Source organism: Elephas maximus, chromosome 2 (assembly GCF_024166365.1).
Source record: "Elephas maximus indicus isolate mEleMax1 chromosome 2, mEleMax1 primary haplotype, whole genome shotgun sequence".
NCBI classification, from domain to species: Eukaryota; Metazoa; Chordata; class Mammalia; order Proboscidea; family Elephantidae; genus Elephas; species Elephas maximus.
The window spans coordinates 160,628,153-161,781,585 of NC_064820.1; the positions used below are offsets into that span (position 1 = coordinate 160,628,153).

The window sequence follows — 1,153,433 nt, forward strand, 5'->3', positions numbered from 1 at the left end:
AGATTTGTTCATTCTTCTGACAGTCCATAATATAGTCAATATTCTTTGTGCATTAGGTATCCATAAAGACTATATAGCACATTTCCTCAACTGTAAAATGGATTTTTCATATTTTTTGCTAATACTTTATTGAGGAATAATTTACATAGAGAAAAACATTCAAATCTTAAGTGTATAGCCTGGTGAATTTTGACAAATATGTACAGTTATGTAACCAGCCCTCGGATTAAGATGCAGAACTTTCCGTTACTCCAGAACCTTCCCTCATTCCCCTTTCCAGTCAACCCCTCCTCCTCACTAGAGAGATCACTATTATGATTTCGAATGCTAGGGATTATTTTGCCTTGTCTTGAATTTCGTATAAATGGAATCATGTTATCATATACTGTGCACTCTTTTTTTTTGGTGACTGACTTCTTACATTTAACATAATACTTCTGAAATTTATCCAAATTGTTGTGTGTAGTGGTTTGTTCTTTTTTATTGCTTAGAAGTATTCTATTGTATGAATATACTGGAGTTTGTTTATCCATTCTCCTGCTAATGGGCATTTGAATTATTTCTTGTCTTTGGCTATTACGAATAATGATGCTATGGACATTCATGTACATGTCTTTTTGTGAACAAATGCACTCATTTTTCTTAAGAACATACTGAGGAGTAAAATTTCTGGGTCATAGGGTAAGTGCTATTTATTGTCATTAGAAAGTGCCAAACTGTTTTTGAAAGTGGTTGTACCATTATACATGCAAACCAGAAAAGTGTAAGGGGTCCAACTGCTTTAATTTCTCGTCACCACTTGGTATTGTCAGTCTTTATAAACTTAGCCATTCTGATGAATGTGTACAGGTAGTCCCTGACTTACAATGGGGTTCCTTTCCAACGACACCATTCTAAGTTGGTTTTGACTTAAGTCGAATACCTCTTTTTTTTCTTTTTAGTTTTCATTGTTATTGCTTTTTATTCTGAGTATCTTTATAAACTGATCTTGGAACACCTGTGAGTAAACAACTGAGAATGACAACATCAGCAAGTTATGTGCTGTGTAATTGTTGGTAGTACATGTTACCAATGATAAGATGTAAAAGAAAAAACAAAAAAACAGATGGTTATTAACCGTGGTTTGTCCTAACTCGAATACATCTTGAGTCAAGGACTACCAGGAGTGTTTTTTTCCACCTACACCTTAACACTACTGAAGTTGACGTGCTTTTGAGAGTTAATGTCAAAAGAAACTTACCAGGCAGAGGAATACGTAGTGATAGATTAGAGGTTGTCTTTGATTGCTCATGTCCAAATTTGGAATTAATAGAAAGAATGTGTTCATTGATTATCATCTTGCCAGAGAGATTTGTTTGATAGCACCATTTAAGTTAAATCTAAATTAAACATGAGATATCTCATTGCTGGTTAAAATGTGTTCAAAAAGATCATACTATGATGCAACATTGAAAGGAAAAGCTAAAGTATATATAGGTTGCCACACATTGCAAATAAAGGCAGTAGAATTTGCCAACTCTCCTGGAATAGTTTATAGAGATTTTAAGCTCTAAGAGGCTGATATAATTCTTGTGCTTGGACTTCTTCTGGCTGATGTTAGAAAGAAGCTATTTAACTTCTAGTGACATGTAACTAAGTTAAGGAAACTATAAATTATGTATTTAACCAAATAGGAAGTGAAGATGAAACCTTGATATTCTTTGATTTATCTTGAAAGTATTATTAAAAATTATACATTTACATAGTTTAAAATACAAATGTTATAAAAAGTAAGCAGTAAAGCATCCCTTCCTGCCTTGTTCTCCCCACACTAACCCCCAGGTCCCCAGGCAACTAATGTTAGCAATTTCTCCTGTAAACTTTAGGAGCTGTCCTATAAAAACATAAGCAAATGTGCATCTATTCTCTTGCCTTTCCTTTAAAAAAAAAATGGACACACACTAGGCACACTGTTTGATACTTTGCTCTTTTCACTTAACAATATACTTCAACTTACTCTGAAATTTATTCCTGTTCCTAAAGTAGTCTCAAAGAAATCATGTGACAAGTGTGACTTAGGGGAAGCTAAGTGTTGCCAAAGCCAAAAGTGACTCAGAAGAATCTTTACTCGCTGAAATAGGCTGAGTCTCAAATATTGCCTGGGGACTCAAGAAGAAAGAGGTATATTGTTACATGAGTAAAGGTATGCAGTTATTAATAAGTTAAAAGCAAATAAAAAATCATGTACCTTTAATATAATATTTATTTTTTTCCCTTGAAATGTTTTTTGTGGATGTGCACCTCAGGCGTGGCATCTTACCAACATGGAGGTTGAGAAAGAAGAAATTCCTAGAACTGCTGATCTTGGAGCAGTATCTAAATACTGTCTCTGGTGGTGGTAGACTTGGAGCCTTCTGAGAAGTTAATCAAAGGTGTGGGCTTTTGTCCCCCCAAAAAATTCCATGTATGTCTGGACACATTTGAGTTTCATTTCAGGGGTTCATAGACTCCCTAAAGCTCATTGGTGGTAAATTCTCTGAAGCAAACAGTCAATTCTGATCTGGCTTAGAACAAAGATAGTTTGTGTTCTATTTCTTATTGCTTGTTGATCCCTGAGAATAGAAATTGTGATAATGTACAGATTGGACTATTAAAACGAATCTGTTATATTTATAACTTCAGGAAGTGGAGTAAATAAAAAATCCTTATTGTGACTTTTTTGGGAGCACATGTTAGGATATAAAAGCTTACTTCTTTCTATTCTTTCCTCCCAAGTAATGTGAGTTTGCTCACTTAGAAATTATATACAATTGTGTAGTAGTTAAGTGTTCAAGCTTTGCTGTCAGAATGGTATGGTGTTATGGATTGAATTGTGCCCCCCCTCCCCCACAAGTGTGTGTCAACTTGGCTGGGTCATGATTCTCAGTATTGTGTGATTGTCCACCATTTTGTCATCTGATATGATTTTCCTATGTATTGTAAATCCTACCTCTATGATGTTAATGAGGTGAGATTAGTGGCAGTTAGGTTAATGAAGCAGGACTCGATCTGCAAGTTTAGGTTGTGTTTTAAGTCAATCTCTTTTGAGATACAAAAGAGAAAAGCAAGCAGAGAGACATGGGGACCTCCTACCAGCAAGAAAGCAATGCTGGGAGCATTGGACCTCAGGTTCCTGTGCTGAGAAGCTCCTAGACCAGGGGAAAACTGATGACAAGGGCCTTCCTCCAGAGCCAACAGAGAGAGAAAGCCATTCCCTGGAGCTGGTACCCTGAATTTGGTCTTCTAGCCTACTAGAATGTGAGACAATAAATCTCTGCTTGTTAAGACCATCCACCTGTGGTATTTCTGTTACAGCAGCACTAGATAACTGACACACAGGATGTGGAGAAAGATCAAAACTTGCTCTGCCCCCTCCCTGGTACAGGAAAATTGGACCTTTCTTAGCCTCACTTTCTTCATTTGTAAAGTAGGGTTAGAAGTATACCTCACAGCATGCTGTAAGCATTATTGTGAGATAATGAATGAAAAGCTGTTAGCACAGGATCTGGCATTGAATAAGACTTCAACTAGTGTTATCTGTCAATTCTGCCCTAATGACTAAGGTTCTTACTACTTTAAGACTGTATCAGATGAATATATCTTATTCAAGCAATTTAAATACCTTGAGACTAATTGAGAAGTTCAAGACTATGGCATGTCAGGTGGGAAAACTGTGGTTAGAAATATATAGTTGAAGTTCTGTTGGCCACTTGGGGGAATGAGTTTTATAGGCACATTCAGATCCACATCCACTGCCGTCGAGTGAATTCCGACTCATAGCGACCCTATAGGATAGAGTAGAACCGCCCCATAGAGTTTCCAAGGGGCACCTGGTGGATTCGAACTGCTGACCTTCTGGTTAGCAGCCATAGCTCTTAACCATATGCAACCAGGGTTTCCTTCAGATCCATTAGAAATATTAAATTAGGATGTAGAACAGTATAGTTATTGTAACAGTAGTCAACATCTTCATACATACTGGTTTTCTCACTGCTAAAAATTTTTATTATCCTTGCTGTTAACCAAATAGGCAAATGGGATCCTGTTTATAAAAGCAAGCTGAAGAACTCCCTAAAATGATAACACATGCTTGTTCTTGGCCTGGCCTCACTATTCCCGAGAAGTAAAAGGAGCTTTAGGAGCGTTCCTCAAAACCTAGTTTTGAAGAATTTATTCATATTCATACTTTGTTGTTGTTGTTGTTAGGTGCCGTCAAGTTGTTTTGATTCATTAGTGGCCCTATGTACAACAGAATGAAACACTGTCCGGTCCTGTACCATTCTCAAAATCCTTGTTGTGCTTGAGCACATTGTTGCAGCCACTCTGTTGATCCATCTCGTTGAAGGTGTTCCTCTTTTTTGCTAACCCTGTACTTTACGAATCATGATGTCCTTCTCCAGGGACTGCAACCTCCTAACAAGTCCAAAGTATGTAAGATGTAGTCTTGTCATCCTTGCCATCCTTGCTTTTAAGGCACTTTCTGGCTATACTTCTTCCAAGACAGATTTGTTCATTCTTTTGGCAGTCCATGGTATATTCAATATTCTTCTTCAACACCACAATTCAAAGTGATCAATTCTTCTTCGGTCTTCCTTATACGTTGTCCAGCCTTTGCATGCAGATGAGGTGTTTGAAAACACCATGGCTTGGGTCAGGTGTACCTTAGTCTTCAAGATGACATCTTTGCTTTTCAACACTTTAAAGAGGTCTTTTGCAGCAACTTTGCCCAATGCAATGTGTCTTTTGATTTCACAACTGCTGCATCCATTGGTGTTGATTGTGGATCCAAGTAAAATGAAATCCTCGAGAACGTCAATCTTTTCTCTCTTTATCATGATGTTGCTTATTGGCGCAGTTGTGAGGATTTTTGTTTTCTTTGTGTTGAGGTGTAATCCATACTGAAGGCTGTGGTCTTTGATCTTCATCAGAAGTGCTTCAAATCCTCTTCAGTTTCAGCAAGCAAGGGTGTGTTGTTAATGAGTCTTCCTCCAATCCTGATACCCCATGTTCTTCATCATAGAGTCCAGCTTCTCGGGTTATTTGCTCAGCATACAGATTGAATAGGTATGGCAAAAGGATACAACCCTGACGCACACCTTTCCTGATTTTAAACCATGCAGCATCCCCTCGTTCTGTTCAAACAACTGTCTCGTGATCTGTGTACAGGTTCCGCATGAGGACAATTAAGTGTTCTGGAATTTCATTCTTCATAATGTTATCCATAATTTGTTATGATCCACACAGTTGAATACTTTTGAATTGCCTTAAAACACAGGTAAACATCTTTCTGGTATTCTCTGCTTTCAGTTAAGATCCATCTGACATCAGCAACGGTATCCCTGGTTCCATGTCCTCTTCTGAATCTGGCAGTATATTCATACTAGGTGTGGTGAAAATTCTCATGTTTGGGGAGATTCTCCCTATCTTTCTTATTGTAAAGACAAAACTCTCCCTATAGTCATTTGTTTATTTTTGAACCCAAATGGGAACAACCTGGCAGGCCTTTTGAAAACGAGCAAGGCTTTTGCCAAGCTGAGGTTGTGTGCGTGTGTGTTTCTAGTCTGTATTCTTTCCCAGTCATCTTATGCCTGAGAAGAGAAAAGACAAGAAATAAATGCACGAGAGTACATTCATCACTGGGGGCTGCCTCTCTGCCTGACTAGTGGCTCTCCAGGGAGTCTTAACAAGGTGCCGATGAGTCCAGGATCCTCTCCCCACCCCCAAAACAATCCTGGGAACACTATAATTTGAGGCTCTTCTATCATCTTCACCCCCAGGCTCTGTAGAACTCCCCTCCCCCATTCATCTCTGGTCCCATCAGAGATGTAGGCAAAGGAAGCATTAAAATGAATAGATTGATAGCCTTGCGATCACATAGATCTTCATACGTGTTGAATAGTATGTCAGTTATGCATTGCTCAGAGATATCATTGCAGGGAAAAATCACATTATGAAGAGCCAGGAAACCTAAAGGTTATAAATTTCAACTTCAGCATAGTCACTGGCACCTCTGGAATTCAGCACCAGCGCCTCTGTGGTGGTCTCATTGGAATCCAGGAATCTCAGACCTTTTCTTAGGGATATCTCCTCTCACCAGGTAGAGAATTAACTTCCCAGGGGTAGAGAAGAGCAGAATAAATCTGGCAACACAATACTTGTACCAAAAAACCCAAAACCCAAACCCATTGCTATCGCGTGGATTCCAACTCATAGTGACCCTATAGGACAGAGTAGAACTGCCCCATATGGGTTTCCAAGGAGTGGCTGGTGGATTTGAACTGCTGACCTTTTGGTTAGTAGCCCCAGCTCTTAACCACTGTGCCACCAGATCTCTAGCCCTAGATGATACTAAAAATGGGTGTCTGAGAAAATGGCAAATGCTACAAGGTAAATATAACTCAACTCACTATTTGAGAGTGGTTGACAGGAAGAAATGTGGGCATGCACAGACTTGGCCACCTAGCAGTGACTCAACCTCATCAAGCCTGAATTTCCTCATTTTGTGAGTTATGAATCATACTGATTTCAGTGGGTAGTTGTGAAGATTAAATTAGACAATCTAACTTGCATGATTCTGAGTCCCTCTAGTGGCATGGAGCTGCCCATTTCTGTTTGCCACACTCCATGGGAAGTCCACCAAGCTGCTCTTCAATGTGTCTGAAGTTTCTGGGGTGAGGCTTCTATGTCTCTGGAAGGGTCTGTGCTATAGATGGCTTGTCCTGGTGGCCTGGTCTGACAGGTGCTGCTCACTTTCCCAGTCCCCTTCCTGCCAATAGACCAAAACCAGAAACCAAACCAGTTGCTGTCGAGTTGACTCCAACTCATGGTGACCCCATGTGTGCCAGGGTAGAACCGTGTTTCATAAGATTTTCAATGGCTGAATTTTTTGAAAGTAGATCACCAGGTGTTTCTTCCAAGGAGGCTTTGGGTGGATTGGAGCCACCAGCCTTTTGGTTAGCAGCTCAGTAAATTAACCATTTATACTACCCAGGGACCCCTTCCACCACTAGACATGACTCTCTTATTTCATTCCCTCAAAGAAACAAAAACACAGGGACCATTCATTCATTCAGTAAATACTACTAGAGCTTTTACTATGTGCTATGAAGGAACAGTTGTGAATAAGATGAATGACCTTGCTGTCATGGAGCCCAAGTTCCAGTGGGACAGAAAGACCACAAACAAGTCAACAAGTAATTGCACAAGGAAATTTCAAGTCATAATAGGTTTTATCAAGGTGATAACACAGGGCAATGTGATGGAGAGTGGGGTGAGTGGTCAGGTAGGCCCTTTTGAGGAGATGACAAGGAAGCTGGGACCTAAAGGATGAGAGGATCTAGGGGAAGACTGTTTCAGACAAAAGGAGCTTCAAGTTCAAGCCCTGAGATGGAAGGGAGCTTTGGTTGTTCAAAAAACAGAAAGGAAGGACAGTTGTATGAGATGATCAGTGCGGTAAGCAAGCTTAGAATGTACAGGCCGTAAGGAATTTGGATTGTATTCTAAGTACAATTAGAAAATTTTAAGCAGACTCATGGCATATTCTGATTTATGAGGGGTTGGGGGAGATCGCTGTAGCTACTGTCTGTAAAATAGACTGTGGGTTTGGAATGGAAGTGGGAACATTTAGGAGGCTTCTGTGGTAGGTAAGATGAGAGATGGTGGCTTGGACTAGGGTAGAGTCATGGATTGAATTATGTCCCCCCAAAAATGTGTGTATCAATTTGGCTGGGCCATGATTCCCAGTATTGTGTGGTTTTCCTCCATTTTGTGATTGTAATTTTATGTTAAAGAGGATTAGGGTGGGATTGTAAAACCCTTACCTAGGTCACATCCCTGATCTGATGTAAAGGAAGTTTCCTTGGGATGTGGCCTGCACAGCCTTTTATCTTACAAGATGTAAAGTAAAACAGAAACAAGTAGAGAGATGGGGACATCATAGCATGAAGAAGGAAGCACTGGGGGCAGAGTGTGTCCTTTGGACCCGAGGTTCCTGTGCAGAAAAGCTCCTAGTCCAGGGGCAGATTGATGAGAAGGACCTTCCTCTAGAGCTGACAGAGAGAGAAAGCCTCCCCCCTGGAGCTGATGCTCTGAATTTGGACTTCTAGTCTACTAGACTGTAAGAAAATAAATTTCTCTTTGTTAAAGGCATCCACTTATGATATTTCTGTTACAGCAGCACTAGATGACTAAGACAGGTAGTGTCACTGGTGAGATGTAGTTAAATGGATGGGTTCAGGATATCTTCTGGAGGTAATAGTTGTGGATTGAATATGGGCCAGATTGGAGTGAGGGAAAGAGAGGATGGCTCCCAGATATTTTGTATGTTTTAGTGTTTTAGATTCTGGCTACCCAAAAATTTAGTGAAAATTGTCAATTTTAGCTCACAAAATGTATCAGCCATTCATTCCCTGCCGTAGGGATTTTCTCATTGGCTATGTGTCTGCATGGGCTCTGGCCTCCTGTCTCTTCTGACTTATTGAATTTTTCCCCTTCTCTCTATGTGTACTCTGTCCTGAGGAGTGAATATTTTGAGCAGGGGTGACATTATCTAGAACTTTTTATTGATAGCCTGAAGTCCCTGGGTGTTGCAAACCATTAAGTGCTTGGCTACTAACTGAAAGACTGGTGGTTTGAGTCCACCCAAGGGTGCCTTGGAAGAAAGGCCTAACGATCTGCTTCTGGTTTTCAGCCTTGAAAACCCTGTGGGGCATAGTTCCATTCTGACACACATGGGTCACCATGAGTTGGAATCAACTCGATGACAACTGTTTTTTTTTTTGCTTATTGATATCCTACTGAGTGCCCAGACCTGTGCCAGTCCCAGTAAGGAGTGTGGAAGTACTACTAGGAGCCTTTATTATACTAATGTTCATAGTGATGCTTCTAGAAGGAGCATTCTTTTTTTTTTTAAATCTGTTTTTGTCTTTCTATGTAAGTGAGGTCATACAATGTTTGTCCTTTTGTGACTGACTTATTTCACTTAGCTTGATGTCTTCAAGCTCCATCCACATTACAGACTTCATTTCTCTTACTGGATAGGTAGTGTTCTATTATATGTATGTACCACATTTTGTTTATCCGTTCAACCGTTGATAAGCATTTAGGTTGTTTCCACCTTTTGGCTATTGTGAATAGTGTTGCAGTGAACATTGGTGTGTAAGTTTCTGAGTCTCTGCTTTTCAAGTCTTTTGGGTATATACCTAGGAGTGGAATTGCTGAGCCCTGTGGTAGCTCTATTTTTAGTTTTTTTGAGGAACTGCCACACTGTTTCCACAACTGCTGTACCATTTTGCATTCCCACCAGCAATGGAAAGCATTCCAATTTCCCCACAGCGTTGCCAACATCTTTTGTTATTTTCTTTCTTTCCTTTTTTTTTTTTTTTAAATCTTTTAAATCTTAACCATCCTAAAAAACCCACTGCCTTAGAATTGATTCTGACTCATAGTGACCCTATAGGACAGAGTAGAACTGCCCCATTGGATTTTGAAGGAAGCAGGCTGCCACATCTTTCTCCCTCGGAACAGCTGGTGGGTTTGAACTGCCAACCTTTCAGTTAGCAGCTGAGCGTTTAACCACCAGGGAGTGAAATGGTATCTCGTTTTTGTTTCGATTTGCATCTCTTCGATGGTTAATGATGTTGAGTATCTTTTCATATGTGTGGTGACCATTTGAATGCCCTCTTTGGTGAAATGTCTATTCAACTCTTTTGCCCATTTTATGATTGGGTTATTTGTCTTTTTGGTGTTAAGTTGTCAAAATTTTATATATAGTTTGGTTATTAGATTCTTATTGTGTACATGATTTCCTAAGATATTCTGCCAGTTGCTAGCTTATCTTTTCACTTTTTGGTGAAGTCTTTTGACAAACAAAAGTTTTTAATTTTTATAAGGTCTTCTTTATTTTGTCTTTTGCTGTTTGTTCTTTTGTTATTATATTAGATAATCCATCGTTAAAAGCTAAGGCTGACAGCACACTCTCTGCATTTTCTTCTAAGAATTTTATGGTTTTAGTTTTCACATTTGTGTCTTTAATCCATTTTAAGTTTGTTTTTTTTAAGGCTTGGATGCTGTTTCATTTTTCTGCATGTGGAAACCCAATTTTCCACTACCACTTATTGAAGAGACTCTTTTTTCCCCATCAAATGGACTTAGCACCCTTGTCAAAAATAAGCTAGCCATAGATGTGTGGGGTTTATTTCTGGACTCTCAGTTCTATTTCATTGGTCTATGTGTCTATTGTTATACCAGTACCAGACTGTTTTGATTACTATAGCTTTATAATATGTTTTAAAATCAGGAAATGTGAGTCCTCCTTCTTTGTTCTTTGCCTTTAACATTGCTTTAGCTATTTGGGGCCTCTTGACATTCCATATAAAGTTGAGGATTAGATTTTCCATTTCCATAAAGAAGGCTGTTGGAATTTTGACCAAGATTGTGTTGAATCTGTAGATCACTTTGGATAATATTGGTATCTTAACAATATTTAGTCTTCCCACTCATGAACATGGAACATCTTTCCATTTATTTAAGTTTTCTTTAATCTCTTTCAACAGTATTTTATAATTTTCATTGTATAAGTCCTTCATATCCCTGGTTAAATTTATTCCTAGGTACTTTATTCTCTTAGATGCTATTGTAAATAGAATTGTTTTCCCAATTCTGTTTCAGATTTCTCACTGCTGGTGTATAGAAACTCAACTGATTTTTGTTTGTTGACCTTGTAAGAAGGAACATTTCTGAATTCATATGACCACAGAGCACCCCAATCTCTCTTGCCCACAAGAATTTCTCAAAGGTTGTGTTTCAGTGAACACTTATTATACATAACATGCTGGCTGGGAGCTGTGGCTCTAGGCATCAGGATCTCAGTTTTCTAAGCCAGGGCAAGCTAACATCTTTAAGGCTAATCCACCTCATAGGGCACTTAGGGAGATTTTACGAGACATTGTATGAGGCCCTGGCAGATTCATGCACAATGACAAGTAAGTTAGCAGTTTATGCTGTTGTTATTCCTACTACTGTTTTTGTTGACTTGACTATAGAAGTCTCACACTGTTAAACTGAAACACTAGGAAGTGGGGCCTGATCTCTTGCCACATTCAGCTGGTCATAGAATCACAGAGGTGGCAATGATCTGAGAGGGCATTTCCCCTGGTTCCTTGATGTAATTAGAACAGAAACTTTCGAAAAGAGAACTTTAGACGGATTTCTTGTGGCTGCACATTTCTCAGTTGTTGTTGGTTATTGTTGTTGTTAGGCTTCACTGAGTTGGTTCTGACTCATAGTGAACCTTTATATACAACAGAACGAAACACTGTTGGTCCTGTACCATCCTCCAATTGTTGCTATGTTTGAGCGCATTGTTGCAGTCACTGTGTCAATTCATCTTGTTGAGGGTCTTCCTCTTTTTTTGCTGACTGTGTACTTTGCCAAGCATGATGTCCTTTTCCAGGAACTGGTCCCTCCTGATAACATGTCAAAGTATGTGAGATGAAGTCTTGCCATCCTCACTTCCAAGGAGCATTCTGGCTGTACTTCTTTTTCTTTTTTTTAAATTGTGCTTTAAATGAAAGTTTATAGCTCTAGTTTCTCATACAAAAATTTATACACATATTGTTATGTGACCCTAGTTGCTATCCCTATAATTGTCAGCACATTTCTGCTTTCCACCCTGGATTTCCCATGTCCATTCAACTAGCTCCTGTCCCTTTTTGCCTTCTCATCTCACCTCTGGACAGGAGCTGCCCATTTAGTCTCATGTATCTACTTAAACTAAGAAGCACACTCTTCGGGTATCTTATGTCTTATAAAAAAATTATAGTCCAGTCAAATCTTCGTCTGAAGAGTTGGCTTGAGGAATGGTTTTAGTTCTGGGTTAGCAGAGAGTCTGGGGGCCATGTCTTCTGGGGTTCATCCAGCCTCGGACCATTAAGTCTGGTCTTTTTCTGCACCCCACTTTTTTCCTGCTCCATCAGGGACACTGTGCATTTTCCTGTCAGGGCAGTCATTGGTGGCAGCTGGACACCATCTAGTTCTTCTGGTCTCAGGTTGATGGAATCTCTAGTTTATGTGGCTGTTTTTGTTTCTTGAGGTAGTATTTTTCTTGTGTCTTTGGTGTTCTTCATTTTCCTTTGCTCCAGGTGGGTTGGGACCAATTGATGCATCTTAGAGGGCTGCTTGCTAGCTTTTAAGACCCCAGACCCCACTCACCAAAGTGGGATGCAGAACATTTTCTTAATAAAATTTGTTATGCCAGTTGACCTAGATGGCCCCTGAAACCATGGTCCCCAGACCCCTGCCCCTGCTACTCTGTCCCTCGAAGTGTTTGGTTGTATTCAGGAAGCTTCTTAGCTTTTGGTTTAGTCCCGTTGTGCTGCCTTCCCCTGTATTGCGTGTTGCCCTTCCCTTCACCTAAAATAATTCTCATCTCCTACCTAGTTAGTGAATACCCCTCTTTTTCCCTCCGCACCCTTGTAATCATCAAAGAATATTTTCTTCTGTGTTTAAACCTTTTTTTGAGTTCTTATAATAGTGGTCTCATACAATATTAGTCCTTTTGCGGCTGACTAATTTCACTCAGTGTAGTACCTTCCAGATTCATCCATGTTATGAGATGTTTCATGGATTCATTGTTGTTCTTTATTGTTGTGTAGTATTCCATTGTGTGAATATATCGTGATTTGTTTATCCATTCATCCACTGATGGGCACCTGGGTTGTTTCCATCTTTTTGCTATTGTGAACAGTGCTGCAATGAAGGTGGGTGTGCATATATCTATTTGTGTGACAGCTCTTATTTCTCTAGCATATTATTCCAAGGCGTGGGATTGCTGAATCATATGGTACTTCTATTTGTAGCTTTTTAAGGAAGCACCAAGTCCATTTCCAAAGTGGTTGCACCATTTCACATTCCCACCAGCAGTGTGTAAGTGTTCCAGTCTCTCCACAACCTCTTCAATGTTTATTATTTTGTGTTTTTTGGATTAATGCTAGCCTTGTTGGGGTGAGATGGTATCTCACTGTAGTTTTGATTTGCATTTCTCTAATGGCTAATGATCATGAGCATTTCCTCATGTATCTGTTAGCCACTTAAGTGTCTTCTTTGGTGAAATGCCTATTCATATCCTTTGCCCATTTTTTAGTTGGGTTATTTGTCTTTTTGTTGTTGAGGTTTTGCAGTATCTTATAGAGATAAGATCCTGATGGGATATAGAGTAGCCAAAATTTTTTTCCTAGTCCATAGGTTGTCTTTTTACTCTTTTGGTAAGGTCTTTTGGTGATAAGCATTTGACTTTTATGAGCTCCTAGTTATCTAGTTTCTCTTCTGGTGTTTGTACGTTGTTAGTAATGTTTTGTATTCTGTTTATACCATGTATTAAGGCTCCGAATGGTGTGCCTATTTTTTCTTCCATGAGCTTTGTCACTTTAGGATTTATATTTAGGTCTTTGATCCATTTTGAGTTAGTTTTTGTACATGGTGTGAGGTATGGGTCTTGTTTCAGTTTTTGCAGTTGGATATCCAGTTATGCCAGCACCATTTGTTAAAGAAGCTGTCTTTTCCCCTTTTAACAAACTTTGGGCCTTTGTCAAATATCAGCTGCTCATAGGTGGATGAATTTATGTCTGAATTCTCAATTCTGTTCCATTGGTTTATGTTTCTGTTATTGTACAAGTACCAGGCTGTTTTGACTATTGTGGCAGTGTAATCAGGTAGTGTGAGGCCTCCCATCTTGTTTTTCTTCATGAATGCTTTACTTATCCAGGGCCTCTTCCCTTTCCAAATGAATTTGGTGATTTGTTTCTGTATCTCATTAAAAAATGTCATGGGAATTTGGATAGGGATTGCATTGTATCTGTAGATCGCTTTGGATAGAGTAGATATTTTCACAATGTTGAGTCTTCCTATCCATGAGCAAGGTATGTTTTTCTGCTTACGTAGGTGTCTTTTGGTTTCTTGAGGTAGTGTCCTGTAGTTTTCTTTGTATAGGTCTTTTACGTCTCTGGTTAGATTTACTCCTAAGTATTTTATCTTGGGGCTATTGTAAGTGGTATTGATTTGGTGATTTCCTTTTCAATGTTCTCTTTGTTGGTGTAGAGGAATCCAACTGATTTTTGTATGTTTATTTTGTATCCTGATACTTTGCTGAAATCTTCTATTAGTTTCCATAGTTTTCTTGTGGATCCTTTGGGGTTATCTGTATATAAGATTGTATCATCTGCAACTGGAGATACTTTTACTTCTTCCTTATTAATTTGGGTGTCCTTTATTTCTTTTTCTAGCCTAATTGCTCTGGCTAGGACCTTCAGCACAATGTTGAATAAGAGTAGCGATAAAGGGCATCCTTGTCTGGTTCCCGTTCTTAAGGGGAATGCTTTCAGACTCTCTCCATTTAGGATGATGCTGGCTGTTGGCTTTGTATAAATGCAAAGTTATTATGTTGAGGAATTTCCCTTCTATTCTTATTTTGCTGAGAGTTTTTATCATGAATGGGTGTTGAACTTTGTCAAATGCCTTTTCTGTATCAATCGATAAAATCATGTGGTTCTTGTCTTTTGTTTTATTTATGTGTTGGATTACGCTGATTGTTTTTCTAATGTTGAACCATCTCTGCATAACTGGTATGAATACCACTTGGTCATGGTGAATTATTTTTTTGATATGTTGTTCAATTCTATTGGGTAGAATTTTGTTGAGGATTTTTGCGTCTCTGTTCATGAGGGATATTGGTCTGTAGTTTTTTTTTTTGTGTGTGTGGTGTCTTTACCTGGTTTTGGTATCAGGATTATGCTGGCTTCATAGAATGAGTTTGGGAGTATTCCATCCTTTTCTGTGCTCTGAAATACCTTTATAGTAGTTGTGTTAACTTTTCTCCAAAAGTTTGGTAGAATTCTCCAGTGAAGCTGTCAGGGCCAGGGCTTTTTTTTTTTTTTTTTTTTTTGGAGAGTTTTTAAATTACCTTTTCAATGTCTTCTTTTGTTATAGGTTTATTTAGTTGTTCTACCTCTGTTTGTGTTAGTTTAGGTAGTAATGTGTTTCTAGAAATTTGTCTGTTTCCTCTAGGTTTTCAAATTTGTTGGAGTACAGTTTTTCATAGCATTCTGTTATGATTCTTTTGATTTTAGTGGGTCTGTTGGGATATTGCCCATCTTATTTCTTATTCTTATTTCTTATTCGGGTTATTTGCTTCCTCTCCTGGTTTTCTTTTGTCAGTTTGGCCAATGGTTTTTCAATTTTGTTTATCTTTTCAGTGAAACAGCTTTTGTTCTTGTTAACTCTTTCAGTTGTTTTTCTATTCTGTTTCATTTAATTCTGCTCTAATTTTTATTATTTCATTTCTTCTGGTGCCCGAGGGCTTCTATTGCTGTTCTCTTTCAATTTATTAGAGTTGTAGGGTTAACGTTTTAATTTTGGCCCTTTCTTCTTTTTGGATGTGTGCACTTATTGCTATAAATTGACCTCTGAGCACTGCTTTTGCTGTGTCCCAAAGGTTCTGGTAGGATGTGTTTTCATTCTCATTTATAACCCAGTAGTTTTTTTTAGCAAGGTGTTGTTCAGTTTCCATGTATTTGATTCTTTTTCCTTGCTTTTTCTGTTATTGATTTCTACTTATGTGGCTTTATGGTCAGAAAAGATGCGTTGTAATTTTTCTACGCTTTGGATTCTGTTAAGGCTTGCTTTGTGGCCTAATATGTGGTCTATTCTGAAGTATGTTCCATGTGTGTTGGAAAAGAAAGTATATTTGGGTGCAGTTGGGTTGAGTCTTCTGTGTTTGCTTATGTGCCCAGGTTGGTTGATTGTAGCATTTAGATCTTCCCTGTATTTATTGAGCTTCTTTCTGAATGTTCTGTCCTTCACTGAAAGTGGTGTGTTGAAGTCTCTTGCTATTATTGTGGGGCTATTTCTCTTTTCAATGTTGTTAGAGTTTGTTTTATGTATTTTGGAACCCTGTCATTGGGTGAGTAAATATTTATTATGGTTATATCTTCCTATACTGTCCCTTTAATCATTATATAGTGTCCTTCCTTATCCTTTGTGGTGGATTTTGCTTTAAAGTCTATTTTGTCAGAGATTAATATTAATATTGTCACTCCTGCTCTTTTTTGGTTGTTGTTTGCTTGATATATTTTTTCCATCTTTTGAGTTTTAGTTTGTTTACGTCTTCAAGTCTGAGATGTGTCTCTTGTAGGCAGTATACAGACAGATTTTTTTTAAATCCATTCTGCCATTTTCTGTCTCTTTATTGGTGCATTTAGTCCATTTACATTCAGTGTAAATATTGATAGGTATGTTTTTATGCTGTCATTTTGATGTCTTTTTTTTGTGTGTGTTGTTGACAGCTTCTTTGTTCTACTTAATTTTCTGTGCTGAGTCATTTTTCTTTAGGTATTTTCTTTTCATTGTTGTTGATTTTGTATTTGCTGAGTCTTAACATTTTTCTTGTTTTTTGTTTTGATGTGTAGGATTGTTAATTTCCTTTGTGGTTACCTTAATATTTATCCCTGTTTTTCTAAGTTTAAACCAATTGTTTATTTCTTTGTATTACTTTGAGTTTCTCTCCATATGAAAGATCTGTGACTACATTATTTAGTCCCTCTTTTTTGTTTTAGTGTTGTCATCTTTTACATATTGACAACTCTGTTTCCCTATTTTCAGTGTTTTAGCTTTAATTTATTTGTGTGACTTCCCTATCTGGGTTGATATCTGGTTGTTCTGTCCTGTGTTCTAGTCTTGGGTTGTTATCTGATGTTACAGATTTTCTAACTGGAGGACTCTATTTAGTATTTCTTGTAATTTTGGTTTGGTTTTTAGCAATTCCCTAAACTTCTGTTTACCTGGAAATGCCCTATTTGCACCATCATATATGAGAGATGGTTTTGCTGGATATATAATTCTTGGCTGCCAATTTTTTTCCTTCAAGGCTTTATATATGTCATCCCATTGCCTTCTCACCTGCATGGTTTCTACTGAGTAGTCTGAGCTCAGTCTTATTGACTCTCCTTTGTAGATGAATTTTTGTTTATCTCTAGCTGCTCTTAAAATTCTCTATCTTTGGTTTTGGCAAGTTTGATTATAATATGTCTTGATGACTTTTTTTGGGATCTACCTTGTGTGTGGTTCAATGAGCTTCTTGGATAAGTATCTTCTCATCTTTTACAATATCAGGGATGTTTTCTGCCAGCAAATCTTCAACAATTTTCTCTGTATTTTCTGTTATTCCCCCCTGTTCTGGTACCCCAATCACTAGTGTGTTATTCCTGTTGATAGAGTCCCACATAATTCTTAGGGTTTCTTCATTTTTAAAAATTCTTTTATCTGATTTTTCCTCAAGTAAGTTGGTGTCAAGTACTTTATCTTCAGTCTCACTAATTCTGGCTTCTATCGTCTCAGTTTTGCTCCTATGACTTTCTATTGAGTGGTCTAACTCTAAAATTTTATTGTTAATCTTTTGGATTTCTGTTTGCTGTCTCTCTATGGATTCTTGCAGCCTGTTAAATTTATCATTATGGTCTTGTATAGCCTTCTTAAGTTCCCTGTTGCTTTATCTGTGTATTCCTTGGCTTGTTCTGTGTTTTACCTGATCTCCTTCCTGATCTCTTGAAGAGCTCTGATATTAGTCTTTTAAATTCTACCTCCCGTATTTCCAAAAAATTATCTTCCTCTGGAAGGTTTCTTAATTCATTTTTTTTGGAGCTTGCTGAAGTCATCGGTCTGCCTCTTTATGTCATTTGATATTGACTGTTGCCTCTGAGCCATCAACAAGTTGTTATGTTATGTTATTATTTTATGTTTGCTTACTGTGTCCTAGCTTCTTGTTTTGATAAACCAAAATAGGCTGGTCGTGTGAGCTAGTTTGATTTTTGCCATCTTTGAAGCTCTCACATCCTGTCACCAGGTGGTTAAACCTGTTACTAGGTATGTGAGCCCAGGAGCTCATTTACATTTCTTGTGTGGATTCAGCTCAGGTGTCCAGGTAGTCTGTCACCAAGTGTGTGGTGAAGGCTCTCACCTAGACAGGTGGGGTGATTGGTGTAGGCACAGGTGATTGGCTGCAGTAGGGGATCATATGCTGAGCAATGCAAGGCGCTAATGGCTGCCCGTGAGTGTCTGGGAAGAAAGCAAGTCCCTGTTCCCTAGAGCATGTAGGTGGGTAGCTCCAGGAGTTTGACGGGTTCTATGTCCGGCCCAGGGGATGCAGCAACCGCTGAAGCCCGCCTAGACCTGGTGCAGAGTGGGGATGGGGCATGTAAATGAGAGAGAGATTCTTCCAAAAGGGTTTTTTTTTTTTGCTCTGTGTGAGAGCAGGCTCTCTGCCACTTGGTCCCTTGTGATGCGGAAAACGTGTCTGGAGCACCACTGCTTCCCTCACTGTAAACACCACTGACTGTAATTCTTCCAAGACAGATTTGTTCGTTCTTCTGGAAGTCCATGGTATATTCAGTATTCTTTGCCAGCACCATAATCAAAGGCATCGATTCTTCTTTGATCTTCCTTATTCATTTTCCAGCTCTCATGTGCATGTGAGGTTATTGAAAACACCATAGCTTGAGTCTGGCGGACCTTAGTCCTTAAAGTGACATCTTTGCTTTTTAGTTCTTTAAAGAGGTCTTTTGCAGCAAATTTGCTCACCGCAATGCGCTGTTTGATTTCCTCACTGCTGCTTCCATGGGTGTTGATTGTCGATCCAAATAAAATGAAATCCTCAATGACTTCAATCTTTTCTCCGTTTATCATGATGTTGCTTATTGGTCCAGTTGTGAGGATTTGTGTTTTTTTATGTTGAAGTGTAATCCATGCTGAAGGCTGTGGTCTTTGATCTTCATCAGTAAGTGCTTTAAGTCCTCTTCACTGTCAGCAAGCAAGGTTGTATCATCTGCATATCACAGGTTGTTAATGAGTCATCCTCCAATCCTGATGTCACATTCTTCTTCATATAACCCAGCTTCTCAGATTATTTGCTCAGCATACAGATTGAATAGGTATGGTGAAAGGATATAACCTTGATGTACACCTTTTTTAACTTTAGACCACGTTAAAAAAAAAAAATGATGAATCCGTAAAACATCTCACACACGGATTAATTTGGAGGACATTATGCGGAGCGAAATCAGTCAGTCACAAAAAGGACAAATATTGTACGAGATCACTATTAGACCGCGTAGTATCCTCTTATTCTGTTCGGTTTACTTCCTCTTGGTCCACGTACAGGTTCATCAGCATGATTATGTGTTTTGGAAATCCCATTCTTTGCAATGGTAGCCATACTTTGTTAAGCTCTACACAGTCAAATGCCTTTGCACAGTCAATAAATTACAGGTAAACATACTTCTGGTATTCCCTGCTTTCAGCCAGGAGCCATCTGATATCAGCAATGATATCCCTTGTTCCACATTCTCTTCGGAATCTGGCTTGAATTTCTGGCAGTTACCTGTCCATGTACTGCTACAACCACTTTTGAATGATCTTCAGCAAAATTTTACTTATGTGTGATATTAATGATTTCTCATTAATTTCACATTTCTCACAGGGTGTTTCAAAGGATACTAGCCACACAAAGATCTGTTCAAAGAGGCTTCTTGGTCCAATAACCAAGAAATGCTGCTTTTTAGACATCTTTCTTATAGATTCATTATCCATCTGCACAGTACAGGCTCTGATGAGTCCCACAATAAAGAAACCTGCCAGACCTTGTTTATTATAGCATTTCCCATTCCCTTTGGCCAGAATCCTTTCCTCCATACGTCTTATTGACATCCTGTATGAGTGTTCCTTAAAACATCCTTTGGGAAATATTTGTTGCTGTTGTTGGGTGCCGTCTAGTTGGCCCCAACTCATGGCAACCCCACGAACAGTGGAATTAAATGCTACCCGGTCCTGGACCATCTCCGTGATCCATTGCAGATTGACCATCGTGATCCACAGGATTTTCACTGGCTAATATTTGGAAGTACACAAGGCTTTCCCTCCTAGCCTGTCTTAGTCTGGAAGCTCCACTGAAACCTGTTTAGCATCACAGCAACCGTCAAACCTCCGCTGACGGAGAGGTCGTGGCTGCGCATGAGGTACATTGACCAGGACATGAACCTGGGTCTCTTACATGGAAGGTGAGAATTCTACCACTAGACCACCATTTTGCCCTTTGGGAAATGCTGCTGTAGTTTAAGGAAGCCACATTTGAAACCAGAACTTTGTTTCTTGAGACAATTCCTAGAAACAGAGGCTACAGCAGCCACAAGGCATCCTGACCAAGGTCCGGAACTGAGAGGCCATCAGTGAGTGGTTGAGCATCCATTACCCTGAGCACTGCCTCGGCTTTTTCTGACTTAGTGCCTCTACTTACCTGGGACGTGAAGATTCTCATCAAGCTCTGAACAGCAGAGGCTTTTAAGAAAAAAGAATCCCTTGGCACCCAAGGGATTTTACAGATGAGGATGCCCATATAGATTGATTGGTGGACTTTAGCCAAGAGGGCTTAAACGAATTGAGCTTTATCCTGTGCCATGCCTTTTCTCCCCACCCTGGGCCTGGTGAGGGAGTGTGGGGGAAGCATGGATGATGGGGAGTTGAAAACGGAGACAAAAATCTATGGAAATGGGACAAATCATGGAATTTCCTCCTTTAAAAATAAAGAAAACTCACGGAATAGTTTGAGCGGTAAACAGAGACAAGCTCTTTAGGGAAAAATAATCTGGCAGGCTGAGTGTCACTTTCCAATGGTCCAGGAGAGCTTCTCTAGGAGTTTTTGTCTGTTACACCGTGTTGGTAGGAAGAGATTAATAAACCCACAAAAGGATTCTCACTCTCATTACTTTATTATCAAAAGAGGCCTTGCCATGGGGGAAAATTTTCTCTTTTTCAAATTCAACCCTGCAGTCTTATGTACCTTCTTGTTTTAAAGCTTGGTAACTTTCTTCTCACTTCAGAAACTTGTTCAGAGTCACAGCTAGAGCAGGTTATAGTGTTACCCCAATGCTCCTGCAAAATCAGGGGCCATAAAGGACAGAGGGACTTGATACATGTAGAAAACCATTTATTTTGTGATTAATAAAGGCTTAGGGCTTGTGTCAAATATTTGAGCTTGGGGGCTCAGAAATTTAAATTGGTGGTGATTAATCCAAAGGCTTTTCAGCTTTCTAGAAACCACACTTCGTTTGTTTGAACATTTTACTGTGGTTTGGGTGAAAATTTTTAGAATAAACTAGTTTCCCATTCAATAATTTATACACATTTTATTTCATGACATTAATCACAGTCCCCTTAATGTGATGGCACTCTACCCACTCCCTCCCTTAGTTCCCCATTTCCATTTGTCCAGCTTTCCTGCCCTTTCTTGCCTCCTGAACTTTGTTTTTGGGCAAATGCTGCCCTTTTGGTCTTGTACCGTTGATTGTTCTGAGAAGCACATTCCTCACAGTGCTGTTGTTCACTTTATAGGCCTGTCTATTGTATGGCTGAAAGGTGATCTCTGGGAGTGGATTCAGTTCCAGTTTAGGAGGGTGTCAAAGGGCCATAGTCTTGGGGGTTCCACCAGTTTCTATCAGGCCAATAAGTCTGGTCTTTCTATGAATTTGAATTTTATTGTACATTTTTCTCCTACCCTGTCCAGGACCTTCTACTGTGATCCCAGTCAGAACAGTACGTAGTGGTGGCTGGGCACCATCTAGTTTTTCAGGTCTCAGGCTAATGGAGGCTGTGGTTTGTGTGGTCCATTAGTCCTCTGGATTCAATTGTTTCTTTGAGACTCTGATTTTCTTCACCTTTTTTGGCTCTGTACGGGAAGAGACCAATAATTGTATCTTAGATGGCCACTTGCAAGCTTTTAAGGCCTCAGCTGCTGCTCACCAAAGTAGGATGTAGAACATTGTCCTTATGGACTGTTATGGCAGTTGACTTAGATGTCTCCCAAGACTGTGATCCTAAACCCTCAAGCCCAATGATTCAGTCCCTTGAGGTGTTTGGTTATGGCTAAGAAGTTTTTGTAACTGTACCCCCTGTGTGCTGTACTATATATATGGCTATATCTGCAGCATATACAAATGCATGAGTACAGATATCCTCCGCCAAACCTATATATGCTCTTGGGTGTACTCCCGTATGCCATCCCATATCTGTTCTTTCAGCTTACATATCTACCTATGTATCCACTTGTGAATTATTGTTTGTTATTACTGTTATTGCAAGATGTGTATGTAGTAGTATTTACTATTGTTTCCTTTTACTTTTGTGTGCCTCTCAGTGTCTTCCTTTGCCTTGGTCATGTTGTGCGGACTTCCCCCGTATTGTGTATTGTCTTTGCCTTCACCCAAGTTAATACCTGTCTACTATCTAATTAGAGATTTTCCCTCCCTCCCGCTCCCATCCCTGGTAACCATCAAAGGATGTTTCTTTCTGTGTAAACCTTTTCTTGACTTTTTATAATAGTGATCTCATACAATATTTGTCCTTTTTGTGGTTGACTTATTTCGCTCAGCATCATGTCCTCCAGATTAATCCGTGTGTGAGATGTTTTACAGGTTCATCATTATTATTTACTGATGTGTAGTATTCCATTGTGTGTATGTGCCATAGTTTGTTTATCCATTCACCTGTTGATGGGTGCTTAGGTTGTTTCTGTCTTTTTGCTATTGTGAATAATGCTGCAATGAACATGGGTGTGCGTATGTCTATTCATGTCATGGCTCTTATTTCTTTAGGATATACTCAAAACAGTTGGATTGCTGGATCATATGGTATTTCTATTTCTGTTTCTTTTTTGAGGATGCGCCATACCATTTTCCACAGTGGCTGTATCATTTTACATTTCCACCAACAGTGTATGAGAGTTCCAATCTCCCCATACCCTCCCCAGCATTAGTTGTTTTCTGTTTTTTGGATCATTGCCCTTAATGCTATTATTGTGATATCTTGTTGTTGTTTTGATTTGCATCTTTCGAATGGCTAATGATTATGAGCATCTCTTCATGTATTTGATGGTCACCTGAATGTCACCTTTGGCAGTAACTACACTTTGAAATTCTGTTACAGCACTTTCCATATGACATTGTAATTTTGTGTTATGTGCCTTTAAGAGCTGTAATCTAGTGGCAATGACTGTGTGCTTGACAGGAATTGGGCAAGGCATCAGGCTAAGAAAGCAGGGAGTATATAGGGCTCTGGGAACTTAGAGAGAACACCAGGGGTTGGGGTGGAATGGGAAGGCTTCATGGAGCAGGTGAGGCTTGAGATGGGCAATTATTTTTAATTACCTTAAACAATTAAAAATAGTAATACATATAAAAAAAAACATGGTAAAATTTAAATACTCTAAACAAGTATTCAATGGCAAATAAATTTCTTTCCACCCTTGGACCCCAATACCTCAATTCTTTTTTTTCCAGAGGGAGCTAGTTTCTTATATGCCTTTCCAGAGGTATTCTATGTGTACAAGTTGTCATAGAGTCAATTTTGACTCATGGTGACCCCATGCATTTCAGAATAGAACTGTGTTCCACAGGAATTTCAGTGAGTGACTTTTTTGGAAGTGAATATCAAGGCCTTTCTTCCAAGGCATGTCTGGGTGGACTCAAACCTCCAACCTTTCAGTTAGCAGCTCAGCATATTAACCACTTGCACCACCTGCTACCAAACATATAGATGTAGGATTTCTTCTTTTTCCCCTTTTTCAAAACTGCAAGTGTTAGTATATTAGTATACTATATCCACTATTCATCCCCCCTAATCCCGCCTTTAGTATTGGACTGCTGGCTATATATCCATACAGGCAGAGTTGCCCCACTCTTTTTAAAAACCACCAAATATTCATTGTATGCAATTATCATAAATGACCTTCAAGTCCCCTCTTGATGATGGATATTTAGGTTGTTTCCAGTCCTTAGCTGCTAGCAACAGTTTTGCCATAAATATTTTTTAGTATATACCCATATGAATATATCTCTACAAAATATATTCATAAAAGTAAAATTTCTTGGCCAAACAGAATGTAAGTAATGTACTAGAGTGCTGGATGTACTAGAGTTACATTTCCCTCCTTACTGGCCTGCAGTCAGGATCCCTGATAGTATTGGGCTTTGTAGAACAGATAAGACAGAGTGGGACGTGAAAATCATTTTCAGAAGAGAACAACGTGAGACTTAGGTTTAAGAAGAGAACAACGTGAGACTTAGGTTTAAGAAGAGAACAACCTGAGACTTAGGTTTAAGAATGAATATGACATGTTTGGGGGACTGTGAAGAGACCTGCCATATTAATAACTACAATTTATTGAATTCTTACCACATTCTAAGTTCTTTACATATACCATCTCACTTAATCCTTACAACTACTCCAGAAGTTAGTTTCCATTATTAGTGCCATTTTACATATAAGGACTATGAGTCTCAGAGAGGTTAAGTAATTTGCTCAGGGTCATATAACCTGTAAAACAGCAGAAGCTGGGACCATCCAACTCTAAAACTCAAAGATTTAGACACTAAGTGATAGTGTTTGAAGTGTGTATATATGTATGTGTTGAGGAATTTAATATCACACTGTTTCTAGAGTTAGAACAGATATTGAGAATTCTAGGATCTTAGAGTTGTTAGGGAAACCCTGGTGGTGTAGTGGTTAAGACATATGGCTGTTAACCAAAAGGTTGGAGGTTCAAATCCACCAGACGCTCCTTGGAAACCCTATGGGACAGATCGACTCTGTCCTTTGGGGTCACTACGAGTTGGAAATGACCCTTGAGGTCACCTAGCTTAATCTTGCACCCTACAGGGGATCCCCTCTGCGCCCTCCCCCTCCCTACAGCATCCCTGCCTGGTGTTCCAGTCTAATGGGGTCTGCTTGATGCTTCTGATGAGTCAGAGCTCCCTGCTTCTTTGAACAGTCTGGTCTGTAGTTGGATACTATTATCCATGAGAAAATCCTGTCACGTATTCTGGCTTTTTGAGTCATATAGAATAGAGTTTGATTCTTATTTGAATTCTTTCTCTCTCTCTGGTAGAGAGAGGGAACCAGCCCAGTGCCATCGATAAGCTATAATTCAGTATAAAAGGGGTAGGGAGATTTACATGGGTGTTGGTTTCAGCAGTTTGTTGACCTTTTTTCTTCTCATGGCCCCAAGGGTTGACTTTACCCAGACTAATCAGAGGCTTTATGTCTCCTATTAGACAAAATCTGGAATTTACTTCCTGTAGAAGCCAGGGAACATTACTTTCAAAATTTTCTTTGAAATGAGGGACTGTGCGGCCCTGTGCATTCCCAGGAGCAGAAAGACTCAGAGGGTGTTGTGTTGGTCAGCTGTACAGTCCGCAGAACCTGGGGCCAGTCTGGTGCAAAGACAGTGTCTAGTGTGGACCTATCCTGGGCAGGACCCTTGGGGGAAGAATTGACCTTTGGAGGGAGTTACCAGGAGTTGCTCACTATAGTGGGACTTTAGGCTTTTTCTGCCATCAACTTCAAATACCCTATTCTCTCTCAATAGAGGTGCCATACTAGAGAATGAGGTCACTGTTGAGAAGAGCATCCGGGCTGGGCAAGTGAGTTGTGACTTATAAGATAGGGATTGGAACATTCCATGATTGGTAAACCCTATTAGCCACAGGGAAACCTTATTCCTGTTTCAGACTAGTAGAAGAGAATTCTGCTACAGATTTCACAATGATTAAAAAAAAAACAACAAACTTCCAAGTAGCTATAGCTGAGTTTTGCAAAAATAGATGTCTGGACAGTCTTGCAGAATGGCTGAAGATGTGGGCTTTGATTCAGATTTGAATCATACTTTTTGCCTCGTTGTTGTGCCCTTGGGCAAGGTAATTAATTTCCAAGCCTCAATTTTATTATTTTTAAGATGGCGATAATAGTATCTATGCTATAGGGTTGTGGTGAGGCTCAAGTAAGATGATCCTCATGAAGCACTTATATCTGATATGGTCTGACACATAGCTGATGCTTATTGAGCACTTAAGATTATCATTGAGATCTGGTTGAATATAACTCTTGGATGAATGTTGTTGTTGGTTGCCATTGAGTCATTTTCGACTCATGGTGACCCCATGTGTTACAAAGTAGAATTGCTCCATAGGGTTTTCTTGGCTGTAATCTTTATAGAAACAGATTGCCAGACCTCTTCTTCCATGGTACCGCCAGGTGGGTTCAAATTGCCAACATTTAAGTTAACAGTCCAGTGCAAATCATTTGCGCCACCTAGGGACTTCCTTAGGTGAATAGTACATGGTTTGTATGCAGAAATCAAATTCTGCTAAAGTACTTGAAAATGTTGATTTCTTCAGTATACATTTTATAAGCGTGCACAGGTAAAACCAAAAAACCAAACCTGTTGCCGTTGAGTTGGTTCTGACTCAGGGCAACCCCGTGTGTTACAGAGTAAAACTGAGCTCCATAGAGTTTTCTTGACTATAATCTTTATGGAAATAGGTTGCCAGGACTTTCTTCCATGGCACCTTGGGCAGGTTTGAACCACTAAACTTTAGATTAGTAACTGACTGAAAGCCATTTTCACCATCCAGGAACTCTTTTTAGCGTACGGGTGAAGCCCGTAACATTTATCTTATATTGCTGTGACTCTAGGGTACTAGGTTTGGAATGGAAGTTTTATTTTTTTATTGGACTAGAAGTGCACCATTCCATAAATCTATTCCATGCCTCAAGGCACACAATGTTCTTGTGGTCATCTTTGTTCGTTGCTCCTGTGTCAGGCAGTCTGCCCAGAGCTGTTTGTGGAGGTCTAAATTCAAAATCTGCCTACCTATAAGGTCTAGAAAGATGGATGATTTCAGCCACCTGAAACTGTTATTAGGAAATACCTTCACTAACCAATCAAAAGAATGAGAGAGGGAGGGAGAGATGTGCCCCCGAGGAAGGGTGGACATCCCTAAAAAGGAGCTATGATAGATGGGTGAGCACCTGTATACTGGCCTGAGCCCTGAGCACTTCTGGCAGGTGGAAATCCAGTCCAGATGTTCAGTGACTCACAATCGCAGTCCAACTTGTTTAAGCCCATGCCATTTGTACATTTGATGGGATTTTATGAGACCTTTTATAGCTATTCCCTGACGCTGCCTGGGGAAATCACCGTCATAAGATCCAACCTTCTTTCTTGTTCCATGTTGTGAGATGCTTCCTGCAAAAATTGCTTTTATATGACCCAAAGCACTTGGCTGCTATTGTTGGTTTCTACTAACAAATACAGGGCAGCCTCGCTGAGCAGGGGGCCTTTGCTTTTGAGGTTTAGAAGGGGATGTGTATTTGAAGGGATTTCAAGGTTCTCTCTGCCACGAAGAAAGAAGGCAACTGTTCTGGGTGACTGAAATGAGTACTACATTATTGGGGGCTCACCTTTCTGTCATGTGACTCTCCATGGGTGGTTCAGAGTACGGGCCTTGGTGTAAGATAGACTTAGATTTATGCCCTATCTGCATGTCTGCCGAGCTGTGTTAGGAACCCCTCTGAACTTGTTTTCCCATCTGTAAAATGGGATACCATCAGCATCTCACAGGGTTGTTGAGAGGGGACTTAAAATGCTCAGCATAGAGCCTGGGGCAGAGTAAACCCTTAATACCATAAAAAACAACCATAAAAAACAAACCCATTGCTATCTAGTTGATTCCAACTCATGGTGACCCCATGTGTGTCAGATTAGAACTGTACTCCATAGGGTTTTCAATGGCAGTAACCTTACAGAAGTAGATCACCAGGCCTTTCTTCCACAGTGCTGCTGGTGGATTCAAACTCTCAAACTTTTAGCTAGTAGATGAGAACAAACTGTTTGTGCCATTCAGGAACGTGAATGCTTAATAAATGGCGTTTAGAATCATTGTCAGTCTTTCTTCTCTGCCACCATGACTTATGAGATAGTTTTGAGTAGCTGGTTTGTTTTCCTTGTCATATGTAATTTCCTTCCTTGCAAACATCACTCTCTGAAACTATCTTGTTTATCTACTCATTACTTATTTATGAGCTCCATAATGGTAAGTCTGTGTGCATCCGCTCATATTTGCTTACGTAGTGAGAGTGTGTTGTAGGCTCTCCAGAAACGTCTGTCGACTAACTCTCTTGTCTATTTCAGCCCTTTCTCTTCTCTTTGTTCTCCATGACCCTTAAACAAAAAGCTATTTTATTTTAAAATTAAGGGTCCAGCCAAGGATGAGAATGAAAAGGCAATCATTACTTTGGGCTGACTTGAGATGGAGTCTCAGGTTAGGAGAGCTTCTTGGAAAACTAGGAGAAGAACCAGCAGGGCTGGAAGAAGAAAATTTATTTATTTTCCTTGGAGATCAGTGTGAGTATATTAATTAGGGCTTTAGTTTTAAGGCCATAAAATTACCCAAATAAGCTTAAGAAAAATAGGAGCATCTATAGTAAGATCCAGGCATGTTTTTGGAACCTAAGGGCATGGATGTCATCAGGCCTCAGCAACAGGAACTAGAAACTCCTTCAGAAGTCTCTTCACAAATCTCTGCCTCTGCCTTTTCTCTCTGAAGATCCATTTTGCCTCTCTGAAATCTAGTGTTTCTCCACACAATAAAATGGTAAAACATAGTAAAAATGAATTAAAATCAAAATGAAATACAATAAGACAGGCAAAAAACAAGCCCTAATATTTTTTATTAGATTCAATAGATATTAAATTACTCTGTCAAAGTGCTATAAGGGTTTCAGGGTGTGTGCTCTTAATTTCCGCACTTGATTCACGGTAGACAAGTGACAATTGGCCCGTGGGCTGGCTTGGTTCTAGTTCCAGTGGCAGCTGCGGAGCACTTCCCCTCAGCTCTCAACTTCACAAGAAACCAGGAGTCCCTGGGTGGTGTGGAGTTAAATGCTCAACTACTAGTCATAGAGATTGCTAGTTCAAATCTACCCAGAGGTGCCTTGAAAGACAGCCCTGCCAATTTGCTTCCAAAAGGTCACAGCACACATAGGTTGGCCACGAGTTAGAATCCACTTGACGGCAGCCGACAACCACCACAACAAGAAACCAAGAGTCCCTGAGTGGTGCACATGGTTAACATGCTCAGCTGCCAACCCAAGAGGTGAGAGGTTTGAGTGCAACCAGAGACATTTCAAAAAGTCAGCTGTTGAAAACCTCATGGAACACAGTTCTACTCTGACACGCCTGGGATTACCATGAGTCAGAATCAGCTCTGTGGCAACTGTTTCATTCTTTTTTTTAAACAAGAAACCAGGTTGAACTGAACTGCCAGCTCTTAGCCTCCAAGTATGAGTCAGGCTTTGCTTAATTAAGGGTCTCTCACAACAGTCTGGTCTGAGCAGTTACAGCTACTAGGTGGGGTCAAAGGTGAAAACATGTCAGCTAGGGATGTGCCGTTGTGTGTGAGCCGAGCAAGCACCTTGGGATGTGTCCACATAGGGAAGTTTCCAAGATTGATCTCTATTTCTCCATGTCATGAGTAGGCTTTGGATGCCTGGTCCAGGGACTATGGGTGGTGACTCCAAATATGTGGCTGACAGTGCAGAGGAGAAAAGCCGTAAGCTAGCTCTCATGAGTCTCCTCACCAGTAATTTTAGGGGGTTGCCATCATGATTATACTAGTTTCTGCCAGGCTACTCGTCTTTCTATACCCCAATATTTTTTTAGCAATCAACTTCCGAGAGTTCGTGCATAATCTCTTAAGACCATATGCTTCATCTACAAATGTTTTGTGGATTAATTTTCTACTTTCTCCTAAGGAATTGAAATATCCACTTGGAGTGTGGTCAGGCAAATGCTCAGATCTTTCCAGGATGGAAAACTTCAGGAATCATTTGGCACCTACGGCAACTGCTTAGAGTAAGTTTTTTGTAAATTTGCAGTTAATCTTTCTTTCTTTACTTAAGCATACAGGTTGTCATTTTTGTTAGGTGCCATCGAGTAGGTTCTGACTCGTAGTGACCCTATGTACAACAGAAGGAAACACTGCCTGGTCCTGTGCCATCCTCACAATTGTTGGTATACTTGAGTCCATTGTTGCAGCCACTGTGTCAATCCATCTTGTTGAAGGTCTTCCTCTTTTTCACTGACCCTCTACTTTACCAAGCATGATGTCCTTCTCCAGGGACTGATCCCTCCTGATAATATGTCCAAAGCACGTGAGTCACAGTCTCACCATTCTTGCTTCTAAGGAGCATTCTCATTGTACTTCGTCCAAGACAGATTTGTTCGTTCTTTTGGCAGTCCATGGTATATTCAATATTCTTTGCCAACACCACAATTCAAAGCTGTCAGTTCTTCCTCGGACTTCCTTATTCATAGTCCAGCTTGCATATGAAGTGATTAAAAACACCAAGGTTTGGGTCAGGTGCACTTTAATCTTCAAGGTGACATCTTTGCTTTTCAACACTCTAAAGAGGTCTTTTGCAGCAGATTTGTCTAATACAACGCAACTTTTGATTTCTTGACTGCTGCTTCCATGAGTGTTAACAGTGGATCCAAGTAAAATGAAATCCTTGACAACTTCAATCTTTTCTCTGTTTATCATGATGTTGCTTATGGGTCCAGCTGTGAGGATATTTGTTTTCTTTATCTTGAGGGATAATTCATACTGAAGACTGTGGTCTTTAGTCTTCATCAGTAAGTACTTCAAGTCCTCTTTATTTTCAGCAAGCAAAGCTGTGTCATCTGCATAACACAGGTTGTTAATGAGTCTTCCTCCAATCCTGATGCCCCGTTCTTCTTCATATAGTCCAGCTTCTTGAATTATTTGCTCCGCATACAGATTGAATAGACATGGTGAAAGGATACAACCCTGAGACACGCCTTTCCTGACTTTAAACCATGCAGTACCCCCTTGTTCTGTTCAAATGACTGCCTCTTGATCTGTGTACAGGTTCCTCATAAGAATAGGGTATGGAGATATAAAACTGATAAATTTAAACCTTTGTTATAATTGATGTTCCTCTTTTCCAGCTTCCTCCCTTGAAACAGATTTGCTTCTCAGGCAGATAACTCTAAGAACTGAAACTGGCACACACAAAGAAAGACTTCTGGTTTAACATAGGCCAATTTAAGTTCAGGTTTTAAACTGCAAAAAACTACTCTGTTATGGTAATCCCATGGTTAAGAAGTGAAGTATCACAGGTGAGTGGTTAAGAGTGTGGACTTCGGAGTGAAACACTGTGTTTGAATACTGCCTCTCTATGTGGCCTTAGGCAAAGTACTTAACTTCTCTGAGTATCTATTTTCTCATCTTGTTGTGAGCCCTCTAATGGCCAGGCATTGGGCTGACGCTGAGGAGATAGTAGTGAATAAGCCAGAAATAGACTTTGCCTTTCATAGGCTCATGAGATGTTATAGGCTCATCTCCAACACAATATCAGACTTTCTGTTGTGATGCCTAGGGTTTTGACTAATTTTCTAAAGTAGATTGCCTGCTTTGCCTAGTCTGTCTTAAACTGGATGCTCCACTAAATTCTGTCCACAATAAGTGTCTCTCCTGGTATTTGAAATACTGACGGAATAGCTTCCAACATCATAGCAACACAAAAGCCACCACAGTACAACAAACTGAATGATGGGTTGTTGACTCTTCTGATATACACTGCTTGTATTATCCCCTTCCCTTGAGTTTGGGAGGGACCAGTGAATATGATGGGATATCAATCCTGTGATTAGGTTACTAACCAGCTGGCTTCGAGTTAGTCAAGAAGGAGATTATCCTGAGTGCGCCTGCCTTAATTCAGTGAATCCCTAAAAGAGACTGTGTACTTCCTGAAGTCAAGAGACTCAAAGCATGAGAGAAACGCTTCTCTGGTCTGGAAGACATAGCCTTCATGAGTTCTACAGCTGCAAGGAAATGAATTCTGCCAACAATCATGTTAATTTGAAAGATGACCCCAGATCTGGCTGTGTTGTAGGACCTTGTGCAGAGGACCCAGCTAATCTGTGTCAGACTCCTGACCCAGGGAAATGGTGAGATAATAACTTTGTGCTGTTTAAAGCCTCTAAGTTTGTGGTTATTGAGTCCATGGCATAAAACATGAATATAGAGGTATATACAGATTGCCAGGACAAAATGACCTTTCTTACTCCTGCAAACTGATCTGTGATTAAAATGGAAACTTCTGGATACAGGTAAAAAATTTGTGAAATTTATGAAGTATGAACTGTTGGTAGATTAATGTCAATGGAGAGAAAACTAAGTATCTGAAGCCTATTTCATGGACTGTATATTTGTACCAGGAGTCCCTGGGTGGTGCAAACAGTTAACACACTTGGCTGCTAACTGGAAGTCTGGAGGTTCGAGTCTACCCAGATGTGCCTCAGAAGAAAGGCCTGGTGGTCTACTTCTAACAAATCAGCCAGGGAAAACCCAATGGGGAACAGTTCTACTGTGACACACATAAGGTCACCACAAGTCAGAATCCGTTAGACGACAAATGGTGATGCTGGGTATTTTTACTGTTTTCATTCCATTAATACTTACTGAACACTTCTTACGTGACAGGTGTTTTACTAGGAGAGGGGAAAGGGAAACATACAAAGACAAATAACACAGACTTTGCCCTCATGGAGCTTGCTCTTTTATTCAAGGAGACAGTCACCTTAACAGCTGGCTATATTACAATAATTCTGAGTGGAGAACGAAGCAAGTTACTGCGAGAGCCTCAAAGGACAGAAATGACTAATTCAGTCAGAGATGAGTCAGAGATGGCTTCTTTTGTAGCATTTGAGTTAAGATTTGAAGGATGTTCTCATAGACCCTGCTTGCTAGTTGCCCTCCTAAAAGGCATTTGCTTCTTCTTCCTTGCTGTAAGTATCCTGATGTTGTTTGGGACTCTATCCTTTCCCAAAGTGATTCGCGAGTTTCTAATTGATCTAAACCTGGTTGAGAGTGGCTGACTGGGCCAAATCCATCATGACACGTGTATTTGTTTATTGGAATGAATTATTCATGGATATTTGTATTGTCTGTGGCTACTTTTGCACTACAAAGGTGGAATCGAATGGTTGTAACAGAGCCTGTATGGCCCACAAAGCCTAAAATATTTGCAATCTAGCCCTTTTCAGAAAAAAAGCTGCCACTCCCAGTCACCATAGCAATCCCAGTGCCCCTCCCAGTATTAATTTAGGTATAGAAATGTGACACAATTTTGGCCAAGGAGGTGGGATAGGGAAGTTATGATTCAGACTTATTTTTCAGGAAGGTAGTAATGGTATTCCTTAATCTCTGGGGTAAGAATTTGGGGAGCATGTACTATTGCTAGCAAAAAGCTAATTATATTTTTTAAAAGAAAATATCAAGGTTTTTGGCTCATTTGTATTCTAAATTCAAGTGCCCCTCTTTGTATGAATGTAAAAAATCAAATTGATTATGACATTGTTTTTTTTCCCACTGTAGATTAAAGACATTACATATACAAGTGACACTGTGCATTTATGTCTGTTTATTTGTCACTTTCTGGGGTAGTGGAGAAACTTGTTCTTTAGCAGCCTTTGCGGGCTTCATTCATGCAAGCATTATCAAGTACCTTCTTAGAGAAAGGCACACGGTAGGGATAAAAGGAATGTAGGATGCTGGCTTAGTTTTCAAGTTTTTCTTGTCTGTTTGTTAGATACAATCAAATGTGTCATTTACTTTTTCTAGAGGCTTTCATCTCAAGAATGTTGAAATGTCTCTGAGGGACCGAATTACTGGACTGATGGCTGGGGTTCATGGTCTCAGAGTGACATCTTGCTCAACTGGCATAGAATAGTTTATAAAGAAAATGTTCTACATCCTATTTTGGTGAGTAGTGTCTGGGGTCTTAAAAGCTTGTGAGCAGCCATCCAGGATACGCCACTGGTCCCACCCCATCTGGAACAAGGGCGAATGAAGAAAATTAAAGATACAAGGGAAAGATTAATCCAAAGGACTAAAGGACCACCACTACCACAGCCTCCACCAGACTGAGTCCAGCACAACCAGATGGTGCCCAGCTACCACCACTGACTGCTCTGACAGGGATCACAATAGAGGGTCCCGGACAGAGCTGGAGAAAAATGTACAACAAAATTCTAACTCACAGAAAAAGACCAGACTTACTGGTCTGACAGACTGGAGAAATACCAGGTATATGGCCCCTGGACACCCTTTTAACTCAGTACTGAAGTCACTCCTGAGGTTCACCCTTCAGCCAAAGATTAGACAGGCCCGCAAAACAAAATGAGACTAAATGGACACACCAGCCCAGGAGCAGGGATGAGAAGGCAGAAGGGGACAGGAAACCCAAGGGGAACCTAGGTTGAGAAGGACACAGTGTTGACATTGTGGGGTTGGCAACCAATGTCACAAAACAATATGTGGATTAATTGTTTAATGAGAAACTAATTTCGTTGTTAACCTTCACCTGAAGCACGCACACACACACACACACACACCCCCCCACACACAAAGATGCAGCCTTGGAAGCCCTATGCAGATACTTTTACTCTGTCCTATAGGGTCACTATGAGTTGGAATCAACTTGACAGCAATGAGTTTTAAAGAATACTTGAGTCTCCATTTCATTCTGTCTTGGTGTCTTGGCTAAGGCATTGCCTCTAGAAAATCTCTGGTGAAAACCAATTTCAGATCTGGGAGAGTTAACATAGGAACTCATTAGCAGAGTTCCCTACATGTAGTAGGTGTTCAGTATATACTTATCGAATTGGAATAGCATCTATGAGATTATGTCTGTGTGAACTAATTTGCCCAATTAGTAAGGAGCAGAAGAGTCAGAGGACAAAATGAGAGTCCTAAGTGCTGGGTAGCAGGCAGAGGAGGGAGCGGAGCTAAAAAAAAAAAAAAAAAAAGAATGTTGAAATGAGTAGGGAAGAAAGGGCCTCCACTAGGAAATAACAATTAAAGTATATGTGTTAGAAATGGAAACAAAGACTCACGAATGAGGAGGTAGAAATGGAGACCACACACCGAAGAATTTATAGTTCTTTCAGCAAATTTCTGTCTCTGTCACAAGCAAACACTGAGATAACATTTACTTATTAGCATTATTGAGGATCAGCCCCTTGAATTGAAGACCTAAAGCAGGGATACATAGGTTTCCGGTTTTGATTGATTGATAGAGACTACTTAGAATCCTGTTTTGGGGAAAAAACATGTCTGAGGCCCCGTATGGACTCAGTGGGAGAAAATGCTGTGATCGATGGGTGATGTCTGTAATGGGTACAGTTACATCATGAGTGTTAGGTAATTGTCACCTCTACCCTGATTTCATTCGTTTAATCAGATGGCATGATTTCAATTGCTAGATAGAAAACCAACTTAAACTGGTTTAAACAGGTAACTGAATAACCTGTGCTAAAGGCTTTTTACCCATTTAGATATAGGGCTTAGATGATACAGGACTGGCTTTCTCTCTCTTGGCACCGTTGACAATGATCATGATGATAATGGTACTAGCAGTGAACACATGTAGACTTCACTGTGTTGGGCACTGTTTTAAGTACTTTACATTTATTAACTGATTTAATCCCCATAATGACTCCACGAGCTAGGTAGTAGTAGCACCATTTTCATTTACAGATGAGGGAACTGCCGCACAGAGAGGGTTAAGTAACTTGTCCAGGACTCTGCAAGTGGTGGAACTAGGATTTGAACTCATGTGATCTGTTTCTAAAGTTTATGTTCTAAATCAGGGGTTGGCAAACTATGGCTCATGGGTCAAATCCTGTCCTCCACCCATTTTTGTAAATAAAATTTAAATGGAACATAACCATGCTCATTTATTTATATATTATCTATAGGTGTTTTCTCACTGCAATGGCAGAGTTGTATAGTACAATGGCAGAGTTGTATAGTACAATGGCAAGGACTGTATGGCCCTTTATAGGGACGGTTGGATTCTATCACTCTTAGACGTCATAAGGTGGCAAAATGGCTGCAGCTATTCCAGTTCCTAATCCTGCTTTGTTCACATTAAGAATGAACATATACAATCCCCTAATTGGTCAAAGCCCTAGAAGTATTTCTCGATGGACTTAATTGGCCTGATTTAGGTAATCTCTGATCTTTGACCAGGGCTCATTGGCTTGGCCCAGGTGCCATGCTCCATCCCTGGAGCCAGGAGTGAGGTCAGCTTCATTCAAGCCACATGGATGAATGTCAGGAAAAAGTGGTCACTCTAAGAAATCAACAATGAGGGAGTTTATTATGAGAAACAAAACAAAACAACCAAACCAAACTCATTGCCAGAGCATTGCTTCTGACTCATGGCCACCCTATAGGACAAAGTAGAACTACCCTATAGGGTCTCCAACCCTGTACCTTTTATAGAAGCCCACGGCCACATCTTTCTCCCACAGAGCAGCTAGTGGGTTTAAACCACTGACTTTTTGATTAGCAGCTGAGCACTTAACTACTGTGCCACCAGGGCTCCTTAGTATAAGAAAGAGGGCAGGATTCTAGGTAGCAAAAGCAAATAATGCCCCATTTAGTGCGTTTTCCTATTTAATGAGGTAAATGGAAATGATACTTGGAATGGAAATGCCTTCATTTCCCTGTCTCTTGATCTAGTGTATATTTCCTACTAGAAGTTGGACACTAATTAGTGCCTGTTCCTTGTGAATACAGTCAAGAAAAAGGTGACTGGGAAGTGAGAGAACGGAGGCATATTCTGAAAGGAAAGGAGAGAAGCTGAACCTACACCCAACTCCTAGTTTGTGCACTGGTCCTCTTTCAGCCATAGCTGCTACAACCTCTCTAACTTAATCCTTTCTTCTGTTAGGTATTTCATGTTTCACTCAATATTTTCTTGCTGCCTCACAATCCTCATTATAAGCATACCATCATATGTTGTGATGCCATGATACTCTCCAGGGCTCCGGTCGTGCAGTTGAAGGTTGTTCCCCTGACACAAAATAGCTTCAGATTGCTAGGGTGTTTGAGTCCCTCTGTTAGTGTTTAAAAAAACATCTTTTTAAATGTCGAAAGATTTAATGTTTAGATATGTTTAAAAATATTCTTTAATAACACACAGAAAATTACATAGGACAAATATAAAGCTTAATGAATTATTATAAAGGGAAAACCCTTTTAAATGGTAAAGTGGTAGCGTGTTAGCCTCCCAGAAGCCCTCTTAATGTCTCCTTCTGGTCACATTCCTTTTCTTCCTCTAAAGGTGAACATTGTCCTTAATTTTATAATAACCATTTTCTTGCTTTTCTTTATAGCTTTACCACCCAACTAAGCATCCCTAAACACTATCGTTTAGTTTTGCCTTTTTGTCAATTGTATGTACTTGTAATCATGAAGGCTCTATCCTTTTGCCTGGTTTCTTTCACCCAATTTCATGTTTGTAAGACTTGTCCATGCTGTGCAGAGTTGTAGTTCATTTATTTTCATTGTTGGTATTCCAGTTTGTAAAAGGAATGGATTGTTTTGTTCTACAGTGTTTGGTCAGCTGTGTTATTTTCTAATTTTGGCATTTATGAATAATGCTGCTGAGAACCTGTCTCCTGGTATTCACATGTACACATCTATTTGTTGGGTGTACGCTTAGAAGTGGAATAGATAGCTCTGGGTCATAGGGCGTGAGTATTTTCAGTGTGAGTAGATAATGCCAAACTGCCTTCCAAAGTAGTGGTGCTGATTTATAGTCTCACCAGTAGTGTATGGAAAGTTCCCGTTGTGCCATATCATTGCCAACACTTGTGAGTGTCAGTCTTTCTAATTCCATTCATTCTTGTGGCTGTACAGTACTATTGCCATTTCCCTAATTACTGAGTAGAGCACATTTCTTATGTTCATAGACTTTTTGGATCTCTTCTTTTGTGAATAGACTTCAAGTCCTTTGCCTATTTTTCTACTGGGTTTTCTGTGTCTATATTTACTGTAGATTTGTAGGAAGTCTTTATTTTTCAAAGAGGGAACTCTATGCCCTTATCTTCGTGATGCCCTTTGCCCGTGACTCTTCTTTCTTCTCTGTTAATTCTTTCTCTGTTGATTTGGGTGGCCCTTCTCTGCTCCTTAACGTAGGTGCTCCTCAGGGTCCTCTCGTCAGCCGACTGATACTCTCCCTCTACGTTCTCCCTGTGTGATCTTTTCCACAAAGGCTGCTACAAGCTAATGACTAACACCCTATCACACCCATATCTCAGCCCAGACTTCTCTCAGAGGCAGATCTTTCATTCTGGTGCCTGCTGGGGATCTCTCTTCACTGGTGGCTCCATTGGCTCTACAAATTCAATATACCCAAAATCAGGTTCCCCACCTTTTCCTTTTCCTCCCCCTTAAACCTGCTCCTGTTACTTTAATTTCCGTCTCTATTCATACCTTTGCTTATCATCCTAGCTATCATCTTAAGCATCTTTATGAACTTCTTTTTCTCTCTCGTTGTTGTTCTTAGGTGCCGTCAAGTCAATTTTGACTCATAGCAACCCCATGTGGCAGAGTAGAACTGCCCTATAGGGTTTTCTAGGCTATAATCTTTATGGGAGCAGATTGCCAGATCTTTTTCCTGCAAAGCTACTGGGTGGGTTCGAATTGTCAACCTTCTGGTTAGCAGCCAAATGCTTAACTGTTGCATCACCATGGGTCCTTTTTTTCTCTTAAAACCCTCATCAAATCACTCTCTACATTATGTTGATTTTACCTCTTCAGTTTTTCCTCTGTCCCCAGTTCCAGCCCTTTTCATCTCTCTCCTGGACCACTTCAACAACTTCCTAAGTAGGCTCCCTGCCTTCAATCTTGTGTACTTCAAATGTGTCATTTACACAGCTGCCAGAGCGATCTTCAAAAATGTAATTCCAACAATGTCAATTCTCCCCTTAAAATCTCCCAACAGCTGTCCCCAGCCTGTTGAGTGGAACTAAAACTCTCAATGGCCCTCTATAATCAGCATCCTGGTAGCCCACCAGCACTTGAGCCATTCCTAGCCAAAAGTTGTCCATTTAAGCAAAATCAGTCTGCTTAGTACTCAGCAAGAGGTGGAGCTTATCAACTGTGTGCCTTTGCTCATGTTCTTCCTCACCTGGTTGGCCCTGTCTGCCTTTAGGATTTAGCTCAGTTTCATCTCCTCTAGGAGATTGGGTGCTCTAACTCTCTAACCAGTTGCTATGAGTCAGCTCCAACTCATGGTGACCTAATGTGTGTCAGAGTAGAACTGTGCTCCATAGGGTTTTCAATGGCTGATTTTTTTAGAAGTAGATTGCCAGGCCTCTCTTCTGAGGTGCCTCTGGGTGGACTCAAACTACAAAGCTTTTGGTTAGCAGCTGAATGTGTTAACCATTTGTACCACCCGGGGACTCCTCCAACCTATAATAATCTACACATATCTCTGTCATTTTACCATGTTATATTTTAGTTATATGTTTGGAATCGCTTTTCTTATTAGACTGTATTCCTTGAGGACAAGAACTGTTTATCTTGTTTATCTCTTAGCTTACTGTATGATACATTATCAAATACTGATTGTTTCATGAAATGATGTGTCGGAAGGAAAAACAATTCATAGTGCTGAACGCTGTGAGTAGTGAAATGGCATTTAAGGTGGTAAATAAATGCAGTGGGTTCACCTGTGTGAGCCTGTGTTAGTGTGGATGTCAGTGAGTCTTGGCATGAGGCAGTTTTCTCAGCACCACTGGCAGAACTATCTTTGAACAGTACCCCAGACAGACAAGCTGAATGCTGTTTGAATAGGAATTAAAGCTTGTTAACAAGAACTTTGACGAAGGTTTGAGTAGACTCACTGGTTTTAGGTTCATGGAAAAATGAAAAACAACAAGAAAAAAACCAAGAAATCTCAAAACCAATCTTAGAGGTTCAAAAAACTTGAGTTAATTTCTGGTCTTTGTGATAACTCCTCGTGTAACCTTGGGCAGATCACATCATCTCTCTGGTCATGAAAGTGCCTGAATAAGGCGAAATAGCTCTCAAAACAATAATGTTCAATTATTGCTCACCATCAGGACAGTTAGTTACTCCAATCCAAAGTGTAGTTGCGACTGAGTAATATGATGACCAGGTGAAAAATGAGGTCATTACAGCCTTATGTGCAGACATATAACTTTATTGTCAACCAAGCCAGCAGATGTTTCATTTGTAAATGGATCCCCAGTCCTGATGTAAAATACAAAAAAAAATTTTGCAACTTCTATTTCCAGGTTGTATTTTTCAGCAGCTGAGAAACATCCTACATTCCTACAGGAAAGACCATGAATTCGGAAGTGATTCTCTGAGAGCCCATTCATGTTGAGGCTTTTTGTGAGTGATTGTGTCTGTGTGTGTGTGTGATGCCACATCAAGAAGAATCCATCGTTTGTTTCAAGCTGGAGTGCAGCGAAAAGCTATAATCACGGCCCTTGCTGGAACTTCCCCAATCTCTCTCTTGGGATTCTGCAGGACTCATCTGGGACTGAGGGAGTTAGTTAATCACCCCCATGCTGGTCAAAGTTGAAGAGCTTTTTGGGCCATGTTCCACTCCTGACATTGCATGTTCTTTTTGTTCTCTGGAAAAAGTTAGCTTTTGATCTGAGCTTTCTTGTTCCCTGATGGACTCTTTATCCATCTGTATTTTTTTTTTTTTGTGACATTCATTATATCCTCAATGAAAGTACTCATCTTTGCATTTCAGCTGATTCTTTCATCAGGAATCATCACAGATGTTAGCTAATTAACCTTTCTGTAGTTTTAAAAAGAATATGTAAAATAAGAGCTATGTCCCTCATCTCATCAGGGAGGAGCAAGATGATAAATAGAGATGCCGTCAAACAAATACACCATTGAATGAAGACCTACCCCTGCCTTGTTCCTCCTGTTAGCATCCCTTCATAGCTAAAGGACCGCTCCAGAGGAAATTTAGTAGCAGTACTGTGTTGTGGCTAGTGCGTAATGTGACCGGCTCCACTTCCTCCACTGAGGAATAGATTGTGTTTAGCATGCGGTTGCAGTTGTTTGCTGTTCTCTTTGATGAATTTAGGCTGACGTTCATAAGTCACCTGCACTTGGAGTTGGAAACCGTTGGCCTACATGAAATATGACTTGCAATTAGGCCACAGTCAGAGAAGCTGAAATAAGAGAGCCAAACCAGGGGAAGGTTATTAGAGTGACTTGGCCATGTAGAATAAAATCCAGCATTCACACCTTACGCATTGCCCACTGACGCAACTCTCCACCCCCCTCCTATTTATTGTTGAACCTCTTGGCCGCCCATAATGCCTCCCTTCCTGTACTGGGGATACCCAGGCAAATGAAAATGCCAATCTTTTTCCTTCCCTGCCTTGATGTATTAGGCATGTGCTCAGCTCTGAGAAAGATTTCTTTCGGGAACTGGCTTGTCTTCCCCTGAGAACATCCAGGGGAAGGTTTGCCTCACCTCTTGCTTCCAAGTGGGAGGGTTGAGAATAATAGCTCTTGTCACTTCTCTTAGCCTCGTTATGGGGAATATTTAGTGCTGGAGCTGGGATGTGGGGGTAATATCTTGGATGTGATAATGTTGCTTGCTGCATCAGTGAACATGGTATTGATTGTAAGCTGTCAACCTTTCTGCATGGTTTGGAGGGTCCCAGAAGGCTAACTCTGCAGGGAGGGCAATGCATCAGACAGGGACACACGTGTTCTATTAACTAACACTGCAGCCCAAGCTCGGGAGCTTGCTCTTAATGCATCTTAGCTCACTACTTTCTCTCTCACTCTTGCTTTTTTTGTTTGATGATTCCTTGAATCTCTGGAGAAGTCCCATGATGCTGTTTGGATCTCTGTATTCTGGCTTCTTAACTCAAAATCCCAGTAGCACACTGCTCATCTTGTATGCTTCTGATGGCAGGGGCTGTGCCTGTCTTTCTCACTCATTTCTTTGGTCATTCATTCAATAACTATTTATTGAGCACCTACTATGAGCCAGACAAAGCACTATGCTCTGGGGTGTGCAAGTGGACCAAACAACATCTTGGTCCTCATGGAACTTCGGATGGTCTGACAGGGTGACATTTAAGCTGAATTTATGGTCTATGCCTAGACCATAAATATTGGTTGAGTTATGGAAACAATTACCCAGCTGAGCGGCTCTTAGCCTAGCTATTGGAGACTTCCCCGATGTGTCAGCCTCACTAAGGCTGTGCATTATTGTTGTTTCAGACTAAGCATTATTAACCCCCCATCTTACCTCTTCCCCTACTTCCCCTGGTCTGTCTTCCTGCTTATTACTAGTCAGTCATCCTGAAATACTTCAACATCCTTAAACAGGTCATGTGCTTTTTTTGCCTTCACATATAGTATCCTGACATCTGGAACGTTCTTTTCCTTTCTCTTCCCCTGGATAACTCACTCCTTACTTATCTTTCAGGATTTGTCTTAGGAATCATCTGCTCTGGAGAACTTGCCATCTGGATGAGATGGTGCCTCTTTGTGTTCTCTTGGCAGCCTGTACACACCCATCATAGCATATATCATGCCATTTTATAGTAGTTGCAGAATAATAGTAATGAACATGTATTGAGTGCTTATTGTGGGCTAGGTACAGTTCTAAGAACCTTATGTGTATTAGCTAATTGAATTTTTACAGCAGTTTTATGATAAGTGCCATTATTACGTTTATTTGATTCCTAAGATAATTGAGACACGGAGAGGTTAAGTGATTTTCCTAGGCCCAGTCAGCTTGGAAGTGATGGAGCTTGGATTCCAATCTGGGCAGGCAGGCTTGGCACCTTGGGCTCTTAACCATGACATTCTACTGCAACTATCACCTGTAAGTATGTCTCTATCCCCTATTACACTGTAAGCTCTATGAGGACAGGGGTTGTCACTACTGCTTCCCTGGACCTCCCTGGCACAGTGCTTGGCAGGTAGTACATGAAACAAACAAAAAAACCAGTTGCTGTCGAGTTGGTTCTGACTCATGGCGGCCCCATGTGTTGCAGATAGAACCATGCTCTGTAGGGTTTTCCAGGCTGTGACCTTCCAGAAGCAGATCATCAGGCCCTTCTTCTGAGGCACCTAGGGGTGGGTTCGAACTGGCAACCTTTTGGTTAGTAGTCAAGTACTTAACCATTTGTGCCATCCAGCTGCTCCTGGAATAGTACATGATCAGTCATAAAATGTTTAGTGAATAAATGAATGCATATCACTCATCTGAGTGTTTAGAGTGCCAAAATGTTGCTTTTCCTCTTGCCAATAAGGCAGGCCCTCTTCCTCAGTTCTACTCCAGCATCTTTGGGGTCATCCTTGAATCCTGTCAAAATTTACTGCTCTGCTGGGTAGGAGCATATCCCTAGGCAGCCAGAGCAAGAATCCAACATTTGCTGCTGGTCCCACTTCCCTGTGGTCTCTGGGTTTCCGTAGATGGATAAGCTGTACAGAAATGACCCCCCTGCTCCCACCCACTCCAAAAGCAGCATCTCCATGATGATTGGGGTCACAACCAAGAGTGCTGAGATGCGTGAGGAGGGGGGGTTTTGGTGGGAGCTGTCCATCCAAGAGAACGGAGCTCGACTTTTCAGGGAATGGGGCAGGGGAGTAGATTGAAGATCTAGCTAAGCGTCTGTTTCTGGCCCAACAGCGGTGATTATTTTGACAGCTCCTGAGGCAGGAATCGGCAGAGGTGGCAGGTCACTTTGATTCTGCCACCAACAATTTAACCAGTGGGGTATGGAACATCTAGATGGAGAAACAGTTAAACAGTAATAATAAGGTCAGGGTCAGAAGTTAGAGACCTCTGGGGGCCATTTGAATTCACTCTCTGCTTTGGTGACAGACCAAACGAAATTTGTATTCTTGGTCAGCTGTCAGGCAGTATTTGGTCACAAAGAGATGGTGTGTTTGTGAGTATCCCCACTAGTGAAAAAAAACCAAGACAAGGTCTCCATGTATTACTGCTCACTGTGATGGAAGAAGTGTAGGACCTGGAACAGGACAAATCTAGATAAAACTTCTGGCTGTGTTGCCAAAGGTTTGTCATTTAATCCTGTTGAGTCTGTTTTCTGAGCTATAAAAACGTCAGGTAATTGTAATGGTTTAAAAAAGTGCCTAGCCCAATCAATGCCTGTCACATAATAAGTGCCCAGTCAATATTGGTTTCTTTTTATTCTTTCCAACAACTTTGCACTTAAATACAGTGCCTAGACATGGGTGTTTAATAAATATTTGTTGTTGAATGAATACAGAAGGGGCGGGGCAGTTCTGGCAACTGAAAATATATCTGTAGAATTTAACTGAATGAGAGAAACATTGGCTTCATGTTCCCAGGCTAGACCCATTCTTGCTTCAATACCTTGCAGATGTTGTTCTCTTGGTTGGAAATGCTGTTTCATGCTTTGTCTTCCAGGCTAACTTCTTTAAGACTCTGCTTACATGTCACCTATTTTGGGAAATCTTTCCTAACTGCCCTTCCTTAATTAACCATTTCTTCCTCTGTACCATTTCTGTACCTTGTACATGCCTCACTATGTTATAAATACGTGTACAACAGACATGTTGATCCTATAAGACTATCATCTCCTGGAGGGTGGGATCCAATGGCGTATACATCTCAGTAACTCTAGCTTCTTGGCTATGGCCTGGCTGCCTGACACATCCCAGACACTCAATGTTTAATGTTTGGGTGAACTTATATATGGGTCACTATTTTTTTTTATTGGAACTTGTTTTCTAATTAGTAATTTCCATCTTATATATACAACGTGAGTAGGGGGGAGTAGGGGATAGTGGATAAGAATTTGACCAAATTGCCTGACTCTGCTACCTGTGAACTACATAAACTTGGTCATGTTTTATAACCACTCTGGGCTTCAGTTTCCTTATCTATAAAATGGGGATAATAGGAGGATTTGCATCTAGAATTTTGGAAGTAAATGAATAAATACATGTAAAATTCATAGAACAACATTTGGCCCACAATAAATGCTCAGTAAACTTTAACTAATTTCATACATTGGTCAGCCAAGTGGTGCAATGGTTAAATCTTAGCTGCTAACCAAAAGGTTGGTATTTCAAATCCACCAAAGCCACCTTGACAGAAAGGCCTGGTGATCTACTTCAGGAAAATTAACCATTGAAAACCCCATGGAGAACAGTTCTACACTGACCCACATGGGGTTGCCTTGAGTAGGAATGAACTTGACAACAACTGGTTTGCTTTTTGGTTTATCAAACTTTAGAGAGAGTATTTTAATGGCTCTGGCTTTGGAGTCAGATACCTTGAGTTGGAGTCCTGATTCCATCTCTTGCTGGCTATGTGCCCTTGGCTAGGTTGACAACTTGAGTCTATTTCTACATTTGCAAAATGAGAATGAGAATGAGAATGACATCAGTCTCAGGAAGTAACTGGGAGGAGACAACAAGACGATGTATGGAAATCCCTTAGTATGTCCTCAGCGTTGTTGCTGTTATTTTATAGTGCTTTAAAATTATAAAAGTAGTTGTAAGTAAATGGACTTTTGATTCTCCCAATAATTTGGTGAGCTAGGACAGATGGCTCCTGACCATTTTATAGGCAATGAGACTGATGTAGGGCCTGAGTGGCTTGCCTAAAGTTCCTCAGTTACTTGTCCATGGAGCCAGGTGCAGGATCCATGTTTCCTATCTCCTAGTCCCATATTCTTTCCATTGACCAGGAATTCACGCCCATGGAAAACAGTCCCAAGACTTGAAGGCATAAGGGAAAGAGGCACAATGATGGATACACAGTGGATTATGCTTCAGTATACATGTTTCTCCATGGTGTCTTTGGGGCTACTGATTAAAATAGGCAAGCCTTTCATCTATACGTGCCCATAATGGAAGCAGGCAATAAGGAAAGGCACTCTCGTTAAGGCTGTAGTGTATACCTCAGAGCCTCTTTTTTAGGCCTCCTAGGGATTTTCTTGAGCCCTGCAAGCTGCCAGCAGAATGATTGAAGAAAGAATGGAACCCTGGGGGGCAAGGGGGAAGCTTTAGGCAATTGCTCTGTAGGTTTGAAGGGAGGGAAATCAGATTTCACATGTGACCAGTGATTGAACATTTGAGCATCTTTTATTATAATGGACCCTGGAGTGTTCAAAAGAAATACACTGGAGACAGCTGGCTCATTTTTTCGGGTCACTGAGCTAAAGGAACTTTAGTTTCATCTTTGTTCCACCTTACACATGGTGGTTGCCCAATATATGTTGATATGCTTGGGTTAATTAGAAGATTAATGAGACGTTTAAAGATTTTTTTTTTTTTTCAATACATAAGTAAAGGCAGGAGCCAGACTTGCAGGAGTTAAGGAGAAAATTGGTTCCTATTACTCATCCACCTATGTCTATCCCACTACTTCATGGTGCCTTGTTTTTCTTCTGTTTCTTCCAATTCATCCTCCTCCTCCTGATGAGAAAACATGGATGTCTGCCAGACTTCAGCTTTTGAACTGCTTATTTTTAAATGTCAGGAGCTGAATGAATGTTGCATCAGGATGATTTTAATAAAAGCTCACGAAGGTGTGGCTCTCATTTTCCCCTAAGTCAACTGATGCCTTCCATTTGAAACCTGATGGCTGGTGTTAGCAGCAGTCTTACCAAGCAGCAGACCCTGTAGTATGAAATAAATAGTTCAGGGTCCTCAGAACCCAACAAACTCTTGAAAAGATGGCAAATCAGTTTTCAAGTGGCTTGTAGTATCAGCTGGAAAAGAGACTGGCTTCTATGTACCATCCACTAAGAAATATTACCAGTACTGGGGTTGAAGGAGATCACAAAAGTGAAACACCTAGTTTAGTACCTGGCACAAAGAAGGAAATTGGTGAAACATGGTGGTTATTTTCGTCTGAGATCTAATCTCTAGTGCCTTACCCCTCATGTGCCTGTCTAGGAGTCTTGGGATGTTTTCCTTGATGCATCTTTTGTAGGGCAAAGGAGGGAACGGCTTCCCTCTGATCTCGGCTCTGCAGTCTTGAGGAAATTTCTCCTATTCTCTGAATCTCAGGATGTGCATCTCGGTGCTTAGGGTATTGGATTAGATTAACCAAAAACCAAACCAGATTTGTTGTAGTTGAGTTGATTCCAACTTACGGATACCCCGTGTGTGACAGGGTAGAACTGCTCCATAGGGTTTTCTTGGCTTTAATCTTTATGGATGCAGGTCACCAGGCCTTTCTTCCACAGGACTGATGGGTGGGTTCAAATTGCCAATGTTTAGGTTAGTCCACAGCAAACCATTTGCTCCATGGACTAGAGTAGGGGCTTTTAATTGGAGGCCACGGACAGGCTGCAGGTGATCTGTGAACTCAACACGGTGACCAAAATTATTTATGTATATCTTCTCGGGAGCAATCTTGACTCCACATGTGACTGTGTCCATCAAGACTCTCTGATGCTTCTAAAGGCTTAAATGTTCTATGATGTCAGTTAACCGGTGTCGCAAAGTGTGATAAGCATGCTCCTAATGGCTCACAAGATGATTTTAGGTGGTACATGGACACATTTGTGTTAGTAATGGTTATGTGATTATTTTAATATTGGGAAAAAATAACTGGAACATCAAACCTGACATTTCATGAATGTTATTTCTTTGGAGTAGGCTAAGTCTTGCTTTAAAAAAAGGGGACGTAAATAAAAAAAAAAAATGAGTAAGAGTATAGAGGTGAGTTGGTGCTTAAATTTGAGAAACAGTCATCCATCCCAAACCCCACTTGGTACAAACAGAGGAGCTGAGTGCCAGAGGAGTGGGGAGAGACCACAGAGGAAGTTGATGGTAAACTGAGGACAGTCTTTCAACCATATCAACATTCTCTGCGAGTTGGAGAAATTTCTGACTCTCTCAAGTGTCTTCTAAGAACATTGTCCCAAGTCAGGCTAGGCATACTGCCAAGAGAGTTCCCACCTGGGTCACTTTACTTGAGAAGCTTGAAGAGAGGCTTTCATTGCAGGAGAAATGAGAACAACCAAGAAAGCCATGTCTTAATTAGCATGCTTCCTCAGTTGTGAGATGTACTTGTTCACACTGCAGTGTTGCTGAAATTGGGCTGCATCTTACAAAATTGTGTTCACTTAAGTTGATAGCTTTTTTTCCCTTGCCAAAAAGCTGTTACTAAATGGATAGCAGTTTAGGATTGGGACAATATGGTGATTTCACTTATTTTTTCTCTTCCAAAACAAATTTCAGTTGAATGATGGGACTTCTATTATATCCACAAACTGAAAGAAAATTTCTCTTTAAATGAAAAAACAGAAAAACAGAAAAAAAAACTCTTGTCTCAAGCCATTTTCTATCCACTAAATCGAAGTTAGGGGAAATGAGTCACCATGACAAGTTTGCTTTAGATATGGAGACACTCAACCCAGCTTTCTGGGTACGGACAACTGTCTCCCTAAGCCTCTTTTCCAAATTTATAAATCCTTTGAATTCATCTAGTCTCCTTCCTAGAGGTATTCCATGTACAGTCCATTGGAAGTAGCTTCCAAGAAGTTATAATCCCCAGTGGGGGTAAGAATGAACCAGTCTTTCCAGGTTCAAGCGACTCCACTCTAATGTCACAGCTTCTTGATTCTCCCAGATTCCATTTTTGCAAGGAGAGAGCCCTCTTTCTTCTTTTTCCAGTTGGTGAGCTTGGGGTGGGTTAGAAGTGCTCTATTAGACTTTACAAATCTGCCTTTTTCTTAGCCATTTTTGTTTCTAGCTACAATGAAGATTGATGGGCTTGCCATTTTTGGTTATAAAACCCAGGAGCATGGAAGGGGACTGCTCAGGAGACACACCCAAAGAGACAGACCAACCATTCTCAGGGAACCAGGATTGGTGCCACTGCCTCAAACTTACTGCTTTGTTTAGAACGCCAGATAATAAGCAACCAGGACTCGGCCTTTAGAAGTCCATGGTATAAATAAGCTGGAAAAGGTTGAAGAGAAAAAGCCAATGAACATGTAAGTAGAGCATTATATGGAGCTATTGAAAAAGACAAAAAGCAAAAGTAAAAATGCAGCAGATGGAATCTGGCCCCACATGGACTTGCCAAGCTAACTCTGAGAAGCGCTGTGTGGAAAGTGTTCTCTTTATGTTCCCTGAAGCATTCACGGCCTTTTCCAAGCCAAATACTCCAGCCGTTTCTATGGCTCTTGCAAAAAGAGACTACAGCAGGGTTGGTGTACTCCTTCCCTTCTCTTTCTGTGTCCTTTTCTCAGCCTCCTGAAGAGAAATAAATCTCTGGCTCAAAATGGCGTTGTTAAAAAGAAAATGGAAAAAAAGAAAAAACAAAACAAAACCAAAAAACCATTAATGAATGAGGACATCCTGGCTAGTTCTGATTTTTCCACAAAATAAGAATTTCTCTAAGAGTAGAGCAAACGGTGTTTATTTTTTGTTGATTTTTCAATCAAATGGAATTGCTTAATTAAAAAAAAAACTTATCTCTTTTCTCCTTAAGTACTACAGACAACCTCATTTTACCTCAGCAGACACCTAGAAACAAAACACTGGACCCACCAGAGAAAACCAGGTAATAAAAGCATCAGAAATTCAAGTCAGCTATGGGAGAATTACTGTTAGCTGGCAACTCTCAATTCTAAACAGAAGTGTCCCGAGCCTATTGGGTTTGACAAAAAGGTTCTTAGAACTGGGGAGTTGGGATTGTTGTACTCCTTTTAATTCTATTCCAATTGTTTTCTGCATAGGGAAATTAAAATCAATGCGTCAAATGAAGACCCAAAGAAACATTTAAAAACTTGTTTGACTAGTATTCAGTATGTGAGATTATTAAGTAATAACTTGTCCTCCTAGTTAACCTTGTCCTGGAATATATATAAGTTATTTGTAGCCGCCACTGCTATAATATTTTCTGAAGGGTGCCAAGCTGTATGCAAGATCTTTTTGCTAAAGTCCAGACTGTCAACACTGATCTCGTCTTTTCTCCGCTTGCCCCCCACGCACACTTTTCGGGGTTTTAGGATAGCCCGGGGTTTGCTGTTTTCCCTCGAGGCCTCAAGGGTCACATCGCGCTTGGTGTTGCGGTCGAACATCCTGAAGAAGTTGTTGTAGGAGCCGGTCATGATGACGCTGTAAGGCAGAGAGGAAACGGGGTGAGCAAGTGCTATGGAGAGAGGCAGCAACATTTCCCTGTATGCCTTTCTGGCACTAATGATACCAGACTGTGACTAGTTTATGGTAAACCAAACCCTTTGAGTTTGGTTTACCGTATTCATTGAGTCAATTCTGACTCACGGCAACACCATGCGTTACAGAGTGGAACTGCTCCATAGGATTTCTTGGCTGTCATCTTTATGGAAGTAGATTGCTAGTCCTTTATTCTGCAGAGCCTCTGGGTGGGTTGGAACCCCCGATGTTTAGGTTAGTAGTCGAGTGCAAACTGCTTGCACCACCCAGGGACTTAGTTCATGGTACCATAGTTTTATTATTATTATTATTTTTTTAAAGTTTATGGTAGCATAGTATTATAATTTAAAAAAGACTTCATAGTGTGACTGTTGATTTCTCTTTGAGTCACTAAGAGCAACAACCACAAGCAACAAGCAGGGGTTGGTAATGAAGGACTGTGATAACCAGCCTTGTTATTTATTTGTTTGATAGAATCCTTTTGGTTCTTTGGCTCAGTAAATGAGTCTAGTGGTTTTAATGATTTCATTGTGGGATTGTGAGACTAGAATGGGGTTATGAAAGTTGACACACTTGAAAACTAATCTAATGATTACTCATCGTACAAATGGAAAATATGGCCACCATAGAGGGGGTCCCTGCATCTTTTGGCCTCTAAGGCTTTATTGCACCCACAATGTAGGAGAAATGTTGAGAGCGCAGTTCACTGATCCATTGTGTATCTTCCCCCACTCTAAGAACTAGCTTTAAATTCAGCATTTTCAGAAAACTTTTCTAGAAATGGATGTCATCATAATCTAACTAGGGAAGAGAGAAAAATTAAAAATTCAAAAGGACTTGGGATGGTGAAAAGGGAAGATTTTGTAGTAGACTGACAGATGGTTTCTATAATTTTGCAAGAGTTATCCACTCTCAGGGGTAGCTACAGCAGATCAGGAGAGCAGTGAATGCCAAAAGCCTTCCAGGAGCAAGGAACTGAATCTTTAATGGTGACATTTTAGACACAGTGACAGGCTGAGTGGGAGACAGTGAGTCTTTGGACAAGAGGCTCTGATAGTGTTCCTCCAACAACACAGCCTGATGGCTGCCTCCCGGAGAGCTGGGCTCGTTTCTTGGGGAAGCTCTGGCTGGCGAATAAGATGGGAGAACCCAGTGTCCCATCTGTTCTGGCCATGATTTCAGTTATGTAGAAAGGTGAAAGGAAGCTGACAAGATTAGATCACAGCATGGGAGACAAGTTTTGGGGCATTTTGCCAACTGCTCCAGGCAAATTAATCTCCTGCGGAGTGACTGGTGGGTTCGAACTGATGACCTTCCAGTTAGCAGCGAGATGTGTTAATCACTGCGCAACCAGGCTCCTTAATCAAAGGTTAGATTTGGTTATCCTGGCCCAAGAAACAGATGTTGTGAAATGTTTTTCTCTATACTATCACCTTATCAGGCACAGTGCTTAGCGCTTTACCTCTGAGATAACATTTAAAATTTTAGTTATCCCACATAAGGCATTTACAGACGAGCAGAAGTAATTTGTAGAATGTCACACTGCTAGCAAGAGGCAAAGTTGGGACTCAAGCCTCCATCTGCCTGACTCTAGGGCATAAGCATTGAGCCACTTCAGCCTCATTGTTTCCCATGTGTTGACATTAGCATCCCTCATCTATGACCAGAGTTGTTCTTTTTTTTTTTAAAAAAATTATTGTGCTTTAGGTGAAGGTGTACAAAGCAAATTAGTTTCCCATTCAATGGTTTATACACAAATTGTTCCGTGACATAGGTTGTACTCCCTGCAATGTGTCAGCACTCTCCCCATTACCACCCTGAGTTCCCCATTTCCTTTTGTCGGGTTTTCCCGTACCTTCTTGCCTTCTCATCTTTGCTTTTGGGCATATTGTCCTTTTGGTCTCATGTACATGATTGCTCTAAGGAGCACTTTTCTCACGTGTGTTATTGTTCATTTATAGGCCTGTTTATTATTTACTGAAAGGTGATCTCCAGGAATGGCTTCGGTTCCAAGTTAGAAGAGTGTCTAAGGGCCATAGTCTCGAGGGCTCCTCCAGTTTCTCTCAGACCGGTAAATCTGGTCTTTTTTATAAATTTGAATTTCGTTCTACATATTTTTCCCTCCACTCTAACCAGGACCTTCCATTGTGATCCTGGTCAGAGCGGTCAGTAGTGTAGCCAAGTACCATCTAGCTCTTCCGGTCTCAGGGTGGCGGAAGCTGTGGTTCCTGTGGTCCATTAGTCCTTTGGACCAATTGTTTCCTTGAATCTTTGGTTTTCTTCACTCTTCTTTGCTCTGAATGGAAAAAGACCAATAGTTGAATCTTAGATGGTTGCTTGCTAGCTTTTAAGATTCCAGATGCTTGTTGTTGTTATTGTTAGGTGCCGTCGAGTTGGTTCCCACTCATAGCGACCCTATGCACAACAGAATGAAACACTGACCGGTACTGCGCCATCCTCACAATCATTGTTATGCTTGAGCCCATTGTTGCAGCCACTGTGTCAATCCACCTCGTTGAGGGTCTTCCCCTTTTCCACTGACCCTGTACTTTGCCAAGCATGATATCCTTCTCCAGAGACTGATCCCTCCTGACAACATGTCCAAAGTATGTAAGACGCAGTCTTGCCATCCTTGCTTCTAAGGAGCATTCTGGTTGTACTTCTTCCAAGACAGATTTATTTGTTCTTTTGGCAGTCCATGGTATATTCAATATTCTTCGCCAATACCACAATTCAAAAGCTTCAATTCTTCTTCGGTCTTCCTTATTCATTTTCCAGCTTTCACATGCATATGATGCGATTGGAAATACCATGTCTTGGGTCAGGCACATCTTAGTCTTTAAGGTGACATCTTTGCTCTTCAACACTTTCAGGAAGTCCTTTGCGGCAGATTTACCCAATGCAATGCACCTTTTGATTTCTTGACTGCTGCTTCCATGGCTGTTGATTGTGGATCCAAGTAAAATGAAATCCCTGACAGCTTCAATCTTTTCTCCGTTTATCATGATGTTACTCATTCATCCAGTTGTGAGGATTTTTGTTTTCTTTATGTTGAGGTGCAATCCATACTGAAGGCTGTGGTCTTTGATCTTCATTAGTAAGTGCTTCAAGTCCTCTTTACTTTCAGCAAGCAAGGTTGTATCATCTGCATAACGCAGGTTGTTAGTGAGTCTTCCTCCAATCCTGTTGCCCCGTTCTTCTTCATATAGTCCAGCTTTTCGGATTATTTGCTCAGCATACAGATTGAATAGATATGGTGAAAGAATACAACCCTGGCACACACTTTCCTGTCTTTAAACCAATCAGTATCCCCTTGTTCTGTCCAAACAACTGCCTCTTGATCTATGTAAAGGTTCCTCATGAGCACAATTAAGTGTTCTGGAATTCCCATTCTTTGCAACGTTATCCATAATTTGTTATGATCCACACAGCCGAATGCCTTTGCATAGTCAATAAAGCACAGGTAAACATCCTTCTGGTATTCTCTGCTTTCAGCCAGGATCCATCTGGCATCAGCAATGATATCCCTGGTTCCACGTTCTCTTCTGAAACCGGCCTGAATTTCTGGCAGTTCCCTGTCGATATACTGCTGCACCTGTTTTTGAATGATCTTCAGCAAAATTTTGCTTGCGTGTGATATTAATGATATCGTTCTATAATTTCCACATTTGGTTGGATCACCTTTCTTGGGAATAGGCATAAATATAGATCTCTTCCAGTTAGTTGGCCAGGAAGCTGTCTTACATATTTCCTGGTGCTGCATCCGTTTGTTGAAACATCTCAATTGATAGTCCACCAATTCCTGGAGCCTTGTTTTTCACCAGTGCCTTCACAGCAGCTTGGACTTCTTCCTTCAGTACCATTGGTTCCCGATCATATGCTACCTCTTCAAATGGTTGAAGATTGACTAATCCTTTTTGGTATAATGACTCTGTGTATTCCTTCCATCTTCTTTTGATGTTCCTGCATCGTTTAATATTTTCCCCATAGAATCCTTCACTATTGCAACTCGCGGCTTAAATTTTTTCTTCAGCTCTTTCAGCTTGAGAAACACCAAGTGTGTTCTTCCGTTTTGGTTATCCATTTCCATCTCTTTGCACATGTCATTATAATACTTTACTTTGTCTTCTCGAGATGCCCTTTGAAATCTTCTGTTCAGTTCTTTTACTTCATCAATTCTTCATTTTGCTTTAGCCGCTTGACGTTCGAGAGCAAGTTTCAGAGTCTCCTCTGACATCCATCTTGGTCTTTTTTTTCTTCCCTGTCTTTTCAATGACCTCTTGCTTTCTTCATGTATGATATCCTTGATGTCATTCCACAACTCGTCTGGTCTTTGGTCACTAGTGTTCAATGCGTCAAATCTATTCTTGATATGGCCCCTAAATTCAGGTGGGATATACTCAAGGTCATATCTTGGCTCTCGTGGACTTGCTCTGATTTTCTTCAGTTTCAGCTTGAACTTGCATATGAGCAATTGATGGTCTGTTTCACAGTCGGCCCCTGGCCTTGTTCTGACTGATCATATTGAGCTTTTCCATTGTCTCTTTCCACAGACGTAGTCAATTTGATTTCTGTGTGCTCCATCTGGCGAGGTCCATGTGTATAGTCGCCGTTTATGTTGGTGAAAGAAGGTATTTGCAATGAAGAAGTCATTGGTCTTGCAAAACTCTATCATTCGATCTCTGGCATTGTTTCTATCACCAAGGCCATATTTTCCAACTACCGATCCTTCTTCTTTGTTTCCAACTTTCGCATTAAAATCACTAGTAATTATCAATACATCTTGATTGCATGTTCAATCAATTTCAGACTACAGCAGCCAATAAAAATCTTCTATTTCTTCATTTTTGGCCCTAGTGGTCAGTGCGTATATTTGAATGATAGTCGTATTAACTGGTCTTCCTTGTAGGCGTATGGATATTATCCTATCACTGACAGCATTGTACTTCAGGATACATCTTGAAATGTTTTTTTTTTTTTTTTGACGATGAATGCAACACCATTCCTTTTCAAGCTGTCATTCCCAGCATAGTAGACTACATGATTGTCCAATTCAAAATGGCCAAAACCAGTCCATTTCAGCTTACTAATGCCTAGGATATGGATGTTTATGGGTTCCATTTCATTTTTGATGATTTCTAATTTTCCTAGATTCATACTTCGTACATTCCAGGTTCTGATTCTTGATGTTTGCAGCTGTTTTTTCTCATTTTGAGTCGTGCCACATCAGCAAATGAAGGTCCTGAAAGCTTTACTCCATCCACATCATTAAAATCGACTCTACTTTGAGGAGGCAGCTCTTCCCCAGTCATCTTTTGAATGCCTTCCAACCTGGGGGGCTCACCTTCCAGCACTATATCAGACAATGTTCTGCTGCTATTCATAAGGTTTTCACTGGCTAATACTTTTCAGAAGTAGAGTGCCTGGTCCTTCTTCCTAGTCTGTCTTAATCTGGAAGCTCAGCTGAAACCTGTCCTCCATGGGTGACCCTGCCAATACCAGTGGCATAGTTTCCAGCATCACAGCAACACACAAGCCCCCACAGTATGACAAACTGACAGACACGTGGGGGATCCCAGATGGTACTCACACCAAAGTAGGGTATAGAACTTTCTGTTTATGAACTATGTTATGCCAGTTGACCTAGATGTCTCCCGAGACTATGGTCCTTAGCCTTCAAGCCCAGTAACTCCGTCCTGTGAGGTGTTTGGTTATATCTAGGCTGTTTCCATGACTGTGCCCACTGTGTGCTCTATTATGTATACATGAATGTATATGCACCACATACAAATATGTATGTAGAAATATTCACAGCCAAACTTATATATGCATGTGGGTGTACTCCCACATCTATTCAGCATACATATCTACCTCTGTACCCACTGATAAATTATTGCTTATTACTGTTGTTGTAGGATTGTCTATGTTATAGTAGTTACTTTCATTGCCTTTTATTCTTGAGTACCTCTCAGTGCCTTCCCTAGCCTTAGTTATGTTGTGCTGACCTCCCCCATATTGTGTACTGCCTTTCCCTTCACCAAAGTTAACGTGTATCTTCTCTCTAGTTAATGATTTTGCCCCTTTTCCCCTCCCATCCCTGGTAACCATCAAAAAACATCTCTTTCTGTGTGTAAACCTTGACTATTTATAATAGTGATTTCACGCAATATTTATCCTTTTGTGATTGACTTATTTCACTCAGCATAATGTCCTCCATATTCATCCACATTATGAGATGTTTCTCAGATTCATCATTATTCTTTATTGTTGCATAATATTCCATTGTGTGTATGTACCACAGTTTGTTTATCCATTCTTCTGTTGAGGGGCAGTTAGGTTGTTTCCATTCTTTTGGTTTTGTGAATAATGCTGCAGTGAAAATGGGTGTGCATATATTAATTCTTGTCATGGTTCTTATTTCTCTAGTGTATACACCTAAGAGTTGGGATTGCTGGACCATATGGTATTTCTATTTCTAGCTTTTTAAAGAAGCACCATACTGTTTTCCTTAGTGGTTTTACCATTTTACATTCAGATAACAACAAATAACAGGTAACAACAAACGCTGGTGAGGTTGTGGGGAGACTGGAACTCTTATACATTCCCACCAGCAGTGTATAAGAGTTCCAGTCTCTCTACAACCTTACCAGCATTCGTTATCTGTGTTTTTGATCAGTGCCATTATTGTTGGGGTGAGATGGTATCTCATTGTTTTGATTTGCATCTCTCTAATGGCTAACTATTGCAAGCATCTCTTCATATGTTTGTTAGCCACCTGAATGTCTTCTTTGCTGAAGTGTCTGTTCATGCCCTTTGCCCATTTTTAAATTGAGTTGTTTGTCTTTTTGTTGCTGAGGTGTTGAAGTTTTCTATAAATTTTAGAGATGAGACCCTTTTTGTATTTGTCATACCTAAGAAAATTTTTTTCCCAATGTATAGGTTCTCTTTTTACGCTTTTGGTGAAGTCTTTTGAAAAGCATACATGTTTAATTTTTAGGACATACCAGTTATCTAATTTATCTTTTGCTATTTGTGCATTTTTAGTAATGTTTGGAATTCTATTTATGCCATATATTAGGGCCCATAGGCCCATAGCATTGTTCCTATTTTTTCTTCCATGATCTTTATAGTTTCAGGTTTTACATTTAGGTTTTTGATCCATTCTGAGTTAGTTTTTGTGTCTGGTGTGAGGTACAGATCTTGTTTCATTTTTCTGCAAATGGATATCCAGTTTGGCCAGCACCGTTTGTTAAAGAGACTTTCTCTTCCCCATTTAATGAACTTCAACCCTTTGTTGAAGATCAGCTATCCATAGTTGGATGGATTTACTTCTGGGTTCTCAACTCTGTTCCATTGGTCTATGTGTCTGTCATTGTACCAGTACCAGGCTGTTTTGACTACCATGGCTGTATAGTAGGTTATGAGATTGGGGAGTGCGAGGCCTCCTACTTTGTTCTTCTTCTTCAATAATGCTTTGCTTATCTGGGGCTTCTTTCCGTATAAAGTTGATGATCAGTTTTTCTATCTAGCTAATGAATGATGTTAGAATTTGGAACAGGATTGCATTATATTTGTAGATTGCTTTGGGTAGTATTGACATTTTCACAATGTTAAGTCTACCTGTCCATAAGCATGGTATGCCTTTCCCTTTATGGAGGTCTTTTTTGATTTCTTGCAGTAGTGTTTTGTACTTTTCTTTGTATAAGTCTTTTATGTCTCTAGTTAGATTTATTACGTTTTTGAGGGCTATTGTAAATGGTATTGCTTCCCCAATTTCCTTTTCATAGTTCCTTTGTTGGCGTAGAGGAATCCCAACTGATTTTTGTATGCTGGTCTTGCACCCTGCCACTTTGCTGAATTCTTCTATTAGTTCCAGTAGCTTTCTTGTAGATTCTCTGGGATTTTCTATGTATATGATCATACTATCTGTGCATAGGGATAGTTTTACTTCTTCCTTATCAATTTGTTTGCCCTTTATTTCCCTTTCTTGCCTAATTGCTCTAGCTACGACTTCCAGTACAATACTGAATAAGAGTGGTAATAAGGGGCATCCTTGTCCTTTTTTTTTTTTTTTTGGTCTGGTTCGTGTTCTCAAGGGGAATGATTTCAGTGTCTCTCTGTTGAGAATAATGTTGGCTGTTGGTTTTGTATATATGCCCTTAATTATGTTGAGGAATTTCCCTTCTATTCTTATTTTGGTGAGTTTTTATCAAGAATGGGTGTTGGACTTTATTAAATGCCTTTATGATTATGTGATTCTTATTCTTTGTTTTGTTTATATGGTGGATTATGTTGATTGATTTTCTAATGTTGAACCATTCTTGCATACCTGATGTCTTAGTTATCTAGTGCTGCTATAACAGAAATGCCACAAGTGGATAGCTTTAACAAAGAGAAATTTATTCTTTCACAGTTTAGGAGCCTAGAAGTCTGAATTCAGGGTGTCAGCTCCAGGGAAAGGCTTTCTCTCTCTGTTGGCTCTGGGGGAAGGTCCTTGTTATCAATCTTTGCCAGTTGAGCTTCTCAGAGCAGAGACCCCAGGTCCAAAGGATGTGCTATTCTCTGGCTCTTGTTTTTTGGTGGTATGAGGCCCCCATATCTCTCTACTCACTTCTTCTATATCTCAAAAGAGATTGACTTAAAACACCATCTAATCTTGTAGATTGAGTCCTGCCTCATTAAGACAACTGCTGCTAACCCCACTTCATTAAGATTATAGAGGTAGGATTTACAACACAAAATCACATCAGATGACAAAATGGTGGACAATCACACAGTACTGGGAATCATGGCTTAGCCAAATTGATACATATTTTGGGGGGACACAATTCAGTCCATAATACCTGGTATGAAATCCACTTGGTTATGATGTATTATTTTTTTGATATGCTGTTGTATTCTATTGGCTGGAATTTTTTTGAGAATTTTTGTGTCTATATTCATTAGGGATATTGGTCTATAATTTTCTTTTTCAGTAGTGTCATTGGTTTTGGTATCATGGGTATGCTGGCTTCATAGAATGAATTTGGAAGTATTCCTCTATGTTCTGGAATAGTTTAAGTTGTATTGGTATCGACTCTTCTCTGAATGTTTGGTAGAATTCTCCAGTGAGGCCATCTGGGCCAGGGCTTTTTTTGGGGGGGGGGGGGAGCTTTTTTTTATTACTTCTTCGATTTCTTATTTTGTTATGGGTCTGTTGAGATTTTCTACCTCAGTTTGTGTTAGTTTGGGTAGGTAGTGTGTTTCTAGAAATTTGTCCATTTCTTCTAGATTTTCAAATTTGATGGAGTATAGTTTTTCATAGTACTCTATTATGATCCTTTTTATTTCAGTTGGGTCTGTTGTAATGTCCCCCATATCATTTATTATTTGGGTTATTTGTATCCTCTCCTGTTTTTCTTTTGTCGATTTGGCCAGAGGTTGATTTTGTTGATCCTTTCAAAAGAACCAACTTTTGGTCTTGTTGATTCTTTCTGTTGTTTTTCTACTCTCTATTTCTGCTTTGATCTTTATTATTTCCTTTTTTTCATTGTCATTCCAGTGGTACAGGGGCAGGTGGTGATATTCGCCAAGTGCGGGTGGGTGTGGTGCTTGCTTTTGCACAGTTGCCACTGCTCACCTTATTGGGGGGTGAATGGTGGGTGTGTGCACAGGCAGGTGCTCGGTTGTTCACTGGGTCTGGGAGGTATGCACAGTGGGCAGGTGTGCTCGCAGTTGTGCGATCACCTCTGCTCACTGGGTGTGGGTGTCAGGGGAGCATGTGCTTGGTCACCACCACTTGCTGGTTCAGGAAAGGGGTAAGAGTGGGTGGCAGGTGGGTGAGTACACAGGAGCCCGCTTAATACCACTGTTTGGGTGAGTGAGGGGGGGCGCCAGACAGAACTGGGTTGGGGGGCTCATATTATGGTCTTTGGTGGGGTAGCTGGTGCATCGAACCCTCTGCTGCTTCTGATCAGGATGGTGGGAGGAAGGAAAGTGCACCCCTTTGGCTAACAGACATGGGTACCTAGGCACTTCCCATCTGCTGCGCCAGCAGTTGGGACCCGCCTCTGTTCAAATGTATGTGTGTCGGGGATGGGGACTGCCTGGGGTCTGGTCAGGTGAGGGACCTCTTGTCAGTATTCCACTGAACCACCGCCTTGTGCATATCACCCACCTTGGAGGTCAGAGACTACTGCTCCAGTGTATTCCTGACTCTGGATCCTGTCTCCCTCCCTGCTCTTTGGATGGCAGCATCCCTGGAATTCTTGCCCTCCTTTCTGTGTTTTCCTTCCTTAGATTTGGATCATGATCTGCTCAACTTGCTTCTCTCTGTGCATGTTTATATAATTTGTCTTTTATGGGCATGCCATGAAGTTGCCTTCCTGTGCTCCTTGCTTGGAGTCGCTACTGGTTTTACCTCAAGATGGCCAGATTTATTTGGGATGTCTGTCAGAGCCCCTCTGCTCCATTTCACTTTGTCCATATTTTTCTTCTAGTTAGTATTCGATTCAATTCTTCATCCTTCCTTTTTGATTTTCAAGGTTCCAGTATTCTTATTGTTTCACTTGGTTTCTCAGGTCTTTGCTGTAAAGGGACAGTATGGTGCATCTGACTATTCCACCATCTTGGCTTCTCCTCCCTGACTTGTCTTAAGTAAGGGAAAGTCTTTTTTGGAAAAATCTCAACATTACCTAAGCCAAACTTCTAGCTGTGGGACATTGGGGTGGGGGAATGTGAGGATTAAAGAAGATGGCTGATGTAGACTGTGGCCTAGAGCAGGGATTCTTAAGTGGTAGATACCCATCTTCTAAGCTGATTTGCCAATAGGCATTAGAGAACACCATTCAGTCTTTAATTCAACAGATATTTATTGAATGTCTGCTATGTGCTTGGGATGAGCAGTGAAAAAAATACCCCTGTGCTTCCATTTTCCAGTTCTGATGTCAGGAAAAGAATGTTGATCTTAGGACTCTAACTTAAAACTTCTCAATCTTTCCTCTCTACTTACTAGTTTATGAGCTTGGGAAGATTATTTTACCTCACTGAGTCTCAGTTTACTTAACTGTAAGATTGGGGTGATGATAATAATTCTGTGGGATTGTGGTCAGGAATCAATAAAATGGTGGGTGTGAAGGTGCCTGGTACATAAACTAAACCAAACTCATTGCTGTTGAGTCGATACTGACTCATAGTGACCCTATAGGACAGAGTAGAACTGCCCCATAGAGTTTCTAAGGAGTGCGTAGTGGATTCGAACTGCCAACCTTTTGGTTAGCAGCTGTAGCTCTTAACCACTATGCCACTAGGGTTTCCACCTGGTACATAGCAGGTGCCTAATAAGTGTAATTCTAAAGTCTAGGCTAGAGGATAGAGGGGAGATGGTACCAATAGATGTTCTGATTTTCTAAAACAACAAAAGAGCTAATGCTGGCTTCTTTTCTCCTTTGGGGTTTTTGTCCACGGGTCACAGTTGCTCTCTCTTCACTCTGCCGTATACCAGCTGGATGGTATGACATGAGCCCTTGGCTATGTAATGATTCCTTCCAGACCTGCTAAGTTCATTTTGGTTCAGTGGCAAAGAAAGCCAAACGATGAGAAACAGCTCAGGTTCACTAAAAAAAACTCAAATCTCTGTGTGCTGCCTTGCCATGGTGGTCTAAATGCTGTTGTTGGTGCAACTGTCGTCAATGAACTAAATCAGCCCCTAGTAGCCTATACTTGGTTCTTGTGAAGTCAGAGAATCATCTGTATTTGTCAGACTAAAAATGACCTATTGGGAGGTAATATGAAGTAGTGTTGAAATCAAAGGCCTTAAAACAGTAATAAATCATTTTCAGGGAATGTGATAAATGAGACCAACTAGAATGCAGCTAATGAACCACTGGGCCCTATGGAGAGGTCTACACTAGCAACTTGAAGGGATACTTTTAGATCTACAAAGCACACTTTGACTGCAGTGATCTGAGCTGCTCAGGCTGGAATTTTCCAGTGGATTATTAGTGATTTTCATTTTAGGCCTGTCGAACTAGCTCTGAAGGTGTCTTGTGCATAAGGAATAGGATTTTCTGGTTGACATTAAATCGTTACCTGTGCCAGTCCTGAAGAGGATTCCAGAGTCTCAGTACACCCTTCCCTCCTTTCCAGGACTGGCCTTGAGTCACTCAGGGACCCATAAAACACATCCCTGGCCAGGCCCAGGGGCCCAATTTTGAGCTCCTTTCAGCTGCACCTCTCTTGGGTTAAATCACCCAGGGCCTCCATAGGAGAGGACCCTTCTTTGGAAGGTTCCCAGTCTCATGCCTTACCTGTCTGACCCATTCCACACACACTCAAATTTATCAAAAATGCAGTCATTTTCGTAGAGGGAGCACAACTTGCTGCGGAGGTAGTCATGAACCTGGGGGGAAAACATAAGAAGAACAAGCCAGTCAATTATCATTTTAAAACTTGGTTATTTCTGCAATCGTCTCCTGACGAGAGTTGTTGATTCTTTCAGTGTACACACATGCCTCAGATCAGATGGCCCTGAGTCTGCATCCATTGAGCTGTGGGACATGAAGATGGGGATGGTGAACTTCTCATGTAGTTGGTGTGGGGATTAAACCAGTTGGCTCACGTTGACTGCGGCCTGGAGCAGGGTCTATTAAGTGATAGATACCGATTTTCTAAGCTGATTTGCCGACATGCATTAGAGAACGCCATTCAGTCTTTTATTTGACAAATATTTGCTGAATACCTGCTATGTACTTGGGATGAGCTGTTCTTTTTGTCATTGCTGTTGGTTGCCATCAAGTGGGCTCTGACTCATGGTGAGCTTATGTATATAACAGAAAGAAACATTGCCTGGTCCTGTGACATCTTTGTGATCTTTGATATGTTTGAGCCCATTGTTGTAGCTATTGTGTCAATCCATCTCACTGAGGGTTTCCTTAATTTTTACTGACCCTCCATTTTAATAAAACATGATGTCCTTTTCTAGGAATTGGGATGAATGGTAAACAAAATACACTCATGGTGCTTTCATCCCAGTGTTGGAGGGAGAGACTCTGGAGCCAAGTAAATATGTAAGATGTTTTAGATGGTGATAAAATTATAGAACAAAAAAGCATGGACAAAGAGATTGGGGTAGTTGGGGGTGTTATTTTATACAGATGAGCAACTTAAGGCCTCACTTGATAAGGTAGCATTGAAGCAGAAAACTGAAGGAAACAAATAAGCTATAAGGATATCTAGGAGAAAGACTTCCCAAGCATTGGGTACAGCAAGTGCAAAGGCCCAGAGGCAGGAGTCCTGGAGCTGGTGAAGCAAAGGGGTGGCGGGTGGTCACAGTGTGGTAGCAGATGACCAGTTTATATGCCCTTTATTCTGAGTAAGGTGGAGAGACATCACAGAAAGGATCACTCTGCCTGCTGTGTTGTGAATAGACTGAAAGGGTGTAAGGTCAAAGGCAGGGAGATCAATCATAATGTGCATGGTAGAAAGTAGCTTGGACTAGGGTGAGAACAGTGGTGGGAAGTGGTCAAATTTTTGATAGTTTTGGAGGTAGAGTGGATAGGACTTGCTGATGGATCAACCGTGAGGTGTGGAGAGAAAAAGAGGAGTCCGAGATGGTTACCAAATCTTTCTCCTAAGCAAGTAAAAGCATTGAGTTGCTAGGCTCATTTGGGGCATGTTAATTTTGAGATGTCTATGCAATGAGATGTTGAATAGACTCTAACGTGACAGGTGTAGTCCTGGGGTATGTGGCAATCCTTTCCTGATATAAGAAGCAAGGTGAGAGTGAGGGGTGGAAGGTGAATGGCTGGGAAACCCTGTGGGAGTACTGGAAGGCACTGAGGACCTACCTGAGGTTGGAAGACATGAATTTTAAATGAGATTGGTCAGCATGGTTGGGTGTTTTTTTTCCAGATGCGTTCAGCAACTCAGGTATAGATGCCAAACAGGCAGATGAAGAAGGCTCAGAGGGTAGTAACCCGGTTCAGTATTTCTCTGGGGGGTAATCCTTCCTGAGCCTATTAGTAGAGTGGTGATAATAATGGGCACGCACAATATGCTAGCTTGTTATTACTAACCATGTGCTTTATCTATAAAATCTCAATCTCTAAAACTATCTGAGGATGTAGATACTATCATTCTCTTCACTTTAATGGAGCATGAAATGCAAGGAGGTGACATCATTTGTCCAGGTTCACACAGGCATGTAAATGACAGAACTGGAATTGAACCAGAGTATTTGGACACAGAGTGCACACTCTCAACTACTCTAGCAATTTTCCTCCCATTTGCTCTATCTCATTAGCTTTACGTTACTGGGGTCTCAGTCCTAGATAGAATGTGGTAATGACTTCAAGTGATGCCAAGAGATGGGGAGATAGAATTGGGTAAAGGCAGGGCTGGTGGGGAGTGTTAGCAAAAGCGTTGTTTCACTTCGTTGAGTTTAAGAGTGCCATGATCTTCTTTTTTCTGTAACCTGACTCCTTCTCTTCCCTTGACCCCTAAGTTCTGCGGGATGTTGACCTTGGAGGCTCAGCTGTGTGCTTGGTATTGGGCAACGGAGTGAGGTCACCTTTACCCCATGTTTGATTAGATGGTTTGGGTATTTGAAAAGCTCTCTAGGTGTTTCTAACTCTGCAAATTAATTTCCCCCACCTTTACACTGTCAGTCTCAAACAGTTCTGGGCCTGTCAGGGTAACTGCTTGCTTCAGTGCTATGGTGATGAGGAAATATGTCTGTAGCAGGGCTTTTGGCATTGTTAGATGTTGGAGTGGAATGCAACGGTGAGGCCCATGTCCTGCTCTTGGTGTTCCAGCTATAAATTGACTTACTGACCTCCCCTTGTTCTCCTGTCTTCTGAGGATATGTAAAGTGGCTCAGGGCTGATCTAGAAGGCCATTTCTGTTTGTAGGTGGGAAGATCTCTATTGATCTTTGAGTAAAGAAGCAGAAGAGGAAAGAAAAAAAGACTGAGTTTGGGTCCTGACCAGGGGTTTCCAAACTTTTTCTGTAAAGGGTCAGATAATAAATATTTAGGCTTTGTGGGCCATAAGGCCTCGGTTAAAAATACTCAACCCTATTGTGGTAGCGCAAAAGAAGTGAATGATACTATGTGAATGAATGACTGGATCTGTGTCCCAACAAAACTTTATTTACGAACAGGTGGTGGATTGGATTTGAACCACAGATCATAGTTTGCCAACTCCTGGTCTTGAATGGTACTCCTTCTTTCCTCAAAGTAGAACAAACTATGTCCTTGGAAGAAAGTGATGGGGAGTTAAGGGCATCAATTATGGGGTGAACTTCTCTTTTGATGGCTGGAAGACTTTGCTCTCAAAAAGAAAGAAAGCCTGATTCCTGCCTTTTCTTGACTTTACCATTGATTTGCTTATGGGCTCTGAGTAATAGAGGGAAGGGGAGAGAGAAGTAGGGCTTCTGAAGGGGAAGGATACTAAGTTGGGAATTAGTCCAGTGGGAAAAAAAGGCCAAATTTGTTATCCTGGTACTCCAGGGTTCCCACATTTTGGGAGAAAAAGTTGAGCAAAATTGACCCTGTGTTTTCTGCGTTATCCTTCCTACTCCTTCCTCTCCTCTGTTATGGAGTGCTTTTAAGGCAGGGCACAGATATGAGGGCTCTGAGAGGAAGAGACAAGTTTTTAAAAACACTTGGTTAAATGGGTTTCTATAGTGCAGGAGTTTTCAGAGCCATGAGATTCTCAAGTAAAATTATATGAAGGAGATAGAGATATTATTTCACTAGAGCTACCCAAGGTTTTTTTTTTTGGTGAGGGGAGTGGCAGCTATAACCTTGAAAATTAAGATTTTGACAGTTAGATGGGAGTCAGAACAGTAGAAGTTTATAAATAGGGTGGTGGCATGCCTTTTAAAGGCTGGCTCAGTCTTCCCCCTTCTTTATGAACCTTTTTTTTTTTAAGCAAAGTCCAAATGTTTAATATTTTTCAGAAGTTAACTATACTAATGAAAATAAATGATAAATTATATTTAGACCACCTTCAATATTTGTACATCATCTTTATAGTGCTTTCAAAATAAATTTTGTAAAAGACATTAATTTCACAATTAAAACATTTAAAAAATAAGGGGAATATTCAAGACCACTGAGTCTGAAATATATCTCATAATGCTGACGGTTATGCTGTCCTTTATCAAATTAACTGTATTTGTATTCAAAATAATGTGGCTTTTTACTAATGACAATTATTTCTTGTCCATTTCAGTGATTTTTGGATCCAAAACAAAATCTGTCTCTTTGAAACATTGGTTGACGATCCTTTCCCTGCCATGGAATGGTTTGCCTTCTCAGTCCAGTGGACTTTATTAGGAGCTTCCATTTTCTGTGCCACTGTCTCCAGCAGGTTCTTTTCACATGTTTCATCTGCTGAGCCCGACGCAAACAGTACAGGATCTTTTATACGAAAGAGATCTTCATCTCTGAGCTTATGGTGCTGCTTTGGATGGTGCAAAAAACCAAAACCAAACCCGTTGCCATCGATTCTGACTCATAGTGACCCTACAGGACAGAGTAACACTGCCCCATAGAGTTTCCAAGGAGCACCTGGCGGATTTGAACTGCCGACCTTTAGGCTGGCAGACATAGCACTTAACCACTATGCCACCAGGGGTTCCGCCAAAGAGACAGCATCTTGTAATTTATTTCCAAAAGCTATTTTTAATTTAACCTCTGCATGACTCATTTTCACTGTTGAATAACAAAGTGCATTACATCTGAGAAGCAAAGGACAATCTCCTGGTGGAGGGAAAAGTGGCCAGCTGCACCTAACCACCCTCACTCCCTTCAGGAAGCAAACTACCAAGTGACTGCCTCACTGCACTGGCCAGTGTGTTCCCTATGAAGCTTTCTTGATCCCTCAGCATTCATTCACTTTGCCATTTAATCTTAAAAAGAAACCACAGGTCAATAATATGTGTGAAACATGTGCTTTGGAAACATGGGGCCATTAGCATGAACTGCATTCTCCAAACTCCATAAATAATTCTTAAAAGGCAGGAAGGATTCGAGATAAAACTAGTCTGAACCATTATTTTCCCGTCCCTAGCACCTAAGTTCCAGGGAGCTCCTGCCTGCTTCCAACTGAGAGTATTTGAAGGAAAGAACATCTGCTATGAAAGTACGTTGCATTTATGTTCGGTTTTAAAAAAAAAATCCTCATAGGCAAACAAGATAGATCCTTCTCCACAATCAGGTAGGAGATGTATGCAAGAGTGGACTTAAAACTCATCCTATCTGATGCTTTTTTTCATGTTCCAAACATTGTTTTCTTCTATGTTCCTATTATGTATGGTTTTCTTGGCCCTAGACTGAGTTTTCTACCACCGTGGCTCTCAAATTACGTGCTGTGGAAACCTAGTGTCATATAGTTAATGATGGACTGCTCATGAGACCTTGAAAGATTAAACTCTATTGCTTTACTTATCGACTTTGGGGGTTGATAAACCTTTCCTGTAAAGAACCAGATAGTAAATGGTTTTGGCTTTGTGGGCTATATGGTCTCTGTCACAACTACTCAGCTTTGCCATTGCAGCATGAAAACAGCCAGTCTATAAATGATCAGGTATGGCTGTGTTTCAATTAAACTTTATTTCTAAAAATAGGTGGGGAGCTAGATTTGGCCCGCAAGTTGCAGTTTGCCAACACCTATTCTATAGGAAAACTTGAAAATAGCTAATCATGGTTAAATCTATAGCTTTTAATTCATGCAAACATGCTTGTGATCAGTTAGTAAAGGTATGAAAATACATAGTAGGAGCACTACCCTTCTTCCTGACCATAGCAGGCATTAATAATTGATCATGGAATTCTTTCCCACTGGATAGGGCCTCACATCTTTTTCAATAGTGCTCCAGATACTCAATGAATCAGAGATGGCATCTACTTCGATCTTCAATATAGTATATAAATTTAATTAATTTTTTTGAAATATGTCATCTAAGGTTAAAATAAGTAAATAAAACTTAGTGGTATTTAACTTCAGCACATGTGCTAGGATAGCTATTTCTTAGTGTTCTGCAAAGAAAATTAAGCTCTCAAAATCTACCACTAGTTGGACATGGTTTGAGCACCAAAACAAACAAACAAAAAAAACCCAGTGCCGTTGAGTTGATTCTGACTCATAGCGACCGTAAAGGACAGTAGAACTGCCCCATAGAGTTTCCAAGGAGCGCCTGGTGGATTTGAACTGCCAACCCTTTGGTTAGCAGCCATAGCACTTAACCACTACGTCACCAGGGTTTCCTGGTTTGAGCACAGTGGTCTTAAAATGTGTTCTAAGAAGGCCCTATTCTAGAAGCCTTTTCCTAGAATATTCTCTTGCCACTGTGTGACCAAAATCTACTCTTCTATAATTGAGGCTCTCCACCAGGCCACACCTGTGTAAATACCACCCCACTCAGGCCCTAGTTCCTATTGCCTTCTCTTTTGTTAAGCAGCTGGAAGATGACATCAGTGTTGACTGTAGCCCTGTGCTGTAGATGAGGGGTTGTGGATGAGACCTATGCAGAGCTGAGCCCTCAAGTCTGGGCAGGATTGGATGACGATACACAGGGCTGCTCTTTGAACCGCAGGTATGACACACAACTATCCCAACTACATATAGGGTCTTGAATCCTGGCACCCAAACCTTTCTTTGGAACCCTCTGGAACTCACAATTACTGAAGTCCCCGGTATCCTCAACCTCCTCTCTGACCTTTTCCTTCACCTTCTTTCTCGAACTGAAATTTGGCTCATTCCTGAAGACACTGTTTCTTCCAAGGCCACTCAGAGGGTGGATGGCTTTCCCTCTCGCCCCATTGACCCTATCCCCCTCTTGCCTCTCTCAAGGGCTTTGCTCCTTCAATTGTCTCCCTCTATAATGGCTTATAAAACATGCTGAGACAGCTTCCTGGAGCCTGGATTCCATTCTAGCTACCATCCCATTTATCGGCTCCCCTTCAGAGCACAATTTCTTCAAAGAGTTTTCTGTACTCAGGTTCTACTCACATTCTCTTGAGTCCACCCCGATCAGACATTCATTCACACCATTCCCCCTCCATCTCTTTCATTAAGGCTACTGATATCTCTGCATCACTAAATTCAATGGTCAAATCTCATTTGATTCTGCAACAGCATTTGGCACAGTTGATGACTTCCTCCTTCTTGAGACATTTTTGTTATTTGGCTTCCAGGACTCTCCTTTCTTAGTTTCCTCCTACTTCACAGGCCACTTTTTTACCCAAGCTCTTGTGCCAAATCCTCTTCCTCTTATAAACCTGTTAACACTGGGGACTCTGGGCGCAGTTCTTTACTTCTTCTTTTCTCAAATTATACTCATGCCTAGGTAATCTCATCTAGTCCTGGTTTATATGCTGATGAATGTCAGATTTACATCTCTGGACTAGATATATCCAGACTTAAACAGTGAGCTGTCTACTTGCCATCTCCATTTGGATGTGTAATTGGTTTAACATGTCCAAAGGCAAACTCCTGATTGCCCTATCTTAATAAAATGGCAACTCCACTCTTCTGGTAATTCAGGATAAAAAACTTGGAGTAATCCTTGGTGCTTCTTTTCCTCTCATGCTCCACATCAACTTTGTTGTCAAATCCTGTTGGGTCTCCCTTGGAAATATATCCAAAATCTAGCCACCTCTATTGTAATACCTTCATCTAAGACACCATCACCTCTTGCAGGAGTGCTACAATAACTTCATAACTGGTCTGTTTCTTTCCAGGCCCCGTTATGGATTGAATTGTGTCACGCAAAAAATGTGTTGTAAATCCTAACCCCTATATCTGTGGATATAATCCCATTTGGGGATAGGGTTTTCTTTGTTATGTTAATGAGGCCATATCAGTGTAGAGTATGTCTTAAGCCAATCAATCACTTGTAGGATATAAAAGTAGCAGATTAGGCACCGAAGCAAGAGTGAGGCAAAGATATATGCCATGTGGCGATCTCCAAGGAACCTAAAGAAACTGAGACAAGGATTTTCCACCAGAATGGACAAAGAAAGCATTCCCCTACAGCTGGAGACCTGATTTAGGAATTCTAGCCTCCCAAACTGTGAGAGGAAACCCTGGTGGTGTAGTGGTTAAGAGTTTGACTGCTAACCAAAAGGTCAGCAGTTAAAATCCACCAGGTGCTCCTTGGAAACCCTATGGGGCAGTTCTACTCTGTCCCATAGTGTTGCTATGAATCAGAATCAACTTGAAGGCAATGGGTTTAAACTGTGAGAAAATATATTTCTGCTTGTGAAAGCCACCCACTTGTGGTATTTCTGTTATAGCAGCACTAGGAGCCCCCCACTACAGTTTCTTCTCCCTACCACAATCAGAATGTTCCTTTAACAATGTAAGATAATTCTGAAATTAAGATAGTGGTGATTGTTCTACAACTTTGTGAGTATACTAAAAACCACTGAAGTGTACATTTGAAAAGGTGAATTATATCTCAATTAAAAAAAGTTAGTGAAATAATTCTGCCTAGAATTTCCTCACTTCTTTTTTTTGGTCTAATTCAAGATATGTTAAAATAAGTTCAGTTTATCCCTGCCTCTGGATCTTTGTTTCTATTATTCTCTTGCATGGAATTAGCTTCTCTAAATCATCTCTTCCTCAAAGTCAATTTGGTTTTCTCTTTCACCAAAACCATTCTTCTAAGCAGCGCTTTCTTCTTTGCTCCCTTTGTCAGCAAATCTGCCATTATCTACCCAATGCTCAAGCCGAAAGCCTCCACACAGTTTTCTTGATTCCTCATCTTCATCCCTCAAACCTCGCTGACTCTCCTACCTCTCTATCTTCATGCCACCATTCCAGTCAAAATTACCATCGTCTCTTCCGTCTGTTTGGTATCCAACCCCAAAAACCAAACCTGTTGCCCTTGAGTCAATTCCAACTCATAGCGACCCAAAGGACAGAGTAGAACTGTCCCATAGAATTTCCCACGAGCACCTGGTGGATTCGAACTGCCGACCTTTTGGTTAGCAGCTGTAGCTCTTAACCATTATGCCACCAGGGTTTCCATTTGGTATCCAGCAAAATGAAATACACAGTAAAAAAGCACACCTCATAATGTCATTCCATTTAATGGATGTCCATTGTACCTGGGCCGAAGATAAAATAACCTACTAAACAAGGGCCTACATGTTCAGACTCTGGCCTACATCTCCAGACACATCTTTCTGCCCTTGTGTTCCATATTCATCCTTTCTGAACATACACATTTCCCTTAACTCAGGCCTTTGAACATACTATTCTTCTAAGATGACTATTTTTCTAGCTAATTCATGGCATTTAAGACTAGCTTAAGGGTTACTTCTTCAAGAAAGCTTGTCCCGACCAGGCTGGCCCTCCCTGTCATGTGCTTCCACAGCACTCAGCATCATCCCTTGCATAACTGCACACTTGATTCCTCGTTCATCATCGGGCTTCTCTACCTGATGGTAAGCTATGACGTGAAAGCAGGACCACCTTTGTCTTGTTCAGCTCTGTATCTGTTGTATCCATCCTACATTAAGTGCTCAATAGAGAGGGGTTTAACTGAATTCTAGTCCCTCCATATGCACCCTGTTTTAAATCATCTGGCATTTAGAGGCTCTACCATTTTATAGAATATAAATATTTATACTGTCTAATTCTTTTGAGTTGTAAGCCTTTGGAGATAGAGGCTGACTTGGAAGCCCATCAAAAAAGGCAAAAAACAAAAAAGCCAAACCCATTGCCCTCAAGTCCATCTCGACTTATAGCAACCCTATAGACGGAGTACAACTGCCTCATAGAGTTTCCAGGGAGTGCCTGGTGGATTCAAGCTGCTGACCTTTTTGATTATCAGCCACAGCTCTTAGCCACTGCATCACCAGTATTCAGTATACCTATGGGTGGGCTGGTGTTCTGTACCTGGTAAGTCTCGATGGGGCGGTTTTCCATGTTGAGATCCCAGACTTTAACGGTCAGATAGTCCCTGGTCATGATATACCTTCCACTGTGGCTAAACTTCACATCTGAAATCGAAGAGATGATTTCAGAGAAAAATGACCTGTTGCTTGGATCTTCCGGCTCTTCAAAAACTGTAGAACAAAAAAAAACAAAAACAAAAACAAGAAATTTAGCAATCCTTATCAAGTGACTCTGTCACATTTAGGCTAGCTAGAAATTGAACAGTCTAAACTTAAAGTCAGTTTGAAAAAGCTGCCATTGGTTTTCGTATTTTCCTTCTCATGGAAGGACTGTCCTGGATTTCTCCATCCATAGGTCTGGCACTGGCTGTTCCCAAGCTCCAGATCTATCTATCTGTTTCATGTTTCTCCTGGTTTCTGGGTGTCACTGCACATATCAAAATCTGGAGTCATCTTAGATGCTTAAAAAGGTTTTTTTTTTTTTTTTTTTTTTTTAACAGCTTTATTGAGAATATAATTCACATACCATAAAATTAACTCATTTAAAGTATACAATTCAGTGGTTTTTAGTATATTCACAGAATTAGGCAACCATCACCACAATCTCATTTTTCAATTCTTTCATCACCCCAAAAGGAATCCGTACCCATTACCAGTCACTCCCCCTTCATGACCACCCCTGACCCTTGCGACCCGGGCAACTGCTAATTAATTTTCTGTTTCTATGGACATTTCAGATACATAGAATCATACAATGTATTGTCTTTTTTGACTGGCTTCTTTCATCTAGCATAAAGTTTTCAAGTTTCATCTATGTTGTAGCAAGAATCAGTACTTCATTTTTTTCATTGAATGATGAATGTTATTCAGCAATACCACATTTTGTTTATACATTTTTCCAGCTGAAGGACATTTAAGTTATTTCTACTTTTTGGCTATTATGAATAAAGCTGCTCGGAAGATCCGGGTACAAATGTTTTCAATTCTCTTAGATACATACTTAAGAATGGAATTGCTGGGTCACATGGCAACTCTTGTTTAGCATTTTGAGGAATTGTCAAACCTTTCCAAAGTGACTACACCATTTTACATTCCAACCAACAATGTATGAGAGCTGGATGTTTTCCACATTTGTCTATTATAACCTACGGTATTAGATGCTTTCTTTGCCTACCCCCATCCTACATATGCTTCCCTATTCCCCCCTTTTGTGTACACTGTCCATGCCTCTGGGGCCCTGGTGGCAAAGTGGTTAAGAGCTCAGGCTGCTAACCAAAAGGTTGGCAGTTCGAATCTACCAACTGTTCCTTGGAAACCCTATGGGGCAGTTCTTCTCTGTCCTATAGGGTCTCTATGAGTCTAAATTGACTCAACAGCAACAGGTTTTGTTTTTTGATTTGGTCCATGCCTCTTTGCTTTGGTATGAAGGCTCTTATTATCTCTCTTGAAAGTTTCAATTGGCTCCTACTTAGAAAAGTCCAGCTCTTCAGTATCATCTGGAATCCCAGCATGAGCTGCCTCTAACTTGTCTTTCTACTTTGATTTTAAACTTCTCTATCTTGACATTTCCCATTTCTGTGCTTTGCCTGATCATTCTTTCTTCATTTATCCAAGTTCTGCTGGATTCATATACCTTATTGTTACAAACTGAATTGTGTCTTCGAAATGATATATTGAAGTCCAAACTCTGTACCTGGGAATGTGACCTTGTTTAGAAATAGGGTTTTTCTTTGCATGTGTTATTAGTTAACAAGGTCATACCATAATTGGTGTATCTTAATCCCTTCTGACTGGTTTCTTATAAAATGGGAGAACAGACAGGAAGACAGAGTGACATAAAGGGGAAAAACACCACATGAGGCTTCCTTTCTAAGATGTCTTATACGCATGCAAAAGCTGGACAATGAAAAAGGAAGACAGAAGAACTGATGCCTTTGAATTATGGTGTTGGCAAAGAATATTGAATATACTGTGGAATCCCAGGGAAATGAACAAACTAGTCTTATACAAACAGAATGCTCCTTGGAAGCGAGGGTGGTGAGACTTTGACTCACTTAATTTGGATGCTTCATCAGGAAAGATCAATTGCTAGAAAAGGATATCATGTTTGTAATAGAGATTCAAGGAAAACATGGGAAATCCTCAGTGAAATGGATTGACACAATAGCGGCAACAATGGACTCAAACATACCAACAATCATGAAGATGGAGCAGGACTGGGCAATGTTTTATTCTGTTATACACAAGGTCACTATGAGTCGAAGCCAACTTGATGGCAACTAACAACATAAACAACAGTGTAGCAATATTGTAAAGCATCAAAGTGACACCCCTACAAAATGGAGGTGAAATGAAAGAAGACAACGCTTTAATCAACCCGCCATTAATTATTTACAGAGAACCTGCTTTATGGAGGACACAGAGAGTAGCATACAGATAATGTACCAGCATAGATAGCTCTTTGCAGTTCAAGAAACATCTGTGTGTATGTGAATATTAATATCCACTCCATGAAAAATTTTCATTCATTCAGCAATAATGTTTAATAATGTAAATAATTACTGTTTATGGAAAGCTGATAATATTTAAGGCTCTATGCTTTACCTGTTTTATCTCATTTAATCCTTACAATAATACTATAAGGACGGATGGCTATGATTCCTTATTTTATAGATATGAAAAACTGAGGCACAGAGAGGTTTTGTAACCTGTCCACGGACATACGGCTAGACCAAACTAGAGCTGCCATTGGAACTCAGTTCTTTCTGACTCCAAAGTCTTTGTTCTTCATCATGATGCAATTCTGCCTTGTACCATGTACAAGACCTTATTTTAGAAGCTGTAAGAAGATACCATGTTAGAATTGTGAATTAGGAATGACCATAACCAATTTAGACTGGCCCCCGGTGCTTGCGTCAGAAACCTCATTTACTGGTATTTTCCAAACCTGCATTCTCTTGAGACTTAATCATAGTAAAGCCAAAAACCCTTGACCTATGACAAATGGAAGAAAGGACGTGTGGCCCAATCACAAACTTGCCACCACTTTGAAAGGACTTGCCTTTGCTTAAATGACAAATTTTTGGAATCTATCCCTTTTTTTCCCCTATTAACTTCCTATAAAAAGAGACTACTATCTTTCGCATACTGAAGTCTTTGGTATCTCCTCTTGAGTACCAGGCTTCCTTAACTTGGTTTACTTCCAAATGAAATCTTTGTTAAATTTTTTTATAACTCAACTCCAGAATCTGCCATTTAACAGAATCTACGTATAATCCTGAAATCATAGATCTGAAAAGGTCTTTAATGATTATTAGTCCTACTCTACCCTTTTTATACAGAAAAAGAAATTAGGACTCTGAAATGACTTGCCTAAGTTTACAGCTGACACGGGCACCCAAAATGTCCAATTACCAGGTCAGTACTTCTCCCATTATACCACATAATCCCTGCAGGTAAATGAATTGTTCCAGAACCAACTTTGGGCCTCCCATGTTGGAAGTAAGACACATCACAGTGAAACATCCATTGAGGGTGGAACATATGAAGACTCCAATGGGTTTTGAGTAGGGGAGAGAGAGTCCTTAAGAGAATGAATCCATATTAAACACTTCAGAAGCATGGTCCCCACACCAAGGGCTCCATGAGTTCCAGCCTCACATCACCACGGGCAGGTGTAAGGTGGGACCAAGGACTCTGTGTGACTCTGTCAAGGCCCTCACCAAAAGCCCCAGGCCAGCCCTCATCCCTGGGCTCTAATTGCTGTGGCCTGTCAGCAATAGAAGGTCTTCCCCCATCTTACCCAACTCCTCCCCCAGCTCCGCCCCTGCCAATTTATGGGCATCGGCATACATTTTAATGAGTTGTTTGTCTCCCACACTACAATGCAATCTCCACAAGGGCAAGGATTTTTTGTCTGTTTTGTTCTGCTATATTTCCCAGAACATAGTAGGTGCTCAATAAATATATGTTAAATGAATGAATATTGACAAACCATCTTAACTTTTAAATGAAAACTATACCTATTTATTAATCAAAGCGGATCCTAAAAGGGACTAATGCTTTCTTGATCCCAAATTCAAGTTTCCGTCCTTGAAAAGTCTAAAAAAGTACATTTCATAGAAAGTCATTTGTAATTCAGAGTTTTCACTAATCCTGGCTGAGCAACCACTTGTCAGTTATTTAAATGGCTCTTAGCTGTATACAGGGAATCCTGGGCCGTGCAAATGGTAAACATGTTCGACTGCTAACCAAGAGGTTGGAGGTTCAAATCTACCCAGAGATGCCTCAGAAGAAAGGCCTGGTGATCTACATCTGAAAAATCAGCCATTGAAAACTCTTTAGAACACAGTTCTACTCTGACACACTTGGAGTTGCCATGAGCAGGGATCAGCTTGACGATAACTGGTAGCAGTTGGTATGTGTATACACATGTACGATACTCAGTACATTACCGAGAGCTTACGAATAAAAAATATCAATTGAATACATGCACGCCAGGCCCAGTGCAGAGGACGCAATAATGGACAAGACAGACCTAGCCCTACTCTCATGGAGCTCACAGGCAAGAGGAGGAGACAAATGCTAAAAAATTAAGCAAATTTAGTTAAAGTTGTGAGGTTTTACTGTGAGATTTATCACAGTGTAGGAAGGTGCTGGGGAGCATGACCAGTGGAATGCAAATGAAATATCAGTGTGTTTTCTGTGTAATTTACTTTTCATGCCTGCTGCCACTGCATCAACACCTAAAATGCTCAAAATTTGTCAAAAGTGGTACAACAGTCTCCAGTGCCTGAGCATAGATGTTGCAACAAATCAGAACTGGCATTTCTCCTGGGGACCCTTGGCCTTGGCAATCGAAATCCTGCTGACCTGCAGGGTTTCCAACCAGCTCCCTGAAAATAGAGTCATCAAGAGAAGGAAGAGAGCTAGGGTGCAGAGAAGACCTTTGCTCCTTTTTTAAGGAAGTAATGTTGCTGAGCATCCTAATGGCCCAGACACAGCCTCTGAGGAGATGTCAGGTTTGCTGATGAAGATGGTGTTACTATTTGAAGACCCCAATAAAAATAGTAACAGCAATAAAAATGACATCCGCTACCATTTCTATGTCCTCCAGCTTTGCAATATTATCGCATTTGATGCTCAAGTTTATGAGGGAGGTACTAACAGTGTCCTCATTACAAATAAGGAGACAGACCAAAAAAGGTTAAGTAATTTAAATAACCCTGGCTGTGCAGCTAGCAAGTAGTAGAGCTTGGCGTTCAACTCTGGCAATCTATCTGCCTAACTATTACACGGCCTCCAGTCAGGCCTTTCCTTGCTTTGTCAATGTCATTGCCCTGTTGAGAATAGCCAAGCCACCCTGGACTTCTCCATGTTCTAGATATGGCTTGCTCATTCCCACTTCCATGCTGCTGCTCCTCCTCACCTCTCCCTGTGTCCATTGTGGGATAGTGGAAAGAACATCGGAGTAAGTCAGGGATGCTGGGTTGGAATTCAGGCTGGGCACATCAAAACCAAACTCGTTACCATCGATTTGATTCCTACTCATGGTGGTCCATGTGTTACAGAGTAGAACTGAGTTCCGTAGGGTTTTCTTGGCTGTAATCTTCATGGAGACCTTTCTTCAACAGTGCTGCTGAGTGGGTTCAAACTGCCAACCTTTCAGTTAGCAGTCAAGCGTGAACCATTTGTGCCTACCCACGGACCTTGAGTACAAATTAAGCAGCTCTTAATAATAGCTACCATCTATTGCTATCTATTGAGTGCTTATAATGTGTGTATTACACATATTAGCTCATTCAATATTCATTGTTATTATTACTTTCTCTTTTCCGCAAATTAGCCAAATCAGTCAACTCAGGCACAGAGTTTATACCGCTAGTAGGTGGCGGAGCCAGGATCTGAACTCGGTCTGCTTCTCGTTGGATGACTTTGGGCAGCTGTCTATTCTCTGAGCTTATTTCCTTTCCTGTAATAAAAAGGAGTTAGGATTGTCTACAAGGCTCCTTCCAGCTCTTAGTTTATATGAAATTCCACTGGTCTTTTAATTTCCTTCTCCTAATACCTATTACTCAGGGTAGCCTTCCCAAAGGGACTTCAGCAGAACGCTAAGCCTATGATATGTCAGGTATTTCAGATTCTGAAATCAAATGCGCTTGGGAAACTCCAGCCCTGTTTTGGGGGTTGATGATGCACATTAACCTATTAAAGGTGCGCGAAGTCCCATGGGTTAAAAAATTACCATTCTTTAACCCAGGTTTTCTCAACCTTAGCACTGTTGGCCTTGGGGGTTGTATAATTCTTTGTCGTAAGGGGCTTTCCTGGACATTATAAGACGTTTAGCTGCATCCCTGGCCTCTAACCCCTACATTGCCAGTAGTGATTCACTCAGTTCTGACATCTCTGGACACTGCCAAATGTCCCAATTTGATTACAGCCCCTCCTCCGACTTCATTTTATTTTTTTGGCAAATCACTTGTAGCTCAGTATTTCTGTAGCGCAGGTCTCCTCAGAACACATTTTGGGGTAACAATGCTATAGCCAAAATCAACTAATACTTCCTTTTAAATGCTATAGGGTGTACAATGTGCCCTGTTGCAGACATGTTTTATACTGTAACATGTACAGATATGAATACATGTCAGTGGAGCTGTGAGTTTCCCATGTTTGATGGATCCTTCACAGTGACTAGTCCAGGGCTATTTACCTAGGAGGTCCCAGGTAACTGACTAAATGAATAAGAGTTCTGGGAAAGAGTTGAAATCATAATTAAGAGAGAGGAAGGTTAAGAAGAAAGCTGCTGACTTTAGAGAAGCCTAAAGCTAAAATTACATTCAATACAACTGAGGAGAAGGCATTGGAAATGTAGTGTGCACTGAGGGAAGGAGCAGAGAGAACAATAGGTAAACCACCGTAAAGGCTGTTTCTGGGTATGGATCTTTGCTCTGGACCTCACAATGGACACTACAGAGAAACCCACACCCAGTGGTGAAGGAGAGGACCCAAGGCTACCATGGGTGATCCTAATGGCTGCCTCATCTTCATCCCCTATGGTGTGATGGTTAAGAGTATATGCAGTTGGTTTCCAGGTCAGCAGGCCTGGTTTGAAATCCCAGTTCTGTTGCTTACAAATATGAAGCCTTGGACAAACAGAAGGTTAAGCTTCATTTTCCTTATCTACAAAATGGAGAATCGTTCCATGTGCATGGGGCCACCATGAGTCAGGGGCTGACCGTACAGCAGCTAACAACAACCTTCTAGGGTAGCTGTGAAGATAGATGAGATCTTTCGTGTCAAGCACTTAGCATAGAGCCTGTCCCTAGTATGCCCAGTAGGCACTGCTTAAGACAAGGTTGATGTGACATGAATCCAAAATCCTCATGCGTTCTTCCATTTGGGCTAGATCTTAAGAGCTACCTATTATTACATTGATTTCTGGGTCTTCTGTTACACAGACACAATAGCTTCTCTCAGGACTATCAGTTGAAATCCACTCTCCTAAGTATGTGTATATCTCATTTGGTGCTGAACAATGAACCACCTTGGCTTTAATGACTCGGGCAAATAAGGAGAAGGTTATAGGAAGCCAGTCCAGGGGAATGTGAAAGTTTGTTCACGATGAAAAAGGAACGGATTTAGAATCATGCACAGGGTTTTCAATTGCTTACTTCTGCTGATATTTCTTCTACAGAGCAGCACAGCTGGCAGGCTTTCCGTTTGGAGACGTGGTTGATAATTTCCCCATAATGGGGGCACAACTGGCAATTTTCCTACAGAGTGAGGCAGATGGCAATTTTCCTTCAGAGATATGCAGGCAACAGTTTTGCCCCTGGAGAGAAACGGCTCGCCGATTGAGATGCAGCCAGTAATTTTTATGATACAGAAGACACATCCAGTAATTTTGCCCAGTGAGAAAAATGGCCAACAATTTTCCCACGGAGAGTTAGAACGCCCTCAGACAGATAATGCTGGCCTTTTTCCAGCTGAGGGCAGTGAGAGAAGTTTAAGATTTAATTAGTGGCCAACGTACTATAGTTCTATGGACCTAATGACACCGTCTCCAGACATGGGCTTGGAGATGAGAATGTGGATGATATGAAAACTCAGACCCAAACTGGGGATTCTGAGTTGGGAAATAGTGAAGCCCAGTTTTTTTTAACACTTGCGGTTTGTTTTTCAAATATTGTTGTTAGCTGCCATTGAGTTGGCCCCTAACTCATGGCAGGCCCATGCACAACTGAAGGAAAACATCGCCCAGTCCTGTGCCATCTCCATGATTGGTTTCGGATGAGACCATTGTGATCCACAGGGCTTTTCATTAGCTGATTGTCAGAAGTAGATTGCCAGGCCTTTCTTTCTAGTCTATCTTACTCTAGAAACTCCACTGAAACCTGTTCCAGCTTCACAGCAACACGCAAGCCTCAACTTGTGCATTGGCCTGGAATCGAATCTGGAATCTCCCACATGGAAGACAAGAATTCTATCACTGACCCATCAACAGCCTCGGCTTTTCATTAATTTCACAAACAATTGTTCCATAGTGAATGCTGTAGCAACGCAGAACATGAAGGAGAGTGAGGCGTTAACAATCTAGAAGAGGTTATATTGGTCCCTAATTTTTATTTTCAGATAGAAAAGACACCAAAAATTCAAGAGTGGAGAAATGATGAGACAACGGGCTGATGTGATCAGGTAAGGATTAATGATAAGCTGAATCATGAATGATCATTAAGAACTGATCACAGATTGGCAAACCTTTTCTGAAAGGGCCAGATACTAAATATTTTAGGCTTTGTGGGTGGTTCGGTCTCTGTTGCAACTACTCAGCTCTGCTTCAGCTACGCCATTGTAGCATGAAAGCAGCCATGGGCAAGACGTTAATAAAAGAGCATGTGTTCCAATAAAGCTTTATTTACGGACACTGAAATTTGAATTTCATATAATTTTTATGTGTCATAAAATGGTATTTTTTCATATTTTCAACAATGTAAAAATATAAAATCCATTCTTTGCTAGCAAGTTGTACAGAAACAGGGAGTGGACTGGATTTGGCCTGCTGGCCGTAGTTTACCAATCCCTGATGATGATTTTGGGGAGTAAGAGGGGTGTGCTCTGTGCTAGACAGGAGAATGAGTCTGAGCACATGGCTGAAGTAATACTTTTTTGGGGACCAGTGTGAAGCCCCTAAGATGTGGTGGTACAGAGATCAGGGGGAAGGGCAGAAGAGAAGCTCTTGGCTTAGGAAACTGCAAGTTGCCTTCCTCAGGTATGCCTCTCTGGAGGGTGCAGGGAGAAGTTTTTCACGCCCTTTGGGGTGAAACACACTCAAGCTAGGACCTTTACTCTACCCTTGCCCATTTACAGGTGGACTGGATTGTCTTTGTCAATTGTCTTTACTTCTCTAAGGCTCAGCTTCATCATCTTTAAAATGTAAATATCAATTCTTTGCATGGTTATAAGAATCAAAGTGAGATAAAAGTAGATAAAGCACTTAGCACAGTGCCTACCTAGCACACAAACCAAAACCAGACCCACTGCCACTGAGTCGATTCTAACTCATAGCGACCCTATAGGACAGAGTAGAACTGCCCCAGAGGGTCTCCAAGAAGTGCCTGGGGGGATCTGAACTGCTGACCTTTTCATTAGCAGTAGTAGCTCTTAACCACTATGCCACCAGGGTTCCCGGCACATGGTCAGAAGTCAACAAATACTTGTGCCACGCACCAGTCAACCAATGTTTATTGGGCACCTGATAGGTAGAAGGCATGTTGATAGGTACTGCGGCTACAAGAGTGAGCAGAATAGATAACAAGGCCCCTGTGTTATTAGTACATCTTTCAGCAACGCGAGGGCACAGTTACTTATCCTGGCTGGGGGCTTCTCTCTTCTGTTAAAGGAATAAATATTCTGAATTTCTCCCTGTGGATGGTCGAATAATGCCCCCCACCACCACCCCGCCCCAAAGGTCCACATCCTAATCCCTGGAACCTGTGAATGTTACATTACATGGCAAGGGGGGTAAGTGTTTCATATGGAATTAAGGTTGCAGATAAAATGACCTTGAGATGGAGAGATTATCCTGGATTTTTAAGGTGGGCCCAATGTAATCAATCACAAGGGTCTTTATAAGTGAAAGAGGGAGGTATGAAAGTCAGTGTCACAGTGGTGTGATATGAAAAAGACTTGACCAGCCATTGCCAGCTTTGAAGATGGAAGGAGGCCCTGAGCCAAAGAAATGTGAGCTATCTCCAGGAGATGGAAAGGGCAAGGAAATGGATTCTCCGCTAGAGCATCCAGAAAGGAACACAGCCCTGCCAACACCTTGATCTTAGCCCAGTGAAACTATTTTGAACTTCTGACCTCCAGAACTCTAAGATAATAAATTTATGTTTTAAGTCACTAAGTTCACTAAGTTAGTGGTATTTGTTACAACAGAAATAGGAAACTAGTCCCCCACCCCAACCCCACTTTCCTCATATTGTCAATAGTGGGAGGGGATAGTTTCCCCCGATAGGAAGCTGCTCCCATTTCCCTGGCCCCAGGGCCAGCTCTGTTCCCTGCCAGGGAAGGCTGCCTTTGGGCACGGGCTGCAACAGGTTCACTGCTCCCAAGGGAGCTGATGAATTCCCACACCTCAGCCGCCCCTTCCTCCCAGCATTCCTGCTGCTGCTACTGTACCCACAGGCTGACACAGTCCAGAGAAACCAGATCAGAGAAGCTTCAAAGACAGAGCAAGCTAAACTGCTCAGAGATAATCAGGACTTCACAGTATAATGTGAGACTGTATGTGATCCTTCTGTATACTGGATGAAGCTTCTCAAAGCAACACAGCTTCTTGCTCAGACCCTTACAGTAGCTCCCCATTGCCAACAGCTGACAGCATCACACCCTTGGCCTGGCATTCAAGGCCCTTCATAATAGGCCCTTAGTCAGCACTCCATATCACTGCCCACTCACTGCTCTCCTGTGCATTCTACTGAAGTGTGACAGGTCTACTCATCATTTGCACCAGGGTCAGAAAACTCATGCCTCCACGGGCTAGACAGATAGTGAAATCAGTGAAGCATGCATGGGTAAACATTAGGGAGCAGTGGGGACTGTGGAAAACTAGAGTATCCACACCCTATAAAGGTGGCAGTTTCCACTCAGCTTCAGCTAATGGCTGCCATGTAGGAATATGGACCCAGCATTGCCAGATCATCTCATTTTTAAGGTCTAAAATTTTCTGAGGATTCCATTTTTAATGCTAGCAACTCATTAAAAAAGTTTCCCTCTCTCTAATTCATCTGTAAGCCACATGGACCATAGTTTGTGACCTCTGCTTTATACCCTGAATAAGGATGGCCAACATGTATGGAGCAGTTAGCATGTGCCAGGACTCAATCCTTGCTGTTTCCCCACCTACCCCTACTCCTTGGTTTCCCTGAATCCTACTCAGTCTTCCAGGCTCAATGTCTCTTTCAGGGAACCTTCCTGGACTGCCTCAGTCCACTGCATTCTCTCTTGCCTCTTACTGGTTAAATTGGCTATCTTCCACATGCACTTCTGTTGTTATTAATATAACGACAATTTTAAACAAGCACTTGTTCAGAATTCATAAGGAACCAAGCAACTCTAGGTCAGGGAATGGGGCCCTCAGAAAGAAGATACCAGTGATAAAACAGCACCTGCTAGCCTTTAGGCAAAGTGCATGCTAAGAATTATCACCATTAGGCCTGAAGAGGCTGGAGTCCAAAGTCCATAGGAATATTGAATAATCTGTGGACTGCCAAAAGAATGAACAAATCAGTCTTGGAAGAAATGCAAGCAGAATGCTCCTGAGAATTGAGAATGGCGAGACTTCATTTTGCTTACTTTTATCATGTCATCAGGAAAGACTAATAGCTATAAAAGGACATCACATTTGATAAAGTAGAGGGTCAATGAAAACAAGAGAAACCCTCAATGAGATGGATTGACACAAGAGCCTCAACAATGGACTCAAACATATCAATGATCATGAAGATGGCACAGGACCAGGCAATATTTTTGTACTGTCATACATAAGGTCTCCATGAGTTGCAACTGACTTGACTGCAACTCACAACAGCTCTAGGATTAGACCTTTCACATGAAGGACCCTTAGCCAGAGTCTGTGATCCAGATGGAGGGAAGTAAGAATCTGGGTTTAGCCTAGGCCTCACATGTCAGTCTCAGGGCTGAATTTGGGCTAACATCCACAGACAAGTTCTTTAACTGGGGGTCTGTTTATCCTCCTTGTGTGAGGAATAATCATGCATTAGCCAAGCAGGGCCAGTGCCTTTCTGAGAACTGCCATGCTGGGAAATACTGATTGAAGGAGGTCCCTGAACATGTTCTCTCCAGCAGCAGCAGTGAAGGGGAGTGACTGCAGTCCAGACGGGATGATGAGCTGGCAGTGGGTGTCTTGAGTTGAGCCTAATTAAGAAATCTGGTAACAGTGAGGCCAGGCTTTACAGCACGCACGTTTGGTCTTTCACTCCATTATATTCCTCTCTGTAGGATTGGCTGAGAGCTCTGTGGGCTTATCCTTAGACTGTGGGGTTACACATTCCTATAGCCAGTAGGCTCCAGGAACACGACACAATGTCTGAAGGTCCCTGGGTCCACTCCGCACATCACAGATTAGAGATTCTCGTCTCCCTGCTTTCTCTCTTCTCTCCCACTGAGACCGATATCTCCCGCTCTCTTTAATAATTTCTTCCCAACAGGAAGCTTTGTAGCAGCTGCTCCAAGAGAAGCTCGAGCTCCCTGTGGAGCCTCTGCCCAGGTGGAAGAGACTGTGAGTGGCCGTTATTAGGGGTGATTGCTGGGAAGCTCGTTGTCATGGCACCGCAGAGAGGACAGAGCTACACTCCCAAGATGTCGCTAGTTTCTAGGCTGTATACATAATCACTGCAATGAAAGCTGTAAACACGGGAAGAGAGGGGGGAGCAGCTCCCTGCTGACCGTAATCCCCTTGTAGAGCAAGGTGAGGGGTTCCGGCTGACGAGGAGGGTGCCTCCAGGCATGGGTCAAGTGCTACATGGAGGGGGGTCCTGGAGAGGAGATGTCACTGCTTCATTGTCTTGCCATGGCTCAGTGCTATGCCTTTGTGTTCCCAGCACCTATTTTCTATAGGAAAACAATGCTACCAGCCCACTGACAGCCAGACCTGTGTCTTGGATTTTCTTGGAGCTTGCATACACAGAGTGGTAAGAGCTACCATGGTATTTGGTGCCTCCCATCTGCCAGGCACAGTGCTAAACTCTGTACACATGTTACATCTCATTGCATTCTCACAGCAAATCAGCTTTACAGATGAAGAAATGAGGCTTAGAGTGTCACCCGTGCAAGGTCACAGGGTAAGAAGGGGCAGAGTTAGGATGTTATCCCAGCTCTGGCTCTGCAACCTACTAATCCCCATATACTGCATTATTCCTATTCCAGTTCCCTTGTTAGAAAGGGTGACTCCTTCAACCTGGTGCTGAGAACAGCCACTGGGGCCCCACACTTCTATGGGCGTGGTGCCAGTAAAATGAATTAGCTGGTCCAAGGGTTAAACCTCCGATTTGGGCTTCATTAGCCGTGTGTGCTAGCCTACCTCAGAGAAATAACCAGAGGTGAGAAGTCTCTTTATGGACTTAACACGATGTACCGGGGCAATGTGGAAAATAGTCGCCAAATTACTGAACACCTACTACATGCTAGGTCCTCCCACTGGGTCTAATCATACCGCTCCTATCACCACATGGCTCTCCTTCCCCTCTCAGTTACCTCCAGGACTTTAAAGCTGCTGTGTTCTGATGCAGAGAACACTTACAATTGCTGTGCAAAATGAAGGCTTTATCCCTCAGCAAGCCCTTTTGCTTAATGACTTGGTCGTAGGGGAAGACAGACAGTGTGTATCTGATTCTCATTCTGAATTTGGCTGAGAAAATTTCTCCATCTCCACTGTTGCTCATGTGCTTCCTTCAGTGCACTCTCAGGACACACAGGAACCAAAGTTGATTTCCTGAGAGCCAGACTCTACCAATGAAATGCCCACGCTCCACAGCACTCTCCCCCAGTACCTGGCCTAACTGGCCACCTCTCCCTCTGGTCTGGTGTGTTGAAGATAGGATGTGTTTATAGGGTGTCAGACCTAGGTTTGAATCTCAGCTGTACCTCTGATCAGATCTTCGACTTTATGTAAGTTACTTACTATTCTGAGCCCTGGTTTTCTATTTTTTAATTCTGAGCTCATGGATTCTTATCATAAAGTTGTCGTTGCTGTCCTGTGCCGTCAGGTCAATTTTCAACTCATGACGACTCCATGGAATACAGTAGAACTGTCCTATAGGGTTTTCTGAGCTGTAACCTTTAAAGGAGCAGACCACGAGTTCTTTCTTCTATGGAGCAGCTGGGTGGATTCAAAATGCCAAACTTTCAGTTAGCAGCTAGCTGAGCACTTAACCATTGTACCACAAGGTTTTCTTGATAATAATAAAACACTAATAAATACCTAGAAGCCCTGGTGGCATAGTGGCTAAGAGCTACGGCTGCTAACCAAAAGGTCAGCAGTTCGAATTCACCAGCTGCTACTTGGAAACCGTATGGGGCAGTTCTCCTCTGTCCTATAGGGTCACCAAGAGTCGGAATCAAGTCGATGGCAACTGGTTTGGTTTTTTTTTTTTTAAATGAATACCAAGTGCTTAGGTGCCCTGGTGGTACAGTGGTTAGGTGTTCAGTTGCTAACCAAAAGGTTGGTGGTTCAAACCCACGCATTGGCTCCATGTGAGAAAAGATCTGGCGATATGCTACTGTAAAAGTTACAGCCTAGAAAACCCTAGGGGGTAATTCTACTCTGTCCTACAGGGTCACTATGAATCAGAATCAACACCATGGCACACAACAACCACCACCACAAAGTGCTTACTGTGGGCCAGGCATTATCTAATTGAAGTCTCATGACAGTCCAATGATGCAGGTACTATTATTGTTCCCATTTTATAGAGGTGGACGCTTAGGCTGAGAGAGGTTAGTGATTTGTTCAGGTTACCCACACCCGAGTTTTTGTGATTCCAGAACCTACACTCCTTACCCACTATGGTGTTCTTCTCTCTATCCTCATCAAAGCCAAGTCTCCAAACCACAAGAGTCTCACAAATACCTATAACTGGCATTTAAGATTTACCTTTCTAAACCTCAACACTGCTGAGAACTTTGCATCTGAAAGCCACTACGTGGCTTTCAAAAGTTGCTGATAGTTGTTATAGTAGGGTCTGAAATTCCTTATTGGATAAAATCCTTCTTACCACTCTAGGTCCTGCTGGATTGCTCCCCCTGCCCCACCATTACATCTTCTCTGGACAGTTGAGTTGGAAACAATCATTTCCTTCTCTGAACTTCTAGGGCAGGGATTACAAGTTCTGGTCAGGATACAGAAGTCAGGGTATGAAATACCATAAAATACTGCGATATCCTTAAAGCAGCTCACTAAATATAACTTGATTTAAACAACATACTATCTTGTATGAGAGTTTGTTATACATACCACAAAAGTTTTAGGAAAACTTGGAGAGACGTTTAAAATGAGATAATTCTGAGTTTGAGCTTATTTGATTTTCCTGGCAATTGGGAAAAGTCAACATCCAATTTTAGCACGCGATGCCTTCATTTCCCACACTTGGGCTGCGAATTACAGCACTAATGTATTCTGATGACACACATCAAATTTTATCTGAGTCTTTGGTAAACATCTTTCATTCACTGACTCGTTCAGACATTCAATACATGTGATCTAGTGTCCAGGTTGTGTCAGGCTGCCTAAGGGCGAGCAACTGTGTGTTGCATTAATGCCAATTTGTACTTTTGTGGCCCCACAATGATATGAACACAGAAGATGCTCGATAAACAGAGACTGGGAAAATGTTACACATCAGAACGTAGGGGACACCTCGGATATGCTGAGGATAAGAACATGAGGCATCACAGTTTGTTTCAACAGTGCAGTGTAATATTCAGCTTAAAGACTTTTTAGTCAGCGTTTTTTCTCTTTAATGTTGGGAATCTGAATTCCACATTCAATTTAAAAGGAATTTTACATTTAAAACACTTGATAATTCTATTTCCTCTTGCCCCACCAATGCTGGAGACTTGGCTTTATGAAGACAGAAAGAGAAAGTACATCATAGTGGTCAGAAGAGTAGGTTCTGGGGTCTGACAAACCCCAGTGCATGTAACTTGGACATGCCACTTAACCTGTATAAGTGGCTTATAGTTCCTAAGTGTCCACTTCGGTAATATGGGAACAGGAATGGTGCCTACATCATTGGGTTGTTGTGAAGATTCAATGAGATAATGCCTGGCCTACAGTAAGCACTCAGTATTTAGTAGCAGTATTATCACAACAATACACGAGCTCTGAGTTCTGGAGGAGAACACCAGGGCTCAGAATAGCAAGTAACTTACACAAAGTTGAAGATCTGGTCAGAGGTATAGCTGAGATTCAAAACTAGGTCTAACGCCCATGGCTGAATGTTGTTGATAGATAGCACCCACAAATACTTTTCATCTTTGACTTATCAGGCCTGAGCGAAAGGTACAAAAAGGCAGTAATTGCAACTTATATTCCTTTCTATTGTGTTTTGCACAATACCTTGTTAACATTTACTGACTGATTCATTGTTTGATCCCATAGTCTTTTTCCTGAGCTTGATGATACCACTTTATATCCCACTATATAAATTTTCAATGATGATTTCACTGCATTTCAGGGATTTTTAAATGACTGCAAAACTTCAGGATGAACCAGTCAACCCCAGAAGTAAGGATGACGGTACATGAGATGAATCCTATTTAAATCCTTATGTTCAGGTTAAAGATATAAAAGAAGATAAAAGCAAGTATCATTATAAGCTTCATGGGGGTGAGCATTTCCATCCCCCTCCTGCCTCTGTTCTGCATTGGAGGCCAGCAGGTGCTTTGTGTAATTCACAGATAAAGGGACTTGTATGGATGGGGCTGAAAGCTGCTAGAGTGGACAACAGCTCTCAAAACTCAGTTATTGACGCCACCAGCTGAACTGTCAAAACAGAATTACGTGAACCACCCAGGGAGCTCGAATTAGCCGATATACTTAAACATGGGTCAATTACACACACAAGAGAGAGTCCCCCTTCCCTTTTCTATCTTCACTGCCAGCCATATACCAAGGATGGCCATATTCATTACATGAAGTAAGAAATAAACCCAATCATTAGACTACATTTTGTGAGCCTTGACATCCTTAGCTGCAAAAACGAAGACATTCTTTGAACTCACGGGTTATTGTAAGAATCAAGTAAGATAATGGATAAGAAAGGACTCTGTAAATGGTCAAGTGCTAAACAGCAAGAGGCACCAATTTAATACTTTTTTTCCCACATGAGTCTTAGAGTCAACAGAATTTGTGAGTTTCCTCCCCAAGCTGTCTTTCCCCTTTGCCAACTCATTCAAAGGCACCTTCATCTTGGCATGTGTTCAGGCCAAAAATCTGGAGTTATTTTTGAGTCTTCCCTTTACCTGAACTTCCACATCTGGTTTTAAACAAGCCCTATTAAACTTTACACTCAAAACACAGTCTAACATCCAAATTGGTAAGGAAGAAGTAAAACTATTCCTATTTGCAGATGGTATGATACGATGCTACGAGAAAACTACTGGAACTAATAGATTCAGCACAGTAGCAGAATACAAGATAAACATAGAAAGATAAGGTGAATTCCTATACACCAAAAAAGAGAACTATAAAATGGAAATTAGGAGAGCAATACCATTTATAATAGCCCCTAAAAATTAAAAAATACTTAGAAATAAATCTAACCAGGGATGTAAAAGGCCTACACAAAGACAAAAGACTACTTCAAGAAACCAAAACAGACTTACATAAATGGGAACACATACCATGCTCATGAATAGGTAGAGTCAACATTGTGAAAATGACAATTCTGTCCAAAGCAATATACAAATACAATGTGATCCCAATCCAAATACCAAAAGCATTCTTTAACAAGATGCACAAACTAATCATTAACTCTATATGAAAACGAAAGAGGCCCCAGATAAGCACACATTACTGAAGAAGAAGAACAAAGTAGGAGGCCTCGTACTACCTGACCTCAGAACCTATTATACAGCTACGGTAGTCAAAATAGCCCGTTACTGGTACAATGATGGATGCATTGACCAGTACAGCCAAATTGAGAATCCAGATGAAAATCCATCTATATACAGTCACCTAATCTTTGACAAAGACCCAAAGTTTATTAAACGGGGAAAAGACAGTCATTTTAACAAATAGTGCTGGCAAAACTGGATGTCCATCTGCAAAAAAATTAAACAGGACCCATACCCCAGACTGTGCACAAAAACTAATTCAAAATGGATCAAAGACCTAAATATAAAACCCAAAATTATAAAGATCATGGGAAAATAAACAGGGTCAACACTAACAGCCTTCGTATTTGGCATAAACAGGACAAAAGCCATAATTAACAATACATAAACACCAGAAGATAAGCTAGATAAATGTGATCTTCTAAAAATTAAACACTTATGCTCATCAAAAGACTTTACCAAAAGAGTTAAAAGAGAAACTACAGACTGGAAAAAATTTTTTTTGGCTATGACGAATCTGACAAAGGTCTAATCTCTAAAATCTATAGAAAAATCAAGCATCTTAAAAATAAAAAGATAAATAATCCAGTTAAAAAATGGGTAAAGGATATGAACAGACACTTCACCAAAGAAGACATTCAGGTGGGTAACAGACACAGGAAGAAATGCTTGTGATCACTACCCATTAGTGAAATGCAAATCAAAACAACGAGATACCATCTCATCCCGACATTACTGGCATGGATTAAAAAAAAAAAGCAAAAAAACAAAAAATAACAAATGTTGGAGAGGTTGCAAGGAGATTGGAAATCTTATGGCACTGCTGGTGGGAATGCAAAATGGTACAACCATTTTGGAAAACAATATGGTACTTCCGTAAAAAGCTCAAAATAGAAATACCATATGACCTAACACAATCCCACTCCTAGGAATATATACTAGAGAAATAAAAGCTGTCGCATGAATAAACATATACACAACCATTTTCACTGAAGCATTATTCACAATAGCAAAAAGATGGAAACAACCTAAGTGCCCATTGACAGAGGAATGGATAAACAAACTATGGTATATATGCACAAGGGAATACTAAGCAAAGATAGAGAACAATGATGAATCCGCGGAATATCTTACAACATGGGTGAATCTGGAGGGCATTATGCTGAGTGAAATAAGTCAATCACAAAAGGACAACTACTGTATGAGACCACTATTATAAGAACACATGAAAATGTTTCCACACAGAAAGAAACAATCTTTGATGTTCAGGAGGGTAGGGGAGGGTGGGGAGGGAAAAATATTAACTAAATAGTAGATAAGTGGTAACTTTGGTGAAGGGTAACTAGGGAAGTCAGCACAACTTGACCAGGGCAAAGTCATAGAAGCTTCATCAACACCAAAAAAACCAAACCCATTGCCATCGAGTAGATTCTGGCTCATAGCGACCCTGTAAAACAGTAGAACTGCCCCATAGAATTTCCAAGGGGCACCTGGTGGATTTGAACTGCCGACCTTTCGGTTACCAGCCATAGCTCTTAACTACTATGCCACTAGGGTTTCCAGAAGCTTCACAGACACATTAAAATGTCCTGAAGGACCAAATTACCGGGCTGAGGGCTGGGGATCATGGTCTTGGGGGTTATCTAGCTCAAATGGCATAACATAGTCTATAAAGAAAATGTTCTACATTCAACTGCTGTGAGTAGCATCTGGGGTCTTAAAAGTCTGCCATCTAAGATACATCTACTGGTCCCATTCTGGCTCCAGCAAAGGACGGTGAAGTAAGCCAAAGACACAAGAGAAAGATTAGTCCAAGGAACTAATGGATCACAACTACCACAACCTCCACCAGACTGAGCCCAATAACACGTGCGGAACATGCTTCACAGTTCAATCATGTGTATGAAACTAATGGGCACACTAGCCTAAAAGCAAAGACAAGAAGCCAGGAAGGGACAAGAAAACTGGATGAATGGAAACAGGGAACCCAGGGTGGATGGAGAAGGGTAGAGTGTTGACTCATCATGGCGTTGGCAACAAATGTCACAAAACAATTTGTGTATTAACTGTTTGATTTGCTCTGTAAACTTTCACCTAAAGCACAATAAAAAAAAAAAGCATTTAAAATCTAAATTCTAAAGAAAATGTAGTGTTGCTATCTTATATAAGGTTCTATGACAGTCATATTAGAAAATAAATTTCAATAAACCATAAGCTATGTAAAGGAAAAAAACATAGCCTAAATCTACCCAGTTTTACTACTCCCATTGTTAACATCTTAGAATAAGCCACTATTCTCTGTTGCCTGGAACATTCGAATAGGTTTCTAATTATTCTTCCCACCTCCTCCATTCTTCCTCCCCATGTTTCATTCTTTACATTGTCACAGAGTAATCTACTTAAGTGTGTATGTGCGTGTCTACATACACACATACACTACTTATATACATATATACATTTGACTTCTATATTTTTATATATCATTATTTATATCTATATATAGATATATCTTTTTCTTCTTTAATATCTTTAACCTGAACATAAGGATTTAAATAGGATTTATCTCGTATGTGGGCATGCGTTGGGTTGGGTGGGCATGTGTAATCCTGGGGTTGACCGATCATTCTGAAATTTTGAGGTCATTTAAAAATCCCTGTAATACAGTGAAAACATCATTCAAACATTATGTATGAGAAAAGTGGCCTTTGACTGTGTGGATCATAACAAATTATGGATATTTGTGGATAACGTTGTGAAGAATGGGAATTCCAGAACACTTAATTGTGTTCATATGGAACTTGTACATAGACCAAGAGGCAGCTGTTTGAACAGAACAAGGAGATGAAACCAAAATCAAACCCAGTGCCGTCGAGTCAATTCCGACTCATAGTGACCCTATAGGACAGAGTAGAACTGCCCCATAGAGTTTCCAAGGAGTGCCTGGCAGATTTGAACTGCCAACCCTTTGGGTAGCAGTCATAGCACTTAATCACTACGCCACCAGGGTTTCCAAACAAGGGGCTAGTGCATGGTTTAAAATCAGCACAGGTGTGTATCAGGGTTGTATCCTTTCACCATACTTATTCAATCTGTATGCTTAGCAAATAATCTAAGAAGCTGGACTATATGAAAAAGAATGGGAGCATCAGGATTGGTGGAAGATTCATTAACAACCTGTGATATGCAGATGATATAACCTTGCTTGCTGAAAGTGAAGAGGACTTGAAGCACTTACTGATGAAGATCAAAGACTACAACCTTCAGTATGGATTATACCACCACATTAAAAAAAAAAAAAATCCTCACAACTGGGCCAATAAGCAACATCATGATAAACAGAGAAAAGATTGAAGCTATCAAGGATTTCATTTTACTTGGATCCACAATCAGCACCCATGGAAGCAGCAGTCAAGAAATCAAATGACACACTGCATTGGATAAAATCTGCTGCAAAGGACCTCTTTAAAGTTGTTCAAAAGTAATGATGTCACCTTGAGGGTTAAGGTGTGCCTGACCCAAGCCATGGTATTTTCAGTTACCTCATGTGAAAGTTGGACAATAAATAAGGAAGAACCGAAGAACTGATGACTTTGAATTATGGTGCTGACAAAGATTATTGAATATACCATGGATTCCTAAAGGAATGAACAAATCTGTCTTGGAAGAAGTACAGCCAGAATGCCCCTTAGAAGTGAAGATAGTGAGACTTTGTCTCTCCTACTTTGGACAAGTTATCAGGAGGAGCCAGTCCTTGGAGAAGGACATCATGCTTGGTAAAGTAGAGGGTCAGCATTAATAGGAGAAGACCCTCAATGAGATGGATTGACACAGTGGCTGTAACAATGGGCTCAAACATAAGAATGATTGTGAGGATGGCGTAGGACTGAAAAGTGATTCGTTCTGTTTTGCATGGGGTCACTATGAGTTGGAAGGGACTCGACAGTACCTAACAACCATTACATATATATACATGGAGTCCCTGGATGGGACAGATGGAAGAAAGGCTGACAATCTACTTCCAAAAAATCAGCCATTGAAAATCCTACAGAACACGGTTCTTCTTTGCCAAACAGGCATTGCCGTAAGTCAGAATCCACTGGATGGCAACTGATTTTCTATTAATATACACTGGTTTTCTATATGTATATAAAATCATACTACTCCTTTACATGAAACTCTTCTAGATTTTCCTTTATAAATACAATAAAATGCAAACTCCTTACCACTGCCTACCACTACCACATTGTTCAACTCCTAAGTCCTTTGTGTAGGATACAGTGTGAATGGGGCCCTGGGTTGTGTAAAGTGACTGCCCTGCCTGGAGCATCCTCATGTGATCTGGGCCACCCACCTACTCCTCCAGCCTCCCCTCAGGCTGTATCTTCTCACAACACTATTGTCATGGATTGAATTGTGTCCGCCTCAAAAATATGTGTCAACGTGGTTAGGCTGTGATTCCCAATATTGTGTGGTTGTCCTCCTTTTTGTGATTGTAATTTTATGTTGAGAGGCTTAGGGTGGGATTGTAACACCACCCTTACTCAGGTCACCTTCCTGATCCAAGGTAAAGAGAGTTTCCCTGGGGTGTGACCTGTACAAGCTTTTCTCTCTCAAGAGATAAAAGGAAAGGAAAGCAAGCAGAGTTGGGGACCTCATACCACAAAGAAAGCTGCACCAGGAGCATAGCATGCCTTTTGGGCCTGGAGTCCCTGCACCTTAGAAGCTCCTGGACCAGGGGAAGATTGAGGACAAGGATCTTCCTCCAGAGCCGACAGAGAGAGAAAGGCTTCCCCTGGAGCTGATGCCCTGATTTTGGACTTGTAACCAATTAGGCTGAGAGAAAATAAATTTCTTTTTGTTAAAGCCATCCACTTGTGGTATTTCTGTTATGGTAGCACTAGATGACTAAGACAACTATAGATGGCGAAACTGGTCTTTCTTCTGCTCCTTGACCTGCCAAGCACAGTTCAGATTTAGAGCCTCTGGACTGGCTGCTACCTCTTCCCAGGAAATCCATCTCCATAGCCTGTATTATTTGTTTATACATTTGTAGTCTATCTCCTACTCCAGTAAAGTGCTGTGAGGCCAGGAGCCACCATCTTCCTAGTACCTGGAACAGTGCCTGGCACATAGTAAACCCAGTGCCGTCGAGTCGATTCCGACTCATAGTGACCCTACAGGACAGAGTAGAACTGGCCCATAGAGTTTCCAAGGAGTGCCTGGAAGATTTGAACTGCCAACATTTTGGTTAGCAGCCATAGCACATAGTAGGCATCTATAAATACTTGTTGAGTAATGAAAAGTAGTCTGAGCACCATTAGCTCATAAACCCCCCTTCCCTCTACTTCGCCGACAGACACCAAAAGTTAACTTACATTTTTCCAGTTTGCAAATTCTTAAAATTGTACTCTGTCTTTTATTGCTATTTTTCCACTCAGGGTGTCTAGGAATGCATATTAATAAAAGCTTAATAAGTTAGGTATTATATATATAATATACATACATAAATCTATATTGTATTCTTAAAGCTAGAAATGAGTGAACATTTGTGCAAAGAGAAAAACCATACGCAAATGTATCAAACTGAATGACTATGTTTAATTCTACAAGCATTTGTTTAGCACCTTTACTATGCTAAGTGCCGAGAGGGGCAACAATCATTAGCCATATGGAGGTCCCATGTAGCGGGAGAAACAGAAACAGGTCATACCAACGGATGGTATTAAGTGTTTTGATAGCAGGTAGGTAGTTTAACTGTGGGGTCGAGGAATGCTGCCTGGAGGAAATACCACCTGAACTGAACCGGACAAGGAAGAGGGGGACTTTTGATTTTGCCTCCAGGTAGGTAATAGGGATGGCTATTGTATGATCTCTCCTGCTTTGGCTAGAGTCGACCCAGACTCTGGCAGGCCAATGTTCCTACCTGGGGAAAACTGTTGTTGTTGTTAGCTGCAGTTGAGCTGGTCCCTGACATATGGTAACCCCAGGCACGATAGGACAAAACACTGCCTGGTCCTGTTTCATCCCCATGATTGGTTGTGATCTATAGGGTTTTTGTTGGCTGATTTTTGGAATTAGATCACCAGGCCTTTCTTCCTAGTCTGTAAGCTCCACTGAAACCTGTTCAGCATCATAGCAACATGCAAGCCTCCATTGACAAACTAGTGGTGGCTGTGCATGAGGTGCACTGGCTGGGAATTGAACCTGGGTCTCACACACAGAAGGTGAGAATTCTACCCCTGAATCACCACTGTCCCCATCTGGGGAAAATACCTCCAAGATATTTCCCTGATGGGGGTTCTCTTGAACCTTGAACTCAGGGTGCTCACTTGGTGCCTGAGGCTGCTTCAGCAGAGGTGGCTTGTCATGGTTCATGCTCACAGGCAGGTTGGTCTTGAGATGTCCCAAGCCCAGAGCAGCCAGAGTCACCTATAACCTCAGGGTCAACCTTTCCTGTTCTGCAAGTCTCTGGGGCCTCAGCCATGTGCTTGTGCCAATTTGGGCCTCCACTGTTTTTTCAACGAAGACCGAGAGTGGGGGAGAGGGCAGGATGTGGGAAGGTGTCAACTGCTAATGAATGATACTCGTCTCCAAAATTAATAAGCCCTCCAGTTCTTAGGAAAATCCACTCAACTGTAGTCTCTAGGATGACTAATTGACAGAACTGGTTAAATTAATCAAAAATGGAAATGAAGGATGGAGGAAGGGGGAAGGGATTCTATTTTTAACTCTGTGGCTTGGGCCTTGTCTGAGCTACTGTTAATTGCTGCTAAGCTGGAATGGGGTAGAGTAGCTTCAGACATTGCATGGGGGTAGGGGGTGGGGGGAGTCAGTGAATTCTGTGCCTTGTAGCAAGGCTCTGGCTTTTTTCCGGGGGGTGGTGGTGGTGTCTGTGTGTGTTTGTAATCCTGTCATCAGGCAAATTTAATAAAGAGCCTTGTCTTTTTAACCTAACCAAGCTCTCCTGAAACAAAGTTAATTATGCCCCAGATCAATACTGAACCCCTTTTGGAAGCTATGCCAAACCTCGAAAGTTTTAAGGTTCATTGCAGCTGTAGTCTCGGCTGACGTCTTTGGACATATTCCATCAGAGACCTGGGGAGTGAGCCTCAGTTTATTAAGGAATCTAGTGGCCTACAGAACCAGGAATTATCAAGTAAGTTTCTACATGAGGGTTGAAGAATGAGACGGTGGATTTCATATTCTGTGCAAGGGCAGAGAATATGCTCTTATTTCTAAGAGCAATTGGAGAGCATGTAAAATGGAGCCTTATGAATTTATTCTTCTGGATGTTATAAAAAGATAACGTTTTTTTCTCCTGCTGCTGAATATTCAGAAGAGGAAAGGATTCTTCTTCTGGAAGCAGACAGTACAATGGGGATTTGGAGGTGATGGATCTGAGTTCAAATCCTGCCTCCTCCACTGTGACCTGGGGCAAGTTTCTTCACCTCTCTGGTCCTCGTCTGCAAAATGAAGGTACTAATACCAACCTTAATAAGGCTGTTGTTCACAAAAAAAGACCAGACTTATTGACCTGACAGAAACTGGAGAAACCCCAAGAGTATGGCCTCTGGACACCCTTTTAGCTCAGTAATGAAGCCACTCCTGAGGTTTACCTTCAGCCAAAGATTAGACAGGCCTATAAAACAAAATGAGACTAAAGGGGCACAACAGCCCATGGGCAAGGACTAGAAGGCAGGAGGGGACAGAAAAGCTGGTAATAGCGAACCCAAGGTCGAAAAGGGAGAGTGTTGACATGTTGTGGGTTGTTAACCAATGTCATAAAACAATATGTGTACTAACTGTTTAATTATAAACTAGTTTGTTCAGTAACCTTCATCTAAAGTGCAATTAAAAAAAGGCTGTTGTGAGGATTAAAAAAGACATAGAAGGGCTCAAAAATAATAACCCATCCCCATCCACTAGGCCTACCTTTGGAGGGAAATGAATTTCTGATCTGGAGTTTTAGGTCAGGCACCAAGCTTTGTCCCATTCTTGTTGGAACTCAGGCTGTTCTTCTAATGACTGTGGGCAGTGGGGGTTCAGCGGTAGAATTCTCACCTTCTATGTGGGATACCTGGGTTTGATACCTGGCCAATGCACCTCCAGTGCAGATACCACCCATCTGTCATTGGTGAATTGTGTGTTGCTATGATGCTGAGCAGGCTTCAGCAGAGCTTCCAGACTAAAGACAGGCTGTGGAAAAAGGCCTGGTGATCTACTTCTGAAAAATCAGCCAGTGAAAACTCTCTTGATCACAATGATCTGACTCAGATGTATATGGGGTCACCATGAGTTGTGGGATGAGCTAATGGCAGCTAAAGACAACAACGTGCCAGGCAGGAAGCTAATTGCTTTTACTTTAATTAACTAATTAATGGTCAAAGAATTCAAGGAGACCAAATCCCATGATCATTTCTTTGCTCTCATCTTAACCTCTCAGATGTATTTGATACAATTGATCCTAATATCTATCTAAATTACTTTTCTATCTTGGCTTATGTAACCTTCCCTACCCAGCTCTTGATTTTCCTCTTACCTCTCTGGCAGGTCATACTCAGTCTCCTATAAAAGGCTGCCTCCTCCTCCCCCTTACCCCCTTACCTTTCGTTACTGCTCTTCTCCATCTATACCTTCTTCCCTAAGTGACTTCACCTTGTTCCATGACTTTAAATACAACATGTTCATGACTCCAAAATTTATATCTCCAGTCTGGACCTCCCCGCTGACTTCCAGATTCACATATCCAGTTGCTTATCAGACTTCTTTAGTTTGGTGTATCATCCATATTTCAATCTGGACACATCCAGAAGAGAACTCTTGGTCTTTTCACTCCAAACCTGTTCCTTTTCCAGTCTCCTTATTTCAGTATACGTGACCACTGTACTCCCAGTCAAGCGAGTATAAGAACCTAAGAGTTATCTCAGATTCCTCCCTTCCCATCATCTTTCCACTTCCAGTCTCTCAGCAAATCCTCTTAGACTTACCTTCTGAGTAGGTCCTGAATCTGTCCACTTATCACCCATTCACTGCCCACTTTGCTCAGAGCCACTATCATTTCTCTTCCTGACTTTATCAAGAGCCTCCTAAGTGGTCTCTCCGATTCCATTCTTGCCACCCCCTTTAGGGAGCACTTTTAAGATCATAAATGGATTATTTACATCCCTGCTTAAAACCTGCTAATGGCTTCCTGTCTCATGTAGAATGAAATCCAAGTGCTCTTCCCTGGTCTACAGGGCCCTACATGATCTAGCCCTGGTCTACCTTTTGACCTCATCCTCGACACTTTTTCCAGCCTACTAGTCTTTTCTTTTTTATTTTAGTCTTCAGCCACTTTGAACACAAATGATTGTTCCTATGTTACGATCTTAACACTTAGATGTTCTCTTTCTGCTTGGATCCTTTTGATAATTTAGGTCTCAGTTCAAAGACTTTCCTTTACCACCTTATGGAAATAGCTCCACCAGCCCAGTTCCTCTCTAACCCTGTTTAATTATTTTTTATAGCTTTTATCACCATTTGAAATTTTCTTCTTTATTTATCTGTATGTTTGCATATTTTCTCTCCTTCCCACTTGAATATAAGCTCCTTGAAGGCAGGAACCAGCGGATGTTTAATAAATCTTAGGTGAGTAAGTGATTTGTGGTGTCCTGGTAAGAGGTACTAAAAAAAGAGTTACAGGTCTGGACTAAACCCTGGCCCTGCCACTTGTCTTCTGGCGGCCAGAAGTATATCATTTCCCCTCTTGGTGAGTTTCCTCATCCATAAAATATGGATAATAATAGTGTGTACCTCATAGGGTTGTTAATAAGGATTAAATGAGATAATCCATGTATACTTGGCCTACTTCCTGAGTATAGTAAAACGTCACAGATTTTTACTGTAATTGTGGTTACTACTTCTACAACTATTGCTGCTTCTCCTTCTCTTGTACCCCACTTTTAAAAGACATATGTGGACCAGGGATGTTAAAGACCTATACAAAAAAAAAACAAAAACTACAAAACACTAACACAAAAAACCAAAAGAGAACTATATAAATGGAAAAACATACCATGCTCATGGATAGCTAGACTCCACATTGTGAAATGTCAATTCTACCCAAAGCAACCTACAAACACAATGCAATCCCAATCCAAATACCAACAGCATTATTTTAAAGAGATGAAAAACTAATTGTTAACTTTATATGGAAAGGGAAGAGGCCCCAGATAAGTAAAGCACTACTGAAAAAGAATAAAGTAGGAGAACTCACACTACCTGACCTCAGAACCTACTACATAGCTACAGTAGTCAAAACAGCTTGGTGCTGGTACAACAACAGACACATGACCAGATGTAAATCCATCCACCCACAATAGCCGGATCTTTGACAAAGGCCCAAAGTCCACCATTTAACAAATGGTGCTGGGAAAATTGGATGTCCATCTGCAAAAAAAGAAAAAGAAACAGAACCCATACCTTACACCATACACAAAAACTACTTCAAAAATGTACCAAAGACCTAAATATAAAACCCAAAAATCATTGAAGGAAAAACAGGGTCAACGCTAGAGGCCCTAATACACAGGGTAAACAGGATACAAACCATAACTAACAATATGCAAACACCAGAAGATAAGCTAGATAACTGGGATCTTCTAAAAATTAAACACTTACGCTCATCAAAAGACTTCACCAAAAGAGTAAAAAGAAAACTTACAGACTGGAAAAAAGCTTTTGGGTATGACAAATCCAACAAAAGTCTAATCTCTAAAATCTATAAGAAAATTGAACATCTCAAAAAATAAAAAGACAAATAATCCAATTAAAAAATGGGTAAAGGATATGAAAAGATACTTCACCAAAGAAGACATTCAAGCAGTCAACAGACACATGAGGAAATGCTCGTGATCAGTAGCCATTAGAGAAATACAAATCAAAACTACCATGAGACCCCATCTCACCCCGACACTACTGGGATGAATCAAAAAAACTGAAAATAACAAATATTGGAGAGGTTGAGAGGAGATTGGAACTCTTATGCACTGCTGGTAGGAATGCAAAATGGTACAACCATTTTGTAAAACAATGTGGCACTTCCTTAAAAAGCTAGAAATAGAAATACCATATAATCCAGCAATCCCACTCCTAGGAATATATCCTACAGAAATAAAAGTTGCCACATGAATAGACATATGCACACCCATGTTCATTGCAGCATTATTCACAATAGCAAAAAATGGAAACAACCTAAGCACCCATCAACAGATGAATGGAGAAACAAACTACGGTACATAGACACAATGGAATAGTACACAAAGATAAAAAACAATGATGAATCTGCTAAACATCTCACAGTATGGATGAATCTGGAGGACATTATGCTGAGTGAAACAAGTCAATCACAAAAGGACAAATATTGTATGAGACTACTACTATAAAAACTCATGAAAAGATTTACACAGAAAGAGAATCTTTGATGGTTACGGGGCCGGGGGGAGGGAAAACACTAAATAGATAATAGATAAGTGGTAACTTCGGTGAAGGGTAAGCCATACACAATACTGGGGAAGCCAGCACAACTTGACCAAGGCAAGGTCATGGAAGCTCAATAGACACATCCAAACTCCCGGAGGGACTGAACTACCGGGCTGAGGGCTGCAGGGACCATGATCTCAGGGAACATCTAGCTCAATTGGCATAACATAGTTTATAAAAACGTTCTACATCCTACGTTGGTTGAGTAGTGTCTGGGGTCTTAAAAGCTAACGAGCGGCCACCTAAGATACTCTACTGGCCTCATCCCGTCTGGAGCAAGGGAGTATGAAGAAAAACAAAGATACAAGGGAAATGTTAGTCCAAAGGACTAATGGATCACAAGTTCCATAGCCTTCACGAGACTGGCAGCACAACTAGACGGTGCCTGGCTACCACCACCGACTACTCTGACAGGGATCACAACAGAAGGTTCCAGACAGAACTGGAGAAAAATGTAGAACAGAATTCTAACTCCGAAAAAAAAACAAAAAACAAAAAACCAAACTTACTGGTCTGACAGAGACTGAAGAAACCCTGAGAGTATGCCCCTAGACACCCTTTTAACTCAGTACTGAAGTCACTCCTGAGGTTTACCATTTAACTAAAAATTAGATAGGCTCATAAAACAAAGAACGACTAAATGGGCACACTAGCCCGGCGAAGACTAGAAGGCAGGAGGAGACAGGAAAGCTGGTAAAGGGGAACCCAAGGTCGGGAAGGGGAGCGTTGACATGTTGTGGGGGTGGTAACCAATGTCACAAAACAATGTGTATAAATTATTTAATGAGAAACTAATTTGGTCTGTAAACCTGCATCTAAAATACAACAACAAGAACAACAAAAGACACATGTGGTGGGGAACCAAGTGGGCACTGTCATCACAACAATAGCTAACACTGAGCTCTTGTGAGGTGCCAGCCTATATTCTAAGACTTCCTGTGTGTTATCTCATTTAATCCCAATAAGTACTCTATAACATTACATATTACCACTAGCCATATTTTCTAGATGAGTAAATTGAGGCACAGAGAGGTTAAGTAACTCATTTAGGTAACCCAGTGTGGCCAGGGACATAGAGTTATAGTAGAAACCATTTCATTGGATTGCCCTGCCTTGGCCATATCTCTGAATTCACTCACTACTGTTAGTCTGACAGTGGGGAATAGCTAGAAGGATCTGTCAGGCTGGGCTCCTCACTGTCTTGCCCCATCCCAGAACCTATGACAGGTACTGTCAGGTGTGTGTATGGAGTTGGGGGAGGATCAAGATCTTTCATTGCTGACTTCATCCTGGAGCTCTCCTATTATGTACGAACTTTTTGCAAATTATAGAGGTGAGAATACAACCTTTGAGGGAATCTGGAAAATGGAAAAACTGACATCACCACCCTGACATCATCCCCTTCACACAGTCCCTGCCAGTCTTTGTCCATTTATGACCATCTTCACATCGCTGCCTTCACGGCGAGTTTGTAACTTTGCATCCTGCTCTAGCACCTATCATAAGCATTTCTCACCTCTCTGTCTTTATCTGTGTCCAGGTCTTTGGCAAGTTAAGTCGCTAAGGCCCTCAAAGCACCCCTTTTCCCTTCCCACCCCCACTTGAGGATCTTACCTGTATCTTTTATACTGCTAAAACATTCTCTACTTATTGGGGACTGGCTTCTCTCAAGAGTGGCTTTCGAGTTGGAAACAGGCTCCTCAGCACCCCATAGTCTCTAAAATCAATTAATGCCCCCTTTGTTCAGAGAGAAATTATGTTTCAGCACAACAGGAAGCATCCAGGCACCATAATAATAAAACGCACAGCCAATCATGGGGGAATCGGAGAGACTCCCCTACAGGTGCTTATTGCCCTCACCCTTTGTCTCATTTCCCCTCTGCCTTTTTAAAAGCCATGTTCACTGTGTGCTCACAGTCAGGGGCTGCGCTGAGAGCCCTGTGTACATTGCTTCTTTTCACCCTCACCACCTGGAGGAAATTACCAGCATAGGGACCTTGCCTAGGCTTCCTATGGTGAGTGAACCTGGGATCCGAACCTGGAACTGTCAGCTCTAGTGGTCTTCATCATTTTCAGTTTTTTCCTTCTTTCAATCCGTCTGCCTCTCTACCAACAGATGATCAGTGAAGCTCCACTCCACCCAGGGCACTATGCTAAAAACCAGTTGCCATCTAATGGATTCTGACTCATGGCGACCCCAGGAGGGTCAGAGCAGAACTGTGTTCGATAGGGTTTTCAGTGGTTGGTTTTTCGGAAGTAGTTCACCAGGCCATTTTTCCAAGGCATCTCTGGATGGAATCAAACCTCCAAGCTTTTGGTTAGCAGCCCAGTACGTAAACAGTTTGTACCACCCAGGGACTCTGACGCTATGCTAAGTATTAGTAATTCGGTGGTTAGTCAGTTAAACAAAATCCCTGCCCTCATGGGGATTACATTCGAGTTGGGGAGACCTAGAGTAAGAAAACCAAAACCAAACTCATTGCCGTCGAGTTGATTCCGACCCTACAGGACAGAGCAGAACTGCCCCACAGAGTTTCCAAGGAGCACCTGGTAGATTCGAACTGCTGACCTTTTGGTTAGCAGCCATAACACTTAACCATTATGCCACCAGGATTTCCAGAGTAAGAAAAGCAAACAACTATTGATAATTTCAGACTGAGACAAGTGCTATAAAAAGAAATAAAGTAGGGTGATGAGATAGAGAGAAATTGGAGGCAGATGGGGTTGGCAGAGATGTCCTTTTTGAGGAGGTGACATTTTCTCAGAGACTTAAACAACGAAAACAGTTCAGGTGGGTGGGGGGCTCCGTGGGAGAGCATTCCAGGTAGAGAAAGAGCCCATGGAAAGGCCCTGAGGCAGGAAAGGTCTGGGTATGTTAGAGGCACAAAAAGCAGGTCGCTGTGGCCAATACCATGGGCTGAGGTCAGAGAGGTGGGCAGGGACCAGATTAGGCATGGTCTAAGGCCTCGGAAAGGAGTGCAGATTTCGTTCCTTTTCATTTCCTAGGTTGGTGTTCATCACCTCTGGCCAGTTGCTTCACCCAACATTTAATACTCATTGAAAAGGAAAAGCACAGTTCAGACCAATAAAATGCTGTCGCCACCAGCACCCTATCGTTTCCTCATGAGAATCTCTAACTGCACACACAATCATAATCCTTGTCACTACCGCCAAAAGTGGTAGAAAAAAAGAGAAACGAGGGAGAGAGCAAATCATCCCTTCCACCCCCTGCTGAGTATGCAGAGCGAGGGACATATGGAAATTAATATATGCAGCTCTGATAACGTGGATCTCCTCAGCGTTTTGATTAAATGCCGACGGTTATTAAATACCTCCTTCTCAGAGCTCATCTCCAAAAGCCAATGTTGCTTTTCATTCTGAACTCTGATGAACTGTCTCAATTTCATTTGTACACCTTGGCTGAACCATGGTTGACTGAGGCTGGTGTTTGAGGAGGGTGGGGAAAATCAATATGAAATGTCAGGCGAGAGGTCAGATTGAACTTGTTTTCCCAGCTGGCAGGAGCTGGAGGCTGCCACCGAACAAAGGGAGATGTGCCCTGGAGAAGGTCGGCACTTCGGACGAGTCAGGAAAATGAATTTCGTTTGCTTCTTAATTAGATTAGGAGGCTGGCAGCTTGGAATTCAGAGTGCCACTGTGTCGGCATGGGGTGTGGGGAGGCAGGGCTGGCCCAGAGGCCTGTGGGCCACTAGCTAGGTCCTGGGTCTCCCTAGGGTCTGCCCCCAGGTGTCTCCTCTCCAGGGTGTGTGGGGTACAGGCCAGAGGGAGAATCAAGCCCTGGGTGCCCCAGGGTGTGTAGCTTGGTAGGCCTGCTGCATCTGTCTGCTGGAAGTCTTCCCAGTGCTTTCTCCTGGTTAACATCTCAAACTTTAGGTCTCAGCTCAGCGGTCACCGCCTTGGGGTACAGGGTCCTTGTCACATTCACTCGTAGCACCACTTGCCTCCCTTTCATACCACTAATTACAGTTTTAATGTCATTTATCTGTGATTCTCTGAAAAATGTGTCTTTCTTCCTTAGTTGGTGAGCCCTAAGAGGGAGAAAACCAAGTCTGTTTTTGCTCACCACTGTGTCCCCATAGTCTGGTTCAGAACCTGACATAGTGTATGTGCTCAACAGATAGTAATGAACAAATGAATAACAGGGCCTCCTATAGCTGGAAAAATGGCTGGGGTATCAATTATCTTATAGCTGCAAGCCTAGAACAAGGGGAATTAAGGAGGGATAATTGTGAAAATGGAGGCACTAGGTGGTTCAAAATTTTAATGTGCTCAGCTGCTAACTGAAAGGTTGGCGGTTTAAATTCACCCAGAGGCACCTTGAAAGAAAGGCCTGGCAATCTACTTCCAAAAAATAAGCCACTGAAAACGCTATGGAGTACAGTTCTACTCTGACACACATGTGGTCGCCATGAGTCACAATTGATTGACAGCAGCTAGTCTAGGTTTAATCATGGTAACAGCAGCAACAGCTGCTGCTATTTATGGACTCCTGTGTGTCCCGCAGAGTGCTAGGATCTTACACACATCATAACACTTATCGTGAGCAACTAGCCCTATGAGGCTGTTCGTATTATTTCCACTTTCAAATGAGGAACTTGAGGCTCAGAGAGGTTAAGTAACTTGCCCAAGGTCACATGGTCACCGAGTATCAGAGCTGAGCTCTGATTCCAAAGCTTCTGCTCTAAAGCATTCTAGTTCCAGAAGTTTCTAAGGCCTTGTCCTTTTTTCATCTTGAGTTCAGGATTCAATAAGTCTTCCAGATAGTTTTTTCTTCAGTATCCAGAACTCATGTGGGTCTGTCTGATGCTAACACTCAGGCTGGTGTCCACCACACTGAGCTGTGAGGACACCAGGCCTTCTTGAGCTATAGCTGGCATTCCCCCTGGGTCAGTGGCCCTTTAAGCTCAATCCTGCCTTCACTCAGCTGGGCTGAGTGCTCATCAGAGGGGCCCTGGAGTCCATAGGCAGCTCATGTCACCTCATACACATGTCCTGACCCTTCACTGTCCCCTGGAACCACTTCCCATTAGTTCTCATTCCCACATATCTTATTTATGTAACCCTTGGGCATAAATTTACTTATTGAATAAATATTTACTGAGCACCTACTTATGTGTCAGACTTGGTGATATGATGGGAGCAGACAGATCCAGTCTTGTCCTCAGAGAACTTACAGTCTGGTGGGAAGGACATGAGCATTAAAAGTCCTCTCCATGTGTGATGAATGCTAAACTCTAATAGTGCTTACATCACCCATACTTATTTTCAGAGAAAGTGCCCCCTTTTCCCATCCTTTCCTTTAGATTTGTACAGCCACCATCCTTATCTAGGTCACTGTTATGGACTGAATTATGTCCCCCCAAAAATCTGTGTATCTGCTTGGTTAGGCCATGTGTGTTGTCCTCCATTTTGTGATTGTAATTTTATGTTGAGAGGATTAGGGTGGGATTGTAACATGACCCTTACTCCAGTCACCTGTCTGATCCGATGTAAAGGGAGTTTCCCTGGGGTGGGGCCTACACCAACTTTTATCTCTCAGGAGATAAAAGGAAAAGGAAGCAAGCAGAGAGTTGGGGACCTCATACCACCAAGAAAGAAGCGCCAGGAGCAGTGCATGTACTTTAGACCTGGGGTTCCTGTGCAGAGAAGCTCCTAGTCCAGGGGAAGATTGACGAGAAAGACCTTCATCCAGAGCCAACAGACAGAGAGCCTTCCCCTGGAGCTGATGCCCTGAATTTGGACTGCTAGCCTACTAGACTGTGAGAAAATAAAGTTCTCTTTGTTAAAGCCATCCACTTGTGGTATTTCTGTTACAGCAGTAGTAGATGACTAAGACAGTCACAAATTTCACTGTATTGAAACTAGAACAAAACATTCTAACTCTCCTTCCTCCGTGCCACTAGTGTGTTAGGCTTCTGTAAAACACAAATTTTGCAACTTGCTTGCAAGCGAAATGATCCTAAATCACATCCCACATACCAGAAGTTGTGCTTCTCAAACCGGGGCACATGTATATCCGGGAGTCAGGGATGTGGGGTACACCAGGGAGGACAGGAAGCCATGGGAGTAAATGCTGCATTTTCTAAGAACATTGATTTTGCTTGAAATTTGGGGTGGCAATGTTATTATTAAATTAAAATGAAATCAGACAATTTATTTGGGGACAATGTAACATTCACATGAAATTTTAAGAGAAAAATAAGGCTTCAAAGAAAATCCATTGTGGTCAGTACGTCCCTTGGGATCACTGGTCTTGGCAGGCCTGCTGCTTCTGTCTACCTGGAATTTTCTGCAGTGATGGAAATGTTCTAAATCTGCACTAATGTAGCAGCCAGTAGACACACATGACTACTGAGCACTTGAAATGTGCTGTTTTGCCTGTGCTGTTAGGCTGGGCCACAATGAGCACATCAGAGAAGTTTGATCACTTCTGGATACCCTTCCTCCAAGGCAGCAGGGCTTACGGCTGGCTCCTGGAGTGCTGTACTTGGTGGAAAAGTTTAAGAAAGTCTGGCTTCTAGGCTCAAGGTATAGAGAAGTTACTGAATGAATGAATGAGTGAATACATGACAGCAATAAACTTTTGACTTTGGTCTTTAAGGACTAACCTGATGTAAACCATCATTCCTATTTTACCTCATTTCCTCCGTACTCCCCTTTCCGCCTGACACGTCTTGCTATGACTCTTAAAAGGCTCCATATACCTTTCTAAAGTCAGGCTTTCACCCATGCTGTGAGCACTGCCATAAACAACCGAACAAATCCTCCTTGTACTTCAACACTTGACTACTCAGCCTCAGTCTTTCCTGTGAGGTCTATCCCAAATGTTCTACTCTCCCTGAACACCCTACCCCCTAAGTGTCTCCACCACTTATTTGGGTAGTAAACACCCACTGTCTTATACATGGAGCCCTGATGGCACAGTGGTTAAGTGCTCAGTTGCTAACTGAAAGGTCAGCAGTTCAAACCTACCAACCGCTCTGCAGGAGATGGATACCCTATGGGGCAGTTCTGCTCTGTCCTATAGGTTTGCTATGAGTTGGAATTGACTGGCTGGCAGTGGGTTTGGCCCTATACATTGTTCCTGAAATGTTTCGTGTGTACGTTTTGCCTCATCAGCTAAATTTTAAATTCCTTGAGTGTAGGAGATAAGTCTTACCTTTCCACTGTGCCTCTCAGAGTTCTTAATAGCAATAACCACACCACAGATACAAGAAAATTGTGATGAAGAACCGGCTTAATTTTAGTCTAAATCAGAGGTTCTCAACTTTGTGTCCTCCCAGGAGACTTCAGACAGTGCTTGGAGACATTTTTGGTTGCCACAACTGGGGTTGTGTTACTGGTATCTAGTGGGTAGAGGCCAAGGATGCTGCTAAGCATCCTACAATGCATAGGATAGCCCCCCCACCGTCAGCCAAAAATTGTCTGGCCCAAATATCAATAATTGCCACTGTTGAGAAACCTTCATCTAAATTATAATATCTTTCTAAGCAGTGCCCTGGTTTCCTTATTCTCTCAACCAGAATCCAGCCGCCATCCTTCTGCCTTCTGCCAGAGTTGACTTCTCTAAAATCGAATTCTGATCATATTACTCCTTAGTTACTTTAGTGGCTGTTCAATAACTTTGGGGAAAAAATTCAAGGTCTTAATGATGGCCTTTATGACCCAGCTCCTGCCTTCCTACCAAACCTCAACTCTCTGCCTTCTCCAAGCCATTCCATACACACCAGCCATATCAGCTGCCCTGCAGTCCCACAAATTTATTGTGATCTTTCATGCCTCAGCACCTTTGTTCATGCAGGTCCTTCTGACTTGAACACTCTTTCCCTCATCGGCTTATATAAGTACTACTCAAAGGTCAACACCTGCACAAACACTAACAAATATTTATTAAACATCTATCGCAGGCCAGGCACTGTTTTCAGTGCTAGGGAAAAAGCGGTGAACAAAACAGAATAAGTCCATGCCCTCAAAGAACTATCAGCACTGTACGAAAGAATTTTCTAGAATGTTGGAAATGTTCCAAATCTGCACTAATATAGTAGCCACTAGCCACATATGACTATTGAGCACTTGAAATACTGCTAATCTGAATTGAGATGTGCTATAAGTATAAAATACACAGCAAATTTCAAAGACTTAGCATAAGAAAATGTAAAATATCTCATTAACAGTTTTCAATATTTCTTGTCTAAACCCCATACAAACTTATGAAGCGATGGCTATTATCTTACTTATTTTACATATGAAAAAACTGAGGCTCAGAAAGGTTAGGGGAACTTGGCCAAAGTCAGATAGCTAATAAGGGGTGAAGCCTGGCTTTGACTCAAGTCATGTGGCTCTAGAATCCACACTCTTACTGCTACACTATCCATACCACCTCCCCGTGCTATCCCTCTCACAGCAAATAAGCAAACATCAAAATTATCAAAACGACCACAAGATTTTCATCTTTCTCTAAGTCAGGCACCTACACAGAAAGCACTCACACTGCTTATGTTATGCTCATGTTATACAGGACTTAAAATTGAACACTGGGATTGTGGGAGAGAAAGATCTTCATTTTCTTGCTCTCCACAGGAAACTGGAGTGGCAAAACAGCACCCAGCAGAAGGTGATGGTGAGACAAACAGGTCTAATCTCTCTTGAACATCTTGGCAATGGAACACGGATTTCCACTGCCATCCAGGCGCCTTTACTCTGGGGAGCAGTGTGTTTCTAGAAAGCCTCCCTGATAGTGGCAGGCCCATCCTGCTCCCACAGCACTCGCTGTTTAGTGGTGGGCAGGTTTCACTTGCCTACATCCAATTGTGGTCTTTTGCTTCCAAGCACTCAGATCCCAGTAGCTTTGGAGCTGCTTTGCTTGCTCGGTGCTCTTAAAACTCCAGCATGTCAGACAGTAAAATAACCTAGGAATAAATCTAAGAAAGTGAGAGACTTGTTCACTGAAAACTATAAAGCATTACTTAACATCATTAGACATTCCAAAAGAGAAACAAACAAAAAAACCCATTGTCATGGAGTCAATTCCAACTCATAGCAACCCCACAGGACAGAGTAGAACTACCCCAGAGGGTTTTCAAGGAGCAGCTGGTGGATTCAAACTGCTGACCTTTCGGTTGGTAGCCATAACACTTAACCACTGTGCCACCAGGGCTCTACCATTAGACATTAGATAGATGCAATTAAAAACTACGATGAGATACCACCTCACCTCTAGTAGAATGGCAATGATTAAAAAAAGAAGAAAACAACAGGTTTTGGCGAGGTTGTGGAGAAACTGGAACCCTCATGCATTGCTGGTGGAAATGTAAAATGGTACAGACACTGTGGAAAACAGTTTGGCAGTTCAAAAAGCTGAACATAGAACTGCCATATGACCTAGCAATCCCAAGTCTAGGTATATACCCAGGAGAAGTGAAGGTAGAAACACAAACAGAGAGCTGTACACCAATGTACATTGCAGTACTTTTCACAATAGCCAAAAGGTGGATTTAACTGAAAGGCCCACCAACAGACAAATGGATGAATAAAATATAGTATATACAAACAATGGAATATTATGCAGCCATAAAGAGAAATTAAGTTCTGATGCATGCCACAACCTGGATAAAACTTGAAAATATCATGCTAAGTGAAAAAGTCAGTTGCAAAAGGAAAAATATTGAATGATCTCACTTATATGAAATAAGCAAATATATAGAAAACAAAGATTATTAGTGGTAACCTGGGGTGGGAGAGAGGGGGAATGTTTGGTTAGGAGGTGTCTTAGTTATCTAGTGCTGTGATAACAGAAATACCACAAATGGGTGGCTTTTACAAACAGAAGTTTCTTTCTTAACAGTTTAGGAGGCTAGAAGTTCAAATTCAGGGTGCCGGCTCTAGGGGAAGTCTTTCTCTCTCTGTTGGCTCCAGAGGAAGGTCCTTATCTCTTCTGAGCTTTTGCCCCTGGGCAATCTTCCTGTGGGTTTGCATCTTTCTTCCCCCATCTCTGTCTCTTTAATCTCCTTGTTTAATCTATTTTACATCTCAAAGGAGATTGACTCAAGATACACCCTATACTAATCCTGTCTCATTAACGTAACAAAGACGACGCATTCCCAAATGGGATTATAATCACAGCAGAAAGGTTAGGATTTGCAACATATACTTTTGAGGAACGTAATTCAATCATAACAGGGATAGGAACGTTAATGCTAGTGGACGTGATTTGGAAAAGGATAATAGGAGTGGTTGCACAACTTGAAGAACGTAATCGATGTCACTGAATTGTACATGTAGAAATTATTCAATTGGCATAGGCTTTGTTACGTATATTTTTGCCACAATTAAAAAAAGTACTGAAAGAAACCGAAGAAGACCTAAATAAATGGAAGGACATTACCTGGAAGGACATTAGACACTAAATAAATGGAAGGACATTACCCGGAAGGACATTAGACACTAAAGAAGAGGCAAATCAAAACCACAATAAGAACCACTTCAGAACCATTAACGTGGCTGTGATTAAAAAACCAGAAAACAGCAGGTGTTGATGAGAATGCGGAGAAATTGGAACCCTCATCCAGTGCTGGTGGGATTGTAAAACAGTATAAACACTGTGAAAGACAATTTGGCGGTTTCTTAAAAAATTAAACACAGAATTACCATATGATCCAGCAATTTCATTCCTAGGTATATACCCCCAAAGATTTGAAAGCAGGAGTGCAAACAGAGACTTGTACACCAATGTTCATTACAGCAGTATTAACAATAGCCAAAAGGTGGAAACAACCGAAATGTTCTTCAACAGACGAATGGATAATAAAATGTGGTGCATATCTACAATGGAATATCACTCAGCCATAAAGAGAAGTAAAGTCCTGATACATGTTGCGACATGGATGAAACTTGAAAACATTATACTGTGTGAAATAAGTAGGTCATAAAGTGACAAATAGTACATGATTCCAATTATATGAAATATCTAGGATAAAGACCAAAGCTTATTAATGGCTACCAGAGGTGGGTAGGAGGGAAAGGAAAGAGGGGATTCACTGCTTAAGGGACACTGAGCTTCTGTTAAGGGTGATGGAAATATTTGGAAACGGATAATGGTAATGGTTAAACGACATGATAAACATAACTAATGTCACCGACTTGTACGTGTGAAGAGCATAGAAAAGGCAAATGATTTGTTATCTGTTTACCTTAAGAAAAAAAATTAAATTAAAATTAAAAAAAAAAAGCAGGGAAAAAACAGAAAACTCCAGCATGACCTGAGGGCAGGTGAGTCTGGCTGCACTTTACACGCATTCCTTCCCTCGTGGAGACTTTCTGGTGCCCGTGAGATTCCCCAGGACTTCTAGAATGCTGGTTCCCACAGCTGCAACCTCTCCAAGAAGCCACTGAATCCTTCCCTCGTCTGCCACTCTCAATTTCTTGTCAATTCTCTACCTCCCACACAGCCCATCAGCAGGTCCTGTTAACTCTGCTGCCATCCATCCATGCCTCTCCATTTCCACATCACTGCACTTGTCCAGGTCACCCTCATCTCTCACCTGCATAGAGCAATGGTCTCCTAAGCGGCCTCCCCCTTTACTCCCCAGATTCATTCTCCCCACAGTAGTGAGACTGATCTTCTCAAAATAATTTGAGTAACATCATATTGTTATTTAAACTCTTCACTGACAGAGATCCTGTCTTATTCATCTCTGTACTCCAAAGCCCTAAGTTTTGTGGAATTCCATGTGAGGTTTCATCTTTTTTGAAGCACTAAACATTGAGTTGACACCTAAGTCAGGCCCACAGGTGTAGTTTACCAGGTAGGATAGGAGTGCGAGGACCTCTGAGGCTCCCCTTCTCCTCTTGCATGCTGGGGCCAGTGGTCCATCCACCCCCATTGCCCCTGGGCTGCTACTCACATTTAGTGTGCCTGTCACACAGGGCTGATGCCCTCATGTCACACAGCCGGATCGTCCCTTTGCTGCTGCTGTACACAAAGGTGTTGCAGTGATGGGGGTGGAACTCAGCTGCTGTGATCACCTCTGTGAGCTCCTCCATGTTGGCCGGCTTAATGTCGACGATATCTGGCACAGACGAGTCAAGGAGGGAACCAGGAGAAGAGAAGGAAGAAACTGGGGTGATAAGTAATGACATCACCTTACAATTGTGTAACATTGTCAGTGTTTACCACACACTTGGTGGGCCCTTGTAATACTCTATGAGCAAATAAGCAATTATTATTGATCCCGCTCAGTGGTTAAGAGTTCGGCTGTTAACCAAAAGTATGGCAGTTCAAATCCACCAGCTGCTCCTGGGACACCCTATGGGGCAGCTCTACTCCATTCTATAAGGTGGCTATGAGTCAGAAACCACTTGATGGCAATGGATTTGGTTGGTTATTGATCCTGGGCAGGTGAGGCTCAGGGAATTTAAGAAAACAGCCCATGGTTAACCAGTGGTCAGAGGCAGAATTAGAACTCACATCTCCCTGACCCCTTATCAGAGTTTTATCCTCCACAATATGTAGAAGATGTCCTATTCACCATCAAAGTTATCTGCTCACACAATCACACTAAAACGTGCCAAGTTGCAAAGACTTTCATTTCCCATTCTACAATAGTGGCTAAGGAACTAGTCCCATTCCAAGTGAATAATTCAATTTATTTGGATCTTTAATCCCAACTTCTGGGCTGGTGAATGATATCAACAGTCGACTACAAATCCTCTCTTCAGAGGATTCTGAGAACTTCTTTAATAATAATGTTGATGGCAATGATAATAACTGCCACCATTTATTGAGCACTTATATGTCAATCACTGTGCTTAGCAGATTATGCATTATATCTCATGTAACCCTTACAACAACTCTATCATCAGCTCTCTTCTTATCCCCACTTTTCAGGGGCGGAAGAGAGGCTCAGCTTGTACAAGGTAACTTGTCTCAAGCTACATGACTAAAAAGTGGCAGCACTAGGATTTCATCCCAGGCGTGCTCTTTAATAATCCTGTAAGATTTCTGTTTCTTAAGATATACAGGACCTCACATCTTCATAACTTGTGGTTTGCTTTAAATCTTGTGTGGGAGTTGAAGCATCAGCAAGCAGCCATCTAATTGTATGGCAGATAGGTTCTAGGCTCCCAGGCAACATACCCTTAGTTTTATCATCTAATTTTTGTTAGTATTTTCCTTCCTGAGCAAGAATTATTCTGCCTCTATTTTTTAAGATCATATTCTTGTATGTTGGAATGAAGCATTCAGCCTTTCATTTATCGAGGTGACTCAAGTGAAGTACGTAGACACCTCATCTGTAGGATGTCTGGCATGAGTTCTTCCCCAGGTGGAGAAATGGGTTTACACTGCTGTCTTCACAGGAAGAATGGTGAGACTATGTCTCACATACTTTGGACATGCTGTCCGGAGTGATCAGTCCCTGGAGAAGGACATCATGCTCAGTAAAGTCGGCCAGCGAAAAAGAGGAAGACCCTCAATGAGATGGATTGACACCACCGCAACAGCGGGCTCATGCATAACAAAGATTGTGAGGATGGCTCAGGACCAGGCAGTGTTTCGTTCTGTTGTACATAGGGTTGCTGTAAGTTGGAACTGACTCGATGGCACCCAACAACAACAACTTCACAGCCCTACTGAGAACTCAGGGATCAGGATGTAGCTTGGGACTACTGGTGCTGGGATGCTGAGGATACAGAAACTTTCCTGCAAAGAAACAGGCCCCATGATGCTGGTGCTGTTACACGGCAAGGCTGATCAAAGCGATTCCCACTTTTCCTAGACTTCACCACTTGTGAGCCACCTTTGTATATAGCTTTCTATGTACGGCCAATGTACCTCATGCACAGGCACCACTCATCTGCCCATGGAGGTTTGCATGTTGCTGTGGTGTACAGCAGGTTTCAGTGGGGCTTCCAGACTAAGGTAGACTAGGAAGAAAGGCCTGGCAACCTATTCTCAAAAATCAGCCAATGAAAACCCTATGGATAACAATCGTCTGATCCAAAACTGATCATAGGGATGGCAGCATTTCACCCCATTGTATATGGGGTTGCCACGAATTGGGGGCCGACTCAATGGCAGGTAACAACAACAGCATGTATGGTCTTGTATTATTTTTTGCTTAATGTTTTTCTTCAGATCAACCTTAAATTGACTTACTCTTTCTTTTACCAGCCTTACGTAAGCAGTAATCCAATATACATGAAATCATGGGTTTAATATGTTACATTTGTTACATGAAATAGTTATATTTATTTTGCATGACAATAAATGTAAAATGATTAAAGCAAAAACATTTGTGTGTGTGCGAGAGTTTAAGCACCACCTTTTAGAAAACACTGCATTCAATCAAGAAGCATTAACTTTTACAGACTCTCCTATTAGACTGGGATGGATGAAAATCTTCTATGCTTTTCGTTAAGTAGCATCGTCCCCTCCTTATAGTTTAGATAAGTAAGAGCAAACGTATTGATATTTTTAATCACACTAGCACTAACAATGCAATCCTCTATTATCAAACAGCACCTCTGCTCCTGCTACAATGATTCCAACATGCAATTAGTTGCAACAATGGCTTTGTATTTGGCTGTGCCTCCTTCCGCTTCAATTCTCTCTAATAAATCCTGTTGGGTTCTTTCTAAAATTAGCTTGAGACTGAAGTAACATTACATTATGCTACGATTTCCCCACGAAATCCAGATGCAAATATTACTTAGGTCTCCAGGGTACGTGGGTCCCCTGGATTCACAAAATACTACCTTTCAACTCAGCTGCTGCTGGAGTTATAAATATTATTGCAGTTAGCACCACATGCTGGGGAGCAAGGGCCTATGCCAGTCAGGAGGGGGCTCCAAGCTGAGCTCTGATATCCTCTTCAGCACCCCCAACCCATGCCCTGGTCTTTGTGGCCACGGCATGGGGTAGGGTAAGCAGAGGTTAGTGTTCAGCTGTTGTCAGATTCCATCACCCTCCAGAAGCAGCCTTTACATCCTACTGTGCCAGTGAGCATGTTTCTATTTTCCCAAAATAGGGAAAGAAAATCTGGTGTCAGTTTTCTCAACCTCTACCGGTGTAGCTTTAAAAACAAGCTGCACTGGAGAGGATCTTCGCTGTGTGGGCAGGGGAGGTGCTACATCTACAGTTATTTTCTTCCCCACCTAAAAATAAAGCCCCAAAGTCAGAACGTGTAAAATGAGGTACCTATACATATCCACGAAATCAGGAACATCCCCCGCCATCAAGAATACCATCATGGAGATGTGCTCACTGAACCTGCTTAGGACTGCTGCTTCTGGATCTTTCCTTCCTTCCTTTTGTCCGTGCCCGTCCGTCTGTCCATCCTTCCATCCATCCCAGACCTCTAAGTCTACTCATCAACACTCATCCCCAAGCCATCGCCATCTATCCCCCTCCAGGTCTGAGTCTCCTTTTTGACTAGAGTGCTTGTTTGGGTCTGATTCTGTGAGGTTCAGAGGATAAACCACAACTCTAAGCCTGTTTTTAATAACCTCGAGGATAAGGATGAAGAGGAGACTAACAATGACCAGCAGATAATGGTTATCAAGTGTCCCGCCTGTCCTGTGCTAAGCACTTTCTTTACACATATTATCATATTTAACCCACATCTCAGCATTCTGAGATCAGAGCTATTAACAGCCCACTTTTACAGCTAAGGAAACCAAGGCAGTGAGTGAGGTAAATTATTCGAGGTCATATGACTGGTAGGGGGCCAAGCTGGGATTTGAGCTCAACTTTGTCTGACTCTAGGTTTTGTGTTCTCTGTGCCACTCTGCCTCCCGTCAGGAACGGACCTTACACAGCCAGCCTTTCTGAATGTGGTAGTTCTGGCTCTCTTGATACCATCGGTAGTAAGTAAGTTGCCGCAGAGTTGATTCTGACTCATGACAACCCCGTGAGTGTCAGAGTAGAGCTATCTCCATAGGGTTTTCAACGGCTGATTTTTTTCAGAAGTAGATTGCCAGGACTTTTTTCCCAAGGTGCCTTGGGTAGACTTGAATTTCTAACCTTTCAGTTAGCTGGTGCTTTAGCTGTGCGTTAGCCGTCTGCACCACCCAGGGACTCCACTACTCCTGGCTTATCAGAGAGGGTGGCTTTCTCTCTTCTGCTTTGGGTCAGTGCTCTCTTAAGTGACCTATCACTTTGGTGACTACATTTTTCTGAACTAGAATTTTGGACATGGCATCTGACCCAGGGTTTTTACATCCTATGATCTGATGGATTTTTTGAACCAGAAGTTGGGACAGAAACCCGGCAAAGGATTTCTTGGATTGTTACCTGATGGAGAACTTGCTGAGCTCCAAATACATGCAGGAGAAGGAGCTTGGTCACCAAAAATGTAATCGCTTATGGGGATGATGGGACAGGATATTTCACATCTGCATCATCTAGAAACCCAGGACTTTTCTCTTACACTGTTCTACAGGGAGGCAGATGCCATCAGTAGATGTGGCTTTGCCCTTTATGTTGGGTGAGAAGGAGAAAGGAGATGAGCAATGCGTGGCTCCCTGCATTAACTCGAAAATGGAATGATGCATTTTGACAGTCAATTTTCTCTTCCCTGTCCTTTAGAGCTCTCTATTCCAATTATTTCCCTGTTGTCCCAAAGAACTAAATGGTAAAAGCAAAACACAGCATTTAATCTGCAGCTCATATCCAATGCAGACAGCCAACAGATTGCTATTAAATTAACCCTGGGGCTTGACAGATCTGTTCTTTCTGACCCCAACTGCTTATGGCATCCCTTATTAATGCTGAACCAGGCAAATTACCTCTGCTAACAAAAGGGGTTAATCTGGTTCTCTGCTGGGACTCTGGAGGCAGCTCTGAGGACAGGAGGGGGCACAGCCAGCTTGGCAGCTGAGCTCCATGCTTGGAAGACAGAAGAGAAGGTGAGGGCACCGCTGTGCCAGGCAGAGGCCTAAGGCATCATTTAAAATAATAATTGAAGACACTGGGAGGTCACCCCTTAAGGGACCCACTTCAAACAAATAAGAAGCCAGTGCTATAAATTTTATCAGCAGTGGGGTGAGGGAATGGAGAGGATTATGGCAGGATGGTAAGAGGTAGCATGGGAGCCATATAAAGTTCATTTCCTTAATCCCAAATTTGAAAAAAGCTTCTACACAGAAATGTCTAATATAACATTATTCTGAAAAGGAAAAGATCGACGATAACCTAAATATACACTAACAGCAAAATGATCAAGTAAATTGTGATTTAGTTCATTAAATTACAGAGTGAAATGACAGCTCTGAAGCCTGTGAAAAACAGTATGGAAAATTCTATGTATATTATGATCATACCATTATTTAAAATATATACTCTGAAAATAATGAGCTAAAAGGCAAGACACCAAAATTTTAGTGATAGTTCTGTCTGAGTGGTGGGTCTATGAAATTTTTTCAATTTCCCCCCCCCTTTTTTTTAAATGAAGTTATAGTATTTGAGAATGGGAAAAGATTTAAGATATTTTCTATACTTATTACATACCCAGTGAAACCTGTGAGAGCCGGAACTTGACAAGACTGCCTTGTTTTTCTGGGTCTTTGTCTTCTACCTTTGAAAAGGTACAGACTTACCGCTTTTCTATCACTCTCTATTAGTGGAAAGTATTTGAATTTTCTTTCTCTGCCAGGTTTCAACCTTCACAGGTTCCACTTTCACAGGTTTTACTGTATATTATTATATATATGTTATAAAATTATATATATTAATATGTATACATTATTATATATATTATTTTAGGTGAAATTTAAGGTATTTTCTATACTTATTATTTGTTATAATTTAGGTGAAAAATGTATGCACAGTTTGACTGTAGCCATGTTAAAAAAAATCACACACACTCACAGAAAGAAAGAGAGGAGAAGGGAGAAAGAGGAGAGGACAGAGAGGAGAGGGAGGGAGAGTGCCTAGACAGGAAGGAAATGTAGTTGTATCTTGTAGGGGGATTTGATTCTGAAGTCACTGTTGAATATCCCTTCAGTAGCATTAGCTTGGGCTGATTCATTCATTTATTCCGTCTAGTATTTGTCCATAAATGTTCACAAAGAATCCACAATCTGCCAGTATTTTTGGGGTACAGGGGCTACAGTAGTAGCTAAAGCAGACAAAACAAAACAAAATTAAGCCAAAAACAAAACAAAACAAAACAAACAAACAAACCCTGATCTCATGGAACCTATATTCTAGTAAGGGACATGGTCGATAAACAAGATAAACAAGTAAAATATACAGTATATTGAATAATGATAATTGCTAAGCAGAAAAATAAAGCAGGATGTGAAAGAGTGTACTTAGGTGTGTGGGCGGGGGGTGTTGTGATAGATTGAATAGATGAAGGGTTCCTGAGTAAATCAAGAGTTATACTTTTTTTTTTTTTATCTCTTTTTCCCTTAGTCCATACAGTTGAATTATCTAACATTAAGTTAAAATTGTGATGCAACTCCATTGTATATAACCAAAATTAGGTGGTAAGATTATCAGTCATTTTTCCCCCCAAATCTCTAAAATGAATACAAATATTTCTTTGTTATTAAAGAAAATAATAAACTTTTATTTTTTTAATAAAAAATTGGTTTTCCTGGCTTAAAAATTATCCACAAATGAGATGAGAGATAAGGGCCTTATCTCTACAGGTAAAGTTCAGATGACTATTGTGAGAAAATGGAAAATACATGGGGCTAGGAGATTGGGATTCAGTTTAGGTTCCATCTCCATTTTGCTAAGAGAACTTGGAAAAGTAATTTTATCTTTCTGAGTTTCATCTTCTTCACCTTTAAATGGGTATAATACTATTTACTTGGTCAGTCTCTGAGAAGTTTGATTAGCACATTAGATACTGGAGAAAATGTTATTTATTAAATGGTTTTGTAGCAAACGGAGCAATCTCAACCCCTGAAGGAAGCATATGTTCCACCAAGGATATTGCTGATACGCATCAGCTTTGTGGGCTTTTGAAGGTGACTGTCCCCATATGCCCCTGTCACTGCTGATTTTGCTGATGGTGACAAGGCTTTTATTTCTCTAAGTCCTTCCCAAGCCAACCAAGGAAAGGAGAGACAAGCAGGTTGCCTCTCTGCAGGCCTGAGTGTTGTAAAGATTGGCCAAGCTGGAGAGTGGAATCTAAGTCTACCTGGATAAGGCACCCATGTTCAAAAGCAACTGAGGCTTTTCCTAATTTTAATTGGCTGACATTAAAATCTGTGCATACTGAAAATGGAAAATAGCCGTATCTTGGCCTTGAAAACTGAGCATATTAGAGTTGGAACCCCTTTTAGAGAAATGATCTGCTTTGAAGTCTTTTTTCCTTTACAAGGTATGAATTTAATCTTTGACTATTAAGCAATGATTACAGAGCATCCAGATATTGTTAGCTGGGAGGAAACATTGCTTGATGATAAGGCACTGGAGATCTTCAAACAGAATTCCAAAGGATATCTTTCCCTTAAGAGCTTAAGAAAAAAAATCCAATGTGCAAATATTCACAGAACGTTTGCCAATTGCTAGACTCACAATAAGGAGACTGACAGAGACATGTGATGCCATATTAGTTCCTGGTTTAAGTATGCATTGATCTGCAAAAGACTCAGGGCTGAGATGGCCTTTATGACTGGGGACCAATTGAAAACTCCATAACCACAAATTCTTTATTATTCATGTGACAGAGCCTGAAATTCCACCATTAGAAAATCCCCAATACATGCTTCAAAGGCCAACTAAGATGTTACTTTCTTCATGAAGCATTCCAGCTTTTCTACCATGATCCTTCCTGTCTTGTGCAAGCATAGTACCTTGGCCACACCTCTATGAAACCATTATTACAGTTATTTTTTAAATTTGAGATAGTGTGATATAGTAGATTTTACTCGGGCTTAGAGTAAAAAAAAAAAATTTTTTTTTTCTTTTTTTAGAGTAAGAGGGGCCTAGATTTTAATTCCAATCCTATGACCATTATCATAATCTCAAATACCTGGGAACCTATTAACTCATCCAAAAAAAAAAAAAAAGAGGAGGAAAACTACAGATGATGCTTGTAACTTATCTGGCACTTAATAGAGGCTCAAAAGTTGTTAAGTCTCATCCTCCCTACTATGGCCACATGTGTGTCTCCCCCTGTCCCTAAACTCACTTTGATGGCCTTGTGATGTGTCAAGCTGATTAGGCTGAATGACAATCCTTAGAATTCCCTTTCTAGTATGTGGGCTACAAGGGGTAGTCTCCTGAGAGAGTCGGAGGACTGAAGGAGGAAGCAGAGGCTTTGTAGCAGACAGACACCTTCACCCAACTATTCAATCAAACACTAATCTAGGGGCTCCAGTGAAGAGATTTTGCAGATGACTGACGTTCCTAATCAGTTGATTTTAAGTTAACCAACAGAAAGATTATCCTGGGTGAGCCTGATTTACACGGTTGGAAAGCCTTTAAAAGAGGCCTAGGCTTTCCTTGAGGTGGTGGCTCCAAATGGCCTCTGGGTCTGCAGCTGCTCTGACTTCCCCTAGCTCTTCCTTCCTGACTACCATCCGTAGGCAAAACTTCAGCCCAGGCCTGTGAGGGGCCAGCCTGCTCATGCTTGTCCCTTTCTGACTGCCTGCCTGAGACATATTGGACTTACTTAGCCAGTCACCACAATCACATAAGCCAATGCCTTGTAGTAAGTCTCATTCTCTATGTACACACATACACTTTCACACACATTCTCATACACACATACACACTCATACACAGACACACACTGGTTCTGCTTGTCTGGTTCAACTCTAACCGATACACCCAACCTCCAGATTTCAAAGGCCATGATATCAGGGATGGAGTTTTATTCATTTTGCCATCTCTAGGTCACATAGTAAGTGCTTGGTAAATGTTTACAGATTTTAATTTAATTCATTCTTGTGATTCAGCAGCTTTCTCTTGGCATTTTTTTTTTTTAATACAGAAAACTGACATTGGGTCAAATAAGTCAATGTGCCAGTCCTATACGGTATGAATCCTTTAGCTTGTGGTTTCCTCAGGAAAGAAAAGGATCCAAGCAGCAAGGTAAGAAGAATATGGGGCTGGATAAATGCTCCAAATAATAATAAATGAGAAAACCAAATCCATTGGTGTTGAGTTGCATTCCAACTCGCAGTGACCCTATAGGACAGAGTAGAACTGCTCCACAGGGCTTCCAAGGCTATAATCTTTATGGAAGCAGACTGCCACATTTTTCTTCTGCAGAGCAGCTGGTGGGTTCAAACCACTGGCCTTTTGGTTAGCAGCCAAGCACTTAACCATTGCACCACCAGAGCTCTTTCCCAAACAATAATAGTTACCCTTTCTTGGGGTTTCTCTCTGTGCCAGGCACTCTTCTAAATACCTTACATGATTACCTTATTTAACTCCTCACAACAACCTTATTAGGTAGTATTATTATTTGCTTTTTACAGCTGTGGAAATTGAGAGGTTCAGTAACTGGTCAAGGTCACACAGATTTTAGGAGATGAAGTTGGGTTCAAACCCCATGAATCTGACTCCAGAGTCTACATTCCCAATTACTAAGCTGCACTGCTCTAAGGAAGCTCAAGAAGTCCCAACATAAGTCTGCATAATTGAATTCTTGCCATCTCCCTTGATAATATAAGGCTCAAAGGGCTCGATGAAATCCCAGTCTCTGCATGTCTGCTCAGAAAGCTGTAGTACTGGCCTCAGATGCAGAGAGTCAGCATCCACACTGGCAGGACACTGAGCTTGGGGTTGCCCACCAAGGCTGCTTTTAATACGGGAAAGAAGGTGCTGCCCTGACGTACAGTCCAGTGTTCTGGATGTGTCATTAGATGAGATGGTCTCCTTTTATACGAAATGCCTATATGAGGATGATGCATGCAAATGAGTCCCAGGCAGAACGAAAGATCCTGCAGCAACAGGAAAGTGAAACTAGTAGTAGGTCCTCGAGTTTTCCCCAAAGCCTGCCTGGGTGAATCTCAGCATTCAGGCCAATGACAACTGCTGTCCATGGTACTGAAGAGTGACAAAAGCTGGAAACCAGGTGGCAGAGCTATATGGTCCCCTGATCAGGCAATCAACTGCAAAAGAGCATCTGGTCAGGGATGCTAAGACCAAGGTCAAAGGTGAAGTACTCCTGACGTCCAGTTGGCCTCTCCCAGGGAAAAGTTTTGTCTTGTGTCCAGAAACTGGACTTCTGTAAGGTGAGGCCTCCGTTTACTTTTCCACCTTTACTCTACCTCTGCACCACCATTTCCAGCTCGCTTTCTGGGCTTCAATTAGAATAGCTTTCTTAGAGCTCTTCCAGCATGTCGTGCTCCCTTCTGCAACAGGACCTTTGTATATACTTGACCAATCTCTCTATATCTCTTTGCCAAGTCAGCTCATACTTTTCCTTTTTCACATCTCAATTCAATGATCACTCCCTCAAGAAAGCCACCTTCTACTCTCTAGTCTGACAGGTTTTTTTTTTTTTAAACCGCATTCACAGAACCATATTCCTTTTATTCACAGAACTTATTTCAGTTTATAGTTTTACATGCATTGGTATTATTATTTAGTGAATGTCATCCTGAAAGAGGAAAATTTTTTTCTTTTAACTTTTGTATCCTCGGGACTAAGTGCAGTGCCTGGCACACTCCAGGTCCTCAATAAACTGCTGGGTTGAGGGATATAGCTTTACTTTTGGAGGATATGAGTCTATTTAATAGATCTCAGACCGGACAGGTGAGAATTTAGGTCAAGTAATTCTTAGTCCTGAGAAGAGAATTCAGGGGTTTTTTAGATATACCTTAGTTTTCATAAAGGAGCAAACTTTTTTATAGTAAACTTTTCTGTTTTGAAAAGTCAGGGTTGCCTTTTGCGCCAGCAAATCACTAATCTAGAAATGAAATATTACAGTCCTGATATAGTTAATCCACTAAGGCCAAAGTTTGGCCGTGTTAAGCCAGAACGTCTTTTACAGACAGTGACACTCTGGCTATGGGTGGAAGGGAGAGGACTCAAGATCAGATGCCATGAGGCTAGGAATGTCTCACTCTGATCTGGGGTCAAACACAAAGCCCCAAACTTTCAAGATCCTGCAAATATCTGGTACTAGGGTATAATGAGCAACATCTTGTAAAGAGCACCCAACTGCAGGGCCAAAGGAAGAGTCTGGAATTGAGAAGATGACCCAGATAATAGATTCATCAGAATAGAATCCACCAATCTGACAGTAAACAATCTAGTTTCTTAGTCCTTTGAATAATAATGACGATGGTTGTATTAGTTTCTGTTAGCAGCATATTGTAATCAGCATGTATGTGTATGTGTGTATAAAATCTTTGTTTTTTAATTCCCACAATCCTCTTTGATGGAGCTCTTCTCTACAGATGATGAAATGGGGACCTGAGGAAGTTAAGAAACATGTTCGAGCTTACACAGCCAGGAAGCGGTAGAGCTGGGCACCAGCTCTTGGCTTATCTGACTCCAAAGTCTAAGTTCTCAACCATAATGCCAATGGTACACCAAATGCCAGTTACTGGAAATCCTGATTTTTTTTTCACTCTATTTCCATACCACTTGTCTTATTATTTACTTAGTACTCTTCTTTACATATACGTACTTTGTAATTTAAACGCATTTTTTAATATTTGTGAAATCATAGGATTAATACACCAGTTGTAGTTTCTCACACACATTTTTATAAATACATAATTATGAAAAGAAAAAAAGTCCACCTATTACTTAGAATCATCTTGCCTACCATCAGTGGTACTCGTACCATGTTTTGGAAAACTCTGCATTATTCTGTCACGAATCATGTTTCTTCTGACTACTTAGCAGTAAGAGGGATTATAGGTGCTAAGTAACATGACTTAAGACCTGCTTGGCGGGTGGCATTTTTCCAAGGCTGTTTTAAAAGATAGTTGCTTCAAACCCCAGAGATGGCTATACTTTAGTGATGATAGGCAAAAGGGTCCCCGTTTGTACAGTCAGCTCAGTGCTTAGGGCAGTCTGGTTAAAGAGGACTATATAGATATCAGTTATCATCATACTCATGATGACAATGATTATTTTACATATGGCTGCTTTAAGGGTGAATGGCACGGTCTCATTTGTATGCCAGCATCTGGCAGACTGTCACATATCTGTAGAATATAACCTAAATTGTGCTATTAATATTTCCCCTTTGCATTCTCCCCAAGGCATCTGTCTCCCAAAATGCCTAAAGAAACTTCCCTCCCCCTTGAAGGCCTAACGGCAAAATTCAGAAAACATGTCACCTAGGCTAGGGAAAGCAGAGGCTCAGAGTGACAGCCAGCTGAGCCTAAGCAGACTTCTGCCTATTGGAATAAACACAAAAGAAGAGAGGGAACCACCATCCACACTCATTCTATCAGCAGCTGTACTGCCTGGCAAAATCTGTAGGCAGGTTCTCCCAGGCCCAGACAATATCTTGAGTCTGCTCTGTGATCAACAAAAGATGCCACTCATGGTCCTGATGGTCAGTTCTCCACGTTTCCAAATATACCTCATAATTGCCACTACCTACTTAAAACTGCCTTCCTTGAAAAGCCTTGGGACCTACAGAGTACTCTCTGTGGTGGAGACTAGCTAGCTGTACCCCCAGATCAGGTCTTTTTTTTTTTCTTGGGCACACAGCTAGACCACATTTCCCAGTGTGCCTTGTAGTTAGAGGTGGCCATGTGACTGAGTTTTAGCCAATGAAATGGGTACTGCATTAAGGCCTGGCCCATAGGAATTTCCAATGTGTGATCCTCCATGATCTTTTCCTTCTGTAGGTAATCATGGTGGCATTGGAGAGACACAGGACGGAAAAGACCTGAGTCTCTGAATCACTGATTAGAGAAGGCCATGTGCTGATGAGATCATCCATATTGGAGAAATAATCTTTTATATGTTTGAGCCATTATGGGGTCCATTTTATATTAGGCATTTAGAAATTTACCAAAGCTAATACAATTTATGATAAAATGTCTCCTGGATATCTCTACTTAGATGACCTATTGGTTCTTCAAACTTGACATGCTCAAACAAAATGGTACTTACTTAAACTATATGTCAGAATGTTCTATGCACTTGAATACAGCAATGGATCATACAAAGTCCCTGCGCTGAAGGAATTTACATTTTAATATGGAGAAGCCAAAAATACACAAATAAAAAGAAACAGTGATACGTACTATGAACATAACAGAGATAGGGAGTTATTTGGGGCTGCTTGGGAATTAACGGGAGAAAGTGCCTCCGAGAACGTGACATCAGATTGAGGCCTGACTGATAACATGTATTTGTTTAGCCATATAAACCCAGAGTATTTCAGAAACAGCAAATTCAAGGAACGTAAGTGAGAACAAGTTTTATCCAGGAACAAAAAGGTAGCCGGCTGGCCGAAGCAGAGCGAACTAGTGGTATGAGAGAATATCAAAGAGGAAGGGAGAACCAAGGTTGTGTGGGGTCTTATAGTCTAAGGAACTTGGATTTTATTCTAAGTTTAATGGGAAACTATTAGCATTTTAAAAGCAGAGGAGGAATAATATCTGAATTACATGTTGGAAGGTCCACTCTGTTATGTGGGACATGTATTACGTAGAAAAGCAAGAAAAAATGAAGACCAGACAGATTTTTGCAGTCATCCATGTGAGAGACAACAGTGGTTTATACCAGTGTGAGTTGGTAGTAATGGAGAGAAATGAGTTGATTCGAGATGTATTTTGGAGGAAGCATTGGCAGGGCTCATGAATAGATTGGTTTGGTGTTGGGGGAGGCTGGTGAGTGAAAGGGAAGAATCAATATTGATTCTCAGGTCAACTGTTCAACTCGTTGGATGGTGAAACCATTACCTGAGACTGAGAAAACTAGTGAAAGAGTCAGGTTTGTGGTGGGATCAAGGATACGACAGATGCTCAATAAATGGCTGATTTTTATTACTAAATAGAGAGCAGCATAATGTTGGTTTAGATACTCACTCAGCAACTTTCTTGACTTCTCCAAATTCTAATTACAGAGGAAATGATACTTACATTATGGGGTTATAACAAATATACCCTTGGTGGGTAGAGACTGGAAGGAGGTGTGATGGGTGCTTGAGGGTTGCTAGTAAAGTTCTGGTTCTGGATCTGGAATGCTGGTTACACAGGCTTTGTTCAGTTTGTGAAAATTCATCAAACTGTACTACATACACTTTTTTGTATGTACGTTATACTTCAATAAAGACGCAAAAATGAGATACTGTATGTAAAGTTCCTAGTGCAGTGCTTGGAACTCAGTAAAAGGCAGCCATTATTATTTTAACATACAATGGAAACAATCTCACATATACCTGTAGACCATGCTGTCCATACAGGCCATTTAGAATCCTTTAACAAGAGAAAGAAACACTTAACTGAACTCTAGGGACTTACCTTAGTTGATAAAGTCATATCTAATTTTAATTTATGACACAGAATTCCGTGAAGGAATTGATTCAGAGTTCAAATCCAGAGCTAGTCCTGACCCACCATTTATGAGTACCTCTATATTTTTCTTATTTTATTGTTAGGATGAAAGAGTATCATAGAAAGAGGATCAATGTAATTTAAAAGAGTAAAGTTTCCCACAAATGCTAAGTGTTGTAGTTGTGGTTACTCCTTTCTATCCCAGTTTTTCCAAAGCCAGCTTATACCTCAATATTCTCAGGATTAAATGAAAATTTGATTATTGGCCCCAAGTAAAGGATACTAAAACTTTGATTCGTTATTTCAAAGTTCCATAGGTTAATCCTCAGGTCATCAGCTGACATGTAGGTTTCATAGTCGCTGTTGACTGATATGGAGTTGATGTGATAAGTGTGCGCGTTGGCAAATACTCTTCGTGGGGTGGCCTCCACCATCAGGTCCATGGGTCTCAGGACAGGCACCTGGGATAGAAGAGAAACAAATCACTTCAGAACCAAAGCTCTTTTCTAGGAAAAGCAATCCGTTTGAGTGTACATGTTTATATACTTTATCATCACATGTAAAGTAATAGCCACATTAAAGAAACTCTAAGCTCTTTAGGAGACTGACAACAAATCACATATTGTTTCTGTTCCCCCGTTTCTTTCAATTTTACTCATTTTTCAAAAGATGTTACCATCTCTTATCCCTGATGGGAAACTTCATTCTTTATGAATTCTAAGTTTTTTTTTTTTTTTTTCCAGTTTTCTCTAGTGGCCTAATTTCAGGGGAACTTGGAGTCCACTTGGAGTCATTTGCTTCTAGGGTCATTGATTCAGGTTTTTTTTTTTAACACGAAATCTACTTCAAAAAGGACATTGTAGTATAAGGAAAACTGAGTAAAGCTAAGGGAATTGTAGAATTCCACCAAGAAAACCCAGAATGAGAAGAGAGAAAGGGACAGAAAGAATATTTAAAGAACAACTATTGGTCTCTTCCAGTCCAGAGCAAAGTAGTATGAAGAAAATCAATGTCTCAAGGAAACAATTAGTCCAAAGGACTAATGGACCACACAAACCACAGCCTCCAATAGCCTGAGGCCAGAAGAAATAGATGGTGCCTGGCTGCCAATACTAGCTGCTCTGATTGGGATCACAGTAGAAGGTCCTAGACAGAGTGGGAGAAACATGTAGAACAAAATTCAAATTCATAAAGAAGAGCAGACTGACTTACTGGTCTGACAGAGACTGGGAAAACTCCCGAGACTATGGCCCTTAGACACCATTCAAACTTGGAACTGAACCTGCTCTCAGAGATCACCTTTCAGCCAAACAATAGACAGGCCTATAAAGTGAACAATAACAGCCATGCAGAATGTGCTCCTCAGAGCAATCAACATACCAGGCCAAAAGGGCAGCCTTTGCCCAAAAATAAAGTTCAGAAGGCAGGAAGGAGCAGGAAAGATGGGCAAATGGAAACAGGGAACTCAGGAAAAATGGGTAGAATGCTGTCACATTGAGGGGATTGCAACCAATGTCCTGAAACAAAATGTGTATAAATTGTTGAATGGGAAACTAATTTGCTCTGGAGAATTTCACCCAAACTGCACTAAAATGCTAAAAAAAAAAAATTGAAGAAATAACAGCAGAAATTTTTCAAGATTTGATGAAAGACATGCATCTCCAAATTCAAAAGGCTCAATGAACTCCAAGTAGGATAAATCGAAAAAGATCCATGCCAAGACACATTATAATCAATCTCTTGAAAATCAAAGATAACAAGAGAATCCTGAAAAAGCATGAGAGGAGCAAAATGTCACATACAAAGGATTCTTAATAAGATTAAGCGCTGATTTCTCCTCAGAGACCCTGGAGGCCAGAAGGCAGTAGAACGACATATTTAAAGTGCTGAAAGAAAAGGACTGTCAACCAAGAATTCCACATCCAATAAAACCGCCCTTCAAAAGTGAGGACAAAATTAAGACATTCCCAAATAAACAAAAGCTGAGGGAGTTTGTTACCATCAGAAATGCAGGAAATGCTAAAGGGAGTCTTTCAGATGGAAAGGAAAGGACACCAGACAGTAACTTGAACCTGTACATAGAACAAAAGATCTCCAGTACAATGTAATTTCAAATATAAAAGAGAGTTTTTAAGGTATTTTTGGTAATTCTAGTTGTTACGCCTTACATGCTTTATAATGAGAAATGCATAAAAAAGCAGATATAAATATATGTTATCAGGCACATGATTTATCAAGATGTGAGAAAATGTTTTCTTCCCTACAGGTCAGAGAATCAGCCACATTAAATAGTTTTCCACACAAGAAGCTGTATCTGGCAAATACGAACAAAGACTTATCACTCTTTTTACTCCCTCTTTGAGTTCAAAGATACTTCTGACTACATCTGTGTGAACTGGCTCTCTAGAAAGTGAGTCCCCAGAGAGGGGAGAGAAGTAAAGAATTACAGGTGTGGTCCTTTAATAGAACCAGGAAAAGAGAAGCACCTAAAACAATTTTCTTTTCAAGGAAATCACCTCTTGCAACCGAGCCTTGACTGATTTGATACCAAGTGCTAGATTAGGATATCAACTTCAAGACTGGCTTCGACCCAGGGGGAGAGGAAAAGAGACCAAAAACAAAGTTTAAATTTTGTAAAGTGGAGCCACCTCAACGTTACAACATTTTACAAGACAGAATTCTCTCGACTCACCTTTAAGGGGGGTTTTAGAATTAAATGAATGATTCGGAGGAATCGCAGAGTTCTATACTGATATGGTGCCACACATCCTGAACACCAGAGGGGTCCTGAGATGTAGATACAGAGTCAGGCCTTCTCTGAATACCAGAAAGGGCCAGAAAATCTGTGAGTCCCCTCACCACCCCCACCCCCTCCCAGAAATGGATAATGGTTCTGTAGCATAACACTGGGAAGGGCAGGAACCTGGGTTCTGAACACAGATTCACCACTAAGGAACAGGCTGTGTGATCATGGGCAAATAACATGCCCCTCTGGGCTCCAGTTAAACTATCTGAAAAACTGTGACAATAGCTGCTGTGCTCTAATTATCTGAAGGGTGGTTGTGGGAGTTTGTTAAAGTGATTTACCCATCTGCCTTTCCAGTTGATATTTATTGAGCAAAATCCTGGGGGCTCAATGGTGAGCAAAATCAGACATGAGTCCTGCCCCCATGTAGTTGGTTTAGATGTGGAAGAGACACATGGATTAAGTAATCTCATTAATAAACTGGAGTAAATGCAGAGAGAGACAGAGGAAGACAGAGAGAGAAAATATAATGCTGAGAAGGATTTAACCTGATTGAGAAGGTCTCCAAAGACATTCCTGAGGAAGTATGAATGAGTTGAGATGTGAAAGATGGGTAGGGGTTTAACCAGGCCAGGACTGGAGGGAAGAATGTTCCAAGTGGAGAAGACAGCATGGACAAATGTTCTGTGGTGGGGATGAGCAAGCAAGAGTGAGACACTGATAGGTCCATGTAGTTTAAACAGTGAGTGATGAAAACCATCGCGTGAGATGAGGCTGATGGGTGAGTAAGAGGCAAGCTTCAGGAAGAGTTTTTCCATTACTTCAAGGGATGCAGAAAGCAATCAAAGGATTTAAAATCACTGTGACATGATCAGATTCAGGTTTTGATAAGATCATTTCAAATGAAGAACAAGTTAGAGGACTGATGAAGCAGAACTTTGAAAAGGAAAATGATTCACTATTGAACAGCAATTAAGAGTGCACCTGAGTTAGGGCTTTATAATGGGTAATAAAGTGAGTTTCCTTCAGGAACTCTGTCCTCAAATATTTACTGGACATTTATTCTGTGTCAAGCATTCTTCAGACATCACAAAGGTAAGGTAATTCTTTCAACAGCTCTGTGAAACAGGTACTAGGAGAAAGCACTATTACAAAGAGAAAACTCAGGCTCAGAGAAGCTAAGTCACTGGCCCAGGGTTGGGTGGCACAGCCAGGGTTTGATCCTAGGGCCTGCCTGACTGCGAAGCTAGTGCTCTTTCCAGTATTCCATGTCGTATATAAACCCAAAAAACCAAAACTGCATATTGACCTTATAAAATTTATAAGACAGAGTAAAACTGCCCAACAGGGTTTCCAAGGAGTGCCTGGTGAATTCGAACTGCCAACCTTTTGGTTAAGCAGCTTAGCTTTTAAACACCAAGTCACCAGGGTTTCCAATATACAGGGTAGAAAATGCTAAATACTCCAAAACTGACATGAGTAAATTTCCAGGAGAATTTATGATGCATAGAGTATTATTGATAGTAATAATGACAGTGGTAATGATAGTAATAGTATAGTTTATGCTGCCTCTAGAAACCTAAATTGGGTGTTGTGGGTGTTCCTGGTATTTAAATAAAGCACCAGTGCATCCCCACTCTGTGCTTTTAGAGACATTTGTCATGCTTTTATAGGGTATTACAAAAGAAACCCACACCTGGAGCTTTTGAGTGCTGTTTCCTCTGCCCCGCCGCCCCCCCTCCTCCGCTCCCCGAGAAACCAGAGCTCAAAGTGCCCCCAACCTCTGCTGGCCATAGAAGAAATGGAATCTGCAGGGACGTCCTGTGGTTCTGTGGTTCTCCTAAACTCTTTCCTGGGCCTCCTTCATTACAATACTGCTCATTGTCTGGAGAAGTTTCCTGTGGCTGTAGTGACAGGGAAGGGAGCATGACAGCAGGGATCAAGTGGCATTACAAAGTAGGAACTGCCAGCCCAGAGCTTCAGCTTAATGTGAAGGGCCTGCCCACTAATTCAGGCTGACATATTCCCTGATGTACCATTTAAGGCAGAAAGGCTCTTCATAGGTATCTGGGGATGGGGCCTCTAATGCTTTGCCCAGATAAGGCAGGGGGCTGAATGCTGCTTGTGCTTATTCCAGCATCGTTCTCATGCCCAGGTAAAGGTTTGTCTGCAGCCCAGTGACTCCCCTCACAGGAAGAAAGAGGGAGGCTTGACAGATCAAGCAGGAAAGGATGGACCAATTAGGAAGCCATGTTAGGACCATGTTTTCCATCTGCACCAGCCAAATACTTCTTTGAGGGCCAGGTGGGAAGACGAGTCAGACATACACTGTTCCCCTAGTTAGGATGATAAGTAATCATTGAAGCTTTCTCTGTAAGATCTTATATACACTGGCTGACATTCATGCAGGGTGTGTGCCCTCCTGTGCTGTGTGCCCATCACTGGGTTATGAGCACCTCATCCCACCTCCCATTTAGCCTCTCAGGAACCAACCTATGGGTGGACTCTTCTGTTTGCCCCATTTTACAGGGATGTACAGGGAGGTGGAACATCTTGTCCAATGTCACTTGGTGAGTAAGTTGAGGAGCTCGGATCTGAACCCAGACATTTTGGTTCCAAAGTAAGCACCCTTAACCACTATTGCAAACAAAACCATTAGGTTTAAATAGAAAATTGACATTTTTTAAAATGTTTTTTAAAAATTAAGGTGAAATTTACATAACAAAATGAACCATTCTAAGGTGAACGATTCAGTGACATTTAGTACATTCACAATGTTGTGCAACCACCACCTCTATCTAGTTTCGAAACATCTTCGTCACCCCAAAATAAAACCCCTCACCAATTAAGCAGTTACTATTAATTCTCTCTTCTCTCCCTAGCCCCTATAACCACCAAAGGAACTGCCACTTCTGCAAGAAATGGTCAAATACAAATAATTTCATGTGGTTCAGCATAAACCTTTGGAAAGACTCTGCTGTGTGAAGGTAACATTGGATCATGGCACGGTAGGCTTTGAAGGGCACTTACAGCCTCCTCCAGGGCTGTCATCTATGTGTGTTGGGGGTAAGAGTTCCTCTTCATTGTTCTCTGTTATATATATTTGGATTTTCGGAAATAGTTTGTTTAAAGAAGGATTTCTGTGGATGAGTTTGAAAACAATTGGTATGGTACAGTTCCTGAAATCTACAGATGACAAAACTTACACCCTGAAAAGTGAAGTGCCTTGTCCATGTCACCCAGCTAGGGATTGGCAGCACAGCCCAGGCTTTTGCCTCCCATCCAGGCTCCTGCTGCCACCTACACCATCTGTTTGAGCCATTTATAATGTAGTACCAGAGCCCTCTTCTTGCCGTATGTCTTAGTTATCTAGTGCTGCTATAAAAAAAAAAAAAAAATCCACGAGTGGATGGTTTCAACAAAGAGAAATTTATTTCCTTATTTCTGTTGGTTCTGGAAGAAAGTCCTTCTCATCAATCCTCCCCTGGACCAGGAGTTTTTCTGCGCAGGAACACCAGGTCCAAAGGACGTGCCCTGCTCCTGGCACTGCTTTCTTGGTGGTATGAGGTCCCCCTGTCTGTTTGCTTCTCTGTTTTATATGCTAAAAGAAACCAGCTCAAGACAAACAATCCAATCCTGTAGATTGAGTCCTACCTCAACAACACAACTGCCATCCATCTCCCCTCATTAACATCATAGATGCAGGATTTACAACACATAGGAAAATCATACCAGATGACAAAATGGTGGACAATCACACAATACTGGGAATCATGGCCCAGCCAAATTGATACACATTTTGGGGGGACACAATTCAATCCATTACACCATATGACAGAATTGGGAGCTTACAAAATTTAGGAGCAGACCATGGCTTTTAACCCTTAGTTCAAACCTTCCTTCTGAGCCATCTTGGCAGTCACTGATAAGGCCAAAACCAACTCTGAGACAATGGCAGTGCTTAGTTGTGCTTGAGAATAGGGGTCAGTCCTCGGCCCTAAGAAGGGGTAGGTGGTTCTAGGTTGCACTGCCGAATTCACTGTTATTCTTCCCTCAGGCAGTCTATTAGAACTTCATATTCCACCTTGAGCTTGATTCAGTTTTAACCCATCCTTCTGAGGTTGATTCCAAAGGATGAGCACCCCAGCCCAGCTGCCTTGCCTGCACCCAGTAGTATCACATGAGGGTATAGCCTGAGGGTCTGACCTACAATAAAGCTGAAGATATATTTCAGTTATAATATCCTAACTGCTTAGGATGTTTTAAACACCTCAGCAAGTCATCAGTAATTCTCATAGAAATCTTATGAGGTAGCTTGGTGTGTCTTATAATCCTTATTGCACAGGTGGGGAAACAGGCACAGAGAGGTTAAGTAATTTGTTTAAAGTCACACAAAGCACTCATGCCTAGCATCCTTGATTCTGGAGTCCAAACCCTTAGTCCCAGGCCCTGGAAAAGCACACTCAGAAGGTTGGGATAAAGACAAATAGATTTTCCAGTGCAAGTTATCCCTGCTGTAATGGAGGTCAGTATGCACTGCCTGCCCCTGGCTAGTACAAATGGTTAACAAGCTCAGGTGCTAATCCAAAGGTTGAAGATTCGATATTACTTAGAGGCACCTTGGGAGAAAGGCCTGATCTACTTTCAAAAAACTCTATGGAGCACAGTGCCACTCTTGACACACACGGGTCACCATGAATAAGAGTCCACTTGATGGCAGCTGGTACTGGTATGCACTACCTAAGCAGTACTGGCCAAAGGAGACCTATATCTACCTGGGGAGGTCAAGGGGGTCCTCAGAAGGGTGAGTGGGAGTCCCAGACACAGGGTCTGGCATGTGCAAAAGCTCAGAGGGAGGGAGCAAAGTAAATGTATGCAGGTGTGTGATTCCGTGTTTTTTTTGAGGGGGGGATGATTTAATTATTCACTCAACAAATATTTATGTAATTCTCTACATTTTCTTAACATGTTCTAGAGGCTGGGGACACAACTGTGAACAAAACAAAGTCCCTGCTCTTGTGGATGTACACTCTAGTGTGTATATCTCTACAAAGACAACTTGAGTTGGGTAAGGGGATAGAGAATGAGGGGTACTATTATGGTTGGGAGGAGCCCTGGTGGCAAAGTGGTTGAAGTGCTTGGCTGCTAACTGAAAGGTTGGCAGTTCGAACATACTACCTGCTCTAAGGGAGAAAGATATAGCAGTCCGCTTCCATAAAGATTTATACAGCTTTGGAAAATCTATGGGGGCAGCTCTACCACGTCCTGTAGGGTCGGTCGCTATGAGTCGGAATTGATTTCATGGCAACAGGTTTGGGTTTTTTTGTTTGTTTGTTTGTTTGGTATTCTGGTTCTGTGTGAGTGTGTGTGTGGGGCGGGGTATGGAAGATCCCTGTGAAAGGGTGGCATCAGATCAGAGACCTAAATGAAGCGAGAGAGGGGGAAAGAGCATTCCAGGCAGAGGAAATGGAACATGCAAAGGCCCTGTGGTGGAAGTGGGGCCGGCTTGTTGGAGGAACACGAAGGAGTCTTTGTGGCTGGAGTGAAGTAGGGAGTGAAGGCATAGGAGAAGATCCTGGGGAGATAGTCAGCACTGGATAATAGACTTACTGTGAGGATAAAGATAACTCAGGTTAGTTTTACCCTACTGATGATGTATTGTTGCCATGGTAATCCTGCTCCATATGAGAAGATTAGGCTGGGATATAACAACGTTACTCAGGTCATATCCCTGATCCAATGTAAAGGGAGCTTCCTGGGGCATGGCCTGCACCACCTTTTATCTTACAAGAGATGAAAGGAAAGGGAATCAAGCAAAGAGTTGGGGACCTCAGACCACCAATAAAGCAGTGCCAGGAGCAAAGTGTATCCTTTGAACCCGGGCTTCCTGCACCTGAGAAGCTCCTAGTCCAGGGGAAGATTGATGAGAAGGACTTTCCCCCAGAGCTGACAGAGAGAAAAAGCCTTCTTCCCCTGGATCTGGCGCCCTGAATTTGGACTCGTAGCCTACTAGACTGTGAAAGAATAAATTTCTTTGTTAAAGCCATCCACTTGTGGCATTTCTGTTATAGCAACACTAGATGACGAAGACAGAATTTGTCTCTCCCTACTCTTCTTCTTTTTGTATAGGTACTCTTCTTCTAGTCTTCCTCCCCACCTTCTACTGCCTTTCCTCTTGGGAAATACCAGATCATCTTTCACCTGCCAGAACCCATTTACTAGCAAAATGAATGTTGCTGTCATTTGGCTTATTTGGTGACCATGCCGGTGATTCTTCACAATCTTCCATAGCACCTAAGTGGATATCGGCGGGTCACAATGCCCACTTCACAGACACACAATGAAAGCTGAGCAGAATCCTGGAAAACAGGAAGCACCTGAGGCCCCCACTTTAAAGGTCATCTGAGAAAATGCACAGTGGCGGGGGGGTGGGGGCTAGAGGTGAGGACTCACTGGGCCTTCATGTATGGACTTTTCACAGAAAAAACCACAGCTGTGTTTACCATGGCAACCTCCTGCACCCCAGCAACTTGACAGATTCAAGGCAAGACTCTGAGAGAGACGAGGAGGCCAGATAGGAGATATAGAACAGAAGGAAGATGGGATCACGGAGAAGGAATATAGAGAGATGTCCATTTGTAGAAGAATGTTAAAGCTTTTTAGTTGTTTGGTAGTCCTGGGTCAAACTGGATTGCGTTAAGCAGACAAACATTTGAATACCCTTGGTTAAGCATGACCAACATTCTCCACGTTAGGAGGCCTTTAATAAAATGCCATAAAATTAAACAAAATTATATCCATGCTTACTTCATATCTCCTTGTTAATGTTCAACAGATGTTCCTCAGCCCCTTCCCAAATAATTTAGATTATTTTATATTTCAGCTACCAGGACATGTTACTGTCAGGGGGTTAGGTGAGTTCTATTTCACCAGTTAGAAAGTGCATACAGGAATGTTCTGCCCAATACTGCTCCCAGATAAAGCCTGCAATCGATGGTTATTGAGCATCAATCATGTGCTAGCAGTCATCACACAACCCTTTAACACTTTTTGTTTTTTATAACCAGCCATTTTTGGGAAAGCTGAAACCAAGGCTCTCTGATCTGGAAAAGAAGTAGATGAGAGATGAAATCCTGGGAACTCCTTTCATCCTTGGTGCAAGGAAACTCTGACCCTGTTGCTCTGTGACCACAGGTTTGAGGCCCAGTGGAGAATCTGGGGTGAATATCTTATCCCATCTAGAGGCACTAGATGGTAAAGATGTCAGGTAGGCTCTGAAATTCCAGATGCAGCCTCACTTTCAGTTTACCACTCTACGTTTCCACTGGGCTTCCTTCAAGAAACACCTCATGACCTTCCGATGATATTTACTGTGGGCTTGGGATAAAGTGGAAACCCTGGTGCTGCAGCGATTAAGTGCTATGGCTGCTAACCAAAAGGTTGGCAGTTTGAATCCATCAGGTGCTCCCTGGAAACCCTATGGGGTCAGCTCTACTCTGTCCTATAAGGTCACTATGAGTCAGAATCGACTCAACGGCTATGGGTTTTTGGTTTGGGGATAAAGCCAATAGCTAAAGAACCCCCAGCTTCGTTGTCAAGGATGTGGCAGTGCGTCATTTTGAAAATGGGAGGGCCATTGGGTCATTAGATCTTTCTGTAATATTCTTATTCCAGGGCAATATAACTTAGTATTATAGAGCAGTAGTCTTCAAATGCGTACGTCCCCCAGGCGTGTGTAATGACTTCCCAAGAAGTTTGTGGATTGGTTTTAAAGGTGAGAATCTAACTTTCATACAGTTTCTTTCTAAAATCAAATCATCTCAGAAGATGCCCACAGCCTAGGTATCCTTCTCCCCCTTTTATAGTCACCCTTCTTTTACTTTGCAACAGAAAAGACAGTCACCCATATCTAATTTTACTACGGCTCACTGTCCCAAGGTATACATACTTCTGGGAGGGACAATCGGACAAAACCTTTAACCAAGGTTTTCATAAATGTCCCCACCCCCAGCTCACTGTAATATTTATTTCTAGTGAAATTTTACTTTGTATGTTTAATTCTTATTCATTAAAATTGTATATTTATGCTATTCTGATCAATTGTTTCTATTAATAATTAAAGATGATTTAATCCAGCAGAGAATTTTAAACTCTTAGGAAAAAAAAGTATCTCTTTCTCATTCTCTTCCCCGCCCCCCCTTTGTTACAGAAAAGATCAATAAAGTGCTTTTAACCCTTATTTGTGGAAGTAGAATAGAAATACATGTTTCAGGAAAAAAAGAAAGGGACAATATAAAGTTTCTGACTTTTAAATAAGAACTTTTCCACGTATTCTTTTAATAGATATTAAATAAATAGATATTGGTACGTATCAAATCACAATGCTGTTTAAAATTCACTGGATGCATTAAAAAAGTGGTATGACATTTACGGCTTGGCTTTAAAGTGCTAATGTTTAAAATACTCCTGAAATCACAGGACCAGCAATTATTTAACCCCACAATGGAAATGCTTCATTGTCTACTTAAAATGCTTACGAAGGCGTATGGCTTTTGAAAATTCTTCTAGAGAGTACAAGCACAAAATCTGAAGTGGTGTGGTGTGAGAGAATTTTTGGAGTCATGCAGACTTGGGCTTGAATCCTGGCTCTGTCATTTATAAGCCCCATAGCCTTTCTCAACATCACTGCTGGCTTCTGTAATATTAGAGACAGCTCCTCTCTCTTTAGCATTATTATCAAAACTGAGCACAGTGCCTGATATATAATATCTAATATAGAAACACTTACGGACAACTTGCTTTGTACCAGTATTGTGCTAAACACGTTATACATGCCATATTGCTGAATCCTCACAACAACCCAATGAGGTAGGTACTAATGTTCCCATTTTACAGATGCGGGTCCTGACGCAAAGTGAGGTCATGAAGCTTGCCCAAGGTCATAGTAATTGGTGAAGCTGCCTTCAAACTCTGGCAGTCTACCTCTAACCCCTGTAATAATAATCTTGCTGTTATTAGACTTCTTAACATTAACTTCCAATTGTCGAAAAATGGTCCATTCTGAGAGATTAACTGGGAAAGATTTTCTGAGTTTTTCTATTGGCTACGGGGTTTTAATGCCCTTTCCATCTATCCAGGGAATTCAGTCATGATTATAGAACTTAGTACTGCTCAAGAAAAGTGGTAATGAAATGATTGGTCACTGGGTAGCAATTAACTTCATTAAAAAAAAAAAAAAGCCAAAAGTTCTCCTGGTTAGGAGTTTTCCAAATAGCTTCTGCCCACACTGTTGTGAGAGCCTTGAACAATATGGATGCTCATCTAATTATCAAACCAACCTGGCGAGCAGAGTCTGGCATTATGTGTACCCATTATTAAAGGGTAATTCAGTGTAACAAACCAAATCGAGTATGTACAAAGACTGTCAAATAAAATAAACCACTAACAAATTAAATTACTTTCCATTTTCAGTGGGAAGAATGCCAGTCATTTTTCATTTAAAAAAATATGCATCTTAATTCCATTTAAAAAAAAAAATGAAAAGCAGCATTTACTGGAGTCTTGTGTTGTCTATACTGAGGTTTATTTTCTATAGGCCCATCTCTGCTGGTCCTGGGGCATTTTCCCTCAGAGGATTAATGAAGCATTAAGCCTCACCCCATCAGAAAACTTGTTTTCTCCATGGATCAATGGTGGATGGAGTTCAAAAAGCAGGAGCAATAGGTTGGCTCCAGTTTACAGTGACATATCAGAGCTGTTGTTTTCAGAATGAAACTGCCATTCAACAGCCCCCTGCCAAAACCCACAGGGAATCCTATCCAAATAATATAATTTTAAGATTTCCCTGATCACACCCTTCAACGGCCTCAATATGGCCTCAATATGTTGTTGATTTCTTCTTTTACTGGCTTTGTCATATAGATTGTAATAAGCCTGAGAGGAAAAACCCTTTTGGACCAAGTCAGGCTTTGTGCCTCAGGTTCTTCAATATCTTAAAATTATATTCTATCATTTGGCAAATATTTATTAAGTGCCACCTATGCACCAGTCAGTAACGCAGTGGTGAATGTGGTTAGCTGCTAACTGAAAGGTCGCTGGTTCAAACCCACCAGGCGCTCCATGAGAGAAAGATGTGGCAATCTGCTTTCGTAAAGATTACAGCCTTGGAAACCCTATGGTGCTGTTCTACTCTGTCCTATAGGGTCACTATGAGTCAGAATAGACTCGGCGGCAGTGGGTTTGGTATGTGCCAATCACCGCGCTAGATGGTGCGGGGACAAAGGTGACCCAAACAGATGAGTTGTAGGACTTAAAGTCTAGCAGGGAAGAAAGACATTAATGTCTCAAGGTAAATACATATCGTTATGAACTGTTATTGACGTTAAAATGGGGCCCTAATTTAGACTGATGAATTAGATGAGTCACTAGTGAGAAAGTGACAACAAACCACTCCTGCACCAAAAAAACAAAAGGCCATCAGCATCTTCTAAATCAGTGGTTCCCCCACTGAGGGCTATTTTATCCCCAGGGGACATCTGGCAATCCCTCACAACTGGGGGGATGCTACTGGGCACTGAGTGGGTAGAGGCCAGGGATGCTGCTAAGCATCCTACGATGCACAGGACAGTAGCCCCCCGCCCCTCAAACATAGAATTATTGGTCCCCAAATGCCAATAGTTCTGAGTTTGAAAAGTCCTGATCCATAGAAAACCCTTTCAGAACAGAGTATAAACCTATTGTGGATAGAAAAACCCAGTATCAACTTCCACAATAGGCAGCAAAAAGTTCCAGTTCATAAAGATGTCCTGGATTAAAAAGTAGTTCATATATATGATTTGAAAGGCTGAAGACTCACCCCTCATTGCCAGCTGTAAGAACAATACACAATACACAATCCACAATAACTGTCTGGAGAATTAAAATACATATACATATTTTAAACCCAATGCATCAATGGCAGACTTACAACTTCATGCCCCCTGTGTCTTTGACTTCCTTTGGCCCCTCTATGGAAAAGTCAGGAAAAATACCTTTCCCTCAGAAGATAAACTCACTATCTAAATACCAGCTCATGCACCAGACTGTAATTCTGCCAGTTTTTTTCTTATTTTTTTCTCAGACACTTCCATTTTCTGCCAACATCACTATTTCTCAAAGCGTGTTCCCTGTTCACTGCCTTTCCTGTTATTTCCCTTGATGCTTCACATTTGTGATTCTATAGCAAAAAGGAGAAATCTTAAAATAACCCAGCAGAGGAAAATCTCAGTTAACACTTAAAGCTGGGAAAGGGGCAGTGGTGGGAAGAGGCAGTGGTTTACTTTTTGGTCAGGATTAATCACATTGTTGTTTTTTTTTTTTTTAAACTGCTATTGTGATCAAAGTCCTTCTAAGAAATTTGTTAATGCACTTTCTCCTATTAGCGATTGGGATAAGTATCATCAAATCCGATGATACAGGGTGCACAGACCTTAGGAGTATCACATTACATTCTGTCATTGATGATTACTGGGGTATATACAGAACTAAGAAGATAAGCATATTTTTGGGATTACCTTCAAGAACCTTAGAGCTGGAAATTACCTGAGAAGCCATTTCTACTAAAATGGTCTGGAGGTATACAAAGAGACATCTCCAGGAACTTTGAAAACATGGCTTTTCATAGATATTAATAAAGCTACCAAGTTGCTATGAGTTGGAATCGACTTGACAGCAATGGGTCTTGGTTTTTTCGGTTTATATACATAGCGAGGAAACACTGGTGGCGCAGTGGTTAAGTGCTACAGCCACTAACCAAAGGGTCAGCAGTTTGAATCCACCAGGCACTCCTTGGAAACTCATGGGGCAGTTCTACTCTGTCCTATAGGGTTGCTATGAGTCGGAATTGACTCAACGGCACTGGGTTTGGTTTTATACATAGCAAAACTGTGTCAGTTTTGCCTCCCACCAACAGATGGTGGTAGTGATTACTAGTAATGCCTGAATTTAGGAACAAAGTGATATCTGACTGACCTTTTAGAATTGCATCCTCTGGTTTCCAACCATGTGCAGTTCCACTGCACGTTGGAATCAAACGAGGACTCTTACTAAAAACTGATGCTGGGGTCCCACCACTGATCAGTTAAATTAAAATGCCCGTGAGGTGGAATCCAAGTACTGGTATTTTGAAAAAGCCCTCAGGTGACCAATACGTACAGCCAAGGCTAAGACCAATGAATCTGAGGGTAAATGGAAGGTTTTCTATACCCAAAAGTAGTTCTGTGCAAGTAAGACCTGGCGATCTGCTCTACCTGTAAAAAACAAAACAAAAAAAAACAAACCTGTTGCCATCGAGTCGATTCAAGATTAAAGCCTAGAAAACACTGGGGCAGTTATATTCTGTCATGTGGGGTCGCTATGAGTTGAAATGGACTTGATGGCACCTAACAACATCTTTTAGGGTATGAGAGATTATATGGACTTAAAATTACTTTTAAAGTTCTTTGCTGATGATGGTTTTTTATGTTAGCTTTTTTTTTTTTTAACATTCTGATTATTTTTGTAAACAGATTAAAAAATAAGAAAGATAAAAATGATAGGAAAAGGGTTACTACTCATAATATACAAAATGTTCTGTCAAACTGATAAAAAGACAAGCAACTCAATGGAAATATGGGCAAAATATACAAACAGAAAATGTAGAGAAAAGGAAAAGTAAAGCAAATGAGCAAGAAACATACAGAAATGTGCCTAACCTCCATAGTAGTCAGGGAGATGCAAATTAAGATTTTTTTAATCTCACAAACATTTATAAGAAATTTGCTATATGCCAGTCACTGTTCTAAGACTTTTATAACTACTAATTCACTTAATACTGTGTGAGGTAAGTATTCATATCATCCTCTTTTTACAGATGAGAATAACTGAGATACAAAGCGGTTATAGGTCTTGGTGTAAGGTCACACAGCTGGTCCTTGCTGGAGCTGAGGGATTCTAGCCAAGAGAATCTACCCTTAACCACTACACTATGCTGCCTTTCAATAAAATATTCACTCGGATGGCAAAAATTATAAAGACTGATAATAGCCTCATATGCTGGAAAGGACAGAGGAAATGGACACTTGCTGGTGGTAGGATGAATTACAGCAAGCTTTTCAGAAAGTAATCTGGAAGTAGCTATTAAAAAAAAATTGTGCACATCTTTTAACTGAACAAATCCTGCTTTAAGTGAAAGAGTCAGAATCGACTTAATGGCATTTTTTTTTTTTTTTAAATCTTACAAAAAAAAAGTCCTGGCTAGTGCAAATGACTTTTGCTGGTCTAGTAATCCAAAGTTAGCAGCGTAAACCCGCCCAGTGGTGCTGTGGAAGAAAGGCTTGGCTATCTGCTTCTGTATGGTGGTGTAGTGGTTAAGAGCTTAGCTGTTAACCAAAAGTTTAGCAGTTTGAATCTACCAGCCACTCTTTGGAAACCCCATGGGGCAGTTCTATTCTACCTATAGGGTCACTATGAGTCAGAAGCAACTTGACAGCAATGGTTTTTCTTTTTTAATGTAACAATATATGTTTGAGAACAGTTATTGCAGCATTGTTATTTACAATGGCTTTGTAGAAAAATCTGAAAACATCCTGAATGTCTATCAGTAGAGGAATGATTTTTTTTTTTTTTTTTTAGTATACCTGTGGAAACTCTGGTGGCATAGTGGTTAAGAGCTATGGCTGCTAACCAAAAAGATCAGCAGTTCTAATCCACCAGGTGCTCCCTGGAAATTCCATGGGGCAGTTCTACTTTGTCCTATAGGGTTGCCATGAGTCGGAACCGACTCGACAGCAATGGGCTTTGTTTTGTTCTTTTTTAGTATACCCATACTTTATAATATTTGTAGCTATGTCAATGAATAAGATGAATGGACTCAGAGGGACGTTTATATTACAAAAAATGTGTATAGTATGACCCCAATTTTGTAAGAACAAAATGAAATCATATCCATCCATCTATTCATGTTAACAAGTGTTTGTACAGGCATTGAGAAATGTGTGGAAAGACACACACCAAATTAGTGACATTGGTTACCGTGAGATGTGGGGCCACAATACAGTGTTATTTGACTTGTGGCTATAAATAGGCATTACTTTCATAATATAAAAGAAAAAGAAGATAAGTCATCACTTCTAACATCCCACCAGGGCAGGACTCTTAGAATTCCTCAGCTGCACTGGAATCTTACTGGGAAACCTGCATAGCTCTAATGAGCACAACTTCCTCACTCCTCTGAGCTTACATCTGTTTTCCTGAATCATTTACCTGTTAGTTTGTTGGGTCAACAGAGAGTTAGTCTGCTCCCTTTCTTCATACAACAGCCTTTCTGATATTTGAGGACAGGTCTCAAGCCATTCCTCTCCCCATTCAATAAATTATCTCGACTCAGCCTCCAATTTTCACAACTTACCAATGGCCAGAGCTGCCTGGCCTCTGCCAATGCTTTGCTTTATTAAACACAATGGGTGAGCTGCAGATGACACTAGTTCAGATCCCAGAAGGACCTTGAGTTTCTAAATAAGAAATATATATTCTACTTAGATGTCTTAAGAATGATTTCCTTTTGTAATTCTAACCCATTAACCACTGCCGTCGAGTCAATTCTGACTCATAGCGACCTTAAGTAATACTACTTATCGCATTACCACCACCAGTTGCCGTCAGTTCTGACTCATGGTGACCCAAGTGTGTCAGAGTAGAACTGTGCTCCACGGGGTTTTCAATGGCTGACTTTTTGGAAGTAGATCACTAGTCCTTTCTTCCGAGGCACCTCTGGGTGTACTCAAACTGCAAATCTTTCAGTTACCATTTAAGTGAGTTAGATGTTTGCATACACATCACATAACCAAAAAAAAAAAAACCAAACAAGGTTGCCACCAAGTTGATTCTGACTCAAAGCGACCCTATAGGACAGAGTAGAACTGCCCCATAGAGTTTCCAAGGAGTACCTGGTGGATTTGAACTCCTGACCTTTTGGTTAGCCGCTATAGCTCTAGCCGTGGCTTCATAATACTTTCAGTCCAGGTGCCCAGGACCATTGGAAAGGGGAGAAGGAAATAAGCAAGGACAGAAACAAAGTAGCAGAAATGGAAGAGTCAGACCCCTCAAATTAAGTCTTCTTCCTGCCCCTTGAATATATTCATAATCACTTCCACACTTTTTCCTTTGATGTTCCCCTCTCTTCTTTCCACCCATCTCCATTCCCAAGTCTTCCCTGATCCTGATCTTGATTGCTCCAGCTAATAGAACTCTCCTCATTCCTCACTCCATATACATGCCCAATCTATTGGAGAACAACCTGATATTTTTAAAAGTACTAAAGAGAAAAACTGATTCTTTAGCTTCTTTCCTCAACTCGAATCATTTTTTTGACAACCCTCCTGGAATCATTTTCTAACTTGAATTCTCCATGTTTCAATTTAGTTTACAGAGTCTCTTTTTCAAGGACAGTGTCATGGATTGAATTATGTACCCCCAAAAATGTGTGTATCAATTTGGTGGGGCCATGATTCCTAATACTGTGTGGTTGTCCTTCATTTTGTGATTGTAATTTTATGTTAAAGAGGATTAGGGTGGGATTGTAACACCCTTACTAAGGTCACATCCCTGATCCAACGGAAAGGGAGTTTCCCTGGGGTGTGGCTTGTACCACCTTTTTTCTTACAAGAGATAAAAGGAAAGTGAAGCAAGCAAAGAGTTGGAGACCTCATACCACCAAGAAAGCAGTGCCTGGGGGCAATGTGTGTCCTTTGGACCTGGGGTCCCTGCGTACAGAAGTTCCTAATCTAGGGGAAGATTGGTGAGAAGGCTGACAAAGAGAAAACCTTGCCCTGGAGCTGACACCCTGAATTTGTACTTTTAGCCTACTTTACTGTGAGGAAATAAACTTCTCTTTGTTAAAGCCGTTCACTTGTGGTATTTCTGTTATAGCAGCACTAGACAACTAAGACAGAGAGTGAAGTAAATTAGTCACTTTTCCCTGAATAAAAATTTTCTTTTGTTTGGAATGATGTTGTAACTGCTTTTCAGCCTTCTTCACATAATGAACCCATTTCTTTTTAATTCTCCCTTATAATCCCCTTCCCAACTCCCCTGCCATTCTTAGAGGTTCCATGAACCCTCTTCATGGCAGTTCATGTTCTTTTTTAAACTAGACTCTTAAGTTACATTCCAATAAGAGTTTATCCTGAAATGAATGTAACTGGATAATTACATTATCTAGAATAACGTACTACTTTGGGTTACTTATTCCTGAACTAGCTTTAACTAACACTTTTGTGTTATTTACTAAGACCCTGAGCTCTTTTTCTACATGTTTACCTTGTCTGTCTCTCCACATTCTACCCATGAGTGGTTGCTTTCCTTTCCACATGCATCAGCACTATGCTCTGTCCTTTTAGAACTCTATATCCTATCTATTATCTTCAAGTTTTCAAGATAGCCATCATTTTCTTATTCGTTTTTTATCTTTTCCCCTCAGTTTTGTGAAATGTAAGCCTATAGTATGGCCAGGAAGAGGGATAAAGGTTATAACCTTTGGGGCTGGCTCAAGACAGTAAATTCCATTAAAATATTTTTTTTTCCTCCTGAAGGAAGGAATATAAATTATTTTTTCTAAGAGACAAAGCAGAGGACATCCTTTAAAAACCACAAGATTTTGCACCTACGTTCAAAAGAAGGAGAAACACTAATCATATAAGGGGGAAAGGGGACAAACACGCAGTTATATAAAATCACTGTAGTTGAACATCAAATTATCACACCTGACCTCCACCTATTCAATACTATGGAGTACTTATTTTGCTTCTAATCCAGGAATAATAATTATACGCTGAGTTGCATCACGTATGCATCGAAAGTGTGAATTCAGCTACACACACCTAGCATCAAACAGACAGGAAAAGAAAGAGGAAAACAAGTTTAAATAATGTTGACTATTGCAACTGCATTCCACTCGAGAGATAAAGGCCCTGACGTGAGTGTGAGATGGAGGGAATAAATCGGCTCTTTCCTCAGTCTGTGTGACTGCGTAGATCTCATCTTTGAGATTCCTGATATGTGGATGAACTACTAATGTTTAAAGAGTATATTTTTCATAAACAGCCCCTAACACTTTTTGTATAGCTTTATATTATACATTATTCTTTATATTGTATATACTTATACATATTATTCTGTAATGAGTTTATAAAAACTATTCATACTATATATTATGGGTAATTTTTCAAAGGTATTTTTTTGACCAAACCTGACTTTTGCTTTATATAATGACATCGGAACTTAGTATCTGCAAACCTGCCGTTGTACTGACCCTTTTATCAAACACCTAATATTTCCCATATGCCCTGGTGGTGCAGTACTTAAGGGCTACGCCTGCTAATCAGTAAGAATGGCAGTTGGAATCCACCAGTCGCTCCTTGGAAACCCTCTGGAGCAGTTCTACACTGTTCTATAGGGTTGCTATAGTGTTGTTATGAGTCAAAATCGACTCAATGGCAATGGGTTTGGTTGTTTTGGTTTTGTGTATATTACCTCCTATAAACAAAAATCTTGCAAGGTCGATATTTTGTATTTTACAGATGTTTAAAAAAATTGAGGTTCAGTGAGGTTAAGTGACATAATAATAAGACATGAGGTCATTCCATTAGGATTAGCAGAGGTAGGATTGAAATACAATCTGAATTAGTGGACCACAATTTTCTACTGGGGAATTTGAAATCTCGATCATTTTAAAGCTCTTCAGTGGCCTATACTGTGGGTTTATCTTCCTTTGTCAAGGTCTAGTTGGTAGTATAATATTCCAACACTTAAAAGAGTTCAGGGATGTTGATGTTAGGTGCCATGCAGTTGGCTCCAACTTATAATGACATTGTATGCAACAGAAGGAAACATTGCTCAGTCCTGCACCATCCTCACAATTATTGCTATGTTGGGGCCCATTGTTGCAGACTCTGTGTCAATCCATCTCCTAGAGGGTCTTCCTCTTTTTCACTGACTCTTCACCTTACCAAATGTGATGTCCTTCTCCAGGGACTGGTCCTTCCTGACAACATGTCCGAAGTATGTGAGATGAAATCTTGCCATTTTTGCTTACAAGGAGCACTCTGGCTATACTTTTTCCAAGATAGATGGGTTCATTCTGGCAGTCCATGGTATATTCAATATTCTTCACCAACACCGTAATGCAAAAGCATCAATTCTTTAGCCTTCCTTATTCATTATCTAGTTTTCACCTGCATATGAGGCAATTAAAAATATTATGGCTTGGGTCAGGCGCACCTTAGTTCTCAAAGTGATATCTTTGCTTTTCAACACTTTAAAGAGGTCTTTTGAAGCAGATTTGCCTAACGCAATACGTTATTTGATTTCTTGACTGGTACTTCTATGGGCGTTGATTGTGGATCCAAGTAAAATGAAAACCTTGACAACTTCAATTTTTTTTCCACTTTCCATGATGTTGCTTATTGGTCCAGTTGTGAGGGTTTTTTTTTTTTTTTTATGTTGAGGTGTAGTCCATACTGAAAGCTACAGTCTTCAAGTTCTCTTCACTCTCACAAGCAAGGCTGTGTCAACTATGTAGTGCAGGTGTTAATGAGTCTTCCTCCAATCCTGATGCCACACTTTTCTTCATATAGTCCAGCTTCTCTGATTATTTGCTCAGCTTACAGACTGAATAAGTATGGCACAAGGATACAATACTGATGTACACTTTACCTGATTTTAAACCATACAGTATCCCCTTGTTCTGTTCTAATGGCTACCTCTTGGTTTATGTACAGGATCCGCACAATTAAGTGTTCTGGAATTCCCATTCTTTGCAAAGTTATCCATAATTTGTTATGATCCATGCAGCTGAATGCCTTTGCATAGTCAATAAAACACAGGTAAACATCTTTCTAGTATTCTCTGCTTTCAGCCAAGATCCATCTGACATCAGCAGTAATATCCCTCGTTCCATGTCCTCTTCTAGATCCTGCTTGAATTTCTGGCAGTTGCCTGTCAATATAGTGCTGCAACTGTTTTTGAATTACTTTCAGCAAATTTTACTTGTGAGTGGTATTAATGATATTCAATAATTTCTGCGTTCTTTTGAATCACCTTTCTTTGGAATGGGCACAAATATGGATCTTTTCTAATTGGCTGGCCAGGTAGCTGTCTTCCAAATCTCTAGGCATGGACAAGCGAGTACCTCAAGAGCTGCATGTTTGTTGAAACATCTCAATTGGTATTTCATCAATTTCTGGAGCCTTTTTTTTTTTTTTTTGGACAATGCCTTCAGTGCATCTTGGACTTCTTCTTGCAGTACCATTGGTTCTTGATCACATACATGCTCCTGAAATGGTTGAACATTGATCGATTCTTTTTGGTACAATGACTCTTCGTATTCCTTCCATCTTCTTTTGATGCTTCCTGCATTGTTCAACGTTTTGCTCATAGACTACTTCAATGTTGCAACTCGAGGCTTGGTTTTTTTCTTCGGTTCTTTCAACTTGAGAATGAACTACACCAAAGCATAACCTGGTGGTTATTTTTAAGGATGAAGAAGATTTTATGGATATTCAGCTTTTTAAAAATAAATATAGGAGGGAAAAATAAGGCTGGCCTCAGGCTTCTTTCTATAGTAAATGGAATGTCAGGAACATAACCAAGCAATGGCCACAAAGTTCTAACTATTTTATATTCTCTCAGGCTGTTAGCACAGTAACAACATTGTTAAGCAGACAAAAACTTAGGTAACACAATCTTTATGAGCTTCTACTGTAACGTAAACTCCATGGTGGCACGGTCCATTTCTGTGTTGTTTTCGATTGTATCCCCAGTACCCAGTGCACATGGCATTATACAGAGAGAACAAATGTTTGTTGAATGAATGAAAAAAAAAAAATTAAAACAAAGAAAACCAGAGATTTCTAAACTTTTTTTTTTTTAAAAATCAAAATCATCTGGAGTGCTCCTAAAGGAAAAAAAGGATTAAAAACCAAAACAAAACAAAACAAAATTACCCAGGTCCACACTTCAAGATTCTCAGTTGGTCTGGGGTAGGCCTCAGCATTTTGACTTTTAAAAGAGTTCTCTAAATAATTGAGGTGAAGACAGACTAAAACAAAGAAAAAAAAAAAAAAAAAAACACAACTGCTTGCCAAATCTCAGTCCTTTTAGGACTCACTGCAAAAATTGTGGCTTATGGGTTCTACCTGTACTATTATTTACTTAGTGTTTTTCTTTAAACTGACCCACTTTTTAGTTAACAAAATTTATTTTAAAAGGGAACTTAACATCACTATAATACATGGAAGACTGGTTTTCCGTGAATTGCCAAAAAAAAAAAAGAATAAAATTATAAAAAGAAATACAATGAAAAAAAAAATTCTTATAGCCAAAGAGACTTAGAACTTAAGAGCTGCTCTAAAAAAAAAATCAAGATTTATAAGTGCTAGGAGAGGGGTTAAAAAGATAGCAACATCAAAGTGAGACTTTGGGATTGATGTAATCAGAAGGATTTTAAAAAAAGTGAGAAAGAAATATCTTCCTTAATTATATGATTCGCTATTACTTCAAGATGTGTCTTGTACCTAAAGACACACATATCCCAGACTTTGGGAAACAGTGATATTTGAAGGTGACCAGCACAGGACCTGGGACATGTTAGGTGAATAACCTATGTTGATTTAAAATACTTACAGAAAATCTATGTTTTGTCAGGTAAAATGTTGTGTGCTGGGAATAGAAAAACAAAAAAGATCATCTCTATCCTTAAGCTGTTCAGTGTTTTTTCATGCACCTTTTCATAGTTGGAAACTGCTTCATGGTCTGTTGGATGAGCTGTTTGCATAACAGAAAGAGAGCTGGGATTTCTGGCTGGACACCAACAGCATCTGTCTCTCGCCCATGTGTAATTGCAGCTTTCAAACCCAGTAAAGGTGGGTTTATGTCTTTTACACTTGCTTCGTATAATCATAATAGTACGTAATGCTTAATGAGGGCTTGCTATCTGCTACCTTGGCTACTAACTGAAAGGTTGGCTGTTCGAACCCACCAGCTGTTCTGCGAGAGAAAGATGTGGCAATCTGCTTCTATAAAGATTATAGCCTTGGAAACCCTGTGAGGGCAGTTCTACTTTCTCTAATAGGGTTGCTATGAGTCGGAATCGACACCACGGCAACGGGTTTGATTTTGTTACTTTTGGTTTATCTCATCGCATCCTCATAACCACCATATGAGGCAGGTACTATAAGGGGTGGTTAATCTCATTTCTCAGATGCAAAAACTGAGGCCTAGCTCTGAGAGGAGGCCTTATCCCTGTGAAGACAAAACTGCATCCTCTCCTTAGCCCACTGGCTGAGCTCTCCAACTGTTTTCTGCCATTGTATTGCCTGCTACCTCTATTTAAATCCTATTTCCTTATCCTGGTGTGATCATAAAAGGAGCACGTGACTCCAAGGGTGGTCTCATTAGCTTCTGGTTATTAAAGAGGAAAATGCAGAGAATCAGGAGGCAGGTACAGATGGGAGCTGCCGGACTGAGAATTAAGTTAAATGATAAGCAAAACAAAGGGAGAGGATAAGGAGATGATTTCACTGGAGGTTAAGAGAAAAATAATGAGCTCTTTTTTAAACACCAAAGGAGAATATGAGTGGTGCACAAGGAAGCCAGGCTGCTGGAGCTTGGCAGGGGGTCGTTTATTGATTGACAAGGAAGAATGTGCCAAGAAGAAAGACATAGGGAAGGAAAATTATTTGCTGCAGTTTTCACAAAGGAAGACGTCCAAGGAGGCAAAAGGAGATGTAAATTTCCCAGGGGAAGGAGATTATGAAGTAAAATTCTTCTGGTCGAGTCCTCAAAAGGCAAAGCATTGGCTTTGATGCCGAACAGGGATCAAACCACACAATTGGCTCTCGATACTGACAGACATTTAAAGCTGTTGGGGCTATGGGGGGAGGGGGTGGGGGAAGAAACCAAGCCAGTTGCTCTTGAGTTGATTCTGACTGATGGGGACCCCACGTGTACAGAGAACTGTGCTCCACAGGGTTTTCAAGGCTGTGACCTTTTGGAAGCATATTGCCACACCTTTCTTCTGAGGCACCTCTGGGTGGGTTCGAACTGCTAAACTTTTGGGTACTAGTCAAGTACTTAATTGTGCCACCTAGCGACTCCATGGTGTAGGAAGTTAGGAGGTACAGGAAGCTGAGACTAAATCATCCTAAATCTTCTAAAGATAGAGTCAGAGAAGACCTAGGTTAGCTCAGGGAAGAAGTTCAATGAGTTCTCCTGGATGAAGGCAGGGGCTAGAACTGGAGACAAAGGTATCTTCTCAAGCAGGAAACTGCTGGAGAGAAGGGATGCCTCAAAAGACACAGAAAAGATGAGCAGAGTTTGACCAAACTTTCTAGATGAATGTTACGTTATATCTATCTCGAGGGAAAAACCAATAGTAGGAACTGAGATGAATAAGAATAAAAAAACTAGGGTAAATGAAATCACACTATGGTGCAGCACGAAAATAAAGGTGGCTGACAAACCTCCCTTCCTATGTAAGCAGTATACGCAGCTGTTCAATTGGATGTTCGCTTAACACTTTCTTGTTAACTTCCAGTTCCTCTAAGGAGTTTGACTCAAAGCTCTTCCCAACTATTTATTTTTCCTTCATGTGAACTCTTGAGATGAATGTGCCATTCTACTCTAGATATATTTTATATATGTATTTTAATTTTTTTTTTCTTGAATGATAGGAAATGAAATAAATCCAGCTCTTGAGTTATGATACTAAGTATAGGATGGCATTTATATTTTTTAAGATTGTAGATTTAGGCAAGCGAAGTTTACAGAAAGGAGCCCTGGCGGCACAGTGGTTAAAGCGCTCCACTGCTAACCGGAAGGTTGGTGGTTCAAACCTACCTGCTGTTCTGCAGGAGAAAGGTGTGACAGTCTGCTTCCGTAAAAATTACAGCCTGGAAAACCCCAGGGAGCAGTTCTACTCTGTACTACAGGGTTGCTATGAGTTGGAACCGACTTGACGACAATGGGTTTGGTTTTTTGGGTAAATTTACGGACTGTTTGGAATTTCAACCTCCTATATGGGAAACCCTGGTTGGGTAGTGGTTAAGAGTTACGGCTGTTAACCAAAATGTTGGCAGTTTGAATTCATCAGGTGCTCCTTGGAAACCATATGGGGCAGTTCTAAGCTGCCTATAGGGTCACTATGAGTCGGAATAGACTTGACAGCGATGGTTTTTTTTTTTTTGTTAACATATATGGCACTTGCAAATGTGTCTGCTCATGCATTTTTTTTCTTCCCCAGAAGAGATCAATGCCAATAGAGCTCATCTGCCTGAGTTACGGCTTTCCTCTTCTGATAATCAGCAAGAATTATGCCAAGGCACAGTGTTGTTATCAAACAGAAATAGACAGCAATCTAATTCTACCTGATAATTTGGCTGGGCACACTGTTTTTTCAGAACCTATCTCATCACAGATGCTGGCAGGATGATTTCTATAGAAAAAAAGTCCAATTAAGAGGAAAATTTTTAGAAAGTCAATTCTGATGTCCAATGTTGCATCTGAGTATACAAATGTTAAATGGGTTTATAATGAGCTTGTGCTGAAAGAAAAATATAGATTTTCCCTTTTCTTAGTGATCAAGCAACGAAGAAACTATCAAGACGACTTTTTTTTTTTTTTAATTGAAAAAAGAACCCACTTGAAAGGGTTTTCTTCATTGCTGTTAGAAAATAAAGACAGAAGGTCAAATACCTGACAGTGGAAGCTTTGATATAGGGAGATACTCTGGCCCAGCAGAGAATTGTGCATCTGGATGGCTGGTTGTTGCAGGCTGAGGCAGAGAATCTAGATTCACGATCCAGAGTCCTAAGTCAACGTTTAATGGCTTTCCAGGCAACTGTTACTGCCATCATCCCAGAGGCCACTCATAGGAGACCTGGCTGTGGCTTCTTACCCAGAAAGGAGTTTCTACTGACCGAATGACCTTTCTTATTAGCTCAGTGAGAATCTGAAAGTCCCTGGTGTTTCAAAAACAGGCACTGGGTGGGGGCGGAGAGGGGTGCGGGGGTTATCCACAGAGACTCAAAGTGATGATTTATTTTTCATTATCACCTCATCTTCACTTACAGAGTTTTATTTAGAGCCTTCAGTGGGAATTCCCTTTAGGTTAGGAATGTGAAAATTCACTAGTCTTAGAGATTGGGGTAGGTGTATCTTAGGCAAATAAACTCTGGCCATACAACCTACTCTGACGGTAGAAATCTCTTCCCTCTCATCTGTCCTCATAGAAGAGTATATTTCCACTGAAAAGCAGCAACTGGGGGTCTACCAGTTATCTCTCTGTTCTGGGCATTCCTGAATTCAGAGCTAGTTATCTAGTACTTAAGGCCAGAGACTGTGATATTATTTTTTTCTGATAACAACTCCTATGAGATCGGTGCTTTAATATTACTATCCACATTTTACTGATGCTAAAACTGATATTTTGAGAATGTAAGCAAAAGGCCTGAAGTCAAACCAAGACAGCGCTGGGATTTGAACCCAGAGCTATTAGACTCTAAAGCCTTTTAACTACTATACTAGATTCTCTCCCAGAACAGGTCCAACTGTGGGTTTTCCTACCCCCTCAGAGAATAAGTGGAAATAAGTCTGCCCACGTTTCTCCTGGCAATAAGAACATTTTGCTCATACACTCTGAACAAACAGGCAATCATTTTGCTTTATTTTAAAGGATCCAGGCAACTTGTTCCTTCAGCTCCCACATCTCTCTGTGCACCTTCTTGACACATCTTTTGGGTTCGTTCACATAAAATATATTGCAATTCTTTTCTGGGTCCCAAGGCATTTAAACTGGCAGCCAACATGTTTTAGAATGTGTTGTAATTTTGAGGAATTGCTTCCATTTAAAATATACCAAGGTGGAAACAAAGAAAGCCTCCTCCAGCAATGGCAGCAGGAATATCTGTGCTGGGCAAACACATGGTTCCCTTTCAGTGTGGTGGCACTGACCGAATTCCCTCTCAAAGGTCCCAGAATGGGGCTTCATCTGTCTCTCCTGGAGAATAAACCACTCCCACCCCTAGTGTTGCCCAAAAGAAGCACAAGACTTAGTGTTTCTGAAGTTTGTTGCATAATTTGGGGTTACTCAGTGCCGAGGCTTCTCCAATGGAATCTTCAAGGCACTCACATTCTGTTAGCTACTGGGTATTTTATACAATCTAGCATGAATGAAAATTTGGGTGCTGTGCAATCAATTTAAGCTCTTAAACCTTCATTCAACATTTTCTGACTTGCTGTCTTTCATTCAATTTTTTTCTTCAGTTGATGGCCACACTTCTACTTTGTTCTTTGCTCCCTAGAAATACCCTGATATCCAGGTCCATGGGTTACCTTTTAATAAATAAAAACTATTTTTATTGGAATAGTTTTAATAAAGTTTCAGACTGTTTGACATGAGAAGTATGATAGTACTAGAGCATAAAAGTTACCTACAGAGTTACAACAGCATACAATGAGCTAACGTGCCAGCTGAGAAACAGATAACGACGGTGTCATCGCCTTACTTTCCACCTGGCTTTGCTGGAGGGGCAGCCTCCCCACTTGCAGCCATGGTCCAGAGGGTGTCTGTGTCTGATGCAGAAGTTACTGTGACACTTGTCATAGACCACCTACAGCATCTCTTTTTTCTTGCATCCTTCTTTTGAGCACCGGTATGTAAAAATCTTCTTGTGACTCCTCCCAGGATTGTACTTGCAATCCCGGTCCATGAGCTCACCAACCACCACACCAGGAAGCTCCCTCTTCTTCACTGGGATGAGGATGTTACAGAGTGGGCACACCAGGACCTGAACATCCTTCTTGAATGCAAAGGAACACTCATGTGCAGCAAACGTACAATGATCCTTACAGGGTTAACCATAGACCCTAGCTATCTCAGTGATTTTGCCCAGTGAATGAAAGACAGGGAAATGACAACAATAATAATGAGTACTGTGGTGATTACACAGTAGGAAAATCTAGGATCAAATGTACAGCCAGTGCAATACCAAGCATGCTCCCCATTGGAGTCCAGGAAAGCTTTGGAGGTTACTACTGTTAGATTAGCGGTAAAAACTCTTTAGTAAATTCCAGAGAAACAAGCTGTCCCTTCCTGGAGCCGATGGGCATTTGTCTCTGTCATTCCTCTGAGCATGAGGCTCCATTCTCTCTGCATGGTTAACAGAGTAAATCCTGCTTCAGAGGCAAGTAGGAGCTTTTTAATATGGTTCTACACTGCTAACCAACCCCAGTCACTTCTCTCTCTTTCTCTGGCCCAATTCTTGCATGGAAAATTGAGGTAATGATTTATATGTTGTAAGCAGTTTTGACAGGTGCACTCTATCTTGGCTTCCTCCAGCCCTAGGACTAATCGGAAGCTTATCTTTTCCTTTGTGTAATAGGGAACTGTCAGGTTCTGTGACCCTCCAAACAATTCAGTCACTCATGGGAGGATTCACCTTGGAGGGAGGACGCCTTGATATTGGAGAAGCTTCGTAGAGGCCATGCCCTGACATGTATCAATGAAGTGGTAGTCAAGGGGCTAGAGGGCAACATGGCCAGACTGACAAAATGCCATTTGCGTTATCCACTAGGAGCTACCTAGCTTGTGCTGTCCTTGTGTGCTGTCAAGTCAATTTCGACTCATAGGGACCCTATATAACAGAGTAAAACTGCTCCATAGATTTTCCAGGCTTCTTTATGGAAGCAGAGAGCCAGGTCTTTCTCTCATGGAGCTGCTGGTAGCAAGTATACCCTGTTTAGGAAGGAGAATATTTAGCTGTCTGAGCAAAGCTGCTCAGAGAAGAAATGGCCTATATTGCTCGTGGCAAAAAAGCAAGTTTCCCAGCAGGGCCTCCAACACCCAATGTGGTCTGGCCCTAACCTGCCTCACTGCCTGCGTCTTGCTGGTACCACACACTTCCTTGTTCTCAGCGGTGCAGCCACTCTGGCTCTCTTTCCGTCCTGCATTCTCCCATGCTACTTCCCACCTCAAGGCCTTTGTCCTTGGCACTTCCTCTGCCTGGAATGCTCTTCCCCCTCTCTTCTTACTTTCTTCTTCTTCCAGTCATCTTCTAGTTGAGTTCAACTTATGGCGATCTCAGATGTCAGAGTAGAACTGTGCTCCATAGGGTTTTCAATGGCTGATGTTTGAGAAATAGATCGCCAGGACTTTCTTTCAAGGTGCCTCTGGGTGGACTCAAAACTCCAACCTTTCAGTTAGCAGCTAAGTGCGTTAACTGTTTGCACCATACAGGGACTCCCTCTTCTTACCTCCCTCCTATTTAAGCTCAAATATTAACTGCTCAGGGAAGCATTCTCTGTTTTCACGGAATGGGTCAAATTTCCTCCACCATCTGCTCTCCTGAGCACCACGTACCTCTTCTCTGCAGCCTTCATCACAGGCCAGTTTTCCACCATGAGCATTTGACTCTTGCTCTATCCAACTACAAGAGATTGTAAGCTCTATGAGGCCAGGGGCTGTACCTTTCATGTTCATATCTCAGTGCCTGGGATATAATGAGTACTCAATAAACACTCGTGGAATTAGTGAAAAATGAATAAGCAGAAAACTATTATTAATTGGTTTGACCATAAAGTCCAGCAAGGGGACATTTCTTTGGGCACAGACACCTGTGGGTGCATCCACACATAGATAGCAATGACATTACTTGTGGGAAGAACTGAGGATAACATGAAGTTTGGCATTTTTTGTCATGTCTATCTCAATATCTTACCTTCTAATGCCTGAATTCCTGCTCTACTGTTGGCATTGGTAATCACAGGATACTTTTCTCAAATGCTATCTAAACTTAGAGAGAAAAAGATTTAAAAAAAAATCAAGCTTTCAGAAGTTTCTAAACATCTGCATACTTACTAGGATAATTGGATGAAGGTTTCACCCTGTGTCTGGATGTTTTGGAATTAAACATACAAAGTCCTTATTTAATTGAATGTTGCAGAACTCTCAATCCCTGAAAATAGTGAGAGGAAGTGGGATCACAGAGGAGAGGAGAAAACAGGGAGAAAGAGCTCAGGCTGTAATGACATACGCCATAGTATTGACTGCAACGTCAGGCAAGGCACACCAAGTTGGTGCTGTTATGTGAAACTATTTTCAAACAAAAGGTCAAAGCCAGCAATTTCCTCACTGGATTGTAAGCCCCCTTAGGACAAGAACCACACATGTCTGCCCATGACTATATTCATGGGACCTTCTTTTAACAAATGGCAGTTTAAATAGAATTTATGCTAGATAGAAGGAAATATTTGTGGGCAGTGATGGTTTCTAGATTGGGTAATGGGGAATTTCTGCCTCAACAAGTTCCTAGAAAAAGATACAGTCTCCATTGGCTCAGATAGCTGAAAACCATTTCTCAACAAGTTTCTAGAAAAAGATACAGTCTCCATTGGCTCAGATAGCTGAAAACCATTTCTGCTGGGAGGCTGGATAATCCAGGGGTTAAGAGTGAGGGTTCTGTAGCCAGACAGTCAGGGGTGAACTCTGGTTCTGCCACCTGCTAGCAAAGCAACCTTTCACAAATGGTTTCCTTGATATGGAGCATAGTTTCCTTCTCTGTGAAATGGTAATAATAGGTCTTAGCTCACTGGTTAAGGTGAAGATTAAATGAAGTTCCTGGTACAGTGTCAGGCACTGGTAAGTTCTCAGTCAGTGTTAAATGAACGCCAATATCAAGGGGAAGGTACTTTCATGAATCTCTCACCATCATGTGACTCTGTGAGGGGAAGACTGTAAGGGCAGAGTGAAAATGCTGCAAAGTAACCCATGTTTGATGGACCCAATCTGTTCAGCCAGCGTTTCCCAAAAGCGGGGTCTACAGCTGTGCTGCTCAAAGTAACAGATTCAGAACTGTTTGTTACTGATCTATGACAAGACAAGGAGCTCAAGCCAGAATCAGCGCATTGCTTCTTTCATTGAGAAAGTCTTGCTGTGGGAAAAAAGTCAGCTGAACGATAACAGTGGCTTAGTGACATGGGCAATTCACATTGTAGTAAAGATCCTTATGTCATGGTGGAAAGGCACTGGGCCACATACTACATTTTGAGTAGAGTGTTCTAAAGAGCAGAAATCCCATGAATTGAGAAGAGGGGTCTTCATGTTCAGATAATTTTGGTGGGCAATACCGTATGCTACATATCTTAGAGTTTGAGATTGCATATTAGTGTATTAATGGTTCTGAGAAACCCTGAACTAAATAAACAAATTTGTTTAGCCAAGGGCTTCCTATACTTACGTGAGCAAGAAACATTTATGAGTGTGTGTGTTTGTGTGTAACACTGCCTTTAACACTTTTTTGGTAAAGAACATGAGCCCAAGGGATCATCTGATAACAACAACAAAGTACAAGAGTGTGACCTACCCTCTCCCCACCCAAATAAACACAAACCTAATGCCTTTTAGGTAGAAAATTCCTTTCTACCTAAAAGGAAACCAGAGAATTAAATATTTTTCTTGTTGATAACAATCTTCCTTTAACATAAAACCACCTTTCCAAAATGTTTTCTTCCAACCAATTTCTTATTTTTAGGTATCAAAGAAAAGAAAGCATCTTGCTATGCACTGACCCCCTCCGGAAATATTTGAAATCTTTTTCTCTAGTAAAGGCAGGTATTTAAGATGCTTGTGTCAATGCATTGGTTGAAGCCTGGTTTGCACTAATTAGGATCCAAGCGATCATGTCCTCTATTGAACTTGATTCCAAATCCATTTGTGTTAATTATTTTCTAAGAAATATTATGGATAATGAGTAAAGGCTCTCAAAATCCTCTTGTGATTTCAAATTAGTTCTTTATATAACCTGATAGTGAAAGGGATCTGGGCACATAGTTTTGATCTCCTATTAAATAAATCTAATGGAAAAACAAACAAAAACCAGTTCTAGGCTCTATTATCGTTCTCAGGTTTCTTGAGCAACGTGTTACCTGGGCACTCGGTGACACGTACACGCGTGTGTGTGCAGACAGATGCACATGTGGTGTCAGGGATTGTAGACTCACACGCCTCATGCCAGCAACAGCAAGCTCACACTTCAGAGCCGGGACCTGGTCTGGGGACAACCCATGTCTCCCCCCTTACACTCATGAGCCCAGTAATTTCATCTGAAAGATTCAGAAAATGGAGATATTTCCCCCTTTCAATCATCAGTTATGCCTTGATACTGAGAGCTCTTTAAACCGACAGACATTTTCTCTTTTGTGAAAAATCCATCCGGGTCAGTGTGAATTAGGTTTGAGACAGTGACAAGATCCTTGCTTGCAGTGCCTGAAAAATGCCAGAAGCCTGCCCTGCCGTGGTCAACCTGCCCAGGTCTCTGGAATTAAGACGATTTAATGACCAGGGTTAGGAAAACAGAATAAGTTATAGTCTGGAATACTGCCCAGCCTTATGACCTGTGAATCTCAAGATAAATTATACCAGAGGCCACAGAAGCATTTAGATTTTCTTCTCTAACATGATTCTTTTCTTATTCTGATACTACCATTGAGCATACACACACGAAATGTCATTTACTAGTTCCTATCACATTCAAAAAAACCCTGGCGGCATAGTGGTTAAGAGCTACGGCTGCTAACCAAAAGGTTGGCAGTTTGAATCCACCAGGTGCTCCTCGGAAACTTTATGGGGCAATTCTACTCTGTCCTACAGGGTCGCTATGAGTCAGAATTGACTCAATGGCAACAGGTTTGTTTTTTTTTTTTTGGTTATCACATTCAAGAGGAGCCCTGGTGGCACAACAGTTAAGTGCTCGGCTGTTAACCAAAAGGTTGGTGGTTTGAACCCACCCAATGGATCTGCGGGAGAAAGACCTGGCGATCTATTCCCACAAAGATTATAGCCTAGAAAGCCCTATGGGGCAGTTCTGCTTTGTCACATGGCGTCACTATGATTTAGAATCGACTTGACAGCACCCAAAATCAACAACATCACATTCAAGAAGCCATGGATTCCTTCCAAAGGTGTTGGAAGCAAGAGAGAAAGAACTTGACCCTAAACTAGATATAGGATTCTGCTTATATTTACACTGATGTTGGATCTAATTACTACATGGTAGTTGCAGTACAACAAAGGAAGCTTTGAATGAAAGAAAATATTTTATTGTCAGTGACTACACTCTGAACCCAAGGCAGTTTAGGAGAGTCTGTACAAACACACACCCAAAATAAAGCATAATGGATTGCTAGTCCCCAAATGTAATATCATTTTGAACCTTTTCAATATATTCATCAGGCTTTCCTGAAACTTCTGGTCTCCAGGTGAAAGAGCAGATGGGAAGGGAGAGGGGACAGCAAGTGACATATACTGAGCATCAACTGATTGCTACACACTTCCAGCATGTTACTCTATTTTATCAGCTCGACCTCCATGGGAAGAATACACAATTATTTCCATTTTACAGAGTATGGTTGAGATCCGGTCAGAGTGCTAGCCTTTCCTTGGAGACCGTATAACGTAGCGTTAAGAGTATAGGCTCTGGAGTCAGGCTGCCAACTAAACCAGTTGCTGTCAAGTTGATTCTGACTCATGGCAATCCCATGTGTGTCACAGTAGAACTGTGTTCCATAGGGTTTTCAATGGCTGACTTTTTGAAAGTAGACTGCCAGGCTTTTCTTCAGAAGTGCCTCTGGGTGTACTCGAACCTCCAACCATTCAGTTAGCAGCTGAGCACGTTAAACCATTTGTACCACCCAGGGACCTGGTTAAAAAGAGGACTTAGTGGCTGTAGACCTGGTACCAGTCACTTCAGCTCTCTGAATCCAAATGTCCTCACCTGTAAAATGGGAAAAATGATAGTACCTATCTCTCAGGCCTGCTGTCAGAGTGAAATGAGATGGTGCTTGCAATATACTGAGCAGAATGGCTAGCACAGTATAAGTATTTAATAAATGTCTGCAATATTATTATTGCTATAGCACACTGGCCACTCCGTGGGCTGGCCCATGACTTGACAAGGCATAAGAGGGGAAAAGAACTTGATTTATAAAAGGCCAACCAGCTCATATTCAATCTTAGCCAGAACGGTTTGCAGATGCTCACTCCAAGTCAAATCACTCGCTTAGTGTAAAGGCAAGCACAGTTTGATGATAATGTTGCTCTCAGACTGATCTACACAGAATCCTAAGGTAGGGAGAGGAAAGAGGAAAAAGGAAGGCCTTAAAGAATCTCATCAGAAAATCTCCACTTAGATGTGGACCGCAGAGCTTATTATACCAGTGGCTCTTGAACCACGCTGATCTTCACACTTGCCGGGGACATAGCCGAGAAATATCAGTAGATCTCTGGCCCCACTCCTGCAGATCCTGAGTCAGTCAGCTGGGGGATGATTTAAGATGTCCCCAGAGTCTGATGATCTTTCAGGTTTGGCAAGCCACACCCAGATCAATGCACCCTTTCTGCCCCATCTTCTCCCAAGCAAATAGGAAAAGCCACCTGTGCCCAAGGCATGGGCTACCTCTACCGTTTCTTTAACACGTTGATTTCTAAAGCAAAAAAACCAAACGCTCTGTCATCAAGTCCATTTCAACTCATAGCGACCCTATAAGATGGAGTAGAACTTCCCCCTAGGGTTTCCAAGGAGCGGTTGGTAGATTCAAACTACCGACCTTTTGGTTTAGCGGATGTAGCTGTTAACTCTGGCCCCTGCTTATTATTGTTAGCTGTTGTAGAATCAGCTCCTAACTCACACCAATCCCATATACGATGGAACAAAATGCTGCCCGGTCCTATGCCATCCCCATGATCAGTTGTGGGTAAGGCTGTTGTGACTCACAGAGTTTTCCTTGGTTGATTTTCAGAAGTAAATCACCAGGCCTTTCTAGTCCATTTTAGTCAGGAAGCTCCAGTGAGCCCTGTTCAGCATCATGGCAACATGCAAGCCTCCACCGACAGACGGGTGGTGGTTGCAGCCCCTGCTTACATATGTGTATTTTGGTTTACACTGAAAATTCAGATGCATATACCCGGCATTGCATTTTAAAACAAGAGGCAAGATAGCAGTATCGATTTTAGAACCGTTAAGACATGAATTCAAGTTCAAGCTCTACCACTTACTAGCTGTATAGGTTTATCCTGGAGATTAAATTAGCCAGTGTATCCAAACACTCCCGGAACACAGGGAGTGCTCGATAAGTGTTGGCTGCTCTTATTATTCCAAGCGAATTAGTTCATCTGGCTAACACTGAACACCAAGTCTCATTGAATACTAGCCAAAAAGCAAGACAGGAACATCTACAACCCTCACCTCCAAAAAGGCGAAGCATGTCAAAACACACAGGGCTTGTCGGTAAGGGTAGTGCCTGAGGTTCCCGTGGAGTCCTTTCTGATCCTATAACTGAAACCCCATGACACAGACAGATACAATCAGATAATGATGGCAATCAATAACGCTAACAGAAATTATTATTTATTTTCATAAACACGGAGTATGTGCGTCCCGCTGAGTTACACATATCACATGCCAGCCTTCACATTCAGGGCAGTCAATCAATGGGAGATCTCTATATCTGCCCAGCGAGGCAGGAGGGGGAGGAATAGAGCAAGGCTGAGAAATTACCCACACCAGAGTGACACATCCGCAAAGTTAATCTAATCCAGGGGGGCCATCCGGGTGCCACTGCAAGCCTGTGAATATGGAACAGGCTTGATTGATTTTTCACCACAGTCGCTAAACACTTCATTGTTATTTGCAACAACTATAAGGAAAGAAAAGATGAAACCGTAAAAGGATTGGATATTAAGCCCCCAGAGCAGCCATAAATCACAAAATGAAGTCTAAAAAAATTAAAAATGGTTACAGGAAGGCTATATCTGTGTCCTAAGAGGCCTTGGTTATCAAAGCATAAACTCAAAATTAAAACCTGGGGCAATGAAGGCTGATCCTGACTCAACCAATAATTTGCCTTGAAACTGGCCTGGGGTTACCCATCCTCCCAAAGTGAGTATCAGCACATGGTCACACAGAGGGGGTGCTAGTGCTTAAAGGCTGTGGATACACAGAAAGGGTTAGAGTCCCAATTCTACTTTCTAGCTGCAGGACCCTGGGCGAGACACCTGGCCTCTCAGAGCCTCAGTTTCCCCCTTTATAATGGGGATAGTCACATCCACACCACTAGGAAGCGGGAAATAGCAATGCACGTCCTGCTTGCCTCCCACAACCCGTGGGAGCATCAAATGAGACCCTCAGCATGAAAACCCATATTTCCTGCAAGGCACATCTTGAAAGCTCCTTCCTGATCCTCTGTCTCCTCCCTTCCTGTCCTCCCTCTGAGTTGTCATGGCAACCTGTGCTTTTTCTCAGGATGCTTACCCTCATCCAGTGTTTCTCAAAATGTGGCCCAGGGACCACCTGCATCAGAATCACCTGGATGGTTTTGAGGAGGGGTCTCTTGGGGTCTGTCTTAGTTATCTAGTGCTGCTATAACAGAAATAACACAGGTGGATGGCTTTAACAAAGAGAAATGTATTTTCTCACAGTCTAGTAGGCTAGAAGTCCAAATTCAGGGTGTCAGCTCCAGGAGAAAGCTTTCTATTTCTATTGGCTCTGGAGGAAGGCCCTTCTCATCAATCTTCCCCTTGTTAAGGAGCTTCTCAGGAGCAGGGACCCTGGGTCCAAAGGACGTGCTATGCTCCCGGTGCTTCTTTCTTGGTGGTTTGAAGTTCCCCTACTCTCTGCTCACTTCCCTTTCCTTTTATCTCTTGTAAGATAAAAGATGATGCAGTCTACACCTCAGGGAAGCTCCCTTTACATTGGCTCAGGGATATGACTTGAGCAAGGGTGTTACATCCCGCCCTAATCCTCTTTAACATAATCTGATCTTCCCCCATTAACCACAGGGAGAGATTAGGATTTATAACACATAGGAGAATTTTATATCAATCACAAAATGGAGGACAACCACACAATACTGGGAATCATGGCCTAACCAAGTTGACACATATTTTGGGGGGACACAATGCAATCCATTACAGGCTCCAACTCGGGCCTTCTAAATCAGAACCCCTAATAGTAAGGTAAATGACTGTTCCAAAAAGCACCCCAGGTGATTGTGATGTGCACTCTAGTTTGAGAACAACTCCTAAAATTAATTTCACGTTACAGCCATTTAGCACTTGTCTCCTCCCTGTTCCTTAAGAACAGGGAGTATGTTTCATTCATTTTTGCAGGTCCATTTTGTAGCACTTACTGAGCAGAGTGTTGGCACATAGTAGGCATCACGATTGGAGAAAAGACTCATTAACAACCTGTGATATGCAGATGACACAATGTTGCTTACATGGAATAAAAAAGACATGGAAAAGTCCTGCATGTTAGATGCTATCATCCTTATTGTTGTGTAAATTTGGGGCCATTCAATACAAAATCCTCCATAATGATGAAGGGCAGGAGCTCTGGGATTAGACACACCTGGATTCCATTCTTCATGTTGCTACTTACTATCTGTGTGGCCTTAAGCCTATGCTTCTCTCTCTGATGCTCTGTTTTCCACATCTGTAAAACGGGCATGATGCCTAAGTCACATGGTTGTGATGAAGAAAGTGTTGTAAAATGTACGTAAAACTTCTCAGCCCAGAGGCTGTCTTTAGGAATAGCTGAATAAATGTAGTTGCTATTTTTTTTATTAGTAGTAAACTACCTAGTCAGTTGGCGGGAACACAGATCAGGCAGTTAAACTAGTTGTTTCATTAAAAGAATCACTTTTGGGAAAATCTGAGAACAATAATAAAGCCTAGAACTGGTTTTTGTTTTTCAATTGGACTTATTTAACAAGAGATCAAAAACATGTGGCTAGATCCCTTTTGCTATCACATTATGTAAAGAACTAATTTGAAATTACAAGAGGGTTTTGAGGGCCTTTGCTCACTGTATGTAAGATTGCTGTAGAAAATAATTACAATAAATGGATTTGGAATCAAGTTCAATAGAGGAGATGATCGCTTTGATCCTAATATGTGCAAACCAGGCACATATGTGCAAACTGATACATTGATATGAGCATTTTAAATACCTGTCCTTACCAGAAAAAAGATTTCAAATATTCCCGAGGGGTTAGTGCATAGCAAGATGCCTTCTTTTCTTTGACGCCTAAAAATAAGAAATGGGTTGGAAGAAAGGTGATTCAACAGGATGCGGAAATTATCCAACAATATCATTAATACCACACACAAGTAAAATTTTCTGAAGATCAGTCAAAAGTGACTGCAGAAGTACATCAACAGGGAACTGCCAGAAACTCAAGCTGGATTCAGAAGAGGACATGGAACAAGGATATCATTGCTGATATCAGATGGATCGTGGCCGAAAGGACAGAATGCCAGAAGGATGTTTACCTCTGTTTTATTGACTATGCAAAGGCATTCAACTGTGTGGATCGTAACAAATTAGGGATAACATTGTGAAGAATGGGAATTCCAGAACACTTAATTCTGCTCATGTGGAACCTGTAAATAGACCAAGAGGCAGTCGTTGGAACAGAACAAGGGGATACTGTGAGGTTTAAAGTAAAAAAAGGTGTGCATCAGGGTTTTATCCTTTCACCATACTTATTCAATCTATATGCTAAGCAAATAATCAGAAAAGCTGGACTATATGAAGAATGGGGCATCAGGATTGGAGGAAGACTCATTAACAACCTGTGATTTGCAGATGACACAACCTTGCTTGCTGAAAGTGAAGACGAATTGAAGCACTTACTGATGAAGATCAAAGACCACAGCCTTCAGTATGGACTGCACCTCAACATGAAACAAACATCCTCACAACTGGACCAATGAGCAACATCATGATAAATGGAGAAAAGATTGAAGTTGTCAAGGATTTCATTTTACTTGGATCCACAACTAACGCCCATGGAAGCAGCAGTCAAGAAGTCAAATGACGCACTGCATTGGGCAAATCTGCTGCGAAAGACCTCTTCAAAGTGTTCAAAAGCAAAGATATCACTTTAAGGACTATGTCGCTCCTGACCAAAGCCATGTTTTTTTTAATTGCCTCATACGCATGAGAAAGCTGGACAATGAATATGGAAGACCAAAGAAGAATTGACGACTTTGAATTATGGTGTTGGAGAAGAATATTGAATATACGATGGACTACCAGAAGAATGAACAAATGTGTCTTGGAAGAAGTACAACCAGAATGATCCTCAGAAGCAAGGATGAAGATAGTTCTTCTCATATACTTTGGACATGTTATCAAAAGGGACCAGTCCCTGGAGAAGGACATCACACTTGGTAAAGCAGAGGGTAAGCAAAAAAGAGGAAGACCCTCTCAATGAGATGGACTGCCACAGTGGCTGCAACGATGGGCTCAAGCCTAACAACGATTGTGAGGATGGTGCAGCACTGGGCAATGTTTTGTTCTGTGGTACCTGGGGTCTCTACGAGCTGAAACCGATTTGAAGGCACCTAACAACAACAGCTAGTCTACTTAGTCAACCTACCTAATCTCATGTCTCATTAGCAATGTTCCTTAATAAGTTCCCCTTCAGGAGTCAAAGCTGGTTAATGCTTCAGTCGATTTGCCATGGTGTCTTAGGCTGTGGCTACGGGGCTGTCTAACTCACCACCAATGGGATATGCAAACATTAGGGTCATTCTAAGTGAAAAATGTTAGTCCTGAAGAGTCACAATAATGTGTGTGTCCCAAGCTGAGAGGAGGACAGAGCAGTCACTAGCAAGAGGCACATGTATAAAAACATGATATCATCTAATCTCTTCTCCCCAAAAGTAGTGTCACCTCTGAGCGTTCACCCTGCGGCAGAGAAGCACTCCTCACCCTTCACTCCCTCCCCCCAAATCAAGCCCTTATGTTAAGGAAACTTTGATAAACCTGAGAGACAAAAATCAGTAATAATGACATTCCCTCCTCTGTGGTCTTAAAATTTTCTTAGAAAGCAGAAGCTGTAGAGAGTAATCATTAAAATCATGGGATTTGGAGTTAGATAGGCTAAGTTTGAATCCCAGTTGTCACTTTCTAGCTATGAGATCTTGGGTAAATTCTTGCCTACTCTGTGACTCAGTTTCATCTTCTACATAATCCATTCATTTGACAAATATTTACTGAGTGCCTACCATGTGCCCTGCATTGTTCTAGGTGGTGGTTATTCAGCAGAGAATGAAACACTGTCCCTGCTTTCATTTCCCTGGGGGTAGAAGGGAGGCAGCCAGTGAACAAATAATATATTAGGCAATGATAAGAGCTAGGTAAGGACACAGATGGAATGGGATGATGCTATTTTCTATAGGGTAGGGTGGGTCAGTCAGTGGTAGAATTGTCACCTTCCTTGTGGGAGACCCAGGATCAATTCCTGGTCCAATGAATTTCATGTGCAGCTACCACTCAGTTGTTAGTGGAGGACTGTGTGTTGCTATGATGCTAAATTTTGAAGAAGTACAGCCATAATGCTTCTTAAAAGCAAGGATGGTGAGACTTCATCTCATGTACTTTGGACATGTTATTAGGAGGGACTAGTCCCTGGAGAAAGACATCATGGTTGGTAAAATAGAGGGTCAATGAAAAAGAGGAAGACCCTCAAGGAGATGGACTGACACAATGGCTGCCACGATGGGTTGAAATGTAGCAACGATTGTGAGGATGGCGCAGGACCAGGCAGTGTTTTTGCTCTGTTGTACATAGAGTCTCTATGAGTTGGAACGAATTCTACAGCACCTAACAATGGCAACAACATGATGCTGAACAAGTTTTGGTGGAGCTTCCCGACTAAGACAGACTAGGAAGAAAGGCTTGGCAATCTACTCACGAACATCAGGCAATGAAAACCCTATGGGTTCCAATGGTCTGATCCACAACCAAACATGGGGATGGAGCAGGATTGGGCAGTGGTTCATTCCATTGTGCATGGGGTCTCTATGAGTTGGGGTCAACTTGATGGTGGCTAACAACATTCTACGAAAGCTTCTCTGATAAGGTGATACTTGAGCAGAGACTTGAATGAAGTCAGGGCTAAGGCTTGGGACAGTCAGAGAATAACCAAAACTACTCAAGGGGGTTATTGTGAGGACTAAACGATATAAGGATATAAAATCCAGCCCCTGGCCCGTAGTGAGCATGCAATAAATGGTAGCTTCTATACTAATATGAGTTGAAATCTACTCGGTGACAATGGGTTTGGGTTTTTTTTGTTGTTGTTATACTACTACTACTACTACTACTAATAATAATAAAACAACTAAAAAGCAAAACCAAAACAAAACTATTGAATGGATTCCAATTCATAGTGACCCTAGGGGGAGAGAGTAGAACTGACCCATAGGGTTTCCAAGGTTGTAAATCTTTACAGAATCAGGCTGCCACATCTTTCTCCCTCGGAGTGGCTGGTGGGTTCAAACCACTGACCTTTTGGTTAGCAGCCAAGCACTTAACCACTGTATGACCAGGGCTCCTTTACTAATAGTAATAGTAGTTATTATTTCTATTAGCTGTAAGGAGTACTTGGATAAAATCCATTAGAAAATTTGAGCTCATTACATCTTCATTTTTTGAGGGGGGTGCGAGGGAGGGATATGACAAGCTACAAGATGGAAGCTCACATCTTCTGGACCTCATATTCATTAAAGGTTAAAAAGCAAATCTCAACCTGGTCTAGGTTCCCAGGGCTCTGGCAGCCAACTACAAGGAGGGAAACAATAACTCCAAGCTCATGTCATAGGGAGAAGAATTCTGAGTGTGATTTCTCACCATCCAGCTCCCATCTGGTTAAGTCTCTTGAACAATGAGTTCCTATTGCCTAGAAAAGGCTCAGAGGGCCTCCCAACCCTGGGTATTGGGAGGTTAGGAAATACAGGCAAGGAGAATCTTGCTAAGTAGAAGTGCACAAGATCTTTATGTTTCTCCAAGTGAAGCTCAGGGCTCTGGAAACTCAGTGTGCATTTGTGTGTGTGTGAGAGTGTGACACAGAGAGAGAGAGAGAGCAAGCATGTGTGCCAGCCCCCTGACCTGGAGTAATAATGGCATTAATTATTAAGAAAACCATTTCAAATGCCTAAATGTATAAATCCAAGTTTAAGAGCCCTGTCTCTTGATTTTTAGTCCCAGCTTTGGAATAATCAGTTGTATGACTTTGGCAAGTCATTTTCCCTCTCTGAACTTCCATCAGGTTTAAGGTCATAGGTTCTAGTGCAAAGTAGATCAAGTTTTGATTCTCATCCCTGTATGATCTTGGGCATGTTACTTAACGTCTCTGAGCCTTGTCTGTTAAATGGGCATATTAACAGTGAACTACATCTCCTGAGGTAGAGAGTGCAGCATGGTGTACGGTATTTAGTAAGTGCTCAATAAATACACAACAGCAACATTTTCACTTGCTAAATACCTGTACCTATTTTGCCCTCCTCATGGGCTGTTGTGAAGAATAATCAAGGGATTCAGGAGGAAAACACTCCCTGATATAAATGGCAGTTTGCAACCATAAGGAGTTATTATTATATTATCGTCATGATTATTGCTTTGAAAGTTATGCTTTTGAGCAGGAGCTACAATTCTCATAGAAGCCTTCTCATAGGCTCTCTGGGTAGTGAGTGATTGGATTTAAAAGGCTATCTTCCATGAAAAAAAAAAAAAAAAGCCACATTCTTGCTTTGAAAAGCCGAGCCTCCCAGCATTGAAACAGAATAGGTTCATTACTCAATGAGGATTAATTAGCTGTCTGGTATTATTAAACGTTCTCACTCTCAAGATCCACGTAGATCCAGAAACTGTGAAAGTGAGCAAGAGGTAATCATAGTTGGGGTGGGGGTGGGGGTGTGGGGTGGGGAGCCACAAGTGCTGGCAATGCAAATTTCAAGAGCAGAGCATGCTAGTAAATTATGGTCTGATTAATATCACGTCAGCTTGTTCTCTGGAGCCATTGTTCTGAATCTGTGGTCTTCAGGGTTGCCTGGTTCTTTCTTTTTCTACGAAGGGATCAAAAAGGAAAGGCGGCTGTTGGCATAGAAAGAATGCTGGGGTGTAGGTGTTTACACTGAAATGCAGGATATTTTAAAGCCTAAGAAAGGAACCCAAACCAAACCAAGCCCACTGCCATCAAGTTGATTCCCACTCATAGGGAGAGGAAGTGAAATCAGATATGGGTCTCCCAAGTTGCTACAACAACTATTGAAAAGTAACAGATGCTTATAAAAATGACTGCTCCAAGGAATCTTAGGGATGTCAGAATGACCACAGTCCCTCTTGTCTCATCCACTAGGGGGGCACATTAAAAATGCAGATTTGTCTAAACCATCTGATGTCCTGAATAAAATCTCTTGGGGATGAGTCCCGGGAATCTGCATTTGTAACTAGCACTCATGGTTGCAGAACCAGGGATGTTGCCCAGTCCTCTGCTTTGCAGCTTAAAAACTAAGCTTAGAGAGAAGAAATATGATTCAATATCTCATGGTCACACAGATTGTTAACAAAAAAAAAAGCAAGGACCAGAATTGGGATTCTCTCAACTCCCAGCTACCTGTCGAGGCCTCCTTCCATGTTTGATACAATGAGTTCACTGCATTAGCATCATTGTCTTGCCATGGGGAGACTCTCTACTCTAGTGCTATTGAAACTTAAGTCTGTAGGCCTCCTCTTCATCATGGGGATGGAATTGCCCAAGGCGTTAAACACAGAGTTACGAAATCCCATATACTCATGGACAACAGGAATACACAGGGGAGACTATAGATAGCATTTGAGAAACTCCATAGACAAAAAGGACAAGCTAAAGTCTGGGCAGAAGTTCATTTTATGAACTCCTCAGTGGCACCTAATCCATCTGCTTCCCCACAGGTTTGCATTTTCCCGAGGGGTGCAAGACTACCTTATTCTTGTTGTATCACCAACATAGTGCTTGCCACTTAGAAGATATCAGCGAATGGTTTGTAGGGTGAGTATGGAGGGATAAAAAGTATAACACCAAAAAAAAAAAAGCAAATTTTCTCACATACATAGGCCCACTATCAGGAAGGGGGTAATAACAACAATGACGATGATGATGATAGTAATGCTGAAATAACAGCAGGGAACTACCATTATTCAGTGCTTTCCTCCAGCCAGACCCTAAACAGACTAAGCTTTTTATGACACACAGTATCTTATTGAGTCCTCACAACAATGCCGGGAAGCAGCTACTATCATTATCCCAGTTATACATATGAGAAATTGGAGGCGCAAGGAGTTTAGGTAATTTGCCCAAGTTCACCAATCAGAAAGTAATGAAGGCACTTTCTAACCCAGGCCAGATTGATTGAAAGTTTATACTCTCAACTACTCTTCTCTCTAGTTTCTAAAACCTCCAAACATCTAGAGCATCAGGGGTGGGTTCTGCCTTACCCACCCAGTCTAATGAGGCAGACTTACATGCTAATTGCCCAGGCTTGAAGGCAACAGGTGACAAGAGGAAACAGAACAGCCTGTGCTTGCTGGCTCAGAAGGGGCTCAACTGAAGATCATGCGTCCATTAAAAAATCGCCTGTTGTCAACTCCAACTCATGATGACCCCACATATGTCAGAGTTAGAACTGTGCTCCATAGGGTTCCCAATGGCTGATTTTTTCAGAAGTAGATCACCAGGCCTTTCTTCCAAGGTGCCTCTGGGTAGACTTGAATTTCCAACCTTTTGGTTACCAGGTGGGTGTGTTAATCCCCCCCCCCCCCAGGAACTCCACGTGCCTATTAGCGCTGGGTAAACACGCCAAAGCCTAGCACTGGAGCCAGCAAAGAGTCTGCTTAAAAAGTACTGCTGAATGATCAAATCAAGGAATGAATGAATGAACAAATAAACAAATGAGCTCACCGGGCACACACAGTGATCATCTAATTCCCACATGTATCTGCTTTTACACCTAGGGCAAGAACCTCTATTCCCCACATATACTTCATTGTCTGTCTTTGCAATTTTTGGTCTTTGGTAGAGAAGCTGGTGTCTAAAAGCAGTTTTTACACAGTTTGAAAGTCCCTTGGGGCTGGTGCTGGTTCCAACATATGCCTGCTTTACTGCGTACATTAAACATGTCCACCACCAAATGCATCATCCAGTCCTAAGCTACTTTACCTACCTCTAGAGAGCCTTCCCTTCCAAGCCCACATTTAGAAATCCATTTTCAACACCATCTCCCTATGAGGTCTTTCTTGCTCCTTCAGAACCAAATATCATTTCTCCTTCCTTGGATCTAAGCACAGCTCTCTGTCTCTTGCTCTTGTTGCATTTATCTTACTCTGTTTAGTGTCATAGCCATTTGTCTATTGGCCTTACAAATCCTTTTTCCTTATCAGACTATTCATGTCTAGAGGGCAGGAAGGAAGCTACTCAGATACTGACAGCTACTAATAGGGTAGATTATTTATTGAGTACCAGAGTTAGGGCTTTCTAGCTTCATTACATTTTATTCTCCTGAATCCCTGGAAAGTGGGTAGTACGTTCTGACTTGTTCATCACTATGCCTAAAGCACCTAGAACAGTGCCTGGGACATAGGAGATGTTCAGTAAACATTGGCTGGCTGAATGAATGAATCTAAATCTACAGAGTACATATTGCAGATGAGGAAACTAAAGAAACTTGTGTGACTAAAGCTCAAGAAAGGTGAAGTGACTATGAGATTCTGGTCCATGGTAGAATTCGAACCCAGGCCTGTTAGATTCTGAAGCTTATATTCTAAATCACTAGGCTTTATTTGTCCATCCAGGGAGTCCCATGCCCTGTCTAGCACAGAAGGTGCTCAAGACATCTGAGATGATGTGAACAGACAGAGGATGAGAATATAGTAACGTATGGTAGTGATCACCTGGGCAGGTCCTTGGGACAAAAGGAAAAGCATGGATTGGTAGTCATGAGGGCCTGGAGCCTTTCCTGCTCTTTCCATTTGCTGCTACAGACTCTGGTATGGTACGTCTCTGTCTAAGCTCTCTCTCTTACATACACATCATAGTTGTAATCTAGGGTAGCAGTCTGCCAGTGGCCTTGGGAGATCGTCCCCTAGCCCTAGCGGTCATGGGAACCAAAAGATGGCTGTGCTCACCCGTAGGGTTGTGATGGTGGAAGGATCCCGGAGCCGGCCCTCCTCATCTTTCAGGTTGTAGCCTTCTGGCCTCTTATCGCGCTCGCTCACTTTCCACAGCTTCACGGTTTTATCTGTGGAAGACGGCAGATGAAATCAGAATTACAGTGCAAAAAAAGCTTGTAAAGGAGTGGCTTATTTTTTGGGGGGGAGTGGGGGACGGGGAAGGTAATGATGGAAGGAATTGCCATAGAAGCTTTCTTGATTTAAAGGGCTCAGTGCATGAATCTGAGTCATCTGAAGGCAGAGCTCAAGTTTCAAAACAAAACCATGTATTGTGTGGAGACAAATGGTTCTCCCTGACAATAGGCATTACATTCTACAGCTTACACATTAGTTTGCCTCATTCAATAGAGATACTTATTGAATTTTGAATAATAAGAGTAGCCAGGTATACATAGCGTTTATTATGTAACTACGTTAGCACTTTATGTGGAGAATACTTACCATAACCCCAAGACGTAGGTACAGTCCTTATCCCCATTTTAGCATTCCACCTCACTTAAACATTGACCTGGACCACTCCTTCGTTTAACCTTTCTGATCTCACCATTCACCTCTCGTTGTCACTCACTGTACTCCTGCCTCATAACTTCCTCACTGCTCCTTGTACGCATTAAACCCAACCTGCCTCAGGGCCTTTGAACTTGCTGTGGCTTTTGCTAGGAAAGCTCGTTACCCTTTTTCGTATGCCTAGCTCCTTCAAGTTGCTCTCACTGCTCATGGCCAAACTCAGACAGGCCTTTCCCAACCAACCTATATGACAATGCTGTCTTCACCATTCTCTATGCCCCTTCTCTTGCTTTATTTTTCTTCATAGTACTTTTTGTTAGAATTCATTTTATACTGAGAATTTATTATATACTTATTTATTTATGATCTGTCTCCCTCACTAGGATGTAAGATCACCAGAGGTAGGGATCCTGTCTTGTTCATCACTATACCTCCAGCATGTAGAACGGTGCCTGGTACATAGCAGATGTTCAGTAAATACTGGTTGGATGAATGAATGGATCTAATCTACAGAGTGCATATTGCTAACAATACTCAGGCAAATGAAATGGTAAGGAAATTAATAAAAATACTCCTTTATCCTTGCAATCTCCTTTGAGTCCCCAGCTGAGCTCCATTTTCCTTACCTTTGTACTCTCCCAGTGCCTTATGCCTCTTGATGGCACTTGTCATTCTCCAAAAGCATTAAAACAGGTCTGAAAACTCCAATGCCTACAGGGATCAGGCAGGCTAGGGGAATAAGTGAAAAGGGCTGGAGGCTCTTAAAAGCTGGAAACGGCATGTCCTATCCACAGGCTTTCAATTCCATCTTTTTAAAGGAACATGCTCTGGCCAAACAAATCATGTCTGTGGGCCACATGCCTTAGTTGGCCTTCATTATCAGACACCTGCATTCATTATTTGTACTTGTTTCAACTTCTCTTCTGAAAGGCAGGGACTTGGTTGCCTTCTGTGTGTCCTTTCCTACACCTGCCTGGACAAGGTAGGTTTTGGAATCAGACAATGTTGGATTCAACTCCAGCCAGCCATATGACCAAGGCCTGGGGCTCCCAAGCAGTAAGCATAAAACTAGTGTTTGCTGAATGATGAACAAAAGAATTGTCCAATTTAGCAGAAATTTGAATTTTAGATAAACAACAAGCAATTTTTTAGCATGAGTATCCCCCAAGTAAGGAGCCCTGGTGATGCAGTGGTTAAGATCGGCTGTTCGCTGAAAGGTCGGTGGTTAGAACTTACCAGCACCTCTATGGGAGAATGATGTGGCTGTCTGCTCCTGTAAAGATTTACAGCCTTGGAAGCCCTATGGGATAGTTCTACACTGTATTAGAGGGTCGCTGTGAGTCGGAATCAAGAGCAATAGTATGTCTCAAATATTGCAACCTTACAAAGAAAGATACTTAACATCTCTTACAAGTTTTCAACTGGGTTTTCTTCACGGGGCTCTTAGGAAGATTAAATGAAACACTACATGTAAAGTGCTTAACACAATGTTGGACTTCTAATAATCACCCATGAATGGCAGCTGTTATTAGAATGAGAAAGTCAGGTGGCTTTTTACGATAATAACATGCTGCTCTGACAGGCCCATCAGAAAGCATTCACTTCATCCCTTAATGATTGCAACACATCTTATTTTCTCTGTTATACTACCAAGGAGAAAAGCTGCCCCTGCAACCCACGTTTATTAGGGTTCCCTTTCTCCTCTGCCCCCTCGTATCTTGCCTCCATTTCCTCTTACCTGACTCCTTATTAGCTCCTGATTTCTGCACCTCCGGGGAGAAGGACCTTGTAAACAGGGAGTGTGGAACACAGTACTACTTCCCTGGAAGCTGTCAGAAACATGCGCCTCGTCCTTGGAGGTCTTAATGCATCACATTGTGAAGTGGGCTTCCCACAGCAATTTCACCACTTTAGCAGATAAGCGTCTCCATTTCTAATATCTGGGGCTGCTGAGCATGAGATCTATGCATGCCATACTGTACACTCTCCCTGGCTCGTCCCAGAGTAGAAGGCGAGGCAACCTTTCCCAGCTGCGAGGTTTAATTTAGGATTTTTTTTTATCTAGATGCCACCCCCACACCCTTGATCTCACCCTCCCTGACTATCTGCTTCATGCTAAACTGCTTTTTCAGATGAAAAAATAAAACATGGACCATATTTCTACTGTTCTTTCTTGACTAGCCACTGATCAGCAGTGGGTCAGAACAACCCAAGTCAGTGAATTTTCACACTAAACATTTTCTGTTGCTTGGCTTTGGAATGTACTCCATCACATTTGCAGGGCAAATTTTATCTTATTATCATTATTTTTATTATGAATGAAAAATTGCTATGCAGAGAAATCTTGGGTAAAGGGTAAAGAATAAAAATCACCTATAATCCCTTTGTTGTTGACAGGTGCCGTCGAATCTATTTTTGACTCATAGTAACCCTGTGTGACAGAGTAGAACTGCCCCAACAGGGTTTTTTAGGCTGTAAATCTTTATGGAAGCAAACTGCCACATCTTTCTCCCAGTGAGTGGCTGGTGGGTTCAAACCACCAACCTTTTGGTCAGCAGACAAGTGCTTAACCACGACACCACCAGGCTCCTGTAATCCCTTTGGCCAGGGATAATCATTGTTAACATTTTACATAGATCCTTCTAGTATTTGCTCTATGTACATTTTTTTTAGAGTGGAGGTACAAACCTAGAATAATATTACATATATGGATTTTGCATTTTCTCATTTTAGTTCCTTGTTTTTGTTACACAAGTAATACATGCAAACGTAATTAGAAAATGAAAATGGGCATAAAAGTAAAATAAAAATTTAAATCCCCTTCCATTCCACTACACCGAGGTAACCATTATGCAAATTTTAAGTATATCCTTTCACTATATTTTCATGTGCATTTATATAACTGTCTTTAATAAATATAACATAATATATATAATTTATAATATGTTCTTTTTGTCTATTCATATATACATATATCACAATACCCATCCCTAAAGATACATACTTTTTAATAGTGAGAATATGTTAACAAAGATTTGATAGTGGGAGAATCATTAGTAAATGATAGAAAAATCACACAAGGAAATATTAGATGGTCATTGAAAATGTTATTGTATTTTAGAAATATATTTAACGATTAGAAAGATGTTCCTGGGTTAAGTGTTACACTTTTAAATAAAAAACCCAGGTAACAAAGTTTGCACAATATATCACATTCTTGATAAGCCACAGAGTTATCAATGGCTCTTTGCTTTTTTTTTTTTTTTCTTTAAATGACATTAACAGTGGTTCTCTCTGGGTAGGAAGACTTTCATCACCTTCATTTTGTTTCCCTGTATTTTCTGCAAAAATTTCTACAAAGAACATGTGTTATTTTTATAGCAAGGAAAAAAATTCCATATACCTTCTGCTCTCATTATATATTCTCCTAGAACACATTTCCAGCTTTCTAATTCTTAATGAAAATGCAAACCAACATTCACTTATGAATCTAGGCCTTGGACTTATTTGACATATGAAAAGCACACTGCAAATAAGTTAAGGCCTATGTTCACAAGCGAATGTTGGTTTTATTTTTTAATTAAGAAAAAGATGCTTGCAGAAAGTAAAAATTGTACCCAATAATGAGAGAAGCACAATTTTTTTTTTTTTTTTAAAAGATAATTGATGGCAAGTTCAATCCAATTCCCCATGGTTGAGTTGCCTGGAGTCATTCTTGACTTTATTATCACACAGTTTTTCTTGACTCAGTATTTTGAAGCTTTGTGGTTTAAAAAGTCCATGGAACATGTGGCTATTACTATGAGTAATGATTTTTTCTTTCTTCTGGTTGGTTCTCTGAGTAGTTTATCATTACTTGTGTCAGCTTTTAAACACAATCTTATTATCTATCTTCATCTTCTCTTTTGTACAGTAATTCCAATTGTCTTCCATTAATTTTTCCATGTTAACCTATTTGGCTTAAGGGGGATTCTCAACCTTAATATTAGTATAAAAAAGAAAATCACGTAAGAACATGGGAATTTATTTTATAAGAATCATTTTGAGATGCTACTGGCATGTGAAATAGCATCCCAAATGTGAAGATAATACCCCTGTTAATCAAAAAACTATTTAAAAACTCAATTAACAGAACATTATGCTATATAATTAATCTTCATTGCGTTTCACTGATTTCCCTCCCATCACCCCCACAAAGTAGTTAATAAACCTTTGCATTTTAGTGCAATAATCAATAGGATAAATTTCATAACATAAAGTAAGCTAGCAATAGAAGATAATCAGATACTTTTTCTCTGCCTGAAATAATTAAGGCAAAATCATTGGACCTCTTTTTTATTATTCTAAGTAGTGTTGAAACTGAGGAGCCTTTGAGTGAAACATAATCGAAGAATTGAAAGTGAAGAAACTGAATTCACTGTGGTTTGGCGTCTAAGGAATCAGGGTCCAAAAAGGTAAGCATAGTTATGAGGAAGAAGTAAGTTACTTGGAATCTGGAAAAACAGACTCGTGAAGATCTGGTCACATGGAGACGAGATATGCTTGGACAACTCTAAACTGACTGTTTCAGAGCTGTTCTTTTTTAGATTTGTATACTAGCTTAATATTTGAGGGATTTTTGGTTCATATGTATTAAAAAGTTTTGCCCCCTTTTCACATAACGAATATAACACTCACTGCAAAAACTTGAACAATAAGAATAATTTTTTAAATTTACAAATCCTAATGATACGCAACCTAAAATTAACCATGATGAACTTTTCGTGTGTTTCCTTCCAGTCTTCAAACAATAATAATAAATATTTGATCATATTATATACACACTCTGCAGTTTTTTTCACTTGACACATGAACATTTTCCTTTTTTTTCCAACATTGAGGGTTGGTAAAAAGGAAACCCATTGCTTCATGATTTATATTTAAAAGCATATTCCTCATAGGCTCACACACAGGAGAAGTGACTCACTCTTCAGCTTATTCACTTGGGAGAGGGTGTTTAATTTTTATATTTCAAGCCTTTTACTTGTTATGCTGCTCAGCTAGCACCCTATATGATTTTATTCTCCATAGTTTGGGGCAAAACCTTCTTTCATCAAGGCTATAAGAACCAGAGGGTAGATAATTCCACTGTATAAAAACTTACTGAGTTAATATGTAATTTGGCACTCTAGTCAACCTCTAATACTCTCTTTCTGACCTATTTCAGCCAACAAAGGGATAAGAATAGTATGGCGGGAGACAGAGAAATAAACCATTCCTTGCTCAGCTTTTTGGTGGGACCTCTATACCTGACCTGTGTGCCTAGCTTAGAACTTGATTGTGTCGGAGAGACACGACATCTGCTTTACAGACTCCAAAATATATTCAGTGATTAATACCTTCTATTTAGTATTCTGGAGCCCTGCTGGCACAGTGGTTAAGAATTAGGGCTGCTAATCAAAAGGTTGGCAGTTTGAATCCACCAGCTGCTCCTTAGAAACCCTATGGGACAGTTCTACGCTGTCCTATAGGGTTGCTATGAGTTGGAATCAACTTTAGACAGCAATGGGTTTGGTTCTGGTTTTCGGTATTCAGTATGCCAAACTCACAGGGACAGCATGGAGAGTTTCCTGAAATGTATACCCAGAATAACATTCAGTGGATCTGAAGACAGGAAGTCACATTCCAAAAACACCTGGAAATGGTCTACATATGTTAGTTGAAAACTACAGAACATGTCTCACATAATTCGGTCATACCATTTGTTGTTTTAAAAAACAACAGCAGCTATTCTTTGAGGGCCTAGTCAGTACCAGGCACTGTGCTAGGTGTTTTGCAAAGATTATTTCTAATTTTTTAACAGTCTGTAGAATAAAGAGGAAAAGAGAGGCTCAGAGAATATGAAATATATTGTTTGGCTGACTATACCTCTGGAAATACCAAACAGGAAAGTCACAGCCACATACCATTAGTAGACAGAAGAAAGTAGGCCGCATTCTGCTGAGGGAGCCATCTTATTTTATTGATTTTTTCTTCTATTTCTAAGCTCTTCAGGTAATCGAACTCGGGTTCATGGCTCTGGAATGTGCTGTAAACATTGTATTCACCCCTACGATGAACCTGATTTTTACTCTGTAGGAAGGGAGAAAAAACAAAACAAAAACACAGAAGATTAAATCACAGAAACCAACTGTACATTCACCAACTCTTTTCTTTTTGAGCAGAGTGATTCGAGGTTGGGTGGGCAGTCTGTGTCACAGTGGAATGAGGGCAGGACCACGACAGCCACACCTTATGCCTTAGCTCAGTGTCCTCCAAAGCTTTTACGCACGTAAAAATTTGAGCAGACACACTACGTGCGCACACACACACGTAAAATATATATTCCGACTCATAGCGACCCTATAGGACAGAACAGAACTGCCCCCACAGGGTTTCTAAGGAGTGCCTGGTGGACTTGAACTGCCAACCTCTCGGTTAGCAGCAGTAGCTCTTAACCACTATGCCACCAGGGTTTCCATATATTACATATAGTATAATATATATATTACGTACACAAACTTCTGTACTAGTACATGGTGTACATAATTAAATATACCCAGAAATTGAAATAAGACAAGAAGTTCTAACATTTTCTTTTTGTGTTCTAATGGATGTTGGAGACACTCTTTGGAGTGAGACACCTCATGTTGGAGTCCGCATATACTTGCATCAATCCCTGACAGAGTACAAAATTGTATCATCCACAATTTTCAGTGGCTGTTTAAACTCTCACCAGATCCTCACAGAATCTCTGAGAGGTAGACAGGGTAGAGCATTGACAAAGTGGCTCAGTCATGTTAAAATGACTTGTCCAAGGTCACACAGCTCAGAAGCAGTAGACCTGAGCATAGACCACTCCTTTCCTTTTTCCCAACATAGATAACAGAACAGACTGCAGCACAGAGCTGACACCTGCATTATTAAGAGAAGATGGGAAGTCACCCCTGGCTTCCCCCTCGTATTGATCATGCAAAGAGCCAACAGCAGGAACTAAATAAAGGAGGAGAGAATGAAACACAAGGGGAAAGGAGTCTCCAGAAAGGGGTAAGAGAAAAAAGGAAAGGGGGAAGGAAAAAGAGGGTGTAAGAGAGAAAGAGAAAAAGGGAAAAGCGAGAAGGGAGGCTTTACTTTGAGGTATTTTAGAACCTGATTACCAAGAGCTTGAAAAATTCAAATGCAGGGCTTATTTAACATTTGTTGCAAAAGCTTTACTTTCAGTTAAAGAAGTCGTATTTCTGGGTGGGTATAGACCACCCGAACAAAAATCTCAACTTACCAACGAGTGGTGGTGTTGAGCCCTAGGTGTTAAGTGTGTTTGTGAGGGCACTGAGGTTCCTGTGAGCAAACTCCCTGGGGATGTGTCTCGTGAGAACTCACCCACAGAAGACCAGGGCAGGGCTGGCCTAGATGGTCATCACATGGCTTTGTTTCTCAGGCTCAAGACTCTCCACAAAGCGAAACCACTTAACTGCGTGCTATTCATCCAAACAGACACTTCATTTTTTTTTTTTTTTTTTACTGAACAAAACCACCCTGCTTTTAAAAACGTGTCCCTCATCATTCCACAAACGAATTGGGCTTCCCAAATATTTCAATAAATTAAAATAGGTGAAACCCATAAATAGCTAACGGAAAAAGTGGAGCGGAATATTACTGGCAACATGCTGCCTTGGGTAATTTATGCTAAATAGCTCCTCCGGTTCCTCTTTATCATCACTGTGAACCTAATTGGATTAAAAAAAAATCAGAGATTTGAAAATCAGTGTTAAAAGGAATCTTAATGCTGACATCCTTGGTACTATCCTACTTATTGAGGAGAGAGCCAGTCCACCTTAACAATAAATGTATGAGTTTTGATTTGCTACCATCCAAATCAGACTGTCAAGTGTGTGTAGTATGTGCCAGACCAATTAGCACCAGGCAGCTTTGGAAAAGCAGGAAAAATTCCAGGTCACGAAGAGCTATTAGTTCCTTCTTGCCAACCACATTTTCCTGTTTCCAGGGCCAATGGAATAGGCTGGGTGCCTGATTTAATGCTGAACACTTGAATTTATACAGAACCCTGAGGGATTAGGATGTCCTTATAGAAATTAATTGCAAATAATGTGCAATTACCAAATATATCACCTCTAAATGAGGCTTTCCTTTTCGAGGGGAGGTGCAACACAAATGGCTTTGAGGCACAAAGCAGCCTTTAAATTGTTAGGGAAGCCTCTTGTGAGACTGTCCTCCCGCACTGGGCCTCCCGCACTGGGCCTCCCCCTGTGCTTCCCGAGTGCAACATGGAGCTTGAAGGCGGCCAGTGGCAGATGGGAGAGTCACCAGAACAGAAATCGGCCTGCTGGAAACTCCAGGGTCGTGCTAGGGAGGCCAAGAAAATCAAATTGTGCCATAATTCCATTCTGACAAAACAGAAGCAGACACCAACCAACTTAATTTATATGAAAAAGAGAAACAATTCCTAGTAGAACCCAAGTCTCAGGAAGAGAGGGGCTTTTTGCAATTCACTGAAAGTTAGGACCCCTGACCAGAAATAGTACTGCATATTAGCAATGAGCTCCAGGGAACGTCGAGTCACCTATAGTAGAGTGTGTGTGGCATATCTGTTACTCAGACATGGTTTTGTAGGAGCTCATTCCCTGTGGTAGGCTGACCTCTCATTTTCATCTCTACTGACCCAAGCTGTCCTTTAGACATCTGTTGGCAAATGAAGAGAATATATATATACATATACATACATATATATATATAATTTTTTTTCTTCTATAATCTGGCGGTCCCTGAAACCAAGGGAGACTGAATTTCAATAGCATGAGGACAAAAATCCCACTCAAAAGGGAGGAGTTATGCTCAACAATTACTGCTAGAATTCTGCAGGTCAGATGAGAAGTGAAATCATTTTAAATGTGCAATACCCAGGCTTTAAAAAGATAAGGCAAGGTTCAGAAAAGGCCCTATTTTCAGGTGCTTTTTTTTTATGAGCCTGAATGTGGAACTGTTGATGTTAATGACTTTTTGGCAGTTTTTTTTTAGTTGCTAGCACAGCAGCAAGGTTAAGGGCGACACATGAGGATTAAGGAACAGTAGGAGGCCTCCTTTAAAAAGAGAAGAAAATAGGCATTTTGCATTCACTGCCACTTACCTCCTGCTCTCGTTGAAATATTACAACCCGACCCCCCTTGTCCCCTGTCGCTAGTAATTCTCCCGTGTGGTTGAATTCTACCGTAGAGATAATGTCAGCTGAAAAGAAGAAGACAAAGGCAATTTAAGTAACCGCACACTTACTTTGAAAGGATAGATAATAGACATACTTTTCTGTGCATTTAAGGGCTTAGGGCTTTGTCTCTGCAGTGGAATTTGCACGGATTTTATGCTCTGTATTTTAAGTGCCACTTGGAAGCGGCACTAAAAAAAAAAAGAGTAAATTTCCCAGATGCCCACACTGTACTGTGATCTCTTGAAACATCTGGAGAGAACAAAAGGGAAAAGTACCTTTAGACCCCTTTGTTTTGGGTAAAAGAAAATGAATTTCTTTATGGCTTAGGAAAATAGCAACTTTCTTCGTTAATTTCTACCAATAACTGGCCCTTCATCCACTCCTGGCCTTTTTTGCATTCCCCTTCCTTCTGCACCAAGAAACTTCTCCAAAGCAGCTTCAGTTATGCCTATTCAGATTAGGGCTGAGGGCTGTGTTGACACAGGACTGGGATACTGGGAACTCAGATACTGAAATTCAAGGAATAGAACACAAAGAAATCACTGGGGAGACTCACAAGTCATCAGTTACAGGGAGGGTCCCCAGTACTCCAGCTTGACCCATGCGCCCCCTTTTCTTGTGAGCCCAACACACCCCTCTGGAAGAGCAAGACCTTATTACAACCCCAGGGAAAATGTCCTGGAAATGAGGGTCATGGGGTCAGAGGGGAGAGGGCAATTTGTACACTGTATTTCTAAGTGAAAATACACAGGCGTCAGGAACTGAGATCACAGGTAATTGCTGAAGGAATGCCAGCCTGCCAAATCTTTCTCCAACGCTGGTTACCCCCGAGGAACACGGACAGGTAAATTACCTATGATTGGATTTATTAGGGCTATTTTTAGAAAAATGTCAGAGGTTAATTCTCCTGCAATTATTCCCCTGCAGGGCTCCAACAATTGCTACCAAGAGTGCAAATGAGTTTAAAAAAAAAAAAAAAAAGAGGCAGGGGGATTATGAGTACGGCCTTTGACAGAGGAACATCCTGAAGATGACTCTGTCTATTCCAAGAAAGCATAGAGGAAACAGTGAAGTGGAAAACTAATTACCCCTGAATAATTCAAATCTCAAATCTTTTATATCATTTCAGGATTCTCTCTGTCTCCCTGATTTATTCAGGTAAGTGGTGTAAAATTCTCCACTTTACATGTAAGTGTCCTTTTGCATATATGAAAATGCTACTAATGGTCATTTTTTTGTACGGGAGTAAAAAAGAATAAAGCATAAGTCATAGTTCCTCTTTCAAGCTAAGCACATTTAAAAGGACAATTCCTGATTTCTCGCTTTGGCCTCCAGGCATAGCAAATTCAAATCCCTCCGGACCGCACGGGTAACTTTACGGAGTGACGCAAACCAAGTGAACTAGAAAGCTTGTGTCTCCCTTCGAGGGACAAGTGGCTGCTGAGTTGCAGGCAGATATTTCATGTGTTGCCAGATGTTCAGATCTTTTCTTAAGAAGCTTGAAATCTGGATTTTTATACAAAAGTTTTTACATTTTAAATATTAACAATTAATTATTATTTTTGAACACCGTGCCATTAAAAAAAAATCATATGGCTGTGGGTTGTCAGCTTATGACCTCTGGTCTATAGAGTCTTCATTCAGAAAATGCCACTCCATTCCTTATCGATGATCTAAACTGGAAATCTAGTCCATTCACTCAGGAAAATCCCTTTAATGAATGCTCTCTCTCATCTTAGTTAATTCTCAAAGGAAGTGCAAAATTAAGCTACGTGGTTACTAAGTTCCCAATATAAATTTAAAAGTCCCGTTGATATAACAATTGTCCATGAGTTGAACAGTAAGAAAGCCCAGCAAGGCTGGGAAGCCAGCCACACCAAATGAATTATTTGACCACTTTTCTTTGTTATAGTTTGTTCATGTTAGCAAATTACTCTCATGTTCAGAGGAGAGAAAATGGCTTTTTTTAATGTTTGCAGTTGCTGTAGAAATACACGTCTAACGTTAGTCACCATTGCCAGCTCTTCAGAAGGCTTCAAGGACTAATGAGTTGTTAGCAATGGGCTATTCACGGACACTCCTAACTTGGTAGAACCAACCATAGACATGGCTGTTTCTTTTCACTTTCAAGCTTCTGTAAGGTTCTAAGGAATGAGTCAATGTTCTTAAGCTGCTCAAAACACAAATACCTCCGAGAGAGAGACAGAGAAAGAGGGAGGGAGGGAGAGAGAGAGAGACAGAGAGAGGATAGCAGGGAGGAATGAGAGGGTGGTGGGGATAATAGTGCCTGCTCATGTCTTTAGGACTTAGATTCTCCTGAAGAGCACTGGCAGCGTGTTACTACCAGAGTTCTGGGTGGGCTGCAGTGCTCATACATTTAGAACTAAAAGATGGGACTTCCTTCTGAGTGAAGCTGAATGTTGGAAAAATGAGTTTTTCAAAGGTGAGCACCTGGCTCAGTTACAGAGAAAAGGTCACTCAGAATGAAATGAAATCTGCTCTGCCCAGGATAACATATTGTTTTTCAGTCCAGATTCACTGTGAAAATGTCTTCACTCTCCCAAGATCCATTCATGCCAAAACTAGGTAGGATTCACGCTCATGTCTAAGCCACATGATATAAGCCAGGAGTACTAGAACTCTGCATTTTGGCATATTAGGCATGGTCCCAGCTCATAAAAATTTCTCCTTTACGTTTCTCAAGTGTTATCATCTTTTGTGCTATGTATCCCTTAGAAAACTTACAAGAGAAAGGGTAAGGAGCATGGTAGGATTCTGAAAATCCTTTTCTCGCCTAATCGTTACCTTTATTTTAATCCTGCCAGTCAGCTGGGCTGTATATTAGGTTGTTTATATCTAGTTATTGTCTACTTCCCCTGAGAGCATATGCCATTGCAGCTCCAGTTAATACCTATTTTGAACTTTCTTTCCTGAGTCATTTATCATTACTAAGCCAGTAGGTGTAACTAAAATACCTGACTGCCCCATCCATCTCTGCATATCTTCATCTATGACTATTTAATAATTGACGCAAAACTCATGAATCACCCAGCATTCCAATTTCAAGATACTGAACTTCTGATACAAATACTCTTGTGTCTGCAATATGTTCTTTGGCAGAGCAGTTTAAATTGGAAAACATGTGCTACTTAAGACAAAATAACTTTTGGGAGTATAGAAAAAGGATGTGGTAATAATAAACTAGCAAACTTAGAGATGATAACTTCAGCTGAAATCCTGGTCAACAGAAATCAAGTCATCAAGTTCAACATGACTTTGGCCTTTAAAATTATAATTTTATATTGCAACTCAATATTTCATTAAATGTCCATCTGAATCACACTGTTGAGCAGGAAGCTATAAACTTGAGCATTTTGCCTGTTTTACATAGATGTAGAGAAAGTGTACATTGGCTAAAAACAAAACAAAACAAAACACTCCAAAACGAGAAACAGTTAAGGAGGTCAGATGTAGTTAAAATGTTTTTCAATAAAACCTGGGAGATAAGAGGCTCGCCCTATCCCACATCTATTTGTGCTGATTTAATTCCACAATTTGGTGGCCTGGTAACCTCATTTCTAGTTCAATGGGCACTGTTAAGACAACATTTTTCTCTTTGAAATCAATCTCTGCATCCTACAAAAGATCCAGACTGTCAATTTCATACATAAAGTCCCCATTTACCTGAACCATAGAAATTGACTTAGCAATTATCATTCATGTGATTGTAAGGCTGAAGAAAACTGGAGGGGTCCTCTAGTTCATGCCCCAGTCTCTATATTTTACAACTCTAGAACTGAGTCTAGGCATCCGTGGGTGGCACAAGTGGTTGAGCACTCAACTACTAGCTGAAAGATTGGCAGTTTGAACCCACACAGACTCTGAAACTTGCTCTTGAGCATCGAGCAGCTAAAACAAAGGAAGAATTGATGAAGTAAAAGAACTGAACAGAAGATTTCAAAGGGCATCTCGAGAAGACAAAGTAAAGTATTATAATGACATGTGCAAAGAGCTGGAGATGAAAAACCAAAAGGGAAGAACATGCTCAGCGTTTCTCAAGCTGAAAGAACGGAAGAAAAAATTCGAGCCTCGAGTTGCAATAGTGAAGGATTCCAGGGGCAAAATATTAAACGACGCTGGAAGCATCAAAATAAGATGGAAGGAATACACAGAGTCGTTACACCGTAAAGAATTAATCGATATTCCACCATTTCAAGAGGTGGCATATGATCAGGAACCGACGGTACTAAAGGAAGAAGTCCAAGCTGCTCTGAAGTCATTGGTGAAAAACAAGCCTCCAGGAATTGATAGAAAATCAATTGAGATGTTTCCACAAACAGATGCAGTGCTGGAGGTGCTCACTCGTCTATGCCAAGAAATATGGAAGACAGCTTCCTGGCCAACTGACTGTCAGAGACCCATATTTATGCCTATTCCCAAGAAAGGTGATCCAATCAGATGTGGAAATTATAGAATAATATCATTAATATCACACACAAGCAAAATTTTGCTGAAGATCATTCAAAAACGGCTGCAGCAGTATATCGACAGGGAACTGCCAGAAGACCCTCAACGAGGTGGATTGACACAGTGGCTGCAACAATGAGCTCAAGCATAACAACGATTGTAAGGATGGTGCAGGACCAGGCAGTGTTTTGTTCTGTTGTGCACAGGGTCGCTATGAGTTGGAACTGACTTGACGGCACCTAACAACAACACTAACAGAGGTGCCTTTGAAGACAAGCCTGGCAATCTGCTTCTGAAAGGTCCAAACCAAATCAACAACAACAACAACAAAAACCAAACTCATTGCCATCTAGTCGATTCCGACTCGTAGCGACCCTATAGGGTAGAGTGGAACTGCCCTATTGGTTTCCAATGCTGTAAATCTTTACGAAAACAGACTGCCACATCTTTCTCCTGCAGCGGCTGCTGTTGGATTCAAACTGCTGACCTTTAAGTTAGGAGCCAAGCACTTAACCACTGTGCCACCAGGGCTCCATCTGAAAGGTCACAGCCTTGAATACTCTATGGAGCAATTCTACTCTACAAACATGGGGTCGCCATGAGTCAAAATTAACTGTTGCGTGCCATTGAGTCAATTCTGACTCATAGCGACCCTTCATGAATTGACTCTATGGAAATTAAAAACAACAGTACGAACGAGTCTACGCAATGCCAGAACACCAGGTTGAGGAAACCAAAACCAAGCCCATTGCTGAGTCGATTCTGACTCATAGCGACCCAATATGACAGATTAGAAGTGCTCCATAGAGTTTAAAAGGAGCTGCTGGTAGATTTAAACTGCAGAGCTTTTGGTTAGCACTCTTAACCACTGCACCACCAAGGCCCCAGGTTGAAGGAGGTACCTGGACAATTAGGCAATGTGTAGTTGTTATGGATTGAATTGTGTCCTCCGAAAAGTGTGTCAACTTGGCTAGTCCGTAATTCTGAGATCTGTGTGATTGTCCACCATTTTGTAATTTGATGTAATTTTCCTATGTGTTGTAAATCTTACCTCTATGATGTTAATGAGGTGGGATTAGTGGCAGTTATGTTAATGAGGAAAGACTCAATCTGTACGATTAGGTTGTGTATTAAAACGATAGAGAAGTGAGCAGAGAGACATTGGAACTCACTCCACCAAGAAAGCAGTGCCAGGCGCAGTGTGCATCCTTTCGGCCCTGGGTTCCTGTGTGGCGAAGCTCCTAGACCAAGGGAAGATTGTTGACAAGGACCTTCCTCCAGAGCTGACAGAGAGAGAAAGCTTTCCCCTGGAGCTGGTGTCCCGAATTTGGACTTTTAGCCTACTAGACTGAGAGGGGATAAACTTCTGTTTGTTACAGTTATCAACTTGTAGTATGTATGTTACCGCAGCACTAGATAACTAAGACAGCAGTCAAATTGCAGATCGATTCTTTTGATAAAACCATGGCTCCGTTCAGACTTAGAGAGGATGTAAACACAAATTCTATTGATGGAGTAAGATCTTACTGACCAGGTCATCAGCACTGGCCTCTCACCATCAATCATAGGGATTGAAATGAGAGGGTAATGCAATTTAGCCTTCAGAGTCTATTAAATGCTTTGTCTTTCATCCAAGAAACATTTGGTACATAATAATATGAAGTAATTTACCCATCTTGTATCAGCTGACTAGCTCTTTCTCGATATTCTATTCTTGGCTTTAGTCATGATGATTGGGTAAGGTCTAGGCTCAGTTTTCCATTTCTTCAGCTAGGACAAGAATATCGACAAGGATGGAAAACAGTTTTCAAAGTGGATGACAATGATGAAATGGTAGAAGTTGCCAGAAGGGTTATGTTGAGAAGGATTTGGAAGGTCACTTCTAGGCCAAGGTGCTGTGACTAACTGGCAATAGTTCCTGCAGGGGGGAGAGGTGGCATGTGTATCTTTTGTCATCTCTGCATAGGGGCTGCTAGATAGATTGGCAAGTGGCAATGACTTTGTGGATTATTAAACAAGCAGGGGAATTCTTAGGCTTCCTCCCAAAAAACCAAACCCATTGCCATTCAATCGATTCCAACTCATAGTGACTCTATAGGACAGAGTAGAACTGCCCCGTAGAGTTTCCAAGGAGAGCTTGGTGGATTTAAATTGCCAAACTCTTGGTTAGCAGCCATAGCACTTAACCACTACGCCACCAGGGTTTCCATATTCTGTATAAAAAAAAAAAAAAGGAAATATGTAAAGTAATAGGAAGCTCAATTTGTCAATATAACTTTGTTGACCGCATCACAAACTAGGTTTATGCAAGAGGTTTTTTGCCCTTTGTTCTTTGCCATTTGTCTTTTAATGGACTATGTTTTAGTCCTTGGCTCAGCAGCATTAACTTCCTAACTTGACACTACCTCTCACATTCATTTGGCTTGGTTCCTAGTGACAGAAACAGGAAATAAATTTCTGAGGAGTGAAAGCAAATAGACCTACTAATCTTGCTTACCAATTCCAATCTATTGGCAGAAGCTGCCTATTGAGAAGAATTCTGAGGTCACAGCTGGGCCTGGTAGGAAAGAGTGCTGTGATCAATTAGTCACGTGTGTCATAGTTAAGGGTGGGGAAAGAGTGTGCACACATTCTGCATGCTTGCTATCTCTGCCCTAAAAACCCAAAAACCAAACCCAGTGCTGTTGAGTTGATTCTGAATCATAGCGACCCTATAGGATAGAGTAGAGCTGCCCCATAGAGTTTCCAAGGAGCACCTGGTGGATTCAAACCGCCGACCCTTTGGTTAGCAGCCGTAGCACTTAACCACTACGCCACCAGGTTTTCCATCTCTGCCCTACCGTGTGTAATATATGCTTTCTGTCTGATCCAGGCTTGATTCCTCTGTTACCAGACCTACATCTGGTATCTAGATACTGGATCCTTTTCCTTTCATGTGGATATAATTAACTCTGTGCATCCTGGTTTTAACTCTAACCTGGTGCTGGTATTCCTCTCATATGAAAGAATGCAGGTAGAAGTGTCCACCAGCCCCAATTCTCAAGATCTTATCACAATTACTGCTTCCTATTTACCCACAAGCACAATTCCAGAAGGTTGTTGTTGTTAGGTGCTGTCGAGTTGTTTCTGACTCACAGCGACCTTATGTACAATGGAATAAAACACTGCCTGGTTCTGTGCCATCCTCATAATTGTTGCTATATTTCAGCCCATTGTTGCAGCCACTGTGTCAATCCATCTCATTGAGAGTCTTCCTATTTTTCACTGACCCTCTACCTTACCAAGCATGATATTCTCCTCCAGGGACTGGTCCCTCCTGATAACATGTCCAAAGTATGTGAGATGAAGTCTCGCCATTCTTGCTTCCAAGAGGCACTCTGGCTGTACTTCTTCCAAGACAGCCTTGTTAGTTTTCCTGTCAGTTCGTGGTATATTCAATATTCTTCACCAACACCATAATTCAAAGCCATCAATTCTTCTCTGGTTTTCCTTATTCACTGTCCAGCTTCCACATGCAATGAAGCAATTGAAAATACCATGGCTTGGGTCAGGTGCACCTTAGTCCCCAAAGTGGCATCTTTGCTTTAAATACTTTAAAGAGGTCTTCTGCAGCAGATTTTCTCAATGCCATATGCCGTTTGATTTCCTGATTGCTGCTTCATGGGCATTGATTGTTGAAATCCTTGACAACTTCATTATTTTCTCTACTTATCGTGATGTTGCTCATCGGTCCAGTTGTGATGATTTTTATTCTATGTTGAGATGCAGTCTAGAAGGTGGCACTATTTAAATGTCAGTCTGCTTCTCTAGATCAAATTCATTAAGAGTAAGTATTGTATTGTGGCAGACACTCTTGTTAGCTACTCCTTCCTAGTGCCTTTCTTCCTTTCCTGCCTCCCACTGTAGAGGCTGCCAAAGCCAGATACTTGTTTTCCAGCTTCCCTTGTGGCTAGAGATAGCCATGTGACCCAGATGGAGGGTGGAGGGTTGGGGGAAGGAGATTCTGTGAAATATTTTATTCCCTAAATAAAAGGAAAGAAGCAATTGAGGGGAGGCTTTCTGGCTGCACTGATTACTCCTTTCTTCCTGCCTCTGTATGTGGTTATATGTGCATATTATTTGTGGAACTGAGGCAGCCATCATATGATCATGAAGTAACAAGCAAGCCTAAGGACAGAAAGCCAAGAGATTGAGTATGACAGATGGAAGAATGGGATGATGCCCTTGATGACATCATGGAGCTGTAAAAACCTACCTTAGAATAGCTGAGCTTTGGACTTGACAAATAATAGATGACCTAAGGTTTAAGCCATCGTTAGACAAATTTACTGTCACTTGCAGCATACTAATAGATATGTCTTCCCATCTTTGTTTTCCTCTTAGCAGTTAGCACAGGGCAAGGTTTTTAATAAATGTGCAAAAGGAAAACATGGACTCTTGTCCATGGGATTTAGGAGTCCTATGAATTAGAGGACGAGATAAGAATATACAGTTGGTGAAGAGGTGGAGCTCCTGGGGTAGAATCCTGCAACCTCCCTGCACAAACTGTCACATGTACATTTTGGTTTCATTCTATCATACAATCAATTTTCCTTCCCACTTGCCTGGCTCCCAGTATTGAGGTTGTTTGCTTTCTCTCTTTCTCCTGCTGTGGCAATGGTGCATTATCCTTCAACCATTCAAATGTGAAATCAGCTTACTGGGATAGAATGCCAACTTCAATTTATTCACGGTGTCCATCGTAAAATTATGACTTCAAAGGGACCTAGCCATGCCCTCTCTAGGAGCCAAGCTCTTCCTGGTAATAGGCAGGAAGCCCACCATGCTTGCTGAGCTGTGAAGGTCCAGATGGTGGGAAGCAGGTGAGTAATGAATGCCATGCTGTTCCCATTAAAATGCACACAGCTTCCCGACACTGACCAAATCCCCAGCACCACCCAGGTTTGAGACGATCCAGGGACATGTGAGCTAATGGAGATTGCCTTTCATTCATAATAATTTCTAGCTACACAGAAACCTAAAAGAGAAAAATTTCCTACAGTTGGAACAAAACTTGCCTAAAGGGCAAAGGAGTCTAAATATTAGAAGTCCTCTAAGTACACATAAACCCAGTGGGAAACTCCTAGCAGCCCTAGCTTGCCTACACGCCTGTGTGGTTTACAGTGGAATTTTCTGTCAAGGTGTCTACCATCTGTCACCCACTCTTTCAAAAAGCAGACTGGTAATTAACTGCTCAGATGATGCAAACTCTGTCAACCTCTCACCAAACATTGAGATCTATTATCTGCACAACACGCAGCATCTACATCTGACTCCAAAGGTAGTGGGACACCAGGTTCACCATGAGAAAGCTCATCACATCTGCTGGGCACAGAAGTTCTTGGGCAGGCATTGCACCACTCAAACACACTTAATGTGGCATCTCTTAGGTACTTCTTTGGTCAGAAATTTTGCAATGTCAGAATGCTAATAAGTGCATAAGATAGACACCTACTCTGTGGGAGTTGAAATTTTCAATGCTTGTGGCTTGGCTCAAATATTACTTCTGTAGGAAAGTCTTCTTTGACTTCTCTCAAGACTAGGACAGTTTCCCTTTATCATGCAGCCTCATTGCTCCTCATAGTTGTCCCTGGGTTGTACAAACAATTAAGAACTAACTGAAAGGTTGGAGTTTTGAGTCTACTCAGAGGTACCTCAGGAGAAAGGCTTGGTGATCTACTTCCCAAAGATCATAGCCTTTGAAAACCCTGTGGAGCACAGTTCTATTCTAACACATATGGGGTAGCCATGATCATAATCGGCTCGATGGCAACTGGTATTGTTCCTCATACTTCTCATTCATAACGGTTCTCACCACTTTACCACCAGCATTCATCACAATGGTAACTGGATCCTTTTAAATGCCCATCTCCATCTCTAAACTGTAAACTCGAGAAGGGGCTTGTTCATTACTGAACCTTCAGTCCCTAGCTGAGTGTCTTAGCATATAACACATGCTTTTTTTTTCTTTAATGGTTCACTGAATGAAAGCCAAAGAGAGTCAGTATAAAAGTGGACTGACATAGAGAGAATGGACATTTGTAGGATGAACAAATACCCTAAGCAAAATATCAATTAACAAAATATTTATGCTGGATAAATATTAGAAAAAAATTTGAAGATGTGAAGCAATTGGAATAGTGAGTGTTGTATGATTTTAGAAACAGACAGACCCGTCAGTAAAGAACAGGTTTGACTTTAAAAAGCCTTTGTAGTGTCGATTGGGATTTAGGAGTCCTACGAATTAGAGGATATGAATACACAGTTGATGAAGAGAGGGCACTTCAGGGGTAGAGTGCTATAGAGGGCTTGGAGATGTTAAGTGAGACAGCCCAAAGTGGATTTTGAGTAAACAGGACTGAGATACAAGGGATCTGTTTGCTGAGCATCTACTAACTGCCCGTTATCCGGCTGGGTACCAGGGATATACTAACAAACAAAACAGATATGGCCCTTGCCTTCAGGGAGCTTTCAACCTAGAAGGTTAAGAACTAGTGGTAGATTAGGATAGAGGCAAAAATGTTGGGGGAGAGGTTGTTAAAAGATGCTGATAATCGAGGTCTTTGAGCCACAAGGTAAAAATCTTAGTTCTGACCTAGAGGGCAATAGGAAGTCACTACTGGAACTTTTCACATCCTCACCCACATCCCTGCATTCAAGTTATATTTTGTATTTCTCTAAAGGACAAATGAAACACTAAATGTAATAGGTGTTTCTTTTGTCCAACTTTAGATGGGCCTAAAGAGATGAATAAAGAATATGGTAGGAAAGGATTTGGATTTTTCCTCCTAAAACATTAAGTTTTTATGTTAAATAAAATAAAAATGTCGCTAATAGTTTACAAGGTGTTTTGCTATGATGGTTTTTCAATGGTTGTAGGAAAGAAAATGGGAAGTATTAGAATCAAATGTACCAAATACAATTCTATGAATCACTTTGTATTTCTCTCTGTCTGTCTAGTAGTTACGGTATTTTGAGGAATATCTAAAACATTACTCTCTTTTGAATAATATGCATATTTTAAAGCAATGAATGCAATACCTAAGTAGGTAATCAGTAAAAGATAGAATGAATAAAATAGCATTGATTTTTATCATCAGCAAGACCCAACCTTTAATAAATATTCACCAGGCAAAGCCACTACAGTACATCCCTTACAGCTTTTTTCCATTCACTGGAAATTGGGTATTCAGAAAATCTATTGGGATTATACTTGATTTCATGTTGTACTTGATTTCAGGTATCGGTTTGTATACTAATGAATAATATAAAATGTAGAAAAGCAAGAAAGACTAAAAATTGATATATTCATTCAACAAATATTCATGGATCACCTACTAAGTGTCAAGCATCATTCCAGCTTTGGAGATAAATAAATAAAATATCCCCCTTCATGGAACTTATAATCCAGTTGAGGGGAAAAGACAATAACCAATCAACATAGTAAATTATATGGTAGTTAAGAACTATAGGAAATAATAGAGTTAAGTAAGGGGGATTCAGAGTGCTGCAGGTAGCAAGGGGGCTGCAATTTTAAATAGGGTGGTTGTGATATGCCTCATTGGGAAGGTGACAGTTGAGTAAAGACTTAAAGGTGGTGAAGGGGTTACTTACGTAGATATCTGTAAGAAGAGTGTCCGGGCAGAGGGAAAAGCCAGTGGAAAGATCCGAAGAGGGAATGTGCATGTGTCAAGGGACCAGTGTGGCTGAAAGCAGTGTTAATAAGCGGACAAGGATGCAGAAGATGCAGTAAGAGAAGTAAGATGACTGGATTGTGTAGAGTCTTGTAGCCCACAGAAATAACTTTGGCTTCTATTAAGAGTAATATAGAGGGCTTTTGGAAGGTGTTGATTAGAGGAGAGACAAAAATAAATTTGGCTGTAGTGTTGAGAACAGACTATAGGGCACTGAGGTAGAATCAGTGAGTCTACTGAGATAATCCAGGTGAGAGATGATGGTGGCTTAAACCAAGATGATGGCAGTGGAGGTGGAGAAAAGTGGTCAGATTCTGGATATATATTGAGGGTAGATATGATGGGATTTGCTGATGGATTGGATATGGGATATGAAAGAGAGAAGTCTAGATGATTCCAAGGTTTTTGGCCTCTGCAACTGGCATGACAGAGTTGACATCACTGAGTTTGGGAAGTTTGTCAGTAGATCCTGCTAGTGTTTTCGGAGAAAACCAGAGGTTCAGTTGCAGGTGTGTAAAGGGTGAAAGGCTTACAAAATATGTACAGATGTTGAGTAGATAATTGGAAATAGGAGTCCAGAGCTCAGGAGAGGGTTGTAGACTGGTGATATAAATTTAGGAATTATTTAGCAACCAGGTGGTATTCAAAGCCACGAGACTGGATGAGAGCTCACGGAGTGAGAGTTTTCAAAGAACAGAAGAGGACCAAAGGATGACCCTTTAGGCACTCCAACATTTAGAAGGCTGGGAGAAGAACAACCAGCGAAAGAACAGAGAAGGAGCAGCCAGCAAGATAGGAGGAAAATCAAGAAAGCTTAGTGTCCTAGAAGCCAAGGGAAGAGTAGAGAAAAGTGATCAACCATGTCAGCACTGCTATGGACAAGGTAAAAGAATAGAGTTGAAATTTGGATTTGGCATCATGAAAATCACTTTTGACTTTGACTAGGATAGTTTCAATAGGAGTGTGGGGGTAGAAGCCTAACTGAAGTAGGTTTTAGAGAGACTAGGAAGAGAGGAATTGGAGACAGCGACTACTACTGACAACCCTTTCAAGGAGTTTTGCTGGAAAGCGTAGCAAAAAATGAGGTGGGAGATAGTAGGGGAAGTAGGGTGAAGAAAGTTTTTAAATAATGTCTAAGGAATAACATCATGCTTATATGTTGATGAGGAAATTCATTAACGATGAGGAAAGTTAATAGTGAAGAAGAAAGAGGTTGGAATTGCTAAACGAATAAATGAATGTATGAATGGACAAACCAGTAACTGGGACTGGTCTGTCCCTAACAGTAGAGATAATAAAATCTGTACAGGTTCAATTCTTGCTGTTGTTTTAAGTTGCCATCAAGTCAATTCCAACTCATGGTGACCCCATGTGTACAGAGTAGAGCTGTGTCATAGGGTTTTCAAGGCTGTGACTTTTCAGAAACAGATCACCAGGGCTGTCTTCAGAGGTGCCTCTGGGCAGGTTAGAACAGGCCAACCTTTCTGCCTGTAGTTGAACATTTAACAATTTGTGCCACACAGCGACTCGTATTCAATTCTTACCCACAGCCAAGAGATAGACAGGAAGAAAAATGCTATATCTTAATTCACGGTTTAATACAATTATATTTAAAAAAAAAAAAAAAGTATTGTTGTTCACAAGCATTAGTATTTCAGATTTATGTGATTACTATGAATGAAAAGTAACATCTTATTTTTCTTTTTGTCTCTTAGTCCTTTCTTTCTGTTCTCTTTCCTATTTTCACTCTCTCGCCCCTCCCACCCTTCTTTCCTCTCCAGAAGCGAAGAGTAGAAAGGAGCATTCCTTCTGCCACACTGGTCAAGGTCTATTACCCTCTATCTGCCTTCCAGGGAGAAAGCTGCTCATCTGTACAGTGCTTTAAAGCCATGAGAAATCTCCCACAAGATCACTTCCACATGGGCAGCCTGACCTCCTGATGGCCTTTCTTGAGAGACTTTTACCACGATTTCTAATATCTGATAGGAAAAAAACAAGCCTGTCAGAGGAAAAAATCCACACAGACACATCTTGCCCTGTGGAAGATTTACAGACACTTTGCTAATGGCCAGGACCAGGTGATGATGCCAGGAACTTTCCAGGTGATTTGTAGATCTTCCTTCCAGGAAGTCAGCATTTAATGGAAAACTCTCCTAGCCAGCCGGTACATTCCTTTACTACAATGTGACTACAGGGAGTGGATTTAGACTGTCATGCAGAAGACACATGGAAGACTCACTGAAATTAACTCATTATTGGCTTAGCCTCAAGATATTTCAGTGTAAGAATAACACGTCAGTACTGCACAGTTTAGAAAAGCATGGTTTTGTTTGTTTTTTTGAATCTACCACTCACTAAGTTGGTTGAGTACATGGCAGACATAGTACTAGACACTACATACAATAGCTCCTTAAACCTATGTAACCACCTTCATTTACTGAATATCTACTCTGGCCAGGATCTGTACTTTGTGTCATATTATGTTATTTAGTTGCCATTCAAACTCTATGATTTTAGTATCGTCCCCTATTTTTCATATGAGGAAAGGGGTGACTCAGAAAGGGTTAATAAATAACTTGTCCAAGGGAAGACTAATAATTAGGAGAGCTGGGATATGAATTCAATGCTGGTTCTAAAGCCCATGCTCTTAATCTTCCCCTTGCATCTCTCTCCTTTTCCCTCCACTTCTCTTATTTCCTATTCTCACTCCCTTTTGTCTATCATTCCTATTTTTCTTTCTGGTCCTTTCTTAACCTTTCCCCTTTGCAGTTACAGGCCTTACTGCTTAGCATGGCAGAGTGTGTCTTTTTGGGCTCAACCTTAGTTTTTCTATCCTACCGTCTGTATTCCTCGTCACACACCTGACATTTCAGCAAAGTTTATCTCTTTGGGTTCCCTAAGCAAATATGGTCTTTTGCTGAGCTACTTTCATGGCATTTCCTTTACCTGAGGCATCTTTTCCATTACTTGTGTCTGCTGATGTTTCATTCTATTAGACAGTATGCACCTTGAGGGCACCATCTTATTTACTATTTTAGTCTGGTGATCTAGGATAGGGACTGACACCTAGTAGGGTTGCAAAACATACCTTTTAACTGGCTGAACAAAAAACAAACAAAAAACCCAGATACGTGAATCCTTCAAGGCCAGCTCAAATGCCACCTATCCACGAAGCTTTCCGTGAATTCTCCTGATGGGAAGAAATGTCTCCCTCCTCACAGCTCCTACGACTCTGTACTTTTCACATGCTACCAATGACATGCTCACTTATTTGTGCACTTGCCCTGTTTTCCTTAGTGAAACGCTTTTCCTTGACAGCAGGGATCACATTTTACTCATCTTTGACTCTGATGAATAAAGAAATGCAAAAACTGACCCCTCTCTAATCATACAGTTTACCTTAGCTCTTGATATTTTTTTGGAGAGATCTTCAAACTCTTTCAGGGCGTAATAAAATCTATGGATTCTTTGCCGGCAAATCTGTACATTTTTATATATGAAATTCTGCATCCTATTGTCAAGGGACTTGTGGGTCCCTTGAAGTTAAGAACCCTTGCTCTAGAGGGATCTGTGACCATCACTCCACACCACCCTGCTCCCAAACCTTTGACTACGCAATTCCTCAATCTAGAATTAATTCTCTTAGAATTTATTTTCTATCGCCTTCCTTTAAAGGCCTAGTTGAAAGCAGTCTCTTCCAGAAACCAAGTTAATATAGTTCCACTTAAAAGCTTCACTAACCTAGCTGGCATCTTCTTATAGGCATGACTCATCTATATTGGATTATTGTTGCAAAAGTTGATAGACTGCTTGAATATACTGTGTGTGTGTACTGTCTCCCTAACTAGATTCTAAGTTCCCTGAAGACAGAATCATATTTATTTCTTTAGTAGAAAGCATCTCTCTCAGTAGCTAGGATTTCATTCGGTGAATAACACACATGACATAATCAGCAAACTGTTAAAGATTTAGGATTCTCATGGGGACAAGTGATTGTTGGCCCACGTAATGCATATGACAGCTCTCCCCTAAACTTAAAGTCACACATGCTCCATTTTTGCCTACAGCTTATTGCTTCTTTTTCTTCTGTTTTTAACGGTTCATTGTTCTAGGCTCATAGCCTGGGACTCCTCTGAAATTAAAACCAGTATTTGGAAAATCAAGCACCAAGGCCATTTTCAGAAGCACTTCCTCCAAGCCGAGGGGTGGAAATAGGATCATATTTCCATGTCTCCAAGAACTCTGCTTTTGGGGAACATTTCACATGCTGATTTTGACAATCCAAGTTATTGCTACTAGAGAATATGGAGGATCTTAGAGCCTGGAAAAAACAATAACTATTAATGCAACAGTGAAATTTCTTTCTCTAACATACACGATAGCAGGTTCTCAGCCTTGATGATGAAACATAGGTTCTTTTCTGCAAAGTTCTTGGGTACAAACAAAATGTCAATACCAGGCAATAGAAGGAATCAAACGCTGGCCACCATCCCAAATATTTCTCCTGCTTCCTCAACTGAACTTAAATCAACAAAAAATGTACCAGAAGCCATTTTGGGGAAATCCTGGCATAAAAGAACTTTTTGGTAATTTATTGCTAAGGAAATGACTCTTGTGAACTAGTCCTTTCCTGCATCTCAAACCTTACCTTAAACCATCTCCCTGACACCTCTTTCTCGCTACATTCTCGCCCTACCAGCTTGCTTTCAGGATCTCATGAACGCCGCGTATTTTCTTACTTCATGGTCTTCAAACATGTTGCTTTATCTTTGCCTAAACTACTCACCCTCCCTCCTTTCCCTTGGCTAATATGCATTCATTGTTTAAACCTCAGCTTAAACAGCACTTCCTGAGAGAGAGGCCTTCTCTGTCTGTTTTAAAGTTACTCCACTTTGCTGTTGTTAGTGCCTGCTTGGCCACCGACTCACGGCAATCTCAAGCATAATGGAATGAAACACCGCCAGGTCTGGAACCATCCCCATAGTCAGCTGCATATCAGACTGTTGTGATCCATAGGGATTTCACTGGCTGATTTTTAGAAGTAGATCACCAGGTCTTTCTTCCTAGTCTATCCTAGTCTGGAAGCTTTGCAGAAATCTGTTCAGCATCATAGCAACATACAAGCTTCCACTGACAGACAGGTGGCACTTCGGAAGAAAAGTCTGGCAATCTACTTCTGAAAAATCAGACCTTGAAAACCCTATGGAGCACAGTCCTACTCTGACACAAAGGGGTTGCCATGAGTTGAAATGACTCAAGGGCAAGTGATTGGTTTTGGCCTACCAGTCCCTATTGTAGCCCCAATCTCGAGGCCAAATGTCAGCTCCCATTTGTGTTTCCTCTAACCCTCTGCTTCTATCTTTTATGTAACTTTTGTGGCCCCTGTTGGCATCTGAGTTAGCAGCTGCTGGCCTTGACCGTTCCTTGGTATTCTCTAGAAACTGGTATCTCTCTAGGGCTGTGTGCAAGGAAAAAATACCATGGGAAGAAAAACATCTTTGTCCACACAATCTCAGGCCATTCACCTGCACTGGCAAACCAAAGTGTAGGTGGAGTTCGATGAGCATCTTAGATAGATCTTCTCTTCTTTCACGATATCAGGGAAGTTTTCTGCCAACAAATCTTCAATGATTCTCTCTGTATTTTCTGTTATCCCTTCCTGTTCTGGTATTCCAATCACTCGTAGGTTATTTCTCTTGATAGAGTCCCACATGATTCTTAAGGTTTCTTCATTTTTTTAAATTCTTTTATCTTATTTTTCTTCAAATATATTGGTGCCAAGTGCTTTATCTTCAAGTTCAGAAATTCTGCCTTCCACTTGCTCAATTCTGCTCCTCTGACTTTCTATTGAATTGTCTACTTCTGTAATTTTGTGGTTAATCTTCTGAATTTCTGATTGCTGTCTGTTTATGGATTTTTCCAGCTTGTTAAATTTTTTACTATGTTCCTGAATAATCTTCTTAATTTCTTCAGCTGCTTTATCTGTGTGTTCCTTGGCTTGTTCTGTGTATTGCCTGATTTCCATCCTGATGTCTTGAAGGGTTCTGTGTATTAATCTTTTGTATTCTGCCTCTGGTAATTCCAGGAAGGCACTTTTATCTAGAAGATCCCTGGATTCTTTGTTTTAAGAGCTTGTTGAGGTGATCATGGTCTGTTTCTTTATGTGACTTGATACTGACTGTTGTCTCTGAGCCATCTATAAGTTATTGTATTAGTTTATTTTATGTTTGCTTTTTTTTTTTTTTTTTTACCGTGTCATAGCTTCTTGCTTTGTTTTGTTTTGATATTCCCAGATGGGCTGCTTGAGTGAGCTAGCTTGATTATTTTCACCTTTGGAGCTCTGACGTCCTGTCCCCATTATTGCTAGAGCTGTTATCAGGTATATCAGTCTAGGAGTCCATTCCTTTTCTTGTATGAATTCAGCTCAGGTGTTCAGGTAGCTGATCATCAAGTGTGTGGTACAGGCTCTGTCCTACAGTCTTAGACGGGCAGGGGTGATTGGTGTAGGTACCGGTATCTGGTTGCAATAGGGGGGGTCACGCTCTTAACAAGGCAGGGGGTTGAGAATCGACCCCCAAGAGTCTCTGAGGAAAGCATGTCCCTGTTCCCTAGAGCATACAGGTGGGTGGGTTCTGCAGATGGACCATAGGCACCGAATGTTTTTGGTTGTAAGGACTGGGAGGTATCAGTTATCCTTGGACCCCTGTCGTGGGTGGCTGGGTGACCTTAGTGGAGCCACCAGCCCTTAGGCCCCTGATGTGGGTAGGTGGATAGGCAAAGCAATGTCAAACATCAAACACCCACCTCTCTACTGCACAGCTGAAACAGTTGGGGTCTGCCAACAAGGGCCTATTCTCCTGAAATAGGCCCACACAGGTCCATGCAGAGGGGAAAGGTACTCAAAGTCCACAGACTCTTTATGCCTGGACAGGAGCCGCTTCTGTCCTAAGCTCCCCTGGTTAGTGGAGCTGGCAAATTATCTTTTCCCCCAGTTGTGAATTTATTCCTTCTTCAAGGCTGGTAGGATGGCTCTAGGTGCTCAGCAGGGCCTATCTCAGGCCCAGGGAAATCAGCCCCTGAAGCCGGCTTGGGAGCTGGGGGCAAGGTAAAACGTACTCATGTACTTAGCTTTTGCCGAGAGCACTGTTCTTCTCTGGTTCCGGAGGTGTGAGTAGGCTGTGTGGCTAGCTGCTTCTCCCTGAGGGAACTGCTGCCGAACGCTAGTACCAGCCCACCGCAGCTGCTCCTGAGAATGTTGCCTGAGGGTTCCCGGTGATTCAGGTCTGGTAACTCTTCTCCGCTTCTGAACTGTCTCTTCCTCCCCCTGCCCCCCGGTTCATTTTCTAACCTTGCCTTTGATGTTCAGGGCTCCTAGCTTGTCATAAATATACTTGTTTCACTTGTTTTTTCGGGTCTTTGTTGTAAGAGGGCTTTCCGGGAGCATCTGTCTATTTCCTCATCTTGGCCCCGCCTCCCCCAAAGTGTAGATGGGAGAAGAGTCAATTCCCATGGCCAAAGGTTGGCCTCTCCACTGAGCTGAGTACATTCTTAGAGACATCTCTCACTCAAAAGCCAATCCCATAAATTCATGATCTACATACGCTGAACTTCTCTATTTCCATTCTGACCTAGGGCACAGGATACGGGACAGAAGATACGGGTGCTACACAACAATATGTTAGAGCCACGTTCTCTAAAATATATCCCATGGATTATTTATTGGTTCCTGAAGATGCTGTTCCTCAGAAGAAAAAAGTCAAACACTGTTGCTCATATTGGGGATTTATTTGGGTGCATAAAAGACTCAGTCCTGTAAGAAAGAAGTTCATCCACAATTCATTCATTCAACAGGTATTTATGGAGCATCTACTCTGTGCCTGGCACTGTTCTAGATGTTAGGGATTCATCATTGTTCGACAAGATTCCTGAACTCAGGTAAGTTATTCTAGTGTGGGGTAAAGGAAGAGGTTTCACTTGGTTCCCAAATTAACCTGACCAATGCTAATGGGAAACACTACTTTAGGCGTGGTGCAAAGCCCCTTGAAGATTCCGTCTCCAGAAGCCCTTCAGGTTAGGAAATTAATGGAGATCCACCCCCGCCCCCCGCCACTAATGCATAAGAAAATAAGGCTGCTCCTGAAACCTTCTTAGTCAGAGAACACACAATTTACTTATGGAAAAGTCAATGAGCCCTCTCTGGCTGCCTTAGTTTGGGAACAACCATAGCCTCACGTGGAGCCTCAGATTTGGCAAAGATGGAGTCCCTGGATGGTGCAAATAGTTAACAGCTTAGCTGCTAAGAGAACGGTTGGAGGTTCAAGTCTACCCAAAGTTGCCTTGAAAGAAAAACCTGGTGATCTACTTCAAAAAAATAAAAAAAAGCTGCCATTTAAAACCCTGTGGAGTACAGTTGTAGTTTGACACACATGGGTTCACTCTGAGTTGGGGTTGACACAATGGCAGATGTTTTTCTCTTGAGAATATCACATGAAAGGTCAACTTGACTTTCATCTCCAGAGCAGAGCTGTTTTTCTCTGCCTCTAATGTGAACCAGTCGGATATGTATTATTTGGTTTTCACTGTTTAATCTTCTGCATCACCCATTGTTGATTAGATTTAATTAATTTATGTTTCTAATGAATTTAGAAGCTTGCGATGCTGTAACAGGAAAATTTTCCAACAGCATCTGGCTACCAAATGGATTGATTATCTTGTCTGCAAAACTATTTCAAACATCTGGGGCCTGATTTTGTGCAACCTTCAGAAGTGCTTTCAGAGGTAACAAAACCCACATCAAGCATCTTCAACACCCACTGAGCAGAGAGAGAGGGTGCTAGAAATAGGTAGGGAGCGCTTTGATTTGCAAATGCAGATCTTGGCTCTCCCCCAAGGTGAAATCTCATTTTGCTATCTACTGGCACAGTTTCAGTGGCACCTAATAGACTGATTTGAATCTATTTTGTTCAACATAATCAGAATCCACCAGGCCTGAGACAGGCTGCCACGCTGCGAACTTCTTTGGCACTTACTTCCGTACGGAAGCTCCTACTGATCATTAAGATGAAACGTTTATAGCAAACATTGAGAGAGAAGCACTCTGCTCTCAGTCATTCAGCAAACATTTATTGGGGGCCTACTGTGTGCCTGGCCCTGAGCCACCTGTACCTCTTCATTAGCTATTCTTGGCAACAACTCATTCTCACAGATGTAACCAAAAAGAGTACAAAAACAATAATAGCTATTAACGTTGATATTTAAAATTACTAATAATGGACTTGGAGACACATACATACACACACACACACACAGCCCAGGCTCCATATGAAGCAATTTACAGAAATTAACTCATTAAAACTTCACAATAAAACCATGGGGTAGATTTCATTATTATTACTCCCATTTTACAGATGAGGATACTGAGGCAACGGGAAGTTATGTGACTTGCCCAGAGTCACCCAGCTAACTGTTGGCAGAGCATACCTTTGGACATAGGCAGTCTAACTTCAGAGTCCTTGCTTTTAACCACTCTGCTGTACCACCTTCCTGATACCATTTATTGAAGACCTATTATGTGTTAGGCACTATCCTACCGGCATTACCACATTATATTTTAATTTACATTTATGCCTTATAAAAAGCAAAACAAAAACCCAGTTAACAATGAGTTGACTCTGACTCATGGCCACCCCATGTGTGTCAGAGTAGAACTGTACGCTTTTTTTCTTTTTTTTTTCCATAGGGCTTTCAGTGGCTGATTTTTTGGATGTAGATCGCCAGGTCCTTCTTCCAAGGAGCTTCTTGGTAGACTCAAACCTCCAAACTTTCGGCTAGGAGCCAAGCGTGTTAACCGTTTGCACCACCCAGGGTCTCCTATGCCTTGTGAAGTGAGATCATTATTCCCATTTCATGGCAAGGATGCTGAAGCCCAGAGACATCAAGTAATTTGTTGAAGTCATGAGGACAGTTAGGTCTGAACTCAGGTCCACAGGGCTACAAAGAGCACTTTCTGCCTGCTGAATTATCTGCTGATGGATAAGAGAAAAGGGGGTGCAGTGAACTACTGGTTGGACAGGTCAGAGGCTGGGGTGGCATGGCGGCTTTGCACAGCCTAGGCCCCTCCAGGAAAAGAGACTTTGAAGAAAGTATGAAATAAAACAGAGTAGCTTCATTTTAAAGACGGAGATAAAAATGTTGGAAATTTCATTGCCTGACTGGTTTTTCTGGCTCGGTTTTAAGAAGAAACGACGGACAACCAGGTGGGCTGCCTACCATAAAAACAACAATAAAAAAAGCCTGCAACACTGACTGTCTGAAATTTTCTCAACAATAGATGCAGACTGTTTTACAATCAAGTTGCTGCAATTACATCCTGGTATTGAAGACATCTGACTTGGCATTGGGGCTATTAGCATTTTGTAAATTGACATGGTTCCTGTAATATACTATTATTGACTAAGTCTGGCCATTTTCTTCATTTGAAAAACTCCATATTTTCTTCCATTACTCTCTTACCCACTGCCACTACCTCAGCAAGCCATGCCCCTGTCACCTTTGGGCTTTGCTTGTGTTTCTCTCTGCCTGGAACCACCCCACCCCGATCTCCTCATTGGTCTGGCTAATCCCTATGCATTCTCAAGTCTCATGCAAAAGCCTTCCTTGATTTTCCCAGTCTGGGTTGTTGTTAGCTGCTGTTAAGCCAGCCCCCAACTCACGGTGACCCCATGCTCAATGAGATCAAAACTTTGTAATGCATAGGGTTTCATTGGCTGATTTTTTCTGAAGTAGATTGCCAGGCCCTTCTTCCTAATCTGTCTTAGTCTGGAAGCTCTGCTGAAGCCTGTTCAGCATCATACCAATGCGCAAGCCTCCACTGACAGACTGGTGGCGGCTGTGGTTGAGATGCATTGGCTGGGAACAGAACCCAGGTCTCCCGCACGGAAGGTGAGAATTCTGTCACCGAACCATCAAAACCCTGTTGTTGTTGTTGTTGTTAGGTGCCATCAAGTCGGTTCCAACTCATAGTGACCCTATGTACAACAGAACGAAACACTGCCTGGTCCTGCAACATCCTTACAGACATCATTATGCTTAAGCTCATTGTTGCAGCCACTGTGTCAATCCATCTTGTTGAGGGTCTTCCAGGGCTCCGGCACATAATTAAAAAAAATCTGTTGCTGTCGAGTCAATTTCAACTCATAGCAACCCTGTAGGGCAGAGAAGAACTGCCCCATAGGTTTTCCAAGGAGCAGCTGGTGAATTTGAACTGCTGACCTTTTGGTTAGCAGCCGAGCTCTTAACCACTGTGCCACTAGGGCTCCCAGCATATAATAGGTACCCAATAAATAATTGAATGGATGGATGAAGAATTGTGAGCCTTATAACATCCTCTGTGGTGGGTCTCTCTTATTCAAAATCTTGCACCTTCACACTTCATGCTCCATTCTAAAAGTCATTATACTTTTCCGTAAACTTTTATCATCTTATTTCCCTGTTTATCATTTTCTTTCAAACATTCACATAGTCAGAATAGTGATAACCACTGGGGAGGGGGCTAATTGGAAGGGACATGAAAAAATATTATAGGATCCTGTGAGTGTCCTGTATCTTGATCTGGGTGATGATGACATGTGCCCATACTTATATATAGAAAGAGCCCTGGTGTAACAGTGGTTAAGTGCTTGTCTGCCATTCAAAAGATTACTAGTTTGAACCCACCAGCCTCTCCATGGGAGTAAGATGTGGCAGTCTGCTTCTGTAAAGAGTACAGCCTCGGAAACCTTATGGGGAAGTTCTACTCTGTCCTATAGGGTCGCTGTGAGTTGGAATGGACTTGATGGCAACGGTTTTAAAAAAATTTTTTTATACATATATAAAAGTTATCGAGCTGAGCACAAAAGAATAACGTACTTTACTGTAAGAATGTAAGGCCCAGTATAAATAAATACATTCTTTGAAAGGTCACTCCTGTTGGTAGGATAAAGTCTGGACCTCCTCACTTCAGTATGTAAGGTTCCTCAGGACTGGCCCAATCGTCAGCTCAAAAGTTCAAACTTATCTTTCTAAAACACATGACCTGATCTTCTCCCAGGTTCTCAAAACTTCGTGCTCATCCTCACATCTGTGCTTAAAATAATGTGGTAAGAGTTACCCAAAATGTTCGAGCCTATTCCTTTCACCATTTAGAAGCTCTTCCCACCCTTAAAGGACTAGGTCAAATCCAGCCTCCTCCACAAATCTCATCAGCCTCTATTCTATGAACGCTGGTCTATTTTTTCTGGTTCATTCATTCATACAAACATTTCCTGAAGACTGTAAGCTCCTTGAGGGCAAGGATTTTATCTTGTTTCCAATTTTTGTATTTAGTACAATGCCTGGTACAAGGGTAGATTCTAAATATGTATGTTATTGAACATATCGAGGTCGTCTCTATGTGGCCAGACACTTGGCAGCTACCAGATTGTATAGAGATGAATAAGAGAGGGTGTTTATGGCCTCTAGGATGAAAACTTAGTGCTGTTGTTAAGATCACGGATGTAGGACTCATACTTAATTTTAATTCCGTGTTTTACAACTCATTGACTCTGTGATCCAGTGCCATTGCCAAAACTCGGTTTTCTCATCTGTAAAATGGGGAACTTTCTCGTAGGGCTGATGTGAGGATTTAAGAAAATAAATATTTGTTCAATTAGTCATTTTACTAAATATAACACAAACATACCCATGCTCAATATTAGCATGCAAAGTGCAGGATTCATAGGAAACACTTAACACGTGGTAGAAACTATATACTCGTATTTAATAGCTCAGATGTTGTCAGAGTTGTTAAATACAAATACATAGTTTCAGTGACAAAAATCTATGAGCTAGAAGGTAAAGATGTAGGAAACAAGAAGAGAGGGCATATAGCAGATGCATACATGTGCATACAAACACGCAGTAAATTTAATTCATAAGACATTTCTCAGGGAAATTCCGTCACATCTCATTAACACGCTCCCAAAGGCAAGGCAAAGAGGTGGCCTCTGATCTTTACATATTTAATATCTTTGAAAGAAATTCTGAAACCATAATCATCTGGAAACGGTACACAAAGGCATTTGGGAGTCACACGCAAACGCATTCTACTTTAGGTCTAGTTCAGATAATCCTTTAATCATCATAATTCCTGGTGTGTCTGCCTGCAAACTTTTGACCCTAGGATAGCTCTTTGATTGCTCAATAGGATTTTGACAGCGAGGAAAGGAGAACATTGAGGAACAAGTTCTCAGTGTGTCCTTACATGCTCATCTAAAAGACAACAATTTAATAATTCTAATTCATATATACATCTATTCATGCAATCAATAATTCATAACGATTCCTCTGCAGCAAAAAGGGCAAGATATTTCCTTTCTTCCCTTTGCCTTCCTTCACTTATTCGTGCCTGGAGCCTGGAGAGTTCAGAATTTCAAGAAAACAGTTTCCATGGTGATTCTTCCTTTGAGTATCTGCCTGTATCTCACTCTTTCTGGAGTGAACTAATGCTTTCTATTGCTTTCATGCTAAATATATTGAAGATTAGATTCGATTTCCTCTGCAGTGATACAGTTTTATTGAGAAAATGGAAAGTAAAAACACAGCATGAAGAAACTATACCTTTCTGCCACTATGCTATCAAAAAGAAAAAAAAAATTTTTTTCAGAAGGAAAAATAACCAGCAGTAGGGGAATGGTTGCAGGTGTCTAGAAACGAGGATACGCATGTGTGCATCTACATGTTAAAAAGCCTGACTCAGGAGGAACTGATCTTAATTCTTCCATGTGTTGAAAAAAAAAAAAAAAAAGTTGAAGGTGATATAAATTGACCATAAAATACTGAGTTAGCAGAACTACCTTAGCTTTTTTTTCTTTTAATTGTGTTTTAAGTGAAATAAGTGAAAGTTTACAACTCAGGTTAATTTCTCATTCAAAAATTATACGCATATTGTTTTGTGACATTGGTTGCAATTCCCACAATGTGACAGCATGCTCCTCCTTTCCACCTCGGGTCCCCTGTATCTGTTCATCCAGTCCCTGTCCCTTCCTGCCTTCTTGTCCTGCTTTTGGACAGGAGGTGCCCATTTCGTCTTGCATATTTGATTGAACTAAGAAGCACGTTCCTTACGCATGCTATTTTTTGTTTCTTTAGGCCTGTCTAATCTATGTCTGAAAAGTGGGCTTCAGGAATGGTTTCTGTTCTGGGTTAGAAAAGTGTCCCGGGGCCATAGTTTCGGGGGTTCCTCCAGTCTCTGTCAGACCCGTAAATCTGGTCTTTTTATGTGAATTTGAATTCTGTTCTACATTTTTCTCCTGCTCTGTCCGGGACTCTTTGTTGTGATATTTCTCAGGGCGGTCGTTGGCAGCAGCCGGCACCATCTAGCTCTGGTCTCAGGCTGGTGGAGTCTCTGGTTTATGTGGTTCTTCAGTCCTTTGGGCTAGTATTTTCCTTATGTCTTTGGTTTTCTTAATTCCTCTTTGCTCCAGGGGGGATGGGACCAATAGATGTATCTTAAGACCCCAGACGCTACTCACCAAAGTGGTATACTGCCTTGGTTTTTAATGTACTATCCTCTTCTAAGGGAGCTCTGGTAGCACAGTGGTTAAAGCACTCAGCCGCTAACCAAAAATGTTGGCAGTTAGAACCCACCAGCCACTACGTGGGAGAAATATGGGGCAGTCTGTTTCCATAAAGATTTATAGCCTTGGAAACGCTATGGGGCAGTTCTATTCTGTCGTATAGGGTCGCAATGAGTCAGAATTGACTCGATGGCACTGGGTTTGGTTTTTTTTTTTTTCTTTTCTTTAATGAGAGCTTAGAATAGGAAGAAATAGAAAAGGTTTCTTCTCCAACAATCCATTCTCCTGTGTGAGTCCTATGAATGGAGTATTTTAAAATGAGGCCCTTCTATATTTGGTGATAAAAAGAATGATTACTTATTAAGCAGCAAAAACCTGAAATAAGTGTTTTTTTTTTTTTTTTTTTTCTCCCAGAGGGTGAGGGTCACAGAGTTAATTTAGGGTCACAGAGTTAACCCATCTCTGCGGGTCTTTGGGACCTCAGAGCCTGTCTTATTAACACTTTGCTCTCCTGCCCTTGCCATTTAAATCTGAACAAAGTGATGCTACAACACTTGGATAAGATTACACTTTTATCTTTAGAAAGAGGGGCAGACTGAGTAGCCAAGGGGAGCTTGACCAGGAAATGCAGAAAGAGAGATTCTCTGAATTGTCAGAAGAAACTGATGAAGTCTTTGAGGTGCTTAGTGAGAGGGGGTGGGGAACAATTCTAGCCATCTACAAGGTGTGAGCTTGGAGAGAAAAACACCCATTAGATGTGTCATCCTGCCGGAGCTACATGTGGCATGCCAGCTGGCTCCTTTTCCAATCCCCCACGATCTTCTCATTACATAAAATATTATACATATCACGAAGACAGCCCTGATGGCAGACTGCACTCCAAGTCAACTAGCATGGATGGAGATGAAAACAGGGCAGTTTTAGGCATATATAATCACTGCCAGTTACCAGATTTTAAAGTGTCTGCAAAATTGCAGTATTGCTGGGTACCTGATGTTTGGGGCATCCCCAGGAACACAGCTCTGCTGCTGGGACTTTTTCTGGCCCTTCTGGTATCCATTTAGGGAGTCTCTGTTTATAGTAAACCCACTGCCATCAGTCGATTCCAACTCATAGCAACCCTCTAGGATGGAGTAGAACTGTTCCGTAAGGTTTCTAAGGTGGTAAATCTTTATGGAAGCCAACTGTTGCATCTTTCTCTCATGGAGTGGACTGGTGGGTTTGAAGCGCCCACCTTTTCTGGCTACCAGCCAAGTGCTTTAGCCACTGCATCACCAGGGCTCCTCTGTTCCCAAGGCTGTGGTGCAATGTTTAAAGCGCTTGGCTGCTAACCAAGAGATTGGTAGTTTGAACGCACCAGCCACTCTTTGGGAGAAAGATATGGCACTCTGCTTCTGTAAAGATTTACAGCTTTGGAAACTCTATGGGGCAGTTCTACTTCGTCCTATAAGGTCACTATGAGTCGGAATTGACTCTTACAGTATATTGGGCAAAAAATTAAAATCATTTTGCCAGAGACCTTAACTGTACCATAAAGTATCTTTTGTAGCACTGGTGGTGCGGTGGCTGCTAACCGAAAGGTCCACAGTTCGAATCCACCAGCCACTCCTTGGAAACCCAACTTTATCCTATAGGGTTGCTACGAGTCTGAATCCACTCAACAGCCACGGTTTTTTTTGGTAGGCGACAGAGGGCCAACTTTCATTTCTATATATTGTTCTCCTCTCTTTTTTCATTTTTCCTGGCCTCTCATAGAGTTTAGCTGAAGAATGAAGAGCTCGAAGTTGGTAGATTTGGATCTGAGGTCAAAGCACAGTTCTGCCACCATTAGCTGCAACACTTGGGGAGAGTCAATCACCCTCATTCTCAATTTCCTAGTCTGTAAAACTGCAAGGAGCCCTGGCAGCATAATGGTTAAGTGCTTGGCTGCTAACAGAAAAGCTGACAGTTTCAACTCACCCAGTGGCTCCACAGGAGAAAGGCCTGGCTGTTTGCTCCCACAAAGATTAGAGCCTAGAAAACCCAAATGGGACAATTCTACTCTGTCACATGGGATGGCTTTGAGTCGGAATTGACTTGCTGGCACCCAACAACAACAAAACAGTGAAGAAAATCTCTCTTTTTATAGGGTAGTAGTGAAGATGAAATGAAACCATGCAAGTAAAGGAGCTAGCACAATGCCTGGCATCTGGTGACAGGAAAAAAAAACTGACATGGCTGATTGGAATTTGGGCCACGCTGGGTATGTCTGTTGACTTTTTGTCATTCCTCTATGAGAAGTTTATCATCTTCCAGTGGGTTTAGACTAATTTATATACTACACTGTTAGCTACAACCTTTCTTTTTGACCCCAAAGTAAAAACCATAAACATTTCTCACTGACTTGATGATTACGATAAGGTCCAAGGACTCTTCCCTCACTGACTGTTTAAAAACCACCTTTTGTGGACATTGTTGATGGAGTACACGGATATTTATGACTCAGGCCTCCTAGCTAAGTCCCTGCTGCTGACTTATTCGTTACTCACCCAGAGAGGTAAGGAGGCAGCTGACATCATCATTCATTCATTCTGCTTCTTGGTTATGATGCAAGGTCAAAGATAAGCCACCCAACATAGGGCTGAGAATGAGAACCAGGATTCCAATAACTCCCCTTTGACCACAAGAGAATAAATAAATGTCTAACAAATATATACTCATAAAAATGTTTGCAAAGTCCTCCATAATACAAGGCTACAGCATTGCTAAATGATAATACTCTATCTGACGCCTCAGGCTTTTGGCTCCAAATGCACAGAAACTATAGCTCCTGACCTCTGAGCAAAGGAAAACCAACAATAACTGATGGAAGGAGAGGTATGAACAGACATAGAAAGGAGGCATGATTGGAATTTCCACAGTGACTCTGGCCTTGAAATTAGGAATAAAGGGCAACCTTGCAGAAACCAAAGAGGAAATATAAAAGGTCTCATAAAAACACACAGGTAAAAATCACTAGTATTACCATGGACAGCATTAATAAGACCGTCACTATCACACTACAAGAACATTGTCAGACTTGCTTGGCTTGCTTTGGACATGTCATCAGGAAGTCTGGTGAAGGAGAGGGCCAATAACAGCAAGACGGACCCTTGGTGAGATGGATTGGCACAATAGCCAAAATGATGTGCTCAAACATGCCGGCAACCATGAGGATGATGCAGGACTGGGCAACATTTTGTTCTGTTGTACATAAGGTAGCCAGGGGTCAGAGTCAACTTGAAGGCACAACAACAACATCACAATACAATTACCAACAAATATGACAGCAAGAAAACTTACTGAATTAGGAATTTACAAACCAATAAGAGGAAATACTTAACAGCAAACACTTACTGAGTACTTTTGGCCAGGCATCCATGCTATACAATCTAAATGCTTTTTCTTTTTTTTTCATTTAATCCCTAAAACAGTACTGTGAAATGGGTTCTAATTCTATGCTCAGTTTATAGTTAGGAGCTTGCAGTTTAGCGTTTAGATAATTTACTTAAAACCACACAGCTAGTTAAGTGAACTTATTGTAAAGTTCATTTTCTGCTATCACGGTTTTAGCAGAGAAAAGTTGTGTTAAAAACAATGCTGTCTGTTTGCTGCCCATGAATTATTGACATAAACTCATTGCAAAAATACATTTTAAGCAGTAGGTACTACTCTTGGCTCTCAGCGCAGAATGCGGGAGAAAATATGGGCCAAATGTTAGCTTTTGGGCAAAGTTGGTAACTCTTTCTTCACAAATATAACCCAGTGGGGGCGCTGTTATCACACTCCAGAGACTCTGATATCCTCGAATGTAAACATTCCCCAAGCATAGTCACTGCAGTTATGTGGGAACATGAGACTAAGTTGATAATATTTCCAAAGCACAGGGCTGGATGGTTGAAAAATAATGACATCCATGGGATGGCTAAAGGCTACTTGAAGTCAATGTTGACAGAGATTTTTTTTTGCAAGATATGATATTAATTGGAGGTGGAGATTCTGTCTAGTTTCAATAGGGCAGATTCCCCCAACACTGCTACTTTTGTTCCACATTTTAAATAAATGAATAAGACTTCTAGAGCTTACCCATAGACATTTGACTTTCAGAAAGAAGCATGTGGCCTAATGAGAGTATACCCACTAAATCCTGAGACTGAAGACAGGATACTGAACTGCTATATGAAGGCTCTTCTTCCTAAACTTGGGTTAGAGCTTTAGGCCAAACTCCCTCAAGCAAGTCTAGAGTTGGCATGCAGTTGAGAGGGTCATGGAGAAATTTGGGGCGGGGAAAGTACAACAATAACCACACACACACACACACGCAAGTAATTTTTCTTGCAGTAGTATAGGCTGTAGCGACTATCATGGGTAAATTCTGCTTCCTAGGACCCTGCCTCAAGGTCTTTGCAATGTACTGATTGCACAGTACCAAGTTTTAGCTTGAATCATGACAGTGGTGGTATTGGTGGTAATAGCAATAACAACTGCTAACATTTTTGAGCATTGCCAGGCACTGGAATATATTACTTCATAGGGTTGTTGTGAAGGTAAAATGTGTTAGGCACTATTATTATTTCCTTTCTATATAGATGGGATTGAGCACTCAGCTGTTAACTGAAAAGTTAGTGGTTTGAACCTACCAGCCAGTCCATGGGAGAAAGATGTGACAGTCTCTTTCCTTAAAGATTATAGCCATGGGTGCCCTATGGGGTACTTCTACTCTGCTCTATAGGGTCACTATGAGTCAGAATCGACTTGACAGCATCAAGTCCTATAAATGGAGAGACTTGTAAAGTGCTCCATATGTAACATCTCATTCAATCCTCATAATTACCTATGTGGGTGCATTATTATTCCCATTTTACAGATGAGGAAACTGAGGCACAGAGTGGTTACTTGCTCATGGTCCCATAGTAATAGGTAAATGAGCTAGGATTGACCTCCAGGTTTGTTTGATTACAAAGCTCATGTGCTTAACTGCTTACTACATTACATTTTGAAACCAGTATTCCCCTTCCTCCTGGCTATGTCTCAGCCCCCAATCCTTCTTTCTCCCACTCTCCTGTCCTAGTGAGTGTGAGATCCAGAATCTCAGTTCCCTCAGTCATCCAATGGGATAAAATCAATGCCTACCTCCAAGGCCTGGTGTGACATCCAAAATCCTATAATGTAGGGAAAAGTTTGCATGGTGTCTCCCATATAAAGACCTGATACGATGCCACTGGGTTACCCATTATTAGAATTAGATCACCACTCCCATCGCCCTCTCCTCTCCCTGCCAATGGTCAGAAGGAAGCTAAGGATGAATTTCCCTAGGAGAAGTAGGAAGGGCCAAGGGTTAATGTGCAGGCGATGAACTGAGCCAGATAAGAGGAAAAGGAAAGGGGGGATTGCTTTGGATTTCATTGCTGGGAACCCCCATCTTTTTTATTATTTGTATAAATCACTTGTCTGTGAAGGCACCACAGGCCAGGCCTCCGAGTGTGCCGGTGATAATAAATTGGGTAGCACAATAAATAATGGGGAAAACCAGGCTGCCAAATGAAGAAGGATTTAGATCATTTAAATCCTAGGCTATGAGTTGTCAAATTCAGTTTAATACTGGTAAGTGTGGGATAATAACTCACAGCAAACACCTTCCTCTACCAGCCCCCCAGCACAGCTCTTCTAACCCCTTCTCCTGCCCCTTGCAAACAGAAAGAGAACCCTGAAGGGATTTGCAGAATGAAAAGGGATGGTATATACTGACCAGAAATGAGCCCAGGTTATTACATAATAATCCCAGATGCTTCAGCTTGGGCTTAGAGCAAATACGTAGAGCTAATAGAATGCTGCAAGGTTCGATTAACTGCAAAAGAGATTCTAAATCGAAGGAGGTTTTATACTATTAAATTGGACGGGGGAAAAAGAAAGAGAGTCTCACCGTTGGGTATAACGAAAAAAATGGAAAGTATTAAATAAAAAAAAAAAAAAGGAAAGGGTTAGGAAAACATAAAACCATGGCCATTGCTGGGGTGCTATTGAGTGTCTTAAGGATGGAGTCAACTCTGAGGGACACTATTGTCAAAACAAGAGACAACTTAGTCATCAGAATGGCCCATTCTCGCAGCTGTGGGTGTTCCCACAGGACTCACAACCCACCTTCACACACATGGTAACAATGGAATTTCAGGAATTCGAAATAATAATCAGTCATTGCTGGATTTGATGATGATACACGATTTCATCAGCAAATATTTACTGAACACTACCTGTGTGCCAGGCATTGTTCTAGAGCTGAGGATACATTGTTGTGCAAAACCGACTGTGCCGGTGGCCATAACAATGGAGCATTTACATTGGGCCACATGCTTTACCTGCATTTGCTCTTTCAATCCTCACAACAGTCAGCTAACAGGCACTATTATCATCACCATTTTATAAGCAAGTAAACTAAGGCTCAGAGAGACTGAGTAACTGGCCCAAGATCATGCAGGAAGTGATGATGCTGACATCCAAACTCCATCTGTCTAAAACCTATCTGCTTTACACTGCTTCTATCACATCAGCCACTGTTACAATTGCTGGCTGCCCCCGCGATACCACCCCCTTCCCTAGGTGTGTATATAAGTACATTTCACAAGTGGGTAAAAAAAATCACATCAGCCACTGTTACAATTGCTGGCTGCCCCCGCGATACCACCCCCTTCCCTAGGTGTGTATATAAGTACATTTCACAAGTGGGTACATGAACTGAAACAGACAAGAAAACAAAAAACCTAACCCATTGCCATCGAGTTGATTCCAACACATAGTGACCTTATAGGATAGAGCAGAACTGCTCCACAGGGTTTCCAAGGAATGGCTGGTAGATTCAAACTGCCGACCTTTTGGCTAGCAGCCGTAGCTAAATGAACTGAAGCGAACGAAAATGTTTTTGTTCTGGTGCAATCTAGTAATCACTGTCAATATCCATATGGCGGTATGAGACCAGGATTGCAGCTTTGCGTTTCCATTCCTGCTAGTCAGTACCGCGTGGCACAAGTCTCTAGATCCCTTTCAGTATCCCCAATTGGCTCTTTTTAGAATCGAAGACTTTTGTTCTGTAGCACAACATTGTCCAACAGAAGTACAATGTGAGCCACATACATCATTAAAAATTTACTAATAGTAACATTAAAAAGGAAACCCTGGTGGTGTAGTGGTTATGAGTTCGGTTGCTAACCGAAAGGTCAGCAGTTCAGATCTACCAGCCGTTCCTTGGAAACCCTACGGGGCAGTTCAACTCTGCCCCATAGGGTTGCTACGAGTTGGAATTGACTCAACAGCAATGGGTTTGGTTAACATTAAAAAAAATAAAAACAGATAAAATTCATTTAATATATTTTATTTCATTCAATTAATCTAATACATTATCATTTCAAAATATAATGCATATAAAATTACTAATGAGTTATTTAATAGTCTTTTTTTCATACTAGGTTTTAAAAATCTGGTTTATCTTATACTTATAAAACCCCAAACCAAACCCTGTGCCGTTGAGTCGATTCTGACTCACAGCAACCCTGTAGGACAGAGTAGAACCACCCCATAGAGCTTCCAAGAAGTACCTGGTGGATTTGAACTGCTGACCCTTTGGCCAGCAGCCGTAGCCTTAACCACTACACTACCAGGGTTTCCATTGTACTTATAAAAAAAAGTGCATCTCAATTGGAACGAGCCACATTTCAAGTGTTCAATAGCTTGTGTGGCCATTATACTGGACAGTGAGCTCTAGTGAATCGTGAATTTTCATAGACTCGTCCTGCCTAGATTAGTGCACAGGAGCTGTGCCTTTTTATTGAGTGTCTACTACATGTCAAAGCCTGTACTGTGCATTTTCATACACATCACACTTAATCCTCCCAGTAGCTCTCCAAGAACACACTATTGGCCCCACATTACAGATCGATATACTGGGGGAAGGTGATTGGAGGCTTCAAGATTGTCATGAAAATTTAATGTCTCTTCAACACCATGTTGCTTTACACAGAACAGGATTCAACAAACATCCGTAGAATGAGTGGAAGGTTACTCAGCAAGCTGCAAAAGAGTTGTAAACTGAATCAGATATGCCTGATTTTAAAGCTTGCACTCTTCCAGCTATGCCACCTTAATTCTGGCGGTTCTGTCGTAGCCCCTAATGCTATGCGCAGTGATTCCTAAATGCTTATAAAACATATGGGCCTTTTATCCTCATCATGTAACTTATAGATGGGAAACTCTTGATCCAGGTGTTATGTTTATTGATCTCTCCGTCTACTTTGACTGTATTTGGTTTAACAGTTACTAGGCACCTAAGGAGTCCCTGGGTGACACAAATGGTTAAGTGCTTGACTACTAGCCTAAAGGATGGCAGTTTGAACCCACCCAGAGGCACCCTTGGAAGACAGGCTTGGTGATCTGCTTCCATAAAGACTACAGCCTTGAAAACCCTATGGGACAGTTCTTCTCTGTACACAGGGGGTCGTCATGAGTCAGAATTAACTCAATGGCAACTTTTATGGATTGAATTATGTCCCCCAAAAATGTGTGTCAACTTGGCTAGGCCATGATTTGCAGTATTGTGTAATCGTCCACCATTTTCTCATCTGATATGATTTTTCTATGTGTTGTAAATCCTATATCTTAAGATGTTGATCAGATGGGATTAGTGGCAGTTATATTAATAAGGTAGGATTCAATCTACAAGATTGGATTGTGTCTTGAGCCAATTTCTTTTGAGATACGAAAGAGAGAAGCAAAGAGACAGGGGGACCTCATACCACCAAGAAACAAGAGCCAGGAGAATAGTGTATCCTTTGGACCCGGGGTCCCTACGCTGAGAAGCTCCTCAACTGGGGAATATTGATGACAAGGACCTTGCCCCAGAGCCAGCAAAGAGAAAAACACATTCCCTGGGGCTGGTGCCCTGAATTCTGACTTCTAGCTTACTAGGCTGTAAGAGCATAAACTTTCATTTGTTAAGCCATCCACTTGTAGTATTTCTGTTATAGCATCACTAGATAATTAAAACAGCAACTAATAACAACAACATCTCAGACCTAGGGACTGAAGGAAATCTTGGAAGTTCAAAGATCATCACCACTGAGCCTCACCCTCAAGTAGCTCCATGCGGTTGGGCAGACAGATGTGCCATAGAATGCTTAAAACTGTTAAGTGCTATAAAATACCTTAGATTTGCAGAAATACTGAGTTGTAAGTGACTTTAAATGTTATCTTACAATCTATACTACATAATTTGGCACTAAATTACATACTATCTTGATTTCATATGGGGAACTCGTGTTCCCAACAATAGGTGGTGGTTCTTTTTTTTTTTTTTTAAACCAATAATAGGTTCTTGAAGGAAGAAACTCATACATCTTTACCCCCCAATGCATCTTGCAGAGAGCCAAGCAAATGACAGGTGAACATCTCTTAATTAACTGGCCTTGACCCTGTCTCTGCTTCTGTGTGTACCAAGTAACCAAGAGTTAGATTCTTCACGGGTAAAGAGTGGCTTGGTCAGACTTTGTTAGAGTTCTAATTATAGAGCATAATTTCAGAGAATACAGAGGTAGAAAGTTTCTTCACTCTTTCTACAATAAAATGCCTTAAAAAAATTCCTTTGAGAAGTTTTTATTAAATTAATTCTTAAACTAAATCAAATATTTATTAACTATTATGTATTTGCTAGTATGACTAGAACTGTGAACATGGTAGTCTTTGTCCTTGAGAACATCACCGTCTGATGAAGGGCACAGACATATGAAGGGGTAATTGCAATATAGTGTGACAGGAACTAAGATAAGGACAGAGTGCAATGGTAACATTAGGAGGAGCACGTAAATTTAACTTGGAGAAGTCGGGGAAATTTCCCTGGAAGAAGCATCCTAAGTCTAGTCCTATAAGACAAATGAAAGTCAGCTTGGCCAGAGGGCAAAGGATGGGGGAAGGAAGTAAGAAGATCCATCAAGCATGGCACATTTGGGGATCAAAAATATGACTGGAGCATGGAGTGCTGGGTAGAGGAAGAAAGCCTGTCCAGATGACACTGGAGAAGTAAGCTTGAAGTTCATGACAAAGGTCCTCATGGACAGGAAGAGGAGACATCAAGGGCTTTCAGGAGAGAGCCGGAATTGTGCTTTAAGAACATTGTATTGTAGCTCTTCCCATGTTTCATTATGTTTCCCATGTTCACATTCTGTTGTCATTGTTTTTCTTATCTGCCTCCACCACTATACTGAGATCCTTAAGACAAGGGCTCTGATCTTAGTTCTTAGTATCCCCAGTGCTTCAATGCAGTATCTGCTTCATAACTGATGATCAGTCTTTATTTTGAGGAATGATGTCTGTGGAACTTCTTGGTAAATTTGAGGGGATTCAATCTGCTGAGGAGACATTACTGGAGGGGTCCTTAACCTGGATTCCAAAGACCTTCTGAAATTATATGCAAAAATTTGTGTGTAAATATATGCATTTTTTTCTGGAGCGAGGGATCATCACTTTTAACAGCTTCTCAAAGGGGTCTAAGACCTCACGATGACTAAGAATCAACGCATAAATGGAGATCCTTATAAAATGTGGACTCTAGCCCTCTCACGCTAGGAAAGACCTCTCAGAGGTGGGACACTAAAGGACAGCTTACATCAAAAGTAGAAAAACGGATAGGCAGATTAGGATGTGACCTAAAGTTTTCCAAGTATAGGAGACGTAGAGGTGACACAAGAGAACGGTGTTATAGTGGCAAGGCAATACCTGTAGGAAAAGGGGAAAAAATCTTGGAGATGGTGCAGCAAATTCCCCCTCTCCTAAGTTGGTAACTGATAGATATCTAGTCCTTAAAGGAGAGTACTCTACATAGAGCTATAAGTAAGGAGCTTTGAAATCACCATCGAAAGAGGTCATTGTAAATAAAGAGCCTTTAGAGTCACAGGACCCAAGGAAGAAAAAGTTCCTATTTCTAGAGGAAAAATATCTTGTGGAAGACACCGCCCTTCCTTTCTCTTTTATGAATTTGAGTCTGTGAACTTAAAATAAATAACTTTAAATGATAGAGATGATATAGAGATACAGAAAATATTGTTGATGAATAGCTATTAAAATATTTATGGTAATTCTATTTCAATGGCAGAAAATGAATGATTTTTATATTCTTATATTCTGATTTTTTTTTAGCAATGAGAATATTTTGCTTTTATAGAGACATACACAGAAAAAAAATTCCATTTTGAAGAAACAAAGGTAAGATAAAATGCAAAAACCAGTACTGTAAAAGAAAGATCACAGGAGGGCACTGTACTTCTCAAATTGTGTTCCACAGATCACAGAGCTCACAAACATCAAGGACACTCATTTAAAACTGCAGATTCCTGGGCCCCACCCCAGTTCTACTAAATCAGATTCTTTAGGAACAGGACCTGGGAACCTGCAATTTTAAAAGCTCGCCAGATAATTCCTAGGCTCGTCACAGGAATTTTGAGAACATGTGGTTAAGGATGCAGCATGTAGTAAGGAAGGTTCAAGCCTAGCAGGCAACCTTTTTTTTGCCATATTCATAGGATCATTGTGACCCACAGCATTTTCATTGGTTGATTTTTCAGAAATAGATCTCCAGGCCTTTCTTGCCAGTCTGTCTTAATCTGGAAACGCCACTGACAGATAGGTGGTGGCTACGCTTGAGGTGCTTTATCTGGCATGAAAGGCAAGAATTCTACCACTGAACCACCACGGTCCTCTTAGGGTCAATATTTAGGGTAACAACAACAACAATATAAGGGGCTGTCTCTCTAAGAAGGTAGTGAGTGCGGCCCCAGGATGGGGGTATTTAAGCAAAATACAGAGCTCTGAGGATCAAGTCATGTCAAGAAGGACTGGGTCGCTATCCATCAGGTTTGCTAGAGCGGCTATTCCTGGCTGTGTGGGAGGTTTGCTTCTAATACTGAGTTTACGATTTTAGGTCACCTAAATTTTAATTTTTTCTATCAGGTCATTGCTGATACACCCTCGGAAATTATCTTACCTTCTCTCTGAAACCGAGTAAAAGTATTCTAGTTCAACAATCCTCTTTTGCCAGATTGATATCAGCCTAGTTTCCAAATATAAACAGGTGGATCAAACCGTCTCTATGTTTCTAGGTAAGCAGTTGCATCTTTGCGGAGCAAGACTTGCATGGGTACACAAACCTTACTGATGATTCTTCTTGGAGGTAATGGGATTTCCCTAATCGAGCCCATTAGACTATCTTCTTTGAATTATCTTAGGGGCCAATCGGTCTATGTAATGGGCTCTGGAGGAATCAAATCTTCAGGTTTTTACAAAGGAAAATGTTGTGTACCTGTCAGAATAAAACCATTTTGAAGAATTACTGTCTAACCACGAAATTGTTAGATTTGGGACTTTATTGCTCCAAAGGGTATTTCTTTTTTCATGGGCTTTTTAATAAATTTAAAATGTGCATGACGCCAGTGGCACCAGGGACTCCACACCATATGGTGAGGCTGGGCAAGCTGCTGCCTGCCTGCTCGTTCTGTGGGAGGATATCAGAATCTTAAGGGTGGAGAGACTGCCAAAATTCTGGATGGCTTTGGGTGTAACTAATGACCAGCTCTGCAGCCTTGCTGGATTGGGCTGGCCAACCGTCCCTGTTCCCCCTACGTGGACATTAATGCCTTGACATTTAGCACGTGTATTATAATTTTTCAGCCAGTGCTACCTGAAGATATTCTCATTATGCAATGATTTTCCAATTTCATCATTCCCTTTTTTGTGCAAATTTTTAAAGTGGAGGGTAGAGACAGTGGATCCACTGCGAAGATGAAACCGTGAAAACTAGGGATTAAACACTGACAGAAATATAATAACAACAGTAATACATGAACCAGGTTTTGAGCCAAACATTTTCTTTACATTATCTCATTTAATTCTTTTTAACAACCCCCCTGTGGTGTCAAGCTTGACATGAATTATTTATTGGTAGGAAATGAAGTGTATGTGAATGGCTGGCTGGGTGGGGGAAGGATTCTTTTTCTTCTCTTTTCACCACTGAGAAAGAATTCTAAAATGTTTCAATGTATCCTGGGTTGAAAGGACTCAAGAAATGATGTAGGATTCGTGCATTTGCAAAACATGCAACTTTGCCAAAAAATTACAAAATTATATGAGGCTACTAAAAGGCATCAGGTGTAGGACTCTCCCCAGTTGTGATGCATGCAAGATGCCCTTTTCAATAGAAGGAAAAGATGAGGTGGCTCCTGTATGCCTCGTACGAGGGCACTGGCATTAATTTTAGGCTGGGGACTTTGATGGCTTTTATTACGTCTTGAATAGTTGCTACAGTCCCTCTCCCTCCAAGTCTAATCCAATTCAAATTTCTCAAGCACTAAGGTTCTACAGTATGGAGTCCTGGTGTCGCAAGTAGTTAAGCACTCAATGCTAACTAAGAGGTTGGTGGTTTGAACCCACCCAGTGGCTGCTGGGGAGAAAGACTTGATGATCTGCTTCCATAAAAATTAGAACCAAGAAAATCCTATGGGGCAGTTCTACTCTGTCACACGGGGTCACTTTGAGTCGGAATCAACTCGATGGCACTTAACAACAACAAGGATCTTTAAATTTTTTCAGAAAATAATTTCCCTTTCTGATGCTGTTGAAAACTTATTTCAATTCTCCTCCTTGTCAAATTGATTTCCCCCAAGCTTCCCTCCAACAGGCCCTCTGTAGTACAAGGAAGAAAACAGGCACCAAACTATTAAGCCCACAGGAGAAGGAACGGTACAGCGAGTCATACACTAAAGCATGCCCCGCATATGCTTATAAAATCAAGGAGCAAACACTGCTGCCAGTCAATCTGCCTCCATATTGAGTGATCTGCAGCCAGGATTACCAAGATTAAACCAGGACTGGATGACGTGCAAAAGTGGGCTCGGCTGACCTTATTGATTCTTCCCCACCACGAAAGAATCACAAGTTAGCAGACAGAAATCAATTCAACTGCATGAAGCTAAGCCACGTGTAGATTTATTCATACCAGGCCTGGAAACGACTTTGTAAGATGGTGGCAAAATATTTATCTATATACCAGGTATACATACTCATAAATACCGATGTATTTACATTAATAGGTCCCTGCTCCTTCTCCCTTTTTATGTTTAAAGATATGAAATGGAATAGCATAGCATTAAACCATGAGGCCATTCCTACATTTCCTCCCACCCCCGGTTGTTGTTTTTTTTTCCCCAAATATAAGAGGTTGTTTGTACTGAGCTGTCATCAACTGGACTACTTCAGTCCCACACCTGATTTCAGGATGGGATAGTAGAGCAGACATAGATACTGCAGTGAAAGAGGCAATGGAAGCCATTTGTGCTTGACGGAATTGTCATTTTTGGCTTTTTAGATTCCAGAAACCTGGCCCTCAGGCTTTCATACACCATGGGGAACACAGACTTCATTCTCTTCCCTCCTCCCGCGAGAGCACGCAGGCTGGGACTGAAGAGAGTGTTCAGAATGAACAATGGGTGGAAAACACTGCCCTTCCAACAGAGAGAAATGTGAAATTCCACTCCTACCCTCACATGTGTCACCAGGGAACCATCCTGTGTGCTCCATCAGTACCGGGACATGAGCCAGGCAATCATTTGTACTGGAGAGCTCAGCCTTAGCCTAAAAGGCATCAGAAGAGCCAAAGAGGGGCTCCTTCTCATTCCTCATCTCCAAGAAACAAAGGACAACACATTTTACTGCAAGAAATTGTTTGTGGTTCTGCTTGAGAATAGCTTAGAACTTGTTTTTCCTTTGGGTGGGCAGGCTGTCTGTCTACTTCAGAGCAGGCCTTGCCTGCTAAGACATTTATCCTCTGCCTTCACAGCTATTCACAGCCCTTCAGGCCTTTGAAATGCACTGCCAGCTACTAGGATTCATTGCTTGTCCTCTGGTGGATGGCCAGGAAACCCAACAAAATACTTCTACTAAACACACACGGTCAGCACCTCAGAGATCAGGTGGTTAAGAGGACAAGGGTCAAATTTATATTCTAATTTGGAATATAAACTACCTATCCCCAGTTTGGTGGGAAATAAATAACTGACCCAAACTCTTCGGCTGTTCAAAGCTGGACTCTGTGGTAACAGGAGACATCTGTGTCTTTGCAGCGGCGCATCAGGTGCACGGCCTCATTAGCCCACAACTCCATCTCTAAAATATGCCTTATATTTAAGAGGAGCTTGGAGTGACAGGTAAAGACCTCTGGGTCAGGAGTGAGCAGGCCTGAGCTCTACCACTTGGGAACAGTACGTCCTTGAACAAGTAGCTTAACCTCACCAAAACCAGAGTCTTCTCAACTGAAAAATGAAAGGCAGAATTTGATTTTTTTGGTTTTGAGCATTTTAGTCCCTGAAAACAGGAGGATAAAAACCTGATTCACAGGGCTATTTTGGAAATCTAATAGGAAAATCAATACAATAGCATTTTATAAGCTGTAAAGTGCTATATACATGTTAGTTATTGCTGTATGGGCAGGACAAAGTTCTTTAAGGGCCTGTCATATCTTTATCTTTAGCATGAACAGTTCTGGAACAATTATTTTGGAAAAAAAAAAGAGTTGCCATCAAGCCAATTCTGACTCATGGTGTTCCCATGTGTGTTGGAGTAGAACTGTGCTCCACAGGGTTTTCAATGGCTGATTTTTCAGAAGTAGATCACCAGGGCTTTCTTCCAAGGTACCTCTGAATGGCCTCAAACCTTTCAGTTAGCAACTGAGCACATTAACTGTTTGCACCACCAGGGAAAATTAAGGTCTTATAATTTAGTAAGTCACTGAATTTCTCTGAACTTATTTCACTACCTAAACTGTTTACCTTCTGTATGAGGAAGTGAAACAGTACTTTCCCTTAAAGCCATAATTTATCCTAGAAATGCAAGCAATTATTATTTAGAGAGCTCTTTGCGACTTTTGGCGTTATGATGCACACACTGCTAGTTCTTGGCTCCATGACAGGTTTTAATTGGCCTGGCTATGAAAACCTTATAGAGCTATTATGCGTTACACCTGTGATGGCTGTGCAGTGTGTTAATCAAGACAATTAGGCTGGGGACCCAGAGAGCGGCTTTCCACCGCTGTGTATAATCCTCCTCACTTTGAGAGGGAAATTAGCAGCTGCTTTATGGTCGCTCATATGATCTCACTTTGTTGGAGAGGGATCCCAAACAGATCCACCTTGACTAAGCAACATCTATCACTGGTTCCTGGAATGACAAAACATTTGGGGAGAAATATTAACTTTGACTTTGAAACAGCTTTTGGGCTGGGAGTAAAAAAAAAAAAAGTCACACGTGGCACTCGCTGCATGAAACAGCCCCCTGGTGACAGCCAGAAACGGGGGAGAAAGTTGATCTCTCTTAAGTGATATATTCTAGAGAAAAAAGGGACAGGGGACAAGGAGATGCAATTATCTCTCAAAGCATTTTATTCTCTAGCCTGCGAAACGAAAAGGAGAACAAGGCTTCCGGGACGGTACAACTCTACCTGCTCCTTATAAGCTTCTTGTTGACATTACAAAATCTATTGGAATTTTTTCCCCTTCCCCTGCCCACCGCCATGCCCATCTTTTCTAGGAAACATGAGAAAATATCTTGGGGTTTGGATTTCTTTTCACCCTTGGGCAAAGCAGCTTGGATTAATCAGTAGTGATTAAGGAGGTGACAAATACAAATGCTGGTTATGTGCTGATCACAACACTCTGATTTTGCATGCATTTGGCTCATTACATCTTGTGAGATAAAGGTGCTGTGTAGATATTTTATTTGATTTATTAAGTTTTAAATAAGAGATTTTAGTTTTTAGAGCAATTTGAGGTTTACAGAAAAATTAAAAAATTAACCAGAAAGTATAGGCAGTTCCCATAGATCTCTCTACTTGGCACCCTAGTTTCCCATATTATTGACGTCTTGCAGTGGTGTGGTACAGTGGTTACAACTGATGAACCAATATTGATTTAAAAAAAAAAAAAGTTGCCATTCGAGTTGATTTTAACCCATGGCAACCCTGTGTGTGTCAGAGAGAGGAGAACTGTGCTCCATAGGGTTTTCAGTGGCTGATTTTTTAGAAGCAGATCACCAGGCCTTTTTATGTACCAAAACACCCCATGGCTTTGGAGCAGACTCACAGGGTGCTGCAGGACATTTTATGCGAGAACCACTGGCATGAGTGAATTCAACACCTTAAACATTTGTTGTTTTGTGTGCCCCCAAATTGATTTTTGACTCATAGAGACCCCATGTGATAGAGTAGAACTCTCCTATAGGGCTTTCCAGGCTGTAATCTTTACAGGAGCAGATCTCCAGGTCTTTCTCCCACAGAGCATCTGGGTGGGCTTGAACTGCCAACCCTTTAGTTATCCATCGAACGCTTAACTATTGCACCACCAGAGCTCCTATGTTACAGTGTGGTATACAGATAGTCCCCAGTTTACGATGCAGTTCCATTCCCACAACTCCAACTTCAGTTGATTCTAATGTAAGTTGAATGCCTTTTTTTTTTTTTTTTGGAGTTTTCATTATTGCCTTTATCAGAATCCTTATAAATCCGATCTTTGAACATCTGCAAGTAAACACCTGAGAATGACAACCTCAGCAAATTACGTGCTACAACATGGTATGTAATACATATTACTAACGGTAAGATGCCCCCCCCCCAAATAAAACCCAAAAAACACAGTCGTAGGTGTGGTTTGGCGTAACGCAAATACGTTTCAAGTTAGACCTAATTGTATTCCCTTAAATAACATATTTTTGCAAAGCTTCATTCCTGGCATTTAATGTGATTAAAAATACATATTGCATCAAAATCAAGGTGGAACAGGAAATGAGGTTGGTGGTATCTAACCTGATTTGGAGGTTTGAGAAGCTGTACAGAGTCCAGTAGGTTCACATATTCCATTGTAAGTAATTGTGGTTAAGGATGAAATAAAAATATTATTTCTTTCAATCTATGTGTACTACATTTTTTCAAACACCTACTAAATTGTTAGGACATAAATATACTTACTAAGTAGTTTGGACCTAATTACTTAATAAGCACAACTGTTGCTGTTATTTTTTTGGCCCGGGAGCACTGTGAAGAAAATTACCATGGCACTAAGGGTGCCAGGAGCTAAGTCGGGAACCTCTGCACTAAACCAATCCTGGTTTACCTGAGACAATCCCAGAGTCCATGCTGCCCGGAAATGGCAGTAGTAGCAAAAGCAGCTTCCTCTTACTAAACTGTTAACCAAACTTAGACGCTGGACTAAGTACTGTAACTGTGCGACCTCATTTAATCTTCAAAACATTTTGAGTATGGCGGGGGGAGGTTTATGATCCCCACAAGGAAATCTAAGCTCAGAGAGGCTAACAAACTGCCCAGGATCACTTAACCAGTAAGGGCAGAGAAGAGATTTAAACTCAAAGCTGTCTAATTTCCAAGGCTTTCACTTTTTTTTTTAATTAGTTTTTTGAGATCATTGTAGTTTCACATACAGTTGTGAAAAATAATAGAGTTCCCAGGTACCCTTCACCCAGTTGCCCCAATGGTAACATCTTGTACAAGTATAATACAATATCATCCAGGATATTAACGTTGATACAGTCGAGACAGGTGGAATGTTCATTCCCCCATGGAGCCCTGGTGGTGCAGAGGTTAAGGGTTATGGCTGCTAACCAGAAGGTCGGCAGTTTGGATCCACTATCTGCTCCTTGGAAACCCTATGGGGCAGTTCTACTCTGTCCTATAGGGTTGCTGTGAGTTGGAATTGACTTGATGGTAATGGTTTTTTTTGTTGTTGTTTTTTGCTACTGACTCTCATGTCGCTCTTTTCTAGCCAGACCTACTTACTTCTCTCCCACCTCTACCCCCATTCCCCCTTAGCCCCTATCAACCACTACTCTGTTTTCCATTTGTATAATCCTGTCATTTCAAGAATGTTATAAAATGGAATTATATAGTATGTAACCTTTTGGGACTGTTTTTTTTTTTTTTTGCTCAGCTTAATTCTCTGGAGATTCATGCAGGTTGTCATTTTTATTGCTAAGTAGTATTTCATGGTATGTATGTACTAAAGTTTGTTTAACCATTCACCTTTTGAAGGATATCTGAGTTGTTTCCAGTTTTTGACAACTATGAATGATGCTTCTATAAATATCTGTGTACAGGTTTGTGTGTGAATGTAAGTCTCACTTTTCTAAGATAAATGCCTAGAAATACAGTTGCTGGGTCACATGGAGGTTGCATGTTAAATGTAAGAAATGGCCAAAGTGTCTTCCAGAGTGGCTGTACAGTCCTGCACTCCCACCAACAATGTACGAGTGATCCAGCTTCTTGCATCGCTGCCAGCTTTTGGTGTTGCCGCTAGTTTCCAATTTTGCCATTGTGACAGGTGTGTAGTGATATCTTAGTGTGGTTTTAATTTGCATTTTTTTTTTTAGTGGCTAATTTTTTCCATTAATGGCTAATCACTTTGCATTTCCCTCAGCAGCATCAAGAAGTCAAATGACATATTGCGTTGGGCAAATCTGTTGCAAAAGACCTCTTTAAAGTGTTTAAAAGCAAAGATGTCACTTTGAGGACTAAGGCATGCCTGAACCAAGCTATAGTATTTTCAGTTGCCTTATATGCATGAAAAAGCTGGACAATGAATAGGGAAGGCCAAAGAAGAACTGATGTGTTGATGCATTTGACTTTTGGCGTTAGCAAAGAATATTGGATATACCATGGATTGCCAGAAGAAGAAACATCTTAGAAGAAGTACAGCTAGAATGCTCCTTAGAAGCAAGGATGGGGAGAATTTGTCTCATGTACTTTGGACATGCTATCAGAGGGATCAGTCCTTGGAGAAAGGCATCATGCTTGGTAAAACAGAGGGTCAGGGAAAAACGGGAAGCCTCTCAAGGAGATGGATTGACACAGTGGCTGCGACAATGAGTTCAAACACAGCAGTGATTGTGAGGATGGCACAGGACTGGGCAGTGTTTTGTTTTGTTGTACATAGTGTTGCTCTGAGTGAGCCCCAACTCTACAGCACCTAACAACAACAACAACAATGGCTAATGATGTTGAACATCTTTTCATGTGCTTATTCGCCATCTGTACATACTCTCTGGTAAAAAAATCTCTTCGTGTTTTTTACTCATTTTTTGATTTTTTTACCCTTGCATTTTGAGAGTTCTTTACATATTCTAGAGACTAGTCCTTTGTCACATATGTAGTTTGCAAATATTTTTTCCCAGTCTATAGCTTATCGGTTCATCCTCTTAGCAGCACCTTTTGCAGATCAAATGGCTTTAATTGTGATGAAGTCCAATTAATCAATGTTCCCTTTTATGGGTCTTGCTTTTGGTGTCAAGTCTAAGAACTCTCTGCCTAGTTCTTCTAAAAATTTTACAATTTCATGTTTTACATGTAAGTCTGTGGTTCATTTTGAGTTAATCTTCCATAAAGTATGAGACTTAGACTAAATCTCATGCCCAGATGATTGCGGCAGCAGCTACTCAATGCCTCAGGTTGTTGCCACTTATGAACATAGGCACAGCACTGCTAAGTCCCATATGCATTTTTAACAGAAGCCAGAAAACCTTTTTTTAAAAAATCTAAAGTGTTGACAGCTAAGTTTCATTAATACAAAACAAAATGTGTCAAATACACCTCAGTAGGCTGGATCCAATGACCAGCAGCTTCTCGGTAGTCTCAAATGAGACGAGGGAACAAGATAAAGTCCCCAGCCTCAAGGAGCAGACACTTCAGCTGGAGCAACAGATAAACAGATGCCACAAAGCAGTGTGCCACGTGCTCAGGTAACAGTGGGAGCTGAGCGAGCACACAGGAGGACCTCTAACTTTGCTCTGGGAGGTCAGTCATGGCTACTCTGGGGATGTATATTTATAAAAAAAAATTATAGAGCACCTCAAAGTAGAGACACTTTAAGCCTAGCTGTTCTTTTTTTTGTACACATACAAGCAAAGAGTAAGAGATACTTTCCAGGGAACCCAAATTGTGGCATAAGGTACTCATGGGAGGGTTAGTTCAGATTCAACATGTGCTATTTAATCCACATATCTCAAGCAAACATTGATAGGATCAAAGCTGTAATGCAGAGCTCTACTTCTGGGCATCACAGGATGTGGTCAGGAAGGGGTCATATAGGTCAATGTTTCTTCAAGTGTTGTTACTCATTAGTAGGAATTACAAAGAAAAGGTTTCCAGAGGTGAATGGCTTCCTGATCTTCACAGAATAAAATCTGAGCTTCTTACCATTGCGTACAAGGCCATGTGTGGTCTGACCCCTGCCTGCCTATTCAATCTCCTCTTCTTTCTACCCACTGCTGCCCTCTTTCTGTTCGTTTGACACAAAAGTCTCAAGATTTTTGCATTTTGTCATTCATTCATTCATTCAGGAAATATTGATGGCGGACCATTATTCCAGGTACTGGGATTACAGCAGTGGACAAAGCTGACCTAGTTCCTACTCTCGTGGAGCTTACATTCTAGCAGAAGACACATGTATAAATTATACCTGGTGTGATAAAGTCTATGAAGAAATATTACACTGGGTTGAGGCATAGATAATGGGGATTATACGTTTAGATAGGGGCTGGGGGAAGGCTTCTGGCAAACGTTTGAGCAGGACCTAAACGAAGTAATGCAGTAAACCACAAAAGCACAGGGGAAAGAGCTTTCACATAAGAGAAAACTGCAGTGCATAGTGCCTGAAGTGGGGACATGCTTGGCGTATCTGTGGAGGAACCAGAAGGGCAGTGTGCATAGAGCAGAAAACCCAAAATCTGTTGCTGTCAAGTCGATTCTGACTCATAGAGACCCTATAGGGCAGGGATAGTGGTAAAATGGGGCTGGAGAGGAGGCCAAGTAATGTGAGACTTTGTAGGTCTTGGTAAGCATTGTGGATTTTTCCCTTAGTGTAAGGAGAAGCTATTGGAAGATTCTAAGCAGGGTAGTGACATGATCTGGCTTATAGAGTACAGTAGGTGGAGACAGGGGAAACAGAGAAATCTGTTAAGAGGTTGTTATAATAGTCCATGCTAGAGATGGCGGTGGCTTGGACTAGCATAGTAGCAGTAAGGGCAGGGAAAAGCTGTCCAGATTGAGACATGCTGGTGGGAGAGCTGACAGGGTTTGCCTTTGCGTTGGACATGGAGTATGAGAGCAAGGATTTGAGGATGACTCCAGGGTTTTTGTCCTGAGCAAGTGGGTATTATTTACTGAGATTGAGAAAATTATGTGCCCACAACTCTCCAAGGCTGTTGCTTATCACGATTCAGGTTTCACTCCAATGTCCCCTCTCTGGAGAGGTCTTCCCTGACCACCTCTCATCCTGTCAACAGCCTCTGTTTTATTTGCTTTCTCAGGGCTTAAAAAATCTGAAATTATTTATTTTATTTAACTCATTTATCATCTGGATTCCCCACTGGAATGCAAGCCCCAAAAGAGTAAGGACCATCTGTTTAGATTATTGCTATATCTTCAGTAGCCAATTCAGGGCCTGGATCATAAGATATGATCAATAAATATTTGTTGAATGACGCTTGGAAAGTGTTCAACAAGGCAAACAAATCTCTGGGTTTCTTTAATGTGGTTCTTTTTCAGATCCTTTAATAAAGTAACCAGTTAATGAACTAAATAATATTGATTGTCTACACTGTGGCAGGCACTCTTCCAGGCTCTGGGGAAATAGAGTAAGCAGAAAAAGCAATAATCTAGACCCTCGTGGAGTTTACAGCACCTGGTGGAAGCACAGAAAACAACCTCACAAACAAAGCTGTTTCAGAGGTGAACAGCTTCCTGATCTTCATAAAATAAAATCTGAGTTCCTTACCATTACGTACAAGGACAAATGTGATCTGACCCCTGCCTGCCTAAGCAACCTCCTCTTTTTACACACTCCTATCTTCTTTCTGTTCTTTCAGCAGAAAGAATTTCCAGTGTGCTAAGAATTTTGAAGGAAAGGTACACTGAGCTCCAAGAGCATGTGATCTGGGGGGGCCTGACCTTGATGGGGGCACAGGGAAAGCTTCTCTGAGCTGAGATCCACAGGAGGAGTAATGGTGGGCCTCGGGATCTCCGAGAAAAATATAGTCTGTGACTGTAGGTCCCAATTTTCTTGGAGCTTTTTGTGAGAAAAATCATGTTTTGGCAAAAGCTGAACTAGTCCCTCCTTCTCATGGAGTGGGGCTCAGATAAGTCAAGAACTTAGATGAAGATGAGGAGCTAGTTCATGACAGAGCTAGGGTTCTGTGTTTATCAAGACACATCTGAAAAATGGGAATGCTACTTATTTAACAGAACTGCTGAGAGAATGAAAGATGCTAATATCTGTAAGTAGAGGGTTGATGAAAAACAGGAAGAACCTCAAGGAGATGGATTGACCCAGTGGCTGCAACAATGGGCTCAAACATAGCAATGATTGTGAGGATGGCGCAGGACCGGGCAGTGTTTCATTCTGTGGTACATGGGTTTGCTCTGAGTCGGAACCTACTCAATGGCATCTAAAAACAACAATACCTTTAAAGTGCTTAGCACAGTGTCTGATAATAAGAAGCACTAAATACCTGGTAATAATGATCAGATTTTAAATTTTTGAAGGGTATTAATCATATGGATACTCTTCCCACAGACATATACCAACCAGCATAGTGCCTTACACATAAAAAAAAAAAAAAAGTCCATTTCAACTCATGGCGACCCCATGTGTGACAGAATAGAACTGTGCTCCATAAGGTTTTAGCGGCTGGTTTTTTGGAAGTGGATCAACAGGCCTTTCTTCCAAGGTGGCTCTGGATGAACACAAACCTCCAATTTTTTGGTTAGCAGGTGAACACATGAATTGTCTGCACTTCACAGGGACTCCACCTTACACATTGTTGTCGTCGTTACTTGCCATTCGGTTGATTCTGACCCATGGCGATCCCATGTGTGTAGTGTAGAACTCCTCCATATGGTTTTCAAGGCTGTGACCTTTTGCATACAGATTGCCAGGCCTTCCCTCTGAGGGTCCTCTAGATGGGTTCGGACTGCTAACCTTTTGGCTAATAGTCAAGCACTTAACCATCTGCACCATGTAGGGCCTCTTGACCTTACACATAGTTGGGGCTAAGTAAATATTTGTTGAATGAATGAATATTGACTCAATGACACACAATTTGGATCTGGCCAACCATTCTCACCTGAGATGGTCACAGTAAATAAACTGAAATAAATCAGGCCTTATCTTGGTTTGGCTGCCTCAGGGTTGGTAAAAAAAAAGGTCTCTCCTGTTAATTATTGATATAATGGGGAGGAAGATTCTTGCCAGTCATGGACACTTGGCAGATTGCTTGGAAGAAAGTCACTCTGCTCCTTGATTTCAAACTAAGGGTAAGTGATATGTTGGAAAGTCTCAACAGATTCAGGAATTCTATGCAACAATATTACTTGTAATAGGAAGGCACAGCCAATGCCCAAGGATAGCTGGTACTAAAATGGCATTTTCCTTTGCATTGAATTCCACAAGCCAGATTTGTGCACGTGATTTCTCAGCTGCTACTCTAGTAGTGGAAGTGGTTTTGAATTATAGTAATCAACCTGGCTCTCCGGGGCACCTTTTACCTGAGAACATCCAAGTCCTTTGCAAATAGCAGTTAATCCCCCCTGCTTCTTATGGGACGAGTGCCTGGATTTTTCCTTAAATCAAGCAGAGTTGAAGGGGAGAGGCTGCAATCATGAGCAAAGTGGGTGTCAGAAGGGGTCATTCTTAGGCTTCTCACAAATCCAAGATGGAAAAGGACCAAAATAATCTGCAAGCCCCCTAAAATATTTTACCTAAACAAGTTCCGCCACAAGTCCCTAAAGTGTCTGGTCAGGGATGAAAGGATGATTGGAAATTGGAACAGCAATTCTGGAGGGCAGTTTGGCAGTAACTATTATGATAAGCAGACCCTTCACCTCAGCAATTCCATTTCAAGGCAATTTTACTAGAGAAATCCTGGTATTTGTGCTAAAAGGCACAAGCTAGCACCCTCATGGTGGTATTATCTGTAAAACATATATTTGGTTCAATATTAAGGTATACCTATCAAATTGGGAATGACTAAATAGGTAGTGGAATACTACGAAGCAGTTAAAAAGAATGAGGTTGAGCTGTATGTATTCGCATGGAGAGCTAAGACAGATTATTAAATGAGAAAAGCAAGTTTCAGAATCATACTTGCAGTATGCCATATATGGTAATTTTTAAACATGTCCAGAAATTTTTTGATTCTCCTTTCTTCAGGAGGTAGAGCCTAAATAGTCTCCCCTGGAGTGTGGGCCAGACTTAGTGATTCACTTCTAATGAATAGAATGTGGCAGAAATGAAAATGCATAACTTTCAAGACTAGGTCATAAAAAGTCACTGTGGCGTCCTCCTGGATCTCTCTCTCTGCCGTAGCTTGCTCTGGACGAAGTCAGCTGCCATCTTGTAAGAACACTCAAGGAATCCTATGAAGAGGCCCTTGTGATAAAAAACTGAAATCCCTCACCAATCACCAGTGAGGGACAGAAGACTCCAGCCACTGTACAGCCATGTCAGTGAGACATGGTAGAAGCAGGTCCTTCAGCCCCAGCGGAGCTTTCAAATGACTGTAGCCCTGGCTCACATTCTACCAAAACATCATGAGTCAGAACCACCTAGTTTAGCTGCTCTTAGATTCCTGACTCTCAGAAAAATGTGTGAAATGATAAATGTCTGTTATTTTAAACAACCAAGCTTTGTGGCAGCAATAGATAACTAATATATCATTTATCTAAACATCATAAATTTTGAAAATTTAATACGTTCACACATACAAATGTGTAGAGAAACGTCTGGAAGGAGTTGTACCAGGATAACTAGAGTGGATGCAATCAAGATGCACTGATAATTACTGGTGATTGTAATGTGAAAGTTGGAAACAAAGAAGGATCTTTAGTTGGAAAATATTGCCTTGGTGATAGAAATGACATCATATATCGCATAATAAAATTTTGCAAGATCAACAACTTATTCATCAGAAATATCTTTTTCGATAACATAAATGACATCTATACACATGGACCTTGCTGAATGGAATACACAGGAATCAAATTGACTACACCTGTGGACAGAGACATGGAGAAGCTCAATGTCATCAGTCAGAACAAGGTCAGGGGCCAACTGTGAAGCAGACCACTAATTATTCACATGAAGTTTCAAGTTGAAGCTGAAGAAGATTAAAACAAAACCCAAAAGAGCCAGTGTACGACCTTGAGTTTATCCCACCTAAATTTAGAGACCATCTCAAGAACAGATGCATTGAATACTACTAATGACCAAAGCCCAGATGAGTTGTAGAATGACATCAAGGACATCATACGTGAAGAAAACAAAAGGTTATTAAAAAGACAGAATAGGGAGAAAAGATCAAAACAGATGTCAGAAGAGACTCTGAAACTTGCTTTTGAATGTACAGCAGCTAAGCTGAGGGGAAAAAATGAAGCAAAAGAGCTGAATGGGAGATTTCAAAGGGTGGATCAAGAAGACAAAATAAAGTATTATAACGAAATTTGTAAAGAACCAGAGTTAGAAAACCAAAATGGAAGTACATGCTTGGCATTTCTCAACCTGAAAGAACTCAAGAAAAAATCCAAGCCTTGGGTTGCAACATTGAAGGATTCTATGGGCAAAAAAATGGATGACGAGGAAGCAGCAAAAGAAGATGGAAAGAATACATAGTCACTGTACCAAAAAAAAATTGGTCAATGTTCAGCCATTTCAAGAGGTAGCATATGATCAAGAACTGATGGTATTGAAGGAAGAAATCCAAGTTGTACTGAAGGCACTGGTGAAAAACAAGGCTCCAGGGACTGATGGAATACCAATTGAGATGTCTCAACAAATGTACTCAACTCTGGAAGTGCTCATTTATCTATGCAAAAAAATGTAGAAGACAGCTTACCTGGCTAACGGACTGGAAGAGAACCATATTTGTGCCCTGGCTTAGTCATCTAGTGCTGCTATAACAGAAATACCACAAGTGGATAGCTTTAACAAAGAGAAATTTATTTCCTCACAGTAAAGTACGCTAAAAGTCCAAATTCAGGGCGTCAGCTCCAGGAGAAGGCATTTTCTCTCTGTCAGCCTTCTCATCAATCTTTCCCTGGACTAGGAGCTTCTTCTTGCAGGGATCCCAGGCCCAAAGGACGTGCTCTGCTCCTAGCACTGCTTTCTTGGTGGTATGAGGTCCCCGCTCTCTGCTTGCTTCCCTTTCCTTTTTATCTCTTGGGACGTAAAAGGTGATACAGGCCACATCCCAGGGAAACTCCCTTTGCATTGGATCATGGACCTGACCTGGGTAAGGCTATTACAATCTCACCCTAATCCTCTTTAATGTAAAATTACAATCACAAAATGGAGGACAACCACACAATACTGGGAATCATGGCCCAGCCATACTGATGCACACATTTTTTGAGGGACATAATTCAATCCATGACATGCCCATTTTAAAGAAAGGTGATCCAACAGAATGTGGAAATTATTGAATAATATCATTAATCACACACACAAGTAAAATTTTGCTGAAGATAATTAAAAAATGTTTACAGCAGTACATTTGACAGGGAACTGCCAGAAAATTCAAGCAGTATTCAGAAGAGGACATGGAATTACGGGTATCATTTCTGGTGTCAGATGGATCTTGGCTGAAAGCAGAGAGTACTACAAAGATGTTTACTTGTGTTTTATAGACCATGCAAAGACATTCGATTGTGTGGATCATAACAAATTATGGATAACACTGTGAAAAACAGAAATTACAGAACATTTAAATGTGCTCACTGGGAACCTGTATACAGACCAAGAGGCCATCGTTCAAACAGAACAAGGGGATACTGTGTGGCTTCAAATCAGGAAAGGTGTGTATCAGGGTTGTATCCTTTTACCATACTCATTCAATCTGTGTGCTGAACAAAAAATCCGAGAAACTGGATTATGTGAAGAAGAACACAGCATCAGGATTGAGGAAGATTCATTAACAGCCTGCGAGATACAGATGACACAACCTTGCTTGCTGAAAGTGTAGAGGCCTTGAAGTATTTACTGACGAAGACCAAAGACTACAGCCTTCAGTATGGATTACACTTCACCATGAAGAAAACAAAAATCCTCACAACTGGACCAAGCCACATATGATAAACAGAGAAAAGATTGAAGTTGTCAAGAATTTCATTTTACTTGGATCCACTATCAATGCCCATGGAAGCAGCAGTCAAGAAATCAAACAACATATGGCATTGGGCAAATATGCTGCAAAAGACCTCTTTAAAGTGTTAAAAAGCAAAGATGTCACTTTGAGGACTAAGGTGTACAGATGACCCAAGCCATGGTATTTTCAATCATCTCGTCTGCATATGAAAGCTGGGCAATGAATAATAAAGACAGAAGAATAAATGATACATTTGAATTATGGTGTTGGCAAAGAATATTGAATATACCACAGACTGCCAGAAGAATGAACATACCTGTCTTGGAAAAGTACAGCTAGAATACTCCTTAGAAGCAAGGATGAGACTTGGTCTCATTTACTTTGGACATGTATCAGGAGGGACTAGTTTGTGGAGAAGGACATCATGTTTGGTAGAGAGTCAGCAAAAAAGAAGAAGACCCTCAACGAGATGGATTGACACAGTGGCTGCCACAATGGTCTCAAACATAACAATGATTATGAGGATGGCAGGACTGGACTGTTGTATATGGCGTCGCGAAGTGTCAAGAAGAGCATGATAGCACATATCAACAACAACACCTAGAGTGGAGGTTTACTCTAAGGAGTGAGAATAAGTGGGATTGGGAAGGTGGGAGTGAAGTTAGCTTCACTGGTACTGCCTCTGGAGTCTCCGGGTGGTTCAAAAGGTGAAGCACTCAACTGCCACGTGAAAAGTTGAAGGTTTGAGTCCACCCACAGGCAACTCAGAAGAAAGACCTGGTGATCTGAAAAATCAGCCCCTGAAAACCCCACAGAGCACAGTCCTACTCTGACACATATGGGTCACCATGGGTCCAAATCGACTTGACAGCTACTGGTTCGGTTTGTTTTTTTGGTACTGCCTTTATTTTTGTTATACAAGACTTTATAAATGCATTATTGGAGTAATTAAAAAAAAATTAAAAGGAGGAAATGCAGTTAAAAATTGCACTACTTTGGCATTTCACAGTAAATCAGTTAAGGCAGAGGTTACCTTTGATCATCTTGAGGAAAACTAGTTGCTTAGCAAATGTGTTTAATAATAAACGAGGTTATCAGTGGAGCTCTCCAGCCTATTTAAGGAAACCAGCTTCTGACGGTTACTCTTAACAATCACCTTCACATCAGCCATATACCATAAATAATTTTTTTTTAACCTATGTTTCTTATCTATTGTTAAAGCAGGTCAGAGAGACCTTATTTTGGGTAACGCCTATTGGCAATATTCGTACTCCCAAAGAGCAGCTGAGTTCTTTTCAACTGAAAAAGGTATTGCTATTGAAAAAGTCAAGCTATATGTTAACGCACAGTGGTCTTGTCAAGTCTTTTAGAATCCAAGAGGTTTTACTGTGAGGCAAAGGCTCTGGGAAAGGTATTTTACAAGTAACTTTGTACTGGATTTCTTTTAGGCTTGTGCTAATTTGTTTTTCAACTTTGAGCCTAGGGGTCTGCATCATTTAATAGCAGATCTGTGGGGAGGACCATGATCCCTGTCTTGGCTAGACTGGCTGCAGGCACCAAAGCTTCATGCATTTTCAGTGGGATTGGGTCCAGAGTTTAGCTGCAAAGTGCCTTCTGGGTGACTGACCAGAAATTCAATCACAGCACATTCATTTATAAAAAAATCCCTTTCATGTATCATTAAAAAGCAGCCTGCATATTTAAATTTGCATTTCTCTGACCCTGGATTTTGGAAGTGCAGGAGAAGAATGGATTTCTGTTTAGTTTGCAGGATGATGGGAGGGAAATAATAGGAGGCATTTCCTTTCCTTTGCTATTGGGTAGATTTAGTACTTCTGAGAGATTCTAAACCAGTAGCTCTGATAACATAAGCCACTGTCCCATGGAGCTCAGGAATAACTAACATTTATAGAGCATTTTACACCCTACAAAGTAGGTTAGCATTCATTGCCTCATCTAATGGGCAGAGAGGCTCGTAATTATGCTTCCCGATGAGAAGACAATGACTCCTTCAATCGTAGCATCTGCAGACATCACCCTGGTTTCCTTTCATATAGACACACTGAAGATACAATGATGCCTCACCCTAGCTTCCCAGGCTGGGAAAGAGTACACTGCAGCAGGTGTGACCTGGATCCATTTTCCTATGTTCTGGTGTGTTCCATGTTTCTTTTGATTCACTCCAATGTACATGTGACTCACAGGAAGACAGGACAGTGTGAAAGGTATCTGCAGGGGCGCTAGAGCTCAGATACCTGGGTTTGAATCCTGCCTCTGCCACTTTCTAGCTGCGTGGCCTTGAGGAATTGTTTAATTTATCTGTTAAATCTTAAAATTACTTATCTGTTTTCTCATCTGAAAATGGGGTTGATAATAGTATAGACATCATAGGGTTTTCATGAGAATTAAATGAGTAAATACATGTAGTGAGCTTAGAAGAGTACCTGGAGTGCCAAGTGACTATTCAGAACTTGGTAATGATTAGCTACTATTATTATTATGTTGTTGTTGTTAGTTGCTGTCCAGTTAGCCCCTGACTCACGGCAACCCCATGTACAACAGAACAAAACACTCCTTGGTCCTCTGCCATCCCCATCATAGGCTGCAAATTGGACTGTTGTGATCCATAGGATTTTCACTGGCTGATTTTTAGAAATAGGTTGCCAGGCCTTTCTTCCTAGTCTGTCTTAGTCTGGAAGCACTGCTGAAACCTGTTCAGCATCATAGCAGCCAGCAAACTGCCATTGGCAGATGAGTGGTGGCCACGCACATGTTGCATTGGCCAGGAATTGAATCCAGGTCTCCTGCATGAAAGACAAAAATTCTCCCACTGAACCACCAATGTCCTCATTATTATAATGTACTTTTTTTTTTTTTATGAGCTATATATTGGGTGATTGGGTGGAGATATAAAGGGGAATTCAGCTACTTCTCTCAAGGGCATTTTGGCAAGATGGGTGACAAGGTGCATTCATCATTTGTTCATTCAGCAAGGACTGAGCAGCTTTCTGCTGGGCACAGTCCCAAGTCTGGAACGGCAGTTGATGTGGCCCCTGCCCCCACAACGCTTACATTCCGGTGGTGGAAGCAGACAAAAACAGACTGAAATAAAGACCCACGAAGTGTTAGGAGGGAAAGAAATAGCGAGCTGAGGTAGAGAACGAAGGGCTGAGTGACAGCAGGGTATTCTTTTATCTTAGGATAAGAAAGTCCAGCCTTTCAAACATGTGGGGGAAGAACTGTCCCAGGAGAAGGAATGGCATGAGTGAGGTCCATGCTGGGGGAAAGAGCTAGGCAGGTGAGAAGAACTGATGGACAATGGGGCCAGAGCTCGAGTCGTGGTGGAGAAAGACAGGCAGGGTGCGTGGGCCATGGTGAGGCGTTATGGTTTTGTCCCATGTGTAAGTGGAAGCCACAGAAAGATTTAAAGCACAGAAGTAACATGGTTTTATATAAATTTATCATGTAAATTTACAAAATTTAGTAAAATTTAATAAATTTATCATAGATAAGTATCTATTATAGATACATTTCTTTTTAATAAAAGACAGTAGTACTGGCAGCTGGGTGGGTGAGGATTATGGAATGGAGTGATTCAAGCAAGAACACCATAATAGAAGAGAGAGATATGCCAGTAGAGAGCTACAAATGCTGTTGGAGTTACAGAAGGGATGTGGGGAACCAGGGAAGAGAGCTCTACTGAGGTGACTTTAAAAAGGAAACTGCTTTTAGACATGCTGGGGTGTCTAGAAAACCTAGATGGCTTCGCTAATTGCTGTGTATCTCACACAGAAGCCATATGAATCCTCCCTGTAATGTTCTGAATTTAACGTTTGGATCACTGAAATTTGCATTTATGTGTGATACGGAGGAGGAGGTGCTAGAGTTATCGCCAATATCCCAAATGATACCGGTACTTAGAACCACTGTATGGAGACAAACCACAAGGAAATTTCTAAAATAACCATGTCTTGATCTGAACTCCTGAAGTGGAACCCTTTACCCTGACCTCACCTTCGCTTTTGAAGGCCAAAGAAACATTCATTTTGGTGTTGAGGTAATACAGTACGCTTCCACGCACCCCAAAGACATGCTCTGATGAACTGGAGCTGAGCAGGCATAGACTAATGTCCAAGTGAATATGACCAAGGAGGGGTACAGACTTTCAATGACAGCAGAACAGATCTGTCCAAACAACAGGCTCGGCATGGCAATACCGCTCCTCAGTTTATTCTTCCCACACCATGGTTCTTTTTGTGCATCCTTGTTAGGTCACCCCCCGCTTCTTGATATTAGCATAGGTGACATCAGCCTTCTCTGCAATTGCTCATACAAGCATTCTCTTCGGATTAACCAAAAAACCAAACCCATTGCCACTGAGTTGATTCTGACTCATAGCAACCTTACGGGACAGAGTAGACCTGCCCATTGGGTTTCCAAGGAGGACCTGGTGGATTTGAACTGCTGATCTTTTGGTTAGTAGCTGAACTCTTAAACACTGTGTCACCAGGGCTCTTCTCTTTGGATTAGAGAAAAAAGAATTTTTTTTTTTTTTTTTGGATTAGAAGTTTATAATTGTCAGATGACTGAAATTCAGAATGATTGCCCAAACTGTTCAAAACGAACATGGGAAATGGCATGGAGGAGCTAGGTTCAAGTTCCAGTTCTGCCATTCAGCTTTGTGATTTTGGGCAAAGAACTTTATCCTCTTAATTTCAGTTTCCTCTTGGTTAAAAGTTATCAACATCCACCTCAAAGGTTTGATTAACAATGAGGTACGTCAAAGCATTTTATCAAATTAGGAAGATACAAATACAGCACTATAACCATCATGAAAAATAACAAATGCCTACATTAAAAAAAAAAAAAAAAGCCAAATGTTCATCAATAGATGAATGGATAAGTAAAATGTGGTATCTACATAGAGCGGAATGTTCTGCAGCTATAAAGAGAAATGAAGTTGTGACGCATGCTACAACATGAGCAAATCTTGAACACATTATGCTGAGTGAAGTAAGTCAATCACAAAAGGACAAACACTGTATGATCTCACTTATATGAAATAAGCAAATATATAGAAACCAGATTATTAATGGTACCAGGGATGGCAGGGAGGGGCAAAAGGGGAGTTTTTGTTTGGAAGGCATTGAGTTCGTATTAACGGTGGTGAAATATCTCGGAAAAGGATAGGAATAATGGTGGTACAACACGAAAAATGTAATTAATGTCACTCATTGTAAATGTGGAATCTGTTGTGCTGGTAAATGTTTTGCTGTGTATATTTTCACCACAATTAAAAACAAAAAAACAAAACAAACAAAAAAACCCATTGCCATCGAGCTGATGCTGATTCATGGTGACCCCATGTACTACAGAGTAGAACTGCTCCATAGGTTTTCTTAGCTGTAATCTTTGGAAGCAGATAGCCAGGCCTTTCTTCCATGGCACTGCTGGGTATGTTCAAACCTCTAGTCTTTTGGCTACTACCCAAGGCAAACCATTTGTCACCTAGGGACCTTAATGTTTACATGGCATTTAAAAATGTTTTAAATATTTTTACTTGCTGTATTTAATTAGCCAATTAACTAATTAATGAGTTACCCACTAAATTGTAGGCTCCATGAGGGTAAAACGCCTTATCTGGTTTTTGCTCACCCCAAAACCCTAGCACTTGGCAAAGTGCTGGCAAATAGTCAGTGCTCAACACATATGTGCAGAAAAAATGAAAGAAGAATGAACAAAAAACCCTCCAGTGAGTCAATGAACATCTCTTTTTGAAGACATAGAATATTACTCCCATTTCACAGGCATGGGTTCTGAGCAACAGAAAGATTTAGTTGTGCTACAAACTTTCACAGGTGAATTTTTGACAGAAGAGGGCCTAATCCTGCTGACTCTCCAGCTTCCCAAGCTTGTCCACTTCCGATCCCTACTTTCTCTACATGGAGTGCTTTTTAAAATCGAACTAAAGCCCAATGCTTTCCTCAATGCTGTCTTTCAGTTCTCTTCCTTAGGCCATCTGCTTCTTTATATGTCAAAACTTACTGATTTTATCTGAAAAGTTTTAATTAGAATCTTCCAGGCAGCGGCTGAGTTAAGTTTAGAAGCTTTGAGCTTGTCTCATACTCAGCAGATACAGAAAGGCAATAAGGCTTATGATTTAAATTCATTATTTTCTCTATGTTGATGTCATTTTCTTTTCCCTTGCTATTGCATTGTTCCAGGAAGTTACATAACACTTAAGAGCCTCCAGACTAATACTGCTTCTAAGAAACGACCTTTCAGGGAACTTTCTTTATGTGATCAGATACTGGTAAAGCTATAATAAGTAATATGCTTCCCTTCCACCTCACCTTTTACCCAAAGATTACTGAGAGCTTTACAAACATTAATTAAGCCAACCCTATAACACTTAAGGAAAAAGGCAGTAACCACCACAGAAAACTGAAAACCAAAAAAAAAAAAAAAAAAGACATTGCCATGGGGTAGATTCCAACTCATTGCGATCCTCTAGGGCAGAGTAGAACCGCCCCATAGGGTTTCCAAGTAACAGCTGGTGGATTTGAACTGCTGACCTTTTGGCTAGCAGCCAAGCTCTTAACCACTGAGCCACAGAGGCTCCAACTGAAACTGAGTTTAGAGGCACTTTTTTTTTTCAGTGGCACAATTACAGACAGCCAATCAGCAATAGAACTATGTATATGACTGTTCTATTCTATCACAGAAGTGCCCCTTGTGGGTTTGGAAAACTCATTCAGGGATCACCTCCTCTAAGAAGCCTCCTTTACCTCCACTTTCCGGGTTGAATTAGGTACATACCCCTTCTTTCCACTCCCAACATCCCCTGCTTGAATCTTCTTATAGATAGAGAGCTGCTGTCGAGTCAAATAGTACTTATGGCAACATCATGTACAACAGAATGAAACGATGTGTGGTCCTGTGTCATCTTCATAGTTGTCAGTATGTTTGAGTCCATTGTTGCGCTGTTACACTAATCCATCTCGCCAAGAGTCTCCCTCGTCCTTGTTGGCTCTCTGCTTCATCAAACATGATGTCCCTCTCCAATGATGGATCTTACCTGATGACATGTCCAAAGCAAGTAAGTCAATGTTCTGTTGTGATCCATAAGGTTTTCATTGGCTGATTTTCAGAAGTAGATCACTGGCCTTTCTTCTTTGTTTTAGTCTGGAAGCTCTGCTGAAACCTGTCCACCATGGGTGACCCTGCTGGTGTTTGAAATACCAGTGGCACAGCTTCTGGCATCATAGCAACATGCAAGTCACCACAGTATGACAAACTGACAGATGGGTGGTGGATATTTTCAGACAGCCCTAATTAAAATTTTTACACTGTTTGTGTTCTTGCTTCTCTCTCTTCCTAGACTTCATTCTCACTGAGGACATACACTGTTCTTAATTATTTTGAGGTCCCCCAAATTTAACCCAGAGCCTGGCATGTAGCAAGATGTTCAATACACATTTGTATAACTTGACAGGACTCTTTTTAGTTGTCAAAGCGTACTGCCTACAGTACAGCCAAATTCTGTTGGCAACACTTTTCTTAACCTAAATCTGCTTTAAATTTTTCTCTGTAAAGCATATGACCTGGCCCACCAAAGAGGTTATAGTTAATATCAGTTAACACTGAGTAAAACAGCTTCTACTGTGTTTGCCTTCCTAGTGCTTTAGGATTCTAAAAGATTTAATGTCACACGTGATGCTACATGTGACTCACCTCTTTCATACAGCAATATACATTAACAAAGTGTCTACATGGGATGCCCTGGTTTCCTTTCTCTTTCACCAAGTGAGAGGACATAGGGATAGAATTGAGAGGGAGTGGTAGCATCATGATTATTTTGAATTCACTATATTTTACATATAAGGCAAAACATTTGTCAGCTCCACTCTTTAGCTATTGTTGTTGTTGTTAGGTGCCGTCAAACCAATTTTGACTCATACAACCCCACACGATGGAGTAGAACTGCCCATAGGGTATTTTTTTGGCTGAGGGATTTCTTGCTGTAATCTTTATGGAAGCAACTTGCCAGGTCTTTCTCCTGTAGGGGTACCAGATGCGTTTGAAACTCCAATGTTTTGGTTAGCAGCCGAGCACTTAACTTTTTGAGCCACCAGGGATCCTTGGGTATTGTTAGTAGTAAATTATTGTGATAAGTCGAACATTACTGTGATGTACCAAAAGCATGTCACAATTCCAAAATTGTGCCTGGCTGGCTTGGAATACAATTCCACAGACAGTGAGAGCAGGCCAGTGCTCTTAAACAATCTTTTGGGTAAGATATTTTTTTTTTTTTTTTGACTGACAAATCCTTTTTGTATTATGTAAAAATTCAATGAGATAATTGCACATAAAACATTTAGCACAGCATATAAGAGATAGCAAACATCCAATAAATTCAGCTATTGTGCAATAGTAATGTTAATAATTACAACTTATTGAGTGCTTATTATGCACCAGGCACTATGCCAACTGCTTTATATACGCCATCTTAATATCCCCGACAACCCTATAAAGTATCGTTCTAATCCTCATTTTAAGGATGAAGGAACCGAAGTTTACCAATGTTATGTAATTTTCACTGGGCTGCACAGTTAGTAAGTGGAAAACTGAGTTGGTCTGCTTCTAGAATCCAGTACGTTTTACTGCCTCTTTTTACCAACAGCAACAACGAGTGGCATTCATCAAGTGCCTGTGTGCCCTATAATGTGTTAGACAGGATGAGATGAATTTTCTGCCCTCCAGGAACTTATAGTGCAGCTGGGAAAGACAGGTAAGATACCCAAGTAGAAGATCAGAGCTGATAAGGCAGTACACACAGGATAAATTGTCAGCTATGTAGTTTAGACCAAATATGTGCTGGGTTTGAAAAAGAGACCAAGAGATTAGAGTGGTCAGGAGAGACCTCAGAATGTGAACTGTACCTGGAACTAGCTGTACAGTTTGCACACTGTACTGTGACTTTGGGGGTGAGGGGCTTTATCTGCTTTCACTCCTCCCCACGCCTAACACACATACTTTGAGAATTATTATTGAATTGTGTCCCCTCAAAATATGTGTTGGAGTCCTAACCCCTATACCTGTGGATTTTATTCTATTTGGAAATAGGGCTTTCTTTGTTATGTTAATTAGATCATACCCCAGTAGGGTGGGTTCTAAATTTGAATCACTTCTGAGTTATTAAAAGAGCAGATTAGACACACAGACTCATCATACACATGGGGAATGACAGACACAGTGTGAGGATCATCTACAAGGCAAGGATTCAAGGAATGCCTGGGGCTACTGACAAGAAAAAAAAAACTCAAACCCATTGCCATCAAGTAGATTCCAACTCATAGGAACACTATAGGGTTTCCAAGGCTATAAATCTTTATGGAAGCAGACTGCCACATCTCTCACCTGTGGAGCAGCTGGTGAGTTTGAACCACCGGCCCTTTGGTTAGCAGCCAAGCGCTTAACTACTACTCTGAAAGGGCTTCTTACTGACATGAAAGGAATCAGTAATACTTAGACCCTGATTTGGACTTCTTGCTTCCAGAGCTGTGAGAAAACAAACATATGTTCTTTAAAGTCACCCACTTGTGGTATTTCTGTTATAGCAGCAGGAGGTAACAAAGACAGTATTAATGAAAATATTTAGAGGGCTGTTGTTGTTGTTAGGTGCTGTCGAGTCACTTCCAACTCATAGTGACCCTATAGGACGGAAAACTACTCCATAGGGCTTCCAAAGAGCAGCTGGTTGATTCAAACTGCTCACCTTTTGGTTAGCAACCTGAACTCTTAAACACTGTACAACCAGGACTCCTATTTAGAGGGCCATAGCTGTAAATCTGAACTCTGCAGTCAGATTGCCTGAATTCAGGTTTTGGCTATGTCCAATCTCTCTTTGAATTTCCACTTTCTCATCTATAAAATGGAAAATAACTATTACAGTAATAAGAATGTATGTAAACCCCTAGCACCATGCCTGGCATGTAGGGGATGTCCTATACCTCGTAATTAATGTTGGCTGTAGCATATCCCTGGCTTGGTGAGGGAGAAAAAGGCCAGGAATCACTGTTCTAGGATGTTTTTTGGACAGCAAACTGCTCTGAATTCTTCACAAAGAGGCTGCATTGGACCCGCAGGGGGTGGGGGTGGGGGAGCAGGGAGGAGCGTGTGTTCCAGGCACTGCGTTTCCAAGTCATCTTGGGACCTAAACTTACCAATATAAAGGCATTTTAGGCTGATAATTCTTCTTAAAGAGGTTTGATTCCAAATGGCCACTTAAACATAATGGAATGTTATGATTTCATACAACATGCTCTCGGGACTGGTAGAATTCCTTGAATGGATAAAATTTTTCTTTTTTTTTTGTAAAACATTAATGATTTTGGTAAAAACAAAAGTACTGTTTACTGTAAGATGCTGAATAATCTCTCGTATGAGAAATTTTTAAGACTGGAAAATAAGTTATGCGCCACATGGGCTCAACTCTTCCTGAATTCACTTGGTCAAACATTTCTGGGGACCTCAGATTCCCCATCTTTCAAAGGGGGATAATAATACTGATGCCTCCACAGGGAATTTGTGAGAATTAAATGAGATAATGAATACAAAGCACTTAGCACAGTGCCAGGCACAGAGTAGTCACTTAATTACAGGCACTAAAAAATTGTCTAATAAAATACCTACAGTCTCCCTTAACATTTTTTACTAGTTGTTAACTGCGGGCAAAGCTCTAAACTGATCCATTCTATTATTCTCCACATCTCCGGAGCCATGCACCGAACACGGTACACAGCTAATGCTTACTAACTGTGGCTTGAATGACCCAATACTGGTGTTTAAGGAACTCATAGGAGGGAAGGAAGAGACATGTAGACACATATATTTGAATTGTTGTGGTCAAGGCGCTTGGGGTTCTCGGAAGGCTGAAGTGACTAGCATCATTGTCCTGGAGGCAAACCAGGTCAAGTCTGGGTCTGCTCTGCCTCAAGCTGGCAGGTAATAAGTAACATGTGTAGAATATTACCCAACGTCTGATGGTAGTCACGTAGAGTTCTCCAGTTGCGCCTCTGTCATTTGGCTAATGTTCTGCACACATCAGTGGACTGACCTGTGACCCTCCTGGCCCCAGGAGCAGCTCTGTGAGCCTGTTTTGTTAGATTTCTGCCCGAAGCACTTGGCCGTAACAAAGTAGAGAGGGGAGAAATCAATACAACCTGAACTGTATGCACACTTAAAACATCAGCCTTCAACTCTGGAATCTCACTCTTGTCACTGACATCCAAAGTGCTTTTGCTCCATGATCTAGCTGCTCAGAGTCTAGTAAGCAAACATGAAGGAGGAAATGGAAACAGCTTCAAGGCACAGGAAGGTGAACGTGCTATATAATCAATGAGGACAAACACAAGAATAGCTTCCCAGTGTGGCAGGGCCAAGGGAATGCGGTCCAAATGCCAGCTGGGGCTCCTTGGGTATGTTTCTCAACCTCTCTGAGACCCGGTTTTCCTTTTTGGAAAGCAAAGCCACTAAAATTGGCAAGATGCTTTGGCATTTCCGTGGGTAATAATGCATGGAAAGCACCTAGCATCTTAGCGGATGCTCAATACAGGGCAGCTTCTTAGAACAGCTTTTCTCTTGCTTGTTAGCAGAAGCAATGCCAAAGGCAGTGAGGAGAATTTACTAACCGCACAAACAAATGTTCCAACTTAGGTTTTCTCCAAAGGGTACTTATGAAATACCTACCACGTGCCACATACTGTGGTAAGGGTTAGAGACCCAAAGATGAATAAGACAAGGGCCCTGCCTTCCAAGAGCATAAACAATTTTAATATAACTCTTCAAAGAGACTTCATAGAAAAGAGGAACGTACAAGGTGACAGGATGTACGAAGAAAGGGCTTAGCATGGAGAAGAAGGAAGCCATTTTGAGTTGAAAGATAAGTGTGGAGTCAGCCTCATAAGGAGAGGTGAGGCAGTCATTCCAGGTTAAGAGGACAGGATTGCTGAAGAAAGATGGATCTGAAATAGCAAGGAGTGTGTGGGGTACAGGTACAGGTGTGGAGGGCAGGTGACAGAAGATGAAAGCCTCGTGGGCCTGCTTGGGAGGGAAGTTACCCTGGGAAGGTGGGAGTTGCAGATAGTTTTTAAGTAGGAATAGATTTGCATTTTCACACATCACTGACTTAAAGATGGAGTGGGAAAAGCTACTATACCATGAGACTATTTAGGGGCTAATTCTTTATTTCCTTTCCAACTCAAGCAAATACACAAGGCATAACGTTTAAGTACCCAGCTATTAACTGAAAGGTTGGCAGTTCAAATTCGTCCAACAGCTCCAAGGGAGAAAGACCTGGTGGTCTGCTCCTGTACAGACTGTTGTTGTTGTGTGCCATCGAGTCAAGATTACAGCCTAGAAAACTCTATGAGGCAGTTCTACTCTGCCACATGGGATCGCAGTGGAAGTAGCGGTGGTTGAGCGGTAGAATTCTCACCTTCCATGCGGGAGACCTGGGTTCGATTTCGGTCAATGTACCTTATGCGCAGCCAGCCACCACCTGTCTGTCGGTGGAGGCTTCCATGTTACCATGCTGACCAGGTTTCAGTGGAGCTTCTAGACTAAGATGGACTAAAAAGAAAGGGCTAGTGGTCTACTTCTGAAAATCAGCTAGTGAAAATCCCATGGAACACAACGATCCGATCCCGTTGTGCATGGGATCTCCATGAGTCAGGTACCAACTAGAAAGCAGTTGCTAACAACAACATAGCCTCTGCTTAGTGACCCAAATTGGCAATTATATAACCAAGTGTGACTTTAGGACACAAAATCATTACTTAATGGACAAACTGTTTCAAGCAGGCATCTCTCAGCTCTCATGCTCCCTGTTCCCCCAGAGTCCCTATTCCTTGATCACATACTTGTCCACTTCTGCTACACCTGCAAGATTGAGTTCATTACTCTCCATTATGCATCTCCACTTAGTCGTGTGCAGCCTCAATGCGGAGGTCACAGGTTCCAGCTCTTGTGGTGTCTGCTACAGTTAAGATAACTAAAGTCCCTCTAATCTCAGGGGGTGACCAACCGTGCCAGCCCAAAAGATATCTGTCTCTATAGATCACCCCCATCCCTTTAAAGAACGAGACAAAAATATATATAAAAATATCTGTACACTGCCATAAACCATCCTGGATCTTCAGATACTAATAAAATACTAAGCTATTTAATCACATATTTCCTTGCAACACAATTAGGCATTTTATTCTTCTCAGATATAAGAGTTAATGGGGCCAATGATCACCCTCTTGGTACAAAAAGTATGTTCTGGAAAAATCTATTTTATAACACATTTGACCCCTTTATTATGTTCCAAATAGGTGATGTGGGTTTGTTTTTTTAAAATACATTGTAGAAAATTTAATTTCAATATAAGTAACACTCAAACACAGCTGTAAATAATAATACCCATATTTCACAGCTGATTTCCACACTTACAAATTAAAAGACATAGTGGCCACATGATACATGCTTTCACATGCCTTAGCTAAAGTGAGTACAGGAAATCCACACCTAGACAACGTGTGGGGGTTCACACATAATTTTCAGAGTTACTACCATTCTGGTAAGGAACGCATCTTAGGGAGACTTATCAGCATAAGAAAAATAAAGTAAATCTATTCTTCTCTTTTCCTTATTTCTCTGAACCTTAAGGTCAGGCCTGTATCTAAAGAGCAGTACCCAGACATGGAGTGAACATCATAAACTACACACTATGAGAAGTGACCACAAATCCTATCTGACTTATTATTGATGACACGGTACCATTCTCAATTATAAAAAGTAGTAAAAATCCAAAAGGCACCGCATGCCCAATTTGAAAACATCCAGATCACTCACATTCTTTTCATTACACCCACTATACTGGCTCTTATGCTTTTATTCAGATTCCTCTAGCAAAGCATATATTATTTTTAGAACCGGGTCTCTTCATTAGATTTACAGAGAAGGTAGTTAATTTAGGTTTTGTATCCATAGGAAGTACTTGGAATAAAGGTGAGATCATAGGAGATTTTGAATTTAGACAAATACATCAGTTTTCCAAATAGCCATCAGAAACACTGATGAAGTCACCCTGACACACGGGATGGCTTCAGCTGGAGCACCACTTCTCATAATGGTCCAGTAACTTTGAAGCCCAGCACACAGCCATCTTGGGAACGTGTTTAGGCCAGCTGCTTTGGACAGATCTATTTAGACTTTCCTTCCACGTGTTATAATCTGGTGATTAAAGAATGGTGGTACCTAAACATATTCTTTTAAAGAAGTGAAATTTATTAAGTGACTAATAATGAAATGAGGAAAAAGGAAAACACAAGTGAAGTCTCCTGAAAAGTCCTCACTATACTTTCTATAATGTGTTGCTAAACTAAGCGTAAGGGTATCTTTGCAAACCCTATGTGCTCATGAAAAGTTGCTATACTGCATCTTCGGTAGTGTTTGGTATATTTTGATAATGAGAAATTATCCAATTCCATTCAAAAATTCATTCTAGTATTTTTAGGTTTAAACAAGATGTCTGGGAAAAAATGCAAGAGAAAATTTCGCTACATTAACTTGTGATAAGAACAAGCATATTCCAGAGATATCACTCCCTACAATATTCCTTCCTATTGAATAAACAGCAGGGAAAACTGTGAAGAAATCCTAAACAAGCAGCAGGTGGAAGGAAGAGACAGGTCTGGGCTTCAGGCAGCTGAGAAGAGTGGAGTAAACTTGAGGTGAAACACACATAATTCCTTCTAATAACGTGGCACTTATTATAGCTAATGTGGTGCTAAGCACTTTGCCTGAATGAGTTCATTAATCCTCATAACCACTTCATGAGGTGAGCTCTATTAGCTCCATTTCCAAATGAGAAAACTAAGGCCCAGAGGGGTTAAGTGCCTCTAAGTCACAACACTAAGTTGTGGAGTTTCTTCCGCCAACAGTGATAGCTACTGCACCACACCTCCGCCTTAGAGCACCCACAAAAAAGCTTAGCAGAGACAGTAGCAGCACAAAATATCTTATGCAGAGCTTTTTTTTTTTTTTTAATTGTACTTTAGATGAAGGTTTACAGAACAAACTAGTTTCTCATCAGTTAGTACACACATTGTTCTATGACATTGGTTAACAACCCCACGACATGTCAATACTCTCTTTTCTCAACCCTGGGTTCCCTATTACCAGCTCTCCTGTTCCCTCCTGCCTTCCAGTCCCTGCCCCAGGCCTGGTGCATCCCTTTAGTCTTGTTTGGTTCTATGGCCTGTTCAATCTTTGGCTGAAGGGTGAACCTCAGGAGTGGCCTCATTACTGAGCTGAAAGGGTGTCCAGGGGCCATACTCTCAGGGTTTCTGGAGTTTCTGTCAGGCCAGCAAGTCTGTTCTTTCTTTTTGAGTTAGAATTTTGTTCTACATCTTTCTCCAGCTCTGTCTGGGACCCTGTATTATGATCCCTGTCAGAGCAGTCAGTAGTGGTAGCCGGGTACCATCTAGTTATACCAGACTCAGTCTGGTGGAGGCCATGGTACATATGTTATGTAGAGCTCTTGAATTTTGCTTTGCACATGTCAAGACTTTGTCAGATGTGGCAAAGAGGAAACCACAAAACAGGCATATTTGAAAGTGCACAGAAATGTCCCATGTCCTTCAAAATTTGAACCCCTACAGGGTTCAAATTTATGCCCTGGGTGGTACAAACGGTTAACACATTTGGCTGCTAACTTAAAGGCTAGAGGTTCGAGTCTACCCAGTGGAGCCTTGGAAGAAAGGCCTGGTGATCTACTACTGAAAACCAGCCATTGGAAACTGTATGGAGCACAGTTCTACCCTGACACGTATGGGGTCACCAACAAATTGGAATTCACTCAATGGCAACTGGTTATGGCCGTCCCTGCTCTTCTATGTGCAGAGAATTCAAAGAACTCACAGAAGTATCAGTCATTTACTCTATAGGCAAATGGTATTTAATTCAGATTTTGCCTGGGGTTCACAGTCCAAGGTGAGAAGATACCCAGCATCATGTTCCTAAGACCATTGCCAACTCTACTAGGGAAGTGGTGACTACCCTGTTACACAGTTCTTTCTTACATGTAACAAAATGAAGCTTCCTACTGGAGGACCCTGCTGTTGAGGCCAATAGAGGGCCTTTGACATGGCAATGCTTGAACTATTCATCGCAAATTAGTTTTGAAATGTCAGTTACCTGAGGCGCTCTGGAGAAAAATATCTTATTAGAGATTCAAAATTCACTGTTACATTTTGAAGGCTCTGGAAAGTCCAACATTTCAAAGCTAGTTCTAATTTTGTTGTAGCCAACGTTTCCTAAACATTTAGGGGTAAAAAAAAACAAAAAAACATTTAGGGGTAGGAGGGGGTAAAACAACTATAGCTTCATTTCCTCCACTTCTCATCATCTCCACTGTCACCCCGGCTCAAGTCAACCTCATCTCTCACCCAAGTCCAGTCATAGCCTCCTAATCTAGTGCCTCCACTTTATTCCTGCGAACTTTCTATCCCTTCTCTCAACAGCCAGAACAATCTTTTTAAGATATGAATCACATCTTGTCAGTTCTCTGTTCATAATCCTTGCTGGTTCTCCACCTGCATTTAAGGTAAAATCCAAATCCTTATCATGGCCTATAAGGCCCTGCCTATCTAATGCTGGGCCCATCGCTCTGACTTCCGCTTTCATTATTTTTTTCCTCAATACCCTCCAGCCTCATTGGCATCCTTTCGCTGCTAGATAAGCTCAGCTTTCCCACTTCTGGACATGTGTTGTTGCCTCTGCCAGAAGTATCCTTTTTCCTCCCCCTTCAATCTGTTACTCGCTATTATATGTGTGTGGTCCCCAGAACAACAGCATCAGCAACACCTGGGATCGGAAACTCTAGGGATGGGACCCAGCAATCTGTGCTGTAACAAGCCCTTCAAGGTGATTCTGATGCAGGCGGAATTTGCACTGCTTTATGGCAGTATCCTGTTCATTTCCTACATGTCGGTCACAAACTGTAATTATTTCTTCACTTAGCCTGTTATTGCCCAAATCCCTCACTAGCCTCGTACGTACTCTAAGGCAAAACTCTATGTCAGCAACTGTTGTAGCCCAAGACCATACTTGGGGGTTAATTAATATTTGCTGAATTAATGAGTGAATGACATAGACTACACCTTGGGAAATACTGTTTTAAACAGGGCCTAGATTAGCCTGTGGAGCCCTGGTGGCTCAGTGGTTAAGAGCTCAGCTGCTTACCAAAAGGTCGACAGTTCGAATCCACCAGCTGCTCCTTGGAAACCCTATGGGGCAGTTCTACTCTGTTCTATAGGGTTGCTATTAGTTGGAATCGACAGGATGGCAATTTTTTTTTTTTAATATTAGCCTGTGGCTGTTTCATGGTTCATGAGTCACATGTCACCAATTTTTCTCTTCATTCATTTATTCAACAATGATTTATGGAAATCTGTTATATGCAGGCACTGTCCCAGACACTGTAAGTACCAAAATGAAGAAGTCTTTGTTCTGGAAGAACTTATACAAGTAGGGTAGAAAAACAATTAAACACATAATTTGTTCATTCTGATAAGTGTTATAATAAACTAGTAAAACCTATCAAAAACATTAAAAACATATCTGGCTCTTCCGGTTCTAAAAATTAGTTCTATGAAAACAACCAGGGACATACACACAGATTTATCAAAAAAACGTTTATCACTGCATTATCTCAAAAAATTGGAACCTAAATCTAAAAGAATAAAAAACTAAAAAATTATCCTAGAAATAAGGATAGAATACAAAAAACTTAGAGTCATTTAGAAGAATTCTTAATGACGTGTGAAAAACAGTATAATAAAATTTAAAAAATTTTAAAACGTATAATATATGGTGTTTCATTCTATAAAAATGGAAATATATCTAAATATATTAGAAAGGTATATCCCAAGATATTAACAAAAATTGTCTAGGTAGTATGATAATAGGTAATTTGATTTTTCTCCTTTTATACTTCTGTGTATTTCCCAATTTTCTACGATGAGCTGTTATGGTTAGAGAAAAATGTAAGGGCTACACACCTGGGAGCAAGTAATCTGCTCTGTGGAGCAGAAGGTTAAACATGCAGGAGGGCTCACTGAGCTGGGTCATGAGAACGCAGGGGAGCTGGCTGTCAGGGAGAAGCATGTGCAAAAGCAAAGAGGCAGAAAACTGCAGGATGTATTCAGGAGACAAGGAGTAGCTCAATGAGGCTGCAGCAGTTGTGGTGGGGATTTGCAACTCTCCACTAAAGTTAGCCTACAGAGAGCAATCTGTAGTAACACCTGCAAAAGCCAGAACCTGTGTAAGGCAGAAACCTGTCAGAGACGGAAGACTCACATACTTTCCACTAATGGAGAATGATAAAAAAAATTAGTGACTGCACTGCTTGGTTTTGAGACCTGGAAAAAACAAGGCAGTTCTGGCTTTCACAGGTTTCACTGTATTTACCTTCCCTGAAGAAAACAAAGCCCCGAATGGACAGTGCCATTCTTTATTACCCACAATCAGGATCTACTCATGCATGATGGGCCATCCATATTCCACAGGGCACTCTTCTCAGCATTTTGAAAAAACACAAACAGCTTTCCCATAATACAAAGGATAATGCAATAAATAGAAATTGTACCAAGGTTTCACTCTGGCTGGATGAATGTGAGATAACATCAGGTGAAAGAAGAAGGAAGACATTCAAAGATACCCAGGCATCTTAGACCTAAAGCACCCAGTGCCAGAATTTTAGAAGCCGGCCTAATCCATGGTCTGGCCTTCATCAATGCCCAAGAAGGCTGAATGAGCAGTAAAATACCTCTTTGATGCTCATTCATCGCTCAGCACCAAACACAGAAATTTCAAAGGCCATGATCAGTGGCTTGACAACCTGGAGACAGATGATAAGGTCTCAGCTTCTGATAACTAAACACAATAAAGTCCTTGTGAACAGGTGTTACTAGTTTTTTTTTAAGACCCATCTTGTGCTGTCAATCATTTTCAGGTCAATTACATGTGAGCCTGTTGACCTGAGGCATATTCAAATTTAGCTAAAATTCATTTGGATATAAATTTTGGGAAAGGTGCGTGTTTAAATAGACGGGCTTGCCTTGGAGTTGATTTACATAAAAAAAAAAATTTTTTTTTTTTTGATTTACATTAGGGGTTACAAACTCAAATGTTAATAGAACAGTGACAGATGATGAGTTGACTATCAAAATCAGTTCTTCTTTAATATGAATCAAGTTTTAGTTGAGCACATGATAAGGTAGAAACATTTTCCAGCCTCCCTTGCTAGGGCGGGCAGGCTTGAAGCTCACCAAATTATTTTTCCTTTTTTTCGCAGGCACACAGCTAATCCATATTTCCTTGTCGCCCTTGCCATTCAGACAGACCATATGACTGGGCTCTAGTCAATGGCATGTGAGTGGAGGTGATATACCCCATATCCTAGCACGGGCCATAAAAAAATTCCCAAGTAATATTCCTGTCTGTTTCAAACTTCCAGAAGAAGAGAAAGGGATCCAAGGACCTACAGGAGATTGGAATGTGTGTAACCTCTGAGCTAGAATTCCTACTTCAAGGAAATCATCCTGTGGAAACACCTGCACATGTACACAGTGTCATTTATATGGACATCCATGTCAGCATTGCTTATTGTAGCAGAAAACTGGAAACAACCTGAGTTACATACATTGGCAAGGGGTTAAATAAATTCTGGAATATCTATACAATAAAATGCAATGCAACCTATAAAAAGAATAAGACAACTCTATGTGTATTGATATGGAAAGATCTCCAAGATCTACTGCTGAACACTCAAAGCAAGTTGCAGGAAATCCGTTCACTCATACAGCAAAGATTTATTGACTGTTTATATATCATACACTGGTCTAGGCACTGAGGATAAACCAATAGAACACAAAAACTCTTGCCCTTATGGAACTTAAAGGCACATATAGCATATATTTTAAAATCCTAAAACTACAGTTGTTGTTTTTGTTGGGTGCCATTGAGTTGATTTTTGCCTCATGGCAACCCTATGTGGCAGAGCAGAACTGCTCCATAGGGTTTTCTAGGCTGTAATCTTTACAGGAGGAGATTGCCAGGCCTTTCTCCCATGGAGCTACTGAGTGGGTTCAATCCACCAGCCTTTTGGTTAGCAGCTGTGAGCATGTGTGCATGCGCGCACGCGCACACACACACACACTTATTCATTTGCTTATTACTCTTTTCCTTTCTCCCTCCCTTCCTCTCTCTCTCTCTTTCTTTCTATATACAGAGAAAAGACCCAGAATGATACACACACCAAATTGTTCATGGTTGCAAACTCTAGAGAGGGCAGTAGATTTGGGTGGGGGAAAGTTGGGCCATAAACTTTTTGGTTTATATTTTCCTGTTTTTTAAATAAGAATGTATCTGTTCATTACTTGGGTACTTACAAAGGCCTTAAATAATGAAGCCAAATAACTGCTCTGTAGAGGAGTATCCTTGGAACTCTGCAAGGGTTTCAAGAGAAGAAGGGTATGGCATTTCTCTTCTCTTCTTAACTAGTACCTGCATCTGCTTTATTTATTTATACCTACAAGCGAGATTTATTTTGATCAAAGGCTTCTTTGGCAAGAGAAGTTTAAAGGCAACCAAGCTTGCCGCATAATCAGAAAATTAAAATACACACACAAAGGACTAAGGGATAAGGAGGAAAACCTCACCTTGGGCATAACTATAGACTAATCCCAGATCCTTTAAGAGTTTTGATTGTCCAGACCTTTCATTGCTAAGGCTCCTCTGTCTGTAAAGAACAAGATTTCAGCTTTTCAGATGTCAAATAGCACTCAATAATCACAAATGAGTTCTCACATGGACAACACATTTGCACGTAGAAGACTTTTTGTTTTATTTTATTTTAAAATTGTGTCAGCACCTAAAAGACCCTGTAATAGTGAAGATAAAGTTAATCCAGGAGTAATGCATTCACTGTAGTAAACCTCCAGAACAGAAACACATTACTTCCCTCTGATGGAATTTTAAATCGGCATAAAGGATTAAACAGTATTATCTGGCTGCTGGAGAGTAACTTGGGAAGCACGATGCGTTACGGGAAATGACCATCCTGCGTACCACCGTTTGTATTCCAGGAACTTTATCTGGACCTTCCATGATTACTATGTCTGATATAATTCTGGGGAGGTGGTATCTTTTCTCCTTAACTTCTCATTTCATCTTTTCAAAAGGTCCACACATAGCAGAGCTCTTCTTTCAGGCTGTCATTGATTACAATCTGGATTTGAATTAAAGCAGTGGAAATGATCTCACACTTCTAAACTCCTTTTTTAGTGTTGGTTGACTGGGGAACAGAATATATTCTCCCTTGTACGAACACATCCACCAAAATCATGAATTATGGCCTAACTATAAAAATAAATCCCTGGGTGGCATAAATAGTTTGCACTTAGCTGCTAACCCAAAGGTTGGTTGTTTGAACCTACCCAGCAGCATCACGAAAAAGGCGTGGCAATCTGCTTTCATAAAGATTAAAGCCAAGAAAACCCTATGGAGCAGTTCTGCTTCAAAACATATGGGATCACCATAAGATGGGACTGATTCAACAGAACTTTTTTTTTTGTTTCATAAAAATAAAAACAGTCTGAAAGAATACAGGGTAAGCGGACTGAATGCTATACAGAACCCAAAGGGAATCCAAGTCCTTCCCATCCTTCCTTTTTCTTTTCTTTCAGCTTGGACTCCAACTCTGGCTCCAAGGTTTGGGTGGTCACTCCTAAGTTTTTTCTGTACATATAAAGTAAACCAACTAAATGGTTCTTTTAGGTCCATTGATCCAGCTTTTCCTGAAACATCTTAACCATAGAGGCCTATCTTAACTGCTATGGGATCTTTTTATTTATTTATTTTTAATATGAACTCTCCACAGAATTATGTCTTTTAACACTCAGTGACAGTCTAAATACATAGGCCATGTATTGCCCCAAATACTTCAGGGTCCCCAGTGCCCCAACTTCAAAACAATCCTATGGTAACCTGTGATAATGGGTAATGCCTAAAGGAAATGAAGTATCTTAGCGCTTGTAGGCAAAACGAGAGAAAATACATGTTTCGTAGGTTTGGTGAATTCTGTGGACCCATAAACCTTGGACTCACCCTAAGTAAAATGAACAAATAAAGTGCCTTTTAGTATTCCTTTCTTTTACCTATCTCTGAGAACTCTGAATACTTGAACTTGGTGAGTGACTTAACTGCTTTGTATTTCAGTTTTCTGAAAACTGATAGGATAGGATGATAATACTTATGCCATGGTGTTGTTATAAGAGTTAAGTGAGAAGATATATGTAAGCTGTTTTTTGTAAAACCCAAATAAATAAACAAACAAAAAATAAAAACAAACCCATCGCCACTGAGTTGATTCCAACTCATGGCGACCCTATGTCTTACAAAGTGGAACTGCACTACATAGGGTTTTCTTGGCTGTAATCTTTATGGATGCAGATCACCAGGGCTTTCTTCCACGGCGCCGCAGGGTGGGTTCAAATAGTCAACCTTTCGATTAGATTTCAAGTGCAAACTATTTGTGCCACCTAGGGACCTTGGAACTTGTAAAGCACTCACTAAATAATAATTATTATTGATGTCATTATTATTACTACCAGCAATATGTGTTCTTACCTTCAACTGAATAAAACACATACATACAGTCTGTGAACCAGGACTGATGATGGAAAGCTACTCAGAGCCAGATTTTAGTAAAAATCAAAGAAGAATTCCCTAAAAATGGCGGATATAAAAAAATGAACGCACTGTTATGCACTGGAGACATTCATGCAAAAACTGGATGATCACCCAGCAGGGGGATCCTAAAGGGAATTCACACAAATGGCAGGACATTAAGCATGATAAGCATCCAAAATGCCTTCCAGTTTAAGATTCTAAGCTTCTATGAGAATTATATGCAACTAAAAACATTCCCACGGTTAAGCCATTTCTCTTCTTCCTTAAGTCAGTAGCAAAATTTTTTTCAGTGCCTGGATTCCTAATGATAATTTACTATCCTGATCTGGTGATGTCTCCACGAGACAATTCTTTGCTATGATTTTCTTTTTTTGCTTACATGTCCATGGAACTTATTAGGTTTCATAAAGCAAATCACCTTAACATAATTTTTAAAATTCCAGAGTAGAAGAGGTTCCTCTATGAATTATAATGTCGAAAATAAAGTTCTCCTAACCCTAATTGTCTCCAGTAGAGTGTTTCCAAGTATAACACCCAGGGATATGACATGATTAGGAAGGCCATAATAAAGATGCGAATGTAATTTCCACACATGCTGCCAGCCTCAAATATGCAGCTTACTTGGAGGCAATTTGAGTAAAAATTGTCACGGCTATTGTCAGTATTGTCACTTCTTGATTTTCTATTTCCCAGGGACTGTCTTATCAATTCTTGGTCTTACTGATGGGACCCAGCCCTGTTCCTTGCAGGTATTCACTAAAGGTCTCTTAGGTTGAATTTTCACTCCTCCTAGACTCTATACTGAGCAAATAATCCAAGAAGCTGGACTATGTGAAGAAGAACTCAGCATCAGGTTGGGAGGAAGACTTGTTAACAACCTGTAATGCAGATGACACAACCTTGCTTGTTGAAAGTGAAGAGGACTTGAAGCACTTACTGATGAAGATCAAAGACTACAGCCTTCAGTATGGGTTGCATCTCAACAAAAAGAAAACAAAAATTCTCACTGGTGGACAAATACGCAACATAATGATAAATGGAGAAAATATCGAAGTTGTCAAGGATTTCATTTTACTTGGATCCACATACAATGCCCATGGAGGCAGCAGCCAAGAAATCAAGTGACATATTGCATTGGGCAAATCTTCTGCAAAAGACCTCTTTAAAGTGTTAAAAAGCAAAGATATCACTTTGAGGACTAAGATGCACCTGACCCAACCCATGGTGTTTTCAATCCTGTCACATACATGGGAAAGCTGGACAATGTAATAAGGAAGAACCAAGAAGAATTGATGCCTTTGAATTATGGTGTTGGTGAAGAATATTGGATACACCATGGACTGCCAGAAGAATGAACAAATCTGTCTTGGAAGAAGTACAGCCAGAATGCTCCTTAGAAGTGAGGATGGTGAGACTTCCTCTCATGTACTTTGGACATGTTATCTAGAGGGCCAAGTCCCTGGAGAAGGCCATCATGCTTGGAAAAGTATCACTGAAGAGGACCCTCAACAAGATGGATTGATACAGTGGCTGTCAACAATGGGCTCAACCATAGCAGTGATTGTGAGGATGGTGCAGGACTAGGCAGTGCTTTGTTCTGTTGTAGACAGGGTTGCTATGAGTTGGAACCAACTCAACAGCACCTAACAACAACCACAACAGATTCTATGAGTCTGATTCGACTTGACAGCAACTAACAATAACAGACTTCATGTATCATAAGGTTTCTGTAACAAAGAAGGAAGCCTGGCAGTGCAATGGTTAAGTGCTCAGCTGCTAGCCAAAAGTTTGGAGGTTTGAACCCACCCAGTGGCTCCTCAGGAGAAAAGACCTCTTGATCTGCTCCAGTAAAGATTATAGCCTAGGAAACCCGATGGGGGCAGTTCTACTCCGTCCTGTAGAGATGCTATGAGTTGGAATCAACTCGATGGTACCCAACAACAATGACAATGACAAAGAGGAATGTGATGAGAGAAGATAACTCACTGGCTCAAACTTATAAATCAAGGAAAATGGCACAGTCATCAAAATACATCACTGAGCCACAGAACTCACGTTTAAGTAATGACTGGGAAAATTCAGAGTCTAATCAAATGCATCTGTGTCTTACATTCTCTACCTGCTCTCTTGACTGAAATGAGGATGCTTAAATCCCCATTAGTGGGGCAGGACCACCATCTATGGAAAACCAGGGCTGGACTCCAATCTGCGTTGTGGGGTCTTCAAAACAGCTGCCAGCTGATCTGAAAACACTTAATGTGGGGGGTCCAGTGTGGGGCAGAATGAACACGGCTGGCTGACACAGCAAGCCATTAGGAACAACAACAAAAATACCGATTGATTTGTGGGATCAACCATTTGATCTGAGAAATCGCTCCAAGAAAGCAGCTGGAAGTGACATTTCAGTTCTGATTTTTCCTGACCAAAGCTGCACCTTAAGCCAGAGACTCGAAAATGGCATTCTATCTAGATGGTGTCAACACAGTGACATTTTAGTGTGTTCTCTTTTGGTCCTAGAATGATTTCAGTTTTTTCTTTTTTAAAGAGATAACACAGGAGACAGAAGGGACTGGGTACTGGAAATCAGGACAATGCCTACATCTTGCTTCCAGAAAATGGATTACTCTGCTAGCTGTTGACTCTTGGATTTCCTATCGTGAGATCTGAACCCTGGGCCTGATGTACAGTGAGGCGTGCGATTGGCATTTGCAGAAACCTTGACATCCCACACTGCAGTTCAGGATTGGTGTCAGACAAAGGAGCCTATTAAATGACTGCCAGCCCAGTGATAAGCCCAGTTATTACTGAGGTGTAGTTTCCCCAGGTCTAAAGACTCAGAGTGGTGGCACTGAAGCATGCCGGGGAGAAGATAAAATTTAATTAATAATTTCCTCAGAGGCCAACAGTCTATTACAACTATGTTCTTTGCTGTTTTCTGCAATGACCCTACAGCTCATAAACATTATAGATGCACGCATGGTCATAGCCTCATCCCCAGGTTTAATTTATGGCTCAGGGTTTCCACTGCATAATTAGTTAGACTGAAATGAAGATTTTCAGATGCTACTGCTGGAAAAGCTACAGTCTCTGCCTCCCTCCTTTCCGTTCAGTCTTTTGCCTAGAATAGACAGGATAATTTCCTAGATTAACACACATTTTGGACAAAGATAGGGCTGAAGTCAGCTTCTAAGATGTAGGGGATAAATTCTGATTTCTATTAGAACTGGAAATTCTGGACACTAGGGGTAGCTTTCTCGTATTCCATACAGTCGCTCAATTTCATGGTTTTTAGAAACACAGAATTGCGAGGAATGATATAACGTAGGGGTCGACCTTCTCCTCTACAGGAAAACGCTTGTTCCTTTAACACCAAACTACAATTTATTTTGGACCTAGTTTGTGTCCCACACTTTGTAGAATTGTGGGAGAAACAAACCAAAAGTCTTAATTATTTCTGGGATCAGTGCTTAGCACAAAAATCTGGGAAATGGTACATGTTTAATAAGTATCTGTTGAAAAAATGGATCAGTGAATTGATTGTGGGATATTTCAAATTCTGAATTCTTAGAAATATGGATAATATTTATATAGTGAGAAAAATAATGATAAGACAGGTTAAAAATGATAGTTGCTACTTTTCTAAAATTTAAAATCAATTTTTGCGGAATTCCTAGTGCAGACCTTATGGTACTGGGGCTACGGGAGACGGTGTAGCAAGCGCTCGTTCAGACTTTGAAGCCCGACTGTCTGATAGTAAAAGTTCCTCAACTTCCTCAACTTGCTAAAATAAAACCCAGATTCTAAGCCTGGCAGTTAGTCTGTGTATCTACAAACTGGTCTCTATAATGGCGTTTTCTACCCTGATCTCTGGCAGATTCCCCTCTCCATCCTACACTACAGCTGAACTGTGTTACTCCTCATTTCTTCCAAACACCCCAAGCTTCATTCTAGTCTCGGAAGCAGGATACTCAAATGCTTGTTGAATAAACAAAATAAAAAGAATAATCACTGTGCCATTCTCTCTGCTTAGACACTCTTCCCAATTACTGGCCCATTAAAACTCTATCCTTTCTTCAGATTTTATCTCAAATACTCTCTAGAATATAATAGTATATTGTTGGTGTCCATTTCATTCATTGAAACCATTCATTTGTGTGTATCTTACTCCAAAAAGGTTAAGGCATCAACATATGTTGGTTGAATTGCATGGGAGAAAAGGAATATCTATAGCTTTATGCACTCCTGGTTTTCAGCGCCAAAGCAAGTCATCTTCCTTCCAATTTTCATCCACATCCCAAATGATGATGATGAGAGCAGTTACCACCATTTGCTGAATGCTTATTATTTGCTATGGGCTATGCTAACCTCTTCACCACACACAAAACACCACCATGATATATGTATTATTATCCCCATGTTACAAATGAGGAAACAAAAACTTAGACACATGAAGTAAACCTGCCCCCAAATGACACAGCTAGTAATGGTAACACCAGTATGTCAACCCAGGCCTATTTCTAAACGTTTGCTCTTAACCACTACATTCTTATACCTCTCCCCTAACTCTCAACTCATCATAAACAGATGTGAAAGCGTATCTAGTGAACTATATGCTTAAAGAAGAAAATGTAGGTATTACCATACGCCTATCTAATGCCAATTTGTGCATTAATTTGACCTGTTGGATGTTTTGTTTACGTGAACACAAACATCTGGATATTTGGAAAACTCCGATGCTTGATCAAGAAATTCAGATCTTATACGTATGCCTGTTTCCATATAATAGGCAGGGCAACACATTTTTTTTTTTTTTTCTGAAAACAGTACGTAAGAGATCTGAACTGGAAAACATGATGAAAACTTTAAATGAAAGATATATATTGCTTAAACATTACCAGTGGAAAAATGAATTTTCCTTTCAACCTACCACAGTGTTTCATTGAATCAGAGTTGAACTAATGTGATACTTTATGAACATAGATAATTTGAGGATATTACCAACAGATCAAATCCAACTGAGGTTCAAATACAAAGATGCTGTGACTAGAATGAATTCTGGATCAATCCAGATTCTTCACCATGAACAGCCATGCCAGAACCAAAATTCTACTGTAGATATTGAGGGTCTTAACACTGTTGCTTCAAACCAAAATAAATATACCATTCTGAGACTGCTTTACATTTGGGATATCTCATGCTTCAGTATTAATCTAGAAAGCTCAGCATTTAAGTTTCCCCTAAAGCAGCTATTCACATGGCATACCACATGATCTCTTGCCAATTTAGAGTTATAAAGTCTAAACAAATGGCTCACAGTGATATCACAGCCTGATTCTCAATAGCTATACCTTACTCTTCCAATTCTTAGCATATTTTTGTTTGATTTCTCTTGATTGTTACTTATTGCACAAATCACATTATAGCAAAGGGTATGAGATCCTCCAAACCTAACACCTCACTGGTTGCTTTCTTTCTTGCTCATTTTTCAATAGAGTTGGTTCACAGTTTTTCAACCTATGCTTCATGTGTGGTGACTACCTTGGTTTCTGAATTCCCTTTGACTATTTTACCACATCAAATGCCTGAAGCTAATTGAGATGGTGTGTGTGTATGTGCATGAGTGTGAGAGAGACACACACACAAAGTCAGACAGACACAGAGACATGGTTGAGTAGGGGCGAGTGGGAATAGAAGTGGGCATAACAGTGTCAGAGGATAATTTATATGCATGAAAAAGTGCCTTAAAACTGCTCTCACATCATGCAAGCTCCATAGACACATCCGAATTCCCTAAGGGGCCGAATTACAGGGCTGAGGGCTGGGGACCATGGTCTCCAGGAACAACTACCTGAATTGGCATAACACAGTTTATGAAGAAAATGTTCTACATGCTGCTTTGATGAGTAGTGTCTGAGGTCTTAAAAGCTTGTGAACAGCCATCTAAGATACTCCACTGGTCCCACCACATCTAGAACAAGGGAGAATGAAGAAAACCAAAGAAACAAGGGCAAGATTAGTCCAAAGGACTAGTGGAACATAAGTACCACAGCTTCCACCAGATTGAGTCCAGCACAACTAGATGGTGCCTGGCTACCACCACTGCCTCCTCTGATAGGGATCACAACAGAGCTGGAGAAAAATGTAGAACAAAACTCTAACTCACAAAAAAAGACCAGACTTACTGGTCTGACAGAGACTGGAGAAACCCCAAGAGTATGGCCCCTGGACACCCTTTTAACTCAGTACTGAAGTCACTCCTGAAGTTCACCCTTCAGCTAAAGATTAGACAGGCCCATAAAACAAACAATAATACATGTAGCTCAACCACGTATAAGAGACTAAAGGGATATACCAGCCCACGGGCAAGGACAAGAAGGCAGGAAGGGACAGGAAAGCTGGGTGAATGAAAATGGGGAACCCTAGGTGGAGAAAGAGAGAGTGTTGACACATCATGGGGTTGGCGACTAATGTTACAAAACAATAGGTGTATTGTTTAATGAGAAACTAATTTGCTCTTTAAACCTTCATCTAAAGACAAAAAAAAAAAAAAAAAAGCTGCTGTCAGATATTCTGATTCAAATTCTGCTTTCAAGAAAACTTCCCCAAAACATGGAAAAACATGTAGGTATAGTAAGAATTATTAAGAATATCGAAAGACTGGAAACAACTAAGTGTCTAAGAATAAAGTCTAGGTTAAATAAATTAAGATGCATTGATCTGGTAGATCATTACACAGCCAGTGGAAGTCATGTGATAGGTGACTATTTAATAATGCATTTGCGATCTACTTCTATCACAGATGCACGTGTGGTCATAGTCTCATCCCCAGGTTTAACTTATGGCTACACTGCATAATCAGCTAGACTGAAACGAAGATTTTCAGATGCTTCTGCTGGAAATGCTACAGGCTCTGCATGCAGCAGAGCTGAGTTCAGTATAAGGCCTGTTTTTACTGAAAAATATATATGAACAGAATAAAAAGATACAGATTTCCACCAAAATGTTTGCAGAACATATTGTTGAATGCTTTAAGGCTCCCTTACTTCTGGCTTATTATTTTCTCTTTAGTTGTTGACTAAAGAGCATGAATCATTTTAATTTTTTCTAATTTATGCTTTTTGGCTTTTTTTTTCTCTATTTTTCACAAGTCCATACAATTTTTATGATCAGTTAAAAATAATTTCTCGGAGGCTGCAAACAGTTTTTTACAAAACACATCTGAAACACAGGCACCAAAGAGGAACTTCTCAGAATTGAGTCTCTTTCTTTGCAACTGTCAACAGAAACAGATTAGAGACAGCACACCTACAAGTCTCCGACAGCAGGTACAACAGCCTCTTCAGGACCCAGGACTTTAATCACTAAGGATCAGTTCCGTCCCAGGGCACTGCATAAATTCTGTCACTATCTGGCTGAAGGATGAGAAGAAGGCGATGCTTCTGCCTAGTGAGCCACATTGATAACTTACATTATGAGAACAACGACAACATAAAACAAACCCAAACCCATTGCTGTCAAATCAATTTGACTCATAGTGATCCTATAGGACAGAGTAGAACTGCCCCATAGACTTTCCAAGGAGCAGCTGGTGGATTCGAACTGCCAGACTTTTGGTTAGCAACCATAGCACTTAACCACTATGGCACCAGGGTTTCCCATTATGAGACTATCAGGGAGAAATAAGATAGGAGTGCATGTATGCATGTTTCTGTATGCACCTGTTTGTGTGCATGTTAGCAGATAATTTATGGACCTACAGAACTTGGCCCAGGAAGGAAGAAGAAGGGATCAGAATATCTCAAGCCCTTAGGCATGGAGGAGAACAAGGTGGTTGGGCAGGCACCCTTTCTTAATTGGAAATAAAAAATAGAATGTTTAGCCTACTCCCCCCCACCAAACTGCATCCAACTTTGTTTTGCCTGTACTATGTAACTAAGTACAAAGAAGGTTTTCTGAGTAAACTGCTATAAAACCAAAATGGAATCTCAATAACTAAAACTAATAGAGTGAAAAGAGGGATGTTTAAGTCCCCTAAAAGCCTGAATTTTGGTGTATTTTTAAAGGGATATAGTCGTTACTTTATTTTTTAAATTTTATTTTGTTGTTGAGAATGTACACAGCAAAATATACACCAACTCAACAATTTCTACATGCACAATTCAGGGACTTTGATTACATTCTTCAAGTTGTGCAACCATTCTCACCCTCCTTTTCTGTATTGTTCCCCCCTCATTAACATAAACTCATTGTCCCCTAAGGTTCTTATCTAATCTTTTGAGTTGCTTTTGTCACTTTGATCCCATATAGATAGTTCTTAAAAGAGCATAATGCTCAAGGCAGACTTTTTTTTTACTAGTTAAGCTAAACTAAAAAATTGTTTGGTTTTATGAGACTAAAAGCACACCAGGCCAGGGGGAAGAGCTAGAAGACAGGAGGGGACAGGAAAGCTGGTAATGGGGAACCCAAGGCCAAGAAGGGGAGAGTGTTGACATGTTGTGGGGTTGGTAGCCAATGTCACAAAACAATGTGTACTAATTGTTTAATGAGAAGCTAATTTGTTCTGTAAACCTTCATCTAAAGTACAATAAAAACAAAAAACCTATTGTTTGGTTTTAAAAAGGTAGTCAGTTATTCCTTTTAAGTAAAACATGTTTCCATATCATCTTGTACAAACTGCTCTGAATGAAAATTCTTCCAGACCTGTTTTAATTAAGAAAGAAATATTTATATGAGCACCATGACACTGGTTGGAAAGTCAATTCAAGACAATACTGGACATTTCCCCATTACGATCTTATTTACCCTATTCATATCTTTGTTGTTAGGTGTCATTGAGTCATTTCTGACTCATAGTGACCCTATGCACAAAAGAACAAAACACTGCCCAATCCTGTGCCATCTTTACAATTGTTATTATGCTTGAGCTCATTGTTGCAGCCACTGTGTCAATCCACCTTGTCGAGGGTCTTCCTCTTTTCCGCTGACCCTGTACTCTGCCAAGCATGATGTTCTTCTCCAGGGACTCATCCATCCTGACAACATGTCTAAAGTATGTAGGACGCAGTCTCGCCATCCTTGCTTCTAAGGAGCATTGTGGTTGTACTTCTTCTAAAACAGATTTGTTTGTTCTTTTGGCAGCCCACGGTATATTCAATATTCTTCGCCAACACCACAATTCAAAGGTGTCAATTCTTCTTCAGTCTTCCTTATTCATTGTCCAGCATTCACATGCATATGATGCGATTGGAAATACCATGGTTTGGGTCAGCTGCACCCTAGTCTTCAAGGTGACATCTTTGCTCTTCAGCACTTTGAAGAGTTCCTTTGCAGCAGATTTGCCCAATTCAATGCATCTTTTGATTTCTTGACTGCTGCTTCCACGGCTGTTGATTTTGGATCCAAGTAAAATGAAATCCTTGACAACTTCAATCTTTCTCCATTTATCATGATGTTGCTCATGGGTCCAGTTGTGAGGATTTTTGTTTTCTTTGTGTTGAGGTGCAAGCCATACTGAAGACTGTGGTCTTTGATCTTCATTAGTAAGTGCTTCAAGTCCTTTTCATTTTCAGCAAGCAAGGTTGTGTCATCTGCATAATGCAGGTTGTTATTGAGTCTTCTTCCAAATCCTGATGCCCTGTTTTTCTTCATATAGTGTAACTTCTTGGATTGTTTCCTCAGCGTGAAGATTGAATAGGTGTGGTGAAAGGATACAACCCTGACACACACCTTTCCTGATATTAAACCAATCAGTATCCCTTTGTTCTGTCCAAACAATTGCCTCTTGATCTATGTAAAGGTTCCTCGTGAGCACAATTAAGTGCTCTGGAATTCCCATTCTTTCCAATGTTATCTGTAATGTGTTATGAGCCACACAGTTGAATGACTTTGCATAGTCAGTAAAACACAGGTAAACATCTTTCTGGTATTCTCTGCTTTCAGCCAGGATCCATCTGACATCAGCAATGATATCCCTGGTTCCACGACTTCTTCTGAAAGTGGCCTGAATTTCTGGCAGTTCCCTGTCGATATATACTGCTGCAGCCGTTTTTGAATGATCTTCAGCAAAATTTTGCTTGTGTGTGATATTAATGATATTATTCTATAATTTCCACATTCGGTTGGATCACCTTTCTTGGGAATAGGCATAAATATGGATCTCTGCCAGTCAGTTGGCCAGGCAGCTGTCTTCCACATTTCTTGGCATAGACGAGTGAGCACCTTCAGGGCTGCATTAGCCAGTGAAAACCTTATGAACAGCAGTGGAACACTGATATTGTGCCAGAAGATGAGCCCCCCAGGTTGTAAGGCACTCAAAAGATGACTGGGGAAGAGCTGCCTGTTCAAACTAGAGTCGACCTTAATGATAAGCTGGAGTAAAGCTTTTGAGGCCTTCATTTGCTGATACGGCACGACTCATAATGAGAAGAAACAGCTGCAAACATCCATTAATAATCGTAACCCGGAATGTACGAAGTGTGAATCTAGGAAAATTGGAAATCGTCAACCATTTTAAGGGGTAGCATATAATCAGGGACTGATGGTACTGAAGGAAGAAGTCCAAGCTGCTCAGAAGGCATTGGTGAAAAACAAGGCAATGATGGAATTGGTATCTTTAGTAAATATCATAACTTCTGGTAATGGCAAATCTTCTTTGGTATAGTCAGAATTAACATGAATTCAGAATTCGAACTCTAAATAATACAATCTAAATATATGGATATCTGGTCTTAAATTTACTATTAAAAGTGCTAGTTCAAAATTGACAAACATCCATACAACTTTTTTTTCACCTAAATCTCAGCTCTTTAGAAGAATGGGTGCCATATAGATAGAAAATCATTTTTCCATTAGGATAAATATCTCCACCTCACCAAAAAAGAAAAAAAAAGAGTTCTATTACTTTAACTTTACAGAATCTCTGTCCTCTGGAGAGTTCAGTCACAGACATACTGAGATGCCAGAATCATGAAATTTAGGACTGGACACAGATAAATTAGAAGTGCATTTAGGGATAAACAAAAAGGGATAGAGATTCAACTTGTAGAACCTATGACAGCAAAGAGAGAAGCAAACAGAAAACAAAAATCATCAAAGAGTATGTAGAATACTACCAAAGAAAAGCCCCTGTCAAGCGTCATTTCTGAGCTTTAAGATGATTCCAGAGGCCTCTCAGCCTTCCCATCCCCCACTGTTTTGTAGTACACACTTCCGTAACCAGTCACCAGTTACTACCCAGTGAATTCTGACTCATGGCAACCTCATGCGTGTCAGAGTACAGCTGTGTTCCACAGAGTTTTCAAATGACTGACTTTTCAGGATAGATTGCCCAGCCTTTCTTCCGAGGTACCTCTGGGCAGACTCAAACCTCTAACCTTTTGGTTAGCAGCTGAACACATTAACCATTTGTACCACCCAGGGACTCTTTACACATCAGTAAACACTACTTTAAATGCATTATTGTGGCTTATTTTTTTTACCCAGGTGTCAGTTATACAGTTGGTACCTTCCTGTTTATCCCACATTCTAATAAGGAAAACATTGCCATTACCTAAAGCTCCTTGCTGCCACAATACTCTATCCCGGAAGTTACTGATAATCAAGGCCAAAGTGCTGTTCTCTGGGGACCCAGGTTACTTACAGGCAATTGAAGACATTGATAATGCCCTTTGCTTTCCCTAAGTTCTTAGTTTATAACTCTTGACTGGTTTTGTAGGAACTGTTTTATTCTTTCGCCCATATTAATGTTTCTCAGTATCATTTAGAGGAGGATGATTTGGTTTGAATTTCCCTGCCTCTCCCTGCAGGCCTCCAAACTGGTAGGGGGAAAAAAAAATGAAGAGACACATTTGATCGTCATGTAACTTACCAAGTTCCTTCCTATTACATCCAACCTCCAGAGAAAAAGGCTCCTGAAAGCAATAAATTAATACTGCCTCTAAAATTGTCTTTAATTCAACCACCTCAGGAAACTTTTCTTCATAACCAGGTGTCTTAGTCATCTAGTGCTCCTATAACAGAAATACCACAAGTGGATGGCTTTAACAAAGAGAAATTTATTTTCTCATAGTAGGCTTAAAGTCCAAATTCAGGGCGTCAGCTCCAGGGGGAGGCTTTCTCTCTCTGTTGTCCTTCTCATCAGTCTTCCCCAGGACTAGGAACTTCTCCGCGTGGGGACCCTGGGTCCAAAGGATGAGCTCTGCTCCCAGCACTGCTTTCTTGGTGGTATGAGGTCCCCTGTCTCTCTGCTTGCTTCTCTCTTTAATATCTCAGAAGAGATTGCCTCAAGACACAATCCAATCTTGTAGACTGAGTCCTGCTTCAATAACACAACTGCCACCTATCCTCCCTCATTAACTTCATAGAGGCAGGATTTACCACATATAGGAAAATCACACAATACTGGGAATCATGGCCTAGCCAAACTGATAGACACATTTTGGTGGGGGACATAATTCAATCCATGACACCAGGCTAACAACAGGAATGGAGTCCCTGAGTGGTGTAAACAGTTAACATGCTTGCAGCTAGCTGAAAGATTGGTGGTTCGATTACACCCAGGGGAGCCTCAGAAGAAAGGCCTGGTGATCTACTTCTGAAAAAGCAGCAACTGAAAACCCTATGGAGCACAAGTCTACTGACATACATGGAGTCGCCATGAGTCAGGATTGACTCTATGGCAACTTTTTTTTTCCTTTCTTTTTTTGGTTAACAATAATGGCACTTGTTATTTATTTTATGCTTATTGTAAGCCAAGTCTAATGCATGTGCTTTCTAGGGTTTATGTTGTTCACGCCTTACAACTCCATGAAGTAGTTACTATGAAAAAAATCCTATTTTATAGATGAACCAATTGAAGCATAGAAAGACAAAGAGTTTTCCCAAGGCCACGTGACTCTTTAGTAGCAGATTTGGGTTTGAATGCTACGTCTGTCAAAAACCAATCAAACAAAAACAGTACAGGTAGTCCTGACTTATTACATATTTGAATTAAGATGAACAGCACCTACGACCATCTTTATTTTTTTGTACATCTTATCCTTAGTGACATGTACTACAGACAATGTTGCAGTATGTAATTTGATGATACTATCATTTTCAGATGTTCACTTGCAGACATCCAATGTTATGATTTATAAAGATAATGATAATAAGAGGCAATAATAATGAAAACTAAAACAGAAAGAAGTAATCTACTTATGTCAGACCCGGCTTATGATGGAGCTGTTGAACAGAACTCGATCATAAATCAGGGACTACCTGCACTTTTATAACTACTCTGTTTCTTTTCCTTCCCACAGTCTGTGTTGCAAACTCAGATGCCAGGCAGGTAATTTCAATGTGTGCAGCAGGCTGGGAGGGGCCTTTGGCAGCCTGGAACGCTCACACATGATCTATGGGAGGGAGGGTAACTGCTACTGCACCCCAGCCGACTGTGGCTATGAAGGGTGTATGCACCAACTGCGGCCAGATTTTCGGAGTTTTTAAGGGAAGATGGAAATATGGATATTCTGAAAATTGAAAAATCCTCTCATTTTTAAACGTTGGCAAGTCATTTAAAAATATTTAAATTTTTAAAATTTAAATGGTTTAGCCAACTCAATACTGGCTAAACCAAAGCCATCTGTAGGCGCAAACCTTGACAGGTGTGATGATAACACCCCTGAATCAATAACACAAAACAGCTTCAACTCAACCACTAAGTCTTTTTCTCTCTCCACTGGGGTAAGGAGCTGGGTACTGAACTGCCTTTCCACCTCTGTCCTAGGAGGCAATATCAAAGCTGAGCAGTCTGTTAGAAGCCTGCTCTCCCAGCCGGTATTGCGAATGGCTCCTCCCTCACCTAGGCTTTGTGTTCCCATCTTCCGGAGTGCCTCCAGCTCTCTCATGTGGTTCATCTGAGTTGAGCTGAATTTTTATGTCTTGGAGGAGAAAGAAAAACATGCTCTTAGACTCCCGAAAATCATAATTCAGCTTCAACCTTCTATGTCTAACTTTTACAGAGGATGGTAGATGCCATACTCGCTAACCACATCGTTCTCCTTAGAACACCCTGGTGAAAATCAAGTAAGAGTAATTGCTCTTCAGTGTAGGGAGGTTGAGGTTGGACAGAGAAACCTAGAAACTTAGCATTAGGTAATCTGGAAAAGCACTCTGGAATCTGTGGTGAGGGGTACTTTGCTTTGCTTTGCAGTTAGACCCCTACAACAATAGAAGCAGACCTCTCTGCTTTGGGGTTTTGAGGCATACAAATCTCCCTATTCATTTACCTCTGAGTTTCTCAGAGAGATCTTAGCATCAGCAAATCAATCTTGTTCACTGTGGTATCCCCAGCACCTGGCACAAACATTAATAAATATTTGTTGAATAAATGAATAAAATGAAAGAAGGGCTCAGATCAGTTGGGACCAAGATACCATCTATGCAGTGATTTATTCATTCAAATATGTTGGAATGAACTCAGTTCCCCAAGGAGGGTGCTTGAGGAACAAAGGGTGGCTGCTGTTGAGCTCACTCTGAGGCTTTTGTTTTGCTGTGTATGGTGAAATCTGAGGGCAACAGCCGATTTTCCCTGGACAAATGAGGGGAAAAGAGGATTCTGAGTGAGTGTGTGGATGAAGAGGAGGGAGAAAGTACTTGAAACTTGGGAGACAAATGCGCAAGACATGGAGAGGGAAAAGAGATGGTGGGGTATGTGATGTAACCTTCTCCCTAGGTTCTTAGAATTTTCAGTAAAATATTCACTGTATTTACGGACATTGATGATTCTGGAGTCAAGTTAAACAGTTAGCTTTAACGCTCTATCGTGTGTGCTCAGACGGGAAAAACAGAAATGAATACAACAAAATCCCTCTCTCAGAGGGGCTAATAGTCTAATGTGAAGCAGCTGGGGAAATAAAATCCTACACTGTAACACAAGAAACTGCTCGAAGGTACCCACGAAGTACCATTTATTTACGCAAAGTCATTTATTGAGCATTTGTGATACCCTAGGCATGTGCTGGGCTCTGGTGATGTCGTGGCAAGCAAGAGAGTCAACGTTCGAGGAGAGCAGGCAATAAATCTGAGGAATGAAATAGTGTCAGCGATAGGGGCTTTGAAGGGAATAAACCAGTATCAGTCACCATCAAGTCGATTCCCATGTGTGTCAGAACAGAACTGTGCTTTGTGGGGTTTTCAATGGTTGATTTTTTAGATGTGAATCACCAGTCCTTTCTTCTGAGGCACCCCTGGGTGGACTCAAACCTCCAACCTTTCAGTTACAGCATAGCATGTTAACCGTTTGTACCATCCAGGGACTGCAAATGGAGTAAAGAAGGGGAGACGTATGATCAAGATGATGAACAGGATACGCTCTGATGAGTGACTTCTGAGCTAAGACCTGAACGACATGAAGAGGCTAACCATAAAAAGATCTCCGTGTAAAACTTTCCAAGAAGAGGAAAAAGTAATATGCAAATTCCCCAAGGTGCCAAAGTAAAGTAAAGGTGTTAGCAGGTGTCAGAGAGGCAGTCAGGGGCCAAATCAGGGAGACACGGAACATTTCTAGGTCTACAGGAATGATGGGTGGACTTGCAAAGACTCAGGAATGATGATGACTGCAACGCAGAGGTAAAATGTAATCACAACACAAGGGGCTTAGCATACACCATCTCTGGGGGCAATGTTCTCAAACATTAGCCCTCCGAGGGGTGGGAAATAATGTAGTCTAGTTAATTGCCCTTTAGGGCTGCTCTGTGTATGAACGTAAAATGAGGGATTATCCAGCTCCAGATGCAAATGGAAAGGGCACAGTGGGTCACTGCTTTTCCCCAAGACTCTTCTCACTTGAGGTAGAAGTGAAAATGCCAATTACCCTCATTTCTGTGGAAGGGAACTGGAAAGAGGAGGGGATGGAAGGGAGAAACACCCGGAGAATTGTGCTTCTTATTGGCTTGCCAATCACAACAACCACCCCAAAATAAAGAGCAGAGGGAAAAAAAGCTCCTTTCTCTTGGGACCTTAAGTGATTAGAAAGAGTTGTTATTTGGCTGATTTTCACACATCATTAGCATATGCATAATTTAACGAGGGAACATGCTGGGGGGCTGGCACTAGTGAGGGCAGCTCCCTTACCCATAGACTGGAAACTGGGGCAGGAGCATTGGGAGGGCTTAATTACGTGAGTAAGGCAGCGGAGATCAGCAATGCGAAAAGGGATGTGTGTGATAGAGCCTTAGGACAAACACGGCAAGATGCGCCAGTGTCTACCTTTACCTACAAGCACACTGGCACTGAGAGCCATGAGCAGCAGCACAGAGAGAATATTCCTCCCAAAGACAAAGTCCTCCATGTTAATCCTCATGCTCCCCGCTTGTCTCCCTGAGAACACCATGGCTCAGACCCCCACATTTTCTTTTCTGAAAAACTGGCGATTCAAAAAAGAATATGGTATTACATTATGATTGTCCACATTCCACTGAGCATTTGAAAAGAGGGAGAAGGAAGCAGGGTGGTGACCTCTAGGAGAATCCGGCTGTCAAATGCAGCCCTGGGGCACAGTGGTTAAGAGCTAAGCTGCTAACCAAAAGATTGGCAGTTCGAATCCACCAGCAGCTCCTTGGAAACCCTATGGAAGAGTTCTACTCTGTCCTATAGGGTCGTTATCAGTCAGAATCAACTGGACAGCAGCGTGTGTGTGTGTGTGTGTGTGTGTGTGTGTGATCAGATCCAGAAGCACGACCAAAGTCTTATAAGCAATGCTGCAAATTGGTTCACTTTCAGGCTTTCTTTTCCCACTCAAAAAAGTGATGGTTGTAAAACACGATTAATGTAATTGGTATCATTAAATTTGTTGTTGTTGTTGCATACCTTCAGGTCAACTTCAACTCATAGCGACCCCACGTGACAGAACACAATGGCTCCATAAGGTTTTCTTGGCTGTAATCTTTACAGAAGCCAATTGCCAGGTCTTTCTCCTGTGGAGACTATAGGTGAGTCGGAACTGCCAACCTCTCGCTTAGGAGCTGAGTGCTTAAACATTGCACCACCAGGGCTTCTATTATATCACTAAATTGTATACCTGAAAATCTTGACCTGGCAAATATTGTAGTTAAATATATATTTTTTTATTTAAATATAAAATGTAAAAATATACATATTTGACGACAATAAAAGACAGTATCCTTTAAGCCCCAAAGGAAGGTCAAAAAGAGTAAAAAGCAAAGTTAGGCTAGCTACAATGGGATGACTCAGGGTCAGCTGCCTTTCTATACATGTTTCTCTGCTTGTACCCTTTTAAGAGACACATACATAACTTAAAAAGTAGTTAGTAGAACGGTTTGGGGTCTTTCTGAAAAGAAGTGACAAAGCATCCTACAATTCTCATACCATCTCTCACCTTATCACCATGTTCAACGTCACAAAACCTTAAAATTGTGTCAATATCACATTGATATATCTTGGCCCATTATGAGATGATTGCAGATGGTTTTCTGCTTTTAGTAACTCCTCAGCAACTATTCTCCCTCCTTCTGTTAAAGGAATCCCAATTTTTCTTTCCTTCAGTCCAGCTTGCTCTGTGCTTGTGTGTGTTTATGTGTGTGTATCTGTCTGAAAGGCCTGAGCATACTCCATCCATTCTCTCTCTCACCCCTCAGCAACAGAGATTTGTTCAGTGATAAAAAATCCAATTTGGACCAAGTAGAGTTAGGTCCAAGAATTTTGTCAGTGCTATTGAGAAGATTCCAACATATTACTTTCACACCCTTCACACCAAACTCTTTACAGCCCTTGAATATGTCAACCATTTTCATATCTCTGTGCTTCTGCAGATGCTATTCCACTTCTTGAATGAATAAAGAAATCCATCAGTGCCTCCATATGTTATTCTGGCTTCCTTTCCCAAACCTTATGCTACCATATTTAACTCAATAAGCATGGACTCACTACTGTTATACCAGATCATGGATTCTACTGGACATTCATTGGCTGTCTCTCCAGCCATTCTCCTGCCAACGGTCTCTTGACTTTATTTTTCATTCTCAAGTAAAATTTGGGTGGCATCGATTCCTCCCTCAACATCAAAATTAGGCCTTAATTTGCTTAAGTTCATCATGTATTCCATCTTGCTGGGTACACGGAGTAGATTTAGGGATGGGAACAGAAGCCAAACCCAACTAATGAGATGTTAGCAAATTGGTTCGCTTTCAGGCTTTCTTTTCCCACTCAAAAAGGTGATGGTTGTAAAACATGATTAATGTAATTGGTACCATTAAATTTGTCGTTGTTGGGTACCTTCAGGTCAACTTCGACTCATAGTAACCCCACGTGACAGAGTAGAACGGCTCCATAGGGAGTTAAGAAGGAGATGTGAAGCTCTGCACTATGGCCGCTAATTTTCCACCACAAAGAAAGAGACTGGAATAGCTGCTAGGTTTCCATAGATAACAGAACAGAGCGAACACAGATCCTGGGTGATACATCTGAGCTCTGAATCAAGCCTTAGCTGATGTTTGTGCTCTTTTGAACTTTTAAGTTATGTGTGCCAAACTTTTGATTAAGCAAGTTTTTAGTGGAATTTTTCAGCCCTTTCAACCAAAAGAATTCAGGTCAAGACATTCGTAGAAATGTTAAACAATTCACGAGCTAAGATAAAAACTGTGGGAAACGATAAAGTATATTCTTAAACCAGTTGCTGTCAAGCTGATTCCAACTCATGGTGACCCCATGTGACATGTGTGTCACAGTAGAACTGTGCTTCATAGGTTTTCAATAGCTGATTTTTTGGAAGTAGATCGCCAGGCCTTTCTTCTGAGGAGCCTCTGGGTGGACTCAAACCTCCAATCTTTCAGTTAGCACCCAAGTATGCAATTTGTACCATCTGGGGACTCCAAACTATATTCTTAGTCAATATCAAATTGTTCATTCATTCATCCATGTAACAAGTCTTTGAAGACTTACTATGTGCCAATCAGTGTTCTAAAATATTTGGAGAACAGTAGTGAACAAAACAAAATCTGTATGGAGCATAGATTCTAGTGGAGGGAGATAAGCAATAGAGTATGTGGTATGTTGAAGGTAACTCTGGGAAAAGAAAAGAACAGGTTAAGGCAAATCAGGAAGGCCAAGGGTAGATGGGGATTGCAATTTCAATTAAGATGGTCAATATAGGGTTCACCGAAAAGACAGCACTTGGACAAAGACTTGATGAAAGTAAGGAAATTGGCCATACAGGTATCTGGAAGAAGAGCACTCACTACAGGCAGAAGAAAAAGCAAGTCCTAAGGCCCTGAGAAGAGCCCTGGTGGCTCAGTGCTTAAGAAGTCAGATACTAACCAAAAGGTCAGCAGTTGGAATCCGGCAGCCTGTGGGGCAGTTCTACTCTGTCCTATAGGGTCACTACGAGTTGGAATTGACTCGATGGCAACAGGTTTGGTTTTGGTTTGGAAGGTCCTGAGAACTGATGATTTCAAGCAGCAATAAGAAGGATGTTGAGCAGAGAGAGAGCAATAGGAAACGAGGTCAGAGAGGAAATGGGAGGACCAATCATATCGGGCCCTTTCACACTGAGAGAGATGGGGAGTCATTAGATTTGAACAGACGAGTGACATCTTCCAATCTAAATTTTAAAAGGAATCATTCTGGCTACTATGTTAAAAATAGATTTTGGGGTCAAGGGCAAGGATGGAAGTAGGAGACTGTTGCAACAATGCATGTTAGTCACTTGGACCAGCGTGGTAGCACTGGAAGTTGTGAAAAGAGATTAGATTCTGGATATATTTTTTAAAAAGAGCCAATACGATTTCCTGATGTATTACACATGGAGTGTCTATCAAGAGTGACTCTAAGGTTTTTGGCTGGAGGCACTAAAAGGATGAAGTTGCTATCAACTGAGAAGGGGACAGCTGCAGGTAGAGAAGGTTGGTTCAAGGGACGGTCAGGAGTTGATACTGGAAATGTTAAATCTGAGATGTTTTATTAGACATCCAAGTGGAGATGTTGAATAAGCAGCTAGATATGAAGTCTGGAGCTCAAAAGAAAGGACTGCACTAAAGATATAAATTTTGCAGTTGTTGGTACTTAAAGCTACAAGACTGGGTGAAATAATGACGGGAATCATTGTAAGTGAGAAGGATTCAAGGACTAATTAATTAACTCATGTAATTCTCACAATAACCTTATGAAGTCAGTTATTACTAATTTCACAATTTAGGAAATGGAAGCTTAGAGAAGTGAAGATCACACAACACCTTGGCCAATAGCACATACTCTCAACTGTGTATAAATATGCAAGTAGCAGAGTTGGGACTGAACCCTCAGCAGTCTGGCTCCAGAGTCTGTCCTCTTAACTTTCACTCAACATTGCTGTCTATTCCCAAGTGAGATTGTTTAATTAGCTGATGGATATTTGGGATTAGAGCTAAGGAAAATGTGTAGGGCCTAGGAGTGGCCAACTGAGCAAAAAGGATTCAGTTCTCTGCCTCCTGGACTAGGACTATTTGTTCTTAAGTGCCATCAAGTTGACTTTGACTCATAGTGACCCCATGTGACAGAGTAGAACTGCTCTACAGGGTTTTCTAGGCTGTAACCTTTATGGGAGCAGATCATCAAGTCTTTCTCCTGCAGAGCCACTGGGTGGGTTCAAACTACCAACCTTTCAGTTAGCACCTGGGCACTTAACCAGTCAGTTACCAGGACTCCTTTCCTGGACTAGACTGGGCCACAAACATAATGCCCAGACAAAGGTAACTGCTGAAATTGTGGTATCAAACATAAGGAGACCAGTTGGTTCAGTGGTTCTCAAACTTAGATTCACCTGGGGAAATCTTGTTAAAAGATGCAGATTGCCAGGCAACTGCTCCTAGAAATTCCAATTGAGTAAATATTGAGCAAAGCTTGGGATTTCATTTTGACACGTGTCTCAGGAGATTGTGGACACCTTTTAAAGAAATACTACCATAAAAAATCAGCTTTGACTGGTCTTCAACAACCTTCCACCCCAAAAAAAAAGCCCCAATAAATTTGGATTTTAATTTATCTTAGCTTCAGAGATGAGATTGGTGTAGACAAAGGTATCTGGACATGACTTAAGACTAGAGCTTAGCTTGAAAAAATAGTTCAATGTTCTTTGTAAGAATCTCAGCCTGCTTTTGTCAGTAGTAATCAGTTGTCTACTTGAACTAAAATTATTCTTTTCATTCATATTAGTAAATGAAATTGTGTTTGAACTTTGCACAACAAACGGTGGGTCTTCATGTTTATTGAAAAGATAAAATGTGTGAGAATTTTATATCTTGAATATGTCAGTAGAAACCCAAACTTAGTTGAATATCTTCACCCAATGACAGTTGGAATCAAAGAAGAGTAGCATTTCACTCAAGCCAATAAGTCACTATCCTTTACAATAGAAACTGTCAAAGTAGAGCTATAAATAAAGCCAGGTTCTGTGAATGTTACTCTCTTTTTAGTCCTGATTAAATAGACATGTACAGTGCTTTTCAAAAATGCACAAATTATAACTCCAATAATTCATCAGTTGAGTAAGCCCAGAAAAACATGAGGAAAATGCTAATATTTGCTTCCAGTTTGGTTAGAATTTAAAGGTAATTGCAAAAATGATTTCCTCCAATACTAAATGCCATTACCAAATGCTTACACACCCTATTGCTTTCTGTTTCAATTTAGGGTTTTGAAAACAGCCCTTAAAAATTGTCTCTATTTTAGCAACGTGACTGATAGTCATATTAATAAGGTATAGTTTCAGGGTAATTTAAGAATTTTTCCAAAACCTCTGACTTATCCAATTTCTCGGTTTCATTAGAAACACTCAAATGAGATTAGACTGACTTCTAAAGCAGAAAAATCAAGACAACAAATAGTGACTTCTGTCCTTTCCAGCTCTCCCCCCTCCTTTTTTTCACAAATGAAAATATGGGGACAGAGAAGGCATAATGTCCCTCTAGGCACCCGTCCATCAACAATCCATTATGTAAACCATATTTTATTAAACATTTATTAGCACTACAGCATAGTGGTTAAGATCACAGGCTCTTAGTTGGGTGGTCAGCAGCAAGTTATCAGTTTCTTCGTCTGTAAAATGGGGCTGGTGAAAGTATCTACAGGCAGTCCCTGGATTACGAATGGCTCTGTTCCTAAGTTTGTTTTATGTTGAATTTGTACGTAAATCAGAATAGTGAGGTATGCTTTGTGTATAACATCAGTTAGTCAGATGTTTGTCTGAGTATGTGATATGTTGTGTACCTTTCTATGCATAAAAACATTAAAGAAATACTTCCAGATACACTAAAATATCTTTAACATAATGATACAGTCATAATAATAATAATGTTTTGATGCACAATGGAAAGTAGCAACCATTTGTTAGTACAAACCATTGTATGTGTCTTGAATTTTTAATTTAATAGGCTTTACGGGGTAAGTTGAACTTTCGTAAGCCGGGGACTGCCTATATCTCATAAGCACTGGTAAGAAGATTAGATGGGATGATGTACATAAAATTACTAGCACCTTGTCTGGCACATAGTAAATGCTATACCATTGTTAGTGATTGTCATTTTATTTATGCACATGATCAACTGGACCAACATACATACACACAAGCTCTCCCTACTTTTTTGCTACCTTGCATTTTACTATTTCCTCAGCTGCCTGGCTATTACCTAATATGCATCTCTGTTCACCTCTTCCAATGTAGCCATTCATTCCATGGTTTCTGCTGCTGGCTCTAACAATAATAACACATATATAAGATCAGTTATGCAATACTCTGACACCTGAGGAGGATTTCAGAAATGCAGTGACATCACCTTATTATTTAATTAGGGAATGAAAAAATAAACAAAGGGCATTTTCATCATGGGTCCACATGCACTGGTGAGATGACTGCACTCAATCGATCTGCTCCCATGCTTCCAAATCTATACTTACCTGTCCCACAGCCAAACCACCTTAAGGGACAGAGGGAGTTGAACTTGAAATTACCTACCTTGCCTCTTTACACCCAATGCAATTGTTATTATGGGATAGTTTAGGTGATTATGAGATAGGGTACTACTTCCCTGGCATCTGACTGCTCTGGTAGTGGCAAGTAGCAGACACTTTTTTCTCTTAATGTGTATATTTATGGAGTACTCACCATGTGCTATGCATTGTGCCAAGTGCTTTGGGGGAAAACACAGGCAAATAAGTTCCCTGAACTCAAGGTAATGATAATAAGCCATAGAATACACTAGTTATTTAACAAATGCTTCAGAGGACTTGGTCCATAACAAATGCTTGATGAAGATTTGCTGAATAAATGGACAAATGTTCACTTTGGGTAATCCCATCTAAAGGCTCAAGCGCTCAGCTGCTAACCAAAAGGTTGGTGGTCCGAATCTGCCAGCTGCTCCACAGGAGAAAGACGTAGTGGTCCGCATCTGTAAAGATTTACAGCCTTGGGAACCCTATGGGGCAGTTCTACTCTGTCCTGTAGGGTCACTATGAGTCAGAATTGACTTGATGGCAGTGAGTTTGGTTTGGGTATCTACAAGCCCAGGGTAGAAGATGAAACTAGTTAAGCCAAAAGAGCTTCTGTTTCTAGCTACCATTGCGAAAAACATTCTTTGTTTTATAGCTTCTAAACCTGGCCTAGAAGCACAAGCTTTTACTTAGCACATAAATTCCTGGTGATTACTGCTTATTAACGAAGGTCTACCCCGGACTTTTGGTCATAAAGATAGTGACATGATATAGCACCACTGGTAACGGAAGAATCAGCTTGACTTTCTAGCTGTCTTAGTTATCTAATACTGCTCTAATGGAAATACCATAAGTGGATGGCTTTAACAAAGAGAAAATTTTTCCTTCACAGTCTAGTAGGCTACAAGTACTAAATTAGGATGTCAGCTCCCAGGGTAAGGCTTTCTCTGTCAACTCTGGAGGAAGCTCCATGTCATCAATCATCCCTTGGTCTAGGAGCTTCTCTGCTCAGGAACCTCAAGTACAAAGGACATGCTGTGCTCCCGGCACTGATTTCTTGGTGGTGTGAAGTTCCCATGTCTCTCTGCTCTCTTCTCTCTTTTATATCTCAAAAGAGATTGGCTTAAGACACTATCTAATCTTACAGATCTCATCAATATGACTGCCACTAATCCATCTCATTACATCATAGTGATAGGATTACAACACATAGGGAAATCACATCAGATGGCAAAATGGTAGACAATCATACAATATTGACATATTTTCAGGGAACGCAATTCAATCTATGACACCAGCCCATGTCCTGATTCCATAGGAACTCCACCTTTCAACGTGGAAGTAGAAAATGAGCTAAACTCTTCTGAAAATTCCGGGAGTTAACACTTTGTTAGCTCTTGACAACCCTGCTTTGTTCTCACAGGATGGAGGTGGTCCACCATGGTCCATACATTAACAGGTACTGCTCCACTCCCATCAACATAATAAAGGGCTCCCATGTACTTCCTACCAGCCACTATTTGCAGTGTGAATATGATCATGCTTCAGCTTTCAAGACACTCAAGAACTTGAGGGTGCGCCATCTACAGATTCTTGCCATTGCACAAAGCAAATAATTTTTTTTAATCCATGCCGCTATTGCTATTTTTTTTTTTTTTTTCATTTTCACAAGCTACCCCACTAACAAACTCTGGGTATTTACAGTTTATTTAATTATGCAGTGGGTCTGTGTATACTGAGCTAGCCATCCTGATTTCTAAAGCCAGCTCTCTTGGTTAGTTTCTTTCCTTTATCTTTAACAGGAGGACCATGACATCCATCTTTCTGGCCTCCAAGGGATTAATGTTCATAAGAGCTGTAAAAAGATGATGCATCCACGCTGAGTAGGATATAACAAGATATGTTTGCAACCTCATGTTTAGAGATATCTATCTATTGGGCATATACGGCCACCAGCAGTGAAGCACGTTACTGTCATCAAAGGGTATTTAATGAACACAAAATAAGTGTCTTCTGAGGTCCAAATTAATGGAAGACTCCTGAGAACCTAATTTTAAAACATTATCCACCTCTTTGTTATCTGGATTTGTTTGTTTCAGAGCCTGACACTTTAATTGGGACTGAGGACTCCAATACACAACTGCAATTTTCCTTTCGAAACCTTAGAAGGCTGCTGCCTAAAGATGCCCGGCTTAGTTCCTGGAGTTCAGGGGCTGCCAGGGGCCTGTGCAGCCACAAGTGCTCGTGATTGCTGTGACTATGGACAGAAACTGGAAATTGTCTTAGGTGCAGGCTGGGAAATGGACAAACAAGACATTAATCTTCTTTCAGGGTCACCCTTCCTGTAACTACTCCATCCTAGACAGGCATTTGTCTTATTTTTAGTCTCCTTCTCAGAAGCTTTCCATTTTTATCCCCCAGTTCTTCAGGGGCTGGGTGAGTCTGGTTTTGATCCTCTAATTGGCTTTTCCCCTCCAATCCTTTTCTATTCTCCCAGAAGGCAAATTGGCCCTTTCCTCGCCTACTTTATCCCAACTTTTTCCCCTCTAGTGACTCATTTTGCTTCTGTTTCTCATCTTCCAACGAGATTTGCCCTCCTCTTTCCCCTAACACATCACCGGAGACATTTGCCCAGGCTCCTGTAACCCTGGCTTACCCTATCTTTTCCCTGATGGAGCCATCCCCAGTGATAATTTATTTTTCTTACAACTTCTGCATACGTGGTTTGGATTTCTCTATAATACACTCTACAATGATTGGTACCCATGAGCTCCTTATTGGTTGGGATATGCCAGAGGATAAACATCACACGCCATACAACACACAGCAGAATACTGAGCCTAGAGCAGGTGCTTAGAAAATATTCTTGACAAATGAATGCTATACTTAGATTATTTGAGCACTTAAAAAAGAAAGTTCTAATGATGTTAGAATCAACAGCTAGGATTACCTAACCATGTGCTGGTGCTGAGAAGAAAAACAATTAAAAATAACAACTGCAACAACTAATATTCACCCAGTACTTAAAACATTCTGGGTACATGGCTAGATGCTTTACTTGGGTGAATCTCTTTGAGCTTTCTCAGTAACTTTATGAGGAAGGCACTAAGGTTCCATTTTGTAGATGAAAACTACAGCATCAAGAGCCTAAGTAACTTTCTCTAAGGTAAAATGCTAACAAGTAGCAGATCTGGGATTTAGGTCCACACCTGTCTGGCCCTAGGGTTGACTGTCTTAGTTACCTTGTGCTGCTATAACAGAAATACCACAAGCGGATGGCTTTAACAAAGAGACGTTTATTCTCTCACAGTCAGGCAGGCTACAAGTCCAAATTCAGGGTGCCGGCTCCAGGGGAAGGCGTTCTCTCTCTTTTTGGCTCTGGAGGAAGGTCCTTGTCATGCACGAGTCTTTCCTTGGTCTGGGAGCATCTCAGCACAGGAACCTCATGTCCAAAGGACTCACTCTGCTCCTGGCACTGCTTTCTTGGTGGTATGAGGTCCCCATGTCTCTCTGCTCACTTTTCTCTTTTATATCTCAAAAGAGATTGGCTTAAAACAGTATCTAATCTTGTAGATCTCATCAATATAACTGCCAGTAATCAATCTCATTACATCATAGTGATGGGATTTACAACACACAGGGAAATCACATCAGATGATAAAATGGTAGACAATCATACAAGGGAATCATGACCTAAACAAGGTGACAGATATTTTGGGAGGGACACAATTCAATCCATGACACTGTCTTAGCCACTTTATTGCAATGTCCTCTTTTTCCTTTTGGGCCCATTTAGAAAGATATAATCAGGCTCAACCATAGTGATTTTGTCTGAAACTTCGTAAAGCCTTATATAACTTAGAGGTGACTTTTCAATTTCTACAGAGAATATTAGCTGATTCCAGGGCAGATAGAACAAAGCCATGGTCAAAGAAATTTTATCTACTCCCCAATCCTTTCTTCATTAAACAATGAGGGGCTAATCTAGGTTCTCACAACAAATCTTGTTACCTGACAATACAGTCATGCATAGCTTAATGTCCAAAATACATTCTATGAAATAAGGCGTTATGTGATTTGGACCTTATGCTAACACCATATTATATACAGGCAGTGCCTGGTTTACAAATGTCTGACTTACATACAACCTGTAGTTGCGAGCCAAACCTGTAAAGCCTATTATATTAAAACCTTATGGGAGTCTGCTTCCAGTGGTCCTCATAGCCACTGGGAGCTCTTGATTAGTTCAATTCTATCTGATCGCTCCAGAAAGGATTCAAGAGGGAAGGGGGCTGCAGCATCTCCCACCATCTGAATGGTAAGAGCTCTGGAGCCCACATGTTAAAGCATGGCCTCTGTCTTCTGGGAAGGAACCTTGCAGGCACAGACTGTAGGATGGGACCTCCAGGGCCTCACCTGGGGCTGTTCAAAGGTCATGGAGCAACAGCTGCCTTCCCATGCCAGGTGAGGCAGCTGCGTCCATTCAGACTGTGACCTGGGGTTCAGGAGTTCACCTCTTATAGACAGAGTTCCAGTCTGTGCCTTTGGCTTGCTCCCCCAGTGGGTCACGAACCGTCAGTGCCTTGGTGGGCCTGGAATGGCTTAACCAGAGCAGATCATGCAGTGACTAGGGCTGAAACAGCTGGCTGGGCGGCCTCTGCTTGTACTGTCTGCTTGCACAGCTTAGGGGGGGTCTGCATGGGCCTTGGTGAGGGTGGGAGACCCTCTGGGAATTGGGCCCCATGGGGGTGAGTCCAGACAGGCAGGGAGGGGCATCTAGGCTGAGGAGAGAAGCTGAGGTTCTAAGTTGTTCAAGATGCCCTAAGAGTCCAGGCCTCAAAGACAAGTCACTTACTTGGCCCTTTGGACCCATCCTGGTGCAGAGCGATGTGAGTCCTCAGGAAACACCTGCTTGTGTCCCTGCTGGTCCAGCCCCACCTGCCCTCTCCAGCCCTCTCCATCTGAATGTCCCGTTAAAAAAAAAAAAAAAAAAAAAAAAAACATTGCTGTTGAGTCAGTTCTGACTCATAGCGACCCTATAGCACAGAGTAGAACTGCCCCATAGGGTTTCCAAGGAGTGACTGGTGGATTTGAACTGCTGACCTTTTGGTTAGCAGCCTGAGCTCTTAACCACTGAATGTCAGTAGGCTCCAATTCCAACAAGCAGTGGCCACAGCATGGCTGATGAGTGTGGACACTGGGGCGGGGTTGGGGTGAGCAAGAGTGCCGGCTTACTTCCCCTGGGAGGCAGAAGTTTCTTTGCCTTTGGGGATAACTTCAGTGAGCTGCTAAATGTTTAGAAGCAGGACTGCCTTGCAATAGGGGCTGTCATTGAGGAAGCCCATTAAGAGGAAGCGAATGAACAGGGAGTGGAGTGCCCAACCCTGCCCTCTCTTCCCCCTGCTTGGGGAGCAGAAGCAACCACCCCCCGCCGAAACTGCTGACTGTCTGCCTGGCAGACAAAGCTCTATAACCCACCGTGTCACAGCCATGTCTGCTACTTCACCTGCCTGTATCCTACTGTGATCCAGTGCTGCAAGAACCTGGATTTGGGGTCTTTAAAACCATTAAAGAGAAGTAATAAACAAAAGGAGAGTTACTTTTCCTTAAAAAACAAACAAACAAACAAAAAACGTTATGGGACTGCTGACATACATATGCGTTCAGACGTTGGCTGAATGGATGTTACCTAGTGTATGGCTGTAATCATATTTCTCCTAGGCTTTGGCTTAGAGGTTAATTGCATTGAGTTAAATATGAGCACAGTCAAAATTTGAAGGCTCGAGAGAGAAGAGGAAAGATTTGGGGTGGTAGTGGTGGTAGAGGTAGAAGAGGAGTGGGGAGGGGGACTCTGTTTACTTTCAGTTGAATGCAGATACAGTAAGAGTCCAAGGTCAGTAAAGGAAGTGAAACCAATTAGGGTTTCTCAGTTTCTGGTTGCTTGAGGCTATGCATATTGCACACCCAAAGCATATAGTTTTGCAGGGAGTGCGCTGGGCTACAGTCACTCTGCCATGCTACAGAATGGCACGATTCCGACCTAGCCTGGTACAACACATGTCTACTTTTTAGGCTTGGGTTGAAAGTGCTGCAACCCAAAAGAACAGAGATGGACAAAAGAGATTCAGTGAGAGTGGGAATGAAGCATGAATCACAGATAGAGGAGACTACCATCAAAAGCTTTAAAAAAAAATCTGCCAAAGCTACATGGCTTCCTGCTAATAACTATCACTGTAATTTCTGCATATTTTAACAGATGTTCTGTTTATAAAACTGCAGCCGGATTTCGGGGTTATGAATAAAGCCAGGAGGCCCTGGAGATGTTTCTTGGTATGATTAACTGACCACAGGCCATTTGTTTTACAACAAAGATGCTCAATGATCCATAGTCCATGATTTATACCAGCCCATGTATACTAATGGCTGATGTCTCCACGGTACTTCTCATTAACATCTGAAGGGGGATTGGAGGAAAACAGATTATGGGAATAGCTCCCCATAGCTCGACATGATAGTTCATTAGTGGGTGTGGAATCGATCCGAAAGAAAACTATGATAACCATACGCTGAGATTTGAATTATTATAACAATTAAGGAATCCAATTCAATGATGAAAGAAAAAATTTGGCTTTTTATAACCCTAGCTGTATGCATCTTGGCAAGCTGGGAATGAGAGGATGTTTTTGATCTTCTAAATAAAGGGCCAATCACATTAAATAATATAAATAGTAATACTGCTAACTTTTATTAAGCACCTTCTTTGCACCAGGGATTCCGCCGAGTGATATAAGTCACTTTACTATATTTTCGCAACAGTATATGGTAAGGGGAAACCCTGGTGGTGTAGTGGTTAAGTGCTACAGTTGCTAACCAAACTGTCAGCAGTTTGAATCCACCAAGTGCTCCTTGGAAACTCCATGGAGCAGATCTACTCTGTCATATAGGGTCACTCTGAGTCAGAATCGGCTCAACAGAGATGGTTTTTTTTTTTTAATATGGTAAGGATTCCTATCTACTGGAACCAGAAAGGCATCAAGGTTGGGGACATTCTTGCTACTGGCTACTTTTTTTCTTTCTCATGACCCTTCTGCTTCTCTCTGTGCTTCTAAGCCTTTCTCTATCAAATGAACTTCTGGGCTTACTCATATTCACCACTGCCTCATTACTTCACAGCCAAAGGTGACCTCATGGTTTTATCTTCCCGCTCTCAAAGTTAAATGTCCCATCCTAGTGGTATGTTCTATCTAAATTCCCAAGAGGAGGGATCTGATAGGCTCAAGCTAACTTTTTTTTTTTTCCATGAGGTCACAGCACAGGTCACAAGCCAGTCTAGTGATTGCTGTCTTTCTTGCAGTCTCCCTACAGTCTAATTAGCTGTGGTTGGAGGGATTAGGAATGATACATGGCCCCTTTGAGCAGAAACTGGAGCAGGGTGGTGTCTTAGTTTCCTAGGACTGCTGTAACAAAACACCACAAAGTGGGATGCTTTAAAGAAGAGAAATTTATTGTCTCACAACTCTGGAGGCTAGAAGTCCAAATTAGGGTGTCAGCCATGTTAACGCCTTCTGAGGGCTCTGAAAGAGGAACTGTTCCATGCCTTTCTCCTAGTTTCTGGTGATTCCTTGCAATCCTTGGCTTGCACCTGCCCCTATAGTCACACGAACATCCTTCTTCTGTGTCTATCTGTGTCTGTTTTCCTCTTTTATAAGGCACCACTCATAAGGGATCAGGTCCCAACCTACTCTGATATGACCTCATGTTAACCTACCAAATGACATCTTCAAAGGGGGACTCTATTTCCAAACAAGATCACATTTACAGGTACCACAAATTAGTACGTCAACATATCTTTTGTGGGGATACAATTCAATCCATAAAACAGCTGGATTCTCTCAGATGAGAAAGTCACTATTACTAAGTCTAGTTCAGCCCTGAGCATGGTGGGGAAGGGCATAAGCTGTGGGGTCAGGCTGCCTGGCTCTGCCTCTTATTATCTATAGGACCACAGGCACTTATGTTATGAGCCTGAGCTTTATTCATTCATCCATAAAATGGGAATATCATAATTACCTACTTCATAAAGTTGTTACGAGAATGAAAAGGATGTACAAGTGCTTAGCACAGTGCCTTGTACAGAATCCACACTTAATAAATCCTAGCTATTATCATTTTTTATTATCATAATACCATTAATACATTGTATTAATAACAAATTATAATCGCAATCACAACTCATCTGTAGATAAGCCCAAACTAGGAGATTAGCTAGTCCTTTGAGTGGTCTCACTTAACCACGGTGAGATGAGAAAAAGGAGCAGCTGCTTGTGCTGTTTGTCATGCAAATCGACTGGGTAATTTTGTTTTATTGTGGACAGACAAAAGCTGGGTCCTCAACTGGTTCCAAACTATGATATTCTTTGTGTCTAACAGAGGTGCCAGAGATGCTCCCAGACCCTCTTCGAATGACCCTTACAAATGCCCAATGATTCTTGGGGCTTTTTTTTTTTTTTTTTAGTGAGTTAACATATGGCTCTGAGGAGCTCACCAAAAATTTCAAGCTCCTATCTTCAGTTTTATGCCCCATTTTCTCCTATCCAGAGTCCCACCTCCCAAATTCACTTCCCCTCCTCTCTCTGAAATGCCTTAGATTCTTCCATTTGGAAGGTCTGGGTCAGTACCCAACATCTGGCATAGTTACACCCGGATTTGTTGGGTAATTAAAGTCTACCCAAGAACTCAACGGGGCGGTGGCAAATGAATACCTGAGGGCACTGCCTGGCTCTAGAGGTTTCATTTGAGTGCAAATTATCACTATTTGTGTGTATTTGTGAGCACAAAAGAATTAGTAAATGCTCCTGAAACGTCATCTCATTCTGTTGCCAAAGTTCACATTAAGTACCAAATCCAAGGGAAGATAATGAGTTATGTGAAAATGAAATTGTGCTTCAAATTTCAATATCCCCAGGTGATGCAAATACTGACATTTGAACTTGCTCCGAAAAATCCCAAGCTCTGGGGCCTGAACATATGGGCCAAGTTATTTAGCCCAATAAGACATGGGATTTCCTACAAGTAGGGTTTTGTCAGCAAGTTACTATTTGCCCTCTGCTTGGACATTTAAAATCATGGTGGGGGTGGGACAGGGATATATTGAGGCCTTTCCACAAAGGACACACTTACCCAAAAAAAGAGACCCAACCTTCATGTTATGCCCCAAGTCTCAGCAGCCACAACCATTTCTGCAAGTGCTTCAAACCCAAAGGACTTCTGGAATTTGGAAGGAGCACAACCTGGCTATTAGAATTAAGCTTCAGATACATTTTACTTCTGTCCTCACAACATTAATAAGACTCTCAAGGAGCTGAAACCAGAGCAATAAGGAATGAACATGCCATAGAAGGAAGGATATGTATGAGGGGAGAGTAGGAGTGAATTTAATTTAGGGATTGTTCCCTCTGTATGATCCAAATGTTACGTCTCTCTCAGAAACGTGTTTACCCAAGGTCTTACATTGTCAATTCCTCTAAATGCTTTATAGCTATTATTATATAGCTGGAAGTAGAAAATTTTTTAAATATTTATTATGAGACTAAATCCCCAGGCAATTTGGGATGCACAATTTTCCTACATTATGTATTTGTCCTCTATAAAACCCACCATTAGAACAGCTCAAACCCAAGCAAACGCCTTGTGTGGGAGAATGTTGTAAGAGAGTGCTGGGTATTATCAGCCCATTTGTTAACTTTAGTACAATTGAGACACTTTTAAAGATAAAGGTCATTAATATTTCAGCACATCATTAAATTTAAATTCAGAACTGAGCACTGTTATAAGTGAGACTCTAACCAGTTTTAATTAGGCATTTAATAAAAATTCTCTACGCGAAGAGAAACACTCACTGGATATCAGGAGGAAAACACAATGGAATGAATGTTTGAAAAATGTTATTTTTTAGCTAAGCAGATCTAGTAAATTAGGTGTCTCAAAACTCTATGACATATCTAGGTCCTAAAAACACAAAGAAAGCTTAGCCCCAGACAGCATGGTGCAATGATAAGGAAAAAGAACTTCAGAGTTAGGCACCTTCTAACATTAGAATCTTCTAATGCTGTTCAGAAAGACAAAATGAGGCTCTGCTTAGAAGCAACAAGAAGTTCCTCTAAAAGTGTGAGCTAAAGGTAGGACAGAGATTGTAGGTTTAAGCCTACCTCTTATAAACTATGTCAACATAAGCAAATTATTTCGCCTCCCTGGGCCTCGGTTTTCCCATCTGCAAAGTGGGGAAAATATAGGATCTACCTCATACAGTTGTTGTGATGATTAAATCAGATGGTCATTATAGCTAACATTTATTGAGCCAGGCATTGGTAGAGGCATTTCAAGATACATTATTTTATTTTATCCTCACAATAACCCAATGAAATAGGTACTTTTGTCTTTGTCTTAAAGATAAGGAAACTGAGGCTTAGAGAAGATAAGGAACTTGTTCCAGGTGTCACCACCAGTATTTGGCAGAACTGGAAGTAGAACTGGAACCCAAGACCACTTGTGTATGAAGTTCATTGTTCTGCAGCCTGCCCTCTCCCCTCCTCTCACCCCTTCTGGCCCATTGCCTTTTACACTGACTCTCTTCTCAGTTACCCTGTAAACACCTTGGAAGGTGGGACTTGTTACTCCATAAACATTCTTGAAATGAATGAATGAATCTTCTAATGCTGTTCAGAAAGACAAAATGAAGCTCTGCTTAGAAGCAACAAGAAGTTCCTCTAAAAGTGTGAGCTAAAGGTAGGACAGAGATTGTGGACTTGCTGAAATTATTTACGTACTGAACATTAACCTTTTCAAAACAGAACTGGCCAACAGAATGATTGCAAAGTGTGTGCTAATGGCTCTGAAATCAAACAAAGCAGGTCAGTTGAGGGAAAGATAACATTCAGCATTTCTCACTCCAGGACGGATTGTGAGAAGAAATGAGGCCGAGTGGGAATTAGGAAGCCCAGGTTGGGGCTTTGCTTCTGGAAATGGAAAAAAAAAAAAAAAAAAAAAGAGGCATGCCAATGCTTTGAGAAGGGTTCAGCTTCGCAGGCTGCAAGAGTTGCTTCAGCCTTCGGGATAAAGCTGTTGGGTCCCGAGACGACAGCATAAACAACTGCAATTCTCCTCGCTCAAGTTGTGGGGTCAGATTTTCTGTGCTGGGAAGAGATTAACTTTATTGTAGGAAGGAGGATTTAACTACAGAGAATGATTAGGCAAATGCTTAGATCAATACAATGCAGGTCAAACTGTGCTTAGAAATAGTCAGGGCTTTTATTACAGGGAAAGTTGAGGACTGGGAGATCATTTAGGGACCTGACCCATTTAAGCATGAAGTCATCTGTAAACTTTCCCTGGGACTGCAAAGGCGCTCTTTTCTTTGCCCAGCAATAATGGCATCCTAACTCAAAGAACATTTGCCCCCTACTCTTAGAATTGGAGAGACAGCCAATAAAACAGCTGAGATCCTTGAATGCTGTTTGTAAAAGCAGGAAAAAGAATCATGCCCAGTCTGGCTCTTCACTCTCTAATTGCAACACAAATCAATGGTTTTAAAAACAGAAAGCAGATCGTTCCCATTTATCCAAGAAGATGTGTGGGTGGAAGGCGGAGGGGTGACATCATCTTCTATACTTTAGCTTCTGGGTTAACCAAAGCTCTCCTGTTCAACCAGTTCTGTACTGGTATTGGCCTTTTGAAGGAATTTACTGATAGCAAAGGGACATGAGAAGTCAGATATGCCTTCACCTTAGAAGAAAAACAGGTTGGTTTGAAGGTGGTATTTTACTTAAATAATTCCTTCTTACTCACAAGGCATCCCAAACTGAGACAATGCAAAGGGGACATGGCTCAAGATGAAAGCTACATTTGCCAGCTCACTCCTCCATTTTCTGGCTGTGTGGTATTCTAAGTGCAGACTGCTGCCTAAGTCCCCACAAAGGCTTCTGTTGTCAGCCACCATCATATCCTGCCCGGAGCCTCCCAAGATGGAACATGGAGCAGCAGAGGTGCTAGGGTGTAAAGGAAGGAACCCTGGGTTAAGAGTCAGCGCATGCGAATTTTAGCTCCAGATTAACCAATAGTCACTAATTGGAATAGTGTCAGCAAGTGGAGTAATCTCTACTCTTTGTTATCCTCAAAGCTGACAAACAGAAAAGGGAGTACATGACAGAAGGACATTTTTCAAACTGCTGAGTGTCACGAAATGCAAGAGACTGCTTGGGGAAGAGCAAAATCGCATGTGACACTAGAGCAGGCAATAGGGGAGGTTCGTTTAAGCCTTGGCTCTATTTCTAACTGTCCCATGACCTTATGCCAGTCACTTTCCCATCTGGGTCTCCACTTCCCCATTTGAAACATAAGGGTTTTAGTCCCTAGACTGTTGGTGCTCCACAACCTTGCTATCCTAAACATGGGCCCTGGACCAGCAGCCTTGCTGACACCAGGGGCCTGGTAGAAATGCAGAATCTCAGGTCCCATCACAACCCCACTGAATCAGAACCTGCATGTTAACAAGGTCCCCAGGTAATTTGTCTGTATATTAAAGCTTGAGAATCACAGGTCTTCAAGATCCTTTCTATCATTCGATAATTCTGCTATGAATGGTACCATGAATTGTACTTTCACAGAACATCCATTTCAAGAGACACTGGTATAATCATAATTCATGACGAGGGGTGGTAGAATCTCATTTTTAGCCCTACTTTTGCATAATCAATGAGTTCAGTCACTCCTGGGAGAAGGAAAGTTTCTCTCTGCCCTCTGTGTCCCCCTCTCAGTCCACAGCTCATCAGCACTGCTATCGCGATATGGGTTTAGATATACAAAAGGGTCGTATTTTATATCAAAAGATAATATATCAAATTTGCTAAGACATAAATTATGCCAGGCTCAGTATTAAATGTTTTCATTTATTATCTCATGTAATAATTAAAACAGCTCTGGGAAGTAGATTCTAATTTATCCCCATAATAATAAATGTAACTCTTAAAGAAGTTAATTGCCCACAAAATGGGACTTGACAGAGCTGTGATTGGAACCCAGATCTATCTCACACCAGAGCGGGTGTGTTTAACCGCCATGTGACAAGACCTCCCCAGTCACTTGGCTGAAGCTCCTGAGTATTCTCCTAAGTATTCTCATTCAATCTTTGTGTCCTGCAGGTCATTCTTGCTACTCTTCCTTCAATCATACATTATTTTAGAGATTTTCTGTCCAATATGGTAATTTGTAGAGACACGTGGCTTGTGGTTATTGAAATTTAAATTAAATAAAATTAAGTAAAATTAAAAATTCAGTTCCTCATTTTCCCAAGCAACATTTCAAGTGCTCAATAGTCACATGTGTCTAGACATGGAAGATTTGCCTCATCACAAAAAGTTCTACTGGATAGCATTATTTTAGAGAATCAAATTGCTGGAATTATCACTCCATCTTTGGCCTTGTCTCATATTTCACTACTTCTTAAACCTGAAAGGCCTACTCTTATATATGGAGGCAGTGGTGGCTCAGTGGTAGAATTCTTGCTTTCCATGTGGGAGATCCAGGTTTCATTCCTAACCAACGCACCTCAGCGCAGCCACCACCCACCTGTCAGTGGAGTCTTGCATGTTGTTATGATACTGAACAGACTCAGTGGAGCTTCTAGACTATGACAGGCTAGGAAGAAAGGTCTGGCAATCTACTTTCAAAAATCAGCCACTGAAAACTCTATGGATTCTAGTGGTCTGATTCCATTATGCATGGGGTTGACATGAGTCTGGGCTGGCTTGATGGCAGCTGACAAGAACAGTAACTCTTAGATGCACACACACAGAAGAGCCACCTCAGTGCACTTTCACTGGGGATAAACAGCTGTCTAGAGAGGAAAACTGAGAAACCCTATATATCCAATAAGATGAGAGTGCTAAAACTTGACCCTGAAGTCAAGGTAAAGACCACATCCACAGGACTTCGGTTTGTGTTGCCAGACTTGCCAGCCTTGGCCTTTATGATTCACTGTGACAGCTACTCATTTCTGTCAAGGGGGAAAAAAAGTCCAATCTGGCAGTTTTATTTCCTCTCTGAAATAAAATAGAAGTGACTGGTCAAGGTACCTCCAGGGACACCTACTCTGGAGCCTTCAATTACCCAGTAACATTTCCAGTCAAGCCCACTTCCATGCTGGAGTTTGCAATCCGCATTTATCTCTATCAGACAGACCATCTGCAGGTTTCTAATGCCAGTTTTATTATTACCTTGTAAATGCAAACTCCTCAAGGCAGAAATGCCAGCTGCTAACATGGGAATGGGTATGAGCCACCCACTTCTCCAGTGATGAATGCCCCTGGGTTTCCGAGTCGCCAACAAAACACATACCAATGATTTGCCCAGAGGTTTTGCCTTGCATGAATCCAACATCAAGGACTTTTTAGGCAGATGTCTGTAGTGAATCCACTGACACAAATTATCTTACCCTTCTTAGTCAGGTGTAAAGCCTTCTACTTAGCTGTCAGCCTTTGGAAACTGAGGCAAATAACGGGAACAAAAATTCTTAATAAACGCTCATAACCAAAAATACCACAACAGTGTCTGCGACAGGTATTAATGAACAATAATGACTATTATTTATTGAGGGCCCAGCTTTCATTTCTCCACTGATTTAGTAAATGTTTACAAAGTACCTGCTTTGTGCCAGACAGTATGTTATAATCTGTGGGAACCCAAGCAATCTAATGCGGGAAATTCAGGGTCTTAAGAGAGTTTCAAGTCATTAAGGAAGCTCAACAAAAAAAGCATAGTGAAAATGGTAATAAAGGCTGGGAATGAAAAAAAAAAAAAAAACCTAACAGAGTAGAAATTATTAGGGAAGGCTGTCTTTAGATGTGGTGGTTAGAGAAGACTGTCTGAAGGTGGCCAATGAGTGGAAACCTCAAGAATGTAAGGGAGTGAACCATTGCAGCCAGAACTTATGAACGAGGAGTGGGATATGAAGGCAGGAGGTAGACGGTGTCCCTGGGTGGGGCAAATGGTTAAAGAGCTCAGCTAAAAACCCACTGTTGTCGATTCTAACCAAAAAGTGTTGGTGGTTCAAATCTACCCAGAGGCACCTCAGAAGAAAGGCCTGGTGATCTTCTTCCCAAAGACCACAGCCACTGAAAGCCCTGTGGAGCACAGTTCTGCTCCAAAACTCATGGGGTCACCATGATTCAGAATCAACTTGATGGCAACTGGTTTGGTTTTTATGGGCTTTAATAAGGAGTTTGGATTTCTAATCAGAACGGGAAGTTATTAGTGGTTTGAAGCAGCAGGATGAACACATTTTATGTTTTTAAAAGAACACTCTAGCTGCGGTACAAAGAATGGAATACAGGTAAGGGATGAAAGCAGAGAGTGGAAGCAGGGGGACGGGGTTGGGGTTATGTGAACAGTTCGGGTGGGAGATGATGGTGGCTTAGACTCACATTATAGTAGCGAGGATAGAGATAAATGAATGTATTTGTGAGATCTTTTGGGGGGAGTACAGAAAGGACTCACTAGGCATAGGGAGAGGAGAAAGCAGGAATCTTAGATGGCTCTCAGGTTCCAGGCTTGAGGAGCTAAGTGGTGGTGGTACCATGGGCCAGGACTGGGTTGAATGCTTTGTGTTTGTTATTTGCAAGCCTGATAATCTTGTAAAAGCAGGTAGTGTAGGTGGTTAACGTGCTTGGCTGCTAACTGAAAGATTCGAAGTTCAAGTACATCCAGAGGCATCTCGGAAGAAAGGCCTGGTGATCTCAATATCCACACAGTTCTACTCTGACCCACATGGGGTCTCCATGAATCAGAACGGACTCAACAGGAGCTGGTCTCCATACTGTTAACAGCTCCACTCTTAGATGGGGAAACTCAGAAAGATCAAGTACCTTACCCAAAGTCACACAACCTGTGAATGGTAAAGGCAGGATTCAAACCCCTGTCTGTCTGCCTCCAAAGCTTCTGTGTGCTCTTTCCTTTTACTTCACTGCCTCACCACCACAATTGCTCAGTTGCTGGAGGCTAGTATCTACGGTTTCTATATCTGTACTGGTCCATATTAATGTTTTCTACGGCTTATCCCTCTGCTTAAAGCATTCCTTCTGCCTGACTCTGACTCAGAGCGACCCCATGTGTGTAAGAGTAGAACTGTGCTCCATAGGATTTTATACAGCTGAGTTTTTGGAAGTAGATAACCAGGCCTTTCTTCCCAGGCATCTTTGGGTGAACTCAGCCTGCCAACCTTCCATTTAGCAGCCAAGCATGTTAACTGTTTGCACCACCCAGGGACTTGTAGTGTGTGTGTATATACATATAGGCGTGTGTGTGTGTGTATGTATATGTATACACACATATATACATATACTATGTATACTATTGAGCAGTGCTTGGTACATAAGAAACACCTAATAAATCATAGCTTTTATTGTTGTTTTTAAAAATCCTCTCTTTACACCCCCTCCCCCATATACCAGCCCAAATTCTACACCTACAATTTGGGGGTTAAATTATTTGGGTTTACGTTTTTTAATGTTACTAAGGATAAATATTGTCACATCCAATCTCAGAAGCAGCTTCTTGAAGCATAGCTTCCTATAAACTCTGTTCCAAACAGTAAGTCACCACAAAAAAAATGCCTTTCTTCATAGAAGACAGTAGAAGCAATGCTGAAGAGGCAAGTGCGTAGTGCCCTTCAGTGAGCGAGGGCGGGGGCGGCAGATCCAACTGAGCACAGGCAGCTGCTGAGTCCCGAGGGAGCTGAAGTTTACCATATGGGAAGACTTTTTTTTTTTTTTTTTTAACTTCTCAGCACTAATAAAGCATTTCCTTTTTTAAAACTCCATCTCCTAATTCAAAATCCAAACCTCCCATTTTCCACTGCTCTGCTCTGCTGCCACTCCGGTTATTAGAAAACCTGCCGCCTGAATGCCTTTGGCTCCCAAGTAGCCAAATAATCAAAAGATGAGGGACTTGCTTAAGCAGCAGGAAGGCAAAATGGTGGGACAAAGGGAGTCTTGACAGGTGGCAAGAGGAACAGAATCCAGGAAAAAATGAGGACGGAACTGAACAGAACAAGAGGGAAGAGTCTTGGCAAGACTGCAAGAGATTAGATGGAGGCTGGAGAGGAAAGAAAAGGAAAGAGACGACAGCACACTCAGGAGAAAGCAAGAGGAGAACGTGGCAGTGGAAACGGCTAAAAAATCTCGCCAGCAGAGCAGCAGTAATGCAGGGGACTGTGGGGGCTAAGGCACAGATTTGGGAACAGAGGCCAGCGACTGCATCTGGGCTCCGGCACTTGCTAAGTGTGGACTCCGGGAAAGGTACTTCACCTCTCTGAACTTCAGTTCCTAAAATGAGAGTTCCCAGAATATGATGAGGGCTAAATGAGCACTTAGCACAGTATCTGCTACCAAGTGGACACTCAATAAAAGCTTAAAAATACAGAATGGGGGTAAAACACCCCCCTTTCCAAATAAATACTGAAGGAGAGGGAGTTTTAAAAACTCCACATTCTCCAGTGCCTTTTTTTTTTTTTTTGACATTGTTGTTTTCTAATTCACCAATTTCTTCAAATTTCACTCATTTCCTTTGTACTTTGAATTTCCTCTACACAGAATTCAAGGATGGTCAGTACTTTGGGTAGCAGGGAATGGAGAGGCCATTTATACCACTCCTGCAGTGTCAGCATCAACTCCACAGCTCTCCAGATGTGTGAGTCTGCTGGTGGGGACTCCTGTGCCTGCTGGAAAAGTGCTTTCTCTTACTGAGGAAAAAAAAAAAAAATAGAGCTCAGTTTAAAAGTTTCCTCTTCTTAGCAAGCCAAAGCATAGCTCCCTGTTACAGCCAACTTCTGATCTGAATTAGGCCTTATGGAGTTAATAGTTGTTATTAGCTCCTGCTGAGTCAGTTCCTGACTGGCCAGACCATGCACAACGGAACAAAGTACTGCCTGGTCCTGTGCCATTCCCATGATGGGTTGTGGGTCAGACCCTTGTGATCCATAGGGTTTTCACTGGCTGATTTTTGGAAGCAGATTGCCAGGTCTTTTTTCCTGACTGGGAACTCTGGTGAAACCCATTCAACATCATAGCAACAACACAAGCCTCTACTGACAGATGGGTGTTGGCTGTGGTTGAGGTGCACTAGCCAGGAATCAAACCCAAGTACCCCATATGGAGGATGAGAATTCTACCACTGAGCTACCACTGCCCACATCTGGAGTTAATTCAAAACCAAAAAACATCAAACCTATTGCCATCAAGGTATTCTGACTCATAGTAGCCCTATAGAATACAGTACAACTGCTCCACAGGGTTTTCTAGGCTTTAATCTTTACAGGGGAGCCCTGGTGGTGCAGTGTCCTATAAGGTCACTGTGATTCAGAATTGGCTTGATGGGAATGGGTTTAATCTTTATGGGAGCAGACTGCTGTATCTTTTGCCCATGGAGTGACTGGTGGATTTGAACCAGCAACCTTTCCGTTGCAGCCAGGTGCTTAACCACCGTGCCACTGGGGCTTCTTTGGAGTTAATTGTTGTTGTTAGGTGCTGTCAAGTCAGCTCTGACTTATAGCCACCCCACGTACAACAGAAGGAAACACTGCCTGGTCCTGTGCCATCTTTACAATCAGTGCTATGTTTGAGCCATTGTTACAGCCACCATCTCTTTGAGGGTCTTCCTCTTTTTTTTTCCCCTCTACTTTTTTTTTTTTTGTTCACCCTCTACTTTACCAAGCATGTCTTTCTCCAGGGACTAGTTCCTCCTGATAACATGTCCAAAGTATGTGAAACAAAGTCTCGCCATCCCCACTTCTAAGGAGCATTGTGATTGTACTTTTTCCAAGACAGATTTGTTCGTTCTTCTGGTTGTCCATGGTATATTTAGTATTCCTTGCCAACATCATAATTCTTAAGGCTCAATTCTTCAGTCTTCCTTATTCACTGTCCAGATTTCACATGCAAATGAGGCCATTGAAAATACTATGGCCTGGGTCAGATGCACCTTAGTCCTAAAAGTGACATCTTTGCTTTTTTAACACTTCAAAGAGGCCTTCTGCAGCAGATTTTGCCCAGTGTGATATGTTGTTTGACTTCTTGGCTGCTGCTTCCATGGGCCTTGAATTGGGGTCAATTAAAAAAAAAAAAAAAACCCATTGCTGTTGAGTTGATTTGGACTATAGCGACCCTATAGGACAGAGTAGAACTGCCCCATAGTTTCCAAGGAGCACCTGCTGGTTTCGAACAGCTGACCTTTTGGTTAGCAGCTGTAGCACTTAACCACTATGCCACCAGGGCTTCCTGGGATCAATTAGGGTACCTACATTCCCTCTGAAAGGAGTCCTGGTAGAGTAATGGTTAAGGGCTTGGCTGCTAACCAAAAGGTCAGCAGTTCAAACCCACCAACCACTTAGCTGAAGAAAGATGTGTCAGTTTGCTTCCATAAAGATTACAGCCTTAGAAACCCTATGGGGCACTTCTACTCTGTCATTATGAGTCAAAATAGACTCAATGGCAATGGGAATACCCCCTCTTCCAATCCGTAATCATTTCCCCCCCCCAACCCCACTGTATGCTTCTCGACGGCAGAGATGCATCTTGCACATTACTTGGCACACAGTAGTTGCTGAATAAATATCTGAATGCATGAATGATACAGACTCAAAGGCCTTACAGAACATCTGCATTTGGTAAACTCATATGCCTTCAGGAGCCTAACCCATTGCTGTTGAGTCGATTCTGACTCGTAGCAACCCTATACGACAGAGTAGAACCGCTCCATAGGGTTTCCAAGGAGCGCCTGGTGGATTCGAACTGCTGACCTCTTGGTTAGCAGCCGAACTCTTAACCACTACGCCACCAGGGTTTCCTCAGGAGTTTAGGCAGGTAAAATAAGTTAGAGGAGGGGTGTGGCCTGTATGGCTAATGGAGGAGTGAATGCTGTGCTAAAGGCCTTTGAAATCAAATTATTTTAGAAAAGTCAGTTAGTTGAATAAGGTCATTTACTACTGGGTTGTAAATTGCTGGTCAAGGAGTTTGTGACTTCATTTTAAAGGGCTCCTCCACCCCAACAGAAATCTGAATCTCCTCAATTATATCCTTTACAAATGCTAACTCAACCTCAGAACATCCCCAAGGACAGAGAAAGCAATACCTTCAAAACTCCTAATTATTTCAAAATTCGATACCTTGAGCTAAAGGCTACTTCCTTGCAATTTTACCCAATTGGTTCTAGTTGCACCCTTTGAGGCTGACAAAACAAATTGAATTCCTTTTCTATTTGACTTCCCTGCAAATATTTGAAGATATTTATAACTCCTCCAACCCCACTAAATCTTCTCCAGATTATAGTTCTTTCAGCTGTTCCTTATGTCAAAATTATGAATCCTCCACCACCCTGGCCACTCCACCGCCTCAGTATTCCTCTACAAAGTGTACTGCCACTTAGCATGTATTATTAATAACTGTGAAACATTCTGGAAAAGATCCAAACATACAAAATAAAATTAGTAAACTTTGGTACACCTTTTATAATGGAGAGTTTATATACCTAATAAAAATCTTGTTAAAGAACATAGAGAAATGCTTATATTAGAATATTAAAGAAATCGCATTACTAAACAATACATACAATATACCAATTTTATTTAAAACGTACAATATACGAATTTTATTTAAAACATTTCTTATTTAAAACCAGTATGTGAATAAGATGGCAGATTAGAATGAAAACAAATACTATCCAAAAATTATTTATATTATCAGAAAAAAATTATTTTTCAAATATGGTTTTCAGAAAATAAATTTCCAGACTGTGGGAAGAAGCAGAGATGGACCCTCCCTCGATCTAAGCCAGTGTTTCTTAACTAGGGGCCCTTATAGGGGAAGCATTGTCAAAGTCCACGTGCTTAGTTCCTACCCTCAGAGATTCCGATACAGTCAGATTGGGTGGGACCTTTGGAAAAAGACTCCCAGGTGGTTCAGAATGAAACTAGACACTAGATTTTTATTAATGTTGCCAAACCCCAGATCCTCTTTCCTGGCAGCTGCACTCATTCGTTTGCCTTACTTCAGAGTTAATGAAGGCCCTGGAGGCTCGTTGGGATGAGCTGCTTTTAGGGCTACTCCCCTTGCTGCATGCATGCAGGTGGCTTTGTGAGCCCTCAGGGAACACGCTGGCATTGATCCCCATATACTGTTCATGTTATTAGATTTGGACCATCAATCTAGGCTGTCAAGATCTTTCTGTTCTGGCTCCTCCTCTCAGCCTGTGAGTCACCTTAATATTCAATCAGAATGATATTTAAGGTACTTATTATGCAAAAGGAACCCTGGTGGTGTGGCGTAGTGGTTAAGCTTTTGGCTGCTAACTGAAAGGTTGCTGGTTCGAACCCACCAGCCTCTCCACATGAGAAAGATAAGGCAGTCTGTTTCTGCAAAGATTTACAGCATTAGATACCCCATGGGGCAGTTCAACTACAGGGTCACTATGAGTTGGAATTGACTCCATGGCAGTGGGTTGGGTTGGGTTCGGTTTTATCACACAAACCTTATCTTTCTCTAGGTAAAAATTCCCAATGTCATCAAGCAGAACACCTAAGATAATTTGTCCCTCACCATCCAGCCTAGACATCCTCTGACACAGGGGTTCCCTCCTGGTAGAAAATAATTCCTGGTGTAGCCTGGCCACCACTGAGGACAGAGGGGTCACCTTTTTATCTGGGTACTTGAATGTGGTTTGAAAAGGTCCATTTTTGTTGCTTAAAAGTCTTTAACTAGGATTTTTTTTTTTTTTTTTAACTTTACCTTACTAACGTAATATTTAGTCCCTAGGTGGTGAAAACGGTTAATGTGCTTGACTGCTAACTGAATGGCTGGGTTTGAGTCCACCCAGAGGCACCTTGGAAAAAAGGACTGGTGACCTACATCTGAAAAATCAGCCATTGAAAACCCTACAGAATGCACTTCTACTCTGATACACACGCAGTCACCATGAGTCAGAATCAAGTTGATGGCAACTGGTTTTGTTTTAAAGCAATATTTGCCTATTGTAAAAAAATTTAAAATATATGGAAACATTCAAAATAAACAGCTCCTCCCACCCCGCATGCCTGCTTCCCCCAGGAGATCACTATTAACAGCTCAGTGGGTAAAGAATGCTCTCTGGGCATCGCTCTGCTAGCTTGGTATCATCTCTGACAAAGCACAGCCAAATGTTTCCACCTCCCATTTCATCATAATAATTTATTTTGGTGCCAGTTTTTAACTATCAATTGACTTCATAGTTTCAGCTTCCATAAAATGCCATCTAAAGTGGTTCAGTTCATAATTATGAGACCAAGCAAGCTGCAACACTCTTGGTTCGTCAGCAACTTGACCGAATGGTTTCTATGAGGGTTGGAGTATGGAACAGAATAGAAGAGTAATTCCCAAAATGCTGATCATTATTAACAGTATTTGAAGGAGCTTTTTAAAAATACAGCTTCCCAGGATATATTTCCTGGTGGTTTTTATACAGTGGGGTTGTGCTGAGACTCAGGACTTTCTTGAAATGAATTCTTTAGGCTCTACTAATGCCTAAAACCAATTGCCACCTAGTCGACTCTGATTCCTGGTGACAGCCCGTGTGTCAGAGTAGAGCTGCGCTCCACAGGGTTTTCAGTGGTTGACTTTTTGGAAGTAGATTGCCAGGTTTTTCTCCCGGGGTGCCTCTGGGTAGACTCTACCTATCAACCTTTGAGTTAGGAGCCAAGCTCATTAACCATTTGCACCACCCAGGATCTCTGTAGTAAGGATGGGCCCAATGAACTCAAACACAAGGCCAAAGTGCCTGATGCCATGGGCTTGGTGCTCTGATGCTACCCATCCTGCAGTCCCCAGCTGAATCCTCATTGTTCAGTCACAGCCACTTCCCAGTTGAAAAACTTCTATAGCTCCCCATTGTCAATTCAACAACCTACTGTCAAAATTCAGCAGTGTTCTTTAGCCTGGATTTCGTGATTTCTCACAGACTGATCCTCACCTATCTTCTTTCTCAGAATTTCTCTTCGCACTGGTTAAAATTCAACCAAATGTTTTATTCCATTCTTTTCATACTTTCTCTGTGCCTTCGCTTTGATTGTTCTCTTTCCCTGAATTGCCTCCACTCCTTAAGAACAACTCTCTGCAACACATGAGGTCACCATGAGTAGGAATTGACTTGACGGCAACTGGTTTTTTTTTTTTTTTTTTTAACCAGTAGTTAATGGAAAGGGTGCTGGCCTAGATATCAGGAGATGTGGGTTTTAGTACATCTTGCACCACTAATTCCTTGGTTGATCTTGAGCCAGTCATTTATTCTCTGGGTTTTAGCTCCCTGTATATGGGGATAATATCTGAAGATGAATCGAGATTGGGCCTTCAAAAGTTTCTAAACAGGAAAAAAGTACAGCAAGCTGTAAGGCGTTATTATCCTGCTTCATCCCTCCCTACCCTCAAGAACCAACAGATGGCCTTCTCTTCATTTGAAAACCAAACATCCTACCAAGGTCAGTTATGCCTACAAATCAGCATAGGCTTTCTTCTCCTGCACAAAGTTGCCAGCTGGAAATCAGCTCTAATTCTTTCTTTTGCTCAGGCCTTGCTCTGAATAATATATTTTGAAAATGAACTATTTTGGGGCCAAGAAATCTGTAAATCAGAGCTGATTCATCACTCTTGCCATCGAGCTGTTGCTCTCCTACTTCTTCTGCCTTGTCAGATAAAGACGTTTTTATCTCCACCAACAGTTTCTCAGTGGGCTGCATGCAGAGTTCTTTTCTTGTCATGATAAGATTCTTTGCAAAAGATTAAAAACCTAAGAATGGGCAAAGAGTCTCAAGAAATAAATCTGAAGTAAATAAAACACTGGGGTGGGATGAAGGTACGTAGAGAGAGACGCAACCACTGAATGGCAGAAATCCCCAAAGCGTCAACCCTTAATTATCACAACTAATAGAAGGATAAAAACCAAACCAAACCCATTGCCATAAAGTCAATTGCAACTCATGGCAACCCTATTTGTTCCAGAGAAGAACTGCTTCATGGGGTTTATCTTGGCTGTAATCTTTGTGGAAGTGAATCACCAAGACTTTCTTCTGCAGCTCTACTGGGTGGGTTCAAACCGCCAATCTTCAGGTGAGTAGTCAAGTGTAAACCATTTGTGGTACCCAGGGACCCTAAACCAAAACTGGTTGCTGTTGAGTCAATTTTGACTCATAGAGCCCCTATTAAATAGCGTAGAACCATAGGGTTTCCAAGGAGCGCCTGGTGGATTCGAACTGTCTAACTTTTGGTTAGCAGCCAAAGTCTTAACCATTACGCCCCCAGGGTTTCCCCCAGGGATCTTAGAGGGGCAAAATAATAATAATAGTAATTCCAGAAAATGTATTATTTAAAAACCAGTTCTAGCCAGCTTTGGAATACTTATAACATTCTCCCATAATATTTATCTTTCTACATATTTCTTGGATAAACATATTTTAAAACGAGTCTGCTTTCTTTGAGGAAACAATTTTGTTTTTATTTTTTAACTTTTTTTTTTTTGTACTTTAGTTAGATGAAGGTTCACAGAACTAGCTTCTCATTAAACAATTAGTACACGTATTGTTTTGTGACACTGGTTACCACCCCCACGACATGTCAACATTCTCCCCTTCTTGACCTTGGGTTCCCTATTACCAGCTTTCCTGTCCCCTCCAGCCTTCTCATCCTTGCCCCTGGGCTAGTGTGCCCCTTTAGTCTCATTTTGTTTTATGGGACTGTCTAATCTTTTGCTGAAGAGTGAACCTCAGGAGTGACTTCATTACTGAGCTGAAAGGGTGTCTGGGGGCCATACTCTTGGAGTTTCTCCAGTCTCTGCCAGGCCAGAAAGTCTGGTCTTTTTATTTTATTTTATTTTTGTGAGTTAGAATTTTGTTCTGCATTTTTCTCCAGCTCTGTCCAGGACCCTGTATTGTTATCCCTGTCAGAACAGTCGGTGGTGGTAGCTGAGCAACATCTAGTTGTGCTGGACAAAGTCTGGTGGAGGCTGTAGTACTTGTGGTCCACTAGTCATTTGGACTAAACTTCCCCTTGTGTCTTTGGTTTTCTTCATTCTCCCTTGTTCCAGATGGGATAAGACCAGTGCATTATCTTAGATGGTCACCCACAAGCTTTTAAGACCCCAGACACTACTCACCAAAGTAGGATGTAAAACATTTTCTTTATAAACTATGCTATGCCAATTGAGCCAGATGTTCCCCAAGGCCATGGTTCCCACAGCCCTCACCAGTAACTTGGTCCCTCAGGGAGTTTGGATATAACTATGGAGTCTGAGGAAACAATTTTGGAGACATCCTTAAAAACTTTCTGGGTAGAATGGAGCAGCTAGTCTCAAAATGAAAACAATTGCCACAGAGGTTTATTTGTGGATCACTGAGAATTGGCCAAAGTTTCTTTGTGGGAGAGACAACTTCTTTAGAAAACGTCCTATGTTCAGTGGGATTTAAAAATGGGCTCTAAGAAAGCAATGAGATCACAAAAGCATACACCACTGTGATATTAGATGAGAAAAGCCATGCTTCTTGGGGACCTTTCCTTTCCAATACTCTCCCTCTAGGCTATACCTCTTCTGAGCTCTACACTCATATTTACAAATTTACCCCCAACCCCAGCAACTCCTTACAAATGGCAGGATGCTCAAACTCTGTCAAGTTCCAAATTTACTCCTTCCCCATCCTCCCCTCTCCAAAGCTGCCTCTGCTCCCACTTTTGTTGTCTAAATTCCTAGGACTCCATCCACCTCATAGCCAAGCTAGGGACCCAGGATTCATTCTGAACACCTCTTTCAGCTACACCATTGACCTAGATACAAGCCCTGTTGATTCCTTCTCTATAATATTCCTCTAATAAATCTCCTTCTCTCAATCTATACCCTTTGAACTGCCCCACAGCATAGTTCACCTAACAGAAGTGCTTCCTCCTGTCATTCCACCTCCTAGACAGTGGCATATCCTAGCTACAAATCATGTCATCCTTAGAGTCTATCCTTGCTCTCCACCATGTCTCACACACACACATCCACCCACCTACCCACCCATAAGGCACAATAGCACACATCCTCTAGTCACACCAACCTGCCTGCCATTCCCACATTACATGCCTCTCTTTTCCATTTTGAAATCTCTATATAAGCTATTCTCTCCTGAGATAGTCTTCCCTCACCATCACATCACCCATTTTTATCCCTTGAAGCTCTTATCTGTTCAAGTACAGCTCAGAGCACTTCTCCTCCATGAAACCAGCTGAGCTTACTTCTCCTTCTCCAGGCTCTCAGAGCACTTTTACGTGCATACCCCAATGTACCAAAAATGTTTCTTGGCCTTGCATCCCTACTCTATCTTGGAGTCATAAAAGACAGCAGAACAGCACGGGCTTTGGGGGCAGATCGATCTGGGGTGAAATCACAGTAATCTCTTGCTAGCTTGGGAAAGTAAATTCTCTGAGCCTCAGTCTTCTCACTTGAAAAACAGGGATAATACCACTACTTACATAAAAGGATCGTAATTAGAAGTAAATAAGAAAATGCATAGTACCTAGTACCTAGTTAAGACTCAATAAAAAGACAACTGTTGTTATTAAAAATATTTAGACTCCCTACACCCAATACTCCACAAATGTTTAATTATGGATTTCGCTTTTAACTCTGCCCTACCCTTTTACATTTCATAAAAAGCATGTTCAAGAATACTGTCACACTGGAGCATTCCAACATTATGTGAGGTAAGCAAAAACTAGTTGCCACTGAGTTGATTCTGACTCATGGCAGCCCCATGTGTGTCAGGGCAGAACTGTGCTCCTCCACAGGGTTTTCAAGGCTGATTTCTCGGAAGTAGCTTGCCAGTCCTTTTTTTCCAAGGTATCTCTGGGTCGACTAGAACCTCCAACCTTTCAGTCAGCAGCCAAGCATTTTAATCGCTTACACCACCCAGGGACTCCACACAAAAGAGGTACCAACACTCCTATTTACCAATTGAGAATATAAGTAACTTTGGCAAAGTTCCACAGTGAGTCAGCAGCTCAAGTGAAACTAGGATTCAGCCTTCAAATGTTATGTCCTTACAAAGCATTGTCTCACATTTCAGAAACTGGGTCCTTCTAAAACTGAGATGGCTGACCAATCACTTGCATCATGCTGGGCACTTTTCTAAATATGTTTATTTTACAAGAAAAGAAATCAATAAAATAACAAATCAGTAAGATGCCAGGAGGAGGACCAGCTCCCCAATTTAGAGCAGTCTTGCAAATGAGAATGCAAATTTTAAAAAGAGATCTTTTGGAAAGCATAAATCAGATCACATCATTCCATTGCTCCTAAGCCCTCCAATGACTTCTCACTGCCCTCAGAATAAAACCACACTCTGTACCATGGCCTCTAAGCCTCTACATGGTTTGGATCCTGCCTACCTCTCCTATTCACCCCACACACACTGCCTATCGTTCTGACATTGGTTATGTTCACATTGCACTGGCCTTCTGTCCCTTACACGTTCCATTCTCAGTACTGTCTTAGAACTTTTGCATTTGTTGGTTATTTTGTGGGGAGTCCTCTTTCCCTAGATTTTCCCATCACTGGTACCTTTTGTTACTTAAGTTTTAGTATTAAGACCTTCCCTGTCCACTCTAATGTTGGCTCCTCACTGCCCACCAAAAGCCTAAAAACCAAACCCATTGCCATCAAGTCGATTCTGACTCACAGTGACCCTATAGGACAGAGTATATATACTGTCCCCATAGGGTTTCCAAGGCTGTAAGCTTTACAGAAGCTATAACATCTTTCTCCCATGTAGTGGCTGGTGGGTTTGAACCGTTGGCCTTTTGGTTAGCAGCCAAGTGCTTAACCACTGTGCCACCAGGGCTCCTTAGCCACCAGCCACAGTCTCTATCATATCATTATCCTGCTGTAATCTCAAATATCAATATACCCTACATATCACCATATAGGAAACTCTGGTGGTGTAGAGGTTAAGTGCTACAGCTGCTAACCAAGAGGTCAGCAGTTCGAATCCACCAGGTGCTCCTTGGAAACTCTACCAGGCAGTTAGTTCCACTCTGTCCTGTAGGGTCGCTATGAGTTGGAATCGACTCGATGGCAGCGGGTTTGGTTTTTTGGGTTTTATCACCATATAAAACTCTTACTTGCTTTTTAGACCCTTCCTCTCATGAGAATATACATTCCATGAGAGCAGAGAGAGACCTTGTTGATCCTGTTACTGCCCTATCTCCAGCACCTAGAATAGTGCCTGGCACATAGCAGGTATTCACTAAACATTTGTTAAATGAAGCAACATGTCTCTTTTATCACTAGTAAAATGAAAAGAGAAATCCTTTTATGCCTTCACTATACAGACTGACATCCTTGAAATTAAATTAACATTCTTCCAAACTAGAACTCCTCAGAAGAAGTGAGCCAACACTGAACGTCGTTCTTGAGTCTTTGAGAACAAACGACTCTGTTTTTTATTTATATCCAAGGAAAGCTGAGTCTTTTGGCAAAAGACATTGCTTAGAGACACTCCCTCCATTTGAACCAAGAGGTCACACATGCTTCTTCTCCAAATTGGACTTCAGCCCCCTGCTCTGGTTTCAGTCTGGAGTTCTCATCTGACAGCCTGCATGTCACTGCCTACGGAGGGCTTGCTCAGAGAGTTAACTTAGAGGGCATACCATGTAAGGAGCAAAATGTGCATCAAGGAGAAAAGAAGGGACCTTCAAAGTAGTTTAATTTCAAGGATTAGCTTTAAAATTGCCTGGAAACTTTATTTCTAATGTTATAGTACCTGATCAGCTTTAAAACTCTTGGAGACTAATTCAAAGCAAAGCTCTTAAAACAGAACCAGCATATAATAAAGGTTTAATAAAAAGTAGTTTAAAAAGAAAAGAGAAATTGTAACAGAAATAACAATAACTTATTCAGTGTTTATTCTGTGCCAGGCAGTTGATTATTTTACATTATAATCTCATTTTATCCTCACACAGCATTCCATTTTCCAGCTGAAGAAACAAGTTTAGAGAGGTTAAGTGACTTGCCTGAGGCCACACTAGAAAACAGTTAACGGTGAAGCAGTATACCAAACCTATGTCTGACTCCAGCATCCATGTTTTCCATCATAAGTTTACTTGTGTTTGTGGTTTTAACATCATAACTACTAATGATAAAAAAAAAAATGATAGGATCATAGTAATGATACATCCAGACTTTCTGATGAATTGATCAGTGCCAAGTCTACAGCTGCCAAGGTACCAAACAGTCCACCTATAATCTAGCAGAGAGACTCTGCACAACAGCAGCCCCTATTGTCTCATTTCAGGTTAATTTATAAAAGCAGGATGGAGAAGACTCAACCAAACTTATGCAGTAACAGTCCTTTGTTTATAAGTGAGCAGGACTATCTGAAAGTTTAGGGCTGGAAATCTATTTCCCTCCTGGATCTCTGATGTTGAATGTGCACCTGAAAGTGAATCCAGGCACAAGGCCCAAGCTCTCTCCCAACACATTCCATTTTCCTCTATCTCATTTTTCAATAGCTGAGCCACAGGAAGTTACACAAAGCTGAGTTTGGATTGGATGCATGCAATTATGTCAAATATGATAATAGTAGAATTTACTGAAAATCAAAAAGCTTGTTGAGTGTGAGGCTATTTCTACTTCAAAAACTCAGAACATAGAGGCCCTCTCCTCTCTACATCCCCAGAATAATAATGTGGAGATTCATGACAGGAAAACTCAATGGAAGGTGTCCAAATCAATGCCCAACACTCAGCTTGCCTCAGCTTATGCTCCTCATGATCATCTCTTTGGTCTCTAGACATTGCTGCTATAGCAGCCAGGCTCTTCTTTCTCCGTTTACAAGTCAGCTATTTGACTCTCAATAGCTGCAGGATAAGCATCTATGGATTTCCATTTGGACCTTATCATCATTGAATAGTTGAGTTTGGGGAAAAGCATTGGATAAAACGGGAGGAGGAGGTGTGCCGGGTAAAAAGTAGATTCATGAAACTCAGATCTGGAAGCCTTGTAATTATTGAAATGGGACTTAACAGAGCTAGAAAGAGAGTACTATTAAGGTACTTCACAGTAATTAATTGAGCCTCCTGTAGTTCTAAATTAAGAAAAATACAAAAATCAATAATTTCAAATGTTTCATACTTATTGACACTAATGAAACCTCCTGAATAAGCACTTAATGAAACCCCAGTGCTATTTTAAATTTATGCTCTTCACTGAGTGAACATTACAAGGTCAGGTCAGCTCCCTTGGGCTTCACAGAGCTGATGCTGTCAAATGGACAGGACTTTACTCACTCCGTATATGGAGCAACCCTTCAGAGGGTTGCCGAGCTGTCCATGGTGCTGGAAAAATAAGCTGTTTCCCCCCTTTCTTTCTGGCTCAGCAGGAGACACGACATTCAGAGATAATATGGTATCTCCCAGGGCAGTGTCCCACACTTCCATGTTTATTTGGGAAAAGAAAATAGAATCTCCTAATACTCTGATTTCCTAGCAAGCTTTCGTTTGATTATGCTACCTCAATAAAGTCCTGCCTTTTACTGTTTGTACACTTACATATTTATAACTACATTGAAATACATTAATTTGCACTTGCTTATTTGCATTTTTCTTTGTAATATATAATTGTTCCATATAGACAAATAGACTAAGTTCAAGGTTGTGGAAATACTCAGGGGCTGGCTGAAACATTTTGAATTCAAATTTAGGCTCCACTATTTATTAGCTGGGCAACTTGGTTGAGTCAAGCCTTCTATATTTTTCTTTGTAATATATAATTGTTCCATATAGACAAATAGACTAAGTTCAAGGTTGTGGAAATACTCAGGGGCTGGCTGAAACATTTTGAATTCAAATTTAGGCTCCACTATTTATTAGCTGGGCAACTTGGTTGAGTCAAGCCTTCTATACCTCAGTTCCCTTAACTGTAAAAAGAGATAATTAATACTCTCACTAACTTTTAAGGAGGGTCAAATACAATGATATATTTCAAAGTGTTTTGCAAACTGTAACATGCTATAAAAATGTAGACATTTATCATCTACCTGTATTTGGCATTTTATGTAGTAAGATACTCTTCATAGAGCATTCACAATTTAAGTTCTTATTGTTTCCTTCAATAAAGGACAGATTTATGTGAATTAAGAATCCATCTCATGCCAGGGGAATCTTAGGAGGTTATAGATGTAAGAAGAGACTGACTTGAGAGAAGGCACAGAAAGTTAGAAACTATAGAATTTAGACCTCACTAAATCATCCAGATATTAAGATCCAAACTCTCAGTTGTCTCCAGGCTCATCATTGTGGCCACCTTTCTAGTACTGTGCATTCATTGAAATTATGCCCAGACAGCATGTTAAATGTACATTGTTGTTGTTTATAGGAGTTGTCAAGTCAGTTCCCACTCATAGCAAACCTACATACAACAGAACAAAACACTACCTGATCCCATGCCATCCTCACAATCATTGTTGTTTGAGCCCATCATTGCAGCCATTGTATCAATCCATCTTGTTGAGGGGTTTCTTCTCTTTCACTGACCCTCTACTTTACCAAGCATGATGTCCTTCTCCAGGGACTGGGCCTTCCTGATAACATGTTCAAAGTAAGTGAGATGAAGTCTCTCCAACCTCACTTCTAAGGAGCTCTCTGGCTGTACTTCTTCCAAGACACATTTGTTCATCGTTCTGGCACTCCATGGTATATTTAATATTCTTCACCAACACCATAATTCAAAGGCATCAATTCTTCTTTGGTCTGCCTTATTCATTGTCCAGCTTTTGCATGTATATGAGGCAATTAAAAACACCATGGTTTAAAAGTGCATAGGCTGTTGGTGTTGTTAGGTGTCATTGAGTTGATTCCAACTAATAATGGCCCTATGTACAACAGAATGAAACATTGCCGAGTTCTGCACCATCCTCACAATCATTGCTCTGTCTTAGCCCATTGTTGTTGGCACTGTGTCGATCCATCTTGTTGGGGGTCTTCTTTTCTTTCACTGACCCTCTACTTTACCAAGAGTGATATCCTTCTCTGGGGCCTGGGCCCTCCTGACAACATGTCCAGAGTATGTGAGATGAAGTCTCACCATCCTCGCTTCTAAGCATAAAATATAATTTATTCTGAACACTCCCATTTCATAGGTAAAGTAACTGATTTGGGAGTGACCTCTCCAAGGCAACAGAGAGCAGCAGAGCCAAAATTTGAAGCCAAAGCTCATTCTTTTAACCATTATGTTTACAAACTCCTGTATCTGATTGGCTCCTTTTGATACAGATTAATTCAGAAGCTGGGTAGAATTTACTGGCTTCCTTTTTCTAGAGTATAAATTTTGAGCGCTCAAATCAGGCACATTATTTTGGGAGCAGGGGAATAAAGGAAAATTTACTGTAACCTTTGCCTTGTGAAATCTAACCCAAGGTAAATCCCCCAGATTCTGTGATGTAACAAATCTAAGGTGGAATAAGCCCATGGAATCACAAGTGCACTGACTGACCAATTTACCGATTCACCATCCCTAAACCAATTAGAAATTATTTCCCTGCAGCATAAAGGGGCTCAAATGAGATGTACTTTAGTGAGTTTTTTTTTTCTATTAGAGCTGAAAGCTCAGCAACTTTAACAATTACAGTAACTTCAAATTGCAATTCCTTCTCCATCTATTTAAAGCCTTTCCATGCTTAAAGACCCAGTTGATAGTCTCCTTCCTCCATGAACATTCACAGATGGCAGCAACTCACAGTTAATTTAATCTTTCTCTGTATTCATATCACTTCTGCCTACACCATATATTTGGCAACAAATCACCTTTGCCTTGGGATATCTGTTTTCTCACAATGCTGTTCCACATATATTAATCGGATTTTAATATTTATGTCTTATTTCTGGAATGGGAATTCTAGAACACTTAATTGTGCTCATACAGGACCTGTACATAGACCAAGAGGCAGTCGTTTGAACAGAACAAGAGGATACTGTGTGGTTTAAAATGAGAACAGGTGTACATCAGGGTTGTATCCTTGTACCATACTTATTCAGTCTGTATGCTGAGCAAATAATCAGAGAAGCTGAACTGTTTATGAAGTAGAATGCAGCATTAGGATTGGAGGAAGACTCATTAACAATCTGCCATATGCAGATGACACAACCTTGCCTGCTGAAAGGGAAAAGGACTTGAAGCACTTATTGATGAAGGTCAAAGACTACAGCCTTCACTATAGATTGCACCTTAGTATAAAGAAAACAAAAATCCTCACAACTGGACCAATAAGCAACATCACAATAAACAGAGAAAAGATTGAAGTTGTTAAGGATTTCATTTTACTTGGATCTACAATCCATGCCCATGGAGGCAGCAGTCAAGAAATCAAATGACATATTGCATTGTGCAAATCTGCTGCAAAAGACCTCTTTAAAGTGTTACAAAGCAAAGATGTCACTTTGAGGACTAAGGTGTGCCTAACCCAAGCCATGGCATTTGAAAACGCCTTATATGTACGTGAAAGCTGGACAACAAATAAAGAGGACCAAAGAAGAATCGATAACATTTGAATTATGGTGTTGGCGAAGAATATTGAATATACCATGGACCGTCAGAAGAATGAACAAAGCTGTCTTACAAGAAGTACAGTCAGAATACTCCTTAGAAGCAAGGATGGAGAGTCATTGTCTCACAGACTTTGGACTTGCTATCAGGAGGGACCAGTCCCAGGAGAAGGACATCGTGCTTGGTAAAGTAGGGGGTCAGTGAAAAAGAAGACCTTCAATGAGATGGACTGACAATGGGCTCAAGCATAACAACAATCGTGAGGATGGTGCAGGACCAGGCAGTGTTTTGTTCTATTGTATATCGGGTCGCTACGAGTTGGAACCAGTTCGACGGCATCTAACAACAATACATTATTTCATCACCCTTGTTGGAGCACTGGCTTATAGCAGGTGTTCAATAATTATTTGAACTGAACTTATGACTTAGTATACTTTATTGAAAGTGCTCATTAAATTCCTGCTTCCTCTCCATCCTCTCTCCATGTTAAGTCCATGAGGACATGGCTATCTTTTCTATCCTATTCACTATCATATTCTTGGTGCCAATCACATTATAGGGGCTTACATACATACAACTGGAATAATTGAAGGAATTAATAAATGAACCAGCTCAATTGACAGGAAGAATTACCCTACATTCTGTGCCCTACCTCTAACCCCACCCCAGCACCTATTGGTAGAAAATTCCAAATCCAGTACAAGTGGATAAACTATGTTTTAAATGAATTTATTTATTTTGAAATGAGAATCACTCTCAAAGCACCATAGGAGATTTGTGTTTGGAAATTCTATTCTGAGTTATAAATAAATAAATATATCATGGATCATAGAAGAAAGCTTAGAATAAGATAAACTTAAAAGTGAGATAAAAGGGAGACAGCAGCCTGAATACGTGAATTACACTATTTTCAAAATCTTTTTTGTCAAGAAATAATTAATATATTGTTTTGCAACATTTAGCTGAGTAATTTCTATGAATTCTTTTGAAGAGCATGAAAGCTGCCTTAACTATATATTCATACATTTACTTAATAATATTTACTGTGGTTGGTGTTGGGGATAGAGAAGTGAACAAAACCACTTGTCCTCATAGAACCTATCTTCTAACAGAATGAGAAAATCATTTCCCCCATTTATGTATACAGTAAGTATTGATAAAGCATCAAGTTCATACACAGCACTGAGTTTTCACTTTCCTGGCCTCACTGCATCTCTGTAGTACTGCGTGTGGAACAGATGACACGAGTAGTTAATCTGATTTAATAAATCCTTTAATTCTCTTGGTAAATATGAGGGAAGCAAGAGGATCATACAGAAAGAGGGTCTAGAAATAGACTTTAATCCCTTTTTCCATCTTCTTCCTACTCCCTTAGATAGAAGTGCTAAGATATTTCCTTGGGAGGGAATAATTTTTGCCTTGCTCAGGAGAAAGAGAGCTAGGAGTTTCTGTGGCTTAATGGGAGAGGGGGAGGGGGAGGGAAGAGAAGAGTGAGAATGAATGAGAATGTGTGTGTGTGTGTGTGTATGTGTGTCTGTTTATGTAAATCAGTCAGGACACTTTCCTTCATGATGGGTATCTTGGCTCCTGCAATATTCAAAGCTTGGGGAAGTTAAGGAGCAACCCCAGTCTCACATGGACATACATATCTCCATGGGTTCAGAGAGCCCTGATGTACATTTTCCAGTTCAAGATTTTTTCCCTTTTCTTTGCTATGATGGAATTTTCTATCATACCAACAAGTTTTACTTTTTTTTTAAAGAAATTCTCTTGCAACTTTACATATAGTTTTTGGATTAATACCCAGATCCACACAACATCACAAAGGAGAAATTCATGTATCAAAGCCCAAATCAATGGTGATATCCACAAACCAGAATCAAGGGCTAGTGTATTGCTTTAAAAATGACCCTTATTTAGAGATAGTTTAATTGCATTAAGTGCCAAAGAGCATACTGCTTTATCTGTAAGGAGTTTTTATGGTCTTATTCTTCAGAAGCTCAGATTCCATCTGTGACAGCAGACTGTTGCAGAATTCTGCTATTAATAGCTGCTGGTACACACTTACTCAGAGCTAAGAGGCCCAGGGCTGTAGAGACAGCCAGATGGAGATAATACCAGAGGGTGACTATACAGACAAAAATGATGATCTATTTTTTTTTTCCAACACAAAACAGACAACACTAAAAACATGATGATCCTGTTTTACTGTAAGCCAAACTCTTTGAGTATAGATTTTTTTTCCCTCTTTGGAATTCGCAGGTCTGTTTCTAACTCTCGTGTGATTTATCACTGTTTCTGATGTTCAAATAACTCCTTATGCAAGTTCCAAAGAAAAAAACATCCAGATGGGTTGAGAAACCTGAGTTAGTAAAATGATATCGAATATTCACATAGAAAATCAGGAATAAAACAATTTGGCCATTATTCAGGGGAAAAACAAGCCCTGATAGAGGACATTCTTCTGAATCAGAAATATTTTCTTTAACACAGAGAAAATGGAACATTGGACACTTCTTTGTGAAAGGAAGAGAAAAAAAATAAAATCTGTTTAATGTAATTTAAAGTGATTATGGTCTTAATTTGTCTTTATTCTAATAAGAGAAAGAAAGCTACACTGCAAGGTAAAAGGGACACAGCCACTATACTTGATGTCATTATCCTATTAAGTAATGATTCTTTGAGGTCAAAGTTTTATAAGGACCAACTCCTTCTTTTGTTTTCAAAAAAGTTTATAATACTCTGCTTAGTGAATAAGAGGGAATTTTTTTTTTTTTTAAACAAGTGACTCATTACAAAACTGAATGCTAAATTATACTTTGGTAGGGGTACCTTAGTTTCCCGCCTGAATTTAGAGACCATCTGAAGAACAGATTTGACGCATTGAACACTAGTGACCAAAGACCAGATGAGCTCTGGAATGACATCAAGGACATCATACGTGAAGAAAGCAAGAGGTCATTGAAAAGACAGGAAAGAAAGAAAAGACCAAGATGGATGTCAGAGGAGACTCTGAAACTTGCTCTAGAATGTCGAGCAGCTAAAGCAAAAGGAAGAATTGATAAAGTAAAAGAACTGAACAGAAGATTTCAAAGGGCACCTCGAGAAGACAAACTAAAGTATAATGACATGTGCAAGCAGCTGGAGATGGAAAACCAAAAGGGATGAACACGCTTGGCATTTCTCAAGCTGAAAGAACTGAAGAAAAAATTCAAGCCACGAGTTGCAATAGTGAAGGATTCCATGGGGAAAATATTAAACGACGCAGGAACATCAAAAGAAGATGGAAGGAATACACAGAGTCATTATACCAAAAAGAATTAGTCGATGTTCAACCATTTCAAGAGGTGGCATACGATCAAGAACTGATGGCACTGAAGGAAGAAGTCCAAGCTGCTCTGAAGGCATTGGTGAAAAACAAGGCTCCAGGAATTGATGGAATATCAATTGAGATGTTCCAACAAACAGATGCAGCGCTGGAGGTGCTCACTCGGTCTATGCCAAGAAATATGGAAGACAGCTTCCTGGCCAACTGACTGGAAGAAATCCATACTTATGCCTATTCCCAAGAAAGGTGATCCAACCGAATGTGGAAATTATAGAACAATACCATTAGTATCACATGCAAGCATAATTTTGCTGAAGATCATTAAAAAACGGCCGCAGCAGTATATTGACAGGGAACTGCCAGAAATTCAGGCTGGTTTCAGAAGAGGATGTGGAACCAGGGATATCATTGCTGATGTCAGATGGATCCTGGCTGAAAGCAGAGAATACCAGAAGGATGTTTACCTGTGTTTTATTGACTATGCAAAGACATTCAACTGTGTGGATCATAACAAACTATGGGTAACATTGCAAAGAATGAGAATTCCAGAACACTTAATTGTGCTCATGAGGAACCTTTACATAGATCAAGAGGCAGTTGTTCGGACAGAACAAGGGGATACTGATTGGTTTAAAGTCAGGAAAGGTGTGCGTCAGGGTTGTATTCTTTCACCATACCTATGCAATCTGTATGCGGAGCAAATAATACGAGAAGCTGGAGTATCTGAATAAGAACGAGGCATCAGGATTGAAGGAAGACTCATTAACAACCTGCTGTATGCAGATGACACAACCTTGCTTGCTGAAAGTCAAGAGGACTTGAAGCACTTACTAATGAAGATCAAAGACCACAGACTTCAGTATGGATTGCACCTCAACATAAAGAAAACAAAAATCCTCACAACTGGACCAATGAGCAACATCATGATAAACGGAGAAAAGATTGAAGTTGTCAAGGATTTTATTTTACTTGGATCCACAATCAACAGCCATGGAAGCAGCAGTCAGGGAATCAAAAGATGCATTGCACTGGGCAAATCTGCTGCAAAGGGCCTCTTCAAAGTGTTGGAGAGCAAAGACATCACCCTGAAGACTAGGGTGCGCCTGACCCAAGCCACGATGTTTTCAATCACATCATATGCATGTGAAAGCTGGACAATGAATAAGGAAGACCAAAGAAAAGTTGACGCCTTTGAATTGTGCTGTTGGTGAAGAATACTGAATATACCATGGACTGCTAGAAGAATGAACAAATCTGTCTTGGAAGAAGTGCGGCCAGAATGCTCCTTAGAGGCAAGGATGGCGAGACTGCGTCTTACATACTTTGGACATGTTGTCAGGAGGGATCAGTCCCTGAAGAAGAATATCATGCTTGGCAGAGTATAGGGTCAGCAGAAAAGAGGAAGAACCTCAACGAGGTGGATTGACACAGTGGCTACAACAATGAGCTCAAGCATACCAACGATTGTAAGGATGGCACAGGACTGGGCAGTGTTTCGTTCTGTTACGCATAGGGTGGCTATGAGTCGGAACCGACTCGACGGCACCTAACAACAACGATATCCTTAGTTTCACAAAATGCGGATTTTATGTTTTTTAAGCATAGAAATATTATGGGAATGTTGGCATGCAATGGAAAGCAATGCCATTAAACAGTGGGCAGGGGATCAGCGTATCTTCTTGTTTGGTCTGTAACATGAGTAGAACAACACGGTTCACCTGAAGTCAAGCACAGCAAAAGGGAGGAGGTACAGCCTCAGTTGTGGTGGTGGAGCTGGAATACAAATCTTCTGCTCTCAGACTTTAAGGAAGTTCCAGGCAAATTGGCAGTTGGAGTATTAAGGACCTGTGACCTATTTTATATAGACAGTGTATACAGAGTCCTGGAAACAAATTAAACTGATCTACACAAGGAAGGCAAAGTTTACAGATTCAAAGATGGATAAGGAATCAAGGGTGTCTCAGACTATCCAATGAACCTATGATCCATCCCATGAACCTCCACGTGTTCATGTAACTATCCTTACTTTACAGGGAGAATTATTATTTTTTTTAAAGCCGAAATAGCCATAAAATCATGACAATCCCATTGTAATATATGATATTAGCTAACAGTTTAGGTTCGAGAGTCAGACTGCATTGAGTCCAAAGTCTTTGTCTGCATCTTACTGGTTGTGTAAGCCTGGGCAAGTTTCTTAAGTAAGCCTATATCTCCTTCTCGATAAGAAAGAATAGTAACAGTTCCTACCTCATAGGATCACGGAGGTTATATAAGATATTCTATGTCAAGCATATAGCGCAGTGCCTGGCATACAGACCAGAGTCAATACGTGTTTCTTCTTCTTCCTCCTTCTATTATCATTATTATTTTACTAGTAATTACTGTGTATAAAGTTAGAGAGATCTAGGCTTAAATTCTGGCTGGGAGACCTTGATCAATCTTTCTCAGAGAATCTTACCTACCTCACAGGGCTGAGAACTAAATTAGCTAATGTATGTCTTGTGCTTCACACACTATCTGACCCTTGCTAACTCCTATATGAAAATTAGCTGTTAGAATTTTATCATCATAATCATACATCCACTTACAAAAGTTGATGTTGACATTTAAATACAATAATGTATATAACGCCCTACTGTACTGTCTGAGGAAACCCTGGTGGCATAGTGGTTAAGTGCTATGACTGCTAACCAAAAGGTCGGCAGTTTGAATCCATCAGGCACTCTTTGCAAACTCTATGGGGCAGTTCTACTCTGTCTTATAGGGTCGCCATGAGTCGGAATCAACTCGACAGCAATGGGTTGGGTACTGCCTGAACTTTATCAAACATTATTTCACTCTTCCCCCATTCTTGGTTACCTAGTCTATATGTATCACCTATATAATTAATCAATAGTGTCATCTACATATCAGCACAAATATTTATTGGTCCCCAAGGCCATTAGGTAACTTGCTACCATACAATCATTTCACAAAGCAATTAAGGAGTATGCATCGAAAGCCCTCTGCAAACTGGACACTGGAGCTATTTTCATCTTTTTGTTAAATATCAGATAGCCAACAACTTAAACAAATTTGTAGGTATTTCCAGAAGATACTTCACAGGCTGCTTTCACTTCTTGGTTTCTAGCATATCATTTCTGAACTGTCCACATTAATTCATCACTTCAAAATGCCTTCAACACCAATGCATCAAGCTTATCATCAAATAGAGCACCTTACATGTGTGTGCAGGGTACTAGGCTTTGCGTGAGCAAATTCTACAAAGGGATTTCTATCTACATCCCTAAGCAGCAGAGGGATTTTGCTGTGTTACTTTCCTTCTCATGAAATGTTTACTAACTAGCTTATAATTTCATTGTCATTTTTAAACCTTTCACTAGTCGCAGCAAGAATACATGTAAGGATCTAAGTAAGCAAAGTTCTTAGGCTGCCTCGAAATAAAACCTGTCTGTATTGTCACACCAGATTCCTCCTGTCTGTTTGAACACTGGTGATGGAAACATGGTATTTTCCACTAGACTTTGCCTTCAGTGTGACAAGGCAGTGTCTAACTTCAGGGCATTCAGCGGTTATGAAATCTTGACACCTCACCTACTGTGGGAATGACATGTTGAAACAGTTCCTCCATTCTACAAGGCATTTTCATATTAAGCTCCAGTGAATGGAAAGTAACAAGATGGTCCACAGAGTGCTCTGTCAGGCAGGCAGTTGTTGCTCTCTCCTCTTTCCCGTCCTCCTCTCCAGGAGCACAGCTGACACATTCAAAGATGTATTAATATTGATCTCCTTGTCCCCTAACAATCAATAGTCGACGTCCAAAGAACCCAATAATATTCAATCTGCAGAATTGTATTTATTTTCACATAATACTGCAGGGAAATTAGAAGTGACTCACTATATCAATCAGTTTATCTCTTTAAAATTAAGAAATGACTGCCTCTTTTACACACATACCAGGGTTTCAGCTAATGCTGTTCTAAAATGTCCCTGGTGAAATTCTCTCACTATGTACATCTTTGGTTACAATAACCTATTGTCTAATGAGTTCCTTGGTAAGATATAATTTTATGATATGCAGAATTATGATAAATTCTTATACATGGTAAATCACTTGTCTTCCAATAATAAAATAGTTAACATATATTGGGAGTATACCATGCACTAGGCAAGGTCCTAAGTGTTTTACATACATAAATCATTTGGCTCTTATAATAACTCCATGGAGGTAAGTTCCATTATTATTATCATTCACATTTTATACAAACGAGGACACTGACATTTTGATAGGATGGGTGACGTCTGTATAGGGTTACAACTAGCTAAAGGCAGAACTGTACTTGAGAACTGTTCCGTCTGAATCAAGAGCCAAGTCTTAGCCACCCCTTTACACTGCCTTTCTTGGTGAATTGAATTATTTCAAGCCATTTTTGTTTGGGTTTACCTGTAAATACTTCACTTGTCTCAATTCACTTAACATTCTTATTTTTCAGGATTCATTATCAAAGCTCAGACCTCTATTTGGTGCCTTGAGTAATACATTTTCCAGATGAAAAGTTATAAGAGTTTACGATTTTCTAGAAAGGTCAAAGTCTTTGGTTTGTGTCCCCAAACTGGATTTCAGACTTCACAATAAACTATGATCAGAAAGATTTTATAAAGATCTGTTTGCCTACTTATATTGTAGGAGAGAAATTTTTAATGACTAATATTTCAATTTAGCATTATATTATTTTTTCATATATTGTATTTGGAGAGAAAACATAAAAAAAATGCTCCTTAAAAATTTATCAAGAACCTAATGAAAATTGTAAAAAGTGACCCATTTAAGTTAGAAATTTCAGCGACTCTTCTGATTTCTCAACCTATCACGCTTTGAAGCAACGCAGAGCCCACTTCAGCTGGAGAACAGGCCTGGGTCCACCTTCATGAGGCAAGTTTAGTTCCAGGGAACATATTTATCCTTGGTTGGACCCAGGGTAGGGTGATTGCTGCTTTTCATCTTTCCTTTCCTCAAGTTTCCACAAGGCCTTAGAATTCAGTGTATTCCAGCTCTCTTGGCTTACATGTAAAGAAACAGAGGCCCAGAATGGTAGGGAGCTGTCAGAGCCTGAGCCAGAACCCAGGCCTTAGTGCCAGTCAGTTCTACACTTCTTCTACTATGCCATGTTCCTTCTATAGCTTAGGCGGTACTGTACAGATAATCAGTAAAGGGTTAATCATTTGTGAATAAGGCCAACAGAATGTCCCTTCTTCTTAAGGTTGTTAACCAGAAGCTGCTTTGTTGTAAAGAAAACAGATGCTTCTAATTTTGCATCAAAGATATCCCTATACATTACACTAAGTATAGCCTAATGATCTGGGTTGGAGTCCTAGCTCCGGTAAGTCGCAAAACCTTTCTAAGTTTGGGTTCAAAAATTTATAAGAAGGTGGTAAGACCAACACCAGCCTTATAGGGTTGTTTGTGATATATAAATGCAATAAAAAACCAAAGCCCATTACCACTGAGTCGATTCTGAGTCATAGCAACCCTATAAGACAGAGTTTCCAAGAAGCGCCTGGTGGATTCGAACTGCCAATCTTTTGGTTAGGAGGCATAGCACTTAAACACTACACCACCAGAGTTTCCATAAATGCAATAAGTCATGTTTAATGCTCAATAATATGTCTGACACATAATAAACCACAGCAATAATAATATACTCAATAATAAATAAAACAATAAGTTACTATCATTATTATCACTAATATTTTTCTAGATTGTAACAGAAAATTCACTATGAGGGATACAAGTAATTCTGCCTATTACACCCTGTCCACGTAGCTGCCTACATGGCTAAATTCCACTGGTTAAATTCTCAAATGGATAAAAAAAATTTCACTCACTCCCCAACTTAAAAAAAACTTTACCATATATATATTCCCTACCCCTGTGGGGTATGAGCTCCCATGAAACCACTTAGCATGTACACTTTGATGGTGGCGTACCCCAAACTTCTCAAGGTTCTTCACTGGGAAATGTCTCTGGCTAACGTAATAGGAAAGGCACAACCATAGCCACTCAGCTGTAATGGATTAGCAAGTGCCCTATACAAGGATCTTCATTTGTCCAGATTACCGTATTGGGATCAATGGCAAAGAATGCATTTATTTTCTGATGTTCTTTGTTTAAAGGTGCTGAGTCAGGATGAAAAATGACACTGTTCCAAGTTCTAGCTAACTGGACCCCACTCATATTTTGTGAAGTTGCGCTGACCCTGATTGGCTCACAGAGGCCGACTGCTTGCCTACTTTTCTGAGAGGAATCCTGTAGAGACTGTTGCTCTCCCTACTTTGGGACTTATCTTTCAGGGAGGCAGGTGCCTTTGCCTAATGAATAACAGGTCTCTGTCATGTGTAAAATGACACACATTTGTGAGACTTTGAGAACTGTTTCTTGCAGAGAAAAGTCATTACCACAGGTTGTAGAGACAGCTGCAGACACAGATGTAGTATTCAGACACATTGATTAGCCTTCTGGTTAGATCTTTATTATGTAATTGGCATACTACTACCTTGATGAAGTGGACTTTTGACAATTTTCATCCATTGGACTTATCTTTTCTGTCATTTGGAGACCATGTTCCTCTGAAGTTCACAAGACCTGAGAATTTAGCTTGTGTACATTCATCATTCATTCAACAAATACGTATTGAAGAATTGGTGCTAGGTGCTATGACAACAAATAGCAGCAGCAATAACAATGGTAAATAATGGAGTTTATAATCTAGAAGAATAATCCATATGCACAAGTACAGTATGTTGGGAAATCACATGGGGGATGGAAGAAGAAAGTGATGTGGCTATAAGGTGACACACTAAAGTTCGAGGGCACACTAAATTTCCAATAGAAAATAAAATGTGAGCTCCTTAGGTACTTTTAAATTTTCTAGTAGCCACATTAAAAAGTAAAATGAAACAGGTGAAATTAACTTTAATAATATATTTTATGTAACCAAATATACCCATTTCATTTCTACATGTAATAATTATTAAAACATTGTTAACAAGGTATTTGATATTATTTTTTCTATTAAGTCTGTATTCTGATGTGTGTTTTACACTTAGAGCACATCTCAGTTCAGACTAGCTACACTTCCACTGCCCAGGAGTCACATGTGGCTAGTAGCTACCTTACTGGACAGCACAGTTCAAAAGACAAAACAATTGCTTTTAGAATGCCAGTGGGTGGAAGAGAACAGAATCCAAGAAGTTGACTTATAAGGGATCTGGGTATCTGAGCTAACTTTCAGGGGATGTTTGCTCCCTAGCACTATGTCCCACACTGAAGTAGCAGTGTCTTGCTTCTCATTACTTTATGATCCCTTGGAAAGCAGGCTATGTATGTGTTCATAACTCTAAGAGGCTAGTGTGCACCTGTACCATGCTGTTGAAGAAATCTTTACCTGTTGAAGGAAAAAATAAAATAGCCACCTACTGCTTGCTAGACACCGTGTTGGTATTTTGCATACATTCTCTCTAACACGTGAATTTGCAAGGAGCCACTAATATCTCCATTCTATAGGAATGGACACTAAATCACAGAGTGGTTAAGTGATTTTCAAGGCCACAGAGCTAAAAAGAAGAGAGGGAGAGGGGAATGGATAGACATAACTGGAGGGAGAACACACAGAGGTAGGGATGAGGATAGACTAGACATAAACAGAGAGTTGAAGGAAGACATCATATGTTGAGTGTGGAAACAGAGGCCAGGGTGTATGAAGTCTCTGCCCCTGCCTCGTTCCCATTGTGTGTGTATGTATGTTATACCAACATATTTACGACTCACATATATCAACTTGTTTAACAAATATTAAATAGTTCCTTTTATATTATCTGTTGGATCTTCACACTGTCTCTCTTGACAAGGTTTCCTTGAAATGAGATATAAAAGAAAATTACTAGCTTCCAAAGGCAAAGGACATTTTGGCAGGTAAGAATCAGAGAAACTGTAGTAACAAGGAGCCTTAGAGGTTTAGCCTAACCTTCTGCACTACATTCTCTTCAACATCTCTGACAAATGGATGTCCATCCTTCCTGTGAACAGATCATCTCCCAAGACAGTCCCTTTCATTTCTGGACAGGCTGGCCGCCAGAAGTTTCTTCCACACTCTTGTCTCGTCTCCCTTCCTATAATTTCCAGTCAGTTAGGAGCTGGTTCTAACTGTGCCATAGAGAATAGTCTTCTTTGGACAGATACCACAGGCTCATTCTATTTCGTGCAGCTGGGGGTGGCAGGAAAGCAAACATTCCTTATGAAGCACTCAACTCAGGAAATTATGGATTCAAGTTGAGTCCTAAAATGTAGATGGAATTTCTGAAACATTAAAAATCATGCATTTGTGTAAGAACCATTGCTTGTCCCTATAAAATTTAACATTTTCTCATTTTTGCTATAAAAACCAAAAACCAAACCCACTGCCATCAAGTCAATTCCAACTTGTAGAGACCCCATCATAAAAACCAAAAACCAAACCCACTGCCATCAAGTCAATTCCAACTTGTAGAGACCCCATAGGATAGAGTAAAACTGCCCCATAGTGTCTCCAAGGCTGTAAATCTTTACAGAAGCAGACTGCCACATCCTTCTCCTATGGAGTGGCTGGTGGGTTTGAACCATCATCCTTTTAGTCAGGAAGCTGAGCACTTTACCACTGGACCACCAGGGCTCCTAATTTTGCTACAGTGCAAGAAAAAGGCATTAAATCCGCTGACCATATTATAGCAATCTGGAGGTCCAGAATTATATGAAGCACACATCTGAAAACTAGAATGGTAAAAACACAATAAAATTCTAACTTGCTGACTTCTTGGCTGCATTTGGACAGCCACCAACCCCCAGGAATGGGGGCAGAGAATAGAATGCAAATAGTGTCACTATTTCTGCAACTTTATTAACCCTTCTTTCCAAACATTTATTTTTACTTCCTTAGGGTATCAGGAAGAGCGTGTGCTAACACAATTGTTCTGAATTTTTGCCAGGAAGTCAAGTTTATCTTTAGCATCATTTCTGGGCAAATAGTACAGACAGAGGAAAATGATGTCTGGGGCCAAATGTTTGAAAACTTGAATCTTCTTTAGCTTGAGCTGAAACAGCAAAGAGCTAAAAAAGAAGCTAATAATGTTGGTTCTGTTTCTCTCTACAAGTATTTCTATTTAGAGAAGAGGCATCATGGGGTAGTAGAAAGAGGATTGCCTTCAAGTACTAACAGCTTTGGGTTCAAACTCAGGCTAATTGATTGCTGCCTGGTTGAGTATCCTTGGATAAACTTAATTCAACAAACCGAATGACTCCTCTGAGCCAGGCACCGTGACATGGAAACCCTGTCCTCACAGAAATTAAAGTCTAAGCAAGTTAGTTACCTCCCTGTTTCTGCTTTTACATCTGAAGGAAGAAAATGCATTACTATTTGCAAGGGTCCTATGATAAAAAAAAAAAAAAAATTTTTTTTTTTAATGATAATTAAATAAGAATATAGGTTAAAGTACCAAGGCCAGTGTCTAGCATTACTTAACAAAATTACTTAGCAAATCTTAGTTTCTTTCCCCTGTCTTCGGGATAATGGAATTAATCACTCCTTTTCTTTTTTTTAAGTTAACTTGTGATTTAAAAGTATAGCTCTAGTACATAGTTAAAAATAAAACCAATAGATAGTTCCATCAATCTAGGCACTTCCCAAATATCCCAAGCCTTTTGGGAGGTCCATCAGACTTCCAAAATCAGTCTCTGATTACTATCCCATTAAGGAGTCCTACTTTGACTCTTGGAAACCCTAGTGGTGTAGTGGTTAAGAGTTTAGCTGCTGACCAAAAGGTCTGCAGTTTGAATCTACCAGGTGCTCCTCGGAAACCTATGGGGCAGCTCTACTCTGTCCTATAGGGTCACTATGAGTCGGAATTGACTCGATAGCAGTGGGGTTTTTTTTAACTTTGACTCTGGAGCCCTCGTGGCACAGTGGTTAAGAGCTTGGCTGCTAACCAAAATGTCGGCAGTTTGAATCCACCAGCCACCCCTTGGAAGCCCTATGGGGCAGTTTTACTCTGCCCTATAGGGTAGCTCATAGCGACCCTATAGGACAGAGTAGAACTGCCCCCATAGGGTTTCCAAGGAGCGTTTGGCGGATTCGAACTGCCAACCTCTTGGTTTGCAGCCCTAGCACTTAACCACTATGCCACCACATTTTCCATTGAGTCGGAATCGACTGCATGGCAGTGGGTTTGGGTTTTTTTTGGTATAGGGCAGCTATGAGTTGGAATTGACTCAGTGGCAATGGTTTTTGTTTTTACTTTGACTCTAATTTTTTTTTAATGCAAGGCAAAATTAAATTCTTTTCAATCACCAGCAAGTATTATATATGTAGCACAAAAAAAATTATAAATGATGCCTAAGTATCAAAACTGTCCATTCAAAATAATCTATTGATTACCTGTATTGTGTCAGACATTGTGATGGGATTAGAGACAAAAAAAAAAACAAATGTATCTCTAATCTCATGGAATTTACTTACTAGCAGGGGAGATAGCATGTCTGCTCCCAGGGGACTACAACTAGGAAAAGAAACAAGACAAAAATATATTAAACAATAGTGCCCAATATGCTATCTTCAAAAACACCAAAGGAAAAAACAAATACCATTGCTATCAAGTTGGTTCTGACTCATAGCGACCCTAAAGGACAGAGAAGTACTGCCTGTATGGTTTCCAAGGCGCATCTGGTGGATTCAAACTGCTGACTTTCTGGTTAGTAGTCATAGCTCTTAACTGCTACGCCACCAGGGTTTCCACATGCTAACTTATAAGCATTAAATTATGAACAAGAGCCTCTAAATTTAGGGATTCAGAAGAGATGACAGAGTTATGGAGACTTTCTGGGGAAAAATGGGATTTGAGCTGAGACTTACAGATGCCAGGGAGGACTATTAAAGAATCCTGTATATGAGCCCTGGCAGCGCAGTGTTTAAGAGCTCAACTGCTAACCAAAAGGTCATCAGTTCAAATCCACCAGCTGCTCCGTGGAAACTATATGGGGCAGTTCTACTCTGTCCTACAGGGTCGCTATAAGTCGGAATCAACTCAATGGCAACAGATTTGGTTTTTTGGTTTATTCTCCCCCCATATAAAGATCAAAGCAGAGGCCAGCTGCAACAGTGCATTCTCTTTGTGAATGCACAGTTCTCTCTGAACGCTTTCATTATTCAACACTACAAATTCTACCAGGGTTCCGTCTTACCCAAAAGATAGCATTAGCTACTCCTGGGCAAAAGATAATTGGTTTGGATTTTACTGTAGAGTTTTTAAAGTCTAAGTGGCTCTGCTGCCAAAAAATTTAAATTTAATTAAAAAAAATGGCAGGCCAGGATACATGCACTATTTGCGTTTTCTGATTGTGAGAATCCCCCACTCCCATTTCTTAAACTTCCCTATGGGCAACAGGTAATCACAACCCAACAGAAATAGAAGACAGCAAACTAATAATGAAGAGGTTTGATGCTAGGAAGCTTATAAAATTCTAAATCCTATTGGATTGGGTAACTTTCAAAGGTGAGTCCTCTGAGACAGGGCTTTATCCATGTTCTCCATTCACATCATTATGAGGCCAGAACAACCCAACTCCATTCTCAGCATACAGTGTCCTCCCCCTCACGGTACTGCATATTCAATCTTCAGCTATGTTTTGCACTTTTCTTCACCCCAATCTCCTCCAACCCTCTAGATCAGAAAGATTGGTCAGCCAGTGAGGGATGAACTTCAGGGGATTCCATGATCTTTCCAAAATTATATGGGCTATCTTATGCTTATGGGTATAAAAAATATATATATATAGTAGCAATTTTTTCCCTGTGAAGAGGAGCCATAGCTTTAATCAGATTCTCAAAGGGTTCCATGCCCCCGTAAATTAAGAACCTTAATTTTAAATTTATCAGGGTCAAATTTCTATTTACATCATTTCCAATAAACTATACACCAACCATAACTCGAAAAAAAGAAAAAATACACTTGAAAAAATATGTTGGTGCTTCTTATCCACTAAAAATGACTAGATACTAATGGTTGGAAGGTTTGGCTTCTACACTTTCAGTAAATTATAATAATTTTTAAATGAAAATCTTTTTGTTTCAATGCTTAAAAATTATCCAAGTGTCAGGCTCACTGAATAATGACCATCTTGGGTCTTAATTCCATAATTTTTTCATTAGCTACCTAATCACATTTGGCATTCTACTATCTAAAGCCATCCCACCATAGTTATCCAGTTGCTCAGCCCGTCATAGTGTAATTTGTAATTATTTAATTTATTGTTCCTTTTTTCATCTCTACTCCACCAATCTTGGAAGCTCCATAAAGGGGAAGTGTCATGTGTAGTCAACTCAGTGTTAGAACTCCAGTTTTAAAAATAGTCTGAGATCATACATGGTGGGTGCTCCACTACCATATAGTGGGAACCCATTAAATGTTTATTGAATGAAAAAAAGAGCAATTTGAGAAAGTACACAGAATTCTGTTTCCCACATGCATGTACTAAAGCAGAAATGTTGACTAACTTGTTTCGGAGAGATTTATTTAGCAAAGGTAAAAATAAGGTTTATTGAGCAAGCCCATACAGCAGCCACTAGCCACATGTGCTTATTGAGGTTGGTCTGAATTGAAATGTGCCATAGATGTAAAATACACACCAGATTTCAAAGACTTAGTATCAGAAAAAGAATGAAAAATCTCATTAATAATTTTTATATTGATTACATATTAAAATAACATTCTCAGTGGATAAAATAAAATATATTATTAATTTTACTATTCCCTTTTACCTTTTTTAATGTGGGTACTAGAAAACTTAAAATTACACATGTGGCTTATGTTATATTTCTATTAGACCAGGCTGGTCTAGAATATCTTCCTCCCCTGAGCACTTCAGAGTTATCTGTCTTGATTTTTGTGCTTAAGGCTTTTTTTTTGAACCTACCCATAATGGTAAATGTGTAGAAATCTCAAAGTCACTGTCTAAAATCCTTAACGTTATCCTACAGTATTTTTCTTTTATTAAGATAGTAGGAAATTGTCCAATTATATCCACTATAGCTTATAACATGTCCAAAAAAAGACCTTCATAAAAAGAAAGAAAAAGATCTTCATAAAACTGCAGGGTAACTATTTCCACCCTATTATTAGCAATAGCCTTCACATCTTTTGGAAACCCTGGTGGCATAGTGGTTAAGAACTGTGGCTGCTAACCAAAAGGTTGGCAGTTTGAATCCACCAGACGCTCCTTGGAAACTCTATGGGGTGGTTCTACTCGGTCCTATAAGGTCACTACAAGTTGAAATCGACTTGACAGCAACCGGTTTGGTTTTGGGTTTTTCACATCCTTTTATTTCTATTTCCAGAGCTACTACCATTGTCCAGGCCACTGCGGATCTCTTGCCTGTACAACTGAAACAGCTTCCTGGTCTTTCCTCTCCAACCCATCTCTTTCAAGTGGTACCCAGAATTTTCTTTCTAGAGTACAAGTCCGATAGGTCACCTTCTTTTTCTAGAGTACAGTCCGATAGGTCACCTTCTTGCTTAGAATCCTCCTGTAGTTTTCCACTGATCCCAAGATAAAGTTCAAGTTCTTAACTTTTAGCCTTCAACTCCTGGCATAATTTGAACACTGCTTACCTCTCCTGCCTTCTTTCTCCTGTTCCCTCCTGGGGCTCCACGCTTCAGCCACACTGGAGTAAAGGGGGTACACTTCCCTTTGGCTTTTGGATCTATGGCTTGTTCTTTCTGCCAGAACCAAAGCCCATCATCCTCCTTTTATCTGATCAACTCCTACTCTGTTCTCACTTTAGGATTAAAGAAGGCCAAAGTGCCTGGTGCATAGAATGTGAGGAGTGTCATGTCCTGATCTCCGGGAAACTTTTGCTTGCTGCCATCACCACGACTGACAGAGGGCTTACGGCATTCCAGGCACACACTCAGCACTTTCCGTGGAGTATCACATTGAATCCTCACCATAAGCCTGTGAGAAGGCTGATTTTTCAGAAGTAGATCAGCAGGCCTTGCTTCTGAGGCACTGGAGAGGACTCAAACCTCCAGCCTTTCAGTTAGAGCCAAGCACATCAGCCATCTGCACCACCCAGAGACTCCATCATCCGCAGCTTACTTTTACCCAGCACTGTGTGCCAAGATTTGTCCTAAGCACTTTACATATATTATCTCACAACTCAGGACAACTCTAAAGTAGGTATTATTATCTTATTTACTAAAGGTAAACCCTGGTGGCATAGTGGTTAAGTGCTATAGCTGCTAACCAAGAGGTCAGCAGTTTCAATCTGCCAGGCGCTCCCTGGAAACTCTATGGGGCAGTTCTACTCTGTCCTATAGGGTTGCTATGAGTTGGAATTGACTCGATGGCAGTGGGTTTGGTTTTTTTGTTTTTATTTACTAAAGAGGAAACTGAAGCCCAGAGAGGTTTAGTAAATCACTCAGCTCCACAGCTGGGCTTTGAGCTCCTACAGTTTGATTTCACAGCCTATATTCACTGTCGGCAGGTATTATCACTGTTTTAGAGATGAGGAAACAGAAGCTCTGAGAGGTTAAGTAACCTGCCCAAAGTGGTCAAGTCTGGATTTGAAACAAGGTTTGTCTGACTCCAAGATGAGTTAGGTGTCCCCTTATATTTCCCCTAACCACTCTGTATATAATCTTGTCATTATACCTGTATGACAATTGTGTATTAACTTACCAGCTTCTCGCAATAGAACCTAAGGTCTTTTTTTTTTCTTCTTCTTCTTTTGAAATTAATAGACTATTTTTTAGAACTGTTGCATATTTACAAAACAACTAAACAGATAGCACAACCAATTCCAATATGCCCCTCACACACATGGTTTCCCCTATTATTAACATGTTATATTAGTGTGGTACATTCATTACAATGAGTGAACTAATATTAATATGTTTTTATTAACTGAAATCGTTAGTTTATTCAGACTTCCTTAGTTCTTACCTAATGTCCTTTTTCTGTTCCAGGACTTCATCTAAGATAACCACATTACATTTGGTTGTCATGTCTTTTTAGGCTCCTCTTGGCTGTGGCAGTTTCTCAGATTTTCCTTGTTTTTGATATCTTAGCAGTTTTGAGGAGTATTGGCCAGGTATATAATGAGCCCTGGTGGCATAGTGGTTAAGCACTCCCCTGCTCACCAAAAGATTGGTGGTTCAAACCTACCAGCTGCTCTGTGGGAGAAAGATGTGGCAGTCTGCTTTCGTAAAGATTTACAGCTTTAGAAACCCTATGGGGCAGTTCTACTCTGACCTATAGGCTCTCTATGAATTAGAATCTACTTGATGACAAAAAAAAAAAAAAATTTGTTGGTCAGGTAAATAATAGAATGAGCCTCTATTGTAATTTGCCTGATGTTTTTCTCATGATTACATTGGGATTGGGATTGTTGGTTTAGGGGACGAAGATCACAAAGGTAAAATGTCATTCTCATCACATGTCATGGGTACATATTATCAACACAGTTTATGACTGTTGATATTGACTTTGAACAGCTGTCTGAGGAGTGTTTTTCTGGTTTCTCTACTATAAAGTTACTCTTTTTTCGTCATCTTTCTATGCCGTACTCTTTAGAATGAAGTCACTATGCTCAGCCCATCCTTAAGGAATGGGGAGTTATGCTACCCCTGTTTTAGAGTAGTTAAGAGCTTGGTGGCTAACCAACAGGTTGGCAGTTTAAATTCACCAGCCGCTCCTTGGAAACCCAATGGGCAGTTCTACTCTGTCCTATAGGGTTGCTATGAATAGGAACCAACTCAACAGCAAAGGGTATCTACTAATTTATTTTGAATTCTTCTGTCCCATTTATTAATTTATTCATTTATTTATACCAGTATGGACTCATGGGCATTTATTTATACATTGGGCTATAATCCAATACTACTTTATTTACTTTTACTTTGTTGCTCAAATTATTATAGCTTTGGTCTTTCAAAGCTCTTTCCATTTGCTCCTTCTTCCCTTTGGTGTACCCCATCGATGGAGGAGTTTTGGTTTTGGGGTTTTTCTTGAGTTTTTTTCTTTGGCATTTCTTTACTTTCTGGCACTACAATATGCTCCAAACTCATCTCTCTTGTTTTTTTTTTTTTTTTTTCACTTTAACAAAGAGGAATTTATTTCCTCACAGTAAAGTAGGCTAAAAGTCCAAATTCAGGGTGTCAGCTCCAAGGGAAGGCTTTCTCTGTAGGCTCTGGAGGAAGGTCCTTATCCTCAATCTTCCCATGGTTAAGGAGTTTCTCAGGCGCAGGGACCCTGGGTCCAAAGGATGCACTCTGCTCCCGGTGCTGCTTTCTTGGGGGTAATGAGGGTCTCCTGTCTCTGCTCAGTTCTTTCTTTTATATCCACTCCAAGCTCGTCTTGTACTTTCCTGCCCCAACCTTGGAGTCAGCCATTTCCTTTTATTGGATGGTATTAGAATGGTATTGGAAATCAGTATCTGGGATCCAGGTTTGTTGCTACTGGGGTGTCATTTTCTTTAGGCCCTTTCAGCTGACAGAGCAAACAAATATATACGTATATACTACCCAATGTATACACACATATTTATAAAGTAACCTTCTGTATCTTATTAAGCTCAACATGAGTTCTTACTGATGTCTCCAACTCTATTACCACATGGATCATTCTAGCTTCCCTCCTTATCTGTAAATTCACACTCCAACAATGAGAAATGACTTTAAGCTTTTTAAAGACAGCATCAGTGCCCTATTTGCTAATGTACCCCAGGTATAGCACTTCGCACATATAACACACAAGTTGACTTGCTGTGGAGTTTAACCACTAATGTCATTACTGGAAGGGACTAGACGTAAACTTGCAAATGTTACCAAATACAGATTTCAAAGACTAAAATCACAACAATTTATTAAGGCAACACTACAAGAGGGTGCACTAACAAAGGCCTGATTTAAGTGTTTGTATTCAACTCAGCGAAGGGAAAATGACAGTAATACATCTAAGCCATGCAAAAGGATTTCAGGCTTCTCTGAAAAGGATTCAAGTGGCATGAAATGGTTTGTTTCTCCATAGCAATTTACATTTATTAAAACAGATAATAGGCATAATCATTGTCAAAATAGAGCTTCCACCCTGTACAATGTCTTAACACATTCTCTAAGTTCCTGACAAACAGCGACAAAGCCACAGCAGATTACATTTTAAGTGGGGGATCACTCTAATAGCACAGCAGCAAAACCAATCTCACACTTCTGGGAAGGAAAATAAGACCTGAGAACAGCCTTTGAAGACGGAGGGTAAAGCACAAAGGGAAAGGTGCTGAAGTAATGTATCAGCTGAAAGGGGGACTGGGCTCTACCATGACACTCTGCGTTAATGATGCTAATTTATGTGTGGATAAGTGTGTGTGCATGACACAGGGGAAATGTGAAGAGGTCTATATTGTATCCAGGAAGAGCTCATCTTGATTCTCTTGGAAGCATAGGTGCTTTACAGAGACTGCCTCACGTGGGTGTAGATTACGCACCTTCTGTATCAGTTTCACATGAACAAATCACTTGCCTCCAGACATCTATTCCGAGCCCCTTCTAATTTGTTCTTTACACTGAAGCCAGAATGATCTTTTTGAAAAACAAATTTTGTCACTGCCCTCCATCTTCCCCACATTTAAACATGTTAACAGTATCTCATTACTTCTAGGATAAAAGGCATAAAGGTCCCATAAAATCTCAAGATTCTGCAAGATGCGGCATTGGTCAAATCCCCACTTTTTTGGGATCTCAAAGGTGCCACACTGCTACCTTTCACTTCCCTGAACACACACACCCACTCTACTACTATAGAGTCCTTGTACATACAGTTCTCTCTGTCTGGATTCTTCTGCTGTCTCCTCTTCAACTCTAACTATGGCTTCAGAATTTAGCTCAATCACCAGGGAAGCCTTACCTGTCCAGGCCTAATCCTCTTATTACATACTCTCATAGCCCCCAAAATCTTCCTTTATGGTGCTTGTCACAGTTGCAATTGTACATTTATTTTTGTTATTCTTTGATTAATGTACCTCCCCAGATGGCCTTGTCACTCCATATCCCTGGCCCCTACTCCCATGCTTGATACCCTACAAGTGCCCAATAAATATCTGTTGAGTAAATGAATGAAAAATGAGCATACCATTCACCCACACCATTGTCAAGGCCTTCCTAAACATTAAAGTTCACCTTTGGATACTGAAGAATGTCATTTCATATCAGAAATGTTATTGTTCACCCTAGCAATGAGTATGAGAAATAGCACTGCCAGGCTTCAGCAGTTTCCAAAGAAACAGGAGGTTCCTTTAGAATATTCTTTAGAATAAGAGTCATTAATACATTAAAAGGACATTACATGAAAGTGGACATAAGAGGACATGGAAAAGCAAGCAATCCTCTCTAGAAGAGGTCAGCATGGTGCTGACCACCTACCAACCATATCTGTTTAGATCATTGTTATCAAGTAATTTTGTTTTACTTCACAGTATTTCAAATGCTACTTATTGTTTTCAAGCTCATCATTTGGCCTAAATTTCATTCAACATTCAACAATTATTTACTGAGCATATATGTATTACATGCTATGCACTGCACTAGTCCCTGGGATACATGGTGAGCAAAATAGACAAGTGCTTACCTTCAAGTGACAGAGATAGCCAACAAACTAACAAATAGATAAGGCCATTTTAGATTGTTATTAGTGCCGACAAAGAAAGAAATCTTGTTCTATGTGATGAGAGCACCCTCATGGCTTTGTCATGACCTTAAGTGATCCAAATGCCCCATCAGGCTAACCTGTACCATTATTGCTCCATGCTGTCAAAGAGATGGCAATGTTTTCTTTTCACTCAGTGAAGGATTAAAAGATTTTATGTTTTAGTGTCATATCTCCCATAAGAATGTAAATGAATTCATTTCTTCAAATTAAATAAAAAACTAGGCGAAACACAAGGTATAGCTTTTCTAAGGAGTCATTATAACCCTTCAAAATCTCTATTGGCAGCTTTGATGTTTCCCAAAGGATAAAAGAGGTTTGTTCTCTAAGATGCATATCTCAGTGGAGCACATACTTGATACCAAGAGATTTTTCATTTGCTTTTAGTGACAAGTAATGCAAAGACCAGTTAGTGGTACAGAAAGTCTTAAAGCCAACTATGGAGGGGTTCTAAATCTTGCAAAGATGATATCATGACTCTCTTGATACCCATTATAAATTCAGAGGTCTAAGATAGTATTTGGCGCATAACTGACCCTCAGTAATTATGTGTTAAATTTTTGCTAAATGTATCTGTTCATTTGGCTTCAAGGAAAATAGTTGAAGCATGGGACCCTGATGGAACCAAAAGAGAAAAACTGAAACTCAAGTAGCTTCTTATCAAGTGGAAAAGCCACAGTAACGGCACCAAAAGCAGTATCCTCTTTGCCCCCTTTTGACTAGAGCTGCAGACTTAAGAGGAGTCAGGAAGCTGGGAGAATCTCACGAAGACAACAACATCCCTGAGGTGCAGTAGCTCAAGACGAATGCCCCAGCTTAGGGTCTTCAATGGAGAAGAACAATCAGCAGGCTGATAAATTCTTCTGTTTGCACCCTAGACAAACGAACTAATTGTGTCTTTGTTTTTAACCTAACAAATCATAGCTTGATTACAGGTCATTAGTGACCATTAATAAATGAAATTGTTTGCATTTCAATGGCACTTTTGAATTACACAATCTTGCCTTTCACACTAGCTCAGTCAAGCTTCCAAAGGGAAAGCCCCCTTATCGAAGCCTCAAGCGAGACTTAAACAAACAATTAGCCTTAGGAATTAAAGCCTGATGCAGGCGAATTCATTATTTTGGTTAATTGTTGTTCTCCCTACTGCAGAACCAGACATTCCCTTTGTAGTAAAGACAAGCTGTTTGTACTAATAGAGTGTGCTACCGCCTCTCTCTGAACACTCTCAATAATTCCCAATGACAGTTAATGCCTTGGCCAACAGCATGGACCTGCTTATCAGATTTTAGTACAGACAGTCCCAAGTTCACAGCCCAACGGCCGACCAGAGTCCAGATAAATCCATGGAACAAACTGGGGATTGTCAGAAATATAGAGGTGACAGGAACAGAGTCTATTTGGCAAAAAACTGGAAGCAGAGTGGAGAGTATGTGCAACGGGGTAATCCTGAATTTCAGGAAGTCCAAAGAGGGGCTTTGGATTATCCATATTAAAAGCCAACATTCTTGAAAAGAACTGGATAATTGCCAAGACTCCATTTCATTTTGTGCTGAGCAGTCACAGAGGGGACACAGAGTGATTAACAGAGATTAATGATCTCAGAAGGGATTGTGGACTTTCTAACATAGCAATTGCCATTTGGGAGCAGATCCGTGGTTCGTCTCATATAACATGTTGCTTAAAAAGGGTCTCCGGGGAATGCCATTTTTGACTACTAATATGGCGAGGCCCTAGAATTAGAGAAGTTGCCAACAAGGCAAGAAATGGTAATCCATATACTGCTGAAACCAACTGTATTTTTTATTCCAGGCTAGCTAACACATGCCTCAACTCAGCATGTACAGTAAGAGTACAGCAGTCCATGTAGTTCAAAAGGCCCTTTGAAATCAGTTACCCTGCTCATCTTGACATCAGCCCTACAAAATTTTTAGGATAGAGATTATTAATAATGAAGATGGAAAATGCAGGCTCTAGTGTTAAACTTGTGTTTTCAAACCCTGGCTCTTCTACTTACTCTCAGGGTGACTTCAAGCAAGTTACATAATCTAAGCTTCAGTTTTCTCATCTTTAAAAGATGGCTGTAAAACCCTGATGAGCTAATTAATGCATGTAAAGTGCTTAGTACTCTACATGGCAGATAATAAGTGCTCAATAAATATTAACCGCTATTATCTTCTTCTCTTCCCCCACTTTTACCGCCATCGCCACCTCCATCACTACCAACATTCACCATGGCCACCATCTCCACCACCACCACAGCCATCTCCAGGAGGAAGATAAGGAAACCAAATCTCCCATGTAGACTTTTTCCTGAAGTCACCTAACTACTAAATCATTGAGCTAGGACTAACTCATTATCATCTGACCACACCATTCTTCTTACCTAGAGCACTAAATCATCCCTCCTCATCCTTCAGGCCTCAGCCTAGCCATCTTCTTCTTTATGACCTTTCCTCTGAGTCGTCTTAGATTATCTTACAGTCACTTGTGCTTCCCCCATCAGAGAATTTTTCATACTAATTGTAATTGCCTGTTTCCCTGTCTTTATCTCCCACTAGACCATGAGTTCCTTAAGGGAAGAAACCAGGTATGTGTACTATATCTTTAAATCCCTGGTGCAGCGCACAGCACCAGGGACATATTAAGTGCTCAATAAATAATAAATAAAAGGACGGATGTCATATTCTTTTCATACCAATGTTCTACCACAGATTAAAATATTCTCATTGGAGCACACTTTGGGAACACAGAGAGAGCCGTATGTGACTTCATGTCTTATACTACTATTAAATACGAATCTTATACTCATGTTGAAAACTCAAAGTAACCTTAATCAAATTCTAATGAATTCTATGTCTGAAGAAAGTAACTGGACTCGTGAAATGACACCTTGAAGTGACTCTTACACTCTATGAAAAAAAATACATTCATTCATTTTTACATCTCACACTTATTCACTAAGCTATGCATAATGCTTCCATAGTTACCAGTCCCTCAGCATTTTGAAAAGGGCACAGTCCTTGTACTTTGAAAAGGTTTACCAGAGACATTTGGACTTGGCAAAGCACAGTGAAAAGCAGGTGTTCATTTTTGCTATTCTGTCCCACAACAAATCCCGACTCTGAACAGCTTCTTTTTCATAGTATTTCTGATTTTGAAAATTTTGAGTCTGACAAGACACAGGTCAGAAAAACATGACTAAATAACAAAATACTTCAATCCTTCCTCTCTCCCTCCCTCTTAGGTGAGGTACAGGAGGGCATAAAATTTGGAAGAGCCAGGAAAACCCACACAAAGGCAAATTCATCCCCACCCATTAAAGTGACATCATCAAGGGCAAACCAAATAAAACTCAAACCCCCAATCAATATCGTTAAAATGCATTGAAAATGTTACTTGGTTGATAGGATTGAGAGAAAAATACATTCAAACTACAACAGGCAGAAACCTTTATTAAACTGGGTTGGACAGAAAGATGTAAAATTCTTTATAGCACAGAAAAAGATGAATTCTACCCCACATCAAAAACACCTCAAGGTATTATTGAAAAACAAACCCTGCTCTCTTACCTTACGTTAAAAAAAAAAAAAAAGCACATTAATATCACCTGCAAGGAGTCTCAATGACTACGTAAAGCTAAGGTTGCAGAGTTTCCTTGAAACACCAGCACCTGACATACCTTTGTCCACAGGCTGAAGGAGAATATACATAAACATATATACACACGTGTATATATGTAAATGTATAACTCCACGCTGTCTTTCCCTGTTTTGGTCTTTGACCACCTTTCCTTTAGTAATTTCATTCACTCTATGATAAATATTTATTTGGGACCTTCTCTCTCCTCATTCTTTTTCTTAAAGGACGTTCTTGTCTTCTGAATAATCTTCTCACTCTTAGCTCTATCTCAGAGTTCATATCTATCTCTGTTACAAACTCCCCCTTCGGGGGTTAAATTCTGATAATGCTTTTTCTCAAATCAAAATGCAGTTCTTTTGTACTGAGTTTTGTTTTCTAGGACCCCAAAATAGCCAAGTGTGGGGACTGTAAAGCTAAATCACCTCACCACACACGGCTTCAAGAAGTAGATAAAAAAGGCTCTCCGAAGTCTTTATGGTGTCTCATCCAAACTTAAGGGTAATACTGGAAGGGCTTAAGAATGTTTAATACAGGTGAGAAATCATTGTTTTTCTTACACAGCAAAGGTTAGGTCTGCTTTCTCTCATCCACAAGTATCCATTCAGTGAGACCCTTCAAGCGTGGTTCATTATACATGAAACAAGATACCTCTATTGTCTGTTTCTTTGCTTCTTCTGACCCAAACACTTTTCTTTGCTGGAGCAGTTACTATCCTTGTCTTGTTAACTAGCCTTTTCTGTATACCTCTCTAGCATCAATAAAGCAGGATCTGTTCTTGCCAAGTTTCTCTCTCTCAGTCCTGGTTATTCTACAACCAGCCATAATTTACCAGCCTTGTATACCAACAGGCTTTATCAAAATATGTTAAATGTGTTCTTAGTTCTTAAAACAATAAGTCAAATGAAGTTTCATATCTATGCTAACTTTGTTTTTAAAATGTGAATTCATTTATCTGGGTCCCATAGAACAACTTTTAAGCAACTGGAACTATTCAACACTACCCTCTTGCTATTTTATTAAGAAGAGTAGGCATAAATAATAATTTTAATACCTTTATTTCCATAGGTGCTTTCATCTGGATAATTCATGCTTCATTATTGTGCCACTATTCTCTGTCTTGGGTTCTCCCTTGGCTCCTGTGACAAACATGGGGTTCAGATCCAGACTCCAGAAGGTAGCGATGCTTCAACTTTTGGTAACATACAGGTGCATTTACACTCTCCCACATCCCCTACAGAGTCTTTGGGTGAGATTTCCCTTGATCTGTCATAATCCAGGCTAATAAGGTCATACAATTCAACCCTACAAAACCTCTTTGTGCTTCTGCCTCCTTAACTGGAAGAGGACTGTCTTCTGGTCTTGGAGACACAGAGCAGTGGTTCTCAAAGTGCAGTCCTAGGAGCAGCAGCAGCATCACCTGGGAAACTGTTATAAGTCAAGCTCTCAGAAGCCAGCCCAACCCAACCAACCAAACCCACTCTTGTTGAGTCGATTCTGACTCATTGTGACGCTATAAGACAGAGTAGAACCGCCCCATAGGGTTTCCAAGGCTCTAAATTTTTACCAAAGCAGACTGCCATATCTTTCTTCTGAAGAGCAGCTGGTGGTTTCCAACTGCCGGCATTTTTTGGTTAGCAGTAGGGCACTTTAACCACAGCACAATCAGGACACGGATCCAATCCAGACCTACTAAGGGACGAACCTAGCAATTTGTTTTAACACACCCTCCAGGTGATTCTAATGCAAGTTACAGTTTGAAAGCCACTGGCACAGGGCACAGAGGGTGTTTTGTGGAGGCTGGGGTGATTAGAAGAGCTGTCTTCAGACTGGTAAAGAGGTGTCAGGCGGACAGATGCCAAGCTTATATGGTAAGGTTTCATAGTGTAGGGCTAGCTTAGTCCTACAATGGATGAAAGCTAGAGAGACAGCTTCAGTACACAGAACAACGTTTAAGCAACAGGGCTATTCAAAATAGGAATAAGTTGTCTCACTGATTAAAAGTGGCTCCATCTCTCTGGGTGTGTTCAGAAGTATAAGGTTATACTCTATCAGATTCTCTGAACAAGGCAATATGAGAAGTACTAAAATAAAGATGTGAGATTAAAAAAAGATTAACACTTAGTGAAAAGCTTCCATTTACTACTAATATAGGAAGGTTTATAATCAGACTATTAGTTAACTTTTTAGTATTTTGAAGCTATTACTTTTAAAAACAATCCTCCAGGTGATGCATAGAGCAGATAATAGATTTTACTTTCCTTTATGCTTTATTGGACACTCAGAAAGTGGCAGCAGTTCGTTCAGACTTTCACAAGATTCCAACCCAAGAGATTACATTTATCATTTCAAAAGGGATCGATCACCAAAAGCCAGAACTGATACTGAGTTAAAGATTAAAGTTGAGATGTTATCTTCTTACTCTTCTGTTTTTTAATCAAAACAGTCTTTCTATAGTAATGATTATGCTTTAGGGCATAGGGATAACTGAAATAATATTAATGAAAATAGCAGCCTAACTATTTAACAGTTACAACGTACTATGTTGAGCACTCATCTGTCAGTTTGCCATACTATGGTGGCTTGTGTGTTGCTGTGATGCTGGAAGTTATGCCACCGATATTTCAAATGCCAGCAGTGTCACCCATGGCAGACAGGTTTCAGCAGAGTTTCCACACTAAGACAGGCTAGGAAGAAAGACCTGGACATCTACTTCTAACAAAATTGGCCAGTGAAAACCTTATGAATAGCAGCTGAACATTGTCTGATGCGGTGCTGGAAGATGAGCCCCTCAAGTTGGAAGGCACTCAAAATACAACTGGGAAAGTGCTACCTCCTCAAAGTAGAGTTGACCTTAATGATGCAGATGGCGTAAAGCTTTTGGGAACCCCATTTGCTGATATTACATGATACAAAATGAGAAGAAACAGCTGCAAACATCCATTAACAATTGGAACATGGAATGTATGAAGTATGAGTCTAGGAAAATTGGAAGTTGTCAAAAATGAATCCTTGAAGATAAATATCTTAGGCATTAGTGAGCCAAAACAGACTGGTATTGGTGATTTTGAATCAGGCAATCATGTTGTCTAACTATGCCAGGAATCACAAATTGAAGATGCATGGCATCACATTTATTGTCAAAAAGAGCATTTCAAGATGTATCCTGAAGTACAACACTGGCAGTGATAGGGAAATATCCATATGGTTACAAGGAAGACCAGTTAATATGACCATTATTCAAATTTACGAACCAAACACTAATGTCAAAAATGAAGAAATTAAAAGACTTTTACCCACTTCTGCAGTTTGAAATTGATCAAACATGCAGTCAAGGTGCATTGATAATTACTGGTGATTGGAATGTGCAAGTTGGAAACAAAGAAGTATCAGTAGTTGGAAAATATGGCCTTGGTGAAAGAAATGATGCTGGAGGCTACATGATAGGATTTTGCAAGACAAACAACCTATTCATTAGAAATAGCTTTTTCAACAACATAAACGGCAGCTATACATGTGCAACTGTCCGGAAGCAATACACAGGAATCAAATTGACTACATCTGTGGAAAGAAACAATGGAGAAGCTCAATATCATCAGACGGAACAAGGCCAGAGGCTGACTGCGGAGCAGGTCATCAATTGCTCCTATGCAAGTTCTAGTTAAAGCTGAAGAAAAGTAAAACAAGTCCAAGAGAGTCAAAGTACATCCCACCTGAATTTAGAGACCATCTCAAGAATAGATTTGACACACTGAACACTAATGACCGAAGACCAGATGAGTTGTGGGATGACAACAAGGATGTCATACATGGAGAAAGCGAAAGGTCATTAAAAAGACAGGAAAGAAAGAAAAGACCAAAATGGATGTCAGAAGAGACTCTGAAACTTGTTCTTGAATGCTGAGGAGCTAAAGCGAATGGAAGAAATGATGAAGTAGAAGAGCTGAACAGATTTCAAAGGGCTGCTTGAGAAGACAAAATAAAGTATTATAGTGAAATATGCAAACACCTGGATTTAGAAAACCAAAAGGAAAGAATATGCTTGGCATTTCTCAAGCTGAAAGAACTGACAAAAAAATCCAAGCCTCAAGTTGCAATACTGAAACATTCTATGGGCAAAAAATAGGACGATGCAGGAAGCATCAAATATGATGGAAGGAATATACAGAGACACTGGAACAAAAAGAATTGGTCAATGTTCAGCCATTTCAGGGCATAGTATATAATCAAGAACTGATGGTAACGAAGGAAGAAGTCCAAATTGTACTGAAACCACTGATGAAAAACAAGGCTCCAGGAATTGACAGAATACCAATTGGGATGTTTCAACAAATGGAAGCAATGCTGCAAGTGCTCACTCATCTATGCCAAGAAATGTGGAAGATGGCAACCTGGCCAACCAACTGAAGGAGATCTATATTTGTGCCCATTCCAAAGAAAGGTGGTCCAACAGAACGAAGAAATTATCAAACAATACCATTAATATCACACACAAAATTTTACTGAAGATATTTCTGAAAGGTTGCCAACAGTGCGTCTACAGGGAACTGCCAGAAAGTCAAGCCGGATTCAAAAGAGGATGTGGAACAAGGGGTATCATTGCTGATGTGAGATGGATCTTGGCTGAAAGCAGAGAATACCAGAAAGATGTTTACCTGTGTTTTATTGACTATGTGAAGGCATTCAACTGTGTGGATCATAACAAATTACAGATTAACATTGTGAAGAATGGGAATTCCAGTACACTTAATTGTACTCATGTGGAACCTGTACATAGATCAAGAGGCAGTCATTTGAACAGAACAAAGGAATACTGTGTGGTTTAAAATCAGGAAAGTTATGTGTCAGGGTTGTATCCTTTCATCATACTTATTCAATCTGTGTGCTGAGCAAATCATTCGAGAAGCTGGAATATATGAAGAACCCAGCATCAGGATTAGAGGAAGACTCTTTAACAATCTGTGATATGTAGATGACACAACCTTGCTTGCTGAAAGTGAAGAGGATTTGATGCACTTACTGATGAAGATCAAAGACTACAGCCTTCAGTATGGATTACACCACAACATATAGACAACAAAAATCCTCACAACTGGACCAATAAATAACATCATGATAAACAGAGAAGACTGAAGTTGTCAGGGATTTCATTTTCCTTGGATCCACAATCAACACCCATGGAAGCAGCAGTCAAGAAATCAAATCAAATATTGCACTGGATAAATCTGCTGCAAAAGACCTCTTTAAAGTGTTGGAAAGCAAAGATGTCACATTGAGGACTAAGGTGTGCCTGACCCATGCCATGGTGTTTTCACTCACCTCATATGCCTGCAAAAGCTGGACAATGTATAAGGAAGACTGAAGAAGAACTGATGCATGTGAATTATGGTGTTGGTGAAGAATACTGAATGGACTGCCAGAAGAAGGAACAAACCTGTCTTGGAAGAAGTACAGCCAGAATGCTCCTTAGAAGAAAGGATGGTGAGATTTTCTGTTATGTACTTTGGACATATTATCAGAGGGGACCAGTCCCTGGAGTAGGACATCATGCTTGGTAAAGTAGAGGGTCAGCAAAAAAGGAAGAGTCTCAAGGAGATGGACTGACACAGTGGCTGCAACAATGGGCTCAAACACAGCAACAATTGTTAGAAAGGCATAGGACAGAGCAGTGTTTTGTTTTGGTGTCTGTACAGTTGCTGTGAGTTGGAATCAACTGGGTGGCACCTAACCACATAACAATGTACTATGCATGTACTATGACTGTCCTGAGGACATTATAGCACCATCTTATTTAATTCAATGACCTTATGAAGTTGAGCATCGCTATTCTCATTTTTACAGGTGAGGAGCTTGGAATTCACTCACTCTGCACTCCACTGCCGTCGAGTCGATTCCGACTCATAGTGACCCTGGAGGTTAAATAACTCTCTCAAGATCACAAAAGTAGCAAGTGGTGGGGCCAAGGATGCTAACCCAGTTATCTCCAGAGTTTGTGTTCTTAGCCGCTTGAGTATATTTTCTACTATATTCCCAAACTCTAGTAATTAGAGAAGAAATATATGGCCCAGTGCACATACTACCTATGACCATTAAAGTCTTCTAGAAATACTAAAAACAACTATGACTTATCCAATATTCAATCTATGTCAGGGACTGAACTAAATACTGTACAACTACTGTCTCATTTAATCCTTACAACAGTCATAGAAGGTATTTACTACTATTGTTCTGATTTTACAAATGAGCAACTGCAGTTAGGGAATTTACTAACAAGCCCATCTTCTCATTAGAAATTTCACTGTTCACATAAGGAAGTAAAAATGAGGCAAAATACGGATGCAGGGCATAAAGACCACTCGGTAAATGTAGCTTCCCTTACATTATTTTTCCAGAGTTAACAATGGTATTGGCTAAGATCAATCTACTCTTTTTCTTACTTATTCCAAATGGCAGATATTCGTGTTCAGTATGGAGTTGGTCGCTATGAGTCAGAATCAACTCGACGGCATTGGGTTTGGGATTTTTTTTGGTTTTATGGAGTTATGAAACAGAACTAAGTCCACTGGATTCTTCATATCTTTATAATCACCAAATCCTAGCTCTCCAAGTCTTCCAGTACTGACCAGAAGCATGATCCCAGAGATCCTTCTGTTTGGCAATAGTCATAGTCACATTAGGAATGAGGCCTGGCCCACCCCTAACCCCAGCAATCAAGGGACCTTGGCACACCAGGTAGTTAAAGCCAAATAGCCTTGTGCTAAGGATGTTGGTGTCTATTAAAGCAGAGTCAGTAAGAATGAACTTTATTCTCGACTGTGAGATTTCATTTATGCAGTATGTACATGTTTTAGTACAATTAGTTAGGGGTTCAATAAAAGTTGATTTACTATTATTCTAATATCATGGAAAGAGCTCTGTTTTAGGAATCAGAATCTCTGGACCTCAGTCTCGTTTCCATCACAAACCAGCTACATGATCACTAGTATATCAATTAACTCCTCTGGATCTCAGTTTCCTCATCAAGAAATGAGAGTAAAACTTACTCTCCAAACTTGTGCGTAGTAGATAAGAGCTGTGAAATACTTTGCAGAAACATAAAATCCCTTTATAAACATAAGGTGGCACTATTATTTCACGTAGCTCCTCACTTGCCTAAAATTTGACCACTAATATACCAACCTGGTTACCCAAGTTGCTTTACTGACCAATTTAAAAAAAAGGAGGGAGGGAGCTTTGTTTAAAACAGACAAATATCTGTAAGCACCGAAGACACTTGTGGAACTATTTACTCAGTTGTTTTGATGGTTAAGAGGGATTCATTTCCAATGGCCTCACTTCCCTGTAAACTTGGCAAATCCCCCAGATCAGTGCTTGTAGGTATATAATAGCTTGAGGAATTTTTCTATGAAAACAAGGACTATGAGCAATCTACTATGACAGTGAATAGCACAGGCACTCTCAGTAGCTCTACAAGGGCAGGTCACTGCATTTTGTCAAAGACCCCTTGGGGCTCCTATTTAAATTTCAAGGTGCCTATTCTCCCTTGCATGTCTAAGTCAGAGAGTGGAATTTGACCTCTGTGTAGCTTAGTTGGGACAGCAGCAAAAGGAGGCAGTGCGAAGGATATTTTTATCCAGTGAGGGGAAAAAAAAAAAAAAGGTCCATCTGGAGTTAGACATGGAGACATAAAGAAAAGATAGTATTTAGTACTCTTGACTATTTTCACATCTTATTGGAGGGATTCATCCAAGAGATACAAGAGCAAGAATGTAAAAATCAAGGAAAGTCATTGGTAACTTTACATTTATCTTAGACTATCATTTCCCCTGAAGTTACTTGACAGATTAAAATGGCTTCGTAATGTCACAACATCATCCTGCATTTTCTGTGATATTTCTATTCTTATTTTGTAGGTCAACCTCAACAGGCAAAACTAAAATAAAGATCATGTTATTCTAAGTATAAATTTTCCAGGGCCTGAATTTGGAAAGGCATATTAATTCTTTCAACTCACCAGTTGTGGGACTATAAAGCTGATTGCTTGAGCAGTCGCCCCAAACTCTTGCTCCAGGTCATCTCACCGAGTTTACGTTTTGGTATACCAAAAACAGAGGTCACAGAGGTTGCTCAGATCATGGTCAATGACTGGGAAGGAAACCAAGATTTCTCGGACATAAAGCATGCCATATTCTCTAAAGCCAAGATCATTTCATGAGTGGGTGGTGATATTTTCCTGTCTATGTTTCTCTAAGACATACCCATGTTCTGTCACTAACACCCTTGTCTTTTGCAATACCTTACACTCAACTAGCTGCCCCAATCACAGACCTCTCCAGTTGGTCTAGTTGTCACTAATCCACTGATTAAACATTTTAAGGCTGGCTTTGGCAAAACATGCCAGAAATTCCTTCAGGGTAATTAAAACCACCTTCTGTGTCAATAAACACAGACTGTGAGATCCTTCATGTACAGAGGGGCTGGCTCTGACCTGCTCTCTCTAGGACATTGTTTCTTAGATGGGTTTTCCATCACTGCAATTGATTTTCCCCGATTCATCCAGACCCTTGCTCAGTCTCCTTACAAAATGATTGGCTGAGGTCATAAAAAAGAGGTCATAGATATTATCTTATCTTTGTTTCAGCCAAGACACAAGTATCAAAGAAGGTCTGAAACTAGGAACCAAGCTCACTGCCAAAGCCCTTTCACCCAGACCCAAGGTAAGAATATTTGCAAGGGATTCTTGCAACAGAATTTGACAGTAACTACTGTCCACTTACAGGAACCCTGATGGCGCAATGATTAAAGTGCTCAGCTGCTAACGAAAAGGTTGGCAGTTGCAACACAGCAGTCCCTCCATGGTACAAAGACCAGGCAATCTGCCATAAAGATTACAACCTAGGAAGCCTTATGGGGCAGTTCTACTCTGTCATATACGGTAACTCTGAGTCAGAATTGACTCAGTGGCACACAACAACAACAGTGTCCACTTATCACTACTCTTTCAGAGTTCAAATTGATTTTCACTTGAAAAATTATAAATATGATTTCCAAGTAAAAGGAGGACTCAGGTGAATATTCACTCATTGATATTTCAAGTCTCTGAGTGGTGCAAACAGTCACATGCTGGCTGTCAAGCAAAAGGCTGGAGGTTCAAGTACACTTCGGAAAAATCAGCCATTAAAAACTCTATGGAGCACAGTTCTACTTGGACACACATGGGGTCACCATGAGTTGGAAGTGACTAGCTGGCAACTGTTTTTTGTTTGTTTTGATACTGGGGCTAGTTCTTTGTACATAGTAGATACTTCATGAATCATTTTCTACCACAAGGACAGTTCATTGCTTTTTATAATGTAAACAACATATATACTTATATAAAACTTTTATACATTATAGAAAATATAATGTCAAATAGAAATTACTTAAAATTCTAACAGCCTAAAATAGTGATCATTTTCATGGAATTCTTTACGCACACACACAGAAACTTATATAAGAGAGATCATACCATCCATCCCCTTTTTATCATGGATGTGGCTACTTTTATTTTAATACAGTCCTTTTTGCTTACTTCTTCCCTCCCTCTCATAACCAATTTAATAAATTTCTATGCATTTTTTCCACACTGATATCATATACCAACTCATATCACATAAATGAGGCTTCAGCTGCTCAATAAATATTTGCTGAACGGTTAAAGAGTCAAATGGAAAAAACAAACACACGAATGGATGTCATAAGGAACAACAGGCTATGCTCTTCATTAGCTGGTACGGTTTCCAAGTGATGACAAAAATCACAAAGCATTATCTTTGACATCTCCCCGATATCTTTAAATGTTAATGGGATAGGAGAATCTGACTTCACCATATTTAAAAGGATCTACAAATTTAAACTCCCAAGTAAAGAGTATGTCTCTGACTGGACTCTCAACTACAGTGAAGTGATTGATTTACCCTCAAACTCAAGTTCAAAAACCATTTACTAAGCATCCCTGTGCCGAGCATTGCACTGTTCTCTATAAACTAAAGAACTAAAGATTTGATCACTACCTTCCAGGAGTTTCTGATCTAACGAAGGAGACAATATGTAGGTTCTGCCTCTTTCTGGCTCCCTGACCTGGGGCCTCAGTTTTTCACATTTGGAAAATGAGAATATTACCTACAGCTCATAAGATTGTTGTGATGACTAAAGAAATTGAATTCAGGGAAACCCTCCTGGGGCAATGTGCATTTGAGCCAAGCCTTTTAAGTCCCAGGCAAGGGGAAGCAGCATAGGTAAGGGCAGGGAGGCAGGGATGGCTGGGGGGAGAGTGAGGACGTAGAACGAGCTGGCCTGGTTGATCTAAAGATCAGTTACAAGAGACCCAGGAGATGATGGAACAGGTGGGAAACACGAAGGTTGATAAGCACAGGAAAAAAACATTGTGAGAAGATTAATCTTCTGTAGGGCTCAAACAGAAGTAAGAAAATATTTCTTTGACTTTTCACCATGTGTCAATGTCTAGACCAAGGCCATCCATATGAGTGACTCAAAGGTGACCTGCTTGTCAAGTAACTGGAAAAAGAAAAGAACCTGGTCTGCTTAATGGACTCAAATCCAAGCTTCTAAGACTTAAAGGAAACATTCTGATCTGAAAATTTCCATCTCAAATAGCTCTGAGGAAGCTCGGAGACTGAGTAAGCATGTTGGCAGCAGAAGCACAATATGATAATCAGACTGCTTTTGTATCTTCCACCACAGCCCACAGAGTTCTGGAGGTTCTGGTGAGACCTTAGCCAGTGGTTGATCTCTGACCTGCGAGGGGTTAGAGAATCTATAGGAAATACGCTTTGTTCACAGATAGAGCTACATCAAAAACTTTCCCCATATATATATTCTATGATGTGACCAAAGGAAACTGACCTTAAAGCATACTATGTCAGTTTCATCTGGGCTAATTCCTAAGGAGGAGTCCCTGGGTGGTGTAAGTGGTTAACACACTGGGCCGCTACCAAAAGGTTGGAGGCTTTGAGTCCGTCCAGAGGTTCTCCAAAAGAAAATCCTGGCAATCTACTTCTGAAAAATTAGCCATTGAAAACCCTATGGAGCACAGCTCTACTCTGACGCACATGGGGTCACGTAAGTTGGAGTCTACTAGACGGCAACTGGTTTAATAGATAAGGAACTAGAATGAATGGGAAAGGAATTAGATATTAGACCCTGCAGGACATGTGAGGTGAAAGCACTGGAAATATCCCAAACTTTTCTGTTAGCTCAGCATTCCAAGGCAGCTCTCCTCCCTCCTGTCCTACCTTCTTTTAAACTGGAACCATTGATAAATTCCAGGAGGTATGGCCCCATGTATTTGCCCTAATCAATACTATCTCACATCATCCCACCCCTGTCCTTGCCTCCTAGACACAAGAGGAAGGGGATGGGAGGTAGATTTTAATATTGTACCAAGTGTCCATTGAAACCTGATATCTCTAGAAGCTTCTTTAATACTTTTAGTCCTCTGAGGCAGCAGCTGGGACACCTACTGACCACCACAAATCTTTACCCATTTACTTGTTCATCCATCCATCCAAGTTTTATCTATTGAACACTTAAGTCAGGCCTTCTTTATCTTTTTATATTTTATAAAATTGTAAAATTAAAAACTCTCAAGGAGTTTGGTATCTTCCTTCAAGACCTGAAGATACCTGAGTGGGGGAAAAATGCCCAAAATACCCAAGCCAAATGAATTGTGATTTCAAATAAGCTCCGATAGTAATTCCCAAAGACTCCTGAAATGCAGTAAATATACTTTGAAAAGGGACTGAAAATCACTCATGAAAAATATAATCTCAGTGGTAGCTTATAAGGTTTGTACTTTCCATTCCCATCAAATGATGCCAATTTTTAGAGAAAATAAGAAATGTCTGTTAAGTCTTAGGCCGATCAAAATTTAATCAAAGTCTAGTTTTCTCAGCTTTGCTTCTGTTCAAATTGCCTTCAACCACACATAGTATTAAGTCATTTACTAAAGAAACCCACAAACGAAAAAGAGTTAACCTACCTTTCAGAAATGGTCAAATTTGTACCCCACACAAGTGACTACCTCATTAAACAAGCATTCTGGTTTTGAAACTAGAAGGGGTTTGTCATACTAGATTAATTATTCTTTGAAGTTAGCTACTCACCAGTTTGAGGAAAATTAACGTTTCTAGGTCACCAGGTTCCATACACTTACCTAAAAATGATGCCCTGGGACCATGAAGATCATTTTATTTAACATGGGTGGGAAACTGAATCCCAGGGGACAAGTTACTCACCCATGTACTTAATGGCAGAGGCTGAGAATTGTGATTACTTCCTCTTCTCAGAAAGGGCAAAAGGACCTGGGGCTTCAGGAATGGATGGGGGCGATGGTATCAAAAGAAAACTCAATGGTTATGAAACTATTCCATAAAGTCATCTTTAAACTAAACAACAATTGAGCTCATTTAATAAAGAAGGTTCGCCTTGAGCATTGTGCTCTTTTAAAGAATTATCTACACAAGATCAAATGGACCAGGATTTAACTCTAAAACACAGATGGGAACTTTAAGGAGCAGAGAGTCTAAGTTAGTGGTGGTGTAACTATAGCAGAGAGAGAGAAAATGGTGACATAATGTGAAGTATGTGACCATGGTCGGTGAACTGCACATGTAAAAACTGTTGAGTGGGTTATGCTTTGTTGTGCATATTTTTACCAAAATAAAAAAATAATAAAAAACTCAGTGGTTAAATCTTTGTAATGTTTTTCCTGATTTTCATACCACGCATGTTCCCTAAGATGAACGTAAACACCTGAAAATCTGTGACAACGTGAAGCAGAGGTAAAATGTGGACAGAATAAAGCTGGGGAAAGGGCCACGGCCATTGGAAAGGTATTCTTGGTAAGATCTTGTAAGTGGGCAATTTGTTAATATGATCAGGAAAGTTAATTGTTCACGCCATTTAACCTTGCAATTTTGCCTTTAGAAATTTGCTTTCAGAAAATAACCAGAAATGTGAATAAATATTTAGATTTATGAAATCATTTATCACATAATTAGAAGAGTAAAAAATTGGAAATAACCTAATCCTGCAGCATTAAGTGATTCATAAAATTACTGTTCAACTCTAGGATGTTACAGAAAAATGTTCACAATACAGTGTTTGGGGCCCAAAAAAACCCCAAAACCTTAGATATTATATAACATTTTACAATGCAAATTCCAGTATTCATCCATTTATTGTCTTCCAATCTCTCTCTCTCTCACACACACACACAAAGCCTGGAAGGAAACACACCAAAAATGTTTATAACATTTATATCTGGGGCCAGAGGTAAATTTGATTTTCTTGTTTAGGCTTTTCTGTGTAGTCCACATTTTCATCAGCAAGCACATATTTTGTTCTTTCCTAGCATCTTAGCTTCTCCTACATAGTATTTAACAATTACGTCTGTGTTTATTTAATGTGGATCTTCCCAATAAACTTTTCAAGAGCAAGGTCTATATCTGTTGTTGTTTTTTTTTTTTTCTTGTATAATTAGTTTTTTTGTAGCATAAAAAAAAAAAATAGTGCCTAATATAAAATAATCTTTTAAAATGATTACTGAGTGAACAACTTAGAGGGCACTTTTAAGAGGTACAGCTATGTGTAGAGATTTTCATGTACTAACTAACATTCTGTTGTGTTTTTAATCTCCAGCTCATATGCTCAAACAGCACATTATTTTCCTTGCTTATTATTTTTAATTAATTTTATTGTGTAACAAAATTTTCTATTTAAACAATTTTTACATCTACAATACAGTGACATTAATTATATGGACAACGTGGTGCAACCATCACCACCATTTCCAAAAACTTTCCATCACTCCAAACAGAAATTCAGTACCCGTCAAGCAATAACGTCTCATTCCTCTCTCCTCGCAGCCTTTGGCAACCACTAATCTACTTCTTTTGCTATGCGTTTGCCTACTCTAGGTAGGTAAGTGGGATCATTCAGTATTTGCCCTTTTGTATCTGGCTTATTTCACTTAGCATAATGTTTTCAAGGTTTATGTTATGGCATTTTACATGGCTTTTACAAACAGAAATTTAGTCTCTCATAGTTTAGAACTTCATTTCTCTTTATGGATGAGTAATATTCCATTATATGGACGTACCACATTTTGTTTATCTATTCATCTTTTGATGGACATATGGGTTGTTTTCCCATTCTGCTATTGTGAACAATGCTATTATGAACCTAAGTGTATAAGCATCTGTTTGAGTTCCCTGCTTTCAAGCCTTTTGGGTGTATAACTAGCAGAGCAATTGCTGGGTCATACGGTAGTTTTATGTTTAGCTTTTTCAGGAACTGCCAAACTCTTCTCCACAGTAGCTTTCCTGACTTACTTTTGCCTCCTACCACCACACAAGGCTCCATTTTCCAGTAGGAAATGCTTTCCCACTTCGCCTCTCAGTATTCTCATCAATGCCTCATGTTTCCCATTAAAACCACCTATGGCCAGTTAAGTTTCCTCTAGAACTTATTGGGACAACTCACTTGGATGATCAACAACACTTATTAAATTTTTATTGTGTTCCAAAAACTCTTTTAGAATAGGAGTCAGTAAACTATGGCCCACGGGCCAACACCTGATTTTGTAAATATAATAGGTGCACTAGAGAACTTCCACACGTGTGCTACAGTGACAGAGCTGAATGGTTATGACAGAGACATGTAGCCCACAAAACCTGAAATATTTACTATTTGGTCCTTTACAGAAAAGGATCCCTTTTCTAGAATATATACATACGTTTTAGTTATCTAGTGCTGCTATAACGGAAATATCACAGAGTGGACGGCTTTTACAAACAGAAATTATTCTCTCACAGTTTAGGAGGCTAGAAGTCTGAATTCAGGGTGCTGGCTCTAGAGGAAGCCTTTCTCTCTGTGTATGCTCTGGGAGGAGGTCCTCGTCATCAATCTTTCCTTGGATCTAGGAGCTTCTCAGCGCAGGGACCTTGGGTCCAAAGGATGTGCTCCACTCCTGGCTGTTCTTTCTTAGTGGTATGAGGTTCCTTTCCTCTCCACTCGCTCCTCTCTTTTCTATCTCAAAAGAGATTGACTCAAGATACAACCTAATCATGTAGATTGTGTCCTGCCTCATTAACATAACTGCCTCTAATTTTGCCTCATTAACATCATGGAGGTTAGTATTTACAGCATATAGGATAATCATATCAGATCATAAAATGGAGGACAACCATACAATACTGGGACTCATGGCCTAGCCAAGTTGACACACAGTTTTGGGGGACACAATTCAATCCATAGCAACATACTTGTATAAAATGAGGATGACACCAAATTTTCATTTGATTTGAAGGTAATTCTTAGGGAATTATGGTATTCAAAGGATATGTCCAAGAAAAAAGCTTTGTTTAAAAAAAAGTAAAATACTACACAAATGAAAAAGACTACTGTTATTATTACACCTAAATTTGTTTTAAAAACAGACACTTTGTGTGAAATACACCTGCATGCAAGTCCTGGGTCTACTGATTGATATTGGGCAGATTACACAAATTCTTTAAGCCTCAGTTCATTATCAATAAAGTGGAAATCCATCTCCTTCCTCCATCATTCCCTCGATAAATGTATAATGAGTGCTGCCTGACAGGGGCTGTGCTAGGAGACAAGGTTCCTGGGTGGTGTAAATGGTTTGCCCTCGACTCATTAACTAAAAGGTTGATGATTTGAATCCACCCAACAGCACTGTTGAAGAAAGCCTTGGCATCTACTTCTGTAAGGTTAAGCCATTGAGAAAACTCTACGGAGCACAGTTCTACTCTGAAGCATATGGGGTCGCCATGAGTCAGAATTGACTCGAAGGCAACAGGTTGGTTTGTTTGTGCTAGGAGATTTGTTAAGACATAGAAGTCTGACCTCATTCTGCTTTAATTGTATGTGCATCTGTGGGCTGTTCTGAGGATTAAATGATATAATAGATATAGAGTATTTAACATAACCCCTGGTACACTGCAAGCCCTCACAATATGGTAGTTCTCCTCCCTCACTGTAATTACTACAGAACCACTTTTAACAGTCGCTTAAGTAGCTAATTCGCTGGCTGGATCAATGTTTTCAATTCCCCCTGTAAAATGGGCCTACAGCATGCTAAATACAGCTAGTAGGCTAATCTCTGGTGCACAAGCACACTTCTTTCTGTTTCTTTTGGTTGAAATTCATGTTTATTGACAGTCAGCTGTCATTGTTCCCAAATCTCTTAAAGCTAGGTATACTTGTTTAATATCATGAAAAATGATGAAAAAAAATGGTATGAAAGGAACGAAAATGATTGCTTCATATGAAAACTAAGTTGGATGTTTTCAAAAGATTTGACCAAGAATTGTCAAATTAAATGTGAGAGAGATAAAAGATTGGGGGACAATCATAAAAATCCAGAAGGATCCTATAGTCAGATTGCTTCTCAGGTTTCTACACTCTCATTCAACCTCAAGAAAAATAAAATTAGACATGGTCTTTGTCATTTTGGGTGTGGTTTCTAAAACAAATATGATAACCCCCAATCAGTAGACCCACACTCAAATATAAAGCTTAGGCCTTTCCTTAGGCCCTTTATCAAACTTAGCAAATGTAGTTTAAAATATATTTTCATTTTTTAATATTGCTTGCCTTAACATTTCTGATTTACCATCAACTCTTGGCCCCACAGGTATAGAATAAGAGGGTTCTTTTGTATTTATTTAATGCAATAGCACGTTACCTCGTCCCCTGTCATATTTTCATAGGTAAGAAAACACTCTAAGAGAAGGAGTGACTTGTTGAAGCCTACAGAGTTAGTATTGCTGAAGTGGGTCTAGAACTCAGGTATGCTCTGATTCCATCACCTCGGCTACCTCGTGACAATAGACAGGTAAATGCAGCTCATTTTCACTCAGCATGGCTTCTATGGCTAATTACCTGTAGACGGACAGAGTGCTATCTGCCTGAGTAAATGGTACGTAAGGTGCTTGAGAACAAGAACTTAGTCTTATACTTCACCATACTCCCCAGCACACCCTGCATAGCACCTGACAGTAAATAATTTTTATTTTTAATTGATAAGTTTTCTTTCCTACTTCATCACGAGGAAAGAGATCGGGACTCCCTCATTTCTGAAAACACCAGGGTCACGTGGGGTTTAAGCAGGGGAGAAATTCTATTGTGCCTGTCAGATTGTGTCATTGGGAGCTCAGCCTCACTGATTGGCACTTGCTCTTCCCTTGTCTCTGCGGCAAGATGAGCAGCACCCTGCTCACCAGATGGTTGTTTGTTCCACCGGCCACCTTTGCTGCATCCTTGATTTACTCCAGCCCAGGAGTGTCTCCAGCATTCACGCTGCAAGGCAGCTCCTGCCAACAACTTTGCCAAATGGCTCCTCTCAAAGTCATGGGCTGCCCAGACAGACTGGCTCCTCCATCTGCAGAGCTTTTGGCAAAGAGACGTTTCCTTTTCTGGCTCCGCCTCTTGGCTGCACCAGAGCCATCCTGCCAGAAGGATGATCTGACCCATCAGTAAGTACATGGCAACCTGGAGTTCTGGGGTCATTAAATGCCCATGTCTGTATCCCCCCAATATTACCCCTGAACTCAACATCAGAACGTACCAAAGAGACCTAGATGATCACAAATCCAGACATAATGTACCACAGAAACATAGAGCCAGAAAACTTTATAGAGTGCCTATCTTCCGTCTCCCCCTCCAACCTCATTTTAGTAGATTAGAAACCTGTAGCCCAGAGAGTAAAAATGACTAATTATGGCACCAAAACTGGGAATAATACCCAGGTCTTACGATTTGCATTCTACATCACGGCTTATGATACTGCATTGCCTCTTCAACTTCCCTCACTTCATTTCCAGGTTTTTGATGAAAACTGGACCCTTTGGATTGACATTGATTCAAAAGAGTATTTCTTTAAAAAAAAAAAATGAGTTTTCTTTTCTCCGTGTCAACATCAGGATTTTTTTTTTTTTTAAACAGGTGTGTCCATATACCACATAAGAGTATGAGCTTTAGAATCAAATAGACCTGGATGTGACTTCTGTTTTGACACTTACTGTTATGTGACCTTGGACAAGTAATTATTAATCTCATTCTGCTTCATTTTTTTCATTATAAATGGGGATTAAGAGCTGTGTCAATGCAAAGAGCTGTGAAGCTTGAATGATAATATTTTAAAGCCCCAAGTCTGTCTCTGGAGCATAGCAAACCCTCCTCAACTACCAGCAATCAACATTTGAGTCTTTACTTACACTCAAATCCACAACGGTCTCAGTCTCGGGAGATGCAGTACTGCACGCATGTACACAGGTATGCCAGGCATTCCCATTCTTTACATTAGGAAATCCAGGTTCACAAGGTTAAATGACTTATCCAAGATTGTGCAGACAAGACATGGAGGACCAGAGATTGCTTCTTGCCATTTTGTTAAGAAATGGGAACCAGCATTTTGACTTTCAAGTTGATACAATCAGGAAGGTAAGAGTTGCACAAAAACATACGTACACGGACAATCAATGCAGCATCTTATGCAATAGAAAAAACTGGAAACAATTTTACATTCACAAGTGAACTCCTAAATAAACTACGGTTCTAGGGCATTATGCAACCCCTGAAAAGAAGGAGGCAGACCTAGTTATCCTGGTATGGAAAAATCCTTAAGACACATTGTTAGGTGGAGGAAGAAACAAAACAGAAATAGAACAAATAGTATGATTCCATTTAGGCAAACAACCCACCCCCCAATGATTTACTTGTACACGTACATTTAAATGTATGAAAATGCATAGAAAGGTGGCTATGAGGAAGTATACCTAACTATGGACAACGGTAACCCCAGGGCAGGGAAACGAGGTAAATGCGGGGATGGCAGGAGGTACATGCTTTGTTCTGTTTACTTCTATAATGTATGAATCCTTTCAAGTAAAGAAAGTACTTATGTATTGTTTGCCTAAAAAGACATAAAGGCAGAGGGAAACCGGAAGGAGGCTCAACGATACAGCTGACGTGAACCAGCAGGATGCCTACCTCAGGTTGTCCTGGCCCCAGTGTGACTTCTGCAAATTACATGAGCAACGTTAATAAGCCTTTCCTGGTGATATTTTGTACTTAGGGATACCAGATCACCTGGGCCCTCTCAGCATCTTGCTGTAATATTCCCAATTAGGGTCATTTACAGCTTTTCTACCCTCTGCACCCCTATACATCTCTTGAGGAGCACAGAGCTGAGCCCCTACGTTAAGTAGGCAGCCAGGTGTTCTGTGATGGACTCAGGTTCATACACTTTACAGGAATTCACGGCAGCTTAATGAGCAGTGCTCAGTGGTGGAGGCTGTTAAGTGCCCCAGCATCAAGCCCGGGTACAGCTTGGGATACATCTTTTCACAGGTAAGGTATTCACTGACACATTCCAACTATCAGACCCCATCTTTCTCAGGTTAAAATCTGCTCACAGGAGTCCCTGCAGACCCCTAGACTCCACATATCTCTTTGCCCCTTACCCACATAATCTCCTTCATCTCCTTATAAATGTTGCCAGCAATCAAATCTCTTTATTCTAAGGCACAGAACTGAGAGGCTGACTTCTCCCTATACACACATATCCCTTCCCATTTCCCACAATGGCCCTTCCACCATAGAAACTAATTAAAACTACCTAGTTTTTCATGGATTTCACAAATCCATAGCCTATCGCCATCTCTCACAGCTCTTTCCATAGTGAACTTGGAGTATAAAAACTCAAGGGTTCCTGGATTATTTAAGACAAAGTTCCTGGTGGCCTTGTAGAAAGAGCCTGATCTTTCCTTTGGATAACTGGTCTGTAATGTCAGAGATGACTTTCAGCATGATTCTAGAGTTCCATTGGAAAAGCCAAAGAAGGAAATTTGGTGGTGAAGAAGATATGTTTGGTGAAAGCAAATTCATCTCATTAACATGGGATGAGGGGAGCACGATTGGAGAGCTGCTCTGGCCTGAGTGAGGCCTCAGACACCTCCACATTTATGTGCAAAAGGACATGCTGCCACCACACAGCTGCCCCTGCCCTAGTCCTTTTGCTCTCATCCAGGCAACTGATTGTATGAGTTGTAATCAGCCCTAGAGAATGGGGTCTAAATGGCCCAGTGGGACCATCTCATCTCAGCCTAGGGAACAGCACTGTTAATGTTCTAGCCTGGGGTGGAGGTGGGGTGAGGGACACAGAGAAGACTATAAAAATCCAATGAGTTCTCGCATCTTGATTGCTCAATTCCATACGTATCTTCCTTTTTTTTTTTTAATTATAGAATAATTCTACAGTAGAGTGAATCTACAAGAATAAGTCAGATAAGAGCTCTAGCACTGAGTAGAGGAATTCAGCTGCCTCCTTACGGAGTAAGGGGGAGAGGCCCAGAGATGTGCACTGCAGTGCTGGGGAAAGATGGAATGCATGAATCAAGCAGAACTGACTCACACCATGGCAATGTCTGCAGAGGAAGGAACTCAACCTGCATTTTTTTTTTTCCCCTAAAATCCTGATGAAAGGCAGCATGGGTGGGCAAGGAGCATGGGCTCCAATCTTGGCTCTGCCACTTTACGAGTATGTGACCTTGTATGTGACACAAGTTTCTTTGCTTCTCTGAACCTCCAAATGTCTTATTCTGAAAAATAGGGCTAATACAACCATTCTTACAGGGTTGTTGTGGGAGACTATATGAGTAAACATATGAAAAGTACCTAGGATAATGCCTGGAATACAGACAGTACTCAAGAAACATTAGTTTCTTTCCCTCAGCTAATGTCTAAATTGGACCCTTAGCTTCTTCTTAAATGCAAATGTCAGCGTCTCGGAACGTCAGTCTACAGCTGTGTTCTTTTCATTGAGCATTACCAATATTTTGACAGGACTGGCCTAATATTATTCACCCTAGGTTCTTTGGTGTGTTTCTGACCAGCTCTCATAAAGGGTTTGGGATTGGCTCTGGGGATCTAGATGCTAATGATGAATACTTGCTAGTGATTTTCAATGCAGTCTGGTTATTATGTTTAGCAGCAGAATATTTCCCATCCCCAGAAAGACCATTTACACTAGTATAAGGCAGCTTCTTCCCACCTTTCATTTAAAATTTTTCTAAGAACAGCAGAGAGCTCAAACACTCATCCATATGCATTGGAAACACCATTCTGATCTGGCATTTGCATACAAATACCAAAGCAACTTAAGGGGTTACCAGGCAGCTCTCCATCATAGGACACCATCTCCTTTTATTTTTTCAGTGCCTTCCCAGCACTTTGATATCAAAGGGCATTTTCCTGTACCTCACTAGTTTTATTCATCAGTTTTCCTCTTCCTTTTTTTTTTTTTTTTTTAGCATTATGTGGGATTGAGGGTGGCTGCTTACTTTCTCACATTTATTCTTGTGCCCTTAGGAAGCTGTAGCATTCCACAGAGAGCTCAGCTCTCAAGTTTGTAGATCCTCAGAATGCAACCCTCACTCAAGACTGGATTCTTATTCCAGCACATTGCTGAGAAGTGGCCACATAACTTTGTTCAAATGATTTCAGTGTGCGGTTAATTACTGCTTACCAGGGCAGTCTATTCCACTGTGAGGTACTTCATGTTACAACCAAGCCAAAATCTGTTTCCTTGAAATTGTTACTCATGGGCTCAAATTCTGCCGTCTGGAATGCTCTTCCCCAGGCATCCCATTCAGTCACATGGTTTTAAATACCATTAATATGCAGCTGATGTTTAATCCTAAATTTATATCTCTAGTCCTGGTCCGTCTTCTGAGTTTCAGATCCAGATGTTCCACTGCTTACTTGAGAGTCTTACTGTGAGGCTAGATGTCTCACAGGCTCCTCAAAAAAATCAATTTCCAACGTCTGTTTCCCGTTTCAGGAAAGAGCCCTACAACGCATCCATTCTCTTGGCAAAATCCTGGGAGTTGTCCTTTACACAGCCTTTTCTACCCACACCCAGTCTATCACACCAAGTAAGTTCTATCCATCTTTCTCTAGAGTGTGTCTCAAATCCATCTCATTCTCTACATCTACACTGCGGCCTCCTAACTATCCCCCTGTTTTCACTCCTAGTCAGTCTACACCTTGTCCTTGCCCCTGCCATACACCACAGCCAGAATGAGCTTTTGAAGAAAACAAACCCGATCATATTTTCCCCCTGATCAAAATCCTCTAATGGCTTTCGATCCATCTTTGGATACAGTCCAAACTCCTTACGGTCAACAAGGCTTGACATGATCTGATCCCTGAATACCTCTCCAGTGTTCCCCCCCTCCCCTTTTTTTAATTGTACTTTAGAGGAAGGCTTACAGAGGAAGCTAGTTTCTCATTAAACAATTAATACACATACCGTTTTGTGACATTGGTTGCCAACCTCTCGACACGTCAACACTCTCCCCGTCTCGACCTTGGTTTCCCCATTACCAGCTTCCCCATCCCCTCCTGCCTTCTTGTCCTTGCCCTTGGGCTGCTGTGTCCATTTAGTCTCATTTTGTTTTATGGGCCTGTTTAATCTTAGGCTGAAGGGTGAACCTCAGGAGTTACTTCAGTATTGAGCTATAAGGGTGTCCAGGAGTCACATCACCAGGGTTCCTCCAGTCTCTGTCAGACCAGTAAGTCTGGTCTTTTTTGTGTGTGTGAGTTAGAAATTTGTTCTACATTTTTTTCCAGCTCTGTCCAGGACCCTCTATTGCTATCCCTGTCAGCAGTCTGTGGTGATAGCCGGGCAACATCTAGTTGTGCTGAACTCAGTCTGGTGGAGGCTGTGGTAGTTGTGGACCATTAGTCTTTTAGACTAATCTTTCCCTTCTGTCTTTGATTTTCTTTATTCTCCCTTGCTCCAGATGGGGTGAGACCAATGGAGTATCTTAGATGGCTGCTCACAAGCTTTTAAGACCCCAGACGTTACTTACCCCACAGCCCTCAGCCCAGTAATTTGGTCCGTCACAGAGTTTGGATGTATCCATGGAGCTTCCATGACCTTGGACTAGTTGTGCTGGCTTTCCCAGTATTGTGCACTGTCTTACCTTTCACCAAAGTTACCACTTATCTATTGTCTAGTTAGTGTTTTTTCCTCTCACCTCGAGCTTCCCTTGTAACCATCAAAGATTTTTTCTTTTTGTGTGTAAACCTTTTCATGAATTTTTACAGTAGCGATCTCATATGATATTGTCCTTTTGTGATTGACTTATTTCACTCAGCATGATGCCCTCCAGATTCATCCATGTTGTGAGACGCTTCGCAGATTCATCATCATTCTTTACCGTTGTGTAGTATTCCATTGTGTGTACATACCATAGTTTGTTTATCCATTTATCTGTTGATGGGCACCTATGTTGTTCCCATCCTTTTGCTATTGTGAACAATGATGCAATGAACATAGGTGTACATACGTATATTTGTATAATGGCTCTTATTTCTCTAGGATATATTCCTAGGAATGGAATTGCTGGATCATATGTTATTTATTGCTTTTCTCTTAAAAAGCTATTTTTTTTGTCCAACATTTTATTATTAAAACTTTCAAACAGTAAAGTTGAAAAAATTCACAAGAATATTCATAGACCTACCACCTAGATTTTACCATTAACATTTTACACTGGCTTTATCACATATCTATCCATTTATCCATCCCTCTATCTTTTTTTTATCACATATCTATCCATTTATCCATCCCTCTATCCGGCTACTAATTTAGCTTATCTTCGGTGCATTCCAAAGTAAACTGCAGGCTCCATGTTTATTTTTATCACTCTTACCCTTGCTCCCTGCCCTCCAACCATTGTAACCTTTCCGTTCCTTGAATCTGTCAGACTATATTTCATATCGCTGGGCTTCTACACCTATTGTTCCTTCTACCTGAAATGCCTTCAGTTCTTGCTTGTTAATTTCTAACTCACCCTTCAGGTCTCAGCTTAAACTCTCTTTGAGAGGCTGTCTCTGAATCCTCAATCTAAATTAAAGCCACTTTATATATGCTGCCATGCACCTTGTGCCTTTCCTGAACATCACTTATCACAATTGGTAACTATATATTTATATGCATAAATATTTGTTTAATGCCCACCCCTCCAATAGGCTGGAAGCTCCATGAGGACAGAGACCTTGTCTATTTTGGAACATGCCATATCACCTCTGCATAAAGTCAGTAACTATTTGCTAAAGGAATTAAGCGAAATGAACCAATAATTGAAAGGTGCTACTGGAATAATTGAACTTGTTCTTCCTCTAATATGTCTTTCTAAACATCACTGTCTTTCTAAAGCCTCTGATGCCTTACACTGCCAGGGTATAACCAGCAAATACGTTACATTAAGGTAAATTACTAAACAGCAAGAGCCAGGGCTAGAAGCTGGGCCAAACTATGAAGGGTTTTAGTGACCTCTCCCTGCTCTCCATTAGCCCTTCCCCTCAAAAAAAGCAACCCAAATCAATGTGAAATCCAGGAAAAAACAATCATTTGCTATGTACATACAGGTTATGTAATAGTAACAACAGCCATAATTTATTGAGGGGATATATTAAGGGCCTTCTTTGTATACGAATGGCACTGTCAGGAATGCTTCCCCTGTATTAAATAAATTTCCCTGGTAGATAAGTTCTATCATTATTTTCATTTCAAAGCCAAGAAAACAGAGAACAGAGCAGCTATTTTAAAGCACATTCTCTAAATTCTCTTTCTAACCAGATTGCCTTTCCTATAAACTCATCCTACATAGAATATTCCGTTTGTGTCCCATTTGAAAGTAGAAAGCGTAATTAAAAAATCTCACAGACTGCTCTAAAGGAGTGAGGGTTTTCCTTGGCTCCAACAGAAGCCCAAAAATATAGACAGACATCTACATATAGATCAGAGATATTTGAGAGATGAACCCTTGGTTAGGAAACGCAGTCCCATATCTGAAAAAGCCAGTGGATCCATTGTGTTGACTTTATTTTCATGGTCATTCCAAGCCCACCCAATGCTCTTCCTCATACCTAATCCCACACACACATTTTCAAATGATCTCTATAAAGAATTTTACCTCCGATAGGAACACAATTTACACACAAAACTAAAGCCATTGTGATGTTCCCAGTAACAGGAATTAAGGGTTAAAGGAAAATGAGGCAGTTCAGAATTTCCTAGTGGAAGATCCTGGGCTTTGGACAATATTCAGTTTGATGACAAGCTTTTCCACTGACTATCTGTGTGACCTTGGCCAATTAGTAATATCTCCAGGCTTCAGTAGCCTCAGTTTCCTTATTTAAAACTGGAGTAATGGATTTTGAGATATTTGATCTGGTAATGCAAGCCACCAATAAGGCTAGTGGCACCACCGATCTGTGGTATGACAATGTACCAATGAGAATTAGTTTATTGCGAGAGCCTTTCCATTAGGTTACATGAGGAACCTCTGGTTTTCTACATATGACACAGAAAAACGAGAACAAACCCATTAAGACTTTTTAACTATCACATACCCAAAAAACCCAGTGCCATCGCATAGGCAAGCCATAATCATGCTCGCAAGCCTTATCTCACAGAAATAAGGGGAAAAAGGCCAAATACAAGACTCACCTAATAGAATGCTCAACCTACAGAACATTGAGGCTCCAATTCCAGTCTGCTGAACTTCACACATTTTAAAAGTGATCCACCTTAACGCTAAAAGCATTAGAACCAGAATAACGCACAGTCTATGAGGTCCAGAGGCATAAAAAGTAGCTGGTATATAGTTACACTAATAGTCACCAAAGGGTTTTAAAGAAAGGAAAGACAGCAAAAGGAAGGGAAGGGCAGTAACTTTAATGTCCAGAATAAAAGAAGAGTAACAGGATATTCTTTAACAAATGCACTTCATGTACGTTTTTGTTGAGAGAGGGGGAGGGAGGGAGGAAGAAGGAGAGAAGAGGAAGGGAAGGAGAGCAGAAAGGAGGGAGGGAAGGGGAGAGAGAGAGAGAGAGAGAGAAAGCCTGGCTAAAAGTGTCCTTTAGCATTTGCATTGCTCTTAGCTGGGTGAACTTGCCTGCAGCTACCACTTACAATGCAAATTGAGCTTAGAGTCCTTCACACTAACTACACAGCAAAAACCTTTCGGCTTTAAATAGAATACTGCAGTGTGGAGTGATCTGAGCTCAGAAGAAAAATTCAGAGATAAATGCAAAGGAGATTTTTTTTGGTGGGGGGGAGGGAAACTCTGACATCTCGGAGCAGGTAGGAGAAAAATGCAGACATCATAAAGGAAACAAAAATAAAAACAAGGTTTATAGAAGAACCTAAAAGCCAATTCCCCAGTAAGCAGTTTTAAAAGCGAACTTTTGGGGCAAGGCCACAATGAAGATAAATTTAACAAAGACTATTTTGATTTTCTGGTACTCTTTCAAGGTGTACTGGCATTTTCGTAAGTATTCAGAAGAACGTGATGGATTCTTCTACCTCTGACCAGACTAATTTCAGGAATGTTCTACCCCACTTCTTCTGCTATTTACATTGTCCAAATTCAACTTTTTTTCTTCCCATACTGTCACTAAAATCAGGTAAAGAAACCTGGAAACCTACTGTGAAATAAAGGTTTGGCTAGTTTTGTGGTTTTTAGGGTGTGTTTGTTTGTGTGTGTGTGTGTGAAAGAGAAGAAGAGAGAGAGGGAGGGAGAGACATGTTGATTCTCACACATCAAAATACTTTAGAAAGCAGAGTTCTTTGCTCTGAACTCATGTTTCATTTTTGTCTATATGAACCTGGATATCCTATCCCGAATCAGAGTTTACAAAAATGCTGTCCTAAAATAGGAAGATTATATAGTATCCTGGGTCCTGAAAGCAATAAGGAAAGTAATTTTTAACTCATTTCTCCTTTCTACAAACAGACAACAGGCACCTCCTATACATATGGGCCCAATGTGGCCATCTACCCAGCTTGGTAAGTTTCCTTTGCCTGTGCTTTGGAACGTAATGCAACATAAAAGAATGCATGAAGTCAGCTCTCTTTGTAGTCACAAGCAGAAAGAAATGTTCAAAAAAATCCACAGACACAAGAACAACTTCTTTCTTGGATGACATGCTCAAATACAGAGCTAGTCATATTCTACCTGGTAACTGAGTCAGTGATAAAGCCCTAAGACTGAAGGAGAACATCTTACAACCATGTTGTCATCATCGAATAAAAAGAATCCGGAAGTATGGTGCTTGGTTATGGGGGAACGATAACCTGAACATCTTAGAAATCATCAGTAATCTCCTAGAGGCCAGAACTCACATAACTCTGATTAATCTGTCTAGCACCATGGACAAATTAGGCTTGACAATAATGATGATAAGTGGAGAACATATTTGCAATAGTGTGGGGTATTCTTTCTATCTTAAACTTCCAGGGATGTTTACAGAAGATGCTACCTTTACCCCCAAATTTTCTTTTTATTTCTTTCAGAGCTTGATCTCTTTCTCTTCCTACACATCACATTTCTTGAACAGTTTTTGGATTTGATGAAATACTATAGAAATACAGTATCGGAGAATAATAAGAATCATCTTAAATTAACAGACCTTTTTACAGTGTCGAAAAGCACTTTTGAACATGTTTCCTCACATAGATATTAAAATGTGAGACTTCATTAAACATTTTATATGAGTGGATAAGGATGAAGGCCTACAGGTAGAAAAGAGCAAAAATGCAAAAGTTTTGGCATGTGGGAAAAAAATGCCTCTATTCACACACAAAAGGCAGAATGAGATTCCACCTGCCGACTTTCCCTGCCTGCCTCCAAGGCACTCAGGTTAATGTTAGAACAAGCTGGGAGAGAGAGAAAAGACAATTTCACCTCTTGGCAAAGCTCAGCTTGCTGAAGCCTCTTGCTTTCTGCTGGCTGTTGATTCAGCAGAAACTACCGCTGCAGAATTCATAATGGTGATTTTTAAAGGCCCCACTGATCGCATCGCTCGCCCCACGTGTCAGACCACTAGCTTGCCACCGAACACTATTTCTCTAGCCACATTTTTATTTCTTGCTAAGGCACTTCCAAGGGGAGAGGGGCTTGCCCTTTTGCAAAGGGCCTTTTGGGGTTTGGATTGTCTGGGCAGGTAACCCGGCCGGCCGGAGAGATGAATGGGCAGGAAACGAAAGCATGTCCTCCCTGCAGCCACTGAAAGAGACATCTTTCCGCTCAGGGAGGGGCGGACCCATGGTCCTTTTGGGCCCCTCCCTCCTTATCTCCCAAGACCCCTATGAGGATCTTGGGGGAGGGGTCATCTGCTTTTCTGGGGTCATTTTTCCGGCCGGTGGCCCCACCCTGAAAATCCTAAGCCCCGGGGGCCTTTTCAACTCCCATGGGCTCCAGTCCACCTGCTGCTAAACGCTGAGCTCGCCTCGCAGAGCCTGGATGGATGTGGGGTGCACTGGCGGGCAGCCTCCGCGAGCCAAGCCCCGGCCCCAGCCCCTGGGCCCGGAGGAGTCTCCGCCACTAGGCGCCCAGCTGCGGGAGAAGCACGGGGATCCGCAACTTGCGCCCAGCCCCAGCGGCGGAATGCGGCGGAGCCGGCGTTACCTTCGGTAGCATAGCTGTGGTCGCGCAGGAAACTGTTGTTGATTTTGCGGGTATCAATGTCCTCCTCCATTGACAGCAGGCTTACTTGCGTGGGAACCAGAAGCCGGCAGACAAGTATCCATGATCCCTCCCCGCAGCCAGTCTCACAGGAGAGGGGGGCAGGGGAGCCAGTGGGACTGCACCATGGTCCGAGCCTGAGGAGGAGACGGGGAGGCGGAGAGAGAGAAAAAATAAAAACCCAGCAATGGAGCTGTCACCTCCTCCACTCGGGTTCTCTCTGAGGCTGCGACGGCTCCTCCCGTGGTGCGCTCACTCCAGCTCCAATTCCCAACGAGGATGCTGCGCCTCCGCTGCCTCCTCGGGGCCAAGATGCGCCGTGCCCCTAGGGGTCTGGTCCCTCCCGCCCGCCCTGGAGGCGCTCACAAGCCGGGCTGGGGAGATGCCCAACAGGTTCCCTTCGTTGGCAGACGCTTCAAAATGCAAAAAAGATCACTCCTCCCCCCGGGAAAGCGGGCAGCCGCGACAAAATGGTGCCTTTCTGGACCCGAGCTGCAGTGGCGAGATGGTAAGGGCAGGATTCAGGCCGGCCTGGCCCGGATGAGAGTGCTGGTCCCACGGGAGGGTGGCTCCGGCAGGCGGTAGCTAGAGAAGCCGGCGGGGAGCTGGGCAGGGCGCTGCGGCCGGCGCCAGCGCACTCACCCTCACACGCGCGCACTCGCAGCTGCCGCTGCTGCAGGAGGAGGCTGGAGGCGGCTGGTGCATTAAAGGCGAGGCTCCTCCCAACCACGTCAGCAGCCCCAGGACTCTTCCCCAGCAGCGGTGGTGGCCGAGGAATAGGCTGCGGCTGCTCTCTGCTGCAGTGGGGCGCACGCAGCCGTGAACCCACACCTGGTAGCAAGCAGCTCGGTTGCAGGTTCACAAGGAAAGCATAGACGTGCTCTTCTCACTTCCCCCCTCCCGGGCACGCAGCAGCTGATGGTCATATCTATGCTTGCATCCAGAGTCCCTAGCTTTCTGCTTTTCTCCAGACACCTGTGTTTCAGGACAGCAAGGGGAAGTAGGTTTCCATGGGTACACAGGAAGTCTATATCCAGGTCTCTTCTGCACACCCTTATGTGAATGTGTAGTTCCTTGGTGAAGTTAAAAGGCGAGGCCTGGGGCTCCAGAAGGCTAAGAAAGAGGGATGAGAGCGAGGGCAAGAGCTACCCAGAGCCCTGCTTAAGCCTTCTTTGCTAGGCATCGAAGGGGAAGCAAGGGTCAGAACTTTGCAACTGAGATCACATCTGATTCCTCCATTCCAAACAGCAGCAAAATATCCCCTGGGAACTGCAGTAAGCTCATATTTAGAAAAGCGTCTTCTCTATGTCTGCACAGGTGGAGAGAAGCACAATCAACCAGTAGTCAACACAGCCCGTCTGAAAAAGTCCACCTCCCTACCCCTCTGCACTTTGTTTTGAACACACTGCTGCAGCCCCTCAGTTAGGTTTTGCTTGTGGAGACACAACACTACGGGAACGTCTTATGTTTGCTTTTAGACATGGAAGGTACATTGAAGAGAAGGGGAGACCTGTGTCCACAGAGACACTGCTACCCCAGAGGGACAAAAAAGAGGCCTGTCTTCCTACTTCAACTGGGAGGAAAATATAGAATTCCCCCCGACCCTGTTCCCCAAATTGCAAAACAATTCCTCATTTGAAAAAAAAAAAAAAAGAGAGAACGTTATGTTTATGAAACAATCGAAATCATTTATGAAACGACCAAAATTACTAGAAAGCCAATTTGGAAAAGAAATTTCTCTAATTTCCCCTGGTTGAACGTATTTCAGTGGGTGTCACTACAGGGAGAGACATCAGCAAATGCTTGCTCAGTTAAGCTCCACAAGTTTAGCTAGATGAGCCCAGAGGGAACTGAGAGTTAATTATGTACAATGCTTCAGCTAATGCAATTTACAAAGTATTTGAAGTTCAAAAAAATGGGAAAACAAGTCCTTAACTGAGGTTGGGAATTGTTGTTAAATTTCCATGAAGAATAATTGCTTCTTGCAGGTGGAAAATGGCATTGTCCCCATCTTCAGAAAGTAGAAGTGTATCTTTGAGAAGAGAGTAGAAATGTATTTTTTGGGGGGAGGTGGCGGGAATTCATCTTCTAACAGATTCCATTTTATTCTTGTCTGGTGGTTAAGTCTTACATGCTTGTGTTAATATTTGTTCAAAATTTACGTATAAAATTCCAGGAAGAGATAAAGACTGGAACAGGTTGATTTAATCCATTTCAGGTACTTCAGTACTAGTTGCTGGTTCTTCCTCATGCTAGCTGCATCCATCCCCAAGGCTCTGGTGTTTAGTCCACCTGCAGTTACACAGTCCAGCTTCTCTTAGAGATAGGAGAGTGGAGGAGGAGAGAGGTGGCACAGTGGGAAAAAGCTAAGATCATCTCTTAGTGCGTCAAAGTGGTGAGAATACATTTTGCCTTCAGTTGAAATGAACTTAAATTGCAACAGGAGGCCTCGGTTTAGTATATGGGTGTCTTAGTCATAGTCATAGTCATCTAGTGCTGCTGTAACAGAAATACCACAAGTGGATAGCTTTAACAAAGAGAAGTTTATTCTCTCACAGTCCAGTAGGCTAGAAGTCCAAACTCAGGGCACTTGCTCCAGAGGAAGGCTTTCTCTCTCTGTCAGCTCTGGAGGAAGGTTCTTGTCATCAGTCTTCCCTTGGTCTGGAAGCATCTCAGCACAGGAACCTCAGGTCCAAAAGACGTGCTCGGGTCCCAGCACTGCTTTCTTGGTGGTATGAGGTCTCCACTCTCTGCTTGCTTCCCTTTCCTTTTATCTCTTCAGAGATAAAAGGTGGTACAGGCCATACCCTAAGGAAACTCCCTTTACATTGGATCAGGGATGTGATCTGGTAAGGGCCTTACAAACCCACCCTAATCCTCTTTAACATAAAATGACAATCACAAAGTGGAGGACAACCACAGAACACTGGGAATCAAAGCCTAACCAAATTGATATACACATTTTTAGGGGACATAACTCAATCTGTGAGAATGGGAAGTTCTCCTCCTTGTCTTCCTGGAACATGGGCTGCAACTAGATTGGAATAGAGCTGAGTGATGAATCAGGCAGACCCAGGTTCACTGGCCAGGTTCTGCTTAGGGAATTTTCCAGTGTAACCAATAGGGCCTTCCATAGATTGGACCTCTGGGCTTACCAAATTTTCCCTTTCATGTTTTCTGCAAAATTCCTCCTGGTTTTTTTTCCATAGTACAAGCATTTTTCTTAAGACTCAAGTTCTGAGAAGGCAAATATAGATCTCTATTGATTAAGCAGATTCCAAGTTTTCTATTGTGCAGCCCCTCCGTGGTGCAAATGGCTTGGCTGTTAACTGACAGGTTGGAAGTTTGACTCTACCCAGAGGCACTTTGGAAGAAAGACCTGGAGATTTACTTCTGAAAAATCAGCCATTGAAAACACTGTGTAGCACAGTTCTACTCTGACAGACATGCGGCCACGATGAGTCAGAGCTGACTCAATGGCAACTGGATTTTTATTTTGTGGACCACTCTTTTCTACTATGAACAGTGATGAGCTAGTCTCTCTACCTAAAATCAGGAAAAAATGAAGCTGCTGGCCTTTGCTTTCCTATAGTGACATGTGATAAAGGAGGTAAGGAAGTGAAAGGAGCCCAGTGCAATCTTGTGGCGGTGAGGGGACTACATAGACCATTTCTCTGAAAACTCACTGGCCTCTTTCTGTTCCTCCAATGAGCCATGTTCTTTTCAAAATTTTGCACATGCTGTTCCCTATGCCCCTTCCTCACATTCTTGGCACCTTTCAAGCTCTCAGCTGAACTATTCCTACTTCATGGAGGCATTTTTCTGACCATACCACAACCCCCATCTCTGGTATTTTTCTGTCTATACACACACACACGCACATATATTTTATACTTTTTATAGCATGATATTGCAGAAGCCCTGGTGGCATAGTAATTAAGAGCTATGGCTGCTAACCAAAAAGTCAGCAGTTCAAATCTACCAGGTGCTCATTGGAAACCCTATGAGGCAGTTCTACTCTGTTCTATAGGGCTACTATGAGCCAGAATTGACTTGATAGCAACAAGTTTGGTTTTTCGGTATAGCACATTGTGGGAGAGAGATGTGGCAGTCTGCTTAGGTAAAGATTTACAGCCTCAGAAGCCCTATAAGGCAGTTCTACTCTATCCTGTAGGGTCACGTCACTATGAGTCAGAATTGATTGGATAGCAGTGGGCTTGGTTTGGTTTATAGCACATTACATTTTGTAATATATGTGTACTTATTATTGTCAATTGTTCCCACTGTACCTCCAACACTGAGTGTCTGGCACTTAGTAGTTACACAATAAATATTTCTTGAATGAATGAATAAATCACTAAATTTGCTCAGTGATATTAGGATTTTGTAGCTCTACCCTTATTAAAATTCATGTACATAAAAAAAATTGTCATGAATTTGAAATTTTCTAAATTGTAACCTTTATTCCTAGTGAAATAATTATTTCTATTCATTCATACATGCATATGCACCCGAAATATTTACTGAGCATTTACTATATGACAGAATTGTTCTAGGTGCTAGGGTTACAGGAAAAAAAAAAAAAAAAAAAGTCCCTTCCTTCATGGAACTTAAATTCTATAATCAGATTTAATAACATGAGATTATGTAGACATATAACAAAAGCATTAAAATCAACGAACTATAGAACAAAATTAAACCTCTAGGCTCTGATATCAAGCAAAGCTGATTTTCTTCCACTTATTGTGTCCTTGAGCAGGTTATAAAATCTCCTTAAGCCATGGTTTCCTCCTCTATAAATTAGGGAATAGTATCTGGTTCATAGAGTTATTGTGAGGATTCAATGAGATTATGCTTAGAAAGGATAGATTGCTATTGTTCAGCATTTGCTTTTGTTATCATTGTCTCCGCTGATGTACAACACACTGTCTCCACTGATATCCAACAAATACCTACTATGTTAGACACTGGGCTAGGACTGGAGCTTCAGCAACATCAATGCATTAGGGAGGCCATCAGGAAGTTTCTACCATCACGAAACTTAGCGTCTAATTTAGAGTCTAAGTAATGTAAAGGGGTCACAGGTTCCAAAAGAAGAAGCAGGGAACTCGGAAAGCACACAACAGACAGACCCAATTCAGGCCTATGCTTCACACAGAAAATGCCAATTACAAATACAGAGTCTTCTGAAATTACCCAATTCAGCATGACAGCATGTGACACAATTTTTTTGTCACCCTTGTCATAGTCCCCCTCCCCTAACATTCATATATACCCACACCTTAGGTAGGCTAAGGCTTCTTATGCCCAAACTTTTTACATCATCCTGTCCAATCGTCACATGAAATATCTACGATTAAACATTTTCTGAAAACTTTTGACCTAAGTCAGTCTGGAGAGTCTTAATACAGGCTTAGGTGTCAGACAGTCCTGGTTTGTGTTTCCAGCTTAGGCATTTATGAATTTCATGACCTTTGGCAAGTAATTTAACACCTCTGAGGCTCTGTATTTGAAGAGTGGAAGAAAGCTATAGGAGCCACTTCCCAGGGTCCTTGGGTGGCTGCAGAGACAGTGTAAAGAGAGCACTTAATTCAGGCTTGGCCCCCAGCCAGGCTCACTAAAATATTGGTTCTATCCTCCGAGCAGTGCCTCTTCTCCCCATCTGCAGTGAATCTGAGAAATGCACTCGTAGTCAATCATTTATGAGAACAAAAGTGACCTAGAAACGTGAGTTTTCCCACCTATCGATCTGTCTTGATGAGCAAGTGAAACTGGATATATGAAATTTTGCCATCTTGCAAAAGGCCCTGCTTAAGTCATGAAGTCCCAAGCAGATGGAAGGAGTTAGGGTTCTCCTCGCTCAGTTTTCACACTATGTGTGTGTAGACCACATCCCATTTCTTTATTGAGGAATCATATGGAATCTCTGTTTAGGATCGTGAAGTACTAAATGCACAGCTGTCTCCCTGAGGTCGTTTAGGTGCTGACTGCCTAGAGGATGAACTCTCGAATTTGTAGCAAGGTTTACAACTCCTTCTTGTGCATGCTACATACAACATGTGAAGCCATATGAGTGATCTTTGAGCATAGCATTTAAGCTAGGGAAGGAAAATTAAAACTTTTGCTTTCAAAGGGTTCTATTAATTTTAAACTCTAGGTTCTTAGTGGATTTTGCTTACTAACATGTTCCCTCAATTATTCTAGTACAGAAACTTATGAAAATACACAGCGATGTGCTAGAGCCAGAAGGTACTGGCCGTTGAGAGCCAACTGTGCCTACCATGCACATCTTTTCCCAACTCCATTTCCAGTGACATTGTGTTAGTAGTTAAAATAGGAAATCTGCCATGGTGGGATATTTATATCATGGGAATAATTTTTAAAAAGTTATAAATCAAAGCTTTTTTTGGGGGGTGGGCTGGGGGGAGCCGGTTGTTAAACATTTACCAGCACACCAGTGGAAACACATTACTTGATGATGTTCTGCCTTCTCTCCATTTGCTACACCTGAGCCAACATCTTTCCACTCATTCTTGTTATCTTTCTAAAGTTCCCTCCATTTGCTCGCCATTAAGTCTACGAAGCTGCATCACAGTTCCAGAATATTCCATCATCCAACCAAACACCTTCCATAATGTAAATAACTCTTAAAACCCTACCTTTATCATGAAGTTTTCCCATACTTATCAGAGGAGACCTGATGCTTTTGTCTGATCTCTTCCAGTCTGGTTATGAAACTGCAACTGTGGCCATGTGGGCAATTGCCAGGCTCCTAGACCTGGCAATGTACAGAACATTAGGTGCACGCCCACTCTCAAGGAATCGCTCTTTTCTACTGACCAGGCCCCATTGTCACCTTGCTCTTTCCCTTGATTTGCTGAGATGCAAAACAAAAGCATCCACTGAGCCTAATTTCACCAACAGTCTTTTACTTGCCTAATAGGCTCTCGATGCAATGTGAGAGAAGGTACAAACACTAAGCGCCCATATCTGAGAGCCTGAGAATAGACATCCTCTTGTATCTTTTCTCATTCAGTGGTGTTAGAAGAAATTAAACTCAGGCTGCCCACGACAGGATGATTTTAATATGCCTCATATCAGTTAAGCACAAGACGAGGATTTCCAGAACCAGTTTAGCAATACCACAGGGAATCTCCTAGTATCTGATTATATTTCTCAAAGAAAACTTTTAGTATAATTTAAATAAGAACATACATTGGGAAATGTCTTTAGACATCTTTAAAATATGTCAAGTAATAACACTTCACAGAATTTATCCTAAGGAAATAATCACACATTTGGACAAAAATTTAGCCTAGCAATTCCACCGCAAGAGAATTAAAAAACATATGCTTATGTATAAACTTGTACACAGATGTTTCCAGAAGCATTATTCACAATAGCCCATAGGTGAAAACAACTCAAATGCCCATCAGCTGACGAACGGATGGACAAATGTGATATTTCTGTGTCACGGAATATTATTCAGCCATAAAAAGAAATGAAATATATGCCACAATATGGGTGAACCTTGAAAACATTACACTAAGTGAAAGGGGTCAATCACAAAATAACAAGTGTTGTATGGTTCCATCTATATGAAATGCCCAGAAGAGGCAAATTCAAAAAGATAGAAAGCAGATTAGTGGTTGCCAGGGGCCTTGGAGTAGGGAGAAGGGAGTGACTGCTAATGATTTCAGGATTTCTTTTGGGGGTAAGAAAAATGTTCTAAAATTAGATAGTGGTGATGGTTGTAAAATTCTGCGAATATACTAAACACACACACACACACAAAACCCACTGAATCGTACACTTTAGGAGGGTGAATTTCATGATATGTGAATTTTATCTCAATAAAGCTACTATTAAAGATAAAAAAAATCACTGCTATAATAAGACACTGTTACTGCTGGGAATATATTAACTGTGGCTCTTGAATCATTTCCGACTCATAATGACCTTATAGAACAGAGTAGAGCTGCCCCACAGGGCTTCCAAGGCTGTAACCTTTACAGAAGCAGACTGCCGCATCTTTCTCCTGTGGAGCGGCTGTGGGTGTGAACCACCAACCCTTTGGTTAGCAGGTGAGCACTTTACCACTGTACCACTAGGGCTCCTTGGGAAATATAATAGTATAGGAAAAAGTTAAAAGTACCCAATGACAAGGATATCCATGTTACATTGTTGAAAAATCATACAATATATATTGAATGATTCTATTTTTTGTTTAAAAAATGTATGCATGCTAAAAGAAACATACCAAAATAATAGCAGTAGTCATCTGTGGTTTTCTCTTTCATTCGTATTTTTGTCAAATGAAATTTAGGACGTGTAACATTTTTGTAGTAAAAAAAATTTTAAGTGTTTTTTTAATGCTACAAGACACTTTTAAGTGGAAACCTTGTATTGAAAAGACCAAATCATTTTCTTCATACCAGGAAGCTGAGAGACTCTGATATAAAAATGTATGTGCTATTAAAATGTAGAGATAGCTCTGTCCAATAGAATTACAATGCAAGTCACATTTATAATTATAAATTTCCTAGTTGCCTCATTAAAAAGTAAAAAGAAACAGATGAAACTAATTTTAATATATTTAACCAAACATATCTAAAATATTATAATTTTGATATATCAATATAAAAATTATTGATGATATATTCTTTTTTTATGCTAAGTCTTTGAAATTTTGTGTACATTTTACACTACTGCACCTCTCATGCAAACTAACCAAATTTGAGTGCTCAATAGCGACACAGACTAGTTGCTATATTAGACAGTTGTATTAGACACCAAAGGTAAAGGAGAACAATTCCAAATATTTTACTTTGTTCACAATAAGTTTTAACATATTCCTAAAAAGAAAAAATTTTACCTACTAAGGACTTGAATTAGAATGCAATGCTTAAACCAAACTAAGCAACGTTAACCTGTTGAACTTGATGACTATTTTAAGTAATGCAAGCAAAAAAGCTGAATACATACACACATATGTACATATAATTATGTATAAAACCAAACCTGTTGCTGTCAAGTCGATTCTGACTTATAGCGATCTTATTGTTCAGAGTAAAATTGCCCCATAGGATTTCCAAGGAGCAGCTGATGGATTCGAACTGCTGACCTTTTGGTTAGCAGTCGCAGCTCTTAAGGATTGCGCCACCGGGGCTCCATATATATGTGTGTGTGTGTGCAAGTGCGGGTGTGTGTGTACATATGTATGGGTATTATATGTATATATGTACACACAACACACACCCACACACACTATATAATAGAAAGTTTGAATCCAGCCTGTTATTTTGCCCTAAAACTAATAAAGTGAGTGAATAGAACTTTAAGAAGATCAACATACAAAGTGTTGAGATTATGCTGTATGAAAAGCTCAGATAGGAATAAAGATGCAATACACTATTCAATCACAGTTATGGAAGACAGCTTCCTGGCCAACTGACTGGAAGAGATCCATATTTATGCCTATTCCCAAGAAAGGTGATCCAACCAAATGTGGAAATTATAGAACAATATCATTAATATCACATGCAAGCATAATTTTGCTGAAGATCATTCAAAAACAGCTGCAGCAGTATATCGACAGGGAATTGCCAGAAATTCAGGCCACTTTCAGAAGAGGACGTGGAACCAGGTATATCATTGCTGATGTAGATGGATCCTGGCTGAAAGCAGAGAATACCAGAAGGATGTTTATCTGTGTTTTATTGACTATGAAAAGGCATTTGACTGTGTGGATCATAACAAACTACGGATAACGCTGTGAAGAATGGGAATTCCAGAACACTTAATTATGCTCATGGGGAACCTTTACAAAGATCAAGAGGCAGTTTTTCAGACAGAACAAGGGGATACAGATTGGTTTAAAGTCAGGAAAGGTGTGTGTCAGGGTTGTATCCTTTCACCACACCTATTCAATCTGTATGCTGAACAAATAATCCAAGAAGCTGGACTATATGAAGAAGAACAGGGAATCAGGTTTGGAGGAAAACTCATTAACAACCTGCTTTATGCAGATGACACAACCTTGCTTGCTGAAAGTGAAGAGGACTTGAAGCACTTACTAATGAAGATCAAAGACCACAGCCTTCAGTATGGATTGCACCTCAACATAAAGAAAACAAAAATCCTCACGACTGGACCGGTGAGCAACATCATGATGAACGGAGAAAAGATTGAAGCTGTCAAGGATTTCCTTTTACTTGGATCCACAATCAACAGCCATGGAAGCAGCAGTCAAGAAATCAAAAGACGCACTGCACTGGGTAAATCTGCTGCAAAGGACCTCTCCAAAGTGTTGAAGGGCAAAGATGTCACCCTGAAGACTAAGGTGCGCCTGACCCAAGCCATGGTATTTTCAGTCGCATCATACGCATGTGAAAGCTGGACAATGAATAAGAAGACTGAAGAAGAGTTGACGCCTTTGAATTGTGGTGTTGGGGAAGAATGTTGAATATACCGTGGACTGCCAAAAGAACGAACAAACCTGTCTTGGAAGAAGTGCGGCCAGAATGCTCCTTAGAGGCAAGGATGGCGACACTGCATCTTACATACTTTGGACATGTTGTCAGGAGGGATCATCAGTCCCTGGAGAAGGACATCATGCTTGGCAGAGTACAGGGTCAGCAGGAAAGAGGAAGACCCTCATTGAGGTGGATTGACACAGTGGCTGCAACAATGAGCTCAAGCGTGACAATGTTTGTGAGGATGGCTCAGTACAGTGCAGTGTTTCATTCTGTTGTGCATAGGGTCACTATGAGTCAGAACCGACTCGACGGCACATAACAACAACAACAACAAAGTTCAGCACCTATGACTTCAATTCCAGCTAGGAGAAGAAGCCAAATAGTCCAATGTCACTGCTGAAAAAATAATTTTCACTGCTGAAAAAATAATTTTCACAGCTGGGCATCTGGAATGAATTATGCCCATAAAGATAGAGAAATTTAGAGGTTAGAAACTATTAGTCACCTTTTTAGATTGTATTAGAGAGTAGGACTTTGTGGTTACATGATCAGTGGATTCATTTCTGAGTACTCGTTGAATTATATACAGCATTGCCTTTAGCACATACATGTGAACAGTTTCGCATGTGCAATTGAGCACTCCCTCCTTCCTAATTACCCTTTCTTCACTGATTCCTGGGCATCACTTTCTCTTGGTTCTCCTGCTACCTCAATGCCCATGACTTGTGAGGCTCTTTTGCTGGTTTCTCCCCAGTGCCCTGGCTTCTAAATGTACTAACGCCCTAGAGTTCAGTCTCAGATCTCTTCTCTATCTCCATTCCCACCTTAGATGATCTCAGGCATTCTCTCAGCATTCACATGATGACAAAACCCCAAACTGGAATTCTGAACACAGCCTCTCCCCTGAGCTCTGGACTGACCTGACATTTTACTCAACTTCTGATTCAGCCTCCAACATACCTGCCCACCATCCTGTTCCTGAGACTCAAAACTGGTATCGTCCTTGATTCCCCTCTCTCTTATCCCCCACATTCTCCCAGCCTATCAGCAAATCCTGCCAACTCTAACTTCAAAGCATATCCAGAGTCCAGCCATTTCTCATCACCTTCACTGCAACTACCACATGCCAACAACCATTCTATTTAACCAGAATTTTTTCCATAGACTCTAACTGGTCTCTGATTCCTCCTTGGCCCCCTACAGACTAGTTTCCAGGCAGTAGGCAGAATGGTGCTTTTACATGCAAATTGCTTCTTGTCAGTTTTTCTCTCAAAGCCCTTTAGTGGTTTCCTACATCATTCAAAGTAAAAATTCCTTAAAATGCTGGACAAATCTGACTCCAGGTATAGCTCTGTCATTATTTCTTTTCACTTTCCACCTGCAGTGCCATCAGCTCTGGCCTGACCCTCCTCCCAACCCATACACATAGAAGCACTTGTCTCCTTGTTTTCAAACATACCAGGAAGACCCCTTCCATCTCAGGACCCTGCAACTGTTGCTCCCTCAGTTCTGAGTACCTTCCTCCAGACACTAGCATAGCTGAGTGCTTCACTTCATTCAGGCATCTGTTCTAGTATCAACTTTTCTGCAATGCCTTCATTGACCACTCTATATAAAATGAGATAATGCTCCATCTTCCTGGCACTTCCTATCTTCATATCTCTACCAGTAGCCACTGGGTGGATTCCAACTCATAGTGACCCTATAGGACTGCTCCCATAGGGTTTCCAAGGCTGTAATTTTTACGGGAACTGACTGCCACATCTTTCTCCTGTGGAGCAGCTGGTGGGTTTGAACCACCAACCTTTTGGTTATCAGCCAAGTGTTTAACCACTGCACCACCAGGGCTCCTTATATCTCTACCCAAGAGTATATACTCATTTGGTTTGGATTATTACTCCCTAGAACATAATTGCGGGATGACAGGACTTTTTTTTTTTTTTTTGGTTGTTGTTCCCTGATGTATCTCCAGCACTTAAAATGGTGCCTGGGATGTATTGGTTATTCTAAATGTAGCTTTTGAAAAAATGGAAGAGTGAATGTCTGCTTGCTTAACAATGAAGATCGATCAGGAAGGAACTTTGATTGAACAGTGAACTTAGGATGCTGAACACACATCCAGCAAGGTTCAAGCTAAAAAGGGATTTAGAGACCATTAGGTCCAACTCATCATTTTGCTGATGAGGAAACTGAGGCCTAGAGAAAAGTGACTTGCCAAGATTACCCAGTGAATTAGAGGCAGATTTGGAGCAGGGAACCTGAGGTCTAGTCTCCAAGGTTCACCTCAACAAAATAAGTCTTCTCAACTTTTGTTGTGATGGATTTATCACTTTTTCTTAAGATGGTTAGTAAAAAGTTATTAGGTAATGACAATTAAAGCTGTATGTTTACCAAAGTAGCTTAACTCTCCATTATTTTAAGATTGGCATCAAGGGGAGAAGTGAATATTTTCTTCCAAATGTCATGCTAGGGCAACCCCTGTGTAAAGATATGAAGTAACAGAACTTCTCTTCATCTCACTCATCTCTGTTTCTCTGCTCTGAGGTGGGTCAGACAGATCTTTGGGAGGGGCTGTATCAATCTCCCTGCCCCACAGCTGCAGAGGTTTGGGAAGGAAGCCTTATGCACACTCAGAGTCAGATCTAATTATCTTCTGCCTGCTCGCTATGGTCTGCCACTCTCTCCTTTGCAGGGAAATAAGCACCTTTGTAAGCTACAAGACATACTACGTGATAAACTTAATCCATCACGTGGGAAAACACTTAGAAAAAGTTAGCCAGTTATGAAACCAAGATTGCCACCCTGGCCATTACTAACTACACTTGGGTGATAGGTAACAGAAACCAGAATTCGAGAGATAGATGTACCTTGAATTTGTAAGCAAGGCTCTGTTTTTTACATTTAATAAATATGTATGGAATAAATACTGAGTAAATATAATTATATTAAACAACCCTTAGAGACCTCTGCAGTACCAGGACTAACAAAGGTTGATAACCAAAGTTCATGAATTTACATCTAAAAAGTATCATCAGTTCTGATTTTAGCATATTTAAGATCACAGAAGCCTTTGAGATTTTGGTGAAGGATTGAACTCTCCCCAGAAGAAAACAGTTTAGAGTACTTCCTGTTCTGAAGTGCTGACTCACTGTGTCTATTTCACAGATAGGAAAAGGAACAAAGGAAAAAAAAAAAAGGTCTGAGATCAAAGAATGGTACAAATTTGAATGCCAGTATAGAATTACAATGTCAATACCTCCCATGCATATTTTTATATGGAGAATAATCACTGTTGTCATTAGGTGCCCTCCAGTCCATTGTATCTCATAGTGACAGTATGCAGGCCAGAACAAACTGCCCAGACATGCGCCATCGCCATCTTCATGATCATTGCTATGTTTGAGCCCATTGTTATAACCACTGTGTCAATCCATCTCGTTGGCAGTTTTCCTCTTTTTGGCTGACCCTCTACCAAGCATGATGTCCTTCTCCAGGGACTGATCCCTCCTGATAACATGTCCAAAGTATGTAAGATGCAGCCTCACCTTCCTAGCTTCTAAGAAGCATTCTCTTGTACTTCTTCCAAGACATATTTGTTCGTTCTTTTGGCAGTCCATGGTATATCCAATATTCTTTGCCAACACCATATTCAAAGTCATCAATTCTTCTTCACTCTTCCTTAGCTATTGTCCAGCTCTCACGTGCATATGAAATAACTGAAAGTACCATGGCTTTGGTCAGATGCACCTTAGTCCTTAAAGTGACATCTTTGGTTTTTAACACTTTAAAGAGGTCTTTTGCCACCGATTTGCCCAATGCAATGTGTATTTTGATTTCTTGATTGCTACTTCCATGAGCATTGATTGTGGATCCAAGTAAAATGAAATCCTTGACAACTCCAATCTTCTGTCCGTTTGTCATGATGTTGCTTATTGGTCCAGTTGTGAAGATTTTTGTTTTCTTTATGTTGAGGTGTAACCCCGTACTGAAGGCTGTAGTCTTTGGTCTTTATTGGTGAGTGTTTCGAGTCCTCTTCACTTTCAGCAAGCAAGGTTGCGTCATCTGCGTAACACAGGTTGTTAATGAGTCTTCCTCCAATCCTGATGCTGAGTTCTTCATATTGTCTAGCTTCTTGGGTTATTTGCTCAGTATACAGATTGAATAAGTATGGTGAAAGGATACAACCCTGACAAACACCTTTCTGACTTTAAATTATGCAGTATCCCCTTGTTCTGTTGGAAGCACTGCCTCTTGATCTATGTAAAGGTTCCTCGTGAGCACAATTAAGTGTTCTGGAATACCCGTTCTTTGCAATGTTATCCATAATTTGTTATGATCCACACAGTTGAATGCCTTTGCATAGTCTGTAAAACACAGGTAAACATCTTTCTGGTATTCTCTACTTTCAGCCAGGATCCAGCTGACATCAGCAATGACATCCCCTGTTCCATGTCCTCTTCTGAATCTGGCTTGAATTTCTGGCAGTTCCCCGTTGAAGTACTGCTGCAACCACTTTTGAATGACCTTCAGCAAAATTTTACATGTCTGTGATATTAATAACATTGTTTGATAATTTCTACATACAATGGATCACCTTTCTTGGGAATAGACGTAAATATGGATCTCTTCCAGTTGGTTGGCCAGGGAGCTGTCTTCCAATTTTTTTGCATAGATGAGTGAGTACATCCAATGCTGCATCAGTTTGTTGAAACATCTCCATTGGTATTCCATCAATTCCTGGAGCCTGTTTTTCACCAATGTATTCAGTGCGGCTTGGAGTTCTTCTTTAATACCATAGGTTCTTGATCGTATGCTACCTCCTGAAATGATTGAATGTTGACCAATTTTCTTTGGTACAGTGATTCTGTGTATTCCTTCCATTTTCCTTTGATGCTTCCTGCATCACTCAGTATTTTGCTCATAGAATCATTCAATATTACAACTCAAGGCTTGACTTTTTCCCTCAGTTCTTTCAGCTTGAGAAATGCTGAGCTTGTTCTTCCCTTTTGGTTTTGTAACTCTAGGTCTTAGCACATGTCACTATAATACTTTGTCTTCTTGAGCAGCCCTTCGAAATCTTCTGTCAGGCTGTTTTGCTTCATCATTTCTTCCATTCATTTTAGCTACTTGACATTCAAGAGCAATTTTTAGAGTCTGTTCTGACATCCATTTTTGTCTTTTCTTTCTTTCCTGTCTTTTTAATGACATCTTGCTTTCTTCATGTTATGATGTCCCTGACGTCATTCGACAACTTGTCTGGTCTTCAGTCATTAGCGTTCAGTTTGTCAAATCTATTCTTGAATGGTCTTTAAATTCAGGTGGGATATACTCAAGATCATACTCTGGCTCTCGTGGACTTGTTTTAATTTTCTTCAGCTTCAGCTTGAACTTGCATGTGAGCAGCTGATGGTCTGTTCTGCAGTTGGCCCCTGGCCTTATTCTGACTGATAATTTTGAGCTTTTCCATTGTCTCTTTCCACAGATGTAGCTGATTTGATTCCTGTGTGTTCTATGTGGTGAAGTTCATGTGTATAGTCGCTGTTTACGTTGTTGAAAAAAGGTATTTGCAATGAAGAAGTTGTTGGTTTTGCAAAATTCTGTCATGCGATCTCTGGCATCCTTTCTATCATCAAGGCCATATTTTCCAACTACCGATCCTTCTTGTTTCCAACTTTTAAGTTCCAAACGCCAGCAATTACCAGTGCATTCTAACTGCATGTTCAATCAATTTCAGACTGCAGAAGTTGGTAAAAATCTTCAATTTCTTCATCTTTGGCCTTAGTGGTTGGTGTGTAAATTTGAATAATGGTTGTATTAACTGGTCTTCCTTGTAGGCGTATGGATATTATCCTATCACTGACTGCTTTGTACTGCATAATAGATCTTGTTTTGACGATGAATGCAATGCCATTCCTCTTCAAGTTGTCATTCTTGTCATAGTAGACCATATGATTATCCGATTCAAAATGGTCAGTACCAGTCTATTACAGCTCACCAATGCCTATGATATCAACGTTTATGCATTCCATTTTATTTTTGACGATTTCCAAATTTCCTAGACTCTTAGTACATTCTATATTCTGATTATCAATGGGTGTTTGTAGCTGTTTCTTCTCATTTTGATTCATGCCACATCAGCAAATGAAGGTCCGGAAAGCTTGACTCCATCCACATCATTAATGTCAACTCTACCTTGAGGAGGCAGCTCTTCCCCAGTCGTATTTTGAGTCCCTTCCAACCTGAGGGGCTCATCTTCCAGCACTATATTAGACAATGTTCAGCTGCTATTCACAAGGTTTTTGCTGCCTAATTCTTTTCAGGAATAGACTGTCAGGTCCTTCTTCCTAGTCTGTCTAAGTCTGGGAGCTCAGCTGAAACCTGTCCACCATGAGTGACGCTGCTGGTATTTGAACACTGGTGGCATAGCTTCCAGCATCACAGCAACATGTAACCCCCCAAATTATGACAAACTGACAGACACGTGAGCGAGAATCACATATATAGCAGTTGGAGTCTCTGGGTGACACAAATGACTGCTAACCAAAATGTTGGTGGTTTGAGTCCACCTAGAGGAACCTGGTGGTGCAGTTGTTAAGAAATTGGCTGCTAACTAAAAGGTCAGCAGTTTGAATCCACCTACTTTTCCTTGGAAACCCTACAGGGCAGTTCTACTCTGTCCTATAGGGTTACTATGAGTTGGAATTGACTTGACAGCAATGGGTTTGGTTTTGGGGTCTGGTGATCTACTTGTGAAAAATCAGCCACTGCAGGCCCTATGAGCATAGTTCTAACTTGCACACATAGGTTGTCATGAGTCAGAATTGACTCCATGGCACTTTTTTTTTTTAATATAGCACTTAATAGTAATGATGTAAAGCTAGATGTGAGTCTCCTATCTAAGATGAGTCAGTAAAGTATAATAGGTAAATAGTTAAAGGTGTGACTTTCGAGAACCAAACTGCTGGAGTTCAAATCTTGCCCTGATATTTCTCCTAGCAGTATTATCTGGGATAAGTTAATCACTTTGTGCTTCCATTTCATTTGCAAGATGAAGATAATAATAGTGTCTGCTTTCTAGGTGGTTTCAAAGATCAAATGAAAAATATGCATACATGAACGAAATGCTTAGAATAGTGCATGGCACATAATATACACCCCAAAATTGCTGGTATTAGGTGTTGGATATGGTCACTAGTATGAGCCCTGTTGTCCACATGGTAGCAGATTTATTCACTTTTCCAGTTCTTATCTTGAATTATTTTGGCAGATTTGCTTTGTTTCTTCTTCTTCTTTTTTTGCTAACTCAAAGACTGTTTCATTACAAGGAAGTATAAAACTGTTCATGTCAGTGGGCTTGTAATGGAGGCATATAGTCATTCAACATTGAGCACTTAATACATGTCTACTATGTGCTTAGCAGTAGCCCTTTCTGGGACTGGAGTCCCTGGGTGGTGCAAACAGTTAATATGCTTTGCCACTAACTGAAAGGTTGGCAGTTGGAGTCCACCCAGAAGTGTCTCAAAAGAAAGCGTGACAATCTACTTCTGAAAAATCAGCTATTGAAAATCCTATGGAGCAGGGGTCTCCATAAGTAGGAGTCCACTCAGTGGCTACTGGTTTGGTTAAGGAGCTCACCAGTTGATTATGGAGATAACAGCTAACATTTATGTGCAAATAAGAGACTAATTAAGTGTAGACTAGTCACAGTATGGAAACCCTGGTGGCATAGTTGTTAAGTGCTATGGCTGCTAATCAAAGGGTCGGCAGTTTGAATCCACCAGGCGCTCCTTGGAAACTCTATGGGGCAGTTCTACTCTGTCCTATAGGGTTGCTATGAGTCATAATCGACTCGGTGGCACTGGGTTTGGTTTGGTTTGGTTTTAGCCACAGTATAAGAATTTAGAGGCATCAAGGGGAGCTGAGAACAGACTCAGGGGGTAAAATGGAGAATAAAACATCTGACCTTAGGTCTTGAAGCATGATCATCTGTATAATTTGAGGGGGCCAGTCTAAAATAAAGATGTAGGGCCCCTTTTTCTTCAAAAGCTAGTAGAAATTTCTAGAAGGTGACAGTAGAGAATTAAACCAAGCATGAGACCTTTCGAAGCATGGGGCCTATTGTAACTGCACAGGTTGCAGTGCATGGAGTGACCTTGCCTTGAACGATGGGATGACACAGGGAGGTAATTCCAGCCTTTAGCAGATTGGTGCTTCCTGGCATGTCGATTGTGCCATTCATATATTGTGTCTCTGAGTCTTTTCTGGTGATTTTCTCTTAACTAGCTTTCACTTCTTTTTTTCAATCTCCACAAATTCTATTCTTCAAACTCCATTTCAAGTCTGAGCTTAGAGGGAACACAATAAAATGAAACGAGCCCCTGACTTGGAGTTAGAAGGGCTAAGGCCAAGTCTGCCTTTTACCAGCTATGTAATGGTGGGCATGTCTATAAACTTCTCTGGAATTCAGTTTTCTCATGTGCAAAATGAAGAAACTGATTCTAAAAATTCCTCATGGGATTGATGGAAGGATCAAAAGGCATCACAAATATAAAAGAACCTTGAAATAGTAATTCCATATATTGGCAAAGAGCTATAATTTTCTTGATAAAGCATTCTCTAGTTTCTATGGGCTACAAACAGCCCCTCCTCTGAGTGTTCACTACAATATTCACACACACACACCCCACCACCACTCTTCCCACCATCACCATTTATTTGGCATACATGAATTTGCTGTCTTATACTCTTATCTAACTTCTTTAGACCATTGTGTCGTCTGTCATTACCCCTTGCCATTCATCCTCTTCACTAAATCAGTGATCTTTCTAAATTACAGATCTAGCCCTGTCACTGTCTGGTTTTAAACCTTTGCATGGTATCCTGTTTCCTAGAGCAGTTTTCATAAACCCAATGGCACAGAACTATGGGTGTCTTTTGAGGTGTTAAGCAGTTTTCTGGGAAAAAGAGGTCTTGAGTTAGGGGGGTAATCACGATCTCTCTCTCTGTTGGAGATTTACAAGGCACATTAAAAAGCATTGAGAGGCCTTGGAACAAAGAAGTCAATTTAGCTTTCTTTAAACCAGGATTTTCCATATTAATTCAAGATATTAACATTCTGTAGGGTACTTCTGTCCTGCAGAAAAACTGACAAATGCTGACCTATAGGATGACCTCCAGCTTGGCTTATAGAACATTCACAATCTGTTCCTACCCTAGATTCCTAAATCATTTTCTGTCATGCCCTTCATAAACCCTGTATGTGAGGAACAACAGGCTTTTTCCAGCTTTTTGAAGATCTTTGAGTTCTGCACCTGCTGTGCCCTCTGCCAAGAATGTCTTTCCTACCACCCATCTCTCCGTTTATTCCCTGGTGATTTGTTATTCATTGTTTAAGGCTCAGCTCAACATGCCTGTGAAGTCTTCCTTGACATCCTTGACAATTACCCCCTCTCTGACTTCCAACAAATGGCTGCTTCTATGAAACTTTGTGTCTCATTGTCCGTTCGTTGGTTCATTTCAACACTGTGTATATAGTAGGTGCTCAATAAGTAATAGTTATTTGTTAAATGAAACTCTTTAAAACCAAACCGAACTCATTACCATTGGGTTGATTCCGACTCAGCAACCTTATAGGACAGAGTGGAACTTCCCCATAGGGTTTCCAAGGCTGTAATCTTTACAGGAACAGACCGTCACATCTTTCTCCCATGGAGTGGTTGGTGGATTCAAACTGCTGACTTTTCAGTGAGCAGCGAGTTCTACTTTAACACTAGAACTGGTTTTTCTTTTTCCAGCTTATAAATAGCTGTTAGCTAGCATGCTTAAGGTGAGTAAATTCATTCCTATAAATTTAGCAAAATTTGCGTATTTCAGCCCCCCCATAATATGCTTATAGCTTCCCTTGAAATGAATGTTGTTCAAAAAATTCCATCTCTGCCCACCCAATGCCTGGTCTCCACCTCATTAGTCCAATAAGTAGCTGCAAAGTTCATCTCCACCCCCAGAAAAGACAATAGCTCTAATTCATAGATTCCACAATGTGCACATAACTGGAAGACTTCAAAATCTGTCATGTCACAGATTAGTCAGTGATTCTTCAATAAGTGATTATTAAAATGGAAAAACAAACAGCCTGAGGAGCCTTTACTGTCTGTCAATTCATTGGGGCTATATAATATTGACTAAGTGGTGGCCTGGCTTAGTTTTCTAATTCTCAGGGCTCAGTGAAAGGGAATGGGCTTAAATGAAAGCAGAGGCACTGAGGAGAAACATTAAAGAGAGGTAATTCAAAGTTTTCTGAAGTTACTCAATCTTTATTGTATCTACAAAGAACTGCTCCCCCCCCCCCCAATATTTTTACAAAAAGGGAAGTATGGTATTATAAAGTCTGCTTACCTCATAATAAAATCAGCTGCCATTCAGTGAGTGCTTGCCAAGTGCCAGGCATTGTGCTCCATTTTTTATGTATACACTGTCTATCTCACCTTCCATGAGGGAGATCTGGGTTCAATCCCGGCCAGTGCACCTCGTGCACAGCCACCACCTGTCTGGCAGTGGAGGCTTGTATGTTATTATGATGCTGAACAGGTTCAGACTGAGATGAAGTAGAAAGAAAGGTCTGACAATCTACCTCTGAAAATCAGCCAGTGAAAACCCCTTGGATCACAATGGTTCAATCTATAATTATCACGGGGATGGAATATTTCATTCTATTGTGCATGGGGCTGCCATGAGTTGGGGGTCAACTTGGCGGCAGCTAACAACATCAATCTCTCATGATCTTCCTGTAAAGAAGAAATTGTTAATACCATTTTATCATTGAATCAACCAAGACTCAAAGATGTTAACTATCTTAGAGCAACTGGAATGTGCCAGGTCTGGGGTTTGAAACCAGCTTTATTTGATTCCTAACTAGTTACTCCATAATGCTTTCATTTACATTTTTCATGGCAATTACTATCCCAGGCCTATCAGAAAGCACATATTAAATATGTCACAAAAACAAAGACCTATGAGTCCCATACTTCTTAGATAAGGACATCTAAATAGTCACTGGAATAAGTTTTCTCTCCAAAAACTTGTTCAGGTTGAAATTCACTGTACAATGAGGACTTTTGAAACTATAAAGAAATCCTTAAACTTTTTGTTGTTTTAAAAACTTCTAAGTTCATTTCTTTGTTTTTTGGTGATTCACATCTCTATTACTCAGAACATTACACACCTACACATTAAATAAAATGGAATACTCCCAGATTTAAAGGCAAAAGAGGGAGCTGTCAATACCTAAAGCAGAAAAACTCTTTGGTATTGTCGGGGATAAGCGGAGGCTCAAACTGTCAAAGAAGATGGCTTTTCTACTTTAAAACAAAAGTTCCAGGATATAAAAGTAGACCAACTAAGAAAGGCTGGCTTAGTCTCTTAAAAGGTGACGGTCTATCCTTTATTTAAGATAAGCAGAAAAAGAAAATTAAGAGAAAAAGTGAACTGAGCATACATTTACCATCTCTTTTCCCCAACATTTCTTTAAAATGATAGTCAAGGAGCAAAGCAGGTATAACTTCACAACAATGAGCAGAATACCAGGAGGGTCATTAAGTGCACTATGGATTTCAATGCATTTCTGGGGCAAGAAGAGTAGATGGGAGGATGATGACAGATGAACAATAGAGGGGGCATAGGTAAGGCACCCACCTGCCTTGCAGAAGCTTGGAGAAGCTCAGGACTTAGAAACACCAAAGGTGAAGTGGTATAAAGGCTGAAAAATTGAGGGAAGGCACTAAAATATAATTTATATAGAGACAGATTAACTCTCTTGTCCTTCACTTCCATTGCTCAACTCCTCTCCCACTACACCCTGGGAGGAGACAATAGGAAGGTCTTTAAAAAAATTAAAATAGTCTGAAGTAGACTAATGTACCAGTGTGGGATTTGGGTCTCCAGAGAGAAGTGTTCTACATTCTAGTATTTAGGGATTCCAAAAGGCAAGATCAGCTCCCTTCCTGTTCACTCTACTATGAACCCAGCCAGTTGATAAGTCCTATTCATGTTCATTCAACTGTTCTATTGACTGATTCTTACATATGACTGAGCAACTTAAGATCTAGACAATTGAGTAAAGCCTACAATGGGGGGAGGAGGGGGAAGACTAAGATAAACAGAAAAATGGATGCAAAAGGAAGCAGGTACTTTAAGGGCAAACATAAATCTTTATTAGTGCATCCAAAAATACTTTAAAAGATAATAAGTCTACAAATCAAGAATAGGATGCTGTAGAAAAGGAAAAAAATAGAAAATAAAAAGAAAACTTGTGGAATTAAAAAAAAAATGATGGTAATTAAAAAAATCATTAAAAGCTTAAAAGACCTAGTAAAGGAAATCTCTTAAAAGTAAGGCCAGTATAGAAATTGTTAAATGGGAACTAGAAATTGTTAAATGGGAACCAGAGATCATAAAATTAAGGGATTATTCTATGAAGCCCAGAAAGAGAGGATTAGGAAATCAGGAGGAAAGAAATTATCAAAGAAATACTTGAAGAGAATTTCCCCCAATTGAAGAAAATGAACCTTCAAGACTGAAAGTAGCTTATTGGGTATTTATACCAATTATTTTTTAAAAGACCCACACCTACATAATCATTGTGAATTTTCAGAACACCATGGATAAAAAGGAGATCCTAAAAGTTTCCTGGAAGAAACACAGGCCAGCTATATGGCAATGACTTTCAGATCGTCATTGGGATTTTCTCTTCAGTAACATTGGTCCCCTCAAAACAATGAGGCAACACCTTCAAATTTCCCTGTGGAATGATTTTCAAACAAGAATTCTATAACCGACCTAGCAAATTAAGCATGACAACAGAATAACAAATTTCTAGAGAAAAGGATTGTTTCTTATAACTCTATTAGGTTATTGTTGTTATTGAGTGAGGGAATAAATGAAAAAAATGAAGGTATGGGAATCAAGATACAGGGAAGGAACAGGGTGACAGTTGTGCAGGAAGTTCAGAGTTCAGATGAGAACAGGGAACAAAGGTCTCTAGCAGTAACATCAGTGGAGTAAAAAGAGACTCAAAAGAACAGATAAAAAAATGCAATTAGGAAACAAAAGAAGGCCATAAAAAAGAAAAAGCCAAACTAAACCAAACACTTTGCATCAAGTTGATTCAATTCATAGTGACCATATAGGACAGAGTACAACTCCCCCATAGGGTTTCCAAGGATGTAAATCTTTACGGAAGCAGGCTGCCACATCTCTCTCCTGAGGAGCAGCTGGTGGATTTGAACTACCAACCTTTCTGTTAGCAGCTGAGAGCTTTAACCACTGTGCCACCAGGCTCCTTATAAAAAAGAAAGAAGTACAAGAAAATGAAAAGCAATTAGAAACTCAAGGAAAAATAAAAAGTTGAGTAAGAAAGGAAGAAATAAAACTGTAACAAACCACTTAGCTCTGCCTTAAATATTCATAGGCACAATGAGGCAAATGCTGTTTATTAAATTTTTCAATTTATAGAATTAATCTATAAACAAGGCATGGAATAATGATGGTTACAGAACATCTTATAAATTGATCAATCTTCGCAAAGTAAAATGAATACAAATGACACAATCTTGGAGCAGAAAGGTGGGAAGTGGTGCAGAGGGACAAGAATGGAAAGGAAGATTGGGGACTCACATCCTCATCTTTCAAATACCAAACCCATTGCCATGAGTCAATTCCAACTCATAATGACCCCATAGGACAGAGTAGAACTGCCCCATAATGTTTCCAAGTAGCACTTCAAACTGCCAACCTTTTGGTTAGCAGCCATAGCTCTTAACCACCGCGCCACTTTACAAAGTCAAGTAGAGAAAATCAAATGGCGGTGCCTGCTATAAAAACAATCTAGTTATGACATTATCTTAAATTTGTTTCCTCGTATACTATTTCTTTTCCCCAACAACATTATAACTTCCAGGAAAAAAAAAAAAAAGACCTTGCTTATCTTATTCCCTGTTGTATTTTTAGTGTTTATTCTATTTTAGTTGTCCAATAAATATTTTGAGCCTGAAAGGATGAATCATTAGTGAAAACCAATAGACATTTTTCTGAAAATGATAAATCAAGATATAGTGAAATATGCATGTTATTTAAAAAAATTAAAACAGCCATCAAAGAAAGTGAAAAGAGTTCAAAGAGATTGCTTCTGGGTAACAAGACAAGAAATAGGGTTGGAAGGAACAAGGCAATATAAGCCCTTTTGCTCATTTAGATTTTCTACAGTATTGATAAAAGTATTTAAAAAACAAAATTAAAATACTCGAATAGGCTTCAAAGTTGGCCTTTCTATTCTAGTTTTGGCTTTCTGCTAGATTTGGGTAAATTTAGATGGAAGTGACTGATTGACTGAGGAGCCTAAAATTTATTGAGCTATGTCATTCTTTTGCTAGATATTTTACTAGAAACATCTTAATGTTCTTTAAGAGAAGTAGTATCATTTTGCCATTTCACAGATGAGATTACTAATAGGTCAACCCAATGAGGAAGTGGCAAAGCCAGAAGAAGTACCTGCACCCATCTGCCATTCTTTTTCCAGAATGTGTCACTGCCTTTGTGAACACACAAAGGCATACTAGCTTACAGGGTGAAGAACCTGCAGTGTGGAAGCAGGGAGAGTCATCCATTACTGGGACTTTGGAGGAAGGGGCAGGCCGTTGCCATTTGTAAAGGAGCATTATGTCATTGCTGCTATCTTGGCAACTTTCAAAGGTTAATATTCCAGCTAACAATATGGATAAATACAGTTGAAGGGGTTTTATAAATTGAGGCACATCCAATTTTGAAATCAAATATGATCGAGAAGTTTCCAGTAGAGCTTGCTGGCTCGTTGGTGCTAATTTTAAAATAAGCACAAATTAATTCAGATTTAAGAACAGACTTCCCTAACGTTTCCAGTGCTCCCTTTCTAGTGCCTCTGATCTCCTGAATCCTGTTTATACAGCCATGGAATAAATATTTATTATGTCTGAGGGCATTTGTAGGTGTTTTGTCAACACGGTTGAAATAAAAAGTCCCTGTCCTCATGAAGCTTTTAGTTTATGGAGATAATGAACAGGATTTGGTGAGAGAGATCATGCAAGGTAGTGGGGGAGTTACTTGGATAGAATGCTCAGGGAAGGGCTCTCCAGGGAGGTAACATTTCAGCTGATGCAAAGGATCCAACTACTTACATATAGGATTGGTGTGATGGGTGGGATATTACAAGGAAAGGGAATAGGAGTGCTAATACCCAAGATGGGAAAGAACTTGGAGGGTTCAAGGAACTGAAATATTGGTTCTAAGTAAGAGAGAGAGAAATGTAAAAGTAATTGGAGCCATAACACATAATGCACACAGGCTATTGGAGAAATGAGAACTTAAAGCACAGGAGGGACACGAATTAATGTATGGTCCTTTGTTTTATTTACTTAGAGACCTTTCCATGTGCATGTTCCATGGACATCTCAAAATCAACAGACTCAGACATTATGTTTCTTCTCCCCTGTCTCTTCCCCTTTCCTTCTTCCCCTCCTTTCAAATATCTATTCAGAGTCAACTCTTTGTCAAAATACTTCCTGGGTTCCCATGTTAGTCAAATGGCAAAATATCACCGTCTTTCATTTTTGTATTTTTTCACTCCCACATCCAATCATGAAGTACATCCTATGAACGTCTTTGTGAAATGTCTAATATTGTCTAATTCAGGCTTTCATTACTGCCAATCTAATATTTTTTTTAATCTAATATTAACAATAGTGCTACTACTACTAACAACAAACATAACTAGTAGTGGTTCTAATACATATAATGCTTATTATGGACCAGGTTTTGTTCTACACATTTTATATAAATGAACACATTCAATTTTCCTGAGTGGTACAAACAATTAAGTACTCAGCTACTAGCCAAAAGGTTGGCAGTTCTAATCTACCCAGATGCACCTCAAAAGACAGGCCTGGCAATCTGCTTCTTGAAAACCCTATGGAACAGTTCTACTCTGTTTAACACATGGGGTTACCATGAGTTGGAATCGACTCAACAGCAATTAAAAACAATAAACAATTTTCACAAAAATCCTAAGAGGGATAGCTCCAGATATATACCAAGGTACGCTGGTTCTTTACAGTGTTCTTGCTGGTTGCCTTTTCTATACTGTCTTCTCTTTCCAATCCATCCTATACATTTGATTGCCAGACTAATGGTCCCCATGCAATGTTATGGCTTCTTGTTGCTTTCAGAACAACATCCAAATTACTTAATTTGTTTACCAGCCTCTCATAATCTGGTCCTATCCTAGACTTGCCAATTCATAGCCCACTTCTCTCTATATAAGAGAGTTTTGCTACACCGGACTCAATATATTTATGATTTTCCTAATACAGTGATTCTCAGATTGTGGTCTGAGCACCTCTGAGGGTGCCTGAGATTCTATTAGGCAGTCCACAGATCAAAATATTTTTATAATAATACTAAAACTTTATCTTCCTTTTTTACTCTCATTCTCTCATGAGTGTACAATGGGGTTTTCTAGAGGCTACGTGATGTGTGCTGTCACAACATACTGGATCAGAAGCAGATTTGAGAAACCAGCTGTCCTTTATTAAGCTAGACATTAAAGAGATTTTCAATAAGTATAAAACAGATTTACAAAAAATATAACTTTTTTTTTTCTGTTTTGGAAAATACAGTAATTTTTTTTTTATAAAAGTATGTTGTTAACATGAAATGAATGGGTTTAATGTTATTTTAAATTAATTAATAAATATTTTTAAATGTTTCTGTTTTAATTTTTAATACAGTAACTGTCAATAGATGTTACCCATATGAATAAAAGCTCTTTGGGGCCCTTAATAATTTTTAAGCTTATAAAGGGGTTCTAGGACCAAACAGCTTGAAAAACACTGTTTTAATAGTTAAAAGTATATGCTATTAAAATCAGATTGATCTAGAATTCAAATCCTGCTGCTAGTAATAACCTACTGAATTCAAGAAAGTTAGAGTTTTATCAAAGTCCTCAGTTTTCTCAATAGCAAAATGGAAATAACTATTTACCTTACTGGTTAACACAAGTAAAATGTTTAAGCCAGAGCTGACATATACTACACATACAATAAATGGTAGATTCTACCAGTAGCATGATCACCATACTGATAATTATTATTGTCCTACTCTAAACATGCCTGGGCTTTCCTGCCTCAGAATCACTAGTAATATTCATATCTCTGCAGGGATTGTCCTCTCAGATACTTCTTTACCTACTAAAAGCCAACGAAGATAGGAAAATATTTTGTAGAATCAATAGGTTGCTCTCTCTCACTCTTCCTTGGACTTAGCATTCAGGCAGCAGAGACAGCTTTGTGTACTCAACTCAGGGATGAAAACAGAAACATAATGACCAAAGTTTTTCTTTTGTTTATGAGCTTCTCACTAGACTGTTATAACTTATAGTAGGAATATTAATTTTAGAATCCATGACTCTTAAATGTAAGAGCCTGCTATCTAAGAGATGGGGGGAAAATATTTTTAAAGACCAAAAGCTTGGTTTTAAATACTAAGTGCCAATGACCAGAAGATTGAAAGCTTGGCATTTATTCTGTGAAAAATAAAAAAGAGAAGAATGCAAGTTCACTGCCTAAGAGTGTTACTATTAAAAGGAGATCAAAGTTTGAGCAAGTGGCACAAAGTAGGAATATCAGAAAGGCAAATCTAGAAATTGATGATCCCTAAGTCTCTGATAAGGCCTCACTGAGCCAAGTCCTAGGATAGGCAGATGAGTGACAGGAACCACTGATATGTTATGGGAAATCTCATAGACAGCAATGGGAACTTGTGCCCAAGTCCTACGGTATAACCCAGGGAAGTTGTAAGTTTCTTGGATGAACCTCATGGCTAGCCAAAGTAGTACCTGAATGATGGTTATAGTAACTGTTGATGTAAACTGCCTGAAGATATCTGCTCAGAATCCTGCAACCTCAGCATAGGGTGCAAGAGACTGCTAACATTCTCATGACTCTTTGAGAGAAGAGTAGAAAGATTTGAGAGCATGCTGGTGGACACAAAGATGCCTGGGGTCAAGATGAGTGCATGGACCTTGAGACCAGAGGGCACTCAGGACCACGTTCAGCAGGAGCAGATCACGACATCAACATCAGCAATCAGATTAAAAAAGCTACACCCAAGCCAAGATTAGGAGAAAACACATACAAAACATACAGGATAAACAACTTGTATCCAGGCTGTCTAAGAAGCTCTTAGAACTCAGTAAGACAAACAACCTGGTAAAAATGGGGGGCAAAATATTTGAACACACACTTCACCAAAGATGATATACCGGTGGCAAATAAGCACAGAAAACATCCTCAACATCATTAGTCAACAGAGAAATGTAAATTTAAACCACAAAGAAATGCCACTACATACTTACTAGAATTGCTAAAATTAAAGACTTACAATATTGTTGGTGAGAATGGGGACCAACTGGAACTCTTTTACACCACTGGTAGAAATGTAAAATATTAGTCACTTTGGAAAATATTTGTCTGTTTCTTATAAAGTTAAACACATGCCATTCAACCCCACTCCTAGGTATTTACTTAGGAAAAATAAAAACATACATCTACACAAAATTTTGTATTTGAATATTCATAAGAGTTTTATTCATAATACCCTCAATTTGGAAACAACTTAAATGTCTACCAACTGGTGAATGGTCATACTACATCCATACAAACACAATATACCACTCGGCAATTAAAACCAAGTTAAGTACCTAGGTGGTACAAATGTTTAACATGCTCAGGTGCTAACCAAAAGGTTAGTGGTTCAAGGCCACCCAGAAGAGCCTCGAAAGAAAGACCTGGAGACCACCTTGTGAAAAATCAGCCATTTAAAACTCTCTGTCTCACAGTTCTACTCTGATACACATTGTGTCATCATGAATTGGAATCAGCTCGACGGTAACTGGTTTTAACTACTAACAAATGCAACGGCATAGATAAATCTCAAAATCAATGTGCTAAGTGGAAGAAGCCGGACACAAACAACTGTGGGCTGTTTGATTCCATTTGTATGGCATTCTAGAAAAGGCAAAACTGTAATGATAGATGGCAGATCACTGGTAGCCACTAGGGGATTGATTTCAAAAGAGCAGAAGACAATTTTTGGGGTGATGGAAATTTTCTCTGCACTGTCCACTGTGGTTGTCCTAACCACATGTGGTGACCGAGCCCTTGAAATATAGCTAGTGTGACTGAGGAAGTGAGGTTTTAATTATGTATAATTTAGTTAAATAAAATGTAAATGCAATTAAAATTAAAATTTTAAATATGTTTGAAACAACTTGGATATTTGCATCAAATTTTTCAACTCTGAATTTTATGAAATTTGAATACAAACAAGTATTTCTGGTAAAAATTGAAATACGCTGTAAGTGTAAAATATACACTGGATTTCAAAGAAAGAATATGAAGAAAGAATGTACGTCATTAACACATTTTTATATCGATTACATGCTGAGGTGATAATATTTGGATACACTAAGTTAAATAAAAAGTATTAAAATTAGTTCCACTTGTTTTCTTTTACTTTTTTTTTTAATATGGCCACCAGAAAATTGTAAATTACATATGTGATTTACATTCAATTTCAACCGGACAACAGCGTTCTAGATCATAATTGTACGCTCTTGTCAAAACTCGTTGAATTACACATTTGCAGCTGGCAAATTTTATAATATGTACCTGATACGGCTGATCAAAAAAAGAAAAAACACAACCCACACAAAAGGGGAGCCATCAGGATAGACCAGACAAGATGAGTTACACCTGGTGGATGGGGGCAAGCTGCGTTACACCTGGAAGAGGTGCTGTAGGGATAGAAGACAATACCAATGACTAGAAAAGGTAAGGCACTCCTCAGCTGACCCTGTGAGGATCAAGGATGGCACAGGGCTGTCTCTGTGATAGGGAAGGAAGAAAGGAAGGCAGGGTGGGTGAGTGGGTATGGGATTAACTGTTTAGATCCTAAGTCATCAGCTTAAATTTGAAAGGGATTATATTATCATGAATCAACAAGAGTACATTTTCTGCCATCAGCAGAAGTGGAAGTTCAAATCGAAAGCAAAGCTGCACTTCTGCACAAGTGAGTTGGTGGACTATTGTAACTGCATATTTTCAGCCATCTACATGTCCTTTCCTGGAGGTCCAGTTCAAGCGCTGCTTTCCCCCAGAGCTTCTCTAGGACCCTGGTCAAGATGAATGTTTCCAATATTAGGGTTCTCAAAGTCTGGTTACATTCTTATCACAGAAATTTCCACGTGTCAGGTTGTCAAAGAATGTCTACTGGTTAGTGTCATCACAGAAGGGCCAAGCCTACAACGACATCTGTATCTGTCTGATCTTCACAAAGCTGGAGAAGGTGTTAAAGACAAGGTGGGTGTGAGCATTTCTCCAGAGGTCAATCCACACTTGGGCTGGAGTGTGGAAAGCACCAGGCTTCACAGATGCCAAGTTCCCTCATTTGGGAGAGCCCCTTTCTCCCTTGCCCTATCTAAATGCTGCTTGTTTGCCAAGGCCCAGCTCACTTCCTGCCTTCTCTGGTACCACTCCCATTCTCTACCCCTTTGAAGCCCTGTGCTACACGATTACTTAGCAGTTACGAGTTCATCACTGTTGTTTCGTTAAGTGCTCATTCTGTCTCTCCATTCTGATTGTGAGGTTCTGAGGGGCCTGTCGTTCACTTCCACAGTATGTAAGCACTTGGTGTTAGGCATTCAGACTGGCTGATCAAGGGCTGGCCAGCATTTAATTCCGAGGAGGAGGACATGCTTTTCTTGCTTATTATAAATATGACCACAGAGAACTCTTGTCGAGCAGAAAAACAGCAGCAGGTGCCATTTACTGACAATGCTCCAGTCAAGTTCATTCTCACATTCATTCTCCTAAATCAAATGATAAACCAAAAACCAAACCCAGTGCCGTTGAGTTGATTCCGACTCATAGCGACCCTGTAGGACAGAGTAGAACTGCCCCATAGAGTTTCCAAGGAGCACCTGGCAGATTCGAACTGCCAACCCTTTGGTTAGCAGCCGTAGCACTGAACCACTATGCCACCAGGGTTTCCAAACAAATGATATGATCCCTAAAAGCCATAGCTCCCAAATTGGTCTGAGATACCTTGGGAGCACCACAGCAAACTCATGGGGTGCTCCAGGAGATTTTAACCTTTTAAGGGAAAGACGTGTCAGACTCCACGCAAATTATCAGCCTAAGATAGGTCACAGTTTCGATGTTAGATTGTGCTCCATTCCCTTTGACGATGGCCTGGCTTTGCAAAGCTTGGTTTTCAGCAAGTGGCTTGATTAAAAGCAAGTGCGGCATGAAAATCAATTTGTAACAGGACATAAAGGTAGTGTTGTCCAATCTGATGCCAACTTTCAAAAAACTGTCCAGCGTTCTACAGGTGCACACATCCCATTGGTAAATAATTGTGGTTACTTAAAAATGAGATAAAAATATATTTTCTCTCAATATAGATATCTTTTTTCAAATGGTTGCTAAATTGTTTAGACATGTATTCAGTTGTTTGGACCTAGCTACTTAATACAGAAACTGTTAGATGCACTCGACTGCTACTCTAAAGGTCAGTGGTTCAAACCCACCCAGAAGCACTGCCAAAGAAAGGCCTGGCAATCTGCTTTCATAAAGATTACAGCTAGGAAAACCCTATGGAGCAGGTCTACTTGTTAACACTTGGGTTGTAATTGACTCTCTGGCAACTAACAACAACAACAGATATTTCTTTTGATATAGGAACTCAGCGAAAAAATTACTGAGAACTAAGGGGCCCATGAACTGAGAAAGTTTAGACATCCTGACCCATAAGGTTCCTGTTATTGTTGCCAGTTTTATAGTTGAAGAAGCTGATAACCCAGAGTGTTAAGGAACTTGCCCAGGGGCACAAACTAGTAAGTGTCAAATTCTCCTCAACATAAAACCCATGCTCTTAGCCTTCTGGGTTTACTTAACGATTCTCAGATCAGCTCCTGGAGGCAGTCACCAAAGAGAAAGCAGATGGTCCATAGAGAAGTTACAGTGGGAGAGGAGTCTCCTGGGGGTAAGACAGAGCAGTGAGAGGTCAGAGGAAGAAACAGGGTCAGTGACCTCGGCTGTTTCTAACCACCAACTATTCCCACAATCGAAATTTACACTGAGAGATTAAGTGACTTACTCGGGGTCCCATGAGGAGCTCATCCATCCTACTAGACTATGACAGCCCCACATTAAAACCAAAGGTAAGAAGGGGACGCTTGGTATTAAAAATAGAACTGTTCTTTAATTCAGTTAATTAGCTTCTGGGGTGTTTCTGGATTAGTATTCTAACCTCAATACACTTCAAATAAGGACAATGTGACCCTTTTCTTGTCCTAATGATCTGGGAGTCTTTTCCTCACCATCTCACCATTATGCACATATTACTATCCTTTTAAGAGGTCAGTAAAACCCTTCATTTCAAAATCTGATTTATTTGCATCGAAAATCTTCTAGTTAGTTGTACAATCCACATAACACCCTGGCATGAAATATTTTTAACCAGGCTTCCCAAAACATAGACGGAGGCTTCCACAACAATGGAAGGCATTAACTATCCTAAACAGGAGCCCATTTGCAGATTAAATTTGCCACAAGGTCAGCTTGCAGCTGCCACCGTGTTGCAAACTCTGCGCGTCCTCCGTGTCACATACTGTGACATATCTTGAGAAGAGTCAGGGTCTTTTCCAGTCTGCTGATTCTCTGTTTCAATTAGAATAGATTTAAGAGTCCCCAAGCTCTGGTTTCTAGGTGGCCTTGCAGATTATTATTAGTAACTCAATCATACCTGTGCTGATAAGATTACATCCCTGCCATCCTCCCCGCCCCCGCCAAAAAAAAGAGCCCGACCAGATTAAGGACTACCCCATGGTTAATTTCTTTAGCAGTTTCATATCTGATTGACATCCATTTATTTAATTGCAGCTGGAAGATTTAAATTTAATTTTGTTAACTTAAAATTAATGGGAAAAAAGCCTGTTTGCTTTTTAGATGTTTGACTCAGCCTTTCTTATCTCCTGAATAATGTTGAGATATTCCATTCCATGGGATAAATCCTATAATTTATCAGTTTTCATTGCCTGAATTCATTTCAGCTGGGTCAACCTATTTACAATTTGAAGTCTAATATTTCAGTGCAAATAATTTAATGTTTATGGGAGCATAAGAGTGAAGAGGGCAAAAGGGTGTTCCTTTGGAATTTCAGAAAATTTTAGAGGCAGAAAAAAATTTTAAAGAGTCATACAGCCCTTGGTTCAAAACCAAGTTTGATCATTTATGAGCTATGATGCCCAGGACAAGCTACTTAACCTAGAGCCGAGTCAGGAGTGAGGCAAGTGAGGTGCCTGGGGTGCAAAATTTAAGGAAGGAGGCACTCACTCTTAGGATTGTGCAAGTGCAGGATTGTCATTTGTGGGACCCTGAAAGCGAGTATCTTCTTCCATAAATTTTGTGCCCTGGGCACTCAGCTTGCTTGCTTGACTCTAGTTCTGGCCCTGATCTCTGAGCATCAGATGCCTCATCCACAAAAGGGTGCTGATAATGGTGGCCTTCCTCCTGGTGGTATAAAAAAACAAAGACCAAACCTGTTGCCGTGGAGTTGATTCCGACTCATAGTGACCCTATAGGACAGAGTAGAACTGTCCCATAGAGTTTCCAAAGAGTGTCTGGTGGATTCAAACTGCTGACCTCTTGGTTAGCAGCCGTAGCACTTAACCACTAGGCCACCAGGGTTTTCATAGTGAAGATGAAAGAAATAATTCACAAAATGCACTGAGCACATTGTCTGGCACATGGTAAGCACTCGAAAAATGCTTGATGATGTTATTGTTAATAATGAATTATATTGTATTATATAATTTGACCATGTTGCCCCCAGCCTTTAAGTGGCTTCTCATGTTCTTTTAGAATAAAGCATATAATCATTAACATGTCCTCCTAAACCAAAACCAAAGAAGTTTCCTGAATACAACCAAATGCTTCGAAGGCCAGAGTAGCAGGGACAGGGGTCTGGGGACCATGGTCTCAGGGGACATCTAGGTCAGTTGGCATAACAAAATGTGTTAAGAAAACGTGCATTCCACTTTGGTGAGAGGCATCCACCTAAGATGCAACAATTGGTCTCAACCTACCTGGAGCAAAGGAGAATGAAGAACACCAAAGACACAAGGTAAATATGAGCCCAAGAGACAAAAAGGGCCACATAAACCAGAGACTCCATCAATGTGAGACAGGAAGAACTAGATGGTGCCCAGCTACCACCTATCACTGCCCCGACAGGGAATACAACAGAGAATCCCTGATGGAGCAGGAAAACAGTGGGATGCAGATCTTAAATTCTTATAAAAAGACCAGGCTTAATGGTCTGAGACTGGAGGGACCCTGATGGTCATTGTCCCTGCACCCTTTGATAGCCCAAAATTGGAAACATTCCCAAAACCAACTCTACAGACAGGGGTTGGTCTGTAGACAACTCTACAGACAGGGGTTGGACTGTAAGATAGACAATGACGCTGGTAAGGAGAGAACTTTGTGGCTGAAGTAGACACATGATACTATGTGGGCAGCTCCTGTCTGGTGCCGAGATGAGAAGGAAGAGGGGGACAGAAGCTGGTTGAATGGACATGGGGAATACAGTGTGGAGAGGAGGAGTGTGGTGTCTCATTAAGCGGAGAGCAGCTGGGAGTGCACGGCAGGGTGTGTATGGCTTTTTATGTGAGAGACTGACTTGATTTGGAAGCTTTCACCTAAAGAACAATAAATAAATTAAAAAATCATTAACATGCCCTCAATGCCAGTATGGCTTGGTCACTGCTTACCGCTTTAACAATATCTCTTAATAGTCTTTACGAAAATCTCTGTACTTCAATCACACTGGTCTTCTTTTCTGTTCTTCAATGTGCCATGCTCCAGATTCCTCTGCCTGCCACAGGGCCTTTGCACAGGCTGTTTCTATCTAAAGTGCTTTTCTATCCCTTTTCACATAGTGAACTGCTTCAGCCTTCACATCATACCCCAAACATCATGTCCTTAGAGACTAGATCATATCTGTCTGTTAGACATTTTCATGGCTTTTAAAATAAATCACAGTTCTGACTTGTGTATTTATTTGTCTGATTATTTGACAACTGTCTGTCTCTCCCACTAGATGTTAAGCTCCAAGAGAGCAGGGGACCTTTCTGTTTCACAGAACAATTTGTCCTTAGCTCAGTACTGTGGAATCAGTGGATACACTATGAATCATTATTTAATGGTTGATATTATAACAGTAATATTGCCACTGCCCAATCCTTGATAGGGCTAGCCTCATTCAGGGACAGGATGTGCACAATCTCATTTGTGAGCCCATTTCATTTTAAATTAATATCTCTTGTGGCTCGTTTTTCCTCACAGTGACCCCAAATGCCTCCTTCCTCTACATAGCTACACTTAGGTCCTATTTCCTCCCATATGCAGTCACCTTCTTTGCATATTTATTATTTGCAAATATTCATTGAGCACCTAGAAAGGACAGCACACTAAAGTTTGACTAAAAAAAAAAAAAAAAAAATTTGACTAGATATATAAAAATGAATAAAAATGTGTTCTCTGCACTAAGGGTACTTTCAGCATAGTTGGTGGAGTGGGTAATGAATCACAGCACAAAGCTCTAATTTAAGAAAGCATATGGTCAGTTTCCTAAGAGCTGTATAGGATACTCTAAGGAGAGTGATCCTGTCATCTGAGGAGTCAGTGATCACTTCCTGAATGAACTGACTTTTTGAGCTGAGACCTGAAGAATGTGTAGGAGTTTCACACGTGAAGAGTGGAAGGAAAGGGAGGGAACCAATATTTGCAACAATGGAGAGCAAAGGTGGAGGAACAACAGCGAGGTATTATGCATATTTCCAAAGAGATGACGTAGTCCACAATCTCTTTCATTCATTCATACATTAGTTTGTTCGTTCATTCATTCTACAACAAACACTTAGTAAATATCACCAACGTGCCCGGCACTGCCTTGATATAGAAATATAGTAGGATAAAAGACGCCAAGTGCTTCATCCCTTTGGAGATTTATATACTGGTATGTCCAATTGCTGTCTGCATCCAAGAAACCCTCACTGAGTATGCAGTAAATGTTGCTAAATATACCATCTGCTCAACCCTGTAGGGAGTCACCTGCTTAATGCTTCATTTCAGGCCATTCGTGGAATGCAGTTGTCTTTTGGAGACCCTGTCTGCTCATGAAGGTAAGATGCTTTTAAGGCAAGACTGAGCCCATGTTTGACTGAAATAATCTCTTTGCTGTGATTTTAGCAGCATAGAGTCAAGTGTTTAAGAAAAATGCTAAATAGATGTTTTTGTTATCATTACTATTATTAACAATTTAGGATGATGAGAGTAGGCAGAGGGGAAGGATTGGCACTTGGGGAAAGGTGTTCTTCATAGCCAACTGTCTAGTAGAAGGGGTCCCTGTTTTAGAGAAAAGGAGGAATTCCCAGAAGTTTTTATCTTCCATTGCACTGACTGGTCATGTAAGCTCTATGATCATGGCAGAAGCATCCAAGGAAGTTCTTCGCTTAGCAACAGTGGAAAGAAAAAGGCTAATACATATATATCCCAGAGGACTAAAATTCTCTTTGCAAACAGGCCTCTTTATATTTTTATTTCCTTGTTTTCAATGATTTTTGTAAAATCTACCACATTGAAACAACTTACTCAGTCTCCCTGACTTCCATTTTCCTTTACCTGAAGCCCTGATGTGGTCCTTAACTTACATGATTATCTCTATTCTGAAAAGATGAAATTAAGACCTGGGGAATTTGGGAAATTTGGCTATAATATCAAACAAATGTAATAAATATACTTCAGTTGCTGCTCAGTAATTTAAGCTCAAAGACTAAAGGCTAAACTCTTAAATCCTTTAATGAATTAAAGTGCAAGAAGAGATCTTTAAAAGCAATTGGAAATATTTACTTCTTGTTCTCTCTCTTGTTTTTTTACTAAAGTGGAACTAGTTCAGTGCTATTTTCTACTTATGAGGTCTTTGGGAGGATTTTCAATTGTGGCTAAACCAGCTCCAAATCCATGGGTTATAAAGAACTAGCAGAGGACATGACATATGGTGGAGAGCAGGTGGCTTTGAGAGAGGATATTAACTATGTATATATGAAATCACAACAAGTATAAATATTTAATTTCCAGTGTTTGAAAGAGAAAAGAGGGTTGCTTTGAAAGTGGACATTAATGCATATGTAAATTAATTATAATTCATGACATTCCTTGCACAAATCATTATTTCAGAAAATGATGCAATCATTTAAAGCTAATATTGACATTTTGAATGTTACAATACTTTTAAAGATTAACTGCCACACATTTTCTTTTGCCTAAAGAGGGCCTTCTATCCTAAGCAAGGGGAAACACAAAATAGAGGCCATGGGTTTCTATCTCTCAAGTTTGTGTAACTTGGGCTCAGAGGACACCATTCGTGGGTCCTTTGGGAAATAGTGGTTAGGGTGGCTGCAGTTTACACAGCTGTCCCTCTGGACTGCATCCTGGTACCTCATTACAACCTGTATAAAGGTCACATCCAAAAGGTAAAGATCTGTATGTTTTCCTGGGCACCAGTTCTCATCCCTGGTCATCTCTCTCTTTAGGATGGGTTCACAACTATTACCAAATTTTATCTTCTGGCACAAACCACCAAACGAAATGCTCCGAATCTAGAAACAAATTAGGCATCCCAACAGGGCAATTAAGCTGTTGTTATCGAAAGGAGATTTTTTTGGCCAGGTTGGTCCAAATTTAAAAATGAAACATCAGTGGATGGGGACAAAGAATAAAGGTTGATTGCTGAGGAGCATGTATTAGAGGATTGGGTTTTATGAATAAAGCCATTTTCTTTGGCCAATGATGATGGAGGAGGCAGATTTGGTAGCCCAAATGGGAGCTCCAAAGATACCTAGTGGGAACAGGCACATATAACTGTGTGTATTTGATGTGGTGAATTGTGCACTACAGGCTAGTAAGTAAGTACAAGTAAGTTCATGCATACCTTGCTTATTGGGGTAACCCATGCCTGCATAGAGGAACGTATTACCCTCTCCTGTGCATAGCCACCAACTAGGACTCTCCATTTGATCCTCAGGGTCCAGGACTCTTACTGGCCTCACCATATCGCCATGATAAGATTACATCAAGCCTCATGAGGCTTAGTCAGCATTGGGCCCCCAGGTGGTCCTTCTTGGTCTGGACAGCCCCACTCATTAGCCTCAGTTGTTGGTCCGGTTGGAAAGAACAGGAACAAAGGCCAAATGACTTTTTGCAAGGTGATTCTACACCTCGCAGTCATGTAGATAGAGAAAAGCATTTTTTTTTTTAATGTGACTCAGATCATGGCATTCTTCTACATAAAATTCTCCAATACCTTCCCCTTTCTCTTGTACTAGGAATAAAATCCACATCACTCACCTTGACATTCAACTGAAAACATTCTTCCTACAGCCTTTTGTATGCCTAGCTCTCTCTCATTCAGATATCAGCTTTCCTGCCACGTAGTCAATATAAAGAAGTCAATCATTCCACCCCTCCCACACACACGACACCCACTTATCCACCCCCCTACACATGTACACGCACATGTCTATATTCATATACCCCTGTTACTGTTTATTCATAACAATTACCACTATGTTAAGTGTTAGCATCCTGGGCATTAAGGCTCTTCCATGAAGCTGTTCCTATACCCTGAATTTAGCAGTCATGCCCAGGTACAGATGTAGCAAAGGAATTTGCTTAAATCATTATACCTCCTTAGTGACTCACTCATGGATTCACTGCCTTTTGTTCCCTGCCAAGGTACCATTTAGTTTAGTACATATATTATACTATACTCTGAGTTATTATGGCAAAAATCAGCTGCCATTAAAAACTCCCCCCTGACTAAATTTCGGTGCTTGTCTCCTCCATGAGAAAACTAAAATCATTTAAAAAAAAGAAAAGGAAAAATAAACAAAGGAAACCTCCATCTCAATGGTGTTAATACATCTTGCTCTTTGCAATCAAACTCTCTTAAGAAAACTTGCTATTTCACTACTGTGAATGCCTTTTGTCATTCCAGGGGTAGTGGAGAGGTTCTGCTCTCAAAAAAATCTGGACTTGGTAAGGATGATGATTTCCATTTTGGGGCCACCTATGTTTCTCACTGAAGTAAAAGCATTAGTATAATATCTCTAAAAGAATTCAATAATGATATTCACTTTGAAGTGATGTGTACAGCCTCTGACCCACAGTTGGTACTCAAACATCTGTTATCACATAGCACACTATGCAAGACAAAGGATGTAAAGGGTTAATGTTTTTAAAAAGGCATTTGAGTTATTCAAATTTTGTCACAAAAGAATAAAAAAGAAAATAGTAATCTTTTTTTTTTTTTTTACTGCTCTAGAACGTTCTGCCTCTTAGAGGTTATAGTTTAGGTGCATCATATCATCATATATGCAGTTAATCAAATTATTTCAAGTATGCACATATTGGCAGAGAGAGAGAGACAAAGAGAAATAAAGCAAGTGATTCTCCTTATTCTTCCTTATCTGTGTTGGTTGCTGTTGCACCCCACAGCCAAAACTAATACCTGGCATATGGTTGGCATTCAGAGGTATGGAATAAATGGCTGAATGTGTGCAACTAGTACATGACAGAGCTAGTAATTAGGCCAGAATAGTACGATTATAAGCCTAAGTCCAAAAGCTATATTGTATTCACTTCTCTCATTCATCTGAGAAACTGGTATTGTTTTCCAGTGCCACTCTTTGACCCTTTCTATACGCTATTCTGGATTGTCATTATCTGTGTTTATGTTTTTCCCACCATGAGCCTGTAGGTGCCTCAAGGCAGGGTCATTCCATGTACAGCATTGTGTACAAGTGCCCCGCACATTCGTATCTACCAAGTATTCTTTGTGCAATTAAGAAATTCATTTTACAGATAAAAATCCTCAGTTATAGGGAGGTTTCAATATTATGCCCAAGGACACACAATAGCCGAGCTGGTTCCAGAAACTAATCAACTTGGACCCTTCACTTTCATTTGTGAACAGGTGGGTTACAAGCAAATAAATCACCTGTCTCTCTCTTGTCCATGTTATTTCTGATGCCACAATGGATGCCAAAGTCAACTGTTTCAATCCTTGAGCCCAAATTTACTTCATGACCTAGATGTAGCAAGGTCAGAGGGGAAAGAAAGTGAACAGTCTAATGAACTTAGAAATGTGAAGTTCTGTTTTCCTCACCTTCGACTGGAACCCTGTCATTATATTTGCTACTAGAGGATGCAAAGTATTTATTTAATAACAAAGTGCCAAGAAATCTGACATATCCCTCCCCAGCCAAAAGAAAGGTTATTCAACTCAAACACAGGCATATGCATGTCATTTTGCAACCTACCTTTGCTTTTCATAGGCACTCTCACAAACTTTGTGGTTAGAGCTTCCCCCACCCTTTCTCGAAAACATATAATCTGGTCTACCTGCATTTTTGTATGTTTTTTTTTTTTTTTATGAATATGACAGAACTGTCAGAAAGAATTATGACTTCACGGCTTAACAAGCATGTGAATTCACTGAGGAGGTGGCAAGGCAGAGAAACAGGAGGAAGAATACACATGAAAGAAACTCACTTTGGGCTTCACACCCTCTTTCTGCATGTTGCTGAGAATGGTTTTACCAGACTTCCAGAATGTACACCTTTGCTCCATTACAAACCTCCTTAAGTCTCTTTCCATAGCCCAGGGCAGGATTTTTGCCTTTTAACTAAAGTTTGTTACACTAAGAGTAATGATGAAGTAGATGATGATGATGGCAGCACGTATCACCTACTGAGAGCTGACTAGGTACTATCATTATGCTAAGCCTTTGCAGTCCATTATTCAATCCTCACAGCTTCTCCACATGTTACTCCCCTATTTAAAATCCTTTAAGATTCCACATCACCTTTAGGATAAAGTTCAACTCCATCTTAACATGGTTTATGAGACTCTCTAAGACTCCAATGATCTTTGCCTCTCCATCAACCTCAGGTTACCCACTCTGCCCCTCTTTTGAATGGTACCATCCGTATCAAATAATTTTGGTTCTTCTAGTATTTCATGTTCTCTCTTACTTATGAGCCTCTAAATACGCTCTCTCAGCTTGTATCGACATTTATTCCACTCACCTGGCTAAATCTTACCTTCCTTCTTTAATATCTTTTTCTTGGGGAGGCCATCTCCAAATCTCCCTAAGCTAGATAGAGACCTCCTGATGTCTGCTTCCATGATTCACTCTATTTTCTATTTTGTAACTCATAAAACTTGTAGTGACTAGTTAAATACAGTCCCTTTCTGTTAGATGTAACTCCTTCAAAGATGGGCACCATGCCTTCTTATTCATGGTTGCTTCTCTAGCATCTAGTTGAGTGCCTGACATATGGTTAAAGAAGCCCCAAAATCAAACCAGTTGTTGTCAAGTTGATCCTGATTCATGGCAACCCCATGTATTGCTGAGCAGAGCTATACACCTTAGGATTTTCAATAGCTGTGACCTTTTGGAAGTAGATCACCAGGCCTTTTCTCTGAGGCACTTCTGGGTGGATTTGAATGGTTAAGCTTTTGATTAGTAGCCAAGCGCTTAACCACTTCTGCCACCCAGGGACCCTTCATATGAGTAAACCCTGAATAAATGAATCAAAATCAATGATCTATATCTCTCTGTACATATACAGATATATATATACATACCCATTTTTGCGTAAATAACGCACACCTTTTACATTTGTTTGCCAAAAGCTCCCTCCCCCCATGAGTATTTTCACAAGTGCTGCTATGCCAATTTTTTTTACATATTGCTGTAAAAAAAATTAGCATAGAGTGCTGACAAAAATACCTTGCAGGGGGAGCGAGCGGTGGCAGACATAGAGGGCGCGTGTTATTTGCGTAAAAATATGGAGTGTATGTATAGATATATGTATATATATATATATATATAATATTTCCATTTTAAACAGGTTGTTGTTGTTAGCTGCCGTTGGGTCAGCCCTGCTTCATGGTGTCGCCAGGCACAAGTGAATGAAATGCTGCCTGATCCTGTGTCATCCCCATGGCTGTGCATGAGGTTCATTGGCCAGGAATCAAACTCAGATATCCTTCATGAAAGGGGATAATTCTATCACTGAACCACCAATGTCCACCCGAGGTAACAGGTTAAGCAGGATTAGATAACTTGCCAAGGAACCACAGCCAATTTTAAAGTCAAGCTTTGAGCTCAAGACTGATTCCCAAAACCATGTTCCCAAGCACTCTATAGCATTGCCTTCTCAAAATTTCCTTCATCTATATAGGAAAAATAAAGAGAATTACTACTGAATATCTCATGAAAAATTGAGTAGACAAAGCTGCTGGGATTCAGACAGGCAATCTTGCTCCCATCTGATTCCAGAGCTACATGAAGAAGCAGGGTGATTTTGTATCTTTTGGCACTCTGGGCATGATTGTGTACCTTCCCTAAACATGGCTTCTGGCCCTCAACTGTAGCCAGTAGGGTATAACAGGAAACCTGCAGCTACAACTTTTAGTCCTTCTCACTGATTTACATGGAAAAAGAGTTTCTCACATTCTGAGAGAGGTTGCCCAGGCAACAAGGACAGAGCTAGAGCAACAGACCAGCCAGCTGAGACATGCTGCAACATCCACACTCTCACATACCCATGCCTACTTCTGAATTCTGTGTGGCAGTCACCAACTATGTGCATATAGGTACACCCTTCAGTGGGGTGTCACTTCAAGAGTTACCTGTCCCACCTGAATAGTTTTTGAAGACATCCCCATGAACAGTAAAAACAATACCTTGAGGTCCTTTCTATGTGGTTAGGAGATACACTCAATATTTAATTTGAAAATCATGTCAGAACAGCAACTATAAAGGTGAAAACACAGTAGTCCCAATTTCGTGGCTTTTAATAAGAAAAAAAGTTGTATACTGGATTGAACATTGTTTTTAAAATTAAGTTAGAGGAGTTTGTAAATAATGGCAGCCTGTAACACAGATCTGACACTTAATAGCTGCACAACATTTGATAAGTTACTTAACATATAATCATGAATTTGCTTATCTATAATAAAATGGGATTATAAATAAAATTAATTCACCAAAGGGGTTTTTGTAAGGAGTAAGAGGGAAAATGCGTGTAAAGTGCTTAGCATAATGTGTGGCACAGACTCAGCACTTAAACGAAAGTTGTAATTATTAATGGGAGCAATGGTGGTTCAGTGGTAGAATTCTTGCCTCCCATATGGGAAACCCAGGTTCGATTCCCAGCCAACACACCTCATGCACAGTCACTACCCTTCTGTAAGTGGGGACTAGGGTATTCTACGATGCTGAACACATTTCAGTGGAGCTTTCAGACTAAGACAGATTAGAAAAGAGGCCTGGTGATTTACTTCCAAAAACCAGCCCATGAAAACCCTGAACCATTGTATGTGGGGTTGACATGAGTTGGGGGTTGACTCAACAGCAGCTAAGAACAACACAGATAGTGATTGTTAAGGTTGTTTGAGTTTCCAAAAAGATAGCTGGACAGAAGGGATTAGCTGTCTCTTCCTTTGAGCTTATTTTTCAGGCTTAAGTTTAGTGTAAAAGCAAGTCGGCGTCAAGTCTGCTCCTATAATAACCAAGGACAGGGGCTGTCAACCCCTCATGGCAGACACTGTCTTTGCTGTGCAAGATAAAGCTGTACCAGGCCTAAAACAGAGTGAGGCACACAGTGGGCGCTCAAGAAATGCTTGTTGAGCTGTCAACAAAGGGGATGTGCAGGCAGTTCAAAGCACCGTTGGCATCTGGGTCTTTAAAGGAAATTTTTTTAAGAGTCATTTAAATGAGCTCTTTAGGGAGGGCAATAACAACGTGCCACCCGATTGCTTTGTTCAGAAGAATTTTCTGACTGGGTTACCACACAAGAGATCCTGTTCTTTTGTACATCACTGCGTGCCTGGGAATCCCTGCAGGATGGCTTGCTGGTATGTGTGCATGTGTGTGCAAGGAACAGGCTGGCCACCGGGGAGAGAATCACAGAGCTAGATAAAGCTTCTACCAACCTGTTCCCAGAACACCGGTGTGTCCTATTATGGGTGTGTGTGTGTGTGTGAGAGAGAATGTGTATGTGAGTGTGTATGTGTGTGTGTGGTGGGGGACTAGAGACTTATCAGAACCCATTCATCTTTGAAAAAAAAAAGTTCCAAAGCTCATTTAAATCTATTAGAAAATGATTTTTCAAGTATATTGTTGTTTGAACACCAAAACCTTTTTGGAGAGAATTAAAATGGAAACTGTGTTAATGAGCACTTTTTAAAATTAAACCATTTCTGGCTGAGCAGACAAAAGTACCCTTTCCTTGGGTGTGGAGTGCGATATGATGGTTCTGGTCCTTGTTCTTGGGTAAAAAAATTGAGAAAAGAAAGCCATTCTAGAATGAATAACCTCCCAATGCTAATTTTGCAAAACTAAGTATTTGTGATGCATTAACATTTGCAAATCATCTAGTTTTTGCTGTTTTGAAAAACAAACTGTACCAAAGTGCCAATTAATAAAAGATATCATGTCTTATTAATGTTCATATAGTAATTACCAAAATCACAAATCCATCTGCTAAGTAGTCAGCAAACAAGACAAATGGCTGTGCTCAGTTAAACAGATTACCTAATGCCTTGGGGACTACAATCTAATAGGCCCAACTAAACCATGAATCAAGCCACTACTCCTTTTGCCACGTGGACAGGCAACAACTATCCCATCTCCTCCCGTGAAGCAAGACAGAGCAGTGGAGACATGCAGCAACTTGCTCTCTTGGGAGGGAAGGTACTCGGATGCACGTGTCAACGTTACTCATGTATCTTTTGCTTACAACCTTTGTACTGACACTTAAGATTTGGTTTCTTCAAATGACACAAGAGAAAAGACCCACCAGATGTCACCTAAAGTTAAATATAATCCCACTAGCTGCTGCATGCAAAATGCACATCCGTGAAGCCTCTCTGATCCCACTGCAGAGAAGAAATTTCATCTTCCTGCCAACTTCTGTGACACTTCATCTCTACTTCTCATTGCCTGTATATATTCCAGGCCTCCTCTCCTAGACAGATACCTTGAGAACAGAAATCACGCTTTATGAGTCTTCTAAGTACAACAACAGCAGCAGCTAATAATAATAAAACTGATTGTGATTAAGATGCTATTTCTTGTGACTGTAAATGTGCCAGTCACTTGGAAGAGCGCTTGAATTTATATTATTTCATTTAATAGTCACAACATCTGCTTGAAGTAGGTACATCCTCACTTTACACACGAGGCAACTGAGGCTCAGAGAAGCTGAGTGACAGAGCTGGAATTCATTCCTAGGCCTGAGAGATTCAAAATATGTGCTCTTAAACACTATGCTAAACTATACCGATCCCATTGCATGCCTAGGTCAGGGCCAAGTCCACAGCAGACATTGGTAAATGTTGGTGGAGTAAATGAATATCTTAAAATTAATTCATTCCTGTATTCTCTTGGTAGTTAAGGTTAAATCTTTGTAGTTTCTGGTTTCCTGTATATTTTTCCCAGGTGTGCATAGTGTCAAAGGTTATTATTAATACTGGGTATCCAAAATTCCCTGAAAATCTCCCCTTACCTTTTTTACATCAGAAAATAAACAGCTCTCCAGAACTCTATCTCCTAGTTCAGTGTCTGCCAGGATGATATTCACAACTGGGCACATTCGATGGCTTTTCATTTGTGTTGGTTGTTACTCACATGTTGGACTGCAAGCAGATGGTAGGAAGCTGCCAGTGCTCTTGGTCCCTTCTCTCATTTCTCCTCAAGACTCTGGACTCTACAGTCACGTGAGGGCATCTCAGGGCCTGGGGGCCACTGACTTCACAATAGCCAATGTTTCTCATTGGTGGGGTAGTGGGTTTTTGCTGGTTTAGCCCACTCAGCACTTTGGATTCTCCCCACATCTTGGTACTAGTACCTCTAGCATGGAGCCCATGTGCTTGGAGAAAGCACAGCCCACTTCAGCTCTAGCTTAGAACCCTGGTTGGTTTAAGTCAATCAGCACATCTGCCTTGTCACAGCAATTATTTCAAAATAGAAGACTCAATTCAGGCCAATGAGAAACAAGACATTTGCTAGGGCTTCTGTGAAAGATGTTTCCTGTCTCAGAGAGCTACCAGAAAAGAGATTCTCTCTCCTTACTGGCCATTCCTATGGAACCATGAAGTGCTGAGCATCATTTTGGAACTATGAAGAAATCCAGCCTTAGGATTAAGCAAGAAGCCACAGAAGGCCAAGAAGAAACATGGAAAGAAATTATTTTTGATGACATCGGTTGAATCACTTAATCAAGCCTTGCCCACAAACCTGACCTATTTCTGGATTTTCCGGCTACATGAGAGTTTAAATTCCCTTTTCTGATTAAGCCTGTTTTGAGTTAGATATTTCTGAACTGGAAGCTAAAAGATTCTTAACATATATGGGTGACAACTTTTATTGTTTCATTCTTATCATTGTATTCACTTTTTTTTTTTAAGAACAGCAAATATGACAGTGGCCTCAAGGACCATAGGGGATGCTTAACAGCTTATCACAAACCTTAAGCAGGCAAAGTTTACCTGTCAAACCCTGGACAGAACGACCTGTGTGATTTAGGGCCATGATCTCAGACTGCCCTCAAGTGTATTTGACACTAGTGAACCTCACTCTAGTCAATTCGTTCTATAGTCATAAAGCCTGATAATGAAGACGTGATGAGATCGCTGCACAACCGGACCAAGAAGTAATGACCACCCGATCAAACAGACCAGCTCATCCCAAAACAAGTCCATACAGACCTGTCTTCTTGGGTTTCACATATTTGAATTTTTCAAATGGATTAATAAATATCAACTACTTAGAGAATGATGCTTTTCTCTGAGACTTCCCCCATACTCTTTGCTTACAATGACAATGGCTCACAAAAATCACAAAATCAGTGCAAACAAAGGGATTACAGGTTTTAATGTAAAACAATCTGCAGCAAAGTGTAATCGTAGCTACCTCAGGTCGATGTGACAGCTTGGATTTGGTCTCCTAGACTGTTAGTTGTGAAGGATGGGGTCCTCCCCAAATGCTTCAGATTTTGGATACAAGGATGAGAAAGAAGATCACAACAGGGTGAGACTAGAAAGGATGACACTGAATCCCAAAAGAGGGTTTATCCAGAGTGAAAAAATGGGATATAGTAATCTCTTCTTGTTATTCATTCCTTCATAGTTGTCAAGGATTTCATTTTACTTGGATCCACAATCAACACCCTGGGAAGCAGCAGACAAGAAATCAAATGATGTATTGCACTGGGGGAATCTGCTGCGAAAGACCTCTTTCAAGTGTTAAAAAGGAAAGATGTCACCTTGAGGACTAAGGTGCACCTGACCCAAGCTATGGCATTTTCAATCGCTTCATAAGCATGTGAAAGCTGGACAATGAATAAGGAAGAATTGATGCCTTTGGATTATGTTGCTGGCAAAGAATATTAAATACACCATGGACTGCTAGAAGAATGAACAAATCTGTCTTGGAAGGAAGTACAGCTGGAATGCTCCTTAGATGGGAGGATGGCAAGACTTTGTCTCAAATATTTTGGACATGTTAATCAGGAGGAACTAGTCCCTGGAAAAGGTCATCATGCTTGGTAAAGGGTGAGCAAAAAAGAGGAAGACCCTTAATGAGATGGATTGACACGGTGGCTGCAACAATGGGCTCAAGCTTAACGATTGTGAAGATGGCCTGGGACTGGGCAGTGTTTCGTTCTGTTGTACACAGGGTCGCTATGAGTTGGAATGGACTGATGGCACCTAACAACAACAACTTGTTATTAGGGTCAGCTTCATGGTCCAGAACTTGTGCAGTTGCACAGGTACTGTTCTCATAAGGGGTCCTTTCTTGGTTTAAGGATCTGCTGTCGTCAACTTGAAATTCTTAATAATTTTAGAACAAGGTGTCCTGCATTTTCATTTTGCCTTGGGCTACACAAATTACGTAGCCTGTCCTGCTTGTTATAGAGCTTTGGTTCCCTCTTTAGTAAAATCACAGAAGGGCAAAAAGTATAGAACGTCTATCCAAGATCTGCCTTGGGTTTTCTATGTCTCCTGTCTTTTGTGACCATCTGTTCCTCCTTGACTGCCTTCTTTGTTTGTTCCTCCTTGACTGCCTTCTTTGTGCTGAATAAATATTTTTAGTGTGCCATTTTTTCTCTTCTGTTGACTTACTCTAGTTTTTGAGTTATTAGTGGCTGCTATAGGGATGCCAATACATATCTTATCACAATCAACTTCAAATTAATAATAACTTAATTCTGGAAAACATAGAAACTTTGTGCCAATATAATTCTATTCTTTCCCCCTTCCTTTGTGCCATTGTTGTCATATATATTACATCTGTAAATGTTACAAACCCAAGAATATGGTATTAACGTTATTATTTTATACACTCCTATGTCTTTCAAAGAATTTGAAAAGAAGTGAGAAAATACATTATAGAAAATTTTATATTGACCACATATTTATTATCTACAACCTCCCACCCCCCCCAAAAAAAACCAAACCCATTGCCATTGAGTTGATTCAGACTCATAGTGACCCTATAGGACAGAGTAGAACTGCCCCATGGGGTTTCTAAGGAGCGGCTGGTGAATTTGAACTGCCGATCTTTTGGTTAGCAGCCAAATGCTTAACCGCTGCACCACCAGGGCTCTTTATTGTCTACAGTACCCTTCATTTCCTTCAGGAGCCCTGGTGGTGCAGTGGTTAAAGAGCTTGGCTGCTAACCAGAAGGTTGGCGGTTGGAAGCCACCAGCTGCACTGTGGGAGAAAGATGTGACATATTCAAAGTGGTAAAAAATACTGCTAAACAATAAACCTATATCCAAAACTTTTTTTTTTAATGAAGGCAAAATAAAGACATTCACAGATAAATAAAGACTGAGCTCATTTGTTGCTAGCATATCTGCCTTACAAGAGATTTTTTTTTTCCTTCAGTATCTCTTATAAGGCGGATATGCTAGGAACAAATGAGCTCAGTCTTTATTTATCTGTGAATGTCTTTATTTTGCCTTCATTAAAAAAAAAAGTTTTGGATATAGGTTTATTGTTTAGCAGTATTTTTTACCACTTTGAATATGTCATTCTACTGTCTTCCGGACTCCATGGTTTTAGATAAGAAACCCCCCCCCGCCCAAAAAAAAACCCAGTGCCGTCATGTTAATTGTGTTAATGCTCTCCTGTATAGGTTGTTTTTCTCTTGCTTCTCTCAAGATTGTCTCTGTAGCTCTGGCTTTCAACTGTTCTGTAGGACGTTTCAAGGTATGGATCTATTTGTATTTATCCTACCTGGGTTTCTTCAAGCTTCTTGGACGTGTAGATAAATTTTTTTCTGGAATCACGTTTGGGAAGTTTTGGGCCATGTTTTTTTGTCCCTTTCTCATATCTCTTTATGGGACTCCCATTACATGCTGCGTTTTATCTTGTCCTCAGATTTCTGAGGCTCTATTTATTTTGTTTCAATCTTTTTTTTTTCCCTGTTCTTCAGATCAGATAAATTCTACTGATTTTACAGTTCACTGATTCTTTCTTCTGTTATCTGAAACCTACTGTTGAGCCTCTCTAGTGAATTTTTCATTTTAGTTACTGTATTCTGCAGCTACAGAATTTCCATTTGCTACTTTTTAATAATTTCTATGTTCTTATTGAGAACCTCTATTTGTTGTTGTTATACTTTCCTTTAATTCTTTAAACATACTTTAGTTCCTTTCTCTGCTAATATCTGGTAAAACTCAAGACACAGCTCCTATTAGCTTTTTTTTCCTGAGTATGGATCATATTTTTCTATGTCTTCGCATGTCTCATAATTTTATGTTAAAATGGAACCTTTTAGATAATGTATTGTAGTCACTTGGATTTCTAATATTTTTCTCTTAAAGGTGGTTGTTGTTGTTAGTTTGGCTATTTGTTTAGCTACATGCCTGGTTTGAATCTGTAGGGATATATTGTGGCTGTGAACACTAATGCCTTTGTTAAGGTTTTTTTTTTGTTTTTGTTTTCTCCAAATATATGTTATTATTTTTATTTTTAAACCTGGCTTGCTAGAGGTCACCCCTGTGCCTGTGTCACTTAGTGGTCAGTTAATGATTGCATGTAGGCTGCACTCAAACACCTCAAGTCAGTACAGTTTTCAACCTCTGCTGCTGAATCTCTAGGCGAGTAGGGTAGTACATTCAAAGTTCAGGCTGTTTTCAAGCCTCCTAGAGTTTTAATTTCTGCAGGAAAGACTTAGTGTTCACCAAATGTGTGTTATTCCAACATACACTAATAACTTGAGAGTAATAAATTGTTTCTTACACATGTTAGGCAATTTAGGAAGCAAATTATATACTGTTTTTGAAATAAACTACACAAATCTACTTGAAGCAAGTTTAAAATATTTGTATGAACTCTCCAAACAGCACCTACTGGCTATCCTTAGTCTTATGGCCTTTTCTCTAGGCAAGGAGTGGCAAATATCTGATGCTGGCCTGCTGCTGCTACTGTCACTCAGTGTTCCACAACTGTGGCAGACATCACTAATCGATTGTGACCTTCTTTCCTGCTAACCCCAGGCATGACCTCAGAATCCTCCTCAAACAGCACTCTAGGCAGCCAGAGTCCTGGGAGTCAGGGGAAGTAACTAACCTATTTTGAAAATCCTGGGTTAGGGTGTTGAACTTTGCTATCCACTACCTACAAAAAAAAGTAGTACGGTTAAGGTGACTTCAGCTCAGAGGATAAGGGGATCTGAATTAACAGTGAACAAGAAGAGGCTCATATGTGGATCTCAATGACACTGTGGTTTCCCCTGACCTTTAGGTGTTCTCATTCTTGTCAAAGCCTATGTTCATTTCTCTTAGTTGCCAAGTTATTCTAAAAATTCCCTTTTGTACGTTCTCTCCCCACCTCCTTTTTTCTGGAAGGCAGAAGCCAATCTTTTAGGTATAACTAAATATCCAGGAAAATGCTCAGCAAGCACCACATGCTATTACTTTTAACTTCTAAAAGCTCAGTTACTCACCATACCATAATTAAATCCTTTTCCAGACATAAACCCTCCCCACATGCCCAGTGAATGTAAATTCCAAGCTCTCCTGGGTGTTTATTTGACCTTGCCAAAGTAGCCTGAAAAGTCTGTTCCTATTGTGCCACGGAGAATTTTTTTTTTTTAGTGCTCTTCTCAGTGACTATAGTTGAAAGGAAGAGAAAGTGATATCTCTGTAACCCAAACCAGAGCCTTGTGCAATAATACGTTGGCAAGTGACAATGTGATGAAATTGTTTTATGTGTGCATGCTTTTGTTTGCTATTTGAATGCAGAACCAACCTGTTTATTATTCTGCTACAGAATGGGAAATGGAGGGAAGAGGATTGCTGACCTCCCTGCAGCTTCGAGACAGAATTTGTTAACAAGAATGCTTCCTCACGACAGGCCTGCCTCCTTGCGCGTGCCCAGAAATAGCACTGTCACTCAAAAATCTCTCCTTTCTAAATGGGCAGTGTTCTCTTGACTGACCTAAGCCCAGTCAAAGATTCCCTATGGCACCAATTCAGATTCAGGGGTTGATCATTTACCTACAGGGATTTACTCAGATGTCATTTTCCTTCTTCCTCAAATTCTTGGCTTCTGAGGCATTTCAATGTTCTTACCACCTCTAGCAGAGAATAAGCAAGAGACATAAGGGATAAAATTCAGGCTATTTTGGCTCCTTCTCAGCAGGTTTGAGAAAACCCTAGATGGGTGGTAGAAATTACTGTCCAAAGTGAGGTTTGAAACTTCTCTATGGGTTTTAATTAGCCCCACCTTAGCTTATTCTTTCAATATCATGAATAATTGAAAATTGAGGAATGAATGAGAAACATGCTTTCATTATCTTAATGACTAATAAAAAGATTATTGCCCTAAATCTTCAATTCACGCTATAGTTTAGAAGATACTTGTATGAGTGCGAACACACATGTGGGTACATGTGAGTGTATGTGTGTGTATGTATGTCTGCATGCCCATGTGTACATGGGCATACATTTTGCTCATTTTTAATGTGGATGTGAACAGATTAACCTAAACGCTTCTTATCCCAACCATCAGCTGCTCATTCAGGCCTAGTCATTAGCAACAATCTTGATTATTTCCCATCATTGTTCTTAGGCTTCAGGAGAGTTCCAAACACTTTGGGCCTTCCTTAGTAAGTATATACTAAGTTGTTTAGGTCGGCTCAACCCATTCAGTCAGTAATTATTCACCTCATTCCATTTTTTTTTTTTAAATCTTATACTAGTTCACAATCATCTCCAGAGAATTCGTATTCTTGAATTCAAGTCCTTTTGTATCCTAGGCCTTAACAAGTTATCAGCCTCTACCTCCGTTTTTCATTCTGGTTTTGAGGGATAAACTGAATTACTTAAGAGTTCAAATCTTTGCTTAATAGATGCCACAAAGAAACTGAATAGCCCAGGTCCAGGTGGCTAAGTCCTTTCTTCCCAATTGAGTGCTTCTTCATTAACACGGCATTTCCAATTGCAGTAACAAGGTTGCAGAGTAGTAAGGAACAGAAAACTCACCACATAGTGCATGCTAAGAGATGTCTCCTGCTGAAGTATAACAAGAGAACCCCCTTGAACGGGAGAACAGGTAGAAAAAGCTATATCTTTCAGAGATATTACAGCTAGGACGGTATCAAAGAAGCCTTGAGAATTTGGAAGGATAGCTTTGGAAAGTGTTTCTTTACCTGTGACAGAATTTAGCATGCTGAAAGTCCATGTGGGAATTTGACTGTATGCTGTTTTAATTAAACCTGGTTGCATTCTACCTTGGAATTGTAACTCATTCTGTTTGCTCTTAGAGAAATTCTGATTTTCCTTTATAAATATCCTTTGCTTTAGCAGATGAGATTTCAAATAAAGGGGATTAGAAAATAATCCCATGTGTTTCCAGTTGGATGAATCGTTTGCCTGTAAAGTTATTTCCTAATATTTTTTTTTTCAATTAATATATTAGATCCTTGAGGAGTACTCTGGATAAATGCCCAAGCTGCTTTTTGGTTAAGTAGAATAGCATGAAGTCTGTGTCCAGGGAACTCAATCTGCTGATTAGGGAGCGGATCAAAATTGTGCCTTAATTATTTCTTGTAAAAATCAGAAGATATTTCATGATTATTTGGGAGTTTTTTTTTTCTTTTTTCATTTTCTATCAGATAAGCGTTTTGGCCATGGTGTCTGGTTCTTGAGGAAAAACAAAAGGGGGTGGCAGGAGAGAGGACCTACATTTCTGAGGCTTTTAATGACCCTTTGTTGTTTTTTTGTTTTGCTCTGAAGTTTTCACAGGCACATTACCCAATATTCAGATAAAAGCAAAATGAAACACATATAAGCTGGGAGAATGTGGCTTATTGTGACAAACAAAAACTATGAGTTGTCCTGAAGTTTAAGGGAATAGGTGATCATGCACAAGGGCATAAAATAAAAGAAAAAAAGTAGGAGTTGGCTCAAAGGATGTGTGTGGCTTTTCTACGTTTAGCTGTGGCTCTGATTTTAAAATGAAATATTTGAAGCTCAGATCCAATTTCACCCAAGCTGAAAGAGAAATCAGAGAAGAGAACAAACACTTTCTCAAGGGTGAAAGGCATCCTTGAAGAGAACCAGGACTGTTATCTTAACAATGGAAAGCACATCCTGCCAGGTCTCTGATTGCTAATGTCAGTAAATAGGCAGGGCTGGCCTGGAAGTAGAATTGTGGAGAAGGTAAGCCTTGCCTCTGGTGCAGGAAAATAGATGGGAAGTCACCACTGTCCTACTGCAAAGCATTCCTTCTCCAGCAGTTACCCACTGATTTGCTTATTTATGGATTTACTTATTGTGCTATTATAGTAGGCACTCTGTATCATTGGGATCCACATCTGCGATCTCAACCAAACGCTGTTCGAAAATATTTGGGAAAAAAAAGTTATGTTGTTGCTGATGTGTACTGTGTAGTTAGGTCCATGATGGTTGCATCTATACTGAACATGTATGGGCTATTTCTTGTTTTTATGCCCTAAACAATACAGTATAACAACTATTTATACTATTCGTAACAACTCTTTATACACCATTTACATTGTGTTAGGTATTATAAGTGATCTGTGATTTAAAGTATATGGGAGGATGTGCACAGGTTATATGCCAATAATACACCATTTTATACAAGTAACTTGAGTATCCATGGATTTTGGTATCCAGTGGGAGTCCTGGAACCAATCCTCTGGGGATACTGAGAGATTACTGTTTTTATCGGAATCCCTGCATGATGCAAACATTTAACGTGCCCCTCTGCTAGTCAAAAGTTTGGCGGTTTGAGTCCTCTCTGAAGTGCCTTGGAAGAAAGGCCTGGCAATCTACTAAAAAAAAAAGCCATTGAAAACGATATGAAACAGGCACAGTTCTATTATGACCACATGGGGTTACCATGAGTTGGAATCAACTAATCATCAACTTGTTTAATTATTTACTGAACTTCTACCAGATGCCAGGCCTTGGAGAAACAACAGTAAACCAGACAGACTTAGACCCAGTCCTTATGGTGCTTTTAGTCTGATGATGTATGCAGACAATTATATAAGAAATGACTATGTCACGTGATCAATGCTAACATGGGTCAAAACCAAGTAGCTTTGCGAGTGCATAGTGGGGCCACCCAACAATATCTGGGGATGGTGGTGAGCTGTCAGAGAATAAATTCTGTGGGGAAGTGGCATTTTAGTGGAGGCCTTAAGGATGTTAGGTGTGAGCCAGGTAAGGGAGGAATGAGAGCAAACCAAAAAAAGTCAAACCAAACCCAGTGCTGTCAAGTCGATTACAACTCATAGCGACCCTACAGGACAGAGTAGAACTGCCCCTTAGAGTTTCCAAGGAGCTCCTGGTAGATTTGAACTGCCAACCCTTTGGTTAGCAGCTGTAGCACTTAACCACTGCGCCACCAGGGTTTCCAAATGAGAGCAACGGAAGAGGAAAAGCAAAGGTTTTGATGGTATGTTAGAGGAACTAAAACAATTTTGGAACGTCTTTGGTGTAGAGTTTGGAAGTGGGAGGTAGAAAACATGGTAAGAGTACCAAGCAAGTCTTAGAGCCATGCCGATTAGAGCCCTGACTTCTGAGGTCTGTATGGGTTTGGAATCAGGGAGCTGGGTTTGAATTCCAGCTTTGACCTTCCCCAGTAAGTTGCTTCACTTCTGAGCCTGATTTTCCTCATCTTGGGGATAAACTGACTTCATAGAGCTGCTTGGGAAACTGGATGACAGAACACCTCTGAATCTGGCACATGGGAGGTGTTCAATAAGTGGGCGCTATGAACTTTTACAATGGTCAATTATTTCTCCTGTCACAGGTATTAGCATTGCAACAAGGAAAAATGTCTCAGAAAGTAAGCTCCGCTGCCATCCTTTTAGGCATCGGCAAGGCTAGAAATGTTAACATTTCCTGATGTGTCTCAGTTTTTTTTTTTTTTTTTTTTCTCCCTAATTTTAGTTCCAGGGAAGGAAAGCCTTCCCAATATACATAGTGGAGTGATTTGCTAAAACACCATTTCAGGGTTGTGTCCATCCATTATTACACTCATTGTCCTGGTCATTTATGCTGTCTAATACAACTCCCGAGTTAACCATCACATTCTCCCTCTGACTGGGCACAGAAGCAAATGAAATAAACTAATAAAAAAACTAATAGCTATGATAAACTATGAGCAAGGATTGCTAACACATGAGGTGCTTTCTTCTTGTTACAGGCCTTAAGACTCCTTGCGAGCAGAGAGGGGGAAAAACAACCAATGAACCTAGACGGTTATTACTATAGTTTCAAAAAAAAAAAAGATGGGCCTATTGAAATTCTTATAGCCCTTTTGATTGCTTTTCACATCAGTAGGCTCGAACAAACAAAACCTCTTTCTACAGACAAACAGATAGTGGGTGGGGACTCAAAAAGCAAGAAAGCTCTATCTGAGCAGAAAAGAGAGGCCTATTGTCTAATTTCTTTCAGCCACTAAGGCTCTAGACAGGCTTCTCTGTGCGAGTACTGTAATATCCCTTTACTGAGAATTTACTCTGCACCAGGTACCGGGGATTATAGAGATAAATGACACACTTTATGCCCTCCTGGAGCTCATGGTCTACTGGGGGGGACAACTAAGCTAACATTTTTCCAATCACTAGAAAATGACATTATGCTTAGTAGACAGCCAATGAAAATAAGGGAACCCCTCAATGAGACGGACTGATATAACAGCCATAACAATGGACTCAAATGTACCAAAGATCATGAAGATGGCATAAGCTGGGCAACATTTCATTCTGTTATATATCAGGTCACCATGAATGGAAGCTGACTTGATGGCAACTAAAACAACAAAGAGTTTTTACAAATTCTTTCCATGTTCAACTCCTGCTCTAAAAGCTTCACACATTTTATTCGAGTTCATCCTCTGGACACCCTTTGAACTGGTAGGATTAACTTCAATACGTTGTTGTTGTTGGGTGCCATTGAGTTGGTTGCTACTCATAGTTACCCCATGTAACAGAGTAAAAGTGCCCCATAGGATTTTCTAGGCTGTAATCTTTACAGGAGCAGATCGCCAAGTCTTTCTTCCACAGAGCTGCTGGGTGGGTTCAAACTACCAACCTTTCAGTTAGCAGCCAAGCACTTAACCACCGCGCCACACAGAGAAGAAAACTGGGACTTAAGAGCTAGGATTGGGCTGAGGCAGTCTTAGCCCACCATCTTGCTTTTGAACACTATGCCATATCACCTCCTTATACCATGTAAATAGGTGACTATGATGTGTGGTATTAAGGATACTAGGTACTGTGGAAACATAGAGTAGGGGAGAGGAAGCTGATGCAACTTCCAGGGGAGGTGGCCTCGGCATGGAGTTTTGAAGGCTGAGCAGGAGTTGAACAGGTGAATAGCATGGGGAAAGGAGAGATCCTTTCATGTAACCTGAGCAGCAATTTTACCTTTACGGAGGCTTAGAGAAGGGCGTGCCTTCAAGGAACAGTGGGTAGCTCAATATAGCGCTTATTATCTGTGTCAATAAAGGACAACATGGGGGACAGGTGATCTCAAATTCATGTCTCTTTGGCTTCTGAATGAGTAATGCTTTTATTTATTTATACCCTGCCTTATTCCACAAAGGTTTTGAGGTAAAATTCATTACGTGGTTTTTATGCAGTGACCTTCCTAATTAAGTTTTTCTCAGCACTGTCATGTTCCTCTTTGTATTCCCCGAGCCATATGCAGAGCAACTTGAAGAAAATGGAATTGAATTTACATACTTTGAGCACACTGTAAGTAGTTAGCAAGGGCAACTGGTCCCAGAAGCTTGGTGGGTGGCAGGGAAAGCTGGGCCAAAACTTAAAATTGCTTTGGTTGAGATACTGTATTTCACTGAATCTGAGATGCACTGATTATAGGGCATGCAATTTATGTACTAGTAAGAAAGAAAAAAATGCTGCAGATTAAACTATTACACAATCATAAGTCACCATCTATTGCAAGATGCAATCTGAAAAAAAAAAAAAAAGTGCATCTTTAAAGAGAAAATATATGACTAGACTACTCCCCAACCAAAATAGTCAGACATTCTAACATGTGATTGTATTCTGGCTGAAGGAGAGAGGAAATGAGAACTCTGATACCATTTTGGATGACAATTTGTTTAACATTCCAAAAGCCTAAAGAATCTGCAGCACTTTGACTCAGCAATTCTACTTCTAGGAATTAAACCTAAGGAAATAATCAGAGAAGTTTATACGGTTGTCATCACACCACTGTTCACAGTAGCAAAAAGTCACGAAGAAACAAACTAAAATATTCATTATATACATTACGGTGAAGCTATACAACAGATTAAAATGATAGAAAATTTTTTATTTAAATAAAAAAACTTACAATATACTGTTTTAAAAGTCAGACATTCATTGTAGGGTGAAATTACTGCTGAGAAGGCAAATATATTTGTATTTCATATTTGCGTAGGAGTAAAGTCTTGAATGATATATATCAAAATGTTAATAGGGGTTATCTGGGTGAAGGGATTTTAGATGGCCTTTTTTTCCTTTTCTGTATCTTCAAAAATTGAAAAACCAAAAACTAGCTCAACGTAGGCTTACAGGAGATAATATGCACGTGGATAATGGAAAATTAACCACCTTGGTTTAGAAACGTCATTTTCTGTAGCTTAGGCTCCTCAATTTTCCCTGTCTCCAGGTGTTCCCACATATGGCCCTGGTGAAAAGGTTTCAGAAAAGCTCTTTGGTTCCCAATCAGAAATACAACTTGATTATCCTGGAGTTTCCCCTCAAAAGTTGAAAACTAAAATGAGAACATAAACTCCTCAGGCCGCAGCTATGCCAAAGGGCTGGGGAACTAGAACCTTCTGATGTAATCTTAGCCTGAGGCAAAGTATGAGACTCTGAGCCCCAGGTAAGGCCCAAGGTCAGAGGTGAGCGGCAGGGCTGAGGTGAAAAAAGCAGCTCAGGAAGCCAACCTGGGTCAAAACAAAACCTGCCCAGCTTCATCCTTTCTGTCCCTCAGTTTGCTTATTTATACATTCTTTCACTGAGTTCCAAGTCCTTGGAGGGGAGTGGGAGGCGGGGCCGTGATGGTCAGAAGTCAAAGCTAAGCCTCAATTTTTACCACGGCTGAAATGGTAAGTCCTCTGTATTATCTCTAAGTGCCATTCCTGCAACAAACTCAGAGGTTTCTGCAAGTCATTTATGATTTTTCATAGATGAAGTGATTTCGTGACAGATAAATCCTTAGTGGTGTAGACCCCCTCTAAGGATAAAGTGCAACATTTTGATTGTATCTGTTTATGAGGTGGACTGGTCTTCCTAGATGGCACAGGAGATACTTCCTTTGAATGACCAATCATAGAATTCCTGTTTGAATAGGAAACACTGTAACTATGCATTCTACTGGTATATTTTATCCCTGTCACCTAGTGACTTACCTTTTTTATACACCTTTTTAATATGTTGTTGTTCTGACTCAGTTCCGACTCATAGAGACCCTATATACAACAGAATGAAACACTGTCTGGTCCTGTGCCAACTTCACAATCCTTATTATGCTTGAGCCCATTGTTGTAGCCACTGTGTCAGTCCTTCTCGTTGAGGGTCTTCCTCTTTTTCGCTGACCCTCTAGATTACCAAGCATGATGTCCTTCTCCAGGGACTGATCCCTCCTGATAACACGTCCAAAATATGTGAGACATAGTCCCGTCATCCTTGCCTCTAAGGAATTTTCTGGTTGTACTTCTTCCAAAACAGATTTGTTCCTTCTTTTGGCAGCCCATGGTATATTCAATATTCTTTGCCAACACCATAACTCAAAGGTGTCAATTCTTCAGTCTTCCTTATGCGTCGTCCAGCTTTTGCGTGCTTATGAGGTGATTGAAAAACCCATGGCTTGGGTCAGGTACCACCTTAGTCCTCAAGGTGATATCTTTGCTCTTCAACACTTTAAAGAGGTCTTTTGTAGCAGATTTGCCCAGTGCAATGCACCTTTTGATTTCTTGACTGCTGCTTCCATGGGCGTTTATTGTGGATTCAAGTAAAATAAAATTTTGACTTCAAACTTTTCTCCGTTTATCATGATGTTGCTTATTGGTCCAGTTGTGAGGATTTTTGTTTTCTTTATGTTGAGGTGCAGTCCGTACGGAAGGCTGTGGTCTTTGATCTTCATTAGTAAGTGCTTCAAGTCCTCTTCACTTTCAGCAAGCAAGGTGGTGTCATCTGCATAAGTCAGGTTGTTAACGAGTCTGCCTCCAATCCTGATGCCCCATTCTTCATATAGTCCAGCTCCTTGGATTACTTGCTCAGCATACATGTTGAATCAGCACGGTAAAAGGACTCAACTCTGATGCATACATTTCCTAACTTTAAACCACACATTGTTCTGTTGGGATGACAGCCTCTTGATCTATGTACAGTTTTCACATGAGCACAATTAAGTGTTCTGGAATTCCTATTCTTCACAATGTTATCCATAATTTGTTATGATCCACACAATTGAATGCCTTTGCATAGTCAATAAAACACAGGTAAACATTCTTCTGGTATTCTCTGCTTTCAACCAGGATCCATCTGACATCAGCAATGATAACCCTCATTCCACATCCTCTTCTGAATCTAGCTTGAAATTCTGGTAGCTACCTGTTGATATACTGCTGTAGCTGCTTTTGAATGATCTTCTGCAAAATTTTACTTGTATGTGATATTAATGATATTGTCTTAGGCTAGCTTCTCTGGAGAAGCAAAACCAGTAAAGCATACATATACATAGAGAGAGAGAGAAAGAGATATGTATCAACGAAACAGCTCATGCAATTGTAGAGGTTGGAATGTCCCAAGTCCATGGATCAGGATAGAAGCCTCTCCCAATTCATGCAGCTGCAGAAGCTGGTGAACCCAAGATCAGCAGTTTAGAGAGCACGGCTTCTGCTTACAGCATGTGAAGGCCGACAAATCCCAGTATTTGCAGGCAAGGCCTCAAGGTTTCTCCTGATTCACATAGCTGCAGGGGCTGGTGAACCAAGATGGGCAGGTTGGGGAGCAGGACTCTTGCTCATAGGCTGTGAAGATTGATGAACCCCAAGATCGACAGGTAAGCTACTAGCTCAAGTCCCAAGGACCGGAGATCAGATGACAAGAGACAGCTGCTAGCTCCAGAACAAGCCAAAAGCCTTGGCAAGATGAGCTGGAAGGAAGTAGGCAGCAGAGAGTGGAGAGATGAAGGCTGAGGGGGTGGTGAGCTACTACAGGCCCTGCCCCTGCCAATACCACTCAGCAGATTCCATCATGAGAGTGATCACATACTAAATTTCAACAGGGAATGATCACAACATCATACAGCTGCCAAAACACTGAGAATCATGGCCCAGCCAAGTTGACAGACAATCTTAACCATCACAGTTATTGTTTGACAATTTCCACATTCGGTTGGATTACCTTTCTTGGGAATAGGCATAAATATGGATCTCTTTAGGTCGGTTGGCCAGGTGGCTGTATTCCAAATTTCTTGGCATAGACAAGTGAGCATTTCCAGTGCTGCATCCATTTGTTGAAACATCTCAGTTGGTATTCCGTCAATTCCTGGAGCCTTGGTTTTTGCCAATGCCTTCAGTGCAGCTTGGAATTCTTCCTCAGTACCATTCATTTCTGATCGTATACTAACCAATTCTTTTTGGTATAGTGACTCTGTGTATTCCTTCCATCTTCTTTTGATGCTTCCTGTGTCATTTAATATTTTCCCCATAGAATCCTTCACTATTGCAACTTGAGGCTTAAATTGTATCTTCAGTCCTTTCCACTTTAGAAATGCCAAACATGTTCTTCCTTTTTGGTTTGCTATCTTCAGGTCTTTGCACATGTCATTATAATACTTCGTCTTCTTCTTTTTAATATAACATTATATTTATTTATAAACCCAAACCAAACCCATTGCCATTGATTTGATTCTGACTCACAGCAACCCTATAGGACACAGCAGAACTACCCCACAGGGTTTCCAAGGAGTGGCTCGTGGGTTCCAAATGCTGACCTTTTTTGGTTAGCAGCTGAATGCTTAACCACTGCACCACCAGGGCTCCATATTTAATAATAAAACCCAGTGCCGTCAGGTTGATTCTGACTCATAGTGACCCCACAGGACAGAGTAGAACTGCCTCATGGAGTTTCCAAGGAGCGCCTGGCGAATTCAAACTGCTGACCTTTTGGTTAGCAGCCGTGGCACTTAACCACTATTTAATTGTAGCTTGCTTAAAAAAATAAACCATTCTTTATACTTGCCAACATTGTATATCTAACTCTTCTTCCTAACTAAAACTCAAGTTCATATAAAAGAGTTTTATTTTGCAATCAATTTTTACTTGCTTGTTTAGAGACAGGTTTGTCATTTCTTCTTTGTGAAGCCTAGTCAAATATGCAAGGTTTGATTGATTTGTAATCTTTGAATATCTACATCATTTCTTTCTTTCTCTCTCCTCCCTCCCTCCCTTCCTTCCTTTTTGTTCCAGTCACTAGGGGAAAGCCCATTGGCAGGAGAGTAAAATAAAGCCAACTCTCAGGGAGAAGCAGAGATAAAAGAGAGCACAGCAACAGGCAGACACACTTGATGATTCCTTAGAAAATGGATGTGATCTACCCTCTTTGATTTGTTTTTAGTACAACCCAGTTGGAGTTGGGCTTCTATTATTTAACCCACCCAACCCAAAACTACCCCAAATCCTGACAAATCCTTGGTGCTTTAGGCACCTTCTAAATCACACTAGGTGCCTGCTTATGCTCTCTATGCATGTACAGCTGGCTGTTCTCAGTTGAATTCTCTACCACAAGAGCATCTAAATAGGTCTAGTTTTATTAAAATAGCATTAGAGCACAATTACTCTAAAAGGAACACAGCAACTTCAGCCCCAGTATTATCCATAAGCTGTGTCACGACCATAGAAGTCTATTGGTTTGTCTATTGTCTTTTCTATTGGTTCCTTTGCCTTGGTAAAAAAAAAAAAAAAAAAAAAAAGGCTTTAATCCTAAACTGGTTCATTTGTCTACTTCTGATATAATTAAAGCCTTAATTTTACCTTGCCATAGACCCATCAGAGTCAGAAGGCACGTGTTTTTCAAAGTCTTGTCTTCTTTGTTCTCAAAATTACCAAAGACCACTGAGAAAGAAAATGATTATGAGGCTACATAAAATGTAGCAAGATTTTACAGAAATCGAGGCTGATTTTAGAAGGCAGCTGGAAAACTCCTTCGCCTACTCCCTCCCCTCCCAAACTAATGCCATATGTTTCTTCACAATGCATTCTGGCTTGCTGCTATGTGGTTGACCTTCGATACTGAAAAGATGCCAAAACACTTGGAACCTAATTTCCCTTTCAGCTCATCCTTACAGTCATATTTAATGTGACTGAAGTAAAAAAAATGAAAATTGTGAAAATCAGGCCAGGAATTCTTTACTCTATCAATGAGGTAGATCTCCAGAACACTTCATAATACATGGGATGGTTTAGAGAGGGAAGAGCCTTTAAAAACTTCGGAAAACGATGCTTCTGTCAGCTGGGGGTGCATTCAGAACCACTTCAGCTTGTGTCATCCATGTCTCAACTAGGAAATGGGATCTTTTCACTTCCTTTTCTTAAGTACATACATTCAACTCCAAATTAGTATATCGGATATTGTTGTTGGGTGCTGTTGAATCAATTCTGACTCATAGTGACCCCATGTGACAGAGTACAACTGCCGCATAGGGGAAGATTGCCAGGTCTTTCTCCTACAGAGTCCCTGGGTGGATTCAAACAGCCAATTTTTCTTTTAGCAGCCAAGTGCTTAATTGTTGCACCACCAGAACTGTTAATATAGGGGATTTGCTATCCCATGAGGAACCCTGGTGATGCGCTTATTAAGTGTTCAGCTGCTAACCGAAAGTTTGGCAATTTTAACCCACCAGCAACTCCTCGGGAGAAAATACCTGGAGATTTGCTTCCATAAAGATTACAGCCTAGGAAACTCTATGGAGCAGTTCTACTCTGGCTGATAGGATGTATATGAGTTGGAATCAAAGTGGCACACAACAAGCTATTCCATGTGTTATTGTTCTTTCTGCATCTACAGAGTAAACGGAATTTCCCCCCCACAATTAAAATAACTTTACTATTGCCCCTGATAATAACACTGATGCTTACTTGTTGTAAAAGAGTAAAATTATGAAAAGAAATATAAACAAAAAAATTAGAAGTCATCCAGATTTCTACCACCGGAAAGAACCATGTTAATTTGGTGAACATCTTTTCAAATTGTTATCATACAACCCAATTTTTTTTTTTCCTTTTCTATCAGAAATAAATCAAATTGAATAGCAGAGGCAGGCAAGTGATGTCTGGAGTTTCATGCAAAGTGTAATAAATAATCCTATGATACAGTCTTTTTTCCCCACTGTGCAAGTACCTTTTTAGGATAAATGCCTACAAAAAAGATGACTGGGTGGAAGGAAAAGCATGTTTTGACGCATATTATTTAATTATCCTCCAGAAATGACATACCAATTTATGTTCCCACCAATAACACATGAGAGTACTAGTTTCTCCCACTTGCTTTGCCCTGTAGATTACAAATATTAATGAGATAGTACTTGTATTTAGGTATGTTTCTTTGATTAATAGTAAGGTTCATCATGTTTTCACATGTCTGCTGGTCATTATTCTTTTAGAGTGCCCTGGTTTTCAAGAACTCTTTACAACTTAGGGATGTTAACTCTATTGTTAAATATTTTCCCTAGTTTTTTCGTTGGTACTTTGCCCACCCTTATAGTATTTTTTAGGTTCCTAGGTTGTGCAAATGGTTTACACTTAACTACTAACCTAAAGGTTGGTGGTTTGAACCCACCCAAAGGTGCCACAGAAGAAAGGTTTGACAATCTACTTCCATAAAAATTACAGCCAAGAAAATCCTGTGGAGCAGTTCTACTCTAACACATGGCGTCACCATGAATTGGAATCAACTCAACGGCAATGGTTATAGGATTCTTTGATGTTAAAACTTTTTTGTGTGTGAATATTTATAAATATGTTCTCCATGGATTCTTAAGTCAAGGTTCTTTTCTATTATAAGGTAGCAAGCTTGAGTTCATAATTTTATCTAGTATTTTTAGTAATTTGATTTTTTTTATCATTTAAAGCTTTGATTCATTCATAATATTCTTTGGTGTAAAGTGTGAAATTACAACGCAGAGATTCTGATAGAGTTGAGCTCCATTTCTTTGACTTGTTTTTTAATTCACTCTAAAAAAATGCATTGTTTGGAAATGTGAGCAGGTAAATTTAGTGTGCTTCCTGTTTCCCTTCCCAAATTTATTTAATAAAATGTCCTCTACTAATTCACAGAAAAAATGCATATTCCAAAAGCAATCAGGGACAGAGTACTGAGTACATGGTCATAAGCTGTACTTTTAGCCTGAATACATACAGTTAATTGAAATCTCAGCATTCTCCCTGTATCTACCTCTGTCTCTCCCATACAAAATAGCCTATGAGATTGTAGGAGAGTGAATAACATTGGGTCAATCAGGAATTCTTTCTAATTTGTGTTCTTTAAGTGCCATTGTTGTGTGCCATTGAGTTTATTCCCACTCATAGCAACACTACTGACAGAGCAGAATTTTCCTGTAGGGTTTCCTAGGCTGTAATCTTTATGGAAGCAGATAACCAGGTCTTTCCTCCCACAGAGCCAATGGTGGGGTTTAACTGCCAACCCTTCTGTTAGCAGCTGAGCACTTAACCATTGTGTCACCAGGGCTCCTTCCTTCAAAGAGCAGTAGTAGCAAACTTGGGTCTTTTATTATCAATACAGTTCAATTATATGCAAATCACCTCCCAAGCCTTCATAATGTGCTTGAAGATAAGACTCCTGGTTCACAGAGGCACAAAGAATATTTGATTGTAAAAGATAAGCTCAGAGGAGGAAAGTATTCTCTTCCCAGAGAAATCTATTTGTAGGGACTCATATGATGTCAACTAATAACAACAACATATAATAAAGCTTAGAGGGCACAGTGGTTGTTCAGTGGTAGAGTTCTTGTCTTCCATGCAGAAGACCTGGGTTTGATTCTTAGCCAAAGTACCACAACTCTAGCCACCACATGTCTCTCAGCAGAGAGCTTGTGTGTCACTATCATGCTAAACAGGTTTCAGTGGAGCTCGCAGACTAAGATCAACTAGGAAGAAAGACCTGGCAATCTACTTCTAAAAAATTAGCAACTGAAAACCCTATGGATCACATACCGATTCCGTTGTGCCTGGGGTTGGCTTGACCAACTCGGCAGTGGCTAACAACACAAATTAAGCAATGTTTTCATTAGAGGAAATGAAGGCAACACCCCAAAGTCTAGATCCTCACTTGGACTCATTATTGAAGAACACTTGTCCCCAAAGCACACCATTCTTCACACTGGCCTTTTCATGCTAATTTTCTACTGGTACCTGGGTGATTTTATCTATTCTTTAAGCCTCATCAACATAAATGCAGAAGGTCATCAAAAAGACCAGAAAGAAAGAAAAGACCAAAACAGATGTCAGAAGAGACTCTGAAACTTGTTCTTGAATGTAGAGCAGCTAAAATGAAGGGAAGAAATGATGATGTAAAAGAGCTGAACAGAAGATATCAAATAGCAGCTTGAGAAGACAAAGTATTATATAATGAAATGTGCAGAGACCTGGAGTTAGAAAACCAGATGGGATGAACATGCCTGGCATTTCTCAAGCTGAAAGAACTGGAAAAAAATTTAAGCTTCGAGTTGCAATATTGAAGGATTCTATAGGCGTGATGTCACCTTGAGGACTAAGGTGTGCCTGATCCAAGCCATGGTGTTTTCAGTTGCCTCATATGCACGTGAAAGCCGGACAATGAATAAGGAAGATGGAAGAAGAATTGATGCCTTTGAATTGCGGTATTGGTGAAGAGTATTGAATATACCATGGACTGCCAAAAGAACGAACAAATCTGTCTTAGAAGAAGTATAACTGGAGTGTTTCTTAGAAGCAAGGATGGCTAGACTACATCTCACATATTTTGCACATGTTATGGGGACGGATCAGTTCCTGGAGAAGGACAGCATGCTTGGTAAAGTAGAGGGTCACCAAAAAGAGGAAGACCTTCAACAAGATGAATTAACACAGTGGCTGCAGCAATGGGTTCAAACACAGCAATAATTGTGAGGATGGTGCAGGACCGCTCTGTTGTGCATAGGTTGCTATGAGTTGAAACTGACTCAACGGCGCCTAACAACAATGGGCATGACATTCAATGGTGCAGAAAGCATCGAGGGAAGATGGAAGGGATACATGGAGTCATTGCACCAAAAAAAAAGTTGTCAATGTTCAACCATTTCAGGAAGTAGCATATGATCAAAAACCAATGGAACTGAAGGAAGAAGTCCAAGCTGCATTGAAGGCACTGGCAAAAAACAAGGCTCCAGGAATTGATGGAATACCAATTAAGATGTTTCAACAAACAGATGCCATGCAGGAAATGCTCACTCATCTATGCCAAGAAATTTGGAACGCAGCTACCTGGCCAAGCGACTGGAAGAGATCCATATACTTTCCTATTCCAAAGAAAGGTGATCTAACAGAATTCAGAAATTATCAAATAATGTCATTAATACCACATCCAATAAAATTTTGAGGACGATCATTCAAAAGTGGCTGCAGCAGTACAACAACAGGAACTGCTAGAAACTCAAGCTGGATTCAGAAGAGGTTACGGAACAAAGTGTATTGTGGCTGATGCAGATGAATCTTGGCTGAAAGCAGGGAATACCAAAAGATATTTACCTGTGTTTTATTGACTATGTAAAGGCATTTCCCTGTGTGGATCATAATAAATTATGGATAACATGGACAAAGATTGAAATTACAGAACACTTGATCATGCTCATGTGGAACCCGTACATAGACAAGAGGCAGTCCTTGGAACAGTACAAGGGGATACCGCATGGTTTGCAATCAGGAAAGGTGTGCGTCACGGTCGTATCTTTCACCATACTTGTTCAGTCTGTATGCTGAGCAAATAATCTGAGAAGCTGGACTACATGAAGAACTCAGCATCAGGACTGAAGGAAGACTCATTAACAACCTGTGATATGCAGAGGACACAACCTTGCTTGCTGAAAGTGAAGAGAACTCTAAGCACTTACTGATGAAGACCAATGACAACAGCCTTCAGTATGGATTACACTTCGATGTAAAGAAAACAAAAATCCTCACAATGGAACCAATAAGCAACATCATGATAAATAGAGAAAATATTGACATCAAGGATTTCATTTTACTTGGATCCACAATCAACGTCCGTGGAAGCAGCAGTCAGGAAATCAAACAACATATTGCATTAGGTAAATTTGCTGCAAAAGACCTATTAAAGTGTTAAAAAAAAAAAAAAAAAGAAGTCACTTTGAGGACTGTCAAAATGGCACAGGGGATGTGTCTGTCCTCCTCCAACCCCACAATGGAGAAGGAGAACCAACATCAAGAGCCCAAGGCTGATTCCTATGATGTGCAGGTCGGGTGTGCCTCCTTTCTCTGCCATCTCTACCAATTCTAACAACTGTGCCTCCCACAGCATTCTCTACTGGGTTTAATTGTTCATTGCAATGCTTACGCAGAACTCACAGACCATACTCACAATTATGGGGTTTATTAACAAAGTAACAGTTAAAATTCAGGCTCGAGAACACTCAAGATACAGTTCTTTTCATCAGGATGGTCTTTTCCCAGCTATGCTTGTAGGCACACCTCTACCTGGCCCTCAGTCTCTGCCCAAAGGCACTCAGCTTTCTCCCTCCACAGACGGGGAAGCCCATTGGGCCTTCTTCTGCCGCCATGTCTCTTCTGCTGGCCTCTCCTTACTTGGGGGTGGTGGGCTCCTCCTCTTTGCTCTGGAATTGGCTCCCTTTTAAAGCAAAACTGGCCTTTCCCCTTGGTAGGGTACAATTACCCTATAACACAATCACCTGGTGGGAGCTACAAGCCCATGGCTAGAAAGGCCACACACGAAAGTAACTAATCTGCACCTCAAGGACTAAGGTGCATCTGACCCAAGCTATGATTTTTTTCAATTGCCTTGTATGCATGTGAAACCTGGACAACGAATAAGGAATTGATACATTTGAATTATGGTATTAGTGAAGAATATTGAATATATACCATGGACTGCCAAAAGAACTAACATATCTGTTTTGGAGAAATGCAACCAGAATATTCCTTTGAAGCAAGGATAGCGAGGCTTCATCTAATGTACTTTGGACATGTTATCAGGAGGGACTATTCCCTGGTTGGTAAAGTAGAGGGTCAGCAAAAAAGCAGAAGACCCTCGCTGAGATGGATTGACACAGTGACGGCAACAGTGGGTTCAAACAGTAACAACTGTGAGGATGGTGCGGGACCGGGCAGTGTTTTCATTCTGTTATACATAGGGTGGCTATGAATCGGAACCTACCTAATGGCACCTAACAACAACAGCTATCAACATGTGTTCAGTGGGAGGTAGCGCCAATGTCTTGTCTCAGGTGAGGAACGTTATCCATCAGTGACTTACTATTTAGCTGCAGAGACTAATTCTAGCCCCCTCATCCTTATCAGTTTAAAGGAGTAAATGAATACAAATTAAAGTTTTAATCTCAGACTATAACATCAGTGGTTATTTTCACTACAACTAGTTTCATAATGATCTCATTACTGCTCCTAAGTGTAACACACCGAGGCATTTAAATTGCCGAATTGCTACTACATATATTCTTTGAGGACAGGTATCCAGGTAACCATGGCAATCGTGTCTGCAGGCAGGATGGGAGTGGGCTGGGAAACTATTTCATTAATTGAAGGGAAGGGATTGAAAAGAGATTTTTAAGCTGTAGATCACAGAGAAAACAAGGTAGATTTCACAATCTGATTTTCTTTTTGTTATTAAATTAGGCAACCCAGAGAAACTCCAAGTTATGTGAGAAGTTTAGAGAAATCATAAGATTAAATAACAGCAGTATCCTTAGCCTCTCCACATTATTACAGAGGATTGACCTGTACCAGATTTTGTTCGGTAGGGTTTTTATACAGTTTGACTGAAACTCGACGCATCTGCCGAGAAAGAAGAATTGTGTCCTGTGATTTGAAAGGAAGGAAGAACACTCACATAAGCAAGAAGGCTGTGTAGGCGGTATAAAAGCTCTATTTATTTCAAGCTGATAGCACCTGAAAAAGCTGATTTTATCAGTAAAACTCATTTCAACCTTACTTTCCTGCCCTCCTCACATCCTTGGTAGTTGTCAACATTTTTTTTTTCTTTAGTTTCTAATAAAAGGGTAAAGAAATAGTGGGAAGAAAGGAGGGGGGCATCTGGAGGATTTGGAGAAAAAAAACAAATATCTGATATGGCTTCTCAGAGGAGCCTAAGTTTTGCTTTCATTTAAAAGGTTCTGCAAATTGGTGATGAGATCAGCTCCTGCCATTTAACCAAATGTGCCCTTGTGTAGCCCTCTGCTTCGACTATCTGACAGAGATGTTCTAACAGGCAGTTTAGGTTGTAAAAACCCAATTACCTAGATAGACAACCTGGCTTCTAACATATGTTGGTCATACTTTATAGAATTTCCTTTCCAAATTAGGCCCACATACGGCACCTTAGTGGCCTGCGTTGAATCTCTCCAAACCCTGATGAATGCCCACTTCGGTGTTCCTGCATGCTGTAACATCTAATTAATTCAAGAGAAAAAATCGTCAGAGAATACTAGGTGCAACTACTACCAAACAGGGAAATGAGGGCTTGGGTATATCCTTAGGGGCCATTCCTCAAAGGGTAAATCCACTTCTTATCCATCGCCAGGAGAGGCAATACGGGAACGTTTATTTGTAGAATTGATGAAAGCAACCTAAAACTGGATGGGTAATTATTAACCAAATGGATTTCATTTTACAACAAACATTTCTTTTCTGCCAAACAGACTTCTGTCTTGGAAAGCAGCTAATTCCCCAGAATCAGGCCAGGAATCTTGGTCTGAATTATAAAAGCTGTTTGGATCCTGTCCAAGTCCAATGTATTGATTACTTTGCTCCCCCCATTGCAACCCTGAGGTTTTCAGTTACAGGAGCCGAAGTTGTGCTGTAGCAGCTGCTGCTGTTGTTTTTGAAGGGCTGTGTTTCCAGGGTACACCCACTGGGAGAACCAATGGGAAATAAAAATAGCAATTTGTTTTCCTGAAAGTTTCAAGGATAGAAAGGGCAGGCAATTTTAAGCCTTGTCATCAGGTGTAACATGGTATTATATTATGCACACACGAGTCCAATTTTTGATGGCCGAAAATCATCATGTGAAGCAATCGCATTTGAGAAAGAATATTGCTGATGGTATGGAGGAAGAATTGTTGTTTCCAAGAATGAGCTGAGGGCCAGAAAGGGGGGTGACACATACTTGTATTAGGTCTTCAGAATAACAGCATTTCATTCTGTTGTACATAGGGTCACTACCAGTTGGAACCGACTTGATGGCACCTAAGAACAAGCATCAAAATGTGAGTCGTTAGCTGCTGGTAACTTACCACACAAAGCTAAGTATTAGTGATGTGGGATTGCAGAGTTATCAAAGGTGACCAGAAGGCAGAGTGGAATTTCTTACATTTGGGTGGTTAGCTCTAATCTGCCATTTTGGTTTTGAGCCAGTCTGGTCAGTAGTCATAGGGATTATATAATGTGATTCATCTAAAACCTCTATTCTTGTGTTCCATTTACTAAACTATAGCCACTTAAGCAAGCTAAAAAATCAAACCGTTTGCCGCTGAGTCAATTCTGACTCATGGCAACCCCATGTGCATCAGAATAAAACTGCTCAATAGGGTTTTCAGTGGCTGATTTTTCAGAAGTACATTGCCAGGGCTTTCTGTTGAAGAAAGCTCGTGGTATACTGGTTAAGTTTAAGGCTGCTAACCAAAAGGTAAGTGGTTCAAACCTACAAGCAGCTCTACAGAAGAAAGATGGCAGAGTGCTTCCATAAAGCTTACAGCCTTGGAAACCCTGTGGGGCAGTTCTACTCAGACCTATAGTGTAGCTATGAGTCATAATCAACTCCACAGCAAAGGATTTGGTTTGATTTTCTGTTAAGATCTGAGACCTTAACCATTTACATGACTCAGGGACTCCTACCTAAGCAACTAGTTTACACAAATGCACAAATGGTTAAGCACTTGACTACTAGCCTAAAAGTTAAGCCCATCTAGAGGCACCTTGAGAGAGAGGGTCACAGTCTTGAAAACTGTAAGGAGTTGTTCTACTCTGTAACACACGGGTTCGCCACTAGTTGGAATCAACTCTCCTCAACTAATAACAACGAAGTATAGTAAAAGTCCCTTAATGCAAACTTAAGCGTTCAACTTGCAGGGGCACTAAATGCAGAGAGAGAAAGACTTTGTTTCTTTCTTTTTTTTTTTATTCCCTTAAAGGTGACTGAATTTCTTTGGAGTCTGATAGGATACCAGCAAGACCACATATGCCAAGTGATGCTTGAATTCATGGTGACCTGTTCCTCTTTTCAAGTTCTGGGATATAAGGTAGGGCATTCCATTGAAAGTGACCCTTTCAAAAAAGCATATAATCAACATTGTTACTTTTCTGAGCCCCAAGCCTGTCACTTAGTCTCTGTTATCTCTATCTGGGATAACCGTGGGTCTATTAGCATAAGCTAGAACTCTTAGTGGTGAATATTTTTGTTATCTGAAATCATACTAGAACTACTAGCCCAAGAGACTTCAATTTGTCACTGAATGTGGATGTATGGAGAATTTTGTGCAGAGTATATAAAACCTTTTCTGTGTCTGATTTGCATTGAAAATATAGAAACTAACTAGAGGTCTTGAGGAAATAACATAAATGAAACAGGGCTTCACTACTGTAAATGCTCAATTCAGGCCAGCGGAATCCAAGGCCATTACAGAAGGATTGTTTCCATCTAAACAACTCCTGCTTCATACACATCCCTTTTAAAGTGGCTGCCAATGGGACGGGAATTGGGTATGTAGGGCGGAGGGAGGGACTATTTAGGCAGTTTAGGAAAATACTCAATAGAGGGCTTCTGAGAGACGCTTTCTGTACAAATCCAAGGCATGGTTTGTAATCCTGCATCCTCTTCTGCACTGAACATTCTTACAGATGAAGGTAAGACAACAACCTGCTCTTTGACTCAGTTTCATCCCCAAAAGAACAAACCAGAGCTGCCTACACGGCCAGTCACGAAAGCAAAAACACGTTGCTACAAACCACATTCCCTGAGGTTGAGAAAAATATTCCATTATATGCTTTAAAAGCCTTGGTCAGCTTACAGACTCGAGGCCTCTCAAAATCTAAACTTCTTGCCTATGGGGCATTTGTGATGTTTCTGCTCAACATTTGCTCCACCTTCGTGTGACAAAGTTACTCTGATTCTGCTTTTCAGTCCTTGTGCTTTGTTACTACACGGCTTCCAAGCTCCAGAGGCAAAGCATGTGATTTCGGCTAACTCAATCTGTGCGTTCTGCCCCCTGGTGACTGGGTGAGGGATAGCAAGACCAGCATGTGACCCACGTCAGGTCAATCAGTGTCAAAGAAATTCATTTCTGTGGTTTTGCTGGAACTTTTGGAGAAGTGGGCTCTCTTAGTTGCTGAGCTTAGAGCTTTGAGCATGAGATGACTGAGGCTTGGAGTTGCAGCCAGGGAATGGAGTCAAGAGAAAGGAAGGTGAGTTGAGAGACTGGGAGAAAGACTTGAGTGCCTAAGCATATGGTTTGAAGCCTTATAACCTTATACAAGACGAGAACCTTTACCTGTAACTCTGTTTAATGAAGCAATACATTCTCTTTTTGCTTAAGTCAGTTTGGATTGGACTTTCTGTAAAAGACCTAGTGCCTTACCCACATTTTCCATTATCTATCCGTACTACTGCTTCACATCTCACCATCTACCACCTCCTTCTTTGCAACCACCCTAAGTGAACTTAACTTGTCCGCACACACCGTGTGTTCTCATGCATCTGCTCCTTTCCTCACACTACCGCTTTACTTGGGATGCCCTTACCTTCCTCTTATCCGTGTGGCCAAATTCCACTAATCATCTCTCATGGTTCAATATAAATTCACCGTATCTATGAGGGCTTCATGAACCTCTTCCCATTCCACCTGAGGCAAATTTAAAACTTCCTGTGCTATGCTCTCATAACGACTTTGCCTTAATCTGTAAAATGTTAACATTTTATGAGAATACTTTTTGAGATTGTCCATCTCTCCCATGAGGCCATGAGCTCCTTAAGGTCAGGGGCTGCATTTTCTTCACCATTCAGAGGCAGGAAGCATCTTTTTTTAGCATCGGCTGGCTTTGGATCCAGACTTCCTGAGTACAAACACGGGCTCCATTACTTCCTAGAGCATCTGACTTAAGTAGGTTACCCACCTTCTCTGTGCCTCAGTTTCCTTATCTGTATAATGAGAGTTAATATTAGTACCTATTTTGTAGATTTGTAATGAAGATGAAATGAGTTAATCCCTGTATGGTGCCTGAGACGTGGTAAAATTTCCAAAAATATTAGCTATTATTAATACATTCCTAATGGCCCAACAATTATTGTTGCTGTTATTAGCTGCTGTCGAGTCGGCCCCCAGACTCATGGTGACCCCACGCACAGTGGAAAGAAATGCAGCCTGATCCTGCACCATCCCCCTGATAACTTGCAGATTAGACCTTTGTGAACTGTAGAGTTTCCACTGGCTGATTTTTTGGGGGAAATCACCCGGACTTTTTGTATGTTTAATAATAATACCTGGCATTAAATAGATACTCAAAAATATAAATGCAACCATGAAAAAAGACTTATACTAGACTAAAACTAAGCCTTATACAAAGTAGAAAAGGAAGGAAAAGAAGAATAGCTTCTTCTATGTATATATACATATACATATCAAGTTCCTATGTCCTTGTAAGAAAGCATGAGGCATTAAAGAAAATGTATGTGAATTAAGTACGTACACATACCATGAGAGCATAGGATGATGCTTCTTGAAACTGATTCACATTAAGAATCATCTGAAGAGTTTGCTAAAAACACAGAATCTCATGCCTCACCCCTGAAGCTTCTGATATACACCAGGTCTGGGGTTAGGTACTTGTATTCATAACAGAGCTCCATGGATGACCCACGTATCAAATCTCAACAGGGAAGTGACCAGAACATCACACAACTGCCAAAACACTGAGAATCAAGTTGGCACACAATCTTAACCATCACACCTGGCATAGAAGCTAGGCTGGTAATCTTTGCTTGGATGGATCAAGGAAGACTATACGGAGGAGACGATGCATGTGTCAGGTTCCTACAGATGAGAAAAGGTTTGCCTAATCTTTGAGACCAGCAAGACAACTGAGCTTTGAGAACAGGGCTCCTGGTGCCACTGGCAAAGACAGAGCACAGAGTCTGACAATTGTTCTATTGAACCCAAATATATGTGACATTATGTTCTTCAAGTCTAGTGGTCTCAACTTGGCTGCACAATGAATTACCTGGAACCCCCTTGAAAAGTGCAGCTATTAGGGTCCCATCCTCAGAGGTTCAGATTCAGATGGTCTGAGTGAGGCCAAACATCTGAACTTTTTAAAAACTCCCAGCTGTTAAAAAAGGAGTAGCTAAAGACTTGCTCTTTAGGCAGTTCATGGTACCCATCAGGGGACTCCAAGTACTGGAGCCAGCATCAGAGAGATACGTGTGCTCCTGGGTGGGGGTTAGGCCTGGGCCTCGAGGGGTCAAGAGAGGCCAGATCTCTTGCTTCAAGAAATGTCAGAAGAGGATAATCAGAGTTATATTCCAAAGGTTTACATTTAGCAAATGAATGGTGTTAGTAGAAAACATGATATAAAATACTTGGCCATTCACAAGGTAATTAACAGACACGTTAAAAAATGCTTAATTTTTAATACCAGTAAGGCAGTGTGAATATAACATTAAAGGATGTAAATGCTGCTGTATTTGAATCCTGGTACTGTAGTTCTGTGATGGTGTACGACCTCAAGTAACGATACGGCCAGACATCTACATTTGAGAATCTTCATACTTGTGAGCCCAGGCAGATGGCCCTCTATCACAGCCTCCCATTCACCAGATTGGCTCTTCTTCAAATTCACTTCTGAGGACAAACTCCAGATTTAAGTAAAGCAATATTTTTGAGAGGGAGACTCTGGAATTTCTATTTTTTTAATGCTCCCTAATAATTTAATGCAGCTGACCCACACTGCATTTGGAAATCACTGAAATTTATTATCTTCAGCCACTTTTCAAAGAAATTATGAGGCTGTATAGATAAAATCTGCCTATCTGAATAAACTGAAAATATCATGATCTTCATTATCTTTCCATGAGAGGAAGAGAATAACCCTTCATTTGTTATCCTTTTGATTTTATTTTGTATACTTTTTTGGGAAGCCGAATTTTCTATAATGTCCATTTATTATTATAAACCAGGAAAAACAACAGCAAGATTTGTTCTTGGTGACTTTTTCCCCACACCTGTATCCATTTCACACTTCTGAGTGGTAACAGCATCCTAATTCTTTCCACCATTGCCTAAAATCTTAGGGAGACTTGTCAGTCAAGATGGCTCGCGTGTGATCTCTACTAGGATAATCAGGCTTCTGTCTTAAGACTTTGGACCTTGAGATGAGCAATGCAAGGACAAAGCCGGGGAGGGGGGGAAGGCTGGGGCTGAGTCATTCCTGGAACAGCTTTCTGATGAGACACTCAGTTAGGTACCTAGGTAACCTAAGCTGCTCTGGTTCCTGCCCTTTCTCAGCTAGACTTTTACTTTGCTGAACAACCTATGCTCTGCCAACAATTTCCTGCTTTGCTAACATTAGCCGGAGTTGGTTTCCATTTCGTGCAGCTGAAGAATCCAAGGTAGTACCAACGTCACAAGCAAGTCAGTAACATTGTCTAGCTTGTTGGGACCACAGGATCTGGTCAGGCAGTAGATTATGGCTGGGATGGGGTGAGAGTGTGAGTGAGTAAGGTTATGTGAACAACCTTGGCCATTAGTTGTATGAGTGTCCAAAGCTTAGAAAATGGATGACCTGGATGGTTATCTACTTCAGACACATGTTAGCAAATTGATAGAGTCTAGCAGAGAGTGAGTAAGAGATAGGGAGACTATAATCACAGTGAGAGGCCCTGGGTGTGGTGTAAATGGTTAAATGAACTACTAACCCCAAGACTGGTGGCAAAAACCTATCCAGAGGTACCACAGAAGTCCTGGTGATCTGTCTCTGAAAGGTCACAGCCTTGAAACCCCTATGGGGCAGTTCTATTCTGCACACTTGGGGTTGCCATGAGTTGGAATTGACCTGATGACAATTAGCACAACAACAACAACATAATCGCAGTAAGTTTGGAGGTACAGCCACAAAAACTCAATAAAATTCACACCTAAGGTAAACAGATGGAATCTTCAAAAAAACAATAAACAATATTAGAATCCCCGGTTTCAGACGCCAAAAGCTAAATGACTGGTGCCAAATTACGTGCCTCCCACTCACCGGTGCCCCTAATCAAAACAGATTACTGAGTTATAACCTGGAAAATGTATTAATAAATGCTAATGACTCTGTACCTGAATAAAACTATTGAATGTGAATAAATCTGCAATGTGGCTTCTGATAAAGGGTTTACTGCCCTCATTTATTTGACATTCTACTCTGTCCTGTAGGGTCGCTATGAGTCGGAATCGACTCGACAGCATTGGGTTTCTGGATGCTACATAAAAAATACACACACATATCCATACACATCTATATTTGTAATTTATAGTAGGTCTGAAATACAATACTCCAAGTCATTTGCAAAACTGTTGCCAAGGCATATGGGCCATAGTTTTATTATCCAGGCATACTCCTGGCTCCAAGCATGAAATTCACTGAATTGCCATGTATTATTATGACACAAGCATTTTACCTTGAACTGGAGAGAACTTCTCATCACTTAGGTAGGGAAAGTCAAAAATGAATTCACAGATTTTAATGGAGTTGGTGAAATACATGTCATTTAAATGACGAAGAGACATAAAGTGATACAAAACTAAATTTGGTGAATTGCCGGAAGGAAATAAACTTCACCTAGAGACAGAGTGAATGTTGGAGTAATAGCCAGGGTTTATGGAGCACTTAGTCTGTGTTAACCATTGCACTGAGTCCTTTAGTAAACACGATCTCTATTCACTTTACAACAGTCCTGTGAGGGAGGTAGTATTCTCATTTAACTGTTAAAAACAGGTTTAAATGACTATTGGCTGCAGAGAGTGCGTCAGATACTGAACTCCTGTGTAAGAATGAATACATCTAAAAACAAGTGTAGATAGTTTAACAAGACATTCAAAGCCAGAAAATAGGTAGAGATGTGTTAAAACAGAATTGGAGAAGCTCTGCTCAATAGCATCAACTGGTTTGGTTGGCCACTAAGAACTGAGGTCCCCACTATTTCTAAGTTGGGGTATGAGTACTCTCTTGATTTGTATCTGGGAGGGAGGCTCGTGTGTGTGGGAGTGTGCGCGCGTGTGTGCACGCTCAAAGGCAATTTTCTTTTCCTTATAAAAGCCATGTTATGTCAGCATGTCCTGAGTAAGAAAGGATCACACAGTTCAGTTTAACCAGAAAAGATTTTTTCAACTTGGGGAGCTACATGAAGCCAGTTCATCTCCTCCTCTCAATACGTCACTCCTTTTGGAAGATATGTTCCTGGTATATGTTCTCTGGGACCTCCAGATGATGAAGTATACTTTAGTAAAAATACCTTTTGTAAATGTGACAGGATCAAAGAACGGTAGAAATGATGGCAGGCCAGGTTCTAAGATAGTAGCTCACTTGGACCTTGGAAATTTATGAATTGAAAAGAGTCCAGATCTGTAGAGAAATACATACACCAAGGGCATACATGTGTACATGTGTGTTGAGGATGTGGTACTGTTGTGTGCTTCCTTCAGTTAGCTCTTATTCAAGAAGATCTATTTTCTAATAAGTAAAATAAACCACATACAACCCTGCAGTGTAGTGCTTCCAAAACTTCATTGACAGAATAAAAGTAGCCAGCATTTCTTGAATGCTTACTAGATAACAAGAACCATGTTAAATATATTATAAACTTTTCCAACAGCCCTGCCAAAAGAGTTTTCCCCTTTCATAGATGAGGTAACAGACACAGGTTATTCAGCCATTGACACAGGTAGTGAGAGGCAAAACCGTAATTCAGACCTAAGCAATATTCAAAAACCCTGGTGGTGTAGTCGTTAAGTGCCATGGCTGCTAACTAAAAGGTCAGCAGTTCGAATCCACCAGTCTTCACCAAGAGCTCATATTTGTACCAATTATGCTAAAATATAATGTACCAGGGTTAGAACCTAGGAATCTGAACATTTAAAAGTCCCCAGGTGATTCTTATGCAGCCAGCTCAATACTAGTCCAATTTCATTGGTAAGCCTCATGTGCATACAAATAAGCTAGGGATCTTATTAAATTGCAGCTTCTGATTTAGTAGGTCTGGGGTTGACATTCTACATTTCTAACAAGCTCCAGGTGATGCTGATGCTGCTGGCCCTCAGATAACCTTTGAGGAGCAAGCCAATAGAGGATAGCACTAGTTATACAATGTTTTAAATTGTTCTCTAATAAAATCATGAGTTCTTGTGGTCCCAGATAAATTGTAAACACCTGAAATGTCTTGTAAAGTGTCTCCACCCTCAGCAGTAAGAAACTACAAGATATAATTCAATGAACCTTGTTGAGTAATTCTTGAGAAAAATTCTCTCTTAAAACCCCACACAAGAAGAATTAGAACAAAGTAAGCTACTCTCAGAGTGGAGATGCCCTCAGTCACAGCCACATGGCAGAGGTTATGGATTCTATCACTGTGTCTGGTCACTTGGCAGATTATCACTGACCATAGTCACCCTCAAAGGAAGTCTTGAGAAATAGATGCTAAAGAGACATCAACAAAATCATCGGATCTCAGGAAAAAGGCAAATGGTGGTTCTTTGGGATTTATTTACAATTTTAATTAACTCTGAAAAACTGATTCTCTGGCATCAGAGTTCCAAACATTTGTTCAAAACTTCTCATATTAGTTATTTTACAAGGTCATTGCACGTTTTATTTTCTATACACTGTAAACTCATGAATGGAAAACCTCTGCCTGAATTCTTCACTCTTGCCCTCTTCATTTTCCTATCTGATCCACAACTATGTGGAGTTGTCATCACAGAAAACTAATTGCCTTGGCCACTCCCCAAAGAGCTTGCTCAAGATTTTATCAACCTTTGACCAAAGATTATTCTTTTGATCTTGGAAAGAAAAATATGTTCAATTCAGTCAGCTGTTTTTGTTTTTCAATCCAGGACATTGTAGTCGTGCTTGTTATTTTTTTATTAAAAACCTGGCTCAGAAATCGGCATGATCATAGCATCTCAGGTGATCTCGCTCTAGAAGCTTACAGTTTAGAATGGGAGACAGCCATGCAGACAAATAATTACAATCCAGCATGATCAATTAAACAACAGAGGTGTGTACCACACACAGCGCTCGCAGTGAGGAGGGGAATACTGTTAACTCTCCTTAGTCCAGGGTAGGGAAGGATGTTAGCGGCAGCTTCCCCAAGGTGTGTTTATGTTCAGGCTTGAGTAACTTGAACAACTTCAAGTTCAACAGATGCCAGTTGTTGGGATGTTAGCAAGCAAATGCATCTTCTGGGATATGATTGTTAAAGATGAGGTTAGAAGGCAGTAGGGGAAGGTGGAGGCTGCTGGCACACATGGTTATGTTGAATGCCCACTACTCAACCTTGGGGGCACTAGTCATATTGTAGTCAATGAGAGTTTCTGTGTTTATTAGAATAATTTTCTGACATATGGCAACAAAACATATTGATGAAATAGAGCCTTTTTCTAATTTGTCCAAAGCCCAGTGGGCTGGTTGCGGGGCTAGAGGAGGGGAAATGTGAGAACCATTATTTCTTGTTCACTTGTTTTCAGGTCCCATAGACCCACACATCGCTCCAAAAAGAACACAGAGGAAACTGGAGGCTGTAATTATATACCATTGTGCCAAAAGCTGTGTAACTGCTCAAAATATGAAGTGGATGCAGGACTGGGGGGAAAAGAGTTAAGATAATTGGGGAAGCGGGAGAAGCTGAACTGGGGGAGGATTATCAAACCTCATATTCACTGTTGTCTTCTTTCTCTAACAGTTAGTGCCAAGATGTTAATCAAACAGCGAATAATTACTGTTCCTCAGATATGACACCAAGCAGACATTAGTTATAGATTTCCTGGGGGTCCCACCCTACCAAGCTCTAGATGTCATCTATGAAGAGCAGCACCTTTCATTTCCTAGGAGAACCCTTGATTTTTGTGGTCTCTAGCCCTTATCAGTGTCTTTATCAGCCCTTCACTCTAATTCAGATCTCCTTATTCATTCCAAAGGATCCCTGGTAGTACAATGGTTAAGCGCTCAGCTGTTAACCAAAAGGTTGGGGGTTCAAACGCACTCAGCTGTTCCACGGAATCTGCTCCTACAAAGATTTACAGCCTAGAAAGCCCTATGGGTCAGTTCTACTCTGTCACATGGAGTCTCTATGAGTTGAAAACTGACTGGACAGCATCTAACAACAAGAGCAACATTCATTCCAAAGACTTAAATTCCAGGAGGATGTTTTCATTCTATTTTGGAAGAAATATCACCTAATAGATCTGCCACATGAGCACCTGCCTGGTGTGATGTATTTTCCTTCTCAGGAGAGATGAGAGATTTCCAAGGACAGTTGGATCCATCTTACTTCTATAATTAACCTTATTATTGTATTATTATAATTATTAAAAATAACATTTATCCACCAGTTTCTATATGCCAATCAGTAGTAATAAATTTTATACTCATCATCTTCATTTAATCCTCACAAGAACCCTGTGAAGTAGTTATTATAAATCCCATTTAGAGGCGAGAACACCAAGATTGAGAGGGGTTAAGTAATTTATGCTAAATACACAGTTAATAAAGAGCAGAGCCAGGTTACAAACTTAAGATTGTTTGACTTCAAAGGACACATTATTAATCAGTACATGATACTGCTCCCACCCCCTTGCTTCAAATCATGAACATGCACTATTGTCATGGTAAGTGACCACTAGTGAGCTCTTAAAATATTAACCAATATTAAGCTCTTTCTATGTATTAGCTAATTGAAACCATATAACAACCTTCTGTAGTGGATTCTATTATCTACATTTCTGAGATAAGAAAAACCAAGGCACAGAAAGATAAAATTATATACCCAAGGTTATTCAGCAAATAAGTAGTTGGAGGTGGAATCCAAAATAATTCAAGAAAGCTGTCGAGATATTGTTTAAAACCTCCAAAATTTTTATAATTTGTTCTTACATAAAAACCAAACCAAACCAAACCCAGTGCCGTCGAGTCCGTTCCAACTCATAGCGACCCTATAGGACAGAGTAGAACTGCCCCATAGAGTTTCCAAGGAGAGCCTGGTGGATTCGAACTGCTGTCCCTTTGGTTGGCAGCCATAGCACTTAACCACTACGCCACCAGGGTTTCTTTGTTCTTACATAGCAGTCTTAAATCCAACATTTTCAAGGTGTTTTGCCAAACATGTGGAAAAAATATAGTGACTTACCCAGGTTTGCGTTTCAGCTCAGATGCAGAGTTTAGTAGAAACCTGGAACTTCTAAGTCTAAAGTCTTTGCCTTCAAATATCATCCTTGGAAACAAAATAGAATCTAGTAAATGGGCAAAGCCAGCCTACCTAGCATGTCCTTGTTGGGGTTAATTTCTTCATTCAGTCGTTCAGTGATCAGTGGAGTGTTTACTGAATGCCTGTGGTTTCAGACGCTGGGGAATCAAAGTGGATTGAGACGTGGTCCCTGTCCTGAAATAATACACACTCTGGTGAAGGAGATTCACCGGGAAACCAGTGATTACATTGGAGCGTATGGAGTGCTATGGTGATTGCAAGCTCCATGAGGACAGGGTTCCTGCTTTTTCTGCTTTATCTCCACTCAGCACCTAGCCCAGCACCTGACAGAGAGCAAGAACACAAATATTTATTAATGCATGCATCGATGAATAGATATGCTATGATGGTGCTACAGAAATGTGAACCAGCTGACATACTGCAGAGGAACAGGAAGACTAGAAGCAAGAGTCTCAGTGGGGGGTAACAATGGGAGATAGAGATCAGAGGTCAGAAATTTTTTGTTTCTCAAGCTAAAGATTTTGAACTTGACTCTGAAAGTCGTAGAGGCAACATTGATAGGTTTTAAGTAGGGAAATGTCATGATCAGTTTTAGTCGACTGTAAAATTTAACCCCCTCTTCCCTACTCCTTCATACGGGTGGCTTTGTTAGATAATGCTATAGAAAATTGGATCAGAACTTAATGAGTAATGGTCATCCTATCTGTAACTCCTTTCTAGACCTGACTGACTATAAATCTCCCTCTTAGGTCCTTACTTAAGTTCCCTTGACCCTGTTGAAAGTAGTTAGGTTATTCCTAGCTTTTTTTTCCTGCTACAAAGGGCATTCCATGTATCAGATACCATGACACTCCACACCTATAGAAGTTTCTGGGAGAAAACACAGACACAGACACAGACACAGACACAGACACAGACACAGACACAGACACAGACACACACACACACACACACATACACACTTCTTTAAATGAAAATGACCCAGTGCCTGAGCAGAGCAGCAGAAGAGAAGCACAGAAACTGGAATGGAAAACCACCAGACCAAAATGGAAATGGACCAGGTAGTACAGACAAATCGAAACAAATTAGACTCAAAGCTCAGATCAGTGAATGTGTCTTTTAGGTAGGGCATTAACCTGAAATCTCAGATTACAGGTCTTTACATGTTGGAGGAAGGTAAGTAGTAACTTTTTTAGTCTAGTAAAATGACAGGTTTTTTTCTAGACTTTGTTGGGTGTGGGCCCCTCTACTCCATAGATGTTTTATTTCTTTTCTTTCTGATTATAAAAACAATTTACACTTGTAGGCATTCCAGCAAGAGAATAATTCTAAATTAGAATTATTCTTAATTCCACCCGCCAGAGTCAACCATGCGTAATATTTTGAAACAACTCTCACCCAGGCTTTTGTTCTCATATGTGCCCAGTATTCTTGTTTTTGCTATTGTTGTCTCTTAAAGGAATTCTATCTTAATGGGGAAATTTGCTTTTTTTTCTCACTTAATATATGGTGAATATCCTTGCATGATAGTGTATTTATATCATCATTTCTAAAAGCTGCAGAGCGTTCCATTACAGGGATATAGCATGATTTTATCAGTCCCCTCTTTGTAGACATCTGGATTGTTCAAGACAACAACAAAGCTATGGAGGAGGAAAGCTATGATGAGCACCGAGGCGGCTAAATTTTCTTACACATCTAAGGTTATTTACTTAGAATAAAATTCAAGAAGAAGACTTGTTGAGCCAAATGGTATGCACGTTTAAAACTTCAGCTACATATTGCCAGGTTGCCTTCCAGAAAAGTTGCATCAATTTACAGTCTCACCAAAAAAAGCGTCTACTTTGCTCCATCTTTAACAACTTTAGGTATTAACATTGTTTCTAACCTTTGTCTACCTGGTAGGTAAAAATCAGCATGGCGTTATTTTTACTTTTCACTTATTTGATACCTAGTAATACTGTTTGAACATCCGTTCATGTGGTTGTTGTTAGGTGCTGTTGAGCCGGCTCTGACTTGGAGCAACCCTATGTATAACAGAAGGAAATGTTGCCAGGTTCTATGCTATCTTAATGATTGTTGGCATTATTAAGCATTATTGTTTTTATGAATTACATTTTCATGTTCTTTGCTCATCTTTGTTTTTGGTGATATTTTAGTTTTTCACCTTGGTTTATAAGAGCTTTTTATATATTAAGAGTATTAAGCCAAATCTGTATAACAATGCTCATTGCAGTGCTTCTTACAATAAACAAAAGGTGGAAACAACCCAAATGCCATCAGCAGATGAATGGACAAACAAAATGTGGCATATAGACACAATGAAATTCTACTCAGTCATAAAGAAAAATGAAGTCCTGTTGAACGGCATTATATGGACGAACCTTGAAAACATGCTGACCAAAAAACCAGTAGCAAAAGGACAAATATTATATGATCTCACTTATACAATGGCAGTGGGTTTAATGGGTATACGAAACAAGAAAATAAATAGAAACCGAAGATTATTACTGATTACCAAAAGTGGGAAGGAAGAGCAAAAGGAAATCTTTTGCTTAGGGGGAATTGAGTTTATGTTAATGGTGATGGAATAATTTGAAAAAAGATTAGGAGAATGGTTGCATGAATGTCATCATGTCTCTAAATTGTACATGTAGAAATTGTTGAGATGGCATATGTTTTGTTACATATATTTTCACTGTAATATAAAAAAAAAGAGTATTAATTCATTGAAAACCCATTTCATAGCCAAGAAAGGATACCTAAATTCTGTCCAATATCAGTATTGTGCGTTTAAAATTAAGCCAGTCCACAGCCAGGGAGACGTTGGCCCCAAAGGAGGTGTTCTTTCCAAAGAAGGTGTATCAGATACCAAAAGGGACTTTCTATAGCGACCCTATTAATAAAATGATTTGGTCTGTGGCCCGCTTTGGGAATTTCAGTAACTGTTGTATACTTGTGTATGTTCCTAAAGAATAGAGTGACAATGACATCTGGAGTAGCCATCTAAGGTGTTTTTTAGGGAGAAGGAAATTTGACAAAGTTTATTCAACTAGCTGGGATTCATTTGCTTAAACAGCCAGCTGTAAACTTCAAGGAGATGGGAATGGGTCAATATATTCATTCCTCCACCCCAAATACTCCCACCGCCTGTCTTTTTCTTTTCTTTTTTAACCTGTTATTATGAATCTGCACATGATGGGGGCTCTTCCTTTCATGTGTGTATTCTGAATCCCAAAAGTACTTGAGATGTGAAGAGCATTATGTTTGCTTTTTTTCTTTGGGTCAGTCCAGGTTCCTGCTCATGCCAACTCCTTCCCATTCCTTCCTTTCACTTCCAATGTTCTCTTTCTTCTTTATTCTCAGGAGAGGGGAGAAGGAGCTAGCAAAGTGTATGTGTGTGTGCATTTTAAAAACAGATAAAAATCCTGAAAGACAAAAGAAAGGAAAAACCTTAAAGCTAAAAGTCTTAAGACCCAATACCTACTGGGGACTCAATTAGAGAAACCATTTCAGAATTACAGGCATAACTTCATTTGATTTGGTCACCCTCATTTCAAAAATGTTAAGGAAATTTCCTGAGGTCACAGAGCTAAACGGTGGCAGAGCTAGGATTCTAACTCAGGTCTCTCTAATGCTGAACCATCTCTATGAGGCTACAATGTCTCATAAATCACCATGTTCACTCCCTCTTGTTTTATAGTTGGGCGAACCATGGCCCTGGGGGCTAAGCGACTGTCCTGAGGTGTGCAGATGTTCTTGGCAGAGGTGAATGGAGAACACAGGCTTATCATGCCACAGTTGGTTCCCTTCACTGCTGACTCATCTTTGAGATGATGATGCAGTTTAAGAGGAAAACATTATTAAATGTGTACAAATTAGATTGGGGCAATTACTCAAGAACATATTGTACAGAATGAATGAAACCCATGCTCTTTGTTTAGCTCCTAATTTAGGTGAATTTCCTATGAGCCCAGGACAACCAGTCCTTATAACAGCCCTCTGTGGTGGTTATAACCAGATGTCGGTTGCTTTCAAATCAAAATCAAGGCAACCAATATCACATGATATTTGCTATCTTCATTGAGGTTTTATGAGCTTGAACCGTGGAGTAAGATCACATAGGTAATTTCATGTGAAAAATGCCTCCCAGACCTTCTCTTCTCAGAGTTCCTCCTCTTAGCATCAACAGGGCGTGGGCATCTGGAGGGCCGAACATTGTTTCTCCTCTTCCTTCTCATGCACTGCTCTGTGTTCCATGGCTAACAGGTACAAACCTCCTCTGTTGGATTTGTACTCCACCCTGTACTTGGAATCTCGTATCCTTTTACTATGCAGAGCAGTTAGCTGAGCATATTTTGTTACCTGAAGATTCCCTTGGGGCCCCATTTTTATCTTCAAGTGGTTTATGAACAATTACTCTGAACAAACACAGCATCCTCCATTTTTTCTTCCTCTTTTCAAATAGGTAGTGTTATCATGCCACCATTGCATGCTATTATCCTCACTTTAAAGGGATTCAAGGTCAATGAGGGCAATTTGTCCAAAGTCATGTGCTACCACGCAGCACAGCCTGAGTCCAAACCCTCCTTTGTCTGACCCCCCAAACCCTTGCTTTGTGTAATGACACCAGCTCATCATACTTGAACCTTACTATCTCTGATGTTCCCCAGAATACTGCATAAAAGTGTTGTCCTCCCAAAACAGGAAGACTCATTAGCAACACACAATACACAGATAATAACAACCTTGCTTGACAAAAGTGAAGATGACCTGAAGCACTTACTAATGAAAGTCAAAGGCTGCAGCCTTCAGTATGAATTACACCTGAAAGTAAAGAAACAAAAATCCTCCCAATTGGGCCAGTCAACAATATAATGATAAATGGAGAAAAAAAATTGAAGTTGTCAAGGATTTCATTCTAATAGGATAAAAAGTCAATGTACATGGAAGCAGCCATCAAGAAATCAAATGACACACTGCACTGGGCAAATCAGCTGCAAAACCCAGTGCCATCGAGTTGATTCCGACTCATAGCGACTTCTTTAAAGTGTTAAAAAGCAAAGATGTTACCTTTAGGACTAAGGTGCACCTGACCCAAGCCATGATGTTTTCAGTCACCTCATATGCATGTGAAAGCTGGACAATGAATAAGGAAGACAGAAGAAAAATTGATGCCTTTGAATTATGGTGTTGGTGAAGAATGTTGAATATACCATGGACTCGAAAAGGATGAAATAATTTGTCTTGACAGTAGTACAGCCAGAATTCTCCTTAGAAGCAAGGAAGGAGAGACTTCGTCTCACATACTTTGGACCTGTTATCAGGAGGGATCAGTCCCTGGAAAAACACTTCATGCTTGGTAAAGTTGAAAGTCAGAGAAAAAGAAGAAGACTCTCAACAAGATGGACTGACACAGTGGCTGCAACAAGGGGCTCAAACATAACAATTGTGAGGATGGTACAGGACCTGGCAGTGTTTCGTTCTGTTGTACATAGGGTCACTATGAGTCAGAACTGACTCAAGGGCAACTCAGAACAACAACAAAGCAATGACAACACTTTGATGACTAAGGTGTGCCTGACCAAGCCATGGCCTTTTCAATTGCCTCATACGTGTGCAAAAGCGGGATAATGAAAAAACAAAATAAAAGAAGAATTGATACATTTGAATTGTGGTATTGGAAAAGAATATTAAATATACCATGGACCTCCAGAAGGATGAACAAATCACTCTTAGAAGAAATACAATCAAAATGCTCCTTAGAGGTGAGGATGGTGAGACTTTATCTTTCTTGCTTTGGACAAGTCATTGAGAAAGAACAATCTCTAAAAAAGGACATGATATTTGGTAAAGTAGAAAGTCAATGAAAATGAGAGAAATCCTCAATGAGATGGACTGACACAGTAGATGGAACAGTTGATGCAAACACGTTAAAGACCATGGAGATGGTTCCGGAGCAGGCAATGTTTTGTTCTGCTATATGTAATGTCGCTAACGTTGCCATGAATCAGAGCCAACTGCACAGTAACTAACAACGATAACCTCTGAAAAGAACAATGGACACATTATGACCTTTCAGATCTCACTCAGAAGGTTCTCACAAAGTGGGCTCTCTAATATGTATAATTTACCTCTCTTGAGGTTGGGTTACCTCTGGTAAGACTTGATCTCCTCTAGGCAGGTGGACCCCCCACATACGGCCCCTAAACCAGTTGGCCACTGTGACTCAAAGATGGCTTTGTCTTGTGCATAGCTCCCTGAAGCAGGTCCTAAGTGTGCTCCACAAAACATTCATCCTATGAAATACTCTTAAACATTGGGTTCCATGACTAAGCAATTTTGGGAAACCAAGATAACAAAAATTAAGTTGATGTTTCCCAGTTGCGTCTGTTGAACACTGTTGTATAAGTTAATAGATGTGCTATTAAAAAAAAAAAAAGATTGAAGTCAAGTTTTGAAAACTGTAAATACTTTCATTTGTCCTTGAAGATTCATGATAAATATTAGGACGTTAAAAGTTCTGACAAGTCTTGTTAAAAATTTGTTTTAACTTTGTTTGACTTGGTGGTTTCCAGAGTGATTTGATCTCGGGACTGTTTTGATTCTGCAGCAGCCACCCACAGAGCTGACTCTGGATGGGTCTCTGGTTTGAATTCTAGGCTCCCAAATTTTGAAAGGCATAGGATGTCAAGGGAGTTGGTGGTGTAATTTCTTTTGGGAATCTAGGCCTAATCCTGCCACCAACTAGATTGAGTGACTGTGAGGATGCCCCGTCTGCTCTCTGGGCCTCAGTTTCCTCATCTTTAAAATGAAGACATTTCACCAGATTGACCCTAAATTCTTTTCCAGTTCTAGAATACCATCCTCTAAGCATATAGAATTGCTTAGAAACAAACTGACAATAATCTCTTTCAAACTATAAACATTAGACATATAGATATTAATTTGCCCACATCTGCAGAAAAATCTCAGAAAGGAAAATATTCTTTGGAATTATATGATCATCAACTTTTTCAGAACTTTGAGGCTCTCTTTGATCAGCCAGTTCTTCCAGGATAATGGGAAAGTTCCTGGAGTCTCCACAAAGAGTGGTCTCGTCGGCAACCTCAGGCCAGCAACTTTACCTCTCTCTGGTGTGTATTCTTTGTCTCCACAAAGAAAATAATGACAATTTGCCTTTCGTTCCTTTACGACACCCAGTCAGGACTCTCAGTCATGGTCTAAGAACTTTTTCCTCTGGCTGTGCGCCTGCCACTGCTCCGAGTCTTCAGAAGTCTTGCTGGTCCCACTCACTCCCTTTCCTCCAGCTCCCAGCCATTCCTAGAGCTAGGTGGCTGCTGCATCAATACTTCTCTTGATAGTACTGATACTGGCAATGTACGAATTTCATGCCCTAATATGGGAAACAGTCTGCTCTGTTTCAGTGATATTTCACTTACTAATAATTATTCTTCATAAAATACAGAGCAGCCTAGTGTCATGGTTAATAGCTAGGCTTTGAAATTAGACAAACCTAGGTTGGAACCCAGCACTGTCACTCACCAGCTGTGCATCCATAGGCAACTTACTACTCGCTGATTCTCAGATCCTTCACCTACAAATGGCTTACACCGCAACGGTGGTGTGGCAACGCTAAGCAATAATGTTTGTAAAATTCTTTGCATGGTGCTTTGGCACGTAATATACTAAAAACAGAATTAATTTATTTCAGACACAAATGCAAGAAGATCCAAAAGGAAATTGTCACAGTACCAAGGCACAGCCATCAGAAAGGATAGCTGTAATTAGTGCCGGAAGCAAATGTTCGTTAGACAGTCTGCAATATTAATGCGGGCCAGAGGCCCTCTTTGATTAATGTTGTCACTGTTCATTATTGAACACTGCCACCTGGTGGATGAATAGGCCACATGCAGGCAAGGGAATCAGGTTATGTCCGGTCACCTCGTCACACAAGAAAGAGGTGGTTTTGTCCACCCTTGTCTACACTGGTTGCAGGTTCTTAGTGTGCAACCTTGCCCAAAGAAAGGTCTGGGGATTCCTGCTTATATAGATCCTCCTCTGTCTTCTTGCAGTCCTCAAACTGAGACAAAGACATGGGGCTAGGAGAACACGTTCTTTTTTCACTAAGGCTGGCGTTGGCCAGGCGATCTGAGCGAAAGGCCGGAGCCGCCTTGATATCATCTATCTAAAGTAGATCAGTCCCAGAGACGACACTCTATCTCATAATACTATTTTATTTTCTACACAAACCATATCCTTATCTGAAAATACTTATTTGTTTCAAGTCCCCACACCCTTGCACCAAGCACAGGAGGAGGCACAGAGTTAGTATTGAAAAGTATTTGTTGTGTATACAATAAAAAACAGCAGTAGTAATAATGCTAATAATTACAGCTATTACTATTAATGGATACTCCTTTATTTCTAGGCATAGAAATAAAGTCTGTATATAGACACTCTCATTTCATCTTCCAATTACCCTTCTTAGTGGGGCAAGGTTACCAGCCAAATAGAATAAAAATTTTCTAGAGTCTAGAAGTGATCTTTCCAATTCAATAATCAGAGCTCCACTCTACCCAGGCTTATAATACAATATCTCATTTAATTCTCACTCTCGGACTCTATATTTTTTTCTTTTTTTTTAAATTGTGCTTTAGATAAAGGTTTACAGAGCAAATTAGTTTCTCATTAAAGAATAAATACACATATTGCTTTGTGACATTGGTTACCAACCCCACGATATGTCAACACTGTCCTCTTCTTAACCTTGGGTTCCCCGTTACCAGCTTTCCTGTCACCTCCTGCCTTCTTATCCTTGCCCTGGGCTGGTGTGCCCATTCAGTGTCATTTTGTTTTACAGGCCTGTCTAATCTTCAGCTGAAGGGTGTATCTCAGAAGTGACTTCAGTACTGAGTTAAAAAGGTATCCGGAGACCATACTGTTGGGGTTTCTCTAGCGTCTGTCAGGCCAGTAAGTCTGGTGTTTTTTTGTGAGTTAGAATTTTGCTCTACATTTTTCTGCTACTCCATCCGGGACCCTCTATTATAATCCCTGTCAGAGCAGCCAGTGCTGGTAGCCAGATACCATCTAGTTGTGCTGGACTCAGTCTGGTGGAGGCTGTGGTAGTTGTGGTCCATTAGTCCTTTAGACTAATGTTTCTCTTGTGTCTTTGGTTTTCTTCATTCTCCCTTGTTCCAGATGGGGTGGGGCAAATGGAGTATCTTAGATGGCCTCTCACAAGCTTTAAAGACCCCAGGTGCTACTGACCAAAGGAGGATGTAGAACATTTTCTTTACAAACTATGTTATGCCAGTTGAGCTAGGTGTCCCCCAAAATCATGGTCCTCAGCCCTCAGCCCTCAGCCCAGCAATTCAGGGAGTTTATATATGTCTGAAGCTACCATGACCTTGCCTTGTACAGGTTGTGCTGGCTTCCCCAGTACTGAGTACTGTCTTACCCTTCACCAAAGTTTCCACCTATCTACTGTCTATTAAGTGTTTTTTGATCCCCACCCCTCGCCTCCCTCTTAACCATCAAAGATAGTTTCTTTTTGTATGTAGACCTTTTCATGAGTTTTTACAGTAGTGGTCTCATACAATATTTGTCCTTTTGTGACTGACTTATTTCACTCAGCATAATGCCCTCCGGATTCATCCATGTTATCAGATGCTTCACAGATTCATTGTTGTGTAATATACCATTGTGTGTTTGTACCACAGTTTGTTTATCCATTCATCTGTTGATGGGCATCTAGGTTGTTTCCGTCTTTTTTTTACTGTGAACAATGCTGCAATGAACGTGGGTATGCACATGTCTATTCTAGTCATGACTCTTATTTCTCTAGGATATATTCCTAGGAGCTGGGTTGCTGGATCATGTGGTATATCTATTTCTAGCTTTCTAAGGAAGTGCCATATCGTTTTCCAAAATGGTTGTGTCATTTTGCATTCCCACCAGCAGTGCATAAGAGTTCTGATCTCTCTGAAGCCTCTCCGACATTTGTTATTACCTGTTTTATTGATTCATGCCATTAACACCAGGGTGAGATTGTATCTTACTGTGCTTTTGATTTGCATTTCTCTGATGGCTAGAGATCGTGAGCATTTCCTCATGTGTCTGTTGGCCACTTGAATGTCTTCTTTGGTGAAGTGTCTGTTCATTTCCTTTGCCCATTTTTTAACTGGATTATTTGCCTTTTTTGCTGTAGAAGTGTTGGATTTTCTTGTAGATTTTAGAAATGAGACCTTTGTCTGATTTATATTAGCCAAAATTTTTTCCCCCAGTTTGTAGGTTCTCTTTTTGCTCTTTTGGTGAAGTCTTTGATGAGCATAAGTGTTTAATTTTTAGGAGATCCCAATTATCTACCTTATCCTCTGGAGCTTGTGTGTTGTTGGTTGTAGTTTGTATCCTGTTAATGCCATGTATTAGGGCCTCTAGCATTGATCCTATTTTTTCTTCTATGAGCTTCATGGTTTTTGGCTTTATGTGTAGGTCTTTGATCCATTTTGAGTTAATTTTTGTATATGGTGTGAGGTATGGATACTGTTTCATTTTTTTGCAGATGGACATCCAGTTTTGCCAGCACCTTTTGTTAAAAAGACTGTCTTTTCCCCATTTGATGGACTTTGGGCCCTTGTTGAAGATAAGCAATCATAGATGGATGGATTTACATCTGGGTTCTCAATTCTGTTCCATTGGTCCATGTATCTGTCTTTGTACTAGTACCAGGCTGTTTTGACTACCATAGCTGTATAGTAGGTTCTGAGGTCAGTTAGCATGAGTCCTCCTACTTTATTCTTCTTCAATAGTGCTTTACTTATCTGGGGCTTCTTCCCTTTTCATATAAAGTTAATGATAAGTTTTTCCTTCTCTTTAAAGAATATTGTTGGTATTTGGATCGATATTGCAATGTATTTGTAAATCACATTGGGTAGAATTGTCCTTTTCACAATATTCAGTCTACCTATCCATGAGCATGGTATGTTTTTCCATTTATGTAGCTCTTTTTTGGTATCTTGCAGTAGTGTTTTGTAGTTTTCTTTGTATAGGTCTTTTACATCCCTGGTTAGATTTATTCCCAAGTATTTTATATTTTTTTAGGGGCTATTATAAATGGTATTGTTTTCCTTTTCAGCTTTCTCTTTATTGGCGTATAGGAATCCAACTGATTTTTTTATGTTTATCTTGTATCCTGCAACTCTGCTGAACTGTGTATTAGTTCCAGTAGTTTTCTCGTGGAGTCTTTTGGGTTTTCTGTGTATAGCATCATATCATCTGCAAATAGGGAGAGCCTAACTTCTTCATTACCAATTTAAATAAAATAATTTAAATTTAAATAAAATAATCTGCAGATGATATGATGCTATGCAAATAGGGAGAGCTTAACTTCTTCATTACCAATTTAGATGCTCTTTATTTCTGTTTCTTGCCTTATTGCTGTAGTTAGAACTTCCAACATAATGTTAAATAGAAGTGCTGATAAAGGGCATCTGTCATGGATTGAATTGTCCCCCCCAAAATATGTATAAACTTGGTTAGGCCATGATTCCCAGTACCGTATGGTTGTCCTCTATTTTGTGATTGTAAATTTTATGTTGACGGGATTAGGGTGGGATTGTACTACCTCCCTCACTTAGATCACCTCCTTGATCCAAGGTAAAGGGAGTTTCCCTGGGGTGTGGCCTGCACCGGCTTTTACCTCTCAAGAGATAAAAGGAAAGGGAAGCAAGCTGAGAATTGGAGACTTTATACCACCAAGAAAGCAGCACCAGGAGGAGAGCGTGTCCTTTGGACAGGGGGTTCCTGTGCCTGAGAAGCTCCTTGACCAGCGGAGGATTGAGGACAAGGACCTTCCTCCAGAGCAAACAGAGAGAGAAAGTCTTCCCCTGGAGCCGATGCCCTGAATTTGGAATTTAACCTACTTTACTGTGAGGAAATAACTTTCTCTTTATTAAAGCCATCCACTTGTGGTATTTCTGTTATACCCACTGCCAGCGACCCTATAGGACAGAGTAGAACTGCCCCATAGAGTTTCCAAGGAGAGCCTGGTGGATTCAAACTGCCGACCTTTTGGTTAGCAGCTGTAGCACTTAACAACTACACCACCAGGGTTTCCATTATTTCTGTTATAGCAGCACTAAATGACTCAGACAGCATCCTTGCCTTGTACCTGTTCTCAAGGGGAATGTTTTCAGCCTCTCTCCATTAAGAATGATGTTGGCTGTTGGTTTTGCATATATGCCCTTTATTATGTTGAGAAAATTTCCTTCTATGCCTATTTTATTGAGAGTTTTTATCAGGAATGGGTGTTTGACTTTATCAAATGCCTTTTCTGTGTTGATTGAGATGATCATGTGATTCTCTTCTTATTTATGTGGTGGATTACGTCAACTGATTTTCTAATGTTGAACCATCCTCGCATACCTGGTATGAATCCTACTTGGTCGTAGTGTATTATTTTTTTGATATGAGGCTGAATTCTATTAAATTTTGTTGAGAATTTTTGCATCTATATTCATGAGAGATATTGGTCTTTAATTTTCTTTTTTTGTGGTGTCTTTGCCTGGTTTTGTTATCAGGGTTATGCTGGCTTTATAGAATGAATTTGGAAGTATCACTTCCTTTTCTATGTTGTGAAATAATTTGAGTAGTACTGGTGAAAGCTTTTCTCTGAATGTTTGGTAGAATTCTTCAATGAAGCCATATGGGGCAGGGCTTTTTTTGTTGGATTTTTTTATTATTATTATTACCTTTCCAATTTCTTCTCTTATTGTGGGTCTGTTCAGATTTTCCCCCTCAGTTCATGTTAGTTTAGATAGATATTGTTATTCTAGAAATTTGTCCATTCCTCTAGGTTTTCAAATTTGTTGGAGTATCGTTTTTCATAGTTCTCTGTTATGATCCTTTTTATTTCAGTTTGGTCTGTTGTGATGTCTCCCACTTCATTTCTTATTTGGGTTATTTTCATCCTTTCCTGTTTTTGTTTTGTCAGTTTGGCCAGTGGTTTGTCAATTTTGTTGATCCTGTTAAAGAACGAACTTTTGGTTTTGTTGATTCTTTCCATTGTTTTCAACTCTCTATTTCGTTTATTTCTGCTCTGATCTTTATTATTTCCTTTCTTCTGGTGGCTGGGGGCTTCTTTTGCTGTTCTGTTTCTATTTGTTTGGTTTTATAGCTAATGTTTTGATTTTTCCCTTTCTATTGGCCTCTGATCACTGCCTTTGCTATTTCCCAAAAGTATGATATATTTTCATTCTCGTTTGATCCTGGGAATTTTTTGATTCTACATTTGATTTCTTCTATTATCCAATGGTTTTTAAACAAGGTGTTATTCAGTTTCCATGTATCTGATTTTTTTCCTTACTCTTCCTGTTATTAATTTCTACTTTTATGACATTGTGATCATAGAAGATGCTTTGTATTATCTCAGTGTTGTGGATTTTGTTGAAGGTTGCTTTGTGGCCTAAGGTGTGGTCTATTCTGGAGAACATTTCATATGCGTTGGAAAAGAATGTGTACTTTGCTGCTGTTGGGTAAAGTGTTCTATTTATGTCTATGAGGTCAAGTTGGTTGATTGTGGCTGTTAGATCTTCTGTATCTTTGTCGTTCTGTCCTTTACCAAGATGTTCTATCCTTTACCAAGAGTGGAGTTTTGAAGTCTATACTATTATTGTGGAACTGTCAATTTCTCTTTTTCAGTACAGTTAGAGTTTTGTTTTACATATTTTGGAGCCCTATCATTGGGGTCCATGTTCATGTCCTAATGGTGGATTGTCACTTTTCATTATATAATGTCTTTCCTTGTTTTTTATGGTGGATTTTATTTTAAAGTCTATTTTAACTGATATTAGTATTGTAACTCCTGCTTTTTTTTTTTTGGGTTGCTATTTGCTGGATTTTTTTTTTTTTCTATCCTTTGATTTTTAATATATTTATGTCTTGTTTCTACAGTGTGCCTCTTTTAGACAGCATATTGATGGGTCTTGTTTTTTTTAATCCATCCTGTCACTGTCTGTCTCTTTATGTGTGCATTTAAGCCATTTACATTCAGTGTGATTATTGATAGGTATGAGTTTATTGCTCTCTCTCTCTTTTTTTTTTTTTTTTTGTGGTGCGGTCATTTTCTTCCTTTTATTCTTCTGTGCTGAATTCCTTTTGTTTGTATTTTTTTTCACTTTTGTAGATTTCGTGTTTACTGAGACTTTATTTTTTTTCTTTGATAAGTAGGTTTGCTAATTTTCTTTGTGGTTACCTCAAAATTTACCCCTATCTTCCTAAGTTTAAACCACTTTTTTATTATTTGATATCACCTTGACTTCCTCTCCATTTGAAAGTTCTATATCTACCCCCTTTATTCCCTCTTTCATTGTTCTGACATTGTTGTCATGTACAGATTGACTTATCTGGTTCCCTGTTGTAAATTTTTTAGTTTTGATTTATCCTTCAGAGTTCATTACGTAGGTTCGTGTTTGGCTAATGCTGTCCTGTGTCCTAGATATAGGTTGTTGTCTGATGTTGTTGATTCTCTAACCAAAGGATTCCCTTTTATAATTCTTGTAAATTTTGTTTGGTTTTTACATATTCCCTTAATTTCTGTTTATCTGGAAATACCCTAATTTCACCATCATATTTGAGTGAAAGTTTTGCAGGATATACTATTCTTGGTTGGTAAGTTTTTTCTTTTGAGGTTTTATATATGTCATCCCATTGCCTTCCTGTCTGCATGGTTTCTGCTGAGTAATCAGAGCTTAATGTTATTGTTTCCATTTGCATATGACTTTGTTTTTCTTGAGCTACTCTCAGGATTCTTTCTTTGTCTTTGGTTTTAGTGAGCGTGATTATGATTTATCTTGATGATTTTCTTTTGCGGTCTATCCTATATAGGGTTCATTGAGCTTCTTGTATGGTTAGCCATTCATCTTTCATAATATTAGGGAAGTGTTCTTCCAGCAAAACTTCAATGATCCTCTCTGTGTTTTCCATTTTCTCCCCCTGTTCTGGAACTCTGGTCACACACAAATTTATGCCTTTGATTGTATCCCGCATCACTCTCAGGGTTTCTTCATTTTTTGTCATTCTCTTCTCTGATTTTTCCTCAAAGTGGTATCCAAAGATTTATCTTCAATTTTGCTGATCTTTTCTTCCATTGTTTGAACTTTTCTCCTAAAATCTTCTAATGCACCATCCATTTCTGAAATCTTGTTCTTTATCTTTTGGACTTCCAGTTGCTGTTTTTGTATGATTTCTAGTTGTTTGTTTATTTTGACATTTTGTTTGTGTATTATTTTCCTGAATTCTTCCATTGCTTTGTGTTTTCCATGATTTTGTCTGTATTTTCCCTTATTTTTGTCTGCATTTTCCTTCATCTCTGATAGAACCCTGAATATCAGACCTTTGAATTACCTATCAAGTAGTTCCAGTGTCTTTTCTTCTACTAGAAGGTCATCTGGTGTTCTATTTTTTTCACTTTTCTAGAGTCATCCTGTCCTTTTTTTCCATTTTTGTTGTCTTTGGGACATTCAGGAATTACTTTCTTCATTTATTGATTGTAGATTTGTTTGTTTCATCTTGCTTTTTTGTTTTATTTGGTTATGTCTGGGCAGGCAGACACAGCGTTTTTTGTTGCTTGCTTGTCTGTGGGGATGATACTTCTCACCACCTTGTCTAGGTGGGCAGGGCCGATCAGTCAGCTATGATGCAGCAGGACAGGTTCAGTGGGTGGGGGGAAGGGGAATGGGTCATTTGCAGTATGTACTGGGGCTGATGGGGTGGGGTCAAGCGGCAGTGCAGGGCAGGGTCTGGTGGTCCACAATGGTGCCACGGGAGCACGGTGCTTGGTGCTCAGGGAAGATAGGCAGGAGGGAAGGGAGAGGATGTGATGTGTGGAGCAGGTGCTCTGTCTCCTGCTGGGAGCTTCATGAAGTTGCCTTCCCTTATTCCCTGTCCACCACCCTTGCTGGCTGAGGTACAAGATGGAGAATCCATGCGCATTAACTAGTAGGGGATCTCCACTCTACAGCTCTCCTCATTCTCTGTTCTCTGTCAGTTTCTTATTCCATTCGGTGCTTAATCAAGTTCTTTATTCCTTCATTTGACACTTAAGGTTCCAGGATTGATGTTTGTGTTTGTTTTGCTTAGTTTTTCAGGTTTTTGCTATACAAGGGCAGCATGGTGCTTCTGTCTGTAGCATTGTGTTGGTTCCACCTTTCTTGGACTCTATACATTGGTTTTACCCATTTTATAGATTTAAAAGCTGAGTTTTATAAATGTGAAACAATTTGCTCAAAGTCACTACTCAGGTCTTGTCTAATTCTAGAGGTCCCTGGGCAGAACAAATGGTTGAGCATTCAACTACGAACAGTAAGGTTGGCAGTTCAAACCCACCCAGTGGCACCATGGAAGAAAGTCCTGGTGATCTGCTTCCCTAAAGACTATAGCCAAGAAAATGCTGTGGAGCAGTTCTACCCTGACACACTTAGGGTCTCCATGAGTTTGTATCACTTCACAGCAAAGGGTTTGTCTAATTCTAAAGGTCATGCTCTTTTCACTCTGAACACACAGACTTTCTTAGAGACAGGAATAGAAAGGACTTTCTTAATTCTGCCCTGGAAGCCCAGACCTGAGTTTTGCCTAAGCTTTGGAAAAAACCCTTACTCCCAAGCTAGATCCACGGCTGGGCTTTCATCTGGCCAGTTCGTTACTGGTCCCTAAAGAGCTTCTGCATCTTCACTAGCTACAATTTATTGAGATTTTACTATATGTCAGGCCGGGTTTCGAAGTTTTGCAGATGAATGATGCAGTATCTCATTTAATCCTTACAACAGCCCTGTAAAACAGGTTTATTGATGTTATTCCCATTTTACAAATGAGGCAACTGAGTCACAAAAAGGCTAATAACTTCCCCAGGGTTATTCTCTCTGCTCTAGAGCCTGACCTGAACCGAAGCAGTATGCCTCCAGAATACATTCCTGGCCATAAGTGGTCTTTTTAGGGGGCTCATCCTGGTGCATTCCTTTTGTTCTAATTAGGCAGAGGGAAGAACAAAACCTAAGGCACAGTCACTCAGTATACAACACTTCCCAGGACATTTAAGCTCAGAAACTGTGCCTAGATGGTAACAGACAGTAATGCTGGGGTATCCTGCAGCCACCCTTCCTTCCCTTCCCATTTGCAGCCCAGCCTATGGTTACTCTTCCAATTAGTTTCCATCTGTAGGAGCAGCAATTCCCTAGGGACGCACAGGCCAAAAAGAGAGACCGACTCAGCCAAAATCCAAAAATAGCTTGACTGCAGCAGGCAAGCCAGTGATGGAAAGGAGGAAGGAAACTTTCCTCTGCAAGGTTTGGACAGTTCTCAAAGACAGCCCACTCATCTTATGTAAGCAGCGTTCACACTAACGAACGCAATGGTCCCGCTAATCTAGGACAAGCCTGCCAATTATATGCTAATTAAAAGTTATTTAGGGGCCACCCACTTCACTTTGGAAAACTTCACAACATGTTTATTCAATTTTTGGTCCTGACTCATTGGACCTGGACCATAGAGGCTCAGGCAATGCCCCAAGGGCACTGGCAAAGTCAACTTATTCCATGGGTATCAATTCAGACTGCTTCCAAACTTCCTTGAATTTTTCCTTCATCACAGTAGACAGCAATAGGTTTTAGGGAAACTCTGGGTCCCTTTACATTCATTCATTCATATTTTCATATATTTATAAACAAATAATTTCTTTTATAAGGATCAGTACAAAGCTGGTTTCTATGAGGTGAAGGTTAAAGATGCCCCAAATGTCTAACTTTTCCAAGCTGCTGTACCACTCCATCATCCTCTTATCTCAGTACTCTCCCTCCTGTCTTTGGGTTCCCTAATATCTGTAACATCTCACAGAACTCATGAACCATATAAAGGAAATGGCTCATGCAGTTGTGGAGGCTGGCAAGTCCTAAATTTGTAGGTCAGGCGTAGACCTCTCCCTGGCCCTCAGTTTCTGCCCAAAGGCACTAAGTTTTCTCTCTCCATGGGCCAGGAAGCCCACTGTGCTGTTTCCTGTGGGTCTTTGCTGCCGGTCTCTGCTGTAGGTCTCTCCTTCTTTGGTGTTGGTGGGCTTTCCTCTTTGCTCTAGAATTAGCTCTCTTTTAGGGCAAAACTGACCAATCCCCTAGGTAGGCCACAATTACCCTATCACACAATCACCTGGGTAGGAGTTACAAGACCATGACTAAAAAGGCCACACACGAAAGAAATTAATCCACTGCAATTTATGTACTTACATACTTATACATTTATTTAATAATTACATATTAAGTACCACCTCTGTTTCAGGACAATGTCAGGTGCTGGGGAAGTAGAATTAAGTTGGAAACAGCGGTGTGCTGGTAAATATTGAACAAACAGCTCTCAAAGTGTAGTGCTGACATGAAGGTTCATTTTATATTTTCCTTTACATTAATTAATAAGACAAAAGTGAAACGATAAAGATGTCAATGCCACGAGCTACTTCTTTGCTGAATCAAACAATAGTTTGAATACTTTAAGAATAGTTTCTCAATTTTTTGTGCTATTCACAGTGTAAAAACTACAGAAACCATGGCATACTTTTAATCTGTATCATTAACATATTCATGTATCTAGACAATCAAAAGAATAATAAATCAAGCCCTAGTTTATGTTGTTTTTGTTAGGTGCCACTGAGTTGATTCTGACTCACAGCTACTGTTTTAGTTATCTAGTGCTGCTATAACAGAAATATCACAAGTGGGTAGCTTTAACAAAGAGAAATTTTTTTCTCTTATAGTCTAAGAGACTACAAGTCTGAAAACTGGGCACCAGCTCCAGGAAGAGACTTTCTTTTTCTGTTGGTTCTGGAGAAAGGTCCTTGTCATTAGTCTTCTCCTGGTCTAGGTGTTTCTCTGTGCAGGGACACTGGATCCACATGATACACAACACTCCCTGTGAGTCTTTCTTGTTGATATGAGGTCCCTTTCTCTCTGCTTGCTTTTCTCTCTTTTTATCTCTTGTAAGATAGAAGGTGAGGCAGGCAACACCTCAGGGAAACTCTCCTTACATCAGACCAGGGCTGTAACCTGAGTAAGGGTGTGCATCCCACCCTAATCCTCTTTAACATAACCTAATTTTTAATCTTACCTCATTAACCACAGGCAGAGATTAGAATTTACAACACGTAGGAAAATTACATCAGGTCAAAAAATGGAGGACAACCACACAATACTGGGAATCATGGCCTTGTCAAGTTGACACACATTTTTGGGGGACACAATTCAATCTATAACAGTGACCATATGACCAACAGGATGAAACACTGTCCAGTCCTGCACCACCCTCAGAAACGTTGTTATGCTTGAGCCCACTGTTGCAGCCACTGTGTCAATATCTCATTGAGGGTCTTCCTCTTTTTTGCTGACCCTCCACTTTACCAAGCATGATGTCCTTCTCCAAGACTGGTCCTTCCTGATAACGTGTCCAAAGTATGTGAGATGAAGTCTCACCATCCTTGCTTCTAAGGATCAGTCTGGCTGTTCTTCTTCCAAGACAGGTTTGTTCGTTCTTCTGGGAGCCCATGGAAGAAAACACAAGTTTGTAGCATTTGCCCATATCCAATTGTAAATATTCCCATTGTGGCCAATTTTAAGCTATCAATATTTTATCACTGAACACGGAGTGGAGATGTAGTGCATCATTACATAGTACTTCCACCATACTGATACATTAGAAGCACATAATATCAAAAGCATAGATAATGGTAAAATGTAGTAATTAGGAAGGGATGAGTTTTGAGTACTTATTATTTTTAAAACAATTTGTCAATGTCTTAGTTATCTAGTGCTGTTATAAAAGAAATACCACAAGTGGATGACTCTAACAAAGAGAAATTTATTCTCTCACAGTCTAGTAGGCTAGAAGTCTGAATTCAGGGTGCCAGCTCCAGGGGAAGGCTTTTTCTCTCTGTCGGCTCTGGGGAAAGGTCCTTGTCATCAACCTTCTCCTGGTCAAGGAGGTTCTCAGCATGGGGACCCGGGCTCCAAAGGACACACTCCCCTCCTGGTCTTCATTCTTGGTAGCTTGAGGCCCCCCTGTCTCTCTGTTCGCTTCTCTCTTTTATATCTCAAAAGAGATTGACTCAAGACACAACCTAATCTTATAAATTGAGTCCTGCCTCATTAACGTAATTGCCTCTACCCTGCCTCATTAACATCATAGAGGTAGGATTTACAACACATAGGAAAATCACATCAGATGACAAAATGATGGACAATCACACAACGGGGACTCATGGCCTAGCCAGGTTGACGCACATTTTTGGGGGACACAAGTCAATCCATAACAGTTTATATAATTTTGCTTTTAATAGTGACTGTGTTTAGCAATCAGCTTTCAACAATCCTAGAAGCTTAATGATTCCTCTTGCAAGCCAGTACTAGTAGGTTCCAGCACACCACTGGTAAGGCATAGTCTCTTAATTCAAGAAGTTTACAGTTAAATTGAGGAGCCCTGGTAGCTCAATTGTTAAGCATTCAGCTGCTAACTGAAAGGCTGACAGTTCGATCCCACCCTTCGGCTTCACAGAAGAAAAACCTGATGATCTGGTCCCATCAAGGTTACAGCCTAGAAAACCCTATGGGGTGGTTTTACTCTGTCCTAGAGGGTCACCATGAGTCAAAATCAATTCAATGGCACCTAACAACACAACAACACAGTTGAGTTGAGGAAAAACTAGGAAAATGTGTGAAATACTTTTTGAGAAGAACAAGGTGCAGTGGAGCATTTGGGAAGCAGATCCAGTCAAGACTCGGGTTTGTGAAAAGCTTCCTGAAGGTAAAGATGTCTAATCTGAAGGGAAGAAGGAATTAATCTGAGGGGTGGAAAGTTGGGTCTAGATGAGGAACAACTTGTGCAAAAGTCTTGAATGGAGTCAGACAACAAAGCCTTTTAGAAATACACAGTATTTCACTACGGCTAGAATAAAGTGTTCAAGGTAAGGTAGCGACATGAAATAAGACTGCAGGAGAGGAAGAGTACAGAGTCGGCATATAAAAGTATATTAAATGAGTTTATGTATTCATAGATACAGAAGGTAGATTAGTGGTAACCAGGGGCTGGGGGAGGGGGAATGGGAGTTATTGCTGAAGGGATTCAGAGATTTTTGCCTGGAGTGATGAAAAAGTTTTAGAAATAGGTAGTGGTCATGGTGGTAAAATATTGGGAATGTAATTAATGCCACCAAATTTTACACTTAAAATGGTTACCATAGCAAATCTTACATTATACATATTTTATTACAATGATTTTTTTTTTTTTTTTTAAGAGTGTGTGCTTGTATATAGCTTGTATACAGGAGGGCACACTGATTAGATTTGCTGTTGGAAAAATCATCTTGCCTGCAGTACGGAAAAAAAGATTGGCTGGGGGCAAAATGGAGGGACAGTGCAGCAATCTAGGAAAGAGATGAAGGCCATCCGCATTGTGATCATGGCAGTGGGAATGGAGAACAACAGATGAAATCGAGTCACTTAGGAAGTTATATCAGCAAGACGAAGTGATTGATTATTTCTGTGTGTTTGTGGGAAGAGTGTTGTAGGCAGAGAAATGAAGAATGATACTCAGGTTTCTGGCAACAACAACCCAGTAGATGAACGAATGAAAGAGGAACAGGAATTTGGCTTTAGGGATGATGTTTTCAGTATCAGACAGGTTAATTGTGAAATGTCTAAACAGAGAAATTCAGGCTGGTTTCAGAAGAGAATGTGGAACCAGGGATATCATTGCTGATGTCAGATGGATCCTGGCTGAAAGCAGAGAATACCAGAAGGATGTTTACTTGTGTTTTATTGACTATGCAAAGACATTCAACTGTGTGGATCATAACAAATTATGGATAACCTTACGAAAAACGGGAATTCCAGAACACTTAATTGTGCTCATGAGGAACCTTTACATAGATCAAGAGGCAGTTGTTTGGACAGAACAAGGAGGTTCTGATTGGTTTAAAGTCAGGAAAGGTGTGCGTCAGGGTTGTATTCTTTCACCATACCTATTTAATCTGTATACTGAGCAAATAATCCAAGAAACTGGACTATATGAAGAAGAACAGGGCATCAGGATTGGAGGAAGACTCATTAACAACCTATGTTATGCAGATGACACAACCTGATTGCTGAAAGTGAAGAGGACTTGAAGCATTACTAATGAAGATCAAAGACCACAGCCTTCAGTATGGATTGCACCTCAACATAAAGAAAACAAAAATCCTCACAACTGGACCAATGAGCAACATCATGATAAACGGAGAAAAGATTGAAGTTGTCAAGGATTTCATTTTACTTGGATCCACAATCAACAGCCACGGAAGCAGCAGTCAAGAAATCAAAAGACGCATTGCATTGGGCAAATCTGCTGCAAAGGACGTCTTCAAAGTGTTGAAGAGCAAAGATGTCACCTTGAAGACTAAGGTGCGCCTGACCCGCGCCATGGTATTTTCAATCGCATCATATGCCTGTGAAAGCTGGACTAAGAATAAGGAAGACCGAAGAAGAGTTGACGCCTTTGAATTGTGGTGCTGGCGAAGGATATTGAATATACCATGGACTGCCAAAAGAATGAACAAATCTGTCCTGGAAGAAGTACAGCCAGAATGCTCCTTAGAAGCAAGGATGGTGAGGCTGCATCTTATATACTTTAGACATGTTTTCAGGAGGAGTCAGTCCCTGGAGAAGGACATCATGCTTGGCAGAGTACAGGGTCAGCAGAAAAGAGGAAGACCCTCAACGAGGTGGATTGACACAGTGGCTGCAACAATGAGCTCAAGCATAACAATGATTGTAAGGATGGCTCAGGACCAGGCAGTGTTTTGTTCTGTTGTGTGTAGGGTCGCTATGAGTTGGAATTGACTCGACAGCACCGAACAACAATAAGAACAAATAGAGATAGCTAGGAAGCAGCTGAATCTATAGGACTGAAGATTAGGACATCGATCTAGGCAAAAACGTAAATTTGAGAGTCATAAGCATTTTTTTTTTAAGCATATAGATGCTAACCTCTTAATTGCCTCTTAATTGATCTTCTTGCTATTTTACCCTTTGTACCCTAAAGTCTGTTCTCATCATGAAAAACAGAGACAGCCAATTAAAACATTAGTACTCGCATAGCACTCTTCTACTGAAAACCTTCCAATGATTTCCAATCTCACTTAGGGGAAAAGGTGATGTTCTTAAGAATGGCTTCATTGCCTACCACTCATTCTACTCCAGTTACACTGGTCTCTTGCTTTTTCTCAAACAGACCATGTATACTCCCATATTGATATCCTTACTATTTTGGTTGTCTGTTAGACCTATCAATTTCTGGGAGGGATGGATTTGTAAATTTCTCCTTAGATAGCCATTCAAATACAAGAAACTATAAATCCCCCCATAATCAATTAAATGAAAATATGTCAATATCTAGAAACAACCCAGTGAAACTTCAGAACATAAAAATACTACATCTTACTCATTTCTCTTGTTTATTGTATGTCTTCTCCCACTTGAATTTTAAGCTCCAAAAGGGCAGGCAGAGATTTTTGCCTGTTTTGTTCACTGTGGTATCCCCAATCCTGGCTGAATACCTGGCACCTTGGTTGAGGTAATTAACTAGATTTAATTCCTCTCCTTCATTCTGAGTTTAGTTTCCTTCTTACTGGAGTTCATCTTTCAGTTGTTCTTTTAGGAAAGGTCTGGAATGGTAAACTCTCAGTCCTTATGATCAAAACTTTCTATGTTGTCATAACACTTAAGTGACAGTTTAGTACGATACTCTAGAGTGACTGTTATTTTTTCTTCAGCAGTTCGAATCAATTATTCCATTAATTGTTTTCTGTCCTTTGATGTTGTTGAGAATTCAGCTGTTGGTCTGTTACTCTTTGGCAAGTAGCCAATCCTTTCTCTCAGGTAACTTTTTGGTTTAATTTAAATTTTTATTTTGAGATAATTATAAATTCATAAGCAGTTGTAAGAAATAATACAGAGAGATCCTTTGTTCCCTGTACCAAGTTTTCCCCAATAGTAACATCTTGCAAAACTATAGTATAATATCACAACTACAATATTGACATTGACACAATAAAGATACAGAATATTCCCATCTCCTCAAGCATCCTTCATGTTGCTTTTTTATAGCTATACCCTCTTCTCTCCCCCTTCTACTCTCTCCTTGTGTCTCTGGCAATCACTAGTCTATTTTCTATTTCTATAATTATGTCATTTCAAGAATGTTATATAAATGGAATTTAGAGATTGAATATACAGATACCGAATATACAAATGGACAATAGTCAAGCCATATATGACCGTAGGACACTGACCCACAACCTCTGCAGCAACCACTCCAGGGAGTCAAACAACAACCTCTGTAACAATTGGCCTAGAATGGCCAGGACTTGGTCAATGACTGTACGTTTCCAACTCAGGACCAATCAGAAAAAGTCAAATATGCTCCCCTAAACCAGTCATATAAGATGTTTTGCTTCTAGTTAGCTCACCTCCAGCTTCCTCATGCCAATAGCCGCTAGTCAGAGTATACTTAAGTCTTCTCTCTTTTTCACTATAAAACTTTCATACTCCCCTTGACTGCCCTTGAGTCTCTGCCAAACACCAAGTGATGGTGGCCAACTATAGCAAGCTCTGAAATAGAGAGTTTCTGTTTGTTCTTGTTTGTGTGGCCTTTATTTTTTTCCACAGATCTCCTGGAGGTGCCACTGAGATATGGTCTGTACTGCCTGTCACCGCAGACCCCAGCCTCTTGTACCTTGCTACTTGTGTCTTTTTGAGTCCATGCTGTTGTGGTAAGTCAGCACCAGGTCTGAACTCTGCCCTCTTTGCATTGAATTCCTCAGCTATTTATTAACAGTTTTGTACCCAGATTCTGTTATTAGTTCCCAACTGTCTGACATTGTTGGTAGAATTGGACCATTCTTTTTCATCCTTTTTTTGCTTTCTTTTGTGCTTCTACTTTGTGTTTTGCTGTCTAAAAGTGTTGTTTTCCATAAGAAGAGAATCATAGGGTGGAACACAGGCATAGGCTCTATAAACCTTTTTTTCGAGCCAGCTTCACAGACCAGCGAGTTTGCAATTCTCATCAGACCAGCATCTATGCAAACAAACTTTGTTATGGGTTACTAATTTTTAAAAAAACAAACAAACAAAACAAAAACAGTGTCATTGAGCCACTTTTGACTCATGGTAACCCCATGTGTATCAGAGAAGAACTGTTATTCCTTAGGGTTTTGATGGCTGATTTTTTTGGAAGCAGATTGCCAGGCCTTTCTTCCAAGGTGCCCCTGGATGGATTCAAATTGCCAATCTTTCAGTTAGTTGCTGAGCACTTAAGCATTGTGTCACAAAGGGACTCCTGTGGTTCACTAATAAAACCAAATAGAGTACTTCTTTCTGGTCTGATTTTTTGTCATAAGAGTTTGAGTTTAACCCAGTGAGAGCACTGTAGCCAGTTTTCTGCCTGTACAGATTGTAAGATCTACAACTGTCAGGTTGGGAACTGGACACAGGTACACAAACTTCACCATTACCAGATCTCATGGAATCATTTAAATCTACATCCTCTGCTACTCCAAGAAAAGTTCCTACTTTTTATATGCACTATCATTACAACCCTAATTCTTGTGTTTATCACTGTCAATGGTATAACTGCACCAAGGATGATTTGGGCCTTCAACAGCTACTTTGGGGAATACGTGACTTGAAAAAAACAGTTTCTTTAAAAAGAACCTTAGAAAAGAAGGGAACAAGATTTCTCAGGGTCAATGGATAGCAATTTTTGATTTGTATGCAGAGACCTCCAAACGAAATTCTGATTAAAAAATTGCTCAATTAAAAGATTCCTTGACCAAAGCTAATGAGCAATTTGACAACCTTAACTACAAACTAGACTCATTTTTCTAGTAAATCCTTCTCTTCCTTGTCTTCTAGCTGTCTTCCTATAACCAGTTCTCCATTTTCCTTCTTATCCTCTGATCTCTCTCCTTCTGTGCCTCCATCGGTTCTACCTTCCTCTTCCTCTTGCCAGGGCTCCTACCTTTTCTAATGACTCCCTTAAGATCCCAAATTCAGTTGCCTCTAAAGATTCATCCTTCTTATAAGCCAGGTTTGCAGGCAACTAATAACTTAAATCTTGGACTTTAGATGAATTAAAAACTATAATTAGTTCAAATAAAGACAAGACTAGCAAATATTCATAGAAGAATTTAGAATTATTTTGGGTATAGATGTTCTAGGGTTACCTGACCTATATCAACTTGTATACACGTTGGTCAGAACCTCAGGTGCTAAGGCCTGGATGGCAAAAGCTGTTTGGATTGACCCAGAAAGGGACCTAGAAGATTCCTCTTTCTAAAATTAAACTGAAAATCATAAAAAAAGTCCCAAAAGTAGGGCAAAGTCTCCTAAAAGCCATATCTCAAGCCTTTCCAGTAAAAACAAACAAAAAAACAATTGCACCATAATTCAATCATGCAAACACAGAAGAGATGGAATTATAGGAGATTTTTTTGGGTAGACATAAAAATAACTGTTGACAACATTCAGGAACAAAGAAGATGCTGATGTAACATTAGCCTTTTCATCTCATTTTGTCAATGGAGTTAAACCTGAAATTGGTGACATAATTAAAAAAACAAAAATTATATTGGGAAACACTCCTTTATCTGAACTATAACACCTAGCAGAACATTGAACATTGAAAGGGCTTTAGAACAAAACTGAGACAGGATGCAAAATAAATTTCTGGCCCTACAGACCAAACATCTAGGTTGCACACTTACCAATCAACCATGTATTGACAAGTACTCTAGTAGATACTGTAAGTAGAAGAAACATTGGAAAAAAAGATTGTCACACCTTATAAGAGAAAAATGGAGACAAAGAAAAATTCCTCAACTGAGATCAATGAGGGTAATCTGAGGAAGGGAAAAATATCCAAATATCTTGCCTTACCCTTAAACACTCAACTGAATAAGGTATAAACATAGGTGGTCACCTTCACCTATTCCTGGTAGATATGAGTGCTACTCTTTCTACATGAAACCCTGCTACCTTCACTCAAAGGAGTGTTGGTGGTGCAATGATTAAGCACTCTGCTGCTACCCGCAAGGTTGGCAGTTCAAACCCACCCAGCAACTCCATGGGTGAAAGACCTGGCAATCTCCTTCCACAAAGATTACAACCATAGAAAACCCTAACTCTGTCACATGGAGACTTTATGAGTTGGAATCAACTCAATGGCACCCAACGATACCACCTTTACTCAGTTTCTTCCTTGTAGTAAATGTAAGTCAAATACCTGCAGATTTTTTCCTAACTCCTGGACCTTAACTGTAACCCTAAGGCGTTTAAATGAAAAATATTCCTTCCTGCTCTGTGATACTCTTCTGCAAATATACTGGGGAGAACCATAGTTTGTAAATAGAATTGTAATGTTAAATGCACAAAAGAGAAAATATTTTTTAAAGTTCTAGAGGATGCCTCTATTGATAATCAAATTGTGGCTACTTGGGATATAATGTTGCTATTGTATTTGACGTATACCCCAGTAAAGATCTTTGCACTGTACCTGACTACCTGAGAACTAAAATTTCCACTGACATAGAAAAAATAATTGAAGGTGAACTAATTAAAGCTCAGAGAGATCCTACCAAACCATTACCAAACTTCCCCAATATCCCTTGAAGCCAGAAGCAAAGTACTTAAACCTATAGTTGAAGGCCTTTTATCTAAAGGTCTTCTTATACCCTGCACTAGCTTTTTAATACTCCAATTCTGCCAGTAAGGAATGAAATGGATGAAGATTCCACCGTATTTTTCTGCAAATAACACACCCATGTAAATAACTTGTCCACCAATATAAATCATGACATAGCGTGCTTACAAAAATAGTGTGGTTGGGGGGTTGTATGGTTGGCATAAAAACATATAATACATATGTTATTTGTATAAAAATACGGTAATTTAGTCATGACTTCAAGGCCATCAACAAAATTGTTATCCCTCCCTTCCTGGTAATAACCCATTGCTGAGGAGTCAATTTTGACACATAGTGACCCTATAGGACAGAGTAGAACTGCCCATAGAGTTCCCTAGGCTTTAATCTTTACAGAATCAGACTGCTACATCTTTCTCCTGTGGAGTGGCTGGTGGGTTTGAACCTTGGACCTTTTGGTTATCAGCCAAGTGCTTAACCACTGCGCCACCAAGACTCTTCCTGGTAATACTTAACTCAAAGCCCATCCTGTCATCAATTGTGCCTAAAGCTACTTGCTTCACTGTAGTGAATCTTTGTTGCACGTTCAGTGTGCCCTTAGACCAGGACAATCAATAACTTTTTGCCTTTGCCTGTAAATAAAAATATACCTAGAAATTCATACCCCAGGGCTTCATTAGCCCCCTCTTATTTTTCCTAGAACCTCAAAACTTAAAATATCAAAATTTCTCTTGTGATTCAGTTCTGGTACAATATGTAGATGATCTCCTAATTTGTTCACAGAACTAATAAGCCTGTAAAAAGATTCTATTTACTTGGTTACCAGCCTTAGCAGAAAAGGGACATAAATTTCAAAAGATAAATCACAATTTTGCCAAAACACAGTCCATTATATAAAGCATGACCTTTCTGAGGAGGAAAAAACACTCTCCTGGTAGATGAAAGACTATCCAAATTTATCCTAGACCCCTCACCAAGTAACAACCAAGAGGACTTCTAGGTTTAACTGAATATTGTAGATAACGGGTGCCAAATGTTATGAGATTGGAACACATATTCATGAATTAATATCCTCAGTAAGAGACTTTCTCCTCTGGGATCCTAAATATGAACAAGTTTTTCATAATCCAAAGAAGGCTCTTCAACTGCCTCCTTCCCAAAGTATCCCTAATGACAAAAAGTTTTTTTGTCTACTTGAACAGAAGTAATCTGGACGAGCCCCTGGGGCTTTAACTGAGTTCCACAAAAGCAATAAAAACCTGTCTCTTACTATAGCCTCACTCTTATCCTGTTTGTGGACATTTATCCCCCTTGTTTTAAGGTGGTTGCTGCTGCCTCTGCAAAACTTATTGATGCTTCTACTGAATTAGTTCTAGGCTCCCCACTTGATCTCATGGTTCCTCACAGTACAGAAATTACTACTAACTGAGAACACACACGACACTTCAGCAGCTGATTAATCCCTTACAAGAATTTGTTATTCTCTCCCTATCTCTATTCTGCTGTCAAGCTCGAAACTGAGATTTCTTTCTTTGGTTTTTGGTTACTGTATTCGTTAGTTCTAAAATTTCCATTTGATTTTTCTTTTTATCTTCTATGTTTTTGCTGAGCCTTTCTATTTCTTTACTGAGTCTTTCTATAGTTTCATTTGTTTCAGGGATGTTTATAATTGCTCATTGAAGCATTTCTATGATGGGTACTTTAAAATGTTTGCCACATAATTCTAATCTATGTCATCTCAGTTTTGGCCTGTTGCTTGCTTCTCTCCATCAGTTTGAGATCTTTCTGGTTCTTTGTATGACGAATGATTTCTATAGAAGCAGACATTTTGGATGGTATGTTATGAGGCTTTGGATTTTATTTAAACTTTTGTTTTAGTTGGCTTTCTTTGACACTGCTCAGCTGGGGAAGGATGGATCATTGCCACCTCATTAATGCCATGTAAGGATAGAAGTCCAGATTCCATAGTTGGCCTCCATTGACACCCAAGAGAGAGGGGCTCTTTATCGCTACTGGGTGAGTAGGGGTTCTGGCTCCCAATAGGCCTCCACTGATACTTCCCTAATGGGAGGGTAGGAGTACTTCCTCAACTGCTCCTTACATGGTCTTAAATAACTCCATGTTTGAGGGTGACTTTGTTACTGCAGGGCAGTAAGTCCTGACTCTCCACTAGGCCTCCTCCAATACAATCACAGTGTATAGGGGGAGGAATATCTCTTCACTGCTAGGGAAGAGTGGAAGCTCAGGCTTTCCACATGCTCGCCATTGACATTGTGGTACAACCTAACTGGGATGGAAGTCCTAGGCTTCTACTTGACTTTCTTTGACCTCACGCCACTGGGGATGTTAAGACACCTCATAACAATCTAAGCTTCCTACTTAGCCTTTCGTGGAGGGGTTGGGTTTGGGGCTATTTTTTTTTTTTTTTTCTGTGATGTTTGGCTTAAGAGGAGTGGTTATTGTCTAAAAGGTTTCTGTCTTGCTAGGTTGTCCATTTCCTGGTACTTTGGCTAAAAAGTAAACTTTTGTTAGGTTTTTTTTGTGTGTGTGTCAATGCCCATTGCTGGCTTCTTTAGCTCCATGTCTGAGATATAGGAAGCAAAAAGAAAACCCAAGGAACTCATTACGATGCTGTTCATTGTGTTCTGAGATCTCTGGTTGGTCTGCTTTCTTTTCTCCCCAACTTTCATAGTCTTCTTATGTTTGTTTTATATGCAATGTACATGGCTTTTAGCTACACTTAGTGGGAATAATAGGGAAAACATACCTACTCTATCTTCCCAGAAGACCATACCAAGAGTTTTTAAGACAAAAGGGATCAGGAAATGATCCATCTATCAATCCAGCCACCTGTTACTGAGCTTATCTGTTCCATAAAATATTTATTGAGCATCTATTATGAGCCAGACATTGTGCTAGATGCTAGAAATACATTGGTGAACAAAAATAGAGATGACATGTGGCTCATGCTCTCACAAAGGTTATAGCATCTTGGGGAGACATTTATCAAATCTACCCACAAATATATGTATAGGTTAGCTTCTTTCTGCTGCCAACCATGGGACAAGGTACAGGTGAACCAGCCTTCAAAAGTTTACCATTTCAAAGGAGAGACAATTATATCATCAAGCCTCAAAGTCATAGTAGCCTTTGCAGAAATGGAAAAGCCAATCCTCAAATTTATATGGAACCACGTAAGGGCCCTAGATGGCCAGAGAAAACTTGAATGAAAAAGAACAGAGTAGGAGGACTCTCATTTCCCAATCTCAAAATGTATTATAAAGCTACAATTAAAAAAAAAAAAAAAAGCCTTGTACTGATATAATGGTAGACATATAGAGCAATGGAATAGAACTGAGAGCCCACAGTTAAGTGCATACATGTATGGTCAATTTATCTTCAATAAGGATGCTAAATTTGTCAAATGAGAAAAATATAGTCTTTTTAATAAATGGTGCTGAGACACCTAGATTTCCACATGCAAGATAATGAGGATAGACCTCTACCTCATATTACATACAAAAAATAACTCAAAATTGATCAAAGTACCTTAACGTATGACCTAAAATCTTAGAACTCTTAGAAGACAATGTAGGGGTACTGCTGTCAGACCTACTCCTCAACAACCAATTCTTAGACATGATACAGAAGGCACAGGCAACAAAAGATAAAACAGACAAACGGGGTCTCATCAAAATTAAAGACTTGTTTACATCAAAAGACTTTGTCAACAAAGTGCAGAAACAACCTACAGGCTGTGAGAAAATTTTGGGAAACTACGTATTGGACAAGGGCCTAATATCCATACTATATAAAGTGCTTCTACAACTTAACAAGGAAAAGACAAATAACCCAATTGAAAAGTCGGCAAGGACCTGAATAGCTATCTACCAAAGAGGATACACAAATGGCCAAAAGGCACGTAAAAAGATGTTCAACATCATTAGCCATTGTTGTTGTTGCTAGTTGCTGTGGAGTCAGTTCTGACTCATGGTGACCCCACTGTGCAGAGTGGAAATGCCCACAGGGTTTTCAAAACCGTGGCCTTTCAGAAGCAGATCTTCTGGTCTGACTTCTTAGGTGCCTCTAAATGGGTTTGAACCATCAACCTTTTGGCTAGTAGTCAAGCCCTTAACTATTTTCATCACCCAGGGACTCCCATTAGCCATTTTAAAAAAAAAAAAAAAACAAAACCCTGGCTGACAAGTCAATTCCAACTCATAGCAACCCTATAGGATGGGGTAGAACTGTCCCGTAGGGTTTCTAAGGAGCAGCTGGTGGATTTGAATTGCTGACTTCTGTAAAAACATGGTGTATACAATGGACTATTTCTCTGCCATAAAGAGAAATGAAGTCCTGATACATGTCACAACGTGAGCAAACCTTGAAATCATTATGTGAGTAAAATAAGTCAATTACAAAAGGACAAATATTGTATGATTGCACTAATATTAAACCCTTATAATAGACAAATGTACGGAGATCAGAATTTTAACAGCTGTTACCAGGGATGGGAGGGAAGGGGAAAGAGGGATCTGAATTTCTGTTTCAGGGGATGGAAAATACAGCAATGGATATTGGTGATGATTGGGCAATACTATTGACGGAATTGGATTCATTGAATTCTACATGTGAAAAACACTGAATTGACAAATGTTGTGTTATCTATGTTTTTCCATCAATAAAACAGTGCTTGTGAACAGAATTAAAAAAATTAAGTCATAGCTGCTATAATAGATGTTATTTAAAGTAAGATAAATAAAAGGTATGGCAGCTCTGTCTTCAGTGAACACCTTAATTCTCTATGCTTGTGCTGGAGAATCTAATAAAGAAGACAAAGAGCATCAGCTTTAGTACTTGAATTTGGTTCTGTAAGTTAGAACTGTGTGATTTGGAAAAGAAATTCATTCTCTCCAAGCTTCAGCTTTCTCATTTGCAAAATGGGGATAATAGAGATGTAGTGTACGCTGGTAGAGGCTTGATAAATGATACTTGATATCATTATCATCTTCGGAGTCCCTGAGTAGCACAAAGGGATAAGTGCTTGGCTACTAACCAAAAGGTTGATGGTTCTAACCCACACAGAGGTGCCTTGGAAGAAAGGCCTGGTGATCTACTTCCTAAAAGTCACAGCCACGAAAACCATGTGAAGCACGGTTCTACTCTGCATATATGGAGTCTCCATAAGTTGGAATCGACTTGACAACAGCTTTAAAAAAAATCACTATCATCATCGTCATCGTCATCATTGCCATTGCCATATCAACTAGAAATATCCAACATAGTTCTGCATGAACGTGAGTCATGTATAAACTAAATTCTAGCTCCTTATGTGAAGACACTGGAATGGTTAGTAGCCATTCTCTGTGTATCCAGAGCTGCTATTTAAGCCAGGAGGCAGGAGCAGGCTCCAGAGCTGTGTGCGACCTACAGAAAACTCACTATCATTAAAAGCATGCTATTTTCCCTCTGGATACAGACCCACTTCAAGAATAACTGAGTAGGCTGTAGGTTCTTGAGGACAAGGCAGACACTCAGAAAAGATCTTTTCCAGCCACTTGGCTGCTTACTTTGCTGTTTCCCAGCTGAGCCAAAAAACTTTGGCATATGACAGGGCCGTGGTCCATTTCAGTAACTCAGCACAGCTCAAGTGTGGTTTTCAAGCAACATTTGTTGCCAGAACCATGCAACAACTTGGTGATGCCAGAAGAGGATTTTTATGGGGCAAGAGGGGCGAGGATGAAGACTCAGAGAGGTGATGGCTTACCCAGTCAACGTCTCACAAGCAAATAAGTGGCTTCATTGAGGAAGGGGTTCAGTCATTTAACATATGTATTTAGTGAGCACCATCTTGGTTTGGAGCCCTGGTGACATAGTGGTTTAGAGCTTGGCTGCTAACCAAAAGGTCAGCAGTTTGAATCCACCAGGAGCTCCTTGGAAACCCTACAGGGCAGCTCTACTCTGTCCTATAGGGTCACTATGAGTTGGAATCAACTCAACGACAATGGATATCTTAGTTTGGGCTCCCCCAGTAGAAGAGCCCAAGTCTAGCATTTGATTGCAAGTGATTTATTTGGGAGATGACCCCAGGAAACATTGGTAGTAGTGTGGAAAAGTGAGAAGAGAAGGGAAGGCAATAAATAAAAGATCCAATAAGCATGAAATTTAGCACTGGGGCCACTGGAGTTTAATCCTGCTGGTGAACTCCGGGAGGCCTTGTAATACATATGCCTCACAATTATTCCATCTAACAGGCAAGAACGCTGCAGCAGAATTTATCGACCAACTCCCAAAACCCTTGGTTGAGGTTGCTCCTGGGAGTGTTGATTCTCAGGCACCTGTGACTCTTTGCATGTGGGGCCTGCTCTGCCCACACCACAGGTGCTGGTAGTTGGAAGACAGGCAGGGAGGCAGGCAGGCAGCTCAGGAATGGTGAGTGGCAAGGCTATGTGCAGGGTTGTTGCGTCAAGCGCTCATGATGTGCTCAGTACTGTGCCAGTGCAAGGGATGCGGTCATGGTCAAGACAAACATAATTCTTGCTGTTGTGGATTTTATTATTTAGTGGGAGCAAGCAACAGGTAAATAGGCCATTATCATGCAAAGTGATATACAGCCTGTCATTTTGTCCTGCTGGGGTAGCCTGCATGTTGCTATGATTCTGGAATCTATGCCATGGGTATTGCAAATACCAGCAGGGTCACTCATGGTAGACAGATTTCAGCAGAGAGTCCAGACTAAGATTAGGAAGAATGGCCAGGTGATTCACTTCTAAAAATGAGCCAATGAAAACCTTTTGGATCACAACAGAATATTGCCCTATATAGAGCTGAAAGGTGAGCCTCCAAGGTTGGAAGTCACTATGTACAGAAACATGCTGCCAAAAGGCAGAAAGGAAATCAAAGTTGTCTTTGATATCCATGCTGCCAAAAGGCAGAAAGGAAATCAAGTTGTCTTTGATATCCACCCACCTTTGGTAACCACAACAATGGACTCAAACCTACCAATGATCAGGCAAGGCTTTGTTCTGTTGTATATAAGGTTACCATGAGTTGGAGCCAACTGGATGGCAACTAACAACAATGGAAGGTGACAAGGGCTGTGATGATTGAAGTATAGGATGCTTGGGAACAAAAAACAGCAACCCGAGTCAGATGTGGTGGTGGTGGAGTTCAGGAGAGGCTTCCTAGAGGTAGTAGCATCTCAGTGGCTTAAGCCATGACTCTTTTGCTCTGAGGCCTTCACAATCCTGTTCCTTTACACAGAATTCTCTTAGTCTCCATTTTTACCTGGCTGTCTCCTATACATTCTTCATGTCTCGGATTATATGTGCCTTCCTCAAGGGGCTTTTTCTGAATCTCCGTACTGGATTTTATTTTCCAACTCTATACTTCCATAGTAATCAGTATTTATATTAACACTAAGTAGGGGAAGTGCTTGCCTTTTTCATTTTCATATCCCCAGTCCTTGGAACAGTTTCTGGCACATAGTAATAGTCAATAATTATTGGTTGAATGAATGGATAAATCATCTGTCTATAGAAAAGGCTCCACTTTTTATTGAGTCTGGGGTGACAAAGAAACAGGTATTATAATTGGGAAGTAAACAGTGCCTTTTGAGAGCTGAGTCTCTAAGGCTGAATGTGCCGGTTTGAATTCAGACACAGCATGAGCACTTCCCAGTTCGGTGAAGCAAATAGTGACAAATATGCTGCCAAAAAGGGGAAAGGAAATAAAAGTTGTTTTTGGTATCCACCCACTTGCCTTCCTACAAGTTCAACTCCACACTTCCTGAGTATCTGCTCTCTGTCATGGGCTATGTTCTAACGGACTCAGAGGAAAATGTTATGAAGTTTCCATTCTATTCCATTTCATTCTCTAGTCAGTACACGCCAGAGATAGGGGAGATAAAAGACATTTAAGATGTGGAACTAAGCCAGACCAGGGGAGGTGTCAGGGATTATAAGCATAACATAGGGGCACAGAAGTACAAGATTTCCCTTCTGCAATTTCTACAGGTGGTAGGAAGAATTTGTTACTGTTTGATGTGATAGAATGATCTCAATTTCATGAAATCAGCATTGCAAATTGTAAAATATATATCACGGTTCAATTTGTCCTAAGACAGGGCTCAAATCTCAACTCTTTCATCAACATAAAAGATGAAAACATGCGATGACTTTGGTAAGAGTTCAGGCAGGAGTCACCAGCACCCTGACAGCAGGATAAACAACTCCTCTTACTTCCAGTTATTTTTTAGGACCAAGGATAGTAGGATATATATGGACGTGTTCATAAGCATATCCTCATACGGATATTAGTTCAGCCAGGCCAATGACAGATTTACAAATAAAAATACTACTAGATCATCAAAGAGAGAGAGAAATAAATTCTAACTGGTAGACTGGAGAAGGCTTAATTAGAATTTGAGCTTGGCTTTAAACGATGGCAATAATTTTGACTGTTGTTATATGACTTCTAGGCAATTCTGACTCACACTAACTCTATACTAACATTAAATAGGAACAAGAGTTGGCACCAACTGGATGGGAACTGACAACAAAAGGCAAGGTGACAAGGGCTGTGATGACTGACATGTAGAACTTGGGAACATAAAGGAGGGACCACACCGGGCAGAGTAGAACTGCCCCATAGGGTTTCCTAGGCTGTAATCTTTGCAGGAGCAGATCACTAGGTCTTCCTCCAGCTGAGCCACTGGTTCAAACCACCAACCTTTTGGTTAGCATCTGAGCACTTAACAGTTACACAACTGGGGCTTCTTATTTTGACTACAGAAGGAGGTATTGGTCGGGCACTGGTTTAAGCAACAACAGAGTGTGAAAGTGTAGTGTATATTCTGGGACTTCTAAGAGATACACCTGGGACATAGTTGACCTGGAAAAGAGTGTAAGTAAATGAAAAAAAAGTAGTTTGGGTTTGGAAAATGGAGGGACTTGACTGCCACATGAGGAGCTGGGATTGTTGGACTGTTGGCAACAGGCAGCCACAGAAGATCCCTAAGTAGGAATATGGTTTGATCATAGAAAACTGATGGCTTGATGGAAGTTTGATTTCAGTAGAGGCAGAAAGATGAAGTAGGAGGCTATAGGAACAGTAATGGTGAGGCTCTGACAGTCTCTTAATGGTCCAAATGGTTAACACACTCTACTGCTAACCGAGGAGTCCTAGTGGCACAGTGGTTAAGAGCTCAGGCTGCCAGCCAAAAAGTCAGCAGTTCAAATCCATCAGCAGCAGCTTGGAAACGCTATGGAGCAGTTCTGCTGTCCTGTAGGGTTGCTATGAGTTGGAACCGAGTCGACGGCAATGGGTTTACTGCTAACCAAAAAGTTGGAAGTTGGAGTCCACCCAGAGGGGCCTTGAAAGAAAGGCCTGGCAATCTACTTCCAAAAAACTGGACATTGAAAACCCTATGGAGCACAGTTCTACTCCAACACACGTGGGGTTGCCATGAGTTAGAATTGACTTGATGGCAATTGGCTGGGACTTCAGCAATGGCAAAGGTAATGGAAAAGAGGAGGATACTGGCAAAATGTAGTGACCGTACAAGGACATTGAAGGACAAGCTGAAGTTCACACTGAGGTTTCTAGTTTGGGGTTTTAAGTTGATGGTGCCTTTAACAGAGAGACAGAACCCAGGAAGCGTTCATTCCCCAATTCGTTACTTTCTCCCCTTTGCTCTACTCCCCCGCAAGGCCTCAAGTTCTAGACCCTTCTGGGTCCCTTGGGCCTTTCCCAGCTTCTAGGCCTGCCATATTTTGGCAGTGCCAACTTTTATTTCTAATCTCCAGGTAGATTTATGGCCTTGGGAAAAAATCACTTAACCTCATTGTACCTCCATTCCCTTATTTTAAAATAAGAAGGCTAAAATACAGAATTGGATCTGCCTCTACAGTTCTAGGTGTTTCCAATTTACTTCCAAATAGATTTGGACCAAATAGATCCAAATGTCAAACTGAATTTAAACTCAGTTGTTAAACTGTCACAGAATCTCCATCTCCCCATAAGGTATTGGTATTTAAAGAAGGTATGTTGTTGTTGTTGGGTGCTTTCGAGTTAAGGTTCATAGCAATGCCATGTGACAGTATAGAACTGCTCCATAGGGTTTTCTTGGCTGTAATTTTAATGGAAGCAGCTTGCCAGGTCTTTCTCCCGCTGAGACACTGGGCGAATGGGTTTGAACCATCAACCTTTTGATTAGCAGTAGAGCACTTAACCATTATGTCGCCAGAGCTCCCTAAATAAGGCATGTTGTTGTTGTGTGCTGTCAAGGTGATTCTGACTCATAAGAACACTATAGGACAGAGTATAACTGCCCTATAGGGTTTCCAAGGCTGTAATCTTTATGGAAGCAGACTGCCATATCTGTCTCTCATGGAGTGGCTGGTGGGTTTGAACCTCTGACCTTTCAGTTAGCAGCTGAGTGCTTAATCATTGCACCACCAAGGGCCCCTCTAAATAAGGTCGAGTGCCTCACAGAAAATCCAGCAGTAATGGTGGGGTTTCCAGCAGCCACCTTAGAGACAGGTCTAAAGAGGGAGAGGTAACTGGGACTCAGAGAAACCCTTCTGATTCTCAGATCCCTTCTTGAGCAACTCCTCACTCTGTCTCCTAGTGAAGACACCTCTGTCTGCAAGCAGCAGCCATAGATGATGCATCACAAATGTGGACTTCGTGATTGAGTGTCTGCTGAGGGCAGTCAGTTCACTAGACGGGTCCTTGAGCATAACACTATCTGAGCAAGCACTTCACCTACCAGAAACCCAAACTCATTGCCATTGAGTTGATTCCGACTCATAGCAAGTCTATAGGACAGAATAGAACTGCCCCATTGAGTTTTCAAGAAGTGCATGGTGGATTTGAATTGCCGGCCTTTTGGTTAGCAGCCGTATCTCTAAACCACTACGCCACCAGGGTTTCCAGATGTGGCCTTTTCACCTGTGCTTTATGCACGCTTATGTCCATTTCGAGTCCTTTTTTGAATTAAAATGTGATTCTGGATGTGTAGTCCCTGGACCAGCGGCATCAGCATTACCTGGAAACTCAATGGAGATGCAAATTATGGGCCCCACTCTGGACCTACAAGAATCAGAAACTTTGGGGGTAGGGCCCAGCCATCCGCACCTTCATAAACCCTGAAGGTGAGTCATATACATGCTAAAATGTGAGCTCCAATGAATTGAAAGATGGAGAGAAAAAAGAAAAATTACCTTACTACTCCCAAATCTTACATAAATGTTCTCATAAGCTATACATTGTTTTTGGAACTCGGCCACTAGCCAAAATGTCAGCAGTTTGAGTCCACCAGCCACTCCTTGGAAACCCTGTAGGGCAGCTCTACTCTATCCTATAGGGTTGCTATGAGTTGGAATCGGCTGAGCAGCAATGTGTTTGGTTTTTGGTTGTACATTATTCTGAGCTCAAGGCAGGCTTGGTAACATAATGTGGTGAATTTTTTAGAATGGAGTTTAATTCTTATGAATAAAGTATACACTTTTGTGAAACTTAGCAGAGTCTCTGTGGGCAAAGGAAGAAAGAAATTACCCAGGAGTTTTGGGTCTAGCAAATTCAGATAATTAAGGCAAATAAATGCTGGACTTTTATTGGCATCATCGAAATGCTTGGATTTCAAGACCTAGTCTCTCTCTCTCTCTTTTTTGAACTATATAACCTTTGATTTAAATGAAATATAAATTGAATCCTCAAATGTAAAGCAGATAATTGGGTAGCTCTCTAGGGAAATAGGGATGGGGTCAGATCACCTTCTGCCTTTTCTTCATCCCTCTCCTCCAGGGGCCCAGAGAGCTGCAGGCAAGACCCATCACTGCAGAAAATGGCTTTAATTCCCTCTTCACTTTGCATACCTAATGCAAAGGCCTCAGGGAAATACTCTCCTATTCCTGGGACAGTCATTTTAATTAACGCACAAAAAAAGACCATTTATTTTTGTTACAATTTTGTTCTTCCCTAAAGAACAAGAATGTGGAGGGAGCTGAACTTCACCTGTGAAGAGGATAGCACAAGGAAAATATAGAAGCGCTAGTCATCATTGCAGCCAGAAGACTGAACCACCTGCCCAGGAATGTGCTCTCAGAAAACACCAGTAATTGAACCTAGCCATCTGGGAAGCCTGTTCAATTGGCAGCCCAGGAAGTAGTAGTGATTCAGCCTGTGTCTATCGTTATATTCCACTTGGGCAGATGCGACTGGAGCTGTGGACTTTATTTCTACAAGGCTTTTTCTGAAGAAAAAGCCCTCGTGTACCTGCATGCACATTTGCAGCCTTCTAGATACATAGATACATAGAAACCCCATTCTGCCAGCTCTTCAGTCTCTTCAGGACTTTGTGTGAGTCAAAGCTCCTTTGGAAAACATCTAGTATCAGAAATTTTTAGCCAAAAGGGGTTTCAGGTACCTTCTAGTACAGTAGTTTTTGAACTATTTTTCTTTTGGGAACAAAATTCTTCCTTCAAAATAAAATTTACCCAGAAATAGATTATTATGGATTGAATTATGTCTTCCTCCCCCTCAATATGTGTTGGAATCCTAACCCCTATACCTGTGGATGTAATCCCATTTCAGAATAGGATTTTCTTTGTTAAGTTAATGTAGCCATATCAGTGTACACCATCTCCTAAACTTAATCATTTCTGAGTTATAAAAAGCAGATTAGAAACAGAAAGCAGCCCAAATGGGAGAAGATAGATGCCACTTGAAGATCACCAAGAAGCCCAGGATCACTTATCTTCTTCTGTTAGCATTTAGTGAATAGAAAATTTGTTGGAACAATGAAGACCTCTTGATTGTCATTACTGACACCTGTACCAATGATTATTAAGAAAGATGGTTCAAAACTTAGGATCACAGCTTCTAGCCAATCTGTGAAATGTGAAGCTTTCAGTGGTTTTGTCCATCTGTCATGTTAATATACACTGATGACTCCGTAACGTTCTTCCAACAGACATGGCTTGTGGCAGCGTGCTTGCCCATTTTCCCACTTTGGCCTTTTTGAAAATATGCCGAATAAAACTTTCTTTTTGCTTTACTAAATTTTGTGATGTTCTTACCCTACAACAATAAAAAACCAGAAAACCCAATGCTGTCGAGTCAATCCCGACTCATAGTGACCCTATAGGACAGAGTAGAACTGCCCCATAGAGTTTCCAAGGAGCACCTGGCAGATTTGAACCACCGATCTCTTGGTTAGCAGCCATAGCTCTTAACCATTACTCCACCAGGGTTTCCCCTACAACGACAGATAAACCAAAAACCCATAGCTGTTGAGTTGATCCTGACTCATAGCGACCCTATAGGACAGAGCAGAACTACCCCATAGGAGTTTCCAAAAAGCACCTGGTGGATTTGAACTCCTGACCTTTTGGTTTGCAGCTGTTGCACTTAACCACTACACTACCAGGGTTTCCACAACAATAGATAAAAGTGAAGTTTATTCCAATTGCCCCTTTAGCCTTCCTCATTTCCCCCCTTGATGTGCACTCACCCTGAGGAATTCAGCAAAGGCCCAATTTAAAAACCGCTGATACAGCGTTCAAAAAAGACTAAAGCCCAAAGAGGTAAATGGCCTTCGGAAGTAACAGGGCTAGAATTAGAGCCTAAATTAGAATATAGATTTACATTTTGAGGTCTTTCCTATGCAACTCATTAAGCCCACAAAATTATTCATTCAGCTGGCATAGTTTCTAAGCACTCATTCATTCATTCATCCACTGAATAAATGTTTTTAAATACCTACTATGTTGCAAGAGTTGTGCTATTTGCTACGAACTCAATGGTAAGCAAAAGAAGACATGATCCCTACTGCCACTTGTTCTATTTCATGATAATTATACTGATTAAATGGCCACACAAATAAATGTAAAATTGCAACTGTTAAGCTATGAAAGAGAAGCACAGAGTACTATGAGAGCTTATGACAGTGTCTTTCCCAGGTCAGTTTCAGCTCTCTTCTCCCCTTGAGTAGGAGTGGTTAAGCGCTGAGCTGCTAACTGAAAGATCCGCAGTTCCAACCCACCAGCCACTCTATGGGAAAAAGAGGTGGCAGTCTGCTTCTGTAAAGATTATAGCCTTGGAAACCCTATGGGGCAGTTCTACTCTGTCCTATAGGGCTCTTAGGGGTCAGAATCAACTCAAAGCAAGGAGTTTTTATTCTTTCTTTTTAGGGGTTCTTCCCTTGCTTGTTTTTTAGGGAAAAACGCAATTAATAACAATTATGACAGGAGAATTTCATCTCTTTATAGAGGAGAGAGAAAATTTCCCTGAAGACGTAAACTCACTGCCATGATCTAAATGTTTAGTGATTAAGAAGGCAAAGAAGGGAAGAAAGAGCATTCCTGGCAGAGGGAACAGCATGTGCTAAGGACTTGTAGCAAGAGGGAGCGTGGTAAGGTGAAGGGCTAGAGTGGCTGGAGTTGAGTTGGAGAGGTAGACCTGGCTAAGACAACCTAGGACCATGTTGACCATATTAAGGAGTCTGTTTTATCCGAAGGGCAATGAAAAGCCATTAAGACGTTTTAAAGCAGGGGAGGGGAAGAATCACATAGTCACATTTTTATTCCAAATAGTTTCTCTGGTTCCAGCTTGGAGAATAGATGAAGAAGTACCCAAGGGATGGCAGGAAGTAGTTTGCAGGTCAGAGATCATATTGAGTTGATCTGAATGATAGCAATTGGAATGGAGAAGTGGAATGAATTTAAGAACTATGTATGCACTACTGTGACCCAGATTCTGAATCCAATGTTTAGGATGTAGAGGGTGAAGACCAGGAAGGTGGTTAGGATAATTTCTAGTTTGTGATTTGTTAACAGTGACAGTGAATATTGAATGAGACCAACTTTAGCTTCTCTCATATTTGCCAACCCAGTAGTTCTCAACCCTCAGGGCGCATCACAAGCACTTAGGACTTAAAACAACATCATTATCAACAACAATACAAACCACCACTCAAGCCCTACCTCCAAACATTCTGATTTATTTGATCCAGGGTGAGGTCTGGGCATTTGTATTTTTTCCATTCTCCTTGCATGAGATTCTATCATGCCATGAAGGCTGAAACCATTACTCTAAGCAATCCCTCCTTAGGGACCTTAAGTGGTTCTTTCTTTATTGGACTGTACACCACCGTGAAAAGAAAACACTATGACCTTCAGTGGCAAATCAATTCACCTCCTGGAAATAAACAGATTCCCAGGAAATCTTGAAAACGTGGCAAAGATCAGATTAGAAAATAGTCAACCAGACTTGATCAATGGGATAGGAGGCAGTGTAGTACAGTAGAAAGGACTCTAAACTCACAAAGAAGTCCCACCCTTGCCACTAGCAGGACCCTTCGCCATCTTTCAAATGAAAGTATTAGACTAGATCAGTGATTCTCAAACTGGAGCATCCATGAGCATCACCTGGAGATCTGGCTCAAACACAGATTGCTGGTCCCCACCCTCAGAGCGTCTGATTCAGTAGGTTTGAGGCAGGTCCTAAAATTTTACTTTACTAAAAAATTCCCAGGATATATGCACACCCGTGTTTATTGCAGCTCTGTTTACAATAGCAAAAAGCTGGAAGCAACCAAGGTGTCCATCAACAGATGAATGGATAAATAAATTGTGGTATATTCACACAATGGAATACTACGCATCGATAAAGAACAGTGACGAATCTGTGAAACATTTCATAACATGGAGGAACCTGGAAGGCATTATGCTGAGTGAAATTAGTCAGAGGCAAAAGGACAAATATTGTATAAGACCACTATTATAAGATCTTGAGAAATAGTATAAACTGAGAACACATACTTTTGTGGTTATGGGGGGGAGGGAGGGAGGGTGGGAGAGGGTTTTTTACTGATTAGTTAGTAGATAAGAACTACTTTAGGTGAAGGGAAGGACAATACTCAATACACGGAAGGTCAGCTCAACTGGACTGGACCAAAAGCAAAGAAGTGTCCAGGATAAACTGAATGCTTCAAAGGTCAGCGGAGTAAGGGCGGGGCTTTGGGGACCATGGTTTAAGGGGACTTCTAAGTCAATTGGCAAAATAATTCTACTATGAAAACGTTCTGCATCCCACTTTGAAATGTGGCATCTGGGGTCTTAAATGCTAACAAGCGGCCATCTAAGATGCATCAATTGGTCTCAATCCACCTGGATCAAAGGAGAATGAAGAGCACCAAGGTCACACGATAACTATGAGCCCAAGAGACAGAAAGGGCCACATGAACCAGAGACTTACATCATCCTGAGACCAGAAGAACTAGTTGGTGCCCGGCTACAACCGATGACTGCCCTGACAGGGAGCACAACAGAGAACCCCTGAGGGAGCAGGAGATCAGTGGGATGCAGACCTCAAATTCTCACAAAAAGACCATACTTAATGGTCTGACTGAGACTAGAGGAATTCCATCGGTCATGGTCCCCAAACCTTCTGTTGGCCCAGGACAGGAACCATTCCCGAAGACAACTCATCAGACATGAAAGGGACTGGACAGTGGGTAGGAGAGAGATGCTGATGAAGAGTGAGCTATTTGTATCAGGTGGACACTTGAGACTGTGTTGGCATTTCCTGTCTGGAGGGGGGATGGGAGGGTAGAGAGGGTTGGAAGCTGGCAAAATTGTCACGAAAGGAGAGACTGGAAGGGCTGACTCATTAGGGGAAAAGAAAGTGGGAGTATGGAGTAAGGTGTATATAAACTTATATGTGACAGACTGACTTGATTTGTAAACATTCACTTGAAGCTCAATAAAAATTAAAAAAAAAAAAAAAATTCCCAGGAGATGCTGATGCTGCTGGTCCAGGCACAAAGGCTCGGAGAAAGGTGTTACTAACAGAGAGAGGGAACCCAGGAGGCAAGACAGAGATCCTGTCTCACTTAAGCTCATCATCATTTTTTTGCATTAATTTTCATTTTTTAAATATTATATTAAAAAATTTTTAAATTTTTATTATTGAGTTTTTTTGGTGTCCTTTTAACTTTTGCACAAAGGTAAATGCCTCACTGACCTGAGTCTAATCCTGACCCTTCCAGGAACCACTGAAATAGGTAATCTTTAAGCAAAGAGGCAGTTAGGGTTGGGGCAAAGAGAGGGAGCTCTGGAGCCAGGCTGCCGTGTTCACGCCTATGTAAATATGCTTTGCCATTTACAAGCTGTGTAACCTTGAGGAAGTTGTTAAACTTATCTGGGCCTCAGTTTTTCCTTATTCTTAAAGTCAAGACAATAATACTACTGATCACATAGGTTTACAGTAATTGATTGAGATGACATGTGTGAAGCACTTAGTATGGACTGAACACTGTTAGCTGTCAGTATCATCACCAAATGCGCCTTCGTTTACTCACCGTCTGAGGGCTCCCTGACTTATTTGAAACCTGAGATGATCCCTTGAGCTTGTTGTTGTTAGACACCAGAACAAAACATTGCCAGGTTCTGCACCATCCACGAAATCGTTGCTATATTTGAGCCCATTGTTGCAGCTACTGTGTCATCCCATCTTGTTGAGGGTCTTTCTCTTTTTCACTGACCCTCTACTTTACCAAGGATGATGCCCTTTTCCAGATGCTGGTCCCTCCTCATAATACGTCCAAAGTACATGAGATGAAGTCATCCCATCCTTGGTTCTAAGGAGCATTTTGGCTGTACTTTTTCCAAGACAGATTTGTTCATTCTTTTGGCAGTCCATGGTATATTCAATATTCTTCATCAAAACCATAATTCAAAGGCATCAATTCTTCTTCAATCTCCCTTTTTCACTGTCCAGCTTTTGCATGTATGTGAGGTGATTTAAAATACCATGTCTTGGGTCAGGAGCACCTTAATCCTCAAAGTGACATCTTTGCTTTTTAACTCTTTAAAGAGGTCTTCTGCAGTAGATTTGCCCAATGAAGTGCGTCTTTTGATTTTTTGACAGCTTCTTCCATGGGGGTTGACTGTGGATCCAAGTAAAATGAAATCCTTGACAATGTCAATCTTTTCTCTTTTTATCATGATGTTGTTTATTGGTTCAGTTGTAAGGATTTTTGTTTCCTTTATGCGGAGGTGTAATCCATACTGAAGGCTATAGTCTTTGATCTCCCTCAGTAAATGCTTCCAGTCCTCTTCATTTTCAACAAGCAATGTTGTGTCAACTGCATATCACAGATTGTTAATGAATCTTCCTCCAATCCTGATGCCTCGTTTTTCTTCATATAGTCTAGATTCTCAGATTATTTGCTCAGCATGTAGATTGAATAATTATGGTGAAAGGATACAACCCTCACGTAAACCTTTCCTGATTTTAAACCATGCATTATCCTCTTGTTCTGTTCGAACGACTGCCTCTTGGTCCATGTACACGTTCCACATGAGCACAATTAAGTGTTCCGGAATTCGCATTCTTCACAATGCTATCCACAAGTTTTATGATCCACACAGTCGAGTGCCTTTGCATAGTCCATAAAACACAGGTAAACACCTTTTTTATATTTTCTGCTTTTAGACAAGATCTATCTGATATCACCAATGATATCCCTTGTTCCACGTCCTCTTCTGAATCTGGCTTGAATTTCTGGCAGTTCCCTGTCAATGTACTGCTGCAACCTTTTTTGAATTATCTCCAGCAAATTATTTATCAAAGCTGCACATTATTTACCAAGTTATGCAACTTCTTGTTTCCTATGATTGTAAATCTGTCCCTTGTGTGTTTACATTTCCTTTATTCCAAAGAGATAGTCTATAACATGAATAAAATGAAATGCAACATTTTAAATGAAAGCCTTTAGAAAAGGCAAGAAAAACCTTTCGGATTGATACCCATTATTTATTGAACATCATGAAATAACCAGCCATCACCTTCCCAGTAGTCTATGAATCACTCCTATTTATGTTGTGGGACACAAATATTTTTTATAAAGGGAAGAATGTCATTTCTTGGCTCCTGAGAAGGAAGCTGTGGTTTCTGTAAACGTGGTGAATTGCTGTCAAATTTTTAAGTAAATCAATGCTTCCAATTTACAGATCTTTTGGCAAGGCTCTAACTTCTTTAGAGAGACAAGAGAGGTGAATGGAGAGGTTTTTGGTGGAGAAAACCAAGGCCTCTCAGCATCTATTTAGCCATCTTCATACTGGAGCGTCTACTTACCTTTTCAGTCTCAAGCCTGCCACTGCTCACCATTTGCTCTAACCAAATGGGACTTTCTACTGATTTATAAACTTACTATGTGAACTCACTCCTTCCTGCATTGATCAAGCTATTTATCCACCTGGAATGGCCTTCCTTGCTTCCCTATGTGTCAAAACCCTATCTGTCCTTTGAGATCTAGCTCAAGTGGCACCTCTTCCAAGAAGCCTTCTCCAATCCCCCAAGCTCCAAATTTCCCTGTAGTTCTTTTTGTCAGCCTCTGTTAGAGTATACCTCAGAAGTTCAGGGGCTTTCTATTCAGGCACACCTTCTTTGGTTAAGTTTTTCTATCCTCCATAGGAGGATGTCAACTCTACTTTCTGCTTGGTTAGTTTTCAAACTTTAATTAGCAACAAAAATAACAGAACTGAGCCCTGGTGGTGTAGTGGTTAAGCGCTCGGCTGTTAACCGAAAGGTCGGCAGCTTGAACCCACCAGCTGCTCTGTGGGAGAAAAGACCTGGCCTTCTGCTTTTGTAAAGATTACAGCCTTGGAAACCCTATGCGGAAGTTCTATTCTGTTCCACGGATCTCTATGAGTCGGGATTGACTCGATGGCAATGGGTTTGGTTTTTTATGGTCTGGCCAGAGAATTTGAACTTGACTTTGCTGCTGCTTAAAGCTTATCGAAAACACCAGTCAGATCAGCAAAGGGATGCATGCGTCCTTAGATCGTGATTTAAAACTGTGATCTATCTTGGTCTCTGTACTGATCTGTGTTTTAATAGTGTGCTATCTACCTGAACTAAGATCTATTATCAGAATAGTCCCTATAAGACTCATCACTATATCACTGTCAAGAAGCTCTTAAGGAAACCTGCAACGTGCCTTTACCGCCCGCTGGAGAAGTTGTCCTCATAACTGAGGTCCAGAAAAAGATGTGCCGCTTCTAAGCAACTGGTGAACTTTGATCTCCCTGATAGCAGAGCATCCTGCCCTGTTTTCTTTTGTGCCGTGGCTGGGAGAAAGCTCCAAGCAAACCCTTGTATAGAACGTTTTGATGTGCATATTTTATATTTATTCTATTCCTGGCTCCATATTATTTTCCCATCTATTTATTTTTAGTTTCACTTCCATTTGTTTAATTTTTTTTTCGTTTTGTTTATATACTCCCATAAGACACTTCAGATCCTTTTCTAAAAGAGATAGAGGGTGGATGCTTAAATAATTAATATCTCCTTCCAGGCAGATAATATATCTTATTTGTTCTGAATTTCCAATACTTAATCTAGAATTTAAGGAGCCCTGGTGGCACAATGGTTAAGTGCTTGGCTGTTAACCAAAAAGTTGGTGGTTTGAACTCACCAGCTGCTCCATGGGGGAAAAGACCTGGCAATCTGCTCCCATAAAGATTACAGCATAGGAAGCCCTATGGAGCAGTTCTACTCTGTCCTATAGGGTTGCTGTAAGTAGAAATCAACTTGACAGCACACAATCACGCAACAACAATCTAGACCTTGATATACTATTTGTGTTTATAAAGGGAGAAAGAGGGAGGGAGATGAAATGAAAAGTGGAAAAAAATCAAGAAATGATTTTAGGACATTCAATCTACACCGGATATTCTAGAAAAAAAAAAGTGAAGATATGCTCCATATCTTTTCAACTGATCTTAAGATTACTCATATAAATCTTTCAAGGTTGTATCCAGATGTTTAGCATCTATAGACATGGCCACCAACTTAATGACTACCCTTAGTAGGAAATTACTTTTAAAGCAATTACTCCCTAACTTTCTAAAGCATATTTATGTACTTTTTAATTCAAGGTATTAGACTTGGAGATAATTTAATGCTTTTTTTTTATACTCAGGATAGTCATACTAACAGAGAAATGTGAGTATAAAATGAGATGAGAAAGCACTTTATAAAGCTAAAAGTCTTAGTCAAATCAATATGATATGTATATATTCATAAGCACACACTTTACAGGGCATGCATTTATCTGTCAGACAGAACTTCCAATTTCTGTAGCCTAAAAAAAAAAAAAATTTTTTTTTTTTTTTAATATAAGAGGTCTATGAATGCAATATATACAAAAAGCATGAACACATAAACGCGAACCCAGCAATACATAAAAACAAATGGTAGTCATTATGGAGTTCACGGACTCTTTGGAAACATCCTACACTCCTCTCTTTCTCTCACACTCGTCCCACATCCAGTCAGTCAGCACATCTTATCCTTACCAACCTGCTCCACATCTGATACGCTGGACTAACCACCATCGGTAGCCATCCCACTAGAATCTCTGCTGCTGACCGCCCTTGTCCCCGTTCAGATTGTTCTCCGCACAGCAGCCAGAGTTATCCTTTGGAAACATAAGTCAACCTGTGTCACTCCTCTGTTCAAAACCCTCCAATGGCTGCCCATTTCACTTAGAGCAGAAGTTAAGTCCTTACAATGGCCTGGCTGGCCCAATGCTCCCTTCCTGTAATTTCCCTGGATGCTTTTCCTACTACTACGGCTTCCTCATTCCACTCTAGCTGCTTGGCCTTTTTACTGTGCTTTAAAAAGGCGTCCTCATGGCTTTGCTTTTGTTCTTCCTTGTGCCTGGAATGGCGTTATCCAAATTTTCCGTAGAATTCATTTTCTCAACTATTCATCCCTTTGCTCATATGTTACCTTCTTAGTAAGACCTTCCCCTACCACCTTATTTAGAATTGTAAACTCCCTCCCATCCCTGTCCAGAACTTTCTACATCCCCTTGCTTAATTTTTGTCCACAACATTTATCACCTTCCAACACACTACATGTATTAATTGCTTGTTTGTTAATTTGTCTCCTCCAACCAGAAGCATTCCATGAAGACAGGGATTTTTGTCTGTTTTGCTTAACGATGTTTCCCCAGTAAATAAAACAGTGTCTGACACAACGAAGGTATTTGATAAATGTTTGTTGAATGAATGACTAAACCATCTCCAGGCCCTCTTTCCTCCAATCAGTTTTACAGGTTGTGGTGGGATTAATCTTATTATATCATTGCTCTATTCTAAAACTCTCATTGGCTTCTGTGGCTAGAGAAATGGCAGTTCATTTTGCTCAGAATGGCATGACCTCCCATGAACATTTCAATTTGATTTCTCACTACTCTTCTTTTGCTTCATCCAAATGGATTTCCCTTGTTTTGCAATGAGTATCCTGCATATTTTCCCACCTCCGTGCCTATATTTAGGAGCCCCGGTTGCACAGTGGTTAAGAGCTCAGGTGCTAACCAAAAAGTTCGGCAGTTTGAATCTACCACCTGCTCCTTGGAAACCCTATGGGGCAGTTCTACTCTGTCCTATAGGGTTGCTAAGAGTTGAAATTGACTCTACAGCAATAAGGTTTGGTTTGGTGCCCATATTTAAGCTGTTTCCTCTGCCTGGAATGCTCTTTCTTTGCCTCTATGAAGGTCCCAGTTTTACTCATAGTTAAGTGCCTAATTCAGTGCTATCGTCTCCATGATGCCTTCTCTGATTCCTTTAGAAGGAAGCAATCTGTCTGTCCTCTAGGTTTTGCTGTTGGCTGGTTCTTTCATAACACATCACTGTATTGCAGACAGTATTGCATTAGGTTAAGAGCTTGGTATCTAGGAGCCTGACCTTGATATGTTCCTTAATTTCTGAGTCTTGGCTCTATCATCATAAAATGGAGATAATGATAGCTTACTTGCAGTGTGATAGTGAGGTTAAATGAAATAATGGAAATAAGTCTGGTTTTCTCAATAGAGGTTAGCAATTACCAGCAGTAGCAACAGCATCATCATTTGTGGCTTGATATAGAGTTATATTATTTTCCTGCTAAACTGTAAGCTTCTTGAAAACAGAATAAATGTCTAATTCACCTCTACATAACCCTAGGTACTAAGTAAATATTTGTTGAGCAAATTTAAGATTCAAGACCATGACCTGGTCCTCTAGATTAAAGATACTTGATAGAAACATGATGAATTTTTTTGTTATCGTCTTCTAGAAAGTAATCTTTTCTGACGTTGTTTTATTTCTCACATACTGTTAGAATGAAATCTGAAGCTCACTAGCATTAGGTTTTCTTATTATATTTCCCAGTGTTCAAAAAGAATTTATTAGTTAGAAACCTATCAGCGTAAACTTTTCTAAAAGAAGTCCAAGAAAACAGTCAAGAAAGAAAATAAAAGAGGAAAAATTAAGTGCCACAAGATATGGTCCCTGCCATTGAGAGACAGTCATATTATAGAGATAGCTTGTAGAGTCAGTGTATGTAGCGAGTGACAGAAACCAGCCCAGAGTGCTATGAGAACAGACAGGGAGAATATTCATTCCTTTCGTGTTGCTTGGGGGAACACCTCCTAGGGGAGATAATATCTGAGCTAAACTTTTGGAGACAAGTGAAAATGAGTCAAAAGAAGAAAAGTGGAAAAGGCATTCTATTCAGGTAGAAAACAACATAAACAAAGGCTAGAATCAAATGAAAATGGATATGCTGAAGCTACGGGAGTAGAGAATTTCAAGAAGGAGGGGATGATCAAGAGTATCGAATACTGCTGCAATATAAAGTAAGAGATGGAGTATAAAGCATTTTTTTTTTAAAAAATTAGTTTGGCAAAAAGGCATTTTTAATTAGGTTTAGAGCAAGAAGAAAAGAAAGGGTTAAGCTTGCTGCTTGGGAAGGATGATGTAATGCTAACAGAGGACAGCATGAGAGCAGAAGCATCCAGCTTTTCTGTTTCTTATCTACCCTATCACGGAGAATGGCCTGCAAACTGGAAAGGTAGAGTCAGTGTCTTTAAGAGAAAATTGAAGCCCACGATAGGTTAGAAGATGTCAAGGACAGGAACACACTGATTTACATATAGAGAAGTGTTCAGGCCCAGATGAACTAGTTTCTAGAACACACATTCCCAAACACACATTCACATTGTAGCTAGGGTTTCTGAACTTCTGTCAGAAAGCTTAACTTTCACAGATAAAAATGTCAAACAACACTAAATGACTAACAAAAAACCAAACCCATCGCCACTGAGTCGATTCCTACTCATGATGATCTTATAGGACAGAGTAGAACTGCCCCACAGGGTTTCCAAGGAGCAGCTGGTGGATTCAAACTGCCGACCTTTTGGTTAGTAGCCAAACACTTAACCACTGCACCACCAGGGCCCCGCTAAATGATTGGAGTCTAGCAAAAAGAAAAGGGAGCACAGAAAAAAAAAAATTGTATTCAAATATTTAAAGAACTCTTCTACAGAATAAGAGAGAGTAGATTTATTTTGTGTGACTCAAAAAAAAAAAAAAAGGCAAAACTCAAAGTCTAGAAGTTGCAGAAGAGCAGACTTCAGCTAATTATATAGAAAGACTTTCCGTCATCCAGTATGACATGTGCCACTTTTAAAGGCAGTGTTTTTCTGCCATGGAAGTGTTTAAGCTGAGGTTGATGGCAATTTGTCAAGTTCGATAGTTGGACTCAATTTAGACGGGCCAATACCTGGCACTCATATCCTAACCTCTCGGTAGACATCATTAGTTGGAAAGAGCACTGTTTTCCTATTTTTTTTAGAATATAAAATAAATTATATTTGTCATCCCTTGATTAGATTGTCTGGAAGATTCCTCCTAAATTGGGAACTCCATGTATCTAGATTCTAGAAATTACACTTAATGTTTAAATGATGATGAAAAAGAAAAAGCTTGTTTACCTAAATTATTTGAGAACTGGAGAGGACCAGAATGAAATGTGAGGGTTGGTGTTGTATCAGGCTTGTTTTCTCACGGAACCCTTTGCAGGAGAACCAGGGTTGTGGGTGGAATTAGGCAGCATTTCATTCTGGCTTCAGACTATCAGTTTCGTAGACAAATATTTACTGATGTCTTACTTGTGCCAGATACAGTGCTAGGTAAAAGTACTGCAGAGGAAACGTGTCAAGAACAGACACTAGGCACACTTAGAGCAGAAGGTGATAGTGTTGTAAAAGACTTCTTATCTCTCCCCTTTAGCCAGTTAAAATGAATTAGAATGATCAAAGGCATTAGCACTGAGTTCTTGCTTTGTATAGTTCAGCCTACAAATCAAGTACTGCTCTCTGTTTATTACTACAAGACCGTAATTCACAGGAGAAGGTTCAGAGAGGTCAGTATTTATGACTACTCAAAGTGTTTCATTTGCAAGAATTATAAATGGAAAATCTGGCACATAGTTAGAAATGTAGATCTTTGGATACATAAATTTGCCCCATTGATTTTTATGTATTTCTTAAACTGTGCACTGCTGCTTTCAATATTGTTTTGGAACAGAGTGACCATACATATTTAAATAACTGCTGTTGAACAATCAAAGCTACTCACAACAGTAGCTGTTTGAAGACACAAATGTGATCTGCTGAGGTCAAGAAAGGTAGGTTAAAATAGAAGAGATTCAAAGTAAGTTATTACTTTGCACTATCCTATCAACCAAAACAAGAGAAAGTTCATAAGATCGTGCATTATTGCTGTCATGGAGTGTGTCACCCACAACTCATGGTGACCCCAAGCACAAGGGAAGAATTTGCTGCCTGGTCCTGCACCATCTCCATGATTGTCGATTGGACCATTGTGATCCACAGGGTTTTCATTGGCTGAGTTTTGGGAGTAAGTTGCCAGGCCTTTCTTCCTAGTCCATCTTAGTCTAGAAGCTGTTCAGCATCATAGCAACACACAAGCTTCTGCTGGCAGATGGGTGGTACATTGGCTGGGAATAGAACTCAGGTCTCCTGTACGGAAGCCAAGAATTCTACCACTGAACCACCAATGCCTCATTACAATATATTAGGTACTCAAATATTGTTGGAATGGAATGTAAGTGTAAATGTATCTACTACCAATTTGGGGGTGGAAGGGAAGGAAGATTTTAGTTTTCACAATGACTGAAAGAATGAAAGTACAAAAACATGTTTGTTTTTGTTAGGTGCTGTTGAATCATTTCTGACTCATAGTGACCCTAAGTACTACAGAACAAAACACTGCCCAGTCCTGCGCCATCCTCACAATCGTTGCTTTCTTTGAGCCCATTGTTGTAGCCACTGTGTCAATACATCTCAATGGTAAATAAATTCTAATGCTGGCTAAATATTTCTATTTTACTTCTTTATCTATCAATTAGTTTGAAAGAAGATATGCCAAAAGCACAGAGTGCTTTAAATCGAGGCTACCACCCGAACACAGCAAAGTGGTCCTCGTTTTAAGAATTAGTCTAAAAAATAGTCTCATCATGTGAATACATAATCTTTCCGTCAAAGTATGTAAAAGATGTTAAAGCAATTGATTAAGAATCATTTTAAGCATCTCCCTAAGTAGCCTTACTCAACCTGCCAGGCTAGGTCAGGCTGGCCTGTACAATAGCTTTCAGAGTGTGCAGCTCAGATTTTCCTTCAAGAAAACACGCTGCAAGGAGTGTAGTTAACTGACAACCTCCAGTGTCTACACCTTCAGGATCCACCGCAGCATCGATGGTGAGACCATGCTTTCGCTGTTGCTTCCAACCAATGTCTGTGCAGGGAGCAAGTACTAGATCTTGGCCATTTCTGGCCAACAGAGGATTTCTCTAGGCAGCAATCTTTGCTTTGATAGTTCCCATTTATCTGGCCTAGACTTTCCCAGAGCTGCATTTCTGTCTGAGGCTCTTCCTACTCAATCCTCCTCCATTCCCTCTCTCCTTTTCCAGGTGTCAGATTTGCATCACTGTCTGCATCTCTCCCCGCTCCTGTTTTATCTTTTATCCTCCACAGGTATTTCCCTAATAATCTCCTAACACTTTAATTCTATCTTGGTGTCAGCTTTCTGAAGAACACAAACTGACACATCCTGTGATGAAAAACTCAGAATACCTTTTCTTCAAATCCCATATCATATTTTGTAATTATATATTTACTTATGTAATTGTTTGATAAATACTTCCCTCCCATCAGACTCTTAATTTCTATTGGTATAATAAACATGTACTTTTTTCCTATCAAACTGCAAAATAAAATCTATCAAACTACACAATAGCCACAAAAGATGGCACAGGGCCCGACAATGTTTTATTCCGTTATACACAAGGACATCAGGAACTGAAGCTGACCTGACAGCAACTAACAACAACCACCTGGCAAATCATAAGTGATTTATACATATTTATGAGTGAATGAATCGAATGAATACATGAATGAAAAAATAGTATCATGAAAGATTTTGGGTTTGTATTAAAGAGGATGAAACAAAGTTGTCATGATCAACTTTGGCAAAAGAAGAGGCCCAGAAAGGTGAAGAGATACAAAAAGGTTGAAAATAAGCCAAAAGTATTTGTGAAGTTACTTAGATCTGTCTTTCTGCTTATGAGGTTTGATGAGGATTGACAAGAAGGTGTATTCATAATACAAAGATATCAGTCTTAGAATCTTGTAATAGTACATTTATTTTAACTCCTAACTACAGTACTGATGAGCCTAGTTGACATTAGTTATAACCTTGAAGTTGAGATGTTGATGTGCATGACTAAAAAAGAACATTTCCAAACTAAACCAAGCAATTTCTCTTGAATACTGAAAGTTTAGGAAAGTGTTTTAGGAGGAGTTTTGAGGCAGTTGTGAAATCCTGCATGATATGTTATTAATTCTCACAGTCACTGCAAAACTTGTGAGCTCCCTTATGCCCCAAAGAACAGGTAGTGTATGTAACTGATTTTATTTGGGTGTGGCAATATATCAAGCTAAAAAACACGTTTCTGACCATGGTCAGATAATTGGTATCAGACTAACCCTTCTACTGTAAATAATGAGAAAACTAGACAGAAGGGGGAAAAGATATCTTCAGGTGTCAAATGACAAGCAGCACAGAACTGTGATCCCTTAGAAAAGGGAAACAAACAAGTTAAGTCTTATAATTGCTGTTTCTGTCTGAAGGCACTTGATGGACCCTAAGATGGCGGGGGGGCGGGGGGGAAGGCCTTGGAAGTACAGTTGTTAAACTATTGGCTACTAAGCAAAAGGTCGGTGGTTCTAACCCACCAGCTGCCCCATGAAAGATGTAAAGATTACAGCCTTGGAGACCCTATGGGGTGCTTTCGTGACCAGTGGGACATATGTGTCCCATCTAATTTTCTGTCTCTGAAGTTTACTGGGAAGCTGCTTTGCCATTGACAGTACATGCAGCTATCAGGAGGGGACCTCCACAACTACTCAAAATGGAATAAATGGGCATGTGCTGCAAATTATTGTTTTTACAGGGTATTGTATGAGGTAGTGCATCCTTTAGGAGTGTATGTGTCCAAACAAACCTGCAGCAGAGTTCACAGGGTTATATGTGTTCCAGAGTTCAATGAGACCTATGTATCCTATTCCCCCAGGGTCCAGAGGGACCTATGAATCCATCCTTATGTCCAGGGGAACATATTTGTTCCTCCAATCCCACAGAATCCAGAGGGACACACTCAATTCAGACACACTGAATGATTTAGCATGCATTCCATTTGTGGGAAAAAAAAACCCCAAAAACCAAAAAATTACTTCAGTCATGGAAGGGATAGGATTGCCATGAGTCAGAATTGACTCGAGGGCATACAACAACAACAAGGTAGGAAAGGGATACTCAAGCAAAACATGAGAGTCTTGCTAAGCTGAGGAGACAGAAAGAGAATTTATAGAGAAGACTGAGATAGATGAAATTTTGAGGAAGAGTACTCAAGAGGTGAGAACAGAGGAAACGCCTGAGAAATCTATACTAGAAGTCCCTCTGTGTGTTTGGCTGAATACTGAAATGCACATGCACTTTCTGAGACTCCATAAGTTGGACAAAGAATGACTAACAAGGTAACAAAAATACTGGGGAGATGTAGACTGAACAACTCTGAGAACTTCCTAGGACTGAGATAGTAGAGACTCCAGAAAGGCCCTGCCTCAGCACCAGGGCTAAATTAGTCGTAGGGTAAAGGTTAATATAGACCCACCCAAGGACCTTTTTAAAACAGGCTTTGACAGAAACAAGATGATTAACAACTAAATTAACTGCCTGCCAAACAGAGCCCAATATTCTTTGATGGAAGACAATCAAAACTGGATATACAACAATGTAACATTAACAATGTCCAGCCTTGAATAAAAATTACTACATGGACAAACAAGCTGGAAAAGATGACCCATAACCAATAAAAATATCAGTTAGTAGAAGCAGCTCCACACATTACAGGAATGATGGTTTAAATGACTTAAAAAAATCTATTAAAAATATTTTTAAAGGGCCTCAAGGAAACCATGAACATAATAAGGAAAGAAATGGAATCTATGACAATGTACCTAATGGAACTTCCACAGCTGAAAAATACAATGTATGAAATGAAAAATCCACTGGATAGGCTTCAAAGCAAATTAAACACAAAAGAAAAAAAAAATCCATGAAATTGAAGACAGGGAAATAAAAACTATCTAAACTGAAAGAGAGTGCTAAAAATTGATGAAAAAAAAAATGAACAGACCTTTAGTGATCTGTGGGAAAACATCAAGCCATCAAACATACCACGATTAGAGTGCTAGTAGAAGAGTAAGGGGTGGACAGAAAAAGTATCTATGGAAATGATAGTTAAATTTTCCATATTTGATGAAAAATATAAGCCTGGAAAACCAAGAAACTCTACAAAGCTCAATTAAGATAAATGCACAGAAAACTTTTCTAAGGCACATCCTAATAACATTGCTGAAATCCATTTGAAAAGAAAATCTTAACAGCGACCAAGAAAAAACAAAAATGCTCTGTTTTATGCAGAGGAACACAATAATGACCATTGATTTCTCCTAATAAAGAGTACAAGTCACAACATAATGGAAGAACATTTTTAATGTGTTGGGAAAAGAAAGCAAAACAGCCAACCTAGAGTTCTATAGCCATTGAAAATATCTATCAAAAATGAAGGCAAAATAAAGAACTTTTCAGACAAGAAAAAAAAAGTGACTTAATTCATGTCCATGAAAATTATTTAAATATGAACTCATATGTACACAAAGGAGTAAGGAGGATTGGAAATGGTAAACACATGAGTAAATATAAAATAATTTTTTCTCATGTTTTTAATTTTAAAACATTTTGACTTATTGAAGCAAAAAGCATAACAATGAATTATTATACCATGTGTACATATAGCGTAAGTATACATATGTATTATTGTTGTTGTTAGTTGCCATTATGTTGAATCCAACCTCCCTTCAGGGGGTATAATGACCAGCATCAGCCAAAAGCTGATTCTCATAAAATGGAGGTCACACACATCTCCACTCTCCAACCATTTTATCAATTCTGACACCAGCTGTCCCTCCCACGGCATGCTGTACTTTTCTTTTGGGTTTGATAATTTGTTGCAATGGCCACACAAAACTCAAAGACCATACTTATAGTTAAGAAGTTTATTAAGAATGCAATGGGGTACAACTCAGGATTAGGATCAACAGGCTACAACTGAGGATCAGGAATCACCCAGGCAAAGTTTGGAAGGCTGCCCTGGAGAGGGGAGTACATCTTTGCCTTCTTCACTGCAGGACAGCTCTCTCAGCTCCTCTTGGCCATGCAAGCAAGAAGGGCCACACAGGTCCTTTTCTCTGCCATGCACGCTCCCTCCCACCAATGCAGGCCTCCCCTGAGGACAGGTCTCCTCTTGAACCCTTCAGGACAGGTGTCTTCTTGGTCCCCTAAGGATAGGCCCCCTCTTGGTCCCCTGAGGACCTACTTCTTCTCAGTTCCCTAAGGACAAGTCTCATCTTAGATGTGTGGACAGCCTTCTTCTCAGCCCCTTCAGAACAGGCCTTCTCTCAGTCCCCTGAGGACAGGTTTCCTCTCAGCCTCCTTAGGACAGGCCTCTCTGCCTTCGGTCTTCCTGTATCAGCCTCTCCACTGCTAATTGACACAGCTTGTAGCCTGTGTAGCAGTTTTGTTCAGCTTTTCCTAGCAGTAGGTTTTTGCCATCCCCACCAGCTCTGTCACAGGGCCCCTTCTGGGCCTGTCGGTATCTTCAGTGTTACAGCTCTCAACCTGAGTTACAGCTCTCTTGTGAGGTTCCTTGCCTCCTCTCTCTTTGCTTCTTCTCTCTTCTCTATTCTTTCTTCCTTCTGCTTCTGTCTGCCAACCTCTGTGGGGTTGGCTGCATATAAAAGCGAGCTCCTGCTCAATTTCAAGGCATGGCCCTTTCACCAGGGCCATGAACTGATCAATTCCCTCTCAGTAGGCCACAGACACTTCATATCCATAGTGGGCTGTAGTCATTTCATTTGCATATTCTATAATAACTTCATTTGCATAGCATATTGACCAATCCTTGCAAGGTGCATACTAATCACTGGGTAGGCTGCAGCTCAAGGACTGACAAAGAATATCAAACTACAAGTTGTTTACAGCTCACCCAGGAAATATCAATCAACCTAGACAAAAGTAACAAATCCTCTGGGGTAGAAAACTAGGGGAAAGGTAACTCTTAGGCCTTGTGGTAAAAATCTCTCAAGCTGTTTTTCCAAAGAACCAAGGCAAAAGACCACATAAAGAAATTCATTTCACCACACAGGGATATAAAAAGGGACCTCTCATAATGATAAAAGGGTCAACACATCAAAAAGACATAAGAATATTAAATGCATATGGGCCCTATATCAGAGCTTCAAAATATATGGCTGGTGGGTGGAGTATAGTGGCATTCCATTTTGACTTAATATGCATTTCCTTGATGTTGTTGTTGTTAGGTGCTGTTGCTCAGCTTCTGACTCATAGGGATTCTACATACAACAGAATGAAACACTGCCTGGTTATGTGCCGTCCTCACAATCCATGCTGAATGTTTGAATGTGCCCGATTTCCTTGATAATGAATAGAATTGATTACATTTTCATGTGCTTTCTAGTCATTTACATATTCTCTTTTTTGAAGTGCCTATCCAAGTCTCTTGCCTATTTTTCTACTGAGTTGTCGGGGTTTTTTTTATTATTTATTTGTAGGGGTTCTTTATGATTTTGAGTCTGTTGTCAGTTAGCTGTTTTGCTAGTATATTTCCCCATATTGTGATTTGCCTTTTCAGGGGTAAAAAAGGACACCTCATAGTGATAAAATGGTCAACACATCAAAAAGACAAAAAATATTAAATGTGTATGGGCCCTATAACAGAAGTTCAAAGCATTAGGTACTGAAAACTCAGTTGTCCTTTAATGGTAGTAAGTCTTTTGTGTGGTTTTTACGATTATCTTTGGTTTTCAGCAGTCTTACTATGATGTGCATAGGCATGGCTTTCTTTTTATTTGTCTTGATTGGGGTTAATAGCACTTCTTGAATCTGTGGCTCAATGGCTTTTACCAATTTTAGAAAAAGTTAAGCCTGTATCTCCGCAAATATTGATTTTGCTCCATTATCTTTCCCGCCTATGTTTCTTATCTTCAATTACAAATGTGTTAGATCTTTTCTCTATGTTCCATGTATCTCTTAGGCTCTTTTCTTATTTTCCATCCTTTATAATTTATTGCCTCAGTCTAAATAATTTGTATCGACCCAACTCCCTGGTCAAAAATTTTCTCTGCTGTTCCAGTACAATGGCCCTTAAATCCATCTATTGAGTTCTTAAGTTGAGTTATTGAAAGTTTTTGTTTTTTTAACCTAAGAATTTCGTTTGTGGCTATGACAGGACCTTACTATTTACTTCTCCTTTTCCCCTTTCCTACTCATCTTTCTTATTTGTTATTATCCTTGCAATAACTGTGCCTCCTAGTTAAAGAAGTTTGAGTTTGGCTAGATCCTAGGGAGCTACATTGTCCCTAGAAGCTTTCTTTTGTTATTTGTGTTTCTCTAGAAAGGTGACTATTATGTTGCCTTGTTGGAGTAATTAGATATTGTTTGTGTATCACACACCTCTCTGCCAGCCTTGGTGGACATCACTGATTCAGCTGCCTGCTGGCTTAAAAGAGGGCTGATCACAATTAATGTCAGAGCCTCTACAATGCAGGGTCTTGTTCTTTCTCCAACAGCAATCACTCATCTAGATTACTTGGGGTGGATGAATTACTTTCAAGAGAGTACCACCCTCCATCAGTGAGGGAGAGGTAGGATCTCAGTGCTGTGTCTTACCCAAGCTCCCATTACATACATCAAAGAAGAAATAATTATCTCAAATTCCCTGAGGATGGAGGGCCATAGGGGAGGAAGATGGGGGAGAGGGCTCAGCTTACTTATTCATTAATGCCACCACAACCGAAACTTGTTGCCACTGACTGAGTTGATTCCAATTCATGGCGCATGGTGTCCCCATGTATTACAGACTAGAATTGAGCTCCATAGGGTTTTTTTTTAGGGTTTTCTTAGCTATAATCTTTAAGAAACTGTGGTGCTGCTAGGTGGGTTGAAACCACCAATCTTTGATTAGTAGTGGAACACGCAGCGTGTGTGCCACCCAGGGACCTTCAGAAACGCCACCCCCAAGCCTGTTGCTGTCCAGTCGATTCTGACTCATAGAGACCTTATAGGACAGAATCTAACTGCCCCACAGATTTTCCAAGGAGCACCTGGTGAATTCAAGCTGCTGATCTATTGGTTAGCAACCGTAGTATTTAGCCACTATGCCACCAGGTTTTCCTCGGAAACACCACATTCCTCTGTTTTTATTTTAACTCTGGCTGCTCCAATCTCCTTTGCTTGTTCTTAGTTCAACTTAAACACATTGGATGACTCCCAGGGCTTGGTACTGGGTCTCCTCCTCTTCTCAATCTCTACTTTTCCTCTTAATTATCACATAGTCTGATGGCTTTAAATACCATCTATACCTCTAACTCTGTTCTCTTCCCTACACTTCAGATTCAGATATCAAATGGGCTATTTGATGTCACCTCATGGATGTATAATCCATAACCTGAAGTTAAGGTGCCCCCAGCAGAACTCTGATACCTGAATACTTATTCTTTTTGTTTGTTTCGCTTCTAAACACCTAATGTAGAATCTCAACAATTGCTAACACATTACCCTGTCCCCATTTTTTAGGCATCTGATATCGTACTGTATTTATTATTTATAGTCCATCTCCTCCTATTAGAACATAGATTACATGAGAATGGAGCTGTGACTATCTTACTGGCTACTGTATGGTCAATATTCATAACTTGGTCTAGAATGTAGCAGTAGATACTGAGTGATTATTTGTGAGATGAAAGTGAAAAGACATTCTTAATTAAACTGTGCCTCTTTTTTCTAAGATGACTTCTGGCCAGAGTAGGGGCTAGGAGGGGCATAGGTGGGTTGGAGAATAATGTTTCATTCTTATTCTTTGTTAGCTGCAAGTCTAGATAGTAAGGCAACCATTCATCATAGGGATGTCACTCCTCTCTTTCTCATTAACACCACACTTACTTAACTAACCCATCAGCACTTCTATCAATTCTACCTCCAAAATAATTTCTCTGAAATCCATTCTTTTCTCTCCATCACCTCTGCTGCCAACCTAATCCAAGACTTCATCCTCTCTTGCCAATCAACTGTGATAGTCTCCTATGGGTATCCCTGCCTCCTACTCTTGTTCTCCTATAATCCATTCTCTATACAGCAGCAAAAGTGATATTTTGAAAACAAAACAGATGATGTCTCTGACCTTCTTTAAACCTTCAATGATTTCTTGTTACATTTAGAGTAAAATCAAGTTCATTATTATGGCCTTTAAGGCCCTACATGATCTGACTCCTTTATGACTGTGATTTCTATCATTCTTTCCCTTATTGATTAAGATCTAGCCACACTGCCCTGCTTTTTTTTATGTTAACATAGCAAACTCACTGTTGCTTTAAGTTCCTGTTACTTGTTTTTTCCTCTGTCTGGAAACCCTTTTTACCTGATTTTGGTATGGCTGATGACCTCACATCCTTCAAGTGAGCGTCACTCAATCTTTCATTATCATAGTAAAATATTATTTTCTACATACTTCTTTTTTTTCTTTTTTAATTTTTATTGCACTTTAAGTGAAAGTTTACAAATCAACTCAGACTGTCATAAAAAAAATAACACCTTTCTATATACTCCTAGTTGCTCTCCCTGTAATGAGACAGCACAGTCTTTCTCTTCATCCTCTATTTCCGTGTCCATTCAACCAGCTTCTGTCCCTCTCTGCCTTCTCACCTCCCCTCCAGACAGGAGCTGCCCACATAGTCTCATGTGTCTACTTGATCTAAGAAGCTCACTCCTCATCAGCATCATTTTCTATCCTATAGTCCAGTCCAATCCCTGTCTGAAGAGTTGGCTTTGGGAACGGTTCCTGTCTTGGGCTAACAGAAGGTCTGGGGACCATGACCTCCAGGGTCCTTCTAGTCTCAGTCAGACAATTAAGCCTGGTCTTTTTATGAGAATTTGGGGTCTGCATCCCACTGCTCTCCTGCTCCCTCAGGGGTTCTCTGTTATGCTCCCTGTCAGGGCAGTCACTGGTTGTAGCTGGGCACCATCTAGTTCTTCTGGTCTCAGGCTGATGTAGTCTCTGGTTTATGTGGCCCCTTCTGTCTCTTGGGCTCATGATTACCTTGCGTCTTCAGTATTCTTCATTCTCCTTTGGTCCAGGTAGGTTGAGACCAATTGATGCATCTTAGATGGCCGCTTACTAGCATTTAAGACCCCAGACGCCACTCCCCAAAGTGGGATGCAGAATGTTTTCTTAATAGATTTTATTATGCCAATTGACTCAGATGTCCCCTGAAACCATGGTCCCCAAACCCCTGCCCCTGCTACACTGGCCTTTGAAGTGTTCAGTTTTTTCAGGAAATTTCATTGCTTTTGGTTTAGTCCAGTTGTGCTAACGTCCCCTGTATTGTGTGTTGTCTTTCCCTTCACCTAAAATAGTTATTGTTTACTATCTAATTAGTGAGTACCCCTCTCCCTCCCTACTCTCATAACCATCAAAGAATATTTTCTTCTCTGTTTAAACTATATCTTGAGTTCTTAAAATAGTGGTCTTATACAATATTTGTCCTTTTGCAACTGACTAATTTCACTCAGCATAATGCCTTCCAGATTCCTCCATGTTATGAAATGTTTCACGGATTCATCATTGTTCTTAATCAATGCATAGTATTCCACTGTATGAATATACCATAATTTATTTATCCATTCATCCATTGATGGGCACATTGGTTGCTTCCATTTTTTGCTATTGTAAACAGTGCTTCAATGAGCATGAATACGCATACATCTGTTGGTGTAAAGGCTCTTAATTCTCCAGGATATATTCCAAAGAGTGGGATTGCTGGATTGTATGGTAGTTCTATTTCTAGCTTTTTAAGGAAGTGGCTGTACCATTTTACATTCCAGCCAGCAGTGTATAAGTGTTCCAGTCTCTCCACAACCTCTCCAACATTTATTATTTTGTGTTTTTTGGGTTAATTCCAGCCTTGTTGGAGTGAGGTAGAATCTCATTGCAGTTTTGATTCACATTTCTCTAACAGCTAATGGGAAACCCTGGTGGAGTAGTGGTTAAGTGCTATGACTGCTAACCAAAGGGTTGGCAGTTCGAATCCACCAGGTGTTCCTTGGAAACTCTCTGGGGCAGTTCTACTCTGTCCTATGGGGTTGCTATGAGTCGGAATCGACTCAACGGCACTGGGTTTGGTTTTTGGTTTGGAATGGCTAATGATCATGAGCTTTTCCTCATGTATCTGTTAGCTACCTGAATATCTTCTTTAGTGAAGTGTCTGTTCATATCCTTTGCCCATTTTTTAATTGGGTTATTTGTCTTTTTGTTGTTGAGTTTTTGCAGTATCATGTAGATTTTAGACATCAGACACTGATCAGAAATGCCATAGCTAAAAACTTTTTCCTAGTTTGTAGGTAATCTTTTTACTTTTTTGGTGAAGTCTTTGGATGAGCATGGGTGTCTGATTTTTTGGAGTTCCCAGTTATCTAGTTTCTTTTCTGGTGTTTGTGCATTGATAGTAATGTTTTGTATACCGTTTATGCCACGTATTAGGGTTCCTAGCATTGTCCTTATTTTTTTTTCCATGATCTTTATCATTTTAGATTTTATATTTAGGTCTTTGATTCATTTTGAGTTAGTTTTCGTGCATGGTATGAGGTATGGGTCTTGTTTATTTTTTTGCAAATGGATACCCAGTTATGCCAGCACCATTTGTTGAAGAGACTGTCTTTTCTCCATTTAACTGACTTTGGGACTTTGTCAAATATCAGCTGCTCATATGTGGATGGATTTATGTCTGGATTCTCAATTCTGTTCTATTGGTCTATGTATCTGTTGTACCAGTGCCAGGCTGTTTTGACTACTGTGGTGGTATAATAGGCTCTAAAATCAGGTAGAGTGAGGCCTCCCACTTTGTTCTTCTTTTTCAGTAATGGTTTACTTATCCGGGACCTTGTAGTTGGTGATTTGTTTTTCCATCTCATCAAAAAATGTCGTTGGAATTTGGATGGGAATTGCATTGCATCTATAGATGGCTTTTGGTAGAATAGACATTTTTACAATGTTAAGTCTTCCTATTCATGAGCAAGGTATGTTTTTCCACTCATGTAGGTCTCTTTTGGTTTCTTGCAGTAGTATCTTGTAGTTTTCTTTGTATAGGTCTTTTACAAGAAGATAAAAGTATTTTATCTTCTTGGAGGCTACTGTAAATGGTATTGATTTGGTGATTTCCTCTTCGATGCTTTTTTTATTGATGTAGAGGAATCCAACTGATTTTCATATGTTTATCTTGTATCCTAATAAAAAAAAAAATTTTTTTTTTTTTTTTATCTTGTGTCCTAATAGTCTGCTAAACTCTTCTATTAGTTTCAGTAGTTTTCTTGAGGATTCTTCAGGGGTTTCTGTGTATAAGATCATGTCATCTGTAAATAGAGATACTTTTACTTCTTCCTTACCAATCTGGATGCCCTTTATATCTTTTTCTAACCTAATTGCTCTGGCTAGCACCTCCAGCACAATGTTGAATAAGAGTGGTGATAAAGGGCATGCTTGTCTGTTTCCCATTCTTAAGGTGAATGCTTTCAGACTCTCCATTTAGGATGATGTTGGCTGTTGGCTTTGTATAAATGCCCTTTATTATGTTGAGGAATTTTCTTTCTATTCCTATCTTGCTGAGAGTTTTTATCATGCATGGGTATTGAACTTTGTCAAATGCCTTTTCTGCATCGATTGAGAAGATCATGTGGCTCTTGTCTTTTGTTTTATTTATATGATGGATTACATGAATTGTTTTCCTTATATTGAACCATCCCTGCATACCTTGTATGAATCCCACTTCTTCAAGGTGAATTATTTTTTTGATATGTTTTTGAATTCTGTTAGCTAGAATTTTGTTGAGGATTTCTGCATCTAAGTTCGTGAGTGATATTGGTCTGTAATTTTATTTTTTGTGGTGTCTTTACCTGGTTTTGGTAGCAGGGATATGCTGGCTTCATAGAATGAGTTTGGGAGTATTCCATCCTTTTCTGTGCTCTGAAATACCTTTTTTTTTTTTTAATAATTTTTATTGTGCTTTAAATGAAAGTTTACAAATCAAGTTAGTCTGTCACATATAAACTTATATACACCTTACTACATACTCCCATTTACTCTCCCCCTAATGAGTCAGCCCGCTCCCTCCTTCCAGTCTCTCCTTTCATGACCATTTTGCCAGGTTCTAACCCTCTCTACCCTCCCATCTCCTCTCCAGACAGGAGATGCCAACACAGTCTCAAGTGTCCACCTGATACAAGTAGCTCACTCTTCATCAGCATCTCTCTCCAACCCATTGTTCAGTCACCTCCATGTCTAATGAGTTGTCTTTGGGAATGGTTCCTGTACTGGGCCAACAGGTTTGGGAACCATGACCACCGAGATTCTTCTAGTCTCAGTCAGACCATTAAATCTGGTCTTTTTATGAGAATTTGGGGTCTGCATCCCACTGTTCTCCTGCTCCCTCAGGGGTTCTCTGTTGTACTCCCTGTCAGGGCAGTCATCAGTTGTGGCTGGGCACCATCTAGTTCTTCTGGTCTCAGGATGATGTAAGTCTCTAGTTCATGTGGCCCTTTCTGTCTCTTGGGCTCATAGTTATCGAGTGACCTTGGTGTTCTTCATTCTCCTTTGATCCAGGTGGATTGAGACCAATTGATGCATCTTAGATGGCCACTTGTTAGCATTTAAGACCCCAGACACCACACTTCAAAGTGGGATGCAGAATGTTTTCTCAATAGAATTTATTTTGTCAATTGACTTAGAAGTCCCCTTAAGCCATAGTCCCCAAACCCCTGCCCCTGCTCCGCTGACCTTCGAAGCATTCAGTTTATCCCGGACACTTCTTTGCTTTTGGTCCAGTCCAGTTGAGCTGACCTTCCCTGTATTGAGTATTGTCCTTCCCTTCACCTAAAGTAGTTCTTATCTACTAACTAATCAGTAACTACCCCTCTCCCGCCCTCCCTCCCTCCCCCCTCTCGTAACCACAAAAGAATGTGTTCTTCTCAGTTTATACTATTTCTCAAGATCTTATAATAGTGGTCTTATACAATATTTGTCCTTTTGCCTCTGACTAATTTCACTCAGCATAATGCCTTCCAGATTCCTCCATGTTATGAAATGTTTCACAGATTTGTCACTGTTCTTTATCGATGTGTAGTATTCCATTGTGTGAATATACCATAATTTATTTAACCATTCACTGTTGATCTGAAATACCTTTAGTAGTAGTGGTGTTAACTCTTCTCTGAAAGTTTGGTAGAACTCTCCAGAGAAGCAATCCTGGCTAGGGCTTTTTTTTTGTGCGGAGTTTCTTAATTACCTTTTCAATCTTTTGTTATGGGTTTATTTAGTTGTTCTACCTCTGTTTGTGTTAGTTTAGGTAAGTAGTGTGCTTCTAGAAATTCATGCATTTCTTCTAGGTTTTCAATTTGTTCGGGTACAATTTTTCATAGTAGTCTGATATGATTCTTTTAATTTCAGCTGGTTCTGTTGTGATATTGCCCATCTCATTTCTTTTTCAGGTTATTTGCTTCCTCTCTCTTTTTTTCAGTTTGGCCAATGGTTTTTATATTGTTTTAATTTTTTCAAAGAACCAGCTTTCAGTCTTGTTAACTCTTTCAATTGTTTTTCTGTTCTCTATTTCATTTACTTCTTCTCTAATTTTTATTATTTGCTTTCTTCTGGTGCCTGAGGGATTCTTTTGTTGCTCTCTTTCTGTTTTTTCAAGTTTTAGGGATAATTGTTTGATTTTGGTCCTTTCTTCTTTTTGGATGTGTGCATTTATTGATATAAATTGACCCTGAGCACTGCTTTTGCTGTGTCCCAAAGGTTCTGATAGGAAGTATTTTCATTCTTATTGGATTCTATGAATTTCTTTATTCCATCCTTAATGTCGTCTATAACCCAGTTGTTTTTGAGCAGGATATTTTTCGGTTTCCAAGCGTTTGATTTCTTTTCCCTGCTTTTCCTGTTATTGATTTCTACTTTTATGGCCTTATGGTCAGAGAAGATGCTTTGTAAAATTTGGATTCTGCTAAGGCTTGATTTATGACCTAATATGTGGTCTATTCTAGACAATGTTTCATGTGTGCTAGAAAAGAAAGTATACTTGGCTGTTGGGTGGAGTATTCTGTATATGTCTATGAGGTCAAATTGGTTGATTGTGGCATTTAGATCTTCCGTGTCTTTATTAAGCTTTTTTCTGGATGTTCTGTCCTTAACCAAAAGTGATGTGTTGGAGTGTCCTACTATTATTGTGGACCTGTGTATCTCACTTTTCAATGCCGGTAGAGTCTGTTTTATGTATCTTGCAGCCCTTTTATTGGGTGCATAAATATATAATCTGGTTATATTCTTCTAGTCTATTGTCCCTTTAATCATTATACAGTGTCCTTCCTTATCCTTTGTGGTGGATTTAACTTTAAAGTCTATTTTGTCGGACATTAATATTGCTTCTCCTGCTCTTTTTTGATTGTTGTTTTCTTGATATATTTTTTTCCATCCTTTGAGTTTTAGTTTGTTTGTGTCTCTAAGTGTAAGGTGTGTCTCTAAGTGTAAGGTGTGTCTCTCGTAGGGCAGCATATAGATGGATCATGTTTTTTATCTGTTCTGCCACTCTCTCTTTATTGGTGCATTTAGTCCATTTACATTCAGTGTAATTATGGATAGGTATGAGTTTCGTGCTGTCATTTTGATGTCTTTTTGTGTGTGTGTTGTTGACAGTTTCTTTTTCTCACTTAATTTTTTTTGTGCTGAGTAGTTTATCTTTATATATTTTTTTTCCTCTTATTTGTTGTTGTTGATTTTGTTTCTGCTGAATCTTTATTTTTTTCTTGTATTTTGTTTTGATGAGTATAATTCTTAGTCTCCTTTGTGGCTACTTTAATGTTTACCCCTATATTTCTAAGTTTAAACATAACTTTTATTTCTTTATATCACCTTGACTTCCTCGCCATATGGAAGATCTATGACTACATTTCTTAGTCCCTCTTTTTTTTCTTTATTGTTTAATGTTGTCTTCTTTTATATAATGACATCACTGTTTCCCTGTTTTGAGCGTTTTTTAATCTTGATTTATTTTTGTGATTTCCCTATCTGGGTTGACATCTGGTTGCTCTGTCCTGTGTTCTAGTCTTGAGTTGATATCTGGTATTATTGATTTTCTAACCAGAGAACTCCTTTTATCATTTCGTATAGTTTTGGTTCAGTTTTTACAAATTCCCTAAACTTCTATTTATCTGGAAATGTCCTAATTTCATCTTCATATTTTTTTTTTTATTTGAGAGACAGTTTTGCTGGCTATATGATTCTTGGCAGGAAATATTTTCCTTCAATTTTTTAAATATGTCATCCCATTGCCTTCTTGCCTGCATGGTTTCTGCTGAGTAGTCTGAGCTTATTGTTATTGACTCTCCTTTTTAGGTGACTTTTTGTTTATACCCAGCTGCTCTTAAAATTCTTTCTTTATCTTTGGTTTTGGCAAGTTTGATTATAATATGTCTTGGTGACTTTCTTTTGATATCTACCTTGTGTGGAGTTCGGTGAGCACCTTGGATATATATATTCTCATCTTTCATGATATCAGGGAAGTTTTCTGCCAACAAATCTTCAATAAGTCTCTCTGTATTTTCTGTTATCTCTCCCTGTTCTGGTACCCAGTCACTCATAGGTTATTTCTCTTGATATAGTCTTGCATGATTCTTTCAGTTTCCTCATTTTTTTTTAATTCTTTTATCTGATTTTTCTTTGAATTATTGGTGCCAAGTGTTTTATCTCCAATCTCACCAATTCTGCCTTCCACTTCCTCAATTCTGCTCCTCTGACCTTCTATCAAGTTGTCTAACTCTGTAATTTTATTGTTAATCTTCTGAATTTCTGATTGCCATCTCTCCGTGGATTCTCACAGCTTATTAAATTTTTCATTATGTTCTTGAATAACCTGTCTAATTTCTTTTTCTTTCTAATAGCTTTATCTGTGTGTTCCTTGGCTTGTTCTGCATTTTGCCTGATCTCATACCTGGTGTCTTGAAGAGTTCTGTATATTAATCTTTTGTACTCTGCATCTGGTAATTCCAGGAAGGCACCTTCATCCAGAAGATTCCTTGATTCTTTGTTTTGAGAGCTTGTTGAAGCAATCATGGTCTGCTTCTTTATGTGATTTGATACTGACAGTTGTCTCTGAGCAATCTGCAAGTTATTGTATTAGTTTTTTTTAATGCTTGCTTACTATATCCTAGCTTCTTGCTTTGTTTTGTTTTGATATGCCCAAATAGGATGCTTAAGTGAGCTAGCTTGATAATTTTCACCTTTGAAGCTCTCACATCCTGTCACCAGATGGCTAGAGCTGTTACCAGGTATATTAGCCTAAGAGTCCATTTACTTTTTTTGTATGGATTCAGCTCAGGTGTCCTAGTAGTTGGTCATCAAATATGTGGTACAGTCTCATTCCTACAGTCTTAGGGGACAGGGGTGATTGGTGTAGGTACAGGTATCTGGTTGCAGCAGGGGTCATGCTCTGAACAAAGCAGGGTGCTGACAACCATCCCCCCAGTGTCTGTGAGGAAAACTTGTCCCTATTCCCTAGAGCGTATAGGTGGGTCGGTTCTGCAGATGGACCATGGGTACCTATGCTCTTGGTTGTTAGGACTCAGAGGTAGCACTATCCTTGGACCCCTGCTGTGGGTGGCTAGGTGACATGGATGGAGCCACCAGTCCTTAGGCCCCTGATGTGGGTAGGTGAGGACCCTGTTTAATAGGCAAAGAGGCACCAAACATCAAACACTCACCTCTCCACCGCACCGCTGAAACAGTTGCAGTCTGCCAACAAGGGCCTATTCTCCTGAAATGGGTGACACAAGTCCATGAAGGGGTGAAAGGCATTCAAAGTCCATGGACCATTTATGTCTGGACAGGAACCACTTCTATCCTGAGTTCCCTAGCTAAGTGAAGCTGGCAGATTATCTTTTCTCCCATTTGTGAATTTATTCCTTCTCCAAGGCCGGAAGAATGGCTCAGGATGTGCAGCAGAACCTATCTTAGGCCCAGGGAAACTGACAGCCACTGAAGCCAGCTTGGGGGCTGGGGACACTGTAAAACAAATGCAAGTACTTTGCTGAAAGTGCTATTCTTCTCTGGTTCTGGACATTTCAGTAGGGTGTGTGGCTCACTGTCTCTCCCTGAGAAAGCCACGTCTGGAACGCCACCACCAGCCCAGGGAACGGTGCCTGAGGGTTTCCGGAGATTCAGTTCCGGCAACTCCTCTCCGACTCTGAACCGTCTCTCACTCCCCCTGCTGCTTTGTCTGTTTTCTAACTTTGCCTTTGATGTTCAGGGCTCTTAGCTTGTCATAAATATAATCATTTGATTTTTTTTTTTTTTTTTGGGTCTTTGTTGTAAGAGAGATTACTGGCCATCTTGGCCCCTCTACATAGTTCTTAGTTCTTATAGCTAACTGAAATTATCTCTTTTTTTTTTCTAATGTTTGTTTTCTTTTTATTGTCTGTCTTAATCACTACCATCATTTTCATTTCTCAAGTGTCTAGAACAATACATGACACACAGTAGGTAGTCATTTCTAGAATATATAATTGAATGAGTTAAGGGAGATATTTTCAATCTCTTGTACAATTGCTGTTCTAAATGTTATTTATTTGGGATAAGTTCTTATTCTTTCTTTACTTAAAAGGAAATAGAGTAAGTGCTCGTTCTCTTTTATAGAACTATTACCAACTTCTTATAATAATGATTTAATATACAGTGATCTCTTATTGGGACCAGACAAGGTACTGGATTATCTCCTTTACCACATAAATGCACTGAATTAGATCCTATTATGGCTCAAGACCAGGCAGTATTTCATTCTGTTGTACATACGGTCGCTATGAGTGGAACTCACTCGATGGCACCTAACAACAATAACCACAAGATCCTATTATAATTCATATTTTATAAATGAGGAATCTGAAATCTGGAATGTTTCCATTATTTTCCTAAGACTATACAGCTAATCGATAATCCATTTTACTGTCCAAGTGAACTTCAGGGACCAAGTATGATAAGGAGGAATTTTGGATGACTCTTATTTTTCACAAATCTTTGGGTAATCAGTGATGGTAGGTAAGAGTGAAAAATTCATACTATGTGACTCAATAATACTTTGGTACAAGCTCTGAAGTCAGCTCATTTAACATCGTTCCCAGAAGTAAGGACAAACCAAAGTCAGGTCATTCTCTGTGAACCTCTTCTTCATCTATTAGAACAACTCTCTAATTAGTGGACTTTCAAGGCTTCAAAAGTTCAGATAAATCAGAAAGGCTGACTTTGCTTAACCAGTTAATCATGGGACTTAGCTTGACCAATTCATTTTGTTGTTGAAGAAACAAAATTACATGCAGAGTAGAAAGTCATTTACATCTACCAATAAGTTTACCATTTGAAATAGGAGAGAATAGGAAGAGATGAAAAATAGTTAAGAAAAACCTTAGGTAGATAAAAGGCCACACAAGACCAAGAGGAAATCTCTATGTCACTTCAAATGTCCTGATGAAAACTGAAGGAAAAAGGACAATTTAGATGTCTAGATAATTGCCTAAAATTTTTATTTTCTATCTGGCTATTTTGCACCAGGAAGATATAATCATGCTGAAGCATTTCACAAAGGGGTGTTTTAATAATTACTGCTTTGGTTGAATGGATTTTCTTAGAGTTCTAGTTTTTTTATATTAATATCTTAGGGTATAAAATGTGGTGATTTTTATGCATCTGGAAGATTAATCCTGCCCTTAATATCCATAAAAGATAATCATTGGGAAGGCTTTTTTAAAATCAGTAATAATGTCCTGATGACTGACTTTGTGTCTAGATCTGCCATCAGTTGATGCAATGAAGAGTAAATACTAAAAACAGCAGCAGGAAATATTATTAAGCACTTGTCGTGTGTCAGGAGTTTTGCTAGCCACTCTATGTGAATTAGCTCATTTAATTCTACAGCATGCCTAGGAGGAAGGTATTATTATGACCCAGTTTTACAGATAAGTAAAGTATAAGTCAAAAAGGAGCCCTGGTAGCTCAATGGTTAAGGGCTTAACTGATAACCAAAAGGTTGATTTGAACCAATTAGTGGCTCTGTGGGAGAAAAGACCTGGAGATCTTCTCCTATAAAGACTACAGCCTAGGAAACCCTATGGGGCAGTTCTACTCTGACCTATAGGGTGGCTATGAGTTGGAATTGACTTAACAGCATACGGCACCAAAGATATATGCCAGAAAGGTTAAGTAACTTTACCCAAAACCTCAGAGTTAGCATGTGGAAAACCCAGGTGAACCTAGGCAGTTTAGCACTAATACCCAATCATGCCACCAGACACCTCTTCAAAGAGCCCACAGTCTATTTGGGAAAAATTATATATGTACACATGAAACCCTTAAATCACAATAAAAGGGGCTGTATGATCAATGGTCTGCATAAGTCTATATCATAGGCTCATTTAGGTGACGCCATAGTTAAAATCAGACTGGACTGGAGACGGAGTGACTCCTGCCACCATCCAAGGAAAATTGAGTCCTGTCTGGGTAAATTGTTATACAAAAAGTAAGCAGGATAGGAACTTGTTCTTGAATCTGGTTTCTTTCTTTTCTCTCTCTCTTTTTTTTTAAATAGTGTTTATTGACTCAATTCTCTGCCACCTAACACTCTGAATTTTTTTTGTGCAGCATTGCCTTTGCTTTCTTCTTTAAAAAAGATATAAGTTTCCCTTACAATAATCTATTTGGTCTTACAAACAAGCAAAGTGAGGCTTGCAAATTGAGGGCGTGAAATTGAGTGCTGCCAAGAAGTATCAAGACCAACAAATTCTTACTTTTGTCTATCTTACACTTCTTGAAGTTGTATTTCCAGTTCCTCAGAATAGGATTTTGGTGCCTGGTGAGAGTATTGTTATCGGGGTGTGTGTATGTGTGCATGTGTTGAGTATATGCATGTGTGTTCACATGTGTGTACTGGCCAAGAGAAGGACCATTAGTGCCATGGGAAAACATTCATGTGTGCCATCTGGAGAGCTGTCCTGAAAGCCAGCAACACCTCAGGAGTGGTGTGAGGAGGAATGAGTCAGGCAGGGAACAGCATTTCCTGACTGCCCACTCGCCAGTACATCGCCAGGAGGTTTCATTTTATTCTCTAGGTTCTAGTCTTCAGATTCATATAAAAATATGTTATTGCTGGAGCTGGTTGAGGAGATGCTTCTTGTAAGGATTAGAATTAATTAATTACAGACTCTAATCATCTGCGGGCAGGGGCTGTGTCTATTTTATTCACCACTGTATTTCCTGTATCTAATACTCTGCCTGGCATGAAGTCAGGCTCTAATAAATATTTGTTGAATGAATGAATGAATAATAAATGAATGTAATATCTTATACTTATTGGATCAGGTCTTGCCAGTGAATCATTGCTCTCCTGGGTCACTAAGAAGCTGGCAACTTAGATTTCACTATGGGATATTTTTAAACCAAAGACTCTTTGGCCCCTTAGCAAAACCATTCCCTGGTATATTGTTTTAGGAGCATCTAGATACATAATTTTTTTTTTTTTTTTAGATACATAATTTAGTCAACAAATATCTATTGTCTTCTACTATTTGCATACTGTGCCCTTATGCTCTTGTAGGTTGAGCAGCATTAAGCTCTGTAGGAGCAAAGACTTACCTATCTTGTTCAGTGCACCATGTGCAAGGCACAGTATGCAAACTATATACATACATGAAAAAGCAGGGAAAGAGAAAGAGAGGAATGCTAATTCTATAATATAATTCTAACCATCTCCCTTGGGGAAAGCACTCTCCAGGGATCAGAAACAATTTAGTAGGAATTTTATGAGGCCTGTCTCTATTAAAATTACACTGAAAACTTCCAAAGGTTTCAATGGCAGCCAAATCATAGACACTAGGAAATTATTTTTCCGCCTTAGTTGTGTCCAATAAATGGCTGATGGAATAAAAGGATGGCAACAATGATCAAGAAAGTGAACTCCTGGAGGGAATGAACAATGAGGAGATTACAATAGCCAGCATGCTTTGAGCATTTACCATGTACTGTGATGTTTAAAATCAGAAAGGTGTGCATAATGGTTGTATCATTTCACCATACTTACTCAATCTGTATGCTGAGCAAATAATCTGAGAAGCTAGACTATATGAAGAGCGTGGCATCAGGATTGGAGAAAGACTAACAATCTGTGATATGCAGATGACATAACACTGCTTGCTAAAAGGGAAGACCACTTGAAGACTTACTGATGAAGATCGAAGACTACAGCCTTCAGTATGGATTACACTTCAACATAAAACAAAAATCCTCACAACTGGACCAGTAAGCAACATCATTATAAGCAGAGAAAAAACTGAAGTTGTCAAGGATTTCTCATTTTACTTGGACCCACAATCAGCACCCACAGAAGCAGCAGTCAAGAAATCAAAGGACATATAGCATTGGGCAAATATGCTGCAAAAGGCCTCTTTAAAGTGTTCAGAAACAGAAATGCTATTTTCAACTGCCTTATATGCATGTGAAAGCCAGACAATTAATAAGGAAGACAACAGAAGAATTGGTGCATTTGAATAATGGTACTGGAGAAGAATATTGAATATATCATGGATTGCCAGAAGAACGAACAAACGTGTCTTGGAAGAAATACAGCCAGAATGCTCCTTAGAAGCTAGGATGGTGAGACTTTGTCTCACTTACTTTGGACATGTTATCAGAAGGAACCAATCCCTAGAGAAGGACATTATGGTTGGTAAAGTAGAGGGTCAGTGAAAAAGAGGAAGATCCCCAACAAGATGGACTGACACAGTGGCTCAAACACAACGATTGTAAGGATGGTGCAGGATCAGGCAGTGTTTTATTCTGTTGTATATAGATAGGGCCACCATGAGTCAAAACTGACTTGACACCACCTAACGACAACAGGTTTAATGTTACAAGGAGCTCTGGTGGTGCAGTGGTTAAGTGCTCAGCTGCTAACTAAAAGTTCAGTGGTCTCAACGAGCAGCCACTCCGTGGGAGAAGGATGTGGAAGTCTGCTTCTGTAAAGATTACAGCCTAGGAAACCCTATGGGGCAGTTCTACTCTGTCCTATAGAGTCATTACAAGTCAGAATCGATTCTACTGCACACAACGACAGCAAAGGTATGATGTTAAGTACTTTAAGCTCATTATCTTAATTTATCACCAAAAAAAAAAAAATTATCACCAAAGGCTACCATAAAATAGGTGCTATTTTTATCTACCTTTTATGGAAAAGATTAAGTAACTTGCCATAAGTCACTCAGCTAGTGGGTAGAAGGTCCAGGACTGAACCCAGGCAGTCTGATTTCAGAGTCAAATTATTCTCTGATTTCAAAAACATTTGAATGAATTAAAGTTGTCCCTGGTGTCTGCAAACTCTGCTCTCAGGAGGCTTTACTTCTGTGGAATGTCATGTCACTGGCAGCATCTGCCTACAAGCCTGTGTAGAATGAGTAGAGTACCAGATGGGAAAATAGAGAGCCACAAGTGAGACCTGAAAAATACTTGTCAAAAAGCACCAAAACTGAGTTGTGAATGCTCTGAGGACTACCAAGGAAGCCAGGTATGAAGTCTACTTGCAGGAGAACCAATTTGGAGGATATTTCTGTGGTAAGATATCTGCAAGGTCATCATTTCAATTTTGTCCAAATTTCCTTGTTTATATCTTGTCTTATTTTCATTCTCACCTTATTTTTCTAATCTAATGGTTGTAACGGCGATCACCTGTCTTCCTACTAGAACATATGATTCACGAGGGCAGAGATCCATCTGCCTTTTACACCACCGTGTACTCAGTGCCTAGAATCACTCTCAACACAGAGTAGGTGTGAAAGGAATATTTAATGAATGGGCCAACACATGGGTCAACACTAAATTATGTCTGTAGACAAAAGCAGGTGAAAGAGGCCAACAGAGCAAAGTCTACTGAGTCCCTGCTAAGCCCTGGCCGCTACTCCAGGTGCTTTTACACACTTGATTTCATTTGTTGACTCTGTTAAGTTGTGAAACTTTGGAAACTTAATTTTTATAAAGCTAAAGTTTACAATGGAGATGCCTTTCTTCTCCCATGCTATAAAACTGGGTCATGCTGTAGAAGTGGTTCTTTGAATGGAGGTTGGGTATCTCTGGGAGTCCCAAACTTTAATCAGTTCACTGAGATCTGTGCTACGACCTGATAGTGCTGTGTCAAATAAATAATTTTGTGTGACGCTCAGAGCATATCTGCGGATCAATAGAGAAATGTAACTGAAGCCTTGGCCACCGCTGCACCTATAGGCTCAGTTCCATTTATCATCTCAGTTTGAACTCATCTGAATCAGAGCCAAAAATACAACTTCCAAACCGAAGACTGGAAATGAGTACAAATGAAGTGAATTCAGAGAAGGGTGCTCCTAGCAGGTCCCCCAAGCTTAGCAGGGGTCAGTTAGACAGGGAAGAGAAAAATGCAAGTTGGCACGGTAGCATGCTTGAGATTGGAACTAAGAGAAATTGTAGGAGAACGAGTTCAGATAATATCTGACTGTCCCAAATTCTCAGCCCTGAGCTCCGAATAGTCAGGGCTGAGCCACTGCACAGAGGCATTTCAGGGGCACAACATAGGGAAACGCAATACGTATCCTGCCTGAATTATGCATCCACGTGGGGAAGGTAACACTTAAATAAGAACATTCTTGAAAACTTAATACCAGATAATAGTCTTTTCAGCTAATTCTGTGTGTAAATAAGGCCAATTTCAGAGAAGAATGAGTTCCTTTTTAAAAAGTGTAAAATAATAGTGCCATTACATATACCTCGCTCAACCACTTAAAAGTATCTCGAAGCTGGTTCTCTCCTGAGAGCGTATTAAAATACAAACCTGAATCTCGAAAGGAATAGACTCTACAGTGTATTTTTAGTTTTGTTCCCTCCCCCCATGTAGTCTCTACTTAGCTCTGTCCATCCTTCTAAGAAATTCACAGGACTGTTAGGAATAGTTAAACCGCTTTCTACTGGAGCACAGAGGCCAAACCACTACAGTGGCATCCACAGACCGGGTTTTAGCTATTTAGCTGTGTGGTTTTGGGCAGTTCACTTAATCTCTCTGCAAGATGATAAGTGGCGTTCTACCCAAGGCCTTGATGTCCCTTTCACCTCTGTCTGGTTTGATGAGAATTGCCAAGGACCGATGAGGGACCCTTCCCCACTCACAGGCTGCAGTAGCCACTCAGAGGACTGCCCTTTGCATAGGCAAGGGAGGAAATTAGTTTTGCCCTTTTGCTTCTGAGTTGATCTCTAAGGCCTTTCCTTTAGCAGGTCTGCAGCCATGTTGTCTCCAACTGAGATTTAGACATCCGGGTGTTCATGAATAGTACACCCAACCCCCTGCTTTCCAGCATTGTTGCTCTCAGAGTCTAAGAGTTTCTACACCTTGGGCTAAACACAGAGGAAGGAAGAAAAGCATGCAAAGTTTAGTAGTGTTGCTTATAAGCTTATAAGTGTTTCTTTACATTCTGTCATCCTGGGACAGTGTTTCTGGAAATGCCACACTTGGAATTTCTACATCAGAACAGGCTGGAGTGTTTCTTGAAAGTGTGAATTTTTGGGCTCCAGTCAAACCCAAATTCCTGAACTTTTTCAAAAGGCGGAAGCAAACTCCTAAATATGTACTTTTAACCAAGCACTGCAGATAATTCTCACATACACCAACATCTGGGAACCACTGTCCTAGAAGAGATGGTTTTTAGGTGGTACATGCAGCTTGTGACTATCTGCTAACCTAAGGGTAGATGGTTTGACCCACCCAGAGGTGCCATGGAAGAAAGGCTTGGTGATCTGCTTCTGTAAAGATTACAGCCAATGGAGCTTCTAAACATGACTACTCACTCATTTATTCAACAAAGGTTTATCACACATCTACTGTGTGCCAGGTACAAATGCTGAGCAAAAGCACAAAACATCTGCTCTCATGCAAACAATAAACACAAGCATAAAATATGTCACATAGCAATAAAATCTACAAAGGCAAGTCAAGTGTAAGTGATAGAGAGGTGTGCTCTTTCAGGTAAAGTCAGCTGTGAAGGCCTCTTGAGGGGTGATATTTCTGTAGACTTAACTGGAGCCCTGGTGGCACAGTGGTTGAGAGCTATGGCTGCTAACCAGAAGGTTGGCAGTTTGAATCCACCAGCTGCTCCTTGGAAACCCTATGCAGCAGTTCTACCCTGTCCTATAGGGTTGCTATGAATTGCAATCAACTCATCAACAGGTTTTTGTTTTTTTGTTAAACGAAAGGTGAGAAAGAACCATGTGGCTGGAGGAAGAACATTCCAGTCAAAGGAAATAACACATGCAGAAGCCCTGAAGAGAGAATGTATATGGTATGTCTGAGGAACAGCAAGAAGCCAGTGTGGCTAGAATGTTATGAGTAAATGGGAAAGTTATACGAGATAATAGGAGTGCAGATCCTATACAAGCCTTGCAGGCCATGGAAGGACTCTAGGTTTTACTGAGTGAAATGGGAAGCCATGGGAGGAGTTTGAAAACAGAAGTTCAACAATTCAAATGGCCGCTATGTTGTGGCTGGTTTGATTTATTTCTAGGCTAAGAAATATTATAGAGTCTGGATTGGTGGGAGTGGAGCAATGATTTATGGTGCTATTATATTATACTTTATTCTCATTACAGTCTATTGTCCTTTGTCCATGCTGTGACTCTCTGTCCCTGGCTGACTTCCTGAGGGTGACATAAAAATAGGTATTTTGCTTGAGAATTTGGGCAAAGCATAAGAAAGCTATGCTAAGAGGGGCAAGCCCAGAGGGCCTTCATTTATTTATGCATCTGTTTATTCAATCAACCAACCCATCAGTCTTTACTGAGTGCCCAGTATGTATAAGGCACCATGTTGTTGCTTTACGTACATTATTTTATCTCACATCAATTCTGAGGTAGGATTTCTGATCATTATCTTACAGATGAAGAAATGGAGGCTAAACCAGGGGCAGTCAGTTCACTGGGGGAACTGTTAGAGGTTGGATTCAAACCCAAGTCTGTCTGACAGCACAGCCTGTGCTTTTTCCTCTGTATCGAAGGTGGTAGAAAGCCCTGGTACCAGCCTGCCTGGGTTTCAATCTTGCCTCTGCTGCTTGTTAACTGTGTGACTTTGGGCAAGCTATTTACCTTTCTGGGCCTCGGTATCCCCTTCTGTATGATGGAGTTAAAAAAAGTTTCCTCTTACTTAGATTGTTATTAGAATTAAATGAGTTAATACATCAAAACACCTAGAATAGGGCTTGGCACCTAAATGTTGCTAATTATCAGCTTGGCTGTAGGTGAAGCCATGACAGGATTCTTGAAAGAAGTTGGAATCATTAGCCTGTACAGGGCATGAAATCCATCCTGATATGCCTGTAGCACTGTCATGTGGAAAAGCCCCAGATTTATTATTTGGTGGTTCTAAGACATAGATTTCAACTCAACTTAAAGTAAAAGCCTAGGAATAATCAGCATTGTCCAGAACTAGGATGGCCAGGCATGAAAGGGAGTGAGCTATTCATCATTCTCCTATCAGGAACCCCTGAAGAGGTTCAGGGACGTCCATGAAGGGTTAGACTAGATGGCTTCAGAGACCTCCCAATCAGAAGTTTTATGATTCTTTCCAATGGGATGGAAATAGGTAGCCCAAAGGCCTGGACTGGCTTTGCTTTCTTTACTCAGGGTCATTTTTTTTTTTTTTTAAACTTAATTGTTTTGACATCAGGCAGGGCTTGAACTCACAAATTTACCATAGCTAATACCATGTCCTTTTGTTATCTGCTTGGCTCCCGCAGGATTTTTTATTTGGGATTCCTGCCTGTATGCTCAGATACTCCTAATATCTGGGTTATAGGATGATGGAAAGAGAGGTTAATAATTAAGGGAGGAAATGCCTTCTTTACCTTCAACCATAGGTTTTACCTTTGGTCTATTATCCCCTGAAAAAGTTACCTTGCTGTTTACACATGAATATACATAGCGGAGCCTATGTACCATTCTATCAAGAGGCTTTTGAGGCAGCCACAATTTCTAGCTGAACAGACATGATATGAAAACATTCTTAGTGGTTATATCCTAAGACAGCCTTTCTCTTCCTTCTATGTATCATGCTTTACAAGCACTGTATCTGGAAGAGCAAACCCCCTGTTTCCCAATGCCAGGAGTGTTTACTGCCTCTTTTAGACAGAGCATAGTTGTGTTCTTGACATTGCTCATTGAGAATAAAAACTTCTTGATCTGGGTTTCAAGATAATAGACAGGTTTCCATGTTCATAAGATTGTTCTATTCATATTCTGTCACAACTAGTCAGGAATTTGGAGCATACATAGAGTTATCTGTAAGTCCATGGGAATGCAGCAGTAAGGAACATTTTTAGAGACCATATATCTTTGTTTTGGGTGTCCAACGTCTTAAAATATGTCCATCCGCTCTTAGCTCCTATAATCCATTCTCCTCACGGTAGTCAGAAACATGTTTTCATGCTGCAAAGATGATCAGTTTTTCTCAACATTTATATCCTTTAAAAATGTCCAGTCACTCTTTGAATTAAGACCAAATTCCTTCATTCATATCACAAAGGATACATGGTCATGACACTCTATAGCCTTATTCTCCATCACACTCTGTCTTGGTCTCTGAGCCAGCCACGCTGACCTTCTTTCAGAACTTTGCATTCTCCATGACCTACCTCCTGGAGACTGGGCCTTTGCAAACGTACCCTCCTCTGCCTGGAAAACTCTCTCCCATTCTGCCTAGTTAAGGACTACTCATCTTTACATCTCAGCTCGGGTGACATTTGTTCAGGGAAGATTTCCTCATCCTGCTGTCCGTTACAAAACTCTGTTAGATCTTCTCCTAATAGCACATCCTCTCCATGGCAGCATTTGTCACAGTTTACATTCATTTATCAAGTTAATTTGTTTACCTTCCTTAAGGACAGGGACCCTATCCATTTTTACCACCAGTGCCTAGCCAATATCTGACACATAATAGAGATGTTCTTTATGTGTGTGTGGTTGTATTTTTTCGATAACTGAATAATTGCTCTTGCAAGGAGTTTTACCTAATACAGAATTTGCTCCTAAAACTTCCAGAAAAGTGACATTTCCATGTCAAACAATAGGATCCCGAGAGGGCCCTCATTTACATGTTTAAAGCCATACATTTGTTCGACTCCTGTTTGCTTTTCCTACTAAGTGTACCTTTGCAGACACTTGTGCCATCTCAGCCCATCTTTTCCCCAGTGCAATCTGCCAGTGAAGGAACAATGACTCAGAAAACTAATGGGCCAGTCTCCAACGATGACGATGATTTCACTGCCAATTATTTTTCTATTAGATTTAGAAAATTGAGTCAAAATGAAGGCATCGCTTCTGGACACAAGTACCAAAGAAAAACAAATGGTTCTAGAAACACAAATCAGAATCACACAGGCCAGTGTATGTTACAGGCAAACACCTGTAAAGATGATGTCGGTTGAAGGAATCAAAGAATGAAGAGAGAAGCTTCTTTTGCTGGAACATGGTAAAGTGGAAAGAACACAGGATCTGCAATCAGATCAGCTTGGTGTTACCAGCTGTAAGACCTGGACAAAGACATTGTCACAGTAAGTATCCCAAATAAACCCTAGGTATAAATAGGTACCATCTATTAAGTGGTCACTGGGCACATCCTACTCAATATCTTTAGTCCATACAATAACGTGAAAAGGAAACATTATTAGTTGCATTTTAAGACTGAAGAAACAGAACTCAGAAGATAAATAACTCCAAGTCTTGATCAGGGCACTGGTTTGTCTACTTCCAAAGCCAAAGATCTTTCCAGCAAAATGTTTCTTCTCACCAGCCCTTAGTGATTTCACCTGTAAATGGGGATAATCCCTTGCAGGATTGTTGTGATAATTATTTCCATGTGATAATGACACAGAGCGAGTGCCTGGCACCCCCCCTGGCTTTTATTAAACATTTGTTTCTATCCTGGTTATTTACAGACCATCAGCCACTGAGACCTTAGATATTTTATTAGAAACTCCTGAAAATGGGTTACCACACCCTGCTTCTCACTTAATATGGGAACAATCAATAGGAAGAGCATCCTTCACAAAGCGAATGTCACTTGATCCTTACCCCAACGCTGTAAGGCACAGCAGGATTTCCCAGAACTTGGTGTCAGAAGAGAAATCCAGGGTTCAGAACTGCTAGCCCAGGATTTTTTCTGTCGCCACATTGTTAAGTGTACACAGGACAAGAATTGATTTCTGAGGCCTCTGCGAATACAAATCCTATCAACAATAGCTAACTTTTTTTGAGCTCTTAATTTGCCCTGGGCATGGAGTCTTGGTGACACTGTGGTTAAGCACTTGGCTGCTAACCCATCAGCCTCTCCTTGGGAGAAAGATGTGACGGTCTGCTCCTGTAAAAATGACAGTCTTGGAAACCCTATGGAGTAGTTCTACTCTGTCTTGCAGGGTTACTATGAGTCAGAATTGACTCAATAACACCGAACAATAACAACACTGCACCAAAGAGTTCCTAGGTGGTGCAAAGAGTTAAGCACTAGGCTACTAGCTAAAAGGTTGGCAGTTCAAATCCACCCAGGGGTGCCTTGAAGACAGGCTTGGCAAGCTACTTCCAAAAGGTCACAGCCGTAAAAACCCTATGGAGTGTGGTTCTACTCTGCACACTTGGGGTCACCCCGAGTTGGAACGGACTAGATGACAACTAACAACAACAACTGTGCTGTATGCTTGCTATGAATTGTCACATTAACTAACCAAAACAACTCTTTGATATGGGTACAATTTTTATCCTCTATATTAAAAAAAAAAAAAAAAAAAAAAAAATATAGGTGACAAAATTAAATCCCAAGAAAATTAATGAATTTCTGTATATAAAACAAAACAAACAAAAAAGAACAAACCCATTGCCAACTCATAGTCAGTTCCAACTCATAGCGACCCTATGGGACAGAGTAGAACTGTCCCATATAGTTTCCAAGGAGCTCCTGGTAGATTCAAACTGCAGACCTTTTGGTTAGCAGTCGTAGCACTTAACCACCACGCCAGCAGGGTTTCCTTCTTTATATTAGGTAGTTTTTTTTTTTTTTTTTAACCAGTACCTAAATAGAAAAGCTTGAAGCAAATTCACAGCTACTATAGAGCAGACAAATGCTCAACAGAGTTCTATTGAATGTGGAAGTGGATTACAATGACCTTGAATTTTCCCAGGACAGCCATTTTTGTGCCAGACATCAGAGGCCTTGACCAAAAGCAACCCCGTCTTGGCTGTAGGATTTTACTCTGTCATTTCAAAGAGAGCCACAACTGCTCAATCTCTTTCTCCCAGAATGCTTAACTTGAGCTTTTACAATGTTACTTAGGCACCGTTGTTGGCCATAGACTCTGGTTCCCAGCTCTGACTGCACGTAAACTTCACCTGGGGACTCTTTCAACCTGGGGTCCACTTGCGGGGAATCTGATTCAAGAGGGCAGCGGTGGCGACAGCCACGTGCGTTTTCCATAGGTGTTGCTCACACATAGCAAGGATTAAAGCCTATAGTTAAGAGTTGTATACATGGGCCGCTCTCTCTCCTGCGACGCTGTAGCTTCTCAAAAGATGGGTCTTTTTCATCTTTTAATTTCCCACGTGCTGTGGACAATGCCTGAAATCTGGTAGCAGTATTGTGAGGCAGGTTTGAGCCTGGATTCTTGAGTGAGGTGATCTGGGTGCAAATTCTGACCTACCACACATTAGCTGTGTAGTTTGGCTAAGTTACTAAACCATTCTGTTCCTGGCTTCCTCATCTATAAAATGATGAAAATTAATAGTGTTTATCTCATAATGTTTTTGTGAGATTTATGTGAGGTAGTAAATATAAAGTACTTAGGGCAGGACTTGAACGTAATGAACCCACAGTCAATGTTAGTTGCATAGGTTAAGGAAAAAATTTAAGCAACCTGGAATTGTTAATGCCTATATGTGACTGAAGGAGCCCTGATGGTGCAGTGGTTAGGCACTTGGCTGCTAACTGAAAGGTCATGGTTCTAACCTACCAGTTGCTCCACGGGAGAATGGGGCAGTCTGCTTCCGTAAAGACTTACAACCTTGAAAACTCTATGGGGCAGTTTTACTCTGTCCTTCAGGGTCACTATTAGTCAGAATTGACTTGACAGCAATGGGTTTCTGGTTTATATGTGACTGTGGCTGTGGTAAGTGCAGTGAGCGCTATGAAAGAAATAAGTATCACTCACTAATATTCCCAGGCATTATGCTAGGTGCTTTAATACCATTAATTTTCACCCTTATAATAATTCTTTGACATGTTATCATTGGAGAAGCCAATGTACTAGTTAAGTAACTGGAGGTCACCTAGCAGGGAATTATTAGTGTTGTGATTGGAACTCAGGTCTGCTGGCTTCAGAACCACTCTTTCTACTTTTCTACTAAGACTTTATACATTCACTCAAAAATTCATTCATTCAATCAACAAGTATCTATTACATGCTTACTATGTGCTAAAAACAAAACTTCTGCATTCATGTAGCTTATATTCCATAATGGGAAAAGACAGGCAATAAATAAGTAAATGAATATATAATATGTCAGGTTAAGATAAGTGCTATGAACTAAAAATTTTTTAAAAAGCTAAAAGTGACTGAGAAGTGTATGTATATGTGTATGTGTGCATGTATTTGTGTGTGTGTGCCTGTGTGTGTGCATGCACGTGAGAGAGAGAGAGAGGGAGACAGTATCTCTGCTAAAGAAACATTTGAGTGATGGATATGATAAGATGTGACTGGATTTTAGATATTTTTAGGAGGTCAAGCCCAGAGGATTTACTGTAGAATTGGAAGAAGGATATGAGAGAAAGAAGGAAATCAATGATGATGCCAAGGCTTTTGGCTTGAGTAACCAGGAGAATGGAGTTCTCATTTACTGAGCTGGAGAAGAATGCAGGACAAACAGGTTTTTCTTGGGAGGAAACCAGGAATTCTGTTTTGAAATCTTGATTATGCATCCAAGTGGAAATGTTGGGTAGGCAACTGGATGTACAAGTCTGCATTTTAGTTAAGAGGTTGGTGCTGGGGATATAAATTAAATAGATGATACTTAAGGCCCTGAGACTGGACGAGATTACCTAGGAGTGAGTGTAGATTAAGAGGAAACTAAGACCTGGGCTCTAATATTCACAGGTCAGGAAGAGGATGAGGACAAGCAGGGGAGTCAGAGGAGGACTGGCTGGTTAGGGAGCAGACAACTGAGAGAAAGTGCAGGCCCTGAGGCCAGATAAGAAACTCCTTCAAGAAGAAGGTAGTGATCATCTGTGTCAATGCTGCTGAGAGCTGTAGGAAGAGGAGCCTGGCAGACAACTGAATTCATCCATATGGTGGGCACTGGGGCCTCTCACAAGAGAAATTTTGGTGGCATTATGGGAAAGAGTAAATTGGAGGAGAGGAAGTGACAGTGAGTGTACAGCAGCCTTGCCAAGACTTTTTTTTGAAAAGAGGAGCAGGGAAGGGACAGGAGCTGGAGCAGCATACAGGATCATGAAATGGGTACTAAAAGTGAGACAATTTGCAGATGTTTGTGGGCTGCAAAGAATGATCTTACACAGAGAAAAATTTTGATGATAACAGAGAGAAAGGCATTTTCAAGAGTGGTGTGGGGAGCAGTGGATGGGACTCAGGTCACTAAAAAAAAATAAAAGGTCACTACCTGGCCTTAAATGGGAAGACAGACAATTCATCCACAGTACATAAAAATGTAGAAAAAGGTTTGTAACATAAAACAATCAAACCACATATGACTTTTTCTCATTTAATCCTTACTACAACCCCTTGAGGTATTACTATTTCCATGTTGCAGATGAAACACTACGCGCATTTGGGAAAGACTTGAAATATAGGTATGGAATTTTGAAGATGAGAGATATCTATGAGAAAACGTGCAGTCAGGGAAGGTGGAGGTGTGTTTGATGTGGGTCATGAAGAATGGGATGGTTTTGAATATGTGGAAGCAACTGAGAATTCCAAAACCATGAAAAATGAGAATTCCAGAAATATGAAAGAAGGCACAAACTACAGAAATGAATCATTCTCAGAAAGTACTCTGGAACCAGACTCCATGGGTTCTAATCCCAGTCCTTGCACTCAGCTGTGGCACATTAGACAAGTAACCTGACTTCTCTGTGCTTTGGTTTCCTCATCTATAAAATGAGGACAATAACATTACTTGCCTCACAGGATTGTTGTGAGGAACACACACACATACTGACATCCACTTTCATACACACATGGTGGAATTGCACCTAGAAAATAGTAATCACTGTATAAGTTTTACTTATTATTTTAGGATTATTATTTAAGGCACAACAAAGAGTTAGAAAAATGTGTATTTTTCCCGTGGGTGTATGTGTGTGTGTGGGCGGGGGGAGGATTCTCACACATCTGCTTTTGGGGATCATTGGATGATATTTTGTTTATAGAAGGTTTCTCTTCTTCAAAGAGTATCATTGATAGAAAGTGGAGTCTCTGGATGGTGCAAATAGTTAACATGTTCAACTACTAACTGAAAAGTTGGACGTTAGAGTCCACCCAGAGGTGGCTAGAAAGAAAAAAAAAAAAGAAAAGAAAGCTCTGGCAATTTGCTTCTGAAAAATCAGCTACTGAAAACCCTGTAGAGCACAGTTCTACTCTGACATACATGAGGTAGCCATGAATTGAAACTAACCTGATGGCAGCCGATTCACTGATAAGAAGATAGGCAAGTCTGTTCAATCTCCCATTCAGACCCTCATTTTAGAAGGATTTGTTGAGCATCTACTCAGGTCAAGCTCTATGCTAAACCAGGGTACAGAGACTGACAATGAACAAGGCCTTAGATGGGAAAAGAGACAATTCATTCATACTGCATAAAAATGTAGAAAAAGTTTTACAACATAAATCTGTGCCCAGTTGCTCTTGGCCAGCCAGGAGCCAGATGTGTAAATAAATATAATCTGACGGCCACTTTCACTCTGATAATCAGAAGGAAATGTGCAGTGTGATGCAAAGGTTAAGAGGACTACTTTTAGATTCAGGTGGTTTGGACTTGAGTCTTGACTCTGCCACTTTACTAAACATGGCTTCCTGCAAGTTATGTCTCTGAGTTAGTTCTTTCATCTACAACATGGAGTTAATGATGCCCCTTTCAAGGGACTGTTGTGAGGAACAAATGAGATTAAACAGGCAAAGCTCTTAGCACACAGCAAGTGGTCCATAGGTTTGGTGGTACAGCTGCTACTTCTCCTTCCCACTATTAACAGAGATTTGTGTGACTCATGATAACAATTCTGTCTTTGGAGATGGTTGAGAAAGTCTTCCTAGAAAGACCTGAGTTAAGTTTTAAAAGATAAGTAGGGGTTTGAGTATGGAAACGAGAGGGGAATTTAGGGAAAGGAAATAGCATGTGGCAAGGCAATTTATTCCTGTCCCTTTAGGAAAAGAAAGTGTCCCTACCGATTTGTGAGATTACCAAAAAAGGCCCTCCAGTACCAGATGTTAAATTAGGTCCACTGGAAAATATTGGGCAAGGTTCTTCATACATCACTGGCGCTCTCATTCCTGTGGGTCTTCCCTCCCCTCTGTCCTAACCTGAATGGCTTCTGTTTGGCTGTGTTCGTAATTTTGTTCCTCTAATCATGAAATCGTTTTGTTGGACGAATCCTCCCCAGGCACGGAGAAGTGAGTTGTATGCTCCCTTAATGAGGTCCATAGAGAAGGGAAACAGTTGTGATTGTCTTCTCAAAACCCTGCTCACACAATAGCATTATTTGGTTGCCTTTTTTTCTCCGTTTGTCTTCTCTTATTTCAAGCTAAAGAGGAGCACTGCCATAAAACTAGTCACTTCAAGTATGACTACAGAAAGACCCTCTCCCAACCTGCAATGATGAAAAGTGTACATTCATGTAGGAGTTAATACTTTTCAGAGTGTTTGTTACCTATGTTCCACATATAGAAACATTTTATCTACATATCAGCCTTGGTACTTGTCATCCTTTCATTCAACAGTAATTTATTGAGCGCCTACAATGTGCCTGGTATTGTACAGGTGCTGGGGGTACAAAGAGAGTAAAAATACACTGAGTCCTGGTCCCCTGAAACTTTCATGTAGGCAGACAGATGTTAACAAAACAGTTACATCAGCTTATTCATAATAACAAACTAGAATAAGTTCTCTAAGAGCTAAGATCAACTGAGAGTCAGGGATAGCTTCTCAGCTTGAGCTGAGAGTTGAAGACTAAAATTAACAAATTAAGGGGGCAGAGGAGAGAGAGAAGCACCCAAATGTCTGTGGCTGGAGGGATACAGTTTGAGGAACACAAAAATGCCAGTGTGGCTGGAGGCCAGGCAAAATCAAGTGCTTGAGGTCAGGCAGGAGTCAGAATGGTCCCTGGGTGGCACAAATAATTTGTCCTTGACTACTAGTCAAATGGTTGGTGGTTTGAACCCACCCAGTGGCACCACTGAAGAAAGGCCTGACAATCTCCACCCATTAAGATCACAGCCAAGAAAACCCTATGGAGCACAGTTCTACTCTGTAACATGGAAGGTGCCCATAAGTTAGAGTCAATTAATGGCAATGGTTTGTTTTTTTTTTTGACTTGTGGGCCATGGAATAATAATGAAAAGTTTTAAATGCAAGCATGTTTGTGGGGGTGTTATGGTTACATGATCACATTTCAAAATATTATTTGATTGCAGTATGGAGAACCAAATTTCCATCTGACCAATGAAGAAACAGTCTTGACAACTGAGAGTAGAAAAGCAAAAGAAAAAGGAACTAATATTTGTTGACCACTTGTTAATTTATCCTATATCCAAACTTTTAATATATAAAGTGCTTAGATAATGCATTGGACAAGGTAAGTACAATATAAGTGAAGGCTCTTGTTGTTGTTACCACCACCCTGGGTGTGTCATTCTGAATGTGTACCATATAAGGTATTTTTACCCTTACTTTACAAATGGGTAAACTGAAACTCAGATCATCAAATAACTCACCCAATGGCACCTAGTTGACATGTAGCAGAGCTAGAATTCAAAGCCCATGATCTTCCTGTGTCAAAAAAATAAATAAATAAAATGATGTCGAGGCAAAATCCAAGTCTTCTAACTAGTATGATTTTGTTGCCTAAGAAGTCCAGGAATTATTGAAGTTTTTAAAGATGTTCTAGAATTACTCTTAAGAGGGTTGTTCAGATCACTTGTATTTGTTTGACTTTTGCGGGGATATACACAAGTTATTCATTCTTCACTCTTCAATTGAATAAAATATGAAGTTCGTAGTCATAATTTTTCCAAAACAGCCTACAGGGTAACATGACTGCTAACAGCATAAGAAGAAAAACACAAACCAAGATTCGTATTGAAGTATTTTTCTCCTTAGACAAACTTTAAAGAAAAAAAAAAAGTGTAATTCATTCCTGGTGACTCATTGATAAGAATGGTGCAAAAGACAAAGAAAACTTGAATATCCAAGAAAACACATAGGGTGTGGGACTCAGAAATAGCACCTATCACATGCTAAGTAGTACTAAGAACTTTGTATTATCTCACTGAATTCTCATAACATCCTGGGAGTTATTTTATTTTATTTACTTTTTATTTCCATTTTATGCATAAAAATGGGCACAGAACAGAGCAGTTACTTGGCCCTACTTGCTTAGCATACAACTCATACCTTTTCCCCTCTCCCCAGTGCCACATCCATGTGTTCATGTGTCCATGTGTCTGACAGGTGCTATTACCCTTGCTGTTATCTTTATTAGGCTTACAACAAATGTAGACATGTCTCCCTACTCCCTCCCTGCCCCCAAATCTGGTGATAGTGGGTTAAACAGGGATTTTTAAAAAATATATATATATGAACAAAATGGGGTTTCCATTTTGATTGGATAAATCAGTGAAATTTTACTTAAAATAAGAATTTAAAAAGTTCTTGTTCCCTCCCCTAGTCCATAAAGAGCACATCTCCAGGGCACTTGCCCACAGTCCAGGTTCTTGCACAAACCCAGGGAACATCAAGCTGAGAAATGATCACTGGTACACTCCTGGTAAATTCTCTTGATTCACCAGGGGGAAACACAATGCCTCAAAGCATATTTATTATATATCAAAATAGTACTTGTAAAAGTTGTCAATGGAATGTGTAAAAAAATCTAATAAATATGTCCGATAAATCATGAAAAGAAAAAAGTTCTTGTGTTTTTTTGGTCCATATGATGTGAGATATTTAGTTTGATTAATATACAAAACAGCAACTGAATGGAACAGTGTTTGGGTTCTCAAAGTCGAAGTTGGGGGGGAACCTATCAGAAATGTAAAAATCATCTAGATTTTTTGGATTTGATTTAGGTTTTTTGTATTTGGGACATATACTCTGAGATTTTGATCCTTTCTCCTTACTCCCAAATATATATAGGGGCTCACTAGGTTTTTCTTCACGATGGAAGACAGATTTCTCAAAAGGCATTTTCCTTTAAAAATTTAGCCACCAAAAAAAAATTTTAAGGGAAATATCCGATTGAAAAAAAAAATCTATGAAATGTCAATGTCTATGGAAAATACCATCCTCAGTCCCAATTCAAGGGGGATCCCAAACTCTGCTCTCTTTTCCCTGTGGGTACTGATTGAAAACCACCCAATACTACAATATATTTGGGTTATGCTCTTCTCATTTTATATACACAGCCCCTAATCCCAGGATCCCACTCTGAGGATAAGAAACAAGGGTGGGTTTTCAGAACAGGCTGATTAACGGGCTGGTCCTCCCAGCTCAGTTCCAGAAGAGCTTGGACTTGAGGTGGAATCCCGCCACCTCACCATCTATCCCCAGCCCTCTTCAATCCAGTACCGCTTGTAGGACAACCCCTAAAGCTGACAGATGGCCAGGCGGTTGCTTTTTTTGAAACTGCTCTTTTCTAAGGATGTGCTAGATTAAAAGAAACAGGCAAATTGCATATCTAAGATGCACAACCAGCTACTGATTATAAAAAAAAAAAAAAAGAAGAGCTGAAATCTGCAGAGCTTGGTTGAAGGTGAATTACCAGAATGTTTACAGTGTGCACACACGTGCACACAGAAAGTACACACACATGTTTGCAGATCATGCTGGGTAAGAAGGCAGCAGAGGAACTCCCCCAAAGGAACAAAAACTGGGGGGTGTTTACACAAAGCTCAGCTCACCCTCACCTTAAGCCTTAATTTAGGATTCCCACAAAACCCATTTCCAGCAAGTGCTGAAAGTCAGCTGTGTTCTTGCTGCTCTGTCACCTAAGCACAGACTTCCAGTTAACTAATCAAACCATCAACACTACACAGCCAGGTAGTAAGCTCCTTCTATTTTGCTAATTGCGCTGTTGGCATGCACCAAGTTATTAAACAAACAGTTGGCAACACAGAGAGCTTAGGTAAACGTATGTGGCAGCATCTACTGAAATGTTTTCTCTTGACGCTAGTTCCAATGACTTGTTTGCATGTTAAGTGGAACAAGGGAAATTGGAAAAACATTTCTCAATTATTTTCCAATCAGCTGTATCAGCTTGGAGATCACCTTTTCAACATGACCCTGCCTCTCAGAAAGACTTCCTGTTTGCTAGTAGAAGACAAGCTGATTTTCGAAGCAGATCTAAGTCTGTCAGATACCAGCTTTTGCCAGGAACAGCAGTCATCTAGTAGCTACAGAAAGCCGTGTCAGCAGAGCCTGTGGCAAGTCATACACCAGCCCAGTTTTTCCCACCCACCCAGATACTCTCCCTCTCTGGTCTGTACCTTCCGTGTGGCAGCTGGAAGAGAGGATGGTGTTCGGAGGTCTGAAGATGTAAGGCAGGTAACGAGAGAAGCATTTCATCTTCCCCAAAAAATAAAAAATAAAAACCTACATAAAAAACCAGTCTCCTGAATCCATAAGGATTCCCTGGGCCTTTAAAGCTGGCTACATCACCAATATGTTTCTGTAGGCTCTCTTCCAGATCTGCAGAGTGGGGAAGCCCGAGGAATCACTGGAGATGGGTCCCATTTTGCCATCAGCGCCAGGAAGCACTGCCTTACATTTCTGCATGCAGCTCAAACTCAGAAGCCCCAAGCAAGCCGGGATATAGCTTCTTCATTGGCTGCAGCTCCTCCGAGCAGGATTTGCTGAGTAAGTCAGTCCTGCCTGTAAACACACGCTGAAATGCCCTGCCTGAAACCTCTACCTTTTCCCTGTGGTCAGTTTCTCTTTTAGCAACAGAAATCCAGCAGGATATGGGAGTCGTGGGGATAAGTGACCATCTCTTATTTAGCTGAAAGATCAGATGAAACAAAGACAGCATAGTGTACCGCCCTGGAGAGAGATAGCTGTTCAAAGGAGCCACCCTTAAGACCTCAGATCTCAGGACTATTAAAGTACAGTGCAATGAAATGGGTCTCTGTCCCCGCTTAATCTAGATTTAGTGCGATTTTTTTTTAATACCAAAACCCAAACAATAGGACCATTTATCACTTAGGTGAAGCCCAAAGCTGGGCTGAGTAGTCAGTGACAGAGAGCTAACACAGACAGTCTGTGCTCCAACACGGCTTTTTTTTCTTTCTTTCCTGCCAGCACTCACATTAAAGCAGTAACTTAGTTCCGAGTTATCCGCTGTACAAATACAAAACCACAACACAAAAATATAGACTAAACCTGAGGAAGCCAACCCTTCACCAACTCATGCACCCTGAGGGCATACGAAAACATGGAAAAAGTAAGTTGATCCAAAGATTATACCAACTTTACCAAAATTCTCACTGAAGTTTCAACCGAGAGAGAGACGGAACTTTATATACACAGCCCCTAATCCCAGGCTCCTACTTTGAGGATAAGAAACAAGGGTGGGTTTTCAGAACAGGGTGGTCCCCAGCTCAATTCCAGAAGAGCTTGGATCTGAGGTGGAGTCCCAGAAGTTGAGGTTGCTAAAGGACATGGCCAATCACCAAATATAAGTACTTTGATGTGCAGGGTGATGGTTTGGTTTTGGCCCATGAAATAATACTGACTTTGAAAAACTTATCACTAGAAGACAAGCACATTGTGTCAGTTTGGAATTTATAAGATCTGTCAAAGACACTATTGTGTTTGACAAAGAGAAAGAGATGAGTATCCTTTTTGATGCATTCTGAGACAAAAGGAAACAATTTAATAGTCTGGAGAAGAAAACCAATATTCCCCTGAGTGGGATTTTAAAAAACAAGGTTTATGAAAATATGTTAGGATATTTTTTTAAGCCTTTATGGGCTCGCCTCTTTGCAAAAATATTTAACTTTCCATTGGAGGATGTGATAGTCTGTCCAGAAAAGAGAAGTCTTGGAGCCATAAAGCAGTTACAGTACCAGTACATGCTATGATAATGTAAATTGCTGGCTTCACCGATATGCCACCTTTCTGGTTTTTGGACCATTGTAACATGAAGACATGGGCGGAGCCACACCATTTAGTCCTGAGATAATCATTTAACACATCACCCTCCTTAGATCCAGGGACCCGGCAAGGTAAGGCCATCCAATGTAAGGTACTGTTTAACCAACACGTAAATGGTCAGCTTTGGTTGTGTGGGTATCTCAGACTTACCACAGAAGAATGTATCCTTAGGTATCTTCCTGAGAAATGTTTTACATACAGCAGCAGGCAGAGTAGAGGTATATTGGCTTTGGGGCCAATCTGACCCAAGTTTGAATTACAGTGAGTTCATTTACTGATTGGGGAGACATGAAATATAACACCTGTGAGCATCAGTTTCTGCATCTACAAAATGGTAACAATAATAATGTTTTCCCTGTACATTTCTGAAAGAAATAAGTGAGAGAATAAGCATTAAAAAAAAGCATAAAGCACCTGGCATATTGTATGTGCTTGGTAAACTACCAATGTTGCTGTTATTGCTGGCATTCTCTGATCTTCTGCAGCCATGTGTCAACTCAAGAGCAGCCAAAGAGTGGTTAGACAGCAAGTTTACTTCTGCCTTTGATATTGACTTACTGTGTGACCTTGGGAAACTCAACATCCCTAAGCCTCATTACATATATAGTAAGGATGATAATAGAATCTTGTGATTTTGTGAAGGCAAAATGAGTAGTTCATATAAAGGATTTAGCACAGTGCCTAGCACATGGCAAGTGCTTCATAAGTTTTATTATTATCTATAACAATAATTTTTTTTTTATAACAATAATGGAGCCCTGGTGTCATAGTGGTTAAGAACTTGACTGCTAACCAAAAGTTCAGTAGTTAGAATCTACCAACCACTCCCTAGAAACCCTTTGGGACAGTTCTACTCTTTCCTATAGGGTTGCTAGGAGTCAGAATCGACTTGATAGCAACAGTTTTTTTTTTTTTTTTAATAACAGTAAAATTAGCTCTTAATCATAGTATTTTACAGCATTTATTTACCTAGCTTGTCTAAACAATAAAATTGTAAACTTTCTGAGGGAGAGATCAATATCTAATTCATTTTTGTATCCCCAGTGCTTAGCCCAGTGGCTGGGACAGAGCAGGTACTCAATAAATGTTTGTGGAATGAGTGAGTGAAAGAATGAATGGGGAGGGTGGAGCCAACATGGCACCCTAGATAGACATGCCATGCCATCCCTCTGCAGCAAAGACTTGAAAAACTAAGTAAAACAGATATGAAAGTCAATCCTGGAACTCTGGAACAAAACGATAAAGAACTGGATCAAATACTGAATGGAAGAAGAAACTGATAGAAAACAGAGAACAAGGAGAGATAGGGAGTAGAGGTCCCCTGCCAACTAATACGGTACAGCATCACCATCTTGAAGCACAGCCAGCAACTCCTCCAGACAGGGAGTATGAGAAGGCAACTTCATGGAGCTCCCAGCCGGAAACAGAGCACCCAGTAACCAGGAAAACATGCTTACCCACCCCTTACCTTCTGGTGAATTGAAGCAAGAACCCCCCCTCCCAGAAGCCCCCACCACTGGGATCCATCATATGAGCCCCACCTACTCCTAGCCTCGGCCTGCCCCACCCCCTCTGGCTGCACAGTTTTTTCTTCTTTCTTCTTTTTCTTTCTGCCTCTCATCTAGTCTGGTAAGTCACCTCCCCTCCCTTCCCACTGGCTCCCCCGAGTCCACCCCACCCCCACCCAACTGCTTCCACTGCACTGCCATTTTTTCCCCTTTCTCCCTCTCACCTAGCCCTGTATGCCATCCACTCCCCTTCCCGCTGGCCCCCACTGAGCTGCCATGGCTAGAGAGCTACTAGCCCACAGCCACCCTGGTTCTGCCCAGCCGCCACCTGCCAGCTCCTGCCACACTGCCTTTTTTCCCCTTCTCTTCTGTGCTTTCTTTCTTTCTCCCACCTATCCCCATGCATTACCACCCCTCCCTTCCCACTGGCCTCGGGGGTCACCCCATCCCCACTCCCGGCCCCCACTGTGTCTGTCACCATTTAAAAAATATTTTTTCTTTTCTCTTTTTCCTTTCTCCCTCCCACCTAGTCTCATACGTCACCTCTCCTCTCTTCCCACTGGCCCCTGGGTCCACCTTGACCCCGCTGTGACACCATTTATTTTTAATTTTTTTTCTCCTTTCCACCTAGCCCCGTATGTCACATACCCTCCCTTCCCACTGGCCCCCGGGTCCACCCTGCCTCCACTCGCCGGCCCCCACCATGCGACCATTAAAAAAAAAATGATTATTTTCTCTTTCTTTTCTTTCTCCCCCCTACCTAGCCCCATACGTCAACTCCATCCCCTTCCCGTCAGCCCCTGCCATTCTGCCACAGCTAGAGAGCCACTGGCCAGTTGCTGGCTCAGGTCTACCCCACCCTCACTCTCTGGCATCCAACTTGCTGCCATCTTTTTCCTTTTTTTCTTTCCTCCACCCACCTAGCCTCATAGGATAACCTCCCTCCCTTCCTGCCAGCCCCCGCCATGCTGCTGTGGCTAGAGAGCCACTGGCCATCCACCTGCCACTACCCTGAGTCTGCCTCACCCCCACCCGCTGGCTCTCACCATGCTACCATTTTTTTTCTTCCTCCATCAGACCTAGCCCCGCATGTCACCTCTACTCCCTTCCTACTGGCCTCCGGTTCCACTCCGTTCCCACTTACTAAGCCCCACCATGCCACCATTCTTATTTATTTTTTTCTCATTTTTCCTTTTCTTTCTCCTTCCCACCTAGCCTCATATGCCATATTTCCCCCTTTTCTGCTGGCCCCTGTTGCACTGCCACAAGTAGAGCATCTCCAGTGCTCAGACCTGCCACCACCCCAGGCCGGAATAATCCCTCCCCTCCTGCCACTTGACCAGCTACTGAATGGTAGGAAGTGAGCCCATACCACTCCTACTCTGACACCCCCACTCGCCTGGCAAAGGGCTGCAAATGCTCCCATACCACTGGACCAACATGAGGAGGCAGACAGAACCTGCCCAGTCTGCCCACAGCCAGCTTATCAAACTAGTATACAGCGAGACAGGCTCGTCCTGTCTGCTGCTGCCCTATTCACCTGGATAAGGTGGTGAAAGCTGTTGTGTTCACAGATGGGCACACAGCAAAGCATGCCTAGACTGCCTGCCCTGACATATCAAAACAAAACAAAAAAACTTGATGAAGCAAATGAACATACAATCAATAAATAAAGAAAATAATATATTAATGTCTTAGAGACAGCAGGCAATATCAAAACATATAAAAAAGCAGGACGAAATGGCTCCAGCAAGTGATCAAATGAAGAATCAGATAACCTCCAGAGGAAGAAGAGACAGTGGAACTACCTGATGTAGAATTCAAAAGACTAATATTTAGGGCTCTCTAGGAGATTAGGAAAGAGATCAAGGAAAACACAAACAAAATCAATGAAAACAAAGCCAAAATCAAGGAAAACACAGACAAAGCAATAGAAGAATTCAGGAAAATAATACAAGAACAAAATGTCAAAATATACAATTAGAAATCACATAAAAACAGAAACTAAAGATCCAAAAGATAAACCACAAAATTTCAGAAATGGACAACTCAATAGAAGATTTTAGGAGCAAATTTAAAACGGGAAGACAGAATCAGTGAGATTGAAGAAAATCCATGGGCACCATTTTGAGGATAAATCAGAGAAAATAATGAAGAAAACCTAAGAATTATGCAGGAGATAATCAAGAGCAAAAATTTGCACATGATCGGAGTTCCAGAACAGGGGGAGAATATGTAAAACACTGAGAAGATTGTTAAAGATTTGCTTGCAGAAAATTTCCCAAATATCATGAAAGATGAAAGCTGACCATCCAAGAAGCTCAACAAACTCCATATAGGATAGACCCAAAAGAAAGTTACTAACACATATAATCATACTTGTGAAAACCAAAGGCAAAAAATTCTGACATCAGCTCAAGAGAAATAAAAAGACACATATAAAGGGGAAACAAGAAGATTAAACTCTGATTACTTGGCAGAAACTATGCAGGCTAAAAGGCAATGGATGACATATATAAAACCTTGTAAGAAAAAAAAAAAACAAAAAAACTGCCAACCAAGAATAATATATCCTGCAAAACTCTCTGTCAAATATGAGCGTGAAATAAGGACATTTCCAGATAAACAAAAATTAAGAAAATTCATAAAAAACAAACTTAAAAGACATAAAGGAATCTGGTTAAAGAACCAACATCAGGCAACAACCAGAGTCTAGGACACAGGACAGGATCAGCCAGATATCAAATTAGGTAAAGGACTCTCAACAATAAACAAAGCTAAAAACTTAAAACAGGGAACCAGAGACATCAATCTGTAAATGATAACAACATCAAAACAATAAAAGGGGGAATAAATGGTCTAAGCATAGAACTTTCAAATGGAGAGGAAGTCAAGGCTATGTAAGTAATAAAAGACTGGTTCAAACTTAGGAAAATAAGGATAAATTTCAAGGTAACCACAAAGAAAGTTAACAAACCTGCTCATCAAAATAAAACAGAAGAAAAACATAAAGACTCAGTAAACACAAAAACTAAAATAACAGAAGAAAAGAAAAGAAAACCCACAAGCAAAAGGACACAGCACAGGAAAGTAAGAAGAACAAAGAAAACATCAGCACCACACACACAAAGCACAACAATGTTGACAGCAGTAAACTCATACCTATCAATAATCATACTGAATGTAAATGGTTTAAATGCACCAGTAAAAAAGACAGAGAGTGGCAGAATGGATTAAAAAAACACAACTCATCGATATGCTGTCTATAAGAGACACGCCTTAGACACAAAGACATAAATGTATTAAAAATCAAATGATGGAAAAAAATATATCAATCAAACAAACCAAGAAGAGCAGGAGTGACAATACTAATTTCAGATAAAATAGACTTTAAGAGAAAATCCACCATAAAATACAAGAATGGACATTATATAATGCCTTAAGGGACAATCCACCAAGAAGATATAACCTTACTATCTATGCACCCAACAACAGGGCTTCAAAATATATAGAATTTTAATAGCACTGAAAAGAGAAATAGGCAGTTACACAATAACAGCAGGAGATAAACACACCACTCTCAGTAAAGGACAGAACATCTAGAAAGAAACAGCAAAGATACAGAAAATCGAAAGACCACAATCAACCAACTTGATTTCATAGACATATATAGAACACTCCACCTCAAAGCAGCAAAGTATATATTCTTATCCAATGCACATTGAACATTCTCCAAAATAGACCACATTTTAAGTCAGAAAGCAACCCTTAATAAAATCCAAAACGCTGAAATTATACAAAACATTCTCTCTGATCACACCACCATAGAAGTAGAAATCAATTAATAGGAAGAACAAGGAAAAAAATCAAATATATGAAAACTGAATAACACCTTGCTTAAAAACAACTGGGTAAAAGAAGAAATAAAAGACAGAATAAAAAAATTCCTAGAATCAAATGAGAATGAAAACATGTCATACCAAAACCTCTCATACACAGCAAAGGCAGTGCTCAGGGGTCAACTTTCAGCAATAAACACACACATCAAAGAAGAACAGGCCAAAATCAAAATGCTAGCTCTACAATTCAAGCAAGTAGAGAACAGTAAAAGAAGACCACAAGCACCAGAAGAAAGGTAATAATAAAGATCAGAGCAGAAGTAAATGAAATAGAGAACAGAAAAACAACAGAAAGAATCAAAAAGACCAAAAGTTGGTTCTTTGAAAATACCAACAAAATTGACAAACCACTGGCTAAACTGACAACAGAGAAACAGGAGAGGACGCCAATAACCTAAATAAGAAATGAGATGGGAGACATTAAAGCAGACCCAAATGAGATAAAAAAGATAACAGAATCCTATGAAAAATTGTACTTCAACAATATTAGAGGAAATGGACAAATTTCTAGAAACACACTACCTACCTAAACACAAACTTATATAGAAAATCTGAACAGGCCCATAATCAGCGAAAATATTTAAGAGGTAATAATAAAACTCTCTTTCCCCTCCCCCACCCCCAAAAAAGCCCTAGCCCAGACGGCTTCACTGGAGAATTCTACCAAACATTCAGAGAAGAGCTCACACTAGTACTACTCAAATTATTGTGGAGTATTGAAAAGGAAAGGAAGGAATACTCCCAAATTCATCCTATGAAGCCAGCATAACCCTGGTACCAAACCCAGGCAAAGATACCATAAAAAAAAAAAAAAAAATTACCGACCAATATTTCTCATAAATACAGGTGAAAAAATTCTCAACAAAAATTCAGCATCATATCAAAAACAAACAAAAAAACATTACAACCAAGTGGGATTCATGCCAGGGGTTCAACATTAGAAAATCAATCAACTTAATCCACCACATAAACAGAACATAACGATCACACGATCATTTTAATAGACACTGAAAAGGCATTTGACAAAGTCCAACACCCATTCCTGATAAAAACTCTCAATATAATAGGAACAGAGGGGATTTCCTCAATATAATAAAGGGCAGCTATACAAAACCAACAACCAACATCATTCTCGACAGAGAGAGGCTGAAAGCATTCCCCCTGAGAACAGGAACAAGACAAGGATACTCTTCGTCACCAATGTTATTTAACATTGTGCTGGAAGTTCTAGCGAGAGCAACAAGGCAAGAAAAACAAATAAAAAAGGACTTCCAAATTGGAAAGCAAGAAGTAAAACTATCCCTATTCACAGATGTTATGATACCATACATACAGAACCCCAAAGAGTCCTCTAGAAAACTACTGGAACTAATTAATAGAAAAATTCAGCAGAGTAGCAGGATTCAAGATCAACATACAAAAATCAATTGGATTCTTATACACCAAAAAATAGAACTCCAAAAAGGAAATCAGGAAAACAGTAACATTTATAATAGCCCCTGAACAGATAAAAGACTAAGGAATAAATCTAACCAGGGTTGTAAAAGAAAACTACAAAATGCTATTGCAAGAAACACATACCATGCTTACGCATAGGAAGACTCAAAGTTGTCAAAATGTCAGTTCTACCCAAAGCCATCTACAGATATAACGAAATCTGATCCAAATACTAACAGCATGCTTTAATGAGATGGAAAAACTAATCATCAACTTTATATGGAAAGGAAAGAGGCCCCAGATTAGTAAAGTATTAAGGAAGAAAAAGAACAAAGTAGTATGCCTCGCACTACCTGATCCCAGAACTTACTATACAGCCATGATAGTCAAAACACCCTGGTACTGGTACAAAAATACAGAATCGAGAGCCCAGATGTAAATTCATCCATCTATGGTCAGTTGATCTGTTGATCTTTGACAAAGGATTAAAGCCCATTAAATGGGGGAAAAGACAGTCTTTTTGACAAATGGTGCTGGAAAACTGGATGTCCATCTGTAAAAAAATGAAACAGGATGCGTACTTCACACCATACACAAAAACTAACTCAAAATGGATTAAAGACCTAAATATAAAACTTGAAATGATAGAAATCATGGAAGAAAAATAGGGACTATGCTAGGACCCCGAATTAAAAAAAAAAAATTTTTTTTTTCATGGCATAAAATAGAATATAAACTGTAACTAATTTTTTTTTTTAACAATGTACAAACACCAGAAAATGAACTAGGTAAGTGGGAGTTCCTACAAATTAAATGCTTAGGTTCATTGAAAGACTTTATCAAGAGTCAAAAAAGAACCTACAGGCTAGGGAAAATTTTTTGGCTATGACATATCTGTCAAGGGTCTAATCTCTAAAACCTATAGAATACTTCTAATACCTCAACAACAAAAAGACAACTAATCCAATCAAAAAATGGGCAAAGGATATGAACAGACACGTCATCAAAGAAGGCATTCATGCGGCTAACAGACACATGAAAAAATGCTAAAATCCATAGGCATTGTTGTTAGGTGCCATCGAATTGGTTCTGACTCATAGTGACCCTATGTACAACAGAACAAAACACTGCCCAGTCCTGTGCCATCCTCACAATCCTTGTTATGTCTGAGCCCGTTGTTGTAGTCACTGTGTCAATCTATCTCGTTGAAGGCCTTTCTTTTTTTCAGTGACCCTCTACTTTATCAAGCATGATATCCTTCTCAAGGACTGGTCCCTCCTGAATACATGTCCAAAGTATGTGAGACAGTCTCACCATCCTTACTTCTAAGGAGTAGTCTGGCTGCACTTCTTCCAAGACAGATTCGTTCATTCTTTTGGCAGTCCATGGTATAGACAATATTCTTTGCCGACACCACAATTCAAAGGGGTCAATTCTTCTTCTGTTTTACTTATTCATTGTCCAGCTTTCACATGCATATGAGGCAACTGAAAACACCATGGCTTGGGTCAGGCACACCTTGGTCTTCAAGGTGACATCTTTTCTTTTTAACACTTTAAAGAGGTCTTTTGCAGCAGCTTTGCCCAACGCAATGTGTCTTTTGATTTCTTGACTGCTGCTTCCATGGGTGTTGATTGTGTATCCAAGTAAAATTACATCTTTAACAACTTCAATATTTTCTCCCTTTATCATGATCCAGTTGTGAGGACTTTTGTTTTCTTTATGTTGGGGTGTAATCCACACTGAAGGCAGTAGTCTTTGATCTCCATCAGTAAGCGCTTCAAGTCCTCTTCAGTTTCAGCAAGCAAGGTTGTGTCATCTGGATAATGCAGGCTGTTAGTGAGTCTTCCTCCAATCCTGATGCCACATTCTTCTTCCTATAGTCCAGCTTCTTGGATTATTTGCTCAGCATACAGATTGAATAGGTATGATGAAAGGATACAACACTGATACACACCTTTCCTGATTTTAAACTGTGCAGCGTCCCCTTGTTCTGTTCGAACAACTGCCTCTTGATCTATGTATAGGTTCCTCATAAGCACAATTAAGTGTTCTGGAATTCCCATTCTTCACGATGTTGTCCATATTTTGTTATGATCCATGCAGTCAAATGCCTTTGCATAGTCAATAAAACACAGGTAAACATCTTTCTGGTATTCTCTGTTTTCAGCCAGGACCCATCTGACATCAACAATGATATCCCTGGTTCCACGTCCTCTTCTGAATCCAGCTGGAATTTCTGGCTGTTCCCTGTCAATGTACTGCTGCAACTGCTTTGGAATGATCAAAACTACAATGAGATACCATCTCACCCCAATATTACTGGCAGTAATGATATGAAAAAAAAAAACAGAAAACAACAAATGTTGGAGAGGTTGCGGGAAGATTCAAACTCTTATGCACTGTTGATGGGAATGTAAAATAGTACAACCACTATGGAAAATGATATGATGCTCCCTTAAAAAGCTAGAAATAGAAACACCAAATGATCCAGCAATCTCACTCTTAGGAATATATCCTAGAGAAAGAAGAGCCATCACACAAATAGACATATGCACAACCATGTTCATTGGAGCATTATTCACAATAGCAAAAAATGGGAACAACCTAAATGCCCATTAACAGATGAATGGATAAACAAATTAAGGTACATACACTCAATGGAATGCTACGCAACGATAAAGAACAATGATGAATCTTCGAAACATCTCACAACATTGATGAATCTGGAGGGGATTATGCAGAGTGAAATAAGGCAATCACAAAAGAACAAACATTGCATGAGACTACTATTATTAAAAACCCAAGAAAAGGTTTACACACAGAAAAAAGCAATCTTTGATAGTTATGTGGGAGGGGAAATCACTAACTAGGTGGTAGACAAGTGTTAACTTCGGTGAAGAGAAAGGCAGCACATAACACAGGGGAAAGGAGCACAGCCTGACTAAAGCAAAGTCATAGAAGGTTCCTTGACACATCCAAACACTGTGAAGGACTGAGTTACTGGGGCTGAGGGCTGGGGACCATGCTCTCGGGGGACATTTAGGTCAATTGGCATAACATAGTTCATAAAGAAAATGTTCTACATCATACTTTAGCGAGTAGCACCTGGGGTCGTAAAAGCTTACAAATGGCCATCTAAGATACATCTATTGGTCCCATCCCATCCAGAGCAAATGAAAATGAAGAAAACAGAAGACACAAGGAGAATAGTAGTCCAAAAGACTAATGGACCACATGAACAACGGTATCCACCAAACTGAGCCTAGAAGAACTAGATGGTGCCTGGCTTCCACCACTGACTACTCTGACAGGAATCACAATAGAAGGTCCCAGAGACAGCAGGAGAAGAATATAGACCAAATTCAAATTCACACACACACAAAAGACCAGATTTACTAGTCTGACAGAGCCTGGAGGAACCCCCAAGACTATGGCCTCTGAACACCATGCTAACTCAGAACTGAAACCACTCCCGAAGTCTACCTTTCAGTCAAAGATTAGACAGGCTTACAAAACAAACAATAACACACATTAGGAAGGTGCTTCATAGTTTAATCCAGTATACAAGACCAAATGGGCAACTCCTGCTCAAAAGCATAGAGAAGGCAGGAATGGACAGGAAAATTGGGTGGACAGGGAAAGGGGGAGAGTGCAGATACAATGTGAATATTGCAACCAATGTCACAAAATAATTTGTGTGTAAATTTTTGAATGAGAAACTAATTTATGCTGTAAACTTTTCCCTAAAGCACACACGTGCACACACAAAGGAATGAATGAATGCATACGTTTGGGAGAAACTCTGCTGGAGAAAGTTTTTATTTTTTCATGGGGGTCTTTCATAGTGTGAATGCCGTGAATTTGAGCCTATCTATCATAAGCCCGGAATAGTTGATTCAAGCAAAAGTTTTCTCTCATTAATGAATAGACATGCTTCAACTCTAATTGTGTAATTCAGTTTTAGGTAAACAGGTTGGGTCTTAGTAAGCACCTTTTGAGTAAATATTAGATCCTCAGTAAATACTTCCTGAGTGAAAAAATATTCACTGATGATATTGCCCATAATTATCCTCAAAGAACTAAGCTAAAAGCCTGCCTCTTCCATTGGAAACAAAAGACAAGTGGGGGTAGCACCCAAGTCTCAAGTGGATCATGCCAAACCAGCCAGTATACCCCCCTGACCCCCGTTGAAATTGTCTTCTCCAGTCCCAACGTAAAATGACTGATTTGGTCCCATACCTATGTCACCTACCTACTCATAGGCAGAATGGGCAAAGGACAGAAAGAACAAACTTGAAATTTCTTCAGGCTTGTGGTTCCGAGGCAGGTGGTTTGCATTGCACCGTTTGAATGGTTTCAGTGTGTTTCACACTCTTTTACTCTTTGATTCACTTAAAAACAAAAAAACAACACATACACAACCAGACTGAGAGGATATGTATAATAATTTATCCAAAGACAAACAGTTTCCGAGAGGATCTGATGTTTCTACGTTGGAACCGCCTAGTAAGCTTGTGAAGAAAACAGATTTCACATTTGCCAAGCCTACTGACTCAGACTCTCTGGGGGTAGACACAGAATCTGCATATTTGACAATCCAGGTGATTCTCAAAGTTTGAGAACCTCTGGGGTAAGGTGTTTAGCTTCATGCTTTGGCTTTAAGGGCACAGGTAACAGAAAGTCTTCCAGATATCATTGTCCTAAATCAAGTACCTCACCATTTTTACCCAACTAATTGTGGCCACCCCAGCTATAAATCTGGCATTCAGCTGAGTGATGGGGATAAAAAAAAAAAAACAGGGTATAAAATATAGTCCTTGCTCTAAAGCAGTATATACTCCAGAAAAAAAAAAAAGGTGGACCAGTAAACTGTTATAATTCATCCTCAGAAGGGCTGAAATGACAACAGGAAGTCAGAAAAGATTCTTCGCAATTCTAGAGGGCTAAAGGTCTACATGCTCCACCCGTGCTTTTGCATTAGGCATTATTTACCAAAAGCTCCTGCTAAGAGGCAATTATCTCACTGGGAGGCAAAGCAAACGGACAGTTAGCAGTCATTAACTCTGTAAGTGGAATTAGAGTCTGAGAAACCTAATGCCATCAGAGATAAAAACAGGGTCACCAAGAGAATGGCATCTTTATAAAGTGGGGGATCTCTAAGGCAATGACGGGGGTGCCATTAGTTTTTTGGGGATGTCTCCACTAGAAGAGGGAAGGCCCCAGAGCAGAAGGCCCCAGATTTCCTCTGAAACGGAAACCAGGAACCTAAGAAGAGGGAAAGATACAGGTTACCCATTTTCAGTGCCATGCAAGAAGGTTCCTGGAGTCTGGCAGAGCAGAGGCCAGGGATAAGAATTTCCCCAGGTGACTACCACATGCCAAGTTCTGTCATCAAAAGGCAACTAAGCAATTAACTGGGAGTTTCTTGAGTCTTGCACTATGTACCAGGTTGCTCCAAGCTTTTCTGTAGGCTGACACCCTGGAAGATCAAAAACAACCACTTCTGTGCTAAGAAGTCCCAGCAAGAGCCCCTGCCATGGGGCTAATGGCCTTGGGATCTCCCAGTAGCCTGTTTCCTCCAGTGCCATTCCTGTCACCTACTCACACTGAAGCCAAACACTTATAGGAAAGCCGCCCTGATTATTCCCTTTAGCATGTTCTTATAACCTTGTTTTGGGGCTGGTTTATCATCACGGTTCTTCATTTTGCTAAGAAAGAAACCAAGCCCAGATGGGAAAAATTAGTTTATTTCAGGTCAGTCAGGATGTGCTGGAGGTTCTTGCTCTCAGGCCAAAGCAAAGCAAATTCATATTCATTCTTCAAGTCTAAGATAAAATGTCACATCTTCTGAGAACAGTTTCTTAATGCCTCTGGCTAGGTCATGTCCCCCTGCTACAGACTTTCAAATGCTATTCTCCCCTTTCAAAACAAACATTCATTATTGAACATATTTATTGAGCATCTACTTATGCTGAACATTATGCATAGTGCTGAGGAATCAATAGTAAATATGATAAAGTACCTATCCTCTTCTTGGAGGATAAAAATTGTTTCTAACGTATAGGGTCACGTTGAGGATTAAATGAGATAATTCAGTAATTGTTTAGAGCTGTGCCTGACCCATTGTAAACCAAAACCAAACCAAATCCCCTGTTCTCCAGTCAATTCCGACTCGCAGTCATGCCCTAGTGTTTCCAAGGCTATAAATCTCTACAGATGTAGACTGCCATATCTTTCTCCTGTGGAGCCGATGGTGGTTTTGAACTGCTGACCTTTCGGTTAGCAGTCGATCACTGTAACCACTGTACCACCAGGGCTCCTTGACCCATTATAAGTGCTATTCAATTACTTAAATAATTGATGTTTTGTGTATGACTCCCTCGCCATACTCCAAGTTGCACGAGAATAGAACTCTAACTTTTCTCTGGTGAATCTTCAGTACAAGGTTCACTGCCTGGTGCATAATAAACCTAAAAACCAAACCTATTGGTGTTGAGTTGATTCCAACTCATGGTGACCCCATATGTTACAAAGTAGAGCTGTTCCATAGGGTTTTCTTGGCTGTAATCTTTATGGAAGCAGGTCCCCAGCCCTTTCTTCTGTGGCACCATTGGGTGGATTGAATTGTGTTCCCTCCAAAATATGTGTCAACTTGGTTAGGCCGTGATTCCCAGTATTGTGTGGTTTCCCTTCATTTTATGATTGTACTTTTATGTTAAAGAGGATTAGGCTGGGATTGTAACACCCGTACTAAGATCACATCCCTGATCCAATGTAAAGGGAGTTTCCCTGGGATGTGGCCTGCACCACCTTCTATCTTACAAGAGATAAAAGGAAAGGGAAGCAAGTGGAGAGCTGGGGACCTCACACCACCAAGGAGCAGCACAAGGAGCAGAGTGAGTCCTTTGGACCCGGGGTTCCTGCATGCAGAAGCTCCTAGCCCAGGGGAAGATTGATGAGAAGGACCTTCCTCCAGAGTCAACAGAGAAAGAAAGCCTTCCCCTAGAGCTGATGCCCTGAATTTGGACTTTTAGCCTACTAGAGTGTGAGAAAATAAATCTCTCTTTGTTAAAGTCATCCACTTGTGGTATTTCTGTTATAGCAGCACTAGATGACTAAGACACCCTCATCCTTCCTAACCTCAGCTGGTGTGTAAAACTTGGTCAACTCTGATCTGGAATAAAGCTGATCCTTTTTTTGGTTAACTTACCCATCCATTTAGTCAATATAATATTTTATTATAATATAATATATCCTTGATGTTGGAGTGCCCCAATAAATAATATGTTGAGGTTTGTTGAGTTTATATTCTAGAAGGAGATAGATGATAAGTAAATAGTATATCAACAATATTTTTTCAGCTGGTGAAGGAGAATGAAGAAAATTAAATTGGGGCTGTGGTAGAGAATAACTGCTTTACTTGGATGGTCAGTGGAGGCTTCTCTGAGAGGTGACAGATGACCTCAGACCTGAAAGGCAAGAAGGCATTGATCAAAGTATGGTTTTGATCTTCTTACCTACACTGCCTTTAATTTACCTTTACAGCAATTTCCCCTCGTGATTTAATTATTGACTTAGTGTCAAATGATAACTTGTGTAATGTTTGTTTCACTGCTCTAATATAAGCTCCATGAGGGCAGGGATTGTGGTGTCCTGATCACTGTCACCACCCCCCCATCCCCCCCACCTCAGACCTAGCAGAGAGATCAGTAGAGAACTGACCCACATGTTTGATTGGCAGGGTAGATCTAAGCCTCAGCCAGCTCTCTTAATGTGTGCGGGAAGCAAGTGAAAGGTGGGCAGCTACAGATAAGGCTAGAGAGGATTTTGAAGATGGAGAGAAGGCTTAATTTAGAGCAGACAAGTACCATGCAACAAATGAAAAACAAACCTAGTTTGTTACCACAGAAGATTTTGGCTGTCACTGAAAAGACCGTAGAAGGAAAAGCATAATAAAGCCGGGCATGTTGTTGACTAAGTTTTATATACTGACTCTCACAGCATCTATAAAAGATAGACAATTAGCATTGTCTAATTTATAAAGAGATGTCTGAGCAAGCGGGCAAGAAGATCTTTTAATTAAGTCCGGTTTGGTTTTAATAGACGACAATAATCTCAGTGATAATAGCAACTACCAAATCGAACTGAGTTCTCATTGGGTTCCAATCACTCTGCTGAGCACTATACCCAAAATAGCTTATTGAATCTTCCTGAAAAATCTACAGTAAATGGTATTATTTCCTGTGCATATCCGCAAGGAAATCTGCACAGAGAGGTTAAATATCTTGCCAGCTGCAAACAAGTATAGGAGCTAAGATTCTAATGCAGGCCCTGGACTGCTTCTCCCACATTGTCTGGATACTGCTCTGCTCCCTGGGTTCCCTGTCCTTCCCTTCCCTCCCCTGGAGTCTAGTGTAGGACAGAGGAGAGCACCTGGAGTCAGATTAAATTTCTGAACCTACTCTTTGGAAATTGTGGACGTTTGATTTGGGCTGGTCGAGTTTGCTTCTGACCTACTTGAAAGAAAGAATTTGCTAAGAAAATCACTAGCAGAATCATGTACGAAAAATCTAACCAAATCTATGCCCCTGCACCATCAATGCCTCCAGTGATTCAACATGCATTAAAGGTTTACTATTTTCAAGACACAGGACCAAAGGTTGTAGGGTTAGACGGACGTATAAGGCATAGTGTATAAAAGTAAGTAAAAAAGACTCATAGTGACCCTAATTAAATAAAGTATATAAAAATATGAATATATTACAATTATAGAAGGGCCATAAGAGAGTAAAGTGCAGAGCAGAAAACTCTCACACCTAGTTCGGACACTGGGACAGATTCCAAGAAGGCTTCCTGAAGGTGGTGGCACTTGAGATGAGCTCTGAAGAACATTTGGGTAGGAAATAATAGTAAGAACAAAAGTTTAAAGGTAAAGGACCTCAATATATACTTCTATTTATTAGTCAGCCTAAATAACACTTTGTAAAGTCTTCCTTGAGGCTAGTTTATGGACATAAAAATACTATTGTGTTTCTTTAAATTTTTATGATATAGTTATTCATAATTAAAATGGATATTTTCCCTATTTGCTTTGAATTAATAAGATTTTAAAACATACTCTGAATATTAAAAGCAGATTCCAACTTCTGTATTAGGACTATACACTAATACATTAATTAGCCTACATTGGCAACTATGGTCTTCAACCTCCCTTGCCCAGGCTGGACAAAGAACAGTCCAATTAATCAGTATACATAATACCCAAAAGCCTGCGATAGAAGGGATCTTTCCAAAGCAAATCCAGAATGTTTCCTATTTCTCAAAAGGAATTGTCCTGTCTGCTTCCCTCCCCGTACACCTCTGGGTTTTAATTAAACAATGAATGATATGAAAAGGAATCAGTAGGTCGATATAATAGCAACATTTTTCAAAGGATTTCTCTGATTATGATATCTACTTCGGCCTTGGAGCTTCTCCCAGTATAAGGCAGCACTATTTCCTTTTGGATAGATGAGGACATTAGAGAATTTTCAGGCAACTCAGCACATGAATCTGGGTAGCAAGGTCTTACTTTTCTGATCCTGGGGCCACTTTTTAGGGATACAAAAAAAGCATTTGAGTAATCAGGTTTAATGTCTTCTCTAGAAAACACTTTTAACCCAAATTTTCTTTTGACTCTGAGAGACCATAACAGTAAATCTTTTCATGAGGCAGTAGGGAGGAAAATATCCTACCTGTTGTTCTTGAGATAAGGGGAAAACCTTACTCATTCAGCAGACATTACCTTGAAAGTGCCTCACTGCACACAGCAACCTGCAGAAGAGCGTTGTGGTCTGCACAGTATTTTGTTTCTTAATTCAAACTTCATGCCTTTAAAAACAACTGGAGAGATTTACACACTTTTACTACTCCCTGTTGTTTCAGTCTGTTAGCCTTGCTTCACAGCAGGCTCAGCACTGTTAACACTTGGACAGAATAACTGTTTGTGTGGAGGACTGCCATGTGCATCACAGGACATTCACTGGCATCCGTGGCCTCTACCCACTAGATGCCAGTTTAAAACAGACAAACAAAAACACATTGCCACTGAGTTGACTCTAACCCATGGCAACCCCGTGTGTGTGAGAGTACAACTGCACCCCACAGGGCTTTCAATGGCTGTACTACTTATGAAGGAGATCGCCAGGCCTTTCTTCTGTGATGCCGCTGGATGAATTTGAACTTTCAGTAAGCAGTCAAGGGCAAATCGATCATTTGTACCACCAAGGGACCTACTAGATGCCAGTATCACTCCCTGATTGTAACAATTAAGAATATTTTCAGACACTGCCAAGTGTCCCCCCTGGTGGGAAAATCACTCCCCACCCCCCACAATGAGAACCAGTACTTTACAGCAATATGACCTGCAAATCTTACATTGGGCTAATGGCTGCATAATGTGGGAAGATAATATTTTGAATAAGAGTAAGATGAACTAAGTTTTAACTGTAATTCTTCATGCCTCAATTTCGTCACCTCACTCTATCACAGGTCTGGTATACAGACCTTATGAAATAATAGTTGTAAAAGTGGTTTGAAATTTTAAAAAATATAACATGGTTGCGATTTTTTCTATCTATCTGGGATCTTTAGTCAATCCTTGACACTGGCACTTTGAAAAAATGGCAGTTCTATTCTGCAATAAATAATTTTAATTAGAAAGAATCCCATCAGCCAAGTATATTGACAGGGAGTTCTTAGTAAGAAACGCCACTCTTTCACTAGAATGAATTTTCTTAAAATCTCCTGTGCTATTGATTTTTTCTGCTGTATGGAAAGCTACTGTTTGTTCACTCATTCATGCATTTATTCAATAAATTGTTAAGCACCTGTTATATGCCAGTCCCTGTGCTGGACACTAGGGATGCTTAAACAATCTGTGATTGTAGTTAACAAGTAGTTGAAGTGGTCATGCTAGACATGATCCTGCCTTCATGGAGATTATGGTCTAGGAAACACACAGGGAATGGACTAGAAAATTATAATGCAGAGGGCAAGTGCTATGATAAATAACCTCCAGAACTACCTAAAGAGGACATCAAGCTCCAAGTCCATGGTTAGAGAGGGCTTACTAGAGAAAATGGAACTGAAGGTAACATACATGTTACAACGTGAATGGACCTTGAAAATATTATGTTGACTGAAATAAGTCAATCACAAAAGGACAAATATTGTACGATCCTACTAGATGAGGTATCTAGAATGGGTAAGCACATAGAGACCAAACTTTACTAGTGGTTACTGGAGGCAGGTGGAAAGGAGGGGGAAAGGAGGATTCAGTGCTTAAGAGATACTGAGCTTCTGTTAATGGTGACGGTATAATCTGGGAACAGATAAGGGTGATAGTTGAACAACATAATGAACCTTGGCACCTTGGAAGATAGGTCTGGCCATCTGCTTTTTGAAAGGTTACAGCCCTGAAAACCCTATGGAGCAGTTCTACTTTGCACACATGGGGTCGCCATGAGTCAATACCGACTGGACAGCAACTAACAGCAACAGGAGGAAGAATGGCGTTATGACCTGATGATAGACTGAATAATTATGTGTATTGAGGGAGGTTGAGGAGATAGTGTCAAGGATGACCCTGAAGTGTTTTGGAAGAAGTAACTGAAAACTAGTTACAACGCCAGAACATTTTGGGGCTCCTGATGCTTGCTGAGCCCTTAGCTAAGTGCTAACAAACGTCATCTCATTTAAGCCTTACAACATCCCTAGGTGATAGGATGTAATATTCTCAGGACACCAAGACTCAGAATAACCTGCTCAAGGACACACAACTGGTAATGACAGAGCCAGGATTCAAACCCAGCAGCCTGACTCCAGGGCCTGCCCTCTCAACCACCACACATAGTGACTTTTAATCCATTTGAGTGTTCGCCTTCTAGGTTTAAATCATAAATGTTCCAGTTACTAACGATGGTTTTGGAGGAATTTTTGACTCATTTAAGCTCTTTGAATCTCAATTTCTTCTGCCAAAATCTGGGTATTAGAATACCTTCTTCACAGGGCTGTATGGTGATTAAGTTAGTGTAAACATTAATAACTACAGCAGTGAATATTTACTGAATACTGACTATACTCCATGCTGTGTTGTAAGTGCTTTAAGTGTGTTAACTAATCATTGTTCCTCTGTTATAGATGAGGCACAGAGCTACCCAGCTGGGATGTGAACCTGGATGAGCAGGTCTGGAATCTGTGCTCTTGACCACTGTGTCATGTTACCCCTTCTAAGAAAGGAGACCTTAGAAAGTTCCTGAAACATCAAGAGCCCAGTGCTTGGAATGCTATATGCCCTCAGTGCTGGCTATAGTTTTTGTTCAACATGAATTTATTGCATTTTCAGTAAGTGCCCATCACAGTATTGGGTGAACGAGACAGACATGGCTCCTGTTCTAATGCCTTTCTCGAATTTTTAGAAACCCATTTCTAGTCATATTTACTTATTTCTCCCATCTCAAGGCAGAGCCGTCAAATTTCGCCTGCCCATGAGAAGTTGTGAAATGTCAGCAGTTTACCTACAGTGCTTTAGAGGAGGCGAAGGGAGGCAAACACAGAACGCTGAGCTGCTACTGCTGCTGCTGTGACTAAGCTGGGTGTTAGCCAAAGACCACACAGAGGCCCTTGGAGGGGCTGCTGCCCTCCTTCCATCTCTGTGGGTCTATTTGTAGGCAAGGAGCATACCTTCCAGCACATAAGTGAGACAAAACAACTGGCTCATTCAGTGGAGTTATAAAAGTCTGTCTAACAGAAGTGAGGTGGCCAGGAGGTCAGGCATCACAGATTCATGGTGTTTTTTTAACTGGGAAGGATATTAGTGAGCTAACGTAAGTCCCATAGTTTCACCTGAGTGGCGGAGACATTAAGAGGTGATGTGAAACAGTCAACTTGTTGATTTGGATGTGTCCCTTTTCCTTTCAGCGCTCCAGTTCCACCATTGATAAGATGGGGGAGATTAGAAGTGGCATTCCAGTTTCCTTCAAACTCCAATACAGTATGAATCTCAGTGTTCAAATTAAACAGTTACCTATTTGCTCGTTGACATCATGTGGACAAATAATACTTTGGTTAAGAGTAAGGAGTGTTCATTTTTATGCATAATATAGAGGAAACTAACTTTCTATAATCTTCTTTCAACGACTTCAGTAGTTGTTGGTATAACTTGAGTCCAGAATCCTCTACAGATGTTTACTGCTCTTCACGAAAATGAAACTGTTCTTTGTTTGCACCCAAGTGTAATAAACACATGGGTCTGATGGCCATTTTAAACTCATTGAGAAATATGTTGATCAAACTTATCAACTACTGAACATTGAAAATGATTTACACGTCAGACTTACAGGGTATTTTTAGATTTTTGTACTCTGTTTTTAACAACATGATAGCTAACATTTACTTAGCATTTCCTCTGTGTCAGGTTCTGTGATTTGTGAGGATTATTTATTTAATGCGCATAGCAAGCCTATGAAGTAGAAACTATTATTTCCCCCTTTTCACAGCGGAGGAGAGCAAAGTTAAAAACAGGAAGGTAGGGCAAACTTTTTACAGCGATACAGAAAGAGGTACCGCTGAGATTCAAGCCCAGGCTGTCCTTCGGTGGTCATACTCTTAAAGACACTAAATCGGTCCTTTCCAACGCCCAGGCATTTCTATTATGGGTACAGAAAAATCACTTTACGTGAGAATAAATGCAAATATTTAAAAACTAATGCCTGGGTTTTTTTTGTTTGTTTTTTGATAAAATATGTGAATTTATTTTCAGTTTTAGTTTCATGAGTTGGTTTAGGTTGCTATTAAATAACAATGTTTTTAAAAGACAGCTTATCTTTACCAAGTTATAAATTATTTATGAAAAACATTCTCTTTCAGGTACATCTGGAAAGAAATTGCAATTTTACGTGACTCAGAGACTAATAAAGAACAAGAATGTAAATTCTGAAGCGTGTCTTAACGGTAAGTTGTAAAAAATTTCTGTCTTAGGCTGGGTTCTTTGGAGAAGCAAAACCAGTAATGCATATGAATATATAAAGATTTATATTAAGGAAACAGTTCAGGTGATTGAAGGGGTTGGAATGTCCCAAGTCTTTGGCTCATGATAGAGTCCCTTCCCAATTCACGGAGCTGCAGAAACTGGTGAACCCAAGATGAGCAGGTTGGAGAGCAGGGATCCCGCTGGCAGGCTGTGACGGTCAAGGAATCCCAGAGGTTGGTAGGCAAGGCTGCAAGGTTTCTCCTGAGTCACTTAGCTGCAGGGACTGGTGAGCCCAAGATAGGCAGGTCGGGGAGCAGGACTCTTGTTCGCAGGCCGTGGAGATTGGTGAATCCCAAGATGGACAGGTAAGCTGCTAGCTCAAGTCCCAAGAAACAGAAGTCAGACAAGAGACAGCTGCTGGATCCAGAACAAGCCAACAACCTTTGCAAGGCAAGCAGGAAGGAAGTAGATGGCAGAAGGCAGAGAGATGAAGGCTGAGGGGGCGGTGAGCCAGCATAGGCCTCACCCCCACAGGTACTGCTCAGCAGATTCCATCATGGGGATGATCACATACCAAATTTCAACAGGGAAGTGATCACAACATTATACAACTACCAAAACACTGAGAATCGTGGCATAGCCAAGTTGACACATAATCTTAACCATCACAATTGCTATGTTTTTTTTAAAGAAAATAGGCACTTAATATTAACATGTGATAATCATACTGCTTGAATATCATTTGCATAGGCCTGTCAGCATCGAAATTACCAGGTATATTTGATTAATGATGTAGAGTAAGCAGCCCACACAGAATTGACTTGTGCCATCATTTGGGAAAAGGTTGGTTTAGGCCATTAATCAGAAGAATCACTCCCGATACAATAGGTAGCAATGATTCTTAACAAACAGCTGAAAAATCATGGAAATGCCATGTGTGGGTTAAAAAATAAAGTAAAATAAGAAGAAAGATCCTACTCTCCCCTAACTGTAAACTGAAAGGATGTTGTTAGTTCTAAGAGCCCCCAAACTTAAATGATCTCAACAATACCTTGAAAATCACTCTCAGGGCACAATGGGCTCAAGCATAACAATTGTGACGATGACACAGGACTGGGCAGTGTTTCATTGCTTTGTACATGGGGTCGCTATGTACATGGGAGTTCTCTACTCCCAACTAGATGGCACCTAACAACAACAACAACATTGCTGTCCTTGGCAAAGATATTGCAGTGAGGCAGTGAGCTCCAGTCCATAGACCATTTTTTACTATGAAAGGTGAGGTATAAGGTCCTGTGATGGCTGATTTTGTGTGTCAAGTTGGCTAGGCTATGGTGCCCAGTTGTTTGCTCAAACACTAATCTAGATGTTGCTGTGAAGGTATTTACATGTGATTAACATTTACAATTACTTGGCCTTAATTAAAACTGATTGTTGTTTTTGTCTTGTGCTGTTGACTCATGGTGACCAGTTGAAGGCCTTAAGAACAAAACCTGAGGTTTCCATAAATCCAAAACCCATTGCCTTCCAGTTGATTCTGACTCATAGAGACCCTATAGGATAGAGTAGAACTGCCCCCATAGGGTTTCCAAGGAGTGGCTGGTGAATTCAAACTGCAGACCTTTTGGTTACCAGCCAAATGTTTAACCACTGCACCACCAGGGCCCCAAGGATTCCTTATGGAAAAGAAATTCTGCCTCAAGATCATAACACAGACATCCTGCTGGACTTTCCAGCTCACCACCTGGCTTCCCGGATGAAGATTGCTGGAGCTTCCACGGACTTTGGACTTATCAGCTCCTACAATCTTGTGATCTAATTCTTTAAAATCAATCTCTCTTTGTCTCAAAAGATAGAGATCATTCCTATTGGTTCAGTTTCTCTGGAGAGCCCTGACTAATGCATGACCTTTAAGTTGGGAGCAAAAAAGAACCAGCCTGAGTTTAAAGTTGAGGTTTAAATTTCACAATATAACATTAAAGAAGGTTATGCTGCTGAAAGTTCTCTACTCAGGTGAAATGCCCTAGGCTTTTGCTCGAGTGTCAAGTTACCCATCTTCCATATTACCATCAGGTTTTAAAATATCATGGCACTGCTATACTTAAAATCCTTTAATGGCATCCTATTGTACCTAGGAAAAAAACACAAATTACTTACCATGGCTTGCAAGGCCTTACCTGAACTTACCTCTGTTACTCTCTGCAGCCTCATCATAGACCCCTTTCTGGTCCTCATCACTCTAGTCCTCCTGGCTTTCCTTCTGGTCCTGACAGGGTTATTTGTGCCTCAGGGCCTTCATACTTGCTATTCTCTGTGTCTAAATACAATTGGCTTCCACTCTATTATTTGGGGTCTCAGCTCAAACGTCATTTTTTCAGAAAAGCCTTCACAGAGCAACCTGTCTAATGTCGTATCTCCCATCCCCTGACCCAGCCATTACTACATCATCTATTTTACAGTCTTTGTAGAACATGTTATCATCTGAAATTATCTTGCGTCTTTGTACATTTCCTATTTTATTTTCATCCTCCCCCCACTAGAATGTGAGCTCCCTAACATCAGAGACTTTGGCTATTTCGAGTGCTGTCAAGTTTCCAACACCTAGTGTCTGATACATGCCTACTGAAATAAACATTTGAATAAAATCTAATATTCTTACCCCCTAACAGTACTGGGGAGCCCTGGTGGCTCAGTAGTTAAGAGCTTGGCTGCTAACCAAAAGGGTGGCAGTTCAAATCCCCCAGCCACTCCATGGAAACCCTGTGAGGCAGTTCTACTCTGTCCTATAGGGTCACTATGAGTTGGAATCGACTTGATGATGATAGGTTTGGGTTTTTTGGTTTTGTTTAACCATACTGGAATAAAGTTAGCTACACTTTCTCTCTCTCTCTTTTTATTATTTATTTGTTTTTTGGAAAGCTCTACCTAAAAAGTTAAAAATACGCATGTTGACAGAAAAGGTGTAACACTTCCTTGAAACTGTGAGCACAAACTAGGAACCAACCTGCAGTGTCCACGTGCTTAATTATTTATTCTCGGCTTTTAAATTCCATTAACAAATAACATAGGCAATAAGTAGGATGATGCTGAGCCTGCTTAATTAGCAACAAAAGAAAAGAAAAAAAGAAGGCAAGTAATCTTCCCACACACCCCAGACCTCAGCTTCAAGACTGTTGGTTGAGTGAACCTGGTGTTTGGATTTGCCTGAGCCAAATGTTCTCCAAAGAACAAGCCGATGGCCCACCATCCCTGGCCCAGTGTTGCGACTGAACTGGTGAAGTTACATCTGTCTTTCCTTTCCGTAGTTGATGCTGTAGTTTGACTACCTCGAATTGTACCTCCATTCCTTGCTTCAAAGCCCAGATTTTGTTCTAGTTTCCTCCATTCAGGGATGACCATCCTATACCAGACTTAGACGCAAGCATAATTTGTGTAAGTCAGTTGTTGTTTTAGTCAGGTGCCGTTGAGTCAGTTCTGACTCATAGCGACCCTATGTACAAAAGAATAAAACACCACCCAGACATGCACCATCCTCACACAATCCTTGCTATGTTTAAGCCCGTTGTTGTAGCCACTGTGTCAATCTATCTCATTAAAGGTTTTCCTCTTTTCTGCTGACTCTCTACTTTACCAAGAATGATGTCCTTTTCCAGGGACTGATCCCTCCTGATAACATGTCCAAAGTATGTGAGACGTAGTCTTGATGTCCCCACTTCTAAGGAGCATTCTGGCTGTACCTCTTCCAAGACAGATTTGTTCATTCTTGTGGCAGTACATGGTATATTCAATATTCTTCGCCAACACCGTATTCAAATGCGTCACTTCTCCTTTGGTCTTCCTTATTGACTGTCCAGCTTTCACATGCATATGAGGCAGTTGAAAATATCATGGCATGGGTCAGGTGCACCTTAATCCTCAGAGTGACATCTTTGCTTTTTAACACTTTAAAGAGGTTTTTTGTAGCAGATTTGCCCAATGTAAGTAAGTTAGGTTAATCCTATTTTCCTTGCCAATGGCTAGTTTAGGAGTGGGCACGTGACTCAGACTGCGGGCAAGGGGATATGAAATTTGGTGCAAACATCTGGGGAAAAATTTCCTCACTTAATAAACAAACAGAGTAAAAGAAAAAAGCCAATATCTTTTCAGTGGATATTGTGTTTATCTGAGTGTGATGCCCAGAATGGCTTTGGTTGTCTTAGGACAAAGCTGACATTCCAAGGACAGTAGGGCTGGAAGATGGAAAGAATCTGCATCCTCCATGCTGTGTCTCAGCCAGTGAATTAATCAGCTCCTGAGCTTCCTACCTCAGCACACTTTAACATGTAAAAATCTGGATTACTGCAATAACCTTTTAACTGAGCTGTCTACTTTTTGACCTAGGCACCTTAGAATCTATTACTGACCTGCTAGAAAGAACTTTATACAACTTGTAGCTTCCCATCTCACTCGGACAGAAGTCCAGATGTTTACAGTGGCCTACAATACCTCACGCCTAGCGTGTCTCCACTCTCACAATTCTTCCTTTGCTCGCTCAACTTCAGACACAGGAACCTCATTTCAAAGTCCTTGAACACACTAGATAAACTCTTGCCTCAGGGCATTTGCACTGGCTGTTTTCTCTATTTGTAACCTTCTTTTCCCCCAGATAGCCACATGATGTGATCTCCTGCCTTCTTCAGATCATTGCTCAAATACCATCTTTTGCAAGAAGTCTTCCCTGACCATCCTATTTACAAGTGAACACCCCCAATCTTGCACTCCTTCTGGCTTTATTTTCTTCTGTTGCACTCACAATATTATTTTTCGATTTTATTTATCGTCTGTTTCCTCCACTACTGAATCTCCAATGCCTAGAATGGCTAACACTAGGAGATGCTTGGTAGATATTTGTAGAACTAAGGAAGAGATGATAATTCTTTTAGTGTTCCATGACATTTTGAGATGAATTTTCTGTTGCATCTGAAAGCATCGAGTGATTTCCTTGAGCTGCCTTGTCACCAGTGACATGCATGCTCAAGACGGGTACCCAAGTTTTAAGTTCACAGCTGGTGCTCTGGAATAGAGTCCCCCTTTCACCTCCAACCAGTCCATATTGTGTAGTGGAAGGCAAGCAGTAGAAAAATCACTACTATTAAAACTCAAAAATTTGCTTTCTGGTGTCTATGAGACCTTAAAACCCATTGCCACTGAGTAGGATAAGACTCATAGCCATCCTGTAAGGCAGAGTAGAACTGCCCTATAGGGTTTCCAAGGCTGTAAGTCTTTGCAGAAATAGACTACCACATCTTTCTCCTGTGAGGTGGCTGGTAGGTTTGAACTGCCAACCTTTCGGTTAGCAGCCAAATGCTTAACCACTGCGCCATCAGGACTACTGATTGTGAGACCTTGAGTAATTTAAAATTTCCCTATGCCTGCTTTAGTCTCCTTACATCTATGAGGAATAATCTGTTATCTATATTATCTCTTGTATATATATAACATGGAATTATAAGACCTACACTAGTTATCTCCCTTGGAGGTTATAGAAATAAATGACCCATATATATTAAAAGTGTTGCTGTTGTTAGGTGCCAGTCAGTTAATTCTGACTCATAGTGACCCTACAGGACAAAGTAGAACTGTCTCATAGGATTTCCAAGGCTGTAATCTTTATGCAAGCAGATTGCCAGGTCTTTTCTTTCACAAAGCTGCTGGTGGGTTCGAATTGCCAACATTTTGGTTAACAGTCCAGCACTTAACCCTTGTACCACCAGGGCACATTATATTAAAAGTAGAGAAGTGCTATGCATATCTGTAATAGATTATTTTGAATCAACTATTTTATTCTCCAAAAAAAATTCATTATTGTTACATTAACAGTAATGTAGATTTTTAAAGAAACATTGATTATTGAAGACTGCATTCATTTGATAAATATTTGCTGAGCCCTACTTGGTGCCAGAAGACCTGGTGGCACAGTGGTTAAGAGGTTGGCTGCTAACCAAAAGGTTGGCAGTTCGAATCCACCAGCTGCTCCTTGGAAACCCTATGGGGCAGTTCTACTCCATCCAATAGGGTCGTTATGAGTTGGAATCTACTAGACAGCAACAGGTTTGATTTGATTTTCTTTTTGTAGACTCAGTGTCAGGCTGCTTCCCATGGTGGTTAAGAGCATGAACTCTGAGGTCAGACAGGTGTGGCTGGGGTAAGTTGTTCAACTTTCTGACTCTCAGTTTCTTCTCCTGTAAAATGAAGTTGTTATCCATACGGTAGCCATGAGTCAGGGTTGACTCAATGGCAACTACAACAACAGCAGCAACAAAACGGGGTTACAAAGGCACCTGCCTCCTATCACGTGGCAAAGATGAAATGAGATAATGTATTGGCAGCAATTATCACACAATCTGGCCCAGTGAAGCCTGATAAAATAGAATTGTCATTATTATTAATCTGTCATGCCCAGGTATTACCCGGTGCTTTCAAAGATTTTATTAACAAAACTTCTCATCAATTTCAAGATAGACTAGAGAAGCTGAGTAATTTGCCCAAGGAAATGGATGAGCCAGGAATAAAACTTGAGTCTGTGTGCCCAGAAAAAGACTGGCTAATTCCATTTCCTTTTTTAGATCTCAGCGTAGCTATCAGTTACTCTAGCCAGCCTTCCTTGCTCCCTAACTGACTAGGTAAAGGAATAGTTTCTTTTATAAGGATCAGCACAAAGGTGGCTGCTATGAGGCAGAGGTTAAAGATGCCCCAAATGTCCAGCTTTTCCAAGCTGCTATACCACTCCATCATCTCTAACATCAACTATTCCCTCTCCCTGCAGCACCCTCCCGCCTGTCTTCGGGTTCCCTAATTCACTGTAATGTCTCACGGAACTCACAAACCTATAAAGGAAATGGCTCATGTGGTTGTGGAGGCTGACAAGTCCCAAATTTGTGGGTCAGGTATAGGCCTCTCCCTGGCCCTTAGTCTCTGCCCAAAGGTACTCAGCTTTCTTGCTCCATGAGCTGGGAAGCCCACTGCCCCATCTCCTGCTGGTCTCCCCTTCCTTGGTGGTAGTGGGCTCTTCTCCTCTGCTCTGGATTTGGCTCTCTTTTAAGGCAAAACTGACCAATCCCTTTGGATTGCCTATCACACAGTCCTGCCCAATCACCTTGGTAGAAGTTACAAGACCATGGCTAGAAAGGCCGCACAAAAGTAATCAATCAATAATCAATTGCACCGCATTAGGGGTTAGGTGACTTCCTCTTTTCCTAGCAATTCCTACACTCAGGCTGGCTTGTAATTGATAGGCACTCATCCATACCCCACAGGAGAGTATAAATAAGCAACAGCGTCTTTTTCACCACTGTGGTCTCAGCACCCAGTGCCTGGCACATCGTATAGTTGGTGGTGGTTTGGTGGTGGCTGCTGAGAGTAGGCCTTGACTCATGGTGACTCTGTGTACAACAAAACAAAACACTGCCTGGCCCTGTGCCATTCCCATGATAAGTTACAGATTTTACCACTGTGATGCACAGGGTTTTCATTGGCTGATTTTCAGAAGCACATCTTTAGGCCTCCTTTCCTACTCTGTCTTAGTGTGGAGGCTCCGATGAAACCTGTTCAGCATCATAGTAACATACAAGTCTCCGCTGACAGGTGATGGTGGCATTGCCTGGAAATCGAACCTGAGTCTCCTGCTTGGAAGACAAGACTTCTACCACTGAACCACCAATGCCCCTGGCACATCAGGGACATTGCTCCTCAAATATTTGTTGATTACACCAATGTTAAGTGATTGGAATTAGGAAAAGGGTGAGTGAACAGATGAGATTTTTTTTTTTTTCTTTTTCTGGTTTGGTAATTTTTTATTACCTAATGCTTACAAGAGAATGGGATGTATGACCTCAGAGCTGTGAAAAGTGCCTGCTTCCCTCCTCCCACAGAGCCTTGAAAAGCTTCATATGAGTCCACTTCTCATCAGGCTGCCTTCAGAATACAGCAAGCCCACAGTTCCCTCACATCAAGATATCCTCCATCATAGCTGAGAAAAATGCTTTCATCTCCTGGCAACTTGTTCACAATCAAACCAATTTTGCTTCTAGCAGATTAGAGCTCCAGACAAAGTAAAATAGCATAAAGAAATCCCTTTGTAGAGGACTGGATACAGAAAGGAGATTCCAGGCTTCCTTTTGATACACAGAGCAGAGGTTTTCACTCCCTTCCGTGCCTGGGGCACAGAACTGAGTTACGAGGTAACCTTGTATTTATTAGCATCCTGATTTTCTTTGAAAGCACTCAACATACTCTCAGGTCTTCTATCCACTTTGCTCTCACAATAGCCCACTGAAGCAAGGAATAAAAGAAGAGAATTTTCCTGTGTATCTCTTGAATCACCTCTGTTAGAATCATTTGGGATGCTTGTGAAATCTGCAAGTTCTTTGCCTCCCATCCCACACTTACTGAATCAGAATCTTTAGGGATAAGACCTAGAAATATACTTTTTGACACCCTCCCCAGGTGATTCATAGGCACAACTAAGACTGAAAATCATTCATGGACTTGTATAAGGTTACTAACTGGGTAGCTGAACCAAGCTTAAAATTAGATATAACCTGCCTTCAAATCAGTACCCAATTAATAACCCCATGTTGATGGCTTGGGGTTGTTGATCCAGAAAGCTTCTGTCCAAAGAGATAGCATCTCTTCTTCCTGAAGTGGGAATTCTTAATCTCAGCCACCAGTTTCCATGAATTGATTCCAATTCATGGCAGCCTCGTGTGTGTCAGAGTAGATTGTGCTCCACAGGGTTTTCAATGGCTGTTTTTTTTATTAGATTGCCAGGCCTTTCCTCTGAGGTGCCCCGGGGGGGCTCAAACCCCCAAGCTTTTGATTAAAAGCTGAGCATGTTAACCATGTGCACCACCCAAGGACTCCATCACCTCATCCTATATCCAGGATGGGAAAGGCAAAGCAATAAGGCTTTATTGTATATCCTTTAGGCTAAGATACGTGGGGGTGAATTTACTATTATCGTGCACCATTTATTTTGCATAAACATTGAAGAAAGTCTTCCTGTCAATCACTGACTTCTTGCTATGAAATGAGGTGAAGGTCACAAGTCTTTATACTGCTTTGAGACAGTGCACTCTATATATATGTGTATACACACACATACATACATATATATATATATATATATATATATATATATATGATAGCCAATAGCCATAATCACAGAGGGGACACTGAAAAATCATTTCTATTATCCCTGAATTTCTTAAACATGTGTGCAAAGATAAGACATTCTTGCAAAATGCCTTAGGAAGAGGACTGCTCTTTGCTAGGAAATAACTGACAATCATCACTTTACTTTAGGGTGTTGGGAATACACCTCACATTGGCAGTCAAATTGATGCTTTTCTCTCATTAGAAAACTGAATCAATAGAATATCTCATCCTTCTGGTTCCACGAGTGATCTCTTCAGAAGGAGTGGAAGGAAAGGAGGTTATACTCTTGTATCCAAACATGATAAATACCACAGTGATTTCCCAATGAACTAAATGAAATGAGTTCTATTGACAGATATCGAAGAAGTGCAGAAAGAGGAACAAACAAAAGACCCTAGAAACATAGTAGTGGAAAGAAAATGGTCTTTACCTGGTGAAGAAAATAGATATCCCACCAGATAATTCTGAGTTCTTCCCACACAGTTCTTCTCATATATAAAATCATAGACCAAATCTCAAGAAACTATCTGACGTTCAGAGTGCACAATTTCTGGCATGTGAAGTGCCCCTATGATGAAATAGTGTGAAATTTCATAAGATGAAGTCCTATTATGTGAAATGTGCATACTAGGAAAATTAAATACAAGAGTTGCACATGGTAAGTCATAATCTTCCAGTGTGTAAGTGCCTTCCAAGGATTAAACTAAATGAACAATCCTTAGATGGTGTCCTAGCAACCAATAAAATAGTGAAAGTTTCAGTCCATCAACACATTTTTGATCTGTATGCGTTATGCGATCTCATACAGCACAATGGTTACAAATTCCATCTATGCATGGATGCCTCCTTAATTTCAATCTCCGTCTCAGATTCTCTCTCTGTAAGAGCCACACTTATATATACAGCTTTCTTCTTGGCGTCTGTACCTGGGTTATCTATTTCACACTTCTTGTTGTTACGTACCATCGAGTTGGTTCTGATTCATGGTGACCCTATGTACAACAGGATGAAACGCTGTGCTTTCATACCTAATGTGCTCAAAATAAAGCTCATAATGTTTCTTTTGTAGGTTTCTCAGTTTCATAACCAGTGCCTTCCAAACACCCAATTGCTCAAGGCTGAAAAAACCTGGGCGCTGTCTTAATTCCTTAATTTCCTTCACCCCTAAAGTCCAACAGTCCAACACCTCCTACATACACCTTGAGTCTATTCTCTTCTTTCCACCTCTACATTCTCCACTCTAATCTGAGTCTCACTGTCTCTCACCAAAACTCCTATAAGAACGTATTTTAAAAATAAAATCTATTAAGAAAACATTCTGCATCCCACTTTGAAGTGTGGCGTCTGGGATCTTAAACACTAGCAAGCAGCCATCTAAGATCCATCAATGCGTCTCAACCCACCTGGATCAAAGGAGAATGAAGAACACCAAGCTCACAAGGTAATTGTGAGCCCAAGAGACATAAAGGGCTACATGAACTAGAGACTACATCATCCTGAGACCAGGAGAACTAGATGGTGCCTGGCCACAACCGATGACTGCCCTGACAGGGCACATAACAGAGAACCCCTGAGGGAGCAGGAGAACAGTGGTATGCATACCCCAAATTCTCATAAAAAGACCAGACTTAATGGTCTGACTGAGACTGGAAGGACCCTGGCGGTCAGGGTCCCCTGTTGACCCAGGACGGAAACCATTCCTGAAGCCAACTCGTCAGATAAGGATTGGACTGGACAATGGGTTGGAAAGAGATGCTGATAAGGAGTGATCTACTTGTACCATGTGGACACTTGAGGCTATGTTGCCATCTCCTGTCTGGAGGGGAGATGGGAGGGTAGAGGGGGTTAGAAACTGGCAAAATGGTCACGAAAGGAGAGGCTGGAAGGAGGGAGCAGGCTGACTCATTGGGGGAGAGTAAATGGGAGTATGTAGTAAGGCGTGTATAAGTTTGTATGTGAGAGACTGACTTGATTTGTAAACTTTCACTTAAAGCACAATAAAAATTACTTAAAAAAAGAACATATTTTAATAGCATAAATTTCATCCTCTCTCTCCTGTCTTTAATTCCTTTCAATGGCAAGAAGTCCTACTGTTCTCAAAATGAAGTCCATACTCTGTAAGGTGATCTAAAAGGTCTCACCTGATCTAGCCCTTTCCTACCTCTCCATCTCCTTTCAGGCCACACAGCCTTCTCTCACTACACTTGAGTCACATAATCCCTTTTACATGCTTTGAAAACATCAACTTCTTCCTAGCACTGGGCCTTTATACTTGTTTATTGTACTCGTTTTATTACTACCTACGATGGTCAACAATCAACTAAGGCCAAATAACATTGAAGAAATTAGCATTAGGAAAATCTGCTGTGAAAGACCTCTTTAAAGTCCTAAAAAGCAAAGATATCACTTTGATGACTAAGGTGCACATGACCCAAGCCATGGTCTTTTCAATTACCTCATATGCATTTGAAAGCTGGATAATGAACAAAGAGTTTATGTATTTGAACTGTGGTATTTTTTTTTATTGGCAAAGAATACTGACTATACCATGAACTGCCAGAAGAATGAATAAATCAGTCTTAGAAGAAATACAACCGGAATGCTCCTTAGAAGCTAGGATGGAGAGACTTCATCTTGCTTACTTTGGACACATCATCAGGAAAGACCAATTGCTAGAAAAGGACATCAGGTTTGGTAAAGTAGAGGGCCAGGGAAAATGAAGGAAAACTCTCAATGGGATGGATTGATACAACAGTCAAAATAATGGACTCAAACATACCAATGGAGGATGGAGCAGGACCAGGCAACATTTTGTTCCTAAGGTCACATGAGTAGGAGCCAACTCAATGGCAACTAACAACAATAACAATGATTAAGGCATGGTTCTTTGTACATGATACATTCCTTGATTCAGATGCCACCTTGTCCCAGAGGCCTTCCCAGATGCTCCACACCAAAGTGATTCCTCCAGTGACTCTCTGATGTCGCCCTGTTTATATCTTTCCTAGCATTCATCAAACACTCAATCATTTTTTTTCCTACTTTTTTATTGTCTGACTCTCCCATTGTAATATAATTTTTTTTACTGTGTATCATATATCCTAATTACCTCAGATAGTGTCTGGAACACAGCAGCCACTTGATAAAAACCTGTTGAACATATGAATGAGTGATTCAATGAATTTGATCGATATTTTTAATTTACCAATAAATTGATTTCATTTCATTGTCAGAAATAAGCTGACACTATTGAGGTTTTTTTTTTTTTTTATTGAGGTTAGGTCTGTATGGCTGTGAGGTTGATGTTACAAACTGCACTATAAAAGGGGCAAGGTGGGCAAACAACATCTTTATCACTAATTGTGTAGCAAGGATAAGCATGAATCCAATTCCCAGCTGGAAGTGGATCCAGACCTCACTTTCTCACATTTCCACTCCTCATCACCAGCCATGTTGTGCAATTCCCTCTCTGACTCTAACCACACAGAGTTAGGTCAGACTCTACCCCCCATCCTGAGCCAGGTCAAAACATCCCTGGCCACCTGAGGTCAGCTCATTGGGTAGCACCCATAGGCTTAGGCATCTACACAACTCCTGTACAGGTCCCTATATCCTCCCTCTTTCTCTTTCCTTTTTTGTCTTCCTCTCCCTCTCTCCCTCTCTCTAGTCCCCTGGGACTAGGACACAAGCTATAGGGGCTCTGTCCTTCTTCATTGACTGCCTGTGGGGTCTTTATCATCCAACCACCCAGAGCTGGGTCCATACAAATTGACTCTATACTGCCAGCCCCTGCTGGATCATTGTCCCTGTGGGTCATTAATTCTCTAAAACAGCTTACAAAATTCAATTAGACTATTACTTACTCTTACAGTTACCCATTTATTAAAACAAGAAAGGATATAAGCAAAGAGAAGTATCAGACAAGGTCTGGCGGAGGTCCCAGTCAGGGGCCCCCATTGTTCCAAGGGATGTTCTGCACCTTCTCCCCTGCATGAATGTTCTCGCAAATCCTGGAAGCCCCAAACAGATTGCACACCAAGGTTTCTGGTCCCCTAGTCATTGGGACCTCAATAAATATGCATGCTTTGTCCTTAATGCATGTGATCAGTTCCATCACTGAATATGCATGACGGCATCAGACCTCTTCCTTCCTTTCCTAAAGTTAGTTCACCAGGTGTGGGGCCTCTGTAGCCCCTACTTGCCCAGCTATTTTGGAAAACAAAGGCATCTTGATTGCTCGGGTCATTTTCAGAAACCAGAGTCAAAGGGCCAAAAGTTCTTTCTTTGTCTCACAACAGCACAAGGCAATAACTCTTTCAATTTCCAGCAATATCCGTTGGCATAATATGGCACTGGATGAAGAGTATCATTTATTGTCATTCGAGCATCGCACAACCTGACTCCCTCCTACCTTTCCAGTTTTGTTTTTCACACTGATTCTTCAGGTACACTATGCTCTGCAAACTGGAGTCCTCCCTACTTCTGAGCTTACAAACTTCTGAGCCTTTGCACATGCTGTTCCCTCTACTTCATCTTCCTTCCTCTTCATGTCTCATCATTTCTACTTTCTAAAATCTTCTGAGACTCACGAGTAGTCAAGGAAGTATCAATTAAGAAGATATTGGAAAACCAGTTTTTAAATATTTCAAATTGGAGAATTTGGGAAATGGGCACTCTTATACAACACTGATGGGTATATCAATCTTTAGCATCTATCTAAAGGGCAATTGACAGTTTAAACTAAAAGTCTTAAAATAGGCCTACATAAAACCTTGACAAAAGCTTTCTATTTTTAAGGATGTTTCCCAATGAAATAATCACAGTAACTGACTATAATTATTGAACCTTTCCTATGTGCTAAATTGTGTAAAATCACTGACTAATTATGTTTTTACAACCGTTCTTCAAAGTAAGTTTTATTATCTCAATTTTATGAATAAGGACAATTTGAGCAAACTTGATCTATACCTGTAAGTAGTGAAGTAAAATTTTGATGCAGGTACTTTAATTCTAAAATACAACCTCTTCATGAGTCTATCACACAGTTGGTCTGGATAAATGTAAAAATTTAGCTATAGGGATGTTTATGACACTGTTGTTATATTGAAACTTTGGGTAAATAAATAAGGGCATATATACATAATGGGTTATATTAATAAAATTTATTATATAGAATAATATTGATATAAAAGATGGTAACTATATAAAACAAATATTTAGAAAATATTATTTCCATTATGACTTCTTTTTTGGTATACGAATCGTGTTGATTTTGTTCACTGTAAACTAATCAGTCCCTTACACAGTGTCTGGCCCATAGTACTTGCTTACTGACTGAATAAACATATCGGTAGATATTTTAATAGTAAAAACATTAAATGAACACACCACAAACTGTTAACAGTTTTGATTTGTGGGTTGTGGGATTATGAATGACTTATCTATTTTCTGATATTTCTTTTGGTTATATCTAGAATTCTTTACAGAGCATATATTGTTTTAGTCATCAGAAAAGGAAAAGAATATTTTATTTTTAAAAATCACTTAAGGTTCATCGAAAATGTCTTCTTCCCATTAAATCTATCCTCGTCCTCCAAATGTACAAGGTTTCTACCTCCTTTAGCACTTCAAAGGCTTTGTCTTTAGTTCAGCTGACCCTACAATCATTTTAATGGTACATATATTATTATTCCTATTCTGCAGATGAAGGAACTGAAGCACAAAGAGATTAAGTAATTTGGCCAAGGTCACTAGCTAGAAAATTGTAGGACTGGAATACAAAAGCCATGCGTAGAAATAAGTAAAGTGAAAGGGAAAGTTGGGTAATTTTGTATTGACTTTTGATCAGTGTAGGAAACAAAGAGGCCAATTAAAAAAACAAAGAGCCTGCATTTTTCCCAGTAACAGGTGAACGCTCAGATATTCAGTTGTCATTAAGGCCGTATTAGAGCAGGCTTAATCGACGTTCAAAATTTGTTGACCGGGGAATTTAGAACCTAGCTTACCCATTTATTAGGTGTTGGGCAGTGTGTTAAGTGTCCAATTTCATTGTCTTAAGAAACATTTGAATTGTACACTTTAAATGGGTGAATTGTATGGAATGTGAATTACATCTCACAAAACTGTTTAGAAATTTGGCAATGATTATGGGTGGTGAGTGTATAACATGGACACTGTAGTTAATATCACCAAAGTGTACCCATGAAAAAAAATGTTGAAATGACAAATGTTGAGTTATATATATATTTACAAAAACAAAGAAGTGTTTATTCCTTTATTCCTCATTTTGAAGTGGATTTTCCAGACAAAAGCCAGATTGATTGTCATTCTGACTCTGATTCTGTGACCGAATTCATGTTTAGTTCAATCAGGCTACTTATTTATCATACAGAATTAACATTTAAACCAGTCCTCCAGTTCACCTGCATCAATGAAGAACATCTAAGGGCATGTGTGAAAATGCAGATTATTGGGCTTCATCCCAAACCTCTAAATCAGAATCTCTGTCTTTAAAGTATAGTTAAAGGATAGGCCCTTTGGATTCCCATAGACAGGGTTTGAAACCTAGTTTGCTCATCTATTAGCTGTGGGTCCTTTGGCAAGGTAGTTAATCTTTTTTTTTTTTTTAATTTTAAACTTCAATATCTTCATAGGTAAAATGGGAACAAAAATCCCTACATGCCATAAGGTTTTGCTGGGGATTATATTAGAATGTGGGTCTAATAATAATGATATTTATAATAATAGGCCCTGGGTGGCACAAACTGTTTGCTCTTGGCTACTAAGAGGCTAGTGGTTCAAACCAACCTATAGGTGCCTCAGAAGAAAGATTTGGTGACCTACTTCCATAAATATTACAGCTAAGAAAACCCCATGGAACAATTTTACTCTGATACACATGGGGTTACTACAAAGCGGCACTGACTCAACAGCAATGGTGTATTTACATAACAGCTTAAAAATACTGAGTGCTTATCAAACGTCAAGCACTGTGGTAAATACTATACCCGCATGGTCCTATGAGCACTTAGTAGTTAGTATGCTCGCCACATAGTTAAGTCCTCAGTTAATAACTAAAGTGGGGGCAGTCAGTAGCAGTTCAGTGGTAGAACTCTTGATTTCCATGCAGGAGACCCAGGTTCAATACCCACCTAAGGCATCTCATGTGTAGTCACCACCTGTCCATCAGTGGAGCCTTGCATGTTGCTATGAGGCTGAACACGTTTCAGTGGAACTTTCAGACTAAGACAGACTAGGAAGAAAGGCCTGGCAATCTACTTCTGAAAAATCAGTGAAAACCCTATGGATCACAACAGTCTGATCCACAATGGATTTTAGGGATAGCACAGGACCAGGTAGTGTTTAGTTCCATTGTTCGTGGGGTCGCCATGAGTCAGGGACCAGTTTGAAGGCAGCTAACAACAACATTTAGAACAGACACTGAGAATTCTCATAATTGATGGGGAGCCAATCAGAAAGACAAGACTGAAGTCCAAAGTCTGAGAATAATGAATAACCTAGAACAAGTCAGCTAGTCTTGTGGACCCAAATGTTAGTCCATTACCTCAGAATCATCTGGGTGAGCTCATTAAAGCATATGTTATCACCCTCATCCTTGCCACTCTGTCTAACTCGGTACCCTTTGGGGGACAAGGGAGTCCCTATTGTTTAAGAAATACCAAGGGTGATTTTGATGCACAACCAAGATTTAACACAACTAATTAAGCTTCAGTTTTCTCAAAACCTATGAGTTTAGGGACCGGTCATTTTTTCTCTTCCCTTTTTTTTTTTTTATCCCTGATGCCTACTATCCCACCCAAACCAAACCCACTGCAGTCAAGTCAAATCAGACTCCTAGCAACCCTATAGGATGGAGTAGAACTGCCCTGTAGGGTTTCCAAGACTGTAAATCTTTACGGAAACAGACTGCCACATCTTTCTCCCACAGAGTGGCTGGTGAGTTCGAACCACTGACCCTTTGGTTAGCAGTGGAGCGCTTTAACCACTGTGTCACCAGGGCTCCTATACTTATTACAGTGCTGCCATATAGAAGGCACTCAAAATATTTCTGATTAGATGAACATAAAGTGGGCCCTATTATACCTGCTTTGCCTACTGCATAGGGTTTTTAGGTGAATTGTTTTTAAAGCTCCCTTTGACAGTTCATATGAAAACAGAAGATACTATACAAGTTTAATTTTATATGGTTATTTTAAATGTTTTTTAGTATGCCTTCCCCAGTTTTTTAAACACAGGTCATTTGGTTGTGGGGTATCCATCCTTAGACCGAATCTCTAAAAATGAATTACAGCAAGGTTACAAATAAAATACCTCCTCCATAATACTAAAAAATACTCTCACTCGGATGATTTTCTACTCAGAATTAAAATGCTACAGAATGACCCACAAGTCAACATACATTTGTACATGTTGAGTTCCATATTAATGTCCAGCCCTGTCAACTGTCCACTTCTTCGCTCATTATAATTAGTGTTAGACCTGTGTTATACCATATCTGGTATCTTCGCCTATCACCAATTCAGCAAAGTCTGTTTCAGGTAACCCTTACTGCATTCGCCAGAACAGCACAACCTTGATTTAAAACACCCAGAGGTGCTATTCTAGTTCCTTCCAATTCCCTATCATTCAGCTTATATGCAATGCAGGCATCCTATGGGAGAGTCATTGAGGTCTCCAAACTCAGGCTTATAAGGGAGGAAAGTGAAGGGAATAGAAAACAAGTTCTTCAGGAAGAGGAAAACTAATGTATTATCCCAGATAAAAGGATCCTGGACTAGAAAAACCCCTTGGAACCAGAAAGGCAATTGTGTGCTGATATGGGGTTCAACGCATCCAGAAGTCATATGACTAGACTTGAATTCTTAATTCCCCATATGTGCTTCATGTGTAGTAGCAAGTAATCCTCACCATAGAAGGGAAGGGAGAGATTAACGGCACACAGTCTTGAAATGTTTGAACTCACAATTCCACAGAGCTGACAGAGTGTCCTCAAAAAGACTTGCCTGGTTTAGTCTTGCTCTGCAAACCTATCTCAGTGAAAGTTCACTTGGGTGATGCTCCATTGATGGAAAAAAAGAAAAAGCTTCACCAGAAAAAGGGGTAGATAGACATGATTACATCTCTTTCTAGCTCGCAATGCTATTCTGGGATGTGTGTGGATTTATATTCAGGGAAGCAAAGATGAAGGTTTTCAAATCTGGAACCAGCACAAACTCCCAAGACACAAGGAAAAGGGAAGGGGAGCTTTCTCCTACCTTCTGTGGTTCCAAACTCCATAGTGCCTTTTACTTGACTGAAGCACCATAGCGTGTCCTGGGTGAGCGTCCCAATTCCTGAAAGCGACACAAGGAAACACTTCAGGTTAGGTAAGAGCCCCCAGTTGTTATTAAAAGGCCAACAAGAAAAGAAATACATAGTGTGGTCTATGCATTTCTAAACGGAGATTTCCACACCAGGTATCATCTTGTTGGAGAAGAGACCCTAGTCGTCCTGGGAGAATGGTCAGCCTGCAAGTACCACGTCCTGCGGTGAATTACTGCTCTGTCTCCTCCCATCTGACCATGCCAGGATGATTCTCAACTGGAGCAATTGGAGTTCGTCCCTTCTCAGCCTCTGGCAGCATCCCAGGGTGGTTATGGAGGGCCTGCAGTCACACCCTGTGTGACTGCCCCTATTCATGGGAGTACGAATGCTTCCCATTGTTTTCCTCCAGTGGCCGTGGGGCATAGAAAGAGGCACTTCGTTAGAGGGGTGAGAGAAAAAGAAAAGCAACATTTTCTTTTTTTTAAAAACTGGGTTTTACGGCCTGATGACTGAATGGCCAGAAAGGGGTCAGAAACCCAGAGAACTTCCATCTCTCTTGCTCACTCCTTGACTGCCTGCCAAAGTCACAGAGCTGAGGGGAGAAAAGGGAAAGCAAAGGGTTGTGATGGGGGTGGGGTGGGGCTAGGGCAGGGTGGGGGAGTCAGTTTCTGACAAATGTCACCTATTTAATTCCTGTGGGAATTTCTATTTCTACTTTGCATTGGATACTTGGAGGCGTTACAGCCCTTAGGTCACTGGGATTTTAGTTCCTATTATTATATGTATTCAAGTCGTAAGAGTCCTTTTCAGAACACTTTGGAGAGCAATGGTGCCAATTTCCTCCTCAACAGTGAGAATGTTCCCTTCAATTCTACCAAGGTTTAAAATTAAGGGGAATACTGCATAGTCAAATTTTAAGATGGTGTGTGAATTTAAGAATGATTAAATTCAGTAGGAAAAAAAAATTTCAAAATCAAAACCAAATTGACCGTCTTCCAAAAAGCACACAGAACTGAGCAGCCATCCTCCTTGTCAGCAACAGATTTTTACTGAACTTCTATATGCGAACATTTATTTACTCAGCTAAAGAGCCCTGGTGGCGCAATGGCCAAGAGCTCCTTTGCTAACCGAAAGTCTGGTGGTTTGAACCCACCCAGCGGCTCCACAGAAGAAAGACCTGCCCACCTGTTTCCATAAAGATTATTATTGTTGTTAGGTACCATCCAGTCAGTTCTGACTCATAGCCACCCTACATACAACAGAATGAAACACTGCCTGGCCCTGTGCCATCATCACAATTTTGCTATGTTTGAGCCTATTGTTGCAACCGCTGTGTCAATCCATCTTGTTGGGAGTCCTCCCCTTTTTTGCTGAGCCTCTACTTTATCAGGCATCAAGCCCTTCTCCAGGGACTGATTCCTCCTGATAATATGTCCAAAGTAAGTGAGACGAAGTCTTGCCATCCTCGTTTCTAAGGAGCATTCAGGCTGTTTTTCTTCCAAGACAGATTTGTTTATTCTTCTGGAAGTCCATGGTATATTCAATATTATTTGCCAGGTCCTTCTTCCCAGTCCACCTTAGTCTGGAAGCTCCACTGAAACCTGTTCACCATGGTGACCCTGCTGATGTTTGAAATACTGGTGGCATAGATTCCAGCATTACAGCAACACATAATTCACCATGGTGTGATAACCTTATAGACAAGCTGTTAGGTTACAGCATAACTGACCCTATGGAGCAGTTCTACTCTGTCACATGGAATTGTTATGAGTGGAAATCAACTGGATGACACCTGACAGCAACATTTAGACAGTCACATGAGAGCAGAATTGTTCTCCATAAGCTTTTCTCACTGTTGTTGACAGCATAGGGTCACCATTAAGAGCTTATCAATACACTTTGCACTCAGACAGGGTTTACAATTGGCTCTGACTTGGGTCAACTTCCTATGCATGATGAGACTTTGTTTCCTCATTTTTAAAATGGCACATGATACTGTCTGTGCTTAGTACAGTGCCTGTCAAGATTCTTAATGATTTTATTATTATTATTATTATTGCTATTATTAGCAGATTCCAAAATGTTCATTAAGTTAAAAGAAAAAAAAAAAAAAGAATATCAATTGAGAAATTTTCAAATAGTTTCTATGAGGCAGGTATTATACTAAGCGCTTTACATGGAATATTTCCATTCTCTCAAAATTCTACCAGAAAGGTTATTATTATAACCCCATTTTACAAGTAAAGAAACTGAGACTCAGGAAGTTTTGATAAGTCAAGCAAGGACATACCTAGGACATGGCAGAGTTGAAATTTCTACCCAGGCTGTCTGAATCTCAGTATTCCCCACATGCAGGGGTCAGCCTCCCCACTAAGTCTCAGCATCCACCATGTTTAGGGATACCTGCCATTTAAGAGTTAAGGTCCTTCAGACCAAAACAGGCTTCCCCAGCTTGAACTAGAATTCCATTTGGAAGACTGAGCTGGACTACTGTTTCAGATGTCAAGTATTAAATGATCAATGTAAGACAACACAGGACTCAACTTCCCAGTCCTTCCCCTCCCCCCCAGAAAAAAATTCCTGGGAGGGGAGAAGGGAGGCATTTGACAGCACATATTAGGGTATTGTAAGACCACACCCATAGTCCTATTCCTGATCTTTATTGTGCTTCCAGCTCTAGCCTTGGGTTTCAGCAACAGGCATTCTTGGGTAGGTTCTTAGCTCCTTCCTGTGAGTTGTCACTGCTCCTCTCTAAATAGTACTAATTCTGCTTTTGGTATCTAGGACTGCATCTGTCTCTTACTTAGGGAAAATCAACCGCAAACCAGGTTCTTTGCCAGTTTTTGTCTTAGTATAGTTCCTATATCACATTATATATGGCCCTGGTATGATATAGTAAGAAAGGAAAATGTCATTAAAAATGCAGGAAAGAAAGAAAAGGCCAAAGTGGATTTCAGAGGAGACTCAAAAAACTTGCTCTTGAAAGTAAAGTAGCTAAAGCAAATGGAAGAAATGATGAAGTAAAAGAGCTGAACAGAAGTTTCCTGGAGGGGAGCTCCAGAAGACTAAGAATTATAATGAAAAGTGCAAAGACCTGAAGTTAGAAAAACAAAAGGGAAGAACATACTCAGCATTTCTCAAGCTGAAAGAACTGATGAAAAAAATCAAGCTTCAAGTTGCAATATTGAGCGATTCTATAGGCAAAATATTGAATGACACAGGAAGCATCAAAAGAAGATAGATGAAATATACAAAGTCACTGTACCAAAAAGATTTGGTCGATGTTCAACCATTTCAGGAGGTAGCGTATAATCAAAAACCAAGAGGATTGAAGGAAGAAGTCCAAGCTGTACTGAAGGCATTGGCGAAAAATGAGGCTCCAGGAGTTGATAGAATACCAAATGAGATGTTTCAACAAATGGATGTAGTGCTGGAAATACTCATCTATGCCAAGAAATTTGGAAGACAGCTACCTGGCTAATGACTGGAAGAGATCCATATTTGTGCCCGTTCCAAAGAAAGGTGAGCCAACAGAATGCAGAAATTATATAACAATATCATTAATATCACACAGAAGTAAGATCTTGCTGAAGATCATTCAAAGGTAGTTGCAGCAGTACATGAACAGGAAACTGCCAGAAATTCCAGCTGTATTTAGAAGAGGATGTGGACTTAGGGATATCATTGCTAATGTCAGATGAGTCTTGGCTGAAAGCAGAGAATACCAGAAAGATGTTTACCTACGTTTTATTGACTATGCAAAGGTAATCGACTGTGTGGATCATAACAAATTATGTATGACATTCCGAAGAATGGAAATTCCAGAACACTTGATTGTGCTCATGAGGATCATGTATATAGAACAAGAGGCAGCTGTTCCAACAGAACAAGGGGATACGTGTGGTTTTAAATCAGGAAAGGTGAGTGTCAAAGTTGTATCTTTTCACTATACTTATTCAATCTGTATGCTGAGCAAATAATCTGAGAAGCTGGATTATATGAAGAAGAACAGGGCATCGGGACTGGAGAAAGACTCATTAATAGGCTGCAATATGCAGGTGACACAACCTTGCTTGCTGAAAGTGAAGGGGACTTGAAGCACTTACTGATGGAGATCAAAGACCACAGCCTCCTGTATGGCTTACACCTCAACAAAAAGAAAACAAAAATCCTAACAACTGGACCAATAAGCAACATCATGATAAACGGAAAAAAGATCGAAGTTGTTAAGGATTTCATTTTACTTGGATCCACAGTCAACACCCATGGAAGCAGCAGTCAAGAAAGCAAACGACATATTGCATTGGGCAAATCTGCTGCAAAAGACCTCTTTTAAAGTGTTAAAAAGCAAAGATATCACCTTGAAGATTAAGGTATGCCTGACTCAAGGCATGCCTGTATTCTCAATTGCCTAATATGCATGTGAAAATTGGACAGTGAATAAGGAAGACTGAAGAAGAATTGACGTCTTCGAATTGTGGTATTGGAGAAGATTACTGAATATACCAGGGACTGTCAGAAGAATGAACAAATCTGTCTAGGAGGAAATACAGCCAGAATATTCCTTAGAAGTGAGAATAATGAGACTTCATCTCACGTACTTTGGGCATTTTATCGGGAGAGATCAATCCCTGGAAAAGCACATCATATTTGATAATGTAGAAGGTCAGGAAAACAGAGGAAGACCCTCAATGAGATGGATTACACAGTGGCTGCAACCATGGGCTTAAGCATAGCAACTGTTGTAAGGATGGTTTAGCACTGGGCGGTGTTTTGTTCTGCTGTATATAGGGTTGCTGTGAGTGGGAACCAACCTGACACCACCTAATGACAGCAACAATCTATGTTTATAGGTATTTATACTGCCTCAGGGAATTTTAGCTCTCCAAGAAAACTTGATTATGAGTGAAATTAATTTATTTTACACATCAAGAAACTAAGTCAGAGAGAGATACTGGCTTGCTGAAAGTCAGAGAGCAATGGATAATGTGACCAATTCACATTACAGTGACAGTTTAGGACAATCATCTCTAGATGTGGTTGTGTAGGCCAGTGCACTCAATTGGTTAGAGCTTGCTTTATAGTGTGGGTTCAATGCAGCCAAGGTTAGTGTCATTTTCTTGCCCAGTGAAGGCTTTGATTGGCCAGTTTCTGCCTTTCCCAGAGATCACAGCCAAGTGATGCCATTTGTGATACAAAGTGAGTTTGAACCATTCCGTCTTTATTCTAAAAGTTATAATCAGCAGCTGAGAACTCAAATGCTTAGATGAGTTAGGATGTAAATAGAAAAACTGGCCAGGTATAAGATATTAACACTTGACCTGAGTTGGTGATCTAATTGGGAGTGGTGGGGATAGTGGGACTTGGAGGACTCAGACCTTCTTTAAAGTGACCTGCAGCTATTCAGCTCCAGCTGAGAAGTATAGAGGATTTCAGACCAGTGTTATTGGATTAAAGGAATCCTGGTGATGCAATGGTTAAATGCTTGGCTGCTAACAGAAAGGTCTGTGGTTTGAACCCACCCCCTGCACCATGTGAGAAAGAAGTGACAGTCTGCTTCTGTGAAGATTACAGCGTTGGAAACCCTGTGGGGAAATTCTGCTCTATCCTTTAGGGTTGCTATGAGTCAGAATCAACTCGATGGCAATGGATTTTTTTGGATTTAGTTATTGGAGTGGCTTGCTTTTCAGAAGAATTAAAAAATTTAGATTGTTATATGGAAACTCTGAAATGTTTGAACAGTGTCAATAAATTTTAAACTAGAACACTGCATGGCTCACACAGCATTTGGCAAACAAACTACATCTGCAGAATGAATATGGTCTTTGTGCCACCAACTGGCAAACCTCTGGCTAGAATATTTGAGTGGAAAGGCATCTTCGTTAGTACGGAGTCTGTCATCACCATTTTGTAGAGCAGGACATGAGGACCCAAGAAGGGAAAGAACTCACAACAAAATAAAGTTACTGTAGTTGCAGATCTAAAACTCAAATATTATAATTCTTACCGGATTTCCTTTTGCCACCAGGTTCCCTCTCATGGTGATGGTTTGGTGAGATGTCTGTCTAGATTTAATGACTGTTCTTTAGGCAAATGCTTTGATTGCTGAAGTGGATGACTGGGAGAATTAAGCTGACATAAATTCCAATCTGCCACGCGCTCCTTGGAAACTCTATGGGGCAGTTCTACTCTGTCCTATAAGGTCGCTATGAGTCAGAATCGACTTGACGGCACTGGGTTTGGTTTTTTTGGTTATTGAGGAAGGAATATTTGTTTGTCTTTGGTTATAGACCCTGACAACTTCCCTAAACCGTGGTGCCGAATGACACCTCAGTTGCTATGGTAACAGTGTCAATAAGCCGGCATTCTCTACCAGAAGGCTGGTGCAGATCCAGTGGGTAAACATCCTGGAAGATGCTCACTCTTCTCTCCTCACTTGTGGCTCAGGGAGGTACTGAATCTCACCTGTCTCACACACGGAAGGGTCAGGAGGTTAGCCCACTGATGCCACACATCTGCTCTACTTCTGGGCTCATGTAATTGTCCATTTCTGAGTCTGGCCAGCCCTTGGAGATCATTTGGTCTAATTGCCTGATTTAAAAAACAGGGGGCACTGAGGCCTGAACATGCTCGGCCACACAGTAAGTTAACAGTGAAGTTGGAGCTGGATCCCTGGATTCTTCTCCTTGCACTGCCCTATCAGGGTCCTTCAGAGTTGAGGTCAGCTTTTATGCTGCCTCTCTGTGCCAACTCGGCTGCATGGATACAATGAACAGAGGGTATGACATCCAGAGAATAAAGCTTCTTATTGATTGGGGGGCCACTGTAAAGAGCTATTTTCATGGGTTTGGTGCCAGCAGTGTACTTCTCTCTACAAAGAGAGAGTGAAAGCGAGTGAGCGAGAGAGAGATTATCTTTGCCCAGAGAAATTTTTTGAGAGGAATCTATTTTGAAATTGATGTGATAGACTGTAGATGTGTATTCAACTACACAGAATGAGTCTTGTTGTTTTAAGTTGGCTTTGAGTCACCTCTAATTCACGGCGACCTTATGTATAACAGTAGAATGAAATGTTACCACCACAGTATGATGAGGTGACAGTTGATGGAGAATAACTCTACAATTAAGCAATCTTCCTGAATGTATTGTCATGAATACCTTAATAACTTAAGGCAGGCACTCAGCATGAATGAGTATCTTGCTTGCACACCAGCCCCACCTTGGTGTAAAAATCTTTCTATCTAGGATGCTGGATGCCTAAGAGGAGAGACTCAGCTATGCCATTGCTGACTGTTAAAAATAAGGAATACTCCAGACTTCAGTAATAAAAGAGAGGCCTTTAGTTTTTGCTACCACAACACCCCATATATCACTCTGTTTCGCAATTAGCATTCTGTTTGTTAAAGACAGGCCAGGCCTGCCTCCAACCTGCCGGTGAGCTCATGAACAGGGACTGGCAGTGAAGGTCAGAGAATGCAAGTTTTCCTTTGCATAACATTGAATCAATCATTTGATATATTATACTGAAACCACCACTAGATTGATTTGCTGGGTTTATTTCACTAAATGATTTCAATTGAAAATCAAGCAAAATTTTAATTGACTAAACTGACCATCACCATAGTCTGTCCGGTGGAAGAAAGGGAAAGGAGGTGGAAGAAAGTGGCTACATTTGATTGATATTAAGAATGCAAAATCAATAGGGCCTTGTGGTTTTGATATACGAGTGAGGAAGGAAAGGAGTAAAGAAATGTTGGTCTAGTGGTGACACAGTGGAGCCACTCATTCTGTATTGCTGTCTTGATCCTACATCCTAAAAATTGATTTGCTGGACAAAAAAATAATAACCTTTCTATACTTTTAAATAATAACGATGCAGTGTTCTTCACTCTATTTTACCAAACAAAGGAAAGCCATAGTGTTTTCAATCACCTCACATGCATGTGAAAGCTGGACAATGGAAAAGAAAGAGACAGAAGAACTGATGCATTTGAATGGCGTTGTTGGTGAGAATATTAAATATACAACAGACTGCCAGAAGAACAAACAAATCAGTGTCAGAAGAAATACAACCAGAATGCTCTTTAAAAATGAGGATGGCAAGAATTCAACTTGTTTACTTTCATATTTCTTGTAGTTTGGGTCTGCCGGATATGAATTCTTTCAGCTTTTGTATGCATAAGATAGTTTTTATTTCCCCTTCAATTTTTAAAGAACATTTTCATGAAGTATAGAAATCTAAGAAGCCCTGGTAGTGCAATGTTTAAGCGCTTGGCTGCTAACCAAAAGGTTGATGGTTTGAACCCACCAGTCGCTCCACAGGAGAAGATACCTGGTGATCTGCTCCTGTAAAGATTACAGCCTAGGAAACCCTCTGGGGTAGTTCTACTCTGTCATACAGGGTCACTATGAGTCAGAATTTGACAGCACACAACAACAATATAAAATGTGAGGTTAAAAGATGTTTTTCCTTCAGTACTTTAAAGATGTTGCTCCATTGTTTGACAAAAAAAGTCAACTGTCATTCTTATTTTTGTTCTTGCATAATGTGTCTTCTTTCCTCTGGCTCCTTTAAAATTTTTCTATATTTCTTTAGTTCTAAACAATTTGATTCTGATGTGCTTTGGTGTGAGCTTTTTAGCTCTGAGGGTTTATAGCTTTCATTAAATTTGAAGAAATTTTGGCCATTAATTCTGAAAATATTTTTTCTTTCCTAACCCTTCTCCTCTGAGGATTCCGGTTATGCATGTTTTAATCCCCTTGAGGTTGTCTACTAGTCCACCAATGCTTTTTGCATTTTTAAAAATTATTTTTTCCTCCATTTTATTTTTGATAGTTTCTATTGCTGTGTGGAAACCCTGGTGGCGTAGTGATTAAGAGCTACCACTGCTAACAAAAAGGTCAGCAGTTCAAATCCACCAGGCACTCCTTGGAAACTCTATGGGGCAGTTCTACCCTGGGTAGCTATGAGTCGGAATAGACTCGATGACAATGGGTTTCTTTTATTGGTGTGTCTTCAAGTTCACTGATCTTTTCTTCTGCAATGTCTAACCTGCCATTAATCCCATTCAGTGTATATTTCACCTTGAATGTTTTAGTTTTCACCTCTAGAAGTTCTATTTGAGCGTTTTTTATACCTTCCATGTCTCTCTTTAATTTCTTGAACATACAGAATACAGTTATAATGGCTACTTTAATGTCTTCGTTTGCTACCTATGACATCTGTGTCAGTTAGAGATCAGTTTCAATTGATTTATTTTTCTCCTCATTATGGGTCATATTATCCTCCTTCTTTGCATGCCTGATAATTTTTTATTGGATGACAGTCATTGTTAATTTTACCTCATTGAGTGCTGCATATTTCTGTTTTCCTATAAATATTGTTTAGCTTTCTTCTGGGATGCAGTTAGGTTACTTAGAAACAGTTTGATCTCTTCAGGTCTTGCTTTTAAGATTTGTTAGATGGGACCAGAGCTATTTTTATTCTAGGGTTAACTATTCCCACTCCTGAGACTCAATCCTTCTGAGCCTCTATATAATACTCCATCAATCATGAGGTTTTCCAGTATGGCTAGTGGGAACTGGCACTATTACCAGCCCTATGTGAGCACTAGGTACTGTTCCTTCTAATCTTTGTCGGTGGTACTTTCCACAGCTTTCTGTAGTTTCATATCATGCATGCACTGATCAGTAACCTGCTGAATACTGGAGATGATGCTCTAAACATCTCTGGAGTTCTCTCTGTGTATAGCTCTCTCCTTGCCTCTTCTCATCCTATAAACTCCAGTTGCCTTTGTCCCTTTGGCTCTCAGTTTCATCTTTTCAACTCAGGAAATCTGCCAGAATCCACATGAGTTTCCCATCCCTGTTGCATGGCCTAGAAACTCTCTCAAAGCAGTAACTTGTGGGACTGATATTTGTTTCCCATCTCTCAGTTATCATTGCCCTTGTCTGGTGTCCAGCATTGAAAACCATTGTTTCACATATCTTAACCTTTTATTTGTTTCTTTGTTTCAGGCACGAAGAAAAATCTGGTCTTTGTTACTCCATCTTGGTTGGAAGCAGAAATCCAATAAATTAGAATGAAATTTTTTAAAGTGCTCCTTTAGGTAAGAACATCTCATTTTGGTAGATCTGCCCTGGGTTTATCTGCTCCCTCTATCTTTTTTAACTTTTTAATATTTTAATGCACAAAGTAATTCCTTGGTTAAACAAATAAACAACTAACTAGTCTATGATTATATTCCACATCCCTTCACCTGTCTTTGCCTTTCATAGTTCTTTTGCCTGTTTACATTCATACCCAATTAAAATACCCAGGAGCCTTAAGAAGTTCTTGGCTAATGCTGGCTTCCCACTCATTTCTGTGACCTACTTTCTAAAAATGTGTCCTTTCCAGGACTTTCCAAAGTGTCCTGTGTACCACTTCCTCAGACCATGCTGCCTGCTAAACATAGTATCAACCAGTAAAACCAATTGTTCTAAGCCATTAGTTACTATTTTATTCCTTCTAGATAAGTAAAAGACACTCTTTAAAAAATTCTTAAAGAATTCCTGGTATTAGAAATTTAAGTCACCAAAGACTATTTCTGGAGACAATGAAAAATTTGTTTCTCATCATATCATACCAGTCAAGTGACCAGATTCTTCACTCACATGACGCTAACTTTGAAATTACACACACAATCAAAATTATTTTTATAGTCTGACTTCAAATAATGTTGTTGTTTCCACATCAAAATTCAGCTCCAGCAGGTCCTATTTCCCCAGATAGTTAATCATTCTCCCTTCTATGTTGTCTCTTTACTTTCTACTTAGTGTATAATGCTGTGTGAGACATTCCTGGTGGTCTTTGCTATATACATCATTCTCTTCTATCTTACTAGAGATTCCTGATTTTATCAGGGCTGTACCTTGCCCTGTTTAAAAAAAATTATACTTGTATGCAGGTAGGATTGGCCACATGACTCATATCTGCTTCTGCTAGGGGTGTCTGGAAACATTTTTGGTCTCATGATACAGATGCTATCTTTTCTTACTGTTTACCATTCCTCTTCTCTTTCATTTCTGAAACAGTATGTGATGGACAGGAGCTAATGTAGTCTCCTGGCAATCCTAAAAGAAAGAATCACAGAGCCCTTGACCCTGGAGTCTTCAAGTCACTGAACCAACCAGTAACTGTCTGCCTCTGGGCTTTTCCTGGCAGAAGAAAAAAAAAAATACATACACACACAAACTAAATTTGTTGAAGGTATTATTATTCAAGTTACAGCTACCACCAATCCTGCATACACAAGTGCACAAATGGAGAGAAAGAATGTTATCTCTGTATAATCAAAAATTATGTTTAATTTTTTATACAATAAAAACCAGTCATTTTTAGGTTTTATCATGGAGATAGCACAGAACCAAGCAACATTTCATCTGTTATACATAAGGTCACCATGAGTCAGAGCTTACTACAGAAACAAAAAAACAAAGGGTAAATCAGTTTAGAACAGTCCATTTTACTCATCTCTTGGCTCACTACTTCCAATCTTTGACAAAAATGTGGAACATCAAAGCACAAATAACAAAAGATGACCTACAGACTGGGAAAAATTTTTTGGCTATGACATATCTGAGAAGGTTTTAGTCTCTAAAACCTACAAGATACTGTAACACCTCAACAAGAAAAAAGACCAATAACTCAACTGATAAAATGGGTAAAGGATATGAACAGACACTTCACCAAAGAAGGCATTCAGGCAGCTAACAGATATATGAAGAAATGATCACGATCATTAGCCACTAGAGAAAGGCAAATCAAAACTACGATGAAATACCATCTCACCCCAACAAGACTAGCACTAATCCAAAAAACACAAAATAATAAATATTGGAGAGGTTGTGGAGAGACTGCAACACTTATATACTGCTGTTGGTAATGTAAAATGGTACAAACTCTTTGAAAATCATTTTGGCACTCCCTTAAATAGCTAGAAATGGAAGTACCATACAATCTAGCAATCTCACTCCTTGGAATATATACTAGAGAAATAAGAGCCATCACATGAACAGATATATGCACACCCATGTTCGTTGCACCACTGTTCACAATAGCAAAAAGATGGAAACAACCAAGGTGCCCATCAAAAGACTAATGGATAAACAAATTATGGTACATACACACAATGGAATACTCTGAAACGGTAAAGAACAGCGATGAATGTGCTAAACATCTCACAACATGGATGAATCTGGGAGGCATTATGCCAAGTGAAATTAGTTGCAAAAGGACAAATATTGTATGAGACCACTATTATAAGAACTCAAGAAAAGGTTTAAACACAGAAGAAAACATTCTTTGATGGTTACGAGGGTGGGAGAGATGTATTCACTAACTAGATAGTAGACAAGAATCATCTTAGGTGAAGAGAAGGACAACACACAATACAGGGGAGGTCAGCACAACTGGACTAAACTAAAAGCTAAGAAGTTTCCTGAACAGAATCAAACACTTCAAGGGACAGAGTAGCAGGGGCTGGGGTTTGGGGGCCATGGTTTTGGTTGGAGACATCTAGGTCGATTGGTATAACAAAGTGTATTAAGAAAACGTTCTGCATCCCACTTTGGTCAGTGGCATCTGGGGTCTTAAAAGCTTGCAGGCAGACATCTAAAATACATTTACCAGTCCCAACCCATTTGGAGCAAAGAAGAATGAATACCAAAGACAAAAGGAAAATATTAGCCCAAGAGATAAAAAGGTCACATAAACCACAGACCCCATCAGCCCGAGACCCAAAGAACCAGATGGTTCCCGGCTACCACCAATGACTGTCCTGACAGGGATCACAACAGGGAGTCCCTGATGGAGCAGGAAAAAAGTGTGGAGCAGAACTCAAATTCACATAAACAGACCAAACTTAATGGCCTGACTGAGACTGGAGGGGCCCCCGAAGCCATGGCCGCCAGATGCTCTGTTAACCCAGAACTAAAGCTATTCCCGAAGTTCACTCTTCAGACAAAGATTAGACTGGACTATGGAACATAAAATAATACTCATGAAGAGTGTGCTTCTTAGTTCAAGCAGATACATGAGACTAAATGGGTGGCTCCTGTCCAGAGGCAGGATGAGAAGGCAGGAAGGGACAGGAGCTGGTTGGAGGGAGCTGGGAAACCCAGGGTGGAAAGGGGGAGTGTGCTGTCACATTGTAGGGATTGCAACTAGTGTCACATAATAATACGTGTATAAATTTTTGTATGAGAAATTAACTTGAGCTGTAAACTTTCATCTAAAGCATAATAAAAAAAAGCACAAATAACACTACATTTTAATTCCTGATTTTCATCTTTGTTTAAAACCGAACTCATTGCCATTGAATAGATTCTGACTCAGTGATGCTATAGGACAGAGTAGAACTGCCCCATAGGTTTCCAAGGCTATATAATCCTTACAAAAGCAGATGCCACAGCTTTCTTCTGTGGAGTGGCTGGTGAGTTCCAACTGCTGACCTTCTGGTTACAGCCCAGCCGCTAACCGCTGGGAAACCAGGCCTCCTTCATCTTTGTTGATAGAGTGAATTCTTTGAGGGCAGGACCTGAGCCTAAAACACCTCCTGGCACATATTAGAGCATCAGGAAGTGGTTGTTAAATTGAATTACAATAAAAGAAGAAGAAGCGTTTAACCTCATGGTGGAAGGCATTCCCACGGGATAAAAGCCAGTGCTCACAACATGATCGATGTAACTCATTTCACTGAATTGCATATGTGAAAAATGTTGAGTTGGCAGATGTTTTATTTTTACAAAAATAATAATAATAAATAGCACTCAGTGTTATGCAATATGATACCCAAACAGAAGGGAGGCAGGATGTGGGGCCAACTCTTTGTCATTGCACCAGTATCTTGCTCCCTATAATAAAAAGAGAACATTACATGACCCTACAAGGATAAACACCTCTTCTAGCATCCTGAAAAAAAAAAAAAAAAATCCTGCACAAAAGAGCCACGGTAGATGCTTTGGCCAATATTCTGCCATTTTCACCATTTTCTGTAATTACATCTCATCTGGGCCCAGAAAAACCCTCTCATCTGGGCAGTCATATTAAAAAATAAATATGTTTACTGCATTGCTTCCCTTGCAACTGATGGTGAATTATAAAGCACAAGTTGGCAAAAGGCCAAACAATGGCCTGCTCGTTTAATTTTGTTTTCTTCTGTGCTGATTATTCATTTGTCAATAGCCTTGGATCTGGGAAGTGTGGTATTCTCTGGTCTTCAGGGTCTGAGATCAATGGGAACCAGTAACAGCTCACATTGGTTTTCTTCTCATGTCTGTACATAAAGGTTAGACAAGTTATCAAGACACAAAACTCTCAAATCTTAAGTCATTGACAACAGAAATTGCGTAAATGTGAGATCACACTTCTGCCTAAATGGATGCAAGGGCACCTTTGGGATGAATATCCCTGTGATGGAAAAGACAGATAAGATGCACTCCAATGTGACTGGCTAATTTTGACATTGTAAATTATTTTGTATTTTGTGATTTTATATATCAGAGGCCATTCTTTCCAAACACACAGTCCTGTAATTCTGAGAAAGGCCATTCACAGTGTGGAACCTAGAATATTTTGACTAGACCAGGAAAAGCAAGATAGCAAAGCCCAGTTTTCAAATTCCAAGTTGGAGGGATGGATTTCCAGTGAGGATTTTACAATAAACTTTGAATTTGCAACCATTAATTTTTACAGACATGCCTACACCACCTGATAAATAATACATTTTTTATTATGCTTGTAAAATATGCAAATGGAGTCCAATTTAGAAATAAATGCCTTGAAGAATTTTTAAAACTTCAGTGGTAGCCTAATCCTAGGAATTGCAGTACTCTTATCTGAGAAGTTTTATTTTGTGACAGCTGCCATCAATTCAATTAAGCTATATGGGAAACGAAATTTTGGCGGTGGTAGTTTTTTTCTTGCTGAAGGAGGAGTGTGATCAAAAAGTTGGCAAAATAGGGAGCAAGGAGCTCATTTGCAAACAGAGAAATCAAACAGCGCCACATTAAAACCAGAGGGAAGGAAATTTGGCCAGCTAAGCAGGCCCAGCCTTACTAATCATCCTTGTCTTTCACCCCCATCCTCGATGTTACATTCTTGCTACAGGAAAAAAAAAAAAACAAAGGAGATGCAATTAGAATCTGAAAAGTTACAAGCTAAAATAATGCCCTGACAGCCAGTGGAAGCGGAAAGTGAAGACTCAGAATCTGTAGGCATAGAAAACACTGCAAAGGATGATCATATTAAATGTATTTCAGGATCCCAGGGCAACTTCTGGCAGGCACACAGCAGAGTGGGTAAGCCATACCCAATACTGGCAGCTTGTAAACTGAAGTTATAAATTCCCCCTGATCTGTATGCCCACAGAGGTAACACACATTATGAACATACGTACACAAATACATAAACAAGGCTGCAGGGTTCCCTTTACACATTAGACATGTTCTCCAGCTCCAGAGCCACCATCTGCTGAGGTTCTGCTCTATGCTGGGCACCAAGAGAAACATAACTCATTTAGTCCTCACAGCAGCCCCCTAAGTTGGATGTTTATAATCAAGAAATTAAAGCACAGAGAGGTTAATAGGCTTGCCCAAGGTCACATGGCTAAGTGTGGCAGAGCTGGAACCTGAATTCAGGTCTGAAACTTGAAGGTTGGAATATCAGAGTGAATCCTTTGGTATAGGAAAAAAAAAAAAAAAAATTCAGATTAAAAACAAACAAAAACAACTGTAAGTATGTGCCAAGTGTAAAGTTTTAAAAACAACTCAGCCAAGAGAGGCATTAAGGAGGCAATGCTTAGGGTGCCTTTTTTGATGACCTGCATTTCTCCCTTCTCATGCTTCTTCCTTCAGGTCATACAGTTCCCACTCATGCAGCTCTGGTCACTGAAAAGAGTGGCTCCTGAAAGCCCCAGGTGTGGGGAGAGCTCCAGAATGATGAGACACATCTGGCTCCCTGTTGAACTAACCCTGTTGAGCTAGAAATCAGAAGAATCACCAGGGAGACAATCTGCCTAGGAAAATGTCACTCTGCAGGAAGTAAGCTCCTTTCTGCCACCTACAGTTTTATGCAAAAGATGTGCAAATCATGAAGGGTAGGAAGGACCATTATAATGGCAAGGGCAGATGAGGTGGTTCGGATGTTATTGGAATGGGGCTGTTTCTCCAAGGCTAGGGTGGTTGTGTTGCTCTTTATGTTTGTATTATTTATTCATTAAATAGATTGTTCAACAAATGTTTACTGAGGAGCAGTTATGTTCAAGGCTCTAGGAATATGACAAGCAAGTTTGCTGTTCTCATGGAACTTATATTCTAAGAGGTGAGAAGACAGACAAAAATGAGATAAATATGATTTGTCAAATAGCGGTAAGCTCTATAAAGAAAAAGTAAGCTGAGTTAAGGGGAATAAAGAGCTACAGAGAACGCTAGTTAATAGAAGGCCATTAGTGTACTGATGTGCCTGACACCATTTCTTTATGTTTGACTAAAACTTTTTACCCTCCCGCTGGTTAAATGCTCAGCTGCTGACTGGAAGTTTGGCGGTTCCAACCCACCAGCCACTCTATGGGGGAAAGATGTGGCAGTCTGCTTCTGTAAAGATTTATAGCCTTGGAAACCCTGTGGGGCAGTTCTACTCTGTCCTATAGGATCGCTATGAGTCAGGATCAACTCTATGGCAATGGGTTTGATTTTTGGTTTGGTTTTCTCCCTGTCTACTTTCTGCACATCTGGCCAAGCTGATAAAAAAGCCCATGTATTTCCTCCTTTGGTAGAAGTGACAAGTTCAAGCCATGCAAATTCCTACCCTCACCCTGGGTCCACTCCCTAACCACAATAAAAAAAAAACCCAATCCAGTCTCCTTTCCCTGCTCTGCCATGCCATTTTTGGACCAGCTTGAAAGGACTGCCCTGCTTTCCCCAGAAAGCCTCATTATGTAAGTAGTAAATATTTTCATATCATCTTGGTGTGTATGTGGTTTCATTAGTCTTGAAATCAACCAAATTTGGGGTGAAATTTCATCCCTCCTCTGAAGGAGGCTCTAACAGATAAGTCTCCTCTAATAAAATGACATTTGAACACAGACCTAAAAGAAGTGAGGAAATGTCCCAGGCCATCTATCTTGGAGAAGTGATTTCAGGCAGATTGAGCAGCCAGCACAAAATCCCTAACGCTGGGAAGTGCTTGGCATGTTCTGGAAACACCAAGGAAGCTAGTGTGGCTACAGGGGGGAGACAAAGGAGAGTAGTAGGTAACATGACAGAGAGGCTGTGTTGGTCGGGGAAGATCATACAGAAGCTGGACACCTAGGGTGTTGCAAAGATTTTTGCCTTTTACTCAAAATGAAGTGAAAGCCTTTGGAGAATTTTTTTTATATATATACAATTTTTATTGTGCTTTAAGTGAAAGTTTGCAAATCAAGTCAGTCTCTCAAAAAAAAACCCATATATACCTTGCTACACACTCCCAATTACAGTGCCCCTAATGAGACAGCCCACTCTCTCCCTCCACTCTCTCTTTTTGTGTCCATTTCACCAGCTTCTAACCCCCTCCACCTTCTCATCTCCCTTCCAGGCAGGAGATGCCAACATAGTCTCAAGTGTCCACCTGACCCAAGAAGCTCACTCCTCACCAGCATTCCTCTCCAACACATTGTCCAGTCCAATCCGTGTCTGAAGAGTTGGCTTTGGGAATTGTTCCTGTGCTGGGCCAACAAAAGGTCTGGGGGCCATGATCACGGGGGTCCTTCCAGTCTCAGACAGACCATTAAATCTGGTCGTATGAGAATTTGGGGTCTGCTTCCCACTGCTCTCCTGCTCCCTCAGGGGTTCTCTGTAGTGTTCCCTGTCAGGGCAGTCATCGGTCGTAACCAGGCACCATCTAGTTCTTCTGGTCTCAGTATGATGTAGTCTCTGGTTCATGTGGCCCTTTCTGTCTCTTGGGCTTGTAATCGCCTTGTGTCCTTGGTGTTCTTCATTCTCCTTTGATCCAGGTGGGTTGAGACCAATTGATGCATCTTAGATGGCTGCTTGCTAGCATTTAAGACCCCAGATGCCACTCTTCAAAGTGGGTTGCACGATGTTTTGTTAATACATTTTATTATGCCAATTGACTTAGATGTCCCCTGAAACCATGGTCCCCAGACCCCTGACCCTGCTACGCTGGCCTTCGAAGCATTCAGTTTATTCAGGAAACTTCTTTGCTTTTGGTTTAGTCCAATTGTGCTGACCTCCCCTGTATTGTGTGCTGTCTTTCCCCTCACCTAAAGTAGTTCTTATCTACTATCTAATTAGCGAATGCCCCTCTCCCACCCTCGCTCCCTCCCCCCTCTCATAACCACAAAAGAATGTTTTCTTCTCAGTTTAAACTATTTCTCAAGTTCTTATAATAGTGGTCTTATACAATATTTGTTCTTTTGCAACTGACTAACTTCACTCAGCATAATGCCTTCCAGGTTCCTCCAGGTTAGGAAATGTTTCACAGATTCCTCACTGTTCTTTATCGATGCATAGTATTTCATTGTCTGGATATACCATAATTTATTTATCCATTCATCCATTGATGGGCACCTTGGTTGCTTCCATGTTTTTGCTATTGTAAACAGTGCTACAACAAACATGGGTGTGCATATGTCTGTTCGTGTAAAGGCTCTTATTTCTCTGGTTTATATTCCAAGGAGTGGGATTGCTGGATTGTATGGTAGTTCTGTTTCTAGCTTTTTAAGGAAGCGTCAAATAGATTTCCAAAGAGGTTGTACCATTTGACATTCCCACCAGTAGTGTAGAAGTGTTCCAATCTCTCCACAGCCTCTCCAACTTTATTATTTTGTGTTTTTTGGATTAATGCCAGCCTTGTTGGAGTGAGATGAGATCTCATTGTAGTTTTGATCTGCATTTCTCTAATGGCTAATGATTGTGAACATTTCCTCATATATCTGTTAGCTACCTGAATGTCTTCTTTAGTGAAGTGTCTATTCTTATCTTTTGCCCATTTTTTAATTGGGTTATTTGTCTTTTTGCAGTTGAGTTTTTGCAGTATCATGTAGATTTTAGAGATCAGGTGCTGATCAGAAATGTCATAGCTAAAAACTTTTTCCCAGTCTGTAGGTAGTCTTTTTACTCTTTTGGTGAAGTCTTTGGATGAGCATAGGTGTTTGATTTTTAGGAGCTCCCAGTTATCTAGTTTTTCTTCTAAATTCTTTATAATGTTTTGTATACGGTCTATGCCATGTATTAGGGCTCCTAACGTTGTCTCTATTTTTTTCTTCCATGATCTTTATCATTTTAGATTTTATATTTAGGTCTTTGATCCATTTTGAGTTAGTTTTTGTGCATGGAGTGAGGTATGGGTCTTGTTTCATTTCTTTGCAGATGGATATCCAGTTATGCCAGCACCATTTGTTAAAGAGACTGTCTTTTCCCCATTTAACTGTTTTGGGGACTTTGTCAAATATCAACTGCTCATATGTGGATGGATTTATGTCTGGATTCTCAATTCTGTTCCATTGGTCCATGTATCTGTTGCTGCACCAGTACCAGGCTGTTTTGACCACTGTGGTGGTATAATAGGTTCCAAAATCAGGTGAAGTAAGGCTTCCCACTTTGTTCTTCTTTTTCAGTAATGCCTTATTTATCCGGGGCCTCTTTCTCTTCCATATGAAATTGATGATTTGTTTCTCCATCTCATTAAAGAGTGTCGTTGGGTTTTGGATAGGAATTGCATTATGTGTATAGATCGCTTTTGGTAGAATAGACATTTTTATAATGTTAAGTCTTCCTATCCACGAGCAAGGTATGTTCTTCTACTTACGTAGGTCTCTTTTGGCTACTTGCAGAAGTGTACTGTAGTTTTCTCTGTGTAAGTCTTTTACATCTCTGGTAAGATTTATTCCTAAGTATTTTATTTTATCTTCTTGGAGGCTACTGTAAATGGCATTGATTTGGTGATTTCCTCTTCGATGTTCTTTTTGTCGGTGTAGAGGAATCCAACTGATTTTTGTATGTTTATCTTGTATCCCAATATTCTGCTGAACTCTTCTATTAGTTTCAGTAGTTTTCTGGAGGATTCCTTAGGGTTTTCTGTGTATAAGATCATGTCATCTGCAAATAGAGATACTTTGACTTCTTCCTTGCCAATCTGGATGCACTTTATTTTTTATCTAGCCTAATTGCTCTGGCTAGGACTTCCAGCACAATGTTGAATAAGAGTAGTGATAAAGGGCATCCTTGCCTGGTTCCCGATCTCAACGGGAATGTTTTCAGGCTCTCTCCACTCAGGATGGTGTTGGCTGTTGGCTTTGTATAAATGCCCTTTATTATGTTGAGGAATTTTCCTTCTATTCATATTTTGCTGAGAGTTTTTATCATGAATGAGTGTTGAACTTTGTCAAGTGCCTTTTCTGCATCAATTGATAAAATCATGTGATTTTCTTTTGTTTTATTTATGTGGTGGATTACATTAATTGTTTTTCTAATGTTGAACCATCCCTGCATACCTGGTATGAATCCTACTTGGACATGGTGAATTATTTTTTTGATATGTTGTTGAATTCTATTGGCTAGAATTTTGTTGAGGATTTTTACATCCACATTCATGAGGGATATAGGTCTATAATTTTCTTTTCTTGTGGTGTTTTTACCTGGTTTTGGTATCAGGGATATGGTGGCTTCATAGAATGAGTTTGGTAGTATTCCATCCTCCTCTATGTTCTGAAATACCTTTACTAGTAGTAGTGTTAACTCTTCTCTGAAAGTTTGGTAGAACTCTGCAGTGAAGCCATCCGGACCAGGGCTTTATTTTTGTTGGGAGTTTTTTGATTACCTTTTCAATCTCTTCTTTTTTTATGGGTCTATTTAGTTGTTCTACCTCTGTTTGTGTTAGTTTAGGTAGGTAGTATGTTTCTAGGAATTCATCCATTTCTTCTAGGTTTTCAAATTTGTTTGAGTATAGTTTTTCATAGTAATCTGATATTCTTTTAACTTCAGTTGAGTCTGTTGTAATAGCGCCCATCTCATTTCTTATTTGGGTTATTTGCTTCCTCTCCTGTTTTTCTTTTGTCAGTTTGGCCAATGGTTTATCAATTTTGTTGAGTTTTCCAAAAAACCAGCTTTTGGTCTTGTTAATTCTTTCAATTGTTTTTCTGTTTTCTATTTCACTTAGTTCAGCTCTAATTTTTATTATTTGTTTTCTTCTGGTGCCTGTGGGTTTCTTTTGTTCCTCTCTTTCTATTTGTTCAAGTTGTAGGGATAATTCTTTGATTTTGGCCCTTTCTTCTTTTTGGATGTGTGCATTTATTGATATAAATTGACCTCTGAGCACTGCTTTTGCTGTGTCCCAAAGGTTCTGATAGGAAGTGTTTTCATTCTCATTGGATTCTATGAATTTCTTTATTCCATCCTTAATGTCTTCTATAATCCAGTCTTTTTTGAGCAGGGTATTGTTCAGTTTCCAAGTGTTTGATTTCTTTTCCCTGCTTTTCCTGTTATTGATTTCCGCTTTTACGGCCTTTTGGTCAGAGAAGATGCTTTGTAATACTTCAGTGTTTTGGATTCTGCTAAGTATTGCTTTATGACCTAATATGTGGTCTATTCTAGAGAATGTTCCAGGTGCACTAGAAAAGAAAGTACACTTGGTTGCTGATGGGTGGAGTGTTCTGTATATGTCTACAAGGTGAAGCTGGTTGATTGTGGCATTTAGATCTTCCGTGTCTTTACTGAGCTTCTTTCTGGATGTCCTGTCCTTCACTGAAAGTGGTGTGTTGAAGTTTCCTACTATTATTGTGGAGCTGTCTATATCACTTTTCAATGCTGATAGAGTTTGTTTTATGTATCTTCCTGCCCTGTCATTGGGTGCATAAATATGTAATATGGTTATATCTTCTTGGTGTATTATCCCTTTAATCATTACATAGTGTCCTTCCTTATTCTTTCTGATGGATTTAACTTTAAAGTCTATTTTGTCAGAAATTAATATTGCCACTCCTGCTCTTTTTTGATTGTTGTTTGCTTGATACATTTTTTTCCATCCTTTGAGTTTTAGTTTATTTGTGTCTCTAAGGTATGTCTCTTGTAGGCAGCATATAGATGGATCTTGTTTTTTAATCCATTCTGCCACTCTCTGTCTCTTTATTGGTGCATTTAGTCCATTTACATTCTGGGTAATTATGGATAGGTATGAATTTAGTGCTATCATTTTGATGTCTTTTTTTGTGTGTTTTGACGGTTTCTTTTTCCTACTTAATTTTATGTGCTGAGTAGATCATATATTTTCCTGTCCTCATATTTGTTGTTGGTGATTTTGTTTCTGCTGAGTCTCTATTTTTTTCTTGTATTTTATTTTGATGAGTAGGATAGTTTGTCTCCTTTGTGGTTACCTTATTATTTACCCCTATTTTTCTAAATTTAAATCTAAATTTTATTTCTTTGTATCACCTTATCTTCTTCTCCATATGGAATGTGTATGATTACATTCCTTAGTCCCTGTTTATTGTTTTAATTTTGTCTTCTTTTATATAATAACATCGTTGTTTTTGAGGTTTTTTTTTAAATAATCTTGCTTTGTTTTTTTGGGTTTCCGTGTCTGGGTTGATTTCCGGTTGCTCTGCCCAGTGTTCTAGTCTTGGGTTGATACCTGATATTATTGATTTTCTAACCAAAGAACTCCCTTTAGTATTTCTTGTAGTTTTGGTTTGGTTTTTACGAATTCCCTAAACTTGATTTTATTTGGAAATGTCTTAATTTCACCTTCATATTTAAGAGACAGTTTTGCTGGATATATGATTCTTGGCAGGCAAGATTTTTCCCTCAATTTTTTAAATATGTCATCCCATTGCCTTCTTGCCTGCATGGTTTCTGCCATGTAGTCTGAGCTTATTCTTATTGGCTCTCCTTTGTAGGTGACTTTTCAATTATCCCTTGCTGCTTTTATAATTCTCTCTTTATCTTTGGTTTTGGCAAGTTTGATTATAGTATGTCTTGGTGACTTTCTTTTAACATCTACCTTATGTGGAGTTCGATGTGCATCTTGGATAGGTATCTTCTCATCTTTCACAATATCAGGGAAGTTTTCTGCCAACAAATCCTCAACAATTTTCTCTGTATTTTCTGTTATCCCTCCCTGTTCTGGTATTCCAATCACTGGTAGGTTATTTCTCTTGATAGAGTCCCACATGATTCTTAAGGTTTCTTCATTTCGTTTAAGTCTTTTATCTGATTTTTCTTCAAATATATTAGTGCCAAGTGATTTATCTTTGAGTTCAGAAATTCTAGCTTCTACTTGCTCAATTCTGCTCCTCTGACTTTCTATTGAGTTGTCTAATTCTTTAATTTTATTGTTAATCTTCTGAATTTCTGATTGCTGTCTGTCTATGGATTTTTCCAGGTTATTAAACTTTTCATTATGTTCCTGAATAATCTTTCTGATTTCTTCAGTTGCTTTATCTGTGTGTTCCTTGGCTTGTTCTGCGTATTGCCTCATTTCCTTCCTGATGTCTTGAAGGGTTCTGTAGATTCAACTTTTGTATTCTGCATCTGGTAATTCCAGGAATGCACTTTCATCTAAAAGATCCCTGGTTTCTTTGTTTTGAGAGCCTGTTGAGTTGACCATGGTCTGTTTCTTTATGTGACTTGATATTGACTGTTGTCTCTGAGCCATCTATAAGTTATTGTATTAGTTTATGCTTTCTTACTGTGTCGCAGCTGCTTGCTTTGTTTTGTTTTAGTATACCCCATGGGTTGCTTGAGTGAGCTAGCTTGATTATTTTTGCCTTTGGGGCTCTAGTGTCCTGTCCCCAGCTGGCTAGAGCTGTTATCAGATATATCAGTCTGGGAGTCCATTCAGTTTTCTTGTTGAATTCAGCTCAGGTTTCCAGGTAGCTGATCATCAAGTGTGTGGTACAGGTTCTGTCCTACAGTCTTAGAGGGGCAGGGGTGATTGGCGTATATACCGGTATCTGATTGCATCAGGGGGTCACGCTCTGAACAAGGCAGGCGGCTAAGAACCGATCCCGAAGTGTCTCTGAGGAAAACACGTCTCTGTTCCCTAGAGCGTGCTGGTGTATGGGTTCTGCAGAGGGACCATGAGCACGCAAAGTTTTTGGTTGTAAGGACTGGGAGGTACCAGTTATCTCTGGACCCCTGTCGCTGGTGGCTGGGTCACCTGAGTGGAGCTACCAGTCCTTAGGTCCCTGTTGTGGGTAGGTGAGGACCTTGTTTAATAGGCAAAGCAATGTCAAACATCAAACACTCACCTCTCCACCTCACAGCTGAAATGGTTGGAGTCTGCCAACAAGGGCCTAGTCTCCCAAAATAGGCCCACACAGGTCCATGCAGAAGGGAAAGGTGCTCAAGGTCCACAGACGGTTTATGCCTGGACAGGAGCTGCTTCTGTCCTGAGCTCCCCCAGTTAATGAAGCTAGCAAATTATCTTTTCCCCTTAATGTAAAATTTTTTCCTTCCCCAAGGCCAGGAGGACGGCTTTAGGTGCTAACCAGGGTCTATCTCAGGTCCAGGGATTCAGCTGCTGAAGCCGGCTTGGGGGTGTGGGGGGGGACATGGTAAAATGTATGCAAGTACTTAGCTTTTGCCAGGAGCGCCGTTCTCCTCAGGTTTCAGAGGTGTGAGTAGGCTGTGTGGCTGGCTGCTTCTCCCTGAGGAAACTGCAGCCGAACGCTAGTACCAGCCGGCTGCTGCTGCTGCTGCTCTGGGAATGGTGCCTGAGGGCTCCCCGTGATTCAGGTCCGGTAACTCCTCTCCACTTCTGAATGGTCTCTTCCTCCCCCTGCCCCTCAGTTCGTTGTCTAATCTTGCCTTTGATGCTCAGGGCTCCCAGCTTGTCACAAATATACTCATTTCACTTGTTTTTTCCAGTCTTCGTGGTAAAGAGGGGTCGCCAGAAACATCTGTCTATTCATCCATCTTGGCTCCGCCCCCACCTTTGGAGAATTTTAAGGAAAGAAGTCATCCTGGCTGCTGTACACAGGAAAGAGTGAACACAGAAAAAACTCCTGTTAGGAGGCTATTGGAATCCAGGTGAGAAAGGGAACAGAATTGTAGTAGTGGAGGTGGTGAGTATTAGATGTTGGATAGGCAAGAAAGAAGAATGATACCAACATGTTTTTGGCCTAAGAGACTGGAAGATTAAAGTTATCATTTACTGAGATAGGAAGGAGTTGGTTGGTGGGGGAATCAGGCATTTTGGATGTTGGTTGGTGGGGGAATCAGGCATTTTGGATGTTATGTTTGAGATGTCTAGTAGCTATGAAATAGACATTAGACATCATCATGCTCACTTGTTATGAACCCTTACTATGTGCAAAGCCTCTGTGCAAATCCTTTTAGATACTGTCTTTTTTAATAATGGTATGGTCACCTGCAGAGGCTGATGAATCCCCACCCAAGGTTTGGTTCAGAGGTCAAGACTAATGATGCCACATGTACACCAAGAGGGTAGGGAAAGGTTTAATGAATTGTTATCAAGTCAGTTCTGACCCATGGCCACCCCATGTGTGTCAAAGTAGCACTGTGCTCTGTAAGGTTTTGAAGGCTAATTTTTCAGAAGTAGATTGCCAGGCCTTTCTTCTGAGGCATCTCTAGGTAGACTTGAACTGCCAAACTTTAGGTTAGCAGCTAAGTGCTTAACCGTATACATCACCCAGGAACTTCTGTGAAAAAGTTAATTACTTACATAATTGAATTTTCTGGGAAGAGCAGGGCAGGCCTCTCGAGCAGGTTCAAAATGGCTTAAGAAAGCAAGAAAAGGAGACTAGTTTGGTGTTTTTATTGTGGTTAGTGGGTTGGACCAGGGTGTGGGTTCCTGCAGGTGGGCAGGGGAATGCATGGTTTGAATCTCCCACCGATGCCATAGGAAAGGACATCCAGGATTTCTTATCAACTTGTCTAAATGTGAAGCACAAGAGGAAGGATGAGAGGAAAGGCTTAAAAGCTGTCAGCAGTCAAACATCAAAAGATGGAGACAGAATCCTCATTACAAATACGATGTTTCAGTTTGTCTAGTACCCGTCTTTCCCACTGGATTGTAGTTTCTTGAGAACAGTGACTATGACTATTTCTATCCACTCTATCCCTGGCACCAAGCACAGTGCCTGACTTGCAGTAGGCACTCAGTAAATATTGAGTAAATGAATGAACAGATGAGAGAAGGCATGAGAACTCCCAACAACTCCACTGATAAGAACTGGACCAACAAAACTCCACTTCCACAGCCCATCTGGACCAAGTTAGAATGCCAAAGAATTCCACCAGTGAAGTGACCAATGCAGATGCCCCTGGAGTCAAATGCCTCTTCTTATCCTTTGGCCCAGGTCATACCTTCACCTCAATCCATGATCATCCAATGCCATTTTATTAAAGGCTGCATTCATGAAACCTGACAGTCATGCTTTATTATCTTAAACCAGTTGTCATCGAGGTGACTCCAACTCATGGTGACCCCATGTGTGTCAGAGCAGAACTGTTCTCCATCGGGTTTTCAACTGCTGAATTTTTGGAAATAGATTGCTAGTCCTTTCTTCCAAGGTGGACTTGAACCAACAACCTTTTCGTTAGCAGTTGAGTGTGTTAATTGTTTGTACCAACCAGAGACTTTGATATTATCTTACTGCCATATAATTTAGGAGAATACTAAGAAAATAAATTTTGTAAATAAAATATTGTAGATTTATTACCTTGACTTCTAAATGGCATGATGGCTCTCTAATCTCATGTCTTGCATACATCTATTTAAACATTTATCCTAGGGTTCCTTTGTGGTCTCACTCAATGCACCAGCGTGTACTATGAATAATTTACACCCCTACATCATGCTCTGAATGTCTCTTATTCTCATACTAGCTCTATCTTTAGTTGGAGTAGGTTGTAGTCTACACTTGAGTACCAGGAAGATCCTCCTACCTCCTCCTCCAAGGCACAAGCTAACCTTCCTGCTTAAAATTCCAACATTAAAGAGGCATTCATCTGTATTGATTTTCCTTTTTCATGAGTCCTTCAATAAAATGGGTTAACAAATGAAGCCATTATCTTCTATTAATATTTCATCAGATCACCAACAATGTAAAAGAGTAAAGATAAGCTTTGATGGAGGTAAGGAATAGAAATGATCTCTATGTGACTTGCTGCAGCTGGGAAGAGATGGGTACCATAAGGGAAGTTAGAAGTGGGTTCCTGAAAAGACAGTAAGAGTGTAACAAAGATATATATACCTCATCAATACCTCATTTGGTATCTCAGCCTATAAAAGATGGAAGTATTAGATAGCATCAGTGTGGGTGCTGGTGTTTTAAGAAAATCCGTGTCCTGCTATGCAGAAGCAAGGGCATAGGAGTAAAGCCATTACCTGTTGTTGACACATTAGTCAAAGCATTGCCCAACTTTTATTTGAGAAAAAATGGTTCCATGGTCAAATAAGCTTGGAGCATTCTCCTTATAATATCCTTCTCTTGGATAGTTAAGATGGACGTTAGCAGATTAGATTCAATTTTAGGAATCTATTTAATTGTGTTTAATACATCATTTTTACAAGCTTGTTATTTGTCCCTGAACACTCTTAGAAACATGACATTCTATGAAATATAGTTTATAAGAGGCAGAGCTCATACAGAGTTTATCTGGAAGTTAATAGTAGAAAAGAAAGGAGGCTTCCTAACATATACAAGAGTCCAGTGTTCAGAACCCAGAGTCCTGGGCTCAAGTCCTACACTAATTAACTTAACTAGTTGCCTCAGGTGAGTTACTTTACTTTTCTGTGCCTCTGTAAATTGAGAATTTTTTTTTAAACCTCTAAGCATTGTTGATGAGATAATACATGATAAATATTTTGATATAGAATGGTAAACTTATTTTTATAATCTGGATTCACCTTTTTTCTTCTCCAGGATTCTGCTCCCATCTCTGATCAGCACCCTTGGTTTAGAGTAGCCAAGTGCAGTGGCCAAGAGCAAGAACTTTGGAGTAAAATACACTTTGGTTCAAATTCTAGCTCTGCCATTTATTAGTGTGTGGTCTTGGGAAAGTTGCTCAACCTTTCTAGTCCTCAGTGTCCTTACCTATAAAATGGAGCTTTTCGGAGGATCAGAATAATTCAAACTGATACAGTGTCCAGCCAAGGACCTAGCTCAGAGTAAATGGCTCAGGGAAAAGCTGTTACAGGTGCTTGGATTTTTCTTTCCTTTCTCCTCACTTTTCATTTCTGGCGTGGCTATGGCCTCTCCTCTTAATCCCTTTGCTAAACATATTCAATCCTGGTAGCCAACATTCCTGCCAACAGGGGTCTATCAAATCCCCCCTCTTGCTTCCCATTCCCTAACTCCATCTACCTCCCTAGAGCAACTAGTGCTTATAATTTGCTTCCAGATCCCTGGCTCAGCTGCAGGGAAGGAAAACAGACAAGGGTTTCTCTTCCCAGCCTCCCACGCATTAGTTTTCCCTGCATGTCTGACTTATGACTTCTAATTCCCCTCTGGCTGTGATTACTCAGGCAAAGTGAAACGGACAGATGGAACAATTATTTGGAAGGCTCAGGCCAATGGAAAACAAAACAAAACTCTACACTGAAACTTGCAGTTGAGGAAAAAGAGTTCACTGGTTTAAATTATTCTTATTGCCTGCTGGCATCGATTGCATTTTCCAGGTAATTGCTCAGCTCTCCTCATTAGTTTGCCCATGTAGAGAAATGTTATCTTCTTAGATATTGGCACTACAGGTAACAGAATAGATGTGTTTGGGCAAGTCTTGTCTATAAAGCAAATTTTTGTTATGCGACCCCCTTCAGTTCATTGACTTTCATAACAAACAAAAGTGGTGTTTCTATAGTGGGGGGGGAGGGGAAGGGGTCTCTGGGTGTGATAAGAATTTCAGTAAGCCACTTAGTCTTTCCTTTATTTTACTCACTTTAAAAATAAAATTGGCTGTGAGAATTAAATGACAATGTACAATAAAGCAATTAGCACAGTGTCTAGAATGTGGCAGGCCCCAGTAAATGTTGTTGTTAGCTGCCATTTAGCTGGCCCTGCTTCAGGGTGAGCCCATATACAACAGAACAAAATGCAGATCAAACCCTTGTGATCCATAGCGTTTTTGGAAGTAGATTGTTAGTCCTTTCCTCCCTAGTATGTCTCTGTGGAAGCTGTGATGAAACCCGGTCAGCATCATAGCAACACACAAGCCTCTACTGACAGATGGGTGGGGCTGCGCTGGAGGTGCATCGCCACTGAATCAAACCCGGGGCTCTAATGTGGAAGGTGAGAATTCTACCACTGAACACCACTGCCCCTCTCAATAAATTTTAGCATTGCTATTATCCCTGTTCCACCAGAGGAAGAAACTAAGTCTTTGGAGAAAGTAGATACCTGAAGTCGCTCAACTGTCAGAGTCTGTGTGAATATCTGAGTCAGTTTTGCTCCAAAACCAGATGGCTCTTTTTCCACATAACCAGTAGCTCTCACACCTGGCCACACGTCAGAAGCAGCTGGGCAACTTGTTTAAAATCTGGGGTCTTTTGCTCCCTCCCAGGACATTCTAATTTAGCAGAACTAGGCTCTCAGGCAGTGCCAGGGTCCACTCCGTCAGCTAGTCCCTTTCCCCTCTGTCCCACTAAGGGAGTGTGTCTGTTATCAATGGCTGCAAAGGACCCTGCCTAATTAGTTTAAGACTTTCTCTTTTTGTATTCTACTTCACTAGCAACTATCTTTAAAAAAAATTAAAATGTATTGGCTGAACAATTGTTTTCTGGGCACTATACCCAAAGACCTATTTATTTATTTATTTATTTATTTATTCACTACTTATACTTGGTGGGTTTGGTTTTATTTGGATATACTTGGTCTGCTTTCAAAAATAAAAAATATTATGCCTTTTGGGAATTTAAAGTCTTAACTGGAAACACTGACAAGGACACACCAGTTCATAGCCTATAAAAAACAAGGTAATTTTCCTACTTGTTGTTTTCATTGTCCCAGCTGTTATCATTATTTACACAAATGTGGGCATCTGCCCCTATATCTTTTGATTTCTTCAGTCAATCTCTCTTCCTTGCCTTTCTAGAGCTCCCCCCTCCCAGGTACGGGGACTTCCACTGCCATCTGTTTGTTGTACTGTGGTGGCTTGCATGTTGCTATGATCTTGGAAGCTGTGCCACTGGTATTTCATATACTAGCAGGGTCACCCATGGTGAATGGGTTTCAGTGGAGCTTCCAGACTAAGACATACAAGGAATAAACTCCTGGTGACCTACTTCTAAAAATCAGCCAATGAAAACCTATGGATCACAGCAAAATATTATCTGACATAGCGCTGGAAGATGGGCCCACTAGGTTGGAAGGCATTACACAATAGTTACAACAATGGACTCAAACAAATCAACATGACCAGGCAACGTTTTGTTCTGTTTCTCCATAAACTTGCCATGAGTCAGAGCCAACTTGATGGCAACTATCAACAACAATACAGTGGCTTAGTCATCTGCTGGCTGTGGCCTTCACGTGCCTCAGAAGAAGCAAAAGGAAGCTTCTTTGTTTGTCTTAAGTGATGAGCTGAACAATTCACATCTCCCTGTTTTTGAATTATAAATGATGATTTTGATGACAGCAACTAACCTTCACTACTTACTCACTATGTGCTGGACACAACTGCATTTTCTCCTCACAGACGTAGATAGTATTAACTCTTCCATTCTGCAGAAGTGAGGCTTAGAGAGGCTAAATGTGTTGATCAAGCTTATGCACAGTCAATAAAACAGGGAGCCATAGAGCCACGTACTTTTCTGCCTCTCTGCCTCTGTTCAGTTTGTTCTCTTCTGAAATGTTCTCTCCTTTAGTATTTCCTTGACATCTTGGCTTACAAGCAGAGAGTCTTGTCGGCTAAGTTTTCCATATCATGGCAATACTGTAAATTACACAGAGGGTCAGGGGAGGGTTGTTAACGAACCTGAAAAACCCAACCAGTCTAGAGTGAAACAGATTTTCAGATCCAAGACTCATTACTGACACTTAGTACTAAAACTGATTTTAAAAGACAATCACTATGATAACTAAGTGATTACCATCCCAATGTAATAAACCCTTTTTTATTTCACTAGTCACATTCTGGAACTGGACTCAGAGCCCGAAAGTCACTGTTAAGTTAGAAAAGCTGAAGAAGCAGGAGATCCAAAATCAACCCAGACCGATGCAATTCAATTATATTTTATAAACATGATTTGGTAAGAGAGTTTTTCAAAACACCATTTCCTTGCTCAGGGCATATTTACCAAGTAACACACATAAACTCCACTCCAGAATGCATTCAAATTTAAAGAAAAAAAGAGTGATGCACCATTTCTCGGGCATTTTAACCCAAACTGCTTCTGCATAAACAACTCCCATGAAGCATTCAATGCATATATTAAAATAAAAGATGTAAGACTGAAAGCTCATTTTTCAAAGGAGACTGGCTTGCTTCTCACTAGCACATTTCCATTCACAGGGCCTCACAGGGTTTCCAGGGACCCCTGCTAGCTGACCTGTCCAGTAGACACTTCAGATGCAGCATTTAGAAAAAATATCAGATGAGTTTCAACTGGAGGCCTGGAAATAGTCTATATACCTTTATATTAACTTTTTAAAAATAGAAATGGGGCAGACGAGAGTTGTGGTTAATTATACAGGTACTGGGATTAACTAGATGTGGGTTTAAATCCTGGCTCTGTGACCTTAACTCCAGTATCTCATCTCTCTGAGTCTTGGGCCTCATGTTTAGAATGAAAATACTGATGATGTCCATTTCCTAGGGCTGGTGTGAAAATTATGTAAGAAAACACTATATACCACTTGGAAAAACCACTGGGTAGAGAACTAAATGAATAATAAGAATCAACACTATTATTACTGCTAATACCACCAGCATGACCATATTACCACTACTTTTTTTTTTATTACTAGTGCTACTATTAGTGCTGCTACCACCATTACTCCTGCTACACCACTATTGTTGTCTTAATTTTAATCTACTTATATCTTAATAAATTAAAAAATGACTTTTCCATCTTCCCTTTCTCTTATGTTTTTTCAGTCCTTCTATTTATAATGAGGGATAACACTGTTTTCCCTGCCAACGAGTCACTTGTGATTGGAACATTAATTTATTTGAGCAGATGTGTTGGAGCCCTGGTATGCAGTGGTTAATAGCTTGGCTGCTAATCAAAAGGTCAGCAGTTCAAATCCACCAGCTACTTCTTGGAAATCCTGTGGTGCAGTTCTACTCTGTCCTATTGGGTTGCTATGAGTTGGAATCGACTCGATGGCAAAGGGTTGGTTTGGTTGGTGTCAGTGTTACTCTGAATAAAAGGGCCCAGTATGCTCTGCTGACAAATTTCATGACAAGATGAAGTGTGGGTTGTACATAAATTCATATTTCAGCTCCAGTCCTACCTCCTTCCACAACCTTTTGGCCCACATTGATGTCTCCCTTCTCTGATTCTTTCATGCTTTTGAGACACATCTCCTCAATTAATAAACTTCCTGTGGGCAGACATTAGTATCTTAAACACAGTAGGTATTCCAAAAATGTTGATACATGAAGATAGTATTGAATAAGCCAATACTCCAAACCCTACAAAGATATTTCATTGCTCATGTAACCAAAAGTCCAAGATTAGGTCAGCAATAACTAGACCAGGAGTTTAAATGATACCACCAGGGGCAAGTCTCTCTCCATCTCTCACATCTGCTTCACTCTCTGTTGTTTCCAGGTAGGCTCATCTCTTGTGTTGGGAAGCTCCTTGCTCACATCTTCATATCTCCAAGTGCAGAGGAAAGTAGATTGCCTTTCTCCAACCACTCCAACCACTTGCCTCTAAGCTCAGTAAAAAACGTAGTAGGTACTCAATATAAGATTTGAGATTGATAGGTTTTTTATGCATCAGGTCTCCAGATTCAATCTTAGTCTGTTTTTCCTTCCACCTGATTGACGCTTCGTGGCCAGGTACTAAAAATGTGGAAATTGTTTACTCAAACTTGACATCATTACAAAATTTGGAATAATTCAGGAGTGATAGGTCCATAAAGATTGAGTGTTACCCTCTACTCTTAGTATGCTGCCTTCTCTCTATACTCCAGGCAGACAGAAATAATCCCTCCCTGCCCTGAACTTTTTCTTTCTGCTTCATCCACATATCTGCTATGTCACTTGCCATATGGTCTCTTTGTTCTATTGTGTGTTAGTAAAGACTTCTTTTAAATGATGGAAATCCTAAGTCAAAGAACTTTGTTAGAAAAACAGAACAAGACTATTAACTCTCAAAACTGAAGTCATTCATAAATGACTCGATCCAAGGTTTATATGATGTCAATGAGATAGGGTTTTGCTCCTTGTTCCTCAATCACATCCTTAGTATTTACTTCTGTTTCAGTCCTACTGCTCACAAGACAATGGCAACAGCTCTAGCCATTGTCTCTTGTTTGCTTTTGATGGAAAGAGAAAGACTCACTTTCTTAAGATTCCCACAACAATCTCGTTGCTTCTCATGGACTCTAACTGGGGCTTGTACCTAGTACAGAAGAGATCACTTTTCAAAGCAACGTGGTGCATTCATTGGCTTAGGTCCAGGGCTAGGTGTGGGGTGAAAAACCAAGCCCAGGTCTAAAAATGGGGCAGGGGTCATTCCCAGAGGAATATCCAGCCTGTGATAGGGAAGGGACCTATGTACTGGGGCTGAAAAAACCAGAAATGTGAAGTCTGAATTTCCTTTTATATAACGTGTTTATTCATTCTCTTGTCCTCAGGGCCTGGTGCAGTGCATGACACATGCTGAAGAGAGGCAGTGAGGAAGGAAGAAACGAAGAACTGACTAGACCAGATGAACGCAGAGTTGACATTTATAACATTTCACAGTGCTTCAGTCAACATCATCTATTTGAAATGGGATTTAGAATTTGGGAATACAAAGTTATTCATCAATTTGATTAGCTTTTAGCCTCTGTCATATAAAAGTTTTCCACAAGCATTAGCTGTTTGCTCCCTTACTTGAAATGTTTCTTCGTAGAACTACCAGGGAAGAAATAATTCATGCCTAATGAGGATAAATTCTCACACACTGGAATTACACATTGGGCCCTAGAGCCATACAATGGAAGAAATAGTGCCCAGTTTGGAAAGAGTTCTGAATTGCCACTTACAGACCTGATTTAGCAGACTCTGTCTTGATGAGATAATTTACCTCACCTCCTCAGCTCCATCATGCTATTAGGCCCAATGAGGAGGGTTCAATGGTAATGGTGGTCTTTCTGCAGAGGGACTGATTACAGAATGAAAATAGAAACTAAACCAGTTTCAAAGTGGCTTCTTCTAAGCAGAAGTCATTGGTACCATATGGGGGTTCATTCTTTCCTTACCTTACCTTAAAAACCAGGCTATCTGAGCATAAACATGGGAATTGGAAATTAGAAATGCAGAATTATTGATTTTCTTATGCCCCTGCTAAAGCCACTTAACTCTCTTTGGCTCTCTGCTCATCTCTTTTATTAGTTACAAAAGAGGGGTGGGCTTAGGGTCCTGTGGTGAGGCTTAATGAATCAATACCTGTAAATTCCTTCAAATAATGAATTCTCAAGAGCTAAGTTTTTGGGTTTTTTTCTTCCCCCTAAAGAGAAAACAGCCCATGTTCAATAATTTTTTTATTTAAAATGATCTTGAATCAATTTTATCTAATTCCTGGAGTTAGAAATTAGGAACAGCTACATTGTTGAAGAGTCAACAAAGATGCATTTCAAAATTTAACATTACTGTTAAGCAAAATATTCTATTTGTCTGATAAAAACTCAATCATGGAAACTCAGCCAGGGGAACAGCAAATCTTTATAGATTTGGATTTTAAGGCAACTTTTTTTTTTTTAATCAAGTTATCACTGGTCACTTGAGGGCTTGGTGATGAGGTCTTAAGTAAAAGGACTGCCCTGTTTATGTGGTAACAAAAGAGAAAAGGAAAATGGCACTGAAAAAGGGTTCAAAAGGAAATTAGCTGTTAATTTGTTCTTTAGCTTACTTAACTCCATCAGACACAGGACGACACTGTGCAAAAATGTTGTCTGCCACCCTAATTTTCCGAAAACTTGTTAATCAATGTTAAGAGGTGAAAGCTTAGACTAAACAACCCTAATTTTCAAGAGATTCAAAGTCTATTTCTGGCATGATGTAGACAATTTACAAGAGTAATAGGTATCATGAGATATCTATTCAAACAGAAGAAATGGCAATGGATTTTGTACAAAAAAACGGGCTTCAAGATGCAATGGGGCAGGGGGAGGCATTGCTCAAAGTTCTAGATTCTGAAAATTGCTCCAAACAGATATGAATCTTAAGAAAAATGGAGACTAAAATCTGAATAGATTATACAAAAAATTTCAACATTTAAAACACACACCATATTTTCCTAATTTTAAGAGCAATAAATGCTCATTAAGTAAATTGCAAACTTCTTAAAAGTATAAAGAAGATTCAAATTATCCATAGTTTCATTATTCAGAAATAGTTATTTTATACATTTCAATATTTTTCTTCCAATTTTTACCTGCTTTATTGTTTCTTAAAAGTTTTTTTTTTTCTAATTTTAAAAGCAATATACATTCTTCAGGGAAATTTTAGAAATTAGTGGAAGTATAAAGTGGTTTTTAAATTATACATAATTCTATCAGCAAGCAGTAACCATTGTTAGTATTTTGGATTTATTTGTTTCTGGTATATTTCTATGTATTTTTACATAGTTTTCACATATAACCGTGCCTTTTTGTTCTCCTTTAAAATTATGACCATATAACCCAGCAACTGTGATTTGGGGCATTATCCCAGAGAAATGAAAACTGGTATTCACACAAAAACCTTTATACAAATGCTCATAGCAGCTTAATTTGTAATAGTCAAAAGTTAGAAACAACCCAAATGTTCATTGACAGCAGAATGGTTACACCAACTGTGGAAAATCTGTACCATGGAATACTACCCATGGCCATAAAGTTGATTCTGACTCATAGAGACCCTATAGGTCAGAGCAGAACTACCCCACAGGGTTTCTAAGTCTGTAATCTTTACCGAAGCAGACTGCCACATTTTTTTTTCATGGAGTGGCTGGTGGCTTCAAACTGCCGACCCTTTGGTTAGCAGTGGAGCACTTAAGAAACAAATATTTATACATGCAACAACTTAGGTGGATCTCAAGAAGACTATTGTAATTGCCATCAAGTTGGTCCAACTCATGGAGATCCTATGTGTAATAGAATGAACCATTGCCTGACCTTGTACCATCTTTATGATCATTATTGGTATCCTCGAATCCATTGTGTGGTCACTGTATTTTGAGTGGCTTCCACCCTAAGGGGGCTCATATTCCAGCACTATATTAGACAATATTCTGCTGTGATCCATAAGGCTTTCACTGGCTAATTTTCAGAAACAGATCTCCAGACCTTTCTTTCTAGTCTGTCTCAGTCTAAAAGATCCACTGACACGTGTCCACCATAGTTGACCCTGCTGGTGTTTGAAATACTGATGGCAATTCAAGAGAATTATGCTGAGTGAAAAAATTCAGTATTACATACTATATGTATTTATATAACATTCTTGAAATGCTAAAATTATAGAAATGGAGAACACATCAGTGGCTGCTGGAGTGTGGGTTTGCGGGGCAGGAAGATGCCTGTGTCTATAAAAGGTAGCACAAAGGTCCTTGTGATAGAAGTGTTCTGTATCTTCACTATGGTGGTGACTACTGGATGTATAAATGTGATAAAATTGCATGGAATTAAACATACACACAGAAATGAGTGCATGTAAAACTGGCAAAATCTGAATAAGGTTCAGTGGGTTGTATGAATGTCAAGTTTTTTATTATGATATTGTACTGTACTATAGTTGTGCAGGACATTACCATTGGGGTACTGGGTGAAGGGTGTATAGAATCTCTCTGTATTATTTCTTAAAACTGCATGCTAATCTACCATCATCTTGGGATAAAAGTTAACAGAAAACCAAACCAAGCCAAAATATAAGCATTTTACTATGCAAACATAATTTTAGGTGGGAAAACTCTGTAAATATAACTTTAAAGGCTATGTTATATCCTATTACAGAAATATTATTTACCTAATCACTTCTCTAATAATGGATATTTAACACTGAGCTGTGTGCAGTCTTAACATATCACAAATAACAGTGCAAAGAATATCTTTGAGCATAAAACTTTGTTGTTTCAGAGTATTTCCTTAGAACAATATTTCATAAAGTGAGGGCTGTAGGAGATTAACAGCTGTAATGCACAAATAAGATTCTATGGTGAAATACATTTGGGAAAAAGATTTGTTCATTCTGGCAATCCTCACATACTTAAATAGACAAGTGTACATCATGAATCACCCAGAGGCGATAATACAATTAATGTTCCCAAGATACCACAACAGATTAAAGGTGATTGCTAATTCTCTGGCTCTACACCCTCCGCACCTGGGGTGGGCTCTATGACTGCTTTGATCAGTAGAATCCACTGGAAGTGATATTGTACCAGTTTCAGAATATAAGCCTTAAGAATATGGCAGCTCCCACTTCTTGTCCCCTGAATTGTTCACTTTGAGGGAAGCCAGCATCTAGGTAAGAAGTCTAAATACCCTGCAACTGCCATGCCAGCTTAAGCTAGGCAAGTGGAGAGGCTATGCCAAGAGAGGGAGATGCTCAGCCATTCCCCAGCTGATACACCAATCCCAGCACAGGCATTAGACATGTGAATGATCTTATCTTGGATATTTTAGCCCCAACAGAAGCAAGTGGAGTAAAAACACACACACACACACACACACACACACACACACACACACACACAAGGAATCAAGCCAATAGTCAGAACTGAGGTTCCAGACATGTGGTACCCTGAAGCCTCCCCAGACAACAACAACCATTTGAGATAACCCAGCTGAAGCCTGAGACATAGTGGAGCACAGATGACCCACCCTCACTGTGCCCAGAGGTGACAATATAATCAAAGCTCCTAAAACTTATTTGTTCTGAAAAACCCATACAATCCATAAAATTAAGTGCTAAGGCTGCTAACCAAAGGGTCAGCAGTTCAAATCCTCCAGGCACTCCTTGGAAACTCTATGGAGCAGTTCTACTCTGTCCTATAGGGTCGCTATGAGTCAGAATTGACTCAATGGCACTGGGTTTGGTTTTTTGGTTTTTTTAATAAAATGGTTGTTTATACCACAAATTTTAGAGTCATTTGTTACACAGCAATAGCTATTACTCTCCCCCTTCCCCTTTTGTTTGTCTATGGATAGTACAGCATCGTGTTTAAGATCATTTGATTTTAGAATCCGTTTATCTTTGGTGCAATGGATCACTTCTGCGTGGCCTTTCTCGTCATGGTCTTGTAACTCCTACCCAGGTGATAAGGCAGGACTGTGCAGACAGGCATTGCAAAGGAATTGGTCAGTTTTGTCATCCTGCTGTGCTTAAAACGAGCTATCCTAGTGAAGGGAAAGAGAAGATCCCACCACCACCAAGGAAGAATAGCCAAGAGTCAGTACATCGTTTGGACATGGGATCCCTGTGCTTAGAAACTCCTGGAACCAGAACACAGAGAGTGAAGGCAGTGAGAAGCTGTAGCAGAGACCCAGCAGCAGGAGACAGCATGGTGGGCTTCCTTACCACAGAGACAGAAAGCTGAGTGCCTTTGGGCAGAGACCAAGGGCCAGGGAGAGGCGTGCTCACAGGCTGTCCTGACTGAGAAACTGTATCCTGAGTGTTCCTGAGTCTGAATTGTAACTGTTACTGCACTAAAAAAACCCACAATTGTATTTCTGTGAGTTCTATGTGGCCATTGCAATGAATTTTCGAACTCAGCAAAGAGGTAGATAAAGCCATGGGAGGGACGACTGGTCTCAGAATTGGTATAGATGGGGAGAAAGGAGGCACATCTGTCCTCCACCTCATAGGAATCAGTCTTGGGCTGTTGATCTTGATTCTCTTTCCCACTTGTGAAGTTAGAGGAAGTCAGACACCACCCCCACACCATTTTTACATTACCATAATTTTCTGTTGTTTACTAGATTGTGGCTGAGTAATTAAATTCTTCAAAAATGAGTTTCCTCACTGGTAGTATGGAAAGAATAATACAGGCATATCTCGTTTCATTGCGCTTCACTTTATTGCATTTCACAGCTATTACGTTATTTTTTTTTTTTACAAATTGAAGGTTTGTGGCAACCCTGTGTCAAGCAAGTCTACTGGCACCATTTTTCCAACAGCATGTGTTCACTCCCTGTTTCTGTGACACATTTTAGTAGTTTTCACAATATTTCAAACTTTTTCATTAATAGTACATCTGTTTGGTGACCTGTGATCTTTGATGTTACTATTGTAATTGTTTTGGGGCAACACAAACCATGCCCATGTCAGATGGCAAACTTGATAAATATTGTTTTCTGACTGCTCCACCGAATGGCCGTTCCCCTGTTTCACTACCTCTCCTTGGACCTCCCTGTTCCTTGAGACACGACAATGTTGAAAGTAGGCCAATTAATAACCCCACAATGGCCCTTAAGTGCTCAAGTGAAAGAAAGAGTCACACGTCCCTCATTTTAAATCAAGAGCTAGAAAAGATTAAGCTTAGTAAGGAAAGCATGTCAAAAGCCAAGACAGGCCAAAAGCTAGGCCTCTTACACCAAACAGCTAGTCAAGTTGTGAATACAAAGAAAAAGTTCTTGAGGGAAATTAAAATTATTACTCCAGTGAATACATGAATAATAAGAAAGTGAAACAGCTTTATTGGTGATATGGAGAAAGTTTTAGTGGTCTAGATAGATCAAACCAGCCATAACATTCCCTAAAACCAAATCCTAATCCAGAAAGAGGCCCTAACTCTCTTCAATTCTATGAAGGTTGAGAGAGGTGAGAAAGCTGCAGAAGAAAAATTTGAAGCTTGCAGGGGTTGGTTTATGAGGTTTAAGGAAAGAAGCCATCTCCTTAACATAAAATGCAAGGTAAAGCAGTAAGGGCTGATATAGAAGCTGTAGCAAGTTATCTAGAAGATCTAGCTGAGATAATTAATGACGATGACTACATTAAATAACAGCTTTTCAGTATAGACGAAACTGCCTTATATTGGACGAAGGTGCCATCTAAGACTTTCATAGCTAGAGAGGAGAAGTCAATACCTGGCTTCAACGCTTCAAAGGACAGGCTGACTCTCTTGTTAGGGGCTAACGCAGCTGGTGACTTCAAGTTGAAGCCAATGCTTATATACCATTCCAAAAATTCTAAGGACCTTAAGAATTATGCTAAATCTACTCTGTCTGTGCTCTATAAATGGAAGAATAAAGCCTGGATGACAGAACATCAGTTTACAACATGGCTTACTAAATATTTTAAGCCCATTGTTGGTACCTACTGCTCAGAAAAAAAAAGATTCCTTTCAAAATATTACTGCTCATTGGTGATACACCTGGTCACCCAAGAGCTCTAATGAAGATGTACAAGGAGATTAATGTTGTTTTCATGCCTACTAACACAACATCCATTCTGCAGCCCATGAATCAAGGAGTAATTTCCACTTTCAAGTCTTATTATATAATGATACATTTTTAAGGCTATAGCTGCCTTAAACATCATAGATAGTGATTCCTCTGATAGATCTGGGCAAAGTAAAAGCAAAGCCTTCTGGAAAGGATTCATCATTCTAGATGCCATTAAGAACATTTGTGATTTATGGGAGGAGGTCAAAATATCAACATTAACAGGAGGTTGGAAGACGTTGATTCCAAACCTCTTGGATGACTTTGAGAGGTTCAAGGCTTCAATGGAGGAAGTAACTATAAATGTGGTGGAAATAGCAAGAGAACTAGCATTAGAAGTAGAGCCTGAATGTGGCTGAATTGCTGCAATCTCATGTTAAAACTTTAATGGATGAGGAGTTGCTTCTTGTGGATGAGCAAAGAAAATGGTCTCTTGACATGGAATTGGCTCCTGGTGAAGATGCTGTGAACATTGTTGAAATGACAACAAAAGATTAGAATATTATATAAATTTAGTTGATAAAGCAGTGGTAGAGTTTGAGAGAATTCACTTTAATTTTGAAAGAAGTTCTACCATGGGTAAAATGCTATCCAACAGCATAGCATGCTACGGAGAAATCTTTCACGAATGGAAGAGTCGATCTATGTGGCAGACTTCATTGTTGTCTTATTTTAAGAAACTGTCACAGCCATCCCAACCTTCAGCAACCACCACCCTGATCAGTCAGTAGCCACCAACATCAAGGCAAGACCCTTCACCATGAAAAGATTACAACTTGCTGAAGGCTCAGATGACGGTTAGCATTTTTTAGTAATAAAGTATTTTTTAATTAAGGTATGTATGTTGTTTTTTAGACACAATGGTATTGCACACTTAATAGACTACGGTATAGTATAAACATAACTTTTGTATGCACTGGGAAACCAAAAAATTCATGTGATTTGTTTTATTGTGATATTTGCTTTATCGCGATGGTCTGGGACCAAACCCATGATATCTCCTGTAGTATCTACCTCACTGAATTGTGGGACTGAAATGGGGTTATGCTTATAAAGTACTTAGTACTCTCCCTGGTATGGAGGAAGTGCTTAGCCATTATTTCTCAACCAGGACCATGTTCTACAGAAGGCATTACTGCAGGTGAGAATATGTGCATTATTTACTTTCTTCATAGACATAGTCAAGTTGCTTTCCAGAAGGTCTGTGACAGTTTTCACTCATTTGTAGTTGAGAGAACTTTTTTCTTATTTTAGAGTAGGGGTTGGCAAACTCTTTCTTTAATGGGCCAGATAGTAAATATTTGAGGCTTTGGGACCAAGTAGTTTGTGTTGCAAATACTCCACTATTGTAGGGTGAAAGCAGCCACAAACCATTTGTAAGTGAATGGACATGGTTGTTTCCAGGAAAATTTTATTTACAAAGATTGAGGGGGGCTGCTTTGGCTTGCAGGCTTTAGTTTGCCAACTTCTGTTCTAAAGGCTGGATGAGGTTTTTCCTGGAGTGTTGAGAAAATGAGAAATTCTGTATAGGATTTACTACTCAAATGTCCTCGTGGGCCCTCCTGGTTCAAAACAAACTCTAGCTACTTCTCTAGGCATATATATGAACACCCAGCACAGCGTAGCTATAATTTCACCACATTACTTCCTGCAAGATTAGCAACATCAGCTGCTTCTACAAACGTTAATTGGTAATGATCTATGCACAAGGCATATGTACTCTAGTATTTGGTTAAGTCAGTGATTAGGAAAGTCAGCTTTTTTATTGAAGCAAAAGTGATTTGGTTTCTGTTTTAAGCACAAAGTAGATATTCAAAGTTAGCTAAGGCAATAGGCATAATCACTAAAAAAAAAAAAATCAGTGGGATTTGGCAGAAAAAAGGCCTGGGTTAGCAAAGAAAAGGCTTGAGTTCTACTTTGGGGAAGTCACACCCCTGGGCCTCAGTGTGATGATATAAATGTATAAAATGGGACTAAAAATTCCTTCCTTGCCTGCCTCATAACATTTAGAAAAGTATAAAATGCCACATGAAACATATAAATCTTGTATTTTTTATAGCTAAGTGTTTATGTGTTATCTCCCCATTTAGAGTATGAGCTCCTTGGGGACAGAGGTTACGCTGTATGAATTTTTTAATTTCTAATTCTTGGCACAGTCCATGGCATACAAGTGCTCAACAAACATTTGCTGAATGAATAACTAAATGGATCGATGAATGCAAGAGTTTGTAAACATTACAGTGAATAAGAGCAGAAATAAAAATGAGGTTTATTATCGTGAAGCAAATCAATACCCTTTGAAAAAATATTCGGCATTATTTATACTGGGTCATCTTCTCTTAATCCCTCGAGATATGAAGACTTCATATCAGTCTAGATTTAGCCATCAGTCAACTTTTGTTGAACACATGTGGGTTTCAAGTGTTCCTCAAACTGATTGCCATCGAATCAATTCTGACTCATGGTGACCTCATATGTGTCAGAGTAAAACTATGTTCCATAGGATTTTCAATGGCTGGGTTGTTTTTTGGAAGCAAATTGATAGGCCTTTCTTCTGAGGCACCTCTCGGTGCACTTGAACCTCCAACATTTTGATTAGCACTTGAGCACATTAATCATTTACAGCACCCAGAGACTCCACGTTTCCTCATCAGTATCTAAACTGAACATACCTGCTAAGTGACTGTACCCTGGATTTACAGAATAGTAGTAAAAAATCTTTAAAAATAGCATCTATAAGGAGGAGAGGAGGACAATAGGACAAATACAACTTGTCCTTGAAGCAGGAATTTGTCCTTAGAAACTAAGTTGTAAATGTTTACTTGATTATGGTTAAAAGATAAGTAAATCAACCTAGTATTGAAAATAAAATGAAAAGTAAAAGTTTTTCCCTACTTTTAAACTGTCTCAGAATTGTCTCTTCGAAAATATGTATGCCAGGTGATATAGGATATAACAGAGAAAAGTTACTGGTATGAACAACACTATGAAAGATTATTTCTTGCTCATGCATTAGACTCGGGCAGATATTTAAATCCTAGGAGCTAGTGGATGTAGTGGGTGGCTCTCTTCCATGCAGTCATTTAGGGACCCAGGTTCTTTCTATCTTGTTGCTCCACTATCCTTCAAGCTTCCTTGTTATCTGGGTCCAAAAAACCCAAAAACCCACAGCCATCGAGTCGATTCCGACTCATAGCGACTCTATAGGACTGAGTAGAATTGCCCGATAGAGTTTCCAAGGAGTGTCTGGCTGATTCAAACTGCTGACCTCTTGGTTAGCAGCCCTAGCACTTAACCACTACACCACAAGTGTTTCCTCTCTGCATCCAGCTGATGTAAAGAGGAAAAGCATGGAGAGGGCACATCTGCTTGTATAAAAGCTCCACCCTGGAAACAGCATGTCACTGTCATTCACATTCCATTGGCTACCATTTCATTCATGGCCATAACTAACTGCACGAGAGGTCAGGGAATGTAGTTCAGCTGTGTGCTAAGGCAAAGAAGCAGAGAAGAGGCTTGAGGGAACGGATTTTGGTCTTTCCTATAGAATCTTTTCAAAATTTTAATACATATTTAGTAGATAATTCCTTTAAGTATACATTCCATTAAAGCTAAATGAATGAAGACAACAGTGAATAAAGTTGCAGGTAACTTGACAGGTGATGAAAAGTAGGAGAAATGGGATGGAGGTTATTAAAAGGACAGTTTTCCCATTTTCTTACACTCATATTACAAAGTTAGCTGCCTACTTTTCATTTTTTTTTTTAAGATAGGGTTGCACTATGACTTTTTAAAACACTTATTACTGATATTATATTACCTCATGGTACACCAGTTCTAAACTCTTCGAGAGAGTGGCTGTAGTCTCGTCCTGTGATAACAGGAACTCTTAACAAATTTGCTGCAAAACTCAGTTTTAAAGAGCCTCAGGCTGTTTTAGTGAAGTGGCTCAGCAATTTTTCCTGGGTACAGGAACATGGTCAGTTTATCATGGTATAAATGTCAAGAACAATTAAAATTAATGATCTAAAGATAATCTACCATCTGTCTTTTCAAAGTGATGACTTAGTATGTGCATGTGAGGAATTCCAACTTTCGAAGGGCATTGCTCTAAAATAGTTGATCATAGAGCAAATTTCCCTTTCCCAGGGATAGTTTTGTGTTCATTTTTGATTTCCTGTCTCATTTAAACCTGTCATAAAACAAAATAAGTAAATGGAATAATAATAATAATAGGTCACTGTATTGATGAAGAATCTTTCAGTTACAAATGACAAAACTTTTTTTTTTTTTTAAACTGGCTTAGACACAGAGTTTTATAGGCCACATAACTGAAAAGTTTGAAAGTAGGTTGGTTTTAGCTATAGCCCCATACCAGGTCCCAAAGACCTCACCTATTTTCTCTCCAACACTGCCCTCTAATTTTTTCTTTCATATTTTGACATCAATCTTAGATAGGCTCTTGCCTTTAGTCTTACATCCTCTAGCCTTGTGGGGAAGAAAGAATTTTCTCCACTAAAAATAAGCAAATGCCTTGCACCTAACTCTCATTTGCCCCAAATGAGCCATTTGCTCATCGCTGAGCCAGGGTGATAGGATATGCTGATCAGCTTAACCCAGTGAGGGCTGAGAGCAGAATTTATGACAGTCAATTCCCTGGACTGAACAATAGGGAAGATATGGTTTTTCAAAGGAAATTTAGAACCTTGTTTTTCCAGAAGAAGGGTTAATGGAGTCCAGGTCATAAAAACAGCAGCTATCTATTACACCTTCAATTATTAAGGGCTTACTAATTATTATTAATACTCCTATCCAAAATTTGAAGTACTGGAAGCTAAGGGGCTTACTCAAATTTCAGCCCCTTAATAATTATCTTCGCTGCATTGGAACCCAGTTCTATCTTACTAAAAGTCCAAGCTTTTTTTGACTACATTTTCTAGTCAAAGTTTGTACTTCCAAAAGTACATGTTGGGCATAGGTATTGGTCCTTGTTAAAAGTTGAATTGTATTTCCCCAAAATATGTGTTGTAAATCCTGACCGCTATACCTGTGGATGTAATCCCATTTGGAAATAGGTTTTTCTTTGCTACGTTAATGAGGCCATATCAGTGTAAGATGTGCGCTAAACCTAATCACTTCTGAGTTATAAAAACAGCAGATTAGACAAATATATACAAACATACATAAGAGGGGGTAGAAACCATGTGTGAATTGTCTACAAGCAAAGTACCCAAGGAACACCCAGGACTACCTACAAGAGAGGAACTCACACTGCCGAGATCCTGGACTTTTAGCCTCCAAGAACTTTGAGGAAATAAATTTCTGTTTTTTAAAGCCACCCTCTTGTATTTTTGTTACAGCTGCACTAGGAAACTAAGGCATTGTTCTTTAAACAGTGAGATAGTGAAATTGGTATAGTTCAGTTCAGCATTTATTGAGCCCTTTGGCGCTGGGAATACAAAGGCAAGTAAAAGCCAACTTTTGATCTCAAGGAGCAGACAGGCAGAGGTGTAAAACTCAGGTATCTTTCTCTCAGTGAATATTCACTGAGCCACAAATTAAAGAAATTTCTGTTCTTTGAAGCCATCCACTTGTGGTATTTGTGTTACAGCAGCACTTGGAAAATAAGACAGTCCCACTTTTTAAATAAAAATGACTGGTTTTGGCACAGTGGTTAAGCGATATGGCTGTTAACCAAAAGGCCTGCAGTTCAAATCCACCAGCCTCTCCTTGGAAATACTTTGGGGCAGTTCTACTCTGTCCTTTACGCTTGCTATGGGCTGGAGTCGACTGGATAGCAATGGTTTCTTCTTCTTCTTCTTTTTTTTTGGGGGGGGGGTAGTTTGTTCAAGAGCCTAATACAAAGGGCCTTTTCTCACCCTTAAAGCAGGAATGAAAGAAAAGAAAAATCACCATTGTTGTTTATTCTAATATTATGATTAAAAGTAGTATTATTCTGTCCAGAAACATAAGGTGAAATTAAAATGAGTAGATAATCAATTTAAAAAACCACCACTGCCGTCGACTCATAGCGACCCTATAGGACAGATAATCAATTAAGCACCTATAAATTTAACTCAATACACTCAGTGCTTTAAGGCAATGTAATTTAAAGAAGCAGAATTGTTTAGTTCTTTAAACAGTGATACATTTCTTCTCTTTCACTAGTCAAGTTGGCCATCCTTGAATAAACTGTTTAGAGTTTTAGAAAGCTTTGGAATTCTCTACGTGTTGGCAAACCTATGGGACTGAAGTACCTGCTGTCATGATATTTTATATCCAGTCTGATGAACTGATCAACAGCTTGCAAATAAGTAACATGTGCACAAGGATAGATGATGTTTCTCCCAAAAGATCTTCATGGGTTGTGACTGTTGAATAATGGATGTACTTAACTGGACTGGATGCTAATTTTAATGCAATTGCTTTCCTTGGCAACATTGTTAATTTTAGTGTCTTCAGGTGAGGAGGAAATTATATTGGCCCTCCTTGTCAGGGCTATCTATGGCTGGCTGTACTAACCTTACTGTTGAAAGAGTAAGCAGCAAGGATCTTGAACTAAGACCTATTAGTTAGAGACTGCTGTCAATCAGAGTGACCATTTCTAGCCCTTGAGGTTTCAGGGAAGCAACCTTAATTCTTTCTCAGCAACTCTTGACTGAGTAAGGACACTGGATGCCTAAAGGAAGGAGGATTGTATACAACCTTGCTTGTATGACCATCATAACTATGTATAATTCTGACTCTCAGTATCCCAACTCTTTCCCTCTCCTGGAAGAAATAAGTCAATGGATAGACTTGGCAACACCCTTTGTATGTGATATAAAGATCAATGTCTTCAGGAAAGAAAATTGAGGAAACTTGGTCTCTTCTGTGTTTCTATTCACATAATTCTGATGATTAGATGTATTTTATATGTTTTTTCTTTATTCAGATACACTTGATTTTTATGAAGAGCCCATAATGTAGGTAGAGTATATGTTATTATCCCTGACTAGGACAAGGGCAAAAAAAGGAGGTGAAGTGACTGGAAGCACTCACGATAATTATTCCACTACTACCTATGTTTATCTTAAATAAGCCATATTTTACTGGATGGCTCTAAGGAATGAAGCATAGATGCATTTATTGTGAATTTACAGCAGACCCTTAGATGTCACATGTAGTCAATTCTTTCTGCTCTTTGCCTAACTACAAATTAATTTTCTCCAATTCTATATTGTGAATTCTGAGTTGCTCAATACAACGTAATTAATGACAGGGACAGATAATGCTGCTACTATATTTAAACCTACTAATAAGAGCCACAGGCTCTGTTTCCCAATACAGGCAGTCCCTGGGTTACAAACAAGATCTGTTCCTAAGTAAGCCTTTAAGTCAAATTTGTAGGTAAGTTGGAAGAGGCACATACAGTTCTTATTTAGCGTCAGTGAGTCATACGTTCGTCTTAGTGTACAGTATATATTTTACCTTTCTATGCATATAAAACCCTTAAGAAACACTTCTAAACCAAGTGATGTTTTCATGAGCATCACAAATAGTGCATGCATTATTATGAACCACTGTATTTTATTCAAATTTTTAATATAATAGGATTTATGGCAGTCCACTCTTAAGTATGAGTTATCTGTAAGGAGGGTATTTGTAACCCAGAGACTGCCTATATTTTAACAATTTTTAAATATACAGCCAAGTTGAAAGAATTGTTCAGCAAACGCCCATATATCCACTCACAGACCTGTAGCATTTTACTATATTTGCTTTAACTTATATCTCTTCTTCTACCCATTCATGAAGCCCTTTCATTTTTTGGCACATTTTGTCGCAAGTTGCAAACAACAGAGCACATCCTAAAAGCTCTAACATCCATCCATTATCTACAGTTCAGTATTTTTTTTACAGTTTTTCTTTTGATGTAAAATTTACATACTATTATGAATTGAATTGGAAACCCCGGTGGCGTAGTGGTTAAGTGCTATGACTGCTAACCAAAGGGTTGGCAGTTTGAATCCTCCAGGCATTCCTTGGAAACTCTATGGGGCAGTTCTACTCTGTCCTATAGGGTCGCTATGAGTCGGAATCGACTGAGTGGCACTGGGTTTTTATGGATTGAATTGGGGTCCTCCTTGCCCCTCCCCCCAAAAAATGTGTTGGAATCCTAACCCCCATTCCCGTGGATTTGATCTCATATGGAAACGGGTTTTCTTCATTACACTAATGAGGCCATATCGATGTAGGGTGTGTCCTATACCTAATCACGTCTGAGTTATAAAAAGAGCAGATTAGACACAAGAAGAATAGCAAACTGGTAAAGACAGATGCCAAGCAAAGATCTCCAGGGAACCAAGGAACTCCAGGGCTACAGAAGCTGCAACAAGAACCTTCCCCCAGAGCTGACACAGAGAAAGCCGTCCCCTGTAGCTGGTGCCCTGAATTCAGACTTCTAGTCTCCTAAACTGTGAGAAAATAAATTTCTGTCCTTTAAAAGCCACCCGTTTTATTTCTGTAACACCAGTACTAAGTAATCGAGACACATACAAATAATGCACAAAAAGGGCACATGTTTTAACTGTATATTTGCTAAGTTTTGCTATAATAGTGTACCTATATGACTCAAACCCCCCAAAATACAAAACATCACCTTCACCCCAGAAAAGTTCCTCAGGCCTTTTCCCAATCAATAGTCACTTCCCACCTTTCATTTTGAGAGGCAACCACTATTCGGACTTTTTCTCTGTTGGGGCAGTATTGCCTGGTCTAGAATTTCGTATAAATGGAATCACAGTGTGCAATCTTTTACTCCACTAGGCATAATCTTTCTGGGAGTCATCCATGCCGCTGAGTGCATCAGCAGTTTGTTTTTTTAATTGCTGAGTAGTGTTCTACTTGAAATGTGGCTCGTCAAAATTGAGATATGGTGCAAGATATACATTGGATTTTGAACACTTAGTATAAAAAATGTAAAATACTTCATTAATAATTTTTTATATTGAGTACATGTCAGAATAATAATTTTTATCTATTGGCTTAATTAAAATATATTATTATAATTAATTAGGCCTTTTGCTTCTTATTTTTTTTAACGTGGCTACTAGATAATTTAAAATTATGTATATTTCATTTGGACAGCAGTGCTCTAGAACTATGACACATGAAATGCACTCAGTAAGTCTTTGCTAAATATTAAATGATTTGAAGATACACTGCCAAGGTATCCTTATTGGCTTGCTTCCTTTAGTTTTCTCTATTAGCTTGGATGGTTCAACAGTGGGGAAAAGGAGAGGGAGACGATCTGGTGTGGGTTTCTGTGTGTGCTTGTACTGCAGATTGAGATATTGATGGGCAGATACTTGGACCAACGAATGCATATCTTACTAGCTGTGTGACCATGGACAAGGCATTAACTTCTTTGTGCCACGTTTTCTCAAGTATAAAATGAGGGTAATAATAGAGTGTTGAAAGGATGAAATAAGTCAATTTCATGAGTCGTTTCACAGATCAAATACTGCCTGGCATGGAGCAAATGTTCAACACATGTTAGCTTTATGACTGACTCTTCTGTAGCTATTGTTGCGGCTCCATGGTGGTAAAACGTAGAGGCTTTATTCCATGCTCTGCCACATTCTGTGGAAGGCCAGAGTAGAGAATTTCTGCCTCTGTGCCCTTGGCGGTTAAAAGGCTTCCCAGTGGCAAGCTGTGGGGGCAGTGGCAAGGTCTTAGGAGGCCAGGCCAGCCTGCAGCCTGGTAACTCTTTCTGTCAGCTCTGGGGCCTTCACATACAGACAGCTTCCCTTCCTCAGGGCCCTAGGAGCTGTGAGTCTGGACAGTAGCAAACTTAATTAACTTTAAGAAAGGGAAGCACAGTGAAAGAAATAATGGTCACAGCTCTAAACTTCCAAATTAAAATGCAGGAGGCACTGTGAGGGAAACATGCAAATCAGCAATCTGATTCATGGACTATTCCTTCTTCTAGAATTTCTACAATGTGTCTAAGCAAAACTTATCCTTGACTCAAAAAAGCAAGACAAAGGGAATGGAGCTAGACTTTGCTCTGTGTGCATTCTTTGCACCTCAGACCTTCCAGGGATCTCCCTCTTTCTTTGTCTCCTATAACTTGGCCTAGGCTTGCAAATTAAATGCCTTTCCATTCATATCTGCGAGCAGATATTTGATCTGTGATCAAATATGCCTGCAGACCAGGGCTTCACATCTGTTCTTTCTGGTTTGAACCCCTGGTGAAAATTTGCATTTCCAGCCCAGATATATTGAATCAGAATCTACATTTTAACAAGATTCCCAGGTAATTCTTATGTATAATAGATTTTTGAGAAACACTACTCTATTAGTGGAGACCTGGTGACACAGTGGTTAAGTTCTACAGCTGCTAAACAAAAGATCAGCAGTTTGCATTCACCACCCATCCCTTGGAGACCCTAAGGGGCAGTTCTACTCTGTCCTGTAGGGTCCCTATGGGTCAGAACACACTCAATGGCAACCGGCTTGGCTTAGCTCTGCTACGGTTCTCAGAATTTGTCCCTAACCAGCAGCTTTAGCATCCCGGGAACTTGTTAAAAATGCAAATTCTCAGCAGGGGTTTGAATCGGAAGAGGTTCAAAGCCCTAATGCAGACTTGATTGTTCCTGGGAACCGAATGGGGTTTTAATAGTTGCCGGCACTCATTGCTAGCTGAGACTCCCAAAGGCAGCCCCTGAGCAGATTAAGTTGCAGAAATGGTTGGGTATTTTTAGCCTTTTTGCCTTCCTACAGATGCAACCCTGGTGCAGAAAAGGATGAGTGAGTTGGTACAGGGAGGAGGCTGTGATATTCCTGGAAAGAACATGGCTTTCAGTCAGGCAGACCTGGTTTAGAACGCCAGTACTAGCACTTGCTGGCTGTGTAACCCCCAGAAGTCACTTCTCTTTGAGACTTAGTTTGCCTACCTTAAACTGGATGATACAACAATAATAACTTCACAGGGTTGGGGTAAGGACTAAATGAAGTAATATATATAAAGTAAATAAAATATATAATGTTCCTAGCATAATGCCTGCCATACAGTAGGGGCTCAAATATGGTAGCTATTGTTTTTTCTTTGTGGCTAACAATAGGCACAAAAATGATAATAATAAAGCAGCATACTCCTACAGAGGATCATAGCAAGCATGGTACTTTTAGCTTTGCCTCTCTAGGCACCAAAGGAGCCATGGTGGCACAAGAGTTAAGCTCTTGGCTGCTAGCTGAAAGGTTGGCAGTTCAAATCCACCCAGTGGCCTCTGAAAGAGAAAGACCTGGCATTCTATTCCCATAAATGTTACAGCCTAGAAAACTCTACAGGGCAGTTCTACTCTGTTAGATGAAGTCACTATGATTTGAAAATTGACTTGATGGCACACATCCACAACACAGGCACTAAAATCCCATTACAGTGTACTGAGGTCAATTCTTTTATTCATTCCATTATTTGGCTAAAAATCTGAATGTTTATGAAGTCTCTTTTTGAACACAGAAAACTGTACCAGCTTTTAGAAAAAGGAAAGAGAAATATTACCAAGCCTTTCCTTATGGAACTTCAAATTCTGTTGAGGAACAAATGATCTCTTCCTCATAACTCTTACATATTCTGAGCCATTAAAACTTTTATAGTTGAGTCACAAATTCTCATGTTGTTTAACTTTGAGATACACAAAATGAAATGTAAAAAAAAGATATAAAAAAATTCACTCTTTAAGAATGTCACATTATATAACTATAAGGAAAAATAGAGATGAGAGAATTTTCACATGTCATTTCATTCTATTCACAGTGGAAACAAATTTAGGCTGTTAGTTTAAACATGAATACAGAAGTGCTTCAGTCAAGAAGGATTTAACTGCTGAAAAAAGGGAGGGAAAGGATGTATTTTCGGAGTTTAAAGCTATCCAAACAATGCCTTTTGCCTAGTTTTAATGATTTTCATTTTTCCTCTTTCTCACATCTATACAAAGAAGAAGCGAGGACATGTATAATTCAACAGTTTATCTGCTGTTTCTCATAAATTTCTTCATAATTACAGTAGCAATGATGATGATGATAGCAGCTAATACATTGAGTACTACTATGATCCAACCATTTTTTTAAATACATTTTCCTTTTGAATCCCCAAAACAAGCTTTATAGCTAAATAGCTGTCAAAACCAAGTAATTAGAAAGTAAAAGAAAAAAAAATTTTTTCTTTTTTTTTTACTGGGGCAGGAGATAGTAGGTTTTCATCCTGTTGAACAGAATGCATGTGCCTTTGCTTCTTAAAAAAACCTATATGTGTATAAAAAAGAGAGAGAGAAATAAAACACAGAATTGTTTTTTCATATTTCTAACTTTGCGTTCGGTTTACGTGTTGATGTGCCGGTTCTTTTTCAACGAAAAAGAACTGAGCCAGTCATTAGTGCCATTTCTCTGCCTCTTAGTTATTTGGGCCAAGGCCAGGCACTGCTAGTAGTCCAGGAGTTCTTAGGTCATTCTTTCCTCTTCATAAATTCTGTCCCAGCTCCTATGAAGGAAACGAGCTTAGCACCCAACTACATACTGAAGAGCGGGGCTGAGCTGAGCTCTACGATGCTATCTCAAGCAACTTATCTTTCCCCTTGGAGCAGATTGATATAAGAAGGCATAATGGGTGCAACTGTCAATGTTTCAGGCAATTGAAGACAGTGAAAAATGTTTTTGATACATTGAGGATGAGACTAATATTCCATTATTGAGATCCGATTCATAAACAAGCAAAGTAAAACTGAATCATGGAATTGCCTTAATTTACCGCAAAGCAAGGATTAGTTGGAATGAGGCTACATGATAAATGAGCTGTGTGTAGAGGAACAGACTGAAGAAGCTTCTAAAAATGAGGCGAGAAGTTGGTGGTTACCAACCTTTTCTTTAGAGCCTACCTCACAATTTATTCTACCTAGTAACTGTGTAACTAAATACTATCTACCCCTTCTTTAGCTTAGTACTTAAGGACTCTTCCAAACCGGCAATAAAGAAGTAGTTCCCCCCCAAAATCCCAAGGCCACATTAGAGCAATTGGTAGTGTAATAGCTTTGACATTTAACAAATTTGATTTGGCTACTTACTGTCTGTGTAATCTTAGACAAGTTATATAACCTTTCTGAGCTTCAGTTTTCTTATCAATAGGACAATGATGGGAGCTCTGAAGGTGCAGTGGTTAAGAGTCCAACTGCTGACCAAAAGGTTGGGAGTTTGAATTCACTAGCTGCTACTTGGAAACCCTACAGAGCAGTTCTGCCCTGTCCTGTAGGGTCACAATGAGTTGGAATCGACTCAACAGCAATGGAAGCCAGTGATGACCAACTGGTAAGTTTATTGCAAGGATTGATGAGCTATTATGTTTGCAACTCCAAATAGAAGTTCTCACGCAGAGTAGAGACTGTATAAATGTTAGTTGTTTTGATGGCGATTCATAATATTCTACACTTTGGAATCACCAATTTGTCTCCTAGAATTATATATTTAGTTCAGGGCCTTTTGGTCAGGGATTTGAATCCACCAGCCACTCCGCTGGGTGGGGGGTGGGGGGGTTGATTATAGCCTAGTAAGCTCATATTATGGGGCGGTTCTACTCCGTCCTTCAGGGTTGCTGTGAGTTGGAATAGATTCGACGGCACAAAACAACAACACACTGTGAAACCATTATAATCAGAATTCTAAAATGCTCTTTACAGTACCTTATTGATTCTTATAAAGAGCCCTTTGTGGAAGATATTACATATCCATTTTATAGACAAAGAAACTGAAGCTCAGAGAAGTTAAGTAACTTGTCCAAGGTCCACACTGAGATGTGGGCAAGTTGTAATTTGAATTCACTTTCATCTGACTGCAAAACACATGGTCTTAACCCCTAAGCTACTGTGATCTCTGTCCTTCAACTTCTGTGGGTTCTTAGGAGATAATAGGGAGGCTACATGTGTATATGCAACGATCCTCTGGAACTGGAAGGGAGAGGTTTAAGATATTATCATTATTCTTTTCACAATAGTCTCATAATTAGACTATATCTCTAATACAGGCTGGGCTCCCCATGAAATAATTTAAGAATTTATGAGGTATCACAGCAGTTGCTAATTTATTCTATTAGAAAAACTAAACTCCAGAAATAGAACAAGAATTCAGTGAATGACTTGACACAACCAGCATGAAGGGGCTTTGCCTTCACTGATGTCTCACATTGTTTCCTTTTGTTGTCTTCCCATGGACAGTCTGTGGAGTGGAAGTCCCATGTAGTGACTGGGAGCACAGACTCTGGAGTCAGGCTGATATGAGTTCCATTCCCAGGCCTATCACTTACTGAGTATATAAGCTTGGACAAGGTCTCGACTTCTCTGGACCTCCATTTCCTAATCTGTAAAATGGGGCTAATAGTGTTTATCTCCTAGTGGTTTGTCAGAATTAATGGCTAAACCACTGGGTGCCACTCTGAACCATAAAAGGCACACAATGATGGCAACAATTCCCGAAGGAAACTTTTTTTGCACAGGATAGGTTTCATCTGAGATATGTGAAAACAAACAAGTACTTAGAAATAAACACTTAAAAAAAAAATCCCAGAGTAATGCATTAAATTGAAGGAGCAGAATGTCCAATGTGGGTCTATATTTCTGTCTGTTCTACAGTTTGTTGAAAGCTTTTGAAGAATCTTGAGGAGGGATGATTGGGGGTGTTGGCATCTGCACTGGGAAATCTCATTTCCTTTAGTGGTGGGCTTCATCCTATGTCCATAAGCACCACTTGCCATGTAAACCAGCACACACAAAGTCACAAAGGCTCTGAATGGTTAGGAGATATTTTCCATAGCATGCGGACAGGGAATGCAGCTGAAAATAGCACAGAAGACCCAAGAGGCTATGAGGTCACCCCTAATGCTGAGAGGTTTTCTTTAATTTTATCTACTGTGTTTCCAGCATCTTTTCTGTTGTTAATAAGCCGTGAGGCAAAAGTAATGCCATCAGCAAAATGCAGAGGGAAGTAAGCCCAGTGTAAAATAGTGATGCCAATCTCTTCCTAAAGGCTCATGGCTCCTTACAGTCATTACATACTATATTCTTTTTTTTTTTTTAATAATTTTTATTGTGCTTTAAGTGAAAGTTTACAAATCAAGTCAGTTTGTCACATATAAGCTTATAAAAAAAAAAAAAAACCTTACTATATATCCCCATTTACTTTTCCCCTAATGAGTCAGCCTGCTCCCTCCTTCCAGTCTCTCCTTTCATGACCATTTTGCCAGTTTCTAACCCTCTCTACCCTCCATCTCCCTTCCAGACAGGAGATGCCAACACAGTCTCTAGTGTCCACCTGATACAAGTAGTTCACTCTTCATCAGCATCTCTCTCCAACCCATTGCCCAGTCCCTTCCATGTCTGATGACTTGTCTTCAGGAATGGTTCCTGTACTGGGCCAAAAGAAGGTTTGGGGACAATGACTGCCGGGATTCTTCTAGTCTCAGTCAGACCATTAAGTCTGGTCTTTTTATGAGAATTTGGGGTCTGCATACCACTGTTCTCCTGCTCCCTCAGGGGTTCTCTGTTGTGCTCCCTGTCAGGGCAGTCATCGGTTGTAGCTGGGCACCATCTAGTTCTTCTGGTCTCAGGATGATGTAAGTCTCTGGTTCATGTGGCCCTTTCTGTCTCTTGGGCTCATAGTTATCGCGCGACCTTGGTGTTCTTCATTCTCCTTTGATCCAGGTGGGTTGAGACCAATTGATGCATCTTAGATGGCCACTTGTGAGCATTTAAGACCCCAGACGCCCCACTTCAAAGTGGGATGCAGAACGTTTTCATAATAGAATTTATTTTGCCAATTGACTTAGAAGTCCCCTTAAGCCATAGTCCCCAAATCCCCGCCCTTGCTCCACTGACCTTCAAAGAATTCAGTTTATCCCGGAAACTCTTTGCTTTTGGTCCAGTCCAATTGAGCTGACCTTCCCTGTATTGAATATTGTCCTTCCCTTCACCTAAAGTAGTTCTTATCTACTAACTAATCAGTAAATAACCCTCTCCCACTCTCCCTCCCTCCCCCACCATGACCACAAAAGAATGTGTTCTTCTCAGTTTATACTATTTCTCAAGATCTTATAATAGTGGTCTTATACAATATTTGTCCTTTTGCCTCTGACTAATTTCACTCAGCATAATGCCTTCCAGGTTCCTCCATGTTATGAAATGTTTCACAGATTCGTCACTGTTCTTTATCAATGAGTAGTATTTCATTGTGTGAATATACCATAATTTATTTAACCATTCATCCGCTGATGGACACCTTGGTTGCTTCCAGCTTTTTGCTATTGTAAACAGTGCTGCAATAAACATGGGTGTGCATATATCTGTTCATGTAAAGGCTCTTATTTCTCTAGTGTATATTCCGAGGAGTGGGATTTCTGGGTTGTATGGTAGTTCTATTTCTAACTTTTTAAGAAAATGCCAGATAGATTTCCAAAGTGGTTGTACCATTTTCCATTCCCACCAGCAGTGTATAAGAGTTCCAATCTCTCCGCAGCCTCTCCAACATTTATTATTTTGTGTTTTTTGGATTAATGCCAGCCTTGTTGGAGTGAGATGGAACCTCATCGTGGTTTTAATTTGCATTTCTCTAATGGCTAATGATCGAGAGCATTTTCTCATGTATCTGTTAGCTGCCTGAATATCTTCTTTAGTGAAGTACGTGTTCATATCCTTTGCCCACTTTTTGATTGGGTTGTTTGTCTTTTTGTGGTTGAGTTTTAACAGAATCATATGGATTTTAGAGATCAGGTGCTGGTCGGAGATGTCATAGCTGAAAATTCTTTCCCAGTCTGTAGGTGGTCTTTTTACTCTTTTGGTGAAGTCTTTAGATGAGCATAGGTGTTTGATTTTTAGGAGCTCCCAGTTATCTGGTTTCTCTTCGTCATTTTTAGTAACGTTTTGTATTCTGTTTATGCCTTGTATTAGGGCTCCTTAGGTTTTCCCTATTTTTTTTTCCATGATCTTTATCGTTTTAGTCTTTATGTTTAGGTCTTTGATCCACTTGGAGTTGGTTTTTGTGCATGGTGTGAGGTATGGGTCCTGTTTGATTTTTTTGCAAATGGATATCCAGTTATGTCAGCACCATTTGTTAAAAAGACTATCTTTTCCCCAATTAACTGACACTGGTCCTTTGTCAAATATCAGCTGCTCATATGTGGATGGATTTATATCTGGGTTCTCAATTCTGTTCCATTGGTCTATGTTTCTGTTGTTGTACCAGTTACATGAGAAAATGCTCTTGATCATTAACCATTAGAGAAATGCAAATTAAAACTACGATGAGATTCCATCTCACTCCAACAAGGCTGGCATTAATCCAAAAAACACAAAATAATAAATGTTGGATCTCAACTGAGTACATGAGACTAAATGGGCAGCTCGTGTCTGGCGGTAAGATGAGAAGACAAAAAGGGACAGGAGCTGGTTGAATGGACAAGGAAAACCTGGAGTGGAAAGGAGGAGTGTACTGTCACATTATAGGGAGAGCAACTAGGGTCACGTAACAATGCGTGTATAAATTTTTGTGTAAGAAGCTCACTTGAACTATAAACTTTCACTTAAAACACAATAAAAAATAAATTAATTAAAAAAAAGAGTTTTGAGGAAAAAAAAAAAAAGAGGTCGGTCTATGGTTTGAGATGGAAGTCTGCCAGTGTCTGTCATTCCATGTTTGTAGTGACCAACACCAAAAGGATATTTTTCCCTTTCCCCTTTGGGATCATGTATCATGTTTCTCTTCTCTGTTTCTAGCAGCTCTGCTCTTTCATTTTGCCAAAAGTATTCTCACTGATCAAGGCACGGCTGAAAGCAGAGGTGCCCCAGTATTTTCAGGAGACTTTTCTGTCACCAATTCCCCTGAGGGAGAATGAGACAGCAAATGGCAGGCAAGGAGGGAGGCAGGGTCATCAGAACCTCAATCAGATTCAGACCCACTAAAGGTTTTCAAGCCCTTACATATGCTAGGTCCCTGGGTGGCACTATCAGCTAAGTGCTCAACTACTAGACAAATGTTGGCAGTTCAAACCCTCCCTGAGGTACCTTAGAAAGCAGGTCTGGCAATTTACTTCTGAAAGGTCACAGCCTTGAAAACCCTGTGGAGCAGTTCTACTCTGCACACATGGGGTCGCCATGTGGCGAAATCAACTCAACGGTAAGTAACAATGACCAGCAACCAGGTGCTGAGGAGTCCCTGGGTGGTGCGAACAGTCAACTCACTCGGCACCTAACTAAAACTTTGGGGGCTCGAGTCCACTAAGAGTCACTTGGGAAGAAAGCCTGGTGATCTCCTTCTGAAATTTTAGCCATTGAAAGCCTTATGCAGTGCGGCTATACTCTGGTACACATGGGGTTGCCATGAGCTGGAGTCGATTTGACAGCAACTGGGTTGGTTTTATCATGTGCCAAACACAGAATTCGTGCATTTGCTCCTTCAAAACACATTTACCAAGCATCTTTTATGTGTCTACTGCCAGTCCGGTTGGTTAATATTGTCATTAATATTAATTAACATAAACTAATATTGATTAAAATAAAAATATCACCAATAGATAGCAGGCCCCATGACAGGCAATATAAACATCAGTGATGACGGTCATCATAGAAGTATTTATTGAAAGCTTGCTACTGTTCTAAAGCACATTACATTTACTAACTCATTTACTTTTTACAATAACTCTATGAGATCGGTACCATTGAGGCTCAATCAATGAGCCAAAGTCATACCAATGAGCCAAAGTAACTGGTATAGCCTGGACATAACGATGACTAAATCACCCTGAGCTTAGGGCAGTCTCAGTTTACGTAACTTATTCTCCCTCACAACAACCCTGTGAGCTAATTATTATTATTACTTCTATAATGGATCAAATGCTTTTAGCTTATGTGATTTCAATTCTATGTGATTAGTAGATCACACACATGCCACATTTTTCACAGAACATGATCTCTGGTGACAAAGTAATTTTCTACCTGACAAGGACCCTTTTCCAATGCCTGAATTTGCACAAAGACAAGCACAGGATACTTCCAAGGTGACTCCATGTTATTTGATAAGTGAGAAACTGAGGTTCATTGCTAACAAGAGAAGGCCTACATTTCCAAATAGACTCATGGGAAATTTGATTATCTTGTAAGGTGTCTCTAATACTAATTACAAACCTACCAATTATGACTGTTTGGGAGAAAACAATTCTCAACAGCTCCAATAAAATCGAACTGAACCTTAGCACCTAGTGATCATTTCTCCCACCAACTCTGAAAAAGTACCAAAGAACAGCCCTTGAATTGACTCGGCAGCAATGGATTTAATGGGGCAAACATTGGCAAAAGAAATCGTGTGTGCTAGAGGGCGGAGATGAAGATCTGTTTGGTGTGCAGGTTTGGATGCCTGAAGCAGAATTCTGCAAACACTGGAGAAACGCTGCATCTGTCCAGTAATGTTCTTGCAAAGGCAGGAGGAAATTCAAGCATTCATTATGAGGAGGTTTCAGAATGGCAAGTTATGGAAGGGGTTTGGAAAACTTCAGAGATGTTTTCATCTGTTGTGAGAGATAGCATGAAAATAAATGCTTGTAACTATAGGTGTGCCTCAATTGAAGACAGAATTTCAGAATGGATAAAGTTTGTCCCCTGGGACATCAGTGGCATTTTGAATGCAGGCAAGCATGGGAATTTGTGATATTGGGCAAATCATTTTCTCTCTCTAGCCCCAATTTCTCCATTTTTAAAACATCGTGAAGAATATTGAAAAAAAATCTTTGTATAATTTTTTGGAGGACCAGTTCTGGAGGATTTTTGAAAATCTGTTGTAATATCTGGGTCTTCTCCTTAGAAATATGCAAACTTCTTTTATAAGTTTCATAGGTTTACAGACCTCCTGAAACCCAGTAATGGGCCCCTAGATGTCCATGGATTCCAAATTAAAAAATCTAGTGTATTTTATCTCTAAGTTCAATTTCAAAAAAGTGTTGTATTATGTCTAATAATCATAAAGTTTTGGATATTTTGTATACCCAGGCAAGTCATCCATTCTTCCTCTCGCACTGCAAGTGACTTAGCAGTTCATGCCGGAATTCTAAAAAAGTCTTTAGGATTAACAGATGTATGCCTAGGGCTAATGAAAAGCGTAGGTCCTTCAGAATTTCCCTTAAATATTTAACTTTGTGAAAGGATAGGCCTTTTAGTGAAAAGACCTGCTCTACTAGGCTCAGAGAGGATATAAAATTACTAATTTAATAACTTCCAGGGGTAAGTTGTTACCTGATGGCAATTAATTGTTGCTGGGAGAATGTAATTAACTACTGTCTTCTAACATTCCTTAAATCTTTAAATTTCATGATCTCTGTTACAGCAGAAACCCTGGTGGTGTAGTGGTTAAGTGCTACGGCTGCTAACCAAAGGGTCAGCAGTTCAAATCTGCCAGGCGCTCCTTGGAAACTCTACGGGGCAGTTCTATTATGTCCTATAGGGTTGCCATGAGTTGGAATCGATTCAATGGCACTGGGTTTGGTTTTTTGTTTTCTGTTACGGAAGCAGCTATCAGGCATTTTTTATTCACTCAGTTAATATTGCTTGAGCAATTAGTATATGTGCTTCACTTTATTAGGCTTCACAAATACTGTCTTTTTACAAATTGAAGGCTTGTGTTTACACATCTGTTACAATAGGGTTTACAGACTATTTTAAGCCTACCGTTGAGACCTACTGCTCAGATAAAAAGATTTCTTTCAAAATATTACTACTTATTGACAATTCACCTGGTTATCCAAGAACTGTGATGGAGTTTTACCAGGAGATTAATGTTGTTTTCATGTCTGCTTACACAACATCCATTCTTCAGCTCATGGATCAAAGAGTAATTTCCACCTTCCAGTCTTATTATTTAAGAAATATATTTTGTAAGGCTATAGCGATTCCTCTGATAGATCTAGGCAAAGTAAACTGAAAACCTTCTGGAAAGGATTCGCCATTCTAGATGGAATTAAGAACATTTGAGATTCATGGGAGGAGGTCAAGATATCAACATTAACAGGTATTTGGATGCAATTGATTCCAACCATCATTGATAACTTTGAGGGGTTTGAGACTGCAGTGGAGGAAGTAACTGCAGATGTGGTAGAAACAGCAAAAGAACTAGAATCAGAAGTAAAGTCTAACTATGTGACTGAATTGCTATAATCTCATGATAAAACTTTAATGGATGAGGTGTTGCTTCTTATGGATGAGCAAAGAAGGTGGTTTCTTGAGATGGAATCTACTCCTGGTGAAAATTCTGTGAACATTGCTGAAATGACAACAAATGATTTAGAATATTACACAAACTTAGTTGATAAAGGAGCAGCAGGGTTTGAAAGGGTTGACTCTGATTTTTAAAGAAGTCCTACTGTGGGTAAAATGCTATCAAATAGCATCACATGTTACAGAGAAATGTTTCATGAAAGGAAGAGTTAATTGATGTGGCAGACATCATTGTTGCCTTATTTTAAGAAATTATCACAGCCATGCCAACATTCAGCAGCCACTATCCTGATCTGTCAGCAGGCATCAACATTGAGGCAAGACCCTCCACCAGCAAAAAGATTACTGACTCGCTGAAGGCTCAGATGGTTAAAATTTTTTTGGCAATAAAGTATTTTTTAATTAAGGTTATGTACCTTTTTTTAGACATAATGTTATTGCACACTTAATAGAAAATAATATAGTGTAAACATAACTTTTATACGCGCTGGGAAACGAAAAACTCATGTGACTTGCTTTACTGTGATATTTGCTTTATTGCGGTGGTCTGGAACCAAATCTGCAGTGTCTGTGAGGTATGCCTGTCCTTGGAGGGAAACAAAGATAATTCATTCAACTACTTTTTCTTTAGAGATATTAAAAAGTTATTTTTTTATTCTGTTATAGCTAATTCCAAAATTATAGGTCTTTGTGGGTATTATCCTGCTGCCTGTTGTTTCTTCTGGTTCTTCTTCATGTTTCCTTGGTGCATTTCATGTACATGCAGGTGTGTGTGCACGTGTGTTTTTGCATTTGGCTGTGACTTCACATTCCGTGTAAATCTATCTGTAGGAATTTGGTGGGGGAGTTTGACTTGAGGTTACATTCCTTTAGAAAGAAATTATATTTTTTCTTGTAATCACCTAAGAATACTACCAATTTGGGACCTCTTTAATAAAAATCCCTTTTGAGCTATTTTGTACAGGTGATGTGAATTTGGCTGAAAATCTGCATAAGGACCAACTTGGAGTTATGAAATCTCAGAGAATTGTCTATTTCCCCTCTTCAACCAGTGCTGTTCCGTCCCGAGCAGTGGGTGTTTAGTTTTCATTCTCCCTTAGTTTGAGGCTGTGGCCCCAGGGGGTTTCAGGAGATAAGATCTTAGGTTAGGTTCCCAACCTGGGAGGGTTGTAGGCTTTATCACCTGTCCTTGGGCAACCTTCAAAATGCAAGATGAACATCATTTTTCAAGAGATGCCCTCTGGGATTACTCCTGTTTTCCTCTCTGCAATTTCCTTATGTCATATGTTCTGTGATTCACTTGAAATTACTCCAACATAGACAGTGATGTATTACATACTTGTGTGTGTGCATAAGTTTTCATTTGTACCTCCAGAATGGTTACATCTCATTTGAAAAATCCTAATATTAAAATTATAACCCAGAATTGGCTACCACAAGCACTTCAAATATTCTTAACGTATTCAAGACCTTGTTGTTGCTGTCAGTTGCCATTGAGTTGGCCTCAACTCGTGGTGACATTATATGTAACAGAACAAAATGTTGTCCAGTCCTGTGCCATCTTCATGATCATTAATACATTTGAGTCCATTGTTGCGACTATCACGTCAATCCATCTAACTGAGGGTTTCAAGAGCAGCTCTACTCAAATTGTGATCTTGGACCAGCAGCATCAGTATCGCCTGTTTGAAATGTAAAGTCTTGAGCCTCACTCCAGACCTCGTGAATCAGAATCTCAGGGAGTGGGACCCAGGAATCTGTGTTTCAACAAGCTCTCCAAGTGATTTTTATGCATACATAATTTTGAAAAGTACTGCTCTACGGATTTTACTATTTTGGACGAGGGACATTAAAAATATTTTTCTTTAGCTAAGCAAGTGATTTTTTTCAGGGTATATGTGTTAGCCTGAAATATTGTTCAGGTTCTCTGCCCTTGCATAAGGGGCTGAGAAGAATCTGGAGATCTGAGCAACCTACCACATTTTGGAGTGGTGCTCTAGAGCTAGGGTCTCATTTGGTACTGAGAACTGGCCAATTAATAAACAGTGCTGTCACCTCATCTGACCAGAAGGTTAGAACATCCAGTCAAAGTAGCCACTAATATGTTGCTACCTCTGTCTCAAGGGACATTTCACACAAAGCATTGTAGAGTAACAAGGACAGAGATCCCGGGCTTCCCTGAGATTATAAGAACAAGTTCTATGACTTTTTTGTGTTTGCTTGCTAATAAATGTTTCAGTGTGTGGCATATTTGGCCTGAGGCTTGCTTCCATTTTCATATTTCACCTCACAGCAAATTTTTGGGGAAGGAGACCCAGAGCCCTCACCTATTTCTAATTATTGGAGAGTACTAACAGAAGTGGAGCAACTAAGACTTCAAACCAGTTCCTTCTGGTTCAAACCCCTGCCGAGGATTTGCATTTTTAACAAGTTCCCAAGCCATGCTAATGCTGCTGGTTATGGACCGATTCTGAGAATCACTAGTAGAGCCCAACCGAACACAAACTTGTTTTCAACTCATAGCCACCCTATAGGACAGAACTGCCCCATAGGGCTTCCAAGGAGTGGCTGGTGGATTCAAACTGCTGACCTTTTAGTTAGCAGCCAAGCTCTTAACCACTGCACCACCAGGGATACAGGAAGGCACAGAACAGATCTGTCTGGTCCCTGCACTCACAAAGCTTAGGGGGCAAGGAATACAATGAACAAAAATAAATGAATGACTGTCAGTAGTGGTAAAAGTTTTAAAGAAAATGAGCAAGATGCAGTGAAAGAGAATACAATGTACTTAAATAGAGTGGTCAAATGGTGGAAGGGTGGGGGCTTCTTTGAAAAGGTATTAATAGACATATAAGTTAAGACCTGTAGAATGAGAGGGAGTAGGCCATGTTGGACCATGAGGGTGAGGCAGAAAACCATTCTAGGCTGGGAGAAACGCTTGAACCAAGGCTTGAATCATGCAGAGCTTGCCTTATATCTTGCCCAGAGAAGCTTGGAGTTTAATGAGGACAGTGAGATGCATATCTCACCTGTGAGATGATCTCAACCGACAAGGTAGGAAAGTATAGCTTCTAGTTATATCACTGTTAGATGGGTGAAGGATTGATTTGAGGAAAACCTCTAAGAATTGTAAATAATGACTGAACATCCAACATCTTTGGGAGCCTAGTCTAGTCAATGCTTTTATACATGCTCAGATTAAGGAAAAAAGACATGTCTATAAAATACCTATATGCAACTAAAGAAGGTGGTTCCCTGGATGAGGCAAGCATATGCAATTGGCTACCCACCCAATAGCACCACAGAAGAAAGGCCTGGAGATTTGCTTCTGTACATATTACAGCCAAGAAAACCTTATGGAAGTTCTACTCTGTAACATGTGCAGTCATCATGAGTTAGAATTGACTTCACGGCAATGGATTTGGCTTTGTGTATTCCTTAAGTTGGAGATTTTGAAGACACCAATTAAATTGTAATACAAATAGAATATGAGACTACAAGGAAAAGGAAAAGCCCCAATGATACAAATCAGGGTAAGAAATACAGACATACATATAACAATGAGAGAGAGGAAAGACCAGCTAGACATACATGCAAGGGGTAAAAATCTGCTTCTCATAGTTGGTGACAATATGGCAGAGGAAGAGGAGAAGAAGAAGGAAGAAAAAGATGATGATGAGGAGGAAAAGATGGGGAAGAGGAGGAGAAGTAAAGGAAGGAAGAAAAAGGGAAAGGAGACGAGGGGAAGAGGAAGAGGGAGGAAAAAGAGAAGTCATGACAAATCAGAGGAAAAGTTTGAGCAAAGACCAAAGCTGTAAAGAGAATGGGGTACATGGGAATAGCAAGTCATTCGGTTTGGCAGGAGCTTCTGTTTGCAGGGCCAGATCATTGAGCAGCACATGACAAAGATCATTCGTGAGTCTAACATTCTTCTTTAGTCTTTTAATATTCTATAAAAAAAGCGGTAAAGAATGGAGACAGGACAGTCTTGGAACGAAGCAGTGAGTTTTTTCCTAGGACCTCAGGAATAACACAGAACTCCTCCAATGTGATCTGTAAAAGGAACAAGAAGGACCCACAGAGGCTGATGCTACTATCGGCCAGAGGCTTAGAATCCTCCTGATGCATTTTCCGGCCCTGTTTTGGCAAGGAGCTTGTGGAAATGCATTTCCACAATTGCAGTCAGAAGGCTTTGGGAGAGGATTGCCAAATGCACAGATGCAGGGGCTGTTAATTATTCTCCTGGACAAAGCACCTGGGGACTTGGTGTGAATTATTAAAATGCTGTGCTAACTTATTGCATGTGAATGTCAATTGACTGGATTTCAGTGTTAATATCGCTTTACTTCAGAGCTAAACAATAACATTTGTAGTTATCCCTTGCCTCCCAGAGCTGCTATTATTGCTGCCTTGATTGAACTAAATGGTATGAAAACTGGAGTGGCAATATGTCCATACAAATACAGACACTGAGGGGTTTTAGAAATAGGTGGGAGAACAAGGAGGCATTAGAGTTTAAATCAGTGACTCTATCCCTTCTAGGAAATAATGTCATTAATTTCCCTAAGGAAGCTTATCCTGACTCTTAATTGTATAGCACCCAGAAAGAAAAGCCTTTAAACAGTTAAGAAAGGACTTTATTGGAAGAGGGCTAGGGGGCATGGGAAGCAATGGAGTGTTCTGGGCTACCAATAAATGCCTTTGGAATCGATTCCTTCCACAGACATCTGTATGTAAATTGACCTCATTAGTGCCTCTGAAAAATATGGACAGTAAGCACCTAATTTGGAGGGTTGTGAAGTTTATAGAAAAATGGGCTCAGTGTATCCAGCAAAATTTTTGGCACTTGGTAGGTGGTCAATAAATGGGAGTTTTTGTTCTTATTAGGGAGCTGAACATGACTAAACCAGAGCCAGACTCAAACCCTGTGGTCAATCATCTATTGCTTTTATCTACCCAGTATCTATTTTCTCTTTCCCTGCTAATTACTCGTCATTTTTATTTTGGAGAATATCTCCTTTTCAATTATACAGTTTTGGAGGAATGTCAGTCAGGTCCTTGTCCATTCCTGACAAGAGGCCTCAAAGACCCAGACTAGGCCAATATGATTTTTACTTTCTAGAATGAGACAAAGCCCCCACGGTGTTGTATTAAAAATCCTGTTTCCTTTGCTGGGCTTCCTCCCCCACCCCCCAACCCCCAGCTTTACGTGTGAACCCTGTTTTTGCTTGGAGGTTATATGGAAACCCCATTGCACCTGAGTAATGTGATTAAGAATGTTGCTGACGTAACTTGTATGAACTCCCTATTTGTAAACACCTTAAAAGTAGCTTGCCTGCCCTCCCTGGGGGAGCAGTCTTGACAGCAGCAGCGATGACTGACTACTTTTCCTTGCACAACGAAACAAATGTGCCTTTCCTATTCTCCCACCTCGGTCTCCTGTTTATTAGCCAATATGAGCCATGCGGAGCAAGAACCTGGGGTTTCCACCCAGTAACAAGAAGGTAATGAAAAACCTGAAGAAAACATCAGCCACTGCTCCCCAGGCGGCCAGAGCAGCTCTGAGTTTTGTCCCTTCTAAGGACTAAAAAAAAAAAAAAAATTTTTTTTTTTTTTAAGGACTAGCTCTTCAGCTTTCTCTTCAGTTCTTTGAGCCTTCTGGTGGTTTCTGTTAACTGAAAACAAACAACCCCAAGTGACACAGGAGATGGGAGCTGGTGTTAGCTTCAATATCAGCTATCTTGATCCCATTTATTTTATAGATAAGAACCTGGGGCACAGAGAAGGAAAAGATTTTTTTTAGGTCGTAGTGAAAGTTGTGACTGAAGCTTTCTTGAACCCTTGTTCCAAGGCTCATTTTATTATTCATTGTTATTATTAACCCTGGTTAGGAACCAGTCCTGCCTTTCAGACCATCTCTGGATTTGTAAGGAATTTCTACCCAAACAGCCCCCAGGTTGGTAACGAATGTCAATAATACTGTGCTGCTCCAGCGGAAGATGGAACTGAGCTGTGAGGTGAGATGCTTCTGGCTTCCTAGCGATGTCTTAGGCTCTCTTTGAGCAGGCAAAGAGCATGAAGCAGAGGGGATGCTTCTCACCACTCTTAAAGAAAAAGTAGAACCTGAATTAGCCAGCTTTTGGGATTGCAAATTATTCCAGACAAGAAGAGATTTGCATTCAACCAGTAAATACTCTTTGGTCTTGCCTGCCTTCCTAACTCTCATCCTCCCTTTCTCCCTTCCTTCTTTCCCTCTCCCCACTCTCTCTTTTTCCTTCCCTCCAAATATGATTATGATCTAGTTTCTCTCGGTGTCTGTATACCTCTGAATATTTTCTCTACTTTTAATCTCATTAATGAAGGATAGGCAGAAGGAGGAGGAAAAGTCAATCAGCAAGTCATTTTTTAAACATCTTCAAGGTGGAAATGACTAAAAAATAAGTTATATTAAGGTTTTATGATTTAAAAAACTTAGCATAAATGGTAATCATTGGTGAAATTATGTAGCATCGTGCAGTAATTAACAGTTCAGATTTAGGAGGCAAAACACACCTGGTTCAAATGCCATCCCTGCTGGTACTCTTTGTGTGACTTCAGACAAGTAACATTTAAATTCTAAGTCCTCTGGTCCTTCATTTAAAAAATGGGAGTCACAAAATTGGCATTTACCATGCCAGGCCAGGCTGGTTGTCTAATATAGCTTATTTCAAATCTTTTTTCCCTTTCTCATATATACTTGAGGCAGAAAAATTAAAATGGTTACTTTTATATCATCCCTTCTAGCTAAGTTGATTATGGGAGATGAAGTTACACTTCTGACAAGTGAGATGAAAGTAGAATTCTGCTGGAGGATTCTGGGTAAACCACTTCACCCCAGAGAAAATTGTGACTGCCTCCTCCTTTTTTCTTCTTACTTCAAATATGAATGTGATGCTAGGAGCTGTAGGTGCTATCTTGTGACCACGAGGAAGTAATCATGAAAGACCAAGGAAATCACTGAGATGCTGGTCTTGATGGTGAGTTTTCAGCCAATACTAGTGGCTTTTCTTTTAAATTTTTGTTATGTGAGAAAAACTCCTGTATTTATGATACTGAGATCTTGTGTTCTGTTATTAGGTAGAGTCATATAATATCGTCAGTAGTCAAGTGTTTTCAACTTACAAGAATGGTACTTTTACATGGTTTATCCAAAATGCTTTGCATCTAAAGTATTTCTAGTCACTCATTTTTATGGTATTGTAAAAGGATTAATGTATATAAAACATTTAGCACATTGCCTGACATCAGCTCAATAAATGTTAATGCTAGTTAAATGGAATTAGCAAAGAGGACTTGAAGCGATTACCGACGAAGATCAAAGACTACAGCCATTAGTATGAATTACACCTCAACATAAAGAAAATAAAAATCCTCACAACTGGACCAATAAGCAACATCATGATAAACAGAGAGAATATTGTTGTCAAGGATTTCATTTTACTTGAATCCACAAACAAAGCTCATGGAAGCAGCAGTCAAGAAATCAAATATTGGACAAATCTGCTGCAAAAGACCACTTTAAAGAGTTAAAAGCAAAGATGTCACTTTGAACCTAAGGTGTGTCTGACCCAAGCCATGCTATTCTCAACTGCCTCATATGCATGAAGAAGAATTTATGCATTTGAGTTATGGTGTTGGCAAAGAATACTGAATACACTATGGATTGGCAGAAGAATGTACAAATCTGTCTTGGAAGAAGAACAGCCAGAATGCTCCTTAGAAGTAAGAATGGTGAGGCTTCATCTCACGTATATTGGGCATGTTATCAGCACGGACCAGTTAGTGTCATCACTAATAGGGTGCAGGTGGTGTGGACCTCACTAGGTGACACTGTCAGAGGGGGTGACACCAAAATGACTTTCTATAAAATTTTTGTGTAGTGTTTCAGCAGAAATTTATTATTTTTTATAAAAATATTGCAGTAGTTAGTTATAACAACAAAAACATTTTTCGAAAGCCCAGCTTATATGACTTTATATATTCTCATATGATTCTTCTGATTCTCTCTGGTCAGAGCTGTCATTATTATACAATTACAATGACACTATGAGTCATGTGGTTTCATCTGCCAATGTTTTTATAGTCACTGATTTTGCCAAATTTTCTGATGTTTCAGCTACAGTATCATGGCAATTAGTATTTGTGAACCTATATAAGTAACTCTTTTGGGACTTAAATAGTAATTAAAAAAGGAGTTATATACAGGAATTACAATTTATGAGTAACGTTAGTACAAAAACATTACTAAGGACTCTGTATGGTCCGGTATGGAAAGACGTCCATGGAAGGGAGTAATACCGTGAGTTACCACACTGGGTGATACCAGCCCTAGTGATGCCACTTGGACCAGTCCCTGGGGAAGGACATCGTGCTTGGTAGAGGGTCAGCAAAAAGAGGAAGACCCTCAATGAGATGGATTGACACAGTGGCTGCAGCAATGGGCTCAAACATAGAAATGATTGTGAGGATGGCCCAGAACTGGGTACTGTTTTGTTCTGTTGTACATAGTGTTGCTATGAGTTGGAACTGACTTGATGGCACCTAACAACCACTGCCATATTTCCTCCAAACGAGATATACTTTCCCATTTAAATGTCTCTGAAAATAGCCTACAATGAATGTAGACATTGAATGTGGTACTGTTTCTCTTTTTCTGAGTGAGAGTTATTAAATAGTTGTCCTTATGATAGCCAACATTTTAAAAACAATTCACTATGGTACCATTATTAAGTTATGGGATTAACATTCACTCCATATAAATTAATCAGTTTACCAAGTTAAACTTATAATAGGTACATTTTTTCAAAAGGAATTATTTTGTTTTGTTGTTTTTGCTTTTGAGTTTTAGTAATTAGAACAAAAATAACTTTATTTTAGTAGAGCGCTCTTTTATGCAGCTGACTTTCTACCATTATTTTGGACCCAGTTATAAAGACATTAGGGGCCCTGGTTGCACAATGGTTAAGCACTCGGCTGCTAACCAAAAGGTTGATGGTTCGAACCCACCAGTGTCTTCACGGTAGAAAAGACCTGGTGATCTGCTCCCATGAAGATTACAGCTTAGGAAACCCTATGGGACAGTTCTACTCTGTCATATAGTCACAATGGGTTGAAATCAACCCAACAGCACACAACACCAATAAAGATATTGGACCCAGTAATAAAGATACAGAAGAAGTAAACTTTCTCAGATCCCCCAAGGGGCTGTGATTTTAAACCATTTATGCAGAAACCAGCTGTTTCCAATCTGGGAATCAATAAAAGTGCTCTTTTAATATATCTGATGTTTAACAATCTGTTCTACTCATTTTTCCGACATATCTGGGCCTCCCCCTAAAAGATTCCTCTGTTCCAATCAGACTAGGAACACCTGCTGTCCCCAAACTTTGCATCTACCAGTCAAAACTTTCCTTTCTCTATCCAATGAAGAATAGCTTCCCTACTTGAAATTAGCAGTGCACAGTCTTTTTTTTTTTTTCTTCAGAACTTTATCATCTATATTTTGAGTGCCTAATACATACTAAAAGATCCCTGGTGGTGCAATAGTTAAGCACTCAGGTGCTAACCGAAAGATCGGCTGTTCAAACCCACCAGTTGCTCCAAGGGAGAAAACACCTGGAGATCTCTTTTCTTAAAAATTACAGCCTAGTGTCTGGGGTCTTAAAAGCTTATGAGTGGTTATCTAAGATATTCCACCGGCCTCACCCTGTTGGGAGCAAGGGAGAATGAAAAAAAAAACAAAGACACAGAGGTCTAAAAATGAACCACAACTACCACAGCCTCCACCAGACTGAGTCTAGCACAGCTAGATGGTGCCTGGCTACCACCACTGACTGCTCTGACAGGGATCACAATAGAGGGCCCCAGAGAGACACAGAGAAAAATGTAGAACAAAGTTTTAACACTCAAAAAAAGACCAGGCTTACTGGCCTGACAGACTGGAGAAACACTGAGAGTATGGCCCCTGGACACCCTTTTTACTCAGTAATGAAGTCACTCCTGAGGTTCACCCTTCAGTCAGACGAGACAGGTCCATAAAACAAAACGAGACTGAATGGGGACACGAGCTTACGGGCAAGAACACGAAGGTAGGAGGGAACAGGAGAGCTGGTAATAGGGAACCCAAGACTGAGAAGGGAGAGTGTTGACATGTCATGGGGTTGGTAACCAATGTCACAAAACAGTATGTGTACTAATTCTTTAGCGAGAAGCTAGTTTGCTCTGTAAACCTTCATCTAAAGTACAATAATAATAACATATTACAGCCTAGGAAATCCTATGGGGAAGTTCTACTCTGTCCTATGGGTCACTATGAGTCAGAATCAACTCAACGGCACACAGTAACAATCTATTCTAGGAATTATCTTAGGTCTGTGGTTTGTAACACATTAATGGTTAATGTGCCATGGCCAATGCTATAATAAAAAAAAAATGAAATAGAATAGAAAATATCACAGTGCGTCACGGCTAGTGAGAGTATTGTTTCATGAAACTTATTTTATATAACCTGTTTGTAGATTCAGTGTGCTGCTGTGGAATGTAGTCAAAAAGTATAAATGATACTGTTATGGGACCTAGGGATTCATACAGGTATTTCATTCTGGTGGAGAAGGCAGACAGCAAACAAACAAACAAGCTAGCAAGCAAACAAATAATTTATCAGGAAGGGACAGAAATTGTGAACAAAACTGCAGGATAAGGGGCTAGAGTGATGGTATTTATGAGTGTGTTTTTATATAGTGGTCAAGGAAGGTCTCTCTGATAAGGTACATTTGAGCAGATTCCTGAAAGAAATGTAGGAGCAAGTTGTCCAGATATGAAAGGAAAATATTCTTGGCAAGCGAAAAGTCCTGGGGCAGAGGTGATATGGGATTACCGAAGTTTTTGTTTCTGTTCTGAAAACAGAAGAAAAAGGAGGCCACGGTGGCTGAAGTAGAGGGAATGAGAGTACGTGGGTAGGAGAATAAGTCATAAAGATAATCAAGGACCAGATTGAGTAGATCTTGTGTTCCACGGGAAGGAGTTTGGCTTTTACCCTGTGAGATGAGGAGAATTGGGAAGGCTGCCTGACATGATTGAGGAAAATAGGCAATAGAGATTCCTTTCTGTCTGAGACACTATAGATCTTTGTGTCCCTCCTTTGATCATGACTGCCTCCCTTTTGTTGTATAAGTCTCTCTAAACCTTGGTTGTTGTTATGGATTGAATTATGCCCCCCCAAAATATGAGTTGTAATTCCTAACCTCTATGCCTGTAGCTGGAAACCCTGGTGGCATAGTGGTTAAGTGCTACGGTTGCTAACCAAAGGGTTGGCAGTTCAAATCCACCAGGTGCTCATTGGAAACTCTATGGAGCAGTTCTACTCTGTCCTGTAGGGTTGCTATGAGTCAGAATTGACTCGACAGCACTGGGTTTGGTTTGGTTATTTTTATGCCTATAGTTTTGGAGCCTTGGTGGTACAATGGTTAAGCATTTGGCTGCTAACCAAAAGGTCAGCAGTTTGAATCCACCAGCTGCTCCTTGGAAACCCTATGGAGCAGTTCTACCCTGTCCTATAGGATATCTATGAGTTGGAATGGGCTCAATGTCAATGGAACCAGTGATGGCTGTATTTACAGTCTCATTTGGGAATGGGTTGTCTTTGTTATGTTATGGATTAGTGTAGGGTGTGTGTTGAGATATAAAGGAGATTAAATAAGCAAGCTAAAGGCAGAGGTGGGGGAAGAGAGATGTCAAGCTATGTAAATATCCCCCAGAAGTAGAAGCTCAAAGAGACAAGGACCTTCCTACAAGCCAACTGAGAGGTTAAGCCTTCCCCTAGAGCCCACGCCCGGAATTCAGACTTCTGGCCTCCTAAACTGTGAGAAAAAAATTGTTAAACCACCCACTTGTGGTATTTCTGTTATAGCAGCACTAGATAACTAAGACAGTTATCAATTCTTTGAAGGCAATTTAGGTATGCGTATGAGTAAGGCTGTGGTTATGAAGACAGACATCTGTAGAAGCAGATGCTAATATATATTCATTATCGTGCCTACCATAATACCAGGCACATGATCAACTTGATCATTATTTATTTCTTGATTGTTATCTAAATCTGTTAAAAAGATAACCACAGAATTTTGACAGTCACTGAATTTGGTTCATAAATATACATTGTTCTTTTTAAGTAGCACCAAGAATTTCAAGGTATTTTGAATATGATAGCAATATTAGCTAACATTTAGTGAGCTCTTTCCATGTGTCAGGGCCTTTGTACATATTCTACACACTGTGAACTGATACCCTGCGTCCTAACTCCCGTTTCTCCTCACGCCTGCCTGGAGCCCTGCCCCATCTCAGATCCTCATTGTTTCCTTAATATTGTACACACACACATACACAATTATAAAAGCATTAACAATTAATGTAGCTTCTACAGAAGGTTTCATATAGGACAGAGAATAGTGCTAAATTTCATTCCATACTGCAAAACCTAAACTAGCTCCACTCTTACATTTTTTAGTCCTCTCGCAGAACTTTCTCTACTTGGCTGCCCTATTTCTGGGTCTTTCCTCTCATATTCTTCTCCCTGTACCTTCTAAAACATTCCTCTGTTTGCCCAAACAATTGAGATCTTCCCCTCAGATATATTCCACTAAGCAAAGCACAAATCCAATAGTTAATCTATGTTATTTTCCTCCTAAGTGACAATTGATTACGGTCAACTTACGGTATCCTTGTAAGGTTGGCCATATTATCTTTTTTCTAACAGATGAGTCAACAGAGGTGCAGAGCACTTTGGCAACTTCTCAGGGCTGCAGCTATGAAATGGTACAGCACATCATTCTCGCTCTTAACCTGATGCTCCTTGCATTGGACCTGTCTCTGAGTGGCATTCCCACCACAGGGTAGACATGGTTTCCTTTAGTGGAATCGCACTGTGGCTTCAGAGGAGAGGTGGCTCACACAGCTTTCACTTAGCTGTGGAGGCATGGTTTCTGCTCCAGAGTCTGCTGTCGGATCTTGTGCAAGTCACTGCTCCTTTGAAGTTTCCACCTACAACAAGTGGACTTTGCACAAGCAGATGAGATTAACCATTAAATGGTTAAAAAGTAGGCTGTGCAGAATAACAAAATTACAATTAAATGTCTAAAAATCCTCAGGGATTTGTTTCAAAACTTGACCTCTATAATATTGCAAAACAGGTTATTTTCTCCCTTCCCCTTCTATCTCCCACGGTCCTGTTCTTCTTACTCTGTATATTTTCTTTTGAGGCTGTTGAGATACTTATGCAGTGATCATTAAGGCATGTAAAGCATGTGAGCTGTCCAAGTGCAAAGTCATCAGTGCATAACAGCAATTTTCATATATGATTAGTATATAGTAGAATATCCACACACATGAAATACATGGTCTGGTCCGGCCAAAACTGAAATCAGAGCAGAGTAACTATCAGAGGGTATGTGAGTCAGAATCTTCTCCATCCCACCAAAGATTGCAAAGCAACCTGGGAATGAAAGAGGCCTGGGGAGGGGGGGAGGGTGGTGGCTGGGAAGTGTGGAAATCATCTGACTTCAATGCATCTCTGAAATAGAAACCTGGAGGAAATATTTTGCCTCAGTGGAGTATTTATTGCATCCTGAACTACTCTTCAAGCGCTGTGCTTATCATTAAACATTAATTTCCCTAGAAACTGGAGCTTTCACTTATAGCTGTAGCAATTAAGGGTAGTTTTGGCTGGGCATCCCCGACTTCCCAGCACAGCTTTGCTCATTCTGTGGCCTTTCCTGAACTACCACACCAACAGCTCCTTTCATTTACAAGCCTTGTTATTTTTCTGGGAAATGGAAGATAAATCCTGCTTCAATGTAATAACCAAGGTCGGAACTGTAAACATGGTTCTAGGAATAAACGGACTGTAATTGTCAAGAGAAAGCTATAGCTATTGATTAACCTCCTCCCCACTTTGCCAGCAAACAAGGCATCTCATTATCTCTGGAGATATGCTTTTTTTTTTCTTTCGTTAACTATCTGTATTATAACTGAAAGTGTGGAGCACAACATTAGATAGTTCCATCCCTGTAGTAGGTGGTGCAATCGGTTAAGCGCTTGGCAGTTTGAACCCACCACCCAGAGGTACCTCAAATAAAAGCCTGGCAACCTGCTTCCAGAAGTTCACAGCCTTGAAAACCCTATTTAGCGCAGTACTACTTTGCACAGGTGGGGTTGCCATGAGTCAGAATTGACTCCACAGCAACTGAATTGGTTTTTGGTAGCGTTTCTACTCAAAAAGGCTACGTAATGACTTTAAAATATGATTTCATTCACACCTGATGGGTACCGGAACAGGGGGATTATAGTGGGATAAATTGCGGTCCCCAAATACCTGCCCACCTGGAACCTCAGAATCTACCCTTATTTGGAATAAGAATTCTTGCAGATACAATTAAGGTAAGGATGCCCAGATGAGATCGCCTTGGGTTAGGGTCCTAAATCCAATGGCAAGTCCTTATGAGAGACAAGAAGGGGAAACAGATACACAGACACACAGAAATGAGGGCCGTGTGGAGACTGAGGCAGAGATTGAAGTTCTACTGCCACAAGCCAAGAAATGCCTAGGGCCACCAGAAGCTGGAGGCGTAAGGAAAGATTCTTCCCTAGAGCCTTCAGCAGGAGTATGGTCCTGCTGATACCTTGATTTCAGACTTCTAGCCTCCGTAAATGTGAGGGAATCAATTTTTGCTTTTTTAAGCCACCTAGTTTGTTGTACTTTGTTACAGCACCCTTAGGAAACTAACACAAATTTTGGTACAAGAAGTGGGGTGCTGCTGTAACAAATACCTAAAAATGTAGAAGTAGCTTTGGAATTGAGTAATGAGTAGAGACAGGAAGGATTTTGAGGCACATGATGGAAAAAGCCTAGATTTCCTTGAAGTGGTGAGTTTATAGACATTAAAGGCAATTCTGCTGAGGGCTCAGAAAGAAGTGAGGAACATCATAGAGAAAGCTTTCATCTAAGAGAATGCATGTATCAACATGAACAGGATGTTAGCAGAAATATGAACATTAAAATTATTCCCTGTAACGTCTTAGAAGGAAATGACAAACATGTTATCAGAAACAGGAGAAAAGGCAATCTTTGTTATAAAGTGACATAAACTTGGCTGAATTGTATTCTACTATTGGGTAGAAAGCATACCATACAAGAGAAGAACTTGGATTCCTAGTTGAGGAGATTTCTAAGCAAAATGTGGGAGATGCAGCCTGGGTTCTTCTTGCTGCTTATAGTAAAATGTGAGAGGAAGGAGATAACCTGAGAAAGGACCTGTTAAACAAAAAGGAATGAGAATTTGATTATTTGGGAGATTCTTAGTTTATCCAGATTAGATAGGCTGTAAAAATTAGGAAATTCATTGTGAAGAAAAAAACGAAGTGTGCTCTGCAAAGAGGGCCAAGGGTGTATTTGGATAACATTTTGCTGAAGAGATTAAGAGTGTGACTCATGGATCCAACACTGATCATCTCAGAAGAAGCCAGGGTTAGAGACTGGTTGTCCATGAATAATCCAGAGGGTACTCTTTTGTTTAAGGGTGTGGATCCTCTTAACATAAACAGAAGACTGACAAGGTTTTTGAGAATGTTCGTACTGCAGAAACACTGCCAACTTGGGCAGAAGGGAACAGAGAAGGAGTGAAATGAAGGAAGGCTGCTAGACTTCTAAGCTTTTATACGCAGGAAGCAGCATGATAGTATTATTCAGCTACAAAATGTGTGCTGGCTTTCAAGAAAAAAAAGGGTGATTCCAGGGGCAGAGCCACGGACACAGAGGTCAGAAGCTAATACAGAAGTGACTTTTCCTAAGTCACAATGTGAACCAGTGACTGCACCAAGGAAAGAAGTCTACTCCCAGAGTCCATGCTGTTTTCTTTATTCACTTCATACCTGGTAATCTCCGATATCACCCCCAGTTTATATTTTTATAATAAAAACACACTAAGGAATTGTGTCATTTGAGGCTCTGAAAGATAAGAACCTGCCTAAGTACTGCGGACGGGCTGAATCATTATTCTTCAGCAAGAGGTTGTCTTGGCTTACTTGAGGCTGCTGTTTATTCCCAATTACGCATGTAAATTGAGGGGAACAGATAATAAAAACACAAGATAATCAGAAAGTCATTAATAGTGTACAAAGATTTGCCTCCAAGGATGTTCACTGCAGCATTTCATAAGGCATTTTTTATCTTTTTTTCTTTCAAGGGATTACAGAACTAAACAGAATGAAACATTTTTTATTAAAGCCTTTAAAAAAAAAAAAGAATAAAACAGCCAATTATTCCTTACTGCAAAAGAACAGCCAGAGATATGAAAAAGATAAAGCTGACAAAAGATGACACTCTTACAAATTGTGTGCACTTGGGAAGACAGATCATTGCCAACAGCCTGGCTGGGAGATGATGCCACACTGAATTCCAGGTGGTGTGGATGGGCCCATTGGGTGGTAACAGCAAGGTGCCCCCTTGTATATCTGAGAGGCCTTGTCATGAACACCACAGGCTTGGAGAGTTGACAAGGGCACTCATACAGAAGTCACCAGGAATCTAGCAATAATAATACTTGGTTATTGAGAATATATGAGACTTTTTGATTCATCAGGTAGAAAAACTAAACAATAAGGCAAAGATTAAAAAGTACAGATAAGCAAAGTGTTTAAAAACCCTACCAACAGAAGGCAGGTAGAAAATCAAGGAGCCCTACATTTGCAATGAAGCTCTTGCAGTTACTATCTCTGTAACATTGGGCAGGTCACGTCTCTGAGCCTTGGTTTCTCTTTACGGTTGTTGCTGTTCAACTGCCATCAGGTCAGCTCCCGACTCATGGCAACCCCATGCACAACAGAACAAAACTTTGCCCAGTCCTGCGCCATACTTAGGATTGTTATAGATCGAATACTTGTGATCCGTAGGATTTTCATTGGCTGATTTTCAAAAGTATAACATAAGGCCTTTTTTCCTAGTTTGTCTTAGTCTGGAAGCTTCTCCCACATGGAAGGTAAGAATTCTACTAAACCATTACTGCCCTCCCTTAAAACTAAAAACCAAACCGAGTGCCGTCAATTCTGACTCATAGCATGCCCTCCCTTATGACTCTAAAAAACCAGAAAATCAAACCTGTTGGCATCAAGTTGATTCCTATTCATAGCACCCTATGGAACAGAGTAGAACCACCCGATGAGTTTTCCAAGGAATAGCTGGTGCTTTCGAACTGCCAACACTTTGGTTAGCAGCCAAGCTCTTAACCACTGAGCCACCATGACTTGAGTGAGGATTAAATGAGTTAATAGGTAAGAAGGGTTTAACATAGTCCTTGCCATATAATAAACTTTTAATATATGTTTATGAGTATTGTTACTGTTCTTAATATTATTACCATCCTATTATAAAAGGTCTTTTTTCCACCACTAAAATGTCGGCTATGCTTAGGGGCTTACTTCCAAAGAGTACAGTATGAAAAGGGGGGAAAAAGAGCAACTCTACAGTGGAAGACCTGACAAACAGTACCTCCAACAGGTGATCTAGGTCAACATCGAGAGTGAAAAGTCATGGTGATAGTGTGCTCCCTTGGTACGATGTGATAAGAAGAGCAATTTATCTCACTGGTCTTCCCCGCAAAGACCTATAACCCCAGTCTAACTATGAGTAAAACATCATAAAAAACCCCAATGAGAGGGACATTCTACAAATTACCTGACCAGTACATCTCAAAACTCTCAAAGACATCAAAAACATGGAGAGTAAGAAACTGCCACAGCCTAGAGAAGCCTATGGAAACATGCATACTAAGGCTTCATGCAATGTATTATCCTAGATGGAATCCTGGAACAGGAAAAGGCCATTGGGGAAAAACTAGTGAAATATGAATAATGTAGGAAGTGTAGTTAATAATACTGTATCAATAATGGCTCATTAGTTGTGACAAAAGTACTTTGGCCAAGCAAAACCAAACCAGTTGCCGTCGAATCAATACCAACTCATGACGACCCCACGTGTGTCAGGGTAGACGTGTGCTCCACAGGGTTTTCAATGGCTGATTTTTGGAAGCAGATAGCCAGAACTTTCTTCCATGGAATCTCTGGGTAGACCCAAACCTCCAAACTTTCAGTTTGCAGCCAAGCACATCAGCCATTTGTACCACCCAAGGACTCCATGGTAAAGCAAGATATTAACAAAAGGAAAAACTAGATGTGGGGTGTATAGAAACTCTCTGTACTATCTTTGTGATTTTACTGTAACTCTAAAATGATTCTAAAATAAAAAGTTTATCTAAACAAATAAATGGAAGAGGCTATTAACACCACTAAGGAGCCCTGTTGGTGCAATGGTTAAGCACTTGGCTGCTAACCAAAAGGTCCATGATTCAAACTCACCACCCACTCCACAGAAGAAAGATATAGCAGTCTGCTTCTGTAAAGATTACAGCCTTGGAAACTCTATGGGGCAGTTCTAGTCTGTCCTGTAATATAGCTATGAGTCTGAATCGTGGATGTTTCAAGTGGCCTTCACACATCAGAACAGAAGAAGCAGGTAGTTGACTTTATATCCTTTGAGATTTGATACTAAACTAGTGGTGGGTTACTTTTCACTTGAAAAGCCTTCAGACCCACTTTTTTGACTAAGGTCTATTTTCTCACGGTGGTTACCATACCGCATCTCCTGCTATGCGGTCTTACCCCCTAAAGCCTGATATCACTATAAACCCCCACCCCTGCTACTTTGAAGACAAGCCATCTACCCAACTCACATCTTTTCCCATTATGCGTTGGGCAAGAAAGCAGAAAGCAGATAATCAATATAATCAACAGGGGATTTTACACAGGCTTAACCTAAAGCTCAATTCTTTTCTGATACAGTAAGTGTTAAAAGTGGCCTAGTATTTACTGAGCCCATATTCAATGCCAAACACCAGTCTAAGCACTTTATGAAAAGATTTCACTTAATCCTCAAAACAGGTATAATAAAGAAGTTACTATTTAGTATCCTCATTTTACAGATGAGTAAATTGAGGCACACATTATTTAAGTGATTTGTCTAAGGTCACACACTAATGATGGCGGACTTGAACCTTAGTTATTCTGTACCCAGAATCTAATAAGAATGAAATTTAGCAAATGTTCATTTCTGCCAAGCAGGTTGGACATAAAATTGCATCAAGATAGAATGGTGGGTTTCCAATCAGTTGCCTCTTTACCTCCAGTGTGAGATTCTTAACCTCCGGCCTGCATCTCAGCAACCCTATAGGACAGGATAGAACTGCCCTGTATCTATAGGGTCGCCATGAGTCGGAATCAACTCGACGGCACTAGGTTTTTTTTTTTTTTTTTAATAGGTTTTCCAAGGAACAGCTGGTGGATTCAAACTACTGGTTAGCAGCCATAGCTCTTAACCAACGAGCCACCAGGGCTGCAATCAGGATGCAGTTGCTTCAAAATGTAAAAGCACTGCTTCACTAATTGATCATTGGTTCATCAATGATTTTGCATAAACATTTCTAACCTCTGCTCCATTCCCGAATCTAAGCCTTGATTCAGAGCTGAAATAGGAGGCAGAGATGGGACGCAAGTGTCAACTACCTGCATTAACTTGTGAGTCAAAATAGCTGAAATTTTAATAGATTGATTTTCAGGTTAGTTTCAAGACGGTCTTTTGGAGATGTTATAAACCACTCTAGATGCCCATCCAGATGGCCTTTTTCCACCGGTGAAATGTTTACTCAAGTCCTATTTCAAAATAAAAACAAAAACAATGCCAATAACTATGTTCATCGAGCTTCTCCTAAGGAGCTGGATTAGTTTGGTCTTTACCAAGCATACCCCATTTTATATTAACAATGATGACCAAATAAGGTATCACTATCACCATTTTGGAGGCCTGCTGGCACAGTGGTTAAGCATTTTGTTGCTAACCAAAAGGTCAGTAGTTCAAATCCACCAGCTACTGCTTGGAAATCCTGTGGGGCAGTTCTACTCTGTCCTATAGGGTTGCTATGGATTGGAATCAACTCAACAGCAATGGGTTTTTTTTTTTTTTTTTTTGTATCACCATTTTACAGCTGAAGAAACAGATGTAGGGAGGTGAAGCAACTTGCACAAAGCTACACAGGTATTAAGTGGAGAAGGAAATATCTTAATACAAATTCACCTCATCCAAAGCTAGAGCTCTTTCCACTTCCCACTTCTGTACTTTCCCTGCTAACCCATCGCTTCACAGTTACGCTCCCCAAGCTGCCTGGTACTCCTTCTTCCCCCCTTGAAATGACGCCATCTTGTATAGCACAACATTCCCTCAAGTCCAGGATGTCAGCTTTCTCATCTGATAAAAGGTACCTTGTGAAGTGGAGAAGACCAGAGGGCTGTGCTGTCCTCAGGTAACACCTGTGCATCTTACCTGGGGCCCTCTGGAAGAAATCCCCCACCTCCTGTCCTCTGATAATAAGCAACCTGCAGCAAGCCACTTAACCTCTGTGAACCTTACTTATTTCTTCTCCAAACGAATATATTGCTGGCTCCTCTGCCTACCTGAAATCTCTGGAATATACATCATAATTTTGGCAAAAATTTCTCATTTATATTTGTATTTTTAAACAAAAGCTTACTGAGGGAGATTTGGAAGTTTTATAGTTTACAAGCATCAATCACACAGATTACGTGTAACAAGAACCAAGTAAACACATTCATGCCATTGTCTTATTTAACACTTACAATAATCTTATGGTACAGAGTATTATTGGTCCTTTTTCACAGATGAGAAAATTTTTTTTAAATATAAGTTGAAAGGAAAAGAGTTTTTTTTTTTTAATGTATATGAAATATGTAAAAATGCTTTAAAACTTTTAAGACTGAGGGGTTTAAACAGATTGCATGGATGGATTTCAGGGCGCCAGAACCTCCCAGAAGTTGTATGCATTCAGATATTTCTCAGTTTCCATAAATTCCTGCAAAGAGTTAACAACTAACCATTACTCTAGACATGTACCTAAAAATAGCATTGTTGTTCTTCTGGGTTGCATAAATAGCTTTCAACATAGACTTCCGGCATATGATCACTTCTCTGTTACTCAAAGACTCAGATTACAAAGATTCCACCATTGGACTGTGAACTTCTACAGGATAAAATACGTAGTGTGCTCCTTTTTCTCTTCCTAGCATCAAACATAAAGGATCCCTGATGGCACAATGCTTACGCATTTGGCTGCTAACCAAAAAGGTGGAGGGCTCACCAGCCACTCCATGAGAGAAAAGACCTGGTGATCTGCTCCCGTAAAGGTTCATAAAAATCCAAATCCATTGCTGTCAAGTAGATTCTAGCTCATAGAGACCCTATAGGACAGGGTAGAACTGCCCCATATGGTCTCCAAGGAGTGCCTGGTAGATTCAAACTGCCAACTTTTGGTTAGCAGATGTAGCTCCTAACCATTATGCCACCAGGGTTTCCCCCATAAAGGTTACAGCCTAGGAAACCCTATGGAGCAGTTCTACTCTATCCTGTAGGGTCACAATGAGTCAGAATTGACTCCAGAGCACACACCACCACCAACAGCACCTAATATAGTGCCTGGCCTGCAGAAGTTGTTCCATAAGCTTACACTGAACCTAATAGAAATGAATTGAATCAAATAGAATCTTTTTAGGCGAGGGGAAAATAATATGGTAATAAAATTTCAACCACTTTACATTGTAGACATGAGAAAATCTTCAAGGTAGAGAATTCATAATGGCATATGATTTCTGGAGAGAACGATATTAATATTACTGATATTATTATTAATGTTATTATTAATATAAGTATTAATGAAATATAAAAATGAAATATCCTTGAAAGTCATGTTAATTATTAAGATAATTAATAAGGATGAAAATGCTAAATACAATACTAACAGCTAACATTTATTAGCCAAGGAACCGTGCAAGTTACTTTTTGTGGGTTTTCTTTTGTTTTTTCATTTATTCCCTACTCTGATCCTAAGAGAATAATAATTTCTGGTTAAGGGCATCACTATCTGGCAGGTGACATGACTTATATAGTATTATTGTCCATGTTGCCCAATTAAGGTCCGTGCCTTGGAGCAGCATATTCCAAGTTAGAAAGACAGAGAAAGTTTATTTAGGAGGTGACACCAGCAGAAAGGCTGGCAACAAAGCAGGCTGTCTTTATGGAGTCCCGAAAGGCAGTTTTACATTAGAGCTTATATATGGCTGTTACAAGAGTTACGAGTGTCTTTTTGGCACATAGCCCACAGATAGTATGGCCGGATGAGTTATTCATTACAAAATAATTACAAAAGACACTTTATCAGACTAAAGAGATACATACCTCACATCTCCCTAGTAGGCTAAAGATATACATGCTAGACATCTGGGCTTTAATCTTCCTGTGGGGGGTCATAAGTCACAGGTGGCCAGACAAAACAAAAAAAATTCATTAACAAAATTATGCGGAAAGGAGAAGGAAGGCAGAAAAAAACTTACACGTTCCTTATGGCGTTAATTACGTCAAGCTCTCGATCACCCATTTTGAAATAGAGAAAACATTTTGCAGAGTATTAGGGTCACATCTATATATTTTAGATGAGGAAACTGAGCCTTAGAAAGTTGAAACAATTTGCTTAAGTTTACAACCTAGTGAATTGCTGGTCTGGAATTCTAATTCATGTCTACAGCTTGAACTTTAACTTCTACGCTACCCAGCCTCCCTTTGAGATATGAAGCCAAGCTAAACGTAGGTGAGCCTCAGCTCCATCCCCCATAACAAATAAGAACTAGCACCCTCCACACAGCTTGCTGCCTCCCTTTCTTGGATCCCCTTTCATAAAGCTCAATACCTGCCTTTAAACTGCGTTTGGCTGTTAAATTTTCTTCCGACTTTCTCTTCCTACCCAGGCCTTTATTCTCACTCAGTCATCCCTTTACTATTTGCCTTTCTCCTCCTCTCGTGTACAAAATCCCCCAAACCTTGTGGTAGGTATTGAAAACCTGCACCCTTTTGGAGTTTACAAATCAATACTCCATTTGGGAAACAGATTTCCTTCCTTCATGCTTCAAGGTCTCTAAGCAGCTTCAGGAAGGTAGAATACAAAAAGGCTGGAACAAGAATTGTCTGAGCTTTTTGTAAACACTGATAAGTCAAGACGGCCTGCATGCTATAAATGCCCCACTACAGAGATTATGCTTGTAGCAAGACAAACATCCTTATGGGGCCCAAAATAAATTATTAATGATACAACCCTGCTCGTGATATGCCGAAAAACAAGCAGACCTGTGTGCTTCTTTTATTTCTTGGCAGTGCAATGCACACGGAACCCAGGAAAGAGTAAACAGACTGTTTTGATGGAAAGAAGTCTTGAAGCCTGAAGACCTGGCCTGGCTCTGCCTTTTACTAAGGTACACAACCTTGGGCAAGTCACATAACTTCTCTGAGTCTCAGTGTCCTCAGACACACAAAAAAAAACATTGCCATAGTATCGATTCTGACCTATGGCAACCCCATGTGTTACAGAGTAGAACCACTCGATAGAATTTTCTTGACCATAATCTTTGTGGCAGCAGATGGCCAGGCCTTTCTTCCACAGTGCTACTGGATGAGTTTGAATCACCAGCCTTTCAGTTAGTAGCTAAGAGCAAACCATTTGCACTTCCCAGGGACCTTCCTCAGACATAAGATAGAGTTAACATTCTTTCTTGAAAGGTACACCATCCAGCCTGTATCTAAGCCAGAAATCTAGAACACATCCTTGTTTCTTCTATCTCCCTCACTGTTCTTAGGTGCTTTCAAGTCAATTCCTACTCACAGTGATCTTAATGTATAAAAGAACTAAATGTTGTGTGGTCCTGCACCATTCTCACTGTCATTGCTATGTTTGGGCCATCTGTTGCAGCCACTGTATCAATCCATCTCAGTGAGTGTCTTATTCTTTTTCACAGACCTTCTAACTTCTCTGCCTTCATTGTGCTTCTCCAGGGACTGGCCTCTTCTGATAACAAGTCTAAAGTAAGTGAGACCAAGTCTCACCATCCTTGTCTCTAAGGAGCATCCTGGCTATACTTCTTCCAAGACAGATTTGTTTGTACTTCAGGCAGTCCATGGTATAGTCAATGTACTTCACCAATGCACCAACTCTTCTTCGGTCTTCTTAATTCGTTGTCCAGCTTTCCCATGCATATGAGGTGGTTGAAAATGCCATAGCTTGGGTCAGGTGCACCTTAGTCCTCAAAGTGACATCTTTTGCTTTAAAAGAGATCTTTTGCAGAAGATTTGCCCAATACAATACGTCATTTGATTTCTTAACTGCTGCTTCCATAGACGTTGACTGTGGATCCAAGTAAAATGAAATACTTGACTTCAGTCTTTTCTCCAGTTATCATAAAGTTGTTGATTGGTCCAGTTGTGAGGATTTTTGTTTTCTTTATTTTGAGGTGAAATACTGAAAGCTGTAGTCTTTGATCTTCTTCAGTAAGTGCACTTCAAGTCCTCTTCACATTCAGCAAGCAAAGTTGTGTCATCTGCATACTGCAGGCTGTTAACGAATCTTCCTCCAATTCTGATGCCGTGTTCATCTTCATATAGTCTAGTTTCTTAGATTATTTGCTCAGCATACAGGCTGAATAAGTGTGGTGAAAGGATACGACCCTGACATATACCTTTTCTGATTTTAAACCACGCAGTATTCCCTTGCTCTGTTTGAACACCTGCCTCTTGGTCTATGGATAGGTTCCATATGAGTACAATTAAGTCTTCTGGAATTCCCATTCTTTGCAATGTTATCCATAATTTGTTCTGACCCACACAGTTGAATGCTTTTGCATAGTCAATGAAACGAAGGGAAACATCTTTCTTATATTCTCTGCTTTTAGCCAAGGTCCATTTCACATCAGCAGTGATAGTATTTGTTCCAAGTTCTCCCCTGAATCCGGCTTGAATTTCTGGCAGTTCTCTGTCCATGTACTGGGACAACCATTTTTAATCATCATCAGGGGACTTTTTCTTGCATACAATATTAATGATACATTTGGATAATTTCTGCATTCCATGAGATCATCTTTCTTTGGAATGGGCATGTATGTGGATTTCTTCTGGTCAGGTGGCCAGGTAGCTGTCTTCCAGATTTCTTAGTACAGATGAGTGGGCACTTCCAGCATTGCATCCATTTGTTGAAGCAGCTCTACTAGAATTCCATCAATTCTTCCTTTAGTACCACCAGTTCTGTATCATATGCTATCTCCTGAAGTGGTTGAACTTAAACCAATTCTTTTTGGTACAGTGATTTTGCATATTCCTTCCATCTTCTTTTGATGCTTCCAGCACGATTCAATTTTTTACACATACAATCTGTCAATATCACAACCCGAGGTTTGAATTTTTTCTTCAGTTTTTTTCAGCTTTAGAAATGTCAAACATGTTCTTCCTTTTTGTTTTTCTAACTCCAGGTTTTTGCACCTTTCATTATAATCCTTTACTTTGCCTTTTCAATTTGCCCTTTGAAATCTTCTGATTCGCTCTTTTATTTCATAATTTCTTCCATTCACTTTAGCTACTCTACATTTAAGAGCAAGTTTCCGAGTCTCTTCTGATATCCATTTTGGACTTTTCTTTCCTGTCCTTTTAATGACTTTTGTTTTCTTTATGTATGATGTCCTTGACGTCGTCCCACAACTCATCTGGTCTTTGGTCATTATTGTTTAATGTTTCATATCTAGTCTTGACTTGGCCTCTAAATTCAGGTGAGATATACTCAAAGTTATACTTTGGCCCCCCTGGACTTGTTTTAATTTTCTTCAGCTTCAATTTGAACTTGCATGTGAGCAATTGATAGTCTATTCCACAGTCAGCCCCTGGCCTTTTTCTGATGACACTGAGCTTCTCCATCATCTCTTTCCACAGATGTAGTCAATTTGATTCCCGTGTACTCCATTCGGCAAGGTCCACATGCATAGTCATTGTTTATATTGTTGAAAAAAAGGTTTTTCTGATGAATATGTCATTTCTCTTGCAAAATTCTATTATGCGACCTCAGCATCATTTCTATCACCAAGGTTTTTATTTTCCAACTACTGATTGTTCTTTGTTTGCAACTTTTGCATGCCAATCACCAGTCATTTTTGATGCATCTTGATTGAACATTTGATCAATTTCAGACTGCAGAAGTTGGTAAAAATCTTCAGTTTCTTCATCTTTGGCATTAGTGGTTGCTGTGTAAATTTGAATAACAGTCATATTAACTGGTCTTCCTTATAGGCTTATAGATACTACCCTATCACTGACAGTATGTACTTCTGGATAGATCTTGAACGTTCTCCTTGATGATGAATGACCCCTCACTACCAACACCCAATCTTTCTCTGAGTTCTGTTGATTCCATGTCTTAAATCTCTCTCAAATCTTCTTATCACCATTCCCAGCCACCTAGTACACTTGTCTAGGCATCAAAATTTTCTTACTAGAACAATGCTATATTCTCCTAGCCAGTCACCTGTCCCTAGTCTAGCACCTCTTTCTTCCAGCAGCTAGTTATCTTGCTAAAATATAAATCTCATCATCTTGCTCGCTGATTTAGATCATAAAACTCCTCATCACTTACGAAGTCCAAATTTACTGCCTAGTGTACAAAGCTTTCCATGATCTTGATCCTATCTACCTGTAATAACTAGGAACCTTTCAGATGCAAGTGACAGGAACACCTCTCAAACAGGCTTAATCAAAAAGGAAAATTTATTGGCTTATGAAACTAAAAAAAAAAAAAAAAACCCCAGGCAACCAGGCACCACCGGATCCAAAGGCTCAAACGATTCCATTAGGAATGTGTCTCTCTGGATCCTTTGCTTTGCTTTCCTCGGTAGTGACTTTATTCTTGATTAGGCTCTTCCTATTCAGTAGCAAATTTTCCATTAGCAGTCTCAAATACTTATTTAGCAATGCCACTGAGAAGAGAGCCTTTTTTCCCTCACTAATTTCAATAAAAATCACAAGACAAAATCTCAGTTGTCTGCCTTGGGTCATTTTCCCAATCCTTTTCCTAAACACTGAAGCTAAAATGAATATGATGACCAGGCAGGCCTGGATTTTGTGCACACCTAGGGAGGCAGGAAGGAGTCCTGGTGGCACAGTGGTTAAAGTATTTGGCTGCTAACCAAAAGGTTGGTAGTTCAAACCCACCAGCCACTCTGCAGTAGAAAGGTGTGGCAGTCCTCTTCTGTAAAGATTACAGCTTTGGAAATCATATGGGCCAGTACCTCTCTGTTCTATAGGGTCCTGCTGAGTCAGAATCAACTGGACAGCAGTGGGTTTGGTTTTTGGTAAGAAGGCAGGGGGTGGGGTCGGCCCCATCTGAACTATATGGCTTAAGAATAGGGTTACCCACAAAAACTCAGGATGCTATCACCACAAGAAGAGTAAATGAATGCTAGGGCTGACCAAAAAAAAAAACACACACACTTTTTTATTATCCTTGTTGCTCGTAGCTGTTGAGTTGATTCCAGCTAGAACTTCTTCAGTGGGCTCCAAAATGTAGTGGCTTAAAAGAACCTTTTATTTCATTCATGATTTTTTGAAGTTCAGGAAATCAGAAAAGACTCAGCTGGGCAGTTCTTCCTTGGGGTCTCATGTGGTTGTAGTCAGATGTTAGCTGGGGGTGTAAACATCTGAAGGCTTGACTTGGCTGGACGTCCAAGATGGCTCCCTCATGAGCATGTCTGTTGATTCTGGTATAGATGGAAGCTCAGCTTATCCATCAACCATATCCCTGTGTGTGTCTTCTCCAGCATGAGCATCTCAGAGAAGATGGACTTCTTAAATGTTATCTCAAGGCTCCAGGCACTGGCTTTCCAGTGAAAAGTTGGAAGCTGTATCACCTTTTCTGACCTAGCCTCAGAAATCATGCTTTGTCATGTCTGCTTCATGCTACAGAATCTAAGCATGTTACAAGTGCTCCCAGATTTGAGGGTAGGGGACACAGACTGTAACCCTGATAGGAGGAGTGTGAAAAAAATCTATCCATTTCTATTTTTCCATGAACACCTTCACACCATTTCAATAATTTTTGCCTTTATAAATGCACTTCTTTCCGCCTAGAATGTTCTTTCACTCTTCCTGGTCAGTCTCCCAAGCTCTACTCACCATACAAGACACATTCAACACTGGAAGCTTACTTTCTCCTCTCCAGAGACCAGTGTTTGTCACCTTCTTAGGAAGACCACATAGTGCCTTTTCACAATGTGTTGTAACATTTTGACTCTGCTCTATCACTAGGATATTATAAACTCCTTGAAGGCAAGGACAGCTTCTTATTTGGCTCTTTACCTCACATATTAACTGATCCTCATAGGCCCTCGGTGTGTGTTACATGAATGACTGAATTAGCTTATATAGCCAAAGAGCTTTGCAAATGTTAAAAGTGCTATTCAAACAAAGGCTGTCATTATTTACAAGATAAGTGAGCCTTTTACTGAGGAAAATGTAATAGCTTCTGGTGATGGCTTTCCAGCTGATAAACTCTAAATGGATAATCCATTTGGCTATTAAAGAAAAAAATAAAAACATTATTTTAGGTTTGTTTTTTCTTTTCTTTCTCTGGCTTAAATACTAGTGACACCTAGCTGTTTGTCTTTTGTGCTTACCTGTTATTTGGACCACGGTTCCCCAGGTTTTATCCACTAATCCCCTCTCCATGAACCTGCTTTACTAGGCCAACCCTTCTCTACATCACTTCGTAATTTTGTGCCTAAAGTTTTATCTCCTAATTTTTCTGGACCGTTACTTAGTTGCTATCTTTATTTAATTCTTTATTAGTCCAATATACATTTACTGAGAATATGAGGGCCTATGCCAGGCATCGTGATAATAGACTCTGGGAAGTCAGTGAAAGCCAAGCTACATCCCCTCTCAACAAGAAACTCAGCATCTGATGAAGACAGACTGAAAGAAAAAAAAAAAACCAAATCCATTGCCGTCGAGTCAATTCCGACTCATGATCAGTCAGGAAATGCCAGACGGATGTGTCAGGTGCTTACGCTAGAGGCCTGCAGAGAGGGGCATGGGATAGGGTCAGGGGCACATAGCTCCGTCTGAGGTGGGTAGGGAAGACTGCAGGAGGAAACAGCAAACATCTGCAATGATAAATAGTAGTTGGATTAGTAAAAAAAAAAAAGACATTCCAGTGAGAGATAACATCCTGGGCAAAGGTTCTGGGGCTGTTTCTTCCTCTATCAAACAAGAATATACAGTGTATCTGTCTATCTCAGGGAGCTGCTGGGAGAAAAACAAAGGATGGTCTAGGCACAAGCTCCTGTAGTGGACAGTGGTTTCTCTTGCCTAACCAGCTTCCTTGACAATTCTACTGGTAACAACACTTCACCTATCTTCTTTCTGGGAGACCACCCCTCCCCTGCTCTGCTCCCCTGCTCCACATATGTGGGCATGACCAGTCAGAGTAACATTTACCCACTAAAAAAAACCCGCTGCCGTCAAGTTGATTCCGACTCACAGTGACCCTATAGGACAGAATAGAACTGCCCCGTAGAGTTTTCAAGGAGTGCCTGGTGGGTGTGAACTGCTGACCTCTTGGTTAGCAGCCATAGTACTTAGCCCTGTCCATATCAAATTCTGCAGAATAAGCATATGTCCCAGTTTGACTCATGGATGACCAAGCAGTTATATCTAATTCAAACAGTATAAACTCTATGATTCGTCAGAAATTTGGAAAGCAGTAACTTTCTTTCCAAAAGAGGTGTTAAGTTAGTATAGTTTAAGTCAAAACCCACTAAAGGGCCAAAATGAGTGAAGAGTATACCTACAAAAGAAGACCACAGAGGAAAACGGAACAGAGAGGAGAGACAGGAAACTGATAAAATGTGAATGCATGGGTACTGCTATCCCCCCCAAAATCCTGCAATTTTTAATTAATTTCCATGTTTGTCTAAGTGAGTTTTACTTTTGTTTTTGTGTCTTAAAAATAAAGTATCATAATTTATAAAGTTCTGTATATAATTAAATTTTCTATCACAATATCAGTGTTTATGCATTCCATTTCATTTTTGACGATTTCCAATATTCCTGGATTCATACTTCGCACATTCCAGGTTCCGATTATTAGTGGACGTTTGCATCTGTTTCTTCTCATTTTGAGTCGTGCCACATCAACAAATGAAGGTCCCGAAAGCTTTACTCCATCCACGTCATTAAGGTCGACTCTACTTTGAGGAGGCAGCTCCTCCCCAGTCGTCTTCTGAGTGCCTTCTAACCTTAGGGGTTAATCGTCCAGCACTATATCAGACAATGTTCCACTGCTATTCATAAGGTTTTCACTGGCTAATGCTTTTCAGAAGTAGGCTGCCGGGTCCTTCTTCCTAGTGTGTCTTAGTCTGGAAGCTCAGCTGAAACCTGTCCTCCATGGGTGACCCTGCTGGTATCTGAATACCGGTGGCATAACTTCCAACATCACAGCAACACGCAAGCCCCCACAGTATGACAAACTGTGCTGAGCAAATAATCCAAGAAGCTGGACTATATGAAGGAGAATGGGGTATCAAGATTGAAGGAAGACTCATTAACAACCTGCATTATGCAGATGACACAACCTTGCTTGCTGAAAGTGAAGAGGACTTGAAGCACTTAGTAATGAAGATCAGAGACCACAGCCTTCAGTATGGATTGCACCTCAACATAAAGAAAACAAAAATCCTCACAACTGGACCAATAAGCAACACCATGATAAACGGAGAAAAGATTGAAGTTGTCAAGGATTTCATTTTACTTGGATCCACAATCAACAGCCATGGCAGCAGCAGTCAAAAAATCAAAAGACGACATTGCATTGGGTAAATCTGCTGCAAAGGACCTCTTCAAGGTGTTGAAGAGTAAAGATGCCACCCTGAAGACTAAGGTGCGCCTGACCCAAGCCATAGTATTTTCCATTACATCATATGCATGTGAAAGCTGGACAATGAATAAGGAAGACCGAAGAATTGACACCTTTGAATTGTGGTGTTGGCGAAGAATATTGAATATACCATGGACACTGCCGAAAGAACGAACAAATCTGTCTTGGAAGAAGTGCAACCAGAATGCTCCTTAGAAGCCAGGATGGCGAGACTGCATCTTACATACTTTGGACATGTTGTCAGGAGGGATCAGTCCCTGGAGAAGGACATCATGCTTGGCAAAGTACAGGATCAGCGGAAAAGAGGAAGACCCCCAACGAGGTGGACTGACACAGTGGTTGCAACAATGAGCTCAAGCATAACAACGATTGTAAGGATGGCGCAGGACCGGGCAGTGTTTCGTTCTGTTGTGCATAGGGTTGCTATGAGTCGGAACCGACTCGACGGCACCTAACAACAGCAACATCACAATATCAATAGATCTCCAACGTTTATGTGAATATATTCTTTCCTTTTATATTCTAAGACTTTGTTTTTCAGAGTAATTTCTGAAACTAGAATCTAAGTAAACTTTCCAGGAAAGAGAAACAATTTCTTGATTGGGCATACTGTATACCTTCAAAAATTGACCAGAATAATTATCACCAAGATATATTATTTCTTGTTTTAACAGTTTTATTGAGATATAATTCACATATATGATTCACCCATTGAAAGTGTACAATTCAGTGCTTTTTAGTACATTGCAAGGGTTGTGAGACCACCACTGCTTTAGCCTGTAGTAACTAACAATATAGGTTTAAGATTTAGACAGCAAAAATGGACAAAAATATAAAAAGAAATTGACAAATTCACCATCATAAGAAGATAGATGAACATTTTTGTTTTTTGTAAATGATAGATGGAGAGGATAAAAATTATTGAGGATATGAAAGAATAAGCACAATTAACAAGGTTGATACATGGACGTGTAAAGAGCCCTGCACCAACAAGCAGAGAAGTAAACATTCTTTGCAAGTAATGCATAAAAAATGAACATAGGCTAGGACTACAAAGCAAGCGTCAACAAATGTCAAGGAAACAGTAACATGCTGACAATGACCTTTGGCTGTAATGCAATTAAGTTAGAAATAAATAATGAAAGATTAGTATTCTTTCATAATTTTGGAAATTAAAACCATACTTCTAAAGAGCTCACAGGTCAAGGAATAAATTATAATGGAAATTAGAAGTACTCAGGACTAAGTTGTTTATGGAAACATTACATATTCACAGCAGAAATAGAAGCCAAAAACCTGTGGCATTCAGTTAAAATAGTATTTTGATGAAATGAGTACCCACAGGCTAAAATGCTTATATTAGAAAACAAGGAGGAGTAAAAATTATCGTGAAGAATTTAACTTTAAAAGTCAGAAAAATAACTTTAGATTAATTAAGAGCTAGTAAAAAAAAAAAAAAAAGTGCAGAAATGGACATAAGGGAAATTTTAGAGGTGATGGACATATCCTGTGTTCATTTTGGTGGTTACACAACTGTGAAAATATTTGAAATTTACCAACTTGTATACTTAAAGCTGATCAATTTTTATGTGTAATTTATGCTCAGTGAAGTTGATTAAATAGAAATAAAGGTGATAGGTTTAAGTCATCCAGCAAATAATTTAAAATTACCCTGGTAATTTAATCATTAAAGAAAAAACAAATGCAGAAAGTAATGAAATGAGAACACAATAAAGAATATCAAAAGGACAAATATTTGTCCTTTGAAAATTAGAGTAAAATGCATAAGCCTCTTGCAAGACTGTTCGAGAGAATATTGAAGGAAAGATCTATAAGTGCAGAGGTTAAAGAATAGGAACTCTGATATACAGGCTCTAAAAAGTCAGAAGTTAGTTCTTCTAAGACTAGTCAAGAAAAAAATTGGGGAATAAAAAACAACACTAGAAATGATAAGGAACTTAGGACTATAATTAAAGTACAGATTTTAAAAATCTTAAGTCAATTTTATCACAACGAAATTTAAAAGTACTTTTTTTTAAATAATTTTTATTGTGCTTTAAGTGAAAGTTTACAAATCAAGTCAGTCTGTCACATATAAGCTTATATACACCTTACTCCATACTCCCATTTACTCTCCCCCTAATGAGTCAGCCCACTCCCTCCTTCCAGTCTCTCCTTTCGTGACTGTTTTGCCAGTTTCTAACCCTCTCTACCCTCCTATCTCCCCTCCAGACAGGAGATGCCAACACAGTCTCAAGTGTCCACCTGATACAAGTAGCTCACTCTTCATCAGCATCTCTCTCTAAACCCATTGTCCAGTCCCTTCCATGTCTGATGAGTTGTCTTCGGGAATGGTTCCTGTCCTGGGCCAACAGAAAGTTTGGGGACCATGACCACCGGGATTCTTCTAGTCTCAGTCAGACCATTAAGTCTGGTCTTTTTATGAGAATTTGGGGTCTGCATCCCACTATTCTCCTGCTCCCTCAGGGGTTCTCTGTTGTGCTCCCTGTCAGGGCAGTCATCGGTTGTAGCCGGGCACCATTTAGTTCTTCTGGTCTCAGGGTGATGTAAGTCTCTAGTTCATGTGGCCCCTTCTGTCTCTTGGGCTCATAGTTATTGTGTGACCTTGGTGTTCTTCATTCTCCTTTGATCCAGGTGTGTTGAGACCAATTGATGCATCTTAGGTGGCTGCTTGTTAGCTTTTAAGACCCCAGATGCCACACTTCAAAGTGGGATGCAGAATGTTTTCATAATAGAATTTATTTTGTCAATTGACTTAGAAGTCCCCTTAAGCCATAGTCCCCAAACCCCCGCCCCTGCTCCACTGACCTTCGAAGCATTCAGTATATCCCGGAAACTTCTTTGCTTTCGGTCCAGTCCAGTTGATCTGACCTTCCCTGCATTGAGTACTGTCCTTCCCTTCACCTAAAGTAGATCTTATCTACTAACTAATCAGTAAGTAAGCCTCTCCCACCCTCCCTCCCTCCCCTCTCTCGTAACCACAAAAGAATGCGTTCCCAGTTTATACTATTTCTCAAGATCTTATAATAGTGGCTAAAAGTACATATTTTTAAGGAAAAAAAAAACCTCTTACCAAAACTAACTCTAGAAGAAACAGAAAATGTGATGAGACCTTTAGCCATTAAAGAAATTAAATCAAGGATAACATTGAAATGAGGGCAGCAAGAACAAGAGAAATCAACTAGCTGCCCTTATGAATATAAATGTAAATATTCTAAGAAAATATTACCACGCCTAATACAGCACCACATAGAAACATTATCTTTTGTAGCCAAGTGAGGCTTTTTTCCCCAGGAATGGAGAAAAGGAATTAATACATTTTATAACATTAAGTAAGCCGAAGACAAAAAGCATAGATCACCTCAATAGATGTAGCGATAACAGGTATTAATGTTGTATTCAATGCCACTCCTGATAAAATGATTAGCACAAAAGTGATAAAAGAGAACTTTTTAATCGATTTAAGAATATCTACTTAAAATCTACTTTTATTTTACAGCAATGGGACATATATGTGTGAAATAAAACAGGATCCCTACTGAACCAAATATCAATTAGTGGTCTGATAAAGACCTCAATACAAGAAACAAACCTTAAAGCAAAAGAATACATAAACCAATCTTTATATTACTTAACGTTAAAGGAAAGAAACAAAGCTCTTAGCATTTAGAGATGATATGATTATGCAAACATGTTTTGCTAATTGTCAGCAAAGTTATTTGATGTAAGATAGACAATAGCCAGCTTCATTCCCGTTATTTTACTAGCAATAAACAGCAAATGTAATTTTTTTGGTAGTATGAAAAAGTACTATTTTAGAAACATTTAACAAAGAACGTGCGATAGTTCTAGAGAAAAATAAAACTTTATTTTAAAATTTACCGTATTTTTACACAAATAACATGCGTGTTCTACCTTTTCTTTTTTTTTTTTTGCCAGTTGCACCCTCCGCCCTCGAGGTATTTTTGTAAGCATGCTATGCTAATTTTTTCATATGTTGTTTGCTGTAAAAAAAATTAGTATAGCGCGCTTAGGAAAATACCTGGGGGGGGGGGGTGAGGGGGGAGGAGGGGAGTCAAGGTTGGCAACAAAAGTGGAATGCCTGTGTTATTTTTGTAAAAATACAGTAATAAGAAAATAGGGAGAAAAAAGTAAGAAAAGTCAATATAATAGAGATGTTCATTCTTCCAAAATTAATTTATAAATTCAATTCCACTCGAAATTCCAATATTCTTTTCATGAAATTTGACAAGTGAGTTCTAAAATTTATTTTAATACAAAGATCTGAGAATAGCTAAGACAACTTTAAAGAAATAAAATTTGGGGATTTTTTTCCACTAGACATCAAAATTTATTCTAAAGCTATAGTTATTAAGATAACACGGTATTGGTATATTTATACAAATTGACCAATGAAATAAAATAATGAGTTCAGAACCCAGCCCATACATACGTGGAAACTTAATCTGAATCTGAATCAGAGGCGGCATTACAGATCAATGGGGAAATGAGGAGCTATCCACAAAGGGCTCTGGGACATATATAGGAGAATAAAAACTGGATCCCTAGGGAACCAAAAATAAATTATTGGTGTGATAAGGGCATAAATGTGAAAAGTAAATCTCAAAGCATTTAGAAGAACACATAAACCACCTTATGATATTGAAGTAGGTATGTGTTTATTACAAATAAAACCCAAAAGCATAAACATAAAGAAAAATTAATAAATTCATCAGACTATACCACAGAGGAATATACATCCAAGACCAAAGGAAGGTTTTTTAATAATATAACAAAAGAAGAGTGTGTGTGTACATGTACATATATATGTGTGTGTGCATGTATATAGATATGTATATACATGTGTGTCTGTGTGTGTTTCCTCCAAAAAACCAAACCCATTTCCACTGAGTCAGTTCTGACTCATAATGTTTCCTACTTATCTATAAGACAAGTATAATAAGTTAGAAACATCAATAAAGCACATACAACCAGTTCACATAGGGGAAACTCAAATAGATTAAAATCAGATGAAATATGTTCAATCTCATTAGTAATAATGAAAATGATCCTCAAAACCACAATGAAAAACCACTTCACGCCTGTCTGATAAGCAAAAATATTTAAGTAACGGGGAATGCCTTGAAGAAATAGGTATTTTACATGCTGATTGCTATAAATTGGTACAGCCCTTGAGGGACGATTTGATAACATCTAATTAAGTCGAGGATACACATATCCTGTAACCATACAATTCCACTTCTAAGAACACAGGAGCTACTTCCACAAATATGAGCAAAGAAACATGTGTAACCATGCCCATCAACTGATGAATGGACAAATAATCATGGCACACTTATAAAACAGGATGTTATATAACATTATGACTGAAGCTAGAGGTATCGATGTGAGTGAATCTGAAAAAATCACGTTGAGGAAAAAAGACAAGTGACAAAAAACCTACCATACGACACCATTTACATAAAATTTAAAAACATGTGAAAACAATTAGTGTTGCTTCACATGTTTTTAAATTTTTCATGTTTTAAAATCTAAAAACATGTGAAGCAACACTAAAACTACTTAAAAAAAAACTACTTAGAGTCACATAAATGTGAAGTGAAAGTATACAGAATAGAATTAATAAGAATGATCGGCATCAAAATCATATTACCTTTGCAGGTGAGAGAAGAAATTCAACTGGATACATGTATAAAAGCTGGACGATGGACATATAGTGTTTGTTATACTATTCTTTACACCTTTTGTATGACCAGAACATTTCATACTAAAGAGAAAAAAAACCTCATACCATCTTGAAAAGACGTTCACAATATAAGTATATAGTGTGAAATATATACAAACTCATATCTACCAGTCATTTAAACACAAACTCGATGTTCACAAAGAAGAGATATAAGAGGGGAAGGAATATACTATAATGCTTACAGTAGTGAGCACTCAGTGTTAGGATTATGGTTGTCTTTTTATTTATTTGTGTTTTCAGCTTCATTTTCTCTAGTGAACATAATTAGCCCCCAAGGAGTCTGTTGAATTCATTAACAAACCTCTTTTTAAATGTCATAATTACCATAAATAGCGACAATCAATGCGCCTGTGCTGGTATGTCCTTAAGAAACAAACATAACTGGCAAAATGCTTGCAAGAAGCACTTCTACATAGAGTATTTTATTTGACCTAGTTGAGAAAACAACTTTAAAGCAGCACAATATTCTCACCCTCTGTGATCTCACCAATTAGAGACAAATGACAAAAAAGTGACACAGGCCTATAAGTTGAGCATTAAAAAAAACCTACTTTTGACGTCGGTGCTCTTTGACGTTTTGCACATGTACGTGGTGTCTGCTCTGCCTTTTCCGTGCTAGAGGAGAGCTAATACCTTTAACAAGAGTGTGAAATAGCTGTCCAAACATGTCTCTTCTGCCACTGCCTTTTTACACCAAAGGGTCTACTTTTCTTTTTCAAATGAGGAAAAGATAGCAGTGCAGGCAGCCCCCGATTATGGGAAATGGATCTAATTGAAGCATGATTTGTGATGGGCTTCTGTTTTTAACTCGCCTCCTTCCTTAGTAAAGACGCCTCCTTGCCTCCAAGCAGCCAGCTCAGTGTGGGGGTGCAGCACTTCTGCAACTTGCTGTCCAGCCCAGCTTGTGATCAAACAGAAATAACTGAAAAGTTGTATGTTTTCCTGCAGGATTCTACCCCTACCAAAAAAAAAAAAAAAGAGTTCTGGAAATGTAGGAATAATATAGGAGCAATTGCAAGTCTGGTTTACCTTTTTACAAATGTCTTAAGAGGCACTGACCATCACCGGTATTGAGGGTCCTTGTTAACCTATGGTCAAAAGAAAACATCTAAATTTGATTTGGCGCTCACCAGTGATAGATACCCTGTTAAATACTTCACAGTCATCATCATTCCATTAATCTGCCCAGCAACTCTATTAGATAGATATTTTTTTTTTTACTCATTATCCCCATTTTATGGATGAGGAAACTGAAGCTCAGAGATAACTTGCCAAGGCCATGAAACTAGTAAATGACGGAGCTGGGACTGGACCTAGTTAGCCTGCTAGTACCTGAGTGCTTAACCTCTGCATGTCTGCCTTCAGCATCATTCAGTGAGTCAGTGGTTTCACCTACATGAGCCCTTTAATTCTCCAGTAGTCATTAGCGGTACATACTGTAATCTCTGTTTACCAATGATGTAACTGAGTCTGTCTACCACCCTGTGGTCAGTTTGTTGTACTGTGTTGGCTTGCATGTTGCTATGATATTGAAAGCTATGTCAGTGGTATTGCAGATACCAGCAGGGTCACCCATGGTGGACAGGTTTCAGTAGAACATTCAGACAGAGACAGGCTAGGAAAAAAAGCGCCTGTCAATGTACTTCTGCAAATTAGCCAATTAAATCCTTATGAACCACAACAAAATACTGCCCAATGTAGCGCTAGAAGACAAACCCCCCAGGTGGACGGGTAGTATATAATAGCCACAACAATGGACTCAAACATACCAACGAGCATGAATATGACACAGGACCAGCAACGTTGTGTTTGTTATATGTAAGGTCGCCATGAGTTGCAGGCAACTTGATGGCAACTAACAACAGCTGAGTCTGAGAGATCAAATAACTTGCCCTCAAACCAGAGCTATCTAACCTCAAAGTCCATGCTCTAAGCACCAGGCCACACTCTCTTTCCTAGGCCCACAGCCAGAATAGGATGACTCCAAGTACTTCTTCCTCTCTGCACTTCTCTTTCTCTGTCTGTGAAAGGAAGGGAATAGTATTTTCTCTCCTGAAAATCTTAATGGTTTTTATGATGATCAAATGAGATTCAGTGCAAAAGAACTATGAAAGCATGAAGATATAAGAGATCCATATTTGCACCCATACTTCAGCTAAATTTCCTTATCAGGCATCAACTATTTGAAAATGCCAAACTTCTCCCACTTGTGCATACAATGCTGTGAGTAATAGCACATTCTGTGTTTTCCATTCTTAGTAAGACTCAGATAGTTATTCCAGTATCCAATCCTTTCTCACACTGCCCTGTGCTTTAAGGATAAGCTGGTGGTGCAGTGGTTAAGGTGCTCGACTGCTAACTGAATGGTCAGCAGTTTGAAACCACCAGTAGCTCCACAGGAGAAGGATGTAGCAGTCTGCTTGCATAGAGATTTACAGTCTGGGGAACCCTGAGTCAGAGTTGACTTGATGACAGTGGGTTTGGTTTTGGATTCTGACTTCACCCCCAGCCTCAAGGGTGGACCATGACAGGTCTAAATCAATCAAAGCAATCCAGTCCCTGGACATAGTGATTCTTTCAGGTAATATCACCCCCCTGACCAAGTGTGAGTTAGGAATAGACATTTAATCACATTTGGGACAACAAAGTGTATATTGATGATATGATATATAGATGGAAATCTGAAACCACTGTAACCATTTGTCTACCATAAGGGAGCTTGGTTGCAGAATGAAACTGACACCTTTGGGAGTAGTGAGTAGCTAATAATTGTTATTTATGTTATTATTACCCTAGTGATTTAGAGAGTTTCTGTCAAAAGTTTGACAATCTTATACACTTCTGAAATAGGTAGTGCAAATGGTTAACATACTTGGCTGCTACCTAGAATTGTGATGTGGGTCCACCCAGAGGCACCTCAGAAGAAAGGCCTGGCAATTTACTTCTAAAAAATTAGCCATTGAAAACCCTATGGAGCGGTTCTACTCTGATATACATGGGGTCACTATGAGTGGAAATTAACTCAGTGACAACTGGTATACCATTCTATAGGTAATCAATTTGGAGAACATCTTCATTTCAACTTCTATTTTTAGTCCCCAATTCATCCTTTCTACAGAAGTCACCAAAATTATTTCATCCAGCTAATTTACATGAAAAGAAATCTCCTCTTTACCCAGTTACTGCCTTGTTGTCTAAAGCTTTAAACTTTTATGGCTATTGAGGGGGTTGGAAAGGTATTTCCTGGCACAGCCGATAAGCTTCTAGTTTTGTTTCCACTCAGAAAAGGCACACCAACTGCATTTCATAAATTAACATTTGTTAAGCATAATTCTTTGAAATTAACTCCTTCTAAGTTTCACCTTTATGAATTTGAAGCATCTCCTTTTCTTTCACTGGAAAGTGCCACTAACTGTTTAAACCTCTTTGTTTTCCATGTAAAACAAGAAATACCAGCAAGACCAGAGAAGTAACATGCTTTTTAGTATTAAAAAGCTGATGTAAACACTATGCAGAGACACCCACAAAATACATTTCTTACACCTCCCTAAAAGAGTTTTTGTTCTTTGTTTTTATTGAGCTGCAATTCACATAACATAAAATTTACCGTTTTAAAGTAAACAATTCAGGGACATTTAGTACATTCACAGTGTTGTGCAACTGCCACTCCTATCTAGCTCCAAAACGTTTCATCGCCTCAAAAGAAAACCTCTTATTCATTAAGCAGGTGTTTCCTAATCTCCCCTTCTCCCAGCCCCTGGCAACCACCAACATGCATTCTGTCACCATGGATTTGCATATTCAGTGGAATCTACAATATGTGACCTTTTGTGTCTGGCTTCTTTCAGCTGGCCTAATGTTTTCAAGGTTTATACATGCTGTAGCATGTATCAGTGCTTCACTCCTTTCTATGGCTAAATAGTCTATTGTATGCGTGTATCATAATTTATCCATTCATCCACTGATGGATATTTAGGCTGTTTCCACCTTTTGGCTATTGTGACTTGTGCTTCTATGAAAATATGCATACGTTTATTTGCTTGCGTCCCTGGTTTCAAGTCTTTTGGGTATATACATAGGAGTGGAATTGCTGGTCATATGGCATTAGGCCACCAAGTGAAGGCAGGGATTTCCAGAACACTTAATTGCACTCATGTGGAACCTGTACATAGATCAAGAGGCAGTCATTCGAACAGAACAAGGGGATGCTGTGTGGTTTAAAATCAAAAGTGTGCTTCAGGATTGTATCCTTTCACCATACTTATTCAGGTTGCTGAGCAAATAATGTGAGAAGCTGGACTATATGAAGAAGAACGGGGCATCAGGTTAGAGGAAGACTCATCAACCACCTGAGATACACAGATGACACAATTTTGCTTGCCCAAAGTGAAGAGGACTTGAAGCACTTGCTGATGAAGTTTAAGAACTACAGCCTTTAGTATGAATTACACCTCAAGATAAAGAAAACCAAAATTCTCACAACTGAAGCAGTAAGAAATGTCATGATAATCAGAGAAAATATTGAAGTTGCCAATGATTTCATTTTACTTGGATCCACAAACAATGCTCATGGAAGCAGAAGTTATGAAATCAACTTTCTATATTACATTGGGCAAATATGCTGTAAAAGACCTCTTTAAAGTGTTAAAAAGCAAAGATGTCACTTTGAGGACTAAGGTACACCTAACCCAAGCCATAGTCTTTTCAATCACTTTATATGCATAAGAAAGCTGGACAATGAATAAAGAACACCAAAGAAGAATTGATGCCTTTGAATTACGATGTTGGCAAAGAATATTGAATCCACCATGGACTGCCAGAAGAACAAATAAATCTTTCTTGGAAAAAGTACAGCCAGAATGCTCTTGAGAAGGGAAGATAATGAGACTTTGTTCATGTACTTTGGACATGTTATCGGGAGGGTGCAGTCCCTGGAGAAGGAAATCAAGCTTGGTAAAGTAGAGGGTCAGCAAAAAAGAAGACCCTTGATGAGATGGATAGACACAGTGGCTACAACAATGGGATCAAACATAGCAACAATTGTAAGGATGGTGCAGAACCAGGCAGTGTTTTGTTCTGTTGTACATGCGGTCGCTATGAGTCAGAACCGACTCGATGGCACCTAACAACATGGCAATTCTAGGTTTAACTTTTTTTTAATATTTTTTTTTCAAATAATTTTTATGGGGCTTTAAGTGAAAGTTTACAAATCAAGTCAGTCTCTCACACAAAAACCCATATACACCTTGCTACACCTAGTGAGACAGCCTGCTTTCTCTCTCCACTCTCTGTTTTCGTGTCCTTTTCTCCAGCTTCTAACCCCCTCCACCATCTCATCTCCCCTCCAGGCAGGAGCTGCCAACATAGTCTCGAGCGTCCACCTGACCCAAGAAGTTCACTCCTCACCAGCATCCCTCTCCCACCCATTATCCAGTCCAATGCACGTCTGAAGAGTTGGCTTCAGGAATGGTTCCTGTCCTGGGCCAATAGAAGGTCTGGGGTCCATGACCACCGGGATCCTTCCAGTCTCAGTCAGGCCATTAAGTCTGGTCTTATGAGAATTTGGGGTCTGCATCCCACTGCTCTCCTGCTCCCTCAGGGGTTCTCTGTTGTGTTCCCCGTCAGGGCAGTCATCGGTTGTAGCCGGGCACCATTTAGTTCTTCTGGTCTCTGGATGATGTAGTCGCTGGTTCATGTGGCCCTTTCTGACTCTTGGGCTTGTAATCACCTTGTGTCCTTGGTGTTCTTCATTCTCCTTTGATCCAGGTGGGTTGAGACCAATTGATGCATCTTAGATGGCTGCTTGCTAGAGTTTAAGACCCCAGACGCCACTCTTCAAAGTGGGATGCAGAATGTTTTCTTAATAGATTTTATTATGCCAATTGATTTAGATGTCCCCTGAAACCATGGTCCCCAGACTCCTGCCCCTGCTACGCTGGCCTTCGAAGCATTCAGTTTACTCAGGAAACTTCTTTGCTTTTGGTTTAGTCCAATTGTGCTGACCTCCCCTGTATTGTGTGTTGTCTTTCCCTTCATCTAAAGTAGTTCTTATCTAATATCTAATTAGTGAATACCCCTCTCCCACCCGCCCTCCCTTCCCCTCCCCATAACCACAAAAGAATGTTTTCTTCTCAGTTTAAACTATTTCTCAAGTTCTTATAATAGTGGTCTTATATAATATTTGTCCTTTTCCAACTGACTAATTTCACTCAGCATAATGCCTTCCAGGTTCCTCCATGTTATGAAATGTTTGACAAGATTCCTCACTGTTCTTTATCAATGCGTAGTATTTCATTGTGTGAATATACCACAATTTATTTAGCCATTCATCCATTGATGGGCACCTTGGTTGCTTCTATGTTTTTGCTATTGTAAACAGTGCTGCAATAAACACGGGTGTGCATATATCTGTTTGTGTAAAGGCTCTTATTTCTCTAGGATATGTCCCAAGGAGTGGGATTGCTGGATTGTATGGTAGTTCTAACTTTTTAAGGAAGTCCATCATTGGATCTGTTGTTGTACCAGTACCAGGCTGTTTTGACTACTGTGGCAGTATAATAGGTTCTAGAATTAGGTAAAGTAAGGCCTCCCACTTTGTTCTTCTTTTTCAGTAATGCCTTATTTATCCAGGGCCTCTTTCCCTTCCATATGAAATTGGTGATTTATTTCTCCATCTCATTAAGGAATGTCCTTGGGATTTGGATTGGAATTGCATTAAATGTATAGATCGCTTTTGGTAGAAAAGACATTTTTATAATGTTAAGTTTTCCTATCCATGAACAAGGTTTGTTGCTCCACTTATGTAAGTCTCTTTTGGTTTCTTGCAGAAGTGTACCGTAGTTTTCTTTGTATAAGTCTTTTACATCTCCGGTAGGATTTATTCCGAAGTATTTTATCTTCTTGTGGGCTACTGTAAATGGCATTCATTTGGTGATTTTCTCTTCAATGTTCTTTTTGTTGGTGTAGAGGAATCCAACTGATTTTTGTATGTTTATCTTGTATCCCGATACTCTGCTGAACTCTTCCATTAGTTTCAGTAGTTTTCTGGAGGATTCCTTAGGATTTTCTGTGTATAAGATCATGTCATCTGCAAATAGAGATACTTTGACTTCTTCCTTGCCAATCTGGATGCCCTTTATTTCTTTATCTGGCCTGGCTAGGACTTCCAGCACAATGTTGAATAAGAGTGGTGATAAAGGGCATCCTTGTCTGCTTCCCGATCTCAGTGGGAATGTTTTCAGGCTCTCTCCATTTAGGGTGATGTTGGCTGCTGGCTTTGTATAAATGCCCTTTATTATGTTGAGAAATTTTCCTTCTATTCTTATTTTGCTGAGAATTTTTATCATGAATGAGTGTTGAACTTTGTCAAATGCCTTTTCTGCATCAATTGATAAAATCATGTGATTCTTGTCTTTTGTTTTATTTATGTGGTAGATTACATTAATTGTTTTTCTAATGTTGAACCATCCTTGCATTAAAAAAAAAAATTGCATACCCCATATGAATCCCACTTGATCATGGTGAATTATTTTTTTGATATGTTGTTGAATTCTATTGGCTAGAATTTTGTTGAGGATTTTTGCATCTACTTTCATGAGGGATATAGGTCTATAATTTTCTTTTCTTGTGACGTCTCTACCTGGTTTTGGTATCAGGGATATGGTGGCTTCATAGAATGAGCTTGATAGTATTCCATCCTTTTCTGTGCTCTGAAATACCTTTAGTAGTAGTGGTGTTAACTCTTCTCTGAAAGTTTGGTAGAACTCTGCAGTGAAGCCGGACTAGAGCTTTTTTTTTGTTGGGAGTTTTTTGATTACCTCAATCTCTTTTTTTGTTATGGGTCTATTTAGTTGTTCTACCTCTATTTGTGTTAGTTTAGGTAGGTAGTGTGTTTCTAGGAATTCATCCATTTCTTCTAGGTTTTCAAATTTGAGTATAGTTTTTCATAGTAATCTGATATAATTCTTTTAATTTCAGTTGGGTCTTTTGTAATATTGCCCCTCTCATTTCTTATCTGGGTTATTTGCTTCCTCTCCTGTTTTTCTTTTGTCAGTTTGGCCAATGGTTTATCAATTTTGTTGATTTTTTTCAAAGAACCAGCTTTTGGTCTTGTTAATTCTTTCAATTGTTTTTCTGTTTTCTCTTTCACTTAGTTCAGCTCTAATTTTTATTATTTGTTTTCTTCTGGTGCCTGTGGGTTTCTTTTGTTCCTCTCTTTCTATTTGTTCAAGTTGTAGGGAAAGTTCTTTGGTTTTGGCCCTTTCTTCATTTTGGATATGTGCATTTATTGATATAAATTGGCCTCTGAGCACCGTTTTTGCTGTGTCCCAAAGGTTCTGATAGGAAGTGTTTTCATTCTCATTGAATTCTATGAATTTTTTTATTCCATCCTTAATGTCTTCTATAATCCAGTCTTTTTTGAGCAGGGTATTGTTCAGTTTCCAAGTGTTTGATTTCTTTTCCCTGGTTTTCCTATTATTGATTTCTACTTTTATGGCCTTATGGTCAGAGAAGATGCTTTGTAATATTTCAGTGTTTTGGATTCTGCTAAGGCTTGCTTTATGACCTAATATGTGGTCTATTCTAGAGAATGTTCCAGGTGCACTAAAAAGAATGTATAGTTGGTTGCTGTTGGGTGGAGTGTTCTGTATATGTCTATGATGTCAAGTTGGTTGATTGTGGCATTTAGATCTTCCGTATCTTTATTGAGCTTCTTTCTGGATGTCCTGGCCTTCACCAAAAGTGGTGTGTTGAAGTCTCCTACTATTATTGTGGCGCTGTCTATCTCACTTTTCAATGCTGATAGAGTTTGTTTTATGTATCTTCCTGCCCTGTCATTGGGTGCATAAATATTTAATATGGTTATATCTTCTTGGTGTATTGTCCCTTTAATCACTACATAGTGTCCTTCCTTATCCTTTCTGATGGATTTAACTTTAAAGCCTATTTTGTCAGAAATTAATATTGCCACTCCTGCTCTTTTTTGATTGTTGTTTGCTTGATACATTTTTTTCCATCCTTTGAGTTTTAGTTTGTTTTTTTCTCTAAGTCTAAGGTGTGTCTCTTGTAGGCAGCACATAGGCGGATCTTGTTTTTTAATCCATTCTGCCAATCTCTGTCTCTTTATTGGTGCATTTAGTCCGTTTACATTCAGAGTAATTATGGATAGTATGAATTTAGTGCTATCATTTGGATATCTTTTTTTGTGTGTTGACAGCTTCTTTTTCCCACTTGATTTTATGTGCTGAGCAGATTTTTTTTGTATATTGTCCTTTCCTCATATTTGTTGTTGTTGATTTTGTTTCTGCTGAGTCTGTATTTTTCCCTTGTATTTTATTTTAATGAGTAGGATAGTTTGTCTCCTTTGTGGTTACCTTATTATTTACCCCTATTTTTCTAAATTTAAACCTAACTTTTATTTCTTTGTATCTCCGTATCTTCCTCTCCATATGGAAGGTGTATGATTATATTTCTTAGTCCCTCTTTATTATTTTAATGTTGTCTTCTTTTATATAATAACATCTCCGTTACCCTGTGTTGGGCTTTTTTTCTTTTTTTGATTTCCCTGTCTGGGTTGACTTCTGGTTGCTCTGCCCAGTGTTCTAGTCTTGGGTCGATACCTGATGTTATTGATTTTCTAACCAAAAAACTCCCGGTAGTATTTCTTGTAGTTTTGGTTTGGTTTTTATGAATTCCCTCAACTTATGTTTGTCTGGCAATGTCTTAATTTCACCTTCATATTTAAGAGACAGTTTTGATGGATATATGATTCTTGGAAGGCAATTTTTTTCCTTCAATTTTTTAAATATGTCACCCCATTGACTTCTTGCCTGCATGGTTTCTGCCGAGTAGTCTGAGCTTATTCTTATTGGCTCTCCCTTGTAGGTGACTCTTTTTTTTATCCCTCACTGCTCTCATAATTGTCTCTTTATCTTTGGTTTTGGCAAGCTTGATTATAATATGTCTTGGTGACTTTCTTTCGATGAGCACCTTGGAGAGATATCTTTTCATCTTTCACGATATCAGGGAAGTTTTCTGCCAACAAATCCTCAGTAATTTTCTCTGTATTTTCTGTTATCCCTCCCTGTTCCAGTACTCCAATCACTCGTAGGTTATTTCTCTTGATAGAGTCCCACATGAATCTTAAGGTTTCTTCATTTCGTTTAAGTCTTTTATCTGATTTTTCTTCAAATATATTACTGCCAAGTGATTTATCTTCGAGTTCAGAAATTCTAGCTTCTACTTGTGCAATTCTGCTCCTCTGACTTTCTATTGAGTTATCTAATTCTTTAATTTTATGTTAATCTTCTGAATTTCTGATTGCTGTCGTCTATGGATTTTTCCAGCTTATTAAACTTTTCATTATGTTCCTGAATAATCTTTCTGATTTCTTCAGTTGCTTTATCTGTGTGTTCCTTGGCTTGTTCTGCTTTATGCCTCATTTCCTTCCTGACGTCTTGAAGGGTTCTGTATACTAAACTTTTGTATTCTGCATCTGGTAATTCCAGGAATGCACTTTCATCTAAAAGATCCCTGGATTCTTTGTTTTGAGAGCCTGTTGAGGTGATCATGGCCTGTTTCTTTATGTGACTTGATATTGACTGTTGTCTTCGAGCCATCTATAAGTTATCGTATTAGTTTATGCTTGCTTACTGTGTCGTAGCTGCTTGCTTTGTTTTGTTTTGCTATACCCCATGGGTTGCTTGAGTGAGCTAGCTTGATTATTTTCGCCTTTGGAGCTCTGGTGTCCTCTCCCCAGCTGACTAGAGCTGTTATCAGGTATATCAGTCTAGGAGTCCATTCAGTTTTCTTGTATGAATTCAGCTCAGGTTTCCAGGTAGATGATATCAAGCGTGTGGTACAGGCTCTGTCCTACAGTCTTAGAGTGGCAGGGGTGATTGGCGTATATACCCATAACTGATTGCAGCAGGGAGTCACGCTCTGAATAAGGCAGGGGGCTGAGAACTGACCCCCAAGTGTCTCTGAGGAAAACGTGTCTCTATTCCCTAGAGTGTGCTGGTAGGTTGGCTCTGCAGAGGGTCCATGGGCACTCAAAGTTTTTGTTGTAAGGACTGGGAGGTACCAGTTATCCCTGGACCCCTGTCACGGGTGGCTGAGCGATCCAAGTGGAGCCACCAGTCCTTAGGTCCCTGTTTTGGGTAGGTGAGGACCTTGTTTAAGAGGCAAAGCAATGTCAAACATCAAACACTCACCTCTCCACCACACAGCTGAAATGGTTGGAGTTTGCCAACAAGAGCCTATTCTCCCGAAACAGGCCCACACAGGTCCATGCAGAAGGGAAAGGTGCTCAAGGTCCAAGGATGGTTTATGCCTGGGCAGGAGCCACTTCTGTCCTGAGCTCCTCCCAGTTAATGGAGCTGGCAAATTATCTTTTCCCCCCCAGTTGCAAATTTTTTCCTTCCCCAAGGCTGGGAGGATGGCTCCAGGTGCTCACCAGGGTCTATCTCAGGCCTAGGGATTCCGCTGCTGAAGCTGGCTTGGGGGGGGGGAGCGCAGTAAAATATACGCAAGTACTTAGCTTTTGCTGAGAGCGCCCTTCTGCTCAGGTTCCGGAGGTGCGAGTGGGCTGTGTGGCTGGCTGCTTCTTCCTGAGGAAACTGCAGCAGAATGCTAGGACCAGCCTGCTGCCGCCACCTCTGCTCCAGGAATGGTGCCTGAGGGCTCCCCGCGACTCAGGTCCAGCAACTCCTCTCCGCTTCTGAAAGGTCTCTTCCTTCCCCTGCCCCTCAGTTCATCGTCTGAACTTGCCTTTGATGCTCAGGGCTCCCAGCTTGTCACAAATATACTCGTTTCACTTTTTTTTTTTTTTTTTTTTTTGGTCTATTCTGCCATCTTGGCTCTGCCCTCTAGGTTTAACTTTTTTGAGGAACCACCAAACTCTTGTCCACGGTGGCTAAATCATTTTATATTCCCATCAACAATTTAGGAGAGTTTCAATTTCTCCACATTAAAAGAGGAGTTTTGAAATGGGGAAAAGATACACACCAGGGCTGACCCTCATATAATGAACTTGGGTTTCTCTATCCCTTCTACTTCTAGTCAGTTTTGTATTTCCAGCTAGCCAATTTCTTGTGGCCAGGAAAACGATAATTTGTGTTAACCATCTCCCAGCAGTTTTCCCTTCCTAAAAGCTCTCAAAGCCACCCCTCTTCTTTATTCATCACAGCAGCTACTGTCCCAGTTCAAGGCCTCCCAACATTATCACCTGGATTACTTCAACTGTCTTCTCACCATTTATTATTTAATCCATTCTGTCCCTCTCCAGTTTCTACCCCTTATTGCTGCCAGAGCTACCTTTCCAAAAGGCAAATCTGATGATCATATCATTTGCTATTTTAAAGGCCCTCAATGGCTGCCCATTATTCCTAAGGATAAAATTTCAAAGAGCTTGGCCTAGTATCCAAGACCCTTTGTGATCTGGCCCTGACCCATCAATAGGCATATGTCTGGTCACTCCTGTCATATTGCTCATTCCACTTCCAAAATTCGATCATACCTCTGACAAAATAGGATGGGGTCAAATTTTAAAGAGCCTTGCATGTTTCCCCCCAAAAGATATTTCTTAGATGTCTGTTAGCCATAACAATTCCCAAAATTAAGGATATTTGTTGGTTAAAATGCCATTGGGGGAGCCAAGATGGCGGACTAGGCAGACGCTACCTCGGATCCCTCTTACAACAAAGACACGGAAAAACAAGTGAATCGATCACATACATAACAATCTACGAACCCTGAACAACAAACACAGATTTAGAGATGGAGAACGAACTAATACGGGGAAGCAGCGATTGTTTCCAGAGCCTGGAGCCAGTGTAACAGTCAGGTACGGCACAAGCACAGACAGCTGCTCCACCCCCCGAACTAACCCCGGGAGGGGACCAGCCAGTTCCACGGGCAGGGTGGGACGCAGCCGGTAGGTGAAGTCCCCGGGAGGCAGTGACTGGTCTTGGAGCAGAAAGAGCAGCGTCCGAGCCGGGGAACCGTCCCGCAGGGATTTGGACTGGACGCAGGCAGCTTCATTAACATCTGAATAGCCTGAGCCAGAGGGAGAACTCTGATAGGGATCTGACTGCATTTTTTTTTTAGCGGATTTTCTGGAAAAACTAGTTTCCCAGTGATGGCTCGGAGACAACAATCCATATCAAACCACTTAAAGAAGCAGACCATGACAGCTTCTCCAACCCCCCAGACAAAAGAATCATAATCTTTCCCAAATGAAGATACAATCTTGGAATTATCAGATACAGAATATAAAAAACTAATTTACAGAATGCTTAATGATATCACAAATGAAATTAGGATAACTGCAGAAAAAGCCAAGGAACACACCGATAAAACTGTTGAAGAACTCAAAAAGATTATTCAAGAACATAGTGGAAAAATTAATAAGTTGCAAGAATCCATAGAGAGACAACATGTAGAAATCCAAAAGATTAACAATAAAATAACAGAATTAGACAACGCACTAGGACGTCAGAGGAGCAGACTCGAGCAATTAGAATGCAGACTGGGACATCTGGAGGACCAGGGAATCGACACCAACATAGCTGAAAAAAAATCAGATAAAAGAATTTAAAAAAATGAAGAAACCCTAAGAATTACGTGGGACTCTATCAAGAAGGATAACCTGCGGGTGATTGGAGTCCCAGAACAGGGAGGGGGGACAGAAAACACAGAGAAAATAGTTGAAGAACTCCTGACAGAAAACTTCCCTGATGTCATGAAAGACGAAAGGATATCTATCCAAGATGCTCATCGAACCCCATTTAAGATTGATACAAAAAGAAAAACACCAAGACATATTATCATCAAACTCACCAAAACCAAAGATAAACAGAAAATTTTAAAAGCAGCCAGGGAGAAAAGAAAGGTTTCCTTCAAGGGAGAATCAATAAGAATATGTTCTGACTACTCAGCAGAAACCATGCAGGCAAGAAGGGAATGGGACGACATATACAGAACACTGAAGGAGAAAAACTGCCAGCCAAGGATCATATATCCAGCAAAACTCTCTCTGAAATATGAAGGCTAAATTAAGATATTTACAGACAAACACAAACTTAGAGAATTTGCAAAAACCAAACCAAAGCTACAAGAAATACTAAAGGATATTGTTTGGTCAGAGAACCAATAATGTCAGATATCAGCACAACACAGGGTCACAAAACAGAACGTCCTGATATCAACTCAAATAGGGAAATCACAAAAACAAACAAATTAAGATTAATTAAAAAAAAAAAATACACATAACAGGGAATCATGGAAGTCAATAGGTAAAAGATCACAATAATCAAAAAGAGGGACTAAATACAGGAGGCATTGAACTGCCATATGGAGAGTGATACAAGGCGATATAGAACAATACAAGTTAGGTTTTTACTTAGAAAAATAGGGGTATATAATAAGGTAACCACAAAAAGGTATAACAACTCTATAACTCAAGATAAAAACCAAGAAAAACGTAATGACTCAACTAACATAAAGTCAAGCACTATGAAAATGAGGATCTCACAATTTACTAAGAAAAACGCCTCAGCACAAAAAAGTATGTGGAAAAATGAAACTGTCAACAACACACATAAAAAGGCATCAAAATGACAGCACTAAAAACTTATTTATCTATAATTACCCTGAATGTAAATGGACTAAATGCACCAATAAAGAGACAGAGAGTCTCAGACTGGATAAAGAAACACGATCCATCTATATGCTGCCTACAAGAGACACACCTTAGACTTAGAGACACAAACAAACTAAAACTCAAAGGATGGAAAAAAGTATATCAAGCAAACAATAAGCAAAAAAGAAGAGAAGTAGCAATATTAATTTCTGACAAAATAGACTTTAGACTTAAATCCACCACAAAGGATAAAGAAGGACACTATATAATGATAAAAGGGACAATTGATCAGGAAGACATAACCATATTAAATATTTATGCACCCAATGACAGGGCTGCAAGATACATAAATCAAATTTTAACAGAATTGAAAAGCGAGATAGATACCTCCACAATTATAGTAGGAGACTTCAACACACCACTTTCGGAGAAGGACAGGACATCCAGTAAGAAGCTCAACAGAGACACGGAAGATCTAATTACAACAATCAACCAACTTGACCTCATTGACTTATACAGAACTCTCCACCCAACTGCTGCAAAATATACTTTTTTTTCTAGCGCACATGGAACAGTCTCTAGAATAGACCACATATTAGGTCATAAAACAAACCTTTGCAGAGTGCAAAACATCGAAATATTACAAAGCATCTTCTCAGACCACAAGGCAATAAAACTAGAGATCAATAACAGAAAAACTAGGGAAAAGAAATCAAATACTTGGAAAATGAACAACACCCTCCTGAAAAAAGACTGGGTTACAGAAGACATCAAGGAGGGAATAAGGAAATTCATAGAAAGCAACGAGAATGAAAATACTTCCTATCAAAACCTCTGGGACACAGCAAAAGCAGTGCTCAGAGGCCAATTTATATCAATAAATGCACACATACAAAAAGAAGAAAGAGCCAAAAGCAGAGAACTGTCCCTACAACTTGAACAAACAGAAACTGAGCAACAAAAGAATCCATCAGGCACCAGAAGAAAACAAATAATAAAAATTAGAGCTGAACTAAATGAATTAGAGAACAGAAAAACAATTGAAAGTATTAACAAAACCAAAAGCTGGTTCTTTGAAAAAATTAACAAAATTGATAAACCATTGGCTAGACTGACTAAAGAAATACAGGAAAGGAAACAAATAACCCGAATCAGAAACGAGAAGGACCACATCACAACAGAACCAACTGAAATTAAAAGAATCATGTCAGATTATTATGAAAAATTGTACTCTAACAAATTTGCAAACCTAGACGAAATGGATGAATTCCTGGAAAAACACTACCTACCTAAACTAACACATTCAGAAGTAGAACAACTAAATAGACCCATAACAAAAAAAGAGATTGAAACGGTAATCAAAAAACTCCCAACAAAAAAAAGCCCTGGCCCGGACGGCTTCACTGCAGAGTTCTACCAAACTTTCAGAGAAGAGTTAACACCACTACTACTAAAGGTATTCCAAAGCATAGAAAATGATGGAATACTACCCAACTCATTCTATGAAGCCACCATCTCCCTGATACCAAAACCAGGTAAAGACATTACAAAAAAAGAAAATTATAGACCTATATCCCTCATGAACATTGATGCAAAAATCCTCAACAAAATTCTAGCCAATAGAATCCAACAACACATCAAAAAAATAATTCACCCTGATCAAGTGGGATTTATACCAGGTATGCAAGGCTGGTTTAATATCAGAAAAACCATTAATGTAATCCATCACATAAATAAAACAAAAGACAAAAACCACATGATCTTATCAATTGATGCAGAAAAGGCATTTGACAAAGTCCAACACCCATTCATGATGAAAACTCTTACCAAAATAGGAATTGAAGGAAAATTCCTCAAGATAATAAAGGGCATCTATGCAAAGCCAACAGCCAATATCACTCTAAATGGAAAGAACCTGAAAACATTTCCCTTGAGAACGGGAACCAGACAAGGATGCCCTTTATCACCGCTCTTATTCAACATCGTGTTGGAAGTCTTAGCCAGGGCAATTAGGCTAGACAAAGAAATAAAAGGTATCCGGATTGGCAAGGAAGAAGTAAAGTTATCACTATTTGCAGATGACATGATTATATACACAGAAAACCCTAAGGAATCCTCCAGAAAACTACTGAAACTAATAGAAGAGTTTGGCAGAGTCTCAGGTTATAAAATAAACATACAAAAATCACTTGGATTCCTCTACATCAACAAAAAGAACACCGAAGAGGAAATAACCAAATCAATACCATTCACAGTAGCCCCCAAGAAGATAAGATACTTAGGAATAAATCTTACCAAGGATGTAAAAGACCTATACAAAGAAAACTACAAAGCTCTACTACAAGAAATTCAAAAGGACATACTTAAGTGGAAAAACATACCCTGCTCATGGATAGGAAGACTTAACATAGTAAAAATGTCTATTCTACCAAAAGCCATCTATACATTTAACGCACTTCCGATCCAAATTCCAATGTCATATTTTAAGGGGATAGAGAAACAAATCACCAATTTCATATGGAAGGGAAAGAAACCCCGGATAAGCAAAGCACTACTGAAAAAGAAGAAGAAAGTGGGAGGCCTCACCTTACCTGACTTCAGAACCTATTACACAGCCACAGTAGTCAAAACAGCCTGGTATTGGTACAACAACAGACACATAGACCAATGGAACAGAATTGAGAACCCAGACATAGATCCATCCACGTATGAGCAGCTGATATTTGACAAAGGACCAGTGTCAATTAACTGGGGAAAAGATAGCCTTTTTAACAAATGGTGCTGGCATAACTGGATATCCATTTGCAAAAAAATGAAACAGGACCCATACCTCACACCATGCACAAAAACTAACTCCAAGTGGATCAAAGACCTAAACATAAAGACTAAAACGATAAAGATCATGGAAGAAAAAATTGGGACAACCCTAGGAGCCCTAATACAAGGTATAAACAGAATACAAAACATTACCAAAAATGATGAAGAGAAACCCGATAAATGGGAGCTCCTAAAAATCAGACACCTATGCTCATCTAAAGACTTCTCCAAAAGAGTAAAAAGACCACCTACAGACTGGGAAAGAATTTTCAGCTATGACATCTCCGACCAGCGCCTGATCTCTAAAATCTACATCATTCTGTCAAAACTCAACCACAAAAAGACAAACAACCCAATCAAGAAGTGGGCAAAGGATATGAACACACATTTCACTAAAGAAGATATTCAGGCAGCCAACAGATACATGAGAAAATGCTCCCGATCATTAGCCATTAGAGAAATGCAAATTAAAACTACGATGAGATTCCATCTCACACCAGCAAGGCTGGCATTAATCCAAAAAACACAAAATAATAAATGTTGGAGAGGCTGCGGAGAGATTGGAACTCTCATACACTGCTGGTGGGAATGTAAATGGTACAACCACTTTGGAAATCTCTCTGGCGTTATCCTAAACAGTTAGAAATAGAACTACCATACAACCCAGAAATCCCACTCCTAGGAATATACCCTAGAGATACAAGAGCCTTCATACAAACAGATACATGCACACCCATGTTTATTGCAGCTCTGTTTACAATAGCAAAAAGTTGGAAGCAACCAAGGTGTCCATCAACGGATGAATGGGTAAATAAATTGTGGTATATTCACACAATGGAATACTACGCATCGATAAAGAACAGTGACGAATCTCTGAAACATTTCATAACATGGAGGAACCTGGAAGGCATTATGCTGAGCGAAATGAGTCAGAGGCAAAAGGACAAATATTGTATAAGACCGCTATTATAAGATCTTGAGAAATAGTAAACCTGAGAAGAACACATACTTTTGTGGTTACGAGGGGGGGAGGGAGGGAGGGTGGGAGAAGGTTTTTTATTGATTAATCAGTAGATAAGAACTGCTTTAGGTGAAGGGAAAGACAACACTCAATACATGGAAGGTCAGCTCAATTGGACTGGACCAAAAGCAAAGAAGTTTCCGGGATAAAATGAATGCTTCAAAGGTCAGCGGAGCAAGTGCGGGGGTCTGGGGAACATGGTTTGCGGGGACTTCTAAGTCAATTGGTAAAATAATTCTATTATGAAATCATACTGCATCCCACTTTGAAATGTGGCATCTGGGGTCTTAAATGCTAACAAGCGGCCATCTAAGATGCAGCAATTGGTCTCAACCCACCTGGAGCAAAGGAAAATGAAGAACACCAAGGCCACACGACAACTAAGAGCCCAAGAGACAGAAAGGGCCACATGAACCAGAGACCTACATCATCCTGAGACCAGAAGAACTAGCTCGTGCCCGGCCACAATCGATGACTGCCCTGACAGGGAGCAGAGCAGAGGACCCCTGAGGGAACAGGAGATCAGTGGAATGCAGACCCCAAATTCTCATAAAAAGACCAAACTTAATGGTCTGACTGAGACTGGAGGAATCCTGGCGGCCATGCTCCCCAGACCTTCAGTTGACACAGGACAGGAACCATCCCCGAAGACAACTCATCAGACATGAAAGGGACTGGTCAGCGGGTGGGAGAGAGACGCTGATGAAGAGTGAGCTAATTATATCAGGTGGACACTTGAGATTGTGTTGGCAACTCTTGTCTGGAGGGGGGATGGGAGGATAGAGAGAGAGAGAAGCCGGCAAAATTGTCAAGAAAGGAGAGACTGAAAGGGCTGACTCAAGAAGGGGAGAGCAAGTGGGAGTAGGGAGTGAGATGTATGTAAACTTATATGTGACAAACTGATTGGATTTGTAAACGTTCACTTGAAGCTTAATAAAAGTTATTTAAAAAAAATGCCATTGGGACAAAGAGTTATTCAAATGAAAAACAATAAAGTTAGATTTCTATTTTACACTGTATATAAAATCAAAGCCAAGGGTTTTGTAGCACTGTATGTGAAAAGGAAAGCAATATATATAGTAAAGTACATGGGCAAAATAATTTTTCATCATCAGCATATAAAAAACAAAAAAAAAAGTTGCCAGTGAGTCAATTCTGAGTCACAGCAACCATGTAGGACTGAGTAGAATTCTCCCATAGGGTTTCCTGGGCTTCAGTCTTCATGGAAGCAGACTGCAACATCTTTCTCCAGCAGAGTGGCTGATGGGTTTGAACCGCCAGCCTTTCGGTTGGCAACTGGGTGCTTAAGCACTGTGCCACCAGAGCTCATTTATCATCAATGTAGGAAAACATTTTTTAAATGAGATATAAAGAGCAAAATCCAAAAAGAAAACAACTATTGAAACATTCAACACATTAAATCTCATCAACAAGTTCTATAAACAAATAGAAAAAAATCCATAGATGGGCAGTCTGTATTTGTCACACATATGTTTGACGAAAAAGCTGATATCTAGGATATGCAAATAACTTATCAATCAATAAATGGGGTAGAACACAAACAGCAGGAAAGTGGGAAAATATTTTAACAGACAATAGATAGCAGAGAAAATCTAATAAATCTGTTTTTGAAAAGTTAAATTCCCTTAGTAATCAGTATATGCATATTTAAAGACAATGAAGAATCCAGAAATAAACCCCATACATCTAAGGCCAAGTGATATTTCACAAGTGTGCCAATACTATTGAACGAGAACAGTATTCTCTCTTCCAAAGATGGTGCTGGGACAACTGGATACCCACATGAAAAGAATGAAGTTGGATACCTACCTCACAGCATATGCAAAACTAAAGATGTATCAAAAGGTTGAATATAAGAAGTGAAACCATAAAATGTTTTAGAAGAAACCCCAAAACTTGTTGTCATTGAGTTGATTCTGACTTATGGCTACCCCACAGTTACAGAGTAGAACTGCTCTATAGGGTTTTCTTAGCTGTACTCTTTACGGAAACACACGGACAGACCTTTCTTCACTGGTGCTGTTGGGTTAGTTGGAACTGCCAGCCTTTATAGGTTAGCAGTGGTGGTGGTGTTAGGTGCCATCGAGTCGGTTTTGACTCACAGTGGCTTTATGTGCAACAAAACAAAACACTGCCCAATCCTGTGTCATCCTCATAATCTTTGCTATGTTTGATTCCATTGTTGCAGCCACTGTGTCAATCCATCTCGTTGAGGGTCTTCCTCTTTTTCTCTGACTCTCCACTTTACCAAGCATGATGTCCTTCTCCAGGGAATGGTCCCTCCTGATAACATGACCAAAACATATGAGACAAAGTCTCACCATCCTCACTCCTAAGGAGTATCCTGGCTGTAGTTCTTCCAAAACAGATTTGTTCGTTCTTCTGGAAGTCCATGGTATATTCAATATTCTTTGCCAACATCATAATTCAAAGGCATCAATTCTTCTTCAGTCTTCGTTATTCATCGTCCAGTTTTTGCAGCAGGTCAGTAGTCGAATGTAAGCTGTTTGCACCACCCAAAGATGTTTTCTTATTAGAAAACGGATAAATCTTCATGACCTTGGAATTGGCAATGAATTCTTAGATTTGACACCAAAAACATGAGCAACAAAGGAAAAAAAATAGATGAATTACACTTCAACAAAATAAAAAAATAATTGTGTACATCCAAGGACATGAAGATAGCCAGGCCCTTTGTGTTTTCTTTTTCCTAGGACTTTTTGCAGGGGAGAAATAGAGATTGCTGTAGAATACCTCTCCATTTCCCATCTCCTCCCCATTCTCCCTTCCTCCTTTTCTTTGAGTGAAAATGTGAGCTTATGAAAGCAATTATGATAGGTGCTTCTAAATGGGAGAGAAGCAAAGGGCGCAGCTTTGAGGGTAAGCAGAGAAAGGCTTTACTCTCTAATGCATCTTTTTGTTGGTTGTTATGGGTTGAATTGCGTCTTCCAAAATATGTCATAAATCCTATCCCCTATACCTGAGGTTTGTTTAAAATCAGGAAAGTTATGTGTTGAGGTTGTATCCTTTGATATTTATTCAATCTGTATGCTGAGCAAATAATTCGAGAAGCTGCACTATATAAAGAAGAATGTGGTATCAGGATTGGAGGAAGACTCATGAACAACTTGCGATATGCAGATGACACAACCTTGTTTGCCGAAAGTGAAGAGGACTTGAAGCATTTACTGATGAAGATCAAAGATGACAGCTTTCAGTATGGATTGTTGTTGTTGTTAGGTGCTTTTGAGTCAGTTCCAACTCATAGTGAGCCCATGTACAACAGAATGAAACACTGCCTTGTCCTGTGCCATCCTCACAATAGTTGCTATGCTCGAGCCTATTGTTTTGAACAGTCGCTGTGTCAATCCATCTTGTTGAGGGTCTTCCTCTTTTTCGATGACCCTCTACTTTACCAAGCATGATGTTCTTCTTCAGGGACTGGACCCTCCTGATAACATGTCCACAGTATGTGAGATGAAGTCTCGCTATCTTTCCTTCTAAAAAGAATTCTGGTCATACTTCTTCCAAGACAGATTTGTTCATTCTTCTGGCAGTCCATGGTATAGTCAACATTCTTCACCGATACCATAATTCAAAGGCATTAGTTCTTCTTCCGTCTTCCTTAATCATTGTCCAGCTTTCACATGCACATGAGGTGATTGAAAATATCATGGCTTGGCTCAGGTGCCCCTGAGTCTTCAAAGTGACATCTTTGCTTTTTAACACTTTAAAGAGGTCTTTTGCAGCAGATTTGTCCAATGCAATGCATTGTTTGATTTCTTGACTGCTGCTTTCCAATGAGATGGATTTACACAGTGGGTGCAACAATGGGCTCAAACATAGCAATTATTTTATGGATGGTGCTGGACTGGGCAGCGTTTCCTTCTGTTGTACATGGTCGCTATGAGTTAAAACCGACTGGGTGGTACCTAACAGCAATAACATATCCGTGGTTATAATCCTATTTGGGAATTGGTTTTCTTTGTTATGTGAATAAGGCAGTATTAATGTAGGGTATGTCTTAAATCGGAAGCCCTGGTGGCGTAGCGATTAAATGCTACAGCTGCTAACCAAGAGTCCAGCAGTTTGCATCCAACAGGCGCTCCTTGGAAGCTCTATGGGGCAGTTCTACCCTGTCCTATAGGGTTGCTTTGAGTCAGAATCGACTCGACGGCAGTGGGTTAGGTTTGGTTTTTTGGTATGTCTTAGGTCAATCTCTTTTGAGATATAAAAGCAGACTAAGAAAGAAAGCAAGCAAGCGGAGATGGGGGAAGATAGATGCCATGCCACATGAAGGTAACAAGGAGCTAAGAAACAGAGGATAAAGAGACAAAGAACTTTCCCCAAAGCTAACACAGAGAGAAAGCCTTACCCTAGAGCAAGTGCCCTGAATCAGATTTCTAGCCTCCTGAACTGTGAGAGAATTAATTTGTTTGTTATAGCCACACACTTGTGGTATTTCTGTTATAACAGCACTAGATTACCAAAATATTGGTCAAAGCCTTCCTGACTCTGAGATGTACCCAGGGAATTGGGGATCTATTTCCAAACTAGACAAAGGGTCCTCCACAAAAAAAAAAAAATAAAACACAGGCAGCAGTTGCTTGACCTTGGGAGACCAGGCCAGTGGATATCTCTGCTGCATCCAGTACGGACAGAAACCCCAAGAGCAGAGACACCTTCTTGACTCTCTGGTGCCCTCTAAGACCTTTGAGATTGTTAGGCGATTAGAGGCAAGGGGCATTGGAGGGATCCCCAATAATCGCAGATGACATTTATCATTAGCCTGCTAGGGTGGGGCTATGAGTCATATTTGATTTGTAAAAACAACAAATACAACATCTCTTGCATATTTTTGTTTGTACAGTTAAGACTCATACCACCTGCTGCATTAGAAATAGTAGAATGTGAGAACTGGAGGGATCCTTAAAACTTGCCCAATCTCATCACTTCAGATAAATGAATCTGAGTCCAGCAAGACGCATGGTTTCCAAAGGTCAGTGAATCACTAATGGAGGACCCTAGGGTAGACAATTATCCTGGTATACCACCCAGGACGATTTCTACAGCACCATGCTACTAGTTGGAAAAGAAGAGTGTCCTGAAAAGCTGGCGTATCCCTACACATTTTAAAATGGGAATAAAAGCTGTAGAAATGAGAGGACCTGAGTTCAGTGCAGGCAGGTAAGCCAGCAGGAGTGTTCAAGAGAGCAAACTCCAATTCTGTGGCAAACTCTGACTCACACTGCCCTCTTGTGGACATGAGTAAAAATGTCTCTGCTCAACACACATTGCTAAGAAGTTCAAAGGAAACTTGGCAACTGTTAGATTTAAGGAATGAGAAAAAAGAAAACCCCCCTGTTCAAATGAAGGTCATCTCTCGGCAGCTTTAGCTTTGCAAATTTAAATCTTTTGATTACTATTATTATTGTCCCAAGGAAAATGACGCTGCAGATACTAATAACATCGACTTTTAACAAAACTGCAGATTTGGTCCCAGCTCTGGAACTCTGGGGAAGTTACCCAGTATCTCTGAGACTCATTTTTCTCATCGATAAAATGGTCATAATAACAGAATGTCTCTTGTACAGTTGTTGGGAAGATTAAAGAAGAAAATCATTAGAAAAGTGATGAGTATGTGAGAACTCAACATAGAAGCTATTCTTATTGTTGTTTTTATTATCATCTGGATAACTGTTTAAAGAAACTCATATTCACATGAATAAAGTCTTGATAATTAGGAAAATTATCAAGGGGTTACCTTAGAATTGCATGATTATCTGCTTCTGTCCATATGTGTCGTGTTTTTTTTAAGATGTTCAAATTACCTCTAGCTTGGCTTTCTGCATATTTACCTTATAATGTTCACACCCCGCTTATAAAAACATCCTCTATATTCACTCACTATTGATTGTTAACTTATGCCCCTTTTCAGTCGTGACAGTTGAATAGAAACTAAAGCAGGAGAGTCACGTATTTTAAGCCTTAATTGTGGAGAGGGAATGCTTAGTTTGAAGACCCTCAGGAAAACCACAGTTTGTGCTATAGGATATTGTGTAGGGGACATCTAAGCCTTTGCCTCCTTTTCAGTTAGCTGTTGCTGTGTAAAAGCCAACCCACAAGTTATCGGCTCATGACAATAATAATTTCCTGTTTCTTCTGACTCTGGGGGTTTGCTGAGCAGTTCTTCTGGTCCACCGGTCTATAATGGCCTTGCATACTGGTTGGAGCCTCCCTCCACACGCTCACTGGTTCTCCAACAGGCTACCTCGGTCTTGTTATACAGCGGCTAAGGGTTCCCAAATGAGAGAGGGCAGGCCCCAACACGCAAATGCTTTTCAAATCTCTTCTTGCGGCACAATTGCCAACACCCCATTAGCCAAAGCAAGTCACACGGCCAAGCCCAGATTCACAGGGCGGAGAGATGAACTCCACCTGTTGTTGGGAGGAATGAAAGTCATACCGCAAAGGGTATGTATGAAGGCCTGGGGGATACTGGTGGCCATATTTTGCGATCTACCACATCTCCTGAGTTTCAACTCTGAAAAGGGCTGGGAATCTAAGCCAGGCAACAGAACGAAAACAAAACGACCACTTCCAATAAAAGCAGCTGGCATATACTGAGCGCTTTCAATGCCTTTAGGAACCAGACAACTCCTGGATATAAAGTTTTAGGGAGGGAAATATGGCAAGCTGTAGCTCCCATGCCCATTTTTCTTCTCAGCTCCATTAGATTGCTGTCATGTGGGGATACAGCCCCAATGTTTCCAAATATTCTGATTTTTCAGGGTATCACAAAAACTTGGAATTTTATATAAAATCTTCTGAAGTTTAAGTGTTGACAGCTAATTCAATTTTTTAAACTTTGTGCTAGAACATGTCCACCCGCTGGTCGTCAGGGGACAGTGAGAGACCAGTCTGAATTTACTGGCTTACTGATGCTAGAACAAAGTGATCTACCTCAGTTTGGACATCAGAACACCGTCTCCTTTTAGCATGTACCCTGCACGAGATGGGTGGAACGTTAGGACAATGCTGCATTTTTCAGAAAAAAAGTGCCCCAAGACCGTGTGGTTTTAAAGTTCAAACTTCTGAGGTGCTTTGCTAGAGGAGGCAGTAGGCATGAGGCTTAAGTCTGTGGAATTTGGGGGCAGAGGGACCAGCCCTGCAGATTAGCAATATGAGGCTTTGCTTATGGCCCTGAGCCTTCCTGAGCTTCACTTTCCTCATCTACGTAATGGATAATAATATCTGTGTTTACTTCCAAAGGATGTGTGAATTAAATGGGATACCATATGTAAACTGTTTAGTGGAACGCAGACACAAAGTAGAATGACTAATACAGACCGTGGACATAGTAAGCACCAGACAAATGGTAGAGGCTACCATTACTATTTTGTTATAAGCATCATTATTATTCCTTCCATTCTGTACACTGCTGCCAGAGAGTTCTTTCTAAAATACCAATCCTATCATGCCATTCTTCTAAACAAATTTCCATGCACGCCTCTTGACTGAAGAATTAAATCCAGATGCCCCCAACAAGACATGAGAAGTCCTACTCCCCAACCCCTAGTCTCATCTCGCCCCTCCAGTCCCTCCACCCCCAGAGCTCAGCCCTTAATTCCTCCCAGGGCCCTGCCACTGTTCTTCTAACACCCACGTTCGCACGAGCCTCAAAGGCAAGACTAGCCCCTGTTCCTTGAATACACGCAACATAGGCCTTCACATCTTCACACGTGTCTTAGTCATCTAGTGCTGCTATAACAGAAATATCACAAGTGGATGGCCTTAAAAAGAGAAATTTATTTTCTCTCAGTCTAGTGGGCTAGAAGTCCAAATTCAGGGCCTCAGCTCCAGGGGAAGGCTTTCTCTCTCCTGTCGACTCTCTGTTGACTCTTCTTGTCAATCTTGCCCTGGACTGGGAGCTTCTCCACGTGGGAACCCCGTGTCCAAACGACAAGCTCTGTTCCTGGCACTGCTTTCTTGGTGGTATGAGGTTCCCAACTCTCTGCTTGCTTCCCTTTTCTTTTTAACTCTTGAGAGATCAATGGTGGTGTAGGCCACACCCCAGGGAAACTCCCTTTACCTTAAATCAGGAATGTGACCCTAATTCTCTTTAACATAAAATTACTATCACAAAATGGAGGACAACCACACAATACTGGAAATCAAGGCCCAACCAAATTGATACACACATTTCTGGGGGGACATAAGCCAATTCATGACAACACCTTTTTGGGGTGGGGGGGTATTTTCTACGTAGAATTCATCTTCCTTGCTAATTTTTAAATCTCGTTTGAGAACTCAAAGACACGATAGAACTGATAATATGAACAATAGAACAAACACATGAAGGCAGGCTGCCCAGGTTTGAATCTCAGCTTGCCTCTTACTAGCTGTGTGAATTTGCTATTATCATGGTCTTGTTTGTGCTGGAAGAGCAATTTGTTTATAAAGGTACAAAACAATTTTTCCCTGCATCAAATCAACTGTATGCATTTCTACTTTCCTTAATAGACCATGATCACCTATTAATGAAAATTATAGCAAATATTCATACAGCCTTTACCTTATTATAGGTAGTGGGCTGAGCAATTTACATGCATTGTACCATTTTATGTTCACTAAGAACAAAAACTACAAAAACAATTGCTCTGGGGCCAATTCGAATCAACTTGACAGCACCTCGTCTGGAGCTGATTCGGACCCGTGGAGCCCAGTGTGGGTCAGAGTAGATATGCGGACCATAGGGGTTTTCAGTGGCTGATTTTTCAGCAGTAGATCACCATGCCTTTCTTCTGAGGCATCTCTGGGTGGACTCAAACCACTAACCTTTTGGTTAGCAGCCAAGTGCGTTTAACTGCTTGCACCCACCACAGACTCATTCTTGGAGAACAGCAGTTTCTATTCCCATTTTATAAGTGAAGAAAATGAGGCCAGTGAATTAATTTGCATCCAGTTTACACAGTAGTAAATTGGCAGCATTATCATTTCAACTCAGCTAAGTTGACAACAGTTGGAGTTATTTAAACTGGGGTGTGCAGAACCTCGGGGGTGTACAGGGACGTATTCTTGAAGTCTGCAAGTTCTCCAATAATTTTTAAATTTTTTGATCATTTTGGTATCCTAAGATAGTTAAAAAAAGATAGTTAACTATCAGTAATTCTGGAATACTGGGATGGTCACTTTCTAAGCAATACTGGTGCATGATTTCAGTGCCAGTTCCCACCCGTGAGCTTGGCAGCACCATTTTAATTGCTACAGGCTAATGAGAAAATAACAGAGGAGAGCCAATATGTCAATGTCACATTCAAGCCATGTGCAGGCCAAATGCATCACCACAAAGGAGTCTTGGGTTTTTTTTTTTTAAAGAAAAAAAAAATTTTTTTAATTGAACTTTAGATGAAGGTTTACAGAACTAGTTTTTCATCAAACAGTACACACATTATTGTATGATATTGGTTAAAAACCCCATGACATGTCAACACTCTCCCTTCTCAACCCTGGGCTCCCTGTTACTAACTTTCATGTTCCCTCCTGCTTTCCAGTCTCTGCCCCTGGGCTGGTGCACCCCTTTAGTCTTATTTTCTTCCGTGGGTCTGTTCAATCTTTGGCTGAAGGGTGAACCTCAGTAGTGGCCTCATAGCTGAGCTGAAAGGGATTCTAGGGTCCATACTTTCAGGGCTTCTCCAGTCTCTGTCAGGCCAGGTGCTCTGGTCTTTCTTTTTGAGATAGAATTCTGTTCTACATTTTTCTCTAGCTACTTCCAGGACCCGCTATTGTGATCCCTGTCAGAGCAGTCAGTGGTGGCATGGATCAAAGACCTAAATATAAAGCTAAAAACTATGAAGTTCATAGAAGAAAAAATAGGATCAACGCTAGAGGCTCTAATACATGGCATTAACAGGATACAAACCACAACCAACAACACACAAGCTCCAGAGGATAAGCTAGATAACTGGGATCTTCTAAAAATTAAACACTTATACTCATCAAAAGACTTCACCAAAAGAGTAATAAAGAGAACCTACAGACTGGGGAAAAAAAAAATGTTGGCTCTTACAAATCAGACAAAGGTCTAATCTCTAAAATCTACGAGAAAATCCAACAACTCTACAACAAAAAGACAAATAATCAATTAAAAAATGGGCAAGTGAAATGAACAGATACTTCACCAAAGAAGACATTCAAGCAGTCAACAGACACATAAGAAATGTCTTGGTATTTTTAATGGAGAAACATGGTGGTAAAATTGAGACATCCAGGTCCGCAGTACTAGAGGCATGCAGAATCAAAAAGAATTCCCACCAAAATAGTCACCACCATATCCCTACAGAGAGTAGTAGTTTCATTTCAGTTAAACAAGATTCATGTCCCCTGTTAAATTGTGCTCGTTTGAATTTTATTGGTTTTGTTCTTTGTTCGTATTTGCTTTACAAATATATTTTGGTTTTATTGTTGCCTGTGAGCTGTTTTTTGTGAGCTGTAAGAGACATATACCTAGATTTATGTTTTTACTTATAACAAGCAACATTATAGTAAAAATAAATTAAGTAAACTAGCTGAGTATAAGGGTTTTTTAAAAAGTCTTTTAAAAAGAGAGCACATTCCTCAGCTGTAACAAAACACAGCATTATATTGCGCTGCTCCTCAAGTGTAGGGAATATAATGGCATGGTTTGGAGTTTGGGTTCTAAAGTCACACCATAGGGCACTGAGTCTCAACTTAAACACCTATTAACTGTGTTAACTTTGGACAAGTTACTTCACCTCTGTAATTGATTAAATAGGAGAAATAGACTTGTTGTAAGAACAAAATGGGTGCTCTGGTGAAACAGTGATTAAGAGCTCAGCTGCTAAACTAAAGTTGGCAGTTTGAATCCACCAGTTGCTCGTTGGAAACCCTATGGGGCAGTTCTACTCTGTCCTATAGGGTCACTATGAGTCTGAATTGTCTCCATGGCAGTGCGTTGGAATAACAAAATGAGATTAAAAAGAAAAAAAAACTTGGCAAAGTACTTGGCACAGTAGAACTGATAATACGAACAATAGAATACATGAAGACAATCCTTGCTCAGTGAATAAGCGTATTCATTAGTAGATTTTGGTACAAGGTTGATGGCTTACTGGTTGTGATTCTGAATTGAGAACTTACTGTGTACTAGATGGGGGGAGAGAATTTGCCTTGTACACAACAGCGCCTATCATCCTGAGATGAGATGTGAAATTACTGAGGTTTATACACAGTCATTTAATTTCCTAAAGGTTCTTCTTTTTTAAGGAATAATTTTCAAAAATCTGGGATAGCTTCCAATCAGACAATTAGACTGGTTTCCCAGAATTGGTTTCTTATTTCCATTCAAATGGATTTTTTTTTTTACCCATCTTATTCCCGCATGTCTTTGTGGTCTAGAATATAGAAAATTTACAGCAGGTATTGCTTTATTTCATTAGGAAGTAAGCATCCTGTTGACTTATGGTTTGGCAAGTCACTTGGAATAATTTCAGAGGAAGAAAGATATAATATTTATAAGAAAGAATATGGTCTCAAACACCATAAATATTCAATTGAGGCTTGATGACATTTTAAATAATTATGTAATAATATTAACCACTATGCCATTAGACAACACCTAACGTGAAAGAACTCTGGCCAATAATGGCCAGTGTAACGGAGTGGAAAGACTATACATTTTGGAGTTGGTCTTAGATTTGAATCCTAGTGTGATGGTTAATTTTATATGCTAACTTGGCTAGGCTATGGTGCCCCCAGTTGTCTGGTCAAACACTAGTCTGAATGCTGTTGTGAAGTAATTACATATGATTAAATCAGCTGGCCCTAAGTAAAGCATAATATTCTTCATAGTGCTGGTGGATCTCATCCAATCAGTTGAAGGCCTTAAGAACAAATGGAGTTTTCTCTAGGGTGTATTCTGCCTCTAGACTATTAATAGACATTTTGCCAGAACTCCCTCACTCTTCACACTTCCTATCACCTTACCTACAGGTTTGGGGATGTAAGAATGCAGGAATCTCCAGCCTGCCCCTATGCCTTGGCATACAGATTTCGGACTTGCCAGTCCTCCACGATCATGTGAGCCAATCCAGGAAATCTCAATCAATCTCTGTGTGTGTGTGTGTGTGTGTGTGTGTGTGTGTGTATGATTTTGTCTGTCTATCTTACTGCTTCTATTTCTCTAGAGAACCTAAGATGCCTAGCTTCAATCTTAATGGAGTGAATCTAAAAATGTTTCTTTACCTCCTTTTCTCTTGACAGCCTTGGACCCCAAATGGCAGTCTTTTTTGTAATAGCATGAATATTAACAATTTTTATTCTTTTCATTTCTCTATATCCAGAAGCATCTTCAGACTTAATAAACTATTATAGCTATTTCATAGTGTGTGACATGGTATCTTCATTCATTTGTTTATTCCTTCATTTATTAAACAATTATGAAATGGCTACTATTTATCGTAAGGAACCCTGGTGGGTAATGGCGAAGTACTTGACTGCTAACCCAAAAGTTGGCAATTCAAACCCATCTAAAAGGTCTGTGAGAGAAAGACCTGGCAATCTGCTTCCATAAAGACTACAGCCAAGAAAATACTATGGGGCAGGTCTACTCTGTCATATAGGGTTGCTGTGAATCGGAATGAATATAACAGCACCCAACAACAATTTATTATGGGCTCTAATGAGGGCTCAGCAGTGAGTAAAACAGATAAAATTCCTAAGGAGTTGGCTACCTTTTATTAAATACTTTATATCACTTACTAAAAACTTTAGAACTTTGAAAAAAAATTGACAGTCTCAGATTCCTCAACTGTCACCTCAAGGAACACTGTTAAAGCCAGAGGCCTCCATGGCAGTATTTCAAGGGCTCCTTATCTTGGGCAGCCCCAGGGCAGACAATGCTGAAAATTAGGCCCAGGGTTTAATAATAAGAGTAGCAGAGCTATAATGGAATCTGCATACATGGCACCCTCTAGGGTTTGGGCACTGTCTTCCAAAATGCCAATGTGCATTGAGCTGAAGGCCACTATATGCTACTGTGTCCCCCAGCAACTACAATATATGCTGTGATGCTTAATGTTATGTGTCAACTTAGCTATGCTATGATTCTCAGTGGTTTGGCAGACATGGGACTGATTGCTCTTCCATAATATAATAAAATATAATCACCTCCATCAACTCTGTTGTTGTTGTTAGGTAAAGTTGAGTAGGTTCCGACTCATAACGGCCCTATGCACAACAGAACGAAACACTGCCTGGTCCTGCACCATCCTTAACAATGGTTTCTATGCTTGAGCGGTTGTTGCAGCCACTGTGTCAATCCACCTTGTTGAGGGTCTTCCTCTTTCCCGCTTACCCTTTATTTTACCAAACTTGATGTCCTTCTCCAAGGACTGATCCCTCCTGATGACATGTCCAAAGTATGTAAGAAGCAGTCTCACCATCCTTGTTTCTAAGAAGCATTCTGGTTGTACTTCTTCCAAGACAGATTTGTTCTTTCTTTTGGCAGTCCATGGTATATTCAATATTCTTCACCAACGACACAGTTCAAAGGCTTCAATTCTTCTTTGGTCTTCCTTATTCATTGTCCAGCTTTCACATGTTTATGACATGATTGAAAATACCATGGCTTGGGTCAGGCACACCTTAATCTTCAAGGTGACATCTTTGCTTTTCAACACTTTAAAGAGGTCCTTTGCAGCAGGTTTCCCCAATGCAATGCGTCTTTTGATTTCTTGACCCCTACTTCCATGGCTGTTGATTGTGGATCCAAGTAAAATGAAATCCTTGACAACATCAATATTTTCTCCATTTATCATGATGTTGCTCCTTGGTCCAATTGTGAGGATTTTTGTTTATTTCATGTTGAGGTATAATCCATACTGAAGGCTATGGTCTTTGATCTTCATTAGTAAGTGCTTCAAGTCCTCTTCACTTTCTGCAAGCAAGGTTGCGTCATCTGCACAACACAGGTTGTTAATGAGTCTTCCTCCAATCCTGATGCCCTATTCTTCTTCATTTGGTCCAGCTTCTCAGATTATTTGCTCAGCGTACAGATTGAATAGGTAGGGTGAAAAGATACAATGCTGATGCATACCTTTCCTGACTTTAAACCACTCAGTATCCCCTTGTTCTGTCTGAACAACTGCCTCTTGATCTATGTAAAGGCTCCTCAGGAGCACAATTAAGTGTTCTGGAATTCTCATTCTTAGCGATGTTATGCATAATTTGTTATGATCCACACAGTTGAATGCCTTTGCATAGTCAATAAAACACAGGTAAACATCCTTCTGATATTCTCTTCTTTCAGCCAGGATCCATCTGACATCAGCAATGATATCCCTGGTTCCACGTTCTCTTCTGGAACCAGCCTGAATTTCTGGCAGTTCCCTGTCAATATACTGCTGCAGCCACTTTTGAATGATCTTCAGCAAAATTTTGCTTGTGTGTGATGTTAATGATATTGTTCTATAATTTCCACATTTGGTTGGATCAGCTTTCTTGGAAATAGGCATAAATATGGACCTCTTCCAGTCAGTTGGCCAGGAAGCTGATTTCCATCCTTCTTGGCATAGATGAACAAGCACCTTCAGCACTGCATCGGTTTGTTGAAACACCTCAATTGATATCCCTTCAGTTTCTGGAGCCTTGTTTTTCGCCAATGCCTTCAGAGCAGCTTGGACTTCTTCCTTCAGTACCGTCAGTTCCTGATCATATGCTACCTCTTGAAATGATTGAACATCAACTAATTCTTTTTGATATAATGACTCCCTGTATTTCTTCCATCTCCTTTTGATGCTTCCTGCGTCATTTAATATCTTCCCCATAGAATCCTTCACTCTTGCAGCTCGAGGCTTGAATTTTTTCTTCAGTTCTTTCAGATTGAGAAACGCCAAGCTTGTTCTTCCCTTTTGGTTTTCTATCTCCAGCTCTTTACATGTGTCATTATGCTATATTACTTTGTTTTCTCGAGCCGCCGTTTAAAATCTTCAGTTCTTTTCCTTTATCATTTCTTCCTTTTGCTTTAGCTGCTGAACATTTGTGAACAAGTTTCAGAGTCTCCTCTGACATCCATCTTGGTCTTTTCATTATTTCCGGTCTTTTCAATGACCTCTTGCTTTCTTCATGTATGATGTCCTTGATGTCATTCCACAACTCGTCTGGTCTTTGGTCACTAGTGTTCAGTGCATCAAATCTATTCTTGAGATGGTCTCTAAATGCAGGTGGCATATACTCAAGGTCATATTTTGGCTCTCATGGACTTGCTCTGATTTTCTTCAGTTTCAGTTTGAACTTGCATACGAACAATTGATGGTCTGTTCCACAGTCAGCCCCTGGCCTTGTTTCACTGATGATATTGAGCTTTTCCATTGTCCCTTTCCACAGATGTAGTCAATTTTATCCCTGTGTGTTCCATCTGGTGAGGTCCATCTGTATAGGCGCCATTCATGTTGGTGAAAGAAGGTGTTTGCAATGAAGAAGTCTCTGGTCTTGCAAAATTCTATCATTTAATTTCCGGCATTGTTTCCATCAGCAAGGCCATATTTTTCAACTATCGAATCTTCTTTTTTGTTTCTAACTTTTGCATTCCCATCACCAGTAATTATCAGGGCATTCTGATTGCATGTTCAATCAATTTCAGAATGCAGAAGCTGTTAAAAATCTTCAATTTCTTCATCTTTGGCCTTAGTGGTTGATGCATAAATTTGAATAATAGTCTTATTAACTCGTCTTCCTTGTAGTTTGTAGGTGTATGGATGTTATCCTATCACTGACAGTGTAGTACTTCAGGATAGATCTTGAAATGTTATTTTTGATGATGAATCCAACACCATTCCTCTTAAAGCTGTCATTCCCAGCATAGTAAACTATATGATTGTCCAAATTCAAAATGGCCAACACCAGTCCATTTCAGATCACTAATGCCTAGGATATCTATGTTTATGCATTCCATTTTGTTTTTGGCAATTTCCAATTTTCCTAGATTCATACTTCGTACATTCCAGGTTCTGATTATTAATGGGTGTTTGCAGCTGTTTCTTCTCATTTTGAGTTGTGCCACATCAGCAAATGAAGGTCCTGAAAGCTTTACTCCATCCACATTATTAAGGTCAACTCTACTTTGAGGAGGTACCGCTTCCCCAGTCATCTTTTGAGTGATTCCTCCTTCCCCACCTGGACACTGTCAACTGCAAGCCTGCTTGAATTGCTACAGAAGGCCTCTGTAGTGGAGCCTGCTCCCCTAATCAGTACTCTACCTGCCTCTCTGTGTATCTCATAGCTCAGACCTCTGTAACCAACAGGACAAACCTCCCTGAGGGTCAGTTTTGTTCGGTCTGTTTCCCCTCCTGGTTGGTGCTGAAGATGGCTGACTAAGGCTGCTCTGTGCTAAGAAGCAAACATCTTGAGTGGAGGCTACAACCACAGCCAACAATACTACAGAGTGGGTTCTGATAGCAACAAGGCATACCTCCTGGGGGGGGGGTCTGTTTGGAGTGTGACAACCCTTCTCCTGGACTGATACAAACTCCTACAGAAGGTCCCCTACAGTGTAGCCATGAAGAGGGTCACTTATAAGGAGACTGTCCCCTTCCCACCACCAACCACCACAGGGCCACTGGAGCTGTGAAACCAACAAGATAGATCTCTCAGAGGTTCTTCTGGGGAGTGCCAGCCCCTAGTCCTGAAAAAGTAGAAAGTCTGGCTCTGCTTCCCCTGAATACCAGCTCAGAGAGAAGCCACCCCCTCAGCGCAGGAAGGAAAGCCTCAGACAAAACTGAAGGGCACCACCCAGCCACATAAAGGGCTCACTGGTGTGGGTTTTCCAACTAAAAACATAGCTACAGAAACAGAAGGAAAGGCAGAATTAACCAGAGAGAGGACTGCAGCCCTGGTGGAAAGACTGATTAGTACACAATATCTGGCTAGGGTGGTGGTGTCCGTTGGTGAATAGATTGATCATAGCATGTTCTCTGGTGTGTTTGGAAGAGATTGAAAGTTGAAAACTGAGATATGGAACTTTCAAATCCTAATTAAATCAGGGAGGAAAAAGGGGCTATCACATAGAAGGAGAGGAAGCAGTAAGAAAAGGCTGAAGTCTCTGCCTGACTAAAAGTTTTCTGTAGAAAGTAGTGTGGGCAAAACCACCAAATTTGGGGAGAACTGAGAAAGTTAACAGACTTGAAATTTCTTATGTCCCAACAGAAAATCACAGCACATGCAAAGAATAGGAGAACAATGGCTTATTTAAATGAACATGATAAAGGGAGTGAAAGTGCACCTAGGGTTGACCAAATAATGGGGAAAAAAAAAAAAAAAAGGAAGAATACAGCAAAGTTAAAGGTAATTAAGACCTAAGGAAAAACATAGACAGAGACCTAAAAGAAATAAGGAAAACAATATAAGATCAAAATGAGAATCTAAAAAAAAAAAAATTGCAACTGAAAATGACAATAATTGAAATGAAAAACATAATAGAAGAGCTTATATTTAATCAGGCAGAAGAAAGAATCAGTAAATTAGAGGATAAGAGAGTTTAAATTACAGAGGCTAAAGAGCAACAAGAATGGAGGCTCAAGAAGGCAGAGCACAGTTTAATGGAATTATGGAACAATAGCAAGAGATCTAATATACGCATCATGGGAATTCCAGAAGGAGATGAGAAAGAGAAAGGGACAGAAAAAATATTTGAAGAAATAATGACAATGACAGAAAATTTCCCAATCTAATGAATGGCATGAATCTACAAATTCAAGAAGCTCAAAGAATCCCAAGCAGAATAAACCCAAAGAGATCTACACCAAGACACATCATAGTTAGGCTCTTAAAAAGTAAACATAAAAAGAATCCTGAAACCAGTGAGAGAGAAGCAAACAGTCACATACAAAGGATTCCTGATAAAATAAAGTGCCAATTTCTCCTCAGAAACATTGGAAGCCAGAAGGCAATGGAATGATGTATTTGAATGGGGGGGGGCTGTCCACCAAGAATACTATACCCAACAAAGCTATTCTTCAAGGATGAAAGTGAAATTAAAACCTTCTCAGATAACAGAAGCTGAGAGAGTTCATATCCTCCAGACAGGCCTACAAAAAATACTAATGGGAGTTCTGTAGATGGAAAGGAAAAGACACTAGAAAGTAATTCAGAACTGAATATAAAAAGAAAGATCCCTAAAAAACACATGGACAAGTATTAAAAAAAAAGAAAAGAAAAAAAAAAAAACCCAAACCCGCTGCCAACAAGTTGATTTCAACTCAGAACGACCCTATAGAATAGGGTAGAACTGCCCCAAAGGGCTTCCAAGGAGTGACTGGTGGATTCGAACTGCCAACCTTTTGCTTAACAGCCAAGATCTTAACCACTATGTCACCAGTGACTGTGGACAAATACAAGGACTAGTAATAATGTATTCATGATTGATAATTCTAATTGTGTTGTCCTTCATGTTTTTTAATAATATATGAAAAGCAAGGTTAAAATTATGTTACAGGCGCATGAAATATGAATATATAATCAGCAGTAACAACAACAAAAGGGGGGAGAATAGTATAGATATAGAATTTCTTATATGTTGCTTAAGTTGGTATCAACTTACCCTAGAAAATTATTTTGAAAAGATGTTAAATGTAATATTTTTGGTAACCACTAAGAAAATATCTAAAAAAACAAACAGAAGGAGAAAGAAACAAAAATGGCTCATTACAAAAAAACGATAAAACACAAAAGCAAGCCGTAGTAAAGGACAAAGACAAAAAGGCTTAAGACGCACAAAATATAAATAACAAAATGGCAGAAGTAAGTCACTTTTTTAAATTGTGCTTGAAGTGAAAGTTTACAATTCAAGTCAATTCTCATACAAAAACTTATACACGCATTGTTATATGACCCTAGTTGCTCTCCCTACAATGTGACAGCACACTCCTTCTCTCCACCTTGTATATCCCATGTCCATTCGACCAGCTCCTATCCCCCCTGCCTTCTCATCTCACCTCCAGATAGGAGCTGCCCACATAGTCTCATGTGTCTAATTGAGTTAAGAAGCACACTCCTCACCAGTATCATTTTATGTGAAATAAGTCACTTCTTATTGATAATTACAGTGAATGTAAATGGACTAAATGCTCCAATCAAAAATGGACTAAATGGAGAAATCACCAAAACTTATAGGATGCGGAGTAGACAGTACTCAGAGGGAAACTTATAACAATAAAAGCCTATATGAGAAAAGAAGAAAAATTTTAAATCAACATCCTAAGTTGGCAACTCCAGGAACTAGAAAGAGAAGAGCAAACTACGCCTAATAATAAAGATCAGAACAGAAATAAAATCTAAAACAGAAAAACAATAAATCAATAAAACCAGAAGTTGATTCTTTGAAAAGTCAATAAAATTGGCAAATCTTTAGCTAGACTGACAAAGAAGAAAAGAGAAAAGAAGCAAATAACCAAAATAAGAAATGAAAGAGGGGACATTACAACTGACCCAATAGAAATAAAGAAAATTATGATGGAATATTACAAGCAACTATATGGCAACAAACTGGATAACCTAGATGAAATGGACAAATTCTTACCAAACCGACTCAAGAGAAATTAGAAAGTCTCAGTGGACCCATAACAAGTGAAAAGATCAAATCTAATCAAAAACTTCCCAACAACAACAACAAAAAGTCCTGAACTGGAAGGCTTCACAGGGGGATTTTACCAAGTATTTACAGAATTGACACCAGTACTGTTTAAACTCTTCCAAAAGATAGAGAAGGAAGGAATACTCCCTAATTCATTCTATGAAGCAAACATAAACCTGGTATCAAAACCAAAGACACCACAGGAAAAGAAAACTACAGGCCGATATCTCTTGTGAATATAGATACAAAATCCTCAACAAAATACTAGTGAAAAGAAACCAAGAGTATATTAAAAGAGTCATACACCATGACCACATCAGATTTATTCCAGGAATGCAGGGATGCTACAACATTAGAAAATCAATCAACATAATATACCACTTCAATAGAACAAAGAAAAAGCACCACATGATCATCTCTATGGATACAGAAAGTAGTGTTTGATAAAATCCAAAACCTTTCTTGGTGAGAACACTAAAGAAGATTGAAATAGAAGAGAAATGCTCAATATGGTTCAGAACATATATGAAAAGCCAACAGCCAATATTATACTTAATGGAGAAAGGCAGAAAGCTTTCCTCTTGATACTGGGAACAAGACAAGTGAAACAGCTCTCATCATTTATATTCAATACTATAATAGAAGCCTTAGCCACAGCAATAAAACAAAGCTATCCAGATTGGCAAAGAAGTAAAAAAAGATTATCTCTATTCACAGATGGTATGTTCCTGTATATAGAAAATCCAGAAGAGTTCACAAGAAAAATTCTAGAGCTAGTACGGGAATTTAGCAAAGTTGTAGTATACAACGTCAACAAACAAAAATCAGTTTGGTTTCTACACACCAGAAATGAGAAATCTGAAGGGGCAATTGGTGAAAGAATTCATTTACAATAGCATATAAGAGAAAAAAATACCTAGGAATAAATCTAACTAGGGATGTGTAGGACTTATACAATGAAAATTATAAAACACTGCCTTAAGAAATTAAGGAAGACTCAAATAAATAGAAAGATGTTCTGTGTTCATATAGTGGAAAACTTAGTATTGTTAAGATGTCAATGCTACCCAAAGTGATCTATAGATTAATGCAATCCTGATAAAAATTCCAACAGCCTTCTTTACAGAAATAGAAAAACCAATCCTCAACTTTATGTGGAATGGCCAGAGGCCCCAAATAGCTAAAGCAATGTTGAAAGAGAGGAACTAAGTAGGAGGATTCACACTTCCTGATTTTAAAACATACTATGCAGCTACAGTAATCGAAACAGCCTGGTAGTGGTATAACGGTAGTCACATAGACCAAGGGAATAGAATTGAGAGTTCAGAAATAAATCTACACATACATTGTTAACTGATTTTTAACAAGGGTGCTAAGTCCACATGATGAAAAGTCTCTGCAATAAATGGTGTTGGGAAAACTGGACTTCCATATGCAGAAGAATGAAAACAGGATCCATGCCTCACACCACACTAAAAAAAACAAATCCAAAAAGGATTAAGGACCTAAATGTATAAACTAAAACCATAAAATTTTTAGAAGAAAATAGAGGGGCAACACTGTTCACCCTAGCTTTTAGCAATGGATTATCTAACAATAACAAAATCACAAACAGGAAAAACCAAAATAAATAAATGGGACTTCATAAAAATTTAAAATCCTTGTTCCTCAAAAGACTTTACCAAAAAAGTAAAAAGACAAGCTAACAAATGGAATATCTTCAAACACCGTACATCCTCTAAGCTCTAATAACCAAAATAAATATAAAATGACAACAACAAAAAGACAAATAACCCAATCATAAAATGGGGAAAGGACTTGAATAGACATTTCCCAAAAAGAATATTCAAAGGCCACCAAACACATGAAAAGATGTTCACCATCATTAGCCGTCAGAGATATGCAAATCAAATCCACAATTTGTGGTAACATTTCACTCCTACTAGAATGGCTAAGATTAAAACACACACACACACAGAGAAAATAAACGTTGGTGAGGATATGGAGAAATTTTAACACCCGTTTTTGGTGGGAATGCAAAGTGGCACAGCCATTGTAGAAAACAGTGTGGCAGTTCCTCATAAAACTAAAAATAGAACTACCATATATGACCCAGCAATTCTACTCCTAGGCATATACCAAAAAGACTTGAAAGCAGAGACTCAAAGATTTGTATACCAATGTTCATTGGAGCACTATTCACAAATAGCCAACAAGTGAAAACAACCTAAATGCCCATCAACAGATGAATGGATAAACAAAATGTGGTATATACATACAATGGAATGCTACCCAGCCAGTAAGAGAACTGAAGTCCTGATACATGTTATAATATGGATGAAACGTGAAGGCGTTATGCTGAGTGAAATAAGTCAATCACAAAATGACAGATACTGTATGACCTCATGGACATAAAATGGCAAGAACAGGCAAATATATAGAGACTAAAGTCTATTAGGGGTGGGAGGGAGGGGTAAAGGGAGGGGTTAGTGGTGATGGAAAAACCACACTGATTAAGGATAGGGTTGCACAGCTGATTATTGTAATGTCTGTCAATAAGTTGTACACCTGTGAAAGGTTGAATTGGCAAAAGCTGTGTGATATAACAATGATTAAAAAAAAAAAGCTGTGGAGGCTGCTTATGTGCAACCAAACACCTCATGGCATTCTGTTCCTTGGTTTGGCGGTTTAGGGTCACAGTTTCATGGGACATCTCAGTTAATTGGCCTAATGTGTTTAGTGCTTCTGTTCTACCTCCTAGTTCATTACACAGTGGCAGGGTCTTAACAGCTTGCTGGTGGCCACGCAAGGCACAACAATTGTTCTCTATTCACCTACAGCAACAGAGGAAGGAGAGTCAGGAATAAAAGGAAGATATGGAATGTGTGGCTAACGTCCTTTGCCACCAGACCAGAAGAACTGGATGTTGCCTGGCTACCATTACTGAATATTTAGATCAAAGTTTCCATAGAAAAGTCCTGATCAAAAGGGGTTAACTGTGGAACAGAATTTCAAATTCTCATGGATTTCCTGGAGCCATGGAAGGGGGGATGAATCCCTCAAACTGTTGTCCTGAGATAATCTTTAAACCTTAAAGCAAGAATATCCCTTTAAGTCTTCTTAAAACCAAACAGTAGTTTAGCTTAACTAGTAAAACAGCCTGCCTTGAGCATTGTAATCTTAAAGAACTTTCTATATGAGATCATATTTATGCCTAGTCCCAAGAAAGGTGATCCAACCGAATGAGGAAACTATTGAACAATGTCATTAATATCACACGAAAGCAAAATTTTGCTGAAGATCATTTAAAAGTGGCAGCAGCAGTATATCAACAGGGAACTGCCAGAAATTCAGGCCGGATTCAGAAGAAGATATGGAACCAGAGATGTCATTGCTGATGTCAGCTGGATCCTGGCTGAACACAGAGAATACCAGAAGGATACTTACCTGTGTTTTATTGACTATGCAAAGGCATTCGACTGTGGATCGTAACAAATTATGGATAACATTGCAAAGAATGAGAACTCCAGAACACTTAACTGTGCTCATGAGGAACATGTATGTAGATCAAGAGGCAGTTGTTCAGACAGAACAAGGGGATAGTGATTGGTTTAAAGTCAGGAAATGTGTGCATCAGAGTTGTATCCTTTCACCCTACCTATTCAATCTGTACGCTGAGCAAATAATCTGAGAAGTTGGACCAAATGAAGAAGAATGGGGCATCAGGATTGGAGGAAGACTCATTAACAACCTGCGTTATGCAGATGACACAACCTTGCTTGCAGAAAGTGAAGAGGACTTGAAGCACTTACTGATGAAGATCAAAGACCATAGCCTTCAGTATGGGTTACACCTCAACATAAAGAAAACAAAAGTCCTTGCAATTGGACCAATAAGTAACATCATGATAAACAGAGAAAAGATTGAAGTTGTCAAGGATTTCATTTCACTTGGATCCACAATCAATATCCATGGAAGAAGAGATCAAGAAATCAGCATTGCACTGGGCAAATCTGCTGCAAAGGACCTCTTTAAAGTGTTGAAAAGCAAAGATGTCACCTTGAAGACTAAGGTGCACCTGACCCAAGCCATGGTATTTTCAATTGCATCATATGCACGTAAAAGCTGGACAATGAATGAGGAAGACTGAAGAAGAACTGATACCTTTGAATTGTGTTGTTGGTAAAGAATACTGAATATACCATGGACTGCCAAAAGAATGAACAAATCTGTCTTGGAAGAAGTACAACCAGAATGCTCCTTAGAAGCAAGGATGCTGAGACTGTGTCTTACATACTTTGGACATGTTGTTAAGAGGGATCAGCCCCTGGAGAAGGACATCATGCTTGGTACAATACAGGGTAAGCGGGAAAGAGGAAGACCCTCAACAAGGTGGACTGACACAGTGGCTGCAGCAATGGGCTCAAGCATAGTAACTATTGCAAGGATGGAGCAGGACTGGGCAGTGTTTTATTCTGTTGTGCATAGAGTTGCTATGAGTCAGAACCAGTTCAACGGCACTTAACATCAACATATGAGACTAAATTGTCAACGGCAACACAAAACATTAGATAGAAACATTAGGGGGCAGCAAGTTTACATTAAGGAGGAAAGAACAACTCAGAAAAGGAGGATGAGAATTGTACAATTCAAAGAATGCAATCAGTGCCACTAAACTGTACATGTAGAAACTGTTGAATTCGTTTATGTTTTGCTGTATATATTCTCAACAACAACAAAATAACAAGTTTATAGTAATTAATACTGGATGCTGTGATTATAGGTGATTTTAACTTTCCTTTATATTTTTTCTTTGATATATTTTAAGGAGCCCTGGTGGCACAGTGGTTAAGCATTAGTCTGCTAACCAAAAGGTAAGCAGTTTGAATCCACCAGCCGCTCCTTGGAAACCCCAAGGGGCAGTTCTATTCTGTCCTACAGGGTTGCTATGAGTTGGAATCGACTCCACAGCAACGTTCATTTTTTAATGTTGTTTTGTCACACAAAGGCTCACAGAGGATGCACATCTTCCCTGGACTGGGGATAAAAAAATGGAGATCTGGAAAAGTGTCATTGTGGAAGTGATTTCTAAGTTAAATCTGGCAGGAATTAGGACCTTATTTCCTCAGCTCTCATCACTCAAATTTCAGCAATTCAGGTCCCAAGAACTAGGTATTTTCCATTCATTCATTTAATCAACAATGTCTATCTTTCCCTAGGTCCTATCTAAACTTTGCAAACATAGCTGCACATAAACAAGATAACATCACTGCCGTCACAGAGCTTGTAATTTAGTTCCTGTTTGTACTAAGCTCTACCCACTTAGCTTCTTATCTTCTTTCTATTTAAAATCAATTTTCAGTGTTCGAGAAATTCAGAGAAGTGAAATATAACTTAAAGAGTAGATACAGAAATGCTTGATGGAAGAAACCAGGCTTGAAAATCTTTCCCCTTCTCATACATAAAACACAAATTCAGCAACAAGCCACTGTGGTGGAAGGGAGGAATTAGAGGAGACGTTGCTGGGAGCAACAGGAAGAAATGGAAAAGCTCCTGACTATGCATCAGAAAACCTGAGTTCTAATCCTGGCTCTATGATTCCTACTGGCTGTGTATCCTTAGACAAATTTTATAACTTCTTCATGCTTTTTCTTTTTTTTCATTGGTAAAACAGGCTTAATATAGGCCCTACCTATCCTCAAGACTCTTTGAGATGATTAAATAAAAAGTATATGAAGACACATCATAACTGTTAAGACCTTTTAGGTCAAGTATATTTTCTCTGGAGTCCCTGGGTGGTACAAAGAGTTAAGTGTTCAACTACTAATCCAAAGGTTGGTGATTAGAATCCACCCAGAGGCACCTCTAAAGAAAGTCTTAGTGATCTACTTCAGAAAGATTACAGCAATTGAGAGCCCTAGGTAGCACAGTTCTGCTCTGACATACATGGGGTCACTATGAGTTAGAACTGACTTGATGGTAACTGGTATTATTTGGATTCCTAATGGCACAGTGGTTAAGAGCTCAGCTGCGCAAATCCACCAGCTGCTCCTTGGAAACCCTATGGGGCAGTTCTACTCTGTTGTCCTACAGGGTCACTGTGCGCTGTAATCAACTCCACGGCAACAGGTTTTGGACTGGCATTAGTTACTCTAACTGTAGAGTGTATTCTGTTATCCCAAATACTAAGACTTCCGTGTAGCCACTGGAGTCATCAACTGGTTAGCTGAAAACCGAGCAGATCTTTCTTTGTCATCGCTTCCAACTCTGGAGCTCTTCTAGCCAGGACTTGCCAATAACCCCAAAGAACATAAACCTCCTCATGCAGAAGTGTTCACTTTTACATGGATCACTACAGTCCTGCAAAGAATGTTTCCGAAATTTTTGGTTAAGCAGTAATTTCATCTAAACATCCTAAACAATTAAGACTTGACCTTAGAGTGACGCTGATCATTCCAAGTTGCTGGCACTGAACTGGGATAATTTTGTGTCCATGTGGGATCTTTTAGGAAAGAGATTTGACTCTCTTGTCTTCCAGAGCGTGGAAGTTTCCCATTACGAGTATGAGTTTTAATTTTTGTTATTGTTGTTGTTGTTGGTTCCTAACAAAGAAAAACAAAAGTTGGAAGGTGGAGAATGGTGAATGATTCTTGGGAAACTTTGTTTTTCCATTGTTTTCTTAAGTATTTCAGTCCTTACTCACTAATATGGTGACCAAGTGATTTATTGTCTAAACTGGGACTCTCTTGAGAGTAAAAGGAGGTGCCAGTAGCAATTATACTGGGAACACAGGCATAAATAGAACTTCTCTAGACAAACTGGGACATATAGCCACCCTGTTCACTAGTCATGGTTGCAAAGCTCAAGTGATACAACCCATTGTAATAGTATAATAAGTTATCACTTTTATGCACTTATGAAAATGAATATGTAAGTGAAATAAGTTGGCTGTTATTCCTAAAACTTCTTCAAATTGAGAGTGTGATTTTTATGAATCACTTTTTGACTCAAAGTTAAAAATATAGTGTTTTCCGTACTATATTGTCCTATGTACCATTAAGAATGATGGTGATGTGGCATTTCTCCTTATACAAATCCACAGCAGAATTAAAAGCTGTGATGCTGACTTTTTCAACAGGTTTTGCAGTTATATGAATATCCAAACCAAACCCAATGCTATTGAGTCAATTTGATTCTCACTCATAGCGACTGGTAGGCAGAGTAGGACTGCCCCTTAGGGTTTCTGAGGCCATAAATCTTTATGGAAGCAGACTGCCACATCTTTCTTCTGCAGGGCAGCTGGTGGGTTCGAATCATCAAACTTTGTGTTAGCAGCCTAGCACTTAACCACTGCGCCACCAGGACTCCTTTTGCGGTTATATAGAGCTAGTTAACCTTCGACTTTTGCTTTGAGAATGTTCTAAATGTGCCTGATTAATCAACTCCCCTACTTCTAAGGGTTAAAAGAGAGTTCTACCATTGTTTCCAGAGTTCCTTCCTAATAGATGACACCTTCTTTGCAAGTGTTGATAGTGTTTTTTTTATTTTCCTCCACGAAAGAGCAATGACTACTAAGCCATGGTTTACAGAAACTGTAAGATGTCATTAATTTTAAGATACATCTTAATTTCTGAGATGTTAAACGTGGGGAAAAAAAAGTATGCATTTTGCAATCCTTCAATTATGGTAATAGGTATTAGCTGAATAAATGTATGGGAGAAATACCTTTTCTCTAATTTATTATAAGCATATTTTTAAAGGGTTATTTGGAGATAGACTATTGATAGGCATGTCTTAGCTCACATGATGATATTGACTCACTCATAAAAATCTCCCAGGATCCTGTTAACCAGGCTGGTCTCCATCATCTTTGAATTACCCTAAAATGCCAAAGAGCTATAGGAAAGGGGCTCTTGGAATGAATAACAAAAAGCTAGGAAGCACTTGCCAGAAGTAGTAATCAAGTTCAGTGCCCCCAACATTGACGTTCATTTTAACTGAAAGTCAACCACATTCACTAATGTTAACTATCCTCTTCTAGCCAGGCAGAAAATTCATCCATATTTTTTCCGGTGGAAAAAATCAACACTGAATTTAGTAACTGAAGCTTCTTTCTTTAAAAAAGAAAATCACCTTATAAGTAAAGCTAATTAATTTTTCCCAACTCTTGAGACAGGGTAAACCTTCCAGGTAAAATCATTAGAGGTCAAGGTGGCAACTCTGTTTGACCTCAGGCTCAGAAGGGAGAGGTGAGGTTATGCACACTCAGCAATGAAATGAAGACAAAGAAGGATGACAGTTCAGATACATGTATCCATCTAGGTCTTTTCAAATGGGCTTAATTAGGGTATAACTTTACAATTTATGCTCTTAAAACTGTTAGCCCATTGGACTAGTATAAACTTTGGCCAAAATAGACCAAATCCAGCCTACTGCTTGATTTTGAAAATTAAGCTTTATTGGAACACAGCCTCATGTACTCATTTATATATTGTCTATGGCTGCTTCAGTACTACAACCTCAGAGAAGGCTGATTGTGACAGAGATTGTCCCCCAAAGTCTACAATATTTACTATTTGGCCTTAAGAGAAAGTTTGCCAATTCATAGAGTAGCTTATACCGCTACAGTTAAGTACGAGTTCAAATTAAAGTCCAAAGCTGAAAAGAAATGACATAACAAAATAAAACCCTGAAATTTTTTCCTGGTTCCTCATGTCCTGCAAGTAATAAAAATGGCACTCTGTTTTTGCTAATTTAAAATCACAGAAGTAGTAGCTTTTACAAGAAAACAATTATGTCCCATATTTGATAAATGCACACGTGCACAAAAAGACATCTACAAAAAAATGTTGACTGTGGTATTATTTCTAATAAAGAAAATCTAGAAAAAAAAATCCATCAACAAGAAAAACGGGAAATAATGATTTTTTATTCATACGATGGAATATCATATAGCAGTTAAAATGCATAAACTAAAGCTGCATGTATCACCATCATGAGTAAATCTCAAATATATTATGTGGAGTAAAACATAAATTGCAGTCTGAACAAAACTGGAGGAACCACGGAGACTGTGGCCCCCTGGGCACCCTGCTAATTCAGAACTGAAGCCACTGCTGAAGTCCACCTTTCAGACGAAGATTAGACAGGCCTACAAGACAAACAATAACACATGTGGAGAATGTACTTCTTAGATCCATCAAGTACACAAGACCAAACGGGCAACACCTGCCGAAAAGCAAAGACGAGAAAACAGGAAGGGGCAGTAAAACTGGATGAATGGACATGGAGAACCCAGTGTGGAAAGGGGGAGAGTGCTGACACATTGCAGGGATTGCAACCAATGTCTCAAAACAATTTGTGTATAAATTTTTGAATGAGAAACTAATTTGCGCTGTCAACTTTTGCCTAAAACACAATAAACATTTTTAATGTAAATTTTGAAGATATATGTACATACAACATAAAATGTTAAAAGAGAACGTAAAAATGATTATATGTACCCACATACATATATAGAAATACACATACATAATAAGTGTATAGAAAAATGTATGGGACACATGTTCAGCATAGTGAGTACCTCAAGAGAAAGCAGGGAGAGATTGAGCAGGAGTATCAATTACAGGCATGATGTTTTATGTCCTAAATAGGGTAATGGCTACATGGGTGTGCATTATACTAATCTTTATAACTTTACTGTATGCCTAAAATATATCACTTATAAAGACAGACTGAAAAGGAACACTGAAGTAGTCCAGGGAGGGGAAGACAACAATGGCAATTTTGCCTACAACAGGAGAAGTATTTGTTTGCCTTTGTTTTGCTTTGGCAGCTCTTTATACAAGGTAGAAGAAAGGGGAACAATTTGCACATAATCCTATTGTAAATCCTATAGGATTTGCAACAAATTCTGTTAGAGAAACAGAACAAAATTATAGAGGGTTTATAAGAAATTTTGAACCTTGAGTAAGTTAGAAATAAATGTCAGCTCTGTCATATGTAACCTTTCCTCGTTTTTCTCAAACTTTTCATGTATAAATGTGGAACCTCAGAGGAGCTAGTGATTAATGATGTTTATTTTTTATGAACATGTTTATCAAATGTGTTCATTTAATAATACATTTGATTCAACTACTGGGAAATGATAATCAAGGTGCAGTTATGTTTTCCAAGCTTATGTTCAGAGGAGTTGTACATTCCACTTGATATTGGAAATTTGACCTTTTTTGCACAACTTTATTGAAGGATAATTGCGGTGCAGCAAACTGCACATATCTAAAGCAGTTTAATCGGTTTTGACATCTGTATATGCCTGTGGAACAATCAAGAACACGGACCAATTCAACACCCACTAAAGGTTCCTTCTGCCTCTTTGTATTCCGTTCTTTCTTTCACCCCATCCCCAGGCAATCGCTGAGCTGCTTTCCATCATTATAGAATAGTTTGTAAGTTCTAGAATTTTATATACATGGAATAATAAAGTATGGACTCTTTTTTGCCTATCTTCTTTCGTGCCATGTAAAAATTTGGAGATTGATTCATGTTGTTATATGAATCAATAATTTATTCCTTTTTATTGTTGAGTAATACATCATTATGTAGATGTTACATCATTTGCTGACACATTCACCTCTTCATGAACATTTGAGATTTTTCTAGTTTGGAGATATTACACATAAAGCTGTTACGAACATTCTTGTACAAGTCTGTGTGGATATATGTTTTTGTTTCTATTAGGTAAATAATTAGAAGTAGAATGGCTGGGTCATATGTTAGGTGTATATTTAACATTTAAGAAATTGTTAAAATTGTTTCCAAAGTGGTGTATCATTTTACGTTTTCATCTGTAGTGTAAGAGAGTTCCATTTGCTCTGTAAGCTCGTCAATACTTGTCATACTGGATCTTTCTAAGTTACACCATCTTAATGGGTATTTGAAATTTGAATTTAAGATACTTAAAAATGATATTCAGTTTACCTATAGCCCAAAATTTCTGTTGTCTACTGAATCAGGAATCTAGTTATATTTTCATTGTGATGTAATAAATGGACAGTCTTTTTTACTATACATATCCAAGAACTATACTGAGCCCTATGGAACAGAACTAGCATTTGCTGAACACCTGCCATGTGTCAGACACTTTGTATCTTCTGTTGTGTTTTATCTTCCTAACAGATATTCTTAAACCTACCTTACAGGTGAGGACACTGAGACTCACACAGAAAAGGGATATGGTTAGGAAATGACAAAGCTCAGATTTGTGTTTGGTACATCTCATGTGTCTCATTTATAGTGTATGCTTCTTGCATCCTTGCTGGCTTCCCATTTTGATGGCCATGAACAGCTTGGAATGTGTATTGGCCTTGAAGGAAGCCAGTTACATAAAGTCAGTGATTCCCAACATGTGAAACATTATGATGGTGGTAAACGAGGTGATTTTTAGTTTCATACTTTTAAAAAATTTAAAGGTCATGTATTTACTTTATTGTACATTAGAAAAACACGTAACTGGCATCAGATGGATACTTCTCTATCCTCTTTAGCCTCGTTCTCAGCAATAATACCCATAAAATCAAGGATTTGATATGCCAGTTACATGTTATTCCATAGACACTCTATGACCAAACTTCTCTTTTTTTTAAATTTGAAATAAATTTTCAAATCTGACCAGTGAGACAGCTAGTGTTGGAGAATAACATTTGGGCAATTATATATGCTTCAAATGGTGTTGGTCTTTAATATGGTGGGACAAGCAAGGCAAGGTTTGAAATAGCTAAAGTAATTGTCCATCTACATGGTCTTATTTCAGGAAATCATTGTCCTTATAAATAATTCTTAGATATGGGTAATTCATGCCTAAAATGCCACAAAAAGTTAATTTCTTTAGCTTAAAATATTTGTCAAAATGCAAGGTTTTCAGGCTCTGATGACACTTCAAAAAGGTCTAAGAGAGGTCTACTTAGATGAAAACAGGATCTCTGTGCTAGTACTCCTTCCAAAATATGCCCAGATATTAATATTTAGTTGCCAGAAAGTTAGTTTTCTCATATACATTCTTCTTTCAATAAAGATAATATAGGTGAGTAAGCATACACTCCCATCACCCAAGTCCCCCTCTACTGAACTCAATAAAGGTTGGTGATAAAGGACTTTTTTTATATCATTTAAAATTTTATCTCTTCAGAATAGTGAAATTCTGGGTGATTTTTATTTTTTGTGCTTTTCTATAATAACTAAAGGCAAAAATATTTTTTCTTTTAATGTAAAGAGTAATCCACTAGTTTTTCACCCTAAGTTATCTCTAATTTCAAAAAAAAAAAAAAAAAAACGAAAGTTTTTTTTAGATTCATGGATTTTTTAGATTCCTTTCTGAAAGTGGTTTTGAATAGGCAAAATGGCTACTGACAAAATAAATCTGAAGATGTCTCACATAATAGAGGTCTAAGAATAACCACCTATGCATGGTAAAAAGTTGGGAAAGAAAACAAACCAGTAAATGTAGCTATTTCTTGAAAGTCCACTACTTGTCTGTCGGTTTGTTGTTCTGTGATGGCTTGGATATTGTTATGATGCTAGAAGCTATGCCACTGGTATTTCTAATAAAAGCAGGATCACCAATGGTGAACAGGTTTCAGTGAAGCTTCCAGACTAAGACACATTAGAAAGAAAGACATGGCAGTCTATTTCTAAAAAAAAAAAAAGAAAGAAATTGACTAATGAAAACCTTATGAACAGCGGAAAGCATTGTCTGATACAGTGTCAGAAGATAAGCCCCTCAGGTTGGAAGGCTCTCAGAATGACTAGGAAAGAGCTGCCTTCTCAAAATAGAGTTGATTGTTATGATGTAGATGCAGTAAACTTTTTGGGACCTTCATTTGTTGATGTGGCACAACTCAAAAGGAGAATAAACAGCTGCAAACATCCATTAATAACCAGAAGGTGGAATGTATTAAGTACAAATCTAAGAAAATTGGAAGTCATCAAAAATGAAACAGAAGACACAAAGATAGATATCCTAGGCATTAGTGAGCTGAAATGGACTGGTTTTGGCCATTTTAAACCAGATAATCATATGGTCTACTATGCCAGGAATGACAAATTGAAGAGGAATGGTGTTGCATTCATTGTCAAAGAGAATATTTCAAGATCTATGCTGAAGTACAAAGCTGTCAGTGATAGGATAATATCAATAAGCCTACAATGAAGACCAGTTAATACGACTATTATTCAAACTTACCCATCAACCACTAAAGGCCAAAGATGAAGAAATTGAAGATTATTACCAAGTTCTACAATCTGAAATTGATCAAAAATGCAACCAAGATGCATTGATAATTACTGGTGACTGTAACAGGAAAGTTGGAAACAAAGAAGATCAGAACTTGGAAAATATGACACTGGGAATCATGTGATAGAATTTTGCAAGACTAATGACTTATTCATTGCAAACACCTTTTTTCAACAACATAAATGGCAATTATACATGTGGACCTCACTGGATTGAATACACCGAAATCAAGCTGACTACATTTGTGGAAAGAGATGATGGAGAAGCTCAATATCATCAATTAGAACAAGGCCAGGAGCTGACTGCAGAATAGACCATCAATTTTTCATAAGCAAGCTCAAGTTGAAGCTCAAGAAAATTAAAACTAGTTCACAAGAGCCAAAGTACGACCTTGAGTACATCCCACCTCAATTTAGAGACCATCTCAAAAATAGATTTGACACCTTGTAGGGTTGCTATGAGTCAGAATTGACTTGATGGCACTGGGTTTTTTTTTACACTAATAACCAAACACCAGATGAGTTGTGCGATGACATCAAAGACATCATAGATGAAGAAAAGAAAAGGTCATTAAAAAGACAGAAAAGACCAAAATGGAAGTCAGAAGAGACTCTAAAACCTCCTGTTGAACATAGGGTAGGTAAAGCAAATAGAAGAAATAATGAAGTAAAAGAGCTTGGACAGAAGATTTCAAAGGGTGGCTTGAGAAGACTAATGAAATGTGCAAAGACCTGGAGTTAGAAAACCATAAGGGAAGAAAATGCTCAGCATTTCTCAAGCTGAAAGAACTGAAGAAAAAATTCAAGCCTCGAGTTGCAACTTCTGTTGATTCTATGGGCAAAATATAGAACAATGCCGGAAGCATCAAAAGAAAATGAAAGGAATACACAGAATTACTGTACCAAAAAGAATTGGCTGATATTTTTCAGGAGGTAGCATATGATCAAGTACTGATGGTATTGAAGGAAGAATTTCAAGCTGAAGGCATTGGCATAAAACAAGGCTCCAGGAATTGATGGAATACCCATTGAGATGTTTCAACAAACAGATTCAATGCTGGAAGCACTCACTTATCTATGCCAAGAAATTAACCAATTGAAAGAGATCCATATTTATACCGCTTCCAAAGAAAGTTGACCCAACAGAACGCAGAAATTATTGAACAATAATATTAATATCACACACAAGTAAAACTTACCTGAAGATTAATTCAAAAATTGTTTCAGCAATACATTGACAAAGAACTGCCAGAAATTCAAGGTGGATTCAGGAGAGGATGTGAAACCAGGGATATCAGTGCTGATGTCAGATAGAACTTGGCTGAAAGCAGAGAATACCCGAAAGATGTCTACCTGTGTTTTATTGACTATGCAAAGGAATTCAACTTTGTGGATCATACTAAATTATGAATAATGTTGCAAAGAATGAGAATTCAAAACACTTAATTTTGCTAAAGAAGAACCTGTATATAGACCTAGAGGCAGTAGTTAGAATAGAACAAGGGGGATATTGTGTGGTTTAAAATCAGAAGAATTATGTGTAAGGGTTGTATCCTTTCACCATATTTATTCAATCTGTATGCTGAGAATAATCCAAGAAGCTAGACTACATGAAGAAGGAGGAAGGATTGGAGGAAGACTCATTAACCACCTGCAATATGCAGGTAACACAACCTTGCTAGCTGAAAGTGAAGACAACTTGAAGCATTTACTGATGAAGATCAAATACTGCAGCTTTCAGCATGAATTACTGAACTAGGCCAATAAGCAACACAATTAGTCTTCACAACTAGACCAATAAGCAACACTGTGATAAATAGAGATAATATTGAAGTTGTCAAGATTTCATTTTACTTGGATTCATAATCAACTCCCATGGAAGCAGCAGTCAAGAAATCAAATGACGTTATTGCATTGGGCAATTATGCTCCAAAAGACCTCTTTTAAAAAGTGTTAAAAAGCAAAGATGTCACTTTGAGAACTGATGTGCACCTGAACCAAGCTATAGTATTTTCAATTGCCTCGCATGCGTGCAGAAGCTAGACAATGAATAAGGAAAACTATAGAAGAATTGATGTCTTTGAATTCCGGTATTGGCAAAGAATATTGAATACACCATGGACCGCCAAAAGAACGAAAAAATGGGTCTTGGAAGAAGTACAGCAGAACGCCCCTTAGAAGCAAGGATGGCGAGACTTCATCTCATGTACTTTGGGCATGTTATCAGGAGGGACCAATCCCTGGAGAAGGACATCGGGTTTGGTAAAGTAGAGGGTTAGTGAAAAAGAGGAAGACCCCCAAGATGGGTTGACACTTTGGCTGCAACAGTGGGGTCAAACATAGCAACGATTGTGAGGATGGCGCAGGACCAGGCAGTGTTTCATTCGCTTGTATATAAGATCACTATGAGTCAGAACCTACTCAACGGCACCTAACAACAACAACGAATTTCTTGAGAGTAGGATTGAAAGTGAAGGAGTAACTCTCCGGCAGTATTGTTAAATTTTTTATAAAGAATGAGTGAATATTATTTTGTTATTAAAAATTAAATCATTTTTAACAGAACATAATTTCCACTCCAAAAGTACTTACTCCCTAATATAAAAACTTAAGACACAATCGAGTCTGAAATTGTGAATATCTCTTTTGAATGTGCAGAATTCCAACTTTGGCTCTGGGACAGAGCAACAGAATTTCATTTACTGAATCAAAGATGTTTAGAAAGGAGGGAACATTTCATACCATGTAGCCCAAACTCCTTCTGACAAATGAGTAACCTGCCCAAGATCAGAGAGAGGATACTAATCTGGGTTCCCTCACAAAATACTTGTTTTTTTTATTCATTAACCAAACAGATATTGAAAACCTACTATGTGTCTGGCACTCTTCTAGATGCTGAGGAGTCAGTGAACAAAGTAAAAAAAAAACCCTACCATCACATAATTTACATTACAATGGTTTGCATTATTTAGGTCAGTTCATCTGGGTGCTAGATCCTCAGGAAGAGGCTAGATTACTGTATCAGTGTTTTCTAAATGGAGCCTGGTAAACTGTGATGTTTCAGGAGTTATCCTGGGGTATAGGAGGGCAGCCAGGAGGAGTCTCTAGGTGAAGCTCTTGCAACTCCTTTGAGCCAGAATGACTCTCTTTTAACTATTTTTTATATTGGATTCCTACTTAAAATTTCATTTGCAGAATGGGTTCCAGTCCTTGAAAGAAAAATTGAAATTTTAGACTAAAAAGGCAGGTTTTTTTTTTTTTTTAGTGCACATCAAAATCAACCACCTGAAGAGCATGGCCCACCCTCCATTCATTTTGACTCAGTAGGGCTGGGTCAAAGCCTATGAATCTGCTTTTTAACCAGTCCTTAGATGACTCTGTTGAGGTTAGTAAAACCTTTTCACTTTGAGAAATGCCAGGATGGCTAGGGATGAATTAGCATATAACTCACTAACAAACATAGCAAATACTATCAATCAAGGACTTCATTTCCAGAAACAAATCCAATTCTTATTAAGAAATTGTGGGGTATTTTTAGGAAGCCGGGATGAACTAATAAACTATGAGAGATAATCACAACTTTCAAAACATGGAGAAACATTGCCCCAGCTTGTCTTCATGTACACAGAGCTATTTCTACAAAGCTTAGTCGAATGAATAATGGTCTTATGTGTCAAGCCGTGGACTTGGCCCTGGTGAGAACTCAGTCAGATACAGTAATAACTGTAGATAGATGAAAAATGAATTTCAATATGCCTGGAAAAATGAATGTAATTCCTAAAAATTAGATTTTACTTAAAGAATAGAATATTGCATATCTGGAGAATAGAGTTCACTGTAATTTTTATGGTTTTATGTTTTCCTGATCATAATAGTACCATATTTTTATACAAATAACACATGTCTTCTCAGTTTGCCAAGAACACCCTCCCCCCACGAAGTATTTCTGTAGGCACGCTATGCTACCTTTTTTTATAGCAACATGTAAAAAAAAATTGACATAGTGGTGCTTATGAAAATACCTCACAGGTGGAGGGTGTGGTTGGGAAACAAACGTAGAAGATGAGCGTTATTTGTGTAAAAATACGGTATATGTTTATTGAAGATAATTTGGAAATTACGCAAAAGTAAAAAATAAAAACAACAACAAAAGAAATCACCCTGGTCCCACAAAACAACAATGGCTGCTATAAATATGTCGTTATACATCTCTCAAAAGTTATGTACATGTATTTAAAAAGAAAATTCAGTATGTTTAATTTTCACCTTTAATTTTTTAAAGTATCAAGCTATAAAACAGTTTTGTGATAATATATACCCTATGGAGAAAATTAGAACAGTGTAATGTTTATAATTTGGAGGAAAAGATTAAAGAATAAAACCAAATTATAGTATACTTATGATACATGCCATTTTTGGAATGTATATGTCAATAAAATATTTTAAAAAACCACCAAATTAACATAATATTTTAAAGAACTTAGAACTAAGATTTTTAGAAAGATATTTATGTTGGCCTATAGCACTAAAAAAAATAGGAATTATTTTTTAGGTTGTAGAAGGGAGCTTTCTTGTCTCTTTATCACCAGAAAAATATGATGCTTTCATTGCTGGCAAGCCTCTTGTGGAAAATGATCAGGGCTGCACAATTAGGCAGTGTTAGTGGAAGTCATGAAAAGGAATAGAAAAAGTCCAACACTGGCAACACTGTGCTCACTCCAGAAAATGAAAAGAATACTTCCCTTCATCTCTGACATTATTTTCTTTGACTTTCTAGTTGCATCTGGGATGAAAGGGAACTATTTATAACACAAAGATTATTTGTGTTGTATTATCAAATTAATATACAACAAAGGCAATGGATTTTCATTCTGCTCAACCAATAATTTGAAAGGGAGTACTTAGCAGATAATTACAGGCTGTAAAAAGACAGGGATATCTGTTGTTAAATGGGAACTAATGGGGGGTGGGAAATAAGCATATATTTCATAAACCACAAATAATCATATTTATGCAATAATGTTTATTATAATTTTATACATAGTATTGTAGTTAACTAAGGAATCTGAAACACAATAATCATTTATTCTTGTAGCTTTCTCATGTGCCAGAAAATACAATACTCTCTGTGTCATAGATGAAGAAAGAGATGTTGAATACGACCAGCACACACAAGGCAGAGCCTGAAATAGAAACCAGGTATCTTTAATCCTTAAGTTTTTATTTGGAATATGCCACTTCTGTACCTTTCAAAGGCTTTACAGAAATATCTGAAAGTGAGAACAAAGAATGGGTTGATATTTAGAATTCTTATCAGCACACATCACTTTCCTTCTCTATTTGGCAACCAATACCCTGGGATGGAAGCAGTGCTGAGCATGGGAAATATGGTAGGTGTAATTCAGGATGGCATAAACTGTGTCAGTACAGTCAAGAGTTGACAGCCATGCATAGACTGAGGCTGAACCTGCAAGGGCCTGAGCATATATTGTCGGAGTTCAGCATTATTAGCTGGACTCTTGTTGGTCTGATCCCATTCCTTCTGTAGCGTGATCAGGGGTTGGGCTCTCAGTACAAACACTTGAATGAGTAATTTAAACTCATTGGTTTAACTTAGTCATTCAGATATTTGATTGTCCAGTAAAGTTATCAAAAAGTTAAAGAATACTCTCTAGCCATGTTGACTATTCCTTTGTTCCAGATAGCAAAGCCTGAGACGGAGGAATGGGATAATGTGCTCAGTTTCTCCCTAGTGTGATAACACAACATCCTTTTGTAAGCATTTGACATAATATCCACTCGCTTGTACCCTTCTGGGTGAGGGGACTAAATAAATTTGAAGTTGGGTTTTTAATGCATGATGTTGCCTTGTGCTTGTTAAAGGATGTGAAGTTCATGACCTACAGTAGAGAAACGTTTTCCAAGGACATCACACAGGGTTAAGAGGCATCATGTCAAAATTGCCTTTAGGAAAGCTCTGCATTGGAACCCAATATAACATATCTCAAAACATCCAACACAGCCAGATTTTTCTTCTCGCCTATTAAAACATGTTGCTTCCTCCCCCACCCCACTTGTTTGGGCACTAGATCAAGTAGGTGATTTGCATCTGGGACATTGGGACATGTTTCATTAAAAAATAAAAAGTATCTTTAAAGCCTAGAATCACACTCAGTATAGAGAAGTACTGCTGACTGAGGGAAAAGGGGTTTCCATCACCTTCTCACACTCACCTGACACACACAGATTGAATGGAATGGGCAATCAAAGGAGCCTACAGGATTTAAATTACTGATTTATTTTCCTTTTCATTCTTAAGCTGACATTCACATACTCTTGATTTCTATCTCTTTTCTGTCTCTGTGACCATCCTGCTCCACAGCGCCTCCCATTTGTTGTTGTTAGCTGCCCTCATGTCAGCCCTGCATCGTGGAGACCCCACGCACAATGGAACAATATGCTGCCTGGTCTCTTGCCATCCCCATAGTAGGCTGTGGATCAGACAACTGTGACCCATGGGGTTTCACTGACTGACATTCAGAAGTAGATTTTCAGGCCTTTCTTCCTAGTCCTTCTTAGCTTGAAATTCTGCTGAAACCTGTTCACCATTACAGCAACATGAGAGCTTCCACTGACAGATGGGTGGTGGCTCTGCATGAGGTACCATGGCCAGAAATTGAATCTGCTGTGTCTCTTGCCTGGAAGGCAGGAATTCTACCACTGAAGCACCAATGTCCTCCCCTTTTATTTAGCAGAGCACAAACAGATGAATTTATATATGTTAAAAGTTCCCTTTATCTGATTCTTCTGTAGCAGTCAAGGCAGACATCATCTGTCTCAACACCATTTTCCTCCTACAGAGCCCAGACTTGACCTCAGGGTCCTTCCTAAAACAGCACCCCAGGAAGCCATTACCAGTTGACCAGATCTTAAGCTCTGACATACCCTATGATGGTATTTAACCACTTAGAGGTTTCGTACTGTTTTTGAGCTTCATTTCCCTGGATGATTAAAAAAACACACACAAAAATGAACACAAAACATTACATGAGATGCCTTGTAGCTCCTGCTCTGAAATCCCATGATTTTATGATTCTCTAGACTAGAGCAGGGATCTCTGATCAAACCCATCCTGCCACCTGATTTTGTACAGCCCCCAAGATAAGAATGGAAATTTACATGTTTAAATGGCTGGGGAAAAATATCAAAGAATAATATTTTGTTATATGTAAAAAATTGTGTGACATTAAAATTTCAATGTTCATAAATAAAGTTTTATTGGAACACAGACATGATCATTTGTTTTCATACTATCTATGACACAGCTGAGTAGTTGCAACAGACTGTATGGCCTACAAATTTTGAAATATTTACGAATTGATTCTTTATAGAAAAAGTTAAGACTAGAGTATGGTGAGAAAAACTTTGGATTAAATGTCAGGTCAAGAGAACTGATGTGTATAGCAGAAGTGCAAAGGATTGTTATGGAAAAGGAAGTAACATGAAATGAATGCATGACATTTCAAAACTCATCCAATGATACACTTAAGGTAAATTTTATTATAATATTTTATTATGAAAAAATCTGTGCCAATTTTTTTAAATGCATAAGAAGGAACCAGGCACAGTGGTTAAGAGCTGGGCTGCAGCTAACAGAAAGGTTGGCAGTTCAACTCCACCAGCCCCTCCTTGGAAACCCAATGGAGTAGTCCTACTCTGTCCTATAGGGCCACATGGAGTTGGAATCTACTTACTGACAATGGGTTTGTTTTTTTTATATATAAAAGAGCCCTGTTGGTGCAGTGGTTAGGCACTTGGCTGATAACCGAAAGCTTGAGGGCTCAAACCCACCAGATGCCCCACAGGAGGAAGAGGTGGCAGTCTGCTTTTGTAAAGATTACTGCTTGCAAAGCCTATGAGGCCATTCTACTCTGTCCTATAGGGTCACTATGAGTCAGAATCGACTTAACGGCAACAGGTTTGTATAAAGAACTTTGAACTAAACTTAAGAGCTTAAGTTTTCATCACAAAGCTTTTTTACTTAGGTCAAATTTCTTTATACAGCCACCTTCCCCCCACCCCCAGCCCAACCCCACATAAAAACCTGGTTCCTTTTTAAACACTAAAAAAAAAAAAATTGCATTGCTTTTCATAAAATTTTATAATAAAATAAAAACAATTTTATAACAAAATTCACATTTTTTTTAAATGTAAGAGCTTTGTGATGGAGGCTACTCTGAAATGTAAATACAATATGAAATTTCCCTCACAGGGATGGTGGAAGGAGAGATAGTACCTGGTCTCAATGGCTAGAAAAAAATGTTCTCAGTTAAAGTATTGATGAATCTTTACATTTTAGCATGACAACTCTCTCTTACTGGTCAATCATATACTCACACGAGCTTTTACAAGTCTTTGAGTTTCAACACATGAAGCAGAATTAACTGAGTCTGATTAAATCTTGACAATATGCAAAATGAAAATTCTTTTTTCATATTGACTATCAATATAAGTTAATATTGGACTAGTTCAGAACCTAATTGTATTCTATAATTTTTTTCAAACAAAATAATTTTTCCCTAAAGTATTTTGGAACTGTTAATGACTCTATATATATGAAAAGAAACATAGACGTCATTAGCTGACATATAATTTGCAATTTCTTTAACTCTCATTAGTACTTGGGTAATATTCAGTTCCTATTGCTTAAAAAGAACAAACTGGCAGAAAGGAGGGAAAAACTAAGCAGTAGAGGAAACATAGTGAGTGTTTAATGAGAAGAAAATGTTAAAACCACATAATTAATTAGAAGGAACAATGTCCTTTACAGGAAAGTTCATCTAACTCTGGATGGATGGAAGAAAGACGGCTGAGTTATTTGGGCCCACTATAATACACCATATAGCATGCTATTGAAACAATTAAAAAATAGATTTTTGGAATAATTCTGAGTTAACATGTTCCAGTGATATCAGATTGACCAAGGTTCCAATCTGGTCTATAATACCATCTCCTTTGTTACTTGAAATTTGACATGGAGGAAGTACAGCCAGAATACTTTAGAAGCTAGGATGGCAAGACTTCGTCTCACTTACTTTGGACATATTAGCAGGATTGACCAGTCCCTGGAGGAGGACATCACGCTTGGTAAAGCAGAGGGTCTGTGAGAAAGAAGAAGACCCTCAATGAGATGGATTGACAGAATGGCTGCAACAAAGGGCTCAAATATACCTATTATTGTGAGGTTGGCACAAGACCAGGCAACGCTTTGTTCCATTATACATAAGGTTGCTGAGTCCAAGCCAGCTCGACGACGTCTAATAACAGCAGCATTACTTAGTCATGCAACTTAACGTGGGGTTTTGAGATTTTGCATTAGTAAAAAAAAAACCCAACCCAGTGCCGTCAGTACAATGGGGGAAATTTTCTACCTTATAGGTTGCTGGGAAGATTAAACTCACATAGTAAGTATGCAAAGTTTACTTTTTGCCATATTTCATAATACAGCTAAGATTATTTCATAATCCAGCTAAAAAAAAATCCCATAATTTTGTTCAGTCATTCAGGTAGTTAATCACTGAATTGAAAAAATAAGATTTGCACCTGTGTTTCATAGTTAAGAGTTACAGATTTTCTAATACCATATACTGGATATAAACATTTTGTAGTTCATACAAATTTTTATTTTAATATATTCTTCCACGTTGCCTGAACTACCAAGATCCATGAAAATTTTTTTTTAACTCTCTACTGACATTGTCTTTTTGTTCTATTTATATAAATGCATCTTTGTTTATTCTAACAAGAATTGGAAATAAAAGTCAAAGTAACTCTGTTCTATGAAGTGGGGAACTTAAAAAATTTGGGGGGAAATATGGCAGTGTGTAAGGCAGTTATTTCATATCTGTTGAAGAAATCCCATTATTCTGCATGGGAAGAAAGTCAGAAATTGAAAGCAAGAAGCCAGAGATCTAAATGTATTTTCACTTACAATCTTCAGACCATAAACAGCACTCACATTCAAATAAACTAGAGACTGTTCCTGTTTTGAAACCGTCCAAGTTGCCATTTGCATTGAGAAAACAGGGGCCCTGAATTTAGAGACATCAGGGTTCGAATCCCAGCTGAGATATATGAATTGTTAACTTTTATAAGTTACTCAACTTCTGAGTGTCAGGTTCTTTACAGGGTGGATAATAATAGCTGCTTGGAAGGACAGCTGCCAGGATTTAGGTAGTGCATATGTAAAGTATGACCCATCTGTCAGTTTGTAGTGCTGTGATGGCTTGAGTGTTGCTATGATCTGGAAGCTATGTCACCAGTATTTCAAACACCAGCACGACCACCCACGGTGGACAAGTTTTATTGGAGCTCCCAGACTTAGACCAGGAAGAAAGACCTGGTGATCTATCAAAAATCAGCCAAAGAAAATCCTATGGATCACAACAAAATATTGCCTAAGATAGTGCTTAAAGATGAGCCCCCAAGGTTAAAAGACACTCAAAATGACAGTGGCTACAACAGTGGACTCTAGCGTACCAATGATCACGAAGATGGCACAGGACCAGGCAATGTTTCATTCTGTTGTGCATGAGGTTGCCCTAAGTCTGAGCTGACTCTATGGCAATAATAGGAAAAGCACATTTTAAAGAGTACGTGCTCATTAATAACAAGTTATTGTTACCATAAAACAATTCTTTATCAATGGAGACAATTTCAAGTCGATTACAACAGCTGTAATTTTGTAGGCATGTATTCCTCAGACATAAGTAGAAAAGGCAAATTTGACAAAACAAACTAGTCTATTATCTTGAAGTGAAAGGAAAGGCAGGGGAAATCATCCTGGCAACTCAAAACTCAACACGAAAGGGGAAAGCATGCCCCAGGTCCCTTCAGATAATCTACTCAGTGCTCCAGTTCCTTAAGAATTCCTCAAAGAAACAAAAGGTCCCACTGAGAGGAGTTTAAAGAACACTCCAATAAATGGCTGTGCCTGAAAGAGCGAGGTAAATGTATCAGGTGTTGTATAGCGTGAACAACTGTTGAGGTTTGCCCCAGCTTGTCTCAATTTTAGTGCTAAAATTTCTACATCTTGGTAACACCCTCAGTCCTGGGCAAAACAAGACAGTTGGTCACCCTAAAGTCATAGGATATGTTCGTGCTCATAAAACAGCAGTCCTGGAAAGGACCACAGAAAATACCTAGTCCAACCTCCTCATTTTACAGATGGAAGGTAAGATCCCAGGTATGAGCTGATGATGTCTCCATGGGCACAGAGCTCAACCTTAGGAGCGTTTCCTGATGAGTTTACCCAAGTAAACTCCACTATTCTAATTCTAGATTTGAGATTATCGTATGGGAGGAAGAATTCCACATGGGCAAAGATCCCCTGCCTGCTGCCAAATGATCCAGGCTTGTATTCTGTGACTTTGGGCAAACCATCTTATCTCTTTAAGCCTCAGTAAAATCTTGACTGAAAATTGGTATCTTAACATTAGATAAGAGGGTACAATAAAGCATTGAGCTCAGTGCCTGGCACATAAAAAGCACTAAATATTTATTGTTAGTATTGATAGTTTTAATCTATCCTTTTCCTCTCCATTATTAATATAATAATAGTAATGAGGATTATATTAATAGAAAAAAATTTTTTTCTATTAATATAATCCTCATTACTATTATTATTTGACACTTACATCACCTCGAAGACTAAGGTACACCTGACCCAAGCCATGGTATTTTCAATCACATCATATGCATGTGAAAGCTGGACAATGAATAAGGAAGACCAAAGAAAAACTGATGCCTTTGAATTGTGGTGTTGGCTAAGAATATTGAATATACCACAGACTGTCAAAAGGATGAATGCATCTGTCTTAGAAGAATTTCCTTAGAAGCAAGGAGAGCAAGACTGCATCTTACATACTTTGGACATGTCAGGAAGGATCAGTCCCTGGAGAACATCATGCTTGGTAAAGTACAGGGTCAGTGAAAAAGAGGAAGACCCTCGACAAGATGGATTGGCACAGTGGCTGCAACAATGGAATCAAGCAGAACAACAAATGTGAGCATGGCTCAGGACTGGGCAGTGTTTCATTCTGTAGTACATAGGATGGCTATGAGTCAGAAATGACTTGATGGCACCTAACAACAACAACTTAAAGCAAGGGAGTCACAACTAAAGACAGTAAGACCCTTTCTTAGGTTTTCACTAAAATCATGTAAATTTTAAGAATATCAAAGAACAGTGTCTCACACTTGGAACTTTCTTGGAATAAGGCATTGTAAACTTGTGTTATGATGATCTGAACAGTTTGTAGACACTTTTTAAAAAGATTCCTCTTCCATGAATACACTCAAATTGTTTTAGTAATTCAGCTTGAGGATACCCCATTTGGTTCTTCTGAAGACTCCTTTCAAAATGGTGGATCTCTATCCCCAATTCCCTGAGTCCTAAGCCATTCTCTATAAAAGCCGAACTATTAAGAGCACTCGCTAAAAGATAGGCATCCTAAAATAAAGACGAAATATATTTGAAGTGATTTTATATATCAATGATAAAGCAGGGTTGGAAGAACACAATTTTGATTCAGAGGTGATGCTTCATGAATATAGCTTGTATTCAGAGGATTATTCCTACTCTTGGGATACAAAAGTAAGATGTACAGTTCCTCTTTCTTCTATACCTCTTTTATAATTCAGTACAATAATTTATAAAAATGTAAGTCACTTTCCTTACCCAAGAATGAATGAATTGGTAGATTAAACAGAATCTTTAAAAACCACGACAGTTGCCTCTGAGGGTCAAAAGACCCCTTCTTGGATGTACATGGAATGGAGATATGTTTTGAGAGGCACAAAGGACAGCATTGCACCTTGACTTCATGGACACTTTAAGATGCTTCACGATTTCCTGGTTTGACCAGTTCCCTGGATTGTTCCACTTTTGCCTTTTCTAAACTTCCCAATGAAACAGGCAACAAAGAGAAAAATTCACAATAACCCTATGAGAAAGTACCTTTAACTACAGCATGGGTAGGCCAGAATAAGAAAAAATATGTGTCTAAAACAGTAATTTTTATATAGAAAAAAACATTATTCCAGAACTTACAGAAACTTCAGGAATAAGATTCCAGAACAGAATATATACATTAATCCAATGAAACTTAATATCAACCTAGATATGAAAAGTTATATCTATACACTTTTAAATATCTCCCTCAGCAATTAAAACAAAGACATATAATCACATCGGACACATTTCCCAAGTGAGACCACAATTCCTTGTCATTATCTTCACTTTTCCTGGGTCATATGTGAGGTTAGCTCATTGCAAAGACATCCTTACTGAAAACACCCTAAGAAAAAGGAAGAAAAGGGGAAAATGGTAGATTGAGTACTCATTAGTTTGTTATGCCATACAGGTAAATATCAACTCTACTGTCTGTGCCCCCTATATCTCCTGGGTCTAAGTATGGGTATATGTATATATGCTGGTGTATGACTGTGTGTAGGATATGTGTGTGTTGTGGATGAAACGATGGGGAGAGATCTAGAGACCAAAAGAGTCAAATAAATTTGCATATAGGCAAAGAAAAATACTCCTTCCTCAGATTCTGTATCACAAGACAGCTCTATCCCATCTTTCATAAGAAAACCAAAACCAAACCCAGTGCTGTCGAGTCAATTTCGACTCATAGCAACCCTATAGGACAGAGTAGAACTGTCCCATAGAGTTTCCAAGGAGCACCTGGCAGATCTGAACTGCTGACCCTTTGGTTAGCAGCTGTAGCACTTAATCACTACGCCACCAGGGTTTCCAAGAGTAAGGTATAAAATAATGATGTAGAGAGTAAAGTCAATATGTGAGTCTCATTTCTTTGTTTAGAATACACAGAAATTGTTTTAAGAAATTAGGTAGTTGGCATATTTTGAGCTGTCATATTTTGAGCTGTCATTTATAGATCATTTCGTTGACATCAGGTAGGACAGGCTTAAGTCTCCTAGTTTTCAAACAACTTTATGTTCAATATAATAATTTGTAAAAATGCAAGTTTATGGGTATGTTCTTTCTTTAAGGTTGTGTAGTTTATCATTGCTTTTGTGATATAAAGAGATTACAGTTGCATCACACACACATGCACGTACACATACACAGAGGAAGCCTACAATCGAATGAAAAGAGTACTGATTTTGTAGTAAACCAGACCTGGAAGTTTGGGAAACTAACCTAAACCGAGTTTTTATTTTCTGTTCTGAAAACAGAACATAGAAGACACCAAAAAAACCCAAACTTGTTGCCTTCAAGTCGATTCCAATGCATAGCAACCTTATAGGATAGAGTAGAACTGCTCCATAGGGTTTCTAAGGAGCAGTTGGTAGATTCGAACTGCCAACCTTTTGGCTAGCAGCTAAACGTTTGATCACTGTGCCACCAGGGCTTCAAAAGCAGAAAACAATACCACGTAATTTATGGGGTTGTCATGCAGATAGACAAAGTGACACACTAGCACTTTACCTGCCATCCTTCTTGTTATGCCCACGATATCAAGGTTGCTGTTTTCTCTGTATATACAAAGTGCCTTCCTCCTCCAAAACCCAGCCAAACCAAAGCTCCTTGGTTTTTTTGAACACATCCCACCTCTCTTGCTTGTAAAAGTTTACACGTGTTTGTGCCTGTGCCTAAAACACTTTCTTCCCTTTCCTTTCATCCAACACATACTCAATCTTCATGACAGAGCTTGGAGATTTCTCTGACACCTTTGCTGACATGCTTCGACTAGACTGCAAAGTTCATTTCTATACACAAGGAGCACCCTAAACTTCTGTTCCTGTGGCCTTGTCACCCTGTATTAGAACAGTCAGTTAGCATGCCTGAATTCTTTAATAGACGATCTGTTCCACAAAAAGAGAATGGGTCTTGGTCAATGCTGTAGCCATGGCTCCTAAGAATGATTAATGAGAGTGTAGTGATATGGGAACTCTTTGACATTTTTTGTAGAAAAGACAGACATTTGATATAATATTAATTCACTTATTGAGTACCCACTCTTCACCGGATCTTACACTCAGTGCTATCATCCATTATCTCATTTAATCATTGATACATGCCTTGGTAATAGGTACTACTAGTATCCATATTGTACAGATTAAGAAACAAAAATTCTCAGTCTATGCCTTGACAGGGAACACGACAGAGAATCTCTGATGGAGCAGGAGACCAGTGGGATGCAGACCTCGAATTCTCATAAAAAGACCGGACTTAATGGTCTGACTAAGACTGGAAGGACCTTGGAGGTCATGGTTCCCAGACCTTCTGTTAGCACAAGACTGTAACCGTTCCCAAACCCAACTCTTCAGACAGGGATTGGACTGGACTATAAGATAGAAAATGATACTGGGGAGGAGTGAGCTTCTTGGCTCAAGTAGACACATGAGACTATGTGTGCAGCTCCTGTCTGGAGGGGAGATTAGAAGGCAGAGGAGGAAAGAAGCTGGCTAAATAGACATATACAGGATGGGGAGAAAGAGTGTGCTGTCTCATTAGGGGGAGAGCAACTAGGAGTAATAGCAAGGTGTATATAAATTTTTGTATGAGAGACTGACTTGATTTGATTTATAAACTTTCACTTAAAGCACAATAAAAAAATTTCTCAGTCTAAATGACTTGCACAAGTACATGAAATTTTAGATGGTGGACTCAGGAAATGACTCAGGTCTGTCTGACTCTAAATCATTCTCAACAACAATGCTCTATTGTGCAAGTTTTCTGGACAGCGATTGAAATTATTCATACCTTGGTAATTTCTGAAGTAAACGAGTACGTAGATGGATATAGTTGCCATCAAGTCAATTTCTACTCACGGTGACCCCATGTGTTCAGAGTAGAACTACACATACGGTTTTCAAGGCTGTGACCTTTCAGAAGTAGATTTCCAGGTCTTTCTTCCCAGGCACCTTTAGATGGATTCCAAAGGCTAACCTTGTGGTTAGCAGCCTAGTGTTCAGCTGTTTGCTCTACCCAGGGACTCTGTTTTAACTCCTACCTATTTTTCTTCTTTCTATTTTTCAGTTGATTATTTCTATTTTTAAGGATATGTAAATACTTTGCCTTTTTTTTTTGGACTCAAGAAATAAAAAGTAGCTACTACATCGTATATTTAGTTTCCTTTTCCTCAATTCAGTTATGTCAGACTCACTGGGTGAATGATGAAGACAGCACATGTGGAGTGAGCTCACTAGATATTTACTCCTCAAGAACAGGGATTGGTTTCTTGATCTTTGTATCTTCAGTTCCTGGTACTTTACCTTCCTCACTATAGACAAATGACAAACACTGCAGGAATAGACAATTAAACAGATAATAAACTTGAAGGTACAGAATTTTTAAGGGCAGTTTAAAATTCTTAAACTTCAATCATTCAATGAAGTTGAACAAAACAAAATGGAGGTCTTTGCAAAAATAATATCTAAGACAAATGTTCTTCATACAGTTTCCAAAAGTGATGGTGTTTGAAAAACTGGACAAACCAGGTAAAAATAAACATAGAATTGAATTCAACAAATATTTGAGAACTTACTATGAGACATTGTGCTAGGGTCTGGTCAGATATTTATTTTATAACTGAGGAGAACTTTCTTATTTTCCAAGAGAGAACTTGTCTATTTAGTACCTGAGAATAATTTATATATCTGATCAGGAAAAAAATAGAGCTCTGTCTTAAGTACATAAGGTAGAGTTATCTTATTCAAACACAAAACTAATGAGGTCCAGATTCCTGCTTAACGCATATGAGGGCTTTCTATTACCCAATGTATGATTCAAATGATTAAACTTCTGACTGCTTTTCATAGTATAAATCGTTCAAGATCTTTTCCTCACCCTCTTTCACTTTCTACTGTGCTCCTCATACTCTAGTCACACTAAACTTGTTATATTCCCCTGCAAAATTACGCATTTTTATGCCTCCATTCTTCACACCTGCAATGACTTCCTGTGTCATGACCCTTTTATTCATCCTTCAAGACACAGATCAAACATTTCTGAAGCTTCCAGCTCCTACATACAAGCTCACTGCTCTGGCCAGCGCTCTCTGAGGGCTTTTACCCATCTATCAATCTCAGGCTTTTGTTAGTGCTTCCACCACAAACCTGAAATCTTCATAAACAGCAATTGTTTCTTACTTGTCTTGTAACTTCACGAGTGTTGAGGTTTAATGTCTTCTTTATATTTTTCTCCTTGGACTACTCAGTGGAGAGAACGATGGAAATAAACATTTACTTATTTATTGAACACTTTCTAGGTGCCAAACACTGGGTTCGGCACTACGTATTTAATGGCAGACAAGACAGATGACATTCTTGCCTTCAAGCAGCCTGCATCCTATGAGGGGAACATTAACAGTAAAGTTACGCAAAACAAAATAATTACAGTTTGTGATAAGTGTAAGACGGAAGTAATTTAGGGTGTGTTGTAGAGAATAGAGGAAGTGGGGAGAAAACCACTTCAGACAAGGGGTGGAGAAAAGGTCTCTCTGAGTGGGAAAAGGATGAGCTGACCCCTGAATGATGGAGCCAGAACTGTGTCTGTGCATAAGGAAGAGCCATTCAAATGTCCTAGGAGAGGGCAAGCTCTCGGCGTGATCTATGCAAAGCAGGAGGTCAGTGTGGCTGGAGTGGAGTGTACAGAGGAACGATGAACCTACACGTGGCTGGACAGATTGCCAGGAAATGGACAATATAAGGCTTTGCCAACTCTGCTAAAGAGTGTCACTTTCTTCCAAATGCAGTGGGACTCAGTGGACAATTTTAAGACAAGAATTGTTATGTTATTTGGTGTCATCCAGTCAGTTCCAACTCATAGTAACCTTGTGTATAACAGACCAAAACAGTGCCCGGACCTGTGCCATCCTCATAATCATTGTTGCAATCACTGTATCAATCCATCTTGTTAAGGGGGTCTTCCTTGTTTTAGTTGACCCTCTACTTTAAAAACATGATCCTCTTTTCCAGGCATTGGTCCCTTCTGATAACATGTCCAAAGGACATGAGACAATGTCTTGCCATCCTTGTTTCCAAAGAGCATTCTGGTTGTACTTCTTCCAAGACACACTTGTTTGCTCTTCTGGCCATCCACGGTATATTCAATATTCTTCACCAACACCATAGTTCAAAGGCATCAATTCTTCTTCAGTCTTCCTTATTCATTGTCCAGCTTTCATATGCATATGAAGTGATTGAAAATACCATGGCATGAGTGAGGCTTACTTTAGCCCTCAAAGTGACATCTTCGCTTTTTAACACTTTAAAAAGGTCTTTTGCAGTAGATGTGCCCAATGCAATATGTTGTTTGGTTTCCTGACTGCTGAGCTTCCATGGGCATTGATTGTGAATCCAAGTAAAATGAAATTCTTGACCTCTTCAATCTTTTCTCCATTTATCATGATGTTGCTTATTGGTCCAGTTGTGAGGATTTTTATTTTCTTTATGTTAAGGTGTAGTCTTTTATCTTCATCAGGAAGTGCTTCAAGCCCTCTATACTTTCAGCAAGCAAGAATTACATATGATGTGTATAGTATTAAAGTTTGTGTTGTAAGCCACACACATATGTACACACACATATGTATACATACGCATGTGCACGCACACACACGCACGCACACACACACATATATATATATACACATATACACGGAGCTCTGGTGGCATGGTGGTTAAGAGTTCAGCTGCCAACCAAAAGGTCAGCAGTTTAAATCTACCAGCTACTCCTTGGAAACCCTATGGGGCAGTTCTACTCTGTCCCATAGGGTCACTATGTGTCAGAATCAACTCAGTGGCAATGGGTTTGCTTTTTTGTTTGTTTTGGTTATACATATATCTAATATATATACACACACACACTGTATATATATAAAACCAAAAAAGACCAAACCCGTTGCCATCGAGTCAACTCCACAGAGTTTTTGAGGCTGTAAATCTTTACCGAAGCAAACTACCACATCTTTCTCCTGCAGAGCAGCTGGTGGATTTGAACTGCCGACCATTCAGTTAGCAAGCAGCCAACCATTTAACCACTGCACCACCAGTGCTCATATATGTGTATATTATGAATACCTATATATTCTGGATATCTACCTGAACAAGACTTCCACGCTGGTTTACTCGTCATTTCACGCTCTTCTCCACTGGGGGGCTCCAGAGATTGTCATCAGTGTCTAGCCTAGTTAGCCACCCAGTGACTTCCTTGTGGCAGTCTCATCCAACAGCTCGGTTTAAAACAGGAACACCGACAAGAGTATGAACAACCTGACAAATAAGAGATTAAAGCATTATCAGCCATAGGTGGTACAACATGGATGGTTCTTGTAAATGTTACGTGAAGTGAAATAAGCCAAACAGAAAAGGACAAATATTGTATGATTTTACTTCCATGAAATATCAAGAACAGGCAAATACATGGAGAAAGAAAGTGAGAAATTATCAGGGACTGAATGGAGGATGAGTAGGAAATTATTCTTTACTGGATACAGAGGTCCTGTTTAAAGAAGTTCTGCAAAAAAAAAAAAGTGATGAGTTTTGCAAATCACAGAGATAGTTGTACAACATTGTGAGTGTAATTAACATCGCTGAATTGAACACTTAGAGACGGTTAAAATAGCAAATTTCATTTTATATATATTTTGCCACAATAAAATTTTAAAATAAAACACAATCAGCTCTTTGAATGAAGCAGGACTGCATTTGAGAGACTATATGATACAGTAATAAGATTACTATGCTTTGCAGTAAAATCTCCATATGCCAAGACTTTACATGAATATAGTAGGACTGATTAGTAGTTTTGTTTTAAGCAAAAGGGACTGTATCAGCATTAGAAATATTTATACAACATATCTGAGAAGGATTGGGACAGAATCTAGAAGCCTGCTTATTAAAACGACAACCTCAACAGTTACCCTTTCTGAGGACTTGCTCCGGGCCACTTAGCACCTTGCTGGAACCACTGCTGTTGAGTCGATTCTGACTCATAGAGACCCCACAGGGTTTCTACGCAATAAATCTCTATGGAAGCAGATTGCCATGGCTTTCTCCCTTGGAGCCACTGTTGGTTTCAAACCACCAACGTTTCAGTTAGCAGTGGGTTGCTTTAGCCACATGCAACCACCTTGAATAGGTGTGTTATTATATACCTTATTTAATTTTCTATCAATCATGGGTGAAAGGGATGGTCATTATCCCTATTACTCAGGTCAAAGTCTCAGGCCCTTTAAACAAGTTAGCCAACATCTCAGAGCTATTAAGTGGTAGAACTGACATTTGGATGGACGGCTGCCTGACTCAAGCCCTTCACGCTAAACTGAAGAGGCTGTCAGAGACTTAGTTTCCTGTCTCAGTCCACTTTGTTTGCAGTTTCAATTTCCTCATTGATAAAGTGGATATTGTTATCTCCTCAGAGAAAGAAATAATCCGATAACAATACAGGCCTAACAATTTACAACACACCTCAGATGCCAGAAGAAAATCAAAGTGCTTTGTAAAGTGCCAGGCATTACACAAAAAATTACATATTTTTAGCCAGGGGCCTAATTTTTTCCCTAAAAAAAAAAACTCTCTCTCAAAAAAGTATATTCCTTAAAAATATAACTTCTTTTTCCTGAACTTGGTTGCTTTTAGATGTCTTTTGGAACTCTCCCCAAATTCCACATTAAGTGTTCATTTATAGCTCTGGTCTCCTCCTACCAGACAGGTTCTTTCTAAGTAGTTGACAATTTAAAGTGGTGGGAAGAAAGGCAGCATAGGAGATAACAAAGATACCCACTCACTGTGCAGCCCAAATCCCTTCCTTGGGATCCAAATGCAAAATGATCAAGTGTATCAGTTGAAGTTGAAGGTCATTTCAAGTTTAATAATAAATAGGGTAGATGTACCCCATGGCAGAGATGAGGCAAGAGAGAGGAAAAGGGCTAGATCATAGAATAATGGACAGACTGAAATATTTGTTCGATGAGTAAATTATGGGGCCTTTATCTTAACAAGACTGCCAATACCATTACCAATTTCAGCAGATAAAATGCATCAGGGACTGTTCTGGAAGCTGGTAGTTAAATGAGGACCAAAGCAAATTGGGCATCATTCCCTCTGTGAAACTCTTCAGCCACAGACACATTTTGTTTGACCAACATGGGTTCTAAAACTGTTTTAACTTGCCAGTGTTTAGAAATAATGGAAGATTTCACACTAAAGCTCTCATTTCCAGCTTCTCTTTAAAAATCTGAATATTTGGCAGTGTTGAGCTGACAATTCCAGATGGCAGTGAAATGGTGGAGCTGAATAGCCTTGCCTCCACCCCACCCCCAGACCAGACCTACACCCTCCAATTTTTTGCTGCTCCACAACTGCCCCCATCCCACATCATGGTTACTTTACTAAGCAACCTATGTGCTATCTCTCTGTTAGCTTAATTAAGTGTGTGTGACTCTTGGGTTACAGGGAAAACAAGAAGTTATTTGTCTCGGGTTGAGCATTACAAAAGTGAGGTATGGGGAGCTGCTATGGGAGGGAGGACAGAAACTTCCAGTGGGATGCGTTCATCTTCTTTGGTCCCCTTTCTCCTTCCCCTACCTCCACAGGCAGACCTTGAGTATAACAAAGATGCTTGGAAACACATGGGGGCTGGGAGTCAGGAGACCTGGGTTTAGAAAACATTCCCTCTATTAATCGTAATGTCATACTGGACAAGTCTTTCCGTTCTCAGTGCCTCAATCCTCCCTGGAGTAAAACGGGGAAATCTACTAGACCGAGTGATCTGCTCTGAGATGCAAATAGTTGTAAATATCACATACGTCTCTTGGGCCTCCCCGAATAGTCCAAGTCTGAAATGAAGGAGACTTGTCTTTCCCAATCTAAGACTGCAGCCTCAACCCAACACCCCCCATCTGCCACCGCCAGCAAAGTTGCCCTAGTCTCTTGGCGGGGAGGGTGGTGCAGTGACTTCATGGAAGCCAGGACTCGGTCTGGTTCGGGAACTTGGAGAGTCTCCGCGTCCTGACAGCTCCAGACGCTGCCAGGCCACCGCCGGCTCCCCGCCTCCGCCTTGGAGCCAAGCCGGCAAGCTTCTCCTCCCACCTCGCCCTCCTGGGGCCCTTGTCCAGCCTCCGCTGGCGACGCAGGGACCCCAAGGAACTGCCTCTAGTCCAGCAGGCTGCCGGTCGTTTTTTGGGGCAGTGCGCTGAGCCGGACGCCAGCTGAGAAGTTGCTCTCCACCTCCCTTCCCGGCGGGGCTGGGAGCCGCCCCTCTTGGGGGGATCTTACGCTTGGTCTGTGCTAGGACCCCTTCAACACCGCAGGTGCCCGCCCGCCCGCCCGTCCAGCGCAGGCGCGTGCGCTCGCAGCCTCCGTGCGCCCAGGCAGGTAAGTGCCTTTCATTGCTCTGCCGTTATTTCTCGGAGTTCCTCTGTTAGACCCTGTTCCCTGGGCGGAAGCATCAGCTTAAGCTATTAAGAGGCCTGAAGGAAGAAACCAGGATCTCGGTGAGTGGTGTTCTAGATTAAAAAAATAAATAAACCTGTAAGGTAAGGGTATGGTTGGGAAGCTAAGAAGTTAAAAGGAAAGAGAAGACAAAGGCAGCGGGTCAAGATAACTCACAGCAACTAGATATGCGCTGGGACCAACCCCAGCTATTCCATACGCCCTCCCCCAGACTCTGACTGACTCACAGACAGACCTTAATAAATATTTGCTGGCTCAAGATGAGTGGAAATGTTTCTGTTTGTCACATCTAGCTTCTAAGCAAGCAAAAAACTGCCTTTTGATGGTTGGCTTCATGTGCACCAGGATTTTTTTTCCCCAGAAAGGCAAAGGATTTGAGCATTTTACACCAATAAAATGTGGTGTCTTCACACAATGAACTGCTATACACCACTTAAAAATCAGAAGTCAGAACGCTAGAGATCAGCTTGCCTAGATCTCAAAAGTATAATGGCAAATAACCACAGAGGGATGCAAAATATACCTACTCTATTTGGAAACTCTATGGGGCAGTTCTAATCTGTCCTATAGGGTCGCTATGAGTCAGAATTGAATGGACGGTAGTGGGTATGGGGTTATGATGCCACTTACATGACATTTTAAAACACATGTCATGCATATAAAATCGTAGAAAGTGGACTGTAAAATGCACAGAAGATTCATGATTGTGAATGTCTTTGGGAGGTATGAAGGGGTAATCAATTTGGCTTGAGGGTTATATGGAAATAATGTTTATAATCTTAGTATACAAAGATGATGAAGCAAAGTTGACAAAATATAAACAATTGTTAACTGAGAGTGTTGATAACTTGGTATTTGTCATGCTATTCTCTGTACTTCCTCTATGGCAAATATCTCCAATTTAAGATGTTTTCAAATGCAAACAAAATCACGACCAGCCACGTGCTGTAACAATGAAACCTTAACAGTTCTGTCAGAAGTTGCAACCTACTTGCATCACCCCCTTATGTTCTTCAGTTCTTGAATATGATGCATCTTAACCCAGGGAGCCTTAGCTGCTTGGAGAAGCTCACCTGTTGCCAGACCCCCAGAAGTATAGGCCAAAAATCAAATGTTGGCATCAAAGAACTACTCTGTTGTTAAGCTGATAATTGGCCAAGCCAAAGTAGAACCTGAAAACTCTCCTCTTTCCTGCAAGACAAACTGATTTTTCTCTTATATTTTCTGTTATTATTTTCATTTCTATGGGTGGTGGCCCTCGATATCCCGAAATTATGCTTGTGAAACATTGCAGACTTAGTATACCAGGAGATCAGGAAGGGTGTGGCATTTGGTAGGAGAAAAAGTACTATAGCTCTACCAGATACCATTGAACGGAACTCAGTATAGAATTGTATGTAAATCAGTTTCTCTTGAGTCGATTCTGACTCAGGATGACCCCATGTGTGTCACAGTAGAGCTGTGCTCCATAGAGTTTTCAATGGCTGATTTTTGGGATATAGACTTTCAGGCTTTTATTCAGAGGTAACTCTGGGTGGACTTGAACTTATAACCTTTTGGTTAGAAGTTGAGTGTATTAACCATCTGTACCACCCAGAGACTCCTCTATAGTTCTGGACCATATTCAGCAGGATGGAAAGGATGCTTATATGTTTTCCTGCCAGAGGAAGGTTGATTTCTTTCTGGATATGAGGAAGGATGTCTAATTTGGTTATCCAAGAAAAAAAATAAAATAAAATAAACCCTAAACCACCAAGCCCATTGCCGTTGAGTTGATTCCAACTCATAGCAACCCTATAGGACAGAATAGAACTGCCCCATAGGGTTTCTAAGGAGCAGCTGGTACATTCCAACTGCTGACCTTTTGCTTAGCAGCCAAACTCTTAAGTGAGGAGAAAAAGAGAGAGACAATTCTGAATTGGATTGTGTGTGTTAGCTGTGATGGAGGGGATAGTGAGGCAGCAGCCAAGGTTTCCATCCATCTGCCTGCGCCTCCCCTGGCAGTCCTGGGTGGTGTAAATGGTTAAGCACTTGGCAATTACCTGAAAGGTTGGCAGTTCAAACCCACCCAAAGGTACTTCAAGAGACAGGCCTGGTGATTGGCTCCTGAAAGATAGGCTCAATGGCAACTAACAATAGCAGCCCTTCCCAAATTATACAAAAAAGTGGTTATCTGTTTACTCATTTTTTCTCCCGCTAAAAATCACTGGATCTTTGGTAAGCAAGATTGTCTGCCCATCAGAATGGAACCCTGAAATGTGGGAAATAGTGATAATACTTCTCTCTTTCTCTTTCTGGTTTGACAACTTACAAGGTAAAATGTTGGTACAGATAGTATTGCAAGAAGACAGGATATTTGAGACAAACCTGAAGCGTGAAGAAAAATAAAGGGCAGGATCAGAGTGTGGTGTGAAAGCTACTCACACCTCAGAGCTTACGCACAAAATGAAAGAGAAAGTAGCCTCAGTCTGCTGTGTTAACAATCACAGTTCCTTAAAATCAATGTTCTCTTTAGGACTAATCCTCTCTCTCAAATGTCATCCTTGGTTCAGCTCTTACACCACTCCTCACATGGTCCGAACTCTAAATGCAACAATAAAACACAAAGAGAATCCCATTTCTTCTCTCTAAAAACAACCAAATCCAAACCAGTTGCTATCAGGTTGACTCATGGCGACGCCACGTGTGCAGAGTAGAACTGCTCTATTGGGTTTTCAAAGCTGCAAACTTCTGGAAGCAGACTGACAGGCCTATTCTCAAAAATCCCCCTGGGTGGGTTCGAACTGCCAGTCTTTGGCTAGTTTTCACACACTTTACCAATTGCATCACCCAGGGACTCTGCTTCTTTCCCCAATAAAATACAAAGTGTATCCCACTAGTTTCTTTCTAACCCCTTTTTTGCCCGGAGAGATGGTTGAGCTTTATCTTCCTGTATCTCAATCTCACTAAATTTCCTCCAACCACCTGTTACCACCTGCTCCCTGCCCCCCCCCACACAATACCATTTAATTGGTTGCTTCCTAATTGCTGACTCCTTTTTTGCTCTCCACTTAATGATTCCTTTTAAAGTCCATAAGGCACTTTGCCAGCAGTTGGCTTTTAGTTGAAAAGTAGCATTGCCTTAATGAATCTGCCTTCTAAATGAAGGCTTTACTTACATTTTCCTAATGGGAAAACGGACTTTTCTTCTAGACTTGCTCAGGGACTTCTCAAGTTCATTTTTCAGTAACTTATCCTTTTTTTTTTTTTTTATCCTTAGCCCAAGTTAGCTTGGGATGCTTTTTTTCAGTTCTACCTCTAATCTGTGTTTCCTTCATGTGTAAAAAGTCCAAAAGGAAATCAATCAACACGTGTTAAGTTAAAAAATACGAGATAAGGAAATATAAAAAAAAAAAAAAAATACAGCAACAGCTAGGGAGTCTCTGGGTGTTGAAAATGGTTAAGCCCTGGACTACTAGCTGAAAGGTTGGTGGCTCATATCCACCCAGAGGCACCTCAGAAGACAGGCCTCGTTATCTGCTTCCAAAATATCATAGCCCTGAAAAACCCTGGGGAGCACGGTTCTACTCTGACAAATATAGGGTCAACAGGAGTCGGAATCAACTTGAAGAAGCAAAAGCATAGACATGCAGGTAAATGAGAAATTCTCAGTGGAAAAAATAACAGCCCAAAACCAAAAAAACCGAACCCACTGCAGTCAAGGCAATTATGACTCATAGTGACTCCATAGGACAGAGTAGAACTGCCCTACGGGGTTTTCAAGGCTGTAAATCTTTATGGGAAGCAGACTGTTGCATTTTTCTTCCATGGAGCGGCTGGTAGGTTCCAACTGCTGACCTTAACTACTGCACCACCAGGGCCCCAGCTAAAAAAAAATAGTAGCAGCTAACATTTATTCTTTGCATATTATGTGCCAGGTATTGTACAAATTGCTTTATACACATAGTTTCATTAACTCTGTCCTGTGAGCAATATTTCTCCTGTGAGCCATAAGCATGAGATTTGCTAAGGCCATCAAGTTGAACAGAATTTTACAGTATTATTTTATGTAATATCTGGAGTTTACACTTTTCTGGTAGATCTGAAGATCAGGCCTGATGAGTCCATGTTTCCACTTGATAGCAATCTTAGATCTGAGAGCCATTACCTCTTGTATGTGAAGCTGGATTGTCCCTACCTTACCCCACTGTCTTACACTTGGTCGCCTTCACTTATTTGCATTACCTGCCTGGTGTTAGGAAGGCATCGGAGTTTGTGACTACTGGCCTAGGTGCTATTATCTCCCCCACTTTAGAGATGAGAGGCTAAGTAACTGGACCAAAGACAAACCAAAACCCAGGACACTGAATCCCATTTCCAATTTCAGGGAAAGTAAAATTCTTTACTGTTATGTTTCATAAGGAAAAAACCATACATGTACATTTTTTTTTTTGAGGCTTTTTAGCTTTCATATACATGATTTAATTGGAGCTTCACAGTGGTCAACAATTATTGAGCACTTACGCTATGAAAATGCTTTGCATGCGTCTTATTAAATCATGTTTTAAATACCTATGAGGTAAGGATCATTATCATCAAGGAAAAAAAAAAAAAAACATGTTTAGAGAAATTCTGTAACTTGCTGGTATGTTAAAGTCCAAACCCAGAGCTTATTCCTTTTACATTGCAGTACCTACCAAGAAAAGGGGAACAGATAGGGAATGCATCTTTATGATTAAAGAAAATTACTGTTATCGTTGATCACATCAGGAAAAAAAAGTATAAAATTAACATGTTTTCTCACCATATAGAGATTCACGATGAAATATTACTTCTATTTTATGGCTATTAGATCATTGCTAACCTCATTTTATATTTTCCTTCATGTTTAGAAAAATATTTTGCTTTCCTCAGACGTTTTAAGTCCAGGTCTTCTGCTAATGAGGCCATGTGGTGGGTTCTCCCATGACTTGATGTTCTTTTATTTCTGAAATTATTTTCAAGCACAAAAAATCTGTGGGAGGACAGATTAGGGTAATATTTTGGCCACAGTCTGTACTCAGGGTGCTTAGAGTACACCATGTTGTAAGGATATTTTTTTTTTCTCTTCTAGTTAATGCTCTGAGACCTCTTTTGAAGGAAGATGAGTGCTCCTGCCAGGATAATGTAACAGGAGTGTCTAACTTCTAGGCTGACTCCACCATGGGAGCCAATACTTCAAGCAAGCCACCAGTGTTTGATGAAAATGAGGATGGTAAGAAATTTGTGATGGTTGTGTCTGAAAAATAGTATTTTGCAGAATTCAAATATAAGCTTCTTGTTTCACTAGTTAATGTCAAGCAAGGTATATAAGACCTTTCAGGAAAAGGGTGGGCTGCAAGAAAAGCCCAAGAATCATGAATGCAACAGTTGGATTTTACCTTCTGTTTTCTCTAGAACCTTGGGCAGCTTTCTTAATCATGACTGTACCAGTATCCTCCTATGTCGAAAGGAGCTCTGGTTAGGCACATAGTGAACAGAAAACCTTGAGATCCAATGATTTGTTTGTTCTGTCTGCTGTTCCCTTGATAGTTGAGGCTACCCTAGTGCTAGTTGTAATGCTAAATTTCTTATAATTATCAAATTGCATGTGAATGATAATTGTTGCTCACGATAATAGAGTGGAGTCAGGCAAGGTAGATGCCTTCTGAGTTTCCAAGTGGCGCTCTGTAAGGTTCTGGAAATACTGAACAATGTCACACATGGGTTCAAGAATCAGGAGAAAAGGGAAACTTACAAGGCTAGGCTCAGCTAGAAAAGAAATAAAGGCACAGTCCCTGGATTCTCTCTTCATTCCACAAAGAGGGAAGCTGAAACCAGGAGTGGGGCCTCCCGTGTCACTCTTCCTCCTTATAGGGGAAGCATGAGAGCAATTTCGCCTGTGTATCCAGGGTGCCATCCGTTTATTGGAGTCCTGGTGGTGCAGTGGTTGAGCTACAGTTGTCTGGTAAAAAGGAGGAGTGGGGTCATAACTAATAAGCTGTCCAGGCCTCCCAGAGTGAGCCCCCAGAGTTACTTCCAGAGAGTTCTGCTAAGGGGACCACAAAGGGAAACGAGGATGAAATGAAAATCAGATCTGAGCAACAGTTGTGCTGCCTGTGTGGCTTGAGAAGTTGATTTTCTCACTATCTTCAGTTTCCTCAACAATAAAGTGAGAAGAGGGGGTAATCTCAAAGGTTCCCTCCAAATCAAAATGTTCCTGAGCTACTAAAGCCACTTTTCAAAATAGCAAGTAGCTTCTAAATCATTGAGGAAAGTTTTTGGTGATATTTGACTGTTGAAAGAAAAAACTCCAAACAGCAATGACTTAAACAAGATAGACATGTTTTTCTTTCTCATGTAACAATCTAGGCATAAAGTAATCCAGGGTGATATGTGGCTCCAAGGGATTAGAGACTCTGGTTCAGACTAGCTTGTTTCTTTGCTTCTTCTCCATCTCTGGAGTTTTGCCCTCACCCTCGTGGCACAGGATGGCTCACCATCACATCCAGATCTCAGCAAGTGAGAAAGAAGTAAAAGCAGGAGGTTGTACCCTCCCTTCTGAGGATATGATCTGGATGCTGCTCATCGTTTTCATCCGCGTGCCCAAACCCAGCTACAAGGGAGTCTGGATGATTTAGTTTGTTATCTTGTGCAGCCATGATGCTTTTAAAAATACAGAGTTCTGCTTTATTACAAAAGAGGGGGAGAATTTTCAGTCTGCCATCATTGGGAGACAACTAGAAGCTTGACACAACCTTTGTTTTTGAATCTTTGAAATGTGGAGGAACCTTTAAAAACAAAGTATTTGGCTAATCAGGCAGGATGCCTTGTTCCCAACTATTCACTGTCAATTTAGAGGTCCATCCTTACTACCCGTGCAAAATAGTACAAAGGAATCCTGAAATCACATAATTAGGAAATAGTCTTAAGGTTTTTTTTTCCCCCCATTCCTATTTCTGTTGCCTTGTTTTATTTTATCAAGTAGTAACAAGCAAGGATCTAGAGACCAGTGATGTTACTTGATTTTTTTCCTTCTCTAAAATGTAAAACAAGTAGGTTTGGTTTCAATTGTTTGGTTCATTATACTCCCTATGAATTCCGAGCTAAAGTTGTGCATGAGGCTGGTTCTCAGATAACAGAGTCAAAAAGAGAGGCCAGTTTCATGCTTGTAACCTACTAGGGATATGTGTCACTTTAAGGTCTTATTGTTGGTAGTGGGTGCCGTTGAGTCGGTTTCGACTCATGGTGACCTCATGTGTGTTGGTAGAACTGTGCTTCGTAGAGTTTTCAAGGCTATGACCTTTCAGAAGCAGATCACCAGGCCTGTCTTCCGAGCCACCTCTGGGTGGATTTGAACTGCCAACCTTTCAGCTAGTAGACAAGTGCTTAATTGTTTGCACTACCCAGAGACCCCTTTTTAAGGTATTAGGATAGTATTATAATGAGAAAATAAAAAAAATGTCTCAAACTTCCTTGATTCAGTCAGCCCTTCTTAAGGGGTGCCCAACGAAGCTACACACCCAAAAGATAATGACAAGTGGGAAATAGGGTACCACTTTATAAGTATCTACAACAGACTCTGGAAGAACTAGCTTGGAGAAGAATTAGACTTAAGGACCAAGAGGCCTTTCTTAACACCCTCTAGATCCCCACCATTTTGTTGGCCAGCTTCTCAGCCCAATCAGATGAGCCCACTGCAGCACCCATGCAGGGAAGAGCTGAGCATAGCAACATGTCTGTCCATTCCAGAAAGATTGGGCTCTGAGTCCATTTACACACACAGTTGCAAGGCAGCAGGACGTAGAAGGGCAATGAGCCTGTCACCGTGCTAGACACCAAAACTACAGTGGTAAACAAGATGGCCCTGGCCCTGCCCTTGTGGAAACCATATTCTAATGGTGGAAGGCAAATGATCAGTAAACAAGCAAATACATAAACCTGATCACTTCAGATTGTGCTGAAGTGCCACCAAGGAAATGAATCTGAGTGATCTTATAGAAAGAGACAGCCTTCTTTAGATAGGGTGTGGTCAGGGTTGACCCTTCTGAGGAAGTGACATTTGAGCTGAAGCTGAAGGAGACAGCCATGTAACAGCAGAACAAGGTGAAAATAAGTCCAAAAAATTACAAAATTTGGGAGATTATTGTCTATATCGTAACGTTTTCTGGTGAGTACAGGTTTGCCAAAAAGACTATCTCATTGCTATATTAACTTCTTTGTTTACAAGATACTTGAAGGTTTTTTTTTTTTTTTTTTGGTGGGGGGGCGAAGCATGTGTATGGGAAAGTCAAATCCCAGTTTTCCAACACCAGCTACGTGGAAAATCAAATTCCACTTCTCTGCCACCTCTGTTCTGACACATATACCACTTCTTCCTCTGATCCTAACCACCTGGATCTAGGCCAGACCTCACAAGTTAAAGGACACTGCCCTCCAGACTATCATGTCTGCCGAAGACCTCAGATACCAACTGCAAGCTTGGTGTCCCCATCACTTCTGACCTGCTGGCTACAAGTTCGGCGTTTTCCCATTACCCATTTAGGATGCCAGCCATAAGCTCAGGGGTTCCCAGGGCTCCCCCTGACTTTTGACCTGCTGGCTTCCAATATTACTCCCTTGGGTTTGATAATCACTATGAGAACTCACAGAACTTACAGAAAACACTATATATCTTACGATTATAGTTTTATTATAGCAAAAAGTATACAAATGAAGAGATTCATATGGTGAAGCCTGGGAGGGTTCCGTGTCCTAAAAAAGGGATGCACTGCCTTCCCTATGTGCACCAAAGGCTTTCACCAACCAGGAAGCCATGCAGCTTCTGTGTCCAGAGCTTTTATTAAGGGATCTCATTATGTAATTCAAATTCCAGTCCCTCTTCCCTGAGGTCTGTCCATGGGTTGACAAGGAGGTTGTTATCAAGCTATCACAAGGTGGGTCTTTCTGGCCTGGCCAACCATCCACCCTCCCCCTCCAAGAATCACCTCATTAGCATAGCTTATTAGGTTAGGTGTGGTCTGGAGCCCTTATCAAAGCTAATTCAATCCTAGTGGTGGGTGAGGATTCAAAGGTTTTAAAGTTATATCTCAGAAGCCAAGATCAAAGACCAAATTCTTGAGTAAACTTATATTTTAACCCCACAATATGCCCTTCTGGGGAATTTACTTTCATTTAAAATAATAATCCTGTAAAATATGCAAAGTTTATTTGGCTTCTCGTGCAAGCTCTGAATTGAGCACAAGGTAAAATTTTATTTGATTGCTCTGAAGCTCCTTACCAAGGAAAAAGAATGACTAATCAAAAAACATTAATGCCGACATCATTTTCAGTCTCCATATTTTTGTATAAATAATCAAATTGGGCCAGAATCTAGAGCACTGAAACAAGCCAATTATTTTAAAAATATTGTTGAAAGGAATCCCAACATGTGATGAAAAAGTGTTTAATACCTCCTTGAAATTTTTAATATTCACAATATATAGGTTTGAAAAGAAAATATAAACCAGTTTTCCCAAGCAATATTTCATGATTATGGTCTCATAGAAAAGTATTTTGGTTCACTTTGCAAATAATTAAGAAGTAAGGTAAGACATTATTGGATGTTCCTTGATGTGTGCTCTTCTTGCTAGAATTCATCTTGACACTTTGTATCTCATCGTCCATCCAGTATCTGATCTTGAAAGAAGTATTACATTAATTGCATATGTTTATCTTTAGCGGGGAAAAAAAAAAAGTGTGAGATTTATGCAGCTGTTGAACAGAATAAGATGTGCTCATTTGATTACTGTTAAGTCATCTTTTGCAAAGTGGATCTCAGATAATGCTACCTTTTTTTGTTTAGTGGTTTTAGCTTTTACATTTTAGTCCAAGTCCAAGTCGTAATTACTTTTTGCATTTTAGTAAAGGGAGATTGCCTAGCATGATGCGTTAAGAGCATGGACTCTGATATTGGAAAGACATACACAAGTTGAAATCTCAGCTGCGCCACATGCTAGTCATCTGTGTATTTCTGTGATAAAGACCAAAGGGGACACAGCCTGACTAACCATTAGCGGACACTAGGGTCAATTTGACTAATTATCAAGAATTCTAAAGGGACTTGAAATACCATTTAAAAAATTCCCAAATCTAAATAATTACCAGTGAATTAACCTGAAAAGAAACTTCTATTGGGCAAGTTATTTAAACTCTGCAATCCTCAGATTCTTCCTTTGAAAATTACAATAACTGGACATACTTCACTGAGTCACTGTGAGACTAGAACATTTAGCAAGGTGTCTCACAAAAAGTAACTGTCTAATTAATGCTAATTAATATGATTATCATTTACTAGTGCCAGGGTCTCTTAGCAGAACTCTTCAAAGTACTTCAACTTCTGAGATGAACAAAATTGATTAAGTGTAATTCCATGTCAATGCCATAGTCAATACAACCAACTTACGATTCCATCAATGGAATTGGATTGACAGAATGGCAAATATCAGATCCTACAAAAACTTGCATAAAAAGTCTCTGGAAGAAACTAAGCTACTAACTGGGCAAAGAGACAGCCTCATCTGTATCTGGTTTCTCTTTCATATCCCCTGGAGTGATTGATTATATTTTCATTGAAGGCAAAATCAAGAACTCATTGGCCTGAAAAATCAATGAACTTTACTTTTTCTGATTTAATCCCCAAGCTAATTACGAAAGTAATCCCATTTGATCAACAAACACGGGAAAAATGTCCACCCATGTATAACTGCCATAAAGATATTCTAAGAAATAATAGACAAAGGAATTTTGAATTTTCTGAAAGAAAAGGAGTACAAAGGATATTTGTTGAAATACTCATAACAAATTTTTCTTTAAATTTGCCTTATTGCCTATATCTCAGTGTAGTATTTTGTTCTTTTTTTTTTTTTGCTTGTTTTATTGAAACAAACCAACATTTTAGTAAGTCCAATAACAGGTTTTCAGGTTGATTTATACCTTAGTTATCTAATGCTGCTATAACAGAAGTACTGCAAGTGAATGGCTTTAACAAACAAACTTATTCTCTCAACAGTCTAGGAGGTTCGAAGTCTGAAATCAGGGTGCCAGCACCAGGGCAAGGCCTTTTCTCTGTGTTGGCTCTGGGAGAAGGTCCTTGTCATCAATCTTCCTCTGATCTAAGAACTTCTCAGTGCAGGGACCCTGGGTCCAAAGGACATGTTCCACTCCCAGTGCATCTTTTCTTGGTGGTTTGAGGTCCCTATCTCTCTCCTTTCACCTCTTGCAAGATAAAAGGTGATGCAGGCCACACCCCAGGATAGCTCCCCTTACATAGGATCAGGGCTGTGACCTGAGTAAGGGTGTTCCATCCCATCCTAACATCTTTAAGATAACCTAATCTTGCCTCATTAACCACAGGCAGTGATTAGGGTTTACAACACATACGAAAATAACTTCAGATCACAAAATGGAGGACAACCACACAACACTGGAAATCATGGCTTAGGCAAGTTGACACTTGTCTTGGGGGGACACAATTCAATCCATGACAATTTAGAAGAGAATTTCCACTGAGCAGGACAAAGTGACCCTGTTTGCAATTCAGGGTCTAGGTAATGGAAGAGGTCTCACAATCATCAGTAATGCGTCTTTTTAAGTATATACAAAGAACATACAGGTGGTAAAGTTGGCTTAGTAAAACCAAGAGACAACCCTCTTCTAAAGTATTATAGCTATGAAAAGTTGGGCTAAGTAAAAAAGGAGCTCCAAAGAGTTCACAATGCCCTGAGTTTTCAGAGAGAGGTCAATTATTACATTACTCTTCAGGCTTGCTGAAAACTCAGTGTTCTACTTTCATTTGGTAACACTTGTCTCCTAGGATACGTGGCTGTTTCCAGTTTTCCAGCATCTTCTTCAATGACAGAGGCATTGTGGTCCTTCGAAATGCTGAACCAAGAAAATTGACCACATATTTGCAATCCAAAAGAAATGGAAGATTACTGAATTGATTCCAATAATGAAGGACTTTGAAAATCACCTTTAATGTTTATGTAACTGGATGAGCAAATGAATTTCAGGCTTTCCCATCTCAAACATAAGTAAAGTTGTCTTACATTATATTTATTATTTTGCCTTAGAAATGATTAGAAAAGGGAAAGGAAACACTCTGTAGCTAAAATTGGCTTCTTAAAAGATTAGGTCATCTTAGGCAGTTATCAGTCCATAAGGACTTTTGTCAGAACCTCAGACCTAACAGCTTATAATAATGAATACTTCTGACTTGTAAGAGTTTTATTTCCCCCTTCAGAAGGATTGGGAGAGATAAGGGAAACAAGCTGGAAAGTCAAGAAAAGAGATTTTAAAGACTCAGCTTCCAATGTGCTTGTTCTCTGAACAGTGAGTTATGAGTACGTGTTGAGGAGAATGGGGATTCACAATCTCATTAGCATATTAAAGGCTCTGAAAAGTCCTGCAATATTGGAATCTCAGTATTCTGATATTTTTCAAACTTATTTCAAAATGAAACCTTTTTTTTTTTTTTTTGGTGGAAAATGTTTTAATGTCTTCTGGAATATACTGTGCTGTGGATCAGTTTGGGAAGCAAAGATCACAATCACATCCATTCTTTTTCTATTGGAAACATTATTTCTTCTCATTTGTTTTTTCAAAGTCTAATGGCAACGAGTTACTGTATAAAAAATCTCTATGACTAAAGAATGGCTATACTGCTTTTTAAGGTTTCCTCACCACAGAGTCTTCATGTAGCACAACTCATGCTTCCTCAGGCTTATAAGTAAAACACAGGTAGCTCAGCTTACTTCCGGATTGTTGGGCCTTTCATATTGCTCAAACCAAATTGTAGTCTCTGCTAATACCGTTTAGTCCAAGTAGGAGTTAGATTTGGCGATATTATTCTCTTTTCTAATCAAGAAGATTTTAGTTCCAAGACTGTCTTATAAACTCTGGGAAAGTAGTTGCTGATTATAAGATAACACTGGGACTATGCTATCCAGAGCTGTATAGGAATTTTTTATTATTCTCTCGAAGCTACCTAGGTTGGAACACTACATCTGTAAGCCAGACTCAATGCTCGAACAAGCTGATTGGCACACCGATGCTAACATCTTCAATGAGAATAGCAGAGAAGGTATTCAGAAGAGCAGACAGCTTCTGTTGTGCAGCTTTGCCAGTTCAAATTTTATTACAGTGACCAGTGCAGAAATCTCATTGAAATAGATTGAATTATGCAGAAAAGTGCCAATATTTTCTATTCAAAACATTGTTTCTTCTCATTGATTTTTTAAATACAGGGAAAACATCTTGACATCCTCCCATACAACTTTCAACCTTTAAAATAGAATAATGGCAGAAAGTTATTTGTAAATATCTTCAAATAAAATGCTAATTTTGACACTTTGAACCAAAGCCCAGACATCTGAACATTTTCTTTGATGTTATTATCAAAATCTGATTAAACCTAAGCTTTGAAAAGAGATGGGGGAGTTGGAGAACACAGAGGTGTGCAGGTGGAAAATATATATAACTGTAGGAGTCCTTAAGCACCCTTGGCTTAGGTAATATGGACAGAATTTCATTAATTTTGGAAAACTAGTGATATGCAGAGCCTACAACCTTACTTGCTGAAAGTTAAGAAAGAGGACTTGAAGCACTTACTGATGAAAATCAAAGACATCTCAATATAATGAAAACAAAAATCCTCATAACTAGACCAATAAGGAACATTATTACAAAGGGAGCAAATATTAAAGGTTTCAAGAATTACATTTTACTTGTTTCTACAATCCATGCACATGGAAGCAGTGCCAAGAAATCAAATGACATATTGCATTAGGCAAATCTGCTACAAAAGACCTCTTTTAAAGTGTTAAAAAGTAAAGATGTCACTTTAAGGACTAAGGTGTGCCTGACTCAAGCCACCTTATTTTTAATCATCTCATATGCATGGGAAAGCTGGACAATGAATAAGGAAGATGGAAGAAGAATTGATGCCTTTGAATTACAGTGTTGGTAAAGAATATTGAATATACCATGGACTGACAGAAGAACAAACTTGTCTTGGAAGAGTACAACCAGAATGCCCCTTAGAAGTGAGGATGGCAAGACTTCATCTCTTATGCTTTGGGCATATTATCAGGAGGGACCAATCCTTGGAGAAGGAAGGACATCATGCTTGATAAAGTAGAGGGGCAGTGAAAAAGAGGAAAACGCTCAAGGAGATGGACTGACACAGTGGCTGCAATGATGGGCTCAAGCACAACAAAGATTGTGAGGATGAGGCAGGACTGGGCAGTGTTTTGTTCTTTTGTACTGTCATGGATTGAATTGTGTCCCCCAAAAATATGTGTCAGCTTGGTTAGGCCATGATTCCTAGTATTGTGTATTGTCCACCATTTTGTCATCTGATGTAACTTTCCTTTGCATTGTAAATCCTACCTCTATAATGTTAATGAGGCAGGAGTAGAGGCAGTTACATTAATGAGGTAGGACTCAATCTACAAGATATGGTTGTGTTTTAAGTTGATCTCTTTTGAGATATAAAAGAGAAGCAAGCAGAGAGACGGGGATCTCAAAACAACAAGAAAGTAGTTCAAGGAACTGAGCGCATCCCTTAGACCCAGGGTCCCTTTGCAGAGAAGCTCCTAGACCAGGGTAAGGTTGGTGACAAAAACCTTCCCTCAGAGCACAGAGAGAGAGAAGGCCTTCCCCTGGAGCTGGTTTGCTGAGTTCAGACTTCTAGCTCCCTAAACTACGAGAGAATATATGTCTCTTTTTTAAAGCCATCCACTTGTGGTATTTCTGTTATAGCAGCACTAGATAACTAAAACATGCACATAGGGTTGCTTTGAGTTGGAACTGACTTGAAGGCACCTAACAACAATGTTGGAAAGATAAAATAGAGTCATGGATTGACTATAATGGGCTAAATCTCCAACATTCCCAGTAGATAAACTGAGCTCTTGTGTTATGTAGGGCTGCTTTCAATGCTGTTTAGCAATGGAAATGGCCAGAGGGACCCCTAAACGGTATTACATTGATCTTTTTCAACCTAAACTCAAAAAAACAAACTCACTGCCTTTGAGTCAACTATCGACTCATAGCGACCCTATAGGACAGAGTAGAACTGCCCCATAGAATTTACAAGGAGCACCTGGTGATTTTGAACTGCTGACCTTTGGTTAGCAGCTGTAGCTCTTAACCATTACTCTACCAGGGTTCTCAAATGATGCAATGGGGACAGATAGGACACTATTTAGAGATAACCTGTGTAAACAGGGACTTTCATCCTGATATAGTCTCAGTAAAAAGAGGGATTTGGTGGGGACTCTCCATTTCCAGTTTTGAATGATTCACTTTTACATAAACTATAATGCCAGAACGAGATGCTCAATAGCTTCAAGAAAATCTCTGGTCTTCCAGCAGATTCTATTGCCTTCAGGAACCAGTAAGGTAATATAAATGGGGGAAGCTAGCCACATTGGAGGAAATAGAAAGTGATAATGCCTATGGCAAATGGAAAATGCATGCAGCATATTACATTCAGATTCAAGTTTTCAAGAAAATAAAAAGTCATAAAACATGACTGGGATTAAATCTAGATGTCAGCCCATCAATCCTAGTCCTGTAAATTACATAGGGATTTCAACTAAGCATTAATATGTGACCATTCATTAATGTTTCATTTGGAAACACAGGCATAAAGAACCAATGATGGAATAATATTGTTAAAATAGGACATTGAGCACAGTTTATATGGTGAAAGGACTGAAAAACTCATGGTTATAGATTTTGGATTCAATAGACTGGTGCAGACTTCCTGTCCCCCTATTTCTTTCCTTTCTGGAGGCATATTTATGGTAAAATAAATAAAATTAACCATGTTTTATAATTGAGTAGCCTGTATCTTTTGCTGTTTCTGAAAATGCCTGAAAGCAAGGATCGGCACACATTTTCAGTGACAGGCCAGCCATATAGTAAATATTTTATGCTTTGCAGATCATGTGATCTGTCACAACTACTCAATTCTGCCATTGTAGCATGAAAGAAGCTGGACATAATACTTAAATGAATGAAAGTGGCTGTGCTCCAGTAAAGCTTTATCTATGGACACTTAAATTTGAATTTCATGTAATTTTCACAGTTCATGTTATTATTTTGAATTTTTTCAATCATTTAAAAACATAAGAACCATTCTGAGCAGGTGAGCCACACACACACATATACGTGGTGGGCCTGATTTAGCCTGCAGTCTGTAGTGTGCTGACCCCCGCTCTAAAGTACCCTGCAGATTTTATTTACAAGCTCTAGGAGCCTCTTTGATATCCATCCATAACCCTCTGACCTTAAATCCAGAGTCTTGGCAAGGAGACTGGAATCTGTTCTCTGTAGATGCTTAATGAACCTACTCTTGGCCTATTCCTCTTATGGTTGATATGTGTGCTCCAGTGGAAGTACTTGACCATAAAATCTAGTGTTTTGGAGGATAAAATGTTATTTTATCCTGATAATTATATAGACTGGGTTCATATAAATGGTCACAAGCTGCAATCCATTTAAAATAGCTGGGTAGAATTTGCTTCCTACTAGGGACATTTAAGGGGCCCTGGTGGTGCAGTGGTTAAGTGCTCAGCTGCTAAGCTAAAGGTCAGAAGTTCAAAACCACCAGCTGCTCCACCAAAGAAAGACGTGGTAGTCTGCTTCCACAAAGATCTACAGCCTTGGAAACCCTGTGGAGCAGTTCTACTCTGCTCCGCAGGGTCCCTATGAATCAGCTCTATGGCAATGGTTTTGGTTTGGGTTAGAGACATTCATTCAACTGGGGGCCATCCAACAGTTGGGGGTGCTGGTCCCCCCATCCTGCTCCACTGTCCTTTTACTTTGTGATTTGTTCCAAAAAAGTAGTCTGTATTTCTGACCTCTGAGTAATTTCATGAATTATGGATCCAGGCAGCAAGAAAAAGAAGCTGCCAGTGCCCATTGCTTGATCTTGGCACCAGTGAGGCAAGTCAGTAAATCCCAGACCTCCTGGGCACTGCATTTCATAAAAGGGGAGTGCTGACAATGCAAACAGCTGCCATCCACTGGCCTTAGAGGCCACTCCTCTGGAGAAGTTCCGACTTTATTCCTAAAGGACTCGCCAGGCTCCACATGTGTTCCCAGTAACGAGTGCCGTCGAGTCGATTCCGACTCATAGCGACCCTATAGGACAGAGTCACCACATGTATTAGCAGCAACTATTTGTGGCTGGCCTTTTGAGATGATAAAGGACTAGTGGGCACCTTGTGTCATTTTTCATTTATGAATTACAAGTGTTATACTGTACAGTCTAGGCTACTTTTAAGTTTAGCTAGTACCATGCTATCATTGAAGTTAAATCAGTGGCTCCTAAACACTAGCCTATGGACAAGTGCCCCCCATGACCAAGTTTTCTTAGTCTGTGGTGAACAGAGAAAAATAAGGACAGGGTATTGAAATTTTCATAAAGTTAAAATTATTAAAATTTTTAATACTGAGATGTCTTTTGTAGTATTTTTTGGTTGTTTAGTATTTAAGGATCATGAAAATAGAATTTTTTTTTTTAATAGAGAGAATTTTGCAAGTGACTTACCTCCCTGATTCCCAGTTTCCTCATCCGTATCAGAGGGCTAACGATACTATCTGCCTCAAATGGTTTTTGTAAAGATAAAAACAGATTATCGATGTGAAGTGCTTAGCATAATGCCTTTGTTGCTGTGTGCAGTTCAGCCAATTCCAACTTAAAGATAAAAACAGATTATCGATGTGAAGTGCTTAGCATAATGCCTTTGTTGCTGTGTGCAGTTCAGCCAATTCCAACTTATAGAGACCCTATAAGACAGAGTAGAACTGCCCCGTAGGGTTTCCCAGGCTGTAATCGTTAAGGGAGCAGATTGTCAGTTCTTTTCGCCTGCTGATCTTTCCATTTGCAGGTGAGCACTTAACTATTGCACCACTAGGTCTCCTCAGCATAATGCCTATTATTGTTGTTGTGTGCCATGTTTCTCAATTTTTATTATCATTTTCATAATTGTAGTTTTAATGCCCTAATCGGCAATTAAAAATAGCCACCCAATACTGGTTTCCTTTCTCTTCTCTAGTTTTATTTTTTTGAAGGGGTGGGGAGAGGAGAAGTCTGATCTGTGAAATCTAAATATTGGGAAACCACTTATTTAACAAATGAGTACCAGGCACTTTCTTTTTCCTTCCATCCTGGGAATATAATAGTGAGCAAAACAGATACAGTTTTGGAGCTTGTATTCTAGGGGATTTTCAGTGCTGGTGGCGTAGCAATTAAGAGCTACATCTGCTAACCAAAAAGTCAAACCCACCAGATGCTCCTTGGAAACTCTATGGGGCAGTTTTACCCTGACCTATAGGGTCACTATGAGTCAGAATCAACTTGATGGCAATGGGATTTTGGTCATATGCATGCAAAAGCTGGACAATGAATGAGGAAGACCTGAGAAGAATTGATGCCTTTGAATTATGGTGTTGGTGAAGAATATTGAATACAGACCATGGACTGCCAAAAGAATGAACAGATCTGTCTTGGAAAAAGTGCAGCCAGAAGGTTCCTTAGAAACAAGGATAGCGAGACTTTGTCTCACCTACTTTGGATGTGTTATCACAAGAGAACAGTCATGGAGAAGGACATCATGCTTGGTAAAGTAGAGTTCAGTGAAAAAGAGGAAGACCCTCAACAAGATGGATTGACATAGTGGGCTCAAGTATAGCAATGATTGTGAGGATGGGCAGGACAAGGCAGTGTTTTGTTCAGCTGTACATAGGGTTGCTATGACTCAGAACCCACTCCATGGCACCTAACAAAAACATTCTAGGGCAGAAAGCAGAATAAAATAATTTTAATTTTCAGTAGGTGCACTTATAGAATACCTAGGTGAAGTTTAAAAAAAAAAGGTCACCTGTTTTAATTAGGATGATTGAAGTCATCCAAGTGAGAGATGATAGTGTCTGAACTAATGGGGTGGCAGTAGAGATGGAGAGCTGACAGCTGATTCAAAATATATTTTGAATGTAGAACAGTTAAGAGTTACTCGTGGTTTGGATATAGGGTAAAATGGAAAGAACAAAATCAGGATGAATCCTACAATACAGGAGATGGTGAGAGTTGGGGTAGAGGGGCTTAGGACATGTCTAGGCATAGCTATTAGCTGTATTTTGGGTTTGTTTAGTTTAAAATGATTATGAGACCTCCACACTATGAGGTGAAGGAGAAGGCTGGGGTTGAGTGCCCAGAGATGAGTGGAGAAGTCTGTGCTGGAGATATGAAGAAATGTTTTTTAGTCCTATATGGATTGATGAGTCCCCCTTGGAAGAGAATGTGGTTAAAAAGTAGAAAGGAAATCCTGATATTAAAGTCAAGTAAAGCAATCCAGCAAAGGAAATTGAAAAGAAACAGCCAGTAAGGGAGGAAAAATATGTATCTCGAAATTTGAGAGAAGAGTGTTTAAGAAGTAAAGATCAGTCATTTGTACTGAATACTACTATGTGGTTGAGTTAGGTGAGACTTTATATATTAGATTGGTCAACATGGAAGCTATTGGTAACATTGACAAAAGTAGTTCATTAGTGCTATGGAGGTATGAACCTACAATGAGCCTAGTGACACTATAACGAGCTAGGAGTGGATGGGAGATTAGGAAAAAAAGACAGCAAGTGTACACAACTCTTAAGAAGTGTTGTGTAAAAGGAAGCAGAGAAATGAGGCAATAGCTGAAGCTGAATCTGATATCAAGGGAGAGTTTTTGTTTTTTTTTTTTTTAACAGGAGATACTAGACCATGTTTATGCTGGTGCAGGTTGGCAGCCACCACAGTTTGTCTGGTGGGAGGCTAGCAAGAGGCTGTCATGGCGGGGTGTTCTGACCCACCCCCACCTCCCTATTTAAATATTGAGTATACTCTGGGCACAGAGGTTTAAAAATCCTTGGGGGTCACCCTTTGTACCCAGTCCCCTGCCAGGACACATCAGCATGATGATTATGAAATCCATTAAAGTGGCCGTGTGCAAAGAGCTGGAGATAGAAAACCAAAAGGGAAGAACACACTCAGCGTTTCTCAAGCTGAAAGAACTGAAGAAAAAATTCAAGCCTTGAGTTGCAATAGTGAAGGATTCTATGGGGAAAATATTAAATGATGCAGGAACCATCAAAAGAAGATGGGAGGAATATACAGAATCATTAAACCAAAAAGAATTAGTCAACATTCTACCATTATAAGAGGCAGCATATGATCAGGAACTGATGGTACTGAAGGAAGAAGTCTGAGCTGCACTGAAGGTATTGGCAAAAAAACAAGGCTCCAGGAATTGACATGGTATCAACTGAGATATTGCAACAAATGGATGAAGTGGTGGAAGTGCTCACTCATCTATGTCAAGAAATATGGAAGTCAGCTTCCTGGCCAACTGACTGGAAGAGACCCATATTTATGCCTATTCCCAAGAAAGGTGATCCAGCCAAATGCAGAAATTATCAAACAATATTGTTAATATTACAGGGAAGCAAAATTTTGCTGAAGATCATTCAAAAGTGTCTGCAGAAGTGTATTGACAAGGAACTGCAAGAAATTCAGGCCAGATTCAGAAAAGGACGTGGAGCCAGCGATTTCATTGCTGATGTCAGATGGATCCTGGCTGAAAGCAGAGAATACCAGAAGGATGTTTACCTATGTTTATTGACCGTGCAAAGGCATTGACTGTGTGGATTATAACAAGTTATGGATAGCATTGCAAAAAATGGGAATTTCAGAACACGTAATTGTGCTCATGAGGAACCTTTACATAGATCAAAAGGCAGTTGTTTGGATAGAACAAGAGATACTGAGTGGTTTAAAGTCAGGAAAGGTGTGTGTCAGGGTTGTATCCTTTCACCATACCTATTCAATCTATATGCTGAGCAAATAATCTGAGAAGCTGGACTATATGAAGAACGAGGCATCAGGATTGGAGGAAGACTCATTAACAACCTGCATTACACAGATGACACGACCTTGCTTACTGAAAGTGAAGAGGACTTGAAGCACTAGTGAAAATCAAAGACCACAGCCTTCAGTATGTATTACACCTCAACATAAAGAAAATAAAAATCCTCACAACTGGACCAATAGGCCACATCATAATAAATGGAGAGAAGATTGAAGTTGTCAAGGATTTCATTTTACAATCAACACCCATGGAAGCAGCAGCCAAGAAATCAGAAGACGCATTGCATTGGGCATATCTGCTACAAAGGACCTCCTTAAAGTGTTGAAAAATAAATATGTCACCTTTAAGACTAAGGTGTGCCTGGCTCAAGCCATGGTATTTTTAATCACATATATGCATGTGAAAGCTGGACAATGAATAAGGAAGACTGAAGAACTGTCACCTTTGAATTGTGGTGTTGGTGAAGAATATTGAATATACCATGGACTGCCAAAAGAACAAACAAGTCTATCTTGGAAGAAGTACAACCAGAATGCTCCTTAGACGCAAGGATGGAGAGATTTCATCTTACATACTTTGGACATGTTGTTAGCGGGGATCAGTCCCGGCAGAAGGACATCATGCTTGGTAAAGTACAAGGTCAGTGGAAAAGAGGAAGACCCTCAATGAGATGGATTGACGCAGTGGCTGCAACAGTGGACTCAAGCATAACAATGATTGTAAGGATGGTGCAGGACCAGGCAGTGTTTTGTTCATAGGGTCACTATGAGTCAGAACTGACTTGACATCACCTAACAACAACAAAGTGGCTATAAGGAAAGGAGCATGGACTTTGTAATAAGACAGATTATATGTTGAAATCCTTGCTCTATCACTTTTTGTGTTATCTTTAATAAGCCATTTAACTTTTCGAGTCTCATTTATCTCTCCCGTAAGCTAGGGATAAGATAAAAAAAAAAAAATCAAACCCATGCAGTTGAGTGGATTCCAACTCATAGCGACCCTATAGGACAGAGTAGAACTGCCCCATAGAGTTTCCAAGGAGCTCCTGGTGGATTTGAACTGCTGACCTTTTGATTAGCAGCCATAGCTCTTAACCACTATGCCACCAGGGTTTCCATAGTCCTAATTCTTGTAGACAATTTAAGTATTAAATAGATATCACTTGTACAAACACACAAAGATATTGGGAAAATGCTCCGTACTGCATAGGGTACAAAAAAAAAGGGCATAGATGTCATGTTTTTGGCTTCTCAACACTTTTGAAAATCCTTCTTGTGTTTGGAAATTTTTCCACGACTTGAGCCTGAGCCCCCTTAAACTAGAAGCCTTAAACACTCTTAACTTTTTTTGGTAGTTTTAATTTAGGCACCAAACGAAGGCTCTCAGGATCACACACACTCATAGTGGAGCTCAATTTGGAAACAATGTGAAGTCATACATACCACCCAGTCATATTCTTGTTAGAGGTAGTGGCAGAAATGTCCAGCAACCATAACGTACTTTATCACCAGGGTTACCGTTCACTTTAAACATGTCAGGATAGAGGTACAGGAAGATTGAACCATTGATCTGAAATCAGATAGCAGCATGGCTAGACCCTTAGTCTTGATATAAAATAAATCCCCTTCATTTCAGTTTTAGATACCTTTCCTCCCGGATGACCAACTAGAATGAGGGTTTTTATTTTTTATTTTTCATGAAATAAAATGCAGGACTTGCCCTTCAACAAGAACACATTGAACACTCGCTAAGTGCTTGGCACTGAATTTCTCTCTCCAGAGTTAAGAGTAATTTCATTACACAGTAACATCCATCTTCACTTCTGCTGTAACTCATATGTGTATCTGTCACACCCCATTCTTGCCAAAGTTTTAGAGGTTTAATATAAATCATCTTTTCTTCCCTGAAGTTAATCTTCATCTTCGCTATTATTGAGCTTTGGTTGCCGCCCTCTATTCATTTTGATTCCAAGGACAACAATTTCAGTGACCTTCTTCCATGTATTTCAGGATTTATTTCATCATTGTTACCTTTACTCACTCTTCAATTTTTTTTTTAGGAATTCTAAGATCCTAATTTGTTAAAAAAAAAAATTTTTTTTTTTTAATTTGTATGATACCTATTGGATAATCTTGATTTACATTCACAAAATACTGAAGTCATTGCCAAGTTGACATTTTTTTTTTCACTTTCAGTCTAGAATAAAACATACAAGGAAAAATGTTCTAAAATAACCCTTGACTGCAGCATTAAAAAAATTTCCATTTCTTCTGTGCCTAATTGGTAGTCAGAATCGGCTTGTTTTCAGCAGTAAATTTCTGCTGAGAATTATGGTCCCAATAATCCCTATAGTTAACACTTGGTGGGGGTATCAAACATAAATATAGATGAACATTATTGCAGCTAATCTTTGCAAACATGCATTTAAAAGTTTTGTACAAGTAATACATGCGAGTTGTAGAAAACTTGGGAAACAGAATTAAGAAAAAATTACCCATGATACCACAACCCGTAGAGAACCATTACTGATATTTTGGGGTGTTTCCTTTTGCAATCCCCATCTTCATTCTGGCATTCATCATCTTTTTCACTTTATTTTTCTCCATTTTCCTTGCTTTATTTGTTTGCTTTGTTAATTGTGTTATTCTCCTCAGTAGAAAGAAGGCTTCATGAGTGCAGGGCTTTGTCTCTGTTTTGTCCTCAGCACCTAAGTTGTTGAATGAATGAGTGAATGTAATTATCTTTTTAAAATTGGTGTATGCGTATATTAGGCATTTTATGTGTATTTGGAATTATGCACTATATACTTAGGTATCGTCATTTTCACTTTTGAGTTGTTAGTTGCTGTTGAGTTAGTTCTGACTCATGGTGACCCCATGTGAGTCAAATAAAACCACTCCATAGGGTTTTCAAGACTGTTAACTTTCAAAAGCAGATCACCAGGCCTATCTTTCAAGGCTCCTCTGGGTGGATTTGAACTGCCAACCTTTCTTTAAGCTAGTAGTTGAGTGCTTAACCATCTGCACCACCAAAGGACTCCCTAAGCTCAGTCTAATTCCTTAAAATTGGTTGATTGATTTAAAGTATAAGTTAATGGTTGCATAATTCTACAACATGGAATACTATAATTTACTTAAATATATGTACAGTTGTAAAAATAAGTGCTAAAAAAACATCGAGTTTTCTTTGATTGCAACTTTTTTTGTGGCTTTTAATAATCCCTTAACCCTGAGAGAATTTTGGTGGAGGTGGCAAGAGGGAAGTGATGGATATACCTTATTTTGGAGTAATGCGTCATTGCTGTTATAAATATACAAAGCATTTCATTTGATTTAGATCAAATTAATTTTAAGTGTGAATATCTAAACATTTAGTACATTTATCCTTACATGATGGAGAATGGTGTTTTTCCTTTCAGATTATTTTTCAAGAAGGAACTCTGTTCAGCTAATGGCTGAAGTGAGAACGTGTCCAAGTCCTTAGCCCATATATCACTGCTGGATATACCAAAAATTTTGCTTAGCTGTACTAAAGGAGGAGGGTGTACTTAGAAGACCAGGATTATCATTTTATTTTTGTTCCAAATGATTACAACAGACAATTTCAATGGTCAGCAGATTCAGTTTAGGATAGAAATAATGCCCAGCAGAAGTACTTTCTCCTACTCTCCCTCCAAGTGCTGACCTTGGCACCATGATGATACCAAGGAGTTATAGGACCCTCCTCTTCAAGGATATTAGAAACTGCTGTCTCGCCCTGCTTGACAAACTTCTCAAATCTATTTCTTGAGCAGGAGTACACTTACATCTATTCGTCAAAATTTTGGAATACATTATTTCATTTGATACCCATCAGAGCCCTGCGTAGTAGGTATCATTACGCCCATTTTACAGATGAGGAAATCAGAAGCAAGATTTCCAGGAAAAGCTGGTGAATGGAATGCATTCATTTAATTCCATTCTCTCCTGAAAATCCAACTCATATGACCAACCAAGCCCAAATCCATTGCCGTTGAATCAATTCCACCTCATAGCGACCCTATAGGACAGAGTAGAACTGCCCCATAGAGTTTCCAAGGAGCACCTGGTGGATTCGAACTGGCAACCTGTTGGTTAATGGCTGAGCTCTTAACCACTGTGCCACCAGGGCTCCACTAACATGACATAAACTGATTTATTTTAGGACATAAACCCACAAAGATGAACAGCAGGGAAGAGGAGACTTCACTAACAACATTTTGGAAACTGGAAAGCAGACAGATAAGTAGATCCATGATAACTGAATCCTAAGCTTCCATTGGTCAAAACTGAGAAACAACCAGACTCACACCTTGGAATCCTCTAAAATATCAGGAATTAGCAGTGTCATGTGCCTCTAGAAGTGGTGGGGAAGAAAAAGTCAGAATTTAGGAGGATTATTTGAATGTCATGTCCCTCTACCACCTAGGCAAAAGAAAAACACTGTTCATCTCTGCACCACACTGTTTTATCCCCTGTAAAGGTGGCTCTCCACAGGGAAAACACCAGGCACAGCTGAGGGCAGGGATGCCTTGTGGGAATAGTGAGGTCAGGTAAATGAATGCCTGCTGGATACTCAGGACCCCCACCTTCTTTTCCCAATTACCCCTGATAACACTGGCAGTCTGGCCTTCATGATAGAGGGTTTTCTAGAGATTTTGACCAACCCAAAGGGGAAAACTTAAAAGTTACTAACAACGGAGGTTTTCTACCTCAACATCCTAGCCACTACTCCCTAGAGTGACACTATTGACAATATATATCCACATATTCAGAGCTTCCCCCCAATGTTTAAACCTCTATACTTAGGTATGAGCAGAAAACCAAGAGTTTTCAGACACTTAGGAAAGGTCTCTAATGTGTCTGAAAGAGCATAAAACAAATGAACAGAAAAAATAAACTTAAGGAAAACTATCGGAGGGATATGAGCAAGATATAGTAATCAAAAAACAGAAGAAAAAAAAAAAAAGAAGAATATCAAGAGAGCCACATTCAGAGAGCAAAAATTAGCTTTAGGAAAAAAGTTATAGCATCAATGGAAAAACTCAAAGTTTGGAAGATAAGTTTAAGGAGATTTCCCAGAACGATGAGGAAAGAGAGATAGAGAATAGAAGGGTAATATAAGAAAATTTAAGAGTCAGACTAGGAGTTTCAGTATCTAAATAATAGGATATGTAGAAAGAAAGAAGAACTAGAAAGGAGGAAATCATACTGCATGATTTAAGAAAGCAATAAAAAGCCCCAAACTGAAGGACACATGTTTTCAGATTGAAAGTTTATCAAGCACCCAGCACAAGGGATAAATCAAGTCCACATCATAAATATCAAACACTGAACACAGATATACAATCCTGTATACTTCCAAAGGAAATACTGCTGTGACATACAAAGAATAGGCATCACAATATCTTTAGATTTCTGAACAGCAGGATGGAAAACCCAAAAGAGAATGTTACCAATTAATTGTGTCCCCAAAAATATGTGTTGTAAATACTCAACTATACACTTGAGGATATAATCCTATTTGGGCATAGGGCTTTCTTTGTCATGTTTATGAGACCATGTCAGGGTAGAGTGTGTTTGAAGCCAGTCTATTCTGAGACATAAAAAAAGAGCAGATTAAGCACAGAGAAACCAAGCACAAAGAGAAGGGATGATACACACCACATGAAGATCACCAAGGAACTGAGGAACAGAAGCTGAAAAGAGACAAGGATCCTCCCCCTGAACCTCCCCGACCCCCCCCCCCCCCCCAGAGCTCATGAGAGAGAGAAAGAGAAAAGAGAGAGAGAGAAGAGGCTTCCCCTAGAGCCAGTGCTCCTGAATTTGGACTTCTAGCCTTCTAACTGTGCAAAAATAAATTTCTGTTTGTTGAAGTCACCCATTTGTAGTATTGTGTTATAGCAGCACTAGATAACACTAAGACAGTGCAAAATGGAGGGAAAATTTCCAACCTAGAATTCAATCTTCAGCTAAACTATCAATCAAGAGTAGAAAAAAATATTTTAATTTATGCAAAGTTTCAAGACATTTCTTCCCATGCAATCTTTCTTACAAAGCTGTTGGGGGATGTGCTCCACCAAAACAAGGGAGTGAAACAAGAAAGGGGGAAACATTGCATACAATAAAATGGGACCATCATTAAAGAGGAGTGAAGGGAAGTCCCAGCATGATGGAGAAGGGAGGTCTCAGCATGACAGCTGTGCACCCTACAGGTAAATAGTCCAGACTCAGGTAGGTCAGAAGGCTCTGGGAGAAACATGTTCAGGGAGATGGCAATGTGACTGATGCAGCTGAATATGTTGAAGGGGAATTAAGAACTAGAGAAAAGTTAGGAATTGAATTAAGGGGGAAAAAAAAAAGTATAGAAAAGTAAGCACATGTGTAAACAAGACAATTATTAACTCCAGGGAAAACAAAATTGTACAAGAATGACAAAGTAATTATAGTTTACTATGTGACTCAGGTGTGCATAGCATTTACATACTTATATGGAAATACGGAATACTGATGTAGTAGGAATAAAGATACCAGATATGACTATATTAGAAAGATAGGGGCATGGTGGGGTAAGGCCAAAGAGCAGGGAAATGAACTAAATTCTCATCTGCATCTTGGAAATGTAATAGCTAATGCCTAAAACCGAAAGAAAAAGCAATAAAACTGTCCTAATTTAGAGAGATGGTGGAAACTACCAGATTTATTAGCTAAAAGAAGTAAAAAAAAATGACTGCTTCATCTTTGGGAGAGATTGGAGGGTGAGGCAATTGGATCATTGTTTTATCTTTTTTTTTTAAACAAACACTTCAGAATTGGTTCTTTAAACTATATGTCTTTGATAAAAAATTTTTATATCAGACTGAAAAATAGTTCAAGGTATTAATTGTGGTTATCTTTACATGGTATGGCTTTTCTGTTTTTCTCTATTTTTAATGTTGCAAGCGTATTAGTTGTATATAAAAAATAAACTGCATTGTAAGAGAGAAATTGAAGATCAGGAAGGTCAATTTCCTGATTTTATATAACTTGTAAGCAGTAGAGCTGGAATTTCAGCCAACTCTCTTGGACCTGGATCATTTTTAACTTTCATTGCAGCATTCCATCTTTTTTAAAAAAACCAGAAGTAAAAATGTCATGCCACAACATTCTCTCCTATCTCTGTTGGTCCATGGTGCCTCTTTCCTACACCATATAATCTAATTCTTGATTGCTTTTGTTTGCCTATTTAACTATTTATTTATACTCATCTAATTTCAGAAAGGTGAAAGACTGGATTCCAAAGGTACATAAACCAAGAAACCAAAAACAGTTGCCACTGAGTCTGTTCTGCTCATGGTGACCCCATGTGCGCAGAGTAGAACTGCTCCACAGGGTTTTCATGCCTGTGGCTTTTGGAAGCATATTGCCAGGCCTCTTTCGAGGTGCTTTTAGGTAGTTATAAACCACCACGTTTCAGTTAGTAGTCAAGTGCTCAACCACTTGAGTCACCCAGGAACTGCTCCAAAGGTACATACACTGTAGCAAAATCAAATGAGAATGAGGCAAGGAGAGTTTGCTTATCCAGCTTTGGTCTTCCTGGAATACCCAATGAGTCTCACTGAGTCTTCCTGCTCTTCTTGGGAGTACAAGTTTCCTTAGGATGTGACTGAATCTCAAGCTCTTTTTGCTTTTCTATCAGGGCCTAGCAGAATCCTGAACACAGAGATGCTTCATGGTTGTTAATTTGACTTGCTGCCAAAGCCTTGGCTTCTATAGAAGTGATTTCACCTTCTTTCCTCTCTTGCTTTGAGTGTCTTAAAAGGGTGTAAGTGAGCCTTTTTTTGTAACTGTCTCCATTTGGGAATGCATCATGACACAGACCAAACATTCATCTAATTGTCATGGAAAACTGTAAAATCTACCATATCTGTATTTTTAACCAATGCTTAAGTTTTTCTGTCCTTTTTCTCCCTTTCTTGGCAAACCATGCAATGTCCACTTTTTGAAAATGGGCAAAATCACTGTCAGGACTTACAAGGGGGGCCAATTCTATCCTCATTCTAACTATATGAATGGCGGAATGGTAACTTAATGTTGGTGCCTTTTCTGTTGCCATAGTGAGGTACATTCACTTCTATCCAAAGGTCATGCAGCTCCAACAAAGCAAATACCTTCTGACTCTTACTGCCAATTATCTGTTCGTTGCTGTGGGGTTTTCGTCCCTGTCCTCACTTAAAAGGGTTGGTGCTTGTGAAGGTGATGGGGCAGAAGATGGCAGCTCTTGGCATTGCTGAGCTCAAAGAATAAGAAAGTCAATCCGTGAGATTTTTAAGACAAAAAACAAATGTCTGAGGAGACATTTGAAACTGTTGTATTAGCACAACATTCAAACAGAGACTTTGTTTACTGCCTGTCTCATTAAGGAGACTTTTGATAATAGAGTGTTGCTAAGACATTTCTTAGAAGGTACATATTGCAAGTGAAGCTCTATGAAATCAGCATAAAGGCAGATACCTTTAAGTATTTCCTCCGCAAAGCAATCCATATGCTGTGGAATTTTGGTGATGGTACTTCCTACTCTTCTTCCATTTAACAAGTGTTTAGTATATCTAAAGGTTATATTCTAGAAAAGGCTTGTAAAAACTAAAGCAGTAGGAGCAACAACAGAAATGTGTCAAAAGCTATTGATCTAAAACATAAATATAAATGGTTTTAACAATCTTAGAGAAAAGCCTTTCGAAGACCAGACATAAGCCAAAAGGATAAAAATAAGATTGATACATTTGACTATATAAAATTAGAAACTTCTGCATTATTAAAAATGCCTTAAAGTCAAAAGCCAAATGGACAGCCTAGAAAAATATTTGAGACATGTTCAAGCCAAACCGAACCCGTTGCCATCAAGTTGATTCCAATTCGTAACGACCCTATTGGACAGAGCAGAACTGCCTCATAGGGTATCCAAGGAGCAGCTGGTGGATTCAAACTGCCGACCTTTTTGTTAGCGTCATTCCCTTAATCACTGTACCACCAGGGCTCCAAGACATATTCAAGAGAGGTTAATTTACTCAACATATTAAGTGTACTTGCAAATCAAAAAGACTCATTAAAAATATCAAAAGACATGAATATGCAGTTTACTCAAAAAAGACATGCAGTTTCACTCAGAATTAGGGAAACGTAAAGTAAACCATTAATGTATTATTTTTTCCCTTATCAGATCAAGGATGGTCGATGTCATAGTGTTGGCAAGGAGGCAGACAAAAAGTCATTCTCACACATTGTTGGCATGAAGGAAATTTGGTGTGTTGTCTTTGGAGGGCTATTTGGCAATATCTACTAAATTAGAAAATCCACACACTCTTTGACACAGCAGTTCCGTTTCTATAAATTAGGTTACAAACATGTGCATGCACACAAGCTGATCATGAACGTTCATGGTAGTATTGTTGGTAAAAGCAGATAAGCAATTTTTGAAAATCTATCAACAGGTTACATATTTTATATGGTACATTCACACAATGAAATAAAAAGGAGTTATTTATTTATTTATTTATTTTGAAAGAATTGGATCTATATGTGATGATTGGAGGTTCAAGTCTACCCAGAGACAGGCTTGGCAACCTGCTTCTCAAAAATCAGTCACTGAAATATCGAAAACTCTACGGAGTGCTCGCTTTGGCTGCACATACACTAAAATTGGAACGATACAGGGAATTATTAGCATGGCTGCTATGCAAGGATGGCATGCAAATTCGTGAAGCATTCCATATTAAAAAAAAACCCTATGGAGCATAGATCTACCCTGACATACATGGGATCACTATGAGTCGGAATCGACTTGATGGCAACTGTTTTTTTTTTTTTTTCCTATGTGATGATATGACTGGATAGAGATAATTTTATAGAAAGGGGTCAACAACCTACGTTCCTATAAGGAGGACAATTGTATGTTCCCATTGCTGTTAAAAAGTAATACATATGTACAGAAAACTCTTACAGGATACACAAGGAGTTAACTGTGGTTGCCATCTTAGGAGTGGAACTGAAGATGTGAGACAGAAAGACAATTTTCACTGAATAATGTTTGTACCTTTTATTATTTGTAACTATTTGTTTCATATTTTAAATGGGGGGGGGGAGTTTGGCCTTCCCTATCCCGTAGTCCTTATTCACTGAATTGACTTTTATTATAGCAGTTCACATGTGAATCAAGTATAATTAGCTCCATTTCACAGATGGGAGCTTTGTGATTTGGAAATATTTAATAACTTGCCTAAGGTGACGCAGCTGGTGTTTTTGATTCCATAATCATTAGAAAGATTTGTATAAACAAGATGTACAGTTCTCAAAAGAAAGATTCACATATATTCATGGTCCTAAGGTTAGAATCTTCCCCCCCCGAGGAAAAATGAAATATTTTCCAAATATGTGTATCCCCAAGAATTGGAAAAAAAAAATCTGAATTTTCTGTTTTACCTCTTAGAATGCCTTTCTCTGAAATTCCAAGCATCAGCGTGTTAGACTCAACTCTTAAAAGGGTTTTCCCTTATCCTTCCATCAACACTGTTTGTTGTTCCAAATGCTGAGAGAGAGAGATGGTAAGAGAAATAAAACAAAGGAAGTAAAAAGCATCAACACTAGATTCCAAAATCAGCTTATGTATGTTCAGGGGAAGACTTGACTTGTGTCATTCTAAAAGGAAGGGCAAAGAAACCCCATCTCATGTCCCCTGATTTTACCTCTGGGATGGGTAGATATGCAGTAAGAACAATATTAAGACAACTATAAAAATAATGGTTAAGGGCCTGAGTCCAGAATCAAAAAGGTACATCTTGAATATAATGGATGTAACCAAGTAGGTTCAGTTGGGTTGATTCTTTCCACTTCCTCACTCAGGGTCAGGTCTGTCAGGCTATCAAAGCGGTCAACCCATTGTTCTCTCAGTTCTTTTCTCCATTTTCTCTAGTAAGTATGAACATGCCAATGAGCCAAGTGTGAGTCTAGTGTTTTTGCTTAATTTTCATACAATAGCCCCTAAATGCAATTCATCTGCCTCCATGTATGCTCCTGCAAGGAAGACAAAACTGTGCTGGACTTTTTGAGAGGCTCTCTTTGTGTTCAAAGTGGTATCCTCCTAGGGGGATTTTCAAGTGTCGTTTCGCCTAACAAGGTTTTGCATTACTTTTTGTCTTTAACATCTAACAACATGAGTTGCAATATTATTTATGACCATGGAAAATTAGTTTCTCTGAGACTCAATACCCTTATTTTTATACTCCACAAGGTTGTTTGAGGGTAAAACGAGACAAAAACTAAATGTGTATTGACAAATAGATTCCCATGGCTGTTGAATCTGTATCTAGTTGATTTGTGGGAGAATGTGTACTCACCCAAAAGAAAACTCAAAAATAAGTCCTTTTAAGAGAATTAATTTTTAAAAATCTCCCCGGTGATGTCATTATTTCCATACCCATTCATCTTTGTCTATTGACCTGATACATCTTCGGGAAACCCTAAAAGCACTGAGCTGACCTGATGATTGCTAAAATGGGATGAAAAGACCTGTGTGAAAACAAGACTCTGAGGCATACAGGAAGACTCTTTTGCCTGTTTGTTTTCCACAGGCCACACACCCTGGTCTAGCCCTGTATGTCTAAGTGAGAACCCAGCTCTGTCCTCTGCTTTTACTCACCCCCTATCTTCCAGCCCCTAGAAAGACCCAGGGGCTATCAGTGTCTCCATAAGGCCTTTATGTCTTCTTGGCACCAGAGCTTATTAATGAACTAGAAGGAAATCTTTGGAACGTTATACAAGAAGTAAACACAACAAATGATATCTTTGCTTTAGAGATTAGTGAAGGCACTGCAAGAATACCACACCATAAACTATGCAAACTCAAACGTGTAGAAATGACTCTGATGGCTGCTGTTTACTACAATGTTGCCTGATGATATCCATGTGCTAGGATAACAGCTTAAAGTGGTATTTGTTGGGAGCTACGGATTATGATCCACCACCTTGTCAGTTTGTCCTAATATGGTAGCTTGCATGTTGCTATGATGCTGGAAGCTATACCACTGGTATTTCAAATATGAGTAGGGTCATCCATGGTGGATGTGTTTCAGTGGAGCTTCCAGACTAAGAAGAAAGGTCTGGTGGGCTGGTTCATAAAATTAACCAATGAAAACCCTATGGATCACAACAGAATATTATCTAATATAGTGGTGGAAGATGAGACTCAAAAGTTGGAAGATAATCAAAATAAACAGTGGCCCAAACAATGGGCTTAAGCATACCAACAATTGTGAAGATGGTACAAGATCAGGCAACGTTTCATTCTGTTGTACCTGGGGTTGCAATGAGTTGGAGCCAATTCGATAGTTAACTAACAACAACAAATGAATTATGATATTGCCTAGGAAGTAGTAGTAAAAGCAGAAGTAGTAGTAAAAGTAGTAGTTCCAGGCAGGATTCTAAGAACTTTGCTTAACTTGTTTCATCTTCCTATCAGCCCTATGAGGTGTGTGCTATTTTTATGTCCATTTTATAGATGAAGAAACAGAGGTATAAAAGTAGATTGCCAAGATTACACAACTATTAATTGTTGGAGCCAAGATTTGAACCCAGGTGGTCTGGCTCTAGAGACTGCTCTTAATCTCAGGGGTTGGCAAACTTTTCTGTAAAGGGCCACATAGTGAATATCGTAGGTTTGCAGGCCTTTTGTCACATATTCTTCATTTTTTGACACCCTTTAAAGTGTTTTAAAAAAATTCTTTGCTCTTGGGCTGGACAGAGACAGACCACAGGCTCATTTTGGCTTGTGGGCCATAATATGCCAACTAACACTGTGTATGCTGATCAAAGGGTTAAGTAAAATGTGGTATATATTTCCACACTCTAAGGAAAATTCTATATACCTGTAATATAATAGCATTGCTATTAACAAAATAATCTGAAATTCTTATTTCACGTCTCCCTCATTTTATCTGAATTTAAGAAGTTTGGTTGCATTTTAAAATCAGCCTTCCTGCTAGCTAGGGTTATTATTGTGGGACTTCAAGAATTTTAAGGATTGCATAAGAGCTCTTCTTCCAGTCATTTTTAATTTGTTGTTAAAATTAAACAATTCCCCAGAAGCCTGGACAATACTCCAAGACCTCTGGATGTCTTATTAAATATACCCCCCCAAACCAATTTCATTAATCCTTCAGAAATGCCCTTCTTGTTTCCCCAATAACCTTGCTCACATTGAAGTAACAGATGGTAGATGTTTAAACTAATAGTTTCTTTTTTCCAAGACCTGTATCTCTAGGATTTTGTGTATTTCATGTGACTTGTTCATCTGCACTACTGTATAACTTTCAAAAAACCAACTATACTTATTATAAAGAAAATGTGCTACATCCTACTTTGATGAGTAGCGTCTCGGGTCTTAATAGTTTGTGAGCATCCATCTAAGATACTCCACTTGTCTGGAGCAAGGGAGAATGAAGAAAACAAAAGACTCAAGGAAAAGATTAGTCCAAAGGACTAATGGACCAGAAGTACCCACAGCTTCCACCAGACTAAGTCCAGCACAACTAGATAGTACCTGGCTACCACCACTGAATGCTCTCTGACAGGAATCACAATGAGGGTCCCTGACAGAGATGCAGAAAAACGTTGAAAATTCTAACTCACAAAAAAGACCAGACTTGCTGGTCTGTAGAGACTGGATAAACTCCAAGAGTATGGCCCTCAGATAACCTTTTAACTCAGTACCGAAGTCACTCCTGAGATTCTCCCTTCAGCCAAAGATTAGGCAGGAGCATAAAACAAAATGAGACTAAATGGTCACACCAGCCCAGGACAAGAAGGCAGGAGAGGACAGGAAAGTTGGTAACAGGGAATCCAAGGTCAGGAAGGGGAGAGTGTTGACATGTCATGGGGTTGGCAACCAATGTCATGAAACGGTATAAAATATGTATTGTTTAATGAAAAATTTGCTCTGTAAACGATCTAAAGTACAATAAAAGATAAAAAGAAAAAAAAAAACTACCATATGACCCAGCAATTCCATTCCTAGGCATATACACAAAAGACTTGAAAGCAGAGACTCAAAGACTTGCACACCAGTGTTCACTGCAGCGCTATTGACAACCTAAATGCCTGTCAACAGATGACTGGATAAACAAAATGTGGTACCTACATGCAATGGAATATTATTTAGCCGATAGAGAGAAATAAAGACTTTATATACGCTACAGTATGGATGGAGCTTGAAGACATTATGGTGAACAAAATAAGCCAGTTACAAAAGGACAAATACTGTACGACCTCACTTATATAAAAAGACAAGAATAGGCAAATGTATACAGATGAAAATGTATAGTGGTTACCAGGGTCAGGAGAAAGGGGGAAAAAGAGGGTTATTGCTTACGGAGCACTGAGTTTCAGTTTATGGTGATAAAAAAATAACGTTGATTAAGGGTAGGTTTGCACAGCTGATTAATGTAATTGCTACCAATAAGCTGTACACCTGTAAAGAGTTGAATTAGTAAAAATTGTGTGATATAACAAGAAAAAAAAAGAGAATAGCTGCTGAGGCTGCTTATGCACAACCAAACACCTCATGGCATTTGGGTCATTGGTTTGGAGGTTTGGGGTCATGATTTCATGGGACATCCTAGTTAATTGGCCTAATAATGTGTTTAGTGCTTCTATTCTACCTCCTAGTTTGTTGCATAGTACCTGAGGTCTCAATAGCTTGCAAGCTGCTATCCAAGGTACAATTGGACTCTATCGACCTGGAGCAACAGAGGAAGGATAGAGTCAGGAATAGGAGGAGGAAATGGAATGTGTGACTAATTGCCTCCATGAACAACTTGCCTTTCTGACATGAGACCAGAACTGGATGGTACCTGGCTATCATTACTAAAAGTTTTGATCAAAGATGCTATAAAAGTATCCTTATGAAGAAGGGAAAAAATGCAGAACTAAATTTCAAATTCTCATAGAATATAAATTTTCTAGATCCATGGAAGCTGGATGAACCCCTGAATCCTTTGCCCTGAGATCATCTTTAAACCTTTAAAAATACACCTGAAGTTTTTTTAAAACCCAAACAATAGTTTATCTTAACTAATAAAGAATGTCTGCCTTGAACGTCATGCTTTTTTAAGAACTATCTATAGGGGATCAAATTGACAACAGCAACTAGAAAGATTATGTAGGATCCTTAGAGGGCAGTGAGTTAATGTGAATGGGAGAGGAACAACTCAGAAAAGGAGGGTGAGAACAGTTATACAACTCAAAGAATGTAATCAATGTCACTGAATTGTGTGTGTAGAAACTGTTGAATTGGTTTATGTTTTGATGTGTTTGTATGCTTAAGATGCCTGGAGCTGGCTATAGCAAAAAAAGGGCACACTCAAGGAGTAAGGGAAGATGTCAGTGGGTCAATGTGCAATTCAGTGGGCAAGGACTTCAGCCCATACTAGAGGGAACTTCATCAGAGACACAGCATATTGCTGTGGAACTGACCACGTATAGATGAACTAGTGTTAGTTTAATTTGCTAACAGAGTTCATCAGGGTCAGAGGACACTGGAGACCAGTGGTCCTCAAACTGTACAGTGCATTAGAATCACCTGGAGCAGTTGTTAAAACACAGATTGCTGGGCCCAGCAATTTATTTTTGCTGTTGTTGAGAATATACACAGCAGAGCATTCAACAATTGTAGGAAAGGCCTCTAGCTCACTGTAGCTAGTCCTGGTAAACTGAGGTCGTGCTTAGTAACATCATCTAGTAACACCATCAATCAGGGCAGAGGCAGGAACTGTGAGGTACAGTCAGTGTGTTACCAGTCCTCCCACCCCTCCCCTCCTTTTTTGCCTTTTATGTTCCTCCAGTGCAAGTGCTGTGCCTGTTGGTTTGAATCTAGCAGTTAGAGTAGTGCAGTGTTGTTTCAGTTAAGTCACTCAGATGTTAGCTGAAAGGTTAGTGATTTGAGTACACCTCAGGCACCTTGCAAGAAAGGCCTGCTGATCTACTTCCGAAAAACCAGTCATTAAAACCCCTATTAAGCACAGTTCTACTCTAACACACATGGGATCATCATGAGTCAGAACTGACTGGACAGCAACTATTTAGTGTTTGTTCACCTTGGCCCTGGAAAGCAAGCCAGCTAAAGAATTTGAGGACAGAGTATGCCCGGAAGGAATGAAGAAGCAGATACAGTCGTCCTCTGGTGTCTGAGGGGGATTGGTTCCGGGACCCTGCACATACCAAAATATGAGGAAGTACAAATTCCTTATATAAAATGGCACAGTATTTACACATAACCTATGTACATCCTCATGTATACTTTAAATCATCTCGATTAGTACTCAATACAATATACATGCTATGTAAACAGTTATTTAAAAAAAAAAAAAAGCTAAACCCGCTGTCATCAAGTAGATTCTGACTCGTGGCAACCCTATAGGACAGAGTAGAACTGTCCCATAGGGTTTCCAAGGAGCAGCTGGTAGAATTGAACTGCCACCATTTTGGTTAGCAGCCAAGCCTTTAATCACTGCGCCACCAGGGCTCCAATTGTTTAGGGAATAATAACAAGATTTAAGGTTGAACAATGCTCAAACAACAAGCACTGGAAAGACTAAGGATCTGTGGAATGATGGTAATTGTGAGTGCAGCCAGCAGCTGCTCAGCCAGTTTCAAGCAAAACCTGTTCCTCCTGTCCATTATCATCGAGACCTTGAGTGATAGACAGCACTGCCTGTGGCTCAATCAGCAGCTGCTCAGCCATTATCAAAGGAATCCTGCCCTTACCTGTCCATTGTCCTCAAAGACCCTGAGCACTTTGTGTGGCTCAGTTCCTGCCTTAAACCTGTCAAGCCCAGTTTACTAGCCTCAAAAGTGTCCCAAAGTAACCTGAGCCTCATTAAGACCTAATTGAATATTAAGATCTCCGCCCAGGGTGGGACTTTTCTGCTGTCTTCTATACATGCTAAGAGGAACCCATTGCCATCAAGTCGATTCCGACATACTAAGAGGAAAAAATGCAATTTGTCTTACTGCGCCTGTGTGCCATAATAACCTATGTAGTCCATGATGCTTGTATGTACTTCCTGGTGAAGGACAGTATGAAGACTCTGCCTCCCTTTGCTGGGAGAGCTTGATTTGAGGTATACGCCCTTGCTCCTTTCCTGCATGCTTGCAATAAACGCTCTTCCTCTCTCCTCAAGAAAAAAAAAAAACAACAACAACTGTACAAACATCAAATGGAAGGAGAAACTGAATGAAAACAGTGAACAAGGAGATTTACAGATTGTAGACACCCTGTTAGCCAGCCCAGCAGTGTGGCTATCTTGAGACAAAGTGAGCAGCATTCCTGGGTGAGGAGCACAGGAACACAAATTCATGGAATTTCCAATAGGAGACAAAGATACTGTGTAGACCAACCCAGAGCGAAGCAAGGTGAGCAGAACATGCACCAGATCTAAGCAGAAAAAATGCAAGAAGATGGGCGAGGGATCCAAGTGACCACAGAGCAGGAAGGGAGCTGGAAAAAAAGGGCCAGAATTACTCACCAGCAGCAGTCCCTGGACATTGAGACAGGCAGTGACAGTGGAGGGGAAGATCCATGGAATGGCGGCTGGAGATCCCCCCCGACTAGACTCCAGGCAGCACCAACCCCTTCACACTTAGTCAGGGCCAGGTCCTCATCATTGACTGCACTCTGCGGAGAATGCCCTCATGCCCACACTGGTGACCAGAGGAGCACACTCCCTCATTTCCTGCCCCTGCTCTCTCAGTGACCTGCAGTGTGCCACCCTCACTCTGCCCATCCAGCTGCCAGTGGCACAAGGCCCCCCCCCGCCCCATCCATGACTGGCAACATGCACTTGCCCCACGCGGTGAGTGGTGGCACCCTCCCTTTGCCACCACCTCTGCCTTGTGACCTGTAGCTCACATTCCCACATCACTGAACTGGCAACTGATGGTGCATTCCCGCCCTACCTGCCCTCCCCCACCTCCCCCAGTGATTGGAGGTGTGCACTCCTGTGCCACCAGGCTGGTGACAGGGAGCATGCACCCTCACTGCCCCCCCCCCACTACCCCTACTCGCCTAGTGACCCACAGTATGCACTCCCATGCTGCCAAACTGGTGACTTGTGGTGTGTGCCTGCCCTCCCCCCACCTGGCAACTGGCAGTGTGAGCCCCCTTGCTGCCCACCCAGGGATCAGTGACTCACGCATCCCCCCTTTCACCACTTGGCAACCGGCAGTGCATACCCACAGCATCCATAACCTAGCGACTGGGTTATACCCTCACTTGGTGACCGGCTGAACAGGCATATCACCTCATCAGCAACACCCCTCACAGCCTAACAGGTGCCATCTGCACCTCTGCCAAATGACAACCAGGAGATCCTAGTGCCGTCATGCAACATCTGCCTGGCTACAATGGCACATATTCCACAGCCAGACAGTTTGAGCAGACTGAGTACACATGCACTGAAACCCCTTGATTCCACCCCCACCCCCACCTACTGAGATGCCAATTCATGCATTCGGAGGGCCTATTCATTCCATTTGGGTAGCACTCCTTCACAGCAGCTACACAGACATCCTGCCCTGAACTCCAGAGGTCACACTAACTGTTAGCACCAATGCAGAAGAACCTCATCATCCCACAAGGGCTGTGGAGGGATCCTAACCACACAACATTTGTCACCCAATTATCAGGGAAAAAAACCTGCTCTCCCACCTCCACTCAATCCCGTAACGGAAGACATGTAAGCCTAACCACAGAGGACTCACAAGCAAGTGTGACCAACCATATCCATTAGTGAGAGAAAATCACACCCAGTCAACAGACACCAAAGTCACACAGATAAAAATAATACAAAGGAAGATAGACGTTCTAAAAGAAAGAAAAAACAAAGCTGTTGATATGTCAAAACAAAACAAAAAACTTAGGACCAAACCATCAAAGAGATATATAAATAAACACCTTAATGCCTCAGACAACAGGCAATTAACAAATCAGATGAAGAAACAGGATAAGATGGCTCAAACAAGTGAGTGAAATAAAGGGACAGAAAACCTTCCTGAGGAATAAGAGGTAATAGAACTTATCTGATAAGGAATTCAAAAGACTTAATGTTTAGGCTCCTGAAAGAGATCAAAGAAAACGTAGGAAAAAATCCTAGAAGAATTCAGGGAAACTGTACAAGAACAAGATAACAAACTAGATAGACAGTTCGAAACCATATAAAACAACAATCAGAAATCCAGAAAATTAACAATAAAATATCAAGAATGGCTAACTCAATGGAAAGACACAGAAGTAGAATTGAATGGAAGAAAAAAAATCAGCAAAATAGAGGACAAATCCATTGATACTATTTTGTTTGAGGAACAATCAGAAAAAAGAAAGAGTAAAAAAGAAGAAAGCCTAAGAGTTTATGGGACACAATCAAGAGGAATAATTTACACATGATAGAAATTCCAGACGAGGAGAAAAAGTACGGAGAGAATTTTTGAAGATATACTGGCAGAAAACTTCCATAATATCATGAAAGATGAGAAGGTTTCCATTCAAGAAATTCAATGAACTCTATACAGGATAAAAAAATAGAGCCCCCCAAAAATTCACCAAGATGTATCATAATCAAACTTTTCAAAATGAAAGACAAATTAAAAATCCCAAGAGCAGCTCAGGAAAAATGAAATATCACAAAGGGGCACCAATAAGATTAAGCACTGATTTCTCATCAGAAGCCATGCTGGCAAGAAGACAATTGGAATTACATATATAAAATCCAGAAAGAATTGCCAGTCAAGAATCATATCCAGCAGAATTCTTCCAAAAATGATGGTAAAACTAGGACAGTCCCAGACAAGTAGAAACTAAGCGAATTTGTAAAAACCAGACCAACCTTACAAGAAATTTAAAGGGAGTCCTTCAGACAGAGAACCAACAACATCAGACAACAACCTGAGATAAAGACACATGAGAGCATCATCCATATACCAACCGAGACAAATACTTCACAAAAGTAAAATAAAGCTGCAAAACTAATTAACAGGGAACCAGAAATGTTAAGCAGTAAATGACAACTTCTAAACGAAAAGGGAGAATAAACGGTATAGTTACAAAACTTCCGTACAGAGAGGAAGTCAAGGCGATATCAAGATATATCGTTTTCAAATTTAGAATGATAAAGGTAAATTTCAGAGTAGCTACAAAGAAAAATAATAAACATACTCATCAAAACAAAGAAAATAAGACTTACTAAACGCAAAAACAAAAAAAGGATAGGTAAAGAAAATCCACATGTGAAAAGAACTCATTCCAGAAATTAAGTGAGACAAAGAAACTGTTAACACTGCACACACAAAAAAAGCATAACAAAATGGCAGCGATGAATTCATACCTATCGATAACCGCAGTAAATGTAAACGGAATAAAAAGCATAACAAAATGGCAGCGATGAATTCATACCTATCGATAATCGCAGTAAATGTAAACGGAATAAAAAGCATAACAAAATGGCAGCGATGAATTCATACCTATCGATAACCGCAGTAAGTGTAAACGGAATAAAAAGCATAACAAAATGGCAGCGATGAATTCATACCTATCGATAACCGCAGTAAGTGTAAACGGAATAAAAAGCATAACAAAATGGCAGCGATGAATTCATACCTATCGATAACCGCAGTAAGTGTAAACGGAATAAAAAGCATAACAAAATGGCAGCAATGAATTCATACCTATCGATAATCGCAGTAAATGTAAACGGAATAAAAAGCATAACAAAATGGCAGCGATGAATTCATACCTATCGATAATCGCAGTAAGTGTAAACGGAATAAAAAGCATAACAAAATGGCAGCGATGAATTCATACCTATCGATAACCGCAGTAAGTGTAAACGGAATAAAAAGCATAACAAAATGGCAGCGATGAATTCATACCTATCGATAACCGCAGTAAGTGTAAACGGAATAAAAAGCATAACAAAATGGCAGCGATGAATTCATACCTATCGATAACCGCAGTAAGTGTAAACGGAATAAAGAGACAGAATGTGTAAAAAAAAAAGACCCATAATGTGTTACTTACAAGAGACACATCTAAGGCATAAAGACATAAATAGGTTAAAAATCAAAGGATGGAAAAGAAATAATGATGTAAACAGTATCCAAAGGATAGCAGGAGTGGCAGTAATAACCTAATAAAATCAACTTCAAGGCAGAATCCATTGTAAAAGACAAAGAAGGGCATTATATAATGATTAAAGGGTCAATTCACCAAGAAGACATAATAATAAATATATATGCACCCAGTGACAGAGCTCCAAAATTCATAAAACAAACGTTAAGAAGAGAAATAGACAGTTCTACAAATAATAGTAGAAGACTCTCACACCACTTTCGATGATGAACAGAACTACAAAGAAACTGAAGATACAGAAGATCTAAATAACACAATCAACAAACTCAACCTCACAGACGTGCATGGAACGCACCACCCAACAGCAGCATAGTACACATTCTTCTCCAATGCACATGGATCATTCTCCAGAATAGGGCATATTTTAGGCTACAAAACGAAGCCTCAATAAATTCAAAAACATTAACGATGCAAAGCATCTTCTCTGACCATAACACTGTAAAACTGTAAAACTAGAAATCAGTAACACAAAAAAACAGTTAAAAAATTAATTAAGTGGAAACTAATACCTTGCTTTAAAACTATTGAGTAACAGAAGAAATTAGAAAATTATTAGAATCAAATGATGAAAACACAGCAAACCAAAATCTTTGGGACACAGCAAAATTAGTACTTAGAGAAAAATTCATAGCAATAAATGCACACATCCAAAAAAAGGAAGGGTTCAAAACTGATAACCTGAAAACTTGAATAGAAAAGGGACAGCAAAAGAAGTCCACAGGCACCAGAAGGAAGTAACGAAGATCAGAGCAGAAATTAAACAGAAAACAATAGAAAAAAATCAAGGAGACTAGAAGTTGGTTCTTTGAGAGGATCAACAAAATTGACAAACGACTGGCCAAAGTGACAAGGGAAAATGAAAAGATGCAAATAACCAAAATAAGAAATTAAATGGATGACATTACAACAGAACCAACTGAGACAAAGAGGATAATAACAGAATATTATGAAAAATTGCACTCTAACAGATTAGAACACCTAGAAGAAATTCACAGATTTCTAGAAACACACTACCTACCTAAATTAACACAAATAAGAGGTGGAAAAGTCTGAGTAGACACATAACAGAAGAAGAAATTGAAGATGTCATTAAAAAAAAAAAAAAAACTCCCAACGAAGAAAGCCTCAGCCCAGATGGCTTCACTGGGGAATTCCACCAAACATTCAGTGAAGAGTTGACACCAATTCTACTCAAACTATTCCAGAACATGGAAAAGAAAGGAATATTCCTTGATTCATTCAATGAAGCCATCATGACCCTGATACCAAAGCCAGGAAAAGACACTACAAAAAAAGAAAATTACAGACTTAGATCCTTCATGAAAATAGACGCAAAAGTTCTCAACAGCATTCTAGCCAACAGAATTAAACAGCATATCAAAAAAATAATACATCATGATCAAATGGTATTCATACCAGGGATACAAGGATGACTTACCATTAGAAAACCAATCAGTGTAATTCACCACATAAATAAAACAAAGGAAAAGAATCAAATGATCATCTCAATCACTGCAGAAGAGGCATTTGATAAAGTCCAACACCTTTTCCTGATTAAAAACTCTCAGCAAAATAGGAATAGAAGGAAAATTCCTTGGCATAATTAAGTGCATATATGGAAAACCAACAGCCAACATTATTCTCAACACAGAAAGATTGAGAGTATTCCCTTGAAAATGGGAATGAGACAAGGATGCCTTTATCACCCCTCTTATTCAATATTGTACTGGAAACCCTAGCTAGAGCAATAAGGCAAGAAAGGAAATATAGGGTATCCAAATTGGAAAGGAAAGAGTAAAGCCATCCTTAGTCACAAATGACATGATTCTATACACAGAAAATCCCAGAGACTCCACAAGAAAGCTACTGGAACGAATGGAAGTCTTCAGCAAAGTGGCAGGGTACAAAATCAACATACAAAAATCAGCTGGGCTTCTCTACACTAACAAGGAGAACTCTGAAAAGAATATCAAGAAAACAATACCATTTACAATAGCCCCCAAAAGGTTAAAATACCTAGGAATAAATCTAACCACGGGCATAAAATACTTATGCTGGGAAAACTATAAGATGATACTGCAGGAAACCAAAAGAGACCTACGTGAATGGAAAAACATTTTACGCTCATGGATTGGAAAACTTAACATTGTGAAAATGTCAATAGTACCCAAAGTGATTTATAGATATAACACAATCCTGATTTAAATCCCAACACCATTTTTTAGTGAAATGGAAAAACAAATCTCCAACTTTATATGGAAAGTAATGAGGCTCTGAATAGCTAAAGCAATATTGAAGGACAAAGTAGGAAGCCTCATACTTCTCAATCTCAAAATTTACTGCACAGACATAGTAATAAAACAGCCTGGTACCGGTTCAATGACAGACACAAGCAGCTGATCTTTGACAAAGGGCCAAAGTCCATTCAATGGGTGAAAAAACAGTCCTGTTAATAAATGGTGCTGGCAAAATTTGATACCTGTTTTCAGAAAAATGAAACAGGATCTACACCTCACATCATGCACAAAAACTAACTCAGAATGGATCAAAGACCTAAATGTTAAAGCTAAAACTATAAAGTTCCTAGAAGATAACATAGGGACAAAACTAGGAGACCTAATTTTTGGCATAAATAGCCTATCAAACACAACTAAAAATGCTACAAAAAACAGAAGTTAGGTAACTGCGACCTTCTAAAAATTAAATACTTATGCTCATCAAAAGACTTTACCAAGAGAGTAAAAAGAGAACCTACAGACTGGGAAAAACTTTGGCAATGACATACCTGACAAGGATCTAATCTCTCAAATATATAGCAAATTTAAACAACTCAACAAAAAGACAAACAATCCAATCAAAAAATGGACAAAGGCATAAACAGACACTTCACCAAAGAAGACATTCATTCTACCAACAGATACATGAAAAGATGCTTGAGATTAGCCATTAGAAAGATACAAATCAAAAGTACAATGAGATAGCATCTCACCCTTACGAAAATGGCAACAAACCAAAAAACAGAAAGCAAATGTTGATGAGGTTGTGGGAAGACTGGAACTCTTGCATACTGCTGGTACAACCACCGTGGAAAAGAGTATGACACTTCTTCAAAAAGCTAGAAATAGAAATACCTTTTGATCCAGCAGTCCCACTCTTAGATGCATATCCAATAAGATATAAGAGCAGTAACACGATAGACATGTGCATATCTATGTTCATTGCAGCATTATTCACAATAGCAAAAGCGTGGAAACAACCTAATTGCCCATCAACAGATAAGTAAATGAACAAATTGTAGTACATACATATGATAGACTACTATGAACCTGGAGGACATTATGCTGAGTGAAATAAATCGATCACAAAAGGACAAATATTGTATGGTCCCACTATTATAAAAAGTCAAGAATAAATATACACACAGAAAGCGATGTTCTTTGCTGTTTACCAGGGATGGGGGAAAGGGGAAGAGAATAACTTTCTAGATAGTAGATGCTTGTTATTTTTGGTGATGAGAAAGGTATTACCAAATATGGGTGAAGTCTGCACAACTTGACCAAGGTAAATGAAAGCACTAAGAAGTACACAAGAAAAAGGGACAGTTTCAGTAAATGCTATAACATAGACAATTTTGCAACAACCAATTGGTTACATAGGTAGATTAAAAAAAAAAACCATTGCCATCAAGTCAATTCTGACTCATAGTGACCCCATAGGACAGTAGAACTGCCCCATAGAGTTTCCAAGGAACGTCTGGTAGATTCGAACTGCCAACCTCTTTGTTAGCAAACGTAGCTCTTAACCACTACGCCACCATGGTTTTCATATAGGTAGGTATGTATGCATATATGTGTATTGGAAGGTGACTACATGCACATCCATGTACAGGTGTATCTATAGGCATATGTACATATGCTTGTGTATGCTGCGTATATAGCCATATATATAAGAAAGCACGTAGGGGGCACAGTTACAGAGACTTTCTAGACATATCCAAACAACTGAACAATTGGTTTCCCAGGTTAAAAGGCTCAGGACCATAGTCTCATGGCACAACTTAGTCAATTGGCATAACATGGTTCATAGAGATAACATTCTACACCCTGGTTTGGTGAGTAGCATCTGCGGTCTTAAAAGCTTAAGAGTAGCCAACTAAGACACAGCTATTGGTAGTCTGGAGCAAAAGAGAATGAAGGAAACCAAAGACTCAAAGAAGAAACTAGTCCACAGGACTAAAAGCCCACATGAACCATTGGCTCTTCTATCCTGAGACCAGATGAACTAGAGGGTACCCAACTACCACCACCGACAATTCTGCCCAGGGACACAATAGAAGGACTAGGATAAAATGAAAGAAAAATGTAGAACAAAATTCAAATTCCTAAAAAAGACCAGACCTACTGGGCCAACAGAGACTGGAGGAACCCCCCCAAGACTATTACCCTAAGGTATCCTTTGAACTTGAAACTGAAGCTACTCCTGAAGATCACCTTTCAGCCAAATAATAGATTGGCATATAAAATAAACAGTATAACCTGTGAATAATGTTCTCCCTTAAACAATCAAATGTATGACACCAGATGGTCAACATTTACCCAAAAGCAAAGATGAGAAGGCAAGGAGGGGAATGGAAGCTAGATCAATGGAAACAGAACAAACTGAATGGAATTAATGAGAATTTCCCACATTGGGAAAATTATAACCAATGTCATGGAACAATTTGTATAAAAGTTATTAAATGAGAACCTAATTTGCTGCATAAACTTTCCCCTAAAATACACACATAAAAAAAATTTTTTAAAGACTGTCATTTTTCTTGGACGTGTCATTTGGAAAGTCACGTTAATTTAGGAAGTTCTGCTAGTAGAAATTTACCAGAAACCTGGTATCTAATCCTGTCATTTTCATTAAAGCTTCAAGTTGCTTATAAAGAGATATGATTCATGAAATGGATTAACATGACAATGAGATTTGGTGATTTCTAGATTCCTGTTTATGTATGATCACAGCATTCTAGGCTAGACTTTAGAGAAGCCACAATGAGTCACTGAGCTCACTAAAGGTAAAATCTTGTTCTGGTAAATAAATCCTTGACAGCTTTTTTTTTTTTTAAACGCTTTCATGGTACATAATACATAGTTGAAACTCATGGGTGTAAGGAAATCATTGCCTTGATCGTTTCAGAGTAAAACTCAAGCATCAGTATGAGTAAACAGTGAATGTGCTTTCAGGGCTGAAAATTGTTCATGGAATTCACACCTTATTTAGTCATGGAATGATTTCCTTCTAAAAATCCCTGTAGGTAGGAGTTGAATTAGAAAGTAACATTGACATCAGGTTGCTTAAAAATATAGATTCCTCAATAAATACTAGAAAGCAAGGAACTGAAAAGGCCTTATAGAAGTATTTCTCATTATTTTGATCACAATCTACAGTCAAAATATATTTTACATTATGACCCAAAGTGTATCTATATTCATATGTAAAACTGAAATGAATGTTTCAGAAGCAATGTGATTATTACTACATTTGAGGCATTTTGATAATTTCTATTCTATCCCATTCCATTTAAGTTTTTAATGCAGCTCTTGAGGACTAATTTGTTTCATAACCTATTAATGGGCCTTGACTCACTGTTGAAAACACTGCCTTAGAGGACTCAATTGCTCACACTGCTCATATTTATCTTTGTGCTAATAGAGATGTTTGAACTAACCATGTGTAGATCATTGTGCAAGGCTCTGTGGAGAGTTCATAGATTTATGCCTTCAGCTACCTCATGCGAGGACTTTTCTGAGGTATCAGGGAAACCAGGGTGAGCAAAATGACAGTCTCTGCACCCCGAGAGCTTGTGATCTGGTGTATGAAGTAGGCTCAGATCTCCTGGGGCATTGGAAGATACATTGTTCACTTGAATAATTTATATTAAGTAAATAAACAGATCTTTTAGGGCTTGCTGGGTAAAAGATGTTTTCTTCTTATCTAGGAGCATAGCTCCTCTTGTTACAGATGAGAAATTGGAGGCTCAGAGTTTAAGTCATTGACTTGAAATATCATTACCCGTTACCCGTTGCCGTCAAGTCGATTCTGACTCATAGTGACCCTACCATTATTGTGATTTTATAAAAGGAAAGGAAGTGATGATTAAATCAGATTATTTAACTGTTTCAACCCTCAGAAATCTGGGAAAGACCTTAACAGGGCCCCTTACCCATCTCTCTGTTCTTCAGGAAGTGCTAATTTAATTACCTGTGAAAAAAAATGAGACCAAGTATGTCTTTTAAAAAGATGGCTGGTACCCACTAATGTTAAGCCATCTTTTCTGAGTAAACTTTTAAAACCTTTTATTTGGAATTTTACTAAATTCTTATTTTAAAAACTAGGAAACAAAGTTGAACATTGTCTCAAAAATCATCAGGGCAAGATATTAAAGATTGCTGTTTGTCAAGGGAAACCTGTAGTTCATCATTCTCATACCAAGCATTCCATGAGCATTGGCCTAAAAGAACAAGCTACCTATATAATGCATGTGAAAGCTGGACAATGAATAAGGAAGACTGAAGAAGAGTTGACGCCTTTGAATTGTGGTGTTGGCGAAGAATATTGAATATACAAGGGCTGCCAAAAGAATGAACAGATCTGTCTTGGAGGAAGTGCAACCAGAATGTTCCTTAGAGGCAAGGATGGTGAGACTGCATCTTACATACTTTGGATGTGTTGTTGGGAGGGATCAGTCCCTGAAGAAGGACATCATGCTTGGCAGAATACAGGGTCAGCGGAAAAGAGGAAGACCCTCAACGAGGTAGATTGACACAGTGGGTATAACAATGAACTCAAGCATAACAACAACTGTAAGGATGGCGCAGGACCGGGCAGTGTTTCATTCTGTTGTGCATAGGGTTGCTATGAGTCGGAACCGACTCGACGGCACCTAACAACAACAACCTGTATAAACTAAACATCTACTACTTCTAACTTCTGGGTACTGAAGTTTTAAAATGACAAATGTGGAAGATCATCTTAACTTTAAATCACTATTTTGCATCTGTTCCCATAAGGTCCCTGGGTGGCACAAACAGTTTGTGCTCAACTACTAACCTAAAGTTGATGGTTCAAACCTTATGCCAGGCTCTGCAGGAAGAAAGGCCTGACGATCTACTTTTATAAAATTACAGCCAAGAAAACCATGGTATCACCCTGAGTCAGAATTGACTCAACAATGGGTTTTGTTTTGTTTTCATACACACATATATATATATAACCCTCATATGATAGATATTTGTACTCTGGAGATTACCTGTTCTTATAAATTTATGGGGAACCCTGGTGGTATAGTGGTTAAGAGTTCGACTGCTAACGAAAACGTTGGCAGTTTGAATCCACCAAGTGCTCCCTGGAAACTCTAAGGGGCAGTTCTACTCTGTCCTGTAGGGTTGCTATGAGTCAGAATCGACTTGATGGCAACAAATTTGGTTTGGTTTTATAAACTTATGGGTTTAATTGCTCCCTACTTAGGAAAATTCAGATCGTTTTCATACAGAAATGGGTCCCAGTGAGAAGATAGGTAAGGAAAATATTTTAAAAGTAGATCCTCAGACAAGGTACTAAGTATATATAATGAAAGAATAATCTCTCTAACAAATTGTACTGGATGTGTACCTCATACCACGTGGGAAAATTAACTCAAAATGGATCAAAGATCTAAATGTAAGAGCTAAAACCCTAATTCCTAGTAGAAAACATAGGGGCATTGCTTTGGGACCTAATTTCTAACAATAGGTTCTTAACTATGACAATACCAAAAGCAGTAGAAACAAAAGACAGAATAGATAAATTGGACTTTATCAAAATTAAGAACTTTTGTTGAACAAAAGTTCTTAAACAACAGAGTGAAGAGACTACCTACAGACTGGGAGAAAATTTGGGGAAACCATTTTACTGGAAAAGGGTTTAGCTAGCTTCTGGAATAAAGAACTCCTAAAACTTAGCAAAAAGACAACTCAATCAAAAAATGGGCAAAGGATTTGAATAGACATTTCACCAAAGAAGATACACAAATGGTTGATAAGCACATGAAAAAATTGTTCGACATTATTCGTCATTAGGGAAATGCAAATCAAAACCATAATGAGATACCACTTCACTCCCACTTGGATGGCTAAGATTAAAAAAAAAAAGGAACGAACACAACAAATGTTCAAGAGGATGTGGAGAAATTAGGACCTTATCCATTGCTGGTGGGAATGCAAAATGGTACAGCCACTGCAGGTAACAGCGTGGCGGTTCCTCTAAAGTTAAACGTAGAACTACTATACCCAGAACTACTATATGACCCAGAAATTCCACTCCTAGATATATACCCAGGAGATCTGAAAGCAGTGACGCAGACGCACGTACACCAGTGTTCACTGCAGCAGCAATTACAATAGCCAACGGGTGGAAACAATCTAAATGTTCATTAGCAGATGAATGGATTAAAAAATGTAGCCTATATATACAATGGAATATTATGCCATCATGAAGAGAAATGAAATCTTGATACATGCTACAACACGGACTAACCTTGAAAACATTATGCTGAGTGAGGTAAGGCAATAACAAAAGGACAAGTATTGTGTGATTTAGCTTATAAATGAAATATCTAGAATAGGCAAACGTATAGAAACAAAAGTTTATTAGTGGTTACCAGGGTTGTGAGGGAGGAGGAAAGGGGGAGGTGTTGTTTGGGAAGCACTGAGTTTATGTTTATGGTGATGAAAAATTTGGCAACATTTATTGGTGAAGGTTATACAACATGATTAATGTAATTGGTATCGCTAAATTATACATGTGAAAAATACCGAATGGGCAAATGTCATATATTTTTATAACAGTTAAAAAAATTAAATTAAAAAAAAGATTCTCAGAGTCATGCTGAGGTAGGACCAAATCTCTATATTATTGTCTGTCCTCAGAGATGCTTCTCCTGATTTACTATGTCAAATCCTGCTATATGCTCTTTAGAGTTTCACACCCTCTTGACATTCAGCAGGAGTTTTAATTTTGCATTTATTTCTGTGACTACCGAATGCATAAGAATCTGTTTTTAATGGAGCCTCACTAGACTGTATGCTCCATAAAGTTAAGAGATTCTATTTTTACTAATCTCCAGCACCAACCGTTATGACTAGTACATAATAAAAAAAAAACCCACTGCCATCGAGTCGATGAATAGTACATAATAAAAAAAATAGTGTCCAATAAATCTTTATTGAATGAATGGTTGTTTTAAGGTAGTTTACAATGTCGTTTTAAACAAGATACTTCAGTTTAGCCCAATTTTATTTGTTTATGAGCTTCTAAGGAGAAATTGATAATCACTCATGTGTTCTTGTTTGTTTTGCAGTCAACTTTGACCACTTTGAAATTTTGCGAGCCATTGGGAAAGGCAGTTTTGGGAAGGTGAGAACCAAATGATTAACCACCAGCAGGATTGTGTAACTCAGGGAACAGAGGATCCAAGAACATTCAGATTATCGAGCTACTGGAACCACAAGGAGAGAGAATTCAGAGAAGATGTTTTTATAATGGATTTTAATAAAATTTTCACAATTTGAGGAAAATGTGCGACAGGCAGCTACATAAGGAATATAACTGTTCAAAATTATCTCATTAAAGGCACATCTGTTCACTCTCATTAGAGTTTAAGATTGTCCCCTCTTAAGGAAAATAACATTTCAGAATCAGTTTTCGAATTGTATCAGGTATATCTGTAATAATAGTTATCTTGTCACTGTAAGAGTTCTTTTCATGTGCAAAAGAAGCCACCTGATTTCTCTATTTCATTTTCCCCAATTATACCACGTTTTCATCTTCAAAAACCTACCATGAAAAAATATACATCTATTCAGGCTGATCCTCAATAAGAACCTTCTAGAGTCAGACTGATTATTAAGTTCTCAATGGGGACGTGTTTTAAGTGTGAATAATATTTCATAATTCATGTTGAACTTGCATTTTAAAAGCATCTCCTGTCTACTCTCTCAGGTATCAAACGGGCCCCTAGAATTTCTGAAACGTATACATCATATTTAATATGTCCCCAGTGTTTCAAGTCCTTTTTTATTATATCCCCTGTGGTTGTAAACAGAAAATCTTTGCACAATTATTGGTCAGCTTGACAGTTAAGCCATGCCCATTTCAGGCATGGAAACCCTGGTGGCATAGTGGTTAAGAGCTATGGCTGCCAACCAAAAGATCAGCAGTCTGAATCCACCAGGCACTCCCTGGAAACTGTATGGGGTAGTTCTACTCTGTCCTGTAGGGTTGCTATGAGTTGGAATCCACTGGACGGCAGTGGGTTTTTTTTATTTCAGGCACTGAAAACAGGACTATGGATGTCATTTGTTATTGGAAAATTCCTGAAGTAGAGATATTTTCTCCAAAATGCTATTTAAAAAAAAAACAAAACAAAACAGGGATTTAGGAACTGACCTAGTACAGGGAAAGAAAATGAAATTTTTATTCTTAAATCAGAGCTGAAGTGGCAACTTTAACTTCAGAGACTTTGCAAATGTTCAGGCACTCAAGTCGTGCTAAAGAACAAGCCTTGTTCTCTCTCTCATGTCATCTCCCGCCGTCTCCCATCCACATTCTCACTCTGGTTTTCACGATTAGGTCTGCATCGTACAGAAGAATGACACCAAGAAGATGTATGCAATGAAGTACATGAACAAACAAAAGTGTGTGGAGCGCAATGAAGTGAGAAATGTCTTCAAGGAACTCCAGATCATGCAGGGTCTGGAGCATCCTTTCCTGGTTAATTTGTGGTAAGTGGTTTTACTGGATGGAGACATTCCTACCCTCACCCTTGCCCTCACTCCCAAGTACTGTTACTTAAACGGACCCTGATTTCCTAAATGGACCCTGATTTCCTAAATGGACCCTGATTTCCTAAATGGATCCTGATTTCCTAAATGGATCCTGATTTCCTAAATGGATCCTGATTTCCTAAATGGATCCTGATTTCTAGGTGTTCCTTTGCAAAAATCTTCATTAGGACCTTCCTCTATGGCTCTTATTGTTCTGTTACTTTGCCTTTATAATGAAGCAAAATTTGTTTTATTATCACCAATAAATACTACTTTGTTCAGTTGTCACAGTGACTTTTGCCCTTGAGCCAAATATTATGGTTAAAGCACTGTAATTAGGTTCACAAGGACTGAATTTGAATGTCTTTTCATTCATTAGATATCTTTCCCCATTAACAGCAGGGTTTTTGTACAATATATGGCCTTTTTGGCTGAAAGGAGGTTATCTCTAGAATTTGTATAAATTCTTTGCAGCATATTTCTTAAATAGCCACATATACTCCTGGGAGTTGAAAAAGGGTTTAAAAAAGAAAAACTGTGTGCCATCAAGTACATTCCAAGTAATAGTGACACTGTAAGACAGAGTAGAACTGCCCCATAGGGTTTTCAAGGCTGTAATCATTACGGCCACCACCTATCTGTCAGTTTGTCATAGCGTGGTGACTGGCAAGTTACTATGATACTGGAAGCTATGCCACTGGTATTTCAAATACCAGCAGGGACACCCATGGTGGACAGGTTTTAGTGGGGCTTTCAGCCTATGACTAGGAAGAAAGGCCTGGCAATCTACGTCCAAAAATTAACCAATGGAAACCTTCTGGATTACAACAGAACATGTCAGATTCACCTGTTTTAGACACATGATCAGGAGGTTATCAATCACGTTGGGTGAAGTAGAGGGCCAGTGAGGATGAGGGGGACCCTCAGTGAGATGTATTGGTGCAAGTGCCACAACAATAGACTCAAAGGTACCAGTATTTGTGAGGATGGTGGACTAGGACAATGTTTTGTTCTTTTGTACGTAAGGTTGCCATGAGTCAGAGTCAACTCCAAGACAGCTATCTATTTAACTTTTGCAGAAGCAAACTGCCACATCTTTCTCCCAAAGAGTAGCTGGTGGTTTTGAACTGCCGACCTTTTGGTTAGCAGCCAAGTACTTAACCATGGTGCTATCAGGGCTCCTGAAAAAGGGGTAGGTGCTACCTTTCTCACCTAATAGATGTGCACACAACTGAAACTAACTTATGTCAATGGCTAGACATTAGGCAACTGTGATACTCTCTGAAAGCTATTACCATAATGCAAGGCTTAGAAAATGGCTAAGAAACTTGCAGTATCTTTTACCTCCTGGGCTTTTCTTGTGTGTGGAGGTTTTTAATGTGTCTCTTCCATTTTGCTCTACACTTTAAGGCATCCATTATGCTAAGAGCCAGTTCTTAAAGCTAATGCAGTATGACTGTTATTTAAATATGCATATCAAGCAGTTCTTACTAGCAAAGGGGAAAAAAAAAAAAAAAAGGAAGGCTTTATTCAGAGAATGCTCATAGAAAAATGATAGAGATTTCACTGTGTGTTTAGGGACATCCCTCTGGAGAAACCAGTACATAAAACCCTTCTCCATCTATCTTTAATTAACACAGCTCACTTAATATACAATTTGCTCAAAGCCTCTACACCACAGTTGAAAAGAAGATGGTTCTGTGTGACTTGGAAAATAGTCCATTATAGTTTATGCACTATTTCAACATAGTAGAGTCTAATTTTGGCTCAGGCTCAGTGGATTTGATCAGTATTTTAGAGAGGCCTATTCAAAATGCTGTCACTTAAGGAGTTAAAATGGATGCAGCTCACTCTTTGCCATCCTTAGCAATCATGAAATTGCTTTTTCTGCTCTCTCTCCACTTTGGGAATGACAAGGTGCTGTCGCTTCACAGCCTCCCCTTGTTCAAAGTCACATTTCCTTCTTTACAAGTTCAACCAACTAATTTTCTCCTTTGAAAACCAGGAACCGTTCGAAAGGACATACCTTGCATTTTTTGCCCTTTCATGCCTGTCTCTCATCACTAAGTGGATAAAGTTGATTTCATTCTAGTCTTATTTTTTTTTTAAAAAAACATGGGTGCTATTGAGGCTTTAAGCTGGCCAAAGTTTAGTCTTTGCTATTTGCTGACTTGGTGTCATTCCAGACAACATTCTGTTCACCATGCACACCAGCCTGGGGGTAATAGGATGTATATCTTATTCTTCACTTCTAACACTGAATCTCACATCTGAACATTGGATACCATTAGCATTGGTGGAAGAAAGGGACAAAACACCCCCCGCCCCCTGCCATGATTTTAACATCATATTCAGTACTGGAAGTTGGGAGGGAGCATTGCCAGAAGTGAAGCTGAAAACCCTTTTGTCTTTCAAACCTTGAAACAGAAATTTTCAGAAAACATCTTCCTTCTAATAAATGCTCTCTGCCTTAGTTACTATAGCATAGTGAATGTATGTGAATATTTCCCTAACTATTAAGCACCTTGCAGTGCTTCTGGCAACGTGATTGTGAGTAATTTACACTGCGTCATTCTAAGACACAGATCAGGTTCCGGTACCTAGCTTACGGTGTTGTTTTTATAAATGGAAATGAGATAGAGTGCTGTGCCCAGTACCCAGCACATGGTGTCTGACAGATGTTAGTTCTTGTCCTTTCTTGCTCCATTTAGGTGCGGCATTCTGCAATGCCCACCCCTGATGAGCCCACGCTGACATCCAAAAGACACAGTTGAATGGTACTTGACCCCAAGACATCCCAGGGAAGGTCTGTGTGATTGTGTGTGTGTGTGTGTGAAGAGAGAGACAAGGGAGGTCTTTAATTCTCTGTAAGAGCATATTTGTTTTGCTTTCGTTTTTCCATCCTCATTCTGCAAATCGAGCAAAACAAAACAGACAAGATTCTGAATATATTATGTCCAAGATCTTTGTGTCCTGGGTTTAACGATTAGATTTATCGTTATATCCCTAAAGCCTCAGGAGCTGATTTTCTTGACAAGCATTATGTGATTAATAACAGCCATACCTTCTTTTAAGTCCTGTCCCCTTTGCATACTCTACTGATATGCTATGGGGCCTCTTCATATTGCTTCAGTTACCTTCTCATCCATACTCAAAACGCCCCCACCCTCTGCCACTGTGATTGTTCAACAAATTCTGGCTGTCGGGCTGAGGGACAAGCACACACTTTTTCTTTTATAAGCAGGTTTTACACAAAAATTATATAGTTTTTTTTGTGTGTATGTCTATAGGTGTATATATTATATATATGATATTTGAATATTTTTCTGCTTGTTGCAGTTGATTTGAAAAACAAGAAAAGCGTGTCGAAAGAATGAAAATTCTCCAATAATCCCACCACCTTGAAACAACCATTCCTGACATGTAGGTGGGTGGTTTCCGGGAAAACGCCTGCATTGGGTTTTCAGCCTTTGATCACGTATTGGCCCTATTCATTCTTTCGTTCATGCATGTATTTATTTATTGAGCATCAGAGAGAACTCAGCTTAAGGTTGCCAGATAAAATACAGGACTAATGTTTGTATTTCAGCTAAACAACACAGGTTTTAGTGTATGTCCCAAATATTGCATAGGACGTATTTTTTTACTTAAAATTATTCATTATTTATTCATATTTCCAATTAAACTGGCAAATATCTTGTATTTTTAGTTTGCTAAATCTGGCAAGCCTAGTTACAACCCTCATTATAACAGGGAGGGGGGGTGACGTAATGGTGGCGAGCAGGAGCTAGCAGAGACCCTGATCTGACTTTACTATCAAGTGTGAGAGATGACAATCAATTGGCACATGAATATATAAACTGTGAGAAGTGCTTGAAAGGACTAAACACTAAAAGGTGTGTGTGTTTCTCCAGGGGCTTCAGGGGGAGAAGTTAACTAGTCTGAGGGCAGCACTGTTATAGAAGAACATTCTAAATTTAAATCCAACCTGACCAGCCTACACCAACCTGACCCCACTCAGGAACACAGTCTTCAGATGTAGGCCAGGTTATAAAGCGAAGGCTGCCAGACAGGGCTGGCATCCAGGAAAAGTAAATACAATCTTCCTGTGAGTCCCTCCCTGAGGACTGTTAACAAAGCCCTAGCAACCTGCAGCCTGAAAGCAAATGGGCCCCAGTCATTCCCAGCACAGCCAGGTCCCCAGGTGGTTTTTGTTAATTGAGATTAAGCTTGCAGCTGCAGACACCTCCTGGGGCTCCTCTCTCTCCTCACTGGTGCTCTTTGTCCCTGTGAATAGAAAGGGTCCACCCAGGGCTTCAGGAAATTAGTAGACAATTGTCTGTTTTAGGTGGGAAGGACCACCTGTACTAAGAGTGTGAAAAGAAGGGCTGGTCAGACAGTTGAATATAACCAAGTCAGTGGGTCCCACGGAAGCAACTCCATCATCTGTGCCCCTGAATAAGTAGTGTTTTTCAAGGAATCATAGCATGAGCTTCAGGGCCACAGCATCAAGGACAACAGCTGCCTTATTAATCGAGTTCTAGTACTTTGGGTTTTACGAATATTATCCCATTTATTCATCCTTACAACCTTGGTTGATAGGGATTATTATTCTCATTTTACTGCTGTAGAAACTGGGGCACAAAGAGCTTAAGTAATTTCTCCAGAGTCACATACTTTTTTTTCACATACTTGCAGAACAAGGACTCAGGAATCCTGTCATCAAATCCCCTGCTCTTTCTGCTACACTATACCTTCCCCTACTGACATCTTGTGAGGCTCCCTTACAGAATATGTAAGAGAAACGTTTTTATAGTCTTTTGCACCTCACAAGAATACAAACTTCACAAGGGCAGGGGTGTTTGTTTTGTTCACTGCCTCGTTCCCCAGCATTTACCAAAGTGCCCAGCATATAATAAGTTCTCAATAAATATCTTTTGAATGAATAAATTAATGAATGAAGTGAGTTAGTGCTAGGACCAGGCCTCTGGCCAATTGTTCCTTTCCCCATCATACCACTGTCGCCTCTTGCATACTCACGAACACACTGTCATGTAATCATGCCCACTCCGGCTTTTCAGCAGGCCATGGAAGCAGATGGACCTGAGTTTGAATCCCTGCTCCACCACTTGGTAACTGTGTAAATCGAGCAAGTTATAGTACATATTTGGCTCAGTTTTCTTATTTGTAAATTGAGGATAATAGCAATATCCATCTCAGAAGGCACTGCTTTGAGTGATAAGATGTATATAAAGCACCTCACACATAGGTACTTAATAAGTGATGATTTTAACAAACAGAAAAGTGAGAACCATCCCAGAAATGGAATGTCATCTCTATCCCATGGCCAGAGAATTGCGTTGGACAAGTACACCTGAGCTCGCACTGGCCTGGGCATTAGAAAGTCTTTTTGTTCTAAATTTAATTTTTAAGTTAAAAAAATTATATTGTTTTTCCCTGAATATAATACATACTCTTTATATGAAATATGGAAACACAAAAAACTCTGATAGAAGTAATAAAGACCCAAATTTCATCACCCAGAAATAACCGTTGAGTTCCTTTCCTACTGCTGCTATAACAAACGGCCACAAACTGAGTGGCTTAAAACAAAACATTTATCATCTTACAGTTCTGGAGGTCAGAAGTCCATGATGGGTCTCATGGGGCTAAAATCAAGCTGTCAGCAGGGCTGTGTTCCTTCTGGAGGCTCTAGAGGAGAATTAGTTTCCTTACCTTTTCCAGCTTCCAGAGGCTGTCTGCATTCCTTGGCTGGTGGCACTGTTCTTCTCTTCAAAGCCAGCAGCACAGTATCTTCAAATCTTTCTCCGACTCTGAACTTCTGCCTCCTTCTTCCATCTTTTAAAGAATCTTGTGATTACATTGGATCCACCTGGGTAATTCAAGCTACTCTCCCCATCTTAAGAGCCTTACTTTAATCATACCTGCCAGCCCCTTTTGAAATGTAACACAACATATCCATGGGTCCTGGCAAGTAGGGCATGGACATCTTTGGAGGGGCATTGCTGTGCCTGCCACGACCACTATCAGCATTTTCGTGTGGTTCCTTTCCATCCTTTTTCTTTGTTTTTCAACGTACTTGACTTTTCGCTTTTTTTTTTTATGCCGTTCACAACTTACTTATTTCAAAGAACATTTTATTGTAATGGCTTCTTACATTTATTAAACCTTTTTTATTATAATTTTTTTTTTCAGCTGTGTAAAATGCCTGTATCTCTTAGGCATAAACTCTCTTCATTTCTTTGCAGTACATATGAAAGCTTATTGTTAGGATCATTAGCATTTGTGACTCTGGGATGGCAAACAGAGATTTGGTGAGGGCTCAATTCCTTCAGTCATACTAATTAGAACTAGTAGGGATATGAAAGATCATCTCAGGAGGTGCACCTTCCCTAAACACAAGAACACATCTACACACAGGCTAAAAAAATGCCATTGAGTCCTGCTCGTGGCAACCCCATGTGTTGCAAAGTAGAACTGTGCTCTGTAGGTTTTGTGGCTGTTACCTTCTGGAAGCAGATCACTAGGCCTTTTTTCTGAGGCACCTCTGGCTGGATTTGAACCACCACACTCTCGGTTAGTAGCTAAGCACTTAACTGTTTCCACTACCCAGTGACTCCTACGAGCATACTGCAAAATCCTTAAAAGAAGTAGCTTCCCAATCCTCAAGACCCATATACCAAAAAACCAAAGTCATTGCTGTTGAGTCCATTCTAACTCATAGTGACCCTATAGGACAGAGTAGTACTGCCCCATAGAGTTTCCAAGGAGTGCCCGATGGATTTGAACTGCCATCCTTTTGGTTAGCAGCCATAGGCCTTAACTGCTATACCACCAGGTTTTCCTAGGGCCATATAGTGTAGCCTATAAGCAAGAATTAGATGTATTTTATCAGCTTTTTCTATGGAACAAACTGCCCTTAAACTTACTGACTCACATCAGTAAGGGTTTATTATTTCTAGTGAGTCTGTGGATTGGCTGGGTAGTTTTTCTGTTCTGGGACAACTTGGCTGAGGCTGGATAAGACACATGAATCAGCCATCTTAGACCACCAAGCCTAGTCCTTGAAGACTAGCGCTTGCCTAGTCTTACTCTTCATGTATTCTCTCATCCTCCCTTGAGACTAGCCCAGGCTTGTATACATGAGGATGGAAGGGTTCCCAGAAGTGAGAGGGGGCAAGTTACATAAGCATGCACTTTTCCAGTGTCTTCATATGTGACATTTTTAAATATCCCATTGGCCAAAGCAAGTCATGAGGTCAGGCTCAGATTCTGTGGGTGGAGAAATAGATTCCATCTCTAGATGAGAGGCGTGACAAAATCACATCACAAAAGGCCATGAAGAGCAATTATTGTGGCCAGTTTTGCAAACAATCCACTACAGTGCATGAAATAATTTTTTAAATAACAAAATTATTAAGTAAATGGCAGAATTATATACTGCAAAAATTCAGAGCTACAGGAAGTTGTTAAGTGCTTGTAGCTCTGAGGAAGGCTTCAAGGAGAAAACAGTCGTTGGTTATGGCCCTGATGAGCTTGAATAGGTAGAGAAGGGAGAGAAGTCCCTGAAAAAGAACTTGGCAAGGAAGAAATTTGATAATGTGTCTGGTATGTAGTAATTGTTTCATACGTGTTTGTTGACTGACTCATCAATGAAGCAATGGAAAGGAAACTAAGCCTTTATAATTCAGACTTTCATCTATTCATTTACTCTTCCATATTAAAAAAGGGTTTTTGGTTGCAAAATACAAAAACAGCTGGTAGAAAAATTAAGCTGAAAATAAATTCATTGGAAGGATATGGGGTAGTTTACAGACTCAAAGTCAAAGCTGAGGAAACAGGACTCAGGAAGGTTAAGGGCAAAAGCATTTCTGCAAATCTAGGTAGCAGGAACTAATGGACAGGCTCTTAAGGCTGTCTCAGCTGGAATGAATCAGCTCCAACCAATTTTCTAATCTTGTGTCATCCACTCAAGATTCAGAGCCCTGGGAGAGAATCCAATCGGCCTTGCTCTGAAAACATGCCATCCCTTTGGCTAGAAGAAAGAGTAAAATAAATAATGACTCCTGGATTGTTGGCCTGAGCAACTTGGTGGATGATGGAGTCATTCATGGAGATGGGGAGATCTGAGGAGAAGATTCACCGTGAAAATAAAAAAATCTCTTTTAGCTGTGTTAATTTTGAACTGTATCTCAGTCATCCAAATAGCTCTATTGAGTAGGTGGTGAAGCAGGAGCTCAGAAGAGAAGTCCAAGATCCAAGAAGAAGTTCAGAAGAACCCAAATCTGGGACTCATTGGCTTACAGATGCTATTTAAACCAGGGATTTGAAAGGAGCACCTTTGAAGAGAGATTAGATCCATAGAAGAAAAGGGCCAAAGACTAAAGACCTAGGGTGCTCCAACAGTTCTGGCAGAGGAGGAAGACTCAGGAAACCAGACAAGAAACAGCCAGCAAGATAGACATCCAGCTAGGGGTAAATTAGGAGTACGGCTGTATTACCCAATAAGCAAGGTATCAAGGGGCTCAGTTGTGCCATCCCACCAACCTGCAGTGAACAATTTCACCTGTCCCGCACCACATCAAAGATGTGCCAAAACCCAAGTGAAATTGCTCACCCCAAATTAAAAAAAAAAACAAAAACTTGCCTTCCAGCAGATTCCAAATCATAGCAACCCCTCAGGACAGAATAGAACTTCCCCATAGGCTTTCCAAGAAGCAGCTAGTGGATTCGAACTGCCAACCTTTGAGTTAGCAGCGGAGCTCTTAACCACTACACAACCAGAGCTCCCACCACAGATTAGCACGTAAATATAATTAAGCCCATGCCTTGCTCCAAAAACCCTGGTGGCGTAGTGGTAAGGCTGCTAACCAAGAGGTCGGCAGTTTGAATCCACCAGGCGCTCCTTGGAAACTCTATCAGGCAGTTCTTCTCTGTCTTATAGGGTCTGTATGAGTCGGAATCGACTCAATGGCAGTGGGTTTGGATTGGTTTGGTTTGGTACCTTGCTCTGTGCAAACTGGTGCATACCGTGCTTACTGGTTAATCCATCCCTGAACTCAGATGTGTAGTGTCATAGGACCTAGACAGGAAAATGTTTCAGAAGGGAAGGAGGGACAATCATTTAATGCTGCTGAGAGATCAAAAGAAGAGGACAAAGAATTGGCCACTGACTTGGGAATATAGATGATTTTGACCTTGGTAAGAGTCAGTTCCAAATGGTGGGCCAAAGGATCAAAGGGAGAGAATTAAATCAGGAAAAACTAACATCTTTGAAGTATTATCTTCCAATCCTTCAACTATATCCTTCTTAGTTTCATGGAAACTCTGGTAGCATAGTGGTTAAGTGCTATGGCTGCTAACCAAGAGGTCAGCAGTTCAAATCCACCACGCTTCCTTGGAAACTATATGGGGTAGCTCTACTCTGTCCTATAGGGTCACTATGAGTGGCAATGGCTTTGGTTTTATTGGTTTCTTAATTTCAGAGCGCTGGTGGCACAGTGGTTAGGAGCTCAGCTGTTAACCAAAAATTTGCCAATTCAAATCCACCAGCTGCTCCTTGGAAACCCTGTGGAGCAGTTCTGCTCTATCCTATGGGATCGCTATGAGTTGGAACTGACTCAACGGCAGCAAGCCCCCCCCCCCCAGGTTTTTTTCTTAGTTTCAGTTTTTAGCATAGTTTTTAGTGTAGAGGTCCAGCGTATCTGTCTTTTGGTTTATTCCTAGGTTTATTGTGTGTTGTTTATGTAATTACAAACAGTATTATTTGCCAAGGGCGGCACAAACATTTAAGCGCTCAACTACAAGCCCAAAGGCTGGCCACCCAGAGTCACCTCAGGAGATAGGCCTGATGATCTGTTTCTGAAAGACCACAGCCTCGAAAACCTTATGGAGCAGATCTCCTGTGCTCACACGGGGTCACCGTGAATCAGAATCAACTCAGCAGCAACTAACTTATTTACCAAAATTTCATTTTTTATTGTTTGTTGCTTGTATACTGAAATACAATTGATTTTTAATAGTGACTTTGTACCCAGTGACTTTGTTAAATTCTCCTCTTACTTCTACTAGTTGGCCTGTAAATTCTTTTGGATTCTCAGTACTTACAATCATATCATTTGTTAATAATGGCAGATTTATGTCTTCCTTTTCAATCCTCTTACATTTATCTCCATGCGTGTTTTACTTGCTAGGACCTCGAGTACAGTGTTGAATAAAAGAGATGATAGTGGGCATCCTTATCTCTTTATCATGATTTCAGGGAAGAAAGTTTTCAATATTTCATATGTTTGCCATAGGCTATTCTTAAGTATCCTTTATCACAATAAGCAAGTTTCCTGTTAACCTAGTTTGCTAGTAGTTTTTATCATGAATAGGTATTAAACTTTTAGATGCCTTTTCTCATTTCTATTATGTGGTGAAATTAATTGGTTGATCAATCAACCTTAATTTCCTAGAATAAACCCTAGTTGGTTATGTTCTATTATCATTTTATACCTATCAGTGAATGCTATTACACAGTTTTAAACTATTTATATATAGGAGCCCTGGTGGTGCAATGGTTAAGCACTTGGCTGCTAACTGAAAGGATGGTGATTCGAACCCACCCAATGGCCCCACAGGAGAAAGATCTCTGGCAATCTGCTTCCATAAGGATAACAACCCAGTAAACACTATGGGGCAGTTCTACTTTATCACACACACGGGATCACTATGAGTTGAAATAGATTTGACAGCACCTAACAAGAATAACATTTTATATATATGCATATGTTTATAAAATATGTATGTATATCTTTATATATATACATATATGTGTATATAAGGATGTACATAGATAATTTCGAATGCCGAAGAGTATGAACCAATTGAGAGGAAGGAATTGCTACTGTAGGATAGAAGAGGATGATTGCCAGAGTGAGGTCCTGAGCTGGTGAGAGGGCTGTGATTCAGGGTACAGGGCAAAGGGCCGACCTTAGGCAGAAGTGGGATGCTCCTTGGACTCTGCTAGAAGACAGAGTCTATAAGTGTATATATTTTTGATCTGGTAGATTTGTTGGTGGGCAGATCAACTAGTTCTCGGGCCATTTTCTGTATCCCCCCTGTGGTGTATGTGAGGTCATCAACTGAGAATGAGGAGTAGCAATGGTATAGGAAAGAGAGGCTTCCAGGTGAATGAAAATATGAAATTCATAGGGAATTAGAATAGGATTTTCTAAGTATGCATTTGAGACTTGTGGTTATAAATGTATAATGAATCCAGTCAGCTCAATTTGTGTTTTTCTCCTTAACTTAGATGCTACTTTTTGTTCTTGTTGCTGTTTTAAAACATATATGGGTTTAACCAGGATTGGAGTTTAAGTGGTTGAGTTATCCTCACTATGACAAAGTTTAATGAGTTGAAAAGTATAGTTTTAGGAAGTAGACTCTGGAAGCAGATTCTTTGGAGAAACTCAGGAAACTGTACACATGTGAAGTCACTCTTTAAGACAGTTAAATTTTTTGAGGATTTATTGTTTACCATCTGCTGTGCTAAAATAGGAGCCCTGGTGGCCAGTCGTTAAGAGCTCAGGTTGCTAACCAAAAGGTCAGCAGTTCGAATCCACCAGCTGCTCCTTGGAAACCATGTTGGGCAGTTCTCCTTGGTCCTATAGGTTCATTATGGGTTGGAATCAACTCAATAGCAAAGGGTTTTTGGTTTGGTACTAAAATATTATATGCATAATCTTCATACATATTCAAAATTATTTGGTAAGTAGGAACTATTTTTTTTTACATCTTATAAAGATGAGTAAGCTGATGTTGAGGCGATAAATTTCTTGCTAAAGCCACAAAACCTGATGGCAGATTCTGTATTCCAACTTCTACCCACCAACTTCTCCAAGATCCCCAGTGTTCACTTATAGTTTACTTTAATGGTATTTATATCTATCATTATGTCTGCAATTCAAAACCACACTTGAAAATTAGATACAACTGCAAAATAATACAAAAAACTTTAAAGTCATTTAATGATAAATGGTAATATTTTTCGTGAAACACAATCACCTTTTGTACCTTAATATTTACATACATTACTAAGCCTTTGAATAACCGTTATGCTATATTCCTGCTTCCCTCATAGAGTTTCACCTACGGGATATCAGAAACAGAGATGGGCAGAAGAGCTCCATGGGATGGAGGCAGAGGCAGGAATGATCAAAACATTTCTGAAAATGCAGTTAGTCTAGTTTTATCTTAAGTACTTGTCAGGTGAAGGGAAGTGGGATGCATTAAAAATGAAGAGGCTAGGGGGAGCCCTGGTGGCACAACATTTAAGAGCTCAGCTGCTAACTGAAAGGTAGAAGGTTTGAACCCACCCAGTGGCTCCACAGGAGAAAGACTGCAGATCTGTTCCTGTAAACATGACAGCCAAGAAAACCCTATGGGGCAGTTCTACCCTGTCACATGGGGTCGCTATGAGTTGAAAATTGTCTCAGTGGCACCCAACAATGACAACAGGAGGAGGCCATGAAGGCCAAAGTAAGAATCTCTGCATTCGGAGATAGTGCTGGGAAGTCTTCCCCCTGCCCTGGAATGCTGAGATAGCGTAGCTTGGTCAGAAAGGAAACAAATTATTTTTCTGGCTATGAGAGACAGAGGGGTAGGCAATATCCTGTGCCAGATGAACTCTCTGTGTCTCCACCTTATCTGCTCTAGAGAAATGTCCAGCCTTGGACCTCTCTTATTCCAACCAGGGCCTGCCCAGCCACTCTGAATGCAAGATCCCATTGATGATCCAAACTCACCCTGTTTAGATTGTTCTATGCACTGAATCTCTGGTTCTCATGGAGCACAAAAAGTATCAATTTCTAATTTTTTTTCTGGAGCCCTGATGAGTTGTATGGAGAAAGAGTTTGATTTGATTGGACCTGGTCATCATCTGAGCATAGGTCTTGGCTTTCCCTTTTCCACGGGTAACAGTATGTTGTTATTCCCCTTTGCCTGTTTACTGGGCATATTATTCTGTGAGGTCAATATCTCAAGGGATTCTGTAGGAAATAATAGTAGCCAATTTTCTCCCAGAGAAGCTTCATAAATAACACCCCCAGAGTCAGTACAGATGAGCAGGCAGATCACAAAATGATATTTTAAGCTCTGTCCAGAGAAAGGTCAGGACTGGAGAAAAAGCAATGACCATATCAGAACATCAGGAAAATAATCTGCAACTTGTCATATGTGATTTAAAAAAATCACCCACAATCTTTTTCAATGCATAAATATTGTATTTTTGTGCATTTTTTTTGAGGCCATAGTCTACGGTTTCAATCAGGCAAGTATGTGTGTTACTTTCTCTGATGCTTTTGTGATCCCCTATAACCAAACTTAGGTCCTTCAGTTAGTCTCCATCACAGCATCTTGCTCTTTTCTTTTACAGCACTTACCATATTTTATAACTATGTATTGATTTGTATAAATATTTGTTTACCTTTTATAGATGATTGACATCAAGTAGAGGTCAACTATATCCTTAAGTTTACTCCTTATCCTCAGCATCTTGCAGTAGTAGTTATTACACAAAAAATATTTGTAGAATGGCCATTGAATAAACAAGTGCTCATTCCATACCAAACTATGTGCTGGGGACTGGCATTCAATATAGAGAGGAACAAGGCACAAGATTCTCAAATTGTTCATTAAAGTGAGGAATTCAGGCATATATAAATATTTATGTATATATACATACATATATATTAATGGTTACAATATAATATAATGCAGAGCAACCATCTACAGCTATTTTTCTGGAGTGTTCTATAATAGAGGAATGACGGGGTACTGTGGAAATGCGGAGGAGAAAGCACAGAGGGATGATACCTGATTTACATTTGGCAAGGAGAAGCCAGCAAAGACTGAAGTGGAGGGTGGATAAGCTCAGACCAAGAGCCTTTGTTTCCTGAGATTTACATAAAAGTTTCTTCTAGTTAAAAAGGAAGCTTTAATGAACATTTATTATAACTATATAATGGTGCAATGGTTAAGGGCTTGGCTGCTAACCAAGGGGCTGGCAGTTCAAATCCACCACCACCTGTTCCTTGGAAACCCTATGGGGCAGTTCCCTTCTGTCCTATAGAGTCACTATGAGTAGAATCAACTCAACAGCAATGGTTATACATGGTAAAACCAAAAAACCTCACTCCCGTCGAGTAGATTCCAAACCAGGGTGACCGAACAGGATAGAGTAGAACTGCCTCATAGGGTTTCCAAGGAGCAGCTGGTGGATTCGAACTGCGGACCTTTTGGTTAGCAGCCAAGGGCTTAATCTCTGTGCCATCAGAGTTCCACTATATATGGTAAAACAAACAAACAAAAAAACCCATTGCCTTCAAGTCAATTCAGACTCATTGCAACCCTATAGGACAGAGTAGACCTGTCCCATAGGCTTTTCAAAGAATGGCTGATGGATTCAAACTGCTGACCTTTTGGTTAGCATCTGCGCTCTTAACCATTACGTCACCAGGACTTCACTATATATGGTAAAAAAACAACAAAAAATTTATATATGGTAGTTCCTCCAAATTCATTTTATCCACTGACAAAAAGATCTACTTGAACTCTAAATTATACATGTTCATAAATTTTAGATATGTTTTTGTTGTGTGCTGTCAAGTCAATTCTGACTCATAGTGACACTATATGACATAGTACGACTGCCCCATAGGGTTTCCCAGGCTATAATCTTTACAGGAGCTTATCGCCAGGTCTTTTCTCCCTCAGAGCAGTATACTGGTGTTCATTCTGTATATACACACAAGATACAAAAAAGTGGATGAGGATTTTCTAAGTGTATTTTGATGAGGGCATTTAAGGTGTGTTTTGTCTTTGGAGGACTTCGTAAGGCTTCTTATGAGACAGGAGATAAAGTACTTCATAAGTATCAAAGTTTCTTGCTTTGCCGCTGGGTTTTTCTGAAATTAAAAACTTTTGGAAATTTGACAACATACTCTAGAGAGAGGATGTGGGGAAAATAAACACTCACATTTACTGGTTGGAATTCAAAATGATACACCTCCATGGAGATAAATTTGGCAATATCGAGCAAAAATTACATAGCTTTTACCCCTAGTTTTAATAAACCTTTGTCTTAGCAAACCCACTTCTAGGAATATGTGCCAAAGTTAGACCGGTGAAAATACAAAATGGCATATGTATGAAGTTTTTCACTATTGCACTATCTGGAATAGCAATACACTGGAAACAGCAACCTGAATGTTCATCAATAGAAGATAGATGTGACCTCTGTAAACTGCAGTGTTACTCAGTTGAGAACAGGAAGAAGAAATATTTCTACATACTATTTTGGTGTGCCCACTAATATATACTGTAAAGTGGAAAAGCAATTTGGCCCCAAATTGACCTACAGAGCCTACACAATCTCTATCAAAATTCCAACTGGGTTCTTTGCAGAACTTGACAAGTTGGTCCCAAAATTCATATGGAAAGTCAGGCAATCCAGAATAGCCAAAACAATCTTGGAAAGAAACACAAAGTTGGAGTACTTACACTTCCCCATTTCAAAACTTACTACAATGCTATAGTAAGCTAAACAATATGGTACTGGCATAAAGATAGACAAATGTAAAATTAGAATAGAATTTGGAGTCCAGAAACAATTCCTCACATTTACAATCAATTGGCTTTCAACTAAGGTTCTAAGACAATTCAATGGGGGAAAGAATAGTCTTTTCAACAAATGGTTCTAGGACAGCTTGATAGCCAAATGCAAAAACATGAGAATGAAGTTGAACCCCTACCGCACACCATGCACAAAAATTAATTCAAAATGGATCATAGAAATACATGTAAGCACTAAATACATAAAACTCTTAGAAGAAACATAGGAGTAAATATGTGTGACCTCAGATTAAGTGTAGTTTCTTAGCTATGATACCATGATACCAAATGAACAATCAATGAAAGAAAAAATAGATAAATTGGACATCATCACCATTAAAAACTCTTTGTGCTTTGAAGACACCATTTTAAAAGTAAAAAGATAACCCACAGAATGGGAGAAAATTTTTGCAGATTATATACCTGAAAAGGGACTTCTAACTAGAATATATGAAGAACTCCTACAGCTCAATAATAAGACAAATAACCCAATAAAAAATAGGCAAATGATCTGAATAGAAATTTCTCCAAGGAAGATATACAAATGGTCAATAAACATGAAAAAATGCTCCTTATCATTACCCATCAGGGAAATACAAATCAAAACCACAATGAGATACCTATTCATAACCACTAGGATGACTATGGAAACCCTGGTAGCGTAGTGGTTAAGTGCTACGGCTGCTAACCAGAAGGTCAGCAGTTCGAATCCAGCAGGAGCTCCTTGGAAACCCTGTGGGGCAGTTCTATTCTGTCCTGTAGGGTCACTATGAGTCAGAATTGACTTGATGGCAGTGGGTTAGGATGACTATAATCAAAAAGAGAGATAATAGCTAGTGTTGCTGAGGATGTGGCGAAATTGAAACTTTCATACACTGACAGCGGGGATGTAAAATAGTGCAGCCACTTTGGGAAACAGTCTGCCAATTCTTCAAAAGGCTAAACATAGAGTTACCATATGATCTAGAAATTTCATTTTTAGGTATATGTCCCAAGAGAGATGAAAACGTATGTCTACACAGAAACTTGTACATACATGTTCATAGCAGCATTAATCATATTAGCCAAAAGTGGAAACAATCTAAATGTCCATCAGCTGAAGAGCGGATAAACAAAATGTGGTACGCATAAAATGGAATATTATTTGGCAATAAAAATGAATAAGATGCTAACACATACTATATCATGAATAAACCTTGAAACATGATGCTAAGTGAAAGAAGCCAGTCACAAAGGACCACATATTATATGATTCCATTTATATGAAACGTCCAGAACAGGTAAATCCACAGATAGAAATTAGCTTTGTGGTTGTCTAGGGCTGGGGAGATGGGATTGGGGGAAGTAGGAAGTGACTGCTACTGGGTATGCGGCTTCATTACGGGGTGATGAAAAATGTTCCAAAATTAAATGTGGGATGGTTGCACAACTCTGTGAATATACTAAAAATCATTGATATGTACACATTCGTTAGGTAAACTTCATGTATGTGAATCATATCTCGATAAAGCTGTTAAGAGCTATGGCTTGGTTAAGAGCTTTGGCTGCTAACCAAAAGGTCAGCAGTTCAAATCCACTAGCTGCTCCTCTGAAACCCTGTGGGGCAGTTCTACTCTATCCTATAGGGGCACTAGGAGTCAGCATTGACTCGAGGGCAGCAGGTTTGGTTTTGGAAACCCTGGTGGCATAGTGATTAAGAGCTATGGCTGCTAACCAAAAGGTCAGCAGTGCAAATTCACCAGGCATCCCTTGGAAACTCCACGGGGCAGTTCTACTCTGTCCTATAGAGCCACTGTGAGTCAGAATCAACTTGACAACAGTCTTTTTTTTTTTTTTTTGGCTTAAATCTGTTATTAAAAAAAAAAAAAAAGCAATGTGGAAAAAAGGTATAGTGGTCCACTGTTTATTTACCAAAGAGGTGATGTATTTTATATACAACACATGCACACACACAAAGGAATGATAAATTGTAATTAAAAAAAGAAAAGTTACCAATAGGGGAAAGAGTTAGAAAAGACAGAATAGGACAGAAGGTTGACTTTTGTTAATAAATCTTGTTTTGCAGATTGGACTTTGAAAACATGTAAATATTTTATGTAACTATAAAACAAAATTAAATTTTAAGTCAGTGCATAAATATAAAATGCAAAAATGAAATAATCTGTGACATAACCAAACATAGAAGAACTATACCAAGTGACTTTCAAACAGTAATTTTACTGTATATCATTAGTAGAATACACCCTAATGACAAAAAAGAAGATAAAAAAAACCTTAAAGTATTTTCAGTAATCTTATTGTTGGTGATAATGTTAATATTGTTATCATGAGAGTGTTGTATGTATGTGGTGGGTTAAAGGAAACAAGTAATAATATGGGTGTCATTCAGAACCTGGAGAAAGGAGTTATTGGTGTAATACTGATGAGTTTAAGAATTTCCATAGTTTTGAATATAAATTAAAAGGATCATTCTGAACTAATGATGTATGTATCTTATATTACATTCTATCTATATCTGTGTATACTTCTAGCTGTCTTCACTGAAAAGACCTAGAAAAAATGATAACCTAATAGCAGTGAACCCTTCCTTCTACCACCCAGACTGTCTGGAGCAGGAAATGTACAAGATAGCCAGGGATATCTTTTCACCCCAGAAAGTCATGAAGCTGTCAAAACCTACTAGGGTCCCGTCAAAAGAACACTTGATCCAACTCGACTATGTTCCCACTGGCCGAAGAATGCATATTATGAACTGAACATCAAATGGATGGTAATATCAGACCCATGAATTCATTATAAAAAACAAATTATTGACTACTTTTGGAGGATTCTAGGAAACCAACAAATCATTTTGAAAACTGGTAATTAAAGGAAAGACTTAAGCATTTGTGTTACCTTTCCTAGATGAGCTCTACTTCAGGGCAATCACATAATTGATGAAAGCAAGTTTTTCTTTGGAAAAGTACTCCCACTGGAGTAAAAGAGAATTATAGAATTAAATATCGCAATGCCTAAGAAATTTATCAGATCAAGTCAATGGTGATCAATGGCTGATAAAACCACAAAAAGATTGACTCTAGTTAATTATATACCTACTGATCAAAGTACACACCACCACCCTGAAGTAGTCTTGCCTCCCAAAATCAAACCCGAACCTGCACAAGCATCTTGATCTAACCAACAATTTTGAGAAAACTACTAGCCTAGGTATAGTCTACAGATTAGAAGTTGACATGTCTGAAAAGAGAGAAATGCTTTTTTATATTTATTGGGGTTTTTAAATATAAAAATATATATAAAAAAATGGCTTATAACCCCACCATTTAGGTAACTGATTATCTTATTTTTAGAAAAATTATGTATATATATATGTATATGTATATAAACCCCTTGCCATCGAGTCAATTCTGACTCATAGCGACCCTATAGGACAGAGTAGAACTGCCCCATAGGGTTTCCAAGGAACGCCTGGTGGATTCGAACTGCCGACCTTTTGGTTATCAGCCCTAGCTCTTAACCGCTAGGCCACCAGGGTTTCCTAAAAAAAGAAAATATGTATATATATAAAACAGCATATATATGTTGTATGTGTACTGTATTTTCTTTTTGGGGTTGTGTGTATATATCCTTTAAAATATATATATTCCTCTTATTTACACTAAGCAAAATCTTTTCATATCAGAATATAGATCTGCCTCATATAAAAAATTACCATATAATCTATAGCATACATTTACCATAATTGCATCCCCCCCTATTGATGGGCATGCAAATCGTTCTTGATTTTAAATGATGTAATGAGTGCTGGCACCACTTTTTTTTTTTTTAATGAGTATCTTGGTACACATTTTCAAGGCACCGATAGTGAAAATTCCTAGCAGTGAAAGTACAGGATCAAAAACCATGTGCTTTTTTAAAGAGATATTTCTAAATTATCCTCAAAGAAAGTTTCACCAAAGTGCCCTCCATTTAGAGTGTATGAGACTTCCTGTTTCTCCAGGCCCTCACCAACAGTAGCTATTGTCAACCCTTGATGGAAATATTCTCACTCTAATAAATGAATGAGAAGTTATGTCATGCTCATGTTGATGGTAAATTCCCTCCCTCTTTTTTTTTTTAAATTTATAGCAGAGAAAATTTAGGTTTGTTGGTTCCAGTGTAATCCAAGCCACTGACCTTTCTTTTGCTTCAAATTGTCGTATCGTAGAATTTCAAATTTAAAAAAAAGTGTATAGTTTTTATAGCCTGTTGAAATCTGACTTTGCTAACCTTGAGTTTTCTGTGTTAATTAAATTAATTAGGTGAAATAATACTAGTTTGGGTTTTTTAAATAAATTTTTCCCTAGATCCACCTTGGAAATTTATTACAGAGCCACAGAACAAAAAATACAGTGGACCATTGCTCCAAAGAAAGGTTTTAAAGTTCAGATTTGTATGAATTTTTTTTTTTTTAGTGGTACAGTGGATCCTAACTTCTTCATTGCCCGTTACTCGGGATCTCGTCCCACCAGGACTTGTGCTTTTCTTCAACTGTGAAAAGCTTGCTATGTGCACTCCCTGTTCATAGTCTGAAAGACACAGGTTAACTGTTCCATCGTTTTAGTGCAAAGGTAAATATTGGTTCTTAATAACTCTTCTGTGGAGATCCCTGGCCACAGATCAGAAATGCCTTACATTGGAATGAGACCACCCAGAAGACATACAAATTGAATTTTGAGAATTGAAGTGAAGGTTACTTAAAAGATCATCCTTTCCCCAGCAGGATTTTATTAGAAAATTTGGATGATTTTGCCTTATATATGTTGTGAGTACATCTTTATTAAGTGCATGGTTTTAGATGGCTCCACAACATCCTAACATGTGATTCTCGAGCAAGTTATTTAAACTCTCTCCACCTTAATTCTCTCCCTCTCTTTTTTTTCCCTACCAAATGTCTTTAAAAAAAAAAAAAAACCTATATTGAGGTATATTTTACATATTTTATATTTCTCATGTACAATTCAATGATCTTAACAATTTTACTGAGTGGCGCAACTGTCACCACAAATCCATTTTACAAATTTTCACCCGTCCCACTCCCAACAAGATCTGCAAGCACTCGGCTGCTAGCTGGAAGGTCAGCAGTTCTAACTTACTAGCTGCTCTGTAGGGGAAAGATGTGGCAGTCTACTCCCATAAAGATTGCAGCCTTGGAAACCCTATGGGGACAGTTCTACTCTGCCCAGTAGGGTCGCTATGAGTTGGAAATGTCTCAAAGGCAATGGGTTTGTGGTGGTGGTGGTGCTGGTGTTTTTGGTTTAATAAGATCTTCATGCCCATTTGTAATTAATCCATGTTCCCAAGCCCCAGGCAACCACTAATATAATTTCTGTCTCTATAAATTTGCCTTTTCTGGCCAAAACCAAACCCATTGCCATCAAGCTGATTCCAACTCATAGCAACCATATAGAACAAGGTAGAACTGCCCCATAGGGTTTCCAAGGAGTGCCTGGTATATTCGAACTGCCAGCTTTTGGTTAGCAGCCATAGTTCTTAACAACTACACCACCAGGGTTTCCATTTCTGGCCATCTTATATAAATGGAATCATATAATGTGTAGTCTCTTATGTTTGCATCTTTCATTTAACATGTTTAAGGGGTTCATCCATGACACAGGATTTGTCAGTAGTCCCTTCCTTTTTAGTGCTGAATAATATTTTATTGTATGGCTATATTACATTTTGTTTTTCCATTTATGGGTTGATGGACTTTTAGGTTGTTTCCACTTTGGGGCCATTATGAATAATACTGCAATGTACATTCATGTACAAGTCTTTGTATGGACCTGTGTTTTTACTTCTCTTGGGCAGATACCTATTAATGGCATTTCTAAGTCATATGGTAGTTTTACATTTAACTTTTTAAGAAACCGACAAACTGTTTACCAAAGTGGCTACGTGATTTACATCCCACAAGCAATGTATTAGGGTTCTCATTTCTTCACATCCCAGCCATCATTTGTTATAGCCTGTCTTTTTATTTGGAGACTCTGGTGGTATAGTGGTTCAGTGCTACAGCTCCTAACCAAAAGGTTGGCAGTTCGAATCTACCAGGTGCTCCTTGGATACTCTATGGGGCAGTCGTACTCTATCCTATAGGGTTGCTATGAGTCAGAATCGACCCAACGGCGATGGGTTTGGTTTTGTTTTTTTGGTCTTATTTATTATAGCCATTCAGGTGGGTTTGAACTGTATGGTTTTAATTTTTCATTTCTCCAATGACCAACGATTTCAGCTTCTTTTCATATGCTTATTAGCCATTTGTATATCTTCTTTGGTGAAATGTCTGTTCATGTGCCTATTTTTTAATTGGGTTGTTTGTCTTATTATTGGGTTGTAATAGTTCTTTGTAAGTCCTGGATACAATCCTTTATCGTATATGTATTTTGCAAATATTTTCTTCCAATCTATTACTAGACTTTTCATTTTCTTAGAGTGTCTTTGTAAGTGCAAAAGTTTTGAATTTTGATGAAGTCCAGTTTACCAATTTATCCTTTTTTTTTTTTGTACTGTGCTTTTGACGTTCTATCTTTGAAGTCTTTGCCTAACCCAAGGTCTCAAAGAATTTATCAACCCACCAAGTTGATTTTACAACCTATTAATGTGTTATGAACCACAGTTTGGAAAACACTGTAGTGGAGAATAGTTTCATCTCTTCTAACCGTCAGATTCAGATTTATCTCAAGATGACCTCTATGGACAGGGCTTCAAATATATGAGTGACATTTTTTAATTTATTTGGTAGCAATGCCAATTTCTAAAAAATAGAACCTAGTAATTTATGAGGAACTCTGGTGGTGCAATGTCTAAGCGCTTGGCTGCTAACCAAAAGTTTGGTAATTCGAACCCACCCAGTGGCTCTGCAGGAGAAAGACCTGGCCATCTGCTTCCATTAAGATTACAGCCCAGGAAACCCTGTGGGGCAGTTCTACTCTGTCACATGGGGTCACTAAGAGTTGGAATCAACTCATTGGCACCCAACAACAACAATTTATATCATGCCCACCAAAAGCTTGTGTTTTAACCTTGCTTCTCTCCTTCTTTTCTTTAGTTCATTTATTATTTTTTCTATAGCTAATAGTAGAATCTACATTTCAGGCAGTGTATAGGTACTGGTAGTTAATGGTGAGTAAAAGCAGGCATGTATCCAGATGGCCTACTGAGGAAGAAAGGAGCTATTCCAAAAATACACAGGTAAATAACCCTGAATTATGTTAAATCCTGTGAATAAAAATACAGCATTGTATATAATGGGGGACCTGATCTAATCTGAAGTGTCGTAGAATAATCTTCTGTGAGAAGTGATACTTGAGCTGAGACCTGACAGATGAGTAGACTATAACCAGGCAATGGGTAGCGCTTTGAGTGCAAGGAGCAGTCACACCACATCGTAATCATCTAAGGCTGAAGGGGGCATAAGTTAGGTGAGAAAGGGGTGACCAACATGGCTGGAGTGCAGAAAATAAGCAGTAAGGATCTTGAAGATAAAACTGGAAATGTAAGCAAGGGCCAGAGCAAACAGTCCTTTTGATTATGGAAAGAGCCGAAGGGATTTACAAGGCTGAATAACATAATAAAGCTTACATTTTAAAACACAACTGCAATGTGGAGGATGGATTGGAAAGGTCCAAGATTATACAGAGAAGGCTAGTATTAGCCTATTGCAGTAAAAAAAATAGTCTAGGTCAAACATAACGGAGTATGGTGGTGGTCTGTTGTTACTTATCTTCTTTCTTACTTAGCAGGCACACTTTGCAATGAATTTTACATGCACTTGGCTAGACTTGTTAATTTCAGAGCTGTCAACGAAGAAATAAATAAGCTATGATATAGCATTTTTTTTTTATAGCATATGAAAAGAAAAAGAATATGGTGATGAAACAGTCAGCTCTGTGATGAATGTTTGAAATACAATGAAGCTCTTGCTCTTTTATGAGTAAAAAATCAGATTATGGCATGAACTTGCATATCCTGGTTCTCACCAAACACATTTTACTGGAGTATAGTTCTGAAAATCAAACACTATCATCTCGCCATCTGAAAGTTGAAGTCCTGAGATAGAGGGCTTGAGATATGAAGTGTTGAAGGAGAAAGATGTTTTTTAACTGCCAATGCTGGCTGCATGATTAAATAAATTTATATTTGTATTGGGTGAGGGAAGCCTGTTCCCTCTTGCCTAGACCTCTTCTCTCCTTTGATTAATAATACCCTGCGTGATTGAATACTGTTGTATTCTATTGTTGCCACAACAGACACCTTTATCAGTTTGTTCTTTGAATTAAAAATAGCTTAACCCAAAATCCAATAAAATTGTTCATTCAGGCTGAATTTAATAAAAACACTGTCCCTCTGTAGTGGTAAGTGGAGTAATGGGCGGGGAGTTTTCTGTGTCTATCATCTGGTTTCTGAGCTATACCCTACCTCCAGGGAGGAGCTTAGCACAGTCAACAGCAGGGAGTAAGCCTCTTTCTGCTCTGTATGCTAACCCACTCTGATTATGTTGTTTTCCATTGGCATGTGGTTTTGTTTATATTTAGCATTCTCTTCTCCCTTCTTTTGTTACCTAGCTATCACCCACCTAACCATTCCTACCTCATCTGCCACTTATCCCAAAAAACCTTGCTCACATCCTGTAAGCAATCATCCTTTCCAATATATTAGCTGAGAGCAGCCAAAGGGGCAACAGGTCCCAGGTATGATTACATATTAATTAGCACAATGTTGGTTACCATAAGTCCTGTAAAACACAATGAACAGAATTTACAGTGATGCAATTGGAAGGGATTGTGAACCAAACTGCCTAAATCCAGGGACCTTTCCTTTCCATTGGCCCATTAAACCGATGTGAGAGCTGACCAGCCTGCCATGGTATCAAGGTGAAGTATATCATTTCCTAGCAGACAATACCTAGGATGCACTCCTCAGATTTTTTAGAAAAGCACTTCTGTTTCAAACATCTAGCTCAATTAGCATAACATAGTTTATAATGAAAATGTTCTACGTTGTACTTTGGTGAGTAGCATCTGGGGTCTTAAAAGCTTGTGAACAGCCATCTAAGATACTCCACTGGTCTAACCCTATCAGGAGCAAGGGAGAATAAAGAAAGCCAAAGACTCAAAGGAAACATTAGTCCAAAGGACTAGTGGCCATGACTACCACAGCCTCCACCAGACTGAGTCCAGCACAACTAGATGGTACTCGGCTACCACCACTGACTGCTCGGATGGGGATCACAGTAGAGGGTCCCAGACAGAGCTGGAGAAAATTGTAGGACAAAATTCTAACTTGCAAAAAAAGACCAGACTTACTGGCCTGACAGACTGGAGAAACCCTGAGAGTATAGCCCCCAGGCACACTTTACCTCAGTACTGAAGCCACTCCTGAGGTTCACACTTCAGCCAAAGATTAGATAGGCCCATAAAACAAAACGAGACTAAAGAGGCACGCCAGCCCAGGGGAAAGGACTAGAAAGCAGGAGGGGACAGGAAAGCTGGTAATAGGGAACCCAACGTCGAGAAGGGAGAGTGTTGACATGTTGTGGGGTTGGTAATCAGTGTCACCAAAAATATGTGTACTAATTGTTGAATGAGAAGCTAGTTCTGTAAACCTTCATCTAAAGTACAATTTAAAAAAATTTTTTTGAAAAAAAAAAAAAGTCACTTCCATTTCTATCCAACTCCTCTAAGGGCTTACTTGCTGACATCTTTTATGTGAATCAGTCTTCAGTGATAAACAAAATTTTCTTTATCAAACAAATAGACATCGGGGACCTTTAGTCTTATTTTAAAATGTTACTGCCTTAGATTAATGCTTCATTGAATGTCTCCTTTTCTTTTGCTTGAAAGTCCCTTCTCCTTTAATACAATGATAATTATAAAGAAAAAAAATGTACTAAGTACGTTCTCTCATCATTGATATTCTACATTTATTTCCTGAGCAAATAATTTGCCATTAGGAATCAGCTTGCATCCCTGAGCACTGCTTGCAGGCGCTTCATTCCTTGATTCAAGTAAAATTTTAAAATGTGATCTCAGCGACATTATGTGTAAAGAAACACGTCAAAACAGTGTCGGCACAGAGAGTTTTACTGTGATTAGAAATCCTGTTTGTGCCTTCAGTGAAACAAAACAAATCATAGCTGTAGAGACACATTTTTACAGGAGGCTCTTTGCACATTGCAGAGGCCACTTCTGCCCTCCTGTGTCTCACTTCCTCCTTTAGTCACTCAACACCCCATCCTTCAGCTATAAAGCCCATGTTGAATTCTTGCTGTTTGCTGTTGGTAGCTGCCGTGGAGCCAGCTCTGACTCATGGTGACTCACGTACAGCAGAATGAAATACTGCCTCTCCTGCTCAGTCTTGACAACCAGCAGTATGCTTGGGTCCATTTGTTGGATTGGACCTCCTGTTTAAAGCCCTTCAATGTTTTCTCGATGCCTACGGAGGAGTGAACAAGCTCCTTCTCATGGGATCTGGTTTTTGTCTTCTCCAGGCCAGAGCTTTCCAATCATACTTGTGTCAACACATCTAAACTATTTCAGAAGAAGGCTTTGTCTTCTAGAGATGCTCTTTGAAATCTTCTGTTCAGTTCTTTCACTTCATCAGTTCCTAGTTTTGCTTTAGCTGCTCGATGTTCGAGAGCAAGTTTCAGAGTCTCCTCTGACATCCATCTTGGTCTTTTCTTTCTGGTCTGTGCTTAAATACGTGCTGTTTTTCTCTCTCAAATCTTACTTTTGTACATGGAGAACCCTTCGGCTCCACCATTTATTAAATGTGTAACGTTGTTCGAGTTACTTAAACTCCAGTGGGCCTTGATTTTCTCATTTGTAAAATGGGATTATAAGAGGATCCTTGTGGGGACTCACTGGGGTAATGCCTGTAGAGTGCTTCAGAGTGTGCCCCATAGAAATCACACAAGAGCAACATCAAGGGACGTTGTTGTTATTAGTTGTGTAGAGTTGACTCTGACTCATGGCGACTCCCTGCTCAACAGAAAAGAACATAGCCCAGTCCATAGCTTCACAGTTGTTGTTATACTCAAGCACATTGTTGCAGCCACTGTTTATTTTGAGTGCCTTCCAACTGAGGGGCTCATCTTCCACCACAATATCAGGTAATGTTCCTTGTTATCTTACAGTTACATTTGGAAGTAGATTGCCAGGGTTTTCTTTCTAGTCCGTCTTAGTCTGGAAGCTCTGCTGAAACCTGTGCACCATGGGTGACCCTGCTGGTATTTGAAATACTGGTGGCATAGCCTCCAGCATCATAGCAACATAGAAGCCAAGAGAATATGATAAACTGACAAACAGATGATGGATAGGATGTTAGCTGCTATTATTATTAACACAGTCCTTCAAAATTTAGCTCAAGCTTCACCTTTACTATGAAGTTTTCTCTTACCTCCGCATCTCTCAGGCTGAGTGAACTGCTTCCTTATACTGTGCACTTCATTCTTTATTACCCTTTTGATATGATTTTCTTATCATTCATGTGGGGCATAGTTTGCTATAATGTTGCTGGGCAATGAAGTATGGAAAAATAGGCATGGTAATGGTTCAAGGAGCTTCATAACTCGTATTTTATGGGTCTCCTGGAAAGGGTGGTTAGATTATGATTGTTAATGATAAATGAATAAATGGGATTTTATTTAACTCTCTGGCTTTTAGCTATGAATAATTCATTACCGTTAAGTCAATTCTGACTCATAGCAACCATAAGGGACAGAGTAAAACTGCCGCATAAGATTCCCCAGGAGCGGCTGGTGGATTCAAACTGCCAATCTTTTTGTTAGCAGCCAAGCTCTTAGCCACTGTGCCACCAGGGCTCTGCTTTTAGCTATGGACCGGGCAGTGTTCCATTCTGTTGTACATAGGGTTGCTATGAGTCAGAACCAACTAGGTGGCTAACAACAACAAACTAACAGATAATGAGTGCTTCTGATATGTCAGGCGTGGCACTTACCATTGTACTTATTCTTTACCTTGACCAAATGTGGTAGGTATTCTTATCATTCCTATTTTACATGTTAAAAAAGAAACTGAGAACCTAGTATTAGACCATCTACTACCAAAACCTGACCTCTTAACTCGAGAACTTCCTGCTCTGATTTATAAGGTCTCTTTAGCCTCTGGTGTTGTGTAGTGTGTAAAGGTATTTAATAAGTTTTCTTTACTAATGACGTTGCAGGTACTCCTTCCAAGATGAGGAAGACATGTTCATGGTGGTGGACCTCTTGCTGGGTGGGGACCTGCGTTATCACCTGCAGCAGAACGTTCACTTCCAGGAAGACACTGTGAAGCTCTTCATCTGTGAGCTAGCCATGGCCCTGGACTACCTGCAGAGCCAGCGCATCATTCACAGGTCAGTCGGGTCACCCAAGACACAGCCTTGAAATGAATGCACACAACCTGTTAAGTTCAACAAGTCATTGTTGAACTTGGCAGGTAATCCTCGTTTCATTCTTACAACGGCCCTTCGAGATAGGTTTATTGTCCCCATTTTGCAGATTAGAAAGCAATAACGACAGCTGGGCACATAGATGGTAAATGACAAACTAGGATCAATAAACATTGGTGCTATATTATGAGTAAGCCTAGACAAGGAGGAGAAAAAGGTGACATGTAGAGACATAATACATATTAATGAATTAATTGAAGCAGAACTGGAGGAGCAACAAGGAAGGAAGGAAACAGAAAGAGGAGAAAGATAATTTTTTTGGAGAGAGTATTTGGGTGCTTCTAACATCTGTCTGACATCCACCATGTACTGAGTTCATCCTTTGTGCACTGCAAATAGAAGTCAGCAAGAACAATGTGTTCCCCACACTTGGGGCATTCGTAGTAAATAAAGACACAAATAACACAAGCAGCTACAAGACCATGCAGACAGTAGAGAGGATAACACAACACATTTGTAAAATTTGCAGTTTTAATGATGATTTCCAGTATAATAGCTCATTTGATCTCTATAATAATGTATAAGTGATCAGAGCAGGTATGGTTAGTCCAGTATTCATTATGAGAAAAATGTGAATCAGAGACATCAAATACCATCCAGGTGTATTTAGGTAATCAAATTTTGAACCTAATCGCCATCATGAATTACACATATGAATTATATGTATCATTTAATGACACACCATTAAATGGAAAATCAACACCTGTGACTCTGTCTCTGTCGTCCCTCATTTTCAAAGAATTAGCTGAGAAGTTTTTAATCACAATTATGTCTCATGTAGTAAAAAATTGGTTACAATATTTGACCTCCATCAGTTGAAATTTGTCTGGATTAGTACAGAGCCTGTGAATGAAGATGTAACATCACAGTTTATAATTTTTTATGCAGCAAGCCAAACAAGGACCAATCCCCCCTTTTTGTGGGGGGGGGGGGGTTGGATTTTAGCCCTGTACACTTACATAGTTGTTATTTAATTTCCTGTCTTCAGGAGGGCTATTTGTATTGGAAATGATCTCTTCAGTCAACAGATAAATGGAAAGTGGACCAGTTAACATGTAGAATCTCGGAAGTGAATTTACACACCTGGTGTTCTGTCAATAACTGAAAATTCCATTCACAGGCAGTGTTTCCCCTGTACTGGCTTTCTAATCCCTCTTGGTTCTTTCTGAGGAGAAGCTCTTCATAGGTATAGTTTGTGGAATCTCTCTCAGAGCCTTCATGCTTACTCATCCTCTCAAACATTGCTAAACCCAACCTATTATTTTGGTTGCTTACATCACAGATATTAGAAAAGAGACAGTTACTATGAGAAGCCAACAGGGCCTAAGAGTACCTTTTCACACTTTCTCCTTTCACTGTTTACATTTGGGCCCTGTGTCTCTTTCCTCTGGGCTCCATTTTCTCTGTCATCACAAGTCAGGATGTTCTGAGCATTTTTACCATGTGCCTAGAACAGGGTTCCCAGAGGAATTTAGAGGGAAACAAAAAACCAACAACCTTCATACAATTTTTATCCTCAAGGAGCTTACTAATACCAACTATCATTTTTCCTGTCCTTCTGTCCCTTACTCTTTATAGTTCTCATCATCTCAGGATGAACGAAATTTTGCCACTTAAAGCAGGAACTAAAGATTAATATTCTTTCCCTGTGCTTTATACATCCACAATTATTACTCAGCTCCCATCTTCAGAAGGACCCATTTGTACTGAAATATCCCCTCATCATGGCAAATGAATGAAAGGCAAACATAGTGACATTTTGAGTGCAATATTTCCTTGGAAACTCTATGGGGAAGTTCTACTCCATCCTATAGGGTGGCTATGAGTTGGAATAGACTCGAGGGCACTGAGTTTTTTATTAAAATGGAGTGACATCATCCTGGAGTGAAAAAACACTTCAGCTGTAATAATATCGCCTGTCTTCTCTACCCCACCTACCCACGTGTTACATTTTACAGCCTGTCATAGTCCCTTATACCTGGCCTTTGCAGTTTTGGGTGTGCAGTTACTTAATTCACGTCTGTCTCCTCTACTATATTGTAAACTCTGTTAGAGCCATCTGAATATCGTTTTTCAAAGTATAACCAGTGTCTGATGAAAAGGTATGAATGAATGGAAACTGCCTGAACCAAATGAAGGACTGATTGACTAGAGGCCCAGGCTTACAAAGAGGAGAGACAAAATAAAATATAAGCCATTAAAGCCAAGCAACTTCAGATCTACCTTGGTCTTTTGATGATTTGCGGTAAACATATAATTTGTCACCCAAATCAGGGTACTCGTGAGAGCTAAATGAGGCACTATTAGTAATTATGCTGGGAAAACAGCAAAGCCCATAAAAGGCACTCAAGACATATATCAGCATCATCAAGGCCATCATAAGTGTGACCAAATAGATCTTTTATTTCTGACAATGCTCTGATAACCAGAACTATCTGCACTCAGGGTAACCAGTAAACAGTTGCTGTCAAGTTGATACCTACTCATAGTGACCCCATGTTTGTCAGAGTAGAACTGTGCTCCACAGGATTTTCAATGGCTGAGTTTTCAGAAGTAGATCAGCAGGCCTTTATTCCAAGACCCTCTGAGTAGACTCAAACCTCCTATCTTTCGGTTAGCAGCTGAGTGAATTTCCTGTTTGTAGCACCCAGAGACTCTCCCCTCAGAGTACCAGATACCTAACTGCAGTGTTATCAATTTGAAGTGGTATCAAATGGCTTAAAAATCATGTATATGTGTAGAATAAGGAATTTAAATAATAATGGTGGCACGCTGAAGCTGAGACTCGTGAGTAGAATTAAAAGCACAAAGAACAATACAGAAGAGATACAGGCTTCTGAGTATTGCGAGTCTCTTTAAAATTTCTTCCTTCAAAAAAATTAGCACTGATTTCATTGAATCTAAGATGATAAGACAAACAAAACAACCCATTATCTATTTAGACGACCCTATGGATTGGATTGTAAGACACACCCTGAGTCCCAAGTTATTAAAGAGTGAATGGAAAAAATATTGATGAAATCCAAAAGACTCTCCAGATAAGGAGAGACCATCTTCATAAAACAGCAGATATAATATAAGCTACTGCTTAACCTTCAGATTAAAAACTACATTTTGCCTCTGGACATGATAGAAGATTCAAAATAATCCACAAGCAGTCAGTAGGAGCAGAAGTAGGCTGCCATTTACTGAGCGCTTCCTGGGTGCTAAACCCTTGATGTGAATTACTTCACTTAATCTTCCCACAACCTTAGGAGGTTGATGGTGTTACTGTCCCCATTTTACAGTTGAGGGAACTCTGCTACAGAAAGTTCAACTAACTTGCCCAAGGTCACACATCTAGCAAGTAGGTAAGGCATCACTTTAAAGAAATTCAGAGCCCATCAGCACTCCCCAGAGCCCCTGGACAGTGCAAATACTTAGGCGTCGGCTACTAACCAAAAAGTTGGCAGTTCAAATTCACCCAGAGGCACCTCAAAAGAAAGGCCTGGTGATCTGCTTCTGAAAAATTAAGCCATTGAAAACCCCATGGGTGCAGTTCTACTCTGAAACACATGAGGTTGCCATAAGTCGGAGTTAACCTGAAGGCAACTGGTTTAAGAACTCGCCGCCTGATGGTGCTTAGCACCATTGTAGGCCTCGAAGAGGGCTTGTTCGGTAGAAGGATAAGGTGTGGTCATCTGCATCCAGTCACCCAGGGTTGGTTGCACAGGCCAAGATGATGCATGTGGCAGCAACAGGTGAAAGAACAGCATAAAACTGGAAGCCAAATTTTATGGGTAAAACTGGAGGACTTCACAGAAGATGGTTTGGGGTAGCAAAACAAAGAATCATGAGAATGTAGAGGGTTTAAAGAGATTTTAATTGTCAAAGCAGAAAGGAAGTCTAGTCCAGGTAAGGAGAGCTAACTGAATGAAATTACTCATTTGTCTCCCTGTGGTAACATTGAATGGTCTCTGTTTTTTTTTTTTTTTTTCACACTTGCAGACCTCCTGCCTGCAATGTCTAGCTTATTTTTTAAAACACCATGGGTCCTGTTTCTGCTATGAATTCCAAGTGAAACATAAATGGACTTTTGTTTTGTTTTCTTCATGTATTGTTTTACTATTCACAGTCTTTTTTTTTTTTTATAGGTTCCTAATTATGTTTTTTTTTTTTTTAATTATGTAGAATATTTGGCAATTATTTTCAGTTTCAGAATCCTTTCTTTCTCTAGTCCCTGTGAGGGATACAGGGTTGCATAACACTCACTCATTTTGAATTGTACACCTAGACAATTTTCTGATTAGTCAAGAAGCCAAAGTTTTGTGTGTGCATGTGTGTGTGCATGTGTGTGTGTGTGTGTGTGTGTGTGTGTGTGTGTAAAGCTTGAAAAACAGCTTTAGCTCCCAAGTTATGGCCAGTTTCTACTTTGAAATTCCCTTATGCTTACTTTAGATCAGTTAATGAAGATTTTAAAATGTTAACAAAATGGCCGTTTTCTTTTACTAAAAAAAAAAAAAGAAGAAGAAGAAAAAACTAATTACAGTCATTACTATGGGGATAGTACTCTTTGATTTGCTGATAGTCTTTCCAAAGAATGTTCTGATGGAAACTAATTACTACACTCCAAAGACAAATTTGTATTCGTTCCCATGTCATATGTTAAAGGAGACTGAATTACTAATTTGAGCTAATGGGATAAATCTCATGTTGTTGTTGTTAGGTGTCCTCCATTCGGTTCCAACTCATAGTGCCACTATGTATAACAAATTGAAACACTGCCCAGTCCTGCCCATCCTCTCAGTCTTTGCTGTGTTTGAGCCCATTGTTGCAGCCACTGTGTCAGTCTATTTCATTGGAGGTCTTCCTCTTTTTTGCTGACCCTCTACCTTATCAAGCTTGATGTCCTTCTCCAGGGACTGGTCCCTCCTGATAAATTGTCCAAAGTATTAAAATGAAATCTTGCCAGCCTCACTTCCAAGGAGCACTCTGGTTGTACTTCTGGCAGTCCACAGTATAGTCAATATTCTTCACCAACACCATAATTAAAAAACATCAATTCTTCTTTGGTCTTCCTTATTTATCATTTCCTTATTGCACATACAATAAGAGCTGTGCTAATCAGCATTTTGCACACATGGTGAAATTTTATACTCAACAGTCCTATGATTAGGTTAAGTAACTTGACTAACATCACATAGTTAGTATACGGGCACCAGACTCAAACCTAGGATTATCTGATTCGAAGGCCCTACTCTTAATAAGGCACCCTTAGTTTCACTCTTATGAAAATAATAGACATCCTTAAGATCAGACGAGCTATTTAGTGCTGTTTACCCAATAGCAAGTGGGGGCAGTAGTGGTTCAGTGGTAGAATTCTTGCCTTCCGTGCAAGAGACCAGGGTTCAGTTCCTGGCCAGTGTACCTCAGGCACAGCCACCACCCATCTGTCAGCCAGTGAAAACCCTATGGATCACAACATTCCATTGTGCATAGGATCACCCTGAGTCAGGAGTCAACTCAATGACAGCTAACAACAATGACCCAATAGCAACAAACTTTATTTTAGATACAGGTTTTTGTTGGTAGATTTTTATACTTTTACTGCCTCTTTCTTAGCTGTCAAGCATTCACTCTTCACTTCTCTTGTGGGTGCTACTCAGAGCAGGTGCTGTCTTCACTCCTGATATGCTGCTTCCAATATATTATAGGATGGGATATAAAATAACAAAACCCATTATAACTGTTTGTAAAATTATAATAATTAGGGATAAGTGAGGACCCAGGAGGATATACATTAAGTCAAGTCCATTAGCTTCAGTCTATGGTAACCTATTATACGCTTCTTGGAGACTGTTTACTTTTTTATTTCAGGCATGGCAAAATATTTCAGATATCTGTGGCTTTTTAATATCATTTCTCTGGACCAAGGTGTCTTGTTTTGCTTTTAAATATTTGTAAAGGAAGTTTAATCACTTCCAGTTTACCAAAGCAGGCATTGTCCAGTATGAGAAAATTAGAAGCCTAAAAATAATTATCAATTATCTGATGACTTATATTTGGTATGCTCCTCTCGATGCTGGCTTTCTCTCTTTTGGTGAGTAATAATATTTTGTGATTATTGTAGTGGTGGAGAAAAGATTTTGTTTCAAGCAACCATTTTCTGTGGGGTGGTTAAGAAAATGCCCTTCTTTTGTTTTATTTTCTTATTTTGTTTTGGTAAATCTTCTCATTATTGGCTCACAAGCCATTGCCAGTGTTCTCTTTTTCTAACTCCCATAGCAGAAGGGCCACTTGAGCCTCAAAAACAAAATGGTAGTGCAGTAATGAGGGTATTAGGTTGATGTGTTCTACTCAGCACCTGCTCCCAAGCTACCAAATAATGAATGAGCATGAATTACACATTGTGAAAACAGGAGAATCTGCCTTCTTTCTATTATGCATCAGGCAATTTCAAAAGGAGCTTTGAAACTGTGCTTCCCACACAAGGGCACCCATTCGTGAAAGCCCAGGTGAAAAAGGCAAAGAACTGCTTGTTTACAGGTTAACATTTAACCAGCCTGAGCTGAGCTTTCAATCATTTCTTTAAGGTTAAGAGTTTAATTAATATGCAACCTATGAATTTGTCCAAATTAAATTTTGCTTTTCCTAGGATACAATTTAATACAAAGATTAAGCTTCATTCTTTCTGTTTTAGTAATTTAATGCATAGTTTTAATCACTCAGATGCTAGCACCTAGCTCTTTTTTTTTTTTTATTGTGGTGAAAATATATGCAACAAAGCATATGCCAATTCAACAATTTCTACATGTATAATCCAGTGACATTGATTACCTCCTTCAAGTTTCACAACCATTCTCTGTAACTTTTTTCCCAAATTATTCTACCACCATTAACATAAACTCAGTGGCCCCTAAGCAAAAATTTTCCCTCTCCTCTACCCCCCCACCTCTGGTAACCATTAATAGTCTTTGATTTCTATAACAAAACAAAACAAAAAAAAGTTGCTGTCAAGTCAATTCTGACTCATAGCAACTCTACAGGACAGAGTAGAACTGTCCCATAGGGTTTCCAAGTCTATAATCTTTACAGGGAGCTCTGGTGGTGCAGTGGTTAAGAGCTTGGCTGCTATCCACAAGGTTGGCAGTTCGAATCTACCAGCCACTCCCTGGAAGCCCTATGGGGCAATTCTACTCTGTCCTGTAGAGTTACTGAGTCATAATCAACTCGACAACAATGGGTTTGGTTTTCTGGTTTGACTCTTTACAGAAGCAGACTGCCACATCTTTCTCCCTTGGAGCACCTCGTGGGTTCCAACCGCTAACCTTTTGGTTAGCAGCCAAGTGCTTTAACCATTGCGCCACCAGGGTTCCTTTCATTTCTGTATATTTGCTTATTTTATATAAGTGAAATTTGTCCTTTTGAAACTAACTTATTTTGCTCAGTATGATGGCAGGTACATAGTTCTTAAATAGAGCTTTGAAGAAAAAATAGTTTCTGTCCTCTGAGCACTTACAATTTGGTTAAGGAGATAGATAATAAACAAGTAAGAAAATATATAAGTAACTATATTAGTTATAAATTGTGTTTAATGTTTTAAGGGAAATAAACAAGGACCTAAGAAGGACCATACAGGTTTGGGGCGGAGGCTACTTTAGCATGGTGTGCGCAGAAACCTGGCCAAGTAAGTAGCAATTGAGATAAGGCTTGGAGGACAAGTGGCTCTGTGGTGGAAATTTGTGATGCTCTAAGGAATCGACTTGAGGGCACTGGTGTTTCTGGGAAGGTGGAAGCTCATTATGTTCTGAAGCAGAACAGAGGTCTCCATGGTTGGAACATGTGAGAAATGGGCAGAGTGGTCTAAGACCTGTTGAGAGAGGTGAGCCAAGTCACACCATCTTACCATGTTCAAGCAAATATGCTAGCTCAACCTTGTATTATTACTATTATTACTGCTCGTATCATTCCTTGTATTGTTTCTTATTTGTGCTTTAGTGAAAATACAGAGTCAGTGAGAAAGTGGCACATATTTGGATCTGTTATCAGTTTGGAAATAAGGGTACCGAGTTCACCATGGGTGAACAGAGAATACCATGGGTGGTGTGAGTGGTAGGTGAATGTGGATGGAAATGGTAGAGAATGGTCTCCATTAGCGTTCTATTTAATAGCAAAGTCACAGGATGCCACAGGAGTCACACAACATTGAGGCAAGAAAGAACCATGCATGATTACCATTCCAGCCTGCTCACTGTATACATAAGAGGTTGATATACTTTTTCTGTAAAAGTCTAGATAGTAAATATTTTAGATTTTGCAAGTCATATGATGCCTTTTGCAACTAATCAACTCTGCTATTAGAGAGGGAAAACAGCCATAGACAATATACGAACAAATGAGCATGACTATAGGGTTGCTATGAATTGGAATCAGCTTGAGGGTGCACAACAACAACATGTTCCAATAAGGAGTCCCAGGATGGTAAAAACTGTTAACACACTTGTTTGCTAACTGAAAGATTGGAGGCTCGAGCCCACCCAGAGTCACCTCAGAGAAAAGGCCTGGCCATCTACTTTGGAAAAATCAAACATTGAAAACTGTGTGGAGGACTGTTCTTCTCTGACACACACAGGGTCACCATGAGTCAGAGCGACTAGGCAGTGACTGGTTATACTAGTTGGCGTTCCAATAAAAGTTTATTTATGGACACTGATATTTGAATTTCACATATTTTTCATCTGTCACGAAAAAGTGTTCTTCTTTTGATTGTTTTCATCTATTTTAAAATGTAAAACAATTCTGAGCTCAAGGGCAATACAAACACAGGCTATGGACTAAGTTTGGCCCAAGGGCTGTAGTTTGTTAATCCTGGTATAGATGACAAAATAGAGGCTGAAAGAAGTAAGTGATATACCCACAGTCACAAAGTAAATCAGAGCCAGGGGTTGGACAAGAGTCCATGAGTTCTAGCTATAAGACTGGTTCTTTTTTTTTTTTTTTTAAAAACTGGCATCTTTTTCAGTGATGATAAAAGTCATTTATAATATAAAGGTACTTACGTAGTACTTTATATGATTAAAATAAATAAAAATAGTACAAGTTTATTTTAGAAAATTTTGGAAAATATAGAAAAGTATAAAAAAAAATAGCAGGGAATAAAAACCCAGTGGTAATCCATTTGGTTTTCTTTTACTCTTACTTGGTTGTGCTTTATATTTTTACAGAATTATCACTATACATACCAGTTGCCATCAAGTCAATTCTGATTTATGGCAACCACACGTATGTCAGAGCAGAACTGTGTTCCATAGGGTTTTCCATGGCTTATTTTTTTGGCAGTAGATTACCAGGCCTTTCTTCTGAGTTGTATCTGGGTGGACTCAAACAGCCAGCCTTTTGGTTAGCAGGTAAGGGCATTAACTGTACCACCCACGTACTCTTCCTCATAAGATAATAAATCTTTATTGTTTAAACCAGTGTGAACTAGGTGTTTCTTTATTTTTGAGACTGCAACATGTTTTGTAATATAACTCTGAGACTCAGTCCCTCTTTTGTGAATTGGAGATAGTAATAGTATCTACTTTATATAGTTGTTTGGAGGATTTAATGAAACGATGCAGGTAAAACTCTTGGCACAACATCTGGCACATAATACTTGCTCAACTAACTTTCAGATAACATTGAACAAATAATTAGGTTTCGAGATGCTAAGTAATTTGCCCAAGGTTGCCTCTCCAGTAAGTGACAGAGGCATTTGATAACTCTAATGACCTTTATTGCTTTTGACAAACACCATGCAAATAACTCACTGTGGGCATGTGAACATCACAGTGGACAACTGCATGACAGGACTGAGTATGTAAAATATTTTTATAATACAATGTGTACTATTTTATACATATACACCAATGTACTGGTCTTAGTTTCTTTGAGCTGCCCCATGCCCATCTCTCTCCTTGTTGGAAGGATTGTGGAAGAAATTCTGACTTCAGATGAAGATAGGACTTGTTGACCTCTGTATTAATCTTCATCCCTAATGGCCTATGGTTTTGTAGAAATGGTTTTGTAATGGCCCATGATTGTTCTTATTTAACTGTCTGGAAACTCTATGGGGCAATTCTACTCTGTCCTATAGGGTCACAATGAGTCGCAATTGGCTTGATGGCAATGGGCTTGGTTTGGTTTAGTACAAAGAAGATAATTGAAGGCAAATGGATGTAACATATTACTATTAATTAAGAGCTGTACTTATTAAACATTTACTATGTTCTAGACACTGTGAATACATTAGAATTTATCCTTTTTACCGTATGGCGAAACCAGGATTTGAACACAGGCTGTGCAAATCCAGAACCCTACTCTAAAGCTGGCAGAAGTCATAGCAGTGGGACTCCAGATAGATAAATAATTGGCCATGAAGTCTAAAAGTGAGCGGAAGAAAGCACCAGAGACCTGATGTCAGAGACAACAACCTCGAAGGAAGAAAGATGTGATAATCAGCTTCCATAAAGATTTATAGACTTGGAAACCCTGTGGGGTAGTTCTATTCTGTTCTATAGGATTGCTATGAGTTGGAATCAACTCAATGACAGTGGGTTTTGGTTTTTAGTGGGGGTTAAAGGAAATAATTCATGTAATATACCTATCACAGTTTCTAGCACATAGTTCATAATCAATGTTGGCCCTACTATAAGCTTGAACTCCTTTTACGATAATAAAGCAAAACATCTTAGGGTGTACGCTAGGTGGTTTTATTCTGTGACTTTTTTCTGCCAGGCACAGTAGTCCTCTCATCTCTGGGACTTCCACAGGCTAATGGGTTCACAGTCTGCTCTGGAAAGACGGAGATATTCCTTTCTGCTTTCTTTTGTTTATTCTCTTGCTGCCAGGAGGAGTTAATTAGTTTCATTTTCAAGTAGTAAGTTTATTTTTCTTACTGCTAGAGAAGGTACCTACTTTCAGCTCTGGAGCTGAAATAGAGCAAACTACTTTTCACTTCTAATTGAATACTCCTCTCCTCTCCTTTATTAAAAAAAAAAAAAATTCCAGAAGCCCTCTCGTGGCACTTTGTCTGTTATCATCAGCATACCAGGGTTGATCTTGTTCTCTTTTGGTTCCTCCTAATTTGTAGATCTCTTGCTTATCCCGTAATGGTACATCTCTTCATTTAAACCCAGCTGGTGTTGGTTGAGTAGAAGACCTAGGAGACTGGGGTTCCATCTGGTCACTGCTGCTGTGTGATTTGGTTGGGGTCCCTAATACTCTGGATCTTTGTTTCCTCAGCTGTAGAATGCATAACTGGGACCCAGGTTTCAATCTGTGAATCTGAATCAAAGGTAATAACGGTAAAAAATGAGCACTGACTAAAACAGAAGTGTTACGGGGAAAGCTCTATCACCTCAACATGCTCCCTCCAAAGCTTGCAAGATAGTTAAATATCTGAAGTTACTGGGATTATGGTATATGGCTATACTTCTCACACTGGGGTGTCTATACTGTTGGATGTGAATAACATCAAGGATAAGCATGATTCACTTTCTGAGAACAACAGATTTACTCCACTTTACTTTTATATTAAAAGAGACATGGATATATTAGAGTAGGGTACAAAATACGTATGACTTTCAAATATACAATAGGAAATGATGGAAAACTGTTAAACTTGCTGTAGGCCAATTTGGACCATACCTGAGTATGTGAGGATGTTCTTCTTTCTCCTTAGGGGAACTAAGATAAAAATATTAGAGAAGGATGTACCAAGCAATCAAACTTTGGTTGTAATCCCAGCTCTGACGGTTGCTTAAAATCTTGGACAAGTAATTTAAACTCTTTGAGCTACCTCTTTTTTATTTGCAAAAATGGGTATAATAGTATGGTATTACATGCCATACTAAGTAGGGTATTAGAGATCTGTTGTGAAGAATAAAAGATATCCATATAAAGTGCCTGCCCTGTGCTTGCCACAGTATAGACAGTAAATGGGAGCTATAAGCATTCTCATTACTCTTGTGAAGTATGGCAGTTTAGAATTTTGGTGACTCTTCTCAAGGCCGCCTGCTGTGTCCGTGGCAAGAACCACTAATCAATCTTGGTACTCTTTCCCTTTGAACCTGAACACAGAGGCCCTTCCAGCCAACACAGGCAGCTACTACCAATTAGAAAGAGTTGGTCCAGAAGTTGGAAACTAGTTGCCATCCTACTTAAGATGGGCAGCAGAGTGAGTAACTGGAAAGAGCATGAAATTTAAATCTCATCTCTGCCCTTTAAGAGCTGTGTGATTGTGGGCAAGTTAGTGCCCCTAAGTCTCTGTTTCTTTATTGGTAAAACGTGGATACTACTACTTTCCTTTGATATCCAAATAATGAATGAATGACAAGAACTGGCTTTCATGGAGGCTTCTTTGGAACAAGGCTTGAGTGAAGCTCAGAGGGTCAGGGTTCAAAGGTGTTCTAAACTTCAGTGGTCAGGCGGTCTCTTTACCACACTCTTCACTTTCATGTGCTTGTCCAGGCTCTGGGACAACATCTGTGTCACATTTTAAGATTTTGAGATAGATCATGGCACTGTCTGATTGTGAATCAACAGAAGAAGGTTCTTCCTCATATCATGACTTAACTGTTTAGTCTTTTTTCTTTTCACAAAGCCACCCCTTAACATCTGCTCCCCATCTTCCACCCTGCGATTGCTACCAATGAAACATATTTTTGTTCGGCAAATATCTTGACAGGTCCCTTAGGTTGGGGGAATTGAAGACTAGTGTGATTCTAGAATAGGTATAATAATTTAGCTTTTATTTTGCTGAAAGAACATAGAAGCTGAATTCCTGGGAACAATTGAGGAGAAGTTCAGAGGCCATAGGAGAAGACATGTAAGAGAGGGGAAGAATGGTGAATCTGCTGGTATCTTGAGTGATACTTTGGGGGAAGGAACACATGTTCATAAAGGTGTGCCATGTGGTATTTTCATGAATGTTGGAATCCCTGCCCTTATTGCCTCATGATATTTTGAGTAGAATCTTATGTACTAATACATAATGGAATTGGCTTTGTATATTGGCATGAGGAATGAAAGGCAGTGCTATCCATGAAAAGCCAGTTGTACCTAAAATAAATATGTATAATATACTTTCCCCCTTGGAGCACTGGCAGTCTTTACTACAGCACCTGAAAACCCTCAGCCCCTTTAATTGAGCACCTTGTAAAGCTCAATAACTCATATTCCCTTGAACAAACTGTGATAAATGCCAGAGTTAAGCAAAAGGAGCAACCAGTTGGTAAGAGAGAGATGGAGGACACTTAGTCCATGATAATCCAATCCTGGCAGCTTTTCACTGTGCCTCCTGTTCCGAACTATGTTTTTCCGCTTCTAATCTTCCCCACATCCCCTTCTATACCTTCCTTAACATAGATCTAATTTTATGACCTTTGTGTGATGCCCTAATTAATATGATTCCTCTCTCAAGAACTTGGAGGTGACTGAGCCAAAGACAATGTTGTGTGGCAAAGAATTACATCCAAACTGACCTGTCAGAGAGCTGTGGGGTATCGAAGGGGCTGGTTTTGGTTTGGATATGCTGATTTTCCTGTCCTCGGTTCTCACACCCCTCCTATCAGATTGCAGGCAGAGCAGCTTGATTCCAGGGTAGGTGCAGTGAAGGGATGTAATTAGTCTATTAAGCTCTGCTAATGTCTTGTAAAGTCATTCAAGTGAGAACAGCAGATATATCAGTTCCGCCTTGGACCCTGCTGCAGTGAGCATTATATTCCCACTCTGCTCTTTATAGTTCCCACAGTCAGGTCGGATCAGCTGAGTCAGCAGGACATGGCCTTGTGTGTTTCTTCACATCAAAATACAATGAAGAATTTCCACAGAATGTTTGTTTTCCTAGAATTGCACTTTTCCACTCCCCAGATTCCATAGCCCCTCCCTGAGATCATAGGCCCAAACTGTGCAGAACCCACTGGTTTACTTCTCTTACTCAAATTCACCTTCATACACTTACTAAACAAGGTCAGCTTTAAAGTTGGCCAACAGTAAATACAGGGTATCTGTCATAGATGGAGGGTTTTGTTGTTGCTGATGCTTTGTTCTGCTTTTGGTCTTTTCCCTCCTTAGGTAAAAAACAAAGTACAGGGTTTAGTATTCCAGGAGTTTGAGAAGCCAAGGGACCATGAATCATTCATTTTTCTGACAAATACTTGTTTAAGCACTTGCTTTGTGCTGGATACTTTCATAATCCCAGAGGCTACAGTATCGAACAACAGAGAAGAGATGTCCTTTCTCTCAGAACTTGCATCCTGAATAAGAAAATATCAGGTGGTGATAGGTGCTATGCTGACAATAAACTGAGGGTGATGAAATAAGGATGGAGTAGGGGGTACTACTCTGGATTAGATTGTCAAGAAAGAACTAAACTAAACCAGCCGGTTACTTGTCAAGTTGATTCCGATCCATGGCAATCCCATTTGTTTCAGAGTAGAACTGTGCTCCATAGAGTTTTTAATGGTTGGTTTTTCAGAAATAAATTGCCCTGTCTTTCTTCTGAGGTGCCTCTGAGTGGATCTGAACTGCCAGACTTTTGGTTAGTAGCCAAGAGTTTAATGGTTTGCATCACTTGGGGACTCCTGACCAGAACTTGGAAGAAATGATATTTCAGCTGAGATTTAAATGGAGGCCGTGTAAAGATCTAGGAGATCAGGGTTGCAGGCAGAGGAGACAGTGTGCACAGGAGATGGAGAAGTTCAGTGTGGCTGGAACATGGTGTGTGACAGGGAGAGACTACTAGTATGAGGTGTAACTCAGGGTGGGCAGGACTGGAGCACAAATAGGCATGTAAAGCCGGGATTAAGGGGTTTAGATTTTATTCCATGTGGGTTTGAGAGCTAATGTAGGGTGTGAGACAGGGAAGATGTGTATAATGAAAATACTGATCTGACTGCTGTGCAGATAATAGAGTATCAGAGACAAGAGGGAAAGCAAGGAGAACAAAAGTCCTATTACCATATTTCAATTGTCAGATGATGGTGGTAGCAGTGGAAATGGTAATTATATTTTAAAAGAAGAGTCATCAAGAGCTACTGAGGCATTGGTGTTATGAGTTGAGAGAAAGAGAAGAATTAAGAACATTTCAAGACTTTCACTTGTATAGTGGAAGAATTATGGTGCCATTTACTGGAACAAGGAATTCTGGAATTGGAGGGTGTTGGTGTGTGTGTGGTGGGGTGGGGGTGGATGGATAGTAAAGGTTCTCTTTAGGACATAAATGTTTGTCATGGCTGTTAGACATACAGATGGAACCATCAAGCAGGCTATTTTATGTACTAATTTGAAATTACAGGGAGAAGTCAAGTCCGTAGTTATAAATTGGTGTGTATATTTGGTATATATACATAATATTTAAAATGACATGACTAAATGAAACCATTTAAAAGAAATGTAGATGGTATAAGACTGAGCCCTGGATGAAAAACTGTTTGGCAGGTCCTGAAAAAGTTAAACATAGAACTATCATATGACCCAGTGAACCCTCTCCTAGGTATAAACCCATATGAACTGAGAGTAGGAATGCAAACAGAAACCTGTATACCAGTATTCATTGCAACGCTATTCACAATAGCCAAAAGGTGGTGATAACTGAAGTGTCCACCAAAAGATGAATGGGTAAACAAAATGTGGTTGTCTTAGTTATCTAGTGCTTCTATAACAGAAATGCCACAAGTAGACGGCTTTAACAAAGAGAAATTTATTTTCTCACAGCCTAGGAGGCTAGAAGTCCAAATTCAGGAAGCCAGCTCCAGGGGAAGACTCTTTCTTTGTCAGCTCTGGGAGAAGGTCCTTGTCATCAATGTTCCCCAGTCAAGGAGCTTCTCAGCACAGAGACCTCGAGTCCAAAGTCTTGCTATTTTCCTGGCTCGTGTTTCTTTGTGGTATGAGGTTCCCATGTCTTTTTGCTTGATTTTCTCTTTTATACCTCAAAAGAGATTGATTTAAGACAACTGAATCTTGTAGATTGAGTCCTGTTTCATTAACATAACTGCTGATAATCTACCTGGTTAATATCACAGAGGTAGGATTTATAACACATAGGAAAATCACATCAGATGACAAAATGGCAGACAATCATACAATACTGGGGATCATGGACTAGCCAAGTTGACACACACTTTGGGGGGACACAATTCAATCCATAACACTACGCTTTGGCCCCCAAAATTCATGCTCTTGCCACATATAGAATATATTCATCCCATCATATCATAGCAAAAGCCTTAAATCAAGTCCAAGTCCGAAATCCAAAAATTCCTCCTTTTCAGTAAAATCTAGAATAAAAATTATCCTTTTCCAAAGTACAATGGTGGAACAGGCACAAACTATATATTTCTATTACAAATGGGAGAAACTGGAGGAAAAGAAGGGATAACAGGCACCAAGCAAGTCAACAAAACACATTACATTAATCTTCAAGGCTTGAAAATAATCCTCTGTTCTCTGAGACTATACAATGGCTCTGCTCTCCAGACTTTGGTGAGTGTCGGCCACAGTCTCCAGACTCTGAGTAAAGGTCCCCTGGTCCTGGGCTTCAGCTCCACCATCCAGGCCTCCTGGGATGGCAACTCTGCTCCCTTGCCTTTGGGTGGCCCCGTTCTCTTAGTCCATCTGAGTTGAGTGGCTCCTCTACCCTTTGAGACCTCAGAGGTCATGGCCATACTCTTTGAGACTAAGGCAGCTCTGCTTCCTGTGTTCCTTGACTCTTCAGCTTCTGCTTCCTGGTTCCCTGGCCTCTTGGCCCCTCAAGCTTCACTGTCCATGTCTACCCTGCTGGGGCAAATGTTCCAAAGCTCTTTAGCACCACTGATAAGTGCCTGGAGGAACCCTACTCCACAAGTAAACTTCAACCAAAAGGCACTCAGCTTTCTTGCTCAGTGGGTCAGCAAGCCTAACTCCGCCAATAAGTGCTTGGAGGCACCCTACTCTGCCAGGAAGCCTCCATGGGTCAGCTCCAGCACTGTCTCACTCCAATCTCCTGGTTCTGCTGCTGCCGGTTCTCTGCTGTTGCTATTTCTCTGCTGTTGCCTCTCACCATTTGTTCCACCACCAGTGTAACAGCTCTCCTCATTTCCTTCTGAGTCCTTACCAGAATGGTCTTTGACATCCATAATTCCACCAACAGTCTCTTCAAGGCAATCTAGGTTTTTGCTATTAGGCAATTTAAAACACTTCCAGCCTCTATCCATTCACAGTTTCAAAACCGCTTCCACATTTTACGTATCTGTTAGATCAGCATCCCACTCTCGGTACCAATATCTTAGGCTGGGTTCTCTAGAGAAGTAAAACCAATAAAGCACATAAATATATATAGAGAGAGATTTATATCAAAGAAATGGCTCACACAGTATTAGAGGCAAGAACAGCGCAAGTTGTGGGTCAGGATAGAGGCTTCTTCAGATTCATGTAGCCATAGCGGCTGGCAAACCCAAGATTGACAGGTCAGAGAGCAGGGCTCTTGCTCACAGGCTGTGAAGATCGATGAATCCCAAGATCAGCAGGCAAGACTGCAGGTAAGCTGCTAGCTCAAGTCCCAAGAACAGAGGTCAGATGAACAGGAGCCAGCTGCAGGATTCAAAGTGAGCAAAAGCCCCTGAGCCTTGCACAATGTCCACTTTTATTTGATGGAGGCCATATGCCCAAGGAAACTCCCTTTCAACTGATTGGCTTCTCAAAGCAGATCCCATCACAGAGGTGATCACATTATATCAAATCTCATCCCGGAAGTGATCACCACATCGTACAACTGTGAAACTACATCATAACTGCCAAACCCCTGAGAATCATGGCCCAGCCAAGCTAACACACAACCTTAAGCATCACAGTGGTATATACATCCCATGGAATATTACTCAACCATAAAGAGAAATGAAGTTCTGCTACACACTATGACATAGATGAACCTTGAAAACATTGTACTGAGTGAAAAAGTCAGTCATAAAATGGTAAATAGTGTATGACCCCACTTGTATGAAATAGGTAAATGTATAGAGGCCAAAGCTTATTAGTGGTTACTAGAGGCGGAAGGGAGGGGGAAAGGGAAACTCATTGCTTAGGGGGTACTCAGTTTATGTTAATGGTGGCAGGATAATTTGGAAAAGGCTAGTGGTAATGGTTACACAATATGATGAACATAATCAATGTCACTAAATTTTACATGCAAGAATTGTTAAATTGGAAATGTTTGTTATATGTATATTTCACATAAACACATACACACAAAAGAGTCTGAGCCCTGGATAATACCAACATTTAGAAATTGAACCGAGAAAGATCCAGCAAAGAAGACTAGGGAGAGATCTCTGTGGTAAGAGGAGAACCAGGAGAGTGGGGCTTTTTGTAAGCCACAAGAATAAAGCATGTCAGGAGGGAAGGAGTTATCAACTTGATGAGAAATTAAGCACGATAAATAAAAGCGTGACAATTGGATTTGGCAATCTGGAGGTCATCAACGTACTTGACAAGAGCAATTTCAAGGAGTGAAGGAGATGGAAGCCTGATTAGTAGCTGGAGAGTAGAATTGCAGTTGCTGTTTCTAATTCCTCACTGTAAAAACAGCTTGGGGCAGCGTCTGACCTTCTCCAACTTTACATCAACAGCTGAAGGCTGATTCCTATGAGGTGGAGGTCAGACACACCTCCTCTGTCCACCATCTTTACTAATTCCAGCACCAACTGTCCCTCCCATAGCACTCTCTACTGGGTTCGGTAATTCATTGCAATGGCCACACAGAACTCACAGTCCACACTCATGATTATGGGGTTTATTAGGGAAGTAAATAGTCACAGTTCAGGCTCAAGAACTCTCAGGATACAGTTCTTCCATCTGGATAGTCTCTCCCTGGCTACGCCTTTCCCTGGCCCTCAGTCTCTGCCCAAAGGCACTCAAATTTCTCCATGGGCTGGGAAGCCCACCACACCATTTCCTGCTGCCAGGTATCTGCTGCTGGGTATTTCCTGCTGGTCTCTCCTTCCTTGGTGGTGGTGGGCTCCTCTCTGCTCTGGAATTGGCTCTTTTAAGGCAAAACTGACCAGTCCCCTCCATGGGCCACAATTAATTTATTTATACAGCCCCACCCAGTCACCTGGGTAAAAGTCACAAGACCATGGCTAGAAAGGCCACACACAAAAGTCGTTAATCGCACTGCACTCACCTATCAACAACTCAATCCAGAAGCTTTGTTGTAAAGGAAAGCGGTAAAATGGGCCAGAAAGTGGAGATGGATATGGGTCAAGGGAAGGTATTTCCAAGAGACTCAGTCATTATATATTTTCATTAAAAAAAGGAGGTAGAGGGAGATCATATAAGAAAAGGAAGGTCTACTCACAGAGGGAAACCCATATGAAGGTGAAAGGGAATGGGGTCCATCCGGTAGAAAAGTTGCTGCGGATAGGCTCAGGGATTCTTCATCCAGCATAACTTGAGGGAGGGCAATGAGTATGCTACAAAAATTGGGAGGATGGCAGACTTGGGTCTAGGTAAGTTCACAAATGATAGTTTTCTTATCTTTGTGAAGTAAGGAGGCACAGTCATCAAGGTGCACTCATGAGTGAGTGGGAGAAGAGAGTATAAGAGGTTTGAGGAATATTCCAGAAGTATGAAGTAGTCATCTTGGAGAAGACAAGAATCGCAGGATTGCCTGGCATGTTGAGTACTCATTTAAGATAGGTAACCATGAATTTAAGTGAGGACAATCACTATTACTATGTCTTTTTCTCTAGCAAAGCTCAGGGGCTTGACTATAGGCAAGAAAAAGTTGTAGAGTTGGGTTTAACAAATGTTGGGGTTTTATTAGGTGATTACCACTGAGGGGGTGAGGTAATTGAGGATTTTTACAAGGGAATGTTTAACAATGGACTATGGAAGAGACTTGAAGATAGAGCATTGTGATGTATAAAGAAAAAATGACAGGGTCAATATTGGTGGCCTCAGTGTGGTAGATATGTCAGTTGGGAATTGTGTTGGATAGAAGGCCATGCTGGTCCAGGGTAGGCTGTAGTAATGACACAGTCACAATTAAGGAAATGGGAGTGAGTGATTGCGGTGGGATAGATGAAAAGATTATTGGAGGTAAGCCAAGGAACTGAGGCCAAGATATTAAATGGAATGCCCACATAGACTGAAATCACCAAGAATGATAAGCAACAAGTGAAAGGGAATTTATCATTAGCTACCTGCTAATGATATGCAGAAAACCCTGGTTGCATAGTGGTTAAGAGCTATGTCTGCTAACCTAAAGTTCAGCAGTTCGAATCCACCAGGAGCTCCTTGGAAACTCTATGGGGCAGTTCTAGTCTGTCCTATAGGGTCACTATGAGTCAGAATTGACTCAGCGGCAATAGGTTTGTTTGTTTGGGTAATGATGTGCAGGTCATAAGAGATCTACATATATGTTTCAACCAAAGCATGTGTTAATTAGTGGTAAGTGTTGCACTTTTCCAACATCTTTTCATTCATTGGTAAGCTTCTAAGGGATTCATATTTTAAGATTAGATGGACATTTTTGGATTTTGACAATACCTAGATGATATTTCTAAATGTGACTGCTTCTCAGAGTGTCCAGGGGAACTATTTAGGCGCAGATGCCTGGGCCCATGCACAGAGTCTGATGCTTATGACTGAGCTGGATCAGAGAATCCACATTGTTCAAAGCTCCCCAGTTGCTGCTGAAGCATATCCAGGTTTAGCAACCAATAAGTGAAACTATAGGCATTCCTGGGTGGCAAAAATGGTTAAGCGCTTAGCTACTAACCAAAAGGTTGTCAGTTCAACCGCCCCCAGAACTGCCTTGAAAGAAAGTCCTGACCATCCACTTCGGAAAAATCAGCCACTGAAAGCCCTATGCGCAGTTCTACTCTGACACACATGGGGTCGCCATGAGTCAGAATCCACTCAATGACAACTGGTTTTTGTTTTTTAAATTAAACCATATTATAGACTGGCATAAAGGAAATAAACATTTTAGAATAATTTCGTTTTCATGTTCAGTTTTGAGAAGACTAAAAAATAAGGAAATGGCATTAAAATTCAGAACCAGAAAAACTTAACTTGTTCTAGCAGGAATTTTAATATAACACGCTGGTATTTTTCATTTTCTTTCTCCTGGTACATGAATAAGCAAACTTATCGTACTCCAGTTTGTCCCTGTAGTGACTCAGAATTTACCTCATCACATTTTGGAGAAAATGTGGAGTTAGAATCTAAGTGGATATAATTTAATTTTTTTAATCCATTTTTAAAATATTTTCTTTGAATTTAGGAGTAAACTTGCTCCTTTACCCCTTCATATACTTTTGGCATAACTGTTTATGCATCTTTCTTATCCTCCCTCATTCCTAAGGGGATTGTACCTTACTTAACTTTATATTTCCTATATCTCATCTCAGTGACTTACCAAAGTATGTAAATATTTGATGAATAATTAAATATGAGATTTAAGTAAGAAGTATCAGATTAATTGTTACCTCTCTGATTTATTATTCTTTAAGCTTCAAGGCAGTCCTTGGGAAAAGTAGTGGCTATATTGATGGATGAATTTAACAATAGAAAAACGATGCTCAAGGATTTAATAGAATGCTCAAACACAAACCAAACCCATTGCTGTCGAGTCAATTCTGACTTATAGTGACCCTACAGGACAGAGTAGAACTGCCCCATTGGGTTTCTAAGAAGTACCTGGCAGATTCAAACTGCCAACCTTTTGGTTAGCAGCTATAGCTCTTAACCACTTTGCCACCAGGATAGAATGCTCACGAATGTCAAATTCACAGAAATTCCTTTATCCCAGGAAGCCCATCCTCATGATTTTAGTTCAAGAAATCATTATAATGACCATGCCACACCTAAATCTCTTCCTTTCTGGGCTAGACTCCTCTGGGCCTCCTCCTTGCCTGGTAAACACTAGTGGATACAAATCTGAAGAGGGGGGTAGAGCCCGAGTCCTGATTCACCTCTAGCTTTGAACTGTAGAGAGTGTTTGATGGGATTCCATAGGGCTTTGTTATATACTGTTAGGATTCACTTCTTTGCTGTACTAGAACTTCTCCTGGGTCATTGTGTTAGTCATCTAGTGCTTCCGTAACAGAAATACCACAAGTGGACGGCTTTAACAAAAGGAAATTTATTTCCTCACAGTAAAGTAGGCTAAAAGTCCAAATTCAAGGTGTCAGCTCCAGGGGAAGGCTTTCTCTGTCAGCTCTGGAGGAAGGTCCTTGTTCTCAATCTTCCCAGGGTCAAGGAGCTTCTCAGGCACAGGGATCCCAGGTCCAAAGGACGCACTCTACTCCTGGTGCTGTTTTCTTGGTGGTATGAGGTCCCCAACTCTCTGATTGCTTTCCTTTCCTTTTATCTCTTGAGAGATAAAAGCTGGTGCAGGCCACGCCCCAGGGGGAAACTCCCTTTTGGATCAGGGAGGTGACCTGAGTAATCCTTTTAACCACAGGCAGAGATTATGATTTATAACACATAGGAAAATCACAAAATAGAGGACAACTACACATGGCCTAACCAAGTTGACACATATTTTGGGGGGATGCATTCAATCCATTATAGTCATTTAGTCATTCATTTACTAAGCACCAGGCACTGTGTGCCTTTGTGATCCAATATAACAGTAATCAAGAAACCATTCCTGACATTAAGGAGAAAAAGTAAGTATAAGCATGACAAATGTTACAATTGAGGAAGTACACTGTGCAGTCAGAGCACATAGGAGGGGCCTTCAACCCAGAACTGGGATGTCAGGAAGGCTCTCTGCAGGCAGTAGTGCATGAGCTGGGAAAGATGAATGGGTGTTGTCTGAGCTCAGTAATGAGAGGGCCCAGATACAGACAAAGGAACAGAAGTGTGGAGGTGAGGAGGTGAGAGGATGGGGTGATATTCTGGAGACCTCACGAATTTCCATGGCTGGAGCACAGAGTCGGATTATGAAAGGGCCTTTAGGAGCGAGTTTGGACTTCATCAGACTTTGACTAATGGGATCCATCAAAGGTTTGGGGGTGCGGTCTAAGAGGGCTTACCCAAGAGAAACAGGCACTTTGATATTCCCTTACACTACATCGTTTTAGCAGGTTGTACCTTGCACCAGAAAAAAAAAAAAAAAAAACTGCCACAGATACAGATGATTACCTTATGAATTCGGAATTGATTTTAACAACCTAACCAACTATATGAGAAGATATTCAAAGTTCGCGAGATTATCCCTGCATCTGCCTATCACGTGTAGCACGTACTTGGTTCTCTTTGTAGGAGGGGACCTGTTACTCATTAAAATTTTCAAGAGAAGAGGACCTTGACAAACTTAATCTATCAAAGACTAGGTCATTTTATTCTAGCAACATAAAAGCTACTTCGCTCAGTTGAAAATGTGTTCCTGAAACCTATTTCAGAATTTCTTCCCTAATGGGTTTTGTGAATTTAGGTTGAAAGACTTTAATGGTACATTAGGGAAGGGCAGTAAAAATCTGAAAGGGAAGTGAAGGCTGTTATAAAACTACTAGGCAGGTTTCTGATTGAGGAATACTGTGTATGATAATATTCTTTTCATAAGAACTTTGAAAACTCTATAGGCCATTCCTCCAAGTATTTACCATCAAACTACTCCCTTCTTTGGAAGAGGGTGGGATTTGTTCTTTTCTATGGATTTAAAGATCTTGTCAATGCATGGAAGACAGATACAAATCCTTTAATTAGCAACACCAGGAATATTTATTAAGAAACTAGAAACATTGTAGTATCATCCTAAATTTTTTTTTTTTTAATGTTTGGAATTTCAATCTATAACCATATTATATATTGCATTTTTCTCATTCTATGGAGTCTTTACATTCACTTCATCTGTGTAACTCTAGACTTACACAGATGAAATTGATGAGAGTGACACAAATGGTTAAGCAGTTCAAACCCACCCAGAGGCCCCTTGGAAGACAGGCCTGACAATCTGTTTCCAAAAGATTATAGCCTTGAAATCCCTATGGAGTAGTTCTGCTTTGCACACATGGAATGCCCATGAGTTGGAATTAACTAACAACAACTACTACTGCTTTATGACAATTTAAAGGCTCTGATTCAATGGATGGATACTTACATAAAACCCAAACCAAACCCACTGCCGTCGAGTCGACTCCGACTCATAGCGACTCCATAGGACAGAGTAGAACTGCCCCATAGAGTTTCCAAGGAGCACCTGGCAGATTCGAACAGCCGACCTTTTTTGGTTAGCAGCCGTAGCACTTAACCATTATGCCACCAGGGTTTCCGTATATTATAGAAATTAAGGATCTGTGCTCTTAAATGAGAGAGACCTGGCTCAGAGGCCAGTTCTTTCATTTATCACCTCTGTGACCTTAGATTAAGTTCCTTAACCTCCTAGAGCCTCAGTTTTCTGATTTGTAAACTGGATGTATTAATGTAACTTTCTCAAAGATTCACTGTGAGAATTTACTATGATTGTGAGCAATGAGGCACTGGTACAGTGCTTCGACACTAGTTAGTTGAGCATTTTCATTTTTACCTGTTATGTTGATTTTTTTGTTTTATTATGAACAACTTTCTCTTTGTCTTAGGGATATGAAGCCTGACAATATCTTACTCGATGAACATGGTAAGTTGAAGATTTTTTTTTGCAATCAACTACTTTCCATGCATGCAAAACAAATTGAGTATTCCTGAGACAGGAGTATTACACATAGGAAAGGGTGTCTTGCTTGATTCAGTTGAGTTATATGTAGAAACCCTATCTTAAGGGTTGGGAGGGACAATATGGGAGAACCTTCTATTTAAAGTAGTGGCATAGTACACCAACACACCCTTATTAACACTGAATTTACATAATGAGAAAGTCATTCTCTTTTCAATTTTATTTCACTCCTACTGATTTCTCCAAGAAAACTCTCACAGTTTCTAGTGCATTTGCCTTTAATATCTATGTAACACTTAATCAGCTCCCTTTTTTTCATAAAGACAAAAGAAGACTCGAACTTAAGAGCACCTGGCAGTCAATAGTATCTACCTAATATTTAGTGATGTGATTTTGTCTCATTGCATCTACTCGTACGCTTTCCTTCTTAAAGGAGGGCAAGCTGGTTATACATTTTCAGAAATGATGTCAAATTTTCTGTCCAAAGCATTTTAAGTTGAATTAAGTTAGTCAGTTAAAAGAAAAATACAAAGTAGATAACACTATACTGCCATCTCCAGATATGAGAGTCATATGGGGGATATGGCAATAATCATGAAGGTGACAAAGGAATGCCTGAAGTTCATAAAACACTGAAGGTATTCTGTACAACAAACTTCTGCAAACAATATTTGAATTGTATAATCCTAATGTTTATTTTAATGTACATTTCGATATATTGGTCCTTCAAGGAAGACCTGTATGACATACTGCCTGCATTTTGTAACTATTACAGAGGCAATACAATCCTTGTCATGTGTTTTAAAAGCTGCTCAATGAGGATCTCTGCAAAGCTCCTTATGCATTTAATTCTTACATAAGGGATTTGGAAGTGGGACTGAAACTCCAAGTACCATCCATCGCTCATTATTTATTTACCTAGTTGAATTTTAAACCTGACTTGCCAGACCCAACCTGTGCTCAAGAAGGCTAAGCAACAATTTTGCGTTTGACCTCTAGTTGCAAAGCTCAGGGTCATCATTTATTTATGGACTGTCTAAAAGATTTTTTCCACTTTCTTCCAACGCCTTGTTTCTTCCTTCCCTTTACCGCTTCTGACATTTGGGAACAGATTCTCTGAATCTCAGAAATGTGAACAATGTGAGACTTAGCGTGAAGGTGACTTTCGTTAAAACACCACCTATCCCTACCTTAAATAGGAAGCGGGATCCTCTCTCATGAATAACTGTAGAGAGCTTCACAGTTGTGAAGAGTGCCTCACCTAGCCTATACTGTCTGCCATCGAGACAATTCCAACTCATAGCAACCCTATAGGACAGAGTAGAACTGCCCCATAGTGTTTCCTAGGCTGCAATCTTTACAGGAGTAGATCGCCAGGTCTTTTCTCCTGCAGAACCGTTGGTGGGCTTGCTCAGCCGACATTTTGGTTAGCAGCCGAGCACTTAAACATTGCATCACCAGGGCTCCTTCCCCTAGCTTATACAAAAAAAAAAAAAAAAACCCAAGCCCGTTGGCATTGAGTTGATTCTGTCTCATAGTGACCCTGCAGGGCAGAGTAGAATTGCCGCATAGGGTTTCCAAGGGGCAGCTGGTGAATTTGAACTGCCAACTTTGGTTTGCAGCTATAGCTCTTAACCACTGTACCACCAGGGTTTCCCTTAACCACTGTAAAAAACCAAAACCCATTGCCGTCGTGTCGATTCCAACTCATAGCAACCCTATAGAGGATACATTTTTTATAACTTAGAATATGTTCTCCCTCTGCCTATCCTGGCCTTATGACAGTGCATGGCTGGCCAAACACTACCCAGGTTCAGGTTCTGCCCCCATTTCCCCCCTCAACCAGGTGCCTTTCTGAGTAAAGTCTATTGTACCTACATTTTTAAAGGGCCTGAATGTAGTCATATAGATTCCATCAATCAAAAGCTGTCCAAGATTTACCTTCCATTCAGAGAATAAATATCCCAAAGCCAGTTCCCATGGAGTCAGTTCTGACTCATGACAACTCCATGTGTGTCAGAGTAGAACTGTGTTCCATAAGGTTTTCAATGGCTAATTTTTCAGAAGTTGATCACCAGGCCTTTCTTTGGACTTGAACTTCCAACCTTTCATTTAGTAGCTTAACTTCTTAAATATTTGCACCACCCAATGACTCCATTTAGGTACTAGTATTTTAATATTAGGTCTTAGAAGTGCCTTCATCTTATGATATATCTCTTTCATTCAACATCTTTTTCTTCCTCATTTTTTTGGTAACCCTGGTGATTATAGATTATGAGAAAGATCAAGAAATCAATTATTACCCTTGGAAACTACCCTTGTGAAAGCTTAATTGTGTAATACAGTAGTTAAAAAACAGCCCATGTGATACAGAGGTTAAGTGCTCAGCTGTTAACCAAAGGATTGACAGTTTGAACCCACCCAGCAGCTCTGCAGAAGAAAGACTTGGCAATTTGCTGCCTTAAAGATTAAAAAAAAAAAAAAAGATAACAGCCTAGAAAACCCTATGAGACAGCTCCACTCTGTAACCTGGGGCCAGTAATTAACTCAATGGCACCTAACAACAACATCTACATAGTAGTTAAGAGTGTGATTTCTGGAACCAGATTGCCTGCATTCAAAACCCAACTCTGTTGTTCACTAGCTGTGAGAGTTTCGACAAGTTTATCTAAACTTTCTTTGCATCTTAGTTAATTCAGGGATCAAAAAGTATCTACTTCTTAGGGTCATTATAAAGACTGACATAACATCTATAAAGTGCTTAATGCAGGTTCTACCCCAAAGAAATCACTCAGTGAAAGTCAGATATTGGTATGATTCCCATGAGGTGGTAGAGGCTTTCCTCCCTAGGGAAGGAAGCTAGGACTGCCTCATTTTGTATGATGTGGCTTTGTCCAGATTGGTACATATAAGCTATGTACTGAATCTATATCAGATGTTGTTGGGTGCCATTGAGTCAATTCCGACTCATAGAGACCCTATGTACAACAGAACAAAACACTGCCCATTTCTGCACCATCCTTACAATACTTACGCTCAAGTTCACTGTTGCAGCCCCTGTGTCAATCCATCTCGTTGAGGGTCTTCCTCTTTTTTGCTGACCCTCTACCAAGCGTGATGTTGTTCTCCAGGGACTGGTCCCTCCTGATAACAAATCCAAAGTACGTGAGACAAAGCCTCACCATCCTCACTTCTAAGGAGCATTCTGGCTATACTTGTTCCAAGACAAATTTGTTCGTTCTTCTGGCAGTCTATGGTATATTCAACATTCTGCGCTAACACCATAACTCAAAGGCATCAATTCTTCTTCAGTCTTCCTTATTCATTGTCCAGTTTTCACATGCATATAAGGCAATTGAAAATGTCATGGCTTGAATCAGGCGCACCTTAGTCTTAAAAGTGACATCTTTTCTTCTTAAGGCTTTAAAGAGGTCTTTTGCAGCAGATTTGCCAAATGCAGTATGTCATTTGATTTCTTGACTGCTCCTTCCACGGGTGCTGATTATGGATCCAAGTAAACGAAATCCTTGACAATTTCATTATTTTCTATATCAAATAGATTCTGTAAAAACTGGGCACTTACCTGTCTTTTAAAAAGTATTATTTTGATTCCAGAAGGGATATACCAAAGATTTTGCTTGTCTACTTGTTAGATCTGGGGTTCAAACAATTTTGTTTAACATTTGCTCCTCAGGCAACTACACTTTGAATGGCCCATTCTGATTTTTCTTCATGTGCGCAGTAAGATAAGGCCATTTTCAGGGCATTTTTTGTTGGTGAGGCTGGGGCCCTGTTGCTTAGGAAGTGTGACCAGTCATCCCAGTTTACACCCACCATCTAGTGTATTATTGATAATGCCCCTTTCACTCCCAAGATTTTTTGGTTTGGACAATGAATTAAGAGGGGGTTTTTCCACGTTGTATTCCCACCCTGAACTCAACTTGAGAAGGACTGCAAGTAATAAAGGAAAAGCTGCTTTGAAAGTACGGTCTGTATGAAATGGAATTGAGAGCCACTCTCTAAACACTGTTCTAGGGGTCCCTTTCCAGAGGGGGAAAATTGTTTTGAAGTTATTGGCTTTCTGTTTATTCAGATGCTGCAAAAATGATGTCTCTCAAGCATTGCTCAGGGACCATCATTAAGCATTTTTAAATGAATAAATTCCTGCTACCATATGCCTGCCCCCCACCAGCACAAGCTCATTGTATAGAGTTGCTATTGTGAGAATCAGCTGATCCACAAATCAATGCCTGCCTTTGGAAGTGTGATTTTCCATGTGGAGCTCATATCTGAAATCTTTGTCTTCTGTGTCCACATTTATAATATTTCTCCCCTGAAGGGCATCACATGGGCCTCATGCGTGGGGATTTTAATAACTGTGAAAGATAACTGCCCATCATTTTGACATGGCTTCTGCACCCATCCCTCTAAATGAGCTGTGTATTACAGCACATTGCCGAGACTTTAATTCAGCACCATTCTCAACCCATCTTACCAACTAGATGAGGCAGTTTCAGAGATGCAATAACAGGCGGAAACAGTTTTATTCATATTGGCTCATATTGATTCATATGCATCAGGACAGACTCGCATTTAATGGAAGCTAAACCCTTTTGTAGAGTGGAGACACTTTCCATGGTGTGAATGAATACTCCTTGGATATCAGAATTTGACATTAAAAAAAAAAAAAGTTTTTAAAGTAGAATATATCTGTTACTCTTCTTACCAAGTGTTTCATTTACTAATTCAGGGCCCAAGACGGCATTAGGACTTGGATGGGGCAAAAGCCCATTATCGACTGTTTTGATATATATTTTCATATATATATATATATTTTTTTACTAATGCAAATACCCATCCAGCTCTATCAATTCCATAATGTCTAGAATTTTTATGTTTTTCTTAGATTATTCACAGGAAAAAAAAAATGTTGCACCCAAAGGAACAATAATGTCTGCCTGGACTATCAGAGAAAAATAACAATTACGGCATCATCTAAAATTTAGTTTTCTTAACATCTTCCCTAGACACAAGGAAAAGAGAAAGGTGAAAACTCAGCCTGAGAGTGTGAGTGAGGAAGAACTGAGCAGGCTACCTTAACAACTCCCCCCCTTGTGGAGTCGCAAAGTGGGTCTCAAAATCCAGAGGAGAGTGTGTGTGTGTGTGTGTGTATGTGTGTATATATATATACATAAAACCAAAAAACCAAACCCATTGCCATCGAGTCGATTCCAACTCCTAGCAACCCTACAGGACAGAATAGAACTGCCCCATAGGATTTCCCAAGGAGTAACTGGTGGATTCGAACTGCCAACCTTCTGGTTAGCAACCAAGATCTTTATCCACTGTGCTGCCAGGGCTCCATATATGTACGTATGTGTGTATATATATATATACACACACACACACGCAAACACATATACACACACATCATATGTGTATGCGTATATATATAAACCCACTGTGGTCGAGTTGATTCCAACTCATAGTGACCCTATAGAACAAAGTAGAGCTGCCCCTTAGAGTTTCCAAGGAGTGCCTGGAGGATTCGAACTGCCGACCTCTTGGTTAGCAGCCATAACACTTAACCACTACGCCACCAAGGTTTCCATATGTGTATATTATATATCTATATACACACACGTATATACACACACACGTATGTGTATATATATGTATATATACACACACAAATATGTATATATATATATCTTATATGCCGCTCCCATCAGGTCCTTAGGGTTTCCAAAGAGGTAAATCTCTATGGAAGCAGACTGATTAGCAGTTGATTACTTTAACCACTGCATCACTAGGGCTCTCTCTCTCTCTAAATATATAGAGAGAAAGACACACAGATATATAGTAGAATACTGTACCCCATCCCCAGATAATCAGATTTATTAAGTCTCAAGTAGTCCCTTTTGTTGTTAGGTCGTTTTTGACTCAACAACCCTATGTGACAAAGTAGAACTACCCCATAGGGTTTTCTAGGCTATAATCTTTACAGGAGTGGATTGCCAGGTCTTTCTCCCACGAAGGTTCTGAATGGGCTCAAACTGCTAACCTTCCCGTTTATAGCCAAGAACTTAACCATTGCACCACCAGGGCTCCTTAAAGTAGTGCCTAGGAATACGCATTTTTAACAAACATCCCAGAGAAATGTGGTGCATATACTCTAAACACTTGGCTGGGTAGGGGAAAGTGTTAACAGGGACAGTGCCAACTGATCCGTTATGGTGTCTGGTGTGCTATGTTGAGAAAGATTCTTAATCTGAGCATAGACACAGTGAGAAAGAGTATAAATAATGACAACAACGAGGACTGAATTCAGTAACTCAATAATGTCATCAGATTTTTAGTATGATCTTAATATGAATTTAGATTTTTAATATGATCATCTGTCTCAAGGGACAGAGATGAAAAGGAAGACAAAGATTTTCCCTTAGGGATGCTAAATTAGGATGTTCTGAGCCTTATACCTGAACAACTTCATACTAAGGCAAACCGAAAACCAAACCCACCGCCATCAAGTTGATTCCAACTCATAGCAACTCTACAGGGCAGAGTAGAACTGCCCCTTAGGGTTTCCAGGGAGTGCCTGGTGGATTCGAATTGCCTACCTTTTGGTTAGCAGCCAAACACTTAACCACTATGCTACCAGGGCTCTTCGTACTAAGGCATCCTCAACTGGGGATGATTTTGCCCTAACTATCCCCCTCCCTGCACGGGACATTTTTGTTTGTCATGATTCCAGGCATTAGGTAGGATATGCCATTGGCGTATAGTGGGTAAGGCCAGAAATGCTACAAAACATCCTGTGAGGCATAGGACAGCTACCACAAAAAGAATCATCCAAGTCCTCAGTAGTGCTGAGGTTGAGAAGCTCTGCCCTAAGAGTTCCCTGGGAAAAAGTCAGAGAGCTCTGTTGCTCCCAAGACGACTCCTGTGTCCGCCAATCAGCAGCCGACTGAACCCTCCCTGTTTGACCTAGCACCCAGATTCATCGTCCCAGCCCAAAAGGGAGCCCGGCAGATAGATAATCGTGCCAAGCAGATGGAGAGCATGGCAGCACCATGGGCCTGGAATGAGGCTTAGGACTGGTGTCCATGGCTCTGTGAGGTTCTGCTGTCACTGTTAGCTCTATGGCACCAGGCTAGAGGTTCCAGTAGATCCTGTCCCTCAAACACTTCTCCCCCGTCCTTTGCTGTGCAGCTGGCAGGGAAATAAACTGAGTCAACCAGAAGGTAGTGGTTTCAGCTTATTCAGCTATTTGGTCTTGTGATACAGCACAAAAGTTTCCAGGACCAAAGGGGTCCTGGAAAATACCTAGGACTGAATATTAGATCCAAATTACCAAAGGGAAAAAAAACAAACCCTTTGCCACTGAGCCAGTTCCAACTCATAGTGACCTTATAGGTCAGATTAGAACTGCCCTATAGGATTTCCAAGGCTGTAATCTTTACAGAAGCAGACTGCCATATCCTTCTCCTGCAGAGCAGCTGGTGGGTTTGAACTGCTGACTTTTTGGTTAGTAACTGAGTGCTTAACTACTGCCCCATCAGGGCTCTTTAGGTCCTAACTACAGCTCTGCTAATTCAGAGCCCTGTGAACTCGAGGAAATAAATAACTGAGCCTCGGTTTCCCTGTCTGGAAAATAGGAGCTAGCTCACAGAACTACTATGAGTTTCAAAGGAGAAACTTTACCTAAAAATGTTATGCAAAGTGCCATTGAACTGTACAAATACAAATTCAACATTCTTTCACCTGCATTCAACAGATGTTTAGTCAGGACCTTCTACTACACCAGGTCTTCTTTGAAAACAGTGGTTCTCAAACGTCACCGAATATCAGAATCACTTGGAAGGCTTGTTAAAACATATGTTGCTGGGCCCCACCCCCAGAGTTTCTGCTTCAAGTGGTCTGGGCTGCCTGAGAATTTGCATTTCTAGAAAGCTTCCAGGTGATGCTGATGCTGCTGGTCCAGTGGCCACACTTAGAGAACCACATGGCTCTAAAACATACCCCCCCCACACACACCTCTACTAATTTGGTTTGGAAAATCAACTCAGAATGAAGTAGAGGGTTGTGTGTCTGGCTGTTCACCTGGATCACCTGTGGAGTTTTGTTATTGTTGTTTTGATACAGTTGCCTGGCTTTTCTACCAGTACCGGTTACCCTCAAGTCAACCCTGACTCATGGCGACCCCGAATATGTCAGAGTAGAACTGTGCTCCATAGAGTTTTCAATGGCTGATTTTTCAGAAGTAGGTCACCAGGCCTTTCTTCTAAGGTGCTTCTGGGTGGACTGAACCCTCCAACATTTTGGTTAGCAGCTGAGCGCGTTGTTTACACCACCCAGGGACATCTCTCCTACTCCATTCCTACTGAATTGGAGTCTCGGGAGGGGGAAGGCCAGGCATGCATATTTTTTAAAACTACACTTGTAGTCTCTGATAATAATATATCAATTGAACACTTCCTTATTTATTTAATCTTCCCAACAACCTTATGAGAAGACAACTATTATTATCCTAACTTTGCAGACAGGATTAGTAACTTTTGCAAGCTAACATAGCTAGTTACTGGTAGAATCCGCTTTCAGCCAGGCAGTCCGACTCCAGAGTACAAGGCCTTAACCACAAGGTCTCCAGGCTCACCTAATTTGTACCAAGCCTTTAAACCACCACTCCAGACCAGTGCTGTGAGCATGAGAACCCTGAGGAGAAAGAAAAACAACTGAGAAAACCTATACTATGATAATGAGTTACTGAAAGCATCTGTTGGTACCATTTGGGCAAGGACACGTTAACTTTTACCTGGATGATTTCTGTTTTTACTGTATTAAAATGTCATTGCATAAACAAAAACAAAACACTGCTGCAAAAAATAAAACCCTGGTGCTGAAGACAGTAAGCCTTCTCTTTAGTAGCAGACTGGGCGCTATCAGGGGCAGACGGTGAAGTTTGGCATGGGGAGTGGGGATTCTGAATGATGGGAAAAGAATCTGATGACTTCCTTCCAGTTACAACCACAACACATCAAAACCACAGAAGCGTGTAAATGGAAATGCCAACACATCAAGGCCAGATAGCTTTCCTGCCAACAGCTAACGTAACAGGCTTGTCTGCTTGAGCTCTGATATTGCCCTTTTGTTCCTTTCAGCTGTAAATGAAAGCACCCTAAAGCACTTTGTAGAGTGTGTTCCTTGCCTAACTTAAGTGTTAGACCGGCACTATATTGTCATGAGTGTCAGAGCTGCGAGGGACTTTAGAGATCATCTGCCCTTCTCTTTCCATAAGGGGGAAACTAAGGCTCAACAGAGGAAAAGGACTTGAAGTCATATTGTAAATTAGGGGCATAGTTCAGGGCATAACCCAGGTGTATTAGTTAAGCTTCTCCAGAAAACTAGAACCAATTGGAGACACACACACGCTCACACAGACCTTTGATGTTGTGCAAATCAGGTGAAACTGTGCACTACATATTAGTCAGTAAGCACAAGTAAGCCTATGTATACCTTGTTTATTGGGTAATCCATCCCTGCTGGCAAGTCCAAGTCTGTAGGGCAGGTCAGACAGCTGAAAATTAAGGCAGGAGTTGATGTTGCAGTTTTGACTCTGAAATCTAAAACATAGGCTTCCAGGATGGAAACTTAGGCAGGAGCTGGTGATGCAGTTTTGAGGCAGATTTTCTTTTTCCTTGAGAAACCTCAGTTTTTGCTTTTAAAGCTTTCAACTGATCTGGTGGGGTCCACCCACATTATTGAAGGTAATCTTAAAGTCAGCTGATTATAGACGTTAATCGCATCTATAAAATTGCTTCAAAACGATACCTAGATTAGTGTTTGATTAAATGACTAAGTACCCTAGTCTAGACGGAGGCATTGGAGGTTCAGTGATCAAATTCTCACCTTCCGTGGGGGAGACCTGTTTTCATTCCCAGACGATGCACCTCAAGTGCAGCCACCACCTGTCTGTCAGTGGAGGCTTGTGTGATGCTATGATGCTGAACAGGTTTCAGCAGAGCTTCTGACTAAGACAGATTAGGAAGAAAGGCCTGGCCAGCTGCTTCTGAAAATCAGCCAATGAAAACCCTGTGAGTCAGAACTGTGCAATCTGCAGCCTGTCATGGGCATAGGGATGGTGCAGGATCAAGCAGTAGTTCTTTCCATTGTGCATCGAGCCACCATGAATTTGGGGCCAACTCAACAGCAGCTAGCAACAACGGCAACATAGCCTAGCCACGTTGGCACATAAAGACTAACCATAATACCTGGACTTCTGACACCGAGTCTAGTACCCTTTCTTTCTCCAGTCTCAGGAAAAATAAAAGCTGTTTCTTTTTTCTCCCTGCTTTCCCTTGATAACAATTACAAAAAATTATTAATGGTATTTCAGAAAACCAGGGACAATAAAAGCACTCTTCCTTGGCAAAGAAATAACTATACTATATTTTTATGCAAATAACACGTGCCTTCTACATTTTTTTTTTCTACATTTATTTGCCAACCATGCCCTCGCCCCCCAAGGTATTTTCATAAGTGCCACTATGCCAATTTTTTTTTTCAGCTGTGCTTTTGAAAATACCTCGCAGAGGGAGGACACAGTTGGCAAACAAACGTAGAAGGTGCATGTTATTTGCATAAAAATATGGTATGTATCCACATTAGTGCCAACTTTATAGTAACAACATTTATTTCTTTATTGTTTTAAAAACATGATCCCATAAGAAATTCTTGGTGATCTGATACTCTGAATAGCTGATGGCTGCCTCCCCCTTGGTATACACAGGCTAAACCAACCTAAAATGTCTCCAACAGACAAAAACCACCTAGGTAAAATGACCAGAGTAGAAGCTCTTAACCACTAAGTTTAACACTTGCTGAGGTCCAACTAGAAATTTGCATATCAAGTTTCTGCTGCTAGAGGGTTTCAGGTTTGAGGCCACAGTAGCCTTGGAAAAAGAATGATTGAGCTTTTACTACCTGTATCTAATTGCAAATGGCAACAAGACTTAATAAAGTAAGCTCCCAGTTGCTTTTGATTAGAAGCATGGTTGTATCACTGGGTTGAATGAGACTTACTGTTCTCTGTGATTCCTTTCTCTTCAGGGCATGTGCATATCACCGACTTCAACATTGCAGCAATGCTACCCGGGGAGATGCGGATCACCACCATGGCTGGCACCAAGCCTTACATGGGTATGGGCTGAGTAGGCCATTGCAGTTACTAAGAGAAATGCTTTTATTTTTTTATTCCTTTGTTGTTGTTAGTGACCACCAAGTTAACCTCCAACTAACTTATGGCAATCCCATTTAGGACACCACTAATTACAGGTTAAAGCATCTGTAGAGATTTGCAGCTAGAAATGACAAGTTTCTCTCAGTCTTTACCTGGGGATCTTAAGATTTCATGGGTCTGAAGTGAGCCTCAGGATTGTCCACTTTAATAAGCATCCAGGGTAATCTTTACTCAGGAGAACCTTAAACTACATTTTTAAAATGCTTTAAAAAAATTTTTTTTTAATTTTGGTGAAAGTATATATAGTCAAAGAGACCCTATTTCAATGGTTTCTATGTGTACAATTCAGTGACCTTGGTTATATTCTTCAAGTCGTACTACAAGTCTCACTATCCTTTTTCAAATTATTCCACCACCATTTTCTTAAACGTACTGTCCCCTGAGCTTCCCATCCAACCTTTTGAGTTACCAGCATCAGTTTAATCTCATGCAGACAATTCTTTAAAAGAGCACAATGCTCAAAGCAAACATACTTTATTAAGTTTTTGTTGTTGTTGTTCAAAGAAGACTCCAGGGAATAGTTTTGGTTTAAGGTTTAAGGTTTAAAGCTTATCTCAAGACAATAGTTTCAGGGGCTCATCCAGCCTCAAGGGCTCCAGAAAGTCTGGAGTCCACTGAGAATTTAACATTCTGTTCTATATTTTTACCCCTTTTGATCAGAATTCTTCTATAGAATCTCTGATCAAAATGTTCAGTAATGGTAGCCAGACATTATCCAGTTCTTCCAGCCTCATGGCAAAGGAAGCAGTTGTTTGTTCATGGAGGCAACCAGACACACATTCTGTTTCCTCCTAAGATCCCTGATTCTTTTTCTATTGCTTCAGGCGAATGGAGATCAATAGTACCTTAGAGGGCTGCTTGCTAGCTCTTAAGACCCCAGTTACTGCGCAATGAACTAAGAGGTAGAACAGAAGTACTGAGAAATAGTGTTAGGCCAATTGATTGTAATATCCCTCAAAACTATGACCCTAAACCTACCAATGAAGAAAACAAATCCGATGAGGTTTGTGCATAAGCAGCCTTAACAGCTAGTTTTTTTTTTTTCCTTATTTTTTTTTAGCAGCTAGTTTTTATGAGCTGATTGAGACAGGTTCTTCTCATGTCCCAACAAAGAGTATTAATTAATTCAATTAATATCTATAATTGCCTGCGTGTGCTCAGCACTGTTTGAGGCACTGGTACCCCAATATTGAGCAAAATAGACAAGGTCTCCATGTCATGAAACTTACATTCTAGTGGAAAGAGATAGAAGATAGAACCAAGTAAGACATAGAAAATAATAGGATGGTAATAAGTGACAAAAGTATTATTATGACCATTATTTACATAATACTGCCTTACATACTTAGGTCTACACTGTTTACAAAGTCCCTTTTCATTTAGATTTTAGTTTTAGTTTTCTTGCTACAACAATCCCATGAGTTCTCCTTTTCAAAAACAAATTTCAGTCTCAGAAAGGGTAAATGACTTTGCTATAATCTTACTTATAGTGAGATGAGGAACTGGATTTTGCCTGAAGATTCAAAATTTACCTGTGGGTGACTAAAAGGATAGGGTTCGGTGCCATGAGTGTCAGCTAAGCCTTGTAAACAGTCACAAATTAACTACAAATTCTAGGTCCACTAGTTGGAGTCAGCCATCTCTGTGTAGATACAATTCCAGCAGAACTAGCCCTACCTCCCATCCACCCCAGAAATACAGTGGGCAAACTGTTGCCTTTGGAGAGCATATTGTATTCAAGAAGAGAGACTTGTTCCACTCGTCTCTGCTCTTCCTGAAAGCAGGTGAGTCAGGTCTGAAGAGAATCATCTGTGAAGTCTGGGGTAACTGCAAGAAGGAGTACCTGCGTTTCATTCTTAGTTGGATGCCTGTTTAGTTCCTGGATTTGCTGACTGGCTCTTGAGATAATAGACACAATTGGCTGGAGAGGGTTAATGAGCTGGAGAACAAGCCTTGCTGGGAACAATGGCAGTGGAAGTCAAAGAAATGCAATAGGGGGTGGAAGGGGGTAGTATCCACCAGGGGATATGGTCCACCTTAATAAGGGCCCCTCTGGTACTCTAGGTTGCAGCCTGGAGGGAGGGAGGCTTTTGTATCAGCATTGTTTAATGGAGACGCCACAGTCCCAGTGGAGCCCAATTATATCAGAATCTCTGAGGGTGGGCTTATACCAGTTGTGGACAAATTGATTCCGATCCATGGTGACCCTATGTGTGTCAGAGTAGAACTATGCTCCACAGAGTTTTCAATGGCTAATTTTTTGGAAGTAGATTGTCAGGCCTTTCTTCTGAAGTACCTCTGGGGAGTTGAACTTCCAACCTTTCGGTTAGCAGTGTTAACTATTTTCGCTACCCAGGGACTCCAGGGGATGGGCTTAGGGTGGGTGAAAAGCTCTTCAGGTAATTCTCACATGCAGCCAGAGTTGGGAATCTGCTGCAGGCCATAGGCTATATCAACTATTAGAAGCAATAGAGACAGATCACCACCTTCACCCTGGAGCACAGGCAGGGGCATTTACGTTAAGATTGCTATCTCAGCTATCTGTCCTCCATGTCCTAACATTAGCGGGCCCTTTCTATGAAAAGGGAGAAGGAGGTTAGTGACAGCCACATCAGACCCCCACCTCCATACCAAGGTGGCTGAATCCAGTCTTTGGAAGGGGGACAGCTTTGACTCAGGTATGAAATTAGTTTTCAACTTCACAGGACTGAATTTTTCAAGTATCTAAAGTCAATATTTTAATAAAGAAAAGGGATTAAAGGCTATTAGGAGATTAACCTGAGCTCTCATGAAGGGAGCCTGCCACCCAGCAAAAAAAAAAGAAGTTAGACCCAGCACAGCTGCCGGCAGATGATGGAAGAATAAAAACTATTCATGCTTCTACCCTGACGACTTGAGATACTTGAAGCAGGTGATGATACTGGTCAAACTGGTGAGATTAAGTCAGGGTGCCATGACTTGGATCCGTTAGATATGGTCAGAGTAACTCACAGGCAAAAGATTCGAACTTAAAATCAAGGGCAAGAGCAATGCCGCTTTCTTTTAATATTTCATTCTCTTCCTCATGTAACTAAAGAGAGAGAGGGAGGGAAAGTGAACCCCTGCCTGCAGGGCTACCTTAATTGCCAAGAGAAATCTCCTATGGGACAAAATAGACTGACTTTATAGGATATTTGAACAACTGCAAATTCCAGAGCTACCAATTACCATTGGATGGGTGGGTGGGGGTGGATAAACCTCTTCTGTCACTTCTGAAATAATGGACACATATAATTCAGCCTATTTTCTGCATAAAATCCATGGTACACCACTGATAAAAAGGGATATCAGAGCCTGCTGGCCTGATGAGTTTATTCCCCAGGTTTCCTGGGTTTCCATATTAAGGGCTGTCTTCTTGGAGCCAAATCAGAAAATGTGCATCTGGGTTTTCTAGGGCTGGTTTCCATGGTGAGAGAAGGGAAGTGAGGCCACCTTTCTTTTCCTCTCCCCAGTGGTTTTAAATACAATATCTGTGTAATCTGATTCTTTTTGAAATGGGTATTTTTAGTCTTTTCACAACAACATAGAACTAGGAAATTGAAATCTAAACAAAACTCTGTGTGCCTCCTGGCCCTCACCTTATAATTAACAATTACTAATATTTATCGGAGGCTTTCTGTGTACCAGATGATGTGTTAAGTGTTTTATATTCATTTACTCATTTATTTTGCTCAACAATCCTATGATGCAGACTATGATTATCACCATTTTACAGTGAGGGAAATCAAAAGCTAAGTAATTTGCCCACGGCTAATAATTAACAAAGCCTAGGTTTAAACCCAGTTCTGACTTCAGAAATCAAGCTTCTCCTGGAAAGAGAGACTTTATTTCACCAAGATATTTTTATTTACAGTTCTTAAGTGGTAACCAACCTAGGCAGGCCAATCTGTGGAAATGTTTCTTGTTTTATTACAAAATGAATATCTCACACTGCTCATTTATCTCCATATCCAGAAGCTGTCTATTATTTTTAAAGATCAGATGACCTTTAAAAATCTTTGTACAATTACAGGGATACATAAAACCTTGCTTAATCAATTCTATATTGTTGAACATCAAGTGGTTTCCAATTTTATAATATGAATAAATTTGTAATGAGAATCCTTATACCAAAATTATGGCCTGCAGCTTAATCATTTCCTTGTAGTAAATCCCTATTAAATGAATTCTTGATCGAATGGTACATATGCTAATGCATTTCCTTCTTGAAGTTCCTATTGACTTCTGCTCACACTGTCTCTCAAGGTATCTGAGGAGATTCACTTCCCTAATTCATTATCAGTGTTGCATTATCAATATCTTTAATCTTCTCAAGAAGATAACTAAAGAAGATAGCTCGTCCTGACACTAAAATTTCGTTTCTTTGATTTCTTCTTTTGTAATTTGCCTGGTGATATTCTTTGCTCATTTTTTCTATTAAACTGTTAATATTTTTCCTACTGAGATAATTCTTATTGATTATATAAAGAATTGTTGCCCTTTATATGTTAAGAATATTAAATCCTTGTGTATTATATTTGTGGAAAACCTGGTGGCATAGTGGTTAACTGCTATGGCTGCTAACCAAAGGGCCGGCAGTTCAAATCTGCTAGGCGCTCCTTGGAAACTCTATGGGGCAGTTCTACTCTGTCCTATAGGGTCGCTATGAGTCGGAATCAACTCGATGGCACTGGATGGGTGGTATTATATTTGTTACAAATATAAACCAAATTTTAGTCAACTTTTGCTTTTATGGTACTTTTTGACATGAAGAACTATTTTTTGACACCATCCAATCAAATCATTAGTCTCTTTACTTTATGGTTTCTACCTTTGGTGCTGGGCTTAGCAAGACCTTTTAACCTTCAAATTTTACATATATTTACATAATTCATTATTGCTGTGGTTTCATTTTTTACTTAGGCCAAATGCAGTTCATTTTTACTAAAGATACGTGTTAAGAATCTAACTTTATTTTTTGTTAGATTATTAAATAAATGTTCTGGAACTCTGTATTGAATATGACCCTTTCCATGCTGGTCTGAAATAAGTTCACCATAAATTAAATGCCTGCATGTACTAGCATCTATATTCTCGTGCTTTCGAACCTTAATTATTGTAGTTTTATAATGTAGTTTAATACATGAATATGCAAGTCTCTCTTATTCTTTTTCAGAAAAGGACCTTCATTATTTGCATGTGTTTTTTCTTTATGTACATGAATTTTAGAATCATTTTTGTAGTTTCTTGAAAATTTTCTATTACATTAAATTTATAGAATAGTTATGAGATCCTTTCTTTACATCCTGACCAGAATCTACTGTCCAGTTTTTTAAAAATCTGAAAACCAAGTAATGGAAATCAAAGTAGTCCCTAAATATCTTAAAAGTGGTCAAGCTCTTTAGTGATGAGTGGAATGCCTATTTCAACCACAATGAAATACTATTATACACTCACTAGTTTGGCAAAAATCGAAGGATTAGTTAATATGAAGTTAGTAAATAGCTGAATATCTTTTTATGTTTCTTTCTCTCTTTGGTGTGGTGAAACCCTGGAGGACTATATGACATGACTTGCAGTGAGATAGCAATAAGGGAAAGCCTAAGCGTAGTCCATCCCATCCAACCTGTAGAGTAAGGTGAAGTCAGGGCTGTTATCTCCCAAACTGCACTGGGAGCTGAGACTCACAGGAAGGATGCAGTGAGGCAGGAAAGGAGACTTCAGTAGGGAATGAGACATGCTTAGTCCTACTATAGCAGGCTCTGAGAGTCAGGGTCAGTCCTGGGTATTGGAATGTCAACATTTCTACCTCTCTAATGTCCACAGCATTTTTCTTAGAAAGAACTTGACACCCTGGGCAGTTCACAGATTTGTATTCTGCATGCAAGCTTGTGTGTGCGGTCAGTTATCATCCCAATGTCCTTTGTCCAGAGCCAGCACCTTTCTACAGAAGCTTGTCATCAACTAAGTGTTACTTTGAGATTTTGGCATGCATTATCTCATTTAATTTCTCAACTGCATTAAGATCTCCTTATTGTTCTGACTTTGCTGAGGATTCTCAGGCTCAGCCAAGTGTCTCGTTAGCCAATCACAGTAAGTGGTAAAAGGCAGGATTTAAACCCAGACAGTGTGGCTCCAGAGCTAATGGTCACAACCCTTTGCTTGGTTAATTGATTTATTTGTTCATTCATTCAACAAATTTCTGTCAAGTGACTCAGAGTGCCAGCTTCTATAGTAGATACTAAGAATGTAGTGACAGGATACCTACCCTTGCTTTGTGCTTCTTCCTCCCTTATTACACCTCTTAGAAGTCGGGAATGAGCTTGGAAGGGCAGGTAGAAGGTTCTATTGAAGACGCTGTGTCAAAGTGCTTAGAGAATACATAAATGGGGGGCTATGTCTGGGGGTATAATTGACTTGTAGCTCTGCTTTCCATTTGAGTCAGTTGAAGGAACTCTGGTTATAAAGTGTAAATGCCCCACAGTTGTTGTAAAGCTTCATATTTCCCAAAAAGCCCACTCCCTCTCCTCTCCCTTCCTCACCCCAGTAGGGTGCTGCAGGTGCCGCCCTGGTTCTTCCAGGTGACTCAGAGATGGAGAGCCAATCCAATGTATACCACGCCAATTTGTGAGTGTTGTTTGCAACCATAATATAAATTTAGAACTTTTAGCACAAACTTTCCAAATCAAAACAACATATAACATCTCAACCTTCTCAATTTCAGGGTCAGCAGCATCCGTGGGCCTGATGGGACCGAATTTGTGTTAGGGTCTAAGAATATTGACCTAAATAAGAATTTTTCCATGGAGACCTGTGCATGTGTGAGTGTGTTGGTTGATGAAGGAGGCTACTGAGAGAGATTAGGAAATTAGAAATTTTAGCCTGCTGTAAGCAATCTAGCAATGGTTGATAAACAACCATAGAAGTGTTTATGACCTTTACCTTGGCAATTCTCCTTTAGGGGCACATATTGGGAAAATAGATTTGTTAATGTCTTGAGGAGTAAAGCTGACCTAATATTTCTGTGTTTTCAGCACCCGAGATGTTCAACTTCAGAAGAGAAGCAGGCTATTCCTTTGCTGTTGACTGGTGGTCCCTGGGTGTGACGGCATATGAGCTGTTGAGAGGCCGGGTATGGTAAAATTGCATTTCTCTTTGGTTACTCTTCAACAAGTTCCATTTTAGAATGACAGAATGGATTATTTGCTAAGAACCAAATATTTTGTATGACAGCTGAAAGCAGCTGTGCCAGGTGATGCTGATAAAATCCCTTGAAATTTCTGCATAGATTAATTCAGTGTCACTATATGGGACCAGGCATGTGAATTAACATTAAATTAAGCAGATAAAGAAAACTGAATGAATAATATAGATATTATAAACTGGGGAGATGAGTACACCTCATCTTGCATAAATGTATTTGTATAAAGGAAGTGCTTTTGCAGTCATGATCTAGAACTCCAATTCAGACACACCTCAGCAAGGTGAGTGTGAACTATTAATATAACATAATTCATGCCCTGTCTTGTTGGATTCTTATCTGTCATTGGCTCCTACCTTCTGGCTTCACTGGCAAATTACAGTAGTTTTCTTTTAAAGGAAACGTTTCCTGAATTAAAGAAACTTTTTTTTCTTAGAAAATAAAACAAATATGATGAGACGTATTTTGCACAATTTTAGCAAACTATTTTAGTATTAAATATTCCCCTAAGGTTGTATGCTCTCAGTGTGCTGGCGATGGATGCAATCAGTAATTCCTCTAAGACCGAGGGTCTGAGGCCCACTCTACCCTGACTATATCAATCCACGGAGCTCAGGAATTGGATCTCAAGTCATCATTCACCTACTGCAGCTGTCCCAGTGTTCTGAAATCATTTCTTTCTACTTCTGTCAATAGTCCTCCTCATTGGTCCCTAGTTCCTCACCGGGATTTCTACATTAAAAGTGCCATCAAACAACTAATTGGGTTATTCACTTATGATAACAATTGCTAGAAGTTGGGGCTGTTTCATCATGGCACAATGGTTTTATCTTGCTCATGAAAGTAAAGATGAGTGATTCTGAAACAATCAAAGGGTATATCTCATAATTGTATATGTTTTATTTACTCCAGAGAATGCATTTCACACCTAAACACTAATTTGTTCATGGTTTTTATTTCTCTCTTCCCTGAGGAGGTTGTCATAACAATATTCTTAAGCATATTCAAATTTTGACGAGTAATTCAAATTAATGAAAAGAGGAATACTTTTGTAAGCCTGATATGTAGCTACTCCATGGGCAGACCTCAGCTCTTACCTGTTTCCATCTTCTGGTGAGCTTTGTCCCATTTTCTAAAGAAATCTAGTGAAAAAGAACTGGATAACTAGATAGTGGAAAAAAAAAAAGACGTGATAATTCTGGTGATGGGAAGGGCAATACACAATATGGGGAAAGTCAGCACAACTTGACCAAGGTAAATGAAGACACTGAGTAGTACACAAGAATAAAAGACAACTATGGTAAATGTATACCATATACAATCTTGCAACAACAGCAGTGACAAGCAAAAAATATGTGAATGGTTACATAGGTAGATATGTATGCTGTATGGGTATAGGAGGGCAAATGGGAGTACATGCATGTGCATGTATAGGCATACTTGTGGGCGTATGTATATACATGATTGTATGTGTTGCATATATATTTATACATACCATAAAGCACATAGGGGGCACAGTTAGAGATACTTCCTAGACATATCCAAACACCTCGTGGGATTGATTGAATGGGTTTGCAGGCTCAGGACCATAGTTTTGTGGGACAACTAAGTCAATTGGCATAACTTAGTTCAAAACGATAATATTCTATACACTAGGTTGTGAGTAGTGTCCTGGGTCTTAAAAGATTGTGAACAGCCATCTAAGATACAACTATTGGTTTTTTCCTGGTTGGGTCAAAGAGGATTGAAGGAAATCAAAGACTCAAGGAAGAAATTAGTCCACAGGACTAATGGCCTGCACAAACCACAGCCTCTTCTAGCCTGAGACCAGAAGAACTAGATGGTGCCCAGCTACCACCACCAACCATTCTGACCAGGTACACAGTAGAAGGTCCTGGTTAGAATGGGAGAAAAATGTAGAACAAAACTCAAATTCATTAAAAAAAAAAAGACCAGACTTACTGGGCTGATAGAGACTAGAGGAACCCCTGAGACTATTGCTCTAAGATACCTTTTTAACCTGGACTGAAGCCACTCCCAGAGGTCACCTTTCAGCCAAATAGTAGATTGGCCTATAAAATAAACAACACTATCCATGAAGAATGTGGCTCCTTCAAACAATCAAGGATATGAGACCAAATAGTCAACGTTTACCCAAAAGCAAAGATGAGAAGTCAAGGAGGGATGGGGAAACTGGATGGATGGAAACGGGGGAGGCTGGGTGGAAATGGTGAGAGTGTTAGCACATTGTGGGGATTGTAAACAGTGTCACAGAACAACTTGTATATGAATTGTTCAACGGGAATCTAATTTGCTGTCTAAACTTTAACCTAAAACACAATAAAATATTTTTTTTTTTAAACTGAATATGATACTGATGATTATATAGGAAAATGGGGAAGAGAATTCACATCATTTATCTCCAATGTCTCTCATACACAGTGACCACCTTTCTGTCAATAGAGGCTTATGTGTTGCTGAATTGGTTTCACTGGAACTTCCAAACTAAGACAGACTAGGAAGAAAGGCGTGGTGATCTACTTTGGAAAACCAACCAATTAAAACCCCACAGAGCACAATGGCCCAATCTGCAACTAATCATGGGGATGATGCAGGACCAGGCAGCATTTCCTTCCATTGTGCCTGGGCTCATCGTGAGTCATTGGCTGACTCTGTATCAGCTAAAAACAACATCTGACAGTAGACACATTTCTCTTTTTCCCATCTTACCCCCAAGTTCTTCTCCCAGCCCGCTTTCTCACCACTCTTGTTCTTTCTGGCCCTCTTCTATAGCTCAGAGCTATCATCTTCCTTCATCTTTATAATATACTTAGCAAAACAAGAAAAGGCCTCATGGTACAATGATTAAGTGCTTGGCTAGTAAACAAAAGGTTGATGGCTCAAACCCACCCAGTGGCTATACAGGAGAAAAGACCTGGCAATCTGTTCCCATAAGATTACAGCCTAGAAAACCCTAAGGGGTTGCTGTGCTCTGTCACACTGCGTACCTATGACTTGAAAATCCGAGTTGACAGCACTAAACAAAACAAAACCTGAGTAGTGAGTTGAAAAACAGAAGCAGCTGCCTATTTTCCTGAAACACGCCCTCCCCCTACTCAGCACTGTATTTGAGTATCACCCATCTAGAAGAGGTCTTACCTGCCTGGAAGTTTATATTTTCTCCTCCCATATTATTTTGCTTCTATTATAGTGCCCTGTGATCTCATGTGTCACTGTATCAGATTCATTTCTCTAAAGCACAGATATGACCTCAAAATAATGCTGTGGCTCCCCAGTGCTTAACATATTCACACACACACACACACACACACACACACACACACACTCTCACACACACGCAAACCCTTACCCTTCAGACTTCTTTGCTTGGCGTTCTTTGCCCTTTACAATCAGGTTAACCTTTCCAGTCCTATGCCTTCATGAACTCACTTGGGCCTCTGTAGACTTCCTCCTTTTCTCAGCCTCCTTGTGCTTTATTTCTTGCTCCTTTGCCTATAAAGATATTTCCCAAGGTAAGCCCTGGTATTCTTTACAAGAAAAAAAAAAAAAGACTCTTTGAATAAGTTTAAAAAAAGTTGCTTTCAAGTCGATTCTGACTCATGACAAATCCATGTGTCAGAGTAGAATAGAACTGAGCTCCATACAATTTTCAAAGGCTGGTTTTTCAGAAGTAGATCGCCAGGCCTTTCTTTGGTGGTACCTCTGGGTGGAGTCAAATCTCCCATCTTTTGGTTAGCAGTTGAGGTTTGCACCACCCAGGGACTCCCAGATATCTTTGGAAATTGCTAAATTGGGTTTGAATAAAGTTAAAGATGTGTCTTGACCGCAGGGCTTTTCAGAATCTTTCATCCAATGTGTGGCTATCCCAAATTTCGTTTGACAACCCTTCATGGGGACAAGCTTTCTACAGGTCTCTTCCTATCCAAGTCTCACCCATTCTTTATGACCATCATAAAATGCCACTTCCTGTAAAGAAACTTTCTCTAATCCTTCCAGAGAGAGGATCTGTATCTCTTCCAAACATTTATGCACTTCTCTCTCTTATAAACCTTCATAACTTAAAATAATTGAAAAATATAGAAAAGAACAAAAGTGAAATAAAAATCACCCATAATTCACAAGGCAAGGAAATATTTCAATTAAGAAATAAATTCCCCCTTTGACCTTCCAGTTCCACCTCCTAGAATTACCAGTTTGCTGTATTCAGTTCCAAACCTTTTCTCCTTCTCTTACAAGGATAATCGTGTGTGTGTGTCTGTCTATATCCACATAATTATTATTGTTGTAGCAAAAACAGGATTAAGTTTCACCTTCTTTTGAGAGTTTTTTTTCCCCTCACTTAATAAGATACAATGTGTGGCTTTCGAGATCAGAACATCTAAATCTATTTTCTGTGTTTGGGATTTGATCCGTGTTATTTGGGGGCTATACAGACATTTTAGGGAGCCCTGGTGGTGTAGCAGTTAAGAGCTCACCAGCTAACCAAAGTATTGAGAGTTCAAATCTGCCAGCCGCTCCTTGGAAGCCCTGTGTATGGGGCAGTTCCTCTCTGTCCTGCAGGGTCACTGTACATCAGCAGTCACTCCGCAGCGACAGGTTTGGTTAGATATTTTATGGTTTATATCTTCTATATTTTTAGACTGTGAATTTAATAAAGGCAAAATCCATGCCTTAGTTTTGTATTACTCACAATATTTAATTTTTAATAGTTCATAATAAAAGATACTAAACGAATAGAGGAATGAGATGCTACAACTTAACTTTGACACATTTTAGGAAAGAATCACCAACTAGACTGTATGCAATTATGTTTCCAAATATAGCATATCTGAGGAAGATGAAGTCAGCACTTAACTACAAGTGTCAGCACAACAAACCCACAGCCGAAGGGTGCTGAACGATAATTTCATCTTCATTTACAAATTCTTATTTACAGAAAAATATATGCCTCCAAGAGAAAATGTGGTTGAAAACATCCCCTTGCTTCGTCAACTTGATTGTTGCCTTGACGAATGTGTCCCTTTGCCACTTGCCTGCTTTGTCATTTCTCTGTCTCCCAGCTATTCTATTGCAAGGTCCGTGTCTTTATAGTTTTGTAGTATTTGTGCATATTTAGCTTATTAAGGTACAGTTATTGTAGGTGGTGGTTGCTGTAGACTTGGTTCCAGCTCACGGTAACCCCATGTGTTACGCAGTGGAACTGCCTTATAGGGTTTTCTTGGCTGTAATCCTTATGGAAGGAGATAACCCAGCCTTTTCTTTCACAGTACTGCTTGGTGGGTTCGAACCAAGAAACTTTAAGTTAACAGTAGAGCACAAATTTTTGGCGCCACATAGGAATCTTTGAAAGGCACATAGTTTTTGCACTAATAGTACAGGCTTAGCCGAAATGTTTTTGCTTTGTACTCTGAAATATGATTATCACTACCAAAAAAAACCAAACCAAACCCACTGCTGTCGAGTCGATTCCAACTCATAGCAACCCTATACAATACCTCATTTGTTCCCTTCTAATATTTTGCCTTTTCTAACTTGTCCGTTCTTTATATTTTCACTCAGTTTATATGCTACCTCAGAATTATTTGATATACCCTATCATTGCACACTGTAATATTTCTTTTTAGCACATACCCCATTCATTTGAATGTAGTGTGTGTGTGTGTGTGTGTGTGTGTGTGTGTAGTCTATATGACTATTCGTGTATTTCCCTAAGTAAATTATAGGCTCTGCCAGCGTAAAAGGAGTTCCTGGGTGGTGCAAAAGATTAGTGTGCTTGGCTGCTAACTGAAAGATTGGAGATTCAAGTCCACCTAGAGGCACCTCGGAAGAAAGGTCTGGAGATCTACTTCAGAAAAATCAGCTCTTAAAAACCCTATGGAGCACAGTTCCACTCTGTCACACATGAGGTCGCCATTAGTCGGGACCGATTTGATGGTAACTGATTTACTAACACAGAAATCATGTCTACCTTGCTCTTTGTTCTATCCCCAGTGCCTACCAGAGGTGCAGGAACATACTAGGCATTCGATAAATACTTGATAAATAAGTAAATATACCATTCTGTTAGTTGATGAATTAACATAAAATTTAAAATCGAGAACTAGAAAAATAAGTAATTATATAAACCAAAAGGCATTTAGACAATTTTTAATAACTTGAAAGGCCACGTTTTTTTAAATGTTAAGTTCAGTCATTTGACCTTCCAAAGGAAATGGGGGGAAAAAATTAAACCAATTGTGTGTGATATTTACCATTTATCAAATATCAGTGGCATTAATCAAGTTTATGAAATCATTTGGTTTCTAGATAGCCAAGAAACAGTAGATTTAGATGCCGCAATGAATTGAAGGAAAGTAGAAAAACTGCATGTACATAGGCATCTAACCCCGGAAGCTTGAGTATGTCAAACCCGCCCCTGTCCCAACTTTTAATGGTACACATGGAATGAATCACCTGGTGTTAACCACAGTGAGCTTTGGCTAGGAAACCGTCGCTAAACACTGATAATGGTGGTAAGGCACCTAGCATTCCCCTTCTGATATTCAGTTATGTGGATTATGTCCATTATACCATTACTGAGACAAATGATTTAGCTCTGGTCCTTTATGTAAATTTTGAGGGAATAAGAAAATGTGGCAGGTGTTTTTAAACCTCACTTTAAAAAAGGAAAGTTTGCATAATCTTCTTTACAGGGTTCAACTGCTGGCACTGCCTGGTTCTCTGAGTAACGCTGAGATACCATGTGTAGAGTTAAGCCTTTCTTCATGTTGCCTTTATTGAGAGCTTCATCTTGTTCACATTACTATCCACCCCATTTTTACCCTTCTATCAATAACAATAAAAATAACTGACCTTAATTGTGTTTAATATGTACTAACCACTCTGTTGAGAACTTTACATGTGTTATCTCATTTAATTTTTTCCCTACTGTCTCATGAGGTAGGTCATGAGGTAAAGTAACTTCATCACACAGATGGAGCCTTGGTGGTGCGATGGTTAAGCATTCAGTTGCTAACCAAAATGTTGGCAGTTCTAATCTACCAGCCACTTCTTGGAAATCCTATGGGGCAGTTCTACTCTGTCCTATAGGGTCACTGTGAGGCGGAATTGACTCAACAGCAATGCGTTTTTATCATACAAATGAGAAATTGACACTCAGAAATTGAGTGACCAGGTTTAGCATCCAAATCCTTTAGCCTTCAAATCTCAAAAACTTAATGACATTATATTGCCTCTTAGTACAGATTTACAACAGGGAAAAATTTAATCCCCTACATTTCCTCAGTTTAGTTCATAGGTCAACAGTCATGTATTAAGCATCTAGGAAGGGCCGGTCACTTGGTAAATGTACATCTGTATTAACTGCCCTATTGTTGGTTAGAGGACTTCTGGTGGCACAGTGGTTAAGCACCTGGCTGCTAACCAAAAGATTGGTGGTTCGAACTCACCGGCCGCTCCTTGGGAGAAAGATGTGGCAGTCTGCTTCCATAAAGATTACAGCCTTGGAAACCCTACGGGGAAGTTTTTCTCTGTCCTATAGGGTGTCTAGGAGTTGGAATTGACACAGTGGCAATGGGTTTGGGTATGGTTGGTTAATCTTATGTGGAAACTTTGTTCATTCCATAAACATTTATTAAGCACCTATCAGGTGTTAGGTACCATGGACAAAACTATGAATATGATGTTATCTCTGGCTTTAACTAAACCCCAAAACCCATTGCTTTTGAATTAATTACAACTCACAGTGATCCTATTGGACAGAGTAGAACTTCCCCATAGGGTTTCCGAGGTGTAAATTTTTACAAAAGCAGACTGCCGCATCTTTCTCCCCCAGAGCGCCTGGTGGGTTCAAACCACCTACCTTTTGGTTAGCAGCTGAGCACTTTAACCACTATACCACCAGGGCTCCCAGTATCTCACAATTTACATAAAAGAGATGAAATCCAAGCATTGGCAGTTCCTTTATCAAACAGAGAAATTAACATCAATAAATGCTGCCCTCTAATGGGAAACTGAAAACTGTAAAAAAAAAAAATCTGCAGTTTTGTTTTCATTTCTTTTCCACTAAGTTACAACTGTTGAAAAACTAAGTTGTCTCTGAAATTTAAAAAAAAGCTTTTGCCTTTTCCTAAAATTCTTGAGCCCAATCCATGGAGCTAGTTACTCACAGCATTAGGGTCTAGATTTGAATTTTTTTGAGCAGCTGGCCACCCTGTCATTCCTCATTATGGTTCAAGTAAATGAAAGGGAGAGCATGAGCCAACTCTGAATCTCATTATAATCAGTCCTTAAAAAATAATTTTTTAGGAGTTCCATTTATTGATTACTTGTCCAAATCTTTCGGTATATGTTACTTTACAAAATAGTTCCAAAGTGGCCACTCAGAGATTAATTCAACCCACAGAAATACTTTGTTTGGCCTGGTAGAATGACCACCTATAATGTGCAGATTGTCTATTAGGCTTATAACTTAATTTGCAAGGCCATATTTTAAAAATTTAGAGATTCCACAAGAAAATACAGATTTATGGCATATCTTATTAAAAAAGTAGGAGACCTGGCAACACTGGTCCAAATAAGCAATGGCAATACAATAATCAGCTGGGAGGGGCTGGAAATTGACTTTAATATTTTACTGGTTGAAAGTTCAGCTTGGAAATAGTATTAAAACAATTTCTTTTCTTTTACCCTATAAAAATGATGAATCTTACTTCTACTCCCCCTTAAGAGACCATATCATATTCGCTCCAGTACTTCCAGCAAGGAAATTGTACACATGTTCGAGACTGCTATTGTGACTTACCCTTCTGCCTGGTCACAGGAAATGGTGTCACTTCTTAAAAAGGTAAGAAGGACTGCATGACAAAGAGAAGTGACAAAAGAAAGCATGCTCTCTAGGTTTACAGTTAGAACTTGGCTTTTTCCTAAGAAGGAAGATTGCACAGGTTATGGCTGGTAAAGGCAAAGAAATTTGGGGATTAAAGATTCAAAGCTTGTGTCCTTTGTCCTTGGGGTAAAGTTGCTTGTTTTGGAATAGATATATGAATTTTTTTTTTTATATGAATATCAGTGATGTCAAAGATGAGGAATAAAAAACCAGTTGCCATCTAATAGACTCCAACTCATGGTGATCCCATGTGTGTCAGAGTAGAACTGTGCTCCATAGGATTTTCAATGGCTGCTTCTTTGGAGGTAGATCCCCAGGTCTTTCTTCCAAGGTGCCTTTGGGTGGACTCGACTCTCCAACCTTTTAGTTAGCAGCTGAGCACATTAATCTGTTAGCAACCAGGAATTGTGAGGTCATTTTTCCATAAGTAAATTAGCCCCTTCTCCCAAAAATTGTACCCTGATGTTCCATGGCTATCACCCCAGAACATTCTCAGGTGGAACAGATATTTCCCATTTGAGCCATAAGAGTGATGTGATGTTGACTCTGGAGTGATTAAGGGGGAAAAAAATCTTTAATCCCAGTTTGTAAAAGCCAGAACTATGACAGTGACTTTAGTTACATCCTATCTGTGTCACATCCCTGGTGTATTTTGATTAGTTGTAGAAGCAACTAAAATGTTTAAGTGGGAAATGAGTTTCACTCGTAAAAATGCGGTAGAAAATGAATTTTTGCCACCTACTGTGTGCAGACTGTCTATTAGGCATATAACCTAATTTTCATGGCCTTGTTTAATCCTGGTTGCAACCTTATGAAATAGGCTATTATCCCTTTTTTTCAAATGGGTAAACTGAGGTTTTAAGAACAAACTTGTCCATAGCTAGTAAGTAGTGGAGTCAGGAATCAAAGATATGTCTGACTCAGTAGGCAAGCTATTTTCTTTTACCACATTGCAAAAACCCACTTACAGTTTATTCTAACCATGTTATTATCTACAGTATTTGTTTATGTATACATTCTCTACATTATTTATTTATGATGGTGGGGGGAGGGAAACGCTGCCTTATTTCCTTCAACCCTATCACTTGAAAACATTTATAGGAAGTTTGTATGACTTTTTGTCCCCTAAATTTTGACCTTCTTCCTGATCTCCCTGCTTTGTTCCATTGGCAGCTACTTGAACCCAATCCAGACCAACGATTTTCTCACTTGTCTGATATTCAGAACTTCCCGTATATGAATGATATGAACTGGGATGCGGTTTTGCAGAAGAGGCTCATTCCAGGTTTTATTCCTAATGTGAGTCAATTCTAACCAACCCATAATAACTGTCGTTGACAGCACATGACTTGTGCCAGATGCACACACTGTCTCATTTAATAATCACACTAATATTGTAAGGGAGTCAAAATTCCCGCTTTCCAGATGAGAAAACTGAGGCACATTCAGGGTATGTTAGTCACCAAAGGCAATGTAGCTAGCAAGTTACCAAGTTGGGATTTTAATCCAAGTCTGTCTGTATCTGGAATTCTAGTTCCTAACCACTTTTTATGGCATGCTTTTATTGGAAAGAAGGCATAGCCCCACAAATAGTCATTTCCATGAATCTGCTGATTAAAAAAAAAAAGTTTTCTCAGTTTCCAAAGATGTGGAAATTCGTGTCTATGGCATTCTGTGAGTCAAATGATTGAAAACTGTTGGGATTAGGGGTGAGGTTTTCATTTTTACCATTCATCCCTCTTCCTTTGGTAGTTCTATCCCAGAAGCTATATTCAAAAAGACCAATAGCCAAAGGGAAATAATTCCAGTGGATGAGGATATGCCCAAGAGCAGCTAAGGCTACTGAAGACCACTGGTAAAAGCTGGAGTCTGGAAGCTTAGGCCAGAGGCCTTCTCTCTTCCCAGGGCCCGAGGTATAAGTAGCTATAAGTAGATTGGTCATAATAATGAGCTCTAAAAGGGTCCACAGAGACAACATATAGTTTTTTGTTAAGTCCAAGTGAGGCGCTTGATATGGGCTTGGGGGAGTATGATACTTCCTGTACAAACACCAGAGGGATGAAGTTCCTATGAGCATCATAAAAGTGCAAAGGGAGAGAAGGGAGACAGCAGTGTAGCGTAGAATGCTGAGGGTGGGAAGTCCCTACTGCCATGCTTTGTGGAGCAACTGGAGGGTGGGGTTAGGTCTTACCTGTCCACTTTGCAAGGTGCAGGAGAGGCAGCCTTACCATGGTCCATGCACAAAGGAGGCCTCTCCATGGAGGTCTCTCTAGGCACCACCTACTCTTTCTTCCATTCCTCCTTCTCTGTAGACCAATGTGATTCACCAACAGAAGCCCTATATTTGGTTCTCTGACTTTACTGGGAATACAGATCATCTGGGAAGCCTATTAAAAATTAGATTCCTGGGCCTCGTGTCTAGAAATCTTGATTTGGTAAGTTTGAATGGAGAACTGGCAATCTGAACAAGCAGTTTAGGTGATTCAGGTCTACGTGATCCTTGGCACGTGATTTGAGAAACGTAATCCCAAAGCTCAAACCTTAGGAAAATAATCATAATTTGGTTACCTTCCAGATTCACTGAGGGCTCATTGGAAGTTTAGAAAAATACACAAAATGTAAAATCAAAGAATGATGAAAACAATGCTGGCATTAAGTTATATAAACCTAAACCTAGAGTGGGAGTCCTAGTTTATTATCCTTGGACTGATTTAAGACAAAGTATTATTCTCCATATTATATCTGCTATACTTTTAGGATGTTACTGGAATCTGAGAACTGAGCCAACTTGTTTCTTCCCCGCAGAAAGGCAGGCTGAATTGTGACCCCACCTTTGAACTTGAAGAAATGATTTTGGAGTCCAAACCTCTTCACAAGAAAAAGAAGCGCCTGGCAAAAAAGGAAAAGGAGATGAGGAAAAGTGACTCCTCCCAGGTATGCTCAGGGTCATGGGGATCCTTGTGATGGCTGTGATTTGTTTGAGAGCTTCTTGTGGGAGATCATCTCAGCTCCCTGCTTGCTGGAATCCAAGAAGAAGCCAAACATCCAGGCTTCTGAAAGGACAGGGGCCAGAGCAGGTTTGGGGATCTAGCAGTCATATTTCACTTGTGGACTTTCTGTCTAGCACTCTGCCATTAGCTTGGTTCAGCCATTGCCTTCTCCCAGTTCTCAGTCCAAAATTCACAAATTTCCTGGGAGAAATTCTAATTGGCCATGCCTATGTCATGTGACCTACAACTATGGTCAAGGGACAAGGTTTTTAAGTACGCACATGGATATTTTGGGTCCCGTTTCTGCTTTGAGGAGTTGCTGGAAGCAGCCAGTCCTGAAGGTAGTGCCTGTTATTTGCCATAAGCCAAACTTGTGGTATCAAGGCTAATAGAAGGAAGGAGTATCCATTCACAGAAAAGACAGAATGCTTACATGGCTGAGCACTATTGCAAGATTTCAGGCTGAGTTAATTTTTTAACTCAGCATATTATTTTCTGTCAGAGCCAGAGCTCAGATTTAAGTACGATAATTTGCAGGGACCCAGAATGATTTTATATTCACATGTGGGTCTATGTATTATAATGACATGAAGTAATATACCTCATTTTGCCTCTAATAGTCATCTATCCAACCACTCAACCATCCCTCCATCCATTCATCCATCCATCCACACAATTATTCACCCATCCCTTCACTTATCCATTCATTGAGGATACTTTTCTTGAGTACCTATTATCTGCCATATCCTGCTGTAAACACTGGAGGTAGAAATGAATGAGATATAATTCCTATGCTCAAAGACATTCCTGTTCTCAAAGATTGCTTGTGGTGAAGATACCTCTGCAAAAAAGTAAGTATCCTCAATGTCCTAAATCTGCTGCAAAAGACCTCTTTAAAGTGTTAAAAAGCAAAAATGTCACCTTGAGGACTAGGGTGCACCTGACCCAAACCGTGATATTTTCAGTCACCTCATATGCATGCAAAAGCTGGACAACGAATAAGAAAGAACGAACTAGAATTGCTGTCTTTGAATTATGGTGTGGGTGAAGAATATTGAATATACCATGAACTGCCAGAAAAACCAACAAATCTGTCTTCAAAGAAGTACAACCAGAGTGCTCCTCAGAAATGAAGGATGGTGAGACTCCGTCCCATATACTTTGGACGTGTTATCAGGAGGGATCAGTCCCTGGAGAAGGATGTCACGCTTGGTTAAGTAGAGGGTCAGGAAAAAAGAGTAAGACCCTCGACAAGACGGATTGACACAGTGGCTGCAACAATGGGCTCAAACATAGCAACGACTGTGAGAATGATGCAGCACCAGGCCGTGTTTCATTCTGTTGTACTTAGGGTCTCTATGAGCCAAAACTGACTCAAAGGCACCTAACAACGTCTTTAATTTCTCCAGTCTTACGGGGCCACTATACCGTTTAATGGTCAATTAACCATGTCTCCATCCTGTTTGATCACAGAATGAGCCACCTGCTAGATTCTCATCCTTAAGTGTTTTCTGTGGCCCTCCAAAGAATGCTGAGTGTGCCACAAGCCCATCTTAGTTACCGTCTGTCACTTAAATCATCTTCCTCCCAGTGATCTTCTTCGTGCCGTAATCAATTGGCTTCTCCAGACTTGTACCTTCCTATGCTTCTATGGAGCTCGGCTCACACTGTATATAGGCCCCTCACTTAACAGGCCCCAAAATGTAACCAAGACCAAGGTATTATCCTTAATACAAGTTTTTTCTAAAGTTTGGAGATAACTGAATAATTTGTGGATAGCATTTTACTGTTCCTTCTGGGCTGTGCATGATTTGTCTACCTTTCCCCTGCCACCCTCATACCATACCACTCTGCCCCTTGCTCAATACCCTCCAGACACACAGGCCCTGCTTCTGACCCTTAGTCACTGCATGTCTTGTCCTTATTCAAGACCTTCGCCCTTGCTTATCCCTTTTGCTGGGAAGTTCTTCATTGGGTCTTTGCATGGGGGCTCCCTCCTATCCTTTGTACTCTAAATGTCACTTTGTCAAAGATGAGCTTCCTACTCCCATCATCATTCATCTCAGCCCCTATTTTTAATTTCTTCTTGACATTATCATAATTTATAATTATTTTATTTATGTGTATATTTTTCTTTGTTTATCCCATTGAAAAGAAAGTTTCTCGAGGGTGAAGATCAGGTCAATGTTACTCTCCATTATCTTCCCAGTACCCCAAAAGTGTCTGCAATAGGGCAGAGACTCAATCAATATTTGTTGAATGTGTCCAAAGAAAGAAATATTTAAAACTCTGGATAGTGGAAACTGGACATGGCTGATTTTAGAGTTTAAAGGTCAAGTTCCATCCATGGCATTTTTGGTGGCCCTGTCTTATCTCAGCCCCCTCCAGCCAGCAGGTTGCAGGGGCAAAACCTCCCTCCCCTTACAGGAAAGGCTATACACCACTTACCCACAATACAGAACTCTCAACATTTTCTAATACCCAGCAACAGGAAAAAAAGAAAAAAAGTTTCTGCTTTCTTCCAGTTCTCCCATCCACCCCAGAATCATTTGCCAAGAAGTAGTTCTGTCTAACAGCCTGTTGCATCATTCATCAGAACAATTTAGATCTCCTAATCTCATACTTAGGGTTTAAAAATTAAAAAAAAAAAAAAGTTTTCCTTTGAAATAAAGCATAGTCTTCCTTCAAAGAAGAATCAGAAACAAATGGAAACCTCAAAACAGGACTTTATCTCCACTTTTTTTATATCAAATTTTCAAAAATGTGGGGTTCAAACTTGGCAGCTCATTATACTATGCTGTATTTGTTCATTCATTCATTTGGTAAATTATTATAAAATACCTATAATACCAGGCTAGTTTCTGGGTAGTACAAATGGTTAACATGCTTGACTGTTCACTGAAAGGTTGGAGGTTCACATACACCAGAGGCACTTCAGAAGAAGGGCCTGGTGATCTACTTCTGAAAAATCAGCCATCGAAAGCCCATGGAACATAGTTATACTCTGATACACATGAGGTCGCCATGAGTTGGAATCAACTCCAGGTCAACTGATTTTACTCTGTCAGGAAATGTCTCTGGCTAGGTAGACAGTGCCATCCTTAAATGTACAAAGTACTCTGGGGGTTGCTCATTCAACCCGAGTGAGGGCCATGAAAGTTTCCCAGAAGAGGCAACATTTGATCTGGTTCCTCTAGGTTGTATAGACAAGAAAGGGCAAGAGCATTTCAGGGCTGGTATATCCTCAGATGAGCATATGGAACGAGGGATATCATTGCTGATGTCAAATGGATCTTGGCTGAAAGCAGAGAATACCAGAAAGATGTTTACTTTTGATTTATTGACTATGCAAACGTATTCAATTGAGTGGACCACAACAAATTATGGATAACATTATGAAGGATGGGAATTCCAGAACACTTAATTGTGCGCATGAGGAACCTGTACGTAAATCAAGAGGCAGCCGTTCAAACAGAACAAAACAATGGGGTACTGTGTGGTTTAAAGTCAAGAGAGGTGTGCATCGGAATTATATCCTTTCACCATACTTAATCCATCTGCATGCTGAACAAATAATCCTAGAAGCTGGACTATATGAAGAAGAACATGGCACCTGGGTCAGAGGAAGACTCATCAACAATCTGCAATATGCAGATGACACAGCCTCTCTTGTTGAAAGTGAAGAGGACTTGAAGTACTTACTAATGAAGACCAAAGACTTCAGTATTGATTACACCTCAAAATAAAGAAAACAAAAATCCTCACAACTGGACCAATAAGCAACATCATCGTAAACAGAGAAAAGACTGAAGTTGTCAAGGATTTCATTTTACGTGGGTCCACAATCAACATCCATGGAAGCAGCAGTCAAGAAATCAAATCTGCTGCAAAAGGCCTCTTTAAAATGTTAAAAAGCAAAGATGTCACTTTGAGAACTAAGGTGCACCTGATCCAAGCCGTGCTGTTTTCATTCACCTCATATGCACGCAAAAGCTGGATAATGACATCAAGAAAACCAAAGAAGAATCGATGCCCTTGAATTATGGTGTTGGCAAAGAATACTGACTATACCATGGACTGCCAGAAGAATGAACAAATCTGTCTTGGAAGAAGTACAGCTAGAATCCTCCTTAGACGTGAAGATGGCAACATACTTTGTACATGTTATCAGGAGGGACCAGTCCCTGGAGAAGGATGTCATGCTTGGTACAGGGTCATTGAGAAAGAAGGGTACCTTTTTTTCAGCGAGACGGATTGACACAGTGGCTGGAGCAATGGGCTCAAGCATAACAACAATTGTGAGGATGGCACAGGATCAGGCAGTGTTTCATTCTATCGTACATAGGGTCACTGTGAGTCAGAAGCGACTTGATGGTACCTAAGAACAACTTATCCTCAGGGTACAGGTGTGTCCTCAGTCTTTCAGAGGAAGGAAAATGCTAGGTGGTTGCTAACTGCAGGAAATACCATGCTGTGTTCAAAAGGCCGGCAACATTGCTCATTCTCTGCCTTTCCAGTACCATCTAAAGGCACGCTCTGAGGTGTCGCCTTCCTCCAGCCCAGTCTAACAGGAGTGTCCACTATAGTGACATCCGTGTTTACTCTTCCTTAAACTACAGTTCTGCCCCTCTGTATCTCAAAGTCACCATGCTGTTCTGGGGCCTCATTCATCACTGTTTGGGACCACATTAGAAAAGACTCGAGTGCCAGCAAGGGAGTTCTGCTCAAGCCACAAGGCTAGAAAAGAGGCCAGCAATGTAACTGTGCACATTTTAGTGGCATTGCTTTGTCTCCTGATACCCAGCTTTTCAACCCTGCTTCCTGGCTGGGAGAAAACATTCACAATGAATCCGTCAAGTCAGAATGACTCATCTTCTCCAACTCCACATTCTACTTTTCCCTGTGACTCTTCATTAGAATGGACATTACAACCTGATTCTTGTATTGCAATTAATTGTAGTAATAGAGCCATCATTTCCATGTTAAAATGTCTTCTAAATACCCTGCATACCTGTTAGTTTATCTGAGCCTAGTCTTCTTGGTTAAAATTTTCTGTTAAAACATACCAGGAAGAGAGAAAGCATACATTTGCTTGGAAAACGAAACATATATATATATAATGCTTGATTAAGGGAAAAAGCCCTTACATTATTTTGTGTGTGGAAAAACCTACTGGCACACACACAAAATCAGCCATGCCTAGGAATGGATTAAGGGTTTGAGCTATTTTTAAATTCTTAGGTCAAATGATTCTCTTCTTTGCAAACTCCTATCCCATTACAGCGTTTATGTTTCTGATGATACCTAATCAACAATATCACATTGTTTTCTATTTAATTCTTGCATGTAGGGAGCTCAGGGACATGCATTTTTATATACTTTTTAAAATTATATTGTGGTTAAAATAATATATAAAAAACAGCATTTGCCATTTCAACCATTTTTACATGTACAATTCAGTGACATTAATGACATTCTCCATTTTGTTCAACCATCACCACTATCCATTTTTAATTATTTTTCATCACCCTTAACAGAAACTCAGTACTCCTTAAGCAATAACTCGCCATTTCCCCCTCTACCTATCCCTGATAAATACTAATAAGCTTTGGTCTTTATGCATTTTCCTATTCTAGATTTTTTCATATAAGTGGAATCAAACAATATTTGTCCTTTTATATCTGACATATTTCACTCACCATAATGTTTCAAGGATCACCCATGGAGTGGTGGGTATTAAAGCTTTATTTTTCTTTATGACTGAGTAATATTCCATTGTATGGATATACTACATGTAAAAACGGATGTCTGATCTCCAACCCCACAAGGAGGAAGGAGAACCAAGATTAATAGCACAAGGCTGGCTCCCATGAGGCAGAGGCCAGAGAAGCCTCCTCTCTCCATTATCCTTACTAACTCTGACACCAACCATCCCTTCCATAGCACTCTGTACTGGGTTCAATAATTGACTGAAATGGTCACACAGAACTCACAGACCATACTTACAATTATGTGGTTTATTAGAGAAGTAACAGTTACAATTCAGTCTCAGGAACACTCAGGATACAGTTCTTCCATCAGGGCAGCCTCTTCCCAGCTGTGCTTGCAGGCATGCCTCTCTCTGGCCCTCAGTCTTTGCCCAAAGGCTTAGCTTCCTCTCTCTGTAGGCTGGAAAGCCCGCCTCACTGTCTCCTGCTCCCAGTCTCTCCTTCCTTAGTGATGGTGGGCTCTTCCTCTCTGCTCTGGATTTGCTCTCTTTTAAGGCAAAACTGACCAATTGTGACCTTGTTAGGCCACAATTACCCTGTTACAGAGTCCTACGCAATCATCTAGATGGGAGTTACAAGACCATGGCTGGAAAGGCCATGCACAAGAGTCATTAATCTGCCACGCCATATTTTGTTTATTAGTCATCTGTTGATGGACACTGGAGTTGTTTCTATCTTTTGGCTTTGTGAATAATGCTGCAATGAACATTGGTATATAACTAACTGTTTGAGTCCCTGCTTTCAAGTCCTTTAGGTATACTCCTAGGAGTGGAATTAGCTGGGTCATATGGCAATTCTATATTTAAATTTTTAAGGAACCACCAAACTGTTTTTCACAATGGCTGCACAATTTTATATTCCCATCAACAGGGGATGAGAGTTCCACTTTTTCCTCATCCTTGTCGACACTTGTTTTCCAATTTTTCTGGTAATAGCCATCCTAGTGGGGATGAAGTAGTATCTCATTGTGGTTTTGATCTGCCCTGGTGGTACAGTGGTTAAGAGCTCAGCTGCTAACCATGAGGTCAGCAGTTCAAATCCACCAACCACTCCTTGGAAACCCCATGGGGCAGTTCTACTCTGTCCTGTAGGGTCACTGTGAGTCGGTAACCAGTTGACAGCAACGGGTTTGGTTTTTTAGGTTTAGAAGGAATAACGGAAACCCTGGTGGCACAGTGGTAAAGAGCTCAACTGCTAACCAAAAGTCAGCAGTTCAAACCCACTAGCCGCCCCTTGAAAACCCTATGGGACAGCTCTACTCTGTTCTATAGGGTCATTATGAGTCAGAATCAACTGAATGGCAACAGGTTTGGTTTGGTTTTTTTAAGGACTAATGATATTGAGCAGTTTTTTATGTGCTTATTAGCCATTTAGATATCATATTTGGTGGACTGTCTTTTCAAGCCCTTTGCCCATTTTTTGATTGCATTATCTTTTAGTTGTTGAATTGTAGAATTTTTTTTTAATATATATATGATATATTCTGGATATTAGACCCTTATCAGATATATGATTCCCAAATATTTTGTCCCCTTCTGTAGGTTGTCTCTTCACTTTGTTGATAAAATTCTTTGATGCACAAAAGTTTTAATTTTGATGAAGTCCAATTTATGTATTTTGTCTTTTGTTCTGCATGATTTTGATGTCATAACTAAGAATCCATTTTTAAACTAAGTCCCAAAGCATTGTCTGTATGTTTTTTCCTAAGAGTTTTAAAGTTTTAGTTTTTACATTTAGATCATTGATCCATTTTGAGTTAATTTTGTATATGATATGTGTTATAGGTTCAACTTTATTCTTTTGAATGTGGAGATCCAGTTGTCCCAGCACAATTTGTTGAAGAGACTCTTCCTTCCCCATTGAATGGTCTTGGCGCCCCTTGTTGAAAATCAATCGACCAAATTGACCATAGATGTATGAGTTTATTTCCGGAATCTCAGTTCTATTCCATTGCTTTATATATATATGCCCTTATACCAGTACCATACAGTTTTTGGTTTTTGGTGGCAATATATACAACCAAACACATCCACTCACAATTTCTGCATTTGAGTTCAATGGCATCGGTTACACACTTCGCTATGTGTCGCCATTCTATCTCTTCTCATATTGTTATATCACCATTAATTTAGACTCTCTGCGCCTTAAAGTTCTCATCTGTGCTTTGGATTAACTGTTGCCAGTTTGAGCTCATATAGATCTTGATATGCACACAATGCTCAAGGCAAACACTATTAATTATTGTTTAGTTTAATGATGGCTTTACTGGATAGTTTTGGTTCATGTTTTAAAGACTATTTCTGGGTGATAGATTCATGGGTCCTCCCAGTCCCCATTCCCAATGGATCCAGTAAGTCTGATTTCCATATGAATTTGAAGTCCTGTTTCCTGATCTCCCTCCTTTTGATCAGGATCTATCTATTGGGGATTTGATCAAATTGTTCAGTAATGATAGCCAGGCACCACCCATTTCTTCTGGTCTCATGGCAGAGGAGGTAGTAGTTCATGGAGGCAATTAAACTTGCAGCCCGTTTCCTTCTTTGATATGGGTCTCCTTTTTCCTCCACTGTTCCAGGCGAAAAGAGACAAATTGCTTTTTCTTGGGTGGCCACTCAGAAGCTTTTAAGACCCCAGGCACTATTCACCAGACTGAGAAGTGGACCAGAAACTCTCAAAACAACTTTAGTCCAATTGACTGTATAGATGCACAAAACCATGACCCTAAACCTTCTAACCAAGAAAACAAATCCCATGAAGTTGTTGTTAGGTGCTGTTGAGTTGGTTGCCACTCATAGCGACCCTATAGGACGGAGTAGAACTGCCCCATAGGGTTTTCAAGGAGTGGCTGTGGATTTGAACTGCCGACCTTTTGGTTAGCAGTCGACCTGTTAACCACTACACCACCAGGGCTCCCATGAAGTGTTTAGTTGTACCTAAATAGTATCAATCAGGTGCAGCTTTTTTCGTTTTTTTTGTTTGTTTTGGTTTTTGGCTGTTGTAACTGTAAAATTACTTTACTTGCCATTTTGCCCTTTTTTTCTGGTGTACAGCTTAATGATAATAGTTACATTAGTCAAGTTGTGTAACAATTACCCTTAGTCTATGCCAATTTTCCCATCACCATAGGCAAAAATTCACTACTTTTCAGAGAATCGTTTCTCCTCTGCCTCCCTCCTCCTGTACTTGGTAGCCAATTGTAACTATTGCTCTCTATTAAATTATCTATTCCTGTCATTTTATATAAGTGAGACCATACAGTATTTTTCCTTTTGTGATTGACTTATTTTGCTCAGCCTAAGGTCTCCAAGGTTCATCCATGTTGTAGCATGTGTCAGGACTTCATTTTTCTTTAAGGCTGAGTAGTATGCTATTGCATGTAAGTACCACATTTGGTTTATCCATTCATCTGTCGATGAACACTTGGATTGTTTCCACCTTTTCGTTATTGTAATTAATGCTTCAATGAACATTGGTGTATATATGTCTTTGTGTCATTACTTTTAAGTCCTTAGGGTATATATCTAGAAGTGCAATCGCTGCATCATATGGTAGTTCTATTTCTAATTTTTTAAAGAATTGTTGTATTGTTTTCCACAATGGTCGTGCCATAGACCATACAATTTTGATTACTATAGCTTTATAATATGTTTTGAGATAAGGAAATGTGAGTATACCTACTTTATTTTTATTTATCAAGATTGCTTGGCAACTGGGGACCCTTGTTATTCTGTATGAATTGGCTTTTTGTTTCTGCAAAGAAGGCTGTTGGGATATATACATTTCTATATACCCCATAAGGCCACATCTATAGTAACCAAAAACACATTGTTGTAGAGTCAAATCTGATTCATAGTGACCCTATAGGACAGAGTAGGTTACCCCATAGGGCTTCCAAGGAGCAGCTGGTGGATTTGAACTGCCGACCTTTTGGTTAGCAGTCAAGCTCTCTTAACCACTGTGCCATCAGCACTCCACCTATATGGTAAAAAAAAAAAAAAAAAAGAAAATGCTCATTAATATGAATTTAAATGAGACAAAACTCTCAAATTGTGCCAAATTCTTTATTTAATTCACTGAGAAGTTTTAGCAAAGTTTTTTCTCCTTCCTTCTATTCCTTCCTCCCTCCCCACCCCTCCTTTCTTCTGTCTTTCTTTCTTTCCTTTAGTCTTGCATATGGGAAAGAATAGAGGGGAACAGAGCCACAGATGTCTTTCTAAATTAATAATTTATAGATATTTAAACCTCTGGGGAAAGAGATGTAAATGTAAATACTATTACCAAGCCAACACATCATTAAGTAAGCAATCCACTCAGCGTCCTAGACTTGCTAGAGGGTACGATTTATTTTCGTGGGGTTCAGCAACAATCTCTGAACCCCAGGAGCCTTATGAGACACTTTATTAGAAATATTTGCAAGAACCTTTTCATTTTTTTAATGATGCCAAACATTATACTCCATTATCTGTAGCTGTAAGAAAATAGGGACATTTTTTCCTTCTTATCTTGTCATCTCGTAGACATCTTTCACCTGCTGTTAGAAGGGTCTGTAATGTTTTAAGGCTAACAGCTAGAATTGCATTATTGAGTACTGAGTGGAAGAAGCAGCCTTGAAATGCTACACACTTCTAGTAGGGATGAGAAAAGGGTAGAACTGGCTATTAGCAAGTGAAATATGGGACACATACTCAACGGCACTAGGTAATCATCTGCAATGATAGTTTCTACATGCTGAATGAATGTTATTGTTGTTAGGTGCCATTGAGTCCATTCTGACTCATAGCTACCCTACGTACAACAGAATGAAACATTGCCCAGTCCTGTGCCATCCTCATGATTGTTGTTATGCTTGAGCCCATTGTTGCAGCCACTGTGTCAATCCATCTCATTCAGGGTCCTCCTCTTTTACGCTGACCCTCTACTTTATCAAGCATGATGTCCTCCTCTACGGACTGATCCCTCCTGATAATATGTCCACAGTATGTGAGGATGGAGTTTCATCATCGTTGTTTCTAAGGAGCATTCTGGCTATACTTCTTCAAAGACAGATTTATTGGTGCTTTCGGTGATCCATGGTATATTCAATATTCTTCATCAATACCACTGCTGAAAGGCATCAATTCCTCTTCTGTCTACCTTATTCATAGGCAGCTTTCACATGCGTATGAGGAGATTGAAAACACCATGGCTTGGGTCGGACATACCTTAGTCCTCAAACTGACATCTTTGCTTTTCAACATTTTAAAGAGGTCTTTTGCAGCAGATTTGCCCAATGCAATGCATTGTTTGATTTCTTGACTGCTGCTTCTGTGGGTGTTGATTGTGGGTTCAAGTAAAATTAAACCCTTGATAACTTCAATCCTTTCTCCATTTATCATGATGCTGCTTATTGTTCCAGCTGTCAGGATTTTTATTTTCTTTATGTTGAGGTATAATCCATACTGAAGGCTGTATTCTTTGATCTTCATCAGTAAGTGCTTCAAGTCCTCTTCACTTTCAGCAAGCAAGGTTGTGTCATCTGCATAATGCAGGTTGTTAATGAGTCTCGAATCCAGGTGCCCCATTCTTCTTCATATAGTCCAGCTTCTCAGATTATTTGTTCAGCAAACAGATTGAAGAAATATGATGAAAGGATACAATTCTGACTCACACCTTTCCTGACTTTAAACCATACTGTATCCCCTCATTCTGTTCCAGTGGCTACTTCTTGATTTATGTACAGGTTCCTCATGAGCACGATTAAGTGTTCTGGAATTCCCATTCTTTGCGATATAGTCCACAATTTGTTGTGATCCACAAGTCGAATGCCTTTCATAATAAATAAAACACAGATAAACATCTTTCCAGTATTCTCTGTATTCAGCCAGGATCCATCTGACATCAGCAATGATATCCCTGGTTCCGTGTCATCTTTGGAATCGGGCATGAATTTCTGGCAGTTCCCTGTTGGTGTCCTGCTGCAACCGCTTTTGAGTGATCTTCAGCAAAATTTTACTTGCAGCTGGTAATTAATGATATTGTTCCACAATTTCTGCATTCTGCTGGATCATCTTGCTTTGGAATGGAAACAAATATGAATCTCTTCTAGTCGGTTGGCCAGGTAGCTGTCTTCCATATTTCTTGGCATAGATGAGGGCTGCATCTTGACACCTCCAGAGCTGCATCCATTTGTTAAAACATTTCAATTGATATTCTGTCATTTCCTGGAGACTTAGTTTCACCAATGCCTTCAGTACCATTGGTTCTTGATCATATTCTACTTCCTGAAATTATTGAATGTCCACCAATTCTTTTTGGTACACTGACTCTGTGTATTCCTTCCATCTTCTTTTGATTCTCCCTGCATTATTCAGTATCTTGCCCATACAACACTTCAAGATTGCAACTCAAGGTTTGAAAAAAAAATTTTTAATGTACTTTAGATGATGGCACTGGGGTTAGATGATAGTTTACAGAACAAACTAGTTTCTCATCAAACAGTACACACATTGTGCTATAACATTGGTTAACAACCCCACGACTTGTCAACACTCTCCCTTCTCAACCCTGGGTTCTCTATTACCAGCTTTCCTGTTCCCTTCTGCTTTCCAGTCCCTGCCCCAGGGCTGATGCACCCTTTAGTCTTGTTTTGTTCCATGCGCCTGTTCAATCTTTGGCTGACGGGTGAACCTCAGGAATGACCTCATTACTGAGCTGAAAGGATGCGTGGGGGCCATACTCTCAGGGTTTCTCCAGTTTCTGTCAGGGCAGCAAGTCTGGTCTTTCTGAGTTAGAATTTTGTTCTACATTTTTCTCCAGCTCTTTCTGGATCAAGGCTTGAATTTTTTCTTCAATTCTTTCAGCTTATTCTTCCCTTTTGGTTTTCTAACTCCAGGTCTTTGCACATTTCATTATGATACTTTACTTATTCTTCACGAACCACCCTTTGAAATCTTCTGTTCAGCTCTTTTACTTCATCATTTCTTGCATTCGCTTTAGCTACTTGAGGTTCAAGAGCATCTTTCAGAGTCTCTTCTGACATCTGTTTTGGTCTTGTCTTTCTTTCCTGTCTTTTTAATAACCTCTTGCTTTCTTCATGTTTGATGTCCTTGGTGTTATTACACAACTTATCTGATCTTTGGTCCTCAGTGTTCAATGCATCAAATCTATTTTTGAGATGGCTTCTAAAGTCAGTTGGAATATACTCAAGGTTGTACTTGGGCTCTCGTGGACTTGTTGTTCTAATTTTTTTCAGCTTCAGCCTGAACTTGCATGTGAGCAATTAATGGTCTGTTCTGCAATCGGCCCCTGGTCTTGGTCTGACTGAAGATATTGAGCTTTTCCATTATCTCATTCCACAGATATAGTCAATTTGATTCCTATGTATTCTATCTGGTGAGGTCCACATGTATATTCGCCATTTATGTTGTTGAAATAAGGTATTTGCAATGAAGAAGTCATTGGTCTTGCAAACTTCTATCATGCGATCTCCAGCATTGTTTCTATCACCATGGCCATATTTTACAACTACTGATCCTTCTTCTTTGTTTCCAACTTTTGCATTCCAATCACCAATAATTATCAATGCATCCTGATTGCATGATCTATCAATTTCAGAAGTTGGTAAAAATCTTCAATTTCTTCACCTTTGGCCTTATGGTTGGCACATAAATTTGAATAATAGTTATCTGTCAGTTTGTTGTACTTTGGGGGCTTGCATGCTGCTGTGATGCTGGAAGCTATGCCACTGGTATTCAAATACCAGCAGGGTCACCCATGGTGGACAGGTTTCAGCTGAGCTTCCAGACTAAGACAGACTAGGAAGAAGGATCTGGCAGTCTACTTCTGGAAAAAAAAAAAAAAATTAGCCACTGAAAACCTTATAAATAGCAGCAGAACATTGTCTGATACAATGCCAGAAGATAAGCCTTTCAGGTTGGAAGGCACTCAAAAGATGACTGGGGAAGAGCTGCCTCTTCAAATTAGAGTCAACCCTTTTTGACTTGGATGGGGTCAAGCTTTTGGGACCTTCATTTGCTAATGTGGCACGACTCAAAATGAGAAGAAACAGCTGGAAACATCCATTAATAATCAGAGCATGGAATGTATGAAGTATGAATCTAGAAAAATTGGAAATAATTGAAAATGAAATGGAACCCATAAACATTCATACCCTAGGCATTAGTGAGCTGAAATGGACTGGTGTTGTCCTTTTTGAATCAGGCAATCATATGGTCTACTATGCCAGGAATGACAAATTGAAGAGGAATGGCATTGCGTTCATTGTCAAAAGGAACATTTCAAGATCTATCCTGAAGCACAATGCTGTCAGTGATAATATCCATACAGCTACAAGGAAGACCAGTTAATAAGACTATTATTCAGATTTATGCACCAACCACCAGTGTTGCAAAAAAAAAAAAAAAATAGTCCATGTTAATTCATCTAACACAGTGCCAAGTATATAGCCAATCCTTGATAAAAGATTGTTTAAAATCTGTTGAATTAAAGAGTACACTTCCCTATTTCCCACTGAGGGCTGCTATCTCTTTTGAATTCTGCCTGTCATTAAAGGATGGAGGTAGTGTAGTGTCATGGATAGAATTGCATCCCCCCAAAATGTCTGTCAACTTGGCTATGTCATGATCCCCAGTGTTGTATGATTGTTTACTGTTTTGTCATGTGATGTGATTTCCTTATGTGTTGTAAATCACCTCTATGATGTTGCTGAGATGGGATTAGCAGTAGTTATGTAAACTCAATCTACAGGATTAATCTACAACTTGAGCCAGTCTCTTTTGAGATACAAAAGAAACAAGCAAGCAAAGAGACAGGGGGACCTCATATCACAAGAAAGGAGCACCAGGAGTATAGCGCATCCTTTGGACCCAGGGTCCCCACACTGAGAAGCTCCTTGACCAGAAGAAGACTGATGACAAGAACCTTTCCCCAGAGCTGACAGAGAGAGAAAGCCTTCCCCTGGAGCTGACACCCTGAGTTTGGACTTTTAGCCCACTAGACTGTGAGGGAATAAATTTCTCTTTGTTAAAACCATCCACTTGTAGCATTTCTGTTATAACAGCACTAGAAAACTAAGACAGAATTTGGTACTGGGAGTGGGATGCTGCTGTAACAGACACCTAAAATGTGGAAGTGATTTTGAAACTGTGAATGGATACAGTACTCAGAAGGAAATGAGGAGAGCTGTTACTCTGGAGACAGCACAGATGGTGAGAAATAGCGGCATTGGACCAGCAGCAGTACAAACAGGAGACCAATGTGAGACAGCACTGGAGGTGACCCATGAAGCTAGAAAGCTGAGTGCCCTTGTATAGGAGGCTTCCTGGTGGAGTGGGGTGTCTCCAAGCACTTATTGGTGGAGCTAGGCTTGCCAACTCACAGAGCAAAAGAGCTGAGTGCCTTCCAGCCAAAGTTTACTGATGGAGTGGAGTACCTCCAGGCACTTATCAGTAGAGCTACAGAGCTTTGGAAAACTTGCCCCAGCAGGGCAGATGTGGATGTGAGGCCCAAGGGCTGAGAGGCCAAGGAACCAGGAACCAGGAAGCAGAAGCGGAAGAGACAAGGAATACAGGAAGCCAAGCTGCCTCAGTCTTAAAGGGTATGGCCAGGACCTCTGAGGTCTCAAAGGGTGAAGCCATGGCCTCTGGTGTTTCTAAGGGTGGAGTTGTCACTCAGATGGACTAGAAGAATGGTGCACAAAAGCCAAGGGAACAGAGTAACTGTCCCAGTGGGCTTGGAATGTGGAGCTGAAACCAGGGCCTAGGGGTATCCACTGAGAATCTGGAGAGTGTGGCCAATACCGAGAATTTAGAGGCAGGGCCATTGTTTAAATGGTCTCAGAGAACAGAAGATTATTTTCAAAGCCTTGAGGGCTAATATAAGGTGTTCTGCTGACTTGTTTGGTGCCTATTATGCCTTCTTTTTCCTCCAATTTCTTCCATTTCTAATGGGAATGTCTAACTTGTGCCTGCTGCACCTTTGTACCTTTGGAAGCAGATAACTTCTGTTCTAGATTTCACAAATGAAGAGGAATTTTTGGATTTTGGACTTGGAATTGATATAAGACTTACGATATGGTGGGGTGGAAATGCTTTACATGTGGCAAGGACATGAATTTTGAGGGGCTAAAGGGATTGAATTTCATCCCCCCAAAATGTCTGTCAACTTGGCTACATCATGATTCCCAGTATTGTATGACTGTCTACTGTTTTGTCATCTGTTGTGATCTCCCTATGTGTTGTAGATCCTTTTTCTGTGATGTTGCTGAGATGGGATTAGCAGTAGTTCTGTAAATCAAGCTACAGGATTAATCTACAATTTAAGCCAGTCTCTTTTGAGATATGAAAGAGAGAAGCGAGCAGAGAGACATGAGGACCTCATCCCACCAAAACAAGCAATGCTGGGAGCAGAGTGTGTCCTTTGGATCTGAGGTTCCTTTGTGGAGAAGCTACTAGACCAAGGGAAGATTGATGACAATGACCTTTGTCCAGAGTCAACAGAGAGAGAAAGCCTTCCCCTGAAGCTGGCACCCTGAATTTGGACTTCTAGCCTACTAGGCTGTGAGAGAATAAATTTCTCTTTGTTAAATCCATTCATTTGTGGTATTTCTGTTATAGCAGCACTAGATAACTAAGACATATAGTATATTGTGGTTGTTGGTGGGTGCCATTGAGTTGATTTTGATTCATATCAACCCCATGTGACAGAGTAGAACTGCCCTATAGGGTTTTCTTGGCTATAATCTTTACAGAAGCAGAACACCAGGTCTTTCTCCTGTGGAGCTGCTGGGTGGGTTTGAACCACCAACCTTTTGGTTAGCAGCTGAGTGCTTAACCATTGTGCCACCAAGACTCCTTCAGTGTAGTATATATAAAAAAAAAGAACAAAACCCACTGCTGTCAAGTCAATTCCAACACATAGCGACCACGTAGGACAGAGTAGAACTGCCCCATAGGGTTTCCAAGGAGTGACTGGTGGATTCAAGCAGCTGTAGCTCTTAATCACTGCTTCACCAGGGCTCCTCAGTGTAGTGTAGTGGTTATAAAACAGCTGTGTGGTTGTTTAAAATTTAATGATTTACTCTTTAAATCATGTGTCTTGGTTATCTAGTGCTGCTATAACAGAAATAGCACAAGTGGATGGCTTTAACTAAGAAAAGTTTATTCTCTCACAGTCCAGGAAGCTAGAAGTCTGAATTCAGGGTGCTGGCTCCAGGGAAAGGCTTTTTCTCTCCGCCAGCTCTGGAGGAAGGTCCTTGCCATCAGTCTTCCCTTGGTCTTGGAGCATCTCAGCGCAGGAACCTCAGGTCCAAAGGACACTCCCGGCACTGCTTTCTTGATAGTATGAGGTCCCCATGTCTCTCCGCTTGCTTCTCTCTTTTATATCTCAAGAGACTGGCTTAAGACAGTATTTAATCTTGTAGATCTTATCAATATAACTGCCACTAATCTATCTCATTACATCATAGTGATAGAATTTACAACAAATAGGGAAATCACAACAGATGACAAAATGTTAGACAGTCATACAATACTGGGAATCATGACCTAGCCAAGCTGATAGACATTTTAGGGGACATGATTCAATCCATGACATTCTACCCTTTAAAAAAAAAAAAATTTTTTTTTGGCCCCTCAAAATTCATATCCTCGCCAAATGTAACACATATTGACCCCATCATATCATAGCAAAAGTTTTAAATCAACTCTAAGTCCAAAATCCAAAAATTCCTCTTCATCTGTGAAATCTAGAATACAAGTTATCTGCTTCCAAAGTACAATGGTGCAACAGCCACAAGGTAGATATTTCTACCACAACTGGGAGAAATTGGAGGAAAAGAAGGCATAATAGGCACCAGGCAAGTCAGCACAACACATTACATTAGCCCTCAAGTCTTGAAAATAATCCTCTATTCTCTGAGACCATTTATGCAATAGCCTTGCCCTCCAGACTCTAAGTATTGGCCATACTCTCCAAAATGAGTGGAGTCCTCTCAGCTCTAGACTTCAGTTCCACCTTCCAGGCCCACTGGGGCCACAACTTTGCTCCCTCAGCTTTAGATGCACCATTCTTCTAGTCCATCTGAGTGACAACTCCACCCTTAGAAACACCAGAGGCCATGGCTCCACCCTTTGAGACCCCAGAGGTCCTGGCCATACCTTTTGAGACTGGGGTAGTTTGGCTTCCTGTATTCCTTGTCTCTTCAGCTTCTGCTTCCTGGTTCCTTGGCCACTCTGCCCTCGGGGCTTACCTCCAAATCCACATCTGCCCTGCTGGGGCAAATGTTCCGAAGCTCTGTAGCTCTACCAATAGCTGCCTGGAGGCACCCCACTGTGCCAGGAAGCCTCCTGCGCACAAGCACTCAGCTTTCTCGCTCTGTGGGTCGGCTCCAGCACTTCTGATGCTGGTCTGGTTCTGCTGCTGCGGCTCCTCTGATGCTGCTGCTTCTCTGCTGCTGCCAGTTCTCTGCTCTTTCTGGTCCTCTATCCATTCACAGTTTTAAAACTGGTTTCACATTTTAGGTATCTGTTAGAGCAGCACCCCACTCTCTCGGTACCAAATTTTGTCTTGGTCATCTAGTGCTGCTATAACAGAAATACCACAAGTGGATGGCTTTAACAAAGAGAAGCTTATTCTCTCACAGTTTAGCAGGCTAGAAGTCTGAATTTAGGGCACCGGCTCCAGGAAAAGGCTTTCTTTCTCTGTGGGCCCTGGAGGAAGGTCTTGTCAACAGTCTTCCTGGTCTGGGAGCTTCTCTGCACAGGAACTCTGGATCCAAAGGATGTATTCTGCTCCTGGCACTGCTTTCTTGGTGATATAAGGTCTGCATGTCTCTCTGCTTGCTTCTCTCTTTTATATCACAAAAGAGATTGGCTTAAGACAGTATCTAACCTTGTAGGTCTCATCAATATAACTGCCATTAATGTATCTAGCCAAGTTGACAGACATTTTGGGGGGACACATTCAATCCATGACATCATGCAACCTCTCTCAATGTGGGTCCTATATATGTGAAGAAGGACTAATAGGACCTACATCCTAAGATAGTCCTGAGGATGCAACATGATAATGCAAATGAAGCATTTAGCACAGTGTCTGTAACATATTAAATGTTAGCTGTGTTAACTTGTAGAATCCCTGGGGGGGGGGGGAGGGGAGGGTGTAAATAATTAACTAGCTTAGGTGCTAACCAAAAAGTTGGAGGTTTAAGTCTACCCAATGGTGCCCTGGAAGAAAGCCCTGGTGATCTATTTCTGAAAAATCAGCTCTTCAAAATGCTATGGAGTACAGTTCTACTCTGATACACATAGGGTCACCATGAGTTGGAATCCACTCGATGGCAGCTGGTTTCAGCAGCTAGTGTTAAGTTGTAGATTTTAGTGTGGCTTAAGATTCATTACCGTATGATCGCTCAGATTTCTCCTCCTCTGGGTTTACAAAACATTATTTCTCAATGTTGGCATCACATTTGAACCATCTGGAGAATTGTAAAATGCTGGTGTCTGGGTTCTACACTAGACCAACTACGTCTGAATCTGGGGCTGTGATCCAGGCAACAGGACTCTAAAATGTTCTCTAGGTAATTCTAAATGTGCGGCTAAGGTGGAGATTCACTGCTAAACAGAGGAAAAACACTGAAGTTTTGCCTTTTCCTTCTGTGTCTCGGTTTCCTCATCTACAATATGAAGTGAGGTTTAAATTCATACATGGAAAGTGCTTGGCAAAAATGTTCGTTCTTACATTTTACTTTCCCCCTCCACTTCATGACTCCTCTCTTCTTCCTTTGCTTTTGATCATGATAGATGCCTCTGTTGTCTTTGCTGCCAGAATATTCTCCACTTTGTTGCTCTCTACTCATTGACATCTTTAAGATATAAAATAAAAAGACTTACATGCCACCCAGTCTGCCTGCCTATTAAGGCAAATTACCTAAGTCCTCTTCTTCTGCCTCCTGAGATTTCCAGCTGCTTAAAACCCTTCAGATTTTCCTGCCAGCTCCAGTCAGAACAGCAGAAGTACTGACTGCTCTGCTCATCCCCAATAAGCAAGATCTGGGATTTTTATCCACCATTTCCCTTCTCAGTCACGTAAGATCCAATAGTCCCTCCATTCTCTCTGCTTCCCCCTCTTTTCCCCCTGTATTCTCTGTTTTTGCTATTGTATCCATCTAGCCAAAAAAAACCAAACCCAGTGCTGTCGAGTCGATTCCGACTCATAGCGACCCTATAGCAACCCTATAGGCCAGAGTAGAACTGCCCCATAGAGTTTCCAAGGAGCACCTGGTGGATTATGAACTGCCAACCCTTTGGTTAGCAGCCGTAGCACTTAACCACTACACCACCAGAGTTTCCATCCATGTAGCAGCACTTCTTAAAAATTTCCACCTAATACAGAGGAAGGAGGCCTGGTGGTGCAGTGGTTAAGAGTTCAGACTGCTAACCAAAAGGTCAGCAGTTCGTATCTACGAGCTGCTCCTTGGAAACTCTACGGGGCAGTTCTACTCTGTTGGAATCAACTTGATGACAACAAGTTTTTTGTTTGTTTTTAATGCAGAGGAAAGAGAATATGTTGAATGTGAACTTGAGGGCCAAGGGTGGGACTCATGGGGTGGAAAGACCTGGAGAGCATGGTCTGACATGTCATACCAACAACCCACTGCTGAGTGCATTTTATATCCTTGTTTAACTAAAACCGAGTTACCTGATTGAGGAAAAAGTATTTACGTGCATTTTTGCATTTGCTGGATTATAATCTTGATTTTTTTTGAGAATTTTTTTCTTGTGGTACATATATATGTAATAAAACATTTGCCATTTCAGCTTTCTTCAGCTGCACAATTCAGTAGCATTATGTTCCTCATGTTATACAACCATCACCATGATCTATTTCCAATTTTTTCTGACACCCTTAGCTGAAACTCGGCGTCCCCTAATATTAAAAAATATTTTTCCTAAAACCTTGCAGTGAGGCTGCTGCTCCAAGGAGCTCTAACATATTGTTTATCCTGTAGCTTCATGCACCCCGTGACTGATCCTGGAAACACTCAGAGTTACAACACTCAGAGTGGGGGGCACCAAACTCTTCTTTGTCTTGTCCCCCTCACCCCTTTTCTGAAATGTTCTCTGCCTTTTCTAATTTCCTACCACCTAAACAATCACTCTGGGGGGAAAAAAAAAAACAACTCTCCAGTAGTTCTTTACCAGGAGGGAAAAGGCGCAGTTCCTGAGGACTTTGTGCTTTCTAATTCTGGGATTTAAAAAAATGAGTGAATGATTTTGTTTTCCTTAAAGAGGAGTATTTTTCTTCAGAAGTTATGTGACAGTATTTTGTTGCAGACTTTTAAAACATTTGTCATGGGTCTGTCACTGTACTGGGCCTGATGATTACTATTTATTTGAAGTTAACTTTCTCATTATGACAGAAAAGTCTTCAATAAGTGTTGAAAGCAAGGCAGTGCAGTCTCGAAGTACATGTTTTGCATGTCTGTAAGAATGGCCCAAGAGGGCAGTGGTGGTGCAGTGGTAGATTTCTAGCCTTCCATCTGGGAGACCTGGGTTCAATTCCAGCCAGTGCACCTCATGTGCAGTACCACTCATCTGTCACTGGAGACTTGGATGTTACTATGATGCTGAACAGGTTTCAATGGAACTTCCAGACTAAGACACTAGGAAGAAAGCCCTAGGAATCTACTCCTAAAAATCAGCCAGTGAAAACTCTATGACTCACAATGGTCCGATCTACAACCCAACATGGAGATGGCGAAGAACTGGGCAGCGTTCTGTTCTGCTGTGCATGGGGTTGCCATGAGTCAGGGGCTGATGAAATGGCAGCTAACAACAATAAGAAAGTCACAACTAGAGAAGGTTCTGGTCTCTGGAACTGAAGTATAGTCAATCAGCTCCAATAGAGCTTTTGAGAGGAAGATTCAGTCAGAATTCACTGAGGAGAGGTGTTTCTAGACTGTTCATTAAGTCAAAGTAAGGCTATCCATTAAATCAAGTAGAATATCCAACAGCTTCACATGAGGGCCAGGAGATCAAACACTGAATAAACCCTTTTCCTGGCCCATCTGGAAGCCAGGGTTTCTTCCTAAACTAAGTGTCTGGCTGACAGACACCTAGCTCATAAACCACCCAACAGGTTTTCCTTGTGGGATCATCATGGAGAGTGGAGTGTTGATGAGTTTTTTGTTGTTGGTGGTGCCCTTGAGTTGATTCCAACTCATAGCGACCCTATGTATGATGGAACAAAACATTGCCTGGTCCTCCACCATCCTCACAATCGTTGCTGTGGTTGACAAGCTTTATCCTCCTGCAGGTGATTTCTCTTCTACTTCCTTATGGCGTAGTGGCTAAGTGCTACAGCTGCTAACCACAGGGTGGGCAGTTCAAATCCACCAGGTGCTCCTTGGAAACCCCATGGGGCAGTTCTACTGTCCTATAGGGTCACTATGAGTCAGAATTGACTTCATGGCAATGGGTTTGGTTTTTGGTTTTCCTTCCCTATTATTCTGGTTGAAGTTTCACTCCTGACTCCTGTCCCAGACTTCAATGATCATGTCCATCTTGAGGTTACCTTGCTACGTCTTAGGTTTGGGCCATTTGGTGAACAGGCACTCAATAGACCAATGACTGTTGGAGGATCCTTGTTGATTCGCTAACTACACTGCTATTTTTTTTTTCTTGACCTTTCTCATGGAAGACATGCCTTCTTCAAGAACACCTTGAAAACGTTCAGAAGGAGTTCATCATTTTCAACAGAGAAAAGTAAGTAGCTTTTGAAAAAACAACAGCCCAACAAATCATGGAGTGCTTCAGCCAGATTTTACTTACCAGACCTTAGTACTTTTTTAAACATTTTTTATTCTTTCTAATTACAAAAATGATGCACACCCATAATAGAAAATTTGGCAAGCTCAGAAACTTTTTTTTTCTTGGAAAAGATTTTTTTTTTAATTGTTATATGTAAATTAGCTTGGCATCAAGTTTCTGCCTGTGAGAAGGGGAGAGAACCGAGACTGAGGCACTTAAAATCAGCGACGCTTCTAAGGTTTCCTTAGTTCCCACCTCTTCTCAAATGGTTAGGCTTAATGCTATCGATTCAAAACTTAAACTTTTTTTTTTTCCTTTCAAACAATAAAGCTCTCTCTCTCTTTTTTTTTTCCTATCCTTTAAGAGTAAAAAGGGACTTCATTCAAAGGCAAGGAAATCTAGCCTTGGAACGAACCAAAGACCCGCAAGAAGGGGATGGACAGAGTAACAACCTGTGAAGTCCACGATGTCTTCTTCTTGGGACACATCTTGGCTCCTCAAGCCAGGGATTCCTGCTTAGCCACATCAGGAAGACAGAGAGCCGTTCTCGCCACACCTCACGACTTAGAAAATGTGAATGAATATCTCAAAGGAGGCAGCATGATACGGTGAAAGGAGCCCTGGGCCTGGGCCCCTGGGATCTAGATTTGCCACTCACGTGTGACCTTGAGCAAGTTACTTCATCACTTTCTCTGCTTCAGTTAATTCATCTAAAATTAGAGGGCTTTATTAGATGAGCTCGGCGCTGACTTTTTAGTACTAACATTCTGTTATCTAAACAGCCTTTGTTTTTATTTTAAAATGGATATTTTAATGTAGATTTATTTTTCCACTCTTTCTAATTACACTGTGACAAATGGAAAAATGGACACAGGATTGAATGAGGCTCTTCATAGCTAGAAAACTTCATAAAGAGGTCCCCCAGCCTGATGAATGGAAAGAAGGGGTTCCATCAGGAAGAAATGAGTGGGGCCAGATTGGAAACCACACAGATTTAGAAGGGTCTCCGGCGATGTGCTGGAGTCTGCTTGCATCAGCTAGCAGGAGTGTGTTGTTTATAGGTCTTTCCAATCCCTGCTCAGTGATGTGAAGTTAGTAGCTTGAAACTGGTGATAGTGGGAGGATTTTTACACTATGGAGATTGGCCAACTCTACAAATCAGAGCCCCCTCCCCACCCCATCCCAGCAAGCTGGTTGTTAAACAGATATCCGCATATCTCTGACCTTCTTCCAACTGACATACTCCTTGAGGGCTAATTGTCCTCTGAAGATTATCTGAGACCTGGTGTCCGGGAAGATAAGGGAAGAACAGCGTCATACTGAAAGAATGTCTGCCTATTAGTACTGCGAAGTTGCATCTTACACAGGGGGGTATATCCTAAGTTAGAACATGAAGTGACCTTGGAAGATGGTAAAGTTTGCTGTTGAAAAATCCCTTAAATTACCCACAACATACAGTGAGTACCTTTTCTCAGCAAGGCTCAGTACAGTGAGGCATCTTTCGGTACTGAAAGAAACCACTGTGTTTGTTTTGATTTCATTATTTTTATTTTTGGTCTTTTTTTTTTTTTTTGGCTAGTACCAAATGAAGTAAAGTTTTGAACAAATTATACGTCTTTATAGACTGGAATTACACTGAGAACAGTGGGACGTTCACGCGTCTGGGACGCCTGAGGCCAAGGAGACTAAGGGCACGACAGTACCATGTCTCCCCCTTGTGTTTACTGCAGGAAGAGCAGGCAGAAAGACCTGTTTAAAATATTATTTGATGTCTCCCTTTTTCTTTATTTGCCAAGAACAGTTTAAGTCACCACTTTTTAAGCTCTATGGGTAATGATGTTAACTCCACTGTACTGACAGAATTGCTCTACAGAGGGACTATTTTTGGCAGCCCAAGGATGCAAGGGTACACAGTTGAGAAGTGAAGAGATTTGGCAGAGAATTGTTTTTACCTTTGGCCACTCAAACCACCTACACCTGTCCTGACCAGACCACCTACACCTGTCTTGACCAGTGGAGGGTTTGGGGATCACCAAGATAGCAGTAGGCTGGCAACTGGAAAGACCAGAGTGGTGCCTGTGTGGGAAGGTACAGGTAAGCTACGCTAAGCTGTTCCAGGAGGGATATCACACCAGAACAATTAAGCATGGAGAGTCAACCAGCGGTGAACTTTAAGTGGGCATTTACTTAGATAATAGTCCTCACTGAGCTAATAGTCCCAGAATTTCTGGCAGAGCTGTGAAATAACGCCTCTCTGAGAGCAACCATATTTGTGGTAACAGTTAAAAGCCAGCTCTTTTGCTCTTGTTTGCTTGATTCCTTTCCTCCCCATTTCCCACACAGAGAGGGGTTGTACAAAACAACAAAAAGCACCAAGATTCTGCCCCAGGCTGGTAAACCCCAGAGGGCAGGGGCCACTTGCATGTTTACCACCTGCCATCTTTCCTTTGTTTTGATCGAGCCCAGCGTTCCGTCACCTGGCTCCTCCCCTCGCTGTGCAGGAGGGGCGTTGGGAAGCTCTCACCAAAGGGCGGCAGACGTTAGGGTTTCCGTAGTGAAGGGAGTGATCACTTGTTGACACAAATTTCACGTATTCACACTCTTTGTACTGGGATAGGTACCCAGGACAGCTTCTGTCCTTTGAATCCCTAGTTTTGATTTGTAGTGAGCTGCCTGTGCCTGGAAACCCTGGTGGTCTACTGGTTAAGAGCTACGGCTGTTACCAAAAGGTTGGCGGTTCAAATCCACCAGGTGCTCCTTGGAAATCTTAAGGGGCAGCTCTACTCTGTCCCATAGGGTCACTATGAGACGGAATTGACTGACGACAACGGGTTTGGTTGTTTTGATTTGCCCTGAGCCTGCAGCATCCCTGGGGGCTTTTAGGGACCATGGGTGCACTGATTAGAGAGCACAGCTTCGAAGCACTCAGACAGGGAAGATGGACTTCCAGTCCTAGCCACACACACACACACACACACACACACACACACACACACACACACACATTTTCTCAAGTTAGAAAACAAGAAGCACTACTTTTATCGTCCAAAACAGCTGATTATAAGCACCTTTTCACCACTTGACATTTTAAACAGAAGTCATTTCCAAAATACAAAACTATTCCTAAATCGTTATCATGACTGCTCGTTGTTGAGATTAGATTCTTTAGTTTTATTCCCTAACTTGAGCTAAAAGTTAACATCCCACCTAGTGGAACATATCTAGATTTGTGAAAACCAAGGCTCAGGGCTGAGGATTTTAAAGACAGTGCCTACTGCATTCTCTTGCCTGGTATTCCTGGAATATTTTTCTTCTGACATCTTTTTTCCTCATCCATATGGCGCACCTGAAAAGTCTGAGTAGGCACTGAAGACCAGAAGCATTCTGGTGAGAACTCTATTGTGTCCTCTAGCGGATGGGGGTGGTGTTGCACCTGAGCCCTGGGACACTGACCATGGTCCTAATTGCGTGGAAGGAAATGCTCTACTAATGGCTAACACGCCCTGATGGCAGCACTGCTTTTGGCTGAGGTCATTGGTAGGGTAGGACTGAAGATAAAGCAGCACAAAGCATTGCTAAATTAACTAGGTTAATTAATTAATTAGTGGTTAGGCTTCTGATAGGAGTGTTTTAACCACACACGACTAGGCTTTTTATCATCGTATTTTTTTCTAGGTTGGACAGAATAACTAACTAGGAAAACAGGGTGGTAATGTAGCCAGCAGGGACCAGTGCTGCTGCATTTGGCTGACACAGTAATATCAAGTCACAAACTCTTCAAAAGCGGAAAAAGGCATGAAAATCATGTTGAATTTCTCTTTCAGGACCCAATGGTCATTCCTGTATTGTCTGTTCAAAATCCTGTTTCCTTCTTTGTCTGTTGTGACCGCTGTTTACTTTGTTACAAGCTCAGTGTGTCTGATATTAAATATTGATATTAGAAATTCCAAACCTCAAATATCTGTACTGTTGTGAACAGGCAGCTTATCTGGCATCCCCCGGAATGGGGCAGAAATGCTTCTGTTGAGCTATGGCATGTACAATGTAAACGTGCACGTGTGCATTAAAATGTCTTCTGTATACAGTAAGCTATTGGCCCTTCTGTGTCAGCCCTGTGTATGTGCGCATGTATATATGTGTAATTGTAGAGCTGGAGGCACCAAAGTCTTTTGTTCTTACCTCCACTTCTGTTGTGAGGACCATCCTTTGTCAGAGACAAGCTGGTGTTAGAGATGACTTCCTATAACTCTGGAATGCAGCACAACTTAACTGACCCATATGTAAAAAAACTAAAACCCTGGTCCCTCCAGCATTCACAACTGAGGCAACACAGCCCAGAGTTCCAGATTCTACCTGTCACTATGACCTTAGGTCCAAGGGTGGCCCATGTACCTCCCTTTTCAGCACTCTGCCTTGCTTCTCCTGGACATTTTTGTCCTGTCCCATTTTGTACACTAAAACTGGAAGGTAAATCTTCCAAGGCCGATGGAGAACATGATCTGGGACAAGAAGGTAACTGGCAACTTGGAACTCTTGCACCTAGAAGTTCTTTCTGCCTTACCTGTTGCCATCGAGTCAATTCCGACTCATAGCAACCCTATAGGACAGAGTAGAATTGCCCCCATAGAGTTTCCAAGGAGCGCCTGGTGGATTCAAATTGCCGACCTTTTGGTTGGCAGCTGTAGCTCTAAACTACTACACCACCTTCTGCCTTACCAAAAAAAAAAAAAAAAAATTAAACCCATTGCCATCAGGTCAATTCCAACTCATAGCGACCCTATAGGCAGAGTAGAACTGCCCCATAGAGTTTACAAAGACCGCCTGGTGGATTCGAACTGCCGATCTTTTGGTTAGCAACGGTAGCACTTAACCACTACACCACCAGGGTTTACCTTCTGCCTTAGAAAAGAATAAAGGAACATTTCAACTACCTCTCAGTCCCCACAATAGCTCAGCAGCCAGTAGGCCAGCTAGTAGCTTGGGCTTGTCCTCAAGTAGGCTTTTGTAAGTGTCTTGGGCTCTACAGTGCTGCATGCTGACAGCTCTGTTGCCCAGGTCATGTTAAGTGTCCTCATGTGTTCACCATGGCCACCTGAGCAAAGGTCAGGACCTAAAACTCTTTACATTCTCAAGATGGCCAGCTTTTCGTACATGATCTCATATTTGCAGATCACTGCGGCCCTTTCATTCCCTGACTCCTGTTCATGGTTGGTATCTCCTTTGTGACGGGTTAGTTGTAACAGAGATGATTACAGAAAGTTCTTTGGCACTAGAGGGTCCTTGTTAATCCTATTCCATGTTCCTCATTCCCCAGGTGGTCGGATGTGACTCAAACACTTGATACCTCTAGCCCTCACAGGTGTGAAAGTTAGTCACTCTGTATCTTTTAGAAACTTTTTTTTTCTTCAAGTTTCTTCCCTTTTAGAACGTTGCTTCCTGAGTTCATTTACTGCACTGCTCATTTGCTTTAAACCCACTCTAACTCTGAATAGCTTAGTGCTGCCTTGGTCATGAGTTAGGAAAGATATTTCACTAATCTTGAGATAGAACCACAAAATGGAACTGTGGACCAAAGCTTATTAAACACCAAACCTGGAACCCCGAACTATGAAATAATTCACATGGTCAGAGTAGCTTTTGACCTGGCTTTGGAGATTTTGCGTTGAAAGGTACAATCACTCTGTGCTGCTATACCAGAGGCATTGTTCTACCAAACCAAAGGGAGCTCCTTGCACATGAAGCAGTTAATCAGAAGGTGCATCCCTGCTCCCCTTGCCCGCATGTCCCTGCCCACACACACGCTTCACACGGAAGACATTCATGTCCTGTGGGCTGGAGAAGGGTGTCATAACCACCTGCTGTTTTGGCTTACCGAGCCTCCATCTCGTCTTGTGGAACCACAAATTGGTTCTATTTGTGGCATTATTGACAGTCCACATAGTTCAGGCTGCTCAGGGGCTGGCCATGTGACCATGTCTGGCCAGTCAATCCCATGTTCTGCTGGTCACAATGACTAGTTTGATGATGAACACATGACCCAAGCCAGACTCATAAGGATTAATATCTTAGGCTGGAACTGTTGAGAAAAGTTCTCTCCTTCCCCTGAAGTAGCTAAGCAGGTGAAAGAAAACCCAGAGATGCTGGTGGCCCGCTCTGCTCCCACGTGGAAAGAGCTTTCCTAAGAATGAAGCACTTACCAATGGCAAACAGGACTGAGAGATGGAAAGGAACATTGTTCTGATGTCAGGGTTTAGCACTTAGATCCGACTATGCTCGAATCTGCCCAAGTCTATGCCTGAACTTTTCAGTTACACCAGACTTTAAAATCCCCCTTTCCAATTTTTTTTTGGGGGGGGGCATAAAGTAGTCTAACATTTACAACTAAAAATATTCTTCAAAAATTGGAACTAGATCTAGCCATGTTTCCCGAAAAGGGAGGGCTGGTGGAATGTTAAAAGATAACATAGAAGGGCTCAGTAGTCAAAAAAAAGTTTGAAAGTCCAGAATTGGACAAAGTTTAAAAGGCTTCTTTATTACAAGATTTCTCAAAGCCTTGAATTAATTTGCTGATATGAACCTGAAACCTCTCAGAAGAGCAGACGTAGCTAATCTTTTCCAACACTCACGCAACCTCCTGGGATCCGTTTGCTAAAGAATATACTTTGGCTAATGCTTAGTTTGAAGATGAAAGCTTTTAGAGGAAGCAGCAAATACTCACAAATCAATCTAATAGCAGGGATTTAAGCGGATAACTTAAGAAAACAAAACCAAAGAACTTTCAGGACATGTTCTGGACTCAGCCTACATTTATCCCAAGTGGCAATGCCTCTACACTAATACTAAATTTGATGACTCATAGAAAAACCCTTAGTTATTCCCAAAAGCTGCAATAACGCTCATAAAACTGTCGCCAAAACAAAACTCAGCCTCAACTGAAAATATGCAAACCTCTCCCCCCCCAAAATTTTCCCCCCTCAGGATATCTCCATTATCATCAGATCCTGAGCCCTCTTACTAAACATTTCAATTTTATTATGCAATTGTAATATTTTAGATAAAATGGCACATCACACACAGAAGAGGTCTGGACAACAACATCTGTAATTTTAGAGTTATTTTAATAACCAGGTTTACATTAACAGTCACTTGATGAACTTTGTTTTGTTTTTTAATCTCAGCTAAACTCAAAACACGGTTTTCTTCACGGTTCAAATGAAACAGCTCTTGACATTGCAGACAGAGCTGCCTCACAGCTACCACAGATCACAGGAGATTCACTGTCTGTCCATATGCACCAGACACAGAACTCAACACCCACACACCATTTTCCAAAGAGGGAAATTACAATGAAAGCTAGCTGCCTAGGGCAGCCCATGGGTATATCTGGGACTCAAAGCTGGAGTTTTCTAGGGGAGAACGCCTGGGAACCTTGTAGCAAGAACTAAAGCTGGGAAATGTGCACACTGCTGGGGAGGGCTTCTCAGGGTGATAAAAAGGATTCAGGCTTTTGGAGCAAAGCATGGCCCTCTGGGTATAGTCATGAAGAAAAAAGGCCTAAAGATGATGGGACTTTGAAGAAAAGCCATTTGGGGGATTACTACAACCCTACCATTTTTTAGGAAGCTTAGAAGTAAAAGAAATTCTTCTACTAGGGTGGCTGGTTTAAGAGTTTGCAAATACCTTCTCAACCACCCTGATCTGTGGTCCTCTCAGACCATCGTGGTTTAGAAACAGTGTGGGAAGGTTGGAGAGATGGCAGGGGCATCCTTAGAGAGGGGCCAGGCCAAGAGATGAGATGGGGGAACACAGGTTGGGAGGGAGACGATTCACCAAGCCCTCCGACACTTGGATGAGCTGCCAGTGAATTCCAGAAGGGCTACTACTCATTGACATTTTTTTCTTCTAAACCTTTTGTATAAGGCTGTTTCATGTGCCTCACATAACACATTTGGATCTAAATTTTCACTTACATGACAAGTTACCCAGAAATCAAAGTCTATAAAATAGTGGGAGTTTTTTTTTTTTTTTTTTTTTAATTCTCAGGCATTTCTCTGCTTGGAAAGTTATAGTGGTACGTGAAGAAAGGGGAGAGGAAGGGGCTTCCTTAGACAATGTTGCCATCCTGAAGGCATGGCGGGCTTGTTCCTACGGCATGGAGAATATAACATTCTGGTTGGATGCTTCACTTCAGAAGTCCCAAGTGTAGTGAAGATGCCTGTTTGGCCATGGAAGATGTATTTTCATGGCACAGAGAGGTCATGGAGGGATGAGCTAGACTCAGGCGCTGAGGAACACTACCAGTGGTCCAGAAGTGTTAATTTATGTGTCTTTTCTGCCATCTGGTGGTTGTGGATGGTACTGCTACATATCGTAAAGCACAGAGCGGCCAATGAGGTATATATATGCTTCAGATGACCAACACCTTCTGCATGCAACACTGTCTTCTGAGTTCTATGATAGGCCCCCCGACTCTTTAAATTATAAATTAAGGGCTACATCCTTTCCTTCACTTAAGTTTCCCTTCAAAGAAAGGTACCATGAAAGCCTGAATATATCAAGATTCCCCATTATGAGGGTGAGCAATCCTTTTCATGATTAGAACAGAAATTCACTTGCTGGGGGAAATTCTCTTCCTTGGCTATTTCCAAACTCCTCTGGAGTCACTTGTTCCCTTTTTTCTAGTTTTAAACCTATTAGAATTTTCACTCAGAGATCATGGTTCCTCCTAAGCACTTAAAAGGTGTTCGAGGCCTGCTCTTCTCTTCAAAGTACTTAGTACACAGGGTTACGAGTTCTACCAGCTGGTTCCCCCAAGAGCTTGGGAAGTGTGAGCCCAGGTTGAATTTTTTTTTTCCTTTCTTCTGTATATACATCTCTTGGTTCTTCAGATCCTCATCTTGCTCACAGAACTTCTTCCAAAACTGAACTTTCAGGAAGTGGCATGATGGGGAAGTGGATATTTAACTCTAACAGACAAGGCTAATGTCAACACTCCGTGCTAAGTCCTCTATGTGGCTCATCAGGAGGGATGCATACACTGCCACTCATTGGAGAAGATTTCAGGATCAATACAAAAAGTCCCCCAAAGGATCTGATAATGGAAGGGGATACAGGTGGCTGAGAATAGAAAAATGGAACCACAGCCACAAAATGAGCTCCCTCTGCTCAAGATCGACTTTCCCGAATCCCTGCTTGACTCCCATATAAGCTGAAATCACACATTGATAGTAAAACTTAAGGGACTCCTAACACAAACAACTTTTCATAAAAAGATCCTATTCAGTGGGGGATACGCCCTAGGTCTCAGGGGACCAAGAGAATCCAACACTCAAGGCTGGCAAGAGAGAACCCTCATGCAGCCCCATCTGAGCTAAAATCCTAATTCGTTGATGCCAGAAGTGTGCTATGCACCTCGGTTTGCAGAGACAGTAGAGTGAGAGGCTATCTCCATGTGTTTGGAGGGAGGCAATGTACTGTTCCTCCCAGCTGTTTCATTTTAAGAGCACCAAAGGGGCAGGCAGGGCAAAAGGAAGAGAGTGCCATTGCATCTCTCCTCACTGTCCTTCCCACCAGGAAAGAGAAGAACTGGAAAGCAACACTGAGAAAGAGCCCCGAGCAAACACTGGCACGATCAAGCAGGTGGAGGAAATAGTTGGGTTTTGACGTTTTAATAAAATGTTCAAACTAATAAAATCTACTAGGAGGTGACGTGACAAAGCCTGAACCCAAAGATTGCCTGGCTTCTCTGCAGGGACCGGGGACCCTGATGAAGTGACGGCTGCCACAAGTGACCATCTCCCATGGAAATGAAAGTATGTCGTCAACACAATACACAACACCCTCTTCTGCTCACCCGGCCCACCCGCCTCCCTCATCCATGCCCTACCCCCAGCCCCTCTGTGTTCTTCATCTTGTTTTGGGCCCCCACCACCCACACACCCCAAATAACTTGAGTCCCTTTTGTTCATTTTCCTGACATCTCCCAGCTTTGTCTGTCCCCTTGTCTTAAGATGCAGCACTACACACGCTCTCGACACTATATAGCAGACTCTTGTACCTTAGTGGCCTGTCTGATAGCATGCATGTAAATGGGGGAAGGGCGTCAAACAAATCAAGGCTATGCATCAACTGAAAACAAAGCAATATTTGTAAAGCTAGGCAAGCGAGCGTAACATTGGAGAAACATAAGGCTTGAGGCTTATTGATTCTTTAGATCGCAATGGTTTGGATTCGCTTTCCTTCTTAAATATCGATGTACCATTTTGGCTTCAGAAAAATGTCTTCTTTCTTCTGCCCCTCTCTTTGGGGAGGAGTTGCTTAACTCAGGGATGTGATGTTAGAACGGCCTCCGGGAGGCGCCACGATGCGCTTGCTGGCTGAGCGGACCCCCTCATCCACTTGGGTGCCTGCCATTGGAAATAAATTCCCGGGAAGGAAAAAAAGAAGAGGGGGCGGTATACAAGAAAGAAATCAGATTAATTTTAAGAGTGTAAGATAGTAAGTGCCTTCCTGGTCTCATCTCTCAAGATACTTCTATTCCAATCTGGCAGGTCCTTTAGACTTTTCATACCACACCCTCCCCCAAAACCACCCTCTGCCAGGAAAAGCCAGATTCTTACATAGATTTCATCTGCCCCTCAGCAGGGTAACACTGATAAGAAGAAAACAATGATAAATGATCAGGGGCAGATTAACCAGTAAGCAAGGTAAGCACAGGCTTACAGTAAGCAAGTTAAAAACAAACCAAACACCAAACCCAGTGCTGTCGAGTCGATTCCGATTCCAACTCATAGCGACCCTATACAAGGTAAAAAAAACACAAGGTAGCAGGTGCTTAATTGTGTTTATGTACTAAACTGCAGTGCTCAATTTTACCCGTTTATGGTAAAGTTGTGCACTACAGATTAGTACATAAACACAATTAAGCCCGTGCATACCTTGCTTATTGGGTAGTCCTTCCCCGCAAATGATATGAAAAATGGCAGTTCACATCCATTTTACCAGGCAGCGTTTTAAAGTGCTCATCAGATTCTCTCATTTGATCCTCACAACTGTTCTTTGAGAGAGGTACTATTACTCTCCCCCTTTTTCAGAGGCAGTAACTGAGGTTTTTTTTCCTTGGCAGGGAGGTTTTAACTGAGGCTCTGAGAGGTAAATCTGCCCAAGGCCTCACAACCTGGTGGGAGGATGGCCAGGTCTCTATGGCTATAGCACAAAAGGAAACAGCCATGTGTCCTAGCATCCCCTCAGAAGGAAGCTTCTAACAGTTTAAGGATTAAGGCAGCCACAGAGCAATGAAAAATGGCAAAAACACCAAAAAATTTCCTGTGACTAGCAAAATGCAAACTCTCAAAACTTTTAGCCCTTTTCCTTTTCTTTTTCCCATAGCATATCTCCCTTATCGCTTTCTCCCTGTATTCCTGTTTCTCCCAATCTTTACCCCTCTTCCTTTCCCCATCTGCTGTAATTTTCTCCTTAAAGATCTCTTTCCATTCTTATCTCGCTTTCCTTACATTTAAACTGTTCATAATAAAGACATATATGTACAGTTATTTTCCCCAGCATAAGACTACGGGCTATGAAACAAATTGCATAATTACTTTCTTATTTTTTATGTTATATTTCTTGGTAGCAAACACTGTATGGACATAATACTAAGTGACAGCTAACACACACTGAGCAGTTTCCAAGTGCCAGGCACCAGGCTAAATGCTTTCAATGCACTTCCCATTTAAATTGCAGGAGGGCCCTATGAAGAAGCTGCCATCATTGTCTGCACTTCACAGATGAGGAAACCGAGACTCAGAAACAGGGACTTGCCTAAGGACCAGAGCAAGGAATCAAATCCACATCTGTCAAATCAATAATTCAGGCTACACCATTGCATCGCCCTGCTTTGCCATTTCATATTCATACTTTTTAAAAAAAAATAAGAGACATAAGTGTAAAATGGAAAGAGCACTGGGCTGGGAGTCGACAGGCTGGATTCCTCAGCCTCTCCTCTAAGATGCCTCAGCCTTGGCATTGTAAAGTTCTCTGCTGGATAATTCTTTGTTGTGGGGTGGTATTCTATGTGCTGCGCATGAGAGGATGTTTAGCCGCACCCCTGGTTTCTGCCCACTTGATGCTGGTAGCTCCCATTCCCGGTTGTGATCAAAACTAAATGTCTCCAGATATTGCCTAATGTCCCCTTGGGGGCAAAATTGCCCCCGGTTGAGAACCAGCACTATGGTTGTGTGGCCTCCCTCTCCTAAGCTGTCATACAACCAAGAGAAACCAGGACTCTCTAACCACTTTCCCAGCTCCAAATTCTGTCTAGACCAGCTTGTCCAATAAAAAGACAGTGTGAGGCACCTATGTAATTTTAAAATTTTCCAGGAACCACACTGAACACATTACAAGAAACAGGAGAAGATAATTTTAATCATCTATTGTACTTAAGGAAACCCTGGTGGTGTAGTGGTTTAGTGCTACGGCTGCTAACTAAAAGGTTGGCAGTTCGAATCCGCCAGGCGCTCCTTGGAAACTCTGGGGCAGTTCTACTCTGTTCTATAGGGTTGTTATGAGTCAGAATCTACTCGACGGTACTGGGTAATTGCACTTAATCCAATATATCTAACATATAATTTTAACATGTAATCAATATAAAACGTCACTAATGAGGTATTTTACTCTTTCATTTTTATTTTTTTAGACTCAACTTTTGAAATCCAGTGTGCCTTATTTGACACTAACAGCACATCTCAGTCTGGACCAGCCACATGTGGCTAGTGTCTGATATTTTGCTACAGTTAAATTGCTTTTTCAATATGGCTGTCATCATATTTCTTCTCCTTGGGTTAAGTGACACTCATGAGAAAAAACAAAAAGAAACCTTCTAATCCCTGATTTATAGTATGTACTGCCGGGTTTTTTCATTACAGTTTTAAGGTCTATGCGTTTATCGGTTCATTATCTCTCTCTCCCCTCATGTCCTAGCTCTTCTATCTTTGTTTTCTCTTTGTTGCCCATCAGCACAGAGCCAAGCATTTACCAGAGAGACAATAAATAATTCTTAATTGATTGGTCTACCAGCTACTTTTAAAAAATAAAAAATGAGTGAAGAAAATGATTTAACCTTTTTAATGGAAAAAGTCTTCATGAAAAATTAAGCTCCGCCTAAGATGTAGGATAGTCACAAGTTTAAGGGCATGGGTGCTGCAGTTGAGCAGAACTGGTCTTGAGAAGTGTTCCCCGCCTCCCCCAACTTACAAGCTGTTTGAATTTAGGCAAGTTAGTTAAGCTGTTTGAGCCTCAGTTTCCACATACGGAGAATGAGGATGATATTGTATTTCAGAGTTGTTAAAGAGTTAAGATTAATGATACAGTTAACACATGGTAAGTGTTCCAACAATGGTAGCAATTGTTAGAGTTATTAATATTACTAGGGAGGGGAAAATAAATATAATAGAAATCCTAGGTTAGAAGAAAAGTACTGCAATTTGAGTAAAAAGATATTTTTGAGTTGTTAGCCTGGGCAAACACAATATATGGCATAGTTCTCACCGTCTAATGTAGAAAATCAGTATCAACGCATAGTCAAAAGCATCCTGCCCCTCAGCTCTGATCAGTGTACAAAGAATGTGTCATCATTTAAACCTGACTCTTTAACCTGACTGTGCCTTGTCTTACTTTATCAACAGTATTTCTTGTTGATTCAGGAAACCTCCTTGGCTGCCCCAGAAACCTTCTCACTAGAGGGTAATGGCAGCACTAAGCTGGAAAATGCATTCAGGTTTAGCTCTTAGGGTCACCCCACCTCAGAACACTGACCCTCCCCACTCTTTCCTCTCTTTCTCACTAAAGATCATGACTAGCTTGTCTGACTCACCTGACAGGCTGAATCCCGACTGATGGAGATTCCTCACAGGTGGGTTGGGCCGAGTGGGAGAGCCCCGGGTGGAGCCCGCAGGTGTGCCCCCTTTGGGGGTGGTGGTCAGGTCAAACACTGGTCCATCATACATGCCCCTCGGAACCGCATGCAGGTCTGCCATCTGCCGTGGAGAAATTGCATCACCATTTATTCATTCAACAAACACTTATTAAGGGTCAGTTCTAAGAAGCATAAATTTATCAGTGAATAATGTGTGTGTAATGGGAGTCAAACAATAATTAATAAAAGATCATTTAAGGAAGACAGAGGTGGTATAAGATAAATAAAGGAGGATGTCATGGTACAGTGACCACTTAAGTGGTCAGTGATGGCTTCTTTAAAGAGATGAGCTGTAATCTGAAAGATCAAAGGAGCTGGTGTAGGGGATGGAATGGAGGGAGGGAGCAGCATTGGCAGGGGCAGATTAACCAGTAAGTAAGGTACACATGGGCTTAACTGTCCTTAATGTACCAATCTGTAGTGCACAATTTCACACGGGTTCATCTTTGATGTGATAAACAGGTGAAATTGTGCACTACGGATTAGTAAGTAAGCTCACTGGGGAATCCGTCCCCAGTGGGTAATCCACACCGTGTGGGGGATGCAGAGGAGTGATGAGAAGGCAGTATTCACCGCAGAGGAAAGAGCGAGCGTGTAGAACTGAAGGTGGAAATGCTACGGATGGGAGGACGGGCAGTGTGGCTGGAGGAAAGTGAGTGGGAAGGGTGGCAGTTTGAGATGAGATCATAGTGGTCATGTGGGAACTTCACCTTCACACTCTTCATCACAGATCAGAGTTGCAAACCCAGAAATGGGCATCTTGTGGTCTGTGCCACTGACCTCTGCCGGAGGCTCTGTGCAGCCAGCAGCAGCATCCACCAAGTACATGCTCCGTGCTGGGCCTGGTGCAAGGTGATGAGGTTGATGGTCACATGAAATATGGAGCCTCCTCCAAAGAAGGTTACGGTCTACGTAGAAACACTGGAAGACCACCTGAGGTGGGCATATGGCACTCAACCTTGACCTGTGTCTTATCTTTGGCCTGAAGTAGGGCAATGAGGACACGTTGCCAGAGGAGCCTGACAACACAGGAAGGATATCTATCCAAAAACTCCAAGAAGGTACCACCACAGAGCCTTCCTTCTCTTCTGTGACTTCAGTGCAGGCACAGAAGGAAAACTCATCACATCTGCAGATCACATTGATTCAAGAGGGATGTTGATGTTGATGTCTCTATCTCTACTCCCCAAAAACCTTAACCAACAACTCTGGATCATCAAATTGTCTTTGGGTCCAGAACCTAAATCATATTAGCAGAAATACAGAGCCAATATAAGGGAAGTTTGAGTTCTGTTTTCTTCTCTTTTAGGCCAGATCTGGAATGTGGAATTTCACCTCATACTCCACAGCTTCTAGATGGTCACAATGAAAAGCTAAGAATGGTGAAGGGATTTAAAGCATTGTTGTAACACACATAGAAGGACACAGGGGTGTTTAGACTATAGTATGGATGACTTTGGAAACACACGTTGTAAGAAATGGGTTTGGCTCATTCTGTGCAGGTGCTGGGAGTAGAACTGAACTGGTTGGTCAACTTCAGGGGGAAAGGCTTCAGCTCAGCAGAAGGAAGTTCCTTCTTAGAGTCAGAGATGTTCAGCTGCCTCATGAGATGGGGAGGCTCCCTCTGTTGCAACTGTCCACACAGAGGCTGGATAACCACTTATTGGGATCACTGGGGCTTTGGAGGGGAGCCCTTTATACTTTGAGTTTCTGTGAGCCTCCTTGAGTGGACACTGTAGTGTGCACCCAGATTCCATTCCCTGGCCCCTCCCAGCTACCACAACTGAACTCATTTTCTAAGCTGCTAGAGGTGTGGGCAGATGAGCCCCACCCCCCATAAGAATTTCCCTCAGCAGAGGAGCACCACCTTGGCCAAGGTCCTGCCCATTGCTCAGAGGCAGCCCACCTCCAATGACTGGTAGGGGAAGGGGTAAGGAGTAAATATAAGACCTAGCCTTGTTTCCCGAATTCAGAACAACTCTCAAGGACCATCCCAGCTACAACTATTCCTGTCAGATCAGCTGAGGTCTCTCTGATAATTGCATCCCAGTTCAACTTCTCCTTCTGCCCTTCTTGCTTCCATCACTTGCCAACAAGGGTTGATCCTGGAAGCAACCCCCAGGGAACTTCTGCTTGTAAATCTCCGTCTCAGAGTCTGTTTCCCAGGGAATCTGATCTGCAACATTCTGCAAATTGGTGAAGGGGAAGCGGGGAAGTTGAAGGGACAGAGTTATGGGCCTCACCCCTTAAATCCACTACAGCAACTCTGTTTGTCATATATTCCAGCTACGAACACTCCCAGCAGCTGGGTGAATGAATTCATACCTAAGATGTTTTTTCAACCAGAAGAATTAGCTAAAAGAGTTGTAAATGTTTACCCTGTGGAGCGAGACGAGACTGGGGGGGGGTACATGGATGGGTAGGGGTGGACTGCTGGTTCTCATTTTAAGTCTTTAAGAATAATTTTTTTTAATAAATATATATATATAAAATATTCTTATAAAACTTAAAATTATTTTAAACAATAGCACTATAATATATGGGAAAAATCATTTGGGAAAAGCTTTCTTCAAAACCATTTGAAACTCACTGTTATAGTACATTAAGTCTGTACCATTGCTGTGAATTTCTTTATGAAGATCTAGTTGTTGTTGTTGTTAGGTGCTGTTCATTTGGGTCCGATTCATAGCAACCCTATGTAAAAGAGCATGAAACACTGCCTGGTCCTAAGCCATTCTCACAATCATTTGTTATGTTTGAGCCCATTGTCGCAGCCACTGTGTCAATTTATTTCATTGAGGGTCTTCCTCTTTTTCACTGGCCCTCTACTTTACCAAGCATGATGCCCTTCTACAAGGACTGATCCCTCCTGATAACATGTCAAAAGTATGTGAGATGAACTCTTGCCATCCCTGCTTCTAAAGAACATTCTGGCTGTGCTTCTTCCAAGACAGATTTGTTTGTTCTTCTGGTAGTCCACGATATATTTAATATTCTTTGCCAACACCATAGTTCAAAGGTATCAATTCTTCTTTGTTCTTCCTTATTCTTTGTCCAGCTTTTGCATGCATATGAGGCAACTGAAAACACCGTGGCTTGGTTCAGGCGCACCTTAGTCCTTAAAGTGACACCTCTGCTTTTTAACACTTTAAATAGGTCTTTTGCAGCAGATATGCCCAATATACTACATCTAGAAGGTCTAGAGAACACCAGAAAATCAGCTGCTATGGAGTTGATTTCAACTCATGGCTACTCATGTCATAGTAGAACTGTACTTCATAGGGCTTTCAGTTGCTGACTTTTCAAAATTAGATCTCCAGGCCTTTCTTCCAAGGTACCTCTGGGTAGACTCAAATCTTGAACTTTATGGTTAGCAGCTCAGTGTATTAACTGCTGCACCACCTAGGAACTCCCTAGAGAACACAAACCCTTGCTAATTCCATGACTACCCCCATGCCTAAGTGGAACACAAAGCCCCTTGCCCACCTCAGGGCTCTGCCTGCCTCTTACCTTCCTCCTGGCTTTAATGCGCTTGTAGACATAGTCGGAGAACGGGCTGCAGGGGATAAAGCGGCCAGCACCCTGAGTCACATGCAGGTTGCCATCCTCCAGCATGATCTTGCCCTGGCAGATTACCACCAGAGGAGCCCCGCGCAGCTCCATCCCTTCAAAGATGTTATACTCTGCCGCCTGGAGGCAGGGGTAAGGGGAAAGATATAGGAAGGAGAGAAAGACGAATTATGTCATGGATTGAATTATGTCCCCCCCAAAATGTGTGTATTAACTTGGTTAGGCCATGATTTCCAGTAGTCTGTGGTTGTCCTCCCTTTTGTGATTGTAATTTTATGTTGAGAGGATTAGGGTCGGATTGTAACACCACCCTTACTCAGGTAACCTCCCTGATCCAAGGTAAAGGAAGTTTTCCTGGGGTGTGGCCTGCACCACCTTTTACCTCTTAAGAGATTTTTATCTTAAGAGATAAAAGGAAAGAGAAGCAAGCAGTGAGTTGGGGACCTCATACCACCAAGAAAGCAGCACCAGGAGCAGAGCATGTCCTTTGGACATGGGGTCCCTGTGCCTGAGAAGCTCCCCGACCAGGCAAAGACTGAGGACAAGCACCTTCCTCCAGAGCCAACAGAGAGAGAAAGCCTTCCCCTGGAGCTGACACCCTGAATTTGGACTTGTAACCTACTAGACAATGAGAAAATAAATTTCTCTTCGTCAAAGCCATCCACTTGTGGTATTTCTATTATGGCAGCACTAGATGACTAAGACAAATTAGGTTACCTCTTGGGATCCTGTCTGCAGTGTCACTAGGAAATTGTTCATCAAGTATGCCGGGAAAAGCTTAGATGTATCTGCAACCTTTCAGTGGGTGGAAGATTCCAGGGGACAGATGCTCATTAAGTAAAGACTAGACTTCCTAACAGAGAGAGGTACCCAATCTTTATTGAGACCCTCATGTGGAAGTAAATTTTTGTCACTGGCACTGTTCAAGGAGAAGCTGTATCACTGCTAGGGATGTTGACTTGGCAGGCTTGTACTGGGTGCGTGGGTAGGTGGGTTACATTAGCCTGAGATCCCTACAGCTCTCCATTAAATAATGTGATATGACACAGATTTAAGCACAGACCATCACCAGCAAAAATGGGAATTCTCCTTCCCTCCATTATTCAATAAGCAAGAGGCATTATTGAAAAATGGCTAGGGATATCTGCTTGGGGTCAAGTCATCTAGGTTTGAATCCCCACTCCATCATTTATATGCTGTGTGACATTGTGTAAGTTTTTTAACTTCTCTGCACCTCCATTTCCTTATCTATTAAATGGGAATAATAAAAGCACCTCCCTGTAGAAGACTGTTACGGAGATTCAGTGAACCATAATTCAGCAAACTAAAAGCACAGTGCCTAAGACATAAGTGCTTTAATTAAAAATGTTATCTGTTTTTACTAACAAGTACTAAGTCTCTTTCTACTGGGCACTGGGCTATAATTATCATCTTCCACATGAAACTCCTCATAAGGAAATTGTCAGCACTGTTCACCAATTATTTCCAGTTATTTCTCCTTCCAGAAACAAAGCATCATTGCAGTTTCCATCCTCCAGAAGTTCAGTATAGCTCTGGTCAATCACGCGGAAGAGGAAGTGGTGGGAATGCTTTCATAGTCAACATACCAGTTACTAAGACCTGTTAACCTGCCTGCAATCATGGCAGCATGTGTGGAAATGGAGCCCCCCCATCACCCTTCATCTCTGAGTGGCTGTGATGAGCAGAGACCCTCTGTTGGCCCACTTTGGAAAGCAAGAGTGATAAATAAACCTTTAGGGTGTTAAGCCACTGATATTATTGGATTGCTTGTTACTGAAACATATCTTGGCCTAACTGCGCTGGTACACCACATAAACAAATTTCTCCTGACCAAGCGCCTCCATGCCTTCTCCATTCCACTCCATTCCTACTAGCTTCAGCCTCACCGACTGGTGGTTCTTGGCAGAGACAATCTTCACGGCATCTGGATCCCAGATGACCAGGTCGCTGTCAGAACCCACAGATATTCTTCCCTTGCGGGGATACAGGTTGAAGATCTTGGCAGCATTTGTGCTTGTCACAGCCACAAACTGGTTTTCATCCATTTTCCCTGTGGCCTATTATATTAATAATAAAGAAAAAAAAGATTTGTCAAGGTAGGAGGGCCTGAGCTCAGAGCATGGTTACCAGAAGTACAGAGGGGCCTCTGGGGTGGTGAGCATAGGACCCCAGAGCCAGCTCCAGAATCTGTGGAGCTGTCACAGGTGGTTGAACACATGATTCATGATGGGCGTTAAACCCATTAAAACCCAAAACCTATTGCCATTGAGTTGGTTCTGACTTAGTCAGCCTGTAGAACAGAGAAGAACTGCCCCATGTGGTTTCCAAGGCTGTAATCTTTATGGGAGCAGACTGCCATATCTTTTCCTCGAGGAGTGGAGGTGGGCTCCAACTGCTGACCTTTTGGTTATCGGCCAAGTGCTTAACCATTGTGTCACCAGGGCTCCCGATGGGAGTTACTGCTCCTGAAATGCACCCTGTCCCTGAATATGCAAATACATTTACTACTTATTTACCCTTCTAATTCCAAAAAGGATTATTGAGAAGTCACAGTAAAAACAAACATGTTTATGATCCCATTTTTCATATTGCTAAGAAACCAAACTCACTGCTGCCGAGTCAGTTCCAACTTATAGCGACCTCAAAGGGTTTCTAAGGCTACAGAAGCAGTCTGCCACACATCTTTCTCCCTCGGAGCCGCTGGTGGTTTCAAGCCTCCAAGCTTTCAGTTAGCATTTGATCGCTTTAACCACTTCGCAACCAAACCAAAACCAAACCTGTTGCCGTTGAGTCAGTTTCTGGTGGCACACTGGTTAAGAGCTCAGCTGCTAATCAAAAGGTCAGCAGTTCAAATCCACCAGCTGCTCCTTGGAAACCCTATGTGGTAGTTCTACACTGTCCTATAAGGTCACTATGTGTATGACTGTGCCATGAGGCCCCCTTTATTCTTCATATAGGTGTTTGTATTTGCATGTGCATATGATAAATACGGAGGAACCTTACACAAATGATAACAATGGTTTTTCCTGGGTTATGGACTTAGAAGTGATTTTTGTTTTCTTTCCTGTGTATGATTTTCTGTGGTTCCCAGGTGTTCTTTCTTGAGCATGTATCATGCTAGAAATTAAATTATATATATATGCATATATTAACTCCAGATAGTGCCACCATAAACACATAGAAATATTCATAAATACGTAACAGCAAAAAAAAAAAAAAAATACAAAATCTAAGTACGCGTGAGATGAGAGAAAAATATTTATAATTTTCCTCTCCTTAAAACAAAAGGCCTGGCAGAACAAAAAAGAATTGAGTTTAAAACCTAGCTTTGAGCTTCCTGGTAGCCAAGAAGAAGAAGGAAACTCAGTGGATTACACTGTGTAGATGAATGAGGCATTAATTTATTCATATGCATTTTATTTGGCTCTAAAAGGAATTAGTTTTCAGGGTTTTTAAAATAAAACAGGGAATTTAATAATGGGCTAAATATTAAATTTACTAAAATCCTTGGGAGTGTCTTTGTTTGCATGGCTATTGCTTTTCAGTCCTTTTGAAGTTAACAAGGAAGTTAAAATCAAGCCACTTTGCCAGAAGACATCGAAAGACAGTCCCTTTGGGTGACCACACACCTTCAGTATAGGGCATCCAACTCTTGAGCAAGATGGCTTCAGTCTAGGCACAGGCCCATTTCTGAATGTATCAAAGAGAGACTGACATTCTTTTCAAAGAAGTCATAAAATTCTCTGTAACAAAAATACTTTAATGCACTATTTTTTTTTTTTTTTTAAGTATAGATCATTCATGCCCTTAGATGAAGGATCTTTATGTCTAGTTCCTGGGCCTTAAGAGTCTAGATGAGGAGGCCTTTTCAAATCCCAGACCTCAGGATTCAACATTTTAGAAGGTAAATTCCCAAAGCACTTGAGCCACCTGGTTTCAGACACCTGAGTAAGTATGAGAGGCCTGATTTCCACCCCTAGCAGTCCCATCAGAGAGGAATGGAAGAAAGTAGTGCTGCCATCTCTTTTGCCCACATGAGGCTCTAATCTGACTGTGGACTGTCTTGCCCTGGCCATCTTCCCATGACCTCCATCTCTTACCACGGCCTTGTCCCAGATGACAGACATCCGCTCCTCCACACCATTGGTGCCCTCGGGAATGGCTGTGAAGTTGTCCTTCCCGATCGCTTTCTGGGCAGTGCTGAAAGTGCAGTGGGCACTCCCAGAGAGTTGCAGGTCCCCACTGGCAAAGAGAGAAGGTCCATGTGAGTAGGAAAGATGGTCAGAGGCACTGCAGAGGTCCAGAAGCTGGTGTGGTCTAGTGTGAGGGTTTGGAGTCTGACGACTTGAGTTTGGAATTCCACCTCTACTTCTCACTAGCTGTGTGAGCTTAGGCAAATTTCTTCTCCTTTCTAGAAAGGGAGTGGGATTAGATCATCTCTTTTGTTACAAAATAATAGACACCCACATGAATGATGGGGCTGACCGTGTCAGCAGAGAGCAGCTGTAAACAAGTCTCCCTATAAATTTTGGTATGTGGTCATCATGACCAGCTGTGCAAACCTGGCAAATGATTTAGGCTCTCTGACCCTCAGTGGCTTAATCTGTAAAATGGTGCTAATAGTCCCTCACTCATAAACTTATTCTGAGAAATACATATGAGCATGTATGTAGTCTTATCATAGTGCTTGCCACACAATAACTACTAACTGCTATTAATCATTAACACTGTTGTCATTGTGAGCTGCCATCAAGTCAGCCCCAACTCATGGAGACCCCATGTACAATGTGATGGAGCCATTGTGATCCATAGGGTTTTCACTGGCTCGTTTTTGGAAGCAGATCACCAAGCCTTTCTTCCTAGGGCATCTTAGACTAGAAGCTCTGTTGAAACCAGTTCAACACCGCAGCAACGCAGAAGCCTCCAGTGACAAAAGGTTGGTGGCTAAACATGACGTGCACTGTCCAGAAATTGAACCCTGGGTCTCCTGCATGGATATTACTAGAGTATTTTTAAAAACAATGGTGGGGAAGAGCCTGTTTTCTATACTCAAGACTGCAGGGGAATTCTTTTATTTTTTGTTTTTGCTATTGAGAATATACACAGCAGAACATACACAAATTCAACAAATTGTACAATCCAATGACATTAATTACGTTCTTCAAATTATGTAACCATTCTCACCCTCCTTTTCAAATTAACTCACTGCCCCTTAAATTTCCTACCTAATATTTTGAGTTACTGTTGTCAATTTGACACATTGCTTGAGTACAATGCTCAAGGCAGACATTCTTTACTAGCTAAGCTAAACTATTGTTTGGTTTAAATTAAGACTTCAGGGGATATTTTTGGTTTATGATTTAAAGATTATTTCAGGGCAACAGTTTCAGGGGTTCATCCAGCCTCAATGGCTCCAGATAATCTGGAGTCTATGAGGTTTTAAAATTCTGTTCTGCATTTTCCCCCTTTTGAACAGGATTCTTGTACTGAATCTTCAGCTGGGTAATGAAGTCACTCCTGAGGTTCACCCCTCAGCCAAAGATTAGACAGGCCCATAAAACAAAATGAGACTAACTGGGCAGACCAACGCAGGGGCAAGGACAAGAAGGTAGGAAGGGACAGGAAAGCTGGTAACAGGGAACTCAAGATCAAGAAGGGGAGAGTGTTGATACATGGGGTTGGCAACCAATGTCATGAAACAATATGTATACTTATTGTGTAATGAGAACCTAGTTTGTTCTATAAACCTTAATCTAAAATACAATTTTAAAAAATGTTCAGTAATGGTAGCAGGCACCACCAAGTTCTTCTGGTCTCATGGCAAAGGAGGCAGTTGTTTACAGAAGTAATTAGTCACACATTTGCAGGAGAATATGTGTTTTCCCCACTCCGGACCCTCACTCCAGACCCTCATTTAGCTGATAGATGTACCTGATCCAGTCTCCTTCCCAGAAGTCTCAAGATGTTTCCATGCAATGCCTGTACCCACCTGGCCAGCAAGGAGTTGATGTAGTCAGGAGTGGTCGGGTCAGGGCTCAGAGGAGGGGATGTCACAAAGGCCGCCGCCTTGGCCCAGTTCTTGCTCCAGTAGTGGGTTCCATCTGTGCCAAGGCTGGCAGTGATGGGCTCCCCAAAGACCACATTTCCTGGAAACGGTACGGGATGGGTTTACATAAAGAATGTTCTGCACTGGGCCCAGCTTAGAAGGGCATTCCTTCTAAGTGTACTCAGAGCTGTGGCTCTGGAGTCGGGCTGGCCTGGATTCAAATTTATGTTCCCACCTTTTCTAAGATTCAGCTTTTCTATTTGCTAAATGCAGACAATTTCGTATTTCCTAGGTTAGATGAAGACATCGACTATAAGATGCAGTATTATTTCTCAAATTTTGAGGCAAAAGAAAGAAAACTGTATTTTGATTACAAGATTCATACTCAATTCAGATATGTTAAAAATATAGAATGGATATGTCCTAGAATTGAGGAAATACGATACTGGTTATTTCTCAAGCTTGTTGAGAAAAATGGAAGAATCTGGCATATGTAAAGCCTCTGGCACATAGTAGATGCTCAGTAAATATTGATTTGTTTCCTTCCTATTCCTTCTCACTGAAGAGGCCAAAAGCCCCAAAGCTGCCCACCTCACTGGGGACTCCTAGAACCTGCTGTTACAAGGACATGCTTTGGTTCCACAAATTAAAACCCATTTCCATGGATGAGAGGCTCTCAATGTTTTTCTCATCATGCTGGTTACTCCTTGACCTAAGGCAAGGAGTGATTTGCTCAAGGACATGTAATAAAGATGAGGTAGCTTCTCGAAGCTTGCATCTGGATTAGGGGCTTAATTGCCCAAACTAAGGAAAGAGAAGGAGATAACCCTGATCTAAGCTTTTGCTGAGCTTCTTAAAAAAGAGGTATTGATACAAAAGGCAATGCTATCTCTTAGAAGTTGGTTGGTGTCAAGTCTCTCTGTGCCAGAATCCTAGGCCTCAGATGCCCCATGCAGCCTATTGAGCTTCACTTCTCAAGTTCCATGTTCCAAGTTCCCCTCAAGTCTAGGAGGGCTCTACGGCCAGGATTACAAACAGTTTTTGCTTTGCTTTAACCTCAATCCATTGGTAATGGTTGCCCGGAATTCTGTGTAGAGAAGATTTCTAATAACCCTCTGGTCTTGTTAGAAAAGACTTAAGATTGATTCGTGATGTCTGCCACTGGCAAAGAAGGAAGCAGCAGAAAGGATTCTCATATGGCAGCCCTGCTCTCTGGGGTGGCCATATAAAGGATCCACACAGGATTGCTGAGTGTTTCAAAGTTTCTCCAAAAATATTCACCAAACTGAACCATACAGGACCAAAAAGAAAGGCGGCAATGAAACTCAAGACAAGTGCTGAAGTGCTATTAAGATAAACACAGTCTTAGAAGTGGAAGAACTCTCCGTTCAGGTGGTCTTCAGCACGGTAGAGTAGACTAAGCAAGGACTGTAATTATACCTGGGTTTGAATATTAGCTCTCCCAGCTAGGAGATCTTCCACAAATTATGCTTCAATTTTCTTGTCTGAAAAATGGGGATAATAATGCCTGTTTCCCAGAGTTCTTTGAGAATTCTACATCATAATAAATTTAAAGTGTCTATTTCAGTGCTGGGCAGAGTTGGTGCTCATTAAATTGTTGATCCCTAACATTAATTCTGAGTAGTGACACAGGGTTACGAATGTGTCCTTGGAGAATAAAGACACTGGAACTTAAAAAGTGCCCTGGTACAGAGGGAAGCCTAACCCTGCTAAACCCTCTTCCTGCTCTGAATGGCCTTTTGCCCTAAAAATGACAGTTCATGAGATGTTTCCTGGCTTCCATCTCAGCAGCCAGTTTTTCATCATTGAGTGATGCCTCCCTTCCACTCTGGAGACACAGCTGCATTATTTCTTCTGGCCAGAGAAGTATGAGCCAGAAGGCTCAGGAGGAAGAATTTTTCTCCACGAAGCATGAAATAAAACCCAGCATTTAATTGCGACACCCTGTCCGTGAGGCCCCCAGACTATCCTGACAATGGGTCCCAGCAGGATGTAGGCACGCCAGGCAAGTGTGGTTGGTGGTCATGGGGAGATAGTGGGGGTGGCCCCCACATACATTGCTTTTTTTTTGCCTTTATTATTATTTTATATATTTTTGCTTTTCTCCGGAAATGAGGAAGGAACATTGAGCTGCTTTCCTGGTTCTTGCCAGATGACTCATACCCAGGGGAGCAGCCACACCATGCCAGCTGGGCCATTTAAAAGCTGAGGGAAAACAGCAGATTTACTGTGGGCAAAGTGATACAGGAGGTCCCCCAGAATCTGCCAGCTAGGAAGATGGTCTAGACACTAGGAAGACTGCCCTTCTGCAGGAAGGGGCCACTCCTTGCCAGAAGGCCAGGCAGCTACCACTTAGCCATCAAAGGCAGCTGGAACTATTTTTAGCCACCGCAGTCACTCACACTCAGAATTTGACAGACCAGTTCTGAGTTTGGTAGATGAATCACTCATCTCAAATCTCCCCACCACTGGCCCACAGCAGTAGCAATCATACAACCGGGCCTGGTAAATTCCCTCACAACAAAAAATAGAGCCCTGTATCTCCAGTTTCTCAACTACACTCTTCATTTACCCAGCCTCACAACTGAAACAATTAGTCTGCCACCCAGGACAAGAACCAAAAGCAGAAAAAAATGCTTTGAAATGGGAGTAAATTTTAACTAAGCACATAGCAAACAAATGCTCAAGTTCACAGCTAAGAAAAAGCAGAGGTCAGAACAGTAGAGAAAGAAGCCCACGTGCCATGAAGGCTGAGTGCCTGTGAGGCACATTCATTTAACACACTCGGCTGCTAACCAAAAGGTTGGAGGTTTGAGTCCACCCAGAGTCACCTCGGAAGAAAGGCCTAGTGATCAACTTCCAAAAATTCAGCCCTTGAGAACCCTATGACGCACTACATGGAGTCGCCATGAGTTGGAACCGACTCGGCGGCAACTATTAACTGGTCACGAAGGCCATGCTGGTAGATGTGTTTTAGAAATCAATTCAACCCTTTTCTAAAATAACTGGCAATAACCTACGTGGCTCAGGTTAACAGGTAACACTGCCTTTGCTCTCTGTCCTCAGTCCTGGCCAGTCAGAATATGCCAACCTCAGGGCTGTTACTGGTTCAGGAATGAGCACATAGTCAAAGCCAAGACAATCACAGTCCTCCTGAAGACTTTTGCTTGATCTGCTGGAAAAGGTATACTCTACTTCCTCACTAGGTCACCAAGTGTTGAGGGCAGCAGGTGCCTCCTGGCATCTGTTTTTGTCACCACTCAGTCTCCCTGAAAAATGAAGTCAGTGGAGAAGAAACCAGAGCTAAAAAAGGAAGGAGACATATAGGGCCCCAGTAGCATTGTTTAAACCCATCAATGTAGTCATGCCAAAAACACTTACAAGCAATAATTTACTTCTGTTTGTTTAAGTCAGTTGGAGTTGAATTTTTGACTTTTGCACCCAAACTAATCTTGACTAATACATCCATATATAAAGCTCAGACAACGAGACCTAAGAATGAAACATCAAAAAAGAACTGATTCAAGCTGCGCCATCTTGGACAAACCACTTAACCTGCCTGAGCCTCCGTTTATTCATATTCTAAAGTGGGAGAAAACCTGGGATCCCATCATTAATTCACACATGATGTTAAGAGGATCAAATGAGCTAAGATGTATGGGGAAATTCCTAAAGAGCCAAAACAAAAAAATCCATTGCTGTCGAGACCATTCCAATTCACAGTGACCCTAAAGGACTGAGTAGAACTGTCTCAGGGTTTCTGAGGCTGTAATCTTTACTAAAGCAGACTACAATACCATTCTCCTGTGGAGGGCCTGATGGATTTGAACCACTGACCTTTTGGTTAGTAGCCAAGTGCTTAACCACTGCGCCACCAGGGCTCCTTTTCAGAGCAAAATAGGCACCATTTCTAGAGGACAGACCAGAAGCGAAGGAGCCACATGGCATGACTGGTGTTCCGAGACCCCGGTAGCACAAATCACCTTTCTTCCGAGCTTGTGAGATGAGGTCAGCTGCACTCTTGCTCATGACCTTCGTGATGTAGAGAGGGCAGTTGGTTTGGCTGGCAATGGTGATGGCACGAAACACAGCCTCGGCTTCCAGCTGCAAGAGAAAAAAAATCCCCAGGAGTCAATAGGAACATGAGCCTCTTAAACCTGCCACTTCCCTGCCAACACAAACTGTGAGAAGGCAGTGTAGTGCAGAAGTTAAAAGCCTAGGATCCAAACTCCAGATCTACCACTTCCTGGCCATGTCACTTAACTTCTCACAATTTCTCACCTGTAAAACAGAGACAAGAAGAGTATAGCAAAAGGTTGTATGAGAGCAATACCTGGCTCAGAGTAAGCACCTAATGAATGTGAAGAGTTTTCCTTAGTCTCCTGTCTCCTCTCCTTGTGATAAACCAAAGGCTACATCTGAATGGAAGCCTTTTCTCCCCAGACTTCCCAGGACAGATGTTCTGGGAAAACATAATCACACCATTATGCCTAAACCAAAAAAAAACAAACCCGTTGTCTTCGAGTTGATTCTGACGATAGGACAGGCTAGAACTGCCCCATAGGGTTTCCAAGGAGCACATGGTAGATTCGAACTGCCGATCTTTTGGTTAGCAGCCGAGCTCTTAACCACTGTACCACCAGGGCGGCATTATGCCTAAAGTAACCAGCAAAGGCAGTTAGGTGTCACATTTACACAAATCCTTTCCTGCAGCCACAGGTGGTCAGCAAAGGGTTAATTCTAGGAGGTATTTCTTACAACAACAATCCCCAGGCTTCTTAGCACAAGGGCTTCTTTTAGTATCCAGCTCATCCACTCCACCCTAATGGAGAATTCATGTTTTCAAATATGCTAACCAACCCAGTTGCACTTATTAAGTAACAAGTTATGAGCTTCTCCTTATTTTATTAACAAAGATGGCTGTGGGCTCTGAGACAGCCTGGGTCTGAGTCCTGGCTCTGCCACTCACTGGCTGGGTGACCTCAGGTAAGTTACACAGCCTCCCAAAGCCTCAGTTTCCTTTTCTGTAATGCGGGGATATTGACAGAAGCTGGTACAGGGCTGCTGTGAGGACTGAATGAGTTAATCTTCGTAAGGCAATTAGCCCATTCCTGGAACAAGGCAGAGTGTTCCTCCAGGGCAATAACTGCTCTCAATAATAATGATAATAATTGGTGTTATTGCTGGTTGCAGTTTCTCACCAGCATGAGAGAGCCTGTGCTACGACACAAGCCCAAGTCCAATTTACCCCAAAGCAGAGGCATTTGGCATTTTTCCTTTCAATCAGCAACAGTTAATTTTTGGATGGATATGACATCCTGGTAAGCCTGTGCAGCCCAGCACTTTAAAAAAAAATACCAAAAATAGTTTGCGGATGCCAACTAGTGTATAATGCAAACCAGTCACCACCCACGGTGGCTGGGACTCATCAGACAGGCTCTAAGCACTTGGCTGGTGGAGCTGGCAGGCCCCAGCTGCACCTTGTTCCCTGTGGACAAGGCTCTGGAGGCCCCTAAGCTCAGGTGAATGCAGTGACCACCCTGAAGCACCCAGACCTCTATACCCTGGCGTGGCTGTCTCTGTGCCTTGGGTCCCAGCTCTCTGAGAGGCATCACTCTAGATGGTATCTGGGTGTGCTTTGAATTTAAGAAAGGCTGGCTCCTCCCATGCTCATTCCATCCTCTTCACACCTATGTTGACCACTTCAGCTCCCCATGACCTCAGGCCTGGCCCCTTTGATCTGCTTCCCTCTCAGCACTGCAGGTTTTCCAGCACTTTGACAACATGACTATCTTTGGAAGGTTACATCACCCTCCAGCTTCACCCAAAAGGCTTGCAAGGTTGTCGGGATCTGCAGCTGAGAGGCTTTCTACTAAAAAGGAGACGGAACAGAGAGAGGGTGGGGATGAGGGGGGCCTGAAAAAACAAACCAAGTAACAAAAATAGATTTTGCTCTGAAATCCCCTGGCTGCTGCTGAAGAAATCTATCTTGACAACACATCTCTACAGTGACCAGCATTTAAGACAAGTTTCACAAACAGTGCTGATAACTCTGGCCTGCTTGCACTGTGTAGAGTTTCCCAGTCCTTCCAACATGACGGGCTAGTAGATTAACCTCTTGGGCTTCAGCTTCCTGACCTGCACAACTGGCATAATAATGCCAACTACCCAGAGCCTTGGCAAGGACAGTCAAGACAATACTTGGAATAAGCACAGTACTGGGTACAAGGAAGTACTCAGTAAAAACCAAAACCAAATCCACTGCCATCGAGTTGATTCCGACTCACAGCCACCCTACAGGACAGGGTAGAACTGCCCCATAGGATTTTCAAGGCTGTAAATCATTATGGGAGCAGACTGCCACATCTTTCTCCCATGGAGCAGCTGGTGGGCTTGAACTACCAACCTTTCAGTTAGCAGCCAAGCGCTTAACTACTGCACCATCGGGGCCCCTCTGAAGTACTCAGTGGGAAACCAAAAACCAAACTCATTGCCGTTGAGTCGATTCCAACTCATGGTGACCCCTGTGAAGGGACCTGGCATTATTACAGACAGACTTTTCAGGAATGCTGTGTGTGGCTATTATCCCAATTACAAAATTATAAATTGTTTTAAATGTCCATCAAAAATATCACTGGATACAAAGAAGTTTCCAGGGTGCTGATAATGTTTCTCAAACTGGGTGCTAGTTAGACAAGTGTATTCAGTTTGTGAAAATTCACTGCACCTTTATGATAATGCAGACTTGTTTCTATGTGTGTTACATTTTAATTTTTAAAAGACCCTTAGAAACATCATGAGATGGGTAACGGGAATGCAGTCATTTCTGGTTCTGGCTTCTTCTACCTGTTGTAGAATTTGGACCTTGGAATGACAGGACAGGGACAGGAACAAGGAGGGCTTTGAATTTGCTCCAGGTGCCAGACCCAGGCTAGTCTCCCAAAGCCAATTTGCTCTCTGCCATATGGAACATCAATTCCCAGCGCTATGCCCTACGCCAGCAGCTCAAGTTCCTGACTTCCCAGAGACACAGAATCAGATGCTTGTTACCTTTTATTCTCTCTTTAGCTGCTAAGCACAGACACACATCATCATTTTATACATGGAAAACGCCCATACCGGGACGTAATCATCATCTTACACCAATGGATGGGTATGGCGCCTATGGAAAATCCTTTCAACCTCCTATCCACACGGCCAATATTTTGCAGGACTCACTCCAATGTAATGTGGAATAAGGGAGTAAGTGAAAATGCTTCCATCCACACTGATTAGTAAAGGGATTAGAAATGCCTCACTCCTACTGAATAACTGTGGAGTACACTCTATGTTCTGTTATCTTTAGAGGGGTTGGGGTCAGAAGTAAGCAATTCCCTTGCATTCCTTTCTAATTTCTTCAGGGCCTCTGAGCTAGAGTCAGTCGGAAGGAGTTTCCAACAAAGAATCCCTGACAGAGCAGGAAAAAAGTGGGATGCAGAATTCAAGTTCTAGTAAAAAGACCAGACTTAATGGTCTGTCTGAGACTGGAGGGACCCCGGAGGTCATGGCCCCCGGACTCTCTGTCAGCCCAAAACTAAAACCATTGCCAAAGCCAACTCTTCAGACAAAGATTAAGACATGAAATGTCTGTAAGACATGAAATGATACTGGTGAGGAGTATGCTTCTTAGCTCAAGTAGACACGAGACTATGTGGGCAGCTCCTGTTTGGAAGTGAAATGAGAAGGCAGAGGGGGACAGGAGCTGGTTGAATGGACACAGGAAATACAGAGTGGAGAGAAGGAGTGTGCTGTCACATTGCAGGGAGAGTAACTAGGGTCATATAACAATATGTGTATAAGTTTTTGTATGAGAAACTGACTGGAATTATAAACTTCCACTTAAAAAAAAAAAAAAAAAAAACCCAGTGCCGTTGAGTCGAAACTTCTACTTAGAGCACAATTAAAAAAAAAAAAAAAAAAAACCAGAAGTGGTTTCTGAAAGAAATGCCCCAATACAGCTGTGTGGTATTCAGATTCTCGCCACTTTTCAGCCATGTTTATTTGTACTTTGGGTGTGTATGTGCCCAGGGATGAAAACACTCATAATATAAACATGAGCTGTAGAGACTGCTGGGACTATGATAACAGAAGGCTTTTGGCAGATGCTGGTAAAGAAAAGAGCTTTCACTGCTACTGTTCTCTCCCCCGCCTAACCCCTCCAACGCCCTGCAACTTACCTCCTCTGGTCTGCTCAGAACATGGCCTTCTGGGCCAGTTATCCCCATTTCCAACATGCGGGTTTGTTCCTAGAATGATAAAAGAATAGATAGTTTTAAAATGAGCTCAGTTGAGACTTGGAAAAGCTAGGCAGTATGTTCTGCTCTAAAGATGTGTTCAGGGGAAAAAAAGAATAAGATGTGTTATGTTGAAAAAATTGCAAAATAGGGTGGAATTTTTATTAAAAAGAGAAAAGACATTTAGGGGTAGCTTGAGCCCTGGTGGCACAGTTGTTAAGAGCTCAGCTGCTAACCAAAAAGGTTGGCAGTTGGAATCCACCAGCCACTCCTTAGAAACTCTACGGGCAAGTCTACTCTGTCCTATAGGGTCGCTATGAGTCGGAATCAATTCAACAGCAATGGATTCGGTTTTTTTTTTGTTTTTTTTGCTTTTAATAAAAGAGTCTGTTAGAGTATCAATTTTTTCTCTACAATACCTATCAAAAGTCACACCATCTCACTTGTTCGTCATCTCTTTCAGGCCTACCTACCTCCAAAAGTGAATTTGTTTATGCATTTCTGATTTCAAAGTCCATGCATCCAACAAAACGTATTCAGTATCTGCTTCTGCTTGGCTCTGCCTTAAGTACTTGAATGTCATGTGGTCCCTGACCTCGTGGAGCTTACAGTTTAGTGCTCTGTTTCCCAAAGTATGGTCCATCTACCACGTACATCTGAATTACCTGGGTTGTTATTAAAGAAATGCAGATTTCTGGCCCCATCCAGGACTACCAAATCAGAATAAAAATAAAAAATTTTTTTCATGGGGTTAAATCCTAGGAGTCTGTATTTTAATAAGCCCCTCAAACTTTAACCCTTTGGCTTGAATGAATGGATTCAGAATTTAGCCGGACAAAATAATGCCTCTAAACAGCACATCTGAGTTAGTCTTTCAGTCAAATTCTAGTTAACCAAGTTGTAGACATGACAGAATAACTGACCCTTATGCCTGATGGTTAAATTCCTAAGGGTTCTGGCCAGCTTTCAGGAAGAAGTAGGTGACTAGGCGGTGAACACACACATGGACTAATTGCAGCTGGCAGAAGTCCTAAACCACCATATCTGCGGCTTTGCTGGCATTCACTCTCCAATTACTAGAGCCAATTCAAGTGTCCCTCTGTACCAGCAAGCTGACCCAGTGGCCTGGGTGTATGCTGGTGATACAGGAGATGAAGGAGCGAGGATGAACTCAATTAAGCCTTGTTTCACTTTGAAACTATGAGCTATTTACAAAGGAAATAATTTCTTCCACCTGGAAAAGAAGAACTTTTTTTTAATAACAAATTATTGTAAAAGAGAGTAGGAAGAAAATGCACATACTATAATCATAAGAAGTAAAATGGTAACCCCTCCACTTTTAATCCTTGCTGTCTCTAAGTGGCACAAACGGTTTGCAATTGACTACTACCCGCAAGGTTGGTGATTCAAATCCAGCCGCATCAAGGAAGAAAGGCCTGGCAATCTGTGACCACAAAGATTACAGCCAAGAAAATCCTATGAAGAAGTTCTACTCTGTTACACATGGGGTTACCATGAGTTGGAATCAATTCAATGGCAATGGGTTTGGTTGGTTTTTGTTCTCATTTATGGAAACTTGGACTGAATAAAATTTCTTCCAAACTCTGATAAGTTTCCTCTCTGAATTGCCTCCTGATGTCACATAAGGGTTAAGGTCTCCAACTAAAGCATCTTCAGCCTTCTGTGATACTCTCACTTCTACCTTATTTAAAAGTGCCAGGGCAAGAGAGCTCACACAGGATGAGGCCAGCTGGAGCAGTGGTTTCTAAGCACTTTCAGATCATGGGGTGGAAAGTGTGGGGGGAAAGCTTTCAAAATACAGTCGCCCGAACTCTGTTATTGTTATGTGCTGTCTAGTCAATTCCGACTCATGGTGACTCTACAGGACAGAGTAAAACTGCTCCATAGAGTTTCCTAGACTGTAATCCTTTCGGGAGCAGATCACCAGGTCTTTTCTCCTACACAGCAGCTGGTGGGTTTGAACCACCAACCTTTGGGTTAGCAGCCAAGTGCTTAACCACTGGGCTCCTTGTCTGAACTCTACTACTTGCCTATGAATGAAAATCTCTGGAATTGGGGGGGGGAAGAAAAAACACAGGGATCTCTCTTTAAGCTTCATATTCTGCTTAAAGATTCTGACGCACTGTCATATTGGGAAGTCCTCCTTGCACGGGCAGAGGAGCAGGGGGCAGCTGAGGCACAGAGAGCAGCTACAGTCACATCACAGTGTGAGTCTCGACACAATCGCAGCTGGCTCCGTAATGAAAGGGACTGTGTCTTTTTCATCTTTGCTCTCCAAGTCTTGGCACATAATAGGGCCCAATAAATATTTAAAGACACTGTGCTCTCAGATTGTCCTGTCACCTTGAAATTCTTAAAAGTCGTCCTTGTTTGAACCCCAAAGGAAAAGATTCTTCTCGCTCTTTAGTCCCTTTGGCATACAAGCAGCAAGGTATTCTGAGTACGGCAGCTGCCTTCATTTAGACGTGATAAAATCTTTCAGCTCAAGATGAATTTAATAAACACACACAAGAAACTCATCCAAATGGAAAAATGCTCTTATTCTTTTCCTGACTGAGACCAGATCTTCCCGAGGTAGGGAATGGGGACATCAGAGATGCTCTGTGCTTACAGAGCCACAAGAGGAAGAGGAGCTGGGAAAAGGGACCTTATGTTGGAGCCCATTTGCCTCCAGGGAGTCTAGAATGAAAAGCAGGAAGCACACTGTCTATGATGGCTGGGGGGCGGGCTGGGACCTTTGGCTGCTGCGTTGAAAACTTGGAGAAGGAAGAGGAGTGACAGCCTTAACATTGCTGGGATGCCTCCCATAGGAGCAAGAACTCTGGACCCTCTCTGGAAAGTGATTTCATTATCCTGGGCGCCTGGGGGATGTGGGGGAATGTGCTGTCAGGAGCCTGGCTAATGAATTTCCCTGGTCATAAGAGAGAGGAAAATGCACACGTAGCTCTCATCTTCCACCAGCAGGACAATGTTCAGAGTCTGGAGCCCTGCACTGCTGGGAGGACTTTGTCTGAGCAGCTGGTGCAAGGGGCCACAGATGTACCATCTCTGCCCACTACACATCACCTTAGGGGCTAAGATTTGGCTCTATCAGTTACTGGCTGTGTGCTCTGGACCGGTCATCTAATCATTCTGAGCCTCAGTGTTCTCATCTGTATAATAGGGAGCATAATAGGCATCTTTAAAGTTGGGGAAGCTTAAGTGAGAACCTACTGGAGCACTTACCAGTACCTAGCAGGTAACAGTAATTGTGCACCTATTACTACTGCTATTAGACACCATTGTTCATTGCAGCACTACTGATAATAGTCAAAAGGTGGAAACAGCCTAAATGTCCATCAACAGATGAATGAATAAACAATGGAACACTACTGAGCAATAAGGAGAAATGAAGTCCATATACAACATGGATGAACTTTGAAAACATTATGTTGAGTGAGGTAGGTCAATCACAAAAGGGCAAATATCGTATGATCTCACTCATATAAAATACCTAGAATAGGCAAATGTATAGAAGTCATATTAGTGGTTACCAGGAAGGGTAATGAAAATTTAGACAATGGATATTGGTGATGGTCATACAATAGGATTAATAATGTAACTGTTGTAAATTCAACATGTCAAAAATGTTAAATTGGCAAATGTTGTGTTATATATATTTACAGTAATTAAAGAAAAAAATGCTACCACTGTTAGGAGCTAAAGGTTCTGAGATTTAGGTCAGCCTAAACGTTGTTCTCACATCCCCGTCAACCGAATTCACCAAACCCTGGACAACGTCTAAAAGGAAAGTACAACCCAAGCATTTGTGAGATATGGAACGCATCTGTTTTGGCTCACCTCTAAAGCAGAGTGCCTGGTCTAAAGTGCTCAGGCAATACTCTTTGAAAGAATGAATAATGGTTTCTTGCTGTTAATGTTATCAAATGGACTGAGAGAGCCCACTCTTTTTTTCTGGCTGCCTTCTCTTAGCAGAGGCCAATCCTGAATGTTTCTGAGATAAACAAAGCCTTTCCCAAGACACATCTGTACATCTATCCCATTAGGCAGCCCAGGAGATGGAGAAGAGAATATTGCTTCCTGCTTCCTTGCAAATGATCGATCTGGGCTTTGGGGCCCTCAATTTCATCACTCTTTCCTCAAGTTTCTCAATATAACTTCTAGGAAACCAGTGGGACGTCTGATCCCCACAAGACCTACATTTTTTATTATCTAAGGCAGTGAGTTCTGCACACCTGGATCAGATTTATGGTTTCACAGTCATAATGCCTGAGAGTTTTTCTTTAGGACAGAGACTGTCAGATAGCAATGCTCTCCCACTGAATGGTCCAATTTGAAAATCTCCTTCCAGGACATCTTTTCTGATTCCCCAGAGTGGCCAGATCTCTTTCTATTTTACAGCATCTTCTACTGTCTCCCTTGCTTATCTACATTTCCCCTCCTAGACTGAGAGGTTCTTTAGGGCATGTTCTGCCCTGAGCTGTGCCAGGGCACTTTTGATGGTCTCTTGCACACATTGAGAGCTCAAGCAGCACTGAAGACATGAGGAAAGCCCATGTAGAAAGCACATTGCAAGGAGCTGCACAGTGTTACCTGGGCAATGATATCCCCATTTTCAGCGTGAACTTGGGCAATGGCCCCCAGCTCTCCCAGGCAGCTGAAGATCTCATACAGCTGAAATAGAAATGAGCGTTTGACACTGTGATTCACAAGTCACTGGTGCTTTTAACAATCTAATAAAAGTGCTGATGACAAAATCCAAAGCTAAAAAATAGTGGGATGAGCTAAGGAAAGTGCCTAGGGAGGAAATACAGACTAAAATAAGCATGACCAAAAGGAGTGCTAGTCTAATGGAACTCTAGAAAACTCTGTCTTTGTAAAGAACCTTGAGTCTCTAGAGGCAGACAGGGCAAACATATAGAAAGTGTCTTTTTACCAACCCCTTTACTCTGTCTCTGGCATACACTTTTAATGGAATTATTTCCCACTGAGCTGAGATCAAGCTTCAGAATCCTTCTCAACAAGTGCTCCTGAAAGCTACTACCTCCTGGTCAGCAGCTGACACAAAAGCTGAAAACCTTGCTTCTTAACCTCTCAGGATAAACCTACCTTCACCTCCTAACTAGCAGGTATGGTAATGAATTTCTTGTGAATCCTATGAAAACTTGAGATTTATCTAGAACAATCCCATCCCAAATTTCTTAGAAGAGTCCGAGGCAAGTTGATACTATTATTACCCCAAATAGCAGAAAAGTCCCTCTTTAATCCTGCAAGGATGACAACCTCACGCTTTCACTGAGCTTATAAGGGGTTTGGAGTTTATTTGGGACGTAGAGACTCAGGCATGCTCTTCCTCTTACACTGTTGAGGAAGATGCGGCCAGTGGGAATTCTAGCTCCCTTTCTATCTGGCCATAGGCCACCTGCCGGTAACTTTATTTAAAAAGTAGCATGGACTGCAAGGGCTTCCATAAGCACTCTGGCCCAGGAATCTCCCACAGTGACCACAGTGACTCATGTGAAAAGCCAAGGTCATCAGCAAAAACAGAAAATCCACCCCGCTACCCAAACCACACAGCAAATGGGCTGTTACCTCTGTGTTGGACACTTGATACAAATCCTTATAGGCCATGTAAACCATGAAGGAGTTAACCCCTGTAAGAGAGAGGAGAGGTACGGGGAAACAAGAGAAAGTATTATCACGACCAGTCACCACTCTTTGCACCCACTTCTCTCTATCACCCATGAGACCAATTATAATAAAGGTTCCTGTCCAATGCAAAGCAGATAGCTTTCTTCACATTCTTCGAAAGCATTTTCTGTGTGTCCAGTTCCTCCCTCCCCACCCCATAAAATCAACAATTTCTAAGTGATGTCATAACCAAACGGTATCTGCTTCCACACCTCTTCCTCACCTCTCCCCCTCAAGCATTCTCCAGCAGAGGGCAGATATGTTTTGATATCTTTCGAGGCAATATTTATCATAAAGAATCACTGTAGTATAGCAGCTGTGTTCATACATTGGGGTTACACCACCTGGAATCCACCACATACTAGCTCAGCGAGCTTGGACTATTTAGCCTCTCTGAGACTTGGTTTCCTCATCTATAAAATGGGAACAATAATAATACCCTACTTCATAAGGTGGTTGTGAACATTGATTGAAACAAAGCATACAGAGGTCTTATCATCAGGCCTGGCACATATTTGGTCTCCATTAATGGATCTCCTGGGGATTGGTTTATGTCACTATTTAATGAATGTCTGCTATACACTAGGCCTGTACAGGGTATTAGATCTGAGAGGAGAACTAAGATAGACCTTGCCCTTGGAGAGCTAACAGAGATAATGGACAGAAGGTGTTATGGACTGAATTGTGTCTCCCCAAAATATGTGCTGCAAATCTTAACCTCTATACCTGAGGTTATAATCCCATTTTGGAATGAATTTTTGTTATGTTATTGAGGCAGTATTAGTGTAGGGTGTGTCTTAAATCAATCTTTTTTTGAGACAAAAGCAGATTAAGCAAGCAGCAAAAGAGCAGAGATGAGGGAAGACAGATGCCAAGACACATGAAGATGACCAAGGACCAGAAGCTCAGAAGAGACAAGGACCTTCCTCCAGAGCTGACAGAAAGAGAAAGGCTTCTCCTAGAGCCAGTGCCCTGAATTTGGACTTCTAGCCTCCTAACTTACAAAATAAATTTCTGTTTATTAAAGCCACCCACTTGTGGTATTTCTCTCATAGCATCACTAGATAACTAACACAGAAGGCAAGTTTCAATTGAGGTCTAAATATCTAAGTCCTAAGGGTTATAAGGGAAACCCTGGTGGTATAGTGTTTAAGTGCTATGGCTGCTAACCTAAAGGTTGGTAGTTCAAATCCGCCAGGCGCTCCTTGGAAACTCTATGAGGCAGTTCTACTCTATCCTATAGGGTCACTATGAGTTGGAATCGACTCAACTGCAACAGGTTAAGGGTTATAAGAAGGCCTTGATAGTGCCAACAGTTAACAAGCTCAACTGCTAACCAAAAGGCTGGCAACTTGGGTGCACCCAAAGATGCCTTGGAAGAAAGGCCTAGAGATTTAATTCTGAAAAATGAGCCATTAAAACACTATGGAGGCAGCTGTTCTTGGAGGTAATTAGCCACACATTGCATTTTCTCCCTCTATTCCTAACTCTGCTTCTAACTCTGGGTTCCAGGTGAATACAGACTAATTGTACCTTGGATGGCTGTCAGAAGAACTGGATGGCACCCAGCTACCATTACTGAACATTTTGATCAAAGATTCTTGATCAAAAGGGGAATAATGCAAACCAGAATTTCAAATTCTCATGGACTCTTTCTGGAGCCATGCAGGCTAGATGAACCCCTGAAGCTACTGCCCTGAGATAATCTTTAAACCATAAACCAAAAATATCCCCTAAAGTCTTCTTAAAACCAAACAATAGTTTAGCTTAACTAGTAAAGAATATCTGCCTTGAGCATTATGTTCTTTTAAGAACTATCTGTATGGGATCAAAATAACAATAGCAACTGGAAAGATTAGATAAGAACCTTAGGGGGCCTAAGTTTATGTTACTGGGGGAGGAACAACTCAGAAAAGGAGGGCGAGAATGGTTGCACAGCTTGAAGGATATAATCGATGTCACTGAATTGTACGTGTAAAGACTGTCAAATTGGTTTATATTTTACTGTGTATATTCTCAACAGCAACAACAAAATAAAATAAATTATTTTAAAAAACAAAACAGCCCAATGGAGTACAGTTCCACTCTGACACACATGGGGTCACCATGAGTTGGAGTCAACTTAACAGTCATTTTCTTTTTAAGATTTATACAGAAAGAGCTATTTCATTTAGACTCAAACTGATTAATACATTGATTTACAAAAATAGGTAGGAATGGTGAACAGAGGGTCATTTGGGGGAAAAGAAGACAATTTTGGTCTCCAACCATGAAGGCCATCTCAGCCTACAGTGTTCCAGACCGAAAGTGGGTTGTAATTTGAGAACTTCCCTACCCAGAGTGGTTCAACTCTGGGCAGTTTTCTCAGCACTACCCTTCCCACAAGCCTCTATGTTATCCATGGAATGACCCAGGCCTCTTGGCAGGGAAATGGGTGTTGAAGTCATTTAGGTCTCTACCCCAGTTGAGATGCCTGGTGCAAAAGGAGACGCAAGAAAGAAGGGAAGAGGCTCATCTCACATTCTGAATCATGAAGGATGCTTCTCCAAGAGGACTACCTACTCAGGGCTCGTGGGGTAAGGAAGGGATGGAAAGGGAATCTCATCTTCTAAGAGATGTTCCTTATCCCTTCAACTCAGAGCAAACTCCTCTCCTCCACTGAACTCCTAACATTTACATCTAGACTACTTATTTGATAATAGTTCCTGAGTCTTACATATTTATTTGTTTGTTCTTCACTGGACTGCTTCCTTTGCTTGGATGTTCAGCAGAGGCCATGGCTTATATTTTGATATATCCCCTAGGCCACCTTACAATGCTGAGCATATTGCATGTATGTGGGAGGGAGTAAACAGTAAAATATCTGTTGATCAAAAAGTAGAAAGAATTAGACAGCAGAAGAATCTAAGAAAATAATGGGAACCTGTTATGGATTGAATTGTGTCCCCCAAAAATGTATGTCAACTAGGCTAAGCCATGACTCCCAGTATTGCATAGTTGTCTATCATTTTGTGATCTGATGTGATTATTTGATGTGCTATAAATACTAACCTCTGTGATGTTAACGAAGCAGGATTACAGGCAGTTATGTTAAGGGGGCAGGACTCAAACTAAAGGATTAGGTTATACCTTGAGTCAATCTCTTTTGAGATATAAAAGAGAGAAGTGAGCAGAGAGGAGAGGGACTTCATACCACCAAGAAAGCAGCACCAGAAGCAGAGCGCATCCTTTGGACCTGGGGACCCTGCACTGAGAAGTTCCTAGACCAAGAGAATATTGATAACAAGGACCCTGCCCTAGAGCCTACAGAGAGAGAAAGCCTTCTCCTGGAGCTGGTGCCCTGAATTCTGACTTCTAGCTTCCTAAACTGTGAGAGAATAAACTTGTTTGTTAAAGCCATCCACTTGTATTTCTGTAACAGTAGCGCTAAATAACTAAGACAGAACCTAAACCACATACTCACTAAAAGGGTACACACACACATACCTGAACTTGTTTTTAGGCCCCAAGCTCCTAGCCTTAGTGTCAACAAAATCCTTGCTCCCAGAAATGTCTTAGTCTTTTCTGAGGGTACGATTGTTATATAAGAGTAACTGTTTGATCTTCGGAGTAAAAAAAAATAGGAGGGTTTAAAATCCTTAATCTCATGTTTACCAGCATGTTACCTCATGTCAGTTAAGTGAACCTCTCCTAACCTCAGTTTCTTCCTCTGTAAAATGGGCAGTGTATTGCATGGAAGTGAAGAGCACAGACTTTGGATAGATCTATTGCTTACTAACTCTAATCTTGGGCTAGTTATTTTAAGCCTTACTTTCTCTATCTACAAGGAAGGTATAACAACTCCTCTCTCATGCGGGTGCTATGAGGAGTAAGATCACATACATAAAAATCAAGTGCCTAGAACATGGTGGTACCCACCCAAGCTCATGCTCTAGGTTCTTGGCCCCAAGCAGGGGAAGTGACTCAAATGGGTGGATGGTATGGGAGGGGAAGCCATAGGAGAAGCCAAAGGAGAAGTGCAGGGGGTATGCTCAGGCTCACCTTTGTCCTTGATGAGACTCTGCACTTCCTGCTTGACACTGTCGTTCCAGTGGGTGATGTCCACATGCAGGGCGTAGTCACAGCAGCTCTTCCCATCGGCCCACTCTCGCCACTTCTCATAGGCCTCCGTCAGGCTGGACTCAGGTTCCGGCACTACATGGTCAACTGAAGACAGAGGCAACAGATGGGAGACCCACTGGCACAGGCCTGCTCCTGCTTGCTCAGCTATGGCTGGAGAATCTCCACTCCCTGAGCATAGGATTGACCTTAGAAAGTGCTCCCTGATGGTTTCAAGGTTGCTGAAGACTTAAATGCCACTTAGCTAAGTGATTTTGGGCAAACTACTCGCTTCTCTAAAGCTCAGCTTTCTCATCCTTAAAATGGCTACTGAGTGGGGAGTGGGGAGGTATGTAATAGTGCCTTCTTTCGAAATTTGTTACATGATTAAACAGGAAAATGCTTTAAAAGTGCTTCACTTGATGCCTGGCACATAGTAAGTGTTCGATGAAGTTTAGCTATCAATGAGTGCCTACTCTGTGCCATGCTGTTCAATGCCCATCAAGCCAATTCTGACTGATAGGGACCCCATGACAAAGTAGAACTGCCTCATAAGGTTTTCTTGAAGCCAGGCTCTCTTCTTAAAGTGAAACCCAAAAACCAGTGCCATCGAGTCGATTCCGACTCATAGTGATCCTATAGGACAGAGTAGAACTGCCCCAGTGAAGGGAGGGGTTTTAAGATTATGTTGGGGCTCAAGAGTTTTGCATCCTGGTCCTTTCTGCAATAGAAAAAGTAAACCTGACACCAAATCCATAGGTCCTATTTCCATGTAAATTTTTTTTTGTCTAGAATCCGGTTTCTTTGAGGCCTAAACCTACCCTTTCAGTACCTGCAACCATGGATAACTTTTCAAAAAAAATAATAAATACTCACAGTTGGTGGGCATACAGCAAAAATTATACTCTTGTATGTTCCCCTGGGCAACTAGGGGAGAGTATCAATTGATACAGCCTTGCTGGAGCATAATTTTGAAATAGATATCAAAGATCTTGATATCTGTCATAATGCTTACTCAGTGCTTCTATGCCTATGAATTATTCCTAAGGAAATAAATATGGCTGTATGCAACATTTGGGCTCTCAGGATGTTTGCTACTGCATTATCATGTCAGTGAAAAACCAGCCATGAAGTATTTCACAATGCACGGAGATCGGTTAAATACATAAATCATGATACCTTCATAAAATGCATCATTAGGCATCCATTCAAAACGCTGGGATAGAATCAAACTAAAGGAATGGAAAGATATCTGTGATGTATTATTTAGAGAAAATGGCAGGTTGAATTATAGGACATGTTACGATTTCATTTTTGTTAATAGGAAAAAAATATGCATGGAATATATAGCAAAACTTTACCACTGTTGTGAGATTATGGATTTTCTTTTCTTTCATTCTTTTGTGTGCGTACATGTGTATCTAGAGCCCTGGTGATGCAGTAGTTAAGAGCTACAGCTGCTAATCAAAAGGCCAGCAGTTCGAATCCATCAGCTGTTTCTTGGAAACTCTATAGGGCAGTTCTACTCTGTCCTATAGGATCACTACGAGTCAGAATCAACTTAATGGCAGTGGGTTGTTTTTTTTTTTTTTTAAATGTGTGCATGTAGGATTTCTGAATTGTCTATGGAGGAGATGCATACATCTGTGGTTCTTTTCATGTTTTGTTCTCTTATCCCCTAGAACTTTGATTTTCCTCTGGCCCCTTCCCTAATGCAGAAGACCAAGCAGCTAATACCCATCTTAAGGATGTAGAGCAGATCCAACTCCTCCCCCAGATGGTAGAAAGCCAAGTCAAGATCACTCACTTCCTCAGTCTTCTATCAAAGGCCATGTAAGTGCACTTATCGGAAAGCAAATGCATGGAGCTACATTACAAATGTCTGGAACCACACCAAGGCTTTCGTGGGCAGGCAGCTGCTGAGAAGTCAGCTGGCTTCCTCTCCTCAGCTGGAGAAAAGCTGTGGTCTCACTGAATTGCACCTTTTATGGCCTTGATGCAATTTTCCTGGGCTTCCGCACCCAGCTAGCTGAGGCTGACCCCTCTTGTGTTCCAGTCTAAAGAAAGTTAGACAGTAAATAGTTCTACAGCTCAGGCTGTTCTTGCTCTTGGGTGAATGTTTACGGTGTTAAAATAAACAAGGCTCTGGCTGCCCAAGTTTGGGGCCGTGGCTGGAATAGGACCCAATTCATCGAGATTCCTCTGGGACAGGGAGGTCTGCCCTGGAATGCTATCTGTCCAATATTCCAATGCTATGCAACTCCCTAGGTTTTTTGGAATTCCAAAAGCTATCAGTGAAAAAAAAAGGAAAAATCATCACCACAGCTTGCCTAATCTTAAAGATATGAATTAGTCAAAAGACAGTGCAGATCAGATAGCACTGAATGCCAATGTGCCAATGAAGCCCACTAATTTTCCAAGAAGCACAAGTCTCAATCATCATTCTCTCAGGGAAGCTTCCTAGCCTTGTTCATGCTGCTATGCCAGTGCTCTCTGCCCTCTCCTCCCCAGGACATAAGCTGGCAGTTCTGGTATAACTTTTTGCCTGGTCTTCACACTTTCTGAGTCCACTTTTCCAGTGATTGGCCCAGAGGTAATAATTCTGACCCCCCACCCACTTCAGAAGTCAGCTCCCTGTTGCTGAGGCAGACAAGAGAGGGCTGCTGCTCTCATGGCCAGAAGCTCCATGAATCTCCTCTCTGCATCTGTAGTGAGCTGTGCACTTCCTCATAACTACCTTTTCTTCTCCATCAATCGTCTGTCAATTTGTCATACCGTGGTGGCTTGCATGTTGCTATGATGCTGAAAGTTATGCCACCAGTATTTAAATACCAGAAAGGTCACCCGATGGGACAGGTTTCAGAGAAGATTCCACACTAAGACATACTAACAAGAAAGATCTGCTTATGAATATTAGCCAGTGAAAACATTATGGATCACAACAGAATATTGCCCGATATAGTGCTGGAAGATGAGCCCCCTAAGTTGGAAGGTATCACACAAAGGCCATACACAATGGCTGCAACGATGGACTCAAATATGCCAACGATCATAAGGATGGCACAGAACTGGGTGAGCCTTTGATATGCTGTATAAACAGTCATCAAAAGTCAGAGCCAACTCAACGGCAATTAACAACAACAGCACCTTTTCTCAGGCCCATCAGGCAGAAAGTCTAGAGAGCTGAAATTAGGGAAGTATACAGGTTATCATAAGGCACCCTGGTGGTGCAATGGTTAAGCACTCAGCTACTAACCAAATGGTCAGAGGTTCGAACCCACCAGGCATTCCTTGGGAAAAAGATGTGAGAGTCTGCTTCAATAAAGATTACAGCCTTGTGTGATGGATATATTTACAATGACAAAACAAATAAACAAAAAAGAGTAGCTGCTGAGGCTGCTTATGTACAACCAAAAACCTCATGGGATTTGGTTTCTTGGTTTGGAGGTTTAGGGTCATGGATTCATGGGATCAAAAAACCCAAAGCCATTGCCATCAAGTTGATTCCAATTCATAGCGACCCTAGAGGACAAAGTAGAACTGTCCCATAGGGTTTCCAAGGTTGTAAATCTTTACAGAAACAGACTGCCACATCTTTCTCCCGTGGTGCAGCTGGTGAGTTCAGGCCTCAGACCTTTCGGTTAACAGCAGAACACTGAAGCACTGTGCCACCAGGTCTCCTTTCATGGGACATTCTAGTTGATTGGCCTAATAATATGTTTAGTGTTTCTGTTCTACCTCCTACTTTTTTTGGAGTGCCTGGGGTCTTAAAAGCTTGAAAGCGGTCATCCAAGGCACAACAATTAGTCTCTATTCAGCTGGAGCAAAAGAGGAAGAAGGTGAATCGGAAATAGGAGGATATGGATTGCGTGGCTAATTGCTTCCATGAACAACTGCCTCCTTTGCCACATCAGAAGAACTGCTGAACATTTTGATCAAAGATTCTATAGAAGAATACTGATCAAAAGGGGGAAAATGTAGAACAGAATTTCAATTCTCATGGACTCCAGGCTTCCTAGAGTCATGAAGGTTGGATGAACCCCTGAAACTATTGCCATGAGATCATCTTTAAACTTTAAACCAAAAATATCCCCTGAAGTCTTCTTAAAATCAAATAATAGCTTAACCAGTAAAAAAAAACATCCGCCTTTGGCATTATGTTCTTTTAAAAACTATCTATATGGGATCAAAGTGACAACAGCAACTTGAAAGACTAGATAGGGACCTTAGAGGGCAATAAATTTATGTTAATGATAGAGGAACAACTCAGAAAAGGAAGGTGAGAATGCTTGCACAACTGGAAGAATGTAATCAGTGTCACTAAAAGGTATATGCAGAAACTGTTGAACTGGTGTATGTTTTGCTGTGTATATTCTCAACAACAACAACAAAATAAATGAAATTAAAAAAAAAAAAAAAAAGATTGCAACCTTGGAAAGCCTATAGGCCAGCTCTACTCTGTCCTATAAGGCCATTATGAGTCAGAATTGACTCAATGGCAACAGGTTTACAGGATAGCATCAGAAAGCACTATGGTTAACACACTGAACACACAGTTCTTAGGAACAGGCGTGTATAAAATCTGTGGACTTACTGATCATGGTGGTGCCACCTGCTAAGGCAGCCTTTGTCCCTTGGAAGAAGTCATCTACTGTGGTCATCCCCTTATATGGCATCTGAAAGTGAGTGTGGACATCAATGCCTCCTGGGATCACCATCTTCCCATTGGCTTCAATGGTCTTCACTCCTCCAGGGACGATCAGATTGTCTCCAATTTGCCTGGTGAGGCAGTAAAACAAGTGGCAGTTTAAAAGAACGTCTAAGATAAAGTATTGTAAAGATTTTAAACTTTGCAACTTACATCGATCAAAATAATCTTTGAAATAATTCAGAATTTTGGCAATCTAGAAGCAAATAAAGGTAGGTATATGTACAGAGGAGTCCAATCTCACCTTCTTTGTCAAGTTTCTACTGACAGCCAGGTCTAATAATTAAGAACATGGCTGAGCTCTGGCTACAGGCTATCTGTATTCACAAGCTTGGCTCTATCATTTATTAGCTGGGTGTCTCTGGCCAAATAACTTAACCTTGCCATGCCTCAATTATTTCACTTGCAAAACATATGGTAATAAGAACACCTCCTCCAAAGGGTTGTTTTGTAGACTGAATACGTTAATACTTGTTGAGCACAAAGAACACTGTCAGGCATATAAGAACTCAATAAGCATCAGCTATTATAATTAATGGCCAACTTCCTACTATATAGCCCTCTCCCTCCTGTGAATCTCTTAGCACTTATCATCTACTCTACTAATTTAATACTTGATATTACCTGAAATGTTAACTTCTTTGTGTATTTATAGATATTTCAGCTCCCCCAAAAGACTGTAAAGTCCTTGGGGCAGGGAGGATGATGATATTGGGCCCACTGTATCTACCATAGCATGTGACACTGTGCCTTGGACAAATTCCCTGCATGTTAATTCACAGACAAACAACTATGTAACAGTTGAAGGAAATTATTTGTTTTTCTGCTCTATGAGCTAAGAATGTTGTTGGATATATACAAAATTTCAGGACTGGATGAAGATCATGTTTATCCAAACTTTTCCCTCACCAACACACACATCTGATGGCTAAATTCCTTCTATAACATCCTTGGCAAGTGGCCTTTCAGGCTATTCAAATAGAGATGGCAAAAAGGATTCATCTTGTGTATTCGACTCTAGTAGTGAATGCCTGATGCACCATATGAAGACAGACTCCAAGCCTGCATTCAAGGCTCCAGTGCAGAAAGGTCTGTGATCAATTAGTTATGCCTGCCGTGGTCTCCAAAATGGAAAAGGAGTATAAGGCACTAAATTTTTTTCCGTCTCTGAAAATATCTAAGTGAGTGAACTTGGTAACTCCAAAGACAGCCAACTATAGTAGTATTTTTTAGTAACAGAAAAAATACAAAATAAATTATGGTTTATATCTTGAAGAAATTATTGTTTTATATTGGTTAGCTTGCCTGGTACTTCCATTTATCCTATTGCTAATAGGAAAGAGTAATGAGGCCTCTTTCTGAGCCTCTAACGAAGAGAGGATGTACAAGAAATAAAGAGAAGGGCTCTGTATACGTACTTTATTAAGCCATCTTCCATGTAAATATCAGCATAAAAGGATTGATCATCATTGACGATTCTGCCTCCCTTGATAAGAAGACGGTCACTCTAGAAAAGAAGGAAAACACGAGTCATTTTCACAGCCAGGACTTCAGAGAACAGTGGTCCACCAAGGTTTTGCTAATTCATTGTTCTAGAGGTCTAGTAGGCACACATTTATTAAACACATTTGTGTGCTCAAGGCACCCAATGTTTGAACTAGTTGTACCTGGGGATTCAGTCTTTCCTGTTTGCACCTCATTCAAATTATTCTGAAGGTTCCTCTCTTGCTTCTGTGACCTACCATAGCCTCTCGGAAACAAAACTACTTGAGAAAGCGAGACACATATCATCTTTTCTGATTCAGTAACCACTACATATTTGAAGTGGGGTAACTTTTATGTCAGTGTCTAGAACCCTATCTGGTATTCTGTTGGCACTCAATGATGATTCTCAAAAATGGAACTTAGGATCACGCATACAATGAAACAGACTTTTAAAAGTATTTATAATGACATGAGGACATGTTCAGATCATGTTATGCTAAAAACCAGAATGCTGATACATGCATTCACACTTGCACACCAAGTTGCGGAATGTATGAGAAAAACCACTAGATGAAAATAAGACAAAACATCCATAGTAGTTAACTCGCGATGGAGAAATTATGTAGGATTTATATTTGCTTCATTATACTCAGTATACCCAGGGCGGACGTTCTTCACATCCATGTTGACTATGGGGATTAATGGTCATTGAGTTAGACGGGGCTAAGGGCAGGAAGACTTCATATTCAGGGCTAACCATCATCATCATTCCTTGGAAGATGATTCTTCGCCCCCTGTTCAACACCACTAACTTTCAAATAGATTAAAGGTCTTATGGGGAAGGCCCCCAGACAGGCTGACTTCTGGCTTCAGAAATGAAAGGTATGAAGAGGGCCAGAAAATGAACGCTAAAGTTGGGCTCCAGGTGGGGTACAGAAAACTACCACTTAGTTTCTCCTGCTTTGGAGGTATTGCATAAGAACGAGGAATTTCATCATGTCATACTGTCAGGGGAGAGGATTTTAAAAAGATACAGATCAATGAGGTATTTAGAAAAAACAAAACAAAAACCTACGTATGTGGCAAGGAAGATGTGCTAATGAGGCAGAATACACACTCCCACCACGTGTGACAAACAAGCACTTCATGGCCTGGCCTCTGCTGACACGTCTACCCTCATTTCTATCACATGCTGCCTCGTATTTTACACAGTGGTAAAACTAAAAACAGAGCGCTAGTGGCACAGTGGTTAAGGTGCATGGCTGCTAACCGAAAGGTTGCAGGTTCAAACACACCAGCTGCTCCTGGAGAGAAAGATGTGGCAGTCTGCTTTCGTAAAGATTTACAGCCTTGGAAACCCTATGGGGCAGTTCTACTCTGTCCTATAGGGTCACTATGAGTTGGAATCAATATAAAGGTAATGGGTAAAACCACGAAATGTGTAGTTCTTGTCACATATCAGGCTCTCTGGCCACGAACCCTTGCAAAGATGTACTCACTGCCTTCTCATGTGTCCACCCGGCATCCAACAACCATCCTCTCCTTCTTCAAGCCTCAACTACAAGGGCTTCTCCCCCAGGACGCATTACCTGACTTCCCCAGCAAAGTTCACACCTGCTCCCACTGCCATTTAGTTCCAACAATTCTATTGTTTTACAATAGCTGCTTTGTTGCCTAATTGTCTCTCAACCAGACCGTGAACTCCTTTAGTCTTGGAGCTCATGTCCTATGGTCTTTTTACTTTAGTTCCTGGAGCCCAAATATTGGTCAAATGAATGGATGAAGGTGGGACACAGGAGGTTGTGTTTTATCAGCATGATGGAAAGACTATCTGAGTCAGAAAATTATGTGAAGTGGCTAGAAAATTGGACTTTTAAGCAAAAAAATGAAGGCTATTGCACTCTACTGAAAGGAGTACTGCAAAATTTTATGAGTAGCTTTTGGTATCCGACTGAGCCCAAGACAGCAATGTCCTCAGTCCTCGGTAGCTGGGCAGAGCCTAAGGCAGCAAGAGTCCCTGGCTGGCTGCTTCAGACTCTGAATTTTGGGTTCATTTTGGAGTCCAAATACCCTCCAGATTACCTAGTGTACTCTAGAAATGTCATCATTTGTTATGAGTATTAAAAAAAAAATAGTACATGAAAAAGATTGGTAAGCTCCCAAACTATCGCACATTAGAAAACAGAGATTTCCGGGCCCTGCTCTAGGCCACCATCTCTGTATTGTCAACATGCTCCGTAGATGTCTCTTATGCAGCCACCCAGCACCACGTAACAGACCAGCACCAGGAACCACTGTCCCATGGAACTCTCACTGTTCTGCGTGTCTACGGAGTGACCAACGTATCTCCAAAGGAGTTAAACAGTAATAATAATAGTAAAAGTGCCTTCTCAAAACTCAGTGCCTTTCTAATGTTCTTCATCTTCCCAGCAAATAGCTGAACTAAACTTGTTTCTGGACAGGGGCCAGTTTCTGCCTGAACTGAGACCAGATATGAAATATGAGCCCCCTCTTGCCTAGGGACATTCAGCCCTCAGCCACTGGTATGATTATCACTTCCTTCAACAAGCATCAAATGTCAGGAAAGGGGCAAAAGCTATCTCAGGCCCTATGTACATCAGGGGGATAGTAAGAGCTGATCCAAGTGGAATTAACACCATTGAGATGGTGTTATTGGAAACTTTTCAAATTGTAATTAAATAAACCCTCTCAGGCTCAATAATTAGGAAACTTTTTTTAACAGAGCCGAAAGATGAATTATAGGCCTTGCACAGGATTCAGAGCAAGGAGTAGTAGCAAGATCCTTGCTCAACGGGCAAATAAGTATTAATGTTATTATTTGATGTATTGTGCAGAGCAGATATACCAAATCTAAACTAGTGCAGTACAACTAGATGATGCCTGGCTACCACACTGACTGCTCTGACAGGAACCACAATAGAAGGTCCAGGACAAAGCTGGAGAAAAATGCAGAACAAAATTCTAACTCACACAAAAAAAGACCAGACTTACTGGCCTGGCAGAGACTGGAGAAATCCCGAGAATATGAACCCCGGACATGCTTTTAGCTCAGTAATGAAGTCACTCCTGAGGTCTACCCTTCAGCCAAAGATTACACAGGCCCATAAAACAAAACGAGACTAAAGGTGCACACCAGCCCAGGGGCAAGGACTAGAAGGCAGGAGGGGACAGGCAAACTGGTAACAGGGAACCGAAGGTTGAGAAGGGAGAGTGTTGACATGTTATAAGGTTGGTAACCAATGTCACAAAGCAATATGTGTACTTGTTGTTTAATGCAAGCTAGTTTGTCCTATAAACCTTCATCTAAAGTACAATAATAAATTAAAAAAAAAAAAAGAATCTAAACTCATGGAGCTCAAACACATTCTTTCTCTAGGGGTCTTTACTTTGTCCTCCCCAAATGATTTAATTAACTTTAACTCTTTCCACGCATGCGGAATCTGCTCTAAAGGGCAGCCTGGCCAAACCAGTCAACGGACACAGAAGAGTCTGACAGGCAAATCTCAGGCTTGCACTGAGGAATACTGCATGTGGGGTATGACTACTGACCACACCTAGACCACATAAAACCAAGCCTCTCTGGACACAAAAAAAATGCTTGTCTGTGAATTCATGGACCAGCCTTGTAGATTAACACATGCTGGGGTCAAAAACCCACAAAATGAATACACCCTACATCTATGATTAAAAGTCATCCTCAATGATATTAGATACAACTGGTGAATATGGCTTTGTGCTACCAAGTAGCCATGGGCTGGTATGAGATGTTAAAATAATGTTTTGGAGCTTACCGTGACAGAGAACACAACACAGAGTCCCTGGAGAAGGAGAAAAGTGTGTTGCAGAACTCAAACTCACTTAAAAAGACCAGATTTAATGGTCTGACTGAGACTAGAGGAACCCCAGAAGACATGGCCCCCAGGCTCTCTGGTAACGCAGAACTAAAATTATTCTTGAAGCCAACTCTTCAGACAAAGATTAGACTGGACTATAAAACATAAAATACTTGTGAGGAGTGTGCTTCTTAGTTCAAGTAGATACATGAGACTAAACGGGGCAGCTCCTGTCTGTAGGTGGGATGAGAAGACAGAAAGGGATAGGAGCTGGTTGAATGGACACAGGAAACCGGGAGTGGAAAGGGGGAGTATGTTGTCACATTGTAAGGATTGCAACTAGGGTCACATAACAATACGTGTATAAATGTTGGTTCCAGAAATTAACTTGAGCTTTAAACTTTCACCTGAAGCACAACAAATAACAATAATAAAAAAAGAATGGCTCTGATTCAAACTAGAATAGGAAATGAAGGGACAGAATCTTGAACCCAAACCTACTGGAAGACATTGGTTCCCATTTTAGTTTTCCTCCCCTGGTCTTCGATTTAAAAAACTTAAATTACCACCTCCGTCTACCTGAGGCAATGAGAAGATACCTCCCAGAGAAAACAGAGCCCTCCACAGATTTCTTCCCAGTCAATAAAGTCAGCCTGAGCACACTACTTGAGGCACATCTCTTCTATGCTCTGAAGGCATTCCAGCAGCTCAAGAAGAAAAAAACAAAAAACTGTCATCCTATGAAAAAAAAGGGAGACTATACAATGGAGAACGAATCTTCCAAGATCTAAGCTGGTTCATATTTTCTTACCTGCATTCATATCTCAAAGCACAGACTCTGACCCTCAGCAGGGATTCAGGATCCTTTTAAAGTCCAGCTGAAGGCACTGGCGTTTATTCAAAATATATTCCTCTCTGAGCAATTGGATCTGGCTCCCTACAAACACTTGTATTCTTAAGGATACATCAGAATGGATGGGCTACATGGATGAAACCTCATTTTTTCTTCCCCAAAGCAGCATCATTTAAAAAAAGAGAGAGAAGATCAGGCTTTCTCAGACAGTCTGGTTGACTCAATGTGATATTCAGAAAAAGGTACTGAAGAGGCTCTAGGGACATCAGCGTTCTCGTCCTGGTTCTGCCATTAAATATGCAATGCAGGTGAGGTACACAGACCTGAGTTTGAATTGTAGCACTAATAACTGCCTGTGGGATTTCAGATAAGAGATTTTACCTCTTTGAGCTCCAGTTACTTCATGTGTGAAGTGGGGGACAATGAAACCTTTCACTCAGGGTGCTGGAAAGGATTACAGAAAACACTACATGTAAAGGGCTGGGCCCCCTGCCTGGCATGTTGTAAATGCTCAGTGCATGTGAGTGCCATCACTATTAGTATTCCTTACAATAGTAACTGGCCACTCTAAGACTCTTCTCTCTCAAATGCTCAAGAAGAGCTGAACTAACACTTTGTTAGTCAAATATAACAGCCCTTGCCATGAGGGGAATTCCAGAGACGCCAGCCCTCAGCCAATCCTCAGCAACCGTTCTTAGCTCCTGCCACCAGCAGCCATGGTCAGCCAAGACTTCCCCTTCAAATCTACCCCAGCAGGACAAGTTCCCATGCCTCCTCCAGGTCATCCTTCCTCCGGAAATAAGCCCTCATTAGGCGATGACAATCTACTCTCTTCCGGTAGTATGGAGAGTGGGCGGTGAAGTCTTAAACCACCTCCTACACCCAGCCTCCCTACACACTGCATGGATCTAATACCCACAATGACAGACATGCCATTGAGACAAAGACAAAGAGTAAGATCTGAGAGAAGATAGACATCTCAAAGAGTAAAGCAGTTTCTCTGCTCTGAGTCCTTATTGAAACCAGGCATAGTCTGACAAGGCTGGCTATTCCAAATCTCTAAACTTCTCCAGATGAGAAGTCTTTTTCTCGTCATCTAAACCTACTTAGGGCCGCTGAGATGTGCTAGATGGAGGTAAAGCTAGGGTACTCCCTTCAAAACACAAATCCCTAAGCAGGATGCATAACAAACGGGAAGCTCTGCATTCACTTTCTTCATTATGTTCAGTCTGGCTCAAACAGTACTATTTCCTGGGGGACAGAACTCAAGGTAGAAAAAGCAGAAATGTGGAGGAAGCGTGAGCCAAGGGCTGTATTAACCAGGGCAGTCTAGCTGCTCAGCCTCCTGAATGAGGACATCAAAGCCAGCTACGTGCATTCTTCACTCCCCAGACATCACGATTCCCTTTTTAAAGATGTCATCATCAAAGGGCCAGACAAGTCCAGTGACCTGCCCTGGGTCAGAGTGGAGTGGGGGGATCAACTGTGGATGGCATTTTAATCCCAGCCCCTGATAACAGTTTCCCAATCTTCAACAAGGTCCCAGACATGGATAAGCACAAGTGGATGACCAGGTCAGGACAGAGAGGATGGGGAGGGAAGGAACAACCCAGCACTGGAAAGGAGGTACCGCAAAGTCATTCCACTCTCCAGCAGGAAGGTCAGCTGAGTGTGGGTAGTCCAAACCTCAGTCACTTGGGAACCACCTTCATGACATTTGACATTGTTGTTAGGTGCTGTCAAATTGATTTTCGACTCATGGCAACCTCATGTGACACAGTGGTACCGTTCCATAGAGTTTTCTTGGCTATAATCTTTATAGAAGCAGATGGCCAGGTCTTTTCTCTCACAGAGCCACTGGGTGGGTTCAAAGAACCAACCTTGCAGTTAGCAGCTAAGCGCTTAACCATTGCACCACCAGGGCTCCTTGACATTTCACATACCCTAGTATAAATTGTAAAAAAAAAAAATATATATTGTTTTTTTTTTAGTATAAATTGTATTGTTATTTACTGAATATTATCCCTAAATTAATGTATTTTAAAAGCAAATACTACCTTACTCCTATAAATTACATGCCAGGATCTTGACAAAAATATATAGTAAACCTAGAAATGAATACAGTAAAAACATCACTGAATTTTGGCTATATTCTGCTGCCTTCAGAAGGCATCTAAAGGATGAGGTGAGGTCTGCTATATTTGTTAAAAAGGGAGATTATCAAAGGACAGGAGGTGTTAAAGACCGATTAGAGCCAGAGACTTTTTCCTGGATCTACTCAGAGGTTTGAAAAAGATTTAGAAAGTGGACAAAATTCCTCATTATGTGATTCAATGTTACTTAATGCCCTATTCCAGAATCACCTAAAATGATCTGTTGTAACTGCAAAAATACAATTTCTGCCCCTGAAACACAGGCCAGCATGGGACTGTCAGAAATGAGAGCAAGGATCCAAGGCAGAGAATCTCAGGAAGGGCCCAAGTACTGGGCAAGACAGCAGAGGGAGATTAATAGGGGCCTGCTCTGCTTGAGCAGGAGTCCCTGGGTGGTACAAATAGTTAACTCATTCAGCTGCTAACAGAAACGTTGGCAGTTTTAATCCACTCAGGGGCACCTCAGAAGAAAGCCCTGGCAATCTGCTTCTGAAAAATCAGCCACTGAAAACTGTATGGAGCACAGCTCTACGCTGACACACATGGGGTCACCATGAGTCGGAATCAACTCCATGGCAACTGATGACTGTGTCAGCAAGGCTGTGGAGGGTGGGGGAAAGAGGCAGAGCGGTGTAGGGTCAAGTGTGGGAACAAACATATCTCACTAGAAAACAGGATATGCCGAATCTGGCTCAAAGTGGAAATATGGCACATCTTTAGCCAGGCTTTTGGAAGGGATGTTCTAGCTATATGGAAAGGCTGCTGCCTGGGATAGAAGCCAGTACTAAACGCAGTTTGGCAGCCGCTCAGAACTGCAGGTGGCCACTGAGGGAGTTAGGAAGCTGCGGCTGCATTAGCATCTCTACCACTGACTTACTCTGCGATTTCAGGCAAGTGACTAACTGACCCCAATCTGGGCCCCAGCTCCCCCAGCTGAGTGAAGGTGTATATCTCCTAAAAGGGTCTGTTGGAGTCAGAAGGACCATTTGTCCTTTCTGAATCCATCTAGGTATCTATAAAGTACAAACAATAATGCCTATACCTCATAGGGCTATTGTGAGAGTTAAATGTCATAATTTAATTCTAACATGTAGACAATGCTCCATAAGTGGTAGGCATCACAACCATTTGGTTCACGGCTGAGCATTTTATCCACTGTGCCACCAGGGCTCCTTGCACAACTACTATTACTACTGTGGTACCACTATCCCCCCCCTTTTTTTCCTCTTATTATACACATGTACAATTAAAGTCAAATCCACACTGTAGTACAAATGTAGGGCAGTGATTGCTACTGCATATAAAGTGCCTGAGAAAAGTGTCAAGCAGGACCAGAATAGAGGGTATGGACAAAAAAAAAAAAAAACGAAGTCAGTGTTTTAGAGAAGTAATTCACACCCATCTTTGATCTGGATTTATATGACAGCTTTGTGTTTCATTTATTCCTTTTTTTGTTTTGTTTTGCATTTTCCTTTTTAGGCCGCCATCCATGTGGTTTGGCTGAAAACTCTCTGTACATATGTGGACCAGAGAACTGGGACCCACCTTCACTCAAACAGAATCCTAAGTCACATTAGCCCATGAGCCTGTGCAAAAGCCAAACACCCACCTTATCAGGAAGGAGTGCCTGAAATTTCAACCCAGGCCTAGAGTCTAAGGATAAATGGGTTGAATAATTTATTCCTGAAACATATATTTGGTGTGACTACTGGCTGTCAAGTTCTACGATAGGTGCATGAAGAAGCAAAGGTAAAACCATAGTTAAAACAAGTCACAAACACAAATAACAATGTGGTGTGAAAAAGGAAAAGAGAAGTCCTTCTGTCTAGCAGAAATCAAAGAAGGGTTCACGGAAGCCATGTTTGAGGTGAGTCTTGGGGAAACGGCTGACGGGGTCCAAGAGCTAGGCCAAAGGCAAGTCTGCTCATGTGGTGGGGGTGGGGGGGAAGCAATAATTCATAACTGTCATTCACTGAATTCTCCTTATGTGTCTAAAACTCTTAGAAGTGTCACATACATTTTGTTCAATTAATCTTCATTAAAATGCTATTAATTGTATGCTGTTATCATCCCCCATTGAATTGATGAAGACACTGAAGCTTAGAGAGTTGAGCTCACTTGTCCAACGTCACATCACCAGTCATCAGAGGACCAACTGTATCAGTGCAAGACATGCACTTCAGTAGGAAATTGTGGAGCTGGGCAGGGCCCTATGCTCAGGATGCTGGAATGGTGGGATATAAGAGATGGCCAGCTAGGGAGCTTGACCTTTATTATGTGGGTAGCGGGGAGCTCTGGAAGAATTTTCAGAAAATAAATGACATACAATCTCAGATTTAAAAAAAAATTAAGTTGACTGAATGGCCAGGCTGGAGATAAAGAAAGGAACCAGTTAGAAAATAGCTACAAGTAACAGGAAGAAAATAAAACACCATCCCCTACCACTCAGGGCACCCAGAGCAAACAGATGGAATAATCAAGCTGGGTTATTATGGTCAGTTTGTCCTATTATGGATTGCATATTACTATGATGCTAGAAACCATGCCACAAGTATTTCAAATACCAGCAGGGTCACTCATGGCAGACAGTTTCAGTGGAGCTTCCAGACTAAGACAGACTAGGAAGAAAGCTCAGGTAAGCTATTTCCTAAAATTAGCCAATGAAAACTCAATGGATCACTACAGAATACTGTCCGATATAGTGCTGGAAGAAGAGCCCACTAAGTTGAAAGGCACCCAGAATACACAGTGACTGCACCATGGACTTGAGCATATCATTAATGGGGCAGGACTGGACAACGTTTTGTTCTGGTGTACATGGGATTGGCAACTTGATGGCAACTAATAACAACAAAGGGACTATTTACCAAGGCATGGACAGGGTTCAGGGAAAGTGAATGATGTGCAGTATCCAGAATGCACCAACAGCAGGGAGCCATTGCCATTCCCAGGCCTGACAGGGGCAATGGGACAGAGAGGTGACCAGAACAGGAGACGGTGGCTATATGGAGAAGGCCGCCTGGCAGAAGCTGTGGCCTTCAGTAGAGGGATGCAGCCAATACACAGTGACTGACGGAAAGGAAACGAAGGGAAATCCCCTGGCTTCATGTTCGCCCACCCTCCAATCTCCTGCTGGTGCCCCATGAACTAATTCCAAGCAGAAGCCCAAGGACAACTGTGGATGCAGTTCATACAGGTCCAGAGAGAGTGTGAAGAAGGGCAGGAAAAAGTGGAGAGCGTATCTGGACAGGTAAACAAAATATCAAGCCCAGCTTCTGAATACCCCACAAAGGGACAGGACTTAATAAACTGCGATACGGCCAGAACTTTACTATGCAGCTATTTATAAAATGGCTTATATCGATCTATAACCAAAGAAATACCTAAAATAAGTAAGTTGCAGATGAATGTGCAAAATAGGATTCTATTCTTGAAAAGCAAATAGAAAATATTATATGTAAATATGCTTATTATGGTTTTGTGTGAGCTGGAAAGAGGTCTGAAAGGACGTACACTAAATTATTAACCTTGGGTATGGTAGGTGGAGGAGCCCTGGTGGTGCAATGGTTAAGCACTCAGCTGCTAACTAAAAGGTTGGCATTTCAAACACATCAGCCACTTCGTGGGAGAAAAGACCTGGCAATCTGCTCCCGTAAAGATTACAGCCTAGGAAACTCTATGGGGCAGTTCTACTTTGTCCTAGAGGGTCACTATGAGTCAGAATCAACTCAACAGCACAGAGCAACAACATGGTAGGAGGTAGGGATGCAGAGGGAGCAGGTATGGGAAACTTACTTTTTTTCTCTCATTTATTTATTTACATCATTTCACTAATTATACAATGAATGTGCTTTTTTTTAACCTTTAAAGGCATTTAATTTTTTTTTAAGTATTTAATTTCTAAAAATCATAAAAAGGAAATAGAACAAGGTGACTGCTATGGTCCAGTGTTATAGCAGACATATAGATGGAAAAATACAGCATACTGCGGAGAAAAGCCTGAATAGACCTGGCAACTGAAGAGGAATGGAAAGTGAACTGTCAAAGCTGACTGAAGTGTCAAGGCAAGGATGGCCAGGAAGGCTCCATTAACGGAAATGGAGAACAGAAACAGGTGTAGCAAAATTGAGGTGCAAGACTATGAATAATAACTCTGAGATTCTGGTCAGCATCTGGGTTGCTGGGATTTAAGAGGACGGTCAGATGCGAATGCATGGACTTGAGTTAATGTCACACTGAAAACGGTTATGCCAACTGAACAGCCACCAAGAATGGCAGAACGGTCTTTGGAGTGGGAGTCAGGAATCTGGTCAGAGCTCTGTGACCCTGAATGAATCACTCTGCCTGTCTGGGCTGCTGCACCGCTGAATGGTACCAAGCTCCCTCTTCCTTTAGGAGTTCTCCTCTTTGATCATTTCTGAATGGCAGCTGGCTTTGACTGGGCCTTTACAATGACAGGGGAGTCTAGTGAGTTCCCACCCTATTGCCACTTGGAAACAAGAAAGAATCCCTTTCACTAAATCTGAAAGCCAGCCAAAATGCAATTCCCAGAGGAGGAATGTGGGCTGGGGCCTTGGAATGTGTGAGCGGCACCTTCAAATGACAGGCAATTACTCCCATCTATTTGTGGAGACCACAAGGGATTCTTCTCCAAGACTGACCTTATACTTTTAAAGCTGGCAAGGGCTGCCTGGGGACTGTGGTTTGAAGCACACAACCACTGGCTTATGCAACTTCCTAAAACTGCCCCATGGTGGACATGTTTAAGAGAAGGCACAGCTGTGGTGCTCCAGAGCTTATACCACACTGCTGGAGAAAGGCCCTGGGATAGAGTGCGTGGGAGGATGGGTCTGTCTCAAAGACCAGGTATGTTCCCCGGTGTGTTCTGCCGTGGAGTCCAGACATCAGAGGGGCTTCATCACTCAATCTGCAGCTAAAGAACCCAAGGGGTGAATCAGGGCCAGAACAGCCTGATGGAATGGGGGAAAGACAAGAGCTGTGGAGCAAGGCTTTGAACCGGTCCATTCCGGTTCGAACTCCTGCTGACAATTTTCATTTCCAGCCCAGATATACCCAATCAGAATCTACATTTTAACAAGAGCCCCAAGTGATTCTTATGTATAATAAATCTTGAAAGAACCGCTGCTCTACTTGTGGTTCTCAGAATTGTTCCCTAACCAGCAGCATTAGCATCTCCTGAGAACTTGTTAGAAATGCAAGTTCTCAGCAGGGGTTCAAGCTAGAATGAACCGGCAAAGCCCTGTTATGGAGTCACAGTCCTATCTGCAAAATGAGGAAAATGATATCTGTCTCAAAGGACTGCTGTAAGGATTAGGCCCAGATGCTAGGGCAAGTTAGGTGCTCAACAAATGCAGGTACCTTTAAAAGCTAGGAAACCCTGTTGGCATAGTGGTTAAGTGCTACTGTTGCTAACCAAGAGGTCAGCAATTCGAATCCACCAAGTGCTCCTTGGAATCTCTATGGGACAGTTCTACTCTGCCCTATAGGGTTGCTATGAGTCAGAATCAACTCAAAAGCAATGGGTTAAAAGCTAGGGCACAAATATTCTCAGGTCAATGTCTTCTACCTGAATACCTAGATACCCTCCCTTCTGACCCCCAAAAGTAGTTGTTGTTAGGTGTCGTTGACTCAGTTCTAACTCAGAGACCCCATGTATATAACAGAACAAAACACTGCCCAGTCATGCACCCTTCTCACAATAGTAGGTATGTTTGAGTACACTGTTGGCAGCCACTACGTCAATCCACTTCACTGAGGGTCTTCCTCTTTTCCACTAACCCTCTACTTTACCAAACATCATGTCTTCTCCAGGGATTGGTCCCTCCTGGTAATGTCCAAAGTAAGCAAGATAAGGTCTCGCCATCCTTGCTTCTAAGGAGCAGTCTGGCTGTACTTCTTCCAAAACAGATTTGTCTATTCTTCTGGCAGTCCATAATGTATGCAACATTCTTCACCAACACCATAATTCAAATGCCTCAAATCTTCTTTGGTCTTCCTTTTTCATTGTCCAGCTTTTGCATGCATATGAGGTGATTGAAAAGACCATGGCTAGGGTCAGGTGCACCTTAGTCATCAAAGTAACATCTTTGCTTTTTAACATTTTAAAGGGGTCTTTTGCAGCAGATTTGTCCAATGTAACTCAACATGTCATTTGATTTCTTGACTGCTGCTTCCATGGGCACTGATAGTTGATCCAGGTAAAATGAAATCCTTAAAAACTTCAATATTTTCTCTGTTTATCATGATGTTGCTTATTGGTCCAGTTGTGAGGATTTTTGTTTTCTTTATGTTAAGGTATAATCCATACGGAAGGCTGTAGGGTTTGATCTTCATCAGTAAGTGCTTCAAGTCCTCTTCATTTTCAGCAAGCAAGATTGTGTCACCTGGATACTGCAGGTTGTTAAAAGTAGATTGACTTTCAATGTCGTTTTAGCTCATATCCATGCCTTGACTGGGAGCCCTTGGGTTGTGCAAATGGTTAAGGGCTGAACTAGTAACCAAAAGGTTGGCAGTTCAAACCCGCCCAGGCGTGCCTTGGAAGACAGGCCTAGAGATCTGCTTTCAAAAGGTTACAGCGTTGAAAACCCTATGGAGCAGTTCTGCTCTGCACACATGGGGCATGGGGTCACCACGCATCAAAATCTATTCAAATGCAACTAACAACAGCATGCCTTAACTACCTTTCTACGAACCGAGAACCGAAATCCACTTCTAAGAAGCAGTATGAAAAGGAGAGGTCTTAGAAGAGTTAACTCTTTTTTCTGGCTGTTTCTTGACACAACAATCGGATGATGGCAGATTCTCTGGGTCCTGGCCTTCCATTTGCCTAGAAACCAGTGGGCTCACAGCTCTGCTTTCATTTGCTAAATAGGTGGTTATTAAAACAATGGCTGTTTTTGACTCTTGAGTCCTGAATTTCTGTAACTTCCCCAGGTTTTACTGACAGAAAAAACTGCAGATGCTGACCTGAAAACGCGGTCTTTAAGAGGTCAGATAGACCTGGAATAAAATGAACCCTTGAAATAAATACGGGAGAAGCCCCACTTAAAAAAAAATCGGAATAAAATGAATTAGAAAAAATCCAAACTCAAAAATGCGAGACTATGGGCAGTTAATCCTATAACAAATGGTTTCTTCACCTTGGATCAACAAAGATCTAAGGTTTTATACGTTATAAAAGGAATCTTCTGGAATGAATTCAACACTACATTTTATTTCACAAAACCATACTGACTGTTAGGCATTGAACTGTGTCCCCCAGAACAGGTAAGTTGAAGCCCTAACCCCTGTACCTGTGAAAGGGGGAAGACACCCTGTGAGGACACATCCACAGCAGCAAAGAAGAGCAAGCATTCTGGGCAGAGGCCAGACAGAAGCTAGGAGACAGGCCTGGAACAGTCCCACTCTCAGCGCCCTCAGAAGGACTCGACAACGCAGCCAATACCCTGATTTGGACTTCCAGCTTCCAGAACCGTGAGACAATCAAATTCTGTTCTTTAAAGCCACCCATCTGGTGGTATTATGTTACAGCAGCTCTAGGATACTAAGACACTGACATTATTAAAGGGACATATTCCCTGTGCCTACCTGAAGGCCCCTAGACTTCATCCCTATCCGCAAAGACATGAAGGTACAACTGTTTTCCCCAGCAATCACTATTGAACATTCTATGATTCTAACACCAGAATGCTCTTCTTTTGGAATAGTTCTGAGATAGTCTGTTCTTTTATGACCTGTCTCTGCTAAGAAATGTTTCAGAAGGTGCTGAGACTACTGAAGTTTACAGTTGCAGATGCTGTATGCCTATCAAAGGAAGGCATACATTGTAACATATTAAATTGTACCTGGAAAAAAATAGCAAAAAAGTTACAATCTTTGCAAGTCTCTTCAAGCCATCTCTGACACAGCAGGCTTTCACCTACATATTATCACTTTTTTGCCTGTTATTCCAAGTTTTTTCATCATTCATTCATCATTCCATTCATTCAAGGGTGGACTGAGCTAAGCCTTGGTGATGAAGTGGGGAATTGCACAGGCATGATCCCTGTCATCATGAGGAAGACAGTTTAATAGCCTTTTGACATGAGTGGTGCAAATAGTTAACAATCTCAGCTGCTAACTGAAAGATTGAAGGCTGAGTCCACTCAGGTGTACCTCAGAAAAAGGTCTGGCTATCTACTCCTGAAAAATCAGCCGCTGAAAACCCTACAGAGCAGTTCTACCCTGCACACATGAGGGTGCCAGGAGTTGGGGTTGACTCGACAGTAACTGGGCTTCTTGGTTTGATTTCCTTGCCACTTGCTTTCCCCAAATCACTTAACTCAGGGAAAGCATATTAAAGTAGTGGTGTTCCTCTTCGGTCACTTATTTATTCATTCATTCATTCATTTAATGTTTGTAAATGCTTCTTGTTCACAGCAATGAGGATACAGTAATGAAAAAGATTAATTATCACCGCAGTGGCTGAAAAGGCAAAGAACAAGTTAGCTACCAAGTAAGTAGCATAATTTTAACAATGATAAGTGAAATCAAAAAAAGAGGGTGAGTGGAGGCTCATAAGAGCATCTTAGGCTGCTTTTGATTAGGTTTCCAAAGAAGGCATGTCTAAGAAGCTGTCAGCTGAACAGAGATCTAAAGGATCTGAGGAAGTGAGCCAAGTAAAGAGCTGAGCCTGGGAAAGACAGTATCTCACATCGAGAGGCCAGCAAGTACAGAGACCCTGAGCTAGAAATGAACATGTCACGTCCAAAGAAGAGCAAGTGGGCTGGATGGCTGATGCCAAGTGATGGAGAAGCAGTGACAGAGAGAAGACCAGAGAGGCAGTCAAAGGCCAGGTCATGGGGTGGGGGTGCAGGGTCTTGAGAGTCATGGCTTACCCTTTATTTTAGGTACAATTAGAGATTTCTGAGCAGGGGAGTGATTGTATCTGTTGTTCATTATTTTAAAGGATTAATACTCTGGCTATGCACAGAGAATAAATTTCTGGGTAGACAACCAGGAAGCAAAGAGATCAGTTAGGGCCTCTTACAGTAATATGATGAGAGCTTGAGCTAGGGTGGTAGCAGTGATTTAGATTTTATTCTGAAGCCTGAGGCAACAAAGTTGCATAGTTAGTATATAGCTAGGGGGTAAAAAAAAAAAAAAAAAACAGTTGCCATTGAGTCTATTCCAACTAATGGCAATGTCTTGTGCGTCAAAGTAGAACTGTGCTACATAGAGTCTTCAATGTTTGATTTTCTGGAAGTAGATCACCAGGCCTTTCTTTCAAGGCACCTTTTGGTGGACTCGAACCTTCAACCTTTCGGTTAGCAGCTGAGCATGTTAACCGCTTATACCACCTAGGAACTGTACATACCTGAACTGTAACTTAAATCCAGTATCTGCTGATAACAAAGCCCACCCACCCCTTAACTCGGCTGCCTCTTCTTACTAATAAAGTTCAAGTAAATTTAACTTATGCATCTAAGCATTTATGGACCATACAACCTCAAGACAGAGGAAGCAGTACAACAGAGCTGTCTACATTCAATATTTAAAGCACCTCACATTTCCCTTATCATAATATCTGGGTTCACCAGCAGCTCAGGTTAATTTGAATTTTTTTTTTTTTTTTTGCCAATTGCATATTTATGAGGTCTTTCCTGTTGAAAATACTGCTATAATATGTAACTTTAAAACTCTGGCATAAACAGTTTCCAAGCCGACTCAAGTCACAGGTGTATGAGTCTTCTTTCCTGCTTTAGCTAAAGTGACCAATTGTGAGTAATTTATTCTTATTCGAAGGGTCAGGTTCCCTCAAGGTCCATCACTATGAACATTAATTCTTTACTGTCTGAGCTGTCCGTTTCTACGTGGGAAGGTATAAGATACAGGGAAGACTTTGCAAAGAAACAGTTGGTGTGGAGTTGACTCCAACTCATGGCCACCCCACGTGTGTCAGAGCGGAATTGTATTCTATGTAGTTTCAATGGCTGGTTTTTCGGAAGCAGATGGCCAGGGCTTTCTTTCAAGGTGCCTTTGGGTGAACTCAAACCACCAACCTTTTGGTTAGCAGACAAGCGAGTTAACCATTTGTACCTCCCAGGGGCTCCAGTGAAGCCCAAATACCTTATCTTTTAAAATTTCCCTGATCTCTGTTTTTATCTTAAAGTCAGAGGCCAAATATTTCTTGTCCAATCAATTAAGTGGGCTCCAGGTCACTGAGACTTTGGAGTACAATTTTCTTCTTCCTCTTAACATTAAACAACTTGATATGCAATGTTTTCTAGACAGCTTGGATTAACTTCCTTATTGGGAAGTAGCACGGTGTAGTAAATGAATTTGGACCCAGCTCCACTAGTTAATTAATAACTATATACAATTATAGATAAATTAACTTTCTGAGCCTCTGTTGCTTCATCTGTAAACTAGGGAGCCCAGCTGGCACAGTGGTTAAGCGTTCAGCTGCTAACCAAAAGGTCAGCACTTTGAATCCACCAGCTGCTCCTCGGAAACCCTATAAAGTAGTTCTATTCTGTCCTATAGGTTGGAATCGACTCGATGCCAACAGGTTTGTTTTTTGGTATGTTACAGTAGTCCCTGGGTGGTGGTGGTGGTTGTTGTTAGGTGCCATCGAGTCGGTTCCGACTCATAGCAACCCCATGCACAACAGAACGAAACACTGCCTGATCCCACGCCATCCTCACAGCCATCATTATGCTTGAGCTCATTGTTGCAGCCACTGTGTCAATCCACCTCGCTGAGGGTCTTCCTCTTTTCCGCTGACCCTGTACTCTGCCAAGCATGATGTCCTTCTCCAGGGACTGATTCCTCCTGACAACATGTTCAAAGTATGTAAGACGAAGTCTCGCCATCCTTGCTTCTAAGGAGCATTCTGGTTGTACTTCTAAAACAGATTTGTTCATTCTTTTGGCAGTCCATGGTATATTCAATATTCTTCATCAACACCATAATTCAAAGGTGTCAACTCTTCTTTGGTCTTCCTTATTCATTGTCCAGCTGGGTGGTGCAAATGGTTAAATGCTCAGCTATTAACCAAAAGTTGGTGGTTCAAATCCACCCAAAAGATAAAACATACAATGAAGTGACTAAAATCGAGACAAAACAAAAAAAAACATACCTTCTTTGTGGAATAAACCCAGGATAAAGTCTCCAGAAGCAGAGGATTATGCTCAGCTGCCTGAAAACTTTCTAAGTTTATTTAAGAAGCAGTTGGTTCAAACAGAACGAGGGGAAACTGTGTGGTTTTAAATCAGGAACGGTGTGCATCAGGGTTGTATCTTTTCACCATTCTTATTCAATCTGTATGCGGAGCAAATAATCCAAGAAGCTGGAAGAAGAATGTGGCTTCAGAATTGGGGGAAGACTCATTAACAACCTGCAATATGCAGATGACACAACCTGGCTTGCTGAAAGTGAAGAGGACTTGAAGCACTTACTGATGAAGATCAAAGACTACAGCCTTCAGTATGGAGTACATCTCAACATAAAGAACACAAAAATCCTCACGACTGGACCTATTAGGCAAAATCATGACAACCAAAAACCAAAACCAAACCCAGTGCCGTCAAGTCGAGTCTGACTCATTGCGGCCCTATAGGACAGAGTAGAACTTCACCATAGAGTTTCCAAGGAGCGTCTGGCAGATTCAAACTGCCGACCCTTTGGTTAGCAGCCGTAGCACTTAACCACTATGCCACAAGGGTTTCCAATATCATGATAAACAGAGAAAACATTGAACTTGTCAAGGATTTTATTTTACTTGGATTCACAATCAACACCCATGGAAGCAGCATCAAGAAATCAAATGACATACTGCATTGGCCAAATCTGCTGCAAAAAAGACCTCTTTAAAATGTTAAAAATCAAAGATGACACTTGGAGGACAGGTGCTCCTGACCCAAGCCATGGTATTTTCAATTGCCTCACATGCATGTGAAAGCTGGACAATAAATAAGGAAGATCAAAGAAGAATTGATGCATTTGAACTATGGTATTGCCAAAGAATAATGAATACACCATGGACTGCCATAAGAACAAACAAATCTGTCTTGGAAGAAGTACAGCCAGACTGCTCCTTAGAAGCACAGATGGAGAGACTTCATCTAACATATTTTGGACACCTTATCAGGAGGGACCAGTCCCTGGAGAAGGACATCATGCTTGGTAAAGTAGAGGGTCAGTGAAAGAGAGGAAGACCCTCAACAAGATGGACTGTCACAGTGGCTGCAACAATGGGCTCAAACATAGCAACAACTATGAGGATGTCACAGGACCCGACAATGTTTCATTCTGTTGTACACAGGGTTGCTATGAGTCGGAATGGGACTCAAAGGCATCTAACAACAACAAGAAAAGTTGATTTAAAGCCCTTTCTCTCTGTAAGGCCATAATTTAAGCCAATTTAGTTATATAAATCAGAAATCCCACTCTGAATTTATCAGTATCTCCAAACAAAGTAATCTCATCAAGACTTGAAGCACAGACTGGAGTTGAGGGAAAGAGTACATAATTTAAAATAAAGATTCTCCTTGAAAGAATTAAGGGAGGAAAAGTTTTAAAAACAAATATACATACACACAGAAAATGTAAAATTAAAACCAGCTCCTAAGCTTATAGGTTCAGCCATTGAGGGGGCAGGGGGTGGGGAGAACAGGGCATGTTCCTTTTCCAGCCGAGTAGCATCAGGATTTAAGACACATGTCAACAGCCCCAACAAGACAGGGAGGCAGCAAGGGTGGCAGTGAGGAGACAAATGCACTCATTTGAGAGCTGAAGAAAACAAAGAAGGAAAGCAGAGTTTTTCCATGGAAAATGGCACAACTGATGAAACATTTGGAGTGGTGACAAGAGTACAAGGCTAAGGGTAAAACACTGAGATTCAAATCTCTGGTCTGACACTCATGAGCTGAGTGACTTTGAGCAAGTTATGCAACCTCTCATCCTGGGTATCTTTTCATTTGATTTCAATTTAAAAAACTACAACTAAAAATGAATTCATCACTGCATTTTTTTAATACTAAGACCTTGAAAACAACCAAAAAGATCACAAAACATGGGATTAGTTAATTTTACTAGATTCCCAAGCAACAGGAAAATATGCTGCTGCTGCTGTTGTTGTTGTTAGGTGCTGTGAAGTCAGTTCCGACTCATAGCAACGCCACGTATAACAGAACGAAACACTGTCTGGTCCTGTGCCACCTTCACAATAGTTGTTACGCTTGAGCCCATTGTTGCAGCCACTGTGGCAATCCATCTCATTGAGGGCCTTCCACTTTTTCGCTGACCCTCTACCATTTAAAATTGTGTTACAGAAGAATATTTAAAATGTAGAAAGAGGTTTCGAATATACTGTGGAATGAAAAAAAGCAAAACATAAAACGGCATATACAATGTCCAGAATGGTGAATCTATAGACACAGAAAATAGATTAGTAGTTGCCTAGGAAGGACCCCTGGTGGCACAAACAGTCGAGCGCTCGACTGCTAACTGAAATGAACCTACCCAGTCACTCTGCAGGAGAAAGACAGGGCAGCCTGCTTCCACAAAGATTACACCCAAGAAAACCCTATGGGGCAGTTCTACTCTTGTCTATATGGTCACTAAGAGTTGGAAATGACTCAAGGGCATCTAACAACAACAGGACTGAGAAGGCTGGGGCAAGTGAAAAGGTGGGAAGCGACTGCTAGAGGGTTTTCTTTTTGGAGTGATGAAAATGTTCTAAAATCAATTGTGGCGACAGTTATACAACTCTGTGAATATACTAAAAAATACTCAATTGTACACACTTTAAATAAGGATCCCTAGTAGCACAATGACTAAGTGTTTGATTGCTAACTGAAAGGTTGGTGGTTTGAACCCACCCAGTGGCTCAGTAGGAGAAAAGACCTGGTGATCTGCTCCCATAAAGATTACAGCCTAGAAAACACTATGTGACAGTTCAACTCTTGTCACACGGGGTCACTATGAGCCGGAATCAACTCCACGGCTTACAACAACAACACTTTAAATGGGTGAATCACATGGTATGTGAAATACATATCAAAAAATTGTTACAAAAAAACTATTTTAAAAAATGCATGTAAAATACATGGTACCTTTTTTTTTTTTTAATGGCACATAAAATCTTTAAAAATTCTTGACCATATACTCATAATTGTAACAATAGCTATCACTGACTAATTTCATTATAGCTTAATTTTACTGTCCTCATTCTCCTTGATTTTTGGTAAATTTTCCTACAACCATAATAATTTCTTTTACAAAGGAAGGAAAAAAAATCCTATCGAATTTTAAAATCTCAATGCCCTAAGGTAAACCAGACAATAGAAGAAGCCCTAATTCATTCGGCCCATTTAAGTCTCAGTTTGATGCTCTGACTTCAAAAGCCCATGAATTTTACAGAACCCACCAAGACAGAACCTCAGCAGAATCTTGCTTAGGGTTTATTTAAGGAGCTGGGGAGTGCAGCATGGATGTTGGAATCAGAAGGTTGCATTCAAATCCATGTTAAGAATACCTCACTGATATTTTTTTTTTCTAATCCCATACAAAATACAATGCTGAGAGTGGTGGGTACATCCCTGACAAGCTGGCTGTGCATGCCAGGAAGGGAGGCTACTCCTAGGAAGAAGGCTGGAGAGCTTCCTAAAACTGGGCGGTGCTATTGAGACAACCCCCATGTAGGCCAGAGCACAGATTGGCTGTTCTTCGTGTCAGTCTCCCATTACCTGAATCACTCATGCCTCCTGGGACAGAGTTGCAGCAAAGGACTTAACCCTGGACTTCAAGTAAGTGAACTCCACTTTGAACCAATGTTTGGTGGCCCCAGAGGTGAGGAAAGATAAAGAAGATAGAATTTAAGGTAGCACCACATAGTGGGAGTAAGAATGTGGGCTCTGGGTCAGATAAATTTAAGATTAAATCTTGATTCCACCACTTAAGGATTATGTGATTTTAGGTAAATTACCTAATCTCTCTAAATTTTCTCATCGATTAAATGGGAGTACCTAGTTGAAACTCATCTACTTAATTGACTTGTTTTAATGATTAAGTGAAATGATTAATAAAAAGCACTTAATAGAGGGTTCAATAAATGTCAATTCATATTATTATTATTGAACTGCTTTCCCCCATATATTAGCTAGATTAGACCATCCTGTGACAATCATCACATATCTGGGCCTGGGGTTGACAATCCATAAATACTTTATTCACTCAAAAAATAACAAGATGTTTTTATTATGCCTGAGTTACCTTAAATATGGCACCATTATAATACATATAGTACTTCAAAGGCTTTCTGACCAAAGGTTTTAGGTTCCATGAATATGCTTTGATTCTTCCATTTTGTTTCCCCTTCTAGATGCTTCCATTAAAAGGATCTAATGATTACTATTACAGATGGACCTATGATTGTATGGTTTGTACTCAGAGATAAACTTGGTAAAACCTGCTTTTAATGCCTCTACTCCTTAAACCAAGGAATGAATTTTAGAACAAGTTTGGTAATACAAATAGCCCCAAATATAAGTCCAGAAAAATTTGACAGGTGCAATGGGGTAAGGGACTGAATTTCTGAATAAACACAAACATATATAAAACCATTCCATTTAAATCGCCAACCCTAATAGGGGAACAAAAAAGAACTGTGGGCAGCTCTTTAGGTAAGCTTTCTAGAAGGCCAAGTTTGCGGTACAAATGCAGACAGGCCTATCTAACTGCTACTAATAACTCTAATGACTTTGCAGTTTATGTACAAGGGCAGAAAGAAGCCTCATAACTGATCTACATTATAACCAGGTTCAACCAGTCATGGTGACAATTTTCCCTATATGAAAGAAGGCATGACAGTCTGTATACATTCCTTTTAAGTCATTTTCAGTAAGAGAAACGACATGTCTGTTTGCAAGCCAGAAGTACATAGGTAGGTCCCTAAACAGCCTAAGAATGAGCCCAGATGCAGAAGTTGGAAGAAGGAATGGAATGGAGGCCAGAGAAAAAGAAGTACAAATGATGGATGAGTTCCCTGTTGTATTTGCCCAGGACAGGCCCTGGGTTACAGGAATTCTGCTAATGCTCTTTAACGTTTCTCTTGGCCCAAGGATCCTCTGCCAGTTTCTTAGAGCCATATCTTTAACTCTTAGGAGCTAATGTTCTAAAGAGGTGTCAGTGAAAATAAGGAAGACATACAAGGACAAGATTTGAACTTGTGCACTTTCAGATCACCTTCTCCCTTGAAATTACTGCTGCAAACTAAACATTAAACAAATCTATACATTCAACGGATATTTATAGAGGGCTTAATGCAACAGCAGTAGACTAAGTGCTAGTGACTAAGTGGGAACAACACAAAAAATGATCCCTGCCCCTGTGGAGTGTCTGTGGCACTAATAGGCTTATTGGGGTAGTTATTTCCACTGGATGGCAGCCATCGAATTTGAAATACTGGCAAGAGCAACTGAAAAAAAAGTGTCATGAGAATGTACAGACTCAGAGTTGTTCCTGCTTGCTTGCTTGTTGGTTTGGGCAACTGTCACCTTTGTGCCCTCATCAATGGTAGCCTTATCCAAAAGAGAGATTCTATGTAGCAGCAAATGAATCATGGTATTATTTTAATGATACTCATTTCAATTAATACTAAAGCTCTGTGAATGAAAGACTTATCAATCATCCTGATTCCATTTCTTTCTTGCACAGTCTGTGAACCAAGTACAAGCTCTGAATGAGGACAGGCTGGGATTTTAGGAGTGAAAAAGCATCCAAAGACCCTTACATCCAACACAGATGTTGGCTGGTCCCGCTGAGGTTAAGCCAACTGCTGCTCCCATACATTTCTCCCTGCTCTTTCTTCCCTCACAGAGAGGGCTTACAACTCCTCTCTGAGAATTCAAAGTAAAATAAGGAGGGCTGACCATGACCTCATGAGAAAATAGAAGACAAAATAAAGGCTCAGAGGGTCATTTGCACTGGCAAGGATCTCTGGGATCATCTAGTATAATGCCCTCACTTTACTGATACAGAATCTGAGAGGGATAATAATAAGGGTTTGCCCAAAGTCACATGTAAATTAGAGGCAAGGCCAGGCCTAAAACCATAATATGATGATAATCCTCCCAACATTTTCCTCCTTACACTGTGTTGTGAAACAAGAGCGCTCCTTAACTCTCCTTTTCTGAGGAACTCATAAAATCTTAAATTATAAAATCTCACTCTATTCTTCATATCTCATTGTCTAGTGCCTCCATAGAAAAAAAAAAAAAAAAAAGGATTAAACCAGGAGAAATGTGTCCTTGAAATCCAGATGTCACAAATAAGTTCCTGGACCATTCTAATGTGGAGCTCCCTACTCTGGCTTAGTATGCTGGGTGGGTCCTGCAAATACTTCTCTGCCCAGCTGGGTGGGAACAGGGAGCCTGGCTCCTTTCATGTCTGGGAAGAGAATGAGGACAGAGAGCGAGAAGGAACTTTGGGCCCCGATCTGCACTTAAGAAAGGCAGAAAAATAGCATCTGCTTTTCCACCCTACACTTGCACATGCTTCTGGGTAAAATCAGAAACTCGGGCAGCTGGCAGGGGCGGTGTATGAACCACTGTTAGGACTTATGCTCTGAGCTGTTGTTCCAACAGAGATGTGATAGGTTTGCTCAGACCATCCCCACTCCTTCTCTACCCTGTGAACATCCATCCACATGTGTGAGCTAACTAACAGGTATGGGCAGCTGGAGGTGATGGGGGGGGGTCACCTGTGAATACGTAATTATTTCCTGTGGAACTAATTCACTTCTTGAGGAATAAATCTTAGGATCTTGCTTCTTTAGCTACATGACTTTACTCAACTTAATCTCTCTGAGCCTTCTTTCCAGAATGCAACATGGTGGTATATACTTGTAGCTATAAAAGTTGTGAGTCTGTTTGCAACAGCAAAAAGCTGGAAGCAACCAAGGTGTCCATCAATGGACGAATGAATAAATAAATTATGGTATATTCATGCAATGGAATACTACACATCGATAAAGAACAGTGAGGAATTTCTGAAACATTTCATAACATGGAGGAACCTGGAAGGCATTATGCTGAGTGAAATTAGTCAGAGGCAAAAGGACAAATATTGTATAAGACCACTATTATAAGATCTTGAGAAATAGTTTAAAATGAGAAGAACACATTCTTTTGTGGTTACGAGAGGGGGGAGGGGGAGGGGGGAGAGGGTTATTTACTGATTAGATAATAGATAAGAACTACTTTAGGTGAAGGGAAGGACAACACTCAATACAGGGAGGTCAGCACAACTGGACTGGACCAAAAGCAGTTTCCTGAATAAACTGAATGCTTCAAAGGTCAGCGGAGCAACAGCGGGGGTTTGGGGACTATGGCTTCAGGGGACATCTAAGTAAATTGGCAAAATAAATTCTATTAAGAAACCATTCTGCATCCCACTTTGAAGTGTGGCGTCTGGGGTCTTAAACGCTAATGAGCGGCCATCTAAGATGCATCAATGAGTCTCAACCCACCTGGATCAAATGAGAATGAAGAACACCAAGGTCACAAAGTTATTATGAGCCCAAGAGACAGAAAGGGCTACATGAACTGGAGACTACATCATCCTGAGACCAGAAGAACTAGATGGTGCCCCGCCACAACCAATGACTGCCCTGACAGGGAACATAGCAGAGAACCCCTGAGGGAGCAGGAGAATAGTGGGATGCAGACCCCAAATTCTCATAAAAAGACCAGACTTAATGGTCTGACTGAGACTAGAAGAATCCTGGTGGTCATGGTCCCCAAACCTGTTGGACCAGGACAGGAACCATTCCCGAAGCCAACTCATCAGACATGGATTGGACTGGACAATGGATTGGAGAGAGATGCTGATGAGGAGTGAGCTACTTGAATCAGGTGGACACTTGAGACTATGCTGGCATCTCCTGTCTGGAGGGGAGATGGGAGGGTAGGGGGGTTAGAAACAGGCAAAATGGTCACAAAAGGAGAGACTGGAAGGTGGGAGCAGACTGACTCACTAGGGGGAGAGTAAGTAGGAGTATGTAGTAAGGTGTACATAAGTTTGCATGTGAGAGACTGACTTTATTTGTAAACTTTCACTTAAAGCACAATAAAAATTATTAAAAAAAAAGTTGTGAGTTAAAGAAGATAATCCATGTAATTTGTGCTAAGGCACTCAATATTTGGTAGCTGTTCCTAACAGTGGAAACCCTGGTGGTGTAGTGGTTAAGAGCTACAGCTGCTAACCAAAAGGTCGGCAGTCAGAATCCACCAGATGCCCCTTGGAAACTCTATGGGGCAGTTCTACTCTGTCCTATACAGTCACTACGAGCTAGAATTGACTCAACAGCAACGGGTTTGGTTTGGTTTTTGGGTTACTAATGGCTTTGCTATACCTAGTCCCATGTTTCTAACCACTAAGTTCCATGGAATCCAATTAACAGAAGAAAACATTCCTCAAGTTGGTTTTATACTTGAATCCACAGAGGGGCTCAGGCCAAGGGAAGAGGCCAAGTTGAGGGGCTCATATCTAGTTTGGGGAGTTTTTGGTCTATTTCATATAGTGCTGTAGACATAAACTGAGTTTGACACAAAAGGGATTCCACAGCGAAAAAAAATCTGAAAATAGAACAGCCTATTTCTCTGCATTCTCTAGGGTCTTGTCTCTCTTTTCTCAAGTGTTTCCACTAGCCTGCACAAAGTTGGAGAAAAGGCAAAGGGGAGAAGTGAGCACTGATTGAGGAGGGAGTAAGTGGGGAGTTGGAGATGAGGACATATTCAAATTTCCAATCCTCTTCTGATTTGAAGCACTGATTTAATCAAACAGAGACATGTTTACATCCTCAGGGTACACTCCTATTACTGTAAACATATTGTAATTGTTCAAATATAATAAGCAGAATAAATGGTTCTAAAAAATATGTCAAAAGGTAAAGAACAAAGTCCCCTTTAAGATATAAAGAGTTTTGTTTTTTTTTTTTTGGTTCCTTTTCAAATTCGATTTTATTTTTTCCAACTGAGGAAAAGAGACAGAGAAGAAGGCAGTGAAAAGGAACCTGTGAAGAAACTGCTAGAAGGATACTGGTAACCTATGTCACTCTAGGCTAGAAGCTGATTAGGACTAAAAATCAATATTGTTCAACTAAGTATGGAAAATATCCTTTATTTAGGTTAAGGGAGAGACTGTATCAAAATCCAAAGTTGGTCTTATGGTCACTATTAGATTGTTAGGAATGAATGACACGCATGATTCTAAGGAGCACTGCAACATAACTAAAACCAAAGCAAACTCAGTGCTGTCGAGTCGATTCTGATTCATAGCCACCCTATAGGACAGAGTAGAACTGCCCCATAGAGTTTCCAAGGAGTGCCTGGTGGATTTGAACTGCTGACCCTTTGGTTAGCAGCCGTAGCACTTAACCACTACGCCACCAGGGTTTCCACCCTAACTAAAGGAAAAATAAATAAATTTAAGCAAGGAAAAATAACAGTTTTCATATAACATAGTATTATTTCTTGTTGGTTTTTGAAAACTTATATTGAAAAATAGTTTCCTAAGTAATCTTTCTAAACTATCTCTTTGTCAAGTCTCCCTTTACTAATTTCCACATTCCAAAGCAGCTGAGATTTTATAATAACAGTGTGTATCATCTTGAATACATCCAGGGTTCACAGACCACTTTCCTGGTCATGACCTCCTCTGAGCCTTTCAACAGCCCAGTGAGATAAACAGGGAGAATTTTTATGTATAAACTGATAGTTTTGCCACGTAGACTTGAATTCTCTCAGAGAAGCTATTTCTCTAGAATTCCCCCAAGTGCCCAGCTGACTGTGTCACAGCTACTAAGATTCAGAGCTCTTTACACACCTGGGGCATTCTGCTAGTGATTGAGAAAAATGAATAAGCTGGCTGAAAATCACCGCCGCCCTGCTCAAAATATAAAGAGCCTGTGCTGAGATTTCTGCAGGCAGAAATCTAAGATGCTTTCCATCCTCCATGTCTGATATTTTTCTCTGTCTTAGCCTCTGGAATCTCCCTTTTAAGATACCTTACACATATAAAGCTGTGTTGAGGTGACTCATTTTCTTTTGGTCTCCCAAACCCTAGTCCTTCATCTCCTAATATTTGTCTCCCAGTCCAAAATGGCACCTACTGAATCAAGAGTAATGCAGACTTGACCTTTTGCCACGTTCTCTTCAAGCCCCAAGCTTAACTGGGTATTCCTCCAGTTCATAAAGGCCCCTTCACTTCCCCTCCAAAACAAAACAAAACTGAACAAAACCCATGGAACCTACAACTCTCATAATCACATCCTTTAGGAGAGATCACGGAGCTTTGAGTACAGGGCTAAATGCCCTAGACTGAATTTACCAGGTTGTATTCCTATCAGAGCATGTTAGCAATCCCAACTGGCATTTCTAAGCATCTCTCTTGCATACACACACACACACACACACACACACACACTCTCCAACCTCCAATGCAGTAGAAATGCATTATCTGCAATCTGCAAGATAGTATTTATAAAAATCCAGTAAGTATTTGCAAAAAGCCAGTTCTCTGTAATTTGTCTGCTGGAGGGAATTCTGAATCTCCTACTCCACACCTTTCATAATCTCAGCAGCCTGTGCCTCTGGGAGGTGGCCGCTGTACCAGGGGAGCTTAGACTTTGAAGTCAGATAAGACCTGGGTTTGATTTGCATCTTTGCCCCAAAACTCTGACTGTGTGACTCTGGGTAACTGATTTCACCTACCTATGTTTTTTTTTTTATGTTTCAATTTCCTTACCTGTAAAATTGGTTTCTGCAGAGGCTGTAATAAGAAAACACCTATAAAGCACTGGAACCTAAATGATAGAGCCCTGCCCACGCCTGTGGTCAGCTCCAGATGCAGTTTCTATTAGAGGAAAACAATGTTGTCGCAGTCACCACTTCTACCCGCACCACTGATACAGTAGCCATCATCCAAAAAAAAAAAAAAAACTTATTACATTTATTTAACATAAAAGGGAAGAGGGACCATGTTATGGGATTTGTTGGTAGTGGCCGGAAAATATGCTTTACAGGTTCTACCAGCAGCGGAGACAGTCTCAGTGATTTTTCTAAACCATTTTCTCTACCAACACCAAGTAATAGTGAGGGTGGAAGCAGGGGCACGAAGAGGGGTGTTGGGGTGAGGAGCATGCACCTTGACTTCAGTCAAGTGTGTAGATTTAAATCCTGACTCTGGACAAATGCTTTTGATTTTCTTTTTTTTTTTTTAAGTATATAAAATGGAAATAACTATACCACCTCTCAGACAGTGTTGGTTCAAGGATTAAATGAAACAATTCATGTAAGGCACAAAGCACAACGCCTGGCACAACACTCAGTAAATGTGAGATAAGGGTCCTTGGGTTCCCTAGGTGGCACAGTTGGCATTCCATTACTAACCTAAAGGTTGGTGGTTCAAATCCACCCAACAGCTCTGCAGAAGAAAGCCCTGAAAATCTGCTTCTATAAAGACTGTCATTTGTTAGTTGTTAGTTGCCCTTGAGTCAATTTCAACTCATGGCAACGCCATGTGTGTAGAGTAGAACTGCTCCATAGGGTTTTTCAAGGTTGTGACCTTTCAGAAGCTGATTAACAGGACTGTCTCCCAAGGAGCCTCTGGGTGAGTTCAAACCACCAAAGTTTTGGCTAGTAGTGGACCACTTAACCATCTGTACCACCCAGGAACTCCTATAAACTGGATACCTTTACGGGATTACAGCCAAGAAAACCCTACGGAGTAGCTCTATCTTGTAACACATGAGGTCACCATTAGTCAGAATAGACTTTATCTCAACAGGTTTAAATGTGACCCATTATTACAAACAACTTTTCTTTCACTCATTTAACTGATAATCATCAGGCATTTATGTGTCAGGTACTGTGTGCTAGACAGTGGAGACAGAGATGAACGAGAATACAAGGTCCCTGCCCTGATCTGCAAACCCATTCAAAACTGCCAGTTTCTGACAAATGGAAGCCAGGGCTATTGTTGAGGCAGGACAGGTATCCACAAGAAACTACGAGAGAAGGAACAATAAAGACCTAAGACCTGAGATGCTCACAGGGAAAGCTGCAGCCAGTTCCTTCCAGTGATGAGAAATCATTCCTCCAGGAAACTGGTAAGCATAGGTAGTAAGGATGCTTTATTCTCAGGAGAGCAGCAAAAATAAGTAGAAGGAAAGAAAAAAAAAAAAAAAAACCCTACTGTGGTCTAAGCATGATGGCAGTGGGTAGTACCTGGAAAGGCAAGGGGTACAAGACCAAGAAAGATGGCTCCATCAGTGTTCAGATTTAGTGACACCTTAGCTGCTGGGTGGGGCATCCTTCACAGAGAGGAATAACCTTGCCATTAAAAAATGTATAAGTTGACTGTAAAGGATAGGTGTTATATTCAGATTTTTAATCATATTTTCTATATAGGTGTATCTGTGTTCATATTTTTACATTTTTAATGATATCTACAAAGGGTATAACAATCCTTATAGTATGTAGTAACCACAATCATCAACAGGCATGAAAACATATCAGCATATTTTCTTCTGAATTAGAATCCTTGCTCACAGAAATACAAGCACAAAGCAGGAGAAAAATCTACAAATGGATTCCTTGTCCCCAAAGACCAACACCCTCCTCCTGCCATGTCCTTCCTTTCTCCTTACCCCCCCCAACCCCCCTCCCAGTTTTAACAATGAATACAAGGCAACCTGGCTTGAAGAAATTTACAACCACCATCCACTCTCGTCACAGCTGCAGGAGACACAGCCACTGCTCCTAAGCAAAGGCACCTAAGCAGAGGCTGCTATGCAGCACCACACCCCATGCTCAGAGAGAAAGGATGGAAGCCACACTGAGAATGAAAGATGTACCCCAGGGAGGACATCCAAACAGAAACAAAAGGAACCCCTGGCAAGCCTGGCCCTAGGATTTGGGCTCAGCAGCATTTACTGAGGCTACTAAGGCAAGTCATTAAGGCTGAATTTCTTTATATGTCCTTAAAGGTGGTCTGAAGGATACCTAGAAGAATGGGCGTGGCCCTTGATGCCATATCACAGGCTGAGTTAATAAGAAAAACCATAGCAGTCTTAAGACAAGAGGGGAAAAAATCCATTCTCTGCCTATCCCATACAGTCAAATGCACACTGGATGCAAAGCACAGCAGCATCTATGCAGCATGCCTCATGCGGGTAAGTTCCTTAGGGAAACAGATACAAAAATTGAGCTTGTATCCCAATCATCATTTTGTTTTGGTTTTGGTAACACCTTCTATGGCTCTTTGCAAAGACAACTGGCATTGAGAAAATCCTGTGTGTTGTAAATGCCCCACAATGTTTCTTCAATATGTAGTCAAGATATTGACCAATTTGAACCCAACTGCCTCTACCTACCTAGCAAAAGGGTCCCTGCCCAGCCCAACTCCTCCTCCTGGGGAGCGTTTCTTCCCTGGGACCAGCTGGAGAGCAGGTAGGGGTGGTGTGCATTTGCAGGCAGTGTGGCTCAGGTGCCTGAAAGAGGCATGAAAATCTAAGAGAAATAAACCACTGGGCAATTAAGTGAACTAAAGGCAGGAGTGGCTCCTTCCTGCCTGCGGAGGGCATGGTCCTGCGCGGCAATCACAAACGCAGTGTGTTCCAGGAATAACGGAACAAGTGCAAACAGACTCACATCCACAGCAAAGCCTGGCAAATTTAACTACAGTAGTAGACAGAGCTCTGCCCTAGGGCAGCTGCTGAGCCTCCCGGGGCCAGCGGATCATTTCCTTTGTTCGCCTTGCAAAGATGGAGTAACCACCCATTCCTCCACTACACACACACACACCAGGCCACAAAGGTTTAATCAAATTCACTATAGACAAAGCATAATTGCACGACTTGGTGCTAAACTAACAAATGTCAGTGTTATTTTTTAATGCCCATCTCAGCCTGTCATATATCCCTGCAACTGGAGACATATCTTCAGGGCATTCCCGTGGAATCTGGGGCCGGGGCGGGGTTATTTTTTGCCCAAAAGCTCGCCTTGCGGGGCGCAGCTGAAGATGTACCTGGTTATGGCACGTCCCCTCTCCACCCCGCCCTAGGCGCACACCCAGCGCTTCTGACACCAGCGGGCTGAGGGAGGCTCGGTCTTGCACACAATGGCAGTTGGACCCGGCATACACACAGCGTGTGCCTGCGACCCCAAACTAAAATCTGCTCTAAACACTCAGCCTTTTCTTGGGATTGGGGCGGGGCGGGGGGGATACCTTGAAAAATGTAAAATATATGACCATTCTCGCTGCAGCCACATTACCTGTCCAGTCCCGAATATGACACACAGAAATATGAATTGGGGTGAATGCAGACAAGAAGGGGACACAGCGAGGGCGATGGTCTAGACACCCTATAAGCCTCGCGGCTTGGGGAGGGGAGGCGCAGAGCTCCGGGGCTGGAGCTAGGAGAGGGGCGCGGTCGAACTGCCAAGTACTCCATAGGAAAGGTGTCATTTCTCTGTAAACCTCCCGCCGAAAGGAGCCTTAAACAAAAAGCGCACCTCAGCCGGGGACCGCGCACACGAACATCCCAGGCGGCGCGGGGTCCAGGGAGGGGCAGGAGCTCTGTGTTATTTGGGAACTACCCAGTGGTAGAAAAGGAGAATAAATAACCAAAGTTCTCCGCGCCACTGTTTGGATTTCCTCTTTGTTTTGTTTTCCGCAAGCCCCTGGGTCGCGCGTCTCTCTGGCGCCTGCCGCGCCGGCTAGACTGACCGCCACTCGCCACTCTCCACCACCCGGACCCCCGGGTCTCGGTCCCTCCCCGGGGACTGGGCCAGGGAAGCCGGTGGGGTCAAAGCTGCCCTCGCCCGCGCGTGGGCCAGCGAGCGAAAGAAGGAAAAAAAAGCAGCGGTGCCGGACGCCCGGACTCACCGTGATCCTCGGGATGTTCTTCTTGCCTTGATAGGACATGGTGGCGGCGGAGGTTGCAGCAGCTGCCTCCCTCCCTCCTTCCTCTGCTCCTGCTCCTGCTCGCCCGCGCCTTCCTCAGCGCACAGCGTCCCGCGATCAGGTGGAGCGAATGGTGCGCTGGCCGCGGCCACCGCCTCCTCTCGCCTCCGCCCCCCTCCCAGCTCCCGCGGCGGCTGCCAGAGACAATAGTAAATCTCCCTGGTCCTCTTTTCACCCCCGACCCCCCCCGCCACACACACCCTCCTCCACTTGCGTTCACGCCCGGGTGGGTTTTTTTTTTTTTTTTTTTTTTCCTTCTTCTTCTTTTGCGGTGCCAGCTGGGACCCCGAAAGACAAGAATGGCTGATCCGCGACTCCTCCCTCTTCTCTCTTATCCCTATTGATTTTCCGCTTTGCATCTGCCTCACCCACTTTTTCTTTTTCTTCCTTTTTTTTTTTTTGGACTTTGGAGTGTGGCCTAGCTAGCCTGCTCCACAGCCACCAGGGGGCGCCAGGGACTTTTCGGGGTGGGGATGTTGCAGCCTGGGTGTCGGAAAAGAAGTACCAGCATCGCCCTCCTGGCCTCGCGAGCCAAGCCTGGCCACGCGCCAATGCCTCTGACCAGCTCCTTGTGTGATTTCCCACCATCACCACCCTCTGTTCAGAAAGGAGATGGCTCCGGACTTCCTTCCCGGAACTCGCTCTCCTCCGCCATCGTGCTGGCTTGATGCGGCGGCCACCGCCTTTGTTACAGAGTAAAGAGCTGGGCGCTGCCTCTGCTGGTCGCTGGGTGTGTAAACAGCGGGTGCAATCCCTTAGGAAGCCGAGAACTGGGCAGACTTCGTGCGTGCAGCCTGGCCGGCCCGCTGGCATCCCGAAAGTGTGAAAATCCGTATCAGAAAATGTAAGCAATTATTCACTCTTGGAGGGCTGTGGGGCGCACGGTGACAGTTAACATCAACCATTCTCTGTATTTTAAAAATATTCTCAAAATAATAATTTTCAAAGAAACTGCACAGCCTGCCCCTCAGAATAGATGAAAAAACATGAATGCTGCTCTGTGAGGAAAAAAGTAGAAAACACCTGTGTAGGAAGGCAAAAGCCTTGGACTGTTATTGGCGTGCAGCCATAGATTCCGTGTGTGCTCTCGGCAGTGACCACGTGCACTGCTAAAAATCTTGAGTTTACTTTAGCTAGGGCTGATAGACAAAGGTTAATATGTTATTAGAAGCAAAACCATGGCCTTTCAGCTCTAGAATATATTGTCCTTTGATTACAAGCTACAATCAAAGCGCCAAGGGAGGGAGACATATTTGGAGGAGCCACTGTGGGTGGGGTCCGGGTGGTGGTTGGGGTTGGGGAGTTTCCTCATCTGTTCTGGAAAATACAGTAATCCCAAACATACTATTTTAGTAATAACCAAAAAAAAAAGGTGTCTTGCTATGCTAAAATGACAAAAAACAGTCTCAAGAAAAGTCTCATACCACCTGCAACCCCCAAACGTCAACCTTAACGCCAAACCCGTTGTCATTGAGCTGATTCCGACTCACAGTGACCATATAGGACAGAGTAGAACTGCCCCATATGGTTTCCAAGGAGCGCCTGGTGGAATCAAACTGCCAACCTTTCCTTTAATAGCTGTAGCTCTTACTATGCCACCAGGGTTTCCCTAATACCTTACTAAACAGAAATTCTGTACATGTCACTAAGCATGGCTAGGTCTATGTTAGGAATCTTGAATGTAGTTTTCTATAAGGCTGGCCACGGACTGCATTTCTAAACATTTCTGCATTTAAACTGAAGACTCACTTTGCAACAGAAAAGCTTTGTAGGGCCTCCACACAAAGAGGGTGTAGAAAATACTCCAGCTTGGGCTTCCCAGAAATCTGAAATAAACCAGCCTGCTCATACAATCAAAGGACAGACTAAGGTCCCCTTAAACACCCTCCTCCTCAAGTAAATTAATCCAGGCTTCTGGTTATTCATGGGTAAGGGAACTGAATGCAGTCTTCACAGGGAAAGTCCATAGCCGTCTCCACTACATCTGTCTGATCCTCTGGCAAGGAGAATGAATGCCAGGCAAAGGTCACCTCCCTGTACTCTTTGCAAAGCACAGGGGAAAAAAATAAAGATCGAAGCTGGAGGCAATCCCTAAACATTTTGCTTTGTTCTTTAAAGGATAAATGCTGAGACCACTAGCCACCAGTTGTGAAATTACAAAGCATTCTGGGAGACTGGCATGCAAATGAGCAGGATTAAATTTAGAGCCTAGTAAGAGGAGAATTACTGCAGAGTTCTCTCTCTGTACCCTTCCCATAGATTTCACTGCCCAAAGCCTTCGGAAGGGATCTTGCTAAAGAGTTTCTTATGAAAAGCAAAAATATGTAGGGACTTTTACAATCCTAAAGAAATATCACTGCCTTCTTTTTTTTTTTTTTTCTTAAATTGCATCAGTTTCTTTGGCTTTCTTGCACCCTAATTATCTCCTGTGTTACTGTCATTATAATCCAGAACGTTCTCTATTAAATAGATTTATACCATATTTTCAATCATTTGGTGATTGTGTGTGTGTGTATTGTTTCCAATTACAAGACTTGGTTAAATCCTTTGAGGTCAGGTTTGCAGGCAAGAGGCCATACCATATAAGAATTGTGATGTTTAGCCCTGGCTCAGACTGCTGTGACAAGCCATGCACAGGAATGCATAATAACCAGCTAATCAGTTCAAGCTGTTGGCATCACCAGAAATGTACAACAAACACTGTTTCTTCCCCCTTTCCTCTTTCAAACATCCTTCTCTTGCTTAATTCAAAATAAAGAGTTTAAGATGAATTTTAAGGAAAAAGCTTTCCTTGGCTATGCGTGGATTCCAAGGAAGAAGAAAGGCAGCCATCAACACAGGATGCCTCTGTGTCTGGCCAAAGGAGAGAGGGGTGGAACCAGTATGGATGTTTTCTACAGTAGAGTGACTCTGAATGGTTTTCCTTGGATACGCTGCTGTGCTTAGCTTTCTGGATCTCAGGAAACATGAAAGAAAAGAGACGTCGAGGGAGACAGATGAAAACACAGAGACTTGATTTACGGTCCCAAAGAAGCTTAATTTTTGCCACCAAACCTACATCTGCAAATTTCCACACCTTAGTCAATGGATACTTTCTTCTAGTTGCTCACACCAAAGGTTTGTCATCATCCTTGACTTCTTTCCTTCTCTAACACACCATATCCAATCTATCAGCAAATGCGACTGGTTCTCTCTTTTAAATGTATCCAGACAATGATCCCATCTCTCCATCTGCAAAGCTTCTCCCTGTGCCTAGGCACTATCGTCTCTCACCTGGACTGCTGTAGTAGCCTCCTTCGCCATCAGCTATTCATTTGTTTATTCTCACTATATTCACACAAAATTTATTGTGTGCTTACTTTGTACTATTATTTTTCTAGGTGCAAGTGTTACAGAAGGAGCACCTAGTGGCGCAGTGGTTACGCATTTGGCTGCTAACCAAAAGGTCGGCAGTTCGAATCCACCAGCCGCTCTTTGGAAACCCTATCGGGCAATTCTACTCCGCCCTACATGGTCACTATGAGTCAAAATCGACTCAACGGCAGTGGGTGTTTTAGTGTTACAGAAGTGAATAATAGTAAGTCCCAGATCTCACAGAGTAAGTCCCAGATCTCACAGAGTTTATATTACACACTTAAAAAAAAAAAAAAAAAACGAAAACCAAACCCAGTGCTGTCGAGTTGATTCTGACGACCCTTTATGTATTCAAAATAGAACCACCTGTCCTGTGTTAGCTTCCTTCCCTGCTTTGTCTTTCTTTACGGAGATTTTCACCACCTATTACTAATGGTGTATTGTCCTTCTCTCCCTCACCAGAAGGTAAGCTCCTTGAGGGCAGAGAATTTGTATGTTTTATTCACTGCTGTGTCCTGAGCACCTGAAATAGGGCCTTGCCTGTAGATATTGTTCAATAATTATTAAGTGAATTAATACAAGATTTTTTTAATTGTGTTTGATGAGAGAATAAACAGGCAGAATAAGGGCTTTACTATAACTAAAAGGCATGTGGTTAGAATCTGGATTTAAGAACATCTATTTTTGCTTCTCTAAGGCTTCTTAGAGCTTCCTGATTCTAGATTTCAGAATAGCTGAATTCAAAATAGTGAGAGATCACTTTGCTTATATGATAGAGTCAGAAAATTCCAAGGCAACGTATGGGCTAAAGAATGATGGCTCAGTAGAATGGATATGGTACCTGAGCACTGATTAAAACTGTAGCTTTGAAAGGAGCTGCCAGCAAAGCTTACGGAGAAGACCAGAAGCTCTGTGTTAATTTGGAAAATTTCTGACATAACTAAATAAATAGCTGTTTTTGAGTTCACAGTGGAAATTATGGACTATTATGTTATATACTGATTAAAGATCTGGACTTGGAAGTGAAAGAGACCTGGGTGCGTATTCCAATTCAGCTACTTTCTACTTCTTTGATCTTTGGCAGATTAGACTTTCTGAGCTTCAGTTTCCTCATCTCTAAAATGTCTTAATACCTACCTTACATTGTTTTGTGATGATTTGTTAATGTGCTTAACTGATATTTATTGAGTGCCTACCATGGGTACCTAGGAAATAGAGATAAGAATATTTGAAAAAAACAGACAAAAGTCTCTGTACTTATGAATTTTACATTCTAGGGAAAGGCATGAGTCACAAATAAAACATTAAAATATATAATATTTAAAATAGAGATAAGTGCATTATGGATAATAAAGTAGGGATGGGAGATGAGAGTCATTTAAAGGTGTTCAGGGTGAGCTGGAATTTTACATCCAGGAGTCAAGGAAGACCAGGTGATACGATGGTAGCTTGGATCCAATGGTAATAGTGGAAGCAGTAAGAAATGGGGAGGTATTGAATATATTTCAAGGTACAGCCAACAGCATTTGCTGATGGATTTGATTAGGGTGTGAGAAAAAGAACTACAGAGCACACTAAATCTTTTGGCCTAAGCAATTCAAAGAATGAAGGTGCATTTTACTGAGAGAAAATTGGGGGAGGAATGGAATTGGGGATGAAGGTCAGGAATATGTTTGTGGACATTTCTATTAAATATCCAAGTGAAATGTTGAAAGGACAGGCGAATGTTTGAGATTGGAACTCTGGGGAAAATATGGGCTGGAAATGTAAATTTAGGAGTAGTCAGCACATAGGGGCATTTAATGTTGGATGAGATGACCAAGGAAGTAGGTGTGGATAAAGAGATCTAAGATAAGTATGCATCCTGAGGAGAGAAGAGCAACCAGGAAAAGAAATAGAGAGTGGCCAGTAAGACACAGGGAACACCATGAGAGTATGGTGTTCTGAAAACCAAGTAACAAAAATATTCCAAGGAGAAGAGAATGTGTTCACTTTGTTAAGTTCTATTGGGAGGTCAAGGAAGTTGAGAACTGAGAATTGACCATGGATTAAAACACTGCCAAGGTCAATAAAATCAGTAATTAATACCTACCTCAGGCTGTTTTGTTTTGTCTGAGAGTGTGTGTGTGTGTGTGTGTGTGTGTGTGTGTAGATACATTAACTCATTCAACTAATATTTACTGAGTACCTACTATGTGTGTCAGAGCAGCTTTGATGGAGTTGTGATAAGACCTGAATGGAGTGTTTTCAAGAGAAAATGGAAGTGGAAAATCACAACACTTTCAAAGCATTCTACTGTAAAAGCGGACAGATAAATAGAGCAGTACTTAGCAGAGAAAGTGGAATCTAATACAGAAGAAATAATGACATGGTTGTGTGCCAAGAGGACTGATGCAATAAAGAGGAAACTTCATGATGCAGGAGAGAGGCGGGCGATTGCTATGTCAAAGTTCTTCAAGAGAAAAGACGGTGCCCAAATGGAGAGTTTGTCCTTAGCCAGGAGCAAGAACGGTCCCTCCACAGTAGCTGAAGAGTGTATTGGCACAGGCAGGTAGCTGGGTAAATGTCATAAAGGGAGTTTTTGTAATTTTTTTTTTTTTTTTGAAGAATTCCAAGCTGCACGGAAAGCACTGGCAAAAAACAAGTCTCCAGCAATTGACAGAATATCAATTCAGATGTTTCAACAAATTAATGCACTGTTTGTTAGAGGTGCTCACTCATCTATGGCAAGAAATTTGAAATACAGCCACTTGGCCAACTGACTGAAAGAGATCCATATATGTCCTCATTCCAAAGAAAGGTGATCTGACAGAATGCAGAAGTTATCAAACAATATCATTAATATCACACACAAGTAAAATTTTGCTGAAGATAATTTAAAAACAATTGCTGCAGTGCATCAACAGGGAACTGCCAGAAAGTCCAGCCAGATTCAGAAGAGGACATGGACTGAGGGATATCACTGCTGATGTCTGACGAATTTTGGCTTAAAACAGAGAACGCCAGAGAGATCTTTACATGTGTTTTATTGACCACACAAAGGCATTTGACTGTGTGGATCATAACAAATTATAAACAATATTTCTAAGAATGGGAATTCTAGAACACTTAATTGTGCTCATGTGGAACCTGTACATAGATCAAGAGGCTGTCATAAAACAGAACAAGGGGATACTGTGTGGTTTAAAGTCAGGAAAGGCATGCATCAGAGTTGTATCCTTTCACCATATTTATTCAATCTGTATGCTCAACAAATAATTCGAGAAGCTGGACTATATGAAGAAGAACACAGCATCAAGACTGGAGGAAGACTCAATAAAAACCTGCAATCTGGAGATGACACTACCTTGCTTACTGAAAGCAAAGAGGACTTGAAGCACTTACTGATGAAGATCAAAGACTATGGCTTTCAGTATGGGTTAAACAAAAATCGTCACAACTCGACCAATAAGCAACATAATGATTAATGGAGAAAAGATTGGCATTGTCAAGGATTTCATTGTACTTGGATCCAAAATCAACACCCATGGAAGCGGCAGTCCAGAAATCAAATGATGTATTGCATTGGGCAAATCTGCTGCAAAAGATCTCTTTAAAGTGTTAAAAAGCAAAGACGTCATTTTGAGGACAAAGGTGTGCCAGACCCAAGCCATGGTATTTTCAATCATCTCATGTGCATGTGGAAGCTGGACAATGAGTAAGGAAGACCAAAGAAGAATTGATGCCTTTGAATTACAGTGTTGGCTTCCAGAAGAACAAATAAGCCTGTCTTGGAAGAAGTACAGCCAGAGTGCTCCTTGGAAGCGAGGATGGAGAGAGTTCATCTTACATACTTTGGACGTGTTATCAGGAGGGGCTGATCCCTGGAGAAGAACATCATGCTTGGTAAAGCAAAGGGTCAGCGAAAAAGAGGAAGACCCTCAACAAGATGGACTGACAGTGGCTGCAACAATGGGCTCAAACATGGCAACAGTTCTGAGGATGGCTCAGGACCAGGCTGTGTGTTTTATTCTGTTGTATACGGGGTTGCTAGGAGTTGGAACTGAACCGGCGGCACCTAAAAACAACAATTTTCTCTGCCACTATCTGACAGTCTAGGAGCAAAAGTACTGGAAGTTAGAAGGGAGAAGAGTTAGTATGAAATCATTTTCTAGGAGAGTAAAGTGAGTAGTAAAATAAAGTAAGATTATTCTGCAGCACTGAGGATTCCCTGCAGTTAAAACAAAGAAAGAAAAAACGTTGCCCTGGCGTTGATTCCATCATGTGGCAACCACCATGTGTGTCAGAGTAGAGTTCCGCTCCATGGGTTTTGTTTTTGTTTTGTTAATGATTTATATTATTTCTTTTGTTGTTGTTGTTGAAAATATACACAGTAGAACATACACAAATTCAACAATTTCCACGTGTACAATTCAGTGACATTGATTACATTCTTCAAGTTGTACAACCATTCTTATCTTCTTTTTCCAAATTGTTCTTCCCCCATTAACATAAACTCACTGCCCCCTAAGCTTCCTATCTAACGTTTTGACTTGTTGTTGTCAATTTGATCCCATATAGTTCCACAGAGTTTTCAATGGCTGATTTTTCAGAAGTAGACCTTTCTTTCTTTGAGACATCTCTGGGTGGACTCCAACCTCCAACCTTTGGGTCAGCAGCCAAACGTGTTAGCCGTATGTACCATTCAGGTTACTCCTCCCTTCAGTTTTTGTTGTTGTGTGCCATTGAGTGGGTTCTGACTCCTAGCGACCCTATGTACGACAGAACGAAACACTGCCTAGCCCTGCGCCATTCTCACAATTCTTGCTATGTTTGAGCCCATTATTGTGGCCACTGTGTCTACCCATCTCTTTGAGGGTCTTCCTCTTTTCTGCTGACCTTCTACTCGTCTGACAACGTTTGTCATACTGTGGTGGCATGCACGTTGCTGTGATGCTGGAAACTATGCCACCAGTATTTCAAGTATCAGCAGGGTCACCTATAGTGGGCAGGTTTCAGTGGAGATTCCAGGCTAAGACAGACTAGGAAGAAGGACTTTACAATCTACTTCTAAAAAAAAATTGACCAGTGAAATCTTTATGAATAGGGGCAGAACTCCCTTCAGTTAATGGCCATGAATTTAAAGGGAAACTAACAAGCATGGCTGCAGGTATTCCCCGAGTGCATACAGCTGCAAGAGTATTGCCCTTGTTAGGTGCTATCATGTCAGTTATGACTCATAGCGATCCTCTGTAAAACAGAACAAAACACTGCCTGGTCCTGTGCCATCTTCACAGTCACTGCTATGTTTGAACCCAGTGTTGCAATCACTGTGTCAATCCATCTCATTGAGGATTTTCCTCTCTTTCGCTGACCCTCTACTTTACCATGCATGATGTCCTTCTCCAGGGACTGGTTCCTCCTGATAACATGTCCAAAGTCCATGAGACAAAGTCCACCATCCTTGCTTCTAAGGAGCGTGCTGGCTGTAGTTCTTCTAAGACAGATTTGCGCCTTCTGGCAGTCCACAGTATAGTCAATATTTTTCATCCAACACCATAATTCAAAGGTATCAATTCTTGTTTGATCTTCCTTATTCATTGTCCAGCTTTTGCATACACATTACACAACTGAAACTACCATGGCTTGGGTCAGGTGCATCTGTGCTTTTTAACAGTTTAATGAGGTCTTTTGCAGCAGATTTGTCCAATGCAATGCAATACAATTTCCTGACTGCTGCTTCCATGGCTGTTGATTACGGATCCAAGTAAAATGAAGTCCCTGACAACGTCAATATTTTCTCAGTTTTTCATTATGTTGCTTATTGGTCCAGTTGTGAGGATTTTTGTTTTCTTTATGTTGAGGTGTAATCCATACTGACGGCTGTGGTTTTTGATCTTCATCAGTAAGTACTTTAAATCTTCTTTGCTTTCAGCAAGCAAGGTAGTGTCATCTGCACATCACAGGTTGCTAATGAGTCCTTCTCCAATCTTGATGCCATGCTCTTCTTCATATAGCCCAGCTTCTCGGATTATTTGCTCAGCATACAGATTGAATAAGTATGGTGGAAGGATACAACCCTGACGCACACCTTTCCTGACTTTAAACCACGCAGTAATCCCTTGTTCTGTTCAAACTACTGTCTCTTGGTCTATGTACCGGTTCCTAACGAGCACAATTAAGTGTTCTGGAATTCCCATTCTTCACAGTATTATCCATAATTTGTTATAATCCACACAATCGAATGCCTTTGTGTAGTCAATAAAACACAGGTAAACATCTTCCTGGTATTCTCTTCTTTCATCCAAGATTCATCTCACATCAGCAATGGTATCCCTGGTTCCACGTCAGCTTCTGAGTACAGCTTGAATTCCTGGCAGTTCCCTGTTGCTGTACTGCTGCAGTTGTTTTTAAGTTACCTTCAGCAAAAATTTTACTTGCGTGTGGTATTATTGCCTCAGGTTGGAAGGCACTCAAAATATGACTGGGGAAGAGCTGCTGCAAGGGTACAGGCATGGAATAGGTTGGGTGTGGAATTTAACAAAGGTTTTGCTTGATGCATGCTTAGAAAGGAGAGAGAAACTCTAGGAAATTGAGGATGAAAAATGCAATCTAAGCTAGTTAAGAGAGATGGGAGGACATAAGTGTGTGGCGGAGTAAAGGACAGTTAAAATATTGAAGATTAAATAAGATTGAGTGTGTAAAGCACTTAGCACAAAGTAAGTTAATTAGATGGCAGCTACTCCTATCATTATTTTTAATGCTCTGATTATTATTTGCTAAACCATTTATGTTAGGAACCATGTCTTATTTATCTTTGTAGTCCCCAGCTCTTGCATCATGGTTGGATTAAGTACAATCAATGAGGGAAAGAATTAGTTGAATAGAGGGTAAATACATAAAATATTCTGTCTTCTTTTTAGTGTCCAATGTATCTAAAACTAGTGTTTAGTCATTTACACAGTTTTGACCATTAAAACTATATTCTACTTTTTTTTTAAAGACATGCCTTTATATTTTATTACATTAATACTGAGGGGGGAGGGGCATTTCCCCTTGATCCTGACTTGAAAAGAGGAGAAAAAAATAGTTCTAAAATATACAAGAGTTTTAAAGGTGTAAAATCCACACACCCTGTCTTTATCAAATATATAGGCTATTCTAACACTAATAAATAAATATTGAATCTTAGAACTGTCCGTTAAGTCATTTGGGTCTGTTAATTTTACCTACAGTTCAAACAAAGAAAATCTTAGTCATGTTCTTCCAGTGTCACAGAATAAAAATCAAAGTGGTGATTCACCTACTATTATTAGATGTCCACATATTAAATACACAGAAATAACCTGACAAACAATACTACCCTTGATACCCATAAGCCAAAAAAAAAGAAACAAAAATATTACAGCTGCAAAAAATATCCCCACAGGCTTATTCCAAAGTCAAACTAATGCCATCTTGCATGAGGCATGCAAACTTTCTACTTATTCCTGAAGTTTTTCATTCCTTTCGTCAGCAGAGGAGGAGCCTGAAGGCTTTGAGTCTCTCCATAAACTTTGATGGCAGCTCCTTTTAAAGCCATAGACCGGGCCATTCTGGCTAGGGCCATGGAGTGAGGTTGGGAGGGAGGGATAGTTTACTCTCATCTCCTTTCTGGCCCAGCATGTTAGACACAGGTGATGTTATTGAACTGTGTCCTCCAGAAATGTATGTTGAATTCCTGATCCTTGTACTTATGCATGTAATCCTGTTTGGAAACACATTTCTTTGTTATGTTAATTAGCTCATACCCTAGTAAAATGGGTTCTAAATCCATCACTTCTGAGTTATAAAAAGCGCAAATTAGACACAGAGAGATACACACATGTGGGAATACAGATGCCATATGAGGATCATCTACAAACCAAGGAACCAAGGAAGGCCTGGGACTACTTATAAGGAAGAAATTGACACGGCTGAGACCCTGATTTAGACTTTTAGCCTCCAGAACTGGGAGAAAACAAATTTTTGTTTTTTAAAGCCACCCACTTGTGATATTTCTGTTACAATAGCAGTAGGAAATCAAGACAGGTAGGGTCACATTCATATTAATGGAAAAAATCTTGACAGCTTTGTCTTGGAGATTAAAAAAAAAAAAAAAAAGTTGCCGTTGAGTCAATTTGGACTCATAGAACTGCCCCATAGGTTTCCAAGGAGTACCTGGTAGATTTGAGCTGCCAGCCTTTTGGTAAGCGGCCGTAGCTCTTAACCACTGCACCAGCATAGGGAGGGATACTATGGTCTGATTGGTTTATTAAAACATCAGAAATTTTTTAAGGATTTTGTCTTCCCAAAATTTTTGCTGTGAGTCACTTTCCAATACCAGTTCCTAGAGCTATGTACGTGCCTGAGATTAGAGAAGAAGGTAGCCCAATGCATATCATTTAATTGTGATAAAATACATGTAACAGAGAATTTGTCATCTTAACCATTTTCAAGTGTGCAATGCAGTGACATGAATTACATTCAACATGTTCTGCAACCTAGTGCATATCATTTTGATTTGCAATATCTAGGGTCAGTTAGGAAACTCTGGTTGGCATAGTGGTTAAGAGCTGTGGCTTCTAACCAAGAGGTTGGTAGCTCAAAGCCACCAGGCACTCCTTGGAAAATCTATGGGGCAGCTCTAATCTGTCCTATAGGGTCGCGATGAGTCGGAATCGACTCCATGGCAAGGGGTAAATGGGTAGGGTCAATTGTAGGTGAGTTGTGGGTACAGGCTTATATTCATTCAATACCCCATAAAAAAACCAAACCTAGTGCCGTCGAGTTGATTCCGACTCATAGCGACCCTATAGGACAGAGTAGAACTGCCCCATAGAGTTTCCGAGGAGTGCCTGGTGGATTTAAACTGCCAACCCTTTGGTTAGCAGCCATAGCACTTAACCACTAAGCCACCAGGGTTTCCAATACCCCATAAAAAAAAAGGGGGGGGTAGCTTATTTTTCCTACTTAAACCACCTTTGTACAATGCCAATTCAGTTGAAATAATTCTTACGCAAAAAACTAGGGGGTTAGGATTAGATTTTTTTGAGGAGTGGTAGAAACTGAATTTGGAACTCAATATAAATTCATGCTTTTATTTCATTTATTCACTTATGTATGCATGAGTTTAACAAGTATCACTGAATCTATACTATGTGCCAGGGATATAGGGATACAGCAGTGACCAAGAGAGATACAGTCCTTGACTCCAAGGAGACTGATGTGTAGATATAAGGGTAGTAGATGCTGTGACATATGACCTAGATGCCCCCATCAACACTGAAGGATTTATTACCCAGCTGCTGTACTGTTGATGGACAGCCCTCAGTTCTCAGTCCTGTCCTGTAATTGTCCCAGCTTTGCCCAAAGGGAACCACCTTGCCCAAAGTCAAGCCCCTTGCAGGGGGCAACGTGCATCCAATGATTGGACCAGAGGATACAGAAGTGGTTCTCCTTTGTGGGTCAGGACTGATGGTAGGAAGTGAGTCCCAGAGCTAGGCTGTCTTAATAGAACTCTGAAACAACACAGGCCAGGTGACAGTATTTAACTGTCAGAAACCAGGTGGCTGCAATTATCATGATGATTGTGAGGTCTGAGTGGTAGCCAGGCAGGCCTGATCTGCGGGAGTTATGGAGATGGTTAATAGAACACTCCACCCCTAGAAGATAGGTAGCCCAGCAGAGGACTATGGTAGGCAGAATAATGTCCTTCCAAACAAGCCCATGTCTTAATCCCCAGAACTTGTGAATATGTTACTTTACATGGCAAAAGGGGCTTTGTGGATGTCTTTGTTAAGGATCTTAAAATGGGACTCTTAGTCTGAATTATCCAGGTGGGCCCAATATAATCACAAGGATCCTTATAAGTGGGAGGAAAGAGGGTCAGAGAAGGAAAGAGATGTGACGAACCAAGGAATGCAGACAACCTCTAGAAGCTGAAAATGGCAGGGAGCAGATTCTCCCCTAGAGGCTTCAGAGCGCACACAGCCCTGCTGACACCTTGATTTTAACCCCAGAAGACCATTTCAGACTTCTGACTTCTGGGATGGTAAGAGAATAAATATGTTGCTTGAAGCCACTAAGTTTATGGTACTTTGTTACAGCAGCAATAGGAAACTAATATAGGTAGCAATCAAAGTAAATCAAGGATTGATGATCAGGAGGCTAAGGGCAGTCACTCCACTCAAAAGTCATGACCCCTTTGTCCAGTTTCAGAATCTGAGTCAGTTTCAGAGCTGCAACCCATTAACTAAAGAAGCCCTGTCATCGGAAGATGTGAGCTTGCAAGTATATTTGGTAACGATTCCCCTAGTGCTTCCTCAAAGGATTCTATGGTCATATACTAGTGCCTCTGTAAACTGGGGAAAGGGGATGTAATGGATAATTTTATCTGTCAGTTTGGCTAGGCTATGGTGCTCAGTTGTTCCGTAAAATACTGGTCTAGTTGCTATTATAACCAGTGATTAAATCAGTTGGCCTCAAGTAAAGCAAATTGCTTTCATCTGATTGACTAAGGCCTGCTCACATTAAGGAATGCTTTAAGAGCAAAAAAGGAGTTTCCCTAGGGTGTGTTCTGCCTCCAGACTATAAACACATTTTGCCAGAAGGCTCTTTTAGCAGCCTGATCTACAGATTTGGACACACAAGCCTGCAGCAGTTTCCAGCCTACAGATTTGGGACTTGCCAGCCCTCTCCAATTCTGTGAGCCAGCAGGAGTCTCCAGCATGTTACCTGACCTTTGGATCCTGGACTTGCCAGTACAGCACAATTGTGTGAGCTAATTCCTTGTGTGTGTGTGTGTGTGTGTGTGTGTGTGTGTGTAAATATATTTATACGTATGCATGAATGTGTCTATAGATATACATATATATGAATGTATGTATATACATACAAACACATATATATGACATGTACACATGTCACATATGTATATGCCACTGGTTCTGTTCCTCAACAGAACCCTAAGAAAGGGGACTTCCTAAACATCTTGAGGACTGATGGATACAGGTTCCCTGTTGACATTGATACTGAGAGACTAGAAGCGTCATCATAGCTTGAGGCCAGGTAATAAATGGACTACTGGTCTAGATCTGGCTTACATTTTGGTCCACTGGATTCACAGACCCACCTAGTAATCATTTTCATAACTACCAATCATTAATTGGAATGAACAAACATGGCAGTTAGCACAATATCTACATTGGTTTCTCAGTCTGTGGAGTAAGATCAATCAAGTAGAGAAAATCAAGTAAGTATAAGCTCCAAAACCCTCCATCCCCATCCCAGCAAGTACAGTAAATCAAAAATAACTTTGCATCATAAAGGAATGGCAGATATCGACAGCAAGAAACCAAACCCATTACCGTCCATTCGATTCTGACTCGTAGCGACCCTAAAAGACAGAGTAGAACTGCCTCATAGGGCTTCCAAGGAGCAGCTAGTGGGTTTGAACTGCCAACCTTTCGGCCAGCAGCTGAACGCTTAACCACTGAACCACTGAAACATCAGGGCTCCTGGCAGAGATCAGTGCACCAGTCAGTGCACCCCTTAAAGACCTGAAGGAATCAGGGCCGGTAGTCTCCATCATATCTCCATTTAATTCACTATTCTGGACACCACAAAAGCCAGTCAAATACCAGAGCATGACTCAGCCAGTAGTAAGCCAAGTTGAAGCTATTGTGCCAGATGTGACATTTTGCTAGAGCAGATTGTCATGGCCCCAGGCCATGGTACATAGCTATTGATCTAGCGAATGAGTTCTTTTCCATCTCTGCCAGAAAAAGTTATAAGAAGCAGTTTGCAAGCACTTGGAATAAACAAAAGTACACAAGAACAATCTTGACCCCTGCCTTCCATCATATAGTCTGAAAAGATCCTGACCATCTGGGTAACTTGAAAAGCATCTCTTTGGTATACTACATTGATGACATCATGCTGGCTAGCACACTGAAGGCTTTGATAAGATACATGAACTCTACGGAGTGTGAGACACTATCTACGAAGATTCAGGCATCTGACATACCAGTAAAAATTTTAGGAATCCAGTGGTCTAGGACTTGCCACAACACTCCAGAATGAAGGACAAATTATTGTATCACGTAACTCCCTTGTGAAGAAGGAAGCACAATGCCTGGTAGATGTCTTTAGGATTCATAAGCAACATATTCCGTATGTGGAAATACTTATCCAGCCCATATGCATGAAAGGCTTTCATCTTTGAGTAGAGCCTGGGGCAGGAAAGAGCTCTATAGCAAATCCAGGCTTCAGTGCAAATAGCTCTACCACTTTGATCATATGACCCAACAAATCCTATGGTATTGGTTGTATCTGTGGTGTGAAAAGACACCACATGGAGTTTATACAATCCCCAATAGGAGAATCACAATTTAGACCCCTAGGACTCCAGAGCAAGAGCATTACTCACTATTTGCAAAATAGCCATTGGGTGATACTCGACACTGGTAGAGATGGAGCACCTGACCAAAGTCATCAAGTGACCATTCAGCTAGAAATGCCATTATAAGCTAGGTTCTTTCAGACCCAACAAGTCATAAGATCAGATGGTCCCAGCAGAAATTGATTGTAATATGGAAATGATACATCCAGAAATGGGCATTAGAAAGGCTGAAGGGCACAAACTACTAGAGCAGGTGGCCCAGCCCACAAGTCATCTACCACTTTTCTATCAGCACGTTATCAATGGCCCATACAATGAGCTGATGGGGGAAGAAAAAAACTGAGTTTGGTTTTACAGATGGGTTAGCTCTGTCTACAGAACAAGCTGAAAACAGACTGTGGCTGCATGATGGGGTGATGTTGAAAGACAACAATGAGGAGATAGCTTCCCATTGGCCATAGCTCAATCAGTACACCTGGTCATCTACTTTGTATGGAAAGAAAAGTAGCCCAAAAATATATATAAACTCTTGGGCAGTGTTGAGTGGTTGGCCAGTTGCTCATAACCTGGAAAAAGAACAGTTAAAAAAATCAAGAAAAAGGTCTTGTGTAGAAGCATATGGATGGACCTATGGGACTGGGCACGAGGATGAAGATATATGTATTGCATGTCAATGCCCTGCAGAGTGCATCCATCACAGAAAAAAGAAAACAATGAGGTAGACAGAATGACTCAGTTAGCTGACATGAGACAGGCTCTGTCATCACCCGCCTCAGTGTCGGCTCAATGGCCAATGAATGACATAGCCACGATGATAGGGATAGAGGCTATGCAGGAAACCAACACCCACGCACCAATATTGATCCAGCTATTGGTGTTGTCAAATGTTCATCCTGTCAACAACAAAGAGCAATACCACCTTCCAGATACAGCATCATTCCTCAAAGATAGAAATCTGCCACTCAGTGACGAGTTGACTACATTGGACCTCTCTCACTCTGGAAAGCACCATGATTACTTTCTATAGAAATAAACACATATTCTATCTATGAAGTTACCTTTTCTGCTCTTAGGACCTCCATCAATACTACTATTTGAGAGTTTAAAGAGTTTTGGTTTTGTTTTTTAAATTTTTATTTATTTTGTTGTCATTATTGAGAATATACACAGCAAAACATATACCAATTCAACAGTTTCTACAAGTACAATACAGTGACATTACATTCTTTGAGTTGTGCAACCATTCTCACCCCCCTTTCAAGTTGTTCCTCCCCTACTAACATAAACTCACTGCCCTTTAAGTTTCCTATTTACTCTTTTTGGTTGCTGTTGTCAATTTGATCTCATAACAATAGTTCTTAAAAGAACACAGTGTTCAATGCAGACATTTTTTACTTGTTAAGTTAAACTATTGTTTGGTTTTAAGATGACTTCAGGGGGTATTTAAAGATTATCGATTATCCCAAGGCAATAGTTTCACGGGTTCACCCAACCTCCATGACTCAAGAAAGTCTGGAATCCATAGAAATTTTAAATTTTGTCCTGAATTGTCCCCCTTTTGATCAGGATTCTGCTAGAGAATCTTCTATAAAAATGTTCAGTAATGGTAGCCTGGCACCATCTAGTTCTTCTGGTCTTATGGCAAAGGAGGCATGTGTTTATGGAGGCAATTAGCCACACATTCCATTACCTCCTCCCACTCCTGACTCATTTTTCCTTTTTTGCTCTGGTGAATAGAGACCAATGGTTGTGCCTTGCATGGCTGCTTACAAGCTTTTAAAAGCTTGCAAGAGTGCTTAAAGAGTTTTATGTGCTGGCATGAGAGTCCACATAATATCCCATCAGGCCAAGGGACCAATTCAATAGCAAAAGAGATGCAAGAAGGGCCACCTGAGCATGGAATCCACTGGTTGTATCAAATACCACACCTCTCAGACACTGCCATCCTGCAAGAGTGGTCAACTGGACTATTGATGCACAACTGAGGAAACAATTCAGAGATGACTCCTTGCAAGGATTGGACACCATCCTTCGGGGGCACTGCACACTTTAAGTAAGTGTATTTATATGGTGCTATGTCCCAAGAGGAAGAATATATGGGTCCAAGAACCAAGGAGAGGAAGCAGGAGTGGGCCCTCTTACCATCACTCCCAGGGACCCAACTGGGAAATACGTACTTTCTATCCTTGCAACTCGGGGTTGTTGAGTGCCTCTTCCCCAAATAGAAAATACTTCCACCAGGGAGGCACAGCAAGGGGCTATGGAACACCAAGTTACAGTGGCCACCTGGGCACTTTGGGCTCCTATGCTAAATAGGCAAGAAGGGCTGTCAGCACCCTGGCATGATCCTGATCATCAGGAGGAAGCAGGGCTTCTGTTATACAGTGGGGTAGGGAGAAGTATGTATGGCACCCATGTGATCCATTTGGGTTCTTTTAGGTACTCCTTTCCCCAGTATTGATGGTAAATGGACAACTACATCAGCTTTAACCTGAGAAGTGCATCAGTGACTCTGATCCCTCAGAGATGAGGTTCATGTCCTAACACCAGGTAAACCACCTAGGCCAACAGATGTGCCAGCTACAAGTAAGGAGAATCTAGAATGGCTGGTTGGTTGTTGTTGTTAGGTATTGTCAAGTCAGTTCCAACTCAGAGCAACCCTGTGCACAACAGAATGAAACATTGCCCAATCCTGAGCCATCCGCACAATTGTTGCTACACTTGAGCCCATCGTTGCAGGCATTGTGTCAATCCATCTCATTCAGGGTCTTCCTCTTCTATGCTGACCCTCTACTTTACCAGGCATGATGACCTTCTCCAGGGACTGATCTCTCCTGATAACATGTCCAAAATATGTGACATGTAGTCTCACCATCCTTGCTTCCAAGGAGCATTCTGGTTTTACTTCTTCCAAGATACAATGGCCAGTAGAGGACAATAATGAGTATTATCATGGCCCTAAGACCAGCTGTGGAAAAGAGTCCGTGGAACCCCCAAGAGAAGAGGCACCAGAATCCTGGAGTTGTTTCTCCCAGAACTTATACAAAAAAGTGAGTCTGAGTAGTGCAAGGAGTAGGCTGTAATGGACACTGTGATGTTCCACCCAAATCCCTCTTCAGGACTGAAGGACTTACTGCCCAAGGTGCTCTCAAGTCTCAGCTGTCAACCCTTTCTGAAAATTAGTCTTGATGAAGGTATATACCGCTACCCCTGTTCTGCAAGTGCAGCCTGATCCAACGTGGCTTCTTAGCCACAAAGGGGCAACAATTCTAAAGGGTTTTCCCAGCTCGAGGCCTGCCTGTAAGTTCAGCTGAAGCCTTTTTAAGACCACATTGCAGCTCATCTTCCTCTGCCCAGTTCTTCTATTCCCTTCCTTTTCCTTCTCTTCCCTTCACAGATACTGATCCCAGGAACACTCTCTAATATACTTCCTGCATCCTATTCTCTTTCTCAGAATCTGCTTCCCAAGAAACTCACCCAGCAACAATGAGACTGACAGTAAACAAATACTTGAATGTATCGACATGTTTTATTTAGCCAACATTTTAAAATATATAGATTTCATACATAAATTTAGATTTCTTTAAAAATTATAAGGCCTGGATATTCTAGGCTCATAGTCACACATTATACCCATTAACTAGAGTTGAATACTAGCTGCCATTTAGACAGAGCATGTATTCTCCAATTAGCTATAATCTGCTGCTCCTTTTACACAGGGTTGGCTTCCATTTATTAATGTCACCTACCTGGCTTATAGTCATTTGAATTTCTGACACTAGACCATTTGGAGATTCTGAGCTATCGAGGCATTGGTGAACAGAGACTCTGGTCTCTAAGATGAGGACTGTTCCTTTCCTAAGCAGTCTTTGGTGCCCATTCAGAATTGAGAGAGCAGGGAGTTACCTTACCTCTCAGAAACTGCCTCCAACCCAGCCCACCCCACCTTACTCCCACTGGGGCCTAAACCACAAGGCTGAATCCTGGAACTACAGGACCCTCTGTTAAAAGCCTGTTTGAGAACATTCTCTGGAGCTGCTGAATCTTCAGTTAAGCAGTCAATTTCATCCTTGGGCTAAATGGAAACACATGATGGTGGATTCAGTTCTCTCCCTGTACAGCACAACAGCTCACTTTCAGATGAAGGATGTGAGACTCACACTTGGATGGAGGCTCGGAATAGCAAGCCAACCAACTCCCAAGTGCTAAGCTGTAACCCCAGTTTATATTTTCCAGGTTTCCCAGCCGTCTCCAGGAAGGGACCTTGGCTGGTCTTTTTCCTCCCATTTCCTGTATTCAGCTATAATAAATGCTCCAGGGCCATGGGGCCTCATCAGCCTTGGGCTTCTTATCTTTTTGGAGAAGAAGGAATGGCAGGGACATACGCCTGAGGGTTAGTCACAGGCTGCACTGAGCAAATTCTCAAAGGAGCCCTGCAGTGAGAAACATACACCTCCAGTACATAACTGATATGTCATGGAATGAATACTCATTTCTGGGACTGGTCACTTCTACACACTGATCCCAAGTAAGACCTGTATTTCTGACCTCAGGGGATTCAGTATCAAATGTTGACCTGGCCCTGAGCAGAGTGTGTGGTCAGCTTTATAGGTCTAGGCACTAATTTTTCATTGAAGACAGTAAATATGAGCAACAAGAACCAAAGGCTGAAATAGAGAAAGGCTGTAAGATTTTCCACATTAATTTCAAATTAGGACTTTGAAATGACAGCCTAAAAAACCCTCTGAGCATTAGTTGCCTCATCTATATAAAATGGGTCAGTAGAAGAGCTGAGTGATAAGCTGACAAAAATATGAGACTAGGTCTTGCAAAAAAGAAAGATGACTTAATTCATTTTAAACGAGTTGCTGGTGTATTTTATTATAGCATAGAGCGATTAAAAGGATGTTTTTGGCAGATGGAAAATGGATGTCCACTGCCTCACCCAGCACCCAGTCATATTCTAATCTTGCCTCCCTACTGTAACATACACCAAAATAGATAAGGACTTTCTGGACTTAGAGTGCGGTATACGAAGTGTATTCCAAAAAAAGGTTTACATAATTACTGCATATTTTAACAAGTAACCAAGTCTTGTTTTCATTACTTCATAGCCACAAATAATTTAGAAGGAACGCCAATAACCCCGAAGGTATTGCTGACAACAGAGATGAATACGTTTTCTGTTGACACTTGACTAATTTGTACATTTCATGGGGATATTCTATAGCACAAGGAGAAGTAATGCAGAAAATAGATGCTAGTTAGAACAATAGCTCTGTTGCAATGAAGGTTTTAAGCTAATGCTACTGTGGAAAACAATTATTATACATACCCACCTATCTTTGACTTGGGTTTAATTAAAAGTTAAAATAAGGAACCACTTTCATTATCCAAGTGTTGTTGTTGTTGTTAGGTTCCGTCGAGTCGGTTCCGATTCATAGCGACCCTATGCACAACAGAACGAAACGCTGCGCCATTCTCACAATCGTTGTTATGCTTGAGCCCATTGTTGCAGCCACTGTGTCAATCTATCTTATTAAGGGTCTTCCTATTTTTCACTGGCCCTCTACTTTACCGAGCATGATGTCCTTCTCCAGGGACTGATCCCTCTTGATAGCATGTCCAAAGTATGTAAGACGTAATCTTTTTGGTTGTACTTCTTCCAAGACAGATTTGTTTGTTCTTTTGGCAGTTCATTGTATGTTCAATATTCTCTGCCAACACCACAATTTAAAGGCCTCAATTCTTTGGTCTTCCTTATTCATCATCCGGCTTCCACATTCATATGAGGCAATTGAAAACATCATGTCTTGGGTCAGGCACATCTTAGTCTTCAAGGTGACATCTTTGTTTTTTAACACTTTAAAGAAGTCTTTTGCAGCAGATTTGCCCAATGCAATGCGTCTTTTGATTTCTTGACTGCTGTTTCCATGGGTGTTGAGTGTGGATCCAAGTGAAATGAAATCCTTGACAACTTCAATCTTTTCTCCGTTTATCATGATGTGGCTTATTGGTCCAGCTGTGAGGATTTTTGTTTTCTTTATGTTGAGGTATAATCCCTACTGAAGGTGGTGCTCTTTGATCTTCATCAGTAAGTGCTTCAAGTTCTCTTCACTTCCAGCAAGTAAGGTCTTGTCATCTACATAAAGCAGGTTGTTAATGAGTCTTCCTCCTATCCTGATACCCCATTCTTCTTCATACAGTCTAAGTGGGAATCCTGGAAATCACTTGTTGTTGTTAGGTGCTGGCAAGTTGATTTTAGGCTCATAGCCACCCCATGTGACAGAGTAGAACTGCCCCATGGTGTTTTTTAGGCTGTAATCTTCACAGAAGCAGATCACTGGATCTTTCTCCTGCACAATCAATGGGTAGGTTCAAACCACCAATTTTTCACTTAGCAGCTGAGCACTTAACCAATGGGCTACCAGTGTTCCTTGGAAATCACTTGTAGGGATAGCTTTAAGACACTACTATACAAGTGAAAGTTCCCTGGATGACACAAAGACACAAACATTTTGCATTCAGCTACTAACAGAAAGGTTGTCAGTTTGAATCCACCCAACAGTGCTGCAAAAAAAAGGCCTGGGGTTCCACTTCTGAAAAATAAGCCACCGAAAACCCGCTAAAGCACCATCGTACTCTCACACACATGGGGTCACCATGAGGCAGGTCAACTTGACAGCAACTAGTTTAGTACAAGTGATTTCAGTAATTAAATGTGATCAATTAGCAACTTTGTTTAGAAAGATAAAAGAATAACGAATAGTTATATATTTACTATATTATGGAAGTTAAATTGAAATTACACTTACTCTGTACTTTTTTTTTTTTTTTACTTTCTCTGTATTTTGTTACCATACATTTTAGTTTTTCTCTGAATCCTTGACTAAAAAAAAATTGCAGAGGACAATTACAAGAATATTGAAACTTCATTTTAACAGGCCCAATGTTTCCTCACATACAACCTTGGGCTTAAGAATTTCTCACAGGAAACTACATCATCGGAAAGTTTGTTGTAGAAGAGCCTGCTCACAGAAAGGTACAAACTATTTGCCATAGAAGGTTGATCTGACTCATTAACTATGTGTGACTAATTTCCTATGACCTTGCTAATTGAGTCCTCACTAACTAATATAGAAAGATGGTAAGGCACTTGGAAGTATGAACATAGCTATGAGCACTCTTTAACTTTTTTCCCATTTAAAATAGGAAGTAACTAGTAGATTATCTTGAAGCACAATGTAGACTCTATTTTCAATGACAACAACAATAAAAGAACAAGATACCTGAGGCAGCCAATCAAAGAGCAAAATACCTGAGGCAGCCAATCACCCACCACCAGGTACTGAGTGGGGACTGACTGCTATTCCTCCCCTGCCCAGACTCCTAAAAACATTGGGAAACCCTCAAGCTGAAGCATCTGGGTTGTGCAAACTGTTCAAGTGCTCAGCTGCTAACTGAAAGATTAGAGGTTTGAGTCCATCCAGAGGAGCCTTGGAAAAAAGGCCTGGTGATCTATTTCTGAAAAAATCAGCCCTTGAAAAGCCAATGGAGCACAGTTCTACCTTGACAAACATGGGACTTAGGATTGCTGTAAGTCGGCATCAACTCCACAGCAATTGGACCCTCAAGCTAACATCATACCCTCATACCACTGGCCAGCCCCGGACTCTGGAGCTGTCTGCCTGATGGCAGAGGTATTCCCCTTACCCCATGTCCCAGTTCTCAGCATCACTGATAGATGCTGTAGAATGGAATCACTATACCTGCATGACTGGTCCCTGGTCTCCTTGTTTTCCACCCTACTTGCTAAGAATCTATTGTTACCCCGATTAAGCTAAGGTGGGAGCACACAGAGCCCAACCAAGGAGCTCAGAAGTAGAATCCCACTGGGCTACACAAATCTGTGTTTAAATTCTAGCTCTGCCATGCACAAGTTGCGATACCTCTCTACAAGTTCTTTTCAATTGTTTCCTCCTTTGTAAAATGGATAGTTCATATGGTATGAGGTTTAAGCGAAATAATGAAATGTAACTGAATTCTGTGAACGCTCTAAGAAACTATACCAGTTCATCAGATTAATTAAAATACTGCATGATGTCGCCTGGGACAGAGGGGCTACATAGATACAGTTTTACTGAGTGAAATCAATCAAATAATACTCAAACGGGTGAAACCCCAAAATTTCTCTGGGTATATATTTTTGCACATTTTTTTTTTTTCTGGGGAGAGGACTCTAGTTTTCTTCACATTCTCACAGGGGTATATAACCACAAGAAAGTTATACATTCTCACCACTCATATGATATCGCCTTAATCCTTATCTCTAGCCAAACCTCTCAACTCCGCTTCGGGTTAATACATCCAAATGCGTATGGGATGTTTCCACTTGAGTGACCCACCTCGACCCAAATGTGGTGGACTTTGTGATACACTGCTCAGATCTCTGGGCCCTGCTCTTCAAATGTCACTGGCAGAATGCCCTCATTGTCAGCCACCTTTAGGGATTGCCTCAGCTAAAGAGAACCGCCTGGCCCAAGGTGACACTGCCTTGCCAGGGTGGCCTACATCCAATGATCCCAATGAGGAGGTTAAAGACCTGGCCCTCTTACCCTAATCTGGGACAGAGCTGAAGGTTCTTCTTCAGAACTCCCTACAGGGCCAGCAGAGGTTTCCACTGAGGCTGTATTCTCCCTCTAACCAATTATGCTTCCTTCCCTTGCCTCTGCCTGTTGCAGATCTCTTAATATTTATTATGGGTACTGAGCACTCCCTAATAAACTTTCTGCATATTAACCTCTGTGTTACAGTCTGCTTACTGAAGAACGTGTAATACTCAATACGTCTAAAATAGATCCCAGAACTTTCCCCTGAACATTCTCCTGAGTGCTCTGCAGCTCAGCTGGTAGCACCTCTCTTCACCTAGTCATCCTAACCAGAAACCTGGGCTTCAGCCTTTGGTGTTTTTGCACTGTCTTCTCCCTCTTCCTGGATCAACTCCCAAATGAAATAAAATTGTGCACCATATCAGAAAGAAATAGATAAATGTCAGACTAGGTGCAATTATTATTCTAACCTCCAAGACATAAGGTGTTGTAGTGAAAAGAGAAAAAGAATAAGGAGTCAGGAGACCCAAGTTCTCAGTCATGTCTGTTTTATTAACAAATTGTTTGGCCTTGAGCAATTCACTTAACCTCTCCTCATCTCTTAAATGGAGAATAAATTCTTGGCTTCCAACCTCTTTGGAGTGATGATCAAATGAAAAAATGGAAATGCCCCTGTTTGAAAAAAATGCATTTGAAAGGCTGTATGAATGCCAGACATTAATATTATTTTTCCATCACATAACAAACATATCCCAGACTGATAGCCACTCAAAGACCATTTAGCATTGTTGCTTTCAAAGTCTGACCCTCCCTTTAAAGTATCTTTCTGTTTTTCAAATTATGTATTTCTCCAGATGCATGTCTCGGTGTTTCCAGGCTGATCTCATTTGTCCATTTCCTGTCCAGATTTCTAATCTCTCTATGTCTCTTCCTCATTGGTGTCTTTAACACCACTGTATTTATCCTCATCTGCAGATGTAATTACCGTAATAGGTTCTCGGCCTCTTTCCAAGCCATTAATAACAATGCAAAATGAAATGCATCTGAGGCTGATCTCTGCAGCATCCTCCTGGAACTTGCAAGCATACCATTTTTCATTCTTGTTGGGATGTGCAGCCAGTGTTGAGATCACATCTTATGGTTCAGAGAATCCTTTAACCCAGCCCGATATATATTTTTTTTTTAATCACGCAGGAACCAGACTTATTTCTCCTGATCAAATTAAAATAATAAGATTAAGTAGAATAAAATAATTTACATACACGAAGCAGGACACTTAAAGTCCTGACAATAAATTCACCATCTGCCATCAAGTCGATTCCAACTCATGGTGAGCCCATGTATGTCAGAGTAGAATGGTGCTCCATAAAGTTTTCAAAACCTGTGATCTTCTGGAAGTAGATTGCCAGGACTTTCTTCCCAGGTGCCTCTAGATGGGCTAGAAACTCCAACCTTTTTGTTAGCAGCCAAGCATGTTAGCCCTTTGGGCCATACAGGAATTCGAAGAAAAAATGGATTCCTAATCTAAAAATCTCCTCTCTCACTTATATCAATATGAGTGTGCTCCTTGTAATTTTGTCCAGAAATCAGAAGGCCTAAGTTTCCCAAATGGAATTCCAAATCTTTGTTTTTCTTCCCAATGGGTCAAAGACCTGAGGCCAAGTTCCTCTATAAACCTGAGGAATGTGATGCATAATCTTTGAGGCTCACTACAAAGGAAACAACTTTTCTTTGTTGTTTTCCTCAATAAACTGGCTGACATTAGAGTCCTTTATTTCCTTCCATTACAACACTTGGCAGTTTCTAAAGAGAAAGGAGTTTGAAGAAGAAAGGGAAAGACCACAAAGACTAATTTACCGGTGAACAAACTTGAAAAAGTGTTTAGATGACATATTATTGCAAACAATTTTTTTCTTCTTAGTTGGGGAGTAAAGCAGTTTTGTGTTTGTTTTGCTTTTTAATTGAGCTCAGCATGGAGCTGTCTTCTTTTAATCTCTGGAATATATCTTTTCACTTTTTCCTGAGCACTTCTGACAAAAGACTTTCCCATCAGCGAATCTGCCTTTTGCAGCTAAATTTTGATTCAATCAATCTCTGAATAACTGAATAAGGTCTCGGGGCCTTTTCTGAACTACTATTGGAAAAAAAAAAGTTGCTATTGTGTTGACTCCAATTCATGGCGACCTCACATATGTCAGAGTAAAACTGCTCAACAGAGTTTTCAATGGCTGATTTTTCAGAAATAGATCACCGGGCCTTTCTTCTGAGGCACCTCTGGGTAGACTCGAACAGCCAAGAAGCTAAGCTCATTAACCATTTGCACCAGCCAGGGACTCCTCTGAACCACTCTACCAACCTACCGCCATCGAGTCAATTCCGACTCATAGCACCCCTATAGGACAGAGTAGAACTGCCCCATAGAGTTTCCAAGGAGCACCTGGCGGATTCGAACTGCTGACCTCTTGGTTAACAGTCGTAAAACTTAACCACTATGCCACCAGGGTTTCCTCCAAACTACTCTAAGGGTCTCCAAATTTCTTTGAAAAATAGACTAAAAATATTTTAAGGGGGAATTCTGGGGAGATGGTGGCATAAACAGATTATCATTCCAACCCTCTCCCACAAATACAGCAAGAAATACAGCAAGGAAATGGCACCTGGCTTTGAGGGACTCTGAATCAGGGAGCAGAGGAAAGCAACAACAGTTAAGAAACAACCAATCAACAAAGAGTCACGTAGGGTATGTAAACTGCTTCTCCCACTGTCCCTGCCCCCCCTCCCCCCAGCTACACAGGCCACTGTGTGCTGTGAACCGAGGAAGTGGACCCAGAAAAAGAGCCTGTTTCCCTAACCACCACAAACCCTTCCTGTGCAAAGAGACAGGATGCCAGGCTCCTGCTCTAAAATCAACAAAGCAGACCTCTCCAGGGGTCCATTCGGAGTGTGTCAGCACCTTCCCCACCTTCCCCACTGTCAGCTGCAGGCCTACTGTGAACTAATACAGAAGGCCCCCTGCAGTGAAGTTGCTCTCATAGTCAGCACTCTAGCTGCCTCCCTGAGCACCCCATATCTCAGGCCTCTGAGATCAACAGGACACACCTTCCTGGGGATCAACTTGGATCTGTCTGCTTCCCCTTCCACTAAGTGCTGAGGAGTGCTGAATAAGGCTGCTGTGTGCTAGGTAGCAGACATCTTGAGTGGAGACTACACCCACAGCCAACGTACCATGAGGGGAGGAGCTCTGACAGCAGTAAGACAGACCTCCCCAGGGGTCCATCTGGAGCATGACAACCCCTCCCCCACATGGACACTGTCACTGCAAGCCTGCAGTGAATTGTTACAGAAGGTCCCTGCAGTAAAACCTGTTCCCATAGTTACCACTTTGCCTGCCTCTCTGGGAACCCCATAGCTCAGGCCTCTGAAACCAACATGACAAACCTCCCTGGGGATCAACCTCAGTTGGTGCTGAGGACTGCTGAGGCTGCTGTATGCTAGGAAGCAGGTATCTTGAGTAGGGGCTGCATTTACAGTCAACAATCTACCAGGGGTTTACTGGTAGGAACAAGGCAGACCTCTCTGACCAGACACCGGAGCATGACACTGCCTTCCCCACCTCCTAACTGTTGGTTGCCAAGGTGGGAAACTGCTACAGAAGTCCACTGCAGTGGAGTCTGCTTTCACAGTCAGCACTCTAGCTGCCTCCCTGGGTGCCCCATATCTCAAGCCTCTGAGATCAACAGGACAGGCCTCCCTGGGGGTCAACTTGGGTCTGCCTGCTTCCTCTTCTGGTAAGTGGTGAGGAATGAAGAATAAAGCTGCTGTGTGCTAGGAAGCAGGCATCTTGAGTGGAGGCTATATCCAAGCCAACATACTATGGAATGAGCTCTAATAGCAATAAGGCAGACATCCCTGGGGATTCACTGAAAGCATGACAATCCCTCTCCCACTCAGTAACTGGACTGATACTAACTCCTAAATGAGGTCCCTGCCCCTGGAGCCAGGAGGAGGGTCACCTAAGGGAAGACTGCCCACACCCCCCCCCCACCCGCAACCACCACAGGGTCACTGGGGCTCTGAAACCAAAAAGACAGATCTCTTGGAGGATCTTCTGGGGAATTCCAGCCCCTCCTCCTCCTGAAGCAGAGGAAAGTCTGCTTGGGCTTCCCCTGAAAGCCAGCTCAGAGAGAAGCAGCTCCCACAGAGCTGGGAAGGAAACCTCAGGCAACACGGGAAGGCAACACCCAGCCCCAAAGGGGGCTTGCTGGATGTGGGTTCTCTGACTGAAAATGTGGTCACAGAATCAGAGAAGGGAAGGGAGAAATAACTAGAGAGAGAGGACTGAGCCTCCTGGTGGAAGATTGATTAGCACACAATGTCTTGCCTGAAGGACGGTGCCAGCTGGCAGACAGACTAATTGCAGCATATTTTCTGGTGTGTTTGGGAGAGGCTGAAAGTTGAAAACCCAGATCTGGATCTTTCAAATTCTAATTAAACCAGGGAGGGAAAAGGAGCTTTCACAGAGAGGGAGAGGAAAAAGCAAGCAAAAGCTGAATGCTCTGCCTACTTAGGAGTTTTTTGAAGAAAGTAATGCGGGCAAGATTACCAAATACTTGGGAGAACTGAGAAAGTGGACATACTAAAAATTCCAGTGCCTCAACAAAAAAAACACAAGACACACAAAGAACAGAGAAACAATGACATATCCAAGCAAACATGACAAAAGGATGAAAGTGCATCTAGGGATGACCAAATAATGAAAAAAAGTGGAAGAATATAATACAACAACATTAACAGTATTTAAAGATTTAAAGGAAAACAGAGACAAAGAGCTCAAAGAAATAAAGAAAACATTGCAAGAACAAAATGAGGATCAAAAAAAATATATTGCAATTGAAAGGGGCAGTAACTGAAATGAGAAATGCAACAGAAAGACTTACCAACAGATTTAATCAGGCAGAAGAAAGAATCAGCAAATTAGAGGATAAAATTGTTAAAATTGCAGAGGGTGAAGAGCAACAAGAACGGATGCTCTAGGCTGACCATAGTTTAATGAAATTATGGGACAACAACCAGTATCCACATCATAGGTATTCCAGCAGGAGAAAGAAAGGGGCAGAAAGAATACCTGAAGAAATAATGACAGAAAATTTCCCCAAACAAATCGAGAACACAAATCTACAAATCCAAAAAGTTCAAAGAACCCTCAGCAGGATAAACCCATTGACATCTACACCAAGACACATCATTGTTAGGTTCTCAAAAATTAGAGAGTCCTGAAAGCAATGGGAGAGAAACAATTACAAACAATTAATGATCCCTAAAAAAAATAAAATAAGTGCTGATTTCTTATCAGAAACACTGGCTGCCAGAAGGCAATGGAATGATATATTTAAAATGCTGAAAGAAAATTAAAAAAAAAAAAAACTATCAACGAAGAATACTATCCCTAGCAAAACTATCCTTCAAGAATGAGATGAAATTAAAACATTCCCAGATAAACAGAAGCTGAGAGAGTTCACATCCACCAGACCAGCCATACAAAAAAAACAATACTAATGGAAGTTCCGTAGAAGGGAAAAGACACTAGAAAGTAATTCAAAACTATACATAAAAAGAAAAATAGCTAATAAAGGGAAATGCATAGGTAAGTATAAGGGCTAGTAATAATGTGTTCATGCTTGATGATTCTAATTATGTTGTCCTTCATGTTTCTTAATAACAAATATACAAAAAGCAAGGATAAAATTATGTTACAGGGCACATGAAATATAAAGACATAATTAGTGATAACAATAACAAAAGGGGTAGAGGAATGGTATACGTACAGAACTTTTTGTATGTTATTGAAGCTAAGGTGGTAACAACTTATTCTGGAACGTTACAAATACAAGCTGTTAAGTGTAATATTCATGGTAACCACTCAAAAATATATATATATATACACATACATACAGATATATATAAAACCAAACCCATTGCCATCGAGTCAATTCAGACTCACAGCAACCCCCTATAGGACAGAGTAGAACTGCCCCATAGAGTTTCCAAGCAGCACCTGGTGGATTCAAACTACTGACCTTTTGGTTAGGAGCCATAGCACTGGCAAGGTCCATGTGTATAGCTTCCATTTATGTTGGTGAAAGAAGGTTTTTGCAATGAAGAAGTCATTGGTCTTGCAAAATTCTATCATTCGATCTCCGGCGTTGCTTCTATCACCAAGGCCATATTTTCCAACTACTGATCCTTCTTCTTTGTTTCCAACTTTCTCATTCCAATCGCCAGTAATTATTAATGCATCTTGATTGCATGTTCGATCAATTTCAGACTGCAGCAGCTGATAAAAATCTTCTATTTCTTCATCTTTGGCCCTAGTGGTTGGTGCATAAATTTGAACAATAGTCGTAGTAACTGGTCTTCCTTGTAGGCATATGGATATTATCCTATCACTGACAGCGTTGTATTTCAGGATAGGTCTTGAAACGTTCTTTTTGACGATGAATGCAACACCATTCCTCTTTGAGTTGTCATTCCCAGCATAGTAGACTATATGATTGTCCGATTCAAAATGGCCAATACCAGTCCATTTCAGCTCACTAATGCCTAGGATATCGATGTTTATGTGTTCCATTTCATTTTTGACGATTTCCAATTTTCCTAGATTCATACTTCGTACATTCCAGGTTCCAATGTTGGAGTTGTTTCTTCTCATTTTGAGTCTTGCCACATCAGCAAATGAAGGTCCTGAAAGCTTTACTCCATCCACGTCATTAAGGTCGACTCTACTTTGAGAAGGCAGCTCTTCCCCAGCCATCTTTTGAGTGCCTTCCAACCTGGGGGGCTCATCTTCCAGCACTATATCAGACAATATTCCGCTGCTATTCATAAGGTTTTCACTGGCTAATGCTTTTCAGAAGTAGACTGCCAGGTCTTTCTTCCTAGTCTGCCTTAGTCTGGAAGCTCAGCTGAAACTTGTCCTCCACGGGTGACCCTGCTAGTATCTGAATACCGGTGGCATAGCTTCCAGCATCACAGCAACACACAAGCCCCTACAGTACGACAAAATGACAGACACGTGGGGGATATATATATATATATATATACACACACATATGTATATAAAACACCCACAAAAGGAAAGGAGAGGGAAACCAAAATGGCTCACTACAGTAAAACAAAAAGCAAGCAGTAGTAAAGGACAAAGACAAAGAAGACTTATGACACACAAAAAACAAATAACCAAATGGCAGAAATAAGTCAGTTCTTATCAGTAATTACATTAAATATAAATGGGCAAATTGCTCCAATGAAAAGGCAGAGAGTACAAGAATGGATTAAAAAAAAAAACATGATCTGTCAACACAATGGACTAAACCAAAAGCTAAGAAGTTTCCTGAACACAACCAAGCACTCTGGGAGACCCAGTAGCAGGGGTGTAGGTCTGGGCACTATGGTTTCGGGGGACATCTAGGTCAACTGGCATAACAAAGTTTATTAAGATAATGTTCTGCATCCCACTTTGGTGAGTGGCATCTGGGGTCTTTAAAGCTTGCAAGCAGCCATCTACGATGCATCTAACTGTCCCAACCCACCTGGAGCAAAGGAGAATGAAGAACAGCAGAGACACAACGAAAATATTAGCCCAGGAGACAAAAGGCCCACATAAACTAGAGACTCCATTAGCCTGAGACCAGGTGCCTGGCTACCACCAATGACTGCCCTGACAGGGAACACAACAGAGAGTCTCCTGACAGAACAGGAGAAAAGTGTGGTGCAGAATTCAAATTCACATAATGGTCTGACAGAGACTAGAGGAACCCTCAAAGATATGGCCCCTGGACTCTCTGGTAACCCAGAACTAAAACCATTCCCAAAGCCAACTCTTCAGACAAAGATTAGACTGGACTATAAGACATGAAATAATACTGGTGAAGGGTGTGCTTCTTAGTTCAAGCAGATTAAAAAAAAAAAATACACGAGACTAAATGGGCAGCTCCTGTCTGGAGGCAGGATAAGAAGGCAGAAAGGAACAGGCGCTGGCTGGATGGACACGGGAAACCTGGGTGGAAAGGGGGTGTGTGCTGTCACATTACAGGGATTGCAACTAGTGTCACATAACAACATGTGTATAAATTTTTGTATCAGAAATTCACCTGAGCTGTAAACTTTCACCTGAAGTACAATTTAAAAAAAATTTTTTTAATGTGATATTCTGTTTAAAAGTGACATACATTAGACCCAAAGACACTAACAGGTTGAAAGCAAAAGGCAGAAAAAATATTCCATGCAAATGATAACCAAAGGAGAGCTGGGGTAGCAATGTTATTATCAGACAAAGTAGACTTTAAGGCAAAGCCTGTTAGAAGAGATAAAGATGGGCATTACAGAGTGATAAAGGGTCAATTACTCAGTAAGATTTAACAATCATAAATATGTATTCACCCAATGTTAGGACACTTAAATGTATAAAGCAAACACTGATAGAATTGAAGGGAGAAACGGATAGTACTATAATAATAGTTGGAGACTTCAATACACCATGTTCAATACTGGATAGAGCATGTAGAGAGAACAACAGTGAAAAAGAGGACTTAACTGACACTATAAAACAACCAGACTTAACAGACATATATAGAACACTCTACCCAACTACAGCACAATATACACTCTACTTCGGTGTTCGGGGATCATTCTCTAGTATAGACCACATCTTAGGTCACAAAGCAAGACTTCATATACTTAAAAAGAGTGAAATCATACAAAGTATTTTCTCTGACCACAATGGAATGAAGCTAGAAATCAAACACAGGAAAAAAAAAAAAAAAGCTGGAAAGTACACAAACATATGAAAATTAAACAACACACCATTAAACTACCAATGGGTCAGGGAAGAAATCAAAAGACAAATCACAAATTTCTTTGTATCAAATGAAAGTGAAAGCACAACATACCAAAACTTATGGAATACAGCAAAGGCAGTACTCAAAGAGAAACTTACAGCAATAAATACCTACAAGAAAAAAGAAGGATCTCAAATCAACAGCCTAACTCAGTTAACTCCAAAAACTAGAAAGAAGAGCAAACTAAGCCTAAACCTACCAGAAGAAAGAAAAAAACAAAGATCAGAGCAGAAGTGAATAAAATCAAAAACAGAAAAACAATACAGAGTATCAATAAAACCAGAAGTTGGTTCTTCGAAAAAATCAATAAAATTGGCAAACCTTAAGCTAGATGAACAAAGAAAAAAAGAGAAAAGACGCAAATAACTAAAAGAAGACACAAAAAAAGGGACAAAAAAACTGACCCAACAGAAATAAAGAGAATTAGAATATTATGAATACCTGTACAGCAACAAACTGGATAACCTATATGAAATGCACGAATTCTTAGAAACACAGAACCTACCAAAACTGAGGAAACAAAAAGTGTCAACAGACCCACAGCAAGTGAAGAGACTAAATCAGTGATCAAAAACTTCCCAACGAAAAAAAGTCCTGAATTACATAGAGAGAGAAGGAATACCCCCCTAATTCATTCTATGAAGCAAACATAACCCTGATACCAAAAGCAGATAAAGGCACCATAACAAAAGAAAACTACAGACCAATATCTCTTATGAATATAGATGCAGAAATCCTCAACAAAATACTAGCAAACAGATCCAACAGCATATTAAAAGAGTCATACGCCATGACCAAGCAGGATTTTTTCTAGGAATGCAGGGATGGTTTAACATTAGAACATCAATCAACATAATACACCACATCAACAGAACAAAGAAAGAGAAACACACGATCATTTCTATGGATGCAGAAAAAGCATTTGATAAAATCCAACACCCTTTCTTGATGAAAACCCTCAAGAAGTTTGAAATAGAAGGGAAATTCCTCAGTATGATCCACAGCATGTATGAAAAGCCAACAGCCTACATTATACTTAATGGAGAAGACTGAGAGCTTTCCCCTTGAAATTGGAAACAAGAGTGCCTGCTCTCACCACTTCTATTCAATATTATATTAGGGGTCCTAACCAGACCAATAGGACAAGAAAAAGAATTAAAAGGTATCCAGATTGGAAAAGAAGAAGGAAAATTATCTCTATTCATGAATGGCATGATCCTGTATATGGAAAATCCCAAAGCACCCACAAGAAAACTTGTCGAGCTAATATAGGAATTTAGCAAAGTTGCAGGGTCACCAAACAAAAACGGTTGGGTTTCTATACACGAGCAATGAGAAATCTGAAAGGGAAATTAGAGAAACAATTCCAATTACAGTACCATCTAAAAGAAGAAAATATAGGAATAAATCTAGCCAGGGATGTGAAGGATTTATACAACGAAAACTATAAAACACTGCTGAAAGACAATTTACAAAGAAAAACGTCTCAGCAGAAAAAAGTAAGTGGAAAAATGAAATTGTCAACAGCACACATAAAAAGGCATCAAAATGACAGCACTAAACACATGCTTATCTATAATTACGCTGAATGTAAATGGACTAAATGCACCAATAAAGAGACAGAGAGTCTCAGACTGGATAAAGAAACACGATCCGTATATATGCTGCCTACAAGAGACACACCTTAGACTTAGAGACACAAACAAACTAAAACTCAAAGGATGGAAAAAAATATATCAAGCAAACAATAAGCAAAAAAGAGCAAAAGTAGCAATATTAATTTCTGACAAAATAGACTTTAAAGTTAAATCCACCACAAAGGATAAAGAAGGACAGTACATAATGATTAAAGGGACAATTGACCAGGAAGATATAACCATATTAAATATTTACGCACCCAATGACAGGGCTGCAAGACACATAAAACAAACTTTAACAGAACTGAAAAGTGAGATAGACACCTCCACAATTATAGTAGGAGACTTCAACACACCACTTTCGGAGAAGGACAGGACATCCAGTAAGAAGCTCAATAGAGACACAGAAGACCTAATTGCTACAATCAACCATCTTGACCTCATTGACTTACACAGAACACTCCACCCAACTGCTGCAAAGTATACCTTTTTTTCTAGTGCACATGGAACATTCTCCAGAATAGACCACATATTAGGTCATAAAACAAACCTTTGCAGAATCCAAAACATCGAAATATTACAAAACATCTTCTCAGACCATAAGGCAATAAAAGTGGAAATCAATAACAGAAAAATTAGGGAAAAGAAATCAAATACTTGGAAACTGAACAATACCCTGCTGAAAAAAGACTGGGTTACAGAAGACACTAAGGAGGGAATAAAGAAATTCATAGAATGCAACGAGAATGAAAAAACTTCCTATCAAAACCTCTGGGACACAGCAAAAGCAGTGCTCAGAGGTCAATTTATATCGATAAATGCACACATACCTAAAGAAGAAAGAGCCAAAATCAGAGAACTGTCCCTACAACTTGAACAAACAGAAAGTGAGCAACAAAAGAATCCATCAGGCACCAGAAGAAAACAATAAAAATTACAGCTGAACTAAATGAATTAGAGAACAGGAAAACAATTGAAAGAATTAACAAAGCCAAAAGCTGGTTCTTTGAAAAAATTAACAAAATTGATAAACCATTGGCCAGACTGACTAAAGAAATACAGGAAAGGAAACAAATAACCCAAATAAGAAACAAGATGGGCCACATCACAACAGACCGAACTGAAATTAAAAGAATCATATCAGATTATTATGAAAAATTGTACTCTAACAAATTTGCAAACCTAGAAGAAATGGATGAATTCCTAGAAAAACACCTAACTACCTAAACTAACACAATCAGAAGTAGAGCAACTAAATAGACCCATAACAAAAAAAGAGATTGAAACGGTAATCAAAAAACTCCCAACAAAAAAAAGCCCTGGCCCGGATGGCTTTACTGCAGAGTTCTACCAAACTTTCAGAGAAGAGTTAACACCACTACTACTAAAGGTATTTCAAAGCATAGAAAATGACAGAATACTACCTAACTCATTCTATGAAGCCACCATATCCCTGATACCAAAACCAGGTAAAGACACCACAAAAAAAGAAAATTACAGACCTATATCCTTCATGAACATAGATGCAAAAATCCTCAACAAAATTCTAGCCAATAGAATTCAACAACATATCAAAAAAATAATCCACCACGACCAAGTGGGATTTATACCAGGTATGCAAGGCTGGTTTAATATTAGAAAAACCATTAATGTAATCCACCACATGAATAAAACAAAAGACAAAAACCACATGATCTTATCAATTGATGCAGAAAAGGCATTTGACAAAGTCCAACACCCCTTCATGATAAAAACTCTCAGCAAAATAGGAATTGAAGGAAAATTCCTCAACATAATAAAGGGCATCTATACAAAGCCAACAGCCAACATCACTCTAAATGGAGAGAGCCTGAAAGCATTTCCCTTGAGAACGGGAACGAGACAAGGATGCCCTTTATCACCGCTCTTATTCAACATTGTGCTAGAGGTCCTAGCCAGAGCAATTAGGCTAGACAAAGAAATAAAGGGCATCTGGATTGGCAAGGAGGAAGGAAAATTATCTCTATTTGCAGATGACATGATCTTATACACAGAAAACCCTAAGGAATCCTCCAGAAAACTACTGAAACTAATACAAGAGTTTGGCAGGGTCTCAGGTTATAAGATAAACATACAAAAATCACTTGGATTCCTCTACAGCAACAAAAAGAACATCCAAGAGGAAATCACCAAATCAATACCATTCACAGTAGCCCCCAAGAAGATAAAATACTTAGGAATAAATCTTACCAAAGATGTAAAAGACCTATACAAAGAAAACTACAAGGTACTACTGCAAGAAACTAAAAAGGACCTACTTAAGTGGAAAAACATACCTTGCTCATGGACAGGAAGACTTAACATAGTAAAAATGTCTATTCTACCAAAAGCCATCTATACATACAATGCACTTCCGATCCAAATTCCAATGACATTTTTTAATGTGATGGAGAAACAAATCACCAATTTCATATGGAAGGGAAAGAAGCCTCAGATAAGTAAAGCATTACTGAAAAAGAAGAACAAAGTGGGAGGCCTCACTCTACCTGATTTTAGAACCTATTATACAGCCGGAGCAGTCAGAACAGCCTGGTACTGGTACAACAACAGGCACATAGACCAATGGAACAGAATTGAGAACCCAGATATAAATCCATCCACGTATGGGCAGCTGATATTTGACTAAGGCCCAGTGTCAGTTAATTGGGGAAAAGGTAGTCTTTTTAACAAATGGTGCTGGCATAATTGGATATCCATTTGCAAAAAAAATGAAACAGGACCCATACCTCACACCATGCACAAAAACTAACTCCAAATGGATCAAAGACCTAAACATAAAGACTAAAACGATAAAGATCATGGAAGAAAAAATAGGGACAATGTTAGGAGCCCTAATTCAAGGCATAAACAGAATATAAAATATTACCAAAAATGACGAAGAGAAACCAGATAACTGGGAGCTCCTAAAAATCAAACACCTATGCTCATCTAAAGACTTCACCAAAAGAATAAAAAGACCACCTACAGATTGGGAAAGAATTTTCAGTTATGACATCTCCGACCAGCGCCTGATCTCTAAAATCTACATGATTCTGTTAAAACTCAACCACAAAAAGACAAACAACCCAATCAAGAAGTGGGCAAAGGATATGAACACACACTTCACTCAAGAAGATATTTAGGCAGCTAACAGATACATGAGAAAACGCTCTCGATCATTAGCCATTAGAGAAATGCAAATTAAAACTACAATGAGATTCCATCTCACTCCAACAAGGCTGGCATTAATCCAAAAAACACAAAATAATAAATGTTGGAGAGGCTGTGGAGAGATTGGAACTCTTATACACTGCTGGTGGGAATGTCAAATGGTACAACCACTTTGGAAATCTATCTGGCGTTTTCTTAAAAAGTTAGAAATAGAACTACCATACAACCCAGAAATCCCACTCCTCGAATATATCCTAGAGAAATAAGAGCCTCCACACGAACAGATATATGCACACCCATGTTTATTGCAGCTCCGTTTACAATAGCAAAAAGCTGGAAGCAACCAAGGTGTCCATCAACGGATGAATGGGTAAATAAATTGTGGTATATTCACACAATGGAATACTACGCATGGATAAAGAACAGTGACGAATCTGTGAAACATTTCATAACATGGAGGAACCTGGAAGGCATTATGCTGCGTGAAATTAGTCAGAGGCAAAAGGACAAATATTGTATGAGACCACTATTATAAGATCTTGAGAAATAGTATAAACTGAGAAGAACACATACTTTTGTGGTTACGGGGGGCGGAGGGAGGGCGGGCGGGAGAGGGTTATTTACTGATTAGTTAGTAGATAAGAACTACTTTAGGTGAAGGGAAGGGCAATACTCAATACACGGAAGGTCAGCTCAACTGGACTGGACCAAAAGCAAAGAAGTTTCCGGGATAAACTGAATGTTTCAAAGGTCAGCGGAGCAAGGGCGGGGGTTTGGGGACTATGGCTTAAGGGGGCTTCTAAGTCAATTGGCAAAATAATACTATTATGAAAACATTCTGCATCCCACTTTGAAATGTGGCGTCTGGGGTCTTAAATGCTAACAAGCGGCCATCTAAGATGCATCAATTGGTCTCAACCCACCTGGATCAAAGGAGAATGAAGAACACCAAGGTCACACGACAACTATGAGCCCAAGAGACGGAAAGGGCCACATGAACCAGAGACTTACATCATCCTGAGACCAGAAGAACTAGATGGTGCCTGGCCACAACCGATGACTGCCCTGACAGGGAGCACAACAGAGAACCCCCGAGGGAGCAGGAGATCAGTGGGATGCGGACCCCAAATTCTCATAAAAAGACCAGACTTAATGGTCTGACTGAGACTAGAGGAATCCCGGTGGTCATGGTCCCCAAACCTTCTGTTGGCCCAGGACAGGAACCATTCCCGAAGACAACTCATCAGACATGGAAGGGACTGGACAATGGGTTGGAGAGAGATGCTGATGAAGAGTGAGCTACTTGTATCAGGTGGACACTTGAGACTGTGTTGGCATCTCCTGTCTGGAGGGAAGATGGGAGGGTAGAAAGGGTTAGAAGCTGGCAAAATTGTCAGGAAAGGAGAGACTGGAAGGGCTGACTCATTAGGGGGAGAGTAAGTGGGAGTATGGAGTAAGGTGTATATAAGCTTATATGTGACAGACTGACTTGATTTGTAAACGTTCACTTAAAGCCCAATAAAAATTATTACAAAAAAAAAAAAAAAGAAATCAAGAAACTAAAAATCCTATGCAACTAAATGGCAAGAATAAAGCACAACCTCACTAAACTAGGATTCTTAAATAAAGGAATTTAACCACAAAAAAAAAAAAAAAAAACTGCTGAAAGAGATTAAAGAAGACTTAAATAAATGGAAAGATGTTCCATGTTTATGGATTGGAAAACTTAATATTCTTAAGATGTCAATACTACCCAAAGCGATCTATAGATTCAATACAATCCTGATCAAAATTCCAACAGCCTTATTTACAGAAGTGGAAAGACCAATCCTCAACTTTATACGGAATGGCAAGGGGCCCCAAATAGCTAAAGCAATGTTGAAAGAGAAGAACAAAGTAGGAGGACTCACACTTTCTGATTTTAAAACATACTCTACAGCTGTAGTAATCAAAACAGCCTGACTGGTATAATGATAGACACATGGACCAATGGAACAGAATTGAGAGTCCAGAAATAAGCCCACCCATCTATGGTCAACTGATTTTTGACAAGGGTCCTAAGTCCATTTGATTAGAAAAGGAGAACCTCTTCAATAAATGGAATTCCACACACAGTTAAATGAAACAGGATTCATGCCTCACACCATACACACACATATATGTGCACATACACAAAAACAAATTTAAAATGGCTTAAGGACCTAAATGTGCAAACTAAAACCATAAAATTCTCAGAAGAAAATGCAGCAGTCAGGCTGTCAGGCCTAGCTTTCAACGATGTATTATCTAATATAATAACAAAAGCACAAAGAGCAAAAGAAAATAAAGAAATCGGACCTCATAAAAATTAAAAACTTTTGTTTGTCAAAAGACTTCACCAAAAAAAATGAAAACACAAGCTAGCAACTGGGAGGGTATCTTCCGAAAGAATATATCCAAAAAGAATCGAATAACTAAAATATATAAAAATTCAACAACTTAACAAAAAGACAAACAACCAAATCATGTAATGGACGAAGGACTTGAATAGACATGTCACCAAAGAGGACATTCAAATAGCCACCAAATGAAGAAATGCTCAAGTTGTACACCTGTAAAAAGTTGAATTGGCAAAAATTGTGTGATAGATATATTTACAACAATGACCAAAAAAAAAAAAAGGTAGTTGCTGAGGCTGTTTATGTACAACCAAACAGCTCAGGTGAAATGGTTCCTTGGTTTGGAGGTTAGGATCATGGTTTTATTGGACATCCTAGTTAATTTATTGGACATCCCAACTAATAACATGTTTAGTGCTTCTACGCTACCTACTAGTTTGCTGCATAGTGCCTGGGGTCTTAAAGGCTTGCAAGTGGCTATTCAAGGTACAACAATTGGTCTCTATTCACCTGCAGCAACAGAGGAATAAGGAGTGTCAGGAATAGGAGGAGGATATGGAATGTGTGGCTAATTGCCTGCATGAACAACTGCCTCCTTTGCCATGAGACCAGAACTGGATGGTGCCCGGTTACCATTACGGAGCATTTTGATGAAAGATTCCATAGAATAATACTGAACAAAATGAGGAAAGTGCAGAGCAGAATTTAAAATTCTCATGGACTCCAAACTTTCTGGTGCCATGGAAGGCGGATGAACCCCTGAAACTATTGTGCTAAAATCATCTTTAAACCTTAAACCAAAAATATTCCCTGAAGTCATCTTAAAACTGAGCAATAGTTTAGCTTAACTAGTAAAAAAAAAAGGTCTGCCTTGAGTATTATGCTCTTTTAAGGACTATCTATATGGGATCAAATTGACAACAACTCGAAAGATTAGATAAGAATGTTAGAAGGCAATGAGTTTATGTTAACGTGGGAGGAACAACTCAGAAAAGGAGGGTAAGAAACTCGAAGAATATAATCAATGTCACTGAATTGTACATGTAGAAACTGTTGAATCGGTGTACATTCTGCTGTGTATATTCTCCACAACAACAAAATGAATAAAATTTAGACAAAAAAGTATTTTGAGTACTACAACCTTAGAAATGCTAAGTTCTGGTTTCTCAGTCAAGAGGAAAGAAAAGCTGCAAATGTCTTAATACCCTAAATCAATCACAGTGTTTATAGAAGTCTCATTTATACCTTTCATTGGCAAAAGACCTGGTTTTCTATCCTAGCTACAGCAAATACTTGCTTTTTGAGGTTGGGAAATTTTCCTAATCTTCTAAAATTTGTTTCCTCTTCTATAAAATGGGGATAATAATACCCGTATCATGTAGACTAGTTCGGATTAAATGTGAAAACTGGTAGCTAGTATACCGTCTGGTGTATAGCAGATGATCAATAAATATCAGTTATTTCCCTTTTCCTCTCATACGCATGAGGCAAAATCCGTCATCTTTCATTCATACACGTGACTCATTTTCCATACAGTTATGACCAGGTAGTTGTGAACTGCTAAGAGAAAAATGTCTTTGCATGAACTTAATAATAATGATAATGATATAATGTGCTAGGCTGCATTCTAAGTGCTTTTGTACGTATTATTTCATTTAATCCTCACAATAATCCCGTGAGGTAGATGCTTTTACTAGTCTTATTTGTAGAAAAGGATGCGGAAGTTGAGATTGTTTAGATTACATGCGAAAGGATTTGAACTCAAGCAGTCTAGTACAGAAACTCACCCTTGTTAACCACTTTCTACTATTTTCAATTACAACAATGCTCACTGTGAATTGGAGGCAATGTTTACATGAGAAACACATACAATAATGTATTTAAAGCCCTATATATGGTACCTGGCACATGGCAAATTCTTAGAAATTGGACAATGGAAAAGAATTTTTTGTGATGCAGATAATTCCTCTCGTTTAATAGACATATTCTTAACATCTTTATTGAGATTTAATCCACATACCATAAAATGCAACCATTTAAAGTGTACAATTCAGTCTTTTTTTTAGTATATTCACAGAACTGTGCAGCTGTCACCACAATCTAAGTTTAGAACATTCTCATCACCCAAAAAGTCCTTTATTTTTTTCAATTTGAATTTCATAGGTTTTTTTTTTAACTTTTTTTTTTTTTGCTGTTGTTCTTTAGATGAAGGTTTACAGAGCAAATTAGTTTCTCGTTAAATAATGAATACGCATATTGTTTTGCGACATTGGTTGCCAACCCCGCAATTGTCAATGCTCTCCCCTCCTCGACCTTGGGTTCCCCATTACCAGCTTTTCTGTCCCCTCCTGCCTCTCATCCTTGCCCCTGGGCTAGTGTGCCCATTTAGTCCCGTCTTGTTTTATGGGCCTATCTAATCTTTGGCTGAGGGGTGAATCTCAGGAGTGATTTCCGTACTGAGTTAAAAGGGTAGATTTGGTTTTCTTAAAGGAGGCAATATCTGTGTACCAAAATGGCACTTCTTTCATCCATTGCTGGCAGGTATAGCCACTCAAAAAAATAGCTTGGCAGTTTCTTATAAAACTAAACACACACTACACATGTTGTTGTTGTTAGCTGCCATTGAGTCAGCCCCTGACTGATGGCAACCCCATGATCAATGGGATTGGACCATTATGATCCATAGAGCTTTCACTGGCTGAGTTTTTAGAAGTTGACTGCCAGGCTTTTCTTCCTACTTTCTTAGTCTGTAAGCTCCCTTGAAACCTGTTCAACATCATCGCAATATGCAAGCCTCCACAGACAGATAGGTGGTGACTGTGCGTGAGGCGCACGGGCCAGAAAACTAACCCAGGTCCCCCGCATGGAAGGCGAAAACTCTACCACTGAACCGCCATTGCCCTTGCACTAACCATACAACCCAGCAATTGCCCTTTAGCTTTTAATGCAGAGAAATGAAAACTTATATTCCCACAAACACCTGTGCACAAATGTTCATAGCAGATTTACTCATAATAGCCCCAACTGGAAACAACCCAAATGTCCTTCAATAGGTGAACAGATAAACAGATTCTGTATAGCCACAGTGCAATACTACTCAGCAATCAAAAGGAAAAAATATTGACACAGGTAACAACTTATATGGATCTTAGGAAACCCTGGTGGCGTGGTGGTTAAGTGCTATGGCTGCTAACCAAAGGTCAGCAGTTTGAATCCTCCAGGTGCTCCTTGGAAACTCTATAGGGCAGTTCTACTCTGTCCTATAGGGTCGCTGTGAGTCGGAATCGACTCGACGGCACTGGGTTTGGTTTGGTTTTTTAGGGTCATTATGCTTAATGAAAAAAAAATATTTCAAAAGATCACATACTGTATGATTCCACGTATATAACATCCTCAAAATGACAAAACCATAGAAATGGAGAACAGATTAGTAGTTGTCAGGCGACCGGGATGGAGTGGGCAAGACAATAAATTGGTAACAAAGAATTCAATGGTGGTGATGGAACAGTGTGTATCTTGACTGTGGTGGTGGTTGTATGAATCTACGTATGGGATGAAACTGTATAGGACCACACACACAAACACATACACACAGGAGTGCAAGTAAAAATTGGTGAAATCTGAATACAATCTGCCATTTGGTTAACAGTATTGTGCCAGTGTTAGTCTCCTGGCTTGGATATTGTACTGCCATTATGTAAGATGTCGCCATTGGGAAAACCTGAGCGGAGTGTTCAAAGGGCTCTAGGTACCATTTTGCAACTTCCTGTGAGTCTGTAATTATTTCGAAATAAATAGTTTTTAAAAATAGCATTTCAAAAGCAAAGCCAAGATGAGTTTTGAAGAAAGGTGCCCAAGCCTAAAAGCTGGCATGTATATGATTTTTGAGACCTTTCTTAGGATTGAAACAACTTCATCACTGCTGAAGACATAATAAAAAGATCAAAATCACAAAACAAATTGCCCAAAGTGGAAAGTTTTCCAAGGGAATGGAAAGAACACCTTGAATGAATAGATAAAAGCAGAGCCTCAAAGCTGGTTTATAAATACAAGTTAAATTAAGGAATAAATAAAAGCTGCCTTGGGAAATGTGGAAAGATCAAACCAATTAGAAACTATAGAATTAATCCCACTCAACGGGCTGTCTTAACATGTTATCGTAATGAAGATGATGACTCAAACTCTAGAAAACACTCTTAAAAGTTTTAGAGTGGAAAATTATAACGAAAGAAATCTGAAGTTAATTTTTTGGACTCAGCATAAAGACAACAACACAAAGGAACACATCTTTAAAAAAGGATGCATGAAGTAAAATTATGACAAGTATAATTAAGTGCTATGTGACCAGGAACTTTTCTTAGTGCTTCACATTTATCAGTTTATTTAATTCTCCTATTTGGTACTATTAATATGCCTCTTTATACAAATATAACACTGAGGCAAAATAATTTTAAGTTACTTGACCAAGTTCAGAGAGCAAGTAAGTGATATTGATTAGATACAAATAGTCATGAACCCCATTTTGCAATTCAGAATTAGAGGGTGTTTATTAATCTGTAATTTCAGAATAAAAATTAAGCTCTAATACCAACTAAAGGAGTCCCTAGGTGGTGTAAATGGTTAAGCAGTGGACTACTAACCAAAAGGTTGCCGGTTCAAACCCACCCAGAGGCACCCAGGAAGTAAGGCCTGGTGATCTGCTTCCAAAAGGTCACAGCACATATAGGGTTGCCATGAGTCACAAGTAAGTAACAAACAATACCAGCTAATCCCTCAATTACATAGTTAAAAGAAGAAACAAATTAATTTTATTTGAATTAATATAGACTTCCAATTATCAGGGGACCAAACAGGTATAAGGTTTAGTGGACAATTTTTTAATGACTATAGAATAATTGATTTTCAAAATAATGAATATAGAGTAATATGGTAGAGTAGATAATCTGTCCCTTACAAAACAAAATATATCAATACATAGTTGGGGAGGTGGAGAACAAGTAATCTGAAAACCAAAGTAAGCATGTAAAGTGAAACTTTGGCTACCTTATGGGGACTGGCCCATCTTGGTAAGTAAAGATTTGGGCTTTAAAACTCCAGAGAGGACACTGAATAAGGCCCTTTGGTCCACACTAAGTGAGGGAGAATGGGAACAGAGGCCCCACATAATGTTTAGTTCCTCACTGAAAAAGTCAATTAGGAGAATCTTCTCATCCATACAGGGTGATGACGTGGAGATTATTTGCCTTGACCCACACTTTTTTTGAGGGTATTGTGAGAGGAATCTCCTCTGAAAATTTGTGACAATGGGCCCACCTTCATGTATGTTTGTTTATTTTAAACCACCAGGAATTCCTAAAATGGAATATTAATGTTAAAAATGGTTATAGAAAAGATACCACTAGGGTGTATGGAAAAAGCAAAACCACTCAAGAAACATGCTAGAATCTGGTTCATTAGATTCTTCTAGAAAAGCACTACATAACACGAAGTCAAAGATCCCAGGTAGTGCAGTGGTTAAGCACTTGGCTGCTAGCCAAAAGGTCAACAGTTCTGACCTATCCATGGACCCACAGAAGAATGATGTGGCAGCCTGCTTCCATAAAGACTTACAGCTCTGGAAACCCTAGGCTGCAGTTCTACTCTGTCCTATAGGGTCACAATGGCAATGGGTAACATGAGGTCACAATTAAAAATTAATCTACCAGAAATAAGATTTAGCAGACACAATGAGTACATTAAGTCCCCCCAAAAAACTTCATATACTAAAGCAATCAGATAAACAAAATAAAATCAGTATGTTTAAAATTATGAAATACCCAGTACTAATGTGAGCTCTTAACCAGAACCACTAGGGCTCCCCGATAATACTTAAGTTTAAGAAAAATACAAGACATTATCAAAATTGAAAATACGAATTTTAAAAAATGGAGGGACAACTATACTTTCCAGATTTGAAAAAACAGTTAGCCAATGAAACTAAAGACTCAATGGACAGTTGAACAGCAGATTAAACATATTTTTAAAAGGAATTAGTGAGTTGGAATATAAATAAACTCAAATAACACTGATTGTAGGGAAGAATGAAAGGAAGTGGGAAATACAACAGAGAGGTTAAGAGACCTGGACACAGTGAAATGGTCCACCATAAAGTTAGTAAGAGCTCCAGATAGGGCAGGAAGGGAATGGAGAGAAGCAATACTCACATTGGTAATGAGTAAGACATTCCCAGAATTGTTGAAAGATATGAATCCCCAGATGCAGAAGGTACACTGAGTTCAGAAAAGGGAATATAAAAATACCTACATCTTTATTAACATGTCAGGACTCCAAAGACAAATAAAAGATTAAAGGTAAGCAGAGAGAAAAGAACAATTATCTACAAAGGAGTAATGGTTCTGAAACCATATTAGATGTTGAAAGATCCCTGGCATATTTGAAGATATATCAAACACCATCCCATATAAGGTTAGTGTTTTGCATACCTCATTGTACTCTATTTCTCATTAATACATGCAAGTCACCTGTGAAGGTGACAACATTATCTTTGCATGTAGTTCACAGTTTTATAAATCTTCTTTCATATGATGAGTACAGTCTTAAGAAGGTGATCTCTGGCTCTAAAGTCAGATGGCAGGGACCCAAATTCTGACTCCTACTAGAAACTTGATGACCTTGGACAAGTTATCTATCTATAAAATGGTAGCAATAGTAGATTACTACAATGTTTTATGTTTTAAATGAAATGAGACATGTAAAATGCTTAAAATAGTACCTGGAACACTGGAAACACACAATAAATGTCAGCTATTGCTATATTGTTACCATATTTCATTTGAACTTCACAAAAGCACTGTAATAGAGGCTTAATTTGTTTCCATTTTCCAAGAGAATTGTATTTGATAGGTAACAGCTCCTGAAAAATCATAATTAGACTTTTTAGATCTGGGACCAGAATTCATGTCTCTCATGTCCTAGCATTTTGAGATCTCTTGTTAATTATTGCTGTTATAAAAACGTTTTTCAATAAAGGGTTTATCTTGGGTTATCCACTGCATAAAGTAATACGCTCTCCTCTCAGTACTCCAAACATCCTCTCTAAATGTACTGGTCTGTTAAAGGGGGTTCGCGGATCTCCCTACAACACACTCTGACTTTTTTATTTTCACTTCATCTCCAGCCTGCACATGTCAGTATCAGTTAGGACTTGCATTCAGCTTTGCATAACTGTATCTGCAAGGGAGGCTGGGAAATGCAGGTTATTTTAGCTCAGCACACTGCCTCCCTCAACAAAATCATGGTTGTCTTAGTAGGAAAAAAGGAAGTAATTGATTACTGGTGGACAAATGCCTCACATCTAAGAAATACACACATAAATCACACACACACACACAGCCCATGGTGTTTTCTTAACACTAGGGATTTTATCTTTCTCATGTAACTGAAAGTCTGGAAAAATGATCCCTAAACTGATACCACAGCTCCATAACACTATCAAGGGCTTCCTTTTACCTTTCAGCTCGACTAACTTACATGCTTGTTACCTCATGGTCACAGGATGTCTGTTTCACCTCGCAGCATTGCAGCGTGTTCCAGGAAGCAAGACAGAGAAGGGAGAGGGCAAGAGGTATCTGCTCTGAATGCTCTCCTTTTAAGGAGTTTTCCATAATCTGCACCAACTTCTGTTTACATATCACTGGCCATACTTTGTTACATGACTACACGTATCTGTAAGGGAGGCACAGCGAGTCTCAACAAATCAGAGGCATCTTAGTAAGAAAGAAGGTGATAATCATCTATTTAAATAAATGTTATGTCATGTCATCTAAGCACGTCTTTATGCCACCTGAAACTTTTACCCTGTGCAGTTCTTGAGTTCTGCAGTTGTGTGATAAGGCATTTCTGTACCCAGGGTATAAGCACCTTCCTGGCTCCACCCATCCCTGCTGACCAGTGTGTGGATCTTTGTGCCTCCATAGAGCATATCTCCCAGCCGGGCTGCAGATGGGGAAGAGCAGAAGCACTGCCCACCCATTCCAGGGGAAGACTGCCTTGCTCACCTCTGCCTGGTTACACTGTGGAATATTGTGATAAACACGCTCCTGCCAAAATCAAGATCCTCTAACACTAAATTCATCCTATTCTGCCCTGATCCTGAAATATTCCCCAGTGCAGACTGGGTCAGTTCTAGACTTCTCGTCTGGCTGTTTCAGGATTATTATCTGGCCCGAGTTACCCATCACATTCCCAAGCCCCAATACTCAGCCAGCCCCACAGGACCCACCTCAGGCACTCCGCTTTCTTCACTATCTCCCTGCACACACCACGCACACTTCAAACTTCTTGTCTCAGCTCCTGCTGGACTTCCCACCTGAAATGCCCAGTTTCATTCCTTCCTTCCGGTCAAATGGGTCCCATGCTTGCTCAATTATCTAGCACATAGGAAGTCATCACTACATAGTAGCAAATAGTGATGCTTTTATTTTGGAACGAAGAAGAAACATACACTCCAGCTTCAAAAAGTCTTGGGAAACCATTGAGACTGGAGGAACCCTTGAATCTAATGCCCTGAAATAATCTTTAAAACTTGAACTGAAAATATTCTCTGAAGTCATCTTTAAACCAAACATCTTACCTCAATTAAAAGTAAAGAAAATTTGCCTTCAGCATTGCGATCCTTTAAAGAATGATCTATGTGAGATCAAATTAACCATGGTAATTTTAAAGCACAGATGAGGAGTTTTAGAAGTTTTCATGGTGGTGAAATAATATGGGAGGAGATAGAGAAAATGGTGACAAAACGTGAAGAATGTAACCAATGTCAATAAATTGAACATGTAGAAACTGTCGAATGGGTATATGTTTTGCTGTGTATATTTTCAGCAAATAAAATTAAAAAAAAAACCTTGGGATCTTGGGAAGATAACATGAACACATGGAACAAGCAGAAAACTTGTATTAAGCATAAATCCGGAACCAACCTGTGAGATATTTTAAAAACTTCAAACTGAATCAATCTCCTACCCCAAACCTTCAATGCCTAAAGTCGAAATTCTTTAATATGGTGACTTAGCCAGATCTTCTAAAAATCAAAGCCTGAAGGAAGGATTAAAGTACTTAGACTTTATTTTGGAGTTGCAGGCCCAGGGCAGAGAGGTAAAGAAATAAGGGAAACCAGGTCAGGAAAGAGGCAGAGTACTGTTAAATGCCGACCATTGTTGCCATGGAGTCAATCCCAACTCATAATGACCCTATGGCGACCCCACACGGTTTCCAAAGCTATAAATCTTTACGGAAGCAGACTGCCACATCTTTCTCCCAAAGAGCAGATGGAAGGTTCAAACCACCAGCCTTTTGGTTAGCAGCCAAGGGCTTAACCACTGTACCACCAGGACTCCTTTACCCACAATGAATCACAGACTCAGCAGCCATGTTTGCCAGGCATGTGGGCCTTCTCCCAAAGGTCTGTATGAAGAAACCCCTTTTTGGAGTAGTCCGTGCAAAAAGAAAAAATGTTATCTGCCAAGCCCCTTCTTTCTGCCATTTCCTGTTGGTCAAGATCCACTCCCCCACCCCTCCACCCCACCTACCCCACCCCACACCCAGGAAGCTAATTTTCCCAGCCTTGCAATTTTGTCATACAGCTCCTGGGAAACCATACCCACACCCTGAGATGTGGTGTTGTATCACAGTCTGAAAGTGAGAGGGACCCGGCACAGACAGGGCTCGGCATTTGGGGCATGAGAGCCAAGCAAGCCTGAGTGTCCCTCTCAGCTAAAGAAGCTTACCACAGACACCAACAACTGTGGTGGCAGAGGTGTGGTTAAAACTCTAATCTACTTTCACCAGGGCAGGGCTGCATCTTGCACACTTCTACTTTACCAATTATTTGAACAGCATCTGGCACCTAAAAGGTGACCAATAAATATTTGTGGAAGTTATAAATTAATAAATTCAACTCTGACCATACAAACTGTTCATAAAAAGAAAAAACAGACCAGAAAGGCAGGAATAATAGCCATTTACAGGGGGGTTAAGGAGCCCTGGTGGCACAGTGGTTAAAGCGCTCAGCTGCAAACCAAAAGGTCAGTGGTTTGAACCCAACAGCTGCACTGTGGGAGAAAGATGTGGCAGTCTTCTCCCATAAAGATTACAGCCTTGGAAACCTTATGGGGCAGTCCTACTCTGTCCTATAGGGTTGCTGAGTCAGTATTGACTCCAGAGGAGTGGGTTTGTTTTTTGTTTTGGGGTTTTTGCTTTGTTTTGTTTTGGTATAGAGGGTTTCCAAAATGTGAAGTATGCTGGGTTTAGGGACTTTACATGGCTAATTGTCCCCCACGTGTCTGTCAGTTTGTCATACTGTGGGGGCTTGCGTGTTGCTGTGATGCTGGAAGCTATGCCACCCGTATTCAGATACCAGAAACGTCACCAGTGGAGGACAGGTTTCAGCTGAACTTCCAGACTAAGACAGACTAGAAAGAAAGACACAGCTGTCTACTTCTGAAAAGCATTTCCAGTGAAAACCTTATGAATAGCAGCGGAACATTGTCTGATACAGTGCTGGAAGATAAGCCCCCCAGCTTTAAAGGCACTCAAAACATGTCTGGGGAAGAGCTGCCTCCTCAAAGTAGAGTCAACTTTAATGATGTGGATGGAGTAAAGCTTTCAGGACCTTCATTTGCTGATGTGGCATGACTCAAAATGAGAAGAAACAGCTGTAAACATCCATTAATAATCAGAACCTGGAATGTACGAAGTACGAATCTAGGAAAATTGGAAATTGTCAAAAATAGAAATGGAACACATAAGCATCGATATCCTAGGCATTAGTGAGCTGAAATGGGCTGGTATTGGCCATTTTGAATCGGACAATCATATAGTCTACTATGTTGGGAATGACAGCTCGAAGAGGAATGGTGTTGCATTCATCGTCAAAAAGAATGTTTCAAGATCTATCCTGAAGTACAACACTGTCAGTGATAGGATAACATCCATACACCTACAAAGAAGGCCAGTTAATACGACTATTACTCAAATTTACACACCAACCACTTGGGCCAAAGATGAAGAAACAGAAGATTTTTATCAGCTGCTGCAGTCTGAAATTGATCGAACATGCAATCAACATGCATTGATAATTACTGGCGATTGGAATGCGAAAGTTGGAAACAAAGAAGAAGGATCAGTAGTTGGAAAATATGGCCTTGGTGATAGAAACAATGCCGGAGAACGAATGATAGAATTTTCCAAGACCAACGACTTCTTCATTGCAAATACCTTCTTTCACCAACATAAACGGTGACTATACACATGGACCTCACCAGATGGAACACACAGAAATCAAATCAACTACATCTGTGGAAAGAGATGATGGAAAAGCTCAATCTTATCAGTCAGAACAAGGCCAGGGGCTGACTGTGGAACAGACCATCAATTGCTCATATGCAAGTTCAAGCTGAAACTGAAGAAAATCACAGCAAGTCCACGAGAGCCAAAATATGACCTTGAGTATATCCCACCTGAATTTAGAGACCATCTGAAGAATAGATTTGACATATTGAACACTAGTGACTGCAGACCAGATGAGTTGTGGAGTGACATCAAGGACATCATACATGAAGAAAGCAAGAGGTCACTGAAAAGATAGAAAAGAAAGAAAAGACCAAGATGGATGTCAGAGGAGACTCTGAAACTTGCTCTTGAGTGTCGAGCAGCTAAAGCAAAAGGAAGAATTGATGAAGTAAAAGAACTGAAGATTTCAAAGGGCCTCTCAAGAAGACAAAGTAAAGTATTATAATGACATGTGAAAAGAGCTGGAGATGGAAAACCAAAAGGGAAGAATGCATTCGGTGTTTCTCAAAGTGAAAGAACTGAAGAAAAAAATTCAAGCCTCAAGCTGCAATAGTGAAAGATTCCATGGCGAAAATATTAAACGACACAGGAGGCATCAAAAGAAGATGGAAGAAATATACAGAGTCATTATACCAAAAAGAATTAGTCGATATTCAACCATTTCAAGAGGTGGCATATGATCGCGAACCGATGGTACTGAAGGAAGAAGTCCAAGCTGCTCTGAAGGCATTGGTGAAAAACAAAGCTCCAGGAATTGATGGAATATCAGTTGAGATGTTTCAACAAACAGATGCAGTGCTGGAGGTGCTCACTTGTCTATGCCAAGAAATATAGGAGACAGCTTCCTTTTCAACTGATTGGAAGAGATCCATATTTATGCCTATTCCCAAGAAACGTGATCCAACCAAATGTGGAAATTATAGAACAATATCATTAATATCACATGCAAGCAAAATTTTGCTGAAGATCATTCAAAAACGGCTGCAGCAGTATATCGACAGGGAACTGCCAGAAATTCAGGCCGGTTTCAGAAGAGGACATGAAACCAGGGATATCATTGCTGATGTCAGATGGATCCTGGCTGAAAGCAGAGAATACCAGAAGGAAGTTTACCTGTGTTTTATTGACTATGAAAAGGCATTCGACTGTGTGGATCATAACAAACTATGGATAACGTTGTGAAGAATGGGAATTCCAGAACACTTAATTGTGCTCATAAGGAACCTTTACATAGATCAAGAGGTGGTTGTTCAGACAGAAAAAGGGGATACTGATTGGTTTAAAGTCAGGAAAGGTGTGTGTCAGGATTGTATTCTTTCACCCTACCTATTTAATCTGTACGCTGAGCAAATAATACGAGAAGCTGGACTATATGAAGAAGAACGGGGCATCAGGATTGGAGGAAGACTCATTAACAACCTGCATTATGCAGATGACACAACCTTGCTTGCTTAAAGTGAAGAGGACTTGAAGCACTTACTAATGAAGATCAAAGACCATAGCCTTCAGTATGGATTACACCTCAACATAAAGAAAACAAAAATCCTCACAACTGAACCAATGAGCAACATCGTGATAAACGGAGAAAAGATTGAAGTTGTCAAGGATTTCATTTTACTTGGATCCACGATCAACACCCATGGAAGCAGCAGTCAAGAAATCAAAAGACGCATTGCATTGAGCAAATCTGCTGCAAAGGGCCTCTTCAAAGTGTTGAAGACGAAAGATGTCACCCTGAAGACTAAGGTGCGCCTGACCCAAGCAATGGTATTTTCAATTACATCATATGCATGTGAAAGCTGTACAATGAATAAGGAAGACTAAAGAGGAGCTGACGCCTTTGAATTGTGGTGTTGGCAAAGAATACTGAATACACCATGGACTGCCAAAAGAATGAACAAATCTGTCTTGGAAGATGTGCAGCCAGGATGCTCCTTAGAGGCAAGGATGGCGAGGCTGCGTCTTACATACTTTGGACATGTTTTCAGGAGGGATCAGTCCCTGGATCAGGACATCATGTTTGGCAGAGTACAGGGTCAGCGGAAGAGAGGAAGACCCTCAACGAGGTGGATTGACACAGTGGCTGCAACAATGAGTTTAAGCATAACAACGATCTTAAGGATGGCGCATGACCGGGCAGTGTTTCTTTCTATTGTGCATAGGGTCGCAATGAGTCAGAACCGACTTGATGGCACTAACAACAACAACAACAATGGCTAATTGTCTTTTATTCTCCGCACAATCCTATGATATGCTTATAATTATCATTCCTATTTTACAGATGAGGAAAATGAGGCCCAGAGAGGTTATATGCCCAAGGTTATAGAGCTAATAAAATGTTGAGGAGGGATGTGAACTCTGATGCCTTTACTCTGTGATATAAACCCTTAATTACCAGAACATGTAGTGGAAACTCAAATCATGTCCCCCTTCACTGTATATCCGGATAGGGAGCAGCAGTGTAAGGCTCCAGAGCATGGGATAGCTGTTCACACTGTCCTTGCTAACTCACTGAAGGGCATTTTATCTTGGCTACAGGGAGAATGGAAAGAGAAGCAGGGGGGTGCTTTATTTTGGGAAAGAGAGGAAGGAGAATGACAAGTCAAATAAACTGAGATTCCCACATCAGAGCAACCACAGATCCAATCTAAGACAGGCATTTCATCTCTCAACACCGTTCTGACAACCAGCTAATTAAATACTTCTGGGGAGAGGGTTCCTATCTTGACTCACAAGGGCAAGTGTTGAGTCCTGAAGCCTATTCTCTACGTAGAGCTTAATAAGGCAGGCTTCCCAGATGGTCTGATAATCCCTGAAGTACACACAATACCCAAGTCCCACCGGAAAACAGGCAAAGGCAGCAGGTTATATAGAAAGCTGGTTTAGCATAATAAGAATAATAACAGCTTACACTTATTGGGCACTTGCAATGAGTCTCAAGCAACTGAGACATTATTTCATTGAATCCTCTAAAAAAGCATAATAAGGTATACATTATCCCCATTTTACAGATATGGGACCAAGGGGAAGTGATTGTGCATGGTATGTGCCCACTGTTTCCTAGTTTCAAGCCCATCCTTCTACGCTCTATACTCAGTTTCTATTCTGCGATGCTGGGGCTAGAACTCTGCAAATTAGATTTCCCAGAATCCTTAACCAGCTAGTTTCCCATTAGACTCTGAAAATAGAAGGCAGAAAAATGGGGAATGGAGAGCTAAAGAAAGGGAAACAGAATTTCTTTCCTGTTTTCCCATTCTTGTCAGCATCACTCCTACAGATGAGGTTATCTCCAGCCTCCCAGTTTTGGCACGTCCACTCCCAGTTTTTGCACACCCTGTCCGGGATATCAGAGGACATTGTTGTTTCAGTGGTAGAATTCTCACCTTCCATGAAGTTCAATGCCTGGTCAATGCCTCTCACGCACAGCCACCGCCATCTGGCAGTGGAGGCTTACATGCTGTTATGATGCTGAACAGGTTTCAGCGAGGCTTCCCGACTAAGCTGAACGAGGCAGAAAAGCCTGATGATCTACTTCTGGAAATTAGCCAATGAAAACCCTATGGGTCCCAACAGTCTGATCCAATCCACAACCAATCATAGGGGTGGTGCAGGACCAGGCAGTGTTTTGTTCTCTTGTGCACAGGGTCACCATAAGTCGGGGACAACTTGACAGCAGGTAACATCAAGAACATCCATTCTGGCAGCCTCACCTCTTCTCTTTTGTTTCCTGAGTCCTGGACTGGTTGCTGCGTCCTTTAGTTACTATTTCTAGATTAACCTCAACGTTGTCTTTTTGCTCTTTTAGCTTCCAGCAATCAATTCACTATATTAAATCCCCCCTGTCTGAAGTACCTAGTATGGTATCTGTTTTCATGACCAAATCTTGATTGGACGGAGATGTTAAATATCTTCCCAATGTCACACACCTAGTAAGCACTATGACCGTTATTAAACCCAGGTTTTCCACAGAAGTTTAAACAAACAGCTTTCTCTGCCATGGGAAGTTAGACCCACAGCAGACAGTCAATACACATTTGTTAAAATGAACCAGTTTCTTAGTGCCCACATCATAGTTACATTTTTATTAGTAATAAAAACATATTTGTATATGCTTTAGGGTTTGCAAGAAATTTCATAGTCATTATTTCATTTGATTCAGAAAGGAAACATATCATAGTTAAGAGTATAACTTTTAAAGTAAGAGAGATCTCATTTTAATCTTGGTTCTGTTATATAACATCTGTGTGACCTTTGGCTAGTTACTGAACCTTGTTGAACTTTAGTTTTCTAATCTATGAAATATAGTTACTAGAACTACCTACCTCATAGGGCTGTTGTTACAACGTGATTAATATAAAACATAGAATATGCCAAGATCTGTGCAGTCTGAGAGTTTGCCTTACTTACAAAATAGCAAGTTAGCCTGTTATTATTTCACCAATGCTCGCAGAAAATACAAGACTCCTGGGTCAGAGACAAAGGACTTTATTATTCCAGGAAAAAGCATTAGCCAGAGTTTCATGCTGACTTCCGTTGATGGCCCATGCTTCCCAAATCTCATGGAGATGACCCAAACGGTTCATCTTCTATGCCTGCACATGCCGTGGGTTGCATTACAGGATAGGAATACTGAGTTTGGAGGATTCACCATTCTTAGAAATCCTGGTGGCATAGTGGTTAAGAGCTACGGCTGCTAACCAAAAAGTCAGCAGTTTGAATCCCCCAGGCGCTCCTTGGAAACCCTATGGAGCAGTTCTACTCTGTCCTGTAGGGTCACTATGAGTTGGAATCAACTCAACAGCAGTGGTTTTGATTTGGCTTTTATAGTAAACTGAAGCAAGGCTACTCTTTGTCTGAGGAAGAACTTGCCTAATCTCTCAAGGCTGTTCACTACAAATACAACGCTGAGAAATGATCCAGGTAAAGAGCAATCTGGGCCTTGCATTCTTGGCATGACTGATACAAATGTGCAGGAGTACTGAAAGCCCATGGTGGCTTGCCTCTCCCAACACAATTTACCAAGCACTTGGAAATTACACAGTAAAAGGTAGCTATCCTTACGAATCTTATAGAACCCAATCATAAAGAAATACGTTCCCCAGTGAAGAAACAGGCTCAGAGAAATAAAATGACTTGCTCAGTGGTAATACCCTTTGGGAAAGTGGTGGTTCTGGGTCCAGAAATCAGAAAGAATAGCCCTAAACCATCCTCTCCATCAAGATGCCTATATGTTAGGATAGATAATATATTCACCAACCCAGGACTGGCTACATAGTGTGTGGAGCTCAAACGTACACAATGAAAATGTGGGCCCTCAAGGATTTCCAGACAGTGGTAGCATAGCATTAAATCAAGTCTGTGGCCCAACTGTGTGACTGCACAGGTAGCATATCCATAAAGCTGGCCCTGCACCAGTTACTGACTTCACTTCCATGTTAAACACTCAAAATGAGTAACAGTCAAAGCAGACAGCTAGAAGCTTTCTATACAAATGTCTAGAGCTTTTCAACTTTTAGAGCCAAACATGTCCTAGATATAATCTATTCCAATGAGTTCTGAACTGTGTTCCCCAGAGCCCAAGTTTTCCACTGAACTCCCACCAAGGGGTGGGAGTGGGGCACATAGGGGAAGTTTGGGGAAAACCTCTATCTGAGCAGCTTCATTTTTACTGGGCTTATGCATAAGATTACTTTTGATTATATTTCTTTTAAATGTGGAGATGCTTCTACTAAATCACAGATTTAGTTCAATTCACTGTTTTAAAAATGGAGAAAGCAAGGCCGGGAAAGGTGAAGGGGTTTGGATAAATTTATACAGTAGCATAACCATGTCTTGTCCTTGCTCTCCTGGCTCTCAGACAAATGCACTTTCCACATGCTGGGGGTGACTTCAGGTAAGCACAAGAGCTGTTATTTAATGGGATGCACTTCTAAAATGAAAGGAGCCCCGGTGGCACAGTGGTTAAGCACTCTGGTAACTAATGGAAAGGTCCATAGCTGGAATCCACCAGCTACCCCATGGGACAAAGATGTGGCAGTCTGCTTCCATAATGATTAAAGCCTTAGAAACCCTATGGGCCAGTTCTACCCTGTCCTATAGGGTCGCTATGAGTCGTAATCAACTTGACAGCAACCAATACTTCTAAAAACAGACAATACCCAGGGAGGGAAGGAGAATCGCTTTCTAGATAGTAAACACTTGTTATTTTTGGTGATGGGAAAGGCTGTACCAAATATGGGTTTAAGTCTATACAACTTGTCCAAGGTAAATGAAGACACTAAGAAGTACACAAGAAAAATGGACAACTTTGGTAAATTCTGTAACATATACAACTTTGCATCAACAGTAATAACAACCAAAAATATGAGTGTGTGGTTACACCGGTAGATATTTATGCATATAGGTATATGGGAAGGCACAGGTGAGTACATGCACATGCATGTATAGGTGTATATGTAGGCATATGTATATGCAAGTTTATGCGTGCTGCATATATATCCATATATATAATAAAGCACATAGGGGGCACAGTTACAGAGACTTCCTAGACATATCCAAGCAACTCTCAGGATTGGTTTACTGGGTTAAAAGACTTAGGACCATAGTCTTGTGGGACAACTTAGTCAATTGGCATAACATAATTCATAAAGATAATGTTCTACACCTTAGTTTGGTGAGTAGCATCTGGGAGTGTTAAAAGCTTGGGAGCAGGTATCTAAGATAAAACTATTGGTCTTTATTCATCCGGAGCAAAAGAGAATGAAGGAAACTCAAAGACTCAGAGAAGAAGCCAGTGCACAGGACTCATAGCCCAAATGAACCACAGCCTCTTCTCACCTGAGACCAAAAGAATTAGATGGTGGCCAGCTACCACTACCAACCAATTCTGACAGGGACAAAACAGAAGGTCCCAGAAAGAATGGGAGAAAAATGTAGAATATAAACTCAAATTCCTGAAAAAGGCCAGACCTACAGGACTGATAGAGACTAGAGGAACCCCCAAGACTATCTCCCTAACGTACCTTTTGAACTTGGCATTGAAGCTACTCCTGGAGGTCACCTTTCAGCCAAATAATAGATTGGCTTATAAAATAAACAATATCATTCGTGACCAATGTGTTTCATTAAACTAGCAACTATATGAGACCAAATAGTCAACATTTACCCACAAGCAAAGATGAGAAGGCAAGGAAGGGAAAGGAAACTAGATCAATGGAAACAGAACAGAAATAATGAGAATGCTGACACATTGTGAAAATTGTAACCAATGTCACAGAACAATTTGTACAAAATTTGTTAAATGGGAACCTAATTTGCTATGTAAACTTTCAATCAAAATACAATACATTAAAAAATATATATACATTACCAAGCCACCACCAGGAAGCCACGCATTTTGTATTGCCTGGCCAGACAGGTCAATGACCTCCTATCAGCTACTGCAACACAGGGTCTGAAGTCAGAAAAGCTTGGTATGACTCTCTGATCCACTGTTTAATGTACTCACTGATATTCATTCATCCACTATTTCATTCAAATATTTACTGAGGGTTCATTATATGCCAGTCATTGTGCTAACAAAGATAAATTTTGAACACATTCCTGAACATACATTCAAAAATACGTACTTAGGGCCTACTGACTCAAGCGCTGTGTTAGGTGCAGTTATGGGTTGAATTGTGTCCCCTCAAAAAATGTGTGTCAACTTGGCTAGCCCATGATTCCCAGTATTGTGTGACTGTCCATCATTTTGTCATCTGATGTGATTTTCCTATGTGTTGTGAATCCTACCTCTATGATGTTAATGAGGTGGAATTAGCGGCAGTTACATTAACGAGGTAGGACTCAATCTACAAGATTAGGTTGTATCCTAAGCCAATCTCTTCTGAGATATAAAAGAGAGAAGCAAGCAGAAAGACAAGGGACCTCACACAACCAAGCAGAAAAACTGGGAGCATAGCACATCCTTTAGACCTGGGGTCCTCGCACTGAGAAGCTCCTTGACCAGGGGAGGACTAATGACAAGGACCTTCCTCCAGAGCCAAGAGAGAGAAAGCCTTCTCCTACAGCTGGCACCCTAAATTTGGAATTCTAGCCTACTAGACTTTGAGGGAATAAATTTCTCTTTGTTAAAGCCATCCACTTGTGGGATTTCTGTTATAGCCGCAATTGATAATGAAGATAGGTACTAAGGGTACTGCCCTCACGGGGCTCGCGGGCTAATGGGAAAGAAATAACTAAGCAAGTGTTTTAATGCAGAATGATAAATATCACACAGAGGTGCATTGAGAAGCACACAGGGGCACCTCATCCAGCTTTGAGGAATCAGGGAAGAGGCCAAGGTTATGCTCAAGATGAAGCTGAGACTCAAAGGAAAGGGAGTTAGACAAAATAGGAGTGAGAGTAGGCTAGTTACCTCATCTGTAAAATGGGAATAACAATATCTTCCCCTCTGGGTTTTCTTGAAGGTCCAGTGAGATATTTTCTTGAAGGGTCCAGCCTGGCACACAGAGGTGTCATTACTTGTTAGTTTCTTCCCTACCTTCTTAGCACAGGTGTGCTTAACAGGACGTACTATTTGTCTGTCTGTGGCTGATGACCTCATAGGGAGAAATCTTTGTCTCTGGCCTCATTAGCACCATCATCCAAGCAAGTAACCAGGCCCAAACGCTGGCCTTAGAAAGGAACCAGCACAACAGGCCACTTCACGGGACTATCGCCCTGCGGCAAGACTGCACCAAACACAATTTTCCTCCTGAAGTGATTGCCTCCCCCGTCACCTTCCCTCCACCCCCACTAAGTGATTTATGTCTCAGTGAGGGCTTTTTTCCCTTCAAGTCCCATCTGGCCTTCCTGCCTCAGCCTGCAGGGAGGGTGTAATCCTGTGTTTGCAGCTTTACAGGCGGTTTCCATGGAAATTATGACAATATTATAGCTATTGTGGAGCCACATCACTGCTGACTGAATAAGGAGCCAGGGCTTGAGAGGGGAAATTTGGAATTAAATATCAACAACGTAAGTCCTTGGAGACAATGAATAGGTTTTGTTGGTGGTGTTACTACCAACAATAACAAACTAATATTGTTCTTATGTGAACAATATGAAGAAGAGTTATTTCTCAAATCCTTTGCAGAGACCCTACACGATTTAGTGCTCACTGGTAATATACAGAAACAAAAGCAAAGTAAAATTAGACTATTAGAGGATTAAGGAGTATAACTTAATAACTGAATGCCCCTATCACACTGGATGATCCACCATTACATATGATTTGGCATGGTCTTTAACCGCTCTCTCACATCACCAAAACTTTGTGAGGAATTGGCAAATGGAAATTCTTATTTAGGGAACAGGAGCTGTCAGCATCCATTAATAGGTCCCAAATGTTGAGATGGTAAAAAAAAAAAAAACCACAAAACAGTACCTCCGTTTAATGTTTCTAGCCAACATCGTTCCTTATTTTTGCTGTGGCCCATATTTTCTCTCATTTTTCTTCTATGAGAGGTTTTAGCTCTTTTTTTTTTTTTTCAGTCAACTATGTTGTGAGCTTAATTTAAGAGCAGGACTCTCTTATTTCTAAGAGAAAGTGTACTGCTTTTATTCTGTTAAGAAAAGCAATGCAAGGTCATTGTAGAAAATATGGCAAATACAGCTGAAGGAATGGATGAAAATACAAATTACACATTATCTCAATGTGCAGAAATATACCAGTGCTAAGATTTTGTTAAATCTCCATTTAATTTTTTAATTGTGGCTAAGCGCATGGGTCTGGAGAGTAGAGAGAATTCTGGCTTTGCTGGCTGTTTGAGCTGGGACATGTTATTTAACCTTCCTATACCTCAGTTTCCTTAACCAAGAACGGATAATACCTTTCCTCACACTGCTGAGGGACTAAGTAAACCAGGAACATTTCTTCATGCCATTATTTTTCTACAGCATCCATTTCAATTGTTCTATAATATTCTGTCATATGAACATGCCATAATTGATTTACAATATTGTTTTATCCTTTTTTCCTGTGTATTATTCAGGAGAGGAATTTAACTCAATTAATTTACAGTACATTTTTTTTTTATACTGGGCACAAGTGATTGATGGACATGGAGGAAGAGCAGTCAGGAACAAGCGGTGTGTCCTGTCCTTACGGAGCTAAGCTAGCGGAGCAGAGTAGAAAGAGTACTGGGTTGGAGAAGAGGCAATTTAAGTCTTAGCCCTTAGACTAACTGCGCAACTTGGGCAAGTGACCTAATCTCACTTTCCTCATCTGTAAAATGGGTACATTTATAGTATCTCCCTCCAAGGGTCTTTGTGAACAAGATTAAATGAATACACGAAAAGTGCTTAATATGGTGCCTGTTGATGTTGTGTGCCGTCCAACTCATAGCGGCCCCATGTGACAGGGTAGAATTGCACCACAGGGTTTTCTAGACTGAAATCTTTACGGGAGAAGATCACCAGGTCTTTCTCTCAGGGAGCTTTTCAGTTAGCAGCTGGGCACTTAACTGTTGCATCACCAGGGTTCTAATACAGTGCCTAGCCCAGCAACACTCTTTTTTTTTTTAATAATTTTTATTGAGCTTTAAGTGAACATTTACAAATCAAGTCAGTCTGTCACATATAAGCTTATATACACCTTACTCCATACTCCCACTTACTCTCCCCCTAATGAGTCAGCCCTTCCAGACTCTCCTTTCCTGACAATTTTGGCAGTGTCTAACCCTCTCTACCCTCCTATCTCCCCTCCAGACAGGAGATGCCAAAACAGTCTCAAGTGTCCACCTGATACAAGTAGCTCACTCTTCATCAGCATCTCTCTCCAACCCATTGTCCAGTCCCTTCCATGTCTGATGAGTTGTCTTCGGGAATGGTTCCTGTCCTGGGCCAACAGAAGGCCCAGCAACACTCTTAATAGCCCAAAAGTGGAAACAACCCAAACGTCCATCCACTGATGAATGGACTGACAAACTGTGGTATATCCATACAATGGAATGTTATTCAGCAAAAAACAGGAATGATACATGTCAGGATACATGTTACAACATAGATGAACATTGAAAACCTGCTTATGAGAAAACAGCCAGTCACAAAAGGCCACATATTGTATGATTCCATTCAGATGAAATATCCAGAATAGGCAATTCCTTAGAGACAGAAAGCAGATGAGTAGTTGCCGTGGCTCGGGGGTAGGGGAAATAGAGAGAGACTGATTAATAGGTACAGGGTTTCCTTTTGGGCTGATGGAAAAGTTCTAGATATAGATCATGGTGATGTTTGCACAATACTGTGAATGTACTTAATACCACTGAATTGTACAATTTTAAATGATTAAAATGGTAAGTTTTATGTGTATTTTATGACACTAAAAAAATAGCACCTAGCATATGATAAAATAAGCACGCAATAATTTTCATTTTTCATCCTTATTCCCCTCTAGAGGTCTCAGCTTCCCTATCTGTAAAGTGAAAGTGTGGCACAAGATGACTTTTGAAGGTGCTTCCGGCTCTGAGATTCTACAGTCTAGCTGGATGAATCTGCCTGTGGTGGAGAAACCCCCGCATGAATATCAGTTTCTTGAATGTTCCTTTCTTCTCCCATCTCTGTCCTAAGTAAACATCCCACTGGCCTTCTGAGCACTCGTTTTTGAAGCTGCCACAACTTCTTCAACACGATCCCTTCCAGTTCTTCGTAAGTCTCTGACTGCTGGTTACTCTGAAAAGGCTCATGGGGGACACTCAGTATCTGTTGAATTCATGAACGAATGAAAGAGTAAATGAATGAGAGCGTGAATTAATAAAGTCATTGACTCTTTGATGCCTCACCTGGATCTAGCGCTGACTGAATTCCTGACCCCTAAGTCAGGATTCCTAAACAGTGCACACATATCTTCCAAAAAGATAACAAGCTCACCTATCCCAAGGATGCCCTTTCCCAGCAAATTCGTAATCTCATTTTTATTGGACAGACCACTATTTCAGCTCCCAAACCTCTAAATTTTTAATCTGTTGACCATGTGTGAAGAGTGGGTGGGCCTACCATTCTTGACTTGATGCCACATTTTTTGGCTTTCTCTAAGAGAACTTCTTTTCCACCTTTGCCTCTTCTATTTGCAGCATCAAGCTATTTGCTGCCTTCTCATAGCTCGTTTTTCTAGCACTCCAACAAAGCTTTATTTTAAGCTTGACCTCCTTCTTCTTAATGACCCAAACTTCTCCTATTTGTTTCCTTCCCACTGTCATTTCCAGGTTAACCGCCCCCTTTCTCCTGTCTTTGTCTTCACTGAGAACACTTGTATCTACTTCATAAATCTGCATTCTTTAAAACCTGTAGCATTGTTCTCACCTTCATTGTCAGATATGCATTTATTTTTATTTCCTCTTCTGATTTCAGACATCCTGAAAGGGGAACTAGTGTTTCTGAGCCTTTTAGATTGTTTTGCTTAGCTACCGTATCTACTTCCAAATTTCTGAATCATACTGAATAGTTGCTAAAACTCACCCTACTACTCCAACACACACACATACACACACACACACACACACACACACCTGTGCCTCTTTTCTTGTATTCTAGACCAGGGGTTGGTAAACCATGGTCCATGGGCCAAATCCAGCATCACACTGCATATTTTTGTAAATAAATTTTTATTGTCATACAAGCATACCTATTCATTTATATATTGTCTGTGGCTGCCTGTGCTATACAAAAATGAGTAGTTGGGACAGACACTTTGTAGCCCACAAAGTCTTAACTGTTTACTATCTGACACTTTACAGAAAAGGTTTATAAACTCCTGTTCTAGACAATTGAGGGGCATCCCATCCTTTCTGTGCTAACTCTTAGCTAACAGTATACATTGCCAGCCCCACGGCCCTCATTTCAAACCCCCTCCCCATTTCAAACTCCTTGCTCCCCCCACTATAACCTCACTAAAAAGTTCCCTTAGTGTGCAACTGGTTGGCTTCCAGACTCTCCTTAGGTGGTGTGTAGGAAAAAGCTATCTCTTTGGAAAGATTTTTCCTCCCTACCTATTTTATAACATATAATTGGTCACCAACTGTATTTTTTCCCCTCATTCAGCATCCATTTATCACACAACTTTCCATTTCATTGGTTTTATTTACTTCCATGTGGCAGGATACGGGAATATTAGCTAGAGGAAAACAGTCCCTCCCTAGCCCTCTCCCAATCCAAGGCAAACATTATATAACTTTTCTCTTTGTATATAATGGAGCTTACTGAAAATAAGCAACTGGTTCTTCCCCCAACAAAGACAGTCTGTCTAGAATACTGGTGTATGGACTCCAAGGTCATGTAGACCTGGGTTTGAGCCCTATTTCTGTTGACATCCTTTGAATACTATCTGTCCTTAGCAGGTGCCTTTACCTCAGGTCAATCTACCAGCAAGCACAGTAGCCAATAAAAATTATCATTAGGCACTTGGAGCACATCATGACAACTGTCTAAGTCCCTATCCACTTTTTCCTTCCCTTGCTCTACTTCCTGGCTTCTTTCCAGGCTTCTGATTTTTCCTGCTTCAGCTACTGTGTTCACCCTTTGGTGACTCATTCTGTTGCCATCCCGACTCTGTGTACCCAGTGCTCTCTCTCTCCAGAAATCTCTACTAGCTGACTTTTTATTCTAGATAAGCCTCTTAGCTAAGACAGGTCCAAGTTCTGGAACCCACTCAGCACTGACACTTAGCTGGCACTCACACAAGGGAAGAACAACCTAATGGTAGATAGAAAGCACTTGGACATCCCTTAGGCTTACATTCTGACTCTGTCAGTTTCTAGTTGTACAACCATAGATAAGTCAATAACCTCTCTCAGACTCAGTTTCTCTTCTAGACTATGTGGGAATTAATATCTATTTTGCAGAGTTGCTGTAAGGACTGGAGCCAGCAATGTCTTGGATAAATGAATACTCCATAAATGGAGCTTTTCATTAGAACACATCTCTTGTACTTCACATTTGTGCTCCTAAACTCAGAAAAAAGGAAACTGCCAAGAGATTATTGCTGGAGATACTTTGGTAGAGAAAAATTCCATCCCAACTTGTGGTAGGTCTCCTTTTACAGCTTTAACTTTTTTTTTTTTTATGTTTTTATCCCCCACTAAGATTTAAAATTCTTCCTATTCTCATAATTTTTCACTTTGTCCCACTTGCCTGGCTTTTGTAGTTCTTTCATCTCATCTGCTGTTGAGAAATGTGGCCCTTGTAATGTTGCCTCTGTTTCCCTGACCACCCTGTCCCAGGCTGCACTCCTCTTTCTTATAGAATTTGTACAAAATGTTCACCTGGCTGTCCACCCTGAAGCCCTGAACCTGAAGCTCCAAGTAGGAAGCATCCATGCTCAGGGTTCTGGCAGCAGGAAAATGATCACGCTGCAGGCATTTCTTGGAATTCTTCATTGGAAATAAAAATAAATATGCCTGAAGATTTATCTAGAAAGGAGGTCAGTGTTGTGTATACTAGCAAAAAGAGAAAGTAGAATGACCACATAATCCCGTAATTCCACATCTACGTATATACCCAGAAGGCTTGAAAAGCAGGGACTCAGATATCTGTACAACAATGTTCACTGCAGCATTATTCACAAGAGCCAAAAGGTGGAAACAACTTAAATAGCCATCAACAGAAGAATGCAAAACAAATATGATACATACAATGGAATATTACCTCCTGTAAAGGGCAATGAAGTCCTGATACGTGCTACGACATGGATGAAACTTAAAAACATTATGCTGAGAGAAATCAGTCACAAAGGGACAAATATTATACGATCCCATTTATATATCTAGAAACTATAAAGATCAAAGCTTATTAGTGGTTACCAAGGATGGGTGAGAGGAAGGGGGGAAAGGGGAATCACTGTCAACGGAACACTGAGCTTCTGTTGAAGGTGACAGAAAAATTTGGGAACCGATAATGACGATGGTTGAATAACACGATGAACGTAATTAATGTCACTGAATTGTACATGTAAAAAATGTGGAAATGGCAAATACATTCTTACATATATATTTACAATAGTTTTTTTAATGTTTAAAAAAGAAAATAAAAACTCAAAACAAAACCACAAATGTCCAATAAAAGGAATTAGTAATTAAATATATGGTACATTATGATAAAGTACTTGTGCAGTTATAGTAAATTACGCTTTGAAAAATACTGCTCTGTAAAGATGTCAACCCCTCTAGCCGCTCCACCAGAGAAGATGTGGCAGTCTGTTTCCATAAAGATTTACAGCCTTGGAAATCCTATGGGGCAGTTCTACGCTGTTCTGCAGGGTCACTATGAGCCAGAACTGACTGAACGTCACACAACAACAACAACAAAGATGTCACAATAACTTAAGTTTAAAAAAAAGTTTTTTGAAACAAAAATACTGCACGTTCCTGCTTTTATTTTGAAAAACATATACATGTGTCACACACACAAGAAAACACACAGTTTTTTCTGTTTTTCTACTATTTATCTGATTGGTTCATTTTTGTTTCTCTAACATCTGTTTTTGATTATGTACTTCCATTAAAAAAAAAAAAAAAAAACAAAGAAAGAAACCTGTTGCCATCAAGTTGATTCCAACCCATAGCGACCCTATAGGACAGAGTAGAACTGACCCGTAGAGTTTCTAAGGCGTGACTAGCCGATTCAAACTGCTAACCTTTTGGTTAGCAGCTGAGCTCTTACCCACTGTGCCACCAGGGCTCCAATAGCTGCTGTTTAATAAATGTTGGTTAAAAACAAAGTGAAAAGAAATTAGTGCATAAAGGAATATTTAGGAATGACTCATTAAATTTCTAGTGCCCCTTGTTAGCTGCATCCCACTTGTCCAACCCCCATATATGCTTAAAAGGAGAATACCCAGAAGCACTACCAGCCCCTGCAATGTAGCCTCATCACAAGCCTTCAACAGTTTTGAACTTTTCTCTTAGAAACTAGTCTGTTAAAGAGCATATATCACTGAACAGCTCAGAGAGAGAGGAAGCTCATTAATGACTGTAACATTTAGAGCCACTGACTGTTATAGCTATGGTCTTGAGGTCACAGATTTCTAATCATTCATCCAAAAGAGTGGCCAAGATAAATCACTGGGTGCAGGAAAAAAATAGCAGGACCTTTTTTTTTTTATGTTTGCATAGGGTCACTATGAGTTGGAATCGACTCGACATCAGTGGGTTTGGTTTGTTTTATATTTGTATTTATTAAAAGATCTCTTTTTTATTTATATTTTTAGCCATAAGAGAGTAATACAGTATCTATATGTAATTTACATATATAAACATGCGTACGTACATATGTGTACGCACGTATGTGTATATATATGTGTGTATATCCAAAACCAGTCGCTGTTGAGTTGATTCCAACTCATGGCAACCCCACGTTTGTTCGAGTAGAATTGTGCTCCACAGGTTTTTCAATGCCTGATTTTTTGGAAATAGCTCTCCAGGCCTTTCTTCAGAGGTACCTCTGCATGGACTTGAACCTCCAACTTTTCAGTTAGCAGCTGAGCATGTTAATGGTTTGCACCACCCAGGACGTTCAAAATAATTTTGGATAGAGGTTCACAATGAAAAAAGTGTATAAATCACTGCCACAGTGACCATCTTGTCCAGTCCCTTCATTTTGGAAATGGAGAAACTGAAGCTCAAAAAGAGGGAAGGTGGCCTGCCCAAGTTGTACAGCTGATAAATGGGTGGGTCTCAGAGTTGAGACTGCTAATGCTTTATCCAATTATTCTCCCTGCCTCATCTCATTGTTCTTGATAGAGTGGAACTGTTGTTTTTTTTGAATGCCATGTGAGTCCATGTGAAGAGTTCAGATAAATTATAACACTACATTTTCCTACAAGCTAAAAACACAAAAAAAAGTCTTTACATGGTGAAATGGACCTTCTGTCTCCTCCAGAAAATGGAAGGCTTTACATCCAGTCACATTTTGCATTCTCCTCAGCCAGATTTCCAGTTCCTAGTAAGCATTACCCACTGTCTCACAGGAAGAGTATTTGCAGGGATAATGCACAGGGAAATTAATCACAAAGAGAATCAGCTATAGGGATCTCTGACAGAAAAGCATCGCAGACAGTGCTACAGCCATCCTAAACACTACTTAGAAGAAAAAAAAAAATACCCTTACAAGAGCCGTCAGCAAAACCTTGTCTCCAGGGACCATTACTTTGAGGGAACTCTGCCAATCGCAGCATTACTTAGAAGGCACAATTTTTATGTTCCCCAAATGCCCACTGTCAAATTAAACCAAAGTTCTGAAAGGTTTCAAACACTGGCAAGTTTGGATAAGGAAATATACTCCCCAATTTGAGTGTGGCCTGAGGGCCACATAACCAGGAGTCTTTTTTCCTGGTCCGGGTGCAAGCTTTAATTTGTCAGGGAGGCCTTGTAAAATTCATTTACACTAACGAGTTTCAATGCTGATAACCAGTGAGGCCTTTATAAACCTAAAATTCTATTTCCAGCTGTCTTCCATTGTAGGGAGGAGAACTTCAGTTTCCCTGAATCATTTTAAAAACTTTAGCCCAGGACAAAGAAGGCAAAGGATAAATGGTAAAGAGGTAAGAGCTGCATCTCATTTGTTTCAAAGTGTCTCCCAATATACCCAGAATCCCTGCTGACTTCACATCTTGCACAAAAGTGGCCCAGGTGGGAAACAGGGAACTAGAAATAGCCAGAGGCTCCTGATAGGGGGTTGTCAATAGACCCATGTGATCATACTGTGGTTACTTTGTTTATGCCGAATGACAAAGTCTTTGCAGTATCGTTTGCTCTTGGTTGACTATATATCATAATTCTCTTCCTTCCAGTAATTTGTTCACTGCTAGGAAAATTCTGTGTGCATAGAAAGCCATGGTGAGAAATACTTTTTTACTCAGAATTGCTTTTCTATACACTTAGTGTCAACAATTGTAAACAAAAAGTTGTGTGAACCAACTATGGAGAGTTGTGGTACTGGTGGCGCAGTGGTTAAAGCACTCGGTTGCCAAGCAAAAAGTCAGAGGTTCAAACCCACCAGCCCCTCCATGAGAGAAAGATAAAAGATTTACAGCCTTGGAACCCTATGGGGCAGTTCTACTCAGTCCTACAGGGTCGCTATGAGCAGGAATGGCTATGAGTCAGAATCAATTCGACGGCAGCGGGTTGGGTTTTGGTTTTATCGTGAGAAAAATCTAAATACATAATTTAACCATAATGTCAACTCCCAGTGATGCCTCAAACCTGGAAGTTGGCATTCAGAGTGTAACTCAAAGACATTTTTATATTTTTATTCTGCCACACTTTTGTTATTTACACCCCTTCATAATCTATTCATTTATTAACTAAACTGATTTCCTTAAGGTAGGAGTCAATATTTAGATTTTGACTCAATGGCAATGGGTTAGAGACAATGCATATTTTGGTTTGGTCAAAACATTAAAACATATATATATATATAATCTTTTGATTAACTTTACAATCAATCACCTTGGAAGACTAAGGATTTTGCAGCAACTGATCTCAAAGGTTGAGCAACTAATCTCAAGGGGTCCTGAAGAATAGGCTGGCAGCAGGATGGGGAAGGTTCCTGGAGGTGTGGCGGGAGGGTCTGCCCTTGCCTTGCATCACATTAACATTATCAGGGGCAGACATAAGGGTCAAGCTCTTGAATGAAAAAAGCAGCACCCTTGCAGTCTGGAAAGAGCCTGGTCTCTGGCATCAGAAAAATTAAGAGTTTGAATTCTGACTCCCCACTTATTATTTATTTGATTTGAGGCAAAACACTGAAAATCACTGGGCCTCAATTTTCTCACCTGTAATATCATTTTATGTGAGGAACAAAAAGAGAGAGAGAAAAGTACATATACATACATATTTGTTTTATGTTAGGAACATCCAAAGTGCTCAAAAAGCAGAACTTATCAAATCCGCAGATGGTCCTAACTGGGGATGTGGGTGCAATATCACAGAATTGAGGTTCAAAATTATCTTGATATGATAGAAAGATGAGCTAAGATGATGGTGAATATTACAGTGGGACAAAAATAAAATCCTGTGGCAATTGTTTTTTTCTTTTGGTTTTAAGTTCAGTTCTATAGGCACCAAAAGGGTGTGTCCTGGCTTAACAGGAGTTTATGTGAAAAAGGTTCCAAAGGCTTGAATGACAGGGTGTTTACTATGGAGACAACAGTAGGACACAGATACTGAATTATTAATTGTACTCTTGTACTATAAAAGGATACGCTGTATCTAAATTAAGGAAAGTCTAATGTACTTTGCCATGGGCATATCCCATCTGCAACACTATGTTCAATTCTAGGCATTGTATTTTAGGAAGAATATTTATAAAATATAGTATAATCTGAAAAGGAAATAAGAATGGTGAAGGACTGTACGCGGGCTGAAGAAGCTAGGCACAATAAGACTGAAAAAAGAGAATTTTAGGGAGAAGGCGCTAATTACCCTTAAACATATAGAAGGCAATTAAATTGAAGAGTTTCAAGTACTTAATGTGCAAGGCAGTTACTACTGCAGTATCCTCATTTTGCAGATGAGGAAACTAAGACACGAAGAAGCTAAGTCGCAGGTTATCGTGTGCCAGCTAAGTCACAGGCTGTTGCTGTGTGCCGTCAAGTCGATTCCAATTCACAGCAACCCTATATGACAAAGTAGAACTGCCTCATAGGGTTTCCTAGGCTGTAATCTTTACAAAAGGTGCCCTGGTGGCACAGTGGTTAATTGCTCGGCTGCTAACTGAAAGGTCAGCAGTTGGAACCCACCAGCCACTTTGCCAGAGAATGATGTGGCACTCTACTTCCACAAAGATTACAGCCTCGGAAACCCTGTGGGGCAGTTCTACTCCGTCCTGTAGGGTCGCTCTCAGTCAGAATCGACTCAACTGCAATAGGTTTGGTTTTGGGGGCGGTTTTGGGTTGTTTTTGGTTTTTGTTTCATCTTTACAAGAACAGAACGCCAGGTCTATTCTCTCATGGAACAGCCAATGGGTTCGAATCTCTAACTTTCAGTTAGCAGCCAAACCATAACCATTATGCCACCAGGGCTCCTTAAGTCACAGGCTATGCTCACATAGCTAGTAAAGGTTGGACCAGGTTTCATCCAAGTAGTCTGTCCCCAGATCTGGGAGAGCTATTAGAATTATTTGCCAAATATTTCTAGTCTCTGTGTCACAGGATCAGGGTAGATTGCACTCCCCCAATTCCTTCTTCGGCTTTAGCCAATGAAATGTGAGCATAAGTCATGTTTGGCACTTCAGTGTAGGAGTTGAAAAGTCTGCATACAACTTGCCACGTGGTCTTCCTATCATGGATGTGTAGAAGTGGAGATTCCACTAACCTATGTCTGAGTAACAGTGATGAACAGAGCTTCCCTGCTGATGCATGCTAGATAAGTAGCACGAGTGAGAAATAAATCGTTATTGTCTGATTGAGCCACTGAGATTTGGGGGTTGTTTGTTACTGAGGCATTACCCAAGCTTTTCTGACAGCTACAAGAGCCCACATGCTTAAAATCCCTAAAATGTGCTCAGAATAAGGAACCACATTCATTCTTATATCTGCAGAGGTCTGAATTAAGAATAACATATAGAAATTACAGGTAGGCTGATTTAGACTTAATTATTTTTTTTTAAGTTTTGGTTTTTTTTTTAAACAAAGTTGACCAAAAGTTGCTTCATGAGGTAGTGAGCTCCCTGAAAATGGCAGTATTTAAGCAGAAGCTAGATGACCACTTTGTATTTACATATCAAAATAGGTGGCTTCATTAAGGAGGTTTAATGTATCAAACATTTATCGAGCACCTAGAAGGTGCAAGGCATTCCAGCCAAAGATAAACCCAGACACACAATCCCTATACTCAAGGAACTAACCATCAAGTATAGAGCTAGATAACCTCTGTGGTCTCTTCTTGCAGCATGATTCAACCAAATTAGAGGTAATAACACAGCCCGGACTAAGCCGACAGCAAGCCGAACTTACAAATAACCATGTAGCACTGGAAATCCTGCTGATGCTTCAGTTGTATTATTATTTTTCAATTAGGAGCCAAAAGTATCGGGTTTGCAAAAGGGAGGAAAAAGAATTGCTGGGTTGAAAGGAGAAACATATTTCTTTTCTCTAGTTACCATTCCTAAATCTTGCAAAGTAGGCATATTATCTGACTTACATCAGGGGTGTTCCAGCAGAGGGAATAGCACTGACTCACAGCAATTGTTACTGACCTTTTCCATCACTTCTCCTACCCCTTAGAGTCAGGAAGGGAACATTTCAATACTGAACAAGTCAGACCTGAAGAGAGACAATAATCCTTGCATAGGGCCATTCTTCAGTTTAGAAATCAACCTATCCTCTTCCAAATATTAGAAGTCCCTAAAAGGGCATGTGAGCAGGGCCTAGAGGGATCTTATATCCAAAGGATAATGTGAAAATTGCAAACTAAATGAGTGATTGCAATGAACACTGACAATGTTTCCCAAATGGCTCCTTTAAACAGCCCCTGCCCCAGTAGGTGCTTACCCTGGTGGTCTCAATAGTTAAGTGTTTGTTTTCTAAACCGTCAAAAATAAAACAGTGGAGAGAGGTGTTGTCCTTTCACTGGTTCACTGAAATTTAATGGAAAAACAACTAAAATCTGGATAACCATTAACTGTAATTGCTCTGAGGCAGACATTTCCATTTCAGGTTATTATTCATAACAGTACTAGTGCAGAATAATATATGCAGATGGATTTCACAGCCATTCCCTAGACAAGGGTGGCGGCCTCTGACTACTATTGTTCCCGAACTCAAAAGCATCAGTTTGAACTTTGAGTCCTCCAGCCCTGCCTCAGGCCCTGAATTTTCCGAACTACCTCTTTGATTCTTCACAAAATAAATCAGGACAAGCTGGATTTCAATGCCTTCCCTTCAGTCAGTTGAGTGGGGCATGAGTTTCTCTAAAATACACAGACAGAAGGACCTGCCTTTGGCACATGTCAGAGAAGCAGAGAGGAATTTGGAGTTCGTGCAAGTTTAATGTGAGCCCTTAATACTCTAGTCTATTTTCAAAACTACAGATATTCTTCCAGAGGCAGCTAGATCCCGGTTGTATGCCAAGCTCTGTACACAAATACACCCTTTTCTAACAGATGTGAAACGTGCAAAGACAGAAGTGAGGCCTAGAGATTAGAATGTTTAGTCTAGTGGCTCCACACCCAAAAGTTTCAAGGACAGGGCTGATGTTCGAAGAGTAAGGGGAGACTGCTCATCCTGCCTGTACTTTCAGCCGGCACTATGAAGACGGCCCAGTTTTCCCAGGATCAGTAGGTCCTCTGCCCTGGTGACCCGGGTAGAGATTTAATCTAGGGCCAGAAGGGGGCCAAGGCAATTGTGCTGCAGGCTACTCAGCGGGAAAGAAGGGCTGGAAATCACTGAGCCTTCCCAGGCTGGCCGGCCTGACACACCCACCCAGAACGGATGGCCCGAGGGTGCGGTAGGGAGGCAGGGGGAGACGCACCCGGCGCCTGTCTAGTGCACCCTTGCCCCGTGCGCGCGAAGATGCTGCAATTGGGAACATTCGCGAATCCAAGGTCCGGGCTAGGAGGTCACGCTACGCTCAGCGGAGGATGCTTTTTTTCTCCAACTACTCCCCTACCCCGGTGCAAAGTGAGCGGGAGAAAGTTGTGTCCGGCCCATGGCGCCCAGAGCTGGAGAAGGGAGCTATGGCAGGCGGAGAAGAGACCCGGGCCCTCTTACCTTGTCCTTTGGGCCGAGGTTCTGCAACACCTCCTTGCCTGTGGCACTCCGTATCTCCACCCCGGCGGGCGCAGGCGACACGGGTGCTGGATCCCTGCTCTCCTCCCGGCCTTGGCCCCTGCGCGGCGTGTCCACTTCGGCTCCGGCTTGGGCCCCGGTGCTGCGGACGCTGCCCTGGCTGCTCCGGGGAGTCTTCGCGCCCCGCTGCCCCACGCTCAGGGCATCGAAATCCAGCGTCTTACTCTCGAAGGCGCCCTCCACGTTGCAGAACATGCCGCCGTACTTCTGCCGCGGGATCTGGTCCGTGGTGCCCGGCCTGGCCAGGTACACGGGCAGGTCGTCTTCATGGGAGCTGTCCCAGCCCCTTCGGCCCGAAGCCATGGTTGAAGCGCCGCAGCGGCCCGCGGGTTTTCTTCCCCAGAGGCGGAAAGGGCAGCCGCCGGCAGCGTGCGCCGAGCCACAGTGACTGGGGCGGGAGGAGGTGCCTGAGCCTTCGCGCCAGAGGCGGCAGTGCTGCTCCGATTCCTGCCTCTGTCCCCAACGAGCCAGCGAGCGCGCAGCGTAGGGGCCCGGGGCAGCGGCGCGCTCCGCTCGGAAGACCTCTTGCCGGCCGAGAGGAAACCGCCCAGCCACCCCTCCTCCCTCACCTCCAACCCCAACGTGGCCTCACATGCTTACGCATAGTTGTTGCTCATCACAAATACAAATTCTAAACTTGGAGCGCGCACACACACACTTCCTGCTAACGCAGGAACCCCTGGACTTGCTGCATATACTTAAACATAATTCAGGTGTCTCAGAAATATTTCCGCCTCAAAACTTGATTCACATATCCACACAAATCCTGCTTCACCCACACTAACTCCGGAGTTTACCTCACAAACACAAATCTGTTGACCCACATGTATTAATCCCAAAGCCAAGTCCAATTAATACAAATAAATTCAGAGGTACTAGACTTGGTTTATTCATAACTCTAGACTTGCTTCACCCTAATTTCAGAACTCTCACAGATACACCCAGTTCTAGAATCTGCCTCACAAACCTGCACTCTCCGCTTTGCCTCATATAAGGAACTCCTGAATTTGTTTCCACACACAGGAACACACACAGACAAAGAAACCCTATTACCTCACCAACAATCACAAAAGTCTTTGTTTGACTCACAGACGAATTAACACTTAAATTCATCCTTACTTTATATATATACAATACTGGTTGGTGCAAATGGTTAAGTCCTTAATGGTACAAGTGGATAAATGGATAAGGGCTCCCTTCTTAGGGGAAAGGTTGCTGGTTCGAACCCACCCAGAGGCGCCTCTGAAGAAAGGACTGGTGGTATGTTTCCGAAAGGTCACAGCCTTGAAAACCCTATGGAGCAGTTCTATTCTGGACAGGGAATCCACTCCTTGGCAACTACCAGCTACAGGCTTGGCTGTTTACTCCACCCTTCACCCACAATTTGCCTCACACACAATTGCATTAGTGATCACAGACATGCACACATTCCTAGATTTTGCCGTGCAAAGTTACTCTCTCAAAATTGTTGTCCCTCATATAACAAACCCCAGCTGGGCTTACGAAAAATGTTTTTGTTGTTATAACTAACTACCGGGATATTTTTATTAAAAATGATAAGTTTCTGCTGAAACATTGCCCCAAAATTCTGCCATCATTTTGGTGTCACCTCATCTGACAATGTCATCCAATGTGGTCTGCACCCCCCACCCCTTCCTCATGATGCCACTGAACTGAAGCTCTGAACCCCAATTTTGGAGAGGAACTAGGATGCCGGAAACTGGGATCTAGGTGGCAGGCCTGTGATAGCCATGAAGGTTTCGGGATGGAAGTAGGCCTGAACCAGGATCTAAGACAAGCTTTGGTTTCTGCCAAGTGTACCCACCCCCAGTGACAAGAGAAGCACCTGCTAAACTGTCTGTGTTCTATCAAAATTAGTCATGATTTCTTAAGCTGCCTTTTAAACAGCTTAAAACCTATGGGCAGCTGCTCCTTTTAAACAAATGCTGACTGATGATGGACTCGATTTCATGCGAGAAATCAGTAAAACAGTGGTTTTTATTATCTTTATATTCATACTATATAAAACAGTACGTGGCATATAGACAATCCATAAATGTCTCACAGGTGATTCCTGTTTTGAGCATGTTTACTGAAATACAGGAATTGGCAGGACTAGTTTTGGGGGAAAGATGATGACTTTGGTTTTTAAGACCGGTTTTGAGGTGACAGGGCAAACCCAGTAGAAGTCTACTGTTTCCCATGGCTGCTGAATAGGAGTTAGCCACGTTGGGAGGTAAAGAGGTAAAGAGGAAATAGCATGTGCTATCTTAGGCTGGGTTCTCTAGAGAAGCAAAACCAGTGAAGCAGGTGTATATGTGTATCTGTGTGTGTGTGTGTGTGTGTGTGTATGGAGAGAGAGAGATTTATCTCAAGAGAATGGCTCATGCAGTTGTAGAGGCTGGCAAGTCGCAAGTCCATGGGTCAGGCATCAGGCTGGAGGCTTCTCCTGACTCTCGCAGCTGAAGGGGCTGACAAACCTAAGACAGGCAGGTCAGACAGCAGGCTGCTGGCTCAAGTCCCAAGAACTGGAGGTCAGAGGATGACGAGCCAGATGCAAGATCCAGAGTGAGCAAAAGCCAGCAAGCTTTACCAGAGTGTCCATATATATTGGATGCAGGCCACACCCCTAAGAAAACTTCTCTTACAACTGATTGTCTGATCACATTGGGTCACATCATGGAGGTGATTACATTATATCACAAAATGGAGGATAACTACATCGCTACATAACAGCCAAGTTACACCATAACATAACCACCAAACTACATCATGTACATAACTGCCAAACTACCTTATTACATAACTGCCAAACCCTCTTTGCTCACTTAGGTTGTTTCCTTTCTCTTCCACATTGCTTTCTGCCCCTTCACCACTCATGAATTTATTTACAGACTTTTAGTGGGACACTTGCTATGTGTCCAGCACTGTCCTGGCTTCCTCCTCTGTGTAACTTAATTCTAGCAGGGGCAATCAAACAAAGAATGAGAAAGAACAATTCAAATAATCCTAAGAGCTATGAAGAAGATACAATAACCACTTTTGGATTGGTTGCTCAGGAAAGACTTTTAAGGATCCTTCTCTGGTTCCTTATAAACACAACTGGCACCAGCAACAATAAGTATATTAATAAGGATATTAGCTAACATTTATTAAGACACTATTATGTACCAGTCTCTGTGCTAAGAACTTCTCATGCAATATCTTAATTAACCTTAACCCTGAAAGTCAGGTACTATTTTATCTCTTTTTTACCAGCGAAGAAACTAAAGCTCTGAGTAAATGGCCAAGTTAGGACAGAGTCATAACTTGAAACAAGATGTGTGCAAAGAGAATCTAAGTTTTCCTTTGAGAGGGGTCACATTCTGAATGTAATTTCATTCTTGTATGTGCTCATGTATTTGGGCACATGGGTGTTCACACAGGACTTCCTAGTTATGTTTGAACTGCATTGTTTGAGCTGCATTGCCTCACCGCTGTGTCTGATGTAATGTATGTGCCCAATAATTGCATTTGTTGACTAAACATCGCATCTAAAAGTCAACAGCTGCATATAAACATAAGGGCTTAATTAAAAAAGCGAAACAGCCTATAAAAAGAAGACTGAAATGGGAATGGTAGGTTTGACTCCAATTCTACAACTATGTAGCCTTAGGCAAGTGTCTAACTTAGCCTCTTAGGGTCTTTCTGCTTCATGTTCACCTCACCCACCTAACAGAATTATTTAGGACTCTATTCCTTAAGTCAGGTATTGCTGTAAGAATTTCATGTGTTCCCTAACCTCTATGACAGTTCCATAAGATTGGTGTAATTGTTATTCCCATTTACCAATGGGGAAAATAAGGCCTAGAGAAGTTATGTAAAAAAAAAAACAAAAAACACAACGCAGTTGCTCTTAAGTTGATTCTCACTCATGGCAACCTCATGTGTATCAGAGTAGATCTGTGTTCCATGAAGTTTTCAATGGCTGATTTTTTCAGTAGATTGCCAGGCCTTTCTTTTGAAGCTACTGTGGGTAGGCTCGATCGTCAACCTTTTGGTTAGCAGCAGAGCACATTAACCATGTGCACCACCTAGTAACTCCAGAGAAGTTAAGTACCTTGCACAAAGTATCGCGGCTAGCACGTAAAGCTGAAATTCAAACACTCTACTAGCTGATTCCACAGGCTGTGTCCTTAAAAGTCACCCCATGACACAGCTTTGTTGTGAGGATCCAATAAAATAATAAATGGGAAAACCAAAAATAAGATGTTAACAAATGAAATAGTTCTAAGTGCCTGACTAAAAGGTTGTAGGATCAAGCCTACCCAGAGGCACCTCGGAAGAAAGGTTTGGTGATCTACAGCCAAAAAACCAGCTGTCAAAAACCCTGTATAGGACTGCTTACACTGACACACATAGGGTTACCAGGAGTCAGAACTGACTCGATCGCAACTGGTTTTTTGAGTTGTTCTTGGGTTAACTTTAACTAAACCAAACACATGAAGAGATATCCTACCCATCTCCTCCTAACAAAGGCATTAGCTCCACAAACACATGGAGATTTTGTCCCATTTCTTCCTAGTAAGGTAAAGAACACATTACTCGGGACAATCACAAGCCTAATATCAACAATACATTTATACACACACCATAAATTAGACTTCTTAACGAAGGAGTTACCCAAAACTGTGTTCAATAGCAAACTATATAACGTGGTGTATGAAATAGTGCTTCCAATGTGTCACATACCTGATCAAATTTGCATTTCCTGTAACTCACATGTAAATCACATGTCACTTTGCTGTGAAGTGACTTCCTATGTGAGCCCATAGCATATCTGATTATTACTTTAGAGAAATGTATTCCAGAGGTGTCTTGTATTACCTATAGATCAGCAGAAGGCAGCCTTCCCTGCAGTAAGCAGTGGCATGTACCAAGCAATCTTGATATGGTGGCACAAAAAATATCTTCTCTGCAAAAAAAAATTGCACTGCATTTTTCTAAGGCAAATACTCACTCAGCGGAAGACCAAAATTTAACACTCACAGAAACTGTGCCTCTGTGCTCAAAATCAGGAGAGAGTGGAGGAGCTATACAATGTGCCTTGACTCACCAGTGAATTTAAGTATTTCTAATTAAAACCCACCCTCTGCCCTTTCCTTCCTCTTAACTGCAGGAATTCGAGCCTACTTTATCCCCATTGCCCCACTGCTTAATGGTCCCAGAGATTAACAACCTCATTTTTCACCCTACAGATACCATATACGAATGAGTCAGTATTTGCAAAACGTTCAGCCCGCTGCTTGACACACAGCAACCAAAAAAAAAAAAAAAAAAAACCCAAACCCATTGTCCTCCAGTAGATTCTGACTCATAGCGACCCTATAGGACAGAGCAGAACTGCCCCATAGGGTTTTCAAGGAGTGGCTGGTAGATTCGAAGTGCTGACCTTATAGTTAGCTGCCGAACTCTTAACCTTTGTGCCACCAGGGCTCCCAGTTAAGTGCTCAATAAGTATTAGTCCCCCATTTCTTCAGAGTATGTGTAGATACATACATCGTAAGTATCACGCAGAGTTTGCAGTAATGAGCTTTATTATGTCCTCTAGCTTTGCAGAATTTTATGGAGCAAATGATGCTATCATAACCTTTTATATATATGTTAAAAATGTTATTTTCAACATTCCTCCATCACACCCTAAGAATTTTCCTGACAAGCCACTATTGAGTTTTAGCTAAATGTATGATGACCAAAATGTTGATTAGAAAACTAAAAACAGATTGTTTTTCAAATGTATGTACCATTTTATAATGAAAAAACATGCTGTTTAAACATATGTCCAGGATATTTTTTTTAGATAAAAATATACTTATTGACATCTTGAAAACTGCTGACAGAAAATTATTGGACCAAACTGTTATCTTTCTATGATGTTATGAAGATCTACTATCTAAAGCGAAAAATAAAAACAAAATAAAATTAGACTCCTCCTCCTCACAGTCAAGTTGTCACCTCACGCAAAGCATCTTATCGGTTAGACAGCTGAGTGGGAAAATGCTTATTATGATGAGGGCATGAAATGAGGGCTTAGAAATGTCCTCGAGGTAAATCCTTTCCACCAAAGGATTAGTTAATCAGACAAGACATAATCACCTTCTTGGTGTGGACTTGTCGGGTTTTCGTCCTAATTTTATATACCGAGCCAATTCTAATCATTGAATTTCCTCTGCCTTAAAGTGGGGATGAGGAAATTCGGAAGTAGTTGATGACTAATACGATAAAACAGATATTCACTCCAAATATACTAATGCTCTGGTTTTCTCCAGGCAGAGTCATACGGGCAATTTAATCTCTTAAATGAAAATCTCTAGGTAAGGGCCAGACAATAAACTGGGTTACAGGATATAAGCAAAAAAAAAAAAAAAAAAAAAACCCTCTAACCTGCCCAATCTCTTTGCCAGACACAATGGTTCACAATATATTTCCAAGGTTTCAAAAAATACACTTAATTTTGTTATTTTTCCAGTTACTCTTTATGTTTTTTTTTTTTTTTTGCCCGTTTACTAAAGCATCTCATTGGTTTTGCATTCCTTTTATAATAAGCTTATTCTGATTCGTCAAAATAACATAATTCTCTCTTGCTTTTTTCCTAAATTGAAGATAAAAATAACAATAACTAATCCTTTGTTTCTTTTCCTCCCTCCCTTCCTTCCTTCCTTCCTTTTCAATGAAAATTTCAAAAGATAGACAAGCAGAGGGTAATTTAGCAAATTCTCATGCACTCACTGTCTCGATTTTACAAATGCTTACTTTTCATCAGATTGTATTCATCTATTTTTAAGTAGTAAAGCTTTTACAGAGTTGAAGTGCCCTACGTATCCCTTGCAGGCCCACCTCTCTCCCTCTCCCGTCCTCTGATAAAGAACAATTAATCTTTCACATTTTTCTAGAATCTGTTGGAAGTTATCTTGAAATAGGGATTTTTTTTTTTAATTGGTGTTTCTTAATATTTTCTCCTTACCAGATAAATTACTTAGTTTAATTAGTGGCTTTTAACAACAACCATTGGTCAGGGATGATGCATAGAAGCCCCACACTCCTTTAGGAAACTGAAGCTCACAGAAATAATATTAGGGTTTCTCCTGTGAAAATAAAGGTAATCATATCTCATGAATCAGGGTAAAACATTTTCAACCCATACTCTCGAAGAAGGTGTGTGTCTTCAGAATTCTGTGCTTCTCCATTAGCCAATACTGACTCTGTTAGGGATAAAGCTCAGAAACCAGCATTTGTGCTCTTAGTGGGAATGTTTTTGTTGCTATCATAGCTTGCATGCCTCAAGGAGCCTGGACAGGAAACTTATACCTTACATTAAAAAGAGTAACTTTTACTTTAATGCTCCCTTGAGCCTAACCTAAGTAATGCACAAACAAAGGCAGTCAAATAGCATGGCCGTCTGAAAAGAGAAGCTCCTTTCGTTCCAGACAGAAACGTGCTGGCTCCACAAGACAAGGGCACATCCTGACTCCAACATAAGCAGCAAACGAACAAGAGTATACTGACAGATACTAAGAGATATGGGAGGAAAAATGGAAACATGGTGAATAATTCTCTCATTGAAGACTTTATGGTTATGTATAGATTCTTTTTTTTTTTATAGATTCAGAAAACATAAACACATCCGTAATGCCTTCTTACCCCAGTGCTCTTGTCTGATTTTATTTTTCTATTAATAAATAACTCCTTGTCTGGGCTGCTCTCTGGAACGCCTTATTCCTCCAGATCCTTCATAATTAAAATGAATGGATAGGAAACAGTATCCCTTAAATGTTGCCAAGCTTTCAGAATGATTTATTGATGTAGAGTGTGATATGATTAAGAAAAGCTGAGGATTTGAAGCCAGAAATCCTGGATCACAATTCTGGGTCCACCACTAACTGAGGGAATTTGGAGAAATTACAGCCGTTTCTATTCCTTCTTCTACAAACTGGGAATAAAAAGCTGTCTCGTGGGGAAAGAAGTGAAATGTTAAATATCAAGTGGTGCCTGTTATTGTGTTATTTTCCTCAGTGTCTGGCTCTGATATCTATGATCTAATAGGGAATCAATAAACACATGTTGAATTAATGTCACCTGGAGTTTCTTTTTTGTTTGTTTTTCAAAGGTGGATAGAACTGTATCTACTATGTAGCTACAGTTGTTGTGGTGACCCGAGTACAAACTGTATTTTGGAAACCAAATCAGGTTACCTTCTATTTCAATCCTAAAACTCTTAGATATTTTTATCTCGAAGGTATCCTTAGACCAAAGACACAGTCAGATGCCTATGTGAAACTTATCATATAAAAATACACTAAAAATAATAAGATATAAATAATTCTTAAGACTGGTATTTTTAAAAGAGCTTGTATTAAAATTTGCTCAGTTTTGACCATGTGAAGTCTAACTATTTGCTAATTATGAACTATTTACTAATTCCTAATGATTTATTGTAACATTTAAAATAACCAATGCTAACTTGCTAAAATATTTTTTCTTTATTTGAATTTGATTATATCTCAAATAACATACTAGAAAATCATTAGTTATATCAGAGAGAAATTTTTGCTATATAATTTGCATCTACAAAAAGATGTATTGCAATCTTTTGCAATCAAGTTGACATCAGTTCTAGGAATAACTAGCACATATCAAAATCAATGCACTTAAAATTCTTGAAATGGTACATTCATTGCATATGTACATTTCAAATATTGAAATTTTCAAGAACAAAATCTGAGGTTAAATACCATGCAAAAAATGTGGTGGATGACTTTATCTGGTGATGTATTTGATTTTTGATATAATAATTTATTTGTATGACTTAATTTTAACTAAAAATTAATTCTTAAAAGAAGTTAAGTGACTGAAGAGATGGATTCAGTTTATAAAATATTTATAATGTGATGAGTCTGTGAATATAGATCTTGGCAATTATTCTTCTATAAAATAAAATAAGGGTATAATACTGTTAGCTAGATTATTCACTGTTACGGATATAATTTTTGACATTGGCTGGAAAGTTCATAATTACTTATTTAAAAATTTAATAATCTGTAACTAAAATGTAATGTCAAATCATATAATGAAGATTAATTTCACCATTTGGAGTTTACAACTAGTAATTGTAACATCCAGATCCTGGGAAACCTTTAATTCAGGAAAAGACATAAACAAACACTCCCCATGGGGAAGGCAGATATAATTTTATTTGAAATATAACAATTTCTACAGATCTGCTTAAAACTCTAATATACCTCATGATGTAAGAATTAAGTTGTTCTTGTTTTTTTACTTGGAAGACATTGACTAATGTCTAAGAAATCAATCTGAAATTTGCACCTGTAAAAAACCGTGAATTTCTGAATTAATCTTCTTCATTCTTTTTTTTTTTTTTAACCAAAGAACCAGTTCTGTTTATTGTCTTAATCCAAATGAGGAAGAGACAATATGTGAGCCACGTCTACTCTCCATAAGCAAAGCAGGAAAAGAACCCTGCTGAAGTAACAACAGTTGTTTAATCAATTCAATTCATCACGTATTTACTGAGCACCTAGTTTGCCGGGGAATGTTCAAGGTATTATGGGAGTTTTGGAGACAGAAGTTAAGACAAGTATTCAAATACAATACTAATCGGGGTGTGATAAGTGTCACAGAAGAAAAGAAGGCTACAGATCAGTGAAGGCATTCTGAAAAGCCAGCCACAGGAGGTGAAGGATGAGTGGAATTTTGACAGAGGAAGATGGGTGAGGTTATTCTTGGCAGAGTGAGAAATGTTGAGAGAATAGTGAGCAATTCAGCTTGGCTGGAGAGCTTGTAGGGTAGTACACGTAATGGTTAGGGCCAGGAAAACTGGACAGGGCTCAACTGTGGGCGATCCTGAACCGGAAGGGAGATGTTTTTTAAATAAAGAAGTAATTGGATATTGGATCTTTCCTGCTCTGCCAGACTAGTCATCCCCATAGCCATGAGTTACCAGGTTTGATTTCAGATGTAACAATCACTTCTGCCTCTGCCTTTGCCCTCTGGCCAAATTATCTCCTATCCTCAGACTGATGTTTACAAATCATGCTGAAGGCCTCGGGTCTGTAGCTTAAGACATCAATCTTTTCTAAGCACAAATTCTCCTGAGGGTAACAACACCTCCCTCACTTTGCTATTGCTGTGGAACAAATTACAGGAAGTAACAAATGATTGCAAATTTAGTGGCTTAAAACAACACGAATTTATTACCTCGTGGTTCTGGGAATCAAATAAAATGCTTTGTCTTGTTGTTGAGTAGAATCTTTTCAGAGTTCTTGTGGAGCACCTGGAAAAGTGCCACAGGAGGCCTGGATTCTAGTTCAGGTGACGTCAGGCAATAGCAGAAGACTCCAGGCAGGCCACTTCAGGTCTCTGAATCTTCATTTGTAGGATGGGACAATAAACCCAACAGACCTGATGACTTTGCAAAGTTGCTATAAGGATTAAAAAGGTTGCTGTAAGGGTGAAAAGACATAATAGTTGTAGAAATCTACATAATGTGAATGAAAATATTTATATGAAAATATAGGAAGAAATTCTGAGGCAAAGTTTTGATGAGTTACCAGTTGGGCAGAACCCAAGTGATACTTACTGGTGACTTTGTGAGACAGAAGAGTGGCTAATTCTGGCCTCATGTGGTCATGGTGAGTCTCCCAGCTGGGCAGCCTGGATCCACTGCTGCTGCTGTAGCCTCAGCACTGCCTGTCAACTCTCAGAGGCATGTGAAGTTCAAGTGAAGAGGCTCACTTGGAGACTTCAAAATTTAACTTATATGTCCATGGCTAAGTCTCCCAGCTCTCTCTTTTGCAGGAGATGCTCTTGTAGAAAAATTTTTAAAAGGTTAAAATAAAAATTTCTTCATTTTTTTTTTTACAATTTCATACATATATCCATACATATATATATATATAAATTGCCATTTTAACCATTTTAAGTGTTCAATTCAGTGACATTAATTACATCCATCATGTTGTATAACCATCGGTACTAAAAGGTTTTTATCACCCCAAACAGAAACTCAGCACTCCTTAAGTAATAACTCCCAACTTCCCCTTCCCCCTAGTAACCACGAATAAACTTCGTCTCTATGCATTTGCTTCTTCTAGATATTTCAAAGGAGTCTATCATGGATTGAATTATGTCCCCCAGAAGTGTGTGTATCAACTTGGTGAGGTCATGATTCCCAGTATTGTATGGTTGTCCTCCATTTTGTGACTGTAATTTTATGTTGAGAGGATTAGGGTGGGATTGTAACACCACCCTTACTCAGGTCACATTCCTGATCCAAGGTAAAGGGAGTTTCCCTGGGGTGTGGCCTCCTCCACCTTTTACCTCTCAAGAGATAAAAGGAAAGGGAAGCAAGCAGAGAGTTGGGGACCTCGTACCACCAAGAAAGCAGCACCAGGAGCAGAGTGCATCCTTTGGACATGGGGTCCCTGCACCTGAGAAGGTCCTCGACAGGGGAAGATTGAGGACAAAGACCTTCCTCCAGAACCGACAGAGAGAGAAAGCCTTTCCCAGGAGCCTACACCCTGAATTTGGACTTATAACCAGTTGACTGTGAGAAAATAAATTTCTGTTTGTTACAGCCATCCACTCGCGGTATCTCTGTTATAGCAGCACTAGAGGACTGAGACAGAGTCCCTGTGTGGTGCAGATGGTTAATGGACTTAGCTGTTAACTGAAAGATTGGAGGTTTGAGCCTGCCCAGAAGCACCTAGAAAGAAAGGCCAGATGATCTACCTGTACTTCTGAAAAATCAGCCATTGAAAACCCCATGGAGCACAGTTCTACTCTGACACTTACGGGGTTGCAATAAGTAGGCACGGTATTTGCCTGTTGTGTCTGACTTATCTCAAAGTTTGTTTTCAAAGGTCACGCATGCTGTAACATGTACCAGAATTTCATTTCTTTTCGTGGCTGAATAACATTCCATTGTAAGTATATACCACATTTTGTTTAAGCTTTTGTCTGTTGATGGACCTGTGGATTGTTTCCACCTTTTGGCTATTGGGAATAGTGCTGCAGTGAACACTGGTATACAACTATCTGTTTGAGTCCCTGCTTTTAAGTCGTTTGAGTATATACCAAGGAGTAGATTTGCTGGATCAAATGGTAATTCTATGTTTATTTATTTATTTATTTTTGTGGTACATTCTTTTTTTTAATTTTTATTGTGCTTTAAGTGAAAGTTTACAAATCAAGTCAGTCTCTCATACAAAAATTTATATACACCTTACTATATACTCCTGGAAACCCTGGTGCAGTAGGGGTTAAATGCTATGGCCACTAACCAAAAGGTCAGCAGTTTGAATCCGTCGGGTGCTCCTTGGAAACTCTATGGGGCAGTTCTACTCTGTCCTATAGGGTCACTATGAGTTGGAATCAAATTGATGGCAGTGGGTTTTTTTATATGCTCCTAATTGCTCTCCCCCTAATGAGACAGCCCGCTCCTTGCCTCCACTCTCTCTTTTTATGTCCATTCCACCAGCTTCTAAACTCCTTTGCCCTCTCATCTCCCGTCTAGATAGGAGACGAAAACATAGTTTCAAGTGGCTACTTAATCCAAGAAGACATTCTTCACCAGCATCTTTTTCTATCCCATTGTCCAGTTCAATCCCTGTCCGAAGAGTTGGCTTTGGGAATGGTTCCTGTCCTGGGCTAACAGAAGGTCTGGGGGCCATGACCACCGGCGTCCTTCTAGTCTCAGTCAGACCATTAAGTCTGGTCTTTTTAAGAGAATTTGTAGTCTGCATGCCACTGCTCTCCTGTACCCTCAGGGGTTATCTGTTGTGTTGCCTGTCAGGGCTGTCATTGGTTGTAGCTGGGAACCATCTGGTTCTTCTGGTCTCACGATGATGTAGCCTCTGGTTTATGTCCCCCTTTCTGTCTCTTGGGCTTGTAATTACCTTGTGTCCTTGATGTTCTTCATTTGCCTTTGCTCCAGGTGGGTTGAGACCAACTGATGCATCTTAGATGGCAGCTTGCTAGCATTTAAGACCCCAGATGCTGCTCTTCAAAGTCAGATGCAGGATGTTTTCTTGACAGATTTTATTATGGCAATTGACTTAGATGCCCCCTGAAACCATGGTTCCCAAACCCCTGCCCCTGCTATACTGGCCTTCGAAGAATTCAGTTTGTTTAAGAAACTTCCTTGCTTTTGGTTTAGTCCAGTTGTGCTGACCTCTCCTGTATTGTGTGTTGTCTTTCCCATCACCTAAAGTAGTTCTTCTCTACTACCTAATTAGTGAAAATCCCCTCCCTCTCTCATAACCATCAAAAAATATTCTCTTCTCTGTTTAAATTATTTCTTGAGTTCTTATAATAGTGGTCTTATACAATATTTGTTCTTTTACAACTGACTAGTTTCACTCAGCATAATGCCTTCCAGATTCCTCCATGTTATGAAATGTTTCACAGATTCATCATTGTTCTTTATCTATGTGTAGTATTCCATTGTGTGAATATACCATAAGCTCTTTATCCATTCATCCATTGATGGGCACCTTGGTTGCTTTCATCTTTTGCTATTGTAAACAGTCCTGCATTGAACATGGGTGTGCATATATCTGTTCATGTAAAGGCTCTTATTTCTCTAGGATATATTCCAAGGAGTGGGTTTGTTGGAGAGTATGGCAGTTCTATTTCTAGCTTTTTAAGGAAGCATCAAATCGATTTCCAAAGTGGTTGTACCATTTTACATTCCCCACAGCAGTGTATAAGTGTTCCAGTCTCTGCACAACCTCTCCAACATTTATTATTTTGTGTTTCTTAGATTAATGCCAGACTTGTTGGAGTGAGAAGGAATCTCATTGTAGTTTTGATTTGCATTTCTCTAATGGCTAATGATCATGAGCATTTCCTCATGTATCCATTAGCTACCTGAATGTCTTCTTTAGGGAAGTGTCTGTTCATATCTTTTGCCCATTTTTTAATTGGGTTATTTGCTTTTTGTAGTTGAGTTTTTGCAGCATCATGTAGATTTTAGAAGTCAGGGACTGATCGGAAATATCATAGCTAAAAACTTTTGCCCAATCTATAGGTAATCATTTTACTCTGTTGGTGAAGTCTTTGGATGAGCATAGGTGTCTGATTTTTAGAAGCTCCCAGTTATCTAGTTTTTCTTCTGCATTCTTAATAATGCTTTGTATACTGTTTATGCCATGTATTAGGGCTCCTAATGTTGTCCCTATTTTTTCTTCCATGATCTTTACTGTTTTACATTTTGTATTCAGGGCTTTGATCAACTTTGAGCATGGTGTGAGGTATGGGTCTTGTTTCATTATTTTGCAGATGGATTTATCCGGTTATGCTAGCATCATTTGTTAAAAAGACTGTCTTTTCCCCCATTTAGCTGCTTTGGGGCCTTTGTCAAATATCAACTGCTCACCTGTGGACGGATTTATGTCTGGATTCTCAATTTTGTCCCATTGGCCTATGTATCTGTTATTGTACCAGTATCAGGCTGTTTTGACTACTGTGTCAGTATAATAGGTTCTAAAATCAGGTACGGTGAGGCCTCTCACTTTGTTCTTTTTCAGTAATGCTCTTTCCTTTCCATACAAAGATGGTGATTTGTTTCTCCATCTCATTAAAAAATGTCATTGGAATTTGGATCAGAATTGCATTAAATCTATAGATCGCTTTTGATAGAATACATATTTTTACAACATTAAGCCTTCCTATCCATGAGCAAGTTATGTTTTCCACTTATGTAGGTCTATTTTGGTTTCTTGCAGAAGTGTTTTGTAGTTTTCTTTGTATAAGTCTTTTACATCTCTAGAAAGATTTATTCCTAAGTATTTTATCTTCTTGGGGGCTACTGTGAATGGTATTGATTTGGTGATTTCCTCTTTGATGTTCTTTGGTGTAGAGGAATCCAACTGATTTTTGTATGTTTACCTTGTATCCTGATACTCTGCTGAGCTCTTCTATTAGTTTCAGTAGTTTTCTTGAGGATTCCTTAGGGTTTTCTGTGTATAAGATCATGTCATCTGCAAATAGAGATAACTTTACTTCTTCCTTGCCAATCTGGATGCCCTTTATTTCTTTATCTAGCCTAATTGCTCTGTCTAGGCCCTCCAGCACAATGTGGAATAAGAGTGGTGATAAAGGGCATCCTCCTCTGGTTCCCAATCTCAAGAGGAAAGCTCTCAGGCTCTCTCCATTTAGGATGATGCTGGCTATTGGCTTTGTATAAATGCCTTTTAATATGTTGAGGAATTCTCCTTCTATTCCTATTTTGCTGAGGGTTTTATCATGAACGGGAGTTGAACTTTGTCAAATGCCTTTTCTGCATCAATTGATAAAATCATGTGATTCTTGTCTTTTGTTTTATTTTTATGATGGATTACACTGATTGTTTTTCTGATGTTGAACCATCCCTGCATACCTGGTATGAATTCTACTTGGTCATGGTGAATTGTTTTTTTGATATGTTGTTGAATTCTATTGGCTAGATTTTTGTTGAGGATTTTCGCGTCTAAGTTCATGAGGGATATAGGTCTGTAATTTTCTTTTTTTGTGGTGTCTTTACCTGGTTTTGGTATCAGGGATATGGTGGCTTCATAAAATGAGTCTGGGAGTATTCCGCCCTTTTCTATGCTCTGAAATACCTGTAGAAGTAGTGGTGTTAACTCTTCTCTGAAAGTTTGGTAGAACTCTGCAGTGAAGCCGTCTGGGCCAGGGCTTTTTTCTTTTGGGAGTTTTTTGATTACCTTTTCAATCTCTTCTTTTGTTATGGATCTATTTAGTTGTTCTACTTCTGTTTGTGTTTCATCCATTTCTTCTAGGTTTTCAAATATGTTAGAGCACAATTTTTCGTAGTAATCTGATATGATTTTTTTAATTTCAGTTGGATCCATTGTAATATCGCCCATCTCATTTCTTATTTGCGTTGTTTCCCCTACTGTTTTTCTTTTGTCAGTTTGGCCAATGGTTTATCAATTTTGTTGATTTTTTCAAAAAACCAGCTTTTGGTCTTGTTATTCTTTCAATTGTTTTCCTGTTTTCTATTTCATTTAGTTCTGCTCTAATTTTTATTTTTTGTTTTCTTCTGGTGCTCAAGGGTTTCTTTTGTTGTTCTCTTTCTATTTGTTCAAGTTGTAGGGAAAAATTTTTTATTTTGGCCCTTTCTTCTTTTCGGATGTGTGCATTTATTGATATAAACTGACCTCTGAGCACTGCTTTTGCTGTGCCCCAAAGGTTGTGATAGGAAGTGTTTTCATTCTTATTGAATTCTATGAATTTCTTTATTCCATTCTTAATGTCATCTATAATCCAGTCTTTTTTGAGCAGGGCATTCTTCAGTTTGCAAGTGTTTGATCTCTTTTCTCTGCTTTTTCTGTTATTGATTTCTACTTTTATGGCCTTATGGTCAGAGAAGATGCTTTGTAATATTTCTGTTTTGGATTCTCCTAAGGCTTGCTTTATGACCTAATATGTGGTCTATTCTAGAGAATGTCCCATGTGCACTAGAAAAGACAGTATACTTGCCTGCTGTTGGGTGGAGTGTTCTGTATATGTCTATGAGTTTAAGTTGGTTGATTGTGGCACTTCGATCTTCCGTATCTTTTTTGATCTTCTTCCTGGATGTCCTGTTCATCACCAAAAGTGGTATTTTGAGGTCTCCTACTATTATTGTGGAGCTGTCTATCTCACTTTTCAATGCTGATAAAGTTTATGTATCTTGCAACCCTGTCATTGGGTGCATAAGTATCTAATATGGTTATATCCTTCTGGTATATTGTCCCTTTAATCGTTAAATAGTGTCCTTCCTTATCCTTTCTGATGGATTTAACTTTAAAATCTATTTTGTCAGAAATTAATATTGCCACTCCTACTCTTTTTTGATTGTTGTTTGCTTGATGTATTTTTTCCATCCTTTCAGTTTCAGTCTGTTTGTTTCTCCAAGTCTAAGGTGTGTCTCTTGTAGGCAGCATATAGACGGATCTTTTTAATCCATTCTGCCACTCTCTGTCTCTTTATTGGTGCATTTAGTCCATTTACATTCAGCATAATTATGAATAGGTATGAATTTACTGCTCTCATTTTGATGTCTTTTTTGGTGTGTTGTTGCCAGTTTCTTTTTCCCACTTAATTTTATGTGCTGAGTAGCTTATCTTTATATATTGCCTTTTCCTCATATTCATTGTTTTTGATTTTGTTTCTGCTGAGTCTCTATTTTTTTCTTGTGTTTTATTTTGATTTGTAGGATGGTTTGTCTCCTTTGTGGTTAGCTTATCATTTACCCATATTTTTCTAAATTTAAACCTAACTTTTATTTCTTTGTATCGCCTTGTCTTCCTCTCCATATAAGAGATCTATGACTACATTTCTTATTGCCTCTTTATTGTTTTAATGCTGTCTTCTTTTACGTAATAACATCACTGTTTCCCTTTTTTGAGCGTTTTTTTATCTTGATTTATTTTTCTGATTTCCCTGTCTGGGTTGACATCTGATTGCTCTGCCCAGTGTTCTAGTCTTGGGTTGATACCTGATATTATTGATTTTCTAACCAAAGAACTCACTGTAGTATTTCTTTTGTTTTGGTTTGGTTTTTACAAATTCCCTAAACTTCCGTTTATCTGGAAATGTCCTAATCTCACCTTCATATTTGAGAGACAGTTTTGCTGGATATATGATTCTTGGCTGGCAATTTTTTCCTTCAATTTTTATATGTCATCCCATTGCCTTCTTTTTGCCAAGTAGTCCGAGCTCATTCTTATTGACTCTCCTTTGTGGATGACTTTTCATTTCTCCCTAGCTGCTCTAAAATTTCTCTCTTGATCTTTGGTTTTGGCAAGTTTGATTATAATATGTTTTGGTGACTTTCTTTTAAAATCTACCTTATGTGGAGTTCGATGAGCATCTTGGATATCTTCTCATCTTTCATGATCATAGGGAAGTTTTCTGCCAACATATGAATAATTCTCTCTGTATTTTCTGTTATCCCTCCCTGTTCTGCTACTCCAATTACTCGTAGGTTATTTCTCTTGATAGAGTCCCACATGATTCTTAAGGTTTCTTCATTTTTTTAATTCTTTTATCTGATTTTTCTTCAAATATATTGATGCCAAGTGCTTTATGTTCAAGTTCATAAATTCTGCCTTCCACTTGCTCAATTCTACTCCTCTGACTTTCTATCGAGTTGTCTAATTCTGTAATTTTACTGTTAAGCTTCTGAATTTCTGATGGCTGTCTGTCTATGGATTTTTCCAACTTATTAAATTTTTCATTATGTTCCTGAATAACCTTTTTAATTTCTTAAACTGCTTTATCTGTGTGTTCCTTGGCTTGTTCTGTGTATTGCCTGATTTCCTTCCTGATGTCTTGAAGTGTTCTGTATATTAATCTTTTGTATGCTACCTCTAGTAATTCCAGGAATGCACTTTCATCTAGAAGATCCCTTGGTTCTTTGTTTTGAGAGCTTGTTGAGGCGATCATGGTCTGTTTCTTTATGTGACTCTTTATTGACTGTATTCTCCGAGCCATCTATAAGTTATTGTATTAATTTTATGTTTGCTTACTGTATCCTAGCTTCTTGCTTTGTTTTGTTTTGATATGCCCAAATGTGTTGCTTGAGTGACCTAGCTTGATTATTTTTGCCTTTGGAGCTCTGATGTCCTATCCCCAGATGGCTAGAGCTGTTATCTAGTATATCAGTCTAGGAGTCCATTCCCTTTTCTTGTATGAATTCAGCTCAGGTATCCGGGTACCTGATCATCAAGAGTGTGGTACAGGCTCTGTCCTACAGTCTTAGTGGGGCAGGGGTGATTGGTGTAGGTACCGGTATCTGATTGCAGCAGAGAGTCATGCTCTGAACAAGGCAGGGGGCAGAGAATCATCCCCCAAGTGTCTCTGAGGGAAGCATGTTCCCTAGAGTGTACAGGTGGATGGGTTCTGCAGATGGACCACGGGCACCCAATGTTTTTGGTTATAAGGACTGGGAGGTATCAGTTTTCCTTGGACATGTGTCGAGGCTGGCTGGGTGCCCTGAGTGAAGCCACCAGTCCTTAGGATCCTGATGTGGGTAGGTGAAAACCCTGTTTAATAGGCAAAGCAGTGTCAAACATCAAACACCCACCTCTCCACCACACAGCTGAAACAGTTGTAGTCTGCCAACAAGGGCCTAGTCTCCTGCAATAGGCCCTCAAAAGTTCACACAAAGGGGAAAGGTACTCAAAACCATGGACTGTTTATGCCTGGATAGGAGCTGTTTCTGCCCTGAGCTCCCCCGGTTAGTGGAGCTGGCAAATTATCTTTTCCCCCAGTTGCAAATTTATTCCTTCTCCAGGGTCTGGAGGATGGCTGTAGACATTCAACAGGGCCTATCTCAGGCCCAGGGAATTGAACAGCTGCTGAAACCGGCTCAGGGGCAGGGGAGGCACAGTAAAATACATGCAAGTACTTAGGTTTTCCTGAGAGTGCCATTCTTCTCTGGTTCCGGAGGTGTGAGTAGGCCACATAGCTGGCTGAGGAAACTGCTGCCAAACACCACTACCAGCCCGCTGGAGCCGCTCCCAGGAATGGTGCCTGAGGGTTCCTGGCAATTCAGGTCCTGTTACTCCTCTCTGCTTCTGAGCTGTCTCTTCTTCCCCCTGCCCCTCAGTTCATTTTCTAACCTTGCCTTTGATGTTCAGGGCTCCTAGCTTGTCATAAATATACTCATTTCACTTGTTTTTTCAGGTCTTTGTTGTAAGAGGTCTTGCTGGAATTGCCTTCTATTCTGCCATCTTGGCCCCATCTCCTATGTTTATTTTTTGAGGAACTGTGAAACTGTTTTCCACAGTGGCTGTAACATTTTACATTCCTACCAACAATTGAAGCCTTGAGTTGCAATATTGAAGGAGTCTATGGGGAAATTTTGCATTCCAGCTTCTGATTATTAATGGATGTTTACAGCTGCTTCTTCTCATTTTGAGTCTTGCCACTTCAGCAAATGAAGGTCCCGAAAGCTTTACTCCATCCACGTCATTAAGGTCAACTCTACTTTTGAGGAGGCAGCTCTTCACCAGTCATCTTTTGAGAGCCTTCCAACCTGGGGGGCTCATCTTCCAGCACTATATCAGACAATGTTCCTCTGCTATTCATAAGGTTTTCAGTGGCTAATGCTTTTCAGAAGTAGACTGCTGGGTCCTTCTTCCTAGTCTGTCTTAGTCTGGAAACTCAGCTGAAACCTGTCCTCCATGGGTGACCCTGCTGGTATCTGAATACTGGTGGCATAGCTTCCAGCATCATAGCAATGCACAAGCCCTCACAGTATGACAAACTGACAGACACACGGGGGTAATTATGCTCATGAGGAACCTTTACATGTATCAAGATGCAGTTGTTAGGACAAAACAAGGGGATGCTGATTGGTTTAAAGTCAGGAAATGTGTGCATCAGGGCTATTTCCTTTCACCATACCTATACATTCTGTATGCTGAGCAAATAATCCTAGAAGCTGGACTACATGAAGAGGAACAGGGTATCAGGATTGGAGAAAGACTCATTAACAACCTGCGTAATGCAGATGACACAACCTCGCTTCCTAAAAGTGAAGAGGACTTGAAGCACTTAGTAATGAAGATCAGAGGCCACAGCCTTCAGTATGTATTGTACCTCAACATAAAGAAAACAAAAATCCTCACAACTGGACCAATGAGCAACATCATGATAAACAGAGAAAAGATTGAAGTTGTCAAGGGTTTCATTTTACTTGGATCCACAATCAACAGCCATGGAAGCAGCAGTCAAGAAATCAAAAGACACATTGCATTGGGTAAATGTGCTGCAAAGGGCCTCTTTAAAGTGTTAAAAAGCAAAGACGTCACCTTGAAGACTAAGGTACACCTGATCCAAGCCATGGTATTTTCAATCACCTCATTTGCATATGAAAGCTGGACAATGAATAAGGAAGATCGAGGAAGAATTGATGCCTTTGAATTGTGGTGTTGGCGAAGAATATTGAATTTACCATGGTCTGCTGAAAGAATTAACAAATCTGTCTTAGGAGAAGTGCAGCCAGAATGCTGCTTAGAAGCAAGGATGGTGAGTCTGGGTCTTACATACTTTGGACATGTTGTCAGGAGGGATCAGTCCCTGGAGAAGAACACCATGCTTGGCAAAGTACAGGGTCAGGGGAATAGAAGAAGACCCTCGACAAGGTGGATTGACACAGTGGCTGCAACAATGAACTCAAGCATAACAATGATTGTAAGGATAGCACAGGACCAGGCAGTGTTTCTTTCTGTTGTGCATAGGGTTGCTGTGAGTCAGCACCTAACAACAACAACGACATGGGGAAAATATTAGATGACGCAGGAAGCATCGAAAGAAGACAGAAGGAATACACAGAGTCACTATACCAAAAAGAATTAGTCGACATTCAACCATTTAAGCAGGTAGCATATGATCAGGAACCAATGGTACTGAAGGAAGAAGTCCAAGCTGCACTGACGGCACCGGCAAAAAGCAAGTCTCCATGAATTGACAGAATACCAATTGAGGTGTTTCAACAAACAAATGTAGCCCTGGAAATGCTCACCCATCTATGCCAAGAAATTCAGAAGATAGTTAACTGAAAGAGATCTGTATTTATACCTATTCCCAAGAAAGTTTACCCAACCGAATGCAGAAATTATCAAACAATATCGTTAATACCACACGCAAATAAATTTTGCTGAAGATCATTCAAAAGTGGCTGCAGTAGTATATCAACAGAGAACTGCCAGAAATTCAAGCCAGATTCAGAAGAGGATGTGGAATGAGGGATATCATTCCTGATGTCAGATGGATCCTGGCTGAAAGCAGAGGATACCAGAAAGATATTTACCTGTGTTTTATTGACTATGCAAAGGCATTCAACAGAGTGGATCATGACAAATTATTGATACCATTGCGAAGAATGGGAATTCCAGAACACTTAATTGTGCTCATGAGGAACCTGTACATAGATCAAGGACAGATGTTCAAATAGAACAAGGGGATACTGCGTGCTTTAAAGTCAGGAAAAGTGTGCCTCAGGGTTGTATCCTTTCACCATACTTATTTAATCTGTTTGCTGAGCAAAATAATCCGAGAAGCTGGTTTATTTGAAGAAAAATGGGATATTAGGACTGGAGGAAAACTCATTAATAACCTGTGTTATGTAGATGACACAACATTGCTTGCTGAATGTGAAGTGGACCTGAAGCACTTACTGATGAAGATCAAACACTACAGCCTTCAGTATGGATTACACTTCATAAAGAAAACAAAAATCCTCACAGCTGGGTCAATAAGCAACATCATGATAAATGGAGAAAAGACTGAAGTTGGCAATGATCTCATTTTATTTGGATTCACAATCAACATCCATGGAAGCAGCAGTTAAGAATTTGAAAGATGCATTGCATTGGGCAAATCGGCTGCACAAGACCTCTTTAAAGTGCTGAAAAGCAAAGATGTCACCTTGAGGACTAAGGTGTGCCTAACTCAAGCCATGGTGTTTTTCAGTCACCTCATACGCATGTGAAAGCTGGACAAGGAATATGTAAGATCAAAGAAGAAATGATGCATTTCAATTATAGAGTTGACGAAGAATATTGAATATATCATGGACTGCCAAAAGAACAAACAAATCTATCTAGGAAGAATTATAGCTGGAAAGCTCCTTAGAGGCAAGATTGGAGAGATTATGTCTCACATAATTTGGACATGTTATCAGAAGGGATCAGTCCCTGGAGAAGGACATCACGCTTGATAGAGTAGAGGGTCAGGTCAGTGAAAAAGAGGAAGACCCTCAATGAGATGGATTGACACAGTGGCTACAACAATGGGCTTAAGCATAACAGCTGTTGTGAGGATCGCACAGGACCAGGCAGTGTTTCATTCTGTTGTACATTGGGTCATTATGAGTCGGAACTGACTCAATGGCACCTAAAAGCAACAACAACAACAACCAGCGATGCATAAGCATTCCAATTTCTCTGCATCTTCATCAGCACTTGTTATTTTCCGTTTTTCTGATAATATTCATTCCAGTTGGTATGAAGTGGTACCTCTTTGTGGTTTCGATTTGAATTTCCCTAATAACTAATGAGGTTGAGGACCTTTTCGTGTGCTTATTGGACAGTTATGTATCTTCTTTGGAGAAATGTCTGTTCAAGTACTTTGCCCATTTTTTAATTTAGTTGTCTTTTTGTTGTTGAGTCATTTATACCTTTGGATATTAAATCCTTATCAGAAATATGGTTACCAAATATTTTCTCTCATTCTGTAGATTGCCTCTTCACTTTTTTGATAAAACTCTTTGATGCATAAAAGTTTTTAATTTTGATGAAGTTCCGTATATCTACTTTTCCTTTTGTTGCTCATGCTTTTGGTGTCATATCTCAGAATCTGTTGTCAAAAACAAGGTCTTGAACTTTTATCTCTATGTTTTCTTATGAAAGCTTTATGGTCTTAGTTTTTATATTTAGGTCATCGATCCATTTTGAGTTATTTTTCATTCATGGTGTCTATATATTTTTGAGAGTGAAGTTTGGGCATGTGCAGAGGCAGATTTTATTAGTGATCAGCAACTACCAGCCAAATCCAGCCCGATAATCTGTTTTTCTGTGACACACAAGCTAAGAGTGGCTTTTACATATTTAAATAATGAAAACAAATCATAAAAAAGAATAATACCTCATGATATGGAAAAATTACAGGGGATTCAATTGTAATGTGTGAAAATGAAGTTTTATTGGAATACAGTCACACCCATTTGTTCACATCTGTCTCCTTTCACACTGCAACAGCTGAGTTGAGTAATTGCAACAGAGAATGTATGTCCCACAAAACTGAAAATATTTTCTATCTGGCCTTTAAAAAAAAAAAAGTCTGCCAACCCCTAATCTATAGTGTGCACATGTTGGTGAATGTGGAATAAAATAGATTCTTACATCCATCACTTCCAGGAGTGCTTTTGGGTACAGAATTTTAGAGGCAGTTTGACAAAAGATATCAACTATTAACATATTCAAAAAATCTGCATTTTGAGGTGCAACTCCCAAGTGATTCTGCTGCAGGTGGCTGGGATGGTTACTGTTATATGTCAGCTTGGCTAGGCCATGATTCTCAGTGATTTGGCAGACATTATATAATCACCCTCCATTTTGTAATCTGATGTGAGCAGCCAACCAGTTAGAAGGGCAGTTTCCTTAGGGATGTGGCCTGCATCCAATACATATGGATGTTCTGGCAAAGTTCTCTCCCTCTAGATCTTGCAACTGTCTTGTCATCCTCTGGTTCTTGGGACATGAGCCAGCAGCCTGTTCCTGACACGCAGATTTTGGGGTAGTCAGCCCCTGAAACCATGTGATTCAGGAGAAGCCTCCAGTCTGAAGCCTGACTGGTGGATTTGGGACTTGCCAGCCTCCACAATTTCGTGAGCCATTTTCTTGAAATGTATATATATATTTGTATGTATGCTCCACTGGTTTGGCTCCTCTAGAGAACCCAGCTTAAGACAAGTGAGTTTTCACATTCTGAGAAATAACAGTCTTACCCAAGGTGTCTCTGATTTGAGGCTGCTTCTACTCAAGCTGTTTTGATGGTACTTTCTGCTCCTGTTATTTAATGCTGAGATTCCCGGGCCTCACTTCCCTCTCTGTGCTGGTATAGGTGAAAAGCTTTGATAGGAACTGTTCTTTCAGCACCACATCCCTCAGGTCCATTTAAATGCAGTTCACACACCTGAATGTGGTCTAGGAATTGTTGGGTCCCTCTGCTTCCCAAAAAACAAATCCTCAGCACTGTCAGATTTCTCCATTTTAAATGATAAAAGCCTCATAATCTCAAATCACAAAATTTGGTATTTTTCCTAATTGTGTTAGAATGCTCTGAGTGGTTCTAGATTTTTTTTTGTTCCTTTGAAGAGTGCTTTTGACTCTCATCTGGAAGACAAGGACTTATGGCTTGACAGTCAGGAAAAAGATCCTGCAAACGGTCTCAACAGTATAGCATCCTGTTTTGGCTTTATTTGTTGAGCCCTAAATTCTCTGTTTTAGATTTTAATATTAATTCCAAAGAGTTGAGGTTGCATTCAGTGTTCTAAGAAGAACATAAAATCTGGGACTGAGGTTGGCAATTTAACTAATCTAATTGCTCCTTATTCCTGTTTCCAAATCTGAAGCAAACTGATATTTTATCTAATGTTTCTGTCTGTCAAAAGGCAAAATTAGAGAATGACCCAGGAATGCTAATATTTCAAAAGCAAAATAGAAAGTCGCTGATTAAATAAAATGAGTCTACACATTCCATTTGTACAAAACACCATTTGATTCCATTTTGTGGATGCTGAGATGTGAAATATGACATAAGGTACAGCCTAGGTGATTCAATGGGAAATATAGAACTATTTCCTATGGATCTACCATATGTAAGCCCTTTGCTATGTGCAGCGATGCATCAATTATCATGATATGGGAGCTCTCAATTCCATGGGAGACAAACAAATAAATTGCAAATGAAAATGCAACCCGTTAAGTACTGCCTAAAGGATCAGCTAAGAGATGGTACACAAAAAACCGTCTTTGGAGGTAAAGGAAACCGAATCCTGAAAAATGAATAGGGAGAAGTAAAGTGGATTTGGGAGCATATTTGAGAAGAAAAGATTACATGCAAAAGACCAGAAGCAAGAGATAGGTTGGTTAGTGTCATGGATTGAATTGTGTCCCCCCAAAATATCTGTCAACTTGGCTAGGCCATGATTCCCAGCATTGTGTGATTGTCCACTATTTTGTTATTTGATGAGATTTTCCTGTGTGTTATAAATCCTATCACTATGATGTTAATACGACGGATTGTTGGCAGTTATATTGATGAGATCTACAAGATTAGATAGTGTCTTAAGCCAATCTCTTTCGAGATATAAAAGAGAGCAGTGAGCAGAGAGACATGGGGACCTCATACAGCCAAGAAAGCAGTGCCGGGCGCAGAGCACATCCTTTGGAACTGAGGTTCCTGCGCGGAGATGCTCCCAGACCAAGGCAAGACTGATGTCAATGATCTTCTGCAAGAGCCAGCAGAGAAAGAAAGCCTTCCCTAGAGCTGGTGCCATGAATTCGGACTTCTAGCCTACTGGACTGTGAGAGAATAAATTTCTTTTTGTTAAAGCCATTCACTTGTGGTATTTCTGTTATAGCAGCACTAGATAACTAATACAGTTCTTGGAACTTCAAAGAGTGTCCTATGAGTAGAGGGGAAGGAACAAGCAGTGTGAGCATATGAAGTGAGTTTACATGATATACATATATCAGTACAGGTACACAATTTTAAATATGCAAAATGTTTTATCAGTTTAAAATAGAAAAATTACTGTGAAAATATAAAACAGTGGTTCAAAGGAAGGAATAAAAAATCAAAAACCAAACCCATTGCCGTAGAGTCGATTCTGATTCATAATGACCTTATAGGACAGCGTAGAACTGCCCCGTGGGGTTTCCAAGGAGTGGCTAGTGGATTTGAACTGCAGCTTTTTGGTTAGCAGCTGTAGCCCTTAACCACTATGCCACTGGAGCTCAAAGGAAGAAATACCTGGTGCCTTGTAAGCTCTCAATAAATGTGAGCTACTATAGCACTTATGATGCTAAGTTTAGGCTTTCTGAGATAGGATACCTCAGTTGTCCTCTGATTTGGTCCAGAACAAAGAGCAGAATCTGGGCGACACTTATTAGTAATGGGATCAAGAAGGAATTTGGTGTAGTGGTTAAGAGCCAGACAGGCTTGGATTCAAACCCAGGTGTTAATCATGAACTCTGTGTACTCAGGCAAGTTTTTTAACCTCTCTAAGCCTGTTTCCTCATCTGTAAAATGGAGATAATAATACCTCATTCACAGAGCTGCTGTGAGAGTTAGATGTAATAATACATGTAAAATAAATTGACTGTCACAGAGCAAGCACTCAAAAATGGTTGCTTGTATCCTTACAAAAGGAGACATAGGACATGTGATGGGGATTGGGGAGCATTCCCAGAAGATGCATGGTGATAAGGACAATTATCTCAGCTGGACAAGAAATCGTCTCGCTGTGGCTGGGTCTGTCTGTAAAGAAGAATAATCCCGTGGATAAATAGGCAGCCAGCCAAGATGGCTTGATCCTCCACTTTAGTTCTGGCCAGGAAATCTCTGAGCGTGAGTAGAATGTGAATCACCTGCTTACTGTAAATTAATTATGATTATTCATTCAGCAAAGAGGAAAAGATGCTTTGTCAGAATTAATCGTTAAAAAAAAAATCCAGTTATTTTAAACATTGCATTTAAATATGGTAATGAAATATTCATCACTTTTGTAACTCATTGTAGGGAAGAGTCTACTGTAGGATGAAAAAAGCTTATGGTATAATTTTAAAACTCTGCCTTTTTTTTTTTTACTTTTTTCACATTGATTGAAACCTAATATAATATTTGTTGCCTATTCCTACTTTACAGAAAAAGAAAACAAGCTTCAAGTCTGAAGTGACTTATAATGGGGTCACGTAGTTCTTAAAAAACTGATATAGTGTTAGAAATCCAGAACCTTCTGATTCTAAGCAATGATTCTCAGCTCTGGCAATGCATTAGAATCACTTAGAGAACTTTAAAAGAATTAACAATACCCAGGCGCTACCTCTAGAGAATCTGATTTAGCTGATCAGAGTTGAATAGTTCTTAAACATAAAATTGCCTGACCAAAAGCAACCTCCTTTTTTCAGGCTTGCTAAGTATATGATTTAAATTTTTTAAAATATGAGTGTGCTGTCTCCTGAGCAACTAAACTGGACAATAAATGGAGCTTTTTTTTTTTTTTTTTTTTTTTTTGGCCTCTGCTTTATCATTTATCAGTTCAGGACATTTCAGAAGTAGGTTGAAAGCAGGGAGAATGAATCTGACCATTTATGTTGTATCATAAGGGAGGGGGAGTAGTTTCCCCACTGACCTTTGCAGTGAGTCATCTACGGCCTTAATGGGGTGACTCTTCCAGCCTCATCAGAGAACAAATCCCTCCAAACATTCTCAATAATCAGAACATTATTCAAAACTTGCATGAACTTGGTCCACATCACTTAACCAGTTGACCTTGTAGGCTTACTTCTTCAAATGAAAGCTGAATTAATTTCTCTTTATTTTTTATGGCATTAAACAGATAAGAATCTTGAAAAGTGGTCTCTTGTTATCCTGTGAAATCACAATGATCACATAATTTTTGTGGTTTCTTGGAATCGCTCTCTCTCTCTCTCCTTGAATTATCAGGTGTTGGCCTTGGAAGAAAGATGGAGCAACAAAGACTGAGTCCAAATGGGTTCTTCCCTTGCAAGTCCCTGTTGCTCACCGCCTAGGAGAAAAAAAAAATTTTTTTTTGGACCGCCTAGGAGAGACAATAAAATTATTCCATTTTTAAAATCCTCTAAAGAAATGAGTCTTAAATTTTGCATAATCCTGAGCCTTTTTAAGAAGCTAACAAAAATAAGCCCCCCAGAAGAATTTCATATAGATACAGATACAGATGCAGATATATAGTCTGATTACCCATATATATATTTCAAATGTTTACCTACCATTTACCTCTTAAGAGTCCATGAGTTCATAATTTAAAAATCTGTATAAGGAAAAAATAAATGTGGTTTTCATCTTTTATTTATGAATGTGGGCACAGAGTAGAGAACAGACAATTCAATTCCAAATTGAAACTATGCATGAAAATCTATTTTTATTTGTTCTGATATAAACAAACAAGGGAAGCAAAAATATCCAAGCACAGCGACTGTCTTCCTGAGATATAACTTCTTCTTTGTTGACAAATTGCAATTTGTGTGCAGATGAATGCTGCTCCTCCCAGTCTGGCTTCGTGGGTCAATCTGACACTTCCTTTTTCTATCTCTATCTTTTCTGGGTTCTTTAACCTCCTTCTTATTTTTGTCCTTCTGACGTCAGTCAGAGATAGCCATGCAGGAGCTTTGCTACCATCTAGTCAAAAACAGAGATGGTAAAATGTGAGGCCATGAAGGACCCAACAAATGTCTTGGAAAATACTTTTGCAGAAATTGACTGGAAAGAACTTCTAAATTGGGATCTTGAAAATGGGTCTCTTGAGACAGAAATGTCCCTGAAAATTGTGTCTCAGCACCATTTTCTATTTCGAGTCCTAGGGGAAATTCGTAAGAAAACCTGGGAGGCCATGGCAGGTGAGGGATAGCTAAAAGTGAGAAAGGCAGGAACATGAAGGACTCATTTTCTGTCATTTAAGAGACCTGGTTTGAAAATCTCAGGACTGACATTTTAAAGATGTCATTTTAAGAAGTAAAGTGCACCTGACCCAAGCCGTGATATTTTCAATTGCCTCAGAGGCATGCAAAGGCTGGACAATGAATAAGGAAGAACGAAGAAGAACTGATGCCTTTGAATTATGGTGTGGGCAAAGAATATCCAGTATACCATGGACCACCAGAAGAATGAACAAGTCTGTTTCGGAAGAAATACAGCCAGAGTGCTCCTTAGAAGTGAGGATGCAGAGTCTTTGTCTCAAATGCTTTGGACAGGTTATCAGGAGGGATCAGTCCCTGGAGAAGGACATAATGCTTGGTAAAGTAGAGGGTCAGCAAGAAAAAGGAAAACCTTCAGTGAGATGGATTGACGCAGTGGCTGCAGCAATGGGCTCAAGCTTAACAATGATTGTTAAGATGGTGAACGACTGGACAATGTTTTGTACTGTTGTGCATAAGGTCACTATGAGTCAGAGCCGAGTCAATGGCACCTAACAACAACATTTTAATGCTTTATTTGCTTGATGGGGCAAAATTATAGGATAATACCTTGAGTGAACTTGATTCTACCTCTTTGTATCAGCTCACTTTGCTCTCCTATAATTAGGCTGTGGCTGTGAATAATTAAGACATGATTCATAGAATTTTCCTCTCTGAAATTTCCACCCCAGATATGCTGAATCAAAATCAAATCTTTAACAAGATCCCCAGGTGATTTTTATGTATAATAAATTTTGAGAACCACCGTGGGTTTTGGGCTCTACTAATTGTTCTCAGAATTGGTCATAATCAGCAGCATTAGCATCCCCTGAGAACTTGATAGAAATGCAAATTCTCAACAGGGGTTTGAAACAGAACTAATGGTTCAAAGCCCTGGTTAAACTAAAATGGAGCCCAGAATTTGGTACAGTGGTTAAGCATTTGGCTGCTAGTCGAAGGCAGTTCAAACCTATCCACTGCTCCCTGGGAGATATAATGTGGCAGACTGCTTCTGTAAAGATTTACAGTCTTGGAAACCCTATTAAGCAGTTCTACTTTGTCCTATAGGGTTGCTATGGGTCAAAATTGACTCAATGGTAACGGGTTTACTATAAATCCAAAAAACCAAACCTATTGCCATGGAGTAGGTTCCAACTCATAGCAACCCTATAGGACAGAGTAGAAATGCCCCATAGGGTTTCCAAGGAGCAGATGGTAGATTTGAACTGCTGATCTTTTGGTTAGCAGCTAAGCTCTTAACCATTATGCCATCAGGGCTCCAATAATATTTATAGCTGACATTTATTAAGCTCTTACTATATGCCACTCATTGTTTGATGAATTCATATTAATCCTTATAATGACCATATGAAATATATGCTGCTGTCTACCCTGAGGCACAGAGGAGATAAGTAGCTTCTAAGATAATAAAAAAAAAAGATAGTGGAGTTTAAAAAAAAAAAAAAAAAGACTTGAACCCAAGGAGTCTGACTGCACATCCTGTATTCTTTACTGCTACCCACTATTACCTCTGAACTTGGGTTGTGGGGATTTTACTGGGTGCACCGTGATGATCTGAGCAATTTAATGCAATTCAATCTTGCTATTTTTTATAGATAATTTTCAAAAAAGGTAAAATCGTGACCAGCACATAGGTATAAAAATGAACATGTGTTAAACGTTTTAATGAGGATATTGGTCATGTGTCACAACTGATAAGAAAATCCCGTTGCATGTTGAGTTGATTCCATCTCATAGCGACCCTGTAGGACATAGTAAAACTGCCCCCATGGAATTTCCAAGGCTGTTACTTTACAGAAACAGACTAACACATTGTTCTTCCAGAGCGGCTGGTGGATTCGAACCTCTGACCTTTCAGTTAGCAGCCAATCACTTAACTACTGTGCCACCAGGGCTCTTTGATAGATAATAATAATAACAAAAGAAAGACACACTTATAGATCAGGAATATTGAAATGAATGGGTAAATGGAGGCAAAACTGGGGTTTATCAAATCAAGGGAGGGAGTCAGGTGGACCCTCACTGGTAGAATTCACATGTCTATAGACAAAAATTCTTTTACATTGCTATCAGTTATCTACAGCTTACAACTGCAGCTCTCGTGGAATCAGAAACCACTTACACCAGAAGGATGTGCTATAGACAATACATAGTTTTCCGCGGAAGCACAAATTTTCCCTCCAATCCTTATAATTCCCGCTTGCTCCTCAAACCCAAAAAGTTGTTTTTGTTTTTTTAATTGAGCACCTAATAGATGTAAAAGGCATTTTGGGAGATAGATGTAAGAATAAAAATGGCCCAGAAACCACCAGAGCAGACATATATAAATAATTTCAATAAGGCAAATTATTAAAGAATATAATAAGGGAAGAAGAGATTCATTGAGTTGTGTATTGGCCCCAAGTTATTTATTTCTTCATAGCAAGTTGAGGCATGCTAGGCCAAAAAGCCCGCCAGAGCTAAATTCAAATTTGTACACATCCTATTGTTTTAAAAATAGAATAAGCAGATTTTAGCCACTTAGAACCTGCTTGGTTTGTATACCTGTTTTATATGCTCTGTGAAACTGTGCCTGACATCTGCTAACCTGTTGTTGTTGTTAGGTGACCTCGAGTCGGTTCCAATTCATAGCAACACTATGCACAACAGAAGGAAACACTGCCGGGTCCTGTGCCATCCTTAAAATATTTGTTGTGGTTGAGCCCATTGTTGCAGCCACTGTGTCAATCTGCTAACCTAGATAAGATAAAATTGTGTAGTTCTAAGGCGCCTAGGATGCTGCTGTCCTCCGGAGCACTCTGACCCAGAGACTTCCTACTTCGCTGCAGGAGGACATCTGATAATGGGCACATAAACTTCCTCCTCCCTTCTCTTCTTCCCCGTGGTTTTCATGGTTTTTCACTCTTTTCCCCGTCTGGTGGCTCCCGGTGCTTGCCTCTGCGAAAACATCCTGCTGTGTGGGACCGCCCCCCGCAATGCCGCTGGCAATGCATCATCCCCAATAAATAGTTTGTTGTACAATGCTGCTATCTTGTGATCATATCTTTTTCCTTGATCAGTCCCAAATTCCCTGAAACTCACTTCAAGTGACCTTTCAAAATTTCTGTATAGGAGACATTTAGGAGAGTCAAACTAGTAAGAAGAGGGGGCCAGAGGATGTCTTGAAATTGCTTTTAGACGCTGTTTTACGTTTGAGCCCTGGTAGCGCGGTGGTTAATAGCCTGGCTGCTAAGCAAAAGGCCGGCAGTTCAAGGCTACCAGGTGCTCCCTGGAAACCCTATGCGGCATTCTACTCTGTCCTACAGGGTCGCAGTGAGTAGGAATCCACTCAATGTCAATGGTTTTTTTTTTGGGGGGGGGTTACATAAAATTAAGAAAGTGTAAACTTTCAAAGAATGGGGTGGGACTTGCTAGGAACATTTAAAGCCTCCCAAATCAACTTGCTCACTGAATTTATAAGAAAATGTAGAAATGCCACCCAGAGGGGCATCTTGATCTAAGGCTCAGAGACTGAGAGAGGGAAGTGATTTAGGGGATTGGAAACAACGAGAATGAGGCGGTCAGAGGAAGAGGGTCTGCCTCAACAGCAAGTACTACACTGTTTTCTTCACAAAGGCCTTGTACAGGATCCTCTAGCTTAAGGCCAGAGCCTAGGCCTTAGAATAAAAATAGGTATTCAAAGATGGAAGGAGGGAAGGAAGGGAGGAAGGGAGGGAGGGAGGGAGGGAGGGAGGGAGGGAGGGAGGGAGGGAGGGAGGGAGGGAGGGAGGGAGGAAGGAAGGAAGGAAGGAAGGAAGGAAGGAAGGAAGGAAGGAAGGAAGGAAGGAAGGAAGGAAGGAAGGAAGGAAGGAAGGAAGGAAGGAAGGAAGGAAGGAAGGAAGGAAGGAAGGAAGGAAGGAAGGAAGGAAGGAAGGAAGGAAGGAAGGAAGGGCAACAATGAAGTTTATCTAACTACTGGACTCCCAGAAAAAAATTTCTTACCACTACTGTTCCTGGAAAGAGCTAATCAAAAAGACCGCCCTTTCCCTGCATAACTCAGTTAAGACTAGCCTCCGTTCTTCCTCATGATTCCCATGTCTGCTTCCACATATAAAACCACAGGCTCCCTTCCTATTCTTTGAAATATTTCTCATTAATGAATGTTTTTTCCTATTGTAATAGCCTGAATAAAATCATCTCCTTAATTGTCTTCTGATTTTTGTCTTTCAGAGTTAGAAAGAAGTGAGCTTAGGATCCAATATTTGGGTTTGAGAAACCCTTCTGTGAATTAATACAGGATGAGGCATACAAACCCTCATTTGTTTTAAACTACATCCTTTTATATACATGATAGAACAGGGAATGTACTGCAGGAAAACCCTCTGATTATAACAACCAAAAAAGAAGAAACATTGCCAGTGGCTCTGGCATGTACATGTTTGTACTAATAATATAGGATGAGTTCAGGGACTTGTTTGAGTCTCATTTTTCATGGGACTTGGGCATGTGATCCACCACCCACCTGTCAGTTTGTTGTACTGTGATAACCTGTTTAAATAGTATTACCATATGACCAGTGATTCTACTCCTGGGTCATGCTGGAAGCTATGCCACCAGTATTTCAAATACCAGCAGGGTCACCCATGGTGAACAGGTCTCAGCGGAGTTTCCCTAAGACAGGAAGAAAGACTAGCAATCTACTTCCAAAAGTTAGCCAATGAAAACCCTATGGATCACAGAACATTGTCCAAGATTTTGGCTCAGTTGCATCACCAGAAGGGACAGATCCCTGGGAAAGGACATCATATTTGTAAAGTGGAGAGTCAGGGAAGGCGAGGGAAACCCTCAGTGAGGTGGATTGACATATGGCCACAACAATGAAGAACATACCAATGATCATGAAGATGGCACAGGACCAGGCAATGTTTGTTCCATTATACGAGGGGTTGCCATGAGTCAGAGATGACCCCATATAACTAACAACAACAACAGGGCATATGATGTGGGGTGTTTTGCCCTTTCCTTCTTGGATAATGGACTGGGGAGGAAAGATTTGAGTTGAGTAAATGATAGCATCAGCAGAAAGATCAGTTTTAGGTAATCAATAGGCATGAATTTTTATTCATCCAAAGAAAGTATTCACGATGTGGCTAAAGGTGATTTCAAACAATAAAAACTACTTTTGACCAGCTTAAGGAAAAAAAACAAAAGCAGGGGAATTTATTGGAGAGAGCATCTGGCTGATGTGACTTGGATCAAGAACTTACCAGGGGAGATCCAGGTTAAGTTTTCTGACAGTTCCACCAAGGCTGTAGCCAAAGAGGGAAAAATTATGCTGCAAAATGGAAGGAGGACAGGAAGGGCAATTACTAGAAGGAGGGGTCAGAGATTTGGGGCAGGTAAAATAGCAGGTTTACATAGAATTACCATATGACCCAGAGACTCCACTCCTGGTTATATATACCAAAAAGAAATAAAGATACATGTACACACGAAAGCTGGTACACAAGTGTTGATAAAAACCAAAACCCAGTGCCGTTGAGATGATTCTGACTCATAGCACCCTATAGGACAGAGTAGAATGGCCCCATAGAGTTCCCAAGGAGTGCCTGACGGATTCAAACTGCCGACCCTTTGGTTAGCAGACGTAGCACTTAACCACTACACCACCAGGGTTTCCACAAATGTTGATAGTGGCATTATTAATAATAGTTGAAAAGTAGAAACAACCCAAATGTCCATCCATAGATGAACGGATAAACAAATATGGTGTATTCATACAATGAAATATTAAGCAAACTGTCTTAGTCATCTAGTGCTGCTATAACAGAAATACCACAAGTGGATGACTTTAACAAAAGGAAATTTATTCCCTAACAGTAAAGTAGGCTAAAAGTCCAAATTCAAGGCTTCAGCTCCAGGGGAAGGCTTTCTGTCTCTGTCAGCCTTCTCATCAATCTTCCCCCAGACCAGGAGCTTCTCCGGGCATGGACCCGGAGTCCGAAGGATGAGCTCTGCCCCTGGCACTGTTTTCTTGGTGGTATAAGGTCCCCAACTCTCTGCTTGCTTCCTTTTCCTTTTATCTCTTATAAGATAAAAGGTGGTGCAGGCCATACCCCAGGAAAACTCCCTTTACATTAGATCAGGGATATGATTTGAGCAAGAGTGTTATATCCCACCCTAATCCTCTTTAAACACAGGCAAAGATTATGATTTACAATACATAGGAAATTCACAAAATGGAGGACAATCACACAATACTGGGAATCATGGCCTAACCAGGTTGACACATATTTTGGGCGGACACAATTCAATCCATTACACAAACTAAAAAACCAAACCTGTTACCATCGAGTCAATTCTGGCTCATAGTGATCCTGTTGGACAGAGTAGAACTACTCCATAGGTTTCCAAGGGGCTGCTGGTAGATTCAAACTGCCACCCTTTTGATTCACAGTTGTAGCTTGCTATTGCTTTTAACCACTGCATCACCAGGGCTCCCAATGACGTATAGTCTCCGTTAAAAAGAAATGATAAGGGCATTTATGAAAAACCAACAGGTAACATAAAACTCATCAGTGAAGGACTGAAAGCTTTTCCCTAAGATCAGGAGCAAGATAACGATGCCTACTTTTACCACTGTTATTCAACATTTTATTGGATGTTCTAGCGAGAGTAATTAGGCAAAAGAGAAATAAAGGGCACCAAAATTCCATTCGCAGAAGACAAGCTCTTGAATATAGGAAACTGCAAAAAATCCATGAGAAAGCTAGTAGAGCTTATAAACAAATTCGTGAAAATTGCATGGTACAATATCAACACAGAAAAATCAGTAGTTGTATTTATATATACTCACAATACAGGTAATCCCTGACTTACAAAGTAATTGTTTTAGTCATCTAGTGCTGCTATAACAGAAGTACCACAAGCAGATGGCTTTAACAAAGAGAAGGTCATTCTCTCACAGTTCAGTAGGCTAGAAGTCCAAATTTAGGGCATCAGCTCCAGGGAAAGGCTTTCTCTCTCTGTCAGCTCTGGAGGAAAGTCCTTGTGATGCATGTCTTCCCTTGGTCTGGGAGCATCTCAGTGCAGGAACCTCAGGTCCAAAGGACATGCTCTGCTACTGGAATTGCTTTCTTGGTGGTATGAAGTCCCCCACTCGCTGCTAGCTTCCTTTTCCTTTTATCTCTTGAGAGATAAAAGGTATTGCAGGCCACACCGCAGGGAAACTCCCTTTATATTGGATCAGGGGTGTGACCTGGTAAAGGTGTTGCAATCCCACTCTAATGCCCTTTAAAATAAAATTACAATCACAAAATGGAGGACAACCACAGACATTTTGGGGGGAGACATAATTCAATCCATTACAGTAATCGAATTATGACGAAACTCACTTACAACCGTCTTTTTTTTTTTTTTTTTACATGTTATCATTAGTGCTTCTATATGCACATATATTTTTATTTCTTTTTGATATATATAACCAGGAGTAGAATCTCTGGGTCGTATGATAATTCTATGTAAGGCTGCTATCTTACCTGCCCCAAATCTCTGATCCCTGCTTTTAATAATAACCCTTCCTGCCCTTCTTCCATTTTGTATACAATGTTGTAGCATGTAAAAGGACCATACAAACAACTCTCAATAATTTTCTGACTAGAAATGCAATCTGCATTCTCAGGGATGATCCAGAACCTTCCATAAGTCGAGTTATTACTGCAGCTGACAAAACGTCAACATTGTCCATTTTTTTATGGATGTGTGTTTGTATTAAAATATATTTGTAAGTTTATATGTAATGTTTCCAACACCCAAAGAATGGATTTATAAAAATACTGACAATAAAAGGCAATAACGATGAAAACTAAAAAAACAAAAAACAGTGAGGTATTTGACTTGTCAGAACTGCCTTACAACAGATTCATTGGAATGGAACCCCATCATAAATTGGTGATTACCTGTAATCCAAAAGTGAAATTAAGAAAACAATTACATTTATAATATCATCTAAAAAAATAAAATGCCTAGGAATAAATTTAACCAAGGAGGTGCAAGACTTGTGCAATGAAAACCAAAAACCATTGCTGAAAAAAATTGCAGAAGAACTAAATGTAAAGACATCCATGTTCATGGATTAGAAGGCAATATCGTTAAGTTGCCAGTACTACCCAAACTTGCATACAGATTTAGTTCAACCCCTATCAAAATCTCAAGTCTTTTTTTCAGAAACGAAAAAGCCAGTCCTCAAATTCATATGAAACCTCAAAAGACCTAAAGAGCCAAGATAATCTTGAAAAAGAACAAAACTGGAGGATTCATACTTCTAGATTTCAAAACTTACTACAAAGCTAGGACCTCTGCCTGGAATTTAGCATCTCAAAGGTTTTTGACATTTGCGAATGGTAATGACACTGAGGTTAGCCAGTCGTATGTGTTGTTAAACTCATTACTTTTTACGGCTGAATAATATTCCATAGTATGTATGTACCATATTTTATTTATCCATTTATCTGCTGATGGACACACGGGTTACTGCCACTTTTTTGGCTACTGTAAATAGTACTTCAACAAACATTTGTATACAAGTATCTGCTTGAGTCCCTGATTTCAATGCTTTTGGTTATATATCTAAGAGTGGAATTGCTGAACCATAAGGTAATTCTATGTTTAACTTTTTGAGGAACCACCAAACTGTTTTCCATAGCAGCTGCACCACCATACATTCTCGCCATCAACCCAAATCCTTGCCAACGCTTGTGTCTTATTTATCTAGTGTTATTATCACAGGAATACCAACGGTGGGTGACTTTAACAAACAGAAATTTATTTTCTCACACTTTAGGAGGCTAGAAGTCCAAATTTAGGGTGTGGCCCTAGGGGACGGCTCTCTCTGTCCACTCAGGGGGAAAATCCTTCTCTCTTTCATCTTCTTTTCCTTGATTCCTTTGTGATCTCCATGTGACATCAATCTTAATTCCACCAAAACTGAGTTGCTCAACCACTGAGCCAACAGGGGTCCTTTCCATTAGCTGTAAACACCATTATTTCGTTAAGCTATTCCCTCCCCCTTTTTTTGATTTATGGCATTAAATTTTTAAATATTAATGATGCTAGTAATAATAATTGGCTTTTGTTAAGTGCTTACTATATGCTGATTCCAACAAATAAAGGGAACATTCAGGAAGAAATCCTGACAAGTCTACAGTTTTGGTAGGACTTCTGGTGGTGAAATGGTTAGGTGCTCCTCCACTAACTGAAAGGTTGGAGGTTCGAACCCACTCAGAGGCTCCATGGGAGAAAGACCTGTCGATTTGCTCCCATAAACATTACAGCCTAGAACACACCATGGGGCAGTTCCACTCTGTCAGATGGGGTCACTATGAGTCAAAAATTTACTAGATGGCATCAAACAACATAGTTTAGGTGAGATGACCAGGAAAGGTATACTTGAAGAGCTGAGCCTAGAAGCATGGTGAGATTCAGTGCGTGAAAGGCCAAGAGAGTGTTTCCTACAGATGGGATAGCATTCGTAAGCTCCAAGGTTGAAATTGAATGTGTGGTCCATTCTTGGAACCAAATGAATCCTGTGTGGCTGGAGCATGGAAGATGGAAAAGAGAATTGCATAGACAGTCAGCATTTACTGAGCACATGCCTCACTTCTAACACTGTACTGAGTGCTTTGCTTGTTTTTTTCAAGCCACGCAAAGGCTCCACGGAATCGGTAGTAATATCTCCATTTTACAGATAGAAACTGCAGCTTAGAGTTAGAATAACTTGCCTATGGTTACAGATTTAGCAGAGGGAAGGTCTGGATTTGAATACAACCAATTTGCCTCCAGAGTCAGTGTGTTAAGCCACCACACAACACCGCCTACTAATTACACACTACTCATCTCAGCCATTCTTTGGTTTTCCTTTGCCCCAGCTAAGACAATAGGCTGATTTAGCAGCAGATTACTTGCTCTGTGATCCTGGTTAAGAAGCCTGTGGTTAAAGTAAATAAGGCAGTTGCAAACATAGTGAAAGTTATTAAAATTTTATAAGCCAATTTTACCCAAGACCCTGCACTGGGGATGAATTTAAAAGGACTTGTTATGAAATCATATCTTCTAGAACTTCCATATAATTTCTTTCTCCTTAACTCACAGTTGAGAGAGGTAAAAATAACAGTGTTTTGTTTTTGCAGGGAAAATAATATAGCCATATTTGGAACAATGATTGAAAAGTAACTATTCGGTCAGTTTTTGCCCCACACTATGATTTGATGCAGAAAGGGCAAAAAGTCACTCCCCACTACATTTATAAGAGGTTTGTTTAAAGTTGTGTAACTTTTCATGGTTCAATGTGTGCTTGTCACAATAGAATAAATAATAATAACAAACATCAGTCAGCACATTGTTAATGCTCAAGATTTCCTTATTCCATACCTCCAACTGTGTCATTATTGAACAGGGGATAAAGAAGGTGATAATAAACCAAGAATTACACCTTGCCCCATTCCAACTTGTACAGATGGAGCAAGTGACCCAAAGACTTTTAATTTTAGTCCAGACTTTGAAAGAAAGCTCTCTTCATGTTTGGGCTTAGTATCTTACCATTGGAAAATGAAAAAAGAACAAAAATAAGGGCAATGTTTACCAATGATGGCTGGGGACTGGACTTAGATTTGGAATAGAACTGTCATTCTTTTGCCCTTATTCTAAAAGGCACTTTAGAGTCAGAGCAGCTAAGAAACCCTATCATATTCTCTCAAATTAAATGCTCATTGGGAAAGAGAAATAGTAAGTTAGAAGACTGAAAATCTAAGTGATTTTCCTTTTCCAGAGGTGATCACTTTGATGGCTTCAATGTTCCACAAAAGTAATTTGTGTACTTCAAAGGTATTCACTCTAGTCTTGCCAATTCAAATGAGGGCGTTCCTCTTGCTCTGAGTTTGCAGCATGACTGAGGTAATTCAAGTTTATGTCCTGGTTAGCAGCAGTCTTTGGAAGATGATGCAGGGTAACCAGCTCTCCTGGATTGCCTGAGACTGAGGGACTTCCCGGACATAGGACTTTCAGTGCTAAAAGCAGGATAAAAAAAACCATTCCCATCAAGTCAATTCTGACTCATAGTGACTCTATAGGACAGAGCAGAACTTCCCCATAGGGTTTCTGTGATGGTTAAGGTTGTGATCGGGCCATGATTCTCAGTGGTTTGGCAGTTGTATGATGTTATGATCACCTCCATGATGAGATTTTATATGCGATTACCTTCACCATGGGATCTGCTGTGAGTAGCCAACCAGTTGAAAGGGAGTTTCCTTGGGCATGTGGCCTGCATCAAATACAAGTGGACATTCTAGAAAGGCTTTTGGGTTTTTTACTTCCTCTGGATCCTGCAGCTGGCTTCTGTTGGTCTGACCTCTGATTCTTGGGACTTGAACTAGCAGCTTGCCTGTGGTCTTGCCTGCTGATCTTGGAATTCATCAATCTTCACAGCCTGTGAGCAAGAGCCCTGTTTTCTGACCCCCAATTTTAGATTTACCAGGCTCTGTGGCTACGTAATCAGGAGAAGCCTCTGTCCTGGCCCACGGATTTGAGATGTTCCCGCCTCTACAACCACATGAACCATTTCCTTGATGTAGATCTTTCTCTCTATATGTATACACTTTGCTGGTTTTGCTTTTCTAGAGAACCCAGCCTAAGATAGTTTCCAAGGCTGTAAATTTTTACAGAAGCAGACTGCCACGTTTTTCTACCACAGAGCAGCTGGTAGGTTCATAGTTGCTGACCTTTCATTAAGCAACAGAGTGCTTAAGCACTGCGCAACCAGGGCTCCTGGTAAATCCAGTATTGTCCCAGAAAAATCAAGACAGTTGGTTACCCTAGGATGGGATTTTTTTTTTTTTTGGTCTAGTTATAAATTTTTGCCTAAACCAACTGGAGAAGACCCCAGCCCTTGTCTACTAAGTCATAATCTCCTGTGAATTCACAGGCATCTATTATTTTCAAAAGCTTCCCAGGTTGTTCTGATGACTAGTCAAGTTTGGGAGTTTCTGTGACAGTAAAAATTGTACCAAAATATCATTGTGGCTATTTTCTCAAGTGGAAAATACAATTTATATAATATTTTCTTTTTTGATTTTTTGTGAGATATATGAAGTTGAGCTGGGTTTAATAACAAAGCAAAAACCAAAAAGCTTCTTTCAGAAGAGAGACTGCTATAGTCTTAAATTTTCACAGGATGTATGATCTTATTTGAAATTAGACTTTTATCCAAGACTTCAGGACCTAAAACATAAGCTACCTTTGTGGCTTTGAGAAATATGAGGTCTACAACTAGACTGAATGACTTACCTAATCCTCCTAGTCTCCTATCACCCAGGGAGGGAGAGATTGGTAAGAGAACTCTGAACAACCTCCTCCATTTTTAGAATCCACAAATAAAATGCTGGGTTCTCTTGCTTTTTACTTAGGTTCCTGGTTCTTTTAAAAACTGAAGTTTATAGCTTTCCATTATAAAATAAATATTTGCTTATGGCAGAACTTTAGATAAATTTAGAAAAATAAAAGAATGACAAAAATCATCCTACTGTCCCCTTTGCTAACACAACCAACCTTAAATATTTTGGTGTATTTTTTTTCTGTATTGTTCCTATGTACTGTTTTTTTAAAAAATATATAACTACAAACATACTATACTGGCAACATTATATGTTTCTTTCCTTTTAAACTGGCCATGTAATGAAGCATGTTCCCATGTCATAACAAACTGACCATAAATAGAACTTTTCAAGACTGTTGTTGTTAGGTGCTGTCGAATCGGTTCCGACTCACAGCGACCCTATAGGGCAGAGTAGAACTGCCCAATAGGGTTTCTAAGATCCGGCTGATGGATTTGAACAGTCAATCTTTTGGTTAGCAGCCAAGCTCTTAACCTCTATGCCACCAGGGCTCTCTTTAAAGGCTAAATGATATTTCAAGAAGATGGGTATAATTCACACGGTCAAGCTCATTATCAACTTTTAAGAGTAACGCCCTTAAAATGATGTACCAAATGCTAATAGATCACCATGAAACAGGTATCCCTATATAAAATGGAGACAAACCACTGTCCTAATAGCTCATCTACAACTAAAGATTTCTTCCTTTAGATTAAAGCCTGAGCCCTTTCTCAGGTGTATTTCCTTGTTTTTGTATTTTGGTATCATTGTTTTAAATTTAGATGATAGAAGAACCTCAGATTAAATGCTGAAAAAAGGCCCATAATTCCTTTGCCTTTACATAGCCACTCCATGATGTATATGGAATTTTACACAGCTATAATCACACAATGCATGCAATTTGGTGTTCTTTCCTTCACTTAATATTACATTATAACCACCTTGCCATATTATTACACAGTCCTTATAATTACTGCTTTTAATGGTTGCATCATAGTCCACAACGTATTGCTTACGGCAACACAATTCCTTTCAGTTGAGAACAGATAACAATTACATGAAATAATCGAAGAAGAAAAAGTTATTTAAGCCCATTCTAAACCAGTGACTGTCAAATTGTGACTCTTAACATGCCTTAAAGGCTACCATGGTAAAGAAGATGAAGACAGAAATCTGTGACCTCCCAATCTTCCTTCAATCAAAACACTTTGCTTTAAGTTCTCGTTTGAAAAATAGGACTCCCTTACTTTTTTTTTTTTTTTTTTTAAATATAACGTTAAATGATGAAACTTGTGGTAGTGTCTGCCATTTGCTACCTGTGTGACCTTGGGCATATTACGCAAATGTTTCAGTTTCCTTATCTATGAAACAAGGATATTAATTTTAACTAATTTAAAGGGTTATGATGAAGATTAAATGAATATATATATGCATATATATATATGACATAGCTATCATTTAGAACAATGGCTGGCACATAAATGCTGTATAAGTGTTTGTTAAATAAAAAAAATGGAATACTGGAAAATAACAGCATCAGACCAATAAACTTAGAAGGCAGTCCTGGGGACTCTAAAGCAAGAAGTAGAACCATTAGAGACAGCATAGATCTGCCAAGGGCAGTGATAACCACAAATCAGGAAAGGGCTTCCACCCAGGCTGGAAAGGAAGACAACAAAGTTCATGCCTTGACTCTCACATTTCATAGCTGTGTAACTTCAGGAAATTTACTTAACTTCTCTAAATGTCAATATTTCCCATTTATCAGAGAAGGGTAATAATATTAACCACATCATCAGGTTCTTGTGAACGTTAAATGAAGCACTCCCCAAAGCATTTAGCTCAGAGCCTGACTCATCCTGTCTTTATTAATAGGTAGTTATAATCATCCCAGGTACAAAGCATTGTTGATTGCCTAGTGGTTTTTTGGACCACACCCACAGCCTGTTTTATTTTTTAATGCACCAAATATGCTACATATGGCGTCCACATGGCCAGGATGGAAAACTGAACTCTGGGTTCACTTCTCCTTCTGGCAAAAGAGTAACAGGAGAAGGAAATCTGCGCTGATACGCCTCCGGAAGTCAATGTTCCAAGACCCTCTTATCAGTAATTGTGGGCAGTGAAGTTGGGAAAGCACAGAGATAGTTGGGAAAAGGACTGCTTGAGATGTTAGATGATTCGATTTGCCCTGAGCTTGACATATGACCTTAAATAAGTCAATTTTCCTCACCACTCTTAAATTATCTCCTCTCTAAGATTTGGCAGTTAAACAAAAGACAACATCTAAGATCTCTTTATCTCTATGATTCTTAGTTAAAATCTATGGTGCAAAAGAGCCTGTGCCATTTTTAGGATGTGTTGAACATCAAAGCTTTGTGGACAAGAAGCAGTTACATGCATGAAACTTCAGTAAACACTGCAACAGTGTACACAAACATGTAGATCAGCCATATTGGTTCCTCTTTTCTCTATCTAGGAGAGAAATAATCATACACAATAATCATACACTATGGTGGCTAGATTTCTAACGTACATGAATGGTGTTGTAAATTTCTGCTTTTAAAAAAATATTTTATCCAGATATTTGTAGTTGGAATCCATGTATTTAACTTAAATACTCCCTAGCTGTAAAATGAAATGAATTATCACCCTGCCTTAACATTGTCTCTGGCTCTAAGCAGAGGGAAAAAAATATTTTTGGTCAGCAATACAGTAGAATCAGAAAATGCTTGCCTTATTTAGTCATGGTCTGGCCAAGTCATTCAGACTGATATTGTTTGGAATGAAAACTTGACCAGATGTTCGCTTAAATGAACTAGGGAGATTAACTATCAGTCCTACCATGTTATCTTAAAGGCTGGGTATAATCACCTCCAAAGAATTTCCTGGAGCATGATTTTTGAAACACGAAGGTTACTGATTACAATTACAGCTAACACTTTTTTAAGTACATACAATGTACCAGGTGCCATTATAAATGTTTTACATGTATTCATTATTTAAACCTCACAATAGTCTTTGGCAGGAGTTATTATTGTTATCTTCATTTCACGATGAAGTCACTGAGTCTCAGAGAAGTTAAACAGCTTGCCTAAGGTCACTCAGCTAGTAACTGGTAAAGGTGGGATTTGAATCCAGGAACTCTGACTTCTAAGCCCATGCTTTTAAAACTGTGTTGCATTCATTGCTATATAAATTCCCTGTTTCTGACCCAAGATGCAGTTAAACGTTGAAATACTAAATTCATGATTAATTTATAAGTGGAAGAAGAGGAATCAGAACTATGAAGAGTAGGAGCAAATACAGTGCCTGATCTGAGGGGATGGGGTGAATACTACATTTTGGAAAAAACATTTATATACCTAATTATCATCTCATGGATTACTAGAAAAACACAGGCACTGTTTATTCATCTTTTAAAAATAATTCAAGGAATGTAGGAGGAACTAAAGTTTAGACCTGTATCCCTTGTCTACATAAGTTGTCTAGAATGTTTTCTTGTGACCAAAGCCAAGTAGATAATGTTAGTTGGTGCTTCTTGGTCAACTTTAAGAACCAAAAAGAAACCCACGATTACTATTGTAGTCTCTTAATTTAAAATGGAATCCCAAATATTTCTTTGTTTTTAGAATTATTATATTGGTTGACATGGACATTCTTCTGAGCTTAACTTGTTTTTGAGAGCTCCTTTTTTTTTTTTTATCTTTTGTTAGCTCACAATCTCCAACAATATAAAGAAAGCATAACACTTATGCTATCCATTTAGGTTTTAAAACAACAGAGTAGTTTAGAAAAGGGTGTTAAATCCAGATGGGGAGATTTGTGGACAGATTCTTTCAATCTGAGACTGAGAACTCATAATACATTTGAAAGGCATAAGTTCACCCCAGTCTAAATCTTCTATGTTTGTTCGTTTCCCTAAGACAGCCAAGGATGGTGTTAAAAATGTTTTTAACACTGCGTACTTTTTCCCGTTCTTCCCCTCTCAGTGAAGGTTTTTGGTTCATTTGCACGCAATGAAAGTTTTTACCTATGTAATTAGGGTTCCAGGTACAGGCAACATATTGGATAAGACATTCACATGCATGCAATTTTTTTTTGTTTGGGAATTGTGATATAACATGTGAATTAAAAGTTCCAATAACAGGATAGAAAAATTTCAAGGGAGGCAACTTTGGCACAATTTAGATTAAATATCGTGCTAATCACTATCAATGAAATAAATTGGAACTCATATTAAAACCTTGATTAGCTAAGATATGGTCTGTCCTGAGAGTAAAAGAAATCATCTGCATTGTGCCTCTTATTAATTACAGAATTTCTCCAGTAGGGAGTAATCTGTCTCCTAATGATGGAAATCTGGCCCTTTTAAAGAGATTATTTTTTCTACTACAAAAAAGTAATACAAAATTGTCTTAGTTGTCTAGTGTTGCTATAACAGAAACACCACAAGTGGATGGCTTTAACAAAGAGAAATTTATTCTCTCACAGACCAGAAGGCTAGAAGTCCAAATTCAGGGTACCAGCTCCAGGGGAAAGCTTTCTCTCTCTGTTGCTTCTGAAGGAAATTCCTTGTCATCTATCTTCCCTTGCTCTAGGAGCTTCTCCTCATAGGAACCTCAGGTCCGAAGGACATGCTCTGCTTCTGGACTGCTTTCTTGGTGGTATGAGGTCCCCATGTCTCTCTGTTCACTTCTCTCTTTTATATCTCAAAAGAGATTGGTTTAAAACACAATCTAACCTTGTAGATTGAATTCTGCCTCATTAACGTAATTGCTGCTAATCCCACCTCATTTGCATCATAGAGATAGGATTTATAACACATAGGAAAATCAAGTCAGATGACAAAATGATGGGAATCATGGCGTAGCCAAGTTGGCAGATATTTTGGGGGGACACAATTCAATCCATGACAATGATCAATTAATAATTATTAATAAGGCATACGAAACTAGAAAGATGATATCACCACTTTCACACTGCTGCTAAAATTTTGGCATACCTCTACTTTCTTATAACTATACACGTAAGTGCTGCATCCTTCATTTTAAACGCTGAGCGTTAAAGTATCCGTATTTTCTGTGTGTGTGGAATTTTTAAGTTTTCATAATAGTCCTCCGAGTAGATCCTCTGTAGTTTACCTACATATTCCTACATTCCTAAACAACTAAGGCACTTCCAACTTTCCTACTTTAATATATAATGGTTCAGTATTCATCTTTACACCGAAACTTTTTTTTTTTTTAAGGATTAGCTTACTTCAAGTGGAATCTCTGCTCAAAGAAGTTGTACTCTAAAGTTTATCATAAACATATTCTATCAGTTTATACTAACTTCCTAGAATACACTTAGGGATGATACACAGTTCATTGGTTTGTCCAAATCTCATAATGAAGTCTGGCAAACAAAAAGTCGCAGTTCCCCAAAGGGATTCTGAGTTTTTCTGGTGCTTAATCAGAATTTCTGAATTCCTCTTATATGGCTTTAACTACCTACCTTCTTTGGCTTTATTTTTCCTTTTACTCCACAGCACTGACCACCTTCTAAATTACTATATAATTTGCTTATTTATTTTATGTTACAATCTGCCTCTGAGGCATGATGGCGTGGATCCTTGTTTTGTTTACTTATGTTTTCCAAATATTTAGAACAATGCCTGGTGCATGTAGATACTTAATAAGTATTTATTGAATGAATGAATGGATGAATCATCATAAGTTGGCTCTTGGCCATCTGTGCATGGAATTCACCTAGCTTAGGGTTTAAGCAGGAATAGTCTTGTGATCCAGCTCAGAGCAAAGAGACAGAAGAAATTATTTGCTGAGTAATTTTGGAAGTCCCTCACTCTTCTGAGAGAGCGTCTAAAACATCTCTCAACTTCTGGATGGTATGGCATGAGGATATGAAACCTGGAGTTGCTGCAGCCATTTTGCCATGAGGGTAGCTTTCCTCAGGCTAAAACTGTCAGCCTGAAAGGCAGAGTGGGATGATGGAAAAAAGGGTCCTTGATGGCATTGTTGAGTTGCTGAATCAAACCAATCCTGAACCCTTCTCTAACTCTGAACCTTCTAGTTACGCAAGGAAATAATTACTTTTATTAGTTAAGCCAATTTGAATTGCATTTTTGATGACCTTCTAACATAGAATCTTCTCGGAGACACTCCAAGAAGATTTTTGTTCTGAGGTATAGAGATACCACTAGGGTTATCTAGGTTTATCTAATTAAAAGTCTTACATTTATTTTTTTGAGGTCTTCTTGCTTTTCTCTTTTGTTATGAACTAATTCAAACATATTCCCTCCATCAAGTTTTCTTAACTCATGAATGTTTTTGCCAAAAGTAGATTTTTATTTTTTTAAGTGTTATTTAGTTATCAACCAAATACTGTCTCTTCCTATGTAATGATAACTGATCTAATCAAGCAGTCTTAAACATGGGCATTGTAGAGTTCTGATTATTTGGATTGATTTCTGCTCCAATTGGGGCGAAATATTAGCAAACACGTGGCCTCTTATTGCTTTTCTGACCTGTCCTCTTTCTTCATTCTGTTCTGGCCATGCTGGCCTTCTTGCAGTTTCTTCAAACACAAAGCACTTTCCTGTCACAGGGCCTTTGAATTTCACATTCCCTCAGTCTGGATTGCTCTTTTTCCAGATGTATCCTTGGTTTTCTCACTCAACTTCTTCAAACATAACCAAATGTCATCTTCTGAGTGAGGCCCTCTCTGATCTCTCTATTTAAAATTGCATTATTCTCTCTTTACTCTTTATCCCCATTCCTGTCTTTATTTTACTTTATTGTGATTAGCACCTTCGCTCATACAATTTAATATATTCATTTATTTTATCTCTAGCTCCTCCATGAGGGTAGAGATTGTGTCCATTTTAAAAAATTGCTGTATTTTGCCTTAAACAGTCCCAGAAACATGAGAGTAAAGGCTTAATAAATATTTGTTGAATTTATTGAGCGAATGAATGAATAATTTTCACACAGGAGTATGTAAGTAGAAAAAAAAAAAACTTTTGCAGTGACATCATCTTGGATGCCTTTTATATTGCTATTCTACATGCTACAATATCACTTGCATTAAGCCTAAGTAAATATCTCACAATATTCAGCTCAATAGTTACTTGCAAATGACATATCACCAAAAAAAAAAAAAACCAAAAAGCTTGCATTTTACATTGCACATTTATACAAACCACAGCAAGAAACCACTGATGTCACACATGGCCACCGATGCCCTTGTGTGGATTCAGAGGTTTATTGGGATGTAGTATGAGTCTTTTACTTATTCTCAGCTCATGGAGGTCGCCTAGTTTCTTTGAGATTAGAGCCACAATTCCTGGAGAAGCCAGCCTTTGTATCCAGGTCACTATTCTGATATGTTCTTCAGTAGCCATGAAATTACCTTTCTGCACTAATTTTACTCTGCAAGACAGTATATGTATCTTAGTTTCTTAGTGCTGCTATAACAGCAATAACACAAAGGGATGGCTTTAATGAATAGAATTTTTTTTAATGAACAGAAATTAATTTTCTTACAGTTTAGGAAGCTAGAAGTTCAAATTCAGGGTGGCAGCTCTAGGGGAAGGCTCTCTTTGTCTACTCTGGGGGAAAAATCCCTGTCTCCTTCTGCTTCTCTTCCTGGGTCTTGGCGATCTTCAGGTGACATCAATCTTTCCCCATTCATACTTCCTTGTTTTGTGCCTAATCTGCTCTTTTTATATGTTAAAAGTGACTGGTTTAAATCACACCCTACTCTACTATACCTCATTAACATAACAGAGAAAACCTCTATTTCCAGATAGGATTATATCCACAGGTACAGAAGTTAGTTGTTATTAAGAAGCCCTGGTAATACAGTGGTTAAGCACTTGGCTGCTAACCAAAAGGTGGCTGTTCAAATCAACCGGCCACTCCATTGGAGATAAATATGGCAGTCTGCTTCTGTAAAGATTACAGCCTTGGAAACCCTATGGGACAGTTCTACTCTGTCCTATAGGGTCACTATGAGTCAGAATCGACTCCACAACAATTTTTTTTTTTTTAAATTTCATCACATACCTGGGGGTAGGGGAGGTGGGGGACCTAATTCAATTCATAACTGTATCACAAACCCAAATCTGAGTCAACTTTGTAAATGACTGTGAATTCTCTGAGTCAAAGAACAAAGTAATAGAAACACCTGCCTTCCTAATTAATTTATCAGATAGCCCTAGAAGGAAAGAAATTATGGCATGGAGGAGGGGTTCTGAATTCTGTTTCCTGCAGAGTTGGATGATACAACCTCTTCATTTTATGCATGTTGCTTTGCTTTTTCCTATGTAAAAAACCTGATTCTGGGAAAAAGATACTGGAGATTTTCAGATGAAATGGTAACCTGGATAAAAATGCAAATACAATCAGGTATCTATTAGTTGATCATGAGCACTTGTGGAATATAGATAATGAGACGGAAAATGCTCTTTACTTTCCCACTGAGTCACTTTTTAGTCTATACAGAGTTAACTGCAGATGGGTGTCTAGGAGTTCACTGCGTGTGGTTTTTCTTAACTGTTCCCTCTACTGCCCAATGTCTGCTCCATCAAGCATCAAGGTCAAGTTCGTGGCTGTGGTGATCATCATTCCAGCTTCATCCTGGAGAACGGTGGTGGCTCCTTTACAATACTTCTCAGGACTGGGATCAGGGTGCACAGATTCTTCAGAGGGACTAGTATACAAGGGACACATATCTTTCTCTGGCTGAGATTGAGTGCTTCTCAAAGAGTACCATTAATAATAACATTTTAAATGAATAGTGAGTTTAAAGATTTACTCCTTACCAGTGTTAAGAAGAAAAAAGACTAAATGAGGATGCAGGTGTAATGGGAGATCTTGTTACGATAGGTAGACATAAGGTACTTATTAGTTGGTGATGTAGTAGGAGTTAGATCTAACAAGGTAAACTTTTAAAAAAAATATTTGTTGAATCAATGAGTGAATTAATGGTTTAAATTTGAACCGCAATTTAGTAGATGTTCCCTTGTGTCTAGCTTCTAAATTTTTTCTGGCCTCAGTTTCTTCAGCTACAAAGTGGTAATAAGTAGGGTTACATAAGATACTATGGGTACAGTGCTTAGCATAGCACAAACACAGAGTAAATGTTTAGTAAATGGAGATCTATTTTTAGTATTTTACTTAACAGCTTCACAGGTCTGAACAAATTGCCGAAAAATGTGAAGGCAGGGTCCACACAAAAGACCAGAGTTAGATCTTTTCAACTGTCTTCAATGACGATGGTTTTGCAGTGCTTTGGTTTCTGCTTTGCCTTGCTCTTGGTGTTATTTGCAAAAACTTTCCTGCTGGTTGATTAATATGAATAGTTCTACACAATCCAGAGAACTAAGAAATAATTGATTTAGGTAGTCAGGTTGTTTTCATGCTCTTCTCTGAGGGCCTGAAGATTCCAGAGATACCTGAAGATGATCCTGCACCGTAGCCCCACTTTCATTTGATGTGTCAGGGGTCTAGATAATATATTACTTGTTGCTGCAAAAATAAAAAAAGGTTTGGAAGCATATTGACATAACCAAAACCAAAAACCGAACCTGTTGCCATTGAGTTGATTCCGACTTACAGTGGCCCTACAGAGCAGAGTAGAACTGCACCTCAGGGTTTCCAAGGCTGTAAATTTTTACGGAAGCAGACTGCCACACCTTTCTCTCACAGAGGGGCTGGTGGATTCAAACTGCAGAACTTTCGGTTAGCAGCCAGAACTTATCAACTGCACTACCCGGGGTCCTTATATTGAGATAGATAAGCTGTAAAAAATTTGCTCTTTTATTTATTCATATGTCTTCTAAGTAAGTGTTGGATATATAACAAATGAACCAATAAAGACATACCCCTGCCCTAATGGAGCTTACAGTCTAGTTGGTGAAGCAGATGTTAAAGAAGAAAATGCACTACAAATCCAGTACTGTAAGTTGCGAGTAGTAATGAAAGTGATGTTTTTTATTGGGCTCTCTGATTATTAAATTGATGATGAACTTTGGGGGGAGGCAAATTTAGAAATCACTGGGTGACTAAATGCCAGTCCTTTCCACATATTCATACAAATAACTATTTTATGTAAATATGTAATTTAAAGGCATATCAACTTTGAATTTTAAATAGGCAATTAAAAAAAAAAAAGAAAATTACTGCTGTGCAGAGCAATGGGAATTGCAGGAGAAATAGGCTTGTGGAAATGAAAGATCTTATTTAGGTCCTTTTTATTAGTTGGGCCTTAGAGCAGCTTTGAATGGAATTACTGACTTGTGGGAAACCAACCATAAATGTGGTTTAGTTGCTTCATTGCTTTAAGAAATTTCAGTGTTTTTAGGTCATTTTGTGGTAAGAATGGAGTCTTTTTTATGGTTTCGTCTCTGAAAAATGATGAAGACATAGGTTTGTGATCCTGGGAATGAAGAGAAGATAACGCCTTGGGTATAGTGGGCATCAGCACTGAATCCAGCCTAATGGAAAGTTCTCTTTTAAAAATATTTTCTATCAAAATACACAAGGCACAATGTGTGTATAGCTTGCTGGACAAGGCAAAGTACCTATGCAACCACTTTTCAAAGAAAGAACTAGAACGTACTAAAGGGCTCATTTATGCCTCTTCCCAAACACTACTCCACAGTCTTAAATGTCATTACTACCCTGACTTCTAACACTACATATTCATAACACAACTGCAATGACTTCCGATACCAACCTCCCAAGGTAGGCCAAACTTCACAGGTTAAAGGCACAGTCCTCCACAAGACTGCCCTCACCTCAGACACAGGCAACAAGCTCAGGAGTCCCCAGGCCATCCTTACTTTTGACAAACTGGCTACAGATTCAAGGGTGGAGTTTTCCCATTGTTTCCTCGGGCTTGATAATTTGACTCATAGAACTCATAAAAAGCACCATACTCACGCCTACAGTTTTATTATAGCAAAAGATACAAACCAGAACCAGTCAAAGGGAGAGACACATATGGTGAGGCCTGGGAGGTTCCTAAACACAAAGTTTCTTTGTCCTTTCTCTGTAGAGTCAGCACATGGGTTTGTGAAACTAATAAAATATTGACTATCAGGAAAGCTCAATTGAGCCTTGGTGTCAGAGTTTTTATTGTAGTGTCATTATGTAGGCATGATCAGTTGAATCACTGGCCATATAATTTAACTCAATCTCTAGCCCTGGTGGTCGGTCTAAAATCTCGAGACTCAAGGCTCCAACCCTCTAATCACATGGCTGTCTTTCTGGCATGGCCAGACCCCTTCCTGCGTCATCACTTTAACATAAACTATTGAGGGTCCACCATCTCATCTCTTTAGAATAAACTATCAGACATTGTCCAAGGGGCCCACTGTGAATAATAAACACCCTCCAATCACTAGAGAAATCCCAAGGGTTTATAGGCTGTCTTCCAGGAACCAAAGCCAAATGCTAGCAAAATTCTTTATTATACAACTACATACCCATTTTATATAAATGAACCATACAGCATCTAATCCTTTGTGTTTGACTTCTTTCTCTCGACATTACTTTTGTGAGATTTGCCCATTTTGTATGTAGCAATATTTTTTGTTTTTTTTTTTACTGTGCAGTATTAAAATGCATAAATTTACTTATTTACTTATTCTACTCTAAATGGACATTTGGTTTATTTCCAGGTTGTTGTTAGGCGCAGTCATGTTGCCCTGCCCTGCCCTGTCCCACTCCATCCTAACAATTATTGTTATGTTTGAGCCCACTGTTGCAGCCACTGTGTGGATCCTTCTCGATGAGGGTCTTCCTCTTTTTCACTGACCCTCTACTTTACCAAGCATGATGTCCTTTTCCAGGGACTGATCTCTCCTGATAACTGTCCAAAATATGTGAGACTTAGTCTCGCCATCCTTGCTTCTAAGGAGCTTTCTGGCTGTACCTCTTCCAAGACAGATTATTCAATATTCTTCTCCAACACCACATTTCAAACATGTGAATTCTTCTTCAGTCTTCATCGTCCGGCTTTCACATGCATATGAGGCAATTGAAAGCTCCATGGCTTGAATCGGGTGCACTGTCTTAGTCTTCTAGTGCTGCTATAACAGGAATACCACAAGTGAGTGATTTTAACAAACAGATGTTTATTCTCTCACGGTCCAGTAGGCTGGAAGTCCAAATTCAGGGGGCAACCTCCAGGGGAAGGCTTTATCTTTTTGTCGACCCTGGAGGAAGTTCCTTGTCATCAGTCTTCCCATGGTCTAGGAACTTCTCTGTGCAGGAACCTTAGGTCCAAAGGAAATGCTCTGCTCCTGGTGCTGCCCTGTTGGTGGTATTGTAAGGGGAGGGGGAGAGCTTGCACTCAGGAAGAAGAGGCAGAGGGTGGTGACATTCCTCAATAAGACAATCCCTACAAAGGAAGAGGCAGGGGGTGGTGACATTCCTCAATAAAATAGTCCCTACATAGTTAAACTTTAAGCCAAAGAGATGATCTTTATAGGGGTCTTTGATTTGATAAAATCTTTAACTTGATAAAGTCCCTAACTTGATAAGATCTCTAACTTGGTAATTAAACCTTAAGTCAAAGAAATAGTCTTCATGGGGGGGTGGGTCTTGTCCTGCTTTTAAATGTTAATAGAGACAGATTGAGAGACAAAAGGAGTATAAAACCCTAAGAAAAAGACTATCAGGGCACTCAGATTCTTTCTGAGTAGCCCGCTTCCTAGTCAAGCGTACTTTTACTACTAACCTTCTGCTTGCTAATAAACCTCTGCTTGTTTGGCACTACTTGTCTCTGTGTTTGAATTTTTTCCTACACCAAGGACAAGAACCGAGGCCATTCTCTGATAACAGTATGAAGTCCCCATATCTCTCTGCTTGCTTCTCTCTTCTATATCTCAAAAGAGATTGGCTTAAGACACTATCTAATCTTGTAGGTCTCATCAATATAACTTGTGCTAATCCATCTTATAAATATCATAGTGATAGGACTTACAACACGTAGGAAAATCTCATCAAATGACAAAATGGTGGACAATCACACAATACTGGGAATCATGGCCCAACCAAGTTGACACATATTTTTGGGGGACGCAATTCAATCCATGAGATGCACCTTAGTCTTCAAGGTGACATCTTTGCTTTTCAACACTTTAAAGAGGTCTTTTGCAGCATATTTGCCCAATGCAATGCATCATTTGATTTCTTGACTGCTGCTTCCATGGATGTTGATTGTGGACTTAAGTAAAACAAAATCCTTAACAAATTCTATCTTTTCTCCGTTTATCATGATGTTACTTATTGGTCCAGTTGTGAAGATTTTGTTTTACGTCAAGGTGTAATCCATACTGAAGGCTGTGGTGTTTGATTTTCATCAGTAAGTGCTTCAAGTCCTCTTCACTTTCAGCAAGCAAAGTTGTATCACCTGCACAATGCAGGTTCTTAATAAGTCTTCCTCCAATCCTGATGCTCCATTCTTCTTCATATAGTTCAGTTTCTCAGATTATTTGCTCAGCATACAGACTAAATAAACCCTCTGCTGTTGAGTCAATTCTGACTCATAGAGACCCTATAGGACAGAGCAGAACTGCCTCATAGAGTTTTCAAGGAGCTCCTGGTGGATTTGAACTGAGAACCCTTTGGTTAGCAGCTGTAGCACTTAACCACTGTGCCACTAGGGTTTCCACAGACAAAATAGGTATGGTGAAAAGATAAACCCTCACATACACCTTTCCTGACTTTAAACCACACAGCAGCCACTTTGTTCTGTTCAAGAGGTAATCTTTAAACCTTAAAGCAAAAATATCCCCTGAAATCTTTTTAAAACCAAACAATAGTTCAGCTTAACTAGTTAAAAATGTTTGCCTTGAGCATTATGCTCTCTTAAGAACTATCTAAATGGGATCAAATTGACAATACCAGCTCAGAAGATTAGATAGGAACCTCAGAGGGCAGTGAGTTTATGTTAATAAGGGAGGAAAAACTCAGAAAAGGAAGGTAAGAAATGTTGCATAACTCAGAGAATATAATCAATGTCACGAAGTGGTGCATGTAGAAGCTATTGAATTGGTGTACATTTTCCTGTCTCTATTCTCAACGACAAAATAAATAAAATTATATAAAAAAAAGTGTGCAGTACTTATGTGTACTATTCTTTATTTTATGAGCCCATCTGTTACTTAGTTAAAAGGTGGCCTCAGGGGGTAATTTCAGTTCAAAGTTTAAGGATTATCTCAGGGCAATGGTCTTGGAGAATCCTCTAGTCTCAGTTGCTCCAATTAGTCTAGGCTTTTTAAGAATTCCAGTTCTGTTCTACATTTTTCTCCCATTCTATCAGGATTCATCTATTGTGGCCCCTCAGCATCATCTAGTTCCTCTAGTCTCAGGATAGATGAGGCCACGGTTTATGTAGACTGTTTGTCCTGTAGACTAGTTTCTTTGGGTCTTTGGTTTCCTTCTTTTTCTTTTGTTCTGAATGAGAAGAGACCAATAGTTGTATCTTAGATACCTATGTTTCTTTAGGCAATCAGTTTTGCTCTGCCAACTAATTTTATACTCACTTGTAATAGTTATAAATGACATTTTTTCATAAATTAATTCATAAAACTATGTGCTCTAATAATCTTTTCACTATTTCCTGACTTCGTTACATTATCTTCCACATATAATAGTAACAATAATAATAACAATAACAAAAACAAACCGTGGAGTTGACTGATCGTCTAATTGATCATCTATTGTGCCTGGTATGTGTCTATTGTTGTTGTGTGCTCTCAAGTTGATTCTGACTCTCAGCAACCCTATATGACAGAGTAAAACTTCCCCGTAGGGTTTTCTAGGCTGTAATCTTTACGAAAGCAGATTGCCAGGTCTTGTCTCTCACAGAGCCGCTGGTACATTCAAATTGCTGGCCTTTTGGCTAGCAGCCAAGAGCTTAGCCACCGTGCCACCAGGGGTCCTAAAATGGAAATAGTAATAATAATGATCACCTCTCAGGTTGTTTGGATGATTAGATGAGTTACTGAATGTAAAATGCTTAGCACCGTAGCCTGACCTGAACTTGTCAGTTCTATAAGGGGAAAAGTAGTATCTTGACTGATGGATTCTAATTCTAACTTTAACTCATCCCTTGCTCCTCAACAAACACATACACACACAATATCCCACAATACAGGCATATTGATGTTGTGTGTGCAGTGCAGAGAATTACTATAATATGGTCCTTCTAACCATGGTCTTATGACTCCCACAAAATGATTGGGTGGAACTATGCAAATAAGATGGTTGTAGACCACCAAGGGTATTGGGCAGCCTGCAAATAATGCAAATAAGATGTATAGAACTCTTGTGGAGGTTGGACTATGCAAATAAGGTACATGGATCCCTTGTAGGGGATTGGTCAGTTTTACCATCCTGCTAGGCTTAAAGGGAGCCAATCCCAGACGCTGTGGAAGGACTTCACTACCATAAGGAAGAAGGGCAACAACAGTATAGTAAGTATCCATAGCAGTAGTACTGAACTGGTTAAAGTATTGGGTTTGGAAGAAATCAATTTTAATTTTAGAAGCTGAGGAATCAGAGATGAAATGTGACTCACCCATGATGGCGCAGCTAGTAAGTGATAGAACAGGGCTATTTTTTTTTTTTTTAATAAATATTTCATTGTGTTTTTGATGAAAGTTTACACAGCAAATTGGGTTCTCATTTAACAATTCCTTTATACATATTCAGTGGCATTGGTTACATTTTCCACATAGTGTCAACATTCTTGTTGTTTCTGTTCCAGTTGTTCTGTTTCCATTAATCTAGCTTCCCTGCACCCTCTGACTTTCTCGTCTTTGCTTTAGGATGAATGTTGACCATTTTGTCTCATATAGATGATTTTTTTTTTTTAAAGGAACACAGTGCTCACAGGTGATATTCTTAATTTTATGAGCCAATGGTTAGTTTTATGAAACCAATCCCCAGGAGTGGTTTCCGTTCAAAGTTTAAAGGGAATCTCAGGCAATAGTCCCGAGGATTCCTCTAATCTCTACCAGTCCAGAGTGTCTGTCTTTTTTTTTTTTTTTTTTTAAGAATTTGAGTTTTGTTCTACAGTTGTTTCCCATTCTGTCCAGGACCATTTATTGTGTCCCTGGTCAGAATGGTTGGTAATAGTAGCCGGGCACCACCTAGTTCTTCTGGTTTCAGGATAGATGAGGCCATGGTTCTTGTAGGCAATTAGTCCTGCAGACTAGTTTCTTCTTTGAATCTCTGGCTTCCTTCTTTCTCTTTTGCTCCAGACATATATGCATACATATCTACCTATGTGACTACTCACATATTTCCTGGTTATTACTGTTGTTGTTGCAAAATTATATATGTTATAACATTTACCAATAACACCCCTTATTCTTGTGTAATTCTTAGTGCCATCATTAACCTTGGTCAAGTTGTGTACACTTCACTCACATTCAGTATTGTTTTTCCCATCACCAAAAATAACAAGTGTTTACTGCCTAGAGATTGATTTCCCTCCCTCTCCCCCCCCATCCCTGGTAACCACCAAAGAACATTGACTTCTATATGTATAACTATTTTTGTCTTTTGATTAAAATGGGATCATACAATATTTATCCTTTTTTGATTGACATTCACTCAGCATAATGTCTTCCAGATCCATTCATGTTTTAAGAGATGTTTTGCAAACTCAGCATTATTCTTTATAGCTGTGAAGTATTCCATTGTATGTATATAACACATTTTTGCTTATCCATTCATTCATTGATGAGCACTTAGGTTGTTTCCACCTTTTTCCTATTGTGAATAATGCTGCAATGAACATAGGCGTGCATACATCTATTCATGTCACTGCTGTCAGATCTCTAGGGTATACACATAGGGAGTAGGATTGCTGGGTTATAAGGTATTTTTATTTGTAACAGTTTGAGGAGGTGCCATACCATTTTCCATAGTGGTTGTGCCATTTTACAACCCCACCAGCAGTAGATAAGGGATCCAAATGCCATACAACCTCATCACCTTTTGTTGTTTTCTGTTTTTTTGATTAGTGCCGTTTTTGTAGGGGCGAGATGGTATCTCATTGTAGTTTCGATTTGCATCTAATGGCCAACAATCATGAGCATTTTTTTCATAGGTTTGTTGTTCACTTGAATGTCCTGTCTGGTGGAGTGTCTAGAAGAGGTCTGTTTATGAGCCCAGATTTCCTTTTTCTAATCTTGAGCCCATCCAGTGAATCTCAGAATTTTATCTTCTCAGGGCCCAAAAGTGACCCAGAACACTACTGTAATGCTGACTGAGTCCAATGACTCAAGCTGCTGGGAAGCTCTGCCCCATTTTCTCCATTTTTCTTTCTGGAAAATTGAAAGCTTTGGTCCATGACTAATGGTTTCTATCTCTCTTAGCAGAAAAAGAGAAGAGATCATGGGCAGCTTTCAGGTTGTTTGCTGAGACACCTGACTATATGTAAACTCCTTATCAGTCTGCCAGGGTGCCTGGACTTTCCACAATTAGTTCAATCTTTTAAGGATAAGAGACTCTTTACCAAATTTGTTCATTCATAAAGGTATTCATTTAGCATTTTAAAAAACATTGATGTGTGTCATATTAGTTTTTATATAACAGAATAAGAAGGAAACAGGGCAGAGGATAATTCATTTTAATGAGGAAGAAGAAAAGAATTTGAATTTTTGGATGTAATGAGGAGGAGTGTAATTTACAGCCAAGCTTAGTGATTATTTGCCTAAGTAGACGGACTGTCAAATAACAAAGGAGGTTTTGTTGTTGTTGTTAATACAACTTTATTAAAATATAATTCATACATCATACTAATCACACATTTAAAGTATACAGTTCGATGGTTTTCAATATATTTAGAGATGTGCAAAAATCATCACAATCAATTTTAGACCATTTTCATCACTTCTAAAAAAAACTCTGTACAATTAGCTGTCATGCCCCATTTCTCCCCAAGCCCCCAGCTTTAGGCAATCACTAATCTACCTTCTGTCTCTATAGATTTTCAGCAAAAGAGATTCCTTTTTTTTTTTAATTGGTTAATATTTATTTTATTTTTGGTGAAAATACACACAGCAGATCCTACACCTATTCAATAATTTCTACATGTACAGTTCAATGAGGTGGGTTATATTCTTCAAGTTGTGTCACCATTCTTGCTATCCCTCCCCATATTATTTCACCACCATTGAGATAGACTTGCTGTCCCATAAGCTGCTCATCTATGCTTTAGAGTTACTATTGCCAGTTTGCTCGCAGAGAGATAATTTAAAAGAGCACAATGCTCAAGAAGAACATTCTTTACTAGTTCAGCTAAACAGTTATTTAATTTGAAGATAGCTTCAGGGGATAATTTTGGTTCAAGATTGAAAATTTTTATCAGGTCAGCAGGTTCAGGGATTCTTCCAATCTCAATGTGTCCAGTGAGCCTGGCTTTCATAAGAAGTTTTACATTCTGTTCCACATTTCTCCCCTTTTGATCAGGATTAATCATTTGAGTCCTTGATCAAAACATTTAGTCATGGTAGCCCAGCACCATCCAGTTTTTCTGGTCTCATGGCAAAGGAGGAGGTAGTTCATGGAGGCAACTAGACCTGTAGTCCTAGTCCTTCTCCAATTTCTGATCTCCTTCTCCCTCTGCTGCTCCAGGAGAATAGAGAACAATTGTGGTATCTTGGACAGCTATTGGCAAGCTTTTAAGAACCCAGGCACTACTCACTGAACTGAGGGGTAGAATGGAAACTCTAAAGACAGTGTTACTACAATTGGCTGAGCAGTTCCATGAAATCATGGCCCTAAGCCTTCCAGTCAAGAGAACTAATACCATGAGATATTTAGTTGTACCTAAGTATATCAGCAGATGCATCCTTTTTCTATTTTGATTGCTGTTATAAAATTATATTTAAGACGATATTTGCTATTTTTCCTTTTCCTGGTATGCAACTTAGTGATATCAGTTACATCAGTAAAAGTTGTTATTATTCTTATTCTTAACTTATGCCAATTTGCCCATCACCATAAACAAACTCACTACTTCCCAGAAAGTTGTTCCCTCTCTCCCTTGCCCCTCCCACCCTAGGTAACCGCTAATAACCATTGGTCTCTATATATGTACCTATTCTTGTCATTTCATATAAGCAAAGGAGGTTCTTAAAAGGAAAGTTAGTGTCTGAGTTTGGGTTCCTTTGAAGCAGAGCCTGTGACAAGAATTTATTTGCACATGCTTCACTTGGGAAATAATCTCATGGAGCAGGAGTGAGGGAAAGGGGAGAGTAATACAGGGAAGGATAAAAATCCCATAAAAAGTGTATAAGAAAGTCACTACCATAACCCAAACCATCTGAGAACTATCCAGAATGTCTCCAACAATGGCCCGTCTGAAGAACAGGAGATTGAGACACCTACCCCCTTTTTCTGTCCTCATTGGCTTAGAATTGCCCCTGGGGCTGTTAGCTCTCTTGCACCTCCAAAGGGTGCCTGCATGGGTAAAGCAAGCTGATGCAACTTCAAAGAAGGCTCTGAGTGGCAACTTCAGAGAAGGCTCAGATGTGTGATACCCATCTAAAGACACTGACAGTGATGCTTCAGCTTGCAAGGAAGTATCCTCAACAGCTTACACATCAGATGTGGGCTGAGTAATGTGATCCAGGCCACCAAAAGTGTCTGCTATAGTGAGCGTGTTAATAGTAACCAACATAAGGCTTATTTCCAAAATATGAAGCTAATTCGTATCCCCACGTTCCTACTTTATCATCCTAACACCAGTTACCCATGTGGCATTTTCTGTATCTAACCCTAACAACCCAAAATCGGGTCTGTACAAGTTAGAACTCTGTCCTTCCAGCCCCTGCCAAATAGGCAAACACCAGCCTCTCTGCTAGCTGTCACTGCCCCTGGTGGATTCCATAAATCACTAGAATATCTCACAGAACTCATTTTTTTTATACATCAGTTGCCCATTTATTATATTCAGAAAGCTACAAGTGAAGATGAACATTGGGCAAGGTATGGGAGAGTTTTAGGCGCAAGATTTCCATTGTCTGCCAGGACATGCCACACCCTCTCCTGTACATGGATGTTCTCACCTATGCAGGAAGCCAAAAAAGAAGTAGCTCCGATTTCCAGGGTCTCTTATAATTCACTGGGGACTCAATGTATATGCATGACTCAATACGTATGTATGAAACTATGGCTATGTATGATAGATCCCACCCAGTCCCCACCCTTTCTGAAGTTTGCTGCTAGTAGGGGCCTGTATATCCCCTACTCATTTACACATGTTTAAGCATTGCCTGGCTAGTTCTGTAAACAAAGGGTCCCCTTGATTGGTCAAGAATTCCAAGGGCTATTTTCAGAAACCAGAAACTAACCAAAACACAATCATAGTCTGCTTTAACTTATGGCAGAGGGCCAGCCATAGGACCAGAGCTATGCCTGAGAAGGATTGCAGGGTAAGAAGCAAACACTCACACTCTTATTGAGCACCTCTGATGCATAAGGATGTGTGTGCTTGGTTGTAAAAATAAATCAGATACTCCTTATGAAGTTACAGTGTAAAAGGGGTGTTATGAATTGAATTGCATCTCCCCAAAATATCTGCCAACTTGGCTAGTCCCTGATTCTGAGTATTGTGTGATTATTCACGACCATATCATCTCATGTGATTTTCCTAGGTGTTGTAAATCCTAGCTCTATAATGTTAATGAAGTGGGATTAGTGGCAGTTATGTTAATGAGGCAGAACTCAATCTACAAGATTAGGTGTGTTTTAAGCCAATCTTTTTTGAAATATGAAAGAGAGAAATGAGCAGAGAGACATGGAAACCTCATACTGCCAAGAAAGTAGTGCCAGCAGCAGAGTGTGTCCTTTGGACCCCAGGTCCCTGCGTAGAGAAATTCCTAGGCCAGAGGAAGACTGATGATAAGGACCTCCTTCCAGACCTGACAGAGAAAGCCTTTCCCTGGAGCTGGTACCCTATTAAACTTTGTAAGAATAAATTTCTGTTTGCTAAAGCCATCCATCCACTTGTGGTGTTTCTGTTATAGCAGCACAGATAAATGAGACAAGGGGAGATATAGCAGCTGCACACATCACTCTTCTAAAAGATAGGATGTGATCAGTCTTGTGCAGGAGAGATGCACAGGAGGAAGGGGAGGTTTCTAATAATGAGTGGCAAAGTCTTCACAAAAAAGGTCACTTATAAACTGGATCTTAGTCAATGGGCTTCATTAATTCAGAAGTATATTCATTGACTGCCTTTTGTAGCCCAGGTTTTTTTTTTTTAGGTACTAGAAATTCTTTAATGGACAAATCAGAACGGGTCTCTGTCTTCTTTTATACTGTGTGAGAGCACCCCAAAACTGAAGCATTTGGCATAATTAAAATAGTTGACATAGGTTTGAACCAGACTCCATTTTGTTCCAAACTCCTACTTCTGTTTTCTTAAAAGGGGTGGTGGGGGGGGGGAACCTATCTACTCCTGTAAAACTTTAACCACATCCTGAGGAAACAAAGAGAGAGCAAGAATGTAGCTAAGACTGTGGATCAGAATGATTCCCAGAAGGAATGTTGACACAGATTACCCGTTCTAGGAAAAATGCTTGTGTAGCTTGACTCTAGGATATCAGTAGATTAATTGATATTTTGAAATGATTGTTTGCAGTCACATATTCCCAGACCCTTTCATGGTGGCATAGTGAGTGGCTAAGTGTTACAGCTGCTAACCAAAGGGTCTGCAGTTCAAATCCACCAGGTGCTCCTTGGAAACTCTATGGGGCAGTTCTACTCTGCCCTATAGAGTTGCTATGAGTTGGAATCGACTCTATGGCAACAGGTTTGAGTTTTTTTTTTTTTTTGTATATAAAAAGCCCTCCAAACTCCCTGTACTTTGAAGCATTTTGTATCCTTACTTAGCGTTGCCCAGCCGCAGCTGTTATTATTCCTCAATAAAACTTACTGCTTTCTACTCCTAACAGAGTATGAATTTTGTTCTTCGACAATATTCTAATGCAGAGAAAGAGAAAATGAAAAATTATTGAATAAATAAGCCCAGTAATGTCAGATAGTGTTAAGTGCTATCAGAGAAACAAAATAGGACACTCTGATAGAGTTCTGGGGTGAGGTGAGAGTGACCGTAGATATGGCGGTCAGGAAATTCTCTAAGGAGAAAACATTTAAGCTAAGACCCCAATGATGATAAGAAGACATCAGCTCCAGAATGATCAGGCAAAGTGAGGAAGGAGAGGAGACAGAAAGAAGCAGGGAAGGGCTTGGCATGTTTAAGAAGTGGAAGAAGGCCAGTGTTTCTAGAGAGTAAGAACAAGGGTGGCAGAAGGGGCATAAAATGAGGTCAGATTAATGGATGTGTGGGGTTGCGCAGAACCCAGTATGCATAGTAAGACCTTTGCCCTTCATTTCAGGAAAGTCTCAGAAAGGATTTAAGCAGGGGAGTGATGTAATATGATTTATGTCTTTAAAAGATGACTCTGACTGCTGTGTCATACAATATCGGAGTAGAAGCATGAAGCTCAGTTCAGAGGCTCTTGCAGATGTCACCCAGCTCGGACCAGGGGATGGCTGGGTTCAGGTGGTGGCAGAAGAGATAGAGTGGGAGGATTAGAATTAAGTGTTGGAGGTGAATTTGGCGTTGTTTTGGATGTGCTGAGACTAGAGCTGGAGGAATAAACAGAGGCACCAAGTCAGACAAGAAAGAGTCTAATAAGGAAATGAGACCATTTTCTGTTTGAAGGGAGCTTAAGGGAGCATTAACAAATAATGGTTAGAAGTAGCTTTGAAAGAGATCAAGGGGAATTTTCAACACTGTGCAAAGGAATCTAGACTTAATTCTGTAGTCACTGGGGAGTGATTGAAGGTTTTTTAAACAAAGAAGTGTCAGGAAGAAAAATTGTGCTTTTAGGCCTTGTTACCACTGGGCCAAATAGTGCATAGATCTACAAGGAAAACAGTAACAACAACAGTGTGTGTCTGTTTGTGTGTCTTCAGCAGGGAAAGTGAGAGTAATTTGCACAGCAAAGCAAGCAGAGCTGTTCTTCAGAGGTTAATTTACCTCTCTGTTTATTGACGTTGCTATGGCGATGCTATAACGCCAGCCAGGAGGACAGAGAACAGCCGACCATCTCAGTGCTTAATAATCTGATTTTATGTAAGACATCAAGAAAGAATGCAGTTAACTCAGGCCCTTTGCTGCAAGCAGTAAAAGAAACCAGATGAGGCTGAGGTCACATTCTTCCCAACCACACCAGTCCCCGCCTCGGCCGGCAGGATTTCTGGCCCAGCTGTCCTGGCACTACCCAGGCTGACATTTGGAGGAACCCACACTGCATTTTGTCCCCCTCTCCCTTTTGATGCCCTCAACAAGAATATTGCAAACAGCCCACAAAGTGAAATAAAACCCCAAGGAAATGGAAAAGGAATCCTGCCTATAAAAGGGGGTTTGCCAAGGGAAGTTAGTTTCATTGTTGGATGGAAATGACTCCGTCCTGGGGTATTCGTTGATATGGCCCCAAGCATGGGTCTTGGAGAAGCTGTAGATTTTTATTTAGATTTGGATTTTTCCATTTTCTTTCAGGAAGTCAGTGTTTAGGTGATCAAAGTATTTTCCCCTCTAATTAGAAACACATTCTGTCTGTTGTTTAGAATAACATTATTGAATTTTTGACTTTCCTCAGCTAAGATTCGTTTGTGGTCTCTGTCTGGATTTTATTGATATGACCAGTAAAAATCAAAAAGGGATCTTTCCTTATTCTGAATTTTCAACTCTGGCCAGACTACATTTTTAATAATGTGTTTATTCATTCTTTCCACAAAATTTGGGCTCCTTCCATGTGCCAGACCCCAGAGCAGGTGCTAAGAGTATGGTGATGAGTATATGGCCCCTTCCCCTAATTATCACAATAACAATACTAATAATGACAGCTTGTTGTGGTTATTTGCCATCAAGTCGATTCCAACTCATGGCGACCCCATGTGTGCAGAGCAGAACTGCTCCATAGGGTTATCAAGGCTACGACCTTTCAGAAGCAGATTGCCAGACCTGTCTTCCATGGCACCTCTGGCTGGGTTCAAACTGTCAACCTTTCAGCTAGCAGTCTAGCGCTTACTCATTTGGCCTACCCAGGATTGCCTAATAATGACACAGCTGTATTGTTTAATCTTTGCAATGTGCAGCCGCTGTGGTAAATGCATTACATGCATTGCTTTATGTAAACCTCAAGAAATCATGGAAAGTATTATTATAATCCTACTTTTATCAGTGGGGAAGCTGAGGCATCAAAAAGTTCACTCTGCTGGCAAGAAGACAGAGTGATAGTTATGGTGCTACATGTGCTATGATTTGAGGAATGGCAAGGAAGGCCACAGACATTCTGGACTAGTAGAGACTAGACAGTTTGTTGTTCAGGGTTAACAGTGAGATAAGAATTAAGCCTTTACTAGTCCTTTACCATTTTTAAGCAAACAGCTCTCTACAATCGTTCCTAACAGGCCAGGTAGCTGAGAACCATCCCCCTGGGACTCACACAGGCCACCCTCAGTTTCTCACCCTGGACAATCTATCCTCACACTTTGCTTTCCATACAGCCCTGTCACAACAACTGCCAGGACGTTTTGCCCTGGTTGAGCCTCCACTGACTCAGTGCTCATTAGGGTATTACCAAGGTTCTTGCTGATATTGATTCACTTTATTCAATACACATAGTTTTCTTTTTCCCAAACATTATAGGATTTCAAGGGTCTTGCAAAGTAAGCTGAAATTCAAACCTCATAGCCTTGACAACTCTATTTAACAGAGTGAGAGCTCTTTTCTCTCAGTCCATGATGACCCTATAAAATCACAATATATACAGCACGTTAGAACCAAATTCTAACTTGACATGATGAGTGTACACTTAAAATCAGAATCAACTATCCTGAGAAGCAAATGCTTGTTTCCTTTATTCAAAGTACTCAAATATAACCAAGAATTTAAAAACAATAATAAATTAAATAAATTCACACTTACCATTTGCTCCAGGTTAGTAAAGAAAAAAATGCCCCTGATGGCAATAATGAGGCTTCCATTGACTGTCATCTCTTACAATCTAGCACAAGGATCCTTAAGATGTGTGACTTTAAACATATACATATGGTGAGAAGTGGAATGCCCTTTTGTAACAAGATTACGAAGGAGTATATTGACAGTTTAAAATGCTAATTTTGAAGTTTTTAATCTGCATAAATACAAGAATAAGACTTTGGGAAGTTACTGAGCAATTTGCATAATGCTAGGTACTAAGTCCGCTTGTTGGAGCAGTCCTGGCTAATGACCACTGGCTTACTGAAGAGTGAATTGTGGCAAAGTGATTTCCTTTAGGAGTATTAACACGTCTTCCTTGGGGAAAATTTCCCTGGCACTTTAGATTGGGCTATGACTGCTGAACAGGCTTCAGTGGAGCTTCCAGACTTTCTTTCCAGGAGAAAGGCTGGCGATCTACTTCTGAAAATCAGCCAGTGAACGCCCTGTGGATCCCATTGAGCATGTGGTCACCATGAGCTGGGGGCCGATGGCAGCTGACAAAAATAATACATCTCCTGGATTGTCGATACTCTTACCCTGTAGCTCTCCTTCATAGCATTTGTCATAAATGTAAATTAAAAGAATACCTGTGAAATAATTTGTTTAATGTGTACCTTTCTCATTAGAACATAAGGCTCATGCGATGGTGTCTGTCCTTTTCACTTTTTTAAAGAAATCCAAACATTTTGCTCAGTGCCAAGTGTACAAAAGTAGTTCAATTAGTTTTTGTTGAATGAATCAAGGGAAGGAAAAACAATTTACACAAAATGATAAACCCAAACAATACAAGAAGTGAATTCATTGGAAGTTAGCCTACGTTAGTGTTTTCCAGAATTTTGATATTAAAAAAATAAAAATGAAAGTTGGCCCTCCACATGATAGTAGCTATACTTTCAATTATTGTTGATCACAAAAAATATGTGATGATTTACGTGCTTCTGTGAATTCAGTTATGCATTTACAAGGCTTTGTTTTGTCGTGATTCTACCTACATCCTTTTGGAAAATAATTGGAAGTTTTTGTATGATTAATTCCATCTGCAGGCAATGGTGTTCTCTCCTACAATTCCCTGGATACTATGGGACTGTCACCCCCAGTCTGGGAACCACTGGGCTGAATAATACCCCAAATTACTCCCTATTCTAAAGTTCTGAGGTTTATCTGTTCAATAGCTGGCAGTAAGATAAATAAGAAGACCTAAAACTTAATAATTAGCACAGAAAACCTCCAAAATCTCTGGACTGGTTTCTAGCCTTCACCGTTGCGTAATAAAGGTGGCAGCATGCTCCTGAGGCTTTTTTTAGGTGACATAAAAGCAGTTGTTCTGACATGGTGTTGGCCCCATATGAGATCTGACGTGTCAAAGTGGAACGAGGCTCCATAGGGTTTTCAATGGCTTATTTTTTGGAAGTAGATCACAAAGTCTTTCTTCTGAGGTACCTCTGGGTGAACTCAAACTGCCAGACTTTTGGTTAGCCACCAAGCAAGTTGACCCTTTACGCCACCCAGGAACTCCTATATTATATACATTCGATGATATATTAAAAAAGCCTGTTGTCGTCGAGTCAGTTCTGACTCATAGTGACCCTATGAGAACTGTCCCATAGGATTTCCAAGGAGTAGTTGCTGGTGGATTTGAACAGCTAATCTTTCAGTTAGCAGCTGTAGGTCTTAACCACTGTGCCATTAGCCTATATTATCATTACGGCGCAGGGCACAGTAGTTTAGAGCTTGGCTGCTAATCAAAGGGTCGGCAGTTCGAATCGACGACCAGTTGTTGTTATGGAGCAGTTCTACTCTGTCCTATTGGATTGCTATGAGTCAGAACCTCTGCAGCAACGGGTTTGGCTTTTGGGTTTTTTATTAGTATACTTCTCCATTGGTCAAACACAACAAAAGCTTGTGGTAAGGGAGTCTAGACAATACAATCCAAAGATATCAGCCTCTCAATGGACTGACCAGTTCAGAGAAGGCTATGGGATGAATCTAGAGAGTAAATGTTCAATAAACAACAGGGAAACTATTACATTCATGTACTTGAGAGTTTTGAAAGCGTTCACTGAATACTCAAAACCACATATTAGGCAAGGGATAAAAATAGAGAACTGTAGAGTAGTTAAGTGACTTGCCCAACGTCAAACATCTAGTAAGAGATAGAACCAGACCTTTCTTCAAACAATCTGATGCTTGTCTAGCATCTTTGTCATGCATATGCTCTTTACTTTCCCCAAACACAAGCTATCATTACAGTGAGAGCCTCCAGTGCTATGACTGAGCGACATGGGTGGTTTGTGTTTGGTTTCTTTTTTTATTTGGGAATTTTGCCTCTGTTTATAAAACATTATCTCTATGTGTCCCTGATATTTTTTGTTGTTGTTAAAGTGCCCAGAATCTTTCAGACCCTGTATGTAGATGAGTTATGACTAACATGATGCCTGATTGTTCACACTGCGCGGAAGAAGAGCAGGCTTTTGTGAGCCTACAGAGGGCTGCCCCCTGGGGGGCCAGAAAAATGGACCCCTCCCTGCAGTGAGTGGAGTGGCAGCAGGAGGCTGTCATACTCGGACATTTGTGAGTCTGATGCGTTCCACTGGTACCTGAGAAAATCTCCATAGTGACATCCTTTTGGGGGCTTTTATGACAATTCCCAGCTTTCCTGTGCATTCCTCCTTTTAGCCTAAGCCAGTGTCCTTAGCTGGCCAGATTCAGAGATTATGAAAAACTAACTCTGAAAAAATCAAGAGGTGTTTCTTAAAGAAAGCCAGCAAGAACAAGTAAGCCAAAAAACAAAACAAATAAAGCCAAGATTTCCATAATTCCATCAACACAACATTTTCATCTAAATCCTCCCTGTCTTGATTCTCGGTAGAAATATACATAAAATGGGATTATTCTATCAACATTGCTTTTCGTTTCATATAGTGTCATAATTACATAGATTTTTTTCAACTTTCATAAAGAACTTTTCTTGGCTATTTCATATCTAAAGTTTATGCTATAGCTAGACATGAGTGCATTATGGTGAGATGCCAGCTCCTCAAACTCACAGACCCAAAATCCATTGCTGTCGAGTCGATTCTGACTCATAGTGACCCTATAGAACAGAGTAGAACTGCCTCATAGAGTTTCCAAGGAGCAGCTGGTGGATTCAAACGGCCAACCTTTTGGTTAGCAGCTGAGGCCTTAACTACTGTGCTACCAGCGCTCTGCAGGGGTCTTGTTAAAAATGTAGGACTTGAAATTCTGCATTCCTAACAAGCTCCCTGGTGATGCTGATGGAGGTCTGTGAACCACACTTTGCAAAACGCAGGTGTGGCTGGAAATATTCCAGTCTTGGAGTTCAAGACATGTCTTCAAATCTTGCCATGTGATTTTGGGTCAGTTTCTTAACCTATTAACCTTATTTCTCTTATAGATAAAGAAAAGATTATAACAATATGAAAATGCTTAGCACAAAATATGGTTTTATTATAGTTGAATTGGAATCAGTTCCTCATAGAAAAGCTAGTGGAGGGGAGAAGCAGAACTCTCTTTTTATTTCCCCTATTTCCTCCCTCTCTCTCCACCAGAAGAATAACATTTGCTGTAAAAATATAAAAGAATATTCACTAAATTACATCTTGTGTTTAAAGAAGAACAAGGCATTGAATTTAGAGAGATCAGTTGAATCATTTTGCATTTTCAAAGCATAAAATCCAAAAGGAACTTGTAATTCAAACGTGACTGGATCCCCCAGTGCAGTCTCTGTTTACAGTATGGCAGCTTAAAGGATGACTCATTTCTTTTACAATATACTAACAAATCAAATATGTGTCCAAACATCTTAAAATCCACTTCTCCAATTTCTGTTGGTTTTCATTGTTTTTTTCCTAAGTACCAGACATATCCTCTCTCCCCCAAATTTCCCTTTCTATGGCCTTCTCATTTTGCTGGCTTCAATTTCTTTTCCTTCTCAGATTTTCCCTCTGAACTCCTTTTGTGGGGTAAAGAATATAACTTTACCCAAATAATTTGGTCTTTGTCTTTGATTCCGGATAGATAGCCTCTAAAACCTTAGCATTTCCCCAAGGATTAAAGTGTCTTTGATGAGGCCTACAGAGCACACCTGAGGTTTTATGCTAATGAGGTGACTCAGGTGGGAGCTGGTGTTACCAGAAAGACCATGATGAGATATTAGCTCAACCTCATGGAAGGGGGGCTGAGTCAATCAATCATGCCTACCTAATGAGGCCCCAATAGAAACCCTGACAAAAATGCTCCCTGGGTTTCCTGCTAGACATCAATGAATGTGGGAGGGTAGAGTGTCTCTTTTGGAACATGGCAATTTAGACCTCACCCTGTGGGAAGGGCTGTGTTAGGGCAAGTGAGGGCCCTAAATATTGATAATCTGTGGTGCCCCTCCTCCTGTACTCGTGCATTTGAACAGGATATGCAAGTTATATATAAACCAAACCAAACCTGTTGCTGTCAAGTCAATTCTGACTCATAGTGATCCTATATGACAGAGTCAAACTGCCCCATAGGGTTTCCAAGGAGCAGCTGGTGGATTTGAACTGCCGACCTTTTGGTTAGCAGCTGAACTCTTAACCATACATGTGTGGAGCTACAGCTGCATATATATATATATATATATATATATGGAAACCCTGGTGGCATAGTGGTTAAGTGCTATGTCTGCGAACCAAAGGGTCAGCAGTTTGAATCCACCAGGCGCTCCTTGGAAACTCTATGCGATAGTTCTACTCTGTCCTATAGGGTCTCTATGAGTCAGAATTGACTCGACGGCACTGGGTTTGTTTTTTTTTTGGTATATATATATACGTGTGTGTGTACATCTGTATATTAGCTATCCAAGATGTAACTGCTTTTTAAATGTGACCATAATATTAGCAACTGAATGCAAAAGTGACATAAGCCCTTTTAGCACCTCATCATGAAATAAACTGGATTATAAAATTTTTAGTGGATGTGGGGTACAAAGATTTTTACCATATACTGAATTTTCTACAAAAAGAATATTCCACTTTTTCTATAACAAAAAAAAATGAGTCAGTGAATTTAGTTGTTTCAACAATCAGTGTAAAATTCTGCTGACTTCCCACAGAGAAAAACTGACTTTCACCAATTTTGTTTTACATGGCTCATATTTCAAATTCGATGCTTATTTCATAATAAATGATATCATTATAAATGAACAAATAAAAAGATGTCATAAAAGAAAATTTAATGAGAAAAATATTACAACGAATTGCTGTGTTTTATTCTTAGATCTTTCATTTCTAACACGTTATAATTAAAAACATTTCTTTCTATTCTTTGCTCTTAAAAATTCTTCATTGATTTCATCACAGTTAAGCTGGCAAACTCTGTCATATAAGGTCGCTATGAGTCGGAATCGACTCGATGGCACTGGGCTGGGAAGCTGCCAAACAGTATCTACTTCCATACATAATAAGGATAATGAATCGAGTCTTTCTTGAATCATCGTTGAATGTTAAGGTTTTCTGAGTCTCTTTAGGAATGAAAATGAGCATTCTGTTGAAATCCTTCAAGTTAGGAATATGCATAAAGTAATTTCAACATTGGGAAATATGCATTGTATTTAATCTTCTATTATGGAATCATGCATGCCTACATGAGTAAGATTTGTCTTTCCTGAATCTATAAACATAGGTCTCATGTAAGAATGAAATTGTCGCACTTCTCCATAAAGGTTTGTGTTTAAGCCAATGGTATGAGCCTACACTAATTTCTTGGATGCCTTCATGTATTCTTCCTCAGGTATATCCATATTGTCTAAGAAAGAAAATCTATTTAAAGAACTTCATACACTTTCACCCTTATTTTCATGCAATATTCAAGTGTGCCAATGATAGTGTGTAGTATGTGGTTACACGAAATTGATCTCTGGCACTCAATGATACTCCTGGAGTATTTCCATCATTTATTTGTTTCTAATGCTTCTGTGACAGTGAACTGCGTGCTAATCAGCATTTGGCAGTACTTATTTTGCTGTGTTTCAAAATTTTCAAAATCTTCTCGTAAATGATGTAAACACCCTGTTAATGACTGGTAGAGATCTGTGCATGTCCTTTAATTTCCTTCTGAATCTTGGAGTGCTTAACTAGTCTGGTGAAAATACTGCAATATATTATTCCACATAACCAACATAAATATATACTCTAATGTTTGCATTTTGTTGGCGATATTTTCAGCTTCTCTTTTGGAATTTCCTTTTTGTGTCTGGTCTTCAGGAATATTTTCTAAGACATCTAGAATCTGAGTGTACGATTCCAAGATTGCACTTGTAGCTACAGCACGTGTTTCCCAGCGTGTATTAGAAAAATATTTTATTTATTTATTTTTAGATTTTTATTTTTTTAACTTTTTTATTGTGCATTAGGTGGAAGTTTACAGAAAAATTAGTTTCTCATCTTATAGTTTCTACATAAAGTGTTCCATGACGTTGGTTTCATTCCCCACAATGTGTCAGCACTCTCCCCATTTCCATCCTAGCTTCCCCATCTCCTTTCTTCCTAATTTTCTACCCGTTCCTGCATTTTCATCTTTGTTTTTGGGCAAATGTTGCTCTTTTGATCTTGTATAATTGACATGTTCTAAGAGGCACTTTCATCTCAGGTGTTTTTGTTTATTTTATGGGCCTGTCTATGGTTTGGCTAAAATATGGTCTCCAGGAATGGCTTCAGTTCCTGTTCAGAAGGATGTCTTAGGGCCATAGTCTTGGGGTTCCTCCAGTCTCTGTCAGACCAGTAAGTCTTTTTTGTGTGTGTGTGATTTTGATATTTTTTTCTACAATTTTTCTCCTGCCCTCTCCGGGGCCTTGTGTTGTGATCCCAGTCAGAGCAGTTGGTAGTGGTTGTCAGGCACCATCTAGTTCTTCTGGTCATGGGATCATGTAGGCTGTGCTTCATGTGGTCCATTAGACCTTTGAACTAACTGCTCTCTTGAGTCTTTAGTTTTCTTCACTCTCCTTTGCTCTGGACTGTAAGAATCCTAGAAAGACATTGCCGAAATATGTTTTAAGAACTGCTCATCAGTGAGTATAGGCAGCAAAAAATGTGTAGAGTAGCTGAACAGTAGAAAAAAAATCAAGTGCTTCTGAACACCAATCTACTGCCCTATGTCCTACAAGATTAAGTGAATGCACAGCCCATGGTATGAAAATGGCACATCCATTATGTTCTAAAATTTCCTGACGCATGCTTTATAATACCCTGATGTATTAATAGTATAGGACTAGTCTCTGCACTTCGACAAATCAATTTTGCAAACTTCTCATAAATAGGGAAGTACTTGATTTGCAATTTCTTCACCAATATGACTTTTTAAGTTAGTAAATGTGATAAATCGCTTGACAGGTTTTCCATCTATTGGAGATACATATGTTAAATCAGTACTTAGCTGATCTGTGTGAGAAAGATCAGGAGTGGAATCTATAGACAAACTGAAATATTAAAAAAAAATAATATTAAGCTATACTTATTTCACTGAAAACAGCTGATTGAACTTTATCATTTATCAATGTTAGTAATTCTTCACACGTTGTTTTAGATATATATGATATGTTGCCCTTTCCTCTGTTACATATTTTGAGATATGATCTCCTTAGAAAAAAAATATTCTATAAAGCAGGATCAATATTTCTGTTATTTATGGGTCTGCATATTTGACAATTTCAAATTCTAAAGTAGTTTCAATTTTCTATACCTTTATTAATTTTTTTTTTTTTTAATCACAGCAAGGAATGGACACAGAATTTGGAACAAATTCTGTTATACTCACATTGCTATTAGTAATTTCAGCACTAGTGGTACTACTACGATGATTTGCATCCATTAAATTCACGTGTCCAATGGAAGAAGTCTCTTCTGATTAATTTTAAAAAGGGAGTTAATTTTGGAATTGTCTTTAGGGATTCATAAATCCTTTTCTTTTTATCTTCTGCTATCTTCATTTTTGCCCTCCACTTAGTTGTTGCCATTTCATTTTACCTGGACATTAAATTATGTCACTTCTTAAATTTGGTTCTACCTTAGCAAATAAATATGAAGACTTGAAAATAAATAAATTTTATAAAATAAGATTTACATTTTAATTTGGACATTAACACAAAAATTTCTATTTGAAAATTAGTAAGTAAAAGAATTGATTTGGAACATGTAATTTTGTTCTTCAGGTCTGAGGAAATCTAAAGAAGTAGTACTTACAAGGCAGTTGGAAATAATCTCATTCGTTTGTTGTACAATGTTTGTTGGTGGACCATTCACAGATCTCTATGAGTGTCTTTTGTCTTGAAACAATACTTAAAAACTTGCGCACTCACTTTCTGTGCTTTGATGCTGCATCTTCACAGTTCACTGGACTACTGTGGCATCTGAAGGGGCAGGAGCGATTTCAATGATGCCAATACAAGGGTATGCTCAATTTTGGTTAATAAATTTTGGTTTGCTTTGCACAGGACCAGATACAGCATGAGTCACATGATTACAGTGCCATTGGCCCACTCTTATGTGGTTGATGAGGGACAGCTGAATATGAGGTTATGCCTGATCAGTCCAAAACGAAAAGGAAAATATAGTTGTTATTTTATACAAAATTTGTAAAATGGTATCAATTTCATTTAGTGCCCTGCCAGTTGCCTTCCACATGGTGTTTGCTTTTCCTTGTGTCTTGTCTGCTTTGCATTGATGGGTCTTTGCTTTGGACAACTGGTGCCTCTGTTTTGTTGATGCCCTAAGCACATGTTTACCTTGCTTATTGGGTAACCTATCCCTGCCTATGATCTCTTTCTTTGTATCGTTATTGCTATAATGAAACTGTAATCACAAGTATAGTGCTTTCCCGATTTCTGTGAGTCATTCTAGAAAATTGTCAAACCCTGGGGAATAGTGAAAAGAAGCCCCAGGGGCACAGTAGTTAAGCACTCCACCACTAACTGGAAGGTCAGTGGTTTGAACCCATCAGCTCCTCTATGGGGGGGGAGGGGAGATGGCAGTATGCTTCTGTAAAGATCACCAAAACCCAAAGCAAACAGATTGCCATCTAGTTGGTTCCAAACTTTTGGTTAGCAATCCAGTGCTTAACCACTGTGCCACCA

The 1,153,433-nt window shown here is 40.3% G+C and overlaps 3 protein-coding genes and 1 non-coding gene across 12 annotated transcripts; 2 read left to right on the plus strand and 2 right to left on the minus strand.

The window, feature by feature from the left end:
- Positions 1-49,112: 49,112 nt before the first annotated feature.
- On the minus strand, positions 49,113-550,043 carry PPP2R2B (protein phosphatase 2 regulatory subunit Bbeta). Of its 8 annotated transcripts, none has more exons than XM_049873995.1 (11): positions 549,671-550,043; positions 546,902-546,956; positions 373,369-373,562; positions 184,535-184,632; positions 181,317-181,482; positions 174,820-174,932; positions 128,279-128,456; positions 113,460-113,624; positions 71,879-72,048; positions 62,276-62,367; positions 49,114-49,931 (listed from the first exon to the last, which is right to left on the minus strand). In XM_049873995.1, the coding sequence occupies exons 1-11, from the start codon at positions 549,747-549,749 to the stop codon at positions 49,652-49,654; spliced, it is 1,590 nt and encodes a 529-aa protein (XP_049729952.1). In that variant the 5' UTR covers positions 549,750-550,043; the 3' UTR covers positions 49,114-49,651. The 8 variants fall into 8 exon arrangements, with proteins under 8 accessions (XP_049729953.1, XP_049729958.1, XP_049729957.1 ...); XM_049873998.1 differs by lacking the exon at positions 546,902-546,956 and adding an exon at positions 445,107-445,186 and having other exon boundaries at positions 549,671-549,749; XM_049873996.1 differs by lacking the exon at positions 546,902-546,956 and having other exon boundaries at positions 49,113-49,931.
- Positions 550,044-768,384: 218,341 nt separating this feature from the next.
- On the plus strand, positions 768,385-923,094 carry STK32A (serine/threonine kinase 32A). Its single transcript, XM_049858564.1, has 13 exons — positions 768,385-768,474; positions 814,812-814,867; positions 816,083-816,234; positions 844,177-844,350; positions 869,034-869,071; positions 880,217-880,306; positions 887,459-887,556; positions 896,375-896,491; positions 897,707-897,832; positions 899,339-899,467; positions 921,990-922,054; positions 922,464-922,527; positions 922,949-923,094. Exons 1-13 carry the CDS (start codon positions 768,423-768,425, stop codon positions 922,997-922,999), a joined length of 1,212 nt encoding a protein of 403 aa, XP_049714521.1. The 5' UTR covers positions 768,385-768,422; the 3' UTR covers positions 923,000-923,094.
- On the plus strand, positions 793,864-793,971 carry LOC126070732 (U6 spliceosomal RNA). The gene has a single exon (XR_007516259.1). It is a non-coding gene; the product is annotated as a U6 spliceosomal RNA (small nuclear RNA).
- An 8,897-nt stretch (positions 923,095-931,991) lies between the features above and the next one.
- DPYSL3 (dihydropyrimidinase like 3) lies at positions 931,992-1,078,064 on the minus strand. Of its 2 annotated transcripts, none has more exons than XM_049874003.1 (14): positions 1,077,451-1,078,064; positions 969,939-970,027; positions 968,407-968,591; positions 963,756-963,920; positions 959,616-959,677; positions 958,617-958,697; positions 953,946-954,014; positions 949,713-949,833; positions 945,652-945,808; positions 943,763-943,904; positions 941,549-941,719; positions 939,582-939,761; positions 935,970-936,132; positions 931,992-932,505 (listed from the first exon to the last, which is right to left on the minus strand). In XM_049874003.1, exons 1-14 carry the CDS (start codon positions 1,077,829-1,077,831, stop codon positions 932,417-932,419), a joined length of 2,055 nt encoding a protein of 684 aa, XP_049729960.1. In that variant the 5' UTR covers positions 1,077,832-1,078,064; the 3' UTR covers positions 931,992-932,416. The 2 variants fall into 2 exon arrangements, with proteins under 2 accessions (XP_049729960.1, XP_049729961.1); XM_049874004.1 differs by lacking the exon at positions 1,077,451-1,078,064 and adding an exon at positions 1,002,819-1,003,029 and having other exon boundaries at positions 931,993-932,505.
- Between the last annotated feature and the right edge of the window lie 75,369 nt (positions 1,078,065-1,153,433).

Coding starts and splice junctions, on each gene's coding strand:
- PPP2R2B (XM_049873995.1), bottom strand. CDS start 549,749: ATGAAATGCTTCTCTCGTTACCTGCCTTACATCTTCAGACCTCCGAAC. Junction 184,633..373,368: donor CCACAGCTATGCTACCGAAG/GTAACGCCGGCT, acceptor TCTTCTTTTCAG/CTGACATTATCTCTACGGTA. Junction 49,932..62,275: donor GTGTGGAATGGGTCAGACAG/GTAAGGCATGAG, acceptor TCTGCCTTACAG/CGTCATCATGACCGGCTCCT.
- STK32A (XM_049858564.1), top strand. CDS start 768,423: ATGGGAGCCAATACTTCAAGCAAGCCACCAGTGTTTGATGAAAATGAG. Junction 816,235..844,176: donor CCTTTCCTGGTTAATTTGTG/GTAAGTGGTTTT, acceptor ATGACGTTGCAG/GTACTCCTTCCAAGATGAGG. Junction 844,351..869,033: donor AGCCAGCGCATCATTCACAG/GTCAGTCGGGTC, acceptor TCTTTGTCTTAG/GGATATGAAGCCTGACAATA.
- DPYSL3 (XM_049874003.1), bottom strand. CDS start 1,077,831: ATGGCTTCGGGCCGAAGGGGCTGGGACAGCTCCCATGAAGACGACCTG. Junction 959,678..963,755: donor GAGTCTCATCAAGGACAAAG/GTGAGCCTGAGC, acceptor TCTCTCTTACAG/GGGTTAACTCCTTCATGGTT. Junction 943,905..945,651: donor ATCAACTCCTTGCTGGCCAG/GTGGGTACAGGC, acceptor TCTCTTTGCCAG/TGGGGACCTGCAACTCTCTG.